This window comes from Amblyraja radiata, chromosome 6, assembly GCF_010909765.2.
Source record: "Amblyraja radiata isolate CabotCenter1 chromosome 6, sAmbRad1.1.pri, whole genome shotgun sequence".
Taxonomy (NCBI): Eukaryota; Metazoa; Chordata; class Chondrichthyes; order Rajiformes; family Rajidae; genus Amblyraja; species Amblyraja radiata.
The window spans coordinates 34,644,621-35,791,986 of NC_045961.1; the positions used below are offsets into that span (position 1 = coordinate 34,644,621).

General features: G+C 42.7%; 7 protein-coding genes, 2 long non-coding RNA genes and 1 pseudogene across 24 annotated transcripts in view; 6 read left to right on the forward strand and 4 right to left on the reverse strand.

Annotated features, from left to right (window-relative positions):
- The window catches only part of sytl2 (synaptotagmin like 2), a 137,314-nt gene extending 41,298 nt beyond the window's left edge, over positions 1-96,016 (forward strand). The window contains exons 4-21 of one of the 8 annotated variants that reach the window (XM_033022512.1): positions 11,469-11,614; positions 12,983-13,115; positions 19,603-19,681; positions 32,194-32,293; positions 38,147-38,992; positions 44,136-44,207; positions 46,503-46,919; positions 53,743-53,835; positions 54,962-55,015; positions 57,717-57,805; positions 71,748-71,861; positions 74,056-74,222; positions 78,542-78,644; positions 80,485-80,646; positions 87,527-87,602; positions 87,679-87,769; positions 89,626-89,831; positions 95,227-96,016. In XM_033022512.1, the coding sequence (XP_032878403.1) occupies positions 11,469-11,614; positions 12,983-13,115; positions 19,603-19,681; positions 32,194-32,293; positions 38,147-38,992; positions 44,136-44,207; positions 46,503-46,919; positions 53,743-53,835; positions 54,962-55,015; positions 57,717-57,805; positions 71,748-71,861; positions 74,056-74,222; positions 78,542-78,644; positions 80,485-80,646; positions 87,527-87,602; positions 87,679-87,769; positions 89,626-89,831; positions 95,227-95,375 (3,097 nt within the window). In that variant the 3' untranslated portion in view covers positions 95,376-96,016. Of the gene's footprint in view, positions 1-11,468; positions 11,615-12,982; positions 13,116-19,602; positions 19,682-32,193; positions 32,294-38,146; positions 38,993-44,135; positions 46,920-53,742; positions 53,836-54,961; positions 55,016-57,716; positions 57,811-71,747; positions 71,862-74,055; positions 74,223-78,541; positions 78,645-80,484; positions 80,647-87,526; positions 87,603-87,678; positions 87,770-89,625; positions 89,832-95,226 lie in introns of all 8 variants that reach the window. The other 7 variants (XM_033022509.1, XM_033022513.1, XM_033022515.1 and 4 more) reach the window with 7 other exon arrangements.
- Positions 96,017-102,266: 6,250 nt separating this feature from the next.
- Positions 102,267-115,667, reverse strand: tmem126a (transmembrane protein 126A). 2 transcript variants are annotated; one of them, XM_033022518.1, is made up of 5 exons: positions 115,535-115,667; positions 114,928-115,046; positions 105,666-105,859; positions 105,135-105,249; positions 102,267-103,321 (listed from the first exon to the last, which is right to left on the reverse strand). In XM_033022518.1, the coding sequence occupies exons 2-5, from the start codon at positions 115,035-115,037 to the stop codon at positions 103,117-103,119; spliced, it is 624 nt and encodes a 207-aa protein (XP_032878409.1). In that variant the 5' UTR covers positions 115,038-115,046; positions 115,535-115,667; the 3' UTR covers positions 102,267-103,116. The 2 variants fall into 2 exon arrangements, with proteins under 2 accessions (XP_032878409.1, XP_032878410.1); XM_033022519.1 differs by having other exon boundaries at positions 115,449-115,610.
- A 112-nt stretch (positions 115,668-115,779) lies between these two features.
- Positions 115,780-768,435, forward strand: dlg2 (discs large MAGUK scaffold protein 2). Of its 6 annotated transcripts, none has more exons than XM_033022520.1 (27): positions 115,780-115,921; positions 116,373-117,073; positions 138,157-138,288; positions 190,733-190,872; positions 255,929-256,033; positions 268,402-268,566; positions 291,199-291,315; positions 356,931-356,984; positions 370,644-370,694; positions 374,028-374,152; positions 380,565-380,734; positions 383,709-383,845; positions 384,608-384,749; positions 388,698-388,869; positions 413,703-413,859; positions 424,078-424,180; positions 524,269-524,383; positions 679,897-680,073; positions 684,324-684,399; positions 731,571-731,670; positions 732,951-732,992; positions 734,470-734,520; positions 737,205-737,306; positions 743,272-743,444; positions 751,816-751,925; positions 763,734-763,825; positions 765,817-768,435. In XM_033022520.1, exons 2-27 carry the CDS (start codon positions 116,950-116,952, stop codon positions 765,921-765,923), a joined length of 3,039 nt encoding a protein of 1,012 aa, XP_032878411.1. In that variant the 5' UTR covers positions 115,780-115,921; positions 116,373-116,949; the 3' UTR covers positions 765,924-768,435. The 6 variants fall into 6 exon arrangements, 5 of the variants coding, with proteins under 5 accessions (XP_032878411.1, XP_032878412.1, XP_032878413.1 ...); XM_033022521.1 differs by lacking the exon at positions 731,571-731,670 and adding an exon at positions 732,338-732,383; XM_033022522.1 differs by lacking the exons at positions 115,780-115,921; positions 116,373-117,073; positions 138,157-138,288 and adding an exon at positions 188,474-188,601.
- LOC116974242 lies at positions 534,846-549,758 on the forward strand. The gene is made up of 3 exons (XR_004412316.1): positions 534,846-534,859; positions 538,208-538,209; positions 549,614-549,758. It is a non-coding gene; the product is annotated as an uncharacterized LOC116974242 (long non-coding RNA).
- Positions 602,501-602,640, reverse strand: LOC116974778 (annotated as a pseudogene).
- LOC116974241 lies at positions 642,978-654,300 on the forward strand. Its single transcript, XR_004412315.1, has 3 exons — positions 642,978-643,023; positions 646,051-646,054; positions 654,290-654,300. It is a non-coding gene; the product is annotated as an uncharacterized LOC116974241 (long non-coding RNA).
- A 172,534-nt stretch (positions 768,436-940,969) lies between the features above and the next one.
- ccdc90b (coiled-coil domain containing 90B) lies at positions 940,970-968,453 on the forward strand. Of its 2 annotated transcripts, XM_033022526.1 has the most exons (9): positions 940,970-941,253; positions 945,025-945,141; positions 948,138-948,241; positions 950,183-950,284; positions 953,863-953,904; positions 954,000-954,071; positions 956,005-956,058; positions 959,248-959,362; positions 967,339-968,453. In XM_033022526.1, exons 1-9 carry the CDS (start codon positions 941,148-941,150, stop codon positions 967,395-967,397), a joined length of 771 nt encoding a protein of 256 aa, XP_032878417.1. In that variant the 5' UTR covers positions 940,970-941,147; the 3' UTR covers positions 967,398-968,453. The 2 variants fall into 2 exon arrangements, with proteins under 2 accessions (XP_032878417.1, XP_032878418.1); XM_033022527.1 differs by lacking the exon at positions 959,248-959,362.
- Positions 968,454-972,849: 4,396 nt separating this feature from the next.
- Positions 972,850-1,009,308, reverse strand: ankrd42 (ankyrin repeat domain 42). Its single transcript, XM_033022528.1, has 12 exons — positions 1,009,201-1,009,308; positions 1,004,661-1,004,821; positions 1,002,859-1,002,966; positions 1,002,118-1,002,237; positions 1,001,365-1,001,500; positions 988,490-988,690; positions 988,111-988,236; positions 983,786-983,891; positions 977,157-977,326; positions 976,273-976,399; positions 974,562-974,703; positions 972,850-973,222 (listed from the first exon to the last, which is right to left on the reverse strand). The coding sequence occupies exons 1-12, from the start codon at positions 1,009,226-1,009,228 to the stop codon at positions 973,097-973,099; spliced, it is 1,551 nt and encodes a 516-aa protein (XP_032878419.1). The 5' UTR covers positions 1,009,229-1,009,308; the 3' UTR covers positions 972,850-973,096.
- A 5,078-nt stretch (positions 1,009,309-1,014,386) lies between these two features.
- Positions 1,014,387-1,050,671, reverse strand: pcf11 (PCF11 cleavage and polyadenylation factor subunit). 2 transcript variants are annotated; one of them, XM_033022529.1, is made up of 16 exons: positions 1,050,281-1,050,671; positions 1,044,581-1,044,706; positions 1,042,719-1,042,907; positions 1,042,296-1,042,493; positions 1,037,200-1,038,338; positions 1,031,865-1,032,045; positions 1,028,116-1,028,935; positions 1,025,270-1,026,942; positions 1,024,467-1,024,569; positions 1,023,829-1,023,945; positions 1,023,616-1,023,718; positions 1,019,561-1,019,744; positions 1,019,099-1,019,254; positions 1,017,535-1,017,627; positions 1,016,303-1,016,338; positions 1,014,387-1,015,323 (listed from the first exon to the last, which is right to left on the reverse strand). In XM_033022529.1, the coding sequence occupies exons 1-16, from the start codon at positions 1,050,446-1,050,448 to the stop codon at positions 1,015,114-1,015,116; spliced, it is 5,496 nt and encodes a 1,831-aa protein (XP_032878420.1). In that variant the 5' UTR covers positions 1,050,449-1,050,671; the 3' UTR covers positions 1,014,387-1,015,113. The 2 variants fall into 2 exon arrangements, with proteins under 2 accessions (XP_032878420.1, XP_032878421.1); XM_033022530.1 differs by having other exon boundaries at positions 1,028,752-1,028,935; positions 1,050,281-1,050,659.
- Positions 1,050,672-1,082,390: 31,719 nt separating this feature from the next.
- Positions 1,082,391-1,136,573, forward strand: rab30 (RAB30, member RAS oncogene family). The gene is made up of 5 exons (XM_033022532.1): positions 1,082,391-1,082,574; positions 1,112,199-1,112,299; positions 1,119,587-1,119,670; positions 1,130,746-1,130,929; positions 1,134,817-1,136,573. The coding sequence occupies exons 2-5, from the start codon at positions 1,112,207-1,112,209 to the stop codon at positions 1,135,065-1,135,067; spliced, it is 612 nt and encodes a 203-aa protein (XP_032878423.1). The 5' UTR covers positions 1,082,391-1,082,574; positions 1,112,199-1,112,206; the 3' UTR covers positions 1,135,068-1,136,573.
- Positions 1,136,574-1,147,366: the final 10,793 nt, after the last annotated feature.

The window sequence follows — 1,147,366 nt, forward strand, 5'->3', positions numbered from 1 at the left end:
AGAGGGGGGAGAGGAGAGGGGGGGGAGGAGAGGAGAGGGGGGGGAAGGAGAGGAGAGGGGGGGGGGAGGAGAGGAGATGAAAAGGGAGAGAGGAAAGGGGGAGAACCTAAAAAAGCATTTTAGAACCGAAAAATACACATTCTGCAAGCATTGTAGAACCAAAAGAGACACTTTTTGCAAACATTTTAGAACCAATAAACACTTTTTGCAAACATTTTAGAACCAATAGACACATTCTGCAAGCGTTTTAGAACCACTAAGGCCACTTACATTTGAGTACACATGTGTTCAGTGTTATTCACAGCTCAGAGAAACGTGACCCTCTGCCTTCCTCTATCTTGAAGAGACTGTGAGGCACACCACTTCCTGGTTTTATAGTCCCTCCCCCCTGCCGCCAACAGGGGCAGCAGAGAGAATGGGCAATTTTGTAAAAACATTAATATCTCTGTCATTTTTCATCGACGGGAAAAATCCTCAGCACACATACGGTGGAGGGGGGCTCTGAGCAAGGTGGCCAAAAATGACGGCCATAGGTGGCGGTGTTCTCTCGGAAATCGCAGCACAGATGGCCAAAACCGGTCAAGAACAGACTTTTAGTAATATAGATGTGCAGGGCGGGTTTTTTTGCACAGATGGATGCCAAGAATGTGTTGCCAGGAGTGGTGGTGGAGGAATATATGATAGTGACGTTTAAGAGGTTTTTGGATAGGCATGTAGCGAATGGAAGGATATGGGTCATGGCCATGCAGAGGAGATGCCATGGCATCATTGTTGGTGGGTATCATTGTGGGCTGAGGAACTGTGTCTGTGCTGTACTGCTCCAATTACTATGTGAGCATTAGTGTCACATGTTTTGCGTAGTCAGCAAAATATTTTTATAATGGGGCTAGCCAGTGGCAATCTTCACTGAGTTCCCGGTGGAGGTTTGTCCACATAAATGTTCATATCTCCATAACAATTTGCTTTACAACATTCAGACTCAAGATCTTGTCGCTCAGAAATGTAAAAATAGCAATACAGGACATGCTCGCGTGATCTGCAGCTACCAATTCATCCAGCGTATCATATGAGATTGCCATGCAGGCATCTATGCTGGGGAAATTAAAGTGTTCAAATGGCAGTGGAGCTCAGGACAAGCCTCTGTCTATGGTCCGCGAGTCCCGAAGAGTGCCTTCGACCTTCAAGCTCGAGGGTACTCTCCTGGAAAGCTTCGAGCTGGATTGACCGGCCGTGTTGAAACTGGAATTGACTGGCCGTGTTGAAGCTGGAATTACCGAACCGTGAGCTGCATCTACCGACCACACATGCACGCACGGCATTCGGTCCTTCGAGCCAGCACCGCCATTCAATGTGATCATGGCTGATCATCCCCAATCAGTACCCCGTTCCTGCCTTCTCCCCAAATCCCCTGACTCTGCTATTTTTAAGAGCCCTATCTAGCTCTCTCTTGAAAGCATCCAGAGAACCCGCCTCCACCGCCTTCTTGAGGCAGAGAATTCCACAGACTCACCACTCTCCGTGAGAAAAAGTGTTTCCTCGTATCCGTTCTAAATGGCTTACTCCTTATTCTTAAACTGTGGCCCCTGGTTCTGGACTCCCCAACATCGGGAACATGTTTCCTGCCTCTAGTGTGTCCAAACCCTTAACAATCTTATATGTTTCAATGAGATTCCTCTCATCCTTCTAAACTCCAGAGTGTACATAGAAACATAGAAAATAGGTGCAGGAGTAGGCCATTCGGCCCCGAGCCATTCAATATGATCATGGCTGATCATCCAACTCAGTATCCCATCCCTGCCTTCTCTCCAAACCCCTTGATCCCTTTTACCACAAGGGCCACATCTAACTCCCTCTTAAATATAGCCAATGAACTGGCCTCAACTACCTTCGGTGGCAGAGAATTCCACAGATTCACCACTCTCTGTGTAAAAAATGATTTTCTCATCTCTGTCCTAAAAGACTTCCCTCTTATCCTTAAATTGTGACCCCTAGTTCTGGACTTCCCCAACATCGTGAATAATCTTCCTGCATCTAGCCTGTCCAACCCCTTAAGAATTTTGTAAGTTTCTATAAGATCCCCCCTCAATCTTCTAAATTCTAACATGTACAAGCCAAGCCGGTCCATTCTCTCAGCATATGACAGTCCCGCCATCCCGGGAATTAACCTTGTAAACCTACGCTACACTCCCTCAATAGCAAGAATGTCCTTCCTCAAATTAGGGGACCAAAACTGCACACAATACTCCAGGTGTGGTCTCACTAAGGCTCTGTACAACTGCAGAAGGACCTCTTTGCTCCTATATTGGATTCTTCTTGTTATAAAGGCCAACATGCCATTCGCTTTCTTCACTGCCTGCTGTACCTGCATGCTTACTTTCATAGACTGATGTGCAAGGACCCCCAGATCCCGTTGTACTTCCCCTTTTCCCAACTTGACGCCATTTAGATAGTAATCTGCCTTCCTGTTTTTGCTACCAAAGTGGATAACCTCACATTTATCCGCATTAAACTTCATCTGCCATGCATCTACCCTCTCCCCCAACCTGTCCATGCCCTGCATTCTCAAAGCATCCTCCTCACAGTTTACACTGCCACCCAGCTTTGTGTGCAAATTTGCTAATGTTACACACACACGCCTCGAAGGTGGGGGCCAGGGAAAGCGGAGGAGCGCTGTCTGCGCGATGAGGAGGAACGTAAACGGCTGCCACAGAGTACTGCAAGTCCTTTAGAGAGAGCGTTTAGAGAGGGGGGGGGAGAGAGAGAAGGAGAGCGAAGGGAGACAGAAGGGGAGGAGAAGAGGAAAGAATGGGGGGGGGGGCGGGGGGGGGAGGAGTGGAGACACCTTTAAGAAGATTAATAAAGTTTAGCGGGCATTTTACCTACCGGTAGGTCTTCCTACATCGTGAACCTCCAATGAGCCAATCAAAATGCCCGGTCAGCGAAGGAGATGGCCAATGGCTACCCTCGAGTGCCTGTAATTAAATAGCGACCCCACTCCACTGCACTACGAGTGAAAAAGACCCAAATTTTACTTTTTCTATATCCTGAAAAATGTTCTGCGACCTAGCTGAGGCCACGAGTAGGCGAGAACCTCCCTCGAGCATGAAGGAGAGTTCCAGCCACCTCGTACGACCTCCTTGGACCCTCGTGTCGACCATGCTGCAAGTTTGAGTCCAGGGCAGACTCTTCTAAACTCACTGCTTAGGTCGCCCAAGTTGTACAGGCCCTTAACTGACATGGTTCAGAACGAGGTGGCCTAATTTCAGCTGGGATAAAAGGAGACGTGGAGATGCTGTTAATTGGACAGCACCTGAACTGAAGTTTTGTTGCCAACATTAACAGTGTTGCACTCTCCATAGACATTGCCTGATAGTCTAAATATTTCCAGCATAGTCTGTTTTATTTCAGATTTATCCGGACTGCAGCTTCTCCCACCTGCCTCCTGCAAAGCCACTATTCCCTTCTCTCAATTTCTCCGTCTCCACCGCATTTGCTCCCTAGATGAGGATTTCCACTCTGAGACATCTTCTTCAGTAGATGTGGTTTATCCCCTTCTGTCGTAGCTCCTTCACCCATGTTTCCTCTTTGTGTCCTGTGTTCTGCTCTCATTATCCTTGCCCCCAAACAGAGCAAGGTTAGAATGTGCCTGTTCCTTACCTTTTCACCCCTGCCAGCCCCTGGATCCACCAGGTTCATGTGCACCTCCTAAACCACATCTACTGCATCCAGTACTTCCAGTGGCCTCCTTTACCTCAACAAAACCTTGTGTAGACTATGTGACTGGTTCGCCCAACACTTGCACTGAGCCCACCAAAGCCTTCTGGATCTCCCAGTCGCTAACCATTTTAATTCCCATTCCCATATGAACCCTTCTGTCCTGGGATAGAGTAAGGCCGCATGCAAACTGGAGCAATAGGACCTCATATGCCACGTGTGGTTTACAACCCAACAGTTGAATTCTCCAATTTTAGTTAACAAACCCCCCCCCTCTTCTCTGTGCCCCACCTGTATGCACACCCATTATCCCACATCCCTCCCCCCCCCCCCCCCCTTGTCCTCATCCACCTGCATTCCTTCCTCTGGGCTTCACATTTAGAGCCTCTTCTTATCTCACGACCTGTGTCTTTTTATCTCTAACCTTCATTCACCCTTCGTCCCAATCAAATCCCCTCACCTGTACAGACCGATCAGTTTCCTGGCTTTGTCTTACCCCCACCTCTCTTCCCCTTCCTGCTATCTGTCTGAAGAAGGATCCCAACCTGAAACATTGCCTATCTATGTCCTCCAGAGATGCTGCCTGACCCATTGAGTCACTCCAGTACTTTGTGTCTTTTTTTTGCCATGTGATCTATATCTTGGTTATCATGTTTATTACAGAAAAAAAGGTAGTCTCAGAATTTATATTCTGCACTGTTCTATTTTCAATGTGCTAAAATGGAATTTTACTCTTTTATTGTTAAACAGAATGAATGTTGATTTTATATTAGAGCACATTCAGATTGCTTACTACCTTGTATCCCCAGGTTAAGTATGGTCCCATTGTAAACACACCAACCATAATAAAACTTTGGCTGGGGCACATTTGGAGTATTGTTACAAGTTTTGGTTGTCGCACTACATGAAGGATGTGAGGCTTTGGAGCGGGTGCAGGAGGTTCACCAGGATGTTGCTTGGATTAAGGTATATTAGCCCCAAGGAGAAGTTGGACAAACTTCGAAAGTTTTCTCTGGAACATTGGAGGCTCAGTGAAATCTGATAGTTTGAGAAGCTTAGAGTAGATAGAATCTTTTGCCAGGGTGATCTTTCCCAATGGTAGAGGGCATAGCTCTAAGGTGTGAGCAGGACTTTTAAAAGAGTAATGTGGGGCAAGTCTTCTTTTTAAATAGAGTGGTATTTGAGAGGCATTTACCCAGGCAACCAGTGACCATTCAGGGAATTGAAAGATGTGGATCATATGCAGGCAGAGTGATTAGTTGAACCTGGCATCATGGGCCAAATGGCCTGTTCCTGTGCTATACTGTTCTCTGTTCTTGACATGTGATAAGATGTGATAGACAGGGCAAGACTGTAGTCTTGAAAGCAGTCATGTGATTATTAGAAATTGCGCATGAACTTGCTGTTTATATATATATTAAAAAAATTACTCTGATTCACTTTGATTTTAAAAATGATCAAACGATAGTAAACAAGAGGAATGATTGTTATATAAAGTTTTAATTCACTCCTATTTGATGTGTTGCTTGTTGCTGAGACATGAATTCAGACATGAATTCTTAATTAACACATAATGACCTTCTCATGATGCAGTCAAATTTAATCAAGGATGCAAAAAAAGTTGGGGAATTCATAATTGAATCATCTAAACTGTATAACATTCTCTCTTTAATCGCGGTGCTGTAACATGAACTAGATAGTGTATGATGGAATGTGCACAGTAAGATGGAAGTTGTTACGTGCATTATATGTGCAGTTTTGTGCTGTGTGCCATTGCCCTGACAAAATTGACATAATCGATGTTGAATTTCAGAAACTGTTATTCACTATTTCATGCATGCAAGTAAAGATAAAACTCTGTCCCTCGGATTTCTTGTCTTCCTTTTCTTCAGTCCTTAATTCTATGTCATGTCCTAGTTCACGGTGCGCTTGCTGAAGTTCTGCAGGTGCCAGGATTAAGACATGTGAAATTTGTGAGACAAATTAATTTCACTGTACCTTGGTACATGTGACAATAAAGTACCATTGAACCATTGATAATTACTTGAGCACCATTAAAAGTAAATTCACTTTTGCCATATTGCCTTGGTAGTTTTTCACTACTTGGTCAGTTGCCTTGGTCCAAACTTCATTCAGCATTTGGTTGTAATCAAGGCAAACTTCCTGGGTGTTCCTGAAGGAATGCTGTACTATTATAGGCTCAATCATTAGGAGGAGGATGTGAGGGATCCCTTGTGTCTATTTGGAATTCTCCTGGAGTTCAAGCCATTTATCTGTTTACTAATATTGGAAATAGGTTATAAGGTAAATTCTTCTTATTGTTCATTGTAACAATGTGCTATGTGCAAATTCCTGCACTTCCCTACAATTACATTTTCAAAAGAATCATTTGCTGGTTGTTAAAGCCTTTGTAATCCTGAGGCTTTGAAAAGCTGCATAGAAATTAATACCTTTATTGTGTCCAGGGCAGACTCTTCTAAATGTCTTTATTTACAACTTCTACCTAATCAATCTAAGTTACCATTATTGATTAACAAGCAGAAAGTTAGGAATACATAGATTTTTTTTTTGGAGGGGATGTGTGCAATATGTGTTTCAATAATGAGAGATGGGGGTCTTTGTTATTAACAATGAATATCATTGATCTGGATAAAAGGACTGAGTTAATATCAAAAGATGCAGACACAGATATAAATTGTAAGCTGAGAGGAAGATGGAGCATTGGTAGCTTCTGAGACACAGCATTCTAAATATTTAGAAACACAAAACAGAGCAATGTCTCCTCATTTCAATCCTGAGTGGCTTATCCTTTCCGAATGGCTCACTCCATTGCTACATTTTTTGTCCTAGATGATCGAGCTTCGAGAAAGAGCCTCTCTTGACAATCCCTCTCAAAATCTTGCAAGTTTAATTAAAGTCGCCCTTCATTTTTCTAAATCTTGTGATTACATACAGTAATTCCATTGAGAATATTGGTGTCAACAGGAGGAAGGATATTCTTGCAATGGAAGGCTACAAAATGAATTTGGCGTATTCATTCGGCTCTACAAAGAGAAATTAAACAGATGGGGCCGAAACCCTCCATCAAAGATCAAGAAATAAGTTCATTGAAACATGTACCATTCTTATGGGACTTGAATCGATGGATGCAGGCATGATGTTTCCCTTAGTTTAGAAATTAAAGGGTCAGCCATTCAGGACGGAGATGAGAACATTTACTTTATTCCAAGTTTATCCTTCCATGGGTCAGGAGACCAGATCAGGACACAATATTGCAGATGCAATCGCATCTGGGACTTTATAGTTAAATCAAATCATTGTGAATTGTGAACAGCTGAGTCCCTGGCACCAATCCCTGTGTCAATCCATTAGTCATAGTTGCCCTGATCCAAAAAGATCTGCTTCTCTTTCTCCTCTGTTTTCTCAGCATTAACCATGTTCGTACAATACTTCCCCAATACCATATACTTGTCTTTAAAGTGGTCTCTTTTGTGACACCTGCTTGCTTCACCCTATCTCTTCTACTGTTTATAACATCAGAAAATTCCAAAAGATTTGTCAAACATGATTTTTAGTTTATACTAGACTAAGTGGGACCCATTGGGTCCCATTCTTACACGTGAGGTTTGGCCCCCCAACGCAATATTCCAGCACTCACCCATGGCCCCAACTGCGCAGGCGCGGCTGACGGGGTCCCAATTGTGATGCTCCTGAGCCCCCCCTCCTCCCCTCATGCCACCCCCACTCCGCCCCTTGCCATTACCCCACCACGCACTCCACCCCCCACCCCCCACCCCACATCCACTCTTAGCGGCTCTCCGGCGGCGCAGTCATTCCCGCCCATTGGATTGCGACGAAATTACTGCGACGGCACAGCTGACAGGCACGGCAAGTGGAAAAGGTATTTATTAAAGCTTAAAATGTGAATAACTTATAATATAAGATCAATTTAAATGTTAAAGATGAGATTTATTCAGTTCAGTTCTTTCTTGTTGTGTCTCTTGTTGCATTCTGCAGCCGGGGGAGGGGGACAGCTTCAGGCGAGGGCAGCGTCCTGCAGCCTGGGAAGGGGCACGGCTTCAGGCGGGGGCTGTCGGGTTAATTCCCGGGATGGCGGGACTATCACATGCTGAGAGAATGGAGCAGCTGGGATTGTACACTCTGGAGTTTAGAAGGATGAGGGGGATCTCATTGAAACATATAAGATTGTTAAGGGCTTGGACACGCTAGAGGCAGGAAACATGTTCCCGATGTTGGGGGAGACCAGAGCCAGGGGCCACAGTTTAAGAATAAGGAGTAAGCCATTTAGAACGGAGATGAGGAAACACTTTTTCTCACAGAGAGTGGTGAGTCTGTGGAATTCTCTGCCTCAGAGGGCGGTGGAGGCATGTTCTCTGGATGCTTTCAAGAGAGAGCTAGATATAGCTCTTAAAAATAGCAAAGTTAGGGGATATGGGGAGAAGGCAGGGGTACTGATTGGGGATGATCAGCCATGATCACATTGAATGGCGGTGCTGTCTCGAAGGGCCAAATGGCCTACTCCTGCACCTATTGTCAATATTGGGACCGATGGGGGAGCGTCCTGCAGCCAGGGGAGGGGGGCTAGTAGGACATTGTGGGCCGAATGGGCATTTCTTGGTCGTTGGGTGGCTGAATGGACTGCAGCTAGGGGGGGGGGGGGGGGGGACTGCTTCAGACGGGGGCCGGCGGGGAGCGTTCTATAGCCAGGGGAGGGGGACGGCTTTAGGCGGGGGCTGGCGGGAGCATCTTGTAGCTGGGGACGGGGACAGCGTCAGGCGGGGACCGTTCTGTATCCGGGGGAGAGGGATGGCTTCATGCGGAGGCAGGCGGTAGCGTTCTGTAGCTGGTGGAGGGGGACGGCTTTAGGCGGGGGCCGGCGGGGAGCATCCTGCTGCCGGGCAAGGGGGGCAGCTTCAGGTGGGGGTGGGAGTGTCCTGCAGCTGGGGATGGCACGGCTTCATGCGGGGGCTGGTGGGAGCGTTCTGTAGCTGGAGATGGGGATGGCTTTAGGCGGGGGCTGGTGGGTAGGTCCTGCAATCTGGGGAGGGGGCTGGCTTCAGGTGGGGGCCGGTGGGAGTGTGCTGCAACCGGGGGAGGGGGACGGCTTCAGGTGGGGGCTGTCGGGGGGCAGTGACGGTGGGGGGGGGGGGGGGGAGCGTCCTGCAGCCGGCAGAGGGGAACGGCTTCAGGCGGGGGACTGTCGAGGGCTGGTGGGGGGGGGCGCTGCCGTGGCCTGCCACTGCTTACCCCTGCCACTGTCTACCCCTGCAGCTGCCTAGCACTGGCGTGGTCTACCGCACCGCGGCTCCCGGCCGAAGTCACTCACTCACCGGCTGCCTGCCGCACTCACTCACTGGCTCCCGGCTGCACTCGTTAAGTGGCTCCTGGCCGCTCTCGCTCACTCACCGGCCGGCCGCACTTGCTCAGTGGCTGCTTCCCGGCCCCACTCGCTCACTCACCGGCTGCCTGCCGGCCGGCCGCACTTGCTCGGTGGCTGCTTCCCAGCCCCACTCACTCGCTCACAGGCTGCCTGCCGGCCGGCCAGCCACTCTCATTCGGCGGCTCTCGGCTCGTCGTGATGGCAGATGCAGCCCCCACTCGCTCTCCCCACTCTGCTCACTCCGCTCCTTCAGCTTTATTCTCCTCGCTGCTGGTGATTGACAGTGGATGCCGGAAGGGGTGTTTTTTACGATATTTAAACCTTCATAACTTTTGTAATATTCCACCGATCTGAACAAAACCTGGTGCACATGCAGCACAGGAGAATGACGAGTAGGGTGGTGAAAATCGTAGCGCTATTGCGTACCGTTTTTGCGCAAATTTTAAAACAGCGCAAACCGGAAGAGGACAAGATGAGAGTTTTAGTTATGGATAGATAGAGAGATAGATGATAGATACTTCTGATGTTAAGCTAACTTGTCTATAGTTTACAGTTTTATCTTTCCCTCCTTTCTTAAATGATTGAGTTATACTTCAGACCTATCAGTTTTTTTCCTACCATAACTGATGTAACTAATATGGCTCCCTTCATTTGGAAGAGGGTCACTGATCTTTATTTAAAAAGTTAAGTAAAACTATGCAGGTGGATGGGGTAGGTGTCTGTTTGTAATTTATTTCATATAATAAATGTCTTTTTTTTTTTGCAAAAGGTAATTCTGTCTCCAGGATTGGTAGGGGCGTTGTTAAGATGCAGGATACTTGATTATGATTTTGGCCATGATGATTTCTTGAGCTTTGTTTGCACACCCATTTAATAGATTTCGACAATTGCCTGATATCCAATGTCAGGCTATCCAGTCTGTATTACTTTTCTTTCTCAGAATACAAGGTTTTGTGAAGATAATTTCTAATTAAACCATGATTTCCACAGCCACCACTGCAAGAGCCTAGCAGAAATGGAAGAACTTAATGGGCCAGGCAGCATCTCTGAAGGGCAATAGACACATTTTGCCCAGTCTGAAGAAAAATTGGGATGGAAATGTAATTGTCCATTTTACTCCACATATGCTACCTGGCCCAGTGAGTTCTACCAGCAGGTTCTTTTTTTAAATCAATATTGCAGTATCTGCAGCCTCTCACGTCTCCACTACAAAAGTCTAGATTTTAGGCCATCTAGCCCAGCTCCTCATACAGCACGGAAACAGGCCCTTTGCCCTAACATTCCCCCATGTCAACAAAGATGCCCCATCTACACTAGTCCCAACTGTGTGCATTTGCCTTAATCCCGCCAAACCTTACATATCCATGTACTTGTCCAATGTTGTTGTAGTGTCTGCACTGTACCATCAGATCAGCTGTCTAACAATGATTCCACTGAGACAGCACCAAATGTGTCTTCTACATGACAACTGGTCTCTGCCCATGAAATGACATTCCCTTTGTGTCTCCATTCCTTCCTCAACATTGCCCCACCATGATCATATTAAATAGTTTAGATTAGTTTCTTATTATATTCACGTGTATCAAGATACAGTGAAAAGGTTTGGTTTGCTTGCTTTCCAGTTTTTAAAAAAAGTCGAAAAAAAACGTGAATACAATCAAACCGTCTGCAGTGCACAGATAAAAGATAAAGATTGCAACATTTAGGGCGAAGATATACCGTATCATTGAAGTCCAATGCAGTCCGATTAAAGAAAGCTCAAAACTCTCCTATGAGGTAGATGGGAAGTCAGGATTGCACTGGTCAGATGCGATAGGGTTGAGGAAGGACCCTGGTGATCAATTCATGATATTTTCTTGTGCTCTTGTGTTCTATTTGCAATTTGAAGCTTACTAGCATTTTTACTGTCCCACTCCTCATAAAGGATCATCAACCTGAAACGTTAATTGGGTTTTGTTCTCTATCGATGCTGCTACTGAATACGCTCAACATTTTCAGTTTTATGGAAAATAACCTGTAGATCCTGCAAACATGAAGGCTCAAAGACCTTAAATGATTCACTTTCCACAGGTGTTCTGATCTGTTTGCAGTATATAGATTTCATTTGATTGTTATTATACATTGGTTGGACATGTTTAATTTTAGAATCAACCACAAATCTTACGCCTCTCAGCTTCCTATTTGGCTATTGAAAGACTATTTGTAAAGTATGTATAGCATCTATACGTTTTGGGTACCATATTTTTCTGAATTATCTCTCATCTGTCTATAATTTGGGAGAAAGAAGTGATTTGAAATTCTATGGTTGGTTATATACAAAATAATACATTATTTTGTTTTTTATGTTGCCTAGGCAATTGCAAATTAAAAATGAAATTCAACGTAAGAATATGACTGGTGAGTGGTTCTATAAAGCCAAGGCAAAGAGGCACAGAGATACACTACATGGAGCTGAGCTAATCCAAGCATCAATGCGGAAGAAGAAACCCATGACTATATGTAGGTTTTCTTGATTATCTATACCAACTTCACATTCATTGACCCATGACAAACCTGATGTAAAATAAATTTTCACAAAGAAAGATAATTTCAATGTTACAATGTTAGTACTCGCAGGTGAATGAAGAATTTTACATTCCAATGTTTTTATTGCCAGTTTCAGGTTATGGTAATTACCTCAATACCTAGTAATATGAATTATGAAACATTCTGCTTAACAAATATTTTGAGTAAATCTAATTACTTGTTCATGGTAACATTTTCCCCTGAATTAGAACATTGTTTCTGCACTTTTTTGTGATTTGTATCAATGCAACAATAAATGAATAATTAATATGAGCTAGACATTTCTTGGAATGTGCAGTCCAGTGTAAGATCATTTATTAAATCAATTTTATATGGTTATATGTCAAATGTTTTGTGCTAACTTTAGATAATTAATCCTAGTCCATTACTGTCAATGATAAAGAAGCCAAAGTTGAACGTGTTCCGTCTAATAAATAATAACATTATTAGACGGAACAAGTTCAACTTTGACTTCATATAAAGTGACTTTCTAGGTTTAGAGGTTGTGTGCTATATACTATTCAATCCTCTGCTTCGTCATGCCTTGTATAACAGCAATTGTGGATTAAAAAAATTGTTTATATCTCCCAGATGGCCTACAAAAAGAGAATGGGGTTATTTGGAGCAAAAGTAAATCTAGTTTAATGAATGAGAAAATTTAGTGGCCATCTCAGTTTCTTTCATCAGTGGAGAGAGAAAAAAACAAGTTAACGTTTCAAGTTACTACCAACCCTCACGGTCCCTCAGATCCACATCAGCCGGTCTCCTCTCCATCCACAAGTCCAACCTCCGCAGTTTTGGGGACAGAGCCTTCTCCAGGGCAGCTCCCAGGCTCTGGAACTCCCTCCCCCAACTGATCCGCAATTCTGTGTCCCTCACCATCTTCCAGTCCCGCCTCAAGACCCATCTCTTCACCTCTGCCTATCCTTAGCCCCACGTCCCCCTCCCTTTTCATCTGTGCATTAATTGCCTCATATTGTGTTTTGTATTGAATTCTGTCTTTACTTTGTGTACTAGTCATGTCTCTACTATTTATTTCATTCCCCTTACATGTTTTTCCTCTACCTGCTAAATTTTTGTAAGGTGTCCTTGAGACTCTTGAAAGGCGCCCATAAATAAAATGTATTATTATTATTAAGTTACCGAAAAGTCACCAACCTGAATTATTTAATTATTGTTTCTGTCTCTGCTGACACTTCCTGCTAAGTATTAGCAGCATTTTCTGTTTTTATTCTACATTTTCAGCATCTGCCATTAAAATTTTTTTTGTTATATTTCATTGTGCATTATCTTCTTTCACAGATGATCGTCTCCAGTCTATGGAGTTGAAGGAGAAATCCAACAGCTTATTGAAAAATGCGGGGAACGGTATTTTTATACCACCGGAGCTTACTTTCTTCCTACAAGCACCAAAGGTGGAAGAACCTCGAGCTAGGTATTGTCTAAGATTCAATCTGCTTTGTGTAGAGCTGGTAAAACTGCACAGATGGAAAGATGCAAATGTTATTCTTATGTTTTTAAATATTACTAGACTAAGTGGGACCCGTTGGGTCCCAGCATCACACAGGAGGGCTGGTCATCCAACACAATATTCCACCTCTCCACCAATTCTAATATTGGTGGCCAGTTGGGGGGGGGGGGGGGGGGCTTTCTGGAGTGCTAGTATGGGTGTTGTGGGCTGAAGGGACTGGTTTCCAGAGGGCTAGTATGCAAATTGTGCGCCAAATGGATTCTTGGGCTGGCGTCTCAGTCAATCAAGCCTGTTGTGCTGGCAACACACTCACTCACGGCTGGTGGGCTGGTAGTTGACTCACGGCTAATCCTTGAAATTCTATTTCAAGCAGGGTATAAGGCCACCAAATTCAAGTGCAGTTTCTTACCACTTCCAGCAGGGTGCAAGGCCACCAAATTCAAGTGCATTTTCATACCATTTGAAGTAGGGTGCAAAGCCACTAAAGACAGTGAGTCGTGACCTCTCCCTCCTCCATCTTGCAGAGACTGAGCCACACCCACATTTCCGGGTTTTATAACCCCTCCCCCCCCCCCCCCCACCAACCACCGGAAAAGGTGTGGCTATCATGGAGTGATTGACAGGAGAGAGATTCTCAACATTTTTTTTTAAACTTATAACACTTTTATTTTTCATTGATGGGAAGAATTCTCTGCATCTGCTCAGCGGAGGGGGACTGAGTAAGATGGCCAAAAATCACAGCCGTAAGTGGTAGCGTTTTATCTAAAATCAATATACAGTGCAAACAGGAAGTAAGTGCATTTACAGTAGTGCCTTTTAACTTCAAGCCAAAGCACCCAAGCACCATTTGCAATAAGTAGTGCCTTTCAACTTCATGCCACCATTTGCAGTAAGTAGTGCCTTTCAACTTAATGCCACCATTTGCAGTAAGTGGTGTCTTTCAACTTCAAGCCACACCCAAGCCACTATTTGCAGTAAGTAGTGCCTTTCAACTTCAAGCCAAAGCAACCAATCCACCATTTGCAGTAAGTAGTGCCTTTCAACTTCATGCCACCATTTGCAGTAAGTGGTGTCTTTCAACTTCAAGCCACACCCAAGTCACCATTTGCAGTAAGTAGTGCCTTTCAACTTCAAGCCAAAGCAACCAAGCCACCATTTGCAGTAATAGTGCCTTTCAACTTCATGCCACCATTTGCAATAAGTAGTGCCTTTTAACTTCAAGCCACACCCAAGCCATCATTTGCAGTAAGTGGTGTCGTTCAACTTCAAGCCACACCCAAGCCACACCCAAGCCACCATTTGCAGTAAGTAGTGCCTTTCAACTTCAAGCCAAAGCAACCAAGCCACCATTTGCAGTAATAGTGCCTTTCAACTTCAAACCAAAGCTCCCAAGCCACCATTTGCAGTAAGTAGTGCTTTCAACTACAAGCCAAAACACCCAAGCCACCATTTGCAGTAAGTAGTGTCTTTCAACTTTATGCCACCGTTTGCAGTAAGTAGTGCCTTTTAACTTCAAGCCACACCAAGCCATCATTTGCAGTAAGTGGTGTCGTTCAACTTCAAGCCACACCCAAGCCACACCCAAGCCACCATTTGCAGTAAGTAGTGCCTTTCAACTTCAAGCCAAAGCAACCAAGCCACCATTTGCAGTAATAGTGCCTTTCAACTTCAAACCAAAGCTCCCAAGCCACCATTTGCAGTAAGTAGTGCTTTCAACTACAAGCCAAAACACCCAAGCCACCATTTGCAGTAAGTAGTGTCTTTCAACTTCATGCCACCATTTGCAGTAAGTAGTGCCTTTCAACTTCAAGCCACAATTTGCAGTAAGTAGTGCCTTTCAACTTCAGGCCAATGCACCCACACCCCCATTTGCAGTAAGTAGTGCCTTTCAACTTCAAGCCACACCCAAGCCACCATTTGCAGTAAGTAGTGCCTTTCAACTTCATGCCACCATTTGCAGTAAGTGGTGTCTTTCAACTTCAAGCCACACCCAAGCCATCATTTGCAGTAAGTGGTGTCTTTCAACTTCAAGCCACACCCAAGCCACCATTTGCAGTAAGTAGTGCCTTTCAACTTCAAGCCAAAGCAACCAAGCCACCATTTGCAGTAAGTAGTGCCTTTCAACTTCAAGCCAAAGCAACCAAGCCACCATTTGCAGTAAGTAGTGCCTTTCAACTTCAAGCCAAAGCAACCAAGCCACCATTTGCAATAAATAGTGCCTTTCAATTTCAAGACACAGCCAAGCCAACCGCGGGAGGGGGGGGGGGGGGCGCGAGTATGAATAATTTTAGAACCAATAGACATTTTTTTGCAAGCTTTAGAACCAATAGACGTTTTTTTGCAAGCTTTAGAACCAATAGAGACACTTTTTGCAAGCTTTAGAACCAATAGACATTTTTTTGCAAGCTTTAGAACCAATAGACATTTTTTTGCAAGCTTTAGAACCAATAGACATATCAGCTTTACCAGCTTTAGAATCAATAGAGATATTTTTGCCAGCTTTAGAACCAATAGAGACATTTTTTGAAAGCTTTAGAACCAATAGACATTTTTTTGCAAGCTTTAGAACCAATAGACACTTTTTGCAAACTTTAGAACCAATAGACACTTTTTGCTAGCTTTAGAACCAATAGACATTTTTTGCAAGCTTTAGAACCAATAGACATTTTTTTTGCAAGCTTTAGAACCAATAGACATTTTTTGCAAGCTTTAGAACCAATAGAGCCACTTTTTGCAAGCTTTAGAACCAATAGACATTTTTTTTGCAAACTTTAGAACCAATAGACACATTCTGCAAGCATTTTAGAACCACTAAGGGCACTCACATTTGAGTAGACATGTGTTTAGTGTTATTCACAGCTCAGAGAAACGTGACCCTCTGCCTTCCTCCATCTTGAAGAGTGAGTGAGGCACACCACTTCCTGGATTTATAGTCCCTCCCCCCTGCCGCCAGCAGGGGCAGCAGAGAGAATGGGGAATTTTGTAAAAACATTAATATCTCTGTCATTTTTAATTGACGGGAAAAATCCTCAGCACACATGCGGCGGAGGGGGGCTCTGAGCAAGGTGGCCAAAAATGACGGCCGTAGGTGGCGGCGTTCTCTCAGAAATTGCAGCACAGATGGCCAAAAGCAGTCAAGAACAGACTTTTAGTAATATAGATATTAAAAGAGGACATGTTGGGCATGTACAACCGACCCCCAAAATAGTCAACGGGAATTTAAAGAGCAGAATTGGTTTCTGAGGTAATGGACACTTCAGAAAACTGTGAGAGATGGAGGGATATGTTTGCCAGGAGCAACATGCTGGAGATGTTCCAAATGACAGGTTGAATGTGGAGTATTATTGTGACGGTATGAGAAGGATGGGATCAGATTTGAGTGCAATATAATGGACATTGTCCAGACTCTGTTCTGACAAAGGGAAATCCTGTTGAGGATAAGACATACTTTAAACAGTGGTGCAGAGAGTGGCATTCTCGGAGCAGGTATGATGGAGAAGAATAGTATGACATCCTTGCGGAAAGACCCATCTTTTTGTTTCTTTAATAATGCCTTTATCTCGCAGTTTTACCTTGCAGCACCATCTCTTCATGCAAATTAATCTACTAATTACTCTTGTCTTTCATCCTGGTTATTCCAACTCATCCACACTCGCATCTAGGAGAAGGTACAGAAGCTTCAAAGTGCACACCGCCAGACTCGGGAACAGCTTCTTCCCCTCCGATATCATGCTTGCATAAGCTAGGGTACTTGTTCAATTCACCTCTACCCCACTGAAGACATTGGACTTGTCTAAGGAACTGATGCATTACAATGCTGAGAATTAGCATTTATATCAAGAGGACTGGAATACAAAAACAGAGATGTGATGCTGAGGCTTTATAAGGTGCTGGTCAGGCCGCAATTGGAGAACTGTGAGCAAACGTGGGCCCCATATCTGAGCAAGGATGTGCTGGCTCAGAAGAGGGTCCAGAGGAGATTTACAAGAATGATTCCAGGAATGAGTGGTATGAATATTGATTTCTCTAACCTCAAGTAACCCTGGCATTCCCTCTCTCTCTATCCCTCCCGACCCAAGATGCGCCAGCTTCTTGTTTTCACCCAACAAACAGCTAACAATGGCCTGTTTCCTGTATCATCATCACTTTTTTGCATCTTTCATTCATTGTTCTTTATCGCGCTACATCATTGTCTATATCTTTCGTTTCCCGCGACTTTCAGTCAGAAGAAGGGTCTCGACCTGAAACGACACCCATTCCTTCTCTTCAGAGATGCTGCCTGTCCCGCTGAGACATACCAGTTTTTTGTGTTTATCTTCGGTTTAAACCAGCATCTGCAGTTCCTTCCTACACATGAGTGGGGTTGCATATGATGAGCGTTTGACAGCACTGAGCCTGTATTCGTTGGAGTTTATAAGGTTGAGGGGGGACCTCATTGAAATTTACAGAATAATGAAAGGCATAGATAGAGTGGATGTGGAAGGGATGTTTCCACTGGAGAGTCCAGGGCCTGAGGTCATAGCCTCAGAATAAAAGGGCACTCTCTTAGAAAGGAGGTGAGGATGAACTTCTTTGGTCAGAGGGTAGTTAATCTGTGGAACTCATTGCCACAGAATGCTGTGGAGACCAAGTCAGTGGATATTTTTAAGGCAGAGATAGACAAATTCTTGATTCGAACGGGTGTAAAGGGTTATGGGGAGAAGGCAGGAAAATGGGATTTGGAGGCAGAGATCAGCCATGATTGAATGGCGGAGTAGACTCGATGGGCTGAATGGCCTGATTCTACTTGTATAATTTGTGAACTTGTGAACTATATTTTGAACACTATCTTCCCTCTATTATACTTGAGTTTGAACGGATTGTATTTACGTGTGATATATCTGATCTGGCCAGACCTCTCTCCTGCATGCTTTTGCCCTCTTGATTTCCTTCTTAAATATGGTCCCGTCTCCGAAACTACTCCAGGGATGCAGTCCTCCTGGGATACATTTGATCCTAACTGCCTCGATCTGGCCCATGCTGACCTTGTTCCTGACCTGAATTTCTCTTGTCATCCAGGTTTCCTTACTTCCACCTGCCTTGCTCTTCACTCTAACAGGACCATGCATGCCATTACACTTTTTAAAGCATCCCACTTGCCTTTGCCCACAGACAATCAACTCCAATCAACTTGAGCCAGTTCCTGTCTAACACCATCAAAGTTGGTCTTGCCTCAATTCAGAATTCCGTAACTATTTTAAAGTTAAGAGAACTGTGGTCGCTAGATCCAAAAGGCTCGCCCACTGACACTTCAGTCACTTGTCCGTCCTAATTACCTAAAATTAGATCAAGCTTTGCCCTTTTCCTTGTAGTGAATGGGGTAGAATTTGTTTATTGAACACATTTCATGTGGTTCTTTGCATTAAAATTCAGTACTTAGCAGAAAAATAGAAATCCCCCCCCAAAAGTTGGAGTAAAATTCTGCAAATCCAAACAGAGGTAATGGATATTGTACTGCAGTTACACAAGCATGTGCTTCAAACTAATTATTTTCCACTTTAGCAGTTTAAAGGAATGAACAAGGGAAAATTAAACATTGTGATGTATGCATGGTATCAAATATTATTTGGTGTCCATGGCCCTTGTTAGTTGCTACAAAACTGTAAAATGTCATACCTGGTATGTCATGTAATGTTTGTTAGTTGTGGTATATAATTGGTAAGAAGTTACTTATTGACTATAAACCAATTAGATTTTAACTAAGTTTATCATCTTCTACGGCTGTTTGTTAAGCTATTCATGGTTTTGTGGCTAAGTCACAATGCACCATTGTACCAAAATGGTAAGTAACTGGTTAGTGTATAAAATAAATCAAACTTATTCTCCAGTATAGAGTAGTTGCATTTCTCTTTTTTTACGGAAATTCCAGATAAAGGGCCTGTCCCACTTTCACGACCTAATTCACGACCTTTTTTACTTGTGGACATTTTTCATCATGTTGAAAAAACGCCCCGACCTACTTGATGCCACGAGTACCTACGACTATTATCACGACCTACCTATGACCTACCTACGACCTACCTACAACCTCCTACGACCTTGTGACGACCATGCTGCGAGTGTGAGTCAAGGGCAAACTCGGCAGAGGTCGTGAATTAGGTCGTGAAAGTGGGACAGGCCCTTAAGGCTGTATATGTTGTTATTATTCACTAAACTATAAACTACCACATGATCTATACACATTCCTGAAGCACGGTTACATGGACATGGTATTGGAGAGCAGGAAGTGTCAACGAAACTGTATGTGAGCATAAGTAAACAGCTCTGGGAGGAAATAAATGGAAAATTAAATGGTTTACTGAGCTGAACAAGATGACTAATTTGAAAGGAATGTTATCAATTCAATTGTATTACTTTTAATGTAGAGTTCAGTTTTATGGGGAGCTTTTAGAACATGTTTTTCCTTTTTCAGTACAACGCTACGAAAAGAAAACAGAGCTCATCCACAACAGCAGCAGATGCCAAGGAAGACCAATTCATCGTCAGCAAAGGTATTTTTCAGAATGACTCGGACTATTATTTCAAATGTAGTGCACATGAATGGCAGATAATGTATTTAAAAGAATTTGACATGTAATTTGATCATTGAGCTCCTGACAACAGTGGCATGGTGTGATACATAATGGCCATGTGAATATAGTCATAGTTAGACAACCTGGAACCAGCCCCTTTGGCCCAATCATCCATGCTAACCAAGGTGCTAAGCTAGTCTAAGCTAACCAACCATGCTAGTCCCATTTGCCCCCGTTTGGCCTATCCGAACTGTGAATATTGTGCAAATAATATTTGAAAAGCAGAATTATTAGATTTTTTGACATAATCACTAGGCTGTCATGAATATTGTAAAGATAGCATAAAACCATGGTAGTGGTAATCATTAAAATGAATGTAATACAGAATTAATTATGGGTGCGTATTAACTTTAGGACAAAAAAGGATAAAATTGTTTTGTTTTTTAATCATTCAAATTTTCGGGAGTTTACAAAAAATAATGCTTGTATTCTAATTGGTGGGATACAACAGATCTCTGATACACAGAGAATGGCCTGATGCAATTTTGAAAGACAAGTATTCAGTGTAGAAAATTACCGTTGTTTGGTAGGGAATTTGAATACAAAAGTAAAATTTTGCTTCATATAGAAAAGGGTGTTGGTGAGACCAATCTGAAGTACAGTACACAGTATTAGTCTCCTTAGGGAAGAACATGAATGTTTTGAAAAAAAGTTCAGAGATGTTTTATTAGACTGACACATGAAATAGGTAGGTTGGCTTTTGTGGAAAGATTGGACCAACTTGACTTGCTTTTGCATGGGCTCAGAAGAGTAAAACGTGATTTAATTGAAACACATAAGATACTGTGGGGGTCTTGACATTGTGGATGTGGATAAGATGTTTCCTTTTGTTGGAGAATGAAAACCTAATGCTCATTTTTAAATCGATAAAAGTCCACTTAATGTAAAGATGACATGAATTTGGCTCTGTTAGAATTATCTTCCTCATTGGACAGTGGAATAGATTATTTGAATATTTAAAACTGAGGCAAATTTGTTCTAACCAAGCAGACGAAAGGTTACCATGGGAGACAGGAATGTAGAGTCGATACTAGAATCAGGGCAGTCATGATTTTATTAGTTGGACAAGCATTTGTATAGATTTACTGAAATGTAATGTTCAGTCCTGGTGGACCTGCAGAGGAGTAGGAGAGGAATTTTTAATATGTCATCGAGGCTTCCCTATATGGTTATGAATTCTCTGTTCTGCACTGGTCCATATAACTGCAGTATTGACTTGTGGGAAGCCAGCAATGCAAGAAAGTGTCAGTGTTTGAGATTCCATCATTTTCTCACTGAAATTAAAGATAACCTCCTTGCAAAACAGTCTGGTCTGGTCTGATTTAGCAAATTGGGAGGCTTGGCAGAGATTTGCTGTTGCTACTTAAGAAGATAGTGAGAATGTTGAAAGCCAACAGGACTTTGACTTCCATTGGGAGAGCAGGCTAGACTTGGCTAAAGGTCATCCTGATGAATCTTACATATCTTAGTGATGACAGCCTTGGAAAATGAAGCTGAGAAAACATAATTGGTTTGACAGGGCTGGTTAGGACATGTCGTGGAACATGGAAGGTGGAAACATGGAAACATAGCAACATGGAAACAGGCCATTCAGCTTAACTTGCCCACGCTGACCAATTATCTGTGATAATCCAATCTTGCAGAATTTAATCTATAGCCTTGTATGCCCAGGCAATTAAAGTGCTTATATCGGCTTTTTAAATATCGACGGCAACTTTGCTTCCATCACTCTCTCAGGCAGTGTACTCTATGTATTTGTCGTATTCTGGGTGGATAAGGTTCCCTCAGATCCTCTCTAAATCTCTTAACCATCACCCTAAATCTATGTCCTTTAGTTTTATCTACCTCAGATATGGGAAATGTTTCCTGCATTCTATACCCCTTATAATTTCTTGTACATCAATTATGTCCCCTCGTAACCTCAAGCGCAAGAAAGAAATTGACCTAAATTGTCCTGTGTCCCCACATTACTGAAACGCTCCGTTCCATGCGTGATTACGATGAATCTTCTCTGCACCCTCTTCAGTGCTGAAAACTCTCTGGGAGTAGGCTGTTTGTGGATGAGCATGTGATTGCCTCTTTCCTGGAAGTAACCAGCTTGTCACAAGTGACTACCTGTCGACAATGAAGCCTCTGGTTTGTAGTGCTGCCAGATGTGAATCTCTTGAAGAATGTGGAATGGTGGAGAAAACGCTCCATGGGCTGTGAAAGCTGTCTGAATAGCTGATGTTCCATTTTGAAGCTGGCCGTTAATGTTTCCCAATATTAGCAAAATGACCCTATGTGACAAAGTGACAAAGGCAACAAGCTAACTAGTATTTCAGATCCTATTGAGATGCAGTTATTGTGGTACAGGCAAAAATATGTGCGACTTGAAAATGTCCTGATATCAGAGAAATGTGGAGCGCACACAGACGTGCGATTGGATGGTTTAGCTTTGACATGTTTGTAAGTGAGATCCATTAAGATAAAACACCATTTAAAAAAAATAATTGACACCTAAAATACTGCCATCGTGTCGTCTATTTTTCAGAAATTGGTTTGTTTTCCTGAAGTGCAGAGAAAACTGCTAGAATTCTGAAATAATGAATGTTGCTTATCCATGATGGGCTGATTGGAACCTAAAAGAGTATGTTCTGAAGATGGGTCTCAACCCGAAACGACACAATTTCCTTCTCTCCAGAGATGCTGCCTGTCCCGCTGAGTATTTTGTGCCTATCTTTGGTTTAAACCAGCATCTGCAGTTCGTTTCACCTTTGTTTCACCTTTGTTTCATATGCAACTCTGAATTGTATTAAGCTCTTCTCCCACTTAGGCGATTTTTTTTGGCGACTGCAGGCGACTAGGCTGTCGCCACATGGTCGCGGCATTACACCTGTATGGTTGTGAGTAGTCTCCTCAAGTTGCCTAAAGAGTCGTAACGTTTTTCTGGTCACTGCTGGATTTTGAAATGTTCAAAACTTTTCGGCGACTGTGGGCTTGTCTTCTCCTGTTGTAGGTGCTGTCGTGGGTTGTCACCAGGTGATATATTTACGTAAATATATGCACGTAAATATATTTATTTATTGCTCATATTCTATGTCGCTCTTCTAGGGAGATGCTAACTGCAGTTCGTTGTCTCTGTACTGTACACTGCACAATGACAATAAAGTTTGAATCTGAATCTGAATCTGATGTTAGTTGTCGCCAGGTGCTGACCGGTGAATTCCATTATCGACTACCTACGTCAACCGGCGACATGTACCGGAGACTGAATTGTCTTCAGTTGTCTTCAGATGTCACCGACAGGGTCGTTGCTTGTCGTAGCTTGTCACGGGTGGACGTAGGTTGACTTTGGTTGTCGTAGGTGTGGTCTTAGGTGGACATCCAAATGGGTCGCCAATTGTCGGTAGCTTACCGTGGCTTGACGTCGACAAGGTGGTAAGTCGTTGTAGCTTGTCGTAGACATTGTCTTGGGGGGGGGGGGTCCAGTCGCCGCTTTTTCGGCGACCTGCTACGATTGTGACAGTTGCCGGCAGTCGCCGAAAAAATCGCCTAAGTGGGACAGGCCCTTTATATCTATTATTTGGATTTGAACAGATGCAGTGAGTGATCCATTTTAGAATGTGAACACTTTGAAAAATCTGATCCAAACTTTGTAGTGAGGTGGATTGTCTAAATAGGAATAAATAATCATTTTCTTAAGAAGAATGGTTTTAAGTTGGAAAGGGTACAAAAGCGATTCACCAGGATGTTACCTGGGCTTGGGGGCTTGAGTTATAGGGAGATGTTAGATAGGCGAGGGATTTTATCTTTGGAGCATAGGAGGCTGAGGGATGACCTCTGGTGGTGTACAAGATGATGAGGGGCATGGATAAAGTGAATGCTCACAGTCTTTTTCCCAGGATAGAGAATTTTAAAACTAAAGGGCATAGGCTTAAGGCGAGAGGGAAGATATTTAAGAAGGATGTCGGGGTACTTTCTCTCGATAGTAGTCCGTATCTGGAAAGAGCTGGCAGAGGAAGCTATTGATGTGGATACAATTATGACTTTAAAATGCCATATGAACAGATATGTGAATCAAAGGGGCTCAGAGGGTTATGGGCCAGATGCGGACAAAGAGACAAACCCAGTATGCCAACTTGGCCACCAAGGACAAGTTGGACTGAAGGGATTGTTTCAGTGCTGTATAGCTATATGCTAAGGTTGATATAGTGGGCTATATTAAGCTTTGCTTGGTTCACACCTCATGGGGTCTCTTGCACTAGCTCTGTAGTTCCATTGACTTTCAGTGGCACTGCTGATGGCCTTGGACAAATGGTCTGTTTCCATATGTCCACGAAGATGAGAAACACTTAAAAAAACTAACATGAACACATTTGTGCTGATCCAGGCCCATGGAACATGGGTGCCTACACATTGACCCCATAGCTGAACTAAATTACACAGGTCTCATTGCACTGCTGGTGTTGCCACAATGGCTCCTCCTTGAGGAACATGAGGTTATAAGTGTCAACAATAAAAACATTATCTAAACTTCTCTTAAATGAATGATGGTGACACGATGGTCACATGAAACCAAGGGGTTGGATGTGAAGTATATTAGCCCTTGGCTCAGTAAGTTATGGAATGCCTCTGGACTCATTGGCAAATACAGGGGTAGAGTGACGTAACTTATTCCAGATTATCTGTATCTCCACATGTTGTGTAAGTCTGATGATCTGATAAATGCTTTGCAGCTAGTTCCATCCCATCTGTCATCATTGTAGTAAGGGTGTGGGAGGAAAATACTTTTTGGTTAAATCAGGTTAGAGCACATATTTTGAAAAGCACAAGCTCTTCAACTTCCTGCTTTTCAATACACTGAAAATTTAAGTGTAGTATTTCCTCAACAAATAAGAATATTTAACTTTATGCTCCTAACCACAATATTCCTTTGGGGAATTAAAAAATATTGTGGTACAATTTTGTTGTGTGAGCTCAATTTGTTAACTTGACCTCAAGTGTAAGAATTGTTTCATGCTCCAGAATGTCTTTACTTGAAGTTAACTTTGCTGTCTTATTGGTTGATTATGGGTTCAAGCTCTGGACTTTTGCAATGCAATTAGACTTGATGCTTCATTGAAATATTGTTCTACCATTGGATACTTAAGATCTTAAACTGGCGACCTCTCTATCTTACAAAGTTGTTCTAGGTTTATCCTTGCAATATCTATCTCGCAACATCATCCATCTAAATCTGTTCACTTATCTCCTTGCTGTTTGTGAAAGTTGCTGTGCATAATTTAGGTGCCTCATTTTCTAAATAATTAACAGTGACTGCAAGTCAAAAGTTAATCAGTAGCTTTAATGTGCTTGGGATATGAAAAGCACTGTAGTAAATGTATGACTTAATGCCGCACTAAAATATTCAATTGGTGTGAAGAAGATAAAAATCCTAGGAAATGCTTTCTGTGGAACTTAATCAGATGCTGTGGTTAGTGCAAAAGTACTCTGAGGGATTCCCAAAAATCTCAAAATGGGGAAAATTTACATCCTCTTATTTGAAAAGCAATCCTTTAAACAATGTTCACCTTGATTGCCAAGTTAAAATGTAGCTGGCACTGTTCCTGACATCTGTTGCATCTTTGCTGCTAAGAATCATGGGAAACAGAATTCATCTGCTCAAACCATGTGCTCATCCCAGAGATCTGCAACAAGGACAATAAAAGTTTCCAATCATGTGCAAAATGTGCAGAACATTTAAAAGCTCCAATGCAGATGCAGACAGCTACACATTGGAGTCATTTGAATTCATGTATCCATGATGATTGAATGGTTAACTTGGAGAAATACATAGAAGGAGTATGGTATTTGACCTCAAGTGACTGCCCTGTCATTCAAAAAGTTAATGGATGAACTCACAGCTTTTCCCAGCACTACCCCAACACATCTTGATTCCCTTACTATCCAAATATTTCTCCATCAATACCTTGGATATACTTAGCAACTGAATGCTTGGATGGAGAATTCCAAGGATTCATCTATACTCGATGCAATTTTTTTTCTCATCTCAGTCCTGATGTTCTTATCTCATCTCAGTCCTAATAGTAGACACAACTACTACTAAACACCTTCCCTGAGGAAACATTTTGCATCTAATGTGCTAATTGCTGTATGAATTTTGTGTGTTTTAATTCGATCACCCATTACACTTCTAGATTCTAGAGAGCATGGGTCCATATATGACACTCCGGTTTTATCAAAGTTTAAAAATAAGGTCACTGTTTGCATATTGTTGCTATGATTTTTGTTGGAGGTAAATGTCAAGCATGTTGATAACATGCATGAATAATACTGATAAAATGTTAAGGAAATTGCTGCCACAAATTTTGTGTCCAATTCCATACTGGACAAGATTTCCTCAGGAAATGCTCCTGCATTTAAAAATAATTTAATGGAATTTTATGTGCGATTGATGCATTAAATACAGGAGTAAATGTGATCATTTTCCAGGCAAACATATCTAAAGATTAATACTGAGAGAATATTACAAATTTGTGCCTTGGATTCCATGCACTTTAACCTTCCTGACCAGCCTACCATACAGGACTTTGTCAAAGGCCTTACTAAAGTTCATTTTGTCGACATCCACTATCTGCCTTCATCAATCTTCTCGGTGATCTCTATCCTCTCGGTGATCTTATTAAAAAACGATTGGATTTGTGGGACAAGATTTCCCATGCACAAAGCCATGCTGACTATCCCTAATCAGTCCATGCCTGTCCAAATATTCTGTCCCCAATAATACTCCCAAGCAACAGTTCCATTACTAATGTCAGGTCTGCAATTCTTGCTGCTCTTCTTAAGGATTTTACTTTGCCTTGTTTATCGGCTTCATTCCTCTTTATGCCCTCCTGATTATCTTCTTGAGTGTCTTCTTACATTCCTTACACTCATGGGGGGATTCATTGGATCCTGACTGCCAAATTCTGACAATTGCCTCCTAGTTTTTCTGACTGAAGCCTCAACCATTCTTGCAAACCGGGATCCCTAAAACTGCTAGCCTGGCTCTTTACCCTAACAAGAACTTGATCACTATTTAAAAACACTCCCATTCACACAACCTACAATACTTGAATTCTTATTAATTTTCATCAGGGGGTAGAAGCAGAGCTTGGAGGTTTTGCAGCCACTTCGATAATGGAAGAAGGGAATGGTGCATGGTGTGCATTTGCATTCTGTAGTTTCTCATTTAGTTTTTCTTTAACTTCTATATTCTGGTTTGCCTTCCTGGTTGCCCGGACTATTCCAAGCACTGTTGCATTGTTAGTTAAGGAGGATGTCATGGCAGTGGTCAGAGGTGACATTACGAACGGTTCGTCTCGTGAGGCTATATGGGTGGAGCTGAGGAACAAGAAAGGGATGATCACCTTGCAGAGGGTGTACTACAGACCAGCAAATAGTCAATGGGAATTAGAAGAACCAGGAGATTGCAGACAATTGCAGGTCAAATAAGGTTGTTGTAGTAGGGGGATTTTAACTTTGCTTATATTGACGGAGAAAATCATAGTATGAAGGGTTTAAATGGGGTGCAATTCCTCAAAAATGTTCAGGAGAGTTTTCTCAAGCAGTATGTAGAGACCCCCACATGTGAGAGCTGAACATCTGTAGTTGGAAAGCTACCAGAGAGTATTCTGAGGGATAGTTTATACAGGCATTTGGATGGGCAAGGGCTGATTAGGGATAGTCAGCATGGTTTTGTACATGGGAGGTCGTGTCTCACAAATCTGAGTTTTTTGAAGACGTGACCAAAAAGATCGATGAGGGCAGAGTTGTAGATGTTGTATACATGGATTTCAGTAAGGCATTTGACAAGATTCTGCATGGTAGGCTGCTCTGGAAGGTTAGATCTCATGGGACCCAAGGAGAGATAGCTGAATGGATAGCAAATTGGCTTCATGGAAGGAAGCAGAGGGTGGAAGGTTGCTTCTCGGACTGGAGGCCTGTGACTAGTGGTGTGCCTCGGGGCTCGGTGCTGGGCCCGTTACTGTTTGTCATCTACATCAATGATTTGGATGAGAACATACAGGGCAAGATTAGCAAGTTGCTGATGATACAGAAGTGGGTGGTTTTGCAGATAGTGAAGACGGTTGTGAAAGATTGCAGCAGGATCTTGTTTGATTGGCCAGGTGGGCTGAGGATTGGTTGAATTTAATACAGAGAAATGTGAGGTGTTGCATTTTGGGACGCCTAACACGGGGAGGACCTACATAGTGAATGGTAGGCCTCTGGGAGTGTTGTAGAACAGAGGGATCTCAGAGTGCAGGTGCATGGTTCCTTGAAGGTAGAGTCGCAGGTGGTCATAAAGGCTTTTAGCACATTGGCCTTCATCAGTCAGAGTATTGAGTATAAACGTTGGGAGTTCATGTTGGAGTTGTAAAATACGTCGGTGAGACTGCATATTAGAGTATTGTGTTCAGTTCTGGGCACCATGTTATAGGAAAGATATTGTCAAGCTTGAAAGGGTTCAGAGAAGATTTACGAGGATGTTGCCAGGACTAGAGGGTCTGAGCTGTAGGTAGAGGTTGAGTAGGTTGGGTCTCTATTCCTTGGAGCGCAGGAGGATAAGTGGTGTATAAAATCTTGAGAGGAATAGATTGGGTAGATGCACAGACTCTCTTGCCCAGAGTAGGGGAATCGAGGACCAGAGGACATAGGTTCAAGGTGAAGGGGAAAAGATTTAATAGGAATCTGGGGGGTAACTTTTTTCACACAAAGGGTGGTGGGTGTATGGAACAAGCTGCCAGAGGAGGTAGCTGAGGCTGGGACTATCCCAACATTTAAGAAACAGGCAGGTACATGGATAGGGCAGGTTTGGAGGGGTATGGACCAAACACAGGTAGCTGGGACTCGTGTAGCTGGGACATGTTGGCTGGTGTGGGCAAATTGGGCCGAATGGCCTGTTTCCACACTGTATCACTCTATGACTCTATGACTCTGGTTCGACACAACTCTACCACGGAATTGTATTTGAAAGAGGTCAGAACAATACAACAAGGAATTTATCTTCCTTTAACAGGTGACAGGATTAGGACTGAATAATAACAAAATACTGTTTGACTATATTTTTCACAAAGAGAGTGGTGAATATCTGGAATTCTCTGCCACAGAAGGTAGTTGAGGCCAGTTCGTTGGCTATATTTAAGAGGGAGTTAGATGTGGCCCTTGTGGCTAAAGGGATCAGGGGGTATGGAGAGAAGGCAGGTACAGGATACGGAGTTGGATGATCAGCCATGATCATATTGAATGGCGGTGCAGGCTCGAAGGGCCGAATGGCCTACTCCTGCACCTATTTTCTATGTTTCTATGACTTCAATTTTCTTTTGAGAAACATTAGGAATGAGAGACTGTCCTAAAATATTTGCAGCATTTACTAAAAAAAAATTCCCCTTTGTTTAAGTCTGTACTCACTCCTCTATCTCCAACAATGGACTCATTTAATGTCCCTTACTTCTAATTCAGTTAACCAATATCCTTTCCAGGATTATTGCAAAAATGCTGTTGAGTAACTGTCGCTTATGTATTGTGTGTTTTAATAATTTAGATTCAAAACAAGTTGCCTATTCTAAACAATTTGAACAGATTGTTTAATTTTCTATTGAATGGTTTTGCTGCTCCTTTGAATTTGTGCGGTCTTTTTAAATACATTTAAGTTTAAAATTAAGTTAGCTGAAGCATTTTGTTTGAATGATGGTGATCCTTTGCACACTATGATGAAAATTCAAACATCTAGTATCAGACCAACTGTTTGATTCTTTTGATGATTGAAAAATATCAACATTCATTGACATCGTAAATCCTACTTTATTAAATAAAAGTTAAATACTGGAAATGGCCTTTTCATATTTCTATAATCTATTTCTAGCAAGCATAGATTGCTTTAAAAAAAAAGTTTAATGTGTTTCAGCATTATGTGATTAAAAATCCATTATTTCTTGAAAAATAAGAAATTGTGGGGTTTTTTAAAGTCCTTTTGATATTCAAACAGTATGTTCTTAGCATCAGTCATGCAGGGAGGATGATGCCAGGATGCACAAGGCCACTTCTGGAGCATTAGTGGGGATATCATGTTGTCTTTGGAGTGCCTATCATTGCTTCCTCTTACACAACATGGTCTTTCCTACATGTTGACCGTACTTCTTTTAAGGTCAGTAAATTGCTGCATCTGGTTTACATCAGAGCCCAGGAACCAAAATGGTGATTATTATCTCATAGCTGCATCAATTAATGCATCATATTGGGAGCACTAAAATTTATGGGCAATTATATGCCTGTAATATAAATATATAGGTGAGACTGCACTTGGAGTATTGTGTAATTTTTGGTTGCCCTCTTATAGGAAGAACTAGACCAAGTGCAGACCCGTTGGGTCTGTTCCCCCAACGTGCGGTTGTGGGGGCGGGGGAGGCGGCATGCAGCGTCACACACACTAACTATCCCCCCCCCACCCCCGCACTCACGCTAATTACCCCCCTTGATATTATATTAATATATTAATTTGCTCCTTTTACCCCATAACCACCCTATCTACTGATGCATAGCCCCCAACTTGCAGTCACATCTAGAGAGGGGGGGAGAGGGGGGGAGGTAGAGGGGGGTAAGGAGGGAGGGAGGGAGGGAGAGGGGGGGGGAGAGGAGGGAGAGGGGGGGGAGAGGAGAGGGGGGGGAGAGGAGAGGGGGAGAGGAGAGGGGGGAGAGGAGGGAGAGAGGGAGGGAGAAGAGGGGGGGGAGAGGAGAGGAGAGGGGCGGAGAGGGGGGGGGAGAGGAGAGGCGATGGGAGGAGAGGGGGGGAGGGGAGAGGAGAGGGGGAGAGGGGGGAGAGGAGAGGGGGGGAGGGGAGGGGCGCAGAGGGGGGAGAGGAGAGGGGGGGAGAGGGGAGGGGGGGGGGGGGGGGGGGGGAGGGGAGGGGGGGGGGGGAGGGGGGGGAGAGGAGGGGAGAGAGAGAGAGAGTGCCTTTTTATTTCAACCCAAACCCCCCCAAACAACCATTTGCAGGCAGTGCTTTTTTACTTTAACCATATTTTCATTTTCAAACCACATTAAGGGTACTTACTCACAGTAGTGTGGACATGTGTTCAGTGTTATTCACAGCTCAGAGAAACGCGACCCTCTGCCTTCCTCCATCTTGAAGAGACTGAATGAGGCACACCACTTCCTGGTTTTATAGTCCCTCCCCCCTGCCGCCAGCGGGGGCAGCAGAGAGAATGGGGAATTTTGTAAAATCATTAATATCTCTGTCATTTTTCATTGACTGGAAAAATCCTCGGCACACATGCGGCGGAGGGGGGCTCTGAGCGAGGTGGCTAAAAATGACGGCCGTAGGTGGCGGCGTTCTCTCGGAAATCGCAGCATAGATCGCCAAAACCGGTCAAGAACAGACTTTTAGTAATATAGATATCGTTAAGCTGGAAAGGGTATAGAAATGATTCAGAAGAATGTTACTGAGACTAGAGGGCCTGAGTTATATGGACAAAATGGATATGGTGGAGTCTTTTTTTCTCTGCAGAGTAGGACAAAAGGTGACCTTGTAGAGGTATATAACATCTTTAGAGGCATAGTTAAGAGGAATGGTCACTGTCTTTTTCCCAGAGTAGGGGATATGAAACAAGCTGCCAGAGTAGGTATTAGAGGCAGGTGCAATTGGTATGTTGAAAGGACATTTAGACATATACATGGATAATAATGGTTTACAGGGATATGGATAAAATGCAGACAACTGGGACTCGCTGAGGTAGGCAATTTGGTCCGCATGGATGAGTTGGGCTGAACGGCCAATTTCAGTTCCATATAACTCAAGTTAATAGCATTTTCTTTCCTGCTACTTGTAAATTTTGAATTAACTTGAAAAACAACTTAATTTAGAATGATTTTATGGAACAGCAGCCCATCAGATCTGCGCAAGCCCATGAAGATCCATGTGGTGTGACATTATCCTCCCCTTGCCTTCACTGCAATTTCTGTTTCAAATATTTAACCACTTAACATTTGAAGATTAACCTTCTTACCACTCTGCTCTACTAATAGCAGTTTTAATTGTTTTCCTACTGTCCATTAGCCATAGTGGAAATAGATTATTTTCTGGTCATTTTTAAAAATAGGATTTTTTTTTTTGATGGTTCATTATTTGAAGATTTATTAAAGACAAAGATTTATTCTTATCCACTTTTTGCCACTGTTTTTCCAGTCTCTTCTCGCAGTGAAAGCCTTTCATCTCCATAGAGGATTCAAACAAGTCTATTTTTCTGAAGAATTGAAGTGATATTTGTATTTGGAATCCTAAAAATAAGCAAATAATTCCTGTAACAACACTGACTTTGTGTTGCCCCAACTACATTTTTGCATGTTTCTTGTGTGCTTTGTTATGGTGTTTAATGAAAAATAGTCGTACATTTGGAACAATTGTTTTTCAGCAAAGAGAAAACCCATTCAACAAATCATCGTTGTCTGCTGATTATCCAAATGAAGAGAGACTACCATTGCCTGATGGAAACCAGTCACCGACTATTCAAGGTAATTACCAACAAATCATTTATATAGATACATAATTCTTTGATAGAAATCATCACTTTCATCTTATTTTTAAAGTAGATTAAATATTCATGCTGTTGGAATTGGCTTCCTTTAAGCTTTTTTTTTGTTTGTGGTTTTATTGGTGACATTTTTGCTGACTATTCAAAGTCAATGTCTACTGATGAGTGGAATCCTGTCTTGCCAGTTAAGCAGCAATTGCACATCTCATGAATGCTTACTCCATTTATGGTGCCACCAATAAATGTACCTTGAAATTTGATTAATTTAAGCGATGCAGACATCTGTAACTTTTCTGGTGTCTTTCCTGAACTTACAAGATTGTTGTGCATTTTCTCTTATTATCAAGATTTCAAATAGATCGGTGTTGAAAGTTGTCCTCCATTGCATGTATTAATCGTTCAACAGGGTTCAATCAAATTTAGGATGGTGAGAACAATGGGGATTGTTCTAAACCATTTGAAGATTATTTTGCACTGTACAAATTTCTACGTACCTCTTAAAGTGGTCAATCATAGCCTTAAATATAATCTTTTGGTGTTCCGCAGTCAATGATGGTGTGTGTTCTGCACAAATCCAGCTTAGAATATTGCAGATTACCCCAGAAATATTTTGAACTTCAGATACGGTATTCCAAAACCAGTCACAAATTGGTCAAAAAGCTGTACTTTATTAATGAGACTGGGTATACTAATGTTGATGGGTTATTATTTGCTGTCAAAATATAAAAATGCTTCTTTCCAATTAACTACCTGACATTTTCCATGTTAGGCTTGTTTGATTCCAGAACTTCAAATGACATGATCTGTTCCTTCTATTTTACAACTACGTTTATATGCATGAATCAGCAGCCCAGAGTTTGCTGAAGCAATAACAATATAATTTGTGTTTGTGTAATTGCACCATGAAGCGGGCACTGATTCAGAGTCTTTGTGCATATATGGTCAATATGGAAGTCTCAAGTTTTGGTCCTCTCCAGACCAAACAGCTGCACCCTTCCCTTGTGAAATGTGATCTGAATTGATAAGAATATAAACCACAAAGTAATCTGACTTTAAACTACCTTGAAGGTCTAGTTGAACTGTTAAAGTTATTGTAAATAATAATTGTTCTGAGGGATTATTTGCTGCAATTGGTTGCTCAGCCATCTTAATAATATCATTGGTTAGGACCCCTGAACTCTTTGCTTGGACACCTGGTGGAATAACAGAAATTCTCACCAGACAGATCATTAAATCTTTGTCAGGAATTGTATTTGAAATGGCAGAGAACACTGGAGCTTTACCACTAATCACAAACTTGGGGCATTATGAAAGTTTTATCTTTTAAAAGTAATTAGCAGAGGAGAGGATTTTTAGGTTGTTAACTATCAATTATCTTACTAATAAAGATGTTCTAAATAAATTTTGGTGAGAACTACGATTAATATGAAAAACCTATTGTCAAATGGAATACTTTCTTTATAAAGTATTCTACATAGTAAATAATCCCACACCAGCTAATACACAGTATAGCATTAGCGTCCATTTTTAATAATCTTATCCCATGGTCTAAGACGGATACACAATAGTTGTCATGAATTAAGATTTTGCTTTTCTTGGACGGACTGCCAAACCTAGATTATCATGAATATGCAGAACACACACCATCATTGACTTGCTAATACAAGATCTGAATGTATTAAGATCTAAGTATTCTTGGATGTAATTCGAGCAGTCACACCTTGTCTACTGTGGAGTTTACCATGGGGAAGTGCATGTATCACATGGAAAAGCATTTAGGTGATTTATAGTTTGTGGGTGGTGATGGGTCGGTGTATTCTGAGCACTTGCTTTCCAGTGCTACTGTAAACTTTAGACTATTTATTAGTTGGAAAGGCAGTTGTATCACTTTTTATTCCATTCTTGTTTCAAATTAATCATTGATTAATGCAAACAAACCTCTCACAAGCTTTATATAGAACAAGCTTGAAGAGCCAAAACAGGCTTGTACTGCTTTTATCTCAACCTGCAGGGCTAATGCAAAATTGGGTTTAATTACAGATATTTTCATAATTGTGCATTCATTTGTTAAATTAATCATTTTAAACACATTTTACTCACAATTAGTCAAAAGCAATACAAAATACTTTAAAAATTGATAATTAATTTTCCAATTAAATATGAGACATCTAATGCTGATGCCCTTCTCACTCACAAAACTAATGTTGCTGGATTGTGGTTAGATGGGTCAGACTTCAGACCAATTGGTGGTCTTTGTTCAAATACCATTTCTCAAAGCTCTTAAATATAACAGGCTCTTTTCCCATATCTGAATCTTGCAATCTCTGATGAGGTTTTTGCCAGTTTTTATCTCCCTCCCTCTGTCTCAATCCCTCAGTCTCCCCTCTCTCTCAGCTTCTGATATTCTCCAGTAAATATTCTTTGTTATTTTTATTTCTTATCTACTGTACAATATTATTGCTTTCTTCCAACTGGCCTAGCTTGAACAATATATTTTGTGTAGCATTAATATTGTGCATTAAATATTAAATACTTGCAGTACTTGGAGGTTTCCACTATGTTGTGCTAGTAAGGAAAAAGATCAGATACATTTTATTCTGTTGCTATATATACACATAACTGATCTCTAGAAATCTGAAATATTCTTTACTGCCCTTGCTAATATCAATAGATTAGAAATGAATTAAGTAAAAATGGCTGTTAGTGTGCATAAATGTATTTTGTGATTACTTTTTAATCAAGTAACAACTTAGGAATATTTTCTATTGTGATTTAATTTATCCATACTAATAATTAATTTGAAAAGGGTGTCATCCCTTTTTAACAAAGTATATTTATGGACTTCGTTGTTGCAAAATAAATGGTTACTATTCCAACAGAAATATCTGTGAACAGTGGACTGATGGGCTAAACTGATTATGCTTCTATCATTAGGACCTTGACTTGATCAAGCTCCCATCCATGAAATAGTTTATGTTGTAATTAATGATGATTTATCTTGTTTCAAGTCTGACTTCCCAGGTGGGCTATTTATGAACATTGTCAGCAATGAAAGCCAACTAAGAATTAATTATTCTGGAGCATAGTTTGGCTGAATTAAGTTTGTAAAAACATACTTATCTTCCTTGAAATTAATTAATTTGGCCATCTTGATTTCAGTGTTCTGTTTGCAGCTTTGATGTGTTGTAGTTCCAACATTTCTTGCCTGCCTCTTGCTGTTTGCAACATTAATTCACATAGATCCAAGCTCCAAAGTACTTGTACTTGTAGTTATACCATTTCTTGTGTGATGCTGATATGCAGCCTCCCCTGCCAAATATGGTGGCATAAGAAACACACTGGAAATTGGTAAAACAGTAGGACGCGTCTTCTGGCAGAGTTTTTGGACATCATTTCCAATTAGTTGGGGTGCTAGCAGTATTCTTAAGTGAAAGCCTCCTGCTTTACTTTTGACATATTCCTACTTCCTCCATAATTTTGTAACAATGAGGCCACAGCCGTTTACCTCCGCACAGAAGATGGAGGAAATGATAGAAAATTGAATTGTGCAGCAATAACAAAGGGATCCCTCTAAATTTGTTGTCAATGCGTGCCTTGCCTCACTGTGGTTCAGATGTGGTTCATTGAATTTGAATGGATTAAGAATACCTTCAACAATAAATGCCTTGGCAACATTGGGGCACCTTCAGCGCATTATCATTGAACCATATCAATCTCAACTTCCAATATAACACTGATATTAGATGGCTCATGCCACAAATATTATAAGAGGCAGAGACCCCAGCTATCAAAATGTTCCACGTATTGCATGGACGGCCACTGTGATAGAAAGAAAGTTGCCCAGGTTCAGAATAAATGCATGTGCAAGAACTGGATTTCCCTAGATTTTTTACACAGGCTTGTAAAGAGGTGTGTTGATGTTCAAATACCTAATTTGGTTGGCCTTCATTTTTGGGGTGCACCATGGATTTCTTCACCTGTGTCCATTGAAGTGGAACTTGAGAATATTACCACTCCAACTACTTTTTGCTGTGGTTTTGCAATGCCAAGTAACTCACAATGTACAGATCCTATCCAGAGGTCACCCTCCAGTGCCTATATCTGAGGTGGTGGCCATGACTGTTGGATTGAGTGACCAGATATTGTTGTCCCTTACATCAAGGCTGGGAAATTTGGTGCTTGGGGATCTTTAGGCCATTAAAAAATAAAACACATGAGGGAGTCCGGCTGCATCTGTGGAGGGAAATGTACAGACATTTTGGGTTGAGTGCCTTCTTCAGGCTGAAGAAGGGTTCTAACCCAAGAAGTGTTCCAACCAAAAATGTCATCTTTCCGTTTCCCTCCACAGATGCTGCCTGACTTACTGAGTTACTCCAGCACTGAACCATAATACTTTTTCCATAAGCTGTAATTTGCTTTTCTTCTTCTAGACTAGCAAATCTTTGGCTTGAAATTCCCTTCTGTCAGTTAGCATTCTTGGTCACAGGTTTTTAAGATACAAATTATGTTGCCTGTTGACAATACTAAGGTGATAATTTCTTCTTGCTATTATCTTTTTCGCTATTGTTTTTGAACGATGGGTTTAAAAAATGTCACTAACTGCTTTATTTCATATTATCAGTTACTTTAAAGTGCAAATATAAGTTAAAAAAAAAAGATATGCACATTGGATGTATTTTAGTTATTTCTGTATTTTTTAATAAAATGTATGTAAGAAACTGAAGGCCATTTGTATTGTTAATTGTGGTGACTTGTTAGTCTTTGGCATTTGTAGAGAAATATGCATGCTAAAATTGTAGCAGTTACATATTCCAAATACTAGACGGTGCTGAATTTGCTCCAGTACTAATGCTACCTTCCTGACATCAATATTTCTATATATTCATCAGCTTACCATGACCACGATTCATCTATATTATAGAATCAAATGGTGTTTCAACTGTTACAAATGCTTGAGTTAATAAATACCATAATGCTGTTTCTCTTACTCACACTTCATTTTCTTGTAACTCAATTTATCTATGTGACAACTAAAATTATTGTTAAAATGTCTGTTTGACATAGACTTGTACCCATATAGCATGGACGCAGGGCTCTTCAGCTCATCAAGTCTGCGCTTATCTTCATTTACAGTAGTGCTAACTTATGCCATTTTATTTTCCCACATTTCCATCAACTCATCCCCAAATTTGACCACTTTCCTAACTTTGGAGTAATTAACCTACAAACCAGCACATCGTTTGGACATGCAAGGAATCCGTAGTCCTTATTGGCAACATAAAACCCTTAATTATATTTATTTACAATCTCTTTTATATGTTCACAGATGTCATTGCTTAATACAAAATATCTTTGGACTATCTCTTAGATATATGATATTGTATCAATTACGGCATCTCAATGTTCATAACCGTTTAAATAAATGGATTTTTGAAAAGGTGAATTAGACCAATTATTTTCAACTTGAGTTTAACAACCTTCTTATTAATAGGATTGAAATGTATTATTGTGCTCTGCACAAATGCCTAAATTTGAATATTACATATTTTAAAATTCAGAGATGCTCTGATATTTGTAATAAACAAAAAACTATAAATGCTCTCATTTATTGTATCATTTAGTTTCTTTACATCATTCCAACGGCTGTCTGAATTTTGGAATGTAATAATGTTTATTTCCCTGTTTTTGTATAGATGTTTATATTTGTAATATTTATGAACAAATAATTATAGATCTTTATAAAGCTACTCTTTCCTGGTTAGTTTCTATATTGTAGTCTCCTTATTGAAGTTGCCTTTATCCTTGCCCTTGTATACCCTTGTTTTTCTTCCAGAGAGTTTATCTCACCCAAAGGATAATATTTCCAGATTACATTTTCCCTCAAATGAACAAAGCCCTGCAGAGAATATTTCAGAAATACATCCAGTGCCAAAGCCAAGAACTCTTACTTCCAGGCTGCAAGGCTCCAGTGATTATGTCAGCATTATGTCAGGATCCAAGAATGGGAATGGTTTAAATGGCAATGCTTCTACTCCCAAAAGCATTTTAAAACGTAGTCCAAGTTCAAGCTCCAATGATTCTGAAATCTTACGCATTGGGGTCCAAGAATCAAAAAACAAGGTTCCTGCTTCCCAAACCATCCCAGAAGGAGCTACAGTGCCAACTGAAGCTACAATGAATGAAGAATCTCTTGCAAACAATAGTCTTGAAAAATTAAAACAAGTCAGATTCTCAACAAAAGTGGATGAAAAGAGAATATCTCAGATTCAAGAGAATTCTGATGCCAACAAAATTTCCAAAATAGGTGAAGATAATATACTAGACACTGATTATATGGGGGAAATTAATGAAGGGAAGACAGATGATATGGACAGTGTGGAAGAAAATGGAAGTCTACAAGAGGATAGTGGAGTTTCTGATTTGCATCATCTACCACCTTTACAAACAGACTTTGTGTATCTGAACCGAGAAGAAGTTAATGCTGTGCCAGACACAGACTTTCAATCCCTCCAAACAACAAATTCAAATCCAAAAAAATATTCAGATAGTCACTCACCAAGTTATAGTTCTAATGAATTAACAAACCATGTCCATGAACTGGACACAGGTGAGATACTAACGGAAAAGGAACCTGATCGAAGATTGAATTCTACATCAAATCCCTCGTATCATATCATTGGTAAGATGGCTATTAAATAAACTTGCCAATCATTCTTGTATGTACTGGTATGATTGATTTAATTATTGATTTAATTATTCGCAAAGTTTCTAAAAAAAGAATTCACCTCATTCATGGCTCATTCTGTGAAATCATTGTAATTTTTTTGTTGAAAATGGCAACACAAGTTGAAGGGGCAGTTGTACTGTATGCCTTTGAGGATTGTTAAAACATAATGTTTTCCAAACCATCTCTTCTACAATGATAATCTGCATGCACACTTTATTTTTTTAATCATTATTTCACTTCATTTCATTTGTTACTGTGAACAATCGCATTTGTAAGCTAATCACCAGCATTGTATTTTAACTAGGCTGTATCTGAGGCATTAAACAAGTTAAGATAACAGTTGGACATTAAAAAGAAAATGCTGCCTAGAAAATATATCCCCAGTACATGACATTTGTCTTGGAAATTTATTCTATTGATTTTTTTTTGTTGTTGATTGATTGGTGTTGTTGATTGGGGATACATTTCTGGGCATTCAAATTTTTATCTTGAAGCATAACACTGGAATTTGGGAAGAAGAGCCTTCAAACTAAATCAGAATCTATGTCTTACTAGGGTCCAGCTGAATGACAGATTTTGCGTACATAATACGTCATGTCTGCATTTTAACATTCAGAGATTCAAGATTCTCGCAAAATCTTTAGAACTACATGATTGATGACATGAAACAAATTATCTAAATTATCTGGGGGAAATTTAATTCCCTGATTTAAATGAAAGTTTGGAGTTTTATGATTTTCATGCAGTATTCTGGGTGTGCCTTGTTTCATTCACTCTTCCATTATTTAATTTAAAATAAATTTTACATTAATTCATTGACCATTAACAGCAATTTTTTAGCAAAGACCGTGAACTAATTTATTGGCGTATTCCAGTTGACAAATGCTGCCTGAATATCTACTACTATGTACAAATGCAGACTATAGGATGCCACCATTAGGTTATGTCAGTGAGTTGATGCCTTGTGAGACAAAGACTTCTTTGATTACATCTGGGAATCGTTTTCTTTCCTTCTGCTTCTTGACATGTATTGTTTAAGTTTAAATGAAAATCCTTTAAATCAGTTACGTTTCATGGCTTGGAAAGTTATTATATTTGGCAATGTCACTTTAAGGTGCTATATTACACTACGGTATTGCTAATTAATTATTGTCTACTTCCAGATTAATGATTTAAAATGTAAAACGCTGCTTGTGATGATGTGACAGAGAGGAAATAATCCCTTCTGCTTTTTGCCTCTTCAAACAAAACGAAGCTGTAAAGATGAATTCAAATAAAGAAATCCCTTTGCTTTAGCCAGAGCTAAATTCAGGGATGTCTTTACTTTATTCATACAACTCGAGGATAATTTTGATAACAGTTTATATCTTACAAGTTTGAGTATGTGTTATGCAAATAAGCAGCAACCTGCACGTTAGTCATAAGAAACCAACTATTATTGATTTCCATAATGCAGAGGGGACCTGGACAAGAAGGACAGGTTGCAACTGAACTGAAAGGACACCTATATTCTGTTGGGAGATTTTCCAGAATTACTCAGGAGGGTTTAAAACTAGACCCAAAGCCGTAATAAGGCAGATGAGAAGGTTGAGGCAGTACATATGTTAAAACGAGCAGGTTCAAAAGACGACAGGCAGGAGCATGTTCGGGAGTGGGGAAAAATTGATGGATTCAACTGTATTTATTTCAATGCAAAGGCCTGACAGATAAGGCAGGTGAACTCGTTATTGATAGTATGCGGGACTGGGAATATTATCGTTTTTACAGAATAATGTTTGAGGGAGGGACAGAACTGGCAGCTCAATGTTCCAGGGAACAAATACTACAGCAGCAGAGCAGCATGGTGGTGCAGCGGTAGAGTTGCTGCCTTGCAGCACCGGAGACCCGGGTTTGCTCCCGACTACGGGTGCTGTCTGTATGGTGTTTGTATGTTCTCCCCATGACCACATGGGTTTTCTTCGGGATCTTCGGTTTCTTCCCACACTCCAAAGATTTACAAGTATATAGGTAAATTGACCTGGTAAATGTACAAATTGTCCTTAGTGTGTGTAGGATAGTGTTAATATGTGGGGATCGCTGGTCGGTGGACCTGGTGGGCCGAAGGGCCTGTTTCTGAGCTGTATCTCTAAACTAAAACTAAACTAAACAACCATCCAGTTGTCTGGAGTGGGAAACTGCAGAAGCTGTAAACCTTAAACAAAAACAAAGAGCTTAAACCATTCAAATAGTCAGGCAACATCTGTGGAGAAAGAAAAAGTTAAGATTTCAGTGCATGACCCTTTATCAGAACTAAAAGAGTGAGAACACATATGCATTAATTTGCAGAATGAGGAAGGAGTGGATAAAATATAAAACATGGAACATTTGTGTACAAGAACAGGCCCTTCGACTCATGATATCTGTGCCGACCATGATGGCGATTAAATTAATCTTATCAGTCTGCACAAGATCGATATCCCTCCATTATCTGCATGTTCATATATCTGTCTATATACAGTGGCTTGCAAAAGTATTCATACCCCTTGAACTTTTCCACATTTTGTCACGTTACAACCACAAACGTAAATGTATTTTATTGGGATTTTATGTGATAGACCAACACAAAGTGGCGCATAATTGTGAAGTGGAAGGAAAATGATACATGGTTTTCAAATTTTTTTACAAATAAAAAACTAAAAAGTGTGGCGTGCAAAAGTATTCAGCCCCCTTTACTCTGATACCCCTAAATAAAATCCAGTGCAACCAATTGCCTTCAGAAGTCACCTGATTAGTAAATAGAGTCCACTTGTGTGTAATCTAATCTCAGTATAAATACAGCTGTTCTGTGAAGGCCTCAGAGGTTTGTTAGAGAACATTAGTGAACAAACAGCATCATGAAGCCCAAGGAACACACAGACAGGTCAGGGATAAAGTTGTGGAGAAGTTTAAAGCAGGGTTAGGTTATAAAAAAATATCCCAAGCTTTGAACATTTCACGGAGCACTGTTCAATCCATCATCCAAAAATGGAAAGAACAACTGCAAACCTACCAAGACATGGCCGTCCACCTAAACTGACAGGCCGGGCAAGGAGAGCATTGATCAGAGAAGCAGCCAAGAGGCCCATGGTAACTCTGGAGGAGCTGCAGAGATCCACAGCTCAGGTGGGAGAATCTGTCCACAGGACAACTATTAGTCGTGCACTCCACAAATCGGGCCTTTATGGAAGAGTGGCAAGAAGAAAGCCATTGTTGAAAAAAAGCCATAAGAAGTCCCGTTTGCAGTTTGCCACAAGCCATGTGGGGGACACAGCAAACACGTGGAGGAAGGTGCTCTGGTCAGATGAGACCAAAATTGAAGTTTCTGGCCTAAATGCAAAACGCTATGTGTGGCGGAAAACTAACACTGCACATCACCCTGAACACACCATCCCCACTGTGAAACATGGTGGTGGCAGCATCATGCTGTGGGGATGCTTTTCTTCAGCAGGGACAGGGAAGCCTGTCAGAGTTGATGGGAAGATGGATGGAGCCAAATTCAGGGCAATCTTGGAAGAAAACCTGTTAGAGTCTGCAAAAGACTTGAGACTGGGGCGGAGGTTCACCTTCCAGCAATACAACGACTCTAAACATACAGCCAGAGCTACAATGGAATGGTTTAGATCAAAGCATATTCATGTGTTAGAATGGCCCAGTCAAAGTCCAGACCTAAATCGAATTGAGAATCTCTGGCAAGACTTGAAAATTGCTGTTCACAGACGCTCTCCATCCAATCTGACTGAGCTTGAGCTATTTTGCAAGGAAGAATGAACAAAAATGTCAGTCTCTAGATGTGCAAAGCTGGTAGAGACATACCCCAAAAGACTTGCAGCTGTAATTGCAGCGAAAGGAGGTTCTACAAAGTATTGACTCAGGGGGGCTGAATATTTTTGCACGCCACACTTCAGTTTTTTATTTGTAAAAAAATTTGAAAACCATGTATCATTTTCCTTCCACTTCACAATTATGCACCACTTTGTGTTGGTCTATCACATACAATCCCAATAAAATACATTTACGTTTGTGGTTGTAACGTGACAAAATGTGGAAAAGTTCAAGGGGTATGAAAACTTTTGCAAGCCACTGTAACTCTTAAAGCACATCATTGAATCTGCTTCCACCATGTCCCACGACAGCATGTCCCAGCACATGCCAATCTGTAAAAACAAACCCCCAAAAATACTTGCCTCCACCTCCCCTTTATACTTCATCACTCATCTATAGTATTTGACTTTTACAATCCTTGGTATCTTATCTATGAACTTCCATCATTTTATAAATTGCTATCAGGTCTTCCCTCAGCCAGCAATGTTCCAAACAAAACAATCCAGGTTTGTCCAACTTCTCCTTATGGCCAATACAGTCTAACCCAAACCACATCCTGCTAAATATTTTCTGTTCCTTCTCTATTGCCCCCACCTCCGTTATGCAATGTAACAACTATATCTACGCACAACAAAGGGAATGGCTGTGATACGCAGACCAAAGTTGTGAAGTTCACCACGTCCAATGGCTATGACAAGCCCAGAGGCCAAAGATAGAGAGGTCAGAGTAATTTATGCTCGAGGAACAACACTTTAGGTGTAGGAAAGAACTGCAGATGCTGGTTTAAATCAAAGGTAGACACAAAATGCTGGAGTAACTTAGCGGGACAGGCGTCATCTCTGGAGAGAAGGAATGGGCGACGTTTCGGGTCGAGACCCTTCTTCAGACTGATATCAGGGGAGTGGGCGGGACGGAGGACAACACTTCATCGTCTATCTGGGCACATTGTAGCCCAAAGAGTAAATACTAAATTCAACTGTTTCGTGTAAACAGCTTTAAAAAACAAAATCACCAGTATTTCAGTTTTATTTTGGACTCTAACCTGCAGTGCTTGAAGTAATTGTTACCTTGATATTTTGATATGCACTCTGTCACCTATGTTCCCTTCATCCCTACACCTTTTATGTAACTTAAGATGCACTTTATTTTTCCTTTTCCAATTCTCATAAAGTGTAATTGACTTGAAATAATATACCAGCAGTTGAAATCCACTCTTACAAACACAATATTTATTCTTCTATTTGTCTCATTGCAGATAAGCGGATACTTCACACTGACTTTGAGTCCCCTCAGGTGTCTGATCAGCAGTTTCCAGAAATATTCCAAGGTAAGCAGGTTAATTTTGCAGTGCCTCTCTCCAAGACCGCACCAGCAGAACAAAGACTTAAAGCTCGTTCATCAAAGTCTCAAGTGCATAATAAATATGCAACTGAACATATCAAGGCAACTGATGAATCGATATCAAAGGTGTTGGATTGGTTCATCAGGAGTGATGAAACACCAACTGTAAGGGTAGAAGAAATGAAAAGTCCAACTGAAGCAACAGCGGAAAACATATCTGAACCTTTAAAATCTGTACTTCCAAAGCCAGATGAAGAGTTTACACATACTGAATCAGCTTCATTTACAGAAGAATCTAAATCATTGCCATACTTAAATGACAAAATTCAGGAGAAAGAAGAGCAAGAAATCCAATTACTGGACGCTCAAAATCCAATAAAAAATAATATTTCTGATAAATATACAATCCCAGAAGCAGCACTTTTGGAGGAGGAAAGTAAAACTAGAACAAAAGATGTTTCTGAGCTTACCTATCCAGACTACTCAATTTTTGACCATTTTTCGAATGATAAACAGCAGGACTTAAATCAGGAGCAAAATGAAGAGTCAGCACAAAGGACATTGATTTTAAAACCATTCACAGAGAAATGGACAGTTGGCATAAAAGAAAATATAGGTGGGGAGTCTGAAAGTACAGAATCAACTTCTAAGGATATTGACATTGTACCCATTGATAACATTGAAAATTATTCACAAGAGTCTAAATCAAGACCAGAACAAACAGAATTTACCATAGAAGAACTTAAAACTGTGCCATTGATTGATAACAAAGATGAAAAAAAGGACATACTTTACACTGATCAAATATCTTCACCCAAGGACAAAACATCAGCCCAGAAAAATGCTTTTGCAAATGCAGTGTTTGGAAAGTCTTCCAAGGGGGAAAAGATTGATATGTATTCAGTGATTGACAGATCAGCATTGTTGGAAAGCAAAGGAAATAATAATTCTGAAACCATGATCAATAATGGAGTAGTGCAGCAGTTAGACCATAACAAGAATACAGAAGAACAATCTAATCTTGAATTAGAGCAACATCAGATACATGGAAGCGAGAAAGAACAAATGGCAATTAAATGTGAGGAGCCTTTCTTAGAAAATGCGATGCAAAAACAAAATCAAGCTGAAAATAGTCCTGCATACAGGGCAGTATCAACAGAAAGCACAGCTCCTTACAAAATAGAACCAACTTCTTTCAGCAAGCAGAACGTGGAAAAAAACAATACTTCAGAGTGGAATAGTAATGTCCCAGAGGTGAAACAGACATTGCGCAAAGAAGATAAAAGTGAAGCTAATCTCTATTTGAAGGGGAATGACACAAACATAATTTCTGAAGAAGGTAAACCTTTCACTATAATTTCAATCAACAAAAGGATATATGAAACATCAGATAATCCTCCTTTTAATAACACTCAATTCGTAAACTTAATGAATTTTTGGGACAAGGGAACTAAAAGTGATACTGATAACAACGATGATCAGTCAAAATTTACCCAAATATCTGATGACAAACATCTGAGCACCCAAGTGGCAATGAAAACTGAACCAGAGATTCCACTAGACCCTGAATTTTTGATGACACAGAGGTCTAATCCAGTCCAGAGAATTACTCAACCTTCTGACTTTGACACTCCTGAACAACCTACAGAAATTAAACATGCAAAACCCCAGTTATATAGTGGGCCAAGTGTTCAAGAAATAATGCACCAACTTCGTCATCAAAGTGAAACTGAAAGTCCAAAGAAAAAGTTGGACACCAAATATTTCCCCAAGGTTCTTCCAACGGAACCAAATCTGATTCAGGTAAAACTTAAGAAAGCACCTGATTTTTCAAATGAAGATGGGTTTTCCCCTACTTCTAGTATTTTCCAGAAACATTCTCTTGATATAGAGGAAGAACCTGAAGAGAGTACAGTTTGTCAACCAAAATTAAGAAAGCTAAACACATCATATATTGGATTGCAAAAACTACATCAAGATAAAGATGAAGGTGTGGCATTAACTGATGAAGACCTGAATAAAGATGAAGAGGCTTTGCCATCATCATTCATGCTCAGAGACAATGAATCGATTGATGGACAAAACATTTTTAACCTAATCAGGAATAATAACGAGGAATATATTCCAGAAAAGAGAATGGGCAATGTTGAATCATTAGACAACAGAGTCCAGATTACTCCAAAATCAATTGGTATACCTTACCAGGATGAAAAAATACCCATTAGACAAACTTCTTCCGATGCTGTGAACAATAATGAAGAAAATCTTACTTTGTTTGCAGGAGGTTCCAGGCTCATAGAAGAAAATGACATCTCTCAGGAGAAACTTGATAGATTTGAGTTGTCAGATAGCCCGATCCAAACATTTTTGAACCCAACTGATACATCTTTGCAAGAAGAGGAAATATCGCTGATTAAGAGTGATAAAGAAGCTATCTATGACGAAGTCCCGGGAGTCGATTTAAATGAAAATAAAAGAGATTTTGAATTGCACGATGAATTTGAACCTAAATTGAATCTTCAGTCCGGAATTACGAGGACAAGCACCTTCAAGGAAAGTGAGGATGGTTCCACTGAAATGCCCACTGAGATCCACAAATCAGAAATGCCTTATGATTCTGAACAGGAAGCTAAACACATCTCTTCAAATCATTGGGGAGGAAATGATCAAATGCATGTGGAATCCAGAGGTTCACTCAGTGAGCATTATTTTTTATTGGCATGGTGGGCTACTTTGTTTTCTCTTCTCATTTGATTTGTTATTATTTTTATTTACTTTTGATCTTTGATGTAGCTGATTATACATTTCCACCAATCACCTCTTGATTTTTATGGATTTTGTATCTAACTACGGGTGTTCTCTATGGAATAATAGACTTCAAAAATCACTTCATTTCTATCCTGCCTTTATTCCAGAATGGGAATAACCATGGTTTCTTGTTTAATTACCATATTTACTGAGAAAAATCACCTATTTTTCTTTGTTGTGGTAGTATAATAAGATTTTAAAAAAATCAAAATAATTTTAGTGATTCTGAAAATATTAACTTTCCACAATTGCTGCAGTTTGGATGTTAGTACATGGGATTTAAATATCAATATAATTCTTTAATGGCAAAACAATTATAGGTTCAAATCCTTTACAAGGCTTGACCTAATCTCGGATGGTAGCTCACTACTGTTGACTTGATGTGGTCAATTTGGTATGAGGTTAATTTGGGTTCTGTCCAAATGCTTTCATAATGCCTTTAATTAAGGTTGTCAAAGAATACAGCATAATATAGATCAGGTACACATATGAGTTCCTCCAGCAATTTTGTGTACCCACACATATGTATTGTTTAGTTTAGAAATGCAGCATGGAAATATGCCCACTGAGTCCACACCGACCGTCAATGACCCTTTCACGCTTGTTCAGTTATCCCACTGATGTGGCGAGAGAAATGAAAGATAGTTTAATCCAGGCAAGTGTGAGGTTAAGCACTTTGAAAAGTCAAATGTAAGCGGAAAGTATACAGTTCATGGCAAGATCCTTATGCCCCTGTCCCACTTAGGAAACCTGAACGGAAACCTCTGGAGACTTTGCGCCCCACCGAAGGTTTCCGTGTGGTTCCCGGAGGTTCCCGGAGGTTTTTGTCAGTCTCCCTACCTGCTTCCACCACCTGCAACCTCCGGCAACCACCTGCAACCTCTGGGAACTGCACGGAAACCTTCGGTGGGGCGCAAAGTCTCCAGTGGTTTCCGTTCAGGGGCATTAACAGCTTTGATGTATGGAGGGTCTTGCAGTCCAAGTCCATAGTTCCCTGAAAGTAGCATCACAAGAAGATCAATTGCCTTCATTGGTTGGGGTATTGAGTATACGTGCCAGGAAGACATATTGCAGCTTTATAGAACTTTACCTACATCGCATTTTGAATATTGTGTGCAGTTCTAGTTGCCCATTAAGAAAGGATGTGCAGGCTGTAGAAGAGGCTGCAGGAGAGGTTTATCAGGAATCAGCAGCCTAGATATGAGGGTATTAACTACAAGAGGAGGTTGGACACATTTGGGATTGTTTTCTCCAGTGTATTGGAGGCTGAGGGAAAACCTAATAGAAGTTAATAAAATTGTGGTAAAATTAAATACCAGAAGTTATAGCTATAAGGAGGAAAGTGTAAAGGAGAAATGTGTGGGATGTTTTTTTTACACATAGTGGTGGGTGCCTTAAATGTGCCATTAGGAGTGGTGGTGGAGACAGATATGATAATGGCATTCAAAAGGCTTTTAGATAGGCACTTGGATATGCAGAGAATGGAGGGATATGGATGACATGCAGGCAGAAGAGATCAGTTTAACGTAGCATCATATTTGGCATAGACATAGTGGACTGAAGGGCCTATTCCTGTGATGCTCTCAGGATGACAGGAGTAGAAAACCTTGGATGACAAGTGATATTGACACCTGGTAAGAAAAAAGGAAAGGGATGGATCAGGTCTAGGTAGATAGGATCAAGTGTATCCCTGAATGTATCATATAGCATGGTGACAGGTACTTTCGCCCAGCTTGCCGTTGCCTCCACCCCTTTGGACCCCATAAACCATCACCCCTTTAGATCTTTCCCCTCTCAACTTAAACTTATGTCCTCTGGTTAATTCTTCTACTCTGGGTAAAAGACTCTGGGCATATACCCTGTCTATTCACCTGATGATCTTATACACCTCTATAAGATCACCTCTCACCCTCCCACACCCCAAGGAATACAGCTCTAGCTTGCCCAACCTCTCCTTGTAGCTTAAACTCTCAAGTCATGGAAACATCCTTGTAAATCTTCTTTGCACTCTTTCCAGTTTATTTATAAGAGGTGACCAAAACTGAATACAATACAATAACTGTGGCCTCACCAGCACCTTGCACAGCTATAACATAACATCCTAACTTCTGTACTCAATATCCTGACTGATGAGTGCCAATTTGCCAAAAGCCTTTTTGACCACTTTGATGCCATTTTCAAGGAACTGTGTACCTGTATTCTAAGATTCCTCTGCTCTATAGCACTCCCCAGAGCTCTGCCATTTACTGTGAAGATCATGCCCTAAATGTAACACCTCGCACTTATAGGGAGATTTTGGACAGGCTAGGTCTTTATTTCTTGGAATGTAGGAGTCTGAGTGCTGACCTAATAGAGGTATGTAAAATGTCGAGGGACATAGATAAGGTGAATGTGCTTCAACTATCCCATATTTCTTATCCTTTTCGCAGGATTGAGGAATCAGGAACTAGAAGACATAGGTTTAAGGTGAAAGGAGAAAGATATAATAGGAGGTACATAAAAATGCTGGAGAAACTCAGCGGGTGCAGCAGCATCTATGGAGCGAAGGAAATAGGCAACATTTGGGGCCGAAATCCTTCTTCAGACTGAAAAAAGGTTTTGGCCCGAAACTTTGCCTATTTCCTTCGCTCCATAGATGCTGCTGCACCCGCTGAGTTTCTCCAGCATTTTTGTGTACCCTTCTTAAACAAGATATAATAGGAACCCGAGGGGCAATTTTCTCACAAAGAAAGTTCTATATATATGGAATGAACTGTCAGGGGAAGCGGTTGACAGTAACAACATTTGAAAGACAAAGTGCTGGAGTAACTCAATGGGTCAGTCAGCATCTCCGGAGAACATGATGAATATCAGATTGAAGAAGGGTCCTGACCCGGTGCCACCTATCCATGTCCTCCAGAGATGCTGCCTGATCTGCTGAGTTACTCCAGGACTTTGTGTCTTTTTTGTAAACCTGTACAGGTATCTGCAGTTACTTGCTTCAACATTTGTAAGGCAGGTGCATGGATAGGAAAGGTTTAGAGGAATATTGCTCAAATGCAGGCAAATGGGAATAGCATTGATGGGCATCTAGGTTGGCACAGACATCATGGGATGAAGGGCCTGTTTCCATGTTGTATGACTTTTATCTATGACTCTATGACCAACCAGATCAGTATGGCAGATGAAGGCTGTGTTATCCTGAAAGTGCATAACATTGGGAAATCAAGACATGCTGTTCCGTTCCCTACAATGCCTCCCCAAAACAGTATTGCATGCAGATTAAAATGTCAGTTTACATGTTCTTGATGTAGAAATTGGTTCAGCGTCACATGTGACTTTTGATAGGAAGCACACAGACAAACTGTATGAGTGGTACAAACAATATAAATGGTAATAGAGTAGTTTGCCACATTTTGAAAGAAGCACAACATTTAATTGCATAATACTAATAAAGGCAAGGCTCTGTGCAATGGCACTTCCAGATCTACTCAGTGTGAGCTTTTTCATATGTCTACCATTAATGCACAGGACATGTGCAGTTTGTAGCTCTGCTACACTTAGAGCAGTGGCTTTGGACATCAGGGATAGGAACTCTTGCATTTTGGTGTAGATGTGGAAGTAATGGCAGCTTTTTCCCATGCTGATACTTCCTCGCCCAAATTTACTTGCAATGCAACTATGGAAAGTTACAATGTATGCATGTAGAAACAGAACATTAATTATGCCCTGGTATGTCTTTTTGTACTCTCAAGAAAATATCATGGTATCTCATGGGGATCTATCATCAAGGATCTAATTTGTTCAAAATAAATCTAAGAAATCAACTGGAATCCAGAACCACAAGCATAATATCTGCTTTTGCTAATAACAGATAACTGTTGAAGATGATAGATTCCTATTAAGAACTGCATTGGTTACATGATAATCTGAATACTGTATATTTAGGAATAAGGCAGATGGGTGGCAGATAAAATTCTAACAGGAGATAAGCAAACTGCTTCATACTGGGACAAAACAAAAATCCAAGTAGAGAACATTAATTAAATTGAAATAGAACTCTGTCTGAGGAAATTTAGGTAGACTGGGGTCCAGATTAACCATAAATTGATTATGTTCAATTTTCTTGGTGCTAATGAGTAATGTAGTGAGATAATGAAAGATAAGGATAGCGCTGAGTTGCCTTGAACCAATGAATCATAGGTTAAGAGGTGAAGTAATCGCTGCTTATATGATTCTAAAGAAACTGAATAACATCGTCCATGGATTATTTCACTTTCAATGGAAATGTCAAAAGGATGCACCATCTGTCGCTATACCTCCTCCCTCGACTCTGTCCAGGGACCCTGACAGTCCTTTCAGGTTAGGCAGATGTTCACGTGCACCTCCTCCAACCTCATCTACGGTATCCGTTGTTCAAGATGTGGACTCTTATACATCGGTGAGACCAAACGCAGACTGGGCGATCGTTTCACGGAACACCTTCGCTCAGCCTGCCTGAACTTACTTGATCTACCGGTTGCTGGACACTTTACCTCTCCTTCCCATTCCTAAACAGACCTTCCTGCCCTCGGTCTCCTCCATTGTCAGAGTGAGGCTAAACGTAATTTGGAGGAACAGCATCTCATATTTTGCTTATAGCCCAGTGGTATGATTATTGATTTCTCTCACTTTGGGTAGCCCTGGCATTCCCTCTCTATCCCTCCCCCACCCGTCGCACTAGCTTCTCATTTTTACCCTACAAACAGCTTACAATGGCCCGTTTCCTTTATCATTGTTACTTTTTTGCATATATTTCATTCATTGTTCTTTATGTCCCCACATCACCGTCTATATCTCTCGTTTCCCTTCTCCCTTACCAGTCTGAAGAAGAGTCTTGACCCGAAACGTCACCCATTCCTTCTCTCCAGAGATGCTGCTTGTCCCGCTGAGTTACTCCAGCTTTTTGTGTCTACGGTTTAAACCAGCATCTGCAGTTCCTTCTTACACATATGTAGCGCTTCTTTGCCCTCTACATGAGCTGCGCCCCAGGTTCGTAAACTTTAATTCCCTTATAGGTGTTTTACTGGTGTTTCTCACACAGATATTCAAAAAAAACAACACTCAATAAATCAATCTTTTATAGTACTTTTAAGTATTAATTACTATGTGGGCCCACACACTCACTCACACAAGCCGGCGACATTAAAAACAAAACAAGAATAACCCCACGTTGCAGGCCTGGTCGAAGCTGGAGAGCGTCGCGGCCAAATACAGTGGAAGCCGACAAGTGCACAGTGCAGAAGCTCACAAGATGGCGGGGAGTTGGCTGACCAGAGAGGACCCCATGTGGCAGAAATCTTCCTTCTCCCTCGTTGTCTCCAGGGCTCAGCTAACCGCTGCTCTCACTCTCCTCGTAATCACAAAGTTCAAACAGCGACAGTCTTTAATCCACACCTCCGAGCTGAAGGGGTAGCAGTTAGCCTAGGCTTCTTCTGTCTTCTTCTGGACTTCTTCTCTCTCTCCTGGACTTCGATTACCCACAATTCCCAGCTCCCGCCCCCAAACCAATCACCACACAGGAAAAATGATCTAACTCATTAACAACAAATCAAAATGCAGAACACATATTCACAGCAAAACTTATATAAATTTCTTAATAAGAAAAACTAATATGAAGTTACACAGGGCTACACATACAATCTACACAATCTGTTCTTGAAGTGTGTGGTGGCATGTTGGCACAGCAATTGGCTGTGTTGCCTCAGCTCTAGGGACTTAAGTTTGAACCTGACATCGGGTCCTCAACTGCTATCTTTGAGGAGCTTGCGCATTCTCCTCATGACCATGTACAGGATGTTTTGGAGCGACGCTCTTATTACCTCCGACAGCGTCGCAGGTGGCTGCTATTTGTATACATTGGGTTTGCAAGCAAAGAATTTCACTGTGCCGAGTCACATGTGATAATAAAGCATTCTATTCCATCCCAAGGACGTACGGGCAGGTTAATTGGCTGCAAAACATTACCCTTTATTATGTGTCAATAGGGGGGACTTGGTGGCTTTTCAGAGAAAGTAAAGGGCCTGTCCCACTTGGCCGTCATTTACGCAACATCATTTACGCGTCACGACGCACGCGTCGTGTCACGCACGTGATGCGAAAATGGTGCGCATTACGCACGCATGGTGCGTGATGACATAGGCAGTGATTTTATGATGTACAAAATATTTGCGCGCCATCTGCGTGATGCGCAAATGACGGCCAAGTGGGACAGGCCCTTAAGTTGCAGGGCTACAGAGACATAAAGAGGTGGGGAGAGGAAGTAATTGATCTGAAGTGATTGCTTTGTCATCACCAGCATGGGTCTGATGGACAAATCGGCAACACTTTCCATCTGTATTATGAGAACAACTGATCCAGCCAGCTACATGCTAAAATTAATGCAGAACAAAGATTCAGGAAGGAATTGAAAATATTCAGCCATTGTTTTGTCCCATTCGTTTTTGTGAACATCTAGTGGCCATTCAGTTGCCAAAGGTAGAGAAAGCCTAATAATTTGTATTGTCAGAGCTAACAATTTGTAATTGAATGCCCTGGGCTCCAGATTAAACAAATGTTTTATCGTCTTATACGAGTACAAAAATTCCTACTGGGTCGCAAGCAAAAAACAATTCTCTCAAACATTGACTATTAAGTAAATCTTCAAACAGGATACTTTAAATTGTCAATGTGTTAAATGTTTTCCTTTGTAACAGGTGAGGACGAAATGCCGACCATGTCTTGGAAAATGAACCCACATGCAAGTGATACTTACAAAAGCCTGCAGGATCTCAATGCCATTGACTCAAGTGAGAACACTGTATATATTAATTATTTAGATACTCTAACCATGCTTTCAATATTTCAGTTTATGGGACATTTGTTTTACTTTATGGCCAAAGAAGGAATTGACTGCCAACCTAGTTTTTTTTTGTTTAAACTGCCTCCGTGACAATTATTTGATATATTATGATTGTAATGACAGATTTTTATATTGTTTCAAGGATTCTTTCCTTTAGTCACTATGATTGAAGACAGGGATCAGAAGATAATCGATACGCATTCAATGCCGTAGAAAGATAAATCTTCCAAACACAGTCTCTTGATTAATAGTTTATTTGTTGTAGTCAGGGGCGGAAAACCCGGGGGGGAGCATGTTTTGAGAGGTGGGGGACATCCCCCCCAAGTTTTTGTAATCCAGATTTTAATACCCAGTTAAATCTCTGCTTTCCGCGAGACAGTGGGGGTGGGACTGATGATCGAGGGCGCCGATTGGACGAGAGAGACGTCGGTCAGCAGGCAATGGAGGCGGGACATGATTCAGCGAGATGATTGGAGGAGGGAGGAGTGGGGGGGGAGGGTGGGACTGAGGATAGAGCACGTGATTGGAGGAGCCAGGTGAGCTTACAACCCTTCCCGTACTTGCGGGAAATATGGCCAGCGCGGAGAAGCAGCGATGGTGTCCCGTCAGTCCAGACAGGGCTGTAGCTAACCCGGTGAGACAGGCTGAGTTGAGCTACATTTAGCGCTACATTGAGCCTCCGAAGCCTCACGCGTGGCCGCCAAAAAATTGTATCCCCCCCGTCCCCTCCATGTTTTGATAGCGATTTCCGCTCTTGGTTGTAGTAGTAAAAACCGTAAGATATTCACCCAAACTTCTTCTTGTATAAGTACATTTTAATCTTACTCGTGGTCATACTCGTGCATGGTCGAAAGCTGTGACCTCTCCCCCATGCTTCTTCAAACTAAACTAACTACTAGGGAGTCTGTGCGAGAATCCCAGCCGCTAATACGCCTCAGACTTCGTATAAATTCCACCCACATAATTACCGGCAGATAAACTTTAAAGGTAACTGGTTATAGTTATAACATACCGAGTTAAGCTAAATGGCTACTACAATGATGCAGAGACTGTTTTGTATTTATTCACAATAGTGCCAAGCACATTGGATTTGAAGAAAAAAGAAATGATCCTCAGTGCTCATGACGGTAAATATATTTTTAATGATACTTAAATATCGGGTTTGTACTACTGCCATGACTGACAATGAATAACATTTCAATTGGGGAATTAATTTTATTTTTCTATCAATGGTAGTCAAATTAATTTCTGTGGACTTCACACTATCTCACACTCTCCCTTATCATTGCCGAACACTTTTGAGCAAACTCAGACTTCCATGTATGATGAGTAATTATTGATCATTCTCGATTCTTGAGTCCAAGAGATTGACTGTCTCTTGATTCTTTGAAACTTTGCTCAGTTTACTTAATTTGCTAACTCTGGACAAGCAAAGCAGTAATTGCCTACTTTGTAGTTTAGTTTAGAGATACAGCATGGAAACAGGTCCACCGAGCTCACACCGACAGTCACCTGTACTGTACACTAGTTCTATGTTACCCCACAATTGCATCCGACACACTGGGGACAATTTATAGAAACTAATTAACCTACATGTCTTTGGAATATGGGAGAAAACCCACGTGATTACAGGAAGAATGTACAAACTATGCAAAGACAAAAAGGACGTCGGGATCGAACCAGGGTCCCTGGCACTGTGAGGCAGCAGCTGTACCACTGTGCCCGCCCCTATTGATGAAGGGATATGTGAATGAAAATTCCAGCACTCCCCCGTGGCAGTCAACAGCTTTGGTATTTCTTGTATTCAAGTGTTTGACATGTTCACAAGGATGCAAGAGGTATAAAGTTCCAATTAGTTGCTTGTCACTCAGGCATTGACCTCCTCATTTGTATCACTGAGGGTGCACAAATTGCAAAGATTCCCCGCTAATTTTGGTGGGAATTTGCACCCGTGCTGTATTGGAGCTTTAATACATTCATTTCGATTAATGGGAATGGCAGCAAGGAACTTTGGTGAGTTTTAGTTAATTTAAATTCAATGCAGTATTTTGAGTGTTTTTTGCATTACTTTTAAAGATTTTTAGACAGTCATTTTTAGACAGTCATTTTTAGACAGTGCTGATAGTCGAGAGACATGTCCATAAAGCTGTACAGCGTGAAAACAGGCTCTTCGGCCCAACTTGTCCATGCCCACCAAGTAGGCATATTGGGCTAGTCCCATGTGCCTACATTTGGTCCATAGCATCTAAAACCTTCCATCCATATGTCTGCCTAAATATCTTTTGAAAATCATAAATGTGTCTGCTTATTATATCATTATTTAATTCTCTGTTTTTAACTCACTGCTCTCTCTTCCTCTGCTCTTTCTTTTCTTGTTCCCCTTCCTTTCACCCTCCCTATGAACACTGCTACTCTTTTTTTGGGGGGGGGGGGAATGATTTAATGTGTAGTGATAAAATGTGTATCGACTCTTTTGTTAATAAACAAATAATGAATGTCATTATAAATTATTATGCAAAAGCTGGTTACCTGAACCAAGACATAATATGCTGCAAACAGTGAAGACAGAAAATGATTAATTGTTTCCGATTGATAACTTTCCCTCAACTTAAGATAATTTTTGTTAGGTTTTGCCAGAAATTCTGCAACTTTATGATATTCACAGGAATATAGAAAGCCCAATGTAGCATTTGGCTGTACAATGATTTGTTGATGCATTCCGAAACTGAGCTTTGGATTCCAGCAAGGAAGTGCAAAGTTGTAGCAATATTCCAGGACTTGCTCGGTCAGGCCAGCTTTTCCATTTATGTTAAGGGAAACAGAAAGACTGAAGTAAATGGGTGTTAGTTTAGAATATTGTCAGTTACTTGAGCTGATTTATTAAAATCCTTTAAATGTTTGAATTTTTTTTAAATAGATTTTGAATGTTTTGGTTCATATTTTGACTGACTGAGCCAATTGTCACTTTTTCCAGTTATTTGTGGGTGAAAATTGTTTTGCCTTCTCTTACTCACCATCCCACACCCTGTCTCCTATGATGGCATTGGTGGTTCTTGTACTGCTGAGGATTGTGCCTTGACGGATAAAACCAGCTGTTCTCTAGGAGTTTTCACTGGAGTAATTGTAACAGCTAAACTGCTTTCCCTGCTCACCCATTCCCCAGCCCCCGACTGCTTCAAGATCAGCAGCAAGTACAGTTGGTTCATTCACGGAGCACATTAAGAACAGATAACTCTGTTTCTTTCTCCACAAACGCTGCCTGTTTTGCTGAATTTTTAAGCTTTTTGCATTTTTATTGCCAATTGTAGTTTGCCATAAACTTGAATTTAAGCAGTTTTTTTACGCATGTGAAGTGTTTTTGTAAATTGAACACATTTAGAATTCAATTTCCTGCTTCAATTTCCTGATAACATTACCTCGATTAAAATAACCTTAAAACAGATGTTGTATGGGGCACTATTTAAGGTGTTCGTGTATAGTTTGGATGATTCATTGCAAGCTTTTATAAGTTGCACAAACTTACAAACTTGTATACGTGTTTGGAAAAGATTCATCAGACCATGGCTTCATCATTAATATGGTGTGAGAGGTGATTCAAAGGAAGTCGGATTTAAAGAAGCACAAATTATTGGCGTGCAAGAATGGGAAATCTTCAGGATTATAAAGTACCAGCACAGGGCCTTTGTTGTACTTTGAAATTGTATGTTCTGTAATTAAATTAGATACTTTATGCAGTAGAAGCTATACTTTATAAGATTAATTCTTAATGATTCATAGAAATGACTATAAAATATTTAACTGGAAGATGTGTTTGTACTTGCTGTTTAGTTTCCGCTATTCCAGTGTCTCCAGAGAACACACCTTTGCAGTCAAAAAAGATGAAGAGGTTGAGCCAGTCAGTACCTGCACTTGCTGAGGTGAGGTAAACATGAGTAGCTGCATTAGCATTCTTATTGAGTCACTTGGCAGTCATAACTGGTTATTGGTCATTATCCCACGCATTACACTAGATATATATGTGGTTATATAGGGCAAACTAAATTCAGCGGCTTGTCCATTAATTGTGACAACGAACATGATCTGCAGTCACCTTCTCACCTCACACACACCATGCTGTAATCTCTGGTCTCCAACCCTCCAAGGGTTACTGTTTTAGTTTCTTGATGAGGGTTTCAGCTTCTGGAAACAGAAAGAGAATTGGTAATTGTAAGATATTACGGCTTCAGCATGTAGATAGAAAGGAGCACAGGTTTTCAGTGCACCCTGTTGCCAGTGTGGATCGTCTTTATTTTACAAAAGTACACTGCGCATACTCACAAACATTCACAAGATTGATAAGATATAGAATATCACATGACACAAATCGTACCATTTTAGTACTCAGTACTTAAAGTTACAGTTACCATTATATACACTACACTGCTCTACCCTTATGGGCCTGTCCCACTTAGGCGACTTTTTGGGCAAGTGCAGGAGACTCTGCGCTCGCCACATGGTCGCCACATGTTCGCTGGTGGTCACTGGTGAGTCTCCTTCATGGTCGCGAGGAGTTCCCACATTCTGGGAACTAGTCATGGTCTCAGTATGGTCGCCATGGAGAAAATCGATCATCCTGTAGTCGTAGGCGCAGTTGTAGTGGGGTTGCCATGTAGTTATGGGTAGTCGAGGTAGTCGTAGATAGTTTTAGCTAATCGCCTTTGCTGACAGGTCATTTTCATTGGCTCATTGAGGGAAAAAAACATAAGCAGGAGTTTTCAGAACCAAGGATAACCGACAAGGATAAAAGGCTAAATGTCCGCCGAACTTGTTAATTGCTGTTCATTGCGGTATTTGTCTGTATCAACTTGGCTTTGTACCGTGTGAATTTCAGACAGCGCTCCCCCGCTTGCCCTGGCCTCCACTTTTGCGATGTGTTTGTGTGTGTTCCACTCTGACAGTCGCCGTTCCAGTTCCCGGTTTTTCAGGCGACTGCCAGCAACTTGACAGCCCCCGGCAGTCCGCTGATAAAACCATCTAAGTGGGACGCCCATTAGATTGATTGATTAGTAAGACTGGGTGTTACAATCCCTAAGATTTCATACTGACAGGTGTTGGTGCATGCTTTTGGTGTTGTTATTGTGATCATGTCATCCATGTACACCCTGATTGGAGGAAGACGCAGCCCACTCTTCAAGCGTTCCCCTCCGACCACCCATCGTGATGCTCGAATGATGAGCTCCATTGCCATGGTGAAAACCAGAGGAGAAATGGTACAGCCTGCCATTATGCCTACCTCAAGGTGCTGCCAGGCGGTGGTGTTGTCCTGTGTTGTGGCGCAGAACTGGAGGTCCTGGAAGTAAGCTTTTACCAGCTTTGTGATGACCACTGGGACCTGAAAGAAATTAAAAGCTGCCCAAAGAGTCTCATGGGGCACTGAACCAAAGGCATTGGCAAGATCTAAGAAAACCACATGCAGATCTCTCTTTTCCTTCCTGGCAGTTTGTATCTGGTGCCAGATGACGTTTGCATGTTCCAGGCATCCTGAGAAACCACGTACCCCTGCTCTCTGCACTGACGTGTCAATGAAGTTGTTGCTCTGCAAAAATGCTGAGAGCCTTTGGGCCACAACACCAAAGAAGATCTCTCCTTCCACGTTCAGAAGGCTGATCTGGCGGAATTGGCTAATGGTTGAGGAGTTCTTTTCTTTGGGAATTAAGATCCCTCCTGCCCTTCGCCATGCCTTAGGTATGATTCCTTTCCCCCATGCCACTTTCATTAATTTCCAAAGGTATTTCAGGGCACCAGGGGTGTTCTTATAGAGCCTTATGGAATGCCATTGGGCCTTGGGGCTGATGCTGTTCTTGCCCGTTTGACTGTGTTCTCCGCCTCCTTCCATGTAGGAGGCCTTATGTCCACCTGGTGCTCATGTGGGTGGATAGGTGGCATGTCATCTGGAATGATGACTGGCTCATGCCTCCGGTTGTCAGAGTACGTCTTCCTCAGGTGCTCCTCCAGTTCCCTTATAGGTACTCTCAGGATACCGCTCTACTGCTTGACAAAGAGGCTTTTGACAAACATATACGGATCTCTGTAGAAACTTGTCGTCGCCCGTTCTTTCTTCTTGTGTTGCTTTCTCAGGCATTCTGCTCTTCGCAGGATTGCCAGACGCTGCTTTATTTCTGCCTGCAGTGCCTCAAGTCCTTTCCTTTCTGCCTCTGTGGCCTTCCACTATTTATTCAGCTCCATCCTTTCTTTCACCAGTCTTTTGATCTCCTGCTGCCTCCTGGACTTGTAATGGAGTGCTGGTTCCTTCTGTGACCTCCGTTTCATGACCTTCACCCCAAATCTCTCCGCCCCATAGTTGTATATGGTGTCTCCCATCTTCCCCAGTTTTCTTTCCACACATCCCTTCAATCCTTCCAGAAGATGGACGAGGTCAGTGTTAATGGCCTTCCACTCTTTTCTCTGGCAGGATTTAGGCCACAAGATTTGAGGCTTTTTCCCTTCAATTTTCCTCTCTACCGCTGACTGTGGCTGGTTGGGCTCTGGACTCGTGTCCGTTGGTGGTCCTGTACCTGGTAACTTGTAAATTTAATAACTTGTAAATTAGACAAACCAGAATAATTTTATAAGTTTAATCTGACGACTGGTTTACGCACTCTTTCTGATTTCCTGAGAGGTTTAGGGGGAATGTCAGGTTGTGGTTGTGAAGGAGAGTCAAGTTCAGGGTCATTTACCTTTGTCTCTACTCTCTTTGGAGATTCTGATTTTACATCTGAACTTGGAATAATACCAAAGTGTGACAGATTTGCTTCTTCGTCTGTGCTTTGCTCTTGTTCATCCCTTGCTGAAATCATATGGTTTATGTGCACACTTTTAACACGTCCTCCAATTTCTACCAAGTACCTCCTGGTACCACTCACTTCAACCACTGTTCCCATCTCCCATTTGTTTGCTTTTTAAGAGGGGCTGAGAACATGAACCTGATCATGTGTATTGAACCTACGTTCCTTTTGACTTCCACCATCATGACGTTTCTGATCAGATTGTTTGTACAGGGGAAGTACAACTGGATATAGGGGTCCTTGTTCATCAGCCAATGAAAGTAAGGTTGCAGATACAACAGGCAATGAAGAAAGCAAATTGCATGTTGGCCTTTATAACAAGAGGAGTTGAGTATAGGAGCAAAGAGTTCATTCTACAGTTGTATAGGGCCCTAGTGAGACCACACCTGGAATATTGTGTGCAGTTTTGGTCCCCTAATTTGAGGAAGGACATTCTCGCTATTGAGGGAGTGCAGCGTAGGTTTACAAGGTTAATTCCCGGGATGGCGGGAATGTCATATGCTGAGAGGCTGGGCTTGTATACTCTGGTTTAGAAGTGGGATCTTATTGAAACATATAAGATTATTAAGGGTTTGGACATGCTAGAGGCAGGAAACATGCTCCCGATGTTGGGGGAGTCCATAACCAGGGGCCACAGTTTAAGAATAAGGGATAAGCCATTTAGAACGGAGATGAGGAAATACTATTTCTCACAGAGTTGTGAGTCTGTGGAATTTTCTGCCTCGGAGGGCGGTGAAGGCCTGTTCTCTGGATACTTTCAAGAGATAGCTAGAGAGGGCTCTTAAAGATAGCTGAGTCAGGGGATATGGGGAGAAGGCAGGAATGGGGTACTGATTGGGGATGATCAACCATGATCACATTGAATGGCGGTGCTGGCTTGAAGGGCCGAATGGCCTACTCCTGCACCTATTGTCTATTGAATTCTTTAAGTAATCTTTGTCTTATACAATTGGGTACTACTACTCTGTGACCCCATTTAATACACCCTTGCTCACATAATAAGGTTTTAGTTCATTAGTACGGTTTTATTTCTGACAATCCACACAAAGTTTGTTTGTATACTTGTTTTAGCACTGTGTCCTTTTGTGTTTCAGCAGCAATTTCAGCTGCTGTGACTGGAAAGTTGTTGTCCACTGCTTCTGTGACGTTGATAGCATCTTCAGTGCCCACTTCTGATTCTTCATAAGGCAAATGCAACAATGCATCAGCGACAGCATTTTCTTTTGAGCTACGGTACTCAATGCTGTAGTACAAAGGACCAAGAATAGCGAGAAGTGTTGTATGATCAGTAACCAGGGTAACTTTCCTACCCAACAGATACTGATGGAATCTCTCGATCCCAAAGGTGATATCAAGGGCTTCTTTCTCGATTTGTGCATAATTATGCTCATTCTTGGTAAGTGTGTGTGATGCAAATGCTAAAGGCTGTTCTTGTCCAGGTTCCATTACATGTGAAATCACAGCTCCTACCACACAACTAGATGCATCACAAGCTAACTTTAACTCGCGATATGCATTGTAGTAACCAAGTAATGCATCACTGGTCAAGCGCTTTTAACATGCATCATAAGCATATTGTTGCTCTTTGGACCATTCCCATTTTTTATCCTTTTTCAATGAACTTGTGAAGAGGAGCTAGCTTTGTTGCTAACCTGGGTAAGAAGCGTGAGTAATACTGTACCATACCCAGGAAGGTGTGTTTGCAAAAGCTTCAATCTTTTCCTTCACTGGTTGTAGTCCATGTTGATCCACTTTCAGCACAAAATACACTACCTCGTCCTGTAAGAATGCACATTTGCTTCTTTTCAACTTTATATTGTGATCATCAAGCCGTTTCAACACTTCACTGAGTATCTCCAGATTCTCCTCAGTATCAGACGCAATCAGCAAGTCATCTTGATTGCTCAAACAATGTGATGTTCCTTGCAGAATCTTGTCCATTTGTAGCTTGGAAGATTTTTGACTTCACACCATTGGGCAGTTTTGTGTTGGAATACAGCCCCATGTGTGTGTTTAGTGTGAGGTAGTGCTGGCTCTCACGATCAATATTTAGCTGAGCACTAGACTAAGTGGGACCCGTTGTTCACATGGGAGGGCTGGTCCCCCAAAGCAATATTCCACCTCTCCAACAATTCCAATATTGGTGGCCAGTGGGATGGGGGGGGGGGCTTTCTGGAGCGCTAGTATGGTGTTGCGGGTCAGACTGGTTTCCAGAGGGCTAGTATTGACATTGTGGGCCGAATGGATTCTTGGGCTGGCAGCTCAGTCACTCAGGCCTGGTGGGCTGGCAGCTCAGTTACTCAGACCTGGTGGGCTGGCAGCTCGGTCACTCAGGCCTGGTGGGCTGGCAGCTCAGTCACTCAGGCCTGGTGGGCTGGCAGCTCAGAAACTGCCAGAAATTCTGCCCAAAACAGGTGAGAGACTGTGTGTGTGTGTGTGTGTGTGTGTGTGTGTGTGTGTGTGTGTGTGTGTGTGTGTGTGTGTGTGTGTGTGTGTGTGTGTGTGTGTGTGTGTGTGTGTGTGTGTGTGTGAGAGATAGATCGAGAGAGAGAGAGAGAGAGAGAGAGAGAAGGGGGAGAGGGTGGAGAAAAATACTGGGGTGAGGTTTATACTTGCAGAGGGAATACTTACTGATGCGCCGAAGGGACTCCTCCCGGGCCAGTACAAGCCTGATGAGCCAATGGGGCTCTTTAAAAAAAAAAATATATATCTGTTTTTTTCTCACCTCAGTCTTAAATGACCTCCTCTTTATTCTAAGACTGTGGCCCCTGGTTCTGGACTCACCCAACATTGGGAACATTTTTCCTGCATCTAGCTTGTCCAGTCCTTTTATAATTTTATATGTTTCTATTCTCTTCCTTCTAAACTCCAGTGAATACAAGCCTAGTCTTTTCAATCTTTCCTCATATGACAGTCCCGCCACCCCAGGGATCAATCTCCTGAACCTACGCTACACTGCCTCAATCACAAGGATGTCCTTCCTCAAATTAGGAGACCAAAACTGTACACAATACTCCAGATGTGGTCTCACCAGAGCCCTATACAACTGCAGAAGAACTTCTTTACTCCTATACTGAAATCCTCTTGTTATGAAGGCCAACATTCCATTAGCTTTCTTCACTGCCTGCTATACCTATAAGCCAACTTTCAGTGACCGTGAAAAAGCTACTTTTCTTAACAACTAAACCAGGTTCGCTTCTTAATAAACAGACACCACACAAACTGTTTGGTAGACCAGTTCACAACTTTACTTATTATCGGCCGATGGAAGGGCGGGAGAACTCCAGTCAAGTGACCAATGTAGACACTCGACTGTCCTCAGTCCACTTCTCTGAACAACAGAATTACATTGCATTAAATAGCGTTTTTTGTCCCCTTAGCACATTCCACAGACATTAGTCATGGTCAGAGGTACAGGAAAAGGTTTCCACAGAATGCATCACATCAAAGGCATTTTGTTTACATAGTACAAGATAACATTGGCCATTTGGTTTACGACATTTTATCTTCACAGAGATCACTCTAGCTCTTTCGCTGCTTCCTCTCTGTCATTTGGCCCCTCATAAACATTGGCCATTTGGTTTACGGCATCTTACTTCAAAGATGTGACTAGCTGTTTCTCTCTTCCTTTATCGCCTCCTCCCCCATAAACATTGGCCATTTGGTTTACGGCATCTTACTTCAAAGAGATCTCTCTAGCTTCTCCTCTCTGCTTGTCACTTGGGAGACAATGTTATAGGATTTATTATCTCACACACCGCAACCTGAGGCAAGCCTAATTTGACAATAAATATAAGCTGTAAGCTAGCCCAGAAGCCAATTTAATATCTTCTTATATTTTTAACTAAAATTCGGCTTCATCATTCCATCCTTTTATCAACATTTTGATAACAACTACAGTCCTTGCTGAGTACATACGAAAGACCATAAGCATCTCATCAGACAAATTAATAGTACACTAGTAACACAATCATTTCATAGTGGACAATCGTTCCCTCCAAACATTTAATATCTTCTTATATTTTTAACTAAAATTCGGCTTCATCATTCCATCCTTTTATCAACATTTTGATAACAACTACAGTTCTTGCTGAGTACATACGAAAGACCATAAGCATCTCATCAGACAAATTAATAGTACACTAGTAACACAATCATTTCATAGTGGACAAGTCCCTCCAAACATTTTAAATGGCCACCAACCTCCCCCGAACGTGACACTAAGATACTACCATAGGACAGGAAAAGGATCATAAAAATTGCTCAGCCTTTATTCGGCTTCGCTTGGAACTCCCCTTGTGCTGGTGTAATGGTTCATGCTTCTTTTGTGTGGCACTGCATTTGCAACATAACAATGCCCTGTCACAAATATACTGTTTCCTAAAAATACACCAGTGCCTTGGTTGTGGCAAAAACAGGTAGATTTAACTGGCCTTTGCAGACCTCTTACTGTCTGTAGTCAGGGTATCTTTGCTGTGCTTGTCATGTTTGACTTCAATCTTGTTTAAAAGGAGGTGTGTACCATCCTTTAAATGTGGGTTAGTCCGCAAGTTTGCCATTCTGAAGAAAGTTCAGTCCATGTGGGCTGGGCCACCCCAGAATAAAGGGAGCATCAATAGCCCATCGTCCTTGTTTCCACAAACTGTTCACAGTCAATCAAATGTATCCAGCGACGATGATCTTCAATCTTTACAGCAGTTCATGTTGTTAGCAACACTTGGTTGTTCTTTTCAACACAATCTCAATTACTTCTTGTCCCAGCACCATCATCGTATAGCTTTTATGGCCTTGGTCACTGGTTTCCAGCAAAAACTCCTCCAATCTGGGAATGTAGATCTGGCAAGACATGGGTTAATTGCCGTCCATACATAATTAGTTAATTGCCCAGGGCCTGTAGGTGGCTTCCCACCACTCTCCAGGGGGTGGACACAACAGCTTTTCCTGTATCAATAAAAAGTTGTAAATCTTGTTCCCAGCTGAGTTTCTCCAGCACTTTTGTCCACCTTTGATCCGCCAGCATCTCCAGTTCCTTCCTAACACTACCCTTTGAATTTATTCTTTAATTCGATTATATCCGAAGAGGCTCTCTCCACCTGAATATTCAATTCTCCAAATATGTTCTCTTCCCCACTCTACTTTATCTTCTCACCTTTCATCCCTCATTGTGAGTTCCCTCAAACCCCCTTTTGTAAGTCATAATACAATTTTTCATCTACCTTCATTTCCCTCACACAGCACATGCTACAGCAACATCTTTTTGTTTGCTTGAAAACAATAATCTTGCTTCATTTGCATTTTAAAAGACAACCTCTGTTATCATATCAAAACAATCTTTCCTAAAAGAACTCACTCAGAATCAGTAATCAATAATACATTTTCTTTTTCTCTGTAATTTTGACATTTCCAATCTCATTTAACACTTTAATCGGGATGAGTCTTTTTTTTAAAACTTGGTTCAAAAGATTTATAATCAACCAACATTTTATCATTCGAGTATAGCTCCGCCCCCCATTCATGCCTGTTTCTTAACGGAGCACACCATAAACTGGCCATTTGCATTTTAAAGGACAACTTCTTAAAGCGACACACAACTTTGCTCATTGCTTCGAATTTCACACATTCCACATACAAAAAACATTGCTTTACAATCAGTACATATACAAAAACATTGTTTTACCAGCAGTATATAATTTCATCTTCAAAGACGTCTCTTTGTAATTTACTTTCCCTTTTTCTGACAAGACTTCTGTTTACCAAAATCCTGGTTACCTAACCCTAATTGGACATTGATCCAGATCATGATTAGTCAGACTCCCCTTGACTTTTCAGTCTCCCTACCTTATCCTCATTTCTCCATCAAATTTTCCTTCATCCTCAATTTTTTTTATAACATAGTTGCCTGTCAGAAAAAGGATTTACCTCCGGGGTAATTTTGTTTTGCAATCCCCATTGACTCTTTCCACCATCCCAGATGCCTGTGGGTGGTGTACACAGTGAAATTGCAGTCGAATATTAAAATGTGCACATATTTCCTTATTAATAGTGGTTAAAATGAGGACCATTGTCTGAGCTTATGACAGTAGGTAGGCCAAACCTGGGAATAACTTCTCTTAACAACAATGTTACCATAGTTTCAGCAGTATTATTAGTGGTTGGTAGAGCTTCACTCCACTTGCTAAATAAATCTAAAATCACTAAGCAATATTTATAACACTGGGCCCTTGGTATTTCAATAAAATCAATCTGTATACATTCAAACGATCGTGATGGCATTGGCGTCACCGCTGAGGGTATCTTAATTGGTTTGCCTGGATTACTTCATTGGCAACTTTTACATTAGAGGCCTGCTTCAGTGCCTCTTATCAAATTTTCGGGTGCCACCACGTTTCCTTTGTTATCCTATCATTCCCTCCTTACCAGCATGGGTAAGACGGGTAAAAATGTATTATACACCAACTTGTCCAAGCGGGGTGTGCTGAATCAATGGCACAGCCCTCTTGTTTCCATAGTTATTATTATATATGAGAGGCGTCCCTCTGTAATGTACATACCTCCTTCATGTTTGGCAGGACCGTTCTATTTGCTAGCGTCTGTTTACGTGCTGTCACTACGCATTTGGATGTACAGGCTGCATTGTTTGGATACACTATCAGCAACCTATTGTCTTTTGCTATAGGGTCCCCAGCACCAGTGTGTGCAGTACATTTAATAATGACCAGCTGTTCTGGTAGTATCAATGCCTTAAACAAATTACGCACAGAAAGGCATTCCCGTGCACTACCAAACAGGGTCGTCGTGCCAGACATGAAGTCTCCTCCAGAGGATTTACCAGTACTGGGTTTATTTTTACTAACCATCACCTGTTTCTCACCTCCTGTTTGTCTTTTAATTCTTTTCTCTTGTTCCTCTGCCCACTGGCATTCTAGTTGCAATACGTTCCATCCTTTCCGAGTGCTATCCTTGTTTCTTAACTCTATCCCCTTCTTACATACAGTATCCATCCAACTTCAAACTCTATACTCTCCTCATGCTTCTTCACTGCTTCTGCTTCCCATGTTTTAATTCCTTTCTTCCATTTCTTTCCTGCCTTCCTTTCCCATATAAATGTCTCTACATTCCATGTTCCCCCTACTGGCCAGGCTTCATCCCCTAACCGTTTGGTCAACTTGTAACTTAACATTCTAAATATCTTATTATACTTAGGATTCAAATAACACATATGTTGGACTGTTATCCAGAGCATTCCCCATAGATAGATAGAGAGAAAGAGAGAGAGAAAGCAGACTTCTTAATTCCGAATCGTTCCAAATATATCAACCAGGCCGACTCGCTACTCGAGACACCAGTTTCTCAATTTGGCTGACTTTTTAATCCCGAATTGTTCCAAATATATCAACCAGGCCGACTCGCTACTCGAGACCCCAGTTTCTCAATTTGGCTGACTTTTTAATCCCGAATTGTTCCAAATATATCAACCAGGCCGACTCGCTACTCGAGACCCCCGTTTCTCAACCTGGCAGACGTCTTATCCCTTAAAATAAGCCCCAGGTGTCTCAACGAAGCAGACCCGCTATCTGGGACCCCCGTTTCTCAACCTGGCAGACTCCTTAACTCTTAAAATAAGCCACAGGTGTCTCAACGAAGCAGACCCGCTATCCGGGACCCCCGTTTCTCAATCTGGCAGACTTCTTAACTCTTTAATATACAACGCCACTTATTTCTCAATCCGACAACTCTTCGGATGTCTCAATAAGCCAGACGCACACCTCAACCCCTGTATCTCAACCCGACAAATCACGGATGTCTCAACGAGGCCGATGAGCCCTTAGTAGAGAGAGAGAAAAAAAGAAAACAAAGAGAGATAGACAGAGAGAGAGAAAGAGAAACCGCACAAGTCCTTCTTAAAAAGATACACAATTCCTTCTTAAAAATACATACACAATCCCTTCTTTAAAAAAAACATATAAAGCCCAACTGGTCTTACCTGTGTCTGTTTCGAAGAACCTCGGCAGGGAACCAATTCAATGTCTGATGAAGGATCACAGATGTTCCCGGGAGTTTCTAGGGAGTCGGTCTGACAAGGGGGCCGATAGAGCTCAGTTATCTCCCTTCCAATCCTGGCAACCTCTGCAACCTCTTGCACAGTCAGCTGTTGGTGTGGTCCCAGCGAGGCCTGCATAACTACGCCAATGAAAAAGCTACTTTTCTTAACAACTAAACCAGGTTCGCTTCTTAATAAACAGACACCACACAAACTGTTTGGTAGACCAGTTCACAACTTTACTTATTATCGGCCGATGGAAGGGAGGGAGAACTCCAGTCAAGTGAGCAATGTAGACACTCGACTGTCCTCAGTCCACTTCTCTGAACAACAGAATTACATTGCATTAAATAGGGTTTTTTGTCCCCTTAGCACATTCCACAGACATTAGTCATGGTCAGAGGTACAGGAAAAGGTTTCCACAGAATGCATCACATCAAAGGCATTTTGTTTACATAATAATAATAATACATTTTATTTATGGGTTTACGACATTTTATCTTCACAGAGGTCACCCTAGCTCTTTCGCTGCTTCCTCTCTGTCATTTGGTCCCTCATAAACATTGGCCATTTGGTTTACGGCATCTTACTTCAAAGATGTGACTAGCTGTTTCTCTCTTCCTTTATCGCCCCCTCCCCCATAAACATTGGCCATTTGGTTTACGGCATCTTACTTCAAAGAGATCTCTCTAGCTTCTCCTCTCTGCTTGTCACTTGGGAGACAATGTTATAGGATTTATTATCTCACACACTGCAACCTGAGGCAAGCCTAATTTGACAATAAATATAAGCTGTAAGCTAGCCCAGAAGCCAATTTAATATCTTCTTATATTTTTAACTAAAATTTGGCTTCATCAACCGGTGTACAAGGACGCCCAAGTCTCGCTGCACCTCCCCCTTACCTAACCTAACCCCACTGAAATAATAATCTGTCCCCTTGTTTTTGCCGCCAAAGTGGATAACCTCACATTTATCTATATTATACTGCATCTGCCACGCATTTGCCCACTCACTCAACCTGTCCAGGTCACCCTGCAACCTCCTAACATCCTCTTCACAGTTCACACTGCCACCCAGCTTTGTGTCATCTGCATTGTGTCATACTGATGCAATATGGCCTTACTTTTGACAATTGTAGCACATAGAGTCCTTAAACTGGCACTATTTGCTTTGTGCTGACCATAGTATCAATCGCACATATCTGCGTTTTTCCCAGAACTTTGCTGTGATGGCCTTTTTTATTGTCTTTTCATGCTTGTGTTTTGGAACTGCCTTTTGACTGTTGACTGTGCCAGCATGTGTTGGTCAAAACTCATGTGCACTTTGACATGCCATCTCCATGGCCAAAACAGCTTGCCAAAAGGTAAGGGCTGGTGTGTTGTAATGTTGATTGGATTCGCTCATCCAGCATCCCACATACAAATCTATCATGCAAAGCTCGATCCAGAAAGCAGTGTAGAGACAACTTCTTCAATGAGATAATGTACTAGCCCATATTCTCACCCGTCTTCTGGTTTCTTGTGTGAAATGTGTAACTTTCTGCAATCTCTATTGGCTTAGGGTTGACGTGAGCATCAAGTTTTGAAAGAACAGTCTCTGGGGCTAAGATATTGGTGGGAGTTTCATAAACTTCAGGACCAATTTCAGTTAATAGAATGGCTTTCTTTTGTTCCTGGATGGCCTTGTTTTGTGCTCTTACCTGCACTTTATCATCATCCTCTGTTTCTTCAGCTTCAATAATGTAATTTGCAATAAAAACATTTCCATTCGTTCACAGTACGAGGTAAAGGTTTTATGGAACAAGATCTAACAAGAATTTATTTGCATTAGTAATGTATTTTTTTAGATCTATTTTTGTATGTAAATTGAAATTGCTCTAAATTGAGGTGAAAAAAATGGAACGTGGTGGATAATTTATTGTATTTTGTTGGTCAGGAGATTCTCATTTTGTTGGTCAGGAATAGTTTCTCAGCTCAGTAAATCACCTAATCATAGCCAATTTATATATTTAATATAGTTCTCAAATGCTTTAGAAAACATATGTCATCAAATTATTACGGCTGCAATGACAATTTAAGTAACTTAATATGCAGCTTGTTATGTTTTACTGCATTTGCTGCGGGAACCCATTTTCTTCAGCGATTTGTTAAACATGTGATTGTGTATCAGCCAAAGACTATAAATGATTACGTTGTTTTATTCCCCATTAGAATGTCAGGTTACAATTCAAAATTAGCGCCTGTTTAAACTAAAGCATGGAAACAAGACTCTTTGGCCCACTGAGTCCGCACCGACTAGCGATCTCCCGTATACTAGTTCTATCCTACACACTAGGGAAAATTAACAGAAGCCAATTAACCTACAAACTTCCACGTTTTTGGAATGTGGGAGGATTCCGATGCACCTGGAGAAAACCCGTGCGGTCACAGGGAGAACGTGCAAATTCTGTATCGACATCACCTGAAGTCTGAATCGAACCCGAGAACTATGGCGCTGTAAGGCAGCAAATCTACTGCTGTGCCACTGTGACTGTTGCAATCACATACATACTATAAAATTAGTAATACATCTTTCTTTTTTAAACTATCTGTTCTGCCGCGGGACTAAACTAGTACTTACGATGGATTTCTCATTGATCAGCAGCTTTGACCATTGGGGAGAAATCAATAATATCTGGATATGAAATGAAACCACATGTGCTTTATGCGAGCAGTTGTGACAAATGACTGAGTTGAGATTATTGCAAATTGTCTGCATGAGCAGCCAATGATTATTCTTATATTTGGATATAATTATGCATTATATGTTTAATTGCAATTTGATGGGTGAAACTGTTCAAAAAATGATAACTGGCATTTTGTCTTGGTTTTCAGTAACATGTCATCCTTTAGTTTACCAGATATCCAGTAATTTCCTCTTAGAGTGAACCACTTTATAAAGATATTGAAATTGAAATGCAATTGACAGCAGATAATTGATTATGGAATTCCATAGAATGATGATGCAGACTCAAGGTCGGAAAGGAGCTTCCAGATGAACAAGCATGGAACGATCGCAAGCTCATTAACAAACATTAGCAGCTCTTCTGGCATGACATCCAGATCCTCTGTATGTAAAACTTGCGTTATTTCATCATAATGCTTTTACTAACTATATTTTGTTATCCAGGAGAATAAGGAGAAATATTAAAACAGTCTCATCCATCCAACTAACAATTTGTCATGAACTAACTGTATTCCCGAAATATCTTAGTTAACAATTCCAATGGAGGCAGACAGTTATCTATTAGGATGATGGGTTATTACAGATCCTGCACAACTAATGTATATAATACAAACAACCATTTGGACAAACCCATCCTTAGAAGTTTAAGGTTATACAAATAGCCAAATTCCTTTTGGAACCACTGGCCAGAGGCAGGGAGAATCAACCCACTATTCTACTCCTGTGGTCTATTTATCCCTTCTACTGAAATCCAATACCTTTGAAATTAATTTACCATTTACATTCCAATCCTATATTTTGATGTGGTCTTCCTTTATGACTACTCCTCCTTCAGTCTGGTATCTTCTGCAGGTTTTAAAATTGTGTTTCCAATTCTCGTCTTAATCATTTAAGAAAATTGTGAGCTCCCAACGCCTATCCTTATGAGCAAGTTTTATTCCCCGTATAAATATCTTTAATCCATGATGGCTATGTAACTCCTTCCTGTTGCAGTGCCCCAGCCTTTGTCCCAAGAAACAAAATCTCTGCTTTTCTTCCCAATCATTCATTTTCTACTATTCCCCAACGTCTCACTCCTGCTCTATCACCGGTTCCAATAGGGCCATTCAAACCTCGAGCTTTCCACTTCCTTTCCAGACTCCTGTCCAATTACTTTAATTACACCAGTGCGACTTCATTTAAATTCATTTGGAATTGGCTGCGAGTACCATTGCAGTACAAATGACCTCTATGGGGCAAAATCCATTCACATTTAATAATAATAATGGATGGGATTTATATAGCGCCTTTCTAATACTCATTCAGCCTCTGCAGTTTTTGACTATTTCAGCCTAATAGTCACAGGATAATTCTTCTCACTAGTTGGTCAGCAGAAATGACATGGGTGAGTGAATGACACTTCCTGGAGACACTGGAGGAATTTTTCAATTGGTCACTGGCTTGTGATGTGGCTGTACTATTGACAAATACCTTTGTGTGCACTCTGCTTACCAGTTGCCAATAACTTTGATTCACTGCAATAATATACCATGAAGCAAATCACTTGCATTTTTTTTCTGTTTGTGCACTAATATGCAGCATCATCCAGAAGTATTTCTGTTTGTGTGTTTATTATTTTGCATGAATTGACACTGTTATTTGTAGCATTGTTCACTAACATGCAGACGTACAGCTGGCCTGTTTTAAGCAAAGATCTTCAAAAAATAAATTAATGAGGAGCTGGGTGCCAAATACAGGTTTGAGGAGCTAAAGTTAGGAAACAAATAAATGGCTGTAATAATACATAAAGTAATATAGATGCTTTCTCTGCCTTGTTTCAGATGTCAGGGTTTTGAGGATCTGCATTCTCTTAAGTTGTTTTAAGTTGATGCATTCAATCATCATTTAAGACAGACAAAAACAGAATATGCAATGCATCCTATACTATATCACTCTTAGTTCGAGCTGCTCTGCAAACTGGGCAAATGAAGTCAGACCACAGCAGGAAGCCTCAGACAGCACCTGGCCATCAACATGTACAATTTTAACTCTGGCAGGATAACAAGAAATTAGCTGAAATGTTTGATAGTAATAATCACCAACAAAAACAAATAGTTCCATAATCCCACTTTTTTTAATCCAATATCAGGAAAGTTAATGGCCTGGTAGCAGTTTTTAAAAAGTTGAAATGTCTACTTGCACTTTTTGTTTCTCCATTCCCTTACTGCAAAACATTTAAATGTATTTGTTGGATCTGAAAATTGGTAAGATATTTGCCATTATATAAAAGGTAAGATTGTTCAAAATGCATGAGAATAGAATATGTGAAGTGTTCTCTACAATACATTTGTAAAATGTGTTTTATCCTTGAATACAACCACTACATGCATAATTTGTTCAACATTGCTATTTGTTTCCTCATTATTGAATATTACTTAATTAGTTTTAAAGGAAAACAAATTTGTAAGAAATGCTTGACAGAATACAAAGGACAGTAGTAAAAGTTGTATTTTGCACTACTGAAGGATTCATGAAGCTGTATTTGCATAACCAATTTTCTTAGCTTATAATCATTGGCAGACTGTTTGAATGTTAACAGGTTGGGAGTATAATGAGCATCTACAGTGATGACTTTGGAAATATTGATGTCAGAGGGAAAATTCAATTTTCATTGGATTATGTCGACAAGCTGAAGGAATTCCATATATTTGTTGTACGTTGCTCGGACCTGGCAGCTGCCGATGAAAAGAAAAATCGATCTGATCCGTTAGTATTTTATTCTTAATTCTTCTTCTTCTTATTATTATTATTATTATTATTATTATTATTATTATTATTATTCCTTCCTCTCACAATATTTACGTGCTATATATGTATTGTATTTCAAATATATGTTGCATACCCTCGGTGATGGTCTATGAAATTTATCCTGTGTTTGGATCTGAAATATGATCCTAAGTATCCTTATACAGGTTGGAAGAAAATATTTCTAAGGGATTGGGATGTGTACTGAAAATTATTCTGAATTATTGCTGCTCATCTAAGGCATTGCTGGCTGAACTCGGGAATGAGTAGTATTAATATGAGTAGAATTAATATATGATGAGCGTTTGACGGCGCTGGGCCTGTACTCGCTGGAGTTTATAAGAATGAGGGGGGACCTCATTGAATAGTGTACCGAATAGTGAAGGGCTTGGATAGAGTGGATGTGGAGAGGATGTTTCCACTAGTGGGAAAGTCGAGGACTCGAGGTCATTGTCTCAGAATTAACGAATGTTCCTTTAGAAAGGAGATGAGGAGGAATTTCTTCGGGCTGAGGGTGGTGAATCTGTGGGATTCTTTGCCGCAAAGGCTGTGGAGGCTGTCGATGGATATTTTTAAGGCAGAGATAGATAGATTTTTGATTAGTAAGGTTGTCAGGGGTTACAGGGAGAAGGCAGGAAAATGGGATTAGGAGGGAGAGATAGATCAGCCATGATTGAATGACAGTAGACTTGATGGCCTAATTCTTCTCCTATCATTTATAACCTAACATCTTGTGATCATTTGTGGTCAATGGTAATCAAACTGCTGCTTAAAAATATTGATTAATGTTTAAACAGCATAAAAATTGATATTTTGGGAAATCTCTATATCACTAAATCTTATTATCTGATAGGCTTCTCAATACTGTAATGTTGATTTTTAATTACTTTTCGTCAGCATCTGAAAGTACACTCCTGTTTTTTCCAATTTCAAGCACTGACTTGGCCTGACTTGGAATGCATTGTCTAAAAGATGGTAAAAGTAGTATTAAAATGTAATCCTGCAAGCGAATTAAGTATTTAGAAACATAGAAACATAGAAAATAGGTGCAGGAGTAGGCCATTCGGCCCTTCGAGCCTGCACCGCCATTCAATATGATCATGCCTGATCATCCAACTCAATATCCTGTACGAGCCTTCTCTCCATACCCCCTGATCCCTTTAGCCACAAGGGCCACATCTAACTCCATCTTAAATATAGCCAATGAACTGGCCTCAACTACCTTCTGTGGCAGAGAGTTCCAGAGATTCACCACTCTTTAATCTTAATCTGGCCGGAAGTGGCGGCGCCGGGAACGGCTGCGGCTCGCCTGCAGTCCGTTTGTCTTTTACTTTTTGTGTTGTATTTTTTCGTCTTGTCTAGTTACGTTTTTGGTTTTTAGGTCGTGTTTATGTGGGGGGGGGGGGTGGGGGGGGAAACGGGGCTTCCTGTCTCTCCCTTCGGGGGAATACAACCTTTTTGTCGTATCCCCCTTCTCTGCCTCCGTCTACACTGAGGCCTAATGGTGGAGCTGGCGACCTCGGGACTCTGGAGGCAGCTGACAGGACTCGCCCTGAGCTCCCGTGAGGGTGGCCCAGCCCGGGGCTGGAACTGCGCTCTCGTGAGAGCGGCCTGGTGAGGGGCTGAGAGACTTTCCCGTGAGGGGCTGTGGCCCGTCGGAGTGGCCCAGCCCGAGGGAGGAGCGGCACTCCCATCGGAGTGGCCCAGCCCGAGGGTGGAACGGCACTCCCGTCGGAGTGGCCCAGCCCGAGGGTGGAACGGCACTCCCGTCGGAGTGGCCCAGCCCGAGGGAGAACGGCACTCCCGTCGGAGTGGCCCAGCCCGAGGGAGAACGGTACTCACGTGAGGGCGATCCGGCTCGGGGCTGGAACGGTGCTCCGGTGGCTGGGACGGCGTTCTGAGGCGGTGACCTGAGTCCGGGGTTCAGCCGCGGGCCAGCGGCTGCGTGTGCTGGACTGGAGGGCGGCAGCTTCGACCACCCCCGGGCCGCGGTGTTTGAACCGGCCCGTTTGCGGGGTTCGGTGAGCCGCGGGACTGTTGTGCCATCGCCCGGTGGGGAATCGCCTCAGCGCAGAGGGAGAAGAGGAGGGAAGAGACAGTAACCCTAAGATTTTTGCCTCCACCACAGTGAGGAGGTGCTTGGAGGATACACTGTGGTGGTGTTAATTTGTGTTTATTGTTGTTTATTATTGTATGATTGTATGTATGACTGCAGGCACGAAATTTCGTTCAGACCGTAAGGTCTGAATGACAATAAAGGTATTCAATTCAATTCAATTCAATTCAAATTTAATCTTAAAAGAAAATATTCCAATACTCTGGGAAAGAATAAAAGAAAAGAATGAAACTCACTGGAAAACTAATTAGCAAGTATATTCATGATGGGCGAAAAGGCCTCTGACAAAGATATATAATACTCCAATTCCACTGGGATACATTGTGTAAGGTTCATAAGGCATTGGCAGCCATTATGCCTGGGTTAGTGGGCACTAGGAAGATCTTAATTATCCTTTATATCTTATGAGGATAGAGTGATACAAAGTGGAAACAAGCTGGCCCTTCGGTCCATCTTGCCCACACCGGCCAACATGTCCCAGCTATACGTCCCACCTGCCTGCGCTTGGTTCATTGGCCTCCAAACCTGTCCTATCCATGAAACTGTACAACTGTTTCTTAAATGTTGGGATAGTCCCAGCCTCAACTACCTCCTCTGGCAGCTTGTTCCATACACCCACCACCCTTTGTGTGGAAAAAGTTACCCCTCGGATTCCTAATAAATCTTTTCCCCTCCACTTTGAACCTATGTCCTCTGGTCCTCGATTTCCCTACTCTTTTACTCTTTCCCAGAATATTGGGATATTTTCATTTCTTTAAGTAAATACTTAATTCTCTTGCAGGATTAAATTTTAATATTACTTTTACCATCTTTTGGACAATGCATTCCAAGTCATATGGATGTGACGATAATGTGCTGTACTAACCTTAAATGACCGACAACATTTCTATCAATGGGCTACTAATTTAAATCAAAACATTGTGGATTTGAGGTAAATCTAGAGAATGGATGCAACATTGATTCAATGGCGAAAAGAAATACTACTTGGAGGATTTTGGCCAGTCTGGATTTATAAACTTAAAGGAGAGTGCATTCAGTGTCAAATAGGAGAAAAGCTATAAACAATATAAAATTAATCAAATAAGTTAAGTGGATAGATTAATACAGATAAAGTAATCTTTAAGTAATCGGAATGTTCTTTTGAGGAAAAATTAAGTGGCAACAACTCAAGAATTTGTTGAAATATGCTCACTGCATGTTTGTTGTTGGAAACTCCATAAGCTTTGGAAGACAACTGGATAATCATTCTCTCCAACTGTCATTTCCAACCAATGTAGAGGAGTAATCAGCATTCAGTATATTACCATTGAATGCTGCAGCTCTTTTTTTGGTGGATTAAATCCATATAATGTTTTATTTTGCCTAATGATGTAATTTGACACAGAAAACTAGCAGTGATACAGGACAAAGATCTAGGAACCACTCCCAGGCCTAACACTGATCACTGAAATGATGTTTAAATAACAAGTGTGGCATAAAGCAGAGTAAAGATTCTCATCACGTATAAAGGACTAAAATATAAAGTAAGCATGGAATAATAGCTTTTTGCCCTGGATATAGCTTTATAAATATTATAGTAATAGTAAAGGTAAAACAAATATTAAATGGAGGGTAAGATGCTTAGGATAGAAATTAAGGGTGGTAAAAGATGCATTTTGGAATGGTATTGGGATATTAGTTTAGTTTGGATGCAGCATGGAAACAGGCCCTTTGGCCCACTGAGTCCATGCCGACCATTGCTCACCCGTTCACAGTAGTTCTGTTATCCCACTTTCTCATCCACTCCCTGCAGACTTGAGGCAATTGACAGAGGCTAATTAACCGGCAAACCCCCTCCATCTTTGGGGTGTGGGAGAAAACTGGAGCACCCAGAAGAAACCCATGCTGTCACAGGGAGAAGGTGCAAACTCCACACAGACAGCACCAGAGTCAGGATCAATCCAGTCTACCAAGGCAAAAATCCAGAGTCTTAAACAACTGGGTGCAAAATAGATTAAACTACTTGAATGGATGAAACATAATGTGCTAAATGGCGTTTTCCAACAATAATTACTTTAATATATAAATGAGAAAAAAATAGAATGCAAGCTCAAGCAATTTAAAACATAAATCACATCAATCCATATATCCATTGCATCTCATTATAAGTCTCTTGTTCTTTTAGATATGTGAAAAGCTACCTGCTTCCAGATAAGGTTAAAATGGGTAAGAAGAAAACAACAGTGATGAAGAAAACTTTGAATCCAATCTACAATGAAATACTAAGGGTAAGGGGGGGGGGGGGGGGCATTATTTTCTGTAATTCAACTTTAGTTATACATAATTCCTTCTCACTTTTTTTGACATTTCATTTAAAATATAAATCAATAATAAAAGGAAATTACTTTTTCACATTTAAATGCATTGGCAGAGACTGCTTGCCCAGGGATGACTCACCAGAAACTCTTGCAGATTATATATCCTATTGCAGGACAATTATTAACAAATTTCATAGTGTGACATTTGCGATGCAAGCCAAAAATAGTCTCTATACACGTTTGTCTAAATTGTGTTGCAAATTGCACCAGAATAATGCTGGATCTTGGAATTAAAATGTAACTCTACTTTTATAAACAATGTTTGTATTCCTTTTGAATTCTAAAGGTTTGAGAAGTGGTTAAAATTTGGTGTGATGTATTAGAGGAAATGCTAATAAATTGCACATGCAGGAAGATTAATTGGATGAGCAAGCAATTACTTTAGCCTTTACTCTGATGGGGCTAGAGTGAGGGTAAAAGAGACATTCCAATTATAGCGATTATTGATAAACTCGTATCCACAGTGCTGCATTTAATTTCCTTGTCAAAGGAAATATATACATGCCCTGAGATGGAGTGTGTGCAAAGTTCACTTTATTGATTCTCAAGATATGAGGGCCGTCATGTACTCAAAATTAGGGCCGAATAGACCCATGTGCATTGAAGAACAAGACATGCTCTCATAGAACTTTATACAATTACAAAGAATGCTTCACAGTGAAAGGCTATTTTCTCTGCACATCGTTTTCTACAGTTCAGAATTATTTGTCATAAACTTGGACCATAGTGAGAAATTGGAACTCTGGCATGCTATGATGGAGCAGAGGATCTCCTTTCCTTTCAATTTGCACTCTTTTAATAATGCCCCTGTCCCACTTAGGAAACCTGAACGTAAACCTCTGGAGACTTTGCGCCCCACCCAAGGTTTCCGTGCGGTTCCCGGAGGTTGCAGGTAGTGGAAGCAGGTAGGGAGACTGACAAAAACCTCCAGGAACCTCCGGGGACTGCTGAGAAACCTTGGGTGGGGCGCAAAGTCTCCAGAGGTTTCCGTTCAGGTTTCCTAAGTGGGACAGGGACATAACTGTACATTTCCCTTTCTTGTGATGCCAGATTTTCAAGATGTTAGGATCTATGCTGCCTGTTTAATACCAATGCAGTAAAACCAGGCAGGTGTGTAATGAGAAAGTGTCTGAGAAAGAACCACTTTACTGCTGCTTGTCCAGCCTAATTTGTAGCATGAAGTCTAAAATAGAAATATAAAAACTTTTAGAATGTATAGCATTTGCCTGTGTAATACTTGGGTCCATTATTTGCTGTCATTATGAAATATGTGGCAATTGTTTAATTGCCTAGAGAGTACAATATTTGTTAATGACACATTCTTTTCTGAATTTGCTATTGATATTTATTATTACCATAAGTACAGAGACACAGTGAAAAGGTTTGTTTTGTGTGCTACCAGACCACACGACAGGAAGTGCAAAAAGAGAAATTAAACCCGATCGCAGAATATTGTGTTACTGGTACAGGGAAAGTGCAGATAAAAAACTCCTGATTACCTTCCACAAAAGTTGTAGTCAATTATTTATTTCCTGTTTAGCAAATTTAAGAGACACAAGTGTAAGCTAATTAGTACTAAACGTGCAAGATTGAAGAATACTTGATGTATATTTTAATGAATAGTCTTTAAGTGGTTAACAAATGTTCATGGACTAGCTCGTCATGAAGGGAAAAAAGTGCTATTGTATTATCAATGTTTATCAACTTTTTGTTTCCATTCTAATTGTGTACTCGATATCTCATGTAACAGTATAAAGTTGAGAAAGATGTCCTGATGGCACAGACTCTGAACCTTTCTGTTTGGCACAATGACACATTTGGACGAAACAATTTTCTGGGTGAAATAGACGTAGAATTGGAAAAGTGGAATTGGACCAACAAGCAAATGGAATGGTACAACCTGAAACCAAGGGTAATTTATAATGAAATAATTTAATAATGCATAGGATGATTCAACATAGTGCACAGTGCAAATCTGAAATATTAATTTAGAAAACTTAGAATAAAATCACCTCTTCCTTAAAATGTATTTTCCAATGATATACCTCATCAGAAATTAATTATATAAGCATATTAATGATACCAAGAAAATAAATTGAAAATGATGATGGGCACACTCTGCAGGGGCATAGATATCTAATTGGTGGTTGAATGAAGCATTGCAATAACTCATTAGTTTCCTATGAAAATAGTGGAATAGTATTTTTCACACTTAAACCATGCTCCTTTGTTTCCTGCTGCACCAGCACATACAGGACATGCACGGATTATATCAATTGCCATCCAATTGGAGGCTCGGTTTGAAATTGTATCATGATTATCTACTTACCAATATCTGGTCCACACAAATTGTAACAGTAATTACACCAGTTGCTTGCAGTTTACTGAAGAGTCAGTTACAGATCTCAAATTTCAGTCAAAATACCAGGGTACATCTGTTTGAAATCATGAGTAAAGCTGAGAGGAAAATGGATATTAAGGATGCCTACTGCACCTCAAATGAATGAGTACTTTGGAAATTAGCTTACTGAGCATGCAGTAGAGACGAGAGCAAAAGAAGAGGACTAAAAGGTAAAACAGACTTGCCTGTAGATCTCAAAGGTGGAGTGAAATGGTTCTTGCCAGGACAACACATCTCAAAAGTATTCTGACTTTCAGTTCTCTCAGGAAAAATATAACCAGAGACTAATGTTTTTGAAGGTGACAGAGATCTGTTGACCTCTGCAGGCAGAGCTCCAAGTATGTATCTGCATTAGTGAAAGTTACTGTCAATCTGAATTTATCTTGTAGATTATTCCAAGCAGAGATGATTAAACATTGACACTTTTCACATCTTTCAACAGGTCAGTGCATTAGCAATGTTATATTTGGTCTCTAATCAAAGATTGGGGATTTCATCTCTTCAGTCTGAAAGACTGCAAAAACAATAGTTATAGAATTGTTGGCATTTAAGATGCTTTTAGATAGGTACATGGATATGTAATTGAGATTAGTTTATCTTGGCATCATGTTCGGTACAGAGTTTGTGGGCTGTAGGATCTGTCCTGTGCTGCACTTTTCCATGCCCTATTGTCTTGCGTCACCAAATTAACTCACCATCATTGAGCTAATGTTCAGGATTTGGGAGGAATATTGCCAAACCTCACATCTGCTGATGAAACTTATGTACCTATGCCCATAGTTGCATCCCCCAATAGAAGTCCTTGGCTCTGCAAGTGTTGTCCAAGCACAACTAAACAATATTCTAACTCGTTCGAGATGGAATGTGGTAATCTTGTCTCCGACTCTTGAAGCAATTTTGCTTTTCCTTGGAATCAATTAATTGCACTGAAAACCAGTGTGCATTAAATGGGAGGACCTGGGAAAGCGAAAAATGTTGTCAGCTGGATACCCACACATATATAAGATGGACTGCAGGTTATAGCGCATACTCATTGCAAAAGTAAATTCCCTTCATGATTGCAGCTGACAAGGCCAATATTTTTTTCCCCATCCTTAGTTGCTCTTCAAAAGGTGAATGGCTGGTTTCTTGAATGAGCCTTACTCACATGGGAAATGCGTTCCACAATGCTCTTCAAGAATTCCAGGACAAACATCAAATGCGCAAGCCAACAGCTTGGAAGGAATTGTAGGCTTGAAGGAGGCTTTGGAAAGCCATTTTGTTGTCAGTGTGGTTATACAGCGTGGTCACAGATTTGATGACAGTTTGAAACTTGGAAAATAAGAGCAGTGGTTGAGCATTTGGTCTTCCAAACCTAATCTGCCATTCTATACGATCATGACTGACCATCTAATTTTTAGTAACCCATTCCAGCTTTTCCCCATATATCTTGATCCCTCCTAATCAAACCATACAATCTAGCTTCTGTTGAATATATTTAATGATTTGGTTTCAACTCCCTTTTGTTGAAATTTGCTTCACCACTCTGGGAGAAGAAATGTCTCCTTCTCTCAGTCTTAGATGGTTTATCCCTTAGTGTTAGACAGTGACCCCAGATTCTGGATTCCCCGGTCGTCGGAAACTTCCTTCCAGTATCTAATCTGGCCAACCTGATTAGAATTTGTAGACTTTATGAGATCCTCAATTATTCTTCTAAACTCCAGTAAATTTAAGCCTCACTGACCAATCTTTATTCATGCACAAGCCGTGCCACTCTGGGAATCAGTTTGGTGAACATTTACTGAGCATCCTCTTGCAAGAACATTCTGCCTCAGGTTAAGATATGAAAACTGTACACAATATTTGGTCTCTGCAAACCCTGTATGAATACAACAAGACATATTTGCTCTGAAGTTCGGATTCTCTCATTATGAACATCAGCATACAATTTGTTACCTCCATTGTCTGCAGCACTTCAAGGTGTTATTCAACTTCCAAATCTATCACCATTCAGCCAACAAGCTATTTTCCAGTTATTACCATCAAACTGGATAACCTTGTGTTTATCTACATTATTCTGTATCTGCCCATTCCCTTAACCTTTCCATCTACCAGGAGCTTTCTGCATATTCCTCAAAGCTAACCTTCCCATGCAGCTTTCTTTCGTTTGCACATGTGAACATAATCACAGAGTAAAAAACTCTGGAAAGTAGATCTTTAGCTCATGCCAAGCAAGATGCCCCATCCAAGCGAGTACCAATTGACCACATTTGGCCCAAATCCGTCTAAACCTTTCTTATCCATGCACCAGTCCAGATGTCTTTTAAATGTTGTTATAGTACCTGTCTCATCTACTTCCTCTGGTAGCTCGTTCCATATATCCACTACCTTCTGTGTGAAAAGGTTGTCCCCCCAATTCCTATTAAATTTTTCGCTTCTCATCTTAAACCTATGCCCTCTAGTTTTGATCTACTCTGGAGTAATAGACCTTGTGCATTTACCCTATCTATTCCCCTCATAATTTTATACATCTCTATAAGATCACTCCTCCGCCTCCTGCATTCCAAGGAATAAAGTCCTAGCCTGCCCAACCTCCTATAATTCAGTCCAGGCATTACCCTTGTAAATCTTCTCTACATTATTTTCAGTGTAATGGTAACTTTCCCATAGAAAATTACTAAAACAGACCACAATACTCCAAGTGCATCCTCTCCAATGTGTTGTACAACTGTAACATAATGTCCCAACTTCCATACTCAATACCCTAACTGATGAAGGCCAATGTGCCAAATGTCACCTTCACCATTATATCTACCTGCTACTTTCATGAACCATGTACTCCTAGATCCCTCTGCTCTGTCAAAGAAGAACAAAGCACTCAAGGAAACCCGAGGTGACTCAGTAGTATTAGAAAAGACAGCAAGTCAAGAGAGAATCAAGAGTGTTTTATTGTCATGTCCCAGATAGAACAATGAAATTTGTACTTGCTGCAGCACAACAGAATATGTAATCATAATAAATAATATGATAAACAAGAGGAAAAAAAAGTTAAGTGTGTATAGAAACACATACTCGCACATGTTTATATATCTATATTACTAAAAGTCTGATCTTGACCACTTCCTGTTCTACATATTGATTTTAGAAAAAACGCTGCCACTTATGGCTGTGATTTTTGACCATCTTACTCAATCCCCCTCCGCTGCGTAGGGCAAGAGGATTTTTCCCATCGATGAAAAATAAAAGAGTTATTAGTATTTTAAAAATGTTGAGATTCTCTCTCCTGTCAATCACGCCATGAAGGCCACGTACCTTCTGGTGGGAGGGGGAGGGACTATAAAACCCAGAAGTGTGGGCGTGGCTCAGTCTCTGCAAGATGGAGGAGGGAGAGGTTACGACTCGCTGTCTTTAGTGGCCTTGCACCCTGCTTGAAATGGAATTTCAATGAATAGCCATGAGTCAACTGCCAGCCCACTAGCCGTGAGTGAGTGAGCTGCCAGCACAACAGGCTTGAGTGACTGAGCCGCCAGCGCAAGAATCCATTCGGCCCACAATGTCTATACTAGCCCTCTGTAAACCAGTCCCTTCAGCCCACAACACCCATACTAGCACTCCAGAGAGCCCCCCAACCCCACTGGCCACCAATATTGGAATTGGTGGAGAGGAGGAATTTTGCGTTGGGGGACCAGCCCTCCCATATGATGCTGGGACCCAACGGGTCCCACTTAGTCTAGTATATATACACATGCATATATACTCAAAAAACAAAACAATGACAGTATAATAATAATAATAGTCTATTGTAGTTCTGAGCTTATGTGCTTAATAGCCTGATGGCTGTAGGGAAGAATCTGTTCCTGAACCTGGACGTTACAGTTCTGAGGCTCCTGTACCTTCTTCCCGATGGCAGTGGTGAGATGAGTGTGTGGCCAGGATGGTGTGGGTCTCTGATGATGTTGGCTGCCTTTTTAGGGCAGCGACTCCGATAAATACCTTCGATTATGGGGAGGTCAGAGCCAGTGATGGACTGGGCAGTGTTCATAACTTTTTGCAGTCTTTTCTGCTCCTGGACGTTCAAGTTGCCGAACCAGGCCATGATGCAACCAGTCAATATGCTCTCTACTGTGCACCTGTAGAAATTCAAGAAAATCCTCTTTGACATATCGAATCTCCGTAATCTTCTCAGGAAGTAAAAGCGCTGATGTGCTTTCTTTACGATTGCATCAGTGTGTTGGGTCCAGGAAAGATTGTCGGAAATATGCACGCCCAGGAATTTGAAGTTTTTGACTCTCTCCACCATCGTCCCAATGATATAAACAGGATTGTGGGTCCTCAACCTTCCTCTTCCAAAGTCCACAATCAGTTATTTGTTTTCACTGATATTGAGAGCCAGATTGTTGTACTGGCACCATTTGGTCAGTCGGTCAATCTCACTTCTATACTCTGACTCATCACCATCTTTGGGAATGGTTGGCTAGATGACGGGAGCTGAGTGTTAACTTCTTAATAAGGAAGAGATAAAATACAGACAGAGAGCCAGAAGTTTTGAAACATAAGTGCCCTCCATAATGTTTGGAACAAAGACCCATCATTTATTTATTTGCCTCTGTACCTCACAATTTGTAATAGAAAAAAATCACATGTGGTTAAAGTGCACATTGTCAGATTTTAATAAAAGCTATTTTTATACATTTTGATTTCACCATGTAGAAATTACAGCTGTGTTTATACATAATCCCTTCATTTCAGGGCACCATAATGTTTGGGACACATGGCTTCACAGGTGTTTGTAATTGCTCAGGTGTGTTTAATTGCTTCCTTAATACAGGTATAAGAGAGCTCTCAGCACCTAGTCTTTCCTCCAGTCTTTCCATCACCTTTGGAAACGTTTATTGCTGTTTATCAACGTGAGGACCAAAGTTGCTCCAATGAAAGTCAAAGAAGCCATTATGAGACTGAGAAACAAGAATAAAACTGTTAGAGACATCAGCCAAACATTAGGCTTACCAAAATCAACTGTTTGGAACATCATTAAGAAGAAAGAGAGCACTGGTGAGCTTACTAATCACAAAGGGACTGGCAGGCCAAGGCAGATCTCCACAGCTGATGGTAGAAGAATTCTCTCTATAATAAAGAAAAATCCCCAAACACCTGTCCGACAGATAAGAAACGCTCTTATCTGTCGGAAACGAGTCAGGTGTGGATTTGTCAATGACCACTGTCCTCAGAAGACTTCATGAACAGAAATACAGTGGCTACACTGCAACATGCAAACCACTGGTTAGCCACAAAATAGGACGGCCAGGTTACACTTTGCCAAGTAGTAATTAAAATAGCAACCACAGTTCTGGAAAAAAGGTCTTCTGGACAGATGAGACGAAAATTAACTTATATCAAAGTGATGGCAAGAGCAAAGTATGGAGAGAAGGAACTGCCCAAGATCCAAAGCATACCACTTCATCTGTGGAACACAGTGGTGAGGCTGTTATGGCCTGGGCATGTATGGCTGCTGAAGGTACTGGCTCACTTATCTTCCTTGATGATACAACTGCTGATGGTAGTAGCATAATGAATTCTCAAGTGTATAGACACATCCTATCTGCTCAAGTTCAAACAAAGGCCTCAAAACTCAATGCCCGGTGGTTCATTCTGCAGCAAGACAATGATCCCAAACATATTGCTAAAGCACCAATGAAGTTTTTCAAAGCAAAAAAATTGTCATTTCTTGAGTGGCCAAGTCAATCACCTGATCTGAACCCAATTGAGCATGCCTTTTATATGCTGCAGAGAAAACCGAAGGGGACGCGCCCTCAAAACAAGCATAAGTTAAAGATGGCTGCAATACAGGCCTGGCAGAGCATCACCAGAGAAGACACCCAGCAACTGGTGATGTCCATGTATCGCGGACTTCAAGCAGACATTGCATGCAGAGAATATGCAACAAAATACTAAACATTACTACTTTCGGGTGCCCTGAAATGGGGGGACTATGTGTAAACACTGGTGTAATTTCTACATGGTGAAACCAAAATGTATAAAAATGGCCTTTATTAAAATATGACAAAGTGCACTTTAGCCACATGTGTTTTTTTCTATCACAAATCTCCAAATTGTGGAGTACAGAGGCAAATAAATAAATGATGGATCTTTGTCCCAAACATTATGGAGGGCACTGTAATTTGCATACTGGCTAAACCAAATTGTTGGAATTAGATAACTAGCTATTGTTAACATAACTTCTGTGTTTTTAAATCAATCATGAACCTTTGGTAGTTTTCCTCATTAATATAGGTATGATCAGTTTTAATGAAGTGCAAGCTTGAATATTTTAAAACAGCTTTTTCTAAGTCATGGCAAAAATTATATTTAAAGTGCAGTCCAAATTATCTTTCTTGCTCATTTTTCTTTACAGGCAATCTCCGCTTACACAATGGGTAACAGAGGTACCCTAAAAGTGGCTCTCCGTTACATTCCAAAGGGACAAAGAGGTATTTTTCCTTCATATCTAATCATTTATAATTATTGAAGTTGTATCAGTATGCTAACTGAGGTTTTTGCACACAGGGAAAAAAACAGGTGAAGTGCAGATTTGGGTGAAGGAAGCCAATAATTTACCACAAGTTAGGGTACATCGTTTGGATCCATTTGTTAAATGGTAAAATATTACTTTTCTATTATATATTTTTAGAAAATAATCTTGCATATGAGATTTATTTGCATATTCATCAAAATTCAAGGATGCAAAATGTGTTCTAATATCAAAGTAAATGATCATCATTCATGTGGAGAATAGTTTCTGTTGTGCAAAGTGTAAGGGGATTGCTGAACTTCCACAGCTGTGTTATAAAATTGGCCGGACTGTTTGGGAAATCATAAAATTCTCAGACGGCAAACTAAGAAGGAAACACCCATTTTTAAATTAACTTTTTAAATTACATTTTTCAAATAGCAATACATTTAAACATGCAATACAGATATGGGTAGATAGAAATTGTAAAACTATTTTGAAAAATGTATTTCAAAATATATTTTGAACTAATAAGGGAATTACAGTGCAGTTAGCAACACGGTGTTAGAGGGCATGATGAATGGTAGAATATAGTTTCTTTATTGTCATTGTAACATGAACCATGTACAACGAAATTAAAAAATGTCAGCCAGTCAGTGCACCATTCAAACATTTCTAAAAGCTAACGATACATACAAGGTAAAATATTAAAAAAAGATAAACAACTAAAATAAATATCATGAAAATAGCACGCATAAACACCCAACCCTACATCCTTCTGTCGATTTCACAGTGTACCACAATCCCTTAGTATGTATCGCCCCTGCGTTCCTTGGCGGCTACATTTAGTGCCTTTATAGCAGTGGGGTAAAAACTGTTTTTAAGTCTGTTTGTCCTTGTCCTTGTAGATCTGTACCGTCTGCCTGACGGCAACAGTTCAAACAGGGAGTGTCCGGGGTGGGAAATGTCCTTTATAATACTCTGGGATTTTTTGATGCAGCGGGAACTGTGTAAGTCCTCCAAGGTAAGGAGAGGGCAGCCGACAATCCTCTGGGCGTTGTCAATGGCCCTCTGGAGCGCTTTCCTCTGAGCCGCTGTGCAGCTGGTGTACCATACGCATACACAGTATGTTAGGATGCTCTCAATGGAGCACCGATAAAAGGACAGCAGCAGTCTCTGAGTGATGTTATTCTTCCTGAGCACCCTCAGGAAGTGCAGACTCTGCTGGACCTTTTTCAGCAGCGCAGAGGTGTTCACGCTCCACGTCAGGTCCTCCTCAATATGGATTCCCAGGAAGCGGAAATCCGCCACCCTCTCCACACAGTCCCCTCTGATAATTAATGGTACCATGTCCGTTTTATTCTTCCTGAAGTCTATTATTATTTCCTTTGTCTTTAAGGTTTTGAGGAGCAGGTTATTTTCTCCACACCACACTGTCAGCTGCTCCGCCTCATCCCGGTAGGCGTACTCATCCCCCCCCGGAGATGAGTCCCACCACCGTAGTGTCATCCGCAAATTTGACAATGGTGTTGCTGTGGTGGGCGGGGGTGCAGTCATGTGTGTAGATGGTGTAGAGCAGGGGGCTCAGCACGCAGCCCTGTGGAGAGCCGGTACTGAGACTGAGGGCCGTGGATGTGTGATGTCATTGTTATTCAGGGAGAACAAAATCGTGAATAGGGACTTCAAGCTTGGAACAGCGATGTCTGTACAGAAAACCGAACAGCTGACCTATATGTAGAGAAATGTTAACAGTTATGTGTGAAGGTGCCAACCAAATTCCACAGAATCTAGGCAACAATTGATTGCTATAGTTGAGAGCTGGTTCCAAAGGCTAACTAAATGTTGAACATTGTGACGGTCACGTCATTGCAATCATTAAGTTATTTTTTGTAATTTTTGTGCGTTTGTATGTGCCAAAATGAATTAATGTGTTTAGTGAAACAATATATTTGACTTCAACCAAACTTTTTGGTTTGCTCTAATTGATTTTGTTTTTCTACAAGCTTCATTCTTCCAGACACGAGCAGAAAAAGCCGTCAGAAGTCTCGGGTTGTGAAAAAAAACAGGAATCCTAATTTCAACCATACCATGGTTTATGATGGTTTTGGGCCTGAGGATCTCAAAGAGGCTTGTGTTGAACTTTCAGTCTGGGACCATGATAAATTGGTGAATCATTTTCTTGGAGGACTAAGGATTGGCCTTGGCACAGGTAATAGTTTCTAAGATGTTACTTCGTTTGAACTCTTTCCCATTTCACTTTAAACTTATGCCCTTGAGTTCTTGATTTCCACCCAGGAAATCTCTGCATTCACCTGATCTATTCCCCTCATAATTTTATACAACCCCTCTTCAAGATCATCCCTCAGCCTATTTGTCTTCAAGGAATAAAGTCCTAGTCTGCCCAATCCCTTGCTATAGGTCAATCACTCGTGTCCTGCCAACATAATTAAAACCCCAGGACGCTCAGCGTTTGCAGTTCCTTGTGTTAGGGTCCTGACTCAACGTCATCTATACATTCTCTCCACAGATGTTGCCTGACCCGCACTTTGTGTTTTGTTTTACACTCAATTACCTGACTGATGGCCGATGTACCAAAAGGCTGCTTCACCACCCTAAATACCTGTGCTCTACAACACTCCCGGGAGACGTACCATTCAACATAAAGCACCTGCATTGTTATGACTTCCAAAAATCCAACACCTCACGCTTAATTGAATTAAACTTCATCAGCTGTCCTTAGCCCACTTGCTCAGGTTTTCAGATCTTGCTGGGAATCTTGATAACCATCTTCACTGTCAACAATATCAGCTATTACAGCATCATTTGCGATGATGTTTCGAGTTGTGGAAGAGTCTAGGACCAGAGGGCGCAGCCTCAGAATAAAAGGACGTGCATTTTGAATGGAGATGAGGAGGAATTTCTTTAGTGAGAGGGTGGTAAATCTGTGAAAATTCATTTCCATACATGGTTGTGGAGGCCAAGTCATTGAGTATTTTTAAAGCAGAGATTGGTAAGTTCTTGATTAGTAAGGGTGTCAGAAGTTATGAGGAGAAGGCAGGAGAATGGAATTGAGTGGGGAAAAATAGATCAGCCATGATTGAATGGTGGAGCTGACTCCCATGTCTTATTGTCCTACTTAACATGCCTAGTATATTCTCTGCCAAATCGCTGATATAATGACAAACAGCAATGGACCCAGCACTGATTCCTGAGGCACATCCCTAATTCCTGAGGCACAGCCTCCTGTCTGAAAAACAACATTCACCTCCACCCTGTTTCCTAGTCAATTTTGCATTTGGTTCATGTTCTCCAAAGGTGTTTCCTGACCAACTAAGTTCCCTCAGCATTTTGTCTTTTTCTGTGTTGAGTTAGCTAGCAATCAGGGATTTTAATTTGTACTTTGTTTAAAATATTGAAAAAGTGTCAGATTGCATTCAAAAATAGATGAGTATGGTTAAATGCTTGCAATGTGAGTATTTCACCGCGAACAGCCTTGTAACAGGATAAAGTAAAGAACATATTCATCATTTGTTCTCATTGTATTAGAAACTACCTTTTTTGAAAGAAGATGTAACATGATTTTTGAGCAAGTATCGACTGATTGTGTATTTCAATACTTACTCAGTAGAGGGCGCATGGTTGATGAAATCCATAGAATGGCAAAATCCATTCTGTAAAGGTTTGGACATGAGTGTTTATTTGTATATTTTAGACCCTAATATGCATAAAATATTTGTGTCAGCAACCATACAAAGTGCACTAGTTGGGTTAAAGCCTATGAAACTTGGACAAAATACAGCTTTATCAAGTCAAGTCATCGTCATTTTTATTTCTATAGCACATTTAAAAAACAACTCTCGTTGACCAAAGTGCTTTACATTGGTGGAGGTACTGACGTTATAAAACAGTGGTTCATAGATTAAGTACATACATAAATACATACATATAGCCCTCCCTCAGAGGACGTCAAGAAAGGCTTGAGAGTAAAGATGAGTTTTAAGTCTCGACTTAAAAGAGTCGATGGAGGGGGCAGTTCTGATGGGAAGAGGGATGCTGTTCCACAGTCTAGGAGCTGCAACCGCAAAGGCGCGGACGCCCCTGAGCTTATGCCTGGATGTTCAGTAACCCCAAGTCGGCCGATTTGAGGGACCTGGAGGTGGTGTGGTGGGTAAGCAGACTTTTGATGTAGGTGGGGGCAAGCCAATTAAGGGCTTTGTAAACATAAAGAAAGATCTCAAAACCTTTTAGAGAGCCAGAATTAGGGTGATGTCCCTTTTTCGGGTGCCCGTCAGGAGTCTCGCTGCGGCGTTTTGGACGAGTTGCAGGCGGGACAGGGAAGATTGGCTGATGCCAGTGTAGAGGGAGTTGCAGTAATCGAGGCGGGAGGAGATAAATGTGTGGATGATCTTTTCAAGGTCGTCAAACTGGAGGAATTGTTTTATTTTAGCTATCGTCTGAAGCTGGAAGAAGCTAGCTTTTACCACGGCATTGACTTGTTTGTCAAATTTCAATGCTGAGTCAAATATCATGCCATGGTTTTTGACGTGAGGTTTGAGTAATGGGGTAAGGCTTCCAAGGCTGCCTGCTATCGTTTTGATTGAGCCCGAGTGGCAGTGAAGGAAGACCTCAGACTTACTCTCGTTTACTTGGAGGAAGTTCTGGGCCATCCAACACTTTATATCCTTGAGGCAGCGGATAAGGTTAATTAGATGTGATCGGTTGTTGGGCTTCAGGGGGAGATAGAGTTGTGTATCGTCTGTGTAGCAATGGAAGGAAATGCCGTGCTTTTGAATGACTTGGCCTAAGGGGAGCTATACAGGGAGAAGAGAATGGGGCCAAGGATGGAACCTTGTGGAACCCCGCAGCAGAGGCTAGCTGGGGAGGAGAAAGAGTTGCCTATGTTAGTAGAGAAACTCCTACCTTTGAGGTAGGAGATGAACCAGCTCAGGGCAGTGCCATCAATACCAACCCCGTACCTGAGACGGTCAATTAGGATGGTGTGGTCGACAGTATCAAATGCTGCGCTGAGGTCGAGAAGGAGCAGGATTGCACAGTCGCCGGAGTCAACGGTGAGCAGTAGGTCATTATGTACCTTCAACAAGGCAGACTCTGTGCTGTGATGGGCCCTGAAACCTGATTGGAAAGTTTCCAAGATAGTATTTTGGTGAAGGTAAGGCATAAGTTGACTTAAAATTACCTTTTCAAGGACTTTTGAAAGGAAAGGCAGTTTTGAAATGGGTCTGTTGTTGCTTGGCAAGGTGGGGGTGAGGTTAGGTTTTTTCAGGAGGGGCTGGACCACCGCGTGCTTGAAGCAGGTAGGAACAGTGCCAGTGGCCAGAGAACTGTTGAAGATGGCGAGGATGCTGGTACTTGCTATTGTAATGACATCCTTTAGAAGGGCAGAGGGGACAACGTCGAGGGGGCAGGTAGCAGGTTTCATGGTGGTGATCAGCTTTACAAGGGAGGGTATAGTAACGGGTTGGAAACAGTCTAATTTTGAAAAACAGACCAATGGACAGCCAGGTCATGGATGGGAGGGGAAATATTCAATCTGATGTTCTTAACTTTGCTGGTGAAAAATGTAGTAAATTCCTCGCACTTAGCAGGGGACCCAGTTAAGCTGTTGCTGGGGGCAGGACATATGATGGAGGTGATGGTACTAAAAAGGACCTTGGAGTTATGAGCGTTTTTGGAAATAAGGGCGGAAAAGTATTTTGTTCTTGCAGATTTTGCTGCTTCCTGGTATTTGTGAAGATTGTTTCTCAGAAGTTCAAAGGAAATTTGAAGCTTATCAGATTTGTACCGTTCTGATTTTCTTAGGGCTCTGGTGGTGTCATTGAGCCACGGCCAGCTTTTAGGCTTAGGCTTTTTCATTTTAAGAGGAGCAACAGAATCCAGGATTGAAGAGCAAGTAGTATCGAATAAAGAAACGAGGTTGTCAGTGCTGAGATGGAGGGTAGACACCTCAATAGTGCAGATGTCGGGGGTGGCTATGAGAGCCTCGGAGAACTTACTGGCAGTCGAAGAGTTTACGTAGCGGGAGTAGCGAGCAGGGAGATGGGATTTTGAGGGAGAGAAAGGCAGAGATGCATCGGATATAATTGCACTATGATCAGACAGACGGGCATCAATGATTTCTGTATTACAAGTTGGGAGACCAGACGAAAGCACTAGGTCTAGTGTATGGCCAAGCTTGTGCGTGGGTCCAGTGGTGAGTAGAGTCAGATTGAAGGACTCAACCAGGTGCATAAATTCACTCACTGTAGGCTTCGTGGAACAGCAGACATGAATGTTAAAGTCACCAAGAATCAGGACCCGGTCAAATTTGGGCAACAAGCTAGCGATAAGATCAGCAAATTGCGAGACAAAGTCCTAATGCATTTTTGGTGGGTGATACACAAGAACAATTAAAAGTGGACAGATTAGACCAACTATGATTAGTTGATGTTCAAAACTGGAGAAATGATCAGCGTTCAGAAGGCGGCAGTTGAAATGCTTTTTAAACACAGTGGCTAGGCCCCCACCGCGACCTGAGAGCCTGGGCGAGCTGAAAAAGTTACAGGCATCAGGACAGCGTTCCACGAGTGGATCAAACTCACCAGGATTAAGCCAGGTTTCTGTGATCAGTAGGAAGTCCAATCCACGTGCGGCGAAGAAGTCATTGAGGATGAAGGTTTTGTTCAACACGGATCTCGCGTTGATCAGGGCCACTATTGCACGGATTGCAGGTGAGTTGTGGTCCGGTAGCGGCTCCCACGCCAGCAGGCAGAGGTTCAGGGAGACCACGCCGCTGCGTTTCACACAGGGCCTGGCTGGGAGCCCGCGTGCCGACAGACCGGGGACAGGGAAAATCGACGGGAGAGAAGCATACTTGGGCTTGAGGGACCGCCGATGGATGGTGCGGTAGGGCCGACCAGATCTGTCCTCCATCCGGGGCTCAGTCTGGGGGTCAGTCCGGGGCCTTGGGTGAAGACCTCAACGACCGAGGCTTGGATATCCAAGAGTGTTTACCGTTCATAAGCCAGCTTTGACTGCAGGCCATACGAACAGTAGAGGTTACCTTGTTTGGGGCATTGTCCAGATGGGAGATGACGGGCAGCCAGACACAACGGTGCAGCCATCTTGCGAACATTATCGAGCTAATGTTCTAAATTGTTTTATTTGGACAGTCTATGAATTCATATTGTGCTTCTGCTGTTGGACATTTGTAGATGTTCTGGTGGTATTTTACTTACTCAACACCACTCGATCACCTTGAGAGAAATAACTTTCACTGACTGCTGAATAGATCATCTACATGGATGGCCTATTAAATCAATGTGGAGATGTTTAAGAGATTGCAATAGTTTTCATCTTTTCCATCCTTTCTTGCCTTGTTGATTTCACAATTCTTGGTCTCCCCTTCAACTCATTTGCTAATCTCTCTTTGTGATGTACAGCTTTGAAGATGTGAAACATTCTGTAGGAATCTAGCTGATCATTATGCCACAAGGAACGGCAATATACTAACTATACAATTTTGTGATCCCTAATGTATTATGTGTTTATAAACCGAGCTTGAAACCTGTATTTTTTTTTTATTGACCATTTCTTTTACTAAACAGGTAAAAGTTATGGAATGGCAGTAGACTGGATGGATTCTACAGAGGAAGAAAAGATAATATGGAATAAAATGATCACCAATCCAAATATATGGGTGGAGGATGTGCTTCCTTTAAGAATGTTGATGCTCAGCAAAACCGTCACAAACTGAAGCAGAAATCTTAAGTATAAATATTACAAATCTGGTCTGGTCAAATACAAGTCTTTTCACAACCTAATATAATGAAATATATTTGTGGCCCCAAACCAGATATGATAATATGGAAAAGGAAGTTGTGTTTTGACAATTATTTACATTGGACTAAATATTCTATGTGCCTTTATCAAATACAAGAAGTGCTCAAGCTATATGTTGCTATATTAAAATATTTTACAAAGCTGAGATATTACAATTCAGCCCCATTAAAATTTAAGTAATTATTTCATTCCAAAGTCACTTTATTATTGATGCTGCAATATTTTCGCTCATAAAGACCTATTGTTAATTTGTTTATATACTGTATGAAGATGAGCTTCAATAGAATGGAAATTATACGAGAACTCTTTCATTTTGTAGCACTTAAAACACTAACACTAAGTACTATATAAGACTGTCACTTTAATGTCTGGTTGTTATTGCTAACCAAAAATTAACTTCCACCTCAATATCTTTAATGATCAATGAGAATTTTTTCCAGAGTTACACACGTATCAATGACGAATGATGAAAGGATTAAAAAATGTTTTGCTCATAAATAGCTTGCAATGTAACACTGCAGATAAGCATATTCATAATAAAGACTCAAACCACCATTGAGTGTTTCTGTTAATAATTTACTTGGGGTTTGAGGTGAAGATGTCCATGGCTAGTTCAGCAGCTTCACTGTAAGAAGAATATGTGAGGATATTGCGATTTTAATTAATATGGAATAAATCCATAACTTTCAGTGTATATATGTACATGGTTAACTATTGAAATTTGAGCATTACTGCCCACCTTGTCCTGCTTCCCTATAAACTTGATTGTATAGGTTTCTGGTGATGAGACTCAGCATTGTAAAATAGATTGGAACTTGGCCACTCAATTATAGTGATTTTTTGGCAATTCAGTAACTTGAAAAGCATGTACCCATTCTGGCAATGAAAATTAGCTTTAGCAATTATGGAGAATGATACCTATACATTTTAATCATTGGACATTTTTTACTTTCTTTCCCTGATTTGCATTTTGGTAAATTATTTTCCATTGATTTTATACTGAGTTCAGTTGATACCAGGAGGCAGCTCGAATGCCGGTGTAACATCACTCCCTGACGAGCTCAATGCGTTTTACGCACGCTTTGACAGGGAAAATACTGATGTGCCTTCCCGATCCCCCATTCGCTGCGATGGCATTTCAGTGTCAGTCACAGAGGCCGATGTCAGGAAATCCTTCAGGGGGGTGAACCCCCGAAAAGCACCTGGTCCTGATGGTATACCCGGTCGTGTTCTAAAAACCTGTGCGGACCAACTGGCGGGAGTTTTTACGGACATTTTCAACCTCTCACTTCTGAGGTCTGAGGTCCCCACCTGCTTTAAAAGGGCATCAATTATACCGGTGCCCAAGAAGAGTAAGGTGATATGCCTCAATGACTATCGACCAGTGGCACTAACGCCAGTGGTGATGAAGTGCTTTGAGAGGTTGATCATGGAGCAAATCAACTCCTACATCGACAAAAACCTGGACCCACTGCAGTTCGCATACCGCCACAACAGATCAACGGTGGATGCGATCTCGCTGGCCCTCCACTCCGCACTGGACCACTTGGACAACAAAAACTCATATGTCAGGCTGTTATTCATTGATTACAGCTCGGCATTTAACACAATCATCCCCTCCAAACTGGTTACCAAACTCGCAGAACTGGGTCTCTGCGCATCCCTCTGCAACTGGATCCTTGACTTCCTCGTCCACAGACCACAGTCTGTTCGTATTGGTGGAAATGTGTCAGCCTCAATAACAATCAGCACGGGAGCACCTCAAGGCTGCGTGCTCAGCCCCCTGCTGTACTCACTCTATACCCATGACTGCGTAGCGAACCACAGTGCGAACTCCATCATCAAGTTCGCTGACGACACCACTATTGTGGGGCGTATCACTGATGGGGATGAGTCAGAGTACAGAAGAGAGATCGAGCAACTGTCCATATGGTGCCAGCGCAATAACCTGGCCCTCAACACCAGCAAAACCAAGGAACTGATTGTGGACTTTGGAAGGAGTAGGAGGGGGACCCACAGCCCCATTTATATCAACGGGTCGATGGTTGAAAGGGTCAAGAGCTTCAAATTCCTGGGCGTGCACATCTCTGAAGATCTTTCCTGGTCCGAGAACACTAATGCAATCATCAAAAAAGCACATCAGCGCCTCTACTTTCTGAGAAGATTACGGAGAGTTGGATTGTCAAGGAAGACTCTCTCTAACTTCTACAGGTGCACAGTCGAGAGCATGCTGACCGGTTGCATCGTGGCTTGGTTCGGCAATTTGAGCGCCCTGGAGAGGAAAAGACTACAAAAAGTAGTAAACACTGCCCAGTCCATCATCGGCTCTGACCTTCCTTCCATCGAGGGGATTTATCGCAGTCGCTGCCTCAAAAAGGCTGGCAGTATCATCAAAGACCCACACCATCCTGGCCACACACTCATCTCCCTGCTACCTTCAGGTAGAAGGTACAGGAGCCTGAAGACTGCAACAACCAGGTTCAGGAATAGTTACTTCCCCTCAGCCATCAGGCTATTAAACCTGGCTCGGACAAAACTCTGATTATTACCAACCACTTTCTGTTATTTGCACTATCAGTTTATTTATTCATGTGTGTATATATTTATATCATGGTATATGGACACATTTATCTGTTTTGTAGTAAATGCCTACTATTTTCTGTGTGCTTAAGCAAAGCAAGAATTTCATTGTCCTATACAGGGACACATGACAATAAACTCACTTGAACTTGAACACTTGATTTTATTGGAAACTGAGGAAATGCAGGGAAGTGGAGTTGGCGTAAAAGATAAAACTTTCCCGTTATTGAAAATGGCACAGCATGGACTGGTGGGTTAGGAAAGTTACCTTGCCTATTCCTGCTTCTGTTATTTTGCTGATTTCTCTAATTAAATATTTGAACTAGGTTTAAACTTTGTGGAAAAAAACAACTTGCCCCACAAATCTATTGACTTCTCCAATTTCAGGAGAAAAAAACGAAGACTGGTTACAATCCATATCACTTGAGCGCCTCCTGCTGTGGGCCAGTAGATAAGCTCTGTAGCCAGTTTATTTTATTTACAAAACTGCCCCTTTAATTTTAAAACTGAGCGCAGGAGGCTGCGGGAGACCCTAAAGAAGTATATAAAATCACGAGGGGCATTAGTCGTCAATAATGTGAATGGCTAGTTTTTTTCCAGGGTACGGGAGTCTTGAACTAATTGATTTAAGGTGAGAAGGGAAAGATGCTGTGAGACGGCGCCTATCATATAACCATATAACAATTACAGCACGGAAACAGGCCATCTCGACCCTTCTAGTCCGTGCCGAACACGTATTCTCCCCTCGTCCCATATACCCGCGCTCAGACCATAAGCCTCCATTCCTTTCCCGTCCATATAACTATCCAATTTATTTTTAAATGATAAAAACGAACCTGCCTCCGCCACCTTTACTGGAAGCTCATTCCACACAGCCACCATCTCTGAGTAAAGAAGTTCCCCCTCATGTTACCACTAAACTTCTGTCCCTTAATTCTCAAGTCATGTCCCCTTGTTTGAATCTTCCCTACTCTCAGTGGGAAAAGCGTATCCACGTCAACTCTGTCTATCCCTCTCATCATTTTAAAGACCTCTATCAAGTCCCCCCTTAACCTTCTGCGCTCCAAAGAATAAAGCCCTAACTTGTTCAACCTTTCTCTGTAACTTAGTTGCTGAAACCCAGGCAACATTCTAGTAAATCTCCTCTGTACTCTCTCTATTTTGTTGACATCCTTCCTATAATTAGGCGACCAAAATTGTACACCATACTCCAGAATTGGCCTCACCAATGCCTTGTACAATTTTAACATTACATCCCAACTTCTATACTCAATGCTCTGATTTATAAAGGCCAGCACACCATAAGCTTTCTTTACCACCCTATCTACATGAGATTCCACTTTCAGGGAACTGTGCAGTTATTCCCAGATCCCTCTGTTCACCTGCATTCTTCAATTCCCTACCATTTACCATGTACGTCCTATTTTGATTTGTCCTGCCAAGATGCAGCACCTCACACTTATCAGCATTAAACTCCATCTGCCATCTTTCAGCCCACTCTTCCAACTGGCATAAATCTCTCTGTAGACTTTGAAAATCTACTTCATTAACCACAACCCCACCTCCACCTATCTTAGTATCATCTGCATACTTACTAATCCAATTTACCACACCATCATCCAGATCATTGATGTACATGACAAACAACAGTGGATCCAACACAGATCACTTGTCACTGGCCTCCAACCTATCGGCAGCGGCCCGACTACAGTCCATCTGTCTTTTTAATTTATTTTTATTTTTGTCTTGTTAAATGTATGTCTTGAGTCTAGTTTTTAATTTTTTTAAGCTGTGTAGATGTGGGGGGTGGGGGGGCTGTGGGGGAAACCGTTAATCTCTTCCCTGTACGGGGACCCGACTTTTTCCCTGTCGGGTCTCCGATGTCGTTGGGCCTAACATTGAAGAGCCGGCGGCGGCCTCCGGAGCCTGCGAACCTGCCATTGCGGAGCTGGCAGTCTTCGGAGCGGGAAGAGCTGTGGTGGTGAAAGAGTTAGTTATTAATTGATTGTTGTCATATTTAAGCTTTCCTGTTCTAAAAAGCCAATTGTAATGCATGATGGGATTTGGACAACTCCCATCATGCCAAGGGTTTTTTTTAACTTGAGTTGAATAGTTCACTGCTCTCTTACAAGGTTTTTTTAATGTAAGTTGAAGAGGTTAATCAGATAAGAAGGGGCCAGAGGATGCCATTGGGATGACTGGTTTTTGCCAAAGAGTGAAAAACAACTCCATATTTGGAGGTGGCTGATGGTTTGTTGTACATTACATCATGCAATTGGTTTTATGTCTGTTGGTATATAAACCCGGGTTTTCTGATATTTCTTTGTGTGTGCTGCTGGAGATTCAGACGTAAAACTGTTGCCTTTGGGTCTCTAGGTCCACACCCGTCAGACGTTAAATTAAAGTTTTGTATGGTTTTAAGAATTTGTACTTTGTCTATCTTTTTAAGTTAACTTTTACAGTGGCGCGCAGCTGCGACCAGACTTCGGAGCTTTGAAGGCTCCGGCCGCAGGCCCGGTAGACAGGAACATCAGAAGCTCGCAGGTCCCTGGTGGGAGACCGCTTTTCGGAGCTCCCGCAACGGCAACTTCCCCCACTGGAACCGCAGGGTTTAAAGGACTCGGAGCGGGTCCTAACATCGCCCGGCGTGACTTAAATGGCCACAGGGCTTGCCATCGTCCGCCAGGGGCTTTAACATCGGAGCCCCAGTTCGCCTCGACGCTGCAGTTGGACTGCTGGACCGCGGGAGAAGAACAAAGGGAAGAGATAAGACTTTGCCTTCCATCACAGTGAGGAGATGTTGGAGATCCACTGTGATGGATGTTTAAATAAACTGTGTTAAGTGTGGGTCTTGGGTTTTGCATGTAATGTAAAACTGTAGAAAATGCAATTTCGTTTAAACCAAGTTGTTTGAATGACAATAAAAGGCATTCCGTTCCATTTAAGAAGGTCAACAGTGTGGAGGGTATATGGAAAGAGCTGCCAGAGGAAGTGATAAACGTGATGTTAAAATGGAAAGGTACAGAGAAGATTTACGAGGATTTTGCTTGGACTCGAGGGCCTAAGCTATAGGGAAAGGTTGAGCACGCTAGGACTTTACTCGTTGGAGCACAGGCGGATGAGGTATGATCTTATAAAGATTTATAAGGTGTATCAGGCATAGATAAGTTAAATGCACACTTTATCCAGAGTAGGAGAATCAAGAACCATAGGTTTAAGGTGAGAGTGTAAGATTTAATGAGAACCTTTGGGGCAACTTTCTTTATACAAAGGGTGGTAGGTATATGGGACAAGTCACTGGAAGAAGTAGTGGAGACACGTACTGTCACAAAGTTAAAACTCCCCATTTTGGACAGGTACGTGGATAGGACAGGTTTGGAGAGATATAGGCCAAACTCAGACAGGTGGGACCAGTGTAGATGGGGAATTCTGGTTGGCATGAGCAAGTTGGGCCAAAGGGCTTGTTTCCACGCTGAGTTACTGACTAAAGGTAGGCACAAGTACATTTAAAAGGCATTTGGACAGATTCATAGATAGGTAAAGATATGGATATGGGCCAAAGGCAGGCAAATATGACTAGCTTAGGAAGGTACCTTGGTTGGCATGGATGAATTTGGGCCAAAAGGCTGTAACTATGCTCTGTGACTCTTCCTTACAGATATTTCTCTCCACCGAAATTACAGGAATCACTGAACCCAGATTTAACCTGGGCAGGTTCTCAAGGTTAACATATCGATACAATCAAAGTAAGCGGGTGGACTGGTGGGAGAAAAGAAGAATAATGAAAACCAAAATGCCAGTAACTACATCGCACAACATCAGAAATCGGTACTATAAGGGATGAGCAGATTTGTTTAAAAATATGCATTTCCCACCAGGCACAGGCTAGTGCAATAGAGCTTGTGGAGTGTACAGCAGGGGAACAGGCCATATAATCCATCTTGTCCATGCCAACTAAATTAGTATTCTGGGCTAGTCCCAGTGTTTGAGCCTGTATTAGCCCATATCCTCCAAACCTTTCCTATCTATTTACCTGTCCCAATGTTTAAAAAAAGTTATAAATGTATAACTCAAACCCGCAAGTCCTGGCAACATCCTAGTGAAGATGTTCTTTCCAACATAATGACATCCTTTCTAAAGTTGCGCAACCAGACCTGTACCAGGTAGGCATTCCAAATCAAAACTTCCAAGAATTGTTAGTATCAATGATATGTGTTGAAAACTTGGATGTATACCTTTTATTCCAAGCTTCACGACATGAATCAGCACCATTTTGCTCCATAAGAAAAAAAAGTGTGCTTCTTTCACAGAAACAACTAATCATAAGGCTGCTTTTACAAAAGCAACCTTAAAATAATATGCTTTTTGTTATTTATAAATATGGAAAGTCTTTGGTTTGAATCTCATTTAAAAATTCACAAACATAACATGTATGCAATAATTATATAATCTACCATGGGTGGTTTCATTTTGAATCTGACTTTTGTTGACATAAATAACAATAGCAGGAGGCCAAAGACATTAGAAGGAAAAGGGAACGAATGACAGTAATTTTAGTGACACTGCAAGCTCCCCAGTCACCAATTTATCAATTGATTTGCAAAAGGTATAATTGAGATTTGAAGGAAGGAGCTGGATGGGAACAGGGTCGAAGAGCAGAATTGCAGGGCTGCTTCCCCCTTAGGTAGAGAGAAGCTCAGTAAAATAATACTACATTACAATGTGTTTGTTTTACTAAATTTATTACAAATTTGGAAAGTTAATTTCCCATTATATAAAGGAAATCTGCTTTGTTTCTTTGAATTGTTTGTTGATTGTAAACCAAAACCATAAATCTTAAACAATCAAGATTATTCAGTATGTTCATCTGTTGTAAAAGTAATTAATTTTATGACTGACATGGCAGCCAATTAGTTTTTTAGGTACAAGGGACTGCTTTGGGTTTTTTGTTATGAGCTTGATGGGTTGTAATGTCATTACTCAAGTCAGTAAGATTTCTTAAACACCACACTGAATACTGGTAATACATGATAACATACAGGCAAATATTCATGATATTAAATACTTTTTCTCCTTTAACTAATGTCTAGTTCAGAATCTGTGTGCGATGGAGGAAGTTCAAGCATCTTCTGGTAAATTGCATAATGCTTGGAACTGAGGTAGACTCCAAAGGCAGCTTGAAGGATTAGCACAAAACTTAATTTCTTCATAATTGGCTGACAAACAGCAACCCAGAATCTTATTATATTTCCTTTTTCTGGCATTGGGCTTGTATTGTACCTGGAAGAAAAATATAATGGAATTAGAAACTAGATATAGAATAGTTTAGTTTAGAGATATTGTGTGGAAACAGGCCCTTCGGCCCACCGAGTCCACACTGACCAGCGATGCCCGCACACTTGGTTTCTTGGTCCTCCAAAATATTCCAAATGGAATTTAAACTGGAGGTGGTGGAGGGAGGACTTAAGCCAGAAAGGGTTATTGGGAAGAAAGAGCTACTTTAAATTTAGTTGCATCTGGTTGGGTAACTATAGTAGGGTGGAGATTATTCCATGCTTTAATTGTGCGGGGGAAGAACGAATTGCTGTACACATCTGTCTTTGTAGCTGGGATCACAAATTGGATCGAATGCCCTCGTCTGCTCCTAATTGGTTTGGGTTTGGTGTAGGTCTTGTAATCTATGTCGAGCTGACCATTTAACATTTTGTAAAAACAGGTCAAACGGTGAGCTTCACTTCTGTCTTGGAGAGGGTTCCACCCTAACACTATCCTGCACACACTCGAGACAATTTACAATTATACCAAGCCAATTAACCTACAAACCTGTACGTCTTTAGAGTATGGGAGGAAACCTGAGATCCTAGAAAAATCTCATGTAGGTCACAGGGAGAAAGTGCAAACTCGGTACAGACAAGCACTCGTCTTATCGGGTCCTAGTCAGGATAGAACCCTGGTCTCTGGCACTGTAAGGCAGCAACTCCACCGGTGTGCCGCAGTGCTTGTATATTTGTACTTAGAGAAGCAAAATGTTCCTTAGTTCAATATAAACTCTCAAGAAAAAAAAGTAACATGCTATAGGCGGGAAAGCACAAGCTTGTTTAGATAGGGGCAGAGAAGCAACAGAATTAATGTCACACCATTTGGCAAATATTAGTCCCAGTGTGCGTGGGTGCATACCCCAAGCAAATTACATTCAAACCTTTCAGTTCACGATGGTAGTTCTTGGTCTTTTATGCTTTTTGGATGTCATCGAATTCTGGATTTTATTTGGCAAAAGTTTAAACTAATTTAAGCTCTCGCTTGTTTAGCCAGTATGCTTTTTATTAGTGAGATAATCTTAAATGAGAGGACACACTTCTGAATTAAAGGCCAGTCATTTAAGAAATTTCTGAAATTCTCTACCCAGACTTTTGAAAAGTCACACTTATTATCTTTAAAGTAGAGATGTTTTTATTTTCAATAGAGCAGGTGGATTAATGGTTTATGGGGATCTGGCACAGAGGGGGATTTGAGGCCAGGATACATCAGCCATGATTATACTGAATGGCAAGGCAGGCTTGAGGGGCCAGGTGGCCTGCTCCTGCTCCTATTTGGTGTTCTTGATATCATGATTGCTTATGATTTTTCGACAGAATAGAAACCAGTATTTAAATTAAAAAGTAACAATACATTTTATAGAACAACAAATACAGGTCCTCCCCAGGCCATCGTTCTTGTAAACTGATCGTAACCTGAGGACATAATCAGGCATTTGTCAGAGGTGATGTTGCTGGTTTTTTTTTTTAGAAAACCTTCCTGAATAGAAAATTCCGCTCTGAGATGATCTATGGAAGGAATCTCAAATTCTATACTCTGTATTTCGCAACCGGGAGGTCAAAGATGCTTTGATTCGAGACAACCATATAGACCTTCTACTAAAGGAGGTTATATGTTTTTCACAATTAATATTGAAAATATGTATTCACAATATTACAAATCAATTTAGACACTGGACTGAAATATTGTGACCATCACATTCCTCACCTGAAGACAGCAGAGGGAACTACAGAATCAAAACATTAAGATGGTTTTATAGTGGTGCAGTTGTCCTTACCTTGTTGCAAGCCCAGCATTTATAGGCAAGGCCAAAACAATGGGATATAGCCCCCCACCAAGAGAAGCTACCAATCCTCCTCTGACTAGAGCACATGTGGGACAGTTTAAATCACCTATAAAAATAAATTCATAACTTGTTTCAACGTAAAATTGTTACAGCATGCCTTTTAGCATTATTTTAAAACAGACATTCAATTGATACAGGCAAGATACATCATCCTTACAATCCATGCCCCCTCCCCCAACCCCAGGGCTGCTAGTTTACAACCTTGTTTCCCTTCTTTTTCCATCAGCTAACAGAGAGAATAAAATGGACATTTTATTCAGGAAAAGTATTAATATGTTACACAATGCATTAGGTATGGTCAGTTTCTTCCTTTTCCCCAAAGTATTAAAATTAATCAAAATTAATATAGGACAAAGGCTGCCAGAAAATACTTTGCTCTATAAATAGGAATATTGCTAGTTGAATCCAGGCAGGACAAGTATAAAAATATATATTTTTAAATAGACAAGAGCCTTTACTAACCTGAAAGCAAAGGTTTTGATACAACAGCATTATATCCTGCTACAGTCGACAAAAATGGAAGGACTGCCATAGGCAAATTGGACGTAAAACGAGCCTGTGCAATATTGAGGACTCTCCGAAAGAAACTGTTGGCAATTAAACCAGCAAATGCTGAATTTATCCCAAGGTAGAAAGGTCCATAGGCAAAGAATGTTCTGGAGAAAAAGAATACACCTAGTTTTCATTTACAAATCTCAACTATAAATAATAAGCTAACATAGAACATCAATGGTGTTTAGGACAGGTGATTCAGAGTTACAGAAACATAGAAACATAGAAATTAGGTGCAGGAGTAGGCCATTCGGCCCTTCGAGCCTGCACCGCCATTCAATATGATCATGGCTGATCATCCAACTCAGTATCCCGTACCTGCCTTCTCTCCATACCCTCTGATCCCCTTAGCCACAAGGGCCACATCTAACTCCCTCTTAAATATAGCCAATGAACTGGCCTCGACTACCCTCTGTGGCAGGGAGTTCCAGAGATTCACCACTCTCTGTGTGAAAAAAGTTCTTCTCATCTCGGTTTTAAAGGATTTCCCCCTTATCCTTAAGCTGTGACCCCTTGTCCTGGACTTCCCCAACATCGGGAGCAATCTTCCTGCATCTAGCCTGTCCAACCCCTTAAGAATTTTGTAAGTTTCTATAAGATCCCCTCTCAATCTCCTAAATTCTAGAGAGTATAAACCAAGTCTATCCAGTCTTTCTTCATAAGACAGTCCTGACATCCCAGGAATCAGTCTGGTGAACCTTCTCTGCACTCCCTCTATGGCAATAATGTCCTTCCTCAGATTTGGAGACCAAAACTGTACGCAATACTCCAGGTGTGGTCTCACCAAGACCCTGTACAACTGCAGTAGAACCTCCCTGCTCCTATACTCAAATCCTTTTGCTATGAAAGCTAACATACCATTCGCTTTCTTCACTGCCTGCTGCACCTGCATGCCCACTTTCAATGACTGGTGTACCATGACACCCAGGTCTCGCTGCATCTCCCCTTTTCCTAGTCGGCCACCATTTAGATAATAGTCTGCTTTCCTGTTTTTGCCACCAAAATGGAGAACCTCACATTTATCCACATTATACTGCATCTGCCAAACATTTGCCCACTCACCCAGCCTATCCAAGTCACCTTGCAGTCTCCTAGCATCCTCCTCACAGCTAACACTGCCCCCCAGCTTAGTGTCATCCGCAAACTTGGAGATATTGCCTTCAATTCCCTCATCCAGATCATTAATATTTATTGTAAATAGCTGGGGTCCCAGCACTGAGCCTTGCGGTACCCCACTAGTCACTGCCTGCCATTGTGAAAAGGACCCGTTTACTCCTACTCTTTGCTTCCTGTTTGCCAGCCAGTTCTCTATCCACATCAATACTGAACCCCCAATGCCGTGTGCTTTAAGTTTGTAAACTAATCTCTTATGTGGGACCTTGTCGAAAGCCTTCTGGAAGTCCAGATACACCACATCCACTGGTTCTCCCCTATCCACGCTACTAGTTACATCCTCGAAAAATTCTATAAGATTCGTCAGACATGATTTACCTTTTGTAAATCCATGCTGACTTTGTCCAATGATTTCACCACTTTCCAAATGTGCTGCTATCCCATCTTTAATAACTGACTCTAGCAGTTTCCCCACTACCGATGTTAGACTAACTGGTCTGTAATTCCCCGTTTTCTCTCTCCCCCCCTTCTTAAAAAGTGGGGTTACGTTTGCTACCCGCCAATCCTCAGGAACTACTCCAGAATCTAAAGAGTTTTGAAAGATTATTACTAATGCATCCACTATTTCTGGAGCTACTTCCTTAAGTACTCTGGGATGCAGCCTATCTGGCCCTGGGGATTTATCGGCCTTTAATCCATTTAATTTACCCAACACCACTTCCCGGCTAACCTGGATTTCACTCAATTCCTCCAACTCCTTTGACCCGCGATCCCCTGCTATTTCCGGCAGATTATTTATGTCTTCCTTAGTGAAGACGGAACCAAAGTAGTTATTCAATTGGTCCGCCATATCCTTGTTCCCCATGATCAACTCACCTGTTTCTGACTGCAAGGGACCTACATTTGTTTTAACTAATCTCTTTCTTTTCACATATCTATAAAAACCTTTGCAGTCAGTTTTTATGTTCCCTGCCAGTTTTCTTTCATAATCTATTTTTCCTTTCCTAATTAAGCCCTTTGTCCTCCTCTGCTGGTCTCTGAATTTCTCCCATGTATGCTGCTTTTTCTGGCTAATTTGTACGCATCATCCTTCGCTTTGATACTATCCCTGATTTCCCTTGTTATCCACGGATGCACTACCTTCCCTGATTTATTCTTTTGCCAAACTGGGATGAACAATTTTTGTAGTTCATCCATGCAGTCTTTAAATGTCTTCCATTGCATATCCACCGTCAACCCTTTTAGAATTAATTGCCAGTCAATCTTGGCCAATTCACGTCTCATACCCTCAAAGTTACCTTTCTTTAAGTTCAGAACCATTGTTTCTGAATTAACAATGTCACTCTCCATCCTAATGAAGAACTCAACCATATTATGGTCACTCTTGCCCAAGGGGGCACGTACAACAAGACTGCTAACTAACCCTTCCTCATTACTCAATACCCAGTCTAAAATAGCCTGCTCTCTCGTTGGTTCCTCTACATGTTGATTTAGATAACTATCCCGCATACATTCCAAAAAATCCTTCAAGAAGAAGTTCAAGTACAAACTAATGAATGCCATCCCGAGTGCAGAGACGATTCCACATTCAGTTGGAGTCATAGACAGACGCTTGACAACTGTGGCAAAGCTTGCATATGATCATTATCTACAAGGCGAAACTGGGTACAAGCAGCAATGACACATTTCTTTCAGATAATCTCAATGCTTTTTAAGCATGGTTTGAAAGGTAGAACAATGAGACACCTACGAGTCAGCATAGCCCCGTGATCTCAGTTTCTGAGGCGAAAGTCAAGATGGTGATTCCATCCAAAGCACCCCATCCCAAAGTGTGGGCAAACTGGCTGGAATAGTCAAGGATGCCTTCAACCTATCGCTTCTACCTTCTGAGATTCCCATCTGCTTCAAAAAGTACCCAAGAAGAGTATGCAGCCTAATGACTACTGGCAAGTAGTACTTGCATCTACCAAAATGAAGTGCTTCAAAGAGGTTGGTTGAAGAAGGATTTTGGCCCGAAACATCACCCATTCCTTCTCTCCAAAGATGCTGCCTGCCCCGCTGAGTTACACCAGCATTTTCTATCTATATCTATATTAGAACTTAGACATATGTTCTTTGTGGGGTGGAGATCACAATCAAAAATCAAAAGGCTGCAGTGCAGGAGAAACAATTTCCGATGTCAACTGTTTTATGAAATTTTCCAATGATTAGCTATTTGAGAATAACTGAAGGTGCCATGGCATTCCATATTTCCTGATTTTAAGAAGCCTCAATGTCCAATTTCATTAGCCATTCCTTAATATTCTAGAATTGTGAGCAACTGTCTGGATTTTCTTGCATCCCCTAGTTCCATTCCTTTGTAGACTATATTGACTATATTGTTTGTTTTAGCAAAAACTTGTAGTCCCAATGGTATCCTGCCAATATATATTTACTCTTTTTAAATTTCCAGAGATAATCCAGTCTCCACATGTATCAGTAATTTGTTTGCCGTTAGACAGTCTAAATGACCATTTAGAACATAGAAAACTCTGTGATAGAAAGGGAGACTTGCATTCTTAATTGTTTTGCAAATCTTACAGTTTTTAAGTGAACGCATCATGGCAACCAATTTGGGAACAGCCCCACAGGTAATATTGAAATAATAACCAGATTCAATTTTTTAGGATGGTAAATACAGATTAGGCATCTTGGAAAACTCCCCTGCTCCTTTAAATCTAGAGACAGTCTTTGTAAAGTACACTGGGATCTCACATTAGACAATGCACTCTCATAATAATACATTGAACATGCTAGAATTGCAAAAAAGTGCAGAAAAGTATAGAAAAACACAGGTGACCGATTGTATCCATGCTGGTTTTAATAAAAAGTGGTGATTGGATGGCAGCCTCGCCATCAGTCTGTCTCATCCTATTCTTCTTTTGTTGTTTTTAGTCTGTTGTTAAATGTATGTTTTAGTGGATCTTTGTATTATGTGGGGGGTGGGGGAAACCTTTTTAAATCTCTTTCCCCGACAGTGATGCAACTTCTTTCGTATCGCATCTCTGTCTGTACTGCGGCCTAACATCGTGGAAATGGCGGTCCCTTTGCTGGGGATCGACTTCTGGAGCTCCAACCGCGGAAGCTTGCAGACTTAACATCGTGGAGCTCGCGGTCCCTTAATTAGGGATCGATTTCGGGAGCTCCAACCACTGTGCCAAACATCTGGCACCGGTCTACACATACAATTTCAACCAGTCCCTCAAACCTGTACTGTTCCTGCCTGCTTCAAAGTCTCCACTATTGTCCCTGTACCCAAAAAGACAAGGATTACAGGCCTTAATGACTATAGGCCTGTCGCACTGACCTCTGTAGTCATGAAGACCCTTGAAAGACTTGATCTGGCCCAGCTGAAAAATATTGCGATCCCCCTGCTGGACCCTCTGCAGTTTGCATACCGGGCCAATAGATCAGTCAACCTAGGCCTACACTTCATCCTCCAGCACCTAGACCGCCAGGGGACCTATGCAAGGATTTTGTTTGTTGATTTTAGCTCTGCATTCAACACCATTGTGCTACGGCCACTGCACTCCAAACTCTTCAAATGAACACCTCTGTAAGTGCTTGAACACCTCTGTCAGTGGATCACCAACCTCCTGACAGACAGACAGGAAGCAGCATGTGAGGCTGGGAAATCACATCTCAGACCCGCATAGGAGCACCGCAAGGCTGCGTACTCTCTTCTTTCCTTTACTCTTTCTACACCAACGACTGCACCTTCACAGACTCCTCTGTCAAGCTTCTCAAGTTTGCGGACGACACAACCCTGATTGGACTGATCCAGGATGGGGAGGAATCTGCCATCAGACAGGAAGACAGCTGGCATCCTGGCGCATTTGTAACAGCCTGGAGCTCAATGCCCTTAAGAGAGTGGAATTGATAGTAGACTTTAGGAGAGCTCACCCTCCCCTCCCCTCACTAACCATCAACAACACCACAGTCACATCTGTGGAGTATTTTAAGTTCCTTGGAACCATCATCACCATCAACAATGGGGGGGCCACCATCGACTCCACAGTCAAAAAGGCAGAAAGAACTTCCTGCGGCAGCTGAGAAAACACAAGCTGACACAGGCAATGATGGTCCAATTCTATACTGCCATCGTAGAGTCTATCCTCACCTTCTCCATCATGGTCTGGTTTGGCTCTGCCACCAAGCACGACATCTGGAGGCTGCAGCTAATCGTCCGATCAGATGAGGTTATTGATTGCAACCTTCCCCCCACATTGACGAACTGTACACTGCAAGGATGCGAGCGGGTAAGATCATCTCAGACCCCTCTCACCCTGGCCATAAACACTTTGAAGCACTTTCCTCTGGAAGGAGCCTCCAAACTGTCAAAGCCGGCCAGACATAAAAACTGCTTTTTTCCACGAACAGTAGGTCTACTCAATAACCAAAGGTCTGTAGCCTCCTTTTGCTCTGGTATTTTATTTCATTCACAAGTTTAAACTGTAATGTTTTATTATTAATGTTTAATGTTTTATGTGTCATTCTTTATTGTTACTGTATGTCGTCTTGTTACTTGCGAGTGGAGTACTAAGGCAAATTTCTTGTATGTGTACATACTTACTTGGCCAATAAACGTATTCACCATTCATTCATTTAGGATGGCCAGGTTACAGTTTGCCAAGATATACTTAAAAGAGCAACCACAGTTCTGGAAAAAGGTCTTGTGGACAGATGAGATGAAGATTAACATATCAGTGATGGCAAGAGCAAAGTATGGAGGAGAGAAGGAACTGCCCAAGATCCAAAGCATACCACCGCATCTGTGAAACACTGTGTTGGGGGTGTTATGACCTGGGCAAGTATGGCTGCTGAAGGTACTGGCTCACTTATCTTCATTGATGATACAACTGCTGATGGTAGTAACAATTCTGAAGCGTATAGACACATCCTATCTGCTCAAGTTCAAACAAATGCCTCAAAACTCATTGCGGTTCATTCTACCGCAAGACAATGATCCCAAACATACTGCTAAAGCAACAAAGGAGTTTGTCAAAGCTAAAAAATTGTAAATTCTTGAGTGGCCAAGTCAATCACCCTATCTGAACCCAATTGAGCATGCCTTTTGTATGCTGAAGAGAAAACTGAAAGGGACTAGCCCCCAAAACAAGCATAAGCTAAAGATGGCTGCAATACAGGCCTGGCAGAGCATCACCTGAGAAGATACCCAGTAACTGGTGATGTCCATGAATCGTAGACTTCAAGCAGTCATTACATGCAGAGGATATGCAACAAAATACTAAACATGACTACTTTCATTGACATGACATTGCTCTGTCGCAACCATTATGGTGCCCTGAAATGGGGGGGGGGGGGGGGGGGGGGGGGGGGGGACTGTGTATAAACACTGCTGTAATTTCTACATGGTGAAACCAAAATGTATAAAAATGTCCTTTATTAAAATCTGACAATGTGCACTTTAAACACATGTGATTTTTTTTCTATTACAAATTTCAAATTGTGGAGTACAGAGGCAAATAAATAAATGATGGATCTTTGTCCCAAACATTATGGAGGGCACTGTAGGTCTAAAGTGCAGCAGCACCAGCAATCAGTGCATGTACAATTTAAAATCTCTTGTAAAAGAAGATATAAAAATACCGGAGGACATTAAAAAATGACGAAATAGTAAATAATCCTTGATCTTGAAGAAAGGCCAATAATGTAACAGATTAATTCAATATCCCAGCTCTTGGAAGATAGAAACACTTCAAGTTTACTTTTAACAACAAGATTGATTCTGCCATATCCGTATTACTGATGAACTGGGTCCTGGAGCGACGTTTCCCTGAGGGGACCTGGCCAGAACATCGGCTTTGGCGGCGGCGCAGCGCTGGAGCGCTATTGCGGAGCGGGCGATGCCTTTCCTGGGTCGCCGCGCTGGAACTCCAGTATGCTGGGACCGCAGATGAGAACATCGTGGAGCCGCGATTCTGTGGAGCGGCCAGCTGCGGCGCTGAACTTTACATCCCGGAGCCTGGGATCTCTTGCCGAGATCGCCAGTGTGTGGAGCTCCGTTCGGCGCGGTCTGTTGGCTTGGAAGCCGCGGTCTCCGGTGGGAAGGCGGCCGTTCCTGGCACCCCAAGCCGCTGGGGGTTCTCCCGACGCCGGAGCACCATCACCCGGCGAGAACATCGGGCGCCGTGGCGGCGACTGTGGAGGCCTCAATAGGCCCGACTTTGGGTGGACAAGAGGATGGGGACTGGACTTTGTGCCTTCCCCCACAGTGGGAATCACTGTGGGGGGATGTTTTTGTGTTGAACTTCTTTTTGAATGCTATGTTGTATTTTTATTAGTGTGCTGCAAGGACATCAGAATTTCCCCTGAATAAGGGGATTAATAAAGTTTAATCTAATCTAATCTAACAGAATTTTTTCTTCAATTACACTTAATCTTTTACCTATCTACTGAATCTGCCTCCTGGATATTGACCTCTGCTTAATGAAATATGCTTTTCTTATCAACTTTAAACAATCCCTTCTGATTTTACTCACCACAAATAAAAACAGCCTAAGCATATTAAAATCTTTCTTCTGAACAATAATTCTCCAGTCCTGTCACACCCTCAAAGCTCGAGTATATTTTCTTGTACCTTCAGATCCTTCCTGAAATGTGATAGCACTGTGAAAGATAATAGTTTTCTAAAGAGCTGTGCTGCTCTCTGCTTTTGTATTCTACATCTTGGTCAGTAAAGGGAAGAATATCAGGTGTATTTCCTGTTAGTGCATTAAATGAGGCATTGATTTGCATACAAAAGCCTCTCTGTTCCTTTACATTTTCCAAATTCTACCATTTAATGTCCAATTTCTATTATCTTCCTTTCATTGAGAGTTTTGTATTCATCTTCTCAGTTCACATTGGAAAACTACTTGCTTTTACTTTTTTGACTAGCCTGAAAGGCTTGTTGGAATCCATAAAACAAAGTACTGGGGGAATTCAACAGGTCAGGCAGCATCTGTGGAGGGAAATGGACAGAATGTTTTGGGACCCCTCTTCAGACTGACTGTGTATTCTTGGAATGAATAACACAAAGTAGGAACTATTATTTGATGATTTGGTAGTTTTCTTTTAAGGAAGGGTTCAAATAAAAATGGAATACCCTTGTCAATGTGGATGGCATCTCCACATTTCTTGTAAGAGTAACTGGGTCAAGAAAATAAGCTATCCATCTGTCATCTCTTGAAACATCTTATTTGCTACAAAGAGAAGTTATTTCTAGAAACTGCAGGAACTCCTCTTTTCAGTTTCTAAGAAATGGTTCACCATCACTGGCTACAATTTGTACCACACTCAAAAAACAATTATTCATTTCTGAACTCCAAGAATGAAAAGGAACATACTGATCTCATAGACCTCTCAGCTCAATAAAAAAAAAATCTATCCAGGAAGAGCCTTCAGTACGACACACACACACACAAATAGCCCAAAAAATTGTAGGCATTAAGTAAAACAAGAGTAGGTAGGCTTGCCAGGGTCTTCTTCGCTAGTCAAAGGTTGCCCTATTCATAAACCACATATGTACAATTACACAAATGGCTTCCATCGCCACCTTTACAGATCATGCTTGTTTCAGTTAACTTAAAAAAAATGTAACTTAAAATTAATTTGGTTTAAGCAAACATGAATATAGGTCCACTTATATTATTAAATTCTTGAACAGCCTATACTGAAATACATCACTACTTATAGTACGTGTAGATTGGTTACTCCACACTAACCAAGTGTAGTGTTTTATTAGTAGAAGCTCCGCTTACTACACGGTTTATATCAAAGATACTACTAGAGGGGCTCCTCTAGTATCTTTAGTTTATATTATCAGAACTCAGCTCATGCCAAATATCTTATAAGATCTTTGATGTTGCCAGTCTAATCATCGTCACATTGCTATAATAACATGCTGAAGTGTACTGTAAGTAAACTATGTTGTACCATGTTGTGATAATGACTGGGTCATTTACAGTACGTAACATCATACAAGTTATATTGGAGGGATCGATATAAAGTAACCCACCTGTCCAATTCAGGAAGACGTTCAAACCGTTCAATGAGCATTTCCATCACATTTGGGCTGGGATTATTATTTTGATGATCTTGTCCAAGTAATGTAACATTGTCTGCCATTATCGTTGCCTACAAATATTTATAATTTAAAATTAAATATTGCAAACTACCAATCCTCTACACTATCAATTAAAAAATGGCGTCAGATTAATAAACCCGAATGTGTACAATTTATATGAATAAACCGCGCAACAAAACACATTTATCAATACGAAGGTAGACAAAAGTGTTGGAGAAGCTCAGCGGGTGCAGCATCTATCATAGATACATCTATCATAGCAGCATCTATCATAGATGCTGCTGCACCCGCTGAGTTTCTCCAGCACTTTTGTCCACCTTCGATTTTCCAGCATCTGCAGTTCCTTCTTAAACAAATTTATCAATGCGTTCGTTTTAACAGTGGGAAAATGTGCCGTGATTTCAGCAATTAGTGCAAGCATCTTTTGCAAAATAGAACAAACACAAAAATACCTGAGCAAGATCTTCTGCACCCGACTGACAACAAGTGGAACAGTTGCCGAGATCAGTGAGGAAAAAGACGAAATTCACTAACTTACTAAAGTAAAACGTAAGTAAACTGTCAGATGTTCGCTTGCCCTCCAAATGAGCCCAGCTTGCCGGCCGCAGACATGTTCATCACCTGACCGACCGACCTGTCCCCTCGTCGTCCCTCCTCCCCTGCCGAGTCAGCGGAAGACCCGCCCCTTTGCGCAGCTCCGATAGGCTGTTCCTGGCCGTCACCGGCCGGCTCCTCGTTCCCGAATGGTGAATCCAAACGCCACTCAACGGCAACGCGAGCTGCTTCCGTTAGCGAGCGGGTGCCGCTTGGCTGCGACCGTTGGGCGAGAATCGGAGCCAGAGGGAGAGGCGGAGACGGGCAGAGCGGGAGCCGGCAGCTCCCCTGGTGCACGCACTTCTATACAAGTATTGCCTTTCACTGGGAGGTGCGTTTGAAATTATTCCGCGTGCTATATCTATTTAAGCAGAGGAGATAAATACAAGTATGAATAAACATTCTCGGCAGGTGTCGCGCTATGTTTTTGGCCCTTTAATCCGGATTTCATGCTCAACCCGTATCAGCAGCACCGGGGAATGAAGACACCAGCTCCTGTCTGGTCTTTTCCCCACGTCTTCGCCTTGTGTCACTTTTTAATATGTTACCTGTTATGATCTGAGATGGGTAGTGCCCTTGGTTATTTTTATTATACATTAAATCCTAAAAGAGGCTGCAAACCCTAATGCATCGCTGAAACTTAAACAAGATTACTCTTTTGAAATCATAATGTGCTGCGATCGCATTATCCTGATTGTTTGTGGAAATTATTCTTGATTTGTATCCTTCATCTGTGTTTGGGGAAATATATTTGATTGTTTTAATTTTCTTTTTTTTTAAAGACGCAAACAGTTGCACGGGATGGTGGGTATGGCCACCATGAACAGCTTCTACAAGGAATGAGAAATTGATATGAAAACAACACAATATATTTGCACTTTGAATGTCTGGACGCTTAGTGCGGGCATCTGCTGCAGTTTTCCCCCCAGTACATCTTCGCTCCTGGCTCGGTCAAACAGCGCATCGGCACCTGCCTGCAAATCCTAACAAGCTGCCAAAATAAATAATTGGGGGAAAAGAAAACAGATTGTCATCCCGGAAAGGAATAGCATGGAATAAACACGATATTTGAACATATCGATTTGGATATTAAAAGTTGTGAAGATTGCGTCTTTCCCATTAAAATAATCGAATCCTTGTGAGATTGGACTGGATTGAATTATCGCAATATAGCATCTGGAAATTTATTTTCTCCAGTTTTAAAATAGTTTCTTCATTAAGTTTTTATCCGAAGTTTTCTGGATGTGGGCATGTGTGTGTGCGTGATGGAGAGAGGGGATTGTTTCTATTAATTAGAACAGTCATTGGGCATTCGTTACGAAGGAGGTTTAACTATTGACGGTGCGTGATAGTAGTTTGATGGGAGTGAGAAGAGGAAAACACGAGCCGTGTCGGGTGCCAGCATCTCGAGAGCTGGAGAAAGTTGATGCTAATAAAAAACAAACCCCACATTCTGAGAGAAAAATGCCAGTGAAAAAACAAGGTGAGTTAAGTTTAAAGTCATCGTGATTCGCATGCATTAACGTTAGATATTTTAATAGTCACTATAAACATGCCTAATACTTTAACGTTAGTTTTCAGGCGTCGTAGTATTTTCAGGAGATAAACTCAATCCATTACTTAAACAAAGTTTGATAGGATTCTTAATCGATGAAATTAAAACATGTTTAAGATACTAATTTCGAACTTTTAAATAAACTATTAAATACTGACCTCTATTTAAGATTTTTCCTGTTATTTTGTTACTTAAGTTACGCTGGGAAATTTTATTTCCATTTGCTTATTGCTTATTTGCCATGCATTAAGTTTCCAAAGTTAAATAACTTAATTCGACTTCTGTACGATGGGAAACGGGTATGCGATGTTTTAATTTGCATTGATAGGTGGTATGCACGTAAACTGCTTCAGCGCTTCATAGTCTGTTCAAAATCAACAACAAAAGAGTTTGTGTTTCCTGTTTTGAGTTCATAGTTTTTAACGACATGGAAGTTCTGTACATAAACAAAGTAGAAAATGTTAAAATATTTTTTCATTTTTATTTATTGATACAAAATAATTAAAATAATTTATTCACTACCCAATCTGCTGGGTTATTAAACAACCCATTGAAATGAAGTAAGTTATTAACCGTTGCCCTGTTGAATGTGCAGCACCCATTGATGTACAAATAAAAATGCGAGTTCTACATTTATTGGGGTAGGAATTCTGTTCAGAAGTTCAGTTCTCTAACCTTTTTACCTTCCGTTCATTGCATTTTTGCAGTTACTGATTAGCTCAACCCAATGTTGATCTCCGCTTTAGTTCCCAATATAAAACAATAATTTCTCACTGTTCAGTTCAGTTTGGTTTATTGCCACGTGTACTGAGGTGCAGTGAAAAGCTTTTGTTATGTGCTAACCAGTCAGCAGAAAGACAATACATGATTACAATCGATCCATTTGGTGATGGGTGATGCTTCCAGTTGGGGCCTCCTTTGGCGATAGGTGATGCTTCTGATTGGGGCCTCCTTCAGACAAAGTAACAAACAGATACTTGAATCAAAATACATTATTTTATTTAGAAAGTAGGAAGGTTTTACGAGCAAGAAGGGTCCAGACCTGAAATGTTGTCTGACCTGCTGAGCTCTTCTTGTCTAGGGATCTTGGCTTCCAGTTTTCCACTTTGCATAGAAAATGTTTCCTATATTTAATTTTTTCCCCTGACTGTCTTAGAAGTAATATTTAAACTCTCATTGCTTTTTATTCCCTACCAAAAACAGATATTACTTGTCAATTCATTGAATTGTCTTAACTACTTGTACTGTCTCTCTTAATCTCCTGTACATGAAAATATAAACTACCTTAATGAAATGTATCCTCATAATTGAAATCTTGGTTGCTGTGTTTCATGTGGTTCTGCACTGCATCTTCACCGTGGTTAGTCGATTCATTTTAAAGCAACACTCAAAATAGATCTTTCACAATGAATGGTTTGTCAATGGCTGTATTTGAATTCCAGTGCACGTTTTTAATGAGGCAATATGACAATGGATATGACAGTGATTTTTAAGCATTGGATTACAGTACAGGTCCTAGAGCATTGATTCCAAGACATGTATGTGAATTCTTCCATGGAACTGGGGAATTTAAATTCAAGAGTAGCACGGTGACACAGCTGGTAGAACTGCTGCCTCACAGCGCCAGCTATCCAGATTTAATCCCTGTGTGGAGTTTGCACGTTCTCTCTGACTATATGTATTTCTTCCAGATGCTCCGGTTTCCTCCCAAACTTGTATGGGATTGTCGGTTTATTGGCCTCTATAGAATTCACCCTAATGTGTATCGAATGAATGCGAAAGTGACATCACATAGAGCTGGTGTAAACTAGTTTGATGGTTGGCATGGACTCGGTGAGCCGAAGGGCCTGTTTCCAAATTGTATCTTTAAACTAAACTATGTAATTAGATATTTCTCAAGTTTTTTTTTGTAGAAAAAGCCCAGGCCGGTAATACTATTTGGAAATTTGGTTAATAAAGAAAAAATACTGTATTTATCTGCAAGATGCCACCCACAATTCATTTATTCTGTGTTTAGCTTGGAAAATACAATATTAACATTGAGTATGATGGGAAACCCTTTTCCAGTAATAGGTATTTCAGATCTTTCACGATTAGTAAGATTAGCATTTCTGAGGAGAGTTCAGTGGTGATAGGCAAATATAAATTTTGAAATCTTCAGTGCACTCAAAACACTCTTGTCCAGTTTTAATCTTGGATATAATTCAATTTGTTTACTGATTAAGTATGTGCTGACCTACATTTGTTTGCACCTCAGTCACTTGAAAACCAATATTGTTTTTTTAAAACCCCTCTTCCCAACTGAAGTTTCTTGTTAGCTATTTTTTCAGCCATTTTATTTTGTACTTTCACCTGGAGACTTTACCCTGTCTTCACTCCCAATTTGTCAATATTCCTTTGAACCTCTCTTAGGCCAATTTCTAGTTCCATTGCTGCAGTTCAAATATAATCTTCATGGCAGTATTCTTCACATCGAATATGTAGATGATTTTTCTCCTCGTTTAATCAACAGAGTTGGAAATTTCAAATTTATAGCACACCATGGGACTATACTCAGATATTTTTATACAATGTCAGGCATTCATGGTGACTTTGGAAATGAAATGGTTAATATTTCAGTCGATTCTTTTTTTAAAATCAAATCTTTGACATACACAGGGAGGTGCACACATCTCAGAGTCATAGTGATACAGTGTGGAAACAGGCCTTTTGACCCAACTTGCCCATACCATCCCAGCTACACAAGTCCATATCCCTCCAAGCTTATCCTATCCATGTACCTGCCTAACTGTTTCTTAAACATTGGGATAGTCCTAGCCTCAACGACCTCCTCTGGCAGCTTGTTCCATACACCCACCACCTTTTGTGTGGAAAAGGTTACCCTTCAGATTCCTATTAAATATTTGCCCCTTCGCCTTGAACATATGTCCTCTGGTCCTCGATTCCCCTGCTCTGGGCAAAAAATTATGTGCATCTACCCAATTTATTCCTCTCATGATTTTATACACCCCTCATCCTCCTGCGCTCCAAGGAATAGAGACCCAGCCTACTCAATCTCTCCCTATAGCTCAGACCATCTAGTCCTGGCAGCATCCTCGTAAATATTCTCTGAACCCTTTCAAGCTTGACAATATCTTTCCTATAACATGGTCGGCAGAACTGAACACAATACTTTAAATGTGGTCTCAACAATGTCTCGTACAACTGCAACATGACCTCCCAACTTCTATACTCAATACTCTGACTAATGAAGGCCAATGTGCCAAAAGCCTTTTTGACCACCTTAGCTACATGTGACTTGACCTTCAATAGACCATGCACCTGCTCTCTTATATCCTTCTGCTCTACAGCACTCCCAGAGGCCTGCCATTCAATGTGTAGGTCCTGCCCTTGTTAGACGTCCCAAAATGTAGCACCTCACACTTCTCTGTATTAAATTCCATCAACCATTTCTCAGCTCACCTGACCAATCGATCCAGATACTGCTGCAATCTTTCACAACCATCTTCACCATCTGCAAACCTAATACACACTTTTGTATCATCAGCAAACTTGTTAATCTTGCCCTGTAGGTTCTCGTCCAAATCATAGAAACATAGAAACATAGAAAATAGATGCAGGAGTAGGCCATTCGGCCCTTCGAGCCTGCAACGCCATTCAATATGATCATGGCTGATCATCCAACTCAGTATCCCATCCCTGCCTTCTCTCCATAGCCCCTGATCCCTTTAGCCACAAGGGCCACATCTAACTCCCTCTTAAATATAGCCAATGAACTGGCATCAAATACCTTCTGTGGCAGAGAATTCCACAGATTCACCACTCTCTGTGTAAAAAATGATTTTCTCATCTCGGTCCTAAAAGACTTCCCTCTTATCCCTAAATGTAGATGACAAACAGTAACGGGCCCAGCACTGAACCCTGAGGCACATCACTAGTCACAGGCCTCCAGTCTCAGAAGCAACCTTTCACCATCACTCTCCGCTTCCTTCCATGAAGCCAATTGCTATATCCATTCACTTATCTATCCTTGGATCCCATGCGATCTAACCTTCCAGAGCAGCCTACCATGCGGAACCTTGTTGAATGGAATTCAGAATGCATTTACAGTTGACCTGCAAAATATTCAAGAACACTCAAAACTATTAAATTAAAATTAATGTAAGCATAAATACACTTTTACATCCATATCAATGCGAATCCTAAAGGAAATAAGCTTGTCCTTTATTTCTGCAGGCAATTCTTTCCATTGCAATTAATGGGCCTGGTTAATCAGGTTGCACCAGGTTAATCTAGTTAATTGGCCAGATTTCCTAGTTTAAGTGCTGGAAAATCTGGGGAGGATTGGTGTCTAGGTGTCCCACAATTAATAATCAGCATTGAATTTCAGGACTTGCACTTTGCTAAATAGATAAAAGCTGTCAGCTACAAGTATTAATGTTTTTTTAAGAAATGTGGGCAATTTAAAGTTACACATTCTCCATTTAAAATTGTGGGAATGTCGGGGTGGGATAATACACATGAAGTATTTGCTTAAAATAAAATCTAAACAATTATGTCAATGGTGATGCCTATTTGGATTAATGAATGGGACTTTCAATGAGGGAGAGAAGCACAAATAGCTTAGGAGGACAAACAAAAGTAGTTTTGAAGGAATTTACAGATCTATTATTAATTCAAGTTTTTTTGCCTAAAAAGATCACATCCTCTGAACCAAAAATGAAAGGTAATCATGTTGATTGGACAAAAATAAGATTCAAGACCATGCAGGTTGTCTCTTCTACAGCAGCTGCAAGCTGCTTTGCTTTAATGTTCTTCGTGTAGGTGAGTCGAACAGAGCTTTACATTTCATGGTACTGAGGTCATAAAAGTAGATGTGCTTATTTATAAGCTACAAATAAAAATGGAAAATGCTGAAAATGCAGAGCGGGCCATGTAACATCTGTGGAGAGATTAACATTGTTGATGCAGCAGTTATTATGGCATACCCTTGACCTGATGTGTTAACTGTTCCCTCTCCATAAAAGGTGTCTGACGTGTATTTCAGGATTTTTCTCTCTCTTTCACGTCCAATGGAAATCTAAAATATTTTGTTTTCCAAACTGCGTGTTGCTTTAATGTTATCAATATGAATAGGTATGCTATTTATCAAGGCATTTGATGTGAAAACTAATGTCTTAACAGACCACTAAAATATCTAGAGGCTCTAAATACTCAGTATATTTTACATTAATGTACCAATTTTTGTTCTTGTGTTCTTATTTCGTACCCTATCATTATGCTTGTAGCAAAGTAGATCAGAAAATCAAAACATGCAAGTTCATGTTTTCAGCTCATTTCAGATGTGTCTGATAATGTTGGATATTAATTCCTAGGCATTAGACACTATCGGGAAGGTAATTCTTCTAATCAAGTTTGCCCACTATTAAATCATGAAAATTTTTATTTTCCAAGTGTTTTCATATGTAGAAATCAATTGTCACATACTGAAAAAAGAGAATCTTAGCATTACATAGCAGAGTAGACATATTTATAGAGAATAATCTCAGCACCAGCTCATAAGGCAGGTCAATATCAAAAAAGGGAATTGCATTTATTTCATTCAGGTCACTGATCAACTGGTCGAGCAGACTCTCCCTCTGGCCACTGCCCGGGCCCTGAGTGGTGCAGCCTGCGGGGCTCCCACCACCTTCTCCTGGCTTGCCCACCCCTCTACGGCTGCCGCAGTGACCTGCGCTCTGGATGCAGTCACTCAGCGGGGTGGTCCGGCCCTCCAACAAACTCACCGCCAGGCGGAAATAATTGGGCGGCGGAGGGCTGCGGGCCGCCGGCGGATCGGGCTCCGACCCCAGGCTCTCCTCAGGGCCCAGGCTTATAGAGAATAAGATGGTTTGCCAGCTTTTTAAAACAAAATGGGCCTGGGATTACACCTATAAAATAGTTTGTGTTCATAGCATTTTCTAATTTTGTTTTATATTGGCATTTTTTTTGTCTGTGTATTTGTAGGCCTGCATGCTTTATTTTGAAATCAGAAGCACAGTTATGAAGAATGAGGGAGCCTACTGGAAGCACAAAGATAGCAATGTGAAGATTGACAAATCAAGATATCTGTTCTAGTAGCAATGTTACAAAATTTTGAGATTTAAAAAATAAAGTCTGCAATTTGTCCCATCAGATAAAGCATAAAAAGAAGTTTAATTTGACACCTAATTCACTTTCACATCTTCAGTATTAAAAAAGGTATGGCCATTTTCATACTTGGAAATTAGCATCTTGTTCCCTATTGCTTTTCCATTGACTTAACACAAAAGCTGTGATCAAGGTCAGTCAAAAGCCTATAACTTTCTTAAAAATTAAGAGAACTGAAATAAATTTTCAGTTATTATAGATTGAAGCATTCTGAAACAAATATGAAACAATCTTACTTGGATGACCTGAAATTAAAGCATATAATTAGTTAGTTACCCAATTGTAGCTAATTACAAAATTCAATTACTAGATCTAAACATCTATCCATTTCTTAAGAAAATATTAACATTTTTAAATAGCCTAAGTGTCCAAATAACATTCACACAAGAATTAACAATATAACATGATTTTTAAATCTCATTGTCATGGGTTTACAGGCCAAATGGAAGGAATTTAGTGTTTAATTCCCATAAATTAATGGCCATTTAAATCATCATGTGAGTGGGTTTTTGAGGAACGCGATCGTTTGGAACGTTGCGGTGAATTTAAACCCCATATCGGCAGGAAAAATCGATTCGTATGGGTCCTAAATCACCGTTTCGCAATGTAAAATGTGGATTAAAGGCATCCTAAGAAGCACGTTTATATGTAAAATAAACTTTCCTTTACCTGTCCTGTACGTGAAATTCCAGGGCTCGAAATTAACGGTTGCCCGGGTGCCACTGACCACTCAAAGTGCCGCCGGGCAACCTAAACGGCGAGTCATTTTGCCCGGCTTGGCAACTTGGTTTATACCGAAGATAGACACAAAAAACTGGAGTAACTCCGCGGGTCCGGCAGCATCTCTGGAGAAAAGGAACGTGACGTTTTGTGTCAGCGACGATTGTGGGAAAGATGCTAAGTGTGGCGTGACGGAGGGTCGGAGCGAATGACGGGCAGCAGCGGCAGCAGCGACGGCAGCTCCATCTCCTCCTCCTCCTCCTCCCGCACCCCGCCCGGCCTGTTAGCGGCAGCTGCTGCCACTCCGCCAGACTCTTGGAGGAGGGAGGTGTCGGTCAGTGGCGGAAGTAGAGTAGGGGGGGGTGATGATTGGAGGAGGGAGACGTGCCAAGACACTATCGGCAGCCCTGCAACGCAGCCAGGATCGATCCCGGTCTCCGGCGCTGCAATCGCTGCCGAACCGCCACTGGACCATCCCCGTCCCCACCCGAGAGCCCCCCCACGCCCTGGGGTGGCCAGAAATGTCGGGAGTCAGACGGGCGTGGTGCCCCCAGGCCCACAGCCAGCGCAGAGAAGCAACGCTAAACCCAGCTCACTCTGCCTGTCCCTGTCTGGATTGAGACGGCTGTAGGCGAGACAGGCAGTTCAGCTGCATTTAGCGCTGGATTGAGCTGCAATTACCGTTCGCGGAGGCCTCCGAAACCTCGCGCGAGTGTGAGTGTGCGCATGCGCGCGCAGCCGCCAAGATATTCTCTCTCTCTCTCTCTCTCTCTCTCTCTCTCTCTCTCTCTCTCTCTCTCTCTCTCTCTCTCTCTCTCTCTCTCTCTCTCTCTCCCCCCCTCCCTCTCCCCCTCTCTCCCTCTCCCTCCCCTCTCTCCCCTCTCTCTCCCTCTCCCCCCCTCTCTCCCCCTCTCTCTCTCTCCCCCCCTCTCTCCCCCCCTCTCTCCCCCTCTCCCCCCTCTCCCCCCCTCTCTCCCCCTCTCTCCCCCCCTCTCCCCCCGGACAAAGTGGTAACTACGCACTTTGTCCGAGCACGCGTCATGCAAGCCATCTTAAATAACCACCTAAAATGTCATTTGGCAACCTAAAAAGCTGTCAAGGTTGCCCGGCTGGCAGGGAAAAATGTTAAGCGAGAGCCCTGAATCTGTCCCCATTGTCGGCGTTGACGGCTTTAGAAGCTGATTTTTTAAATTACTCCAGTGCTGAAATTGTCGGGCGATTTAAAAAATAAACAACTAAATAAATAAAAAGTGAGAAATTCACAGAACGGCCGTCGGAACAATTCTTCAGCAAAAGCTTGCACTCTGAGAAAATATATCCAGGACAGGTAGGAGAAAAAACGCATTTTAACCCCGCCCCCCCCCCCTCAAAGGCGCCGAAGTCGAGCACACGGCCAGTGGCAGAACTGCAGCGCCGCTGAAGGTAAGTTTTGTAACATACCTAGTTCTAGGACCCTGTATCATAAAATAGTGTTTAGCTATGGCAAATAAGCTTGTGAAAGTATGGCATCATGGATAATTTTTAAATGCTTGTTTTAGTGACGGTAATCATACACCAACTCGATTGTCATAAGTTTACCAAATTCATCATGAGTATAATTCTGTGGCTTTTAAAGTATTTGGCTAATGTGTGACATCAGACTTGTATTTGATTTTTAATTGCCTTTGAAATAGCCGAGTATGCCATGTGTTTTCAACAAAATTGCTACATTTTAAACAAATTAATAGGACCTGATGGATCACCAGCATCTTGGGCACCAATTTCGGTCAGTGCCAAGCAAAGATTATAGAGGAGCCAAGTTATTCTCAGCACAAAGACTATCTGTTGAACATCTGGAGGTTTGTTTGAATTGGTCAAAAGATAATAACGAATAGGAGTAGAATTGGGCCATTCGGCCCATCAAAACTACAGCTCCATTCAATCATAGCTGATCTATCTCTCTCTCTCCCAACCCCATTCCCCTGCCTTCTCCCCATAACCTCTGACACATGTGCGAATAAAGAATCTATCTCTGCATTAAAATTATCCACTGACCTGAATTATAACATTTGAAGTGTTTAAAATTGGGAGATCTGTCTCATAGACTAGACAAGTAACATTTACTTATACTCTCAGAATCATATCTATTCGGGTCAAATTCTAAAGGGGGGGGGGGGGGGGGGGGGTGGTATTGCGATCTGCCGTCAGAGTGGCCTAAAATTCCTAAGAAATGTTGACCACAGCCTCAATGTATTTCATATTTCATAAATGAATAAGAAACCTGCTGATATCTGATTACCATCCTCTGTATGTATCTGAGATGAGCTCAGGGACGACCAAAATCTCCTGTATAGCAGAAGAGCAAAAGCTTGTTTGAACTTGATTTTCAGTATGAAGCCATCTGTATTTGAATCTAAGGTTGAGAAAAATGCTGGAGAAACTCAGCGGGTGAGGCAGCATCTATGGAGCGAAGGAAATAGGCAATGTCTTGGGTCGAGACTCTTCTCCAGACTGATGTGGGGGGTGGGGGGGAGGGGGTTGGGAAGATGAAATGAAGAGGTGGAGACAGTGGGCTGAGGGAGAACTGGGAAGAGGAGGAGAAAGCAGGGATTACCTAAAGTTGGGGAAGTCATGTTCATACCTCTGGGGTGTAAACTGCCCAAGCGAAACATGAGGTGCTGCTCCTCCAATTTACGGTGTGCCTCACTCTGGCCATGGAGGAGGCCCAGGACAGAAAGGTCGGATTCGGAATGGGAGGGGGAGTTGAACTGCTGAGCTGCTTTGTTATTGCGAACCGAGCGGAGGTGTTGGACGAAACGATCGCCAAGCCTACGCTTGGTCTCACCGATGTAAAGCAGCTGACACCTAGAGCAGCAGATGCAATAGATGAGGTTGGAGGAGGTGCAGGTGAACCTCTGCCGCACCTGGAAAGACTGCTTCGGTCCTTGAATGGAGTCAAGGGGGGAGGTAAAGCGACAAGTGTAGCATTTCCTGCGGTTGCAGGGAAAGTGCCAGGAGAGGGGGTGGTTTGGGTGGGAAGGGACGAATGGACCAAAGAGTTATGGAGAGAGTGGTATCTGCGGAAAGCAGACAGGGGAGGAGATGGGAAGATGTGGCCAGTGGTGGGATCCCATTGGAGTGGCGAAAATGTTGGAGGATTATTTGTTGTATGTGACGGCAGGTAGGGTGGAAGGTGAGGACAAGGGGGGCTCTGCCCTTGTTGCGATTGGGGGAATGGGGAGTGAGTAGAGTTATGGGGTATAGAAGAGACCCTGGTGAGAGCCTCATCTGTAGTAGAAGGGGGGAATCATCGTTCCCTGAAGAATGAGGACATCTCCGATGCCCTGGTGTGGAACACCTCATCCTGGGTGCAGATGCGGCGTAGACGGAGGAATTGGCAGTAGGGGATGGAGTCCTTACAGGAAGCAGGGTGGGAAGAAGTGTAGTCCAGATAGCCCTGGGAGTCAGTGGGTTTAAAGTAGATGTTGGTCAGTAGTCTATCACCTGCGATGGAGATAGTGAGGTCTAGAAATGGTAGGGAAATGTCGGAAATGGTCCAGGTGTATTTGGGTGCCGGATGGAAGTTAGTGGTGAAATGGATGAAGTCAGTGAGTTGTGTATGGGTGCAGGAGGTAGCACCAATGCAGTTGTCGATGTAGCGGAGGTAGAGTTCGGGGATAGGGCCATGGTACGCCTCGAACAAAGATTGTTCAACGTACCCTACACAGAGGCAGGCATAGCTTGGGCCCATGTGCATGCCCATAGCAACGCCTTGTATTTGGAGGAAATGGGAGAAGTCAAACAAAATTTGTTGAGGGTAGGCGGAGGAGAGTATCAGTAGATGGGGATTGGTTGGCTCTGCGGTCAAGGAAGAAACGGAGGGCTCTAAGACCCTCCTGGTGGGGGATGGAGGTGTAGAGTGACTGGATATCCATGGTGAAGATGAGGGAATGGGGGCCTGGAAAACGGAAGTCATGGAGTAGACGAAGAGCGTGTGAGGCGTCTTGAACATAGGTAGGTAGGGATTTAACCAGGGGGGATAGGATGGAGTCGAGGTATGTGGAAATAAGTTCGGTGGGACACGAACAGGCAGAAACAATGGGTCTGCCAGGACAGTCAGGTTTGTGGCTTTTGGGGAGAAGGTAAAATCGGGCCGTGCGAGGCTGGGGAGCGATGAGGTTGGAGGCTTGCGAGGGCAGGGAGCTGGCAGTGATAGTGTTAGAAACAATGGCCTGGTGCTCGTCTGTGGGGTCATGGTCCAAGGATAAGTAGGAGGAGGTGTCTGAGAGTTGGCGCGTGGCCTCAGCCTTGTAGAGATCAGCGCGCCAGACTACCACGGCACTTCCCTTGTCGGTAGGTTTGATCACCCAGTCTGGGTTGTTGCAGAGTGTGTGGAGGGCTGTACGTTCAGGGGGGGAGAGGTTAGAGTGAGAAAGGGAAGTGGAGAAGTTGAGACGGTTGATGTCCCGCCGGCAGTTTAAAATAAAAAGGTCTAAAGCTGGTAGATGGCCATGAGGAGGGTCATCAATGGGGGGTGAGGACTCATTCCCATGGAAATACGCTTTGATGCGGAGGCGACGGAAGAGCTCCACATCGTGGCGGACGCGGAACTTATTGAGGTGGGGACGGAGGAGAACAAAGGTGAGGCCTCTGCTGAGGACAGACCGTTCGGTATCCAACGGGGGGGGGGGGGGATGGTGAACACACGGCAAGGATGGGGGTTGGGTCCGGAGGAAGGTGGGTGAGTGGACTGAGATCGAGGCGATGTCTGGTGGCGGGGGGTGGGGGGGGGGGGGGGGGTCAGGGAGGAAGGGCATTGAAGACTATAGTGTGGGTGGGGAAGGGGAAGACCCAGTGGAACAACCACTGAGGTTCCCTGTGTTAGGGGGACGAGCACTGGGACCCAGCACAGTCAGACTCCGTGATGTCAGAGTCTGCAGCGTGGAGACTTCAGGCCCGGTGCTGAGCCTAGGACTCGGGTAAGGCGATGGCTGCGGCCTGATGGAGAGCGGTGGATTGGTGAGGGTCGGTAAAGTTGATGGTGGAGGCCCACGGGGAGTGGAGTCCGGGTCAGCGCATGAAGCGTCAGAGGTCCCGGTCAGCGGATGGCCGGCGAGGTTCGACAGTCCTGGTGAGGTTCGGCGGTCCCGGTGAGGTGAGTAGGTCCCGGTGAGGCAGCGAAGTGATTAGGCCCCGGTGAGGTGAATCTATATTTGAATCTATATTCCTCCATGTTGCAAAAGTATTGATGTTTCGAGGCCATCGAATGCAATCTGGTAAGTGGCATTAATGTTTACCACGAGGTGTGTCCTTGTTGCAGCAGGTGGTAACAGAACCTGAAGAAGGGTCTTGACCCGAAACGTCACCCATTCCTTCTATCCAGAGATGCTCCCTGTCTCGCTGAGTCTATCAAAACAAAATAAACCCTATTTCTCAATAGTCTATCTGTTACAGATACATTTGCAAGTTGCCCAGATTGGTAGGAGTACTGCCCAGTCCTCATTAGGGCAAATTCCAACCTTGGTCATGTTAATTTTAATATGCACAAATTCAGTGAGCACAACCAGGTACATAACCTATTCATAAATGAAGTATAAATTATCAAAGATGGCTAAAAGAAAAAGACTGCCAAATAAACAAGACATTAATGCAATAACAAAAATGGACAATAAGACCATGGTTGTGCAAGTAGCTGTTTCTGAACCCTGATGGGTTTCAGCCTTCTCTACCTCCTGGCCGGCAGTAACAGTGGGCAGATGGTATTGCCTGGAAGGTGAAGATTTTGATGATTGATGCTGCCTCAAGGCAGTGTCTCATGTAGGTGCTTTCAATGGCAAGGAGGGCAGTGCCTGTGATGGACTGAGCTGAGACTGTTGCTCTCTGTAGCCTCTGCATTTCTGTGCATTGAAATCACTGTACAATGCCATGATGCAACCAGTCAGAATACTTTCTACAATGCATCGGTAGAGGTTTGTTAGAGTATTTAATAGTAAGATTAAATGAGAACTTACCAGTTTGAAGTTTGATCTTTATTTTATGAGGAGTAACGTTGAGGGATTACGTGAAGACCCCGCCAGTATGCATGCGTGTCAATCTTCAAAGCAGCGGTGTAAAATCACAGACAACAGTAAATGAACGGAACATAGTAAGATAAGAGAAATAGGATACCAGTTGAACTTTATGATCGAGGGTGGGCGCGGAGGGCACTTAATCCCTCAACGTTACTCCTCATAAAATAAAGATCAAACTTCAAACTGGTAAATTCTCGTTTAATCTTACAATTTTACTTCGGAGTCACGTGAGTGACCACGTGAAGATTTTAAAGCTCTGTGATTTCATGCCGTGGATACGAGTCCAGGCGTCATACACTGCATCAGTAGGCCAATGATGAGTGAACATTAAGAATGCATTCAGACATGACATAGATATAGACATGTTGATGCTATTAATGAACAATAGTGGCAATAGTAACCTCCCTCAACCTGGAGGAAGTATGAACCATACCTAACATAGAGTTGGCAAATACCCCATATCTGACAATAGGTTTATTCTGAATATTTGGACAGATCAATAGTTTGACCATCCTGCAACCGCTAGGATGTTGTCCATCCCTGCTGCTGAGGTATAGCGGTCCTGGTGGAGTGAGACTCAATGTCAATGTACACTCCTGTATATGCCAGACCCATATAACCATCTGGAGAAGGTTCGTAGTGATTCCTTCTAACGAGGTTTTATATAACTAACAATATTGCTGTCAGGAACCTTGAGTAGTAGGAACCTTGACACACTAGTGTAGATGCGTGATCACACGCAACCCAAGGTCCATGGGATATGCAACATCTAGTTTGGTCTTGTGTCCCTGTCTAATCTGCTTGACTAATCATAAACAAAACATGTTATTATAGCCCGCAGATATGATCATCCTATCCATTGTAGCAATGACTGGACCCGTAGCGCTGTAGTCAGTGTCATGGCATAATCACTAGTACGTGAGTATGACCATGGACAGGGATGTTGCTGGTGCCCATCGGCGAAGTGACGTAGTACAATGTTAACAACCCATATCTCTGCGTCCCTATGCCTGGGAGGTTTTAAGTGGACGATACCTTCATATTCTAGATGTCAGGGTGAGACCGGACAGAGTGGTTTATGTTCTCCGCAGCCAAATGATGAGGATGGACTTCAGGCACAGTAATGGAATATTAGCAATGTTATCTATATAATAATAAAACTGTGTGCCTGCTGGCTGGCTGCCGACTGGCTGTGTGTGTGTGTGTGTTTCTGCCTGACTTGTGGCTGCCAGCCTTTGATTCGTTGCTACGCCAACGTCAGACCGAGAAACGCCGAGTTTTTTTCCATTTCGGTAGAGATTTCACTTTTCATTCCAAGTATCCACTCCTCATTAAATTTCATCGTGTTTATGTACACATTTTTAATAAAATCCTTCTTCCCTCCCCCCGCACTCACTCATTTTGTCGCCTCCTGCTGGCCAGCGACCATAACGGCTGCTGGCGCCCGCATCTCCCCTCAAAGACGCCATTTAAAAACAGCCGCACTGCTGATTCCTGAGCCGCTTGAGTTGGAGGACCACGTCTCCCGTGGGGGCTACGGGTAGGCAACGGCTGCGTTGGGGGAGCAGGCCCAACAGGTCTGCACTTGGTCTAGTAATCCAATAAAACTGAATTTCAATGTGTCAGCCATCCGTGCCGTGTTAAACGTAAGGAAGCATAAACAATGCTTCCCATCTCCTATGCAGATAGCTGCTATTTGGTGCTATCCCTGCAATCTGTAGTGAGCACTCCTAATGCTTATGGTTTGACAGGAACGATCTCTCAGAGTCTGTAAGTCTATGAATTGATTATATCATGCAGAGGTTGGTTTCGACATCACAACTGAACCAGCATCTTTTTTATCCGGAAATAACCATGTAAGGTTTATACTCATTCTTCGCCTCAGCGGGACCCATAGGTATATAACCCAGGCAGGCATTATGAAAACCCGGAAGCAGGAATCTTGCTGAATTTTGCAAGACCCGTCTATTGAGGCCAAATGGAGGAAGACATAAAAGAACATTCCTCCCTAGTGTAGCGAGAATGCACCCTTCGCCACTAATATGCCTCGTTCACTGTTGATTGAGCCTGGATGCAAGCATCTCAATAGTTAGTGTTCCATTGATCCACAATGTCATTAAATACTTTGTGATCACATATTCATTCTGTGTTGTCATTGATTTTGCATAATAATACACCAGTGCTAAATGCGGTTTGGTAAAACTATCACCGGATACTTTGATTTGATTGTACCTTTGTGATTAACATATACCACCACCAAAGTGTATCATTTTGGACTTGTGCATGCAGTTTATGCATATCCACACATCCTATAATGCACAGAATGTACCTGGTGTCCATTGGCTGTTGATACCATGACTGAACACTTGATAACTCATGCTAATCCCATCTGCCTCCATAACTAGAGATGGTATTAGTAAATTGCCCCATCTTTGGGCAATAGCATCAGTTTGGAAATGACTGAAAATTTACGAATGAGAGGTTTTAGTGGAGCAAAGCTGTCCATCATTGTGACTTTGATAGTTTCAGCTAAAAATAGCAGAGGTCTAATTTATTTTCTCAGAGCTGATCCCAGACAAATAAATGGATGATTGTATCCCAATAATCAATAGTTTCAGTTGGTATCAACTTAATTTAAATTTAACTGGACGGGTGTGAACCAATTTCTCAAATATAGCTATGTTGCTGATAAGGCTAATTTAGTAAAATACAGTATGTTCAATATCATCCAGATTGGCCATGCCACTTATTTGTTAGCTCTGTGCAGTCGAAGCATTGATAGTAGTGATTTGGTAAATAATCTGGAAACTGGAGTTAGCCCATTTTGCAACGCTTCAGAGTGTATCATTGCCTCGTCCAGTTAAATTTCAAATATCTTCAACCCTGTGAGTGGAAATGATCACATGGAAGTTATTCAGAAAAGTCTATACTGCACATGCGGGTTGAGGCTGTTGATAATGATCAGTCCACATCCCATTCTTGTGAGCCTGCCTTGAAAGGCAACTCCAACCATACCTGTGTGCAGTATAAACTAATCTTGTGTTATCCCAAACCAGTGACAATATTCAAACCAGTTTAATATTACCAACTTGTATCTGTGACAGGAGACAGCATTGATGTGGTTCCATACCTTTATCCGTATGGGAGGACTTATACAACCCGACCCAGGAGCTGCCTCAAACATATGTGCATGATTTTGCACCGGCTCCTGGGAGGTAGAGGAGCTCGAGTACGGGGTTGGCGTATCTTCCAGGAAGGCCGTTCTGGGCTGTGGCCTAAAAAAGACCTTTGTCCTGGTTGTACGGCCTTCAAGCTTTCACCAGCTTCAGTTCATCGTGGTTTGCTGGTGGGTGCGTAGGAGTGCTGCCGCCGGAGATGTGAGGTCTTGCGTGATGATGTGGCCTTCCTGAACCCGACGGCCATTCGTCGAGCTCCTGCTGCTGGTAGTGTTGTTCCTGCACCCCATGCACACTTGTGGTATCTTCAGCCAAACCCCTGTCTTCAGAGTCAGCCCAGAAGTGACTCCTAATGCTCCCCTCTGTCGAGGGTGATGCATTATGCAGCCCTCAATAAGGTGCTGCCATGGGCGTCCTAGGACCCCATGGTGTCTAGACTTCATATACCGGAGCATGTCACATTGGAGCTTCTGCTCCATCAACCGCTCCATGCGGGATATGCGATCACAGTTGCTCCCGCTGGCGGTGATTCTTCACAGCCCGACTCGTCCGAGTCCGGCCTGTCCGACTTCTGCTTGGCCTTCCAACCAGTCTGTGGTGTCGATTCCGATTGTGCAGGTGCCAGGTCGGAGACTGCTGATCAATAGCGATCCAGGTGCAGTCTACCGCTGCTGACTGCCCGCAATTCCACGGTCCTCCACAGTCAATCTGGATGCGGTCCATTCCTGTAACATATTCTCACAAAATAGCACAAAACGACCTTCGAGTAAGGAATTTACCTGCATGTCCTTTTTAAACCTTCTGCTGCGGGGCAACGCTCCTCCCGAGTCTGCTCTCGTGGTCGTAGTTTGTTACAGCTGGGGTTCCCTCTGTGGTCCTTGTAGAAAGGCTTCCATTGTGGGTTAATTCTCCCCCGAGCTTTTTCTCCGCGGTCCCTTATAGCAGGGCTTCTCCGCGATGTTCTCCAGTCGGGGCTCCCTCCCCCCCCCCCCCCCCCCCCCCCCCCCCGATCTGGGTATCCCCGCAGTAACTGCAGCCGGGATATCCCCGCGGTCCCTATTGTTGGTTTTACTGCAAGCGACTCAGTAGGCGACTTATCGCCGCCCGCTCCCCGCATCCCGCAGTCTACGGAGTGGGTTCTCCAGGTGCCACCAGCACCAATATGAAGCCATTGGCTCCACCGCCAGCGGCTCGAAGGCGAATCCACCGCCGCCCGCTCCTCGTGTTCCGCGGTCTCTGGAGCGGTTTTCCAGGTGCCCCCGGCACCAATATGAAGCCGCTGGCTCTACCGCCAGCGGCTCAAAGGTGAATTCACCGTCGCTCGCTACCCGCATTCCATGGTCTTCCGAGCGCCTAGGTCCGTGGGCGGAATTCCCCGTGACCGGGGTTCCCTGAAGTTCGTGACTGGGTTCTCCCCTCTAAGTAGAGGTTCCTGCAAGAAGATTTAAACCTGAAAAGTTTAAAAAAACAACTTACCTCAGTTCTGTTGATGGCAGGAGAATCACGTCCACCCTGCCAGTCGTAACGCCATGCGATAGACGATATGACACGCATGCGTACTGGCGGGGTCTTCACGCAGTCACTCACATGACTCCGAAGTAAAATGACACGCTGAATCTCTTTAAACTTCGAAGAAACTAGCGGTGCTAGACTGCGGCCTTCATTACATCCTGCTGCTGGGCCCAGGATAACTCATCAGAGATGATAATGCCCAAGAATTTGAAGTTGCTATCACTCTTCACCACTGATTTACCAAAGAAAACTGGTGGATGGTTTGACGACGTCCCTTTCTAAAGTCAATGAATAGTTCTTTGGTTTTATTGACATAGAACACCTATTGGTTGTGTGTCAATCTCATTCCTGTATGCTGGCTCATCACCACCAGTGATTCAGCCAACAAATTTGGTGTCGACACATTTATGGATGGTGTTGGAGCTGAACCTAGCCACGGAGTCATGGATGTAAAGAAATTAAAGCAAGGGGCTAAACACAGCCCTGAGATGCACCTGTGCTGATAGTCAGTGACGCGGAGATGTTACAAAGTTGGTGTTGATCATAGTTAGGAAGATATTGCGTCAAACTATCCTGGCAGAAGGCCCCAATAATGTTGAAAGAGGAGTAGGATTACACTGTATCATGTTTGTTGATTGTGGCACTCAATTCCTCGGGTGCTAGATTGAATGCATTTAATGTGACAGCCGAGAACACTCTCAGTGGGTAAAATGGTCGGTACTTAACCACCATATGTTCCAAGTTGGGAGCTGACCATGTCCGAGCAAGTTTATCATGAAGCAAATGCTGCAGGCTCTTTCTTGACGTTGCTGTACATATGATGGAGGGAAAGACCATCTGGCTCGAACAGCAGGTCTGGAGAGTTGGGAGTGAGCCACGTCTCTGTGTATCATTGTCCACAGCAGACCCTCTGATATAGCAGTCTTGCTCTACCTTGTGCCCCAATGATTGTACATTGACCAAAAAGATGCTAGGGAGGGGCATCATATTGCATGCCCCACTCTATATTCTTGTCTAGAGGTCTCTTTGGCAACCATGTTTTGTCACACATTGGAGGCCCCCCCCAATGCCTCATGGTTCTGGGAAAGGTGGGGTTGGGTCTGTCAGATAACATAAGATCACAAATGTGTTTAAATGCCTTAAAAACTCATTTCCAACTCCTATAGTGCTGGCTGCAGATTTTGGCTTTAAAATCCCCAAACGTGTGTGTACAAATGTTCTCCTCCATGCTACTTGCAAATTCCACCTCTCACCAGCACCAACTTGAATCTCCAGTATGAAGTACTGCAGGGTGCTATTGCCATAATAGAGTCCAAATAGCTCCAGCTAGACACTTGTGAAATGACGTGAACAATCAGACGCAGAATTGTATTCCACAGAATCTAACATTGTGACCTAGTCTAATCTCAATTTACCATGACTATTAAACCAGGGCACAACAACTGTGCTGCAAATCTCTGCTGCAAGTGTACCTAACAGTGGAGTGTCAACCTGATTTAGCAGGAAAAAAAAGGGAATATATGGTAATGTGACTCAATTAATGAAAGTCCTTGCAAATCAAATTGTGAATGGGTTAGATATTCGAGCACTAAAGGGAGGAGCTGTTTTTCAAAATGCAGCAGAATTAGGCATGTGGATGTAAACGTTTTAAACTTTAAAACAATGGTTCTGAATTGACAACCATATCAGTTTCCTCCAGAGATTTCTGTCATTAGAAAATCCAATTAACAGTCAAATTGATTTGCTGCACTTGTCATGAATCTAGCCAGTTTCCTCTGCAGAATTGTCCAGGTATGTCCTTTACAGAAAAAGCAAGGCAAAGCTAATTTGACTAATGATCTTCCTGTTGGTTACTTAATTTTTAGCAAAATAGGTGGTTTCATTCATTTTGTTGTTGTGGCACTTGCCAATAACCTGATGATCAACTTTAAGTTTGGATTTGGCCAGGAAGACTTCATTTCATTTGTTATTGCCACTTTGATCCAAATATTATCCAGAGGCATATTTAGAGTCAAAATCTCTGATGCAAAATAGTAACACTTGTACCAAGGTGCCATCGAGCGTGTGAGCTGATAGCCACTCTAATAATGTTCAATGGACATTCCATCAATGTTTGTGAACATTTGGACCCTATTTTATAAGTGCATGATGGCTGCAGTAAATTTTGTAAATGGTAAATGTTGCAGTTACTTAATTTAGTCAGAAGATTGTGAATTCAGGTCACCTCTTGAAAAACAAGTTTAAGTAATCTTGAGAGATAAAACTGCAGATGCTGGAATCTTCAACAAAAAAAGAAAATGGAGCAGAAGGGTCCCAACCTGAAATGTTGTTCATTTCCCTCCACAGATGCTGCCTGGCCTGCAGATTTCTACCAGCACTTTTTTTTTTTTGCTTGAGAAATCTTGACTTATGTTGCAGTACCGAACAGTCTTTTAGATGACATGTAAAACTGGGGGCCTGCATGTTCACCGCAGATGTAATTGATCACATTACAGATTATGTTGATAAGTGAGAATTACTTTTGTGAAGTCTATTTTAGTATTTGAGGTGCAAGGAGCGTGTGTGTGGCCTAGACATTGAACTGATGGCTGTGGGTCTCCGCTTATGCTGTGTGCCCTAGGGATTCTCATACACCGCTGTGGTGGCTGCTTATGTTTAATCTTTATGTAGTTTTGTATCTTGTTGCTTTTTTGGTATGACTGTATAGTAAATCAAATTTCACTGTACCTTGGTACACGTGACAATAAAGGACCATTGAAGTTCAGGTAAAGCGTGTGTAGAACTAGAAAATATCAGTGGTAGAACTTTAAATATTTGAGTGGAGGTGCAGAAGTAGTTCTCATTTGATAGAAAGTTAATATTCAGATCCGCAAGCTTTCATCAGTGCAGGTTTATGAAGGCAATGATCTGAAATATTAAAATAAGGTGTCTAACCTGAGTAGTTTCAGCATATTGTTTATTTGTTTCAGATTTCCAGCATCTACTTTATGTTTTTGTTTCAATTCATTATGATTGATTTGAGCACTGAATGTTATTCTGACAGGGAAGAATACTTAGCTGGTATTTGAGATTTGCTTATGAAAATTCAATCAAAAAAGCTGCAATGCCTATTGACTGCAGCATAAGAAAACTGTAGTACTTCATCTCAAGCAAAGTAATGCAGAATATTTTCATAATTGGTTTCCTACTCTCTATGTTTGCAGAAATGACTACAGTGGTGTATCTGCATTGTGCTGAGTCAGTAGATCTGAAGTAGTAATACATAAAGAGACAATGGGTTGAAATGCGCAGTAACATTATCTTGTGTATATTTTAGTGCAAATTTTCAATCTCTGTATTAATATATTTTTCTTCTGGATTTTAGATACCGAACGGGCTCTACTGCTTCTTCAGGACTACTGCTCAAAACTGAAGAAACCAGAGGAAAGACAACTGAAGATAGCAGTTGAAAGAGTTATAAATATCTTCCGAAGTGGCTTGTTTCAAGCACTACTAGGTATGTTTCAAGATATGAGGAACTTCTATATTTATTTAGATGATACACATGTAATCTGGTCTTCACAGAAGTGTTATTTTGGGAAATTCCCAGGTTTTACTGTTTGTTTAAGAAGTTGATTGAGATTATTTTAAGCATTGAAAGAAAACAGTTGTGAATTTAATGATACTATACTGGAAGCAATCCATTAAATCCAAAGGATCATTCAGATTCAGATGGACTGTGTTCAGAGAGTCTAAATCTTTATTACTATTAATAGACATTAATAATACTTATGGTAATATTGATTAGGAAACTAAGGTGCAGTGAGTTAAAATTGTGAGGGATTGTTATTTTTCAGCAAATGTCCTTAACTCTAAGGTCATTCTGGGAAGTTATCACCATAACTGTATGAAAGATTGAATGTATTGATCACATACACGAACACACACACACACACACACACACACACACACACACACACACACACACACACACACACACGGCACATGCCGTGAGTAATTACTCAGGGTAGGCAGTCAGTCGGCTTTTTAAAAAAAAACTTAAACCGCACATGCGCAGATTGTTCTCTCCGTAAAAATAAAAGGTAAAAATAACAATTCAATTTGCCCAAGTTTTCCAAATTTCCATCATTTTTTAATTACTGAATGGGTGGGGGATGGAGGATGAACGCAGGTGGAGAGATGGTGGGAAAAACGGGAGCACACCGGGACAAGTTGAATCAGTTGTCATCTTATTGAATCACAATACTTGTTCAAGGGACCAATTGGAGGGAGAGTTCCTTTCATAGAAACATAGAAACATAGAAATTAGGTGCAGGAGTAGGCCATTCGGCCCTTCGAGCCTGCACCGCCATTCAATATGATCATGGCTGATCATCCAACTCAGTATCCCGTACCTGCCTTCTCTCCATACCCTCTGATCCCCTTAGCCACAAGGGCCACATCTAACTCCCTCTTAAATATAGCCAATGAACTGGCCTCGACTACCCTCTGTGGCAGGGAGTTCCAGAGATTCACCACTCTCTGTGTGAAAAAAGTTCTTCTCATCTCGGTTTTAAAGGATTTCCCCCTTATCCTTAAGCTGTGACCCCTTGTCCTGGACTTCCCCAACATCGGGAGCAATCTTCCTGCATCTAGCCTGTCCAACCCCTTAAGAATTTTGTAAGTTTCTATAAGATCCCCTCTCAATCTCCTAAATTCTAGAGAGTATAAACCAAGTCTATCCAGTCTTTCTTCATAAGACAGTCCTGACATCCCAGGAATCAGTCTGGTGAACCTTCTCTGCACTCCCTCTATGGCAATAATGTCTTTCCTCAGATTTGGAGACCAAAACTGTACGCAATACTCCAGGTGTGGTCTCACCAAGACCCTGTACAACTGCAGTAGAACCTCCCTGCTCCTATACTCAAATCCTTTTGCTATGAAAGCTAACATACCATTCGCTTTCTTCACTGCCTGCTGCACCTGCATGCCCACTTTCAATGACTGGTGTACCATGACACCCAGGTCTCGCTGCATCTCCCCTTTTCCTAGTCGGCCACCATTTAGATAATAGTCTGCTTTCCTGTTTTTGCCACCAAAATGGATAACCTCACATTTATCCACATTATACTGCATCTGCCAAACATTTGCCCACTCACCCAGCCTATCCAAGTCACCTTGCAGTCTCCTAGCATCCTCCTCACAGCTAACACTGCCCCCCAGCTTCGTGTCATCCGCAAACTTGGAGATATTGCCTTCAATTCCCTCATCCAGATCATTAATATATATTGTAAATAGCTGGGGTCCCAGCACTGAGCCTTGCGGTACCCCACTAGTCACTGCCTGCCATTGTGAAAAGGACCCGTTTACTCCTACTCTTTGCTTCCTGTTTGCCAGCCAGTTCTCTATCCACATCAATACTGAACCCCCAATGCCGTGTGCTTTAAGTTTGTAAACTAATCTCTTATGTGGGACCTTGTCGAAAGCCTTCTGGAAGTCCAGATACACCACATCCACTGGTTCTCCCCTATCCACGCTACTAGTTACATCCTCGAAAAATTCTATAAGATTCGTCAGACATGATTTACCTTTTGTAAATCCATGCTGACTTTGTCCAATGATTTCACCACTTTCCAAATGTGCTGCTATCCCATCTTTAATAACTGACTCTAGCAGTTTCCCCACTACCGATGTTAGACTAACTGGTCTGTAATTCCCCGTTTTCTCTCTCCCTCCCTTCTTAAAAAGTGGGGTTACGTTTGCTACCCGCCAATCCTCAGGAACTACTCCAGAATCTAAAGAGTTTTGAAAGATTATTACGAATGCATCCACTATTTCTGGAGCTACTTCCTTAAGTACTCTGGGATGCAGCCTATCTGGCCCTGGGGATTTATCGGCCTTTAATCCATTTAATTTACCCAACACCACTTCCCGGCTAACCTGGATTTCACTCAATTCCTCCAACTCCTTTGACCCGCGGTCCCCTGCTATTTCCGGCAGATTATTTATGTCTTCCTTAGTGAAGACGGAACCAAAGTAGTTATTCAATTGGTCCGCCATATCCTTGTTTTCACAGCGTGTGGAGAGGCTGTGCCGGGGGTTAAAGTTGCAGGGAGGGCAGGAGTGTTGAGAAGGAGGGAGTCGGAGATCGTGTCAGTAACTCACTCACCACTGTCGTGGCGCTCCGGGCATGGACAGCAGAACTGGCCGCCACTTCCGGTGAAGGAAGCAGCTCAGGTGGCTGCGAGCGGCCGTCGGGTCCGGACAGCAGAACTGGCCGCCACTTCAGCGCCTTCTGCCGGCCCGCTCACCTCTGTCAGTGCTCTCCGACTGAACATCTCTCACTTGCCGCTCGCCGGCTTTGCTCATGTCAGCAGCTTCCCGCAAATCCTTAAATTCCCACAGCCGAGTAACCTCAATCGCGCAGTCGGAATTTAAGGATTTGTGGGAGGTGGCTGACATGAGTGAGACCGGCGAGCGGCAGGAGAGAGGTTTTCAGGCGGAGAACACTGCCAGAGGTGAGCGGGGACCGGCAGAAGGTGCTGTCCAGTCCTGGCGGCTGCTCGCAGCCACCCAATCTAATTCACTCCCCGGCCACAATGCAGTGGCTCCGTGCCCGGAGCGTCGCAAGTGGGTTACAGGCCTGATCCCCGACCCCCTCCTTCACAACGCCGCTGCCCTCCCCGCAACTTTACCCCGGGCCAGACTCCCCAAATGTTTTGAAAGGTGCTCTCCCCTCCACCCCCTCACCCCGGGAAATACGGTATTTAAAAACATAAAGCACCAAGAAATATACTTACCACATTATTGGTACACAAACTCCATTCTTCTCTCTTTGTTTCCTAACATACTCTTAAAATAATGTCAATCCATATTTGAAAGACCCGCCAAGAAACTTGCGCTGCAGTAGGCTGTTGCGCATGCGCAATACTGCAAAGGCAGAATTTCAGCTGCCTTCAGCCCCGCTTGTCATAGACAGCTTGAAGCAGCGCTGACGGTACGTGGGCTGCACAGACCTTCGCGTGTTACAAGTGCTGCGGATTAAAGGCACGGAGAATTATGCCTACCTAAGAGATTGATCTCTGAGATAGGCCTACCCTGACGGCACGTGCCACACACACACACACACACACACACACACACACACACACACACACACACACCTCCACACATACACACACCTCCACACACACATTAACCCCCCCCCCCTAATATTATTTTAATATTATTAATTCGCTCCTTTTACCCTATCCACTCACGCATAGTCCCCAACTACGCTGGAGCAGCTAGAGGAGAGGGGATGGGGGTCGGAGAGGGTGAGGGGGGTGGAGTGGGAAGGGGGTAGAGAGGGAGGGGATAGAGAGGGAGGGGAGTAGTGTTTGAGGGGTGGTGGGGGGAGCGGGCGGCATCACAGGGGAGGGCTGGTTCCCGGACGCAATACTCCACCACTCACCCATAGTTCCCAATACTCACAACTCCCTTGGGAGGGGGGAGGGGGGCAGAGAGGGAGGGGGAGGGGGCAGAGATGGAGGGGAGGGGGCAGTGAGGGAGGGGATGGGGTAGAGTGGGGGAGGGGGTAGAGGCAGCAGCTACCCAGGTCGTAGAGCTGCAGCCTCCCAACCAGGTGCCGGGTGGCAGACCCGAGCATGGTTGCGGGCAGGCGTGGACCCGAGCGAAGCTGCGGGCAGGCATCGACCTGAGGACCCCTAGTGAGGCGGCGGGCAGACGTCGACGTGAGGACTGCGAGAGAGGCGGCGGGCAAACGTTGACCCACGGGAAGCTGCGGGTGGACGTGGACTCGAGGCCCACGGCAGCAGCCTCCCCACCAGCCGCCGGGCGGCAGACCCGAGTGAGGCTGCGGGCCGGCGTGGACCCGAGCGAGCGGCGAGCTGGGCTCGGCTCGCTGCAGCAGCCTCCACATGAGGTGCTAGGCAGCGGAACCGGGCGAGGCTATGGGTGGGGGGCAGTGAGGGATGGAGTAGAGAGGGAGGGGGAGGGGGTAGAGAGGGAGGGGCAGGTGGTGGGGAGAGGAGGGGGTAAAGGCAGCACCTAGCCAAGTCATAGACCAGCGCCAGGGCCTCGAACTCAGTCTGGTGCTCGTACTCAACCCGGCCCTGGCTGTCGACTGCAGCCGTCAGTTCGGCCGCAGCAGTCTCTAGCCCAGGCCCCGATTTCATCTCCGGGCTCGTCCTTTGTTCCACAGGTGGCTTCTTTTTCGGCTCCGGGCCCAGTCGCCGGGCTCGGCCCGCGGCAGCAGTCTCCCCACCAGGCAGAACCGAGCGAGGCTGCAGGCGAGCGTAGACCCGAGCGAGGCTGCGGGCGGGTGTGGACCCGAGCGAGTCCGCAGGCGGAAGGGCGTCGACACAAGGACCCCGAGCGAGGTGGCGGGCGATCATCGACCCGAGGGAGGCTACGGGCGGGCGCCGACCCGAGGACTTCGAGCGAGGCGGCAGGCGGGCTCGGACCGCGGAGGCAGTCTCTCCACCAGCCGCTGGGCAGCGGACCCGAGCGAGGCTACAGGCGGGCGTGGGGCGGCTTTTACGGCGCCTGTCACAGCCACATCCCAAGCCCTGGGTTCGGCCCTCACTCCAGCTCCGTGCACTGCTCCATCCCAGCGGCAGTCACCAGGCGCCAGGCGCCAGACCCGAGCGAGGCTGCGGGCGGGCCTGGACCCGAGCGAGGCCGCGGGCGGACGTCGACCCTGGGACCCCGAGCGAGGCAGCGGGCGATCGTCGACCTGAGGGAGGCTACGGGCGGGCGTCGAACTGAGGACTCCGAGCGAGGCGGCGGGCGGGCGTTGACCCGAGGACCACGAGTTCGGCCGCTGCAGTCGGCACCGAGCAAACGGCACCGAGCAGACCAACTGTGACGTCCTCAGCGAAAGCTCGTCATTTTAAATTCAAAGTCTTTGGATATTTTTTTAACATTTTCAGTAATGTCGAGAAATAAACCATGAAATGTTCAGATAAGGGGAAAAATATCAACTGGAATATGTAAAAATGTTATTGTTACCTCGTAGTTTTTATCGCGAAGATTTAAAGACACATACACAGACACGATCAGAGTTTTAGTATATAGATAGAAGAAGAAGATAGATTGTTATCTTTGGCAACCCTATATAAAACGAATTTTATAAATCTTGCAAAACAAAGGCACCTGGAACTGCTTTCAATTACTTTTACTGTTTGCCGTTGTATTAGTATAATACAAAAAACATGATGTTAAATTAGTGTTGATGTTTAATGCAAGGAAAGTGTTTGATGAGCAAGAACTCTATCCTGGCAAAAAATGTAAGCTGTCTTGGTGATCTCTGCCCTCTTAAGAGAGAGCTTAAAACATAAACATATTCACCATGCAAATCAAATCGATCAGAAGGATAAGCAGATCTTTGTGAACCTATTCTCTCGTGTCAATAGTGAAGATTGAATAAACAGTTGGCTTTGATGGGCATGTCATTTGCATGACTGACACCAGACTCCTGAATCAGCTTATTTCAAGCTCTATGGATGGAAACTATGCCAAGATGGTCTCAAAAAATATGTTATATTGCCACTGATTCGCAGCCCAGGACCACTCAAAAATGGAATGAGCATTTTCAATGGCATTAAGAATTTTTAGTGCATTTACGAGGAGTAAGCAGATGCTTTGCATAATTAGCATATGCTGCATTGTTAAGCATCTGCGGCTTCACCTATGGCACAGTGTGCAGGTTCCACATTAATTGTATCGTGCACTTCAAAATCGACAAAACTGCAATGGAGGAAGTCATCCTTCATTTGGAGGGGCTACCTAACATGTCTTCTAGAATGTAACTGCTCACTTGTCATTAATTTGTGTTGAAATCTTTGTTCTGCAAAGCAAAACATCTACATTTTAAACTAAATAGTTTATTAAAAGATCATTTGATGTTTCACGGACTGAATAAAATGATCTTGAGTGTATGGAAACTCTGATATCTGACAAGGCCAAAATGCTGGAATCTCTGCAGGCCAGTCAGCATCTGTGGAAATATAGTGCCCTCCATTATGTTTGGGACAAAGACCCAACATTTATTTATTTGCCTCTGTGCTCCACAATTTGAGATTTGTAATACAAAAAATCACATGTGGTTAAAATGCACTATCAGTTGTGCACATTATCAGATAAAGGGTATTTTTATACATTTTGTTTTCACCATGTAGAAATTACAGCAGTGTTTATACATAGTCTAAAGCAACAAAGGAGTTTTTCAAAGCAGAAAAAATGGTCAATTCATGACCAAGTCAATCACCTGATCTGAGCCCAATTGAGCTGAAGAGAAAACTGAAGGGGACTAGTGCCCAAAACAAGCATAAGCTAAATATGGCTGCAATACAGGCCTGGAAGAGCATCACCAGAGAAGACACCCAGCAACTGGTGATGTCCATGAATCGCAAACTTCAAGCATGCAAAGGATATTCAACAAAATACTAAACATGACTACTTTCAGGTGCCTTGAAGTATATAACTAATATACTAAACATGATTACTTTCATTTACATGACATTGCTGTGTCCTAAACATTATGGTGCCCTGAAATGGAGGGGACTATGTATAAACACTGATGTAATTTCTACATGGTGAAACCAAAATGTATAAAAATGGCCTTTATTAAAATCTGGCAATATGCACTTTAACCACATGTGATTTTTTTTTCTATCATAAATCTCAAATTGTGGAGTACATAAATAAATGATGGGTCTTTGTCCCAAACATTAAAACAATATTTAAAGTGAAAAATCACTCTTCCTCTAATGGCATTTGGCTTCATCATGTTGACAGCTACCCCAAGACATTTGGCAGGTTTCTGAATGGCAGCCTAGTTTCCAGAGATTGCTTAAATCCTGAATCTTCTACAAGGAATCTGTTACACCAGTGTGCAAGAAACAATTGCATGGCTCTTAAACCAAGCAGATTCTTTACTGAGGCAAATGGACCCACAACCAGAAGAATATATTAATTAATTGTAAAATAATTAATGCAAAGAAAAATGTAAGGAAGAAAAATAATGGAAATATTCTTTGTTATAAAAGAATCTCCTGTTCTGAAGGATTAAGTCTCCACATATGTAAACTTAAATTTGCGCCCCAAAGAGGTTGTTTGGTATTGTATAAAAGGTTAAAAGGTTTTGTATGTACAATAGTTATTTTTTTGCAGGATTTTCAAAATGTCTTTTCAAACAGTAATGCGTTTTCAATAGCAATAAGTTTGTTTTTTATTGCAAGCTGAAAATACGAATGGCTGAATGTTTGGATCGTTTAATGGAGTATTGTTCACAGGTGTCAATAGAAGCAATTGCATGTCAAATGTTATGACCACTTGTGGGTTAAAGTAGTGGCTATTTCCTTAAGTGGCAATGATGTTTGATTACAAATCACAAATCATTACATACTCTGTATAATACACTCATATTGTCATATCTGAGTTACTGTGTGGAGATATGGGGTAACACCTACAAAACCAACCTACAGCCGTTATGCACATTACAAAAAAGAGCAAAAAGAATTATCAATAACGTTGGATATCTTGAACATACCAATTTATTATTCTTAAAGTCACATACACTGAAGTTCACCGATCTGGTTAAATTTAAGACTGCGCAAATCATGTACAAAGCAAGAAATAATTTACTTCCAAGAAATATACAAAAACTGTTTATGGAAAGACAAGGTGGATATAATTTGAGAGGGGAACATAATTTAAAAAAAAACTCAATGTCAGAACAACTCTTAAAAGTATGTGCATAGCAATCTGTGGGGTGAATTTGTGGAATGGTCTGAAACAGGAGATAAAACTTAGCACAAACATAATTCAGTTTAAAAATATGTACTTTTTTAAAAAAGGATATTGGGATGAGGATAGGTGATTGTGAGTGGGATATTTGTTATACTGATTGTATTGGGAAGGTTGATTATAGGGTGATGTGTTGTATATATGACTAAGATACTGTATAGTATATGAGGGTTTTTTCATTTCTTGTTTCTTTTTTTCTTTCTTTTTTGTATGGCTTTGTAAATATTTGATTAGTGTATAAATGTAAATAATTTGGTGTACATATAGCTGCTGGTGTACATATGGTGTACATATAGCTGCTAAATTTGTATAAGATAATTATAAGCAGTTGAATAAGGTGTGGGAATTAATAAGCTTTGGCTTCTTCCTGCTCCTTTTCGGACACATACGATTTCATTTATTTATAGATATTTTTTATGACACTTTATAAATATTCTTGTTTTGTTTTTTGTATGCTGTTCCACACTTTCCATGCTTTTTATTCTTTCTGTTCGAAATAAAGAATTAAATAAATAAATTACTGCTGGGAGGTTACATACAAACATGTCCACCCCCCTCCATATTATTTAAATCCAAAGTGTTTTTTTTCCTGTTTGTCAATTTCCAAAGTATCTTCTTAGTGATTCTCTAGTCCTGAATGTAATTGCGTTTAAACCAATTTGGCCTGCATAGTACAAATAGCATCCCCTAATTCATCGCTTGTGTTATAATTGGCGTTATATTTGCAGTAATTTATAAATGTTCACAGTAAAGTGCTGATACGCAAAGTGAAAGAGGAAAGTAACAGACAGCTATTTCATTACTACATTGGAATTTTATTTTTAATAAATGTGTATGTGAGAAACCTGAATGTTAAATTATTCTGCATGAACTCAAAGTATTCCTGCTCTTTTAAGTACTGTACTTAATAACTATCAAATTGGGTTCGCTTTTAATTTATTCCTCGAGGAGATGAGTGTACTACCAATTAAACCCACAAATTCATTAGGAATCAAGCATGTCAATTGATAAACACCAGACGTGGCCAATATAGAGCACATGCACTTTCTTACTTCGGGAGTAAAAATTGAAAGTGGTTTGTACAAATAAACAAAGGTTGCTGTTCAATTAAGTTTAAAATGACAGTCATTTTGAATTGGGTTAGGTTCCTGGGGGTGGGGGGCGGGGTGATGAAAAGTTGGCCTAGAGAGTACTGGAATAGAACCAAGATTCAGTGAAACAGCATTTGGGTTGCTGTGAATCGTGACCTGAGAAGTTAGTTTGTGAACTGATAAGTTCAGCTTGAGATAATAATGAATATCAAGAGGTTTCAAAATTGTCAGCAAGTCATTTAAGTTGTTGATGGAGTCCAATTCCTTTTTGCTCAATTTCTGACCCTCAGAATATCTTTACTACATGCAAGTAGAACTCAAATGTGATTAAATACTTTTCACTTACCTTGATGGATGTAACTGTAACTCATTCAAAAACCAGTCTGTTGGCAGGTTTACACATATGCTTTCTCTGACAGTGACTACATTGTATTGCATTTATAGTTTGTGCTGCATAAATATGGGAGGAATTATTGAAAAGGCCTTGCCAAACTAGAAACCTTTACTACATGGAATCCAAACAACACAGTGGGGGAATATTATTTCCAAATCTCGTGCAATCCTAACTTCAGATTCAGGGACAGTTTCTTCCCAGCTGTTATCAGGCAACTGAATAATCCTAGGGCAACCAGAAAGCAGTCCTGAACTACTATCTACCTCACCGGGGACCTTTGGACTATCTTTGATCGGAATTTACTGGGTTTACGTTGAATTTAATGTTATTACCTTATCATTTATCTGTACACTGGTTTAATTTTTATTGTACAACGGTACACGTGGCAATAAACTAAACTGAACTGAATAGGGTGGTAAAGAAAGCTTTTGGTGTGCTGGCCTTTATAAATCAGAGCATTGAGTATAGAAGTTGGGATGTAATGTTAAAATTGTACAAGGCATTGGTGAGGCCAATTCTGGAGTATGGTGTACAATTTTGATCGCCTAATTATAGGAAGGATGTCAACAAAATAGAGAGAGTACAGAGGAGATTTACTAGAATGTTGCCTGGGTTTCAGCAACTAAGTTCCAGAGAAAGGTTGAACAAGTTAGGTCTTTATTCTTTGGAGCGCAGAAGGTTAAGGGGGGACATGATAGAGGTCTTTAAAATGATGAGAGGGATTGACAGAGTTGACGTGGATAAGCTTTTCCCATTGAGAGTAGGGAAGATTCAAACAAGAGGACATGACTTGAGAATTAAGGGACAGAAGTTTAGGGGTAACATGAGGGGGAACTTCTTTACTCAGAGAATGGTAGCTGTGTGGAATGAGCTTCCAGTGGAAGTGGTGGAGGCAGGTTCGATTTTATCATTTAAAAATAAATTGGATAGGTACAGTGCATTCAGAAAGTATTCGGACCCCTTCACTTTTTCCACATTTTGTTACGTCACAGCCTTATTCTAAACTGGATTAAATTCATTTTTGTTTATCATCCATGTACACACAATACCCCATAATGAAAAAGCAAAAACAGGTGTTTAGAAATTTTTGTAAAGTAGTTAAAAATAAATAACTGAAATGTTACATTTACATAAGTATTCAGACCCTTCACTCAGTACTTTGTTGAGGCACCTTTGGCAGCGATTACAGCCTCAAGTCTTCTTGGGTATGACGCTACAAGCTTGGCACACCATTATTTGGGTAATTTTTCCCATTCTTCTCTGCAGACCTTCTCAAGCTCTGTCAGGTTGGATGGGGAGCGTCGATGCACAGCTATTTTCAGGTCCCACCAGAGATGTTCTATCGGGTTCAAGTCCGGGCTCTGGCTGGGCCACTCAAGGACATTCACAGACTTGTCATGAAGCCACTCCTGTGTTGTATTGGCTGTGTGCTTAGGGGCATTGTTCTGTTGGAAGGAGAACCTCTGCCCCAGTCTGAGGTCCTGAATGCTCAGGAGCAGGTTTTTATCAAGGATCTCTCTGTACATTCATCTTTCCCTCGATCGTGACTAGTCTCCCAGTTTCTGCCGCTGAAAAACATCCCCACAGCATGATGCTGCCACCACCATACTTCACTGTAGGTACGGTTTTGGCCAGGTGATGAGCGGTGCCTGGTTTTCTCCAGACGTGACACTTGGCATTCAGGCCAAAGTGTTCAATCTTGGTTTTATCTGACCAGAGAATCTTGTTAAGGAGCCTTTTGGCAAACTCCCAGAGATCTGTCATGTGCCTTTTACTGAGGAGTGGCTTCCATCTGGCCACTCTATCATAAATGCCTGATTGGTGGAGTGTTGCAGATATAGTTGCCCTTCTGGAATTTTCTCCCATCTCCACAGAGGAACTGGAGCTCTGTCAGAGTGACCATCGGGTTCTTGGTCACCTTCCTGACCACGGCCCTTTTCTCTCGATTGATCAGTATGGCCGGGTGGCCAGCTCTAAGAAGAGACGTGGTATTTTCAAAGTTCTTCCATTTAAGAATGACGGAGGCCACTGTGCTCTTCGGGACCTGCAATGCTGCCGATATTGTTTTATACCCTTCCCCAGATCTGTGTCTCGACACAATCCTGTCTCAGACGTCTCTGGCCAATTCCTTCGTCTTCACCGCTTGGTTTTTGTTCTGACATGCACTGTCAACCGCGGGATCTTATATAGACAGGTGTGTGCCTTTCCAAATCATGTACAATCAATTTAATTTACCACTTGTGGACTCCAATCCACTTGTAGAAACATCTCAAGGATAAACAATGGAAACAGGATGCACTGAAGCTCAATTCTGAGTCACAGCAAAGGGTCTGAATACTTATGTAAATGTGATATTTCAGTTATTTATTTTTAATTACTTTGCAAATATTTCTAAACACCTGTTTTTGCTTTTATATTATGAGGTATTGTGTGTAGATTGATGATAAAACAAATGAATTTAATCCACTTTAGAATAAGGCTGTGACGTAACAAAATGTGGAAAAAGTGAAGGGGTCTGAATACTTTCTGAATGCACTGTATATGGACGGGAAAGGAATGAAGTGAGTGCAGGTAGATGGGACTAGGGGAGAATAAGTGTTCGGCACGGACTAGAAGGGCCGAGTTGGCCTGTTTCCGTGCTGTAATTGTTATATGGTTATATGAACTGGATGTTTCTTGCTAGTTTCTTATCAATCGATCAACATCTTAGCATGCCTCACATAATAGTATTGTGTAAGTGGCTTATTTTGAGAAATTGAACAGCTTATGGCAATATCAATATATTTCCAGGAAGATTTGCTAATGTTAATCAGGAGGGTTTAAATTAGCATGACAGTGGGATGGGAACCAGAGCAGGAGGTCAGCAAATGGAGGAATAGATGGTTCAAAGGTATTTTATTGTCACGTGTCCCACTTAAAGTAAACTGAAACTCAATTTACCATACAGTCATACTAAATAAAAAGCAACAAGACATACATCTACATAAAAGTTAACATAAACATCCACCACAGCAGATTCCCCACATTCCTCACTGTGATGGAAGGCAAGAAAGTCTAATCTTCTTTCCTCTTTATTCTCCCGCGGTCGGGGCAGTCGAACCATCTGCAGCCGTGACGATCGAAGCACCCGCAGCCGGCGATTGAAGCCCCCAGGTCGGGGCGGTCGAAGCTCCTGCGATTGGGGCGGTTGATGCTCCTGTGGCTTGGAGCTCCCAAAGTCGGTCCCTAACCAAGTGACCGCGAGCTCTATGATGTTAAAGTCTGCAGGCTCCCGCTGTTGGAGCTCCGAGGTCGATCCCTGATAGGGACCGCCAGCTCCATGATGTTAAGTCCTGCAGGCTCCCAAGGAGCTCCCAAAGTCGATCCCCAGCAAGAGGCCACCAGCTCCTCGATGTTAGGCCACCGTGCGGACGGAGAGGTAAGAGATTAAAAAAAGTTTCCCCCAACCGCCACCCCCCCACATGAAACAAAACTAAAGAACACTAAAACATACAATCAACACATTGTAAAAACAACAAAATAAAGATAAGGACAAGACAGACTGTTGGCGAGGCAGCTGTTGCAGCCTATAGAAATTGGCTAGAGTCTTTTAGACAAGCCAAAGTTCTTTGCCTTCTACGGAAGTTTAACCTTTGATTTACTTTATTGACCATATATTTGTGTGGTTTGATCAGCATAAACAATTAGTGATATTTACGCCAGATCTTGAAGCTCTTGACCATCTCTACTTCAGCACTATTGATGCTGACTGGGGCATGTACACCATCTCATTTCCACTTTGTGTAGTGCAAATGTGTTATAGCAGAGCTAGCTGTATTAAATGAATACTTCACCAGTTTTTGCCAAGGAGAAGATATGGAGAATTGTAAGATTGGAGAGGATAATATTAATATTCTGGGCAGAAGGAGGTGTTTGGTGAGGAGGTGAAAAGCCCCAAGAGCTAATGAAATCTAATCCAGGTTATTGAGGGAAGCAAGAGAAGGGAGTCTTGACAGTGATCTTTGTATTCTCCTTAGCCACAGGCAAGGTTCCAAAGGACTGATGAATACCCAATGTTGTTCCTTTGTTTAAGGAGGACAGAATCAGTGATTCATCAAGGCAAGTGGAGAGTATTCCCTCACTCGAGTTCTGCTTGTATATATTAAATAAATTCTGGGGGTCACAACCTTGCATCAGCGGAAGGATAGTTATTGGAGAAGGTTCTTAAGGATGGAATTTACTCACATTTGGAAAAGCATGAACTTATTAAGAAGAGTTAGCATGGTATTGTGCAAGAGTAGTCATGTCTTACAGACCTGATTTGAGATTCTGAGAGGGCGGCAAAGATGATTGAGGTATGCAGTGGTTGTTGTCTACATAAAGCATTTGACAAGGTCCATCACAGCAGGTTGATCAAGAAGATTAAGGCACATGGGATCCGTGGTGACTTGTTATGGAATCAAAATTCACTTGGCCATAGAAAATGGAGGACACTGGTTGGGAGGTGGAATTCTGAATGAAAGTCTGTGACCAGTGGATTCAGTGCTGGGACCTCATAAAATATATAAATAATGTATAGAGGATAAAAGTGTATGTGAGCTGATTAGTAAATTTACAGAAGGCACAAAAAATTAATGGAGTTGTGGATAGTGAGAAAAGTTGTCAAACAATAAAACAGGATAGTCAGTTGCAATTGTGGGTGAAGAAATGGCAGATGGAGATTAATCTGGACAATGTATGAAAAGCATGAGGAAAGTATATCCTTGGGTGCATTGATGTGCCGATGACCATGTTGTGCAAGTCTATAATTCCCTGAAAATAGCAATCATAGTGGATCAAAGGATAAAGAAGGCGTGTGCCATGCCTACATCGGAAGGGGTGTTGAGTATAAGAGTCAGGAAGTCGTGTGCAGCTTTATTAAACTTTGGTTCGGTGACATTTGGAATATTGTGTGCCGTTCTGGTTGCCAGATTACAGAAGGATGTGGAGGCTTTGGAGATGGTACAGTATAGGTTCAAGAGATTTTGCCTGGAGAGAGTACTGGCTATAACGAGAGTACTGGCTATTTACTGAGGAGAAAGACAGTAGGATAGAGGAGCTTGGGGCAGTCAATGGAAATGTCGAGAGCAGTCAGTGTTACCATCGATGACGTACGTACTGAAGGTACTATCGTGCATGAAGGTAGACAAATCTCTCGGGCCTGATCAGATATATCCGAGGACATTGTGGGAAACCAGAGAGGAAATTGCGGGAGCCCTGGTTGAAATTTACGAGTCATCCATAAATGCAGGAGAGGTGCCGGAAGACGAGGGTAGAAAATGTTGTGCCTCTTTTCAAGAAGGGCTGCTGGGAAAATGCTGGGAACTATAGGCTAGTGAGCTTAACATCTGTAGTTGGAAAGTTTCTAGAGAGTATTCTAAGGGATAGGTTGTACAGATATTTGGACGGGCAAGGGCTGATTAAGGATAGTCAGCATGGTTTTGTACATGGAAGGTTGTGTCTCACAAATCTGATTGATGTTTTTGAAGACCTGAGTGAAAAGGTTGATGAGGACAGAGCTGTAGATGTTGTATACATGGATTCCAGTAAAGCATTCGACAAGGTTCTGCATGGTAGGCTGCTCTGGAAGGTTAGATCGCATGGGATCCAAGGAGAGATAGCTGAATGGATAGCAAATTGGCTTCATGGAAGGAAGCAGAGGGTGATGGTAAAAGGTTGCTTCACAGACTGGAGGCTTGTGACTAGTGGTGTGCCTCAGGGTTCGGTGCTGGGCCCGTTACTGTTTGGCATCTACATCAATGATTTGGATGAGAACATACAGGGCAAGATTAGCAAGTTTGCTGATGATACAAAAGTGTGTGGTTTTGCAGATTGTGAAGATGGTTGTGAAAGATTGCAGCAGGATCTGGATCGATTGGCCAGGTGGCCTGAGGATTGGTTGATGGAAATTAATACAGAGAGTGTGAGTTGTTGCATTTTGAGATGGCTAACAAGGGCAGAACCGACACATTGAATGGTAGGCCTTGGGAAAATGTTGTGTGGGCAGAGGGATCTAGGAGTGCAGGTGCATGGTTCCTTGCAGGTCGAGTCGCAGGTAGATAAGGTGGTCAAAAAGGCTTTTGGCACATTGGCCTTCATCACTCAGAGTATTGTAGAGAGTTCATAATTCATGACAATAATAGTAATGATCATACTATATTAGCCAAGTATGTTTTGCAAAATACGAGGAATTTGATTGCCATAGTGATACCAACAAAATTAAATACATTTTAACATGAACATCCACCACAGTGACTCCTCCGCATTCCACACTGATGGAAGGCGAAAAAAGTTCAATCTCTCCCTTCTTTGTCCTCCAACGGTCGGGGGCCTCTAACCTTCCAATGACAGGACAAACTTACTCCCGTAGCTGGTGGCGGGCATCCTCGTTGGGGCGATCAAGCTCCTGCATCGGGAGGGAATCTCAGCTTCCCCGCGCCGGGCAATCTACTTCGGGTTGGGGCTAGTCGAATGTCATGCGGCTTTTGGAGCTTCCCGCCATCGGTCTCAACCCGATACTGCGAGCTCCTTAATGTTAAAGTCCACAGGTCAAGTCAAGTTTATTTGTCACATACACTTACAAGATGTGCAGTGAAATGAAAGTGGCAATGCCTGCGGATTGTGCAAAAAACTACAGAACAGAATAGAACAGAATCAGTATTTATATTATTAGAAAAAAAACAGCAATTGTAAAAAGACACAACACAGCAGTAAATTGGTTCAGTAAATTAGTCCCTAGTGAGATAAGAGTTTACAATCCTAATGGCCTGTGGGAAGAAACTCCTTCTCATCCTCTCTGTTTTCACAGCATGACAGCGGAGGCGTTTGCCTGACCGTAGCAGTTGGAACAGTCCATTGCTGGGGTGGTAGTGGTCCTCCATTAATGTTGCTGGCTCTGGATCTGCACCTTCTGATGTATAGTTCCTGCAGGGGGGCGAGTGTAGTTCCCATTGTGTGTTCGGCCAAACGCACTACTCTCTCCGGAGCCTTCTTGTCCTGGGCAGAGCAGTTCCCAAACCAGATTGTGATGTTGCTGGACAAGATGCTTTCTACAACCCCAGAGTAGAAGCACTGAAGGATCCTCAGAGAGACTCTGAATTTCCTCAGCTGCCTGAGATGGTAAAGGCGCTGCCTTGCCTTACTCACCAGTGCGGCTGCGTGTGATGTCCATGTCAGATCCTCTGTGATGTGGACTCTTAGGTATTTAAAGCAGCTTACCCTGTCCACAGTTGCCCCATTTATCTCCAGTGGTGTTTAGGTCCTCGGATGTTGTGCCCTTCTAAAGTCCACAATCAGCTCCTTAGTTTTTGTGACATTCAAGAGGATGCTGTTGTCCTGACACCAGAGTGCCAGATCAGCCACCTCCTCCCGGTAGGCCTTCTCCAGTTGGAGCGTCGATCCCAGGCAAGGAATCGGCTCTGATGGTAAGTCCACACCCCACGGTGGAGCTCAAAGTCAGTCCCGAGCAAGGCCTCCAGCTCCATGATGTTAGGCCGCAAAGCGACCGGAGATACGATCCGGAAAACAATCGCATCTCCGGCAAGGTAAGAGATTGGAAAAAAAGTATCACCTGACCCCCCCTGCGCATCCCCCACATAAAACAAACCATAGCTCCTGACAACATCGTTCTCAGGATCTGAGGACCACACAAGCTTCTCCACCGTTACAAGGTGACAATCCAAGGAGAAGACTCTATGACTCTATAATTGTAGGGCTTAGGTTTAATATGAGAGGGGAGTAATTTAAAAGAAATGAGAGGCAAGTTTTTCTCACAGAAAGTGATGGTTAGATGGAATAACTCCCTGGGGAGGTAGTAGATGCAGAATCAAACATAATGTTTAAAAAAAGTTTAGACAGGTACCTGGATAAGAAAGGAGTAGAGGGATGCAGACCTAATGCCGGGCAAATGGAATTAGTATAGTCATTCTTCCGGGTTGCATTAATGAGTTGGACTGAAGGACTCAAGTTCTTTGTTATACTTGCATAGTTAAGGTGATACAAATCCAAATGTTGCCTTATCTGTTACCTTTCATTCTGAACATAAATCTGCCATCACAACATACAGGTGATCTTTGACATATTGACTTATTATTTTTGGTATTAATATAGAAACATGTTTATTATTTGTTAGTTATGATAATTACTTGCAACTAAGTTGTCGTCTGTTTCATTCATGATTTGAAAAAAAAAAGAAGTGGAGGGAGCTTATACACCAGCCTTAAAACAGTTCAGTTCTTTGTAGTTTGGGGAAATAAAGAATTGCATTATATATGAAAATTCTGTTTTTGCAACTGACACGAACTGTGCAAGGCACAGCACATGACTCATTAACTCCTCTGAAGCCGATGGACAGTATCAGTCTGTGAATGAATAATATATTCAACTTCCCACCTGCGTTATTATCTGCTGAACAATAGCTTTTAATGCTTGAGGCAGAAAAGCTGCAGATGCTGGAAATCCAAAGAGAATGCAGAGATTGCTGAGCAGTTCAAGCAGCAACATTGAGGAGGGAAACAGAATCATTGTTTTGAATTAAAGTGCCTTGATCAGAACAGTAAAAGTGAGAAGATAAGCATTTTAATTTGTAGAGATTTTCATGATGGTGAGAATTAACATTTAATATTAATATCTGATAGGGTGGAGACCAGACTTGTCCAGTGCACCTGTAAATTTACAGTCCATTTGACAAAAAGGTGAGATGCTGTTTTGCAAAAGGAGGAAGATCTTGGTGATGATCCCTGTGTCAGACATCAGGGAGACCATGAGACAATTACTGCAATTTAATTTGTCTGCCTTCAGAGTGTTAGGCAAGATCATTTAAACCATTTGATTATATTTATTCGAGCAAGAGAAAGCTATGTTGCCAGCTTCATTTGCTCCTTGGTAGGTATCAATGATTATTAGACTGGTATGTACCTAATTAGCTTTTTTTTATTGCTGTCAACTTAACCCAAGACAATATGTCAGATCCAGAAGGTAGGGCATCATCACCCTCATTTATAGAGTCTCCAGTTTGGCACCATTTTCAATTCCCAGTTGTTGTAAGTGCAGGGATCTTGATCTGATCATGAAGGTTTGTTGTCCTGGTGGCGTTGCAGGGTCGGCCTGGCCAAGCGTAACGATTGGTGTCCTCCACCTTTGCACCGCCGCTGTTGGCAGCATCCAATCCATGTGCTCGACGTCGGAGTGGCACCCGGTCCATCCGAGCCCCAGGCCCACTCCCCCACTGAGGCCGTGCACTCCCTCCCACAGCCGGTCTGCTTACAGTCCCTCCAGTTGTGTTCCCATGGGTCCTCGATCCATGGTGAGGGAGCTGAGCCCTCCGGGCAGGTTCCAGTCCACGGAGCGGGTCCTCCGTCCATGGCATGCAGCGGGTGGGTCCTCGGTCTACAGTCCGCGGCTCCCGGGGATTCCCCCGCCGGCGCACAGCTCCCGCAGAGCAGTGAGCAATGGGTGCTCGAAAAGGAACATTAGTGCTTTCCCTTTTGAATCGTATGTAGAATGCATTGAGCTCATCCAGGAGTGATGCTTCGCAGTCACTTGAGCTGCGACTTGGTTTCATCTCGTAGGAAGTGTTGGAAAAGCTTGGAAAAGCAAAAAAGTCTGAAGTGCTGCGTGACTGATGGAGCTGGCTGGATTTTGGGAGGTGCATCTTAACATTTTACAAATTGTGCAAATACCAAGCCACACGGATTGTACAAGATGTGGTTGGGACTTGTCATATCTTCAATCCTGGGAGCTACTGTAAATTAAAACAACAGCGTCTACTCATTGGAGACAATAAGTAGTCTTCAGGGTGATGCTTGGCTTCAGGTACCGAAACTGGTTGACAGATTATTTCCTCAAGAAAAGACGTGGTGGTTGGGAGGGGTGTGGCAAGATACCAAATATTGGAAATACCTATGAGTATATGCAGAGACTTCTATTTGGTTACAAACTTTAGCAATAAAGATGTGTATTCAAATTTTTTAATGTAAACATTATGCAAATATGTGACATGACTGGAAACAAACTGGGAAAATTATATTGTTCTTTGATAGATTAGATATTCAGGGCTGAAAGTTGGATATATTTATTTAGTTGCTTTTAGTTAGTATTTTCCTGTGTTTCGTTTGGACAAGCAATTTATATGTACTCGTATTATAGTGAATGTCCTGCAGCAATATTTTCAATGAGTTGGATCGTACAGAAATGTTGTCAATAACCAAAGCATTTCACTGTACACCTGTAACCAAAAGCTTTTCACTGCACACCTGACAATAAACTAAACTGACTGAAGAAAAAATGTTGTGTGATGTGTGGTATTGTTGCAAAATCAATCAAAGGTCACATTCCATTCCTTGGAGTCAGAGTAGTAGGAATTCACAAAATTTGCAAGGGGTTAAGAGTACTTTGAAACTTTGGTGGTGACAGGTAAAAAGATCTATGTGATATGCCTTCGCCATAAATCCTCCCCCTGTCATGTGTGAGGCTGAAGGTGCTCTCCTGCTAGGCTGAAAGGTCTTGGACATGTAAATGTAGAAGTACCTAGGTATGACCAATGTTGTGAGAAGACCATTGGGGTTGGTAAAATACGATGACTTTGAATGTACCGTGAATTTATTTGGACATATTTAGACTTTATCAAATGTGATGCTATAAATGTGATGTTCACATGATGGAAATTACACAGATGTGGCAATTTACTAATGTGGATAATGCATGTTGATCCTTTCCAGTTTACAAATGAGATTGATTAAATTGCTGGACATCAGGCATATATGATTATTCTGTCCGTGAAAGTCATTACTGATATTAAAGTCACTCAATGATTCAATGCTTTGTATAGATTAGTGGTTTAATCTTCACATTGCATTATTAGAAAATAATGTTTCACTATGTTTATTAAATTACACAAACATTTTTTTAACTTCTAAAACTAAAAAAAACTAAACATGCTTCTCTAAGTTTCAGCACGAAAGTTAATTTGAAGCCTCATAGCTGGTTTAACTGGAAACTTTATTGGCCGAAGCATTTACCTTAATCTCAAATAATTTTGAAATAATTATTTTAAATTATTTTATTGGTCTTCAGACATTATAAAGAGGAACAAAAACAGGCATCATTACATTTGTATAAAACTTGCATCAGCTGTTGTTGATTAAGAATAATTGCCTGAACATTTATCCTCGTTTTTCGCAGAGACCGCTCCCACCGTAACTCCTTGGTCAATTTGTCTCTTCCCACCCAAATCACCCCCTCCCCTGGTACTTTCCCTTGCAACCTCAGGAAATGCTACACTTTACCTCCCCCCTCGACTCCATCCAAGGACCTAAGCAGTCTTTCCAGGTGCGGCAGAGGTTCACCTGCACCTCCTCCAACCTCATCTATTGCGTCTGCTGCTCTAAGAGTCAGCTGCTCTGCATCGGTGAGACCAAGCGTAGGCTTGGCGATTGCTTTGCCCAACACCTATCTCAGTTCGCAATAACCAACCTGATCTCCCGGTGGCTCAGCACTTCAACTCCCCCTCCCATTCCGAATCCGACATTTCTGTCCTGGGCCTCCTCCATGGCCAGAGTTAGTCCCACCGTAAATTGGAGGAGCAACACCTCATATTTCGCTTGGGTAGTTTACACCCCAGCAGTATGAACATTGACCTTCAATTTCAGGTAGTCCTTGCTTTCTCACTCTTTCCCCTCCCATCCCAGCTCTCCCACAGCCCACTGTCTCCACCTCTTCCTTTCTTCTTCCAGCCCCCACATCAGTCTGAAGAAGGGTCTCGACCCGAAACGTCATCTATTCCTTCGCTCCATAGATGCTGCCTCACCTGCTGAGTTTCTTCAGCATTTTTATCTACCTATGATTTTTCCAGCATCTGCAGTTCGTTCTTAAACATTTATCCTTGTTTAGTAGCTTTAAAGGTGGTATAATGTAGTGACTGCTCATTGTATTCCATCTAAAATTTAATTGGATTGAAGAGGTTACTATATAGTGAGTGGGCTTAATGCTCCTGCCAAGCAATTAATGTCTCGGTAAATGTGTTTGTAAAATCTAGATATACCTCTGAAACGTTATGATATTTTGTGTGGGCTTTAGTTGGCAATTTATAGCTTTGAAAGCAAATTAGGCTGTGATGTCCCACCATCAAAACAGAATAAACAAAGTAATTTATTAGTGGAAACATATCATTGCTGCCACTTTTTTAATTTTTGAAATGCATCCAGATAGGGATTTCAAAGCTGTATGGTACGACTTTTAGGATAGGCAAAATAATTATGTTGTGAAATTTGTTGCCTGAAATGTGCTTTAAATCCGATTGAATGTTCCAGTTTGGAATTAATGCCTATGCAAGTAGTAATAATCATCTTATCTGTTTTCATTTGCTAAAATGTAATCCGTGCAACATTTTGGGTATTCAAACAGAAATGGCTACCTTTACACAATTAACCCAATATTAGTTTAAATTCAAATTATGGAATATTGTAACAGACAAAATTGGATACAATTAAACTTCCAAACAAAAATTCCTCAAAAATGTTTTAAATGTGCTTAGGGTATGCTCAGTCAGACATAGCAAAGCAAAACCAACATGTAATCTAGTGATGATACTACAAAAGATGATGAGGCAATCAATAATGCAATTAATATTCTAATTGTTTTAAATCTTGTGTGGATCAAATATGAAAAACATATTGACTTAAATTGTATTTAACCTAACTGGTACACTGATATCCTGGGGCTACAATGGTTGGTCCTTATCAAATGCTGCCATGATTAAAGGCAGTTTATGGAATAGCCTATATTCCCTAGATCTAGGGCCATTTACCTTTACTAGAGTCATTAACCTATACAGCATGTAACATGCCCTTCAGCCCACCTCACTCATGTTGACCAAATTAACATATTGGACTCGTCCAATATTTGGCCCAAATATTGTCTGCATTTGGCCCAAAGCTCTCTAAACCCATCCTATCCATATATCTGGCCATATATCAAATATCTGTTGATATCTTTATCAAAAATAAACTGCCGGTGGAACCCAGCTCGTCAGGCAGTATCTGTGGATGGAAACAAAGTTCAGTCTGAAACATTGTCTGTCCGTTTCCCTCCACGGATGTTGACTGATCCACTGAGTTCTTTCAATATGTAGAAACAAAGTACTGTAGATGCTGGCTTACATAAAATGGGACATAAAGTGCTGGAATAACTCAGTGGGTCAAGCAGCATCTTTGGAGAACATGGATAAGTGATGTTTCGGGGCAGGGCCTTTCTTCAAACTGACTGTGGGGGTGGGAGGGAAATAAACTGGGAGAGAGGATAGGCAAGACAAAGCATGGCAGTTGATAGGTATTCACAGACGTGGGAAAATTTTGAAAGGCAGATGGTTGAAATAAAGGCCAGAGATTAAAATTGAAGGTGTGAGACAAAATAACTGAATAGTTGCGAATTGTGAAACCAGAGGAAGGAATGAGGGTGGAAGGGGAAGAGAGTTGTGTGGGTCACAGGGTGGGGGAGGGTTGAAGAAAGGGGGTTATGGGGGAGAAAGGGGAGGAGAGTTGTTTGTAGGGGTTATCTGAAATCAGAATTCAGAGGATTTTTTGAAAGGTTGGGAGAAGACAGCGCTGGACGAATTCTTGTTAAGCAAGGAGATATTATCTTGGGATTGGGATTGCAGATTTAAGGTTGAAATCAGATTAACCAGAGCAAACGTGAGCTGAGTAGCCTACTCCTGCTCCTCATTTGTTAGTATGTTTTGTGTCTGCTTGTACTTTTAGAGCAGGCCTCTTTCATAAATCCTCTTTGCAATTGACAAAAATGCACTAAATACTGTACTGAAAGATATTCAAAGACACAAAATGTATTCTATACTCCACTCCATCATTTTATTCTATTTCGTGAGTTCAAGCAGAGTAGCTTAGATTTTCCCCCATCAAGACGTGTTTTATGTATTAGTGGATGAACATTTCTATATCAAAGTTCATTAAATTGGAGATGACAAACAAGAGGGAGATGGTCCTGTCAAGCGAAAGGCTGTGTTGATCAATTGGTCATAATATGTGATTTTCTTGTTATACAATGAGGAAAGTTCAAAGAAAACTTTGGAAGCAGGAATTTGAAATCATCTTAATCATCTAAAGAATAAAAAAAAGTGGCAACAAATGCAAGGCCTGCTTCATTGAAATTTAAAGGGAAACCACATAAGAGATATTATAACTCGTGGAATCCTCCTGAGTAACTGGCTGAAGATAGCTTTCTCTCTCCTTCCCCTCCCCTTCCCAGCCTCCCACAGCCTACTGTCTCCGCCTCTTCCTTTCTTCTTCCCATGTGAAATGTGAAATCTCGTCCTTTATCCCACTCTTACCTTGAATCCCTTCAACCACATGTTATTTCATAAAAAATCTTAGCCACCTGCAATAGTCAATTGCTCTCCCATTATCACCAATTGCCCTCTCTCACTCAAATACAACTCATCCCTCTCTCCCTTTAATTGCCTCTCCCCAAAACCTTGGACCATAACTTTGGACCTTGTATGTGGTAGAATTTTAGTGGGTTGGGGGCTTTAGTTTATATATAAAACAAGTGCATAGCTTGTTTACTGCAATTTTTTTCAAGCTTTCCCAGGCAATGAATTGTTTCAAGACCATGAAATTCACAACAAGGAAATGGGCATATTGACCTGATATTTATTCTCCACATCAGTACTGTATCCCTTGTCCGCAAACCCTGGATTAAAACTTTAATTATGCTCAACCATCTCTGGTGATTTTCAAATATTGGCATGTCCATCCATAGACTCCCGATAAAGGCATTCTATTACAAACTCTGTTAAGGTGAGCAATTACCTGAAGAACAGATTTTAAAAAGTATTCAAGGATATTTTCAAAGTCTGTGACAAAATAGTCTCACCAACTGTGGAATTTCCTTACCAACCATTGAATTTCCTTACCAATCCCAATGGAGAGGAATACCCAGGCGGCTACTGAGAAATCTCTGTTGGAAGTATATGGGCAAGTTATAACAACCTATTTTAGAATAATTCTTTAATTCCAGACTGGTTGCTGTTACAGTTTAGCTGTTTCACTAGCTTTGTTCTGGCTCACAGCAATGCGTCTCTACCTGTCTTAAAGTAGATTGTGGATCCGACCTTTCTGTCCTGGGCCTCCTCCATGGCCAGAGTGAGCACCACCGGAAATTGGAGGAGCAGCACCTCATATGGGCAGTTTGCACCCAAGCGGCATGAACATTGACTTCTCCAATTTCCGGTAGCCCTTGCTGTCTCCTCCCCTTCTCAGCTCTCCCTCAGCCCTCTGGCTCCTCCTCTTCCTTTCTCGTTTCTTCTCCCCGCCCCGCCCCTACCCTATATCAGTCTGAAGAAGGGGTTTGGCCCGAAACGTTGCCTATTTCCTTCGCTCCATAGATGCTGCTGCACCCGCTGAGTTTCTCCAGCACTTTTGTCTACCTTCGATTTTCCAGCATCTGCATTTCCTTCTTAAACTCCCCAGTTTCTTGTTCGTCTTCAATAGACATCTCTAGAGTTAGCGTTGGATCCTACTTTGTCCTTTCCATTTTTAGCTGCTGCTCTGTGAAAAAAAATGTCCATTGCTCCCTGAATCAAATATTAATTGGCCTGGAATATAGGTTAGAGCAGATGTTAGAAGTATACTGCCAAGTACCTACATGAGCAAAGACATATCTATTAATCATGGCCTACTTTATTCATGTCAAATATCTACAGAATGTTATTGACCAAGAGTTGTTTAAGAAAGAACTGCAGATGCTGGAAAAATCGAAGGTAGACAAAAATGCTGGAGAAACTCAGCGGGTGAGGCAGCATCTGTGAAGCGAAGGAATAGGTGATGTTTCGGGTCGAGACCCTTCTTCAGCCTGATGTGGGGGTGGGGGATGGGAAGAAGAAAGGAAGAGGCGGTGACAGTAGGCTGTGGGAGGCTGGGAAGGGGTGGAGAAGGAGGGAGAAAGCAAGGAATACCTGAAATTGGAGGTCAATGTTCAGACCGCTGGGGTATAAACTACCCAAGCAAAATATGAGGTGCTGCTCCTCCAATTTGCGGTGGGACTCACTCTGGCCATGGAGTAGGCCCAGGACAGAAAGGTCGGATTTGGAATGGGAGGGGGAGTTGAAGTACTGAGCCACCGTGAGATCAGGTTGGTTAATGCGAACTTAGCGGAGGTATTGGGAGAAGCGATCGCTAAGCCTGCACTTGGTCTCACCAATGTAGAGCAGTTGACATCTAGAACAGTGGATGCAATAGATGAGATTGGAGGAGGTGCAGATGAACCTCTGCCTCACCTGGAAAGATTGCTTGGGTCCTTGGATGGAGTACTAGGGGAGGGGGTGATTTGGGTGGGAATGGACAAATTGACCAGGGAGTTACAGAGGGAGCGGTCTCTGCGGAAAGCCGAAAGGGGCGGAGATGGGAAGATGTGGCCAGTGGTGGGATCCCGTTGGAGGTAGCGAAAATGTCGGAGGATTATCTGTGGTTGACCAAGAGATGGATTCGAGCCTATAAACAGGTATTCATGGTTTAATCTACATTGTTCATTCAGAATTTTTATTCAAAACAGCAGACACTAATTCAACAGTTTTCTGACTAGTATAGCATCTAAATGCTTCCAGTATATTAGGAAAGTATTGTTTTTATTGTTTCTATTAATGTTCGCTTTCTGTTGTTTTGCGTTGAACATGTGCATCTGAACACTCCCGAATGTGCATACGTTTGGGCTCAACTGTGCAATGCTCCCATTGTTCAGTAGGCAGCAGGCACATTGAGTTACAAGAGTAAATACCAGAAAATTAGCAAAGGAGGGTGTAGAACAATTATTCAATTTGTATTCATTGTGACACGTTTACTATGAATGGTTCCTCAAAAAATAACAGGAAATTGCTGCTGTGCGACATTGGTATGAACACCAGTTGTCAGAAGCAGAAACTTCAAGGTTTATGTTTCTCTGCATGTATTGGCAAATAATATACTCCAAGATGTGCTCAGCAGCAGATGACATCTGATCTGACATTGCTCTGTTCCTGAACTCCACTTTCTTCAAAAATTCCTACACAAGATATGAATTAATGGCATTCAGAATAATTTATTAGCATGAATAGCGATTGACTAACTGAAAGCAGAGTTGGCAAGGTGTGACTGGGCTATTGCAGTGATCACTGCTTGGCCACAAATGTTTGTAATCGATATTAATGACATGAAGCAAGTGGGAGTTGTAGCAAACTTTGCTGATCACAGAAGAAGACGAGGGTGGATAGTCTGTAAAGAGAGAGCTGCGGTGACAGATAGTTCATAATATAACGGAAATAGAGAAGCTAATTGAGTAGGCAAGAACATTGCAGAACTAATCACAATATGGAAAAATGTGAGGTTATCCACTTTAGTGCCTAAAACAGAAAAGCAGAGTTGTTATTAAATAATGACAAATTGCGATGTATGGATGTTCAATTGGACCTAAATGTCCTTGTATGCAAGCCACCCAAAGCTACCATGCAATTGAAACAGTCAATTAGGAGGGAAAACTGAATGTTTGTTTGTTATTGCAAGAGAATTTTAATAAAACAGTTTGACTTCAATTTTGCAGTGAACATGTATTCGGTAAAGTTTTGGTTGCCTTGCGCACAAAAATATACTTGCAATAAAGATGCATTAGTAGTTTCTTAGACTTGGTATTTTTTGCAAATGAGTAGAGATTCAGTAGACTATGCACATGCACTCAAGAACATAGAAGTATGATAGGCAATCCAAATAAAACTCTCAAAATGGTTGCAGAGGTACAGCTGCCTGAATCCAGGGAGGATGTTTCCATAGGTGAGGAATCTAAATCCAGATATCATTGTTCCAAAATAAACAGTAGATCACTTGGGACTGAGAAATATCTTCACTCAGAGGGTAGGGAACCGTTGGAATTATTTATTCCAGAAAGCTGTGGAGGATTACTCATTGACTTTATCCAGAATAAAAATCAGAACATTTCTGAATGTCAAGGGAATTGAGGGATATGGGGAAAATGCAGGAAAATGGAGCTGAAGCGGAAGATCTGCCCTGACTTTGATGAATGGTTTAGTAATCTTGAAGGATCTAGCTACAAATTATAAGTTATGTAAAACTGGGCAAGTTTTTCTTCATTTCCACAGAGCTTTGAGGTCAACCTTGGAAGACAGTTTAAAGATGTGATTTTTTTAAAATGACGGATAAACTTGCTTTAGAGGCAGTTCGGAAAAGGCTCCAAAGAGGAAGTCATTATCCCATGATGCGAGTAGGTTTGGCCTAAATTTTATTGAAGTTTACAAATGGAGCATCGTCTAAGAGATCTTGTCATGACAATTGAGAGAACTATTTCTCCTCTGTTTGAATCCAGAATTAGGGAGTAAAAGCAGGAAATGCTGGAAAAGCTCAGCACATCAGGAAGTAGCTGTAGAAGGAGAAATAGAGTTAATGCTTTAGATCCAAGACCCATAACTAATTTTGATGCTACCTGCTGGAGGCTTTCAGCATTTCGTGTTTTTTATTGCAGATTTACATTTTTTCTAATTTTGAGAACCAGGCAGTATCGTTTCAGAATAAGGGGTTGCTCTTCATGCAACAAAATGTCTTCTCACAGAGATATGAATATTTGGAAATTTTCCCCCACAGGGTTGTGGAGACTGAATTTATCTTTTGAAAGACGGAACGGATTTTAAATGCTACGTGGTCTTCTGCTCCTGCTTCTTTGTTGTTGCATTATATTTATTTACATAAGATGACCTCCAGTGGTGAGATTGTGTAAATTCATATAAATTAAACTCCTGCATATTTTTATTTCTTCTCATGATTGGGGTGGATGAGATCTTAAACCCAGTGATGGAAATCGCTGTCAAAACATGGAGGGGACCGGGAGACAGGGACACACACTATTTCTTGGCGGCCATGCGCGCGCACACACACACACACACGCACACACACACACACACACTCACACACGGCATCGGAAGCTTCAGCCGTGCGCCCTGTGAACGGTAATTAACTCGGGATTCTTCCAGTTTCCAGCCCTGCGACGTGGATGCTTCTACTACGGGGCCGTTACCGTTAGAATGAGTCAATTAGTGCAGATCTGTACCACAGATATAAAAAACACTGGACAACATAATATAGGACAGGACACTTTCAAGCTGCTTGAAAGTGTCCTGTCCTACATTATGTTGTCCAGCATGATGTCCAGTGTTTTTTTAAATCTGTGGTAGCTGTAGTATGGAAACCGAGCTATTAACACCAAGTAATATGTAAATGATCTGCATTATATGCAACCTAAAACTGTGTATTTTGGATGTATTAAACATTTTTTTTACCCAATTGCCAGCTGTAAAAATAGAGGGTGACAATTAGTTAATAAAATTGCTTTATAATCTGCAGAAAGCATTTGGTCTCTGTAATTGTGTATTTTGTTGCCTTTGTTACTGTCATGCACAAAACTTTGTTCAAACTTGTTTGAATAACAATAAAGGAAATTCAATTCAATCTACAGGTGGAGATTCCCTCTATTTGGAAATGATTCATGATGGGAATCATACTTTAATAACTTCAAGACAATCTGAATTCACATTGTATTCAATTTTTGTCAATTACTTCATGTAAAGCCAATATCTGATTACAACATTCATTAAGATAAATGAGACCCAAGTAAACAAGTCCCCGCCAGGGACAAAGCTGCTGGAAACTCAACGGGAACAACACTGCTGGACACTCAGCAGGAACAAAACTGCTGGACACTCAGCGGGGACTAAAGTATTTCATCAAGTTGAGATAAACATTAGAGACTGAAAATTGATACTGGAAAATCATGCTATAACAATATGATGTCGGATCTTGTGATTAGCTAGCTAGATCTAGAATGAGGTGAAATTGATGAAAATGAGACTGAATCTAACCTAAATAAGTGCAAGTCCCGGGTAAAGTATATGATTAAGTAACATTCTTTCACGATATCACTGAATAAGAACGGGCTGCTCGCACATGATATGGTAGATTTTCTGCAGTTTCTTCCATGCAATAACATTCATACAAAATATTAAAAAGTGAAATGAGAAGAGATAGGAAGTTGATCAGCACTTAAAATATACCTTTTGGAAAGTGGTACCCGCACGAAAAATGAATGTAGTGTTCTTTGCCTCTCCTTTTGAGATGAAGTATTGTCTGGATGCCTTCTCTTCAAACATCTCCTCATTGGATCGTCAGACATTTCGATGTTCACGAAGGGTCTGAAGAACGGTCTCGACCCGAAACGTCGCCTATTCCTTCTCTACGTAAATCTATCTCCAAAGTTCAAATGATAATTGTGCCCGCATCTGACAGTTTTAAATGCATCTCCCGTTAATTTTATTCAAAGGAACGCGTCATACTTGAAGCAAGGTCAGTTCACACAATTATATTATAAGGATTAATGAATGAATATTGATGTAGCAGTTAACAATGACAGTTAACACATCGTTTTCGTGAACTGACCTTGCTTCAAGTATTTCGCGTTCCTTTGAATAAAATTAACGGGCGATGTCATTAAAACTCAGATGCGTCGAGGCATTTAACACTCCATTTCTCTGACTCATGAAAACGATGTGACACAGTTATAATTACTATGGATGAAGGAATGGATATCGATGTAGCAGTTAACAATGACATAGACAGTTAGCACATCGTTTTTGTGTGTCAGAGGAATTAAGTGATGAACGAACGACTTGAATCGAACGACTCGAAACGAACGACTACTTATTAAACCCGACATACCTTTCAAAGCTTGTGGGGGGGGGGGGGTGGAGGACCGTCCTCCACCTATGAAAACATGGAGGGGACACGTCCCCCCTGCCCCCCCCCCCAGGATTTCCGCCAATGCTTAAACCTATAAGATATACTTGCTCAATTTGAAAGCACTAAGAAGCCTCAATCTGTAATTTTCAAGTAGGTGGTGAGGATATTAGCAAAGAAGTAGTTTGGAGCCAACTGCAGTTATAGTCTGGTAGCATGGGCAGTAGTAATCAATTAATTCTCAACTAGATTGACCACATAGGAAATATTTTCAGGCTAGAAGAGAAAAAAGGAAACTAAAAATGTAAAATCTTTACATTTTTACCTATCTTAACAAAGAGCATAGAGGTCCTCCTGCAGTTGTACAGGGCCCTAGTGAGACCACACCTGGAAAATTGGGTGCAGTTTTGGTCTCCACATTTGAGGAAGGCCATTCTTGCTATTGAGGGAGTGCAGTGTAGGTTACATAGAAACATAGAAAATAGGTGCAGGTGGAGGCCATTCGGCCCTTCGAGCCAGCACCGCCATTCATTGTGATCATGGCTGATCGTCCCCTATCAATAACCCGTGCCTGCCTTCTCCCCATATCCCTTGACTGCACTAGCCCCTCGAGCTCTATCTAACTCTCTCTTAAATCCATCCAGTGACCTGGCCTCCACAGCCCTCTGTGGCAGGGAATTCCATAAATTCACAGCTCTCTGGGTGAAAAAGTTTTTTCTCACCTCAGTCTTAAATGACCTCCCCTTTATTCTAAGAGGTTCACAAGGTTAATTCCCAGGATTGCGGGACTGTCATATGCTGATAGAATGGAGCGGCTGGTCTTGTTTACTCTGGAATAGTGGTGCTGGCTCGAAGGGCCAAATGCCTACTCCTGCACCTATTGTCTATTGTCTAACTCAAAAGGAGAAGTAGAAAAGTTGACGCCTTCAGGAGTGGGGATGCAGACCTCTACAGGCAGGCCAAGTACAAGCTGAGAAGAGGAATCAGAGCTGCCAAGGTAAGGTACTCGGAGAAGTTGAGGAGCAAGTTCTCAGCTAATGACTCTTCAGTGTAGAGGGCTTGCAAAAAATCACCACCTACAAGAGGAAACTCCCCCGCTCCTTGGACAATCATCAGCTGACCAACTACCTGAACGAGTTCTACTAACAACCTGAACGAGTTTGATAGACAGAAACATAACCCCGGTATCCCCTTCCTCCCTCCCCCACCCACTCCTCCCCAATCACCACTTCACACCTACCTACAGCCTGACTCCAGTCTGCAAAGACTGGACCCTAACCTACCCACTCCTCCCCAATCACCACTTCATACCCACTTACAGCCTGACTCCAAAGACTGGGCCCTCGTCCACTACCCACCCCCTCCTTGCTGCCCAACATTAGTTTGGCCACAAGTTAGGAGGTGGAAAAACTATTCAGGAGACAGAAAAGCCGGAAATCTCTGACAATGTTTCCCCCTCTACCCTCAAGCTCTGTGCCGAACAACTGGCAACAGTTACACAGACATTTTCAATCGGTCCCTGCAAACTTGCACTGAACCTGCCTGTTCTCCACTGTTGTTCCCCTACCCAAAAAGCCAAGGATTACAAGTCTTAATGACTACAGGCCAGTCGTACTGACCTATGTAATTATGAAGACCCTTGAAAGACTTGCTGGCCCACCTGAAAAATATCATTCAGATTCAGATTCAGATTCAACTTTAATTGTCATTGTCAATGTACAGTACAGAGACAACGAAATGCAGTTGTTATAAACCCCCTGCTGGACCTCCTGCAGTTTGCATACCAGGTAAATAGATCAGTGGATGACGCAGTCAATCTAGGTCTGCACTTCATCCTCCAGCACCTAGACCATTAGGGGACCTATGCAAGGATTTTGTTTGGGGATTTTAGCTCTGCATTCAACACCATTGTGCCAGAGCTACTACACTCCAAACTCTCCCAGTTGACTGTGCCTGAACCCCTCTGTCAGTGGATCATCATCCTGACAGACAGGAAGCAGCATGTTAAGTAAGTAAGTAAGTAGGTTTATTGGCCAAGTATTCACATACAAGGAATTTGCCTTGGTGCTCCGCCCACAAGTAACAACATGACATACAGTGACAGTTACGAATGACTCAGAAAACACTAAACATTAATAATAATAAAACATTAATGATAAAACACCATTGATCAAGCATGTGAACCAACAAAATACCAGGCTGAGAAATCACATCTCGGACCTGCAGATCCTCAGCATAGGATCACCGCAAGGCTGCGTACTCTCCCCTCTCCTTTACTCTCTCTTCGCCTATGGCTGCACCTCCACAGACACCTCTGTCAAGCTTCTCAAGTTTGCGGACGTCACAACCCTGATTGTATTGATCCAGGATGGGGAGGAATCTGCTTACAGACAGGTGTAACAGCTGGCGCCCTGGTGCCATCGCAACAACTTGGAGCTCAATGGTCTTAAGACAGTGGAATTAATTGTAGACTTTAGGAGAGCTCCCCCTCTACTCCCCCCCACTCACCATCAACAACACCACCGTCACATCTGTGGAGTTATTTAAGTTCCATGGAACCATCATCTCCTGTTCCATTGAACCATTAAATAGGAGACCACCATCGACTACACAGTCAAAAAGGCCCAACAAAGGATGTACTTCCAGTGGTAGCTGAAAAAACACAATCTGCCTCAGGCAATGATGGTCCAGTTTTATACTTCCATCGTAGAGTCTGTCCTCACTTTCTCCATCATGGTCTGGTTTGGCTCAGCCACCAATCATGGCATCTGGAGGCTGCAGTGCATCATTCGATCAGCCGAGAAGGTTATTGGCTGCAACCTTCCCTTCATCGATGAACTGTACACTGTGAGGGCCAGGAAGCGAGAGGGTAAGCATCTCTGACCCCTCTCACTCTGGCCACAAACTCGTTGAAGCACTTCCTTCTGGAAGGCGACTCCGGACTGTCAAAGACGCCACAGCCAGACAAAAAAACAGCTTTTTTTTCATGAGCAGTAGCTCTACTCAACAGCCGTAAGTTTGTAGCCTCCTTTTGCTCTGGTATTTTATTTCATTCTTCACATGTTTAAATTATAATGTTATATTTTTAATTGTCTACTGCATATCATGTTGTTACTTGCAAGCAAAGCACCAAAGCAAATTCCTTGTATGTATACGTATTTGGCTAATAACATTTATTCAATTCAATTCAATAACAGGAGGATGTGAGAAAATCTATATGACCAATTCACTGTTTATCCTGTGCATCTTAATAGTCTGGATAAACCTAGCATGGGGACTTTACCAAATGCCTTGCTCAAACCCACGTAGACGGCATCAACCACCCTATCCTCATTGATCACCTTCGACGGTACCTCAAGAAATCTCAATCAAGTTCGTAAGACTGATCTTCTCAGCGAGGTACACATCTCAACAAATGAATTGAAATATAATTAATCTTAAGGGAACTGAAATATGAAAACAACCCCGTATAGAATGCACTAGAACTTTATGGTATTTGGAATACTTTGTCTAATTTCTGGCACAATTTGAAAATTGCAGTTATACTAGAGTCTTGCTTGGTCAAACCGCAAGATATTTTGCATTTACTGAGTTATGAACCAATTAATATATGAATGAAATAGAGATGAATCACACTGTAGGTTTTCTTTTGCTAGTAATTAAACTTACTGTTATTTGTGGAGTAATTTTTTATTCTCGAGGAAATGACCAGATAAAATCTAACTGCCCTTCTTTTGGTATGTGTTTTTATGAAATTGTAATCTAATATTTGGATTTTCAAATGAGTAATTTTGATCAATTATGTGACCACCTTTGCCAGTACTAGTTCATATAATGTCCAAAAATTGGAAAAATATTGCACCTTGCAAGCAGTAATTTATTTATTTTATTAATTAAATTTATTTCATTATATAGTAGTCAAAGTGTGCAAAAACTAATGGTTCTATTGCTATTATGGCTGTGACTGCATGCATTTTAAAATAAATTATGTTGGATTCCCTGCCCGTGCATAGACGTATGGGTACTGAAGAGTGTTTGGTATTGGTTGTATGATTTTCTGTGGCAGGTGGGTGACAAGAGGACAGCTGTAAGAGGATGAGTATTCAGCATTTTCTGCTGTGAACAAATGTGGAGCAAAAATAGGTCCTGAAAAAAAAGATTAGCTCATGAACTATGCATTGCAAATAACAGTTGAGTTTGTTTAGATGCACTCAACTGCAAATTAAATTTATTTTCAAACATTGAATTTTATTTTTATTTACCATTTTACACACTACTACCATTGGATAGAAGGTACAGGAGCCTGAAAGTTGTGACCACCAGGTTCAAGAACAACTTATTTCAGCAACCATCAGGCTCTTAAAAAACTACACACCAACCTCAGCAACTGTGATCTTCTATAGACAGTGTGTTTGGTTGCACTATGAACTTCAAATCTGCACTATTATGATACCCAACTTTATGGTTATTAATTTATTATATGTTGATGATTTATTTACCTGTGTGTATTATGTTTATGGGCCTGTTGAGCTGCAGCATGTAAGAATTGCATTATTCCCTTGTTGGTATATATGACAATTAAGCACTTGTGACTTGAATAGATGCTTGAGGCAGAAGATTATTTTGCCATTTTAACACCATAGTTCGAAAGTATTGGTACATATGGTGGAACTAATATATTGTGCAAATTTATTTTTTGACTGTTCATTTCTCTTGTTATCTTAATTAATAAATAGAGATATTGGGGAAGGTAGAAAAACAATTTGAAAAGATATTGTCAAAAAACAAGGTTAAATAGTAAAACTCCAATAAACCAGCACATTTTGGACTCATAGACCAGTTTACTGGACTGTTCATTATTTATTATTAATAATAATTCAGTATTATTAGCAATTCACTTTTATTTTTTAACATATTATAATATTAAAATGGATCTCCTGAAGAAATAGCTTAGTTTAAAGGGAACATGGGAAATACTCCCTTTAATTTATCTAGTTTCTTGCTTGGTTCAAAGGTTCAAAAAGGTTTGAAGGTATTTTATTGTCACGTGTACCAATTAAGGTACAGTGAAACTCGATTTACCGTACAGTCATACTAAAAAAAACAACAAGACACACAACTACATGAAAATTAACATAAACATCCACCACAGTGGATTCCCCACTGTGATGGAAGGCAATAAAGTCTAATCTTCTTAACTCTTTATTCTCCCGTGGTCGGGGCAGTCGAACCCCCCCGCAGTCGGGGCTATCGAGGCTCCCGCAGCTGGAGAGCGAAGCCCCCGCGATTGCAGCGGTCGAAGCTTCTGCAGCCTGGAGCTAAAGTCGGACCCTAACCAAGGGAATGCGAGCTCCATGATGTTAAAGTCCGCAGGCTCCCACGGTTGGAGCTCCAAGGTCTATCCCCGACAGGGACCGCCAGCTCCACAATGTTAAGTCCTGCAGGCTCCCGCGGTTGGAGCTCCCAAAGTCGATCCCAGCAAGAGACCGCCAGCTCCTCGATGTTAGACCGCAATGTGAAAAAAATTGCATCTCTGTCGAGGTAAGAGATTTTAAAAAAGTTTATCCCAGTGCCCCCCCCCCCCCCCACATAAAACAAAGCTAAAGAACACTAAAACATACATTTAGCATACTAAAAACAACAAAGAGAGAAAAGGACGAGGCAAACTGTTGGCGAGGCAGCCGTTGCGGCGCCACCCCGTGGTCAACCTGGTTTAGGGAGAGTATGGAAATTGCTGACATAGTAAGTTACAAGGGAGCATGGAAATCACCGATGTATTAAGTCATAAGAGAGCATAGGAATCACTACGTTGTAAGTCAAGGGAGCACGGGAATAGCTGCTCACAGTAAATAGAAGTAAGCATGGATACCAGGGCCCTTGTGATTGGCAAAGATTCTAGCAAGCATCACTAGATGATCCAAAGACTGAATATCATAATGCCATCCAAACTCATCTCCAAACTCCTGGACTTAGGAATCAGTTTACCCCTCTGCCATTGTAACATTGACTCAAACCCACAGACCTCAATCAGTGAGGATAGGTGACAACACCACCTCCAAAATAACTCTGTTGCCTCACAAGACTAAGTGTTCTTAGTCTCCACTTTCCTCCCGATAAACCCACAGCTATACGGCCAAATTCAACTCTAATTCCATCTACAAATTTGCATATGACATCAATGTGATGAGCTGAATCACGAACAATGACGAGATGTAGTTCAGGAATGAGATAGGAAACCTAGTCACATTGTGTCAGGACAATAACCTGTCACTCAATCTCAGCAAGATGAAGGAGCTAGTTAATGACTTTAGAAGGTTGACACAAAATGCTGGAGTAACTCAGCGGGTGAGGCAGCATCTATGAAGAGAAGGAATGGGCGCCGTTCGGGTCAAGACCCTTCACATCAGCCTGAAGAAGGATCTCGACCCGAAACTTCGCCCATTCCTTCTCTCCATAGATACTGCCTCACCCAGGAGTTACTCCAGCATTTTGTGTCAACCTTCGATTTTACCGGTATCTGCAGTTCTTTCTTACACATAATGACTTTAGAAAGCATGGAGGAATATGTGCCCCAACCTGCTCCAATCATCCCACCATTGATTCCATATACACTTCACGCTGCCTCAGAAAAGCAGCCAGTATAATCAAAGGCTTGTCCTACACTAGTCTTTTCTTCTTAACCCTGCTGTCCAACAGAAGATCCAAAAGCTTGCACCATACGACTCGGTAACAGCTTCTTCCCCTCTGTGATAAGGATTCTGAATGGTTCTTCCATAAGTAAAATATTTAATACGAGTGGGCTAGAAATGTTTTGCTTTGTGGAAGAGATCAAACGTGGGAGCCATGATGATAAAGCAAATAGGAATTCAAAATGAAACTTATTTACCAGAAAGTGTGGAACTCTTAATAACAAGAAATCCCTATTATCTGCTCACAGCTCAGTTTGAAATAATAGCGGCACAGTTTACAAATTACATTGGTGGACGTAAGATAGCTGATTTGTGATTAGTTGGTGAGCATTGCCTGAAAAACCTCAACTTTATAAGGTTGGTTAAAATGAGGCATGACTGAACAGCTGATTGAACATGTTGTTCAAGAAGGAACTGCAGATGCTGGAAAATCGAAGGTACACAAAAATGCTGGAGAGACTCAGCGGGTGCAGCAGCATCTATGGAGCGAAGGAGATAGGTAACGTTTCGGGCCGAAACCCTTCTTCAGACTGATTGAACATCCTGTGCAATGTGAAAACTTTGTGGATAGGATGTTTAGATCGGTGGTCACACCACAGTTTAAGAGGATGTAAACAGAGAAGGAATCTGATTGCCAGGCAGGTTAGGAAGAGTAGGCAGATAGTCTAGAAGGCTCCTGAGTTTATGTCATTTACTAACAGATTTCTCTTTCGGATTAGTAGATAAACTGATGGTTCCTAAGGAGAATGTAGCTGAGTCAGAAGAATGAAAACACAAGTGGCTCAGCTGCAGGGAGGGTAGGAAGAAGTGTAGTGTGGTAAAGGATTGAATATTTAAGGTAATATACAGGTGCTTCAGTGGTTGTAAATGTGATTCCATAATGGTATGCTTCCTTATAGGTGCCTGAATGTCTGCAGAGAATCCTGAGCAGAGACAGTGATTAACAGCAATAATAATAGGCTCTGCGGGCAGTTTTGGGGGAGCTAAGAACAAGGTTACAATTCAGAACCTTAATAAATAGAGAAATAGAAGGATTTTGTGCGTGGACAAAGAGATTGCAAAGAAATACCATTTGGATATGTTGAGGGCCTGGTGAGACTTGTGCACTAAATAGGATCAAGATCAATATCTCAGGAACATCTGTAAGTGTGTTTGGGAATGATTTAAGCTCGCTTGGCAGGGAAAGGGGTATGCTTGGCTTTATTGGAAGTGAATTAGAAACATAGAAACATTTAAAATAGGTGCAGGAGTAGGCCATTTGGCCTTTTGAGCCAGCGCCGCCATTCAATATGATCATGGCTGATCATCCAAAATCAGTACCCCATTTCTGCTTTTTCCCCTTATCCCTTGATTCATTTTGCCCTGAGAGCAAAATCTAACTCTCTCCTGAAAACATCCAGTGAATTGGCCTCCACTGCCTCTGTGGCAGAGAATTCCATAGATTTACAACTGTCTGACTGAAAATGTTTTTCCTCATCTCAGTTCTTAATGGCCTACCCCTTATTCTTAAACTGTGACCTTTGTTTCTGGACTCCCCCAACATGGGAACATTTTTCCTGCATCTAGCCTGTCCAATCCCTTAAAAATGGTGCATGTTTCTATAAGATACCCTCTCATCCTTCTAAATTCCAGTGAATACAAGCCCAGTCAACCCATTCTTTCATCATATGTCAGTCCAAGAGAATTAAGTCCAAGAGAAAATGTGTCTTGCTAAAATTACAAACCGCAATTGTAAATACTCCAACCGCACTTTGAGTAATTTGTTTAGTTTTGATCTCCTCACTAACTTACCCAAAAGAAAAACTTGCATAAGAGAAACTGAACAAAGGTTTACCATAATTTTTAAGTACATTAAGAGAAAGAAGGTAACTAAAGAGAGAATAGGGCCCCTCAGAAACCAAAGCGGTTATCAGGAGCCACAGGAAATGGACAAAGTCCTTAATGAGTGTTTCACCTCTGTTTTTACCGTGGAGAAAGAAAGAAATACAAGGAAACTTGTGACAGTTAATGGAGATGTCTTGAAAATAGTCTGCATTATGGCCGAGGAGGTGCTGAACATTCTAAGGTGTATGAAGGTGGACACATCTTCCAGGCCTGCTCAGATATAACTGAGGACACTGTGGGAAGCTAGAGAAAAGACTACATGCAATGTATGAATCATCATCACAGGTGAAGTGCCGAATGACTGGACGATGGCTAATGTTGTGCTTCTATTTAAGAAGGGCTGCAAGGAAAAGCCCAGACAATTATAGACCAGTGAGCCTAACATCAGTGGTAGGTAAGTTACTGGAGAGGATTCTAAGGGTAAGATATGCATGCATTTGGATACACAGGGCCTAATTAGAAATTGTCAACAGGTTATGCATTTTGGAGATCATGATTTATGAATTTGATTGTTCATATGGACTGAGCAAGGCCATTGATACGATTCCCCATGGTAGGCTACCGTGGAAGATTGGATCACATGGGATCCGGGGAGAGCTAGCTAACTGGATACAGAATTTGCTTCATGTAAGGAAGCAGAGGGTGGTGGTGCAAGGTTGTTTTTTAGACTGGAGGCCTGTGACAAGTTGCTACTTATGGTTTATATCAATATACAAGGCATGATTAATCCTCCTCTGTGGATTGTCACCTTGTCGTGGAGGAGAAGCTTGTGTGGACCTAAGATCCTGAGAGCGATGCCGTCTGGAGCTATACTCCTGGTAGGGCCACCCATGACGGTAAGGTCGAGGGGGGGGGGGGGTCTCTGTCAAAGAGCAATCCAACCAAGACCTCAACGGTGGAACAGGCGGATGAAGGCTGCAGCAGAAAAGGGTCTCCGGTCGTCTTGGACTCCATGTCACTGGATCCTGACCCAGATCTGTCAAGGACCGTGGAGTGGCTGTCTGCACTAGTCTCCCCACGGTAAACAAAGTCACGCACAGGCGTCCTCAATAATAGGGAATAACACCATGGAGACACCCATTGTCAGCCACGACTGAAGGGGGCCTGAGCTAACAAGGCATGATTAATAAGTTTGCAGATGACACTAAAGTATATGTATTGTAGATGGTGAAGATGGTCATCAACAAATATAGGATCTTGATCAGCTGGGCAAGTGGGCTGAGGAATGAGGTAAAAAATCTACCATCACCTATTGAATGATTGACCAGATGCCAGTAGCCAAATGTTTTACTCTTGTTTCTATTTCATTTGTCCTTATGTTTTCTCCTTCCATCCCGTGTTTAATCTCTCTTCTTTAATGGCATTTTAATGCTCTTAGCCCAGTTTACTTATTCTCCATATCCCTAATTCAGGATAGCACTTAATCCATCCTGTAAAATGAAAACTGCTCGTGCTTGCTTTGTGCAGGCAATTTTTTGGTGTAATTTAGATGTCACCAAAAAATCTATTTCTGTATTTCTTTCTTTGTCATCCATTTTCCATATTCAGTGCCTTCCCTTTCCTGTTCCTTTCTTCTCTAATGAAATTTGATAAACCACCTTCCAATATCTCGTGAATATATAGCAACGCTCACCCATCTGATCTCTTTCTTTCATCTCACACTATCCACTGTCTTTCCCACCTGTCTAGCATACCCTTCTGGTCAAGTCAAGTTTATTTGTCACTCTATCCTTATTGTTATTCTATCCTTTCTTCCAGACTTTATATAGCTCTCCCCATCTCTATGGATCAGGCGAAAGCAAGTGAAGATCTTAATAGGGATAGACAGAGTTGACGTGGATAAGCTTTTCCCACTGCGAGTAGGGAAGATTCAAACAAGAGGACATGAATTGAGAATTAAGGGACAGAAGTTTAGGGGTAACATGAGGGGGAACTTCTTTACTCAGAGAGTGGTGGCTGTGTGGAATGAGCTTCAAGTGAAGGTGGCGGAGGCAGGTTCGATTTTATCATTTAAAAATAAATTGGATAGTTATATGGACGGGAAAGGAATGGAGGGTTATGGTCTGAGTGCAGGTAGATGGGACTAGGGGAGAATACGTGTTCGGCACGGACTAGAAGGGCCGAGATGGCCTGTTTCCGTGCTGTAATTGTTATATGGTTATATGGTTAATATTCAAAAGGTGGTGGTGGGGGGGGGGGGAGGTTGGGGGGTGAGAAATGGGATCCTTTTGTATTATGAGGTTCTCACTACTCTGAAGAAGCTCTCCCTGGATGCAATCTAATGCAATCTAACCTTCCAGAGCAGACTACCGAACAGAGCCTTCTGAAAGCCATGTAGACAATGTCTATGGATCTGCCCTCATCAATATTTTTGGTTACTTCTTCAAAAAAATCAGTCAAATTCATGAGACATGATCTCTCACAAACATAACCATACTGACTATCCCAAATCAAGCCCTGCCTATCCAAATGCGTATACATTTTATCCGAATACCCTCCAATAACTTGCCCACCACAGCTGTTAGGCTCATAGGTCTATAGTTCCCAGGCTTTTCCTCGTAGCCCTTCTTAAACATATGAACAACAGCAGCCACCCTCTAGACTTCTGGCACCTCACCCATAACTAATTATGATTCATATATAGAAACATAGAAAATAGGTGCAGGTGGAGGCCATTTGACCTTTCAAGCCTCATTGTGATCATGGCTAACCAGTCCTTTTATAGTTTTGTACGATTCTATAAGTTCCCTTCTCATCCTTCTAAATTCCAGTGAATACAAGCCCAGTCTTTCCAATCTTTCCTCATATGACAGTCCCGTCATCTCGGGAATTAACCTCATGAACCTACGCTGCACTGCCTCAATAGCAAGGATGTCCTTCCTCAAATTAGGAGACCAAAACTGCACACAATACTCCAAATGTGGTCTCACCAGGGCCCTGTACAACTGCAGAAGGACCTCTTTACTCCTATAGTCAAATCCTCTCGTAATGAAGGCCAACATGCCATTAGCTTTTTTCACTGCCTGCTGTATCTGCATGTTTACTTTCAGTGACTGGTGTACAAGGTCTCGTTGCACTTCCATTTTTCCTAATCTGACACCATTGAGATAATAATCTGCCTCCTTGTTCTTGCCGCCAAAGTGGATAACCTCACATTTATCTACATTATACTGCATCTGCCATACATCTGCTCACTCATTCAACCTGTCCAAGACACCCTGCAACCTCCTAGCATCCTTTTCGCAGTTCACACTGCCACCCAACTTTGTGTTATCTGCAAATTTGCTGATGTTACTTTTAATCCCATCATCTAAGTCATTAATATATTTTGTAAATAGTTGTGGCCCAGCACTGAGCCTTGTGGCACTCCACTCGCCACTGCCTGCCATTCTGACAGGGACCCGTTTATTCCTACTCTTTGTTTCCTGTCTGCCAACCAATTTTCTATCCATGTCAACACCCTACCACCAAAATCATGGGCTCTAATTTTGCCCATTAATCTCCTATGTGGGACCTTATCATAGGCTTTCTGAAAGTCCAGATACACTACATCCACTGGCTCTCCTTCATCCATTTTACTTGTCACATCCTTAAAAAATTCCAGAAGATTAGACAAGCAGAATTTCCCCTTCATAAATCCATGTTGACTTGGACCAATCTTTTTACTGCTATCCAAATGCGCCGTTATTACTTCTTTAATAATTGACTCCAGCATCTTCCCCACCACCGATGTCAGGCTAACTGGTCTATAATTCCCCGTTTTCTCTCTCGCTCCTTTCTTGAAAAGTGGGATAACATTAGCTACCCTCCAATCCACAGGAACTGATCCTGAATTAATAGAACATTGGAACATGATCACCAATGCGTCCATGATTTCTATAGCCAACTCCTTGAGTACCCTGGGATGCAGACCATCAGGCTCTGGGGATTTATCAGCCTTCAGTCCCATCAGTTTACCCAATACTATTTCTCGCCTAATGCAAATTTATTTCAGTACCTCTGTCTCCCTAGATCCTCTGTCCTCTAGTACATCTGCGAGATTGTTTGTGTCTTCATTAGTGGAGACAGAACCAAAGTATCTGTTCAACTCGTCTGCCATTTCCTTGTTCCCCATAATAATTTCACCTGTTTCTGCCTTCAAGAGACCCACATTTGTCTTTACTAATCTTTTTCTCTTAACATACCTAAAGAAGCTTTTACTATCCTTCTTTATATTCTTGGCCAGCTTCCCCTCGTAATTCATCTTTTCACCCCGTGTTGCCCTTTTTGTTACCTTCTGTTGTCCTATGAAAGTTTCCCAATCCTCTGGCTTCCCGCTACTCTTTGCTATGTTATATACCGTTTATTTTTGTTTTATACCATCCCTAACTTCCCTTGTCAGCCACGGTTGCCTCTTACTCCCCTTTGAATCTTTCTTCCTCTTTGGAACTAAATGATCCTGCATCTTCTGGATTATGCCCAGAAATTCCTGCCATTGCTGTTCCACTGTCATTATTGCTAGGATCATTTTCCAGTCGACCTTGGCCAGCTCCTCTCTCATGCCTTCATAGTCCCCTTTGTTCAACTGCAACACTGACACTTCTGATTTAACCTTCTCCCCCTCAAATTGCAACTTATCATATTATGGTCACTACCCCCTAGCAGTTCCTTTACCTTGAGTTTGCTTATTCGCTCTGGTTCATTGGACAGCACTAAATCCAGAATTGCCTTCTCTCTGGTAGGCTCCAGTACAAGCTGCTCTAAGAATCCATCTCAGAGGTGCTCTTTAAACTCCCTTTCTTGGGGTCCTGAACCAACCTGATTTTCCCAGTCTACCTGCATATTGAAATCTCCCATAACCACAGTGGCATTACCTTTGTTGCATGCCAATTTTAACTCCTGCTGCAACTTGCACCCTATATCCAGACTACTGTTTGGGGGCCTGTAGATAACTCGCATTTGTGTCTTCTTACCTTTACAATTCCTCCCTTCTATCCACAGCAATTCTATCTACGTCGTTAGTCCCTATTTTAGTGACAGATTTTCATATTGTTTCAAGGATTCCTCCTTTAGTCACTATGATTGAAGATGGTTCAGGAGATTAATCGAAACGCACTCATGAGCTCTCCACGAGACATTCATTGCCGTCCAAAGATAAATCTTCCATACACAGTCTTTTAATTAATAGTTTCTTTATTGTAATAGTAAAAACAGTAAGATATTCATCGAAACTTCTTGTTTAAGTACATTTTGATCTTACTCGTGATCAAACTCATGCATGGTCGAAAGCTTCTCCCCCATGCTTCTTCAAACTAAACTAAAACTACAGGGCGTCTGCGCGAGAATCCCAGCCTCAGACTACGTATACATTCCACCCACATAATTGCAGGCAGATAACATTTAAAGGTAACTGGTTATAGTTATAACATACTGAGCTAAGCTAAATGGCTACTATACCTATGTCACCCCTCGCAAGGGACTAAATTTCATCCCTCACCAACAGAGCTACCCCACCTCTTCTGCCCATCTGCCTGTCCTTTCTAAAGGACGTATAACCCTGAATATTCAGTTCCCAGTCCCGATCCTCCTGCAGCCATGTCTCTGTAATCCCCACAACATCTCAGCCAAGGCGCATGAATTTTAATCTCCAGCTTCCCATTGTCTCCTCAGATATATCTGATTAGCTCCAGGAGATTTGTCTATTTTCATACACCTTCGCATAGATTCAAGAGTTCAAGAGAGTTTATTGTCATGTGTCCCTGATAGGACAATGAAATTCTTGCTTTGCTTCAGCACAACAGAACATAGTAGGCATGAATACAGAATAGATCAGTGTGTCCATATACCATTATATAAATATATACACACATGAATAAATAAACTGAGCTATTAATGTTCAGAGTTTTGTTTGAGTTGAGTTTAATAGCCTGATGACTGTGGGGAAGTAGCTATTCCTGAACCTGTTCGTTGCAGTCTTCAGGTTCCTGTACCTTCTACCTGAAGGTAGTGGGGAGATGAGTGTGTGGCCCGGATGGTGTGGGTCCTTGATGATGATGCCTTTTAAGAAGGGAGGGAGAGAGAAAACGGGGAATTACAGACCAGTTAGTCTAACATCGGTAGTGGGGAAACTGCTAGAGTCAGTTATTAAAGATGGGATAGCAGCACATTTGGAAAGTGGTGAAATCATTGGACAAAGTCAGCATGGATTTACAAAAGGTAAATCATGTCTGACGAATCTTATAGAATTTTTCGAGGATGTAACTAGTAGCGTGGATAGGGGAGAACCAGTGGATGTGGTGTATCTGGACTTCCAGAAGGCTTTCGACAAGGTCCCACATAAGAGATTAGTTTACAAACTTAAAGCACACGGCATTGAGGGTTCAGTATTGATGTGGATAGAGAACTGGCTGGCAAACAGGAAGCAAAGAGTAGGAGTAAACGGGTCCTTTTCACAATGGCAGGCAGTGACTAGTGGGGTACCGCAAGGCTCAGTGCTGGGACCCCAGCTATTTACAATATATATTAATGATCTGGATGAGGGAATTGAAGGCAATATCTCCAAGTTTGCGGATGACACTAAGCTGGGGGGCAGTGTTAGCTGTGAGGAGGATGCTAGGAGACTGCAAGGTGACGGATAGGCTGGGTGAGTGGGCAAATGTTTGGCAGATGCAGTATAATGTGGATAAATGTGAGGTTATCCATTTTGGTGGCAAAAACAGGAAAGCAGACTATTATCTAAATGGTGGCCGACTAGGAAAAGGGGAGATGCAGCGAGACCTGGGTGTCATGGTACACCAGTCATTGAAAGTGGGCATGCAGGTGCAGCAGGCAGTGAAGAAAGCGAATGGTATGTTGGCTTTCATAGCAAGGGGATTTGAGTATAGGAGCAGGGAGGTTCTACTGCAGTTGTACAGGGTCTTGGTGAGACCACACCTGGAGTATTGCGTACAGTTTTGGTCTCCAAATCTGAGGAAGGACATTATTGCCATAGAGGGAGTGCAGAGAAGGTTCACCAGACTGATTCCTGGGATGTCAGGACTGTCTTATGAAGAAAGACTGGATAGACTTGGTTTATACTCTCTAGAATTTAGGAGATTGAGAGGGGATCTTATAGAAACTTACAAAATTCTTAAGGGGTTGGACAGGCTAGATGCAGGAAGATTGCTCCCGATGTTGGGGAAGTCCAGGACAAGGGGTCACAGCTTAAGGATAAGGGGGAAATCCTTTAAAACCGAGATGAGAAGAACTTTTTTCACACAGAGAGTGGTGAATCTCTGGAACTCCCTGCCACAGAGGGTAGTCGAGGCCAGTTCATTGGCTATATTTAAGAGGGAGTTAGATGTGGCCCTGGTGGCTAAGGGGATCAGAGGGTATGGAGAGAAGGCAGGTACGGGATACTGAGTTGGATGATCAGCCATGATCATATTGAATGGCGGTGCAGGCTCGAAGGGCCGAATGGCCTACTCCTGCACCTAATTTCTATGTTTCTATGTTTCTATGTTGAGGCAGCGACTGTGATAGATGGACGGGAGGTCAGAGCCAATGATGGACTGGGCAGTGTTTACTACTTTTTGTAGTCTTTTCCTCTCCTGGGCACTCAAGTTTCCGAACCAAGCCACGATGCAACCAGTCAGCATGCTCTCTACTGTGCACCTTTAGAAGTTAGAAAGAGTCCTCCTTGACAAACCGACTCTCCATAATCTTCTCAGGAAGTAGAGGCACTGATGTGCTTTCTTTATGATTGCATCAGTGTTCTCGGACCAGGAAAGATCTTCAGAGATATGTACGCCCAGCACCTCCTCGATGGTAATACTGACTGTCCTCAAGATTCTTCCTTAAATTGTCTCAAATTCCCCAGTCTTCATGACTTTCTCTACAGTAAAAACAGAGGAGAAAAATACATTGAGGACTTTGTCCATGTCCCACGGCTTCTCACGGAGATGACCGCTTTGATTTTCTGAGGGGGCCTTATTCTATCTCTGGTCACAATCTTAATCTCTATACCTATACAAAAGTCTGATCTTGTGTGTGTGCCTGTCTATCTCTCTGCATTCATTGTATCTTCCTCAAAACGTTACACGCTAACATTTTTACATTTTCTTACACATTTTCCTCCTTCACGACCTCATCAGGTTCACTTCAGATTTCATGCTCTATTTCAAAGGTTATTCGCGATTAAAGTTTAAAAAAAAAAAAAACTGCTTCTCACAGCCGTTTTCCAGCCGCTTCAAATGATGATGTCACAATGCCACTCAATGCACCAATCACAATTGGCTGTCAAGCTGCCGAGTGCCACAATGACATCACAATGGGACGTTGCCAACGGTAACCGCAGCAGAAGGTTGCCAAAGGCAGGCCCTGTCGTGGGTGGGGGGGGGCAACGAATGCCATTTGGCATGAGCCTCATGCCTGTCTGCTTCAAAGGGATCGTGATTTGGGGGCCTCTAAAATTGAGGGGCCTCTGCTTGATATAGGTTTGGGGGCCTCTAAAATTGTAATTGGCTTTGGCCTCAGTTCATCTATGAGAGTGGCTGGCCAAAGCTGCCATAGAGGGAGAGAGAGTGAGGGAGAGGGTTAGAGGGGTGGAGAGTGTTGCACAGGGGCCGGATCATGGGCTCGCCAGCCTCCTGTATTTTCTGCGGCGAGTTAGAGACCGTGTTCCATGTGTATATGGAGTGGGTGAGTTTGCTGCCCTTGTACGAATATCTGAAGGGGCTGCTCCTCAAGTTCTGGTTGCATTTTAGTCCCACGATCCTGGTGTTTGGACACAAGGAGGGCCAATTTCGGAGGGGGTGGGGAATCTCCCTGTCGGTTTGCTCCTGGGCTTGGCCAAGATGCCCATTCGCGGGTCCCACTTGGTCTAGTGTACTTATAAAATCTCTTTGGTTTCATAAATCAGTATTGATTGATTGATCGTTCTAAATCCATTCAATAGTTACATTTACTCATTAATAACTAATCAAAGCCTTAGACATTGAAGGCGAGTCTTATCAAAACTGGGGAAATATAAGACCATCTTTAAATTGTATTGCAAATTATAATCTTAAAAAATGTGAATTCATCATGGGCAGAAGGATCTGTACCTATTAACTGTACTATTTTATGATTACATTCATTCAGAAATAATCCAATCGCAGGTGATCAAAGCTAGTTAATGTTACAGTAATAATGGAAACTATACTGCTGCAGATGCCGAGACCGGAAAAGAGTGGCAGTGATGCCAAGAAAGTAGTATACTGGGGAATTGGAACTGGTGTTTTTTTAAATAATTGTTTGGAAGTTACAGTGCAGGGAAAGAACAAAACAACATATCCGAAGTATGATTTGTGAAACATTTACAGCTTCACTCCCATTCATACGTTCATAAGTCAAAGGAGCAGAACTAGACTATCACACTAGTGGAACCATCCTCTGCACATCCACTCTATTCAGGCCTTTCCCTATTCAGTAAGTTTCAATGAAGTCCTCCCTCCAGCAAGTACAGGTCGAGTGTACATATGATAAGCTTTTATCAAAAGCTTATCATATGTTAACCCAGTCATCCCTGGGATTATTCTCGTAAACCACCTCTGTACCTCTCCAACGCCACCACATCCCCCTTCAGATATGGGGCTCAAAAACTGCTCACAATACTTCAACTGCTCACAATACTTCAACTGCTCACAATACTCCAACTGCTCACAATACTCCATTCCTGCCAGTGTTACCCAAATTTTTTTTTTTTAAAGTTGGATCATACGACTGCCCTTTTTTTGCAAGGCTTACCATTGCTGCACAAGCTTCTGCATCGCAGTATGAAGTTAAACCAAGGAATTGATAGCTTACCTGGAAGCCAATCAGCAGCAGTTTTTGAGGTCAGCAGGGAGAGGAATGGCTTTTGTGCTTTTGTGCTCTTGCGCCACCTGTCATCACTGCTCATTGGCTGTACCCTGCTGTCTCTGAGATGAATAGTGGCAGAGGTGAAGTTTGTTCTGGCAGTTTGGCAAGAACAATATTAGTCTACACCTGTGTTGCTCCAGTAAGTAGTAGTAGCAGCAGCTGCTGTGATAGCTCCTCAGTGATATTGTCATTTAGAACAGCAGGCTATTTTAGATTTCTTCATTTTGAGATTTGTTACAACTCCAATAATCCTCTTTCCAATTATTTATGTCCCAAAGTGTGTTGTTTCCTGCATTCCATTTCACTCACAGAGGCCCCAGTTTCTTTCTGTTTAAGAGGGCCCAACTCCCACTGGAAAATATATTATTCTATGTCTGAAAAAAAGTGAATTAAAAGTGTGTGGAAGTATTGGTAGACTGACAACTGATAGAATGGAAAATCTGCTCATTCAACATCGCAATAGTCCAAAACGTGTTGGATTAATGGAATTTTACTGTGTTCGGGAGTGCTTTTAGAAAATGGCTTAATAAGGAGAAAGCTGTCAGATTGTGAATGAGGAGAACTTGAAGTGTACAAGATGCTTTCAGGACATTGTAGAAGGCTGGCACTAGTAAAAAGCCATCAGAAATTAATTATTTTTTTAATATTCCTTTTTTTCCAGTAATCCAAATGTATATGATTTGGGAGGGTACTTTGTCAGTAATTCTTGTGAGATTAGTTCTTGTGGTTTGTCATTATTATGTACAGTGTTGTGTCATTGCAGATCTAGTTCTTGGAACAGACTCATCACTTGAACGGACTTCTGCCTGCAATTATAACCATGTTATTTTAAGATTAGAGGCCATTCAATATGATCATAACTGATCTACCACAGGCTCAACTCTATCACTGTGCCAGATCCCTGCAGGCTTAAAAAAAGTTAATTTGATTTGTATTTGAGAAACTTTTTGTTCGTACAACTTTAAATGACATTCATGTGTCATTGTTTTGTATTGTGGTGTCAGTTGTGTCACACTGCTCCTACACTAAAGCAATTTAGATGGAGATGTATAAAGCTAGAATGATTGTTCTCTGCCAGACCACCATTTTTTTCTTTTTAAGTGTAGCTCTGGGTATTAGTTAGCAGAATTAGAAAGCAGCTGTCAGTGGGAGTGTTTTAGCTGAAGGCCACCATGTGATCGGAGCCTTCACAAATACTCTTTATACTTTCTGTGGTGCCACTAATCGGAACAGTAGAAGTCTATCTGATTTTTTTAATGCTTTTTTATACCCAAGGTTCTATGGAGACAAAGGAAGTTTTGGTTCACTGTAAGTTCACTTTTCTTTTAGGTCACACTCCGAACTTTAGGCATTATGTAATTTTGTTTTAAGCAGTGTATGTTTTTTACTGTTTGATTTTAAATGTCCGCAGAAAGTATGTGGTTGATTTAAAAGCACTGAGTAACAAATTAGTAAGTATTTTCTAACATCTTTTAGTGCATACCACATCGGTAGTAAAGTTTATACTCTCAAGCATAATTTTTTATGTGCTGTAACTGCACATATTGAGACATTGAAAAATGTTTTGGAGTTTTGAAATAGCAGTTTTGTTACAATTTGGCAAGACTGCATTTGGAGGGCACAGTTTTCATCCAATTAGTTGCATTGGAGATAATTAAAATATTCACTAGTCCAATTCTTGGGAAGAGAGTATTATCTTATCAAGATAGGCTATTCTGGTTGTGCTTATATTCTTTGGTCCTTTGAAGAGTGAGGGGTGATGTTATTGAAATACATAAGATTCCGAGGGGGCATGATAGGATAGATGTTGAATACTTTCATTAGTAGGAAAATCCTGAACTAGGGAATAAGGAGATTTCCTCTCGCAGAGGGTAGAGATTTTCTGAAATTCTCTTACCAGTGAGTTGTGGAGGCTAGTTAACTAGGAATATTTAAAGTGAAGGTACATAACTTTTTGAAACATTGTGGCATTAAATCTACAGAGATCTGGCACAGAGACAAGAGTAAAGGCCTGCAGTAGATCAGTTGTGATCATATTGAATGGCCTGGACAGGCTTGAAGAGCTAGCTGACAAACTACTGCTCTTATGTTCGTGTGCCCTCAGTACCCACACCAGCAGACAAACCTGAATTCCTATGTGCAAGTGAGCACCCTGCCACCCCCTTCTCTCTCCCGCTCCCCCATCTGATGCACAGTTATGGGATAACTTAAAAATGAAAGTTATTGATTCTTTCCTAATCATAGCTAAACGGAGAGAGTTAGATTTAGCTCTTAGCGCTGACGGAATTAAGGGATATGGGGAATAAGCAGGAATGGGGTACTGATTTTAGATGATCAGCCATGATCATATTGAATGGCGGTGCTGGCTTGAAGGGCCGAATGGCCTACTCCTGCACCTATTTTTCTATGTTTCTATGACCTGTAACTTACAATCCTGAGATTATAAATCACAGAAGAACCTATGATTGAACAATAAGCAATGATTTAGCCAACATTCCCAACCCTTATCTAATCTTAACAAATCATCCCTTTTGATTCAATCGATTTATGTCCCTCCAAAAGTAATCTATACTCAAAAGGCTTATTATTTTAGTAGCCACATTTCCCATGAATACCTGTATTCCGGTATTCACAGACCTTGTAGGAATGCAGAATCCTCTCTGCATTCCTACATGGGTTAATTGCTTTGGAAACAAACGCTGCTCCTTTTACCTTTTGCATTTAGTGGCTCTCCATTCCTGTTCATTTGTAGCCAACAGGACAATAAAGTCTTTTGAATATACCCCCATGTGCCCCACAGTCTCTAATTGCCATGGAGGTTACGCAAACATTGCTGTAATCCTGTGGTCTTGTTATCTTTGGGGGAACATTAGGTGGGCTGAATGTTTGATATTATTGCCAAATTGGATAGCTTAATTATGCACACCAGGTCAAAATTGTTTAATAAAAAGGGATAGTTATTCTGCTACAATATACTTTATACCAGCTGTGTCAATGTCCCAAGTGTCTTATAAATATTCTGTAATGCTAAGAATTTCTTCTATGGCATTAATAAGCCTGATGGTTTACATGGATAATGTTGTCTCATAATCACAGGTACTGATATTAGTTTTAATATTGATTTAATTTTGTGGAACCCATGGTGGGATTCCAGATCGTATATGGATTGATAATGTTGGCCCCTCGATCTTAATCCAGTTATACAATCATTAAGCAATGTAACATTGAATATAGTGTGGAATTGATAAATGGAGGTGAATTTTAAAAATATCATCTATTTCTGGTACTTGTCAAATCAATAATTTAAAAAAAAATCCTTTTAGATCTTTAGTCTCTGAAGCAATTATTATTAAAATGTGTCTTTGAATTTTAATACCAAGTAAAAGTAAGTTTTTTAAATAAAGAGTTAATTGAGGAATGCTTTGTACTTTGCTTCCAGATATACAAGAATTCTATGAGGTAACATTACTCAACGCACACACAAGTTTTGAGCAGAAGACTGCTGAAGTTAATCAAGTGGTAGAACAATGGGAAGAAACAAATTCTCCGATGATGATCACCCAAAAGATGGATTCAAAGGCAAGGCAATTTAACGTGCTTATTGAACATTTATCTTACAATAAATGCTCAGAATTTCCTTCAAATCAATATTTAAAACTCTCCAGCCTTCAGTAGTTGGATGAGATTATGGCATGTGCAATTTGTGTTTTCTAGTGAAATATTAAATATGTTTGCTCTATCAGTATTTATATAATTGTCCTGATAGGTTTTTCTTTATAAAGCAAATAGGCTTTAATTTGTATTAATACATTTTTATATATTTCACATTATTGTAAGACAAAACAATTTGATTGTATTATCACTAAGTTAATATGGCCAAGTTCTACATCTTGGCCTACTGGCATATTAGTCCATGTCTAATGCACGTGTAGCAATTGTTTTTCTCGTTTGTTTTACCTTGCTTCTCCCCAGTGTCCAATCTTATTTATTCTTTTAATAGCTTTGCTGCCTGGCATTCATTTACCGTCCAAAGTTATATTGTTACTTATTTCTGGTATTTTACCCATCCTTTATCCATCCAGTGATCTGATTCAGATCAAAATTTCATGTAAGGAAATGGTGGTGGTCAAAATACCATTGCTAAGGAATTTTTGCTTTTAATATTTACTTGTTAGAAGTCTTCACATGCTGAGCTTGCAAGGGCGCCGACCCTTTTGACATAATAGTGAAATTAATATTTGAGAAAGTTTCTGTTTTTGTTTTTGTTGTCATCACAAGTCTTTTTCAGTGCAGCCACCAGATGGTGCCATAAGCTGTAGTTATATGCTAATCAGGAATTGTTATACTTTTAAATCCCTCTATAGATTCATACAGCACTTTTCTTTACATAAACAGCCTCTTCAGCTTAGAATTCATGCTGATCATCAACCACCCATTTACATTAAAACTGTACTTAATCAAGCGTAGATTCAGAAACCAATTTGTTGAACACTAACGCTCGGTCCGTCAAGGCCTACTGGATCTCCCGGTTGCTAACCATTCTAACTCCTCATCACGCTGACCTTTCTGTCCTGGGGCCTCCTCCATTGCCAGAGTGAGGCCACATGCACACTGGAGAAACAGTACCTCATATTCTGCTTGAATAGCTGACAACCCAACGGTATGAACGTGGAATTCTCCAATTTTAGGTAACCTCTAACTAACAAACTCCCCTCCCAAAAACACCCCTCTTCCCTTTTTTTATCTTCCCCACAGTGTATGATGTACTGATGACAACAAGTCGTTTAACTTCATATAAAGTTCTCTAATATCCATTTAAGTCACAGCCTCCATACAGTTTTACATTCCTCATCAAACTAACCAGCCAAACCCAGAACACTGTGCATGTGCCCAGCAAATCTGCATTCCATAAGAAAACCCGGCATGGATCAGATCAGCAATATAGTCATTAATCTACATGCAAGATGACAGGGCCGGGTCCAGTCGATGTTGTGGTAGCTCCGCGGAGATTATGCATTTTTCTAACTATTATGTTTATTTTAAATATATTTCTTACTACTAACACATCAGCACTAACACTGTACGACCGTAAAACACTCATAAACTTAAACTTTAGCGTAACCCAAGGCTTTTTAGACACTTTACTCACCGATCCAGCGTGGCCGGCAGAGATCACAAGAGCGAGCTGTGGCAACAACAATGGGAGCACGGCTCCGGGAATAAGTCGGAAAAAACATCGAGGTAAGCGGGGGGGGGGGGGGGTTATTCGGAATAGGCTAAGAGCTCAAACCTTCAGTCCACCTCTGCCCAGCATTCTTCTGGCTAACGTTCAATCCCTGGAAAACAAGATGGATGACCTCAGGGCGAGGATTAGATTCCAGCGGGACACAAGAGACTGCAACATCTTCTGTCTGACCGAGACATGGTGAGGAGGTGGCTGACCTGGTGCTGGATCAAGTAATATGCCCAACCGAGTCCTTCACTGTTTTCCGCGCAGACAGAACGGAAGAATCCGGGAAATCAAAGGATGGAGGAGTTTGCTTCATGACCAACAATAACTGGTGCAACCCTCGGAATATTTAGACGCTTTCTCGTACCTGCTCGCCGGACCTGGAGCATCTGACGATCTCATGCCATCCATTCTACATTCCCCGGGAGTTCAACTCAGTCATCATCACAACCGTTTACATACCACCGCAGGCGGACACCGACGCTACACTATCGGTCCTACACGATGTGTTATGTCGGCATTAGAACTAGAACCCTGATACGGCTATGGTGGTGGCTGGGGATTTTAATAAAGCAAATCTCAAAAAGGTTGATGATGACCTTCACCTCGGTAGTCATGAAATGCTTCGAGAGGCTAATCAAGAGGCACATCTGCGCCTTCCTCCCTCGCACCATGGACCTGCTGCAGTTCGAATACCATCCAAACAGATCCACGAATGATGTGGTCTCCCAGGTTCTGCACACTGCTCTCACTCACCTTGACAGCCAGAAGGGGGCTATGTGAAGATGCTGTTCATTGATTTCAGTTCAGCTTTCAACACCATAGTCCCCACCAAACTTGCTTAGAAGCTGCTGGAACTGGGACTGAACACTCCCCTGTGTGCCTGGGTCCTGGACTTTCTCACTGCCAGGCCCCAGGTGGTCCAGATGGGGAGAGACCTCCAACTCCCCCTCACAGGATCCCCCCAGGGTTGTGCCCTCAGCCCCCTACTGTACTCCCTGTACACACATGACTGTGTGGCCAGGTTCAGCTCTAACTCCATCATCAAGTTTGCTGATGACACTGGTGGTGGTGGGCCTGATCGCCGATAAAGATGAGAAGGCCTACCTGAGGAGGTGGCTGACCTGGCACTCTGGTGTCAGAACAACAGCCTCCTCTTGAATGTCACTAAAACTAAGGAGCTGATTGTTGACTTTAGAAGGGCACAACAACCGAGGATGCACTGGAGATAAATGGGACTACTGTGGATAGGGTGAGCAACTTTAAATACCTGGGAGTCCACACCACAGAGGATCTGATATGGACAACACACACTGCCACACTGGTGAGAGAGGCAAGGCAGTGCCTTTACCACCTCAGGCAGCTGAGGAAATTCAGAGTCTCTCTGAGGATCCTTCAATCCTTCTACTCTGGTGCTGTAGAAAGCATCCTGTCCGGTAACGTCTTGATTTGGTTTGGGAACAGCTCTGCCAAGGACAGGAAGGCTCTGCAGAGAGTAACGCGTTCGGCCGAACGCACTATGGGAACTACACTCACCCCCCTGCAGGACCTATACACCAGGAGGTGCAGATCCAGATCTGGGATTCAGCTTGCAGACCCATCCTGCACATGTCCTGTAAGGCCCCTCTGTGGTACTCTTCATCGGTGATGCCATCAACTGCACAAATGTCACAGGCGACTTCTGCCTAGGCGATCTCTCTACAGGCACAGGCTTCACGGGTGATTTCTCAAAGGGTGGCTTTACGGGTGATTTCTCCACTAGCACCAACCCCGCTGGTGGTTCTTCCACTGGTGTCAATACGGGCTCCGGATCCCAAAACTGAACATGGTTTGCTGTCACATGTCTATCATTTAGAAGAGCATTTCCGTCTTCTGTCCACATTATGTCGTCCGGATCATCCGTAGGATCATATGGGATTTGCTGCGATAGCACCGTCTCATTTACCAGTAAAATGTGTCTCTGGTTCCTTCTGTAGAAACTTCCTTCTGACCGAACCAGATAGGATCTTGGCTCCTGGCATGTCCCCTTGACTGTGCCCATGCAATAGTAGCCTTTCTGGGTTTGTAGCCTGACGGTCTGTCCTTCCATCAGTTTGAGTGGTCGACTTGAATGATCATAGCACACCTGTGTCAGCCTTTTATGGAGTAGTTGAGCCTGAACCACCTGTGGCTTGTATATGCGTGGCTGTAGCAGTTGCTTTGAGATGGGAAGAATGGTACGTGTCTGTCTAAACATCAGGCGTTGTGCTGGAGAACCAAGTGTCGTATCATGTGGAACATTTCAGAGATTCAGGAGATCTAAGAACACGTCCGACCCGGCTCGGTGGGATTTTTCCATGCCCTGTTTTGCACTGCGGACAGCCCATCCTGCAAGTCCATTCGATAGGGGATATTCTGGACTACTGCTGATATGCTTAAAGTCCCACTGTGCAGCAAAATCTTTAAAGCGCTGGCTTGTGAATTACCCAGCATTGTCGGACATGAGATTATGTGGTGCCCCATGGACCGAGAAATGTCTTCGTAGCTTCAGAATTACCGCTGCAGCTGTGGTAGTGCGAAGCAAATCAATCTCATACCAGCTGGAGTATGAATCCACAAGGACCTGGTATTGTTGACTGTGAGAATCAAAGATGTTGGTTGCCATTAGGGACCGAGGCAGGTCGGGGATTGGGTGCAGCAGAAGTGGTTCTCTCTGCTGGTGTGGCTTTATGCTGTTCCACACAGCGCAATAATGCACTCTCTGGTGTATGTTATCCATCATTGCAGGCCAGAAAAACATGCCCTTAGCTCTTTGCACAGTAGCTTCTGATTCGGAATGTCCCCTGTGTACGGCGTCAAAATACTCCCATTGGAGCGAGACCGGGATCACTGCCTTGTGACCCTTCTTGATGACCCCATCGCCAATGGTAAGTTTGTCTCTAATGGGAAAGAAGGGCCAAATAGCGGGTGGAAGCATGTGCTGCTTGCTGGGCCATCCATGTTTAATTATAGAGGTGAGCATCTGTAAGGTGGCGTCGTCTGCCGTGCGTGTCACCAGTTTTTCCAGACAAGATGAATGAATACAGTTGACCACCATGACATCGAAAGTGTCCTTCTTAGCTGTGTGTAGGGCTTCCTGGGAGCCTGAGACAGAGTGTCAGCCAGGTACATGTGTTCCGCGTTTGTAAACAATGGTAATGTCGTACTTCTGGAGCCTTAGCATCATCCTTCGCAGTTCGCCGGAGCCGCGTGTATGGGCTTGTTTAGGATGGTTACGAGTGGTTGGTGATCAGTTTCTATGGTTTTAAGCCCCTGTCCCACTTAGGAAACCTGAACGGATCTGGTGACCTTGTGCCCCACCCAAGGTTTCGATGAGGTTCCTGGAGGTTTTGGTCACACTTCCTAATGATCGAAAGTAGTTTCCGCTAAAGATCCTATAGCAGAGCAAGATGGCCTACTCTCACGCAAACGCGTAGTACAGTCATGGGTAGATTCATGGGTGATTATAGGACCCATTTTAGCAACCAGCCTCCGCCATCTTGTTCCGCCATCTTGTTCCGCCATCTTGCTTCCGGCCAAAGATCGGATCTTTGCTTCTGCCTCCGCTCCCGTATCTTCGCTTTGGTCTTTGACTTGGGCGGGGAGAGGAGGGTGCGCGGTCCGGGGTAGCGGGGAGGCCTGAGGCCTTGGCGGGGTGAGGGGGGTGCACGGCCCGGGGCAGCGGGGAGAAGGGGTCCAGGGCAGCGGGGAGAAGGGGTACGCGGCCCGGGTGAGGGGGGTGCGCTGCCCGGGGCAGCGGGGAGAGGGGGTGTGCGGCCCGGGGCAGCGGGGAGAGGGAGGTGCGCAGCCCGACGAGAGGGGTTGCGCGGCCCGGGGCAGCGGGGAGAGGGACATAGGAGGGGGGGAGACATTGTAGTGTGGGGGGAGGCGAGGGAGTGCCGGGGGGGGGGGGGGGGGGAGGGGGGGAAGAGTTGAGGGGTGGGATAGGGCCTAGCGTGTGTGAAGTTGCGGGGAGGTTTACAATGTTTATTATTTAATGTCCCTTGTCTAGTCTGAAATAAAGTTGTGAATCTTGCTCAAAACAAAGTTAATTTTGTGAAATTCTTCAATTAGATAACCCCACAGGCAGATCTCATTCCACTCTGGCTATTGGGAAGACCAGACCGCTTTTTATTTGTGGAGAAACTACTCCATAGAAAATAGAAAATAAGCACAAAAACATTAAGTAACATTCCAGGGCTAGAGCAACTGGTATCTTCATATTGCTATTATTTTCCCAAATACTGCAGATGTGAACAGTGATCACATTAATGTGATTAGATGAATGAATTAAAGAGTGCAAGTGTAATACAAAATCAACTCAAACACAGCATATGAGCCATTTAAAAAGAAATTATTTTAAAAACATTAAAAAGAAAATTACCAGAGGCAAAATTTATAAACATTTTATTCTTTAACAAGAATTAATAGAATTATGAATCTAACCCTATATCACACACAAAAGCTGTTCCCCCGCAACGTTGATTACCCTGCGAGTCGGGTTGGGTCGGGTAGGGTCGGGTAGGTTCCGGTTAATACAAAATCGACTCAAACACAGCCTATGAACCATTTAAAAATAAATTATTTAAAAAACATTAAAAAAGACAATTACCAGAGTCAAATTTTATTCTTGACAAGAATTAACAGAAGTGTGAACTAACGGAATTACACCAAAGATCCTATAGCTCTGCTATAAGATCTTTGGATTACACTGCGAGTCGGGTCGGGTCGGGTAGGTTCCGGTTACTAAAATGGGCGGGGAAAAATGCCCAGGATCCCCTCCAAGGTCAGCCCATTGCATTTCGCAGAAGTAGCCCATCTTGCTCCGCTATAGGATCTTTGGTTTCCGCGTAGTTGAGGCTTCTTCTATGTTCCTACGATTATTTCAACAAATTCAAAACTGGCCTCGACTAAAAATAGGTTGCCGTTTGGCCGAAGCCAATGGAGTGGGGTTGTTATTTACTTACAGGCAGTCGAAGGCAATCTCCTTCGCTGACCGGCCATTTTGATTGGCTCATTGGAGTTTTCAGCAAAGATCCTGTAGGATCTTTGGTTTTCAGGACCTAGAAGATCCGCCGGAAGGTAAAATGCCCGCTAACTTTATTAAACTACTTAAAACTGTCTCCACACCTTCTCTCCCCCCTTCTCTCCCCCCTTTCTCTCCCCCCTTTCTCTCCCCCCTTTCTCTCCCCCCTTTCTCTCCCCTCTTTCTCTCCCCACTTTTCTCCCCTCTTTCGCTCCCCCTTTTTCTCTCCCTTTCTCGCTCCCCTCTTTCTCTCCTCCCTTTCCCCCCTTTGTTTCCTCCCTTTCTCTCCCCTCTTTCTCTCCCCTCTTTTCTCTCCCCATCTTTCTCTCCTTTCTCTCCCCCTTTCTCTCCCCTTTCTCCCCCCCTTCTCTCTCCCCCTTTTCTCTCCCCCCTTTCTCTCCCCCTTTTCTCTCCCCCTTTTCTCTCCCCCTTTTCTCTCCCCCTTTTCTCTCCCCCTTTTCTCTCCCCCTTTTCTCCCCCCCTCCCGAGCTCTCTAAAGGACTTACTGTACTCTGTGGCAGCCGTTTACCTTCCTCTTCATCGTGCAGACAGCGCTCCTCCGCTGTCCCTGGCTCCCACCTTCGGGGTGCGTGTGTGTGTGTTTGTGTGTGTGTGTGGGTGTGTGTGTGTGTGTGTGTGTGTGTGTGTGTGTGTGTGTGTGTGTGTGTGTGTGTGTGTGTGTGTGGGTGTGGGTGTGTGGGTGTGTGGGTGTGGGTGTGTGGGTGTGTGGGTGTGTGGGTGTGTGGGTGTGTGGGTGTGTGGGTGTGTGGGTGTGTGGGTGTGTGGGTGGGTGTGTGTGTGCTGCTTTGGCAAGTAAGGTGAAAGTAAACCCAAAGGGTTTATACAGCTATATTAATAGTGGTCCATTAGAGAGTCAGAGTGGACAGCTATCTGCAGAGCCAAAAGAGATGGGGGAGATATTGAACAATTTCTTTTCTTCGGTATTCACCAAGGAGAAGGATATTGAATTATGTGAGGTAAGGGAAACAAGTAGAGTAGCTATGGAAACTATGAGATTCAAAGAAGAGGAAGTACTGACACTTTTGAGAAATATAAAAGTGGATAAGTCTCCAGGTCCGGACAGGATATTCCCTAGGACATTGAGGGAAGTTAGTGTAGAAATAGCAGGGGCTATGACAGAAATATTTCAAATGTCATTAGAAACGGGAATAGTGCCGGAGGATTGGCGTACTGCGCATGTTGTTCCATTGTTTAAAAAGGGGTCTAGGAGTAAACCTAGCAATTATAGACCTGTTAGTTTGACGTCAGTGGTGGGCAATTTAATGGAAAGGATACTTAGAGATAATATATATAAGCATCTGGATAAATAGGGTCTGATTAGGAACAGTGAACATGGATTTGTGCCTGGAAGGTCATGTTTGACTAATCTTCTTGAATTTTTTGAAGAGGTTACTCGGGAAATTGATGAGGGTAAAGCAGTGGATGTTGTATATATGGACTTCAGTAATGCCTTTGACAAGGTTCCTCATGGAAGGTTGGTTAAGAAGGTTCAATGGTTGGGTATTAATGGTGGAGTAGCAAGATGGATTCAACAGTGGCTGAATGGGAGATGCCAGAGAGTAATGGTGGATGGTTGTTTGTCAGGTTGGAGGCCAGTGACTAGTGGGGTGCCACAGGGATCTGTGTTGGGTCCACTGTTGTTTGTCATGTACATCAATGATCTGGATGATGGTGTGGTAAATTGGATTAGTAAGTATGCAGATGATACTAAGATAGGTGGGGTTGTGGATAATGAAGTAGATTTTCAAAGTCTACAGAGAGATTTATGCCAGTTGGAAGAGTGGACTGAAAGATGGCAGATGGAGTTTAATGCTGATAAGTGTGAGGTGCTACATCTTGGCAGGACAAATCAAAATAGGACGTACATGGTAAATGGTAGGAAATTGAAGAATGCAGGTGAACAGAGGGATCTGGGAATAACTGTGCACAGTTCCCTGAAAGTGGAATCTCATGTAGATAGGGTGGTAAAGAAAGCTTTTGGTGTGCTGGCCTTTATAAATCAGAGCATTGAGTATAGAAGTTGGGATGTATAGTTAAAATTGTACAAGGCATTGGTGAGGCCAATTCTGGAGTATGGGGTACAATTTTGGTCGCCTAATTATAGGAAGGATGTCAACAAAATAGAGAGAGTACAGAGGAGATTTACTAGAATGTTGCCTGGGTTTCAGCAACTAAGTTACAGAGAAAGGTTGAACAAGTTAGGGGTTTATTCTTTGGAGCGCAGAAGGTTAAGGGGGGACTTGATAGAGGTCTTTAAAATGATGAGAGGGATAGACAGAGTTGACGTGGATAAGCTTTTCCCACTGAGAGTAGGGAAGATTCAAACAAGGGGACATGACTTGAGAATTAAGGGACAGAAGTTTAGGGGTAACATGAGGGGGAACTTCTTTACTCAGAGAGTGGTGGCTGTGTGGAATGAGCTTCCAGTGAAGGTGGTGGAGGCAGGTTCGTTTTTATCATTTAAAAATAAATTGGATAGTTATATGGACGGGAAAGGAATGGAGGATTATGGTCTGAGCGCAGGTATATGGGACTAGGGGAGAATACGTGTTCGGTACGGACTAGAAGGGTCGAGATGGCCTGTTTCCGTGCTGTAATTGTTATATGGTTATATATATATATGGTGACCAAAACGTCTGGCGACTCATGGAAACCTTGGGTGGGGCGCAAGGTCACCAGAGGTTTCCATTCAGGTTTCCTAAGTGGAACAGGGGCATAAGCATTTACAGTGCCGTCCATAATGTTTGGGACAAAGGCCCATCATTTATTTATTTGCCTCTGAACTCCAACATAAAGTGCACAGTGTCCTGAGTATTCTTGCTGATGAATCACAAAAGGTTAGCAGGCAAGCAGAGCAACTAGTTAACAGGGCGAATGGCATATTGAACCTTATTGCAAAGGAGCTGGAGTTTAAAAATAGGGACGTTCTTTTTCAATTATACAGGGTGTTGGGATAGTCATACCTGGACTTGTCACAATGTTGGTCTCCTTATATTAAAAAAAAGGATATAGCGGCAATCTAAAAGAGATTAACCAGGCTTTACCTGGGAAGATAAGGCAATGCCTTAAGAGAGGTTAAACAGGCTAGGTGTGTATTCCTTAACATTTAGAAGAATAAGGGGTCATCTCATTGAAAATATATAAGATCTTAAGGGGGGCTGGTGTGACGGGATAGTTGTCAAAATGCTTTCACTATTGGGAGAATCTTGAATAGGGGAGAGTTTCAAGAACGGGTCAGTCATTTAAAATCTAGAAATAAGGACATTTCTTATCACAGAATATATTGAAATTCTCTTCCCCAGAGAATTGTGGAGGCTAGCTTATTACAAGTATTGAAAGTGCAGGTAGATTTTTTTTATTTAACATCATTTTATTGAGGTCCATTGGGATCTTGCACAAAGGAGTAGTCCAGTAGGCCAGTATAAATCAGTCTTGATCATATTGAATGGCAGGACAGGTTTAAGGGCTTAAACCTAAGATGGCTTCTATTTTCTTCTGTGATCTTGAGTTCTCATTTTTAGGGATGGAATTTGAAAGGTTAATGCTTTGAATGGCTGAAGGCATACACGCCAAAATAAATGGAGTTGAATACTAGCCAATAGTAATGATGTTGTATTGCTTCTAAAAATCAGAAAAATTCAACATTAAATTTGACAGAATTTCTGAATATTTGAACCTTGACTGTTTATTTTATTTTCCAAAAATGTTAAATCAAATAACTAGATTAAATTGATTGGAAATGAAAAAGAAAAAAAAATATTCTGGCACGCAATGAAAAGGGTTTCCTTGTAAATATTCCAGTATTTGCAAATCATCTTTTCATGGAGGCAGCATGGAAGAAGGGCCTTAAGTCCACTGAGTTTGTGTCCTAAATCTTACCCTAATCCAACACCCCAGATTGCCATCAATTCCCCCTGCATTCTATTATTCACCTCCAACAACTTTTGCCAACTTCTACAGATGAACTGTGGAAAGCATACTATCGGGATACTCTTGGGATGTATCATAGCCTGGCTTGACAACAACTCTGCCCAAGACTACAAGCAATTGCAGAAAGTTGTCGATGCAACCCAGTCCATCACACGGTCCAGCCACCCTATAATCAATTCCATCTCCACTTCATGCTGCTTTGGGAAAGCAGCCAATTTAATCGAGGACCTTTTTCACCTTAGTAATTTTCGCTTTTCTGCTCTTCCGTTAGGCAGAAGATACAAAAGCTTGAAAGCATGTACCACCAGATTTCATGCTCTTATCAGACTACTAACTAGTCCTTCCATAAGCTAGGGTATAAACCTAACCTTCCACCCTACCTCATTATGGACATTGGACTAACGCTATGATGCTGTAACGCTATATTTAACACTCTGGTATTTTTCTCTTGGCACAACCTGTATGATTTGATTGTCCTCATGTATAGTATAAATTTGAATGGATAGTTTACAAACAATGCTTTTTAATGTACCGCGGCACACGTGACAATAATAAACCAATAACCTAGGGCAATTTATGATGTCAATTAACCCACCAATCGACGTCTTTGCAATGTGTGATGGAACCAGAATATCCAGTTAAAACCTGTGTAGTTGCAGAGAGAATGTGCAAATTTTGCATGGGCAGCTTTGGAAGTCCAGATTGAGCCTGGATTGCTGGAACTGTGAGGCACCAGCCCAATGAGCTGCACCATTTCCCTCATAGGTAAATTCATTTAATGAATTGTCTGTTAAGTTTTTAGGCTGAAGGAAGATCAAGAAATGTACGTTATCAAAATCCATCTAATTATCTATGATTGTTCCATAATTTACATCTCTATCCCTATGACAGATGTAACCTTCCTCAGCTGCTTGTACATTCAGCTGTTGGCATCTGATCGAGGCAATTGCTTCTTGCTGCTTTTATCGTCACGGATTTATTTTGTGTGGCTGGAAGATGAAGGTTCAGAATCCTTCAGTTAACTTTCTTGAGCAGAACTGACAGCATATCGGATGCTTGTACCCAATTTGACTGAAACTGAGAGGATATTACATTGTGCTTGCTATCCAAAGACTCTTGCACAGTGTGGAACTTGCAAAAAATGCATTTACAGGTGCACTGTTGCACATGGCCATTTACTCCATTACTTCCAACTACGACAAAGTGAAGCATGGTAACTAACATTTCCAGAACATTTTATATTTGATTGGCCATATACAATGGCAACAAGACAAAGAAAAAAAGTGTATATAAATCATAATTTGCTAATACATTGCAATGGAAGGTCCGGCACTGAAAAAGGAAACTTCAAAATTATCATTAAAATGAAGTAATTATTGGTCACAAATTGAGGAATAAAACAGTAAAATAGCAATAGAAGAGTTTGTTGCAGAAAGGAACACTCTTAGAAGGTGGAAAGTAAGGTCACCCAAAGACAAAGCTCCTTGAATGACTAAAGATATAGAAATGAAACAGGAAAAGGAAGCTTATAATTAATGTCAAACTAGTGATACATTAGGGAATCAAGCCGAATAAAGAAACTGTAAAGGCAAGCTGAAAAAAAGAAATGGGGATCTGAGGTTATTTGAGAATACATTTGCAGTTAGAATTAAAGGGATCTGAAACGTCTTTGAAAAGTAAATAGTGAATGGTAGCAGTTTAAAGATGATAAAATAAATCTGTTAGTCTTCTATGTCTCAATTAGATTATCCCTCATGCTTATAAACGCCAGTCACTGCGGATCAATCCTCATGAATCTCTGCTCCCAAGACAGTCCTCTTAAAGGCCTGTCCCACTTGGCCGTCATTTACGTGACAGGCTGGTAGTGATTGACGCGCGAGTCTTCATGCGTCAGCACAGCCGTCTGGAGTGCTTGGCGTCATTTGAATATCCAGTGGAAAGTTGTTTAGTGCATAAAACTGTGTGTTCTTTCGAATTATGGTGTAATTCAGAAAATTGGCCACTTTGTGTTATGTTTTCATCCTCCCTTCCCCCCCCCCCCCCCCCCCCCCCCCCCCCCCACGGAACATACATGTTTTCTCCGTGCTCAGTACAAATGGTATTGGTTCCAATCGTTGTAATGCGGATGGTACCCCGTACTGAGGAAATGACTAAATACCTATTAATTAAGTGACTTTAGCGCGTTCCCTTGGGGGTGTGGAATGGGGGTTCGAAATGACAAGAACTTGACATGTTGTGAGTGAAGCTGGAACAAAAAATAAATAAACAGGTAAAATAATCAGAGCCGACTCAGCGTATAAGCAAAACACCGAATACTGTTCTTTGACTCCCTGACTTTGCATCAACATTGAACCTTGCGCCGCTGCCCGTTGAACAAAATGTTTTAAACTCTTTAAAAGAGTGTCAAGTGTCTGAATATTCGCAATTTTTAATGAATCATCATCAGCATCAAATGTCGCAGATCTGCCTACCGCAATATGTCACCTACATGTATACAGGCAAATGACTCAATAGAGATGACTTATTCTCTGGGGACTTTCTGATTTCAAACTCCATCGCAAAATGCACCTACATTCCATCATCAAAAGCATGTACAATCAAGATATTTGTGATAGTTGATTCGTATACTACAGTGCTGCACGTACGAGGTCAGGACATCAGCGTGCGACCGCAATATACGTCCGCGTGCGTACCAGATACATCACACCGGAGGCGCGCGAAGATTTTGTTCACTACAAAATCCTGGAGTGCCGCGTGATACCGTGCGTCTCAAGGCGATGACGAAGTCGCGTAAATGGTACGCAAATGACGGCCAAGTGGGACAGGCCCTTTATACTTGTAATCTTTCTAATGATCCATGTTTCAAGATTAAACTAATGAAGATTTTTGTTGGAGCAACCATTTCCAGTGGCAGAACAATTTTAGTTTTGATTTAGTTCAGTTTATTGTCACATGTGTCAAGGTTGAATGAAAAGCTTTTGTTGCTTGCTAACCAATCATTGGAAAAACAATACATGATTACAATCAAACCTCCCACCGTGTTCAGATATATGATAAAGTGAATAACGTCAATAGCATTTAGTGCAAGATAAAGTCCAGTAAAGTCCGATCAAAGATAGTCCGAGGGTCTCCAATGAGGTAGATCGTAGCTCAGGACTGCTCTCTAGTTGTTGGTAGGATGATTCAGTTGCAAACTGTTAAGTTTCAACTTAGTGAGTTGTTATGATCTGGAAAGCACTGCCTGAAATTACAGTGCCTGAAAAATCAAGGCGCTAGAGAATCTCAGCAAGTCAGGCAGTATCTATAAAGGGAATGGATAGACAACATTTTTGGTAAGGACCCTTCAGACTGATGGATAGTGAGGAGAAAGCTGCAAAAAAAAGAGGGGCGAGGTAAAGTCTGGCAAATGATTGGTGGTTACAGGTGATCGGAGAGTGATTTGTAGATGGGTGGAGATAATGGTGAAGGCTAGAAAAGGAGACAAAAGGGTGTCAGATAAAGAAAAAAGAGGCGTGATATGTAAAATCGTAGAGTGGGATATGTGTGGATACTGACATTAATAACTGTCCGGCACAATATACAGGGATAAAACAATAGGAGAAAAGAGAAGGTACACAAAATTGCTGGGGAAACTCAGCGGGTGCAGCAGCATCTATGGAGTGAAGGAAATAGGCGACGTTTCGTCCCAAAACCCTTCTTCAGACTGATGGGGGGTGGGGGGGGGGAGAAGGAAGGAAAAGGGGAGGTGGAGGAGGAGCCTGAGGGCGGGCGGATGGGATGGTGGGAGGAGACAGCTAGAGGGTTAAGGAAGGGGAGGAGACAGCAAGGGCTAGCAAAATTGGGAGAATTCAATGTTAATGCCATCCGGACGCAAGGTCCCCAGACGGAATATGAGGTGCTGTTCCTCCAATTTCCGCTGTTGCTCACTCTGGCAATGGAGGAGACCCAGGACAGAGAGGTCGGATTGGGAATGGGAGGGGGAGTTGAAGTGCTGAGCCACCGGGAGTTCAGGTAGGTTATTGCGGACTGAGCGGAGGTGTTCGGCGAAACGATCGCCCAACCTACGCTTAGTCTCCCCGATGTAAATCAGCTGACATCTAGAGCAGCGGAGAAAAGAGAATGTTTGCATGGATATGGAGAAAAGGCATGGTAAAAGGACTACTTTGATAATTATTTAAGATTAAGATTCTATGATCTGTGGACACAGAATACTTTTGAAAATTTATTCTGGCCAAATAGAAACACAAAGGTTTGATGCATTGATCTCTCAGAGTCTGATGGAGAAAATAAATGATTACTTAAAACCTGTCTTCACTGATGAAGATTGTTCCCAAAACATGGCGAATCAGGGGAAGTGTGGTGAGAAAGTGGAATGTTTCTCTTCATTAGGAAACAAAATTCATTGAATACAAAAGTTAGGACTCATATCATGATTCAGCTATAGAGGTTGTTGGTGAGACCTCACTTGCTGTGTGTAGTTCTGGTAACCCAGCTACAGGAAGGATATAATTAAGTTGGAAAGGGTGTACAAAAGATGCTCCCTCAACTTGTGAGCTTAAGTTATCAGGAGAGATTGATTAGGTTGGGACTATTTTCGTTGGAGGCCGAGGTGTATAAGATCACGAGGAATATGGATAAAGTGAAAGCTCAGTCTTTATTCCAGGGTAGAGGATTTGAAAACTTGAAGATATCGGTTAAGGTGAAAGGGGAGAGACTGAAGAGAGACCGCAGGGGCAACTTTTTCACTCAGAGGGTAGTCTATATCTGGAATATGCTGCCTGAGGAAGCTATAGAAACAAATACAATTATGACTGATGGGCCTGTTTCTATGCTGTGCAGCTCAATTATGCCCAACTGAAAAAAAAATGTTATTAATAATAAAACAGTTAGAATATAGTTTCGAACAGATTTAGGAATTGAATATTGAAATTGAATATTGAAATATTCAATCCAAGATTCTCAAAGAAGTGGGGCAGATGCTGTAGATGACTATTACTTATGTTTTAATTGAAAATACAGTTGGGTAAGGTTCTCTTAGGAGAAATATATTTTTGATCTTTTTTTTTAAATGGAGATGAGGTAGTTCCATAACTATAGCTTTAATAAGAGATAGTTGAAGCAGTTGGGAAAGCATGAGTAATTTAAGAAAGGGAGAAACAAAGTAGGGGTACCCAATGTCCCTCCAAGAAAGAAGATTGCAAGATTGATTTGTTCTGGAAGAAAACGAAGGAAGCAAGTCTTACAGTTTTCAGCCTTGTGTGTGATGAAAATTTCATAGTTGAAAATAGACCAAGAAAGAAAATATGAATTTCACAGCTATATATGCTGAAAATATGCCATTTATTAGCTTTTTTAAAATAACACTATTGTTACATTAAAAACCCAAATAAATGAGAAAAAAATCAACAGGTCATTGCTGAAAGATTGCAGAATAATGATTCAAAAATAAGATGATTCTAACGTCTAGAGAAAAATCAGTCACATAAAATGAATTACAAATAAGTTTTCATAAAACTGCAAAATACATAACATATTTTACTTGCATCTTTTGAAACAATGGATTTGCTCATGGAATAACTGATGCCAATGAACTGGAGAAGATAGTTACAGCTTGTCTGACATGGTAACCATCAATTTGTAGCCTTTGTAAACACCTTACTTTTGGAGTGACTCATTCATAAAGTCTCAGTCCCTTGCTTCTTGCAGAGGAGTTTTGACATTTACTTGGCACCACTTTCTGACAGCTCAGCTGTGATCATTAGTAGTGCCATGTTACAAACGTACTAGTGCAACACACAATGTTTTTTAAAATCATTTAATCATTTTTACTTCCTACCTTAACTACAGGCACTCCCCGACTTTCATAATAGGCGACTTACGGAAACCCACACTTACGTAAACAATTCTTTGAGCTCACTGTTGAATTTTCAAATTGTGCAAAAATTTACGTTACGGCAGCAATGCTTTACTGTCGTCGTATGCCGTTGTTTTTTACCATGTGACAAAATCACTTGTGATTACGTGTGACAAAATCACATTTTGCCACAAGTAATCCTATTGCATAATGGAATGCGTTAGGTGAACCCGTTTCCTGAAAGACCTGTGTTATTGCAGCCACTTTTATAGAATAACGTCAGAGCAATCTAAAAGGAGAAACCATTGATTCTTCCTGAAATCTTTTCCTTGCAGCTCTACTTTGAAGGGAAATTTAAAATTTCAACTGGATGGAGAATCGGGCGAGTTCAGCTTGCAAAGCCGAGGGATTTGAATGCTTTGCAGCTGTTGGGTCGGGATCCAGGAGGTTTAGAAAGCGGATTTTCCCATGATCCGAGGAGTTAATAAAAGCGAGAAATCCAAACTTAGCAATGAGAGGATGGTGTGGGCTTCCTGTTCATTTCATAGATATAAATGTGTCATTCGGGCTGCTGCTCTTCTGGTTTCAGCCATTAGTGGTGAGACATTGGGAAGGCAAGCGAGAAGGAGGTGGTGAAGAACAACTGGCAGAGTCGCCGACAACTTCCACAAGGTGCACAAGCAAGCTCTTTTTCACCAGCCTCCGCCCCGTCAATTGACGCGGCTGTTCTTACGGCTCGCGTTGTATCCACTGGCGAACAGTACATTTTTCAAGCAATCACCGCCAACAGGATGCTCTCAGTCATGGTGGGCAATCGCTTCTTTTGATCGGCTGTCGCTTTGTCTACTCTGCCACCACCCCCTCCTCCACTGCCTCCTCCTCAGTCTCCCCCGGAGTCGCTGACATCTGAAGGAGGGCTGCTGGCTGGTGCAGACCAGTGCCATCGGTGCTATGTTTTAAGGTGAAATGACACAAAGTGCTGGAGTAACTCAACAGGTCAGACAGCATCTCTGGAGAACATGGATAGGTGATGACCTGAAACGTGATGGTTAATTGATGCCACAATTAATGCTAACCACTGCAATGGAAAATTGTATCTGAGCGGACATTACATTTTTTTGCTTCATACATTTTTGGGGATCTGGGCCCTGTTGGCAAGATCAGCATTTATTGTCCGTCCCTAACTGCACTTGAATTGAATGGCTTGCTACGTTATTTCAGAGAGCATTGGAGAATCAACCTCCAATGGGTTGGTGGGCCTGTAGTGGATATAGAGCAAACACGCAAGGATGGCAAAAAAATGTTTTTTATGACAATCCTGAAGTTATGTATTCATCATTACTTCTCACAAGATTATTATTTTAAATTCCCATTTTGGTATGTTAGAATTCAGACCTGGGTTTCAGGATTGCTAGTCCACGATTTGGGAATTATAGTAAATCAATTTACAGCCTTTAATTCTGAGCACAAGGGATTAATTTTCATGATAAGGAAATTCAGATTTTGTTTGGAAATTAAGTGACGTTTTGAGATTTAATTTAAATGGCAGGGGGGAACATGCACTAGCATTACAATGTATGATTTACCTTATTATCCCATGCAGATCACATAGATAGAAACATAGAAAATAGGTGCAGGAGGAGGCCATTCGGCCCTTCGAGCCAGCACTGCCATTCATTGTGATCATGGCTGATTGTCCCCTATCAATAACCCGTGCCTGCCTTCTCCCCATATCCCTTGACTCCACTAACCCCTAGAGCTCTATCTAACTCTCTCTTAAATCCATCCAGTGGCTTGGCCTCCACAGCCCTCTGTGGCAGGGAATTCCATAAATTCACAACTCTCTGGGTGAAATAGTATTTACTCACCTCAGTCTTAAATTACCTCCCCTTTATTCTAAGACTGTGGCCCCTGGTTCTGGACTCATCCAACATTGGGAACATTTTTCCTGCATCTAGCTTGTCCAGTCCTTTTATAATTTTATATGTTTCTATCAGATATCCCCTCATCCTTCTAAACTCCAGTGAATACAAGCCTAGTCTTTTTAATCTATCCTCATATGACAGTCCCGCCATCCCAGGGATCAATCTCGTGAACCTACGCTGCATTGGTTCAATCACAAGGATGTCCTTCCTCAAATTAGGAGACCAAAACTGTACACAATACTCGAGATGTGGTCTCACCAGAGCCCTATACAACTGCAGAAGAACCTCTTTACTCCTACACTGAAATCCTCTTGTTATGAAGGCCAACATTCCATTAGCTTTCTTCACTGCCTGCTGTACCTGTAAGCCAACTTTCAGTGACCGGTGTACAAGGACGCCTAGGTCTCGCTGCACCTCCCCCTTACCTAACCTAACCCCATTGAGATAATAATCTGCCCCCTTGTTTTTGCTGCCAAAGTGGATAACCTCACATTTATCTATATTATACTGCATCTGCCACGCATCTGCCCAATCACTCAACCTGTCCAGGTCACCCTGCAACCTCCTAACAACCTCTTCACAGCTCACACTGCCACCCAGCTTTGTGTCATCCGCAAACTTGCTAGTGTTGCTCCTAATTCCCTCTTCCAAATCATTAATATATATGGTAAACAGTTGCGGCCCCAACACCGAGCCTTGCGGCACTCCACTCACCACTGCCTGCCATTCTGAAAAGGACCCGTTCAATCCTACTCTTTGCTTCCGGTCTGCGAACCAATTTTCTAGCCATGTCAACACCATACCCCCAATACCATGTGCTCTAATTTTAGTCACCAGTCTCCCGTGCGGGACCTTATCAAAGGCTTTCTGAAAGTCTAGATACACTACATCCACTGGCACCTCTTCATCCATTTTACTTGTCACATCCTCAAAAAATTCCAGAAGATTAGTCAAGCATGATTTCCCTTTCATAAATCCATGTTGACTTGGACTAATCCTTTTACTGCTATCCAAATGCCCCATTATTACCTCTTTAATAATTGACTCCAGCATCTTTCCCACCACCGAAGTCAGGCTAACTGGTCTGTAATTCCCCGTTTTCTCTCTCGCTCCTTTCTTGAAAAGTGGGATAACATTAGCTATCCTCCAATCCACAGGAACTGATCCTGAATCTATTGAACATTGGAAAATGATCACCAATGCTTCCACTATTTCTAGAGCCACCTCCCTGAGGACCCTGGGATGCAGACCATCAGGTCCAGGGGATTTATCAAGCTTTAGTCCCATTAGCCTACTCAATACAATTTCTCGCCTAATGAAAATTTATTTCAGTTCCTCTACCCCCTTAGATCCTCTGTCCTCCAGTACATCTGGGAGATTGTTGGTGTCTTCCTTAGTGAAGACATATCCGAAGTACCTATTCAACTCTTCTGCCATTTCCTTGTTGCCCATAATAATTTCACCCGTGTCTTACTTCAAGGGACCCACATTTGACTTTGCTACTCTTTTTCCCTTAACATATCTAAAGAAGCTTTTACTGTCCTTCTTTATATTCCTGGCCAGCTTCCCTTCGTACTTCATCTTTTCAGCCCGTATTGCCCGTTTTGTTTCCTTCTGTTGTCCTATGAAAGTTTCCCAATCCTCTGGCTTCCGGCTACTCTTTGCTGTGTTATACATCTTTTCTTTTAGTTTTATTCCTTTCCCGTTAATTCTGGGGTCATTAACCATCCCTTTACTCTCTTTCCCTTTAACTCCGTCCTCGACTATCCCGTTTGACACCGTTATTCAGTTTAAATCCACCCGTGTAGCAGTGGCAAACCTGCCTGCCAGAATGCTGGTCCCCCACCTGTTAAGATGCAATCCGTCCCTTTTTGTACAGTTCCCCCTTACTATAAAACAGATCCCAGTGATCTAAAAATCTAAATCCCTGCCCCCTGCACAAGTTCCTCAGCCACACATTCAGGTCCCGTATCTCCCTGTTCCTGCTCTCGTCAGCATGAGGAACTAGAAGCAAACCGGAGATAACAACCCTGGAGGTCCTGCTTTTTAGCATTTTTCCGAGCTCTCTAAAGTCATGCTGCAGAATATTCATCCCCTTCTTTCCGACATCGTTTGTGCCGACATGCACTACCGCTTCAGGCTGTTCACCTTCGCCCTTGAGGATTTTCTGCACTCTGTCCGTGACATCCTGGATCCTGGCACCAGGAAGGCAGCACACCATCCTCGAATCCCGTCTGTTCCCGCAGAAACCCCTGTCCGTACCTCTCACAATGGAGTCTCCAACTACAATGGCGTTGCCTGACGTTGGCCTCTTTGGTTTTGGCTCAACAGCCTTTTTTGCATCGCAAGCCAGTCCGCCGCTCAGTGTGATAATGTCTTCTGTCCCGACAGCTTCTAAGTGGGTGACCCTGTTCACAAGAGGTACAACACCCGGGGACGTTTGCATTCCATGTTTCCTTCCCTTTCTCACCGTCACCCACCTTCTCTCTTCCAGTACCTTAGGTGTAACAATCTTATTGTCGGACTTGTCGAGGAACGACTCAGTTTCTCGGACGAACCTGAGGTCATCCACTTGCTTCTCCATTTCCCCAACACGGTCCTTCAGGAGCTGTACCTGGATGCACTTCTCACATTTGTAGCAGCCAGAGGCACCAGCAGTGTCCTTGACCTCCCACATACTGCAAGCATCACACTGAATCAGCTTGCTTGACATCTCCTTCTTTCGTCTCTCCCTCTCCAGCGTTTTGCGAAGCCTCCTCTCCTCAGCCTCCTCGCCGAAGACTCTCGAGCCAAAGACTCGCACTTTTCTCACAGGGCCGCTCCCTAAGAGCCGTCTTGCTTATATTGACTGCTAAATTGCCTAATTTACCAATTTACAAACCAAATTCCTCAGTTTTAAACTGTGTTCCCCCTCTGACTCACTTCTAACTCTCCTCCCACTCGGGCTAGAGCCTGCTTTCTCCTGCTTTACTTTGTTGCTGTTGCTTCAAAATCCACGGGAGCACGGGAGATCTTGTACTTACAATAATTATCGTAAATGTATCTAATCCAGAATGTTTATTGTCGCATGATACCTCCAGATTATGTAGTGACCTCTAAAATTTCTGTGCTCAATTGAATGGCAACGGTGGTCATCTGAAAATTACATGCTATATTTGAGACCCTGCTTTGTTATCTCTTTGAGTTGTGCCTGCAAGAATACAACCTCGTTTCTGCCTATTGTAATGACCATTTGGCTTATTTTGTGTGTCATTAACAGGGCTCTCACTTAACTTTTTTTCCCTGTTGCCTGCCGGGCAACCTCGGCAGCTTTTTAGGTTGCCAGATGACAGTTTAGGTGGTCATTTAAGACGGCTTGCATGACGTGTACGATAATGTGTTCGGACGAAGTGCGTAGTTACCAGTCAGAATTATGGTCAGTGAAGCATTCACTTATTATTTCTGCTTCAAATAAAGTCGCAAACTAAACATATTCACCAATCAAGACATGAAATATACCACAATGACACGCAGCAAAATTATAATACAGTCTCTCAACTTTTTTTACACGTTGTAATTAATGCAATTTCTATTGTCTCTTTCCACTTACAAACAAAAATCTGGTTGGATTATTCAGCGTATGATCAACCTCGGTGAGATCAAGTGCAGGCTTGGCGATTGCTTCGCACAACACCTCCACTCAGTTTGCAATAACCAACCTGATCTCCCGGTGGCTCAACACTTCAACTCCCCCTTTCATTCCGAATCCGACCTTTCTGTCCTGGGCCTCCTCCATGGTCAGAGTGAGGCCCCCGCAAATTGGAGGAACAGCACCTCATATTTTGCTTGGATAGTTTACGCCCCAGCGGTATGAACATTGGCTTCTCCAATTTCAGGTAGTCCTTGCTTTCCCCCTCCTTCCCCTCCCATTCCCAGCTCTCCCACAGCCTACCATCCCCGCCTCTTCCTTTCTTTTACCCGCCCCCCACCCCTCCTGACATCAGACTGAAGAAGGGTCTCGACCCGAAACGTCGCCTATTCCTTCGCTCCATAGATGCTGCCTCACCCGCTGATTTTCTCCAGCTTTGTCTACCAACGGGATCCCACCACTGGCCACATCTTCCCATCTCCTCCCCTGTCGGCTTTCTGCAGAGACCGCTCCCTCTGTAACTCCCTGGTCAATTTGTCCCTTCCCACCCACACCACCCCTCTCCTGGCACTTTCCCTTGCAACTGCAGGAAATGCTACACTTGTCGCTTTACCTCCCCGCTTGACTCCATTCAAGGACCTAAGCAGTCTTTCCAGGTGCGGCAGAGGTTCACCTGCACCTCCTCCAACCTCATCTATTGCATCCGCTGCTCTAGGTGTCAGCTGCCCATCATCGGTGAGACCAAGAGTAGGCTTGGCGATCCCTTCGTCCAACACTTCCGCTCGGTTCGCAATAACCAACCTGATATCCCGGTGGCTCGGCACTTCGACTCCCCCTCCCATTCCGAATCCAACCTTTCTGTCCTGGGCCTCCTCCATGGCCAGAGTGAGGCCCACCGTAAATTGGAGGTGCAGCACCTCTTATTTCGCTTGGGTAGATTACACCCCAGCTGTATGAACATTGACATCCAATTTCAGGCAGTCTCTGTTTTCTCCTCCGCTTCCCAGGTCTCCCTCAGCCCACTGTCTCTGCCTCTTCCTTTTTTTCTTCCCACACTCTCACATCAGTTTGAAGTAGGGTCTTGACCCGAAACGTCGCCTATTTCCTTCGCTCCATAGATGCTGCCTCACCTGCTGAGTTTCTCCAGCAATTTTGTCTACCCATTCACACAAGTTCTGTTTTTCCACTTTCCTCACCCACTCCCTGCACATTAGGGGCAATTTTACAGAGACAGGTTAACCTACAAAGCCAATGCATCTTTGGGATGTGGGAGGAAACCCACATGCTTGCAGGGAGAATGTGCAAATTCAACACAGTGCCCGAGAACAAAATCGAACTCAGATCTCTGGCGTGTGAGGCAGCAAGTCCATCAGCTGTGCCACTATATTTTATTTTCCAACACACAAAAAATTATATGTTGATAACTTTGGTTACTAAAAAAAAGAAACTATCCATTTTCAGTCTTAAATCTCTAAGTGACGCCATGTCCCCCTTTACAGCTACTGTATGTTTTAATTCAGTCCAAGACTATGGGGCAGTACATTGGCCATAAAGTTGCGGCCTAAAATTGCCAGAGATCCGGAATTGTTCCTGAATATGGGTGCTGTCTGTATGGAGTTTTGTTTTCTCATTTATAACATTGTTTACAGAGTACTATGTTTACATATTCTGTTGTGCTGCTGCAAGTAAGGATTTCATTGTTCTAACTGGGATGTGAGAGAATAACACACTCTTGACTCTTGACTTACGTCGCTAATGTGTGGGATTGAACTAGTGTACGGGTGATCAGTGGTCGGCGTGGACTCGGTGGGCCGAAGGGCCTGTTTCTACGCTGTATCTTTAAATTAAACTAAAAACACTAAAACCAGAGGAAATCTAAAAAAGGGTCTCTACCCGAAACGTCACCCAATTTCTTCTGTCCAGAGATGCTGGCTGTTCCATGGAGTTCCCCCGCACAATTAAAACATGGAATAGTCTTCACCGTACCAGAGGTACCCAACCAGACACAACTAAATTTAAGGTGGCTCTTTTTTCCCAAGAACCATTTTTTGCTTAAGTCCAAGTCAAGAGTCAAGAGAGTTTTATTGTCACGTGTCCCAGATAGGGCACTGAAATTCTTGCTTGCTGCAGCACAACAGAATATGTAAACATACTACAGAACAGGAGATAAATGTTCAGTGTGTCTATATATCATAGACCATATATATACACAATAAATAAACAGATAAAATGCAATAGGCTGTTATTTTTCTGAGTTTGGAGTTTGGTGGTGGTGGGTTCACCAGTTTAAATTCCATTTGGAATATTTTTGGGCCAGGAAACCAAGAAGCAAGAGTTACTCCAGCTCCAGGCAGTGATTCTGCGTTGGTTTTCAGTGTCGCGGTGAGGCGGCAACCGGACAGCAATGGCGGCCAGATCTCCCACAATGCAAAGGGAGGGAGAAAGTGGCTCACGCCAACCAGTTGCCGTGGCAGTGCACATGTGCAGGGCAGCATATGCGCACAACCACGGCCGATGATGTGCTGGCCGTGGTTGTGCGCATGTGCAGAGGGAGGATGTGCAGGCCGTGGCAGTGCGCATGTGTAAGGCGGCCTGCCGAGCCGAGAGCCGAGAGCTGAGAACCGAGATCCGGACACGGATGGCGGGTGGAGACGGAGAGTGACAGAGAGAGAGAGATAGAAAGGGGGCTCGCTCAGAATTAAATGATTGGTGTCCCGGGTGCTTGCCAACCCTTACAAAATGGCATGGTTTTTAAGTTGCCTGGCGGGACTGGAGATTGCCATTGGCACCCGGGCAACCGCTAATTTCGAGCCCTGCATTAATTATGGCATGTGTCTTTAAATTTTAGACTGCCCGTTATTATATGGGTGGGATTTATGACGTATTTGGAGCTAAGTTTCTTGCGCGGAAACTTAGTTTTTAGTTTTAGTTTTGAACTTGCATGAGGAAGGCATACCCCTTGACCATGCGAAGTGTAACGGAGACACGAGGAGTTTTCTAACCTTTAAAGCCATATGCAGGAGTTCGATGAAGATTAAAGTGTATGAGTCGGAGTGCAAGGTTGGATGTAACTTATTGGGTTGGGTAATGTTTAAAGAGCAACAGAAGATAACCAAAAAGCCAATGCGGGGCGAAAAAATGAGGTACGAAGGTAAGCTAGCCAAAAATATAAAGCAGAATAGTAAAAGCTTCTTTAGGTATGTGAAGAGGAAAAAATTAGTTAAGACCAAAGTTAGAACCTTGAAGACCGAAAAAGGTGAATTCATTATGGGAAACAAGGAAATGGCAGATGAGTTGAACAGGTACTTTGGATCTATCTTCACTAAGGAGGACACAAACAATCTTCCTGATATAGTAGTGGCCAGAGGATCTGGGATGACAGAGGAACTGAAGGAAATCTACATTAGGCAGGAAATGGTGTTGGATAGACTGATGGGACTGAAGGCTGATAAATCCCCAGGGCCTGAAGGTCTGCATCCCAGGGTACTTAAGGAAGTGGCTCTAGAAATCGAGGATGCATTGGTGATAATTTTCCAATGTTCTATAGACTCAGGATCTGTTCCTGTGGATTGGTGGGTAGTTAATGTTATTCCACTTTTTAAGAATGGCAGGAGAGAGAAAACGGGGAATTATAGACCAGTTAGCCTGACATCGGTGGTGGGGAAGATGCTGGAGTCAATTATAAAAGATGAAATAACCACACATTTGGATAGCAGTAACAGGATCGATCCGAGTCAGCATGGATTTACGAAGGGGAAATCATGCTTGACTAATCTTCTGGAATGTTTTGAAGATGTAACTAGGAAAATGGACAAGGGAGAGCCAGTGGATGTAGTGTACCTGGACTTTCAGAAAGCATTTGATAAGGTCCCACATAGGAGATTAGTGGGCAAAATTAGGGCACGTGGTATTGGGGGTAGAGTGCTGACATGGATAGAAAATTGGTTGGTAGACAGGAAACAAAGAGTAGGGATTAACGGGTCCCTTTCAGAATGGCAGGCAGTGACTAGTGGGGTACCTCAAGGCTCGGTGCTGGGACCGCAGCTATTTACAATATACATCAATGATTTGGATGAAGGGATTCAAAGTAACATTAGCAAATTTGCAGATGACACAAAGCTGGGTGGCAGTGTGAACTGTGAGGAGGATGCTATGAGAAGGCAGGGTGACTTGGACAGGTTGGGGGAGTGGGCAGATGCATGGCAGATGAAGTTTAATGCAGATAAATGTGATGTTATCCACTTTGGTAGCAAAAACAGGAAGGCAGATTACTATCTAAATGGCGTCAAGTTGGGAAAAGGGGAAGTACAACAGGATCTGGGGGTCCTTATACATCAGTCTATGAAAGTAAGCATGCAGGTACAGCAGGCAGTGAAGAAAGCGAATGGCATGTTGGCCTTTATAACAAGAGGAATCAGATATCGGAGCAAATAGGTCCTTCTGCAGTTGTACAGAGCATTAGTGAGACCACACCTGGAGTATTGTATGCAGTTTTGGTCCCCTAATTTGAGGAAGGACATTCTTGCTATTGAGGGAGTGCAGCGTAGGTTTACAAGGTTAAATCCCGGGATGGCGGGACTGTCATATGCTGAGAGAATGGAGCAGCTGGGCTTGTACACTCTGGAGTTTAGAAGGATGAGAGGGATTCTCATTGAAACATATAAGATTGTTAAGGGCTTGGACATGCTAGAGGCAGGAAACATGTTCCCGATGTTGTGGGAGTCCAGAACCAGGGGCTACAGTTTAAGAATAAGGAGTAAGCCATTTAGAACGGAGAGGAGGAAACACTTTTTCTCACAGAGAGTGGTGAGTCTGTGGAATTCTCTGCCTCAGAAGGCAGTGGAGGCAGGTTCTCTGGATGCTTTCAAGAGAGAGCTAGATAGGGCTCTTAAAAAGTCATGGGATATGGGGAGAAGGCAGGAACGGGGTACTGATTGGGGATGATCAGCCATGATCACATTGAATGACGATGCTGGCTCGAAGGGCCAAATGGCCTACTCCTGCACCTATTGTCTATTGTTTTTCATCAACAATAAAGAATCTATTAATCAAAAGACTTTGTTATGAAGATTTGTCTGTGACGAAGCTCTGAAGGTCTCACGGAGAGCTCACATGCGTATTACGACATTCTCCTTAATCATGTAGTCCACAGAAATACGTGGCTGCTTCACTAATTATTAAATCCTCTCTCTCGCTAGCTCTTCTTTCTATGCTTACCCTGCTTATTGTCTTAACCATGTGGATCTGTGCACCCTTGAAGAATACATACATTCTCTCTGAGTTCGAGGTGATTTAGAATTGGAGAGGCAAATGCATAGCAAATGCAAATGCAAATGCTCCTACCTTCCTGTTTTGGCTAGTAGCCATTCATTTTGTCTTTGCTTGCAAAATCTTTAGTTACAGTGCATTCAGAAAGTATTCAGACCCCCTCACTTTTTCCACGTTTTGTTACGTTACAGTCTTATTTTAAAATGGATTAAATTCATTTTTTAAAAATCATCATTCTACATACAATACCCTAGAATGAAGAAGCGAAAACAGGTGTTTAGAAATTTTTGCAAAGTAATTAAAAAGAAATAACTGAAATATCACATTTACATAAGTATTCAGACCCTTTGCTATGACACTCAAAATTAAGCTTAGGTTCATCCTATTTCCATTGATTATCCTTGAGATGTTTCTTCAACTTGATTGCAGTCCACCCGTGGTAAATGAAATTGATTGTACATGATTTGGAAACATCTGTCTATATAAGGTCCCACAGTTGACAGTGCATGTCAGAGCAAAAACCAAGCCATGAAGACGAAGAAGTTGTCCATAGACTCCGAGACAGGATTGTGTCAAGACACAGATCTGGGGAAGGGTACAAAACAATTTCTGCAGCATTGCAGGTCCCGAAGAGCACAGTGGCCTCCGTCATTCTTAAAATGAAGAACTTTGGAACCACCAGGACTCTTCCTAGAGCTGGCCGCCCAGCCAAACTGAACAATTGGGGGAGAAGGGCCTTGGTCAGGGAGGTGACCAAGAACCCGATGGTCACTGACAGAGCTCCTCTGTGGAGATGGCAGAAACTTCCAGAAGGACAACTATATCTGCAGCACTCCACCAATCAGGCTTTTATGGTAGAGTGGCCAGACGGGAGCCACTCCTCAGTGAAAGGCTCATAACAGCCTGCTTAGAGTTTGCCAAAAGCCACGAGAAACAAGATTCTCTGGTCTGATGAAACCAAGATTGAACTCTTTGGCCTGAATGCCAAGCGTCACGTCTGGAGGAAACCAGGCACCGCTCATCCCCTGGCCAATACCATACCTACGGTGAAGCATGGTGGTGACAGCATCATACTGTGGGGATGTTTTTCAGTGGCAGGAACTGGGAGACTAGTCAGGATTGAGGGAAAGATGAACGGAGCAAAGTACAGAGAGATCCTTGATGAAAACCTGCTCCAGAGCATTCAGGACCTCAGACTGGCACGGAGGTTTATCTTCCACCTGGACAACGACCCTACGCACACAGCCAGGACAACGCAGGAGTGGCTTCGTGACAAGTCTGTGAATGCCCTTGAGTGGCCCAGCCAAAGCCCGTCCTTGAACCCGATCGAACATCTCTGGAGGGACCTGAAAATAGCTGTGCATCAACGCTCCCCATCCAACCTGTCAGAGGTTGAGAGGATCTGCAGAGAAGAATGGGAGAAATTACCTAAATACAGGTGTGTCAAGCTTGTAGCGTCAGTTATTTCTTTTTAATTCTTTTTTTTATTATGGGGTAATGTGTGTATATTAATGATAAAACAATTTTTTTAATCCATTGTAGAATAAGGCTGTAACGTAACAAAATGTAGAAAAAGTGAAGGGGTCTGAATACTTTCTGAATGCACCGTATGGGGTGACTATGCGCAATGTGCAATGTTAGTAGCAATTGGCCACTGATACAATGTGATGATGCTTAAGGTCTGAAATCTGCATCGTGAACTTTCCAGATTGATATTTTCTGTAAGTGTGGTTGACTAGGAGAGAAGTATCTTGGATTTCCAACATGACTCAGATGTAAATTCACTCTATTTCTTTCTCTGCAAATGTTACATAGTCTGCTGAGTATTTCCAGCAATTAATTTTATATTTCAGATTTCCAACATCTGCAGTTCTTGCACAAACCTAGTCAGGCCTTTTATAATCTATCTCATATTTCTTATGACACAAAAGGAGGCCATTTAGTCCATCTAACCCTTGCTGGCTTCCAGAGCAATCCCATCAATCGCATTCACCCTCTTAGACTATTGTCTCACATACGCTATTAACACTTTTTCCTCCTTCCATCCATTTCTTCTACTACCTAGCTGCACAACGGTAATCTATCAATCAGCATATCTTTCAGATATGAATCCAGAGCACCTGGAGAAAACCCACACAGTCATAGGGAGTACATGCAAACCTCACACAGAAAGCAGCAGAGGTCAGAATGGGGTTACAATCTGCAACATCACTGTGCTTTCCCCTATTTCACTAAATTACCAAATGTACAACATTTCCACTCCATTAAAAATGTTCTGATTAAGATGCATGCTTTTGACAGATGCAGCCGAGCATTGTTGACCTTGTTATTTCTGTGGGATATCAAATGGAGTGAAAGAAAACTAAACCAAAGTTTAGTACAACTTAATCTTTATTAACACTTAAACATGCATGTATTCCAACGACAGTGAAACTGTCAGTGAATTGGTGAGATAACAAAATGCATATCTCTTTTGTAAGTGAGAGCCGCGCGGACCCAATCCACCCACCGAACAATCCCATACAACCGCACCGCCGACCGGAATGCGTCCTGGTAGGCCCGACTTGCCCCACAGGTCTCCCAGGGGACTGTGGTGAAGCTGGACATCGAGGTCTGCCTGGGCCACAGGAGCCTCGGCGGCGGCGATGGGGGCCTCGGCGGCAGCGATGGGATAACCCGGCGGCTGCGTGAGCCTCGGCAGTAATGGGGCCTCGGCAGTAATGGGGCCTCGGCAGTAATGGGGCCTCAGCGGCAATGGGTGCCTCGGCGGCAGTGGGAGCCTCAGTGGCGGTGGGGCCTCGCGATCGACCCGCGATCAGCGGTCGATGAGCGTGAGGGTGGAGGGAAAGACAATGGGGACCCAGCGTGGTGTTGGGGATGGGAGGCACTCTTGTTTTAGCGTCCTCTGCCCAGGGGATAAGCCTGCATTTGTTTGTTTGTGTGTTCATTCCAGCCAACAGATGCTTGTCTTTTTTTAATCTCTTTTAATTTCAAGTTTTCGTGTAGTTTGTGTGTTGTGACTATTGACAGTTCAATTTCCTTCCCGGGATGAATAAAGTTTTATCGTATCGTACCTGATTCCACAACTACTGTTAAAACTTTGAAATCCATGTCAATAAAGATGCTGCACATATTACAGGCAACTGGTTACCTCTAAATTGAAACAGTGTACTCTGTCATCATGTAAAATAGAAATCCATCTGTTCTTGATTAATTGCAACTACTTCCAGGTGACAGAAAGCAGTGCTCTGAGGGACATTGACTTTAATTTGGCAGTGCATTTGCCAAAATGGAAACAAACGCTCTCCATCATCTCTATAAGTAGAAATATACACAGAAGTAGAAATGTACACACCGGTACTAGGGTGGAAATGCTGTTCTGTGGACTCCTCCTGTACAAAGTGAAAGATGAATCACTGTGCTCCTTGAAAAAAGTTTTCATTTTGTGGGCAAGTGCTTTCTGGCAGTACTACTGGTGTCTCTCCCACGCGGAAGTTGGCACATTAGTTTCCCTTTATCTCTGACGTGAATACACAAGTGCCAGGTACTTTTATATATGAAGTACACTGATAATCAAGTACATTCACCAGTCATGGTCCCACTAATTATGACACAGAGGCACGCTGAAGGGCCTGTCCCACTTACGCGATTTTTCAGCAGACTGCCGGTGACTGTCAAGTTCCCGGCAGTCACCTGAAAAACCGGGAACTGGAACGGTGGGGGCCATCGCAAAGGCGGGGGCCAGGGAAAGCGGGGGGAGCTCTGTCTGAAAGTCACACGGAGCAAAGCCAAGGTGTACAGACACACACCGCGATAAACAGGAAGGTTAAGAGTCCTTTAAAAGAGGGGGGAGGGAGGGGGAAAGAAGGGGGGAGAAGAAGTGGAGACAATTTTAATAAGCCAGACAACTTTTAATAAGCCAGAGATACACAGCTGTAAAGTTTGGGAGGCATTTAACATTACCGGTCGGTTATCCTTGGTTCTGAAAACTCGTGCTTACGTTTTTTTTCTCCCATTGGAGCCAATGAAAATGACCGGTCAGCAAAGGCGACTAACTAAAACTACCTATGACTACCTCGACTACCTATAACTATATGGCGACCCCACTACAACTGCACCTACGACTACAGGATTATCGATTTTCTCCATGTTGAAAAATTTGCGGCGACCATACCGAGGCCGCGACTAGTTCCCAGAATGCGAGAACCCCTTGCGACCATGAAGGAGACTCACCAGAGACAACCAACGAACATGTGGCGAGCGAAGAGTCTCCAGTACTCGCCTAAAAAGTCACCTAAGTGGGACAAGCCCTTGAACCTACTGGGTCTATATCAGTTCCAACTCAATATTCCCAGTAGGTGCAATTCCTCACTTTTTTTCCCCCCGATATTAGTGCACTTTTTTTTTCAAATACTTCAATTCCCTTTTCATCCTTTTGCCATTTATTGGGTTGTGGTTGGTGTTGTACGCTGTTCAAGCTGGGTCGAAGCTGTTCTTGAACCTGGAGGTCACAGTCCCAGGCTCCTGCATCTTCTTCCCAATGGTAATAGTGCATGGCCAGGGGGATATGTGTCTTTCATTTTAATTTAGAGATACAGCATGAAAAAAGGCCCTTCGGACCATCGGGTCCGCGCCAACCACTGTTCCCCGCACACAAACACTATCCTACACACACTAGGGACAATTTACAATTTTACCAAGCTAATTCGCCTACAAACCATGTACATCCTTGGAGTGTGGGAAAAAACTGGAGCTCCTGGAAAAAATCGATGCAGGTTACGGGGTGAGTGTACAAACCCCGTGCAGACAGCAGCCATAGTCAGGATCAAACATGGGCCTCAGGCACTGTAAGGCAGCAACTCTACCACTGCGCCACTGTGTCGCCCATGTCTTTGATGACATGAGCATCCTTTATTAAGACAACATGTCCTGAATATCTCTTTGATGATGGGGAAGTCTTTATGATGTAGGCAGTGTCCACGATTATCTGCAGATGGCATTTGACCCACCAGCCCACATTTTTGGTGTCTGGGAGGAAATCAGAGACAGAAATCCGGAGGTTATTCTGCAATAATCAAGTCAGAAGCATGTGATGGTGTTGTTATACAATGTATTCAACATAGAGGCAGGCACGTCTAAAGAGAAGGTAGACACAAAATGCTGGAGCAACTCAGCGGGTCAGGCAGCATCTCTGTAGAGAAGGAATGGGTGACGTTTTGGGTCGCGACCCTTCTTGAGCAACATCTCCTGGAGAGAACACAAAGAGGCTTTACCCTTTTTATGTTCATGCCACAACCTTTATTTATTTTCCCCTCACTAAGATTGCAATTGCTCAAAAGATTATCACTTTGCCAAAAAGTGTTTCAACAGCAAGAGAATGTTGATTTCTACAAAGGAAAGTTGAATTGACATGGAGCAAAAGATACTTAAATACCTTTTGAACCAGAGAGCCAAGTCGAATTCTTCAAGAGGAAGAAACTCTTTTATTAAACAGTTCAGCTGCCTTCACCTATATTCCCTGGCCCACCTGTTGGTACAATCAGTAAAACAGGGGTAAATGTTTACAGTGCCTATCCACCACTGAATTGAAGGCAGTGCAGAAAAAAAGCAGTGCAGTGGTGTTGTACAGTGCCCCTTTAACAATTAAAATACCAAAGTGAAAGATGTTAGCTGTTTGTGTAAATTGAGTACATTTGGGATCTGAATGGAATGCACTTTAAGGAAGCATAATTCAAGCATGATCACAATCCAAACCTGCATCAGAACGGCAATGACATGAACAGGCAGGGGTTAACAATGTCGCATGAGATTAGTGCTCCTACAAAGGAGCGATTCAAGTTCCCGCAACGGAATGATGCTGAAAAAAATGGAGTACTGCAGTTTTTTTGATAACCATAAGGGCAATTCACAAAGATGTACAAATGTTCATATTGAATTGAAACACTTTTTGGCAAAGGAATAATCTTTTGAGCAATTGCAATCATAGTGAGGGGAAAAGAAGTAAAGGTTGTGGCATGATCATAAAAAGGGTAAAGCCTTTGTGTTCTCTCTGGGAGACAGTATTTGTAACAATGAGAATATATAGTGCATTATCATTGGAGTATGTGGTGACAAACGTTAACCAGATATATTTAAAATATATTAAAATAGTGAATTTATGAATGAAAAAAGTGAGAATTTTTCAAAAACATCTTGAAAAATACGAAAAGAACACACAAAAATAAAATTATGTGAAAAGGTAAAGGTTGAACATGCATGTCAGTTATTTTCTCTGCTGCCTTCCTTATCCATTATTATAGTCATTGACATACAACATGTAAGCTGATGATTAAGCACTCATTTGCACTAATCCTACTTTAAGTCCTGCAATTTACCAAATTCCTCTCAATTTCTTACGTTTATGCTTCTACTTTTTCAATTATTTTCTGTTCTATGTTTTTTTTTCCACCTTGTTCTATATGTTTAACTGCTTTTTGATTTGGTCTTTTTCCATTAATGTTTCTCGTCAATGAGAATTGAAATTTGCAGCAATCAATAACCCAGTCTGAAGAAGGGACTCCTCCCAAAACGTGTCTGTCCATTTCCCTCCACAGATGCTGCTTGGCCTGCTGAGTTCCTTCCTTTGCTTGTAATTAAATAAACTAGGACCCTGACAAACAGTCTTTAACCGGAAACATTAATTCTGTTTCTCTTCCACCAGTTGTTGTTTAGCCCAGGGCCTTTGCTTCAGTTTTTGAATTTATTTGCAATTAAATAATAGCCTGCTTACAGCTATTTTGCAAAGATGGCATGGTCAGCACTAAGTGGATGCGTTTCAACAATTCTAGGCCATTTAAGACTGCATCCAAAAACTTCCTCTTAACTGCAGTGTGTTTCTCATCTTCAAATATTATCAACAGTATATCAATAGTGATCAACTCCTTTGCTGTCAAGCAAAGACCTAATATAATTTCCCTAAAAGGAGTGAAATACGTTAAGGGTAAGAGGAAAAGTTTAACTGGTCAAGCTGCAGCTGTGGAAAGAGCTGTAGAGTTAACATTTCCAGAACTGAGTAATAAGAAATTGGTTAATTTTGAGAATACCCGGTACTGCTAACAGTTATGCCAGTGTTGCTCATATGATCCTGATGTTTATAGCGCTATCTGCGTCCCCGAAGGAATACACAGCACTCTTGATTAGAAATATGATTCTGCATGCTTCTTTAGTGGATAAAATTATACGACTTCATTTATTTTGTAATATTTTGCGTTAAAACTTCTTAAGACTTTAACTAGTTGAGCTTTGCTTTGTTATCATGGTCTTTTTTGGTTCCTGAAGCCTAACATTATGTAGCGTTGCCATGGGGATGGGTTGAACCATGACAGCCAACACTGTTGATGGTACTTGTGTGTAGATAGCGAAGAAGTAGTTATTAGAAGTGAGTTGCTATGGTTACAGCTGATATTTAACATCTGCCAAGTTTTATAAATGGTTTGTTTTAAGTTGCAGGAAGAAGGAAGGGGGACAGGGAATAATGGGCATGATATATGAATCATCATTAGACATGGGTGAGGTGCCGGATGACTGGAGGGTGGTTAATGTTGTGGCTTTACTTAAGAAGGGCTGCAAGGAAAAGCCTGGGAACTAAAGGTAGGTATGTTGCAAAGCCTACCTGAAGCGTCGGTGAAAATCTGCCGTTGCGGGTGTGCGCGATTTTGGCGCCGTTTAGAGGGGGCGGGTTTAAAACGCGATTTTCTCTAAGCTGTTCCAATCGAAAATGTTCAGCCTAGTTAATTATTAACGAAAAATCGCTGAAAGACCCCATCGCAAAAGCTATTATTAGGTTTAAAGGCCTCGTATAATAGTTATAGTAGTTTAAAAATCAATCTCTAAACCCGCGACCGCCAGCAACCGCAGGGTCTCATAAAGCAAACCACAGAAGGTTGGCTGTATATTTTTACATTAAAAAGGGCTTCTAAAGATCCCTTTATACAAAGTTTAATATTGCGAGGAGCTCATTTTGGGCCCATTATATCCCGCAGTATTTTTCTCGGCATTTGGGGCACAAATCTACCGCAATGTGAACGTTCTAAACCAGCGCGTTCCACAGGGACCCACTGGAAAGCTGATTTAAATGGGCATTTATTTACAGCAATTGAACACTAAATTCCTTCCATTTGGCCTATAAATTAATGTAAATGAGATTTTAAAATCATGTTTTATTGTGAATTATTTGTGAATATTATTTGGACATTTAGGCTATTTAAAAATGTTAATCATTTATTAAGAAATGGATAGATGTTTAGATCTAGTAATTGAAGTCTGAAATTAGCTACAATTAGGTAACTAACTAATTATATGCTTTAATTTCAGGTCATCCAAGTAAGATTATTTTATATTTGTTTCAGAATGCTTCATTCTATGATAACTGAAAATTTCATTCAGTTCTCTTAATTTTTAAGAAAGTTATGGGCTTTTGACTGTTCACGATCACAGCTTTTTTGTTATGTCCATAGAAAATCAATAGGGAACAAGATGCTCATTTCCCAGTATGAAAATGGCCATAACTTTTTAAATACTTGAGATATGAAAGTGAATTAGGTGTCAAATTAAACTTATTTTTATGCTTTATCTGATGGGATAAATTGCAGACTTGATTTTTAAAATCTCAAAATTTTGTAACATTGCTACATAGCCGTTGATAGTTTATATCAACAATTAGATGAGAATGTATAAGGTGTGATTATGATTAATATACATGTAGATGGTATTGTAGACAGTGAATATGATTATTAAATATTTGAGCAGGATCTTGTTCTGGTCACCGCTGGATTTTCAACATGTTGAAAATTTTCTGTGACCTGTAACGACCTATGACGGGTGCCGGCAGTCGCCGAAAAAGTCGTGTAAGTGGGACAGGCCCTTTAGTCTTTGGCCCAAGAGTCTTCGGCGAGGAGGCTGAGGCAAGGATGTTACTCTTGAATCGGTTCTGCTTGTGCCTGATATTTATACTTGTGACATATTGCAATGCAGAAGGAGGCTGACACAGCAGAGAAGAGAATAGGTTTCACTCAACTCTTGAGTGTGTCTCATTTGTAATTCGTGATTTTGTCTACTGAAGTAATGGCAAGCAAGTTGTTACAGTGTCTATCTTGCAGGATGTGGGAAGTCAGGGACACTGCTGGTGTCTCTGACAACTACACCTGCGGAATTTGTGTGCAGGTGCAGCTCCTGAAGGATGGTGTTAGGGAACTGGAGCAGCAGCTGGATGACCTCAGGACGGGTTGCACCTTAACTAGAGGAGGACCAATATCCTAGCAGGCAGGTTTTCTAATGCTACACGGAAGGGTTTAAACTAGATTGGCAGGGGGTGGGATCTTGTTCAGGACAGAGGCACGTGAGAGGCTAGAAGTTGGTATAGAGGGTGGTGTGGGAAAGGTTAATGGACAGAATAGGCAGGTGAAAGGTGGAGAGCGTGGAAGGAGGGTTGGATTAAACTGCAGGTATTTTAATGAAGTGGCCTGACGGGTAAGGCAGATGAGCTTAGGGCATGGATAGGTACGAGCGACTGGGACGTTGTAGCCATGACTGACACCTGGTTAAGGGAGGGGCAGGACTGGCAGCTCAGTTCTGGGGTACAGGAGCTTCAGAAGAGACTGGGATGAGGGAAAAAGAGGAGGGGGGGGGGGGTTGCATTGTTGGTTAAGGAGGATGTCACAGCAGTGATCAGAGGTGACATTACGGACGGTTCATCTACTGAGGCTATATGGGTGGAGCTGAGGAACAAGAAAGGAATGGTCACCTTGTTGGGGGTATACTACAGATCCCCGAATTGTCAACGGGATTTAGAAAAACAAATATGCCAGGAGATTGCAGATGGCTGCAAGTCAAATAAGGTTGCTATAGTCGGGGATTTTAACTTTCCCAATATAGACTGGGAAAATCAGTGTGAAGGATTTAAATGGGGTGCAATTCCTCTAAAGTGTTCAGGAGAATCTTCTTAAGGAGTATGTAGAGCCCCCACACGTGAGAGGGCAACACTGGATCTAGTATTAGGAAATTGGGAAGGGCAAGTTAATGAAGTGTTTGTGGATGAGCCTTTTGGGACCAGTGACCATAGTTCGATTAGGTTTAAGATAGTTATGGATAGGGACGGAGAGGGTCTTCTTGGTTCTTGGTTTCTTGGTCCTCCAAAATATTCCAAATGGAATTTAAACTGGAGGTGGTGGAGGGAGGACTTAAGCCAGAAAGGGTTTTTGGGAAGATAGAGCTACTGTACCTTAAATTTAGTTGCATCTGGTTGGGTAACTATGGTAGGGTGAAGACTATTCCATGCTTTAATTGTGGGGGGGAAGAATGAATTGCTGTACTGTCTTTGTGGCTGGTATCTCAAATTGGATCGAATGCCCTCGTCTGCTCCTAATTGGTTAGGGTTTGATGTAGGTTTTGTAATCTATGTCGAGCTGACCATTTAACATTTTGTAAAAACAGGTCAAACGGTGAGATTCACGTCTGTCTTGGAGAGGGTTCCACCCCAGTAAATTCAGAAGTTTGGTAACACTCGCTTCTCTCTCATAGGTATTAGTAACAAATCGAGCTGCTTGTCTTTGGACACGTTCGATGAAAGAAATGTTTTTATTTGTGTATTGGTCCCATGCTGCAACTGCGTAGTCCAAATGAGGTCTAACGAGGGTGAAGTATAGCTTCTCCTTGACAGACGTTGAACAATTATGAAAGGTACACACAATTGCTGGGGAAACTCAGCGGGTGCAGCAGCATCTATGGAGCGAAGGAAATAGGCGACGTTTCGGGCCGAAACCCTTCTTCAGACTGATGGGGGGTGGGGAAAGACGACTGCTTTGGTGCCACCTCCTGCACCCACACACAACTGACTGACTTCATCCACTTCACCACCAACTTCCATCCGGCACTCCAATACACCTGGACGATTTCCGACACTTCCCTACCATTCCTTGACCTCACCATCTCCATCGCAGGGGACAGACTCCTGACCGACATACATTACAAACCCACTGACTCACATGGCTATCTGGACTACACGTCTTCCCACCCTGCCCCCTGCAAAGACTCCATCCCCTACTCCCAATTCCTCCGCCTACGCCGCATCTGTTCCCAGGACGAGACATTTCATACCAGGGCATCGGAAATGTCCTCGTTCTTCAGGGAACGGGGATTCCCCTCCGCCACCATAGATGAGGCTCACACCAGGGTCTCATCCATACCCCGCAACACTGCTCTCTCTCCCTATCCCCGCACACGCAACAAGGGCAGAGTCCCTCTGGTCCTCACCTTTCACCCCACCAGCCGGCAAATACAACACATAATCCTCCGCCATTTCCGCCACCTCCAACGTGACCCCACCACTCGCCATATCTTCCCATCTCCCCCAATGTCTGCCTTCCGCAAAGACCGCTCCCTCCGCAACTCCCTCGTCAATTCTTCCCTTCCCTCCCGCACCACCCCCTCCCCGGGCACTTTCCGTTGCAACCGCAAGAAATGCAACACCTGTCCCTTCACCTCCCCCCTCGACTCCATTCAAGGTCCCAAGCAGTCGTTCCAGGTGCGACAAAGGTTCACCTGTATCTCCTCCAACCTCATCTACTGCATCCGCTGCTCTAGATGTCAGCTCATTTACATCGGTGAGACCAAGCGTAGGTTGGGCGATCGTTTCGCCGAACACCTCCGCTCAGTCCGCAATAACCTACCTGACCTCCCGGTGGCTCAGCACTTCAACTCCCCCTCCCATTCCCAATCCGACCTCTCTGTCCTGGGTCTCCTCCATTGCCAGAGTGAGCAACAGCGGAAATTGGAGGAACAGCACCTCATATTCCGTCTGGGGTCCTTGCGTCCTTATGGCATTAACATTGAATTCTCCCAATTTGGCTAGCCCGTGCTGTCTCCTCCCCTTCCTTAACCCTCTAGCTGTCTCCTCCCACCCTCCCATCCGCCCGTCCTCGGGCTCCTCCCCCTCCTCCCCTTTTCCTTCTTTCTTTCCCCACCCCCCATCAGTCTGAAGAAGGGTTTCGGCCCGAAACGTCGCCTATTTCCTTCGCTCCATAGATGCTGCTGCACCCGCTGAGTTTCCCCAGCAATTGTGTGTACCTTCGATATTCCAGCATCTGCAGTTCCCTTTTGAACAATTATGAAAGTTGCGTCTCAGAAAGTTTAGGATACCTGTTGCTTTCACCGTTGCATGATGAGTCTCACCATTCCAACGCAGCTCGTTCTGCAATTTGATGCCAAGATACTTGGTTTGTTTGGATTCTTCAAGGGTGGCACCAAGTATATTGTAAGATGTTTCGCCTGGATTCCTCTTTCTGGTGACACGCATGGTTTCACATTTGGAAGGGTTGAACTGCATGCCCCATTGTTGTGACCACTCAACCATTGTATCGAGATCCTTTTGGAGAGCATCTTCATCATCAGCTGACTTAATTGGATGGACCACGTGTTAAAATGCTCAACTGGGGTAAGGCCAACTTTGAGGCTATGAGAGAAGGTCCTGCTCAAGTTGACTGGAGCAGATTATTTGAGGGGACAGGAACATCGGTCAAGTGGGATGTTTTTAAAAGTGTGCTGGCAAAAGCTCAGGATATATATGGCCCCATTAGAGTGAAGGGCAAAGCAGGCAAACGTAAGGAAGCTTGGCTGACGAGGGAAATTGAGGCTTTAGTCAAAAACATGAAGGGTGCATGGGACTGGTATAGGCAGCTGGGATCAAGTGCATCCCTGGAGGAGTTTCGGGAACTAATGAGTATACTGAAAAGGGCGATCAGAAGGGCAAAAAGGGGCCAGGAGATAGCATAACAGACAATCCCAAAAGATTGAACTGGAGGGTTGCAAATGTTGTGCCTTCTTTCAAGAAGGGCTGCAGGGAAAATGCTGGGAACTATAGGCCGGTGAGCTTAACATCTGTAGTTGGAAAGTTACTGGAGAGTATACTGAGGGATAATTTATACAGGCATTTGAATGGCAAGGGCTGATTAGGGATAGTCAGCATGGTTTTGTTCATGGGAGGTCGTGTCTCACAAATCTGATTGATGTTTTTGAAGACCTGACCAAAAAAGGCGATGAGGGCAGAGCTGTTGTGTACATGGATTCCAGAAAGGCATTCAACAAGGTTCTGCATGGTAGGCTGCTCTGGAAGGTTAGATCGCCTTGGATCCAAGGAGAGATAGCTGAATGGATATCAAATTGGCTCCATGGAAGGAAGCAGAGGGTGATGGTGGAAGGTTGCTTCTCGGACTGAAGGCCTGTGACTAGTGGTGTGCCTCAGGATTTGGTGCTGTGCCCGTTACTGTTTGTCATCTACATCAATGATTTGGATGAGAACATACAGGGCAAGATTAGCAAGTTTGCTGATAATACAAAAGTGAGTGGTTTTGCAGATAGTGAAGATGGTTGTGATAGTTTGCAGCAGGATCTGGATCGATTGGCCCGGTGGGCTGAGGGTTGATGGAATTCAATACCGAGAAGTGTGAGATGTTGCATTTTGGGATGTCTAACAAGGGCAGGACCCACACAGTAAATGGTAGGCCTCTGGGGAGTATTCCAGAGCAGAGGGATCTAGGAGTGCAGGTGCATGGTTCCTTGAAGGTCGAGTCACAGGTAGATAAGGTGGTCAATGAGGCTTTTGGCACTTTGGCCTTCATCAGTCAGATTATTAGGTACAGAAGTTTGGAGGTCATGTTGCAGTTGTATAAGACATGGTGAGACCGCATTTTGAATATTGTGGGCACCATGTTCCAGGAAAGATATTGTCAAGCTTGAAAGGGTTCAGAAAAGGTTTACGAGGATGTTGCCAGGACTAGAGGGTGTGAGCTATAGGGAGAGGTTGAGTAGGCTGGGTATCTATTTCATGGAGCGCACGAGGATGAGGGGGGATCGTATAGAGGTGTACAAAATCATGAGAGGAATAGATCGGGAAGATGCACAGTCTCTTGCCCAGAGTAGGGGAATCGAGGACCAGAGGACATTGGTTCAAGGTGAAGGGGGAAAGATGTAATAGGTATCCGAGGGGTAACTTTTTCCACACAGAAGGTGGTGGGTGTATGGAACAAGCTGCCAGAGGTGGTAGTTGAGTCTGGACTATCCCATCATTTTAGAAATAGTTCGACAACTACATGGATAGGACAGGTTTGGAGGGATATGGACCAAGCGCAGGCAACTGTGGGACTAGTATAGCTGGGAAATTGTTGGCCGGTGTTGCTGAGTTGGGCCGAATGGCCTGTTTCCACACTGTATCACTATGACTCTATGACTATAGGAATGCAGTAGAGAGCAGAAATGGAACACACGGCTCTCCAGTTTTGGGGATTGGAGGAAGTATAAAAGACAGGAGGTTCAAGACCATAGATTGTTTGAATAAAGTTGATACATTGAACTAACAGCCAATGTTAGTCAGCGATCTTAAGTTTAACAGGTGAGCACAATTGGGTGCCAGACAGAATCTAATTAGTATAGTTTTGAAGTCCAGATGGTGTTAATCCAATTGTGCAGGTACTACTTATACTTCTTCAAAGTGGATCTTCCGGCGGATGAAATACAGCTGGGGTCCGTTGCAGGTATGGGTTAGTGAGGCCTGAAGTCCAGGGAGTGTCGATGTGAGGTCCTGTTGGTGCCGGCGCATCGCGACCAGGGTGGATCTCAGTGCCCGGTTGGAGAATTGCTGGGTATGCCGGTGGATGGCCAGTCGGTACCGATGGTCCGGTTGGGGTCCGAACTGGGAGGTAGGGAACTGGAGCTGGAAGCCGTGGGGTATGAGATGATGGCGCGTCTGAAGAAGGGTTTCGGCCCGAAACGTCGCCTATTTCCTTCGCTCCATAGATGCTGCTGCACCCGCTGAGTTCCTCCAGCAATTTTGTGTACCTACTTATACTTCCACTGGTTTTAATCCTACCCCCAAACACTGACATCCATTCCTTCCTCTTTGACTTGACCGTGCTATGTGATTAATATACATTTCTGCTATTCTGCAGATTTTCTGCAGTCATTGAATTGGATTATTTTTGAATGAATTAAAATGAAAATTGATATTTATTTCTGTGATAATTACTTCAGATATAATAACTGCAGCCTGTATATGTTTAATTGCTTTTGTAGCTTTAAATTCACTTCATTTAATGGCTGATTTGGAGACGATTTCCTTTTTTTAAATCTCCGCCTTGTAGTCTTTAAATTATTATGTTATCAGTAGGAGTATGCAAAGCTTTCTCTTCGTTGTATTGCGATAGATCAACAGTGTTCATTGCCACAGTAACTGCGAATCAGGGATATTTAAATCCTCTGCAACAAGATTAGAATTATCAATTACACTTGATTTCATTTATGGCTTTCAGTTGGTGTGCCGGTTATTTACTATTAGTTTTTTCTTCTTTTTGTTACTAAAACCACGAGCAATACAGTTTCAAACAGACACAGAAGACAGAGGCATCTCTACCTTGCTGAAGCTCCTGTGTTTGGTCTGTACGATATGTAGCCAGGAAGCTGGTCAATGTTCCATATGATCTTTGTCTACTGCAATGTTTTTTGCATGTTACTGCGCAGTGAGAACCAAGGTTAAGGTAAGAACTAGATCAAAGCCATTGTGCAGTTGGAGACATGTAAACAAGCTGAAAACCATCAGTGTCTGCCTTTCACAGTTTATTAGAAGCAGGAGTATGCTGCTAGACAAACAGGTGATGCAACTCAGATGGTGCTGACCGTTCTATGCTACTGTATTTGTCGGTCAGGTTTTTGCAATTGGACTAGCCTAATTTTAACCAGTTCTTTTAACTATTTGGTACCCTCTTGTGCGTTTTTATGTGCTGTACGAGTGCCGATGAATAAAAGATCAGACTGAAATGAGTCTGGGAAGGCCAAAGCTTTGTGATGGCAGAGTGTATAAAATTGCTTTGCGTTTTATGTTAGACTTTAAAATCATTCCTATTCATGGTCATATTGTATGTATTTTGTATATTATTTACTGGATTGAGATAATCAATTAATTAGGAATATATTGTGTTGAATTGTGCAGGAATTGAAATGTAAAGCTAAAATGAACGACTGTCAAGATTACTAGTTTATTAATTGATTAGCAAGAAGATTAGCCTTGATATCATTTATGTGGTATGTGATGTGCCATAGTGAAGATTGCTAATTTAGCATTAATGGAATTAAATTATAAATTAATAATTTCTGGAACTTCAGCATAAGTTGTAGCCTGGCTGGAATAGCTGAACATGTTTGCATTTGCTGTAAATATTGTTGACATTTCCATAGGTTTGAAACTAGTAGCAGACCAGGCATCAGGTCGGGTTTTATAGTTCAGATGTAAGAGGAACATGTTATCCTTTAAGATCCATTGCTGCCATGGGATTTAAATTGTCATTTATTAAACACAGATCTTTATAATAAATACCTAGGGTTACAAGATTTCCATTCTCTCTTGCCACAGAATTGTTTCCACGAGCAACAGTTTTGGTATTGTCTCTGTAAGAATGTTGTATGATGACATTCTAAATTATGTTTAAATAAAATAATGTTACCTAAGGTTTGCTGTAATGGCATTGAAAATTATTCTTGGTATAATTTGTTAAGTAAATATGACTTTTTATTGGCAGTTACCTGCAGTCACTATAAATAACTGAAAATCATATTTTCCAATTTGCCAATGCCTCGTTTTCATTGTCATGGAAACATTCTATCTTATTTGCTTGCTGCTCACAACTGTGTGTTTAAAACTGTCGCTGGGTATGGGAAATGTTTCAGGATTTATCTATTTTGTATACAAATAATTACAAATATATAAAATTGGCAATCAATTAGGAAGAAAATTGAGATATTTGTTTAAACGTGTATAAAACAATTATAATTAGAGATTTCTTTAGGGTATTACTTAAAAATCATAGATTTAGTGTTGGCCAGCTGAAATGACTTTTTTTAAATACCTTTCATTCTTGAAAAAAATAAAAATGATAATTGTCTGCACTGTGCAGGGTTTCATGTTATAGCATAGAAATACAAAATTGATTGGCCCATCATACAAATATCATTTTTTTTCTGTCATGGTCTGTGCATCCTTGTATACAAAAACCATTGGATGCAAAGTCGTATTGTCCTGTTGCATGTCTTGAATCCATGATGCCATTGTTGTCACATCACAGAGTTCTTATGTGATGATAAAACCATTGCCAAGGCATACAGAGACATAGGCCTAGCCTTAAATATCAAGAAGATCCCAGTCCTACATCAACCTCCACCCAAACAGCCGTCTACCCTGCCCTCTGTAAAAGTGGACGACACCACTCTTGAAAACGTTGACCACTTCCCCTACCTTGGCAGCATTCTGTCCTCAAAGCTGACATCGACTCTGAGGTCAACCATCGCCTGAGTTGTGCCAGCGGAGCCTACGCAAGACTCAGGAAAAGAGTCTTTGAAGACCGAGACCTAAAGGCTCAATCAAAACTGCTGGTCTACAGAGCCGTTGTCCTCTCCACCTGTTGTATGAATAGAATAGAATAGAATAACGTTTATTGTCATTTGAACCTAAGTTCAAAGGAAATTACGTTTCTGCAGTCATACAAACATGAAAAAAACCAAGACACACAATTAACATAATTTACATAAACATCCATCATAGTGAATCTCCAAACACCTCCTCACTGTGATGGAAGGCAAAGTCTTGTCTCTCCCCAGTTCTTTATTCTTCTCCCCATGTTAAGGCCCCCGGCGGGCAATGGTAAGTCCCGCGGCCATTAAAGCCACGCCGTGCGATGCAAGGCTCTGCTCCAGGTCGTTTTCAACCCCACAATTCGGGCAGGAGAAGTTGCCGTTGTGGGAGCTCTGGAAAGCGGTTTCCCACCAGGGACCCGCGAGCTCCCGATGTCACCGTCCACCGGGCCTGCAGCTGGAGCCTCCGAAACTCCGAAGTCGGGTCGCAGCTGGCCGCCCCCACAGCTCTCCAGACTCTGAAGCCGGCCAGCTCCACGATGGTGAGTCCACAGGCTCCGCAACTGGGGCCCCCAAGGTCGTTCCGGTTGAAGGCCACTCCACGGTGCTAGGCCCCAACGACGACGGAGACCCGACAGGAAAATTGTTGAGTCCCCCATACAGGGAAGAGATTTAAAAGTCCCCCCACCCCCCCACATATACACAGCTAAAAATGATATATAAACTGCAACCAAAACATGCAACAGTACAAAAAGAAAAAAAAAGTCAGACGGACTGCAGAGGCCGCTGCCGCGAGGCGCTGCCACTTCCGGAGTCGAGTCAAGGACCACCTACAGCAGGCACCTGAGAGCCCTGGAACAATACCATCAAAGATCCTTACGAAAGATTTTGAGGATCAGCTGGGAGGGCAAACTCACCAACATCAGCGTTTTGGAGGAAGCCAACATGACCAGCATCACCACCACAATAATGCAGCACCAACTTCGATGGACTGGCCATGTCATCCGCCTGTCCAACACACGTCTCCCGAAACAAATCCTGTACTCTCAATTGAAGGAAGGTCAGCTAGCCCCCAGCGGGCCAAAGAAACGCTTCAAGGACAACATAAAGAACAGTCTGAAGAAATTCCACATCACATCGAGCAACTGGGAGCACATTGCACTGGACAGGCGCTCCTGGAGGAAATCCGTGCAGGAAGGAGCTGTACGTCCCAAAATGGAACTACGCCGTGTCGCAGAGATAAAGCAACAGGTTAGAGAGAAGGGGGCTCGACGACTACCAACCACCACCAGTCTCCACAGCCCACGTTGCACCAAGGTGTGTGAATCGCAGATCGGCCTCTACAGACATCTGCAGACCCACAAGTAGACGACATTACTGAGAGAAGAGGACAGTCATACTCGTTTCGAGTGACCGCCGATGATGATGATAAAACCATGCGGGGTTTAACATGCTGCAGCAGGTCTAATCAGGAAGGTGACCTTCAGAATGTTAAAGGGTCTGCCCTTGCGTGATCTACTGGCGTGGATGTTGCCAGTGAGACTGAAATGGAGGCTTCACCAATAATCCAAATGTCTTGCATGCTACAGGTGAGGTGGCCTCGCTTTGTGAGTTGAGGGAAGGTCAAACCTTGGCTTGGATGCCAGCCTATATAGCACAATCTCATCAGAAGCCAGATATGCATAGTGCCCTCTCCTATCTCTGAAGAAAAAACTGCCCCACTATTTGAAGAGGTGGTTTGCATTGAAACTATCATTTTAAGAGCTTCCACAATTGTGGAAGTTTTTGCTTTAAAATTCATAATACTTTGTAAGTAAAGGAGATATTGCTCATAATTATGCCAAAGGGACGGAATCTGCTATTGTTAAGAACATAATGCGTAGGATATTGTGTGAGAAAGAAAATCATTCCCTTGTGGCTATGAATGAATTTAACCAGGCAAGTCTCACATCTGTTCTGCCTAAATTCTACCAGCATGTGAATATTGCAACCAGAACACACTAAACCTGGTGTACACAAACATCAAAGATTCATATAGAGTAGCCCCCCTCCCCCATATCGGCAACTATGACCACCTGGCGGTTATGCTTACACCTGCATACAGACCTAGGGTGAAACAGGACAGGCCAATGGTCAGAGGTCAGAATATGGCCACAGGGAGCTACCGCAGCACTGCAAGTGTTTTGAAACCACACATTGGGCCATTTTCAGAGAGGCAGCAACATGTGACAGCGGCACTGACCTTCAGGAATATACAGAGTCTGTCATTGGCTACATTAATAAATGCATTGATGATGTGACTGTGGTCAAAACCGTCAAGAGGCATGCCAATCAGAAACCTTGGCTAACTGGGGAAGTTTGTTCTTTGCTGAGAATCCGAAATGCTGCATTCAAATCTGGGGACAACGCAGCATACAAATTGGCACGGAGTAATCTGTCCCGGGGGATCAGGGAGGCGAAGAGGCGGTATGTACAAAAACTAAACAGCCACTTCACAAACGACAAAGACACACGTCGCTTGTGGCAGGGATTCCATACCATCACTGACTACAAGCCCCTCCCCGCTGCGGATATGCCAAAATGACCCCTCTCTACCAGACGAACTAAACGAGTTTTATGCATGTTTTGAGGCTAAAAATACCACTCAAACACAAGCACTCCTGCCATCACCCAGCGACCAGTCACTCAGGCTGTCCACAGCCGGAGTTAAAAAGGCCTTCGCCAGCGTCAATCCACGCAAAGCTGTAGGGCCGGACACCATCCCTGGATGCGTTTTAAAGGACTGCGCAGAGCAACTGACAGATGTTTTTGCAGACATTTTTAACATCTCACTCAGCCAGGCAGTAGTGCCCAACTGCCTCAAAAGTGCCATCATCGTTCCCGTCCCGAAGAAGCCCAACCCAGCCTGTCTCAATGACTTTCGTCCAGTGGCTCTCACACCCATATTAATGAAGTGTTTTGAGCGGCTGGTCTTGCAGCACATCAAAAACTGTCTCCCTGCCAACCTGGACCCACTACAGTTCGCTTACAGAACCAACAGAGGACGCAGTCTCTACAACACTCAACCTCGCACTATCACATTTCGACCGGAAGAACACCTATGCCAGGATCCTCTTCATAGACTTCAGCTCAGCTTTTAATACAATCATCCCATAGCAGCCGGTGGAAAAGCTGAAGCTGTTGAAGGTGGACACTGCCACCTGCAATTGGGTCCTTAACTTTTTGACGCAGCGGCAGCAGACAATCAGGGTGGGCAGCCATACATCAAGAACCATCGCAGTGAGCACTGGCTCACCCCAAGGGTGTGTCCTAAGCCCCCTGCTGTTCAGTCTGCTACAGGGGCACCATCGAGAGCATACTGACCTACGGCATCACTTCCTAGTTTGGGAGCTGCAAGACAGGATAGTGAAGACAGCCATGAGGATCATTGGTGCTCCACTCCCTTTCCTGTTGGAGATCTATCAGAAGCGCAGCATCCATAGAGCCATCTCCATTATTAAGGACCCTTATCACCCATCACACCACATCTTCTCTATTCTGCCATCTGGGAAGAGGTACAGGAGTATCAGCTGCAGACCAGCAGGATGCTACACAGCTTCTTCCCACAAGCAATAAAAGTGGTTAACGGACTATGTCCCCTCCCCATACATCATACAACCACACATCTAACCTTGTCCAAACTTTGACAGCTAGAAACCTGTCAAGGTAAAGTCACTGTTCGGTCTGAATGTCTATTTTTAGTTTAATTTTAGGTTTATTTTAGATATGTTAATTTTAAAGTTGTACGTATTTATTCTGTTTTTATTAATTGCACTGACATGAACTGATGAGAAACAATTTTTCGTTTCTTCTGTGTATGTAAGTACTCAGTGAAATTACAATTAAGTGAATACTGAATACTGATATACAATGTGGGTATTTTTCACTGCCATTTTTATGCACATTTTAAAGTGTGAGAATTTATAGCCCAAAGAGTTTATGAAAAGTACTGCAATAGAGGATTTGAAATATATATGTACACATAAACAACTACCCAAAATTTATGGTCAGCAATGAGCTATCAACACTTGCTGCTGACTCATAAGGAAAGACTGCAAATGTGCAGTTCCAGTTAGAACTTGTTGAAGGATGCTGGGTAGATCCTCAATGGCATTACAAGGCACCTGCACTTCCTGTTATGCTAATGGACGGAGGGGGTTAGACAGAACAAGCCATGCTCAGAAATCAGCTAAAGTTATACCTTTATCATTAGCTTGCTTTCCAGAGCTATCAAAAATGTAGAATTTTCCTGTTGTTCAGAATTATTCAATTACATTGAAATAATTCAAACTGTTACCAAAATTAAAATTCTTGAATTATTAAGAATATTGACCTTAAAATCTTAAAAACATTAAAACAAATTGAAAACTATAAATAATCTCAACAATCCGAAATACTCAAGACGTACAGGTATGTAGGTAAATTGGCTTGATATGTGTAAATTGTCCCTAGTGTGTGTAGGATCATGTTAATGTGCAGAGATTGCTGGTCGGTGTGGACTCGGAGCCGATAGGCCTGTTTCCGCGCTGTATCTCTAAACTAAACTAAACTAAACTAAGAATAGCCAAGAATAGTGACACCCCACTCACACGTGCCACAGAGCTACAGGTTGTTGTTGTCTAGCTGTGAATTGGTTCAACTTTACACCCCTTTGTGTTTTCTGTATGAAGTCCTACAAAACCTGATCCTAAAGAATACAAATACAATGATTTATTGAAAATCTTTTACTCGATTTTGAAATGTATACATTATTATTTCAAAATAGCACAAAAAAGTAAAAATTCTGTCTGGCCAATTCTTTCTGACCAAAGAAGCTGGCCAATTAACTGAAAATCACTTGCAGAATCAAGGATAAACATTGCTTAATGATTGCCTTGGTGAGATGTCTGGATTCTGTGCTAAAATAGATAATCAGGAGGAAAAAAAGTAGCAAAAGTGCAAAGACTGAATAAAAGCAGCAAAAGTTGATGAAAAAAAATGCACCAATGTGCATACCGATTGTATGGACCACTAAATGTAAAAGTAACCCTTATGAGAAATCGTAAAAGGTTATTAGTATTGTAAAATTTATATTAACAAAGAATTATCATATCAAATAACATTAGGCACGGGTTTGATCTTGATCTTGGATGCTGTCTGCGTGGAGTTTGCACATTCTCCCAGTGATACACCTGGGTTTCCTCCAAGTACTCCGGTTTCCCTGGGAGACCATCTCAGCAAAATCTCTCAAACTCAGCACATCCATTTGTATATTCAAAAGACAGCAGCAGGGCGATTCAATACAATCGCAATAGCTACAACAACATTGTTTACTTTGATATTTTGTGCCTGACAAATGGTTCCTTTGAATTATATGTTTATAATAATGGGAGCACTCTGCCAATAATGGGAGGTAACTGACAAGATACCTCGAGATGTTAAAATAGTTTTGCTGGGACAATGTAATTCACATGGATGAATTCTGAGGGGAAAAATCCCTCGGCACACACAGTTAGTGTTACAAGGACTGACTCTCAGAGTACACACCAATCCCAGTTATTAATAGCCAGATCAAATTTGCCTTTAACCATATTTGATGTGGTATATGACAAAGTTCAATGGTGCTTTTATTGTCACATGTGCGAAGTGCAAACGCACAGTGAAATCATTTTCTTTTGAAACAGTCCTGTGGAGCATTGTCATACCTAAGCACATATCCAATTAGCAAATTTTTCAGAAATAGTCTTCTGATCCAGCATGCAAGAGGTGACATGTTTTGGCACCATTTTTAATGACCATTCCATGCTGTGGGTATTATGAACAGTGCCCGTACCATGCAAGCCCAAAGCTGCTGCGGGCATCCAGCTGTTGCCGTCTTTTGGACGTGCCGGTCGACCTGCGAACCAACATCCCTCTCCTTGCCCGTTCACCTTTGTGCCCCAGAGGAGCCTCCTGCAGCTGACTTTGAGTGCACAATAGGCCAGACCATCATTCCCTCTCCTCTCCTATCAGCCTTATGCCTCGCCCGTTACGTCTGTCATCATCACTGGCTCCGTCCTGTCGGGTCTCTGGTCTTAGGAGGATGAGCACGAGTTGGCTCGGTGGGCTGCTCCTTCCAGGCCGCAGTCCGCCGGGTTCTCCGAGCAGGCGGAGAACCCACAGGCCCACAGCCAGCGCCAACTCCAGCCCAACCCTGCTCCAACTCCAGAGGAACCCGCTCCCCGATGGGCCGCTACAGCGACAAGTGCCAGTTCGCCCACGGTCTGGCCGAGCTGCGCTCCCTCAGCCGCCACCCCAAGTACAAGTCGGAGCTGTGCCGCACCTTGTACACCACTGGCTTCTGCCCCTATGGTACCCGCTGCCACTTCATCCACAACCCCGAGGAGGAGCGAGGGCCTCGTCTGCGTCAGAGAGCCAGCCTTGGCTCGGCCTCCTCCGGCCCGGCGCTCGACTGTGCCGCGCTGTTGGCAGCCTTCAGCCCCGACCTGGAGTTGGAGCTGGCCCGGACTCTGGGCTTGGGCCTGGGCAAAGGAGGGGAAGGAGGTTGTTGCTGCCGCCAGCACCACCATCACCAATAGCACCAGCAGCTCCAGCGGGCACCCGGCCTGCCCATGGCCGGCAGGAGCCCGTCCGCAGACTCTCTCTCCGACCAGGACGACTCCAACAGCAGCGGCTCCGAGGCGCCTATCTCTGAGCAGGGCTGGCGGCTGCCCATCTTCAGTAGGATCTCGGTGTCGGACTGAGGGGAGGGGGGTGGAGGTGGAGGGCTGCCAGCCAACCCGGCAGGACAGGCAGAGCTGAGCTGGAGCCAGCGGCTGCAGCGCTGGCTGCAAGTCCGGGGCTGCCCTGCCAGCCCAGAGCCAATCCGGACACCCGAGAGGGGACGGGGACGGCCCAGCAGCAACGTAACAGCGCCAGAGAGCCAGGCCCGATCCCGACCACGGACGAAACACAAGCCTGCACACAACGCAGCACCACCTTTGCCGAGACTGTTTATAACAAGTGACCTATGATCAGGGCATACGCAATCGGAATACCGAACTCACTTATTAAAGATGACATTTGAATTTCCCAGTATTTATTCAGTCAAAGGGACTCTAAATAATTGTCAATTGTGGAATTTCAGAGATAAAGTTGTAGAATTCTGGTCAGAATTCTGGATATCTCTTAATTTCCTAATTGGAAGCAACTTAGTTGGTACCTAGAGCAAGGCACCTGAGAAAGCAGGCAAGTGGATGATAAATTGGATGAGAGTGTACAAGGCATGATCAGCAAGTTTGCGGATGTCACGAAAGTGGGTTGTATTGTAGATAGCGAATATGGTTATCATCACAAATTACAGCAGGATTCTGGTCAGCTGGGCAAGTGGGCCGAAGAATGGTTAGTAGTGTTTAATGCAGATAAGTGCGAGGTGTTAGATTTTGAGAAGTCAAACCAAGCAGGACCTACACCGTGAATGGCAAGGCCTTGGGGAGCATTGTAAAGCAGAAGGATTCTGGAGCATAGGTACATAGTTCCCTGAAATTGGCATCTCAGGTAGATAGGGTGGTCAAGAAAAATTTTAGTACATTGGCCTTCATCAGTCAGGGTATTAAGTATAGCAGTTGTACAAGATGTTGCCAAGGTTACATTTGGAGTATTGTGTTCAGGTTTGGTCACCCAGCTGTAGAAGGGTGCCATTAGGCTGGAAAGAATGTAGAGAAGATTCACCAGGGCTTGAGAGCCTGAGATGTAGAGAGAGGGTTGGGTAAGCTAGGACTATATCTTAGAGCGAAGGAGGCTGACAGGTGATCTTCTGGAAGTGTATAAAATGATAAGGGGAATAAATAAGGGGTGATCTTATAGAGATGTATAAAATCATGAGTGGAATAGATAATGTGAATGCACAGTACTTTATCCAGTGTAAGAGAGTCAAGAACCAGAGGACATAGATTTAACGTGAGTGGGAAAAGATTTAATAAATTCTGATGGGCAACGTTTTCAAACAGTGAGGGTGGTGTTTATATGGAACGAGCTGCCAGAGGAAGTAGTTGAGGCATATCGACATTAGAAAACCATTAGGACTGGTACATGGATAGGAAAGGTTTAAGAAGCACAAGAAGGTGGGACAAGTGTAGATGGTGCATCTTGATTGGCATGGGTAAGTTGGGCTGAAAGGCCTGTTTCCATGCTGTTTGACTATCAGACAAGTGAGTTGACACTTAAACAATATTGGTGACTTCCTGTCATTCATTTAAAAATGATAAAGAAAGAGAGACCCGTTATAACAAAATTGAATGCCATCAGTAAATGAACTTCAAAAAAATGCAGATGTTGTCAATCTGAAATGAAAATAGTAAATTCTGGAGGCATCAACAATAAAATAGTTAACATTTCAGGTTCAAGATCTTTGTGAAAATTGGAGAAGAGAGAAAAAACAAAGACAAAGTGCTGGAATAACTCAGTGGGTCAGGTAGCATCCCTGGAGAACATGGTTAGGTAATCTTAACTTCTCCAATGGCAATTGAATATCATCACTGAGTTACTCCAGCACTGTGTTTTTTGTCAACCTGCATCTGCAGTTCCATGAAGAGAGAAACGTTAGTTTTAAGTGTGCAGTGAAGGGAAGGGGGAGACGAGACAGATAGTACTGTGGGAATGTGCATGATTGAGCGAGGTTAGGTTGCCATGGAAATAAGTTGTAGAGGTCATCCTATCAACGTGTTAATGGGGGTTGTTGGAGAGTAATAATACACAAAAACATAAAAAGTTGTAAAGTGCAAGCTGTACAAAGTGTGAAGAAAAACTAAAACAATATTATAGACGGATGACTCACAGAAGCAATGGCCTGTTCTCTTATAGTCAGTGAATGTGAGTAGAATTTGATATTGAGTCTTTCAGATTCAACATAATGGAGAGAGAACAATGCAATGGCAGAAGTGAAGGATTGTGCGTGTACTCAAGGGCAAAAAGGGGCCAGGGAATCGCTCTGGCAGATAGGATTAAGAACATTCCCAAGAGATTTATAAATACACTAGACCAAGTGCAGACCTATTGGGTCTGCTCCCCCAACGCAAGATTCCACCACTCACGCATAGCCCCCAACTGCGCAGTCGCAGCTCATTTTGCCTCATCCCCCAGCACTCGCTCCTCCTCCTCTTCACCCTCCCTCTTCAATGCTTAGAGAGGGAGGGGGGCGGTAGAGAGGGAGGGGGGCGGTAGAGAGGGAGGGGGACGGTAGAGAGGGAGGGGAACGGTAGAGAGGGAGGGGGGGGTAGAGAGGGAGGGGGGGTTAGAGAGGGAAGGGGGTAGAGAGGGAGGGGGCAGAGACGAGGGGGGTAGAGAGGGAGGGGGTAGAGAGGGAGGGGGAGGGTGTCTCTCCTGCACCCCTCCCCATCTCCCTCCACACCCCCCCATCTCCCTCTACCACCCCACTACCCACCACATCTCCCTCCTCCTCATTTCCCTCATCTTCCTCTCCTCACTCCCATTCCCTGCCCCAGGACATACCCAGGTCATAGAGCAGCGCCAGGGCCTGGTACTCGGCCAGGTTCTCGTACTCGGCCCGGCCCTGGCTGTAGTCTGCAGTCGTCAGCTCGACCGCCGCTTGGGCTCCAGTGCAGGCCCGACTTCATCTCCAGGCTCGTCCCAGATCCCGGATCCAGGCTTGTCCTTGATTCCAGCAGCGGCTTCTTTTTCGGCCCTGGTCACGGACCCATCCCAAGCCCCGGGCTCGGCCCTCACTTCAGCTGGAGTGCCCCTCCCTCCTGCAGTGACCCGTCCTGCCTTGCGAGTGCATTGTGATGTCACTTGGGGTCTTTTTCCGAAACGGGTGAGTTTTTAGAAACTTTAAATGATTAAAAAGTTTGGAAATATTGGTGGGAATGCGACGGGAAGATGTTTTTCGCCTCAACTGGAAAAATGTGAGTAGATTGTGTGAAAATGTGAAGGCTGTGGCCTAGCATTCGGAAGAAAATAGGAAAATTAACCAGATTGACACAAACACGCACGCACGCATGCACATACACAAACACGCACCACACACACACACACACAGCCCCACACACAAGCACATGCACACTCACACACAACCTCACACACACACACACACACACACACACACACACACACACACACACACACACACACACACACACACACACACACACACACACAGCCACAAGCAAGAAAAATAGTTTTATTGTTATTTAGATAAGGAGGAAAAGGGTAACTGGAGAGAGAGTGGGACCCCTCAAGAATCAAAGTGGTCATCCCTGTGTGGAGCTACAGGAGATGGGGAAGGTCCTCTGAGTATTTCTCCTCTGTATTTACCAAGGAGAAAGACAGGAGGACAGAGGAACTTGGAGCAGTGAATGGAGAGCAGTCAGTGTTATGGTAGAGGAGGTGCTGAAGGTACTATTGTGTATGAAGGTAGACAAATCTCCAGGGCCTGATCAGATATATCTGAGGACATTATGGGAAACTAGAGAGGAAATTGCCAGAGCCCTGGTTGAAATTTACATCATCTTTAAATACAGGAGAGGTGCCGGTTGAGGGTAGCAAATGCTGTGCCTCTATTCAAGAAAGGCTGCAGGGAAAATGCTGGGAACTATAGGCCAGTGAGCTTAACATCTGTAGTTGGAACGTTACCAGAGGGTATTCTGAGGCACAGGATATCAAGTCAAGTCAAGAGAGTTTATTGTCACGTGTCCCAGATAGGACAATGAAATTCTTGCTTTGCTTCAGCACAACAGAATATAGTAGGCATGAATACAGAACATATCAGTGTGTCCATATACCATTATATAAATAGATACACACAGCAGATAAAGTACAGATAATGGTCGATTAATGTTCAGAGATTTATTTCAGTTGAGTTTAATAGCCTGATGGCTGTGGGGAAGTAGCTATATCTGGACCTGGACGTTGAAGTCTTCAGGCTCCTGTAGCTTCCACCTGAAGGTAGTGGGGAGATGAGTGTGTAGCCAGGATGGTGTGGGTCCTTGATGATGCTGCCAGCCTTTTTGAGGCAAAGCTACGATAGATCCCCTCGATGGTAGGGTGGTCAGAGCTGATGATGGATTTGGCAGTGTTTACTACTTTTTGTAGTCTTTTCCGCTCCTGGGTGCTCAAGTTGCCGAACCAAGCCACGATGCAACTGGTCAGCATGCTCTCTACTGTACACCTGTAGAAGTAAGAGAGAGTCCTCCTTGACAAACCGACTCTCTGTAATCTTCTCAGGAAGTAGAGTCGCTGATGTGCTTTCTTAATAATTGCATCAGTGTTCTCGGACCAGGAGAGATCTTCAGAAATATGCACGCCAAGGAATTTGAAGCTCTTGACCCTCTCCACCATCGATCCTTTGATATAAACGGGACTGTGGGTCCCCATCCTACCCCTTCCAAAGTCCACAATCAGTTCCTTGGTTTTGCTGGTGTTGAGGGCCGGGTTATTGTGCTGGCACCATTTTGTCAGCCGGTCGATCTCACTTCTATACTCTGACTCGTCCCCATAAGTGATACGTCCCACAACAGTGGCGTCGTCAGCGAACTTGATGATGTAGTTCACACCATGAGTATAGAGTACAGCAGGAGGCTGAGCACGCAGCCTTTAGGTGCTCCCGTGCTGATTGTTATCGAGTCTGACTCATTTCCACCAATACGAACAGTCTGTGGTCTTTGAATGAGGAAGTCGAGGATCCAATTGCAGAGGGATGCGCAGAGACCGAGATCTGACAGCTTGGTAACCAGCTTGGCGGGGATGATTGTATTAAATGCCGAGCTGTAATCAATGAATAACAGCCTGACATATGAGTTTTTGTTGTCCAAGTGGTCCAGAGCGGAATGGAGAGCCAGAGAGATCGCATCCACCGTTGATCTGTTGTGGTGGTAGGCAAACTGCAGTGGGTCCAGGTTTTTGTTGAGGTAGGAGCACTTCAACACCACCGACGTTAGTGCCACTGGTCGATAGTCCTTGAGGCACGTCACCTTGCTCTTCTTGGGCACTGGTATAATTGATGCCCTTTAAAACAGCTGGGAACCTCAGACCTCAGAAGTGAGAGGTTGAAAATGTCCGCAAAATCTCCAGCCAGTCCGCACGGGTTTTTAGAACACGACCTGGTATACCATCAGGTCCAGGTGCTTTTCGAGGATTCACCCCTCTGAAAGATTTTCTGACGTCGTCCTCTGTGACTGAGACTAAAATACCATCACAGCAAATGGGGACTCAAGAAGGCACATCAGTGTTTTCCCTATCTAAGCGTGCGTAAAACGCATTGAGCTCGTCTGGGTGTGATATTTCGCCGACATTCGAGCTACCTCCCAATTTCGCCTTGTCGGAGGTGCTTGCATTCAGGCCCCGCCACAGCTGCCGAACATCTGTCTCATCCTCCAGCTCGGAGCAGAAGTCACTTTTGGCCTTTTTGATGGCCTTACCAAGGTTGTATCTGGACTTCTTGTAGACCACTGTATCATCAGACATGAATGCCCAGTGTCTGGTCTTCAGAAGAGTGCGGATCTCAGAGTTCAGGTCCGTTGCCCCTGAACATTGCCCAGTCTACAGACTCCAAACAGTCCTGTAGTTGTTCCTCTGCCCCCCCCCCCCCCCCCCCCCCCCCACCACTACCTGCAGATTGTGATTGAAAGCCGAAGCTTGATTTGGTTCGCTACCTATGCTCCAGCTTTTGGTTTGGAGCAATAACAAGGTTGGAGAAATTGCACTGACATTGAGACTGGTGCAAAACAAATATCAATTTGGGTCTATTGTTCTGTCTACATCCATATCTGGTGCAAGCTATCCAAGCGAAACTAGCGCGCTAAAAAAAACTTTCTTTCGTTTCATTCACCTCGTCTCTTTCAAGTAGAAAACAATCAGGTTCTATAATCAAGTTTTCTTGCTGTGTTAAGGCGACACGGTGGCGCAGCGGTAAAGTTGCTACCTTACAACGTCAGAGACCCAGGTTCGATCCTGATTATGGGTGCTGTCTGTACGGAGTTTGTACGTTCTCCCCGTGACCTGTGTGGATTTCCCCTGATGATCTGGTTTCCTCCCACACACCAAAGACGTAATGGTTTGTAGGTTAATTGGCTTGGTAAAAATTGGAAATTGTAAAAATCTCTAAAAATTGTAGGATAGTATTAGTGTACGGCTGGTCGGCGCGGACTTGGTGAGCGAAGGGACTGTTTCCGCACTGTATCTTTAAATTAAACTAAACTAAAGTGCTCATACTTAACCAGAAACAATAATAAAGGGTAAAATGAGAAATTCTTCGATAGTTTTAAATTGTGTTTTGCTAATCTGATTGAATTTGGTGATAAGATAGAAAAAAAATGTATTGAAGAAAATTCAGTAAAATATTATAGTGGATTTTCACAAAACATTTGTGAAGTCTCATTTAAACGGCCGATTTGCAAATTTGAGGTCCTTGGAAATATCAGTAAGAGAGTGATAGGGATTTACTTAAAGGCAGAAAGCAGAAAATAATGATAAAACAATTTGAGGATGATATAAAGAGGTACAATGATATGAGACAAAGTATTTTTTATGCAGAATGTAGTTATGATCTAGTACACTGCATCTACTAACTTGACCGGCAATCGGTCAGGATCTTCAAGAAGGATTTGGATAGGGATGATTAAAAATAATTTGGACAGCTGTGGAGATTGATAGGGTTGTTTTCAATCCAGCATAACATTATGGTTGTTTGTCCTCCAGTCCTGTGGCAATGCTATGATTTTATGTCAAGTACTTTTTTGTGTGCATTATTTTAAAAGTTCTTCAACTTGAGTTATATTTCCATATACGGTAAAACGATAATCCATTCACGAGTATCCCAGCTCTCACATTCCCTTCAAATTCACCAGGACACTAATTCCCATACTCACTTTAGGAATATCAGGACCATACTCACTTTAGGAATATCAGGACCATCTTTCCTGTGCATACAGTAGTACAGAAAGTCTGCAAGTTTGGCATCGTTAAAGTTCTGGATTGATGGAGTTTTACTGTACAAACAAATAATTGTTATTTCTGCTCCTAATTAATATGAAAGAAGCAACTCAGGAAGCAAATCACTCTGAAGTGCTGCTCAACACAAATGAGTGTGGTAACCTCTGACCCTTATACTTAATTGCTCCAATATTTTCTTTCATTCACTCATTCACCTCTTCACTCTTCACGCGGCACTAAATTGCTTCATCCTCACTTCTGTCGCTCTCTCTTTTGTTTTTATCTGATTTCTCATTCATCTACCTTGTTCAAACTGGCAGTTATTCCAATTTTTGAAAAACAAAACCCATCTTGGGTGTGAGCAAAGCTGTCAGGTTTATTTTTGTAGTCTATTCCAAGCTTTTTCTTGTGAGATTGTTATCATTCTTTTCCTTGGACTTGTGCAATTCTAGTGATTATGCTTTGTAAGTGCCATCTGATTGAATGTTGTTGTTTTTGTGATTAAGTCATGAAAACATAACCATTCTTTGAGGATCACATAGTTTGGGCAAATCAGACCTGGTACGTCTGGTCATGTAGCACGCTAGAGAACACCAGACATTTGGTGTGTAGGACGTGTGCACCATGAGACATTATTCAATATGCAACAGCCATTTAATGTTGTCAAGTGCAAATGAGTCACTTTTCTCTGATTTTAAAACATTTGCTACTCACAGAGAACCATGTTGGGTCTCGACCCGAATCGTCACCCATTCTTTCTCTCCAGAGATGCTGCCTGTCCCGCTGAGTTACTCTAGCAATTTGTGGCTACCTTTGATTTAAAATCGCATCTGCAGTTCTTTCCTACACATGTTTTAACAGTGCCTGTACTATTTTCTCTGCAGTAATGCTATTTAAAGGGATAGCCAGCTCCTTGGCTTTACATCTGTAGTTGTCTGCAGGCAATGCTGCAGGTTGGCGAGGGAATCGAGGGTGGCCTTAACTTTGCATAACTTTAAGTGAGATTCATTAAATTACACACTTATTCTACTTTTTTCAAGGTCCTGCTGCAGGCTAGGTTGATGTGGCCAGGGATCCTGAAGGAGTTTGGGAAAACAGGTTCATGTACACAGAGTTCACACAGCTGTATTTTGCTGTGAGGAACACTTTGTAAGGAGCATTCTATACATAGATTAAGGTTTCCTATGTCAATGGTCACAAGGATCTGTGATCTTCTAGGGACACAGCTCTGTCCAGGCCCATAAGCCTAGAAAGTCCTGAAGAAATAAAAGTAATTGTTACCCTAAATTTCCTAAATTGCATTATTCTAGGCAGTGGTAACTAACTAGTGTTATTTATTCCATGTATCCCTTGCTGGACCTATGGCACTTCATGATGTCTTTGACAATCAGGAAATTTGCATGAATTGCCTGAAAATGACTCCCTGAAAATCGTAACCATGAGAAAAATCTCGTAACCATGAGAAAAATCTCTTACATTTATTCAGGGAATGTTATTTTTGTTTTATTTGTTCTTCCTGACATACTTCAGGTGTGAATCTTGAGACATAAAGACTATCCGCTGCTTCCTTGGCTTCAGATTTCACCCATGTTTCAGAGGTGCAGCTGAATACTTTTTCGATTATTTCCTTGGGATCACGTAACAGGGAACGATATCAAGATCTTTGAAGTGTTGCCATGGTTGCCATCACAGTACTCTCCAAAGGAAATTAAATGTTTAGTTATCTTCTGGCTCAGAGTGTCACAGAGAAATATTGAACAGAAATACCCTTTGACACTCCAAGGCTATGCTGCCCATTATCCATCCACTTGCATTAACCCTACGTTAGTCCCAGTACTCTTCCCAGATTCTCACCAACTCTGTGATGGGGTGGTGGGGAGGAGGAGAAAGGTTGTAAGAATTAGTATTCCAACCTGCATGGCTGTGGGGTATAGGACGAATGTGGAGCACCTATAGATAACCCATGCAGTCACCGAGAGAATGTGCAAACTGTATGCAGACAGCACCCAGGGGTCGGGATTGTAGCCAGTGCATTGGTACTTTGAGTGGCAGCTCTATTAGCTGCACCAATCTGCTGCCTACTCCAAAGCCTATCTATCCATCAGGACGGCTCAACTTTTTCTGAGTTTCATTATCAGGCTGAGGAGATGGGAATGGAGATGGAGGTGGAAGATATTGAGTAGAAGGCAGCAGGTGGCAGAGGATGAAAAAGTTGCCAGATGTTAATGTTCCTCGTCGCTGGATGGTGCAGCAGACAAAACCAGGGAGGATTGGTTGGAGGAGGGGGGGGGGGGGGGGGGGGGGGAACTAAGTGGAATATATAGTAATGTGTGAACAGTGGAAAAGGTTCAAGGATGTACTCAAAGCCTTGTGGAAGAAATGTAACATTTCTACTGACTCTTGGGAATCTCCAAACCAGACCATTTAAAGTGGAGAAAAAAATGTTAGACAGTATTGAGAAACTTAAGTCTATGCAGCAGAAGTTCTGAGAGACTCTAAAGATAGTTTCATATTTGCTAAATGCCTAACACCATTGGCTTTGGCAGGGGTTCTGGCCAATGCGACTCTGCTGTCAATGAGGAAGAGCTTACCTTCCTCATGCCTGACGAGCCACCGTCTGTTTGTCGGGCAGCTGCCTGTTTAGAAGCCATGTTATCCAATAAGACAAAGTTAAAATCAAGTGCTCAAATGATATGCTTGCTGAGTTGAATTGTTGTGACAGTGTGTAGGAAGTGTGTTGTGATGTTGCTGCGAAGGATAAAGCTAGTATGAAATGTAAATGAGCATATGAAGACCTGACTGCCAATGTGAGATAGATGTATGTGTATTGTGTTTAATCTGAGTTGCTCTGATCTATGGTTGTGATTAGTGTAAGTGAAGTAAACTAAGGCAGTAAAAAGTATATGAACATTCAATTGAGCTTGTGTAAGAAGGAATTGCAGATGCTGGTTTAAACCGAAGATAGACACAAAAAGCTGGAGTAACTCAGCGGGACAGGCAGCATCTCTGGAGAGAAGGAATGGGTGATGTTTCGGTCGAGACCTTTCTCTTAAAATCAAATTAACAGTAAATGTTATTAAATCAGATAAGCCAATATTGCAGCAAAATTGTGGGACAACAAGTTACAATGTACCTAATCACTAATGCCCCAACATTTAGTGGAATTCAGTGATTCACACCCATTAAATGGTTCAATTTCCTTTATAGTTTTGATGATATGTTTCTTTAATCTTTTCACTTCTGGTTGTTCATTTTTTTCACTCATTATCCCTTTGAATTCCTGACTCTTAATAATTTATATGTATATGCTATGTATTACGAGCTGGTAAAAGCGTGCTAATACATTATTTATTCTCCCCTTTAGTTGTCAAACTATGTGCAGGTATACAGAAGACAGGTGCTATCTCACTTACATCTTATCATGGAGAACTCATCCTTTCCTTATTCGAAAAGGAATAACATTCTGTTAGTTTCCCAGACAGACAACATAGCAAGCTGATAACGGGGTCCTCTCTAAGAGGTGCAAATGGAGTCACACAAAGGATAGTTTATAGGCTGCCTCGGCAATTAATGATCCATGTAAGAAAGCTTTACTCTATTTTTATAGTCTAAAGCAATAGGGTGATATTATTATTGGCATCTGTTCTGGAATAATTTTTCACTAATCCAGTTTATAATTTAAAAAAAATTTTTGGCCAGAACAGACTGAGGGCTATGTCTTTATGTTTCTTATATTCCCTTTTATTTCAACTAACTATTTATTGCCAGTTTCTGCCGTGTTTATAACAAGCAAGCAAATGTGTCCTAGAAATGTATCCTTCTTAGGTAGTCCAGTGGGATTAAGGATGATACAAACCTTCACACTAGTTTAAGGGATTCTGAGACAATGATTAAGGTTTATAAGGAAACTCAGGTTCTTAGCCAAATGGGGCAGATGGTAGGCTGTGTGGGTAAGGCAGTCGGTCAGCTTCCCCCACATGTAAGACCTCTCAGTACTTCTGCTGCACAGACATACATTTCTCAATCCTCTCTAAAATGTTTCTTCTCCACTTTAAATGGTCGGGTTTAAAGATTCCCAGGAGTCAGTAAAAATGTCACATTTCTTCCACAAGGCTTTGAATACATCCTTGAATCTTTTCCACCATTCCACCTCAGAATCCTTTCCCATGATAGAATCAGAATAGAGTGTCTGTTTTGTGAGTCTTGTCTTGGGCATGCAAATGATATGGCTTGCCCATTGTAGCCTTCAGTCTTGGAATTTTGGTCTGAGAGATAACACTGACATTTTATAATTCAAGATTCAAGAGACATTTATTGTCACATGCACCAATTGGTACAGTGAAATTTGGGGTCACCATACAGCCATACGAATAAAAAAAAGAACAAAACACGATAGTATTTTAACATAAACATCCCCTGCACAGCGGAATCAAAGTTTCCCACTATGAGGGAAGGCCCAAAGTTCTGTCATCCTCCTCTTTGATGTTCTATGATCTACACCCGTGGTCGAGGCTTCCTGAGCCCTCCACAGCCCTCCGCAGTCGCCGCTAGGGGTGGCCCGATGCTCAGGCCATCTCGCCGGGATGATGGCACTCCGACGTCGGACGGGAGAACAACCTTAGCGGCTTGGACCTCCGAATCGGCCGCTTGTCTATTGTCTATTGCCTGCCTACCGGAGTCCGCGACTCCCGAAGTCCACAGGCCACGCCGAGCGGAGACCCACGCTGGTGGCCCTCGGCAAAGGGCCCCACGAGTCTGCGATGTTGGTCAGCGCCGCCCGTGCTGGAAGCTCTTCAAACCACAGCCCCGCGATGTTGAAGCAGCAGGCCCAACACTCCGGAGCTTCAAACGGCGATCCCAGGTGAGGCATCGCCCGCTCCGCGATGTCTCCAGCGCTGCGCCGCCGCTGCTGGAGCTCTGGTCCGGTCCCCGGCAGAAAAGGCCGCACCAATCCAGTTGGTAGGCCGCGAGGAGGGGGGCGAGGACGCGACTCGGAGAATAGTCGCATCCTCGCCAGGATGTGACTGGGAGACGGTTTCCCCCTTACTCTACCCCTTCCCCCACATAGAAATACTAAAGATACCTCCTCAACATACTTTTAAACAAACCAAAAAATAAAAAAAGATGGAAAACACGGACAGACTGAAGGCAGATGCAGCCTTCATGAGACGCCCCTAGTGGCCATTCCCCTAATACTGTCAGTGTGTGTGTGCATATGTGTGTATGGTAGTCAAAATATTTGAATTATCCGAGTACGCTTTCAATATGTAAGAAATAGAATAAATGATTACAATTTGCCCAAGTTATTTCTTGCTCTCCATATATATGCATTATTTGACTTTTTACCACCATATGAGCCAAGCAACAGCCAAGAATTAAGGAAATGGAAAAATGTGCTTCATTTAACAACATGCTAAATGATAAACTGATCATTAATTTGTTAACTTGTATAAGATAAAACTGTTCTGCAAACCTTTTTCACAGTAACAGTTTTATGTCATTATAAATCAACAAATCTATAAAGACATCGTGTCATCTTCAAGAAATTGTAGAGTGCCAGGTTAAAAAAGACAGATGAAACATATCCTTAATTCAGAGAAATTATGGATAATTCTGTTCGTTTTCTTGTTTGTCCGAATCAATGTTTGTATAGATTTGGCTGAACACGTTAAAAAGTTAATGTGTGTGTGTTGTCTTACACCTATGTAGGCCACTGTCACGATCAGGTTTCACTATCAAGACTGTTGGCAGATCAATTTCCCTCCTGGGATAAATCAAGTTCTATTGTATTGTATCGTATCGTAGGTTTCACCTGTCTGTGCCAGTCACATTGTGTTTGCTTGTTATGCCCAGGGCCAGGGAGTCATTTTATTTTCCAACTCCATCTGCCTGTGTAACAATTATATTGCTGTGCCACCCACACACCAAATGAGAGATCATGATAAAATAGTTGAATTATTTACAAATGATGTGAAAATAATTGGAGGAACCTAATTTAAACTAAGGTTGTTCTACTTATACAAAATGATACAGGTGTGACAACAAAGATCGATCAAAACTCTTTTTCACAAATACCATGTGACCTGCTGAGTTTGTCTAGCATTTTCTGTATTCCAGCACCTTCACTATTTTGCATTTGTGTATTTTTATGGACTGTGGGGTATATAGCCCAGGTGACTTTGTCAAAGGAGATTTTGAAGAACCATATGGATTTTGTTTGTAATGAGTAGATGGTTTTGCATATTATTAAGTTTTATTTTCCATCTATTCTGTGACCACTGATTTGTATACAGTAACATTTCTATACACAAGATAAGTATGATTATTTATAACTAAAGAAGGTTTCTAACTTTTTATTTAGCCTATTGGGTCAGAACAAGACTCATTGACAAGAGGGGAGGACGAAATTGATGAACCCAAAGAAGAACTGTCATCAAAATTACATGAACCATGGGAACATTTCGAGGTACAATTTATGCTCCTTTACAATAATTTCCAATGATTGCTCCTTTGATGAGTTTCACTAAACCAAAACAGCAACAGTCAAGTGTTGACCCCAGACTATACTTGGTAAACACACAATATAAAAAAATTTGCAGGTAAAATGATGTTCCACCTCTCTGAATTTGTGGCAGCTCGTTGGTTAAGGTAGAAAATAACTAGATTCAATCATTTGGTCAATGCTGGTATGTAGCTAATCCCATCAATATTTTGAAACATGCAGATTAATTTAGTAGTTGTCGGTTTGGGAAGTGAAGATCATGTCTGACTTGATTGAGCTTTTATTTTGAGGAAGAAACAAGCCGAGTTGACAAATGGTAACATTATTGATGATGACACAATATCATTTTGATTTAAACCTGTCGCAGGTCAGTATTTGTTGGTGGGTGTTGATGAGCATCCTAGTGACTTGAATGCTATAGCTTTGAAGTTCTGCAGGGCAAAGTGCTCAGTTCTGTTTTTCATGATGTGTATCAATAATTTATGATTTTAATGTGAGGGGCAAGATTAAGTAGTTTTCAGATTGTATATAAATTGATTATGTAGCTGATAAAGAAGAAGAAAGCTGTAGTACTAAGAGAGAGCAAAAGAAGTGGGCAGGAGGATCAAAGTGGGATTAATTGTGGTATGTGATAACGCTATTATGGTGAGAATTCAATGCAACAAAATACACAATGACTAATAGGATACTGAGAAATGCAGAATATATCAAGGTTTGGAGTTCATGATTGCAAGGCCACAAAGTAATGAGACAAGTAGAAATAGTGGTCAGGAAAGCAAATGAGAATTTTTTAATTGGCTGAGGGATGGAATATAAGAATAAGGTAGCCATCCCATCTACGTATTGAACATGGAGATAGACAAAAAAGCTGGAATAACTCATCAGGTCTGGCAACATCTCTGGAGAAAAGGTATCGGTAAAGTTTTGGGTCGTGAACCTTGTCTCCAGAAATGCTGCCTGACCCACTGAGTTACTCCAGCTTTTTGTATATGTATTCGGTTTAAACCAACATCTACAGTTCCTTCCTTCCCACAATGTATTGAACATGTTTAGCCATTACGTGAGTACCCCAGACTGCTGTTGATTAAAACTGGTCACAAGCCTCCATTCAGAAAAACAATCCTCCATATCTACACTTTGATTCCTTCCTCCAAACTAATTTTGAATCATGCGCTTAAATTTGTCTACCATGCTGGACATTTATTATACAGAGAAATTACCAAATCACCTCGCTGCAGAAAATATTTGATTGCCATGGATAGGTTTGAGGATATTTATGGGACTGATAATTTTAGTTAAAAAGATGCAATTAGTTTTTTTTTGGCTATTGAAGTTGGGACGAAATCTAATCGCAGATCAGACAATTAATGGAAGGTCTGCATTGGGAAATTAGGAAGGATCTCTCTATTTACAAGAAATAGTGAAGTAGGGGGCGGTCATTTTCAAACTAAGACTATCGACCAGTGGCACTAATGCCTGTGGTGATGAAGTGCTTTGAGAGGTTGATCATGGCGCAAATCAACTCCTACCTCGACAAAAACCTGGACCCACTGCAGTTCGCTTACCGCCACAACAGATCAACGGTAGATGCGATCTCGCTGGCCCTCCACTCCGCTCTGGACCACTTGGACAACAAAAACTCATATGTCAGGCTGTTATTCATTGATTACAGCTCGGCATTTAATACAATCATCCCCTCCAAGCTGGTTACCAAACTCGCAGAACTGGGTCTCTGCGCATCCCTCTGCAATCCAAAGTCTGTTCGTATTAGTGGAAATGTGTCAGACTCGATAACAATCAGCACGGGAGCACCTCAAGGCTGTGTGCTCAGCCCCCTGCTGTACACACTCTACACTCACGACAGCGTAGCCGGACATAGTGTGAACTCCATCATCAAGTTCGCTGACGACACCACTGTTGTGGGACGCATCACTGATGGAGACGAGTCAGAGTATAGAAGTGAGATCGACCGATTGACAAAATGCTGCCAGCACAATAACCTGGCCCTCAACACCAGCAAAACCAAGGAATTGATTGTGGACTTTGGAACGGGTAGGATGGGGACCCACAATCCCGTTTATATCAAAGGGTCAACAGTGGAGAGGGTCAAGTGCTTCAAATTCCTGGGCGTGCACATCTCTGAAGATCTTTCCTGGTCCGAAAACACTGATGCAATTATAAAGAAAGCACATCAGCGCCTCAATTTCCTGAGAAGATTACGGAGAGTCGGTTTGTCAAGGAGGACTCTCTCTAACTTCTACAGGTGCACAGTAGAGAGCATGCTGACCGGTTGCATCGTGGCTTGGTTCTGCAACTTGAGCGCCCTGGAGAGGAAAAGATTACAAAAAGTAGTAAACACTGCCCAGTCCATCATCGGCTCTTACCTCCCTTCCATCGAGGGGATCTATCACAGTCGCTGCCTCAAAAAAGCTGGCGGCATCATCAAGGACCCACACCATCCTGGCCACACACTCATCTCCCCGCAACCTTCAGGTAGAAGGTACAGGAGCCTGAAGACTGCAACGACCAGGTTCAGGAATAGCTACTTCCCCACAGCCATCAGGTTATTAAACTCAACTCAAACAAAACTGTGAACATTAATAGCCCATTATCTGTTATTTGCACTTTATCAGTTTATTTATTCATGTGTGTATATATTTATATAATGGTATATGGACACACTGATCTGTTCTGTATTCATGCCTACTATGTTCTGTTGTGCTGAAGCAAAGCAAGAATGTCATTGTCCTATCAGGGACACATGACAATAAACTCTTTTGAATCTTGAATCTTGAACTAATCCATGGTTGGTGTAGACTTGGTGGGCCGATGGGCCTATATCTAAACTAAGCTAATCTTTTCACAATTTTACTTTTAATTTTAAATTTATTTCTTGCGTTTTACGATGTCTTATCATTTCCAAGAAATGATCAACTAGTTCAACGTACATTATTTTAAATTTAATTTTCATTCATGTTTGCGATATATCAAACATATGCTGTGTTTGTTGACTCTTGCCTAGATCAAGGCTTAGAAACCAAATTATGTAGCACCATGTTTTCAGGTGCTATATGATCCAATATACATGAAAAAGGAATGACAGATTTTGTGTAAGTTTTGCATTTCCTACCTGTGATGAGCTAGCACACGAAGGACATCAGACTTGCACAGTTACATCTAGTAACATGCAGTCTACACCTGGATGCCACTTCCCATAATTCTTAATTGAAAATGCATAGCATCTGCAAGCTATGGACCAAACTGGAAGGAGGTTTTATAGTCTATGGCAGGCTGATACTGGGAACTTGACCACAATATACCCTTTTGAAAGGAGGTACTTAACTAAATTTTCCTTGCACCTCTGTCCAACCTCTCCCAATGGAATGATCACATCTCTCCCCTAACTCATTGCTCTTGCTTTACCTACCCCAATCACCCACAGATCTTCCAACCCAGCATTCACCCTATTAATTTTCATCTCTCCACCCTAAACTGTGAATACAAAGCCTCATCGATTGATTGCAATGTTGAATTGTCACCGCGTTCCTCTACTGCTGCTCTGATACCACTCTGACCATTGCTCCCTCTTTACTATCAAGGTTACCACTGACTACTATTCTTCCCCAGAAACGATCAAGATGTTTTCACTTGATTATCAAGGCTATCCTTCTGACTGGTGTTACCATTCCCACCCTCCCTATCACCCATGCAGTTACCAAGACTGACTACTTGACCATCAATTCCATTCCACACTGATCCATGGACACCCCACTTCACCCCACTATCCAGTAACTAATCCTAATACATGAATTTCATGGCCACATTTCTAATCTCCCCATCCTTATTATTTTCTGGACCTAATCTTGGTCCCATGTTCACTTGATTTCCTTTGACCTTACATTGGCACTCTTTGCCAAGAGCGTTTAATTGTCATGTGAAGCAAAACAGATCAATGAAATTCTTATATTAACAGTACACAATCAGCAAGAAATGACTTCCTCCTCAATAGTCAGGGTCACCTCGCGGCTGTGTGCCTCGTCCCCTGCTCTACTCATTCTATACCCATGACTGTTACTTTGCACCAATTAATATGGTTTTAGAGGCACAAATCATTTTCTAGTCACATGTTTCCAATGCTGATCAATACAAATTAAAGGTAGACAAAAAAGCTGGAGAAACTCAGCGGGTGAGGCAGCATCTATGGAGCGAAGGAATAGGCGACGTTTCGGGTCGAGAAGCTAGTTTCAATGCCAGTTTATATTGTGCTAATTACTTTTAAATTCATTGAAAATTTTCTAATAGGAACATGGCATGTACGTTAAAGAAAGGTAAAAATACCACCAAGATCAAATCCTTCACCATGGAAACATAATATATATTGACAATATTAACACTCAACATGACAGAGCAGCAACATTGTGAATAAGACAAAATGCTTTGTTGATACACTACATCATAGAGTTCCTGAATAAATGTGCCTGGAAATTCAGTTGCTTAGCACCTTTCTCTGGCATCATGTAATTGGGAATCAACATTTCTTTCCAGAATTAAGTGCAATATTAACCCTCTCCAAGTTATGTTATGTCTCTCTGGAAATCTTACAGGTGATTCCAGGCTTAAGTTAACTTTGCATCACAACATAATTTTGCATTGTATGTACATGGGTCAGTGCTATTCCCCATGTCGTGCACCTACTGGAATGTTATAGAGGATTGCTCACCCATATCTTCATACCACTGCAATGGTTTGGAATATCTAAGAAGTATTCCCTATCTTACCAATCATCCTCTTTTCTGTTCTTCTCTCCTATTCCAGTCCCTGACCACTCAATATCCTGATATCCGTCTGGTTTTCCCAGTGACAGTAGGTCCCTTGATCCTTCTAATCATCTGATGGGGGCCTTGATCTGCTACAACCTCCTATTTCCGTCTGAACCCTAATTGTAGATATTTAGAGAAATTCTTAACATTGAACATAACATTGGTACTCTGCTTCAGCACTGCTGTGTCTGGAATAATGTATGCAGTTCTGGTATGCCTAACAAAAAATAGATATGCATGCAAGGATTCAACAAAATGAAAGGCCTGTTTAGAGTTGATGTGGAGAGGATGTTTCCATGAGTGGGATAGTTTAGGAACAAAGGACACAACCTCAGAATAAGGATGTACCTTTAGAAAGGAGATGAGGAGGAATATCTCAGGGCTGCCTCACGCTCTCACGCTGATCACAAATTTCTCACGCTCTGTCGTGAGAAATTCTGTGACCAACGAAAATTTCAAAACTCATATCAAGCGCATGGGTCGCGGGTGTTGGAGAGCCGGGGCTGAGGGAGAGATGGAAGCAGAAGCAGCGGCGGTGGCAGATGTGTACAGGGTGCCGGGGCAGGCGAATGTTTGCCGGGCTGGCGAGAGTTTGACGGGCTGGCGAGTCGCTCGCTGCAGCTGCGGCCATGGAGCAGCCCCAGTGCAAGAGTCCCGAGCCATTGGAGGTGTCAGAAGCGTTGTGCCGCTGAGGTTAGTCTCTGTGCCGAATTCGCCCAGGTGACCGGCATGGATCAGGCTGCGGCTCGGTGTATCCTGGAGGACCGAGCAGTGAATGAGTGTCACCCAGCGCAAGTAAGTAAGGCCATGTCCTGCTCTCGGCGGCAGTCGGAATTTAAGGATTTGCGGGAAGCGGCTGGCATGAGCGAGGCCGGCGAGCGACAGGAGAGAGACGTTCACATGGGTCGCGGAACCGGGGGAACTGTGGCTCCCCCACTTTTTTGGCTGGACATGTGCCAATATCTCCGGCTTTGGACGAGGCACTGCAATGCTCTGAGCAACCTGGTCGTGGGTGTTAGAGAGCCGGGACGGAGGGAGGGAGGGATGGAAGCAGAAGCAGCCGCGGGGGCAGATGCAAACGGGGAGCCGGGACTGGCAAGTGATAGCCGGGCTGACGAGTCGCTCGCTGCAGCTCCGGCCATGGAGCAGCCTCAGTGTATGAGTCCCGGGCCGTTGGAGGCGTCGGAAACGTTGCGCCGCTGTCGTTAGAGTCTCTGCGCCGAATTCGCTCTGGTGACCGGCATGGACAGGCTGCGGCTCGGTGCATCCTGGAGGACAACCAGTGGCTGCTGGAAGTAGGTACCAAGCACTGGGTAGAAGCGGTGGAAGATGGGGGTGGTTGGAGAAAGCATCCTGCTTGCCTGCTAGATTTTCACTTACTGTAACTGCTGGAAAACAATTCCCGATGTTGGGGGAGTCCAGAACCAGGGGACACGCACAGTTTAAGAATAAGGGGTCGGCCATTTAGGACTGAGATGAGGACAAACTTTCTTCACCCAGAGAGTTGTGAATCTGTGGAATTCTCTGCCACAGAAGGCAGTGGAGGCCAATTCGCCAGATATTTTCATGTTACATTTTGCTCTTGGGGCTCGCGAAATCAAGGGGTATGGGGAAAAAACAAAAAAGAGGTACTGATTTTAGATGAACAGCCATGATCATATTGAATGGCAGTGCTGGCTCGAAGGGCCGAATGGTCTATTCCTGCACCTATTTTCTATGTTTCTATGCTTGAGTATATGGCAATAAAATTTGACCACTTGATTTTGAAGCATTCATGCATGGTGGAGGTATAATGTAGTCATAGAGTGATACAGTGTGAAAACAGGCCCTTCGGCGCAACTTGCCCACAGCCGCCAATATGTCCCAGCTACACGACCTGCTTTTGGTCCATATCCCTCCAAACATGTCCTACCCAAGTATGTCTGATGCCATTTAAACTGTTTCTTAAATGTTGGGATAGTTCCTGCCTCAACTACCTCATCTGGCAGCTTGTTCCACACACCCATCACCTTTTGTGTGGAAAAAGTTACCTCTTAAAAAGCTACCTCTTAAACATACTTTAAACAAAAAACATTGAAATCTGACTTCTACAATGCACTAAAACATGATTTTAATACATCAAATTTCAAAAAGCACCCCCCTCCCACACCCTCGGTCGCTCCACTTCCTCGCCGGGTACGCTGAGCAGTGATCGCTCAGCTTCCCCACTTTCAAAAACGCTCCATGGCCCCTGGTTCAAACGGAGAGCACTACCAGATGTGAGCGGGGAACTGAGGCCAGTTCTCCCTGATGTCTGGATCCCAATGCTCAGCGCTTCGTGTTTTGAAGTTGGCCAATATTATTGATTTGTAATTAGCCTGATTTGTAATTAGTTGACAAAACCTTAATTTATTTATCTGGAATATCCAGGGGGATGGGATAAGTGTAATATTAAAATGACATGCAAGGTGTCAGGCTGTCTGTCACAACATACAGCCCCGATTACCGATTATTTCCTTCAGTTAAATATTGGGAAGGTAGCACTATTGTCATTTGCCACTCAACTATTATGTTTGTTTACATCACTGACTATTTCTAAACCCCCCCCCCCCCCACCTCCCAAATTGACAGGTTGAATAGAAACCTTGTTGTTTTATTAATCGAACATGTAGACGAACATCCTCAAGTAGTCTAATCAAATGGAAACTGATTCAGATGTGATGTTTTAAGGGCCTGCTCCACTTGCGTGTCCTTGGCACGCAAATTACACAACCTCGAGGTTGCGTAATTTGCGTGCCAAGGACACGTAAGTGGGACAGGCCCTTAAGAGCTTGTGCAAAGAGGGGCATATTTTAAAAGAGTGACAGAGATACTTGCAGGGGAATGTGTGAGGAGGTTATTATTTGTCTTTAGTTTTAGCTTGAACCAGGACATCTGAAGATTCAAAGTTTAATACAGTAATTGTGCTGATACTGACTCTAACCAACCACATAATGAATATTATCCATTCTGGAGGTTTTATTTGTCTGATGCCATTTAAACTTCACTTGGATTTCAATCACTTCAATGTAAAAGTAATTGGGAATGGGGAGCATTGGAACAAAAATTTGCCCTCGGTACATATTAACTGTAATATAATAATGTTGGTAGGTGCAATCAAAACTAAGATCTTTTTATCATTGTTGTATGAAAATGCACTGAAAATATTATGTACTCTCAAGATCACATTAAATGGAATATTATTGCTTAAATATATATTGTTATTGGACTTTGCATTTCGGAAAAGTCCCGGCTGAGAGGAAGACAGCAAAATACTGAAAATATTGGTGAAAATGACTTCAGGACAGTTTGTTAAGAAAATGAAGGAAATGATAACATAATACATATAGCTGAGCGAGTATAATTTAATGGATGAGAAATTGTGTTCAACCAAATTATGACTTATTTGACAAAATAACTAGCATGTTGCATAACAAGGAAGCCAATAGATGTAGCAAATTGTGTTACACATAACAGATTACCGCATTAGATAAGCATCTGTGGACTTGAACGTAATAGGTTAAGTCCAGGGGGTCAGATATGGGGCTTTATATGTGGGCCAGATATATTGTCAGTGCAGAGGGGCTAGGAGCAAGGCCAAGTGTGCATCCAGAGTCTGGAATAGTAATACATGTGCAGTCAAAGCTGAGACAATGGGAGTGTTCAGCACTGTGAACCTAAGCAGGTAAGCAGCTATGATCAGGGTAGAATAGGGGACTCAGAGTCAGGAATGAGAGAAGGTATGCAACTGGACTCAGGATCAGGAGTAGTACCAGGTGTGCAGTGAGACCCAGGTTGGTCAACATGGGCCAAGTGCTTGATTATAATCTGATTTCCATACATGAATACATTAAGATCATTCATGTGCTACACCTGTTGATCAGAGCCTGGCTCTACTGTGGAATGTAATTAGGAATGTAATTTAGCCTAACCTTATTCATAGCTAATCCAATTTAAAGCATAAATATTGCATTCAAGTGTAAGTTAAAAGACTCGCTACAGTATGCACCAGATTGCACAATTTCAAGCTGAAACATATAAACGTTCTGTACCAAAGGAAGGGGTGCACCCCCTCCCACTTTCCCCCCACTCCCCCATTCTCTCCCCCCCCCCCCCCCCCCCCATCGGTTGCTTTGCTCCCTCGGGCTTGGTCTCTCGCAATTTCTCACTCCCAACTCTCACCAATGTTGGCAGCCCTGAACATCTTTAGGCAGAAGGTGCTGAATATGTGGAATTCATTGCCACAGACAGGCTGTGGAAGCCAAGTCTTTGGGTATTTTTAAAGCAACCACACAGATTCTTGATTATAAGAGTTTCAAAGGTTACAGGGAGAATGCATGAGAATGGGATTGAGCGGAAAGTATAGATCAGCCATGACTGAAAAGCAGAATAGATTTGATGGGCTGAATGGCCTAATTTGGCTCCAATGACCTATGAATTTATGATTCCTGGAATGTAATAACGAGGAACTGCAGAGGCTCATTTATACCAAAGATAACCATTAACAGGCTGGATAACTCAGTAGGTCGGGTAGCATCTCTGGGGGAAATGGATAGGTGACATTTCAGGTCAGGACCCTTCTTCAGACTGAGAGCAAGTTTGTCATATAGGGAAAGGTTAAGCAGACAAAGTTCATGATCTCTTGAGTTTAGAAGATTGAGAGAGTATAACATTGTTGAAGAGCCTGAAGGCTGGATGTGGAGATGATGCTTCCACTGAATGGATTGTCTAAAGCCAGGATCAAAGTAATAAAAATAAATCTCAGGACAAGAAAGAAATAAAAGTATCCAACGGGGTTGGTGGGGAAAGGGAGTGAATCTTTGAATTCACTATCCAAGTGGATTCTGTGGGCTCAGTCAGACCGTAAGTTCACAGACTGAAAAAATAAGGGAATCAAAGCTTATAGGGTTAAGGGCCTGTCCCACTGTATGAGGTAATTCAAGAGTTCTCCCGAGTTTCCCCCGATTCGAACTCGGAGAATTGCGGTAATAGCCGTTCGTAGGTACTCGGGTCTCTCGTGGACATTTTTCGCAGTGCTGAAAAAACTTCACGAGTTACCGCGATTCCCGAGTACCTGCCGTTAGCATTACGAGCCACTACGAGACATCCACGAGCTCCAACGTAGCCGCTATGTACATTCTACTTACTTACCACGAGTTTGATTTTTTTAAAACTCGGGAGAGCTCTTGAATTACCTCGTACAGTGGGACAGGCCCTTAAGTGCAAGAAAGTAATAAGGGTGTAAAAGATTTTTTCAACCTTATTAATTAGCAGAGCAGACATGTGGGCCCTAATGACTGAGTCCTATTTATATTTTTCATTTAACATGCAATTTAAAATATGGTGGGTAGAAGAAGGTGAATGGTTTGAGTTTTTTGGGATCTTTCAATTTCCAGTGTAGTAAATGAATATGAAACATTATTTTACACGGACAGGTAAGGATCTGACAATGGGATGATAACCAAGCTGACCATATGACCAAAAGTCGATGTTTTTTGAGTTGTGTTGGAAGACCTTTAGCTATTGATGTGTATATATGAATGTCTAAGGAATGTAGTTTCAAATCCATCTTCTATTTATTGTCATTTGGTTACTTTCTACAACACATAATCCTCCGCCATTTCCGCCACCTCCAACGTGACCCCACCACTCGCCACATCTTCCCATCTCCCCCCATGTCTGCCTTCCGCAAAGACCGCTCCCTCCGCAACTCCCTCGTCAATTCTTCCCTTCCCTCCCGCACCACCCCCTCCCCGGGCACTTTCCATTGCAACCGCAAGAAATGCAACACCTGTCCCTTCACCTCCCCCCTCGACTCCATTCAAGGACCCAAGCAGTCGTTCCAGGTGCGACAAAGGTTCACCTGTATCTCCTCCAACCTCATCTACTGCATCCGCTGCTCTAGATGTCAGCTGATTTACATCGGGGAGACTAAGCGTAGGTTGGGCGATCGTTTCGCCGAACACCTCCGCTCAGTCCGCAATAACCTACCTGAACTCCTGGTGGCTCAGCACTTCAACTCCCCCTCCCATTCCCAATCCGACCTCTCTGTCCTGGGTCTCCTCCATTGCCAGAGTGAGCAACAGCGGAAATTGGAGCAACAGCACCTCATATTCCGTCTGGGGACCTTGCGTCCGGATGGCATTAACATTGAATTCTCCCAATTTTGCTAGCCCTTGCTGTCTCCTCCCCTTCCTTAACCTTCTAGCTGTCTCCTCCCACCCTCCCATCTGCCCGCCCTCGGGCTCCTCCTCCTCCTCCCCTTTTCCTTCCTTCTCCCCCCCCACCCCCCATCAGTCTGAAGAAGGGTTTCGGCCCGAAACGTCGCCTATTTCCTTCACTCCATAGATGCTGCTGCACCCGCTGAGTTTCCCCAGCAATTTTGTGTACCTACAGTAATTATAAGATGGATAAATATATAACCTGATTAGATAAAAAAGGAGGCAGCACTGATTTGGGTGCATCTTTTACATGGTGTTATTACAGCAAGCTTCCTGGCTGGCATTAGGTCCCCCATCTACAAATGGTGACAACTAGGCTAAAGATTATGCTGCAGAAAGGAATGTATATTTTGTTGTTAACTTGAATTTCAGGGATATTCCAAGGATTCCAGTGTAGACTGCATTGCCAGATTATTTTTAAATGGCCTTCTATCTTCTATTTGCCTTCTCGTGGATGGATAGGAATAAAATTGAGGTTAGGAACCCCATCTATATTATTTACATCCAATTTCTAGCCCTGCAACAGCTGTGGGGAGAAACTTACATTCCCCCATGAAGGGAATTGAAAATCCTTGGAAATCAAATGGGGACATCATTTAGCAGGTATAATTTCTTCTTTGCAGTAGCAAAATGACCATTTGGCAAGTGAATGGCCCACTTAAATAAAAGGTGATTTTTTTTTGTTTATAAAAAGGTGCAAGTATTAAAACGTTGGCATACTTGTTTATGCCTGGAGATGCACAAAATTGAACAATAAATATGCAGTCTAAAATAATATGTAATTTTGTCTGCAAATAAAATATATATATATCCATGCATTTTGCAGTTATCTATCAATCTCTTCACGTGATTGCATCCTTGTTCTTAATTCTAGCCTTATCCCCAAATGATAGATGTGATTTTCATGTGCTTGCTCTTTTATTTTTAGACGCTCTCCCTAAATGGTGTTCACATTTTCATGTTTACAGTTTTCCATTATCACTAGAAGCTATTAAGAATTAACTGCTTGTTACTGAAGTCTGTTATTTTACACTTAAATTCAGAAAGAAATATGCCTCTGCTGTATCTTCCCATGTTTTCCATCATAATGGAGGAAAAGGAGCAGGAGGCAAAGAATCAGTTGGGATCTATGGAGAGTGAAATTGAGTCAGGTGTCAAGAAGTTATATAGAGCAAAAACTATTGCATCGGAGTTATTGAAACTAAATGTGAATTTCCACTGCGATTCTAGTTCATCTTACTCATTTTGATTCTGTTTGACTCACTTTGTTTAGAAATATCACTATCAAGATGAGGATTCACCACCAAATGATTACAGCTTACCCCGTCTAACCAATGATGTCAAAGGCCCTGAGCTTGTTCATGTCTCTGAGAAGAATTTATCACAGATTGAAAACATCCTTGGATATGTATCACATGCTCATATATCTCCATTAAAGGTTAGTTAACTTATAAAAAATGTATATTTAAGAATCAGCAATGATAAACGATGCTACTAGTGCAGAAACACTAATATATATTTTTATTCAGACAAAAGAGTATTCAAAAATAATGTCAAAACAATCTGAACATTTATTTGTCTGTTCCAATTTGTTTACAATGTTGACGAGATTCTCTGCGAAGATAAAATATTAATTGTTCAGCACACGTTAACTTTCAATGAATTATTTTGCTCTATTGTGTATTTGCATCTTTTTTCATAGAGATAAACTATGAATTATTAATTGCACAGTTTAGTTTGGCCTCACTTTGCTTTCCAACGATGCTTCATTTTACAATTGGACTTTAATGTATAGGGGGATTAGGTGCAGTGACGAGAGATGCTGGCTAGTGCTTAATTTCTGCATAGAATTCTCAAATTGCATTCAGGAAAACTTCAGTATGGAGCAAGCTGAGCAAGAATATGGGGTGGGATTCTGTGTTAGATAATGAAGCTGGATTGATAGAAGGAATCAGCATAGGACTAATGGGCCTGTCCCACTTAGGCGACTTCAGGAGAATCTACGCTCACCACATGGTCGCCATATGTTTGCTGATGGTCTCTGGTGAGTCTCCTTCATGGTCGCGAGGAGTTCCCGCATTCTGGGAACTAGTCGCGGCCTCAGTATGGTCGCCAAAAATTGGTCGCCATGCAGAAAATTGATAATCCTGTAGTCGTAGGTGCAGTTGTAGTGGGGTCGCCATGTAGTTCTTCATGGCGGATGTGCGGGAGTGGGCGCCGTCTGTGTATGGCAGCCTGCCCGCAGTCCGTCTCTACACCTTTTTTTATTTTATTTTATTTTAAGTCCTGTTAAAAAAAAATGTTATTGGAGATCTTCTATGTGGGGGGTGGGGGTGGGGAAGGGGGAAACTTTATTTCTTAGTCCCCTACCTGGTCGGAGAGGCAGCATCCCTCCAAGCTGCTTCTTCGCCCCGTCCTCGCGGCCTACCATCGAAAATGGAGCGGCGTTTCCTGTCGGGACCGGCCGGGACTACAGCTTCGGCGGCGTTGGCGCAGTGCTGGGATGCCAACACGGAGCGGGCGATGCCTTACCGGGTCGCCGTGCGGTAAGCTCCGGAGCACTTTGGCCGCCGACTCCCAACATCGCTGAGCTGTGGCTGTGGGCGTCCGGCCGCGAGCGGCGCTGGATTTGGAGCGTCGCAGAGCCAGGGATCGAGTTCGCCGGGGTCGGAGCTCCAACCGGCGCGGCCTGAGGACTACGAGTGCCCCGGTCTCCGGTCTCCGGGGAGGAGGCAGCCGCTCCAGACTTTTCCAAGCCGCTGAGGAATGTTTCACCCGACGCCGATGTTCCATCTTCACGGCAAGAGGGCCCTGAAAATCATCGGACTGACTGCACGGCCACAAATGGGCCCCGACCTCGGGTGTTTCACAGAGGAAGAGGACTTAACTTTCTGGTGCCTTTCCCCACAGTGGAAATGTTTTGATTCTGCTGTGGGGGGACGTTTGTGTTGAACTCTATAATGTGTTGTGTCCATTTTATTGATTTTTTTTAATTTTAACCTTTTTCTATGGTTCGTAATGGAACTTATTATTTAATTTATGTAAAGCACTTTGGGGTCAATGCGAGTTGACTTAAAACGTGCTATATAAATAAAACTTACTTACTTACTTACTAGTTATGGGTAGTCGTAGGTAGTTTTAGTTAATCACCCCCTTCTCCCCCCCTCTCCCCCCTTCTCCCCTCTTTTAAAGGAATTGCCGTACACTGTGCTAGCTGTCTTAATTACAGCGCCAATCTTCCTGTTCATCGTGGTGCGTGTCTGTATCACCTTGGCTTTGTACCCTGTGAATTTCAGAGAGCACTCTCCCACTTGCCCTGGCCCCCACCTTTGCGATGTGTTTGTGTGTGTTCCACTCTGATAGCCGCCATTCCAGTTCCCGGTTTTTCAGGTGACTGCTGCCACTTGACAGTCGGCGGCAGTCCGCTGAAAAATCGTCCAAAAGGGACAGAGCTATAACAAATATAAAAGCCCTAGATCATAAGACTGAAAAGGAAACCTTATGTGAGAGACTGAGAACTCAGTTCAACAGATGCTGAAAGAGGTTAGAAAGTATAGCAGTGAAATTAAAAAGGAAATTAGGAAAACAAAGTGATAAGTAATGGAAAAAATATTGAGTGCCACCGAAAAGGTATGTTTCCCCATAGGGTCAAAGACCTGTGCATGCCTTTGAGCACAATCTTATTCTCCCATTGCTGCCGTCTCCATCTCCCACTCATAGTGTTTCTCCCAATCCCGGAAACAATTACTTCCCACAGTCGTATAGGGTTTCCTCTGGGCCTTCCCGTTTCCTCCCAAATCTCCAAAATATGCAATTTATTTTGTTAATTGACTCCAGTAAATTGCTTGTATGTAAGTATATGGTTACTTGCATTTCCTCCAAATACAAAGCGTGGCTATGGGGACGCGCATGGACCCTAGCTATGCCTGCCTCTTTGTAGGGTACGTCGAACAATCTTTGTTCGAGGCGTACCAGGGCCCTATCCCCAAACTCTACCTCCTCTACATCGACGACTGCATTGGTGCTACCTCCTGCACCCACACACAACTCACTAACTTCATCCATTTCACCACTAACTTCCATCTGGCACTCAAATACACCTGGACCATTTCCGACATTTCCCTACCATTTCTAGACCTCACTATCTCCATCGCAGGTGATAGACTACTGACTGACATCCACTATAAACCCACTGACTCCCATGGCTATCTGGACTCCATTTCTTCCCACCCTGCTTCCTGTAAGGACTCCATCCCCTACTCCCATTTCCTCCATCTACGCCGCATGTGCACCCAGGATGAGGTGTTCCGCACCAGGGCATTGGAGATCCCCTCATTCTTCAGGGACCGGGGGTTCCCCTCTTCTACTATAGATGAGGCTGTCACCAGGGTCTCTTCGATACCCCGTAACTCTGCTCTCACTCCCCATCCCCCCCACTCGTAACAAGGGCAGAGTCCCCCTTGTCCTCACCTTCCACCCTACTAGCCGTCACATACCACAAATAATCCTCCGACATTTTCGCCACCTCCAATGGGATCCCACCACTGGCCACATCTTCCCATCTCCTCCCCTGTCTGCTTTCCACAGAGACCGCTGACTCCGTAACTCCCTGGTCAATTTGTCCCTTCCCACCCAAACCACCCCCTCTCCTGGCACTTTCCCTTGCAACCGCAGGAAATGCTACACTTGTCACTTTACCTCCCCCTTGACTACATTCAAGGACCCAAGCAGTCTTTCCAGGTGCAGCAGAGGTTCACCTGCACCTCCTCCAACCTCACCTATTGCATCCGCTGCTCAAGATGTCAGCTGCTCTACATCAGTGAGACCAAGCGTAGGCTTGCCGATCGCTTTGCCCAACACCTCCGCTCGGTTCGCATTAACCTACCTGATCTCCCGGTGGCTCCCCCTCCCATTCCAAATCCGACCTTTCTGTCCTGGGCCTCCTCCATGGCCAGAATGACGCCTACCATAAATTGGAGGAGCAGCACCTCATATTTTGCTTGGGCAGTTTACACCCCAGCGGTATGAACATTGACTTCTCTAATTTCAGGTAGTCCTTGCTTTCTCCTCCCCTTCTCAGCTCTCCCTCAGCCCACTGTCTCCGCCTCTTCCTTTCTTCTTCCCGTGTTTTGGGGGAATAGTGTGAATGTAATTTTCAATTCTGTTGCAGCAAACAAAACTTTATTCAGTGGTAGCTCATAGGTGGTGAGAACAAATTGAAGAAAATTTAACACGTAAACTAATTTTAAGAATAAGACCTCAGGAATTGCTATGGGCAATATTACTGCACATGCAAAGAGTAGGAGTAAACGGGTCCTTTTCACAATGGCAGGCAGTGACTAGTGGGGTACCGCAAGGCTCAGTGCTGGGACCCCAGCTATTTACAATATATATTAATGATCTGGATGAGGGAATTGAAGGCAATATCTCCAAGTTTGCGGATGACACGAAGCTGGGGGGCAGTGTTAGCTGTGAGGAGGATGCTAGGAGACTGCAAGGTGACTTGGATAGGCTGGGTGAGTGGGCAAATGTTTGGCAGATGCAGTATAATGTGGATAAATGTGAGGTTATCCATTTTGGTGGCAAAAACAGGAAAGCAGACTATTATCTAAATGGTGGCCGACTAGGAAAAGGGGAGATGCAGCGAGACCTGGGTGTCATGGTACACCAGTCATTGAAAGTGGGCATGCAGGTGCAGCAGGCAGTAAAGAAAGCGAATGGTATGTTAGCTTTCATAGCAAAAGGATTTGAGTATAGGAGCAGGGAGGTTCTACTGCAGTTGTACAGGGTCTTGGTGAGACCACACCTGGAGTATTGCGTACAGTTTTGGTCTCCAAATCTGAGGAAGGACATTATTGCCATAGAGGGAGTGCAGAGAAGGTTCACCAGACTGATTCCTGGGATGTCAGGACTGTCTTATGAAGAAAGACTGGATAGACTTGGTTTATACTCTCTAGAATTTAGGAGATTGAGAGGGGATCTTATAGAAACTTACAAAATTCTTAAGGGGTTGGACAGGCTAGATGCAGGAAGATTGCTCCCGATGTTGGGGAAGTCCAGGACAAGGGGTCACAGCTTAAGGATAAGGGGGAAATCCTTTAAAACCGAGATGAGAAGAACTTTTTTCACACAGAGAGTGGTGAATCTCTGGAACTCCCTGCCACAGTGGGTAGTCGAGGCCAGTTCATTGGCTATATTTAAGAGGGAGTTAGATGTGGCCCTTGTGGCTAAGGGGATCAGAGGGTATGGAGAGAAGGCAGGTACGGGATACTGAGTTGGATGATCAGCCATGATCATATTGAATGGTGGAGCAGGCTCGAAGGGCCGAATGGCCTACTCCTGCACCTAATTTCTATGTTTCTATGTTTCTATGCACTTGATATGTTTGTATATAATGTATATGGCATTATTGTGTCTTAAATAACATTTGAACCCGTTTTTTGTTTTACTTTCAATATTTGGGATCCAGGAATCACGAGCAAGATTATTTATTGCTTATCCCAAATTGAAGGTGGCGATGAGCTCTTTTTCTGAATGAGGTTGCAGTTGTCCTGATAAAGGCATTCCCATAGTGCTCTAGGGGAGAGAGATTTAGGATTTAGAACTAATGACAATGAAGGACTGATTGTATTTCCAAGTGAAGATGGTGCATGACTTGGAGGGGAACTGGCAAGTGGGAGTATAACATAGCACTGGCTATCGTTATTTTATCTACGGAGAGAACTTGCAAGTTTGGGAGTATTGAGGGAGTAGTCTAGGCGAATAACTGCAGTGTATTTTGTAGATGGTAGAGATAATTAACATTAAAGATGGTCAATGGAGTGTCAATTATGTGGGCTGCTTTGTCGTAGTTGGTGTTGAATTTCTTGAGAGTTATTGATGTTATTCTCATCCAAGTAAATGGAGAATAGTCCATCTTACTTTGTAATTGGTGGAAAGGTTTTGGGATCTTAGAACATCTCTGCAAGAGTTCTTCGGGGGATTGTTGTAGGCTCAATCACCTTCAGCTGTCTCATTTTCCACCACATGATAACACATGTTGGGAAATATGGGTTGAATCTATGATCATGTAAGGAACTAATTCAATATAATGTGACATTTTACTCAAACAGGCATATTATTTTGAGGTATTAAATGATATGGGCAGTGTACAATTGATTCCAGTTTGCTGATACAGAAAACTAGATAGAAAAGTGAGTTGTGAAGAAACTAAAACGTTTAGGCAGGTTAACTGAGTGGAAAAATATGAAGTTCTACATATTGGGGAAAAAAGGTGAACAAAAAAAAATCGTACGGCTGGTGAGTGTTTGTAAACGGGATTTAGTAGTTTGCTGATTCATGGGACCCACAAAGCAGACATGTGTATGGCAAACCATTAGGAAGGCATAACTTACAGTACAATTTGTAACAATTTTCACCTTTATTACAATTGCATTACCAGGTAGAGTTAAGAGATTTGGTGAGACCTCTTATATTTTCCGAAGGTGGAATATTCTTAATGGAGGGTTGTTATTCAGATTGGTGGCCTCTGACATGGTGTGCCACGGGGATTGGTGCTGGATCCACTGTTGTTTGTCAAATATATGAAAGATTTGGGTGAAATTATTTTTAACATGGTTAGTAAGTTTGTAGATGATACCAATGTTGGTTGTGTAGTAGATAGAGAAAAGATTTTCTTAGATTAGGTCCTGATGAACTGGAGAAGTGGACCATGGAATGGGATATGGAATTTAACTTGGACAAGTTGCATTTTGAAGTTAAACCAGGGCAGGACTAACACAGAAAATGGTAGGGGCCTTGTAGACTATAGTAGAACAGAGACTTAGGGGTACAGGTGCATAGTTTGCTGCAAGTGGCGACACACATATACAGGGTGGTGAAGAAGGTATTTGACACACTTACTCTCATCAGTCAGGGCGTTAAATACTGGAGATAGGTTGAAACTGTACAAGTGGTTGGTGAGACCACACTTGGAGAATTATGCACTGATCTGGTCACACATCTAAAAGAAGGATTGTTATTAAGCTGGACAGGGTGCAGAAGATATTCATGAGGATGTTACCAGGACTGGTGTTTCCTTGGAGCATAGGAGGCTAAAGAGTGGCCTTAAATAGGTATATGAATTATTGAGGGGCATAGGTAAGGTGAATGGTCACAGCCTTGCTCCCCGCAGGATAGGGGAGTCCAAAATGAGAGTGCATAGATTTAAGATGAGAGGAGAAACATTTGAAAGGAACTTGAGGGGTGACTTTTTGTGAGGTAGATGGATTATTGGAACCAACTGCCAGAGGTAGCTGTGGAGGCAGGTACAGTTTCAATACAGTGTGGAAACTTGCCCCTCGGCCCAACTTGCCCACACCGACCAACATGTCCTATCTATACTAGTCCCACTTGCCTGCGTTTGGCCCATATCTCTCTAAACTTGCCTATCCATGTACTTGTCCCATTGCTTGTTAAACATTGCAATATTCCCTGCTGCAAACTATCACCTCCGGCAACTCGTTCCATACGCTCACCACCCTTTGTGTGAGAAAGTTACTTCTCAGATTCCTATAAAATCTTTCCCCCTTCACAATAAAGTTATAATCTGCCTTAAAGGTATAAAAGGTTCAGAAAGATATGGGCTAAATGCCATAGGTTTCCAGAATAAATATTTCCATTCATAGTAGCCAGAACAAATCAAAAACCTTCTTGACATGTAGAAACATTCAAAACTTTAAAAACTCATATTCATGCATTTTTTAATTCTGAACAAATATAAATATCTAAAATATTCAAATATAAATAAAAAACATTTGAAATATTTAAATCGTAACTGTTGAAAACACATCAATTACAGTTTCTTAATTCTACCATGATTTCTTGCAGCTGTTCCTCTCATTCAAATCAATTGAGACACTGTGCCTTTATTTTGCCACATATTTATTGGGCAAATTTCCCAGCATGAATGGTGGTGAACTGTTGCAAGTTCAGACTCCCCTACCCTACTCCCCATTTTAGATTACCCTACCTGGGGGGGAAATCTGGTGCAGTTATGTGCAGAACTGTTGGCATTCCCTTGCAAAATCTGGTTTTGTAATTTGGGGTAAAGGGATGGGCAGCCTGGACAGGTTTAGATGGGGCATCTTGGTTGGCATGGTCAGGTTAGGTCAAATGGCCCGTTTCTGTGCTGTACGACTCTATGGCTACGACTCTATAACATTCTATTTTTATTAAATGGAATTTTCATGGGATCATGTTTCTCAATTTTATATGTAATTTAAGAAACTCGTTTTACTTAATCATTCCTGTGGTGCATCTAGTTTCAAAGGTATCTTATCTAAGTTACGCAATGCAAGCAATTTACATTACTGATTCCTTAATCATTCACACGTCACAACTTTTGAGTTATGCTACAGCTGCTATGTTAGCAGATCATGATTATCATTCTCCCAGTTTTAATTGAAAAATAGAAACCTGCAACATTATTAGAATAGACATTATTTGAAGTAGATATTTTTATTCATCAGCACTGCCATAATTTTACTGTAATATTTTTAATATGATCTTATTCATTGTTTCTTGACTGACTCAGCTGTAACAGCCAATTCTGCCCACTGAAAGAGGAATCTGCAAGAGATGATTATTATAACATCACTTGTCATTTGTGTCTATTTTTAAATGCAACTGGTACTGGTTGCTATGCATCAATGTACTTAGAACAGGAAAATTGCTCTGAAAAATGGCATCTCAGGTCAGATGGTTGGCCACAGATATTTTACATTTTTTCCTGGTTATTTAAAGACAAGTGAATTTCATTATGCAGTAGGCATGTTCTTTACTGATACCTATTCAATATATTAAGCTTTAGGAATTAATTGGTATATTTATATTATTCTTTAGTTGAATTTGACAAAGTGCGTATGCCATTTTCCTTTCAGGTGCAGGTCTCTTGCATCAAAACCAAACAAAATTCACTGAGATTAGCTGCTAAGAACTTGAGTTTTGGAGAAAGAGGAACAGAATCAAGTCCCTTTATCTTACCAATTCCATTTCTCTTTCCATAGATGCCACCTAACCCGCTGAATATTTTTAGCATTCTCCGTTTTTGATATTGAATTCCATGTATGCAGTTTAAAAAAAAAATCATTGATAATTTAGGCTAACCAAAAGTAAATCCTATTGAACCTGGAAGGTGTACAGTAAGTTTCTAGCAACACAAGTACTACTTTTATGCTAAACTGCTTTAAAATTGTCACTTGATAGGTTGCCAGTTGAAGCTGCTTTTAATTTGGTCTTTGAGAGGATGCAGAAGTAAACAATGAGAGGTCAATTTCTAATTTATCAATGACGTTTTTTGCTGGGAAATGTATAAGACTTCATCTGGATCATGTATGAAAATGTTATCAAAATTTCATTATCTGTCAGAATAATTTCTTGAGGTACTTCTCAACATTTTAATACAACTAAAAGATTACATTTATTTAATAAAGTTAGTAAATTAGATATTGTGCCGATATTACTTGTCACCAAAGGCAAATAATTAAATGGTAATTGGGTTTTCGTGTTTTCTGTCTGAATGCAGTCTAGTGGGGTGCCGCAAGGCTGTGTTGGGACCCCAGTTATTTACGATATATATTAACGATTTAAACAAAGAAATTAAATGTAACATCTCCAAGTTCGCCAATGACATAAAGCTGGGTGGCAGGGTGAGCTGTGAGGAGGATGTTATGATGCTGCAGGGTGATTTGGATCGGTTAGGTGGGTGGGCAGATGCATGGCAGATGCAATATAATATGGATAAATGTGAGGTTATCCACTTTGGTGGCAAGAACAAGAAGGCAGATTATTATCTGAATGGTGTTAGATTAGGAAAAGGGGAAGTGCAACGAGAATTTGGTGTACATCAGTCACTGCTAATAAGCATGTAGGTACAGCAGGCAGTGAAGAAAGCAAATGGCATGTTGGCCTTCATAGCAAGAGGATTTGAGTGTAGGAGCAAGGAGGTCCTACTGCAGTTGTACAGGGCCCTGGTGAGACCACACCTGGAGTATTGTGTGCAGTTCTGGTCTCCTAAATTGACAAAGGACATTCTTGCTATTGAGGGGGTGCAGCATAGGATTACCATGACACATGATGAAAGAATGGATCGACTAAGCTTTTATTCGCTGGAATTTGGAAGGATGCATATAGAATTATTAAGGGATTGGACAGGCTAGTTGCAGGAAAAATCTTCCTGATGTTGGGGGAGTCCAGAACCAGGGGTCACAGTGGAAGAATTTAGGACTGAGATTAAAAACATTTTCACCCAGAGAGTTGTGAATCTGTGGAATTCTCTGCCACGGAAGGCAGTGGAGGCCAATTCATTGGATGTTTTCAAGATAGTGTTGATATAGCTTTAGGCGAACGGAATCAAGGGATATGGGCAGAAAGCAGGAACGGGGTACTGAGTTTGGATGATCAGCCATGATCATATTGAATGGTGGTGCCGGCTCGAAGGACCGAATGGCCGACTCCTGCACCTATTTTCTATGTTTCTAAATACCCAAGTTCTGGTACAAAAAGTGAAATGTGCTAGTTGTCACAAAATAGATCCATATTTTGTTATTAAATCTTGCAGCAATTTTCATTATTCTCTCATGTTAAAATTTGATTGACTTGAAATCAATTTTGAAATGACAGCACCAAACATACCACAGCAACGTGGTTGCTTAGCAACGAAAGCTCTGCTTTGGAAATGGTTCTTTTAAAGTTATGAATTTTGAGGCATCATATTTTACAATACTCCAAAAATTTGAGTGGGTACTTCAAGGTATACTGAAATTATGTTTGCCTCAGGTGCACAGAGTGAATGCCGTGCATTGTGTGCATCATTTGGAGTACTGTGGATGCTTTTGGACCTTAGATGGGTGGAAGCGAGGCTTGTTGAACACTCCCAGGACAACTAAATCTTTTCAAACTGGGACCCCTATTGGTTCTTAATTTTCATCCATCTTTTAAGTAATAAACACTGTCTAGACTTGCCCACTCCTTTCTCATCCCTCCCCAGCCTCTCCCCGTTCATTATCCTGCCACTCTAGGTCCCCACTCTCAATTCACTAGATCCTTGAGCCAGTGTTTGGACCTTAGATAATTGGCTTTATCTGACCTTTGTTGATCACTCCCAGGCCAACTAGGTCTTCTGTGACTGGGATGCCTTTTTAGTTACTAATTAATTTTCATTCATCTTTTGGGTAGCAAGCACTGTCTAGACTTCCCCACCCTTTTTCCATCCCTCCCCAACTTCTCCCTGTTCATTATTCTGCCACCCTTGGTCCCCACTCTCAATTCACCATATAGTGCATTCAGAATGTATTCAGACCCCTTCACTTTTCCACATTTTGTTAAGTTACAGCCTTATTCTAAAATGGATTAAATTCTTTTTTTTTTTACCATCAATCTACACACATTACCCCATACCCAATACCCCAAATAAAAAAAACAAAAACAGGTATTTAGAAATTTTTGCTAAGTAATTAAAAATAAATAAATGAAATATTAAGTTTACTTAAGTATTCATACCTTTTACTCAGTACTTTGTTGAGGCAGCTTTGGTAATGATTACAGCCTCAAGTCTTCTTGATTCTACAAGCTTGGCACACCTGTATTTGGGTAATTTCTCCCATTCTTCTCTGCAGATCCTCTCAAGCTCTGTCAGGTTGGATGGGGAGCATCGATGCACAGCAATTTTCAGGTCCCTCCAGACATGTTTGATCGGGTTCAAGTCCGGGCTCTGGCTGGGCCATTCAAGGACATTCACAGACTTGTCACAAAGCCACTCCTGTGTTGTCTTGGCTGTGTGTTTAGGGTCGTTTTCCTGTTGGAAGGTGAACCTCCGCCCCAGTCTGAGGTCCAGAACACTCTGGAGCAGGTTTTCATCAAGGATCTCTCTGTACTTTGCTCCGTTCATCTTTCCCCCAATCCTGATTAGTCTCCCAGTTCCTGCCGCTGAAAAACATCCCCACAGTATGATGCTGTCACCACCATGCTTCACCGTAGGTATGGTATTGGCCAGGGGATGAGCGGTGCCTGGTTTCCTCCAGACGTGACGCTTGGCATTCAGGCCAAAGAGTTCAATCTTGGTTTCATCAGACCAGAGCACCAGAGAAAACAACCCTTTTGGCAAACTCCAAGCCTCATGTGCCTTTCACTGAGGAGTGGCTTCCGCCCGGCCACTCTCCCATAAAGGCCTGATTGGTGGAGTGCCTCAGATATAGTTGTCCTTCCGGAAGGTTCTCCCATCTCCACAGAAGAACTCTGGAGCTCTGTCAGAGTGACCATCGGGTTGTTGGTCACCTCCCTGAACAAGGCCCTTCTCCCCCGATTGCTCAGTTTGGCCGGGCGGCCAACTTTATGAAGAGTCCTGGTTATTCCAAATTCTTCCATTTAAGAACGACGGAGGCCACCGTGCTCTTTGGGACCTGCAATGCTGCAGAAATTGTTTTATACCCTTCCCCAGATCTGTGTCTCGACACAATCCTGTCTCGGAGGTCTACGGACAATTCCTTCGTCTTTAAGGCTTGATTTTTGCTCTGACATGCACTGTCAGCTGTGGGACCTTATGTAGACAGGTGTGTGCCTTTCCAAATCATGTCCAATCAATTTAATTTACCACTGGTGGACTCCAATCAAGGTGTAGAAGCATCTCAAGGATAATCAATGGAATTACGATGAACTTTTTGAGTGTCATAGCAAAGGGTCTGAATACTTATGTAAATGTGATATTTCAGTTTTTTTTTAATTGCAAAAATTTCTAAACACCTGTTTTTGCTTCTTCATTCTGTGGTATTGTATGTAGATTGATGATAAAAAAATAATCCATTTAAAAATAAGGCTGTAATGTAACAAAATGTGGAAAAAGTGAAGAGGTCTGATTACTTTCTGAATGCTCTGTATCCTTGACCCAGTGTTACCATTGAGCCAAGACTCAATCTCACTGTCCATCCATCACTGTTTGTCATTGATATCCACTCCTCAGCTCTGCATCATTCTTTTGCTTTAATATTTCTACCTGACCATTGGGGTTTGTGGAGAGGTCTATGATCCCTTACCTTCCCGATGACTATCTCATTGTCAGGGGCTGATTTGCTCCACTTTAACCACCATATTTCTCCAGTCGCCAAGAAGTACAAAGTGCGAGAGGAACTCAGCAGGTCAGGCAGCATCTGTGGAGGGAATGGATTGATGATTTTTTGGGTCGAGATCCTTCTTCAGACTGATATATAAAGAAGGGTCCTGACACAAAACACATATGGTATTCTGTCCATTCCCTCCATAGATGCTGCCTTAGCATAACATTGAGTTCCTCCAGCACTGTGTTTTGCTCAAAACTTCAGCATCTGCAGTTCTCTATTCTTTGTTTTGCCAAACAGCTGTGCCCATATAATCCCCTCTTCCACTCTTCACAACCTCTCTGAATGGCGTACTCAATGACACATGTTTGATGAAGGGACTGCACAACTGAAGTTCACAGCAGGAGAGCCAATGACTCAGACCTTTACTTTTCTATAATGCATAGCTGTACTACAGATTGGGTCTCCTTGGATTTCCAGACCGTGGTTTCTGGATATCTTCTGATGGTGTACATTTGGAAATTATTTGTCTATTGAATGCAGTGTTTAAAGCATGTCAAACTGATTACACAAGATAACAGACCATAAAATACAGTTCATTCATTTATGGTCTTAGGCTAAGGAGAATGAAATACAAGGTTATTTTCTTCCTCAAAGTATGTTAATGATACACCTTTGCTGGATGACAATCAGTTGATTTTCTGATACAAACCACATTCCATTGTGGGAATATAGCTATATAAATTGTACAAAGTGCATTCACTTGGAGGAGAGTAACTGTATATGTTTTAATTCTTTAAATTCAGTCAAGGGATATTCATATTATGGTAAAGGCAGCAGTTACTAATAATACATTGAACATGGAACAGTACAGCACAAGAACTGGCCCTTCGACCTTCAATGTCTGTGCCGAATAAGATGCCAAAACGAAGTCTTGTCTGCCTGCATATAATCCACATTGCTCCATTCCCTGCACATTCATCCCATCAACCCTGGCAGCGCATTCCAGACACTCACCATCCTCTGTGCAAAAAAAAAACTTGCCTCGCGCTAATGTTTACTAAGGTTATCCAGTTTCTATATTTAAACTATGTTTCTTTTCATTTTAATTAAATCGTTATGGATTTCTAATGTGAATCTGAGTTTTGTAATAAAGTTTTTGATCAATAAAGTACACTTTCTTGTTTTATTTGTATGGGTTTAATGAGGAATAATAACAGAATAGATATAATACTACTTTATTCTAGTTTGTTGGTTTTCTCCTTTTTCATCCTTTTTGTCAGAATACATTGACTTAATAAGATGGTGTGTTAAATAGTTCTACGACTATGTTTGCTTCAGTAGTTTCACAATGTTACCCCCGTACTTGTCCAGATAAACACAAATTCCTTAAATTGAAACACACAATTTTAAACTGTGAGTCTATGGAAACACTTAGAAATTGGGCTAACGTAAAATAAAAACAGATATTGCTGGAAATGCTCAGCATGCCACGCAGTATCTGTAGGAAGAGAATCAATGTTAACATTTTAGGTCAAAGACCTATCATTGGAACTGGAAACTTAAAATTAAGTTAGATTTAACTTAAGGGGCTTTCCCACTGCGGCGACCTAATCTGCGAGTTTAGAAGAGTTTGCCCTTGACTCAAACTCGCAGCAGGGTTGACACGTGGTCCTAGGAGGTCCTGCGAGGTCACTGGAACTCTCCTTCATACTCGAGGGAAGTTCCTGCATACTCGCAGCCTCAGCTAGGCCACGGAATTTGTTTTGGCATGTTGAAAATTTTTCGGCGAGTAAAAATTGGTCGGCATGGTTCTTTTTAACTCGTAGTGCAGTGGAGTGGGGTCGCTATTTAATTACAGGCAGTCGAGGGCAACCGTAGGCAATCTCCTTCGCTGACCGGGCATTTTAATTGGCTCATTGGAGTTTTCAGGACCAAGGAAAACCGACCGGTAGGTTAAATGCCCACTAAACTTTATTAAAGGTACACAAAAATGCTGGAGAAACTCAGCGGGTGTAGCAGCATCTATGGAGCGAAAATATAAACTTTATTAAACGTTGTCTGACTTCTTAAAATTGTCTCCCCCTCCTTCTCCACCCCTTCTCCCCCCCCTTCTTCCCTCCCCTTCTTCCCTCCCCTTCTCCCCTCCCTTCTCTCGCCCCCTTCTCTAACCCCCTCCTCTCCCCCCCTTCTCTCCCCCCCTTCTCCCCCCCCTTCTCTCCCCCCCCTTCTCTCCGCCCCCTTCTCTCCCCCCCCTTCTCTCCCCCCTTCTCTCCCCCCCTTTCTCTCCCCCCCTTCTCTCCCCCCCTTCTCTCCCCCCCTTCTCTCACCCCCCTTCTCTACACCCCCTTCTCTCCCCCCCCGTCTCTCCCCCCCGTCTCTCCCCCCCGTCTCTCCCCCCCCTTCTCTCCCCCCCCTTCTCTCCCCCCCCTTCTCTCCCCCCCTTCTCTCCCCCCCTTCTCTCCCCCCTTCTCTCCCCCCCCTTCTCTCTCCCCCTTCTCTCGCCCCCTTCTCCCCCCTTTCTACCCCCCTCCCCCTTCTCCCCCCCCTTCTCCCCCCCCTTCTCCCCCGCGCTCTCTAAAGGACTTAACGTACACGGTGCAGCCGTCTTTTACCACCCTCTTCATCGCGGGTGTGAATTTCAGACAGCGCTCCCCCACTTTCCCTGGCCCCCGCCTTTGCGATGTGTTTCTGTGTGTGTACGGTCGGTCGATCCAGCTCGCGGTTTCATCGCTGATGGTCGATCCAGCTCGAGGTTTTCCAGGCGAGTGCCCTCGAGCTTCAAGGTCGAAGGCACTCTTCTGAACTCGCAGATTAGGTCGCCGCAGTGGGACAGCCCCTTAACACAGAGGGTGGCAAAAGATGGGTAGCACAAGGGAAATATCTCAGAGAGAGTTGCTCAGGGGATTCTGATACTTAAAATGCCATCTAGCCGCACCCTTTCAGAGATATCCTTTGGCCTATCGCCCCTCCTGCAGCTTCATTGTAACTGTTCAAGAAGGAACTGCAGATGCTAGAAAATCGAAGGTAGACAAAAATGCTGGAGAAACTTAGTGGGTGCAGCAGAATCTAAGGAGCGAAGGAAATAGGCAACGTTCTCTTATCACAGATACTGCTTGACCTGCCAAATGTTCCCAGCATTTCTTGTTTTAAATTCAGATTTTTGGAATCCTCAGTTTATTGATTTTCAATTTCATTAGAAATTTGACTAACTTGCTCAGAGTTTTTCTGTCTTATTATAAAACGTTAGCTTTCTACAAGGTTAAGTGGTCCGTAAAGTTTAATATGAATGGAACCATATGCAATTTGTAGTTATTATAAACGTATGCACAGGGATTTCCAACTTTGACCAGTTTATTAGACTGCAGACCAATTTATTTAAATTAATGTTCGTGGTCTATGAGAGGCAGATGTATATAGATTGGGAATTTCAAATCATGTTCAATGATTTATGAAAGAGATGCATTTCTGGAGAAGTTTTGTTAAGCATATGTTTGTACCTTGAAAATCTCTTTAGTTTTGACCAGTTACAGGATGTCGTGCAGTAGAATTACTTTGTCGATTTAGTGATCCACTGGGTAAATGTTTGTCGATCCCTCCATATAAAGGTAGAGTACAAGCTCCTGATATTATCTTTCCACAGGAGTTTCAGGTGGGTGTCAGTTGGGTCATACATCAATTGGATATCATATTAACTGGATCTGCTCATCAAATCTAATAATAGTTAATAGGAGAATTGGTTCCATAAATATAACCACCCTCAACAATGGCTGGCCCCAGAAGATGAGAATAAAGAAGAATAAAGAGTTTGCAACCACATTTAGTAAAAATATGCAAACTAGAGATTTATGTTTTGCTCCTCCTGATGTGTCTGTATACTCACGGTTCATTTCATTTTTGACCAATCTTCCACGACTGTCCAACCCAACTTTACTTATGTTGGAGAAGAAAATATATTTGTTGTAAATATAACTTGGTTTATTTTTCTAAGAAAATCCTTCTGATTAACCTTAATTGCTTTGGTTCATTTGAAAGTGGTAAATATGGTCTGTATATGCCCAATCTGAACATCACTGAGGAAGTTATTGTTGAGTAGTCCAAAACCCTGTCAGGCACATTCTCTATAATTTTACTAATTATTTAATGCAGATAGATTAGGTGGTATTTAGCGAGGTTGGATTTGAGGGAAGGCCAAAGCAAGGCAATTTTCGACATTGGTAGAAATATGACAGTGTTTAGCTGTACTGAAAGAGCTTAGTCAGGGTTAAGAATAGTCCAAGTTAAGTCCAATAGTTAAGAATAGATGCTCTCAAGGTTCTGTATACATTACAATCATCAGATGTTTTCTAAATGGAGTGAGTTAAACAGTTTGAAGAGTAATTTCTGTAATGATGGAGGAGCCAAACATAAATCTCCAGTTAGCACATTTTTGCTAAAAGTGGTTGCAAACTCTTTATTCTTCTTTATTCTCGTCTTCGTCAGCCATTGTTGAGGGTGGTTATATTTATGGAACTGATTCTCCTATGAACTATTATTTTATACCATTCACAACTGGACCTGGCAGGTCTGCAGAGTTTGACCTGATACATAGTTTGTATAATTGCTTGCTTGCTTCCATTATGTAACATTTGTTCGCTTTGCACTATTAGCTTCACCACGTTACAACTTTGTTCTGAAGTATGCCCAGTAAAGCACCAGACACATTTGTCCATGCATATTCTTGAGCCTGGTTGAATTCCTGCTAAATAGTAATTATAAAGTAAGTGATTTAATAGACCACGATTACAATTCTGCTATGATAATGGTTCATAGTACTCACGGATGTCAAGTTTAAGTTGCATGATTTATAATAAATCTATACAGTTTGTTACTTAGTGCAGGATGGAATTTACCCTCAGTTTGAAAACAAACTTCATCTCTTCAAAGGAATACACAGTGATTGTTCATAATGATACTGACATAGATATATATTTACTAGATTGGTGATCTACAACTCAAGTAGTTTCATCATCTGAATTTGAAGATGAAATGAGACCTCGTGGCTCATGGGATCCAGGTCAATGCTGAGTATTCTTGGTGCCATTCCCTTCCAACTGAGCCTCCACATCCTCGGGTGTGTCCTGCCACACCAGGAATGATGATTTTGCAGAAGATAGACACAAATTGCTGGAGTAACTCAGCGGGACAGGCAGCACCTCTGGAGAGAAGGAATGGGTGACGTCTTGGGTCGAGACCCTTGTTGAGACTGAGAGTCAATAGACAATAGACAATAGGTGCAGGAGTAGGCCATTCGGCCCTTCGAGCCAGCACTGCCATTTAATGTGATCATGGCTGATCATCCCCAATCAGTACCCCGTTCCTGCCTCCTCCCCATATCCTCCGGCTCCGCTATTTTTAAGAGCCCTATCTAGCTCAGTCTTGAAAGTATCCAGAGAACCGTCCTCCACCGCCCTCTGAGACAGAAAATTCCACAGGCTCACAATTATCTGTGAGAAAAAGTGTTTCCTCGTCTCCGTTCTAAATGGCTTACCCCTTATTCTTAAACTGTGGCCCCTGGTTCTGGACTCCCCCAACATCGGGAACATGTTTCCTGCCTCCAGCGTGTCCAAACCCTTAATAATCTTTTATGTTTCAATAAGATCCCCTCTCAACCTTCTAAACTCCAGAGTATACAAGCCCAGCTGCTCCATTCTCTCAGCATATGATAGTCCTGCCATCCCGAGAATTAACCTTGTAAACCTACGCTGCACTCCCTCAATAGCAAGAATGTCCTTCCTCAAATTAGGGGACCAAAACTGCACACAATATACTCCAGGTGTGGTCTCACAAGGGCTCTGTACAACTGCAGAAGGACTTCTTTGCTCCTATACTCAACTCCTCTTGGTATAAAGGCCAACATGCCATTCGCTTTCTTCACTGCCTGCTGTACCTGCATGCTTACTTTCATTGACTGATGAATAAGGACCCCCAGATCCCATTGTACTACCCCTTTTCCCAACTTGACACCATTTAGATAGTTATCTGCCTTCCTGTTTTTCCTACCAAAGTGGATAATCTCACATTTATCCACATTAAACGGCAACTGCCATGCATCTGCCCACTCACCCAACCTGTCCAAGTCACCCTACATTCTCATAGCATCCTCTTCACAGTTCACACTGCCACCCAGCTTTGCCATCTGCAAATTTGCTAATGTTATTTTAAATCCCGCACCCCACTAATCACTGCCTGCCATTCTGAAAGGGGCCCGTTAATCCCTACTCTTTGTTTCCTATTTGCCAAGCAATTTTCTATCCATGTCAGCACTCTACCCCCAATTCCATGTGTCCTAATTTTGCCCATCAATCTCCTGTGTGGGACCTTATCAAATGCTTTCTGAAAGTCCAGGTACATACATTACATAGACTATACTATTCAAAAACCAAAATAAATAAACTTTTCCCTAACATCTCACCCATTTGTGATAAATGTCAGTCTCAAGAAGCTACCATAGCGCACTCTTTTGTTTTTTGTATAAAAATCCAAAAATTCTGGAATGAAATATTCGAAATTTTCCCAATATTATTTAAAATAAAACTGATACCAAAAGCAGAATGGATTATTTTTGGAATAACGGAAGGTAGCCCTGAACTAAACGTGTTTCAAAAGAATTTATTTAATTACGGGCTAATAACGGGAAAAAAGCTTATACTCAAATTCTGGAAAAACGCTCCTATACCAACAACAAAAATGTGGATTTCAAACATGCTCGAAACATTACACCTGGAAGATATGAGACTCCTCCTCGCAGGCAAAGCAGACCACTTCCAAAAGATGTGGTCTGCATTTATGAGCTTACTAGAAGCATAAAGTGCAACAGTAATTTAAAAAATAAATGGTGCCAGGATCTGGTAACGGGGGATGAAAAATATGGTTGGTATATCCCTTTTTGCGGAGTTTTTTTATAATAGAGCGATTGTTTCTCTTTCTTTCTTTTCTAGGGTCTATTTCTTAACTTTCTTCTCTAACTCTCTCTCTAATGGGCTCTCTTTTTCCAACACTTTCCTGCACTTTCACGACTCTTTCTCACTTTCCTTACTTCTTTTATTTCTATCTTTCTTAAAGCTCAAAAAATGAAGGGGTACAACAAATGTAATAAGATATATGTGGTGTGTATTACTGTAAATTATTGTACTTCTAATAAAAAAAACAAAAAAAAAACTATCTTCACTGCAAAAAAAAAAGCAAAAAAATAAAAAATAAATAAAAAAAGAAAGTCCAGGTACACTACATCCACTGGCTCTCCCTTGTCCATTTTCCTAGTTACATCCTAAAAAAATTCCAGAAGTTTAGTCAAGCATGATTTCCCCTTCGTAAATCCATGCTGACTTGGACCGATCCTGTTACTGCTTTCCAAATGTGCCGCTATTTCAGGGGAGTCGGGGGAGGGGGAGGGGGAGATCCAGAGATAAGGAAGTAAGGTGTGAGAACGAGACATCAAAGGGGGTGGAGATTGAGGAAAATGTAGAACAGATCATTGTTAACCAGGAGAAGGTAACAACAAAGCAAACAAATAAAATGTAATCAGGGACAGTTAGACTGGTCGGAGAACTGGGAAGGAGGAGGGATGGAGAGAATATTGATTTTTCTAACCATGTAACCCTTGCTTTCCCTCTCTCTCCATCCCTCCCCCACCCCAGTACTCCGATCAGTCTGACTAGTTTAATTTAGTTTAGTTTAGAGATACAGCGCGGAAACGTCTTTGGAGTGTGGGAGGAAACCGAAGATTTCGGAGAAAACTCACGTGGTCACGGGGAGAACGTACAAACTCCATACAAGACAGCACCCATAGCTGTAAGGCAGCAACTCTACTGCTGCGCCACCGTGCCGCCCTGACTGACTGTACCTGATTACATTTTATTTCTGCTTTGTTGTTACTTTCTCTTAGCTAACAACTATCTATTCTACATTATCCTTGAATGTCAACCCTTTGATGTCTCATTGTCAGACCTTGCACTTCCTTATCTCTGTATCTCCCCCTCCCTCTCCCCCTGACTCTCAGTCTGAAGAAAGGTCTCGACCCCAAACGTTATCCATTCCTTCTCTCCAGAGATGCTGCCTATCGCGCTGAGTTATTCCAGTATTTTGTGTTTATCTTTGGTTTAAACCAGCATCTGCAGTTCCTTCCTACTCATGGTGCTCTTGCGGTATGTGATATCTGAAAAGTGATCTTCATTTTTAACAAAATTTTATTTCATCAAATGGCTTAATGGGAATCATATTTATATATCTGCCTCATTACTCACCATTGGTTACTATTCTAATAATGTAATTTCAGTGGCAGATTATTGAGCGATATCTCAGACTAGTAGTCCATTTGCCAGTGTGACCAATTAGAATGCATACTGTGATTCTTTTGTCACTTGTGTGAGGTCATTGAACTTTTGTAGTGGTATTTCTGGATCCTTGGGATACTCCAATTAGTTGTCAATTAGTGTAGACCTGCTTTGAACCTCCTTCAATCCTCTGCAGCCTCTGAAAATCATGGAACATGGTGTGTACAGTGTGCTACCACTTTCCATTGTTTAATAGCGCTAAAATAGTTGTAGAATCCCTGTTAGTACTCGTTACAACTGAATGGCTTCTCCGTTTAAAGGTGAATATCAGTTTTGTGCTGCAAACTAGATTCAATCAGTCCATACCACGTAAGATATTGGATGCTTGCTGAACTGTTGAAACATTGTGTTTGGCACTGGCTGGATGCTGCATTCATGGGAATGAGTGGGCAGCATTTCGCTGATGTGCTGCATTCATTCCATCCAATAGACATGCATTAATTGTGTATCCTGATCTCTGAAACTGTTTTGAGGGACATTATACATTTATTATTAATACTGTCTTTTCTTGTTACAAAAAATCATAATAAAATGTCCTCTGCCAACAATACATATTTTGCTTTTAAATCTGTGGATATTTTTAGTCTTTGCCATCGCATTGAATTAAGCAAATATACATAACTATAATCTGCTCCATGTTATTAAAAAGATTTCTACAATTTATAATTAGCCATGTCTCTCTAATATATATCATGTCACTGATAAATTTAACAGTTTTTGAAATTCAGATTTTTGCTGTCCTCGGTGCATAATTAAATTAGGAAAAACATTCGCCCCAGCATTTGGTGCCCAAATCAATAATAATATATGAATTAAAAGAAACTCTTGCATCCCTACGTTTTAATTTCTGCAAAAGTTAAATTTGAATAGTATAATGGCATCAAACACACATATGAATGATATTCATATTACAGCTGCAGCTTCAAAGATTTGTGGTACTTTCATAGCTGCACATATCAATTGGAGGAAATGCTTCACTTTTAGAAGGTGTGGGTGACACCATTACATTTATTATTGGCTGTGCATTTCTCGGCCAGATTCGGAAGCTGTTGTGTATGTGCCTATTAATATTTTTGGCACTGAGTCAGCATAGTTACTCTTATTAAATATGAATCATGAACTAATGCAATAATTTATAATTAAAGTGTTCAACTTTAAACTTTGTTTTGTGATTGCACTGTGGATAATGAAAGATACTGTTCATTCTTGCTGCACAGAACTATTTTCCAGCATTTATTGGAGTGACAGTTATTTCATTCTCAATCAGATTGCTGTTGTTTTGGAGTCAGTGTTCTCCTATTGACATAACCTCCATTATATAACCGATTAAAGTCTTTTTTTTAATCTGGTGGTACATCCATGCAAAGTTTATTTTAGTTTAGGCTATTTATTGCAGGCTATTTGTAAAGTTGAATTAGTTATTACTCTGTTCACTCATGGACACTATGATGGTGTGGACAGTCAGCTGTTAAGTTTTTGTAACTCATTACTAGATCTGCTGCAAATACAAGTCAAAAATAATACACATAATATGATAGGATAACTGTTGCTTAGTCTCAGACTATGTCTCTCTGTTATGACATCACTCTTGCCTCTGGTTATTAGGTTCATCCCTGTGATGTACAAGCCCAGCTCCTTGACTTGACTGACATGGAAGAACAGCCCTATGATCTGGAATTTGAAGATGCTGTGAACTTTAAAGAAGGCACAGAATCCCATCAGGTCAGTTCCAACAATTGCCAGTGTAAAAAGAAGAGATATTGTTCCTGAAACCATAAAAAAATCATCTGACTGCTTCTAGCTGTTGAGACCATTTTCAAATCTACATTGTATCAGTTCTGATCACCTAACAAATAGTAAATCCTATCAAAAATAGTAAATCTTATCAAAAATAGTAAATCCTATCAAAATAGTAAATTCCATCAAAAACAGTGATAACATGCACATTAATGATTTGATGGAAACTGTTATAATAAATTCATAGTATGCATTCACTTCTTTTGTGTTTATAATGTCAGACTGAGTTTTAACAATACCTACGTGTAAATCATCAATATTGTACTCATGATAGCTGAAGCTAATAGTTGGTACTTCCAGATAAAAAGGCCAAAAAAGGGAACCTATAATTTGGATGAATTCTGGACATCCAAGAGTAATTTATAGATGATTCCATTTTTTTTGGAAACAGTCACTCTTGGAAACATATTAGTCAATTATGCATATACATTTCCTCGAAAACACACTAAGCAAACAATCTGTTTTAGATTATGTTTTTGAGGAATAAATAGTGATGTCGACTCATGGTGAACTTTTCAGCTCTTTTTTCAATAATAGCTTGGGATCTTTATGTCCATGTGGGAGTGCATGATTAGTTTAATGCATGAAAGACTGTGTGAAGCTACAATTAGTTGCTGGGCAGAGAATAGATTTGGTGGCAAGAGAATGCAAAGTACCAAAGTATTTTCATAGGGGTTTAGTTGTGACCTGAGAAGTATGTAAAGGTATGAGAGGCATACATAGGGTAAAGTCAGACCTTTTTCCCAGGGTAGAAATATAAAAGTTCAGAGGGCATAGCTTCAAGATGAGAGGGACAAAGGTTTTGAGATGTGTGGGGTAAGCTATTTACATAGAGAGTAGTGGGTGCCTGGAACGCACTGCCAGATGTAGTGGTGGAGGCAGATACAGTAGTGGCATTTAGAGGATTTTAGATAGGCACATGGATATGCATGGAATGGAGAGATAAGGATCATATGCAAGCAGAGGAGATTAGTTCAAGAGTCAAGAGTGTTTTATTGTCTTATGCCCCAGATTTGTTAGTTATTGCGTATGTGTGCATGTGTATACACACACTGAACTTATGTCCCAGACAGGACAAGGAAATTCTTACTTGCTGCAGCACAACAGAAACATAGTACATAACGGGAGAAGAAAAAATGTTCAGTGTGTATATACACATGCACACATACGCAATAACTAACAAATATAGTGCAATAATAATAATAGTCTGTTGCAGCTCAGAGCTTATTTGTTGTCGTGTTTAATAGCCTGATGGCTGTAGGGAAGAAGCTGTTCCTGAACCTGGACATTAGAGTTTTCAGGCTCCTGTACCTTCTTTCCGATGGCAATGGTGAAATGAGTGTGTGGCCAGAACGGTGTGGGTCTTTGATGATGTTGGCTGCCTTTTTGAGGCAGCGACCGATAGATCCCTTTGATGGTGGGGAGGTCAAAGCCGGTGATGGACTGGGCAGTGGGTACAACATTTTGCAGTCTTTTCCGCTCCTGGACGTTTAAGTTGCCGAACCAAGCCACGATGCAACCAGTCAATATGCTCTCTACTGTAAAACTGTAGAAGTTCAGGTGAATCCTCATTGATATGCCGAAACTCCGTAATCTTCTCAGGAAGTAGTCGCTGATGTGCCTTCTTTATAATTGCATCAGTGTGCTGGGTCCAGGAAAGATCTTAAGAAATATGCACGTCCAGGAATTTGTAATATTTGACCCTCTCCACCATTGTCCCATTGATGTAAACAGGATTGTGTATCCTCATCCTTCCCCTACCAAAGTCCACAATCAGTTCCTTGGTTTTACTGATGTTGAGAGCTGGGTTGTTGTGCTGGCACCATTTGATCAATCTGTGGATCTCACTTCTATACTCTGACATCACCATCTGTGATTCATCCAACATTAGTGGTGCCGTCGGCGAACATGATGATGAAATTCACACTATGTCCAGCTACACAGTCATAAGTATAGAGTGAGTAAAGCAGGGGGCTGAACATACAGCCTTGAGGTGCTCCCATACTGATTGTTACTGAGGATGAAGTGTTTCTGCCAATTCGAACAGACTGTGGTCTGTGGATGAGGAAGTCGAAGATCCAATTGCAGAGGGATGCGCAGAGACCCAGTTCCGTGAGCTTGGTAACCAGCTTTTTTTTAAACAAAATTATTTATTTAAATATTAAAATTGTATTTACAACACAATAAAACAAAACAGAACCCACCACCATAGTCCAAGACAAAACAAATAAACTACTAAACAACTATATTACAATCCTTGTCCAGGATACATTCAACCCCCATCGGTGCCCAACGGTCCCGGAAATCCCCCAGGGTGACCGTGGACAGCGCGTATTCCCTTTCTCGTACCACCCGGGCGCGGACGTAAACCCCGGAAAAGGGGCAGGCAGCTGGCTCGGGCAGAGCCCTCTTCCGCCTGCCGCCGTGACTCACGGATGGCTAGCTTGACCAGGCCCAGGACATCTTCAGCCCTACCCTCTCCCCTATGTACAGGGCATGGTAACCAGCTTGGATGGGATGATGGTATTGAACACCGAGCTGTAGTCTATAAAAAACAGCCTGATGTACAGGTTTTTATGATCCAAGTAGTCCAATGCAGAGTGGAGAGCTTGTGAGATCACATTGGTAACTTGGTATAATGTTCAGCATGAACATTGTGGGCTAAAGGGCCTGTTCTTGTGCTCTATTGTTCTACGTTCAATCTTATTTCTTTGCTTCAGAAAATTTCAGCTGATCATAGATTGGAAAAATAAATGAAATTCTTTATTTTTAAAGTTACCTACTTGTACAGAGGCATTAGAAAAAAGAAGCTAATGTATCTTCAGATGATATTGCCAAGGAGCAGTTAAGAGTTGAAAAAGTGAAGGGTGCAAAGGAAATCTCCAGAAATAGAAAGTACATTTTTTGCCAACAATTTGATAAGAGTGGAACAAAGCAAGAACAAGTAATCCATGGAGATGATTTGGGATAATTGGAAATTGGAAGAGGATCCTCTCATTAAATGTGTCAAATCCTACAGAGGTCAAGAATAATGAATAAAACACAATGTACTACTCATAGTTAGGATTCCAGTTCTTTATTACTATATAACAATTGTTATCATAAAGAGAGAAACTGAATTATTCACATTTGCTGGAAATCAGGTAGTCAATAACACACTCAGCTATTCACACTTTTCCTCACGACATAGAATGAGACCATTTAGCCTATAGAATCTGTTGGCTCCCAGAGCAGTATCATCACCCCACTTATTTCCCATTTGCTCACACATGTTCCGTTAATGGCCTATTGATTCAACTACCCACTTATTACATCAGTGGCTATGTCCAGTTGCCAATCAATCTTCTAACTAGGTCATCTGTAGGATGCGGGAGAAAACTGAAGCGCCTGTGCAATCCTGACACAGTGAAAAAAGGCGGCACTATGTTGCAGTGGTAGAGCTGTTGCCTCACAGCGCCAGAGACCTGGGTACCATCCTGACTACGGGTGCTGTCTGTGCGGAGTTTGTATGTTCTCCCTGTGACCACATGGGTTTTCTCCGGCAGCTCCAGTTTCTTTCCAAATTCCAAAGATGTGCAGGTTTGCAGGTTGATTGCCCCTAGTGTATAGGATGCAAAAGTAGGATGGCATAGAACTAGTGTACGGATGATCGATGGTCGGCAAGAATTCAGTGCGCCAATTGGACTTACATTCTGCATCATTAAACTAAACTGAAATGCAACATCCCTACTGACTCCAGGGAATCACAGCCCCTTGACTACTAAATTGGAGTAGAATGTGAGATGATATTGAAAATGTCAAATCTATGCATTGTGGAAGCAGTGGAAGGAATAGACCACCTCACAAACCAACCACCCTCCCATTCCATCCGTCAACAGCAGCTCCATCTGCTGAGGATTCAGTGATTCCCACCTTGGTCTCTTAACAAACTGGTGAAAGTACAGCATCCTTCATCCAAGGGACTGCCTTAGAGGAGAAGAGATACTGCTGCCTGAAGGGAAGGTGGGTGAGGGGCTCATTATAAAATGTCCCAGGCACCTACTGCACACTGTGCCCATACAGTGCTGGCTTTCCACTCCTTTTCGGGTGCAATACATTTTCTTTGCTGGTTTCTGAGTGCTGTACTCGCCCACTGGTGCCAAACAACGGTGGAACACTGTCCAAATGCAGACTTAGGTTAGAAGATTCTAGATAGTGAGAAACAGAAAGCACCGGGGGTGCACAAACTATTGGCAACCATTTGCAAGTTGATCAGATTTGTTATTGGCTTTACTTGTTTTAATCATGTTTCTGATTGTTTTAAAAATGTGCATTATACGGCAATCACGATTAAATAAATTGGTCGTAAAGTACAAACCATTTTAAAATTTAACAATGTGGCCAAGACAGCTAATGATAGAAGATCAATTTCAGAGGAACATAAGGGTTCAGAATTTTAAATTGGACGTATTGAGGAACAAGGTGTTAATTTAAATCAGTAAAAAGATGGATGTGTGAAACATGATGGATTATAGAATATAGATAGCAGAGATTTAACTAAGCTCATATGGTGTACAGGATGGAAAGCTGACTAGAAATGCAGAATAAATTTAGCAAATGGAAGAAAGTTCTTCCTACAGTTGGGCAGAAGTAGAGTGAGCATTACAGAATCATAGAAATGTAAGGTACTGAAAAAGAGCATTGAACTAAAGGAAGTGAGCTATCCAGCCTAATCCTACTTCACAACTATTGTTGATGACCTAATGAACATCCATCCCAGTGTGGAGAACAGTCCAGAACTACAAAGGTACTCGATCAGTCTGAAGAAGGGTTTCAACCCAAAACGTTGCCTATTTCCTTTGCTCCATAGATGCTTCCTCACCCGCTGAGTTTCTCCAGCATTTTTGTCTACCCAAGGTACTGGTACAGTCTGGTTTCGACCTAAAACGTCACCTATTCCTTTACTCCAGAGATGCTGCCTGACCCGCTGAGTTACTCCAGCCTTTTGGGGCTATTGTCGGTGTAAACCAGCATCTGCAGTTCTTCCCTACATTACAAAGGTACAGTTGAGTTTCTACACTGGCTCCATGACTGCATTTCTCCAGGAATCCTGACATCTGATCACCTGAGAAACTCTGCCTTCTTTTTGCCTGGGTTGACGTATCTATCTATATTACTAAAAATCTGATCTTGACCACTTCCTGTTATCCTTTATATTGATTTTAGAAAAAATGCTGCCACTTACGGCTGTGATTTTTGGCCATCTTACTCGGGGTCCCCCTTCGCTGCGCAGGACAAGAGAATTTCTCCCATCGATGAAAAATAAAAGAGTTATTACTGTTTAAAAAAATGTTGAGATTCTCTCTCCTGAAGGCCACGCCCCTTCCAGAGGGACTAAAAAACTCGGAAGTGTTGAGTGCCTTAGTCAGTCTCTGCAAGATGGGGGAACAAGAGGGTCTCGTCTCTCAGTCTAAGCTGTGAATAACACTGAACACATGTCTACTAAACCGTGAGTGGTTTTACTGACCTGTCAGTGCCCTTAATGTGGTTTGAAAATATAGTTTGGAAATGCTAAAGCTGTGTTGCCTTTGGTTTGGAAATGCTAAAGCTGTGTTGCCTTTGGTTTGGAAATGCTAAAGCTGTGTTGCCTTTGGTTTGGAAATGCTAAAGCTGTGTTGCCTTTGGTTTGGAAATGCTAAAGCTGTGTTGCCTAATTAAAGTTGCCTTGCCTAATTAAAGTTGCCTTGCCTAATTGAAGTTGCCTTACCTTCTCTATAATTAAAAGTGTAATCTTGACCACTTCCTGTTTGCGCTTTATATTGATTTTAGAAAACACGCTACCACGTACGGCTGTGATTTTTGGCCATCTAACTCAGAGTCCCCCTCCGCTCATCAGGTGCCAAGCATTTTTCCCATCGATGAAAAATAAAAGAGTTATTAGTGTCTTTAAAATGTTGAGATTCTCTCTCCTGTCAATCATGCCATGAAGGCCATGCCCCTTCTGGTGGGAGGGGGGGAGGGACTATAAAACCCAGAAGTGTGGGCTTAGCTCAGTCTCAGCAAGATGGAGGAGTGAGAGGTCACGACTCGCTGTCTTTAGTGGCCTTGCACCCTGCTTGAAATGGCATGAAACTGCACTTGAATTTGGTGGCCTTGCACCCTGCTTGAAGTGGTAAGAAATTGCATTTGAATTTGGTGGCCTTGCACCCTGCTTGAAATGGAATTTGAAGGAATAGCCGTGAGTCAACTGCCAGCCCACCAGCCGTGAGTGAGTGAGCTGCCAGCACAACAGGCTTGAGTGACTGAGCCGCCAGCCCAAGAATCCATTTGGCCAACAATGTCCATACTACCCCACTGGAAACCAGTCCCTTCAGCCCACAACACCCATACTAGCGCTCCAGTAAGCCTAGTTTCATATAGAAAACTCTCACTCCGTTTTCAGAGCAGGTCAGTTGTCAAAGAGGGTTGAATTTGCAGTTATCAGTGAACTCAAATCTCCCAAAGCAGACTCGGTATTCTGATTTCATGTGGTGGGAATAAATTATCAGGTGGAAAGATTCCATGATGTGCTTGACAACCTTGGAAAAATTGCAATGTATCCACTGACTCCTACATATCCATTTTGCGTGATTATTCAAACTGCAAAAGGAGCATTTGCGATGGTATTGAGAATCTTTCATCCATACATTGGGGGGCTGAAGAACAACGGGAGGAATGCACCACCTCACAAATTATCCACCTCTGGCCCTGCCAGGTATATCCAACCTCATTTGGAGAGGAATCGATGATATCTCATTGGCCTCCTCAGATCTCAAAATCCACAGTCACCTTCATTCCTTACCTATTTTATCATTTGGCAGCAAGGAAACAAAAAACGGAAAGCTTATGATGATGACATTAGGTCCACATGTTTCAAAACCTGCCTCACGTGCCACACAGAAATAAACTTCTACTAATACTTTCCATGGAAGCTATCTCTTGCATGGAAAGACCAGAATGGAACGAAGACCAACAATATCAATTTGTGTTTATGTTAAATTTATTATTAAAACCCACATGTCTACATTCTTTGCATTTGTTAGTAAACAAAAGTTAAATATCTCATTAAATGTGGATCAAGGTTCAAATTTATTTGTCACATGCACCAATTAAGGTACAGTGCAACCATACAATTAAAAAGAACACAATACACAATAGAATTAACATAAACATCCACCACAGCATTCTGCACTGTGATGGAAGGCAATAAAGTTCAGTCAATCTTCCTCCTTTGTTCATCCATGGTCGGGGCTGGACCCTCAGTAGTCGCCGCTACGGACGGCCCAATGTGCAAGTCCTCTCGTCGGGATTGTCGAAGCTCCGACGTCGGGACTGATTGAACACACACTACAGCTTGGAGTTCCCGAATTAGCCACTTCCTTACCGGAGACCACGGCTTCAGGCTGTTACAGGTCGCAGGCCGGCGATCGGAGCTCTTCTCCGGCGATGGAAAGTCCATGCTGCGCCTGCTGCTGAACCTCTGGGCCCGACTCCGGGAAAGGCCGCTCCAATCCAAGTTGTTAGGCCGCGAGGGAGGGAAGAAGCAACATGGAAAAAATTTGCATCTCCGTCGAGGTAAGATGACTGAAAAACGGTTTCCCCCTATTCCCCCCCACCACCCTCCACATAAGACATACCAAGAGACATTAAAACAAACATTTGGACATACTAAAAAAACAAAAACAGTCGAAATAACGGACACGCTGCTGGCGAGGTAGCTGACTCGCATCGCCACCCAATGTAACTGATTATTTTACATTGGTGAGGTTCCATTTGAAGTATTGTGTTCAGTTTTGGTCACCTTGCCACAGAAGGATGTTGTTAATCTGGAAAGAGTACAGAGAGGATTTACGAGGATGTCTCCAGGATTTGAGGGGCTGAGTTATAGGGAGATGTTGGGCATGATAGGACTATATTCTGTGGAGCACAGGAGGATGTGGGGTGATCTTACAGAGGTGTATATGATCGTGAGGGGAATAGATGCTTGGAGTATTTTATCCAGAGTAGGGGAATTAAGAACCAGAGGTCACAGATTTCGAGTGAGAGGGGCATAATTTAACATAAACCTGAGGGGCAACTTTTTCATGCAGAGGGCGTCAAGTTTATGGAAGGAGCTTGTTGAGGCAGACACTATAGCAACATTTAAAAAAAAATTCAGCAGGTACATGGATAGGAGAAGTTTAGAGGGCTATGGGTCAAACAAAGGCAGGTGGGTCTAGTATAGTTGGGGCAGCTATCGGCATGTTGGGCTGATGGGCTTGTTTCCACGCTGTAGGACTATAACTATATAAGGATTTGAGTATAAGAGTAGGCAGGTTCTACTGCAGTTGTACAGGGTCTTGGTGAGACCACACCTGGAGTATTGCGTACAGTTTTGGTCTCCTAATCTGAGGAAAGACATTCTTGCCATAGAGGGAGTACAGAGAAGGTTCACCAGACTGATTCCTGGGATGGCAGGACTTTCATATGAAGAAAGACTGGATAGACTTGACTTGTACTCGCTAGAATTTAGAAGATTGAGGGGGGATCTTATAGAAACTTACAAAATTCTTAAGGGGTTTGACAGGCTAGACGCAGGAAGATTATTTCCGATGTTGGGGAAATCCAGAACAAGGGGTCACAGTTTAAGGATAAAGGGGAAGTCTTTAGGACCGAGATGAGAACAAAAATTTTCACACAAAGAGTGGTGAATCTCTGGAACTCTCTGCCACAGAAGGTAGTTGAGGCCAGTTCATTGGCTATATTTAAGACGGAGTTAGATGTGGCCCTTGTGGCTAAAGGGATCAGGGGGTATGGAGAGAAGGCAGGTACAGGATACTGAGTTGGATGATCAGCCATGATCATATTGAATGGCGGTGCAGGCTCGAAGGACCGAATGGCCTACTCCTGCACCTATTTTCTATGTTTCTAACTTGTTCAGATGCATTGCCCAACTTTAATAGGACATGATTTTTTGCGACTACCAATGCATCTATGGTTGCCTTTTATGAACCTTTTGGATTTGACTTGTTTCCTCTTCTGAAATTATTATACACTTGGTTGAGGTCCTCATTGGCTGTATTGCAGGAAGGTCTTTCAACTATGTGTCATAATTTCTAAAACATAGGACTGAACTACAAATAATCCACTTATTTTTTATCCCTATTTGCCTTGGTTCTCTTGTTGTGTAAAGTAAAGCATCCTCAACCTTATTTACTGATCATCAGGACACATTTGAGGTAGAGTATTAAACTTTTTTTTTTTTAATCTGTGTTTCAGTTTCTTCTCAACACTATACTAAGTGTCTGACCCTTTTTCTGGAGTCTAAATCTTTCATAATATACTCAATCCTTGGAACTAGCTTCTGCCTAAAAGATTGTGGACAATCTTTCCACCTCCCACCCAGCTGCTCCTCTCTCTACCTATCTGATCTGAGGTATTGAATTGCACTCCTTCTCAATTGTCTATTTGATTTCAGCAAGACTTTTGACAGAGGAAGATAAGTGACAAGATTTGAGTCGGTGAAGGGAAGACTTAAGGCCCTGTCCCACTTTCCCGAGTTACTTACGAACTCTCTCGAGTTTTCCCCTTGATTCGAACTCGGGGAATGTCAGGTAATGTCGGTAGCGAGCTCGTAGGAGCCCATAGGAGTCCGTAGATGTTTCGTAGCGGCTCGGAATGCCAGCCGTAGGAATTCGGGGCATCAGGTAAGTCGGGACATTTTTTCAACATGTTGAAAAATGTCCACAAGTAAAAATAATAGCCCCGAGTACCCACGAATGGCTATTACCGTAATTCTCTGAGCGAATCAAGGGGAAAACTCGGGAGAGTTTGTGATAACTTGGGAAAGTGGGACAGGGATTTATTGTACTGAATGAGATGAAGTCAGAACTTCTTTGCCTGCAATAGTTGCTGAGGTGGAAACCATAAACACATTGAAAACTACCTGCATGAATACTTGACATGTTATGAATCAGGTAGCTGTGGATCAGGACCTGAAAATTAGACTAGTCACAGTTATTCCATTTGAACCATCCTGTACAGCATAGCCTCTACCTATGCCATAATTTTCTATGATTCTATGAAACTGAGCACTCACTAAATTATGTTTAACACCCTAATTTTGTGGAAGAATGTTAACAACATCACTAGATTTGCTATTTGATAATTTATTTAAATACCAAAAAAGCTTTTCTAGATAGCAAGTACCGTTATTGTTTTGTACCCATGAATTCCGATGTCAATCACATTTAAGAGTAAATGATGAAATGGAATTGCAGAATTCTGTGGAAACATGATACGTTGTCCTTTGATTGAATGCATGTAGAGTTAATGACCTTCTATCCTCGAGACTGTTGAGTTGAAACATTTTGATGTTCACTTCTTCTTCTTCTTGCATATGGCCTGCTCAGCCTAAAGCTGTAGGACAACTTGTTCTATTTGATCTTATGGGATTGTGCACACCAGGTTGATGGCATTTATGGAAACAGGGCAGACCACGTGAAGGTTGCAATCTCCCACCCCCTTGATGTTCACAAAACATTGAAATAAATGGGTAATGCCCACAATTGTGACAATTTTATCCCTATATTTAGCACACTATATAGAGTTTAGATTGTCTTTAGTTTGCAATTTTCTTTAATAATGAAAGTACAATCAATTTTTCTTTTGATACATTCTTGCTTTTTGGCTCCAGAGCATGTTTGTATGTATGTGATCATCAGTAAAGTTAGATTTCAGATGGAGGTTAGTCTTGGATATGACATAAAATACCTTTTTTTTGGATAACTTCTATTCTCTTCTTTATCATTGATTCTCAGTGTATTTGTTGGTCCAGAAGTAGGTTATTTGGCAGCTGCTTTGCGCATTGGTTGAGAAGTTTTGAGAAAATGGTTTCCTTAATGCATTGCAATTAGTTTGTTTTTATCATCTTGTTCAAGTAAAAATGAATCACCATTCAATTTGAAGAGCATTCCTATTAGAGTTTTTATTATTGCAGACACCTTGATATTGGTGCTGAAACCTTTTGCTTATGATGGGCCATTCAGAAATATTTTTCATAATTTTGTACTCGTGTTGACATGCATATTTTGAAAGAAAATGTATGTCACTCATGTGAAAAATACTCACCAATCAGACACATTATGTATACAGTGTGTATACATTATGTATACAGTTCCTTATGACCTACGTCCGAGCAGTCCCTTCTGATCTACATCCAAGACACCTCACATGTTCTTCATGTCCAATCATCTGCCTATAAAAAAACCCTCCTCACCTATTACCTTTGACCTGACTCTCCTCCCATCCATCTTTCTTCCTCCCCATAAAATCAGATTGAAGAGGCGTCCCGACCCGAAATGTCATCTATCCATGTTCTCCTGAGATGCTGCCTGATCCACTGAACTGCAGCACTGTATCTTCTTTTGTGAACCAGCATCTGCAGTTCCTTGTTTCTACATTAAATATACTATCCATTTCCCTGCGGGACACCATGATGTCCGACGTAATATGTTACAAAAACATATGTTGCAAAAAACATGAGTTCTAAATGGATTGCAGAACTATTCACAATGTAATGTTATAAAAGGGTTACAACTCTGCAATATCTCCTCCATTTCTGTATGGAGTACAGTATATGATGTTTATTTAGAAATAATGTTCACCAAAATGATGGCTAGGATGCCTGTTAAACATGGACGGAAATCGCTTTTAAAACATGGGGGGGGACACAATTTCCTGGTGGCCCGATGACAAGTGTGCATGACAGCTAACAATTTTATCCCCCCCCACTAGCCCCCCCCCCCCCCCCGCACTGCGCACACACACACTACACATATTTTACTATAACGATCCTGGGGTCTGGGGAAGACTTGAGCGACAGTGAAGACTTGAGGGCTCCGGTCGCAGAGCCTGTGGACTTACCATCACGGAGCTGGCTGACTTCGGAGGCTGTGGTGGTGCTGCGGCTGTGATTCGACTTCAGAGGCTTCGGCCGCAGGCCCTGTGGACGGTAAGATCGGGAGCTCGCAGGTCCCTGGTTGGTGACCGACTTTCGGGAGCTCCTGCACCAACAGCAGCTTCTTCTGCCCAGAATCGTGGGGCTTGAATCAGCCCATTTGCGGGGCCTTTCATCGCCCGGCGCGGCCTAAAATCGGCCATCGCCCGGCAGGTGGTCCAACATCGAGAACCTCGACTCAGCAGTTTGACTGCCTGACCGTGGGAGAAGAAGCAGGAAAGAGATAACATAGGATGGATTGTCCTCCACCTCTCAAAACATGGGAGGGGAAATGCCTCCCCCACGCCCCCGGGATTTCCGCCCATGCTTAATCAGTTAATATTTCTGCATATTAAAACAATATAAATGAGAAAAGGGAAGGTAATACCTGAGCAACTTGACATCATAGTTGGAGCAGCAATCCGACGCTGCCTTTATAAAGTTTAAAATACTTTGTACAGTCATTATTTGCATTCAGCAGGTGAAGTGTCAGAACCAGAGTAATGTGCTCTGGATGTTTAGGTACAGAGCATGTGCTGTGGTTATCCGGCATTGGCAAGCAAACAATGTCATGGAAACCCAATTTTGCAATTAATAACGAGGGTCTTGCTGTTTACAGTAGAAGGTGTGGCCTCATGAATTATGATCAGCCCAAAAATGACAGTGTAGCACGTAACTGGTGTGTAGATTCTTTTCATTGTTTGTAGTTTCACTGCGGCCATCTCATACTGTTCGATGAAATGTTCTTTTAGAGTATTTTCATTTGCTGCATCAATGAAAAGTTAGAACAATTTACTTGATGGATGACTTTCTTATTGAAGCTCTGACATTCCTCAGGTTAGGAAACTGGCTGCTTTCCAATTGCACAACAAAAAATTCAACGGTCACTGGAGAAGGAAAATGGAACAAAATACGCTTCAGTTTAAGTATGATAATCTAGTCCTTCAAGTTTCAGCTTCAGTTTCCTACATTTTTCCTTCTCACACACGTATCTTGTGACCATTTAAAGAAGCTGTCGACATACAACAGAGTGGACATGAGCTTGTTGCAAAAGTTTCTGACCTGCTAATAGTATGTGAGTTTGGACTGACTAAAAGGTTTTCAGAATAGAAAACAATTGGAAAACGACCTCTTGAGTGCCACAATTACTTGCTTTGTTTATAAAGCAGTGGAGAAATTGTTGTGCGTTTTTGGATTGATGATGCTGGCCTCTGTCTGGTATGCCAAGAAATTAGGCAGAAGATTTGTGAATAATGCCAGAAAGGAAAAAATACCATGGGTAAGACTTACAATTTAACTGTAAACTATGTTCTAATACCCAATAATAGAGAATTTGATATTTAAAGGCCATTCTCACGTTACGAGCTGACACAAGAGGTAACCCGAGTTAAACCTCGTGGTAATAACGTACGATTAACGTACGGCATTCGTGGACGCAACGTGGTGCATCGTGGCGCTAACGGCAGGTTCTCGTGTAACTTGTCTACTCTTGCAAAAAATCAAACATGTTTGAAATTTTCCACGAGTCAATTTTACTCTTGTGGTTAATAATTGAAACATTTTAACTCGATTTAAGAACGTAGTGGCCCGTGCGTTTACCTTAGTGTATCGTGAGTCTACCGTGGGAACTCATTAACTCAGCAGGCAGGCAGCAGCAGATTGTCGCTCCCTTCAGTTTCCCAGCGACAGTCACCTGCCACGCGAGAGAGATTATGCACTGTTGTAGGTCTCCTTTGCACGTCGGTGTTTCTGTCTTTCTCCACTCATTGTTGGCCCCACCTGTCACCACCCCCACCTACACCCCTCTGCTTCCCGACCATGTGTGCGACCCCTTCCCTCCTCAGCTCCCCGCCCATTGCACCGGCGCGGGGGCTTTGCACTGTCTTCACGTCGGCGATGCCAGCAGGTCCGTGCCAGTCACCAGAGACGTCAGGACCAATGGGACATCGACCCCCAGGCCCACCAGGCCCATTGCAAGCACGGAGAACCCAGAGACCCACAGCCAACAGCAACTCCAGCCCAGCCCCGCTCCAACTCCAGAGGAACCCGGGTTGCGGATGAGGGGGCGCAGCTCGGGCTGTGGGCGAACTGCCACTTGTCGCCGTAGCGGCCCATCGGGGAGCGGGTTCCTGTTGGTCCTGACGTCTCCGGCCACCCCCCTGTACAGGAGCTGAGACTGGGAACTGTACCGCCCTTGCAGGTGAGCAGGAGAGTGTGGTTGTTTGCAGTTGCAGAGGGAGGGGGCAAGGGCGGTACAGTTCCCAGTCTCAGTTCCTGTCCAGGGGGGTGGCTGGAGACGTCAGGACCAACGGGACACCGACCCCCAGGCCCACTGCAAGCACGGAGATCCCAGAGACCCACAGCCAGCAGCAACTCCATCCCAGCCCCGCTCCAACTCCAGAGGAACACGCTCCCCGTAGGGGCAGAAGCTGAAGGTGTGCAAGGTACGTCTTGTTCTTGGGGTGGCGGATGAGGGGGCGCAGCTCGGGCTGTGGGCGAACTGCTACTTGTCGCCGTAGCGGCCCATCGGGGAGCGGATTCCTCTGGAGTTGGAGGGGGAGGGGGTATTGTGCTGTTTGATCGCCCCCTGCTATCCCAGGGACAGGGAGACACAGCGGCTTTTGAGACTGGTGGGCAATCACTTCCAAAGTTCTGTCCACACAGTCAGTACACCTCTCCTACACTTGTCTCCCGCACTAAGATCACCCCGCAGAGAATGATCCCAGCCTAACCCAAGAGCCATGTCACCCCAGACAGATTAATGAGGCCCCCCCACCCCCCAACCTCTCTCCATCTCAACTCACGCCTGGACACCAAAGCAACTCAGGAGGCGAACCTTGAGCTCCGTCTCACAACAATCTGATGTGCACATCCGTCCACATTCAAAGATTTAATCTCCCATCTCCCCGCAGTGTGCAGACATGGCAGTAAATTCAATTAAAACATATCAAACCTGTGTGTTTCAAACAAATCATAAGTATAACTGCTCTGGCACTGGATGGTGCGCATTTTCCCTTTGTAGGTCACATCAATAGATGCGGCTGCTCTGAATTATATCTTTAAAACAAAGCCACAGGATTGAGAGGTCTTCTTTAACACTGTTGCTTATTAAAACATAACACTGTTGCTTATTAAAACAAAACTTCAATCAGGGTTGGCTTAAGAGTAACTCGGGAGACGAACTGGGAACATCGCAGAAATGACAAGTAAACGGGAAACTGCCGTCTACCCGTGGAAACTCGGTTAACCTCTTGATCTTTCACTTGTTATATCGTGCTCAACCACGACCCCTTCACTCGGGTTACCTCTTGCGTCAGCTCGTAACGTGAGAATGGCCTATCACACTACATACTACCCACAGGAAGGATAATTTTTGATAGATGATATACAAGTTTAATTGTATTTAATTGTGCTGGAAGACTGCAATGTGTAAAACACCAAGTTTAGTTAAGATGAATTATTGCTCAACATTTCCTAAAGCAAGTATTATTTTTTTAAAGTACCTGAATATTTGGCTTACTGACAAGTTTATATTGTTCATAGAATCTGTTACTGTCTTATTGATCTTAGAAAGCATGTACTAATTATTTTTCGAATTAATTCAGTTCAGAAAGTTAAAAATTGCCAATCTTAATGTATTAATGTATAATATGCTGCAAAATATCAGTTTTTAATATTTTACTTATATATGAAAAAGATAAATTCTACGAGCAATAATGCAACTCTTTAGCCAATCTGCTACAGAACACTCCATATTTAATAATAATATAATAATATAATATATCTTTTATTGTCATTGCACGTCAGTGCAACGAGATTTAGTGTGCAGCTCCACTGATGTACAAGAAAGGTAAATAAATACAATACATAAATAAGCAGGCTGAATTGATTGACGTGACCAACTGAGGGAGACTGTCCAAAGGGAGTGGGTGGGGGGGCACTCATTAGGGCCGGTTCAGAGCCGCAATTGCTCTTGGGATAAAACTGTTCCTGAGTCTGGAGGTTCGGGCGTAGAAGGCGTTGTAACGTCTGCCGGAGGGAAGTAGTTGAAACAGACCGTGGCAGGGGTGTGATGAGTCCTTATGGATGCTGAGGGCCTTCCTGAGGCACCGCTTGTGGTAGATGCCCTCCAAGGCTGGTAGCTCTGTCCCGATGATCCGCTGCGCTCTGTTGACGACGCTTTGGTACTGTTTATATTTTCTGACCCTTTTCTTAGAATGTTTTAGGAAAACAAAGGCACATTTATAACCCTTCGCAACTCGTTATTTTTAAGTCCAAGCGATATTGGATTCAATGGTTGTCAGAAACAAAAGGAAAAGAGAAAATATATTACATTCCTGTGTCAACATCTGGTTTTAGTTGCCTTTGTACATAGACATATACTACATATGTATACTACATATGTATATGTTGTGTACATATGGAGGCTACATATAGAAATCTCTGCAGTTTCTTGTGCTCTCGGGCAGAGCTTTTACCAAAACAAGTTATGATGCATCTGCAATCTTCCTAGTCTTCTGAGGAAGAGGAGACATTGGTGTGCTTTCATGGCGGTAGCTTCAAATGTGACTGGCCCAAGACAAATTCTAGGTGATGTTTATGCATAAAAACTTGTTCACATTCATATCCACTTTGGCGCCATTGATTCTGACTGGGACTGTACTCCAGATTGTTTCCTGAAGTCAATAACTAACACCTGCGATTTGCTGATGTTGCGGGAGAAGTGGTTGGCTTGACATGATGTTATGAAGCTCTCTATCTCCTTCCTGATTTCCATCTTGTCATTGTTTGAGATCTGCCTACTATTATGGTATCATCTACAAACAAAATTGTAAATTGAGTTATTGTATTGATATATTTGCTGCTTGATCACATGTGGAAAAAACACTGATTTATTATGCTACGAGACAAAGTGGGACGATTTGGGTCCCAGTCACACAGGAGGCCTGCTTCCCCAACGCAACCCATTCCCCAATGCTATATTCCACTACTCACCCGTTCCCCCAACGCAATATTCCACCACTCACCCAGAGCCCCTAATTGCGCAGGCGCGGCTCATTTCCCCTCACCCCCAAGCAATCCCTCCCCCTCCACTTCATGTGTGGGAGTGGAGGAGGGGAGTGGGGGAGGGAAATGGGGGTGTGGCGGGGGGGTTGTGGGGTGGGAGGGGAGGAGGGGTGTGTGTGGATGGGGAGGTGCAGGAGGGGGGAGAGGGTGGTGTGGGGGAGGTGGAGTGTGGGGGAGGGATGCGTGGTGGGGGTGTGGGGGAGATGTGTATGTGTGCAGGAGGGGTGTGGGAGGTGGAGAGGAGGGATGTGGGAGGGAAGGTGTGTGTGTGGGAGGTGTGTGTGTGTGGGAGAGGGGTGTGTGTGGGCAGAGGGGGCCCAGGTGATGTTACATCACAGGGGAGGGGGGAAGGAGCCAGCAAGGGGGACCAGAGCGGTAGTTGCTGGAATTAGCGGTGCGATGGGGACTCACAGCGGGTCGTTCTCCTCTGCCAGAATCAGAGTCTCTGCTTTCCGTTTGGCGACATCTCCGACTGGGTTGGGTCTCCGGCTCTGGGCTGGGTCTCCAGCTCTGGGCTGGACTTCCGATGCTGGGCTGGGTCTCCGACGCTGGGCTGGGTCGGGTCTCCGACGCTGGGCTGCTGGTTGGGGCTGGACTGCTTCGGGTCCCTCTGAAAGTCCGGTTGGAAACCTCCGCCAGTCACCTTCAGCTCCAGTAAAGACCCGATGGCGCAGGAAAGGGCGGACCATCCCGGGGAATGACAAGGCAAGAGACTAATCCACGCGACGCCGACTTGCAGGAGAAGAGATCGATCTGCGCAAGCGCGGTTTTTAGGATTTTTAAACGACATTCAACCGATCAGAACGAAACCTGGCGCACCCGCAGCACAGGAGAACGGTGAGTGAACTGCTGAAAATTCGTAGAGCTAGCGCAAAGCGTTTTTGCGCAAATAGAAAGACCGCCAAACCAGAAGATAACAAGATCAGAGTTTTAGTTATGTATAGAACATAGAAGTTAGATAGATAGATAGATAGAGAGGGCTCAGTTTGGGAAGATTTTGTGAATAAAAAGGAATGTGAATAGATATTACTATGGTACTATGGACGGATGAGCTTCTAGCAAGCCAATGGCCATCCAGACTTCAGTAGAAGTTGCGATTACTGTCGTACATAGCATTGTAAGGAATGATGATAAAGCACACACAACAAAATCCTATACTTCCAGCGGCGGTAGTCCGCAGGAACTGGGGAACAGAGATGTGTGGTGCGTCCGTCACCGTTCCCGTCGGAAACCAACACCACTGTGTCGCTAATGTTTTAAACGATGATGAATGACCATAGATGCTCATTGCATTTTCCTGCTCAGACAGTATGTAAGTATGTTGCACAAATATATACTTGTGTAATTTTACATTAGTTACACACTATTTCAACAGACATTAAACTAACAAGGTTTGTATTTCACCTGTTTCGATTTGCGCCCTATGTCCAGGCTACTGTTTGGGGGCCTGTAGATTAGTTCCATTAGGGTATTTTTACCCTTAGAATTCCTTAGTTCTATCCCTACTGATTCCACATCTCCTTATTCAATGTCACCCCTTGCAAGGGACTGAATTTCATTCCTCACCAACAGGGCAACCCCACCCCCTCTGCCCACCTGTCTGTCTTTTCGATAGGAGGTATACCCTTCAATATTCAGTTCCCAGCCCTGGCCCTCTTGCAGCCATGTCTCAGTAATTCCTACTTGCCAGTTTCTAACTGAGCTTCAAGCTCGTCCACTTTATTCCTTATACTTCGCACATTCATATACAGTACTTTGACCTCCGTATTCATGTCCCCCCTCGCAATTGGCCCTGACCTTACTCTGTTGTCCATTCTCAAGCTTTCCTTCCCATTAATTCGAGAATCTTTTGTAATTTTTCCTGTAGCCACTTCCCCTTCAACTCCATCTTTATACTCCCAATTTGTCAATCCCTTCCTCCCACAATTTAGTTTAAACCCACACGTGTAGCTCTAGCAAACCTGCCTGCCAGAATGTCGGTCCCCCTCCAGTTAAGGTGTAACCTGTCCCTTTTGTACAGGTCACCCCTACCCCAGAAGAGATCCCAGTGGTCTATAAATCTAAATCCTTGCTCCCTGCTCCAGCCCCTCAGCCACACATTCAGATCCCCTATCTCCCTGTTCCTGTCCTCACTAGCACGAGGTACTGGAAGCAATCCAGTTATAACCACCCTAGAAGTCCGGCCTTTCAGTCTTCTGCCCAACTCTCTGAACTCATGTTGGAGAACCTCCTTCCTCTTCTTCCCGATGTCATTTGTGCCTACGTGCACAACTACTGCCGGCTGTTCACCTTCTCTCTCGAGGATGCTCAGAATTCGGCTCGTGACATCCCGAACCCTGACACCAGGGAGGCAACAGACCATCCTCGCATCTCGTCTGCCGCCACAGAATCCCCTGTCCGCTCCTCGGACAATGGAGTCACCCACCACTAGGGCTCTGCCCGACATCGGTCTCGCCGGTCGAGTCCCATCTCTAGGATTGGAGCCACCGACGTGTCCGCCGCTCGGACTGGAAACATTGTCTCCCCGGACAGTTCCCAAGAGGGCGTACCTGTTTTCATTAGGCATAGCCACCCGAGTCCTCTGCACTCAACGATTTCCACCCTTTCTCTCCGTCACACACCTTGGTTCTTCCCGTAACCTCGGCGTAACTCTCGTTTTCCCGGATGGCCCTGAGGTCATCCAGCTGCTTCTCCAGTGCCCCAACACGGTCTAATGGTAATCAACACTAAGTTTGATTACCATTAGATTCGAGTAACTATCAGATTGACTACTAGATTTGGGTGAGGACTTTGCTGTGGTCAGCTTAATCGAAAACTGATGGGTACTAAAACCCAAGTGTTTTCCTTCTGCTTCCACTGGGGTGCTCTGATAAGGCATATGGATTTTAGGCACCGAGGAACTGTGCAATGGTGATTAGCTGAGGTTTGTTTGATCGGATGTATATGCTTTGTTTAGAATGTTGATAGTGACTTGTCCCCATCTAACCAGCTAGAAATGGGCTATATATTATCTCCCCTTTTCCTCTTTCATCTTGCTCCTCCTTGCAAGGACTGAGACTGTATAGTTTCAAAGTTATATAACATACAATGGAAATTATTTGATATTACTCCCATTGTATGTTATTTTAAGATAATAAAACAACGTACTATTGAAATAAATTCAGATAATTGTGAATTTAAGATCTGCTGTTCTGAATATCAAGATGTTTCCAGAGAGACCAGGCATCAGAATCATTGATTGAGCATCCAGTGGTCTAATTTATCAGGTTGCAGGGGTTAGCATGGCATTCATTCTATTTATATCATTGTGTTTGTTTGAGTGGCACACCACACTATCTGCAGTCTGCTCCAAGGCAACCTGATTATTCTAAAACAAATTTTAACCACTGAAGCTACCACTGATATCCATTTAGAAAATACTTGCATTGGGTGGTATTGCTTCAGGTATTATGAGAATTGGAGCTGGAGGGGGCACTTCAGTGGCATCACAGCATGAACATGGAAAAAAAGAATAAATTGGAAAGGATGTATGATTTATCATAGAACATTTTTTTTTCTGCAACTTTTGAAGCCGCAAACTGTACAATGTTCAAAATGATTTTCTGATCTGTGAGCAAATTAATTTCTGTCAATACAACTTGGTATTTATGTAGTAAATTAAAAGATTTGTCCCCTCATATGAAGCAAATAATTTATTTTGTAAAAAGAAACAGTGCTGGCATTTCAGGCAATTACCATTCATCTGAACCTGTGTTTAAAGTTGCAGGAAGGGTTATGACTTAAGGGGCTGTCCCACTTGGGCGACCTAATTAACGAGTTTTTAAAAAATGACATGATGAAGACCTCCTTCGACTATGTAGAAGACCTCCTTCGACTATGTTGAAGACTAGCTTCGACTAGCTACGACTAGCTACGACTAACTTCGGGAAAATTGGACACCGAACAGTGAAGACGACCTCTCTTCGACTATGATGAAGACTATCTACGACTACCTTCGACTACCCTTGATTACCTAAGACTAACATGATGACCTACTACGACCTACTACGACTAAACCTACGAGTAAAAAAAGTATCGATTTTTTCCATGGAGACAGTTTTTTTACTCGCGAGTATTTTTTAACATATTGAAAATACTGCTGCGACCTAGCTGAGGCCTCGAGTACGCGGAGACCACTCTCGAGCATGAAGGAGAGTTACGAAGACCTCCTACGACCACGTGTCGACCATGCTGCGAATATGAGTCGAGGGCAATCTCGCCAGAACTCGCGGATTAGGTCGCCCAAGTGGGACAGGCCCTTTATGTGTAGAGTGTCTGTGAAATAGTGGAGTCCAAAGCTGTCTGGGTTACAGTTACTTCTGATGCCAGCTATTAGAAAAATCAACAGTAATGGAAGGACATGCTAAAACTGTAGGGTGCAGAGCACGCAGTTGCTGAAAGTAAGATAAAACAGAGAATGCTGGAAACCTTGTAGATCACGCAGCATCTGTGGAGAAACAAAAAAAATGATATTACAGCTGAATGACCTTGCATCAAAGCTGGCGAGCTGTTATGGAAACAGGAAAGTCCATCTGTCTGAAATTGCTAAATTCAACATTGAGTACCAATGGGTACATTGAGCCCAGGTGGCATTTACCTAGAAATGTGAAAACTGTCCACTTGCCTTTGCTCTTCCCACCATCCAGGAACCAAAATGTTACTTTCAGGTAACTTTCATTGTCAGATTTTATTAAACGGTATTTTTATACATTTTGGTTTCACTATGTAGAAATGTGTTTATACTCTCTATAATAATGAAAAATCTCCAATCACCTGTCCGACAGATCAGAAACACTCTTCAGGAATCAGGTGTGGATTTGTCAATGATCACTGTCCGCAGAAAACTTCATGAACAGAAATACAGAGGCTACACTGCAGGATGCAAACCATTGGTTAGCCCCAAAAATAGGATGGCTAGGTTACAGTTTGCCAAGAAATACTTAAAAGAGCAACCACAGTTCTGGAAAAAGGTCTCGTGGACAGATGAGACGAAGATTAACATATCATAGTGATGTCAAGAGCAAAGTATGGAGGAGAGAAGGAACTGCCCAAGATCCAAAGCGTATCACCTCATCTGTGAAACACGGTGGTGGGGGTGTTATGGCCTGGGCTTGTATGGCTGCTGAGGGTACTGGCTCACTTATCTTCATCGATGATACAACTGCTGATGGTAGTAGCATAATGAATTCTGAAGTGTATAGACACATCCTATTTGCTCAAGTTCAACAAATGCCTCAAAACTCATTTGTCGGTGGTCCATTCTACAGCAAGACAGTGATTCCAAACATACTGCTAAAGCAACAAAGGAGTTTTTCAAAGCTAAAAAATGGTCAATTCTTGAGTGGCCAAGTCAATCACCCGATCTGAACCCAATTGAGCATGCCTTTTATATGCTGAAGAGAAAACTGAAGGGGACTAGCCCCCAAAACAAACATAAGCTAAAGATGGCTGCAATACAGGTCTGGCAGAGCATCACCAGAGAAGACACCCAGCAACTGGTGGTCAATGAATCGCAGACTTCAAGCAGTCATTGAATGCAAAGGTTATGCAACAAAATACTAAACATGACTACTTTCATTTACATGACATTGCTGTGTCCCAAACATTATGGTGCCCTGAAATGGGGGGACTATGTATAATGCTGTAATTTCTACATGGTGAAACCAAAATGTATAAAAATGGCCTTTATTAAAATCTGACAATGTGCAATTTAACCACATGTGATTATTTTATATTACAATTTTCAAATTGTGGAGTACAGAGGCAAATAAATAAATGATGGGTCTTTGGCCCAAACATTATGGAGGGCACTGTACATTGCAGATGGTGTGATCACTTGGTAGAACACCTCTGATTAATCTGCAAGAATGACCCTAAACCTTTTGTGGTGTGTCACTTTAATTCTCTCTTCCACTTCCACTCTTCACTTCTCTGATTTTGGTCTGAAACAAAGTTCTATCAAGGTTGAACCCACACTTCTTAAGTTAGAGGAAGAGCTCATCATCTTTAATTTGCGCCTACTTTTCCCCTGTTGCTACAATTAAAACACACTTTTTTCTCTTGTTTCTTGAGGGTCTGTTGAGGGTCATGAAGCCATTCTGCAAAGATGCTGTTTTGACGGTCTCAAGAACGACAACTGAAGTATTAAACGGATCTTTATTCGAAAGTTTGGTTTTCAGTACACAGGTTCTCTAGACATGTCTGGCCACATCGGTGGTCAGCGCTGAACTGGCGCATGAAAGTAAAACCGCGCGAAAACAAGCAGCCCCTCCTAAGTCACGTGACCGTGGCTTCCGAGCGCCGGGTTCGATACCTGCGTGCGCCAGTAGGCGCCGCTACACTGTTTGACCTGCTGAATAGTTCCAGCATGTACTATTTTTTTTTGTTTCAGGGCTTTGGAGTCTGCAGTTGTTTGTTTCAAGTATGCTTCTGGGCTTATTGCCCATTATGATTATTTTGTGTTTTGAAAAAGACAAATGTTACATTTGTAAAGGATGTGGACCGGGAATGATGTGGAATTTTCTTGAATATTTTCAAATTGACTGCAGATGGCCATCCATTCTTGGATTGGCATATCAATGTTTGAACTTGTTACTTTGTCACAATCTTACTGTTGTTGCAACAGAATTTGCAATCAGGGTTTTACATTGATTAAAAAATCCTAGTAATTAAACCAGACATTCACTGTGATCAAAGGTTGAAAGCCCCCACTTGTCTGTACTTAGGTATGCTCTTACGATGCTATTTCAGTTCTGCTGTCTGTGGTGAGTAATGCTAAAACCTCATCTGCCATCCAAATATTTCACTCACCCAGTATCCCATCTGTATTGGTTTGCATGGACAGATGCCTCAATTCTGTCCTGGGGATTGGAATAACCTTACCCACACTAATGAAATATGTATCTTCCTGGACAGAAATGAAATTCTGGCTGCTGAAATGGAATTTACTTTCTGTTCCCTGGTTCAATTCAGCAGTGGTAATAAAGAATACCAGCCAAGGCAATTTTCTTGGAGAAATGCATACAGAATTTATATTGAGGGAGGTAAACATTTTTTGAGGGACATTTTTGGACTGCATGCTTTTATTTTGTTGCATTCTTAAATTCAAATTTCTGTCTCTCATCAGGTGAAGCACGAGTTCTAACTCATTTGAGATATTTGAATCATAGACATTGATATGTATTCTATTTCAGTAATCTCTTGTGAAATGCTTAACTAAACTTAATTAAATGCTGTAAATTGATACAATCACATGCTTACCTTGGCCACTATTAAACAATAGCATGCATTAAATAATTATGGGATTTAATTATATAATATGACATCAGCAGGTTCTTATTGCTATTCTGTTGTATAGGTAATACAACTGAATTTTTGGAGATTCAGGAACTGCAGATGCTGGAATCTTAAACAAAACTCAGTGCTGGAGGAACTGGGCAGGTCAGGCAGCATCTGTGGAGGAAAGTCAATGCATTGGGAACTTTCAGACTGGTGAGGAGGGAGAAAGCTGGAAAAGAGAAGTGGGGAGGGATAAAATCTGGCAAGTGGCATGGGGATACAAATGAGGGAGTGTTAATGGCAAATAAATGGAGTGTTTGACGAAGGGTAGAGATGAAAAGGAGACAAGGGTGTCAGATAGGAAAGAAAATAAGTGAAATGTAAAGACAGAGAGAGGATTATAGATGGAAGGGGACAGGGGAGAGGGGAAAGAGGGAAGATAAAAGGGAATTGAGGGACGGGGTGGGAGATGATTGTACAAAGAAGGGGAAAGGAGCAGGTTGACTGCGGTTGGGATAGGGGAAGAAATGGGTGTGCACCAGGATTGTGGTGGTGGTGGGGGGAGGGGGGGGGGTAGATGGCATAGGAAAAAGAGAGGGGGTAGGACAGTATTTATTGAAACTGGAGAATTCAATGTTCATACTGTTTCCCAAGCAGAATGTGAGGTGCTATTCCTGTGGGCTCACTCTGGCAATAGAGGAGGTCAAGGATAGGAAGGTCTGTATGGGAATGGGAGTTAAATGATTAGCCACTAGGAGATCCAGAAGGCTTTGGTGGACAAAGCAGAAGTGTTTAGCTAAATGATTGCCTTGTCTACTATTGGTCTCACCGATGTGAAGGTGGCCGCTTCAGGAGCACTGAATGCAGTAGACAAGGTTAGAGGAAATGTATGTGAAACACTGTTGCACCTGCAAGGGCTACTGGGGTCCCTAGATGGAGGTGAGGGAAGAGCTGTAGGGACAGGTGTTACATCTCCTATTGTTACAGGGGAAATTACCTGGGGAGGAGGCATTTGGCATGGGAAGGGATGAGTGAACCAATGAGTTGCGGAAGGAGTAGTCTCGGAAGCAGAACGTGGAAAGGGATGGGGGTGAAAGGATGTGACTGGTGGTAGGATCATGTCGAAGTTGATGAAAATGTTACAGAATAATATTTTGGATGCGGAAGCTGAAGGGCTGGCAGATGAGGACCAGGGGATCTCTTTCGTTCTATCTAAGGGGAGGGGAACTGAGAGCAGAACTGCAGGACAGAAGAGACATGGGTGAGGGGTATCCATAGCAGCAGGATGGAAATCACATTTACTGAAGAAATAGGACTTCTTGGATTTCCTAGTGGAAAGGCTTATCTTGGAGATGGAGAAATTGAGAGTGAGGGAAGGTGTTAAGAGGCAGGGTGGGGAGAGGTGTGGTCAATGAACACAATGGATATTTTTGTTGTATTCTGAGCCTAACTTGTTTTTGTAGATATTAAGAATTCTACTTTATTAGAATTTATATGTAGAAATGTTGTATAACCTTAACTTGATATCCCAATGTAGTGTGAATAGAAATTTAAAGAAAATATTACATTATTTTCACGATTTTACACAACAGGCAATAATTCTAGTTTTTATTTTGGATATTTTTTAACTCGTCAGGTAAAGGTATGCAGTTTTCTATATACCATTAAAAAAGAAGGCATATATTGGGGAAAATATACGTATCATGTTGATAAGTTCATCTCCGTAAGTTAGAGCACATGTTTGGCTAAATTATGTTTAGTTTAATGTAATGTGTGCTGAGGTGCAGTGAAAATGTTTTGGTGCATGCTATCCAATAGTCAATAGACAATAGTTGCAGGATAGGCCATTTGGCCCCGAGCCAGCACCGCCATTCAATGTGATCATGGCTGATCATCCACAATCAGTACCCCGTTCCTGCCTTCTCCCCATATCCCCTGACCCCGCTATTTTTAAGAGTCCTACAGAGCTCTGTCCTGAAAGCATCCAGAGAACCTGCCTCCACCGCCCTCTGAGGCAGAGAATTCCACAGACTCACCACTCTCTGTGAGAAAAAGTGTTTCCTCGTCTCCGTTCTAAATGGCTTACTCCTTATTCTTAAACTGTGGCCCCTGGTTCTGGACTCCCCCAACATCAGGAACATGTCTCCTGCCTCTAGCGTGTTCAAGCCCTTAACAATCTTATATGATTCAATGAGATCCCCTCATCCTTCTAAACTCCAGAGTGTACAAGCCCAGCTGCTCTCAGCATATGACAGTCCCGCAATCCCGGGAATTAACCTTGTAAATCTATGCTGCACTCCCTCAATAGCAAGAATGTCCTTTCGTCAAATTAGGGGACCAAAACTGCACACAATACTCCAGGTGTGGTCTCACTAGGGCTCTGTGCAACTGCAGAAGGACTTATTTGCTCCTATATTCGCTCCAGGACAAGGGGTCACAGCTTAAAGATAAGGGGGAAATCCTTTAAAACCGAGATGAGAAGAACTTTTTTCACACAGAGAGTGGTGAATCTCTGGAACTCTCTGCCACAGAGGGTAGTCGAGGCCAGTTCATTGGCTATATTTAAGAGGGAGTTAGATGTGGCCCTTGTGGCTAAGGGGATCAGAGGGTATGGAGAGAAGGCAGGTACGGGATACTGAGTTGGATGATCAGCCATGATCATATTGAATGGCGGTGCAGGCTCGAAGGGCCGAATGGCCTACTCCTGTACCTAATTTCTATGTTTCTATGTTCTATATTCGATTCCTCTTGTTAAAGGCCAACATGCCATTCGCTTTCTTCACTGTCTGCTGTACCTGCATGCTTACTTTCATAGACTGATGTACAAGGACCCCCAGATCCCATTGTACTTCCCCTTTTCCCAACTTGACGCCATATAGATAGTAACCTGCCTTCCTGTTTTTGCTACCAAAGTGGATAACCTCACATTTATCCGCATTAAAATTCATCTGCCATGCATCTGCCCACTCCCCCAACCTGTCCAAGTTACCCTGCATTCTCATAGTATCCTCCTCACAGTTCACACTGCCACCCAGTTGTGTGTCATCTGCAAATTTGCTAATGTTACTTTGAATCCCTTCATCCAAATAATTGATGTACATTGTAAATAGCTGCGGCCCCAGCACTGAGCCTTGCGGTACCCCACTAGTCACTGCCTGCCATTCTGAAAGGGACCCATTAATCCATACTCTTTGTTTCCTGTCTGCCAACCACATCTCTATCCATGTCAGCACTCTCCCTCCAATACCATGTGCCCTAATTTTGCCCATTAATCTCCTATGTGGGACCCTGGGATGCAGACCCTGGGGATTTATCAGCCACCAGTCATATCAGTCTATCCAACACCATTTCCTGCCTAAAGTGGATTTCCTTAATTTCCTCTGTCACCCCAGATTCTCTGGCCACTACTATATCAGGAAGATTGTTTGTGTCCTCCTTAGTGAAGACAGATCCAAAGTACCTGTTCAACTCATCTGCTATTTCCTCGTTCCCCATAATAAATACATCTTTTTCGGTCTTCAAGGGTCCAACTTTGGTCTTAACTATTTTTTTCCTCTTCACATACCTAAAGAAGCTTTTACTATCCTGCTTTATATTCTTGGATAGCTTACCTTCGTATCTCATCTTTTCTCCTCGCATTGTCTTTTTGGTTATCTTCTGTTGTTCTTTAAACATTACCCAATCCTCTTGCTTCTCGCTCATCTTTGCTACGTTGTATTTCTTTGCTTTAATTTTTATACTGTCCCTGACGTCCCTTGTCAGCCATGGTCGTCCCTTTCTCCCCTTGGAATCTTTCTTCCTCCTAGGAATGAACTGATCCTGCACCTTCTGTATTATTCCTAGAAACACCTGCCATTTTTGTTCCATTGTCAACCCTGCTAGTGTATCTTTCCTCATGGCCCCATAGTCCCCTTTATTCAACTTTAACCAGTTAGGGAAAAGACTATACATAATTACAATCAAGCTGTCCACAATGCATAGATAAAGAATAAAGGGTATAACATTCATAGCTTCATTTTTAACCTATGACACGAAGATGACGGAAGGCCCCACATTAATTTTACTGTATTTAGTGCATAACATTAGGGCATTCCTTGCTGCATCACAGTGGATCTATTCATTTTTAAATACCGTCATTGTTAGTATGTAGATAAATAACTTAGTCAACCTGCATATTAAAAGTCTGCATGTTGCATATGTACTGTATTTTTTATGAAATTCAGAACAATTTTGCGTCTCACCTAATAGTGAAGCAAGTTGAGAAAGAGTAGTGAATGTAATCCAGCCATTGAAATTCAGGATCTGCAGTTTAATTGTTTTTACTTGATACTTAGGTTTTGTTTTAAGGAGAGAAAGCAGCCGATGCACAATGCAAGGAAAATGTGGTATTCATTGGACATATTGCATTAGAAGTCAAAATATCAATTTCTGCAGCAATAATTATGCTTGCATGTAATATTTTATTTCCTATGTGCCAGAGTAAAAGCAAATAACTTATCAGCAAAGAAGCCAGCCATTTGGTCCATCATTTGTGTACTGACTTGTTGCTCCATGACATATCTGTAACCATCAATCTTTTCCCTGCCAAATATTTGCATACTTGGAATTGATCTTCTTATGGCAGCTTGATTCGGGAGAGAAGCTCTGCCTTGAGCAGAAAATCCTGTTACAAAAATGCTTTGATAGTATTAAGTCATGACCCCAGTTTTGCCAGCTGCTGTAATTTAAAAAGAATATCAATCTATCTTTTCTTATTCTTTGCGATTGAAAGTGTGCTCTGAAATATATATTTCCTTCATAAAAAGAGGCTTCCTCTGATAATCTTTTTAAATGGTATATAGACCTGCATAGGTTACATTCTAGGTTATCTAGTATTTAAAATGAATGTAAGCTCAAGTATTCAATTCACCCTTGGGTTACATTTGAGTGAGGCTGATACTGTTTCCTAACTGAAAACATTCAATTAGGAATACAGGAACAGGATCAAGTAATTGTTTCACTCAAACCTATTCCTCTATTCGATGACAGCATTCTGTAGCTTATTTTAATTTATTCTCCTCTCCTCCATACTCTTGGTGCTCTTGTACGACAAAAATCTATCAATCAAAAACAACAACAGCAAAGGTAACTCGCTATTATACAGAAGCATCGTCACCGAAAAATTGTACAAGGTGCTTGCAGACAAAATATGACAGTCAAGAAGAAGAGATGTTTATGCAGAATATTCCAGAGTTTAAGTCCTTCATTATTGTTGCCATGGCTGCCATGCAGAGAAAACACAGCATCATGTGTTCATGAAGGGTATGGGACTGTTACAGAAATAAGAAATGGTGAGGACATAGTGAGATGTTGATACAAATTTTAAATTAGGGGTGTTGGGGAGTCAGAAACCAAAGTATGAATTAACGGGACTCGGTGCCGGTTGCAATATGAGGAATATCTTCCATTCATCTTAGCTCATTCAAAATTCTGTTCCTCATATAGCGAGCTGCACCAGGTTCTACTCATTCATACTTGACTCTATTAGGGTGGGTGTTAATCTTATTTCCTTTTTGTGTATACTTGCAGAAAAGACATTCAGAATATCACTCATGTGCTTCTTCGTAGCTTTGGATCTGATTCCGCCTGTATATTTTTGCTAGCTTCTCTGTCTTCTTTCTTACTCTCACCTGATTTCATTTTTTTGGTAGTCCTTATGTCATTATATGATTATTTATGCGATCAATTAGCTAGCCCACATTCACTTAATTGTCAGATTTATAAATATTTTTCCTTTTCACATAGCAATTTGTTCATTTTATGTTTTGTTGTTTAATTCCACTTGACTGGTTTGGGGTTTGTATCTATCATTTTCAGTATGATTCTATTAACACAACTCCAATAAAAAGCTGTTGAATAACCTCCCATCAAGTAATATGCTTCAGTTTTCCCTCGGTTTCATTGATGTACCTAAAAGCTGTTGAATAACCTCCCATCAAGTAATATGCTTCAGTTTTCCCTTGGTTTCATTGATGTACCTAGGCCTGGATATGGTTGGAACATATTCCCAGACTATTGAAGCAATATTGCCACCATGTGGTTTTAAATAGTATGTTCTTGTTATGCCTGTGTTATACGGGTTACATTGCAGTTGTATTTTGCCATGACTTGCAGGAATTATTTTAATATAAGTAGTGCTATCTTTAATCTGCTTAATGTCTGGACATACAACGGTGAACTGTGGGGAATAGCATGCTGATTCCTGTATGCTGAGCCAGGGCGAAGGATCGGGATTGAATATACCAGCATAGGTAGGAGGGAGGTTTTTCCTAACTTGTCATAAACAGCATTTGATTTCAATAATATGTTACAGATCTGACAAATAATTAATAATCCCTCTAAACTTTTTCTCTTGATGTACTGTCCAAATGTATTTTAATTATTATAATTGGAATCTTTAATACATCTGATGATCAATGAAGGATCCAGCACTGATTCCTATGGTATGCCACTGGTTACAGGTCTCCAATCTGAAAACCAACCCTCCACTACCACCACCTGCCTCCTACCACCAAACTAATTTTGTATTTAATTTTATATCTCGTCCTTGACCCCGTGCATTTGAATCTTCCGGACCAGCCTACCTTGCAGGACTTTGTCAAAGGCCTTGCTAACGTCGAAGTAGACAACATCCATTGCCCTGCACTTGCCAATCCTCTTGGTCATCTAAAAAAACTTACTAAAATTGGTGAGACATGATCTCCCATAAACAAATATATGCTAACTATCCCTAAAATAATCTTGCCTTTCCAAATGCAAATAATTTCCTCCAAATAGCATTAGGCTCAACTGGTTATAGTTCCCTGGCTTATCCTTGCTACCTTTCTTAAATAAAGGCACAACAGTAGCCATCCTCCTGTCTTCCAGTTACCCGTGGCTAACAAAGAGGTAAAAAATCTGTGCCAGGGCCCCAGTAATCTTCTCACTTCCTTCCCATTACTTCCTAGAATACACTTGGTCATGCCCTGAGGATGTATCCACCTTTATGGACTTCAAAACTGCCAACACATTTTTATTTAGAAACATGGAAACATAGAAACATAGAAAATAGATGCAGGTGGAGGCCATTCAGCCCTTCGAGCCAGCACCGCCATTCATTGCGATCATGGCTGATCGTCCCCTATCAATAACCCGTGCCTGCCGTCTCCCCATATCCCTTGACTCCACTAGCTAGAGCTCTATCTAACTCTTTGGGTGAAAACGTTTTTTCTCACCTCATTCTTAAATGACCTCCCCTTTATTCTAAGACTGTGGCCCCTGGTTCTGGACTCCAGTGAATACAAGCTTTTTAATCTTTCCTCATATGACAGTCCCGTCATCCCAGGAATCAATCTCGTGAACCTATGCGGCACTGCCTCAATTACAAGGATGTCCTTCCTCAAATTAGGAGACCAAAACTGTACACAATACGCCAGATGTGGTCTCACCAGAGCCCAATACAACTGCAGAAGAACCTCTTTACTCCTATACTGAAATCCTCTTGTTATGAAGGCCAACATTCCATTACCTTTCTTCACTGCCTGCTGTACCTGTAAGCCAACTTTCAGTGACCGGTGTACAAGGACACCCAAGTCTCGCTGCACCTCCCCCTTACCTAACCTAACCCCATTGAGATAATAATCTGCCCCCTTATTTTTGCCGCCAGTGGATAATCTCACATTTATCTGTATTATACTGCATCTGCCACGCATCTGCCCACTCACTCAACCTGTCCAGATACCTAATTTACATCTTGAATCAAACTGCAGGAGAACTTCACTGTATGGAAAGTCATACAGTATATGACTTTCACTTTTTAAAGTGAATGGGTGGAAAATAATGGCTGCCAAATGCAAAATTATACATAGATGGCAACCTGTTTATTCTATTTAATTTTCATAATTTATCTATTAAAAAATTCTGTTCATTACTTTGATTGCAATATTTTGATATTAAGGTGAATGATTGAAAGTTTAAAAAATCATATAGATGGAGTTATTAAAGCAATTAGATTTGTTTATAAAAGAAGCACAAATGAGTGTTGTTAACGTGCCGATATTTAAGATGTTGAAATTATTTTTCAGAAAGAAATAATAATCATTTTATTAGTTCCTTCTGGAAATCAGTAAACCTAGTTTTGACTGGCAGGCTGTCTCTTGGGGATGTGAACGTGAAGATAAAAATAGAAATGGAGAGAAACATAGGCAGGCATTTTACTTTTAAATAGAAAGCTGCACAGACAAATTTTGGCCACGCTCAGAATGTACGACAGCAAATGCATTTGGTTAAAAATAAAAGTATAAAAGCTGTTAATATTTTATCTAGTGTTGGTTTCAAAAATTGCCAAAGGACTGCAACTTTCATTTGTGATGCTGGTATGACAAAAAAAGCGCACTTATTTTTCAAACGCTCCCTTATTTGAAGTGTGCTTGCCCAACAAAAAAAGCATTTATTTGAATTTTCTGTTGTTAGTGGCACCTAGCGGCACAATTGTGATCTAGTGCATCTTCAAACTTTAAAGGAATCAAGTTTATATAAATCATAATTATGTTTACATAATCCCATCAGTCCCATCCCCTTTTCTTTTCAAAAATGATCAGATAGCTGAGATTGGCAGTGCTCTGGAGGTATTAATAAGACATCATTTTTAAATTATACCTTGATGTGTACTAGGTTCTGCTCTAATTTACTTTCCATGATGTGTTACAGTTCAGAATTTCAATAGTCGCACTTAAAATGTTTGTACTCTTCTGGTTGTTCACAAGACCAACCTACTCACCTGCCATCTTCCCTCTGCTATTTGTCCTTTCCTTTATTTACCTGTCTCCCTTTTGAACGTGGCAACTAAGTTTTCTCCCACTTTTACCCCAGGTAGTGCATTTCAAACTAATTACTGACTGCTTAAATAGGTTTTACTTGATGTCCTCTTCGGTTCTTTTACTAATTGCCTTCATTCCATTTTACCTTAGTTCTTGACTCATCCATGACTATCCACAATTTCTCTTTTGCCTATTCTTTCTGTATGTACCTTTTGTGATTTGAAACATCACCACAGATCCCCTTGCAATCTCTTCTGTTTCAAGGAGAACTACTACTTAATTTGTCTATCCATTTTAGTAAATAATTTGCATCCTGTCAAATTATTTTTGCTCTTTCCAAAAGTGTGGCACAGAATACTCATAACGTGGCTGGAAAAGGATTTTATAAACGTGCATCATGACTTCTATCTCATGTATTCTGTGCCTTGATTATCATGGGCGTTTTTCTTCCAATTGTGTGTGCAGAAATGTCTTGTTTTTTTGCAGTCTTGTAGAAATTATATGTGTGACTTATGTAGAATTTATGTTTAATTTGTTTTTATCCGTTGCCTGAATCTACGTGGCTGTAATGCTGCTGCAAGCACGATTTTCATTGTATCTGTATCTCACAATATGACAATAAACTCGACTAGACTTCAGTTATAAAGTCGAGGAGCTTGTATGCTTTTTGTTGACCAATTACCAAACTTCCAAGTCGCAATCATTGAGCTTTCCTCATATGCCCTCAGATCCAAAGATCCAACTATCCTATATGAGTAAATATGTTCTGATTAAAGCTTCAAATTACAATGGTCCCATCCATTATGATGAGTGGGTTGTATTCTTAGAAAACCATCTAATCATTGTTTGTCCAGAATTAAAAGTCTCATCATATGACCATGCGTCAAGAAATAAAAGTTGCAAAAAAAAATTTATATCTAAATTCTGTTGGAGAAAATTTGCCTTTGCCTTTTTGCTTGAGATTTGGGAATTCCTTGAGGGTGAATTTCTGGTATATGAACCTCTCAAACATCGGATCACCTGTGGTGATAATTAGTTTATTACTTAAATACAGAACAAAATACAACTTTGAAAAATTGATTAGTTTATGGAATAATGTGATATGTGGTAGCCATTTTTGAAGTGGTGTGCAAAAGAGATAAAACGATTGAAACTTCACACAAATGTTTTAAGGAGACTTAAGGCATGTTCCTTAACACATCAAACGGACACTGATTTGAACTTTGTAAAGAAACAACATGGTTCCCTTATTTATTCCTATTCCCTCACGGTAATTTGCTAATTTGTTTATCCTAGTATAAGTTTGTAGTTTGTAGTTATTTTTTACATGGAATAAATGGGTGTTGTTGAGAAGCAATCAAAATTCTGTATCTCAGATCTTGACAGCTGAATAAAATTTAAATCTTGTGAATGTTCAAAATAATCCAATAGAAGGATAGATGAGAATGGCCATCAAGCATGATTTGTTCTGTATGATGTTGACATCTTGATAATTATTGGAATGGCATTCATCCAAAGACATGGAAATTATTATGTCACATTCCTGATTTGTGATATGTGGATGAATGAAAGGCTTTGGAGTATTAGCAAATGCATAAGTTGCCTCACATCTGCCCCCTCATATCTGCCCCTGAAACCACAGGAGTGGTCCAATTGAATTTTAAATCAATGGTGGCACCAGCATAAGAATGGTACAGTGATTGTTAATATTAGTGTAATTGAATGCCAAAGGTAGGTTATTAACTTTTTTCCTGTTGGAGATTGGTATTGCTTGCACTCCTGTGGCATGAATGTGCCATTTTGACTCATGGAAGGTGAAGGAACGGCATTATATATCCAAGTTAGGATGGTGCATGGCTTGGAGTAATGGCGTTCCCATGCTTTAGCTGTTCTTGACCTTCTAACTGGTAGAGGTTGTGGGTCTGGAAGGTGCTGCTGGGAACAGTGGAAGGCAGGAGAGGAATGCATTGGACAAAGGGAATATGGTTTGTTATATAGGGCCAGGATTGCTGCGGGGATAAGCAGTAAAAAAAGGTTATTCAAGTTAATGGGTTAATTGAATTGAATTGAATAAATGTTATTAGCCAAGTATGTATACATACAAGGAATTTGCCTTTGTGCAAATTTCACGGACCAAACACTGCCAACTAGAGTATAATGGGAGCAGTATAGCCAAGTCAGAGTTCTGCTCCAAATTTAGACAAATCCTAATCCTAAATGGAGAGGTCATTCAGGGCAATCTCAATAGAAGGTGAGAATGAAATAAACTCTCTGGCAAAGTATAACTGGCATGAAATGAGAAGAGTAGGTTAACTCCAATGGAATTCTTACTAAGATAATAAAATGTTTGGAGTATGACCTCAACTGAATGAACGGTGAGTTTCATCATGGAGAAGAGCACAAGATTTCGCGAACCAAACTCTGCCAGCTAGAGTATATAATGATTTGAGTGTGGGACTGCTAAGTTGTTCACATGTAAAGACATCCATGGGTGGCAAAGAAGGATGGCTAGTGGAGGCGCTGCCTTTCAGTGCCAGAGACCTGGGTTCAATCCTGATTTTGAATGCTATCTGTGTGGAGTTTGCTCAATCTCCCTGTTACTCCGTGGATGTCCTCCAGGTGATCCAGTTTCCTTGCATGTCCCAAAGTTTTGTGGGTCAGAAGATTAATTGGTCATAGCAAGTTATCCCTAGTGTGTAGGTGAATGGTAGAATCTGATCGGTGTTGATAGAATGTAGGAAGAATCATATTAGTGTAGGATTAGTGTTAATGGGAGGTTGATGGTCAATGGTTGATGGTTCTATGCTGTATTCTATGACTAGTTTGCCCTATCATCCATGCTGTGACAGGCAATGGTGACTGCTGGACTGACTATTGCAGTAAGCGTACTTTTATCTCCATCAATCTGGCCCCAAAACATTGGCATCCATGTCAATGCTCTGAGGGACCCACAAAGCTAGTCCCCCTTATACAGCACTCATACAATCTATTAACTTCTAGTCAACAGGAGCTGCAAAATGTTAATAGCATATGAGCTGCCTGAATTCTGCCACAACTAGGATTTGTGTAGAGATTTGAGGCTTCTGAAAGGAAAAAAAACAGAACTAGTTTGGCAAGAATGACTTGGAGATCAAGGAGCTAAATAATTGCAAACATTAGGTTTTGCAGGATAGGAAAACTCGCTTTCCCTCAAATAAAGAGAAACAGCTCAATTGGCAACTGAAGACAGATGGACAGATGAGTTAGTGCAGGAGGATTTACAACTTGCCGAGATCAAGAAGGGTCTCGACATGAAACATCACCTATTCCTCCGCTCCAGAGATGCTGCCTCTCCTGCATTTCTGTCTACCTGAGATCCATGTTTGGCGTGTTTTTACATCACCCTAGTCTGTGGCACAAATACCTCAAGCCCCATTTCCTTGAGAGCCAAGAATAGGAGATTCTTGATAACACAACTTGAGTTATCACAGGTATCTACACACATACAACAGGTATCGAGTGAAAGCCATTCAGCAGAAGGAACAGTATAGATCACTATTTTAAGATAATCGATACTTCAGAAGAAGTTTCTCCCTGTAAATGCAAATTTACTGCAATGATCCAGGATAAGAAAATAGTGAACCAGGAGAAGAATAGTAAGATTAAACGAGCTTACCAGTTTGAAGTTTGATCTGTATTTTATGAGGAGTTACGATGAGGGATTACGTGAAGAAGCCCGCCAGGACGCATGCGTGTCATTCTTCAAAGCAGCGGTGTGAAATTACAGATAACTGTAATGACTAAACATAGTAAGATTAGAGAAGAGATACCAGTTAAGTATATGATCAAGGGTGGGAGCGGAGGGCAGGTAATCCCTCATCGTAACTCCTCATAAAATACAGATCAAACTTCAAACTGGTAAGTTCTCGTTTAATCTTACTATTTTACTTCGGAGTCACGTGAGTGACTACGTGAAGATTTTAAAGCTCTGTGATTTCATGCCGTGGAAACGAGTCCATGCATCACGTCTGCCTTGATGACAGTAGGAGGAATTGTGTTAACATAATTTGGACATGAATTCGACATTGAAATCATAAAATTTGTTAACACAAAATTATAACCTCTTTTTATGGGTTTAAATTAATTTACAGAACTTAAAATTGTTTCTGCAAACGTTCCAGGTTTCATTACTGGTTTGTTGTAAAATAATTGGAATGTTTTTCCCCCAGACCATCCTGCTGCCTTGAGGATTTGGTCCATTGGTACATCCAACTGTATCGCTGCCGATGTAGCTGCAGCCCTGGTGGAATGAGATTTAAAAATATTAGTATCCACCCCAGCCTGTGTTAGCACCTGTTTCAGCCATCTTGAGATGGTCTGCACCGTCACTCTTTTGTGTGGTTGCTTGTGGCTGACCAAAAGTGCCTTCTCATTGCCTCTTAGGATTTTCGTTGTCTCCATGTATAACGACAGATGTCTTACTATACAGAGACGGTCATCTGTTGGGTATGACCTAAATTGTATATTGAGGCCTGCTGATCCCTGTCTGTTCTGCTTTACTAACTCATAGATATGAAACGTAATATTTTCTGTTGAGGAAGTCATGTTGTCCAGTCTTAGTTTATGCAGTGACTGTACCCTCTGTGCCGTGACCAATGCCATTAGCATGACTGTTTTTAATGTCAGTCTGTGTAGGGACAGAGCTGTTGCTGGAGACCAATTCCTGAGCATCTTCAGGACAATACTTACATCCCATATTTGGGAGTACCTGGTTCTTGGGGGATTAGTATTAAAAATTCCCCTCATAAGTTTTGTTACCAGTGGGTGAGTCCCAACAGAGTAACGCTCTGTCCCCTGCCATAGGTAAGTCGATAGGGCACTTCTGGCGCAGTTGATGGCACTGTAACTGAGCCCCTCATCATAGTGGAGGCCTGCCAGATATTCCAGAACAGACGGGATGTTCATGTCTCTGTAGGTGATGTTGTTTTTATGGCAGTACATCTCTCACTTCCTGATATAGACCAGATACTGTTTTTTGGTTGACTGTCTTTGGGCCGTCGAGATCATGTTCACTGTTCGGTCCATCAGTCCCAGTTGTAGTAGAGGTGTTTTTAAACTCTACAAATTAATAAGTTCAAATGTTTATGGCATGGGTGGCTATCCCTTGTTACGGGATGTAGCAATAAATTTGTTGAAGGGTTACTGACAATGATTGGATTGGAACAAAGCCAGATCTATCCACCATTTTAGTTCCATTTTAGCTTTGATTGGTAGTTTCATAGGTCTGTCAAAGTGACCTGCATTAATTTTGAGTGCTTGTATTTTTGCTCTCTGTAAGTTTTGGTAATGTAGAGGTCCAAATTGTGTGGCTGGAAAGGCAGCCACCATTTTGCCAATTACTTTTGCTACCAATCTGATGGATGGTTTGCTGATGTCAATGAGGTTATTGCAAGCCTCTATTAAATCTCTAGCCTTTCCCATAGGCAGAGTCACCGACATGTGAACTGAGTCAATGGTGAACCCCAAATAGTCCATAGTAGTGGAAGGCGTTAGTTTAGATTTAACTGGATGGATAATAAATCCCAGTTTTTCAAATAACTGTTTTGTGGCTGTTACAGTTTGTTTGGCCAATTCCAAAGTTTTGCCCACAATGAGTATGTCATCTAAATATGCCATGACCATGTGTTTACGTTTCCGTAGAAACGCTAGGGCTGGTTTCAAAATTTTTGTGAACAGCCTGGGGGCTGATGATAGCCCATTTGGCAGTGCTTTATACTGCCAAAGTTGTCCCATCCAGTTGAATTTTAAGTAACATCTGTGGTCACCTCGTATAGGCACTGAATAGTAAGCATCTTTTAAATCGATGCTGGCCATGAAGTAACCTTTGGAAATTAATTGTTTAGCAGTAACAAAGGTTTCCATTTTGAAGTGAATATATTGTACAAATGTATTAAATTTTGTCAGATCTATGATGATGCGACAACCACCATCTTTTTTGTTTTTGGTAAATATATTGGACACAAATTCTAATGGTTCGTGTTGAGTTTTCTCAATTACACCTTTTACGTAAAGCCGCTCCAGTTCAGCTTGCGCTTTTGATTTTTCTTTATCAGAAAGCACGAACATTCGGTTCGGTATATGTTGAACTGGAGGGCTGTACTTGTGTATAAACTCTTTTGTATATCCCTGGATACTGCTTAAGATGTAAGTATCGGTTGTTAACATGCTCCATGCATTCAGAAAAGAGTGTAATCTCCCCCCAACCTCCATGCTCCCTGTATTTTGTAGGGAACCAGACCCACCTACCTCCATAGTTACCAGTGGCAGGTTTACTTCTTTTTTGTAGGTTCTTCGCTGCTGTTGTTGCGCTGGTGTCTGGATTTTCGGTTTGGTTGGCGTTGAAGGTCCCCGCATCTTCCAAGAAGGCCGCCCTGGGCCATGGCCTAAAAAGACTTGAGTTTTGAGTACCGGGCCTTCGAGCTTTCACCAGTTCTGCTAGTGGGTGCGTAGGGGTGCTGTCTTTGGCTGTAGTGGGTTTTTGTTGGAGTCCCTTTTTTAGTCCCAGGGTTTTTGCTTCCTCATCGAGCTCCTTGACTTGCTTCGATAGGTTGCCTCCAAACAATAGTATTGGTGGTTTTGTGGTCCCAGGTTTACACAGTCCCTGCACCTCTTGCACACTTGTCTTTCCTACTGCGGACCCCTCTTCCAGGTCAGCCCAGAACTGACCTGCAGTGCTCCCCTCTGATGAGGTAGAAGCACTGTGCAGCCCTTCAAGAGGTACTGCTGTGGGTTTATCATAGGGCCCACAGTGACCCGACTCCATCTCCCGGAGTCTGTCACGTTGGAGCAAATGCTCCACACACCACTCCATCCGGCTCCAGCGCTCTTGGTCGCTGGCCGCCCGCGGTTGTTCAAAGTCGGACTCCTCTGAGTCCACGACCTTGTTTGTTTTGTGTCTAGCCTTACCGCCCGGCCGCGTGGATCTGGCCAGTGCGGAGGCGACATCGGGCACAGCTGATCCCACTATCGGTGATCCGAGTGCCGCTGGCTGCTGCTGGCTGCCCGCTGCTCCGCGGTCCTCCCTCACCAGCTTTGGCGCAGCCCTCCGGTGCGGAGGCGACATCGGGCACAGCTGATCCCATTATAGGTGATTCAAGTGCCGCTGGCCGCTGCTAGCCCACCAGCTTTGTCGCAGCCCGTTGGTTTCTCCACCTGTAATCAGCATGGGAAAACACAAAAAGACCGCAGCTCTTACCTGCAGGTCCTGGGTTTAAATTGTCGCTACGGGGGAACGTCGTTCCACCCCGCCTCCTGCCGTTTTCGACTTGTCAAAAGTCGACGGCCCCATTCTGAATAGTCTCCCGCCCGGTCGTGGTGTTCTGGCCGGCGCGGGACCAAAAGTCGGCACAGCTGATCCCTTACGGGGCTTGTGCCTTCAGCTGCTGCTAGCTCCCGCAACTTCGCGGTCCTCCCCAGCCAGCTTCACTCGCAGCACTTGTGGACACTATTTTGTCCAGCTTCCCCCCCTGTGTAAAAACAGCGCGGGGACAAAAACTACCGCAGAGTAAATCACTTACCTGCAGGTCGCGGTTTCAAACTTACCGCTGCGGGGGAACGTTCCACCCCGCCTGTCGTTTCGCAAGCGTGAAAGCGATATATGACACGCATGCGTCCTGGCGGGCTTCTTCACGTAGTCACTCACGTGACTCCGAAGTAAAATGCAATGAACCAGGAGAAAAAAAAAAGTTTTAAAAAGAAAACTATTTAAAGAAACCTTATATTGGGTGAACAGTTGAAGTTTGATTTTTTTAGACTGGTCAAGATTCACTGATCAGGAAGCAACTTTTTCTATTGATAGAGCTAAAAGATACCACATTCGAGGACTTTCAGTGATACTTAAGGCTAATTTTCCAGAAGTACAAAGACGAAACAGATTCACCAGTGGTATCAAAAATGTAACACTATATGCATTAAATAGTCCATTTTTATGTTTGTACTGTGCTTCTTAAAATAAGCTGTGCATAACTGAGGTAAAATAAATCTGCTGCAATTTTATGGCTGGTTATATTACTCCGGTTGTTACACCAGAAGAAATATTAGCTAAAACTGAAGCATTACATTTGCAGAATTTAGAGACAAAAAACAATAATCATTTTTTGTTGACTGCTATAACTGTCTATTGTTAGAACTATTCACAAGTTTGATGTTGAAGATAACGTACATTTGATTCATTTTTCAGATTAAAAATATATCCATCTACTGCAATTATTTAAATAAGCTCAGTTCAGTGCAACACTTCAGCAGATTCAATAACTGTACTTGATTACTGCTGCACGTTTTACAGTGTTAGTCATATTATATAGAACATAGAACAGTGCCGCACAAGAATATGTCCTTCTGCCCACAATATCCGTGCCTACACAATGCCAAATTAACCTGATTCTTTATGGCTGCACATGATTTATATCCCTCCATTCCCAGCATATTCATGTGCCTATTTAAAAGCCTCTTATACACCACTTTTGTACCTTTTCCACCACTCCCATGGTAGCACATTTCAGGAATCTTCCACCCTCAAATAAATCTGCCCTGCACATGCTCTCTAGTATTGGACATTTTTACTGTGGGGGGAAAATATTTTGATTGTCTACCACTCATGGTTTATTTTAGTTTAGTTTAGTACACCGTTTTTTTACACTATATTTGTGTTTCTGCTTTCAAGGACCTATGGACTTTGACCCCAAAATCCCTCTGTACATCAATGCTGCTGAGGGTCCTGCATTAACTGTGTACTTTCCCTGACATTCGACCTCCCAAAGTGCAATATATCACACTTGCTCTGATTAAACTACATTTGCCCTTTATTTGCCCATATCTAAAACTGATATATATCTTGTGGTATCCTTTGACAACCTTCTTCACTGTCTGCTGCCCATCAATTTTTGTGTAATCCGCAAACTTATTAACCGACCCATATTTATGTCCAAGTCATTTATATTTCTCACAAACATCAGTGGTCCAACACTGATCGTTGCAGAACATCGCTGGTAACATTCCTCCAGCCAGAATGACATTCTTTCACCTACACCCTCTGTCTTTTGTGCGTGTCAATTCTGAATCCAAACTACCAAGAGACCATGGATCCTATGTATATGAATCTTTTGAATGTGGGACCTTGTCAAATGTCTCGGTAAACTCCATGTAGACATCATCCACACACTACTGTCATCAGTTTCCTTTGTCAGCTCCTCAAAATACTTAATCAAGTAGGTAAGAGGAGATCTGACCTGCACAAAACTATGCTGACTGTTCCAAATTAGCTCAATATCTTCCAAATGCGAGTAAATCCAATCCCGAATAGCTTCCCAACCTTTGAAGTGCGGCTCATTAGCTGACAATTTTTTGTATTACTTAAAGAAAGGCGCACCATAGGCCACTCTCCAACCCTTCGTTATCTTGCTTCTGGCTAGAGAGGAGACAAAGATCTTCATCAAGGCCCGTGCAATCTCCTCTTTTGCCTCTCTCAATAACCTAAGAAATATCCCATCAGGTCCTGGGGACTCATCCACCTTAATGCTTTTCAAGTAAGCTACCTTTCACATATCTCCTCCTTGATCGCAGAATGTCTTTACATATTGGTATACCCCACACATCTCATTATCCTTGATATCCTCTTCATGAATATTGATGCAAAGTGCACATGTAATACTTCGCCTCCATCCTCTTACATTAAGTATAAATTCCCTCCTTTATCATTGAGTGGTACTACCCTCTCCCTGGTTATCACCTTTTTAAAGTATGAATAAAATACCTTAAGATTCTCTTTAATCCTAATTACCAATGGCATTTCATGGCCCCTTCTGGTCATACTAATTCCATTTGATTTCTTCCCGCCTTCTTTTTATTCCTCAAAAGCTCTGTCTGAGTTCCATACATCTAAACCTTATATGTTTCCTTTCACTTTTTAACCAGATTTACAAACTCTCTAGTCAACCAAGGTTCCCTCATCTTGCCATCGTGTCCCTCCTCCTTACTGGAACATGCCAGTCATGAACTCTGATCACCTGGTCTTTAAACAACTGCCATATGTTAGACGTAGACTCACCCAATAACAGCTGATCCTAATTTACTTTCCTTACCTCCTGCCTAATAATGTCGTAATTTGCCTTCCCCCAATTTAATACATTCCCCAGGGTCCAGATTTAACCTTATTCATAACTATTTTAAAACCTAAGTAGTTGTGATCACTGTTCCAAAATGTTCACCACTGAAATGCCAGACACCTGGCCAGCCTGATTTCCAAAAATACAAGGTCCAATATAGATTATCTTGATGCACCAACAAATTCTGCCCCATCTCAGCCTCTTGCACTAAGGTTGCCCCAGTCAATTTTAGATTTTAGATAAGTCATGACATCCCTGAAAAACAATGACATCCCAGGTGCTTTTACATCTATCCAATATCAGCATACGTATGTGCTTCGCTATATCCTCCAGGTTATTGGGAGGACCATAGTATAATTCCGTCGGAGAATTTGCAACCTTCCAATTTTTTAGCTCTACCCATATTGCTTTGGTGGATAATCCCAACACTGTCTTCTCTAAATACAGCTGTGACATTCTCCCTGAAGAGCAATGCAACACCTCCACCTGTTTTCCCTCCATCATTATCTTATCTGAAACATTGAAATCCTGGAAAGTTGAGCTGCAGTCCTGTCCTCCTCACAACTGAGCCTCTGTAATGGTCACAACATCACCTGCTAAATTTTTGTAAGGTGTCCTTGAGACTCTTGAAAGGCGCCCATAAATAAAATGTATTATTATTATTATTATTGTTCCATGCGCTGATTCAGGCTCTGTTCATCTGCTTTACCTATAATACTCCTTGCATTGAACTAAACACACTTCATCCCATTCGTCTCTTGCCATGTTTCTTAATCTCTTCCTGCTTGACTGTTCCATCACACTTACTTGACATAACCTCTACCTTCTCATCAGTCGCTCCACTTGCTGACATGCTGCTCTGGTTCCCACCCCTGGCCACTATAGTTCAAATCCTCTGAAGTAGTACTAATGAACCTCCCTATGAGGATATTGATTCCCCTTCAGTTCAGGTGCACGTGTTTCTCTTTTGCACATCCCACCTGCCCTGGAAGAGAGCCCAAGGAGGAATATATCCAAAGCCCTCTCTCTTGCACTTAGCCACATATTGAACTGTACAATTTTTCTCCTTCTTGCCTCATTAGCAAGTGGCACAGGTACTAATTTTAAGATTACAATTCAAGAGGTCGCTTTTTTTAACCTACCTAACTTCATAAATTCTCTTTGCATGACTTCTATGTCATTGGCATCAATATGGATCTCAACCTCTGGCTGTTCTCCTTGCCCTCTCAGAAATCCTCAACACTCTCACCAGGGAGGTAATGCCCCTGTCCCACTTAGGAAACCTGAACGGAAACCTCTGGAGACTTTGTACCCCACCCAAGGTTTCCGTGCGGTTCCCGGAGGTTTTTGTCAGTCTCCCTACCTGCTTCCACTACCTGCAACCTCCGGGAAGTCTCCAGAGGTTTCCGTTCAGGTTTCCTAAGTGGGACAGGGGCTTAACACATCATCCTGGAGTCTCTCTGGTGGCCACAGAAACGTTTGTCCATACCCCTGACTATAGAGTTCCCTATCATTGTTGCACACCCTGACTTATCCCTACCCTGGTGTTCAACATAAACAGATGTGCTGCAGTTCTGACCACTGCCGTTATTTGCCCTCAGAGCAACCCCCCCCAACCACACACACCCCTTCACAGTATACAAAAATAGCATATTTGTTTTCGAAGGAAATAGCCACAGAGACTCCTGCACAACCCACCCGCTCTCCTTGCAGTCACCCGAGCTTGATGTCCTTCCCTCCCTAATCTACTGTCTATAAACCTCTCTGCCGCCTGTGTGCCTCTCAGTTTACCCAATTGTCATTCTAGTTGATTTATGCAGTTTGAGAGGAGCTGCAACTGAATATACTTCTGGAGACATAGCAGACACATGACAGCTTCCTGATTTCCCACATCTGACAGGAGGATATCACTCAAATGACTGCCATAACTGCTCATTAATGCATACTTAAAAATTAAATCTGACAGACATAAGGAGAAATAAACTGGAAATATGTTAAATTGTCCTTACCTTGATTCTGCGTATCTCTTCACAGAAGCCTGATGTGCATCAAAGCCCGCACTTTGACCTCGCAGTAACATTGACCTCAAAGCAGCCCTTCTAAAAAATTGGCCACTCCAATATGGCCGCTTCCCTCGAGCCCGACCCCCTTTTACTTGCTGTTAAGCCTGTCGAGTCACATAGTCGGGCTTTATAGCGCAAATCTATTTTTAAATAGCCTATATTAATCAAGTGCAGAAAGTGTTATAAAAACCAGGTTGAATTAACTGTAGCTATTTCAAAAACCTCCTTTGAAATTAGCATTAAACTTTGTAATTTAATTTACTACTTTAAACAAAGGAACAGTTCAAGGTTAATGTAATCCAGTGGCATTTTAAATGTGTGTACTTTTGATTGGTGCAGAGATCATTTTCTGTTTAATGAATAATCTACATTCAGGTAAACATGATCCTCTACATAAAGATTGTTATGGTATTGTCCACTTCTGTAAGTGGCTGAACAATGCTTTGATTGCTTTTGCCTAGAGCAAGGATGCTGTCAAGGTGCTCTGTGTGTTGAATCATCAGTCGACACGAGATAATGCTCTGTAGCTCCACTGCCTTCCACGGTGCACTGCTTTAACAGAAGCAGGGGTGGTGAATGATAAGTAAACGGACTCTGCTTTTCCGATCCGAGATTTGTCTGCAATAGACTGACTGAAAGCTGATTGTGGCAACATGACAACTTATCTAAACATGCATCACAGCTGCTGCAGTGGTCTAGATGACTTGGAAGCTGCAAGATCCATGTCCGTGTCTGTGAGGGACCTTCAGTGCTCCTGTGGCTGGTGGCATGAGCCACAAGAATATTACTACCGTACTGAAGCTGTGCCAACTTCAGAAGTTATCACAGCCCGAAATCGGGCCAAGTTAAATAAACTGCGTGATGGTGCTCTGAAAAGCCCCAGCCATAGCATTTCTAAGATGAAGAGTATTAACTATGACTGGTGGTCTGAATGTACTTGTTCTTCTCCCAGCAGTTGGTATGAGCAGGTACAGGCAAATATTATTGTGATTTTATTTTTCTTTGTAGGCCATTTCAATATTTTAGCATATATTTCACAATGATTTATTTGAAATAAAGTACGACAGGAAGTATTGTGGCTTATGAGAATGAAAAGTATTATTTAATATCTGCTGTATGCAAAAAGTAGATTTGTAAAACAGTGGATGATGACAATGTTTTACAAATTCAGATTCTTTGTAACCAATACAATACAGAAGATTCTAGAGGTTGTGTTAAATTTGGATTTTAGATTGTATCTTTTTTGGAAACATCAATGATTAGGGCCAAGTTAACCAAACTGCATAAATCTGCATAATTTATAAACTAAACTGCATAATCTACCTTTTTCTATTTTTGATATTCTCTTCATACCATTTTTACAGAAGAGAGGAAAGTTAAACATTGACTAGCTTAAGTATATAATTTTCTTTTTCTACTAGTTTTTTTAATACCTGGTTGGATTGTGCTAATTTTCCCTAAAGCACCCTAAATATATAATTTTATCAAGTAAGAATTAAATGGATCATTGATGCAAGTCATTCTGGGAGCTGTTGTGTTAAAGTCTGCCTTTATTCTCCAAGAATGAGAGAAGGCCAATGTCTTATGTAATGTAATGCAAAATATCACATTCACATATTGACTAAAAATTTCTGAACTCTTGCTGGTTCAAAGAAGTTCTGAAGCTTCGGAGATAAAACGGAGCTTCGGGGCAAGCTTGAAGCAATGATAGCAAGCTGGCTGTCCTTTGTATTGTCTGCCTATTTTTAATTTCTGCTGACTGCAAAATAATTTCCTATCATAATGTTTGCAATTTCCCCCCTCATGGTTGATTACATGCAAAATTAATTTAAGCAGTTCTTAAAAAAAATGCATGAATGCATTTTTTTTCCTTTTTCTCCAAACAGCTTTCCTGTGAATATTGCCATTTTGGTACCTCATTATTTGTATATGTGTTTGGAGAGTCAGGTGCTTCATGTACATCTACCAAACCTTGTCTTGGTGTATCACCTTTAGCTTTTATGGCTTGGCAGATGTGCCACTCTCTGGAGACACTGTATCTGTTAAAGGTGATAGTATTTTTTATTATTTCTGACTTGCACTCATGCCAGTTATGAAGGAGCCATGTGTAGATATAACACTCACAATTTTGTTATTTTTTGGTAGTAAATTTCACCTTTCAATGGTGGTTTTTAAGTGGGTCAGTCAAATAGCAGCTTTTTTTTATACTGCATTTGTTTTTTGATATTTTCAATATACATATGTAATAAAAATTGTAATATGACATTCAAATATGGACTAATTATGACAGTCCCGACCAATTTTAATCATGTCTCATGACATACTGCAGACGATTGCTGTCAATTAATGATACTACAAATAGAGATGCTTTTTAGTTAAAAACATCTGTTAATAATTTTAGGTTTGAATATGATGTGGTTAGAAGTGTAACACCGATCGTGTTATGATTAAATCAGTCATGCCATTCAGTGACACTGATTTTTGTTATCATTATTTGGTTAGTTCTCTAAACTGCTCTTTATATATTTGATATACATATGAAAACAACCAAGTCTGAATACTGATACAATGACAATAATATAATTGCAGCCTCTATTAAAACACCATAAGAATAATATAACAGAATTCACAGTCAGCAATATGTAACAGCTCCCCACCTGCATTCCACCCCCATACATTCAATGCCTGCCTCTAACTTCTAAAAATAAATAGTGCTTAAGTCAGTTGATCCTCCTGACAGGAACTTGCAGAGAGTCAGCCCAATCCTTAACAGAGAGTCCCTGATGAATGACAGGCCCATTTGTGCTATAATATTATCATGTGGAGGGTTAAATCGCCATTGCCTGTAAAAATTGTAACAATTGCAACCAACCTCAGTCCTCTCTTTTCTAGATTTATCCTATCAGTCTGAAGAAGGATCTCAACCCGATACATTATCTGTTCATTCCCTACACAGATGTTACCTGGCCTTTTGTGTTCCTCCAGCACTTTGTGTTTTGCTCAAGATTCCATCAACTACAGTTTCTTCTGTCGACAATGTCAATGGCATGACCTTTGGGCTTAAATTGCCACATGGAGGCTGGAGTCAGAATTAGTATTGTCCTTGAAAATTATGAAAAATCTTTGTTGGTCCGTTTCCATAGCTTGGCTAGCTGTTAAAGAATATTGATACTGTTTGGATATTGCTGACAAAATTTTGAAACATTTTCTAATTTATCTTTTTAAGTGTAAAATTCAAAAACATTTCAACTTGCTTTCTATATTAAGGCAAATGAATATTATAAGTAAAGTTGTAGCTGTTTTGTAACTTGTTTTTTTCCTAATGCATCTAGCATAAAAACAAGCAACTTATAAATTACCTGAAACAATTCAAAAGCATTGTCAATCAGGAACAACTTAATGAAGAATAGCTGTTAGAAAGTTAGGGGTTTCCAATTTGTGAATGTATGTGTGGGAATCTCAAGCATGAATCTTAATGCACAGAGTGACCAGAATTTTACTGAAAAATCCTGGCTAGAATTTCTAGTTGAGAGTGCACATAATAGCCATTTGCCTTATTACAGAGGTTTTCTAGATTGAATATAAAGTAATTGCTAAATATTACTAAGTTGGGAGGTAAAAGATATCCCAAAATTTGGTGCTTTGTAAATTTCCATTTCCACAAAACAATTTGCTCAGATTTTCTTTCTGCAGTTCTTCTCTTCTGGGAAGTTCCTGTAAACAGCTGTGTCCCTTGCAACTTGAAACCTCCATTATTCACTCTCCATTGCCCAGAGCAGTGCTGGAATTATGATGTTGGGGCTATTACAGAAACATGATTGTGAGAGGGACATGACTGACAGTTTAACATGCTTGGGTTTCGATGTTTCAGACAAGACAAGACAAGGGGTAAAAGAGGTGGAGGAATTGCTTTACTAATCAGGGAGAACATCGTGGCGGTACTCAAGAGGACCTACTCAAGAGAGATCAATTTAACTTGGCATCATGCTCGGCATTGTGGGCTGAAGGGCAGTACTGTATTCTATGTTTTATGTACTATTGGACTTAGTGTTAGATTCACCATTTATAGAAAAGCATGGGACTTTTGAGATTGTTCTTCTGGGAGTCAGCAGGGACCCTGGGGCTGAATAGTTACCTTATATCTTGTTATAAATAGACAATAAGCCAGTAAATATTTCAATGAAATCTTCTCTTGTTTCTCTGTGACAATATTGTGTGCTCCTTCTAGAGTTCTAAGCCTAAGTAAAAAATTAAGCCTGATCTGTTATGTGTCTACAAGTACATTCACTACAGGGAGATTATACAATATTAATCTATAATTGAAAGACTAATATACTTACTGCCTTAGACTCGTTTCCTGAATGGGTTTAGATGTCAATATTCAATATTTTGAGTGAAGGGTGCCACCTCCCAACCAAAGAGGAGATATTTCCAGCTAAGTAAACAGTTTAAACAGAGTTATACCTTTAATACACCTTATACCTTAATGAAGCACATTTAATTCTGAGGAGTAATTTTTCCAGATGTTACAATTTACAAAGTAGTTTTAAATCACCAGCACAATATTTACAACAATAGTAAGACATACTAACGAGTTGCGGACAAACATGTCGTGTGGGGGCAGAGGCTAAGGAGTATGTTTTGTATCTTTTCACTGTAACTCCTGAAGATACTCTCTTGTTTTCTAATATTTATATGAGTTGACATCCTCTGTATGTGCTGTTTGGCAATTACATTGATAAGGCCAAGTGGATGGCCTGATAATCAAGTCAACATGTGCCTTATCTCCATCCTTTTTAAGATTACTGTGGACCCCACGGTTCCTGTTTCCAGGAGGGTCATGCTCTTAGGAATGCCATGGTTAATATTGCTTCTCTTGATAGTGCCAAGATGATGGGGAAAATGTAATGGTCAGAAACATATCTCAATTCACAATAAGCCCTTTGTACCTAGGTTAACTATTGCTGTTGCTGCTGTGATACATACTGAGGCAAGCAATGAGCCTTTTGAGCCTGGATAGTGAATATTCATCACACTATCTTTAGACAAATATGGGCTGTGACCCAATCTTTCCTCATAAAACAATTTTGTCATCTAAGGAATCAGTGGATAACTGCATCCCTCTTTGGTTTGAGGACCAAAACTGCACACAATATTCCAGGTGAGAGGACTACGATCAACCCAGTGCCAAAAGAAAACAAAGTAGCATGCCTTAATGACTTTCGTCCGTTGGTTCTGACATCACCATCGTGAAGTGTTTTGAGAGGCTGGTCATAATGCATATCAACTCCAGCCTAGCAGCCTAGATCTACTGCAATTAATTTAGCACCACCACAGGTCCACTGCAGATGCCATCTTCCTGGCCTTACCCTCACTCCTGGGACATTAGGATTACAAGGTTACCTATGTTAGACACTATTTGTAGACTATAGCTCTGCCTAAAACTCCATAATAAGTCAAAATCATCTCCAAATTCCTGGGCCTTGGACTCAGCAATGCCCTTCTACATTTGGATCCTTGACTTCCTGACCCACAGACAATAAGCAGTAAGGATAAATGACAAAACATCCTCTACGGCAATTCTCAACACCAGTGCCATATAAGGCTACATCCTTAGCCCTTTACTAATCTGTGTACACACAACTGTGATGCCAAATTTTATTCTATCACCATTTACAAATTTCAACATCAGCAAGACAAAGGAGATAGTGATCGACTTCAGGAGGCAAAGTAGTACATATACCCCAGTTTTCATTGATGGTGCTGAAGTAGAGATGGTCGGAAACTTCAAATTCCTCGGAGTCAATATCACCAACAACTTCTCCTGATTCACCCATATTGAAGCATCGACCAAGAAGGAACATGCCTCGACTTCCGTAGAAGGCTTAAGGGCCTGTCCCACCAGCATGCGATAGCATGCGTCTAGCGCGACCAAACGTGGTAGCTTGAGGCGTACGGCCACGCGGGGCCGGTCCCACTTCAATCGGCGGAGGCGTATGGAGTTGTGCCGGGCTGGTCCTGACATCGCGCAGGGCTCCAAAAATCTTGCACTGTCCGAAAATCCCGCGCGCCAACGGCCTGTCGGCCCGCAGGCGCATTGAAGGCGTACGCAGCGTCTCGACGGGTGTACGTAGCGTCTTGACGTCGTATGCAGCGTCTTGACGTCGTACGCAGCGTCTTGATGGCGTACGCCTAGCGCGTGGCGTTGCGTGATGACGTCACCACCCGGCTTGCCGTTGCATGATGACGTCACCGCCCGACGCCGTGTGACATCCAAATTCAGTCGGCCCGCCTCCTGCCCAGCTGATTGGTGAGTATGATGTCGGGACCAGTCCCGCACAACTCCATACTGTAACAATAGGATTGTTTATTTAAGTACTGTTGTACGAGGGACTGGTTTAGAGGTGACACCGGGGGCGCGGCCCAGTTCGGAGGATGACTGCACAAAGACAATAAAGTTCAAGTAAGCAAGACTGCTTTAATCGTCCATTATGTATAGTTCAGATAGAGACAGAACATAACGAAACATGGTGGCAGCGGTGGGATGGACGTCGAAAATTGTCAGAATTAACTAGAAAAGTGAAAGTTTAGCTAGCTAGCAGCAGGCTAACGTTAGCCTTACAGAAGCCGGCAAAGAAGAAAAATGCAGTTGAACAATTGAAGCCAGTAGCTTGTTTTCAGTGGGCCCGTAGCCAACAGCACACCAAAGACACAACAAAGCACAAAAGATAAGCAGTTAGCCTTCAGCATCGACAAAGAAAAAAAACAACAGCTAGCTGACAGCGATGGAAGGGCTAAAATCCCCTGGAACTTTGGTTTTGGACTCCAACAACTTGGCGAAGTCATGGAAAAGTTGGAAGGAGGAGTTCACACTGTACATAGACCTTACCATGCCAGACGCCGAAGAGAACACAAAAGTCAAGCTATTCAACTATCTCATCGGAAAAAAAGGCAGAGAACTTTGGGCAACTTTGTCGAGTGCTAGCCCTTCAGCGAGGACCACAGTGAGTTCAATGATCATACAGTTTGACGAGTACTGCAACCCAAAGGTAAACGAGACTGTGGAAAGGTACCGATTCTTCATGAGGAACCAAGGATTGGATGAAAACGTGGACAGCTATGTAACAGACTTAAAAATACTTGCTAGTAGTTGCAATTTTGGGGACATTAGAGATTCATTGATTAGAGATCGACTTGTGTGTGGTACAAATAGCTCAGCACTGAGGGAGAGATTACTCAGGGAAGAGAAGCTGACTCTTGAGACATGCCTGCATATTTGTAGAGCTACAGAGCTGTCAAGGGAGAATAGCAGAACACTGCAAGGACAGACAGTGGAGGAGGTACATGCACTGAAACAGGCAGAAGAGAGACAAAAAGACAATGAGATACTGTGCAAGTTTTGTGGTAGAACACACGAGAGGAATAAGAAAAAATGCCCAGCTTTTGGAAAAAAGTGTAAGAAGTGTGGAAAGGAAAATCATTTTGCAGCTCAGTGCAGATCGAGACAAGAGAGCAGTAGGAAAACTAAGAAAGTGCATGCAGTTACAGAGCAGACTAGTGACAGTGACTCTTACGAGGATGTCAACTGTATAACTGAAGCAAATAGAGAGGATGAAACTGTAAACCAGGTTAAAAACAGCCACAGTCAGGGCCAGCAGCTCTTTGCAGGAATGAAGATAGGGGAAAAGTTAGTTGACTTCCAGATAGACTGTGGGGCCACCTGTAATATCATCCCCATCGATCTACTAAACCCAGACACACAGTTAGAGCACACTGAGAAGGTGCTAGTGATGTATAACAAGACCAAGTTGACTCCTCTGGGTACATGTAAGGTTAAGGTCAGAAATCCCAGAAACAACAAGCTGTACTGACTGGAGTTTCAAGTGGTTGACCAGAGTAGCAGAATCCCTTTACTGGACAGAAAAGCCAGCGAGGCAATGAAGTTGATAAAAGTACAGTACGAGAATATTCTGGCTATAGACAGCATAGTGAAGAAAGAGCCGAGCCCAGTGACAAAGGGAGAAAGTGGCAAACACGTGACCATGGACAAAATAAATGAGGAGTTTGAGGATGTGTTCACCGGAGATGGCTGCATGGAGGGTGAATATAGAATAGAGATAGATGACAGGGTACCGCCAGTGAAACTGCCAAAGCGCAGAGTGCCTGTAGCTATGATGACACCTCTACAAGAGGAGCTCAAAGATCTAGAGAGAAGAGGGATAATCACACCAGTGGAACGCAGCACTGACTGGATCAGTAGCATGGTCGCAGTGAGAAAACCTAATGGGAAGCTGAGGATCTGTATAGACCCAAAACCTCTGAATCGGGCACTAAAAAGAAGTCACTATCCACTCCCAACTATAGATGACATCCTGCCGGAGATGTCAAAGGCAAAAGTATTCACAGTCTGCGACGTGAAGCAAGGCTTCTGGCACGTCAAACTAGAGGAAGAGTCGAGCTTCCTTACCACATTCGCCACCCCATTTGGTCGCTTCCGTTGGCTAAGGATGCCGATGGGAATAAGCCCAGCACCTGAAGTGTTCCAAAGAAAGCTCATGCAGGCCCTGGAGGGCCTCCCAGGAGTCTGCGTCATAGCAGATGATGTGTTAATCACGGGGGAAGGAGCAACACAAGAGGAGGCAGGAAAGGACCACGACGAGAAAGTCAGACGCTTTCTAACCAGGTGCAGAGAGCGCAACATCAAGCTGAACGCAGACAAATTCAAGCTCAGACAAAAAGAGGTACCCTACATAGGTCATCTGCTCACTGCCAAGGGACTGAGGGTTGACCCGGAGAAAGTACGGGCAATCAGAGAGATGCCAAGGCCAACGGACGTGAAAGGGGTACAGAGATTAGTTGGGATGGTCAACTATCTTTCTAAGTTCTATGACCACCTTTCAGATGACTCTGAGATTCTGAGACAACTCACGCGCAAGGAGAACATGTGGGAATGGACGGACATCCAAGAAGGGGCGTTTCAAAGACTGAAAGACAAAATCGCTAAAGCACCAGTTCTACAGTACTACAACAAGGAAAAGGAGTTGACACTTCAGTGTGATGCATCTGACACGGGACTGGGGGCCGCCCTGACACAGAAAGGTAAACCGGTAGCATTTGGTAGTAGGGCACTCACACCAACTGAAAGGGGCTATGCCCAAATAGAGAAAGAATGCTTAGCCATAGTGTTTGGGATGGAAAAGTTCCATCAGTATACTTATGGTAGAGAGGTCACAGTACAAAGCGACCACAAGCCTCTAGAAAATATACACAGAAAGCCATTACTTAGTGCACCTAAGAGACTGCAGAGAATGCTACTCAGGCTGCAGCAGTATGATATCAGTGTGACCTATGTTCCAGGCAGGGACATGCTACTTGCAGACACGCTGAGTAGAGCATACTTACCAGAGAGCACTAAGGGAGAGAGTGAGACAGATATAGAGACTGTGAACATGGTCAGCTACCTACCCATTTCAGCAGAGAGGCTGAGTGCCATCAGGGCTGCAACACAAGATGACACAAAGTTACAGAGTGTGGCAAACAGAATACTGGCAGGGTGGCCCAAGAGAAAAAAGGACTTACCAAGTGACATCAGGCACTACCACACTTTCCAAGATGAACTGAGTTTCCAGGACGGCATAGTGTTCCGAGGAGACAGAGCCGCGATACCTGACGCACTCAGGGTGGACATCACTTACAGGATCCACTCCTCTCACCTGGGAGTAGAAGGATGTCTGAGGCGAGCGAGGGAGTGTGTATACTGGCTTGGAATGAACGAGGAGATCAAGACCTTCATCGCCAAATGTGACATATGTAGGTCAGTGAACCCAAAGCAACAAAGAGAGACACTTCATCCACATGACATGGCCAGCAGACCCTGGGCCAAGGTAGGAACGGACCTTTTCTCCTTTCACAATAAAGACTATCTGATAACAGTAGATTATTATTCAAACTTTTGGGAGGTCGATTATCTACCTGACACTAAGAGCAACACAGTGATCAAAAAACTCAAGGCCCACTTTGCCCGACAGGGGATTCCTGACATTGTTATCTCGGATAACGGACCCCAGTATGCATCACAAGAGTTTCAGCACTTCAGCCAGAAGTGGGGCTTTGAACACAGGACATCATCGCCGGGATACCCGTAGAGTAATGGGAATGCGGAGTCAGCGGTAAAGACAGCCAAGCGCCTGATGCTGAAGGCTGCAGCAGCGAGACATGATCCGTACTTGGCAATGCTGGATCATCGCAACACACCGAGCCGGGGCCTTAACACAAGCCTGGCACAGAGACTCCTAAGCAGGAGGACCAGGACCCTGCTTCCCACAAAGGACACTCTGCTGAAGCCAGAGGTGACACACGACGAACAGGGACTTAAATACAACAGACAGAGACAGGAAAAGTACTACAACCGCACAGCAAAAGACATGGACACTCTGAAAAGAGAGGACAGTGTGAGAGTACAGCCCTGTGACACACACAAGGGCTGGAGACCAGCGAGAGTGGTCCAACAGGTGAGCCAGAGATCGTATGAGGTGGAGTTAGAGTCAGGAGGTGTTCTGAGACGAAATCGTCGCCACCTCAGACACAATCTCACCACACTCACACCAACACAAAACACACCCACACCAACAGTGACTGAGGCGGCCATACCGCCAGATGGCCCAGCAGAGAACCAAGACACGGTCACCAGGTCAGGTCGACAAGTTGTCACCACGGTCACCAGGTCAGGTCGACAAGTTGTCAGACCCCGCTACCTGACAGACTATACTCAGTGATTAGAGTATGGACTATGGAAAGAAAAAGAAATGAAAATGTGTTGTTTATGCACTTGTTGGAAAACGGATGTTTTGAACTGTTGATTTATTATTGCTTATGTTGTTAAATCTGTTGTAAATGAGCAGAGCATATGGTACAAGTGTTGCACATAATACCTAAGGGAAAGAGACTAACTTGAAAAAAGAAAAAGAAAGATGTAACAATAGGATTGTTTATTTAAGTACTGTTGTACGAGGGACTGGTTTAGAGGTGACACCGGGGGTGCGGCCCAGTTCGGAGGATGACTGCACAAAGACAATAAAGTTCAAGTAAGCAAGACTGCTTTAATCGTCCATTATGTATAGTCCAGATAGAGACAGAACATAACGAAACACATACGACTCCGCGTTCGGAATTGGGACCGGCCCCGCGCGGCCGTACGCCTCAAGCGAACACGTTTGTTCGCGCTAGGCGCATGGCTGGTGGGACAGGCCCTTTAGGAAGTTTGGAATGTCCCCTACAATTCACACCAACATCTGCAAATGCACTATAGAATGCATTTTATCAGGATGCATCACAGCTTGGTTTGGGAACAGCTCCATCCAGGTCTGCAAGAAATTGCTGCAAATTGTGGACGCAGCCCAGGCCATCACACAAAGCAACCTCCCTTCCATAGGTTACATTTATACCTGACACTGCCTCGGCAAGGCCAGCGGCATAATCAAGGACGAGTTGCACCCTGGCCATTCCCTCATCTCCCCTCTCCCATAAAGCAAAAGGTATAGGTGTGAGAAAACGCACACCACCAGATTCAGGGACAGTTTCTTCCCAGCTGTTATTAGGCAACTGCATCACGCTACTACAACCAGAGGGCAGTGCTGAATTACTATCTACCTCTTTGATGACTATCGGACTATCCTTGATCGGACTTTGCTGGCTTTATCTTACACTAAACATTATTCCCTTCTCATGTATCTATACACTGTAAATGCGGTACCCGGACGTGGCGTCGAAGGACGAGAAGCCAAAGCAAAGAAGTCGAAGCCAAATAGCCGAATGGAAATGAATCCGAAACACCAAATAACCGAAAGCATACAAAGCCAAAACGCCAACGAACCGAAAGCATACAAAGCTGAAACGCCAACGAAGCGAAAGGGCGGGACACCTAAAAGCCAACTAACTGAAAGGCTGCGCCGCCGAAGAGCAAACTCACCAAATGGCCGCTCTGCCGAAACGCCACCTAATCGATAGGCTGCGTTGCCTACAAGCCAACTAACGGAATGCCGCTCTGTCAAAAAGTCAAATAACGGACATGACGTCGCCAGGGGGCAGGACTTGTCAGCGTTTATTCCAGACCCCCGCGTCCATCACATCACTGGCCGGTGGAGACGGGGAGGATGGGGGTCATTTTCCCACACAAGCCTTTATTTGACTTTTTGGCAGAACGGCATTCGGTTAGTTGGCTTGTACACTCTACCCCTCTATCTGTTGCCTCCCCCAACCCTGTGGACTTAATCTATACTTCACGCTGCCTTGGGAAAGCTGCAAATGTAATCTAAGACCTCGCATACCCTGGTCATTCTCTCTTCTGTCTCCCATCAGACAGAAGATACAAAAGCTTGAAAACATGTACTAGCAGATTCAAGGATAGTTTATTCCCTGCTGTCAGCAGACTCTTGATTGGACCTATTGTATGGACCACCGGGTGATGGCTGCCTCGCCAAGAGTCTGTCCTTTACTTCTTTGTTGTTTTTTTTAGTATGTCTTAAATGTATGTTTTAGTGTTCTTTAGTGTGTTTTATGTGGGGGATGAGGGGGAGGATTGCGGGAAACTTTTTTAAATCTCTTACCTCGACGGAGATTGCAACTTTTTTCTGTATCGTATCTCCGTCCGCACTGCGGCCTGACGTCGAGGAGTTGGCGGCCTTTGCTGGAGACCGACTTTGGAAGCTCCAACCGCGGGAGCCTGCGGACTTACCATTGCGGAGCTTGTGGTCCCTGTCGGAAGCTCCAACCACAGGAGCCTGCAGACTATAACATCGTGGAGCTCGGAGTCCCTGGTTAGAGACCAACTTCGGGAGCTCCAAGCCGTAGGAGCTTCGACCGCCCCAACGCGAGGGCATCGTGGGAACTTCGATCGCCCTGAGGTGGGGGCTTTGATCGCTCCGACGCGAGGGCTTCGACCGCCGGCTGCGGGAGCTTTGATCGCCCTGACTGCGGATTGTTCGACTGCCCGGACCTCGGGAGAACAAGGAGGCAGAAGTTTGGACTTTATTGCCTCCATCACAATGAGGTATGTGGGGAATCCGCTGTGGTTTATGTTAACTTTTATGTAGTTGTGTGTCTTGTTGCTTTTTTTTTAAGTATGGCTGTATGGCAATTCGAGTTTCACTGTACTATAATTGGTACAAGTGACAATAAACTGACCTTTGAACCTCTGTATGCTAAGGATGTATTCCCAATCTCCTTATCTACTTTGTTGCAGCCGTTGCACTTTTTTAAGCAGCACTTTCTCTGTAATTGTAATACTATATTCTGCATTCTGTTTCCTCTCTCTTTCTGCATTACCTGCTATGTCTGATATAATTTGGTTATCATACAAAATAAAAAAAATTTCATGGTATTGCTGTACATGACAACAATAAACCACTCTTGATGATTTTGCATCTTTGGTACTGGTAATGGATTTTGTAGCAAGATATCCATGCGTCCGTATTCAAGACATCTTGCAATGCAAGTCAACATACATTTTGCCTTAGTTAGCATGTTACAATAGGTATCCAGAAGTTAAACATTAATTAAAGTTATCTGATACCAGCATCAGAAGACTACAGTGAACATTTATTTTGGGAATCAAATTAATCTTCTGTAAGATAATTTGTTTGTCATGATGGAATATAGTATTGCCTTTTCAAATGCTGAAGTTCATTTGTTCCTTTTTAGTGCGAGTTTCCTTAAGATTAAACCAACACTTTTTTTAAATTCACGGGATTTGGCACAGGCAGCCATCTTTTAAATTGCTACAGCAATAGACAATAGACAATAGGTGGTGGAGTAGGCCATTCGGCCCTTCGAGCCAGCACCACCAGTCAATGTGATCATGGCTGATCATACCCAATCAGTACCCTGTTCCTGCCTTCTCCCCATATCCCCTGACTCTGCTATCTTTAAGAGCCCTATCTAGCTCTCTCTTGAAAGTATCCAGAGAACCGGCCTCCACCGCCCTCTGAGGCTGAGAATTCCACAGACTCACAGAAACACAAAGTGTTTCCTCGTCTCCGTTCTAAATGGCTTACCCCTTATCCTTAAACTGTGGCCCCTGGTTCTGGACTCCCCCAACATCGGGACATGTTTCCTGCCTCTAGCATGTCCAAATCCTTAACAATCTTATATGTTTCAATAAGATTCCCTCTCATCTTTCTAAACTCCAGTGTACAAGTCCAGCCGCTCCATTCTCTCAGCATATGACTGTCCCGCCATCCCGGGAATAAACCTTGTAAACCTACGCTGCACTCCCTCAATAGCAAGAATGTCCTTCCTCAAATTAGGGGACCAAAACTGCACACAATACTCCAAGTGTGGTCTCACTAGAGACCTGTACAACTGCAGAAGGACCTCTTTCTCCTATACTCGACTCCTCTTGTTATAAAGGCCAACATGCCATTCGCTTTCTTCACTGCCTGCTGTACCTGCATGCTTACTTTCATAGACTGATGAACAAGGACCCCCAGATCCCGTTGTACTTCCCCTTTTCCCAACTTGACGCCATTTAGATAGTAATCTACCTTCCTGTTTTTGATACCAAAGTGGATAACCTCACATTTATCCACATTAAACTTCATCTGCCATGCATCTGCCCACTCCCCCAACCTGTCCAAGTCACCCTGCATTCTCATAGCATCCTCCTCACAGTTCACACTGCCACCCAGCTTTGTGTCATCTGCAAATTTACTAATGTTACTTTGAATCCCTTCATTCAAATCACTGATGTATATTGTAAATAGCTGCGGTCCCAGCACTGAGCCTTGCGGTACCACACTAGTCACTGCCTGCCATTATGAAAGGGACCCGTTAATCCCTACTCTTTGTTTCCTGTCTGCCAACTAATTTTCAATCCATGTCAGCACTCTACCCCCAATACCACGTGCCCTAATTTTGCCCACTAATCTCCACAAATGGAGAATATACCCCCACAAAAAAAACCAAAAGCTGGAAGAACTCAATGGGTCAAGCAACCTTTGTGGGGGGCAAGAGGTGTAAGTCACTGTTTTGGGTTAAGACTCAGCATCAGCACTGAGAGGGAAACGGAAAGATGCCAATATACTGTATATAGCAGTGCGAAGGTTGGTGGGATTGAGGTTAGTAGAGTATAGGGGAGCGATGATGACCAGGTGGTGGGAGGGAGGAAGGAAGGGGGAGAATAGGAGAGATGGTGAACAAAACCAGATGGAAATGTGAATGTGAGGGAGGAGTGCACTGCATGCATGGATTACCTGAAATTAGAAAATTCAATGTTTAGGTCAAATGCAGATAGTAAGAACTAAGTCTCACATTGCACTTTATAGCAAACTATCTATTTTTTTCCCACTCGTGCGTCAGATGACGTATCGCTCGCTGTTGGCTTCTGTCATCGTCAACATGTTGACAGAATTGGTTGCTCGACGTATCACAGAGTGCATCGTGTCGTCGTTTCCGGGGATCGCCACGAGGAGGCTTCTGATAGGATCCCCAACAATCTAATGAAATGAACATTGAATTTTCCAGTTTTAGAAATTTGACACAATGCTCTTCTCCATCACACAACTGGCTTTCCATCTAGTTCTATTTCTTCTCACTTTGTTCATCTCTCCCATCTGCTCCCCATCCAATTCCACTTGCCCACCATCTCCTCCCCAATTGGTTCCACCTATCCCTTTACTGCCTCAGTCACACTCACCTTCATATTGGCAATCTTTTCTCTTCCCTCTCAGTTCTGAAGCAAGGTGGCAAAATGTCGACACACCCATTGCCGCTACAACTGATGCTTGAGCCGCTGAGTTTGTCTAGCAATCTGTTTTTTCTGGTCTCTCTGGTCAAAATACTCCCAAGGTCTGTTTTTCCCCAAGGGCACTGTTGATTTTAACCCAGTAATGATAATTAAAGTGTAACATGTTTCTAGTCAGTATGATGTGTGACTTGGTGGGGAATTTGCAGATTTTGTGTCCATGCACACTTATGGGGCTTTTTCACGGGGCGAGTTGACGCAAGATGTCACCAGAGTGAAGTGGTCGTGGTCCAGCACGAGTCTCGCACGATATAACGGGGGGTAGATAAAGAGTTTCCACGGTACTCAGCATTTCTGTTATTTGTGCGAGTGACTTGTCCGTCTCCCGAGCTTTCGCGTTAAATCTTGAATGAACATCGTGAACTACACGTGACACATGATGTAACTTTTTTTTCACACACTATAAATATCCTCCCTTGGTTGAATTGGCTCATTTGGAGACATGTTTTACTGTGTATGTGGGAGACACAGATGGACTGAGCACAGTACCTCGGTCTTACTGTGTGTGGGAGAGGGGGAGAAAGAGACGTACACTCACAGAGGCAGAGTCTCTCAGCCTGTGTAAGAGGGAGGGAGAGAGAGAGAGAGGCACACACAAGGTGGATGTGAAATCTCACCTGCCTGTTTCAGTGACAGACACCCGCCGCCAGTAAATGAAGACACCCCCATCTGTCTCCCCCTCCTCTCCCTCGACTCCCCCACCTTTCCCTCCCAACTCCAGTCCCGTCCCGACCCCCTGGGAAACTGAATAGAGCAACAATATAGATATAGAAACTGAAACAATATAGAAACTGAATAGAGCAACATGGCAAAAACATCTCTGACACGCTTTACCCCCTTTCTTTGAGATTTTCTGGGAGCCATCTCTGCAAGTGTTCCTGTTAAAAAGATTATCCAACAATGACAATTAGGTGGGACGTCCTCGAAGGACACATGTTCCCTTGTCGATATTGAGACCACCTTTTTTACTCACCTTCTGTCCCCTCTGTCCAGCTTCCGGGTTTACCGTTCGCAGGAGTTCCCACGCGCTATATCTCTAAAATCTGAAGTTAGGTAATGTCTAAAGGAACTGCAGACGCTGGTTAATGCTGGTTAATACGCACAGAAGGACACAAAATGTTGGTGTAACTCAGCAGGTAAGTCAGATCTGGGAAGAAAAACATAAAAAGCTGGAGTAAGTCAGCGGGTCAGGCAGCATCTCTGGAGAAAAAGAATAGGTGGCGATTCGAATCGGAACCCTTCTTCAGACAGCCTAATCGGAATTGAGTCTGAAGATGTGTCTCGTCCCGAAACATCAGCTATTTTTCTCCAGAGATGCTGCTTGACTCGCTGAGTTACTCCAGCTTTTTGTGTCTGTCTTCGGTTTAAACCAGCATGTGCAGTTCACTCCTTACACGGGTCTCTGTACAACATTGATTGGTAGCGTTCCGGACCCTGCTTCGGAAAGGCATCGATCGCTAGTTGGCGAGGACTCCGACCTGTATCTCTCAAAGAAGTACATGTGAAAAATTTCTCACGGACCATAAAAATGCGTAACCTTTCAGTAAAGTCCCTTTTAAAGATTATAGTTATTTTCTTGAATCTCATTAACATAACTCATGAATAAGTTGATGTCCATATGCGGATGCAAATCTTTATTTTTATTTATTTTTTAAATTCAATCCCACAGAAGACAATTTTTACTCACGTTCTGTCCATTCTGTCCAGCTTCCGGGTTCACCGTTCGCAGGAGTTCCCACGGTACCCGCAAGAGTTATTACGGATATCGCACTGGCCACTACGTCCATATAATGTTGCAATGCTCAACCACAAGTGTACAAGTCACTCTTGGAGAAATTCAAACTTTCTTGAATTTTCTCCCGAGTGACCAAGATACACGATTACCTGCCGTTAGCGCTACGGTGGTCCACGGTGGTCCACGAATGCCGTACTGTTATCGCACGAGGTTCCCACGATGTTAAACTCTGGTTAACTCTTGCGTCAAGTCGCCCCATGAAAAGGCCGCTTTAAGGTCAAATCCTGCCAGAGGGATATGTATGGGAGATGCCATTGCAGAAGTCCAGACAGACTTCCACGGTGCATCTTGTAAATGGTGTCACAATGTACCTTGCCTATGATGGAGAGAATAAATGCTGAAGGCAGTGGATGGCTCAATGGTACTTTATTGTCACATATGTGATATAAAGGTACTGCCCTCAACCAGTATAGATTATTTCATCATACTTCTGACTTGAGTCTTGCAGATGATGGAAATGTTTTGGGAACAGTGACTCACAAGATACCAGTCTATGGTCTGTACTTTTTTTAAATGTTGGCATATTTTTGTCCATTTTTAATTGCCCTTGAAATAAGAGAGACAATATGTGAAAAGCACATTGATTGGTTTGGATGCAAAACGGGCTAGGAATGGTAGATTTCCATCTCTGCAGGACATAGCTGATTTGTTATGACAGTCTAGAAGATTAATGATTATCCAGAATAAAAATCAGATACATTCATTGCTCTGTTGGCAGAGGAGCTGTGTCTAGTTCTACAGTCATGGGTACAGAGAGAGTAGAGCAGGGGACTGATCATACAATGCTGAGGTACTGATAGTCAACAAGGAGAAGGTGCTATTGCCCATCCATGCTGATTAAAATCTATTGATACGGAAGTCCACTTGCATAGGGAGGAGCAAAGACCCAACTTCCTGAAATTGATGATGAATTTGGAAAGAACAATGGTGTTGAATGCCAAGCTGAAGTTTATGAACAACAACCAGGTGTTTGTGTTCCCATTGTCCAAGTGGTTCAGCACAGAATCCAGCCAGTAAGATGGTATCTACTGTGATCTGTTGTGACAGTTGGCAAATTGAGGCAGGAGCTGATTTGTGTTCTATGCAACCTTTGAAGCACTTCATCACAATGGATGTCCTTGGAATATGGAGTTTTGAGGCATGTCACCTTCTCTTCTTGGGCATGTCCTTTTAAAGCAGGTGAAAAGCTTGGATCATCGTAGTGTGAGGTTAAATATGCCCACAAGAACTCCAGCAAGTTGGTTTGCGCAGGGCTTTGAACATGCAACCAGGTCCACTGTCAGGGCTGGAACTTTTACCCAGGGTTCACCCTTGAAAAGGATCTTCTGCTGTCAGCCTTGGAAACTGAGATAACAAGGCTTTCAAGATTTGTGGGGGCTGGTGAAGGTATATCATTGTACTCCGTTTTGAAGTGGGCAAAGGATGTATTGCCTTGTTTGCCAGGCATGCATCACTGTTAAATTAAGAAAACAAGATATTTGGAGTATTGTGAGCAATCTTGGACACCATATCTGAGGAAGGATGTGCTGACCCTGGAGACGGTCCAGAGGAGGTTTACAAGAATGATCCCAGGAATGAGTGGGTTTACATATGATGAGCCTTGACCATGGGCCTGTACCTGCTGAAGTTTAGAAGAATGAGGGGGGATCTCATTGAAACGTACAGAATAGTTTGTTCGTTCGCTCATGTGTCAGATGATGTATAGCTCGCTGTTGACTTCTGTCGTCATCCAACATGTTGACAGAATTGGTCGCCCGACGCATCACAGAGTGCATCAGGTCATTGTTTCCAGGGAGGCTTCTGTCATGATCCCCTACAAAATAGTGAAATGCTTGGATAGAGTGGATGTGGAGAGCATGTTTCCACTTGTGGGAGAGTCTAAGACTAGAGGTCATAGCCTCAGAATTAAAGTACATTCCTTTCGGAATGAGATGAGAAGGAACTTCTTTAGTCAGAGGGTGGTGAACCTGTGGAATCCTTTGCCACAGAAGGCTGTGGAGGTCGTCAATGGATATTTTTAAAGCAGAGATAGATAGATTATTGATTAGTACAGTGTCAGGGGTTATGGTGAGAAGGCAGGAGAATGGGGTTAGGAGGGAGAGTTAGATCAGTCATGATTGATTGGCAGAGTAGACTTGATGGGCTGAATGGCCTAATTCCGCTCTTATGACCTTGTGCTGATATAAAAGAATCTGAGTTGTATTTTGGGCATAAGTGATGCAACAAGTAATTAAAAATCCGATTAAATTGCAGGGCTGTTATATAATTAAATTAGTGCATAGATTTCTGAAACAATGTAATATAAGCAGTCAAAAACTCAAAATCTTGAATAACCACTGGCTTATTTTTTAATTTGATTTTTCATTTTACCAGTTATTTTTAATATAGTTTTAATTGATAATATATACAAATATATAAATGTGTTTAAATTTAAACAGTGGCAACATTGAGAAAACACACAATGTGGTTATATTTTCCCAATTAACGCTGCAAATAGGTGTGACCTTATTTTTGTTTACACACAGGCAAGTCCTGCTCCCATTATTGTCAACACAGAAGCACTGGAGACGGTTCCCTATGTAAGTACTTGCAGTTCAGTTATCAAATGTTTTATATAAACTGTTTGTCTTAAAATATGGTGTCATACATACTTTTACATTACAGTTTACAGTGGCATATGATACAATAATTTTACGTTCATAAAAATGGTTTTGCTAGGATTGTTGAGAAAAAAAATCTCACCCATTTAAATAAAACTCCAATAATCCAGCATCCGCTTGGTCGGAAATCCTGATGGTCCATTTTACTTATCAGTCCAAATGGGAGTCAGGGTCCAGAATGCAAGCGTGGGTGTGCAGCCAGAACATTGACATTTTACGTGCAGCTAGAGGTCTTCTGAATGACAATGAAAGCCTTATAATAAACAGCATCTCATACTCACTCTGAGACTTGCTGGTTGTTATGGGCTTGTCCCACGGTGATTTTTTAGGCAAGTGCCGGCGACAGTCATAGTCATAGCAGGTCGCCGAAAAACTGGCGACAACCTGCGTCATCCTGGTGACATCCCACGACATCACCTACAACAGGAGAAGTCAAGCTACGCTCATTGGCATCAAACCCACCGTTGCCGACAATTTTTCAACATGTTGAAAAGTTAGCGTTGACCAGAAAGAGGCTACGACTTTTTGCGTGACTGAGGAGACTACTCCAGGCAACCACCGGCGAACATGGTGCGCCAAACTAGTCGCCTGTAGTTGCCTAAAACATCGCCTAAGTGGGACAGGCCTATTAGGTGATGGGTGGGGGGAGGAGGGGGGTTTGTTGGTGGACTGTGAATTATATTTGTGGGTGAGGCTGTAGAAATTGTCAGGCAGCAGTATTGGAGGATGGCAATAGTCTGAGGGAGAGCCTGTGGCCCATGTATATAGGTGACAAGTTTTCTCAGGTTACATCATCAATAATGCAAATGTAAAATTTATCTGCAGAGATATTTTGAACCTCACAAGTGTAACAAAATACAATAATTACCTACTTGCAAATAGATATTGTAAGCCTGCCTCTCTTTAAGCCATGCTATTTAGGGCAACATTCAAACTGTATTTATTGCCTTCACTGAATTCCTTGACTTACTGTGATCTTAGACACCATCATCTACCCTGACTGCTTTACATTGGAGGTTAGGGTCAAGATTCAAGGGAGTTTATTGTCATGTGTCTCAGATAGGACAATCACATTTTTGCTTTGCTTCAGCACAACAGAATATAGTAGGTATAAATAAATACAGAACAGATCAGTGTGACTATATACCATTGAATATATATATATATATGTACACACACACATAAATAAACAGGTAAAGTGCAATGGGCTATGAATGTTCAGAGTTTTGTTTGAGTTGAGTTTAATAGCCTGATGACTGTGGGAAAGTAGCTATTCCAGAACCTGGATGTTGCAGATTTCAGGCTCCTGTACCTTCCACCTGAAGGCAGCGGGGAGATGAGTGTGTGGCCAGGATGGTGTGGATCCTTGATGATGTTGGAAGCCTTTTTGAGGCAGCGACTGCGATAGATCCCCTCGATGGTAGGGAGGTCAGAGCCGATGATGGACTGGGCAGTGTTTACAACTTTTTGCAGTCTTTTCCGCTCCTGGGCGCTCAAGTTGCCGAACCCAGCATGCTCTCTACTGTGCGCCTGTAGAGGTTCGAGAGAGTCCTCCTTGACATACCGACTCTCCGTAATCTTCTCATGAAGTAGAGGCGCTGATGTGCTTTCTTTATAATTGCATCAGTGTTCTTGGGCCAGGAGAGATCTTCAGAGATATGCACGCCCAGGAATTTGAAGCTCTTGACCCTCTTCACCATCGACCCGTTGATATAAACGGGACTATGGGTCCCCATCCTACCCCTTCCAAAGTCCACAATCAGTTCCTTGGTTTTGCTGGTGTTGAGAGCCAGGTTATTGTGCTGGCACCATTTGTTCAAATGGTCGATCTCACTTCTATACTCTGACTCATCTCCATCAGTGATACATCCCACAACAGTGGTGTCGTCAGCGAACTTGACGATGGAGTTCGCACTGTGACCGGCTATGCAGTCATGAGTATAGAGTGAGTACAGCAGGGGGCTGAGCACGCAGCCTTGAGGTGCTCCCGTGCTGATTGTTATTGAGGCTGACACATTTCCGCCAATACAGACAGACTGTGGTCTGTGAATGAGGAAGTCGAGGATCCAATTGCAGAGGGATGCGCAGAGACCCAGTTCTGAGAGTTTGGTAACCAGCTTGGTGGGGATGATTGTATTAAATGCCGAGCTGTAGTCAATGAATAACAGCCTGACATATGAGTTTTTGTTGTCCAAGTGGTCCAGAGCGGAGTGGAGAGCCAGCGAGATCGCATCGATCTGTTGTGGCTGTAAGCAAACTGCAGTGGGTCCAGGTTTTTGTCGAGGTATGAGTTGATTTGCGCCATGATCAACCTCTCAAAGCATTTAATCACCACCGACATTAGTGCCACTGTTCGCTAGTCATTGAGGCACATCACCTTGCTCTTCTTGGGCACCGGTATAATTGATGACCTTTTAAAGTAGGTGGGAACCTCAGGCCTCAGAAGTGAGAGGTTGAAAATGTCCGTAAAAACTCCAGCCAGTTGGTCCGCACAGGTTTTTAGAACATGACCGGGCATGCCATCAGGTCCAGGCGCTTTCCGATGGTTCACCCCTCTGAAGGATTTTCTGATGTCGACCTCTGTGACCGTGACCGAAGTACCATCTCTGCGAAAGGGGGCTCGAGAAGGCATATCAGTGTTCTCCCTATTGTATTGTATTGTATTGTATTGTATTGTATTGTATTCAAATTTATTGTCATTGTCTCAGTTAGAGACAACGAAATGAATTTCCCTTACAGGCAGTATCATAAAAATAAATAAATAATAATAAATAATAAAACATATTAAAAATAAATGAAAAATAAAATAGAATTTAAAAAAAAGCACAAACACTGAAAGTCCACGACACAACATAACACAGTGGCACCAAGGTGAGGAAGGCACCATAGTCCAGCCAGCCTCCCCTCCGATCTTCCCAGTTGTTCACTCGTGGTCGAGGCCTTCCTAGCACCCGCAGTCGCCGCCCCGGGTGGCCCGATGTTCAGGCCCTCACGCCGGGCTGGTGGAACGCCGACGCCGATCCCCGATGGTGAACATCCTCCTCAGCGGCCTGGACCTCCAGATCAGCCGCCTCCCGCAGCCGGAGTCCGCAGCTTACGAGTCCGCAGGCCGAGCCGGGCAGAGTCGCAGGACCCACGTTGTTGATCAGCGCTATCAAAGCGTGCGTAGTTTTGCTAGTTTCAGATTTCTCTCAACTTCTTAAGGATATTTGTAGACTGCTACTGGTAACCTCCAAGATATCTCACAGGTTGCTAATCCTAGTGTCGCTGGAGAGGGTATCTCTAGCTGCATCTAATTTTCCTTCAGCTGATAGGAGCAGGCACAACAGATAAAAGCAAGTACATGCACCAGAGATGCAAGAGACTGCAGATGCTAGAATCTGGAACATCACTAGAGTAACCCAGCAGGTCAAGCAGCATCTTTTGATACAAACGTATAGTCGACATTTTGGATCAGGACCATGCATCAGAACTTATGCGGGTCCTGATGTAGTTTCTCAACCCAAAATGTCAACCAATTCTTTGCCTCCACAGATTCTGTCTAATAGGCACTGACGTTTGATCAAAGTCCAACCATTTATAACAATTCTCATGTCTTTACAAAAATGACTTCGGCAAGTTTCTTGCAGAAATGCCCAACTTTTAATCCTTGTACAAAGAATTTGCTTTATGCAAGCATTGTCCTTCATTGGTCTGTCCAGATCCCTCTCATCTCCTATGATGTTCTCCTACCTGTTCCACCCATCGTTCCTTCATAGTAACATTGATTTGTTCAGCAGCAACACTCTCCTGTCACTGGAAGGGTGTTGTTAAATTGTGCCCATGAGTTGTTTGCAAAGACTGCACGTGTTATACTTCATGATGTAAACTGCTAAAACTAGCAACATATCAAGAGAAAATGGTGCAATGTAATATACAATGTCAGTTGGCTGAGCCCACAAAATAGTTGAAACACTAAAGAATTCCAGGGCATCATCTCCCCGTGCAGAAAAATATGGATGTTGGTCTGTTGTTATTTGTTTCGTTCTGTGCCTTTTCCAAATCATTTAGGATATTATCATGTGAGATGTTTCTCTTTTCCTCATTTATCCTTATTTATGTAGAAATAAATAAGTATATGAGCTCTGCATTACATTGGCATTTTTAAGCTTAACATTTTTGAAATCTTAATTAAAATACACTTTTTGGACATTTTGTTCCAATCTTCTCTCTTTAACGGCATCTTTTCAAAATCACTCAGCGTACAAGATTTCCCAAGATTTCCCAAAACCATCCACAAGCCAATTAAGGGGAATAGGTTATGAATTGTCATATCCTGAATGTGAGTGATATCCGTTCATGGAAATGATATTTATCTTATGGTAATCCATTTGAGCAGAAATAATAAACACACACACTTTGCCTGCATTAATATACATGAGGTCCAAATTGCCTCTTTGTTACAAAAGCCAGAATCATGACTCCCTTTTGGGGTTTTTTAACCACCCATGTATTGTGCCAAAAAAAAATCAAAAACAAAATGCTGCAAATGCTGTTAATAAATTTGAATAGAAACTAACTGGGAAATGGTATTTTTCTGTTGTGATATTTTACTCAAATATATTGAAAACACGTTCTGAAATAAGGTCTTGGATGAAAAAATGGCTGCTGACATGAGGCTAATAAATACACACTATAAAGGATTTAAAAATTCTAAATTATTCATAAAATGAACTATGAATAAATCATGAATGTTGTACTTTATTTCCTTAGTCTTTTAACCTTTAACCAAGGGCAGATTTGACTCTTAACTATCGTAGGGGATGGTCTACCTAGCTGTTAATTTGCATAAACAAAACTGCTTTTTATAACTAAAGATGGATAGTAAATGCTGACCTGATTGCTGATGCTGACATCCTGAGGACGAGTAAAGTAAAATAGAAGATTTTATGGGCTAAACTTAAAGAGATGCAGAGTAAAAGGTTTCACAAAAGGTTACAAATTTAAACAATTACATTTTTTCCCTGAATGCCAATTAAAATGGGATAAAAACATATAGAATGATTGTATGTAAATTCATCCATTGCTAATTATTTATTTTTGCATAGATGATACAACCATTATGAATTGGATAATTTTGAATGCAGCATCTTGGATCCTCCAAATCACTGTTTTTTAAACATTTTTTTCAAGTTTCCCTCTAACCAACTAGCACACCCATGTAACCTTATAATAACAACCAGCTAACTATAAACTAAATAATATAAACTTTGGTTAAATCCTAAAAAAAGGCATAATAAAATGATATTCCACTTTTCCGTACCTGTCAAGGGTGGGTTCTGAGTGAATGCCTATGTGCTGATCTCTGGTCAGCCTATCCCTACCCCTAAGCTCCCCAGATCTATTTTCTACTTCTTATCTACAATCCTCAAGCCTCACACTATTGACCCTTGTTTGATCCATTTTGATGACTTATTTAGTTTTACCATCCTAAGACCCATCTGAGGGTCATGACTCCAATTAATCAGGCACTGTTTTGATGTTAACATAAAAGGGTTCACATTTTTATTTTAATCATCAGGAAATTCCGTTTTGAATTGTCTAAAGAGTGTGAGACTGCCACAATGGACCTAGTATGCACATATTTCATACTTTTTCTCACTCTCCCATTTATCTATCTATTATACTAAAACTCTCACTTTGTTTGTTTCTATGTGTGTGTGTGCATGTGTGCCTGTCTGTGATCTCTGATTCAGTGATGTCATCAAATTACGGCAAAATAGTACACGATCGCGTTATATTTTTTGAACCACCTTAGTCACAATTGTCATGTGATGGTTTGTGTCAAGTTTCGTTCAGATTGATATTATATTTCACAAGTTATACACATTTTTAAACTTACAAAACCCCAATTTGAGAGAAAAATGTTCTTCCCTCTGCAATGGCACAACTATGACATCACAATGGGATTGCAGCCCTGCTCACTAAAATGTTGCTATCCCAGGACACTGAGTCCTGCCAGCCCTAGCAAGTGCAATTGCAAGCTACAATGTTGCAATCCCTTTTTAAAATATTTCTGGCAGGAAGATTTTTTAAAAAGGTTTAATGAGGGAGGATGAATGAGGGGAAATGAGCCGCCCCTGCACAGTTGGGGGCTATGGGTGAGCATTGGAATATTGCATTGGGGAACAGCTAGCGTTGGGGGAACGGGTGGAATATTGCATTGGGGAATGGGTTGCGTTGGGGGACCAGGCCTCCCATGGGGGCTATGGGTGAGTGGTGGAATATTGCATTGTGGACCAGGTCTCCCGTGTGACAGGGACCCAACGGGTCCCCACTTGGTCTAGTATAATATTACTAAAACTCTCATCTAGTTTGTTTCTATGTGTGTGTGTGTGTGTCTGTCTGTCTGCCCATGTGATCCTTTAACTATGTCAAAACGATACATGATAGCGCTACAATTTTGCACCACCTTACTCACAATTGTCCTGTGGTGTTGTGTCTAAAGTTTCGTTCAGATTGATGTTATATTTTACAAGTTATTTGCATTTTTAACTTTACAAAACTCCAATTTGAGAAAGATTTCTTCCCTCTGCACTGGCACTTACAGCTATGACGTCACAATGGTATTATAGCCCTGCTCGCTACAATGTTGCTATCCCAGGACACTGAGTCCTGCCAGCCATAGCAAGCATTTTTTTAAAGTTTAAAATCAGGGAGGGGAAATGAACAGCCCCTGCTCAGTTGGGGGCTCTGGGTGAGTGGTGGAATATTGCGTTGGGGGAAATGGCCGAGTTGGGGGAACGGGTGAGTGGTGGAATATTGCCTTGGGGAACGCGTTGCATTGGGGGACCAGGCCTCCCATGGGGGCTATGGGTGAGTGGTGGAATATTGCGTTGGGGGAATGCGTTGCGTTGGGGGACCAGGCCTCCCGTATGTCAGGGACCCAACGGGTCCCACTTGGTCTAGTAATATATAAAAAACTCCTTTACTGCTAATCAGGGAAATCACGGCAAAGGACAGGTAATGCAGAGTCAAGATTAATTTTTCAGAATGCGTTGATAGCTACTAAATAGAAACATAATGCCTAATGGCTTCTAGATTTTGGGTATAAATCAAGCAGCAAACAAGAACTATTGCACTGAGCATGATGGATGTATGGCCTGCTTGCCTCGTGTTGGAAGCATATGAAGTTGGTTCTGCCCCATGCAGCAGTCTAATGGTGAAATCGGGATGCAGATAGTTCAATAGAACAATTATGAATCTGAGGTGTGATGAAGGACACCAGGAGCATAAATATATATAAACACAATCTCTAAACACATGGATTTGCATATCCCTCATTGTACCATTACTATCGCGCCAGAAGATAACTTAAGTTTAGTGAGGAGTATAGAATGACATTCTGAAAGTGACTACAGGTACACCAGAACAAAATTGAGATTAACATTGTTGGCTGAAGGACCTGTTCCTTTGCTGTGCTGTATTGTATTGCTCTATGTTCTTCAAAACATCTGACAAGACCACGCAGGCTCAGCCAGGAGAGTTTGCAGTCAGGTGTCATAGACTCATAGGGTAATTCGGCATGGAAACAGGTTCTTCAGCCCAAATTGCCCATGCTAACCAAGATTTCCCACCTGCCTGCATTGCCCATATCCCTCTAAACCCATTCAAATGTATTTTATTAGGAGGCTCTCCTCTTCAGAGAGAATGTTCAACACACAGAAGTATGGATTTGAGCTAAATCGCCTGGGATCAAAAAGCAAAGAGATGTGGGCATGGCAAACTAAGATTGACTGAATCTTGTCATTTTGAGAACACAAGCACATTGTTGCCAACTATTGCCAACAAAGGTGCCATCTCAGAGAAGATACCACACAGATTAACATGCTTTCTGAACAACAAAACAGGATGCAATTGTCAGAGCTAAGTAGGTTTACAATCAGTGGATCAGATTAAGGATATGCAATCCTATCACATCTAGTCTTGAATGGTGGTGATCATTAAGTAGCTAACGGGGAAATGAAGCTCCAAGAATATCCCCAATCTCAATAATATAAATTAAGTTATTACAATATTATAATTATACTTATTTTTGTTCTTACCAAGTTACTTAATATAATATGTAAATTTTCTGTGATGCGTCAACACTTTGTCACGACTACTTGTTTATATTCTCTCTAATAATCAGTTCATATTTTTTCCCAGATATAAACCTTAATAAAATTTTCAATTGGTGTTCTATCTCATACATTGAATTAATAATAATAGGCTCATGTTTCCTTTCCTATATATGTTGAAAACAAGTAACATTGCAGAAAAAATATCAAAGTAGGTCATACTTAATTAGAAAAGATGTGATGACGATATTAGTGCAGCAACACAGCCACTTGTTATCTGTTTGATCCATGTTCTTGTTCTTGTTATCTGTTTGATCCATTTCTCACCCATCCGTATTGTTCTTGAGAAGATGATGGTGTGCTTCCTTAAAGGTACTTCCACCATGCTGTTGAATAACAAATACTAGGATTTAGTATGGTGAAGTAACCACAATTTATTTTTGTATGACTGTGTATCTAAGAGGATTATATGCCAGTGGTGATTTTTCCCATTTACCTGCTGCCCTTACCTTTCTAGTTGGCAGTACCTGCAGGTTTGGGAGGTCCTGTCATAAGCAATTAAAGTGAGTGATTGTCACGCTTTTTCAGATAGCACACATTTAGCAAATTGTAAAGGCAGTGGAGGGAATGAATGCCAAGTATCATGGTGGATTTGATGCCAACCTGCAGGTTGCTGTGGATGGTGTCATGCTTCTTACATGTTGTCAAGTTTTATTTTTCCATGTATGTGTAGAGAATTCATGTGCGTTGAAGCCGGTGCTAAAATGGTTAGGTGATGAGTCACTCATGACCAGGGTACTCATACTTTGATCTGCTTTTGCAATATTTATATGTAGATAGATAGATAAATATAATTTATTGCCACACAACCAGGGTTGGTGGAAATTTGGGTTGTCAGCAGCAGTACAATAATAAAGAACACACAATAAAACTGTAACACAAACATCCACCACAGCATTCATCACTGTGGTGGAAGGCACAAACATTTGGCCAGTCCTCCTCCATTTCCCCCCCGTGTACAGGACCAGAGTCCAGTCAGTCCAGGATCGGCTCTTCCTCACCGGAGACCGCGGCTTTAGATTGTTGTAGGCCGCAGGCCGGTGGTCGAGATTTAAAGTCCCCGCCGCAGCCAGAAGCACCGTAGACTGCAGGGCCGGCGGTCGAAGCTCCCCTCCAGGGGTGATGGAAGTCCATGCCACACCCGCGGTAGAAGTTGGCCGCGGGCCGGCAGTGATGGCTTCTTCTTCCCCCGGGTCCCCCACGAGGGATCCCGGGCTGTAGACGCCGCACCAGCTGGAGCTCTGCAGACCGCGGCTTCAGGCTGCGACTTCAGGCTGCCGGCTGCCCCGGGCCAGCGAAACGGAGCTGCAGATGCTGATTTGCAAAAACAGACACAAAGTCCTGGATTAATTAATGTGGTCAGGCAGCATCCTTGGAGAACATGGATTGGTGACGTTTCTGGTTGCGACCCTTCTTCATGCTGGAAAAGGGTTCTGATCCAAATCGTCACCTATCCATGTTCTCCAGGGATGCTGCCTTATCCACTGAGTTAACCCAGGACTTTGTGTCCTCTTTTGCAGTGTTTAAATGATTGGTCCAGGTGAACCCATGGTGATACCTAGTATTTTGATGATGTTGGACCACAATAATAGTAATGTGTGGACGGTTGGACTCTTCAGTTGGAGAGGTCATGTTTGACAATTCTATGAGGTGCTAAAATGAAGTGATTGCAGATGCTAAAATACGGTACAAAAAATAAACTGCTGACGATGGGCATATGGCACCAGGTGGTAGAGAGGATAGGAAAGGTGAGCCATGGCTTCGTTTTTGTTAGTGGGATCATGTTCCTGGAGGAGGTATGTGGAGATTTTTTCGAGAGTGGATGAAGGGGGCATGTTTCTTGCCATCCATGATGGATTGATGGGAATGGGAAAAAGAACGCGTGGGAGTGGATTACCTAAAATTGGTGAATTCATTGTCCACATCATCGGACTGTAGGCTATGCTGGCAGAATATGATAGGTTGTAATTCCAATTTGGCCTCACTATGGCAATGGAGAAGGCCGAGGGTGGAGATGTAACTGTGGGAATAGGAAGGTAATTGAAATGCCAATTGAAAACAGATCGTAGGTGTTCTGTAAACCAGTCACCTAGCCCATGCTCAGTCTTGCCAATGTGGGACCACATTGTTAGCTTTGAATGCAGCAGATAAGGCTGGAGGAGTTGCATGTGAATCTTTACCTGTTTTTGGTCGCTGGAAAGTGGTGAGGGAAGAAATGTTGAGACAAGTGCTGGGGAAAGTGCCGGAGCGAGATGGGGAGAGGTGGAGGGAAGGGATGAAAAGACAAGGGAGTCATGGAGAAAGTGGCTCCTGTGAAAAGCCGAAAGAGGGACGAGAAGGGAAGATGTAGCTCATGGTAGAATTCTGTTGAAATAGCGCAAGTAGCAAAGGATTATATACCAGATGCAGTGAATAGTGGGGAGAATGGTGTGGATGAGGTGAACTACCTCTGTTGGGGGACGAGAGCAGCTATGCAAGAAATGGGAGGGATGATTATGAAGTCTCCATCATCTATGGTAAAGGGGAAGTCACATTTCATGGAGAAGTAGGACATTTCAGAAGTCCAAGAGTGGAAAGCCTCATCTTGAGAACAGATATAACGGAGACGGAAACACCAAGGGTGGGAAAAGGCATCATTGAGGTTACAGATTTCTTTTATATTCTTAGGCTAGAAAGATTGACATCCAGCAATTCCAACCATCTCCCATTTTGTGAGGTATGATTCCAGCTGTTTTCCACCAGTTCTCAATTGACTATAAGTTCCTTGATGCCACTTTTGATCAAACACTGCCTTGATGTCGAAGATAGACACAAAATACTGGAGTAACTCAACAGGCCAGGCAATATCTCTGGAGAGAAGGAATGGGAGAGAAAAGGAAGACGTGATGTTTTGGGTCGAGACCTTTCCTCAAACTGAGAGTCAGGGGAGAGGGAGATTAGAGGTACGAAAAGGTACAGAACAAAATAGAGCCAGCACCAATGACCCAGGAAAGGTGGAACCCAAAGTGGTCCATTGTTGGCTGTGGAACAGGTGATAATGAAGGGATTCAAAAATTGAAACTAGCAGGACGATTAGGGTGGGGGAGGGATGGAGAGAGATGGATTGCAAGGATTACTTGAAATGATAGAAATCAATATTTATATCCCTGGGTTGATGAGCTGCCCAAGCAAAATCTGAGGTGTTGTTCCTCCAATTTGTGTGTGGTGGTCTTACTCTGACAGTGGAGGTGTGCCAGGACAGAAAGGTCAGCTTGGGAATGGAATGGGAATTAAAATGTTTAGCAATTGGGAGATCGTGTAGGCCGAGGTGGTCTGAGCATTGGTGTTCAGCGAAACGATCGCCCAGTCTGCGCTTTGTCTCGCCGAAAGAGCAGTCCACACGGAGAATATGGATACAGTAGCTGAGGTTGGAGGATGTGCAAGTGGACCTCTGCCTAACCTGATAGGACTATCAGGGTCCCTGGATGGAGTCGAGGGAGGAGGTATAGGGCTAGGTGTTGCATCTCCTGTGGTTGCAGGGGAAAGTACCTGAGGAGGGGGTGGTTTGGGTGGGAAGGGATGAGTGAACTAGGGAGTTGTGTAGGGATCAGTCTCTGTGAACAGCGAAAAGGGATAGAGATGGTAAGATGTGAAGTGGTGGGATCCCGTTGTAGGTGGCGAAAATGATGTTGTTTTTATCTAATCTCCCCCCACTTACAATAAGAGTGAAGAAGGGTCCCGAACCAAAACGTCGCTTATTCGGATTCTCCAGAAATTTGCTGATTTACTCCAGCGCTTTGTCTATTTCTATATCCAATACCTTCAGACAATTGGCTGCAGATTGGTATCTGTGGAAAATGCAGAGAGGATCATACTGTTAGCCATATAGCTGAATGTTCTCACAAATGCTTCAGCCATGTCTTTAGCATTCATATGCTGGGCCTCATCATCCTACTCCTTGAGAATGAAGAGCTCTGGGAACCTAATCCTCCAGTTAGCTCTTTATTTGTCCACCATTATTCTTGATTTGACAGCAGGACTGCAGAGCTTTGATGTGATACATTGTTTGTGAGATCACTTAGATCTGGATAAACAATATAAAATAATTACGATCCCAATAGAGAAAATTATTTTGTTTTCTTTCTAATAGATTTTCTCTTCAGAGATGTGGTGAAAATGACATTCAGGCAGTATTTAACCAAGTATGGCATCAAGGAGCTCAATGGACAATAGAGGGAAAACATTCTACATGCTTGATGTTAATGATAGGTTTAGTCGGTTTCCTGGGACCCTCTTTGTCTATGAAATAGTATCTTTAGCCACCTTACTGCACTTTATAGACATCTCCAGAACCTCCATATATTTTTATAATTGCAGCTATTCCTAATATTGACTTGTTTTAATGCCCATACATTTAACCAAGTTTAGTGCCATATTACTACCCACTCTTTCAGCTCCACGTTGCCACGATGATAGTGCTTCTTAAATGCATATTGTTTGTGCTAAAGGGGCTGTCCCACTTGGGCGACCTAATCCGCGAGTTCTGGCGAGTTTGCCCTCGACATACTCGCAGCATGGTCGACACAAGGTCGTATGAGGTCTTTGTAACTCTCCTTCATGCTCGAGAGTAGTCCCCGTGTACTCTAGGCCTCAGCATGTTGAAAAATGCCCGCGAGTAAAGAAAGGTCGCCATGGAAAAAATCGATACTTTTTTTACCTGTAGGTTTAGTCGTAGTAGGTCGTCATGTTAGTCGTAGGTAATCGAGGGTAGTCAAAGGTAATCGAAGGTAGTCGTAGATAGTCTTCATCATAGTCGAAGGGAGGTCGAAGGAGATCGAAGGAGGTTGTCTACACTCTCCACTATTCGGTGTCCAATTTTCACGAAGTTAGTCGTAGAAGTTAGTCGAAGCTTCAACATAGTCAAAGGAGGTCGAAGGAGGTCTTCTACATAGGTCTTTTTCAAACTCTCCTAAACTTTCCTAAACTCGCCAATTAGGTCGCCCAAGTGGGCAGCCCCTTAACATTGTTGATGATGGAGCTGTCAATGGTTATTGGGGCATTCATGGGTCAGGTTCTCAGGATTCATGTCTTGTGGCCTTTTTGGGGTCATCATGGAGAGATCAACTTATCTATCTTTCTGCATCCAAAACGTAAGTACAAGAGTATGGGGATTGTAAGAAGTGGGAGGAGCAGACGATGTCCAAGAAAATCAGTTCCACAGAATTTTGCATAGCTATTCCCAATACTTGATAAAAAATCATTGTGCAGTTGATAGCATGTGAGAAAAAAGGTATATTTGACAATGTAAATGCAATTCAGATGTTATTTGACCCCAATTTCAAAAGCCTCTTGAAAGATGATTTAAATGCAGGCCAGTACTTGAGCAAAATGTCTATTTCATTTGAAATTAATTTCTGACTTACATTTTTGTGGCATTCAGGTCAATGGAACCGAAATAGAATATGAATTTGAAGAAATCACATTGGAACGAGTGAGTTAAAATGGTTTTAATTATATATACTTGTTGGTTTGTCATTCAAACATGGTTTGTCATTCAAATTTGGCATGCTAGCTGATTATCTATGCAATCCGCTGAAGTAATTGGATTATTATCCTTTTGTAGCTGAATAACTTTTCTTTCATAGAATGCATTTGGATTAATAATTATTAGTGCAAATATAGAGGAATATTTGGAGCTCTACAGCAGCTTGAATTTATATAATCCTTTTGATAGAGGAATGTAATTTAGTTTTTTGTTTGCATACCCAGGTAAGGGTAAAAGATAAAATGGCGATTCAATAATGACACTTCCCAGTTACTTGTGCTTTTATTAGATGTTACTGTGATGGATTGAAGTCAGGACATGACCTTCATAGTCAATGGTAAGGCCCTGGAGAGTTGTAGAGCAGAGGTATCTTGGAGAACAGGTAAGTAGGAAACTGAAGGTGATGTCACAGGAAAATAGAATAGTGAAGAAGGAGGCTTTTATCACTGGCTTTCATCAGTCAGGGCATTGCGTAGAGAGGTTGTGAAGTTATATACTTGTTGTGCAAGATGTTGGTGAGCTCACACTTGGAACATTGTGTTCATATTTGGTCAACCAGCTGTAGGAAATGTGACACTAATCCGAAAAGAGTACAGATAAAATTTACGAGTATGTTAACATGAGATAAAGTCCTGTGCTGTAGGGAGTGGTTGGGTAGCCTAGTATTTTATTCCTTGGAGTAAAATAGGCTGAGAGGTAATCTTATGGAAGTGTATAAAATTATGAGGAGAATAGATATGGTAAATGCACAGAATTTATTTCCCATGTTGGGGAATCAAGAGCGAGAGGATGTAGGTTTATGATGAGAGGAAAGATTTGAGAGGAATCTGAAGGGCAATATTTAATAAATGTTTTAGTATTTAACGAAACCAAGTGCAAACCCGTTGGGTCTGTTCCCCCAACGTGTGGTTGCGGGGGAGGGGAGAGCTGGGGGGGGAGGGGAGAGCTTGGGGGGGGCGGTTCGCTCCGGTCGGTTTGCTCGAATCGGGTTGCTCCGGTCGGGTTCTCGGGTGGGGTCCTTTCTCTCTCCCCCTTGGCCCCTCTCTCTCCCCCTCGGCCCCCCTCTCTCCCCCTCGGCTCCTCTCTCTCCCCCTCGCTCTGCACCTTTCTCTCCCCTTCTCTCTCATCCCTTCCCACTCTCTCCCCTTCGCCCTCTCTCCCCCTCTCTCTCTCTCTCCCTCTCTCTCTCTCTCTCTCTCTCTCTCTCTCTCTCTCTCTCTCTCTCTCTCTCTCTCTCTCTCTCTCTCTCTCTCTCTCTCTCTCTCTCTCTCTCTCTCTCCTCTCTCCTCTCTCCTCTCCTCTCTCTCTCTCCTCTCTCCTCTCTCCTCTCTTCTCCCTCTCCCCTCTCCCCTCTCCCCTCTCCCTCTCCCCTCTCCCCTCTCCCCTCTCCCCTCTCCCCTCTCCCCTCTCCCCTCTCCCCTCTCCCCTCTCCCCTCTCCCCTCTCCCCTCTCCCTCTCCCCTCTCCCCTCTCCCCTCTCCCCTCTCTCCCCTCTCTCCCCTCTCTCCCCTGCCCTCTCTCTCTCTCTGCCCCCTTTCTCTCTCTGCCCTCTCTCTCCCTACCCCCCTCCCTCTCCTTCTCTAGCCGCACCTGCGAGTTGGGGGCTATGCGTGAGTGAACAGGGAGGGAGATGGGGTAAATAATATTAATATAATATCAAGGGGGGTGGTTAGTGTGTGTGGGGGGGATGGTTAGTGTGTGTGTGAGAGGGGGGGGGGGGGTGTGGTTAGTGTGTGTGTGAGACGCAGCAGCCCCCCCCCCCCCCCGCAACTGTGCATTGGTGTATCCAACTAGTCCCACTTGGTCTAGTGACTTTTAAAAATCTAGTAAGCAGATTCTAGGAAAGATTTTCAATTATAATTCATTTGTTTATCGACCTCAAAAAATATGGTGATCTTTTCAAAATGATACCCAGTGTCAGTTTGGATAATATTGGGATTTGGTTGATGTGACCTTATTCTCCAAAAAAGCTGCTGCTGCAAGTTTGTGATTTCAGATTCGACCACACTAAAAGTTTGTTGTTCTCTAAAGTGACAAACATCTGTGTTTTCTTTAATATGTAAACAAAATGTAAATAATATTTTGTTTTTGATTGTTTCATTGTCTATTTTGTTCTGACTTTTTATGAACAAATAATCTTTCTCTATCCTCAATGATCCATTATCTGCCTTACTGCAATCTCTCGTAACTTTTAGATGCTTGTCAAACTGTTATAGCCTAATTGGAAAAAATAGGTGAATAACTGATGAATTGCTTTTAATATTCTGAAAAACCGGTATGCACACAATTAAAGCCTGAAAATAAATGTAGAACCATTTTGTAACTATTTATTTTCATGAGCTCATCTGAGATATTCTGAGTACAGTTTTGCCAACATAGTAACTGGATTAATTTAAGTTGAGATATTTCTAAAAATAAATTGCAAAATAAATATGTTGGGTGTGCAGATGTGATACAGACACTTGTAATCAGGTGCTCCATTGGTCTAACGTATATTAATGTTCCTAATAAAAATAGCAGTAAAAAGGCAAACATAGTAGATTTTGTAAGTAATCGAGCTATAATATCTCATTGAACAGTTTACCACAGGCATCACTATTTCTCTGATTTCAAATGAGTTTGTTGGTGAGTTTGTAGTTGAAATAAAATTCAGAGACAATAAAAGTATTAACAATAAAAGTACCCCATCAGAATCTCATCGTAGTGTAAGCAAGTAAATGTTACAACCAAAAGTTGGATCAAGAAATTACAATACAAATTGGTCTGAAATTATGTTAAACCTATTTAATGATTAAATAAAATAATGTAAACTAGAAAGTTTCAAACCGCTGCTCAATTGTTAACTATTTAAAGGAGCAGTCTGAAAATGTTGCTCTCATTAACATCATATCCTATTTTGTTCCCCCCTGAGGAACTCTTTCAACTGCCATGAGCTCTTCTTCACATTTGTTTAAAAATAAACTCTTTCAATTATTTTGGTTATATTAACCACTTTGCATTCTCAGTACATTGCATTCACACGTACATACTAATTGTAAGAAGCAGGGACTGTACTATTATTGAAACCTTTATTTTGTGTTGACAGCAGTTTCCTATTGAGATCTTTAGAGTCCAGGCATACGACAGTAAACTGTTGCAGATTATTCACCATATAGTCTCTTTCCACAATTCACAATATGTTCCGTTTGGTGCATGTATTGTTATCACAGATAGACCATCCCATGTGGAATGTTATCAGTAGTCCCATTAAATTAAATTCTGCCATTTCTTTTACCAACAGGGTAATTCTGGCCTGGGGTTCAGTATTGCAGGAGGCACAGATAATCCTCATATTGGAGATGACCCTGGGATATTTATTACTAAAATTATACCCAGTGGAGCAGCAGCTGAAGATGGACGGCTCAGGTAAACTACATGCATTATTGAATGTTCTTTCACAAAGCTGTCCCTCTTAGATAAAATAAATGCAGCAACACATCTATCTATCTATACATAACTAAAACTCTCATCTTGTAATCTTCCGGTTTGTGTTGTTTTTACATTTGCACAAAAACGGTACGAGATAGCGCTACATTTGTTTGCCACCTTACTCACCATTCTCATGTGCTGCAAATACACCAAGTTTTGTTCTAATCGGTGGTATATTTTAAAACTTATTAAGGTTCAAAAATCTTTAAAATCGCACATGCGCAGATTGGTCTGTCAGTCACCACCAGGACGGCGACGCTCCTTACTGCACCATCGCCGCACTGATTGACCGTGTCCGCTGTCAGTCACCGGCACCCGCCCGCCTCTGCCGGTGGGCGGCCGTAGCTGCTGGTGCTCTGGGGCCGCACCTGTTTACTTCATTATATGTATGGTCTGATTAAGTTTTAGTTCAATAAGAATCCATGGAAAGTTTATGTCAGTAATGTTTGTAATGTTGAAATGTCAAGGAGAGATGTTTACTCTCTTCCTTGGTGATAATGGTATTACCATTAATAGTATTATTTGACACATTATCTGAAGCTTGAATGAGCCAAATGAATGGAAAAGACTATGAAATTATAACCAAATATGCTCATTTATGAACTTGAAGGAAAGGGGAAGAGAATACCATTGAATCAGTTGGGCCTAGGACAGCCTTGAGGAGTTCCTACAGTGATATCCGAGGGATGAGATCATTGTTCTCCAAAATCCACATTCATCTTTTGCACTATGTACAACAGCAAATAGTGGAAGATTTCTTTAATCAACTTCAATTTTACAAGGACTCCTCGATGCCATGCAGTGTTTCATGTCAAGGGCAGTAAATGTTTCTTCACCTTTAGAATTCAACTTTTTGGTCCATATTTAAAAGCTGTTATGATGTCTGGTCCCGATCGAACCTGATGGAATTAAAGTACAGCAATGAAATATATGTATTACATGAATTGGGAAGTTATATTACAGTTATACAAAACATTGGTAAACCCATACTTGATATACTATGTGCAGTTCTGGTTGCCCTGCGAAAGGAGGTTTTTGTTATTAAACTGGTATTGGCGTTGATTTTTTAATATCCCAAGTTTCGAGAACATTGAAGAGCTTTTGTGTAAAGAATGGACGAGGGCTGAGCTATAGGTAGAGGCTAGGCAAGCTAGGACTTTATTCCGTGGTGCACGGGAGATTGAGGGGTAATCTTATAGTGTATAAAACCCTCTCTCCCCCCACCCCTCTTCCCCCTCCCTCCCTCCTCCCCTCCCTCCCCATCCCCCCCCCCTCCCCCACATCTCTCTCCCCATCCCCCTCTCTCACCCCCTACCCCGCTCTCCTTTCCCTCCCAAATCTGTCCCGTTTCCTCCTCCTCCTCTCCCCTCCCTCCCCTCTTCTCACCCCCCCTCCCCCCACCTGTGTGTTTGGGGGGTGGTTAATGTGAGTGTGATGCCGCAGCCCCCACCCCTCCCCCCCCCCCGCAAACACCGTTGGGGAAACAGACCCAACGGGTCTGCACTTGGTCTAGTAGTGTATAAAATCAAGATGGGGATAGATAGGGCGAATGCACAGAATTTTTTTTCCTGGGTAGGGGAATCAAGAACAAGAGGGCATATGTTCAAAGTGAGAGGGGAAAGATATAATAGGAACCTGAGGGTTAACGTTTTCACACAAAAGGTCGTAGATATGTGGAAAAAGCTGACAGAGGTAGTAGTTGAGGCATAAAACTATTTAAATTACATTTGGACAGATACATGGTTAGGAAAGGTAGCGAGGGGTGCAAGCCAAATACAGGCAAATTATATAATAACCTTGGTTGGCAAGGATGAGATGTGCTGACAGGCCTGTTTTTATGCTGTATGACTGGCTCTACCAGGGTACAATTGTAGTCTAACATCTGTAAAGAGGTAGGTTGGAAGTTTGAGACTAAATGCTAGCTAATAGTATCGGAAGATTGGCGTACTGCGCATGTTGTTCCATTGTTTAAAAAGGGGTCTAAGAGTAAACCTAGCAATTATGGACCTGTTAGTTTGACGTCAGTGGTGGGCAAATTAATGGAAAGGATACTTAGAGATAATATATATAAGCATCTGGATAAACAGGGTCTGATTAGGAACAGTCAACATGGATTTGTGCCTGGAAGGTCATGTTTGACTAATCTTCTTGAATTTTTTGAAGAGGTTACTCTGGAAATTGATGAGGGTAAAGCAGTGGATGTTGTATATTTGGACTTCAGTAAGGCCTTTGACAAGGTTCCTCACGGAAGGTTGGTTAAGAAGGTTCAATGGTTGGGTATTAATGGTGGAGTAGCAAGATAGATTCAACAGTGGCTGAATGGGAGATGCCAGAGAGTAATGGTGGATGGTTGTTTGTCAGGTTGGAGGCCAGTGACTAGTGGGGTGCCACAGGGATCTGTGTTGGGTCCACTGTTGTTTGTCATGTACATCAATGATCTGGATGACGGTGTGGTAAATTGTATTAGTAAGTATGCAGATGATACTAAGATAGGTGGGGTTGTGGATAATGAAGTAGATTTTCAAAGTCTACAGAGAGATTTATGCCAGTTGGAAGAGTGGGCTGAAAGATGGCAGATGGAGTTTAATGCTGATAAGTGTGAGGTGCTACATCTTGGCAGGACAAATCAAAATAGGAAGTACATGGTAAATGGTAGGGAATTGAAGAATGCAGGTGAACAGAGGGATCTGGGAATAACTGTGCACAGTTCCCTGAAAGTGGAATCTCATGTAGATAGGGTGGTAAAGAAAGCTTTTGTTGTGCTGGCCTTTATAAATCAGAGCATTGAGTATAGAAGTTGGGATGTAATGTTAAATTGTACAAGGCATTGGTGAGGCCAATTCTGGAGTATGGTGTACAATTTTGGTCGCCTAATTATAGGAAGGATGTCAACAAAATAGAGAGAGTACAGAGGAGATTTACTAGAATGTTGCCTGGGTTTCAGCAACTAAGTTACAGAGAAAGGTTGAACAAGTTAGGGCTTTATTCTTTGGAGCGCAGAAGGTTAAGGGTGGACTTGATAGAGGTCTTTAAAATGATGAGAGGGATAGACAGAGTTGACGTGGATAAGCTTTTCCCACTGAGAGTAGGGAAGATTCAAACAAGGGGACATGACTTGAGAATTAAGGGACAGAAGTTTAGGGGTAACATGAGGGGGAACTTCTTTACTCAGAGAGTGGTGGCTGTGTGGAATGAGCTTCCAGTGAAGGTGGTGGAGGCAGGTTCGTTTTTATCATTTAAAAATAAATTGGATAGTTATATGGACGGGAAAGGAATGGAGGGTTATGGTCTGAGCGCAGGTATATGGGACTAGGGGAGAATACGTGTTCGGCACGGACTAGAAGGGTCGAGATGGCCTGTTTCCGTGCTGTAATTGTTATATGGTTATAATGGGAGACTTTTCAGTAGTCTTATAACAGCAGGGAAAAGCTGTTCTTGAATCTGGTGGTATATGCTTGTCGGGCTGAAGCTTTTATATATTCAGCCCGACGAGAGGGCTGCAGAGAGAATGACCTGCGTGAAGTATAATGGAGTAGATGGTGGGGAAGCCAGTTTGTGTGTTGCGCTGAACTACAATACAACTCTCTGCAATGTTGAGCCTTTTCTGCCATTTATTAAGATCATGTCTGATTTTCTACCTCAGTTTCATTGTCTTGCACTATCCTTTTATCCCTTGATTTAATCCATATCCATAATTATTATTCATCTCTGTTTTGTATGAACTCATGACTGAGCTTCCGAGAGCTCTGAGATAAAACTACAAAAATTCACAACATTCTAAATGAAGAAATGTCTCCAATTCTCAGTCCTAAATAATCTTCCCTTTTTTCAGAGGCTGTGACCCCAGGTTCGAGATTTCTTAATCAGAACAAACATCTTCCCTGCATCCAGCCTGTCAAATTCTTAAATAATTTTCTAGACTTCAATCAGATCTCCTTTCATTTGTCTACACTCTAAAGGGGAGTGTAATTAGACCTTACATGGAAAATTTGCTATCCCTTTACCCAGTCTTTACTGCATCCTCTCCATTGCAAGTACATCCAAGGCAAGTAAGTGGCCATAAACTGTGCCCAATATTCCAGGTGCAGTCTCGCCAAAGCCTTATGCAATTACCGTAACAGTTACTTTTTCCTGCATTCAGATAAATAATAAAGGCTGAAAAACATTTGCTCTCCTAATCATTTTAGAAGCCTCTTTACATCCTCCTTCATACGGATTCCATTAGTTTAGTGTTGTCAGCAGACTTATAGTTATGACATTTAGTCACCTCAGCCAAGTCATCAATATGGATTGTGATTCGATGGAGCCTCGGTACTGATCGCTGCTGTGCCCCATTAGTTGCAGTTTGCCTAGTTCTAATAATAATAATAATAATAATAATAAATTTTATTTATGGGCGCCTTTCAAGACTCTCAAGGACACCTTACAAAATTTAGTAAACAGACTACAAAACATGTAAGCGGAATGAAACAAAACAAAAAATAACGACAAAAAAAAAATAAAAAAAATAGTAAAGACATCAACAATACACAATTCAAAAACACAATTCAAAGACACAATTCAAAGACACAATTCAAAGAGAGAGCAGCGGCAGCTAATCGCGCCAGCGTTCACTCTCCCTTCCGGCAGCCATCTTGGAAACGCAACTCTAAACTTTTTGAACAGCTCATTAATGGAACCTTATCAATAGCATTTGAAATATCTATTTTTTTCTTGTTTCCCTTTAGCTCTTCTCAAATCACATCTTCAAGGAACTCTAATAGATCAGTTAAACATTATTTTCCTCTAATAAATCCATGCTGATTCTGTTCGGAACAATCATTCTATTATTGCTTTCAAAGTGTTATGGCACACTTCAATACAGGCCCCCTACCACTGATACAGGCTAAATAACCTATTCTTTCCTTTTTCCTCTTTCTCTTTTTTCTTAAATAGCAGTGTCATAAATGCTCACCTCCTGTTTACAGAATAATTATTTTCAGTTAGTAAGGATGGATAGTAATTCGTGGTTGATGAACCAAATTGAATTTTTGAAGGTTAGATTTAACTCTTAGAGCAATCGAGGGATATGGGGAAAAGCAGGAATGGGGTACTGATTTTAGATCATCAGCTATGATCATATTGAATGGCGGTGCTGGGTCGAATGGTCTACTCCTGCACCTGTTTTTCTATGTTTCTAAGTGACTAATATTTACATGTTATCATATTATTATCATAGACTGGTGTAATTTTATAAAGAAAACAGATAATAGATAATAGATTTTGTTTAAATTGACTTGTGTTAGAGTGTTAGGTATTATTAATGGCTTGCAATTGAAGGTACGTTATTAGTCTGGAGTCAAAAGTCAAAAGAGTTTTATTGTCATATGTCCAAGATAGAACAATGAAATTCTTACTTGCTGCATAACAACAGAATATGCAGACACAGTATGATATGACAAACGAGAGAGAGAAAAGAAAAGCTCAGTGTGTGTATATATATACACATACTCGCAACATACCCATACATGTGTATATATGTGTGTATATATATATATATATATATATATATATATATATATACACACATACTCAAAAAACAAACAAAACAGTGCAACAATAATAATAATAATCTATTGTAGTTCAGAGCCTATATGAGATTGTAGTGTTTAATAGCCTGATGGCTGTCGGGAGTTGTTCAAAACTGATTAGACAACTGGAAACTAAACCTAGGAATAATGGCCAGGTAAACAAATTGGTAGGATTTCATCAGTGGTGTCTGACAATGATCTCCTTTGGAACCTCATAATTATTTTTTTTTAAACTATGTCAAGTCAAGAGAGTTTACTATCATGTGTCCCAGACAGGACAATGAAATTCTTGCTTTGCTTCAGCACAACAGAACATAGTAGGCACTGACTACAAAACAGATCAGTGCGTCCATATACCATTATATACGTAAATACACACATGAATAAATAAACTAATAAAGTGCAAATAACAGATAATGGGCTATTAATGTTCAGAGTTTTGTCCGAGCCAAGTTTAATAGCCTGATGGCTGTGGGGAAGTAGCTATTCCTGAACCTGGTCGTTGTAGTCTTCAGGTTCCTGTACCTTCTACCTGAATGTAGCAGGGAGATAAGTGTGTGGCCAGGATGGTGAGGGTCCTTGATGATATTGCCAGCCTTTTTGAGGCAGCGACTGCGATAGATCCCCTCGATGTAAGGGAGGTCAGAGCCTTCAAAGCGGTGTAAAGGTAGTAATGGAGATAGTTAAGTAGGGGAGAGGAACACAAAAAAGTGTATGAGATTAAACATGTACAAACAAATAATTTTATATGATAATGAATTTTCTTTATTTTTGTTTAGAGTTAATGACTGCATTCTACGGGTAAATGAAATTGATGTCTCTGAAGTATCTCACTGCAGAGCTGTAGAAGCGTTGAAAGATGCTGGTTCAATTGTACAACTGTATGTTCGCAGAAGAAGGCCTGTTTTGGAAACTATCGCAGAAATAAAACTTATAAAAGGACCTAAAGGTACCCTTGACAATCTGAAAACAAACACTGAAAACCTATAATGGACACTGAACCCTTGTAATTGAAATGTATCAAAATGTGATGAATCATTTAAATCTATTGTTAGTATCAATACAATTGAGTGCTTACGACTTTTGTTGTATTGCTAGGTACTACATTAACATACCCATATCCCAAATACTCCTTTTAGAATGTTGCAGATTTTTAAAAGAAACAATCAATTAGAGGTTCAAGTGGAAGTGGCTTATTCTTCTCAGATCATTAGCCAGAATGAAATGGATGATCTAGAATTACCAATTTATCTGACTGTGTGTACTGATATTCATTTACATGATATGTTAATCCATAAATATAAGTTAATCTACCACATTAATGCAAAAATATTCTTTAGATTTTGTAGAAATTGATCAATGATACATTTTTTTAATTTATTGGTGATAATAATAATTAAGAAAATTATTGCTTTTAATAAGGACCTACTTTCAATCTTAACATATTCATTAAGCATTTTAGTTGCATACTTTATGAAGCAGTTGGTTTTTATACCCGCTGATATGATACAAATCTTAGCCCTTTTTACTTTATATCAATATCTTTTGTAATGCAACCCTAAAGTCTTTGTTTGGTACCTGTACTCTAATTCCTTTAGGTTTTTGGGAAAATAGCTTTAAAAAAAAAAAATTGCAGTTTTAAGTTAGAGAACATTTGAGTAATAAGAACTTTCAATCAGAATCTGAACACAGAAGAAAATATCTTAAGGTATGCAGCAAAAAAAAACATAGTTCCATGAGCGAATCACAGCAGTTATATTGTAAAGTTCAAGTTGGGGACGATTGGGCCATAGCACAGTGATACATTCTTGAAGTTTGTGAACACCTTTTAAAAACTTTTGCAAGTAGCAAATAATTATGAATGGCACTGCTGGCTCTTAAGTAGAAGATCTACCCCTTAGAATAAGGTGCCACATAATAAATAAGGTTCAAGTGTGTCTGGTCAAAAAAGAAATAATCAAATGGACAGCCTACTCTCTGGAAGACAGAAAATAGCGAATAGGGATAAAGTTAAGCTATTCAGAACATAGAAAGTGGGAGGACCTGAAGATTCATCAAATCTCCTAGAAAGAGTTATGGTATTTTTAATAGTGCAGCAATTAGTTTTTGCAACTTAGCAGTTTTGGGCCATTATTATTAATGCAAAACATAGCCAATTTTCCAACATAGTAGAATTATCAATTTAACAATGACATTCATCAATTTATATGACCATTACATACATCATATTTTGATTCAGTCTCTTTGTCAAGTAGAGTTTAACAAAAAAAATGTGCATCAGAACTACTTACTGATAGCTTAACAAATCCATTAAGATCACGTTAGCTAACTGAAATCCAAATTTTATGTAAATAATCCATGTATAAATTGTGGTTTATACTTATCATAACTATTGAGAAAGTTAAATTGAGAAGATCAAAATTCCAATTTTTGGATTCCCCTAGCTTCTCAGTCCCTAACCTCGACCATTGGCTTAAGTTAGACTGGAATGTGTAAAGGTTTTGTGCCCAATTTGATCCTGTGTGATCTTCAAAACAATTCATACCAGCAAAATGTGTGGCTTTCACCTGCAGAGCATACCACATTCTGTTCCTAGATATATTGTAGCACCTGGTGTGTTTTTTCTAGCCTCTAATGTCTCATTTGGCATACTTGAATTTTCATAAACTTAAATTTCACTAAAACTCAACCAGTCAAATCCCACCCTACAGTAAATACCATTTACTCCTTATCCTTGTGATCATTGACTTACATGGGGTCCCCCTTTAGAAGTCCACTCATTCAAATCTTAGTCTTTGGATTTCAATATCAGATCACAATGATTTAGCCTTAAAGTGCATCTTTTTAACTTTTGTCTTTACTTTTGTTTTCCCCTTCCAATTGCAAGACTTTGTAACCATTCCAGAATGTACAATTTATTACAACTAGAAAACCACCTGAGCACCTGATGATCCTTCGTGACCTCCACTTCCCTATAATTTTGACTCAAATTCTCTCTCCATCTTTTAAAACAACCACAAAATATTTTGGGAGACTCTCAGTAATCTCTTAGCTTTTTCAACTAATGATTTTTTTACATCACTATATCCATTGTGTCTTTTTTATCCTGTCTTCAGAGCAGATTGCACTATGTTGCCACAGTTGCCAACTGTTTCAATTTGTAATCAGGTCACCAAACAGCAGGGTTGATTGGATCCTGTCCTCAGAATGTCACAGATATCAATGTTTCTTTCAAATGTGTTAAAAGTGGAGCACTTCTGTCAAAAGGTGAAAGAAAAACATTTTGGCGTGGACAAGTTAGAATCTACATTTTAAGAGGCATAATAAAGGGTTCAAGAAAATATCTCTATGAATCTATATTTATGTCACTGAATTAATACAGTGGAAATCCATCCACAGATACAACCTAACTTGTTGAGTATGCCTGGCACTTTCCATTTTCATTTTGAATTCTGTAATTGATCATGAAAAGATACAGCACAGAAGCAGGTTCCTGAGCCCACCGCGTACATGCCGACTGTCAACCAACCATTTCCACTCATCCTGCATCAAATTTTCATACTTCCTCCACTCCCATCAACCCACCCCAGATTCTACTAGTCACCAACACACGAGGGGCATGCCTTTGGGATGTGGTAGTAAACTGGAGAGCCAAGAGGAAACCCCATACAGTCACAGGAAGAACCTGGAAATGCCACATAACACCCAAATTTAGGATTGAACCTAGATCTTCTGTGTTGTTAGACAACAATTTTACAAGCTGAACAGTTTACAAGTTTCCAAACCTAAAATAATTTAATAATCTAATCATAGTAACCCTAAGGTATAGACAAAGAATTAAAACAATCTGAAAAATATCAGAACTATCATGGGGAAACTGCATAAATTGTATGATTTATCTCTTTATCTCTTTTATATAATAGGATTAGGATTTAGTATTGCTGGTGGCGTGGGTAATCAGCATATCCCTGGTGATAACAGTATATATGTCACAAAAATAATTGATGGAGGAGCTGCACAGAGAGATGGAACATTACAAGTTGGTGACCGACTTCTTATGGTAGGGATATTGCATTTCATAGCATCTTATTATGGTTTAAATTTTATGTAGAATTACATCATAAACATTTAATGCTCCAAATGTAGTAGCAGTAGAAGGTTTTTCCCTGTTTTACTTCCTCTCACTAAGCTTCAGATACATGTTAAAAAGACATAACTTTTATTTCTAAAACATATTTTGATGCTCAAGCCTTTAAATAATTTCATAGTCAAAGCCACTGCCTATTTGCGCAATCTACAATTGGAAAGGGACAAATGAGCAAAGGATATGTTTTGGTGCTGTTAGCTGTGGTAAAGATTCTGTGGAAGTTTTCAGTATTATTCCATGGTTGTTGCCACTCTTTTAGTAACTTGCACAAATAGTCAAGATGACAATGCTGGTTAGTTATACGTGTGAGATGTCATAACTGAGTATTACCTTTCCTGAAACAACATTCACAAATACACTTCCAAGCTGTCATTGGAAAATATTGCAGAATGGAAAGCCAAAACAAATTTTATCCATGCTAATACAGGTTTTGCATTGACTTTCTTTTCACTGATGACTGAAATTGGCAATGTCTTTATTTCCAATTGAAACATAACACTGGTTTTATAGTCTTTCAAATTTATTTTCTTCAAGAAATGTAGTTTTGATTGTCTATGTCTTTTTGTAAAAAACAATACAGTATGAATTTCAATGAAGCATTAAAATACAAAATATAATTAATATGATGATACACATTTTGATTGTATCTTTAGAAATGTTTTTTTTAAATCTAAGGTGAATCATTACAGTTTGGAAGAGATAGCACATGAGGAGGCTGTAACAATACTGAAAAATACAACAGATGTTGTCTACCTTAAAGTCGGAAAACCTACTGTTTACATAAATGACCCCTATGGACCTCCTGATATCACACACTGTAAGTAATATTTTTAACCATTTTAAATCAAAATCTATTGCTTTCTCTTTGTGTAGTTAATATTTAACACCTGCAAATAATCCTGTTCAAGCAGCAATAACCAGTTGTCTCGCCACAGAATTGTTGAAATTATATTTTCATACAATGTGTCAAGATGTAACATTTAAAGCTTCCTTTTAAAATACATATAATTCCAAGATTTTAAATGAACATTAATTGATTTAGTATTCTATATTTTTGTGGTTAAAAATTGGGTTGTAGTGAAATCAAGGATTATTTGTTAATAGATATGAAAACATACAAAATACAGACAGATTGACCATTTTGCCCTTTGGTCTACACTATCGTGCCATAAAAGCATTGCTGATTCTGCACATTGAACAGCATAGCACCAGAATATGCACATTTGCCCCAATGTCTGTGCCGAACAAGATGCCACGTTTAAACTAATATCAAATTGCACGTGATCCATATGCCTCTATTCCCTTTCCTATAGTTCCCATGTCTCTTAAATCAATGACCAAGTCTTTGCCTTGTATATGTAAGCACAAAATGATAGACAGTTGATATATCCTGAACAAATGGTAGTGCAGAAAGCATAATAATATGCAAAGACCCTGATGTTGCAGACAAAAATAATTGGCAGTGAAGATTTACCAATGAGAGTAATGAAAGTTTACCAAAGGATTCATTCACTCCATAGTTTATATACATTTGAAAATGAGAGCACTTTAAAATGGAATTCTGCAGAAGCTTTATTTTCCAATGTCAAGTCTTTTAGTGAGGAAATTGAACCCAAAACTGTCAATGTTTATTATCTGTTACCTGAAAACTGGTGTTGGATTTTCCAAATTTAACCGAAAGAAGGCACCACTGTCTGATATTCAGGTCAAAAAGAAGGGCATGTATTTCAGAAACTATTTGCTTAAAAGACAGCTAGGAATTTTCTATTTCCCTCATGGTTCAATTTCCAAAAATATATAAATTATTCAATATATTTCAATCAATTTAGTAAATACTGTTTACCATTTTTTGGTGTGTGATAAAATTATTGTATATAACCCACAAAAACCTGCTGAATCACAGAATTATTCTGAAAGGTTTTACCTGCTTGATGCCCGAGGATGGCTGCCTGCCGAGATCCCAGCTGCCATGTCATTGCACACCAAAGAGAGGGAAGGTTCTTAAAAAGTTGACGAACCTTACACTATGGCAATCATGGGACAGCTGAAGAAAAGGTTGCTGTGGCTTTTTCAGTATGTCTGACCACAACAAGCATCTTGCTCCCCTATATCTCCAGTCATGGTTTGCACAGAGCAGAACCAACAGGGTGATTGGCATGGATTTATCATACTGGCAGAAATTGCAACATTTGTCTGTACAGTGAATAATGTGGAAGGGCTGTTATATGTTCTGGGAACGCAAAAGTTGCTGACAGAAATGTATTGATGAATAAAATCTGAAGCTGATGAAGAAATTCATCAATGGAAGTTCCGTCTCTTTGGTGACCGGCTCCAGAATTTATAGCTTTTTTGTATGTTATGAATGTATTCTTGAACATTCAAATTCTGTTTGGTGAATGTGAAAAAGGTGCTGCATACTGGAAAATGCCATTTAAATACATGTTTGAAAAGTGGGCAACCATGAAATGTGCTTAAGTGAAGTGCCCCAATTACCTGACCCAATTTCTCATGACTGCTAATAAAATGATTACCAACACTAAAATGTGTTATATGTATAATTTGCACATAGGAGCATGTGAAAATGGGCCAAATCTAAACAAAGTTATAATCTTAATAAATTCATACTAATTATTACCTAAAAATCACAATGACTAAGAGCAAAATAGATCAATGTAATATGAGTGATTTAATTGATTTAGGTTTTAGCATTTGCAAAAAATGGTGGAGGTCTTCAAAAATAAAGATAAGATGAGTGATAGAATATGTTGAACTAATAGATCTTTTCTTTCGGAAGACACCATAACATTTAACTTTTCATGGATACCACCAAACCTGCCCTTCGTCTGAGGACACATAATTTATTTTGATGCCAACTCAATCCAAAACCAATACATGTAGTCAGATTCCATCGGGTAATTTCATACTACGTATCCTCAGAGCTGTCCGTTCTGCTCTGCTCTGAAATATTTACTAGACCTACAGAGTTGTCAGTCTTCTAGTCATTTCAATCGTTGAGACTTAGTTATTATCCTATCTGAGAATAATTTTGTTGTAGACCCATTCGTTAGATCATAACTAGCATGCCATTGTGGAACAAGTGTAGGATGAAGATTCTTTTTTTGCAAGCTGTCATATTTGAGCAGCATGTTCCACAGTCTCTTCTAATTAAATGAATTAAAGGTTTTCATGAATTAGAGAAAGGCCATGTAATGGAGGCTGTTTCCTGCATTTTTCTTGTAGTTTTTGTATAGTGAAATCATGTCCACTGTACGTTTTGTCAGAATCCATTGATCAAACCTATCAATATCAAGAATATTGGATTTTACTAAAAGTTTTTGTTTAAGATAGAAATGTTGACCACTTTTTAACAGTTAAATCATTTAATCAAAATCAATTAGTTAAACGGATAGTAAATTGCCTAAAACCTTTCTCCTCATGCACTTTCTCTGTTTTCAGATGCATGTGGTTGCTATTCCAGGGCGAGTTCAATGTCACACAGATTTTTCTGTAATTTAGTCTTCATTTCTAATCCCAACTAGACTAAGTGTTCACATGGGAGGGCTGACCTCCCAACACAATATTCCACCTCTCCCCAATTCCAATATTGCTGGCCAGTGGGGTGGGGGGGCTCTCTGGAGTACTAGCATGGTGTTGTGGGCCGAAGGAACTGTTTTCCAGAGGGCTAGTCAGGACATTGTGGACCGAATGGATTCTTGGGCTGGCAGCTCAGTCACTGAGACCACTCACTCACTCACACACACGCACACACACGCACACACGCACACACACGCACACACACGCACACACGCACACACACACACACACGCACACACACACACACACACACACACACACATACACTCACACACAAACACACACACATGCACGCACGCATGCACACACACACTCACAAGCATACGCACACACTCACTGACTCACACACCAAATATATGGCAATAAACGTTCTTGAATACTCACACGGCTGAGCGCGGCCTCTCAGCTTTGGGGCTTCCGCAGTCAGCGGCACTTCCGCAATCAGCGTGACCTCTGCACTTACCGGAAATTATGCAATCAGCATGACCTCTGCACTCACCGGAAATTATGCAATCAGCGCGACCTGTCCACTAAGCGGAAGTCACGAAATGAGCGGGACTTTTGAACTAAAGACAGTCGGACCTAATAAAGCATTTATTCCTTCCAAACACAGTCGGACCTAATAAAGCATTGCAGTTTCAAGCACAGGCAGTGCAGCAGGCCAAACAACTCATGGCATTGTCATTAAGGGCTAACAAATAATTTATTGCAAGTACATTGCAGACTCACAGTTCAGTTGATTCACAGCTTAGAATGAGAGTCTTGATCGCTCCCTTGCAATCTTGCAGAGTGACTGAGTCACGTCCAGGCATCCTGGGTTTTATAGTACTCCCCCTCCCCCCCTCCCCGGAAGGGGCGTTACCTTCATCCCGTTGATTGACAGGCGAGAGGATCTCAATGTTTTTTAAACACTCATAACTTTTTTATTTTTAATCGATGGGAAAAATCTTCGGGGCCTGCTCAGCGGAGGAGGACTGTGTGAGTAAGATGGCCAAAAATCATAGCAAAATATGGTGCCATTTTTTCTAAAATCAATATACAGCGCAGACAATAAGTGGTCAAGATGAGACTTAATTATATAGATATGCCACATACACAATGTTGAAATATATTGTAAATCCTTCAGTTGTGCTTCCTTAAATTAAAAAAATATATATTTATTTTTTGGCAGGTTATTCCCCTCCAATAGAGAACCATTTCTACTCTTCAAATGTGAATAATAATACATTGGATCACAAGTCTTCACTGCCACAAATTACTTCAGGAAGATATTCTCCAATTCCAAACTATATGCTTGAAGATGAAGAAGAAGAGGAGGAAGAAGAAGAGGAAGACATTAACAGGTAATTTTAGATTTGCCATTGATTTTTGCATATTTTTATTTTGCTCAAGTGTATGTATATGTTATAAAATAATAAACACATGAGAGAGAGAGCACAAAAACTGGTGGAATTTGCAAATGTTGTGGCTTTGCTACCTTCAATCCAATTCATTATTAAAAAATCATGTATTTAGATTATATTTGTTCTTGATGAACTAGCAAGACATCTGTGAGATGAATATTTTGGTTACCAATTCATGCTCATTTTCATGCAACTTCTATGTTTTAGGAATACATGTTGTTTATACCAAAATAAAAGTGTGCTTTTTTTGTTAATTGACCTTAGATTTTAACTGTTTTGCACACTGGGTACCTCTGGCTTTAATTTCTGATATCAGCATCTATAGATTGGTGCTATCAATTGCTATTTTTGCGGATTTTACTTATGTTTACATGATTTACAATTTTAGGTCATGTACATGGGACTGATTTTCAATCTTGATGTAACATCTGCACTTTCACCATCTTGTTTAACAATGTTATATTCAAATTCTTATCAAAATAATATATAGAATTGTTTGCTGAATAACTTGAAAGCTGTGGCTTTATTTTTTTTTTAAACATAAAAACAGTAATAATGCAGCTTTAAAAAAAACCATTTATGAGCTTATGGTCTTCACAAATTAAGCCAGTATTTTGCCCATCCCTAATTTCCCTTGGGAGGGCAGTGATGATCAACATTTGAAACATTGCAGTCATTGAGGGTTGGGTATTTGCAGGATTTTGACCCACTGACAGCAAAGGAGCGGAATATGTTTCCAAGTTAGGATGTTGTTGTGGTCTGAAAGGCACCTTCTAGGTTGTATTACTACCATGCTTTTGCTGCCCTTGTCCTTCTAGCTGTTAAAGATTGTATGTTTGCTAGCTGCTCCCTTAGTGGTGAGTTGTTGCAGCACATCCTGCAGATGGTAGAACCTACTACCACTGTGTTCTGGTTGTGGAGCAGATGAATGGTTGCGCATGAGATATACATCAAAGGAATTGTATATCCTGTATAGTGAGGAGCTTCCTGAATGTTGTCGAAACTGTACTCACACAGGCAAGAGGAGAGTATTTCACACCTTCCTGACTTGAACCCGTGTCTTCACAATATATTTTATATGGATTGTATGCAACTGGTGTAAAGAAGATAAGACAAAAGATAAAATGGAGGCAGGGTTGCATTATTCAATAAGCAAAGTGTTACAGTGCTAAATAGGGTGGATGTCCTTGAGAAATAAATAATCCATTAGCTTAGATATAAAAACAAAGAAGTTCACTTCCAAGCTTCTGATGATATTGTATGAGCCACCAAATTTGAGAGATAATACAATACAATACAATACAATATTTATTCATTGTCATTTGAACCTCAGTGAGGCTCAAACGAAACTCTGTTTCTACAGCCATACAAACAAAACAATTCCTACAAGACACACAAACAATTCAATTCACACAAACATCCATCACGGTGAATCTCCTCCTCACTGTGATGGAAGGCAAAGTCTTTTCTCTCCCCTGCACTCCATTTACCTCCCGATGTTGAAGCCCCCCGGCGTTGAGGCCGCGCCGGGCGATGTACGGCCCCACTCCAGGTCTTAATGTCTCAACGGGGAGCCCCCAGCGGGCGTTGGAATATCCCGCGACCATTTAAAGCCGCGTCGGGCGATGTACGGCCCCGCTCCGGGTCGTTCCAACCCCGCGACACGGGCGGGAGAAGTTGCATTGCGGAGCTCCAAAAAGCGGTCGCCACCAGGCACCCGCGAGCTCCCGATGTCCCGTCCACCGGGCCTGCGGCTGGAGCCTCCGAGCTCCGGAGTCGGGCCGCACCAGCGAGCCACCACCGCTCCACACGCTCCGAGGCCGGCCAGCCCCGCGATGGTAAGTAGTCCGCAGGCTCCGCGACTGGAGCCCCCAGGTCGTTCCGGTTGGAGGCCGCTCCACGGTGCTGGGCCCAAACGACAACGGAGACCCGACAGGCAAAAGGTCAGGTCTCCCGTGCAGGGAAGAGATTTTAAATGTTTCTCACCCCCCTGCCCCCCCCCCACATATACACAGTTAAAAACAGTATAAAAGAACACAACAACTACATTTAACTAGACAAAAAAAAAAGGCAGACAGGCTGTAGGGGCCGCTGCAACGTGAGTCGCGCCGCCAACCAATAAAAACGAAAGAAAGAGAATTAAATAACAGAGATGTTTAAGAAGGATAGGGTTGTGATATTGGAGAACTGCAATTACACTGGAATTGTTGGGAATAATGTTAAGAGGAAAGGACAAAGAAGGGGATTAATTGGTGAAAGGTGTTCAGGTGAACCTTCACCAGGATGCTTCACCCCCGCAAGGAAAGATGAATCGCTGGACCTGGTAATGAGGAAAGAAGAGGCCCAAGGAAGCAAAGAGTTCATAGAAAATTATTTTCAGGACATTGATCATTGTATTATTGGAGGTACATATGACAATTAAATATGTAGGGTTATTCGGCTTGGAGCTTAAAGAATTATGAAATGAATTTGAATATGTATACAAAATTGTGATGGATTTAGAGAGGGAATTGCATAATTAATCATAATATAATCAAAAACTGCAGGTCCTGGAAATCTGAAACCAAAGAAAATGCTGGAAGCAGTCAGGCAGCACATGTGCCCTCAAATGTAAACTGTATCTTTCTTTCAACATATGCTGCCTGACCTGCTGTGTGTTTTCAGCATTTTTGTTTCTGTTTTGGAATCTTTTTTGCTTCCCTTATGCAAAAAGTGCAATATTGCTTATTTAATGGGCAGAAAGTTAAAATCCCCATCCTGCAGGGAACCATTAACAACATGCATAACTTTTTTTTTCTGGAAGCCAGGTGCATAATAGCTCAATGATGCACTAACCTACAGCGCTACTAGCTAAATAATCCATGGTTTTGCTCTGATTTAATTCCCAGCCGGCCCATGAGCTTTTTTTCAGTATATTCTAAATTTCAAGAAGTACTCAAGAAACACACTGTACGTTCTTTTTTGATATTTGCTTCCTGAATATATCCTGTGGGATATAGCTGTCTGATAAGAATCTTTTGCTCCAACCACTTTCTCTTTCTGCTCCCATTCATGCAGTATTCCAAGACACATGTCTGCTAATGTAGGCAACTGGTTTGTGCAGTATTAAAGTCAGACAAACACCATCAATAAAGGGCCTGTCCCACCAGCATGCGTTTGCAAGCATCTAGCGCGACCAAACGTGGTGGCTTGAGGCGTACGGCCTCGTGGGGCTGGTCCCACTTCCAACCGCGGAAGTGTATGGAGTTGTGCGGAGCTGGTCACGACATCATACTCACCAATCAGCTGGGCAGGAGGCGGGCCAACTGAATTTGGACGTCGCACGGCGTCGGGCGGTGACGCCATGCGCTAGGCGTACGCCGTGAAGACGCTGCGTACGCCTTCAAGACGCTGCATACGGCGTCAAGACGCTGCATACACCCGTCGAGGCGCTGCGTTCGGCCTCAATGGCCGTTGTCGCGCGGAATTTTCGGACAGTGCAAGATTTTTGGAGCCCCGCGTGATGTCGGGACCAGCCCCGCGCAACTCCATACGCCTCCGCTGATCGAAGTGGGACCGGCCCCGCAAGGCCGTACGCCTCAAGCGACCACGTTTGGTCGCGCTAGACGCATGCTGGTGGGACAGGCCCTTAACATTAGAAAAATTAATTGATTGAAATATTTTGCAGGTTATGCATCATCTTTGTAGAGCAGTCATTCATCATTCAATAAACTGGTAAAAGTTGGAGATAAAGTTTTATGTTGCAAAGAAATATGAGAGATACTGCATGTAGATTAGCCTCTGTTAAACAGCAAAATAAATTAAATAAGAAGGAATGGTATATGGACTTCGGAAAAGTGCAAGTGATGTTATCACAGGATGACTGGGACCCAACCACTGGGATGGGCATATTTGGCACTCAGTCGGATGGAGAATTGACAGAGGGGGAAAGAAAGCGATAATAGGTCGGTAATGGATGCCAGACCCCTATCCAGATGCATTGTCTTCAGAAAGGTAACATTGGAAGACCAAACATATTGGTGGGTCAATGGTGGTGAGAGATAGCAGCCTCATGTCCCTGGGTGTTAACGTCTTGGATGCTCAGTCAGTAAAGAGGTGAACAGTAGTGCTCCATTATAGAGTTTATTGTACACGTAGGGTGAGTTAATAGTGCAATTCAAAATCTTGCTTGCCGCAAATCACTGGCACATAGACTCAGACATTCCCACAAGAACAAATTATACATAACATACACATCAAATTTCTAAAATAAAGAAGATTGTGAAAAAAAAAGATGTACGTGCATGGGCTTGTTTCTTTTCCTCATTATGTTTTTGCAATTAAATTTTGTTTTTGGCACAGTCTTTTAGAAATTTGATGCGTACTTTATGTATAATTTATTCTTGTGTATTTGTCTGAGTCTATGTCCGTGCTGCTACTGCAGTAAGATATTTCATTACACTTGTAGACAAAAATGCTGGAGAAATGCAGCAGGTGAGGCGGCATCTATGGAGCGAAGGAATAGGTGAAATTTCGGGTCGAGACCCTTCTTCAGACTGATGTGGAGGTGTGGGGGCGGGATTGGTTGGATCTGCGGTCGAGGAAGACACGGAGGGCTTTAAGACCCTCCTGGTGGGGGATGGAGGTGTCGAGTGACTGGACATCCATGGTGAAGATGAGGGAATGGGGGCCTGGAAAACGGAAGCCATGGAGGAGACGAAGAGCGTGTGAGGTGTCTTGGACATATGTAGGGAGGGATTTGACCAGGGGGGATAGGATGGAGTCGAGGTATGAACCAACCTATCCCCGTCTACTGATACTCTCCCCCGCCTAGCGGAGCTGGTCCTTAACCTCAACAACTTTTCATTTGACTCCTCCCATTTCCTCCAAATCCAAGGCGTAGCTATGGGCACGCGCATGGGCCCCAGCTATACCTGTCTTTTTGTAGGGTACGTCGAACAATCCTTGTTCGAGGCGTACCGTGGCCCTATCCCCGAACTCTACCTCCACTACATTGACGACTGCATTGGTGCTACCTCCTGCACCTATGCAGAACTCACTCTTCATCCATTTCACCACTAACTTCCATCCGGCACTCAAATTCACCTGGACCATTTCCAATATTTCCTTACTGTTTCTTGACCTCATTATCTCCATCGCAGGTAACCGACTACTGAACGATTTCTACTACAAACTCACTGACTCCCATGGCTATCTGGACTACACTTCTTCCCACCCTGCTTCCTGTAAGGACTCTATCCCCTACTCCCAATTCCTCCATCTACGCCGCATCTGAACCCAGGATGAGGTGTTCCAAACCAGGGCATTGGAGATGTCCTCATTCTTTAGGGAATGGGGGTTTCCCTCTTCGACTATAGATGAGGCTCTCACCAGGGTCTCTTCTATATCCCATAGCTCCGCTCTCACTGCCCATCCCCCCACTCGTAACAAGGACAGAATCCCCCTTGTCCTCACCTTCCACCCTACCAGCCGCCACATACAACAGATAATCCTCAGACATTTTTGCCACCTCTAACGGGATCCCACCACTGGCCCACATCTTCCCATCTCCTCCCCTTTCGGCTTTCCGCAGAGACCGCTCCCTCCGCAACTCCCTGGTGAATTGGTCCCTTCCCACCCAAACCGCCTCCTCACCTGGTACTTTCCCTTGCAATCGAGGGAAATTACCTCCCCCCTTGATTACATCCAGGGACCTAAGCTGTCTTTCCAGGTGAGGCAGAGGTTCACCTGCACCTCCTCCAACCTCATCTATTGCATCCACTGCTCTAGATGTCAACTGCTCTACGTTTCAAGTCTACATATACTCGCAGGCGTGGCGATCGCTTCACCGAACACCTCCGCACAGTTCGCATTAACGAACCCGATCTCCCGGTGGCTCAGCACTTCAACTCTCCCTCCCATTCCGTATCCGACTTTTCTGCCCTGGGCCTCCTCCATGGCCAGAGTGAGTCCCACCGCAAATTAGAGGAGCAGCACCTCATATTTTGCTTGGGTACTTTACACCCCAGCTGTATGAACATTAACTTAGCCAATTTCAGGTAGTCCTTGCTTTCTCCCTCCTTCCCCTCCCCTTCCCAGCTCTCCAACAGCCCACTGTCTCCTCCTCTTCCTTTCTTCTTCCCACCCCCCCCCCCACCCCCACATTAGTCCGAAGAAGGGTCTTGATCCGAAACGTCACCTATTCCTTCGCTCCATAGATGCTGCCTCACCCGCTGAGTTTCTCCAACATTTTTGCCTACCTTCGATTTTTCTAGCATCTGCAGTTCTTAATCATTACACCTGTACCTCACTGTATTTGTAATAAGTGTATAATATAATATGATAATAAACCTGACGACCTGGCTGACGACCTGGATGATGAGCCATGATCATATTGAATGGCGGTGCAGGCTTGAAGGACCGAATGGCCTACTCCTGCACCTATTTTCTATGTTTCTATGCTGCAGCCATGTGAGAGGGAGCTGGTATAATGAATTGAGAGCATTTGGAGTATGTTTGTGGACTCTGAGAGAGAAATTCACAGATTGTCTAAGAATATTGCTTTTAGGCGGAATATTTTTGGTGCCCAGAAGTAAAGGAGAAGCTACCAAATTAAAAAAGGTTGGCACTTAGAAGGGCCTCGATTCTCTTGAACACAAATTGCTCAATTAATATTCAAATACAGAAAACAAGGAGGAAGGCACTAATATATTGGGCTGTATTTCAAGAAGATTTAATTGCAACAGTAATGATGTCTGACCAAACCATATTCAGAATATTGTGCATTTGTCTTCCTAAATAAGGAAGGATATACTTATATATTGGAGGGACTGCAACAAAAATTTAACAGGTTGATTCCTGGGAGGGGAGATTGTTCTATGAGGAAAAATTAAGCACTCTATGCCTAAACTCACCAGAGTTCAGAGAAATTGATCTCATTGATACATACAAAATATTTAAAGAGATGAACGGAAAATTCAGTGACATTTTCTTTGGATCTAGATCCAGCAGCTAGTTTCAAAATAAGGGATTAACCATTGAGGACAAGGGTGAAAAATAAAATGTATTCTTTCAGGTGGTAGTAAATCTTTGGAATTCTCTAGCCAAGAAATGCCATGGGAGCTTGATTATTAAGCATATTCAAGACAAAGGTTGATGGATGAAATCTAGGGTGATAACTTTTCCATACCTTCTCCAAAGTGACCCATGTGATTGCCTGCAGTGCCGCTGGGCTCATTCCATATACATGTCATTCAGCGACAGGCACACCAGCTATAAGCATGTACGCTTTGGAAGTACATTTTGAGTCTAGGTGTCTAGTTGGAAATCTTGTATAGAAGGTTCACACCTAATACTGATTAAGAAGGGAGCCTGCATAATGCTGTGGAGCAGCATGGCACATAGAACAGTTTGGGTGGAAATTGAGCCTTTAAATTGCCTGATTCAAATGAAACAGTGTTTTTCAGTAAGTATAACTAAATATATGCGGGATTCAAGGATTTGGATCAATGAATGGAGAAAGCACATGCTGAGGAGCACAAATAACTATTTATTAAAGTAAAACACAGAAAAACTATCAACTATCAATAAAGTAACAATACAAAAATAACAGATCTCACGCCACTCTGAGTATTTGATTCTCCTGTCTGGCTTTTTGTCACCCAGCTCATTCTCTCTCACCCTCTCCTTAGTGAAGCGCTTTTCTCTTCCCGAAGATGAAGCTCTTTCTCTCCCTGAAGGTGAAGCTCATGCTCTCATGGTAGAAGCATGTATATATATATATATTATCATTTTTATCTCTAAGAACAACAGTGATTATTTTTCATATTAGCTATCCTTCTTGTTATCATAATGGCGTGAGTTATGTGTCCTATCAGACTCTGAGCTAGGATGTCACGGATGGCCCTGGGAAAGAAAAACATCTTAGTGACCTCATGTCCTCATGATCTACTTGCCTAAGCATTCTTTGAAAACATCTACTTCTTATCCTAAGCAGGGTTTGAAATGTGGTGCTGCTAAATTAGCTGACAACTCTATTTTAGCTGACATAGTCTGTTTAACCTTTACATTAAAGTAAGCAATAACTGCTGACTCCTGAAAGATGAGTAACAGAGTGTCCTGGATTGGTGCATTCAGCAAGGTCATATATTGAGTAGGTTATTATTGTTGGATATTTAGTTTCATAGAGTCATACAGCTTGCAAATAGACCCTTCAGTCCAACTTGCCCACACCGGCCAACATGTCCCATCTACACTAGTCCCACCTGCCTGCATTTGGCCCATATCCCTCTAAACCTGTTCTATCCATGTATGTCAAATGTTTCTTAAACGTTGCGATAGTACCTGCCTCAACTACCTCTTCCGGCATCTCGTTCCGTATACATACTATCCCTGGCGTGAAACAATTACCCCTCAGGTTCCTATTAAATCTTGTCCCCTTAAACCTATGTCCTCTAGTTCCTGATTCTTCTACTCTGGGCAAGAGACTCTGTGCATCTGCCCAACTCCTCCCGGCATGCTGCAAAGAAGTCATGGCCGGAGCCTCTCAGATTGGAGCCCGCGGCCGACGGAGTCCATGGAGCCCGCATCCGACGGGAAGCCCACGGGTTGAAGCCCTCGGCCGACAGAGTTGACGGAGTTTGCAGACAGTCCCTGGGTCGACGGAGCCCGCTGATTGGAGCCCACAGCTGACAATGAGCCTGTGAAGAAGCCGAGGCCGGAGCCTCGCGGGTTGGAGCCCGTGGTTGGCCCTTGGGTCAATGGAACCTGCAGCTGGGGCCTGGACCGGTGCCACAGAGGTGTCTGGAAAGGACCCGGCAGCGGTAGTGGAGATGTCGGTGCAGCAGTCGATGATGGCGCCGACCAAGAGTAGTGGATGGACCACACGGAAGTGAGGATACCGCTGCCAGGCGAAGGAACTATGGAGGACCCGGTGTGGGGGGACCACTGTGAGGGAGGGGAAAGAATAATGAACAATGGAGGACCCCGCATGGGGGGACCACCGTGATGGAGCGGGAGGAGGTGGGGAGAGAACAAAGGGGGATCTGGCGCGGGGTTACTTTGGAACTTTGTAAATGCCGTATGTGGCAATTATTTTCATACATTGGGTATGCAAGCAAAGAATTTCACTATGACTTGTCACATGTGACAAGAAAGTATTCATTCATTCAAGATTTTGTACACATCTATAACATCACCCATCATCCTTCTGCGCTCTACAGAGTAGAGTCTTAGCCTGCTCAACCTCTCCCTATAGTTCAGGCCTTCAAGTCCTAACAACATCCTCGTAAATCTTCCCTGCACCCTTTGCAGCTTGACTACATCTTTCCTATAACATGGTGCCCAACGCTGAACACAATATTCTAAATGCAGCCTCACCAATGAATTTACATAATTGCTGTGCCTTTCATTGTAGCTCAACTGCAATGCCTGATGATCACACAGCATTCATGTAAGGAGAAGTTACCTCATAACCCACTGTATTTATCCACTGGAGCAGTATATATTTATTTATTCCTTCATGGAATTAAAACATAACTGGCAAGGCTGACATTGGTGAGTATGAATAACATAAAAAAACAGATTAGGGATAGATATTGGATTTTCTTCCCTGAAAACTGGCACCCTATTTAGTGCTATTCCACTGGTTTGTCACTGAACTATTTGTTATAGTGGGTGGTATTGTAGATAGTGAAGCTATTTGTCAAAAATTGCAGCAGGATCTTGATCTTGGGCTGAGGAATGGTTGATGGAATTTAACAGAGAAATGTAAGGTGTTGTATTTTGGGAAGTCTAACATTGGCAGGACCTACACAGTGGGCTCTGAGGGGTGTTGTAGAGCAGAGATATCTTGGAATGCAGGTACATAGTTCCTTGAAAGTGGTGTCACATGTAGATAGGGTGATCAAAAAGTCTTTCAGAGTATTGAATATAGAAGTTGCGAAGTCATGTAGCTGTTTTATGGACGTTGGTGAGGCCACATTTAGAGTATTGTGTTCAGTTTTAATCACCATTTTATAGGAAAGATGTTGTCAAGCTGAAATGGGTACTGAGAATATTTATAAGGATGTTGCCAGGACTTGAGGGGCTGAGCTATCAGGAGAGGTTGAGCAGGCTAAGACTTTATTTCTTGGAATACAGGAGGATGAGGGGTGATCTTATAAAATACAAAATCATGAGAGGAATACATCAGCTAGAAGCACAGAATCTTTTGCCCAGAGTATGGGAATCGAGAACCAGAGGACATAGGTTTAAGGTGAGGGGGCAAAGATCTAATAGGAACCTGAGGGGCAACTTTTTTACAGCAAGGCTGGTGGGTGTGTGGAACGAGCCACCAGATGAGGTAGTTGAGGTAGTATTGTTTAAGAAATACTTAGACAGTTACATGGATAGGATGGGTTTAGAGGGATATGGGCCAAAAGCAAGCAGGTGGGACCGGTGTAGATGGGTCATGTTGGCTGGCATGTGCAGGTTCGGCCAAAGGGCCTGTTTCATGCTCTATAATTCGATGACTCTATGACACCTTGATTCTGGGTCCGAACACTCATAGGTCACCCTTCTACTTTTAAGGTGCGCAATGCTGTTGCACCTCACTAACGCTGCAGCAACGTTGAATAATGTTCTTATTACCATACAGATTGGTGGAGATGCAGTGGGAAGAGGATATCTATGAGAACTAACGTTGGAAAGGCTACACCGACCGGCGCAGAAGTTACTTATTGAGATATTGGCATAGGTGTACACCAGCTCAACTGTGGCTCATACCACTCAACATAGAGCATTCTCCAGGTTGAGAGCTAAATGTAGAAAGTAGATGACAACAGCTTTCATTACATGTGGTCATGCAGGAGACCACAGAATCCTGAAATTGAGCAGTGGCTGCCAGTCCCCAATATGACTCTCAGATATTATGCTGGCTGGATTCAACATGACTCCATATCTTAGCATGGTTTGCTGAGATATGGAGTCATGTTGCATCCAGCCAACAGAGTGATTAATAATGAATATTTTCTAGGATTGATGTGACTTTATTTCATATTGTAACGTTGAAAAATGGCATAACATTATTAATTACAGCATTGATTATCTGTTTCATATTGGAAATGCATCATCCACACAAGGGAAAATGCTAACAGGGAGTGCCAGAATAAATTTCCAGATTGGCTTAATGTGATTCTGAAATGTTATGATTGGATTTGACTCTGGGTTAAAGCCATTTTCAATGTATACTGCGAAAATAATAGAAAAATATAATCAAATTTTCAGGCCGTAAATAGAAGTGTATTTTTTGAATTAACCTGTGCCAGGTTTGATATAGACCGTAGCACTTCTTGAATGAGCCTATCTATAATGAATACTTTTAGTATCAATCTTAATTACCTTCGCAAACAACAATTCTATTTTATTTGTTTCATAATCAAATTTGAAAACCTCAAACATATATATGAATTGTCAATGCTCATATTCTTCTTGCGTATGGCGTGCACAGCCTAAAGTTGTAGATCAAGGGTAGGACAGGCCAGGACAGCATCAGTTACAGGGTGGATGGCTTTGATTCCACCAGGGAAAAGCCTCAGTGAGCAGTCATTCACGGTGCCTCGAATGGTCTGGTCTGGATGTCCGCAGTCGCAAGCAGGGCTGTCTGTCATCCCCCACTTATGCAGGTTGCTGTTCTTGCATGGAGGGTGCGGATTTTGTTCAGGGTTAGCCATTGCTTGCGATGGAGATCAAAACCTGGTGGTTTCACTGTGGGGTCTGTGATGACATCTCCGTTGTTGGTGTTGGCATCTTTCCAGGCTCTGCGCCACTCAGTCTTGGAATCAAAGTCTTCCAGGAATTTAACGGAAGACCAGAAAGGTTTGTGGGACGTCAGGCGCATGTTGGGCAGATTATTCAAGTCAGCATGAATGGGAAGATCAGGGTTTTCCTCGATAGTGCACCAATCTTTCAACATCCTCTCCCTTCTGCGTATGCTGGTAGGGGCGATATGAGAGAGGACAGAGAGCCACTGCAAAGGTGTTGACTTAAGCGTCCCTATAATGACCCGCATTGCAGAGTTAAGGACAGTGTCAACTCGTTTGGTGTAGCAGCTATTAGCCCAAGCTGTTGAGCAAAACTCGGCTGTTGAGTAGACTAGGGCTAAGCTTGAGGTACGGTGGGTGCGTGTATTGGATTGCCAGCTGTTGTCTGCAAGTTTCCTGATGATGTTGACCTTTGCTTTCAGTTTATCAGCCACCCTCTTCAGGTGTTCACAATAGGTGAGGGTGCGATCCAGGGTGACTCCGAGGTACTTGGGGAATTCTTCATTTTTCACCGGCTTACCACAAAAGGAGCTTTGCATTGGCGAGCCGATTGCTGAGGTGAAAAACAGTGACAGTTGCCTTAGATGGCTAAGGGTGAAGCCGCCAGAAGGTGAAGTACTCCTCCATCCCCTTCAAGTCTTGGGTTAGCACTCTGCTGATATCCTCAAGGGCATAGGTAGGCGGCGCGACTCTCGTCAGCAGCGGCCTCTGCAGTCCGTCTGCGTTTTTATTATTTTATGTCTATGTTTTTACGTAGTTTTAGTTATTTTTTGTTGGGGTATGTGTGTGGGGGGGGTGGGGGTGGTGTGGGGGGGAGGGGGTAACTTTTAAATCTCTCCCTGCACGGGAGACCCGACATTTTCTTTGTCGGGTCTCCGTTGTCGTTGGGGCTGCAACGAGGAGCGGCCTCCAACAGGAAGACCGGGGGCTGTGGTGCCGACTACTCACCGTCACCGTCGCGGAGCTGGCCGAGTCCAGAGCGGGTGGAGCTGTGGTGGACGCTGCTGCGGCCCGACCCCCGGAGATTCGGTGGCTGCAACTGCGGTGTTGGCGGACGGCACCGGGAGCCCGCGGGTCCCTGGAGGGAGACCGCTTTTCAGGGCTTCCGCAACGGCGACTTCTCCCGCCCGAGTTGCGGGGTTGAAGAGCTCCTGGAGCGGGGCCTTACAGCACCGCCCCGCGTGGCTTGGAATGGCTGCGGGACACTGCGAGCGCACGCCGGGGGCTCTAACACCAAGACCCGGTGTGCGACCTTGCATCACCCGGCGTGGCTTTAATGGCCATGGGACAATTCGCCATCGCCAGCCGGGACTTTGACTTTGACTCTGACATCGGGGGGGGGGGGGGAGAGTGCAGTGGAGAGATAAGTTTTTTTGGCCTTCCATCACAGCAATGTGATGGATGTTTATGTAAATTATGTTGTGTCTTGGGTCTATTTGTTTGTAATGTATGGCTGCAGAAACGTCATTTCGTTTGGACCTCAAGGGGTCCAAATGACAATAAATTGAATTGAATTGAATTGAATTGAGAATATCCTCATCTGCATATGCAAACTTCCTGGACGAGGCATGTCATTCACATAAATGTTGAAGCATAGGGGAGCTAAGACAGAGCCCTGGGGGAGACCATCATTCAGGATCCTGTATTATAGTACCTTGTATTCATCTGTATTATAGTACCTTGTATTCATCTGTAATGTTTAATGCTTTAATGCTTTTTAATGTTTAATCCTTTTGTAATCTAAAATGAAGGGATAATTTACCAAATAATACTGCATCACCTTATTGTGCCAAGAGCTGCTGAAAGGTCACGGGTACTTTCTAGAAATGTCGTTGTTATGGATTTGGATTTGTTAATAGTTTATGCAAAAAGTGGCAGGTTTATTCTAAGGCACTAAGAAAAAATGACTGTCTTAAGTGTGATTCTGATATTTCTCAAACCAGGGAAGGAAAGCAGCCATCCTTGCTTGGTCTGACCTATAAGGGACAGGTTCATCTTTGTGGGTCACTCATCATTCTAGGCAGTCCTTCTGGATAGAAGATGATTGAGTTCTACTCCACTTCCCAGATGTTGAAGATGCCTGTGCATGTGTTATTTTAACATGTGGATGGCACTAGGGTTGCCAACTTTCCTGTATTAGCCGGGACATCCCGTATATTGGGCTAAATTGGTTTGTCCCATCCGGGGCCGGGGGGGGAGGGGGGTTGGCTGCTGGCGGTCCCCAGCCCGTCAGGGAGCAGGGTTGGGCTGGAGTTGGTGCTTCTTCTCCGCGCTGGTTGTGGACCTGGGGCCGCTGGTGTCGTCGGTCCGGGGCTGTCGGCTGGCCCGGCTGAAGTTGAGCTGGGATTGCCGCTTCTGCTCCGCGCTGGCTGTGACAACACCAGCGACCAACTGCTTCACTGCTCCACTGCTTTCCAGGGCTGTTTATGCATAGTAACCTTTGACCTGGACATGCGCAGTCAGAATACCGAACTCGCTTATTGTATCTTATATACATCATGAGTGTGGGCCTGTAACAAACAAACATATTTTACCATTTACAAGAATACCTCAATTCTGGTACATTTTCAAGGTTTCAAATATATATGACCTTGTACCATTTCATTAACTGGCTGCAAATCATGTTCATTCCTTTGTAAGCCATGATAAAACATTTTACGTTGTGCAAAAACACTTGTTTCTCCTTAATTCACATTATGCATGCACTATTGCAAAAATTTGAAAAAAGTTATTCTTCAGTCTGCATAGCAACGGAATATTGAATGGGATGCACAAGTGATGATATATTCCTTGCAACATTTTGTCCTTAGCTTGGAAGAGTTTTTGGGTATAATTTTACACCATATGGGAATTTGGCACTGAAATAAAAATAGGGATAATAGTCAATTGTTGTCTATACTGTAGATTGGTCACTTTACTTACTAACCAATGGAGTGCTATAATATCAGAAGCTCCGCCTACTACACTGTTCATATTATTGTAACCCAACTCATGCAGGCAGTCTACGCTGCTACCCAGCTGAAGCAACATGCTGCAGTGTGTCATAAGTGCCTTTTAATAAATACTGTTGTACCATGTTCGTGAGTATGACTGGGTCATTGACATGGTGTCAAGTAGTGGTTGGTAACCCACTCCGTGTTTAGTATATCAGGTTTTATTTTATCCCCTGTATTTTGTTTTCACACATTCACTCGCACTGCCATGGCCAGCTCATTGCCGGCCAGACCCTCTGATCTTTGACTCAGACATCGCTGGACATTGGCACAATTTAGAGCGTGATTACAACCATTACATTCGTGCTGCTCATCGCAACGCTACACCAGAAGTGCGTGCCTCCATATTACTCAATGTCGCTGGCCCTGAAGCAATAAAGCATGCAGAACGTTTCGACTACGCGCCTGCAGGTCTGGATCACAACAACCAGATCGTGGTACCTGCTGAAACTATTGATGATCCTGCGGTCCTACTCACTAAGTTCCAACAGCTGTGTGACCATCGTGCCAACTCCATACTTGAAGTTTTTTGCTCGTTACCACAGCAAGGTGAGCCTGTAGAAAATTACATTAGTGACCTGAAACACATTGCTGCATGCTGCTGTTTTGGGAATCTGTGTGATGAACTCATCCGCAACAGACTGGTGGGAGGCCTGCTTAGCGATAAGGTGCGAGATGAATTACTCCGCGATATTGAACTGACCTTAGCCCGAGCTGAACATGCTTGTAGGATTGCTAAACAGTTTCTCACACAAAATCATTGGGCCCTAGGCCACATTCCTTGTACAGTGTCGATGCTACCAACACCTCCTATCGTAACCGGCATTCACAACCCCACACGCCACCTCGATAGCCTCAGAGATTTTTCAAATGGTGCTCTAACTGTGACGGCTCCCATCCTCCAGGTCGCGAACACTGAGTTGCTTTCGGAAAAATTTGCCGCTATTGCAAGAAGATTAATCACTTCATGAAATGCTGATGTTCACGCATGGCTCGTTCGCTCCCAAGGCAGCCTGTGCATCTATTAAAACATGAAGCTACTGATAACGAGTACCAGGAGCTGGAAGCACCTTCTCCCGTTCGGCTCCCAGAGCATGAACATAACAGTCATAACATCAACTCGCTGATTGTTTCCACTAACAAGCAACTTGACCCTGAAGTTTCTCTGCTCGTCAACAAGAGCCTCGCTATTGCAAAGATCGACACTGGTGCCAAGTGCAATGTCATGTCATTATCTGAATTTAAACAAATCCGTAATGCTTAACGTATTGAAAACACTTCAGCCACTTTGCTAGCCTATGGGGGAGTGGAGCTGCTTCCACTTGGAGAAACTGAACTGAATTGCCGTCTGAAGTCACAAGCTCACAAACTGAAGTTTTTCATTGTCCATGGGAAAGCTGCAACTCTGCTTGGCATTAATGCATGCCAGGATCTAGGACTGGTTACTTTTGGACCTGCTGTCCATCAAATCTCTCCCACTGAGGGCCCCACCCAACAGATACTTTCACAATACAAATAACTATTTGACGATAAGCATGGAAAACTGCCCATCAAATACAACATCGCCACTGATCGAAATGTCTTACCTGTGGTTCGAGCACCGCACCACATTCCACATGCTATGCATGACAGAATATACAATGAGCTCCAGCGGATGGTGTCCCTGGGTGTCATTGCTACAGTCACCGACCCGCCCGACTGGGTTTCCACCATGGTGGTTGCAACAAAGAAGAACAAGGAAGAAATCTGAATCTACATCAACCTCAGAGACCTTAACACAGCGATCAGACACCCACACTACCCGATGTGTACAATAGACGAAGTTGCTGCTCAGATAGGCAGTGCATCTGAGTTTTCTGTTCTGGATGCCAAAAGTTCATTCTGGCAGATCCCGCTGGATCCTGACTCGTCCAATCTCACCACGTTCGGCACCCCCTTTGGTTGCTATAAATTTCTGCAGATGCCCTTTGGCATCAACTCTGCTAGTGAGGTATTCCAACGCACAATGGAACAGTTATTTGCGGGGTATCCATGCGCCATCATTGTCGACGATATTCTCGTTGCCGGATGCAACACGACTGAACATGATGCCAACTTGAAAAAAGTACTAGACCGTGCTAAAGGCATCCAACTACAGCTCAACCCTCTAAAATGCAGATTTTTGTGTCAAGAAGGTCAACTATGTCGGACATGTATTCACCGGTGATGGCCTCAGACCGGACCCATCCTAGACCACTGACATCAACGAGATGCTACTGACGTTATGAATTTACAGAGATTCCTGGGAATGGTCAACTACTTGGGGAAATTCATTCCCAACCTCAGTGAAATATCTGCTCCTCTGCGACAACTGATTCACAAGGACACTGCTTGGTCCTGGTACCCACAACACCAGAGAGCTTTTGAAATCCTCAAATTGCAATTGTCCAGTGCTCCAACCCTCGTCTACTTTGCTTTGAAGTAACCGGTGACGCTCATGTGTGATGCACTTGGTACTTGGTGCTACTTGCCTACAGACTTCCACCGAAGGAGACTGCAGACCTATTGCTTTCGCCTCCCGCACACTGTCTGAGACTGAACAATGTTATGCCCAGATCGAAAAGGACTTACTTCCCATGGTTTTTGAAACAGACCACCAGCCGCTGGTCACCATTCTGAATAAACCCATTCATGCTGCTCCGGCTCGCCTGCAATGGATGATGATGCAGCTACAGTGTTTTGATTTCACCATAGTCCACAAAAAGTGCAAGGCCATGCACTTAGCTAACACGTTCACCTCCTGTCGTCCAGAAACAACTCCAACTGAAACACGATGCCCAGAAGCGATTTTTTAATAAGTCCAGCAAATCACTTAAACCTCTCTCCAGTGGGCAAGTTGTTTGCCTTCAGACCGACAAAGACTATAGCCGTTTGGGTCACATCCACAGCCCTGCCAAGGAGCCGCGCTCGTACCTGGTAAGTGCCAACGGAGGAATTTACAGACGCAACCATCAACATCTCCTTCCCGTGAAGGAACCATGTCCAACGGTCTCGTATCCAGAAGGCATGCGTCCGATCTACCCCTCTACTGTCGCACTGTCGCTTCCTTCACACTCTGCTGCTGCAGACCAACCATTGGCTATGCCCCCTACGCCCTCACCACAACGTTCGGTGCCCCGCTAGCCGGCTTTGCCCTGTTCACCCCCCGGGTTTCCAGTGCTCTCCCCGCATGGGTCCCCAGTTATTTCCCTGTGTGAAGGGAGGAGATGCGGATCTATACAGCATGCGCATGGGACAGGTTTGTAGGCCGCCCCTTGGATATGGGGATTTTGGATTAAACCATCTGTACATCCCTATATGCACCATTAGCATTTCGGTACTGTATTATTCAGTCGTCACATAGTAGTGTGTTTATTCTTATGGGTCACCGAGATTTAGATGTGTTTCCCTTTTATTTCTACAAGGAATGATGTAGATTGGTCACTTTACTGGAGTGTTTTATTATTAGAAGCTCCGCCTACTACACTGTTCATATTATTCCAACCCAACTCGTGCTGGCAGTCTACGCTGCTACCCAGCTGAAGCAACATGTGTTATAAGTGCCTTTTAATAAATACTGTTATACCATGTTCGTGAGTATGACTGGGTCATTTGACATATACTATTCAACATTTACTTGCATATACATTAAATTAACTTAACTAGTTTAACATGGAAGTCTTGTGTTGTTGTTACTGAATATCACTATTCATTGAACTGCTTGATTGAATTTAACCATGTCGTAAATGCAGAATGTGGCTACTGTCTGCTTTTGGAACGACTGCAATCAATTTGCCCCAATCACTATGATCTACCTACCTACCAAAGTCACCTTCTCCAATTTATCTCATTTCTTTTCAGCTTGAGTCTAAAGATTTGTCCCAAATCAAGATGGCATCTGCCCATTTCCCTCCACAAATACCGCATGGCCCACTGAGTTAATCATAGTCCATAGATACAGCATGGAAACAGGCCTTTCGGCCCAACTTTCCCACGCCGACCAATATGCCGCATGTTTTTTGTGTAAGGAACATATAGTTGCTTACACCAACCAAGTTTCATTTTTGGTTAAATGGGGATGTCCATTTTATAATTAATATTATCATAGGAAGAAGGTAGTATCATGTATTGTAGATGGCAGGAAAGACTATCCTTGAATCTAGTGGTACACACTTTCAAACGTTCTGGGGAGAATATGAATGCAACCCACTCTAAGGATGTGTTCCTGACCTTCCAATCTGTTTAGTTTCAACCATTTGCACTTTTCACAGCTGTAACTATAATTTGCACTCTGTTTCCTTGCAACTTTCACACCACCTCCCCACACAGTAGGGCCAAATTACAGAAGCCAATTAACCTACAAATCTGTACGTTTTGGGGATGTGGGAGGAAACCGGACCACCTGTAGGAAACCTACAGTAGATAAGATAGATGATCACTGTCATTTTCAAAAAGTAGAGGGCAGAGATTTAAATTGAGAGGGGCAAGATTTAAAGGGGACTTGAGGGGAAACCTTTTCCCACAGAGGGTGATGGGTACGTGGAACAAGCTGCCAGAGGAAGCTGTAGAGGTGGGTACAATTGTCTGTTTCCATGCTGTAAAACACTATAACCTGATGTGTAAGAAAAAAGAGGGATAATTTTTGCATACTTGTCAATGGCTGTTGGAACAATCCCACAATGCTAAAAATCATCTGTGTGTTTCCAACTCTTATTTTGATTAACAAATGAATAATTCTACATTTCAACAATGGTTTATGATTATTCCTTCCGGCTGAGAAGTATTGAAGGCCTTGCTGTGCATATAAACAGTTATTCGAAGTTTGCAAATATGGTGTTATTATTTTTGAACTAATTTCTTGGTCTTACTAAGAAGTTAGAAATGGACAGGAGTGATGTAATCACAATCTTAATAAAGGAACTAGCAGGAGCTACTTTTGAAACGTTTTTTTTTGCAAAATAACCCACTATCTCTTATGAACACCAAAATTAACAATCGCACATTAGGGAATTACATTCAAAATGCTCCTTTGGTTAAAACACCATGATTAGTTCAAAAGAAATACAGTGTTGAATGGCAAATATCAATTTTGTTCAGTAAATTCTGTCAAATAGGTGATATTCACTTTCTGATGGTAGAAACCCATCTATAGATAACAGCAATAGAAGCTCCCAGCACTTAACATGGCCTCTTGCCTGCAGAGCCAATTGGTATCAATGTCGATCTCAGAGATGGTGGTTATGCAATCTTATGGCTCTGCTTATTTTAGGTGTAATTGGCTCATATAGGTAGGAATCAACCTCCTGGACATTGTTAGCAATCTATATCAAATAAGAACATAATGTTAAGCTGTGTAATGGCTGAATACATGAATAGATCTTTCAGCATTAAAACAATGGATTGACGTATGTAGGCACCATTTGGATTTTTTTTCCTATATTACTGTATTTCCATATTTCTGTTTTTATATTTCAGTTAAAATGTTAAAATGTGCACAGAGGACTATTTATTTCAGAGTTTTGAGTAATATCCTAAATCTTTGGGAAATGTTCAGAATGACTGGCTGCAGTGACTGCCCACCTCTGCATGTCTAGTTCAATCTCACTGGCCTCCACAGCCTGGAGTTGGGTAGCATGCTCCAAGTGATGACTCAGATTGGAGACCCTACCCCAGCATGCACTGAAAGAAGCGAATATGCAGTGGAGCTTTGGCTTGTCAAAGTTAGGAAACAGTTTTTGACATTCACATACATTTTTTAAAAATGATATGAATAAAAAGATAATAATTCATGTATTTAAATAAAACCCAAATCATTAAAACATTAGCAAATAACTATATAAACATTAAAGTAAAATAACCAAAACTAGCTTCCACATTCTGCAGGCCAATGACTTTCTATTAAAATGAATCAGATTTTTAGATTGTCCATCAGAGCTACATTCTCAATGTAATGCTGGGGAGTCCCAGGAAGACCAGGCTTTGCTACTGGGTTGTACATGATGTCTGGCAGTGTAGGTTAATGACAGATGTGGCAGCAGATCAACACAAGTTGTGATTGACCTGCTGGAATCACCTCACACCAACTGTTTCTTTCAGAACTGCCAGCCATTGTTGGAATGATTCACCTTAATATATTTCTGTCATAACAGTAATTCTCATGATGAACACACAGCAGAAGGTCCATTAGTATTTATTGTGGTTGGTAGACAGAATGGCATTAACATTTTCTTCATACAATGCATGACCCCAACAAAATGCTGTAAATGCTAGGAACAGAATTCTAAACTTATATCCCAAATAAATCATGGTTTGGGTTAAAAAGGTCTCTGATATCTTCAAAAAGTGCAGTAATACTGACATAGTGATAAGTATTTACCATCATAACTCCATGAAACTGACAGACATCTAGACTGGGCTTGGTTTAATGCAGAATAGAGAATTTGCTGTCAGCAATTTGCTGCTTTTCCACAGACTTCTTTTTAAAATAACCTTTACCAGCCCAGTTTCCAAACTGGGTGAAATTAAGAGAACATCAGATGCTTATGAACCATCCACTGGAAAATATCCTGAAAATGTTACCCTCTGAGGATGCATGACGTGTAAATGAATTGTATGGTTTGTTTGGTCATAATTACAGCAATCATCTGGCCTTAAAGCAGAATTTTGCACACATAATGGTGTTTCTTCAGATCATTATTTCAAAATGATGTTGTTTTAGATTTTATTCATGATGTTTCATCTTCTATATTCTTGTGTGTTTTGTCTATCTTCTTCAAGCACTATAAAATGCTTAAAATGTTGGTTAAAAACTATATATTTTTAATTGTTGTTTGTCTGAAATATCTGTTGCGTGATTGACTGTAGTCAGCTTGAAGGCATTTTACTGTTTCTAGATTTGGCTTCTAACAGCAATCAACTACAAAATTGAAACTACTGAGATCTTTACATTTGGTTGACAATTTTCTTCGAAGTCAGCGGCCAGCACTGTTGCTTCCCTGCTGACTGAAGAAAATCCAGGTCATTTAGCTGTGTTGCAGTGCAGCAAATTGAGGATGGCTTAATACCTTGAGAACATTGTTCTTATTTTAGTTAGAATATCATAACAGAATTGAGGTGAACAGAACATATTCTCATAATAATATGCAAATTAATGGTTCGATATATATTATACAAACAAAAAAATATTTATTTTTTGTTTGTTACCATTTATGTTGAGAAGCTACTTACAAACTGTAACTGCAGAAATTCTAAAAATAACAGCACCCAGTACAATAAAAATAATAAGAACTTGCATCTAAGGCACCTTTATTATTGCAATGTATTCAAACCATTCTTATTATACAAAATGTAAGTCTAAGCTACATAAGGTGCTATTAAGGCTGATAACCAAAAGGTTTGACAATAATAATAATAATACATTTTATTTATGGGCGCCTTTCAAGAGTCTCAAGGACACCTTACAAAAATTGAGCATGTAGAGGAAAAACATGTAAGGGGAATGAAATAAATAGTAGAGACATGACTAGTACACAAAGTAAAGACAGAATTCAATACAAAACACAGTATGAGGCAATTAATGCACAGATGAAAAGGGACGGGGACGTGGGGCTAAGGATAGGCAGAGGTGAAGAGATGGGTCTTGAGGCGGGACTGGAAGATGGTGAGGGACACGGAATTGCGGATCAGTTGGGGGAGGGAGTTCCAGAGCCTGGGAGCTGCCCTGGAGAAGGCTCTGTCCCCAAAACTGCGGAGGTTGGACTTGTGGATGGAGAGGAGACCGGCTGATGTGGATCTGAGGGACCGTGAGGGTTGGTAGGGGGAGAGGAGGTCAGTGAGATATGGGGGGGCCAGATGGTGGAGGGCTTTGTAGGTGAGGACCAGGTGAATAGGTGTGCAATAAACTTCAGATCTGATTTTGTGTGAAGGTGGAGAGGAAATAGGAATGGGTGACAAGTGAGAGTTTCACATTGTGACCATGTGTGATTGGACATTGAAGCGATAATACTGGAAAAACTCAATGATTCAGGCAATATGTGTCCAGAGATGAAGTGTGTTAACATTTCAAGTCAATTACCTTTCGTCGGAATTGGGAAAAGTTAGTGATTTAAAACGAAGAAAAAAATGTAATTGCAGAGAAAGGGGCATGGTGGAGAGAACAAAAGAGTGATCTTTGATGAGGTGAAGTCGGAGAGAGATTGAAAGGCACAAATCCACCAACCTAAGCATTCATTTCCTTCATGATCAGCACACCAGAAATTGATTTTACATTCACTAACGGAATAGATTTATCACCCGACACCATTCAATATCTTCTGCTGTGTCTTGTTCATCATCTGGACAACATAGATACTTCTGATTTTATTTCCTTTGTATATCAAATATCTTGTTGGACTTTTTGGGTGCCTCATTTCTGTGCCTCAGGCTTGATCGCTAACCTTGCGACTTTTTAGCTTAATCATAATTGATTTACTTTGAGTCATTGCTTCAATTGCTATGTTTTACTTTCCCCAAATTGGACTGTAATTCTTCATTGAATTTGTTCATGCTGTTTCACCTCTCAGAGTATGTTTGGTTGACCTAATTCAGGAGTATACCTTGCTGAGTTGCAGTGTCTGATAGTCTTTTCACTGTGAGAATAATCATGCATCCATGCTTCCACGCTTTTTGATTGTAGAGAATTCATAGCATTCTGCTATATCAAATAACTGTGGTAATGTTCCAACCACCCCATTACCTCATTAAATGAGTTTATTTTATTTTGCAACTCCTATGTGAATAGGTGTGCAATAAACTTCAGATCTGATTTTGTGTGTAAAAATTGTTTTAATGTGATCACTTGCTGCAGCAAAAAGAGCAACATCCCGAACACCTCTTCAGCCTCTAGACAATTCTTGATCATGAAAAGCATTTCCATCTCCGTCATATGTGAATGACACCAAAGTCCTGCTGTATACCACCAAGATGCTTATGAAGCCTCCCAGTGATTGTGCTACCATTTTACTTCTGTCTGTGCAAACATTACTGCAACATTCAAACCGCCTGTGTTTTTAATATTCACACTCAATGTTTCTCACTCTGTTACAAACCTAATTCACTGTAAAATTGGTCACTGCTCTCTAAAAGGCACTATTGCTGTCTACACACCTATTTTTTAATTTTATTCTCCCTCTCCTATTCCCTCTCCCTCTCCAAAGCAATTCATCACCACGGAAGTTAATGCCGCTAGCCATTGAGGCACGTCACCTTACGCTTCTTGAGCATTGGTATTATTGATGCCCTTTTAAAGCAGGTGGGAACCTCAGACCTCAGTAAAGAGAGGTTGAAGATGTCTGCAAAACTGCAGCCAGTTAGTCTGCACAGGGTTTAAGAGGCTGACCTGTGAACAAAGCTGCAAGTTCTGGTTAACTCTTATCATAATATCTGTGGGACATTCTAAGCTTCAAAACAAGAGCAACACGTGGAATGCTTATGTCATATATACACATGACGACTCTTATGTTCATATGCCGTTTAGATATCACAAATATCAAATCTTATGACGTGCGATGAGGACTTGTGTGCGGGGTTCTAGAGGTTAATTCGTGAAATCCGTACAAAAAATCGTGTGGTCATTATTTGGGCACACACATTCATTTAATAAATCACACATAGAGAGCAGAATAATACTGCTGCCCAGCTGAAATGTATTATTTTCTTGTTTAATGTACTCTTGGATCGCAAAGGTCAATCAGTTAATTAAACCTCTGTGTTAGGTAATGATTGGTATTTGAAAGAAAAACCATAAATTATGTGCCAGCCAACATTTTTCAGAATTTGATAATAGGATGATTGGTTCTTTAGCCAGGCAGATCTGTGATATAATCATGCTGCAATTAATTTTTAAAAATGACAAGGATGCCCATCAAAATATTTAGTAAATTAAAAGGTGTTAAAAAATCGCATTGGAAACGATGATATGGATGTTACTTTTTAATATTTGCAGGGAGCCCAGAAATTTTGTGCTGCACAGAGGAGCCAGTGGATTGGGCTTTAACATCGTTGGGGGTGAAGATGGTGAAGGGATATTTATCTCGTTCATCCTGGCAGGTGGACCAGCAGATCTTAGTGGGGAGCTGCAAAGAGGTGACCAGATTCTCTCAGTAAGTCAAGTTTGTTGTAAACTGAACTTTAATAGTTTGGTCCTACTATATCTGATCAGTAATAAGTGCAACTTATTCATTGTGATGAAGATATTAATATTGTATGCAGAATGACACAAGAAAGAGTTTAGAGCTAAAAGTGATTAATGTCCAACATTATCCACAGTATTGTCAAACTATGAAATCGTGCCCAATGAAAAACTGGGTATTTTTTTAACCATTACGAACACATCAGGTTGTGGTTGGCTTGCTTCTATACATACTAATTTGGTAGATAAGTACTCTATTAATAAAGTTCATGGGGCAAGTACAGTACATTCAGAAAGTATTCAGACCCCTTCACCTTTTCCACATTATGTTGCGTTACAGCCTTATTCTAAAATAGATTAAATTCTTTTTTTTTTAATCATCAATCTACACACAATACCCCATAATAAAAAAGTGAAACAGGTGTTTAGAAATGTTTGCAAAGTAATTAAAAAAGAAATAACTGAAATATCACATTTACATAAGTATTCAGACCCTTTACTCAGTACTTTGTTGAGGCACCTTTGGCAGCGATTACAGCCTCAAGTCTTCTTGGGTATGACGCTACAAGCTTGGCACACCTGTATTTGGGTAATTTCTCCCATTCTTCTCTGCAGATCCTCTCAAACTCAGGTTGAATGTGGAGCGTCGATGCACAGCAATTTTCAGGTCCCTCCAGAGATGTTCGATCGGGTTCAAGTGCGAGCTCTGGCTGGGCCACTCAAGGACATTCACAGACTTGTCACATTCCTGTGTTGTCTTGGCTGTGTGCTTTGGGTCATTGTCCTGTTGGAAGGTGAACCTCCACCCCAGTCTGAGGTCCAGAACACTCTATGGCAGGTTTTCATCAAGGATCTCTCTGTACTTTGCTCCGTTCATCTTTCCCCCAATCCTGATTAGTCTCCCAGTTCCTGCCACTGAAAAACATCCCCACAGCATGATGCTGCCACCACCATGCTTCACCGTAGGTATGTTATTGGCCAGGTGATGAGCGATGCCTGGCCAGACGTGATGTTTGGCATTCAGGCAAAAGAGTTTAATCTTGGTTTCATCAGACCAGAGCACCAGAGAAAACAACCCTTTTGGCAAACTCCAAGCGGGCTGTCATGTGCCTTTTACTGAGGAGTGGCTTCCGTCCGGCCACTCTACCATAACGGCCTGACTGGTGGAGTGCCGCAGATATAGTTTTCCTTCCGGAAGGTTCTCCCATCTCCACAGAGGAATTCTGGAGCTCTGTCAGAGTGACTATCGGGTTCTTGGTCACCTCCCTGACCAAGGCCCATTCTCCACCGATTGCTCAGTTTGGACGGGCGGACAGCTCTATAAAGAGTCCTGGTGGTTCCAAAGTTCTTCCATTTAAGAATGACAGAGGCCACTGTGCTTTTCGGGACCTGCAATGCTGCAGAAATTATTTTATACCCTTCCCCAGATCTGTGTCTCGACACAATTCCTTCGTCTTCATGGCTTGGTTTTTGCTGTGACTTGCACTGTCAACTGTGGGACCTTATATGGACAGGTGTGTGCCTTTCCAAATCATGTCCAGTCAATTTAATTTACCACTGGTGGACTCCATTCAGGTTGTAAAAATATATCAAGGATAATCAATGGAAACAGGATGAACCTAAGCTCAATTTTAAGTGTCACAGCAAAGGGTCTGAATGCTTATGTAAATGTGATATTTCAGTTATTTATTTTTAAACACCTGTTTTCACTTCTTCATTATGAGGTATTGTGTGTGGATTGATGATTAAAAAAATAATAATTTAATCCATTTTAAAATAAGGTAACAAAATGTGGAAAAAGTGAAGGGGTCTGAATACTTTCTGAATGCACTGTATATGTCCTACTTAGCCTGCAAGGGTCATTTGGACCCTTTTGCTCCATGGAATTAATGAACTCTCATCTGAAGTACTATACAATACAGGAAAATACTATGCAGGAAAGAGGATGGGATGCAGACAAGAGTATAAGAAAAGAAGAGGATGAGATAAGGAAGGGAGGAGCATATGGCCATTTTACCAAGTCAGCCTATGTGGGGAGCCATTTCACCAGCATTTCACCAAGTGACTTGACCATTTAACCAAGTGACTCCAATTCTCCAAACTGAAGAATTCAATGTTCATACCGTTGGGTTCCTAAAATTGGAGAAAACTGCGAGAGGAACTCACCAGGCCAAGAAGCATCTGTAAGGGCAGAAGAAATTGCCAACATTTTGGGTTGAGATCTTGCATCAGGATTGAAAGTGCAATGTGAAGAAAACCAACATAAAGAGAAGAGGGAGAGGAGTGGGACAGGATCCATTAGATGATAGGTGTTGAACCAAGGAGAGTTGAAAGATGAGGGGCAGATGAAACCAGGTGATAAAGGGTAGATGTGGAGTTGGGTGACAAAAGCAGTTCAGATGGTGAGAGTTGGAAGCAGTTGCAGAAATGATGGAGCCAGATGGGGGATGCAGGATTCCCTCTCTCCATGTTCACACCATGCCCCCTAAATGGACTCCTTCTGCCTTTTACTCTTCAACTGTTTTCACCTCTTATCCACATACCTTTTTTTTCTCCCAACATCATTCACCACCCCTCCCCCCCCCCCCCCCCCCTTCGTCGCCGCAGCAACATCAGCCCATCAACGCTCACACCTCCTTGGTCCACCTATCACCTATCACCTATTGGCCCCTGTCTTACTCCTTATCCTCTCTATACTGCCCATCTTCCCTCTCCATTTTCAGTCCTGGAACCTCTCTCCTACTCCTATTGTGACCTATCCATCTTTATGGGCCTGTCCCACTTAGGCAACTTTTTAAACGACTGCCATGGACTAGTTTTAATGGAATTCACCTGCGACACCTGGTGACAACCTACGACAACCTACGACAGCAAAAATTGTCACACCTGTCGGCCAGGTTGTGAACATGTTGAAAATGTTGTGGCAGTTGCCTGTAGTCGCCCCAAAAATCGCCTAAGTGAGACAGGCCCATTAGCCTCTTTTATTGGTCCTACAATGTCCAATTTAAATTTGAGGAACAAAATCTCATCTTCCATTTGGCACATTCTAACATCTGAACTCAAGACTGAATTCATTAATTTTGGGTGACCTTGTTTCCCCTCTTTAAAATATCTGTTTCTGTTTGTTTCGGTTTATCCTTCTGTCTCTAACTGCTATTTATGAAATAATTATTACATTGGCATCTTTGTTCCGCAGCCTGTCCCAGATGTCCCCACTCCTTTTGCCCCTACATTTGTTTTCTCACATATTCCATCATGGAGTAGGGTCCTTGACTTGAAACATTAACTTTGTTTTTCTCCCCATTACAAAAGTGATTCCAGCAATTTTGTGTTTAGGTTTTAAATCTGGAATTGCCCTCCTTGTTTGACTTTCTACCTATTAACTAAAAAGTTAACTTTATTGCAGTTAAGGAATTACATTGACACTTGCTCCATTGCATTAACACTTACTGTGTCCTAATTAGTTATGGTAATTAATGACATCCCGCAATTTCCATCACCAATAACTTCCACTTCAAGCATCACGTCAAATATTTTGCCTGAAAATTTGCTCTTCGATTTTCCTCAGAATATTTGGAAGCCCATGGTACTATCTCACTAGTGTTTCTGTTTTTCTCTTTTGTTCAACAAATATGTCTTCATTTGATGACCCTTCTAACATAACTCTTTTCACAACCAATAGTTAAGGGCTTGTTCCACTTTCATGACCTAATTCACGCCCTCTGCCGAATTTGCCCTCAACTCATACTCGCAGCATGGTCGTCACAAGGTCGTAGGAGGTCGTAGGTAGGTCGTGATGCTAGTTGTAGGTATTCGTGGCATTAAGTAGGTCAGGCCGTTTTTCTAGCCTGATGAAAAATGTCCACGAGTAAAAAAGGTCTATTAGGTCGTGAAAGTGGGATAGGCCCTTTACTGTTTCATGAACCAGGATAGCCGTGTTTTCCTGTTTTTTCTCCCTATCTATGCCATCGGGAACCGTGTCACCAGAAACATTAAATTGCCATTCCTGCTCCCTCCTTGTTACTTTATCTAGAAATTGGGTCATTTTAGAGGGCCTTGCCTGAGATCCCACAAGTTTAGTCAAAAGGGTCAAAAGTTAGTCAAAAGCACATGGAACTGGGAAAAATGCTGGCAAGGATTGGGAGCTGAAGAAGCAAATTCTGCAGATAAACACTGGTCTTTCTCAAGTTGGGAGGCTACGGTTAGTGGGGTAATGTGGACATCTGTGCTTGGGCTCCAATGAGTCATAATTTAAATCAATGATTTGGCTGAAAGAAACAACTGTCATTATTTGCAGCTATTGATATACAGCTAGATGGGATTAAAGGTAATATGGAGGATGTAAAGAGATATAGTCAAGCTGTATAAATGGATGAGAACATGACAGATGGAATAAAATGCAGAAAAATGTGAGGTCATCCGCTTTGGTACACCAAAGAGAAAGGCATAATATTTTTTAGGATGGCAACTGATTTGAAAATTGTGATGTCATTAAACTTGTGTCATTGAAAGTCAACATGCAGATGATTAGGTTTTTATTACAAGAAGATTTGACTACAGGAGTAAAAGAGATCTTATGGCAATTATATAGGACCTTGGTTAGACCTCAACAAGAGATTGTGAATTGATTTGGTCTCCTTAATGAATAAAGTATGCACTTGTCATAGGGGGATGAAGCAAAGATCCAGCAGACTAGTTCCAGGGTTGGCAGTTTGCCATATGAAGAGAGATTGAGCAGACTGGGACTAAATAAGAATGAGAGGGCATCTCATCAAAAGATCACTAAGCTTTGCAAAATTCAAAGGCTTGACAGGCCAGGTGTAAGCAGGATATTTCTCCTCGCTGAGAAATGTAGAACCAAGGGCTACAGTTTAAGAGCATGGGGCAGAAATGTCGAGGTGTTTTTTCACTTGGAAAGTGGTGAATCTTTGAAATTCTACTTTAGACATGTGAAGGTTCATTCGTGGAGTTCGCCCAAATAGGGATGAACAAATTTCTGGATATTAAGAGAATTGGGATTGTGTGGTGGCGTTAATTTTTGAAAAATGTTATTGAGTTAGGACAGTCCTAATCTTGAATGTCTTACTCGGACTCCAAATTTTTATGTTCTTTTAATGTTGTACTTCCATCTGGTAAACCTTGGAAATAAAAAAACATTGCCGCACTGATTACGTTATACTAATTTGCTTGAATTTGCCTTGATATTATTTGGGTAGAAGATGCATTATGTTCTGATTGAAACCAAATAAATTATAAATTTAGTATGAACAGACTTCCAGAGTTGATACGGCAGCATTCCAAAAGAAAAAAACAGCTAACTAATGGGCCTGTCCCACTTAGGCAATTTTTCAGCGGACTGCCAATGACTGTCAAGTTGCCGGCAGTCCCCTGAAAAAATGGCAACTGAAAAGGCGACTATCAAAGTGGAGCACACACACGCACGCACGCACGCACGCACGCACGCACGCACGCACACACACACACACACACACACACACACACACACACACACACACACATATCGCTTCCTTAACCAGCCCGTTATGCAGGCGGGGAACAGGGCAAGCGGGGGGAGCGCTGTGTAAATAATTCACACGCCTACAACCTACGAGAACCTCCTGGCAACCCATTATGACCTCCTGGCGACCCAGCTACAGCTCGAGAATTCTCGCTACTCTCCAAATTCTCGCTAATTTTTCAACATGTTGAAAAATTCACGGCGACCATAATGAGGCCGCAACTAGTTCCCAAAATGCGGGAACTCCTCACGACCATGAAGGCGACACCCGGCAACCACCCGCGAACATGTGGCGACTGCATAGTCTGCAGTCGCCTAAAAAGTCACCAAAGTGACACAGGCCCATTAGGTCTAGATTTTACCCACTAGCCCATTCCAGCTATCTTCAAAATTGAAAGTGGTAGGAGTGCCAAATGGTCTCTTCCTGCACCTATTTTCTTTGTTTAATGTACTAATTTTTCTCTCAATATAATATAACTATAGGGAGTAAGGACAAATGTAATGTCATTACTTTCTATCTCTGAATGTTATCTTCAATTTAAAAGAGGATTTTTTAATAGGAATACTAATAGTTGCCAGATGGGGGCAGCACATAATCACACATGAATATAAGCAACTTGTATTCATGAGATAATTATTTATTTCTGTTGCAATTTTTACCATTATCCTTTCACAATAACTATTTGGATTTTATGTAACAATATTAATATAAGAAAGAATCCTGAAGTTCTTCGCAAATGATCTGTCAGTCATTAATTTTCCATGGCTTCAGCATCAAATCCATGTGGAATGATGAAAGATGTAGACAAAGATAGACTAGATCAATCTTCAGCCTCTTATTCATGAACATGGGGAAGAATGAAGGATAAGTGATTAGAGAGAAGCTTCCAGAGCTTCAGATATTAGTAAGTGAAGACACATACATGAAGAGTGATAAAGAAGTCAAATAAATTATGGGCCAGAGTTGTGCAGCGCAGGGTTCTGGTGGGATATTGTGCTGGAGAAGTTCATAGAAATAGACAGATGCAGGTATTGATGAGAATATTAAATTGTATGTGTTTGGGGATCAAGAAGTAATGCAATGTGAACACAAGGGTGTTGTTGGCCGATATTCAGAAACCTTGATTTTTTTTGGTCCCTTTCCTTTTTTTCAGCACTTATCAATATTTTTTAACGTTTCAATCTAGAGGCATAACTGAACTACTGCCCATCTTGCTTGTATTTCCTTTTCTCTCAATGCAGGCTGAACATTAGACATGGGAAACTAGTCTGTGTGTATTTCAAGGGTGCATAAGAATCAGGGCCTGGTTTAAAAGGGGGTGTGGGTAGAAGACCTGCTCTCTTTAAAAAAGTAGCATAGGAAACAGAACCTGATTATTTTTAAATGTGCACGAGGGACAAGACTTGGCGTGTTTAAAATGAACATGGGAACGATCCCGGGGATGACTGGATTAATGTGTGAGTGTTTGACGGCTCTGGGTCTATATTCATTGGAGTTGAGAAGGATGAGGAAGGATCTCATTGAAGCTTACCGAATAATGAAAGGCTGGATAGGGAGCTGATGTGGAGAGGATGTTTCCACTAGTACGAGAGTCTAGGACCAGAGGCCACAGCCTCAGAATAAAAGGATATATCATTAAAAAGATGAGGAGGAATTTCTTTAGCCAGAGGGTAGTGAATCAGAAATCTGTGTGTGCCAAGTCTTTAGGTATTTTTAAAGCGGTAATTGACAAGTTCGTGATTAGTAAGGGTGTTGAAGGGGAGAAGGCAGGAGAATGGGGTCGAGAAGGAAAGATAGATCAGCCATGATTGAATGTCGGAGTAGACTCAATGGGCCGAATGGTCCAATTCTGCTCCTATGATTTATGAACTGATGGAAAGGGCTTGGTGAATTTAAAGCAAGCATGAGAAATAGAACCCAGTTTTAAAGGGAGCACCAGAAATGATGTCCCAGTAAGTTTCATGGGATGACAGGGACCAGAGCCCAATAAGTGAGATGCCAAAGCATTGGGTTATTTGAGTTTTACCAGTGTATTTGAGTTTTTCTTTGTAACCAGCAGCGAGTATTACTTCAAATATCGAAAGGAAACTACTGCAGGAACTCAGCGGGTTATGCAGCATCTGTAAAGAGAAAGGAACGTTTGGAATTGCAGACCAAAGATGAATGTTTGTTCCTATATTTTGTTGAAACGCCATGTGATTAAATCCACCCGGAATACTTCCACTTGGAATGCAAGGGTGTATAATTAAGCAGAATATATATTGGTAGATCACAACCATCATTTTGAATTACTGACTGCCAACCAGAGCCAATTGGAATTTAAATATGGGAAAATATAAAATCAGTACAGCACAGAATAGTGCCATTAAATCCATTGAGCAAGTAATAGTGAGAACCTTTGCAGCCAAATGAGAACCAGAAATGTAACGATAAGATAGAAGACAAAATACTGTAGTTTTGCATCCATTCTAATTCTATGAAGATTACTTTTAAGGCCTAAATTTATTGTCCATACCCTATTTTCCTTTGAAAAGATGGAGGGAATAGCTTTTATTTTGAACTTTCATGAGGTCAGTGCAGTGGATTAAGCTGCTCGGTGGACAGTTTCAGAATTTTGACCTGTGACAATGAGAGGGAGGGTGGTGGCAAATCTCCATATGATGAGCTAATAAATAGGAGGGGAAGTTGAACATGTTGCTTATAAGTCGAGTGCAGCTCTTCCCCATCTGGATGGTGAAGATCACAACTTGCTGACTATGTTTTTGTTGGTTAGCCTGCTCTTTTCTAACCTGTATATCTTCTCCCACCTCATAACATGAATGTTTAATCTTGTGCAGTAGTCTAGTTTAGTTTATTGTCACGTGTACCGAGGTACAGTGAAAACCAGGTGGCACGGTCTCAAAAACTACCTGGAAATTCAAATATGCTGCATATGCTAGTTCCCCATTATCTACTCTGGATGTTACATAAGGACTCTAATAAATTTATCCAACTCAATTTCACCTTTGTAAAAGCATGCAGGATTATGGGGCGGTTTTCTCAGTTTCCTGCTACTATTTCCCTGACAATGAACTGTAAAATGTTCCAATTATAGATCTCAGGCTAACTGGTTAATAGTTTTTTGCTTTCTGTCACCTGAGTAGAAGGCAATCTACTAATCCATCCAACCTTTTTTTTAATCTCTAGTACTTAACAATGTATGTAAGCTTCTCAACCAAAACCAATGAATTTTTATGAGAGTTTATATTATATCCTGGACGTTTATCTTATTTTTATCTTATTTTAAAAATAAGATAAGCATCCAGGATAATTATGGAGGAAAAAATATTTGGCAAACTCCTCTTTAACGGGTTAAAGCAAAAGAAGATATTCCTAGCCCTAACTTGTCCCATAATTATTCTCTTGTCACTTAATCCACCCGTTTTTCATCCTTGGTTCCCTACCAATTCTTCTTGCCTCTGTACTCCCTTAAATACTTTTCACTTGTCAAATTGTCCTCTAATTCTGTAAAAGATCATAAATAAGACATGCCTGCTGAAATATTTAGTCACATGAGATGAGCCATGCACAATCAATGGAGAAACATCCTCTCAGCAGCTCACCAGTCAAAGCCATTTAATAATTTTGTGAGGTTTTGATGTGATCTTCTCCATTCTTGTAAACTTGAAAGAGAATAGTTCCAGTGATGGTGCATGGCTCATTTCAATGTTTCCATAGCACAATAAATGTTTCCAGAGCACAATAAATGACCCCTGACCCCTCCCTCTCTTACTCCAACAGCATTCTCTCCTACATGCTAACACCAAACACTATCTAACCTCATCTGCTCCTTTAACCATGCTCATCCCTCTAATCCTACCAACTGTGCTTCTCCCTGCCCCAACTCCCTCTCTCTGTCCTCTATCCCTTCTTACTTCTAACCCCTCTCAATGTCTCCAGCCATCTCGCTCTCGCTTTCTGGTCCCATCCTCTCCAATTCTCTAGCCTTGCTCTTGCTTCAGTAACTCCCCTCTTATTTCCCCTACTACGCTTTCTCTGGCCTTCCCACCACTTTCACTGCTCCACCCTTCGGTTCAATCTGTCCACCCACTTCACCACCCTCAATGCGTATCTCAATCGCCTAATCTCTTTCTCCTATCAGCCACTACACCCCTTGCATTCTATCTCCTCGCTTTTTTACATTCCCTCTAAAATGCAAAGCAATTTCTTTTTGCATTGTTCAAATGCCTTTTGTTTTTTATTTTGCAGTGTGATAGAAACTGTAATTTAATCATAATTTTTTATTATGTGCACACAATTCATCGTGTTTATAAATTAATGCTAAAGTCACTTTAAAGGCCAAAATTATAGCGTGATAACTTAGGATATATTATAATGTTATAATGTTAATGATGAATATAGCAAATGCCAAAACTTGCATTTTATATAATTCATAATTCTGTATTTCATTTCATCATAATTTTGTTAGAATTTGATATTTGGTTTTTGGATCATAGCTGAATTTCTTTAGGGTTGGAAGGATTTCTTAAGGGATTGAAAGGACTTGGAAACTAGTTACAATTCTAAACTGTTTATGGTACATGTACTGCCAGTGGGATTCATTTTAAACGTAGTTACAAATATAGGAATCAAGTTGTTGCAAATTAACTTATTTTGTTGCCTGTGCTCAGGTAAATGGGATGGATATTCGTGTGGCCACACATGAACAGGCTGCAACAGCTCTGAAGGGAGCTGGCCAGGTTGTGAATATGATTGTTCAATATAAGCCTGAAGGTAAGAACTCCAACTTGAACTGAAATGTCATTGATGTTGGTTTAATAAGCATAATAAAGTGAGATTTAAAATGAATACTTCAATTCCTGTGAAAATGTATAAGAATAACTACATAAAAGCAGCGTTATGAAAGGATTGATTAAATAAATTTGAAAATCCAAAGATATGTGGCTGACAAAGGAGAGCATTAATTTTCTTTTTTTTCTGAAGTGGTGTCCATTGGCATGACTTTAAGGAAATAAATGATTATGTATGTTTAGTTTTTCAATTAAAATATCATGGGAACAAGTTCAGTTAGAGAGTACCTGCTTTTGCAGGAATGCGGAGATGCCTGGACTCTCAGAGTGTCCTCATGCCCCTCCAAGAACTGAGAATGAATAACATTTAAAATCAGTGTAATTTTTATTAGCCATATTGCAGTGTGACTGATCAGTTTACTTTTTACATCCTCATCCCCTTCAGCTTTGTTGGACGCTATGCTTGATTTCAATAAATATTTATCAGCTGGATCTATCTGAGGCCTTTTAGGGTGGAATTCACAACGATGATGCAATGGACTGAAGGAACACAATTGATATAGACATAACAAATTCCCAGCACCACATCAGTAAACATGTGAGGCAAAATCTGTCAGATGCAGTTCCCACTTTAATTGCATAGCCCTTTCACCAGAGTTAAGCTCCAGTTGTAGTTACACCCTCTTGCTTCTCTAAATATGTTCTTAAATATTTAATGATGTCTTTAGTAAGAGTAACGATAGTACAGTTAGGAAAATGTGTGGTAACATGAAAAAATGATAGTAATTACTTGGGTTCAAAGTAATAGAATGAATTGGTACTAAGTTATGGTGTGAATTAGTAAATCCATTTATTTTTTTGCACCTGACACCAACTTCACAGCATAGCTACAAATAATTTGACACTAATTGGCTGCCACATTTGAAGATAATCAAAAACCTATTGTGGAAATTGAAAAGGCACATGCATGCAGCAGTAGCTGCTCTTTAGAATGTGAGTTGGCTTGTTAACATGGCAGCTATGAAAATTAGCATATCAATATAATCAATATATTAAGCCTGGGAGGGTTGTTGGAGTGAATTTCAATAATGTATTATTAAACAATATTAATGGAATGATCAATTATGTTCTGATGTGCAAAATAATCCTATTTTTCAAAAAGATTATAAATTATAGTAATTCAAGTTCTATACTTTGTGATGTTGCCAACCTTTACTATATTTATATATATTATTACTGCATGCTCAATTTAGGTTTTAAAGGTATGCAGGCAGTTTGATGAGATAGTAATCTGCAGCCTAGGTTAAATACAAAAATGTATTCAGTTGTATCTTGTCAGTTTCTAAATCCTCATGTATACCCTGGACTTGTAAGGTAAGCTGTGCCTCAGCATTTCCAGATCCACTAATATTAACTGAAACCATTCTGGCTCAAATGATGAAGCTCTTCAGAGCAGTTGAATTCTCTGGATTTAATGCCATCAATTGGTTGAGCCAGAATCAGTTGCACAGAAAACAACTAAAAGTCTTTGACTGACCCACCCCATGTGACTGATTTTTAAATGCCTTCAGTCCTTCCTACCATTACTGCTGCATTCAGATAAAGAGTATAACCCAATGGACCACAATTTATCAATAAAGTAATGGAAGATGTCATCAACAGTGCTATTAACTGCCACTTAGTTACCAAAAACCTGTTCACCATTGACTTGCACCATGACCTGTTGTCTCCACTCAGCTCCAGACCTCATCACTGTCTTGGTCCAAACATGGACCAAAGAGCTATATTCCACAGGTGAAATGAAACTGTGAAAGTAACTGTCCTTGACATCAAGGCAGCATTTGACCAAGTGACTGGAGTCATGCACAATGCACAGAGCAAGGTTGTTGGCAATCAATCAGACCAGTCCAGGACATCTTTGGAGGAGTTTCTCATGGAAGTGTTCTGGGCCTTGCCATCTTAGGTTTTTTTTTTCAATTATCTTACTTTCATCGTGTCAGAAGTGGGGATATTTATTGGTGATTGCACAATGTTTAGTTCCAATCCTCAACTTCCAAGCAAATGAAGCAGTCTATGCCAGAATGTGTGAAGATCTAGACAAGACTGATATAGACTGATAAGTCCCAGAAAAAAAGCTATTAAAAGTCTTGGAAAGAATTTATAATTTTTTATTTATCATTATTTATTACTAATTAGCCTGCGATCTAAACTGTTGTTTAACTTTAATATTTGTTAATGTTTTTTGACATTTGCAAACTTCCAAAATGTTCCAGTACCAAAAAAAAAAGAAAAAATAGTGCATTAGAAGTGAAATGATGTTAAAAACTATTACACACAAATAAAGACATTTAAATATAATTAAATTAAAGGAATAATTTAATTAAAGTTCAATAATAAGGAAATTAACCTGCCAGCCTAAATGCTGGAAAATTAAGGGATGTGTGCACCACTCTCTTGAACACCATGAAGAATACTTAACCACAAAGTCAGTCTCCTGGTCTCTCATTCAGTGCTGGGCTGGATTTGAGAACACTGGGACCAAAGAACTCAATGAATTCTAAGAAAATTAAATTGCCTGATTCTTTTTTTCTTTTTCTTGTACAGCCATTCCTCTCCATTGAAGTGAATTTACTTGCTATTCCTTAAACTAGTTCAGCAGGCAAATTCCTGAGTAACTTAAAAAAAAAATCTGGGGCAGTTTTAAACATGAATTTCAGATACTGAAGCACTCTAGTCCTCACTGATTATTGTATTTGTTTCCACATTTGAATTATCCCTTATTTTGATTCTCTGTAGAGCAGAAAATAATTATCATAGAATTGTGATATTTTATTTTGATTGTTGATTTTTTTATAAATAAATTTTGATTGATTGGTTTGTATATACAATATATGGTGATACTCCATGAAGAGCTTCTGATACATTTTATAATTATGGACATATTTTACAATTAAATCAATTTTTCCAGGTGGAATTTAAATTGTAAAAATGTTCACAATAGCACACTTCTTAAATGTTGTTAATGTTGTTAATTGGCACTCTGTCTACTGCCACTTGAAAGCTCGATTGGAAAGTTTCCACACACACAATTGCTGTGGCATTAACTGTTTATTCCTGGAATCAAAATTAATGTAAAGGAAGGATTTGGCTTGTATTTATTACCCTTGATTAGACTATCCCATTTGTAGCTGTTAAATCCTTTTTTCAGAATAATTACGTAATAGCACGTGATAGCAATAACACTGGAATGCAACCAAGAGCATAGAGTCATACCACCCAGAAACAGGCCCTTTGGCCATCTTGTCCATGCCGACCATGATGCCCATCTAAGCTAGTCCCATTTGCCTGCAGATCAGTACTGGGCCGAAGGATGGAGCAGATGTGTGGCCAGGATCACTGCAGTGCAGTGGACCAGTTAACTCCTTACTTAGTCTGATATCACTGCAATCAGCTGCCCTGCACAATGGTCCACCCACTGCACATGGAAAGCTGTGTTTAGGTGTATGGGGTAGGTTGCAAGTGCTGTGCCTGTCAACTGGAAAGTGCACAGAGGCCCGGCTAGTGGAGTAAGCAAAGGAAAAAAGCAGGACAAAAAAGGTAAATGTTTCAGAGGGAAGGTTATGAGTGTACACAAAGTGAGCAGATATAGGGTGGGACCTCTCAGGCTCTGTAGTTTTGAAGCCCATACTCAGAACGCTCGTGGGGTCCAGCACGCTTCCCACCATCAGCTGACATCAGCCTCACACACTGGCTCAGGAAAGCTGCTCAGAAAAGGAATGGAGGATAGAGAGCAGAGAATCAAAGGGGGGATGATGCCTGATCCAGGGAAGGGGATGGAAGGGGTCAAGAAGCAGCTTGCAAGAGAGGGAGAGAGGAGCAGGATTGCAGGGAGGAAGTCTGAAGGAAGAATATGGAATTTGGAGCCTGGAGCATCACAACCCTCAGGACAGCTCCAACTGTGAATGTTGCTTCCCGATTGCAGTCCAAATCCCTGATGATGCATGGGTATATATATTTGGAGTCTGATTTCCAATCATCATTGACTTGGTCATGAAGCATTCACAAGAATGGGCCTAATATTAACGTCTGCAAAACAACAGTCCAATAACAAACTGTCCCACTATGCAACACCACCCTCCACCAACAAAGATTCACAATTGGATTCCCAAAAACATGAGCTGCCAGAGGAGGTAGTTGGGGCACGTACTATCGCAATACTTAAGAAACATTCAGATTCAGATTCAGATTCAGATTCAATTTTAATTGTCATTGTCAGTGTACAGTACAGAGACAACGAAATGCATTTAGCATCTCCCTGGAAGAGCGACATAGCAAATGATTTAAATAAATAATAATAAGTGATAATAAGTGTCCGGGGGGTGGGGGGGTGATTGGCAGTCACCGAGGTACGTTGTTGAGTAGAGTGACAGCCGCCGGGAAGAAGCTGTTCCTGGACCTGCTGGTTCGGCAACGGAGAGACCTGTAGCGCCTCCCGGATGGTAGGAGGGTAAACAGTCCATGGTTGGGGTGAGAGCAGTCCTTGGCGATGCTGAGCGCCCTCCGCAGATAACGCTTGCTTTGGACAGACTCAATGGAGGGGAGCGAGGAACCGGTGATGCGTTGGGCAATTTTCACCACCCTCTGCAATGCCTTCCGGTCGGAGACAGAGCAGTTGCCATACCATACTGTGATGCAGTTGGTAAGGATGCTCTCGATGGTGCAGCGGTAGAAGTTCACCAGGATCTGAGGAGACAGATGGACCTTCTTCAGTCTCCTCAGGAAGAAGAGACGCTGGTGAGCCTTCTTGATCAGAGTTGAGGTATTGTGGGTCCAAGAGAGGTCATCGGAGATGTTGACTCCCAGGAACCTGAAGCTAGAAACACGTTCCACCTCCGTCCCGTTAATGTGGATGGGGGTGTGCGTGCCGCCCCTGGACTTCCTGAAGTCTACAATGAGCTCCTTGGTCTTCTTGGAGTTAAGGGCCAGGTTGTTGTCAGCGCACCATGCTGCTAAGTGCTGGACCTCCTCCCTGTAGGCCGACTCATCGTTGTTGCTGATGAGGCCAATCACCGTTGTATCATCTGCATACTTGATGATGGTGTTAGTACCATGTACAGGTGTGCAGTCATAGGTGAAGAGGGAGTAGAGGAGGGGGCTCAGCACACAGCCCTGTGGAACGCCGGTGTTCAGGGTGAGGGTTGAAGAGGTGTGCTTGTCTAACCTAACAGACTGGGGTCTGTTGGTTAGAAAGTCCAGTATCCAGTTGCAGAGGGAGGGGTCGATGCCCAGGTTACCGAGTTTGGTGATCAGTTTTGATGGTATAATGGTGTTGAATGCTGAGCTGTAATCGATGAACAGCATTCTTACGTAAGTGTCTCTTTTGTCGAGGTGGGAGAAGGCGGAGTGAAGTGCCGTTGAGATGGCATCCTCCGTACTCCTGTTCTTGCGGTAGGCAAACTGACTACATTTAGACAGGTACATGGATAGACCATGTTTAAAGGGGTGTGGGACAAACGCAGGCAGGTGGGACTAGTGTAGATGGTACATGTTGGCCAGTGTGTGTAAGTTGGGCTGAAGGGCCTGTTTCCACACTGTAAAACTCTGACTATGATTCTAAATGACAATGGCTTGATCAGTCATTAATAAATCAAAATGAATTGAAGCAAGTTAACCTCGATCCCAAAGGGCTGCCTGAGAAGAAGAATATAGAGAAAGTAGGGCAGTGTTAAAATAACCAGGTTGCTATAAGCAGCATGGTAACAAAAATACATTTGTAAAAATTGCTTCAGGCTATGTCCAGTAACAAAGATTTAAGAATATGATGCAATCATCATGTTTACAATTCTTGGCTTGACTATACATTCTAAATTAAAAGAAAATGTTCCTTATAAATAATATTCTAATTTTTCTAAATGAAAAAATCTAAAGCATTTTCTAATCACAGGGTGCACTGCTTTGCAATATTTCTCCTTGACCTTCTAGCAATTTAATCTGAATGCATAACATTGTGAGATGCATGTTGCAATTCATGTAGCAACATGCCTCAAATTTGAACTGAATATTCCCCTTTTATTATTACTTCTTTGGCATGGCTGTTATTTCTCTGGAAATGTGCAGTTATCACACAAATGGAATATAAACTCCAACCCAGTAAATTATCATGTAATCTACTTGATGTTAAATTTGAATCTCTCGTCCTGGCAACTGAACATATAAAACTTATACATTGACTAGCGTAATGAATCTTGGTGACTTAGATTCTTTTTCTAAAATGGCTCTCATCTTCTAGAATTTAATGTGTCTTCGTGTCAACAGCACTCTTAACTTTAACTGGCAACACTCCTGATTTTTAAATCATTTGTCAATTAAAAAAAATTCTGCTATGCAACTGTATCAGAAGTTTAATAGTGGTTCAACCATCACAGTGAATGATGGTTACCTATGCAGAATGGCCATTGTGATTCAACATTGTAGACTCGCTGATCCTTAGCAAAACATATACTTGGAAGCTCATTTCGAAAGACAACTATAATTCATTACAAATGGTTATAGAAGTGCTCGATTTAGTTACTGTTTATGACTGTTCTATTTTGTTCATATCATATTTTAATCTCAATACTCATTCACAATATGCTTCGGGTGCAATGATGGGACTAGTAAGGCTTAAGTATAGTAAGTCCTGAGAAAAATTGTATAGAGTGAAAGAAATATCACCTGAGACCTATAAAGACTTCTGTGGCTTTTAATGTAGCTTCTTGGTTCTGCCCACATGCATTCAGTAATTGGTTTACAAAAAAACGACATTAAGTGATAGGTCTTGTTACAGAAAAAATCAGTAGGGTAACAGAAAAAACAAAGCACGTTACATCAAAATTACTTTGCTTCAGTCCCATTCTCATATCTGATGGGCACTTCTGCAGTGACAGATTTCAAACTCTTCCTTGGATAGGTTCCAAATAGAAACTCAAAAGTGTTTACTCAAGCTTAAAGCTTAGAAGCTGTTTGCCTGAAGAACACAGCTCTTCTAACTCTTCTTGAAATGTTCAGGAACAGCTGCTTTTCTACAGCTGACCAACTAACGCAATCCTAATCCTACCTAGACAACAGAATATTGTAGCCCACCTTCACATTTTCGATCATTTAAAAAAATTATATTTTTGTAGTAACCTCTTGTTTTTTTGTACTCTTCTTTCATTTAGTATAATTTATGCATACATTTTTTTGTATGTTTGTTGGAATCTATGTGCCTGCGATGCTGTTGCAAACAAGATTTACATTGTGCCTGTACCTCACCATTCTTGTGCGTATGACCATAAACTTGAATTTGAAAGCATTATTTATTTAGATATCTTATCTTTTTCAAACTGTTTTTAAAAATTCAGTGTATACGATAAATGTAAGAAGCATACATTTATTGTATACACTGTTGAATTTTTAAAAACATTTTTCTTGTCTCTTATTTTAACTTTAGGTTACTGTAATTTCTATTTAATAATGTAACATCTTAATGTAACATTTTATTAAGATTTTTCTTTTAGCACATTTTGTTTTGGTGTTCTGTTACACATCCCTATTGGAAATTTTAGCTCCAGTAATATTTCCTGTGTATCAGCATATTTGAGCAAAATTGGCATATTGCTCAACTTCTTTAATGGACTATCTCGGAAAGATCAGCATCTCCCCATAGACAAATTATAAAGGTTTGGATTATTACATCTGTGCATTGGGACATATTTTACTGGGTGACAGCTGTTAGCTGGCAAGTTCAGGACTACACTCCAAAATTGGAATCTTCATGGACTAAATGGCAAAGAGCTAAATTCCAACAATTTGCTGCACTTGCTTTTGCACAAGAAATGTCTCCATGGAGAATAATGATTTTGAAGGTAAAAAAAAATTAAGTGCTATAATTTACATTCATGTGAATTATTTGAGTTAATTTAATTGTTATTAATGAATTAAACTTGTTATGAATGAATACGTTTATTGGCCAAGTATTCATATACAAGGAATTTGCCGTGATGCTCCGCCCGCAAGTGACATCATGACATACAGTGACAATTAAGAATGTCACATAAAACATTAAACATTAATTAAGTACATTAACTTTTGACTTTGATTTGTAATAGTCAAGTATTTTTGAAAATGTTTTTTTTTGCATGGTTTGCAAAGCTGCTGCAAACCAGAAGCATTCATGTTTTTTGACAAGCTTGTCAGTTGCCTAAACTAGAGAGAAAGGCTCAGCTATCTCTAACATACTATTTTGGGGACTTATGTACTGCTGTATGTGTTGCCTTAAGTTGTAGTTCTCTGTTGTTTATGATCATCTCACTTATGATCATCTCATCCAACAAGGGCAATCCATCACTATCAGATATGAATTGCACAAGTACGTCCTTAATGATAGAGCAGAAGTAAACAGTGGCTTGTCATTCGCTGGAGATACAGACCATAATATTAATTTGGTGTGCTTCTTTAAGTAGAGTTTCCATTTAAACAATGTGAATTTGGCAAAATAAAGTTGGTATTCAAAGCTAGGAGATTTAATTCTGTAATGATTTGTTATGACATTGCTTAAAGAAAGATGATTAATGTTTGCATACATTTATTTATTTACACAATATTCAATAACTCTGCTTACATGACTGATTAGTGTTAATGTTAAATATATATATAATTAACACTATACTTGGTGGCAAGAACATATTTTGATTTCTTAAAAGAATAAGAATTTTTAAATAAAAAAAGGAATTTAGAGGAAACTGTTCCATCTCTTGTTGTGCATCAGATGCACCGGGCCAGAAGTTAATGTATGTGTTAAATATTTACACAATTATGAATGGCAGCCCTGTGCGACTGCAGGAACTTGCACAACATGAGGCTGTAACATGGCAGACCACAATATGTCTTGGCCACAAAACAGCAGAATATTTGACAGCTGGTTAAACTGCACTCTCAGACTTAGCCAGCACGAAACCTGATATTTGGAAGCATTATAAAACAAGTAAAAATTAATAAGACAAATCTAAAAGTGAAAGTAATCAAACCAATTGGCCTAGAAAATCACAAGGTATTTAACTAGACAACTAGTTCATTAAATACTCCATATAAATGGTTTTATTGTTTCTGTGTTAGGAACCTCCTGGTGCAGGTTTAGCAGATGCTCCTTGATCCTAGCAGATAGCCCAGATAGAAGCAAATTGCCATTCTATTCTGTCAATGAACATCAGAGCATGTGCCAGCAAAGCCCCATTGAAGTTGCTGCTGTGGAAAAGAAACACTTAACATTTCAGGTCCAGGACCTTCCATCAGTTCTAACAGAGGGTCCTGGGCCTGCAATGCTGTTTCTTTCTCTACAGAAGTCAACTGTCTTTTTGAGCTTTTCCAGAATTTTCCATTTTATTTCAGATTTCCAGACCTGTTTGAATTTCAGACCCTATTGAAGAATGGCCAGCAAACTTGGGACTTCCATGTTCATGCAGGAATCCCAATGTTGGTGAGAGTTGTGTGGAACTGCCAGGACATTCCTGCAAGTTCTGGCCCAATTTAATACCAAATTTGGAAGATAAAAATGGCAAAGCAAAAAATCTTTTTTTTTTGTTGTCAACCCAGTTGCCTCCAGCACCGTGTGCTAATTGAAACTTGAGATGTGTCTAAATGCATTTACAATTAGCAAATTTAAAAAAAAAGATACTGTGGTTCAGCATATAATCCTAATATGTTAACTTGCTCAACATATGAATACCTATTTTCATTGTTATCTTTTGATAAAGGGTAGGACAAAGAGCTAATGCATGAAGTGAACACAAATCTTAACGTGCAAGGTTATAGTATGAAGCACACTTTGCAGTTCAAATTACATCTATACTTTTAGTATAAATACTTTCCTAAATATGTATTTCTTTTTCTGTAGAATGTTTTATGAAGAAAGTATAGTTTTAAATGTTCTGTTCTCTAACGGTGGCCTTTGGGGCCGAGAAATCTGATGATAAAGATGTAGTTAAATGCATTTACATGTTCAAGATGCAACATTTGACAGTTTATTGGAACAATTAAAAACATGATGAAGACATTCATGGTGCATCAAAACCTCCTATATTTTTGTCCTGAAATAAGTGCTCGTTGGAAGCTTTGTATCCACTTGATGTGAACATGCACATTTTCTAATAATCTTGTGCAAAGACACTAAGCGCCATGTCTTTCCCCTTGACAATTTTATTTGTCTCTATTTGACCTGATATAGACAACCTCTTCAGTTTACATGTATAAATGATGGAGTTCCATAAGTTTAACCCTGGGGGAAGCTACTTTAACTTAATTTCAGCTGACAGTTTCACGACAGGCTCTTTAATTTTGTGTTTTCTTATTTCTGTATGATAAGGAATTTCCAGATGCAATATATGTTTATTGCGAAGTGATGCTTCCAAAGATCTGATATACATTAGACCTCTTTTGCTCTCGCAGAATTTGTGAATTATTCCAGATTTGTTATTGGAAATGTTTTGTTATCACAAAATTTTTTCAGCTAGTATTTTGTGGAAACTGTATTGTAAAATATTTGCAATAGCACAACTGTTTTGAAATTGAATCCATTAATATTCTATGCAACACCTAACAGTTTATTGGAGCAATAAAAGTAGCTTTTATGAAACAAGTGATATGGACAACCTCTTTCTTTGCAGGAGGTTGTTCGAGTTTTTATGTCTGCTCTGTATCTATAACAACCAATTTCTCTCATGTTGTTATTTGGTAGAAATGTGTGCAATATTGTGACCCTTGTTGTTTAAACTGCTTGGCAGAGATTTATATCCAATAAATTTATCAAGCTAAATATAGGAAACCACCACATTATATTGCCTGCCGGCCGCCTTTCTACCTTTGATTCGTTGCTACGCCGACACCAGACGCAGAATCGCCGAGATTATTTCAATTTCGGTAGAGATTTCACTTTTCATTCTAAGTAGTCACTCGTGATTAAATTTTGTCGTGTTTATGTACACATTTTAAATCAAATCCTTCTCCCCCCCCCCCCCCCCCCAAATTTCAAAAAAAAACTGCTTCTCACCCATAGAAGCAGCCCCAGCCCCAGCCCCTGGTGAACGTTCCATCGTGTGATGTCACAATGCCCAATGCTCACAGATGTCCAATCGGAATGGATCCATTTACATATGCCTTTGCACCAGCCCCAGCCCCTGGTGAACGTTCCATTGTGTGATGTCACAATGCCCAATGCTCACATATGTCCAATCGGAATGGATCCATTTACATATGCCTTTGCAGCAGCCCCAGCCCCAGCCCCTCCCCCCCCACCCCCGCAGGCTGTGTCATCACGTGTGTGGGTATAGAGAAAGAGGATTGGGGGTGATAGGGAATGGGGAACAGATGGACTGTCCCTCCCCCTTCCACTATCCCTCCCTACTATTTCCCCTCTCCCCCCACCCCTCTCCCCCTCCCGCCACACTCTTACCCCTCCCTCCCCTACCCCATCCCTCCCCCCCCCACACCTCTCTCCCCCTCCCCCATCCCTCTCTCCCCCTCCCCATCATTCTCTCCCCCTCTTCATCTCCCTCTCCTCACCCCTCTCCATCTCCCTCTCCTCACCACTCTCCCTCTCCTCCCCCTCATCCTTCCACCCCCATCCCTCTCTTCCCCACCCCCCTTCCCTCTCCCCCCTTCCCTCTCTCCCCCACCCCCCGCCACCCACCCCCATTCCCTCCCCCACCCCTTTCCCTCTCTCCCCCACCCCTCTCCCCCTCCATCCACACTCTTACCCCTCCCTCCTCTACCCCATCTCCCTCCTCCCCTCCCTCCATCCCCATCCCTCCCTCCCCTCCACCACACCTCTCTCCCACTCCCCATCCTTCTCTCCCCCTCCCCATCCCTCTCTCCCCCATCCCTCTCTCCTCCCCCTCTCCATCTCCCTCTCCTCACCCCTCTCCCTCTCCTCCCCCCTCCTCCTCCCACCCCTCTCCCCATCCCTCTCTCCTCCCACCCCCATCCCTCTCTCCCCACCCCTTCCCTCTCCCCCCTTTCCTCCCCCACCCCCTTCCCTCTCTCCCCCATCCTGGGATGTCAGGACTTTCATATGAATAAAGACTGGATAGACTCGGCTTGTACTCGCTAGAATTTAGAAGATTGAGGGGGGATCTTATAGAAACTTACAAAATTCTTAAGGGGTTGGACAGGCTAGGTGCAGGAAGATTGTTCCTGATGTTGGGGAAGTCCAGAACAAGGGGTCACAGTTTAAGGATAAGGGGGAAATCTTCTAGAACCGAGATGAGAAAAACATTTTTCACACAGAGAGTGGTGAATCTGTGGAATTCTCTGCCACAGAAGGTGGTTGAGGCCAGTTCATTGGCTATATTTAAGAGGGAGTTAGATGTGGCCCTTGTGGCTAAAGGGATCAGGGGGTATGGAGAGAAGGCAGGTACAGGATACTGAGTTGGATGATCAGCCATGATCATATTGAATGGCGGTGCAGGCTCGAAGGGCCGAATGGCCTACTCCTGCACCTAATTTCTATGTTTCTATGTTTCCCTCTCCTCACCCCTCTCCCCCTCCCTCCCTCCTCCCCTCCCTCCCCACCCCCCCCCTCCCCCACAACTCTGTCCCCATCCCCCTCTCTCACCCCATATCCTGCTCTACTTTCCTTCACAAATCACTCCCGTTTCCTCCTCCTCCTCTCCCCTCCCCTCCCTCCCCTTTTCTCATACTCCCCTCTCCCCACCCCGTCTCCCTCTCCCCCCCTACCCCCACCTGTGTGTTTGGGGGGTGGTTAGTGTGAGTGTGATGCCGCTGCCCCCCCCCCCCGCAAACGCCGTTGGGAAAACAGACCCAACGGGTCTGCACTTGGTCTAGTTACTCTTAAAAAGCAGAGTAGAAAATAAAAGATGAAAAAATTAGAGTGCACTGGCTGCATAAAATTGTGAATGAATCTCCATTAAAAGTCAAGTCAAGTCGTCACATTTATTTATATAGCACATTTAAAAAACAACTCTCGTTGGCCAAAGTGCTTTACATTTGTTATAAGAATAGCACAACAAAACAAACTACATACATATATACATGTAGCCCTCACTCAGAGGACGTCAGGAAAGGCTTGGGAGTATAGATAAGTCTTTAGTCTTGACTTAAAAGAGTCGATGGAGGGGGCAGTTCTGATGGGAAAGGGGATGATGTTCCACAGTCTATGGGGCTGCAACCGCAAAGGCGCTGTCGCCCCTGAGCTTATGCCTAGACCGTGGGATATTCAGCAATCCCAAGTCAGCCGATCTGAGGGGCCTGGAGGTGGAGTGGTGGGTGAGAAGACTTTTTATGTAGGTGTGGGCAAGCCCATTGAGGGCTTTGTAGACATGGAGGAGGATCTTGAAGTTTATACGGAACCGCACAGGCAGCCAGTGGAGAGAGGCCAGGATCGGGGTGATGTGGTCCCTTTTTTGGGTGCCTGTCAGGAGTCTAGCTGCGGCGTTTTGGGCCAGTTGGAGGTGGGACAGGGAAAATTGGCTGATGCCAGTGTAAAGGGAGTTGCAGTAATCTAGGCGGGAGGAGATGAAGGGGTTATGGGCCTGTCCCGTTTGCGCGACTTTTTCGGCGACTGCCGGCACCCATCATAGGTCATTGCAGGTCGCCGAAAATTCTCAACATGTTGAAAATCCAGCAGCGACCAGAACAAGGTACGACTCTTTTGGTGACTACTCACGGCCATACAGGCTTCACCGCGTGGCATGTCGCCAGGGTGTCACCTGTATGGTCGTGAGTGGTCTCCTCAGTCGCCCAAAGAGTCGTAGCGTCTTTCTGGTCGCCGCTGAAGTTTCAACATGTTGAACATTTTCGGCGACCTGCAACGACCTATGACGGGTGCCGACAGTCGCCAAAAAAGTCGCGTAAGTGGGACAGACCCATTACTGGAGAATTATACATAGAGACATGCGTAACACAGAGTCAGCACTGCTGTGCCAGCAATGTGGTGTAAATCCTGCAGTGGGTGTTCCATGGGTCAGTGTAGAGAAGAGGTGATGGGTGAGCCAGATCAAGTGATACCATTGCTGAGCACTGCTAAACAGAGCTTAAAGCTGCACCCTGGCCAGAAGGTGAGTGAGAGGCAATGCTGGAGATTGGTAGACTAAAATGCTGGAGAAACACACCGGGTGAGGCAGCATCTATGGAGCGAAGGAAATAGGCGACGTTTCGAGTCGAAACCCTTCTTCAGACCGAAAGTCTGAAGAAGGGTATTGACCCGAAACTTTGCCTATTTCCTTCGCTCCATAGATGATGCCTCACCCGCTGAGTTTCTCCAGCATTTTTGTCTACCTTCGATTTTCCAGCATCTGCAGTTCCTACTTAAACTGGAGATTGGTAGAACCTGCTTCATGTATTGACAGACTGCATGAATCGTACAGTCTCCTTATCATTTCCAGTCAGACATAATCCTGTCTCCCCATCTTTATATTTATCTGCCCAACTCTCCCCAGCCGAAGGATTACTCTCAGACAGCAAGTTCAATGATGGAGAGACCATTATAACTGACTGGTGCAGCAACACGTGAAAAAAATGCTGCCATCAATAGCCAGTACTCACTATGGTGGTCACAGTTGCAGCCCTGAGCCTCACCCAACCCCCCACAGGCTGCTTCTTACAGTAATATCGAGCTGTGGATGATTCATTGCTGGCAAAATACCAGCAGAGGGCAATGATTCCTGCCAGGTTCTTAGCACCCTTGCTGTTTATGTAACTGCACAACAGAAAGGAAGGCATAGATTTACTATAGGCTTCCAGCACAGCACTACATAGCCTGAGAGGATATGTTTTGTCAAGTAAAGCTGGGGTATAAACCTGTGAGTATTCATACTGGACGACCAAGGATGCTGAAGTGAACCAGTCCTCTCTTGGGTAGTATCAGAGTTTGAATGTGTGCGGCTGCACACACAAATTAGATTGAAGAGGTTTAAACATCTTTATTGAATGCATTTATAATAAACGATTTAAGCTTTCATTAGAGTGTCACACTTGATGTCGCATGATTCACACAGCAGCTTTTATTAAAATCAAACAGAAAAGAAATGAGTTATTTAGTTGTCCACCTGGGGGATTTCCTCAAACATTAAAGGGCCTGTCCCACTTAGCAATTTTTTTCAGCGACTGCCGGCAACATTGACTGACATATCAGGTCACCGAAAACGTCGCGGCGTGATGACGTATTGACGCGCGGGGTTTCCTCAGGTGTCGCAACATTTGTTTTGTTGCCGCTGGATTTTGAAATGTTCAAAATCGCCGAAAAAATGGCAGTCGCCGAAAAAATCGGCAAGTGGGACAGGTCCTTTAGTATCTTACCTGAGTCTATTCTTTTTGAGGAAGATAGAACACCCGCCTTGAGTGCTTAAATGTTACAGTAAATGGAACTTCTACTGCATTGCAGTTTCACTCCAGCTGCTGCCTACTGCAGACCCTTGGAAAGACATTATAGCAGGAAGATATTTTTCTCACTGATGAGGAGGCACAGCAAGCCAATTAAACTTTGCATCTCTATAGACCATAATAAAGCCACTTTACAATTATAATTTAATTAGATCAATTGGTGGATATGATTTAGAAACCCACATTGTGCATTTGGAAGCTATCTTAATATGCTCTGTAGTTATCTTGGCTGAATTTTCTCCTTAATTGTGCGATGATTATTAGTGGCTGCTGACCAAATCTATGTAACAAAGGGTGTTTTGATATGTGTCTGCTTGCGATATAAGTAAAATTAGCACATATTAGACGGAGAAAGATGGCTCCAGACACATTCGTGTTGGGATCAAAAGCAGGAATCATTTATTTCCATGTCAAAGGTCACTGACTGATTTACATAATTATATGCACGAATCTGAGCATGTGCGAGAATGAGTACAGCTCATATGCATAAATTACATGGATATTGTCACATCCTTTCCTTTTTGACATTTTGGGATTACATTTCCAACGATCCAAAACATAGCAAACCTAAACACTTTTCATAATATTACACCGTAATAATATGGTTTAACTTAACTGAATAAAACAACTGTTCTGTCTTATTTCACAATTTCAACCATAGCCATACTTGTGACTTGTTTCAATAACTCAAAATAATGTTCACATGCTTTCTTCTCATAAGCATGTATGTACATCACAACTGTGTCCCGTGGTCGCTTACCACAGTGCTGGGAATTCCATATCTTGCGAAGTGGTTCTTGAGTTTCACAATGACTGTCCTGCTGGACAGGTCATACAGTCTGTCTATTTCCCAGAAATTAGTTAGATAGTCAACTGTGATTAAATAATGCTTTCCCTCAAGTTCGAACTGATTGGTTCCCACTTTCTCCCATGGGCGATGGGAGAACAAAATTCTGTTGTTCGTACGTCCTGCAGGCTTCACAGTTTGAAAGGAACGGCTTCACATCAAAGTTCATTCCGGGCCAGAAAATGCATTCTCTCGCATGTCTGGGGGTTCCTTTTACTCCTAGGTGAGAGGTGTGGAATGTCTCCTTCATATCTTTGCGTAGAGTGATAGGGATTACAACTCTCTCTCCTCTGAATACCAGGCCATCTTGCACACTCAACTCATCTCTGCCTCTGGGACTTCTGCCTTGTGATCTGGCCATCCATTTTGGATTACTTTCGTAACGGTCTGTAGTGTTGCGTATTCCCTGGTATGGGCTTGGATGCTTTTGACCTTGTCCTCTCCCATGCTCAAGGACTCAACTACGTTGACATCAGTGAATCTGGTAGATCCCGTGGTGTCCGGGAGGTATGCTCGGGAGAGCATATCTGCTGGATGCATATATTTTCCCTTTACCCATTTGATCTCGATGTCATAGTGTAGCATCCTCATCATCATGCCCTGAAGATGTGCAGAGGCTTTTGATGATGACTTCCAATGGCTTGTGGGCACTCTCAATGATCACTCTCTGTCCGTAGATGTACTGATGAAAGCACTCGAGGGCAAACACTATTGCTAGTGCCTCCTTCTCAATCTGAGCATATCTCTGCTCGGTTGGCGTCAATGCTCGACTCACATAGGACAGTGGTTGTCCTTTCTGCATAAGTGTTGCACCTAGACCTGCCTTGCTTGCATCACATTGAATGGTCAGCTGTTCATCTGGTGTGTAGTATGCCAGGATAGGTGCCGTTGTCAACAGCTCCTTGATCTTTGACATTGCCGAGTCATGTTCTGATGACCATTCCCACTCTGCATCCTTGTGGGTCAATCTCCTCAAAGGCTGGAATGTGTCCGACAACATTGGCAGGAATCTTGCCAAGTAGTTTACACTGCTTTGTAATCTTTGGATTTCTGTTGGATTGGTTGGGTTGGGCATCTCTAGGATAGCCTGGATCTTCTTCAGATCCGGTTTCAGGCCACGATCTGTAACTACATGTCCTAGAAATGTGATACAAGTAGTTTTCACCGCCGACTTATTCTGGTTAGCTTGATGCCTTTGTCTCTGCATTGCTGAAGAAGATCTTGCAGTCTTGCATCGTGATTCCTTTGGATAGGATGATGTCGTCTGCAACACATTCCATTCCCTTTAATCCTTCTAGGGCTTGTTGTAGCTTCTTCTGGAAGATCTCTGCGCTTACTTTCAGTCCAAATGGTAACCTCTTACAGCAATATCTCCCAAAGGGGGTGTTCATGGTCGTTAGGAAACTGCTCTCCTCATCGAGTTCGCGTAGAGGTATCCTGACTTCAGATCGAATTTGGAGAAAATCTTTGCCTTGGACAGCTCAGTCCTCTATGAATGATAGTCTGTAGATCTCCCTTTGCAGGACTTTGTTGAGGGGTCTAGGATCTATATAGAACCTCAACTCCGTAACGACCAGCCTGCTACAGCACTCAGTTCGTTCTTCGACTTGAGTCAAGATCTCCTGCTCGACCAGCTTCATGAGACCATTCTTGACCTTCTCTTTCATGGCTACAGGTACCGGTTTTACAGGACACTGTGATGGGGTCACATCCTCCGTCCTAGTTCCAACTTGACCTTGCCAGGCAGTCTCCCCGGCCTTTCGGCATCAAAGACATCTTTGTAGCTCTTGAATAATGAATCAGCCTCACTAACAGCATTCAGGCTCTTGAAGTTCTCGTAGTGAACCGTGATGAGTTTCATCTGTTGTGCAGCTTTGCCGCTCAGGAGTGGTGTGAGCCAGCGTTCCTCTACCAATATGAAGTGAACACAGTACTTCTTGTTGTTCATCTTGTTCCGGAGTATGACTTTCGTCCTACCTTCTGCCAGCAGGTTGGATCCGTTGTACATCTTCAAGACGATTTTATCTCGTTTAATGTCTTATTTGTTAGGTATACGATCCTTGGGAATCACATTAACACTGGTACCAGAGTCAATCTGAAACTTGATGGCTTCTGTGCCGACCTGCATCTCAGCGAATAGGCCTGAAGAGGAATTGTTTCCGGCTGCATTGATCCCAATGCAACTCACAGACTCTGCGTCGGAAATGGACGGTGTTTCAGATGTCTCTACGACCTTGTGTAGACCCAGTTTGTGCATGCCCGCTTTCCTCTGCTTGCAGCAGCAGGTGAAGTGGTTTTGTCGTCCGCATCTGTTGCAGTCCTTTCCATACGCTGGGCATTCCTCTTTCCTGCGCTTGTGCGTCCTTGCACAGAACTTGCACTTGACTAGTCCCTGATTCTTCCTCTGCGTAGGAAAATCAACCATCTTTTCTCTCGGAATCGGTCCACCTTGTGTATTGTCGGCTCTTCGCCTATGACCTGCATTCTTGTCGTTGTTACCTCCGAGGATCTACATATGCCCACAGTCTCCTGCAGTGTCAGATTCCTCTTCTGAAGGAGTGTCTTCCTAATTGACTGGTCTGCAATGATGATGCGATCTCGAATGAGGCTTTCTTTCAGGCAATCGCAGAAGTTGCATATCTTAGCAAGCTTCTTCAGCTCTGCAACATACGATTCAATGCTTTCCCCTGGTTTCTGGTCTCGTTTATTGAAAATGAATTGTTCATATGTTTCATTCGTCTCTCCTATGATGATGGTAGACATCTTGTCGATGATGACTTTCACATCCGCTCATCTGCTACCATTTTGAACGTCAGGATATTGAAGATTTGCAGTCCTTCTGGTCCAACAGTATGCAGGAATATGCTTTTTGATACTGTTTCTCCTTCTTATCCTGTTATCACTGCATAATTTTCAGACATTTGTTTAAACATTATTCACTCTTCCACCCGGTACTCTTTAGATTGGGTGGTGGAGCCACGTGGAGCCACGTGGAAAGATGGACTGGCTAGCACCATTTTGAAATATCAGTGTATCCCCTCCCTCTTAATAGCTTATGTATCGTTTAGCTATAAGCACAACGTGCGATTGCGTAAGTTGCGTAATATTCACTAATATCTTCATACTACTATCGAAAATATTTTCAAAACTTTTTTTTCTGTTTCCATACAGTGTGTGTAATATTTAAGCAGTCTCCCACAGCACGTCGTTTCAACCCTCGACCCACACAGCACTGATTTACATACTGCGTCTTAGCCTTGTGTGCGCACTGACCTGCATACCGTTCCTCTCATGCATGCAGCTAGTCCGGTCGCTGAGCGTTGAAACACTGATTCCCGAAAGCTTTTCAAAGCATTTTTGCTAATCATCATAGCGTCCATTTGAGCCACAAATTTTCACTTTCACCGCTGCCACCATGTTTTGATATTTGTCTGATTACGATATTGGTAAAACTAGCACATATTAGACGGCAAAAAGATGGCTCCACACACACTCGTGTGTGGATCAAAAGCAGGAATGATTTATTTCCAAGTCAAAGGTCACTGACTGATTTGCGCGAGTCTGAGCATGTGCGGGAATGATTACAACTCATATGCATAAATTACATCAATATTGTAACAAAGGAAAGTGGACAAACACTGGGCGCTCTTTGGCTTCAGCTTTTATTCTTCAAAATCTATATGGTCTATAATCTGTGGTGTAAATAATTTGATTTACTCTTCAAATACCAAGATGCTATAACCCTACTTATTATAAATGAAAAATAATTTCTCAGTTCAGACCATATAAATTGACATGTCGGTAATATTTTAATAATGCATTTTCATCCCAGAAAAGTGTGGCTGGATTGTATCCACTGTTGTAAATGCAAATTTAATGATGCAAAATTGTACAAGAATGCTTCATGCCAAAAAGTTACAATTTTATCATTCGATCACATGCCATCTAACACATGCCATCCAACTAGTTCTTGATTTCTGCAGCTCGAAATAATTCATTCTAGCATCAAGACAGCAGATTGAAATATTCTGAGAAGGATTGACAAGGAAGATGGTCTGGTCTTTCCTCTCTCTGGAGGATCTAAAACTAGAGATAAAAGGATGTTCAGTTAGGTCTAAGTAGAGGCAACATTTCTTTTCACAGATGGTTTTCAAACTTTGGAATTCATTTCAGAAGCAGCAGGTGCCCAGTCATTGACTGCATTCAAGGATGACATTGATAGATCTTTGAACATTAAGAGAATTAGAGGATATGGGAACCAAGCAGGAAAGTGAATTTGAGGCATAGATCTTACTGACTCGTAAAATAGACTTGGGAGCTAATATGGAGTCCTCCTGTTTCTATTTCTTATATTGACTTGAAAAAATATTTACATTTTATAATCACATTTAAGTAATGACTGAAAGATAAATTGATAGTAACATTTACACAATTCAGTCTGTTTGGTTACCATAAAAAGTTGGCTTGGGCTTTACATGAACAAAGTCAAAATTCTCTCTCTCTCTCTCATTTGGAAGAAACAAAAATGAATGATAAACTCAGTTGTTTACACCTGTGATATCTTCCCTACATTGTTCCAGAGTAAAACTACCTTTTCAGGTTGGTATGTGGTGAGCCTAATGGAGAAGAGGAGTTAAAATATACATTACTGTTCCATACAATTATAAATATCACACATTTTCACCCAATAACTTTGTGTTCAGTTAAGGATTTAGCTCTCCTCTGATTTATGTTAATTATCTACTCCAAAGGGAAATACTGTATTTCCGAATATTTCTAAATAGCTCTGGGTTCAAGTGATCACCTTAAAGAAGTATTGATTTGTATTGTTTAAAACATAATTCTTGAGGGGAGCATTTATTTTTGTTTAGATATTTATGTCTTCTGGTGGTTTGACAAGATTTCAGACAATGTGCATAGGAAATGCAGGATCATTATAACTGGAAGGAACAAATACAACTATCAATATTACATATTAAATAACCTATCCCGTTAACTTTTGGTCACATTTTACGAGATTTGTCAATCAGAGAAGTTTAAATTGGATAGTCTCGTAAATATTTCACTCATCTCGAGGTAATGTGAACAGCTTGAAGGCTACAAGTAGCATCAAATTGGACATGAGCAAGTGCATTCAGAAATATACCCTCTCCCTGAATAATTATTAACTTTTGTCCATTTGCAGTGCTCTAAAAAATTTATTCAAATATATGTTCTTGCACTGCCCCGGAGGCAAATTTAGATTGGTTTGAAGTCATCCGCTGGACTCACCTAAGATGGCCTAATTGATATAGGCTTGGGGCAAGTGACAATTTGCAGTTCAAAAATGATTGGGAAGTGCATTGTAATGGCCTGAACGTTTGCATTTTGACTGATTCAATGTAGGGGTTAGGGATAACACAGTCATTGTTTGATGCTTATACTGATCATTCAATGCTATTGAGCAATGAGGGCAAGGTTAATAGATTTTGAAGTGGTGAGTCATGATGAATGATTTGGAGAGAGCCAAATTGTTAGTGGAAGGAATAAAAACCGATGCACTTGCAACACAATGATCAGAGCCTCGCCAATATATTTGCTTTAATACTAGTTCAATGGAAATAAGGAAGATAAATTCGACTGAGAATTGTTAACTATGGAAGTGGAAAGGTGTGCAATATAATTAACAGAAGACATGTTCGTTCCAGGATGAAATATACAAGGGAATTAAAGGAATCGATGGATATAGGGTTTGTTCAGAAAATTGGTGACATTGGAGAGCAGAATGCCTCTATTTCCTACATTCTTATGTCCAATAATTTGGCCATGTGAACATTAACTTATAGATGATGATGGTTTATTCAACTGAATATGAAGTTGAATTTGACAGTACCCTGACACGTGAACCCTGTCACACCTGGAAGGGCTGCTGGTGCTCTGAGCATTTTATTTGGTGTTTAATTTTATAATTAAATTAATAATTAATGTACACCCATAATTTGCGGCATCACACACACTAACTACCCCCCCGCACACACGCTAACTACCCCCCTTGGTGCGTCTAGAGAGGATGGGGGGAGACAGAGAAAAGGGGGCAGAGACAGAAGGGCAAGAGACAGAGGGAGGGAGGGGAGGAGAGGGAGGGTGGGTCAGGGGGGAGGGTGGGGGAGGAGGTGTGAGAGAGATGGGAGGGGAGGAGAGAGAGAGGGGGAGAGAAGGGGGCTGAGAGGGGGCAAGGGAAGGGAGGGAGGGGGAGAGGTGGGGGGGGGAGGGAGGAGGAGGGAGGGAGGGTGGGGAGGGGATGGGATGGAAGGAAGGGGGTAGGGGAGAGGTGGAGGGGAGAGGGACAGGGGGTTTAGGGGAGGGAGGGTGGGGGAGAGGAAGGGGGGAGAGAGGGAGGGGAGAGAGAGAGAGGGCAGAGAGAGAGATGACCCGGCAGGCTGGGGGGCGGGGCCAGGAAGCAGGTGGGAGGGCAGGGTCGGGCAGGGCCAGGAGGCAGTTGGGCCAGGTGCAAAGGCATTGTGAGGTCAGCAGCTGGGCACACACACTAACCCACACACACGCACACACGCAGCGGGTCCGATTAAGCTGTCAATGAAGACAGCAAATTTATTTGTTAAAAACTGTCTTTGAAATTAAAAGTTAATGTTAAGAATTAGTGATGTTAAGTGAGAAATAATTAAATTAAATTAAATGAAAAACAATGGAATCAACAACCTAGCAGGCTGGGGGGCGGACCAGGAGGCAGGTGGGGGGGGGGGGGGGGGGGGGGGGGGGGGGGGGGGGGGGCATGGCAGGGCCGGGCGGGGCCAGGAGGCAGTTGGGCCAAGTGCAAAGTCATTGTGAGATCACCAGCAGGGCAACCTTAATATTATTTTAAAATGTCAGTTTGGTGATAAATTTTAGTAAATATCTCAGGAAATAATCGACCAAATTTATAGAGGATTGGATTTTTGAAATCATAAGGAATCTTGCTACCAGAAGATGAAAAAATGTCACTGTTATTGTAAAGTCAGCAGCTGAGCAGCGGTCAGATTTTTTTAAAAAAAAGGTCAGATTGATCAACAATTTTAATTAAAAAGTCAGGAAAATAATGTACCAAAGGTACAGAGGAGTGGATTTCTAAACTCGCAAGGAAAATCGCTACTGAAATATGTAAAAATGTTCCCATTTCGGCGCCTGGTTTTCGAGGAGATACGTTTCACATGCAAAATGACACACACACACACACACACACACACACACACACACACACACACACACACACACACACACACACACACACACACACACACACACGGCATATGTAAATGAGATCCATTCCGATTGGACATCTGTGATGGATGGCATTGTGACATCACACAATGGAATGTGCTGCAACATCAGGCGGAGGATGCGGGGCTGGGGCTGGAGCAAAGGCATATGTAAATGAATCCATTCCGATTAGACATCTGTGAGCATTGGGCATTGTGACATCACACGATGGAACGTTCACCAACATTCTGTGGGTGAGAGCTGTTTGATTTTTTTTTAACATTTTGACATTTTGGGGGGGGGGGGGAAGGATTTTAATTAAAATGTGTACATAAAAACGACGAAATTTAATAAGGAGTGGATTTGCGAATGTAAAAGTGAAATCTCTACCGAAATGGAAAAAAACAGTGTTTCTGCGTGTGGTTTTGGCGGACCAAGGAATCAAATGCCAAAAATCTAATCTGAAAAAATATCTGAAAATCGAATCTGACACACACACTCACACAGTTTTAATATATAGATAGATGTGATATTCAGTTCTTCATATCATGGTCTCTCTACCTAGGAGAAACTAAATGCAGATTGTCTGATCACTTGATGAAACACCTCATTACAATCTATGAGCATGATGCTGAGCTTCCAGTCATCTATCATTTTCATTCTCTAACCATAACACTGTCATAACCATTCTATAATATTCCAGCAGAACTTAAGTTACGCTTGCCATGAAACATATTATCTGTATAGGCACATTGCAGTTTTCCAGACTCAATGCTGAGTTCAGCAGTTTCAGTTAATTTCCTGCAGTTTTGCTTTCCCCTTTAACACCTCCACACTGACCTACTGACTTACTTGTACCGTTATCACTCTCTTTCACGTTGCATACAGGATACTCCAACAAGCATAGCATATGATTCAATTTTGAATTTTGTTTATGCACAAATAATGATGGACATGAAAAAGTGTAATCAGTCACCTTTTGTCAATTAACCACCAGATTATAGACCTTCCTTTTTGTTCTCTTTGCCTTAGAGTAGGGGACTTGAGAACCATAGGTTTCAGCTGAGGGAGCAAAGACTTAATAGGAACCTGAGGGGCACTTTTTTACATGAAGGGTGGTAGGCATATGAAACTAGCTGCCGGAGGAGGTAGTTGAGGTAAATACTATAACAACATTTAAAGAACATTTAGACAGATACAAGGATAGGAAAGGATTAGAGGGATAAGGGACAGGCAGATGGGACTAATGTAGATGGAGCATATTGGTCAGCGTGAGCAAGTTGGGACAAAGGACCTTTTTCCATGCTGTGTAATTCTATGGCTCGGAACGAATCCCATTTTCTTGTGTTTGGCCCATACCCCTCCAAACATTTTCATTCCATTTATTTCTCTAAATGCCTTTTAAGGAATAAAATTGATTGATTAATTAATTGATCATTGGATATTTTTAAAGCAGAGATTGGCAGGGTTTTGATTAGTAAGGGTGTCAAAGTTTTCAGGTAAAAGGCAGGAGAATGGGATTGAGAAGGAAAGATAGATTAGCCATGATTAAATGGTGGAGTAGACTTGAAGGGCCGAACAGCCTAATTCTGCGCTTATGATTTATGAACATGAATATTCTGACAAAAAGTCACTTAGATTACAAAAGCATATGATATTATGGATGTTGAACAGGCATGTTTCTTCATGAATAGATGCTTCCTGACTTGCTGACTATTTCTAGCACTCTCTGTTTTTTTCTTATTACAACTTCCTAAAATGTATTTCACTTTTCTCATTTAAAGGAGTAACTGCATCAGATGAAGGTGAAATGTTTTATATTAATGCATTGGGATGAACCTAAAATTGTGATGTAATGCAGGGGTTAGAGCTACAAATTATTTCATTCCAAAGTAATTTGATTCCTAGAATTTATGTTGCATTTTCAGAGATACATTTTTTTATATACCCAAATAATTGTATTCTATTATTCAAGCTTTCCTTTTTTAAAGGACAACCTGATTTACTTTGTTCATATTTAAATTGCATTACAAGCTCAGGTTTCTCATTAAGCATTACAAATGAACCAGAAAATGCTGCCCATGTTAAATTACTACTTTCCCAGCATGACCCGACTTGATTGCTGTTGAATTAAATAAAATAGAAAACCCATTAATGATCCTCCTAAATTGCTGACCATGTTCACGGGAAAATCATGAGACGTATGCAACTATATTTACCATGAGCACGCTAACTGGCAATATAGCCTCCTGAAGCTACTTCTTCTGTAGACATCCTTAGACGTTTGAGCCATTGATAGCATTCTGTGAAAGGCCAGCTAGCTGATGATCATGCTGTTTTAATGTCTACGGTTCAGTGTCATCTTGGGAGTGGTCCTGGGATAATGAAGTGCAGAGGTTGGAGGTGGTTATCATAAAATAAAGAAAATTATGGTGAGGAGATTTGTATTTTGCAGAGCAGTGGTGACGATCTTGTGGTTATTCAGCATTAAAGACCTCGGGATTTGGCAGATCTGTTAGTATTGTGATGCAAAGTTATTATTGGCCCAAGCATTTAAAAATGCATCCTCATAAATCTCAGAGTAATTTTGGCGTTTACTACCTAAGGACAGCTCTACTTTTTGCAGCTTTGCCGGTGAGAAGAGTATGGCTTGGTAAAATGGGTTAATGTTTCACCAAGTCAGACAACATCACAAGTAGTGGGGTGAAACCACAGGTTCCCTTCCAGCTAACACCAATTTAACATGGAAGTATATTATCATTTCTTCATCCTTGCTGGCTCTAAATCCTGGAACTCCTTTCCCATAGACATTGTGCAAGTTCATTCTCAAGGACTACAGCAGTTTAAGAGAGTGGTGCTCCACGAGCTTCCAAGAGCAATTAGAGTTGGTCAACAAATGCTGGCCTTGCCAGTCATAATCATCTCCTGAAAATTGAATAAAAACAGTGGCAGGATGTTCCGATTGTTTCATTATTGAATTAGATTATTGCTGATTTAGAGTTCAACTTGACTCTATTTGTTGAGTCCGCCATCAAATATTTAGCAATTTCAATCCTAAATACTTAAAGTGACCTAATATCAAGTGACCAATAAGTGAGTTCTAAATCTCCTTAATGTTTTATATGGAAAGGATTTGAACTAAATACTGTAAACCCTCGTTTTAATGTATATGTTTATAACGGATTTTGGTTATAACGGACCGAATCTGTGATAGACAGAGTTTGTTGCTCCACAGAATGACCACTCGGGGGAGGGAGTGAATTGTGTTTTTGAATCATTTTAGCTTTGTTTAGTTTAGAGATACAGTGTGGAAACACTGAGTCCGTGCTGACGGGCGATCACCCATACATTAGTTCTATCCTATACACACACACAGGATAGAACTGCCGCAGTGGTTTTATCTTTCCTCCCTCATAACTCCTGTAGTGGTTCTATCTTTCCTCCCACATTGCGAAGGCAAAGGCATTGTGACAGCGTGGGTTTACCCCGGGCGCCTCCCCTCCTTCCCACCGCAAAGTCGTGCAAGCCTGCAGCCCAACAGTCCTCTGCAGAATGCCAGCAGAGCCGCTGCCCCACAGCGCCAGAGACCTGAGCCCAACCAAGGACAGGCCGACACACCAGCTCCACCCCACATACTACAGTGTGAAGGGTAGAACCAGTGCACTGGAGCACCTGGAGGAAACCCACGCTGCCACAGGGAGCACCCGAGGTCAGGATTGAACTCTGGTCTCTGGTGCTGTAAGGTGGCAACTCCACCGCAGGGGCACTGTGCCATCCCAAGGTATTGTGTATTTTGTGTCCTTTACTGTTTATTGTTGACTGTGTGTTTATTGGCTGTTTTTCCCATAGTACTGTACATATTAACCCCCTTATTTGGTTATAGCAGCCAATCGGTATTTACAGACACCATCTCCCCTCGTGTGGTCCATTATAGCGAGGGTTTACTGTCCACTTCTAACTCCAGGATTATGCTATCGAGGAATGGGAACCTCTTGTCTATGTGTATGGCCCAAATGAAACTCCAGTCCCACACCACTGCTTTATGGGCCTGTCCCATAGTAACTGACTTCAAAGTTTAGAAATAGATAGTAAACATTAGGGACAGGCAATGTCAGAACTGTAACAGAATCATTAATATCCTAAGACAAATGAAAAACCATGAAGCACTTCAAAGGACTGAAGTAATTTTGAAACGTAGTGGCTGTCATATTGAAAAGGCTAACCAGCCTGTCCACAGCACAACCTCACAAGCATTGAGATAAATATCCAAAAAATCAGTCTCAGTGAAAATGTCTGAAAAGTAAATTTGGCTTGAACATCAAGAGCAATTTCCTACTTTAATTCAAATTGATATTTTTATATCCAGTTGAGAAGGCAGAAGGGGCTTGAATTTAAAATCTAATCCAAAGCATAGTTCTTTTGACAGCACTCACTCAGAACTGCACAGAAGTGTAATCAGGCATTCGAGTTTTTATCATCTTACACCTTTAATATCAGCAAGAAATAGCCTGAGCCAGCAGAAAAACTGATAAAGTTAAGAAGGTTCATGCTAAGAACTGTTCATACACAATTGTCTGTTTCAAAATATATATAATTTCAGCTAAATCCTTTGCTTGTTCAATATAGATCTCTCTCAAAAAGCAATATTGTTTGCATCAGTTAGAAAAGGTCATTCATTGATCTAATTCACAGTACTTAGCTTACTACTACTTAGGCAGTTCCTCAGGATTGAGCGTAATTTGTTTCACTTCAGTCTGTGGCACTCAGATTGATGAGTCTAATGTGCAGTCTATATTCTCTGCCACTGGTAGTTTAGTTAGTGCTTTGTGGACAGAGTGGGTTCCTTAGGAAGATCCGTGCTCCTTCCACCATTGGCGAATAGCTTCTGCAAAAAAAAACTTGTGTCTTCCCAAATGCTCCTTATACATATTGAGTGGTCACAGATCAGAGTTTGCTTTGAGCTGATGATCATATTACATTATTTTCAAGAAGAGTGTGGAACATTTTCACTGACTTCCTGAAAACCTCTTGTCATGAGTGGACTTGCAGGAGAGCGCCAGTTTCAGAAGACTAGTATCAGGCACACAAATGACGTAATCCACACATTGGATCTGGCCGAGTTAAATGACTCAATTCCAAGATAACATGGCCTTACACAGGGTGCTTTTTTATTGATGGTGTGCTTTTTTTCTGGAAAGTTGTTGGCTGAACTCGCCCAAGCAAGTGGAAAATATACCATTGCACTACCGGTTTGTGCTTTGTAAGTGATAGAAAGCTTGGGTATCAGCTACCAGCTCTTTGATACCTAACCTCTAACTTGCTGTTGTAGTCCTGGTATTTGTATGACTAGTCCAAATGAGTTTCTGGACAATGTGTCCTGCAGGATTTTGATGGTGGGGGGATTAAGGGCAATGACAAAGCCATTTGACATCAAGGATAGGTAGTTAGATTCTCTCTTGTTGAGATGGTCATTACCTTGCGCTTTTGAGGAGCAAATGTTACTTGCCACTGATTAACCATGCCTGAATGTTGTCTTGAGTTTGCTGTATGCAGGCATGGATTATTTTATTTGCCGAAGAGTTATAAATGGAATTGATAATTGTGCAATCTTCAGGGAACATCCCACATTGTGATGGAAGGAAGGTAATTCCACTAGTTGGGCAGAAGACATTGCCTTGAAGAACTCCAGCAATGATATACTGGAGCTAGGATGATAGTGCTCTGCCAATCCCGATAACCTTTGTGTGATGTGTGAATCCAGCATTGGAGTGTTCTTCATTGTCTTCACTTTTATCCGGGCATCTTAATGCCACATCTGATCAAGAGCAGTCAGTCTCACCTTCTTTCTAGAACTGTTTGGACCAAGGCTTTAATGAATTTCATAATTGAGTGGTTCTGGTTATTGGTGAGTAAATCCCATTTGTTTGCACCTTGAATAATAGCTTTCATCATTTTGCTAGTAATCAGGAATAGACTTACAAGGTGCTAATTAGCCAGGTTGGATTTTGCTTGCATTTCACGAATGGTACATATCTGGCAGACTTATCATATCGTTGGGTAAATATCAATGTTGTAACTGTACTTAAATAACTGTACAGAAGGTGCAGCAGTTTCTGGAGTGAGGCATTGTCTGGTCTCATAATATTCACTGTGTCCAGTGCTCTCTTCTACAGTGCATTCAGAAAGTATTCAGACCCCTTCACCTTTTCCACTTTTTGCCTTATTCTAAAATTGATTAAATTCTTTTTTTTCCTTTTTTCTTTATTAGAAGCAAATGTACAAGAATAAAACGATCGGCATATATAATTATACAGTTAATGTGCGGCTTCAATTTGAACTTTTTAGCTTTAAAATAGAGGAAAAGAAAAGAGAAAGAACAAGAGAGAGAAAAAGTGAGAGGTGCAAAGATCGGACCCCTAACTACCAACGTAGTGGAGCCAAAGATAGGACCCCTAACGACCAACGTAGTGGAGACCCCTAACTACCAACGTAGTGTAGACCCCTAACGACCAAAGTAGTGTAGCCAAAGAGTGGATAAAAGAAAGAAAGAAAAGAAAAAAAAAGAGAACAAAAAGAAAAAGAGAGAAAAAAGTGGAGATATACCTGCCTCTCGTGTCTCCCCCCCCCCCCCCCCCCTTCATCCAACCCATAGTTGGATTCAAATCCAAAGTTGTGTTGCGCCATACTACCCTTGTAAGAATTCGGTGAAGGGTGTCCATGTCTTAAAAAAATTATCTGTTTTTTCTGCCAAGACAAGTCTAATATTTTCAAGATGTAGTGTCTCGGACATGTTTGTAATCCACATCTTAAGAGTAGGGACTGATGTGTGTTTCCAAAATGTAAGTATTAGTTTTTTCGCCGTTATCAGGCCATAATTAATGAAACGTCTTTGAAATAATGTTAGCTCAGAGCAGGCTTCTGACAGACGTACCGAGAGTGATCAGTTCCGTGTCGGGGTCCAATTTTATTTTAAGTATTTTAGAAAAAATTTCAAAAATTCCTCTCCAGAAATTATGTAACTTTATACAAGAGGCTAAAGAATGGGTTGCTTCCTGAAGGAGACATTTATCACAAATAGGAGAAACATTTGGGAAGATCTTATTCAGTTTAGACTTTGAATAATAGAGCCTGTGCAGTATTTTAAATTGTGTTAGCGAATGCCTAACGTTAAGAGAACAGTTATGTATGTATAGAAGACTTTCCTCCCATCTTTATTTTAAAATTGTTAGGCCGAGTTCATCTTCCCAAGCTCGTCTAATTACTTCCGACGATGGGGTCTGTATATTTAAAAGGATATTATAAAGGTATGATATTAACTTGTTTGAATCCGAGTTTCTATTCATACATTCGTCTAGTGTGTTTGGAACCATATATTGATAGTCTTGGGCATATGATTTCAGATAGTCTCGTATTTGAAGATATCTAATGTATTGACTACATTTCAGATGATATTTTGACTGTAATTCTTGAAATGAGAGAAGAGCTCCCATCTCATAAAGATCTCCCAGTTTTTTAATTCCTAATCTTTCCCAGTATGTGAACGTCTTGTCCAAGATAGACGGCTTGAACGAGAGATTATTGGCAATTGGTGAGAGAAGAGATAAATTTCTCAGTTTAATGGTTGACTTCACTTGTTTCCAGAATATTTTTTTTTATCATCAATTTACACACAATACCCCATAATAAAAAAGCGAAAACAGGTGTTCAGAATTTTTTGTAAAGTAATTAAAAATAAATAACTGAAATATCATTTTACTTAAGTATTCAGACCCTTTGTTATGACACTCAAAATTGAGCTTAGGTGCATACTGATTTAATTGATTATCCTTGAGATGATTGTACAACTTGATTGGAGTCCTCCAGTGGTAAATTAAATTGATTATACATGATTTGGAAAGGGACACACCTATCTATATATGGTCCAACAGTTGTCTGTACATGTGAGAGCAAAAACCATGACATGAAGGAATTGTCTGTAGACCTCCGAGACAGGTTTGTGTCAAGACACAGATCTGGGGAAGGGTATAAAACAATTTCTGCAGCATTGCAGGTCCTGAAGAGCTCAGTGGCCTCTTTCATTATTAAATGGAAGAACTTTGGTACCACGATTCATAGAGCTGGCCGCCCGGCCAAACTGAGCAATCGGGGGAAAAGGGCCTTGGTCAGGGAGGTGACCAACAACCCGATGGCCACACTGACAGAGCTCCAGAGTTCCTCTCTTGCGATGGGAGAACCTTCCAGAAGGACAACTTTATCTGCAGCACTGGCCAGATGGAAGCCACTCCTCAGTAAAAGGCACATGACAGCCCATTTGGAGTTTGTCAAAAGGCACCTAAACAAGATTCTCTGGTATGATGAAACCAAGATTGAACTCTGGCCTGAAGCGTCACGTCTGGAGGAAACCAGGCACCGCTCATCACCTGGCCAATACCATACCTACGGTGAAGCATGGTGGTGGCAGCATCATGCTGTGGGGAAGCTTTTCAGCAGCAGGAACTGGGAGACTAGTCAGGTTAGAGGGAAAGATGAACGGAGCAAAGTACAGAGAGATCCTTGATGAAAACCTGTTCTAGAGCGTTCAGGATGTCAGACTGGGCCAGAGGTTCACCTTCCAACAGGACAATGACCCTGAGCACACTGCCAAGACAATGCAGGAGTGACTTTGTGACAAGTCTGTGAATGTCCTTGAGTGGCCCAGCCAGAGCCCGGACTTGAACTCGATCGAATATCTCTGCTGGGACCTGAAAATTGCTGTGCATCGATGCTCCACATCCAATCTTGAGAGGATCTGCAGAGATGAATGAGAGAAATGACCCAAATACAGGTGTGCCAAGCTTGTAGTGTCATAGAAGACTTGAGGCTGTAATCGCTGCCAAAGGTGCCTCAAGTAAAGGGTCTGAATACTTATGTAAATGTGGTATTTCAGTTATATCTTTTTAATTACTTTGCAAAAATTTCTAAACACCTGTTTTTGCTTTTTTATTATGGGGTATTGTGTGTAGATTGATGATTTAATAAAAAAGAATTTAATCCATTTTAGAATAAGGCTGTAACGTAACAAAATGTGGAAAAAGTGAAGGGGTCTGAATACATTCTGAATGCACTGTATTTCCGAGTAGCTTGTGGTAGGTATACAGTGGAGGCTGATTGCCCATTGTTTTTCATTCCAGTTGAGACCTTGTTGAAGGTGAACCACAGTGCCATAGTGAAGGAAATTGAAAAGACAGTAGGAACAATAATGCAGTGCTTGTGCACCATGTACACAATCTCCATCTGCATTGGGATGGGGTCCATGGTGAACTGGTCAATTTGCATCGGGGCTTGATGTCATCATGCAGTCTGATCATTATTTTAGAAATGCCATGCAGAAACAAGCCCTTCGGCCCACCAAGTCCGCACCGACCAGCGATCACCTATACACTGGCACGATCTTACAATTTACAATTTTTTGCCAAAGCCAATTAACCTGCAAACCTGTACATCTTAGGAGTGTGAGAGGAAACTAGAGTTGCAAGAGAAAACCCATATGGTCACGGAGAGAATGTACAAACTCCATACAGACAGCACCCGTAGTCAGATCGAACCCATGTCTCTACCACTGCGCCACTATGCAGTCCTGTCTCTCTATTATCCATCTTATTGTGTGTAGAGTTCTGATTATGGGGAAGAGGCATGACTGGCGATTGACAAAGGATCTCCTTTGTAAGGAGATTAAAACAATCATGGGAGCAGATTCTGTTTGGAGGAACGGGGCAGATGTGGAGAGAGGATATGTTTGTGATCAGGTGGTGTGAAGCAGACAGATTGGGATGAGGTTTTCTCTTAATCATGGTGGGCCTGGCAGGTAAACTTCTGCTTATCCTGGCTCGGAAGTGGTACAGTAAATGAACGTACTGTACATCATGCTTTCTACCCTTCTCACCTGCTTTCAGCTGTTAAGTTTCCTGAGGCCTGGATAACCCATCTGCCTGTGGCTATAAATAGAATGACTGTTAAAGAGATGCTAGGCAGTCTTGTTATAATATTTAAATGAATCCTCATCCTTTGATCAAATTGGCCATCTGCCTCTGTTAAAATTGGTTGTGGGTGGATTTGATTGTTGTTCCAGATATTTTGAACTGTAATTTCTGAAATAACCCAAATCCACTCATTTGGATTGCTAAGAGGAAGCCCGTTATTAACTCAGTTGTATAAAATATATCTGATAAAGCAGAAGGGCAAAGTAATAAAGCAGTGAAATGTATTTCAGTTTCAACAAGGGGATTTAATCATTCTAAATTGTTTAAATTTTTTTTCAAAGTTGAGCTTCTTTGAGACCTTTCTTGCTGATGTTGTTTCCAGACTGATTATTTTAAATGTTGCTTCTTCAAGCTGGTCATACCATGAAACAAATCTGCAACTCAAGTCAAGTTGAATTTATTGTCATATGCACAGATATGGTGAGGTACAGGTACAATGAAAATCTTGCTAGCAGTAGCGTCACTGGCACTTATTCTCAGACAATACACAAAAACAAATTACGCATAGATTACACATACATTCTGCAAGATAGTGTAAAAGAAGGACTGTGGGTGGAAAAACATTAGTGCAAAAATACACAATTTAAAAAAAAAATGAAGGTGGTCCATCATGTTCTGTTGCCAAGGTTGGATTAGTGGGTCTTGTGCAGGACATTTGAAGAAGTTGATGGTTCTTCACCAATCATTTACATTGCACAATTTACTACTAAGTTTACATTTGCAAACTCTTAAATAAAATAAAGGGGTTGTAAGTTAAATTGTCAATTACATCATGTACCAGTACCATGATTGATCCCGCACCATTTTTTGTCAGTACTACTGAGGTGTTTCTGGAAGTGGCGGCGCTGTGATACGGCTGCGGCTCGCCTGCAGTCTGTCTGTTTTTACTTTTTTTTGTGTTGTTTTTTTTGTCTAGTTTAGTAATTTTTTTGGTTATTAGGTGGTGTTATGTGTGTGTGGGGAGGGTGAAACAGGGCTTTCTGTCTCTTCCTTCGGGGGAATGCGACTTTTTTGTCGTATATCCCTTCTCTTCCCCCGTCTGCGCTGAGGCCTAATGGCGGAGCTGGCGGCCTCCAACCTGCGACCGACCTCGAGGGTCCGGAGGTAGAACCAGCCAGGACTCACCAACGCGAGGCTGGCCGTCTTCGAGCTGCGGCGGCGTTCGGGCAGCGGCACGACTCGGCGCTCCGGTGAGGGCGGACGGCGCAGGGCTGAGACACTCCCGTGCGGGCGGCACGGCTACCGGCTGGAAGGCGCTCCCGTGGGGGCAGCCCAGTGCGGGGCTGAGACGCTGCCGTGTGGGTGGCCTGGCTACCGGCTGGAAGGCGCTCCGGTGAGGGCGGACCGGCTCCCGGCTGGAAGGCGCTCCCGTGGGGGCAGCCCGGTGCGGGGCTGAGACGTTGCCGTGTGGGCGGCCCGGTGTGGGGCGGAGACGGTGCTCCGGTGGCTGAGGCGGCGTTCTGGCGGCGGCGACCTGGATCCGGGGCTCGGCCGCGGGCCAGTGGATGACAATGTCGGGAGCTCGCAGGTCACAGGTTGATGCCTGGTTTCCGGAGCACCCGTTGCAACAGCTGCGTCCGCTGGACTGGAGGGCGGCAGCTTCGACCACCCCCGGGCCGCGGAGCTTGAACTGCGGGACTGACTTACCATCGCCCGGTGGGGTATCGCCTCGGCGCAGAGGGAGAAGAGGAGGGAAGAGACAGTAACTCTAAGACTTTTGCCTCCATCACAGTGAGGAGGTGTTTGGTGAACTCACTGTGGTGGATATTAATTTGTGTTTATTGTGTGTTGTTATTATTACATGTATGACTGCAGCAACAGCATTTCGTTCAGACCGAAAGGTCTGAATGACAAATAAAGGATTCAATTCAATGCACACATTTCTTGCTTCGGAAGCACCAATTATGTTTGCCAAGAATGTCATCCCCAGTCCATAGCACGATATGCACTATCCAGTAACAATTATAGTGCCAAGGGGACTTCCGGTGGCGCCATGGAGTAGTAAGAGGTGCTCCATTTAGCTCCGCTCCGAAAAACGCGTTAAAACGCGTGAAAATACCTGCAAAATATAAGGCTGAAGGAAAAACACTTACCGGCAGATGCCCGATGTCGCGTAAGTGACGTAATCAGAAATCGACACGATACCTACTGGATACCAGTATTTTAAATGAAAAGAAAGGCTTGCAAAAGGAATCTGCCTACACCACTTCTGGTTAGACCCAGAACTCGAAGGCAGATTCTACAAGAGGAAGGTGAAGAAACTTTTCAAGATTCTGAGGAAGAAATAATTATTTCTACTATGGAAGAGCAAGAACATGATCAAGCTCTAAGACTGGCTATGGTAAAAGACTTTAGAGAAGTGCTGGCTGAAAAGCTGGGAAACTTAGAAACAAAACTTCTAGTTCAACTTAATGCTGGGAAAACAGAAATCTGAGGAAAAATTGACACTCTACAAGTTTGAATTGAGGAGGTGAAAGGAGAAATTAAAAGGATCAAAGAGGATATCAGCAGTAAGCTGGAACCCATCCTTCTCACCTCAAATAAACAAGGCGACGCTATCAGAGAACTGGAGGCTGCAACTGCGGACATCTCTCAGACAACTTTAAGATTGAAGAAAGAACTCAACCGCGTCTCTGGGCAATTGGACAGAATGACCGAAAAATGCCTAGACCTCGAAGGTCGTTCTAAACGCCAAAATTTAAGAATTGTTGGGGTGAAGGAAGGGGGAAGGAAGATGGAAAAGATTCTCAGGAGTTTACTGCCGACTTACTCCAATAAGTACTTAAGCTGCCTGAGAGACCTAAAATTTATCGGGCACATCGAGCTCATAGAGTCCGACCAGGAGCTGGAGCTCCACCAAGACAACTTATTCTGAAACTACACCACCCATCAGTTCTTGAAGACATCATGAAGAAAGTTGCAAGCGCAAGAAACCTGATGTTTGAAGGTGACAACATAAGAATCTTCAGAGATTATCCAGCAGATTCTAAGAAAAAGAGCAATTTTCACCAAGTCGCGTGTTATCCTCAGAGACATACCAGGCTTAAGATATGGACTAATGTATCCAGCCAAACTAAGGGTCACATACAGAGATTCGGAGCATTTCTTCACCGACCCAGAAAATGCATATAAATATGCGCAAGAGATAGCAAAGGACAAGAAGATAAGTATCATTTGACATAGCTCTGTATGAAATTGCATTGACTTTAACGGACTATTAGCAGGGTTATGCTTTACTTACCCAACTTGTTATATCATGTGTTTAAGCTACCCCTTTTATATGTGTTTATAAGGGGGTAGAGAGATATAATGTGTTTTTTTTTTAAATGTGTAAAAATCTTAGTATAAGATGGCCGACGTCTAGACTAATTTATCGGAGATAGAAAAAGAATGCGGGGGGAGGAGGAGGATCCGTGCAGGAGGATGCGATCAAGGTCTCCCGAAATAACTCGGCTGAGAACTCAATTTAAACCTATAATAAATATATAATATACTAACAAATGTACAAGGTTTGATCCTTGTATCTGCCTGGCCAAGCCCTTCAGCCTCGTTCAAGCAGAAACACTCCAAACGGTCATGCAGTCCCAAGCTCTCTTCCAGAAGATCGACAAAGGACCTTGTGGGGGCTGCCTTTTTTAGATCCCTGAACTTTGAGGGGCCGGACTACGTAGGGGTGGTCTCATTACCATCCAATCAAACATATTAATTACAACAATACATTATTGACAGTTACCTATACCAATAACAGAATCCCCCATACATTGTCTCGGGAGAAGTTTCTGGAAGAAGCTAACTTAACCTGAATAATGCAACATTTACCCTGGAATCCAAACAAACCTGCCAGGGGTTAACACTTTGGCCAATCAACATGCAGCAGGGTAACAGTCTAGCAACATTATTTACAGTATGTACAATTAGTTTGCAGTAATCCAATCACGTCAATGCATTAAAGTTTGTTTGCAGAGTTTTTATACATTTTATCAATTAAGGGGAAATGAGGAGAACACCTGGATCCCTCAGCCTTACATATCAATCTGATGCCAAGACTGGTCAGCGCCATCCACAGCCTGTAAATTTCCACTGACAAAGGTTAAGCCATTCTGACAAATGCAGGGATCCTCCAGTTTATGGTGTCTTTAATTTGGTCAATATTAACAAATGCATAATGCATATAACCATCCCCAAACAGAATTAACAGCACAAATGAAGACTATCAAGTATAATCTAACAGCAATTATGGATACAGAGTTTCATGATCAAAGCTGGGAAGTCAGTATTCAGGGAAATTTGTCAGGATTAAAAAGTGGTGTAACAGATTTGCTAATCAGAGATAAAATAAGTGCACTGGTGACAGGTGTTCTAAGCTTAGAAGGTGCAGTCCATTTTGGTGAAAATAAAGGAATATGAAGGGAAAGAAGCAGGGTAGGAATAGCGTATATAACCCCAAACATCAGTCACACTAGGGAAAATATAGGTTAAGAAATAACTGGGAGCTTCTAGAAAGAGTAGTGCATGAATGATGGCTGACTTTAATATTCATATACATTGAAGTAATCAAAGTGGACGTTAACTACAAGAATGAATTCATAGATTGCATTCTGGATAGTTTCCTGAAGCAGTATGTTAAGGAGTTTATGGAGGACCAGGCTATTTTGGATTTGAATAGAATAGTTTCTTTATTGTCATTGTAACATGAACCATGTACAACGAAATTGTAAAATGTCAGCCAGTCAGTGCACCATTCAAACATTTCTAAAAGCTAACGATACATACAAGGTAAAATATTTAAAAAAGATAAACAACTAAAATAAATATCATAAAAATAGCATGCATAAACACCCAGCCCTACATCCTTCTGTCGATTTCACAGTCTCTTAGTATGTATCGCCCCTGCGTTCCTTGGCGGCTACATTTAGTGCCTTTATAGCAGTGGGGTAAAAACTGTTTTTTAGTCTGTTTGTCCTTGTCCTTGTAGATCTGTACCGTCTGCCTGACGGTAACAGTTCAAACAGGGAGTGTCCGGGGTGGGAAATGTCCTTTATAATACTCTGGGATTTTTTGATGCAGCGGGAACTGTGTAAATCCTCCAAGGTAAGGAGAGGGCAGCCGACAATCCTCTGGGCATTGTCAATGGCCCTCTGGAGCGCTTTCCTCTGAGCCGCTGTGCAGCTGGTGTACCATACGCATACACAGTATATTAGGATGCTCTCAATGGAGCACCGATAAAAGGACAGCAGCAGTCTCTGAGTGATGTTATTCTTCCTGAGCACCCTCAGGAAGTGCAGTCTCTGCTGGACCTTTTTCAGCAGCGCAGAGGTGTTCACGCTCCGCGTCAGGTCCTCCTCAATATGGATTCCCAGGAAGCGGAAATCCGCCACCCTCTCCACACAGTCCCCTCTGATAATTAATGGTACCATGTCCGTCTTATTCTTTCTGAAGTCTATTATTATTTCCTTTGTCTTTAAGGTGTTGAGGAGCAGGTTATTTTCTCCACACCACACTGTCAGATGCTCCACCTCATCCCGGTAGGCGTACTCGTCCCCCCCGGAGATGAGTCCCACCACCGTAGTGTCATCCGCAAATTTGACAATGGTGTTGCTGTGGTGGGCGGGGGTGCAGTCATGTGTGTAGATGGTGTAGAGCAGGGGGCTCAGCACGCAGCCCTGTGGAGAGCCGGTACTGAGGCTGAGGGCCGTGGATGTGTGATGGCCCACTCTGACTCTCTGGCTGCGACCCGACAGGAAGCTATTTATCCACATGCAGGTGGAGTGTGGAAGTCCCAAGTCCCCCAGTTTGTCCACCAGTTTGTGGGGAAGGATGGTATTAAAGGCAGAGCTGTAGTCCACAAAGAGCATCTGCACGTAGCTCCCCCGCTGCTGCAGGTGGGACAGTGCAGCATGGAGAGCTGTGGCTACAGCGTCCTCTGTAGATCTATTCGCTCTGTACGCAAACTGGTGGGGGTCAAAGCTTCAGGGCAGGAGTGATGTGATGTGACCCCGGACCAGTTTTTCAAAACACTTCATCACCACTGGTGTGAGTGCGACTGGCCGGTAGTCGTTGAGGCTGGAAATGTGGGTTTTTTTGGGCAAGGGGACTATGGTTGCGGACTTCAGACAGGGTGGAACAGTGGACTGGGCCAGAGACTGGTTGAAAATCCTCGTACAGACTCCAGCCAGCTGGTCAGCGCAGTCCTTCAGCACGCGTCCAGAGACGCCGTCGGGTCCAGTAGCCTTCCTTGGATTGATGGCCCGCAGCGTGCGCCTCACCTCATGCTCCTCTATCTTGAGGGTTAGGCTGCTGTGGACCATGTGGTGTGATGTGGCTGTCTCGGGTGGCTCCACTTCAAAGCGAGCAAAGAAGAGGTTCAGCTCCTCTGCCAACGAGGCGTCACCTTCAGCAGCTCCAAGGTTGGTCTTGTAGTTGGTGAGATACTGGATCCCCTGCCACACCTGCCTGCTGTTGTTACTGTCCAGGTGGTCCTCTATCTTCCTCCTGTAGTCTGATTTGGCCTCTCTGATGCCTCTCTTCAGGTTAGCTCGGGCCGTGCTGTATAAAGCCCTATCGCCAGACCTAAAAGCGGTGTTCCTCTCTTTTAACAGCCGCTGGACCTCCCGGGTCATCCAGGGCTTCTGGTTGGGGTAGACCCGGATGCGTTTGTCCACTGTGACCGTGTCCATGCAGTTTTTAATGTAACACAGTACACTGTCTGTGAACACCTCCAGGTCCCGGTGTTCAAAAACATCCCAGTTGGTCCTGTCGAAGCAGTCCTGCAGCTGCTGAGATGCACCATCAGGCCAGGTTGTGATGGTCTTTGTAATGGTAGGAGCGGTTTTCCTGAGGGGGGCATATGCAGGAATTAAAAACAGGGACATATGGTCCGACTGACCCAGGTGTGGTAGTGGTCTAGCCCTGTAGCCCAGCTTGATGTTGGAGTAGACCTTGTCCAGTGTGTTAGCTCCTCTTGTAGCACATTTAACATGCTGGTAGAATTTGGGGAGCATTTTCTTCAAGTCCGCATGGTTAAAGTCCCCTGCTATGATGTGAACACCGTCAGGATATATGCTCTGTTGACTGCTAGTGCTACAATACAAATGTCCGATAGCCGAGTTAGCATTAGCATCCGGTGGTATGTACACAGCAGTTATCATGACAACAGTAAACTCTCTAGGGAGATAAATGGGCCTGCATTTAACAGTCACATACTCCATTTGGTAATGTGTTATAAAGCAAGATTACAATTATCTTAAAATAAAATATTAGCTAGGAAATGGTGATCACAGTAAAAATTCAGCGTCAGTTTGAGAATCCTGTGGACGATATTATGAACATCTAGGAACTACAAAAACATAATTGTAAGGAATAAAATGCCACAGGATCACTAAAGAATTAGTATTAAGCAAACTAAATGCACTAAATGTTAACAAGTTCCCTTACGGAATTATCTCCTGCAATCCTAAAAGTACTTGCTGCAATGATAATGAATAAATTAGTTGTAATCATCCAAAAAGCCTTAGCTATGCAATGTCTGCCTGTATGATAACCTTGATCAAAAAATGGCAAGAAGCAAAAAAAAAACAGGTAATTACAGGCTAATTAGTTAAATGCCTACTATTGATTGTAAAGTCATAATCTGATCAAACAGAATCAGCATGACTTCATAAAGGAGAAATCGTGTGTGACAAATTTATTAGAACTCTTTGAGGAAGCATCAACCAGATTGGATATATAGATGTAATATATGTGGATTTTCAAAATGTATTTGACAAGGTTCCATTCAGAAGGTCACAGCTAGTTGGTGTTGCAGGTAAAATATTAGCATGGATAGAGGATTGGCTAACTAGCAGAAACCAGCCAGTTGGGATAAGCAAGACATTTTTGTGGTGATAACCAATGTTGTGCTACAGAGATCATTGCTTGGACTGCAGCTTTATGTAGCAGATAACAATCTATACATAACTAAAGCTCTGTGCTGCGATTGCACCAAGTTTCGTTCAGATCGGTAGTCTAATGTAAAAGTTAGCAAGGTTTAAAAATCTTAAAAACTGCGTGTTAAAAACGGCAGATCGATCTCCTCTCCTACCAATCCATGGATTGGTCTTTTCTCCTGTCACTGCGCGAGACGGTCCGCCCCTTCCTGCGCCATCGCATCTTTACTGGAGCTGAGGATGGCCGGCAGAGATTTCCAATTTTTGGAAGGACCGGAAACAGCCCAGCCCCGCGCGGGGAATGTCGCCAAACGGAAAGCGGAGATCTGATCCCGGCGGAGGAGAACGACCAGCGACCAGCGATTAGCGACAGCTGTGAGTCCACAACACATCGTCAGCTCCAGCTCCCCCTCGCTGATTCCCTCCATCTCCCCGTGCTACCCCCCTCTCCTCCACAACTTCGTCTTTTCTCCGAGCTGTCTCCCCCTCACCCCCCACCCCCGCTCCCCCACACCCCCCACACCCACCCACCCCCCCACCCACCCACCCCCTCCCCACGCCCACACACTACCCTCACCCCGCATACACACCCCCCTCCCCCCTGCCCCCACACCCCCCAGCCCACAAACCCCACTCCCCCTCTCCCCATCCCTGGCCCCACACCCCTCCGCCCACACATCGCCCCCGCCCACACACCCCCCGACCACACAACCACCCCCGGCCATGCCCCCCTGTGAGTTAAGGAAGAATTTCTTCTCTCAAAAGATTGAATCTTTTGCATTCCTTGTCCCCAAAAGCGGCGGAGGCAGTATCCTCAAATATATTCACAGCTGACACAGGCAGGTTTTTATTCAGTAAGGGAAACATGGTGAAACTAAGGAAAGTTGAATCACCCGTAATCTTATTGAATATTTGGGCAAACTAGAGGCACTGAATGTCCTATCCATCACTATTTCATGGTCTTCTGGCTTTATGGTCTCCTGCACAAAAACATTTGTTAATTTCCCATGATATAATAGAAATTCTATTATTCTAATCCTCCTATCAGAGCAAATAATCACATTATTTTCCCGCATTATACTCCATCTGCCATCAGCCTGCCCACTCACTCCACCTGTCTATGTTCCTTTTTAGATTGTTTCCATCCTCCTTGCCATTATTTTCCTACCTGTGTTTCTTATTATTAATAATTTAGATACAATATACTTTGTCACCTAAACCATTAGTATACATTATGAATAGCTGACAGCCTATTACTGCTCTCTTTGATACTTGTCAAAGGAACAGCCAACCAGTCTGTAAAATATCCAATTATTCCTGCCCTGTAACTAATCTCATATTCATGCCAAATTCTTACTTGTATCATATGAGTCTAAAGATGAGGCCACTGCCTTTTAAATTCTACTTGAAAAACACATGGAAATTTGTATATGTCTCTCTTGTCTACTCCACCAAATAAAATAATGTTCAAGCTATTAAATCACTGTTAAATATTCTTATCTACAAGATGCTAGATTTGTCAAGCATGTTCTTCCCATAAAGCTGTGTTTACTCTGCTTAATTATATCATGATTTTTCCATCAATCAGTATTGCACAGAGCCCTTAATCAGACACCTTTGGGATTTAGGTAATGCCAGACATCAGATTTTCCAGGCAATTGAATGTTGCTCTTCTTAATATCCAAACACATATATTGTATCCAACACACATTGTAATATCCAAACACGCTATTTTTGTAGATAGAATTGTAAATTTTCCAGTGAACCCAGTAAACCTGAACGGAGTGGATAATATACAAGAATTCCAGACCCTGGCTCCTCCACAAACCTCCCCACGTTCCTGACCCCTGGTGTTTCAAACCACAGTCTTGGCTCCAGCCACTCACCCAGCCCATATTCCCAACACTGGCCCTGGCTACATTCTGTACCTTGGCTCATATTTCAGACTAATGAATGGACCAGATGCTGTATCATTGGATTTTTACTGTAATCAGTACACACAGCACCAACAGCAATGATGTTAGACGCAATTTGTTGGTGTTGCATGCCTTTTCCAATTTAGTGGCTAGGACAAAATGCTAGAAATCTGCACATCCATCATTTATTTGGAAATGAGTCAACATTAACGTTGTAAAATAAAAATTGGCATTGCCCAGTCAAAAGATGCAGTCCATGTTTTTGTCATATTCTTGTGAAGAATATATTGAGTATTTGTAATTCACATGATGTTCACTTGGTAGAACAATCACATGATGTTCACATTCACATGAAGCCCCAATTTTCCATACCATTACTGAAGTTGCACAAAGTGGGACTCATTTTTGAGATTTTTATGATTATCCTTGTAAAGGCAAAATGGTACTGGAGAAAAATCTCACTATTTGGAAAGTGCTTGTTAATATATAATTTTTATCATTTAGACATATCCTAAAGTTTGACCATACTGTCATACTGCACTTTTATTGAAGACAAGACCAAGTGGGACCCGTTGGGCCCCGTCCCCCTATGCGGGGGGAGGGGGGGGTTTGGGTTTGCGTCGCCGTTCACCCCGGGGGTGGGGGGGAGGGGGTGCGGGGGCATTGGGGGGGCGGGTGGGTAGAGGATGTGGGGGGCCAATGAAAGATCCCCCCCCCCCCCGATCGACCGTCCCCACTCCCTGCCTTGTGCCCAAACACCAGGACCGTGGGACCAAAATGCAACCAGAACTTGATGAGCAGCCCCTTCAGATATTTGTAGAGGGGCAGCAACCTTGTTACCATTGGCAACGTCCCATTGTGATGTCATTGTGGCAGTTGGCTGCCAGTTTGAGAGCCCATTGTGATTGGTGCACTGTGAGGGGCATTGTGACATCATCACTGTGAGAAGGCTGGAAGCTGTCTGTGAGAAGGCGGTTTTGGCTCTTTTTTAAATTTCCATGATTAATAACCGGAAATATAGGTGGAAATGCAACGGAAAGATGTTTATCGCCACCAGGGGGAAAATGTGAGTAGGATGTGTGAAAATGGGAAGGCTGTGGCCTAGCGTTTGGAAGAAGATAGGAATTAACCAGATGCACCCACACACACACACACACGCACGCACACACACACACACACACACACACACACACACACACACACACACACACACACACACACACACACACACACACACACACACACACACGCGCGCGCACACACACACACACACACACACACACACACACACACACACACACACACACACACGATTAAAATAGTTGTTTGTGACTTCCTTACTGGAAGAAATGTGCCAATTTCTGGGAAAGTTTTCTTCTAAAATAATTATTAGAAAAGAATTATTTAATCTTTTATAATTGTCAGCTGAAACGAAGGAGGACCAACAAGTACAGTTGCAGAAGATACAACAATTCCTTTCATACCAACATATGAAATATGACAATAACATCTTGGAACTCAGTTTATCTTCCTAGTTGGCAGAACTCTCAATTCTGAATCAAAACTTAGTGGGTTTAAGTCTTGCTATCTTATATCTATATAATATTAAAACTGTGTGTGTGTCTGGCTGTGTGGCTGTGTGTGTTTCTGACTTGTGGCTGCCAGTCTTTGATTCGTTGCCACGACAACACCCGACCCACAAACGCCCTGATTTTATCCATTTCGGTAGAGATTTCACTTTTCATTCCAAGTATCCACTTCTCATTAAATTTTGTCGTGTTTATGTACACATTTTTAATCAAATCCTTCTACGCCCCCCCCTCATTTTGTCGCCTCCTGCTGGCCAGCGACCATAACGACTGCTGCCGCCCGCATCTCGCCTCAAAGACGCCATTTAAAAACAGCCGCACGCTGATTCCTGAGCTGTTTGACTTGGAGGACCACGTCTCCCGAGGGGGTTACCCGTAGGGAACGGCTCCATTGGGGGAGCAGACCCAACGGGTCTGCACTTGGTCTAGTATATTACTAAAAGTCTGATCTTGACCGCTTTTGGCTCACTATGCTGCGATTTCCGAGAGAATGCCGTCACCTATGGCTGTCATTTTTGGCCACCTCGCTCAGAGCCCCGCTCAGCCTTCCGGGGCCAGAGGATTTTTCCCATCGATTAAAAATCAGAGAGATATTAATGTTTTTTTTAAATGTGCCATTCTCTCTGCTGCCCCTGCTGGAGGGAGGGGGAGGGACTATAAAACCAGGAAGTGGTGTGCCTAACTCAGTCTCTGCAATATGGAGGAAGCCGGAGGGTCACGTCTCTCTGAGCTCTGAATAACACTGAACACATGTCTACTAAACTGTGAGTGCCTTTAATGTGGTTTGAAAATGAAAATATGGTTGGTTTGAAGTAATAAGGCACTGCCTGCAAATGGTTGTTTGGGGGGTTTGGGTTGAAGTGAAAAGGCACTGCCTGCAAATGGTTGTTTGGGGAGTTTGGGTTGAAGTGAAAAGACACTGCCTGAAAATGGTTGTTTGGGGGGGTTTGGGTTGAAGTGAAAAGGCACTGCCTGCAAATGGTTGTTTGGGGGGGGGAGGTTGGGTTGAAGTGAAAAGGCATTGCCTGCAAATGGTTGTTTGGGGGGTTTGGGTTGAAGTGAAAAGGCACTGCTTGCAAATGGTTGTTTGTCCAAACTTGACAACTTCCTGTTTGCATTATATTGATTTTAATAATAATAATAATAATGGATGGGATTTATATAGCGCCTTTCTAGATACTCAAGGCGCTTTACATCGCTGCATTTCGTTGTACCCATACTCAGTATTTGTGCAATGACATTAAAGTTGAATTGAATTGAATTGAATTGAAAATTTCATTCACTCCTCAGTCACACTCGGTGGTGGTGAGCTACTTCTGTAGCCACAGCTGCCCTGGGGCAGACTGACGGAAGCGTGGCTGCTAATCTGCGCCTACGGCCCCTCCGACCACCACCAATCACTCACACACATTCACACACATTCACACACAGGCAAAGGCGGGTGAAGTGTCTTGCCCAAGGACACAACGACAGTATGCACTCCAAGCGGGATTCGAACCGGCTACCTTCCGGTTGCCAGCCGAACACTTAGCCCACTGCGCCATCTGTCGTCCCGATTTTAGGTAAAACGCTACCGCTTACGGCTGTAATTTTTGGCCATCTTTCTCAGTTCCCCTCCGCTCATCGGGTGCAGAGCTTTCTTCCCATCAATGAAAAACAAAAGTGTTATTAGTGTTTAAAAAATGTTGAGAATCTCTCTCCTGTCAATCATGCCAAGAAGGCCACATCTTTTCCGGTGGGAGGGGGAGGGATTATAAAACCCGGAAGTGTGGATGTGGCTCAGTCTCTGCATGATGGGGGAGGGAGAGGTCACGACTCTGTCTGAGCTGTGAATTAACTGAACACACTGAATGTCTACTGAACTGTGAGTGTGGTGTTTTGTGTGGTTTTATGGTGGTTTTTATGGTGGTTTCACCCTGCTTGAAATAGTATGAAACTGCATTTGAATGTGGTGGCCTTGCACCCTGCATGAAATGGTATGAAACTGCATTTGAATGTGGTGTTGTTGCACCCTGCATGAAATGGTATGAAACTGCATTTGAATTTGGTGGCCTTGCACCCTCCTTGAAATGGTATGAAACTGCACTTGAATTTGGTGGCCTTGCACCCTGCTTGAAGTGGTTGGAAACTGCACTTGAATTCGGTGGCCTTGCACCCTGCTTGAAGTGGTAAGAAACTGAACCTGAATTTGGTGGCCTTGCACCCTGCTTGAAGTGGTATGAAACTGCACTTGAATTTTGTGGCCTTGTACCCTGCTCAAAGAGGTAAGAAACTGCACTTGAATTTGGTAGCCTTGCACCCTGCTTGAAATGGTAGGAAAATGGATTTGAATTTGGTGGCCTTGCACTCTGCTTGAAATGGAATTTCAAGGAAGAGCCGTGAGTCAACTGGCAGCCCACCAGCCGTGAGTGAGCTGCCAGCACATCAGGCATGAGGGACTGAGCTGCCACCCCAAGAATCCATTTGGCCCACAATGTCCATACTAGCCCTCTGGAGACGAGTAGTCCCTGCAGCCAACAACACCCAAAGCAGCGCTCCAGAAAGCCCCCCCCCCCCACTGGCCACCAATATTGGAATTGGTGGAGAGGTGGAATATTGCGTCTGGGGACCAGCCCTCCCGTGTGAACATGGGACCCAGCAGGTCCCACTTAATCTAGTAAGGGCATAAAGTGCTGAAGTAACCCAATGGGTCAGGCAGCATCTCGAGAGAAAGTTTTGGGTCAGTCTGAAGAAGGGCCTTCTTCAGACTGACTTCATCAGATGGTTAATGTTTGCAAAGTATTACAAACAGCAAGTGCATGGGCACTCACATGGGCCCCAACTATGTCTTCCTTTTTGTTAGTCAGTCAAGAGACAAAAGTGTTTTATCATCATATATACGGAAAAGGTGAAATGAAATTCTTATTTGTTGCAGCACAAAAGGTTCGTAAGCGCAGTACTCAATAGATAATATAATAAACAAACAACAAAACAGTTCAATAATTGCACTAGGGGCTTTGATTTATTTTGCACTGTATTGATTTTTTAATTAATTGAACTTTTAGTTTTTAATTTAATTCAGAGATACAGCGTGGAAACAGGCCCTTCAGCCCATTGAGTCTGCTCTGACCAATGATCACCTGTACACTAGTTCTAACCTACACACGAGGAATAATTTACAGAAGCCAATTAACCAACAAACCTGTATGTCTGGGATGTGGGAGGAAACCGGAGCATCTGGAGAAAACCCACGCAGTCGAATACGGTGGGTTTCTATACGGCACCCGTAGTCGGTGTTGAATCCGGGTCTCTGGCGCTGTAGGGCATTGTTCATCAGCAACAGCATTCAGTCTTCCTGTCCCTAACTTTACCTTCACCCTCATCACACAAACTGTTGATGCCTGATCCCCCTACCCGCCACCATGCCAACTATTGGGCACCAATCTCCAAATGCCTTGTTCCAATAAACACTCGCATTTCCATCACCAACCAGCCTTAGCATGTCCAAGTGAGTCTGTGACTCCGTGCCATCCTATTAAACCAAGCCTCTGAAGAATATTGAGTAGCACATATTAGCACATAAAGGTATAATGGGGGCGCCGTCCTGTACGGGTATGGCTGCCCAGCCTGCAGCTGTCCGTTTTTTCATCTCTTTTTTTAAATTTTAGTTAGTTGAGTTTTTGTTTTTGGAGTTCGAGCCTTTTTTATGTGGGGGTGGGGGGGGGGAGGCGGAAACTGCTTTTCAGGGTCCGTACCTGGTCGGAGAGGCGGCTTTTCTCCGGGCTGCACCGTCGACCCGTCCTCGCGGCCTACCAGCGGGCCTGGAGCTGAGTTTCCTGAGGGGACCGCCCAGATCCTCGGCTTCAGCGGCGGCGCAGCGCTGGAGCGTTATCGCGGAGCGGGCGATGCCTTTCCTGGGTCGCCGCGCTGGAGCTCCAGAATGCTGAGACCGCAGGTGAACATCGGGGAACTGCGGGATTGTGGAGCGGCCAGCCGCTGGCGGCGGCGCTGAACTTTAACATCGGGGAGCCTGGGATCTCTCGCCGAGATCGCCAGTGTTGGAGCTCCATCCAGCGCGGCCTGTTGGCTTCGGAAGCCGCGGTCTCCGGTAAGGAAGCGGCCGTTCCAGGCATCCCAAGCCGCTGAGAGGGTTCTCCCAACACCGGAGCACCATCACCCGGCGAAGAATGGCCTGTAACATCGGCCCCCGTAGCGGCAACTGCGGAGGCCTCAATAGGCCCGACTATGGGTGAACATGGGAATGGGGGTTGGACTTTGTGCCTTCCCTCACAGTGGGAACCATTGTGGGGGGATGTTTTTATGTTTATTGTTAAATTCTTTAATGTTGTGTCTTATCTTCATCTGTGTGCTGCAAGGCAAGTCAAATTTCACTACTCCAATTGGTGTATGTGATAATATATGTCCTTTGTATCCTTTGTATCCGTAATTGGCGCTCCACTGCCATGCCTATCTATTTATTTGGGTGCACTAGAATTTCCTGTCATACATCCATCCATAAAGTATTTAGCCTCATACTTTACTGCTGAGGCTAAGGATGATGGACAGGTTAGTTATAGGATAATATTATCATAACTCTTTTCTGAAATTTTATTATTCAGAAGTTAAAACCTTGAATATTTTATGCCTTGTGGAGATCACTATATCATTATTGAAGGATGAAATAAATTACATGCGCAGTAGTTATCCAGCAGAAGGTACCAAAATAGTTGTTAATGCTATAATTTATGTGTTTGGATATGCCATTTATCACGAAAATTGAGGTATGTTAAATGTACATAATACATTAATCATTGTGAAATTTAATAAACTATTTGGAGTGCAATCAGAAAATAACCGCAACATTGAGACTTCCGTTGCAACCGCGTGCACGGTAATGTAGAAATAGGATGAGGAATAGTGGCAAATAGTATATTTTTGGTGAACTTTGGCTGCAAAATCTGTGCAGTTGTAACTGCAGTGTAGCTGACACAAATCCAGGTCAGCAACTAAAAATAGTGGGGACTAGTTTGTGAGTTGGTGTCCAGAGTAGCAACAGCACATTAGTGGGTGATTATGGTAACAGGGTGATGCAGGGTGGGAGAAAGACATCAGGACACTTTTTTTCCTAGCTGTGCAATATGAACACCTGCCCCAGCTACAGTTTTAAATTACATTGATGTTAGAATAAACAATATGTGTTCTACTTCATTATTTGTATGTCAATATGTATATTTACTTCACTTCCTCTGCCTCCGTCCCTTTTGTGTCAACCCAGTTTTGCTTTTAATTCATTTATAGAATTTCTGAAAAATCATTATTGCTCCTAACACTAAATCGCTTAGATTTTTGAAGACAATCTCATAGTTATGAATTCTAATTTTGAGTACAACCACATATTTGAGCACGTGACCATGAAGGCCAATTTAATGAACAGTTATCACAAGTTAAAGCTAGCTGTCAAGTGCAAACTATACCTGTGCTTATTAAAGGGAGGTGAGGTAGGGGTGCTCCCAAATGGTGGACATCTTTCCAGGATTTTACAGAGAAGCTGTTGCAGTTGAAGAAAGCAAGCAACCTAATGTTCAGACCTTGGTAATGTACTTCTTGGTGAATAATGCAAAGAGCAGGAGAATGTTACTTTAAGAACTGGGTATGAAAACGTCTTGCAGATTTATAAGGGAAAGCAAAGAAACTGCAGATACTGCCAATTCAAGAACAGAAAATACAGCAAATATTCAGAAAGTCAAGCAGTATTTATGTAGAGAGAAATAAAGTTAACATTTAAGTTGCTGACCTTTCATTGGAAAAATTAAGTTATAAATTTAGTATTTTAGTTATAAAAATATACGAGGGCTGGAGATAAATTCTAGAATGTGAAGTTCACATGCATGCTCAACCAGTGAATATATATTCAGATTCTGTCTCCCCACAATGAAACCGTTAAAAAATGCATCTTCCAGCACATCTGTTGCCATGAAGATATAGTCATGCAGCAGTTAGTGCTGCTGCCTCACATGTCCAGGAACTCAGATTAGGCGCTGTCTGTCTGCTTAGACTTAGACAGTTCTCCCTATGACTGCATGCGTTCACTCCAAATGACCGATTTTCTGACTACTTTGCCATTTAGCGTAGGCTAATGGCAAAAAGAATCAAGAGACCTTTACTCAGAGAGAATACGTTGCAGGGGTACAGCAAAATCAAGGTGGAAATAGGACTATTTGGATTCAGTCCCTAGCAGCTGGCATGGCCTCCTCCTTTAACATTAGAAGGAGTAAATAAGATAACCTCACACATCATCATCAGTCTCCCAACAACAATTTCCATCAATCAAGGTCTGGTACTCACTTTCCTCATGCTCACATAACTTGCCACTGCTCCAATCTAAAAGTTCTCATACATTTCGAACTATTCAAATATTTTAGATATATCATGCAGACATGTCAAAATAAACTCCTAATAACATTTTCAGGAGAAGATAGTGGATAGCCATTAGCTGAGGACCAGTTGGAAACACTAGTAAACACAATAATGAATGGGTCCCGCTACCCTCGAAATATACAGGTCTGGAGAATGACAGAATTTGAGTGTTGCTCCTCATAAAACAGCCTTCAGTCATCATTTTATTCTTTTTATTTTTCCTTATTATGTATCAGTTCCAGCACTGAGAAATTTGATTCAGCGTTGAAAGTCACTTGTCAATCATCGTTAAATTAAAGCAGCTCTTGCAACTACTGATCTTTATTCGACCCAATGCTAACGCTATAGGTCTGAGTATAAACAAAGCACGGAACCATGGCAGTCGCAGGGGGCGATTCCAGGTGTGGCTGACACTATGGGGATTTCGACCCACACGTCCTCATCCCCAGCATACCTGGGTATCATTCAGTCACTCATGAACAAACTTGGAAGAGCTTAGAGCAAAGCTGCTGTTTGAAAGGTAGATCAGGGACTGCTGTGTTCTTTGTTTCACTGAAAAATGGCTCGCCTATGACTTGTTTGACCCTTTATACCACCTGAGGGTTTCTCCATTGATCCTTTTATCCACCAAGGGAATTCTCCACGACTATCCTGTCAGTGGTGTATATGGAGCCATGGATGAATTATCATAAACTCTCTCGAAAGACAGCAAATCCTGTTGCCCTATTCATCATCACTAGTGACTTCAATCAAGCAAACTGCAGGATGTTAACATTCTCGACTAATGCTACGCCACCATAAAGTATGCCTTTTGCTCCATCCCCTGCCCTCACTTTGGCCCGCATGATCATCTGTTTCTGCTAGCTTACAGACAGAGTTTGAAGCACAAGGCACCAACAATGAGAATAGTCTGAGGTGACTGAAGGTCTACTTCAGGACTGCCTTGGGTGAGTGGACTGGAACATGTTCAAGACCACTTCAACCAGCCTGAATGAGGGTCCCAACCCAAAATGTCATCCATCTTTTTCTCCAGAGATGCTGCCTGACCTGCTGATTTACCCCACCACTTTGTGTCTGTCTTTGGTATAAACCAGCATCTGCAGTTCCAACTGACTGTTTCGTAGGAATGAGAATACCTCTGTTGTCAGAAATGCATTGACGATGGTGTTCTGACTATGTCAATTATGGTCTGTCCTAACCAGAAAATTTGGATGAACAAGGAGATTCACTCTTTGCTTAATCCAGATTCAAGTCTTTCAAGAAGGATGATCCCGTACTGTGCAAGAAGGCAAAGGATGGACTCTGCAAGGATTTTTGTGATATCAAGAGAGAATTCTAAAACAAGCTAGAGGCAGAATTCAGTCAAACAGATGTCAGGACCTGAAGTCAGGGCGATCTCTACCAGATAAGCTCAATGTCATTTACGCTCAATTTGAACAGGCAAACAAAGTACCACCAAGGTGCATCGACCCATCCCCCGTTGACTCTGAACCATACGTCTCGGTGGTAGAAATAAGATCTAGTAAGCTCTCAGAAAGCAGTCAAGCTGAATGGAGTCCCTGGATGGGTTTTGAAGTTGTGCGCCAATCAAATGGCCACAGTATTCGCCAACATCTTCAACCTATTTAGCAATGCGCTGTCCCTATCAGCTTAAAGGAAACCTCCATCACTCCAGTCTCTAAAGAAAGTAAAGTGACCTGTCTCAATGATTACCGTCCAGTATCAGTAATATCATCCATGATGAAGTGCTTTGAAAAATTAGTAATGGCCCACATCTGTGCCAGACTCCTGGATGGTTTAGACTCATTTCAATATGGGTATAGGAAAAATAGGTCATTGACTGCTCAGCCTTCTACACCATAATATTAAATAAGCTCATCTCTAAATTTGGACCTTAGCATTGGGTCCTCCATCTGCAAATGGCTTCTGGACTTCCTGATAGCCAGAGTTCAGTCAGTTAGAATTGGTCAAAACAATTCCTTTGGTGCTCCTCAGGGTTCTGTACGCCATTAATTGTATACCCAAGGACAATGCCAACTCATTGTTTCACTTTGCTACCACAGATATTAGGCTTATTGATCTGTAGTTCCCAGGTTTTTCTTTGCAGCCCTTCTTATATAGAGCCACAACATTACCAATCCTCCAGCCTTCAATTCATCTCTTTGGTGAATTGCATCTGGAAGGCATAGACAAGATGCCTGCCACATTGGCCATTCCCTTTCCTCAATTCAACCTTCTGGGTGAAAATACTGGACTTAAAAACACAGGTATCCTGATCTAAAAGCAGCTTCTTCCCCATGGTTATCAGACTTCTGAAACAATCTTTCACCCCAACTTCCTTGAGCTGCTGCCACCTGCTCTTACTATTAACCCTACCTCATTCAATTATCCTGTTATTGCACATGTATTTTTCTGCATTACTTTGGATTAGTAGAATACATTACAATCTTCATACCAAATATTTTACTTTTTTACATTTATTTATTTATTGTTTTTATTTATTCATCTGAAATAAATACAAAAATTTAGATTTAGCATTGATTCGGCCGATTAAAGATAAGGACATTGGTAACCATTTAGTAAACTGTTGTTTGATATGGTCAATTAGAGGCATAAAATTAGCTTCAAATAAATCCTTGTGTTTCTTGGTAATCTTAACGCCTAAATAAGTAAAACATTTATGCTGTGGTGATGGAAACTGGATTGCCTCCTTCACAGCAAAACTCAATTAAAATTTTCACATCGGTGTTTAGTCGGAGAGGCAGAGAAAAAGGTAATTTAATGCACCAACGTTTCAGTGCATCATCAAATTAGTGTTCAAGTGTAATTCGGTTTTGAAAGTAAAATTAAATAGTGCATTAGTAATTAGATTTTCTATTTGATCCTGCTTTTTGTGTTGTAATGATTCTGGAATATTTACTTTTTAAAACTCAATTCCCATTGCTGTAAAGGAAGAACAATTACGATACAAGAGCAAACTATTATGGATGTTGGAAATCTGAAATAAAAACAGCAATTGCTATTATGGATGCTAGAAATACTCCATGGGTCAGGCTGGCCGTCTAGACAGCGAAAAATTAGTAACAATTCAGGTCTATCACCTTTCAACAGCATGCCATTAATGTTTAGGTTCAGATGCAGGGTGGCTTTGTCATAGAAAGTTAATAGAAAACATACGAAAGTGCTTATATGTTAATCATATCATATATCTATTTAAACTGTGTGTGTGTGTGTGTGTGTGCGTGTGCGTGCGCGTGCGTGTGCGTGTGTGTGTGGATATGTGTGTGTGTCATTTTGCATGTGAAACTTATTTTCTCGAAAACCAGACGCAAAAACGAGGAGATTTTTACAATTTCGGTAGGGATTTAACTTACGATTTCATAAATGCACTCCTCTCCAGATTTGATCAAAATGTAAAATCAAACTGCTGCATGAGTCAGTGCCACCTCACAGATGTCCAATCACAATGGATCTCATTTACATATGATATGACATCACAATGGGACAGGGGTGGGAGATCGGAACCCTTACGTTGTCCCACTAAGATCTCTCCCCCTCCCTCCCTCCCTTTCACAATGCCTTTGTACCTGACCCAACTGGCCCCGCCCGGCCCTCCCCGGCCCTGCCCCCCCCCCCCCGCCCGCTGACCTCACAATGCCTTTGCACCTGGCCCAACTGGCCCTGCTCAGCCATGCCCCCCTAGCCTGCCTGGTGGCCCCGCCCCCAGCCTGCCTGGTGGCCCCGCCCCCAGCCTGTCTGCTGGCCCCGCCCCCCAGCCTGCCAGGTTGTACATTTCCATTGGTTTTCATTGAATTTAATTTAATTATTTGTCACTTAACATCACTAAGGAGAGGGGAGGAGGGGAGAGCGGAGGGGGGAGAGGAGGGGAAGGGAGGGGGGTGGGAGGGGGGGGGTGGTTAGAGGGAGGGGGGTGTTAGAGGGGGGGTGGTTAGTGTGTGTGTGTGACGCGACATGCTGCTCCCCTGTATTCCATAGAGCTGCCGACAGCTTTCGTGCATGAGACGCGCACGCTTCATTTCCAGAACATTCTGAATGCGTGACGCACAGTTGCATTTCGTTCTCTCTCCCTCTCCCCATCTCTCTCTCTCCCCATCTCTCTCTCTCCCCATCTCTCTCTCCCCTCTCTCTCTCTCTCTCTCTCTCTCTCTCTCTCTCCCCTCTCTCTCTCTCCCCCCTCTCTCTCTGTCCCCCTCTCTCTCCCCCTTCCTCTCCTCCACCCCATGCACTCCCTCCCCCAAAACCCCCTTCTCTCCTACCCCCTTCCCTCCACCCCATCCCCTCCCTCCCTCCCCCTCTCCCTCCCTTCACCCCACCTCTCCCCCTCCCTTCCCCTCCCTCTTCCCCCTTCCCTTCCCCCCCTTTTACCCCCCCCGTCTATCTCCTCCCCTGCGAGTTGGGGGCTATGCGTCAGTGGATAGGGTGGTTATGGGGTAAAAGGAGCAAATTAATAATATTAATATATCAAGGGGGTAGTTAGCGTATGCAGGGAGGTAGTTAGTGTATGTGACGCCGCATGCCGCCCCCCCCCCCCCTCCCAGCAACCACACATTGGGGGAACAGACCCAACGGGTCTGCACTTGGTCTAGTCTATATACTATTAAAACTCTGTGTGTGTGTGTGTGTGTGCGTGTGTGTGTGTGTGTGTGTGTTTGTGGGTGTATGTCAGATTCGGACATTGATTCCTTGGTCCGCCAAAACCACACGCTGAAACTCCATGATTTTTTCCATTTCGCTAGCGAATTCACTTTTACATTCACTCATGCATTCCTCAAAACATTTGGACATTTTTATGTACACATTTTTAAATAATATTTCCCCCCCCCCCTCACTCACTCATTTTGTCGCCGCCTGCTGGCCACCACCATAACTCAGTACTCGGGGCCTGAAGCATTTTGTTGCCTCCTGCTCACCAGCGACCATAACGGCTGCTGACGCCCGGCTCTGTTGGAAAAACGCCGACATTTTTCCCTACCGCTGGTGCCCGGCCCGGCTCTGTCACGCTGCCTCAAGCCAAACATCGGAGCTTCAACCGCTGCTTTTCACCCGAGGGGGAACAGCCAGCGTGACAGAGCCAGCGTGTCAGAAGCGCCGAGGATGCGAGGCCTCACAGTCTCTGATGGGGCTGCTTTCACAGACTTTACCATCAGTGGCAGGGACAACTTCGGGTCCAGCAGCAGAGTGGCTCCGTTAATGCATCAATTCCACAGTGAGTTAAGTTTGGTAACAACACCCCCTCTCCCCCCCCTCCTCCCTCCCACCCTCTCCCTCCCCTCCCCTTCCCCATCCCTCCCTCCCCCCCCCCAACATACTGAAGCACGTTCGGGGACCAGACCCTGTGTGTGTGTGTGTGTGTGTGTGTGTTATTTTGCATGTGAAACGTATATCCTCGAAAACCAGACACAAAAACGCGGAGATTTTTACAATATTGGTAGGGATTTCACTTACGATTTCATAAATGCACTCCTCTGTAAATTTGGTCATTTATCTCCCCACATTTTCAATAAAATTGTTCACAAAATGGACATTAAAAAAAAAATCAGTGCTGCGGCAGCTGCGGACGTCACAATGCCCTTGCTCGCGGCACCGCCCGCTCTCGATTAAAGCAGATGCTCTCAACGCGCAGGCGCACTTTCCACCACCCTTCTCCCCCCTCCCCCACTCAGGGAGTAATGGCCGCCAGGGCCACGTTCTCATTGCGTGCCCCGTGCGACGATAAGGGCCGCCGCCATGTTCTACGATTGGGCGGGGTAGGAGATGGTTCAGAAGCAAGCCGATGTCCTCCGGCTGTGAGCGAGCGGCTATGAACAAGCGACGCATCTAGCGAGGGAAGATTTCTCGCTGCCCGTGCAACTCGTGAAGCCCCGCCCCTCCCCCTGCCGGCTTCCAGAGAGTTAAGCGCAGCCCACTCACTCGCCCAGCACCCCCCTCCTCCTCCTCGCCTCCTCACCTCTTCTCACCTTCTCCCCTCCTCTCTCTACCCGTCACAGGGGACGACCTCCTCTCTGTCCGCTGCCCGATCCTCTGTAACGCTGGCGGAAGCTTTTGCCGTCCTCAGCAAAGATCCTATAGCTCGCAATAGGATCTTTGGTCCTCGGATCGCTCTGGGCTCACTCGGGCCCCTGCGACCTGCCGCCCCGCCCCACTCCTCTCTCTCTCTCCCTCACTCTCTCCCCACTCTCCGTCTCTCTCTACCTCCTCCCCCTCTCCCCCTCCCCCTCTCCCTCTCCTTCTTCCCCTCCCCCTCCCCCTCCCGCTCTCCCCCTTCCCCTCTCTTTCCCCCTCTCTCTCGCCCCCTCTCTCTCTCCCCACTCTCTCTATCTATCCCCTTCCCCTAAACCCCCTTCTCCCCTCTACCCCTCCCCTCCCCCCTTCCCACCCCCCCTCTCCCTCTCTCTCTCTCCCCTCTCTGTCCTCCCATCTCTCTCTCCCCACCCTCCCTCTCCTCCTCCCCTCCACTACCCCCTCCCTCTGTCTCTTGCCCTTCTGTCTGCCCCTCTCTCTCTGTTTCTCCCCATTCTCTCTCTGCCCTCACTCTCTACACCCCCCCCCCCCCCCACCCCCATGTCTAGATGCGCCTGCGAGTTGGGGGCTATGCATCAGTGGATAGGGCGGTTATGGTGTAAAAGGAGCAAATTAATAATATCAAGGGGGGTAGTTAGCGTGTGTGGGGGTGGTTAGTGTGTGTGACGCCGCATGCCGCCCCTCCCCTCTCCCCCCGCAACCTCGCGTTGGAGGAACAGACCCAAAGGGTCTGCACTTGGTTTAGTGTAATATAAAAGCAAATCTAATTGTGGCACTCCAGTGGTTTTAGAATCTGACTCTTTAGATAACTGATTCTGGTTTCCATGACAAAATGTTTCTCTTCCTGCAGAAAATACAGTTTATATATGGAAAGCTTTTTGAAGCCTAGACGACATTTTTGGTGTGTATCATAAGCCGTGTATTACCATGGTCATATTGATGCCATTGTCATTAATGCTGCCCGATTAAAGGAGTGTCAAGGATTTATTTTAATAGTCCGATCAGGATGAGTGTTGTGCCAACATAAGAGATTGATGGAATTTTGGGTCATCAACATCAATGCCACATTTTATTTTATTTTTTTTAATTTATGATGTTATTTATTATTTGGAAGGTATCAAAAACCCGACGCGGTAACGGTGACATTTTTACATATTACGGTCGAGATTTAACTCATGATTTCACAAATCCCCTCATCTGAAAATTTGATTCATTATATCCCGAGTTTTTTACTAAAATTGTTCACCAATCTGGCATCTTTTTAAAATCTAACTGCTGACCTCGAAAAACCAAAGTGGTAACGGTGAAATTTTTACATATTCCAGTAGAGATTCGCCTCATGATTTCAAAAATCCCCTCATCTGAAAATTTGATTCATTATTTCCCGAGATTTTTTACTAACATTTTTCACCAATCTGACAGCTTTTTAACATCTAACTGCTGAAGCGAGCTGATGACGTCACAATGCCTTTGCTCTTCGCGGTCAGCTGCACAGCCATGAGCTGGGAGTTACGTGGCCCAGCCCCCCGCCCCCCCCCCCCCCCGCCGGACTCTGGATCGAAGAGACCGCGCCCCACCTGCACATGCAGTGTGAGGGGCCACAGCCCCTGCTCGAACATCCGAAGGGGCCGCTCCCCAAGCCCCGGCCACATTCCAGCCCCACACTCCCGACACCTGTGCACCTGGTACGGAGGGGAGAGGGCTGGGAGGGATTTGGGGGGATCTCCCTATCGGTATGCTCCTGGACCCGGCCAAGACAGCCACCCCGTGGGTCCATGCAGCGGGCAACCGACGGCTGCACCAGGGTCGACCGCCCGCACCTCCTCCGGGCCCACGCCCGCGCGGTGTCAACGAGAACCCCAGAGGCCCTCCACGAATGCTGGTCGCCGCAGGAGGTCAAGTACTCCGTAGATAAAGTTGGCGATACATCAACTCGATGATTGCCTGCCTGCAAACTGTCAACATAGGCAGTCCCTGATTGTGTCAATCCTCGCACTTGGACGGCCGTCCGCAGTGCCCCGCCCCGCCCCGCCCCTCTCCCTCCACCTTCCTCCCCCTCCCTTCCCTCCTCCCTTCCCCCCCTCTCCCACACTCCCCCACTCCCCCCCTCTCCCCCTCCCTCCTCTTGCCCCCTCCTCTCTTTCTCTCCCCTCCCCCCTCTCTCCCCCCTCCCCCTCCACCCCTCTGCCCTCCCTCCACCTTACACCTCTCCCCTCCCCCTCCACATCCACCCCATCTCCCCCACTCCCCCTCTCAACCCCCCCCCCTGTCTCTCCCCCTCCCACCCCTCTGCCCTCCACCAGCCCCCCTCCTCCAGCCCCCCTCCCCCACTCTCCTCACCCACTGCCCTCCCCCTCCCTTTGCCCCTCTCCCCCCACCCCTCTCCTCTCCTCCCCTTCTCACCTGCTAAAGTAAATCTTTTGAAAGTAATCAAAAATGACCTTATTGCAACAGCAGAAGGTTGCTCTTGCACTCCAACAAATGTATTGACAAATAGTTTGATTAAATATGATTTGATGCACATTGTTGAACTCTTGGTACTCACATTTTCATAGGCAAAGGTTGCTGTTACTTTGTAAGAAATATATATATAAATAAAATATATGGAAAATATATACAAGAAAAATCATTTACAGTTCAAAGCTAAAGAATGACATCCTGCAAGTGAATACCAATTAGTTTGTTTGTAATGTTTTTGATTTTGTATGTGTTGGCAATTTTATTTTGCTGATTTGTTTTTATTCCTGATGTGCACAGACCATTGATGGCAATAGCATTAAAATTGTTAGGGAAAATACATTTCATCAGTTTATATGTCTTATAAAAGGAATGAGAGCCACTGCCGAATAAAGAATGGTGAGGATGATAATTGTTAAGACTAGTTATCCTTTGCCATTTGTTTTCATTATATACCTAAAATGTGCAGACATCATCTTAATGGTAACATTTTCTCTCAATCCAATATCTCTTAATAGCATTTCATTCTACTTCAGTATTATTTTTGCAATACTTCAAATTGCAGCTCAATCTTTGCATCATTGTGCTGTTTGACATTCGTCATTTATTTATTGTTATATTTATCATTGTCATTACTGTAAGTATTATTCTGCGAGTAAGGAATTTAATTGCACCCTGGCGTATATGACAATAAACTAATCTGAATCTGAAAATACTGAGTCCAGATTTATCTACATTTTGAAAATACAGAATTGAATTACGAAAAAAAGAGGCTTTATTTGGATGACTAAAGTTTTGTGCATTAGCAATGTAACATTTTATGGACCTCTGTCTCCTGGATGCCCCATTCTTCTAAAACATTTGACAACACTTGTTCTAGAAGTTGAAAAAGACTGACTTTATTTAAAAAGGGAAGTAGGGAGAATCTAGGAATTATAAGCCAGTGAGTCTCACATCAGTAGTGTGGAAGCTATTCGAGAGGGTTCTTAGGGATATAATTTACTCACATTTGGAAGAGAATGGGTTAAGTAGGGAGAATAAACATGGCTTTGTACATAGCTGGTCATACCTTACTAACTTGATCGAGTTTTTTGATTAAGTGATGAAAGTAATTGATGAAGGTAGGGCAGTGGATGTTGTCACCATGGATTTTAGTAAGGCATTTAATAAAGTCGCCCATAATAGGTTGATCCAGAAGTTAAGATGCAGAGCATTAACCGTGACTTAGTCATATGAATTCAGAATTGCTAACTGATAGAAGACGTAGAGTTGTAGTGGAAGGCCAATATTCAGGCTGGAGGTCTGTGACCAGTGGAGTTCCGCAGGGATTTGTGCTGGGACCTTTGCTGTTTATGATATATATAAATGGCTTGGAGGTAAACATGGATGGGTTGGTTTGAAAATTTGCAGATGACACCAGATTGCTGGGGAAGCAAACAGTAAGGAAGACTGTCAAATTATACAGCAGGATATAGATAAGGTACAAAAATATGTGGAGAAATGGCAGATGGAGTTTAATCTGAGGAAGTGTGAATTGTGGCACTTTGGGAGGTCAAATGTGGGGGGGAAATCTACAATGAATGGCATTACCTTAAACAAGAGAGGGATCTTGGGGTCCCAATCCAAAACTCCCAGGAAGTGCAACACAAGTAAATGTAATGGTAAAGAAAGCTTCCTTTCGTAGATTAGGGCATTGAGTTTAAGAGTCAGAAAGTCATGATGCAGGCATATAGGACATTGTTTAGGCTGCATTTGGAGTATTGCATGCAGGCTGGTTGCCCCTTTACAGGAAGGATGTGGAGACTTTGGAAAGCATGCAGAGTAGGTTCACCAGAATGAGGCCTGGATTAGGAGGTATTAGCTGCAGGGAGCGGTTGGATAGACCCTTGAAATGCTAGTGATTGTGAGGAAACTTGATAGAAATATATTAATTATGAAAGGCTTAGATAGAATAGTAAGATTAAACAAGAACTTACCAGTTTGAAGTTTGATCTTTATTTTATGAAGAGTTACGATGAGCGATTACGTGAAGAAGGCCGTCAAGGCGCATGTGCGTCAATCTTCAAAGCAGCGGCGTGAAATCACAGATAACAGTTGTTGAACTAAAATAGTAAGATTAGAGCTGACTAGAACTTTGAGAAAGATCTTTATGTTACGAGGGTTGGGAGCGGAGGGCACGTAATCGCTCATCGTAACTCCTCATGAAATAAAGATCAAACTTCAAACTGGTAAGTTCTCGTTTAATCTTACTATTTTACTTTGAGTGACTACGTGAAGACTTTGAAGCTCTGTGATTTCATGCCATGGAAAGACGCGTCCATGCGTCACACACTGCATTAGTTGACCAGGATGAGTGAAAAATAATTAATGCATTCAAACATGACATAGATAAAAATGCTGATGCTTTAATAAACAAAGAAAACAATAGTGACCCCTCTCACCCAGGGGGAAACTATAAAACAGAACCTAAAATAGAATTAGCAAAAGTCCCCGGTCTGGCAATGGGTTTGTTGTAAAACCTCTGGTACGTCAGTTCATTCAACCATCCCGCAATTGCTAGAATGTGGTCGAGAGGGACGTCCATATCCCTTGCTGCTGACGTAGATGCAGCCCTAGTGGAATGAGGTTTAAAAGTGTCAATGTCCACTCCTGCATATGCCAGCACCTGTTTTATCTATCTTGAGATGGTCTGCACTGTAACCTTCCTATGGGGTTTAGTAACTGATAAATAAGGATGGTTCTGAGACTCTTAGTGATATTTATGTATTGTAATATGTGAGATACCACACACAACCGTTGGTCTATGGGATAAGCCATAAAACTAAATTTTTGCCCCGACATCCCTGGTCTGCTCTGCTTTAATAGATCATGAACAAAAAATGTGATGTTGTCTTTTTTTTTTTTTTTTTTATATTTTATTTTATTAGAAGTAAGTACAGTCATATGGCACCAAAGTGCCTAATATATATTTTCATAATACACTTTATGTACAACTTCTTTTTTTTTTTTTTTTGTTACACTGAAAAAAGATTAGAATAAGAAAAAGAAGTTAGATAGTAAAGGATAGAAAGATGTGAAATATATAGTGTGTGAAAAAAGAAAACGAGTAAATGAAGAAAGTTGAGAGAGAGAATAGAGAAAAGAAAAGAAAAGAAAAAAAGAGAAGGAGATCATTATTTATAGTCTTGACCAACCCTCGTCCAGTCCTGAAACAGTTATTTTTTACAATTGTGTTGCACCATATGATTCCAAAAAAACGACGAATGGAGACCAACTCGTTATGAATTGGTCTGATTTATCCATTAGGAGGAATCGCATTTCCTCAAGATGAGCGGTGTCCAACATACTTGCAATCCACATTTTAAGCGTTGGTATTGATGTACCCTTCCAAAATTTAAGAATTAATTTTTTTGCTATTATTAAACCATAGTTAAGGAATAGATTTTGAGATGTGTTCAATTTATTCCCATCTTCCATTACGCCAAATATAATCATTTCAGTATTAGGTTCCATTCTTGTCTTGAATAATTTTGTAAATATTTCAAAAATATCATTCCAAAATCTATAAAGTTTTATGCAGGAGACTAAGGAGTGTGTTATAGTTGCCTTTTGGGCTAGACATTTATCACAAGTGGCGGATATATTTGGATAAAATTTGTTCAATCTTGTTTTTGAATAATATAATCTATGTACAATTTTAAATTGAATTAAATTATGTCTTACATTAATTGAACATTTGTGAATATATATCAGGTATTTTTCCCATTTAACCTTCGTAATTTTTATCATTAGTTCCCGTTCCCACTCTTCTCTAAGTATCTCTGTCGATGGTAGGTCTATATTTAGAATACTATTATATAAATATGATATTAATTTTTGTGAGTCAGCTTCAATATTCATTGCTTCTTCCAATAAGTCAGGAGTTACTTTTTGATATCCTTGTATATATTTTTTCACGAAATCGCAAATCTGAAGATATTTAAAATATTGGTTGTTTTTCAATTTAAATTTTAATTGTAATTGTTGCAATGATAGTAAGTTTCCCATTTCATACATATCCCCGATCCTTCTAATTCCGAGACTTTCCCATTGGTTATATGTCTTATCAATAAGAGATGGTTTAAATAAAGGGTTATTCGCTATTGGCATTAACAGTGATAGATTTCTTAATTTTAAAGATAATTTTATTTGTTTCCAAATTCTTATTGTACCATATATAATTGGGTTCTTCTTATTTATTGTGTTATTCAGTTTTTTTGGGGAGAAGAGGATCGTTCCTATATTACAAGGATGGCAATCCTCCTTCTCCATTTTTATCCATTCTGTCTGTTGGGTAGAACTATCCAACCAATAAATCATATTCTTAATATGCACTGCCCAGTAATAATACATAAAATTCGGAAGTGAAAGTCCCCCGACCTCTTTTGGTTTACATAAGTGTTTTTTTGTGATTCTATGTGATCTATAGTCCCAAATATAATTAGTAATATTAGAGTCTAATTTAAAAAAAAAATATTTTGGTATATATACCGGTATAGATTGAAATAGGTATAGTAATTGTGGTAGGAAGATCATTTTTATTGCATTTATTCTACCTAATAATGATAAGGGAAGTGTTTTCCAAAATTTAATCAACGTATTAAGTTTATTTAATAAAGGCATAAAAATAGCATTGAATAATGCTTTATATTTTCTAGTAATCTGAATACCCAAATATTTAAATTTTTCTGTTGCGATTTTAAAGGGGAACTTCAGTAAGTGTGTAGGTTCTTGAGGTTTTAATGTCATGATTTCACTTTTATTCCAGTTTATTCTATATCCAGAAAAAGACCCAAATTCCTCTATTAAGTTTAATAAATTTGGTATGCTCGTTTGTGACTTTGTAATATATAAAAGTATATCGTCTGCATATAATGAGATTTTATTCTTTGAGTCTCTGGTATTATAGCCCTGAATATTTGGATGAATTCTTATACTTTCAGCCAGGGGTTCTATCATAAGGGCAAATAGCAGGGGTGATAGTGCACATCCCTGCCTATTACCCCTTGATAGTTGAAATTTTTGAGATAACATGTTATTAGTTAAAATTCTTGCCATCGGTTTATCATATAATAATTTTACCCATGTTATAAAATTCTCTCCCATATTAAATTTTTGTAGTACTTTATATAAGTATTGCCACTCTACCTGATCAAATGCTTTCTCTGCATCCAAAGAAATAATTGATATATCTTCTTCCTCTACTTTATGCGAGTACATTATATTAAACAGACGTCTCAGATTATTAAATGAGTATCTTTTAGGTATAAACCCCGTTTGATCAGGGTTTATCAATTTACTAATATATTTGCTTAATCTTCTTGCTAAAATCTTTGCTAAAATTTTCTGATCTGTATTTAAAAGTGATATAGCTCTGTACGAGCCCGGATCTTCTAAATCTTTATCTTTTTTTGGAATAAGCGTAATAGTTGATTCTGTTAGTGTTTCAGGTAGTTTGTTTTCTTTAAAAGCATGGGAGTATAAATTAAATAAATAAGGGGTTGTTATCTCCTGAAATTTTTTATAAAATTCATTATTAAAACCATCTGGTCCCGGTGTCTTACCATTTTTCAGCGATTTTATTGTTTCACCTATTTCTTTGATTGTAATTTGAGCTCCTAATTCCTCTTGTTCCAAAAGGTCCAGTATTGGAAGATTACAATTATCTAGAAAATTTTTTATTTTACTATCTTCTCTTTTAATTTTAGATGTATATAAGTTTTGGTAAAATTGGGCAAATCTATTATTAATATCTTTAGGTAGTATTAGTAATTCACCTTTCTCTGATTTAATTTTGGTTATAGTATTTTCCTTTTCTTGTTTTTTCAATTGGCGAGCTAAAAGCTTATGTGGTTTGTCACCAAACTCAAAATGTTCCTGTTTTGTAATTTGGAATAGTCTTATTACTCTTGCCGATAAAATTCGATTAAGTTTAAATTTCAGTAATATTATCTTATTGTGTTTATCTGTCGTGGAATCTTTGGCATTATCCAACTCTAACTGTCTGATTTCTTGTTCTAACAACAATTGTTCTGTCTTATTCTTTTTATTTTGAAAACTTTGATATGAAATTATAATTCCTCTCATAAATGCCTTAAAAGTTTCCCATAATAAAGAAGGCAAAGTACCTGGTATATCATTTGTATCGAAAAAAAGTTCCATTTGTTGTTTTAAATAAAAATGTGATGTTGTCAACAGATGTAACCATGCTATCCAGTCTAAGTTTATTTAACATCTGGACCCGTAGCGCTGAGACCAGCACCATGAGCATGACTACCTTAAGTGTGAGCTGAGCGAGAGACAGAGATGAAGCTAGTGCCCACTGATGGAGCAGCGTGAGGATCACACTCACATCCCATATCTGTGAATATCTGGGCCTAGGAGGAGTAGAGTTAAAAATGCCCATCATAAATCTAGTTATTAAGGGGTGAGACCCGACAGTGTGGTTTCTGGACCCCAGCCATAAATAAGAGGACAAAGCGCTCCTAGCACTATTTATGGCATTGTAACTGAGATGCTGATCATAAAAAAATGTAGAAAGGAACTCCAAAACATCCGTAATGGAAGCCGAGTTATAAGAGATATTCGATAGAGCGCAGTACATCTCCCACTTCCTTATATGAGAGATGTACTGTTTCTGGGTGCTCTTCCTCCAGGCCGCAGCGATCAAATCTACCGTACGATCTGAAAGTCTGATCCCCAGGAACGGTCTCCTCAGAATCAATGAATTTATTCGGTCATGAAGAGGATGGCTTTCCCCTGTCACAGGATGTACCAGCAGCTTTCTGCTTTTGGGAACAACCATAAACGGCTGTGAAATGTCATGGGAACCAATGTTGAGTAGGCCAGTCTGGTACTACCAATATGCCAGAGGCGGAGTCTTGCTTGATCTTGACTGATGAGGCAAAATGGGGGAAACACATACAAGAACTTCCCACCCCAGTGTAGCGAGAAGGCATCTACTGCTACTGTCTGGTTCCCATGAAATGTAATTTGGTAACTGATGATTTAGTCTGGAAGCAAACAGATCACCATTCCGAACGACAATGTCATTAAACACTTCATGATTCAACATCCACTCTTTGATATCATTGAATTCTCGTGACCTGTTGTCCGCCACCATATTATATCTACCTGGTAAGTAGATAGCTGAAACCCAGATGTTCTTCGCAATACACCAGTGCCAAATGAGGTTTGACAATTTATCACATAATACAGACTTACTTCCACCCATGTGATTAATGTATGTCATTGCTGTAGTGTTGTCAACCTGAAGTTGAACATGCACATGATGCATATTGCTACAATAAGCCTTTAACCCATAGAGTACTCCCAACAACTCTAAGTAGTTAATACCATGGGACTGAAGCATCAATGATTCCTGCAGATTCCATCTGCCACCGCAGCTTGAGACGGTGTTGGTAGCACCCCAACCTAGAGCACTGGCATCAGTTTGCAGGATAACTGATGGTGTATCACCTAAAATATTACTAGAGCAATACCGAATATTGGTCACCCACCATTGTAACTCAGCAATGGCTTCAGCTGGCAACTGCATGGGTCTATCAAAGAGACCTCTATGAAATTTGAGTGCCGGTTCCTTTGCACGTTGTAAGTTTTGATAGTGCAAAGGCCCGAACTGAGCAGCTGGGAAAGCAGCCACTAACTTGCCAATTATACTAGCCACATGTCTGATAGATGGTTTGTTCTTAACAATGAGGGTACTGCAGGCTTCAATTAACTCTAATTGCTTGCCGGAAGGCAGAGTCACTGACATGTGAATTGAGTTAATGGTGAATCCCAAATAATAAATTACTCTAAATGGTACCAATTTTGACTTAACTGGATGGATTATGAACCGCAGTCTCTCAAACATGAGTTTGGTAGCTGACACAGATAATTCAGCTAATTCCATAGTCTTCTCAATAATTAAGATGTCATCCAAGTATGCCATGACTATGTGATTCTGTGCCCTGAGTATCCCCACGACTGGTTTTAGCAATTTAGTGAATAGTCTGGGGGCTGAGGTTAAACCATTAGGCAATGCTTTAAACTGCCACAATTGCCCCATCCAGCTAAACTTCAAATATCTTCTGTGGTCTACATGAATGGCCACCGAATAGCAAGCATCTTTGAGGTTGATGCATGCCATGTAACACCCCTTGGAAACCAGTTGTTTGGCAGTAACAAAGTTTTCCATTTTGAAGTGTTTATATTGCACAAATGAGTTAAGCTCAGTCAAATCCAGGATGATTCGGCATCCTCCATCCTTCTTTTGCCTAGTAAATATATTGGACACAAATTGGTGAGGCTCGTGATTCGACTTCTCAATTACCCCTTTCTTGAGTAAAGATTCTATTTCAGCTTGTGTATGCACACAATCCTGTTGTGAAGGAACAAAAGTGCGGCTAGGTGTATGCTGAGTGTGTGGAGGCGAATTGAAAAGGAACTCAATTTGGAAACCTTGTATACTGCGCAGTATAAACGGGTCAGATGTTATCCAATGCCATTCATGTAAGAAAAATTGTAATCTCCGCCCAACTGGTAACTGATCCATCAAAACTGTTTTACACAAACAACCAGACTCACTTACCTCCGTGGTTAACGGCGGTATGGGGTTTGCTTCTGCCCCCGAGGTCTGGGGGGTAGGGCTGTTGGCGGACGCCCTCCGCGCATCTTGAACATGGCCCGGCCTGTGCCCTGCCCTAAAAATGGCCTCTGTGCCTGTTGAACGCGATGCCCACCATATCCGGCAAACCGTCTGGTGTTGAGAGGAAGGTAGGGGTACTGCCGTTGGGTGAAGACTTGGAAGGAGTTGGGGCCTTGACAAGGCCGACAGTTTTAGCCTCATCGTCCAGCTCCCTGAGCTGCTTTGGCAGATCTTCCCCGAACAGTAGGTTAGGTGGTTGGACGTTCCCAGCCTTGCATAATGCTGCAAATTTTGGGTTCAGAGCCGGATGGATGGCATTTTTTCGGAGGACATTAATTTCAAAATGTGCATTGCACATTAATGCCATGGCGTCCTGCTGAACATCAGAGAGGGGCCCCCCCATCGACCGACCTGGCAAAGGCCGTGATGTCCGCGGTAAGTAATTTAAAATTTTTCTGTAATATTACCTCCTGGGCTCCAATGTGTCCCCAGATGGAATGGTTCATGGCTGGGACATTTAATGAGGCACAGTTTTCTGGGGTAAGGTATTTTGTAGACGTTTCCTCCATGGCCTGATCTTGGAGCTGGTGAGAGGCCATATCATTAATGCTACTAGCTAGCTCCTCTCCTAGTGGTTCTCCTGATGGAGAAGAGATGGCAAATTTGGATGCCATGGGGGGTACTCCCGAAGCTTGCCCCTCATGCCTTGTAGCATGCTCCCCAGCTGTGCCTCCGATTTCTGAGTCAGCATAAAACTGACCTCTTACGCTCCCCTCCTCAGAGAGGGGTTCATCAAGCAGCCCTGACACAGGTGCCGCTGCCGCGGGTTCTCCATAATACCCAGGCTCAGATAACTCCCTTCTTTGGAGCATATCTCTTTGGAGCAGCCTCTCCATTAGGCTCTCCAGATGGGTCAGTCTCACAAACACACTGCCCATAGAAGGAGGAGAATCCTCCTGGCCCGACTCATCTGAGTCCAGGGCCCTGACAGACTATTTTGTGGCCTTTCTCCCCTGCGGGGTAGCCAAGGTGCTTACTGCGGGCACCAAGTCTGTAGCCGCTAGCTCCTCTGCTAGCGGCCTTGAAGGCGAAATCGGCGGCCGCCCGCTACCCGCAGACCCGCGGTCTTCAGAAGCCGGCTTCGCTGCAGCCCGCCTCCTCATCTTCGACATATTCTCCGGAAATTCCGAACACTCTGTTGGAGAAACAGTAACCGAACCTGGAGAAAAGACCTCAGGTAAAGTATAAACACTTACCTGAGCGTTTTAAAACTTACCGCTGGAAGGAGCGACGCGCCCACCAGTCAGTCGTTGCGCACACGTCAGACGTAATGACGTGCATGCGCCTTGACGGCCTTCTTCACGTAGTCACTCACGTGACTCCGAAGTAAAATAGACAGTTAGAACCTTTCTCGCAGGGTGGAAAAATCACATTCTAGAGGGCATAGCTTTAAGGTGAGAGTGGCATGGCTTTAAGGTGAGGGGAGATGTGCAGGATGAGTATTTTTACTTAGAGGATGGTGAGTGCCTGGAATGCTATGTCAAGGGTGGTGGTTGAAGCAGATATCATAGTGGTATTTAGGAGATATTTGGGTAGGAAATGCAGGAAATGGAGGGATATGCATTATGCGCAGGCAGGTAAGTGAATTTGTGCTTGGCACAGACATTGTAGGCTGCAGGACCTGTTCTTGTGCTGTACTGCTCTATGTTCAATGACTATTGGTGTAAACATTTAGTTTTCATTCTAGTAATATTTATGCACCATTTTTTATGGAAATATAATATATGGATATGATACATAGTAGCTAATTTACATGTGTCCATAACAGATAAGAGTGGAGAGTCACTGCCATCCACATTAATGCTGTTAGTAATGATATTTACACCAACATTACGTGGAATAATAAACTATCATCCATGCCATTCCCCAAACCCACCCCTTGGCCAAACACATTCCACTTCTCCATCTCCTTTCCTCAACACCACTGGCCAGCATAACCCGAGGCATCCACATTTCAAATAGAATCATGTCTGTATTTAATGACAAGACAGCAGTTAATATATAAAATTAAGGTTTTTTTCTAACTATCAAAATAATATCACAAATGAAGTGATATGGTAAAGAGCATGGTAAGATCACAGGACTATTTTAAAGAGTAAACGAACATAAATTTGTTTCTTTTTAAATTGTTTATGGTGGTGTATGGCAAAATGACATCCACATATAAAAACTATAGTTTCCAAGGTGACATGAATCAGAGGCTATCTGGAGCCGTGTGTGGGAATAGCTTGCTAGTAGGATTAGTAGGAATAGCTAGTAGGATTAGTAAAGGCTTTGTCTGGAAGTCTTGTGAAGAATGAAGCCTCTGTTTAAGAAGTGCTTCAAAGACAACCCTGAGAATTATAGACAAGTGCCTAACATCTGTAGTGGGAAAGTTACTGGAGAGGATTCTGACAGATAATATATACATGCATTTGGATAGGTTGATTAGGGATAGTCAGATTTGTACATGGGAGATTGTGCCTCAAGAATTCAATTGAGTTTTGTGAGAAGATTCCAAGAATGTTGAAAAAGGCAGGACAGTAGATGCAGTCCATATGGATTTCAGTAAGCCTTTGATAAGGTTTGGCATGGTAGGCTGCTCTGGGAGGTTAGATCACGTGGGATCCAGAGAGAGCTGGCTAACTGGATACAGAATTGGCTTCATGGTTGGAACCAGAGCATGGTGGTGGAAGATTGCTTTTTGGGCTGGAGGCTGTGCCTCAGGGATAGTTGCTGGGCCCATTGCTGTGTGTCATCGGCATTAAAAAAATAGATAAGTATGTACATGGCATGATTACTAAGTTTGCAGATGACACTAAATTAGGTGATGTCATAGACAGAGAAGATAGTTATCATGAACTACAGTGGAAAGCTCATCAGATGGGCAAGTGGGTCGAGTAATGGCTAATGGTATAATTCAGATAAGTGTAAGGTGTTGCGTATTGAGGTTAAACAGGCCTGGTAGGGTTATGGGGAGTGTTGTAGAGCAAATGGCCTAGGAGTACAAGTACATATTTACCTGAAAGTGGCATCACTAATAAATGGAGTGTGAAGATGGCGTTTGGCATGCTGCCCTTCACGAGTGAGAGAACTGATTATAACATTTTGGATATTATATTGCAGTTGGACAAGGTGTTGGTAAGACTGCGCCTGGAGTGTTGTGTTCAGTTTTGGTCATTCTACTACAGAAAAGATACAATTACGCTGGAAAGAGTCCAGAAAAGATTTATGAGGGTGTTGCCAGAACTCGAGGCCCTGAACTTTAGGGAGTGATTAGACAGCATTGAGCTTTGTTCCTTGGAATGCAGAAGGCTGAGAGGTGGTCTTATGGAGGTATAAAATCCTGATGGGAATAGATAGGGGTGATTGCACAGAATCCTTGTTCCATTACTGGAAAATCAAGAACTAGAGGGCATAGATTTAAGGTGAGAGCGAAAAGAACCTCAGGAGCAACTATTTTACATAGAGGCTGGTGGGTATATGGAACTAATTGCAGAGCTCTCGCTTAACTTTTTTTCCCTGTTGCCAGCCGGGCTCCCTTGACAGCGTTTTAGGTTGCCAAATGACAGTTTAGGTGGTCATTTAAGACGGTTTGCGTGAAGCGTGTGATAATGTGTTTGGATGAAGTGCGTAGTTACCAGTTGGAATTATGCTCAATGAAGCATTCACATATTATGTTCAAGAAGGAACTGCAGATGCTGGAAAATCGAAGGTAGACAAAAGTGCTGGAGAAACTCAGCAGGTGCAGCAGCATCTATGGAGCAAAGGAAAATAGGTAACGTTTCAGGCCGAAACCCATCAGTCTGAAGAAGGGTTTCAGCCCGAAACGTTGCCCATTTCCTTCGCTCCATAGATGCTGCCGCATCCGCTGAGTTTCTCCAGCACTTTTGTCTACATTCACATATTATTTCTGCTTCAAATAAAGTCACAAACTAAACAGGTGCACAAACTAAACTCTCTTTACTCAGAGAGTGGTCTTTACTCAGAGAGTGGTAGCTGTGTGGAATGAGCTTCCAGTGAAGGTGGTGGAGGCAGGTTCGTTTTTATCATTTAAAAATAAATTGGATAGTTATATGGATGGGAAAGGAATGGAGGGTTATGGTCTGAGCGCAGGTATATGGGACTAGGGGAGATTATGTGTTCGGCACGGACTAGAGGGGTCGAGATGGCCTGTTTCCGTGCTGTAATTGTTATATGGTTATATATGGTTACATATTCACCAACCAAGACATTATATATACCGCAATGACATGCAGCAAAATTATAATACAATATCTCAACTCTTTTTACATATTGCAATTGATGCAAGCATGTTTTCTGTGAAGGACCGAAAATTACCATGACATGGCCATAGCATGGGTCGTTATTGCTATTGGCACAGAAACACTCTCACTTCCCACATAATTTATCCATAACAAAATATACAGGTTGCAAGGAAATTTCTAAAGGCATTTTATGATAATAGCTGTAAAAACCGACTACCCATCTGACAGGTTAAACATTACACTAACTGACAAGAGATGGCCAAAGGACATAACTGCAGCAAATGTTCTTTTGGTAATATGTTTAAAGGTGTCAAAACAAATAATAACATTGGAAATTAAAACACATTTGATTGCATTCCGTTATCAAACATAGTCAATGTTCGCTCTGAAGACCATGAAGCACAATAGGGTCAGGCGGTGTGTGAATCAGTGTGGGGTGGATAGATGGCGGGGGGGGAGGGGGGGTTGAGAAGGCAATCGGTGCGGAATGGATGGATTGAGGCAGGTGAATTAGTATGTGTTGGTTGGAGTATGTAAAATTGTGAGGGGAGATGTCAGTGGTGTTGAATGGGGGGATCAGTACGGGAAGGATGGGGGGGATCAGTACAGGATGAATGGGGGTAGACAAAAATGCTGGAGAAATTCAGCGGGTGAGGCAGCATCTATGGAGCTAAGGAAATATGCAACGTTTCGGGTCGAGACCCTTCTTCAAACTGTTCCTCCCATTCTTCTTGAATGGGGGTGATCAGTACTGGATGGATTGGGGGGGGTCAGCACAGGATGAATGAGTGGGATCAGTACAGGATGAATTGGGGGGGGGGGGGTCAGGACTGTGGATCGGAGGGTCTGTGGGGAGAGAGAGAGAGAGAGAGAGAGAGAGAGAGAGAGAGAGAGAGCGAGAGAGAGGAGAGATAGAGAGCGATAGAGAGAGAGAGAAGAGAGAGAGAGAGAGAGAGAAGATATCTCCTCGTCTCTCTCTCTCTCTCTCATCTCTTCTCTCTCTCTCTCTCCTCTCTCCTCTCTCTCCTCTCTCTATCTTCTCTCTCTTCTCTCTCTCTCTCTCTCTCTCTCTCTCTCTCTCTCTCTCGCTATCTCTCTCTCTCTCTCTCTCTCTCTCTCTCTCTCTCTCTCTCCTCTCTCTCTCGCTCTCTCTCTCTCGTCTCTCTCTCTCTCTCTCCTCTCTCTCTCGTCTCTCTCTCGCTCTCTCTCTCTCTCTCTCCTCTCTCGCTCTCTCTCTCTCTCTCTCTCTCTTCGCTCGCTCTCGCCTCTATCTCTCTCGCTCGATCGGAGGACTGAAGTCCCGCTCCTTGACCACATCGCCCGCTCTCCTTGTCCGACCCTGTCAACGCCAAAGTGCCGCCGCCTCCATGCCACCGCCTCCCTCCTCCGCCAGCCCGACAGGAGGGTACGGGGCCGAGCGGTGCAGCTAAAAGATCCTATAGGGGGTTGCACGAAAGGTCACTGAGTCAGAGGGCTCAACGCACGGAGCCGCTAAATCCATCTGGAGGACATCCGTCACTTCCGGTATATGTTATTAATGCTAAAAACGCGTACTTTCCTACCTGTTAAAAACCGCCAAAATGTTGGATTTTTGCGCTGAAAAAAATTGTGGGAGTCGGGGTAAGTGTGAGAGACATGTATCCAACTTTAGAATTCCAAAAGTGAAGCGAAATGAAGGTATAGAGAAGCGAGAACTGAAGGGACAACAGCAGCTAAAGTGCTTGGTAAACATTGGCCGTGCAGATATCGGAATTGAAAATATTGGGAATTATCGCGTTTGCTCACTGCATTTCATCAAGTAAGGCATTGTTTGTGTTTTTTCTTGATTCCTTTGGTATCTAAAAATTCTCAGAAGTGATAAATCTGGCTGTAAATTCTTCTTCAGATGCGTTTTCATTTTGTATGTAAAAACCCACTTGATAACCATGGGCGATTTAAAAAATTTACAGCCAGTTTATCACTTTTTAGATGCCAAAGGAATCAAGAAAAAACACCCTAGTTGATGAAATGCAGTGAGCAAACGGCCAATGTTCGCTAAGCACTCTGGCTGTTGTTGCCCCTTCAGCTCTCGTTTCTATCTGCCGTCATTTCTCCTCACTTTTGGAATTCGGAAGTAGGCTAAATGTCTCACACGCTTATCCCGATTTCCATAATTATTTACAGCGCAAAAATAGCTATAGGATCTGTCGTGCAGCTGCTTCAGACGGCGGAAGGAGGCCTCCGACTCCCCATCCCTCTCCTCCCAGCCTCGGCGTGCGGGAGGGGTTGTGAAAGCACAGTTGGTGGATTTGCGGCCGCTATCAAAGATCTCATATAGCTCCGATATAAGATCTTTGGCCGCTATCGCCCTGATAACCGCCACTGCTTGCAAATCCGCCAATGGAGCTTTCACAACCCCTCCCGCCAAGGCCGGGAGGAGGGAGAGAGGGAGGTTCCTTCCGCCGGGCGGGGTGCGGGAGAAGGAGGCGGTGTAGCCGTTATCGCGGCCGCTGTTGCCGCTGTTCGGAGCCCGTCATTCGCTTCGACCCTTCGCCACCACGCACCTAGTGTCTTTTCCCCACAATCAAAGATACTAGACGAATACAACCGCCGCCGCCGCCGACACGAAACATCACATTCCTTTTCTCCAGAGATGGTGCCTGACCCGTTTTTGTGTCTCAGTATAAACCAGTATTTGATTGCCAAGCCGGGCAAAATGAGTCGGCATTTAGGTTGCCCGGCTGCACTTTGAGTGGTCAATGGCACCCGGGCAACCTCTAATTTCGAGCCCTGAATTGCCGGAGAAAGTAGTTGAGGCAAACACAATAACAATATTTAAAGGAAATTTGAACAAGTACGTAGTTACAGCATGGAAACAGAACCTTTGGCCCACTGAGTCCCCTTTGACCATCACTGACCCATACACTAGCTCTAGATTATCCCAGTTTTGCAGTTGTGCCGTTGCAAGTAAGAATTTAATTGTTCCATTTTAACACATATCACAATAAAACACTCTTGACTCTTGGTATCCTTCTCACTAGGGGCAATTTACAGAAGCCAATGAACCCACACATCTGCATGTCTTTGGGATGTGGGAGGAAACCAGAGCAACCAGAAAACCCACATGGTCACAGGGAAAATGTCCAAACTCTGGACATAGAAGGCACGTCAAACCCAGGTCACTGGCACTGTTAAGGCAGCAGCTTTTCTGTTGTGTCAGTGTGTGGCCTCTTTTTAGCATATTTATAATATGTTTTATCTGTCTTCTACTTCGAAAAAATATATGTTCAAAGTTTCTGACATATCCTTATTTCCCATTATTAATTTTCCAGATTTCTCCTGCATGTGACTAACATTTAATTTTACCTTTGGCAACCTCTTTTATATATTGGTAGAAGCACTTTTTGTATCCCTTGCTGGTTTCACTTTCTACCATAAATTATAGTCAGGGGGCAGTTTGATGGATGAAGTTTCAATAAACTTCTGGAAGACATTCAGTAAGAATTAAAGCTCAAAGAGTTGAAGGTAAATGATTATGCCGGTGAAGAATTTGGTTATGAGGTAGAAGATAGATATTGTGGCACAGCATCGCAGCTGGGGGATATGCTGCCCCATGGCGGCAGAGACCTGGGTTCAATCCTGACCTTTGGTGCTGTCTGTGTGGAGTTTGCTCAACCTCCTTGTGACCACATGAGTTTCCTCCAAATGCTCTGGTTTACTCCCACATCCCAAAGACGTGCAAATTCGTAGATTAATTAGCCTCTGTAAATTGCTGTGAGTGTGTAGGGAATGCATTGTTACTTGCTGGGATAATATAGAATTAGTGACAATGGGTCGGCGTGGACTTGGTGGGCCAAAGGACCTCTTTCCCGGCTGTATCTCTATACTAACCTAAGATAGACAGGATGATGAGTATGCCGTGTACTGAAAGGAAGAGACAAACTGAGTGGTCACCTTGTGGTAGATCAATTTCATCAGAGATCAACCATGGAAACTTTGAGATTTCCTTGTTTTGTTTTTAAATACTGCCTCAACCTCTGGCACCGCGAAGGACAAAGAATACAGGTATTTGTGAACATGGCTACCTGCACACGCACTGATTTGGAATACATATATATTATATATATATATATATATATACATTTCCGAATGGATATTCAGATATTCCCCTGTGAGCATATTGTATGACTAGAATACCCTGTTAAGGTGCCCGAACAATAGCTGCCCTTAGTTTATGAGATGAAATCTATAGCGGCGGTTTTTACAACTTCTCAATATCCAATTTCGATAGGCGCTAATTTGTCGGGTATGATTAGAAAAGTAATCTTACGCACTCGACGACACATTTGAAACAGGAAAGATGAATCTACCAGAAGTGATTGATACAAATAGTCTCTTGATTAATAGCTTCTTTATTGTAATAATACAAAACAATGAAATAACTCATAACTTTCCGTTCTTAATCATCGTTCCATTCATGTCATATAAATCATAAAAACTTCTTCTTGTAGAAGTACATCGTCTGACAACATATATATGTCCCGATCATGCTCATAGTCATGATAGAAAACTGTTTCAACCATGCCCGACATCAAACAGAAACTAATCATCTGAGAGTCTGTACCGGAATCATCCAGCCAAAAACATGCCCCAGACAACGTATAAAATCCCACCCATATTAACACAAGCAGATAATAATTAAAGGTAACTAGAGATGACTATAATAAATTACTTAAGCTTAATGGCTCCAACAATATCAATCAAGGTTTTGGTATGTGATGGGGAAGAACATTTCACTAGTTGCTGCATCCAGCTATAAAGGAGCAAATGCAGAAGAGCAAATGCAATGTTGTTTGTGTCAGTGTTGGGCTGCATTAAAACCCCAGGATGTTTCAGCAGATTAGCAATGTAACAGAATATTTTGTGTTGAATGAGATAGACAATTCTTTAGTAGCTTTGCAATTACATAGATAGGAGCAATTGGAGAACAAGGCACAGGAGCCTGAGAACCATCTATCTATCTATATTACTAAATCTCTGTTCTTGACCGCTTTTGGCCCTCTGTGCTGCGATTTCCGAGAAAACGCCGCCACCTACGGCCGTTATTTTTGGCCACCTCGCTCAGAGCCCCCCTCCGCCGCATGTGCGCCGAGGATTCTTCCCGTCGATGAAAAATGACAGAGATATTAATGTTTTTACACAATTCCCCATTCTCTCTGCTGCCCCCGCTGGAGGGAGGGGGAGGGACTATAAAACCAGGAAAGTGGTGTGCCTCAATCAGTCTCTGCAAGTGGTGTGCCTCAATCACTCTGCGACATGGAGGGCACTCTGAGCTCTGAATGACACTGAACAAATTTCTTCACATCTGTGAGTAAGTAGCCTTAATGTGGTTTGCAAATGAAAATATGGTTAGTTTGAAATAAAAAAAGCACTGCCTGCAAATGGTTGTTTGAGGGGTTTGAGTTCCTCTCTCTCCCCACCTCTCTCTCTCCCTATCCCTCTCTTTCTCTCTCTCCCCCCCCTGTCCCTCTACCTTTCTCTCTCTCTCTCCCCTCCTCTCTCCCCATCCCTCCCTCTCCTCTCCTCTCCCCCCTCTCCTCTCCTCTCCCCCCCTCTCCTCTCCTCTCCCCCCTCTCCTCTCCTCTCCCCTCCCCTCCTTCTCTCCCTCTCCCCCTCCTCTCCTCTCCTCTCCCCCCTCTCCTCTCCCTCCCCCCCACTCTCTCCTCTCCCCCTCTCTCCTCTCCTCTCCCCCCCCTCCTCCCCTCTCCCCCCCTCCCCTTCTCCTCTCCCCCCTTCTCCTCTCCCCCCCTCCCCCTCTTTCTCCCCCCTCTTTTCTCCCCCTCCTCCCCTCCATCCCCTCCCCCAGCTCCCTCCCCCAAACCCCCCCCCCTCCCCTCCACACACCCCTACCCCCTTCCTCCACCCTCGCTGCTCCCCACCTCCCCCCCTCCCCTCCCCTCCCCCCCCCCCCCCCCCCTCCTCCCCCCCTCCTCCTCCCCCCCCCCTCCCTCCCCCCCCTCTCTCCCCCTCTCTCTCTCTCTCTCTCTCTCCTCCCCTCCATCCCCTCCCCCACCCTCCCTCCCCTAAACCCCCTCCCCTCCACACCCCCTACCCTCTTCACCCTCCCCTCCCCCCTGTCTGCTCCCCACCTCTCCCCCTCACTCCCCTCTCAGCACCCCCTCTCTCTCCCCCTCACTCTCACCTTCTCTCTCTCCTCCTCCACATTTCCCCCCTCACCCACCCTCCCTCTTCTCCTCCTCTCCACTCCCTATCCCTCTTGCCCTTCTCTCTGTGTCTCTGTCTCTGCCCCTTCTCTCTCTGCCCTCACTCTCTATCCCCCGCCCCCCCCCCCCTTGTTAGATGTGACGGCAAGTTGGGGGCTATGCATCAGTAGGTAGGGTGGTTATGGGGTAAAAGGAGCAAATTAATAATATTAATATAATATCAAGGGGGGTAATTAGCGTGAGTGCAGGGGGTGGGGGGGTGGGATAGTTAGTGTGTGTGACGCTGCATGCCGCCTCCCCCCCCCACAACCGCACGTTAGGGGAACAGACTCAACGGGTCTGCACTTGGTCTAGTATATTACTAAATCTCTGATCTTGACCGCTTTTGGCCCACTGTGCTGCGATTTCCGACAGAACGCCGCCACCTACGGCCGTCATTTTTGGCCACCTCGCTCAGAGCCCCCCTCAGCCTTACGGGTGCGGACGGTTTTTCCCAATGATGACAAATCAGAGAGATATTAATGTTTTTTTTTTAAATCACCATTCTCTCTGCTGCCCCTGCTGGAGGGAGGGGGAGGGACTATAAAACCAGGAAGTGGTGTGCCTCACTCACTCTCTGCAAGATGGATGAAGCCAAGGGTCATGTCTCTCTGAGCTCTGAATAACACTGAACAAATGTCTACACAACTGTGAGTACCCTTAATGTGGTTTGAAAATGAAAATATGGTTTGTTTGAAGTAAAAAGGCACTGCCTGCAAATGGTTGTTTGGGTGCTTTGGCTTGAAGTTGAAAGGCACTACTTACTGCAAATGGTGGCTTGGGAGCTTTGGTTTAAAGTTGAAAGGCACTACGTACTGCAAATGGTAGCATCGGAGCTTTGTCTTGAAGTTAAAAGGCACTAATGCAAATGCACTTTCTTCCTGTTTGCACTGTATATTGATTTTAGATAAAACGTTACCACTTACGGCTGTGATTTTTGGCCATCTTACTCAGTCCCCCCTCCGCTGAGCAGGTGCAGAGAATTCTACCCATCAATGAAAAATAAAAGTGTTATTAGTGTTTAAAAAATGTTGAGAATCTCTCTCCTGTCAATCACGCCCTGAAAGCCACACCTTTTCCGGTGGGAGGGGGAGGGGTTATAACACCCAGAAGTGTGGGTGTGGCTCAGTCTCTGCATGATGGGGGAGGGAGAGGTCATGACTCTGTCTGAGCTGTGAATCAACTGAACACACTGATTAGCTACTGAACTGTGGGTTTGGTGTTTTGTGTGGTTTTATGGTGGTTTCACCCTGCATGAAATGGTATGAAGCTGCATTTGAATTTGTTGGCCTTGCACCCTGCTTGAAGTGGAATGAAACTGCACTTGAATTTGGCGGCCTTGCATCCTGCTTGAAGTGGTATGAAACTGCACTGAATTTGGTGGCCTTGCACACTGCTTGAAGTGGTTGGAAACTGCACATGAATTCGGTGGCCTTGCACCCTGCTCATAGTGGTAAGAAACTGCACTTGAATTTGGTGGCCTTGCACCCTGCTTGAAATGGTAGGAACATGGATTTGAATTTGGTGGCCTTGCACCCTGCTTGAAATGGAATTTCGAGGAATAGTCATGAGCCAACTGCCAGCCCACCATCCGTGAGTGAGCTGCCAGCAGATCACGCATGAAGGACTGAGCTGCCAACCCAAGAACCCATACCAGCACTCCAGAAAGCCCCCCCACTGGCCACCAATATTGGAATTGGTGGAGAGGTGGAATATTGTGTCGGGGGACCAGCCCTCCCGTGTGAACGTGGGACCCAACGGGTCCCACTTAGTCTAGTTACCTCTAGTTTCAAGAACAATTTCTTCCCATTGACCATCAGGCTCTTGATCCACACTGTGTAACCCTAACCACAACCCTACTTCAGTTTACAAATACACAGGACAAGATGTTAAAAGTCCAAAGTGCCAAATATCAACTTACTCCCGATGGTGATGGGAGCCTTCTGCACTCACCTATGCTCCTCCGATGTTGAGAAAGGCTAGGCAGACATGTCATTGGGGTTATCAAGTGGGCACCTACTTTCATCGACGTTTCGCTGAATGAACCCACAATGTCTCCAGTAGGCTCAGCGGTGCATTCTGGCGTCCCAGAACCACCCCCCTCTGCATCTGTCTAGTCGGTTATTTGGGAGACCAAATGGGGTCTTTCCTCTTCAGCCAGAGCCACTGGCTAATCCGCTCTGCCACCCGTGATGTTTCTTTGATGGCCTGGGGTAGGGCTTGTCTGCTGATCCTCAGGTCCTTCATCAGTCTTAAGGTAGATGTTTCCACGAATCCTCGACATCCAACTTCTACTGGGCAGATCTTAGCTCTCCAGCCCCGCTGTTCTGCCTCCGCTGCAAGCTCTGTATATCGCAGTTTCTTTCTTTCGAAGGCTTCCTGCACAGCATCCTCCCAAGGGACTGTGAGCTCCAAAAAATGCACCATGCGCTGAGAGTTCGACCAGAGCACATATAAAATCATACAGCATCATACTAATATGGATTTTGTACAATGTTGCACTCTGTACTTTGACTTGCACTAAAATAGTCAGGTTACCCATAATAACTGCTAATATATGACATTATTGTTTATTATACATTTTATTTGTTGCGTTGCATTAATGTAAATGTAAAGTTGCAATAAATAAGAATTTTGTTCTTTTGTTCTTGGTCCATATGGCGATTAACTTGATTTGAGATTTCTTAGTTTCTTTGGGGCTGCACAGAGGGAAGTAGAAAGTATTCTTCATTGTTTTTGGAGCTTAGGCAAATATCTCTTGCAATTCAGACTATCATTTTCATTGTGACTGACAATGCTGTAGCCATACTAATTAGCAGCAAGTTCAGATAATTCATATTGTTGTAAGTTTCTGATCAGTTTCTGGATAATGGCAATTTCCAGAACATTATGAGGAATAGGCACTAGTGCTGCTCATGAATAGCAACAAACAAGATGAGGGTTACACATGACAATGAAGGTCATTGCAAGACACTCCAATATATGTACATATAGATTTCATTTAGAATGTTAGAACAGCAGAGTGGAGCTTTAGATCGAGTTACAGGATGATAATCTTTCACTTAAAATCCAAAATCAGCGAGGCGTCTTGTGGCATTTAATTATAAACTGACCTTCTATATTCTGAGCCAGTAATTTGGGGGTCCCAAAATATTTCCCAGGGATGTAAATCATGGCCATGCGTCAATAGTGTTCCTATATGAACTGGAACAATGAAATTCTTACTTGCTGCAGCTCTACAAGCACATTGGCTCTAACAACTACAGGAATAAATACACACAAATTAATAGATTTTCTAGGTAGACTAGACCATGATATTGCAAAATCAAAGTATGCAGAGCAATCTCAATAGTGCAAAGTCCATAGTAGTTTGATGCTGAGGTAGGGTTGTGATTAGGCTTGTGCAATGTGATTCAGGTACCTGATCTGGATTTAGTGTTATGTAATGAACTGGATTTGATAAAGGACCTCGAGGTTAATGAGCCATTAGGAGGCAGTGACCATAACATGGTCAGGTTTAATCTACAATTGGAGAGGGAGAAGAGTAGATCGGAGGTGTCAGTGTTGCAGTTGTATAAAGGGGACTACAGAGCCATGAGGGAGGAGCTGGCCAAAGTTGACTGGAAAGATACACTAGCAGGGATGACAGTGGAACAAAAATGGCAGGTGTTTCCAGGAATAATACAGAAGGTGCAGGATCAGTTCATTCCTAGGAGGAAGAAAAATTCCAAGGGGAGAAAGGGATGACCATGGCTGACAAGGGACGTCAGGGACAGTATAAAAATTAAAGCAAAGAAGTACAACCTAGCAAAGATGAGCAGGAAGCAAGAGGATTGGGTAATGTTTAAAGAACAACAGAAGATAACCAAAAAGACAATACGGGGAGAAAAAATGAGGTGCGAAGGTAAGCTAGCCAAGACTATAAAGCAGGATAGTAAAAGCTTCTTTAGGTATGTAAAGAGGAAAAAATTAGTTAAGACCAAAGTTGGACCCTTGAAGACCGAAAAAGGTGAATTTATTATGGGGAACAAGGAAATGGCAGATGAGTTGAACAGGTACTTTGGATCTGTCTTCACCAAGGAGGGCACAAACAATCTTCCTGATATAATAGTGGCCAGAGGATCTGGGGTGACGGAGGAACTGAAGGAAATCCACATTAGGCAGGAAATGGTGTTGGATAGACTGATGGGACTGAAGGCTGATAAATCCCCAGGGCCTGATGGTCTGCATCCCAGGGTACTTAAGGAAGTGGCTCTAGAAATCGTGGATGCATTGGTGATAATTTTCCAATGTTCTATAGACTCAGGATCAGTTCCTGTGGATTGGAGGGTAGCTAATGTTATCCCACTTTTTAAGAAAGGCGGGAGAGAGAAAACAGGGTATTATAGTCCAGTTAGCCTGACATCGGTGGTGGGGAAGATGCTGGAGACAATTATAAAAGATGAGATAGACGAACATTTGGATAGCAGTAACAGGATGGAGTTATGAAGGGGAAACATGCTTGACTAATCTGGAATGTTTTGAAGATTTAACTAGGAAAATGGACAAGGGAGAGCCAATGGATGTAGTGTACCTGGACTTTCAGAAAGCATTTGATAAGGTCCCACATAGGAGATTAATGGGCAAAATTAGGGCACATGGTATTGGGGGTAGAGTGCTGACATGGATAGAGAAGTGGTTGGCAGACAGGAAACAAAGAGTAGGGATTAACGGGTCACTTTCAGAATGGCAGGCAGTGACAAGTGGGGTACCGCAAGGCTCGGTGCTGGGACCGCAGCTATTTACAATATACACCAATGATTTGGATGAAGGGATTCAATGTAACATTAGCAAATTTGCAAATGACACAAAGCTGGGTGGCAGTGTGAACTGTGAGGAGGATGCTATGAGAATGCAGGGTGATTTGGACAGGTTGGGGGAGTGGGCAGATGCATGGCAGATGAAGTTTAATGCGGATAAATGTGAGGTTATCCACTTTGGCAGCAAAAACAGGAAGGCAGATTACAATCTAAATGGCGTCAAGTTGGGAAAAGGGGAAGTACAATGGGATCTGGGGTTCTTTGTACATCAGTCTATGAAAGTAAGCATGCAGGTACAGCAGGCAGTGAAGAAAGTGAATGGCATGTTGGCCTTTATAACAAGAGGAATCGAATATAGGAGCAAAGACGTCCTTCTGCAGTTGTATAGAGCCCTAGTGAGACCACACCTGGAGTATTGTGTGCAGGTTTGGTCCCCTAATTTGAGGAAGGACATTCTTGCTATTGAGGGAGTGCAGCGTAGGTTTACAAGATTAATTCCCGGGATGGCGTGACTGTCAAATGCTGTGAGAATGGAGTAGCTGAGCTTGCACACTCTGGTGTTTAGAAGGATGAGAGGATATCTCATTGAAACATATAAGATTGGACAGGCTAGAGGCAGGAAACATGTTCCCGATGTTGGGGGAGTCCAGAACCAGGGGCCACAGTTTAAGAATAAGGAAGACTAAGCCATTTAGAATCGAGACGAGGAAACACTTTTTCTCACAGAGAGTGGTGAGTCTGTGGAATTCTCTGCCTCAGAGTGCGGTGGAGGCGGGTTCTCTGAATGCTTTCAAGAGAGAGCTAGATAGGGCTCTTAAAAATAGCGGAGTCAGGGGATATGGGGAGAAGGCAGGAACGGGGCACTGATTGGGGATGGTCAGCCATGATCACATTGCTGGATCGAAGGGTCGAATGGCCTATTCCTGCACCTATTGTCTATTGTCTATTGATGGCTGATGGGAAGAAGCTGTTCTTGAACCTAAAGGTAATGGTTCTCATGCTCTTGTACGTTCTTCACGATGGTAGCAGCAAGATGAGAATATGGCAAGGGTTATGTAGGTCTTAGACATTATCTGCCTTCTTGAGGCATTGCTTACTGTAGATCCCTTCAATGGTCAGAAGGTCAGTACCCGTGTTAGACCACCTCCCTCCTTCTTGAAAGCTCAACTTTCTGAACCAGGCCATGATGCAACCAGTCAGCATGCTCTTTACTATACATTGATAGAAATTCAATGGTGTATTTGGTGAAATTACAAATTGCCTCATATGTCTGAGATAATCAAGGTGTTGGTGAGCTTTTCTGGGCCCGGAAAAGATCATCAGAGATGTGTACACCTGGAACTTGAAGCTGTTCACTCGCCCTACTGCCTTTCTGCCAATGCAAACAGTTCCATAGTCCTTGACTGTCCTTTCCTGAAGTCAACAGCTTCATGATCTTGTTAATGTTGAGAGCAAGTTTGTTATTCTGGTTTGTTATTCTACGTGACCAGATTATCGATTTTCCTCCTGCTATGACTCAACTATGACTCATCTTTTCCCGTTACTCGTCTAATGACAATGGTACTGTCTGTAATTTAAAGATGCTGTTGGAACTGCATCTGACTACACTGTCATGGAAATAGAGTAGAGCAAGGGAACGGAGCACACAGCTCTGAGGTGACCCCGTGCTGATGATCAGTGAGGAGGAGGAGGTGTTGTTGCCAATCTGTATTGATTGAAATCTGCCGTTGAGGAAGTCAAAGATACAGTTGCATATGCGGGAGCTGATTCCTAGTTCCCCATGTTGATGATGAATTTGGAAGTGATGATGGTATTGAACATTGAGCTTATAGTTGATGAACCTGATGTATATATTCCTGTTGTGTCCAAGTGATCCAGAGCCAGTGGCATCCGCTGTCGATCTGGTGTGATGGTAGGCAAATGGAAGTGGGTCCGGGTCATAACTGAGGTAGGAGTTTACTTGCAAAATAACCAAGCTCTTGAAACCCTTCATCACAATCATAATTACCCCATTCACTTCCAAATGGGAGTAAATTTTATCCCGAAGAATCTTCTCCAATAGCTTCTCTAACACTGACATGGGGCTCACCAGTCTATAATTTCTTGGATTCTTTCTACTTCCCTCCTGCAATAAAGGAACAACATTAGCTCCTCCCCAATCCTCCAGGACCTCACCTGTAGCTAGGGAAGGCACAAAGATCTTCACCAAGGCTTCTGTAATTTCCTTTTGTATTCCATTCTTTGAGCCTTGGGGATCGTGAGAGTTCCTAATCAGTTTTCATTTAGATAATCTGCTATTGTTTTTCTCGACAAAATTGAGCAATGTTACAAAATTTTGAGATTTTCAAAATCAAGTCCGCAATTTATCCCATCAGATAAAGCATAAAAAGAAGTTTAATTTGACACCTAATTCACTTTCATATCTTCAGTATTAAAAAAGTTATGGCCATTTTCATACTGAAATTAGCATCTTGTTCCCTATTGCTTTTGCATTGATGTCTCAAAAGCTGTGATCGAGGACAGTCAAAAGCCCATAGCTTTCTTAAAAATTAAGAGAACTGAATATAATTTTCAGTTATTATAGATTGAAGCATTCTGAAACAAATATGAAGCAATCTTACTTGGATGACCTGAAATTAAAGCATATAATTAGTTAGTTACCATGGGAGTGAATGCATTCCTGTTTGAATGAGTGTAGGAAGGAACTGCAGATGGTGGTTTACACTGAAGACAGGCACAAAAAGCTGGAGGAGCTCAGCGGGTCATGCAGCATCGCTGAAAAAAAGAGTCTCGACCCGAAGCGTCGGCTATTCCTTTTCTCCGGAGATGCCGTCTGACCCGCTTAGTTACTCCAGCTATTTGTGTCCATCTCTTGTTTGAATAAGATTATTTGAAAATGAAATGATCCACACCAACTCTTAAAAATAAATCGCCTTTATGTGAAAAATAAACCAATTGCAAAACTTTGCCAACACAAAGGGGAATATCCTTTGGGGTCGTTCGCTACCATCCGCAGTCATGGATAAAACAGTGCAGGATATGATAACGTGGCCAATGATACAGGTGTGAGGCGAGATCCCCGAAATACAGTCTGCCGAGTGATGAATAAACAGGGGTGAGAAATGTACTAACCGTCAGTCTATATATTGAAAAATCACAAAACTCGGGTTCAGTGAGTTTAAAAAAGTACATTAGGCAAGAAACCTTTACAAATAGCGAAGCTTCGCGTATGGCAGCGCACACACCTGGTGAAAATGACCCAAAGGGCGGAAACAGGCCCTTCGGCCCACTGATCCAGCCGTCAAACACTCATTTAACCTCAAACTCATTTCTGCCCGCATTCACATCAATTTCCCACCTGAGCCCCATTTGACCACTCACCGACACATCGGGGGGAAGGTGACAGTCCTTCAGGTGTTTTTGCCATTTATTTCTCATCGAGTCATGGGTTCATACAACACAGCAGGTGTTGCGAGGAGCATTCATACAACAAAGCAGCATGCGGGGAGCGAAAGGGAGCACTCCGGGGAAACTCCATGAGATAGTACCGGAGGTTAGAATCAAACCCGGGTCCCTGGAGCAGTGACACACGCTGCTCAAGTGAACGTATAATGAAATGAATGAGGACAGACAATATTCAAATTGAAATCATCAAAGGGCGTTGATTTAACGTGAGCAGCAGGCGGAATAGAGGGCATCTGATGATTTTTTTCTCAACCCAGCAAGTACTGTAGTCGTAATCTGAGAATGCAACGGAGGCAGGTTTACAAAGTATACGGGCCAGAACTCGAATAACGGTCAGGAAGGCTATGGTTGGAATGAACATGGTGGGCGGAGGAGCCTGTTTCTATGTTGTATGAACCCATGACTCGATGAGAAATGAGTGGCAAAAACACCTGAAGGATCGTGAGATAATGATCATGGATGACTTTTAATGGAAAGTCCACATATACAGATAGACAGCCAAGAAGAACTTCATATCTACACTCAGATGGACTGGCAGATGGAGGAGATAGAGAGGAAAAGCCCAAGAGAAATCCAGGGAAAGGGATATTGGAAAAGACAGATGCTGGAATCCTGAAACGCATGTCAAAAAATTTAAAAGCTATAAACACATAGCAAATAGGTGCAGGAGTAGGCCATTCGGCCCTTCGAGCCAGCATTGCCATTCAATATGATCATGGTTGATCATCCAAAATCAGTACCCAGTTTCTGCTTTCTCCCCATATCCCTTGATTCCGTAACCCTAAGAAATTTAAACATGGGAGGCTTTTTATAGTGAAAAAAAAACTGCATGGCATCATTTTTACCATGTGATGATTTTTCCACACGTCGGTAGTCGTTGTTGGCTCAAGAGTAACTCTGGAGAGGAACTTGGTAACTCGGGAGAGGAATTTGTTACATCGCAGAAATGAGAAGTGAACGACAAACTTAGACATACACGTGGGAACTCGTTTAAACTCGTGAACATAAACTTGGAATCTCGTAGAAAACCACGAGTTTGATTTTTTCTTGCACTCGGGATCACTTGTGGGTGGACTCGCACCGTGAGACAGGGGCTAAAAGTATGGGCCGGGGATTGTGATGGAAGGTATGTGATCTATGAGTAAGATTCTGTCGGGGTGTTGCTCAACTCATGTGTGGAATGATTCTCCCAACATATTCACCAGTCGTCAGTGGTTTGAGGAGGACTTTACAACATTGAATGAGCTGAGCATAACTTAGCCTTGTGCAAATTAAGTATATAGTTCTATGATGGGTAGTGCATTTAGCTTTATTCTTTCTTTATGTTTGCGTGGCAATTATGATATAAGTGAATAACCTCAATTCAAAAATTTTGGGGTTATCATTAAAATGTCCACCTTTTAAAAAAAGCAGATTATTAATTATTCAGATTATTAGGGCAGCGGTAGAGTTGCTGCCTTACAGCACTTGCAGCACCGGAGACCCGGGTTTGATCCCGACTGATAGTGCTGTCTGTACGGAGTTTGTACGTTCTTCCGGTGACCGGGTGGGTTTTCTCTGAGATCTTAGATCTTCGGTTTCCTCCCAGACCTCAAAGATGTACAGGTGTGTAGGTAAATTGGCTTTGGATAAGTGTAAATTGTCCCGAGCATTTGATTTAGAGTGATAAAAGTAGACGTAATCAGTATTGATAGGAAACACGTCAGTGCTCAGAGCCCATTCTTTGCGCAATCTAAGATGGGTTGTGGGTGTTGGAAGCCAATCATACTAGCTACAAGACTTGTAGTAAGTCTTCATACTCAACCACCTTCTGCTGCCTCACCTATGTAATATATATACATATAAATGTAAGTGTTCCTTTAACATTAGCTTACCATTGGGTGTGACATTTGATACATTGGTGTATGAGACACTCCCATTTACGGATGGTTACCGTCTTCAATAAAGGATGTTCTGCTGGTGCCTCTGCTATTTGCATTTGGAATAGAAAACATAAAGGAACCCACAGACAATATATTGGCATCAATTTGAGATGTGGCTGCTTTGCAGCAGGACAAAGAACATGCCTCAGCCAAACAGACTGCTTAGATCGGCTCATGAAGTGCCAAACTTCCAAAGTAGCACAAAAATTGCTGATTTAAACCGAAGATAGATACAAAAAGCTGGAGCAACTCAGCGGGACAGGTAGCATCTCTGGAGAGAAGGAATGGGTGAAGTTTCGGGTCGAGACCCTTCTTCACACTGGTTAGGAATGGGAAATGAGAGATATAGACATTGATGAAGAGAGATAAAGAACAATGATTCGATATGCAAAAAAGTAACGATGATAAAGGAAACAGGCCATTGTTAGCTGTTTGTAGGATGAAGACGAGAAGCTAGTGCGACTTGGGTAGGGGAGGGATAGAGAGAGAGAGAATGCCAGGGCTACCTGAAGTTTGAGAATATTCATATCACTGGGCTGTAAGCTACCCAAGTACAATATGAGATGCTGTTCCTCCAATTTGTGTTTAGCTTCACTCTGACAATGGAGGAGGCCTAGGACAGAAAGGTCTGTGTGGGAATGGGAAGGAGAATTAAAGTGTTTAGCAATCGGGAGATCAGGTAGGTTCAGACAGACTGAGCAAAGGTGTTCAGTAAAACGATCGCCCAGTCTACGTTTGGTCTCGCCGATGTATAAGAGTCCACATCTTGAACAACGGATACAATAGATGAGGTTGGAGAAGGTGCAAGTGAACCTCTGCCTAACCTGAAAGGAGTGTCGGGGTCGCTGGACAGATAAGGGAGGTGGTATAGGGACAGGTGTTGCATCATCTGCGGTTGCAGGGGAAGGTACCTGGTGAAGGAATGGTTTGGTTGGGGAGGGACAAGTTAACCGGAGAGTTTCAGAGGGAATGGTCTCTGCGGAAGGCAGAAATGGGTGGAAATGGGAAAATGTGGCTGGTGGTGGAATCCCGTTGGAGGTGGTGGTAATTTCGGAGGATTATGTGTTGTATGCGACGGCTGATGGGGTGGAAGGTACGGACTAGAGGGACTCTGTCTGTTGCAACTAGGGGGAGGTGGAGCAAGGGAGGAGCAGCGGGGTACCGAGGAGACACGAGTGAGGGCCTCATCTATGATGGGAGAGAGGAACCCCTGTTCCCTAAAGAATGAGGACATCTGGGACATCCTGGTATGGAACGCCTCATCTTGGGCGCAGATGTGGCATAGATGGAGGAATTGGGAGTAGGGGATAGAGTTTTTGCAGGAAGCAGGGTGGGAAGAAGTGTAGTTGAGAAAGTTGTGGGGGTCAGTGGGTTTGTAATAGTCTATTTGTAATAGACTATTGTCGATAGTCTATTTCCTGTGAAGGAGATTGTGAGATCAAAAAAAGGGACGGGGGTGTCGAAGATGGTCCAAGTAAGGATAAAAATTGGTGGTGAAGTTAATGAAGGCCATGAGTTCTGCATGGGTGCAGGAGGTAGCGCCAATGCAGTTATCAATGTAACAGAGATAGAGTTCGGGGATAGGGCCAGTGAACGCCTGGAACAGGGATTGTTCAACGTACCTTACAAAGAGCAGGCGTAGCTGGGGCCCATGCGGGTGCCCATAGCTACACCTTGGACTTGGAGGAAGTGGGAGGAGTCAAATGAGAAGTTGTTAAGGGTGAGGACCAGCTCCGCTGGGCGGAATAGAGTGTGAGTAGGGGAAAATTCAATGGTTCTGGGATCGAGGAAGAAACTGAGGGCTTTAGGGGGTGGAGGTGTAGTGACTAAACATCCATAATAAAGATGAGGGAGTTGGGGCTCGGAAAGCAGAAGTAATTGAAGAGAAGAAGGGCATGTGTGATATCTTGGACATAGGTCGGGAGAGATTGGACTAGGGGGGATAGGATGGAGTCGAGGTATGCGGAAATCATTTCAGTGGGACAGGAGCAGGCAGAAACAATGGGTCTGCCAGGATAGTTGTGCTTATGGATTTTGGGGAGGAGGTAAAACCTGGTTGTGCGGGGCTGGGAAAGGATAAGGTTGGAGACTGTGAAAGTCATACAGGCAGAAGTGAATCAGAAACGGTGTATGAGATTAAGGCCAGGTGCTCGTCCCTGGATGTGGCCGGTGATACACCGCTAACAGTGCAGACGGAAATTGCTAGCAGTCCACCTGACAAAGAATACAGCGCTTGTGCTCAAAGCAATTAAACATTGAGATTTGAAACAATGTTGAGATTTAAATATTCCAGGATACTTACCTTTTCAAAATGTAAATTGGCACCTCATATTTTCAATTTTAGAAATGGTAAAAAGGCAGTAGAGGGAAAGCATCTTAGCCCAGAACCCCAAAATCACCAAAGTATGTGTAAGTGGGGCCAGGGACAGGATGAGACAGGAAGCATTGATGGAGTGAAGGAATAGGTGACGTTTCAGGTCGAGACCTTTCTTCAGACAGATAACATCAGTCGGAAGAAGGGTCTCGACCCGAAACATCACTTATTCCTTTGCTCAATAGATTCTGCCTCACCCGCTGAGTTTCTCCAGCATTTCTGTCTACCTTCGATTTTTCCATCATCTGCAGTTCTTTCTTAAACACTAATGTATGGGTGATCATTGGTTGGCATGGACTCGGTGGGGCGAAGGGCCAGTTTCCATGCTGTTCTCTAAACTATACTAAAAAAAGACCCCAAAACCGCTGAGATTTAATGGAACACCACACAATTAGAGTTAATGAGGAACTCCAAGAAATTAACATGAATACAAGTAAATGTATTGGAGTATTTAATGGGACTGCAAGCTGATAATTCTCTCAGACCGAATGACCTTCCTCCTAGGGATTTGAAGGAGGTTGCCATGGTAGTAAATTCATATGCTGTCATCTTTATAATGTCATTGAGTTTAGAATGGTTTCCACAGAAAGGAAGATAGAAATTGGTACTCTAGACAAGTGGGCCTGACGTCAGTGGTTGGGAAAATGCTAGAATATGTTGATGGGGCACCAAGGTAATAATAATAGTGTTGACAGCAAACTTGGATTTTTTAAAGAAAATTATGTTTCACAAATCTGTTATGGATTTTTGAAATTGTAACTAACAAACAGATAAAGAAGAATTTGTTTATGTGGTATATTTGGACTTTCAGAATGCTTTCAATAAAGTGCCACACAACAGATTATCGAACAAAATTAGAGCCCATTGTATTATGAGTGTCTACTGATATAGATTTAGGTTTGCTGAATGGATGGGATAAAAACAGAATAAAGGGATCATGTTTGGGAAAGTAGATGGTGGCTCTGGGGGTGCTCGATGTTCACGCTGGAGCACCAGATTTTCACAATCTAAATCATGGATCTGGATGGGAGATGAAGTTGCAGATAATACAAACCTGATGGTGATATGAGCTGTGGGAGTGATGCTGAAAGGCTTGAGTTTATGTGTGAATGTATGCTATTTCTTCTGTGACTGTGGTCACCACCTAGTCCTCCTGGTACTATATTTCTATCCTGGGGTGCTTGCTAGGCCCTTCAGTGTGTACCACCTCCATGCAGGTCTTCTTGTCGATGTCAGTGAAGTAGGACACCCATTATTATAGTTGTACTGTCATTGCTGGATTCAGTGGTTGGGTGCAGTGGTCACCTCATCTTTAAAAGGTGCGGTATAATGCCAGTCGGCACTGGTTAGTTTCACAAATGCACTAAGCAAGAGCTAATGAAGAATGTGAACGGCATTTGAAAATTGTACAGGTAAAACATCAGTATGTAGTGACACTCGGTGCTTGCGTACTTCAGTTCCAACATAGTTTGGTGCGGCCACACACAAAGATAATCATCAAGGGCATGTTGGGTATGCTTTTCACTTCATCATCTGGGGACGTGCATTGTTGTCCGTCATACACACTCCTTAGATCCCCAGATGAAATGGAAGATAACTTGGGTGACTTTCAAGCATGGGCCATACTATCACCAGTACAGTAACACCAAGAGCACCTTGTACTTAATGATTTACTTCTTGCAAGTCGTCAAGTGGGAGCGTTGCTCCCATAGTTTTAATTTTTGTTTAGCCTTGGCTATCCATTCCTCTAGCAATTTTTGTTACATACTTCAGCCGCTCAGAAATCCAGATCCCCAGCATCTTCAGGTAGTCAGGCTTGACCGTCAACCAGTCAAGCCAGTTGTCAAAGAGTAGGGCCTTGCACTTCCTGCTGTTGACTTCGGTCCCTGAGGCAAGCTCAAACTGGGCGAAGGTGCTGAACAATCTACAGACTGACCTTGGATCCAAGCAGAAGATGGTGAGATTTTCCATGTGCAGGAAGGCTTTGATCTGGATGCCCCTAGTACCTGATATTGTCACTCCTTTTATGCCCACATCATTATGGTGGGTTTGACAAAGGGTCCTATGCAGCAAACAAATAGGGGAAAGTGGGGAACTCTGCCTAACTCCAGACTTGATGGCGAAAATCTCTGTTTCTCAATCTTTGATTTGAACTGTGCTATTGATGTCTGTGCAAATTAGTTGTCATATGTCCCAAAACGGATCCTTGAACTTCGTGATTGCAACAGCACAACAGACATGTACATAGTACTCTGTAAATATCATAATAAACATCAACACAAATCTTCAGTATATATAGAAGAAACAAACAATTGAATAGGAATTGTGAACAAGAAAACAACTTTGATAGTGCAAAGATGAGAACACAGCCCCCCAAGTCTTTGTAGTTAGGAGCTTATTTGAGATTGTAATGTTCAATAGCCTGATGGTAGTTGGGAAGAAGCTGCTTCTGAACCTGGACATTACAGTTTTCAGGCTCCTATACCTTCTTCCTGATAGCAGGAGTGAAATAAGAATGTGGTCAGTGTGGAGTGAGTCTCTGATGATGCTGGCTGCCCTTTTGAGGCAACGACTCCTATAGATCACTTCGATGGTGGGTAAGGTTTTGCCCCTCTCCACCACCATCCCATCAATGAAGGCAGGTTTGTGGATTTTGGGCCTTATTCTTCTAGTCATCAGATCATTTGTTTTACTGATGCTGAGAGCAAGGTTGTTGGTCTGCCATCATTTGGTCAGTCGTTGATCTCTCTCCTGTACTCTGACTGATCATCATCTATCATTTGTCCGGTGGTGTCGTCTACGAATTTGAAAATGGAGTTGGAAATGTGTCCAGCTACACAGTCATAGGTATAGAGTGAGTATAGCAGACGGTTGAGCACAGTCTTGAGGTGCTCCTGTGCTGATGGTTGTCGAGAAGCCAATTTGTACTGATTGTGTTCTGTTGGTGAGGAAGTTGTGGCTCCAGTGCAGAGGGATACACAGAGACGCAGTTCCGTGAGCTTGGTAACCAATATGGAGGGGATGATGGTGTTAAATATCGAGCTGCAGTCTGTGATCAACAGCCTGATGTATGTTTTTTTATTGTCCGAGTGGTCAAGTGCAGAGTGGAGAGGCAGTGAGATCGCATTCTTCGTTGACCTGTTGTGGCAGTAGGCAAATTGTAGTGGGTCTAGGTTCTTGTTAAGTTGGGAGTTGATATGAGCACGCCTCATCCTGCTTCATGGCGTGAACTCTGATTGGAAGATGATCTTGGAGTTAATGAGGCAAAGAGTGAGGCTTACTTCTCTTCACCTCTCAGAACTCCTCCATCATATCAATGCCCCTCAACTGCAGAAGGAGAAGATTCTGCAAGTTTGTCTGGATTTGACACAATTCCTTCCGTCTCTGTCTTTCTTTCTTAACCTTTTGATAACAACGAACCTTCTGATGTTCGCCTTGATTGCTTTCCACCCGTACATCAGGGAGTCAGAGGGACCACATTCTCTAACCTGTACAGTTCCTCCTGGTCTTATTGCCATGCAGTGTTCCATTCAGTACATCTGTGTGCACTACCTGTCCTTCGCAGAAAGTTTAATTCAAGAAAACACCTTCAACAACAGTTCCAACAGTGGTCAGCACAAAACGTCCTGCAGAGATGGAAACGAAGGATTATGTGGGATTGTTTTCCGAGCTGACTGTCAAAATCATTTGACTGAATGCCTCATCACCAGAAATCACCAACAAGTACCAAGACTTTGCTTGGCTGGCGGTGAGAGGAGCGCACCCCGTGAGTTTCTTCCTATATAGTTGGCATCTGATCCACAGCTGCGATGAGGGTGAGACATTCCCCAATCTCGTTGTGGACTATGAAATTGCAAAGAGAGCATGGAAAAGGATGCAAGGACCCTCGTCAAGGTTCATCCCAAGCATCTAAGTTACAGAAGACACTCTGATCTTTAGGCTGCTCTAAAGGTTGAATGCTGAGACAGACATCAAGTGCTGCCGGTAAATCATCAATTCAGTAAAAGAGGTTCTTTGGCCTGGCCCGAAACATATTAGTAGTGCGAAATGTCTGCAAGGGAATGCTGCCAACTGGTACATTCAAGATTGCAGGAATGCATGCTGATGAATGCTTTAAAGCTTGATACAGCCAATGTCTGTGGGGAAGGTCTGCAGTCCAAGGTCTTCCTACCATTACGTTGACGTGCTAATCACTGTGTAAAAACCTCTCAAGCACATTGTTGCAAGTTTGCATTGTCCAAGGAGGCAACGTGTGTGTTAATAGTGCTTTGTACACAAGATAGTACCAACAACACCATGAATGTATAGAGTGAACAACATTATGAATATAAACAAAGCCATCCACTGTCTTTTGTATATATTTTTATGAATGCCGTTTGAACATTGCACGTACTTAGAATTTAGACTAATTTCTGTGCTTAGACCTGGTAAGAAATCACCAAGTTATCACTTAATGTGGTAGATCCTGGCTGTCAATAGTGTTGTGAAGGATGGTCCGAGCAATGTCCCATTCAGTTGGACGTTGACGCACTACCTATCCTTTGTGGAAATGTTCCTTTGAAAGAAACAGCTTTTGACCCGAAGCAAGAACTCACTTGCCAGGTAGTGAATGGGGCCCATCAGATCCCTCTATACAGTTGGTGTCTCACCCTCTATATATGAGCCAATTGTTCACCTCTTTGTAGACTGCAGATTTGCAAGGAAGTTCTGGAAAAGGATTTGAGAATCCTTGATGAGGTTCATCCTGAATAGCTACACAACAGAGATTTTGTTGATCTACATGTTTTCCCAGGGAAGCATATTGAGGCAAACTTCAAGTACTGTTGAAAGATCATCAGCTTGATCTTCCTGATCTTGCACTTTGTTCAACCTGAAATTTATTGGTCCACAAGGAAATGCTGCTACTTGGCACATTACATGTTGCACGAGTCCCAACACAGTCTGTTGGGAAGGACTACGATGTAAGGTCTGGCACTAAAGGGATAGGTCCAATGGAAAAGCTTCTCGAACACTGAAGTGTATATTGTCTAAGGAGGCCATGGCAATGATGCCTTGTACATAGGATATAGTTACAGTACAAATGCAGAGATCTGATAACACACCAAATGTACAAACTGGACAATATTATGAATCACTTTTGGATCATATTTCTTGCTTGTATATTTTATGAATAAAGTCTATTTGCAAAATTTAAGAAATCCAAATTGCACAAATGCTTTTTCAGAGTGTAATGCTATTTTAGGGGATGTTATTATGGACTCATGTTTATTGCTTCTCACAATTATGGCAATTATTTATATATGATATTGCTACTCACTATTTTCCAATCTACTTTGAAACTAGAATTGAAACTATAAGCATAAGTTCTTACATATTTAGCACTAAACTATGATGGTAATGGTGAGATTGAACTTAAAATGATGGTTAACAGTAAGCAGTAATAAAATGTTAATTTGTATTGTGAAATACTTCAAAATATAATATTGAGCCCTGCACTATTAATCACTGACCCTCTGAAAGCCGGATTACAATGGACTTTGATTTCAATATGCTCAATGAAGAGTTAATCAGATATGACAAAAATACTACAATGTATATGTTAATTATAAATATTTGTGGAAAAAATACTGTTTGGCATTATAGTGACACTAGGTTCATTGAAAATATTTACTCAAATTTGATGTGCGACTTAATATCTCCTTAATTAATTAATTAATTAGTTTTCAGAAAGTGAATGTGTTCCCAGAAAATAATATTTGGAGAAATAAGTTTGTTAAATATTTTGAGAACACTATACCTGCTTTAATTTAGCTCATGGAACTTTAATTAAGTATTTGAGAGAGAGAGACTTGAACTGATGGCCGCTTTCTTGCAACTGCAAGAGTTGAGGAAATCAGCAGGGTATTTAATGTGGATATCTTTGCCGAATCTACTCCTGTTGACAATCACACTTTCCAGCAGGGGTCACTCGATAATGATGAACAGCAGGAGACTGACTGGTGGGTTTTTTTCCTCTGTCCGAACATTGAAATTAATTATAATGCTCTCATCACCTCTGGCTTCGAATAACAACTGATTGTACAATTTAAAGAGTGAAACAAATTACTTGGATCCTGGATTTTCTATTACCATTTCTATTAATTGTCTAATTTAACTCAAATTTCCCAGACTATTCTGTTATTTCACAGGGTAAGAAAAGCAAATTAGGTGACTACTTGAAATAACATTCATTTTCTTTTTTGTTGAAAGTAGTAATACAATTAGTGAAATGGCTAAATGGTGAGCTGCATCTCTTTGCTGTTGATTAGAGTTTCCTTTTTATTAAATAATTTTATCTGAATTTCAGAAGACTTCCTTAAAATTATTGTGGCATTCCTCACCTAATATGAACACGAAATTTGCTGAACAAAATAAAAGAATGGAAATGTTCTATAGTCGTTTATGCTGACAGGAACCACAAATAATAATGGCATTTTAAAAAACATTGCATGTAATTCTTCTCAGTCTTACTGCAATAAAATAGAAATAAACTTATGCATTCCCAAGCCACACATTCATTCCTAATATGCAAAGTATAAAATAATACCCACTGAAATAGTAAATAAAGAATTTTCTTTTATTTTGTATATATGAATGTATTTAAAATTTCCTTATTCATCCCTTCTTTTGATCTGAGAATCTTAGAAACCTGTAAACAAATGAATTAAAATGGAACATGCTAACTACCAGATAGAGTGGGGGAGTAGACAGGGAGGCAGTGGGAATTAGAGTTGCATTATTGGGAAATAATTAATAAGTTCTTCTAAATAAAGATATGTAAAAAGCGTTCTGGTGAACAGAATAGAGGGTATTTAGTCTGATAATGATTACCATCTGCAGTAAAAAAAAATGCTGTCAGCATTTAAAGACATTTGTTGCTTGATGATATGAGGTATTAAACCATTCCATCATGTGCCATCATAGGCTGCAGTGATAGGATGAGGAGTTGAAATAACAGAAAACACTGATGCTTCAACTTGGTCAAATGACTCTGGGTTTGACTGCACATTTTTAATGGGTCATTCCTTCTTGAGCTCCACTGCTGCTGCTGTGACAGCTTAGCCCTGATTCCTTGTTATTTCTAGGGAGATTCAAACATAATTGGAAAGGTACTCTTGTTTTAATTGGAAAGGTACTCTTGTTTTCAGGTGAGAAATTATTTTTTCTTAAAAAGAGATACCTATGAAATAATAATAGCATGCTGCTTCCAGGTGCCAGTTTAAAATGTTTCTACTTAAATTGACTGGAATGGAGGTTTATAGAAATCCATTTCGATGTGTTTGGTTTCCCTGGTGATTTCTCTCAGTTGGCTGTCGAGGTTATCCTGCTATGGTTTGCAATATAATTTGGTATTTGTGCTTTGAAGGAGTTATTGTTATTTGTTCCAGCTTTCCTAACTCTTTCCTTGATGAGTGATTATATTGTCATTATATTTAGAAAATACAGACTTTTGACAACTCGCTTAGTAAATTAATCGATTAATTGAAATAATAGGTGAATGTTTTCTGCTCTTTAAGTGCAAAGAGCTGTACGATTATTATATTTGCTTAGACATAATTTTCATTTGTAACGGTGAATCATTGTGAAGCAGACTGCAGGTATTGTGCAGGCTGATGCATAGAACTGTCAGCAGATGTACTAGGCTCTGATTGTATTAATCTTGTTTTTTCTTGTATCCTGATAATATGGAAAATTGTTTTGCTGTATAATAGCTACAACTCGGTATGTTTGAAAAATGCATATACCCTTGCAAATATTGAATTTGCACTGATAAAAAAATGCTACTTTTATTATTAGTATGAAGATTATTTTGCATGGTATTAAATCAATGTAAATGCCAAGGAGAATATGTATGTCAGCAGTGAATCTGTACAAGTTGTTTAATTTTTTGTTGCCATGTAAATAATGTCAGCTTCCTGCAAGGAATTTTTCTCTGTGTGTGAATGCATCTTCCACAGATCTGCAGTTTTCTTATGTAAAATGTCTAACGATGTTTTAGAAGAAGCCTAATGTATATTCCAGAATGCAATCAGCAATGTGCTGAGAATTGTGCATCTGGTTGATTGCAATATTAAAGTATTTTAACTTCGCAACTGCAACCTGCCCATTGTGGGTCTGCATGAAACTATGAAAAGCAGACTGTATAAAACAAGATTGGCCTTATAGGTGTCTCTGGAAGTGCATGAATTCCTATGAACAGTATTTAAACTACACTGTTTCCTGTTGTGGATGTGCATGGTAGGGGGAGGGGTGTGGGGAAAAGTAAAGGAAGTCACAATATTTGTTGTAATTTTACTGATAATTAGCCTAATATTGGATGTGTTGTAGTAAAATGAAATCTCAAATAGCTTTATTTTGTTTTGTTTTTCTTCCACCTCTCCACATTACCTACCAAGAGTACAGCCATTTTGAGGCAAGAATCCATGACTTGCGGGAACAGATGTTAAATCACAGTATGAGTTCTGGATCTGGCTCCTTAAGAACCAACCAGAAGCGCTCATTATATGTAAGGTAAGTACATTTATTGACCACTTACTCAATTAGTTGCTCAATTTTATTCTTTTATAATTGCATAAATTATAATCTATATATTTATATATACATCTAAACTGAAATTGGATCATAACTAAAGAGGGGCACATTGTCAATGTAGGACTAGCTCCACATACCTAATGTGGTCAAAATTAGAGCATGAAATTGACAGGCTACATTGGCTCTTGAGCTGTAAGATGGGCAGCAGTTACAGCCCCATTCCCCATTTGGAAGCTGGCCAAGATCCTCAGCTGAGTTTGACATGCCTGTGAGGACAATTTGGGGCAAGACAAGTGGTGAGCTGCAGCAGCAACCATTGAATCTACCAAGGAGCCCGGCATAACTCTGTTTGTAGGTGAATATCACAGATACCCTCCATCAGCATCTCTTAAATTTCTCTTTTGTCCACTGATAATCTGTAGCAATTGACTGCAGTATGTATGTTGGATGACCATTTGTTGGTATGGTAGATATGCATCATAGAGTCATCCAGCACTGAAATAGCCCTTTTAGCCAAACTCATCCATGTCGATCAAGATATCGCATCTGGGTTTGGCCCATATCTTCCAAACCTTTCCTTTCCTATTGAACACGTAAAAAATCATTTTACATATGGGAAAGAATGTAATCCAATTCTCATGCCACAATTTTATAAAATTAATTTAGGTCGTGCTTAGTCGGTGATTGGCAAACCTTGCATTAGAATGCTGTTTCCACTGAGGTAACAACAGTCCTTTTTCGTAATTTGTGGCTACGTAGTCACCTTCCCATCAGCATCTGCAGTTCTGCATGAGATGATGTGCAGAGATAATGAAGATCCTTGCCCTTATTATTAGATTTTGAAAACAACTAAATCTTAGCATCTTTACATTCAGTGAAATATTTGTATATATGCAGATTTTCTATAATTAGCTCTGCCACTGGGTGGTGATGTGAGAGGTGCTATAGTTCTTGTTGTTACTCAATTCTTTCTATTGGCTGTGAATTCTGTTAAGTATAATCAGCCTGTGCTTCTTGGCAGATTTGAATGTGCAATGTACTCTTGATATCAAAATCTGAGCCTTATGGAAAACAAACCTCTGTTTAATCTGTTGAAGGGAGAAGAAAATTACAGGAGTTTGGTTTGTCTCTTCCTTCATGGTGTTTCCTATATCTGATCTACTTTTCTGGGAAAATAGAGTTGTTGTTTTCTAATGTATGTTTCTGTGTGGTCCATAGAAAAATAATAGGCAGGTAATAAATTGTGTGACCATAAATGCACAGTGCAAAGAGTTATCAACTTCCATCTGTCCAGATGCTCAGGGATTTTATTTTAAAACAAGGAGTTAATTCTTCTTAATGCAAAAATTAAGTCTTCATGAAGATAATGAGTGAGTCATATGATGATGCACCTTGAGTTATTAGCCATGTAGTAAATGTTCGTACAATCTAGGAAACCTTTGAAACCTTTAAAAAAATGTTTATCTTCATTAATCATTTGTAAGTATCAAGTGGAAAATGGCAAGAGTGGAGAAAAATATATTTAATAACTTGGAAACTGCTGTGTATAAATAATAAATCTGGTCTTGGGTATGATAATTTCCATTTCTTCTTGAACCAGTTGTCATTCCTTTTATTTTCTCAGTATAGGGATTTTTTTTTTAGCTGCTTTCTTTGTCACAGTCATTCTTCGTTCTGTGTTTGTATGTGGTGCAGAAAGAGAAAGTCAGGTGGTATCAGACATTTAAATCTCTTTTCCTATTGTTTCTTGCATGGCAACTACGATTTTTTTGTGGTAGCATTTGGTGGCAAAATGAGTACACTAAATGTGCTCTAACCTATATCTGATTGCTAATGCAAGTGGATTTCTGCTGCACCTTGCTAATGCAGTATTCTCACGAGGACAGCACTTTCTCTGCTACAGTATACAGTGACCAGAATCACTTCCATGAGCAGCAGTATAATGAATAAAAGACATGAGAGTAAAAGATAGAAATGAATGAAAGAAAGGAAAATGGATGACAAAGAAAGGGAAACATGTAAAGAAGGGAAGGAAAAGTGAAGGTGAAAATGCATGTGATTGAAGGTATGAAGGTAGTGGACTGATTAATATTAACTGCAAGAAAAGGGAGCGTGGAGGGCACAATCTTAGATTAGAGCATGTGGTGATATGAACAAAGTTAGACATGCTTTAGAGCTACAGTGGAGTACAATAGCTACCATTTACTGACGGGGAATGCAGAGAAATTCTAGCACTTACTACAAAGAAGATACTAGAGTGCCATTCCTAAAATCAAGGATTGAATTAGTGCAAAATTAAGCGAAGTGTTTTGGAGGGCGGAAAAAGATGCCACTTAGATCTGAGGGAGGAAATATTTTTCTTGTTTAAATAAAATTGGAAAAAGAAGAAAACAGTGGAGGGATTTGAATGGGTTAAAAAGGACATCTGAAACATGGGAGCATTGTCTCTCTTTGAATTGCAGTAATGAGGCATTGCATGCCTGTATTAAGTTGCGAGTTAGATATGCAATAGTGATAGTGAAAATAATGTTTGAGGAAGTGATGGCTTCATTTGTTTGTTGAACATTCAAATGTTATTCTGTTATTCTTACTATTGAGGTAAATATCTATCTTGTGTAAAAATGCAAAGAATTAATCTATTTCTAATGCAAAATGAGCAGTTTTCTGAGGCATAACCTTTGAATCCTTTGAAATATTTTACAAAGACTCTGTTCTTAGATTTCTTCCATTAGCCTATCATGATATTTTTTATGATTCCAATGGGAATGGAAAAACATTTGATACAGCTAATCTTAAATTATAGAAGATAATGTGACTCTTAGCACGCTGACTTACAATCAAAGTCTATTCTCGTATTTTTCTATATGTATCATTATTGATTTATCTGTTGCTCAAGATTTCCTGAATTCAAAGAATGCTAATGTTGTTGATACATAGAAGCACAATTTCATGGCAAACATACCTTTTAATTCCCCATTCACCTGACTGAGCTGAAAATAGAATTAAATATTAGTTTGTGTGTGGTAAACAATATTTTTGGTCAGAAAGTTTAAGGTCAAACCTAATTTTAATCGCTCACTGATGTCACACAATAGAGAATCAAACCTATTTTGAATATACCTGAAACATTGCAACATATTTTAGAACTATTGATGCTTTATTTCAGAATGCTTTAATGAGATTTGGGTACAAGTACTAATGAATGCTAGATGATATCAAGTTTCATTTCATCAGTTCGATGTGGAGTTAACAAGTTAAATATGTGAACTACAATATCGATTAACTATCTTAAATTTATCACAACTTGAGCATTGTCAAAGGTACAGAGAACCAGCTTGATTATGGCATGACCTGAAATATACTTTAAGTCTAATATGAGTTCATTAGATTAGAAAATAGTGAAATTAACCATTCAAACGGGGGGAAATGGTACTCGGGCGTCTACATGACAATTAATTTAACATCAATCATAGGGAAAATGTTACGATATTTTTGAAGCAGTTATTGCAGAGCACGTAAAATAATTCAAGGTAATCAGCAAAGTCAACATGGTTTTGTAAAAAGGAAAATGTATTTGACCAAAATTCAATTGAAGTTCTTTGAAGAAGTAGTTTGTGCTTTGCAAAAAGATAAACCAGTGATTGTATTATAATTAGACTCCCAGAAGCCATTTCATCAAAATGCCACATCAAGTTTATTGCAGAAAATAAAAACTCATGGTGTAAGAGGTAACACATTGGCATAGAGAGAAGATTATTTAGCTGATAGGAAATGCGGGGAGACATAAATGCTTTTCTATCTAGTTGACAAGATGCAACGAATTTGTGCCATCGGGATCAGTGCTGGATTTCAATGTTTTGCAATTTGTGCAAATGACTTGGATGAAGGAACCAAAGACTGCTAGGTTTGCTGACGACACAAAGGCAGGAAAGTAATTTTCTGAACAGGCCATAAAGGAAAATAAATAGGTTAAATGAGTGAGCAACGATCTAGCAAATGGAATATAATGTGTGAAAATTGAAGGCAACAGGAGACAGATTCTTGAAAGCCTCTTGATCAGAGGTTCCTCAAGGTAGGCGGGAATACAAAGTTGAGTTTCCAATCAGATCAACAAATGTCTTATTGTATGGAGAAGCAACACTGGGAAGGGCAAGAGGCCCAATTCTCCTCTTAATTTAAATATTTATATGAATGCAATATTTCCAGGATCTGTTATTGTCAAAGAATTTTCTTTGAATTATTAGATCAAATAATCTGGTTTGGTTTCTTGCAGTTGACATAACATGTTGCTTGGTTTCTGGTTTGTTGAGGAAATGTTTTTGGTTTTTCCTTTTAACCTTAGGCTAAAGAATATTTTCATTTCCTTATCAAAAGCAACAAAACAGGAGAAATTATGAAGGTATTATCAAAAAATACAGAAGCAGCAAAGTCCTGTGCCAAACATGGACAACTCATAAGATGTCTTTTTCTAGCTTCTCAATTCCAGTGTCCAGCATTTCCCAGAGAAAATTTGGAAGTTACCAGCAGTACAATTAGCTAGGGAAACATGTCAAACAATTACCAATGCCCAGAAAATATATAATTTTAAAGAAGACATTGCAAAGAGTATGAAGGAGTAGTTGAAGCAAATGGCAATTACATCTTGAGCACATCATTTAATGAACCATATGAAGTGGCATACAACAGTTGGGTCAACTGGTCTGTTATTTTACTTTTGACTAATTGTATTCTAATATTAATTATCAATAAGAAGGAAATTAATAGGAAGAGAACGAAAATGTCCATGCCAGTATAAAAGGGTAAAGGTGGCATTAATAGGGAATCTGGTAGTTTAAAAAAAAGTTGAAAAGTACACAGTGCCAATCAGCGTCAAAGGTTTTGAATAATCAAGCTGTTCCATGACAGAAAATACCAAAGCTAAATAACAACGAGCATAGATGCGTTTAGATCCTGCTTATTTGGATAAAACAGCAGTTTTCATAACATTAAGATGTACTAATCTCAATATTGTAGTTTGAAGGACTTTAGTGGGAGCACGGTGAATAGTGGCCTTGATTCTGCGGTCAAAATTTAAGCAAAGTCTTGCACCGTTAGCTCTCAAGAAAATAAGTCAATAAAGTCTGAGATATCGCCATATCCTTTTGCAATGTGGGATATTTTCAGGTGTCAATTTTAGAATGGAGCTGGCCAATAAAAGTGGGTGTCATCAAGTTAATTGATCATCAGTCATGTTGAAAATACACACAGACAGCAAACAAGCAAGTAAAAGGCACAATTTAAATTATTTTTAAACAACTTGAAAGCTTGAAGTGACGATTGAAATATGTGGACGATTAAACTAGCTGATGAACTAGCATAAAAAAACATTTAATTAAATATTAAAGAAAATACAATATTTTTACAATGCGCATAATTCTGAAATGAATGATGGAGTGACAATCCATATATGATATAGTTAAGAGCTAGAAAGATGACTAACTAATAATTAAAGGTGTAACGTTAAACATTCAATCATACTTCATGCAATATTTTCAGGATATTTTATTGCAATAGCTATTCATAAAAACCTGGCAATTTTATAAATTTTGCTGATTCTTCAAAATTAACCATAAACAGCTTTTAAAGAATGGATCCTGGGAAAAACAGGGATTTATTGACAGCAAATTCTGGACTTCTGTGTTTAAATGCCCAAGTGTATTGCAGAAGCTGCAGCACATTTTGTTCTATAATAAAGGCACACACTGATAACTTGATTGCTGCTACTGCAAAATAAATTCTGGGTTATTAGAATGAGACCGTAAAATGGAAAGGCAAAATATTAAAAATGTAAGATGAATGATGAATAAAATAAAAAAGTAGTTTTTATGGGTTTAGATATCTATCAAAGTATTGTTAGGTTGTAATTCTTTATATTAGATACAAATGTACAAATCTGGCAGTTGCTGTTCGTGGTGAGCCTGCTGTGTCACTTAACATGGATCCCTCATCGCAACCTTGCTAGCAAAAACAGACTAATTCTCAACAGTAATGCCCTGTGTAGAAGGAGGGACTATCATAATGTTAATGGCATTAGATGAGGGAAGAGGGAAATGCCCACATAAATGCTCTTAAATCCTTCAAGTGATTTGCCTGTCAAAACAATTAAAAGACAATTGGAATTATGATATACATTAAAAATAACTTTATAATATTATGAAATCTCAAGTATGTAATTGTCCTATGTCAATTGTCAAACATACAATGAAGTTTTTACTTGCAGCTGTACAGGTACATTAAACCCCAAAACATATCAAATATACAATAAATTAATACAACCTTAGTTGTTCAAAGTTCATTGAGGTGCCGACGTTGGGTTCAAATCAGTTGAATTATATTATATACACAAGTTATATGAGCTATAGGTACAATGAAAATCTTGCTTGCAGTAGAATCAGTAGACCAATTTCCCTCCTGGGATAAATAAAGTTCTATTGTATCATAGCACTGGCATGTAGACTTGGACAACACATAAAGACCTAAGGTAGACAAAACTGTTGGAGAAACTCAGCGGGTGCAGCAGCATCTATGGAGCAAATGAAATAGGCAACGTTTATTTCCGAAATCCTTCTTCAGACTGATGGAGGGTTGGGGGGGGGGGGGAGGCGGGGGCGGGGAGAAGAAAGGGAAAAGGAGCCCGAGGGCTGAGGGAGAGCTGAGAAGGGGAGGAGACAGCAAGGGCTAACGGAATTGGGGGAATTCAATGTTTATGCCACTAGGGTGCAGACTGCCCAAGCGTAATATGAGGTGCTGTTCCTCCAATTTCCGGTGGTGCTCACACTGGCCATGGAGGAGGCCCAGGACAGAGAGGTCGGATTCGGAATGGGCGGGGGAGTTGATGTGCTGAGCCACCGGGAGGTCAGGTTGGTTAATGCAGACAGAGCGGAGATTTTCGGCGAAACGATCGCCAAGCTTACGCTTGGTCTCACCGATGTAGATCAGCTGACATCTAGAGCAGCGGATGCAATAGATGAGGTTGGAGGAGATGCAGGTGAACCTCTGTCGCACCTGGAATGACTGCTTGGGTCCTTGAATGGAGTCGAGGGGGGAGGTAATGTGACAAGTGTAGCATCTCTTGTGGTTGCAATGGGAAAGTGCCAGGAGAGGGGGTGGTACGGGAGGGAAGGGAAGAATTGACAAGAGAGTTACGGAGGGAGCGGTCTTTGCGGAAAGCAGACAGGGGGGGAGATGAGAAGATGTGGCGAGTGGTGGGGTCACGTTGGAGGTGGCAAAAATGACGGAGGACTATTTGTTGTATGTGACGGCTAGTGCGGTGAAAGGTGAGGACTAGGGGGACTCTGCCCTTGTTACGAGTGGGGGGGATGGGGAGAGAGAGCAGTGTTACGGGGTATGGAAGAGACCCTGGTGCGAGCCTCATCTATAGTAGGGGAGGGGAACCCCCGTTCCCTGAAGAATGAGGACATTTCCGATGCCCTGGTGTGGAACACCTCATCCTGGGAGCAGATGCGGTGTAGACGGAGGAATTGGGAGTAGGGGATGGAGTCTTTACATGAAGCAGGATGGGAAGAAGAGTAGTCTAGATAGCCATGGGAGTCGGTGGGTTTATAGTGGATGTCGGTCAGAAGTCTATCACCTGCGATGGAGATAGTGAGGTCAAGAAATGGTAGGGAAATGTTGGAAATGGTCCAGGTGGAAGTTAGTGGTGAAGCGGATGAAGTCAGTCAGTTGTGTGTGGGTGCAGGAGGTAGCACCAAAGCAATCGTCGATGTAGTGGAGATAGAGGTCAGGGATGGGGCCCTGGTACGTCTCGAACAAGGATTGTTCGACGTACCCTACAAAGAGGCAGGCATAGCTAGGGCCCATGCGCGTGCCCATAGCTACGCCTTGTATTTGGAGGAAATGGGAGGAGTCAAACAATGGGAGGAGTCTCCTCTCTTCCTTTTTCCCTTCTTCTCCCAACCCCCACCCCCCCCCTCATAATAAATTATATATGACTTAAACGTAAATTACTCATAAATTTTGCAAGTGAAAAGAAAAAAACAAGACTGCAAAAAAAAACAAGGTTTAAAAAAAATAAGCAAGAAGTGGTCTGTAAGAGTCTGTTGCCAAAGCATGATTAGGGTTGTATCAGTCAGTTCAAGAACATGATAGTTGTAGGAAAGTAGCTGAACCTGAAGTCCTGAATTTTTGGCTTCTGACCCTTCTGCTTGATGGTGGCAGCGAGAAGACGGCCATAACTGGTTGTGAGGATCCTTAATGATAAATGCTGCCACCTTGAAACGTGCAGATGCTTTCGAGAGTGTGAATATGACTGTGTCCCTGATGGTCCAGGGTTTGTCCACCACTCTGCAGTTTCTTGCATTCCTTTGTATTAGAATTGCTATTCCAGGACATTATGTACTCAGTCAGGTTACTGTTGACAGTGCAGTTATGGTAGTTTGAAGGTGTATTCAGTGATGTTCCAAATATCTTTAACCTTCTAAGTAAAGGCATTGGCACACTCTCTTTGTGATTACATCAATATACAGGGCCCACGACAGTTCATCTGAATTGTTAACACCAGGGAATTTGAAGCTGATACCTCTCGCCACTGCTAACTTACCAATGAAAACTGATGCATGGTTTCCCGACTGCCCCTTCCTAAAGTTAACGATTAGTTCCTTGATTTTTTTTTTTGGCATTGAACGAAATATTGTTGTTGCGGCACCACTCAATCAGATGTTCTATCTCTCTCCTTTACACTGTGGTTATGTTTAGGGTTGATCAGGGTGATTAAGCATTGGAATAAATCACTTTTATAAAGCTAAAACGTGAAAAAAAATGAAACTATTAAAATAAGCAAGAATCAAAATCCCACCAAACAATCTCTACTATTGAAATAAATGGAGTAAAAGATTCCCTGCTATAATTGGTGAAGTAATGCCATATCTTCCTTCTCTTTATGTGAAGTGTAATGTCAGACTATTGTTGATAAAATGATATGAACAACCTGACTGCAATTTTAGGATTCGCGCAGAATGCCTGCAGTTGCTGTTGTTTATGTACAGCATGTCAGTAACAGTGATTGCACTTTTTGTAGTCACTGAAGAAACCCAAATGTAAAGATATAAAACTATTGAAGCAGCCCTATCATTATGTAGCATTACAATTCTTGTCAAAGGTATAATATAAATGTATTTTTCCTGCAAGCATTTATAATGTCATCACGTGGTGATTAGCATGATTCCTAATCTATTGTTGCTAGGCTGCAGTTTATTACTGGTAAGTTCCAGTAGTGGCAGTGCTTCGCTCACCTCAGTGATAGAGAAGATCAGGAGACAAAATTGAATGAACCACTGAGAAAATGACAGACGTGCGAGATGGAATTTTAATAGTACATTAAATGTAACACACAAAGCTTTTTTTTTCCAGACTCATTTGCACTTTTACTGTAACAAAACCAAAATACTTAGAAAACCAAGCAGGTCAAGCAACACTGGAGGAACTAGAAATAAAGACAGTGTTTCAGGTCAATAACTGCATCTGAATGTGGAAAGTAAGAAAACAAGCATTTTTTTTAATTGTTGGGAGGGTGTGAGAATGAAAGGAAATCTATGATAAGACGGAGACCAAGATTGCCCAGATAACAATTGCTTTATAGATGAGGCTCTCATTAGGGTCTCTTCGATATCCCACAGCTCTGCTCTTGCTCCCTGTCAAGAGTTCCCCTTGCCCTCACCTTCCACCCCATCAGCCTTTGCATACAGCATATAATCCTCTGACATTTTTGCCACCTCCAACAGGATCACACTACTTCCCATCTCCACCCCTTTCTGCTTTCTGCAGAGACCCTTCCCTCCGCAACTCCCTGGTCAACTCGTCCCTTCCCACCCAAACCAGCCCCTCCCCAGATACTTTAACCCGCAACCACAGGAGATGCAACGCCTGTCCCTTTATCTCGCCCTTTGACTCCGTCCAAGGACCCCAACAGTGTTTTCAGGTGAGGCAGAGGTTCACTTGAACCTCTTCCAACATCATCTACTATATCCGCTGTTCCAGGTGTTAACTCCAGTATATCAGCGAGACCAAGCGCATGTCTGCCGATAGTTTTGCTGAACACCTCCGCTCAGTCCGCCTAAATCTACCTGATCTCCCGGTTGTTCAGCACTTTAACTCCCCCTCCCATTGCCAATCTGACCTTTCTGTCCTGGGCCTCCTCCATTGTCAGAGTGAGGCCCAGCGCAAATTGCAGGAACAGCACCTCATATTTCGCTTGGGTAACTTAGGTAATATTGACATCCAACTTCAAGTAGCCCTTGCTTTCCCTCTCTCTCATCCCCTCCCCTTTCCAAGTTCTACCACCACTCTTACTGTATCTGACTACATTTTATCTCTGTACTGCCCACTCCCCTGACACCAGTCTGAAGAAGGGTCTCGACCCGAAAAGTCACCCATTCCTTCTCTCCAGAGATGCTGCCTGTCCCGCTGAGTTACTCCAGCATTTTGTGTCTACCTTCTAATTGCTTTTTTATTATCCATTGTGTTATGCATCCGAGTTCTTTTGTTTATTTTTCTCTAAATGTCAGCACCAAAAGTGATTACCTGGACAATCTTACACATTCCCTCTGCACTCTCTACCTTTCTCCCTTAATGAGTTGTTTGATTCCCATTTTTCCAGTGCTAATGAAGAGTAATTGATTTAAATTTTGGCATTACATGGTCCTACATTACTGGAATTTTATATTTTTGGTAGCATTTTACTATCAGGAAAATCATCATGGAACACAATTAGGCTACTGGTGCCTTTTGACTTCTTCTGTCATTCAATTCAACCGGGGCTAATCCTTTACATAATCCCACTTTCTACGAAAACAATACCTCTTGAATTACTCAACAATCTATCAATTTCTGCTTTGAATGGTGTCTATAACTCGGCCTCCACATCATATAACATATAACAATTACAGCACGGAAACAGGCCATCTCGGCCCTACAAGTCCGTGCCGAACAATTATTTTCCCTTAGTCCCACCTGCCTGCACTCATACCATAACCCTCCATTCCCTTCTCATCCATATGCCTATCCAATTTATTTTTAAATGATACCAACGAATCTGCCTCCACCATTTCCACTGGAAGCTCATTCCACACCGCTACCACTCTCTGAGTAAAGAAGTTCCCCCTCATGTTACCTCTAAACTTCTGTCCCTTAATTCTGAAGTCATGTCCTCTTGTTTGAATCTTCCCTTTTCTCAAAGGGAAAAGCTTGTCCACATCAACTCTGTCTATCCCTCTCATCATTTTAAAGACCTCTATCAAGTCCCCCCTTAACCTTCTGCGCTCCAGAGAATAAAGACCTAACTTATTCAACCTTTCTCTGTAACTTAGTTGTTGAAACCCAGGCAACATTCTAGTAAATCTCCTCTGTACTCTCTCTATTTTGTTGACATCCTTCCTATAATTGGGCGACCAAAATTGTACACCATACTCCAGATTTGGTCTCACCAATGCCTTGTACAATTTTAACATTACATCCCAGCTTCTATACTCAATGCTCTGATTTATAAAGGCTAGCATACCAAAAGCTTTCTTTACCACCCTATCTATATGAGATTCCACCTTCAAGGAACTATGCACGGTTATTCCCAGATCCCTCTGTTCAACTGCATTCTTCAATTCCCTTCCACATCCTTCTTGGGTACAGACTTGCAAGACTTTATTCCTTTCTGAATAAAGAAATGTTGCAATGGAATCCTCTCTTTGATCTAAACTTCAGAAGAGGCACGTAATCTCTCACTAATCTCTTATCAGTTTCTCCATCCCAAAAAATCAATTTGGTGAACCTTCATCAGCCTCCCTCTATTAAGAGTATATCCTTTCTTAAGTAAGGATACCAAACCTGTAAATGATATTCTAGGCACATTATTGCAGTATATAATTGCAGTAATTCATTTTTACTCTGGTACTCAAATTATCATATAGCCTATCTGTCTGATATATTTGTTATGTCATTTACTGTTCACTCACTGCCAAAACCTCAAGCATACTTTGGGTATTAGTTTATTATCTAATGCATCGGGATATAGTGAAAAGCTTTGTTTGTGTGCTATCCAGCTGAATCGTATTATACATGAGTACAGTCAAGCAATGCAGCATCCCTCATCTGCTTTTTAATCTGCTCCCCTCTTTAAATTACTGTATTTTAACAATGAGCAGAGCATGCTTCTCGTTTAATATATTCTGCCTGGTTAGAATCCAGTCTTTGGATTTAAACATTCTTTGCTTATATTTATTAGCTCCTGTCAGTGGCCTCAGAAACTGACATTACTTGAAGCAATATTTAAAATGGAACCTACGCACATGCTCTTTATTAGTATGATCTCCGTACTTTTATAATTCAGGGGTGGCACAATGATGTGGCGGTAAAGTTACTGCTTTGCACTACCAGAGTCTCTATCCTTACTGTGGGTGTTGTCTGTGCAGAGTTTGTACGTTTTCCCTATCACTGCGTGGGGTTTTTTCTTCCCATTTTCTATAGACTTGGACTCTGTGAACTGAAGGACCTTTTTCCATGCTAGATCTTTAAACTATACTAAACTAAGTAACTTAGAATGTGCTTCATGTGGATTTCTTTGTTTTCCTCTTTCTGATCAAGCATTTTCAGTTTAATATGGAAGCCATTTTGACTTTTTACTCGGGATAGAACGACTCGAGGAGGAAGAACAGCAAGGGGAGTAATCAGCAGCAGGTGATGGGTTGCAGCTTGAGACAAGGATTGCTGCCATGACTTTCATAGAGAGCAATTTTCATCCATATTACTTTGTGGCTATAGTTTTGCACCTGTGTAAGAAAGAACTGCAGATGCTGGTTTAAACCGAAGATAGACACAAAAGCTGGAGTAACTCAGCGGGACAGGCAGCATCTCTGGAGAGAAGGAATGGGTGATGTTTCGGGTCTGAAGATGGATCTCAACCCGAAACGTCAACCATTCCTTCTCTCCAGTGATGCTGCCTGTCCTGTTCAATTACTCCAGCTTTTTGTGTCTATCTATAGTTTTGCATCTAGTTGATACTCCTGAAGCTGACAATTTTTGCAGTATTTCTATTTCTAATCTTTCTAACTTACAATTTCCAGGCACTTCTAGAGAATGGGAGTTTAGAGTCAGATACAGATACAACATGGAAACAATTCTTTCAGGCCAACTCGTCCATGTAGACCAATATCCTGTCTGAGCTAGTCCCATTTGGCTGCTTTTGTCCCATATCCCTCCAAACAGATGTTTTGATGGACGATGTATTTTACACCCACTTTGAACATATGGTTGGCGATGTAATGCCACCTGCCAGTCTCTGTGCATCTGTACCAATGATTACTGACGCAGACTGGCTTTCCTGAAAGTGAATCTGTGGAAAACAGCTGGTCAGGATGGAATTCCTGGCTGCATCCTCTGAACCTGTGCGGAAAAGCTGGCAAAGATATTCGCAAACATCTTTAACCTCGCTATACTATATTCTGAAGTCCCCCCACTTCAAAAAGCCCGCCATCATCTCAGTGCAAGAGAAAAGTAACATAGCATACATTAATGACTACCACCATCATGAAGTGTTTTGAGAGACCGGTAATGGCACACATTAACACTAGCCTCCCAGCCAGCCTTGATCCACTGCAGTTTGCATACCGTCGCAACAGGTCCACAGCAGACACAATTCCCTGGCCCCAAACTCATCTCTGGAACACCTAGACAACATGGATTCCTATGTTAGAGTCCTATTTATTGACTATAGCTCTGCCTTCAACTCCATACTCCCATCCAAACTCCGGGACCTAGGAGTCGGCACTCATTTCTGATACTGGATCCTTGACCTCCTGATCCACAGACCTCAATCATTGAGAATACATGACAATGCCTCCTCCATGATAACACTCAATGCTAGTGCCCCGCAAGGATGCGTTCTCAGTCCCCAACTGTATTCCTTTTACATTCACGACTGAATGCCAAATTCAGCTCCAATTCCATCTACAGACAACACCACTGTGGTGGATTGAATCACAAACAATGACGAGATGGAGTACAGGAAGGAGATAGAGAACTTATTGACATGGTATCAGGACAATAACCTCTCCCTCAATGTCAGCGAGAAGAAGCAACTGGTTATTTATTACAGGAAGCATGGTGCCCCAAATAGCATCAATGGTGTGGATGTGAAAATGGTTGAGAGTTTCATGTTCCTTGCCATTAAAATTACTAATGATCTGGCATGGACCAACTAGATTGACAGCCAAGAAGGTACACCAGTGTCTCTACTTCCTGAGGAGACTGAGGAAATTTGGCATGTCTCCAGTGACTCTTACAAACTTTTGCAAATACACCATTGAAAGCATACTGCAATGTTGTATCACAGCTTGTCTTGGAATTAGATCTGCCCAAGACAGTAAGAAATTGCAGTGAGTTGTAGACGTAGCCCAGTCTATCATGTAGACCAGACTTCCCGCCATTGACTCCATCAACTTTTACGCTGCCTCAGAAAAGGCAGCCGACATAATCCTTCTCCCAACACCCGACCAGCAGAAGGAACAGAAGGCTGAAAGCATGCATTACCAGACTCAGGAATAGCTGCTTCCCCTATGTCACCAGGCTTCTGAATGGGTTTTTCCATAATCTAGGGTGCTGATCGATTCACCGCTCCCCATTGAGGACATTTAACTTTATCTAAAGAACTGATGTGTACAATGTTGAGAACTATATTCCACACTCTGTATCTTCCCCATTGCTCTATTGGAGTTGAGTTTAAACTAATTGTATCTATGTATTTGATCTGTTGGATAGCATGCAAAACAAAGCTTTTAACTGTATCTTAGTATGTGTGACAACAACAATACACCTAAACCTTTCCTATCCATGTACAAAATCACTTTTAAATGTATTTATACCTGCCTCTACCACTCCCTCCGGCAGCACATTCCACATACCCACCACCATCCTCTGTCTGAATAAGTTACCCCTCTAGATATTTCCCCTCACCTTAAATGTATGCCCTCTAGTTTTTGATTCGCCTATCTTACCTATGCCCCTAATGATTTCATATATCTCTTTAAACTCAACACTCAGCCACCTGAGTTCTGGGGAAAAAAAGCCGCAGCATATCCAGTCTCCCTTTAAGTCAAGCCCTCTAGTCTCAGGAACTGGCAGTTGTGAACCTCTTGAACAACTTCACTTTTTCCAAGAGCATCTGCAGAGAATTTGCTGAGAAATTTGCACCTGCTTCCTACTCCTTTTAGATTTCTTGTTAATGTTTTCAAAATAAAACGAGCTAAATGGAATGTAATCTTGTTTTTAGAGATATTTTTCACTGAAATAGGCTTCTGACTAATTCACTTGAAATTATGACCTGAAAGCAGGACTGTTTTCTGTCAGATTAGCCAACTCAATGGGAAACTATATGTGTTCAAAAGGGAACTGCAGATGCTGGAATATCGAAGGTACACAAAATTGCTGTGGAAACTCAGCGGGTGCAGCAGCATCTATGGAGCGAAGGAAATAGGCGACGTTTCGGGCCGAAACCCTTCTTCAGACTGGGAACTGCAGATGCTGGAATATCGAAGGTACACAAAATTGCTGGGGAAACTCAGCGGGTGCAGCAGCATCTATGGAGCGAAGGAAATAGGTGACGTTTCGGGCCGAAACCCTTCTTCAGACAGAAGGGTTTCGGCCCGAAACGTCGCCTATTTCCTTCGCTCCATAGATGCTGCTGCACCTGCTGAGTTTCCCCAGCAATTTTGTGTACCTGGGAAACTATATGTGGTGAGATTATAATAAATCTCCAGAGAAAAGATGCTACAGACTGTTTCAGCTGCAGCATGTCAGATTTAAATTCCAACTAAAGTTCACTTAGTAAAAACTGCACAGGAATGAAAATTATATCCAAAGTATTGTGTGTAGTGGCCATTTGGCTTAATTTTGTGTGTCATAAATGATGGCATTTGCCATTAAATTTTGTCTGCCTGTAATTATTTGGGTTTGCTTTATTACGTAGTCGGAGGCGTGTTTACTGCTGGGATTCTTGCGCAGAAGCTGTTAGCTTATTAGCTTAGTTCGGAGGAAGCATGGCGAGAAGGAATATCTTGTATAACAATCTGCCACTATATTGTGTTCTGCCTTTAGCCTTTAGTCTTTACTCTGGGTCAAGATATTAGCTTCATCTCTCAGATAGGATCAGACAATCCTCGACTGCTCCAAGTTGTCTCTGATCATGAGTCATTGCTTGGCTTTGGAAACAGTGAGAGTTTGGGGTGGGTTGCCTTCTGTCAGCTTCTCACACGTTTGTCATCAGGAATTTTCTCCTGCAAGAAGAGGAGAAATGGTAAATGATGTACCTTAACAAGAAAGTGTTCCGTTTTTAAATGAAATCAGCTGGTGTGCATAATGGCAGATGCACACATTTACTTGGAAATTGATTGTGCTAAATATGCTATAAACTATACTATGCTATCAGTGTGTAGTCATTTACCTCTGACATCCATTCGACATGGCATGTTCAGTGCTACTGATTGAGCATACATTTATTTTTATGTTAAAAATTCTTTCACAATGACGTTAAGGATGCAAAAGTAATATTTTTAAGTACCATTAGATCATAAGTATCAGATACAATTACTATGTTTCAGAGGCATTTAGACAGACACTTAAATAGGCAAAGCATAGAATAACACAGTTAGAATGTGGACTGGTGGGATTATGTAGATGGGCAAAAAGATTGATATAGATAAGATAAACTGAAGGGCCCATGACTATCCATGTCCTCCAGAGATGGTGCTGTAGGACACTGTGACTCTAATTTTACTGTTAGGATAATCCAACCTGGCCAAATATAGATTCCCTTTTAGCAATCAACTGTCTATTACAAGGACACTATTAGAACAGTCAAGTAAAGTGAACTTGGTTTCATTAATGAAATCCTGTGTTTCAAATGTAATTACATTCTTTGAGGATTTTACTGGCACGGTGGGAAAAGTAACACTGCATATGGTATATTTGTATTTCTGAAGGGCATTCAGTAAATGGCCATATAAATTATAATATTATATTATAATTCAGTAAATTGCCATATAAATTAGTATATAAGCAAGAGATCATGGCATTGGATGGAGGATTGGCTAACAGAAGACCAAGTTGGGATGACTGAAAAGGACATAATGTGCTGGATTAACTCAGCAGGTCAGGCAACATCTCTGGAGAACATGGATAGGTGACGTTTTGAGTAGAGACACATCTTCAGACTGGATTGTTTTCAGATTGGCAAGCTTGTAACTAATGGTGTGTCATGGACCTCAACCATATGCATTTTATATTAATGCCAGAAGAAGGGACAGGACATATTGTCACCATATCTGCTGTAATACATAGATAGGGGTGGGAACATCACAACGAGGAGATAAAAAAGCATTCAAAAGCCTGCAGGTAGGTTAGATGTCTGGGAGAAGAATGTGAGCTCAATTGCAATGTGCAAAGGGCTGCAGGCTAGGTGAGCGGGAAAAGGATGGGCACTCGGTTGCAATGTGGGGAATTGTAAAGTTATCCGGTTAACCATTTCAGCAGGAAGAATAGAAAAAGTAATAGAATTTGAATGGAGAAAAGCTATGGAATGCTGCTGAAGAAAGGCATTTTGAGTATCTTTGCACATAAAACACAGAAAATCTACCTGCAGGTGCAGTCAGTAATTAGGAATGGAATATTAACCTTTATTGCAAAGGGAATGAAGTATAAAAGTAGGAAAGACTTACACATAGTTTTGGTCTGCTTATTTAAGGAGGATGTACTTGCACTGTGAGCAGTTCAGAGAAGGTTCACATAGATGATTCCTAGGATGAAGAGGTTGACTGATAAGAACTGTTGCTCATTGATGTTTAGAAGAATGGGAAGTGATCTTATTGAAAGAAGATAATAAAAGGCCTTAACAAAGCATACCAAAGATGGTCCTTGTGGTGGAACTTGGAACCAGAAGAAATAATTTCAGAATAAGGAGTAGCCAATTTAAGAATGACACAAGGATGAGTTGCATCTCCTAAAGGGTTATGAACTTTTGGATTTATCTTCCTCAGAGAACTGTAGAGGCTGAACCTCTGAATATATTCAGAGCTGTGAAGGCTAAATCACTGTATCTATTGAAGGCTGAGGTAGGCAGATTTCCGATCTTTCTGGGCGTAAAATATTATGGAGAACGAACCAAACAACTGAACCTGAGATCAAGAACTGATCAGCCTTGATCATTTTGAAAGATAGAACTTGTAATACCTTGTTACTCACACTATGCTGTGTTTCATAAATCACTGGACTCAAACGTCAGTGTGAATACAAGGTATTTTATTATACTACCAAATAATACACATAGACTCTCGTATCTGTGTACGCACTCGCAAAGCCTGAGTACACAACAGAGCATGCCGAGGGGATGTTCCTGTTGTTGATCACCTGGCACCATTTGTGACACGGTCCAAGGCTGGGGCTTTCTCCTCTTGCAACGGTGCCCAACACCATCCTTTATGGCATTTATTATCTGAGCAGACCGTGCCATATCCCCTCCTGGAGCCAATTATAAGCCCCTCTGTCTGCAGAATGTTTGCACTACTAGCAGTAGGAGCCGCAGGTGGTCCGCCCAACATGCTTTACTCAGCGAACTCAGACGCTCCCAGGCATTGTTTGAGCACAGGAGCGAAGACATTTCCCACCTGTCTTTGAAACATCTTGTTCGTGAAGGGTTTGGAATGTTGTGCTGCTAGTTTAGATGAGAATTCCATTTTAGCTGAAATGGTCTGATTTTTACAATACAGGATCCAAAGTCCTATTTCCGATCTTACAACTGTTCTCACTGCAGTAGTACAAATATAATGCCTTTCCTTTCTGAACAATAATAGCACAACTGGTCACAAATAGGCCTCCACAGTTCTCTACCTTATTGAAACTCTACTCTGAAGTAATCAAGATGTTCCGGAATGCCTGTCTCTCTCATCACCACCATGTCTCTTTTTGCCTGACAACTTTTAATCATTCATTTATCTCAACAGCAAGTTGTGACACCTTATTTCTATCAAACAATAATAAACATGCTATATTTTTAGCTTCGACAGGTTTTCACTGTACATAATTCCGGGGAACATCTGATTTTTTTTTTAAAGTGGTGTAATCTTTATTACCCATCAGTTCTGCCCCCTCACACCCCACCCCATCTGTTTACTTGCATAAGTATGCATTGATTAAATGTTTCTTCATATGCAGAGTTTGTGTTTGAGGATAAACACATATAAGACAGAATCCCCAATGTTTAGTAGAACATGGGTTAAATAGTCTTGGAAACAAAAACTGCTGGAAACACTCACCAGGTCAGGCAACATCTGTGCAAGGAGTAACAGAGTGAATGTCTATATATTACAGTGAAATTTTACATTTGTAACTCCCAGCATAATCCTGAAATATTAGTCCGTAAATGCTAATTAAAAATGAAGTAAATGCTTTTGTTCATCTGGTTTACAGTTTATTTACCCATACTTTGACTAATTTGGCTGGACCAGGTAAATTTTGTTAAGTCCTCCTCTCCTCGACTAAAACTGTTCATTGTCAAAATCTAGAGATGACATCCATTTTCTCAACTATCCCACTTACCATTACCTCGCCAACCATCTTAAACATTTTTCTGAATCCCAATTCCCTGCCTTTTTCACCACCATGCCAGTAAATGGGGGAAGTTCAATGACGACTTTGTCGCTAAATTGAGATAATCCATTCAGCTTCCTCTACAGTTGCTTTGTTGCTTCCCTTCCGTTTCTTAATCCATTTAGCCGATTTACCAGAAGGTTGTCACCATGACTGAACACGTCCAATTTCTCTCCGTCTCCCTTTCATACATGAACTGGGACCTGCCTCTTGATCCTGCAGATTTATTCCCACCAAGATGCTGATCATCAAACTTATATCCCTGACCCCCTCCCTCCTCTAAGTTATAAGTCCTGTTGCTAATATTATTGCCCTTGAAAACTATTTCCTACTGCAATCTTTTTATCAGTGAAACCCTTCTGTGACCTCCCAAAATCTTGTTCATCTTTCCTGTGGCTCCATGTTGGACCTCTTCAGAGATTTCTGCCCTTGCCACAGCAAATACATGATTTTTTTTCAAAGTGACCAATTACATTTCATGATTTCAGGGATAAAAGCAAACTACCTTTCCTTATTTTACCCTTTATGCAGCTTTTGTAGTAGTAGTAAAGTAAATTTATTTATATAGCACGTTTAAATCAACTCGCGTTGAAACCAAAGTGCTTTACATAGAAACAAATAATTAAGTTTCTGTACATCCATAGAAAATTAAAATTAAGAAAAATGACACAACACATTGTATAATTCATCACAAACGTCCCCCCACAACAGAATAAAAAATTTCCACTGTGGGGAAAGGCATCAGAAAGTTCAGTCCTCTCCCTCTGTGATCACCCGAGGTTGGGGCCTATTTGTGGCCTCCGCAGCCAGTCCGATGTTTTCAGGCCCTCTTGCCAGAAAGCTGGAATTTTGTGCTGAATGCCAAAATAATCCTTCTTCAATGCCTCTCCACATTTACTGTTGGGTGGGGGGTTGCTTTGCCCTGGTCCCATCCCCCAACTATACCTCAACAGAACCTCTCTAATCCACTCCATCGTTCTCTTATTTAGTCTGCTATTAGGCCAACGTCCATCCTTGGAAGTAAGACATGTTCTCTATCCAATCCATTGTCTCTTGGGCCCAGGAAAGACTTGTTTTCCTGGTCCTCACTAAACCTTTCCCCAGTCACTGATAGAATGAACCATTCATTATCTTTTTTGACAGTGAGATGAGATTCTAGTTATGTATTTGTTCTATCACCACTTCCATCTTTATAATACAACTACTTTAACACATTTGTATTTGAAGTCCCCATCCATACTTTTGTTATTTCTAGATTAGGTTATTCCAACGTACTTAGAAACATAGAAAATAGGTGCAAGATGTAGGCCATTCGGCCCTTCGAGCCAGCACCGCCATTCATCAACATCATCAGCGGTCACTCAAAATGAGTATGACGGTCCTCGCCTCGCCATAGGGTCGTCTATTTGTGGGTCTGCAGATACCTGTGGAGGCCAATCCGCGATCCACACACCTTGGTGCAACGTAGGCAGTGGAGACTGGCGGTGGTTGATAGTCGTCGAGACCCCTTCTCTCCCTCCTTACGGAGCTGTCGCTTTGTCTCTGTGACACGGTGTAGTTCCATTTTGTGATGTGCAGCTCCTTCCTGCATGGATTTCCTCCTGGAGCACCTGTCCAGTGCAATGTGCTCCCAGTTGCTCGATGTGATGTGGAATTTCTTCAGACTGTTCTTGATATTGTCCTTGAAGCGTTTCTTTGGCCCGCCGGGGGCTCACCGACCTTCCTTCAATTGAGTGTACAGGATTTATTTAGGGAGACGTGTGTTGGACATGCGGATGACATGGCCAGTCCATTGAAGTTGGTGCTGCATTATTATGGTGGTGATGCTGGTCATGTTGGCTTCCTCCAAAACGCTGATGTTGGTGCGTTTGTCCTCCCAGCTGATCCTCAGAATCTTTCGTAAGGATCTTTGATGGTATTGTACCAGGGCTCTCAGATGCCTGCTGTAGGTGGTCCATGACTCGGCTCCATACAACAGGGTGGAGAGGACAACGGCTCCGTAGACCAGCAGTTTTGTTTGAGCCTTTAGGTCTCGGTCTTTAAAGACTCTTTTCCTGAGTCTGAATTGAGCTGGCACAACTCAGGCGATGGTTGACCTCAGAGTCGATATCAGCTTTTGATGAAAGAATGCTGCCAAGGCAGGGGAAGTGGTCAATGTTTTCAAGAGTGGTGTCATCCACCTTTATAGTCGGCTGGGTAGACGGCTGATTGGGTGGAGGTAGGACCTGGGTCTTCGTGATATTTAAGGCTGGGCCCATGGCTCTGTATGCCTTGGCAAAAGCATTCCGGATGCTCTGGAGGTCTTCTGCAGAGTGTGCTGCAATGGCGCATTTGTCCGCGTACTGAAACTCCATGATGGCGGAGTTACTGACTTTGCTCTTGACCTTCAACCTATTAAGGTTGAAGAGCCCACCATAAGTTCTGTAGAGGATTGGGATCCCCTGTGGCAGCTCTTCACCAATGAGGTGAAGTATTACAGCAATGAAGATGACAAACAGGGTGAGTGCGATGATGCATCCCTGTTTGACCCCCGTTTCCACAGTGAAGGGCTCGGACTCAGAGCAGCAGTTGCTGAGCACTGTGACCGACATGCCATCATGTAGAAGCCTCTATATTGTGATGTACTGGTCGTGACAATATAATTACAATACAATACAATACAATTCAATTTATTTGTCATTTGGACCCCTTGAGGTCCAAACGAAATGTCGTTTCTGCAGCCATACATTACAAAACAAAAAAGATCCGAGACACAACACAGTTTACACAAACATCCATCACATCGCTGTGATGGAAGGCAAAAAAACTTATCTCTCCACTGCACTCTTCCCCCCCCCGATGTCAGAGTCAGAGTCAAAGTCAAAGCCCCCGGCTGGCGATGGCGATTGTCCCGCGTCCATTAAAGCCACGCCGGGTGATGCAAGTTCGCACACCGGGTCTAGTTGTTAGAGCCCCCGGCGCGTGCTCTGCAGCTGGAACCCCAGGTCGTTCCTGCTGGAGGCCGCTCCACGTTGCAGCCCCAACGACAACGGAGACCCGACAAAGAAAAGGTCGGGTCTCCCGTGCAGGGAAAGATTTTAAAGTTACCCCCCCCCCCACCCCCATCCCCACACACACATACCCCAACAAAAAAATTAATAAAAACTACATAAAAACAAGACAAAAATTAATAAAAAAACACAGACGGACTGCAGAGGCCGCTGCTGACGAGAGTCGCGCCGCCCACAACCGTACCTTGATAGTATGCTCCAAAGAGCCAGGTGGTCTACCAAGTCAAAATGTCAGGTCTATGAAGGCCATGTAGAAAGGCTGCCTTTGTTCATGCCATTTTTCCTGGAGTTGGCATGCTGTAAATATCATGTCTGCTGTACCTCTGGATGGGCGGAAGCCACACTGATTCTGGGAGTACCTCTGCAGACAGTGGTAGAAGTTGGTTTGCGAGGACATGAGCAAGTACTTTGCCTATGTTGACAGGAGCGAGATGCCCCTGTAGTTTCCACATTCAGCCTTGTCCCGTTCTTAAAAATGGTCACTATTAGAGCATCCATGAGTTCTGAGGGAAGTTCTTCTTTTTCCCAGACGTTGAGTAGTAGGACATGGATGTGGCACAGGAGCTGGTGGTACATAGCCATTCATTATGATCATGGCTGATCATCCAGAATCAGTGCCCTGGTCCTGGTTTCTCCCCATAATCCCTTGATTCCGTTAGCCCCAAGAGCTATATCTAACTCTCTCTTGAATATATCCAGTAAATTGGCCTCCACTGCCTTCTGTGGCAGAGAATTTCACAGATTCACAACTCTCTGGCTGAAAAAGTTTTTCCTCATCTGTCCTAAATGGCCTACCCCTTATTCTTAAACAGTGACCCCTGGTTCTGAACTTCCCCCAACATGGGGAATGTTTTTCCTGCATCTAGCCTGTCCAATTTCTCAATATTTTATATGTTTCTATAAGATCCTCTCTCATCCCTCTAAATTCCAGTGAATATAAGCTGTCGATCCATTCTTTCATCATATGTCAGTCCAGCCATCCTGGGAATTATGCCGTACTCCCTCAATAACAAGCAACAGCAATATTTCTGGCTGATTACTTATTTTCCACCCTACATAAATTTGAATTGGCTAAAATTCTACTTCTAGCATTCCAGTTCACAACAACTCCTGTTTTTTCTTAATCTCTGTTCTTGCTTGGCAACTTCTCAATGTTAAACATCCTGTCCGGGGAGACGATGTTTCCAGTCCGAGTGGCGGACACCTCGGTGGCTCCAATCCTAGAGATGGGACTCGACCGGTGACTCCATTGTCCGAGGGGCGGACAGGGGATTCTGTGGCAGTGGACAAGATGCGAGGATGGTCTGTTGCCTCCCTGGTGCCAGGGTTCAGGATGTCACGAGCCAAATTCAGAACATCCTCGAAAGAGAAGGTGAACAGCCGGCAGTAGTTGTGCACGTAGGCACAAATTACATCGGGAAGAAGAGGAAGGAGGTTCTCCAACATGAGTTCAGAGAGTTGGGAAGAAGATTGAAATGCCGGACTTCTAGGGTGGTTATCTCTGGATTGCTTCCAGTACCTCGTGCTAGTGAGGACAGGAACAGGGAGATAGGGGATCTGAATGTGTGGCTGAGGGGCTGGAGCAGGGAGCAAGGATTTAGATTTATAGACCACTGGGATCTCTTCTGGGGTAGGGGTGACCTGCACAAAAGGGACGGGTTACACCTTAACTGGAGGGGGACCGACATTCTGGCAGGCAGGTTTGCTAGGGCTACATGTGTGGGTTTAAACTAAATTGTGGGGGGGAGGGATTGACAAATTGGGAGTATAAAGATGGAGTTGAAGGGGAAGTGGCTACAGGAAAAATTACAAAAGATTCTCGAATTAATGGGAAGGAAAACTTGAGAAGGGACAACAGAATAAGGTCAGGGTCAGTTGTGAGCGGTGCGAGGGGGAAAGTGAATATGGAGGTCAAAATGCTGTATCTGAATGCGCGAAGTATAAGGAATAAAGTGGACGAGCTTGAGGCTCAGTTAGAAACTGGCAACTATAATGTTGTGAGAATTACTGAGACATGGCTGCAAGAGGGCCAGGGCTGTGAACTGAATATTCAAGGGTATACCTCATATCGAAAAGACAGACAGGTGGGCAGAGGGGGTGGGGTTGCCCTGTTGGTGAGGAATGAAATTCAGTCCCTTGCAAGGGGTGACATTGAAACAGGAGATGTGGAGTCAGTATGGAGAGAACTAAGGAATTGTAAGGGTAAAAAGACCCTAATGGGACTAATTTACAGGCCCCCAAACAGTAGCCTGGACATAGGGCGCAAGTTGAATCTGGAGTTAAAATTGGCATGTAGTAAAAGTAATGCTGTGATTGTTATGGGAGATTTCAACATGCAGGTAGATTGGGAAAATCAGGTTGGTACTGTACCCCAAGAAAGGGACTTTGTAGAGTGCCTTTGTGGGATTCTTAGAGCAGTTTGTATTGGAGCCTACCAGGGAGAAGGCAAATCTGGATTTAGTGTTATGTAGTGAAGCGGATTTGAAAAAGGACCTTGAGGTTAATGAACCATTAGGAAGTAGTGACCATAACATGGTCAGGTTTAATCTACAATTGGAGAGGGAGAAGAGTAGATCGGAGGTGTCAGCGTTACAGTTGAATAAAGGGGACTATGGGGCCATGAGGGAGGAGCTGGCCAAAGTTGACTGGAAAGATACACTAGCAGGGATGACAGTGGAACAACGATGGCAGGTATTTCTAGGAATAATACAGAAGGTGCAGGATCAGTTCATTCCTAGGAGGAAGAAAGATTCCAAGGGGAGTAAGGGCCGACCGTGGCTGACAAGGGATGTCAGGGACAGTAGAAAAATAAAAAAGAATACAACGTAGCAAAGATGAGCATGAAGCAAGAGGATTAGGTAATGTTTAAAGAGCAACAGAAGATAACTAAAAAGACAATACGGGGAGAAAAGATGAGGTGCGAAGGTAAGCTAGCCAAGGATATAAAGCAGGATAGTAAAAGCTTCTTTAGGTATGTGAAGAGAAAAAATTAATTAAGACCAAAGTTGGACCCTTGAAGACCGAAAAAGGTGAATTTATTATGGGGAACAAGGAAGTGGCAGATGAGTTGAACAGGTACTTTGGATCCGTCTTCACGAAGGAGGACACAAACAATCTTCCTGATATAGTAGTGGCCAGAGGATCTGGGGTGACAGGGAAAACAGGGAATTATATACCAGTTAGCCTGACATCGGTGGTGGGGAAGATGCTGGACTCAATTATAAAAGATGAAATAGCCGCACATTTGGATAGCAGTAACAGGAGTCAGCATAGATTTATGAAGGGGAAATCATGCTTGACTAATCTTCTGGAATTTTCTGAAGATGTAACTAGGAAAATGGACAAGGGAGAGGCAGTGGATGTAGTGTACCTGGACTTTCAGAAAGCATTTGATAAGGTCCCACATAGGAGATTGATGGACAAAATTAGGGCACATGGTATTGGGGGTAGAGTGCTGACATGGGTAGAAAATTGGTTGGCAGACAGGAAACAAAGGGTAGGGATTAACGGGTTCCTTTCAGAATGGCAGGCATTGACTATTGGGGTTCCGCAAGGCTCGGTGCTGGGACCGCAGCTATTTGCAATATACATCAATGATTTGGATGAAGGGATTCAAAGTAACATTAGCAAATTTGCAGATGACACAAAGCTGGGTGGCAGTGTGAACTGTGAGGAGGATGCTATGAGAATGTAGGGTGACTTGGACAGGTTGGGGGAGTGGGCAGATGCATGGCAGATGCAGTTTAATGCGGATAAATGTGAGGTTATCCACTTTGGTATCAAAAACAGGAAGGCAGATTACTATCTAAATGGCGTCAAGTTGGGAAAATGGGAAGTACAACGGGATCTGGGGGTCCTTGTACATCAGTCTATGAAAGTAAGCATGCAGGTACAGCAGGCAGTGAAGAAAGCGAATGGCATGTTGGCCTTTATAACAAGAGGAATCTAATATAGGAGCAAAGAGGTACTTCTGCAGTTGTACAGTGCCCTAGTGAGACCACACATGGAGTATTGTGTGCACTTTTGGTCCCCTAATTTAAGGAAGGACATTCTTGCTATTGAGGGAGTGGAGCGTAGGTTTACAAGGTTAATTCCCGGGATGGCAGGACTTCCATATGCTGAGAGAATGGAGCAGCTGGGCTTGTACTCTCTGGAGTTTAGAAGGATGAGAGGGAATCTCATTGAAACATATAAGAGTGTTAAGGGTTTGGACACGCTAGAGGCAGGAAACATGTTCCCAATGTTGGGGGAGTCCAGAACTAGGGGCCACAGTTTAAGAATAAGGAGCAAGCCATTTAGAATGGAGACGACAAAACACTTTTTCTCACAGAGAGTGGTGAGTCTGTGAAATTCTCTGCCTCAGAGGGCGGTGGAGGCGGATTCTCTGGATGCTTTCAAGAGAGAGCTAGATAGGGCTCTTAAAAATAGCGGAGTCATGGGATACGGGGAGAAGGCAGGAACGTGGTACTGATTGGAGATGATCAGCCATGATCACATTGAATGGCGGTGCTGGCTCAAAGGGCTGAATGGCCTACTCCTGCACCTATTGTCTATTGATGGCTGATGGGAAGAAGCTGTTCATGAACCTAAAGGTAATGGTTCTCATGCTCTTGTACGTTCTTCCTGATGGTAGCAGCAAGATGAGAATATGGCTAAGGTTATGTAGGTCTTAGACATTATCTGCCTTCTTGAGGCATTGCTAACTGTAGATCCCTTCAATGGTCAGAAGGTCAGTACCCGTGTTGGACCACCTCTTTCCTTCTTGAAAGCTCAATTTTCTGAACCAGGCCATGATGCAACCAGTCAGCATGCTCTTTACTATACATTGATAGAAATTCAATGGTGTATTTGGTGAAATGCCAAATTGCCTCGTACGTCTGAGGTAATCAAGGTGTTGGTGAGCTTTTCTGGGCCCAGAAAAGATCATCAGAGATGTGTACACCAGGAACTTGAAGCTCAGCGGGTGCAGCAGCACCTATGGAGCGAAGGAAATAGGTGACGTTTCGGGCCAAAACCCTTCTTTAGTCTGAAGAAGGGTTTTGGCCCGAAACGTCACCTATTTCCTTCGCTCCATAGATGCTGCTGCACCCGCTGAGTTTCTCCAGCATTTTTGTGTACCTTCGATCTTCCAGCATCTGCAGTTCCTTCTTGAACACAGGAACTTGAAGCTGTTCACTCGCCCTACTGCCTTTCTGCCAAAGCAAACCGTGCCATAGTCCTTGACTGTCCTTTCCTGAAGTCAACAGCTTCATGATCTTGTTAACATTGAGAGCAAGTTTGTTATTCTGGTTTGTTATTCTGCGTGACCAGATTATCGATTTTCCTCCTGCTATGACTGAACTAACTCATCTTTTCTCATTACTCGTCTAATGACAATGGTACTGTCGGTAATTTAAAGATGCTGTTGGAACTGCATCAGACTACACTGTCGTGGATATAGAGTAGAGCAAGGGAATGGAGCACACAGCTCTGAGGTGACCCTGTGCTGATGATCAGTGAGGAGGAGGAGGTGTTGTTGCCAATCTGTATTGATTGAAATCTGCCGTTGAGGAAGTCAAAGATACAGTTGCATATGGAGGAGCTGATTCCTAGTTCCCCATGTTGATGATGAATTTGGAAGGGATGATGGTATTGAACATTGAGCTTCTAGTTGATGAACCTGATGTATATATTCCTGTTGTGTCCAAGTGATCCAGAGCCAGTGGCATCCGCTGTCGATCTGGTGTGATGGTAGGCAAATGGAAGTGGGTCCGGGTCATAACTGAGGTAGGAGTTTACTTGCAAAATAACCAAGCTCTTGAAACCCTTCATCACAATCATAATTACCCCCATTCACTTCCAAATGGGAGTAAATCTTATCCCGAAGAATCTTCTCCAATAGCTTCTCTAACACTGACATGGGGCTCACCAGTCTATAATTTCTTGGATTCTTTCTACTTCCCTCCTGCAATAAAGGAACAACATTAGCTCCTCCCCAGTCCTCCAGGACCTCACCTGTGGCTAGAGAAGGCACAAAGATCTTCACCAAGGCTTCTGTAATTTCCTTTTGTATTCCATTCTTTGAGCCTTGGGGATCGTGAGAGTTCCTAATCAGTTTTCATTTAGATAATCTGCTATTGTTTTTCTCAACAAAATTGACAATTTCTCATTTTCCCATAGTTACTATATTTACCAGATATTCAGCAATTCATAGACTCATACAGCATGGAAACAGGCCCATTGGCCCAACTTGCCCACACTGACCAACATGTTCCATCTACACTAGTCCCATATCCCTCTTATCCTGTCCTTTCCATGTACCTGTCTAAATGTTTCTTAAAGGTTGCGATAGGTTAAAGGCTGCATCCTTTCCAGCTTGATTACATCTTTCCAATAACATGATGTCCAAAACTTACTTTAAAAAAAAAAAATCTAAGGTAGACAAAAATGCTGGAGAAACTCAGCGGGTGAGCATCTATGGAGTGAAGGAAATAGGCAACGTTTCAGGTCGAGACCCTTCTTAAAAAATATGTAAATGATTTTTAACTGATTTTTTAAAAATGTAAATTTTGAATAGATTCTCATGCTTGTAAATTTAAAAACAAAATAGTACAGGCCTACTCAATCTCTCCTCATTTGACAAATTCACCATCCCTTGATCCAGTCTCGGAAACCTACCCTACATTCCCTCCACGGCAAGTTTTTGTTTTCATCGGAAAGGAGAGTGAAATGCTCACAATACTCCTGCTGCATTCTTATCAAAGCTCCTCGCAACTGGGACAAGACTTCCTTACTCCTGTAATTAAACCTTCTCGTCATGAAGACTAATATACTATTTGCCCACTTAATCACTTGCTGCACCTGCATGTTGACCTTCTGTAACCTCTATACAAGAGCACATCTGAATGTATATTTGAATATTAACATTACCTTATCTTTCATCATTCAACAAATATACTGCTTTTCTGTTAAGTGCACCAAATTGGATGACCTCACATTTTCCACATTATATTCCATATGCCATGTTTCCACACAATCACTGCTGTTCATATTCCCTTAAAGAACTTTACATCCTTTTCTGTATTATTTACTGTTGTTAGAATACTTGGAAATATGACATTTTCTCTCAGCCGAATTGCTAATGTATTCTTAAACATGAATATACATATTGTTCCGAAAGAATAATCCTTCTTCTGTGATGGCAGATGCAAAGTAATGGTTTTGTTCCTCTGCCATTTCCTTATTCCCCATTACAAATTCAGCTGCCTATAAGAGTGCCCACCACACTTTGGATGAAAAGTTGTTTCCTCAATTTCCTTCTAGTATTTCTACATTCCATTAATGTGGTTAAATCGATGTTGAAGCTTGAGTTGGGCTCTGACATTTTTAAATGTATGATCTTTGCAAGTAATCACAGTGGGTGGTCTAGCTGCTTCTGAAAACTCAGCAATTGAAATATTAAGAGGTGGGAGCTTTGCAGCTTTTACACGGCCTTCTTTAAACCCCCTAGTTGCTCATTTACCACATTGCTGTTGAGGTATATGGGTGGACTTAACAAGAAACACTCGGGCACTGTTACTCTGTGTCTAAAGACTGAAATGGAATGACAGCTCAGTTGATCTGCTAGAAAGGACTCCAATGCCCTGAAGTAAAATCACTCCCAATCGAGGAATTCTTCAAACAAATAAAATTGTATGTATTAATGAATAAAAAGGTAAAATGTGCTTTCCAGATCATTAACAAAAGATGACCTAAGGTATCTTTTTCTGTAGGCAAATCTTTCATTCCTTGTATCCATTTTATGCAGTTGCTGTAGTAACATTTGTCTTTAAGGGGAGTATAGTCTGTTTGCAGAGGGATGTGCAATATGATTACAGGAATGTGAAAACACAATTTCAGAACCATTGTCCTTATCCCTGCTATCACTTATAATGAGCAATGAATAAACACAAAATGTAGGATGCAGTATGCAGGGCTGCCAACATTGGGTGAGAGTTGGGAGTGAGAAATTGCGAGAGACCAAGCCCGAGGGAGCGCAACGACCGGGGGTGGGGGGCAAGGGCGTGGGAGGAGGGTGTCCCGTCCCCCCGTCCCCCCCATTGGTACGGAGCTTTTGCATTTTTCAGCTTGAAATTGTGCAATATGATGCATACTGTAGCGAGTCTTTTAACTTACACTTGAATGCAATATATATGCTTTAAATTGGATTATCTATGAATAAGGTTAGACTAAATTACATTCCTAATTACATTCCACAGTAGAGCCAGGCTCTGATCAACACGTGCAGCATATGAATGATCTTAGTATATTCATGTATGGAAATCAGATTATAATCAAATACTTGGCCCATGTTGACCAACCTGGGTCTCACTGCACATTTGGTATTACTCCTGACCCTGACTCCAGTTGCATACCTTCTCTCATTCCTGACCCCGAGTCCAGCATTACACCTGATCCCAGCTTTGACTGCACACCTAGCACTATTCCAGACCTTGACTCTGGATGCACACTTGGCCTTGCTCCTAGCCCCTCTGCACTGACAATATATCTGGCCCACACATAAAGCCCCATATCTGACCCCCTGGACTTAAACTATTACGTTCAAGTTCACAGGCGCTTAAATAATGCGGTAATCTTTTATGGGGCACTTCACAGACCAAATTATGTATAACAAAACTTGCTACATCCATTGGCTTCCTTGTTATCTAACATGCTAGTTACTTTGTCAAAGTCGTCATCAATTGGTTGATCATAATTTCTCATCCATAAAATTATACTCACTCAGCTGAATAAGTATTCTGTTACCATTTCTTTCATTTTCCTAACAAACTGTCCTGAATTCATTTTCACCCCCAATATTTTCAGTATTTTGCTGTCTTCCTCTCAGCTGGGACTTTTCCGAAATGCAAAGTCCAATAACTATATATTTAAGCAATATTATTCTATTAAATGTGATCTTGAGAGTACATCATATTTTCTGTGGTATTCATAACACAACAGTGATAAAAAGATCTTTGTTTTGATTGCACCTACCAACATGCATATATTATTATATTACAGTTAATATGTACCGATGGCAAATTTTTGTTCCAATGCTCCCCATTCCCAATTACTTTTACATTGAAGTGATTGAAATCCAAGTGAAGTGTAAATGGCATTATAAAAGTAAAACCTCCGGAATGGATGGTATTCATTACGTGGTTGGTTGGGGTCAGTATCAGCACAATTACTATATTAAACTTTGAATTTTCAGATGTTCTGGTTCAAGCTAAAATTAAAGACAAATAATAATCTCCTGACACATTCCCCTGCAAGTATCTCTGTCACTCCTTTAAAATATGCCCCTTCTTTGAACAAGCTCTTAAATATCGCATCTGAATCGGTATCCATCTGATTACATGCCTTGAGGATGTTCATCTACGTGTTCAATTAATAAAACAACGAAATTAGGGACATTTCTATTCAACCTGTCTAAGGAATTGGGGGGCGTTTAGAAATACTCAGTGAGGTAGCCAAACATAATAGTTGAGTGGCAAATGACAGTAGTGCTACCTTCCCAATATTTAACTGAAATAATAGGGGCTATATGTTGTGACAGACAGCCTGACACCTTCCATGCCATTTTAATATTACACTTATCCCATCCCCCTGGATGTTCCGGATGAATGAATTAAGGTTTTGTCAACTAATTACAAATCAGGCTAATTACAAATCAATAACATTAGCCAACTTCGAAACATGAAGCGCTAAGCATTGGGATCCAGACATCATGGACAATTGGTCTCAGTTCCCCACTCACATCTGGCAGTGTTCTCCGTCTGAACCAGGGGCTGTGGAGTGTTTTTGAAAGTGGGGAAGCTGAGCCCGGTGAGGGAGTGGAGCAACCATGTGGGGAGAGGGTGTGGAAGTGGGGTGTCCCAGGGTAGGGACTTTTTGAAATTTGAAGTATTAAAATCATGTTTTAGTGCATTGTAGAAGTATGATTTCAATGTTTTTTGTACGAAGTATTTTTAAGAGGTAACTTTTTAAGGAGTAACCTTTTCCACACAAAGGGTGGTGGGTGTATGGAACAAGCTGCCAGAGGAGGTAGTTGAGGCAGGGACCATCCCAACATTTAAGAAACGGTTAGACTGATACATGGATAGGACAGGTTTGGAGGTATGGACCAAAAGCAGGTAGCGTAGCTGGGACATGTTGGCGGGTGTGGGCAAGTTGCACCGAAGGGCCTGTCTTCACACTGTATCACTCTATGACTACATTATACCTCCACCATGCATGAATGCTTCAAAATCAAGTGATCGAGTTTTATTGACATACTAGACTAAGTGACCAGCATCACACGGGAGGGCTGGTCACCAACGCAATATTCCACCTCTCCACAAATTCCAATACTGCTCGCCAGTGGGGGGGGGGGCTGTCTGTTGCGCTAGTATGGGTGTTGCCGGCCAAAGGTACTGGTTTCCAGAGGGCTAGTATAGACATTGTGGGCCAAATGGATTCTTGGGCTGCCATCTAACTGTTGCAACGATTTTAAGGCAAAGCCAAGGCAAACAATTGGGCTGCAGCCACCTGACAACCAAAATTCATTTTGTGAACACAATCTTGTTAAAAAGGCGAGGCAAACAATTGGGCTGCAGCCACCTGACAACCAAAATTCATTTTGTGAACACAAACTTTTAAAAAAGGCGAGGCAAACAATTGGGCTGCAGCCACCTGACAACCAAAATTCATTTTGTGAACACAAACAATTGGGCTGCAGCCACTTTACAGCCCCATCGAGGGAACTCACCATGGAGTAGACGTTCGTTCAGTGTTATTCGCATCTCAGGGAGCCTTGACCCTCTCGCTTCCTGGGTCTGGCAGAGACTGAGTGAGGGACTACACTTCCAGGTTTTATAGTCCCTCCCCCCCCTGCTGCCAGCGGGGGCAGCAGAGAGAATGGCAATTAAAAAAAAAAACATTAATATCTCTCTGATTTTTCATCGATGGGAAAAATCCTCCGGTCCCGGAAGGCGGAGGGGGGCTCTGGGTGAAGTGGCCAAAAATGACTGCCGTAGGTAGCGGCATTCTCTCGGAAATCGCAGCACAGTGGGCCAAAAGCGGTCAAGATCAGACTTTTAGTATCGCAGCTCAGGGAGCCTTGACCCTCTCGCTTCCTGGGTCTGGCAGAAACTGAGTGAGGGACTACACTTCCAGGTTTTATAGTCCCTCCCCCCTGCCGCCAGCGGGGGCAGCAGAGAGAATGGCAATATAAAAAAAAACATTAATATCTCTCTGATTTTTCATCGATGGGAAAAATCCTCCGGTCTCGGAAAGCGGAGGGGGGCTCTGAGTGAGGTGGCCAAAAATGACGGCCATAGGTGGCGGCATTCTCTCGGTAATCACAGCACAGTGGGCCAAAAGCGGTCAAGATCAGACTTTTAGTATCGCAGCTCAGGGAGCCTTGACCCTCTCGCTTCCTGGGTCTGGCAGACACTGAGTGAGGGACTACACTTCCAGGTTTTATAGTCCCTCCCCCCTGCCGCCAGCGGGGGCAGCAGAGAGAATGGCAATTAAAAAAAAAACATTAATATCTCTCTGATTTTTCATCGATGGGAAAAATACTCCGGTCCCGGAAGGCGGAGGGGGGCTCTGATTGAGGTGGCCAAAAATGACGGCCGTAGGTGGCGGCATTCTCTCGGAAATCGCAGCACAGTGGGCCAAAAGCGGTCAAGATCAGATTTTTTTGTAATATATATAGATAGATACTCAAGCATAGAAACATAGCAAACAGGTGCAGGAATAGGCCATCTGGCCCTTCGAGCCAGCACTGCCATTCAATATGATCATGGCTATTCATCTAAAATCAGTACCTCTTTCTTGGTTTTTTTTCCCATATCTCTTGATTTCGTTAGCCTCAAAAACTAGATTAGCCCCAAAAACTAAATGTAACTCTCTCTTGAAAACATCCAGTGAATTGGCCTGCACTGCCTTCTGTGGCAGAGAATTCCACATTCACAACTCTCTGCGTGAAGAAAGTGTGTCCTCATCTCAGTCCTAACTGGCCTACCCTTTATTCTTAAACTGTGACCTCTGGTTCTGTGCTGTTCCGAATAAATTTCAAGATCCTCCATTATGTCTACAAAGCCCTCAATGGGCTTGCCCCCACCTACATTAAAAGTCTGCTTACCCACCACACCACCTCCAGGTCCCTCAGATCGGCCAACTTGGGGTTGCTGAACATCCCACGGTCTAGGCATAAGCTCAGGGGCGACCGCGCCTTTGCGGTTGCAGCTCCTAGACTGTGGAACAGCATCCCTCTTCCAATCAGAACTGCCCACTCCATCGACTCCTTTAAGTCGAGACTAAAATCTCGTCTCTACTCCCAAGCCTTTCTTGACGTCCTCTGAGCGAGGGTTATATGTATGTAGTGATGTTTGTATTTAATCTATGAACCACTGTTGTTTGTTATACTATTCTTATACCAATGTAAAGCACTTTGGCCAACGAGAGTTGTTTTTTAAATGTGCTATATAAATAAGTGACTTGACTTGATTTGACTTGGCTGAACTCCCCCAACATCGGGAACATTTTTCCTGCAGTTACAGTAAGTGAAAATCTAGCAGGCAAGCAGGATGCTTTCTCCAACGACCCCCATTTGAAGTCCACTATCTTCCACCGTTTCTACCCTGTGCTTGGTACTTACTTCCAGCAACCACTGGTTGTCCTCCAGGATGCACTGAGCCACAACCTGATCCATGCCAGTCACCTGGGCGAAGTTGGTACAGACACTCTCACGGCAGCGGCGCAACGCTTCCGACGCCTTTGATGGCCCGGGACTCTTGCACTGAGGCTGCTCCATGGCCAGAGCTGCAGTGAGCGACTCTCCAGCCCGGCAAACACTTGCCAGCTCCGCTCCCCGTCCGCATCTGTCCCCGCCGCTGCTTCTGCTTCCAGAGCTTGAGAAATTTGTGATCAGCGTGAGAATTTTGCGAAGTGCGTGATTCTCACGCTCAATGCATGAGAGTTGGAACCCCTGCCTCTCTATCCCCCTCACTCTCCCCCCTCTCTCTCTCCCCTTCCCTCTCTCTCCTCTCTCCCCCTCTTCCTCTCCCTCTCCCCTCTCTCCCTCCTCCCCTCTCTCTCCCTCCTCTCCTCTCTCTCCCCCTCTCTCACCCCCTCCCTCTCTCCCCCTCTCTCTATCTCCACATCTCTCTCTCCCCTTCTCTCTCTCTCCCCTCTCTCTCTCCCCTTCTCCCTCTCTCCCTCTCCCATTCCCTCTCTCTCTCATTCTCTCTCTCTCTCCCCTTCTCCCTCTCCCCTCTCTCTCCCCCCTCCCCTCCCCCTCCCCCTCTCCTCCCTCTCTCACCCACCTCTCTCCCCCCTCTCTCTCTCTCTCTCTCTCCCCCCTCTCTCTCCCCTCTCTCCCTCTCTCTATGTCCCCTCTCTCCTCTCTCCCCTCTCTCTCTCCCTCTCCCCTCTCTCTCTCTCTCTCTCTCTCCCCTCTCTCTCCCCCCTCTCTCTCTCCTCTCTCTCTCCCCCCTCTCTCTCCTCTCTCTGTGTCCTCTCTCTCCCCTCTCTCTCTCTCTCCCCCCTCTCTCTCTCTCTATCCCCTCTCTCTCTCCCCCCTCTCTCTCTCTCCCCCTCTCTCTCTCTCCCCTCTCTCTCTCTCTCCCCTCTCTCTCTCTCCCCTCTCTCTCTCTCTCCCCTCTCTCTCCCCTATCTCTCTCTCCCCGTCTCTCTCTCTCCTCTCTCTCTCTCTCCCCTCTCTCCCCCCTCTCTCTCTCTCCCCTCTCTCTCTCTCTCCTCCTCTCTCTCTCCCCTCTCTCCCTCTCATCCTCCTCTCTCTCTCTCCCCCCTCTCTCTCTCCCCCTCTCTCTCTCCCCCTCTCTCTCTTCCCCCTCTCCCTCTTCCCCTCTCCTTCCCCACCTCACTCTTTCCCCCTCCCTCTCCCCCCTCTCTCGCCCCCTCTCTCCTCTCTCCTCTCCCTCTCTTTCCCCTAACTCTCTCTCCCCTCTCTTTCCCCTAACTCTCTCTCCCCCTCTCTCCCTCCCTTCCTCTCCACCTCCACCAACCCCCCCCCCCTCTCCCTCTAGATAGATAGATTAACTTTAATTGTCATTCAGGTATACACATAGTGCATATTGAACGAAATTTCGTTGCATTGACTCTTCAAAGTAGCAGCAGAATATAACATTTATATCAAGCAATCAGTAAAAGTGCTTAGTGTGTCCATAAAAAGTGCTTCGTGTGCGTAGTTCTGTAAAATAGATATGTAGGAAAGTTTTTTAAAGTGGCAATGTATAAGAAAGTTCTGGCATCGGTTTGATTGTGAGTTCAATAGTCTTATGGCCTGGGGGATGAAACTGTTGCAGAACCTGGTTGTCCCGCTCTTCATGCTGCGGTACCTCCTCCCAGAGTTCAGCAGTGTAAACAGTCCATATTGTGGGTGTGTGGGGGCTCTGGTAATGCCCTTAGCTCTTGTCAGACAGCGTTTGTAACCAATGTCCATGATGGAGGGAAGAGAAGTCCCAATGATTTTTTCCGCTGTCCTCACCACTCTCTGAAGGCACTTCCAGTCCGCAGCTGTACAGCCGCCGCACTACGTAGAGATGCAGTTGGTCATGACTGATTCAATGGTGCTTCTGTAGAATGTGGTGAGGATGGAAGGGTGGAGGTGTGATCTTCTCATCCTGCGGAGGAAGTACATTACCAGAGATGTGATGTTTGTAGACCAAGTTAAGGTATCCGTTATATGCACTCCCAGGAACTCTCTCTCTCCCTCTCTCTCTTTCTCCCTCCCTCTCTACCCCCCTCTCTCTCTCTCTCCCCTCTCGCTCACTCTCCACACTCTCTCTCCCCTCTCTCTCTCTCACCTCTCTTTCTCCCCTCGCTCTCTCTCCTCTCTCTCTCCTCCTCTCTCCCCCCCTCTCCCCCCCATTTCTTCCTCCCACCCCACTCTCCCCCTTGCTCTCTCTACCCTCTCTCTTTCTCCTTTGTCTCTATCTCTTCTTTCTCTTTGCCCCACCCTCTCTCTCTCTTTCCCCCGTTTCTCACTTCCCCCCCCTCTCTCCCTCTTCCCCCTCTCTTTTACCACCCTTCTCTTCCCCTCCCTCTCCCCTTCTCTCCTACCCTCTCTCCTCCCTCTCCACCCCCTCTCTCTCTCCCCCTCTTTCTCTCCCCTACCTCTCTCACCTCTCTTCTCTCCCTCCTCTCTCTCCCCATTCTCTCCCCCTCTGTCTCTCCCCCTCTGTCTTCCCCCCCCCCCCCCTGTCTCCTTCCCCTCTCTCTTTCCGCCTCCCTTTGAGAGTCTCTGTCCCTTCGGCACAGAGACTCTCTGTCCCTTCGGCACAGAGACTCTCACGGCAGCGGTGCAACGCTCCCGACGGCCCGGGACTCTTGAACTGAGGCTGCTCCATGGCCGGAGCTGCAGCGAGCGACTCGCCAGCCCCGCAAACACTCGCCAGCCCGCAAACACTTGCAAGCCCCGGCTCCCCCGCATCTGTTCCCGCCGCTCCATCCCTCCCTCAGCCCCAGCTCTCCAACACCCGCGGCCCATGCAGTTTATGAGTTTTGAAATTTTCGTTGATCACAGAATTTCTCACGACAGAGCGTGAGAAGTTTGTGATCAGCGTGAGAATTTGTCGAAATGCGTTATTCTCACGCTCAAAGCATGAGAGTTGGCAGCCCTGCAGTATGACACAGTAATTTGCTTATTAAATTGGGTGTAGCTATTTTAATACAATAATTAATCCTTTCACTTGTCTCCAAATGTTAAATCTAACATCGTTGAAAAATGTGTGAAGGATGAAGATTGTCAAGAATAAAGTAGAAAGTAAGAAAAATGTTGCCAAAATCCCTCAAACCTTATTATGTGCAACTACCATACATTTAGCAAGGACCAGAATTCTCTGGGCAGTATGTTTTTTTACATTTCTTGTATGACTATTTAGGTGCTTTGAATGTGTAAATGACTTGCTCCCAAATTCATGGATTCTCATCAGTCTGAAGAAGGGTCTCGACCCGAAAAGTCACCCATTCCTTCTCTCCAGAGATGCTGCATGTCCCGCTGAGTTACTCCAGCATTTTGTGTCTATCCCTGATGGATTCTCATGTTCCCCCACTCAAACACACTGCACATTGTTACTGGCTCGTGGCCTCACTGGGAGATAGATCCAAAACATCCTCTTCAACCTATGGTTGATCTCCTCATGGCCATTTCCTGCTTTGATGGGAAGGCTTCAATCCCCTACAACCTCTTCTGTTCTACCCCTTGTTCTCACCAGGTATCAGACTTTAATTTGGATGTTTGTGTATGCCCTTGATAGTCATACACATTTGCACATGTTCATACAGATTCATAAACAATCACAATATTACTTTAAAAAACTATATACTTAAAGCACTACTAAACAGAAAGATATTCAAAATCAAAGAGGTGTAAATTTCCTGAACTTTGCCACTTTGCCACTTTCCCCTAAACCCATCTTCATTGAAATAAACAGAATGGCTGCACCTGCAACAGGTCAAAACTGACAAAGAGTAAGTGGCCAGACTTCCCTCAATGCAGCATTGGCTGTGTCACTAAAATATTTCCAGGTTACGGCATTTCATGAAGAAGATGAGACTGGTAACAAATGGATTTATTAGAATTGCCAGCTTCCCCAAATTTGAAGTGGAAGTTGATGACTTTTCTTCCTCCTCCTTAAAAATGCTGAAGGTTCACCCTCACAGGATGCCTGAACAGAAGAAGACGATCGTGGTTGTTGGATGTTAATCATCCCAGCTCATTGGAGGAGTCACTCAGGGCAGTCAGGGCTCAACCACCTTCAGCTGTTTCAGAGATGTCTTCCTTCCATCGTAATACGCAGAGGTGGGGGTGATTGCACAATGTTCAAATCCATTCATGACTCCTCAACAAATTCACTGCTGCATGCAGCAAAACCTAAACAAAGGTGGATAAGTGGCAAATAACATTTGTACCACAAAAGTACCAGGCAGTGTCAACAGCGAGTCTTAATAGCTCATCCTGATGTAGACACAAGGAACTACAGATGTTGGAACCTGGCTGATCAGGCAGCATCTCTGCAGGACATGGATACCCAGCATTTTGTGTCAGGACTCTTCTTCAGACTCGGAAGAAGATTCTTGCCCCAAAACGTTCCTATCCGTGTCCTGCAAAGATGCTGCCGGACCTGCCTTGCCAGGAATTGAATAAATGCAATAACAAAAATGATGGATTGCTTATTCGTGTTTCTTTCTTAACTGGGGTCTTTGATATTCCTCCATGACATGTCTGATTGTGTCCCTTGAAATGTTTTAGAGGTATTTCTCTCAGTAAGTGGCCAGCCACACTGCTAATTGACAGAGTGAATGCCACTCCAATTTTTGAACATTTCTTTGTTAATCCAAGAGTCCTTTTATCACAACATGTGACACTGACACTATAGTATAAAGAGAAAAGAGCCAGACTGGGAAACTGATTATCCACACACTGTGGCAATATTGATATTGATGAGTAAGGAGTTAGTATGAACAAAGTCTGGAGAAGGAACAAAAGTATCAACAAATCTTCCTCCAATGTATGCTGGACTACTTCCCAAAAGAATTTCCATTAACCTTTTAGTGTGTCACTCAAGGATTAAATTATCCGGCTGCAGCATCTCTTGCCATATTTATCCACCAAATCTTCAACCCTTAATAAGCAGTGTTCACTTTGTTTCGCTGGTGAGTTCCAGAAAGCCCAAAAAACCCACGCACATTGAGCCAGAGTCTCAAACTGATAATTCGATTCTAAACTTTCCAACCTGCCTCTCCTTCAAGGTTTACCCAAGCGTGATTTAAATGTGTAGCTACTTTGGGTTTCTAATGCACAGTCATATTTACAGATTTAAATCCTCAAATTTAACTCCTGTGATCTCAAATTGTCTCACATTATCCATGAATGGAGATCGGTAATCAGACACAATACTTTGGCACATGAGGATGTTTTTTTAAAGCAGCATAACATCATGATCTGGAATGCATAGCTTGAAATGGAGGAATGAACAGAATCTGCAATGATGTTCGTCTTTGAAAGGATATTTTTTCTTTATGATTGGGAAAGAGGAGGTGTATGAGGCAATTTGGAATAGATCTTTAAGTATTGGCAAAGAGACAAATGGCATATTTCGTAGCTGCATCACTGTGATAAAAATTAGGATTGCATCCAGCACATATTCAGGCCAAGTTCTATTTGTGACATGACATTTTTTTTAACCTTTTCAATTAATATTGATTTAGTGAAAATTTGTTTGGCTATGTAAATAATTTGTTGGTGAAAGGGTGTGAATGCATTTAGTCAAAATAGTTCTGAGAAACTGTGGGATGTAATATTTATCGCTTCATTGGACAAATTAGCCTGATAAACTACATGACCTTAAAGTAGCAGAGAAAAGAATTTCAGATAAATATGTTGGGTATTTAATTCTAGCAACAAATGGATTATTTCTAATCCTTGTGTAATTGACTTAATTATCTTCTGTTTTTCGTAGATTGGAACAGATTGCCCAATATTTTGTTACAGGAGCATCTCTTTCCTACTTATTGGTTCCTATATTACCTGCTGTTTCTTTTCCCAGCAGGTGCATGTACTGGTTCCTTTGAAATAATGTACGTAATATTGATTATGGAACATAGGAATTAACTTTCTAAACCGTGCGAGTATCTTTATTTCACTTATACTCAGTTTTAAGGGAGCCTACAATTCTTAAACAGTGACTGTTACTTACCCACACATTGTATGAAACAATACAAGGATTGGATAAAAGCTATTCCTCACACAATGAGCTCGGTAAAGCCTTTAGTAGGCCTCTTATGCTTTGTTTCTAAATAAATTTAAAGTGGAACAATAGAAAAAAAAATTACAGCAAGTATAGTTTTGGTCCGAAGGGCCTGTTCCTCTGCTGTACTGTTCAATGTATTCTATATAAAAGCTTTTGATTTATATACAGGTAGTTACAATTTTTTTTGAAATGTTAATTACTTCTTGTTGGCTTAAACTGATGTTCAAGCATATTTAACATTACTCCAACCACAAACTACAATGGGAAATTTTAAACGTAGAACCAGCTTTGGTATAAAATACAACCTAATCCTCCAACATGAGAAGCAGTCCATTTTGAACTTGGGGCTCATTAGGTCAACTTGCCCAATATTTTCCCAACATGTAACTCACCAAGCTGGAGCAGGGTTGTGGAGGAATACAGCACATATATGATAGAAAGCTTGGCCGCCTCATGAGAGAGCAGATTCCGAAGATCCTACCAATTCACCTAATGGAATGAAAATTCACTTTTCCTGATTATTATCCAGGCATTAGAAATACTATTGCTCCCATGTCATCAACTTTATCATCTTTGATTTGTAATAACCATATAACCATATAACAATTACAGCACGGAAACAGGCCATCTCGACCCCTCTAGTCCGTGCCGAACACATAATCTCCCCTAGTCCCATATACCTGCGCTCAGACCATAACCCTCCATTCCTTTCCCATCCATATAACTATCCAATTTATTTTTATCTGGTACTTTGATATTTACGTTTTGATCTGATTGATAACAAGGACTGAATCAAATAAAAAAACATTCATACCTCAATGACAATTTGTTTTGTCGTAGAAGTGTTCCCCCAAAAAATTCAGAATAAGTAGTTAGTAAAAACTTACAATCACACAATATTAAATATGTAAATTATGTACTGTTCTAAAAGAGTAATGCATAAGTAAAATAGCAATGTTCTCAAAATAAATGGTTTTATTTTACTCTTTGAAATGCTTAAAGGGGGTTTGCATTGTGAAAGTTTGTTGGTTTTGTTCATAGAAATAGTAAAAATTAAATTGCTCTGTAACATTTCACAGGAGAATATTATAAATATAATTTAATCCTTTCCTATATGACCCACTTTCTTGAAAACAGTAATGCTATTGCCATGTTTACATACTTAGCACAGATTATAAATACCAACCAATAAATATATTTCTTTCTCAACTTGTAAAATTAACCAGAATCATTCATTACAGACTCTTGCTAATGAGTAATTTATTTGAACATAACATAAAAGTAACTGAGAACTCCAATGAAACAATGGAACTCTTGATTTATAACAAATGTTGTTCCTATTGAAAAACAATCAAATTATTGCTGAAACTAATATTTGCTTCTGGGGAAGGTCTCCCCTCGACCTTCGACATTCCAGACAAAACACTCCCAAGTTTGTCCAAATTGGGGAATGGAACTAGAGTTAGAAAAACAGAAAGCATTGTTGAGCTGAATTAAATAGTAGGCAGGCTGAACAGTATATCGTATTTCTAAAGTTCAAAAGAAATGGAGAAAGCAAAAAAAGTGGTTAGTATGCTGCATTGAAGTTGTTTGCTTCAGATATTAAACTATTAATGATAAGTTTGCTTGTAGGAAAGGGGAAAACATTTGTCACCTGCTGTGCCAGCAAGTCATTTGATCTTTGCCTGCTTCTCTATGAATAGGTAATAACATGTGAAGGCTGGGACATAAGCAACTATATGGAGTTTATGAAAAAAGAGGCTGTGCAAATTCTTTGTGGATAATCTTTGAAAATTGTGTGGAGAATACAAAGTGCTATTAATTGCAAAGTGCTCTGAACCGGCCCTGCTGAGTGCCCCCCCCCCCCCACCCCCCCCCCCCCCCCCCACCCCCCCCCGGACTGTCTCCCTCGGATGGTCACGATACACAGCTTATTTATTTATTTATTTTACTTTTCTTTTTCATCGGTTGGAGCTGCATACTAAATCTCGTTGCACTGACGTGCAATGACAATAAAAGATATTATTATTATTATTATTATTATAGAGTAGGTATTTTGCTGACTGTTCTATTTACTCAGTAAAATGCTATCTGTGTGCAATCGGTAGTTTTGATTGGTTGTATAGACCATCAGGGCACTTAACTTGCTAGGATCAGTTAACGTTAGCTGACAATCCTTAAACTAGTCTGTGGCTCCTGAGTATTCCTACCAGAATAGATACGGGCAAATATCGAAGACGCTGAGAAAGTGGAATTGAAACATAGAAAAATAGGTGCAGGATTCGTCCCTTCGAGCCAGCACCACCATTCAATGTGATCATGGCTGATCATCTAAAATCAGTACCCCATTCCTGTTTTTTTTTCCCCCCATGTCCCTTGATTCCTTAGTCATAAGAGCTAAATCTAGCTCTCACTTGAAAACATCCAGTGAATTGGCCTCCACTGCATTCTGTAGCAGAGAATTCCACAGATTCTCTGGGGAAAGAAGTGTTTCCACATCTCAGTCCTAAATGGCCTACCCCTTATTCTTAAACTGTGACCCCTGGTTCTGGACTACCCCCAACATCGCGAATACATCTTGAAATACCATGTCACATAACAGCACAGGAACAGGCCTTTTGGTCCACCTTGCCGAACATGATGCCAAGTGAAAGGAATCTCCTCTGTCTGCACCTGATGCAGTTTCCATGTGCTTATTTAAAAACCTCTTGATTGCCGCTTTCACATGTGCCTTCACCACTACCACTGCCAGCACGTTCCAGACACCCATCACTCTCTATGTGGGGAAAAAACTCACGCACTTCTCCTTTAAACTTTGCTCCACTCAACTTAAAGCTATGTCCTCCAGTCTTTGACATTTTCACGCCAGGAAAAAGGTTGTGACTGTCTACTTTATCTATGCCTCTCATAATTTTATATACTTCTATCAAATCTCCCCTCGACCTTCGACATTCCAGGCAAAACACTCCCAAGTTTGTCCAACCTCTCCTTACAGATAATACCCTCAAATCCAGGCTGCATTCTGGTAAATCTCTTCTGCACCCTCTCCTAAGCCTCTAATGCAATGAGGTGACCAGAACTGAACACAATATTCCAAATACAGCCTAACGGGGTTGCAAACTTTTTTCACGTGAGACAGTGATTCACCAGGACTTCTAATTTAGCATACTGCATTCTGTGAATCGTAGAGCAAACAGTACAGTACAGGAACAGGCTTTCTTGCCCACAATGTCTGTGCCAAACATAATGCCACGGTAAACTAATCTCATCTGTCTGCATATGAACAATATCCCTCATGATGTAGGTTCCTCTGCATTGGAAAAAACACATATAGTTTGCGTGACTACTTTGTAAAACATCTCTGATTAGCCCCTGACAGAGTTTATAAGCATTTAGTTGCCCTTCTCCGTAATTCTCATTCCTATTCCAACTCTAGTTTCACTGCCTTTAGGCTCTTACACTGTTCCAATAAACATTGAATTCAACAATTTCAGATAACTAACCGTTGCTGGTTATATCAAAGTTGCTGAGTTCTGATGAAAGATCGTCAGGTTGAAATATTAATTCTGATTCTCAGAGTGCAAGTGCTTCCTGACCTAATGAGAATTTCAAGCATGCTTATGATTTTAGATTGCTAGTAATTGCAATTTTGCTTTTCCATTTTGTTATACGTAGTTTCACCTGAGTCTTCCACAGAGTCTTTTGTCCAGAGTAGCGGAATTGAGAGCCAGAGGGCATAGGTTTTGGAACGAGCTGCCGAAGGAGGTAGTTGCGGCAGGTACTGTCAAAACATTTAAGAGACATTTGGACAGGTACATGGATAGGATAGGTTTAAAGGGTTATGAACCAAGCATGGGCAGGTGGAACTAGCATGTTGGTTGGCGTGAGCAAGTTGAGCCGAAGTACCTGTTTAAATGCAGTTTGACTCTATAACCACTTTTTATTTTTTCCCTTCACTCTTCTCTGTTTTTATTTTTTTTCCTTCATTTACATCTCTGCCAGCTAAATTATCTGCGATTAGCAAGTGTTGACTCTCACCTCTGTTGATATTTCATCTCCAAAGACATTTTCTTTGTTCTCTCCATCACTCGTCACCTTCTCTTCTCTGCAATTTAAATATGTTTGATGTAACTTTTCTCAGTTCTGACAAAAGGTAATTAACATAAAATCATACTTTGTTCTGCACAAATGCTGCTTGACTTGTTGAGTTTTCCCATCATTCTCGCTTTTTATCTCCTTCTCACGTCCTACTTTACTCCAATCCCCTAAACTTTAATTGTTTACAAATATAGATAGTGTAAGAAAACGGCTGACATTCAGTGGTTTCCTATGCTCGGCTGCGGATCATGTTTGATCACAAAAAAGCGTGGCCAGGCACCACAGTGTGGTGGTTATTAGTGTAGTGCTAAAGATAGGACTTTATCCCATAGAACTGCTATTCCATCTCTGTAGCTCAAACTTGGGATGCAGAAATCTTGTAAAACTACATAGATCTTGAGACTACCTATCTACTTGCCCCAATGAGTGCAGTCCTGAACAATAGGACCACCATATCTGTTTGTTTGTGGCCAATGATTTTGACAATGTTTGGGATGTTCTGCGATCAATTCCAGCAGTAGTATGATTTAGCGGTCAGCTGCTTTTTAAGTGACCAAAGCATGACATTGTTTGTGCTCCCATCAGTAGGTGCAATATATTCCCAAAATTACTCGGGCATTGTGTACTTTGCAAAGCCTTGCAAACTGGTGGAAATATGAATATCTCTCAGCAAGATAAGCATGTGGTTTCCAGGCAGTACCACTTGTGTGCCTGTTTTTATCAGATTATGAATTTCTGGTCCTTGAACAGTAAATGTTATTCATTCATTGATCGAGGGCATTATCTTCTTCTTCTGTCGTGTGTCTTTTAGACCTGCAGCTCCGTTGAGGTGAGCCAGGCCAACGTGTCATCGTCCAGGTCAATCAGACCTTGTTCACCATTCGGTGGCCGGTGTTTGGGGCAACTGGTGACTATGTGCTCCACTGTCTGTGTTGGGTCCCCACACTCGCAGGAGGCGCTGTCCACGAGGCCCCACCTCTTCATCGCTACTCCATAGCGTCCGATGCCTGTCCTCCAGCGGTTGTGGGTTGTCCACTGCTTTCGGGGCAGGTCCTGGCCAGGGACGTCCTTGGGGTCATCATTGTAATGGTGTAGCCTAGATGGTTCCGCTGACTTCCACTGTTCTCTCCATCTAAGGCCGCCTGGGTCAAGACGAGAAGCATCAGCCGGTGTTGTGCAGAGCAGCTCTTGGGCTTGTGTGGCAAAGGGTTGCCGTGACTTAAGGCGCACACGTCGTGGTGTCTCTGTGATGATCTGATGGAGGAGGTGGGATTCACTGGTCTGCGCCTTTCGAGAGAGCGCCAGCGTGGCTGCTTCTCGTCTGATGTTGGCTGGGGCGATGCCAGCGAGGACGGGCAGTTGGCTTACTGGGGTGGCTCGTAGGCATCCGGAGACAGTCCGCAGGGCGCTGTTGAGGGCAGCATCCAGCTTCTTGGCATGAGGGCTACGGCACCAGACCGGGGCGTAGTCCACGCAGCCAGACAGTATCATATGCAGCTGTGAGGTCCAAGCGCCAGCCTTCTCCCCTGCCTGGAAGCTGTCCTCTATGTCTTGGCACAGGAGGGTCACCTACTGCTTCGGAAGCCAGCCTGTTCTTTAGGCAGCTGGATGTCGATCACTGGATTGAGACGTGTGTGGAGGAGACGTTCCAGGAGCTTGTATGGAACACACAGCAGTGAGATGGGTCGGTATCCCTTAGGGTCATCGCTAGGCCTGTTTGGCTTCGGCAGAGCGATCATCCTTGGCACAGCGCCAGATCTTTGGCTGCTTCAGGCAGCGGAAACACATGGAGAAGAAGGAGCACAGTCAGTCAGTTGCCTTCTTGCCTTGGTGTGTTATGTATTCCGGGTGGATGCCATCGGTGCCTGGTGCCTTACCGGTTTTCAGCCGTCGGATGGCCTGCTCGATTTCTTGTGTTGTGAAATTGTGAGATAGGTTGGAGTCGCAGGTCGGGGCCCTGTGCAGCTTGTGGACTCTCGCCAATGTTGTTCTGGTCAAGTCCTTGTCTGCGTTGGGGAAGCGGCCATTGCTCAGCAGTAGCGATGCGATGGAATTTGCAGTGATGGGACACTGTGCTGGGGTTGTCCACCTGCCCATCAGCTTATTCATGGTCTGCCACGCCTGACGGCTGGAGTGTGTGAAATCAATTGATTCCACTGTCTCCGTCCATCTTTGCCTGCGTTTCTCATTTTGTTTCTCAAATGAGGGCATTATCGAGGTGCCTGCATACAGTGCCTATTGTTAATTGTCATTGAATGGTGGACGTGCTTCACCCTGTTTCATGATCTAAAATGACATCCCACAACCACCATTTCAGATGGCAGTTAAAGACAAGTCACATTGATCCAAGTGTTCAAATGCATAGTATCATGTGTTGTTGTGTATCTTCATGTTAAATACGGCCTCAGTGTACAAGGAAGTACAAAGTCCTCCCTCTATGAGCAAGTACTATTTTATCTCATATCTCATAGAAGGAAGCCATTCACTATTTTAAGCTATGCCAGCTCACACTGCAACCTATATGTTCCTCAAATGCCCATCAATTGCACAATTATTCTTCTACCACCATTGTATACTAGGGGTAAATGTACAGTAGCTAATTAACCTACCAACCAGCATGTCTTTTAAATGGCATAGTAATTCTTTGTGCCAGACAAAAAGTCTATCAGCTCACACTGTTGGATTCGCTCCCATAGAATATAGTGGCCCATTAATTTTAATGAAAGCTTGGAAGAGCGGTGAGCTTTGTTAATAAGTTGCAACATCATTAATTCAATTTCAGATCCTATTGCATTTTTGAAATTCTACTCCAGATATTTTTCTTGGCTCTATTGGCTCAGACTCATTCTTCAAGTCGTTTGAAATAAAGCCAGGAATCTACTGGAGAACCCATCAGTGGTGCTTCCGATTGTTTTGATTCCAAGTTGGCTTTCAATCAAAAATTTCCTGGTGATGTATTAAATGTATTGACTTAGGATAATCCCAGCAAGAATTTTCCTCACCATGACAAATAGTCAGGACCTGCAATGGTTTTCAAAGTCATATACTGGTTTGTAAAGTGGTTAGGGTGAATGCTCTTTCAAAGCTGGTCTAATGAAAGATTATAGAAATTAACAGCTGGATGAATCTTATCACCCTCAAGACTCCAAGAACATGGATTTAGTTCAGAGGTTAGAATACAAAATAAAATAGCTTTAAATCAGTCCTGGTTTTAATGGCGAAAGGATGATGGCAGGAAGTCATTTAAATTTGTCTACATTTTGTCAGTCCTTTAGTTTTAACCACATACAGCCAGACTCACCAGCTCTCTTAATAAACAGCTAAAACTACTGAGAAGCCTGTCCATGAAATAATTGCCGTTATAATATTTTTGGTAGGAGAGAGCTTTAAGGCCAAACAAGCTTTCCAATAAATCCTTACGTTGCAAAATCTGTCCCTTCTCCCTGACGACTTCTGAATTCCCTCTGACCACCATTAAATTTCCCGAATCTCAGAATGAAAACTCCACAACTACCATCTACTGTCAATGATTGAACTAAGACTACAGTTAAATCCACCCCGACCTACATCTATGACTCAGCAGACCTCCATCACCTTTGACCCATCGTCATCAGCTTCCACTTGCACTGTATTTTGAATGCCTGATCAACTTTGAGGTCGGCAATGATTGCTGTGATTGTGTATCCCTTACAATTTAATGAATCCTCAGATGCTCACAGATTCTTCTAATCTTCAAGCTTTCTAACTCAATTAACACACGGGCTATCGGAAAAGGCAACCCCAACTTCTTTGGCCCATTCTATGCAGAAATAAGTATGTTTTGTACTTTTGCTTCTCAGCTGACTGTCAATTATCTAAGGTAGTCTCCTTTGTTCCTTTCTCATACTATATAAGGAAGCAGCATCATTTTCAAAATGTACAGTGGAAATCCACTGCTGGGCATCCCCTCATCATTTATGCATACCTATCCAAGAGTTGCCATCAATCTAGTTACCAGCTAAGGCCAAGATGAGATTATCATTATGCACTAATAGTTTCTAGGAACCAAAGCTGAGTTTTAAGATATAATATACAATTGTCCAGAAATTCAAATATTAGGTAAAGTCATCTAAGAAAGTGGAAGAATAACCGTTTGATGAACCTGTGCCTGAATGTTGTCTTGTGCTTGCTGCAGGCAGACATGGATTGATTAATTGAGGAGTTGTGAATGGAACCTAAAGTGTTTCTGATATTACTGAGTGGCCAAGCAGTCCATGGTAGTATTTATGCTTCATTCAAGACTTCAACATTTATGCAGAACCCTTTACTCTCTTTTCTGTCATGTGCCAGCTTCCTTCCCAAGCGCTATTTACCCTGGCACAGAAAATTTATTTCCAGTCACAATTGTGTCCTGAAAGACATCATGTATGATGGTGGGGTGTAAATCTTCAATTTGCTTGTCATTTTCTTCCTGTGTCTGCCCACTTTGAAGCTTCTTACTGCATTTATTTTTCCCCTATTAGGCAGGGCCGTTTCCATTGATATTACATGCAGCCAAAATAACAGATAGTAAGAGTTATAATCCATGGCATCGATGCCTTCATATTCTTCTTCTTCTTGCGTATGGCGTGCACAGCCTAAAGTTGTAGGACAACTTGTTCTATTTGATCTTATTTGATTGTGCATGCCGGGTTGATTGCATTTATCAAAACAGGGTGGACCACGTGAACGTTGCAATCTTCCACCCTGCCTTCATATTGATATGGTAGTACAGATTTATGTAAAGTTGTGCCCTACTGAAAGACTGGGTAAAGATGTCATCAGAACAAAATACTGTACAAATACCCAACGGGTCTTGCATCCCAAGTGCTCTCCCACCTTTCTGCAGCTTAGCGACCACTTGATTCATCGTGGTTAACTATTGTTTAGCGAGGCACCATCCTCTGTTGTGTCTCCCACCCATGTACGTTGGCTTTCTCGTATTGCTGGGAACCTTTGCCTAAATGGAGAAGGTAAAGGTTGCTGAACATTCTGTGTTTCTACTTTAATGAATAACCTATCAACAGGAATTGAAGTGCTCAAATGCAAATGGTGATGTAACGGCGATAATGTTGAAGAAGAGAGAATGTTGTATCTATTGCTGTTTGCGAGTGAATGAGACTAAGAATATCAAAGAGATCCTTTTTATGGTTTTAAGCTTTTAATCTTGACATACCTGGTAAAACCCTGAAACATGGTGTGACGTTGCTTCATGGAACAGGATTGTCACAGCCAGACTCCATCCCAGCCATGTATTTGGGCATTTGTGTTTTTATGATATCACTGATTTGTGGGGAGTTCTCTTTTAAAGGCTGGTTCTATTTGGGATTGATTTAAAGCAAAATAAGTCCACTAAATTGAAATGTCTGCCTTGCTAAACAGGGCAGATCCCATTTAAGCCTTTCATTCTGAATATAAAGTATTTTTAAAGATGCTTTCAAGCAGTTTTGTGGGGTTTTTTAATGCAGGAAAACATATAGGCATTAGTACTGTACACTAACCCCTGTTTATTGCTTCAATAATTCTTGAACTCCATTATCTGGTTATTTGTCCCTTATGTAAACAAGCTATGCAGCATAAATATTTTTGAAGACATATTAGAGATGAAATTGCATTTAGTGGAGTGTATTTTTCTGGTGACTCCAAAATGGCAACCACAGCACTCTGCATATTTCTGCCACAATGTGTGGTGAGACATATAGGAATTGGTGTGTATGCACTAAGCATCCATGGCAGCATCATGCTTATTATGATTCTGCACACTAATTTGATGTCAGAGCTGTCACTTTGTAGCTCCATTTCAAGGTGACACTAAATTTCTGGCAAGATCATAGGCAATTGTTTCTGCAGGAAAGAACTGCAGTTGCTGGTTTAAATTGAAGATAGACACAAAATGCTGGAGTAACTCAGCAGGACAGGCAGCATCACTGGACAGAAGGAATGGGTGACGCTTCGGGATGAGACCCTTCTTCAGACTGATGTCAGGGAAGTGGGCAGTACAGAAATAAAATGCAGTTGGAGACAGTAAGACTGGTAGGAGAACTGGGAAGGGGGAAGGGATGGAGAGAGTGGGAAAGCAAGGGTTACTTGAGGTTAGAGAAGTCAATGTTCATACTGCTGGGGTGTAAGCTACACAAGCAAAATATGAAGTGCTATTCCTCCAATTTGCGCTGGGCCTCTCTCTGACAATGGACGAGGCCCAGGACAGAAAGGTCTGTGTGGGAATGGGAGGGGGAGTTAAAGTGTTGAGCAACTGGGAGATCAGGTAGGTTTCTGTAGATTGGTTATTTATGACTAACCAATTGTAGTGCTTGTTAGCAGAAGCTCCGCCTACTATGCGGTTTATGTTATCAGGAGTTTGCTTACGTAATTGGGTCTTGAGTAGCTGCTAGTTATTATAACACCTTGCAGACGAATGCTGCAAGACTACTTTAATGAATATGTTTTGTACCTTCACATTTGCACGACTCGAGTCATTACATGGTGTCAGAAGTGGGATCTACCAAAACGAGCTATTGGCATCCACAACTGAAAACACGGATGCGTTGCCTATTTGAGCAGCAACTTCCTATACCGTTTGCATAGGGTAGTGTGGGCATTTGATAGCCGTGTTGAGGTCCCTGGGGTTGATGCAGATACGGATTTCTTCCTTGTTTTTCTTTGTTGCAACCACCATGGTGGAAATCCAGTCAGATGGGTCAGTAACTGTAGCAGTGACGCCCAGGGAGACCATCCGCTGGAGCTCATTGTGGACTGTGTCGCGCATGGCATGCGGAACATGGTGTGGTGCTCGGACCACAGGAGTGACATTGGGTTTTCACCTGAGATTCCACAGTCCAACGGATTTGCTGAACGGGCTGTCCGAAGCGCAAACAACTAATGGAATGTTCTTATCTTGTAAAATCTGACATTTACCTGGACCTGCTCAATTTAAGGAACATTGCCCTCGATCCTATACTGGATTCTCCAGCCCAACGACTGATGTCTCGTCAAACCCGTGCTGCCCTGCCTGTACCCCAGCCGCTTTTGCAGCCACAGGTCCATTCACCTCCTGCGGTCTAGAAACAACTACAATTGAAGCGTGATGCACAAAAACGATTTTTTGACAAGTCCAGCAAGCCACTTGAACCTCTTTCCAGTGCACAGGTTGTTCTCCTCCAGACCAACAAGGGCTATGGCCATCTGGGTCACATCCACGGCCCTGCTAAAGAACTGCGCTCTTACCTGGTAAGCGCAGACGGACGTATCTCCTTCCTGTGAAGGAACTACGTCCTACGGCTCCGTATCCAGAGGTCTCACGTTTTGTATACCCTCCCACTACCGGGCCGACTGCTCAACAACCAGAGACTGTGTCCCCCGTGGCTTCTCAACGGCGTTCAGAGCCCAGCTCGCCTATTTCACCACCTCCACTCAGCGGGTACCTTTCTGTCAAGGACTTTCTGTCTAACCGCCCCCAGACCGTCAGACTGGGCCATCACCTCTCCAGCCCCATCACACTCAGCACTGGCTCCCCACAGGGCTGTGTGTTGAGCCCCCTCCTCTATGGCCTCTACACCCACGATTGTGCCCCCGCCCACTCCACCAACACCATCGTCAAGTTTGCGGACGACACGACTGTGGTTGGACGTACCTCAGGAGGAGATGAGACAGCCTACAGGGAGGAAGTCCAAAGACTGGCAGCGTGGTGTTCAGACAACAACCTCATCCTAAACACCACAAAAACAAAGGAAATTATCATAGACTTCCGTAAGAACAGTGCAGCCCCCAAACCCCTATTCATCAATGGGGACTGTGTGGAAAGGGTCTCAGACTTCAGATTCCTGGGCACACAAATTACAGAGGATCTCTCCTGGACTACAAACACCACCACAGCAGTCAAGAAGGCCCAGCAGCGACTCTACTTTCTGAGGATCCTCAGGAAAAACAACTGGAGGAGAAGCTGCTGGTGTCCTTCTACCGCTGCTCCATCGAGAGTGTGCTGGCGTACTGTATAACCACATGGTATGCCAGCTGCTCTGCAGCGGACAGGAGCGCCCTTCAAAGGGTCATCAACACCGCACAAAAAATCACTGGCTGCCCACTGCCTTCCCTGAAGGACATCTTCAGCTCTCGCTGCCTTGGCAGGGCAGCCAACATCCTGAAGGACCCTTCCCACCCTGGACACAACCTGTTCCACCTGCTGCCCTCTGGCAGACGGTACAGGTCTTTCAAAACTCGCACAAACAGATTCAGAGACAGCTTCTACCCCATAGCCATACGTGAACTTAACAATGCAAAATAAGAAATAACACTCACATTCAACTGAATGGTTCTACCTCAGCTGCTATTGTTATTTATCTGTAATTTAAAAAAAAAAAAAAAATTTATATGTATATATTTTTACCTTTTCTTATATATTTAAAATTGCTCTTGTGAATCGCACCGTGGGATTGACTTTTAAATTTTGTTGTACCATGTGCAATGACAATAACGAGATTCATTCATTCATATATTATCAGGAGGCAGCTTACGTAATTGGGTCTGAGTTCAAGTTCAAGTTCAAGTTAGTTTATTGTCATGTGTCCCTGTATAGGACAATGAAATTCTTGCTTTGCTTAAGCACACAGAAAATAGTAGGCATTTACTACAAAACAGATAAATGTGTCCATATACCATGATATAAATATATACACACATGAATAAATAAACTGATAGTGCAAATAACAGAAAGTGGTTGGTAATAATCAGAGTTTTGTCCGAGCCAGGTTTAATAGCCTGATGGCTGAGGGGAAGTAACTATTCCTGAACCTGGTTGTTGCAGTCTTCAGGCTCCTGTACCTTCTACCTGAAGGTAGCAGGGAGATGAGTGTGTGGCCAGGATGGTGTGGGTCTTTCATGATACTGCCAGCCTTTTTGAGGCAGCGACTGCGATAGATCCCCTCGATGGAAGGAAGGTCAGAGCCGATGATGGACTGGGCAGTGTTTACTACTTTTTGTAGTCTTTTCCTTTCCAGGGCGCTCAAATTGCCGAACCAAGCCACGATGCAACCGGTCAGCATGCTCTCGACTGTGCACCTGTAGAAGTTAGAGAGAGTCTTCCTTGACAATCCGACTCTCCGTAATCTTCTCAGGAAGTAGAGGCGCTGATGTGCTTTTTTGATGATTGCATTAGTGTTCTCGGACCAGGAAAGATCTTCAGAGATGTGCACGCCCAGGAATTTGAAGCTCTTGACCCTTTCAACCATCGACCCGTTGATATAAATGGGGCTGTGGGTCCCCCTCCTACTCCTTCCAAAGTCCACAATCAGTTCCTTGGTTTTGCTGGTGTTGAGGGCCAGGTTATTGCGCTGGCACCATATGGACAGTTGCTCGATCTCTCTTCTGTACTCTGACTCATCCCCATCAGTGATACGCCCGAGTAGCTGCTAGTTACTATAACACCTTACAGACGAATGCTGTAAGAGTACTTTAATAAATATGTGTTGTGCCTTGATGTTTGCATAACTCGACTCATTACAGTTTCGGCGCACTGAGCAGAGATGTTCAGCGATTGCCGAGCCTGCACTTGGTCTCGCTGATATACAAGAGTCCACACCTGTAACTGCGGTTATAGTAGATGAGGTTGGAGGAGGTGCAAGTGAACCTTTGTCTCACCTGAAAATACTGGGGGGGGGGGGGAGAGACCGCCGGGGGGGGAGAGGTGGAGACTGGACTGGCTCTCGACACCTGCACACAGAACCGCGCCTCATCCGCCGACAGGATCAAATCCATGTCCCCGGTGCCGCAAGCGCTGCCGAACCGCCACTGGACCGTTCCCGGTTCCCGCACACCACGAATCGAGTGGACAACCAGAGATGTCTGGACCGATGGGACACCGGCCCCCAGGCCCAGCGCGGAGAAGCCACAGGCCCACAGCCAGCACCAACTCCAGCCCAACCCTGCTCCAACTCCAGAGGAACCCGCTCCCCAATGGGCCGCTGCGGCGACTAGTGCCAGTTCACCCATGGCCTGGCCGAGCTGCGCTCCCTCAGCCGTCACCCCAAGTATAAGACGTACGTCACCAGCTTCTGCCCCTACGGTACCCTGCCATTCGTCCACAACCCCGAGGAGGAGCGAGGGCCCCGGCCTTGCCTGCGTCAGAATGCCATCCTGGGCTTGGTCTCCTCCGGCCCGGCGCTCGACTGGGCTGTGCTGCGGGCGGCCTTCAGCCCCGACCCGGGGTTGGAGCTGGCCCAGACTCTGGGCTTGGGGCTGGGCATGGGAGGGGGAGGGGGGCCGCCAGCACCACCATCACCAACAGCACCAGCAGCTCCAGCGGGCGCCCAACCTGCCCATGGCCGGCAGGAGCCCGTCTGCAGACTCTCTCTCCGACCAGGACGACTCCAGCAGCAGCGGCTCCGAGTCGCCCATCTCCGAGAAGAGCCGGCGGCTGCCCATCTTCAGTTGGATCTCGGTGTCGGACTGGGAGGGGGGTGGAGGGCTGCCGGCCAACCCGGCGGAACTGGAGCCTGTGGCCAGCCCATGGTCACCCCGGACACCTCCGCAAAAGGATGGGACACCGGGGAGGGGACAAGGACAGCGCAGCAGCAGTTCTACAGCACCCGCAGCGACGGAGAGCCGGGCCCGACCCCGACCATGGACAAAATGCAAGCCTGCACACAATGCAGCACCACCGTTGTCGAGTCTGTTTATAGCTAGTGACCTATGACCTGGGCATGCGCAGTCGGAATACCGATCTTGCTTATATAGAGGACCAGTAGGGAAGAGGTAGACTTGCAATAGGAGCAGGGGAAGAACCCTCAGCATGATACCCATCTCTGTAGATGCTCTTTAGGGACAGATCTATTGGAGAACTGATGACCAAATGCTATATTACACTGAAACCAGGTTTGCACACTTATAGCCAGAGCAGCAGAGTGAGATAACATGAGAAAATATAACAGCAGTGCGAGCTTCCGCTGCAGCACCCAGATTTTGGGTGAATGATGTTAGTGCTGCAATGAAAACGAAGACATCAGCAGACATAGTATGCCATGTTTGACAGTCATGTGAGGCTGTAGGTATGGCTTAAATAGTGCACAGTTGGAGGAGGTCATCTGTTCCATTGTTGAAAGGACTGGCTCCAGATTTTAAAGATTTTTAATTCAAAATAACACACACAATCCCAAAAGGGTAAAATAGTGGCTAATAACACAAGGTAAATAAAATATTGAATTAAGGGAAGAGGCTTATTAAGTTGCCAAAAGGAGTAGACTGAGCCCTGATTCAATGTCACACTCTTGGTCCTCTAACTTGAAAGCTCACAAATAAATTGTCATAAGGAACATTTCTAGGTGAAATCTTACCAATCATGATATTGGACAGAATACTTCAGGTCATAATTTACATTGATTGAATATAATGTTTATCTGGAAGCTGCTGTGCTATTTAGGCCAGATCATCCAATGGACCGCTGCCCACAGCTTAATCACAATTAGAACATGTGTCTCTTGCTGTTTATCGACCGGACTGTTGGATTCTTGACTTCACCTCTGGCAAATTCTGCAATGCTGAGAGAGTCTGTGTGACCAGCTACCATGTAGGCTACTGAAGTACATTGTTTGGTCCTTTCAGATGGTTTCAGTTTGGTCTTTTCAGATTTCAACCAGCGAAACTCTTCCTTGGTTGTCCTTTCTCGCCATGATGGCAGAGCATCATCTCCTCCACCACCCATCCCAAATGAGAATGCAGCTGAGAAATATCAACTGTGTTAATCATGTGAGAAATGTATGTCTTTGAAAAAATACCAATTTAAAATATTTCAACATACATCCCCTCAATAACCCATGAACATATTTGTTTTCTGAATCCCCTTTGGGATGTGGGAGGAGCCTAGATCACCAATTGGAATCCCAAAAATGACCCTTCCAAATGATTTCAATGCATTCTATGCTCACATTGAGTAGAAGGTCAGTGGAATTATGTCATCCGTCCCGACAATCTTGGGTGCAACTGTACCCAAGGTCACGGTTGCAGTTGTCAGATCAGCTTTCCTGAGAGTGAATCCGTAAAAAGCAAATGGATCGAATAGAAACTCTGTCCGCATCCTCGGAATGTACACAGGTCAGCTGGCAGAAGTATTCACAGACATCTTTAACTACTCCATCATGAAGTGCTTCGAGAGGCTGGTCATGACATGCTTAACATGGTTTGGGAACAGCTCTGTCTGAACCGCAAGAGATTGCAGAGAGTTGGGGATGTAGCCGTCCATCACACAGACCAGCCTCCCCACCAGATTTAGGAACAGCTTTATCAGACTACTCAATGGTCCTCCGATAAGCTAGGGTGTGGTCTGGAATATCCAACTTCCTCATTGTGGATGTTGGACGTTTTCTCGGTAACTGTAACATTGCTATGCTGGTATTTTCTCTTTGCATTACATGTTGTACTCAAGGATGACTTGATTGTGTTCATGTACAGTGTGATTTGATTTGACTGGATAGCCCACAAACAAAAGCTTTTCACAGTATCTCGGTACACTTGACAATATTAATAAACCAAATCAAACATTCACAGAGAAAACATGCAACCTCCACACAGACAACATCAGAGGTCAGGATTGAATGCTTATCAATGGAGGTTTGAGCCAACAGCTCCGTTGGGATGTCCTGAAGTCTACACAAAATGTGGAATAGGGAGGCCTTCTGCCAAAGCACAAGCAGGGAAATTCTCTCAGCAGTGTGGGGAGGGCTGCTATGTGTCTACAAATTGCTGGTCAAAAGGTGGTTTTGTCCCCGAGCTCTGTTGGCTGAGAGTATCCTGGCCATCTTGTGCCTGGAAAAACTTACTTGCAGAAAAACTTACATTCAGAACTCCTGGTCAGTAGCTCAAGCCAAATGACATCACTATTCATTGCAAAGCCCAATTCCACCCATACTGATATAAAGTGGAGCTTAAAGTTCTTTACAATGACGAAGAACTTGAATTAGTTTATTGCTTTTTTTTACACTTAAACAGGCACTAGGCCGACATCTGGAGACTTGACTAGGCAGCTTCAGAAATGATTGTAGGCTCCTCAGACATCATGGAAATTCTATAGTGTGTTTAGCTAATAATGGGGTTTTTTTATCCAGCACTTGGCTGCTGAGATACTTACTTCATGAGTCCCTCAGTGTAGCACCAATGGTGGAATTCAATTGTTTGGGTCATTATCGTGGGGAAGGTGAGTGCTCAAGCTGGGTCGTGGATCTTGAGGCAGGAGGCAAAGGCACAAATATCCTACTTTCAGAGAATCCGGAGCGGTAGAATTGCTGCCTTACAGTGCCAGAGTCTCAGGTTCAATCCTGACCACCGATGCTGTCAATATGGAGTTTGTATGTTCTCTATGTGATAGTGTGGGTTTTCTCCGGGTGCTCTTGTGGCTGAGGAACTGGTGCACGGGGCAGGGATTTAGATTCTTAGATCGCTGGGATCTGTTTTGGAGTAAGGGGGAACTGTACAAAAGGGACGGATTGCATCGTAACAGGTGGGGGACTAGCATTCTGGCAGGCAGGTTTGCCACTGCTACACGGGTGGTTTTAAACTGAATAAGGGGGGTGGGGTGTCAAATGGGATAGTCGAGGATGGAGTTAAAGGGAAAGGGTTTCTTAAATGTGTGAGCGGAGAGACAGGGGTGTAAAATGAGGGTAGAAGCAATAGGTAGCAAGGTGAAAAGTAAAAGTGGCAGGCAGACAAATCCAGGGCAAAAATCAAAAAGGGCCACTTTTCAACGTAATTGTATAAGGGGTAAGAGTGTTGTAAAAACAAGCCTGAAGGCTTTGTGTCTCAATGCAAGGAGCATTCGTAATAAGGTGGATGAGTTGAATGTGCAGATAGCTATTAATGACTATGATATAGTTGGGATCACGGAGACACGACTCCAGGGTGACCAAGGCTGGGAGCTGAACATCCAGGGATATTCAATATTCAGGAGGGATAGACAGAAAGGAAAAGGAGGTGGGGTAGCGTTGCTGGTTAGAGAGGAGATTAACGCAATAGAAAGGAAGGACATTAGCTTGGAGGATGTGGAATCGATATGGATAGAGCTGCGAAACACTAAGGGGCAGAAAACGCTAGTGGGAGTTGTGTACAGGCCACCTAACTGTAGTAGTGGAGTTGGGGATGGCATCAAACAGGAAATTAGAAATGCGTGCAACAAAAGTAAAACAGTTATACAGGGTGACTTCAATCTACATATAGATTGGGTGAATCAAATTGGCAGGGGTGCTGAGGAAGAGGATTTCTTGGAATGTATGCGGGATAGTTTTCTAAACCAACATGTAGAGGCACCAACAAGAGAGCTGGCTATTCTAGACTGGGTATTGAGTAATGAGGACGGGTTAGTTAGCAATCTTGTTGTGCGTGGCCCCCTTGGGCAAGAGTGACCATAATATGGTTGAGTTCTTCATTAGCATAGAGAGTGACATTATTAATTCAGAAACAAGGGTCCTGAACTTAAAGAAACGTAACTTTGAGGGTATGAGACGTGAATTGGCCAAGATAGACTGGCAATTGATTCTTAAAGGGTTGACGGTGGATTTGCAATAGAAGGCATTTAAAGACTGCATGGATGAACTACACAATTGTTCATCCCAGTTTGGCAAAATAATAAATCAGGGAAGGTAGTGCATCCGTGGATAACAAGGGAAATCAGGGATAGTATCAGAACAAAAGATGAAGCATACATATTAGCCAGAAAAAGCAGCCTACCAGAGGACTGGGAGAAATTCAGAGACCAGCAGAGGAGGACAAAGGGCTTCATTAGGAAAGGGAAAATAGATTATGAAAGAAAACTGGCAGGGAACATAAAAACTGACTGCAAAAGTTTTTATAGATATGTGAAGAGAAAAAGATTAGTTAAAACAAATGTAGGTCCCTTGCAGTCAGAAACAGGTGAATTGATCATGGGGAACAAGGACATGGCAGACCAATTGAATAACTACTTTGGTTCTGCCTTCACTAAGGAAGACATAAATAATCTGCCGGAAATAGCAGGGGACCGGGGGTCAAATGAGATGGAGGAACTGATTGAAATCCAGGTTAGCCGGGAAGTGGTGTTAGGTAAATTGAATGGATTATAGGCCGATAAATCCCCAGGGCCAGATAGGCTGCATCCCAGAGTACCTAAGAAAGTAGCCCCAGAAATAGTGGATGCATTAGTGATAATTTTTCAAAACTCTTTAGATTCTTGAGTAGTTCCTGAGGATTGGAGGGTAGATAATGTAACCCCACTTTTTAAAAAGGGAGGGAGAGAGAAAACGGGGAATTACAGACCAGTTAGTCTAACATCGGTAGTGGGGAAACTGCTAGAATCAGTTATTAAAGATGGGATAGCAGCACATTTGGAAAGTGGTGAAATCATTGGACAAAGTCAGCATGGATTTATGAGAGGTAAATCATGTCTGACGAATCTTATAGAATTTTTCGAGGATGTAACTAGTAGAGTGGATAAGGGAGAACCAGTGGATGTGTTATATCTGGACTTTCAAAAGGCTTTCAACAAGGTCCCACAAGAGAGATTAGTATACAAACTTAAAGCACACGGTATTGGGGGTTCAGTATTGATGTGGATAGAGAACTGGCTGGCAGACAGGAAGCAAAGAGTAGGAGTAAACGGGTCCTTTTCACAATGGCAGGCAGTGACCAGTGGGGTACCGCAAGGCTCAGTGCTGGGACCCCAGCTATTTACAATATATATTAATGATTTGGACGAGGGAATTGAATGCAACATCTCCAAGTTTGCCGATGACATGAAGCTGGGGGGCAGTGTTAGCTGTGAGGAAGATGCTAGGAGGCTGCAAGATGACTTGGATAGGCTGAGTGAGTGGGCAAATGCATGGCAGATGCAGTACAATGTGGATAAATGTGAGGTTATCCACTTTGGTGGAAAAACAGGAAAGTAGACTATTATCTGAATGGTGGCCGATTAGGAAAAGGAGAGATGCAACGAGACCTGGGTGTCATGATACACCAGTCATTAAAAGTAGGCATGCAGGTGTAGCAGGCAGTGAAGAAAGCGAATGGTATGTTAGCATTCATAGCAAAAGGATTTGAGTATAGGAGCAGGGAGGTTCTACTGCAGGTGTACAGGGTCTTGGTGAGACCACACCTGGAGTATTGCGTACAGTTTTGGTCTCCTAATCTGAGGAAAGACATTCTTGCCATAGAGGGAGTACAGAGAAGGTTCACCAGACTGATTCCTGGGATGTCAGGACTTTCATATGAAGAAAGACTGGATAGACTCGACTAGTACTCGCTAGAATTTAGAAGATTGAGGGGGGATCTTATAGAAACTTACAAAATTCTTAAGGGGTTGGGCAGGCTAGATGCAGGAAGATTATTCCCGGTGTTGGGGAAGTCCAGAACAAGGGGTCACAGTTTAAGGATAAGGGGGAAATCTTTTAGGACCGAGATGAGGAAAACATTTTTCACACAGAGAGTGGTGAATCTCTGGAATTCTCTGCCACAGAAGGTAGTTGAGGCCAGTTCATTGGCTATATTTAAGAGGGAGTTAGATGTGGCCCTTGTGGCTAAAGGGATCAGGGGGTATGGAGAGAAGGCAGGTACAGGATACTGAGTTGGATGATCAGCCATGATCATATTGAATGGCGGTGCAGGCTCGAAGGGCCGAATGGCCTACTCCTGCACCTATTTTCTATGTTTCTATGTTTCCTCCTACACTCCAAAGACGTACAAGTTTATAGGTTGTGTGAGAAAGAACTGCGGATGCTGGATAAAATCGAAGGTAGACACAAAATTCTGGAGAAACTCAGAGGGTGAGGCAGCATCTATGGAGAGAAGGAATAGGTGACGTTTCGGATCGAGACCCTTCTTCAGACTGATGGTGGGGGTGGGGGGTAAAGATAGAATGTGGGCAGAGACAGTAGGACTTGTAGGAGAAATGGGAATGAGGGAGAAAGCAAGGGCTATCTGAAATTAGAGAAGTCAATGTTCATACTGCTGGGGTGTAAACTACCCAAGTGAAATATGAGATGCTGTTCCTCCAATTTGCGTTGGGCCTCACTCCGACAATGGAGGAGGCCCAGGACAGATTGGGAATGGGACGGGGAGTTGAAGTACTGAGCAACTGAGAGATCAGGTTGGTTATGACGGACTGAGCGGAGGTGTTCAGCGAAACGATCGCTTGCACTTGGTCTCGCCGATGTAGAGAAGTTGACACCTGAAACAGCGGATACAGTAGATTAGGTTGGAGGAGGTGCAAGTGAACCTCTGCCTCACCTGGAAAGACTGATTGGGTCCTTGGATGGAGTCGAGGGGGGAGGTAAAGGGACAAGTACCAGGGGAGGAGGTGGTTTGGGTAGGGACGAATTGACCAGGGAGTTACGGAGGGAATGGTCTCTGCGGAAAGCAGAAAGGGGTGGAGATGGGAAGATGTGGCCAGTAGTGGGATCCGGTTGGAGGTGGCGAAAATGTTGGAGGATTATATGTTGTATGCGACGGCTGATGGGGTAGAAGGTGATGGCAAGGGGGATTGAAGATGGGTTTTGACCCGAAACGTTGCCTATTTCCTTCGCTCCATAGATGCTGCTTCACTCGCTGAGTTTCTCCAGCATTATTGTCTACCTTCGATTTTCCAGCATCTGCAGTTCCTTCTTAAACACTCTGTCCTTGTTGCAAAGTTTATAGGTTAATTGGCTTCGGTAAAATTTTTAAGTGCCCCTGTTGTGTGGGATAGTACTAGTGTATGGGGTGATCGCTGGTCGGCGCGCATTCTGTGGGCCAAAGAGCCTGTTTCCACACTGTATCTCTAATGTCTAAACAGTTACATTGGCTATAATCAGAATGCGTTTGATAAATAAGCAGTATCCAGTACAGCGTCTCTGTCTCTGTCTCCGTCTCCCCCTCCGTCTCCCCCTCCGTCTCCCCCTCCGTCTCTCCCTCCGTCTCTCCCTCCGTCTCCCCCACCGTCTCCCCTCTCCGTCTCTCCCTCCGTCTCTCCCTCCGTCTCTCCCTCCGTCTCTCCCTCCGTCTCTCCCTCCGTCTCTCCCTCCGTCTCTCCCTCCGTCTCTGCCACCGTCTCTGCTCCGTCTCTTCTCCGCCTCTGCCTCCGTCTCTCTGTGTCTCTCTCTGTCTCTCTCTGTCTGTCTCTCTGTCTCTCTCTCTCAATTCAATTTCAATTATCAATTTAAAAACTTTATTGGCATGATAAAATACATCGTTATATTGCCAAAGTATAAAACATGACATACATATTTAAAATGCATAAGTATAAATACAAGTATACAGTGCATGGATAGATATGTCTCTGTACATAAACTCGCCATAGACCTATAGCCCTTTATTGATTCCTACACGTTCTTGCAGCTGTAAGCAGTATAACTCTCTCTCTCTGTCTCTGTCTCTCTCTCTCCCTGTCCCTCTCTCTGTCTCTCTCTGTCTCTCTCTCTCTCTCTCTCTGTGTCTCTCTCTCTCTGTGTCTCTGTCTCTCTCTCTGTGTCTCTGTCTCTCTCTGTCTCTCTGTCTCCCCGTCTCTCTCTGTCTCCCTGTCTCTGTCTCTCTCTCTCTCTCTCTCTGTCTCTCTCTCTCTGTCTCTCTCTCTGTCTCTCTCTCTCTGTCTCTGTCTCTCTCTCTGTCTCTCTCTCTGTCTCTCTGTCTCTCTCTCTCTGTCACTCTGTCACCCTGTCACTGTCTCTCTGTCTCTCTATCTATATATCTATCTCTCTCACTCCGTCTCTCAATTCAATTCAATGTTATCAATTTAAAAAATCTGGGTGGAAGTGCACCTCTGTTTCAACCTCATCTGTCAAACAGTGGCCACATATTCTATTTTCTCTTGGTTGCCAAAATATCTTCTGTCTTCCTTTTTCAACTGCCAAATATTGGTCACTTAACCTGTATTTGCCGAGGGTCTGTCTCTGCTTTATGTCTCTAACAGTTGAGAGATAGTCTGCCAATTTATAATCTCTCTTTAGGGCACGGTAACATTCTAATCTGCTTTGTCTTTTGGTTTCTTTATTCCAATGTTCCAAATAGGTTTCTTTACATTGTTTGATAATTTGGTTCACTCCACTGGTGATTGGGGCTCAGTATTGATTTGAGGCTGGTCAGGGTTTAACTGGGTAGGGTTTAACTGAATAGGGGTAGTTAGTTTCAGTACCAACTGACATAGGGAACTCTTTTCTGGGTTCCCCTCTTGGGTTTGAAGGGCTTTAAACTAAAGGGTATGTGGGGGGCTGGATTTAAGGTGATTCCAAAAATTTCGTGCTCGTTTCTGGATATTTATCATCATTGGGTATCAGCCTAATTCCGCCCTACATGCGTTTGTTGGTGTATTTCTTTGGATACGGAGAATGTTCTGACAAAACTCCACATGCAAGGGCCTCTGTTGTATTTTTTACCATTTAATATAGCTATGGTGACTGAGCGGACCCCATACTTCACTACCATAAAGCACAATAGGCTGGATTACAGTCAAATATTTTAAGACAGATTTTAATTGGAATTTGGATGTTATAGAATCTTCTTTTTATTGCATACAGAGCTCTTCGAGCTTTCTCTTTCAGTGCCTTGAGTATTCTAGAAAGGCGCTATATAAATCCCATCCATTATTATTATTCACTGCCATACTGAAGCTCCCTGATGCTGCAACAGTTAGACCAAGGTAAGTATAGCTCATAGTGTGCTCGATAATGATACCATTGTGAGTAAATTGGTGTTTATCTTCCTGACATCTGGGTCTTTTCTGAAAAATCATGATGTTGATTTTCTTTAGATTTACTGCCAGGGCCCAATTTTGGCAGTACTCATCAAGTAGATCCAACTGTTGCTGCAGTCCCTGTTCTGTGGGGGACAGCAGAACCAAGTCATCTGGATAAAACAGGGATTTTACCTCTCCGTCCAGAAGACAGAGGCCCGGCGCTGGGCTCTGTTCCAACTTTACTGCCAAATCTCTCTGTCTGTCTGTCTGTCTGTCTGATTGTCTGTCTGTCTGTCTGTGTCTCTCTCTCTGTCTGTCTGTGTCTCTCTCTCTGTCTCTCTCTCTCTGTCTCTCTGTCTCTCTGTCTCTCTCTCTTTTTTTCTCTTACATCGTATGTGTATGTTTCATTCATTACTACCATCAGGTTATTTTTCAGATGAAACATTCCTGATCATCCTTCCTTACTCTCACAAATCAAGCTACATGAATGACACCTTCTTGCTAAATGTCTCAATATCTTTGATAAATATTGCTTGCTTCAGCTGCAAGACATTTTGAATGTTTGAACCCCCTCATTTTTTCCGTATTTCTCTTAAGCATTGTTCTGGCCCTTCTTGTTTCATATACCATACTTCTTTAGTGGTATCCCAGAAGATTTAATGTACTTGTTTTGTCTCGGCCTAACTATCTCTCACTCAACATAATCATCCGGTCCAGAGTAGCAACATAAATAATTGCCCTGGATTCCATATTCAGTAAGCTTTGATTTAAAAATAATTTTACTTCTTTGCAGTTAACATTAGGATGTAAAACATCACAGCACAGGAACAGGTCATTTTGCCCACAATGTCTGTGCCGAACATGATGCCAAATTAAACTAATCTCCTCTGTCTGCAGGTGTTCCATATCCCTCCATTCCCTGCATATCCATGTGTCTATTTAAAGCCTCTTAAATGCCACTGTCATATCTACTTCCACTACCACCCCCTGTCAGTGCATTCCAGGTACCCACCACTCTCTGTGTAAAAGAAAACCTTGCCCCACACATCTCCTTTAAAGATCCCCCTCTGATCTTAAATCTCTGCCGTTTGGTCTTCGACATATCCATCCTGGACAATCCTGGTTTTAATTGGCTATGTCTCATTTTTTTAAATACTTCTATCCTCTATTTTGATGGTCCAGTGAAAACAATGCAAATTTGTCCAACCTCTCTCTATACATGTAGAAAGGAACTGCAGATACTGGTTTAAACCAAAGATAGACACAAAAAGCTGGAGTAACTCAGCGGGTCAGGCAGCATCTCTGGAGAAAAGGAAAAGGTGACGTTTCGGGTTGAGGCCCTTCTTCAGACTGAGAGTCAGGAGAAAGGGTAACGTGAGATATAGTGGTGATTAGAGAGATATGGAACAAACTAGACCAAGTGGGACCTGTTTGCTCCCTGTCACACAGGAGCCCTGGTCCCCTAACGCAACCCGTTCCCCCAATGCAATATTCCACCACTCACCCATAGCCCTCATGGAAGGCCTTGTCCCCAACGCAACCGTTCCCCAAGGCAATATTCCAGCACTCACCCGTTCCCCCAACGCAACCTGTTCCCCCAACACAATATTCCACCACTCACCCATAGCTCCCAACAGCACAGGGGCTGCTCATTTCTCCTTATTCACATTCCCTCATTTTAAACTTTAAAAAAAATGCAATTGCTCTTGCTAGGGCTGGCAGGACTCAGTGTTCTGGGATTGCAACGTTGTATTGGGCAGGGCTACAATCCCATTGTGATGTCATAACTGTAGCTCTGCCAGTGCAGAGGGAAGAAATGTTTGTCAAATTGTGATTTTGTAAAGTTAAAAATGTGAATAACTTGTAAAATATAACATAAATCTGAACAAAACTTGATACACCGGACAATGGTTAGTAAGGTGGTCCAAAAATTGTATTTTTGGTGTTGTTCAGAAACGCCACAAACAAACATGCAAACTCACAGACAAGATGAGAGTGAGGGCAGAGAGAGAAGGGGCAGAGACACAGAGAGAGGGGCAAGAGGGAGAGGGGGTGGCGAGGAGGAGAAGAGGGAGGGTGGGTGAGAGGGGAAAGGTGGAGGGGAGGAGAGAGAGGGTGAGAGTGAGGGGGAGAGAGGGGGGAGAGGAGAGGGGGGAGAGGGGAGGGGGGGGAGAGGGGAGGGGGAGAGGTGAGGTGAGGGGGAGAGGTGAGGGGAGGGGGAGAGGTGGGGAGCATGGAGGGTGGAGGGAAGGGAGTAGGGGTGTGTGGAGGGGAGGGATGGAGGGGCAGAGTGGGAGAAAAAGAGGGGAGAAAGAGGGGGGTGAGGAGAGGGGGGTTGAGGAGAGGGGGGAGAGGAGAGGGGGGAGAGGAGAGGGGGGGGGAGAGAGGAGAGGGGGGAGTTGAGGGTGTGTGCTGAGAGGCGGGTGAGGTGAGGGGAGGGGGAGAGGTGGGGAGCAGGGAGGGGGAGGGGGGTGGAGGGAAGGGGGTAGGGGGTGTGTGGAGGGGAGGGACGGTGGGGAGGGGATGGAGGGGAGGAGGGGGAGAAAAAGAGGGGAGAGAGAGAGGGGGGAGTGGAGAGGATGGGGGGAGAGGATAGGAGGGGGGGAGAGGAGAGGAAGGGGGGGGAGAGGAGAGGGCGGGGAGAGGAGAGGGGGGGAGAGAGGAGGGGGGGAGAGAGGAGAGGGGGGGGAGAGAGGAGAGGGGGGAGAGGAGAGGGGGGGGGAGAGGAGAGGTGGGGGGGGGAGTGAGGAGAGGGGGGGGGGGGGAGAGAGAGTGCCTTTTTATTTCAACTCAAACCCCCCAAACAACCATTTGCAGGCAGTGCTTTTTTACTTTAACCATATTTTCATTTTCAAACCACATTAAGGGTACTTACTCACAGTTGTGTGGACATGTGTTCCGTGTTATTCACAGCTCAGAGAAACGTGACCCTCTGCCTTCCTCCAGCTTGCAGACTAATTGAGGCACACCACTTCCTGGTTTTATAGTCCATCCCCCCTGCCGCCAGCGGGGGCAGCAGAGAGAATGGGGAATTTTGTAAAATCATTAATATCTCTGTCATTTTACATCGACTGGAAAAATCCTCGGCACACATGCGGCGGAGGGGGGCTCTGAGCGAGGTGGCCAAAAATGACGGCCGTAGGTGGCGGCGTTCTCTCGGAAATCGCAGCACAGATCACCAAAACCGGTCAAGAACAGACTTTTAGTAATATAGATATAGATGAATGAAAGATATGCAAAAAAGTAACGATGATCAAGGAAATGGTCCATTGTTGGCTTTGGGCTAGGTGATAACGAATTATGCAGACAAACTCACCAAGACGACAGTGAAACGAGTACAACAACTAGGGTGAGGGAGGGACGGAGAGAGAGAGGGGATGCAAGGATTACTTGAAGTTAGAGAAATCAATAATCATATCGCGAGGTTGTAAGCTGCCCAAGTGAAATATGAGGTGCTGCTCCTCCAATTTATGTGTGGCTTCACTCTGACAATGGAGGAGGCCCAGGACAGATAGGAGTGGGACGGGGGGGGTTAAAATGTTTGGTAACCGGGAGATTGCATTGCCAAGGTGGACTTGAGCGATGGAGCTCAGCGAAACGATTGCCCAATCTACGCTTGGTCTCAACGATGTATAAGAGTCCATACCTGGAACAACTGGTACAGTGGATGAGGTTGGAGGAGGTGCAAGTGAATCTCTGGCTAACCTAACCCGGGGTTTCCTTGATCCATTGACTGGACACTAAAGTGACTCTCTCCAGATGCCAATTATTAGTAGCAACATAAAACGTCTACAATCAGGCATGGAAGACAAATAGTTACATAATATTCTGTTAGATCCAACTTTGCAAGTCACCTGCACTGATTAAAATGTGTTAGTATATGATTCCCTGATCTAATTAGTGCAATGTCTTGCTAACAACTGCTGAGTGGAACTTGCATGCTTCCCCTGTCACTATGTGGGGTTACTCTAGTTCTTCTGATTTCCCCCGTATCTCAAAACGTGCTGCCTATTAGGTTAATTGGCTCCTGTAAATAGCCCCCCTGTGTAGGTAATGGTAGGAGAAAAAGGAATCAGGGAATTATTAATAGGCATGTATGACAGAATGAGTTCAGGAAAGTAAGTGGGGGACCAGGATGGATGGTATTGCTCTGAGCGGCAGAGACTTATTGGACCAGATAGCTTCCTTCCATGTCTTTATGAAAAATGAGACATTTCTTAGTGAGTGGCACTTTGCTTGAAACTCTGAACTTTGCAGAAAATATAGTTTCCTTGTATGAGCTCTACTCTACAGTTCTAATTTCTGTTTGAAATCTTGAACCCTTTGCCTGCTGTTCAATATCGCAGGTGGCTCATCATCATCTTTGCACATAACAATATATTGATCTTCTAGCATTCAGTGAGCAGGGAGATGCATTGGGAGACTAACGTTTCAAGACATTGAGATGAGTAGTCATTCAGCTATAAGAAATCCCTCATGAGACTCGGTGAAGTTCATTTTTATCTATTGCATCAATAGAGCATTTCAAGATATTTAACAAGGCAGAAGGACAAAGTATCAATGATGAAAGCAACATTAAACCTTAACAATGTGCTGCACAGATTCTTGCACGTTTTTACTAATTTTGGAGGTGACACTCATTCACTGGCAGAATAAACTGGCATCTGTGGCACGAGTGTAATCATTTCACAACCATGTGATCTGTTGCAATTATTAATGGTTAAGATGACTCATTGTATAATAGTAATTAGGTTTTGTTCCAGCCCATTGGTCAGAAATGCATGAAATTAACAATGTTTTCAGGTGAGGAAAGGCAGTGTATTGGTAATGCAATGGTTTAACACGTTTATGTAATATCTGATTTCCAAGCTTATGTCTTGGTGTCACTGAGCAGACATAAAGGGCTGGAATTTTGTGCTCAGAAGGAAGTAGAGTCAGTTGACTATTGACTCGCATGTTAAATGAAACTTACCTTGGAGTGAGAAGGTCCAGAAACCACCAGAATCTATTCCACTGACGCAAATTAAGTTATATATGTTCTTTCATATGCTCTTCCATAGCAAGAAGACTTGTCATGGTATGTTCTGGTGTATAGATTTTGTCTTGTGGTGCAGTTAATGGGCTATTAAAATGTGGTCATCAAACTTTTTTCTCAGCATTGCATCAGGTATTTGGAGCTGGTTTCCTGCTCCAGGCACGATGCAATCCCCTTTGAGAGGTTTCAAAAGTTTCAACGATATTTTATTGTCACGTGTACCAATTAAGGTAAAGTGATATGCAAATTACCATACAGCCATACTAAAAAAGCAACAAGACACACAACTACATAAAGGTTAACAAACATCCACCACAGCGGCTTCCCAACATTCCTCACTGTGATGGAAGGCAATAAAGTCTAATCTCCCCTCATTTTTCTCCTGCGGTCGGGGCATCGGGGCGATCGAAGCCCCTGCACCGGGGTGGTCGAAGCCCCTACGTCGGGGCGATCGAAACCCCTGCGCCGGGGTGGTCGAAGCTCATGTGGCTTGGAGTTCCTGAAGTCAGTCTCTGACCCAAGACCGCGAGCTCCGCGATGTTATAGTCCGCAGGCACCTGCGGTAAAGCTCAGAGGTCGATACCTGGCAAAGGGATCGCGCGCTCCGCGATGTTAAAGTCCCACAGGCTCCTGCGGTGGAGCTCTCGAAGTCAGTCTCTGGCAAAGGCCGGCAAATCCTCGATGTTAGGCCGCAGTGCAGACAGAGATACGAAACAAAAAAAAATTGCATCTCCATCGAGGTAAAAGATTAGAAAAAGTTTCCCCCACCTCCCACATAAAAACAAGCTAAAGAACACTAAAAACATACATTTAACACATACTAAAAAAACAACGAAGAAAGGGACAGACAGAGGTGCATGCTAGCTCCAAGTTGTGAATGTTACTAATGACATGGCTGATGAGTGCAGTCAATAAACAGCAGAAAGAACAGTGTGGCATGCATAAATCATTTTCATGAACAGGCAGCTCAAAGTTGATGTGCTTTTTTCATTTTTTTCATTTTGTGATGGGCACAGGCTCATGGTGCATCATGGCATCTGTGCCCATTTTCATGTAAAAACTACTTTAACCGCCAGTCCCTTTGGGCCAAATTTAGCGAGGTTCATTACTACTTAATGGGTTCCTCACAGAGAGAGATAATATTGTCAATGGTTTAAAACTGGAATGGTAGGTCTTTTCATGGGGTCATTGCAATTTAGTACATCTTATAGATTAACTATATGCTATGTTCCTGGGTTAAAATTGACATGATGAGAAAATAAGAACGTCTTGGCTAGTGAATAACAGACCATTAAGTAGCAATAATTAATTACCTTGTCATCCTACCAACATAACATACTGAATTAAACAATACTGTCAGTGTTCGGTTTCAATAATTTCAACGCACACTGTTAAGAATTCGTTCTACCTTTCTGCCACATATCCCATTGTTGGAATATTTCAACAGTGAGTCCATTATATATTTATGAGAATGCTTTTAACAGCTCCTTTATTCTTGTAAGCATAATGATCTTCAACAATCTGCCTGACAACAGTGCTTAGATTATGTATGTATATATGTATAAATAAATAAGTGTTTTCTTTCTGTTCCTTTTGCATTAATATCCCAGTACTATATTGAGGTACAGCATTGACTTGAAAGGTTAGCTGAGCTTAAGTGAAATGTACTGCAAAACTCTATCCAATGTTTTCCAACTGAGTTTATGTGAATAGTTCATTGAAGTTCTCAAATACACCAATTCGTTAAAATGTTAGGCATTTTAAGTAGATGAAGGATTGCCTTTGTAAATAAGGTGAAATAAAGCTTGAATGCACCATTATAAAATGGCATCATTTTGATGTGACATTAGTTTTAGTTTTTATCTATGTTAACTTTTTATCTTTGAAATAGTGATTGCGAAACTTATTTTAGAAGCATTTTTTTTTAAATTACTGAAGTCAGTACCTGCAACGAGCATATTAATATTATAACCACTCAAAGTTTTCAAATTTGTTTATATGGAATTGAAAATTTTCTCATGGTTATTGTGACAAATGTTGGCAGGCTATGGCTCGTTAAAATTTCCAACCAGAGCAAACTCGACCTTTTTAAGTAACAGTACAAAAGTTGGAAAACATTATCATCCCTGCCGGTTTCAAAATAGATTTTAATACGTTTTGCTGCCACTTGACTCTGTTCACAAAATAAACTGTTTACAAATTAAGCTACTGAAACATTAAGAATTTATGTTTGATAAGCCAGAACTGCTAAGTATGTATGTCTCAGGACACAAGTACAATATTTGGCAGTGGGGAAGAGGGGTGGAGTGGAAGTGAAGGCTGATGTGCAAATCATAATATACAAAATTGAGTTCTGGAAGCTCAGACATTTCCATAACTTGATAAGAAAAGCAATGTTTTTGTGGTCATTAAGTCGAGCGGCCAATGAACATTGACATTACGAGGAGCAAATGAAGAACTCTTCTTTCCTGTCCCAATTTAGAAACATAGAAAATAGGTGCAGGAGTAGGCGATTCGGCCCTTTGAGCCAGCACTGCCATTCAATATGATCATGGCTAATAATCCAAAATCAGTACCCTGTTCCTGCTCTCTCCCCATATCCCTTGATCCCTTCCCCTGCATACCCAGTATTCAGGGTTTTAAAAAGGGAATTGGTCAGGTACTAGAGGGAAAATAATTAGCAGTGACTGAATGGATTGCTCTATGGGAGCCTGCATATACATAATAGATAAGATAGCCTCACAACAATTCTATGATTCCAAATCATAACAATTGATTTGCTTGAAAGCGGCTTCTATGGACAAATATTGCAATGACACGATATGTAATGGTTGTTTGATTTTTATAGCCATTGTTGAGTATGATCTTACTGTTACTGATTTATCTTGGAACTGAACTGAATGTTAAGAAACAAAAGGGAATAATGTCAGTGAGTATGTGGGATTGGGTATGGGTAACAGGCTAAGTTCTAGAAGACTGAGCATACACAGGAAACTGATCCCAATCTATCAAAACGACCGCATAAACAACAGGAACAACCTGCTGCATCCACAGGCCAGAAGGAATCAGTTGGGAGGAGTTAGGATGAAGTAAATGTGTGTAAGTGGAGTTATTGTCAGTAACTATCAATTCCCCAGCGGTTTTGATGGTAGAAACAGCACAGGTGTTGGATTTTAAAATTATAGAGCAGGTTTGCCAAAACTCAGTGGTATTAGAAAGATAACAGTGCATTCAAAAAATATTCAGACCCCTTTACCTTTTCCACATTTTGTATGTTAGAGCCTTATTTTAAAATTGATTACATTATTTTTTTTTTAATCAATCTATGCACAATACCCCAGAATGAAGAAGTGAAAACAGGTGTTTGGAAATTTTTGCAAAGTAATTAAAAAACCCAAACCGGAAATATCACATCTATATAAGTATTCAGACCCTTTGCTATGACACTCAAAATTGAGCTTAGATTCATCCTTTTTCCATTGATTATCCCTGAGATGTTTCTACAACTCGATTGGAGTCCACCGGTAAATTAAATAGATTGGACATGATTTGGAAATGCACACACCTGTCTCTATAAGTCCCACAGTTGACAGTGCATGTCAGAGCAAAAACCAAGCCATGAAGACGAAGGAATTGTCCGTAGACCTCCGAGACAGGATTGTGTCAAGACACAGATCTGAGGAAGGGTATAAAACAATTTCTGCAGCATTGCATGTCCCAAAGATCACAGTGGCCTCCGTCATTCTTAAATGGAAGAACTTTGGAACCACCTGGACGATTCATAGAGCTGGCCGCGCGGCCAAACTGAGCAATCGGGGGAGAAGGGCCTTGGTCAGGGAGGTGACCAAAAACCCGATGGTCACTCTGACAGAGCTCCAGTGTTCCTCTGTGGAGATGGGAGAACCTTCCAGAAGGACAACTATATCCATCAATCAGGCCTTTATGGTAGAGTGCTAGACGGAAGCACTCCTCAGTAAAAGGCACATGACAGCCCCCTTGGAGTTTGCCAAAAAAACATGAGAAACAAGATTCTCTGGTCTGATGAAACCAAGATTGAACTCTTTGGCCTAAATTACAAGCTTCACGTCTGGAGGAAACCAGGCACCGCTCATCACCTGGCCAATACCATAGGTACGGTGAAGCATGGTGGTGGCAGCATCATGCTGTGGGGATGCTTTTCAATGGCAGGAACTGGGAGACTAGTCAGGATCGAGGGACAGATGAACAGAGCAAAGTACAGAGAGATCCTTGATGAAAACCCGCTCCAGAGCGTTCTAGACCTCAGACTGGGGCGGAGGTTCACCTTCCAACAGGACAACGACCCAAAGCACACAGCCAAGACAACGCAGGAGTGGCTTCGTGACAAGTCTGTGAATGTCCTTGAGTGGCCCAGCCAGAGCCCGGACTTGAACCCGATCGAACATCTCTCGAAGGACCTGAAAATAGCTGTGCATCAACGCTTCCCATCCAACCTGACAGAGCTTGAGAGGATCTGCATAGGAGAAATTACCCAAATACAGGTGTGCCAAGCTTGTAGCGTCATACCCAAGAAGACTTGAGGCTGTAATTGTTGCCAAAGGTGCCTCAACAAAGTACTGCGTAAAGGGTCTGAATACTTATGTAAATGTGATATTTCAGTTATTTCGTTTTAATTACTTTGCAAAAATTTCTAAACACTTATTTTCACTTTTTTATTATGGGGTATTGTTTGTAGATTGGTGATTAAAAAAAATAATTGAATCCATTTTAGAATAAGGCTGTAACGCAACAAAATGTGGAAAAAGTGAAGGGGTCTGAATACTTTCTGAATGCACTGTATCTCATTCATATAAGAATTATCAAGTAAGAATTTCACTGTTCCATTTTGGGACATATGGCAATAAACACTCTTGACTCTCTTGAAACTAAAATATTAAGATTAAATGAGAACTTACCAGTTTGAAGTTTGATCTTTATTTTATGAGGAGTTACGGTGAGCGATTACGTGAAGAAGCCCCGCCAGTCCGCATGCGTGGCAATCTTCAAAGCAGCGGTGTGAAATCACAGATAACAGCAGTCGAAGTAACATAGTAAGACTTAGAGAAGACTAGAACTACCGAGTGAACTTTATAAGAGAGGGCAGAGAGCGGTGGGCACGTAATCGCTCACCTTAACTCCTCCTAAAATAAAGATCAAACTTCAAACTGGTAAGCTCGTTTAATCTTACTATTTTACTTCGGAATCACGTGAGTTATTCCGTGAAGATTTCAAAGCTCTGTGATTTAATGCCGTGAGAAACGAGACTACACAACCACAGCTGCTTCATTGACAGATGAGGGAAACATTCATAATGAATAAATAATAATTCGAGAGTAAATTAACCACAGAACCTAAAATAGAATTGGCAAATACCCCTGGTCTGGCATTAGGTTATTATGAAATGTTCAGAAGTTCGTTCGCCCATCCTGCAGTCGCCAGGATGTTGTCCAGTGGAACGTACATAACCTTTGCTACTGATGTTGTAGCAGCCCTGGTGGATTGAGACTCGAAAAATATATCACTATCTACTCCTGTATGAGCCAAACCCTGTTTCAACCACCTGGGGATGGTCCAAACCAATACCTTTTTATAAAGTTTTTTGTAATTAACAAACATTGCTAGTTCAGAGCCTCTAAGCTCTTTGTGACCTTGACGTATTGTTGTATATGTGTGACGATAACCGAAGGTTCATGAGGTATGCCATGAAACTAGTTTGAGACTTCATGTCTGCTCTGCTTAACTAAACATTAAAATATAATATTATTTGCAGATGTAACCATCCTATCCAGTCACAATATGTAGTGACTGAACCCGTTGCGCTGACCAGCGCCATGAGGATAACTACCTTATGAGAGCCGAGCCAAGCTAAGGATGTAGCTGGAGCCCCCTGGTGAAGTAATGTTAATACCACATCAATATCCCATACTGCCCTGTGCTTGTCCTGGGAGACTTGTGTGAAAGATATCCTTTATAACTTGATATCAGAGGGTTAAATCCGACAGAGTGGATCCCTTTTTCTGCAGCAAATATGATGGGAAAGCACGTTGGGCACAGTTAATGGTCCTATAACTTACTTTATTGTCAAAGACCCATTTGAAAACGAAGTCCAAGCCGTCAGTTATCTGTACCGTATTAGATGTAACTTAAGTATTTAAACAAACACTTCACATCTCCTGGAGAGGAAATGTAATGCACCTTTCTTGGTGCTATCCCTGCATTTTGCAGCGAGCACATACATGGATCGGTCTGACAATCCGAGCCGCAGGAGCGGTCTACTCAGAATCTATGTCAATAATTGATTTATCATGCAGAGGCTGGTTTCGCGAGACACAGGCTGAACCAGCAAGTTTTATGTTTAGAATAACCATAAAAGGTTGTATTATTATTCACGACAAAGCGGGAAGCATGGCTGCATAGCCCAGTCAGACAGAACGACAACCTAGAGTGGGATCTTGCTGACTTTATTGCAAGACCCGACTAATAAGGCAAAATGAAGGGAGACAAACATAACTTCTTTCTCCTTGTAGCGAGAGTGTATTTTTTGCCACTGTTATGCCACATATTTTTGCAACCGGTAAATGAGCCTGGAAACGAACATATCAATTCGGTATTCCATTGAGCCATAATTTCATTAAATGCTTTGTGATCCAACACCCATTGTGTGTTGTCATTGATTATACGTGATGATATTCCAACGTAAATTGAGATTAGGTAAATTATTACAGGCTATTCTGTCTTGATCGCGCCCATGTGACTAACATACGCCACCACCATAGTGATCAACTTAATGTTTGAGCATGCAGATTATGCATATTCACTCAATAACCCTTTAACCTATAGAATGCACCTAGTGTCTATAGGTAGTTCATACCAAGAACTGAATAATTGTTAATTGATGCAAATCTCCTCCGCCTCTGAACTAGATGGCATTCATAATTTTCCACCTTAGAGCCCCATCAGTTTATAATATAACTGAAATTTTACTGACCAGATTACTGGAGCAACGCTGAATACTGTTCGTCTACCATAATGACCTTGGTAGCTTCAGCTGGTAATAGCATAAGGTCTGTCACAAGATCTACATGGCATTTGAGAGATTACTACTTTGCACAGCAGAATTACAGCCCCTATATTGCCAATTATACTTTATGAATAGAAGGCTGTTTTATCACAACAAGATTGTTCGAGGCGCCTATTAATTCCAAACTCTTACCCCAGGGCGGAGTCACAGGCTAATTAATAGTTAAAAGTAAATCCCAATGATGAATAAATCTAATTGGTATCACCTTCATTTTCTTAAACATAGTTTGAGGCTGAAACAGTTGATTTTAACAACATACAGCATTAGAATATCCTCCAGACAAGACATAACAAATGTTTTTGAGCTCTGAGCAGTCCAAGCATCGGTTTTAGTAAACTGGTAAATAACCTGGGAACTGAAGTTAACCCATTTTGCAATGTTTTATCATTGCCTTATCCAGATAATTTTCAAAATGTCTCCGGTGATATCTGTAAATGGGAGCATCCTAAGGAAATTAGATGCGATGTTTCCTATTTTGAGAAAAATCTTACTGCACATGCGAGTTAAACGACATTCTGCATTTTTCCACAATAAACAGGCCACGCCTGCGAATTCCGTACCTGCTCGAGCTACAACTCTGGCCCGTTTTTCGAGCCAGTCCCGAAAGCCATTCCTGGCCATAATATTGAGCCTGCCTCAAAAGACAACTCTGGACATAATACTGAGCTTGCCTGTAAAGACAAATCTGGCCCAATTCTGTGCTTGGAACCTTAGTATTGTGCAGCTTTACATGGTTAGATGCCAACCATTTGTGTGTTGTAAGGCCACTAGGACCCCTTCCATCCTTATCAAGGGAAATGCTATTTTCATACAACACATAAACTAAACACATGTTATCATTATCATTAGTACAAAACAAGTGTAAATATTACCAACTTGTAGATGGTCCCATATTTTTCTGAGGCCGACTTGGGTCTCGGATTTAAGACCTCTGTCCAACTTTCATGCTGCCACCACTTCAGTGAAGTGCCAACGAAGGCGTGGGGTGTGTTGTTGCCGCAACAATGAAGCTTTGCTCGTTGTTGGTACCTCGATTGGTCCGACAGCTTTTGCTTCCTCATCCAGGTTTTACCTGTTGAATAGGTCTTACCTCAAGAGAAGGTTCAGCGGCTTGTCTTTAATGTCACCCCTGAAGCGTTGTTCATTCCCGGCATTTATAGCATGAGGGGAACTCTAGCCCCTTCCGGGTATTCTGCCCCCTTCGTTTGCGAGGACTCCCTTTAATCCATACGCATTTATTCCAGTACGTTCCACAGACGTACTTTAGAATTTTGAAGTCGGTTATGCCCCGTCCCACTTAGGAAACCTGAACGGAAACCTCTGGAGACTTTGCGCCCCACCCAAGGTTTTCGTGCGGTTCCTGGAGGTTGCAGGTGGTTGCTGGAAGTTGCAGGTAGTGGAAGCAGACAGGGAGACTGACAAAAACCTCCGGGAACTGCACGGAAACATTGGGTGGGGCGCAAAGTCTCCAGAGGTTTCCGTTTAGGTTTCCTAAGTGCGACAGGGACATTACACTGACCACTCGCACTCCCCTCCACAGAGAGGGGGATTCGTAGACAGCCATGAACAGGTGCTGCCGCAGGCCCCTGCCTCGTAGTATGCTTACCAGCTATACCTCCGATCTCGGAGTCAGAACAAACTGACTCCGTGCGTTCACTTCCGCCAAGAGGGAGACATCATGCAGTCCTTCTATAGGTGCTGCTACCAGAGTCTCCCGAGGAGACCTTAGAATATAAAGTTCCTCTTGCTGGAGCATATCGTGATGGAGCATCCTCTCCATCAGGAGCTCTTTCCAGACTGCCCTTCAACAGGTGCTGCTGCCATGGGCCCCCGAAGAGACCCACGGATATAAAGCTCCTTTTGCTTGAGCATATCATGCTGGAGCTCTTTTTATTGGCTTAACAGCCCTTCTTGGCTTTCATGCCGGTATTGGGGGTTCAGTATTGATGTGGATAGAGAACTGGCTGTCAGACAGGAAGCAAAGAGTAGGAGTTAACGGGTCCTTTTCAGAATGGCAGGCAGTGACTAGTGGGGTACCGCAAGGCTCAGTGCTGGGACCCCAGCTAATTACAATATATATTAATGATTTGGACGAGGGAATTGAATGCAACATCTCCAAGTTTGCCGATGACATGAAGCTGGGGGGCAGTGTTAGCTGTGAGGAAGATGCTAGGAGGCTGCAAGATGACTTGGATAGGCTGGGTGAGTGGGCAAATGCATGGCAGATGCAGTATAATGTGGATAAATGTGAGGTTATCCACCTTGGTGGAAAAACAGGAAAGTAGACTATTATCTGAATGGTGGCCGATTAGGAAAAGGGGAGATGCAACGAGACCTGGGTGTCATGATACACCAGTCATTAAAAGTAGGCATGCAGGTGTAGCAGGCAGTGAAGAAAGTGAATGGTATGTTAGCATTCATAGCAAAATGATTTGAATATTGGAGCAGGGAAGTTCTACTGCAGTTGTACAGGGTCTTGGTGAGACCACACCTGGAGTATTGCGTACAGTTTTGGTCTCTTAATCGGAGGAAATACATTCTTGCCATAGAGGGAGTACAGAGAAGGTTCACCAGACTGATTCCTGGGATGTCAGGACTTTCATATGAAGAAAGACTGGATAGACTTGGCTTGTACTCGCTAGAATTTAGAAGATTGAGGGGGGATCTTATAGAAACTTACAAAATTCTTAAGGGGTTGAACAGGCTAGATGCAGGAAGATTGTTCCCGATGTTGGGGAAGTCCAGAACAAGGGATCACAGTTTAAGGATAAAGGGGAAATCTTTTAGGACTGAGATGAGAAAAACATTTTTTACACAGAGAGTGGTGAATCTCTGGAATTCTCTGCCACAGAATGTAGTTGAGGCCAGTTCATTGGCTATATTTACGAGGGAGTTAGATGTGGCCCTTGTGGCTAAAGGGATCAGGGGGTATGGAGAGAAAACAGGTACAGGATACTGAGTTGGATGATCAGCCATGATCATATTGAATGGCGGGGCAGGCTCAAAGGGCCGATTGGCCTACTCCTGCACCTATTTTCTATGTTTCTATGTTTCTATGCCTTGGGGTATGCTCTGCAATACCTCCAACCTCAGGGTCGGAACAAAACTGCCCTGGTAAGCTCACCTCCATGAAAGAGACATTATGCTGCCCTTCTTCAGGTGCTGCTGCCATGGGCCCCCAAGAAGACCCATGGATATAAGGCTCCTCTTCATGGAGCTGATCTTCCCTATACAGACCTTACCAGTAGCTGCTGCCACGGGCCCATGGGGTGACCTTACGGATATAAAGCTCCTCCTGGAGCATGTCGTGATGGAACATCCTTTCCATCAGGTGCTCCATCTTTACCAGACGTCCAGAGACATTGTTTCTAGTGGGAGGAGAATCCTCCTGGCCCGACTCCACGGGCTTACTTTTAAATGTTTTTTCCTGCCCACAGAATTAGCCACGCTGCTCACAGTCGGCACACTGATACCGCTTTTCTCATGGACTTACCCCTCCACGGGAACCCCAGCGGTCTGGAAGCTGCTGACTGCCTTGTCAGCGGCTGGAGTAGCGTACCCAACGTCTGCCAGCTACCCACGTTCCGCGGTCTGGACCGGAGTCTCCCCACATCCCAAAGCCGGTTTTCCCGCGGCTCGTCCGGACTGCGCTACAACATCCAGCAGGAAACCTCTGTAAGAAGAGGTTCCTGCAAGAAAACACAACCTGGTAAGTATTAAAAACTTACCTGTAGGTTTAAACTTACCGCTGGCCGGAGTGACTTGCCTGCCAGTCCGGTGCTTCGCCATGTGAACGACGATATGACACGCATGCGGACTGGTGGGGCTTCTTCACGGAATCACTCACGTGACTCCGAAGTAAAATCAATTTGGAATACAGGGTTATTTGTATGTTCAAAAAAAAGACTGAAATTTGAACCACAAGAGATTTAGGGAGTGAGTGAGGAAATGTTGAGTCCAAGATTAATTCTGCCACGATCTGTGGTGCAGGCTCAACAGACTACTTCGTCCACTCCTGCTTCCATTTCCTATGTTGTTAAGGACAAAATGGATCATTAACAAAATGAGATTGTTTGTGGGTGAAGTACGTGAATGGTTGGGATCAAAGACCGAAACTGTCTGAAAAGTGGATTTTTTCGAAGTCAGGAAGTAACGTGGCAGAAACATAGGAACTGAAGAGAGAATTGAAGAAGATAGGCACAAAATGCTCGAGTAACTCAGCAGGACAGGCAGCATCTGTGGAGAGAAGGAATGGATGACATTTTGGTGAATTGAAGAAGGCAGGAGCACTAGAAATTACAAACAAACAAATAATTTAAACACTAAAATATTGATTTATGGAAGTAATCTACCTTTCCCATTGCATCTATTATGAAAGCTTATAAATCCCATTGAAATCTTTGAGGTCTCAGATTCATCTAATGGGGGCTTTCCCCACTAACGTTAGCTCCGTCATTAGATCCAAACAGGGTCCCGCAACGGAGTGAACTGACTAATTCAGCCTTACCAGTGGTTCTAATCAAAAATCCTGGTCCCGACAGCCAATCTGTCATGTAAGTGGGCAAGTAAAATGCGTGCCACTTCACCAGCTTCAAATCACTCAGGGACATGTATCACTGGGACTTATGACTGGTAACCATGTTATCATATTGTGAAGTTTGGCCCACAGATATGAAAAATAATCAAAACGACTGATTAAGTTTTTTCTCCCCAAGGTTTGAAATTCATACAAGATGCAACACACATTTGCCAAGGCCATTTGCCCAATCCTGCCCATTCTGCCATTTGTGCTCCACCCATACTATCATAGAACCTCATTAATTCAATCAGTTTAACCATGTACTCCTAAAGGGCCTGTCCCACTGTACGATGTAATTCAAGAGCTCTACCGAGTTAAAAAAAAAAAATCAAACTCGTGGTAAGCGCGTAGAATGTACGTAGCGGGTACGTCAGAGCTCGGGGTGTCTCTTAGCGGCTTGTAACGCTAACGGCAGGTACTCGGGAAACGCGGTAAGCTCGTGAAGACTCGTGAAAAATATCCACGAGAGCACCTAGTACCTACGATCGGCTATTACCGTAATTCTCCAAGTTCGAATCAGGTGAAACTCGGGAGAACTCTTGAATTAGCTCGTACAGTGGGACAGGCCCTTAAATCTGTCATATTATATAGTTTCTATCTAAATTAATTAATATTATTTGCAACCAACACTTTCCTATGGTACTAGGTTAGATACTCGCACTGTACTATTGAAGATATTTCCGCTGAATTGTCCTAGATTTTCTGATGACTTTCTTATACTGCTGGCCTTTAGTTTTCCTCTTATTCACCACAAGAAGTATTTCCATCCCCACCCCCCTCCCGCCTAACCCTATCAAACCATTATTTTATTAGATCAATCCCCTGGCTGTTCCTTTCAATAAAACAGATCCAGCTTGTTCATCCATTCTTAATAGCTAAGATCTCACACTTCTGATCTCAGCTTTGCTAATCTGGAACACAATTTTCAACCTTCGGCACTGCTCCTTTCGAAAAATGCAATGACCTGAGTGAAGACCGGGGGAATATCAGAATTATACCAGGGCTTAGTGTGTTAAATTGTGAGGTTTAATATACATGGATTATGCTGTCTTCAGTCAAGAGGACTGAGTGATGATTAAACAGAGGTATTTTAAATAATAAAAGGAATTGAAAAGGTAGATATATTAAAATTATTCCTGTGATGGGAATATAGAATGGAAGGCAGCTTATTTTTGGATAAGGGACATTAAAAAAATTGTGGACAAGCCTTAATCCCCTGTCCCACTTAGGAAACCTGAACAGAAACCTCTGGAGACCTTGTGCCCCACCCAAAGTTTCCATCAGGTTCCCGGAGGTTTTTGTCACCCTCCCTAATGGTCAAAAGTGGTTTCCACGTAGTCGAGCTTCTTCTATGTTCCGGCCATTATTTCAAAAAATTCAAAACCGGCCTCAACTAAAAATAGGTTGCCGTTTTAAAAATCAGTAATTTTTTAGTCGAAGCCGGTTGTGATGTTAGTTGAAGGTGGTTACCGGAGGTTGCAGGTGGTGGTAAGGCCACTGTGGTAAGGTAAGACCTCCCTGGTGGAATAAAACTGGGTGGAAAAAAAGGTTAATATTAACATAAGCATGTGACCTCTGTCACTCCTGGGCATGCTCAATCATAGTTGCAGACAGGGCTGGCTTTAGGCCTATTGGACTGATTTTTCCAAATTGAGCCCCGCGTTAATTTTCCGTATTTCATATGGAAATACAAATTTGCTTTGTTAAATAAAGATTTTAAAAAAACATTTGCCATACGGATTTTTTTTACAGAACGAACATGGATAACAATCGCTGCACGGCCATCAGACACAAACGATGTGTTAACAGCCAGTAGTTAACAAGTGTTTATACAATTTGGCATCGATGCTCTGATCCTCAGTAAATATAATTGTGTTTTGACTCGCTGCTGCCGGAGCGACCGAGACTCTGGTCTGGACCGGGGGGGTAGGGACAGAGGAGAGGAGGGGGGGGGGGGGTAGCACCAGCCTCTGGGGGGGTGTGGGAGTCTCACAGCCCCCGCCAGACTACCATGTCCAGGTGCAAACAGGGCAGCAAGCCCCAGCACCACAGCAAACTCAGCCGTGAGTATTCAACGATAAATGCCGGGAGCAGGCAGGCGGGCGGTGTGTGAGTGAGGGGGGGGGGGGTAGAAAGGGTCAGATTTGTATGAAATCGACAGCGTACCGGCCCACTCTTGGTCGGGGGGTAGAGTTAAAAGGCCTGAAGCAGAAACGAAAGACAACAGGCCGGATAAGTGCGAGAGGGAGACAATCTGTGGATAAACAGATCTGGGGGTTGTGTTAACTCGTTCGGTGCCGGTACAACAGCAGACCAGGTTGGAGGTTTGAGTCTGTGTTAACATTGGTGTCGGGGTTAATGTCCAGGCCGGGGTACGGGTGGGATTTAATCCTGTGTGTGTGTGTGTCTGTCTGTCAGTCTGTGTGTGTGTCTGTGTGTCTGTCTGTGTGTGTGTGTGTGTCTGTCTGTGTATCTGTGTGTCTGTCTATGTGTGTGTGTGACTCTGTACGTGTGTGTGTGTTTCTGTGTCTCTGTGGCTGTGTGTGTGTGTCTCTATCTGCGTGTGTGTCTGGGTGTGTCTCTGACTGTGTGTGTGTGGGGGGGACAGTGGAGAGACAGAGAGAGGGGGGATTTTCCGTTTGCAAACCGCACGTTTTCAGTTAAGAGTTGGACACGATTACTGTCAATACGAGCAGGTCACGGAGCAGAGTCAGAATGAGAAACACTGCTCGGCTCTCACACACACACTCGTGGAGTGAACTGTAGATATAAACGTGGCTGGGGGTAGAGGAGTGGGGGGGGGAGAGGGAGAGAGAGAGAATTGGAGAGAGAAGAGAGAGGAAGGGGGAGAGAGACAGAGAAGAGAGAGAGATGGGGGGAGAGAGAGGAAATTGGAGAGTGAGAGAGGAAGGGGGGAGAGGGAGGGAGAGAGAGGGAGAGGGGGGGAGAGAATTGGAGAGAGAGGGGGGAGAGAGGGGGAGAGAGAGAGAGAAAAAGGGAAGGGGGAGAGAGAGAGAGATAGGGGGCGAGATAGAGAGAGGGGGGGAGAGAGAGAGAGAAAATTGGAGAGAGAGAGAGAGAGAGTTCTCCCTTCTGCCTCACCACCACTGTTGGCTGCCCTTTGTGAGGTGATTGGAGACCAAAACCAGTTACCCTTTAGATATCCCTCTGCCCCCCATCTCCCTCTACCTACCTCTCACTGCCTCCCCTCTTCCTCTCCCTCCCTCTCCCTCCTTCTTTAGAGAGGGGGGGAGGATGAGGGAAGGAAGAGGGGAGAGGGCGGAGGGGAGAGAGGCGTGTGCCTTGCTTGGTGGAGAAGAGAGATGTGGGAACGCTGTACGCAGGCAATGACTCACTATCCCACTGGGATCCCCCCCCCCCTGTCATTGCGCAGTCTATCTGACTCCCTGCAACTTTCGACTTAAATTTTGCAGCAGGATCGCGATTAGTCGATTCCCACGCATTTTCAATCATCGTTCGATTCAGTGTAATTTTCACACCTGGTTGATATAGTTTGTTTTAAAGATACAGTACATTACAATAAATAGTTACAAGCATTCCCGGTACTAAACGCACAAACATTAAGGTGGTTACTGATGTTACAAACGGTTATAAATGAATATAATTTCAAAGTGAAATAGGAGATTTCCGTGGAAAGAATATTTAACCAGGTGAGGTCGCTGCAAAATGCTCACTTAAAACAATACGGCGTCAACTGAGGATTGTTTCTTAGCCCCCTGACAGGTGTTTCAATCTCACCTTGTAGCTCGCTGTTAATCGATTCATAGCTATTAATTTTCATTCCTGGACCATATTGAACTTCTCCAAATGCAAACGCTTCAAGTTACGCTTCTTGTGTGGTGGTAAGGGGGGGGGGGGGGGATGCTAGGATAAAAAAACATATATTTGCATTGATATAGCGATCCTGCTGTGAAATTTTTAAGTCGAAAGTTGTATTTTATTTCAAAGTGGGAATTGGAAGATAGGGACAGAGATGCTACACAGAGATTTTGATAGGAAGGAAACGTTACAGCAGCTGAGTAAAAGATTGGTCAAATGATAGGTTCAATGAAGATCGGGCGTGGGGGATTGGGGGTGGGGGAAAAGTATCTATAGCTTGGGACTTGCCTAAATGAGTACTGAGCTGGATTATCATTCCACACCAAATTTCTTAGACAATAACACCTTTTATGCAATTATCACAACATTTTGCTGGATATGGATCAACGGACTCTGTATGGTACATGCTCGTAAATTAGTAAAACAAATGTTCTTTAAGTACTGTTGTTTCTGGGATGGGTTGACTATATTTTGTCATAATGTGGCTGAAACAATGGCATATTTTGTGATATTTATTGAGATAGAAAGATATAACTGAGTTTGGGCAAGATATTACCTTGCGGCTCCAAAGTGGGAAGCGGCTGTAAAAGGACAGCGCTGCTGGGGGGGGCGAGTTCCTTTCAGAGTGTGTGGGTAGTCTGTCCAGGGGTAAAGTTGTGGGGAGGGCAGGAGCGTTGAGGAGGAGGGGGTCGGCCGGGGATCATCCAGCTCGAGAGTGGGTCAGCGTGCAATGGATAACAGGACAGCGGGTGGTGGAGCTTACTCCATATGTCAGGGCAAGTAACCTCAATTGATCCCTTGTTTGCACTGAAACAGGAGTAAGCTCCACCGCCCGCTGTGATGTTATCCATCACCCGCTGACCCACTCCGCTCTATGATCTTTGCTCTTGAGCGGGTCCCCTCACTGTTCAGACAGAGAGCACTGTCAGTGGTGAGCGGGCCGGTAGAAGGCGCTGAGATGGCAGTCGGTTCCGCTGTCCGGTGACGGAGGCCGCTCGTAGCCAGGCGAGATGCATCCCTCCCCGGCCACAATGCGGTAGCTCAGCGCCTGGAGCGCCGCGGCAGCGGTGAGTGAGTGAGTGAGTTACTGGCATGAACCCGACCCCCTCCTTCTCAATGCTCCTGCCCTCCCTGCAACTTTACCCCTGGCTGGACTCCCCACACACTGTGAAAGGAATTCTCCCCCGAATTGGTCCCTTGATAAGTTGAACTAGTATTGTCATTCAATAAGATGACAACTGGTTCAACTTGTCCCTGTGTGCTCCCGTTTTTCCCACCATCTTTCCACCTGCCGTCACCCTCCACCCCCCACCCATTCAGTAATTCAGAAAGAAGGAGATTTGGAAGCCGTGGGAAAATTGAATTTTTACTTTTTTTATTTTTATTTTAATTTTTACGGAGAGAACAATCTGCGCATGCGCAGTTTAAGATTTTTTTTTAAAAGCCGACTGACTGTCATATTACTCACGACACGAGACTCATTTATAATTATTTATTTATATTTCTATGAAAAGTTTTCCCAATTGGGCCTCGCACCCCCCAAGGCCAGTCCTGGTTGCAGTTCTTTTAGCAGAGAAAAGTTTTTTTTTTCTTGCAATAAAAGCCTCCCAGGTTTTAAAAAAAAATCATTCTAAACCATGAGAGCAAGGAAGGAACAAGTTAGGTGGATGTTACTAAAAGTATATCTACTGCTGTCAGCAGCAGCCCTTTTGCTTCATCAGCCTTTCAAGAAAGGCAGAAGGGAAAGCACAAGGGTGAAGAGGAAGCAGAAGAAGAGGTGTCAGTGGGTGAAGCCCTTCTTGCAAAGAAGATTGATGCTTGGACAGTATGATAACCTGATGAATGTGCTGCAAGAGGAGGATTTGTCTGCATTTAAAAACTTTCTACGAATCACTCCTGAGCTGTTTAATGAGCTGAAGGAAACTGTGGGCCCCCTGCTGGAAAAAAAGGAGACCTATATGAGGTCTATATTGTATTATATATATAATCTATATCAATGGAAAATGGACACTTGGTTCGGAAAAAGAGAGAGATCTACAATAATTATAGGCACCATGGAGTAAATGAGGAGCTTGAGGAGTATAAAGAATGTAAATAGAATCTTAAGAAATAAATTAGAAAAACTAAAAAAAGATATGAGGTTGCTTTGGCAAGTAAGGTGAAATTAATCCAAAGGATTTCTACAGCTATATTAATAGCAAAAGGATAATGAGGGATACAATTGGTCTATTAGAGAGTCAAAGTGTACGGCTATCTGCAGAGCCAAATGAGATGGGGGAGATATTGAACAATTTCTTTTCTTCGGTATTCTGCAAGGAGAAGGATATTGAATTTTGTGAGGCAAGGGAAACAAGGAGAGCAGCTATGGAAACTATGAGATTCAAAGAAGAGGAAGTACTGACACTTTTGAAAAATATAAAAGGGGATAAGTCTCCAGGTCCTGACTGAATATTCCCTAGGACATTGAGGGAAGTTTGTGTAGAAATAGCAGGGGCTATGACAAAAATATTTCAAATGTCATTAGAAACGGGAATGGTGCCGGAGGATTGGCGTACTGCGCATGTTGTTCCATTGTTTAAAAAGGGTTCTAAGAGTAAACCTAGCAATTATAGACCTGTTAGTTTGACGTCAGTGGTGGGCAAATTAATGGAAAGGATACTTAGAGATAATATATATAAGTATCTGGATAAACAGGGTCTGATTAGGAACAGTCAACATGGATTTGTGCCTGGAAGGTCATGTTTGACTAATCTTCTTGAATTTTTTGAAGAGGTTACTCGGGAAATTGATGAGAGTAAAGCAGTGGATGGTGTCTATATGGACTTCAGTAAGGCCTTTGACAAGGTTCCACATGGAAGGTTGGTTAAGAAGGTTCAATTGTAGGGTATAAATGGTGGAGTAGCAAGATGGATTCAACAGTGGCTGAATGGGAGATGCCAGAGAGTAATAGTGGATGGCTGTTTGTCAGGTTGGAGGCCGGTGACTAGTGGGGTGCCTCAGGGATCTGTGTTGGGTCCATTGTTGTTTGTCATATACATCAATGATCTGGATGATGGTGTGGTAAATTGGATTAGTAAGTAGGCAGATGATACTAAGAAAGGTGGTGTTGTGGATAATGAAGTAGATTTTCAAAGTCTACAGAGAGATTTAGGCCATTTGGAAGGTGGACTGAACGATGGCAGATGGAGTTTAATGCTGATAAGTGTGAGGTGCTACATCTTGGCAGGACAAATCAAAATAGGACGTACATGGTAAATGGTAGCGAATTGAGGAATGCAGTTGAACAGAGGGATCTAGGAATAACTGTGCATAGTTCCCTGAAGGTGAAATCTCATGTAGATAGGGTGGTAAAGAAAGCTTTTGGTGTGCTGGCCTTTATAAATCAGAGCATTGAGTAGAGAAGTTGGGATGTAATGGTAAAATTGTACAAGGCATTGGTGAGGCCATTTCTGGAGTATGGTGTACAATTTTGGTCGCCAAATTATAGGAAAGATGTCAACAAAATAGAGAGAGTACAGAGAAGATTTACTAGAATGTTGCCTGGGTTTCAGCAACTAAGTTACAGAGAAAGGTTGAACAAGTTAGGTCTTTATTCTTTGGAGCGCAGAAAGTTAAGGGGGGGACTTGAAAATGATGAGAGGGATAGACAGAGTTGACGTGGATAAGCTTTTTCCATTGAGAGTAGGGAAGATTCAAACAAGTGGACATGATTTGAGAATTAAGGGACAGAAGTTTAGGGGTAACATGAAGGGGAACTTCTTTACTCAGAGAGTGGTAGCTGTGTGGAATGAGCTTCCAGTGGAAGTGGTGGAGGCAGGTTCGATTTTATAATTTAAAAATAAATTGGATAGGTATATGAACGGGAAAGGAATGGAGGGTTTATGGTCTGAGTGCAGGTAGATGGGACTCGGGGAGAATAAGTGTTTGGCAGGGACTAGAAGGGCCGAGATGGTCTGTTTCCGTGCTGTAATTGTTATATGGTTATATTATAAGAAAAACAAACTTTTCTCTGCTAAAAGAACTCTGCAACTATGATTGAGCACGCCCAGGAGTGACAGAGGTCACATGCTTATGTTAATATTAACCTTTTTTTCACACAGTTTTATTCCACCAGGGAGGTATTACCTTCCACTACCTGTAACCTCCGGTAACCACCTTCAACTAGCATCGCAACCGACTTTGACAAAAAAATTACCGATTTTTAAAACGGCAACCTATTTTTAGTCGAGGCCGGTTTTGAATTTTTTGGAATAATGGCCGGAACATAGAAGAAGCTCGACTACGCGGAAACCACTTTCGACCATTAGGGAGAGTGACAAAAACCTCCGGAAACCTCATGGAAACCTTGGGTGGGGCGCAAGGTCTCCAGAGGTTTCCGTTCAGGTTTCCTAAGTGGGACAGGGGCTTAAGCTTTTCACAAGGTAAAATTTTGGTTTTCTGTGCTGGCCATTCACTGTCCATCGCCAAAGCTCTCTCAGAACCCCATTCCCCATCTTGCCTAATTATCAGCAGTCATCTGCAGCCAACATCCTGATTAGAACATATGGAATGTGGCTACAACAACATGTTAACAAGTTAAGGCAGCCCATGTCTGATATTTGCCGCACTATATACACTTTAACGCTAGCCCACCTAAAAAAGGATGGGTAAACTCAGGTCCTTTTATGTTAATATCAAACATACTAGATTACAGCCACTGGCCAAATAAATCCCTTTCAACTTTGCTCAATTTATTTGACAAACACAAAAGCCTTATCACCTAAAAGGACATGAAAGCAGTACTTCCATGTTTCTCTTCAATTCACCACCCCCCCCACCTCCTTTTCGTTGGATGTTTGTCACCATTCCATTATCATCATTGCTTGAAGATTCTGAAATTCTCCATCATGATGGTGGTAGAACGAACATTCACCTTAGAGACCTTAGAGATGCAAGATGGAAGCCTCGCTCCCATATTCTTAGGAATGGGCAATGAGAGCGAGCCCCACCATAGAGTTTCACACCCCATGAATAAATTAAATCTTCAAAATAGTCCAAGCACCTTTTCCATTTTCCACAATAGCTCTCAGTGCGTTTGTAATCAAGTTTATCATCTGGGCCAGAACTTCTCGGAAGAACAAATTACAACTATTTACTGCAATTGTTCCATCAATGAGTTAAGATGATATTTCCTGGAAAACTCATAAGCATGTCAAAATGTAAAACACAGCATAACTAAAATTAGATTAGTTTATCTGACATAAGCAAAATGGTGGTATTTATGAACAAATATTAAATTGCAGCTATCACTTTAGGCTCCTGTGGGAGTGTCACTTTGGATCATTCTGGTGCCAATAAAGTTGCATTCGGAAGTGCAGAAAATACATTTTTATGCCTCAGTAAGGAGAAATTGTGAATTAAAAAAAAAAATTTTTTGGCTGCACTTAAAATGACATGTGTAAATGGCGAGTTCAAAGAGATTCATGAGTGAGCAGTTTTGAAAGGTTGGTTTCACAGAATTGTCATAAAAGATAAAATAAATGTGAGTGTAGTGTGAGTGTTTTGTACGTCAAAAGGTAATAAATATGCCATGATTACATGATTATTTGTTTCAGATTTTTTAGGAAATTTTATTTTTGTGTCAAATTGCAGAGCATTTGTATAGTGAGGTACCACAGCCACAATGAAAAGGGTTCTGTAGAGACTTATTTAATCTAGAATTAATAATTTATACAGATGTTTATGTATTTTAAGCAAACATTGCAATTTTTATAGATTCCAGTATTTTTGTGCAATTGATATTCAGGCATAAATCCATGTCATGGGACCCAAATTAGGCCATTCAGCCCATCAAGTCTACGCCCCATTCAATCATGGATGATCTATCTTTCCCTCTCAACCACATTCTCCTGCCTTCTCCCTGCAACCTTTCACAGCCTTACCAATCAAGCATCTGTCAATCTCCACTTTAAAAATACCCAAAGGCATAGCTTCCACAGCTGTCTGTGACTCATATAATGCAAGGCATTAAGAAGGTGTGATAGGCTCGAAGTGGAAGGAGCTTTCAGAATATAGCAGTAAAGATTGAGGATTAAAAGTGTTTGATGTCTGACTCAGCAATCTCACCGCGAAGAACTAAATATCCTCAAACATTTCTACATTCCTTTCCCTTAATTATTACCATCCCCACATCCATTGACGCAGTCTTTCAACTGGACTTACATTGAAGATCTCCAAATCTCCTGCTGCGTCATTTTATTTTCTGCCATTCTGACAAAATCACTAATTCCACCTGATTTTTCTCTGTCCTCGTCTGCATTTTTTTTCCAACTCCTCTACAAATACGTTGCCCTCTCTACATTTCCTTAATTATTGACTCTCTTCACCCACCTCCTTCGCTTTCTGAATTTCTTCTTTCCTCCTTCCTCTCGCCTCCTTTCTTTGCTGTTCTACCTCTATCCAACTTACCTGATCATTACTTTCATTTGAACACCCTTGTTTTGGTCTAATCATTCTCCTCTGGTCCAACTCTGCTCAACCTATGTGAATAGTAAAGATAAAATACTCGTTAACATTTATTGTTTTACTTACATTTTACTTCCCATGTTGTATCACAAGAATCAACACACAATATTTCCATAACTGTGTTGTATCAATGCAATCTTGAAAGATATTCTATTATTCTTTCTGCAAAAACTATAATGGCTCATCGCTAGATGCCATGGATTTAAAGACTAGTATTCACTTGAAAATAGATTTTAAAGCATTTAGAAAATAAATTAAAATGAAGATTTTGAAGCATTTGTTGTTATTGAGCTGCCGGTCAGTGGGATTGTACTCAATCTTGTAGAATAAACAAGCTGTCACAAACATGTAGCTCAAAATGTCCATTTCAATATTAGGTCATGTTTACATCAATCATCAGCAAATGAAAGAATAGTTCACAATTCATTGCAAATTATAACGTTTTTTAATATATCGTGAATTCTCTATGCATTAGATTTCAAATATATTCTTCCTTATTCATGCATTAATAATCTATTGGGCATCCAACTGTAATAGCATTTAATTTGTGGTCAATTAAATTTTAGATAGACACAAAAAGCTGAAGTAACTCAGCGGGTCAGGCAGCATCTCTGGAGAAAAGAAATAGGTAATGTTTCGGGTCGAGAACCTTCTACAGACTAAGAGTCAAGGGAAAGGGAAATAAGATATAGACAGGGATGTAGAGAGATATAGATCAAATGAATGAAAGATAAGCAAAAAAGTAACGATGAAGTATGGGGCCCACAATGGTCCATTGTTGGCTGTTGGCTAGGTGATAACGAGTTATTCAGACAATGAAAATCAACAGGACGACAGTGAAACTAGTATGATGGCGAGAGTGGGGGAGGGACAGAGAAAGTGCTGCTTGAAGTTAGATAAATCAATATTCATACGGCTGGGTTGTAAGCTGCCCAAGCTAAATATGAGGTGCTGATCCTCCAATTTGTGTTTGGCATCACTCTGGCAATGGAGGAGGCCCAGGACAGAAATGTTAATGTTGGAATGGGAAAGGGAGTTGAAGTCTTCAGTCTGAAGAAGGGGCTCGACCCATAACGTCACCTATTCCTTTTCCCCAGAGATGCTACCTGACCCGCTGAATTACGCCAGATTTTTGTATCTTTCTTTGATTTAAACCAGCATCTGCAGTTCCTTGCTACTTAATTAAACTTTATCCTAATGAGTGTTTTATCATTATATTTACCTATATAGTTTATATGTATTAGACATTTTTCCATAGTGCGGCCCCAATAGAATGTTCTTCACTGTTTCATAGCTTTGGATATATCATGGAAATTATTTCATTCCACATGGTGGAAATTAAGTCAATTGAGTTTCTATAATAATGCTGGTAGTTTGTAATGTTAAAGTTTCTGTCTCATATCTGCTTGTATCTCTGAAAAAATGTATTGTTCCCCAGTAACCTTCAGCTGCACAAGAATAATGCACTCAGCTAATCAATTCATTTATACAAAACTGAAAGAAACTGACTAAATCTGTCCAAATGTATTTCCTTTCTCTACTGTAAGGTCAGCTTGAATTGTCAAATAAATCAATCAGATGATAGATTTAATCAAGAAAATAAAGAAAGCTATTTGAATAAATTCACACTTGAGATTGGATACACTGAAATTAGCATTATCAAAACACCAGTCTCTTTTAATATGCCGGTCTGGGGGCATAATTTACATTAAAATGATTTATTTACATAATCCACGAGTATTTCATGCAATTAATTCACCTAATTCACAAACACACTGAGGTGTCGAGAGCCTGGCAAATCAAACATGGCAAGTAGAACATTCATAGTTTGCACATATTTCTTGTTGAGGGGCTTGAGGGGAGAGGCTCAGTCATGAGGCAAGTAACAGTGTGTGGTTCTCTCAATAGGCATGTATGTGGAATATGACCTGTTCACCCATGTAAAATTTAAATTTCTGTAAATATTCCTGTTTAAGGGGCTGTCCCACTTGGGCGACCTAATTGGCGAGTTTAGGAGAGTTTGAAAGAATGTCTAGTTGAAGACCTCCTTCGACTATGTAGAAGACCTCTTTCGACTATGTTGAAGATTAGCTTCGACTAGCTACGACTAGCTTACGACTAACTTCGGGAAAATTGGACACCGAATAGTGGAGAGTGAAGACGACCTCCTTCAACCTCCCTTCGATCTCCCTTCGACTATGATGAAGACCATCTACGACTACCTTTGATTACCTTCGACCACCCTTGATTACCTACGACTAACATGACGACCTACTACGACCTACTAGGACCTACTACAACTAAACCTACGAGTAAAAAAAGTATCGATTTTTTTCCATGGCGACCTTTTTTTACTCACAGGCATTTTTCAACATGTTGAAAAATACGCCGCGACCTAGCTGAGGTCTCGAGTACACGGAGACTACACTCGAGCATGAAGGAGAGTTACAAAGACCTCCTACGACCTCGTGTCGACCATGCTGCGAGTATGAATCGTGGGCAAACTCGCCAGAACTCGCGGATTAGGTCGCCCAAGTGGGACAGCCCCTTTACTGAAATACAATTATTTGCCTCTGAGCTCTAGAATGTAGCAGTGCACAGAAACCTGTGATGCAAATTCAAAATTATTTCAAATTCTGTTGTGTGCTTATTATAAGCAAATGATTTTGCAAAATTGTTGTATTTGGATACTAGCAATAATGGTCACAGGGTTGGAGTTGTTTACGCTAAATTTAGAAAAGCAATTCACAGTTCATCTTTTAAATATTTTCTCTTGAAGTAAAATAAATGCTGTTTTAAAATCTAGACATTAAGTCTAAATCTATGTTATAGGACTTTATTTTTTTCATTCAACATTTTCAGCATTTTCTGGCCTTTGTTCATACTCACAGAACATTATCTTTCAACATCCCTGATTCCTCCATCATGATCTGTGGGTAGGTCCTATCCAATCAGAACTGATCTTACAGAGCATGTTAGTATGGAATTAGCTTGCTTCAATAACAAAGAACAGATGGTATGAAGATTTTAAACCCCTTATTTTCCCCAGCAAAAATATATATATATATCCTTTTACAAATGTGTAATTTCATGACACTTTTCACCTGAAATGTTATTGAAGTAAACTAAAGCATGGTGTTTAATCAGGAGAAGTGCAATTCAAATTACTGGCATAAGAAAGAAGAGACCTGAAGTACTGTTTGCAGAGGTCAGCTGGATAGTGGGGTGAGGGGATACTTAGTCTCATATCAAAGAGGAATACTTATTTTTAATTTTACCTCAATAGTTAGAACTCTCAGCCACAATGAGACAGCATTCAGAGATAGGAGTCTGTCACTAGAAGTCATGCCCCACCACATCTTTGGGAGATGGACAAACAGAATAGTTGTGAGCATGCTCAGAGTTCAAAGTACAGGTTACATATGGCAAGGAACCAAAAAGGGAAGTTATCCTTATGCTGGCTGTTATATTGAGATTGCTGCAATTGCTCGATTTCAGATAAAGATATTTCATCCCAGAATAAGGAATTCTGTTGATATTGTAATTTACTAAAAAATTCCTAAAGATATACAGCTGGCAACAATTCCACACTAGCCAGCCTATAGGTGGTAGTGGGAGTCACCAGTCCTACAGTGGTTCTGTCATTGACTGAGCTGGCCAGGTTCTGGACAGATGGGACATGCTGGGCCATTCTCCTGCCTTCTCCCCATTACCTCTGACACCCATATCAATCAAGAATCTATCAATCTCCTCCTGAAAAATGTCCATTGACTTGACATCCACAGCTGTCTGTGGCAATGAATTCCACAGTTCACCACCCTCTGACTTAAGAAATTCCTGCTCATCTCCTTCCTAAAGGAATGTCTTTTAATTCTGAGGCTGTGGCCACTGGTCTTAGACTCTCCCACTAGTGGAAACATCCTCTCCAAATCCACTCCATCCAGGTTTTTACCAGGCTGGGATAGATGGCAACAGCTTCACACCATGTCCCAAAGCTTGTGTCCTGTCCTGCATCACCCAAGGCAGCAGAGACGTTATAGGAGAGGGCAAGCACCGTAACAAAGTAGCTCACGATGGTTTGGGTAACATTCAGGAATGTCTATGCATGGCACATCATGAATATTACTGAAGAACGGTCTTGACCCGAACTATAATCTATAATCTATACCTTTTCTCCACAGATGCTGCCTGACTCGCTGAGTTACTCCAGCATTCTGTGAAACGTCGCCTATTCATATTCTCCGCAGATGCTGCCTGACCCGCTGAGTTACTCCAGCACTTTGTGACTATTTTCCCTTCACCCATCTGCCCAAGCCCACTCTCCCCCCTCCTTTCCTATGTTCCTTTCCACCCATAAACCTCTCTCTGCTCTACTATCTACATGCATTTTTTTTCTTCACTTTTTAGTTATAGAATGATACAGTGTGGAAAAAGGCCCTTCAGCCCAACTTGCCCACACCGACCGACTTGTCCTATCTACACTAGTCCCACTCACACGCATTTGGCCCATATACATCTAAATCAGTCCTATCCGTGTACGTGTCCAAATGTCTCTTAAACATTAGGATAGTCCCAGTCTTAACTACCTCCTCTGGCAGCTCGTTACATACACCCAGCACCCTTTGTGTGAAAAAGCTACCTCAGATTCCTGTTAATTTCTGAAATATTGGTCATAAATTTGGTGCAAAAATGCTCCAAAACAAGGCTCAGAATGGATCAGAAAGCATCTAAAAACCCTGGCATCGAGGGACTTCACGCTTCGCGCTCGTGATGTGTGCAACGCACACATTATTTCACATTAAGTTTTTTGTAATCCTGTCATGCCACCCCCCTTTTTGAAAAGCTTCATACGGGCCTGATTCTACACTATATTTGTAAACACATTAACATGCTCCTGATTTGTGCCTTGCAGTTGGAACAAAGTATTTTGGGTTAAGAGATGAATTACTTGCCACAGGATTACCAGCCACTGACCCTGGTTTAAATAATAATTGTACTTATGTGGCTGCTCCAGTTAACCTCTGTCAGTGATCGTGGAGATCTCAGCAGTGCTAATATCATTGAATGTCAGGTGTTGCTTGCTACTTGGCACTAAATATCTGAACATTGTTTCAGTCCTGCAGATTGCAAAACACAAAGTGCTTGAGTAACTCAGAGGGCCAGGCATCTTCTCTGGTCGGGATCCTTCTTCAGACTGATGAAGGGTCCCGACCCGAAACATCACCTATCCATGTTCTCTCGAAATGTTGCCTGACCCATTGAGCTATTCCAGCACTTTGTGTCTTTTTTTTTGTTAACCAGCATCTGCAGTCTTTGTGTCTCCATTTTGCTGAGGATCTGCCAACAGAATTGAGCATTGAGCATTTCTAACCTTATGATAGAAGGAAGGTAATTAATCAAACAGCTGAAAATAATTAGGCAAGTGGATATCTGAGGAGAAAGTTGAAATTAATCATCTATTTGGTATATTGCTGAACATGCTTGTGTATACTTCAGCCTCTTCTTTAGCACTCACGTGTTGGGTTCTGATGAGGATAAGAATGTACTAAGAGCCGTAACCTTCCATCATCTGTTTGATTGTCCATCAACATTGATAATTAAACATGGTAGGACTGCAGAGATTTGTTTTCATTCATTGTGAGCTTGCTTGGCTCTATTTACTGCATGCTGATTATCAAATATGCAGAGCTGTACTGCTGCTTCACTGGACTGGCACCTCATTTTTCAGTAAGACTGGTGCTGCTCCTGACACACACTCCTGCATTGACCAGAGAAATTGATAGGCAATTATTTGGGCAATTATTATTTATATTAGCACCACATTCAAAAAAAGTTTACCTATTCAAGGTGTTTTATAGAATGGCTTGCTTATAAATATTTGATTTTCTCAACATCATGTATAAGGAACCTACTACATCACACCATATGGAGGAGCATTGTACTATTCTCAGAGGTGGAGCAGACCCATGGAAGAAGCCACAGGGCGAACAGAAATTTCAGCAAGTAGCCATTATTGTACTCAAGCAATACTTTAATTGCCTGAACATGTCTTCTTGTGATGTCGAGACAGACTGCTGCCTCAGACAACTTTACTGTGAAGAGGAAAATAATGCAATGGATGCCTCTATTGATTATTTGCCTTAAGACATGCCACGCTTAGAATAGAGGTGAGAAACAATTTAAACAGTCATGAATCTGTGGAACGGTATACATCTAAAGCGTGTAACTGTTCAGTTGTTGATTATATTCAAAGTAAAGCTTGATAGATTTTGTAAACCAAGACAATCAGGATTGTTTTGGACAGAACAGTGATCTCAAAATACAGGATCAGCCATGTTGAAAAGTGGAACAGGTGCAAGGGACTGTGTGGTTTACTCTTCCTACTGACGGTGTTTTGCCTGACATTGATAAATAGTGCAGATGTCACATGTAAGATGGGCGTAGTGGAGAGCTGATGGTTACAATCGTGGTGAACAGTGAAGGAGATGAGGTAAAGTGTACGCAGAGGTTGTTGGAGAGTGGAGAGGTGGCGTGAGCACTTCAGCAGCTAGCATAGCAATGAGGAAAGGTGAATGAGCTGCAAAATAAAATTCCTTTTTACCTTGACAGTTCTGCAGACGCTAGTAAAAATCTTTTATTAAAGTGATGTCCCTGAGGCTAAATTATTGACATCATTTGTTTTTATTGTGCCACCTTATCACTGGTGATGGTTTAGTTGCCTAGAGGACATTTTTTCCCCTGAGGCACTTTCTCTCTCCCTGCTCCCATCCTGGCCCACAACCACTGTTGACAATCTGAAATCTGAGAATCTGGGTGGTTCCAGGAACTTATTCAGACATTATTTCCACTTGTCCTACTGCCCATAGCTTCAAGGAACCTTTCCTGTATAAAGGGCTATTTTTTTGTTTTAAAATGGCCTTATTAAAACCTGATTCCCCACTATCTCCCACAGCCAAAAGAATTATAGGCCAGACAAAAGTAACAAAACATTTTCACCAAATCATAATACTGACCTAAATCATTAAAATAAAACAGAAAATGCTGGGAGTACGTACCAGGTCAGATAATAGGGAAACAGTCAGGTCAACAACTTTTCATCATTATAATAGGTTTGCAAGAGTAGTTTCACATTGTTCCTTTGCACCATCTTGCAACAAAATCTTAAAGCCCTTGCTTTCAGTAGCAATAACACTTTTATGCCTAAATCATATTTTGCTAAACAAATACCACAGAAAAATTCTGAAAGCTATTGAAAATGTGCTGTCAATTCTTAGGGCAGGCATTCTATACAAAAGCAAGAAGTAAAATAGTAAGATTAAACGAGAACTTACCAGTTTGAAGTTTGATCTGTATTTTATGAGGAGTTACGATGAGGGTATTACGTGAAGAACCCGCTCAGTGCGCAGGCGCGGCATACTTCCAAGCAGCGGTGTGGAATCACAGATAGACACAGTTATTTTGAAGTAAACATAGTAAAGATAAGGAGACATCAATTTATTAGTTTGATCCATATAATGAGGGTGGGAGCGGAGGGCACGTAATACCCTCATCGTAACTCCTCATAAAATACAGATCAAACTTCAAACTGGTAAGTTCTCGTTTAATCTTACTATTTTACTTCGGAGTCACGTGAGTGACTACGTGAAGATTTCAAAGCTCTGTGATTTCAAACCGTGTAACAGTTTCATTTCACTCACTGCCGAAGTTCTTGAGGGAGGAAGTGTTATCGTAATGAACCAATGAGTCTATTTGTAGAAAAACACAATGGTATTTTTTAAACAATAACAACAAAGAATTAAGTTGCTCCCCTGGGCTTAAATTAAATATTTGCAGTTCGTAAATCTTTACTGCAAATAAACCAGGTTTTGCCAACGGCTTATTATAAAATTTCTGAACGGTCTTTTCCCTTCCCATCATCCTGCTGTAGCCAGGATGTGGTCTATAGGCATGTCCATTCTTTAGCCGTCGACATTGATGCTGCTCTGGTGGAATAAAATTTGTACATGTTAGTGTTTATCCCAGCAGTTTCTAGCACCTGCTTGAGCCATCTCGCAATGGTTTGGCTCGTACCCCACCATAAGGTTTTTGTGACTGACCCACAAGGCTTTTTATCTCCCTCGAATATTCTGGTTGTGTCTATGTAGGATAGTAGATGGGTCATGGTACATAACCGTGGTTCTGGTGGGTAAGCCACGACTGGATTAGGTGTTCCTGGTCTGCTCTGTTTGACCAGTCGCTGGATAACGACAGATCTGGTCTGGAGCTGTGATCATGTTGTCCAGTCGCAATAGGTGTAGTGACTGGACCCTCTGAGCGGATACAAGTGCCATCAACATGAGCGTCTTTAGTGTAGCTTGCTCGAGGCCGGGGGATCTGGCTGGTGGCCATTCCCTGAGATATGTCAGGACCACACTGATATCCCAAATATGGGTATACCTGGGCTTAGGGCTTGATATTGTAAATGCCCTTCATCAGTTTTACCACCAGTGGATGGGATCCCATCGCCTGTTGTCCTGGCGCTGGTTTGAGATAAGCAGAAAGAGCACTCTGCGCTGTGTTGATGGCACTGTAGCTGATCCCTACATCGTGGTGTACATAGGCCAGGAACTCCAGTATGTTGGTGGCTGTAGCTGTTGCGTATGTTGTCCCTGTTTCCTGGCAGTACTTCTCCCTTTTTTGATGCTGGTTAAGTACTGCCTCTTGGTGGATGTTCGAAGGGATGCCGACATGGTGGTGATGGTTTGTTTGGACAATCCCAGTTCCAGGTAAGGTCTGTTCAAACTTGCAACCCAGGCGTTTAATTTTCTTATGGCATGGGTGTTTAGCTTACCTGGTAGGTAAGTAGCTGATAGCCAAATATGTCTTTCGACACACCATTGCCAAATCATGTTGACCAATTTGTCGCATGATAATGATTTTATGCCACCCATATGGTTAATATAAGCCATCACCGTAGTATTTATCAATTTGTAACCGAACATGCAAGTGCTGCATATTAAATACCTATGCTTTTAAACCATAAAAGGCGCCCAACATCTCTAGATAGTTAATGCCCAGTGTAAGTAGTAATGATGACTCTAGGTTAGTCCATCTACCACTTGTGCTGGATATGGAGTTAGTCGCTCCCCAGCCTTGAGCACTGGCATCTGTTTGAATAACTAAAGTAGGGTTAGTGATAAAGATAGGGCTGAAACTATGCCAAACGTTTTCTGCCCACCACTGTAGCTCTGATATTGCTTCAGTGGGTAAGTTCATGACACGATCATAGTGACCTGTATGTCGTTTTATTGCCCGTACCTTTGCTCTCTGTAAATTTTTTGATAGTGCAAAGGTCCGAATTGTGTAGCCGGAAATGCTGCTACCATTTCCCCAATTACTCTTGCTACTTGTCGAATAGTTGGTCGCTCGTTGACCATTAATTTGTTGCATGATTGTGCTAATTCAACCATTTTTGCCTTTGGCAAGGTAACAGTCATATGGACTGAGTTAATTGTGAAGCCCAGGTAGTCCATGATAGTGGATGGCTTCAACTTAGATTTATCTGGATGTAGGACGAACCCCAGAGTTTCGAGGAGCTGTTTTGTAGCTGATACTGCTGCCACAGCCAATTCCATCGTTTTCCCTACTATCAGAATATCCTCCAGATATTCCATGACAATATGTTTTTGTTTTCTTAGTATTGCCATGGCTGGGTTCAATATTTTGGTGAATAATCTTGGGCTGAAGTTAGCCCATAGGGCAATGCTTTGTACCATCCAGATAAATTTTAGGTATCTGCGATGACCCTTGTATATGGGTATTAGATAGTAAGCATCTTTAAGATAAATGCTTGCCATGAAGTGTCCTTTGGAATTCAGTTGTTTGGCAGTAACATATGTCTCCATTTTGAAATGTATATACTTAACAAATTTGTTTAGTGATGTTAAGTCAATGATGATGCGACAGCCACCATCATTTTTGGTTTTAGTGAATATATTCGATACAAATTTCAAAGGTTCATGTTTGGTCTTTTCGATGACCCCCTTTGTGATAAGTCTCACCAGTTCAGCTTGTCCCTCACGTTTCTCTTTGACGGAGGGAGAAATACCCTTTGGGGCCATTGTTGAACTGGCGGCGTTTTTTCTGACATGAATTGTATTTTATATCCACTAATGCTGTTGAGTATATACTTGTCACTCGTGACCATACCCCATGCTTCTTTAAACAAGTGTAATCTCCCCCCTGTTAATAAAGCACCCTTATTCTCTATATGCTGGTAGGGACCAGACCCACCTACCTCCATGGTTATTGGCGATTCTGTTTCTTCATTTTCCTGAAGATTTTATTCTGACGTGCTGGCGATGTTGGGGGGGGAGGCGCATTTTCCAGAGGGTCCGCTGCGGGCCCTGATCTAAAAGATCTTTGGGGATAATGTGCGGACCCCAAGCGTTCACCAGTCCCATATTGCGGACGTTGACTGGTGGATGCCGTGGGGTGCTGCCGCTTGGGTATCGGAGGTCTTGGTTTGCTCGTCCCGGGGCCTGCCCTCATTAGGCCGAAGGTTTTTGATGCTTCCTTCATCTCCTTCAGTTTTTTATTGAAATCTTTCCCAAATAGCAGCGCGTCCGTCTCCGCAGCTGGGGCTTTACACAAGCCAGCAAATTTGGGATTGAGGGCAGGTCTTATGTTTCCCTCCGGAGATTGTTGATCTCAAATTGTGTGGTACACATTAATGCCAGCACATCCTGCTGGCAGGTTTCCATCTTCGTGGTCTCCACGGAACGAGCAAATGCTATGATGGCCGACGTCAGGAGCCTTAGGATCCGCTGTAGCTTGAGTTCTTGGGTCCGGATGTGTGACCCACATGCCCCCAGATTTGGCTGTGGACACTTTTTACTTTGAGGGCCTCACAGTTTTCTGGTGCTGTGTGTTGTTTCAGCACCTCAGCGAGCACCTTTTCCGGTAATGGTTGATGCTGGCCGCCATTCTTGGTTCCAGCGGTGCTCCAGCCCATGGGGTTGCTACAAGCGGTCCATCACACCCAACAGCTCTTCATGTTCCTGCACCCCTGGCATACTCCCGAATTCGTCCGCCTGCCCCTGTTCCAGACCAGCCCAGCCCTGGTCACCAATGCTAGCCTCCAGTAATGAGGGAGCAGAGGGCAGTGTACAGAACACTGTGGAGGGGGTGCCTGACCTCCCTCCGCGAGAGCGTTCTTTCTGCGCATCTCGCTGGAGCTGCTCCAATTGCTGTTGGATGCAGCTCAGGCGGCTGTCTCTCCTCCATTTAGGTGGAGACATGTCCCCGTCCGACGAATCGGACGCCATCGGCCGGATGCCTGTTCGGATGGCTAGACATCCAGCCCGCAGTTCAGGCACTAGCGGGACTGGGCTCGGCGCGGTGATGGGGATAGCGGTGCGCCCGGTAATTGTTCCTACCGCCTTCTTCTGGAGCTTTTGTGCCTTGTAGTAGCGAGAGCGCCCCTCAAGCAGCGCGTCTCGCAGGCACCTGCTCCGTGAGCCGCTCCAGCGGCTCAGGCGGCTCTCTCTCCCCCCGTGCGGGTGGAGAGACGTCCCGTCCGACATCGGGAACACCTGCCGGATGCCTCTCGAGTGGCTATGCATCCAGCCCGCCGCTCATGTACTAGCGGGCTGGCCTCGGCACGGTGTCGGGGAATTACGGAACACCGGGTAACGCTCCTACCGCCTGTTGCTGCCCCCCTCCCCGACGGGAATACGTTCCTCCTTGAACGGGGGACAGTTTTGTTCCTGAGCCTTTTTCTCTGCCTGTAAAAAACACAAGCAGAAAAAGGCTCACCTGTAAAAGAAACCCGACCTCAGGGTACTCACCTGACGGTCCGGTTCATTCTGTAGCGGGAGAGCCTAACTCCCGTGGCAGCCGCTGTTGCACTGCTGGCGTAAATGTCGCGCCTGCGCACTGAGCGGGTTCTTCACGTAGTCACTCACGTGTCTCCGAAGTAAAATCAACCTACGTTTCAACATTGATGCATTCTACTTTAAATTCAAATGCTATCAGAGACCTAAGTTTTGCATTGATTTTTCATTGTGTTATATACAGAGTGAATGTCCAGTGAACCACGTTTACTAAATTGTTGACAATAGCTCTACAATAGTAAACCACATTTACTAAATTGTGGACAATAGATTTATGTCATGCATAAATATGTGCAGATAAATGTTTAAGGAATCATTTTTTTAATGAAAAGATAGATTTAATTTTGTAGGAAATACCAGCAGTTCCACATGCATGAAAATTGTTTGACAGCATTTTGTTGACAGTCATTCCAGAACTGGATTCGTCATGGAGTGTAGTGGACTACAAATTGCCAGCTTTTTTTTCACCACTTGCAGCAACCTACAGTGTGTTGGACTTTGGTGCAAAGAATTACTTTACCAAGCATAGATGATAAATAGGAGCTACTATTCAAAAACAACACTGAGAAGATGTTTATCCTGCGAGTTAACAGAAAATCTTTTACCTTTACCATGGCCGCAACAGAAAGATGCTAGCAACAAAGTATTTTCATAAAGTTATCACAGAGGAATGGTACCATATATATCATATTGTGGATGTACAAATGTAATGACAATCCAGTAGTGTTATATTTGTGGCAACAATCCTTTCGTAGATACCATATGGCTTCAGATTCTTTATTTCATGTTAAGATGCATGTAATTCAAAGTTAACTATTCTTAATGTGGAACTTTTCATTCAATGTACTAAATGTGAGTTTCACAGGGGCACAAATGGTAGAGCTGTTGCCAGCGCCAGAGATCCGAGATCTATTCTGGCCTTGGATGCTGTCTGTACGGAATTTGTTAATTCTCCCTGTGACTGCGTGGGTTTCCTTCTGGTGCTCCGGTTTCCTCCCACACTCCAAAGATATACAGGTTTGTAGGCTAATTGGCTTTGTAAAATGTCCCTAGAGTGTAGGATAGAGCTAGTATTCGGTTGTTTGCTGGCTGGCACGGAATGACTGGTTTCCATGCTGTAACTCTAAAATGAACTAAATATATGTTTTAAGGAACAGTTTTTGCAAAAGATTCCAAAAGAACAAGTAAACAAACACAAAGGACCAAATAAAAGTTGGAAGAAATCAATGAAAGAAAGTATCCATGCAAATATATTGTTGTGTATTTGGATGCTTGGAACAGACTTTAATAAGGCTCGGAGACGGGAGTAAACTAACAAGCTTCTTTATTCCAGGACGCCACCTTCAGTCTCCCCTCAAGCCTCCCCCAGCGCATGCGTACTTGCACAAGACATTACAATTGCTAATTATATCACATACCTAACATTCCTCCCCCTTTAACTTGGAGGCAGGTAACACCATTTCTATTACATACCTAACACTGCTCCCCCTTTAACTTGGAGGCAGGTAACACCGACCAGGCTTTCTCCATTCTCGACCGTCTCCCGTGACCGGGCTTTCTCCGCTTTCTCCCCCGACCGGACTGAAGTGCTTGAGTGCTGTGTCCTGCTTCTCTCACGCGGACCCACTCCCCGCTCTCAGCCGTCTCTTGCAACCGGGATTTCTCGGCTTAGTTTTATCCGTGGGCTTCTCCGGACCTGTCCGTGGCCTACACGGTACTAGGCCCTCACCCGACGTCTGTGGCTACTAATGGGGCTGGCCATGGGCTACACGGTCCTCTTTCGTCGGTGGCTTCTCCGGACCTGACCGTGGCCTACACGGTACTAGGCCCTCACCCGACGTCTGTGGCTGCTACTGGGGCTGGCCGTGGGCTACACGGTCCTCTTTCGTCGGTGGCTTCTCCGGACCTGGCCATGGCCTACACGGTACTAGGCCCTCACCCGATGTCTGTGGCTGCTGCTTGGGGCTGGCTGTGGGATGCACAGCCCTGGAACACGTTCCAGGTAAGTTGACACCGTCGCTCCTAGCTTCCAGCTGCACTCGGTGACCCTTACTGCCCCGCTAGTCGTCCTCGCGCTCTTGCTTCCCTGCGCTCTTGCTTCCCGTTCCGACCTTTTTTTTTCTTTGACGCTAATTCAAAACCATTTGGCGCCAAATCTTTTTGCTTGGTACTGTTCCACTTACAACCTCTATTTTTAACTTGTTTTCGTTTTTCTTGGCTGTCCTTGTTCTTTTCTTCTTTGTTCTTTTATCCTCATCGCCAATTGTTGTGTATTTGGATGCTTAGAACAGACTTTAATAAGGCTCGGACACGGGAGTAAACTTACAAACTTCTTTATTCCAGGACGCCACCTTCAGTCTCCCCTCAAGTCTCCCCTACGCATGCGTACTTGCACAAGACATCACAATTGCTAATTATATCACATACCTAACATATATGATAAGCAAAGAACAGTTTTAACCTGAAATAAAACTGAAAAAAATTGAGGATGTTTAGCACATCAGAGTCCCCTCATCAGTTTGTGTTTTTATTTCATGCACAAAGAGTTATCCATGAATTTCCTTGCAATGACTTAAATACCGCTGTTATCATTTGATCCACCAAGAGGCTGTCCATCCATCACATCTGTAGCCAAGTTAAAAAGTTTGTGCAAGTGCCACTCAACTATATTCAAGCCATTTGTGTACTGCATGCCTTTCTAGAAACTTACTGCAATATATGCAGGAGGGGACGGGGGGGGGAGGGAGGGGGAGTAGGCTCAGTTACTCCCGGTCCCAGCTCCAACTGCATTCACCGGCTCCAGACTCACTCAGCGGCGCCCTGCCCCGGCTCATCGTGGCGGTCGCCGCCCCCACCAGCGAACACAGCCCCCACCCGCACTCTGCTCGCTCTGTTCCTTCAGCTTTATTCTCGCCGCCGGTGATTGATAGCAGGTGCTGGGAGGGGCATCGCCTTCCCGGAAAATGACAGACGAATAGCTTTTGTGATATTTCACCGATCTGAATAAAACTTGATGCACTTGCAGCACAGGAGAATGGCGAGTAAGATGGTGAAATATCATAGCGCTATCGGGTACCGTTTTTGCGCAAATTTAAAAACAACGCATACAAGGACAAGATGAGAGTTTTATAAGTATATTAATTATATATTTATCTATTATTATATAAAACTGTGTGTGTGTGTGTGTGTGTCTGCCTCACTTGTGGCTGCCAGCCTTTAATTGATTGCTACGCCAACACCAGACGCAGAATCGCCGAGATTTTTTGCATTTCGGTAGAGATTTCACTTTTCATTCCAAGTATCCACTCCCGATTAAATTTTGACGTGTTTATGTACACATTTTTAATAAAAGCCTTCACACCCCCCCCCCCCCCCCCCTCAAAATTATTTTTAAAAAACGGCTTCTCACCCATAGAATGTTGGTGAACGTTCCATCGTGTGATGTCACAATGCCCAATGCTCACAGATGTCCAATCAGAATGGATCTATTTACATATGCCTTTGCAGCAGCCCCAGCCCCAGCCCCTCCTCCCCACCCCCGCAGACTGTGTCAAAATGCGTCATCACGTGTGTGGGAATAGAGAAAGAGGATTGGGGGTGATAGGGAACAGGGAACAGATGGACTGTCCTTACCCCTCCCCCTTCCCCTCTCCCTCCCCATTATTTCCCCTCTCTCACCCCACCCCTCTCCCCCTCCCTCCACACTCTTCCACCTCCCTCCCCTACCCCATCTCCCTCATCACCCCCTCCCCCACACTTCTCTCCCCCTCCCCCACACATCTCTCCCCCTCCCCCACACCTCTCTCCCCCTCCCCATCCCTCTCTTCCCCTCCCCATCCCTCTCCTCCCCCTCTCCATCTCCCTCTCCTCACCCCTCTCCCCCTGCTCCTCCCACCCCATCCCTCTCTCCCCCACCCCCTTCCGTCCCCCACCTCCTTCCCTCTCTCCCCCACCCCCTTCCCCCTCCCCACTCTTCCCCCTCCATCCACACTCTTCCCCCTCTACCCCCTACCCCATCTCCCTCCTCGCCTCCCACCCCTCTCCCCCACACATCTCTCCCCCTCCCCTCTCTCCTCCCCTCCCCCACCCTCTCTCCTCCCCCTTTCCATCTCCCTCTCCCTCTCCTCCCCTCCTCCTTCCACCCCCATCCCTCCATCCCTCACCCCCCTTCCCTCTTTCCCCCCGCCCCGTTCCCCCTACCCTTCTGTCCCTCTTCCACCACTTCCCCTACCCCTCCCTCCCCACTCTTCCACTTCTCTTCCCCTTACCGCACCCCTCTCCCTCCCCACCCCTCCCTCTCCCCCTCCCTTCCCCCTCCCTCCCCTCTCCCCCACCCCTTCCCCCTACCCCTCTGACCCTCTTCCACCACTCTTCCTACCCCTCTCCCCCTCCCTCCCCACTTCCACTCCTCTCCCCCCTCCCACTCTCCCTCCCCACTCTTTCCCCTACCCCTCTCCCCCTCCCTCCACACTCTTCCCCCTCCCTCCCCTACCCCATCTCCCTCCCCCACACCTCTGTCATCCACCCCCATCCCTCTCTCCTCACGTCCCCCACCCCTCTCTCCTCCCCCTCTCCATCTCCCTCTCCTCACCCCTCTCCTCCCCTCCTCCCCTCACCCCCATCCCTCTCTCCCCCACCCCTTCCCTCTCTCCCCCACCCCCTTCCCCCTCTCCCCATCCCCTTCCCTCTCTACCCCACCCCCCTTCCCTCTCTACCCCACCCCCTTCCCTCTCTCCCCCACCCCCTTCCCTCTCCCCCTTCCCTCTCTCCCCCACCCTTTCCCTCTCTCCCCCACCCCTTCCCCCTCCCCCTTCCCTCTCTACCCCACCCCCTTCCCTCTCCCCCTTCCCTCTCTCCCCCACCCCCTTCCCCCTCCCCCTTCCCTCTCTACCCCACCCCCTTCCCTCTCTCCCCCACCCCCTTCCCTCTCCCCCTTCCCTCTCTCCCCCCCCCTTCCCTCTCTCCCCCCCCTGCCCTCGCGCCCCCCCTTCCCGCCCCCCCCCCTGCCCTCTCCCTCCCCCCCCTTCCCTCTCTCCCTTCCCTCCTCTCCCCCCTTCCCTCTCTCCCCCCCCCCCTTCCCTCTCCCCCTTCCCTCTCTCCCCCCCCCCCCCTTCCCTCTCTCCCCCCCCCCCCCTTCCCTCTCCCCCTTCCCTCTCTCCCCCCCCCCCCCTTCCCTCTCTCTCCCCCCCCCTCCCCCTCCCCCCTCTTCCCCCTCCATCCACCCTCTACCCCCTACCCCATCTCCCTCCTCGCCTCCCTCACCTCTCCCCCCTCTCTCCTCCTCTCCACCACATCTCTCTCCTCCCCCTCTCCATCTCCCTATCCTCACCCCTCTCCCTCTCCTCCCCCTTTTCCTCCCACCCCCATCCCTCTCTCCCCCACCCCCTTCCCTTTCTACCCCACCCCTTTCCTCTCTCCCCCGCCCCTTCCCCCTACCCCTCTGTCCCTCTTCCACCACTCCCCCTACCCCCTCCCTCCCCACTTCCACTTCTCTCCCCCTTACCCCACCCCTCTCCCGCTCCGTCCCCCACCCCTCTCTCCTCCCCCCCTCCATCTCCCTTGCCAAAGACATTCTTGCCATAGAGGGAGTATAGAGAAGGTTAACCAGACTGATTCCTGGGATGTCAGGACTTTCATATGAAGAAAGACTGGATAGACTCGGCTTGTACTCGCTAGAATTTAGAAGATTGAGGGGGGATCTTATAGAAACTTACAAAATTCTTAAGGGGTTGGACAGGCTAGATGCAGGAAGATTGTTCCCGATGTTGGGGAAGTCCAGAACAAGGGGTCACAGTTTAAGGATAAGGGGGAAATCTTTTAGGACCGAGATGAGAAAAACATTTTCACACAGAGAGTGGTGAATCTCTGGAATTCTCTGCCACAGAAGGTAGTTGAGGCCAGTTCATTGGCTATATTTAAGAGGGAGTGAGATGTGGCCCTTGTGGCTAAAGGGATCAGGGGGCATGGAGAGAAGGCAGGTACAGGATACTGAGTTGGATGATCAGCCATGATCATATTGAATGGCGGTGCAGGCTCGGAGGGCCGAATGGCCTACTCCTGCACCTAATTTCTATGTTTCTATGTTTCCCTCTCCTCACCCCTCTCCCTCCCCTCCCCCTCCTCCGCACACCCACATCCCTCTCTCCCCCACCCCCTTCCCTCTCTTCCCCCGCCCCGTTCCCCCACCCCTCTGTCCCTCTTCCACCACTCCCCCTACCCCTACCCCTCCCTCCCCACTCTTCCACTTCTCTCCCCCTTACCCCACCCCTCTCCCTCCCCACCCCTCTCTCTCCCCCTCCCTCCCCTCTCTCCCCCTCCCTCCCCTCTCTCCCCCCCCCCCTTCCCCTACCCCTCTGCTCCTCTTCCACCACTCCCCCTACCCCTCTCCCCCTCCCGCCCCACTTCCCCTCCTCTCCGCCCTCCCCCTCCCACTCTCCCTCCCCCCTCTTTCCCCTCTCTCCCCCTACCCCTCTCCCCCTCCCTCCCACCTCTCCCCCTCCCTCCCCTACCCCCTCTCCCTCCCCCCCACCTTTCTCCCCCTCTCCCTCCCCCCTCCTTCTCCTCCTCCCTCCCCCCCCCCTCTCTCTCCTCCCCTCTCCATCTCCCTCTCCTCACCCCTCTCCCTGTCTTCCCCCTCCTCCTCCCACCCCCCCCCCTCTCTCTCTCCCCCCTCCCTTCCCTCTCCCCCTCCCCCTCTTCCCCTCTCCTCCGCTCTCCCCCTCCCTCCACACTATTTCCCCTCTCTCCCCCCTACCTCTCTCCTCCTCCCTCCACACTCTTCCCCCTCTCCCTCCTCCCTCACCTCCATCCTCCCCTTCCTCTCTCCCCCTCCCCCACCCTCTTTCCCCCCTCCCCCCACCCTCTCTCACCCTCTCCCGCACCCCTCTCTCCTCCTCCCTTTCCCCCCTCTCTCCCCTCTCCCTCTCTCCTCTCCCCTCTCCCTCCTCCCCTCCCACACCAACCCCTACCCATCTCTGCCTCTTCCACCCCCCCCTACGCCTCTGCCCCTCTTCTGCACTCTTATCCTCCCCTTCCCTCACCACTATTCCCCCTCTCTCCCCCCTGCCCCTCTCCCCCTCCCATCCCACTCTTCCCCCATCCCCCCTACCACTCTCCCCCTCCCTCCACACTCTTCTCCCTCTCCCTCCTCCCTCCTCCCCCCTCTCTCCCCTTCCCCCACCTCTCTCTCCCCCTCCCTCACCCCTCGCTCATCCCCTCTCTCATCCCCTCCCCCACCCCACTCTCCTCCTCCCCTTCACCCCTCTCCCTCCTCCCCTCCCACCCCCTCCCCACCCCTCTTCACCCCCATCTCCCTCCACCCCTTCCCCTCTCTCTAGCACCACTCCCTCCTACCCCTCTCCTCCCCTTCCTGCCCTCCCCGCTCTCCTCCCACTCCCCACTCTCCTCCCACTTCCCACCCCCCTCTCTCTCCGCCTACCCCGCACTCCTCTCCCTCCCAAATCTCTCCCGTTTCCTCCTCCCCCTCTCCCCTCCCCTCTCCCCACCCCGTCTCCCCCTCCCCCCACCTGTGTGTTTGGGGGGTGGTAAGTGTGAGTGTGATGCCCCCCTTCTCCATCGTTAATGATGGGGAAGGGGGGCTTTCAAGGAGACTTAACATTTCCCCGGCATTGAGAATTCTTTCTATAACTTCCTACCACAGATTTTCTGCATTTCTTACCACCAGACAATTTAGCACTCGGCCCAGCCAATAACGGAGAAAAAAATGATAATGTGGTTTTGCCGTTAGATTCAAGGGATTTTTCTATGTCCTTGCTATTGTCTTATTCCTCTTTTGTCATTTTTGCCTCATCCCACCCCCACCACCCAAACTGTCCCTATTCTACCCACATATCTCATGTTTAGAATATTTAGAATAAGTTTTAGAATACTTAAGCTAATTCAGACACATTACTAATTCAGACCCTTTACAAATCGAACCCTATAAGGGATCGCGTGAAAGATAATATTGTTTATGTGTCAGGAAAACTTGGTATTAACACCTCCAAAGCAAATTAGGTAGAATAATTATATACATAACAACATTTTTGTGCTCAAACACCCTCCTCTCCCCCCCCCCCCCCCCCCCCCCCCCCCCTCCCCTCCCTCCCACCTGGTGCAATTCTTCCACTATCCTACCCCTTCCCTGCCCACTTTCCAACAACATTCCTCACACTGGCTCTACATCTCACTCCCTTTCTCTCCTTATCTGCCACCCAGTTGTCTCCTTTTCATCTCAAACCTCTGTCACTTACTCCACCCATCAACCCCCCCCCCTCAACTGTAACCACCTATCACTTGCCAGGCTTTTTCAGCTTTCTCCGCTGTGCATCAATCAGTCTGAGGAAGGGTCCCGACCAAAACATCGCCAATCCCTTCTCCCCACAGATCCTGCATGGCCCACTGAGTTACTCCAGTACTTTGTGTTTTACTCATGATTGCAGCATCTGTAGTTCCTTATGTCTCCAAATTTACATACTTGTTGTATTTATTTTACTTACGAACCATCAGGCAATTGTTAATAGATTTTCAGTTACATTTAAATTAATGAAGGTTTAATTGCCTGAAGTGGGAGAACCATAAAAAAACGGTAGTAATATTTTCATCTACAGACAATCCAGTTATTAAGAATACTTAAAGAATACCCAAAACCAGGGCTAGAACACAATGTACCTGGAATTACTGGAGAATATAATAATTCATTTATAGCCACGTGGTTGAAGCCATTAATGCTTAATTAGTGAAAAATGTGATTCATCCCATAATGAAATTAATTCATAAGAATAAATGAAAAAAAAATCTCTTTTGTTACGTTTGACATGTTCAAAAGTTGCTTGGAGTTCATTTTGAGGAGGTAAGCTTTCTTTGAATTATAATTTTCAGTTGAACACAAAATTAGGTTGTTCCTGTTCATCTAGAATAATCATGTTAGACAATATAATTCACAGCTCTACTGCAGCCAGTAACTCCAATTCTATGTGTTACACAAACATAAAATCATCCAGAATTGTTTGGAGTCAGTAGACTGGGCTACGTTCAAGAACTTGCCAATGGACCTGAAGTTGTTACAACTTCATAAGGAAATGTGTGGAGGAGTGTATACCCATGAAAACCAGCCGTTATTTCCTCAGTCAGAAGCCTTGGGTGAACTAGCATGTCTGCAATCTTCTGAGAACCATATCTCGAGCATTCAAGTTCTGCAATGCAGCTTCATATAAGAAGTCCAGATATGACCACAATAAGGCCATCAAAAATGCTAAAACTGACTTTCACGTTAAAATGAAGGACAACGTGGATGCTCAGCAGCTGTGGCAGGGCTTGGACCCTTCCTAAAAGGCAAAATGTAATGGCAGCTCAAACAGCAGTAAGGCGTCACTCCCGAATGAGCTCAATGCGTTCTTTGCACACTTCGATGAGGAGAACACTGATCTGCCTACTCAGCCTCCCCGTAGCCCCCATGATTCTACATTCTCTGTCACTGAGGCCGGTGTCAGAAGATCCTTCAGGAGGGTGAACCCTCAGAAAATGTCTGAACCTGATGGTGTACCTGGTCGTGTTTTCAAAACCTACTTGGACCAACTGGCTGGAGTTTTTCCAGATATCTTCAACCTCTCAATACTGAGGTCTGAATTTCCCATCTGCTTTAAAATCGCATCAATAATACCAATGCATAAGAAGAACAGGGTTACATACCTCAATGACACCGACCGGTGATGCTTATGTTTGTGATGATGAAGTGCTTTGAGAGGTTGGTCCTGCATGTCAACTTCTACCTCAAAGAACCTGAACCCACTACAATTTGTCTACTGCCACAATAGATCAATGGATGAGATCTCGCTGGCTCTCCATTCTGCACTACCGTTGTTGACTGAAATACGGATAATGATCATTCAAAGTATAGGAGGGAGATCGATCGTCTGATTGAAAAGTGCCAAAACATCAATCTTGCTCTCAACATTAGTAAAACCAAGGAACTGATCGTTGACTACAGAAGTGGAAAGCCGAAGGTTCAGAGAAGATATAAGGACCTGTCCCACTTACACGACCTTTACAGGCGACTGCTGGCACCCGTCATAGGTCGCCGAAATGTTTAACATGTTGAAAATTCAGCGGCGACCAGAAAGACGTTACGACTCTTTGGAGACCACTCACAACCATAGGAGATCTCTCACGACCTTACAGGCGACCCCTGGCAACATGTCGCGGGTGACCTCTCACGACCATAGGAGGCCTCTCACGACCATACAGGCTGTATGGTCATGAGAGATCTCCTATGGTCGCGAGAGGTCTCCAAAGAGTCGTAGCGTCTTTCTGGTCGCCGCTGAATTTTCAACATGTTGAAAATTTCAGCGACCTATGACGTGTGCCGGCAGTCGCCTGTAATGGTCGCGTAAGTGGGCCAGGTCCTTTATGAAGATTTATTTTCCAGGACTTGAGAGGGAGAAGTTGAGCAGGAGGACGAGGGGTGATCTTGTAGAAGTGTATAAATCTTGAGAGGAATAGAGTGGGTAGACACACAGAGTCTCTTGCTCAGAGTAGGGAAATTGAGCACCAGAGGACATAGGAAGGGGGAAAGATTTATTAGGAATCTGAGGTGTAGCTTTTTCACCCAAATGGTGGTGGGAGTATGGAACAAGCTGTCAAAAGAGGTAGGTGCGTCAGGGACTATTGCAACATTTAAGAAACAACTAAACTAAGTGCTCCCCCAATGCAATATTCCACCACTCACACGTTCCCCACACGCAACCTGTTCCCCCATCGCAATATTCCCCAACCCATGCATAGCCCCCAACTGCGCAGGCACGGCTCATTTCCCCTCATCCCCCAGCACTCCCCCTCCTCTTCACCCTCCCTCTTCTTTCCCCTCTCCCAATCCCTCCCTCTCCCTCTCTCTCCTTTCCCCTACCCTCAGTCACACCCTCCCTCCCTCCATAACTCCTCTTCCCTCCCATCCCTCTATACCCACTCCTCACCTCCCCTATCCCACCCTCTATCCCTCCTGACCTCCCCCACCGCACTCCTCCCTACCCCCTCCTATCCCTCTATCCCCACTCCCTACCTCGCCCACTAACCACCTACTCTCCCTCTATTCCCCCTCCTCCCCCACTTTCCCTCCTCACGTCCCCAAGATCTTTCCCCTCTCCTTCTCCCCTCCCCCAATCCCTCCCTCACCTCTCCCTCCCTCTCCTTTCCCCTACCCTCAGTCACTCGCTCCCTCCCTCCCACCCTCCATAAAAAGCAGCATCTGCAGTTCCTTCCTCCACAGGTCATTCATTGTTAGCTGGGGTTTAGATCCCATAGACTTGACGATTGGACCAGTTTGCATCGTGTATATGTGTGTGAGTTACTCAAACTCCGCGCAAACTGCTCGGCCACCCCTGCAACCCGACACTCCCTTCCTCTCTCCACCCGCTCCGGCTGAGCTGCCGCTCGGCCCGTCCCCGCCCTGCCCGCCCGCCCGCTGCTACCGCTCGGCCCTGCCTGTTCTCTGCCACTGCCGGGCCTGGCCAAGGTGGGAGAGGGGGGGGATGGAGTTGGTCTTTGTCACAGTGGGCACCACGAATCTCCTCCGAGAGGGCCATGAGGGTGAGTAACCCAATGGAGGCGGCGGTGGAGGAGACGGACGGTCGCAGCCATTCACCCGGGGGTACGGTAGACGGGACGGCCATTGCCGCAGAGGGTGGGCGGGGAAGAGGGGTGAGTAAGGGAGAGAGAGACGGGACCAGAGCCTACACTGACCCCATCCCACCCCACCCTCTGCAGCCGCTGCCGGTGGTGGGGGAGACGGTAGACAAGTTACTGCGAGGAGCGGAGAGAGGAGTTTGTGAGTGAGACGAGAGAGACCACGGTGCAGGAAGGGGTGTCGCTGTCCCAGCCGTGTCATTGACTGACAGGAGAGGAGATCAATCTGTGTGGCGCTGACTGACGCGGATGCGCATGCGCGGTTTTTAACTTTTAAAATATACCAAAACTTGTTGCACTTGCAGCACAGGAGAATGGTGAGTAAGGTGGCGAAAAATCATAGCACTATCGTGTACCGTTTTTGAGCAAATAGAAAACCACCCAAACCGGAAGAGCACAAGTTATGTACTAGTTCAAGTAGGACCCGTTGGGTCTCTGTCACACGAGAGGCCTGGTCCCCCAATGCAACCCATTCCCCAACACAACCCGTAGCCCCCACGGGAGGTGTGGTCCCCCAACTGAAGCCGTTCCCCAACGTAAGATTCCATAACTCCCCTGCCTCCCTCAGCATTGGACTTAAAAAATAATTCCAATTGCACTCCCCCTGCCGGCCGCAACAGTTCCAATTGCCATATCAATTTGCCCTCCCCCTCCTGTTGAAGCACATACTGTGATATCCCATTGAGGTGAAAAGTTCAGAGTGTTCCTGTCTTGCAACTTTGTATCGAAGTGTGCAGGAAACTGGAAGGTAGGATTTTAAGAGTAAAAATCTTGTTAAAGTTGGCATATTTAAACCTTTATTCATCGATAACTCGTGAAATATAGCCGAGCCGAGCGCAGCTGAGCTGAGCCAAGCCGAGTAAGGCTGAGGCCAGCGAGTTTGCCTGAGGCCGAGAAAGTGAATGAAATCAAAGCGGGCCGAGCCGACCGAGCAGGGCCTGAATAAAAGCAAGGCGTGTGAGCCGACCGAGCGGGAGGGCTGAGCCCACCGAGCGGGGGGCCCGAGCCGAGCAAGCGGGGCCGAGCAGAACGAGCGGGACCTAGCTGGGTGAGCGGGGCCGAGAAATTGAATAAAAGCAAGGTTAATCTTTTTATACAAAGCGCGAGGTGTTTTAAAATAAATCTTATCTTTAAAGACGGCGAAAATGAGGCAGTCTACCTAAAGCACTGCAGAAGTGACTATTGGGGAGCTGATGAAGCTGTTTTTGAAATGAGGCCCTCCTCCTGATGTCACTGGAATGTGGTGCAATATTCAGTTTCACTACCATTGGGGGTTGGGGGGCATTGTGACATCATTGGAAGCTGGTGTTTTAAAAGGTGGTTTTGGCTTTTTTTGAAACTTTAATCATGAATAACCTGGGGGGGATCGGGCGGGGAGGTGGCATGGCAGCTTGAGAGCCCACTGTGATTGGTGCACTGTAAGTGGCGTTGTGACATCATCACTGGAAGCTGCTGGAAAAAAACCCTGTGAGAAGCTGCGGTTACTGTTGGCAACGTCCCATTGTGATGTAATTGTGGCACTCGGCAGCTTGAGAGCCCATTGTGATAGGTGCACTGTGAGTGGCATTGTGAAATCATCACTGGAAGCTGCTGGAAAAAGGCTTTCTGTAAGAAGTGGTTTTTGGCTTTTTTGAAAACTTTATTCATCAATAACTTGTGAATATAGGATGAAATCTTAAATGAACCTGAGTATAGCGTGGACAAGAAAAGGGGTGTTAGAATATGTAAAAATCTGAGCGCTCGCGCGTAGCATTTAGAGCAAGATACAAAACATACATATAACACACACACATACAACACACATAAAAGATGAGACTTTTGATAGATAGATAGATAGATAGATAGATAGATAGATAGATAGATAGATAGATAGATAGATAGATAGATAGATAGATAGATAGATAGATAGATAGATAGATAGATAGATCGTACATGGATAGGAGAAGTTTGGAGGGATATAGGTCAAATTCAGGCAGGTGGGACTAGTGTAGATGGGACATGTTGGTCAGTGTGGGCAAGTTGAGCCAAAGGGCCTGTGCCCACGCTTTATAACTCTATAACTCTGTTAATTCTAGATAGTTAATGAATCTAATAAATCTAAAATTGGCAGTGTCTGCAATTCCTCGAGTTTTTAGGAATGAATGATTCATCTCCTGGGTACTAGATTTAGGTTTTCGAGTTTTAGAGATACAACACGGAAACCAACTCCTTGGCCCACTGAGTCCATACTGACCGTCGATCACCCATTCACGCTAGTTCTATGTTATCCCACTTTTTCATTCACTCACTACATATTGGGATCAACATTTTTTAGAGGCCAATTAGCCTACAAACATGTATGTCTTTGGGATGTGGGGAAAAAACAGAGCACTGGAGGAAACCCACATAATCCTCCCTCATCCCACACAGACAGCACCTGAGTTCAGGATTGAACCCGGGTCTCTGGCACTGTGAGGCAGCAGCTCTACCAGTTGTGCCACTGTGCCACCCATGGCAAACAGTGAGAAACATTAAGGATACACAAGGAACTACTGATGCTGGTTAACAAAAAGAAACACAATGTGCTGGAGTAACTCAGCAGGTCGGACAGCATCTCTGGAGCACATTGATAGATGACAATTCAGGTCCTTGAGATGTTTGCGGACCTGAATACTGTTGAGTATACAAAGGCAGGAGTGCAAATATATCATTGGGGCAAAAGACTAATCGAACCATCTAGTAGCTGGTTCCCTCCGAGGAACTAGGAACTAGGGGTAGAGGGAAGGACCAGTGATTGCAGTCCTGATCAAAACATAGAGAGCAGGCACTTTGACCACTAGGGGCGCCAGGGAGATGGCAGCCCTGCCGGCAGTCTGTTCGTTTTTACTTTCTTTTTGTTATTTTTTAGTGTGTTAAAAGTTTTCTTAATGTTCTTTGGTATGTTTTCTGTGGGAGAAGGGGGGAGGGGATCGGGGGAAACTTTTTTTCAAGCTCCTACCTTCCCGGAGATGTAATCAATTTTCGGATCACATTCTCCGGGCTCTGCGGCCTACCATCGCTGGAGCTGGAGGCCTCCTCGGACTGTCGTGAGCTCCACCGCGAGGCGCGGACTTAACATCGGAGCAGATCCCTTGCCTGGGATTGCTCCCACCGTGACCACCGTGGACTTACCATCTAGGGCTCGCAGTCTTGGTAGAGGCTAGTCGGGAGCTCCAACGAGCATATCAGGAAGGTAGACAAAATGTATATCAGGAAGATTGTTTGTGGCCTCCTTAGTGAAGAAGAATCCAAAGTACCTGTTCAACTCATCTGCCATTTCCTTGTTCCCCATAATAAATTCACCTTATTCAGTCTTCAAAGGTCCAAATTTGGTCTTAACTATTTTTTTCCTCTTCACATACCTTAAAGGGCCTGTCCCACTTGCGCGTCCTTGGCTCGCAAATTACGCGACCTCGTGGTCGCTTGATGCGTACAGGCACCGTATGGCCGCGTGGGGCCGGTTCCACTTAGAAGCGCGGAGGAGTATGGAGTTGTACGGGGCCGGTCACGACATCGCGCGGGGCTCAGAAATTCTTGCAGTGAACAAAATCTTTGCGCGCCAAGGGCCTGTCGCGGAACTGACGGCCAACAGCAGCAGCAGAAGCAGGCAAACGATCGCCGAACTCGGCCTGGGGCTCACGACCGTTGTGGTCCGGATCTGCCCCCACTTCCACTCCCAGAGCGGGGCCAAGAAAATTGAAGATAGATACAAAATGCTGGAGTAACTCAGCGGGACCGGCAGCATCTCTGGAGAGAAGCAATGGGTGCCATTTCGGGTCAAGACCCTTCTTTTCAGACTGAAGAAGAGTCTCGACACGAAATGCCACCCATTGCTTCTCTCCAGAGATGCTGCCGGTCCCGCTGAGTTACTCCAGCTTTGTGTCCATCTTCAAATTATGTCACGCGCTCCAGATGGCTGTTCGTATGCATGTAATCGCGCCCGACCTTCGCTCGACCGTCTCGCCTTCGTACCTCATCTTTTCTCCCCGTATTGTCTTTTTAGTTATCTTCTGTTGCTCTTTAAACATTCCCCAATCCTCTTGCTTCCAGTTCATCTTTGCTATGTTATACTTCTCTTTTATTTTTATACTGTCCCTGATGTCCCTTGTCAGCCACAGTCACCCCTTAATCCCCTTGGAATCTTTCTTCCTCTTTGGAATGAATTGATCCTGCACCTTCTGCAGTATTCATAGAAATACCTGCCATTGCTGTTCCACAGTCATCCCTGCTAGGGTATCTTTCCAGTCAACTATGGCCAGCTCCTCCCTTTATTCAACTGTAACACTGACACCTCCGATTTACCCTTCTCTCTCTCCAATTGTAGATTAAACCTGACCATAGTATGGTCACTACCTCCTAATGGCTCCTTAACCTCAAGTTTCTTTATCAAATCTGATTCATTACATAACACTAAATCTAGAATTGCCTTCTCCCTGGTAGGCTCCAATACAAGCTGCTCTAAGAATCCATCCCGAAGGCACTCCACAAACTCCCTTTCTTGGGGTCCAGTACCAACCTGATTTTCCCAGTCTACCTGCATGTTGAAATCTCCCATACAATCGTAGCATTACCTTTACGACATGCCAATTTTAACTCCTGATTCAACTCGCACCCTATATCCAGACCACTGTTTGGGGGCCTGTAGATTAGTCCCATTAGGGTCTTTTTACCCTTACAATGCCTTAGTTCTATCCATACTGGCTCCACATCTCCTGTTTCAATGTCACCCCAGGGACTGAATTTCATTCCTCACCAACAGAGCTACCCCACCCCCTCTGCCCACCTGTCTGTCTTTTCGATAGGAGGTATACCCTTGAATATCCAGTTCACAGCCCTGGCCCTCTTGCAGCCATGTCTCTAATTCCCACAACATCAAACAATTGAAGGTAAAAAGGGATATATAGTTAATGGGGTCCTGGCCCATCATAGCACCTTTAATAATGGTTGTCCCAGTACTTACTCCTGGTAATATTCTAAAATAATATTTGCATGGAAGATGACATCACTTGATGCATGTCTGATGTGAAAAGATGTGTAAGTGTGACTACAATAAGCCTTGCCTAGTCGAGCTATCAGAGTGATGTGAAATGCCCTAGTTCTTTATAAAATGTAGCTGACTGCTGTTTTGCATGATATTATTGAATTAGCAATGTGATAACAATGTGTATAATTCTATCTTCATTATAATTTCTTTGAAAAATAAACTTTGAAATTAAACTACTGAATGTAACATGCCGGGTGTGATATTATTGCACTATCTGAGAATGATCATAATTCAATCGTACTGTTAGGCTTAATTATCTCATCAACTTCATTAAGTTAATTACCCCTGTTGCTTATCTTCTGTGGAATTAATTAAGAAGTAAAGTAAGTTTCTAGGTTGTTAGTTTAATTTATTGTCATGTGTACGGAGGTACAGTGAAAACCTTTTGTTGTAATATATCCTGTCAGCAGAAAGACAATACAATTGGGCCATTTATGGTGTATAGAGACATGATAATAAAGGAATAACATTTAGTGCAAGGTAAACCCAGCAAAGTCTGATCAAGGAAAGTCCGAGGGTCACCAAAGAGGTAGATAGTAGTTCAGCACTGCTCCCTGGTTGTGGTAGGATGATTCAGTTGCCTGATAACAGCTGGGAAGAAACTGTCCCTGAATCTGGAGGTGTGCGTTTTCACCCTTCTATATGTTTTGCCTAATGGGAGAGGGGAGAAGAGCGAGTGGCTAGGGTAAGACTCGTCCTTGATTATGTTCCTGGTCTGGCCGAGGCAGTGGCAGGTATAAATGGAGCCAATAGAAGAGAGGTTGGTTTGTGTGATGGTCTGGGCTGCGTCCACACTTTGCTGCGGTCTTGGATGGAACCGTTACCAAATCAAGCTGTGATGTATCCTGATAAAATGCTTTCTATCGTGCATCTGTGGAAGTTGATGAGTTGTAGGGGACATGCCAATTAAATTGCATTTTTAATAATTATTGTATAATTTTATTAATAGATTCTGAATTAACCATGATGAACAAACTATTAAATTAGACCTAGTGGTCTTAATACTTTGGAGTGACACGTAATGAAGCAAACAGAGTTGCTGCCTCAAAGCTCCAGCACCTGGGTTTGACACTGACCTTTGCTGCTGTCTATGTGGAGTTTGCATATTTTCCCTGTAACAGCATGGGATTCTCCCAGGTGTTCTGGTTTCCTCCCAGATCCCAAAGACATGCAGGTTGGTAAATTAACTGGCCACTGGAATGGCCTCTCGTATGTAGGTGAACCCGTGGGGGTGAGAAGGTGAGGAGAATCAAGTGAGTGTTCTATGGTTGGCGCAGACTCAATTGGCCTGTTCCAGTGCTTTATCACACTGAGTGTTTGATTCGATAACTTAATTCATATACTCTGTCTCAATGCTATTTATTTTTCAATTCACTGTTAGTCTCGGGGGCAAAATGTCTGTCTGCTTTACATTTGCCAATCAAAATTTCCAGAAAAAATCATCCTGATATTCTTCAACTCCATCTCAAGCATTGTGGTTTCATATGCCTCAATATAAATGTTGCTGTTTCTCCCCTGGTTTTGTTATGTCATTCTGATTTGAGATTGGCGGTCCAGTTTCTTCTTCAGATGGCTTTTACCTTGCAAATGTAGTTTTGCTTCAAAATACTTTATGATGGAACGTGATTCTTGAAACATAACTTTCGTTATTCTGCAGTCACTGTCTTTCCTTGGAGAGCTTATGTTTTTTTTGTGTTTTAATTTTGCAGAGGCATTATTCAATTTTCTTAGCAAATATTAGTGTCAACATGTACAGAAAAATTAAAGCATGTCCATACTAAGATGTGGAAAGAAAGCAGATCTGATATAGATAATATGCTTTAGCTACTTATTAATGAAACTGATTGGGCAATTAGCCTGTAGCAGGCATGAATGAATTATGATTATTCTCAAGGTAGGAATAATTGTATATTTTGCTTGGCATAATGCATTAAGATGAAATGCTGAAGAACTATATATGGGGCCAAGGTCATTCTTTTTTTTCCCCCAAATACAAACACATGACAACTGTCTGGGTAGATATATCATGAACAGCTTTTACCTTTCATGTATATTCTTGGGAAGATATATTTTATAGTGGAATAAATATTAACATGATGCTTGAAACATAGCTATCATAATTTTACATTTCTGCCATTGTATACAGTTCTAAAATCAATGTTAATTCCGCCGTCATGCCAATTGCAAACCAGGTACATCGACCTGTTTAGGTGGGAGCACATTGGGTGGCAAGAACAGGGAACATGCCAGAAAACAATGCAGTGTTATATGCTCGGTGTGGCCAGGAAGTTAAAGCCACAATTGGTGAAATATCCTCGCTGTCAGACTGCATCCAATGCTCAACCCATAGACACATGGTTGTGCAGGCAATTGTAAGGAGGACATCTCTATCTCCACAGGAGCAAAGAGAAAGTTCAAAGGATGGGTAGATTACTATTGCATGGATCCAATCTCAATTTATAGAACATTGCACAAGATAGTACATTTAATTTGCAGAAATTGTAAAACATTCTCATTAACTTGCAAAAATGTTCTACATTTTGGAAGGGTGAATAGGGGCCAACAACCAGCTGCTCACCCAACAAGTAGCTTTCTAAATCCTCACTTGCCAGGTAAGTTAATTCCTTCACTGCTTGGACCAAGGAATATTCCAACGTTTGGGCATCATAAAATTTCCATTTGCAGCTATGCGGGCATCACCAAGATTTTAAACGAGAATCTGACCCATTTGTTAGTATAAAACTTGCTGAATGAGAATGGGCAGGAAGGGCTCACAGGCTTCATTGGGGACAAAGATGGTGTGGGGTACAAGTAATGTACAAAGAATTTCAATATTTCAATGTTGACATTTTATCAAAATATCAATAACCTGAAGTGTTCTCTTCCCACATGTTGCAAGTTTTTGAATTTTAATTTTAAATCTAAAATGTTAATATTTTTGTTCTTTTAAAACAAGCACAAATTCTCAATAGCTATGCCATCCACTTTATTGTTGGATTGCTTTTACATTACATCTCCTGGCAAGCAGGCCCAACTCTTCCATTGTGGACTGACAATGGAGGACTCGCCTGCCACAGACCGACGCCAGAGGACCCACCTGCTGTGGACAGAGGAACGAGGATCACCCACCGCGAACTGATGATGGAGGACCCATTCCGTAGGCCTAGCTCACCCGCCGCAGACTCCGAATTGGCCCCGAGCCACAGACGTCGATGAGAAGCACACTGCAGAGAGCGAGGTGGACCGAGAACGAGGTGGACCAGCGAGAGCAATGGAGGAACCCGGCAAAGGGCCCCCAAGAACAAAGGGGGGGCCGCTGAGAGTGACGGGGTGCCCAGCAGGGGGGATGCAGAGAACAAAGAGGGGCCTGCTGCCACATGGGGCGGTAGGCAGTAGATAGGACTGTTCGGTATCTTTGTAACTTTATTGGCTCCCACATGTGGTGACACTTGTGTACTGCCTAGGTTGTCTGCAAAACAAAGCATTTCACTATACCTAGGTACATGTGACACTAAAGTATTATTAATTAATTCATTCATTAGTATGATTAGCCCCTATAAAAATGATGCCACATCATCTGAAACACATAAATGATAGTTAGGGCTGGAAAGACCTTCAGAAGTTGACTGCTTATAAAATCCTCTATCACTGTTGAAATTCTAATTCAGCAGTGCTCCTTTTCCACAATCATGCCAATCTACAGTGCCCTCCATAATGTTTGGGACAAGGACACATCATTTATTTACTTGCCTCTGTGCTCCACAATTTGAAATTTGTAATTTAAAAAATCGCATGTGGTTAAAGTGCACATTGTCAGATTTTATTAAACGGTATTTTTATACATTTTGGTTTCACGATGTAGAAATTACAGCTGTGTTTATACATAGTCCCCCCATTTCAGGGCACCGCAATGTTTGGGACACATGGCTTCATAGGTGTTTAATTGCTCAGGTACGTTTAAATGCCTCCTTAATGCAGGTATAAAAGAGCTCTCAACACCTAGTCTTTCTGCCAGTCTTTCCATCACCTTTGGAAACTTTTATTGCTGTTTATCAACATGACCAAAGTTGTGCCAATATAGTCAAAGAAGCCATTATGAGACTCAGAAACAAGAATAAAATTGTTAGAGACATCAGCCAAATGTTAGGCTTACCAAAATGAACTGTTTGGAACATCATTAAGAAGAAAGAGCACTGGTGAGCTTACTAATCGCAAAGGGATTGGCAGGCCAAGGAAGACCTCCACAGCTGAATTCAGAAGAATTCTCTCTATAATAAAGAAAAATCCGCAAACACCAGTCCGACAGATCAGAAACACTCTTCAGGTGTGGATTTGTCAATGACCACTGTCCGCAGAAGACTTCATGAACAGAAATACAGAGGCTACCCTGCAGATGCAAACCACTGGTTAGCCACAAACATAGGATGTCCGGGTTACAGTTTAGAATAGAATAGAATAGTTTCTTTATTGTCATTGTAACATGAACCATGTACAACGAAATTGTAAAATGTCAGCCAGTCAGTGCACCATTCAAACATTTCTAAAAGCTAACGATACATACAAGGTAAAATATTTAAAAAAAGATAAACAACTAAAATAAATATCATGAAAATAGCACGCATAAACACCCAGCCCTACATCCTTCTGTCGATTTCACAGTCTCTTAGTATGTATCGCCCCTGCGTTCCTTGGCGGCTACATTTAGTGCCTTTATAGCAGTGGGGTAAAAACTGTTTTTAAGTCTGTTTGTCCTTGTCCTTGTAGATCTGTACCGTCTGCCTGACGGTAACAGTTCAAACAGGGAGTGTCCGGGGTGGGAAATGTCCTTTATAATACTCTGGGATTTTTTGATGCAGCGGGAACTGTGTAAGTCCTCCAAGGTAAGGAGAGGGCAGCCGACAATCCTCTGGGCGTTGTCAATGGCCCTCTGGAGCGCTTTCCTCTGAGCCGCTGTGCAGCTGGTGTACCATACGCATACACAGTATGTTAGGATGCTCTCAATGGAGCACCGATAAAAGGACAGCAGCAGTCTCTGAGTGATGTTATTCTTCCTGAGCACCCTCAGGAAGTGCAGTCTCTGCTGGACCTTTTTCAGCAGCGCAGAGGTGTTCACGCTCCACGTCAGGTCCTCCTCAATATGGATTCCCAGGAAGCGGAAATCCGCCACCCTTTGCCAAGAAGAACTTAAAAGAGCAACCAGAGTTCTGGAAAAAGACGTGGACAGATGAGATGAGCATTAACTTATATCAGAGTGATGGCAAGAACAAAGTATGGAGGAGAGAAGGAACTGCCCAAGATCTAAAGACAATAGACAATAGACAATAGGTGCAGGAGCAGGCCATTTGGCCCTTCGAGCCAGCACCGCCATTCAATGTGATCATGGCTGATCATCCCCAATCAGTACCCTGTTCCTGCCTTCTCCCCATATCCCCTGACTCTGCTATTTTTAAGAGCCCTATCTAGCTTACTCCTTATTCTTAAACTGTGGCCCCTGGTTCTGGTCTCTCCCAACATCGGGAACATGTTTCCTGCCTCTAGCGTGTCCAAATGCTTAACAATCTTATATGTTTCAATGAGATTGCCTCTCATCCTTCTAAACTCCAGAGTGTACAAGCCCAGTGGCTCCATTCTCTCAGCATATGACAGTCCCGTTATCCCGGGAATTAACCATGTAAACCTACGCTGCACTCCCTCAATAGCAAGAATGTCCTTTCTCAAATTAGGGAACCAAAACTGCACACAATACTCCAGGTGTGATCTCACTAGGGCTCGGTACAACTGCAGAAGGACCTCTTTGCTCCTATATTCGATTCCTCTTATAAAGGCCAACATGCCATTCGCTTTCTTCACTGCCTGCTGTACCTGCATGCTTACTTTCATAGACTGATGTACAAGGACTCCCAGATTCCATTGTACTTCCCCTTTTCCCAACTTGACGCCATTTAGATAGTAAAGGGAACTAACCCCCAAAGCAAGCATAAGCTAAAGATGGCTGCAATACAGGCCTGGCAGAGCATCACCAGAGAAGACACCCAGCAACTGTTGATGTCCATGAATCGCAGACTTCAAGCAGTCATTGTATGCAAAGGATATGCAACAAAGTACTAAACATGACTACTTTCATTCACATTGCTGTGTCCCAAACATTATGGTGACCTGAAATGAGGGGGGGGGGGGGGGGGGGGGGGGACTACGTATAAACACTGCTGTATTTTTCTACATGGTGAAACCAAAATGTATAAAAATGGCCTTAATTAAAATCTGACAATGTGCACTTTAACCACATTTTTTTTTTCTATTACAAATCTCAAATTGTGGAATACAGAGGCAAATAAATAAATGATGGGTCTTTGTCCCAAACATTATGGAGGGCACTGTACAAATGTCTTTTCAAGTTAAAGCTCTTAAGACATTTTTTCACAGTCATGCATAACTATCTAGCTTGGCTTGCAGTGATGTCAAAAATTGTTATGTAAATTTCCTCAAATTCTTCATCTGCTGCCGCAATGCCAGTGTAATCCTTAGATACATACATAAGTGGGATTTTCACTTCTATTTCTACTGTCAAATTGAAGAAATATCAAGCACATTGATGTTATTTTTAATTTTTTCCACAATTATTTTCTATTAATCTATTTTTGGAAAGTTTTGGCCTGTGCTCTAATGAAGAGTTCATCGTGTTTTCTATAATTTCACCACTTCCAAAGACCCATTATTCATGACAGCTGCAGTCAACTGAACATTTGACAGTCAATTAAGTAAATTAGTAGATGTAAACCTCTTTCATTCCTTGCTAAATTGGCAGTTCTATTATTGAAGTGCTCCTTTTGAGCATTTGCAATATTTAATGCATCATTTTCTGTGAGGATTTTTCATATTTCATGGTATCTATTAAAAATCCACGTGTCCTCTATTATTCTGATGCTGCTGCTTATAATTATGTATAACATTAATTATACATTTAATTTGGGACATGGATCAAGCATTCACTATAACTCCAATACGTACACGTACCTGTAGTGATGTTATGGTAGGTATTTCAAGAGCCAAATGTTTATTGCCATGTGTCTCTAAAGGGAACAATGGAATTCTTCCTTGCAGCAACATAACAGATATACAAACATTGTACTCGGTAGACAATATAGTACAAAGACAAAAAATGTGAAGGCTGTGTCTAGTGGACCGTCAAATGTTCAATGTGAAAACTGTAATGCTTTTCTGCTACGGCTTGCATCAAGTACGATGTTTATAAATTTACACTTTGCCTGAAGTATCAAACCAGATTTGATGCTCAGTTCTCTGGAGTTGCCTTAAATCTACAAATTTCTTATTCATTGGGAAGATTGCCGCCCATAAGTTATGTTTGACATCTTTCATCTTCTAAGTGATTTGTTATAGACAACCAATTTTCCCATTCTATTCCTATCAGTTAAATAGTTTTAATAATTTTTTTGTAAATATTGGACCAGACCTGGCTAAACAAATCCCTGATTCAGGGACATCTGGAGAAACTCCTGAGAATTTAGTGGAGAGAAATCCCTGCTCTATGTTTCTTACGGCAGTAGAAGAAAAAGAACTGTTGGATATTGTCAAAACATGTAAAAATAAAAAGTCTACCGATTTCAACGACATTGACATGTCGCTAGTTAAGATGGTCATCGAGGGGATCTCCAAACCTTTAACATTCATCTGTAATTTATCCTTCCAAACCGGTACTTTCCCAATTCAAATGAAAATAGCAAAAATAATACCAATATACAAAACTGGGAACAAGCATCATTTTACAAACTATAGACCTGTTTCCTTACTCCCACAATTTTCCAAAATATTAGAAAAAATGTTTAATAATAGATTAGACAAATTTGTAGAAAAGAATAAATTAATCACAGAAAGTCAATATGGATTCAGAACAAATAGATCAACATCACTTGCAATACTAGAATTAATTGAAGACATCACAAACGCCATTGATAAGAAATTATATGCAGCTGGGATATTTATTGACATAAAAAAAGCATTTGATACAATTAATCATGATATTTTATTTAAAAAATTGGAGAGGTATGGAATTAGAGGAATAGTACTGGACTGGATTAAAAGCTACTTAAGGAATAGGCAACAGTTTGTAAATCTGGGTAGTCATAATTCTACATGCTTGGACATTGTGTGTGGTGTACCACAGGGGTCAGTGCTGGGCCCAAAATTATTTATCATGTACATAAATGATATTTGTAATGTGTCCAATGTCTTGAGGCTGGTTTTGTTTGCAGATGATACAAATATTTTTTGTTCTGGGGAAAATTTAAAACAGCTATTGGATAAAATAATAAAAGAAATGGGTAAATTGAAAATATGGTTTGATAGGAATAAAATTTCATTAAATCTGAGTAAAACTAAAATAATGTTATTTGGTAATTGTAGAATAAATACACTAGTAAGTATAAAGATAAATGGGGTGGAAGTTGAAAGAGTGCATGAAAATAAATTTCTTGGGGTTATAATTGACGATAAAATAAGCTGGAAATCACATATTAAACATGTAAAATTAAAATTGTCAAAAAGTATCTCTGTATTATACAAAGCCAAGCAAGCTCTGGATTACAAATCACTCCGTATTCTTTATTGTTCATTGATTTTACCCTACTTAAATTATTGTGCAGAAGTCTGGGGTAATAACTATAAAAATTCGATACACTCATTAATCATGATGCAAAAAAGAGCAATTCGTATTATCCATAATGCTAAGTATCTGGGTCATACGAATCCATTATTTTTAGAGTCAAAATTATTTAAATTAGAAGATTTGGTTACATTCAAAACAGCTCAGATAATGTTTAGGGCCAAAAATAAAAATTTACCTGGAAACATTCAAAAATTATTTAACGAGCGTGTGGGGGGTTACAATTTAAGAGGAATATTTAACTTTAAGAAACAAAAAGTCCGTACGACTAGAAAAACCTTTTGTATTTCGGTTTGTGGAGTAGGAGTGTGGAATAAATTGAACGGGGAATTGAAGCAATGCACAAACATGAATCATTTTAAAATGATATATAAAAAAATAATTCTCAAGGGGTACAGGGATGGAGGGGATGGTTGACAAGTGGGGGTTAGTGTTTATCTATTGCTTTACTATTGTTTACTTATGTTTGGGTACTTCAGTTATGAAGTTTGTATGTACATAATAGTTGTATGTATATATATGTTTGTAGGTATTACGGGAAATTGCCTAGGGTAGTATTATTAATAGAAATGAATTGATTTTTAGATATGGTAGAAGTGTTGGGGAAAAGGGGTGAGATTTAATAAGTTATTCTTCTTCTCACTCCTTTTCGAGCTTGTACAGACACAGAGTTGGACATTGGAACTTTGATTTTGTTCTTCTCATTGCTTTGTAAATATTGATTGTAATGTCCAATTGTTTGATAATTTCGATTTTGTTAATATTAATGTCGTTAATGTCTTTACTTGTTCGGAATAAATAAATAAATAATAATAATAATAATAATAATCACTGAGTAACAAACAATTTTACATTTGAAATACATTGAAAAGTCCTACATTATATTAGGTTTATTATAATTGTCAGTCTTTCACTGCAATAATGCTCTGCCTGCTAATAGCATTTTACCAGACAAGATAAGGAAAAGGTTGTTGGGGAAGGTACTTGCTGGTAGGTAGTGTTGTACAATTTAGTATCACTTGACATTAGTTTCTGACAGAAACCCTATTGCCTCAGACAGCTATTGTTTTCCAAAATGTGGAACAAAATATTACACTTGCAGGTAAACAAAATTGGAAAATGTTGGAAATCAAATAAGGCAAGAAGTTTAATAGAAAGGAAGATTTTGGCCAACTTTACAGAAATAATAATGGTTAGGCATAACAGTGCTGGCATTTATTGTTAGGTAAGCCTAATAGCATCTTACATTCACACGTGCCAAAATAAATCTGCAACCTAGGAGCTGTAGCTTAGAGTTGGCTGCCTGTTGCCTTGACACTGAAATAATGCCAAGAACTTCTGGTCATTACTCATGGATGCCTCTTTCAAAATATCTGAATACGTTTAGTCTTTTGTATAGAGGAGCCAGTGATAAATAACACTGAGCAATCTCTCAATGCAAAAAAAGGTAATTTTACAAGTGAAGAAATGAAGAAATATTGTTACAGATTTTCAGGGAACAAAATAGTTTGGCTTTATTTCTCTTTTCTGTCTGTTCTTTAAGCCTGCATTAATACCCCATCTTTAGTTTAGTTTAGAGATACGGCATGGAAACAGGCCCTTCGGCACACTGAGTCTGCGCCGACCAAAGATCTCCACACACTAGCACTATCCACACACTAGGGTCAATTTTTTTACAATTTTACCAAGCCAATTAACCTACAAACCTGTACGTCTTTAAAGTGTGGGAGGAAACTGGAGCTCCCGGAGAAAACCACGCAATCACAGGGAGAACGTATGAACTCCGTACAGATGGCATCTGTAGTCAGGATCGAAGCCGGGTGCGTTAAGGCAGTAACTCAACCGCTGCACCACCATGCTGCCCTTTGTTTCAAATATATATTTCCCATATTTTACCACTCAGTTTAGAGTCTATGGATTGCAGTGAGTCCAATTGTTCAAAATTGGGAGTCCAATTGTTCAAAAAGCTTCCTTTTCTTTCTGTTATTCCATCCTCTCTTTCCCCTATATGTTTTGCTTTAGGTTTATTATTGTTACGCATGAATACAATTAAGTCAAGCTCAAGTACAATAATGAAATCATCAAGTAGTGGAGAAAGAGTTAAGGAAAGGTACCAGGGCACGTATGGACCAAGGATTGTTCAATGAATCCAACAAAAAGACGGACATAGCTGCAGACCATGTGCGTGCCCATCACTTTCTACCCAACCCACCCGCTCCCCAGGCCTTTTCCCTCACCTCCTCTCCCACTTCTATCCAGGGACCCCAGCACCCCTTCCAGGTGAGACATAGGTTCACATCCACATCTTGCAACTACGACTATTGCATTCATTGCTCCTGATATGGCCTTCTTTACAATTAAAGCCGAAGTGTAGACTAGGCAACCGTTTCACCGAACACGCAATCTGCCTGTTAATCATTTCATCTCCCCTTCCCATTCCCATACTGACTTTTCTGTCTTGGGCGTCTTCCATTGCCAGAGACTGTAAACTGGACAAAAAGCAGCTCAAAAACCACTTGGGTAGCCTACAGCTAAATGGTATGAACATTGGATTCTCTGATTGATTAGTAAGACTGAATGTTACAATCCCTAAGATTTCACTACAATTGACATTATTAGTATGACCACTAGGTGAATTTGCTAACAATCAGACACATCTTCAGTTGTGTAACCGAACGTCACTGGGTGTTTCGGCCTTTTATCACAAGACACCCTCAGTCGAGGCAGGCCCACCACAGGTTGATCAGACCTGGGTGTGTGTTTTATTGTTAGCCTCTAGATGATCACGTGGCAGCCCAGACAGCATCTTTCCTCTTCAGCCACAGCCAGTGACTGCTCCGTTCGGCGGCATTGGCAAGTTCTTTTATTGCCCTTCTTTGTGCCTGCCCTTTGACTCCTACTTCCCTCAGGAGCCTTGCGGTGGAACTGGCTACAAAGCCCCTGCACCCCACCTCCACTGGACACACCCTAAAAGGCCTGTCCCACGAGCATACGACTGCATTCGGCAAGCGCGACCTAACGTGGTCGCTTGAGCCATATGGCCTCGCGAGGCCGGTCCCACTTCGATCGCCGGAGCCATATGGAGTTGTGCGGAGCTGGTCCCGACATCGCGCGGGGCTCCGAAAAACTGACACTGTCCAAAAATTCCGCGCGGCAACGGCCTGTCGGCCCGCAGCCGCATTGAGGCCGTGCGCACCGCCTCGACGGGCGTACGAACCGTCTCGATGCCGTACGCAGCGTCTTGACGGCGTACGCCTAGCACGAACTTCCCGTGGACTTTGCTCGAACTTCACTCGAACTTTTTCCTGCCCTGGTGGATCTTGAGACCCTTCTCTGATGTTATCTTTTCCCAGCCACAGATACAACTTCGTAGCTTATGTCCTGCCGGTGCTGCTGCTCTGTCAATTGCGGTGCTAGTTGTAATACTCATAGTCGATTCCGTTCCTAGGTCTGTTGCCGTGTGGTCTGTCGATGAGTCATCTTGCGCATCCGCTCTCGCAGACTCAAGGGGTATTCTTCGTCTTGTCTTTTTCGTAGCAATATATGGGTGGATCCAAAATGCTGATTAGCGATGGATCCTGCTGGCATGAGGAGCTAGCCCATGCCAGCCCCGGTGGGGTCTATTCCCTCCGGTCAGCAGTCTCTCCAGGCCATCACTAGGTCTTTCCCTGGTTGTCAGCTGCCCTTTCGCAGCGGCCACTGGTTTGATCAAGATGTTCAGATTGATTAGTAGGTCAGGATGTTACAATCCCTAAGATTTCACTACAATTGACATTCTTGGGTATGACCACTAGGTGAATTTGCTAACAATCAGACACATCTTCAGTTGTGTAATAATATCTTACCACTCCCTCCCTCCATTTTACATGCCCCCACCCAATGTGCATGCATTTCTCCCACCACCCTAGTCACTCAGCTCCTTTATCTTCTTCCATAAACTCATCTCCCTGTCACATATTTTCCTTTTATCTCACCTCTTTCCCCTCCTTCCTGTCCCCTTCCACCCATATTCCTCTCTTTGGCTTTACAGTATACTCCTTTTTTCCTTATCTGACACCCTTTTGTCTCCTTTTCATTTCTAGCCTTTATTGTATACTCTACTCATCTGCCAATCACACCCCTCCACCCTCACCTGTATCCCATCACTTTCCAGCCTTTGCTGTACCCCTCCCCTTCCCAGCTTTCTTCCCACTTCTCCATCAATCTTGTAAAGGGTCCTGACTCGAAACGTCATCTGTACATTTACTCCACAGATGGCCCGTTGAGTTCCTCCTTGTTTTTTGCGTATGTTTTGGAGTAATTGGATTGTGTATTGCATTTGGTTATATGCTTCATATATTAAGTTTGAGTCACTGTTAACAAGACAGTGAATTTCATAACTTGAAGAGCATTTCAAAGGAAATTGGAGAAATGCTCAAGTTGGAAATAATAATTACGACTTTGTCAAAGTTTGTGATGATTATATCGCATTTAAATCTTGTTGTTAACTCAATCTTTGACATCTAGAATAAAATAAGGATGAAGGATGCCAGGTGAACAGTGGAAGTTGATTGCCAATCTATTTAATATTATATTCAATAGAATCATAGACAGGTGTACAGTACAAAAGGAGGACATTTGGTCCAAGTCCATGCCAATATTTTGTAGAGCAATTGAATTCAAAGCCATTCCCATTTTTTCCCCTAATAGCCCTGTAAATTAATTTCTCTAAAATGGACATCCACTTTCCATTTGAAAGTTCTGAATGATACTACAATTATTGGAGAAAGTGAATTCTAAATAATAACCGCTATCTCAAAAAAGGTTTTCTCTTCACATTCCCCCTGTGTACATTGCTTATCACTTTGAATCTAACTCTTTGATCTATCCACTAATGGGAACAACGTCTCTCCATTTATCTTATGTAAAGTTAGTCTTTTACGCAATTGTCAACTCATATCCCGAGAAACAAAACAATTGCAGCTTTTCCAGTTCAACCCTGTTACTAAAATCATTCAGTCTGAAAGCATTCTATTAAGTGTTTTCTGTATTTGCCCTGGTTCCTCCACACTTTTCCTAAAATGTGAAAAGCTAAGGTGAAGATGGCCAGATAATATAAAACATCTGCAAAGACTTAGTCATTGCTGGATTTACTGCCCACAATATGCCTACCTGTGGTTACCTTATCTAGATGTGGAGTCATGGAGTCATACAAAATGGAATCAGGCCCTTTGGCCAAAGGTAGACAAAAGTGCTGGAGAAACTCAGCGGGTGAGGCAGCATCGATGGAGCGAAGGAAATAGGCAACGTTTCGGGCCGAAATCCTTCTTCAGACTAGTGTAGGGTGGGGGGATGCGGGAAGAAGAAAGGAGAAGAAGAAAGGAAGAGGAGGAGCCTCTGAAGAAGGGTTTCGGCCCGAAACGTCGCCTATTTCCTTCGCTCCATAGATGCTGCTGCACCCGCTGAGTTCCTCCAGCAATTTTGTGTACCTTCGATATTCCAGCATCTGCAGTTCCCTTTTGAACAAGAGGAGGAGCCAGATGGCTGAGGGAGAGCTGAGAAGGGGAGGAGACAGCAAGGGCTACCGGAAATTGGAAAATTCAATGTTCAAGCCGCTGGGGTGCAGACTGCCCAAGCGGAATATGAGGTGCTGCTTCTCCAATTTCCGGTGGTGCTCAATTTGGCCACAGAGGAGGCCCTGGACAGAAAGGTCGGATTCGGAATGGGAGGGGGAGTTGAAGTGCTGAACCACAAGGAGATCAGGTTGGTTAATGCGGACCGAGCGGAGGTGTTCGGCGAAGCGATCGCCAAGCCTACGCTTGGTCTCACCGATGTAGATCAGCTGACATCTAGAACAGCGGATGCAATAGATGAGGTTGGAGGAGGTGCAGGTGAACCTCTGTCACACCTGGAATGACTGCTTGGGTCCTTGAATGGAGTCAAGGGGGGAGGTAAAGCGACAAGTGTAGCATCTCCTGCGGTTGTAAGGGAAAGTGCCCGGAGAGGGGGTGGTGCGGTTGGGAAGGGAAGAATTGACCAGGGAGTTACGGAGGGAGCGGTCTTTGCGGAAAGCAGATGGGTGGGGAGATGGGAAGTTGTGGGGTCACGTTGGAGGTGGCGAAAATGACGGAGGACTATTTGTTGGGCCAAAGCCCATGCCAACCAAGATCCCTTATGTAAGCTTGTCCCATTTGTGTACACTTGGTCCATATCGCTGAATCTTTCCTTTCATGTCCAAGTGTCTTTTAAATGCTGTCATTGTACCTACCTCAACTACCTCCTTTGGCAGCTCATTCCATCTACCCACCACCCTCTGAGTGAAAAAGTTGCCCCTTTTGCTAAAAATGCTAAAAATAAAATCATTAAAATGAAGTAAAATAATTCAAATCTTTAACTGTGTTTGCCTTTTTCCACAATGTCAGTGGATTTCATTCACCATCTGTGTGCCACTTTAGATTGGTGTGAGGCTGAGAGCACAATGCACAGCTAATCCAATCTTCATTCTCAGCACCGCCGTTGATTTCAGTAGAGCCGGAGGTTAGTTACACTTGCAATTGACTACCAGGTCAGTTCAGACTTCAGTGCTTGGCTGAGTATAATCAAAATTCATAAATGACCAGTAGCAGTCATTTAGTTTGCTTCAGTGCGTACTGTAATTAATGTTTAATTTGGCTTCCCATTACAATCATTTCATTTCTGAACCACAGTTATCAGAGAAAAGAGATGTGGTTCAGAGACAGATGTAAAATGTGGACACTAATTTGACCTATAAATTTTGAATCTTGTGTTTTGCCATTCATGACTCATTAATGGGACATGCTTTGTTCTGTTTCCTGTTGGAAATTTAGTGTCTAGTAATGGCAAAAATGTAATATTAGAAAATAGACGAGGTAATATAATTGCACTAGGCAAATTGAATTTTTCCATGATGTTACTTAAAATGTGGATGAGAAAAAATCAATTTCCATCGATGTGTAGTGCATTGTAAATGATTTGGGGTTTTTTTTGCAATGTGTACACAATTCATGGTGAAATACCAATCCTCTTCAAAGAGAAAGGAAAGTGACAGAAAAAGTTTTAAAACTGTGTCAGGGCACGTTGCCCATACGCCAATGTCAATTCTCTGATGATTTTGCCATGTAAAGGCATCATCTCTTAACAGCAGAACTTAAATTAAAAGGGTGGGATTATATACTGAGTACACTGTTCAACGAGGAGAATATAACACTAAAAGTAGGGAAATATGTATGATTGAAGGAGACATGATAGAACATGCAGAAGAGTTGAACAGGTACTTTGAGCAAGTAGATGAGTTGAACGTACTTTGGTTCCGTCTTCACTAAGGAGATCACAAACAATCTTCCTGATGTACTAGTGGCCAGAGGATCTGGGGTGATGGAGGAACTGAAGGAAATCCACATTAGGCAGTTAATGGTGTTGGGTAGACTGATGAGACTGATGAGACTGAAGGCTGATAAATCTCCGGGGCCTGATGGTCTGCATCGTGGACACATTGGTGATAATTTTCCAATGTTCTATAGATTCAGGATCAGTTCTTGTGGATTAGAGGGTAGGTAATGTTATCCCACTTTTTACGAAAGGCGGGAGAAAGAAAACTGAATTATAGACCAGTTAGCCTGACATCGGTGGTGGGGAAGATGCTGGAGTCAATCATAAAAGATGAAATAGCGGCACATTTGGATAGCAGTAACAGGATCGGTCCGAGTCAGCATGGATTTACGAAGGGGAAATCATGCTTGACTAATCTTCTGGAATTTTTTGAGGATGTAACTAGGAAAATGGACAAGGGAGAGTCAGTGGATGTAATGTACCTGGACTTTCAGAAAGCATTTGATAAGGTCCCACATAGGAGATTAGTGGGCAAAATTAAGGCACATGGTATTGGGGGTAGAGTGCTAACATGGATAGAAAATAGGTTGGCAGACAGGTAACAAAGAGTAGGGAATAACTGGTCCCTTTCAGAATGGCAGGCAGTGACTAGTGGGGTACCGCAAGGCTCGGTGCTGGGACCCACAGCTATTTACAATATATATCAATGATTTAGATGAAGGGATTCAAAGTAACATTAGCAAATTTGCAGATGACACAAAGCTGGGTGGCAGTGTGAATTGTGAGGAGGATGCTATGAGAATGCCGGGTGACTTGGACAGGTTGGGTGAGTGGGCAGATGCATGGCAGATGCAATTAAATGTGGATAAATGTGAGGTTATCCACTTTGGTAGCAAAAACAGGAAGGCAGATTATTATCTAAATGGTGTCAAGTTGGGAAAAGGGGAAGTACAGCGGGATCTGGGGGTCCTTGTTCATCAGTCAATGAAAGTAAGCATGTACAGCAGGCAGTGAGGAAAGTGATTGGTATGTTGGCCTTCATAACAAGAGGAGTTAGGTAAAGAGCAAAGAGGTCCTTCTGCAATTGTATAGGGCCCTAGTGAGACCACACCTGGAGTATTGTGTGCAGTTTTGGTCCCCTAATTTGAGGAAGGACTTCTTGCTATTGAGGGAGTGCAGCGTAGGTTTACAAGTTTAATTCCCGGGATAGCGGGACTGTTATCTGCTGAGTGAATGGAGCGACTGGGCTTCTATACTCGGGAGTTTAGAAGGATGAGAGGAAATCTTATTGAAACATATAAGATTATTAAGGGTTTGGACAGACTGGAGGCAGGAAACATGTTCTCGATGTTGGGGGAGTCCAGAACCAGGAGCCACTGTTTAAGAATAAGGGGTAAGCCATTTAGAACGGAGATGAGGAAACAGTTTTTCACACGGAGAGTTGTGAGTCTGTGGAATTTGCTGCCTCAGAGGGTGGTGGTGGCCGGTTCTCTGGATACTTTCAAGGGAGAACTAGATAGGATTCTTAAAGGTAGCGGAGTCAGGGGATATGGGGAGAAGGCAGGAATGGGGTACTGATTGGGGATGTTCAACCATGAACACATTGAATGGTGGTGCTGGCTCAAAGAGCCGAATTGCCTACTGCACCTATTGTCTATTGTCCATTGTCTATTATCTTTACATTTAATAGAACACTTTCCAACTGAGTTTTATTTAAAAAAAAATTTTAACCTGCACCATGGATAAGATTAGACGTGGTGCCACCTTTTTTCAAGAATTTGTTGAATAGCTGGGCTTGATAGTAGTAAAAATACCAAATGTTGGAACACTCAGCATCTGTGCAAAGAAAAACAGAGTTAATATTTGAGGATGAAGATGTTCATCAGAACTTTATACACAAAATGCTGGAGTAACTCAGCGGGACAGGCAGCATCTCTAGAGGATTGGTTACCGTTTCGGGTTGAGATCCTTCGTCAGACTGATCTTTGTCATCAGAACTTTATCATCTGAAGGATGATAAATCCCCTGGACCTGATGGTCTGCATCCCAGGGTCCTCATGGAGGTGGCTCTAGAAATAGAGAACGCATTGGTGATCAATTTCCAATGTTCAATAGATTCAGGATCAGTTCCTGTGGATCGGAGGATAGCTGATGTTATCCCACTTTTCAAGAAAGGAGCGAGAGAGAAAACCAGTTTGCCTGACTTCGGTGGTGGGAAAGATGCTGGAGTCAATTATTAGAGAGATAATAATGGGGCATTTGGATAGCAGTAAAAGGATTAGTCCAAGTCAACGTGGATTTATGAAAGGGAAATCATGCTTGACTAATCTTCTGGAATTTTGTGAGGATGTGACAAGTAAAATGGATAAAGTGGTGCCAGTATCTAGACTTTCAGAAAGCCTTTGATAAGTTCCCGCACGGGAGACTGGTGACTAAAATTAGAGCACATGGTATTGGGGGTAGGGTGTTGATATGGATAGAAAATTGGTTGGCAGACCAGAAGCAAAGAGTAGGAGTGAACGGGTCCTTTTCAGAATGGCAGGCAGTTACGAGTGGAGTGCCGCAAGGTTCGGTGTTGGGGCCGCAACTGTTTACCATATATATTAATGATTTGGAAGAGGGAATTAGGAGCAACACTAGCAAGTTTGCGGATAACACAAAGCTGGGTGGCAGTGTGAACTGTGAAGAGGATGTTAGGAGTTTGCAGGGTGACCTGGACAGGTTGAGTGAGTGGGCAGATGCGTGGCAGATGCAGTATAATATAGATAAATGTGAGGTTATCCACTTTGGTGGCAAAAACAAGGGGGCAGATTATTATCTCAATGGGGTTAGGTTAGGTAAGGGGGAGGTCCAGCGAGACCTGGGTGTCCTTGTACACCGGTCACTGAAAGTTGGAGTGCACGTACAGCAGGCAGTGAAGAAAGCTAATGGAATGTTGGCCTTCATAACAAGAGGATTTCAGTATCGGAGTAAAGATGTTCTTCTGCAGTTGTATAGGGCTCTGGTGAGACCACATCTGGAGTATTGTGTACAGTTTTGGTCTCCTAATTTGAGGAAGGACATCCTTGTGATTGAGGCGAGCAATATTGGAATTGGTGGAGAGGTGGAATATTGCATTGGTGACCAGCCCTCCCGTGTGATGCTGGGACCCAATGGGTCCCACTTAGTCTAGTAAGATATAGATTAGATTAGATTAGATTAGATTCGTTTATTGTCATTTTGTTTCCCTGCAGTCATACATATAATTTAAAAAATGACAAAAACACACAATCAACACAAATTTAACATCCACCACAGTGAGTTCACCAAACACCTCCTCACTGTGGTGGAAGGCAAAAACTTAAAGTCTCCGTCTCTTCCCTCTTTGTTCTCCCTCTGCGCCGAGGCGACGGTTCAAACTCCGCGGGTGGTCGCTGCCTCCGCCACAGCTCCGAGGCCGAGTCGGGTCTCCGCTGCCGCTACCTCCGCCACAGCTTCGGGGCCGAGTCGGGTCTCCGCTGCCGCTGCCTTCCGCCACAGCTTCGGGGCCGAGTCAGGTCTCCGCCGCCTCCGCCACAGCTTCGGGGCCGAGTCGGGTCTCCGCTACCGCTGCTGCCGCTGCTGCAGCCGCTGCCGCCGCCACAGCTCCAGGGCCGAGTCGGGTCTCCGCTGCCGCTGCCTCCGCCACAGCTCCAGGGCCGAGTCGGGTCTCTGCTGCCGCTGCCACCGCCACAGCTTCGGGGCCGAGTCGGGTCTCCGCTGCCGCTGCCTCCGCCACAGCTTCGGGGCCGAGTCAGGTCTCCGCCGCCTCCGCCACAGCTTCGGGGCCGAGTCGGGTCTCCGCTACCGCTGCTGCTGCCGCTGCCGCCGCCACAGCTCCAGGACCGAGTCGGGTCTCCGCTGCTGCTGCCGCCGCCACAGCTCCAGGGCCGAGTCGGGTCTCCGCTGCTGCTGCCGCCGCCACTGCCACAGCTCCAGGGCCGAGTCGGGTCTCCGCTGCTGCTGCCGCCGCCACAGCTCCAGGGCCGAGTCGGGTCTCCGCTGCTGCTGCCGCCGCCACTGCCACAGCTCCAGGGCCGAGTCGGGTCTCCGCTGCTGCCGCCACCGCCACAGCTTCGGGGCCGAGTCGGGTCTCCGCTGCCGCTGCTGCTGCCGCCGCCGCCACAGCTTCGGTGCCGAGTCGGGTCTCCGCCGCTGCTGCCGCTGCTACTGCTCCGATGCCGCCAGCTCCGCCATTAGCCCTCGGCACAGACGGAGACGGGGACGGGGAATACGACCGAAGAAAATGTTGCATCCCCCGAAGGAAGAGACCAAAGCATGTTTCTCCCACCCCACCTACACACATACACAACTTAATAAAACAAAATTAACTAAAACATGACAAGGAACAAAACGAAAGAAAAAAAACAGACGGACTGAAGGTGGGCCGCGGCTGTTAAGCCAGCGCCGCCATCTTGAGCCATCTCTATAGATGGCTGCAATACAGGCCTGGCAGAACATCACCAGAGAAGACACCCAGCAACTGGTGATGTCCATGAATCGCAAACTTCAAGCAGTCATTACATGCAAAGGATATGCAACAAAATACTAAACATGACTACTTTCATTTACAAGACATCGCTGTGTCCCAAACATAATGGTGCCCTGAAATGGGGGGGACCAGGTATAAACACTGCAGTAATTTCCACATGGTCAAACCAAAATGTATAAAAATGGCCTTTATTAAAACCTGACAATGTGCACTTTAACCACATATGATTTTTTTTTCTATTACAAATCTCAAATTGTGGAGTACCGAGGCAAATAAATAAATGATGGGTCTTTGTCCCAAACGTTATGGAGGCCACTGTAATTGGAGGCAGTTGGGCCAGAAATCAAGGGCAGAATCTGGATGAACCTTAAACTGGGTAGTGTTCAGATTCACCGGAAATAGGACAAAGTGAGAAAAAACTTTCCACAGGAGCCTGAAGGAGGAGGGGAGAGAGGCTCTGACTCGACCCATGCTGAGGAACCATGCATTCAAAAGCTGAAGCTTTCTAAATCATTGTTGCCAAAGATCTGTCACTTGCTGTGGGCAGAATTTCAGGGCTTGAACTGCTCTGCTTGAAAAATGAATCTTTGTCTCTCTTAATAGTTTAGGTTCCAGATCAATTTTGTGAAAACAGCTGATGTATGTCACAACTCATTGTCTGCAACTAACTGCTGCATCAAGACTCTCCCTGCTCAAATAGAGGGGTGTTATTTCCTTTCCCTTGATTGAAGGTCAGCAAGTATCATGGGCATGCGGATCTGTCAGATTAACAAGCTTTCTGAGGATTTGGGGAGTGACGTTGTTTTCTGGGTTCCATTCGGGGCGGTATAATTGGAACTGCAAATAGTCCAGTTGACTCACTGCTCCTGCTTTAGAGACCCAGGTTCAACTTGACCCATTCAAAGGCTGCATGATCTCACTGTGGCTGCGCTGGTGATCCTCCTGTGCTCCAGTTTCTCCCACATACAATACAATATACAATACAATATTTATTAATTGTCATTTGAACCTCAGTGAGGCTCAAACGAAACTCTATTTCTACAGCCATACAAACAAAACAATTCCCACATGACACACAAACAATTCAATTCACACAAACACCCATCACTGTGAATCTCCTCCTCACTGTGATGGAAGGCAAAGTCTCTTCTCTCCCCTGTGTACCATTTTTCTCCCGATGTTGAAGCCCCAGGCGGGCGATGGTAAGTCCCACGGCCGTTAAGGCCGCGCCGGGCAATGTACAGCCCCGCTCCAGGTCTTAATGTCTCAAAGTTGGAGCCCCCGGTGGGCATTGGCATGTCCCGCGACCATGTACGGCCCCGCTCTGGGTCGTTCCAACCCCGCGACACGGGCGGGAGAAGTTGCGTTGCGGAGGTCCGAAAAGCGGTCTCCCACCAGGCACCCGCGAGCTACCGATGTCCTGTCCACCGGGCCTGCGGTTGGAGCCTCCGAGCTCCGTAGTCGGGCCGCAGCAGCGAACCACCCACGTTTCGAGGCCGGCCAGATGGTAAGTAGTCCCCAGGCTCCGCGACTGGAGCCCCCAGGTCGTTCCGGTTGGAGGCCGCTCCACGGTACTAGGCCCCAACGACAACAGAGACCCGACAGGGAAAAGGTCGGGTCTCCCGTGCAGGGAAGAGATTTTAAAAGTCCCCCGCCCCCCACATATACACAATTAAAAACAGTATTAAAAAACACGACAACTACATTTAATTGGCCAAAAAAAAAAAAAAAGACAGTTAGGCTGCTGGGGCCGCTGCAACATGAGTCGCGCCGCCAACCGGAAATCTGAAAGAAAACGGGTTCAATGACATCAAGTATCTTGGAAAGAGCAGGATGTGGCAGAAATAGTTTTTGTAAAAATGTACGAGACGACATCTGCCTGCAAATAGTGTGAATGGAGGCAGTGAGTACCTGAGAGAGATCAGCGTGTGCCAAGCATTTAGAATCACCTCAAGAATGCCTCTGGAACTTGGAGTGATGTTACGAGTTAGAATGTGATGTGCAGCAGCTGATTGATGAGTTTCAGTCTTTTCTTCCTCTCCAACTCTTTCAGGGACTTTAGATTGAGAAATTTCGGCAGTGTAATTGATGGTATTTGAAACAGAGAACGGCCACTAACATAGCATTCCAAATTATAAGAGATAATGAAGTGCTGATCCTAGGATCTGGAAGAAGTGCACCTCTGGCAAAATGTGGGAGATGAGGGAAACTTCCAGTTTCAAGACAGTCCCAGACAGCATACAAAAGCTGTGTGCAAGTTTGAAGCTAGACTCCATTTGCCTTCTCAACATTTTGTACAGGCTTTCAGACAGGTTGGCAATGTATAAGGATCTCTTCATGTGTATTTGATCAAACTATATCTTTCAGACTAAGAACTGATGTACATTTCCCTTGCTGAGAGTGAACACGGGGGAAAGCCTATTCAACTTGGCTGTGCTGCAGTCTTATGTACCGGTGACTCATTTCCATTACCAAACAACCCTTTAGAATCTGCAGAATTATCAGTGTCTGACTGATGGATGTTCCCTTCTTTCCCTTCCGCCTTCTTTTTTTTTCCTCGGAGTATGCTTTTGTTTTCTGCATCTAAACTGATAAAACCACAGGGAATGGTCACATGAGGAGTGAGAACAAACAAGTAAGCCCATTTAAACCATGCAAGTTCCAATGATCCTGAAATACTAATGTTGTTCTCTCTCTCCTAATGCAATCCAACATTCTGAGTATTTCCAGTATATTATGTTTTTATTTTGGATTTTTGGGATCTAAAGTATTTTGCTTTTGTCTCTCAAGTGGAACCTCAACCCACCAACTAGTTAGTTGTATTAGTAAATGAGGCCTTGCAGATATCTAAGATACTGTATGTTGAAACATAATATAAACCTTTGATGGAGACTACTATCCATCTAATATTGACATTTAGTACTCCTATTATGAGCCCCATCATATCTGTCAATTTTCACTGTGACTCAGAGGGGCGTGAGCTATCTGTTTGGAACTTGCATACTGTTAGCTGATAACATTGTCCTTCATCAGTCAGAGTATTGAGTATAGAAGTTGGGAGGTCATGTTGCAGTTACAGTATATAAGACGTTGGTGAGGCTGCTGTTAGAGGATTTTGTTTAGTTCTGGCCACCTAGTTATAGGAAATATGTTGTAAAACTGGAAAGGGTACGGAGAAGATTTATGAGGTTGTTGCCAGGACTCGACGGTCTCAAGAGTCAAGAGTGTTTTATTGTCACATGTCCCGGACGGGACAATGAAATTCTTCATTGCTGCAGCACAACAGAATATGTGAATATGTAAACATTGTACATAATGGGGGAAAAAAAGAAAAAGATCAATAAATAAAATATAGTGCAAATAACAAATAGTAATATAGTCTTTTACAGATCATAGCTCATAGCTTATTCGTTGTGTTTAATAGCCTGATGGCTGTGGGGAAGAAGCTGTTCCTGAACATGAACATTACAGTTTTCAGGCTCCTGTCCCTTCTTCCTGATGGCAATGGTGAGATGAGTGGGTGGTCAGGATGGTGTAGGTCCTCGATGATTTTGGCTGCCTTTTTGAGGCAGCGACTGCGATAGATCCCTTCGACGGTTGGAAGGTCCAAGTCGGTGATGGACTGGGCAGTGGTCACAACTTTTTGTAGTCTTTTTTGGTCCTGGACTTTCAAGTTGCTGAACCAGGCTACGATGCAACCAGTCAGAATGCTCTCTACCGTGCACCTGTAGAAGTTTAGGGGAATCCTCTTCGACATGCCGAATCTCTGTAAACTTCTCAGGAAGTAGAGTCGCTGATGTGCCTTCTTTACAGTTACATCGGTGTGCTGGGTCCAGGAAAGATCTTCTGATATATGCACGCCCAGGAGTTTGAAGTTATTGACCCTCTCCATCATATAATATTGATATAAACAGGATTGTGGGTCCTCAGCCTTCCCCTACCAAAGTCCACAATCTGTTCCTTGGTTTTGCTCGTGTTGAGAGCCAGGTTGTTGTGCTGGCACCATTTGGTCAGTCGGTCGATCTCACTTCTATACTCTGACTTGTCCCCATCTGTGATTCATCCAACCACAGTGGTGTCGCCGGCGAACTTGATGATGGAGTTTGCACTATGACCGGCTACGCAGTCATGGGTATAGAGTGAGTAAAGCAGGAGGCTGAGCACGCAGCCTTGAGGTGCTCCCGTACTAATGGTTACTGAGGATGAAGTGGTTCCGCCAATTCGAATAGACTGTGGTCTGTGGATGAGGAAGTCGAGGATCCAATTGCAGAGGGATGCGCAGAGGCCCAGTTCCGTGATAATCAGCTTGGAAGGGATGATGGTATTAAAAGCTGAGCTGTAGTCTATAAACAACAGCCTGACGTGGGTGTTTTTATTGTTCAAGTGGTCCAGTGTGGAGTGGAGAGCAAGCGAAATTGCATCCTCCGTTGACCTGTTGTGGCGGTAAGCGAACTGTAGTTGGTCGAGGTTCTTGTCGAGGTAGGAGTTAATGTGCACCATAAGCAACCTCTCAAAGCACTTCATCTCCACAGATGTTAGTGCCACTGGTCGATAGTCATTGAGACACGTCATCTTACTCTTCTTGGGCACCAGTATTATTGATGCCCTCTTAAAGCAGGTGGGAACCTCAGACCTCAGAAGTAAGTGAGAGGTTGAAAATGTCTGCAAAAACTCCTGCCAGTTGGTCTGCACAGGTCTTGAGAACTCGACTGGGTGTACCATCAGTTCCAGGCGCTTTCTGAGGGTTCACCCCCTGCAGGATCTGCTGACGTTGGCCTTTGTGACTGTGACTGTAACACCATCAGGGCGAATACGGGCTCGGGAAGGCACATCAGTGTTCTCCCTATTGAACCGTACGTAGAACGCATTGAGCTCATCAGGGAGTGATGCTTCGCTGTTGTTTGAGCCGTCTCCTGATTTCGCCTTGTAGTCCATGATGGCATTCAAGCCCTGCCCAATTTGCCGAGCATTCGTCTCATCCTCCAGCTTAGAGCAGATGCCCCTTTCGGCCTTTTTGATGGTATTACCAAGGTCGTGTCTGGACTTCTTATAGACATCTGCATCGCCAGACCTGAATGCTCAGGATCTTCAGGAGAATGCGGATCTCATGGTACATCTAAGGCTTCTGGTTAGGAAACACTTGGAAGGTTTTTGTTGGAACACAGTCCTCCACAATTTTCTTTATGAAGTCTGTGACGACTGTGGTGTATTCACTCAGGTCCGTTGCCATGTCCCTCAACATTGCCCAGACCACAGACTCCAAGCAGTCCTGGAGTTGTTCCTCTGCCTTCCCTGACCAGCTCTGTACAGTCCTCACCTCTGGGGGTGCTTTCTTCAGTTGCTGCCTGTATGCAGGACAAAGCAGCACCGCTGGATTTTCTGAAGTGAGGGCGAGGGATGGAGCGATATGCATCTTTAATGGTTGTGTAGCAGTGGTCAAGGGTGTTTGATCCTCTGGTGCTGCAGGAGACATGTTGGTGGAAGTTAGGAAGCGATTTCTTCAGGTTAGCTTTGTTGAAGTCCCCGGTGGTAAATGCCTCAGGGTTGGCTGTCTGGTGCTTGTTAACCACGGCGTGCAGCTCCTCCAGTGCCAGACGGACGTCTGTCTAGGGTGAGATGTAGACCGCGGTCAGGATGATGGAGGTGAATTCCCTCGGTAGGTAGAAGGGGCGGTAGGTTCCAGGTGCGGAGAGCAGGAGTTTGATAGGACTGCCACGTCTGAGCACCACGAAGAGTTGACCATGAAGCAGACGCCCTCCTCCTCTCCCTTTCCTAGATGCCTGCGTATGGTTCATACGGTGGATGGAGAACCCTTCAGGCTAGACCGCTGAGTCTGGGGAGCTGGGTGTGAGCCATGTCTCTGTGAAGCAGAACACAGAGCATTCCCTCAGCTATCTTTGGTGAAGCAGCCTTGCCCTTAAGTCATCCACTTTGTTTTCTAGTAACTGTATGTTGGCTAGTAGGATGGTAGGGAGAGGGGGCCGAAGTCCCCTGCGCTTCAGTCTTACTTGTAGTCCTGCCCGATGAACACGTTTCCATACTCCATGAAGATGTCCTTGGTGTTTACAGGTACAGTACTTACGAGTCTCTGCGAGGTCGGGGATTCCCCAGTGGTCGGAAATTCCCTTACAGTCAGCACCTCCAGCTCATTTGCTGCTGGGAGATCCTGCCCGACGGCCTCGATTCCGGACTTCATGAAGGCCTCCCGGGTGTTTATAGATCCTGCGCGCCTCCGCGAGGTCGAGGATTCCCCTCTGAGCTATAGGGAGAGGTTGAGTAATCTGGGACTATTCCCTGGAGCACAGGAGGATGAGGGATGATCTTATAGAGGTGTATAAAATCATGAGAGGACTAGATCAGGTGGATGCACAGTCTCTTGCCCAGAGTAGGGGACATAGGTTTAAGGTGAATGGGAAAAGATTTAATAGGAATCTGAGGGATAATTTTTGCACTCAAAGGGTGGTGGGTGTATGGAACGAGCTGACAGAGGAGGTAGTTGTAACAAGGACTATCGCAACATTTAAGAAACTGAATATTCAAGGGTATACGTCCTATCGAAAAAAAAAAAGGTGGGCAGATGAGGTGGGGTTGCTCTGTTGGTGAGGAATGAAATTCAGTCCCTTGCGAGGAGTGACATAGAATCAGGAGATGTAGAGTCAATATGAATAGAACTGAGAAATTGTACGGGTAAAAAGACCCTAATGGGAGTTATCTACAGGCCCTTAAACAGTAGCCAAGTAGAGTTAAAATTGGCATGTCGTAAAGGTGACGCTACAGTTGTTATGGGAGATTTCAACAAGCAGGTAGACTGGGAAAATCAGGTTGGCACTGGACCCCAAGAAAGGGAGTTAGTGGATTGCCTCTGTGATGGATTCTTAGAGCAGCTTGTACTGGAGCGTACCAGGGAGAAGGCAATTTTGGATTTAGTGTTGTGTAATGAACTGGATTTGATAAAGGGAACTCGAGGTAAAGGAGCCATAGCAGGTAGTGACCATAATATGATGTTTTAATCTAAAATTTGAGAGGGAGAAGGGCAAATCAGAGGTGTCAGTATTACAGATGAACAAAGGGGACAATGGAGCCATGAGGGAGGAGCGGGCCAAAGTTGACTGGAAAGATAACTTGCATGGATGACAGTGGAACAAAAATGGCAGGTATTTCTGGGAATAATACAGAAGGTGCAGGATCAGTTCATTCCAAAGAGGAAGAAAGATTCCAAGGGGAGTAAGGGGCGACCATTGCTGACAAGGGAAGTCGGGGACAGTATAAAAATAAAAGAGAAGAAGTATAACATAGCAAAGATGAGCGGGAAGCCAGAATATTGGGTAACTTTGCAACAGAAGAAAACAGAATATTGGGTAACTGAGCAACAGAAGAAAACCAAAAAGGCAATACGGGGAGAAAAGATGAGATACGAAGGTAAGCTAGCTAAGAATATAAAGGAGGATAGTAAAAGCTTCCTTAGGTATGTCACGAGGAAATAAATAGTTAAGATCAAAGTTGGACCCTTGAAGACAGAAACAGGTGAATTTATTATGGGGAACAAGGAAATGGCAGACGAGTTGAACAGGTACTTTGGATCCGTCTTCACTGAGGAGGATACCAATAATCTCCCTGATATACTAGCGGCCAGAGGATCTAGAGTGACGGAGATACTGAAGAATATTCACATTAAGCAGGAAATGGTGTTGGGTAGACTGATGGGACTGAAGGCTGATGAATCCCCAGGGCCTGATGGTCTGCATCCCGGGGTACTTAAGGAAGTGGCTCTAGAAATCGTAGATGCATTAGTGATCATTTTCCAATGTTCTATAGATGTTCTATAGATTCAGGATCAGTTCCTGTGGATTGGAGGGTAGCTAATTTTATCCCACTTTTTAAGAAATGCGGGAGAGAGAAAACATGGAATTATAGACCAGTTAGCCTGACATCGGTGGTGGGGAAGATGCTGGTCAATTATAAAAGATTATATAGCGGCACATTTAGATCGATCCGAGTCAGCGTGTATTTACGAAGAGGAAATCATGCTTGACTAATCTTCTAGAATTTTTTGAGGATGTAACTGGGAAAATGGACAAGGGAGACCCAGTGGATGTAGTGTACCAGGACTTTCAGAAAGTATTTGATAAGGTCCCACATTAGGAGATTAGTGAGCAAAATTAGAGCATATGGTATTGGAGGTAGGGTGCTGACATGGATAGAAAATTGGTTGGCAGGCTGCAAATAAAGAGTAGGGATTAACAGGTCCCTTTCAGAATGGCAGGCAGTGACTAGTGGGATACCGCAAGGCTCAGTGCTGGGACCTGCATCTATTTACAATATATATTAATGATTTAGATGAAGGGATTAAAAGTAACATTAGCAAATTTGCAGATGACACAAAGCTGGGTGGCAGTGTGAACCGTGAGGAGGATGCCATGTAGATGCAGGGTGACCTGGACAGGTTGGGTCAGTGGGCAGATGCATGGCAGATGCAGTTTAAAGTGGATAAATGTGAGGTTATCCACTTTGGTGGCAAAAACAGGAAGGCAGATTATTATCTAAATGGTGTCAAGTTGGGAAAAGGGGAAGTATAACGGGATCTGGAGGGTCCTTGTTCATCAGTCACTGAATGGAAGCATGTAGGTACAGCAGGCAATGAAGAAACCAAATGGTATGTTAGGGACTTGTTAGCGCACGCCGGGGACTCCAACACCAAGACCCGGAGCAGGGCCTTGCATCGCCCGGCGCGGCTTTATAATTGCCGCGGGACTTATTTACCATCGCCCGCCGGGGGCTTTGACTGACATCGGGAGGAGAACGAGGAGTGCAGGGGAGAGATAAGACTTTGCCTTCCATCACAGTGAGGAGGAGATTCACTGTGATGGATGTTTGTGTAAATTGTGTTGTGTCTTGATTCTTCTTCTTGTTTGTATGACTGCAGAAACCAAATTTAGTTTGAACCTCTGGGTTCAAATGACAACAAATAAATTGTATTGTATTGTATTGTATGTTGGCCTTCATAACAAGAGGAGTTGAGTATAGGAGCAAAGAGGTCCTTCTGCAGTTGTACAGGGCCATAGTGAGACCACACCTGGAGTATTGTGTGCAGTTTTGGTCTCCAAATGTGAGGAAAGACATTCTTGCTATTGAGGGAGTGCAGCGTTAATTCCCGGTATGGAGGGACTGTCATAAGTTAATAGATTGGAGTGGCTGGGCTTGTATACTCTGGAATTTAGGATGAGAAGGGATCTTATTGAGTCATATAAGATTATTAATGGTTTGGACTCGCTAGAGGCAGGAAACATGTTCTCGATGTTGGGGGAGTCCAGAACCAGGGGCCACAGTTTAAGAATAAGGGGTAAGCCATTTAGAACGGAGATGAGGAAATACCTTTCCACCCAGAGAGTTGTGAGTCTGTGTAATTCTCTGCCTCAGAGGGCGGTGGAGGCCGGTTCTCTGGATGCTTTCAAGAGAGAGTTAGATAGAGCGGTTAAAGATAGCGGAGTCAAGGGATATGGGGAGAAGGCAGGAACGGGGTGCTGATTGCGGATGATCAGCCATGATCACATTGAATGGCGGTGCTTGCTCGAAGGGCTGAATGGCCTACTCCTACACCTATTGTCTATTGTCTATTGAAACAGTTCAATGGGTACATGGATGGGATAGGTTTGGAGGAATATGGGCCATATGCAGTCAGGTGGGATTAGTGTAGCTGGGACTTTGGCCGGTGTGGGCAGGTTGCACTGAAGGGCCTTTTCCACACTGTATGACTAACTCTCTTTGCTGAGAGTGACTATGTCAGAACAACTTTATTTTGTTATTTGTTGGCAGAATGCTCCAGAGGGACAAGAAATAAGACTAACTGATGTCAATTTTTATTCAAAAGTATAAAAAGAATGGAGGGCCCATAAAAGTATCGATGAAGAAAACAGCTGGAAGCTTCAAATGTCAAATTATTGAAGATTTATGAAAGCAATCAATCGTGAAAGAACCCTCGGGAGAAAACAGAACTGTAAAACAAGGGAGAAATTGAACCATTCAATCAATCTGAAAGTAGTTTGTAAAGGAATGTAGAACTAGCTGAAAATCTTAGGTTATAGTACTCTCTCAGAAAGAAGAATTAGAGCTTTCAAAATTTGGATTGTTAATATTTTTTAGATTGATGGGATACTACCTGGTCTGGATGAAAATGTGGAATCAGTCAGGAATTGAACAGGCCCAACAGTGTAATGCCTAATCCTGTTATCCTGTTCCCAATGTTCTGATCAGCCATTCATATCATTAGTCTATCAAATAACTTAGAGTGGTTTTGCTTCTCTAGATTGACCAAGCTGTAAATATGCAAACTAACGGAAGGGTTTTTAAAGATGAGGCTCGATATAGATGAATAAGTAATCTTTGTTTGGAGTTGAATTAATAAATGAAAATGCATGACCAGGACCTCTTAAATTTAAGATTATACTACTAATCAGAGTATTGGAAATAACAATGGCAATTTGTTTACACTGTCAATTTATCTATAAATATTAATGATAAAAATAATCCAGCAAGAAAGTTTATTGGGTAAATTCTCTAATCCCACGTTAATTTAGAATATGGAATTATCAGAAATATTGAGAAAATTTTCATAAATGTTATCTCTTATTAGGAAAAAACTTATGCATGCAAGTTTGTGATTATCTGGTTCACCTTGAATATGACCTTTAAAAGAATCAAACATGGTATCTTCTATTCCATTTATAAAACCTAAATTATAGAAAATGACACACTAAGTTGCTCTCACATTTAATCACTGATCTTTCATTGTGTTATGGAGTGATGGCCTGATGATTTAGTGTCATCCATGGATCAATTGGTAACGACCATACAACATCAAAAGATAGTATCTTGATGTCTACTTACACAGATAGCTTTGCCAATGTCCTAGTTTGGTAACAGTACCCAATCTGATGTTCGTATCACAAGTCCTTGTGTACTCTTTTAGATACATGTACAAGATTTCATGGTGGTTTTTGGAAGAATTGCACATGTGTTATCCCTGAAAATATTTATCCAATAATCAACATTATTAACACATGGCCAAAGATCATGAAAATTTATTTACCAGTTTATGTGTGCCCTAGAAATTGAATTGCATAAGAATTTTGTGACAAAATCATGAAAATGCATTCAAATTACTCTGAGAAATTTGTGCTGGGGTTTTGGATCTTGTTTAGGAAGGAACTGCAGATGCTGGTTTAAACCGAAGATAGACACAAAAAGCTGGAGTAACTCAGCAGGAGGGGCAGTATCTCTGGAGAGAAGGAATGGGTGATGTGTCGGGTCAAGACCCTTCTTCACTCTGAAGGAATGGGTGACGTTTCTCGACCCAAAACACCACCCATTCCTTCTTTACAGAGATGCTGTCTGTCCCGCTGAGTTACTCCAGCTCTTTGTGTCTATCTTGGATCTTGTTTATTCAGTTATCATAAGACATTATGAACTTTATTAGCGGTTCGTATCACAAATTACACCACATGGCTGGCAGCAATGTTACTCTCCATCTTTCAGTCTTCTGATTCCCCTGATTTTTCTAGCAGTTCTCTGTAATTATCCTTCACTCCTTAGAAGATTATTGGTCTCTTTGAAGTGTTAAATAAGAATTTTTGAAAATAGGCCCAACAATTGGGCAGCAGGCATTCCAGTGTAAATTGATGTAATATTTTTGGCACTTTTATGTGCCCTTTATAAAACAGTTTTTCAATAAGCTCGCTTTGACATTTGTAAACGTGCATTTCATCTGCTCTTGTAAAAGTTCACAAAATTCTTCTTGCAAACATAATTTCTTGAAGACTTGCAACTTTTCCCTTCTGCTGTCTCTGACTACCTCAACATTATGAACATCTTCCAAATTTTGAATTCTTATCCATTTTCATCTGTTTGTTTACTGGTGGTTTTATTTACTTTCCTCACAATGCATGACTGGTTTTAATGAAATTTTGAAGAAATTTACATCTATTTGACTTACTGTTCTCATGAATAATAGAACTGCTTATTTCTTGGTGATTAAAATGTCTCATTCAATAGAAGCTTGCTTTAAACTATCTTGACCAATAACATATGGTCAATGCTGCACACAGTTTGCACTATCCATGTATGTCGAACAAATCCCAATAAAAAGTAGACCATGTTACAGGCAAATCTGCTACAATGATAAAGCTGTATAGAAGATGCCACTTCCTTGCCTAAAAGTGTTTATAGACAATAGACAATAGGTGCAGGAGTGGGCCATTGGACCCTTCGAGCCAGCACCGCCATTCAATGTGATCATGGCTGATCATCCCCAATCAGTACCCCGTTCCTGCCTTCTCCCCACATCCCCTGACTGCGCTATTTTTAAGAGCCCTATCTTGCTCTCTCTTGAAAGCATCCAGAGAACCTGCCTCCACCGCCCTCTAAGGCAGAGAATTCCACAGACTCATCATTCTCTGTGAGAAAAAGTCTTTCCTCATCTCCGTTCTAAATGGCTTACTCCTTATTCTTAAAATGTGGCCCCTGGTTCTGGACTCCCCCAACATCGGGAACATGTTTCCTGCCTCTAGTGTGTCCAACTGCCCAAGATCTAAAGCATACCCACTTCATCTGTGAAATACTGTGGCGGGGGTGTTATGACCTGGGCATGTATGGCTGCTGAAGGTACTGGTTCACTTAACTTAATTGATGATACAACTGCTGAAGGTTGTACCATAATGAATTCTGAAGTATATAGACACATCCTAGCTGCTCAAGTTCAAACAAAAACCCATTGGCCGGCGGTTCATTCTACAGCAAGACAATGATCCCAAACATACTGCTAAAGCAACAAAGGAATTTTTCAAAGCTAAAAAATGGTCAATTCTTGAGTGACCAAGTCAATCACCGATCTGAACCCAATTGAGCATGCCTTTTATATGCTGAAGAGAAAACTGAAGGGGACTAGCCCCCAAAACAAGCATAAGCTAAAGATGGCTGCAATACAGGCCTGGTGGGCATCACCAGCGATGACACCCAGCAACTGGTGATGTCCATGAATCGCAGCCCAAGTAGTCATTACATGCAAAGCATACGCAACAAAAGGATCCACTAGGCCTTGGCGGACTCAGCACGTGTTCGCTGAAACAGTTGTTTAGTCTGTACTTGGTCTCGTTGATGTAAAGGAGCAGATCGAATGTAGTAGATGACGTTCGTGGAAATACACCTCTTTCTCACCTGGAAGGGCTGCTAGGGTACGTGCATGGAGGTGGGGGACGATGTGTAGGGACAGTGAAACGGGTTCCCTCCCTTTCATCCTGAGTCTTAGTGATCAGCGCAGAGCAGCACAAACACTTCCACCTGTGCGGTTATTTGTTAGATGGATGTCCTTTAAGGGTTGGAACCTTAACATATTAATACCAGAGCAGCTGTGTGGTATGAGTGAATTTCTAGGACACTCTCCCTTTGTATTCCTTCCTTCCTTTAGATCCATGAGTTCATTGCTTTTCTTTCAATCTGTTTCTTGATTTTAGATGCTTAATATTCTCTTCTGGAATTTCTGGAATTGTTCCTTTAGACTTCCATGTGAGATGAGATAGGTGGAATTAATTTGATTACCTGCCAAGTATTATGGTGAGCGTTAGCAATAATGAGTGCTGTGGTAAAGTGCCTGATGTAGTAAATTTGGTTCTCATCCTCCTGCACTTGTTGTTGCACATATCTAAGTCCAAATGACTGCACCAAAGCAATGTCTTCTTATGATTAAAGTCTGCATATTTAATATCAATTAGCACCATTTAAATGTGCATTTAGTACAGACTGAGCAAAGAGCTTTGCTTGAAATTCAAGGATCTTTTGCACTCCATACTGTTACGATTCAAAAGATGAATTATGAAATGAGTATGTTATCAAGTTACTGGAAGCATATGATTTCTACGTTTTTAAGCATAAAATATGAAAGTAAAAATATGAAATAGTGATGTGTGCTGAAAATGAATAATAACTATATAGTAATAAATTCAACACTTTGAAATGTATTTTTTAGAGCTCTATTTGACTATGACAAAACCAAGGACAGTGGTCTTCCGAGTCAAGGTCTTAGCTTCATATACGGTGACATTTTACATGTTATCAACGCGTCTGATGATGAATGGTGGCAGGCACGAAGAGTTACACCAGAAGGAGACAGTGAAGAGATGGGTGTCATACCGAGCAAAAAAAGGTCAATAAATCAAGCATTTTATTATCTCTTTACTGTGCAATTTAATTCAGGTTTACCGTAATAAATATTCTAATCCCTGTGCTCCCATATCCTAACCATTGATGGTTATGTTTATGGTTGGAGAGATAAAGGTTTGCGGCAGGTTCAGCTCAAAAAAGGACTCAATGCTTTTATTGAACTGCAATTGAATGAGAGTGGTCTGGAAAAGTGTCTTTCTAATCCCATGATTCATAACGAATACTTAAAAAATGTATTGGCCCAGCAGCGACAGTTAAATGTGCCCATAATTAACATTATGTTTTAAATGCATTTTATGTTAAAGTTTATAAAACAATTGAACAATAATGACTTCTCAATGTTTGACTGCGGATCAAAGTTATTGCATCAAAATGCATTCAACCTACATGTGCTTAAAAAATTAATACTATGATTTGTTTTTACTATGTTATGCAACTGCATATCCGCTTCTTATTTACCCAGCAAGAAATATATTAACGACCATTGATAGTTTTTCTTGTGTCAAATTGCAACTTAAAACAAGCACTTAAGGGCATCAAATGCTATTGTATTCCTAATGTGTTATTCCCATGAAACACTCCATTTGGACCAATGCAGGGAAACTTGGACCATACTGTCAGGATGTCCATGTACCAAATAGTCATGTGGAGGTACCTTCATCAGAAAGACCACAGTGGTCCAAGAACACACTTTCAAAGACAGTTCGGGAGAGACGACAAATACTGACCTCCAATGGCATCCACTAATCCATATCCTGTTCATTGTTCGATTAAAATCACCTTTTATTTATGCTATCCCTGTAATGTCTTTCCAGGGACTACATTGCAATATTTTAGTCATATTCCTAAAACATGTATTACTATGGAACATTATTCGTCTAAGACAATTGTATGCGATTTTAAATGTTCGAGCTGAGATAATGTATTATTAATCTATTCAATGTAATTAATTAAACCACTGCGTTATCAGTGCCAGACAGTCAGTGTTTTTCCAGACAAAAATAATCTCTAGGTTTTTTCGCATTCAGGAACAATGATGCATGTATGGGTTACAAAATAAATATGCTGAGGCTTTATAAAACTGCGAATGTTTCCATTTCTCACAATGGTTTACCTGAGTAGAGAGTGGCACATTGTTTAGAAAAATGCCCATTAAGTCAGTGCATTACTGAACAGACGACAATATAACCGCCAGTGAACAAGGAGGGACATAGTTCCTGATTCCCTCTGTCAAGCCATACTGCTTGTACTTTGATGTTTAATTCACTGAGTAACACCCCTGTTCGTTTGGAAATAACAGCATCTGAAATTTTCAGTTCCTTGCTGATTCTACTCATCTTGCTCTTTTTTTTAAATAATAGCCAATTGCTCCCAGGCCTCTGCTCATTCCCTGGAATCAGCAAATGTTTCTTTCTTATGTATATATCTAATTATTTTTCAGTTTATTTATGAACCTATTTTGAGCACCATTTTAGGCAGTACTTTGTATAACATGTTTAAAAAAATAAATTCCCCTAATTCACAATTTCTTGTACCTTCCGATAGAAGAGAGAGAGGGAAAGAATCATGTTTGAAATTTGAAATTTAAAATAATGTTCTCTGCTGTTTTCTGTAATCAAGGATATAACTAGAAACATTTTAACACCAACTTGAGACAAGCAAAATATAAATTCTCATTCTTACCTTTATTAAAAAATAAAATAGAAATGAACTGCACGATCTGGTTTTATAACAAAGATAAACAAAAAATGCTGGAGTAATGCCCCTGTCAGGAAACCTGAATGGAAACATCTGGAGACTTTGCGCCCCACCCAAGGTTTCCGTGTGGTTCCCGGAGGTTTTTGTCGGTCTCCCTACCTGCCACCTCCGGCAACCACCTGCAACCTCCGGGAACCGCACGGAAACCTTGGGTGGGGCGCAAAGTCTTCAGAGGTTTCCGTTCAGGTTTCCTAAGTGGGACAGGGGCATAACTCAGTAGGTCAGGCAGCATCTCGGGAGAAAATGGATAGGTGACGCTTTGGATCGGTACTCTTCTTCAGACTGTTCGTGGTGGGGGTGGGTTTGAGCCTCGGTTGTAAGCTACCAAAGCAGAGTATGGGGTGCTGTTCCTCCAGTTTATGTGTGGCCTCACTTTGGCAGTGGCAGAGTCCCAAGGTCAAAAGTCCCCCATCCCCCCCTCCCCCCTACAATCCAATCAGTCCCGACCCAAAACACTATCGGATTTCTCCAGAAAGGGTCTCGACCCAAAAACGTCACTATCGGGTTTCTCCAAAGATGCTGCCTGACCCACTGAGTTACTCCAGCAATTTTGTGTCTACCTTTATGAAATAATGTGGTATTGTCCAAGTCTTTTGTCATTTCTATTAATAGTATTAGTATGATGATGGTTTATTTCCATTTTGTTCTTCCAACTGAGGCAATCAGTTTTGGGAGTCTCTCGAATTAAGAAAGATTTAAAAATCCCTTTTTTTTCAGTGCGCTATTTATAATTTCTTGCCTTTGAAATTTCCATAATGGATCATTATCTTTCAGAAAGTCAAGTGCTCAAAGCTAGACATAGCATTTTAAATAGAGCTTGACTAATGATTAAAACAATTTCTTGAATTCTCAATCAGATTTCTTTGAAATGCGTGGCAATACTTGATTAGCCTTTCATATAATTTTAAACTGGCTGGACATAATCTGGAATCCACCATTAATTGTCACCAATATATCCAGCCTGATACAAATCCAATGTTGAACAGTTTCAACATATGGGAAGAAAGGCATGAAGGCAATCTTAGGTTTTGAGTTATAGCATGGAAACAGTATTATAACATGGAAACAAGTTAATCGGCCCTCCATGTCCATGCCCACAAAGGGCACCCAACCATATTAATCACATCTTGCTACATTCGTCTGTCTCCTTCAATGCCTTGGTATCAAGTACTCATTTAGACACTTCTTAATTGCTCTTAGCCACTCCAATTCTCTACGGCAATGCATTCTTAGAACACCCCACGCTCTGTATGGTATCAGATCCCTTCAGATCTTCTCTAAATATCCCCCCTTACCCTAACTTTAAGCTCTCTAGTATTCATCTCAGTTGGAAGCAAAGATTCCTGCAGTCTACTCGGTCTACATCCTCATAATTACATATACCACAATCATATTTCCTTTACCTAGCCTCTCTAGTCTCTCCTCACAACTGAACTTTTCCCTACCAGGCAACACCTAATTTAGTTTAGTTTAGTTTAGATATACAGCGTGGAAACAGGCCCTTCGGCCTACTGGGTCCGCGCCGACCAGTGATCCCCACACATTAACACTACCCTACACCCACTAGGGACAATTTTTACAATTACCAAGCCAATTAACCTAGAAACATGTACTTCTTTGGAGTGTGGGAGGAAACCGAAGATCTCAGAGAAAACCCGCGCAGATCACGGGGAGAACGTACAAACTCTGTAGAGACAGCACCCATGGTCAGGATCGAATTCGGCGCTGCATTCGCTGTAAGGCAGCGACTCTACCGCTGCGCCACCATGACCGTCCAATGATTGTCCTTTGGACCCTCTCCCGTGTTATCATGTTTTTACTAAAGTATAGAGACGATAAAATATTGCTCATTCCCAAGGTCCTGTCTATTTAGAAAATGGGATCAGTAGTTGAGATAATTGATATTGGATAAGAGTAGACTGGCAGTGGTTCTCTCATTGTTTCTTGCAGTCAAGGGAATCATTCCTCCCACTTAAAACTTCATTTAAATACCATGTTCCTGTAAGTTTTAAGGTCTTTCTTGAACAGCATTTAGTGATCTCATTAAGGACATTAGAAGCGCCAACCAGTTTTAAAGGTGCTCTGAGAGGTACGTTTTATTACACATAGAGTGGTTAATATCTAGAATGTGTTGCCAGATGTTATGTTGGAAACAAATCCAATTATTACATTTAAGAGGCATTTAGACAGACATGTAAATAGGCATGCCATATGGTCCCAATGCAGGTGTTGACGTTGCTTTAAATTGGGTTTTGGGAGTTAAAATAATGGGTTTTGGGAGTTAAAATCATTTAGTTGATGAATCAAATGGTGTGATTTTACACGAATGTGATCTTAAATTATAAATATGTGTAAAAAATGTAATAGTTCAAGCTACACATTGCTCTTGCCTTAAAAAATAATGTTTTTTTAGTTTTCTCCTGAAGCATCAAGTTGAGAAATATTATATTCTGATTCATCCTTGTTTATCTACAGAGTTGAAAGGAAAGAACGATCTAGACTTAAAACTGTGAAATTCAATGCCAACCCTGGAGTGATTGATTCCAAAGGGGTGAGTGAAAATAATAATGGTGTGTTGAGTATCCTTTTATTGTATGCAAAATGAAAAAGTTCCTTAAGTTCATATTATACATAACATGCAAGATGCTATGCGAAGAGTTATTTTATTTCAAAGTAATTGAAAGATCTAAGGATTTACTGTGGTATTCATTGTATCTTTATAGTTATCACGATTTATGTGGTGAAATTAAGCTCATACAGAGTATCCAAAAATATGTAAATATAGCTTTATCTATTTGAAATGCTGTGCACATGCAAATGTTTCCTGCCCCTTCTGCAAGAAAAAACATTTTTTCTCCTCAAGAAAAAAATGTTTTCTCCTCAACTAGTGTAGCTGGGACATGACCGGTGTGAGCCAGCTGGGCCGAAGGGCCTGTTTCCACACTGTATCACTCTCTGACTCTGACTCTAAGAAAGCAAACAAGATTAAAGCTCATAAGCTTATTAAATTTGGTGTCTATTATGTAGGCGGAGACAGTGGAACTAGTGGGAGAACTGGGAAGGGGGGTGGGGGGAATGAAGAGAGAGAGCAAGGGCTACCTGAAGTCAATGTTCATACCGCTAGGGTGTAAACTACCCAAGCAAAATATGAGGTGCTGCTCCTCCAATTTGCTCTGGGCCTCACTCTGACAATGGAGGAGGCCCAGGACAGAAAGGTCAGATTGCGAATGGGAGGGAGATTTGAAGTGCTGGGCCACTAGGAGATCAGCTTGATTAAGATGGGCTGAGCGGAGGTGTTCAGCGAAACGCTCGCCGAGCCTGCGTTTGGTCTCACCGATGTAGAGAAGTTGACACCTGGAACAGCAGATGCAGTAGATGAGGTTGGAGTAGGTGCAGGTGAACCTCAGCCTCACCTGGAAAGACTGTTTGGGTCGATGGGGGACGTAAAGAAACAGGTGTTGCATCTCCTGCGGCTGCAGGGGAAAGTACCTGGGGAGGGGGTTGTTTGGGTGGGAAGGGACGAGTTAACCAGGGAGTTACGGAGGGAACGGTCTCTGCGGTAAGCAGAAAGGGATGGAGATGAGAAGATATGGCCAGTGGTGGGATCCCTTTTAGAGGATGGAGGATGTTGGAGGATTATATGTTGTATACGACAACTGATGGGATGGAAGGTGAGGACAAGGAGGGCTCTGTCCTTGTTACGAGAGGGGAGGGGGAGTGAGAGCGGATCTGCAGGATATCGAGGAGACCCTAGTGAGGGCCTCATCTATAATGAAAGAGGGGAACCCCCGTTTCCTAATGAATGAGGACATCTCCATTGCCCTGGCATGAAAAACCTCGTCCTGGGCACAGATGCGGCGTAGAGGGAGGTATTGCAAGTAGGGGATAGAGTCTTTACAAGAAGAAGGGTGGGAAGAAGTGTAGTCAAGATAGCTATGGGAGTCATTGTAATTTTCACTTATCCAACTTGCAAAGCGTTGTGCTAAAAAGGGATACTATTCCCAACCACTGAACAGTTAGTATAGTAACACAGATTAAACATGTGCAATTTCAAGAGTCATGCACAGAATGAAAAGTAATTTGGGCAATGTCCTGCCATGGCTGAGCTCTGAAAGTTGTAATTTTAACTGGAATCACGGCGGAAAATTGTAGGGAGACTTTCAGTGACCTTAGTAATTATGCCACAATGGGCATGGGTATTGGTACACCACTTGTCCAAAACAGGATTTGTCATTGTGTGGGTTGGGATGGACATTGGAGAAAGGGTTACAATAGTTGTGAGACATCACCAGGAAGAATAGGACTCATCTATGAAATTCTGGGAATCCTTATCTATTTTACATTTGAGCTGATCCCACTGTTCTTTGTGTGGCAGAACCTTGCTCCCAGCAATGGTGCAGATAAGATTATCTCTGGAACTCTTTAGCATGTCTCCCTCTCTTGAGGCTTGTTCTCCTGGTATAGCTTTAGTTATATACTTAGACTCAGTCGCGTTGAATGTTGATTGATATCGAATGCTGTGTATTCTGCTAGAGAAGCATGCAATTTCAAGTCCCATTGCTGTTTGTAATCAACTTTACCCAATTCAGTGAAATGCTGCTGCTAGGTTTGCCATTGGGTTACTTTGGTCCACTGTACTTTTTAGTTTCTTGCTCAAAGCCCATTCTTTTACATACAAGCCTTGACAAGTTTGTCACCTGTTCAACTTAACTTTAAAATGTTTCACTGCAGAATTTAATGTTATCGATATGACAACTTTGAGCTCTATTTGAGGGCAATTAACTTGCATTGATTTATTATAGGTGCAGATATGACAGATAATATGTTCAAAGCTTTTATTCTTCAGATGTTGCAGTGTTTTGCAAAATTTTGATTTTATGATGAAGCATGGTAGCAGTCAGATGAAAATTTGGCATTCATTAATTAATTATAGTTAATTAATGGAAATTAGCAAATGTATAAAATTGGGTTCATTTTCTTATGATTAATTTGAAAAGCTTTTTAAAAACAAATTAACTGGCTCTTAACAGGCTAAATCTTGCTCGCTGAGGCCACCAGTTTCACAAGAAATTGCCAGTATTCAGTCCTTTTAATAGAAATAATTCTCAGAAATATGCACTCAGATTTACTGAATGTCACAGATACCACTACATCTGAATAGAGCCCATTGGAAGTCCAGTGGTGAGTCCCAAAATTGCTTGGATCCCCTAGTATTGGACTGGGAATTTGCCATCAGATCCTCGTTGAGTTAGGATCTAAGCCCCTTTGAATTTGGTGGGAATAGTGAGCCTGAGATTAGGAGGCAAAGAGAAAGTTGTTCATTTTTTTAAAGTGTTTTTCCTTTAATTCAATATTTGTAATAATTTCTGATCATTTCAATTGCTTAATTAATTTAGATTTTCTTGGGAAGATAGGAAATGTTACTTTTAATTCATGTACTTGATGTTAAATATCTTTGGATCTTAAAGATGTTTAAAAACCTTTAAGGAAACCTCTGCCTGTTTGGCAGAAGACATGGCTCCACGTTCAGTTTTACCTTCTGTCAAAGCCTGTGCAAGGTTCTCATCAAGCAAGCCCTTCAACTGTGCCACCAGAGACATAGACAGAAAGCTGTGGAGTCCAAGTCAATGGATATTTTTAAGGCAGAGATAGGTATATTCTTGATTAGTAAGGGTGATATGGGTTTTGTGTAGAAGGCAGGCGAATGGGGCTTAAGAAGGAAATGGTTGAATGGCGGTCGACTAGATGGGCCAAATGGTGTAATTCTGCTCCTATCAGAATATTAGCTCCAGTGGATTTTGAAGAAACGGCAGCAAAGAGAAGCAGGAAAAAGCAGTGATTGGCTCTAGCCCGAGTGGGAGGAGAGTTAGAAGTGAGTCATGGGGAAAACAGTTTAAAAAGAGAGGCATAGCACAGGCAGACTTAACTCAGAGCTCCCGTGGATTTTGAAGAAACAGCAGCAAAGAGAAGCAGGAAAAAGCACTGATTGGCTCTAACCCGAGTGGGAGGAGGGTTAGAAGTGAGTCAGAGGGGGAAAACAGTTTAAAACGGAGGAATTTGGTTTGTAAATTGGTAAATTAGGCAATTTATCAGTCAATATAAGAAGGACGGCTCTTAGGGAGCGGCAGTGAGGGAAGTGCCCTGTGAGAAAAGTGTGAGTCTTTGGCTCGAGAGTCTTTGGGGAGGAGCCTACGCATAAAGCTTGAGAGGACGTAGCGTGGTGAACACATAATAGGGCAGATGAGATGGTGTGAAGCTTGCAGAATGTGGGAGCCCAGGGACACGGATGGAGCCTCTGGCTGCTACAACTGTGGCAAGTGGGTCCAGCTTCAGCTCCTAAAGGACCGTGTTGAGGCACTGGAGAAGCAGCTGGAAGACCTCAGGGCCATCCGGGAAAATGAGAGTTTCCTGAACAGGACCTACAGTGAGGTAGTCACGCTGAGGAAACGGGAAGAACCAAGGTGTGTGATGGAGAGAAAGGGTGGAAATCGTGGAATGCAGAAGACTCGGGTGGCTGTGCCTAATGAAAACAGGTACGCCCTCTAGGGAACTGTCCGGGGAGATGATGTTTCCAGTCCGAGCGGCGGACACGTCTGTGGCTCCAATCCTAGAGATGGGACTCGACCGGCGAGACCGATGTCGGGCAGAGCCCTAGTGGTGGGTGACTCCATTGTCTGAGGAGCGGACAGGCGATTCTGTGGCGGCAGACGAGATGCGAGGATGGTCTGTTGCCTCCCTGGTGCCAGGGTTCAGGATGTCACGAGCCAAATTCAGAACATCCTCGAAAGAGAAGGTGAACAGCCGGCAGTAGTTGTGCATGTAGGCACAAATGACATCGGGAAGAAGAGGAAGGAGGTTCTCCAACATGAGTTCAGAGAGTTGGGAAGAAGATTGAAATGCTGGACTTCTAGGGTGGTTATCTCTGGATTGCTTCCAGTACCTCGTGCTAGTGAGGACAGGAACAGGGAGATAGGGGATCTGAATGTGTGGCTGAGGGGCTGGAGCAGGGAGCAAGGATTTAGATTTATAGACCACTGGGATCTCTTCTGGGGTAGGGGTGACCTGTACAAAAGGGACAGGTTACACCTTAACTGGAGGGGGACCGACATTCTGGCAGGCAGGTTTGCTAGGGCTACATGTGTGCGTTTAAACTAAATTGTGGGGGGGAGGGATTGACAAATTGGGAGTATAAAGATGGAGTTGAAGGGGAAGTGGCTACAGGAAAATTACAAAAGATTCTCAAATTAATGGGAAGGAAAACTTGAGAAGGGACAACAGAATAAGGTCAGGGTCAGTTGTGAGCGGTGCGAGGGGGAAAGTGAATATGGAGGTCAAAATGCTGTATCTGAATGCGTGAAGTATAAGGAATAAAGTGGACGAGCTTGAGGCTCAGTTAGAAACTGGCAACTATGATGTTGTGAGAATTACTGAGACATGGCTGCAAGAGGGCCAGGGCTGTGAACTGAATATTCAAGGGTATACCTCATATCGAAAAGACAGACAGGTGGGCAGAGGGGGTGGGGTTGCCCTGTTGGTGAGGAATGAAATTCAGTCCATTGCAAGGGGTGACATTGAAAAAGGAGATGTGGAGTCAGTATGGATAGAACTAAGGAATTGTAAGGGTAAAAAGACCCTAATGGGACTAATCTACAGGCCCCCAAACAGCAGCCTGGACATAGGGCGCAATTTGAATCAGGTAAAATTGGCATGTAGTAAAATTAATGCTGTGGTTGTTATGGGAGATTTCAACATGCAGGTAGTCTGGGAAAATCAGGTTGGACCCCAAGAAAGGGACTTTGTAGAGTGCCTTTGTGATGGATTCTTAGAACAGCTTGTATTGGAGCTTACCAGGGATAAGGCAATTCTGGATTTAGTGTTATGTAATGAACCGGATTTGATAAAGGACCTTGAGGTTAATGAGCCATTAGGAGGCAGTGACCATAACATGGTCAGGTTTAATCTACAATTGGAGAGGGAGAAGAGTAGATCGGAGGTGTCAGTGTTGCAGTTGAATAAAGGGGACTATGGGGCCATGAGGGAGGAGCTGGCCAAAGTTGACTGGAAAGATACACTTGCAGGGATGACAGTGGAACAAAAATGGCGGGTGTTTCTAGGAATAATACAGAAGGTGCAGGATCAGTTCATTCCGAGGAGGAAGAAAGATTCCAAGGGGAGAAAGGGACGACCATGGCTGACAAGGGAAGCAAGAGGATTGGGTAATGTTTAAAGAACAACAGAAGATAACTAAAAAGACAATACGGGGAGAAAAGATGAGGTACGAAGGTAAGCTAGCCAAGAATATAAAGCAGGATAGTAAAAGCTTCTTTAGGTATGTAAAGAAGAAAAAATTAGTTAAGACCAAAGTTGGACCCTTGAAGACCGAAAAAGGAGAATTTATTATGGGGAACAAGGAAATGGCAGATAAATTGAACAGGTACTTTGGATCTGCCTTCACTCAGGGGGACACAAACAATCTTCCTGATATAGTAGTGGCCAGAGGATCTGGGGTGACAGAGGAACTGAAGGAAATCCACATTAGGCAGGAAATGGTGTTGGATAGACTGATGGGACTGAAGGCTGATAAATCCTCACGGCCTGATGGTCTGCATCCCATGGTACTTAAGGAAGTGGCTCTAGAAATCGTGGATGTATTGGTGATAATTTTCCAAAGTTCTATAGACTCAGGATCTGTTCCTGTGGATTGGTGGTTAGCTAATGTTATCCCACTTTTTAAGAAAGGCGGGAGAGAGAAAACAGGGAATTATAGACCAGTTAGCCTGACATCGGTGGTGGGGAAGCTGCTGGAGTCAATTATAAAAGATGAGATAGCCAAACAATTGGATAGCAATAACAGGATCAGTCCGAGTCAGCATGGATTTACGAAGGGGAAATCATGCTTGACTAATCTTCTGGAATTTTTTGAAGGTGTAACTAGGAAAATGGAGAAGGGAGAGCTAGTGGATGTAGTGTACCTGGACTTTCAGAAAGCATTTGATAAGGGCCCAAATAGGAGATTAGTGGTCAAAATTAGGGCACATGGTATTGGGGGTAGAGTGCTGACATGGATAGAGAAGCGGTTGGCAGACAGGAAACAAAGAGTAGGGATTAGCGGGTCCCTTTCAGAATGGCAGGTAGTGACTAGTGGGGTACCGCAAGGCTTCGTGCTGGGACTGCAGCTATTTACATGATTTGGATGAAGGGATTCAAAGTAACATTAGCAAATTTGCAGATGACACAATGCTGGGTGGCAGTGTGAACTGTGAGGAGGATGCTATGAGAATGCAGGGTGACTTGGACAGGTTGGGGGAGTGGGCAGATGCATGGCAGATGAAGTTTAATGCGGATAAATGTGAGGTTATCCACTTTGGTAGCAAAAACAGGAAGGCTGATTACTATTTAAATGGCATCAAGTTGGGAAAAGGGAAAGTACAACGGGATCTTGGGGTCCTTGTACATCAGTCTATGAAAGTAAGCATGCAGGTACAGCAGGCAGCGAAGAAAGCGAATGGCATGTTGGCCTTTATAACAAGAGGAATCGAATATAGGAGCAAAGAGGTCCTTCTGCAGTTGTACAGAGCCCTAGTGAGACCACACCTGGAGTATTGTGTGCAGTTTTGGTCCCTTAATTTGAGGAAGGACATTCTTGCTATTGAGGGAGTGTAGCGTGGGTTTACAAGGTTAATTCCCGGGATGGCGGGACTGTCATATGCTGAAAGAGTGGAGCAGCTGGGCTTGTACACTCTGGAGTTTAGAAGGATGAGAGGGTATCTCATTGAAACATATAAGATTGTTAAGAGCTTGGACACGCTAGAGGCAGGAAACATGTTCCCGATGTTGGGGGAGACCAGAATCAGGGGCCACAGGTTAAGAATAAGGAGTAAGCCATTTAGAATGGAGACGAGGAAACACTTTTTCTCACAGAGAGTGGTGAGTCTGTGGAATTCTCTGCCTCAGAGAGTGGTGGAGGCAGGTTCTCTGGATGCTTTCTAGAGAGAGCTAGATAGGGCTCATAAAAATAGCGCAGTCAGGGGATATGGGGAGAAGGCAGGAACGGGGTACTGATTGGGGATAATCAGCCATGATAATATTGAATGGCGGTGCTGGCTCGAAGGGCCGAATGGCCTACTCCTGCACCTATTGTCTATTGTCTATCACATATGAATTAGGCATTATCCAATGCCTAACCTAATCTGAGCAGGGAGAGGGCCAGTATGATTGGCCTTCTGCATTTAACTCATGAGAGTACACATTTGTATGGACAAATGAGTAGATGAGTTAGGGTACTGAGCAAAACCAGCAAGAACTCGCCCAATATTTTGGAAGTTAATTTCAATATAATTTTCCTGGCTTTTCAATTATTCCATTGGAGGTAAATCCCATGATTCCATGAACTGATAATACGTCCAAGATTATATGAGTGACAGACCCCCCTATCCCAACTGTCAGAACACTCCACTGATGGAACATGTGGCATCCTTTGGTAGAGCCCAGAAGTGCTGCCATTCTTCACCGATATTTTGTTTTGTAAACCACTTTTGCTTTTGTAATTACATATATTTTTATAGAATTTAAATATAATTGAATTTTAGGTGCAATTCAAAGTCTAAATGCTGCATAGCAGCTGATAAAACCTTGCTACTCAAATCAAGGGTACGACGCCTTCCACATCCAGACACGACTGAGTGTAGGGGGCAGGAATTGCAGGCAGTGCAACCATTCCAGGAGTATCCAGCCCATTATGCTTTTACTCCTGCAAGTATTTGTTATTCCAACTTAAATGTCTTGAAGAAATAGTTATGTTGAATTTTTTTTAAACTGTTATTTCATGTTATGCAATTTAACAGAACTCATTGTTTTATCGAGGTATTTACTTTGGAATAATAACGCTAATAATTTCTCTTCTTTTCAGATTTAAAACATGTATTACATTATACCCTCAAAGTGGAAACAGAATGTACTTGAAATTCTTTCCATTAACATTTATTCATTATTCATGTATTTTTATTAAACTTTTACCCTTTGGCTTTCTGTAGCTGATGCATGCTACTAGGAATATGCATTCATCTGTAAAATGCTACAATTTAGTCAAACTTTGTGAGTCATTTGTTGATGATATCTAAAACATAAGTGTAGACAATCACTTTTTCTGTACTCTTGTCATGGATGAAACCCTCAGACATGTCTTCTCCATTCCCCACATTACTGCTCTTGCCCTCCCACCTCTTCCCAGACAGAACAGGGATAGAGTTCTCTGGTCCATATCTTTCACTCCACCAGTCCCTGCGTCCAATACCTTATTGTCTTTGACATTTCCAACTGCGTCAATGTGATCGCACTACTGGTGACATCTTCCCCACCCCACTCCTTTCTGTTCTCTACAGAGATCACTCTCTACATGACTCACTACTTTGCTCATCTCTCATCACCTACCCCTTCCCCTCCCCGGGCACTTTCCTCTGCATTGGCTCATCATGCACCGTTCCCATCCATCCATCAACCCTCTATTTGGTTCGACATTTCACTCTCTTTTCTTATCAGATTCCACTCTCTGCATTCATTTGCCTTCTGCACTTACCACCTCCAGACTTTGTGAATGTCTCCGTCTTTCTATCACCCATCTGACTCATATGCCAGCCAATCTGTATCCACCTCTCACTTGTCAGCTCTTCACCACCCATTCTCCTCGCCTCTTTCTATCAGCTACCTCCTCTCTACTCCAGTCTTGAAGAACCCTGACCCAAAACATCAGCTGTTCATTTTCCTCCACAGATGCTGTCGGACCGGTTGAATTCCTCAGTTTGTTTTTTGCTCAGGATTCCAGTATCTGCAGTTTCTTGTGTCAACAATTTTACTTAAAAGATTAAATTATCGTGAAATTGACTGGAGGAAAAATATGGGAAGTGAACTAAATCAATTTTTTTATATTGATGTAATTCCAATCAATCATTGTGATAATGTGCCACTAAATCAAGTGGAGGAGGATTGTTTACTCTTTGGTTCTGCTTGGCTCATGTACAATTGAATAAGTTACAATCAAATGAAATATTCTAAATTTTAAAATACATATTTTTCCTCGATAACTTTGCCAATTTTCCGCTTTCTACACCACTCATTCTGCAGGTAGACACAAAATGCTGTGGACACTCAGCGGGTAAGACAGCAGCTATGGAGAGAATGAATTGCCGATATTTCGGGTCGAGACCCTTCTTCAGACTGATGTCGGGGAGGGGGAGGACAAAGAAAGAATGTAGGCGGAAACAGTGGGACTAGTGGGAGAACTGGGAGGGGGGAGGATGAAGAGAGAGAGCAAGGGCTACCTGAAGTTAGAGAAGTCAATGTTCATACCGCTAGGGTGTAAACTACCCAAGCAAAATATGAGGTGCTGTTCCTCCAATTTGCACTGGGCCTCACTCTGACAATTGAGGAGGCCCAGGACAGAGAGGTCAGATTGGGAATGGGAGTGAGATTTGAAGTGCTGGGCCAATGGGAGATCAGCTTGGTTAAAACTGACTGAGCAGTGGTGTTCAGCGAAACAATCGCCGAGCCTGCGCTTGGTCTCACCGATGTAGAGAAGTTGACACCTGGAACAGCGGATACAGTAGATGAGGTTGGAGGAGGTGCAAGTGAACCTCTGCCTCGCCTGGAAAGACTGCTTGGGTCTTTGGATGGAGTCGAGAGGGGAGGTAAAGGAACAGGTGTTGCATCTCCTGCGGTTGCAGTGGAAATTACCTGGGGAGGGGATGGTTTGGGTGGGAAGGGACGAGTTAACCAGGGAGTTACGGAGGGAATGGTCTCTGTGGAAAGCAGAAAGGAGTGGAGATGGGAAGATATGGCCAGTGGTGGGATCCCTTTGGCGGTGACGAAAATGTTGGAGAATTATATGATGTATACGATGGCTGATGGGGTGGAAGGTGAGGACAAGGGGGACTCTGTCCTTGTTACGAGGGGGAGGGAGAGTGAGAGCGGAGCTGCGGGATATCGTGGAGACCCTAGTGAGAGCCTCATCTGTAATGGAAGAGCGGAACCCCTGTTCCCTAAAGAATGAGAACATCTCCATTGCCCTGGTATGGAAAAACCTCGTCCTGGGCGCAGATGCGACGTAGATGGAGGTATTGGGTGTAGGGGATAGAGTCTTTACAAGAAGAAGGGTGGGAAGAAGTGTAGTCAAGATAGCTATGGGAGTCACTTATCCAACTTGAAAGGCGTTGTGCAAAATAGGGATACGATTCCCAACCACCGAACAATTAGTATAGTAACACAGATTAAACATGTGTCATTTCAAGAATCATGCAGAGAATGAAAAGTCATTTAGGCAATATCCCGCCATGGCTGAGCTCTGAAAGTTGTCATTTTCAACTGGAATCACGGCTGAAAATTGTAGGGAGACTTTCAGTAACCTCAGTAATGATGCCACAATGGGCATGGGTATTGGTACACTACTTGTCCAAAACAGGATTCGTCATTGTGTGGGTTGGGATGGATATCGGAGAAAGGTTTAAAACAGTTGTAAGTCATCACCAGGAAGAATAGAACTCATCTATGAAATTCTGGGAATCCTTATCTATTTTACATTGGAGCTGATCCCACTGTTCTTTTTGTGGCAGAACCTTGCTCCCATCAATGGTGCAGATAAGATCATCTCTTTAGCATGTCTCTCTCTGTGGAGGCTTGTTCTCCTGGTATAGCTTTAGTTATATGCTTAGACTCAGTTGCGTTGAATGTTGATTGACATCACTGCTGCATATTCTGCTAGAGAAGCATGCAATTTCAAGTCCATTGCTGTTTGTAATCAACTTTACCCAATTCAGTAACATGCTGCTGCGCTAAGTTTGCCATTGGGTTACGTAGGTGCCTTGTACATTTTAGTTTCTTGCTCAATGCCCATTATTTTACATACAAGCCTTGACAGGTTTGTCACCTGTTCAACTTAACTTTGAAATGTTTCACTGTGGAATTTACTCCTACTCTTCTGTAACAAGTGCACATGAACAATTCCAGTTTGGGAACACTGGATATTATTTAGGAATGAGAAAAATCATTTTTTTCCATCCAAACCAGGAGTTGTTGAGACCATTTGTGTCTCCACTGTGAATCTCTGATGATGTAAAATCATCAATTTCCCTGTGATTCAACTATTCTTTGTCTTTTAAGCTTTTTAAAACATTTCTGTTGTTCAAGGAGATCAATCAACACATATGCAGAAATAATAATAATAATAATAATACATTTTATTTGTTGGGAGCCTTTCAGACATCTCAAGGACACCTTACATAGATTAACAGGAATATAAACATATAATCAGAGTAAAATAAATAATAAAGACATCACAGAGACACAAACTAAAAACAGAATTCAGTCCAAAAACAGAAAATCAAAAACACAATGTGAAGAGAGAGCAGCGGCAGCCAAAGCGCGCCAGCGTCCACTCTCCGTTCACGGCAGTCATCTTGGACAAAGACTAACAGGATTACGTAGAGACAGAAAATCATCCCCCCACAATGGTTACCACTGTGGGGGAAGGCACAATGTCAAGTCCCCAACCCCAAGTTCACCCAAAGTCAGGCCTGCCACCGCAGTTGCCTCTACGGAGGCCCGATGTTCCTGGCCGTTTTCATCGGGTGGTCTTGCCCCGGCGTCGGGAGAGTCCTCACAGCGGCTGGGCCACCTGGAACGGCCGCTTCCAAGCTGTAGACCACGGCTTCCGGAGCCGACAAGGCCGCGCCGGTTTGGAGCTCCCAGGCTCCCGATGTTGAAATCGGCGCCGCCCGCTCCGCTCCGCAGACCCGCAGCCCGGAGGTGTTGCTCTCGGCGGTCCAGCTCACCGGAGCTCCAGCGCGTCGATCCAGCGCGGCGATCCAGGCAAGGCATCGCCCGCTCCGCTCCACGATAGCGCTCCAGCGCTGTGCCGCCACCGAGGCCGAGGTGCTGGGCGGTCCCCGCCAGGAAATGGCGCTCCAAGCCTGCTGGTAGGCTGCGAGGACGGGTCGACGGGCAGCCCGGAGAAAAAGCCGCCTCACCGACCACGTAGGGACCTAGAAATAAAATTGCCCCTACCCCCCACATTAAAAAGTCAATTTCTCCAAACGGACGAGACAGGACTAACTAAAAAAAAAAAACTTTAAAAAAAGCGAGTTTAACGGACGGCTGCTGGTTAGCAGCTGTTCCTCCAAGATGGCTCCTCCTCCTTGAAATGGATGCAGTCCAAGGCAGTTATGGGTTTACATTGAGGTATCATTTCACAGAGGCACTACAAATAACTGCTTGTTTCTTAATTGTGCCAAAAAAACCTTTCCCATCATCTTTACAGGAATAGCCTTACACTATTAAACCTCACTTGGTCCAGTAACTCCACTGCACTGGTTAAGAAAGCACAGCAATGGCTGTTTTTCCCAAAGATGCTGAAAAAGCTGGTTGGCCCCAACAGATGCTGGTGCCTTTCTACCGCTGCACCACAGAGAGCATCCTAACATACTGCATCTCTGTGTGATATCTTAGTTGCACAGCAGCGGATAGGAGAGCTCTTCAGCGGGTGGTCTCCAGAGCACAGAAGATTATTGGGATACAGCTCCCAGCCCTGGATGACATCTACAACGCACGCTGCCTCAGAAAAGCCATCAGCATCTGTAAGGACTCCACACACCCATGCCACCGTCTGTTTGAACTTCTTCCATCTGGCAGACGTTATAGGGCCTTTTACGCCCGCACCAGACAGAAATAGCTTTTTCCCTAGAGCTACAACTGCACTGAATCAGTCTGCTAAGTGTCCCCCATAATCTGTCTTTGCCCCCATAATCAATTGGCACAACTGACTTATCTCAACACAGTGACAGCTGCTGTAATTTTATAACCTCAGTGTACATGGACCTATTTGTACTTTTACCTTATTTATTTATTTTATAGCATCGATACGGAGGTCACAATCTTATTCTTGTTGTTCTTGTACAATGACAAGATAATAATAATAATAACTTTTATTGTCATTGCACATATGTGCAACGAGATTTGGTTTGCAGCTTCCATCCGATGTCATAACTTAAACAACAAATAAAATTTAGATTTAGATACCCCGAGAACATGGTTTATAAAGAGAACAGTAAAACAGTCAAAACAGTCTAAAGTGCAAATGTGTCTGTGCGACGTGGCCATCCGAGGGAGACAGTTCATGGGGGTGGGGGGCACTCAGCAGGGCCGGTTCAGAGCAGCTATAGTTCTGGGGATGAAGCTGGTCCTGAGTCTGGAGGTGCGGGTGTAGAAGGCCTTGTAACGTCTGCTGGAAGGTAGGAGTTCGAACAGTCCATTACAAGGGTGTGAGGAGTCTTTGTGGATGCCGACGGCCTTCCTGAGGCACCGTGTGTGGTAGATGCCCTCCAAGGCTGGTAGCTGTGTCCCAATAATCTTGTTATATATTATTGATATGATATATTATTATTATTATTATTACATTGTGCACACTATTTTTGGTTTGTTTAGTTTAGTCTTGTCATGTTTCCCTTTCTCTGGATGTAACAAAATAAAGATCCTATCACCATACCACAAATATGCCATTTGTGGATGGAGTGCACATTTAAGCAGATAGATAGGGTTTCAATTAAGAGGTTTATTTTTATTCTTTGGTGGTAGAATACTGCACGAGCCTTAGCGGAGCTCCTTTGATCCAGGCAAAAGGAGAGTATCCTATCACATTCCTAACATAATTATAAATAGCTGAAAGGTTTTGAAGAATCAGGAAGTAAGTCACATGCCATGGTCTTTGCCATGATTTGGAGTTTTGTTCTGGTCAATGACACCTGCAAGAGGCTAATAGTTGGAGGTTTGGTAGTAGAATACAGATGAATGGTATTGGGAAGTAAATGCTGCTCTTGATTAACTGTGAGTGATTCCTGTCTTTTGTGATCTGTATATAAGTAACATTTAGCCATTAATAATTATCTAAATCATGTAGACCGGAGACAGCAGTTGGACACATGGTTTGGCTTGGGAATGTTCTCCAAGAATAACAAGTATTTCTGTCTGAAGGCCAAGCTTACGAATATCACATCAATTAACCTAATAATCTAGAAATAAATTTACTGATTGTCTATATATCACAAGTTATATTCAGAACTTTTTTAGGCCTGCCAGCTTCTGCAAAACTGGCAAATGTTAGTTTTCTGATTCTATGTGCTTGCAATGTGTTAACATTGTTTGGCCCTAGTAACATTAAGAGCTATGCATCCTTCATTATATTATTGCCTTCAAACAAAATAACATAACATTTTAAAACATGCAAATTTCTTAAGGTTACATTTTAACCCAAATCCCCTGAGTATTTCATTGTAAATATTCTCTTACTAGTTAGGATCAGTGAGTTATCTTCAGCATTTTCTTGATATAATTGATATATTGAAAGCACAATATGACTTTAGTCTCCATTAAAGAGCCTGTCCTTGGCACGCAAATTACGTGACCGCGTGGGGTCGGTCCCACTTAGAAGTGCGGAGGGGCATGTAGTAGTACGCGACATCGCGCGGGGCTCCGAAATTTTTGTAGTGAACAAAATCTTCGCGCGCCAACGGCCTGTCGCGGAACTGACGGCCAAAGTGGGACAGGGCCAAGACCCTGGCACGATGCAACGTCTCACCTTGAACAGCAGCAGAAGCAGGCAAACGATCGCCGAACTCAGCCTGGGGCTCACGGCCGTTGCGGTCCGGATCCGCCCCACTTCTACTCCCAGAGCGGGGCCAAGAAAATTGAAGATAGACACAAAATGCAGGAGTAACTCAGCGGGACCGGCAGCATCTCTGGAGAGCAGCAATGGGTGACGTTTCGGGTCAAGACCCTTCTTTTCAGACTGAAGAAGAGTCTCGACACGAAACGTCACCCATTCCTTCTCTCCAGAGTTGCTCCCGGCCCTGCTGAGTTACTCCAGCTTTGTGTCCATCTTCAAATGACGTCATGCGATCCAGATGGCTGTGCGTACGCATGTCATCGCGCCCAACTTTAGCAGGACCATCGCGGCTCAACGCGACCACAAGGTCGCTTAAATTGCGTGCCAAGGACACGTAAGTGGGACAGGCCCTTTACAATGCTCTTTTTGAGCGTACTGATAAATGTGTAGCCCTCATCCCCAGATATTTAGCATGTTTGGTGACGTAAATGTACGCACATGACCCTAGTGACATTCTATATCCAGTGCTGGCAAAATTCAATGTTTGGTCCAATATGAGAGCTAATGTACTCACAACCTCCATTCACCTGCAATTCATGGTTTAGGTCAGTTTGCCCTGTAATGTGTCTGGCTATTTACAGTCCCTGATAAGTTGTAATGAAAGTACAGCAATGGAAATCTTGAATAGCCTAAAGGATGGTCAACAAACTACCTAAATACATGAAAAAAAAGCTGCGATTTTGAACGGTGCATTGAAGTTGCAGTTAGTCAAGACCAGGTTGTTCCCATGGTAATTTTCTCATGGCTTTTGTTTGTTTCTGTCTGTTACATGGCCAGTCCTACTTTGTATTTTCCATGTCTAACATGCTCCTGACAAGATAATGATTTAAAGTAGAGCTGCATTTTGCAAAAAGCTAGACATTTCACGATGGGTGAAAATAAATAATTAAATATCCATTTCTAAATCTCATTGAAGTCTTGATCTAAGCATGGGCAAGAGAACTAAGCAGCAGAGATGATGTGTGAGTAATTCCTGTGACATCAAGATATCAGCTAACTAAATTCAGTATTAAAATGGCCCAGTAAAATCAGTCAAAGCTCCAAGAGGAAAAACCCTTTGAATAGGGCTGTTGGAAGTATGTTATTTCAGCAAGTAAGCATTGCCGCAGGAGTCCTTCAAGGCATACACATCTGCTTCATTGTAGAAACAAGAAACTGCAGATGCTGGTTCATGAAAAAGGCATGAAGTGCTGAAGTAATTCAGTAGATCAGGCAGCATCTCCGCAGAACATGGACAGGTGACATTTCAGGTTGAGACCCTTCTTCAGACTGAATGTGGTGTGGTGGGGGAGAAAGCTAGAAAAGATGAGGATCAGGGCAAAGCCTCCTCTCTTCCCACCCCACCACAACACAATCAGTTTGAAGAAGGGTGCTGGCCTGAAACATCACCTATCCATGTTCTCCAGAGATGCTACCAGACCTGCTGACCCGCTTCTTTTATGTTCCGGCGATTATTTCAAAAAATTCAAAACCGGCCGCGACTGTTTTGAAAATCCGTAATTTTTTAGTTGAGCCGGTTGCGATGCTAGTTGAAGGTGGTTGCCGGAAGTTGCAGGTAGTGGAAGGTCTTACCGATTTTTAAAACGGCAACCTATTTTTAGTCGCTGCCGGTGTTGAGTTTTTTGAAACAATCGCCGGAACATAGAAGAAGCGGAAACCACTTTCGACCATTAGGGAGACTTACAAAACCTCCGAGAACCGCACAGAAACCTTGGGTGGGACGCAAAGTCTCCAGAGGTTTCCGTTCAGGTTTCCTAAGTGGGACAGGGGCATAACTCCCCAAAGCTTTCCACCATCCATAAAACATGAATCAGTAGTGTGATCATAATTCTCTATATGCATTGCTCCAACTACACTCAAGATGCTGCACACTATCTTGGACATAGTCCCATTGACCAGCACACAAATTACCAACCCTAGTCTGGTCCATCCACACTGGCCCCTTGTGGTTACATCATTTACCACTCAGAAAATCCACAGGATGTATTTTCCAAGGCAATGTTAACAGCACCTTCCATCACCTCCATCAAGAACAGGTTTTCCCTCCAAGTCACACTTTGATTCGGAAAAATATCTGTTTCTTCATCGTTGCTAGCTCATCAATAACTTTTCAAGAGAAATAGGGATAGTCAGCTCATGTTGGCCTCATCAGCAATGTCCTCATCTATTAAAAAAAGTTTAAATATTTCATAATAACTTTATCTACGCATATTGAGAATTCTCTCACACTACTGACATGCTTTGTGGATGGTGGAAAGAATTTGGGTTGAGAGTCACTTGCCACCAAATTTCCAGCCTATGGCGTGTTCTGGCAGGCAAAATATGTATTTGAAATAGATTATTGATTATTGGAGCTGACGCATTGATTAAATTATCAGTAATCATGAGGCAATCCTTCTTAGTATGAAAAATGTAAGATGTCGGTGGACAATTGAAACTTAAACATTCTGTAAGGAAGGTAAGAGCTTAATGGATGTTTGGTTTATGGGTTGCAGGTTATGGTGTTGTGTTCTCTGGCGCACAGTTCAGAAAGCCTGGAAGGCAATGTGCAGCAGGGAAATCAATTGGTGCATATTAATGCCCAAAGTCCTTCAAAAGAGTTCAGCGAACAATTGAGTTCCAAGCCTTTGAGCAATCTGTCAATACTATCGTTAATTAATTAGATTAGATTAGTTTGTTGTCATGCACACCAAGGTAAAATAAAATTACTTGTACACGTAGTTATGGAGTAAACATATATACAGTAATAATAAATACAATAATAAATATGATGAGAGAAAAAAACAGAATGGTGCACATTGGGCAGTGCAAAATCCCAATAATGAAAAAGAATATTTAAAACCCATGTTTTCTTTTAATATATAAAAGTGGTTGAAAGTTGCTTTCAGGTCCAGCATTCACATAGCTTCAAATCATAATTATGGAATTAACGAATGCGCCAGACTATAGAGTATGAACACATGGCAGCAACCTTTGGGAAAGGGGCGAGGTGTTTGGTTCAGCGTTGGACACCAGTGTGGAAAAAACTGTAATCAGTTAGGAGTTAGAACATGAAGGAATAAGAAGACTAGTGGGGCTAATTAGGAACAAAAGGAAGATAAAGTGCAGGCTCAGAAATCTCTCCTGGAAAAGGATCATGATAATAAAGTAAGATAGACACAAAAAGCTGGAGTAACTCAGCGGGACAGGCAGCATCTCTAGAGAGAAGGAAAGGGTGACATTTCCGGTCGAGGCCCTTCTTCAGGCCTGTTGGGGATAAGGGGAACGAGAGATATAGATGGTGATGTGGAGAGATACTGAACAATGAATTAAAGAGATGCAAAAAAGTAATGATGATAAAGCAAACAGTTTCTTGTTAGCTGTTTGTAGGGTGAAAATGAGAAGCTAATGAGGTAGCCTGGAGTGCATTGGTGAAGCACAGAACATGTGTGAGCAGGATTGGGTGGTGGCAGTGGCAGTGGAGCATTTTCTTGCTCATTACGATGCATGCTCATGTCACCCTTCTCCAAGGAACTCTGCAACTGCAAGTTTTCTGAGAATCAAGCATTGGTGCATTTAACAAAACTATTTCTGCTGTTGGGAATCTAGGATCAAGGAACACAATCTAATAGAGTGAAACTAGAAATTAGTGATTAGGAACTACATCTACATGCAGAAGGCTGTAGAAATTTGAAACGCTCTTGCTATTGTCAATTGATGTGATGGTATGTGATAATTTGAAATCTGAAATTAAAGACTTTTAATGCAGAAGTATTGAGATAAGGGAAAATGCCATGCAGATTAATAACGTCAGGACATACTTCAGCCATTATCTCATTGAACAGCTCAAGAGGTTAAATAACCTAATTTATTTTGGACCTTATCTCATACCTAATGCAATTTTATATTCTGAATTAGAGAGTCATAAAGTGATACAGTGTGGAAACAGACCCTTCGGCCCAACTCACCCACACCGGCCAACAATGTCTCATCTACACTAGTCCTACTTGCCTGTGCTTGGTCCATATCCCTCCAAACCTGTCCTATCCATGTACCTTTCTAATTGTTTCTTAAACGATGGGATAGTCCCAGCCTCAACTACCTCCTCTGGCAGCTTTTTCCATGTGCCCACCACCCTTTGTGTGAAAAAAATTACCCCTCGGATTCCTATTAAATCTTTTCCCCTTCACCTATGTCCTCTGGTCCTCGGTTCCCCTACTCTGGGCAAAAGACTCTGTGCATCAACCCGATCTATTCCTCTCATGATTTTGTATACCTCTGTACGATCTCCCATCATCCTCCTACTCAACCTCTCCCTATAGCTCACACCCTCTAGTCCTGGCAACATCCTCATCAATCTTTTCTGAACCCTTTCAAGCGTGACTATATCTTTCCTATAACATGGTGCCCAGAACTGAACACAATATTCTAAATGCGGTCTCACCAATGTCCTATACAACTACAACATGACCTCCCAATTTCTACACTCAATACTCTGACTGATGAAGGCCAAAGTGCCAAAATCCTTTTTGACCATGATTATGGCTGGTATTGTCAGTGAAGTGGTCAGGACATATGAAAGCTACAATCTAATGTCAACCTTAATATCATTGGCACTGGTTTCAGGAACTGGTTCCCTCTGAATTGTACATCTCCCAATGATTGTTGCATCTCTGTTCTGAGCAATGATATGGATATTTGTTATTGTCTATTGATGTAAAGATGAGAACACTGACCATGGGATTCAGATCAGCTGAGGTAGAGTACATTTATGCAAACTGGCCAGCTTTGCTTTTCTTTTTGGGTTTTCCTACTCTTCCTCTAATGAACTGATTTTTAAAATATTGAGTTACCAAAAAAAACTAAAATGCACTGCTTCATTACGGTAAGAAAGTATATTGAAGCACAAGTTATACTAGAAATAAAATCATATTATCATGTTGATTAAAGTTTTTCACTGAACCGTAAAAATTAGTATTTTACTCATTCATCATTAATATAAAATAATTAATTCCTTGACATGTCCCAGTTATAGTCTGTGAATTTGAATTTTACTAATGCAGAATACAAATTAAACATAGTTCAACGCACTGACATATTTAGTTTTGTATTTACCATACAAGAAAATATTGTACTACAATCAACTTCCTTTTTGATCAATGGCCAAAGGGTAATCTGGTTACAAAAACATTAGAAGCCCTTAAATGTATTTTTCAAAAATATATTTACATCAGTTAATAAACACCTCCACGTGAGATCTGTTAGATCATTTATTTAGATGTTATATTATTTATCACCGTGTTTTGTATATGGAACTCGATTAAATTGTTTACTATACCAGAAACTTTTACTTAAATATATATTTTTATAGCCTTATACTTCATAGTTATGGGCCTCTCCCACTTAACCGATTTTCAGCGGACTGCCGGCGACTGTCATGTTGCCGGCAGTCATCTAAAAAACTGACAACTGGAACGGCGACTATCAGAGTGGAACGTACACACACACACACACACACACACACACACACACACACACACACACACACACACACACACACACACACAAACACATCGCTTCCTTCACCAGCCCATGTGAATTTTTTAGACAGCGCTCCCCCCGCTTGCCCTGTCTAAAAAATTCACACGATGCAAAGCTAAGGTGATAGAGACACACACCGCGATGAACAGGAAGGTTGGCGCTGTAATTAGTTGGCACAGATGGCTAAGCACAGTGTACGCTAAGTCCTTTAAAAGAGGAGGGGAAGGAGTGGAGCCAACTTTTAAGAAGCCAGAGAAACACGGCTGTGAAGCTCAGCGGACATTTAACGTACCCTTGGTTCTGAAAACTACTGCTTACCTTTTTTTTCTCCCAATGAGCCAATGAAATTCACCGGTCAGCACCGGCTACAACCTACGAGAACCTCCGAGAACCTTCGACCTCCTGGAAACCCAATAGGACCTCCTGGCGACCCACCTACAGCTCGAGAATTCTCGCTACTCTCTATGGCGGCTTCATTCTAGTCACCGCTAATTTTTCAACACGTTGAAAAATTTACGGCGATCATAATGAGGCCACGACTAGTTCACATAATGCGGGAACTCCTCACGATCATGAAGGTAACTCCCCGGCAACCGCCCGTGAACATGTGGCGACTGTATAGTCTCCTGCTGTCGCCTAAAAAGTCGCCTAAGTGGGACAGGCCCATTAACATATAATTTACCATGTATCTTAATTTTGACATCAGTTATCAGTTTGACCCATATTATTGAGGGTGGGAGCAAAGGGCACGTAATCCCTCATCGTAACTCCTCATAAAATACAGATCAAACTTCAAACTGGTAAGTTCTCGTTTAATCTTACTATTTTACTTCGGAGTCACGTGAGTGACTACGTGAAGATTTTAAAGCTCTGTGATTTCAAACCGTGTAACAGTTATTACTTCACTCACTGCCGAAGTCCTTGAGGGAGGAAGTGTGTTATCGTAATCAACCAATGAATCTGTTTGTAGAAAAACACAATGGTATTTTTTAACAATAACAACAAAGAAGTTAAATTGCTCCCCTGGGCTTAAATTAAATATTTGCAGTCTGTAAAAAAAATTTCTGCAAATAAAGCAGGTTTTGCCAACGGCTTATTATAAAATTTCTGAACGGTCTTTCCCCCGACCATCCTGCTGTAGCCAGGATGTGGTCTATAGGCACGTCCATTCTTTTGGCATCGACGTGGATGCTGCCCTGGTGGAGTGAGATTTGTACATGTTAGTGTTTATCCCAGCAGCTTTTAGCACCTGCTTGAGCCATCTCGAAATGGTTTGGCTCGTCACCCGACCATAAGGTTTTTTATGACTGACCCACAAGGCTTTTCCTCTCCCTTGAATATTTTTTCGTGTCTATGTAGGACAGTAGGTGGGTCATGGCACATAACCGTGGTTCTGGCGGGTAAGCCCGGAATTCCACGAGGGGATTAGGTGTTCATGGTCTGCTCTGTTTGATTAGTCCCTGGATAATGACAGAGATCTGGTCTGGAGCTGTGAGCATGCTGTCCAGTCGCAATAGGTGTAGTGACTGGACCCTCTGTGCAGATACAAGTGCCATCAACATGAGTGTTTTGAGCATAGAATGTTCCAGGTTGAGGGATCTGGCTGGTGGCCATCCCCTGAGGTATGTCAGGACTACACTGACATCCCATATATGGGTGTACCTTGGTCTAGGGGGTTAGAGTTGTAAATACCCTTCATTAGTTTGACCACCAGCGGGTGGGATCCCATGGCCTGTTGTCCTGGAGCTTGTTTTAAATAGACAGGCAGGGCACTTCTAGCTGTGTTGATGGCTCTGTAGCTGAGTCCTTCATCGTGGTGAAGGTTCGCCAGGAATTCCAGTACGTTGGTAACTGTAGCGGTTGAGTAGGTGGTCCCTGTATCCAAGCAGTACTTCTCCCATTTTTTTATGCTGGACAAGTGCTGTTTTTTAGTGGACGTTCGGAGGGATGCTGACATGGTGTCGACGGTTTGTTCTGATAATCCCAGTCCCAGAAGTGGTTTGTGCAGAATCTGCAACCCAGGAGTTTGATTTTCTCATGGCACGGGTGGCTTGTGCCCGACACTGGGTGTTAATAACTCTGGGTCACTGGGAAATACCATCGGAGTTTCAACAACCATGTCATGGAGTATTGGGAACCATGGCTGCGTAGGCCAGTCGGGTACTATCAAAATACCTGAAGCAGAGTCCACTTGTATTGTGCGTAGTCCCCGACTGATGAGGCAGAAGGGAGGAAATGCATAGAAGAAGAATTTCCCCAATCCAGCGCGAACGCATCTACCGCTGCTGCCTCAGGGTCTGGTTCCCAAGTGACATACATAGGTACCTGGTGATTTAGCCTTGATGCAAATAAATCGATATCTGACGTGCCATATTGCTTGATAACTTTTGCAAATTTTTTGGGGATTAACATCCATTCGATGTTGTTATTAAATTTACGTGACCTGGTGTCTGCCACTGTATTTAGCTTACCTGGCAGGTAAGTTGCTGATAGCCAAATATGTCTTTCGACACACCATTGCCAAATTGTGTTGACCAACTTGTCGCATGATAACGATTTTATGCCGCCCATATGGTTAATGTAGGCCACCACCGTAGTATTATCTATTTGTGATGCATATTTGATGCATATGCTTTTAAACCATAAAAGTCACCCAACATCTCTAGATAATTAATGCCCAGTGTAAGTGGTAATGATGACTCTGGGTTAGTCCATCTACCACCTGTGCTGGATATGGAGTTGGTTGCTCACCAGCCTTGAGCACTGGCATCTGTTTGGATAACTAACGTAGGGTTAGTGATGATAATAGGGCTGAAACTATGCCAAACGTTTTTTTCCCACCACTGTAGTTCTGATATTGCTTCAGTGGGTAACTATATGACGCAATCATAATGACCTGCATGTCGTTTTGGTCTTTGCTCTTTGTAAGTTTTGATAGTGCAAAGGTCCGAATTGTGTAGCCGGAAATGCTGCTACCATTTTCCCAATTACTCTGCTACTTGTCGAATAGTTGGTCGTTCGTTGACCATTAAATTGTTGCATGATTGTGCCAATTCAACTGTTTTGTCTCTTGGCAATGTTACAGTCAGGTAGACTGAATTAATTGTGAAGCCCAAGTAGTCCATGATTGTGGATGGCTTCAACTTAGATTTATCTGGATGTAAGACAATCCCAGGGTTTCGAACAACTGTTTGGTAGCTGATACAGCTGACATAGTCAATTCCATGGTCTTGCCTACTATTAAGATATCATCAAGATATGCCATGACAATATGTTTTTGTTTTCTTAATATTGCCAGAGCTGGTTTTAGTATCTTGGTGAATAATCTTGGGCTGATGTTAATCCATTGGGTAATGCTATAAACTGCCATAGCTGCCCCATCCAGGTAAATTTCAGGTATCTGCGATGATCCTTGTGAATGGTACTGAATAGTAAACATCTTTAAGATCAATGCTTGCCATGAAGTATCCTTTGGAAATTAGTTGTTTGGCAGTAACAAACGTTTCCATTTTGAAATGTATATACTTAACAAACATATTTAGTGAAGTTAAGTCAATGATGATGCGACATCCACCATCTTTTTTGGGTTTAGTGAATATATTTGATACGAATTCCAAGGGTTCATGTTTTGTTTTTCCAATGATACCCTTTGTAATTAGTCTCACCAGTTCAGCTTGTCCCTCTCGTTTTTCTTTAACTGAGAGGGAAAATACCCTCTGGGGTGAATGTTGAACTGGTGGCAATTTTTCTAGTATGAATTGTATTTTGTATCCACTAATGCCATTGAGTATATACTGATCACTCGTGATAGACTCCCGTGCTTCTTTAAACAGGTGTAATCTCCCCCCACCCTATTTTCTATACGCTGGTAGGAACCAGACCCACCTACCTCCATGGTTATAGGTATTTCTTCTGTTTCCTGCCGGTCCAACGAGTCTTGCACGTTGTCTGACGTGGCGGTGATATTGGGGGGTGGCGCATTTTCCATGGGGTCCGCTCTGGGCCCTGGTCTAAAGAAGACTTCCGGTGATAGAATGCGGACCCCGAGCTTTCACCAGTCCCATATGGTAGACGTCGACTGATGGACGCGATGGGGTGCTGCTGCTTGGGAATTATTGTTTTTGGTTTGCTCGTCCCGGGGCCTGCCCTCATGAGACCGAACGTTTTTTAAGGCCTCTTCCATATCCTTCATATGCTTTGTGAGGTTTTTGCCAAAGAACAGTGGGTCTGGCTCAGTGGCTGGGGTATGCACAACCCCGCAAATTTAGGATTTTATGGCAGATCTTATGATTTGTTTACGAAGGTTGTGGTCATCTCCATATTTGTCCACGGAACGAGCAAACGATGTGATGGCTGACGTCAGGAGCCTGAGGATCCGCTGCAGTTTTAGCTCCTGGTTCCGAATATTTGCCCCAACATGCCCCCAGTTTTGGCTGTTTGCAGCCGGCACTTTAAGGGACTCACAGTTCTCTGGAGCTGTATACGTTTCTAAGGCCTCATTGACCACCTGCTCCTGTAGGGGCCTGTTGGAGAGGTGGTTAATGCTGGCCGCTAGTTTGGCCTTTAACGGCCTCCTGCACGTGGGGCTGCCACGTAGCGGTCCACCACACCCAGCAGCTCTTCCTGTTCCTGCACCCCTTGCATACTCCCGACATCTTCAGCCAGCGTCCCCTCTTCTTGACCAGCCCAGTCCTGGTCACCAAAGCTACCCTCGGGTAAGGAGGAAGCGATGGCCAGTGCACAAGGCACTGTGGAGGGAGTGCCTGAACTCCCCCTGCGAGAGCGCCCCTCACGAAGCGCGTCTCGCTGGAGCTCCTGCTCCAGGAGCCGCTCCATGCGGCTCAGGCGGCTGTCTCTCCCCCGTGCGGGTGGAGAGACGTCCATGTCCGACAAGTCGGAAGCCACCGGCCGGACGCTTCTTCGGTAGCTTTACTTCCAGCCCGCTGCTCAGGCGCTAGCGGGCTGGGCTCGGCACGGTGTCGGGAATGGCGGAGCGCCCGGTAAGCGGTCCTACCGCCTTGTTGCTGCCCCCCCCTAGATGGAACGCTCCTCCGTGGAGTCGAGCGGGGGACAGGTTTGTCCAAGAGCCTTTGTTCTCTGCCTGAAATAAAGCAGAAGGCTCCCTGTGAAAGAAAACCCGACCTCAGGGTACTTACCTGACGGTCCGTTCTTTCATCCTGTAGCAGGAGCGCCTGACTCCCGATGCGGCCGCTGTTGCACTGCTGAACGCAATGCCGCGCATGCGTGCTGAGCAGGCTCTTCACGTAGTCACTCACGTGACTCCGAAGTAAAATTAATTCATTTGGGATTCAGCCATCACTTAATCAGCAGTATGAAGAAAAAAATGCAGAATTAAGATGTGGGAAGTTATTTCAGGAGGCAACCTTGGCTGACAAGAGAAGTTAGGGATAGAATAAAACTAAAAGAAAAGATGTATAACACAGCAAAGAGTAGCCGGAAGCCAGAGGATTGGGAAACTTTCATAAGACAACAGAAGGAAACAAAACGGGCAACACGGGCTGAAAAGATGATGTATGAAGGGAAGCTGGCCAGGAATATAAAGAAGGACAGTAAAAGCTTCTTTAGATATGTTAAGGGAAAAAGAGTAGCAAAGTCAAATGTGGGTCCCTTGAAGGCAGACACAAGTGAAATTATTATGGGAAACAAAGAAATGGCAGAAGAGTTGAACAGGTACTTCAGATCTGTCTTCACTAAGGAAGACACAAACAATCTCCCAGAAGTACTGGAGGACAGAGGATCTAAGGGGGTCGAGGAACTGAAATAAATTTTCATTAGGCGAGAAATAGTATTGGGCAGGCTAATGGGACTGAAGGATGATAAATCCCCTGGGCCTGATGGACTGCATCCCAGGGTCCTCAGGGAGGTAGCTCTAGAAATAGTGGACGCATTGGTAATCATTTTCCAATGTTCAATAGATTCAGGATCAGTTCCTATGGATTGGAGGATAGCTAATGTTATCCCACTTTTTAAGAAAGGAGCGAGAGAGAAAAGGGGGAATTACAGACCAGTTAGCCTGACTTCGGTGGTGGGAAAGATGCTGGAGTCAATGATTAAAGAGGTAATAATGGGGCATTTGGATAGCAGTAAAAGGATTAGTCCAAGCCAACATGGATTTATGAAAGGAAAATCATGCTTGACTAATTTTCTGGAATCTTTTGAGGATGTGACAAGTAAAATGGGAGCTAGTGGATGTAGTGTATCTAGACTTTCAGAAAACCTTTGATAACGTCCCGCATGGGAGACTGGTGACTAAAATTAGAGCACATGGTATTGGGGGTGGGGTGTTGACGTGGATAGAAAATTGGTTGGCAGACAGGAAGCAAAGAGTAGGAGTGAACGGGTCCTTTTCAGAATGGCAGGCAGTGGCGAGTGGAGTGGCTCAGTGTTGGGGTCGCAACTGTTTACCATATATATTAATGATTTGGAAGAGGGAATTAGGAGCAACACTAGCAAGTTTGCAGATGACACAAAGCTGGATGGCAGTGTGAACTGTTAAGAGGATGTTAGGAGTTTGCAGGGTTACCTGGACAGGTTGAGTGAGTGGGCAGATGCTTGGCAGATGCAGTATAATATAGATAAATGTGAGGTTATCCACTTTGGTGGCAAAAACAAGGGGGCAGATTATTATCTCAATGGGGTTAGGTTAGGTAAGGGGGAGGTACAGCGAGACCTGGATGTCCTTGTACACCGGTCACTTAAAGTTGGCGTGCAGGTACAGCAGGCAGTGAAGATAGCTAATGGAATGTTGGCCTTCATAACAAGAGGATTTCAGTATAGGAGTGGAGAGGTTCTTCTGCAGTTGTATGGTGCTCTGGTAAGACCACATCTGGAGTATTGCGTACAATTTTGGTCTCCGAATTTGAGGAAGGACATCCTTGTGATTGAGGCAGTGCAGCGTAGGTTCACGAGATTGATCCCTGGGATGGCAGGACTGTTACATGAGGAAAGATTGAAAAGACTAGGCTTGTATTCACTGGAGTTTAGAAGGATGAGGGGGATCTTATAGAAACATATAAAATTATAAAAGGACTGGACAAGCTAGATGCAGGAAAAATGTTCCTAATGATCGGCGAGTCCAGAACCAGGGGCGAGGTGAGGTGAGAAAAAGACTGAGGTGAGAAAAAACTTTTTCACCCAGAGAGTTGTAAATTTGTGGAATTCTCTGCCACATAGGGCAGTAGAGGCCAAATCACTGGATGGATTTAAGAGAGAGTTAGATACAGCTCTAGGGGCTAGTGGAATAAAGGGATATGGGGAGAAGGCAGGCACGGGTTATTGATTGGGGACGATCGGCCATGATCGCAAAGAATGGCGGTGCTGGCTCGAAGGGCCGAATGGCCTCCTCCTGCACCTATTTTCGATGTTTCTGTGTCGAATTATTGAATTTTGTGTTAATTGCATCAGTGAAGACTACAACAGTTTACTCTGTAAATACGATGGGTATCATTATTAGCAGGTTTTGGATTTCCACTTTCAACAGTAGAAATTGTAGTTTTGGAGACCATTGACAGTGATAGTTTGGCTGTGAATACAGCTGTAAATTTCGCATAAGGGTGAGGAATTTGTATGAAAGTCAAGCCTGAAAGTGCTGTGAATTTCTCTGATAATGAGAGTATTAGAATATAAGAACTAGTGAACAGACAAGAAAAAAAACAATGTTACACTGCTATTAAATATACTCGATATTCTGCTCCACAGCTCAGAGTAGAAAATTCCAAAGATTCATCACCTACAGAGGGAAGAAGTCTCATCTCCTCTTAATAGTTCGAGATTCCCCCAAGTTAGACCACATTGCAATCCCTGACACCTATAATAGTTCACAAATGATCAGTTGAGAGAACCCAGATAATGTATAATTATCTCTCTCAGTCTCTTTTGCAAATGAATGTTGACCTGATCCAATAATTTAAATGGATTTGTGCAAAACCTGTGTTTCCTGGTGGATCCGTGCGACTTCAGCAAAAATATATATTTTCCTGTATCAGCTGCATTCTGCAGCCATAAGCCTTGTTTGACATCTGAATCCCATTGGACTGCAGCTTAACAGAGGATAGCTGGAATTTAATTGCAGCCACAGCAGCAGAGAGTAATCAACACAAAAGGCATAACGATTAGACAACAACGTTTGCGCAAATGCTGAAAGTTTGAAAGAAAAAAGAGAAGATGGTGGAAATAGATCTGTCGGCATCTGCGGAGAGAAAAACAGAATGAATGCTTTAGGTTGCTGCTATTCCATCTGAACTAGTAAAGGTTAGAAATAATTGTAGCATCAAACCACGGATGGTGGGAATTTGAAACAAACACAAAGTGCTGGAAGTAAGCAGGTCAGGCAGCATCACTGGAGGAAGAAACAGGGCTGATCCACTACAGAAAAGCGAGACAACAAGAATGATTTAAGATGCGGAGTTAAGAAAGGTTGGAGAGTATAAAGTAAATATCTGTGATAAGCTACAGGCCAAGGTTGTCAAAGTAACTGAAGAGAAAAATGAAGGAGATGAAACATCTGTAAAGAGCAAGCAAAAAAAGGGAGCTACCTGAATTGTTAAATTCAATATTATGTCCAAATGGTTGTAATATATAAAGACATAGGTAATTTGCTATTCCTTGAGTTAGTTTGGGCATATTTGGAACCATATAGGGTACACCAAAGTCAGAGAGGTTAGAATGGGAAAGGGGCTGAGAAGTAAAGTGACAGATTGAAGTCTGGAATGGCTAATGGACTGAAACTGTTAAATTTCATGTCAAAAGCACAAAGCTGTAACGTGGTTAGTCAAAAGTTAAGGTGCTGTTCTTTCAGCTTGCACTGAACGTTATTGGAACAGTGTAGAAGTCTGAGAATGAATTCAAGAGTTGAAATGGAATGAGGAAATAGAGTGGCAGTCATATAAAGCACTGTGTTACCATTGCAGGCACAATGGAGTTGCACTGCAGAGTATTACACAATTTCCATTGGGATGTCACAGGGCAGAGGAGATCATATACTAAGCACCAAATGCAGTTTACTCAGCTGGAAGAAGGTCAGGTTAATGTTGCTTCACCTGGAAAGCATATCAGTCTATCAACAATGGAAAAGAAGGAGTTGAAAATATAGCGTAGCATTTCCTCTAGCTGCAGGTAAAAAAGGGACAGATGCAATTGAGTCAACTATGGTGGAGTCAACTACTGTAGAATTGAAGTCACAGTTGAGGACAAAATAAGACATATCGTGAGCACTGTGGAATTTTGCACATCATAGCAAATGCACCAGAGACAGAGAATGGAATGGAGTCCTTCAACTAAGCAGACTTGTAGAAAGTGTAAGGCAGCTGTAGGACTCTGTAAACTTGTTATGAATGCAGTCTCGTCCATGTGCGGACGTGGCGCCGACGGACGAGAAGCCGAAGCAAAGAAGTCGAAGCCAAAGAACGGAATGGACAATAAACCGAAAGAGTCCGAAGACGATATGCCTACTAACCGAAAGGGCGGGACGCCTAAAACCCAAGGAACCGAAAAGCTGCGTCGCTTAAAAGGAAACTTACCGAATGGCCGCTCTGTCGAGACGCCACCTACTCGAAAAGCAGTGTCGCCTACAGGCCAAAGGACCGACTGCTCAACAGAAAAGTCCAATAACCGACTTGACGTGGCTGGGGTCGGGACTTGTCAGCGATTGGTCCAGACCCCCGCATCCATCACATTACTGTGAAGGCAATGAACATTGTCCCAAACCTCCGCTCCACCCGACCCCCAGCCCGCGGAGGGTGTCCATGGGAGAGTGGGGGCTGTCCCGAGCGATGCGCACGCTCCCGTTTCCCCCTTCTCTCTCCCATCTTATCTCTCTCCCTTCCCACTCTCCCTTCTCTCTCTCCCCTCTTCTCTCCCCTCTTCTCTCTCTCCCTTCTCTCTCCCCTCTTCTCTCCCTCTTCCTCTTTCTCTCCCTTCTCTCTCCCCTCTTCTCTCTCTTCTCCTCTCTCTTCTTCTCCTCTCTCTTCTTATCCTCTTTCTTCCCCTCCTCTCTCACCACTCTTTCTCCCTTCTCTCTCTACCCTTCTCTCTCCCCCCTCTCCCCTCTTCTCTCTCCCCCTCTATCCCCCCTTCTTCTCTCTCTCCCCTCTCTCTCCCTTCTATCTCTCCCCCTCTCTCTCTCCTCTGTCTCCACCCGCGGGAGTGTCCCAGTCACTGACCGCGGTCGGATGGGGGGGAGGGAGTGATCACCCTGGTGTGGAGGTTGGGGTCTGATGGCGGTGCATCGCGGCCAGTGGCTGTGGGACGCTCTCGTAGGTGGAGATGGAGGAGAGAGAGAAGGGGAGAGAGAGGAAGAGAGAGGGGGGTGGTGGGGAGAGAAGGGAGGGAGAGAGAAGGGAGAGGGGGGGGAGAGGAGGGGAAGAGAGAGGAGATAGAGAAGAATGGAGAGAGGATGAGAGAGAGAGGAGGAGAGAGAAGGGAGTGAGAGAAGGGGAGAGAGAGAAGGGAGGGAGAGAGAAGGGAGGGAGAGAGAAGGGAGGGAGAGAGGAGAGCAAGATAGTAGGAGATAGAGTGGAGAGAGAGGAGGAGAGAAGGGGAGAGAGAGAAGGGAGAGAGGAGGGGAAGAGAGAGGAGAGAGAAGAGTGGAGAGAGAGGGGGAGAGAGAGGAGGAGAGAGAAGGGAGAGAGAGAGGGAGAGAGAGAGAAGAGGGGAGAGAGAAGGGGGAGACGGGAGCGTGTGGTTCATTTTCCCACACAAGCCATTAGTGACTGGGCAATCTGAACCCAAGCACCGTTGAAAGCGGCACGAAGGTGCGCATCGCTCGGGACAGCCCCCACTCTCCCACGGACACCCTCCGCGGGCTGCGGGTCGGTTGGAGCAGAGGTTTGGGACAATGTTCATGCCTTCACAATGATGTGATGGACGCGGGGGTCTGGACCAATCGCTGATGTCCCGCCCCCCAGCAACATCAAGTCCGTTATTGGACTTTTCTGTTGAGCGGCAGTCGGTCCTTTGGCCTGTAGGCGACGCCACCTTTCAGGTAGGTGGCGTTTCGACAGAGCGGCCATTCGATAAGTTTGCTTTTAGGCGACGCAGCTTGTCGTTTCCTTGGAATTTAGGCGTCCCGCCCTTTCAGTTAGTTTGCATTTAGGCGTCCCATCCTTTCGGTTAGTAGGAGTTTCATCTTCGGACTCTTTCGGTTTATTGGCGTTTCGGCCTCGTTTCCATTCCGTTCTTTGGCTTTGACTTCTTTGCTTCGGCTTCTTGTCTGTCGGCGCCATGTCCGGGTACCGTGTGACCACAGTCTGATTGCTGGAAGGCTGCTCCCTTTGCACTTGAGTCAGCATAGATGCCCTTGATGACTTTCAAGAGGATTTGGAAATCTCAATCTGCACTGTAAGGCAGCAGCTCTACCGCTGTGCCACATTACCACCACACAGAAGCTGTGGAGGGACCTGAATTGATACTGTTGTGAAGCAGGACTTCAATGTGTTCAATCAACTTCGTAGACAGCCTTTCAGAAGGCTGGATAGACAATCAAACAAAAACAACTGCTGGCTGTCAGTCTGCTCTACCATTATTTCACCATCCATTATCAGAGCTGAGGCAGCCAACAGCATGCTGAATCACAGATGTAGAATATTTAAACTCTTGTGTCTCGTCCCCTCTGTTATCTTCACCCTACTCCTTGGAAACTGTACAATCCGTACAGGATGCTGCTCACAATTACACAATGTACGATGGGTGTGCAAATTGCCTTCCTTCAAAAGGGAGATTAATTATAGCATGCTGAATAAGAGCATCGAAACTGGCAGCCTTTGTGGCAGGTGATCCTAGCAATGTTTCAGTTAGGGTCAGGTCCTTTACATATTGCAAAACCTGTTTTTCTCATATCTTGTATTTCTGGTGGAAAATTACGAGAGTGAGATCATTTTCTGTTCCATTCTAATTGATTCCTCAGATGCACCCACAGGTTTTAACGCAAGCATTGTCTTGAACTGCAATAGAATTTTTGAAAAAACGGGCAAGCACAAAGCACTAATCGCTCTTTTAGATGGTTCATTTGTATAGTGCAAAAAGATTTTTAGACAAAAAACTCTACCCCCTGGTGTCTGCGTTGTAAATCATGAGTGTAATTAACTGACTCGCACACAGGTAAAGGTGTAAGCATCTTTAATAGGCATTCCAGCATCAGATATGCAGTACATTGTACATTCAGTCTGCTGCATCTACTGAATATAATAAACGAGTTCTCAACACTATAAAGCATGCACTAGGCTGGGTTATTACTACTAAGCATTCTGATTGGCTAACATGCAATAGCCAATCTACATCTCTTCTCGTAGAAATGAAAAGCAACTACGGCACTTTAACTGTATGCTGAGAGAATTTAGTAAGGTTAAACAAAATCGCCGTATCTAGTGGGTGGCCTGCTAACCCGCCCGGACCTCGTGTGTTAGGGAACTGCCTCAACTCCCTTTCCTTCTGAAAAGATGGGCACTGGGGTTGGTACTGCCGCTGGTGACCCGATGGGCTTATGGGGAGAGACCACCATAGGGGAACCGGGGGTGGACCGACGAGGGGAGCCCGGGGCACCAGTTACAACAGGAGAAGCAGGGGCAGACCGACGCGGGGAGTGTGTGGTCTTAGTCGCAACAGGTGACGGGAAGGCTACAACAGGCGTTGGTGTAAACACGAACGGGGGGGCATCAGGACCCGAAGGCACCGGACGGGGTTCCTTCACTGGAAGGAGATGTTGACGGTTGCATCTGTAGAGGACACCATCCACTTCGACCAGGTAGGAGTGTGGTTCCTTTGAGGGGCCATGAATATGCCCGAGTCTGGTATATCCTTTGTCAGTTTGTAGGCGTACCACTTGTTCTTGTAGTAGTGGTTTAAGCAGCTTGCTTGTCTTATCGTAAAACCACTTTTGCGTGTCACGTTTAAACTGCAATCGCTTTTGTATCGCGGTGGTAGGGCAGACCAGCGGGTGCAGCTGTTGCTGGGAGACAGGCAGTGGTGGACGCGTCTGGCGAGATATTATCCGCTGGGCGGGGAAGCCGAGAACATTGTCCCCTGAAATGTTCCGCAGGTTGAGTAGGTCCAGGTAGACGTCGGATTTTGCTAAGTAGGAGCGCTCCATGAATTATTTAGCGCTCCGAACAGCACGCTCGGCAAGTCGATTGGACTGTGGGTATTCTGGGCTGCTGGTGACGTGTCGAAAGTTCCACCGTTTAGTAAAGTTCTTGAATTTCTGATTGGTGAATTGCCTTCCATTGTCAGTTTGAAGGCGGACAGGTGCCCCATGCACGGACAGGTGGATTGATAGTTTCTGGATCACTGTCTCGGAGGTGATCGTTGGAAGCAGGTTAATTTCAAACCAGCTCGAGTAGGAGTCCACCAAAACAAGGTAGTGTTTCCCGTGCCATTCAAAGATGTCGGCGGCCAGTGAAGACCATGGAAGGGAGGGAGCTGGCTGAGGCAGGAGAATCAGAATCAGAATTTATTCGCCAAGTATATTTTGCAACATACGAGGAATTTCACTGGTCAGGTCGGTCACACAATTAAAAGCAACAGACTCAAAAACACATTTTAACATGAACATCCACCACAGTGACTCCTACACATTCCTCACTGTGATGGAAGGCGAAATAAAGTTCAAGTCCTTCCCTTTTGTTCTTCCTCGGTCGTGAGCCTCGAGCCCTCCATTGACGGGATGATCTTGACTCCTGTAGCCAGTGGCGTTCGTGCCCTCCGCGCCGAGGTGATCTGCTCCCGCGTCAGGGGGTTGTCAGCTCCCCCGCGCTGGACAATCGAACTTCGCGTCGGGGGGCTGGTCGAAACATCTGCGGCGTTGGAGCTCCCGACTTGCCTCTCCCGATGGTAAGTCCGCAAGCCGCGGTGGGAGCGATCCCAGGCAAGGGATCCGCTCCGATGGTAAGGCCGCGCCCCACGGTGGGGCTCACGACAGTCCGAGGCGGCTTCCAGCTCCACCGATGGTAGGCTGCAGAGCCTGGAGAATGTGATCCGAAAAATTGATCACATCTCCGGGAAGATAAGAACTTGAAAAAAAGTTTCTCCCGATCCCCCTCCCCCCACATAAAACAAACCGAAGAACATTAAAACAAACTATTAACAGACGCTAAGAAATAACAAAAAGGTGAAAAACGAACAGACTGCCAGCAGGAGCAGCTGCTTCAGCTGATGTGGTGTCAGGCTGTTGCAGATAGAGCACGATTCGGTCTTTTCACGTATGAGCCTAGTCATCCCGGGCCAGTAGAACATGTTTTGGGCCCGTTTTGGAGTGGCCTCTGTGCCGGGGTGGCCTCTGTGGATATCGTCCTAGTACTCACCCCGTAGAGTGGGAGGGATAACTGCCTTGTGGCCTTTGTCGATTATCCCGTCCTGTAGCTCTAGTTCGTCACGAACCAAGAAGTAGGGTCGTATTTCTAGCGGGGTGTTTGACTGTTTGTGGGGCCATACATTCTTTATGACGGTAGTTAGCAGTTGCGAAATTTTGTCTGCAGCTGTGTGTTCGGCAAGGTGACGTAGATGATCAGTGGCACGAACGAGACCTTCAGGACTGAGAATTTGACTCGTTCGATGGGATGGCGTTCGCTGGTAGTGCGCGGGGCTCTGGAAAGCGTGTCTGCTATGTGCATGTCTTTACCTTTCTTGTATACGATGCAAAAGTCACAACGCTGCAGCTGCATCATCATGCGTTGTAGACGAGCTGGGGCAGCGTGGATGGGCTTGTTCAGAATCATGACCAGTGACTGATGGTCAGTCTCAACAGTGATGGTTTTTCCAAAAATAAAGTCCTTGAATTTCGAACTGGCAAAAACTACGGCGAGCAGCTCCTTTTCAATTTGAGTATAGGGTTGTTCGGTGTCCGTTAGGCTTCGTGATGCATAGGAGACAGGCATCACATCGCCGTCGGTGGTTGTCTGTAGGCACTCTACGCCTAGCCCGTACTGGGATGCATCACAGGTGATGGTGATCGGCAGCTTGAGGTGAAATATACCAGCTGGCTATAGGTATGTTGCAAAACTTACCTTCAGGGGCGCTGTAGTTCTGCCGCTGCCCGTGTGCGCGACTTTGGCGCCTTTGAGAGGGGGGCGGGTTTAAAACACGATTTTCTCTATGCTGTTGAAATCAATGTTGTTCAGCCTACTTAGTTGCTGACGAAAAATCGCTGCGAAATTCGTTCGCTGCAGCTATTTTTAAACTGAATAGGGTTATTTAATTGTTATAGTAGATTAAAAATCATTCTCTAAAGCCGCGAACCCCGACAACAGGACGGATCTCATGTAGGGGACAAGGCAAGGTAGGTTGTTTATTTTTACATTAAAAAGGGCTTCTTAAGATCCCTTTATACAAAATTTTATGTTGCGAGTAGCTGACGGGGGCCTATTCAATCCCGCAGTATCTTTCATGCCATATGGGCTTCAAATCCACCGCAATGGCAGCGTTCCAAACCAGCGCGTTCCACAAAATCCCACTCACAAGCTGATTTAAATGGCCATTAATTTACAGCAATTGAACACTAAATCCCTTCCATTTGGCCTATAAATTAATGTCAATGAGATTTAAAAATCATGTTTTATTGTGAATTCTTGTGTAAATGTTCTTTGGACACTTAGGCTATTTAAAAATGTTAATCTTTCCTTAAGAAATGGATAAATGTTTAGATCTAGTAATTGAATTTTGGAATTAGCTACAATTTAGTAACTAACTAATCATCTGCTTTAATTTCAGGTCATCCAAGTAAGATTGTTTAATATTTGTTTCAGAATGCTTCAATCTATAATAACTGAAAATTTCTTTCAGTTCTCTTAATTTTTAATAAAGTTATGGGCTTTAGACTGTTCTTGATCACAGCTTTTGTGTTAATGGAAAATCAATAGGGAACAAGATGCTAATTTCCGAGTATGAAAATGGCCATAACTTTTTTAATACTGAAGATATGAACGTGAATTACGTGTCAAATTAAACTTATTTTTATGCTTTATCTGATGGGATAAATTGCAGACTTGATTTTTTAATCTCAAAATTTTGTAACATTGCTACTGGCTAGCTGGAGCTTGACTGTCTCGAAGACTCGTTGGTGTTGCGGGTACCAGGACCATGTGTCCTTGTGAGTCAGTTGTCGCAGGGGGGCAGATAGATCACTGAGGTTGGGAATACATTTACCCAAATAGTTCACCATACCGAGGAATCGTTGCAAACTGGTAACGTCGGTGGGAGTCGGCAGTTCGTTGATGGCTGCAGTCTTCAGCGGATCGGATTTTAAACCATTGCTGGTGAACACATGGCCAACGTAGGTGACTTCCGGAACCCGGAATCTGCACTTGAGTGGGTTAAGTTTGAGGTTAATGTCTCTGGCATGGTTTAGTACTTTCATCAGGTTGGCGTCATGTTCTGCTAAGTCACGACCGTAGACTAGGATGTCATCAACAATCACAAGGATATTCTGCAAATAACTGTTCCATTGCGCGCTGGAAAGCTTCGCTGGCTGAGTTGATGCCAAATGGCATTCTTATAAATCTGTAACGGCCAAATGGTGTAGCAAAAGTCATCAGCGTAGATGATGCACAGTCCAGTGGTATTTGCCAGAAAGAGTTTTTGGCATCAAGAACCGAGAATACCGCTGCGTTTCCAATCTGTGCAGCCACGTCCTCTGTTGGTCTCATCGGGTAGTGCGGGCGCTTGATTGCTGTGTTTAGGTCTTTGGGGTTAATGCAGACTCATAACTCCTCTTTGTTTTTCTTGGTGGTTACGACCAAAGTGGAGACCCAATCAGTGGGATAGCTGACCTCGGCAATAACTCCGATAGAGACCATACGTTTTAGTTCAGTGTGTATTCTTTCCCGCATGGCATGGGGAACTCGGTGCGGTGCGCGGACCACTGGTATAACTGTAGGATCTACGGTGATCCTGTATGTCGTGGGCAACTTGCCAAGTTTGTCGTCAAACAGTTCTTTGTACTGGGACAGCAGCTGCTGTGTTGCCTCCTTTGTCAAACAGCACGTCCAAAATGGACCAGCCCCAGGTCATGGCATGCATTGATGCCAAGCAGGGTTTCAGAGTTAGGTTGAATTATGTAAAACATCAGGTTTCTTGTTTGTTCATTGATAGTGCACTTAAAGTCAGCTCTCCATAGTGGGTGCAAAACTTCCCCTCCGTAAGCATGTAGTGTGGAGGAATCCTTTTTTATTCGCTCCGTGCTCCTGATCTTATTGAATTCTCTTAACGACATAATGTTCACCTTTGCACCCGTGTCGACCTTGGAGGTCAGGGCCTTGTTGTTTATCACCATGGTCACTGCTGGGTCCAACAGTTTGCCTGAGGAACGTAGGAGAGAAAGTACCGCAGAGTCGTTGTCAGTGTTATCGGAATCATTCCCTTGGGAAGCATTGGCGTGTTCTTGGGAGTCAGAGTCAGACAGTTCTTGTTGTAGCAGGTGCAGGTTTGTCCTTGAGGTAGCGTTCCCACGAGACTGACAACACATCGCAACATGATTAAGCTTCTTGCAATTGTGACAAATTTTCCCATGGGCTACGCAGAACTGGCGCCCTCTAGAGTGGAAATAGTTGCAGTTGGGGCATCTTGTGGCAGGCACATTAGAACTTTTCGGAGGCATATTTGAAACGCTGCGGGGAGAGTAGTTAGCAAGATTAACGTTGTGTTGCTGCTGCGGGCTGGGAGGATCAAAGTCTGCGAGCGGGGCGACGACCTCTGCCATGCGACATGAATGAATGAATGATCTAAAGTCAGATCGGCGTTTCGAAGTAGCTCATGTCTTAGCTTGCGATCGCTCATTCCCCCCCACAATCTTATCTCGTACTAACTCTTTAGTCAACTCACCGAAGCGGCACTGTGTAGCCATATGTCGTAAGTCACTGATGAAGCGTTCGACAGGTTTGTCGACCTGCTGCTGACGGGCGAAAAACCTTGTTCTTTCAAGGATGCGGTTCGAGGGCAGGTCACATAGCTCTCTAAATTTTCTGAGTAAGACAGTTGGATTATCGATAGTTTCTGCAGGCACTAAGACCTGGCCATCAGCGTCGTTGATAGCTGGGGCAAACTCGAAGTTGGCTGCACGAATCATTGCCTCTGGACCCGCTAGATTGAGCAGTAGCGATGCCTTCAGATCATTGGGATCATTCCGGTGAACAATGCGAATATAGTGAGCATAGTCATGTTCAAACATGTGCCATCGCTCGGCTATGTCAGAGTCAAACACAAGGGGACTCGGCCTTCGACAGGAGTTGGCCATAACATTGAAAAATTGAAGGTAAAACTGATAAAGAAAATAAATCGCGGTAAACAAGCGGAGTGAGTTAGAGCCACTTTTCTGACACCATGTAATTAGCTGACTCGCACATAGGTAAAGGTGTAAGCATCTTTAATAGGCATTCCAGTGTCAGATATGCAGTACATTGTACATTCAATCTGCTGCATCTACTGAATATAATAAACAAGTTCTTACACTATAAAGCATGCACTAGGCGGGGTTATTACTACTAAGCATTCTGATTGGCTAACATGCAATAGCCAATCTACAATGAGTATGAATAATGTTTGGTATTGTCATGTTATTCAAACACTTCAAAGTATTTCAACCTAAATCATGGCTTTTATTTTGCTTTTCAATTTTGTTGTGAACTAGACCAAGGGGGACCAGTTGGGTCCCGTCCCATCAACACACGGTTGCAAGGGGGGGGGGGGGGGGGTGGGGGGAGCCTGTGGCATCACACACACACTAACCACCCCCACCCCCACACTAACCACCCCTCCTGATATTATATTAATATTATTAATTGGCTCCTTTTACCCCATCCCCGCCCTAACTCGAGGGGAAGAGAGAGTGGGGCAGAGAAAGAGAGAGAGGGAGGGGGAGGGAGAGAGGGTTGTGGAGGGAGTGCAGAGGGGGGAGGAGAGAGGGGGAGTAGGGGGGGGCGGGGGGAGGAGAAGGAACGAAGAGGGGGGGAGGGGGAGGAAGGTGGAGGGAGGTGGGGAGGGGGGAGAGGGGAGGTTGTGGAGGGGGATGGAGGGGGAGGTGGAGGTTGCCCCTCCTCTTCCCCCCCTCTCTCTCTTTCTCTGCCCCACTCTCTCATATGAAAGGATTCCTATTTGCTTTATATTCACTGTAAAATGCTGAAAAATAATTTGATTGAGGATGGTGCTCAGAGTCCTACCACAAACTATATACTGTAGTGCGTAGTATATATATGATGTGCACACTCTTTAGAATGTCTCAAACATCCATTCGGGAGCTCTGAAGTAAGGCACTAATGACCATTTTAGATGTTGGCTCTTTGTATACAACTTCAGTTGCTGAAAATGTTCTACCCATCAAGCAATTGGGCCTATACCTGGATTGGAGGATGTGTACGGTGGAAGGACATAAGAATTTAGGAATTATATAGGGAGAATTGGAGCCAGAAAGGAGTGGATGATATTGAGGGGATGATTAGGGTAATGGAAAGGACAGGTCGGCGGTTGGCGAGCACCGAGGTGGCAGGCGTTTGGGGATCGATGCAGCGAGAGGTTGGAGGGAGGAATAGTCATAATTGGCAACAAATAGGAGCGGGGATTATATCGATCAGTGTTGTGCAATATGGGGAAGATCCAAAGATGTCGGTAACTACTTGGAGACTCTTTCAGTGGTTCATTGTAAATATCATGAGCAAGAATGCTCAAGGATAATACTCCTAGGAAAGTGTGACTCACATTGCTTAATCACTTTCATCCCTCCTGCAGAAATAAGGGTGTTTCCAGAGTATAAGCGTGACTGGCAACAGGAGTCACTCAAACTATCCGAGTGATGCAAATGATAAAAACAATTATTTAGTGGAATTTCTAAGCAATTGATTATTTTAAACCTTGCATTGTTTTTTTCTGTTTAAAAATACTTTTTCCCCTCCTTCTTTGATCCCAAACCATTTTGTGATTTTAGAGCTTTGGGCAGACAATTGAAGCGTTGAGACATAGAGAATGGTGAAACTGCTGAAGGCCAAAAGTGATACAGAGTTAAAGTCTGAAGCATTAAAGCACAATGCACATTATGTGGATGGTTTCAATCCATGCGCAAACACCCAGTTGGTACATCCCCTGTGAAATTGTTTAATGAATGCAATAGATACATGTTGAATCTATTGTCCGAACTGATCTATGCCATTCTACATCATTCACCACTGCTCTTTTAATTATTTTGTTTTACAATATCCCTGAGCTTAATAATGTTCTCCATTTAACACAGTTAGTCTCGGGGAGTCCAGGAGCGGGAGACCTGTTAAGTCTTGGGTAGGGGTGGAGGGTTGGTGTGGAAACACCGACCCGGTGTATCTTGCAGGAGCATGAGAATCAGAGTGCAATAAATCTTGGAAGAACATAGAGACTGCATTCTAGTCCACTGTAGGCCATGGTTAGACTTGGGGGAGCATGGTGACCAGTGAGACTTGAGAGTGCTTGGGAAACATTACCTGGTGAGCCAGATACTGAACCATTGGGATTTCTGAAGAGTCATTTAACAGATTATCTGAATTTCATTATCTAATTACCACCATGTGGATCAGCATAGAAAAGTTGTTCTGATGACAAAGACATTTGCAATTTGAAAAGTATCATCAATTTGCTTGCAAGTGTTGACGTTTGAGGTAGAACTAAGCATTTTGCAATTAGCAAGGCTGAACATTCTAATTAAGTCTTGCAGTGAGTGTTGGTGAGCACTGAACTTGTACATGCTTTTCATTGTTGAATATTATGGGAGCATTAGTAGTAGAGCTGCCAGTCCTTGAGGATGATGAGGAGCAAGAGCAATGCATGACCCGCATCACAAGAGCCAGAAATAGGAGATCTCTGTAGCCACCACATTTTTCCAGCTGTCCGAATCAATGCATCCAGGTGCTGTTTTCTAAGATAGTTGTGCCTCTCCTGGCTTTTGGCTATCCTACTTATTCTAACCAGATCTTCTCCTGCCATACTTAATTATTCTCTAAGAGGAGAGGTGGATGGAGATACCTGTGAAAGGTAACCATGAGCTATTGTAGACCTAGATGACCTGGCTTCAGACTGTACTCTTTGGTGCGAATGGCAAGCAGCCAGGGCTCACTAACGGACAGACAAGCATGAAGGCTTTATGGGAGCACTAGTGAGTAGGCTATAATGCTATTTTTCTGAGAGGGGTCCTTGAATTTTATTGATTGACTTACCCACTCATCACCTGGCCTAGCTCCATGCGAGGGGACAAATTACCAAATGGTCTTGAAAGCCACAATAACTGTAGCGATATTAGAATCCAGAACAATGACACAAGATATTAATGGGCCTGTCCCACTTAGGCAACTTTTTATGCGACTGCAGGAGACTCTGCGGTCGCTACATGGTCGCCACATGTTCGCGGGTGGTTGCTGAGGAGTCGCCTTGATGGTTGTGAGTAGTTCCCGTTATCTGGGAACTAGTCGCGGCCTCATTATGGTCGCCGCAAATTTTTCAACATATTGAAAAAACATGTTGAAAAATTAGCGCCGACCAGAATGAAGCCGCCATGGAGAGTAGCGAGAATTCTCGTGCCATAGGTGGGTCGCCAGGAGGTCCTTGTGGGTTGCCAGGAGGTCGAAGGTTGTCGTAGGTTCTCGTAGGTTGTAGCCGGTGCTGACCGGTGAATTTCATTGGCATTGGGGGAAAAAACTTAAGTAGTAGTTTTCAGAACCAAGGATAACCGACCGGTAATGTTAATGTCCGCCGAGCTTCACAGCCGTGTATCTCTGGCTTCTTAAAAGTTGTTCCCACTCCTTCTCCCTCCTTCTCCCCCCTTCTACCCCCTCTCCCCCCGCCCCCTTTTAAAGGACTTATTGTACACTGTGCTTTAGCCATCTTAATTACAGCACCAACCTTCCTGTTCATCGTGGTGTGTGTCTGTATCACCTTGGCTTTGCACCATGTGAATTTCACACAGACACACACATTGCTTCCTTCACCAGCCCTGTTCCCCGCCTGCATAACAGGCTGGTGAAGGAAGCAATGTGTGTGTGTGCGTGTGTGTTCCACTCTGACAGTCGCCGTTCCAGTTGCCGGTTTTTCAGGCAACTGCCGGCGATTTGACAGTCCCGGCAGTCGCCTGAAAAATCGCCTCAGTGGGACAGACCCATTAAGCTCCCACGCATTACCCATCAGCTGGGTGGCTTTGGTCAGTGCTGCTTTAGAGATTGTGATTTCTGCCATCAGATGATCAGCAAATAGATAATGATTGTATTGCAAATGCTGATGTGAAGTTGGCCAACATTTCCATGTTGAAAATGATGGTCTGCAGGCTCTTCACAAAGAGCTGTGCAATATTGGAGCTGCACTGCCTCAAGGTCAGACAATGGCACAAGTATCCCCATAATGCGGGTTCATCAATCTGTGCCTGCAAGCGAGTTAAGAGAGGTATGATTGAGCCATCTGGAAGCTAGAGCACATTTGACCTTATATGAAATAGATGAGTGGGATGTGAGAAGGAGGATCAATATGACCACAGTATTTTTATAGTTGTGTTTAGTTTAGAGATACAGCGTGGAAACTTCGGCCCACCGAGCCCGCACCGACCAGCGATTCCAGCACATTAACACTATCCTACACACACTAGGGCCAAATTACACTTATACCGTCTATTAGCCTACAAACCTGTACGTCTTTGGAGTGTGGGAGGAAACTGAAGATATCGTAGAAAACCCACGCGGTCACGGAGAAAACGTACAAACTCCGTACAGACAGCGCCCGTTGTCGGGATCGAACCTAGATCTCTGGTGCATTAAGGCTGCAACTCTACTGCTGCGCCACCGTGCCTCCCATTGACCCATCTCAATTGGTACCACTGAGAAAAAAAGATACGCGCACAATCAAATACAGAAAAATCAACTCCTAGCTGAATCAAGAAAAATGTTTCCCAATCTTAGCCCATTTTCTGCTGTGCAGACATATTTTGCAGAACACTCTGTTAATGCATATTTTATACCTCCAGTGGCAGAGGTGAGATCTGTGGCAGGTTAACATTTTTTTCAGATTACAATAACTTTCCAAATTCCAGATATTACAAAGATCTCTCATCTACTTTCAAACAACCTGTTTATTTACTTTTGTAGATTGACCTGACAACATGTGCATATTTCCTATTTATTTAATCTGACCTCTGATGATATGTTGGTGTTTAATACAGTTTTGCTTTGTGACTGATTACAATTGTTACCTCCATAATAGTTTGCAGGGTCTTAGCTTGAACTTGAATATTAAGGAAATTTAAGAAGTTAAAGATGTCATGTGGATATTAAATGCCTATCTTGGTTTCATATTTTTCACTGTTTAAGTTCATGAATCATCTCTTAAAATTCAAACATGGCAGTTACTCTCTTTGGAATCAAAATATATTTGAAAATTATTGTGATTAATATCAAGGTAACTGCATGGACTATTTGACCACCATTCATTTTAAGCAAAATTGACTCCTTGCAGTTTTTGGTCATGGATCTCAAGTTAATTTAAAAAACAATCAATGACAGATACATTGTATAAACAAAAAATTAAATAGGTACATCTTAAAATGGTCATGTTTCTGAGCATTCTCGGTAGGTTGTTTTCTTCCAGTAAGGGAGCAGAAGGGTTCGAATTTTGATCTTGGTACTCAATGAATTAGATGATCAGCCAGCTCTCTCACATCAGAAGTGATCAAATAGAATGAAGTATTTGTGTCCACAAATTTACTTTCCATCACAGAGCCAGTGTCTCTGGAAAGAAGAGGACGAGAATATTTTTTGCAAAAAGCAGGAAGAAGCAACACTAACATAATTATAAAGAACTGTTAATTACATTTATTTACCAGAATTGTGATTTTCATTGAGATTTAGCATTATTTAACAGATAATCTAAAATAATCTGATGCATTCTTATAGTTAGAATGGGCATCGTGGCCTGAGATTCATCTTCACTAAATGCACAAGGTAGTTATGCTGCTCATTGTGCTTTGTTTATTAATTTAGTTTCAATAGAATCAGAATTTCAGAAGCAAAATAAAATCTGAAGCTACAACTTAGTCATTCAGTGTTACCAGTTAAGCATGAATTTCTGGCTGTTATTCTGTGATATGTTTGAAAATTGGGTTCACTAAATCTGAGCTTCTGATTAGAATTTGATTTTTTTTAACTGGATGGTGACCATCATTACTCAGGCCCAATTACGCAGATCTTGGAGAAAACACATGTTACATTCCATGTTTCTTATGTCATTTTAATATTAAAATTACATTTCTCATGTTTGCTTGCATGAATCCAAAAACTGTTAACAGGACAATGTTTATTATTTTAGCCGCTTTAACCTCTTTGTCTTGACTCCTTCCCTACAAAGCATGGTTTGTGTATTGTTTCATAGCATTGTTTTAAGTAGCAACATGTCTTCATAATGGGCGCGATTTAATTATTTGATTGTATTATTGCTGAAGAATAACCACAGAGCCAATATGTGCCTCAAAAAACATCTACAATTTTAATTAATTTCCTTTCCAAACCAAATAATTTATAGGCTGAATAGGATATAATATTTACTTAACTATTTTGAGTTCATAGTCCTTTCTTTGTAGTAGATTTATTAATATTTTTTTTGTAAGAGATTTGATGTAATCCTGAATCCAGTGCCCAAAATCTGCCTCGAAGAAATTTGTATTTCCCTTTCTCCCCAACCGTTTCCAACTTATGAGCACTTGCAAATATGTGCTATCTTAAAAGTAAAATAATAAGACGAATGAAAAAAAACATTGATGTAAAATAATATGTTCAGAGTTCATCAACAGTATCCCATGCTGTGCATTGCCAGCAAAATGCTAAATATGCCATTTGTGCATCGTATTGGCCAAAAACAATATTATACCGAATGTTTAGCAATGTAAAAACAATTGCTAGTTCCATTACAAGTGCAATCTCATCATAGCTAATCCTGACACAACATTGATGAATGGGAAATTATTAAATCAAGCCCAATGTGTTCTGTTCATATGTTCCTTTTCTTTAAATTATTTTTTTTCTGAACAAATGTTGAATTATGTTCAGATGTAAAAGTGGAGTAAAATAGCAGTGGCAATAATACTTATTAAGTTACTATTTATAAATAACAGGATTTACTTAATCTCTTTTCTATTTATGAGCCATAAATTTTTGTAAAGGATTATTAACTGCCTAATGTTTGCACATATCTGTGCAGAATATTGCCTGTACTCAAGATCTCAGTCATTATTGAATGGACAATCATATTATATATCTGTATTTTCTTTTTAAAAAAAACTTATCAATTCAATTAACATGATAACTTTAGCAAATGTTAACTTTAGAAACCTCATGGTTTCTGGTATTTTGTAGGAATCAGGTTATTGTGTTTAAGTTTAATCAGATAATTTCACTGGATGGCAAGCAAACGTGCCAAAGCATGTTGCTTATCACTAAAGCAGTTATCTTCTAAATGAAGGTACACAAAATTGCTGGGGAAACTCAGCGGGTGCAGCAGCATCTATGGAGCGAAGGAAATAGGCGACGTTTTGGCCCGAAACGTCGCCTATTTCCTTCGCTCCATAGATGCTGCTGCACCCGCTGAGTTTCCCCAGCAATTTTGTGTACTTTCGATATTCCAGCATCTGCAGTTCCCTTTTGAACACACTATCTTCTAAATGAACCCTGTGATTTTGCTTCTTGCATCATGTTGGAACAATAGAGTTCAATATCACTTGGTATGAAACTGACAAGTGAAAAGCCATCTGATTTTCACTGTCATTGCACTCATTGGAAATGAACAATACTAAATGCAAGTCTTAACCCAGAATGGCAAATTGGAAATCTGCTCCAGTTATTTAATGTCAAATCTCCCAAATCTCAGTGGCTTTACCAGCAGTAGAAAATAGAAGGCAATGGAAATCCTAAGCATGTCAGGCTCAACTTTGTGTCCACTGAAATAAAGATACCTATGATCACTGGCTACAGGCCCATATTCCCAATGTATTCAGTCTTTCACAGGGTTCACTTTTAGTTGAGTGCATTAATAAATGTATCATCCTAATGCCCAGTGATTCACATTGTTTTGCATTGCTTACTCTCAAGAAAAGTTTGCAGTTAATGTGTAATGTATTTAATATTCCAGGATAACTTCCATTCTTTTTGATCAAAAAGTTCAAAAGACTTTATGCATCTTTTTGAACTGCAGATGCAATAACTAGTCATTACCATTATCCTTTTCTATATGCTAGGGCCTATAAAGTCTCCTGTAGTGGAAATATTTTACATAGCCTAAAACGATTCCTCAATTAAACACTTAAAAGGGGCTGACATCTTCCAGAACATATATTCTCCAAGGAAACCAACAGTAAACTTGATCTGAATTTGGTACAAGATGGCTCGTAAATGTTCCGTCACTGCTGTTACTTCCACTTTTACAACTTGTGTGTTTCTCAGCATGAGTATGACAGCATTTACTGTAGTTGTCCCTGTTTGCCCCATGCCTTTTCTCCTTCACAGTCATTCAATGACAAGCGTAAAAAGAACGTCATCTTTTCACGAAAATTCCCATTCTACAAGAACAAGGACAACAGTGAGCAGGAAGCCAGTGATCCAGAACGTAAGTAGGCTTAAGAGGCAGCATAGCTGAGAGTGCTCAAAAGACAACCATATATAAATACACTCACACAGAGGTAGGTGAGGCTATACTACTGTGACCAATGTTTGACAGCAATCTGGATCCCATCATTTGTTTGTGTTCCACTAAAGCCAAACTTGTTATAAACAGGTATGAGACTGTGTCCCTTTTCTTTCAACCTATGTATATTGTATTTCATAACAAATGGACACCTGACCAGAAATGGTCAGAATTTCAGATTGTTTGCAATTTTCATGCCACTGGTACATTATTTTGAATGTTTTCTGTTATATCCTGTACCCCACTGTCCATCCCTTTACCTAACCACAGTCACAGAACGTATAACCAGATTACACACCTCAGCAAACACTCTTTATCTTTTTGTTGTTAAGTCAGAATGAAATCCAATTACGTTAGGGAAGCAAAGGGATACTGTCTTTGAAAAGCACCATTTCGGTATGTCTCAAAAACCTTCTGGAAAAAAATTACTTTTCTGGCACATTGCCTTGTGCAGGTGTAAGTGGGCTCCTGATTGACTTATCTGCATGGTCTGTCATGGTAGTATTCAGTTCAAATCCACTGACTTCTTCCTTCCTCTTCTGCGGTTATTCTTCCTGTCTTTGCTTGCTGTCTGGGGACTACCGTGCAGGAGATCCCCGGGTTAGCCGACGATGGTTATGGAACAAAGACTCTGAGTAAGTTCTGAAGAATGACCAGAATAACACGTCACTATGTAATTACCTTTCTTTAATTATTATTTGCATATATCCCCAAGGAGAATCCCAGCATGTAAAGATGGAGCTTCGACAGAAACCTATATAAATCCTCCAATGTTTTCAGTTTCTTTATACTTTTGCATGAGTAATTGAAATTAGTGCTCAAATTCTGTCCAGAATACCTCTTAGAATGTGTTTCCTGTCTTGATGACATTCATTGTTTATAATATATTAATTATTGTGTACTTGTGCTGCCAGGGTGTACAGCAGCATGTAGATTCAACAGTCTAGGATCCTGCATTGCTCCCCATTCCCTTCTGCACCGTGCAATGTCCCTATCCATCTTCCCCTCCTCCTGCCAAATGAAAAAAAAATACTGCTGCTCTTTTAAATGCTATTTCTCTATAAACGCTCCTTTATGTTTTAATTATGTACATTTCTGTTATGCAGCATGCATACGATTCTCTGTCTTAAAATAAAAATTTCTAACATTGCTTTGGGACATTTTTTAAATATTCTTCCTAATTTGATTTATTATTATTGCAGAACATGTTACTTCAAATGCCAGTGAAAGTGAAAGCAGCTTCAGTAAGTTTATTTCATTTTGAGTATATTTATTTCCTTCTTGGAATCAAATGTCATTAACGTATTTTTTATCATGGTAAATGGTGCAGATAAAGAATGCAAGTGAATATTGGATATCAAGCCAGAGGCACATTGTTACTGAATGATGACCTGCTTATTTGTTCTTTAGGCAACTATGATATTGTGTAAGGTAGACAAAAAAGCTGGAGAAACTCAGCGGGTGAGGCAGCATCTATGGAGCGAAGGAATAGGCGACGTTTTGGGTCAATATTTAGATGAGGTTGGAGGAGGTGCACCTCTCTGCTAACCGCAGAGACCATTCTCTCCATAGCTCCCTGGTCAATTCGTCCTTTCCCACCCAAACCACTCCCTCCCCGCTACTTTCCCCTGCAACCGCAGGAAATGCTACACTTGTCGCTTTACCTCCCCCCTCGACTCCATCCAAGGACCCAAGCAATTTTTCCAGGTGAGGCAGAGGTTCACCTGCACCTCCGCTAGAGCAGGTATCAACTGCTCTACATCGGTGAGACTTGGCGATTGCAGGCTTGGCGATCGCTTCGCCCAACACCTTTGCTCAGTTCGCAATAACCAACCTGATCTCCCGGTGGCTCAGCACTTCAACTCCCCCTCACATTCCGAATCCAACCTTTCTGTTCTGGGCCTCCTCCATGGCCAGAGTGAGGCCCACTGCAAATTGGAGGAGCAGCATCTCATATTTCGCTTGGGTAGTTTACACCCCAGCGGTATGAACATTGTCTTCTCCAATTTCAGGTAGTCCATGCTTTCTTCCCCCCCCCCCCCCCCCCCCCCCTTCCCAGCTCTCCCACAGCCTACTGTCTCTGCCTCTTCCTTTCTTCTCTCCCCCCCCCCCCCCCAACATTAGTTTGAAGGAGGGTCTCAACCTGAAATGTCGCCTATTCCTTCGCTCCATAGATGCTGCATCACCCGCTGAGTTTCTCCAGCTTTTTTGTCTACATTTGATTTTTCCAGCAACTGCAATTCTTTCTTAAACACGATATTGGGTAAAACATTTTTTAAATAAACTTTTTGTGTACATTCTGATTTTGAAAGATTATCTTCCAGTTACTTTCTATTGCATAATTTCTCAGCATTCAATTCACTTATTATGTAGATGTTCAAAAATAGCTGCTTGTTTTAAAATAGAAATGCAGTGTGGTTATACATCACCTGTAACTTATTGGAATTTTCTTTATTTTTATTGGGCTTTATTATATTCATTATATAAAAATCAACTTCCATCAATTCCATAGTAAGTAATGTTGATGTCAATAACATTTAGAGAAAATTAATACTTTACAAAGCATATTCATCTCAAAATGTCCTCATAAGATCTTAAGTTTAAACTCCTGGCGCCCCTTTTATACAAACAGTTGCTGTGTCTTTTAGTTTAAGAGTGAATGACTATTATTTTTAAGAATGTGAACAAAGAACATTAATGTTTTGTTTTTCCTTTGCTCAGGAGTCCCAGAAGACTGCATTCTTTCATATGAACCAGTCACACAGCAAGAGAGTAAGTCAAACAGAATTATAGATTAAAAAGAAAAGCTTTCATTGCTCCATTCTAAGGTGTTAGTGAGTCGGTTGAATACTGTATTGACTAAATGATGGAGAGTTTTTCTTTTAGTTTAGATTTGGAATTTTTAAAGATAATATTTAAAATCTCATTAGTGGCATATGTATAATGAATCGAATAATATTTTTAGAGAAATTAAAAGCTCATAATGGTTTTATTTTAATTTTTTGAAGAATCATTGCCGTAACTCCTTGCTTTTGTACTTATTGTCCTGCATGTACAATCCAAATATTATATTTCGCATTAATCTCCAAACCAAAGAAACTGCCGGCAGTCGCCTGAAAAACCGGCAACTGGAACAGCGACTTTCAGAGTGACACACACACACACACACACACACACACACACACACACACACACACACACACACACACACACACACACACACACACACACACACACACCCCCCCCTTCCTTCACCAGGCCATTATGCAGGCGAGGGACAGGGTAAGCAGGAGGAGCGCTGTCTGAGTGAAATTCACACGGTACAAAGCCAAGATGATACCGCCATGAACAGGAAGGTTGGCGCTGTAATTAAGATGGCTAAAGTACAGTCCTTTAAAAGAGGGGGGGAGAGGGAGGGAGAAGGGGGGGAGAGGGGGGAGAAGGAGTGGAGACAACTTTTAAGAAGTCAGAGATACACGGCTGTGAAGTCCAGCGGACATTTAACATTACCGGTCGGTTATCCTTGGTTCTGAAAACTATCCCTTATGTTTTTTTCCCCCAATGAGCCAATGAAATTCACCGGTCAGCACCGGCTACAACCTATGAGAACCTTCGACCTCCTGGCGACCCACCTACGGCACGAGAATTCTCGCTACTTTCCATGGCGGCTTCATTCTAGTCGCCGCTAATTTTTCAACATGTTGAAAAGTTCACGCTGGCCATAATGAGGCCGCGACTAGTTCCCAGAATGCGGGAACTCCTCACGATCCCCGGCAACCACCCGCAAACATGTGGCGACCATGTGGCGACTGCACAGTCTCCTGCAGTCACCTAAAAAGTCACGTGTGGGACAGTATGGTTAATGAAAATGGCAACATTTGTTGCTACATCAGTATAAGAACAAACCATCTCCTTAAATGTTTCGTAAACACATTGACGTAATATCTCTGATTAAATTTCTTTATCTAATCTCACGTAAGACACTACTTTCGATCACATTTGATAACCTTTGTCAGTATACTTGTATGACGGGGACACGCCACTGTTCATGGGAAAAAAACACATAAGAAGCATTTTCTTCATAATTTGTCTAGTTTCCAAGTAAATTACATACTAATTTTCCTTTGTTGTTATTTATGTTAATATGTTTCTTATTCCAAACTTGTCATCCAAGATTTTTTTAATCAATGCCTAGTGTTACTCATTTTGCTCACGTGCAAAGTTAATCTCTGACCTTTTAATCCATCAACCCCTTTAAAAACTATGGACACATTTGTTATTCTCCTTAGTTATCTGTCGGGGGAGGGGGGGGGACCCAGTGGGGGGGACGAAGAAGGGATGAGTACTCTTTGTAACTTTGTCAGCGCCTTTGTGGCATCTCTTTTGTGTACTTTGTATACAAAAACAAAGAATTTCACGATACCTAGCTATGGTACAAAGATAATAGATTATCATCATCATCTTTATCATCACTTGTAAATACTTTTACACATTTTAAAGTCAGTCATCATAACAATATCCTGTCACCTGCCTCATCTTAAATTGCACCAGTTTGATGGGCCTAAAGATCTTCCAGTACTGTATTGGCTAAATGATGTAGAGTTTTTCTTCTAGTTTGGATTTGGAATTTAAAAAATAATAATTAAAATTGCATAATGGCATATAAATAATGAGTCAAATAGTAATTTTTAGACAAACAAAAAGCAAATTTGGCTCATTATGCTCTTTTTAAAATTGTGTTTATGTTTTGAAGCATCATCATGTTTCTTTTTTGCCATCATTCTTGCTTTTGTACTTACTGGTCTACATGTCCAATCCAAATATTCTAATTCCTGTTTCTATTTTTTTAAATCTCCAAACCAGATTTTACTTAATATAATGTAAAAAGAATGTTCGAAATTAGTAACTTTGGCTTTAGAATATGGGAATAGTCTTGAAAGTATTTTCAATTTTCTCCATTGGTAAGCTGTAATACTTATCTATTTAATATGTATTAGAGTAATATTTAAGAATTCATCACTCACCAAGAACTGTTTAATTGAAATTTTGCAAAATAATGGATTAGTTTCGTTTTTTTTAAATCCTACTGCAAATTAGTGTATGTTACAAATATAAAAGAAACAAAGAGGTCGTATTCATGTTTAGCACAGAAGGGATTATAACACCGGGTCCAAAAATTAATGGAACTTTGTTGCACCTATTCACTGATTCAAACACACATCCCATTTACTCCCCACTTCCCTGCAGAGGAAGTTAAGCATAGGTTGTGTCTCAAGCAGACAATTAAATTACAAAATCAACAGACATGACGTTTAGTGCAAACAGCAATAAATGCTGTAGCCAAGATAATTAACAACATTGCCTAATTTAGAAATTAATTGATAACTTCTCATAGCAAAGTGTATCATTAAAGTGACATTACATGATTTATGAAGTAATATTTATCTCTTTGTCAGTTAATTACAGTAGACCTGTCATTATCTTGGGTCCAATGAAAGATCGGGTTAATGATGATCTAATATCAGAATTCCCAGACAAATTCGGCTCATGTGTTCCACGTAAGTAATGCATGTGTTCCAATTATTTCTGACTATAAACTTAGTGATATTTAGAATATTTGCTCTATGTTTCATATTTCAAATACTTTGCAGTTGAGAAAGATGATTATCAATATTATCAATATTAAGGTAATGATCACACTTCAAAATATAACCTGTGCAGTGCAGAGCATTGTTTCAGAAGTTCTATTGTACACCTATTCCTTTCCACGATGTCATCCATTTATCTAGTTGCGAAATTAATGGTTTTGTTTGAGGTTTTTATTTATTTATTTATTAATTATTTATTTCGGACAGAATAAAAGAATAAAAAGCAAATGTGAAACAGCATACAAAAAACAAAACACAAATATTTATAAAGTGTCATTGTGGCGGCTCCCAAGGGTCGTGCCACCTTAGTGTCGAACCCCTCGGCACAGGAGTGGTTCAGTCCGGAGGCGGCCCTTAGCCGGAGGCTTTAAAGGCTGGGGTTTGGGTGCCATCTTTCTCTCGTTTGGTCTTCCCTACAACCGGGAGGATCAGAATAAAAAGTGTCTCTCTAAACACGACTTCGTGCTTTATTCCAAGACACGCGCTACATCATAAACAATATCTATAAATAAATGAAATCATATGTGTCGAAAAGGAGCAGGAAGAAGCCAAAGCTTATTAATTCCCACATACAAAGTGAGTGTGAGTAAGAAACATTTTGGAATGTTTGAGAATGGCAAAGACATTGCATGTAAACGATAACACGGACCGCTGGTGAGACTGAGGCTGGACATCACAGGCTGCTAAATTAACTGGCGATAGACACAAAATGCTGGAGTAACTCAGCGGGGACAGACAGCATCTCTGGAGAGAAGGAATGAGTGAGGCTTCGGATCGAGACCCCTCTTCAGACTGAGAGTCAGTGGAGAGGGAGACACAGAGATAAGGAAGTGTAAGGTCTGAAAACGAGATGCCTGGAACCAGAAACTACTGTACTGAATAGCTGGGAATCAGCTCCCAGCAAAGGCAGGATCTACAACTTCAATGGATGAAACCACAAGGTCAGAGACAGACAGCATTGATCTTCGTGTCAGCGGCAGGTCTACGATGGTGAGAAACTCACGAGAGATGATGAGAGATTATTAATCGGTCAAGAATCCAATAACAATGAGATTGAAAGATGGAAAACAAAGGTCTGTAGTCTGTTGAGTAGATAATTAGAGAAGTGCAGATGCTGGTTTACAATGAAAGAGACAAAATATTACGGGGCTCAGGCAGCATCTCTGGAGAACATCTGTGGTGCACAATTGAACTGAACAAATTATTATCTCTCTTCCCACTTACAGTCACCAGAGAGAGTCAGCCTACCTGAAATATGATAGATGACTCATACAGTAACTTGCCTTAAGTAGTGCCCTCTTTAAAGTGTGAGGCCATCTGTTCAGGGGTCTTGTACACTCAGAACAATTCTGCATCAGTGATCTCAAAACAAGCTTTATGCTTTTGGGCGTGAACCTTGAATCACCAATGTACTAAGGAATTGATGGCATTTAGCCGTGGACTTTCCATAACGTTCTAATATTCAAGACGAAAAATGTTCCACTACATGTTACAATTTCAAGAATATACTGCTTTCTTCCTAGACCATATGACACCATCAATATCTCTTTGCTTTCCCATTCCCTCCATTGCCTATCCTCCCTCCAGATTATTCTAAAGAGACTGCATCATTCCTAATTGATTGAATTTCAGAGCAAGTTACAAAGTAGATAATGGAAGCCTGTTCAATAATGTGCATCTTAACTTTTAAAAAGCAATGATAAAATGGTTTGATATTATGAATCTTGTTGGAATTGGTAGTAGTCACTGGTTTAAACAAAGGACTTAAGTGCAGTTATCTCTGCTATCATTAATGGAAGCTACTATGTTTCGACCATGATACTAGAAAGTTTCAAGTGAATCAGGGCATTGCTTTGCACTACTTTCATTACTAAAATGATTTCTGTACGCATACTTAGAAGACACCAGAGACATAACAATGTATAAACTTAAGAAAAATGAGCAGGTTGCAGCCAATGCAGACACAATTGGGGAATAGGCTTATATCTGTCAGTTTTCATTCAAATATTTATACATTAAGCTGATAAGTGGGAGAATAATGGGGTTTACAGCAAAGAGGTTTATAGTATGTGTGTTGTTGAAGGACAATGACCTGTGTTGAGATACTGCACAAAGGCAAATGGGGAAATGCAATCTATTGCAAGGATGATAAAATAATGTATTTTTAGGAGAAAAAATACAGATTCTGGAAAACCAAGACAAAAGCAGAAAATGCAGAAGCAACTTTGCAGATCAGGCAGTGACTATGCAGAGAGAAACGGTCAGCATTTGAGATTATTGACTCTTCGCTAGAATTGGAAAAAATGAGGAAGCAAGTGTGATTTAAACTGGAAATGTGGGTGGGCAGAGAGTACTGTTTTTTTTGAGCTGCTGGCCAAATTCTCATTTTGATGAGTAGGTATTAGTATTGCAGCAACATGGACTTGCCAGGACTTGAGGGCCTGAGCTATAGGGAGGGGTTGGGCAGGCTACAACTTTATTCCTTTGAGCGCATGAGGATGAGGGAGTGATCTTATAGAGGTTTACAAGATCATGAGGAGCATGTGTAAGGTAGATGCACCATGTTTTACATCTGCTTGCCTATAGCGTGCACAGCCTAAAGTTGTAGGACAACGTTCTATTTGATCGGGGAGACTAAGCGGAGGTTGGGCGATCGTTTCGCCGAACACCTCCGCTCAGTCCGCAATAACCTACCTGAACTCCCGGTGGCTCAGCACTTCAACTCCCCCTCCCATTCCCAATCCGACCTCTCTGTCCTGGGTCTCCTCCATTGCCAGAGTGAGCAACACCAGAAATTGGAGGAACAGCACCTCATCTTCCGCCTGGGTTGCTTGCGTCCGGATGGCATGAACGTTGAATTCTCCCAGTTTTCCTAGCCCTTGCTGTCTCCTCCCCTTCCTTAACCCTCGAGCTGTCTCCTCCCATTCCCCCGTCCTCGGGCTCCTCCTCCTCCCTTTTCCCTTCCTTCTCCCCCCCACCCCCCATCAGTCTGAAGAAGGGTTTCGGCCCGAAACATCGCCTATTTCCTTCACTCCATAGATGCTGCTGCACCCGCTGAGTTTCTCCAGCATTTTTGTGTACCTTCTATTTGATCTTATTTGATTATGCATGCCAGGTTGATTGCATTCATCGAAACAGGGCGGACCACGTGAAGGTTGCAATCTTCCACCCCCCCATGTTTTACTCATTGTTGGGGAGTCAAGAACCAGAGGACATAGGTTTAAGGTGAGGGGGAAAGATTTAATATTGATCTGAGGGGCAACATTTTCACACAATGGATGGTGGGTATATGGAATGAGCTGCCAGAGGAGTTAATTGAAGCGGATACTATGACAACATTTAAAAGACATTTGGACAGGTACATGGAGGGAAAGGTTTGGAGCAATATGGACAAAATGCAGGTGGGTGGGACTGTGTAGATGGGGCACCTTGGTTGGCCTTTGCAAATTGGGCTAAAAGGCCTGTTCCCACACTGTTTGAAGATGCAGAATAGGTTTACTCGAATGCTGTTTAGATTAGAGATGCTTAGCCATAAGGAGAGATTGAACAAACTTGGATTGTTTTCTCTGGCACGTCAGAGGTTCAGGGGAGACCTGATAGAAGTATATAAAAGTATACATGGAGTGGCATAGATAAGGTAAACAGTCAGAGCCTTTTTCCCAGAGTGAAAATGGCAAAGACTGAGGTCAGAAGGAAAAAGTTTAAAGGAGACGCTCGGGGCAAGTTTTTTTACACAGGATGTGGTGGGTGCCTGGAACATGCTGCAAGGGGTGGTGGTGAATGCAAATGCAATAGTCAATAGTGTTTTATTGAATTTAGTTTATTGTCACGTGTACCGAGATACAGTGAAAAGTTTTTGTTGCCTGCTAACCAGTCAGCGAAAAGACAATACATGATTACAATCAAGCCATCCACAGTGTACAAATACATGTTTAGTGAATAACATTTAGATCAAGTTGGATGAACATGCTTGAGGAGTTATTTCATGTTGCTGATGAATCATCCACCCAACTAGCTAATATACTTATGGTGAGGGATTTCTAACATCTTTGCGAATGAATAATTACAAAGAAAGGAAAAATGTTTCTCCAGTTCAGAATATTCTGTGACTTACAATATGCCCTCTAGATGTTAGAGTATTCAAATGATAGGTCAAGGTTCATCTTATGATGTTGACTAAAATTTAACAAGTGGCTGTTGTCCATGGGCTGTTCAATGCATGTCCGGGTAATGTTAGACTGCCGTGAGTGCTCAGGGAGCTGGGTATCTGTTGATTACCATTTCTGGACACCAGGAACCTCTTAGAACTGCCTGATCAACCAATATCAAGAAAGGCTCAACCTATCCCAACTAGATCTTTGTGAGTATGTGGATTGAGCTGCCAGAGAAAGAGGTTGAAGCAGGTACTAAAGCAAAACTGAAAAGACCTTTAGACAGGTACATGGATAGGAAAGGCTTAGAGGGATATGGGCCAAATGCAGCCAGGTGGAACTAGTATTGATGGGGAATCGTCATCATGGGCAAGTTGGGTCAAAGGGCCCACTTCCATGATGTATAGCTCAATGACTATTCTTCAGATGCAAACACTTTTGCATTATTACTAGTCATAAAATCCAGGTCAACCTGTGATAATAACATCCATATACCTTGGAAAAATATTTTCAAGAAATATCTTCTATATTGAGAAATATTTATTCCACATTAGATTATTCCACATCAATTCATCGTGCTATTTTGCACCTCTTCAAAGTGAACTTGCACACTGTTGATGCTACTGCTTCATCGATAAAATAAAAATCCATAATGCTTTCATTCTCAGGCAAGTAAATGTTTCTTACTGCCTTTTCTTTGTTGTCGCAAAATTAGTATCCTTGGCGTTCATTATGCAAGATGTATTCTCATAAAATAAATGAAGGAATTTCAGAACTCTGAGCTGAGGTTGTTGGTTTATCAAAATGATTGAATTGCCAGCCTGCCAAATAGCAGTTACTAAATTAGCAGACATATTCAGTGGGCTGTCACTGCTTGTTAGGAGTCCACAGTCTGTGATAAATTTAGTGTGACACTTTTATGGGACTTAATTTTAACTCCATGCAGTTCACTGTGCAACAAGATCATGATGCCACAACATTGCTGAAGCAAGGTACAGTTTAGAAAGTTAGGACAGTAGATAATCAGGCAGATTTGCCCCAGCTATGTTGCATCTCTTGGTTGGTAAGAGGTTCATAGAAAATAATGGCAGGGCACCAATAAAGAACTGAAAGTGAAATGGTAAAATGAAAATGTTAATGGTTATAAAATGCTTTGGCGGTGAGATAATGTCAAGCTTGTCTGCTTTTGAGACTAATTTTTGATAAATTGTAACCAGGGTACATAGTTTAATGGTTTGTTTAATAAAAATATTCTGGTAATGGAATCATGTTGCTCTCTCAGAAGGTGTTCTCATTAACATACTGGTATCATACATAAATACTATTTCATTAAATAGATAAAAACATTCTAAGGTATAATTTACTACATATGCTTGCCAGAAAATAGCAACTTCTGTGTGCATTAAGAAGCAGACTGTGTTTTGAAAGACTCCCTTTGTGGTATTCAGTTATATCACCAATAAAGTTATTTCATAGATGATTTTATAAAGCTAATTTGAAGAAAAACCTTTCCTGTATTTTTGAATATGTACTCTGTATACTTCTTTCAAATTTGTGCATTTTAAACATAATACATCAGAAACTAAAATATGCAGCATGCTGTAGACCTTTTTTAGAACTTTTTTTTAGAACTAGACAAAGTTAGTTGATACAGCATTGATATATATTCAGGGAATCTGCTTTTAAAATCCCCAAATTACTTTGTTTCTTATTCTCTTATACAGATACCACAAGACCAAAGCGTGATTATGAAATGGACGGAAGAGACTATCACTTTGTTACTTGTAGAGATCAGATGGAAAAGGACATCCAAGAACACAAATTCATTGAAGCAGGACAATACAATGATAATCTATATGGAACTAGCGTCCAATCTGTAAAATATGTGGCTGAAAGGGTAAGTTGTTTCTTTTAATTTTTAAGAGAACAATATTCTGTGGTACATAATGTCAATTTTGGTTGAAGATAAAAGAAAAGGTACAGGTATTTGGAAAAAAAAATGTTCAGGTCGAGTTGGGTGGAGACCCTTCTTCAGTCTGAACTAATCCTTCAGTCTCCAACCAATTCCTTTGCTCCAAAGATGCTGCCTAACCCGCTGAGATACTCCTATATTATTAGTCTGTGTTTTTTGGGCACAGATCCATTTGTTTAGCTAATTATAGAAAACCCATTTTTTTCTGACATGACTCTACATTCAGTCTGAAACAGTTTGGACTTTTGACTTTTGATTCTAGCATTCTATTTAGGCAATGCTAAGAGATCAGTTTAAAAAAATAATCTGTCATTCTTAAATAATTTTTGTTCAAATTGTTTGCAAACATTTCAGAGATCAATCAAGGTTTTAAAATGTTCAAATTTTAGTACAATTGATTATCATATTTGACATACTAAAATAGATAATTGTTTCATATTAATTGCATTTCCTTCAGTTGTCACACATTTTAGTCTTAAAATAAAAACATATCAATCAAATATCCATGTTAAAATAATCAAATTAATATCTTCATTAATTTTTACACCAATTAAAATAAAACATTAATAAAGCAATAAAACACTAATAAAAAGACCAAATAAAATAAAACATCAGTAGACCTACAGAGTTGTTTTGTAATTTAAAATATGAAGGATTCAGCTATTTGTGCGATTGTCCAAAACCAAGGAGAACTCTCCCACCTTTGAATTTATGTTCTCTACTCTTCACTAGCAAGTCATGTTTTCCTAAATGAATGAATTTATTGTAATTTTTCTATCTTATGGAAGGAGAACAATGATAAATAACAGCTTCTCACTGCTTCAGATATAGATGACCAGCCATTTTTTAGAAGAGTAAGTATGTGTCAAAAATCACAGTTGTCGAAGACATGATGGAAACTTTATTTATACCCTGTACACAAAGCTGTGTGTCAACAACAATATCACTAGGTCATATTTTACAATGGCTCAGTGACATTAATTTCACTTACAGTGCCCACAATCACTCAATGGAAGTCTGTTCAACTGGAACTAGCTGTAGGTGCAGAATATAATATCTGGAATCTAGGTGCATGGGGAAAGTAATTTTATATCTACTCAACCAAACCAACTGAAGAGTTATTTATGAATCTAAATCATAGAGCATAATAATAAATAATACAAGAGAAGCCACACAGTGCTGGAGTAGCCCAGTGGGTAAGGTAGCATCTCTGAAAAACCTGAATAGGCGTTGTTTCGGGTTGGGACCCTTCTTCAGAAAGTAAAATATGTACAGTAAAAGAGGCAGGATGAAAAAGTTTTAACTATTTTTAAATCTCCACCATCAATTAAAATCTGGCCAAGTGCTCCAAAAATTTGGAGTAGCCTTTTTGGGAGTGGCTGTGTAGGATTTCCATGTGGTCTGCTCCTCCTGCAAAATGTCAGAGATCAGGGAATCTCCAATATTCCCTGATGTTACTACTGACTACACCTGTGGGATGTGTGTCCAGCTGCAGCTCCTGACTGATAGTATGAGCTGGAGCTGGATGCACTATGGATCATCTGGGAAGCTGAGAGCATCATTGATAGTAGTTTTAGTGAGGTGGTTACACTAAGGTACAAGCAAAATGTAGCTGGGTTCACATTGGGAAGGATTAAGGGTGTAGACAGGCTATACAGGAATCCCCTGTGGCCATTTCCATCAATGTGTAAGAAATAACTGCAGATGCTGGTTTAAATCGAAGGTAGACACAAAATGCTGGAGTAACATAGCGGGTGAGGCGGCATCTCTGGAGACCCAAAACGTTGCCAATTCCTTCTATCCAGAGATGCCACTTCCATCAATACGTATACCATTTTGGGTACTGTTTGGGGGAGGGATGACTGTTCAGGAGAAAGCAGCAATGGCAACCAGGTTATGGCACCAAGATGGAGCAGAGAAGGGTAAAATCAGACAGGACTTTAGTAATAGGTAACTCGATAAGTTTAGGGGAGAGACAGGAGATTCTGTGGCTGCAAATGGGACTCCAGGATTGTGCGTTCCTTTCCTGGTGTTAAGGACAAGGATGTCTCTGATTGGCTGCGAAACATAATCAGGGCAAAAATGACGGGTAGAAATGGGATGATGACCTGCAGAGTGAATGCAGTGAGTTAGGCAAAAGGTTAAGAAGCAGGACCTTGAGGGTAGTAATCTCCAGATTTCTCCCAGTGCGACGTGCTAGTGAGGGGAAGAATAGGAAAAAAAGAACAGGTGAATGCATGGCTGATGAATTGGTGCAGGGTCAGGGATTCAGGATGCAAGTGTCACAGGCAAGACAGAGGTGCAGGTAAAACAGTCCCTTGAAAACAAAGTGGAGGACTTAAGGGCAAGACTGCTTTATCAAAGGGAGCTGAGGGAATGCTCTGTGTTCTGTTTCACAGAGACATGGCTCACCCCCAGCTCCCCAGACTCAGCGGTCCAGCCTGAAGGGTTCCCCATCCACCGCATGGACCGTACCCTGGCATCTGGGAAAGGGAGAGGAGGGGGCGTCTGCCTCATGGTCAACTCTGCGTAGTGTTCCGACGTGGCAGTCCTGTCCAACTCCTGCTCTCCACACCTTGAACATCTGGCGGTGAAGTGCCGTCCCTTCTACCTCCCGAGAGAATTCACCTCCGTTATCCTGACCGCGGTCTACATCCCACCCCAGGCAGACGTCCGTCTGGCACTGGAGGAGCTGCAGGCCGTGGTCAACAAACACCAGACGTCTTACCCCGAGGCATTTACCACCATTGCTGGGGACTTCAATAAGGCGAACCTCAAGAAATCACTCCCCAACTTCCACCAACATGTCTCCTGCTGCACCAGAGGACCTAACACACTCGACCACTGCTACACCACCATCAAGAATGCCTATCGTTCTATCCCTCGCCCTCACTTCAGTAAGTCCGACCATACCGCTGTGCTGCTTCTTCCTGCCTACAAGCAGCAATTAAAGAGCGCACCCCCAGAAGTGAGGACAGCACAGAGCTGGTCGGGGGGGGCAGAAGAACAACTCCAGGACTGTCTGGAGTCTGTAGACTGGGCAATGTTCAAGGACTCGGCTACGGACTTGAACGAATATGCCACAGTCGTTACAGACTTCATAAAGAAATTTGTGGAGGACTGCATCCCTACAAAAACCTTACGAGTGTTTCCCAATCAGAAACCTTGGATGAACTTTGAGATCCGCACTCTCCTGAAGTCCAGACACAGGGCATTCACCTCCGATGATACAGTGGCCTACATGAAGAGCAGATACGACCTTGGTAAGGCCATCAAAAAGGCCAAAAGGGACTTCTGCTCCAAACTGGAGGACGAGACAGATGTTCGGCAGCTGTGGCAGGGTCTGAATGCAATCACCTCCTACAAGGCAAAACCAGGAGGCAGCTCGAATGCCGGTGTAACATCACTCCCTGGCGAGCTCAATGCGTTTTACGCACGCTTTGACAGGGAGAATACTGATGTGTCTTCCCGATCCCCCATCCGCTGCGATGGCATTTCAGTCTCAGTCACAGAGGCCGATGTCAGGAAATCCTTCAGAGGGGTGAACCCCCGAAAAGCACCTGGTCCTGATGGTATACCCGGTCGTGTTCTAAAAACCTGTGCGGACCAACTGGCGGGAGTTTTTACGGACATTTTCAACCTCTCACTTCTGAGGTCTGAGGTCCCCACCTGCTTTAAAAGGGCATCAATTATACCAGTGCCCAAGAAGAGTAAGGTGACATGCCTCAATGACTATCGACCAGTGGCACTAACGCCGGTGGTGATGAAGTGCTTTGAGAGGTTGATCATGGAGCAAATCAACTCCTACATCGACAAAAACCTGGACCCACTGCAGTTCGCGTACCGCCACAACAGATCAACGGTGGATGCGATCTCGCTGGCCCTCCACTCCGCACTGGACCACTTGGACTGCAAAAACTCATATGTCAGGCTGTTATTCATTGATTACAGCTCGGCATTTAACACAATCATCCCCTCCAAACTGGTTACCAAACTCGCAGAACTGGGTCTCTGCGCATCCCTCTGCAACTGGACTTCCTCGTCCACAGACCACAGTCTGTTCGTATTGGTGGAAATGTGTCAGCCTCAATAACAATCAGCATGGGAGCACCTCAAGGCTGCGTGCTCAGCCCCCTGCTGTACTCACTCTATACCCATGACTGCGTAGCGAACCACAGTGCGAACTCCATCATCAAGTTCGCTGACGACACCACTATTGTGGGGCGTATCACTGATGGGGATGAGTCAGAGTACAGAAGAGAGATCGAGCAACTGTCCATATGGTGCCAGCGCAATAACCTGGCCCTCAACACCAGCAAAACCAAGGAACTGATTGTGGACTTTGGAAGGAGTAGGAGGGGGACCCACAGCCCCATTTATATCAACGGGTCGATGGTTGAAAGGGTCAAGAGCTTCAAATTCCTGGGCGTGCACATCTCTGAAGATCTTTCCTGGTCCGAGAACACTAATGCAATCATCAAAAAAGCACACAGCGCCTCTACTTCCTGAGAAGATTACGGAGAGTTGGATTGTCAAGGAAGACTCTCTCTAACTTCTACAGGTGCACAGTCGAGAGCATGCTGACCGGTTGCATCGTGGCGTGGTTCGGCAATTTGAGCGCCCTGGAGAGGAAAAGACTACAAAAAGTAGTAAACACTGCCCAGTCCATCATCGGCTCTGACCTTCCTTCCATCGAGGGGATTTATCGCAGTCGCTGCCTCAAAAAGGCTGGCAGTATCATCAAAGACCCACACCATCCTGGCCACACACTCATCTCCCTGCTACCTTCAGGTAGAAGGTACAGGAGCCTGAAGACTGCAACAACCAGGTTCAGGAATAGCTACTTCCCCTCAGCCATCAGGCTATTAAACCTGGCTCGGACAAAACTCTGATTATTAGCAACCACTTTCTGTTATTTGCACTATCAGTTTATTTATTCATGTGTGTATATATTTATATCATGGTATATGGACACATTTATCTGTTTTGTAGTAAACGCCTACTATTTTCTGTGTGCTTAAGCAAAGCAAGAATTTCATTGTCCTATACAGGGACACATGACAATAAACTCACTTGAACTTGAACTTGAAGAGGAGGGCAGTTGTTTTATGATTAAGGAGAACATCACAACAGTAGTCCGAAATGACATTATTAGTAGTTCATCCAATGAAAGTGTATGGGTGAAACTGAGAAATTAAAAAGGGCATTAACTTATTGGGAGTGTACGGTAAGTCCCTAAATAGTTAATGGAAAATAGAAGACAAGTAGGCCAGGAGGTTGTAGACAGCTACTAGACTAATAGGATTGTCATAGCAAGGGAGGGGAATTTAACTTTCCCAATATAGACTGGGACTGTCTTTGTGTAAAGGGCTTAAACAAGGTGGAAATGTCAAAAATGTGCAGGAAAGTTTCCTTCGGCAATATATAGAGGGCCGATCAAGGCGAAGCATGACCTGTAGTCAGGAAATTGTAAAGGAAGTGACTGACGTTTTCGTGCGTGAACGTGATGGCATCACCAACCACAGTTCTATTAGCTTTAAAATAATTATGGATAAGGACAGGGCGGGCTGTCCTTCTAAAGTTCTGAATTGGGCCTAGGCCGACTTTGATGATGTTAGACATAAACTTAATCGTTAATTGCCGTAGTTGTTTGTGGGCAAACGGACATCTGAAAAGTGGAATGCTTTAAAATGGGAGGGTGAATGTTCAAAGCGTATATGTGCCTGTTAATGTGAAGAGCAAAGCTGCTGGGAGAAGGAAGACTGGATGACGAAAGAAATTGAGGATCTGGTCTGGAAAAAGAAGGAGGCATGGACCGGGTATTTGCAGCTGGGATCAAGTATATCACAAATTTGATTGAGTATTTTGAATAAGTAGCAAAGAAGTTTGATGAGGGCATGACAGTTGACGTTATCTATTTGGACTTCAGAAAAGTTTTTGATAAAGTCGATGGAACGTTATGTTACAGTTGTACAATACATTGGTGAGGTTGCATTTGGTGTATTCTGTTCTGTTTGGTCACCCTGCTATAAGAAGAATGTTATTAAGCTGGAAAGAGGGCAGACACGATTTACGAGAAAGTTGCCAAGACTCGAGGGCCTGAGCCATAGGGAGAGATTGGGAAGGCTAGGACTTTATTCCTTGGAATGCAGAAGACAGACGGGTGATCTTATTGAGGTGTATAAAATGATGATGGGAATTGATAGGGTGAATGCACGGAGTCTCTAACCCGAGGTAAGAGAACCAGAGGACATATGTTTATGGTGAGAGGAGAAAGATTTAATAGGAACCTGAAGGGCAACTTTTTCACTTGGTGGGTATATTGAATGAGCTGCCAGAGGAGGTAATTGAGGCAGGTACTATAACAGCATTTAAAAGACATTTTATGACATAATGACTAACATTTGGACAAATACATTAATAGGGTGAGGTTTAGAAGGATATGGGTCAACCATTGGCAAATAGGACTAGCTTAGATAGACGCTTAATTGGTACAGATGTGTTGAGCCAGTGGGCTTGTTATCATGCCTCTGAAAATGTGACTCCGCACTTGTAAAATTAATTTCATTAAATCAGTGAGATTGGACGTTGTTAAGGACCATCATGCATTAAATATACATTTATTCTGGAATGGCCAAGCTCTACTTTTTTCAGGTGAGTTTATCAAGAATATGGCTGAACGTTATTGAAATAATAGTGGTGTTCTTGATGCCAACTAAAATGATTGTTTTGCCACTCTAGTGATTCACCCGTCATTCCATCCTGATTAAGACATTTAACTGTAAATGTGCAATTGGTGAAAGTTCACCTAATTTATACTTACAGGATGTCCTGCTGAATGTATTATTATTTCTACTGTAAAAGACAAATATTTTTATTTCAGCAGTACCAGTAAACAATCATTATTTTAATAAAACTATACTGTATATAGATTGATTCACTTAGTGGCCATTGGAGTAGAACTTAAACTACCCAAATATCTACTGTAACTTAATCAAAGGTATTGGTGTCTCTGAGTCAAGAGGTTCATGTCTCATACCAGGGAATTAACTGCAATATAGGTTCACACTCCAGAGTGCTACACAGTGTAATAGAGAAATGTTTGAAAGATCGAGGAATTGAGGGTCATGGGGAACTGGTGGAAATGGCACAGAAGAGGAGTTGAGGCCAGCATGGATCTGCCATGATCATACTGAACTGCAGGGCAGGCTTGTAGCTAGTAACCTTCTTGGTGGCTTACCCCTGATACTGACCTTCCAAACTGATACAAAAATATCTTCTATTTCACTGTCGAAATAATAGTAGGTTTAACAGCACTTGGTGTAATTGAAGGTTATAATTTACTTGACAATGTTAATCTGGAACCCCATTGCTATGTTAAGTAGATGTAAACTATCAAATAAATATTTTGTAGAAGAGCAGGAGTTCTTCCTGGTGTCCTGGTACTTATCACTCAATCAATATCACTAAAGGGGCTGTCCCACTTGGGCAACCTAATTGGCGAGTTTAGAAGAGTTTGAAAAAATGACATGTTGAAGACCTCCTTCGACTATGTTGAAGACCAGCTTCGACTAGCTACGACTAACTTCGGGAAAATTGGACATCGAATAGTGGAGAGTGAAGACGACCTCCTTCGACTTCCCTTCGACTATGATGAAAACTATCTACAACTACCTTTGACTACCTTCAACTATCTTCGACTACCCTCGATTACCTACGACTAACAGGCCGACCTACTACGACTAAACCTACGAGTAAAAAAAAGTTTCGATTTTTTTCCATGGCGACCTTTTTTTACTCGTGGGCATTTTTTAACATATTGAAAAAAACGCCACGACCTTGCTGAGGCCTCGAGTACGCGGAGACCACTCTCGAGCATGAAGGAGAGTTACGAAGACCTCCTACGACCTCGTGTCGACCATGCTGCGAGTATGAGTTGAGGGAAAACTCGCCAGAACTCGCGGATTAGGTCGCCCAAATGGGACAGGCCCTTAAAACAGCTTATAGGTTCATTATGCTGTTTGTGGAAGCACAAGAATCTGAGCATTTCCTACCTAAGTACAGCGTCTATACTTCAAAATGTATTACTTGGATACATCCCAAGGTTGTTAATGTTGCCAGTTTAATTCATCAATGAATTTAAATGAACTACAAATTATTGTGCAAGTTAATCGTTTGTGTTTCTTACATTGAGGAATACCTATTATATAGTAGTTTAAGATTCTTCTTCAGTTCTTTGAACAATTTGTAAGATTTCTGTTTTCAGTATAATGTATTGTCTCCTTGTTTCTCTTAGGGCAAGCATTGCATACTTGATGTTTCAGGCAATGCCATAAGACGTTTACAACTTGCACAACTTTATCCCATTGCTATTTTTATCAAGCCCATGTCTGTGGATTCACTATTGTAAGTATTTTTTCTCATTGAGATTTGAGTTGCTGAAGTTAAGATATTAAGTCAACCTAGATATGTTTACTATTCCATGATATTTTATTCGTCTCTCAGAAGGGACCCTACATCACTGTGATTACTTAATTGGGTAACTGGGTAGTATCCTGTATTCAACTGACTATTGGCTAATTATTTAGTACTATTCGAGAACTCAGTGTGATCCGTTGAATTATTGTAGTTACCAGAAATTGATACCAATCAAACTCATATTTCATTTTCTATTAAGGTGATACCAACTTCACCCATATATACCACTCCTGCTGTCTTTCATTAGGTAATTGTAATGAGTACAAAGGACCTTGATAGTAATAACCCATCCAGCTATGGCAGGAGGAAGTCGGAAGATTGGTGGAGTTAAATCAAATGCATCTACCCATTGCAATGAGTTATGGTGGCAGGTTTTGTGGTATTTGAATTGATAGGAAACTTAAAGCCCTGTCCCACTCTCCCGAGTTACTCACGAATTCTCCTGAGTTTTCCCCTTGATTCAAACTCGTGGAATGTCCGTAGCGAGTCCGTAGGAGGCAGTCGGAGTCCGTAGATATTTCGTAGCGGCTCGTAATGCCAGCCGTACGTACTCGGGGCATCAGGTAAGGCGGGACATTTTTTCAGCATGTTGAAAAATGTCCACAAGTAAAAAAAATAGCCCCGAGTACCTACGGCTGGCATCTCCGAGTTTGAATCAAGGGGAAAACTCGGGAGAATTCGTGAGTAACTCGGGAAAGTGGGACAGGGGCTTTACTTAATATATATAAATTATTTTCCCATAATGCAGTTACAAGCCTGCTTTAAAGTGCTGGGCTAATTTTCCAAGGACTGAGAAACACTCAAAAAATACACCATTCAACACCAACCCTGATCTCTGATCTCCACCACATTCCCCTTCGTGTCCTCGGGTCACCTTCCCTGTGGCTCCCTCTCTGCCAAAGTGCATTTTCCTGGCAGAGCTTCCTCATGGTGACTTGGGTAGATCTATTTGCCGAAAGTCCACATGTAGTTCCATTTCATATTGTAGTTGTTTGATGATTAAAGGATTGAGGTTATTACAGACCGGGGAAGATGAAAATATACTTCAGCAAGGCCTTCAATAAAGTTCGGCATGGTGGACTACTCTGGAAGGTTAGATCATATGGCGTGCAATGTGAGCTAACTGACTGGATACACAATTGGCTTCATGGAAGGAAGCAGAGGGTGGCGGTGCAAGGTTGTTTTTTGGACTTGAGGCCTGTAACTAGTGGAGTGTGCCTCAGGAAAAGGGCCCATTGTTGTTTGTGTTCATAACAATGATTTGGATTAGAATGTAGAAGGCATGATTAGCAGACGACACTAAAGTAGGTGATACTAACTGTAGACATTGAAAATGGATATCAAAAATTATAGCAGGATATTGAACATCGTGGCAAATGGGCTGACAATTAGCTAATAGAATATAACGCTGATAGTGTGAGGTGTTGCATTTTGTAAAGAAACTAGGGCAGAACTTTCACAGTAAATGATGGTGTTCTGGGGAGTGTTGTAGAGCAGAAGGATCCATGAGTACAGGTATATAGTTTCCTGAAAGTGGTGTCACAGGTAGATAGGGTTTTGGAAAAAAGGCTTTTGGTACATAGGCCTTCGTCTGCCAGGATATTGAGTAGAGAAGTTGGGAATTTTGTTACAGTTGTACAAGACATTGGTGTGGCCGCATTTCGAGTATTGTGTTCTGTTGTGGCCACCCTTCACCATTAATGACCTAAGGAGGTCATTAAGCTGAAAAGAGTACAGAGAAGATTTATGACGATGTAACCAGAACTCTATGGTCTGAGCTATAGGGAGAGGTAGGGCAGGCTTGGACTTCATTCTTTCTAGTGATGGAGGCTGAGGGGTGATCTTATAGAGGTGTACAAAATCATGCGGCGAATTGATAGGGTGAATTTAGTCTTTTTCCCAGGGTAGGCGAATCAAGAACCAATGGACATAGGTTTAAGATGAGAGCAGAAAGATTTGATGGGAACCTGAGGGGCAACATTAACTCAGAGGGTTACTGGTATTTGGAATGACCTGCCAGAGAGGGTAATGGAGGCAGGTACTATAACATCATTTAAAAGACACTTCGACAGATACATGGATAGGATAGGTGTGGAGGGATATGGACCAAAAACAGGCAAACGGGACTACAGATGGGGCATCTTGGTCAACATGGGCAAGTTGGGCCAAAGGCCCTGTTGCCATCTTGTATGACTTTATATCATTGGCTGACCTCTGAGTTAGGTCACATATACATGTTCTCCAATGATTTATTGAAAGAAAAACAGTACACCATAGTCTTTGGCAATATGTATCAGTCATTTCCTAGCCCACCGTGATGAAAACCCTATTTTGATTTGAGTTTCATAATTTTGAAATCGTAGCTCCATGAACCAGATCCTGAATAAACACATATCCACCCTAACCATCTGACTACGTAAAACATGTCTGCTGCTGCTTGTCCCCTGCAGCAGAATAAGCACTGGGCCTATTTAGCAATCTGAAAAACAACAAGGTTTTTCCATACCACTGCTCTGCCCTGAAGCGAGAGCCCCTCTCACTTGATGAAAATTAATGTCACTAAATCTTGAATTGGTGCAGTATACTTTTGAATAACATATTAATATAATGTTTCATCTGCTCAAAATTAGATAGAGAAAATTAGTTTCACATGTTATTTCTCCAGAATAAGATTATAATTAAAACATAATTTCAAATCACGCTATATGATTGAAAAATTCTCTTGTCTAATGTTGTCCAATTATTTTAATAAAGCCTTTTCAGTCCAGACGACATAAACCCTGTAAACAGATTGCACAACCTTGTGTCAGTGTAACTGGCTGTAGGCTGCTAATGATGCATGCAAACAAGAATCAATCTATCAGTATGCAGAAATACATTCTGGTTGAAGTCTTTATTTTGCTTAAAGTTTCATGGTGGTAGTGGTGATGCCCAGGGATACCATGGATCATTTATTTCATAATTAAAGCTTTACAGATTTGTACCCATCCCAACATATTTAGTTTGCTTGCAGTTCTTCTGATGCGTGCACATTTATGGTACATCTGCATAGTTTTCTTAATTTAATATTTAAGGTATAATTTTTACTCAAAGATCATGGTGAATAGATATCTGCTTCATCAAGCACAAAAATCCTTGTGCCACATTGAAAGCGGGCAATTTAAAACTTTCCCATTGCTGCATTTAGAAAATTAATTGCATTATGACTCTAAACCCCAAATGGGACAATAAATGAGCACTGATTTTCTTACTCATGCTTTGTTGGGGGAAGGAAGGGATGGGATTTAAATGACTGGTAATCCAATGACATAGCTCCTGTTTTTAAATTATTTACAAGTGACTGATAGTATAAGATCAAGCACGAAACACGATTGTCCTACATTTCCTAAACCTTCCTGTAGTGGAGAAAATGCTCGTATCTATTCTTCGTTGTCTTTTCAATTGGTCTCTTAGTTTTGAGGATGATCAGTTTTATGGATTCTGACATGACAGATGAGGTCAATGTTGGTACCACAGGCTCTGCCACAGTTTGGGACGGAGGAGCATGATAGGTTTTTTTTAAAGGATACATCTAGCAAATAGATAAAGGGAACTCAGAAATGTGGTTTATTTAAACTTTCAGAAGTCCTTTGAAAAAGTGTCACATGTGAGGGGTTGAGTTGAGGATTGGTTAACATATGGAAAACAAACAGAAGAAATGAATTATTATTTTCAGGTTGAAAGGTAATATTTTGTAGGGTGTTGCAGGGATCGGTGCCGGGACTTGAATTTTTCACAATCTATCTACGTGATTTGGCTGAGAGGCCAAACTTATTCAAGTTCATCAAGTTATCAAACTTATTAATGGTACAAAGCTGGGTGGCAGAGTGAATTGTGAAGAGTGTGCAAAGAGACTTAAAGGGGATAAACATAGTGAGGCAAAGATGTGGCAGATGGAAAATAATGTGCTAAAATATCAAATTATCTATTTTGGCAGAAAAACCTCACAAAGTAAGTAATTTTAAATAGTTAGAGATTGAGAGGTGTGTGTTCAAAGAACATGCGTAGGTGTTTAAAATAGATAACTAGAAGTTAAGATGCAGGTGTGGCAAGTAATTTGAAAGGCAATTGATATATTGTCCTTTATTGCAAGATGATTTGAGTACATGATTTAAGACATCCAAATGCAATTATATGGAGCTCCTGTAAGAACACACCTGGAACACAGTGTACAGACCTTGCCTACTTGTGAAATGATTATTGATGATAGGTGGGGGTGCAACAAAAGTTCACAAAATTGAACCCTGCTAATGAGAGGGTCGTCACAGGAGGAGTAATTAAGTAGACTGAGCCTGTGTATTATTAAGTTTGGAGAGCTTACCTCATAGAAATATCAAAATTTCTGCAAGACGTTAGGATAAATGCAGGGGTGACGTTTCCCCTGCCTGGGGTGTCCAGAATCAGGGATCAGTTTTACTACAGAGCTGAGAAGAAATTTCATCATCCACAATGGAGTCAAATTGTAGCGTTTCCTATACAATACAGTTGGCAAGGCCCAATCACTGAGTATATTTAAGACAAATATTGATAGAATTTGGATATTAAGGAAGTAAAAGGACATGGGGTTATTGGGGGAAAGTATTATAGCGCAGACCTGCTTGAGCTCATATACCAACCAAGGCTTTCTACTGTTTGTGGCAGTGAATCATGCCATACACATTGGATTGCATTAACTATCAGTTTCATATCAGTTGTTGAATTGCAAATACATACATGAGCGGGTCACAGAAAATGAAAGTACGGGATTACTAGATATTTATATGGAATATGGAAAATCCTACTTTCTAAATTCATTTGCAGTGTTTATGTTGGCTTTGCTTTTATTGTAGTATCATAGACAAGTCAGTACTATCCTGATCAGACATAGTGGGAAGGTGAAGTGTAGAACTGTCTGGTTTCTCAGTCTAGTAAGTTGTTCATGTGCAGATCAAGCTCACATGATAGCCTCCACTGTTCCTCTTCCTGCATCTCTTCCTCTTTTTTCTCCTGCTTTTCAGCTGGTCATCATACAGCTGCCAGCAAGGATCGTTCCTTCATCAGGGCAGGGATGTATAATGCAGCGCAACATGGATCTTGAAGTTGCTTTTGTGAGCACTTCAGGACTTCTCTGCAGTTACTCAAGGATGGAAGCATTGACCTACCTCGCCAGTTACCTTTTCTGTCACATTTCAAGTTGCAGCATAGCTTATTTTGGATGCATACATCTCGGATGTGTCGACCTTGCTCGCTAGTTTTCTCATTGGTCATGTCATGCACGCAGAACTTGCTTTACCTTATAGCTTCCATTTGGTTTGTAGTGGATTAAATGCACAATGAGCCTCCACAGAATGAAGGCTTCATTAGATTAGATTAGATTAGATTAGATTTCCTTTATTGTCATTCAGACCTTTCGGTCTGAACGAAATGCTGTTGCCTGCAGCCATACATGTAATAATAACAACACACAATAAACACAAATTAACATCCACCACAGTGAGTTCACCAAACACCTCCTCACTGTGATGGAGGCAAAAGTCTTAGAGTTACTGTCTCTTCCCTCCTCTTCTCCCTCTGCGCCGAGGCGATACCCCACCGGGCGATGGTATCAGTCCCGCGGTTCAAGCTCCGCGGCCCGGGGGTGGTCGAAGCTGCCGCCCTCCAGTCCAGCGGACGCAGCTGTTGCAACTGGGAGCTCCGGAAAACAGGCACCAGCCTGTGACCTGCGAGCTCCCGACATTGTCATCCACTGGCCCGCGGCCGAGCCCCGGATCCAGGTCGCCGCCACCAGAACGCCGCCTCAGCCGCCGGAGCATCGTCTCCGCCCCGCACCGGGCCGCCCACACGGCAACGTCTCAGCCCCGCACCGGGCTGCCCCCACGGGAGCGCCTTCCAGCCGGGAGCCGGTCTGCCCTCACCGGAGCGCCTTCCAGCCGGTAGCCAGGCCACCCACACAGCAGCGTCTCAGCCCCGCACCGGGCTGCCCCCACGGGAGCACCTTCCAGCCGGGACCCAGGCCGCTCACACGGGAGCGCCTTCCAGTCGGTAGCCGTGCCGCCCGCACAGGAGTGTCTCAGCCCCGCGCCGTCCGCCCTCACCGGAGCGCCGAGTCGTGCCGCTGCTCGGACGTCGCCACAGCTCGAAGACGGCCAGCCTCGCGTTGGTGAGTCCTGGCTGGCTCTACTTCCAGACCCTCGAGGTCGGTCGCAGGTTGGAGGCCGCCAGCTCCACCATTAGGCCTCAGCGCAGACGGGGGAAGAGAAGGGGGATATGACAAAAAAGTCGCATTCCCCCGAAGGGAGAGACAGAAAGCCCTGTTTCACCCCTCCCCCCCCACACACATAACACCACCTAATAACCAAAAAAATTACTAAACTAGACAAAAAAAACAACACAAAAAAGTAAAAACAGACAGACTGCAGGCGACCCGCAGCCGTATCACAGCGCCGCCACTTCCGGAATCAGTGCTTGGTTACTGTGCAATGACTTACATAATGGAGGTTTCTCATTGGGCTGCGATAGTTCAAATTCAATACTCCCTGATCATTATGCATGTGTCAATGTACACTGCATCATGTGGAAACTTGTAGTACTTTCAAAGCAGTGTGATCAATTTGTATTCTTCTAAATGGCAAAAGTAAATGAAATCTTGTCAGCTCTCTTTGCATACAGAACAGCATAGGACATCATTTATGCAGAAGCTAGACACAAAATACTGGAGTAACTCAGCGGGACAGGAGTGAAGGAATGGGTGACGTTTCAGGTCGAGACGCTAAGGGTCTGAAGAAGGGTCTCACCCCGAAACAACACCCATTCCTTTTCTCCAGTGATGCTGCCTGTCCCGCTGAGTTACTCCAGCATTTGGTGTCTATCTTCATTTTAAAGCATCATCTGCAGTTCCTTCCTACACATCCTTTATGCAACTGCAGATGGCAAACTGTAAAATGTTGCAAATGTCTCCTACGTCATCTAGCCAAAATCACATCGAGCAATGATAACCTTGCTCTGCTTCAAACTTACGGTTGAAACAGGAGCAGGATGTTAATTTCATGAAGATGTCTTTTCTGGAGTGTAGACTTCTCACACGCTGATCCTCACTTAGGTTCAGATAGGAGCATTGCTTCTTGAACACCTGAGGTGGATATGATCTCTTGTTGAGTGCCCCTTTGCTTCTCCTCCCTCTATTCATCTTTACTCTCTGCAGGCTTTCGATTCACTCTCCCATATCTGAAATAATTTGAAAATTATTTTAAATAGTGTTATAAAGTGGTAGAAAGTGGATTGTAATGAGTTGGTGGTTTTCCAACCTTTTTGTTTGAGATGCCCAGACAAATTTACATTTTCAACGAAACATGAAAACCATAGTTGTACAAATTTGTACATATGTGCAGGAAATGTCCAGTTGGTCCACCACGCCTGCCTCAGAAAACAATGACGTCCTTTCTAACATATCCTTTTAACTCTACTGTCTTTGTCCCCACCCCTTTACCCCACTCCTTCCTCATTGATCATGTGCACTATTCTCCTGACATTACTTGATTTAAAGCTGACTTTTCCTTGAGTGAAACATGATGGAAACCATTTCTGGGACACTTCACATCATTCTGGAAATTCATCTAGGCACTTCCCAGAGTAGTTCACCCTTTTTTTTTAAATAAATCAGAAAATGTCAACTGGGAATAAAAACTAGGAAATAACAAAAGATGAAATGCTATGAGAGAAGGAGAGGAAGTTCAAGATTCAACTCAAGAGAGTTTATTGTCATGTGTCCCAGATAGGACAATGACATTCTTGCTTTGCTTCAGCACAACAGAATATAGTAGGCATAAATAAATATATAACAGATCAGTGTGACCATATACTATTGAATATATATATACACACATAAATAATCAGATAAAGTGCAATGGGCTATTAATGTTAAGAGTTTTGTTTGAGTTGAGTTTAGTAGCCTGATGGCTGTAGGGAAGAAGCAATTCCTGAACCTGGATGTTGCAGATTTCAGGCTCCTGTACCTTCTACCTGAAGGCAGCGGGGAGATGAGTGAGTGGCCAGGATGGAGTGGATCCTTGATGATGCTGGCAGCCTTTATGAGGCAGCGACTGCGATAGATCCCCTCGATGGTAGGGAGGTCAGAGCCGATGATGGACTGGGCAGTGTTTACAATTTTTTGCAGTCCTTTCCGCTCCTGGGCGCTCAAGTTGCCAAACCCAGCATGCTCTCTACTGTGCGCCTGTAGAGGTTCGAGAGAGTCCTCCTTGACATACCGACTCTCCGTAATCTTCTCATGAAGTAGAGGCGCTGATGTGCTTTCTTTATAATTGCATCAGTGTTCTTGGACCAGGAGAGATCTTCAGAGATATGCACACCCAGGAATTTGAAGCTCTTGACCCTCTTCACCATCGACCCGTTGATATAAACGGGACTATGGGTCCCCATCCTACCCCTTCCAAAGTCCACAATCAGTTCCTTGGTTTTGCTGGTGTTGAGAGCCAGGTTATTATGCTGGCACCATTTGGTCAAATGGTCGATCTCACTTCTATACTCTGACTCATCTCCATCAGTGATACGTCCCACAACAGTGGTGTCGTCAGCGAACTTAATGATGGAGTTCCAACTATGACAGGCCACACAGTCATGAGTATAGAGTGAGTACAGCAGGGGGCTGAGCACGCAGCCTTGAGGTGGTCCCGTGCTGATTGTTATCAAGGCTGACACATTTCCACCAATACGGACAGACTGGTCTGTGAATGAGAAAGTCGAGGATCCAATTGCAGAGGGATGCGCAGAGACCCAGTTCTGAGAGTTTGGTAACCAGCTTGGAGGAGATGATTGTATTAAATGCCGAGCTGTGGTCAATGAATAACAGCCTGACATATGAGTTTTTGTTGTCCAAGTGGTCCAGAGCGGAGTGGAGAACCAGCGAGATCGCATCCACCGTTGATCTGTTGAGGCGGTAAGCGAACTGCAGTGGGTCCAGGTTTTTGTCGAGGTAGGAGTTGATTTGCACCATGATCAACCTCTCAAAGCACTTCATCACCACCGACGTTCATGCCACTGGTCGATAGTCATTGAGGCACGTCACCTTGGGCACCGGTATAATTGATGACCTTTTAAAGCAGGTGGGAACCTCAGACCTCAGAAGTGAGAGGTTGAAAATGTCCGTAAAAACTCCAGCCAGTTGGTCCGCACAAGTTTTTAGAACACGACCAGGTATACCATCAGGTCCAGGCGCTTTTCGAGGATTCACCCCTCTGAAGGATTTTCTGACATCGACTTCTGTGACTGTGACCGAAATACCATCAGAATGGGGGCAGAATGGGGGCTTGGGAAGGCACATCAGTATTCACCCTATCAAAGCGTGCATAAAACGCATTGAGCTCGTCAGGGAGTGATGTTTCGCAGACATGTGTGCTGCCTCCTGATTTTGCATTGTAGGAGGTGATTGCATTCAGGTCCCGCCACAGCTGCCGAACATCCATCTCATCTTCGAGCTTGGAGCAGAAATCCCTTTTGACCTTTTTGATGGCCTTACCAAGGTCATATCTGGACTTCTTGTAGTCCTTGGAATCTTCAGACATGAATGTCCATTGTCTGGACTTCAGAAGAGTGTGGATCTCATAGTTCATCCAAGGCTTCTGATTGGGAAACACTTGTAAGATTTTTGTTGGGATGCAGTCCTCCACACATTTCTTTATGAAGTCTGTAACGACTGTGGCGTATTCATTCAGGTCTGTTGCCGAGTTGCTGAACATTACCCAGTCTACAGACCCCAAACAGTCCTAGAGTTGTTCCTCTGGCCCCCCGACCAGCTCTGTACAGTCCTCACCTCTGGGGGTGCGCTCTTTAATTGCTGCCTGTAGGCAGGAAGAAGCAGCACTGCGGTATGGTCAGATTTACTGAAGTGAAGGCGAGGGATAGAACGATAGGCATCCATTATGGTGGTGTAGCAGTGGTCGAGGGTGTTTGATCCTCTGGTGCAGCAGGAGACATGTTGGTGGAAGTTAGGGAGTGATTTCTTGAGGTTTGCTTTGTTGAAGTCTCCAGCTATGGTGGTAAATGCCTCGGGGTAAGACGTCTGGTGTTTGTTGACCACGGTGTGCAGCTCCTCCAGTGCCAGACGGATGTCTGCTTGGGGTGAGATGTAGACCACGGTCAGGATGATGGAGGTGAATTCCCTCGGTAGGTAGAAGGGGCGGCACTTCACCGCCAGATGTTCGAGGTGTGGAGAGCAGGAGTTGGATAGGACTGCCACGTCTGAGCACCACGCTGAGTTGTCGCAGGAAGTAATTGAACAAAAAGATTTTCAGGTGTAGAAACTAGTCCTCTGTTCCCTGTACTAAATTTGCAAGATTATAATGACTGCCCTTTATATTCTGCTTCTGAAATATGTCACCATTGACTTCCAACAAACCAAATGTCATGTTCACAGTGCGCTATAGGAATTTGCATTGGACACTTGCCCAAACAGTTTGTTACCCATTGTCTTTGCCCAGGTGAAATTAGTGGTGGAAACAAAGACTACGAAATAGGCTGCATTATGCAGATGTATTTTCTTTTATATAGAACATCAACAGTTGAGGAAAATCAGTTCAGATTCTGAAATGAAGTGTCCATCATAGCAAAGGTGATATCTTGTAATTGAGATAGTGATTTAAAATCCCAATTCAAATTGATGATGAATTGCTTTGAAATCTTACTCCACAGCTTCCAAACAGATAATTTGAATACTCTTGAATATATATACCCTAGATTATTGTGTTCAAGAAGGAACTGCAGATGCTGGAAGATCGAAGGTACACAAAAATGCTGGAGAAATTCAGCGGGTGCAGCAGCATCTATGGAGCGAAGGAAATAGGCGACGTTTCGGGCCGAAACGTCGCCTATTTCCTTCGCTCCATAGATGCTGCTGCACCCGCTGAGTTTCTCCAGCATTTTTGTGTACCCTAGATTATTGCATTACTTAATTAAATGGAAGATAAATTAATCCCACCCACTCCCCTGAAATCGGTCTGAAGGAGGGTCTCGATCCGAAACGTCACCCATTCCTTCTCTCCATAGATGCTGCCTGTCCCGCTTTAGTTTCTCCAGCATTTTGTGTCTAACTTCAATTTAAACCAGCATCTGCAGTTCTTTCCTATAAATTAATCAGTTCATTTTCAAGAGCTGAATCAGAGACCATTACTGTTACATGGTAAAAACAAAACAGCACATTTTGCTTGAATTTATCCTTTCGTTTTTCCTAACAATGATAAAACAAAATGTCCCCAAGGTTTTGTGGAGCTGTAGTCTTACTCCTGACTATAATTAAGATAGTATCAAAAGAAACATTAATTGTCTGTTTCCAAGATACCAACAAACTTTCATGTATTAATCCCAATATAAATAGCTGGCACAGATGTAATCAGATACATGGGTTCCTTCTGTATCATATTTTCGATGATAATATCTTTTTGCAAAATTTAGAACATCTGTCATATGCTGTTTTGCGTGACATTAAGAAATGCTTTGATTACCACTATGAAATCATGATATGACCCTGCCACATATGGTTGGTATTTTCACACAGTTGACAGTTTATTAAAATTTCCTTCATTTTTACTTTATGACTTTTTTTCTACGATATCCATATTCTATATTATCGATATTCTACGATATCCGTCAAAGATTACCCAGTAAATATTGTATAAAATGTGATGTATACATTTTTTTTTAATGCAGGGAAATGAATAAACGCCTGACAGAAGAGCAAGGCAAAAAGACATTTGAAAGAGCTTTAAAACTAGAACAGGAATTTGGAGAACATTTTACAGGTATGTAATTAAATATTAAAATTACCAAGTTGGTGCAGAACCTGTTCAGAAATGTCATGAATCGATTTTTACTGTCAATAATATCCAGGTGATTATCAGAAGTAAAAACAAAAAATACTGGAAATACTGAGCATCTTGTGCAGTATCGATGGAGAGAGAAACATTACTGGTTGGTAACCATTCATCAGAACTAGAAAACTAGGAGAGAAAGTGAGATTTAAGTTGAAGAGGAGGGTAAAGATGGCGAAAACGCAGGGAATGGCAAGATTTCAGCATCCACAGTCTCTTGTGTTGGAACAAGCTTTATTCATCACCCTTTCATAAACTTTTGACATCCAGATAATCTTGGTCTCCATCATAATCACTAATATTTCTATGACTTTACCCATCTACTTTCATGTATTAATCCCAATATAAATAGCTGGCACAGATGTAATCAGATACATGGGTTCCTTCTGTATCATATTTTCGATGATAATATCTTTTTGCAATATCTTCTGTCATATGCTGTTTTGCGTGACATTAAGAAATGCTTTGGTTACCACTATGAAATCATGATATGACCCTGCTTCAGCTTAGAGCACTTTTGTTGTATTAGTTTCCCAGTACTGATGAAAGGTCATAGACCTAAAATATTAACTCCATGCCTTTCTCCAAAGACGCTAGCTGGCCTACTCAGAATATTCAGCATTTTCTTCTTTTATTTCATATTTCCAGCACCGACAGCTTTTGGCTTTTTTTTAAAAGAGTTGGCTTTGTTGTGTTTTATGGAAGGGATGACAACTATCACTAGATTTTTATGGTAATAATTTCTGAGATGTTTGGACCAACTGAATGTAAATGTGGATTTTAAATATGCTTTTTTTTGCATAATAAAATTAATTAAAATATATTTGAACAAACAATTTACAGGTTATCATGCAAGTATTTTGTTTTATACTATATTAAATCCAATTAAGTGCAGTGCTTTCTTTTTGATAAGTTTTAGTTTTAACCTGGAAACTATGTCAATATTGTCATTGTTATAATGTAATATAATACTTAAAAAACTTTCAAAAAGTAAGTTAACTCCTTTACAGCATCTCACATGTGACTAATTGCTACCATTCGTAGAATTTGAAAAAGTTTATTATAATTAACAATAATATTGAACAACTCAGACTTTTAAGCAAGTTTCTAAACAGCCCAGTATGAAAGCACATGAATAGACTACAAACCAGAATATTGTAAATAAAAGTAGTACGTTTAATATCAATAAACTGACTAACGTTTAAGTAGAATGAGTGGTGCAATATTTCATATGGAAGTGTTAATCTTACCTCTCAGTTGAATATAGCAGGTTTTATAGCATTCGTAAAATATGAATTGTCTCAATCTTATACTCTGTTGCCTTCAAATGACATACAGCATTTCTGGTCAGTTATTTTTGTTGTTGTATGTTTGTGCATTACCACACCGAATTAAGTTTCTTATATTTGCAGCATTTTGGGTTTTCCTAGACTCCTGGAAGGTATTGTATAAATGGGAATTATTGGTTGAACAATAATAATATTTAACTAATAGATTGATACTTAATACTTTAAGATAAATGTTTCCAAGAGAGTTTTGATCTGCCTTGTTTGATTACAACTTCGAAACCTGGGTCTGTTTGACGTTCAATTCTACAATTCTATGTTCCCTAAAGGCAGCAGAGACAGGATCAATTAAATTGTCAAAATTAAGAATGGCAGATATCTATTGGGCATTGACATCAAGTGGTAAGGATCTGTGCTGAGCAAATAGAGTTCAGATATTGATCAATCATAGTTGAACTGAATGAGGGTGCACTCCCAACGACTATCTTCCACTCTTCATGTTATTTCTGTTATTAACTAATCAACGGAATAATGAACAATGGCCCATTCTTGAAGTATATTTACAAAGTTGAAAATTAAGACAAGCTATCACAATGACTGGATAAACATTAATTCTTGTTGTATTTAAACCCTCAGCAATAGTACAAGGAGAAAACTTGGAATCAATTTACGACCAGTGCAAACTAGCTATTGAGGAACAGGCGGGCCCGTTCATCTGGGTTCCCTCAAAGGAGAAATTGTGAATCAGCCACGGATGTGAAGCTGGCCAGAACACCTGTTCAGATTTTGACTTTTTTGGGTTTTAATTACATTTTCATCTCTATCCATGTGCACAATCATGAATGTACTTTTGAGTTAGAAGCTCAATAGGACGTTTCTACACAGTTCGGAACTGTGTTCACAGGTGGAAGGGTTTGAATGGGGCAAGGACATGCAAAAGGCAGGCAAGTCAATGTTTGGCAAAAAAACAAGGGATTCTGGAATATCATGGATGATCATACAGCATTAGCATATCTAAGCCATAAGTGTATTACATTCTTGCATAGGTTTCACCCTTATTATAACTAAATAGGCAAAGCAGGGGCTCTTGTACTTAGTCTTATTCTCTGACAGAGAAGTGCCCAGCTTTTCAACATCCACAAGCCTTTGTGCACTTATGATTGCTAAGCTTCAGATTTTATAACTATGCAGATAGAATTCATCACATAATTTTATATAAACACTTTTTTGCCGAGACCAAACATTATATAAAGATGAACTCGCATCTATGAAATCCAAATTACAAGTATGTTCAAGTATCTAACACATTTTCGAATGTGTCTAAATTGACAACTGGTTAAAATCAAAATAAACTTCAAAACTTATATTATACATTTTAATATTTTTATTCAGTAGTTGTTGAAATAATAATTTATAGTAAAGAATATATAATACTGTAAATTGCAAGGTCTATTGTTTATGTTTCGTGACTGGAGATATAATTATGAGGAGATATAGGATTGAGGGCAATTTGTGATTAAATTTATGGAGTAAAGTCTAAATGAACAGAAAATCAACTGATTTGTGTAAATTCACTGCCATCTCCAACTGTTGCCAGTGAAAATTCACTTAATTTATTTTCCTTATGTAGTAAGCATGCAGCGTGGAATTTTATCCTATTAGTCAATGTTAATTTATGTGCTCTGCATTATCGTTTAAATATTAAGAACTGTGGCTAAGTACAATCAAAAAGTCATATCCTATGTAGCCATAGCTATGTTTTATTACTTTAATTTAATCTAATTTATTATTTGGTATTTGGTTCTGTGCTTTATGGCTGTTTATACTTGAAAGCGGCTATTGCAAATCTTCAAAACTTACCCTATATCTTTTTTTTAAGCTAGAATTTAATTTTCTGTAATATTGAGTGATTTGTACTGTACAGACCGATGTATTTAAAGTGCACCGTATGGTTATGCTTGTCCTGTACTGGTTTGATCATGGTTAAATACAGCTTTAGCCTATAGTACAAATTTAAAATACTCCATAGCTATTACAGGTGCAATAAGCAGTGGATTTTAAACTCTTGAATGCTCTTATCTATTTTACCATCTCCCTTTATTTGACCTTTAGGGTGCCCTCTCTGCTCTTACCAACATGCATTCTCAGGATAGTTACTGGGAGAATATTTCTGGGGGTTAGGGAGGGTAAATGGGTATGGAATAAACAAACTGACCCATCAGTGAAGCTTTCAATTCAATTTGACCAGCTACTTGCAGAACATTTATTAATTAATTGTCCATAATGTTAGAATTCTCAGGAGTTAATCTTACAGCATTTGGGTCCTGCAGATCTTGACTTTAAGCTCCTATGGAGTTCCATCTTTTCCACCAGTATACATGTGAGCTAATTATCCAAAAATCTCCAAAGCAAAGCTTCATATTTATTGTGTTTGTAGTGTTAATTTATTTATAGGATTAACTAATATACTTTTTCATTAGTTGTTAAAAATTTGCAATATAGTTTGTATTTTTGACCTTCATCACCTGGACTTTATATGGAATGACCAAGATGCCATTGTCCCCTTTATATGATCTTAAATTAATCTATTCAAGGAAGGGAGAAGATTCATGGAGTACAAGTTTGATTGTGATGGGAATCTCAGAGATCCTATATATATATTTTTACAAGGAGTAAAATTGTATGCCTCTACTTTTTTTAAAAGCCTGAATGAAAGTACTCCAAATATTCCTTTGTGTCAAATTCTGGGAACTTGAAAGGGTTTGGATCTATTGGTTTTATCATAATTAAATAACCAGAGGAATTTAATGCTTTTGCACATATTGTAATTTTATGCTGAAAAGTAATATAACCAGAGGGACAGTCTTTGTTTCAAAACATGCAGATTTCTCCCTGAAACTACACTACCTATTGTAGTTGGATGAAACTGAAGAAGAAGCTCCACTGCTGGATCACACTTACAGTTGCCTGTATAAAGGATTTTACAATACAGATTAGTTACCTATTGATTGTACATAATCAATTCTATCCATTCCGTTTGTGTAAAAGAATAAAGAATTTAGTTGTACATTTAACAATATAAATAAGTACTCATGTTTGTTTATGTTTTAAAAATTAAAGTATTGTTTATGGCACATAAACTCGCTCTTGTATAAACTGCAATTGATCATGCTCCATGTTTTTAAATCGCATTTTGGCTGCACTATTTCACAATGAACCTGCAAAATCTTAGTTCAATAAAGCCACTTCTCTGTATCCTGCTATGTGCATATTTAGTTCTGATGTGCTGCACTGTTAATTATCTGCCTGCCTTTCCTACTTTAAATATTGTGACACAAGGAGGTTCACTAACTATGACCTGGATGAATCTCAGCAAGTAGGATGTTTACATTTTATTTGTAAACTTTTCCAAAATTCACACATAGTGCTTTCTTTGGACCTCATCCCAATGATTATTGGGATAATAATAATTTTATACATTATATGATTAATTTTCTGCTGCAAGTATATTATAAAGAATAAAATCCAAATTATTCAAAGAACTCAGTTTGATTCAAAAAAAGCCTGAAGATAAGTCTTACTATTTCTAATGGTTTGGAAATATTGATATTCCAAAAATAAACTAAATTCTTGCAGCCAATCAGAAGTAAAGCAGAAGCTCATTTAAGATAAATTTAAATTTATTTAATATAAATATGAATTTAAATTTAAATATAGATTTTAAACTATTTATTAATAACTATCATGGTAGTCCAACAAATATAAGATTCATGATCATTAAATCATTTAGGTTTTATTTCAAACTCTAATTAGTTTTCTTATTTCAACATATTTCATGGTGAGTCATTCACTATGGCTAAATAAAAAATGTCTCTATATAATCCTCAGTTATAAGGTGCAGCTTATGTTCAAAGCAACATTATCTCTTATGGTTTAACCACAGCCAATTTTGAAATTATAATAAATGAAAGCTGTAGTTCTGCTCCCTCAAAGTTGTGCAAGGACTTGTGCAATTTGTGTAAAAGCCTTAAATGTGAACAACACAACACACTGTATATGGTACTACAAAATAAATTCAGTACTTAAATTTGAATGCCACTATCTTCATTTTTGGATTAAATTTAATTTATGCTGTCAAAACCCAAGCATCTTTAGAAATTGATATTATAGATTTATTTACCAATTTAGCCATAGAAAGGAAGCTTCTTTCCACAGGTTGATTGGGTTGATTTTAAATCGCTCGGTTGGCTAAATTTCTCTGCCAAGTAAAATAGATTCTTCCTCTCCTAATTATATACACGACAATTAAACTTCCCTCCAGTCATGACAGCAAAATCTGTGGACTCCAATAGTAGCGTCCCACTTTTTCAGTTGTGATAAAAGTTTGTTGACCCAAAATATTGACTCTTTGTTTCTCTTCACACTGACACGGCCAGACCTATGGAGAGCTTATAGCATTCCCTGTTGGGTTTGTTTGCCCTACAGTTGTCTTTGTTGCAAGACAATAAACCAGCTCAGTCATGATTACTTATAACAATAAATTTTCACTGCTGATAACATCCTATCAAAGCTTCCGTCCAGTATTTTTACATCCTTCTCGCAGCATTGTGACCAGAACTATACTGAGCTGTCCAACTGTGGATCAACTAATGTTTCATTGATTTAGCGTGACCTCACTCCTTTTATTCAATGCCTCATCCAGTCAAGGTAACAATCACAAAACAATTGATCCCTAACAATCTTATAAGAATTAGGAGGAGGACTATATCTTTAAATATGATCATGGCTGATCTTCCACTTCAGTCATTTTCATATTCCGTACCCACGTCCCTTGATTCCTTTCATATCCAAAAATGTATCCACCTGTTTTGAATGTAGTCAATGATGCAGCATAGAAAATTCTGCATATTTACCACTGTTTGAGTAAAGAAATTGCTCCTCATTTCAGTTCAAAATGGTCAACCCCTTACTTTCAGACCACGATAGCTAGTCCTAAACCAGGGTAACATCTTGTATCTACCCACCCAAGCCCACTATGTACATGTGCTGCTAATTTCAGGGATTTACGGAATCCCTTCTCATCCATCCCATCATTTTCCATGTTTTGTCATAAATTAGAAACAAGGAACTGCAGATGTTAGCTTACAAAAAAAAGCACAAAGTCTTGTGGAGTAACTCAGTGGGGGTCAGGCAGCATCTCTGGAGAAAATCGATAGGTGACATTTCTATCGGGACCATTCTTCAGACTGGTCAGGGGAGGGGAGAACAAAACATGGGAAGTGATAGGTGGATACAGGTGAGAGGGTGAGATTGATTAACAGTTGGAAGCTAGAGATGAGAAGGAGACAAAAGGATGACAAGTAAGGAGAGAAGGGGAGTGAAATGTAATGATGTAGGATGAGTGGAAGTGGACGGTTGATGGTCAACATGGAAACCATGGACCAATGAGACTGTTTCCATGCTGGTTCTCTCCATGACTAGAAAGATTGAAAGCTATAAGAATGTTGATGAAAAGTAAAGGCACTGAAGAAATCGAATGGAAACAGGCCCTTTGGTCCAGAGAGTTCAAGTTGACCACCAACCATCTATTTCCATTCATTCTACATTATTACATTTCACTTCACTTATTTGTCACTCTTTTCATTCCTTTTTCTCCACTTTTATCATGCTTTTATCTCCTTTCATCTTCATTCCAGCCTTTGTCCACCCATCTGCCAATCAATCCCAACCCCTCGACTGTATCCAACTATCACTTGCCAGGTTTTGTTCCACCCCCACCTCACTTTGCATGGAAGGTGCAAGAGATATTGTAGTCCAGTCACGAGGGAAATTGTCTCATAATTCGTCTGAATAACAACATGATTTAATAACACTGATTCATGAGTAATGTTGCATGCAGAATTATGTCACTTGATTCATATCTGATGAGGAAATTACATCAGATGCAAACATGCTTCACTATGGAAAGTACCAGGTCAGTCTTCTGGAATGATGTTCAATACAGTTCATCTGGCAAGAGGTGTCACTATCATATCTGCCTCCACCACCACCCCTGGTAGCCCGTTCCAGGCACCCACCACCCTTTCGGTAAAAAAAATTGCCCCACACAACTCAACAGATAATATGCGCTGAAGGGCCTGTTCCTGTGCTGTACTGTACTACGCTCTTTTGCTCGAAAAAACTTCGTGAAGATAGTGAAGTTGGTTATCAAAAATTACAGCTGGCTCTCGATCAGGTGGGCAAGTGGACTGAGGAATAGAGGTGGCACAGTGGTAGAATTGTCAATCCTGGCTATGGGTGCCGTGTGCACAGAGTTTGTACGTTCTCCCTTTGACCGCATGGGTTTTCTCCGGGCGCTTTGGTTTCCGCCCACATTCCAAAGACATGCAGGTTTGTAGGTTAATTGGCTTCTGTAAATAGTGCCTAGTATGCAGGGTATAGCTAGTGTATCGGTGATCATTGGTTGGCGTGGGCCCAGTGGGCAGAAGGGCTTGTTTCCATGCTGTATCTCTAAACTAAATTAAAGGTGCAATAGTGTGAAAACATGTACCTCCAGATTCAGGGACAGTTTCTTCCCATGCAACTGAACTGCCCTTTCATCAGCTAGAGAGCATTTCTGACCTATAATCTACGACATTGGACACCTTAGACTATCTTTAATCAGACTATACTGGACTTTATCTTGCACAAAACATTATTCCCTTTATCCTGGACTTGTATCTAGTGGACAGCTTCATTGTAATCATTTGTAGTCTTTCAGCTGACACAATAGCACGAAACAAAAAAGCTTTTCACTGTATCTCGGTAGTGGTGGCGGTGAAACCTCACGACGATGGGGCCTTGGCGCTTGTGAAGCCTCACGACGATTGGGCCTTGGCGGTGGTGAAGCCTCGTGGCGGCGGCGATGCCTCGCTGGTCGACCCGCGGTCGACGGTTGATGAGACCTAGGGGACCACCGTGAGGGGGAGGGGAATAACAATGGAGGACCCAGCATGGGGGGACTGCCATGAGGTGGGGGGAGAACAATGGACAATTGGGGAGGAGGGGAGAACAAAGGACAATGGGGACCCGGCGTGGGGGAACCGCTGGGGGGGGGGGGGGTGGAGAACAAAAGGAGCCGGCGTGCTTTGTAACTTTGTCAGCGATGTAGGTGGCTGCTATTTGTACACATTGGGTATGCAGCAAAGAATTTCACTGTGCCGAGTTACATGTGACAAGGAAGTATTCCATTCCATTACACGAGACAATAAACTAAATTAATATGACCCAGGAATAGTTGTTACTCTTCCTCTCTTGAGAAAAAGTGAATTTGCAATCACATACCGTTCACATAAATGTACTATGCAATAGAATTGCTGGACCCACATGTCTGGGTCTCACCCTTCTGGACAATTCCAGGTTTATTTTTACTGCAGCCAATGTAATTATACCAAGCAGATCACCAATATGTATACCACATCCAACCAATATTTTAACTTACCCAGGAATGACAAACTCTCAGAGTTCCAGGATTTACAGCCAAGGCTAGCTTCCCCAATGTCCTGGAAGTGATTTTTTAATTAAACTGCAGGTGCTGGAAATCTAAAATAAACTGCAGGTGCTGGAAATCTAAAATAAAAACAGAAATGCCGGAAACATTCAGCAGGTTATGTGTGTCCCTGATGTTCATACAGAGCTCATGCCAGTGTCTGCTCCTCTGTCAAGGTGCTTTCATCCTTTGGCATAAGTCCAGCCCTTGAGGACCGTCACAGTATGATAGTCTACTGTATAAAATAAATGCAGAGAGACTTTAGTTTAGTTCAGTTACAGCGTGGAAACAGGCACTTCAACCCACCAAGTCTGCTCTGACCATACATAAGTTCTATCCCACACACTAGGGACAATTTACAGATTGTGACAATGATTAATTGTTACAATTAACCTACAAACCTTCGTGTCTTTAGAATGTGGTACAGTCACAGGGAAAACGTACAAGCTGCAAAAACAGCACCGATCGAAAGAATCGAGCCCGGGTCTCTGGCGCTGTAAAGGGGCTGTCCCACTTGGGCGACCTAATTGGCGAGTTTGAAAGAATGTCATGTTGAAAACCTCCTTCGACTATGTAGAAGACTTCCTTCAACTTCCTTCGACCATGTTGAAGACTAGCTTCGACTAGCTACGACTAACTTCGGGAAAATAGGACAACAAATAGTGGAGAGTGAAGACGACCTCCTTCGATCTCCTTCGACCTCCCATCAACCTCCCTTCGACTATGATGAAGACTATCTACGACTACCCTCGACTACCTTCGACTACCCTCGATTACCTACGACTAACATGCGACCTACTACGACCTACTACGACTAAACCTACGAGTAAAAAAACTAGATTTTTTTCCATGACGACCTTTTTTTACTCGCGCGCATTTTTCAACATGTTGAAAAATACGCCGCGACCTAGCTGAGGCCTCGAGTACACGGGGACCACTCTCGAGCATGAAGGAGAGTTACAAAGACCTTCTACGACCTCGTGTCGACCGTGCTGCGGGTATGAGTCGAGGGCAAACTCGCCAGAACCCGCGGATTAGGTCGCCCAAGTGGGACAGCCCCTTAAGGCAGCAACTCTACCACTGCACCATTGTGCTGCCCTATAACAGGTATGCACTCACTTGAAATGTTTTGTTTTAGATGTACAGAATGGAAATAGGGCCACACCAACCAACGCTGTACACTAATTTTATGTTATCCCACTTTGGCATCCTGCACACTAGGAGCAATTGACAGAAACTAAATAACCTATAGCCCTGCAAGTATTTGGAATGTGGGAGGAAGCCAGAGCACCAGGAGAAAACCCATGTGGTCACAGCGAGAATGTACAAAATCCTTCAGACAGCACCTGTGTCAGGATCAAATCCGGGTCTCTAGCACTGTGAGGCAGAAGCTCTACTACTGTGCCACAGTGCTGCCATGTAATTAGGGAAGGCAGATCCATTGGAAGAGTGAAAGCGAGGGTAAAAGAGAAGGTAGAACATATTGCAATCAGAGCAGCCAGGTAATACACTTTCGTGACAGCATTTCCAGTACCTCGTTCATTCCCCAGTGCACGATAATGACAAACACCCTTCCTAATCCTGCCCTCTTTACTACTCATTCAACCCTGCAGTTTACAAAATGCAGTTAAGTTTAACTTTGGCAATATTAATTGGATGATTACGGACTACGAAGTGCATGTGATTTTTTTAATGAAATAGCAGAGATGGCTGATGAAAGGAATACAGTGACTGTTGTCTGAATGTTAAGAAATTGAAAAGCATGACGTAAAAGGCTGATTAACAAAATTAAAACATATACATTAGGATAGTCAGCCAAATAAAAAACACTAACTTAATGACAAAAACTAATGGTAAATGGATGTTTTGCAAAAGAAGGATGGTAGACAGTGGTATTTCCTAAGGACCAGTGTGATTATTGCTTCTATATAAATGACTTAGATTTTGGAATGGAAGGTAACATTTGAAAATGTGTTGATTATATCAAACTTGGCAAACAATGAGAATGATTCTAATCCATAGAGATAGAGTTAGCCGAATGGATAGACCAGTGACAGATAGAATTTAATGCTGACAAGTTTGAGGTGATGCATTTTGGCAGAGGGACGGAAAAGAGGTAACATAGATTTAATGGCACAATGTGGAAGAATGTGCAGAAATAGAGAGGCCTGACATTTCGATTTGGGTATTGGGTTTTGTAAAGTATTGAGGTTAAAGGCAGGGAAGATATGCTGAGCATTTGCATGTTTACAAATACACAGGACAAGATGTTAAAAGTCCAAAGTGCCAAATATTAACTATGGTGATGGGAGCCTTCTGCACTCACCTATGCTCCTCCGATGTTGAGAAAGGCTAGGCAGCCACATCATTGGGGTTATCAAGTGGGCACTAGACCAAAGCTAGGATATTTTGTCCAGTTCTAACCAGCACATCCAGAGAAGGATATAAAGGTAAGGGTGATGAGCGGACTTATGGGAATAGTTATCAGGATAAGAGAGTTGAACTGCAACGTTAGATTAGAGAATATGCAATGTTCTCCTTTGATTTTGGAAGCTTTACAAAATTTGACAGATTTAAATAAGATGAAAAAAGTCATTCCCATTAACTGATGGGACAAGGATTTAGGTTTTGAGAAAGAGATAATAAAACTCATGGAGGATCTTTTTATGCATTAAGTGGTTATGATGTGGAAATTGCAGCCTACAATTGTTGAGGAAGAAGTAATGATCATTGATTTCAAAAGAAAATTTTATAGGCAAGAGAAAAATAGATTTGCAGGTTTGTAGGAATAAAACAAGGAGCTAGGATTGACTGTGTTCCTCTTCAGAGTCAACAAGGACTCAATGGGCTTTCTATGCCATAAATACTTCATAATTCTGTGCCAGGACTTCTGTAGGAATGCTGACAAATAAAATAATCTAAATGAAAACAATGTGGAATGTTGTTTATTGTAAAACTGTAGATCAATAGGTATATAAAACTCCAAACTCAAACATCTCCTCCAAGTTAAATCCTATCCCTCAGTAGAGAATTTATTATAGACAGGAAAAAATATTATTTATGTTTCAGTTTAATTTTCCTGCTTTATACTCGTTCGTGGCAGATTGGCATTGTTGTTGAGGTCAGCATTTATTATCTATTCTTAATTTCCGTTAAAGTGGGTGATTTGCTATATCAGTTACCAGTTAACCACAATGCTGTAGGTTTAGGGGTCACCTATAACAGACATCAGGTAAGAACAACAGATATCTCCCCTCGCGGCAATAGTGAACCAGATGGGCCTTTTACAATAATCAGTGGATTCATGGTTGAAATTACTGACAGCAGCCTTTTATTTATGGTTAATTTTTTGAATATAAATACCACAGAAGCAGTGATGGGATTCAAACAATTGTCACTAGGTCAATAATCTAGCTGCTGACTACTGATTCATTGACAAATACCATATCACTGGATTTGCTTTTGATATACTGAGAGATTCCAAGATGCACGACACACTTTTATAGATATGTGAAGAGAAAAAGATTAGTTAAAACAAATGTGGGTCCCTTGCAGTCAGAAACAAGTGAATTGATCATGGGGAACAAGGACATGGCAGACCAATTGAATAACTACTTTGGTTCTGTCTTCACAAAGGGAGACATAAATAATTTGCCGGAAATAGCAGGGGACCTTGGGTCAAATGAGATGGAAGAGCTGAGTGAAATCCAGGTTAGTCGGGAAGTGGTGTTAGGTAAATTGAATGGATTAAAGGCCAATAAATCCCCTGGGTCAGATTGGCTGCATCCCAGAGTGCTTAAGGAAGTAGCCCCAGAAATAGTGGATGCATTAGTGATAATTTTTCGAAACTCTTTAGATTCTGGAGTAGTTCCTGAAGATTGGAGGGTAACTAATGTAACCCCACTTTTTAAAAAGGGAGGGAGAGAGAAAACGGGGAATTATAGACCAGTTGGTCTAACATCGGTAGTGGGGAAAATGCTAGAGTCAGTTATTAAAGATGGGATAGCAGCACATTTGGAAAGTGGTGAAATCATTGGACAAAGTCAACATGGATTTATGAAAGGTAAATCATGTCTGACGAATCTTATAGAATTTTTCGAGGAAGAAACTACTAGAGTGTATAAGGGAGAACCAGCGGATGTGTTATATCTGGACTTTCAGAAGGCTTTCGACAAGGTCCCACATAAGAGATTAGTATGCAAACTTAAAGCACACGGCATTGGGGATTCAGTATTGATGTGGATAGAGAACTGGCTGGCAGACAGGAAGCAAAGAGTAGGAGTAAACGGGTCCTTTTCAGAATGGCAGGCAGTGACTAGTGGGGTACCGCAAGGCTCAGTGCTGGGACCCCAGCTATTTACAATATATATTAATGATTTGGACGAGGGAATTGAATGCAACATTCAAGTTGAATGCAAGTTTGCGGATGACACAAAGCTGGGGGGCAGTGTTAGCTGTAAGTAGGATGCTAGGAGGCTACAAGATGACTTGGATAGGTTGGGTGAGTGGGAAAATACATGGCAGATGCAGTATAATGTGGATAAATGTGAGGTTATCCAATTTGGTGGCAAGAACAGGAAAGTAGACTATTATCTGAATGATGGCCGATTAGGAAAGGGGAGATGACTTCCGGTGTGGCCATGTTGTGGTGAGGGCACAGCATTGAGCTCAGCTCCCCGTGAATCGCATAAAAAGCCTTTTTAAAGTAGGGAACGATTTTAAAAAATTCTCACCGAAGGTTGCTTGGCGTCGTGGGAGTGACGTCATCATAAATCAACAAAAAAAATCGGAGTTTAACGGGACCTTTAGATGAGAAAAGGAAAACTCACATGAGGACCCAGGAAAGCTACTATCAGACTTCAGGTTCAAGAAGATTTGGAAGCTCTTCAATCAACAAAGTCTGTTTCATATCAAACAACGGAAAGCTCAGAAGAAGAGTCCATTCCTCAACAAGCAGTATTTGAAATGGCTACAAGAGGAGTGGCCAAAGAAAAGGAGAAGGAGCTGAAACAGCTGGAACAAACGGTAAGAGCTAATCTTACTAAAGATCTTACTAAAGACTTGAATTGAATACCTTTATTGTCATTCAGACCTTACGGTCTGAACGAAATTTCGTGCCTGCAGTCATACATACAATAATAAACAACAATAAACACAAATTAACATCCACCACAGTGTATCCTCCAAGCACCTCCTCACTGTGGTGGAGGCAAAAATCTTAGGGCTACTGTCTCTTCCCTCCTCTTCTCCCTCTGCGCTGAGGCGATTCTCCACCGGGCGATGGTACAAACAGTCCCGCGGCTCACCGAACCGCGCAAATGGGCCGGTTCAAACACCGCGGCCCGGTGGTGGTCGAAACTGCCGCCCTCCAGTCCAGCACACGCAGCCGCTGGCCCGCGGCTGAACCCCAGACTCAGGTCACCGCCGCTAGAACGCCGTCCCAGCCACCGGAGCACCGTTCCAGCCCCGAGCCGGATCGCCCTCACGTGAGTACCGTTCTCCCTCGGGCTGGGCCACTCCGACGGGAGTACCGTTCTCCCTCGGGCTGGGCCACTCCGACGGGAGTGCCGTTCCTCCCTCGGGCTGGGCCACTCCGACGGGAGCGCCGTTCCTCCCTCGGGCTGGGCCACTCCGACGGGAGCGCCGTTCCTCCCTCGGGCTGGGCCACTCCGACGGGCTACAGCCCCTCACGGGAGAGTCTCTCAGCCCCTCGCCAGGCCGCTCTCACGAGAGCGCAGGTCCAGCCCCGGGCTGGGCCACCCTCACGGGAGCGAGCCCAGGGCGAGTCCTGTCAGCTGCCTCCAGAGTCCCGAGGTCGTCGGCTCCGCCATTAGGCCTCAGCGTAGACGGAGGCAGAGAAGGGGGATACGGCAAAAAGGTCGTATTCCCCCGAAGGGAGAGACAGCAAGCCCCGGTTCACCCCCCCCCCCCCACATAAACACAACCTAAAAACCAAAAACGTAACTAGACAAAACGAAAAAAAACAACACAAAAAAGTAAAAGACAAACGGACTGCAGGCGAGCCGCAGCCGTTCCCAGCGCCGCCACTTCTCCGAAATGTTTGCCCGTATTAATACTACACTGGAGAACAATCTCTGTAAACTGGAAGTTAATTTATCCAAGAAAATTGATGCTGCTCGAGAAGAATCAAGGGAAATGTAAACTTCTCTGAAGCAGAAACTCAGTGACTGTGATCAGAGAACAGCACTGGAATTTGAAAGACTAGAAAGTGATCATAAAAAGAAATTTGATATGTTGATTGAAGAGATGAAACAGTCTGACATCGTGACAGAAGAGATTACAACTGAAATGAAGGAGATGGCTCGTGAAATATCGATTCTGAAAAAGGAACAAAGTGATCATCGGGAGCAATTGATTAAATTGACGGACAAATGTCAAGATTTGGAGGCGATGTCAAGAAGACTGAACTTAAGGATTGTAGGAGTAAAGGAGGGACGAGAGCAAGGAATTGATATGCCGGAGCTTGTCTCCAAAATAATCAAAGAGGTCTTTAAGCTGAAGGAAAATGTGAGGATTGATGTGGCTCACAGAGTCGGTCCTCCCCGAAGAGAAACAAATGCTCCCCCAAGACAAATTATTGCGAAGTTCTTAGATATTTCAACCCCGGAAAAACTCCTGAAGATGATACCACACGGTGAGAGGCTTATATTCGAGGGAGAGTCCGTGAGATTCTATAGGGACTACCCTCGCGAAGTAATGGAGAAAAGGAATCAATTCAAAAAAGCAAGCAACACTTTGCAAGGACAACGAGGGATAAGATACGGCGTGGTCTATCCAGCCAAGATGTTTATTTCTTACAAAACAACTCAACGTTCATTCAGGGATCCGGAGAAGGCACTTAAGTACGCACAAGAGATTGTACAGAAAATTGAGAAGGATGATGATTAAAACTTCACACAGAGAGTGGTGAATTCATCACACAGAGAGTGGTGAATCTGTCGAATTGTTTGCCACAGAGGGTGGTTGAGGCCCAAGCAGAATATGTGCGGCTCCTCCAATTTCCGGTGGTGCTCACTCTAGCCATGGAGGAGGCCCAGGATGGAAAGGCCAGATTCGGAATGGGAGGGGGAGTTGAAATGCTGAGCCATCGGGAGATCAGGTTGGTTAATGCACCGGGCCTGAAGTTTCCACACTGCAGATTCCCACTCCCCTGGGTTTGACTGCGCTGAGTCCTAGTGCTAGCCCCCCCCCCCCCCTCCAACCCTGGTGACCTCAGTGGCTGTTCCACCTCCCCCTCAAACAATGTGACCCCAGCTCTTCCCCACCCACACGACAGTCTTCATGCCCCTCTCCTCCCTGACCACCAACCACCCCCCCACCAGACATCGCCTCGGTCTCAGTCCACTCACCTGCCTTCCTCCGGCCCCAACCCCATCCCTGCCGTGTGTTCACCATCCCCCCTGACCTACCCCTCTCCGACACCGAACTGTCGGTCCTCAGCAGAGGCGTTAACTTTGTCCCCCTCCGTCCCCACCTCAATGAGTTCCGCGCCCACCGCGACTTGGAGCTCTTCTACCATCGCCTCCGCCTCACAGCGTTACCCCAGGATATTAATAAAAGGTTTGCCCAATTTTATCAAAACTTGTATACGTCTAAAACTAAAATAGAAGACAATATAATTGTAGATTTTTTAGATAATTGTAATCTGCCAAAATTGGATATTTTGGAACAAGAGGAATTAGGAGCACAGATCACAAGGGAAGAAATGTGAAACAATAAAAGAGCTGAAAAATGGGAAAACGCCAGGACCAGATAGTTTTAATAATGAATTATATAAAGGTTTCCAGGAGTTAATGGTACCACGGTTATTTAAGTTATATAAATATGCCTTTACCGAAAATAAATTACCAGAAACATTAGCCGCCGCCGATGCCGATGCTGCCGATGCCGAGGCTCCGGGCGTTCCCCTCGCTCCTCGGACCCGCAGCTCCGCAGCCACCGCCGCCGATGTTCCGGGCGGTCCCCTCAGGAAATACCGCTCCAGGCCCGCTGGTAGGACGCGAGGACGGGTCGAAAGTGCAGCCCGGAGAAAAGCTGCATCTCCGACCAGGTAGGGACCCTGAAAATTAGTTTCCCCCTTCCCCCCCCCCTCCCCACACATAAAAAAGGCTAGAACTCCTTAAAAACAAAACACTAAACTAACTAAAAATAAGAAAAAAGAAATGAAAAACAGACAGCTGCAGGCTAGGCAGCCATACCCCCTACAGGTCGGCGCGTGATGTAATACTACAGGGATATAATACTAAGGATACTATTAATAAAATATCACTATATGCAGATGATATACTTTTATATATTACAAACTCCCAAACGAGCATCCCGAATCTATTAAATCTAATAGAGGAATTTGGCTCTTTCTCCGGTTATAGAATAAATTGGAATAAAAGTGAAATTATGTCATTAAAACCCCAGAAAGCGAATCACCTATTAAAATTTCCATTTAAAAAAACAACGGAAAAATTTAAGTATTTGGGTATTCAAGTTACTAGAAGATATAAATCATTATTTAATGCTAATTTTATACCATTATTAAATACATTTGATTCACTGATTAAATTTTGGAGAACGCTCCTACTGTCACTAATCGGCAGAATAAACGCTATAAAAATGATAGCGCTACCACAAATAATATATTTATTCCAATCTATACCGATATATATACCAAAACACTTTTTTTTTAAATTAGACTCGAATATTTTTAATTTTATTTGGGATTATAAAGCACATAGAATTAAAAGAAATCACTTGTGCAAACCCAAAGAGGTGGGGGGGTTTGCATTACCTAATTTTCTATACTATTATTGGGCAGTACATATTAAGAATATAATTTATTGGTTGGACAGTTCTGCTCAACAGTTGGAATGGATAAGAATGAAGAAAGAGGATTGCGCCCCCTACGATCTAGGAGCGATCATTTTTTCCCCAATAAAGCTGAATAATATGTTATATAAGAAGAATCCAATTATACAAAATACAATACGAATCTGGAAACAAATAAAATTAACTTTAAAATTAAGAAATTTATCAGTGTTAACACCAATAGTGAATAATCCAGTATTTAAACCATCTGGTATGGATAAAACATATAAACAATGGGAAAAAGTGGGAATTAAAAAGGTAGGTGATTTGTATGAATTGGGAAATTTATTATCATTTCAACAACTAAAATCAAAATTTAAATTAAATAACAATCAATATTTTAAATACCTACAGGTATGTGACTTTATGAAGAAATATATACCAAGATTCCAAAGTATAATTTTAGACCCACTGGAAGAAGTAATGAATATCAATGTGGAGTCAACAAAATTAATATCATACTTGTATAACAGTATTTTAAATATAGAATTACCATCAACAGAGGCAATTAGAGAAGACTGGGAAAAAAAATTAATGATAAAAATCTCAAAAGAAACATGGGAAAAATATTTGATACATATACATAAATGTTCGATCAATGCTAGACATAACTTAATTCAATTTAAAATATTACATAGATTATATTATTCCAAAACTAGGTTGAATAAATTTTATCCAAATATTTCTCCCATTTGTGATAAATGTCTTTCTCAAAATGCCAATATTACGCACTCATTTGTCTCTTGTTCAAAACTTTATAAATTTTGGTGTGATATATTTGATATATTCTCAAAGCTATTTAAGACAAAAATGGAACCTAACACTGAAATGATTATATTTGGAGTAAATGGAGATGGGAACAAATTAAATACACACCAAAACTCATTTTTCAATTATGGGTTAATAACAGCAAAAAAACTTATACTTAAATTTTGGAAAAATGCTAATATACCAACATTCAAAATGTGGATCAGTAATATGCTGGACACAGCACATTTGGAAGAAATGAGACTCCTCCTAATAGACAAACAAGACCTATTCTTAAGGAGTTGGTAGCCATTTATTGATTTCTTGGATTCATGTGGTGATATAGTATCATGAAAACCAACAGTTTCAGGTATGGGTGAAAGATGATTTAGAATATTTAAAAAAAAACATCTCACTGTGGCAATGGAATAATCTCCCTCCTGCTTTCCTTCTTCACTTATTCCTTCTTTCACTTTTTCTTTATTGGTTTTTCACCCACGCTCACTAATCTATTCTTCACTTTTCACAACCTCTTTTTCTTCTCTCCTTTCTCACTTCTCTCTTTAAAAAAAAGGGAAGTTGTACAGAGAATGTAATATGTTAACATCGTTTTTGTACCAATGCATTGTACTCACTTCTAATAAATAAAAAAAATAAAAATAAAAAAAGGAAAGGGGAGATGCAATGAGACCTGGGTGTCATGGTACACCAGTCATTGAAAGTAGGCATGCAGGTGCAGCAGGCAGTGAAGAAAGCGAGTGGTATGTTAGCATTCATAGCAAAAGGATTTGAGTATAGGAGCAGGGAGGTTCTACTGCAGTTGTACAGGGCCTTGGTGAGACCACACCTGAAGTATTGCGTACAGTTTTGGTCTTCTAATCTGAGGAAAGACATTGTTGCCATAGAGGGAGTACAGAGAAGGTTCACCAGACTGATTCCTGAGATGTCAGGGCTTTCATATGAAGAAAGACTGGATAGACTCGGCTTGTACTCGCTAGAATTTAGAAGATTGAGGGGGGATCTTATAGAAACGTACAAAATTTTTAAGGGGATCGACACGCTAGATGCAGGAACATTGTTCCTGATGTTGGGGAAGTCCAGAACAAGGGGTCACAGTTTGAGGATAAGGGGGAAGTCTTTTAGGACCGAGATGAGAAAAAAAAATTTCACACAGGGAGTGGTGAATCTGTGGAATTGTTTGCCACAGAGGGTGGTTGAGGCCCAAGCAGAATATGTGCAGCTCCTCCAATTTCCGGTGGTGCTCACTCTAGCCATGGAGGAGGCCCAGGACAGAAAGGCCGGATTCGGAATGGGAGGGGGAGTTGAAATGCTGAGCCATCGGGAGATCAGGTTGGTTAATGCACCGGGCCTGAAGTTTCCACGCTGCAGATTCCCACTCTCCTGGGTTTGACTGCGCTGAGTCCTAGTGCTAGTCCCCGTCCCCCCCCCCCCCCCACCCTGGTGACCTCAATGGCTGTTCCACCTCCCCCTCAAACAATGTGACCCCAGCTCTTCCCCACCCACACGACAGTCTTCATGCCCCTCTCCTCCCTGACCACCAACCACCCCCCCACCAGACATCGCCTCGGTCTCAGTCCACTCACCTGCCTTCCTCCGGCCCCAACCCCATCCCTGCCGTGTGTTCACCATCCCCCCTGACTTCCCCCTCTCCGACACCGAACGGTCGGTCCTCAGCAGAGGCGTTAACTTTGTCCCCCTCCGTCCCCACCTCAATGAGTTCCGCGCCCACCGCGACTTGGAGCTCTTCTACCATCGCCTCCGCCTCACAGCGTTCTTCCATGGGAAGGAGTCCTCGCCCCCCATTGATGACCCCTTTTCCCGTCTCCAACGGACCCCCTCCTCGTGGACCCCCCTCAAGGCTTTCTGGCTTTAGACCTTTTTATTCAAAACTGCCGGCGGGACATCAACCACCTCAACTTCTCCACTCCCCTGTCTCACTCCAATCTCTCCTCCCCCGAACGTACAGCCATCGACTCACTCCGCAACAACCCAGACTGGGTTATCAAACCCGTCGACAAGGGAAGTGCCGTGGTAGTCTGGCGCGTCGATCTCTACAAAGCTGAGGCCACACGCCAACTCTCGGCACCTCCTCCTACTTACCCCTGGACCATGACCCCACAGACGAGCACCAGGCCACTATCTCTGGCACCATCACTGACTTCATCCACTCCGGTTCCCTGCCCCCTTGAGCCTCCAACCTCATCGTTCCCCAGCCCCGCACGGCCCGATTTTACCTTCTCCCCAAAATCCACAAACCTGACTGTCCTAGTAGACCCATTGTCTCTGCCTGTTCGTGCCCTACCAAGCTTATTTTCACATACCTTGACTCCATCCTATCCCCCCTGGTTAAATCCCTCCCTACCTATGTTCAAGACACCTCAGACACGCTCCGTCGTCTCCGGGCATTCCATTCTCTAGGCCCCCATCCCCTCATCTTCACCATGGGCGTCCAGTCACTCTACACCTCCATCCCCCACCAGGATGGTCTCAAAGCCCTCCGATTCTTCCTCGACCGGAGAACCAACCAATACCCATCCACTGATACTCTCCTCCGCCTAGCGGAGTTGGTCCTTACCCTCAATAACTTCTCGTTTGACTCCTCCCATTTACTCCAAATACAAGGCGTAGCTATGGGCACGCCCATGGGCCCCAGCTATGCCTGCCTCTTTGTAGGGTACGTTGAACAATCCTTGTTCGAGACGTACCAGGGCCCCATCCCCGACCTCTACCTCCACTACATCGACGATTGCATTGATGCTACCTCCTGCACCCACACACAACTGACTGACTTCACCCGCTTCACCACTAACTTCCATCCGGCACTCAAATACACCTGGACCATTTCCGACACTTCCCTACCATTTCTTGTCCTCACTATCTCCATCGCAGGGGATAGACTTCTGACCGACATCCACTATAAACCCACTGACTCCCATGGCTATCTAGACTACACTTCTTCCCACCCTGCTTCTTGTAAGGACTCCATCCCCTATTCCCAATTCCTCCGACTATGCCGCATCTGCTCCCATGATGAGGTGTTCCACACCAGGGCATCGGAAATTTCCTCATTCTTCAGGGAACGGGATTTCCCCTCCCCTACTATAGACAAGGCTCTCACCAAGGTCTCTTCAATACCCCATAACACTGCTCTCTCTCCTCATCCCCCCACTCATAACAAGGGCAGAGTCCCCCTAGTCCTCACCTTTCACCACACTAGCCGTCACATACAACAAATAGTCCTCCGTCATTTTTGCCACCTCCAACGTGACCCCACCACTCGCCACATCTTCCCATCTCCCCCCCTGTCTGCTTTCCGCAAAGACCGCTCCCTCCATAACTCCCTGGTCAATTCTTCCCTTCCCTCCCGCACCACCACCCCCCCCCCCCCCCCACACTTTCGCTTGCAACCGCAAGAAATGCTACACTTGTCGTTTTATCTCCTGCCTCTACACCATTCAAGGACCCAAGCAGTCGTTCCAGGTGCGACAGAGGTTCACCTGCATCTCATCCAACCTCATCTATTGCATCCACTACTCTAGATGTCAGCTGATCTACATCGATGAGACCAAGGTAGGCTTGGCGATCGTTTCGCTGAACACCTCCGCTCAGTCCGCAATAACCAACTTGACCTCCCGGTGGCTCAGCACTTCAACTCCCCCTCCCATTCCGAATCCGACCTTTCTGTCCTGGGCCTCCTCCATGGCCAGAGTGAGCACCACCGGAAATTGGAGGAGCAGCACCTCATATTCCGCTTGGGCACTTTGCACCCTAGCGGCATAAACATTGGCTTCTCCAAATTCCGGTAGCCCTTGCTGTCTCCTCCCCTTTTCAGTTCTCCCTCAGCCCTTGGGCTCCTCCTCTTCCTTTCTCCTTTCTTCTCCCCGCCTCCCCCCTCCCCCCCCCTCACCCAACATCCGTCTGAAGAAGGGTTTCAGCCCGAAACATTGCCTATTTCCTTTGCTTCATAGATGCTGCTGCACCCGCTGAGTTTCTCCAGCACTTTTATGTACCTTCGATTTTCCAGCACCTGCAGTTCCTTCTTTAACACTTCTAATCTTGTGTGTGGACTTGATAAGAAAAAGACCCATTGATCCAGCAATATGTGGCTTTTTGTATTAACCAGCATCTACAGTTCCTTGTTTCTACTCTGTAACATGGATGTTTTATCTAACCAATAGTGCATTTTAGTTGCCCATTGACAAAGTTGCACAAAATACAAAATCTACACATAACTATGTAATTCAAGCAGTGAGATTTTAATGGCTGCAAATTCTGTCTGTATGGAGTTTGTACGTTCTCCCCGTGCCCTGCATGGGTTTTCTCCGAGATCATCGGTTTCCTCCCACACTCCAAAGACGTACAGGTATGTAGGTTAATTGGTTTGGTAAATGTAAAAATGGTCCCTAGTGTGTGTAGGATAGTGTTCATATGCTTTGATCATTGGTCGGCATGGACCCGGTGGGCTGAAGAGCCTGTTTCCATGCTGTATCTCTAAACTAAACTAAAATTCTAGCAGATATTTAGTGCAGAATTTGGATAGCAATACCATGCAAATTCTGTGAGCATGAACATCAGGCAGATCATAATACCAATCATCATGCCACACGCGAATTGTACCATTGTACAATGCCTGACCCAACCCAGATACAAAATTGTTTATAATTTAGGGTGTTACATAATGAAAGCTCATTAGGCCTGAAGAAAATGGCACACTGTGTATTTGTATCACTCTATTACTCAAACTATCACTCCCTAATTTACTGGGGTTTGCTCAAAGTCAAGCTAACAGAACATTGTATTAAACAAACTAACATACAGCACAAGAGTGAGAGTGAGGAAGATTTATTAAAGCTATCGCCAATTGTCCTTCCACATTTATTTGCATATTTTGTTCACCTAGCACCATTCCTTGTGTATGACATGAAATTCTGCACAGGACAGGCCTCCGCATCGGCCTATACGTTGACGTATCGTGGAGGATGCTAACAACATTCTCTGCCTTTCCAGTGCTCATTGGAAAGGTGGCTTGATGCCATTGGTGATGGTACTGCCAGTTCTTTGAGAATCTCACAAAGTTGTGCATAAGGATTGTAGCCCCTGAATCTATAATTACGAGTGTCTCTGCAGGTTAGATTGCCTTCAGCACCCAGTTTCCCTCGTGTTTGAAATATGGTCTGAGAACATGCTGTGCACGCACACTCTCTGAATTACTCACTTCAGGCACTACAACATATCGTCTTGTCGAGTCGCCTTCTCAATTACCCGTGTCAATGGCTGAGAGGCTGGAATATGTCTCACAACATTCATCATCTCAAACTCAGTATCCTCTGCATTCTTTGAGCCCAGGAGATCACCTCTGCTAAATGTATAAGCTGCCTGCATGTCTTTGCCTAGAAAGTACCAAATCTTTACATTGTACATCTACATTCTTGCAATCATTCTCAGCAGCCTATTTATTTATATAGTCATCAAAGGAGTGTGGACCTCAGTGGCTGAACCAACATTTAAATGACCATCCCTAATTTCCCCTGGGAAAGTGGGGGCGGTGAGCTGCCTTCTTGAAATGCTGCAGTCCATGATGTGTGGGTGTACACACAGTATGTTAAGAGAGTTTCAGGATTTTGAAGCAACTCTTGCCACTATGCCACCTAATGCGGTGTGAGGATAGTAACAAATTAGTATCTTACAATCTCAGAATTCTCTACCATCTTAGAACCCATCTGACACTTTTCCACAATTTCCAAGTGGCAAGGGTAGAGAGTTTCAAATGGGAACTTTTTAGATGGAGATCAGGGGATGTATGAAGATTGATTGGACAAGCAGTGATCATAGCTGCTAGGCTCCTTCAATTCATTTCTGCCTTTCTACACTGAGAGACCTCGGGCATCAGTGAGAAAACACTACGAGGTGGAAATGATAAAAAATAACACTTGAGGACAAAATAAATTGACTTCCAACTGAAGGAGATTTAAAATTATCCAACCATCATCAGGAAACCTTCTTCCTCCTTGGGGCTTAGAGCAGATATGAGAGGGAACATCGAGCCCGACACCAGTATCTTCACTGCATCAACCATCAAGCATCAATTTTCCAATTTTACACCAATCCACTTTTATTTTCCTCACACTCTCATCTCTCATTAATTTCTCTGCTCCTCACATAGGTTCCGCAACACACTTGTATACTAGGAGCAACTAAATGGAGCAACTAAAAAGAACTGCAGATGCTGGTTTACATAAAAGGGCAGGGATAGGTGACATTTTGGAAGGGACCCTTCTTCCACACCTTGTCATTCCTCCTCTCTCCCAGCTTTCTTTTCCTTCCTCTCCCCGCATCCCCCCACCCCCATCCCCCCCCCCTCCCCACAATCAGTCAGAAGAAGGGTCCCAACCCAAAACGTCACCTATCATTGTTCTCCAGTGATGCTGCCTGACCCGCTGACTTACTCCAGCAGTTTGTGTCCAATGGATAGGAACTTCACTGAGTTAGCAGTGATACTGAGCTATGATGAATCGCCATCAATCTTAGAACAAGATATTTTCCATGGAAAATAAGATCTAAGATGTAAACTGACTGACTTCCAAATGGGAAAAGGCAGCCTATTTATAAAATTTGGGTTGTATGCTGGGCTCAATATGCAGGATCCTCGAATTACTGTGGCCACATATCCATTAGCAATCAATGTCATTTTATGTTGGCTAGAAATGAAAAACAAAAGGAAATTCAAAATGAAAGAGAAAATGAATTAGGTTTACAATACCTGGAAAAATATGTTTGATTGTGATGAGGAAATGCAGGTCAGTCTGCATGAAATATGAAAAATCACAAAAGCAATCACATCATGCTTGCAGTGAGATTGCACCCTGCAAACTGTCAGACGTACAGTGCAGAACCATAAGAAATTATTAATAGTTGTATCGAGAAATTGAACCAATTTGTGCAAGGTTTTCTGCACAGATCATGCACAAAGTCGCCTTCTTGCACCTTGGACCACACTGCCATTTACTTCTAGTTAATTAGCCCCCCTTGGGAAATTGGCCCGAGCACATCTGAGCATGATTCACCTTGATGCAGCTGATGTTCTTTCAGTGTCAGTAACACAATCACTGACAACCTAGGTCATGCACTGTGCACTTTCTCCATTACAGCAGAAATTGAAGCTTTTGAGGAAAGCTAGGACTTTCATTGTCAAATCGCAAAATAGCTCGTAGTACATTGTCCTGCACAGTGCTTCTGCCAAACCCACTTTTCAAAGGCAAACATGATGTTAACTGAAAAAAAAATGTTTTTAATTTTTAGCTTGCAGCAATCATTGCATTATCCCAAGTCTTATAATTGCCTGGGGCAAATCATAGAAACATAGAAACATAGAAAATAGGTGCAGGAGTAGGCCATTCGGCCCTCCGAGCCTGCACCGCCATTCAATATGATCATGGCTGATCATCCAATTCAGTATCCTGTACCTGCCTTCTCTCCATACCCCCAGATCCCTTTAGCCACAAGGGCCACATCTAACTCCCTCTTAAATATAGCCAATGAACTGGCCTCAACTAATTTCTGTAGCAGAGAATTCCACAGATTCACCACTCTGTGTGAATAAAAAAAATTCTCATCTCGGTCCTAAAAGACATCCCCCTTATCCTTAAACTGTGACCCTTTATTCTGGACTTTCCCAACATCGGGAAAAATCTTCTTGCATCTAGCCTGTTCAACCCCTTAAGAATGTTGTAAGTTTCTATAAGATCCCCCCTCAATCTTCTAAATTCCAGCGAGTACAAGCCGAGTCTATCCAGTCTTTCTTCGTATGAAAGTCCTGCCATCCCAGGAATCAGTCTGGTGAAGCTTCTCTGTACTCCCTCTATGGCAAGAATGGCTTTTCTCAGATTAGGAGACCAAAACTGCACGCAATACTCCAGGTGTGGTCTCACCAAGACCCTGTACAACTGCAGTAGAACCTCCCTGCTCCTATACTTAAATCCTTTGATACCATTCGCTAACATACCATTCGCTTTCTTCACTGCCTGCTGCACCTGCATTCCTACTTTCAATGACTGGTGTACCATGACACCCAGGTCTCGTTGTATCTCCCCTTTTCCTAATCGGCCGCCATTCAGATAATAGTCTACTTTCCTGTTCTTGCCACCAAAGTGGATAACCTCACATTTATCCACATTATACTGCATTTGCCATGCATTTGCCCACTCACCCAACCTATCCAAGTCACCTTGCAGCCTCCTAGCATCCTCCTCACAGCTAATACTGCCCCCCAGCTTCGTGTCATCCGCAAACTTGGAGATGTTGCATTCAATTCCCTATTTATCTGTTTATTTATTTATTTATTTATTTGTTTGTTTGTTTGTTTTTTACTCACTAGACAGGTTGCGCCTGCTAGTGACTCCGAGTCCGGCCTTGCTCCCTTCTGGAGCCTCAACAGAGTTTCTTAGGGGAGGAATATAACGCAACCCTGAACCAGGTGTTGCTTCCTCAGGCACTCTGGCTGACTCCCTTTCGGAGCTCCAAAGGAGGTGTCTGAACAGGCCTCGCCCGCAGATGCTCCGAACAGCCGCCTGCTCCCGTGGAGCCCCATTCCTCCACGGCAGTCACTCTCCTGACCGAGCCGGCAGCTGCTATTTTTAGCCGCCAGCTTCTTTACGGAGCCTCCACAGCCACAGCTGCACAAGCTGTGCTAGCTTCTCCGGGCTTGCTGCCCCTATTTTTGGAGCACCGGCCCTTTCCTGCAACAAAAAAACCCCTTACCTGCCGGAGCAGTTTCTCGAGCAGATCCTCGTGCCATGCGTCGACATATTGACGCGCATGTGGGCGGGCGGGCTCTTCACATAGTCACTCACATGACTTCAATATAAAATAGACTATCATAGGCTTTAAAATCTCTATGCTATTTAATTTCCAGCAGCATTCCACTACCTACCACTAACCAAACCTTTCCACCTTGTATTTTCTTACTATAGAAAATTAGAAGAGAACTCTAGAAGCTTAAGCACAGAAATTAGCACATTAAGTCTACATTAAATTAAAGCACATCTTTAAATGGAAATGTAGATCATCTGACAAAACATGCTTAATAAGCCTCAGGCATAATACATAAGATGGGAATTCCTAATGAAAACTGAGGATAATAAGTCTGATTAGATCACAGCCATTTGAATAAAGCCAAACTGCGGTGGAGCAGGTGTTATGTCGGATGTAGCATTTGGCAAGCTGGAAATAGGTGAACACTTGGGGGTTGCAATGATAATTCAGTCATTAAAATTGAGGGAGAAATAAATACTGGAGCCAAAGGTAAGACAGTGGAAAGCAAAGTATCAGAGCAATAATTGGAATCATGCTCCTATTTTAAGGGAGGATTAAGAAGGATCATATGCCGGAGAATTTTGGATTACTGACTAAATAGATAAAAGCTCTGACTGCCAAAAAAAACGGAATTAAAGGCTGGAATGGGTAAAAATTCAAGTTAGGGTAACTGATATGTTAAGGAGCAAGATATGTTTATATTTAAATGTGGCCTTCCATGAAAGGGGCATTAAATTAGAAGAACGGGCTAAGTTGTCCCCCGAGAATCCTTTTTGAAATAACAAAGGGCACAAATCATGACATGACTAAGAAAGTAAAGCTTTTCCTTTTCTCCTTCACTTTTAAACCTCGAAGAAAGATCTTGGAGCAGATACATGTGTGGAATTAAGTCTATTGGAAACCTAAATACCAAAGGGTATTACATGGGATCCCCAGAAATGCTAATTTCAAAAACTAAGGGACAACCAAGTGCAGCCATGATTCCAGAAACAAGAATAACTAACCTATTCAAATTATTTGATGAGGTAAAAGTATTCATCATTGAATTCTTTTTTTTTTTAAATATTTTTATTAGAAGTACAATAAAGTACAGTAATACACATCACATATATCTTATTACATTTGTTGTACCACTTCATTTTTTGAGCTTTAAGAAATAAAAGAAGTAAGGAAAGTGAAAAAGAGTCGTGAAGGTGCAAGAAAGTGTTGGGAAACGAAAGCCCCTTAGAAAAGAAGTTAGAGAAGGAAGTAAAGAAAGGAAATAGACCCTAGAAAAGAAAGAAAAAGAGAAAAAAGAGAAACAATCGCTCTATTATAACACAAAACTCCGCAAAAAAGGATATACCATCCGTATTTTTTACTTCCCGTTACCAGATCCTGGCACCATTTATTTTTTAAATTACTATTGCACCTTATGCTTGTAATAGTTCCATAAATGCAGACCACGTCTTTTGGAAGTGGTCTGCTTTGCCTGCTAGGAGGAGTCTCATCTCTTCCAGGTGTAATGTTTCGAACATGTTTGAAATCCACATTTTTATTGTTGGTATAGGAGCATTTTTCCAGAATTTGAGTATAAGCTTTTTTCCCATTATTAGCCCGTAATTAAGTAGATTCTTTTGAAACACGTTTAGTTTGGGGCTACCTTCCGTTATTCCAAAAATGATCCATTCTGCTTTTGGTACAAGTTTTATTTTAAATAATTTTGTGAAGATTTTAAATATTTCGTTCCAGAATTTTTGGATTTTTATACAAAAAACAAAAGAGTGCGCTATGGTAGCTTCTTGTGACTGACATTTATCACAAATGGGTGAGACATTGGGGAAAAGTTTATTTATTTTGGTTTTTGAATAGTATAGTCTATGTAATGTTTTGAATTGAATTAGAGTATGTCGTACGTTGATCGAGCATTTATGCACATATAGTAAGTGATTATCCCAGCTCTCTTTTGAAATTTTTATAGCTAGTTCTTGTTCACAGTCTCTTCTAATACCATCAGTTGTAGATATTTCTATATTTAAAATAGTGTTGTATAAGTATGATATTAGGTTTGCTGATTCAGCCTTTGTCTTCATTGCTTCATCCAGTAAGTCTGGAGGCATGTTATGATAGTCTTTTGCGTATTTTTTCAGATAGTCATGGATTTGAAGATATTTAAAATATTGATTATTTCTCAAATTATATTTCAGTTGTAATTGTTGAAATGATAATAATTTTCCAAATTCATACAAGTCTCCGAGCGTTTTGATTCCCATTCTTTCCCATTGTGTAAATGATTTATCTATAATTGAAGGTTTAAATGACGGATTATTGACTATTGGCATTAAAAGAGATAGATTTTTTAATTTTAGATTCTGTTTTATTTGTTTCCAAGTTCTAATTGTGCTATGTATATTTGGATTTTTATTGTAATTTTTGTTATTCAGATTCATTGGTGAGAGGAGAGTCGCTCCTGTATTACACGGAGAGCAGTCCTCTCTCTCCATTACAATCCAGTCCACCTGCTGGGCAGAGTTGTCCATCAGGTGAATCATATTTTTAATATTTACTGCCCAATTATAGTACATAAAGTTAGGGAGCGCTAGACCACCCAACTATTTTGGTTTACTAAGGTGTGTTCTTTGTATTCTGTGGGATTTATAATCCCATACAAAATTTGTAATGTCTGAGTCCAATTTTTTGAAAAACTGTTTTGGAAGATATATAGGTATTGATTGAAATAAATATAGGATTTGTGGTAAAAAGATAATTTTTATAGCATTTATTCGACCTATTAAAGACATCGGGAGCGTTTTCCAGAATTTGATTAGATTATTTAGTTTCTTAAGTAAGGGACTATAATTGGCATTAAACATAGCGTGATAGTTTCTAGTAATTTCAATTCCCAAATATTTGAATTTTTCTGTGGCTATTTTAAAGGGGAATTTTAAGAGATGTGTTGAGTCTTTCGGATTTATCGACATAATTTCACTTTTGTTCCAGTTTATTCTGTATCCTGAGAAAGATCCAAAGTCCAAAATTAGATTTAATATGTTTGGTATACTGATTTGCGGTTTTGTGATGTTCAGTAGTACATCGTCTGCATATAAAGATATTATGTTATTTGAATATTTTGTATTATAACCGTAAATATCCGGGTGTGTTCTGATTTTTTCAGCTAAAGGTTCAATTACCAGAGCAAATAACAGCGGTGATAATGAACATCCTTGTCTATTGCCCCTTGATAATTGGAATTTCGTAGATAGTATATTATTAGTTAATATTCAAGCCGTAGGTTTGTTATATAATAATTTAATCCATGCGATGAAGTTCTCTCCCATTTGAAATTTTTGCAATACTTTAATCATATAATCCCATACTACTTGATCAAACGCTTTTTCTGCGTCCAATGAAATGATAGATAACTCTTGTTCTTGAGGTTTGTGTGAATGCATTATGTTAAGCAGACGTCTCAGGTTGTTAAATGAGTGTCTCTTAGGTATAAATCCCGTTTGATCCTCGTTTATTAATTTACTAACATATTTACTTAGTCTTCTAGCTAGTGTTTTCGCTAATATTTTTTGATCCGTATTTAACAAAGCAATAGCTCTATATGAGCCTGGTTCTTCTATATCTTTATCTTTTTTAAGTATTAATGTGATCGTTGATTCTGCTAGTGTTTCAGGTAAGATTTGTTCTTTAAAAGCATATGTATACATTTTCTGTAAACGTGGTGTAACTATGTCGTAAAAACATTTATAAAATTCATTACTGAATCCGTCTGGTCCTGGTGTTTTTCCATTCTTTAGTGTGTTTATTGTGTCTTCTATTTCCTTAGATGTAATTTGTGCTCCCAGTTCCTCTTGTTCCTTCAATTCTAGTTTTGGAAGGTTACAATTGTCCAGGAATTCTGAAACTTTATTATTGTCTATTAGCATTTTGGATGTGTATAGAAACATAGAAACATAGAAATTAGGTGCAGGAGTAGGCCATTCGGCCCTTCGAGCCTGCACCGCCATTCAATATGATCATGGCTGATCATCCAACTCAGTATCCCGTACCTGCCTTCTCTCCATACCCTCTGATCCCCTTAGCCACAAGGGCCACATCTAACTCCCTCTTAAATATAGCCAATGAACTGGCCTCGACTACCCTCTGTGGCAGGGAGTTCCAGAGATTCACCACTCTCTGTGTGAAAAAAGTTCTTCTCATCTCGGTTTTAAAGGATTTCCCCCTTATCCTTAAGCTGTGACCCCTTGTCCTGGACTTCCCCAACATCGGGAGCAATCTTCCTGCATCTAGCCTGTCCAACCCCTTAAGAATTTTGTAAGTTTCTATAAGATCCCCTCTCAATCTCCTAAATTCTAGAGAGTATAAACCAAGTCTATCCAGTCTTTCTTCATAAGACAGTCCTGACATCCCAGGAATCAGTCTGGTGAACCTTCTCTGCACTCCCTCTAAATAAATTCTGGTAAAATTGAGCAAATCTTTTATTGATATCATTAGGTAGTGTTAATAATTCCCCTCTATCTGATTTAATCTTTAGAATTGCATGATCTTTTTCCCGTTTTTTCAGTTGGCGTGCCAAAAGTTTATGGGGTTTATCCCCAAATTCAAAATGTTCTTGTTTTGTAATTTGGAATAGTCTTATAACTTTCTCTGACAATAATTTATTTAGTTTAAATTTCAGTATTAAAATTTTATTATGTTTATCCATAGTTGGATCTTTAGCATTATCTATATCTAGTTGTCTGATTTGTTCTTCTAATTGCCTTTGTTCGTTCTTATTCTTTTTGTTTTGAAAAGCTTGATACGAGATAATGACTCCTCTAATAAATGCTTTGAAGGATTCCCAAAGTAAGGTGGGCGATATATCTGGTGTATCGTTTGTCTCAAAAAATAGGTCCATCTGTTTTTTTAGATATATATACTCCCTTGTGGGTCTTTTAGAATTTGCGAGTTAAACCTCCAGAATGATTTGTTCGTAGACATTCCTTCTAATTTTAAAACGAAAGTTAGCGGGGAGTGATCTGAAATCGTATTGGTGTGATATTTAGGGTTCATAGTATAAGGGATTAGTTTTGTATCCACTAGAAAATAATCTATACGTGAATATGTTTTGTGTACCATTGAATAAAACGAGTATTCCCTTCCAGTCGGATTCGCGATCCTCCAAACATCTGCTATGTTTGTATTTTTTATATATGTATTTAAGAGTTCACTAGTTTTAGACTTCATATTACCTCTTTGTTTTTGCATCGATTTATCTAAGTACGGGTCTAAAACACAGTTGAAGTCTCCTCCAATTATAACATTTTGGTAGTTAAATTCTGCGATTGTATTCAGGATTTTATTGAAAAATTGAGGATTATCAAAATTGGGCGCATATTTATTTACCAACGTGATTGGCGTAGCATGGATCTCTCCTGTAACTAACTATAAGATATCTCCCTTCCTTATCTGATATAATGTTCTTTGATATAAATGGTATTCCTTTGCGAATAATAATTGCGGTGCCTCTGGATTTCGAAGTATGTGAAGAGTGATATGTTTGGCCTATCCAATTCGCCCTCAGTAATGTCCGTGTTGTATGATTTCAACTGAGCTAGTATCTTGCCCCTTTTAATTGGTTCATTAATACCCCTTATATTCCAGCTACAAAGTGTGATTCCTCCCATTTTCTTTTGTTTATTGTCTTGCATTTTCGCTGATTTTAATACTCTTATTTATTATGGTGCATCCATACCTCAGGACTCTGGATATTTGGGGGGCGTTTATATTACTGACTTCCTTTGGTAGATCCCTTTTGCGATTGTCCTTGAAAAAAACCCCACATAGTTGTGACATATTGTGATTAAAAAAAAATTGAACAAGTAATATTACTGTGTCTGGAGTATTCGACACTGTAGTGAGTGTCCCACACGTCTGTGGGGTTCGACATCTATTCGACTTCCGATGTTGATGTTATACAATTAGCTCCGCTCCCTTTATTACTCTTAACCTAGGAGGGCGGTACCATTTCAAAATCAGTTATATTTCACCCAATTACACTATATATATATTTCATTAAGACTTATCAAATCATATGTTCAGCTACTGTGAAATTTATATATCTAACACTTTTATCTACTAATTATTTATAGTTAGTTATACCTTTGATAATAGTAAGCTGTCGGCTGAAAGGGTTAACCAGAATCAGGCTCTTGGAACTATGCCGGGTGCCTGAGTCTCCTCCCTTCCCCACACGAAATACATAGCACTTAAACTTTCAATATTATCTACGTTAGTTCTAAAATTTGTTATTTATTATTTCTTTATCCCTACTTAACTGTCTCGCTCTATATACGGGATAGTCAGTCTTTTTAACACATTATTACATTTTGCCCATTATATAGTTCAAGTTAGTTTCCATTTCTATTTCTATATTAGTATTGTTAATTATTGTTAATTCTCTATATTTTGTAAAACTATTTTAAGATCTTAAACCGCCATTTGTCCTTGTGATGTGTTCCACATTCGGCTCTCCTGTTCGTCTCTCCGTTGTTTATCAGTCTTTCCTTCATTTTGAACAAAGAATGTCCTTGAGTTAAATTCCAAAGCGTCCGAAGGAGATAAGGTGTCTAGACCGGCGCACGTGGAGATGCTCTTCCATTTAAAACTTTTAGAAAATGGTGTTTCTTCCCTTATCTTCGGGTGTGCTCTGTGAACTAATAAAAGGAAAGAATTTGTCCATACCGTCCCGCTGCCTTCATTAATCCTCTATTTCTGCCACAATCTCTTGGGCATATTTATAAAATGCGTCCGGATTAGTGAAAGATTTCTCTTTTCCCTTGAAAGTAATGCGCATCCTGGCCGGATAAAAAACGCCACATCTGACATCTTGAACTCCTTGGAGAATCTGTCTTGTCTGTGAGAACTTTCTTCTCTTTTGCACGATCTCATAGGGATAATCCCGGAGGAGTTTGATAGAGTCGTTTCCAAAGGTCATCTTCACTCCATATTTGATTTTTTTCATCAGCTCTTCAAGTGCTGAAATGTCCCGAAGTTTGACTATGATCTGTCGTGGGTGGGCTGGATCTGCTTGTGATCTTGGCTTAAATCTGGGTACTCGATGTGCCACTTCAATTTCCGGTTCCACAGGTAAATTGAGTACATGTTTGATTAAGTTGGCAGTAAACTCACGGGGGTTGTTTCCCTCTGCTCCCTCTGTTACTCCTAGTATTCGTAAATGTTGGCGTCTTGAGCGAGCTTCGAGATCAAGACATTTATCCGAGACTTTCGCCAGTTGACTTTTGAGGCTGTCTAGTTCTAGCTTCATTCCCTGCATATCTTCAGCCATTTGTTCAACAACTGTTTCCATGTCTTTCATTGCAGTTTCATATGAAGAAACAGTTTCATGCACAGCCTCAAACTTCTTCGTAGAATCTTCTTCCACTTTATTAATTCTCCCCGTTAGCTCTTCTTGCACCTCATCAATTCGTTTTTGTATAATGCCAATGCACTCAATAACTTTTTGATTACCAGCATTGATGTTCGACGTATTTTCCATCATTTTTACATTAATATTTTCCATCATTTTTGAATTTCCAGCCTCAATATCCTTTCTCAGTTCTCTTACCGAGTTCTTTATCTCCTCCATTTCATTTTTCTCCTTAGTAGCCATCTCAGTCTTGTGTCTTGTAGCCATTCCAGAATCCACTTCAGAGGTCAGTTCTTCAGGTTTCTGGCTTTTCAGCAGATGTTTTGAGATTGTTCTCTGAGGGCTCTGAGCTGGAGACGTTTTTTTCATCTAAAAGCCTTTATCCTCCGTTTAAATCACAGCGCTTACTGATGACGCCATCAGCGCGACATCCCGGGGCTCCGGTAAGTTTTTTGAATCGGTCCCGACCTCCAGACCCAATTTTAACACGAAAAATCACGAATTTTCAGCAGCGGAGCTAAATGTTGCGACTGCTAGTCCAGCATGGCGCCACCGGAAGTGTTGAATTCTAGCCAGTGAAAATAGCTTCCTTAGATTTTCAGATAGAGTCATACCATACGGTAAAGGGCCATTCATGCCAACTCTTCCGAGATGCTCCTTCTAAGCTAGTCCATTTTCAGCCCATGTTGACCAGGAGGCCCCATCTAAGCTAGACCCAATGACCCTAGTTTGGTCCATACCTCTCTATGTCTTTCCTACCCACGCACCTGTCCAAGATGTATGGCAAAGCTTTTCACGAGAGGCCATTAAAGAAGATTTTGATTCTGGCAGTTAATGACAAATTAGCTGAGTGATGGAACATTAAATTTGACAATGGGACATAAATGGTGATTAATGGAAATAATTCCAATATATAAGACAGGGTTTAATAGAGTTTCATCGGAAACCTGTCTGAGTCTGCTGACATTGATGTTAAAGTGATCAAAATAGCAACAAGCTGTCAGGTTAAGGTGACCTTAATGTGCTCACCTTTCTGTGCTGCTGAAGCTTCTAGAATTCTCTTCTAACTTTCTAAAGTCAGCTAATACAAGATGAAAAATACAAGTCTAGTTTGTGTTAGGTAAGGAGAAGCTGGTGGAAATAAAACAGCGCATAGATTTTAAAGTAAATTGTAATGCTGCACAGCAGCAAACACAAATGGTGCACTTTTCATACCCATGTATTTGCTGCTAATTGCTCACCGGATTATATTGATCAAAGAGTAAGATTGATAATCCGCTGTCCGACTGTTTAGAAACCCAAGTGGTTTGGCATCTGGCTCATCGGGTGCAGATTCCGACACTCCCTTCCACTCAAGAGGCTCCACTTCCTAGGACCACTTCCCCTCGTAGGATGTTGTTCCCGCACTCCCTCTAAACTCAGCTGGTTCTGTTTGCCCTGCTACCTTTAAACTTGCCGGGTCCAGAGGAGAGCGCATCATTCTAATCTGTAAAATAAAAGTGAAATAAAAGCGCAGTGGTGGAGTATTAAAAAATAATAATGGTTCATCCAGCAGTGGGAGTCAAGAACTAGCCGTACTTCTACCTACCTGTCACAGTGCAGTTACAGCGTGGCATCCGGCTGCTTTTATGGCAAGTTAAAGATAAGGACCTGCGGTTGCTGGTTTGCAGAAAATGCTGGAGCAACTCATTGAATCAGGCAGCATTTCTGGATAGGTGACGTTTTGGGGTGGAACCTTTCTTCAGAGTGAAGAAACCTGGATGAGAAGAGGGGGCGGGTTAAACCCTGGCAGGTAATAGGTTGGTACAAGTGAGGGGGTTATCGATAGGCAGGTGGTTGGACAAAGGCCAGCCTTGGTCACCAAAGACAGAGATGAAAGTACAGAAGGTGTGAGAGAAAAGAGTTGAAGAGTTGCAAATTTTGAAGCTAGAGGAAGGTATTTAGGTGGAAGAGTGGTGGAGGGAAGAAATACGTGTGTGTCCAGGTGGTTCACAGGGGAGGGGAGGGGGTGGGTAAGCAAGTGTGGGGGTGGGGGGTTTGTGGAGGAAGTGGGGTTGGTTGCAGTTATCTAAAATTGGAGAATTCATTGTTCATACCGTTGGGTTGTCAGCTTCCCAATCGGAATATAAGGTGCTGTTCATCCAGTGGCCTCATCTGACAATGGAGGAGGCCCAAGACAGAAAGGTCAATGTGGGAATAGGAAGAGGAACTGGAGGAATTTAGCGGGTCACGCAGCATGGGTGGGGGAAGGGAAGTGACCTGAAGCATCACCTTTCCCTTCACAGATGCTGCCTGACCCGCTCAGTTACTCAAGCCTTTTGTCATGATGTTCAGGGCAGTCGTTCCCAATTTTCAATATAGGAAAGTTGTCTCGTTCAGTTTCTCCAGTACTTTGTGTTTTGTTCAAGGATGCAGCATCTACAGTTCCTTGTGTCATCCTTAAAGGCAACACTGAACTTTGAGTGATACTAAAATTCCTTGGTGAGACTGAAGTTAATGAGCATCGATCAAAACACCCCTTTGGCTGTTTCTGGTCAATCTACCCAGTCCCATGGCATTAATACAGGAGTTTCCCAGTGCAATCTCTTAGCTCAACCAGCACAAACTGCCTCACCCACAGTGTTCCTTCCATTATGAGGTTGGTGGTGAGGATGTTCATTCATGATGGCACAATGTTAAATGCAACTTCACAGCTCATGCCTGTTGTAACAAAGTTATAGGGTAATTGTAACAAGGCAGCATCTCTGGAGAGAAGGAATGGGTGACGTTTCGGGTCGAGACGCTTCTTCAGACTCATAGAAAAATATAAAATAGGTGCAGGAGTAGGCCATTCGGCCCTTCGAGCCTGCACCGCCATTCAATATGATCATGGCTGATCATCCAACTCAGTTTCCTGTACCTGCCTTCTCTCCATACCCCCTGATCCCTTTAGCCACAAGGGCCACATCTAACCCCCTCTTAAATATAGCCAATGAACTATATAGCCAATTAACTACCTTCTGTGGCAGAGAATTCCAGAGATTTACCACTCTCTGTGTGAAAAATGTTTTTCTCATCTCAGTCCTAAAAGATTTCCTCCTTATCCTTAAACTGTGACCCCTTGTTCTGGACTTCCCCAACATCAGGAACAATCTTCCTGCATCTAGCCTGTCCAATCCCTTAAGAATTTTGTAAGTTTCTATAAGATCCCCCTCAATCTTCTAAATTCTAGAGAGTACAAGCCGAGTCTATCCAGTCTTTCTTCATATGAAAGTCCTGACATCCCATGATTCAGTCTGGTGAACCTTCTCTGTACTCCCTCTATGGCTAAAATGTCTTTCCTCAGATTTGGAGACCAAAACTGTACACAATACTCCAGGTGTGGTCTCACCAATACCATGTACAACTGCAGTAGAACCTCCCTGCTCCTAGACTCAAATCGTTTTGCTATGAATGCTAACATACCATTCACTTTCTTCACTGCCTGCTGCACCTGCATGCCTACTTTCAATGACTGGTGTACCATGACACCCAGGTCTCGTTGCATCTCCTCTTTTCCTAATTGGCCACCATTCAGATAATAGTCTACTTTCCTGTTTTTGCCACCAAAGTGGATATAATTGGCCTCACATTTATCCACATTATACTGCATCTGCCATGCATTTGCCCACTCACCCAGCCTATCCAAGTCACTTTACAGCCTCCTAGCATCCTCCTCACAGCTAACACTGCCCCCCAGCTTCGTGTCATCCGCAAACTTGGAGATGTTGCATTCAATTCCCTCGTCCAAATCATTAATATAAATTGTTAATAGCTGGGGTCCCAGCACTGAGCCTTGCGGTACCCCACTAGTCACTGCCTGCCATATCAATAGTGAACCCCCAATACCGTGTGCTTTAAGTTTGTATACTAATCTCTTATGTGGGACCTTGTCAAAAGCCTTCTGAAAGTCCAGATATAACACATCCACTGGTTCTCCCTTATCCACTCTAGTTGTTACATCCTTGAAAAATTCTATAAGATTCGTCAGACATGATTTGCCTTTCATAAATCCATGCCGACTTTGTCCAATGATTTCACCACTTTCCAAATGTGCTGCTATCCCATCTTTAATAACTGACTTTAGCAGTTTCCCCACTACTGATGTTAGACTAACTGGTCTGTAATTCCCCGTTTTCTCCCTCCCTCCCTTTTTAAAAAGTGGGGTTACATTAGCTACCCTCCAATCCTCAGGAACTACTCCAGAATCTAAATTGTTTTGAAAAACATCCACTATTTCTGGGACTACTTCCTTAAGTACTCTGGGATGCAGCCTATCTGGCCCTGGGGATTTATCGGCCTTTAATCCATTCAATTTACCTAACACCACTTCCCAGCTAACCTGAATTTCACTCAGTTCCTCCATCTCATTTGACCCCCGGTCCCCAGCTATTTTCGGCAAATTATTTATGTCTTCCTTAGTGAAGGCAGAACCAAAGTAGTTATTCAATTGGTCTGCCATGTCCTTGCTCCCCATGATCAATTCACCTGTTTCTGACTGCAAGGGACCTACATTTGTTTTAACTAATCTTTTTCTCTTCACATATCTATAAAAACTTTTGCAGTCAGTTTTTATGTTCCCTGCCAGTTTTCTTTCATAATCTATTTTCCCTTTCCTAATTAAGCCCTTTGTCCTCCTCTGCTGGACTCTGAATTTCTCCCAGTCCTCTGGTAGGCTGCTTTGTAAACTTCATCTTTTGTTTTGATACTATCCCTGATTTCCCTTGTTATCCACGGATGCACTACCTTCCCTGATTTATTCTTTTGCCGATCTGGGATGAACAATTGTTGTAGTTCATCCATGCAGTCTTTAAATGCCTTCCATTGCATATCCACCGTCAACCCTTTAAGAATCAATTGTCATTCTATCTTGGCAAATTCACGTCTCATACCGTCAAAGTTACCTTTCTTTAAGTTCAGAACCCTTGTTTCTGAATTAACTATGTCACTCTCCATCCTAATGAAGAACTCAAGAAGGGTCACGCCCTGATACGTCACCCATTCCTTCTCTCCAGTGATGCTGCCTGTCCCGCTGTGTTAAGGGCCTGTCCCACGAGCATGCGACTGCATGCGGCGAGCATGACCAAACCAGAAACGGGGGCCGCGCGGAGGTCGAGTGAGTGAGGTGAAGTTCGAGCGAAGTCCGCGGGAAGTTCGCGCTTGACGTACGGCGTCAAGACGCTGTGTACGGCATCAAGACGCTGCGTTTGCCAGTCGACGCGGTGCGTACGGCCTCAAGGCGGCTGCGGGCTGGCAGGCCGTTGCCATGCGGAATTTTTGAACTCTGTCAGTTTTCCGGAGCCCCGCGCGATGTCGGGACCAGCTCCGCACAACTCCATACGGCTCTGGCGATCGTAGTGGGACCGGCCCCGCGAGGCCGTACGGCTCAAGCGACCATGTTAGGTCGCGCTTGCCACATGCAGTCGCATGCTCATGGGACAAGCCCTTTACTCCAGCTTTTTGTGTCTATCTTCGGTTTAAACCAGCATCTGCAGTTCCTTCCTATGTAGTTGTAACAAGGCATTGGTTTATATGAGAGTTGTAACAAGGCATGACCTTGTAGGGCAGATTCAAGGTGCACAAGTGTGTGGAAATTAACATCCCCAACAACAGAGAAATGAACCACCCGGCACGCTCAATTGCATCCATATGTTTTGGTCACCAATAACAAGAACTTGACATGAGTTGTCCCATAAATACTGTGACAAAAACAATTCCGGGGCTGGGTATTCTGTGACAAATGACTCGCCTTGTTGGAGTGTGGTGTGGATTCTTCGGAACTGGTCTCTGCAGCTGAGCATCACACAGTTACTCAGTTAGGTGGGGAGTTTCAATTAAATGCAGCCTTTCTTTTTTGCAATCAGCCTTCAACTGAACTACAAGCACCGAGGAACAACAGTACAAAATATAATCACCTGACACAATCTCTTAAAATAATAGTAATCCACAAATCTTAAGGTAGTAATTTTCTATGTAACCGATAGACATACACCATTCTAATTATCCCTTTAACAAGAAGTGACCAATACAGTAGAAAGCAATAAACAAATACACATTGGAAGTTTATGTTCATGGATGTCAACATTGCTTGATTGGTATCTTCGGTGTTTGGTTTCATTAAAAAAATTATTTGTAGATTTGGTTACATTTTCTAGCATTTTGATACTCATTGTACACCCAAGAACATTCCAAAACTTAAGACATTCCATGTTCTCTAGGGTTCTCACTTTGCCCTGCATCTCAACTTTATCCTGCTGCTTCCAGTAGATTGTGTCCCTATTCCACCTTGGTCCAGTCTTGGACATCCCACTGCCACAATATCCTGTTCTCATCCTGCAGCTTCCCCCTGTACATTGGTCATATTGTCCTGCCAGTGTTTGATGTTCCCCAGTTGGATTACTTTAGCAGTTTTCCAACTTTCTGGCTTTCCAGTCCAGGGTTCCTCTGACTGATACCTTTGTTATTTTAACTATTAGTCCTAACATCCTCCTGACAGTGGCCTGTGTTGCTCACAATGAGAGTGCTATGGTTCCCAAGTTACCAGAAGCACAGTTTCAGTTGCCTGTGTTTCTGATGGTTAGATCTGTGGTTCCTTTGCTTTCCAATCACACTTTCAATTCCTCCTTCCGATCTTAAACTCTGTACACCTTGAAAGGGTTTCAACTCTCACAGCAGACTCATATTTTGATTCTTCCTAACAAGATCTTTTGCTGAGCTCTCTGGTATGCAATGCGCCCATACCTTGAGTTACATAACCATCCAAGTGTTTCCCCAACAAGAAACCTTGGATGAACCTTCCAAAGTGTCTTCCAAAGCAGTCTTCCAAGGACAAGATCTTGGGCATTCATATCTGGCAATGCAGATACTGTATATACAAGAAGTATTTTTACCTCAATAAGGCCATCAAAAAAGGAGGAACATCTGCTTTAAATTGGAGGATGAGACAAGTGTTCGGTAGAACTTCCTACAAGGGAAAACTAAGTGGCAGCTCAAGCAATATCGAGTCATCATTCCTGGACGAGCTCAATGCACTTCTATAAGCTGAACATTGATGTGCCCTTCGAGCCCCTATACCCCTGGTGGCTATTGTAACTTTAGTCACTGAGGCTGACATCAGAAGATCCTTCATGAGTGTGAACCCTTGGAAAGTGTCTGAACCTGATGGTGTAGCTGGCCACATTCTCAAAACCTGCGCAGGCCAACTGGTGGAGTTTTAGTGAAAACCTCCATCCTCTCATTACTGGTCTGAGGATCCCACCGGCTTTAAAACAGCATCAATAATACCAGTGCCCAAGAAGAGTAATGTGGCATGACTCAACGACTGGTGGCTCTCACGTCCATGGTGATGAAGTGCATTGAGAGGTTGGTTATGGTGTATATCAATCCTATCTTAGCAAGAACCTGGACCCACTGCAATTCCCCTACCACCACAATAGATCAATGGGGTAATATTGATCTTGTTGGCTCTCTAATCTGCACTGGACCACAAGGACAATAAAAATGCTTACATCACCTTATTGTTCACCAACTACTGCTCAGCATTCAACACCATCAAACTTTCAAATTTGTTACCAAGCTCAGTGAACTGGATCAGTGCGCAACCCTTTGCAACTGCATCGTTAACTTCCTCAACAGATTACAATTGGTACGAATTGGCAACAACAATTCCTCCTCCCACCAACACCTCGAGGCTGTTTGCTCAGCCCCCCAGCTCTGCTCACTCTATACCCACGCGTTCAAGCTCCATCTTTCAATTCATCGACCACATCATCATTGTTTGATGAATTATTAATAATGATGAGCCATTCAACAGAAGGGCGATCGATCGTCTGATTTAAATGGTGCCAGGACAACAACCTTGCTCTCAATGTCAGTAAGACGGAGGAGCTGGTTGTAGACTTTAAAAGAGGAAGGCCAAGGATCCATAAACCTGTCATCGTTGATGAGTCAGTGGTAGAGCAAGTCAACAACTTCAAGTTCCTGGGTGTGCATATCTCTGAGGATCTGTCCTGGACTCACCGCATGGATGCAATCATAAAGAAAGCCCACCGATGCATCTACTTCCTTAAAAGATTGAGGAGATTCAGTATGTTCTCTTGAGCTTCTACAGGTGTATGGTTGAGAACATCATGGCCCAATACGACAACTGATTGAAGGAAATTACAAAACCATCCCTTCCCCACCATCTAAAGGGTTCTATAGGAGGCATTGACTCAAAAAAGGCAGCCGGCATCATCAAGGACCCACACAACCCAGGCCATGCTCTAATTTCTCTTCTTCACATCGGAAAGAAGGTTTAGGAGTTTGTAAACCTTGACCTCCAGGTTCAGGAACAGCTTCTCCCAACAACTATTAGACTATTGCACACTGCAAATATCAACTAAACTCTGAACTACAAACTGACTTGGTTACACGAGGGACTTTGGGCTTTTCGTTTGTTTTTGCACTAATATTGGGTTTTTTAATGTATTGAACTTCATTTTTCTGTTTAGTTTTTTTTATTATGTTGTCTAATGAGTTGCATGTTTACAGACCTGTGCTGCTGCAAGTAAGAAGTTTGTGGTTCCGTTTTGGTACATTTTAAACACTCGTGACTTTTGACTCTTCAACATTGGAACGGCTAATATCCAGTTTGTATGCACCAAATTCTTCTAATTGGCATAATGGAACTTTGTTTCCAGGCCAAATGTTAACCAGCTGCTCCATATTCCTCACATCTCCCCACTGAACTCTGTGCCTGCTGTTGCTGCAGTACTTTCAATGCCTTCGTTCTCTAGCAAATTCTCCATGGTGTGTCCTATATTTATGTGGCCTGGTACCACAGGCTGCCACATGGGCAAGTGCCTTTCCATTCTATATATCTATAATTCTTTGTTAGGAAGGCTGTATCTACTTCAATTTGCTTTTCTGTAGCCATTGGAACATAGTCCTGTATACTGCATCCAGGAGACGCATACAATATCTGCAGGCTCAACGCTGCCTGACACCTTGCTCTTCCACCTGACTGCATCACCAAGTAACAATTTCCTATCTGTCTCTCTCCATTTTGCAGAGGATTCAACAAGAAAATATACTCTCTAATCCCTGGTTTCCGAATCCAACCTAATTCTAATACAGTTATTAGCAGGTCAGCCTCTTTGTTGCCTTGGGCTGGACTGCATCTTATTACTCTTCAGAGTATGGGAGTAACAATACTCTTCTTACCAATTAAAGGTCCAGAGCTCCAACCAAATGCTAAGAGCCTCTTGGAGACACAAAAATCTGTAGATGCTGGAATCTTCCCAGCTGGATTATTCCTAACTGTTATCAGGCATCTGAACCATCCCACCAACAAGTAGTCAGCAGTCCTGAGCTACTATCTATCTCATTTGAGATCCTCGGGCTATCTTTGATCGACTTTACTGGACTTGCACTAAATGTTTTTCACATCATTTACTTTATCATGTATCTGTACACTGTGGATGGTTTGATTGTAATCATGCATTGTTTTGTCCCTTTCCAATGACTGGTTAGCACGCATCAAAAGCTTTCCACAGGAACCTCAGTACAATAAACTAAACTCAACTAAACAACTTTTGAGCAGAACACAAAAGTCTGGAGGAACTCAGCAGCTCAGGCAGCATCTGTGGAGGAAATGGACAGACAACGTTTTGTGTTGAAACCCTTCTGCAGACTTTGAAGAAGGGTTTTAGTTTTGGTTTTAGAGATACAGCGTTGAAACAGTCCCTTTGCCCACCGAGTCCATACTATCGATTACCCCTGCACTAGTCCTACGTTATCCCACTTTCACATCCACTTCCAACACAACAGGAACAATTTACAGAAGCCACGTAACCTTTAAACCTGTGCGTCTGATATGTGGGAGGAAACAGGAAAATCCGGAGGAAATCCACCCTGTCACAAGGAGAATGCACAAACTGCCCACAGGCAACACCCGAGGTCAAGATCAAAGCCGGGTCTCTGGTGCTGTGAAGCAGTGTCTCTACCGCTGCACCACCCAAATGTCATCTGTCCATTCCCTCAGTAATAGCCTCTTGTGCTTTACAGTTCACCAAATCTTTACTATTATGTAGTGTGATATATAGCATCATATAATATATAGCATTTACAGCACAGGAACAGTCCATTATGTCCAAAAGATTCATGTCATGGTTTACGTTTCACACATCTTTTCCTGGTGTTAACCCCATCAATATTATGTTCAATAACAGTTTTCCTAATAATATTATCTAGTGTCACCTTAAGTACGTCCCAACAGTCACCTTGAACACTCACTGTGCTAATAATTTCTACATGTTTATCTTTTACAAAGAAATTTCTCCAAAATTCCATTTGGATTTATTAGTGACTTTCTTATCTTTATGAATCTGAGTGGAAGCATTTTTCTATAACCACCATTTCAAATCTGTTATAATTAAAAAAACCTCAAGGGTCCTTCCAACCTTTTCAATCTTCCCTACCTAATCCTACTTCGCATCCGACCATGGCAACCAAATACTACAGGACTTTTGCACTACCATTAAGTTGTTTTTTTTTCCTAATTGTGTTTGGCATGAATGTCTCATTTTTTGCACAGCCTTTTATTCTTTGAAACATCTTGCAGATTTTATGAGTAATTTAAATATAGGTTATGTATAATTTACGTTTTCCTGTGTTTTCTGTAACCATGTGCCTGTGATGCTGCTGGAAATTAAATTTCCATACTTGTACATAAAAACTCAATTTTTCCCAGCATATTTTCTTATTTCTGTCTTTATCTGGTTTAAGTTTGCAGAAGCAGGGCATGTAAAGGGGCTGTCCCACTGCGGCAACCTAATCCGCGAGTTCAGAAGAGTTTACCCTCGACTCATACACGCAGCATGGTCGACATGAGGTCCTAGGAGGTCTTTGTAACTCTCCTTCATACTCGGGGTAGTTCCCACCTACTCGAGGCCTCAGCTAGGTGGCGGCGTATTTTTCAACATGCTGAAAAATGCCAGCGAGTAAAAAAAGTTTGCCATGGAAAAAATCGATAATTTTTTTACTCGTAGGTTTAGTCGAAGTAGGTCGTATTAAGTCGGAATGTTATTCATAGGTAATTGAGGGTAGTCAAAGGCAGTCAAAGGTAGTCGTAGATAGTCTTCAACATAGTCGAAGGGAGGTCGAAGGAGGTCGAAGGAGGTCGTCTTCACTCTCCATTATTTGGTGTCCTATTTTCCCGGCTAGTCGAAGCTAGTCTTCAACATAGTCGAAGGAGGTTGCAGGAGGTCTTCTACATAGTCGAAGGAGGTGTTCAACATGACACTGTTTCAAACTCTCCTAAACTCTTCTAAACTCGCCAATTAGGTCGCCGCAGTGGGACAGCCCCTTAACCACGCACTGGAAGTTTTTTCCAGAAGATAATTGCCATAATAATTGACATCCATCAAAGTACAAGAATTATTCTCTAATCTCTACATGAAAATTAAAGTTGGCTTGAATTGACATACCTTGACTTTTCTAATGGAAAAAAGTTTCCTGCTTTGCTTTCATTCTAATACCTATTTTTCATATTATGGAGATCAAACCTGTTCACGATAATTTAAATGTAGTTGAAACCAAGGTCGTACCAATTCAAAATAATCTAGAAAGACACTAACAGTTACCGTTGAAATCTGGAATATGAAGTATTTAAAATCAGTTTTATCTTTGTCCAGAGAAAATGCATTCACTTTTCTGTTAATGTAATGTCTTTGTCCAGCATATTTCCTTGTTTCTATGTGTATTGTTTCTATGTTTCTTGTATAAAATTGGAAAAGCTTGGCAGTGACCTTGCTCTGGAAGTTTTTTAAAGAAGATATTTGCCTTAATAATTGACAGTTATTGAAATATAACAATTATTCTCAATTCTCTACATGAAATTAATGATTTTCTTAACAAAGGGCATAAGTTGTTAGAAGATACATCAAAGCTGATTTGGAATGATATATACATGACCTGTAAATTTAGGCTATAATAAAAGCAAAAATGGGGAAAAAAGAAGGGAAATTATTTATCTGAATTGACAACTTGAATTTCTATAAAATGGATTGTGGTAAAGAGCCATGGCATTAAAAAACAAAGATGTGAAAAAGCACGCGGCCAGAGGGGAGGAAGTGCCTTTGTTAAAAATTACACTGTGGATTGAAAATGACATTGAAGAAAATGTGCAGGTAGGTCACAAGATATTGTTAAAGCTCAAGGATTCTGTTGAATTTCATATTTTGACATATTGAAGCATTTAAAGGAGAAAGAGCAAGTAATCTTGGTGTATTTATTAATGTTAATAGATTTAATAACAGTTGCAAGATCATTTTTGATTCTTCACTGAGAGGAGTCCTAAATCAGCAAATTAGTAGAAAGCAGGTTACAGAAACATAGACATAAAAATAGGTGCAGGAGGAGGCCATTTGGCCCTTCGAGCCTGCACCGCCATTCATTGGGATCATGGCTGATCATCTATAATCAGTAATCCGTGCCTGCCTTCTCCCCATATCCCTTGATTCCACTAGCCCCTGGAGCTCTATCTAACTCAGCCCCTAGAGCTCTATCTTATGAATGGACAATCTGAATTACACAGAAATTAGATAATTTATCACAGAAAATGCAAAAATACATCAGAACAAATCTCATTGCCTATTTAACAATAACCAGGGATGACATAATATTTAGAATCTGAAGAATTTAAATATAATATAATCACATTCAACTTTATTGCATATCAACATTAACAACAAGATTATTTGCAGGTAAATGAACAACATCACTATTTCATTATACTGTACAAAAACATGAGAACATTAAAGGAATTGGACTCTCAGCCCTGCATATCTCCCCATCATTCATTTTGATTGAGTTATCCATCATAGATTTCTTTGCTACTATGCTAAATCCCCAGTGTTCTTAATCCCCAGATTTTTTTAAACATATCAATTCCTTTTTAAACACCCTTAAAAATGTTGTTTTCCAAAACTCAACAGTCCTTAAATTCTTGGGTCTATATTTTCAAACAGGTGAACAACATATATTTGGAGTACCACAGAATCGATCTGAAGCAAAAAATTGATTTGTGTTCAGAACCTACATGTGCACACTGCACAACGTATAAATGGATCAGAAGACCTTTTTGCACATGGCATTCCAATGCTTAGAGGCTGCTGGCATCTTGACTGGAAAACAACATAAGAACACAAAGAAACAGGAAAAGAATACAGCCATCAGACAATTTGGGCTAGTGGAATCATTCATTAAAATCATGGCTGCTCTTCTATTTTATTTCCTGCATTGTCGCTATGTCCCTTGATTCCAATAATATCTAAATAGCCATTGGTTTCTTTCTTGGTAAAATAAAATTGAGACAATTCACCCCTCTGGTAACAAGAATTTCAAATATTTAGCATGCTCTTCATGAAGAAATCATTTCTTGTCTCAGTCTTAAATGGCCTTCTGCTTATTCTGCGCTCTGAACCCTGATTCTTATGTTCCTCTGCTAGGGGAAATAGGTTCTCCACATTCAGCCCATCAACTATGTCACAATTTTGTAACTTTCATTAATATTCTCTTTCATTCCCAGTCTGCTTGCTCTCCCCTCACTGAGCAAGTCCACTGCCTCAGTTCAATGAATCTTTGTACCTCTTATTTGGCATGTACACCTTTTTTTATTAAAAAGATTAAAACTATGTACCAAGATAATCTCACCAAGGCCCTACATAATTATATTATAGCAAAATTACTTTTTTATAGTCAGATATCTTGCACAAAAATGCATAATTCATAAGTTCATGTTATCAGAACAGAATTAGTTCATTTGGTCCATCAAGTTTACTCCGCCATTCAATCATGGCTGATCTATATTTCCCTCCTACTCCTGCTCCTCCTGGGCTTATGAACATTGAGGTTCCCCTGTGGAGTCCACCCCGCAGTGCCAAGATGTCTCATTATCCTTTCATACTCGTCCTTCAATTATGTTCAACCCACCATTTCTGTTTTAAGGTTTACTACCCAAACTTCCCCTTGAGAAGAAACGACAAGTTGAGAGCAGAAAATGATGCCTGCAAACTCACTTTTTTAATACGGTCCTGACATTGTGTGCGGTTATGCTGTTGGACTTCCTAGAATTGAAGCACAACTCTGGGCGGCACCCTGGCACAGCAATAGATTTGCTGACTTACAGCACCAGAGACCCAGGTTCGCCCCTGACTACAGGTGCTGTCTGTGTGGAGTTTATACGTTCTCCCTGTGACCGTGTGGGTTTTCGCCCGATGTTCCAGTTTCCTCTGACATTCCAAAAATGTGCAGCTTCTTGGGTTAATTGAGGGAGTGCAGCGTAGGTTTACAAGGTTAATTCCCGGGATGGTGGGACTGTCATATGCTGAGAGAATGGAGCAGCTGGGCTTGTACACTCTGGAGTTTAGAAGGATGAGAGAGAATCTCATTGAAACGTATAAGATTGTTAAGGGTTTGGACACGCTAGAGGCAGGAAACATGTTCCCGATGTTGGGAGAGTCCAGACCAGGGGCCACAGTTTAAGAATAAGGAGTAAGCCATTTAGAACGGAGACGAGGAAACACCTTTTCTCACAGAGAGTGGTGAGCGGGCAGCGGCAGTGGCGACCCGACCTCGGAGCGGGCAGCGGCAGCGGCAGCGGCAGCGACGACCCGACCTCGGAGCGGGCAGAGGCAGCGGCGACCCGACCTCGGAGGATCGGCCGCGGGCCCGGTGGACTCGACCGCGGGCCCAGTGGACGACATCGTCGGGAACTCGCAGGTTGGTGACCTGTTCTCCGGAGCTCCCGCGACAACAGCTGCGTCCTCTGGACTGGAGGGTGGCTTCGACCACCCCGGGCCGTGGAGGTGAACCGGCCCGTTCGCGGAGCTTGGATTCAGCCGCGGGACTGACATTACTTACCATCGCCCGGCGGGGTCACAACATCCGAAGCCTGGATCGCCTCGGCGCAGAGGGAGAATAAGAAGGGAAGAGACAAAGACTTAAGACTTTTGCCTTCCATCACAGTGAGGAGTATTCAACTCACTGTGGTGGATGTTAATTTGTGTTTATTGTGTGTTTTTGTCATTTTTTACTATATGTGTTTTTAACAGTGTATATGTGGGGGGCGGGGGGGGGGAAGGGGGAAACTTTTTTTAAATCTCTTCCCTGTACGTGAGACCCGACCTTTTTCCTGTCGGGTCTCCGTTGTCGTTGGAGCCTAGCACCGTGGAGCGGCCTCCAGCCTGAACGACCTGGAGGCTCCAGTCACGGAGCCTGCGGAGCTGCGGACTTACCATCGCGGGGCTGGCCGGCATCGGACCGTGGGGAGCGGTGGTGACTCGCTGCTGCGGCCCGACCACGTAGCTCGGAGGCTCCAGCTGCAGCCGCAGGTCCGGTGGACTGTCGGGACATCGGGAGCTCGCGGGTCCGGGTGGAGAGACCGCTTTCCGGAGCTCCCACAAGGCGACTTCTCTAGCCCGTGTTGCGGGGTTGGAACGACCCGGAGCGGGGCCGTACATCGCCGGCGCGGTTTCATGGCCGTGGGACATTCCAGTGCCGGCCGGGGGGCTCCAACTTTGTGACTTTTAGACCGGGAGCGTACATCGCCCCGCGCGGCCTAAAATGGCCGTGGGACTTATCATCGCCCGCCTGGGGCTTCGACATCGGGAGAGAAATGGACAGCACGGGAGAGAAAAGACTTTGCCTTCCATCACAGTGGGTTCACTGTGATGGATGTTTCTGTAAATTGAATTGTGTGTATGTCTGTAGGAAATTGTCTTTGTTTGTATGGCTGTGGAAACAGAGTTTCATTTGAGCCTCACTGAGGTTCAAATGACATGTAATAAATATTGTATTGTATTGTATTATGTAGGACTGCAAGGCAACGAAATCTCGTTCAGACCGCAAGGCCTGAATGACAATAAAGGCTACTTTGACTTTGACTTTGACTTTTGAGTCTGTGGAATTCTCTGCTTCAGAGCACGGTGGAGGCAGGTTCTCTGGATGCTTTCAAGAGAGAGCTAGATAGGGCTCTTTAAAATAGCGGTCAGGGGATTTGGGGAGAAGGCAGGAACGGGGTACTGATTGGGGATGAATGGCGGTGCTGGCTCGAAGGGCCAAATGGACTACTCCTGCACCTATTGTCTTTGGCCATTGTCTATTGTTAATAGGCTTCTGTATATTGCCCTAGTATGTATGATGCGAATCTGGAATAATGTAGAACTAATGTACGGGTAACTCAGCGGGACAGGCAGCATCACTGGATAGATGGAATGGGTGACATTTCGGGTCGAGTCTGAAGAAGGGTCTCAACCTGAAATGTCACCTAGTCCTTCTCTCTGGAGATGCTGCCTGATCCATTGAGTTACTCCAGCATTTTGTGTCTAGCTTTGGTTTAAACCAGCATCTGCAGTTCCTTCCGACACACTAATGTGCGGGCGATCAATGGTCAGCATGGACTCAGTGGGCTGAAGGACCTGTTTCCACGATGTATTTTTTAAACTAAATAATAACTAAACTCCTTGCAAGTCCTGTAGATAAGAAAACCCCTCTCTTGCAGCCTCAGAAGCAAAATCTCAGCAATATTGTAAAGACCATATTCTTATACTATATCATTTCGAGGTCACAGTATCTTACAATGTTTCATCCACCATTTGGGCTTTTGCTGTGGTTTTATTAAACCTTTGTTACAGGTAAAGATGTAGGTATCTGGTATCATTTGCATTCCAAGGACACTGCAGAATGGTGTGCAGCCTTGTAACTTGTTCTAAAGGAAGTCTATGTTATTATACAGACAAAAATCACGATCATTTTTGTTCACTGCAAGATTTCTTAAAACCCCGTTAGGTAATTTAACAGTCTGCTTGTTTTGATTGTATCAATGGATTGAAAACGTTTGCTCGGACAATAGCATTCACTCTTCTTCAAATGTTGCTGAATGATTCTCTGTATTAGCATTAGTAAATATTTAATTTAACATTTCAGTCAAAGGTTAACATTATCCACAATGTGGACCTCTCATGGCACTGCACTAAAAATTAAATTAGATTTTTCTGCTGAACTTTTAGAAGTAGGATGCTTCCACAATCTCTGAGTCAAGATTACTGCTTCTGTACCAAACTTGACATTAAGTCATAAAATTAATTCCCACAGCCAGCTGAAATGTCCATGACAGTGCATGTTGACGTACTTTCCGATTACTCCTCCCATCTTTTAAATGGCTGTCTGACATTCACTATATTCTGTGGCCACTCTTCAACTTGTCTCGAATCAATGGGTGACCTTGTCAAAATCCAAACTCCATGTCCTATCAGCTGATGTCAATGTGTTAAGCAGCATTATAATGCCAGCAAATGCCAGGTAAGATTGTCCATTGCTAAATATTTCTGTTGATATTAAGAATCATTATTGCTCAAAACTAATCAATAACAACACAACCAGTTACACCTCCTCTAGCCCAGCCTTCCTCTGCTTGTTAAGTGATTCACTTCAATTTCTTTTAAAAAGAGCTTTGTCTGGTTTCCATTTTATTGTTTCACAAATTTATATAAATAAAGGTGCACGTTTGTTCCGGATTTAAACCATGTTGCACTGCATTAAAAACTCCTAAGCTGGAGTTCTAGAGACATACGGCGAGGAAACTGGCCCTTCGGCCCAACTTTCCCACGCCAACCAAAATTCCCCATTTACACTAGTCCCACCTGTCTGTATTTAGCCCATATCCTTCTAAACCTGGCCTGTCCTTGTACATGTCTAAATGTTTCTCAAACTTTGTGATAGTACCTGCCTCAACTACCTCCTCTGGCAGCTCATTCCATATACCTACCACCCTTTGTGTAAAAAGGTTGCCCCTCAGGTTCCTTTTAAATCTTTCCCCCTTCACCATAAACCTATGTCCTCTGGTTCTTAAATATACATAAGCTTTTTCAGATGACTTATCTGAGTCAAGAAAGGGGCAGCACAGTGACGCAGCAGTAGAGTTGCTGCCTTACAGCGCTTGCAACGCCGGACACCCGAGTTCGATCCCAACTACAGGTGCTGTCTGTACGGAATTTGTACATTCTCCCCGTGACCGCGTGGGTTTTCTCCAAGATCTTCGGTATCCTCCCACTCCTAAGACGCACAGGTATGTAGGTTAATTGGCTTGCCGTATGTGTAAATTGGCCCTAGTGTGTGTAGGATAGTGTTAATGTGCTGGGATCGCTGGTCAGTGCAGACTCGGTGGACCAAAGGGCCTGTTTTCCCGCTGTAAACTAAACTAAACTAAATTAAAAGCTTCATATCTTAACTTCAATCAGACTACATCACTGGAGAAGCTACTGGTGCCTTTTGAACAACATTATCACTGTACTATTCATCAAATAGCAAGAAAAATAAAGATGTAGGAGGAAAGTGAAATGAGAGAGGGTGGGTTGAAAAAATGGCCTCTGCCTCTGCCTCTGCCTCAGTCCAATGAATCTTTGTACCTCTTATTTGGCATGTACACCTTTTTTATTAAAAAGATTAAAACTATGTACCAAGATAATCTCACCAAGGCCCTACATAATTATATTATAGCAAAATTACTTTTTTATAGTCAGATATCTTGCACAAAAATGCATAATTCATAAGTTCATGTTATCAGAACAGAATTAGTTCATTTGGTCCATCAAGTTTACTCCGCCATTCAATCATGGCTGATCTATATTTCCCTCCTACTCCTGCTCCTCCTGGGCTTATGAACATTGAGGTTCTCCTGTGGAGTCCACCCCGCAGTGCCAAGATGTCTCATTATCCTTTCATACTCGTCCTTCAATTATGTTCAACCCACTATTTCTGTTTTAAGGTTTACTACCCAAACATCCCCTTGAGAAGAAACGACAAGTTGAGAGCAGAAAATGATGCCTGTAAACTCATTTTTTTTAATACGGTCCTGACATTGTGTGCGGTTATGCTGTTGGACTTCCTGGAATTGAAGCACAACTCTGGGCGGCACCCTGGTGCAGCAATAGATTTTCTGACTTACAGCACCAGAGACCCAGGTTCGCCCCTGACTACAGGTGCTGTCTGTGTGGAGTTTATACGTTCTCCCTGTGACCGTGTGGGTTTTCTCCCGATGTTCCAGTTTCCTCTGACATTCCAAAAATGTGCAGCTTCTTGGGTTAATTGAGGGAGTGCAGTGTAGGTTTACAAGGTTAATTCCCGGGATGGTGGGACTGTCATATGCTGAGAGAATGGAGCAGCTGGGCTTGTACACTCTGGAGTTTAGAAGGATGAGAGAGAATCTCATTGAAACGTATAAGATTGTTAAGGGTTTGGACACGCTAGAGGCAGGAAACATGTTCCCGATGTTGGGAGAGTCCAGACCAGGGGCCACAGTTTAAGAATAAGGAGTAAGCCATTTAGAACGGAGACGAGGAAACACCTTTTCTCACAGAGAGTGGTGAGCGGGCAGCGGCAGTGGCGACCCGACCTCGGAGCGGGCAGCGGCTGCGGCAGTGGCGACCCGAACTCGGAGCGGGCAGAGGCAGCGGCGACCCGACCTCGGAGGATCGGCCGTGGGCCCGGTGGACTCGGCCGCGGGCCCAGTGGACGACATCGTCGGGAACTCGCAGGTTGGTGACCTGTTCTCCGGAGCTCCCGCGACAACAGCTGCGTCCTCTGGACTGGAGGGTGGCTTCGACAACCCCGGGCCGCGGAGGTGAACCGGCCCGTTCGCGGAGCTTGGATTCAGCCGCGGAACTGACATTACTTACCATCAGCCCGCGGGGTCACAACATCGGAAGCCTGGATCGCCTCGGCGCAGAGGGAGAATAAGAAGGGAAGAGACAAAGACTTAAGACTTTTGCCTTCCATCACAGTGAGGAGTATTCAACTCACTGTGGTGGATGTTAATTTGTGTTTATTGTGTGTTTTTGTCATTTTTTACTATATGTGTTTTTAACAGTGTATATGTGGGGGGCGGGGGGGGGGAGGGGGAAACTTTTTAAAATCTCTTCCCTGTACGTGAGACCCGACCTTTTTCCTGTCGGGTCTCCGTTGTCGTTGGAGCCTAGCACCGTGGAGCGGCCTCCAGCCTGAATGACCTGGAGGCTCCAGTCACGGAGCCTGCGGAGCTGCGGACTTACCATCGTGGGGCTGGCCGGCATCGTACCGTGGGGAGCGGTGGTGACTCGCTGCTGCGGCCCGACCACGTAGCTCGGAGGCTCCAGCTGCAGCCGCAGGTCCGGTGGACTGTCGGGACATCGGGAGCTCGCGGGTCCGGGTGGAGAGACCGCTTTCCGGAGCTCCCACAACGCGACTTCTCTAGCCCGTGTTGCGGGGTTGGAACAACCGGAGCGGGGCCGTACATCGCCGGCGCGGTTTCATGGCCGTGGGACATTCCAGCGCCCGCCGGGGGGCTCCAACTTTGTGACTTTTAGACCGGGAGCGTACATCGCCCCGCGCGGCCTAAAATGGCCGTGGGACTTATCATCGCCCGCCTGGGGCTTCGACATCGGGAGAGAAATGGACAGCACGGGAGAGAAAAGACTTTGCCTTCCATCACAGTGGGTTCACTGTGATGGATGTTTCTGTAAATTGAATTGTGTGTATGTCTGTAGGAAATTGTCTTTGTTTGTATGGCTGTGGAAACAGAGTTTCGTTTGAGCCTCACTGAGGTTCAAATGACATGTAATAAATATTGTATTGTATTGTATTATGTAGGACTGCAAGGCAACGAAATTTCGTTCAGACCGCAAGGTCTGAATGACAATAAAGGCTACTTTGACTTTGACTTTGACTTTTGAGTCTGTGGAATTCTCTGCTTCAGAGCGCGGTGGAGGCAGGTTCTCTGGATGCTATCAAGAGAGAGCTAGATAGGGCTCTTTAAAATAGCGGTCAGGGGATATGGGGAGAAGGCAGGAACGGGGTACTGATTGGGGATGAATGGCGGTGCTGGCTCGAAGGGCCAAATGGACTACTCCTGCACCTATTGTCTTTGGCCATTGTCTATTGTTAATAGGCTTCTGTATATTGCCCTAGTATGTACGATGAGAATCTGGAATAATGTAGAACTAATGTACGGGTAACTCAGCGGGACAGGCAGCATCACTGGATAGATGGAATGGGTGACATTTCGGGTCGAGTCTGAAGAAGGGTCTCAACCTGAAACATCACCTAGTCCTTCTATCTGGAGATGCTGCCTGATCCATTGAGTTACTCCAGCATTTTGTGTCTATCTTCGGTTTAAACCAGCATCTGCAGTTCCTTCCGACACACTAATGTACGGGCGATCAATGGTCAGCATGGGCTCAGTGGGCTGAAGGACCTGTTTCCACGATGTATTTTTTAAACTAAATAATAACTAAACTCCTTGCAAGTCCTGTAGATAAGAAAACCCCTCTCTTGCAGCCTCAGAAGCAAAATCTCAGCAATATTGTAAAGACCATATTCTACTATATCATTTCGAGGTCACAGTATCTTACAATGTTTCATCCACCATTTGGGCTTTTGCTGTGGTTTTATTAAACCTTTGTTACAGGTAAAGATGTAGGTATCTGGTATCATTTGCATTCCAAGGACACTGCAGAATGGTGTGCAGCCTTGTAACTTGTTCTAAAGGAAGTCTATGTTATTATACAGACAAAAATCACGATCATTTTTGTTCACTGCAAGATTTCTTAAAACCCCGTTAGGTAATTTAACAGTCTGCTTGTTTTGATTGTATCAATGGATTGAAAACGTTTGCTCGGACAATAGCATTCACTCTTCTTCAAATGTTGCTGAATAATTCTCTGTATTAGCATTAGTAAATATTTAATTTAACATTTCAGTCAAAGGTTAACATTATCCACAATGTGGACCTCTCATGGCACTGCACTAAAAATTAAATTAGATTTTTCTGCTGAACTTTTAGAAGTAGGATGCTTCCACAATCTCTGAGTCAAGATTACTGCTTCTGTACCAAACTTGACATTAAGTCATAAAATTAATTCCCACAGCCAGCTGAAATGTCCATGACAGTGCATGTTGACGTACTTTCCGATTACTCCTCCCATCTTTTAAATGGCTGTCTGACATTCACTATATTCTGTGGCCACTCTTCAACTTGTCTCGAATCAATGGGTGACCTTGTCGAAATCCAAACTCCATGTCCTATCAGCTGATGTCAATGTGTTAAGCAGCATTATAATGCCAGCAAATGCCAGGTAAGATTGTCCATTGCTAAATATTTCTGTGGATATTAAGAATCATTATTGCTCAAAACTAATCAATAACAACACAACCAGTTACACCTCCTCTAGCCCAGCCTTCCTCTGCTTGTTAAGTGAATCACTTCAATTTCTTTTAAAAAGAGCTTTGTCTGGTTTCCATTTTATTGTTTCAAAAATTTATATAAATAAAGATGCACGTTTGTTCCGAATTTAAACCATGTTGCACTGCATTAAAAACTCCTAAGCTGGAGTTCTAGAGACATACGGCGAGGAAACTGGCCCTTCGGCCCAACTTTCCCATGCCAACCAAAATTCCCCATTTACACTAGTCCCACCTGTCTGTATTTAGCCCATATCCTTCTAAACCTGGCCTGTCCTTGTACATGTCTAAATGTTTCTCAAACTTTGTGATAGTACCTGCCTCAACTACCTCCTCTGGCAGCTCATTCCATATACCTACCACCCTTTGTGTAAAAAGGTTGCCCCTCAGGTTCCTTTTAAATCTTTCCCCCTTCACCATAAACCTATGTCCTCTGGTTCTTAAATATACATAAGCTTTTTCAGATGACTTATCTGAGTCAAGAAAGGGGCAGCACAGTGACGCAGCAGTAGAGTTGCTGCCTTGCAGCGCTTGCAACGCCGGACACCCGAGTTCGATCCCAACTACAGGTGCTGTCTGTACGGAATTTGTACATTCTCCACGTGCCCGCGTGGGTTTTCTCCGAGATCTTCGGTATCCTCCCACTCCTAAGACGCACAGGTATGTAGGTTAATTGGCTTGCCGTATGTGTAAATTGGCCCTAGTGTGTGTAGGATAGTGTTAATGTGCTGGGATCGCTGGTCAGTGCGGACTCGGTGGACCAAAGGGCCTGTTTTCCCGCTGTAAACTAAACTAAACTAAATTAAAAGCTTCATATCTTAACTTCAATCAGACTACATCACTGGAGAAGCTACTGGTGCCTTTTGAACAACATTATCACTGTACTATTCATCAAAAAGCAAGAAAAATAAAGATGTAGGAGGAAAGTGAAATGAGAGAGGGTGGGTTGAATAAATGGCCTTGATGGCAAGAACATTGACAAAACTAATCTCACATTGTGTGCTGGGTGTGTGGATTGGTGAAAGAAGTGAGTGGGGTATGTAAGTAAGTAAGTAAGTACGTTTATTGGCCAAGTATCCACATACAAGGAATTTGTCTTGGTGCTCCGCCCACAAGTAACAACATGACATACAGTGACAGTTACAAATGACTTCGAAAACACTAAACATTAATAATAATAAAACATTAATGATAAAACACCATTGATCAAGCATGTGAACCAACAAAATACCAGATCAAAGGGACGCTACAGATTTTTGGCTGTTGAGTAGAGCAACTACTCGTGGATAAAAACTGTTTTTATGTCTGGCTGTGGCAGCTTTGACAGTCCGGAGTCGCCTTCCAGAGGGAAGCGATTCAAAGAGTTTGTGGCCAGGGTGAGAGGATTCAGAGATGATCTTGCCCGCTCGTTTCCTGGCCCTTGCAGTGTACAGTTCATCAATGGAGGGCAGGTTGCAACCAATAACCTTCTCTGCTGATCGGACGATTCGCTGCAGCCTCCAGGTGTCGTGCTTGGTGGCTGAGCCAAACCAGACCATGATGGAGAAGGTGAGAACAGACTCTACGATGGCCGTGCAGAATTGGACCATCATTGCCTGTGGCAGATTGTGCTTCCTCAGCTGCCGTAGGAAGTACATCCTCTGTTGTGCCTTTTCGACTGTGGAGTCGATGGTAGCCCCCCACTTAAGATCCTTGGAGATGATGGTTCCCAGGAACTTAAAAGACTCCACAGATGTGACTGTGGTGTTGTTGATGGTGAGTGGGGTGAGGGGAGGGGGAGTTCTCCTAAAGTCTACAATCAATGTCTTAAGAGCGTTGAGCTCTAGGTTGTTGTGATGGCACCAGGATGCCAGCTGTGACATATGTTGCAGTTACTTGCAAGGAGGTAGCAAGAGATGCATTAATGGCCCCTCAAAGGATCACTGTAAATAGCCATGGGTCACTCATGGAATTTCAGGTCTGTAGTATTGGCAAAAGTGTTGAGTAGCAAAGGAGTAATGATAGAAGATTGTGGATGGAGTGGTTATGGTAAATACCCAAGGGACAATATTTTTTTTTATATATTGAAAGACTAGGTGATAGAGAGGATAGGTCACAGGGACATGACGTTAGTGGGGAAAGGAACAAAAATGGTATTGGGCTGAAGGCCAGACATGAAGAACATTTGACAACACTGCTCTCCCAATTAAAACAATATATTGGCAACCTTGATCTGCGTTATTATCCAAGCTGATGACTACATGGATATTTAAGTGATTTTGATTAGGCAAGGAATTTAAATGAGGACAAAATTGATATATGTGGGCACTTTCTCATTTGTCAAACACATTTTTACGTTTTCTATCTTCATCACAATGACAAGGGCACATCTGCAAAAGAACTTAATAGAGTCCCAGTTTTCTGACCTCACCCTCCAGCAAGGAGAAATACAACATCATCGCATTAATCACAGTTCTTTTAGTTCATTTAGTTTGCTCTGATATGATTTCTCCATCACTAATACCGACAGCATTCAAAATTTATGTTTGAGTTTGAGTTTAGTTTATTTTCTCGTGTACCGAGGTACAGTGATACGTTTTTGTTGCGTGCTAACCAGCCAGTGGAAAGACAACACATGATTACAATTGAGCCATCCACAGTGTACAGATTAAAAGAGTGGATTGATTGTAATGTGTGATTACAGATCCATCTCTGTGACAAGCACACAAAAAGTCACCTGGGTTAGGCGCCATCTAGAGAGAAAGAGTTATGGCCAACTGCTTGGTCTTACTCAGCATCAATTCACAGTGTAATGCTTGTTCCCTTCCTGAAACATATTGGGCTGGGTTATACTGATGGCCCGCCAACAGTTTCATGGAGAAACCCAGCTGGGTGGAATGCCTGCAATGCAGTACGTTTGGGATCTCTGTACCTTTCCTTGCATGTCTTTCATTCAATTGTTCCACAACTCACTACATCAGCGTCTATGTCTCACATTCCCCTTTCCCCTGACCCTCAGTCTGAAGAAGTGTCATGACCTGAAACGCCACCTATTATTTTTCTCCAGAGATACTGCCTGACCTGCTGATTTACTCCAGCTTTTTGTGTATATAAACCGTAAACATAGAAACATAGAAACATAGAAATTAGGTGCAGGAGTAGGCCATTCGGCCCTTCGAGCCTGCACCGCCATTCAATATGATCATGGCTGATCATCCAACTCAGTATCCCGTACCTGCCTTCTCTCCATACCCTCTGATCCCCTTAGCCACAAGGGCCACATCTAACTCCCTCTTAAATATAGCCAATGAACTGGCCTCGACTACCCTCTGTGGCAGGGAGTTCCAGAGATTCACCACTCTCTGTGTGAAAAAAGTTCTTCTCATCTCGGTTTTAAAGGATTTCCCCCTTATCCTTAAGCTGTGACCCCCTTGTCCTGGACTTCCCCAACATCGGGAGCAATCTTCCTGCATCTAGCCTGTCCAACCCCTTAAGAATTTTGTAAGTTTCTATAAGATCCCCTCTCAATCTCCTAAATTCTAGAGAGTATAAACCAAGTCTATCCAGTCTTTCTTCATAAGACAGTCCTGACATCCCAGGAATCAGTCTGGTGAACCTTCTCTGCACTCCCTCTATGGCAATAATGTCCTTCCTCAGATTTGGAGACCAAAACTGTACGCAATACTCCAGGTGTGGTCTCACCAAGACCCTGTACAACTGCAGTAGAACCTCCCTGCTCCTATACTCAAATCCTTTTGCTATGAAAGCTAACATACCATTCGCTTTCTTCACTGCCTGCTGCACCTGCATGCCCACTTTCAATGACTGGTGTACCATGACACCCAGGTCTCGCTGCATCTCCCCTTTTCCTAGTCGGCCACCGAAGTAAAGTAGTTCTTCATATTTTTACTTGATTTTTTCAATCCTCAGATCTTCTGAAGTGCGGAAGTACAAGGTTTGCTGGAAGTCAGATAGGGATGCATCTGATCTCTTACTCCACCCCTACACTCACCATTGAGCCCAGAGACATTCCACAATGTCATCAGATTGACGGTTTGCCTTCATTCCCTGGGTCGCACTTGGGCTCTGTTTTGTTTTAATAATAATAATAATAATAATAAATACTTTATTGATCCCCTCAGGGAAATTCAGATGTCCAGAAGCTCCCAATCAACAAACCCACAGATTCAAAACGAACGCAGACAGAAAATACATAAAATACAATGTGGACACTACCTGAGAGCAATAAATACTTAAAAAGACCAATAATTAACAGTTAAAAATTAATAATTGCAAAATGCATCCCCCTACAGCCTAGCGGTCCGAATTATAAAATCTAATGGCTGCAGGGGTGAAGGATCTCCTGAACCGCTCCGTTCTACAGGGCAGGGAGAGGAGCCGGTTGTTGTTCCGAGTGCTCTTTTGACTCTCCAGAATTATATGGAGAGTTTTGACACTATATTGGGGTTTTTTTAATTTATTGAACTGTTTCAGTTTGTTTATTTTATTTTTAGCTATTGAGTACTGCATTTACAAACCTGCTGTGCTGCTGCTGCAGGTAAGAATTTCATTGTTCTGTTCTGGTACATATGACAATAAAACCCTCTTGACTCTTCCCCTGATAGCTTGCCTTTATCTTAACACCAGCCATTATAGGCACATTTGGCACAGATTCATTCACTTGTATGGGGTCGTCAACTGTAATTAAAAAGTTAATTAGAACTAGAAACGTAGAAAATAGGTGCAGGATTAGCCATTTGGCCCTTCAAGCCAGCACCGCCATTCAATATGATCATGGCTGATCATCTAAAATAGTAAGATTAAACGAGAACTTACCAGTTTGAAGTTTGATCTGTATTTTATGAGGAGTTACGATGAGGGATTACGTGAAGAACCCGCTCAGTGCGCAGGCGCGGCATACTTCCAAGCAGCGGTGTGGAATCACAGATAGACAGTTATTTTGAAGTAAACATAGTAAAGATAAGGAGACATCAATTTATTAGTTTGATCCATATAATGAGGGTGGGAGCGGAGGGCACGTAATCCCTCATCGTAACTCCTCATAAAATACAGATCAAACTTCAAACTGGTAAGTTCTCGTTTAATCTTACTATTTTACTTCGGAGTCACGTGAGTGACTACGTGAAGATTTCAAAGCTCTGTGATTTCAAACCGTGTAACAGTTTCATTTCACTCACTGCTGAAGTTCTTGAGGGAGGAAGTGTTATCGTAATGAACCAATGAGTCTATTTGTAGAAAAACACAATGGTATTTTTTAAACAATAACAACAAAGAATTAAGTTGCTCCCCTGGGCTTAAATTAAATATTTGCAGTTCGTAAATCTTTACTGCAAATAAACCAGGTTTTGCCAACGGCTTATTATAAAATTTCTAAACGGTCTTTTCCCTTCCCACCATCCTGCTGTAGCCAGGATGTGGTCTATAGGCATGTCCATTCTTTAGCCATCGACATGGATGCTGCCCTGGTGGAATAAAATTTGTACATGTTAGTGTTTATCCCAGCAGTTTCTAGCACCTGCTTGAGCCATCTCGCAATGGTTTGGCTCGTACCCCACCATAAGGTTTTTGTGACTGACCCACAAGGCTTTTCATCTCCCTCGAATATTCTGGTTGTGTCTATGTAGGATAGTAGGTGGGTCATGGCACATAACCGTGGTTCTGGTGGGTAAGCCACGACTGGATTAGGTGTTCCTGGTCTGCTCTGTTTGACCAGTCGCTGGATAACGACAGATCTGGTCTGGAGCTGTGATCATGTTGTCCAGTCGCAATAGGTGTAGTGACTGGACCCTCTGAGCGGATACAAGTGCCATCAACATGAGCGTCTTTAGTGTAGCATGCTCGAGGCCGGGGGATCTGGCTGGTGGCCATTCCCTGAGATATGTCAGGACCACACTGATATCCCAAATATGGGTATACCTGGGCTTAGGGCTTGATATTGTAAATGCCCTTAATCAGTTTTACCACCAGTGGATGGGATCCCATCGCCTGTTGTCCTGCCGCTGGTTTGAGATAAGCAGAAAGAGCACTCTGCGCTGTGTTGATGGCACTGTAGCTGATCCCTACATCGTGGTGTAGATGGCCAGGAACTCCAGTATGTTGGTGGCTGTAGCTGTTGCGTATGTTGTCCATGTTTCCTGGCAGTACTTCTCCCTTTTTTGATGCTGGTTAAGTACTGCCTCTTGGTGGATGTTCGAAGGGATGCCGACATGGTGGTGATGGTGTGTTTGGACAATCCCAGTTCCAGGTAAGGTCTGTTCAAACTTGCAACCCAGGCGTTTAATTTTCTCATGGCATGGGTGTTTAGCTTACCTGGTAGGTAAGTATCTGATAGCCAAATATGTCTTTCGACATACCATTGCCAAATCATGTTGACCAATTTGTCGCATGATAATGATATTATGCCACCCATATGGTTAATATAAGCCATCACCGTAGTATTTATCAATTTGTAACCGAACATGCAAGTGCTGCATATTAGATAAATATGCTTTTAAACCATAAAAGGCGCCCAACATCTCTAGATAGTTAATCCCTGTGTAAGTAGTAATGATGACTCTAGTTTAGTCCATCTACCACTTGTGCTGGATATGGAGTTAGTCGCTCCCCAGCCTTGAGCACTGGCATCTGTTTGAATAACTAAAGTAGGGTTAGTGATAAAGATAGGGCTGAAACTATGCCAAACGTTTTCTGCCCACCACTGTAGCTCTGATATTGCTTCAGTGGGTAAGTTCATGACACGATCATAGTGACCTGTATGTCGTTTTATTGCCCGTACCTTTGCTCTCTGTAAATTTTTTGATAGTGCAAAGGTCCGAATTGTGTAGCCGGAAATGCTGCTACCATTTCCCCAATTACTCTTGCTACTTGTCGAATAGTTGGTCGCTCGTTGACCATTAATTTGTTGCATGATTGTGCTAATTCAACCATTTTTGCCTTTGGCAAGGTAACAGTCATATGGACTGAGTTAATTGTGAAGCCCAGGTAGTCCATGATAGTGGATGGCTTCAACTTAGATTTATCTGGATGTAGGACGAACCCCAGAGTTTCGAGGAGCTGTTTTGTAGCTGATACTGCTGCCACAGCCAATTCCATTGTTTTCCCTACTATGAGAATATCCTCCAGATATGCCATGACAATATGTTTTTGTTTTCTTAGTACTGCCATGGCTGGGTTCAATATTTTGGTGAATAATCTTGGGCTGAAGTTCGCCCATAGGGCAATGCTTTGTACCATCCAGATAAATTTTAGGTATCTGCGATGATCCTTGTATATGGGTACTAGATAGTAAGCATCTTTAAGATAAATGCTTGCCATGAAGTGTCCTTTGGAATTCAGTTGTTTGGCAGTAACATATGTCTCCATTTTGAAATGTATATACTTAACAAATTTGTTTAGTGATGTTAAGTCAATGATGATGCGACAGACACCATCTTTTTTGGTTTTAGTGAATATATTCGATACAAATTCCAAAGGTTCATGTTTGGACTTTTCGATGACCCCCTTTGTGATAAGTCTCACCAGTTCAGCTTGTCCCTCACGTTTCTCTTTGACGGAGGGAGAAATACCCTTTGGGGCCATTGTTGAACTGGCGGCGTTTTTTCTGACATGAATTGTATTTTATATCCTGTAATGTTGTTGAGTATATACTTGTCACTCGTGACCATACCCCATGCTTCTTTAAACAAGTGTAATCTCCCCCCTGTTAATAAAGCACCCTTATTCTCTATATGCTGGTAGGGACCAGACCCACCTACCTCCATGGTTATTGGCGATTCTGTTTCTTCATTTTCCTGAAGATTTTGTTCTGACGTGCTGGCGATGTTGGGGGGAGGCGCATTTTCCAGAGGGTCCGCTGTGGGCCCTGATCTGAAAGATCTTTGGGGATAATGTGCGGACCCCAAGCGTTCACCAGTCCCATATTGCGGACGTCGACTGGTGGATGCCGTGGGGTGCTGCCGCTTGGGTATCGGAGGTCTTGGTTTGCTCGTCCCGGGGCCTGCCCTCATTAGGCCAAAGGTTTTTGATGCTTCCTGCATCTCCTTCAGTTTTTTATTGAAATCTTTCCCAAATAGCAGCGCGTCCGTCTCCGCAGCTGGGGCTTTACACAAGCCAGCAAATTTGGGATTGAGGGCAGGTCTTATGTTTCCCTCCGGAGATTGTTGATCTCAAATTGTGTGGTACACATTAATGCCAGCACATCCTGCTGGCAGGTATCCATCTCCGTGGTCTCCACGGAACGAGCAAAGGCTGTGATGGCTGACGTCAGGAGCCTTAGGATCCGCTGTAGCTTGAGTTCTTGGTTCTGGATGTGTGACCCACATGCCCCCAGATTTGGCTGTTGACACTTTTTACTTTGAGGGCCTCACCGTTTTCTGGTGCTGTGTTGTTTCAGCACCTCAGCGAGCACCTTTTCCAGTAATGGTTGATGCTGGCCGCCATTCTTGGTTCCAGTGGTGCTCCAGCCCGTGGGGTTGCTACAAGCGGTCCATCACACCCAACAGCTCTTCATGTTCCTGCACCCCTGGCATACTCCCGAATTCGTCCGCCTGCCCCTGTTCCAGACCAGCCCAGCCCTGGTCACCAATGCTAGCCTCCAGTAATGAGGGAGCAGAGGGCAGTGCATGAAGCACTGTGGAGGGGGTGCCTGACCTCCCTCCGCGAGAGCACTCTTTCTGCGTATCTCGCTGGAGCTGTTCCAATTGCTGTTGGATGCAGCTCAGGCGGCTGTCTCTCCTCCATTTAGGTGGAGACATGTCCCCGTCCGACGAATCGGACGCCACCGGCCGGATGCCTGTTCGGATGGCTAGACATCCAGCCCGCAGTTCAGGCACTAGCGGGACTGGGCTCGGCGCGGTGATGGGGATAGCGGAGTGACCGGTAATTGTTCCTACCGCCTGTTGCTGCCCCCCCTGCAATGGAACGCTCCTCCACTGGAGTCGAGCGGGGGACAGGTTCTTCTGGAGCTTTTGTGCCTTGTAGTAGCGAGAGCGCCCCTCAAGCAGCGCGTCTCACAGGCACCTGCTCCGTGAGCCGCTCCAGCGGCTCAGGCGGCTCTCTCTCCCCCCGTGCGGGTGGAGAGACGTCCCGTCCGACATCGGGAACACCTGCCGGATGCCTCTCGAGTGGCTATGCGTCCAGCCCGCTGCTTCAGGTACTAGCGGGCTGGCCTCGGCACGGTGTCGGGGAATTACGGAACACCGGGTAACGCTCCTACCGCCTGTTGCTGCCCCCCTCCCCAACGGGAAAACGGGGGACAGTTTTGTTCCAGAGCCTTTTTCTCTGCCTGTAAAAAACACAAGCAGAAAAAGGCTCACCTGTAAAAGAAAACCCGACCTCAGGATACTCACCTGACGGTCCGGTTCATGCTGTAACGGGACAGCCTAACTCCCGTGGCAGCCGCTGTTGCACTGCTGGCGTAATGCCGCGCCTGCGCACTGAGCGGGTTCTTCACGTAGTCACTCACGTGACTCCGAAGTAAAATCAGTATCCCATTCCTGCTTTTTACCCATATCCCTTGATTCCTTTAGCCCTATCCTAAGAGCTAAATCTAACTCTCTCTTGAAAACATCCAGTGACTTAGTTTATTCTTCCTTATTTCTCTCTATGTTTCTATATTCAATTAATGAACACTTGTTTTTAAATAATGCATGATCTTATGATTTTTGTAATAATTTTTACATTTTTTAATTATTAAAATCAATTTTAATGTTCTGAATCTCCCTGATCATGAGAAACATTTATGCCCCTGTCCCACTTAAGAAACCTGAACGGAAACCTCTGGAGACTTGGGCCCCACCCAAGGTTTCCGTGCGGTTCCCGGAGGTTCCCGGAGGTTTTTGTCAGTCTCCCTAATGGTCGAAAGTGGTTTCCGCTTCTTCTATGTTCCGGCGATTATTTCAAAAAATTCAAAACCGGCCGCGACTAAAAATAGGTTGCCGTTTTAAAAATCGGTAATTTTTTAGTCGAAGCCGGTTGCGATGCAAGTTGAAGGTGGTTGCCGGAGGTTGCATGTAGTGGAAGGTCTTACCTGCAACCTCCGGCAACCACCTGCAACCTCCGGCAACCACCTGCAACTAGCATGTTTGTCATTCTCTCTCATCCACATCTCCCTCCATCACCGTCTATATCTCTCGTTCCCCTATCCCCGACTCTCAGTCTGAAGAAGGGTCTCAACCTGAAACATCACCTATTCCACTCCAGCTTTTTGTGTCTATAAACGGTAATGTAGTTCTTCAGATTTTTATTTGCCTGTTTCAATCCTTGGACCTTCTCTTTGCCAACCGAGAGTTTCAGCTGCAGCAATTTGGATAATGCAAAGGTGATTGATGTTTGTGGGCCTAACCTTTAACCCAGGGTGCAGTTGTTTATATCTAAACGATGACCTTATCCCTTGACCATCAGAAATGATTGATTCTGCACTGCAGTGTTTCAGATGAGAGAACTGGAAGAAAATTGCTACTGCTTGCTCTAATAGAAAACATCATGTTACCAAAAAGAAGGTGGCGAATGTAAGTAACAGATGGTGAGAGAGGAAAACTCACATTCACTTATTTAAGATTACATTTGCTTTGTGTGCAATAGTTTGCCACAAAATGTTCTACAGCTGAAGGACCTTACAAACTTAGCATGATTTCTTGGATGTTTTTTGTTCAACAGCAACAACTCGGGGAAAGTGTGCTGTCTGCTCTTGGTATTCCTTCTTTGTGCTTAAATTGCTTTGCCAGTGCTGCTGTTATTTCACTGATAAGCAATCCTATTGTGAATGACAGCTCGACATGCGTTGTCAGATTACAGACACAAGCACTGGTCAGCTCTTTCCATCCCATCAAGAGAAAAGGGAAGAGAATGAAAGGATTTATAACCCATTCATGTGCTTAAGGCTGTAAAATTAAAGTTAAAGTAAATGCCAGCGCAGGGTGAAAATATGACGCTGTATGTTAACTAAAGAGTTATCTTCCAAGCACAATTTTTTTTAATTCCATCATGTCGAAATATTTATTTCCAGCAGGCAGTTATTCTCATCTCAGATAACGTGACTGACAGTAGGAAGCATTATCCAAGTCATCTGAATTGTAATTCAGCTACAAAGAGGCCTCAATTATAGATACAGTATGAAAGGCTGTCGTTATACTACCGCTTGCCATAAAGTGCTTTAATTTCCTCACTGAGATGAAGATAACAGCATAACACAGATGTCAGATCATCCATCAGGGCACTGTCCCACCATGATTTAAGTTCACATCAGCTGCAATAACATTGAAAAACCATATTAGAAAATAGCACATTGAACAGTCTGGAAACGTTTAAAATCTCATTTGCCATCTTATTAACATCAACAAATGAGGAATTCTGGCTATATTTGATGCCATTAAGACTGAACAAGCTGGAAAACTGCACTTTTCCCGTGCTGCCAAGTGTGTTTCCAGCTCCTTTGTTGCTCACCCTGCAGTAACCTGGAAAACTGTAATGCTAATAATGCAACTTCAGTCTGCGCTGAGAGAACATGGAACATGGAACAGCACAGCAGAGAATGGCAACCTCGGCCCACAGTGTTTGTGCCGAATACGATGCCAAGTTAAACTGATCTCATCTGCCTGTACATGATCCACATCCTCCTATTCCCTGTACGTCAATGTGCCCATATAAAAGCCTCTACCGTATCTACCTCCACCAGGATAATGGTGTTTAAGAGGCTTCAAGTTAGGTGCAGGGAAGAGAAGGATATGAGGGGATATTATCTTTCAAAGAAACTAGTCTAAATTCAATAACTGCATATAACTCCAAACTTTGACTTGCCAAAAACTAAGAACAAGGAAACCATCGATACACTTGATAAATCTCACCCTGGCACAATGGCACCATTCTGACTGCTGAGTCTGAAATTCATGGACTCAAGATTGCACATTGTATAACACAGTGCAGAACCAAGTATCACAATGCCATCACAGTAACTCTTCAAACAATACTTCAAACGAAGGATCCATTACCCTCCAAGATGGATATAAAAGATCATGCATTATTGTGTAAAAAAGCTGTAGAGTTATGGCAAAACTCCTCTATCCGATTATTTAGAAATCCCTGGTAGTTTAACATCTAGCTCACCAGATAAGGTTTTCCATGCACCTTCAAAGCGTCAGTTCTAACACTCCTTCCCACTTACAGGGGTCCAGTTCCTGTACTCCCTTCCCACTCACTTGGGACCCAGCTCCAATCCTCCCAATCAATTCACTGGGGCCTTTGTTCCCCCATTCCCATTAATTTCACTGACATCATAAGGTCATAAGGTCATAAATGATAGGTGTAGAATTAGGCCATTCGGCCCATCAAGTCCACTCTGCCATTCAATCATGGCTGATCTATCTCTCCCACCAAACCCCGTTCTCCTGCCCTCTTCTCCCCATAACCTCTGACACCTGTACTAATCAAGAATTTATCTATCTCTGCCTTAAAAATATCCACTGACTTAGCCTTCACAGCCTTCTGTGCAAAGAATCCAGTTCCTGCACGATCTTTAAATTGACCAGGATTCAATTTCCCACTCTCCCTATAAACATGTTGTCAATTAAATACTATCAACAGTGGACAATGAGGTTAAATAGCAGAAGCTATCAGTAGTTGAGGGTGCAGGGCATACTTGAGGTGATGTAATAAAATTGACTAGAGAAAGTACGGAGCTACCTATAGGAGACTTTGTTTGCAGAAACTACCAATTGTCAGAGATCCATGAGTTGATAGAAGCTTCAGTGATTTGAAAGTAGAATTAGGTAAGTAATTTTGAAATACGTAATTTCATTGATTAGTGATAGACAGTTTAATGCACAATTTCATTACAGTACATTGCTAATGTTGTTGGCCAAATGCTGAAGGGACCTGTTATAACAATGATGGTGCCTGTAAGCAGTTTTCCATTACAGGCAATGGTCTCCATTGCTCAATACTTTCAGAGTTGTTTAAGTGTGTCAGACTTGTTTAGTTTAGTTATTTTTGTCAGAGAAATAGGAAGGAAATAAAGATGAGGGGGGGACCTCATTGAGACTTACTGAATAGTGAAAGGCCTGGGATAGAGTGGATGTGGAGAGGATGTTTTCTCCAGTGGGAGCATCTAGGACCAGAGGCCATAGCCTCAGAATGAAAACGTACGTTTAGAAAGGAGATGAGGAGGAATTTCTTTAGTAAGAGCATGGTGAATCTATGGAATTAATTGCCGCAGAAGGCTGTGGAGGCCAAATCAACGGATATTTTTAAGGCAGAGATTGATAGATTCTTGATTAGTATAGGTGGGTGTCAGTGCTTATGGGGAGAAGCCAGGAGAATGGGATTAAGAGGGAAAGATAGATCAGCCATGATTGAATGGTGGCGTAGATGATGGGCTGAATGGCCTAATTCTGCTCCTAAAACTTATGAACTTACAGTCCCTTCAGCCAATCGACTCCTCATAGACAATCGATGACCCATTCACACTAGTTCTATACAATCCCACGTCCTCATCCACACCCTATGCAATAGGGGCAATTTTACAGAGGACAATTAACCTACAAACCTGCACATCTTTGGGACGTGGGAGGAAACCGGAGCACCCAGTGAAAACCCATGAGGTCACAGGGAGAACATGCAAACTCCACACAGACAGCACCCAAGTTCAGGATGGAACCCAGGTCTTTGGCGGTGTGAGGTGGCAACTCTACCAGCTGCGCCACTATTAGTTTTTTCATTTAGGAGATATAGCGTGGAAACATACTTTCGGTCTACCCACTCCGACCAGTGATCCCCGCACACTAACACTATCCTACACACACACTTTCATAATTTTACAATTTACACCTTATACCAGCCAATTAACCTACAAACCTGTACATCTTTGGAGTGTGGGAGGAAACCGAAGATCTCGGAGAAAACCCACCCGGTCACGGGGAGAAAGTACAAACTCCGTATAGACTGCACCCTAAGTTGGAATTGAACCCGGATCTCTGGCGCTGCAAGCGCTGTAAGGCAGCAACTCAAAAGCTGCGCCACCATGTCGCACTGTTGCTAGCTGATTCCATCTGTCTCTTAGTACAAGAGTTTAGAAGTTACTAAAATCCTTTAAAATTAACAAAGTCTACATGTTGGGTACTGTCAGCTGCTAAAGGATGTTTCCCTGATGTGAAACACAAACCTATTACTCCCAGACAAGGCTTCATAGCACTTTTTTGCAGTGTACAGCATGAGTGGGAGAATGTGCAGAGGCAGGGGTACACAGAGTAAGACAAGCTGATAGAAAGAAAAAAACGAGAGAAGAAGATTGTCACCTTAGGTACTCAGGGTGAAACTCTCCAATCTGAACTTCAGTTAAAAGGAGAATAAGATACTCATTGATATCATCCCCACTGAAATCTATCACCTGCTCTAACCACAAAACATTTCTCCTTTAAGTTTTCAAGAAGGAACTGCAGATGCTGGAAGATCGAAGGTACACAAAATTGCTGGAGAAACTCAGCGGGTGCAGCAGCATCTATGGTGCGAAGGAAATAGGCAACGTTTCGGGCCGAAACCCTTCTTCAGACTGATGGGGGGTGGGGGGGAGTAGGAAGGAAAAGGGAAGGAGGAGGAGCCCGAGGGCGGGCGGATGGGAGGGTGGGAGGAGACAGCTAGAGGGTTGAGGAAGGGGAGGAGACAGCAAGGACTAGCAAAATTGGGAGAATTCAATGTTAATGCCATCCGGACGCAAGGTCCCCAGACGGAATATGAGGTGCTGTTCCTCCAATTTCCGCTGTTGCTCACTCTGGCAATGGAGGAGACCCAGGACAGAGAGGTCGGATTGGGAATGGGAGGGGGAGTTGAAGTGCTGAGCCACCGGGAGGTCAGGTTGGTTATTGCGGACTGAGCGGAGGTGTTCGGCGAAACGATCGCCCAACCTCCGCTTAGTCTCCCCGATGTAAATCAGCTGACATCTAGAGCAGCGGATGCAGTAGATGAGGTTGGAGGAGATACAGGTGAACCTTTGTCGCACCTGGAACGACTGCTTGGGTCCTTGAAGGGAGTCGAGGGGGGTGGTGAAGGGACAGGTGTTGCATTTCTTGCGGTTGCAACGGAAAGTGCCCGGGGAGGGGGTGGTGCGGGAGGGAAGGGAAGAATTGACGAGGGAGTTGCGGAGGGAGCGGTCTTTGCGGAAGGCAGACATGGGGGGAGATGGGAAGATGTGGCGAGTGGTGGGGTCACGTTGGAGGTGGCGGAAATGGCGGTGGATTATGTGTTGTATTTGCCGGCTGGTGGGGTGAAAGGTGAGGACCAGAGGGACTCTGCCCTTGTTGCGAGTGCGGGGATGGGGAGAGAGAGCAGTGTTACGGGGTATGGATGAGACCCTGGTGTGAGCTTCATCTATGGTGGCCTTTAAGTTAGTGTGCAGGAAGGAATTGCAGATGCTGGTTTACACCTAAGATAGACACAAAATGCTGGAGCAGCTCAGCGGGTCAGGTAGCATCTCTAGAGAAAAGGAATAGGTGACGTTTCTGGTCAAGTCCCTTCTTCAGAATTTGAAGAGTCCGAATAAGGGTCTTGACCCGAAATGTCACCTATTCCTTTTGTCCAGAGATGCTGCCTGGCTCGCTAGTTACTACAGCATTTTGTGTCTATCTCATTTAAGAGATACACTCACTTTACTAGTACCAACTGCTCATGGCATCGTGGAGCTTCCTTGCTTCTCCCATCAGCTGTTCATTTAGTTTGTGACTATTCACAACGGGATTTAACTCACTGCAGAAACCTCATTTGATCTAATCTGTGGGATTGTGTAGCCCTGACTAAAGCATGCTGCTTCTATTGTTTAAGCATGCAGGCAATCACATGCCCCGGGTTTCACCAGCAGCCATTGGAACTCCTCGGGACAGGCAGCATCTCTGGCGAGAAGGAATGGGTGACATTTTGGATCAAGACCCTTCTTTAGACTGATGTCAGGGGAGAGGGAGATACATAGATAAGATGAGTAAGGTGTGAAAATAGGACAAAGGGAATGCAGATCAAGGAAAATGTAGAATGGATAATTTTGTTCTTATCTTCCAGCAAACAATTATCCATTCTAAATTTTCCTTGAACTCCATTCCCTTTGTCCTATTTTCACACCTTAAACATCTTATCTATGTATCTCCCTCTCCCCCACCATCAGTCTGCAGAAGGGTCTCGATTCCAAACGTCACCCATTCCTTCTCTCCAGAGATGCTACCTGTCCCGCTAAGTTACACCAGCGTTTTGTGTCTATCTTCAGTTTAAACCAGTATCTGCAGTTCCTTCCTACACCATTGGAGCTCCCGTTGCCTTTCTGGCATGAAATTCTGCCCTGATCCAGGATGGAACCCTGCTTTACGGCGCCAGGGCAGGGAATGTGCATTTGGAAAGAGCAATAATCATGAAGCAAAAAAGGACACAAAGTGCTGGAGGGACTCAATGGGCCACTCAGGATCTGCGGAAAGAAATGGAGGGATGACACGCTGCCTGACCCATTGAGTTACTCCAGCACTGTGTCCTTTTTTGTTAAGAAAGCTTGCTTTCCCTGGTTTGATCTGATGCATTGAGGCTTCATGCGATTTGGACTTAAAGTTGACGACTCCTGGAACTACGCCCTACCCCATTATACAGTCACTTCTGCTGCATCCACACTGTTGGTAGGAAAGCATGTACCCGTTCTGATGGAATACTTTGGCATGTTGTCGGTGGGGTTTGTTTCCGCAAAGTTAACTGCATAAGGTGATGCTTGCCCTGTCTGTGGAGCTGCTCTCCTAATTTAGACTAACACTAAAGGGCCTGTCCCACTTTCATGACCTAATTCACGACCTTTTTTACTCGTGGACATTTTTCATCAGGCTAGAAAAATGCCCGACCTACTTGATGCCACGAGTACCTACGACTAGCATCACGGCTACCTACGACCTACCTACGGCCTCATACGACCTCCTACGACCTCGTGACGACCATGCTGCGAGTGTGAGTCACGGGCAAACTCGGTAGAGGTCGTGAATTAGGTCGTGAATGTGGGACAGGCTCTTAACAGTCTAAATTTAATTTGGTATCGACCAATATATTGATATTGAAACAAGTTTATTATTCTCATGTGTTCCGAGATGAAGTGAAAATCGAGGCAAATCATATCGTACATGAGAACAATCAAACCAAACATAAGAACAAAATGTAGTAGAAAAAAACAGAAAGGGAGCAGAATGCAGGATATATTGTTACAGCAACAGAGCAAGTGCTGATTTAATAAAATAAGTGCAAAGGCAGCAACAAGGTAGATTGGGAGATTGGGACCATTTTCTGTTATTTGCACTACCAGTTTATTTATTCATGTGTGTATATATTTATATCATGGTATATGGACACATTTATCTGTTTTGTAGTAAATGCCTACTATTTTCTGTGTGCTTAAGCAAAGCAAGAATTTCATTGTCCTATACAGGGACACATGACAATAAACTCACTTGGACTTGGACTTGGACTACATTGTTAGCTTATGAGAGGCCCATTCAATAGTCTGATAACAGCAGAGACGAAGTTGTTCCTGAATCTGGTGGTATGTGTAGTGGTCTGTCCAGTTTAATGCTTTTTTCACTGTAACAGTTATAATAAAATTGAGTGCATTCCGGATAATTTCACATGATAATTAAGAGTCAACCACATTGCTACAGGACTGGATGAAATGTGAAAGAGATTGCAGTAGGACAACTGATTTCTGCCCCCTGATGGGCATTAGTGAACCATTAATAATGGCCAAAGCTGGCCCATTAGTTTCTCATCATATTATAGATTCTTCAATGCTGTTTTTTTCAAATGAGAGTTAGGGTGGCACGGTGGTGCAGCAGTAGAGTTGCTGCCTTACAATAGACAATAGGTGCAGGAGTAGGCCATTCGAGCCATTCAATGTGATCATGGCTAATCATCCCCAATCAGTACCGTTCCTGCCTTCTCCCCATATCCCCTGACTCCGCTATCTTTAAGAGCCCTATCTAATTCTCTCTTGAAAGTATCCAGAGAACCAGCCTCCACCACCCTCTGAGGCTGAGAATTCCTCACTCACAACTCCTGTGTGAAAAAGTGTTTCCTCATCTCCGTTCTTAAACTGTGGCCCCTGGTTCTGGTCTCCCACAACATCGGGAACATGTTTCCTGCCTCTGGCATGTCCAAACTCTTAATAATCTTATATGTTTCAATGAGATACCCTCGCATCCTTCTAAATTCCAGAGTGTACAAGCCCAGCCACTCCATTCTCTCAGCATATGACGGTTCCGCCATCCCGGGAATTAACCTTGTAAACCTATGCTGCACTCCCTCAATAGCAAGAATATCCTTCCTCAAATTAGGGGACCAAAACTGCACACAATACTCCAGGTGTGGTCTCACTAGGGCCTTGTACAACTGCAGAAGGACCTCTTTGCTCCTATACTCAACTCCTCTGTTATAAAGGCCAACATGCCATTCGCTTTCTTCACTGCCTGCTGAACCTGCATTCTTACGTTCATTGACTGATGAACAAGGATCCCCAGATCCCATTGTACTTCCCCTTTTCCCAACTTGACGCCATTTAGATAATAATCTGCCTTCCTGTTTTTGCTACCAAAGTGGATAACCTCACATCTATCCACATTAAACAGCATCTGCCATGCATCTGCCCACTCATCCAACCTGTCCAAGTCACCCTGCTTTCTCATAGCATCCTCCTCACAGTTCACACTGCCACCCAGCTTTGTGTCATCTGCAAGCCTTGCAATGCCGAAAACCTGGGTTCGATCCCGACTACAGGTGCCATCTGTATAGAGTTTGTACATTCTCCCCGTGACTGCTTGGGTTTTCTCACAGATCTCCATTTTCATCCCACACTCCAAAGACATACAGGTTTGTAGGTTAATTGACTTGGGTTTGTATACAGAGTATAGTGTAAATTGTCCCTAGTATGTGTAGGACAGTGTTAATGTGCGGGGATCGCGGGTCGGCGCGGACTCGGTGAGCTGAAGGGCCTGTTTCAACGCGGTATCTCTAAATTAAAGTGATGACAATTTGTAATCTTATTTTCTGTGATAAACTCACCAGAGATTATTGTCCAACCACTTTGTTCAAAAAACGACGACGCTAGCACAGCATCTATCCTTATTGCACCTGTCTAATTCAGGCTGAATAGATTGATTTTTAGTGAGTCATTGCCTTAAACATCAGATCAACATTTCTTTTACTTTTTTTGTTGTTATTAAACAATAGACCAGACATTGTATATAATAATAATAATAATAATAATAATAATAATAATAATAATAATAATAATAATAATAATAATAATAATAATAATAATAATAATAATAATGATAATGATAATGATAATGATAATGATAATAATGATAATGATAATAATATATTTTATTGCCATTGCACATAAGCGCAATGAGATTTGGTATGCAGCTTCCATCCGATGTCATAACTTAAATAACTAATAAAATTTAGATTTAGATACCCCGAGAACATGGTTTGTAAAAAGAACAGTAAAACAGTTCAAACAGACTAAAGTGCAGATGTGTCTGTGCGACGTGGCCATCCGAGAGAGACAGTCCAGGGGGGTGGGGGCACTCAGCAGGGCCGGTTCAGCTCTGGGAATGAAGCTGTTCCTGAGTCTGGAGGTGCAGGCGTAGAAGGCCTTGTAACGTCTGCCGGAGGGAAGTAGTTCGAAAAGTCCATTACAAGGGTGTGAGGAGTCTTTATGGATGCTGACGGCCTTCCTGAGGCACCCAGTGATAACGTAGATAACACAATCTACCTGAGACCTTGTATTATTAATGCTTTCCTCTTAATATCTTTATGGCCTATTTTAAAAGATGTCGTTGTTAAGAATTATTGATTTGTTATGAAACTCTGAAATAATGTGAATAATATTCTGAACAATAACATGGTGCAGATAGTTTTATTTATCAGGGAAGCATACATGCCAAGAAATTAGACCCATTCACACTTACATTTTATGAGTACCTCTTGTTTTAATTACTTAACAAAAATAATTGTGGGTGATACAGTGACGCAGCAGTAGAGTTGCTGCCTTACGGCGCCAGAGACCTGGGTTCGATCCTGACTACCGCTGCTGTCTGTACAGAGTTTGCACATTCTCCCTGTGACTAGGTGGGTTTTCTCCAGGTGCTCCAGTTTCTTCCCACATTCCAAAGATGTGCAGCTTTGTAGGTTAATTGGCTTCTGTAAATTGCCCCTAGTGTGTCGGATGTGAAACTGGGATAACATAGAACCAGTGTACAGGGTGATCGCTGGTCGGCACAAACCTGGTGGGCCAAAGGGCCTGTTTCCACGCTGTATCTCTAAATGAAACTAAACTAATTGGATTTAAAAAATGATAGTTTACTGCCTATGGGCGGAAATCGCTTTTAAAACATGGGGGAGATACAATGAGGCCTGACACCTAGGACAGGGGTCGGCAACCTATGGCCCATGGGCCGGATTCAGCCCTTAACCCGAAATCATCTGGCCCGCAGGTGTATTTGTTTACAATTAGTTTTCGCGACCTGGGTGCTACAGCCATTCCCGGGCGGTTTTGCTGCAACATGTCCACCTCTCAAAACATCAGGAGGACAGGTCCCCCCCCCTCCCCCCTCACCATCCAGGATTTCCACCCATGTAAACTAATTCACAGGGTGCATTGCATTGAAGGCTGTGAACTATTCATGAATTAAGTCAACTCCTGCAGCGCATGATTATTATATAAACAACATACCCTGGATATGTTACTTAAAAAAATTATAAATATCAAGGGAACTAAGAACTACTTCCCCACAATATCTGTGCTGATGGGTCTGTTACTGTTTTGTACTGTTCTATGTACTGATCTCCATGCGAGTGCCAAAAAATATCATACCTCAGGGTGGCTCAGGTCCATCTGCCAGAAGAGAGTAGTGTAACTCAGCGGGACAGGCAGCATGTCTGGAGAGAAGGAATGGGTGACATTTCTGCCTAGGCCTACGCAATCTCACGGTTGCTAAACAGTTTAACTCCCCCTCCCATTCCCATACTAACCTTTCTGTCCTGGACCCTGTACTGATTGTATGCCTCTTTGCCACCTTCCCCTCAGCTAACAATGAACTATTCTACATTTCCTTATCATTGTCTGTGTTGATCTGTTGTTTTCACACCTTACCCCTCCATATCTCTAGCGCCCTCTCCCCGACTCTCAGTCTGAAGAAGGGTCTCAACCCAAAATGTCACCCATTCCTTCTCTCTAGACATGCTGCCTGACCCACTGAATTCCTCTAGCATTTTGAGTCTAATTTGGTGTAAACCAGCATCTGCAGTTCCTTCCTGCACAGAAGAGAGTAGAGGTTTGTCTTTGTGAGAGACTGATTCTGCTTTAACTCTTCCCAGCCTAATGATTTGCCCTCATTCTCTCTTATCTCCATGGCAGCCTCAAGTCTTCTTTGGATCAGTGTAACATGGCAGCTGCAATTCCAGAAAACAGTTAGCATCCGTGACACTTGCAAGTCTCATTTTAACACTCTTAAAGAGGAGCCAACCATGATAAAGATCTCTTAAAGCAAGCATGTTCCATTTACACAATTTTATTTGCACTATGTACAACATCCAATCACTATGTCCTAGATGCCCCAAATCCAACCTCTTCATTGCCTTGCCTTTTATATCTGTGCTTACATATTTGTGTTGTGCCTATTATTTGGATTCTTATTAAAAGATATAGCTATTACCAGCTTAATAATTATTCAATTTTCTAACACTCTGCAAGTTCAATCAAAATGTCTTGCATAATTTCCATTATTTTACTGACAATATTTTTATGAGAAATGAGAGATGGTCTGTAACTTCTATATCTTAAAAATACTTAGATCAGAATTATCTCTGATATGATTTTGTTCTGGGGCTGGGGCCAGAAGAGAGAACAAGTCCTATGATTTCATGGTCACCAATTCCCATTTTAGAAGGCACAATATAGGCACTTGTGATTGCTTGTGATTTCCCCCATGCAAGCAGAGATGCCAGCTGGCTGGACCACTCCCCTATTTTATCACCTCCATTCTCCAAGCAGAATTACTTTTGTTATACAATCTTAAAGATAAGATTTAACATACAGCTGGACAAAATACTTTTTGCCTGCAACAAGGAGATACATCCTTCACTTCTCAAGTCATCTGTCACCATCCATGCGAGTGAGAACAAAACATGTCAAGGTTGAAAGTAAATGTTTCTTTTTTTAAATGGTTAGTTCATACAAATCAATAACTGATGGTAGATTCTGGAGCTGCTTGAAATACTCCATGGCTGTTGCTCACCACCTGTTTTCAGGGACAATTGCTATCAATGTCAAAGGTTCATCTTTTTCCTCAGCCTGTCCAGCTCTCACTTTGCTGCAGACTCAGGTGGGGGGTGGAGGGGGTGAGGGGGTGGAGGGGGTGAGGGGGGGAGGGGCATCTTTAGCCTTGGGCGTTGCCCAAATCGAGCAGTGGCAACACAGGTGGTTGGGATGATGAAAAATGCATTTGGCACTATTGTCTTCATTGGTCACAGCATCGAGTACAGCAGTTGGGATGTCATGTTGCAACTATCCAAGTCATTGGTGAGACTACATTTGGCGTATTGTGTACAATTCTGGTCACACAGCTATTGGAAGGACTACATTAAGCTGAAAAGGGCGTAGAAATGATTCATGGGAATTGTACTAAGACCATTTAGTTTGAGCTATAAGGAGAGGCTTGTAGGCTGGGGCTTTATTTCTTTGGAAAAACCAACCGAGAGTGTCTTTATTTGGTTCTATAAAATCATGAGGAGCATTAATAAGGTGGATGGCGGGTAAATGGGACTACTTTGGATGGACATCTAGATCAGCATTGTCAAGTTGGGTCAAAGGGCCTGCTTCCTCCTATCAATCTTTAAGTTCTCGAACCCGACTGAACAACCCTAACCACATCCCAACTGCAGTACAGAATCACTATGTACTTTGTATAAAATGTTGCTATGTACTTTGGCTTGCATTATTAACTGATGCTGAGGATTTCAATACTGAGTCCTGAAGGCCGCAATGTACCCAGATGAAAGATGAGATGTTGATCTTTGAGTTGACAATGGGGTGTTACAACAGGACCTGCTGAGTTAATCCAGCATTTTCTGTTTTCATTATAGTAAATACCATCTGCTTAAAACATAATTATAAATACAGTAACTGTGATAGCTCTACTAGTTTAGGATCCTTATGTTAGAGATAAAATATGTAAAATAAATCCTGCTCCTGATAATGTTTACATTCTTAATTTAATTGTGGAATGTGGGCAATGTTGGGGAGGTGGTGTAAATTATCCATGCAATTATTAGCCCAGAAAAGTTATTTTCTCTCCTCACAAATCAACTGAAGGTGCTTGTTCACATGAGCACAACAAACCTTTCAGTGGCATTGACATTTTTAAGCAGGTGAGATATTAATTCCACGGAATATAAGATGGAACAAATGTAAATGGGAGAACCCAGGATGACAGAATTGGAGGAACACAGAATTTGAAGAATGCAGAATTCCTGGATGAATTGTACTGTTGGAGGTGGTTGAGGGGGTGCCGTCCAGTTGAGTATGGCTGCCCTTCCTGCAGCTGTCTGTCCTTTCACTCCTTTTTTTTATTTTTAGTATGTTAAAAAGTGTGTTGTTTGGAGGTCTATTCTTTTTATGTGTGGGGGATGGGGGGGGGGGGGGAAGGGGGAAACTGTATTTCTCAGTGCCTACCTGGTCGGGGGGCGTCTTTCCTCTGAGCAGCAACTTCAACCCGTCCTCGCGGCGTACCTTCTGGTCTGGAGCGGCGTTTCCTGAGGGGGCCGGCCAGAACCACGGCTTCGGCGGCGACACAGCGCTGGAGCTCTATCGCGGGGTGGAGCGGGCGATGCCTTGCCAGGGTCGCTGCGCTGGTGCTCCGGAATGCTGAGTCCGCCGATGAACACCGCGGAGCTGCGGGACTGTGGTGCGGCCAGCCGTGGTGCGGCCAGCCGTGGGCGGCGGCGCTGACTTTAACATCGGGAGCCTGGGATCTCTCGCCGAGATCACCAGTGGTGGAGCTCTGTCCAGCGCGGTCTCCGGTAAGGTTCCAGGCATCCCCCAAGCCGCTGAGAGGGTCCTCCCAACGCCGGAGCACCATCACCCGGCGAGAAGGGCCTGAAACATCGGGCCCCGTAGTGGCGACTGCAGAGGCCTCAATAGGCCTGACTATGGGTGGACAAGGGGATGGGAGACTTGACTTTGTGCCTTCCCTCACAGTGGGTACCATTGTGGGGGGATGTTTTTTATGTTTTATGTTAAATTTCTTTATAATGTTATGTAGTATTCTTATTAATGTGCTGCAATGGCAACTTGAATTTCCCTACACCAATTGGTGTGTGTGACAATAAATGAACCTTTGAACCTTTGAACCTTTGGGATTGTTGTTGTCCCTCACCTGCTCTCGAGTAAGACCATGACATCACATCTATAATGTTGCCACATGACCCATATGAGCTGCAAAGTTCCTTTCAAACGGGTGAGAGAAGTATAGGGATGATGTAGTATCAGTAGTTTTGATTTTTAAGATTCTCTTTGCTCCCTCCCATTCGCTTCCTCATATAAATAAGCATCACTGTTTATGTGGGTCTGCCAAACAAGACAATCACACCACAGTATAAAACATGCATTGGAGGGGGATACAGAACTAATAGAACTAATCAGGGTGGCACGGTGGCACAGTGGTAGAGTTGCTGCCTTACAGCGCCAGAAACCTGGGTTCGATCCTGGCCACGAGTGCTGGCTGTACGGAGTTTACACATTCACCCCTTGACTTCCATGGGTTTTCTCCGGGTGCTCCAGTTTCCTCCCACACTCCATAGACGTACAGGTTTGTAGGTTAATTGGTTTTGGTAAAATTGTAACTTGTCAGTATGCAGGATAGTGTTTGTGTGCAGTGATCGCTGGTTGGAGCCGAGGGACCTGTTTCCACGCTGTATTTCTAAACTAAACCAAACTAAACTATTCTATTATACAAGCAATCTCTATAGAAATAAAATGATGGCAGAAATGATTGAAGTTGCACATGCAACATCAACAACGACTGAGCAAAGGCAGTTTGTATAGATTGACCATCTACACTTCACACTGCCTTGGAAAAGCAGCCAACATCATCAGACTTGTCCCACCCAGGCCATTGATTCTGCTCCCCATTCCCATCAGGCAGAAGATTTCAGATGCTTGAATGGGTGCACCACCAGACTCAGAAACAGCTTCTTCCCCTCTATTAACAGGTTTTTGAAAGCCCCTTCCATAAGCTAGGCGACCGTATGATTCACCTCTATATATTATGGACATTGGACTTTATCTCTGGAACTGTTGCACTACAATACCGAGAACTACATTCTGCACTTGGTATCTTTCCCTTTACTGTACCTATTGCACTTGAGTTCAGCTTGATTGCATTTATGGATAGGATGCAAAGCAAAGCTATTCCCTGTACCTCGTGAATATAAAGCCAAACCTAAACTTTCCAAGATTAAATGTTAGAATGACTAGTATCAGCACTGGTATTGAAGGTAGTGCCCAACATATTATTTAGTTACATAAGGATGGTGTCAAAGTCAAAGTCAAATTTATTCGTCACTCTGCCTCTGAGGATTATTCCAATTGAGACAGAGTGCAATGTCCATTGATTGACTAGAATGGATTTAGGGATGGTTGGTTTGCCATATGGGGAGAGATTGAGCAGTTTGGGACTGTTTCCTCAAGAATTTAAACGATGAGTGCAGATCATCGAGAGTTTTCAGATCATCACGAATTGTTTTCAAGAGAGAGTTAGATTTAGCTCTTAGGGCTAAGGGAATCAAGGGATATGAGGAAAAAGCCAGAACGGGGTACTGATTTTGGCTGATCATATTGAATGGCGGTGCTGGTTCGAAGGGTTGAATGGCCTATTCCTGCACCTATTGTCTATGTTCTTTGTTTCTATGTTTCTATCTCATTAAATCTTTTCAAAATTCTTCTAGGTTTGACAAGCTCCATGCAGAGAGAATATTTCATCTCACTGAGGAGTTTGGGACCTATGGAAACAGTTGAGAATATGGAACAGGTCATTTAGAACTGAGATGAGGAAAACGTACTTCACTCAGAGGGTATTGAACATTTATAATTTTCTTCCCTGGTGTTTGTGGAGGACTTTGTTCTTTCAAAACAGATCAATAGATTTCTGAACCCCTTGGAATATATGGGGATAATGTTGGAAAATGGTACTGAAGTAATGACGGCTTTGCCTTGAAGAAATCTAGAGCGGGTTCAAAGGCTTAAGTGAACTACACTTACTCCTATTTTTTATGTTCTTATTTTTTTGATAGTAAAGTAAATGTAGCACTGCCAAGCAGAGAGAATGTCTCTCTGCCTATCTCCCAGTCCCTTTAACTTCAAAATGTAGATCACGTTAACTAACTTTATATTTGGGTGATTTTTTGCAAAGTAATTAATACAACATAATACTAAACCTTACAAATAAATATACCAGTATGCTTGAATTGTAAGTAGAGGTTGGATCGACTGGGACCTTTTTCCTTGGGGCAGAGGAGGTTGAGGGGTGACCTTATAGAGGTATTTTAAATCACGAAGGGCAGAGGTAGTCACAGTCTTTTTCAGAGTAGGGGGAATCTAAAACTAAAGGACATACTGTAGGTTCAAGGTGAGACAGAAAAGATTTAAAAGGGATTGGAGGGGCAACAGTTTCACACAGAAGGTAGCGGGTCTTTGGAACGAGCTGGCAGAGGAAGCTCTAGTAGCTGCTATAGGTATAGTGTAATTATAAAGACATTTGGACAGGTACATGGCTGGAATAGGTTCAGAGGGATGGCTCAAATGTAGACAAATGGAACTAACTTCGATAGACATCATGGTTTGCATGAGCGAGTTGGGCCGAAGGGCCTGTTTCTGTGCCTTGTAAGTTGAGGGTTAGGCACATCCTCCTCCTTGCTTTCTTGAATCCTGAGATCAAGCCCCAGGCTGATGAGATGACAACTCCAACGGTTCCATGGCAGTAGAAACCATCTGCAGGTTGAGGTGCTACCTCTAGAAAGCAGCATCTATAACAAAGGATCCTACCATCTGGGTCTTGCCCTCTTCTCACTGCTCCTCTTGGGCAGGAGGTACTGAAGCCTGAAGTCCTGCATCACCAGGTTCAGGAATGCCTATATTCCTACAACGACCAGGTTGTTGAACCGATCTGCATAGACTTGACGTGGAATGTGACCAAGATGTTTTACTCATGGCCATTGGCCACTTGCATTATAGTCTTCTACTTGTCTCATTCCCAAATCTTGGCAAATGCTGCTCGAAACAGTGGAGTAACAAACCACGATGTTGTTAATTCCTTGGATATCCAGCTGCATTTATTAACTTCACCATGGTGGGAAAATAGATTATTTCAAAAAGCCACAGCCCTGCTGTCACAAGCTGCAATTTAAATTTCCTCCGAAGCCTTACATCCTCTCAGTGGTGGGATATCATGGTTGCATTTGGCAGACAGTACAGAGAAGCCATCTGCTGCAGAACTTAATTAAAATGGTGCCAACTGTGGTTGTCAAGCAGAATGGTACAGAAAAGCATAGTTGCTTCAAAAGGATATGAGCAATTAGAATAGATTTTATGGTGCTTGGGCAAAGATGGTGCTAATTTTCACTCTGGGATTGGCTTGCATTAGAAGCAGTTGATCTACATCAATATGTCCAGAGTTTAGCATATCACACAGATCAGTTTGTAGTTCTGATATAGTGATTGAGATCAACAGGATTAGATATAGAAAATACCAGGGTAGTTTCAGTTAGAGAAGCCAATTTTTTATTGTGATCAGCAAAAAGTGAATTGCATGCTTTAATTATATTTTTTACATTAAGATCTTTTGAAAATACCTATTTTACAGTTGTAATGTACTGTAAATATCAAGCAAGCTCCATAATAATTTCAATAAACTCAGGTTGATTATAAGGAAACTGGTGCCAGACTTAAGAATGTTACTTTTGTTGCTACATATGGTATGAATGTGCCTGTCAATTTACAACCTTGTTAAATGACTTTCCCGATTACAGCAGTAGATCAGCCGAACACCTGTTTCTTCCTTCTTCCTCAATGTCTCACACGTTCAATTCCAGGTCACTGCACAGTGCCCTCTGCTAAAAGGCAGATTTTATTCACAGCTTCTTATCTGTCAGTTCTGTTTTAATGTCTCACGCAGAAGCTCCTACCAGCATTAACTTGTTGTGTGCTGATAATGTCAAGAGTACAGCATAGGACGGAATAGATTTGGATTGATTTGGCACTGATCTCATTACGACTTTAATGGCATTTAACACATTACAACGTTATTTTTAGTCAATACAGTTCTGTCACAGATGATCGAAGTTCAGCATTCGCAGTCCTTTCCTACACATTCAGCCCTGTTAATCTCAATTCTACTTTGAAATCGCAAAAGAGCCGTGTGTGTCCACATGAGAGAGATGACAGGAATGACTTAATGATTCATCTGAGAGATTACATCCCCAATATTGCAGCACTGAAATATCAGAATAGATTTATTTAGGAAGGCAACTGGAATAGTACTTGAACCCAGGTCTTTCTGGCTCAAAGACAAAAAAGTCCTGTTTCTATTTCTTAAATTTGTGCATTCAAAATGGAAAAAATTCAATCATAAAAATGTACCAATAGACACAATACAAAATGATAAATACAACATTGATCAGTTTAAACTGTTTCTGTGATTTATTCTGTGGTCTATTTCATACAAAGGAAGCATTGATGTAATCCGTTGCTGCTCTCTGAATATTTGGATGCCTAATAATTTCAGTCCTGAGTTTCAAAACATACTCAAATTACAAACACCTCCTTGGGAAGTAGTTGTATGAATCTATGTTTCAAGATTTGGGCAGACTGTGGTGCAGTGGTAGAGTTGCTGTTTTACAGCACCAGAGACCCGGGTTCAATCCTGACCACGGGTGCTGTCTGTACAAAATTGGTACGCTCCCCCCGTGACCGCGTGAACGAAGGGCCTGTTTCCACACTGTATCTCTAAACTAAAATATTAATCTGTATGTTGCAGATTAGTGCAAGTGAAGCAAAGTTTAAAAGCATTAAAATAAATAAATATGATAAAGATTTATTTTACTGAGTAGTATTCATGCTGTCTATTGAATGGAACACGTCCCTGTACATTAACTTCATCGACTTTGAGAAAGCGTTTGGCAGTTTAGACAGGACAACACTATGGCTCCTAATGGACCACTATGGAATTCCCACCAAGATCATAAACTTAATCAAGAACTCATATGATGGAACCTTATGCAAAGTTATGCAGGCAGGCCAGCTCTCTCAGAGCTTTAGTGTCAGGACGGGCATCAAGCAGGGATGTCTATTGTCACCATTCCTGTTCCTCCTGGCAATTGACTGGATCATGATGGAAACAACTGAAGGGAAAATAAATGGAATTCAGTGGACAATGTGGGAGCAGCTAGATGATCTTGACTTTGCAGATGACATAGCTCTCCTTTCACACACACAGGTACAAATGCAGGAGAAGACGGCAACAAAACTTGGTCTTACACCCAATACAGCAAAGATACAGGTGATTGGGCTGATCACCAACGGTGATGAAACAAAATACAGAGCGGAGGTGCAGAACCTGGCGGACTGGTGCACACGTAACAACTTGTCACTAAACACCTCCAAGACCAAGGAGCTGATTATTGACTTCAGGAGGTCACATAATGGAGAATACGCCCCAACCTCCATCTACAGGAAAAGTGTGGAGAGAGTGTCCAGCTTTAAGTTTCTGGGCACTCACATTTCAGAGGACCTCACATGGTCCACCAACACCGCTGCGCTGGTCAAGAAGGCACAGCAACGACTGTCCTTCCTGAGGACATTAAAAAAGACTGGTCTGCCCCAACAGCTGCTGACAACTTTCTACCGCTGCACCACAGAGAGCATATTAACGTATGGCATCTCTGTGTGGTATCTCAGCTGCACGGAGGCGGAGAGGAGAGCTCTTCAATATTTTAATATTCATTCATTTTATCATGTTCAACATTTAGATTGTATTGTAGTAATCTAAGTGATCACATTTTAATTAGAGCCAAAGACACATAGAAAGTTAAAACAAGCTTTCGGCCCACCAAGTCAGCCATTAGCCACCCATTTAAAATAATGCTATATTAATCCCAAATTTTTGTTTATTCTCCTTCCATTCTCGCCAATTCTGCCCTGATTCTACCTTTCAATTTACAGTGCCAATTAACCTACACACCTGCACATCTTCGGGATGTGGGAGGAGATTAGAGCAAACTCATGCGATCACAGGGAAAACATGCAAAATCCACTCAGCCAGCACCCAAGGTCAGGATTGAACCCAGGTCCCTGGTGGTTTGAGGCAAGAGTGCCACAAGCTGCACACTGTACCACCTTTTACTGACTCAATCCAAGTAACATAATATGTCACTGGGACAATTGGTCTCTGCTGGTTACTGCAGCTCATTCCTACAGATAAAGGCACACACATTGGTTTGTGCTGAACACTAATAATACTTTTACAAGTGTTCAGAAGGCCAGGAAAATCACAAGCATGTGACTGGACAAAAGAACAGATAAACCAAAACTTTGTAAAATCTTTAGTTTTCAGTTACACATCTTAGGCTAAATTCATGTTAGATCACAAGCATGTGAGTGCAAAGATTCATATTAAATCACGAGCAGGTGATTGCAATAATTTATGCTAAATCACAAGCATGTGATCGCAAAAATCACAAACGTAAATTATGGTCCGTTGCCAATGAGTTACAAGCAAGAACCTTGCATTTCACAATGTCCGAGTTTTTTATACAATAATGTAATCATCAAGGTTAAGCTATAACATATCAATTCTGTATCATCACTAATAGATTCCTAATATAGTCTGTATCCAATGAAATGAAAGCAGAATTAATAACACTTAGAAGCAGGACGGAAGTTGTATAAATCAAACCCAGTGAGATGCTATTACAAAGGGCTAAAATGTCTCCATTCTGCCACACATGTTGCATTAGCCATACATTATTTTATGCTGAGCAGCTAACATGTAATTTCCTGCAATCTGACAAGGTAATTTAATGCCAATAATAATTCAAACCACTCAATAGAATAAAGCAATTGGGAATTTAACAATTTAATGTCAGGGAGTTAAACTTTTAACTTCGTTAATGATACAGCATGTGGTGAACTTATGTCAAATAGAGGAAATAAAAATGATCTGTGGCGATGCAAAGCCATGTTTCAAAGAGCAGCCCTCTTCCTAATGAAATTGCTTTGAAGAAATATATATAAGTAATTAGATATGAAGGGAGCCCATGCTCCCATATATCATCATCATTACAGCTATGGTATTTATAATTTTAAATCGATATGATCTGGAAGAGAATGTAGCTGGCAGGATTAATAAGTTTACAGATGGTGGGATATGGACAGTAAATGAGGCTGTCTAAGGTTACAACGGGATATTGATCAACTAGGAATTTGAGCAAGGGAATGGCTGGCGGAATTTAACACAGAATGGTAAGTGGTGATGCATTTTGAAAAATTAAACCAGGCCAGGACACAAACAGTGAATGATAGATCCCTGGGGCATGTCAATGAACAACAAGACCTTGGGCCAAAATACATGATTCCTTGAAGGTGGCGCCACAGGTAGACAGAGATGTGCAATGTATGGTATGCTTGACTTAAGCGGCCAAGGCATTCAGTATAGGGCAGGACAGGCAGCATCTCTGGAGAGAAGGAATGGGTAACGTTTCGGGTCGAGACCCTTCTCGGACTGAAACGTCATCCATTCCTTCTCTCCAGAGATGCTGCCTGGTCCACTGAATTACTCCAGCTCTTTATGTCTATTTTCGGTTTAAACCAGCATCTGCAGTTTCTTCCTACACATTGAGTATAGGAGTTGGAAAGCATGTTACAAATTGTTGGTCAGGCCATACCTGGAGAAATGTGCGCAGTTCTGTCCACTATGCTACAGAAAGGAGGTGATTAAATTAGAGTGGGTGCAGAAAAGATTCACAGGAATGTTGTCTGGATTGGAAGGCTTCAGTTATAAGGAGAAATAGGATGGGTTTGTTTCCCTGGAGCGAAGGAAGCTGACGGATGTTCTTACAGAGATACTTAAAATTACAAGGGGGATAGATAGGAAAGCCAGTCATTGTCTTTTGTTTTTACCTTGGAGAGGAATCTAAAACAAAATGCATTGGTGAAGAGAAAGATTTCAAGGAAATCTGAGAGGCAGATTTTTCACATAGACAGGGGGTTGGGATATGCAATAAGCTGCCAGAGGAGGTGATAGAGGCAGGTACAATAATTACAGTTAAAAGACATTTGGACAGGTACATTGTTGTTGGGGTTTGTGTGTGTTTGACCTGTTCCCTGAATCTGCTTTCTTATGGGGCCCAGTCATCTTTTTGATTACGGCTTGGATTGGGACAGCACACAAAGAAAATCTCGTACAACAGTGGGGAGTTTATTGAACAATCTGGTTTATTCCAGGCTTGACAGTGTATACTGGAAAGCACACTGAGAGGACTCATAGAGCTTTACTGCCTCAAGACGCTCACAGCATCTTATACTATTCATTTTACAATGGGTTCATGTGCATTTGACTTTTTTGCAACAGTTCACCAGTAACCCACATTTATTTGTAGTCTTTGATCCTTGTTCTATCTCTGCTGGAGTTGTCAGCAGACCTGAATGAAACCACAAGAGTCGCCATAGACTGCATAAAGACCAACTGGGTATCTAGAAATCATTCAGAGTCGTCCCCAGTCAGAAGCAATGGATGAGCCAAGAGGCTCGTACTTTGTTGAGGGCTAGTTCTGTGGTGTTTATTCCTGGTGATACCTGGTGATCCAGTCCAGGTATGACTACCTGAAGGCCAAAGTTCCGGCTTTCGGCTGCGGCGACATCACCACGGAGGTCCGCTGGATTGGAGAGCGGCATCTTCGGCCTGGATTGATCGCCTCAGCGCAGAGGGAGAACAAGGAGGTAAGAGACGGAGACTAAGACTTTGCCTCCATCACAGTGAGGATGTGCTTGGTGAACTCACTGTGGTGGATGTTTAATTTGTGTTTATTGTATGTTTTGTTATTATTGATTCTGTGTATGACTGCAGGCAACATAATTTCGTTCAGACCGAAAGGTCTGAATGACAATAAAGGATGGATCTATCTATCTATCTATCTATCTATCTATCTATCTATCTATCTATCTATCTATCTATCTATCTATCTATCTATCTATCTATCTATCTATCTATCTATCTATCTATCTATCTATCTATCTATCTATCTATCTATCTATCTATCTATCTATCTATCTATCTCACTAAGGGACAATTTTGAACTTTGCTGGAGTCATGATCGGATGCTTGACAGCTCTGGCAGGGTTTGTACACCATCATCTCCAACAAGACAAAACTGGGTAGCATGTGGCAATGGCATATTACTCAGTTTAGTTTAGTTTAGAGACATATAATTCAATTTCAATTCAATAAAGGAAATTCAATATAATTCAATTTCAATTCAATAAAGGAAATTCAATTCAATTCAATTCAATTCAATTCAATTCAATTCAATTCAATTCAATTCAATAGCATAGAAACAGGCCCTTCAGCCCATTGAATCCGCGCCAACCAGCAATCGGCCCCATACACTAGCACTACCCTACACATTAGGAACAATTTACAGTTACTGAAGCCAATTAATCTGCAAACCTGTACATCTTTGGAGTGTGGGAGGAAACTGGGGCACCTGGAGAGAACCCATGTGATCACAGGGAGAACGTAGAAACTCCAAACAGACAACGGCCATAATCAGGGTCGAACCACCTACGCCACCTAGCTGCCCCCAAAATGATCAAAATATGTTCAACTGAACGTGCTCATTGGACCTGTGCCAGGTCAATATTGCCTTGGGTTCAGAGAGTATATTTCTCAGTGCAAAGGCTGGGTAACCTGTGCAGGTCTGCACTTCCCTATTAGATTTCATGAACATTTCAGTGGTGGAGTGCAGTGAAAAAGCCACCACCAATGTGCTGTGCAAATGTTTGAGACTTTTGCCTTAGAAACTGGGACTTTTACAGTCTTGCAAAGATCAATGCCAGCAATTGCAGAGATCAAGGCACAACAGAGGATATACTTCCTGCGGCAGCTGAGGAAGCACAATCTGCCACAGGTAATGATGGTCCAACTCTACACGGCCATCGTAGAGTCTGTTCTCACCTTCTCCATCATGGTCTGGTTTGGCTCAGCCACCAAGCACGACATCCGGAGGCTGAAGCGAATCGTCCGATCAGCTGAGAAGGTTATTGGCTGCAACCTTCCCTCCATTGACGATCTGTACACTGCAAGGGCCAGGAAGTGAGCAGGTAAGATCATCTCTGACCCCTCTCACCCTGGCCACAAACTCTTTGAATCACTTCCCTCTGGAAGGCGACTCCGGATTGTCAAAGCTGCCACAGCCAGAAATAAAAACAGCTTTTTTCCACGAGTAGTAGCTCTGCTCAATAACCAAAAATTTGTAGCCTCCTTTTGCTCTGGTATTTTATTTAATTCACATGTTTAATCAATAAAGTTTTATTATTAATGCGTAATGTTTTATGTATCATTCTTAACTGTCGCTGTTGTCACTTGTGGGCAGAGCACCAAGGCAAATTCCTTGTATGTGAATACTTGGCCAATAAATTTATTCAGTCAATTCAGCACAACATCACGGATTATCTAAATGCTTGTTGACCTAGGCCAGAGGCTTTTGTTCCCAGTTGAAATCGCAGTTACCAACCTGCGACCAGACCTCGTTCTCTGGTCCAACTGCTGACGGCGTGTTTTCATCATTGAGCTGACGGTCCCATGGGAGAAGGCTGTGGACGAGGCTTATGAAAGGAAAAAGCTTTGATATTCAAACCTTGCAGCAGAGGCAGAGGAGAGAGGTTGGAGGGTAAGGGTGTGTCCAGTGGAGGTGGGGTGCAGGGGCTTTGTAGCCAGTTCCACCGCAAGGCTCCTGGGGGAAGTAGGAGTCAAAGGGCAGGCACAAAGGAGGGCAATAAAAGAACTTGCCAATGCTGCCGAACGGAGCAGTCACTGGCTGTGGCTGAAGAGGAAAGATGCTGTCTGGGCTGCCACGTGACCATCTAGAGGCTAACAATAAGACACACACCCAGGTCTGATCAACCTGTGGTGGGCCTGCCTCGACTGAGGGTGTCTTGTGATAAAAGGCCGAAACACCCAGTGACGTTGGGGTACACAACTGAAGATGTGTCTGATTGTTAGCAAATTCACTTAAAGATTCAAAGGTTATTTTATTGGTCACATACACCTAGGTGTAGTGAAATGCTTCTTGCCATGCAGCACATAAAGAAAGAATACAGACATAACAATAATAAAGAAATTTAAACATAAAAACATCCCCCCACAATGGTTCTCATTATGAGGGAAGGCACAGTGTCCAGTCCCCATCCCATGTCCACCCATAGTCGGGCCTATTGAGGCCTCCACAGTTGCCTTTAAGGAGGCCCGATGTTCCAGGCCGTTCTCGCCGGATGATTGTACTCCGGCGTCGGGAGAATCCTCTCGGCGGCATGGGAACCCTGGAACGGCCGCTTCCCTCACCGGAGACCGTGGCTTCCGAAGCCAACAAGGCCGCGCCGGTTGGAGCTCCAGCACTGGCGATCTCATCGAGAGATCCCAGGCTCCCGATGTTTAAGTTCAGCGCCGCTACCCGCAGCTGGCCGCTCCAAAGACCCGCAGCTCCGCGATGTTTATCTCGGCGGTCTTCAGCTCACCGGAGCTCCAGCGCGGCGACCCGGGCAAGGCATCGCCCGCTCCGCACCACGATAGCGCTCCAGCGCTGTGCCGCCACCGAAGCCGAGGTTCTGGGCGGTCCCCGACAGGAAACACCGCTCCAGGCCCGCTGGTAGGCCACGAGGACGGGTCGAAACTGCAGCCCAGAGAAAAGCTGCCTCTCCGACCAGGTAGAGACCCTGAAAGGTAGTTTCCCCCTCCCCCCCCCCCCCCCCCCCCCCCCCCCCCCACATAAAAAAGTCTAGACCTCCAGAACAAAAACACTTTAACTAACTTTAAATTAAAAAAAAGAGATGAAAAGACGGACAGCTGCTGGCTGGGCAGCCATGCACAGGACAGCGGCCCCTGTCATACCCAAGAATGTCAATTGTAGTGAAATCTTAGGGATTGTAACACCCAGTCCTACTAATCAATCTGACACTAGTGTGAGTTTTTATGTTAACATCCATAGAAATGCTGCTATCATTCAGGATTACATCAAGGCTGCTCCAATTCATACAAAATGATGCCAGAATGCTGGGTGGATAAGACCAGACTAATCTGGCACATTGACCTTCATCAGTCAGAGAACTGAGTATAGAAGTTGGGAGGTCATGTTGCAGTTATATAAGATGTTGGTGAGGCCGCATTTAGATTATTGTGTTCAAGTCTGAGCACCATGTTACAGGAAAGGGGGGGGGGGGGGGGGGGGGGGGGGGCGCTGAGCTACAGGGAGAGGTTGAGCAAGCTGGGACACTATTCCTTGGAGTGCAGGAAAACAAGGGATGTGGGCCGGTGATACCAATGTAGATAGAACACGTTGGTCGGTGTGGCCAAATTGTTTCCATGGTGTAAGACTCTAACCCAACAACAGCTGTAGTAACATAGAACAATGCAGCACAGGAACAGGCACATCAGGCCACAATGTCTGTGTTGAAAATGGTACAAAATTAAACAAATATCTTCAGCCTGCACATGGGCTATGTATTCCCTGCTGTTTGTGTTCCAGCATCTAAAAGCTTCTTAAACATAACTATTGTGGCGGACCGAGCCACTTTGGTCTCGAACCGTCGTTTGTCGAGCTCGAGCACTCGCGTGGACCTGGCGTGATCTGGGCCGACCAATCAACGCCGACCTGGGTGGTCAGCTGGCATGGTTCAGCGGACAACGGAGCTAGACTTTACTTCACAGTCAACACGTTAACACAACTTGCCCTTTTGTACTAATTGTTGAGCTGTATCGTTTAAATAGTAAACTGAGTGTTTATACAACACGTGAACCTCTTCAGTGGTGACCCCGACACACTTGGACATTGACCAACCAGTGCAGGTGGCACAGCCCCGCCACAGAGGGCATTCACCATCACGACCAAGCCCTCCCTCAACTCAACTAGCTGCACCCCGAACACAGGAGACACGTACACAAGATCAGGCCGCCTCACTCGACAGCCTAACCGCCTCCAATACTCCGGTTCTGGGGGGGGGTCATGTGGCGGGCCGAACCACTTTGGTCTCGAACCGTTGTTTGTCGAGCTCTAGCACTCACGTGGGCCTGGCGTGATCTGGGCCGACCAATCAACGGCGACCTGGGTGGTCAGCAGACGACGGAGCTAGTCTTCACTTGACAGTCAACACGTTAACACATCTTGCTATTTTGTACTAATTGTCGAGCTGTATCGTTTAGATATTAACCTGAGTGTTTATATAACACGTGAACCTCTTCACTATCATAATATTTCCACAACATCCCTGGCAACGTTCCAGGCTTCCACCATTCTCTGTGTAAAAAACCCTTTCCCCTCTGATCTTAAAGCTGTGCCCTCTATTATTGGACATTTCCACCCTGGAAAAAAGTTCTGAAATTCTGTCCACTCTATCTATTTCTCTCATGATTTTGTAACTTTTATCAGGTCTTCCTTCAAACTCCAACGCTCCAGAGAAAACAAGAGTGTGCCCAAACTTTCCTGATAGCTGCTGCCCTCTACTACAGGCAAGGCCTGGTAAACTTATTCTGCATCCTCTCCAAGGCCTCCACATCCTTCCGGTAATAGGGCCACCAGAACTGCACATAATACTCCAAATGCAGTTCAAGCAAAGTTTTATAAAACTGCAACATGACTCCTTGACTCTTATTCTCAATGCCCCGACCAATGAAGGCAATTATACCATATGTCTTCCTTGCCATTCTAACTACCTCAACTGTGTCCTTGCACACTGAAGCTACAGGCTTAGTAGAAGCAGTAGACTAGCAAATAAATCCCTTTGGAACAACACAACAGCCTATCCCCTGGTTAATCGCCTTATTTTATGGTATGTTGGCAACCCAGTAATATATGGAATTATTAATTTATTTGCAGTATGTTTCCCTGGGAGTTGCATTGTCAGTTGTCAGAGCTATCAATGTTGCTCTGTCTTTATCAGAGAGTGGAAGAACCTGGAGAAAAATTCCGCAGGTCTGTTACTGTGTTAGGTGGGCGGAAGTGAATGTTGTGGTAGCACACGGACTAGTTCAGCAGTAAGGGTATTCAATTACCTGGTATAGAGCAGTTCTTACAGTGCTGTCGTACAACAATGCTGACAGAGCACAGCCGGGGTAGGCTCTACATGGCCTTTGGCAGTGAAACTCATTTCCACCTCCAATTTTTTTTTCACCTCAGGCTATCTCCAAGCTGCATCAGGCAACCTAAGTAATATTAATCAGCCTGCATTTTATAAGTGTATCAATCAGCTCACACTGCTTCTTAATAAACCGGAAGCAGTGAGCTCTGGACCTGTGGGTCACAGAGACTTGGCAGGAGATCTCATCCTTTGTCGATTCCCAATACCAACTCTACAAGGCAGTACCATGGCCAACTGCTACTCCCTCTTACTGAACTCTTATTGTGCAGTAAACAGTGCCGCATAAAAGATATGGAAGGAAATTAATGTGGGTAATGTATATGTCACACATAGCTTTCAAAAGAGTTCAATAAAGATTAGGGTATTGTGGACTATCAAGAACTGGCACAGGAGAGGAGGTGGGACATGGGGAACTTCAGCAATGAATGGCATGGCAGGCTTGAAGGGTCAAATGGCTTGTTCTGGATACTATTTTCTTTTGTTCTTATGCTCTAATCCCAGTTTTCACAGGTAACTGCCTGCATTGTAAATGGCCAGCAATGGCCTGTATATCCTGCAGGGATCCATGGCTGAATGTTCACACAAACATGGATGAGCTCATGATTTATATCTTAAGACCCTGATGAAAACTTTTGGAAAGTGGTTTTGCTTGCCTGTGATAAAAGTCTAACTCATTCACCTAAGAAACTGGAACTTAAGCAAAGTGGCAACAGGAGCAAGGCCAGAGGTGTGTCCACTCAGGTTCATTGTCTGAGGAGGGCAAGAAAGCTTCTTGGCTACATCTTTCTGTGGCACATGGTTTCAAATGTCAATGTTTGGTGGAAGGCTTTAATTGGAACTCTGGAATACTCTTGCGCATCAAATATTCAGATGCAAGTTTGTTTAATTCTTATTTAAAGACAGGTACAAAAACATTATAGGAACATAAGAAAGAGGATGTAGAGAGCTCCAATCCAGTTCTGCCAGTAATGAAGATGGCTGACCTGTCACATGTGTGCCAGTTTCCAGCACTATCTCCATATCCCTAAATTCCCTTGATTATATGTGAGACTTTCCTTGTTGGGCATCCTGCAAGGGCACCCATTCAGAATCAATTTGCACATTCTAGGGAAATTATCGGGGACATGGAGATATGCATCAGGCAAGAAGTGCGGCTTTGGGCTTCTCTGGACTACCAACATTGGGACCTTTTGTCCATTGGCGATAACAATAGCGGTTAAGGGCTCAATCATGCCCTACGAGTATTAGATAACAAAATCTAAATAAAAACGTGATTCTAACTTTCTTCACCCTAATCTAGTTTAGGTCATAACACCAGCTTTTGTCAAGCATGCCTCTGCTGCTAACTGGACAATAGCCAAGGGAATCCCCTTGCCATATTAGCATGCTTTCACTTTACTGAAACATAATAGAAGCCACTTCCAGGCGCTGAAGAATTCAAAAGGAATCCCAGAAAACGAAATGCGGAGTTAACATGGAGACACAAGGAACTGCAGATGCTGGAATATTGAGCAAAACACAAAGTGCAAAAGTAACACAGTGGGTTAGGAAAGGGAATGGATAGGTGATGTTTTGGGTCGAGACCCTTCTTAAGACTGAAGTCTTTTATGTTTTGCTGGAGAGTTAATGTGATGGGTTTCCACAATAGACAATAGGTACAGGAGTAGGCCATTCGGCACTTCGAGCCAGCACCGCCATTCGCTGTAATCATGGCTGATCATCCACAATCAGTACCGCGTTCCTGCCTTGTCTCCATATCTCCTGACTCCGCTATCTTGCTCTACTAACTTTCTCTTTAAAGCATCCAGAAAATTGGCTTCCACTGCCTTCTGAGGCAGAGAATTCCACAGATTCACAACTCTCTGTACAACCGCAGAAGGACCTCTTTGCTCCGATACTCAACTCCTCTTGTTATGAAGGTCAACATGCCATTGGCTTTTTTTCACTGCCTGCTGTACCTGCATGCTTACTTTCAGTGACTGATGAACAAGGACACCCAGATTTTGTTGTACTTCCCCTTTTCCTAACTTGACACCATTCAGATAATAATCTGCCTTCCTGTTCTTGCCACCAAAGTGGATAACCTCACATTTATCCACATTAAACTGCATCTGCCATGCATCTGCCCATTCACCCAACTTGTCCAAGTCACCCTGCATCCTCCTCACAGTTCACACGACCACCCAGCTTTGTGTCATCTGCAAATTTTCTAATGTTATTTTTAATCCCTTCATCTAAATAATTAATGTATATTGTAAATAGCTACAGTCCCAACACCGAGCGTTGCGGTACCCCACTAGTCACCACCTCCATTCTGATTGGGACCTGTTAATCCCTACACATTGTTTCCTGTCTGCCAGCCAATTTTCTATCCATGTCAGTACCCTACCCCGAATACCATGTGCTCTAATTTTGCCCACTAATCTCCTGTGTGGGACCTTATCAAAGGCTTTCTGAAAGTCCAGGTACACTACATCCACTGGCTCTCCCTTGTCCATTTTCCTAGTTACAGCCTCAAAAAATTCCTGAAGATTAGTCAAGCATGATTTCCCCTTCGTAAATCCGGTAACTTTTCCTCTGCTCTGCACTGAACTTTATTCTCCAAGCACAAACCAGAGTAAAGGCTGTCCTTTCATCTTACAGCAGACTGTTAAATATGTAGCCTTTTTGATCTGAACATTCTAATCCTGGTTGCTGAGAATTCTTTCCACAGAAAATGTGCTTACATTATGCAAGCCTTTTAAAGCAATATAACGTTGAGTCAGAGGCACCTCACATGCCCTTCAACTCTTCAATAATTTTCAATTCCTAGGTCCCCATTGCCTCATCTTTATCATGGGCTTCCTCTACCTTCACACCTCCGTTATACACTAGGAAGGTCTTAAGGCCTTCTGTACTCCTCCTTGAACACAGACCCAATCAATTCCCCTCTACTAACCCTCTTCTCTGCCTAGCAGAACTTGTCCTCACCCTCAACAACTTATCTTTTGACTCCTCTCACTTTTTTACAAGTTAAAGATGTAGCCATGGGCACCAGCTATGTCTGTCTTTTGGTTGGTTATGCCGAACAGTCCTTGTTCCAAACATACACTGGCACCATCCCCCAACTCTTTCTGTGCTACATCAACAATTACATCTGGGCTGCTTCTCACACCTTTGCAGAACTCATTGATTTCATCAACTTTCCATTAACTTTCACTCTGCCCTCAAATTCATTTGGACCATCTCTGAAACGTCTCTCCCCTTTCTTGATCTATCTGGCTCTAACACAGGGTCCAGACTATCGACTGATGTCTGTTATAAAGCCACTGATTCCCAGTTATCTGAACTATACCTCCTCCCACCGTGCCTCTTGCAAAGACACCATCCCCACCCTCAAATTTGCTGTCTCCACCACATCTGCTCTTCATGTTGTAATTTCCCCCCTGCTGTTGTAGATGGATCCCTCGTCCACCGCCTCTCTGTCCCAGAGTTCTATTCTCACTCAACCTCGCCCCAGATGGAACAAGGTTAGAGTTCCCCTAGTTCTTGCTAGTCACTCCACCAGCTTCCATATCCAACACATCATTCTCCAACATGTCTGCCACCTTCAACGTCATCCCACCACCAGTAACATTTTCCCGCCTCCACCCTTTTCTGCTTTATATGGAGATTAAACCCTCAGTGATTCCTTGGTTCCCTCATCCCTTCCCACCCAAACTACGCCCTCCCATGTATTTCTCCCTGCAACCACAGGAGATGTAATACCTGCCCCCTATACCTCCACCCTCACATCCACCCAGGGACCACAAAAGTCTTTCCAAGAGAGACAGAGATTCACATGCACCACCTCTAATCTCATCCACTCCATTCAGCGCTCCCAATGATGCCTCCTTGACATCGACAAGACCAAGCATAAATTAGGCAACCATTTTGCCAAGGTCCGCCAAGATCACCTGGTTGCTCACCATTTTAACTCTTCTTCCCATTCCCATACTAACCTTTCTGTCCTTAGCCTCCTCCATTGCCAGTGTGAGGCCTATGCAAACTGAAGGAACAGTACCTCATTTGGAAAGGGTGCACAGGAGGTTTACCAGCATGATCCCTGGATTAGGAGGCATTAGCAACAGGGAGGGGTTGGACAGACTAGGATTGTTTATTGTGGAATTCTGGAGGTTGTGGGAAGTTTACAGGGGGGCCTGATAGAATGAAGTAAAATATGATAAGGATGGATAGGGTAGAACATTTTACCCAGAATAGAAAAATCAAATACTAGAGAGAATAAAATTTAAAGGAGATGTGCAGGGCAAGTTTTTTTACACAAAGGCTTGTGAGTGCCCTGAACGCCGTGTCGGGGCTGCTGGATGAAGCAGATATGACAGTGGCAGTTCAGAGACTTTGGATAGACAAATAGATATGCAGAAAATGGAGGGATATGGATTCTTATTATTATTTTGTTTTGTGGTGCGTGGGTCTCAAAAGGAAGCACGAAGTCCAGTGTTTTGAGAGGCACCTTTAATTATGTTCCTCCCGGTTGTAGGGAAGACCAAACGAGAGAAAGATGGCACCCAAACCCCTGTCTTTAAACCCTCTGGTTAAGGGCCGCCTCCGGACTGAACCACTCCCGGGCCGAGGGGTTCGACAATATGATGGCGCGACCCTTGGGAGCCACCACAGGACCCCCCCCCCCCCCAGAACCCGAGGCATGAAACGCACCGGCGGGCGCACGACCCGGCCGGCCCGCGTACGGAAGTCAGCAGATTGAGGGGCAGGCGGAGGCATAAGTGGAGGGACAGGTCGAGGGAATGGTCGAGGGACCGGCGGGAGGACAGGTGGAGTGACAGGCGGAGGGAGCCGTGAAGGGGGGCGCCCTCGTGGCTGAGGTTGGGCAACCAGCACCGGCTGGTCAATGTCCAGGTGTGCCGGCTTCAACCGGTCAATGGACACTGCCTCTGGCCGGCCCCTCATGTCCAGCACAAAAGTCGTCTGCCCGTGTTCTAGCACCCGGAACGGGCCCTCGTACAGCCTCTGGAGTGGCGTCCGGTGGGCATCACGGTGCAGGAAAACGTATGGGCAGTCCCTGAGGGCTGATGGCACGTGTGGGCGAAATGTCCCATAGCGGGACGTCGGGACGGGTGCGAACCTGCCAACTCGCTCACGAAGGCGCTTTAGTGTGGATGAGGGCGTTCCCTGCTGCCCCCGCGCCGACGGCACGAACTCCCCAGGCACCGTGAGTGGGGACCCGTACACGAGCTCCGCCGATGATGAGGCCAAGTCCTCTTTGGGAGCAGTCCGGATGCCCAGCATGACCCACGGCAACTCGTCCATCCAGTCCGGGCCGGAGAGTCGCCCCTTCAGCACTGCCTTTAGCTGCCGGTGGAACCTCTCCACCAGACCATTAGCTTGCGGGTGGTAAGCCGTGGTGTGGTGTAGCCGCACCCCCAGCAAGCGAGCCATGGCTGACCACAGCTCGGAGGTGAACTGTGGCCCCCGATCTGAGGAGATGTGCGCCGGCACCCCGAAGCGAGCAATCCAGTGCGCGGACAACGCACGAGCGCACGTAGCCGTTGAAGTGCTGGCCAGCGGAATGGCTTCCGGCCACCGCGTGAAGCGGTCCACCATTGTGAGAAGGTGGGTGATGCCCCATGATGGCGGGAGAGGCCCTACAATGTCTATGTGGAGATGGTCGAATCGCCAGTGAGGTAGACCAAACTCCTGGAGAGGCGCACGGACATGGCGCTGGATTTTCGCCGTCTGGCACGGAATGCAGGTGCGAGCCCAATTGCCAACCTGCTTGCGCAGACCGTGCCACATGAAACGAGCGGCCACTAGTGCCGTTGTCGCCCAAATTGATGGGTGAGACAGTCCGTGGATGACATCAAAAACCCTCCGGCGTCAGGCGGCAGGGACGATGGGGCGCGGCTGACCGGACGATACATCGCACAGGATGGTCGCTCCTCAGGACCGAGAGGGACATCCTCAAGGCGGAGGCCGGAGGCGGGCATCTCCTCGTCCGTGAGCTGTGCCTCTGCCAGAGTTTTATATTTTTATTAGAAGTCAATGTACAGTCATATAAACCGTGGCATATAACATAATACATTTCGTGTACAACTTCTTGTTTCAATTTTAACAATAGAAAAATAACAGACGCAAGAAAGGAAGTAAAAAGAAAAGATTAAGGAAAGTAGTGATGTGTAAGCCCCAGAAGTTAACAATTAGTAGTTTATTGATAGATAGAGAGAAAGAGCCCATAAAGATGTAGAAAAAAAGAGAAAACCAGAAAGGAAAAGCAAATAAAGAAATAGAAAAAAAAAAGGGGAAGAGAAAAAAAAAACAGAACAGAAAAGAAAAGAAAAGGAATATACCTACTTCATATCTTTCCACACCCCTCACCCAGTTCTGAAACGGTTAATGTCCAGAGTTATGTTGCAGGGATATGGATTATGTGCAGGCTGATATGAGTTAATCTTGGCAACATGTTCAACATAAACATTGTGGGCCGAAGAGTCTGCTCTTGTGCTGTACTGCTCTATGTCCTATTTCTATGTTCAACTCTGCTTTATGTTTAATTTCTGGCCTCTGTTCAACCATCTGCGAACCAAAACCCTTCCTCACTTGATTCCACCTCACACTTGCCTGGCTTTGTCCCACCTCCATCTTTCTCTCCCACTACTAGCATCTGTCTGCAAAAGGGTTCTGACATGAAAGGTTGCATATTCACATTCACCAGACATGCTTCCTGACCCGCTGTTTTACTCCAGCACTATAATGTCTTTTTTGGTAAACCAGCATCTGCAATTCCTTGTATCTTTGTCTAACTGTTGAGTCACCTTTTGGCAAAACTGCAGGAACCACTGAGTCTGTCTGCATATATTGTGTGTCCATGCCACATTTTCTGAATGAGAGTTTGAATCATAATTGTCGAATTAAAATTCATATTTATAAGTAAGAACAAAAAAGGAAGACACTTCTCTTCAAAAAAAATGAGAAAGCAGTTAAGAAAAATACCTGTGTGGATGAGTGAGAAATAATAACTAGGTAGGCACATCTATGTCTATACTGACTATAAACTGGGTGAAAAACAGGAAATAGGAATCCTGAATTAGCAAGTACGTAATCCACAGGAAAGGAAGTTAGAACAACTGTTCTTGAAATATTTGTTCTTCACGAATAGCTCCTCCCAGAAATCTATCAAAGCACTTTGTTTTAAAGTTGTAATTGACTTACAACTGGAGAATAGTTGGGGACATTAGTTTAGTTTAGAGATACAGCGCGGAAAAAGGCCCTTCAGCCCACTGAGTCCACGGCAACCAGCAATCCCCGTACACTAGCACTATCCTAAGGACAATTTACAATTTTTACCAAAGCCAATTAACTTACAAACCTGTACATCTTTGGAGTGTGGGAGGAAACCAGAGATCCCGCAGAAAACCAAAGCAGTCACGGGGAGAACGTACAAACTCCATGCAGACAGCGCCCATAGTCAGGATCGAAACCGAGTCACTGGTGCTATAAGGCAGCAACTCTACTGCTGTGCCACCGGGCCAGCCGAACATCTGGCAATGATAATGCAAAACAGTTGAAGCATTCATAACTAATCAAAGTTATTAAAAACGAAATAAGTTGAAAATTAAAACAATTGAAATGTGCAAATACAAAACATTTGACTAAATGCAATTAATATAAAAAAGGAAATTATTTAATACTTACCTGAGCCTTTTGCAGCCATTCCTCTCCTTTGTTGTCCTGGTTCCAGGTCTAATGAGGTGCACTTCTCAGGAGATAGCTTCACCAGAGTTGGAGACAGTCAGGAGTTTGATGGCAATTAAGTGGAGAAATATCAGTAGCTATGAATGGAATTGCTGACATTTTCCAGTAAGTTTCAGCTCATTGACACAGCCATCTGTTACACATCATTCATGATCCAGAGAGGGGCATAAAAAGTGCTCACCCAAAGTTAAGATTACGGCCTCTTTGTTATACATTTCTCATTAAGATAAACTGAAATATTTTCAGATAAAAATATGGTTTCTCTAGTTATCTCAGTGATTGTCTAATTGTTAAATATGTCTCCTTTGCAAAACCAAGTTTGCAGCAATTACATGGGATTTCAGTGGTCCAGTGCATGACCAGTCATTGAATGAATAGAATTTGCCATACTCGACTCAACTGATGCTCACTGACACTGCATTAATATTCTTACCTATAAATTCCTCTAACGCAGCTGCTAATTTAGCTGCATTTGCATTTTATATTGTCCTTTTTAAACTATGCAGCCTCATTTTATATATATATATTTATATATATATAATACACATTTTAATCTCAGACACCAAATTTCATGACATTTTGTTAACAAACTTATTTTTATTTTGTACCACTCTAGAAGATGGAACTATAGAATATTGGAGAAAAACATGCATGCTAATACTTCAATATAAATTGTTGGTTGCTTAGTAACTATTGCTATGCAAACAGGCTGCTAACTCAATATTTAAGCATCCCGTTATCTAACAGACCAATTAATTTCCTGAAATCCAAAACCATAAATGACTGTGGCATAAAAGCAAAAACAAGCCGACCACAATAATAATGATTGGTATAATTCATTTTGGATATACATATTTTGAATTGTTCCTTTAATAGCAATTAATTAAGTATCAAACTAGGAAATGTGCTGATGCTTCACTGTGCATCGTGGAATATGTGATTTATTTTTTCACAAGCAATTCACCACACATCACATTAATAGTCCCAGGGATAAGCAAACAGTGGGCAAGAAAGTGATGGAAAATCAGAAAGACAATCACCTCAGGCATCACTTCAGCTTATTTCCTGTGCACTTGAAATGCAGAGAACAGCATCAACCAACATACATTGCTTTTTTTGACCTCACAAAAGCCTCCACTGTGGAACACCCTTCCCAAACTTGACCACCTCAGAAACTCTTCTCCATCTCAAAACTGTCCCATATCCTCTTCCAAAACAATGAAAGTTCACAGTGGAAACCTAAATTACCTTCATTCTAAAGCCAAGGTCGCCCATGCCCCAGTTATTTAGTAGTAGTATTCAGATGATGCCTTGTGACAGTACTCGTTCAGAGGCCATGTTCCTAGGTTCCACCAACTTGTTTGGTAAAGGACAAGAGAAAAAAGGCCTTACACTTAAAATGCACATGTCAAAGATTTTGACCCAACCTACTGCCCTGTGCACCATCATCTCCAACAATAAAGGTTCACAAGATCCTGGAAAAGACTGACAATTTCCCACATCTCAACAGCCTTCTCCTCATGAAGACTGGCATCAATAATGAATTGCACCATGTCTTTCAGCGTACCAATCCAGCTGTTTCTGAGGAAAGTTGTGAAGAAGGCCAAGACCCATCATAAAGTACATTGTCTACTAGTCAGCAGTGACTCCGGCCCTCGATACCCATCTGAGACTGGACAAAATCACACTTAAACATAACACTGGCAAGAAACCAGCAATGCTGTCTCTGCGAAATCTTCCATATTTACTGGCTGGACAAGCAAACCAAACTGAAGACATCAACGATCCTTAGGTTAAAAAAAAAAAGACACAAAGTGCTCAGTGAGACAGGCAGAATCTCCAGAGAACATGGATAATTGACGTTTCGGGTTGGGACCCTTCTTTGGGTCTAATGGGCCTGTCCCACTTAGGTGATTTTTCAGGCGACTGCCAGCGACTGTCAAGTTGCCGGCAGTCGCCTGAAAAACCGGCAACTGGAACGGCGACTGTCAGAGTGGAACACACACACACACACACACACACATCGCTTCCTTCACCAGCCTATTATGCAGGTGGGGGACAGGGCAAGTGGGGGGAGCGATGTCTGAGTGAAATTCACACGGTGCAAAGCCAAGGTGATACCACGATGAACAGGAAGGTTGGCGCTGTAATTATGATGGCTAAAGCAGGGGGGGGGGGGGGAATGGGGGGAGAAGGAGGGAGAAGGAGTGGAGACAAATTTTAAGAAGCCAGAGATACACGCTGTGAAGCTCGGCGGACATCAACATTACCAGTCAGTTATCCTTGGTTCTGAAAACTACTGCTTACTTTTTTTTCCCAATGAGACAATGAAATTCACCGGTCAGCACCGGCTACAACCTACGAGAACCTACGAGAACCTTCAACCTCCTGGCAACCCACTAGGACCTCCTGGAGACTCACCTACAGCATGAGAATTCTCGCTACTCTCCATGACGGCTTCATTCTAGTCACCGCTAATTTGGTGGGCCTGTCAAAAAAGTGGGCCTGTCCCACTTAGACGCCTTTTTAGGCGACTGCAGGAAACTAAGCAGTCGCCACATGGTCGCGGATGGTTGCCGGGGAGTCGCCTTCATGGTCATGAGGAGTTCCCACATTCTGGGAACTAGTCACGGCCTCATTATGGGTGCAGAAAATATTTCAACATGTTGAAAAATTAACGGTGACTAGAATGAAGTCGCCATGGAGAGTAATGAGAATTCTCAAGCTGTAGGTGGGTCGCAAGGAGGTCTTAGTGGGTTGTCAGGAGGTTCTCATAGGTTGTAGCCGGTGCTGACCAGTGAATTGGCTCATTAGGGGAAAAAAACATAAGCAGTAGTTTTCAGAACCAAGGATAACCGACCGGTAATGTTAATGTCTGCCGAACTTCACAACTGTGCAAGAATTTCATTGTCCTAGGGACACATGTCAATTAACTCACTTGAACTTGAACTTGAACTCTGGCTTATTAAAAGTTGTCTGGCTTCTTAAAAGTTGTCTCCACTCCTTCTCCCCTCTTCTCCCCCCTCTTTTAAAGGACTTACCATACACTGTGCTAGCCATCTTAATTACAGCGCCAACCTTCCTGTTATCGCAGTGTTGCGTCTGTATCACCTTGGCTTTGCACCGTGTGAAGTTCAGACAGCGCTCCCCCCGCTTGCCCTGGCTCCCGCCTTTGCGATGTGTTTGTGTGTGTGTTCCACTCTGAGAGTCGCCGTTCCAGTTCCAGTTCCTGGTTTTTCAGGCGACTGCCGACTGTCTACAAAGCCCTCAATGGGCTTGCCCCCACCTACATTAAAAGTCTGCTTACCCACCACACTACCTCCAGGTCCCTCAGATCAGCCGACTTGGGATTGCTGAACATCCCGCGGTCTAGGCATAAGCTCAGGGGCGACTGCGCCTTTGCGGTTGCAGCTCCTAGACTGTGGAACAGCATCCCCCTTCCCATCAGAACTGCCCCCTCCATCGACTCCTTTAAGTCAAGACTAAAAACTCATCTCTACTCCCAAGCCTTTCTTGTCCTCTGAGCGAGGGTTATATGTATGTAGTGATGTGTGTATTTAATCTATGAACCACTGTTGTTTGTTATACTATTCTTATACCAATGTAAAGCCCTTTGGCCAACGAGAGTTGTTTTTTAAATGTGCTATATAAATAAAAGTGACTTGACTTGACAGTCCGCTGAAAAATCGCCTAAGTGGGACAAGCCCATAAGGAACTGCCTAAGAGAAAAAAAAATGGCAGAGCTCCCAAAGCAATCATAATTTTAAATTAATCTGACTGGGATGAGTTCAGGTTGGACATCCCTTTTATATCCATCAGATTTTACTCTCCATAGTGCTGAGGAAGACAAGGCAGTATGCAACATTAAAGGCCTGTCCTCTCTAGTCAGTATAACATGGCACTATGGGGTCAAACTCCATATTGAGAGCAGGTCGGATGTTCTGTAAATAACACCTGAAAATAATAAAGCAAATGTGCAGAACATCAAAGTTTCATCTAAGATCATTTAAGTATTTAGTGTTTCCAAATAATTATGAACGCAAGCCTACATCACAGAATTAATATCTCACCAATGGTTGTGTTCTGCTGAAAGTAACTGTCAGCTTAGTTTAGTTTCGAGATACACCACGCAATCAGGCCCTTTGGTCCACCGAGTCCACACCAACCAGCGATCCCCCTGACCTGCACTATCCTACACACACTAGGGATGATTTTTTATTTTTTTTTAAACCAAAGCCAAATTAATCAACAAACCTGCACATCTTTAGAGTGTGGAAGGAAACTAGAACACGCGGGGAAAACCCACGTGGTTACGGAGAGAATGTACTTACTCTGAAGGAACAGCACCCGTAGTCAGGATAGTACCCGGGTCTCTGACGCTGTAAGGCAGCAACTCTACCGCTGTGCCACCATGCCGTCCTTCTCTGCTTTCAGCTTTGTGCATTTTAAATTCATTGAGTAGTTGTAAAATGAGCTTGATGTTTCTATCGTGCTAGTGGGGATGTTTCTATCTGCCAATTAGGGGAAAATAGCAGTTGCCATTGTTTTTTTTTGTATATAAAATTAATAAACCATTGAATGTTTGACCTTGGAAGAGTGTAGGTGACTATGATCTGATGTCACAGGAGAAAGATCCCCATGGAATAGTCAACCTTGTGGAAAAGAAGTGGGAAAAGAGAGCCAAAATACTTCAGGATTTATTTAGGATCACTTTTTGCTCATTATATTCTGCTGGGATAAATTATGAATGAAAAAGTAAATATATCTTTGACTGAAATTGAATGTTTCCATGCAACCAAAACACAGCAAATGCTGGAAAATTAACTGGAGACAGAAAATGCTGGTGAAATTAATACATAATAATACCCTGAAGAGAAGCGATGTTCATGTTTCAGGTAGATGGAATTTCAATACCAGTGAGAAAAGGTAGATTCATTATAAGTCATTAGATGAAAGGGGAATAGGGAGAGGAGGAATAAATAGAAGGGAATGCATGGGAAAGAGTGAAAAGCAGATGATCTCAAATGATTTGAAAGGAATTGTCTTAACGGGCAAAAGGAGATGGTGATGGAACAAGAAATGAATCAAAAAATAAGTTACTGGTGATTGCTTGGAATATCAGAATCATTATCTGAAACTGTTAGAGTCATAGTCACAGAGTAATACAGTGTGGAAACAGGCCCTTCGGCCCAACTCGTCCACACCGGCCAACAATGTCCCATCTACCCTAGTCCCACTTGCCTGCACTTGGTCCATTACCCTACAAACCTGTCCAATCCATGTACCTGTCCAACTGTTTCTTAAACGATGGGATAGTCCCAGCCGCAACTACCTCCTCTGGCAGCTTGTTCCATACACACACCACCCTTTGTGTGAAAAAATTACCCCTCGGATTCCTATTAAATCTTTTCCCCTTCACCTTGAACCTATGTCCTCTGGTCTGCGATTCCCCTACTCTGGGTAAAATACTTTGTGCATCTACTTGATCTATTCCACTTGTGATTTTGTACACCTCTATAAGATCTCTCCTCATCCTCCTACGCTCCATGGAATAGAGACCCAGCCTACTCAACCTCTCCCTATAGCTCACACCCTTTAGTCCTAGCAACATCCTCGTAAATCTTTTCTAAACCCTTTCAAGCTTGACAATATCTTTCCTATAACATGGTGCCCAGAACTTAACACTATATGCCAAATTTAAAATACTGCATAGACTCTTATATTCAAAAACCAAATTGAACAAGATCTTCCCAAATGTCTCTCCTATTTGTGATAAATGTTACCTCCAAGAAGCAACTATAACCCATTCCTTCGCTTCCTGTATAAAGTTACAAAACTTCTGGAGGGGAATATTTGATATCTTCTCCAAAATACTTAAAATTAAATTGGAACTAAATATAAAACTGATCACATTAGGTATGTCAGAGGCCTGCTCTAAGCTAACGATATTTCAATGACGTTTCCTCAATTACGGCCTAATAACGGCGAAAAAACGAATACTCAAATTTTGGAAAAAGACAACAGTTCCCACAGTGAAGATGTGGATTACGGATATGTCCGAGACACTACATTTAGAAAACATTAGGCTTGTCTTGGCTGAAAAAGCAGATCCATTTCTCATGACATGGTTCCCTTTCACTGAATTTCTGCAACAACAGAATGGTTAAACAAAAATTTAAACCCGATGCCAGGGATGGGTGAGGAGGAGGAAAGGTATATCTCCATCTTCTCTTTTCTTATTTCTTTTCTTTCCTCTTGCACTTCTTTGGTAGCTTAGGGCTCTTTTTATTGCTTTCTCTTATTTTACTTCTCTTTCTTCATTCTCTTCTTTCTTTGCTCTTTTTTTCCTTTTTTTCTTTTTTTTTAATTTAGGTTTCAATGTTAAAAATGAAGCTGTACAATAATTGTATAACTGTTGTGTCGATTGCCTTATCCCTGTACAATTGCTTCTAATAAAATAAATTAAAAAAATAAAATAAAAAAGAAATAACCTAAATGTGGTCTCACCAACGTTTTATTCAACAGTAACATGACCTCCCAACTTCTATACTCAATACTCAGACAGATGGAGATCAAAGGCAGCCTTTGACTACCTTATCTACCTGTGACTCAAACTTCAAGGAACCATGCACTTGTACTCCTAGATCCCACTGCTCTACAACACTACCCAGAGGCCTACCATTTACTGTGTAGGTCCTGTCTTTGTTCGACGTCCCAAAATGCAACACCTTACAATTATCTGTATTAAATTCCGTCAACCATTCCTCCGCCCACCTGGCCAATCGATCCAGATCCTGCTGCACTCGTTCACAACCATCTTCACTATCTGCAAAACCACTATTTTTTGTATCATCAGCAAAATTGCCCTGTATGTTCTCAATCAAATCATTGATGGAGATTACAAACAGTAATGGGTCCAGCACCAAATCCTGTGGCACACCACTAGTCACAGGTCTCCATTCTGAGAAGCAACCTTTCACCATCACCCTCTGTTTCCTTCCATGGAGTCAATTTGCTATCCATTCAGCTATCTCTCCTTGGATCCCATGAGATCTAACCTCCCAGAGCAGCCTACCATGCGGCACCTTGTCGAACGCCTTACGAAAATCCATGTACATAACATCTACAGCTCTGCTTTCATTAACTTTTTGCTCACGTCTTCAAAAAAATTAATCAGATTTGTGAGACACGACCTCCCATGTACAAAACCATGCTGACTGCCCTAATCAGCCCCTGCCCATCCAAATGCCTGTATATCCTATCCCTTAGAATACACTTCAGTAACTTACCAACTACAGATGTTCATCTCACCAGCCTATAGTTCCCAGCATTTTCCCTACAGCTCTTCTTGAAAAGAGGCACAACATTCACCATCCTCCAATCTTCTGGCACCTCTCCTGTATTAATGGATGACTCATAAATTTCAACCTAGCTATTTCCTCTCTAGTTTCCCGCAATGTCCTTGGCTATATCTGATCAGGCCCTGGAGATTTGTCTACGCGACAGTACCTTCAAACACGACAGTACGTTCAGTACTTCCTCGACGGTAACCATGACCGCTCTCATGACACTTCCAGTGACTGCTCCAATTTCCTCCGTCCTACTGCCTTTCTCCTCGGTAAATACAGAAGTGACTGCTTTTATTCCTGAGAGGTCCTACTCTCTCTCTAGTTACCCTTTTCCCCTTAATATATTTATAAAATCTTTTGGGATTGTCTCTTATGCTACCCGCCAGAGCTATCTCCTGGCCCCTTTTTGCCCTTCTGATCTCCTTTTTTAGTTTGTTCCTTAGTTCCCAAAGCTCCTCCAGGGATGCACTTGATCACAGCTGCTTATACCTGTCCCATGCATCCTTCTTGTTTTTGACTAATGTCTCAATTTCCCTCGTCAGCCAAGCTTCCTTACGTTTGCCTGCTTTGCCTTTCACTCTAACGGGGAGGCACACATCCTGAGCTATCTTCAGTACACTTTTAAAAACATAACACTTGACCAATGTTTCTTTCCCCTCAAATAACATGCTCCAGTCAACTTGAGCGAGACCTTCTCTCCTACCCTCAAAGATGGCCTTATCCCAGTTGAGCATTTTAACACATGGACCCTCTCCGTCCTTATCCATAACTATCTTAAACCTAATCGAACTGTGGTCACTTGTCCCAAATCTACCTCAGCTCCACCCATATAACCTCACTAGACGAACCATCCGTAACGTCCGTAAAACTCAATGTTAAATGTAAGAAGGAACTGCAGATGCTGGTTTAAACCAAAGATAGACACAAAAAGCTGGAGTAACTCAGTGGGACAGGCAGCATCCCTGGAGAGAAGGAATGGGTGACATTTCAGGTCGAGACCCTGCTGCCTCTTACTCCAGCTTTTTGTGTCTATCTTCGAACTCAATGTTAAGTTCAATAGGTTGAAGTGGAAAGATTTATTCTTTGCTTGGGATTCCTCTCAGCTTCACCAGTGCAGTTGGCTGTGTAGTGTTAGCACACACCAAAAGAATATTTCAGAATTAATTGAATGTCACACCATCACGTCAACGGTTCAATGCTGCCATTTATCTACCAGTAGTTCCTGAGGTTAACACACAATGTGTCAGCTGATAATGGGATTTGTATTATACAGTTCCTGGTCATATTCAAGATACATTTCAAAGCTCTTTACATTCAATGAATCAGTTGTTAAAGTTTTGTTACATACACTGCATATAGTTTTAGTCTCCTTAAAAGGAAAAGCTGGAAATTGATTCCATTAGCATCCAGTTTTTAATCACACATAAACATAGTTTGACTAGTTGTAGTCACACAGCATGGAAACAGGCCCTTCAGCCCAACTCGTCCTTGCCAACCAAGACGCCCCTTCTAAGCTAGTCCCATATGCTTGTGTTTGACCCATATCTCTGTAAACCTTTCCTATTTGTGTACCTGTCCAAATGTTTTTAAATGCTGTTATAGTATCTGCCTCAACTGCCTCCTCGTGTAGCTTGTTCCATATATTCACCACTCTCTGAGTAAAAAAGTTGCCCCTCAGGTTCGTATTAAATCTGGTCCCTCTCACATATGTCCTCTCGCTTTTGTTCTCTTACCTAGGGGAAAAGACTCTCTGCATTCACCTTGTCAATTCCCCTCATGATTTGTGTACGAGACAAAAGAAAGATTGCTTTAGAGATCATGCATAGGAAGGAACTGCATATGTAGGTTTAAACCGAAGATGGACACAAAAAGCTGGAGTAACAGCCGGTCAGGCAAATTCTGGAGACAAGGAATAGATGACGTTTCGGGTCTGAAGAAGGGTCTCGACCTGAAATGTCACCTGTTCCTTTTCTCCAGTGATGCTGTCTGACCCGCTGAGTTACTCCTGCATTTTTTGTCTATCTTTGCTCTAGAGATCACTTCCAGGTAAAATTGCGACTGATGTAACTGAAGAATTTTGCTGCAAAATCACAAAAATCTACCAACATATCATGCAGAGATTACGAATGGGACATCAACTAAAGAATGTCCACCCTGGCAACAAGAGCAGTGAAATAATGCAGCTCGTAGAACTGCAAACTCACAGCTCCAGCTTCGATCCTGGCCTCACATTGTCTGAGTGAAGTTTGCAGTCTCTGTGAGTTTCTCTGGGTTGACACGGTTCCCCTCAAATGGCAACCATGGTGCCCTTAGAATACAGGTGAGGGGTAGAGTGTGGGAGATGAGTAGATGACTAGATGTGAATATAAGGAGAATAACATGGATAGGAAAGGTTTGGAATGAAATGGACTAAATGTGAGCAAATGGGATGAGTTTAGATGGGCCGTCTTGGTTGACAAGGATGAGTTGGTTGAAGGGCCTGTTTCCGTGCTGTATGACTATGACTCTATTACATAGGTTAGCAAAGGAATAGTAAGTGGGTGCTCAATGGGCGGTAGAAACTGGATGGGCCCGAGACTGTGTTTCTGTGCCGCATGACTGTGGCTATGACGAAAAAAAGCCCAGTCAACCCCTTGAATCCATGCTGGTTCTCAAAGCATTCACTTCAGTCCCATTCTCCAACTTATTTTCTGTATCATATTTCTCACCCTCTGCTTCTTCTGCTATCTGTTTACACTGAGGGCAATCTGCATTGGCCTATTAAACCATAAAACAGTATGCTTCAGGGATGTGGGGGGAAACCAGACCACAATGGAAAAACAACACAGTCACAGGAAGTACGTGCAAACCCCACGGAGGCAGCTCCCAAGGTCAGAATCCAACCCAGGTTACAAACTGCTCACCACTGTGCTGTCTTAAAATGTACTTACAACAAATGTTTGTACAACTAAAAGAGACCACTCAGCCCATTGGCTCCCTGCAGGCTGTTAGCAAAGCACCCACCAGTCCTCTTTCCCTTCCCCTTATCTGCCTGTTGCCTGACAACTTATTCCAGCCTATCAGCTCCCCTCTTTGCATCTTTTCCCATTCGTTTATAGTGGTCAATGAACCTAGCAATACACCTTTGGGATATGGGAAAAAATCATAGCACCCAACTGTAACCCACACAGTCAGAGGGGGAACATGGAAACTCCACATGGATTGCACCCAAGGTCGGCTTTGCACCTGATCACCGGAGCTGTGAGGCAGCAGCACTAACTGTTGCACCAAACAGCCATGCCTACAAGGTAGCATTCTGTGAGGAGAGTGAATATGTTCTCTCAGAGGGTTTTGAATTGATGGGATGCCAAGTCACTAGTTATTATCCCACTTGAGGCAGACAGATTTTTGGATACAAAGTAAACAAAAACAATTAGTATCAGATATTAAAGTAGAGTTCAACCTAATGATCATGCATGATCTTACTGAGAGGCATAGGCTTAAGGCCTTTATGACCTTCTCCTGTGTCTATTAAGAGTCATAAATTTGTACAGCATGGAAGCAGGCCATTTGAGCCAACTTGCACACCCTGATTAAAATGTTTACTTTGTTTGCGTTTAACCTATCTATATCTATCATCATCTATATTACTAAACGTAAGATCTTGACCACTTCCCGTTTTTCTGTTTCATGATTTTAGAAAAAATGCTGCTACTATCGGCTGTGATTTTTGGCCAGCTTACTCAGAGTTCCCCTCCGGTGCTTAGGACAAGAGGATTTTTCCCATCGATTAAACATAAAAGAATTATTAATGTTTTTAAAATGTTGACATTCTCTCAGCTGCCCCTGCTGGTGGGAGGGGGAACGGACTATAAAACTCGGAAGTATTGTGCCTCAATCAGTCTCTGCAAGATGGGGAAGTGTGAGGGTCACGTCTCTCAGTATGAGCTGTGAATAACACTGAACACATGTCTACGAAACTGTGAGTGTGGTTTTACTGACATTGAGTGCCCTTAATGTGGTTTGAAAATGAATATTTGGTTGGGATGAAGCAAAAAGCAGTGCAAATGGTTGCCTTGGGGTTTTGGTTTGAAGCAAAAAGCAGTGCAAATGGTTGGCTTGGGGGGTTTGGGTTGAAGCAAAAAGCAGTGCAAATAGTTGGCTTGGGGAGTTGGATTGAAGCAAAAAACAATGCAAATGGTTGGCTAGTGGGGTTGGGTTGAAGTAAAAAGCACTACAAATGGTTGACTTTCTAAACTTGACAACTTCCTGTTTGCACTGTATATTGATTTTGGATAAAACACTACCACTTACCGCTGTGATTTTTGGCCATCTTACTCAGTCCCCCTCCGCTCATCAGGTGCAGAGGATTCTTCCCATCAATTAAAAATAATAGTGTTATTAATGTTTCAAAAATGTTGAGAATCACTTTCCTGTCAATCACGCCATGAAGGCCACACCTTTTCCGGTGGGAGGGGGAGGGATTATATAACCCTGATGTGTTGGTGTGGCTCAGTCTCTGCATGATGGGGAAGGGAGAGGTCACGACTCTGCCTGAGCTGTGAATCAACTGAACACACTGAATGTCTACTGAACTGTGAGTGTGGTGTTTTGTGTGGTTTTATGGTGGTTTCACCCTGCTTGAAATGGTATGAAACTGCATTTGAATGTGGTGGCCTTGCACCCTGCATGAAATGGTATGAAACTGCATTTGAATGTGGTGGCCTTGCACCCTGCATGAAATGGTATGAAACTGTGTTTGAATTTGGTGGCCTTGCACCCTGCTTGAAATGGAAGGAAACTGCACTTGAATTTGGCGGCCATGCACCCTGCTTGAGGTGGTAGGAAACTGCACTTGAATTCGGTGGCCTTGAAACCTGCTTGAAGTGGTAGGAAACTGCACCTGAATTTGGTGGCCTTGCATCCTGCTTGAAATGGAATTTCAAGGAATAGCCTTGAGTCAATTGCCAGCCCACCAGCCATGAGTGAGCTGCTAGCGCATCAGGCTTGAGGGACTGAGCTGCCACCACAAGAATCCATTTGGCCCACAATGTCCATATTAGCCCCCTGGAGACCAGTCCCTTCAGCCCACAACACCCATACGAGCGCTCCAGAAAGCCCCCCCCCCCCACTGGCAACCAATATTGGAATTGGTGGAGAGGTGGAATATTGCGTTGGGGGACCAGACATCCCATGTGAACATGGGACCCAACGGGTCCCACTTAGTCTGGTGCACGTATTAAAAATCTGATCTTCTACATGTGTATTTGTGTATAGGTGTGCATATGTGGTTGTCTTTACAGCTTCGCAAAAACACTACGCGGTAACGATCACATTTTTACATATTCCGATTTACACATTTCCCCTCGAGACCGGGATCACCGTATCTGGACATTTTATACTTTATTTCTTGACTTATTCTCAACTCATTACTGATTAAAAGTCTAAAAAAGTCAAAAGACTTTGAAATTAAAATCACCAGCTTCAACTGATGACGTCACAATGGCTCTACTAGCAGTGATCAGCCTCAGTGAAGATTTCATCCTATATTTGACACGTTTTCGGGTTGAGTTGGACCACTCCTCCCATAGCGGCTACGGATTAGTGGTGCAATATTGCATTGGGGAATGGGTTGCATTGTGGGACCAGGCCTCCAGTGTAAAAGGGACCCAACGGGTCGCAGCTGGTCTAGTATATCTATATTATACCAAAACTATTCCCTTTGTTCTCAACATTTTAAATTTCCCTGTGTATGCAGGGTTGTGGTGGCTTTCTTTTCATCTCCTTAATTTTTATCTTCTTAACGCTTGTCCACAGCCTTCCCATTTTCACACGTGCTACTCACATTTTTCCCCTCGATGGGATAAATATCTTCCCGTCGCATTCTAACCTATATTTCCAAAGTTTTTAAAGTTTTAAATGTTTATTTCAAAAAAATAACTGCTTTTCAGTGGGAGACTCTTGCAGCACTTTCCATTGATGATGTCACAGTGCCATCTCATGGACATCCAATCACAATGGATCTCATTTACATATGACATCACAATGGGACAGGGGTGGGAGATTGCAACCATCATGTGTTTCCACGAATGCAATCAACCTGGTGTGCACAATCAAATGAGATCAAATAGAACAAGTTGGCCTCTCCCTCCCTCTCTACCACCTCCCTCTCTAACCCCCTCCCTCTCTACCCCATACCTCTCTACTCCCTCCCCCTCCCTCCCTACCCCTCCCCCTCTACCTCTCCCCCTCCCTCTCTACCCCCTCCCCCTCTACCCCCTCCCCCTCCACCTCCTCCCTCTCTACCCCCCTCCCTCCCTGTCCCCTCCCTCTCTGCCCCCCCTCCCTCTCTGCCCCCCCTCCCTCTCTGCCCCCCCCCCTTCCTCTCTGCCCCACTCCCTCTCTAGGGAGAGGTGAGTATTGGGACCTATGGGTGAGTGGTGGAGTATTGCGTTCAGGGACCAGCCCTCCCCTGTGATGCTGCGCGCCTCCCCTACCCCTCAATCTCTACCCCCTCCCCCCTCCTCCTCCCTCTACCCTCCCTCTCTACCCACTCTCACTCTCCCTCTCTACCCCCTCTACTGTGCCTGTGCAGTTGGGGGCTATGCATGAGTGGATAGGGTGGGGATGGGGGGAAAAGGGCAAATGAATAATATTAATATAATATCAAGGGGTGGGGGGTTAGTGTGTGTGGGGAGGGGGTGGTTAGTGTGTGTGTGACGCCGCAGGCTGCTCCCCTCGCAACCGCGCATTGAGGGGACGGGACCCAGTGGGTCCCAGTTGGTCTAGTATATTACTAAAAGTCTCATCTTGCTTGTTTCTATGTGTGGATGTGTGTGTGATCCTGAAATTACGCCAAAATGATACACGGTAACGTTAAAATCTTTGCACCACCTTACTCACAATTGTCTTGTGGTGTGTTTTTATCAAGTTTCGTTCAGATTGATGTTATATTTTACCGGTTATTAACAGTATTTAATGTATAAAACCCCAATTTGAGAAAAAATTATTCCCCGTGCTTACAGCTATGACGACACATTGGGATTGTAGCCCTGCTCGAAACAATGTTGCTATCCCAGTACACTGAGTTCTGCTAGCTAGCAAGTGCAAATGCATTTTTTTAAAGTTTAAAATGAGGGTGGGTGAATAAGGTGAAATGAGCAGTCCCTGCGCAGGTAGGGGCTATGGCTGAGTGGTGGAATATTGCATTGGGGGAACGGGTTGCATTAGGGAAACGGATGAGTGGTGGAATATTGCCTTGGGGAATGGGTTTCGTTGGGGGACCAGGCCTCCCATGGGGGCTATGGGTGAGTGGTGAAATATTGCATTGGGGGAATGGGTTGCATTTGGGGACCAGACCTCCTGTCTGACAGGGACCCAACGGGTCCCACTTGGTCTAGTATCCCTCTAAATCTTTCCTATCAATGTATATTGTAATTATATCTGCCTCAACAGCTTCCTCTGGCAGCTTATTCCATTTACTTATAATTATACTTCCATATAATTTCTTATGATTTTATGTTGAACATTACATGAGTGATCCAGGAAATACCAAATATCCATCTGGAATTATCAACAAACAGATTATTATTGACTTGGCATACACACTAATGGGATATAAAACCATCATAATCATTAAGTATATACACTAAAATACATGATAATGTTCTTGTAGATTAACTTGTCTATGATAACATTGGCAGATGTCATCACCATAAAGTTTTCTTGATGAAAAGACCAATCTTCACAGGTTGTGGTAATGTTCAGTTCTGCTGCTGCTGATGGCTCACACTGCCTCATGTACACCGTGTGAACTGCCTGATCTATTTCCAATCCATCCCTTTAATATGATTATAGTGCTGCACAGCAAGCAAGGTGGCCATAGAGTGAGCCATCAGCAGCAGCAGCAGAACTGAACTTTACCGCAACCTGTAAGCTTATCTCTACCATTACAATGACGCCAAGGAGTTCAATTCTAGCTCAGAGAAGAATGAGGAAGGGTACGCTGAAAGCAGCACCAAGGTTGACTAAGGTGCGGTGACACCGCAACATCCATAGTTAAGCACAACAGACAGAGCAACCCAACTGGCAGGGTGTAAAAACAAGGAACTGCAGAGGCTGGGTTACACAAGAGGCCACAAGTGCTGGAGTAACCCAGCATGTCAAGCAGCATCTCTGGTGAACATGGATAGGTGTGTCAGTCTGAAGAAGGGTCCCAACCAGAAATGTCACCTATCCATGTTCTCCAGAGATGCTGCTTGACTTGCTTAGTTACTCCAGCACTCTGTGTTCAATTGACATAGTTCATGGATAAGATAATATAAGAAGCAACCAGCAGTAAATTAGGAGTTTATTAAGTACGTTTCATACTTGACAGTCAGAGATGTTTGATAACTAGGACACTGTTCTTGGACACTGGAGTCACTCAGACACAGGCAGCACTGTCTTCAGTTCATGCTCTCCTTTCTTCCAATTAGTCTTGATATTCACGTGAATCTTACTCCCACATGCTTAGATTTTATTTCTCAATCCTAACACAAAGGCCACTCAGTAAATGTCCACATAGGATCAGTCCACGATTTAATTTAATCAGCCCTTAAAGTAATTCAGCCATTGTTTGCATTGCCCCGTTCTCACACACACAGATCACCTTGTAGCTTGTTCTGTAAATCCAATTTGGCTCCAATCAATTTAAACAGCTCTTACAGTAATGTCTGGGAAAACTTATTTTTTCTCTCAAATACATATCTCACATCACTATGGGTCAAAAAAGATTGAAAAGCTTGTTCCTTCATTTTTTTGCAATATTTCTTAACAATAAACAGATCACTTGCTGACTAAATTAAAAGTTCCCACATAGAAATTATGCCATCATAGTTTTCTAATGTCTCCTCCCAATGACAAAACAATGAAGATTGTTATCGGGTCTAACAGAAGTAACAACTTGTATATTCTCCCAAATTAGTTAGATACTTCTATAACTCAGTTTTACAGTTATTCGCAAATTATATCAAGAAGATATTTCCCAACACTCGAGAGTAGAAGATGCAGTGATTCACTGCTGCAGAGTTGTTGAATATACCACCTTAAAGGACAAGGGTTTTAGGCATGTGTAGAAAGGAACTGCAGATGCGGGTTTATAGCGAAGATAGACACAAAGTGCTGGAGTAACTCAGCGGGTCAGGCGGCATCTTTGGAGAAAAAATATGGGTGACCCTTCTTCAGGGTTGCAGGGTTTTAGCCACAAGGAAACACCTGCCTGACCCCTCGAGTCCCATGACATCTTGATTTGGAAATATATCATGGTTCCTTCATCGTGACCGAGTCTAAATCCTGGAACTAAATGATTGGCATCCTATCCACCAACGTAAGCCTTAACTTCTTACACCACTGACACATCTTATCTACAGTTTATTCCATCAACAATATGATTTGCAGACACTCACCAAGCCTACTCTGAGGGCATTTTCCAAACCATTGACCTCCAGTGGCAAGAACAGAGGCAGCAGCCTATTCATGCACCATCTGATTTTAGTTTTAGTTTAGTTTAGATATACAATGCAGAAACAGGCCCTTTGGCCCACCGAGTCCATACCGATCAGCGATCTCCGTACACTGGTATTAACCTACACACACAAGGGACATTTTATACCAAGCCAATTACATTTATACTATTATACATTTCTCTTTGGAATAGTATCTCTTTGTAATGTGGGAGGAAAACAAAGCACCCGGAGAAAACCCACGCAGGTTACGGGAAGAACGTACAGATTCCATACAGAAAGCATCCATAGTCAGGATTGAACCTGGGTATCTGGTGCTGTAAACCAGCAACACTACCGTTGCGCCACCGTGCCGTCCATGATGTGGAACAATATTTTCCATCCATTATCATCACAGGGTTATAATTCTGCAATTCCTCAACTATCTGCTTTATGGACACAATGCACCAGAGAGATGGCGGGTGTAAAGGAGTGATAGCTGACACACTGTAACCTTTACTAGGAGTTTATTATAGCACATGGCACACACGTCCCAGCACTGACTGCATCCAGCCTTCAGGCGTACTGGGACCTAGTGGGCGGAACAAAGGGAGGATACCACAGTTATACTAATATGATGGGGCGTGGTTAGTGGTGATGAGGTAGCTACATTATAGGTTGCATGCATAAACCATCTACATCCTTCCCCTTACAAATTAAACAAGTTACAGCAATGGCAGGTTGGTTATACAGTACCTGCAAAGCTAAGCAAACTCTCCGTATCGAGCCGGAGGTTTTACAATCCGACCCGAGCGAGTGCGCACAACACCCTCACCTTCCCCACCCGAAAGAATAGGAGGAGGGACAGGAACAGAAACAGGAGGGAGAGAGCAGGTGGGTGGAGACCCAAGCTTGGAAGGGGAACGGAGAGGCACAGGTGAGCCAGGTGAAACAGAAGGGGTAGAATGAGCAGAAGTCGGAGAGAGAGATGACCTGACAGGGGACAACAGGGCCGGAGGAGCGAACCCTGGAAGAGCAGGGGGAGGAGCCCGAGGCAAACGGACCGACCGGGGCATGTAGGGAGCAGAGGGTAAGTTAGTTGAGGAGGGCTCGACACGCGATGGAGGGGTATACGGAATCGCAGAAGGTGGTTTGGGCTCGTTGACCGCCAACAGGTGCTGGCGGCTGCGTCGGTATACAGTCCCCTCAAAATCCACCAGGTAGGATTGTGGCGCGCTGTCGAACCCGACCACGGTGGCAAGTCGGGAAAAACCGGTAGACATCTGCAAACGGACGACCTGTCCAGGCAGCAGTGGGGATAGGGGGCGGCAGGATTTGTCGTGCGAGCGGCGCTGGATTTCGTGCTTCTGGGCAATTCGTTGCTGGACATCAGCAGGCTGCAGGACTTTGGGCATCAGGGACTGCTGGGCGATCGCCATCGGAGGGCGCAGGAGGTCCGGGGGGCCCGGGACAGCGCATCAGCCACATGCATCTCGGTGCCCCTCTTATATACGATTTTAAAGTCAAAGCGCTGTAGCTGCAGCATCATCCGCTGTAGCCTGGCTGGAGCGCAGTGTATAGGCTTGTTAAGTATCGTCACCAGGGGTTGGTGATCCGTCTCAACGGTGAACCTGGTGCCAAAGAGGAAGTCCTTAAACTTTGAACACGCGAACACCACCACCAGCAGCTCCTTCTCTATCTGCGCATAGCGCTGCTCTGTGTCCGTCATGGTCCTGGAGGCATAAGAGATAGGCTGCAGCGAATCACCATCATGAGGCTGCAGGCAAGCAGCACCCAGTCCAAAACGAGAAGCGTTGCAAGTAACCACGACCGGACGCAGTAGATCAAAGAACTTCAGAGTAGGTGTGCTGATCAGCTTCGTCTTTAGCAGGTCGAACGCCTGCTGGTGGTGTGGAAACCATGACCAAGCAATATCCTTTTTAGTAAGTTGTCTCAGGGGTGCGCTCAACTCGCTGAGGTCAGGGATAAACTTGCCCAGGTAGTTGACCATACCCAGGAAGCGCTGTAGACTGATAACATCTGTCGGGGCAGGCAGCTCTGAGATGGCGCTGGTCTTTTGCGGGTCGGGCTTTAACCCGTGGGCCGTGAAAATGTGGCCAACTTATGTGACCTCAGGCACCCGGAACCTGCATTTTGACTGGTTCAGCTTTAGATTGATCTGCCGTGCGCGGTCCAGAATCTGTCGGAGGTGGCGGTCATGTTCGGCCACATCCCTTCCATAGACCAGAATGTCGTCCACAATAATCGCGCAGGGCAGACCTGCAAACAATTGTTCCATAGAACGCTGGAATACCTCGCTGGCGGAGTTGATGCCGAACGGCATCCGCAAAAACTTAAACCTGCCGAAGGGCGTACCGAATGTGGTTAAGTCCGAGGAACGTTTGTCCAGGGGTATTTGCCAAAACGAACTTCTGGCATCGAGGACGGAGAACACTGTGGCTTGTCCAACCTGGGCGGCAACATCTTCGACAGTCCTCATAGGGTAGTGGGGCCGTTTAATCGCCAGATTCAAGTCCTTAGGGTTGATGCATACCCGTATTTCATTTTTTCCTTTCTTCATTGTGGCGACCATGGTGGAGACCCATTCGGTGCGATCGCTGACAGCCTCCAGCACTCCCATGTTGACCATGTCCTTCAGCATGGCCTCCACCTTGCCCTTCATGGCGAACGACATTCTATGGGGTGGGCGGATCACAGGCACCACGGATGGGTCTGTTGCGATTTTATACACCAGCGGCAGCTTCCCCAACTTGTCGTCAAACAGGTCCGGGTACTCGGATAGTGGATCCATCACTGCTTGCACGTGGACCGTATGGTCAAAGGACACCAGACCAAGATCCTGGCAGGCCTGGTTGCTCAGTAAATTTACACAGTCGCAATCCAGAATAAAGAACGACAGGTCACGGGAAGATTTCTGTAGCACGCAATGGAAGGTCGCCCTCCCCACAGGTGTTAGCTCCTCTCCCCCATAGGCACACAAAACAGAGAGATCTGCAGTCAACAGCTCATTATTCCTTATCTTGTGAAACAGTGATGTTGACATTACGTTCACTTTTGCCCCCGTATCCAGCTTCGCAGAGAAGGACTTATTGTTCACAGTAATGAGCACAGATGGATCGGGGAGGCGAGATCGGCTGTGGAGGAGAGTGTAAACACTTGCATCTCCCATGGAATAGCTGAGCTCAGAGCTGGGGGCAGTGTCGACAGAGGACTGAGAATCCATCTCACTATCAACTTGCTGAAGGTTGATTAGGAATTGTCTAGGAGCTGAGGGCACTTTCCCACGGGACCGGCAGGCAGCTGCAAAATGGTTCATTTTCCTGCAGAAATTGCAAGACTTTCCGAGGGCTGGGCACTGTGACTCCGTAGGATGCACATAATTACAGTTTGGACACTTCTGAGAGCGCGGGACCCGAGATGTACGATCGGGCTGCGGTGGAGGGCGAAAGTTGTCCTGCATGCGTCGTTGTCCAGCAACACCAGTCAGATTTATGGCTCGGCTGTCAGATCCCCTCTGCCCATGCGGAGGGGTAACCACTTCGGCGATGCGGCACGCATGCATTGCTTGAGTCAGGGTTAGGTCAGGCCGTTGCAGCAAGTCGGCACGTAGTTTCTGGTCAAGCATGCCAGTGACGAGAATGTCCCTGGTGAGCTGGTCGCGCATGGTCTCAAAACGGCACCGCTGAGCAAGGTAGCGCAGGTCAGCGATAAAACACTCGACAGGTTCGTCCGGCTGTTGCTTCCGTGAGAAAAACCTGGCCCGCTCCAGTATGCGGTTGGAGGGCAGGTCGCAAATCTCCGCAAACTTGCGCAAAAGACATACCGGGTCATCGGCAGATTCAGCTGGCTCGACCGGCTGGCCGTTGTCATCCAGGACTGCTGGTTCGTAGACGAAAGCCTGAGCTCTCTTCATTGCGTCGGGACCAGCCAGGTTGAGCAGGAGTGAGGCTTTGACCACGGCTGGGTCATTCCGGTGCGCAATATTGACAAAGTGAGTGTAGTCCATCACAAAAGTCGACCATCGCTCCGCAATGTCAGCGTCAAAGACAAGGGGAGATGGCTTTCGGCATGAGGATGCCATATCAAAGGAAGCCCAACACTGGGCACTCGGGGGACAAATAAAAGAAAACCGGTAAACGGGAGGCACGAGTTTAACTTTCTGACACCATGTAAAGGCTTGATAGCTGACACACTGTAACCTTTACTAGGAGTTTATTATAGCACATGGCACACACGTCCCAGCACTGACTGCATCCAGCCTTCAGGCGTACTGGGACCTAGTGGGCGGAACAAAGGGAGGATACCACAGTTATACTAATATGATGGGGCGTGGTTAGTGGTGATGAGGTAGCTACATTATAGGTTGCATGCATAAACCATCTACAGCGGGCATGGAAGAAAAAGAGTCACTATCTCATTGTCAATGGTAACTAAGTATGTGCAATAAATGCCTTCCTTTAAAAGAAGTAAAAAATAATCTCTTTCATTAACACCAATGTTCTTCTTTTAACTGCTTTTCCCCAGTTTCACCAAGTGAATGTTAATTCTATTTAATCCCGTATAATAGTAAGATTAAACGATAATTTACCAGTTTGAAGTTTGATCTTTATTTTATGAGGAGTTACGATGAGGGATTACGTGAAGACCCCGCCAGCACGCATGCGCGACATTCTTCAAAGCAGCGGTGTGGAATCACAGGAATAGTAAGATAAGAAGAACTAGGATACCAGTTTACCTTTATAACAGAGGGTGGGAGCGGAGGGCACGTAATCCCTCATCGTAACTCCTCATAAAATAAAGATCAAATTTCAAACTGGTAAGTTCTCGTTTAATCTTACTATTTTACTTCGGAGTCACGTAAGTGACTACGTGAAGATTTTAAAGGTCTGTGATTTCACGCCGTGGAACAATCCATGCTTCACTCACTGCTGAAGTCATCCAAGAGAGGAAGTATGTTATCGTAATTAAACATGAATCCATTTTTTAAAAACAATAACGATATTTATTTTTTAAACAAAGAAAATAATGCTCCCTCGGGCTAAATTATATATTTGCAGAACTTAAAATTCTTTCTGCAAACAATGCAGGTCTGGCAATCGGCTTGTTATAAAATATTTGGAAAGTTATTTCCATAGAACATCCTGCTGTTGCCAGAATATGGTCCATTGGTACCTCCATATTTCTGGCCGGCGATGTTGATGCTGCCCTGGTGGAGTGAGATTTAAAAATGTCAGTAACCACCCCAGCAGCCCCCAGAACCTGTCTGAGCCATCTTGAGATGGTCTGTACTGACATCCGACCATGAGGCTGTTTGAAGCTAACCCATAATGTCATTTCGCTTCCTCTTAAGGCTTTTGTTGTCCTAAGATAAAGCAGTAGATGTGACATGACACACAAACGGGGGTCAGGTGAGTATGCCCGAAATTCCAATGTCAGTCCTGAAGTTCCCGGTCTGCTCTGTTTGACCAGCTCCAAGATTCTGAATGTTATCTTGTCAGTTGATGTTACCATGTTGTCCAGTCTTAATTTGTATAGGGACTGGACCCTTTGGGCTGAGACCAAGGCCACCAGCATGACGGTTTTTAGTGTGAGCTGTTCCAGGGACAGGGACTTGGCTGGTGACCAACCCCTTAGTAATGTCAGGACGACACTGACGTCCCAGATCTGGGTATACCTGGGTCTGGGGGGATTGGTGTTATAGATACCCCTCATTAGTTTGGCAACCAGAGGGTGAGATCCTATGGACTGCTGTCCTGGTGCCTGCCATAAATACGCTGACAGAGCACTCCTAGCACTGTTAATTGTGTTGTAACTCAGTCCTTCATTGAAGTGAAGGCTGGATAGGAACTCCAGGACGTTGGTAATTGTAGCTGATCTGTATGCTACCCCAGTCCTCGAGCAGTACGCTTCCCACTTCCGAATGCTGGAGAGGTACTGCTTCTTAGTCGATTCTCGGTAGGCCGCCATGATCATGTTCATGGTCCTGTCCGATAATCCCAGATCCAATAGAGGCCATTTCAGATTCTGCAAGCCAACAGATTTATCCTGTCATGGCACGGATGACTTTCGCCCGTAACAGGATGGACCAATAGATCTGGCCTTTTGGAAATGGTCATGAGTGGTTCAGAGACCATGTCGAGGACCACAGGGAACCATGGCTGTGTACTACCAAAATACCTGAAGCTGAGCATTTGCATTTTGCGTATGACCCGACTGATGAGGCAGAAGGGGAGAAAGGCATAGAAAAACAATTTTCCCCAATTCAGCGAAAAGGCGTCCATCGCTGCTGCCTCAGGGTCTGGTTCCCAAGCGACATATGTTGGTAACTGGTGATTCAGTCTGGATGCAAAGAGATCGATATCAGGTGTACCATACCGCTTTGTAATATCAGTAAACACTTTATGGTTCAACATCCATTCGGTGTTGTCATTAAATTTTCGTGACCTGGTGTCTGCCACTGTATTGAGCTTACCTGGTAGGTAAGTTGCTGATAGCCAAATATGTCTGTCGACACACCATTTCCAGATTGTGTTGACCAGATCGTCACACGATATCGATTTTATTCCACCCATATGGTTAATAAAAGCCACCACTGTGGTGTTGTCAATTTTGTAGGCGGACATGCAAATGGTGCATAGCTGAACAGTAAGCTTTTAGCCCATAAAACGCACCCAACACTTCTAAATAATTTATACCCAGTGTCTGTAGTAGTGATGATTCTTGTATGTTCCATCTGCCACCAGTACTAGATATAATGTTAGTTGCTCCCCAGCCCTGAGCACTGGCATCCGTTTGTAATGTGAATGCTGGGTTTCTGATAACTATGGGGCTGGAACTATGCCAAATGTTTTCTTTCCACCATTGTAATTCTGAAATTGCTTTAGCTGGTAATTGCATAGGTTGATCAAAATAACCTGCATGTTGTTTTAGCGCTTGCACCTTTGCCCTTTGTAAGTTTTGGTAATGCAAAGGTCCAAGTTGAGTAGCTGGAAATGCTGCTACTAATTTCCCAATCACTTTTGCCACCTGTCGAATAGATGGTTGATTAGTAACAATCAATTTGTTGCAGGCTTTTACCAATTCTGCTGCTTTGTCTTTTGGCAATGTTACAGACATGTAGATAGAGTTAATTGTGAATCCCAGATAGTCCATAGTTGTGGATGGTGTCAACTTAGATTTATCTGGATGTATGACAAACCCCAGTGATTCAAACAGCTGTTTGGTAGCTAATACCGCTGATTTAGCTAATTCCAGGGTTTTACCCACTATCAAAATATCATCAAGATATGCCATGACAATATGTTTTTGTTTTTCTCAGTATTGCCAGGGCTGGTTTTAATATCTTGGTAAACAGTCTTGGGGCTGATGTTAACCCATTAGGCAACGCTTTATACTGCCATTGTTGTCCCATCCAGTTAAACTTTAGATATCCACAACGATCCTTATGAATGGGTACTGAATAATATTTTAAATCGATGCATGCCATGAAGTATCCTTTGGAAACCAATTGTTTGGCAGTAACAAATGTTTCCATTTTGAAATGTATATACCTAACAAAAGTATTCAGTGTAGTTAAGTCAATGATGATGCGACATCCACCATCTTTCTTGGTTTTTGTAAAAATATTCGATACAAATTCCAGAGAGTCATGTTCCGTTTTCTCTATGACTCCTTTTGCATGTAACCTCACCAGTTCTGCATGTCCCTCACATTTTTCCCCTTGTGAGAGTACAAACTCCCTGTGAGGTACATGCTGAACTGGTGGCATACTTTTTTGGATGAAATCAATTTTGTATCCCTTTGTAGTATATATTTATCAAGTGTAATGGTCCTCCATGCTTCCAAAACCAAGTGTAACCTTCCCCCTGTTAGTACAAGCCCTACACCTTTTATGTTCTGGAAGGAACCAGACCCACCTACCTCCATGGTTACCGGTAGTGTGTTCATTTCTTCGGCCTCTGTTTCTTGACTGGTCGAGGTGCCGGAGTGTGGAGCTGGCGCATCTTCCATGAGGGCCGCTCTGGGCCCTGGCCTAAAAAAGACCTCCGGGGATGATGTGCGGCCCCATGCTTTCACCAGCACCCTGGTGTTGACACCTGATGGTGGATGCATAGGGGTGCTGCCGCCTGGGTTGTGTGGCTTTACTCGTTCCTGGACCTGCCCTCATAAACCCAAGGGCTTTCGACTCTTCGTCCAGATCTTTGACATGTTTCGACAAGTCCTTCCCAAAGAGCAGTATTTGTGGTTGCGCAGTTGCAGTTTTGCACAACCCTGCAATTGAGGGCAGGCCTGATGGCGTCCTTCCGTAGGCAGTTGATCTTATACTGTGTGTTACACAGTAGGGCCAGTGTGTCCTGCTGGTTATCGGTCATTTCGACCCCATCAACCGAATGAGCATAGGACGTTATAGCTCATTCGGTTGATGGGGTCGAAATGAATTGCTGCTCCAGTAGCTTCTAAGTATCATGAACATGAACAGACTCAACCCGTTCCTAACATGACAACATTTTCCCAGTTCCTTAATCTCACCTCTTGAATCAAGTGTTGCTAAATAAGGAAATGGAGAGTTCCTCTGCTGTCAAATTGGTGATTTTTTCCCAAGGCCAGACTGTAGCTTGTGAGGTGACAGGATAAAGGAAGCTTGGCTGGATTTGCACTGCTTGACCTGGGGATCTGAAAATGCCACCAAGATGACTGACATGTAAGAGTTTCATTTCCAAGCAATGTCATGTCTCAAATTAATAACTACAGATTTTTTTAGCAAAAAGGTCAAAATGCTTTAACCCAACTCAGTCTCAATTTGTGTAACTGATACCTTTGCACAGATGATCCATTAAAAACTATTTGTGTATCGGTAGATCAGGGTGTCAAAGGTCTGAGCAATGTCAGAATCAGACCATCAATCAGTTTACTGCAACTTATAAACATAGAAACATAGAAAACAGGTGTAGGAGGAGGCCATTTGGCCCTTCGAGCCAGCACCGCCATTCATTGCGATCATGGCTGATCGTCCCCAATCAATAACCCGTGCCTGCCTTCTCCCCGTATCCCTTGATTCCACTAGCCCCTAGAGCTCTATCTAACTTTCTCTTAAATCCATCCAGTGATTTGGCCTCCACTGCCCTCTGTGGCAGGGAATTCCACAAATTCACAACTCTCTGGGTGAAAAAGTTTTTTCTCACCTCAGTCTTAAATGGCCTCCCCTTTATTCTAATAACTTGGAAGCATCTCATCAATCTTTGTATCTTTATTTAATTTGTTGGCATGACATACTTGGCCATAACATAACAATAGGTCCTTATGCCTTTATTATAGAACACGGAAATGGTCAGTAATATCATTCATAGAGTAATATCATTGATCAGTGATAGCGGCACGAAATGGGCCATCCTCCAGTCTTCCGGCACCTCACCCTGAATGTTCAGTTCTTGTCCTATGCCTAATTGAAACGGGGCTTGCTGTCTCTCCCTGCGGGGGAATGCGACTTTTTTGTCGTATTCCCCTTCTCTGCCTCCGTCTGCGCTGAGGCCTAATTGCGGAGCTGGCGACCTCGAGGCTCAGGAGGCAGAGCCCGCCAGGACTCGCCCTGAGCTCGCTCCCGTGAGGGCGGCCCGGCTCGGGGCTGGAACAGTGCTTCCGTGAGGGGCTGTGACGCTCCCGGGAGGGCGGCCTGGCCCGAGGAAGGAACGGTGCTTCCGTCGGAGTGGCCGAGCTCGGGGAGGTACGGCGTTCCCAGCCCGAGGGAGGAGCGGCGCCCATGTCGGGGCAGCACAGCCCGAGTGAGGTACGGCGCCCATGTCGGGGCGGCCCAGCCCGAGGGAGGAGCGGCGCCCATGTCTGGGCAGCACAGCCCGAGTGAGGTACGGCGCCCATGTCGGGGTGGCCCAGCCCGAGGGAGGAGCGGCGCCCATGTCGGGGCGGCCCAGCCCGAGGGAGGAGCGGCGCCCATGTCGGGGCGGCCCAGCCCGAGGGAGGAGCGGCGCCCATGTCGGGGCGGCCCAGCCCGAGGGAGGTACGGCGCCCATGTCGGGGCGGCCTGGCGCGGGGCTGAGACGGTAACGGTACTCACGTGGGGGCGATCCAGCTCGGGGCTGGAACGGTGCTCTGGTGGCTGGGACGGTGTTCTGGCGGTGGTGGCCTGAGTCCGGGGTTCGGCCACGGGCCAGCGGCTGCGTCAGCAGGAATGGTGGGCGGCAGCTTCGACCACCCCGGGGCGCGGTGATTGAGCCGCGGGACAGTTTTTAACATCGCCCGGTGGGGTATCGCCTCAGCGCAGAGGGAGAAGAGGAGGGAAGAGACTGCAGCCCTAAGACTTTTGCCTCCATCACAGTGAGGAGATGCAGGGTGGACTCACTGTGGTGGATGTTAATATATGTTTATTGTTGTTTTTTATTGTATTGTATTGTTGGTTTGACTGCTGCAATTTCGTTCAGACTTCGGTCTGAATGACAATAAAGGCTATCTAATCTAATCTAATCTAATCTCACCCAACCCGTAATTAGATTTGACTCCAAAGTTGTGTTGTACCATATTATCCTTGTAATAAATCAATGAATGGTGTCCATGTCTTCGAAAAGTGATCTGGTTTTTCTGCTAAGACAAGTCTAATATTTTCAAGATTTAGCGTCTCAGACATGTTTGTGATCCACATCTTAAGAGTAAGGACAGATGTATGTTTCCAAAATTTGAGTATTAGTTTTTTTGCCGTTATCAGGCCATAATTAAGGGAGCGTCTTTGAAATCATGATTGCTCGGGAATCCAGGTTGGTTATTGCGAACCGAGCAGAGGTGTTTGGCAAAGCGATCGCCAAGCCTACGCTTGTACACTTGTGGTAAATGTTACACTTGTCGCTTTACCTCCTCCCCTTGCCTCCATTCAAGGACCCAAGCAGTCTTTCCAGGTGCGGCAGAGGTTCACCTGCACCTCCTCCAACCTCATCTATTGCATCCGCTGCTCTAGATGTCAGCTGTTCTACATCGGTGAGACCAAGCGTAGGCTTGGCGATCGCTTCGCCGAATACCTCCACTCGGTTCGCAATAACCAACCTGATCTCCTGGTGACTCAGCACTGCAACTCCCCCTCCAATTCTGAATCCGACCTTTCTGTCCTGGGCCTCCTCCATGGCCAGAGTGAGGACAACCGTAAATTGGAGGAGCAGCACGTCATATTTCGCTTGGACAGTTTGCACCCCAGAGGTATGAACATTGACTTCTCCAATTTCCGGTAGTGCCTACTTTCTCCTCCCCTTCTCAGCTCTCCCTCAGCCCACTGGCTCCACCTCTTCCTTTCATCTTCCCCCCCCCCCCCCCACCCTCACCCTCACATCAGTCTGAAGAAGGGTTTCGACCTGAAACTTTGCCTATTTCCTTCGCTCCATAGATGCTGCCTCACCCGCTGAGTTTCTCCAGAATTTTTGTCTACCTTCTGCGCATATAAGCTTTGTTTACAGCCCTGCCATCAATTTTCTTGGTTGCTTTTTCAAAAAACTCAGTCAAACTCGTGAGACAATTTCCCATGAACAAAATCATGCTGACTATCCTGGATCATTCCCTGTCCTTCCAAATGTATGTATATCCTCTCCTGTAATGATGATTCATTTATCTCAGTCAGGACTCCTGCAATTTCTTCTCCAGCTTCCCATAGAGTTCTTGGATATATCTGATCAGGCCCAGGAGATTTATATACTTTCACGTGTCTTTGGACATGCAGTACATCATCGACTCTATTACATACTGTCCTCAAGTCATCTCCATGAACTTTCCCAAGTTCCCTAATCTCATGTTAGTTTTTTGAGGGACCCTTTTCTCTCTCTAGTTACCCTTGTTCCCTTAATAAAGGTAAAATCGTCTTTGAATACACTTTAATCTGATCTGCCAGAGCTATCTGATTCCTTTTCTTTTCCCTCCTGATCAGTTTTTGAATTATGCTCCACAATCCCTTATATCCCTCTAGGGCAGGCACGTGCCGTGAGTAATTACTCAGGGGAGGCACTAGGCAGTCAATCGACTTTTAAAAATCATAAAAATCCACGCAGGCACAGAAAAACGTGAAAACCGCGCATGAGCAGATCGGTCCTGTGGTCAGTCAGTCGACTTTTTAAAAACCTTTAAAAACCGCGCATGCGCAGATTGGTCTCCTCTCCTGTAGGCATGTGCAGCACATGGCGCTCAGTCCACGGTGCAAAGGCAGAATTTCAGCTGCCTTTATTGCCTGTTGTAAGTGAAGGCTTGAAGCAGCGTCCACAGCACGTGAGTTGAACATAGTTATGCGTATTACGCGTACTGCGGACGAAAGGCACGGGAGAATTATGCCTACCTAAGATCAATTTTTAAAATAATAACCATTTAATAATAAATACTGAATTTAGTAAATGAATTGGAAATCTTTACTATTTATATTTATTAATTACCTTTTTATAATTTTAGTCAGGGTAGACACTGCCTACCTTGCCTAACCTGATGGCACGTGCCGGCTCTAGGGATAAACTTAATCTCAGTTGCATATACCTGACCCATGCTCCTTCTTTTTCTGGACCAAACCCTCATTTACTCCGGCCATCCAAGAATATTTATTTTGTTAAATTTCAAATTAAGCTTTCATCTTTTCACATTAACATTTGATGTATATTATTACATTCATCGTTATACTGAACAATTGTCAATTTGGTTTCATAAATTAGGTTGCCTTCCGCCCGACATGTCCGCACCAACCATGATGTCAATCTAACTAATCCCACCATGGTCCATATCCCTCCAGTCCTATTTATTAATATATCTGTCTAAATGTCTCCTGAATGTTTATAGACTATTTCGTGGTATGTATTTATCCTTTTGCATTTCTAATGTTATGCTGTGATAATGACACAATGCATCTCTTCCCAATAAAACCACTGTGGTTTAGACTCATGCATCGGAGTGTATAGAGTATAGACCCATATTCCTGCGTCAATTCACTGCACTAAAGCATAATTTCCTTAAAAACATTGGCAAATCATCCTCTACATTTCAGCAGAATATTCATTTCTGAATGCAATTTAAGATCAAGAAAAGCTTTTAATTTTGTATTTGAATACAATTGATTTTGCTTTGAAATCACCACTGAATTCAATGTCAGATCTAGATTATTGTTCTGCACATTTTCAACTTTCAATGGTGCTCTATTGTCACGTGTGCACTGCACAGTGAATTTCTTTTTGCATAGATCACACATGTACAAGGTGCCATATTTTAGCACCAATTCCAAAAAGTCTAAAGTCCGTTCCATGTGTTCGATGTACTGGAGAGGCTCCTGATCCAGGTATGCCCCAGGCTGCAGCAGAGCCTTCCTCCGTCATCATCAACCGGCTCGACCCACGAACCAACATCCTTATCCTCGCCCAACCACCGTTGTGCCGTGGAGGCGCCTCTTTCAGCCGACCTTGAAGACGCTGGAAGCAATTGCCCGGTCCTAACGCCCCACTCCTTGCATCCTTTGTTGCTAGCAGCACCCTCCTCCGCAGCTCTCCGATCTTCAGGACCAAGCTTGGCGGCTTCTGAGCTTCCCTTCTGCAGGCCCGCTTCCACCAGGTCTTTTCCGGCAGCAGCGACCCACGGGCTGCCGGGTCTTTCGTCAATCTCCGTGGGGCATCCCGGGAGCCTTCTGCCGCCATGCGGCAAATACGGAGAGCCATTGTATAGCCTTTTGTGATTTCCAACATGCACATTGACATGCACAACTTTGAGTCCCTACAGTGCAATGCATGAGTGGGAAAGGCATAAAAGTGCTGATGAGTGTGATTTCCTGTTCCACTGTTGCATTCACCACTGAGTCCAGCAGAGATTCTGTGCGGTGCTGGAAGCACTTCACACCTGTCCCCCAACTCTACAGAAGCCTTCAAAGGCCAGTAGAGTGGTCCATAGGCACAGTCATCTGAGATCTGGTCGCCACTAATACAAATACAAAATATATATTGACAATAACACTGTCAAGGCACTTGTTAACAATATTAACTGTAACCTACCAAGCAACCAACCAGCTTTGAACAGATTAAGATTTATTTCTCTCAGCCATACTAACTATTCTGCCACATCATCCAAAGTTTGCTGTTTACTCCCTACCGTAAAAATGTCATAGATTCCCCCTATGAATCTCGACATAGGTCAAGCTTCTAAAGATTGACATTCAAATACAAACCGCTTTGGTTAATATAATAGAACACAAGTATTTTGATCTCAGTGATATTTCTGTGAAGGACAGCTTGCCCTTTGCCAGACTGGGTTATTTTGATAAGTCTGCAATCAATGTAAAGGTGGCTTCAGGCAGAACTCATGTGACAGCAAATATTCCAGCAGTGACATTGTTTACCCAGGAGGATATGGCTACTATCAGGAAAAAAAATGTTTAATGCAAAGTGCCCTGGATCACAATATAGACACAGATGCACAAACCTGTCACACTGGATGGCTCACTGCTGCAGCCATTCCCACAATTTACCACAAGGCCTCGGGTGACAATTTACAATTTTTACAGAAGCCAATTAAAACCCCACTACAAACCTGCAGGTCTTTGGAGTGTGGGAGAAAACCAGAGTACCCAGAGACAGGCAGACTGTACAAACCCATACAGATAGCACCCGGTCAGGATCAAGCCAGTGTCTATGGCGCTGTAAGGCAGCAACTCTACCGCTGCGCTATTGTGCCACCCAAAGTCCTGCATCGGTGAGTTCTGAGTTCCTTCAGTGGAAAGGAGTATCAAGATCCCTTCTCTGACCAGACAATTGCAGGAAAGCTTGGCAGAATTTTCTTTCAATGTAAACAATCCCAAATCCCAATTCATCACCATTTCCTATCTTGACTAACTCCCTGCAGCTGTACAACACAAAACAAAATCCTGCTCCACCAGTGAGCACCAATCATGAAAAAAGGAATAGATTCATTCGCCAGCTCATCACCCGAGAACCTGCCTAATCTCATAAAGGATGCTCCCTTTGTGACAGCAGCCTGTCTTGGACAAGGTCAATGGCCTTCGGTGGTGGAACTGCAGATGAGCCCAGAGGCTGACCTTCAGTAGCACCTTCCGCCTGAGTGCCAGATGACTGGTTCAGCTGGTTAACAGGCAAGGAATAGGGCTCTGGCAGAAGCCTACTGATTAAATTAGAAAATCTGATTCCCTGAGAAAAATAGATTTCTGTTCATAGAGCTGCAAGGCTCAGCAAGCATGCTAATATGTTGAAATCAGATTGGCGGAATGTCATGCTAACCTTTAAACCTTTTTTAACATCGGTATCTAGATTTATACTTGACAACAGCTGAAGCTTCCAGTTAGCACCCTGTCTCTGAGTGCCTGCTCCTTGCAATGCAATGGCAGCTCAGACCATGACTATTAAGTGCTGCAGTGAGGTCTGCCTTGAATTAAGCTGATTGCACTTACTCACTGAATAGATGTGCATCCCTGTATACCTTCATTATAACCATTTCCCAGCCAACAATGGGTCATTGTGGGCTCAACCCTTCCTTGGTCATCTGTTGCCAGCCCTGATTTGTTCTGGCCTCCTCCCCTCCAGATCTGCAAATGCTGGTTGACACCGAAGATAGAGACAAAATGCTGGAGTAACTCAATGGTCAGGCAGCATCTCTGGCGAAAAGGAATAGGTGACGTTTCAGGTTAATACCCTTCTTCAGATTTGTCTGAAGCGTTGACCCAAAACGTCACCTATGGCTTTTCTCCAAAGATGCAGCCTGACCCACTGAGTTACTCCAACATTTTGTGTCTATGTTTGGATACTTGAGTGTCTGAAAGAAAAAGGGCCCAAGGGTATGGTTATGCAGAGGAGAGGAAAGGTCACTGAGATGTACTCAAAACTCAAAAGGGATAGTGGGAGGAAAGAAAATAGTAAGATTAAACGAGAACTTACCAGTTTGAAGTTTGATCTTTATTTTATGAGGAGTAACGTTGAGGGATTACGTGAAGACCCCGTCCAGTACGCATGCGTGTCAATCTTCAAAGCAGTGGTGTGAAATCACAGAAAACAGTTGTTGAACTGAACATAGTAAGATAAGAGAACCATAATACCAGTTGAACTTTATGATAGAGGGCTGGGAGCGGAGGGCACGTAATCCCTCAACGTTACTCCTCATAATATAAAGATCAAACTTCAAACTGGTAAGTTCTCGTTTAATCTTACTATTTTACTTCGGAGTCACGTGAGTGACTACGTGAAGATTTTAAAGCTCTGTGATTTCATGCCGTGGAACCGAGTCCAGGCGTCATACACTGCATCAGTAGGCCAATGTGCAGTGTTAAAGTTTCACCTCAAAAACCCTTCATTAGAATTCTTTCCACAGATGATTCTAGTTCTGTTTAGTTTTTCTACCAATTGCTGTTTTAATTTCCAGCATCTGTAGTTTTTAATTTATTTTCCCCATCTCAGTCCTAGACAGAATGTGAATGTGACACTGTTAAAATGTATTAGCAATGCAGTTATTTAATCCATTAAAATCGTAATGTTGAACATTTACTTGAAAAATGTGCAAAATAAAATAAATGTATTTAAAGTAAAATGGAAACAAAAAGTGTTCTTTAATGACTATCCATGCTCATTCAGCAAACTGTGCTGTAATTGGTGAAAGAAATCAAACAGAGACAGCTTCAACCACGATTAAAGCAGAATTGAGAGGAAACAAGTCATCCCCAACTCCAAGAAACTATCTAAGTAGAATTCAATATCTGATAAAGGTCACCCATAAAGGAGAGATTTCATTCAATCACTGATGCAGCTGGTTGTTAGAGCCGACACATCTGCTGAAAGATCCCTTAATAGGCCAGTAATGAAACATGACTGCAGATATAGACTGGCCATTAACTTCCGTAAATCAAGTACACTCATACCTGCGACTTCTCCTGCTGCAGTGAAAAGATAAGTATCAAGGACATGTGTCATAATGGATAGGAATAGAATTAGGCCATTCAGCCCATTAAGTCTACTCCGCCATTCAATCATGGCTGGTCTATCTCTCCCTCCTAACCGCATTCTCCTGCCTTCTCCCCATAACCCCTGACCGGTTCCAAATATTTCTCTATGCGTGATGTTGTCTGCAGTATTTCTGTCCGTCAAGAAGACCAGCATTAGTTTGCCGTGATTTCTGACACTCAGATATTTATGAGGACTTTCTTGCTTCAGTGCTTCCTGCAGATTCAGCTTTTTTTATGAAGAAATATTTGCATCCATGACTGATTTGATTGTTTGCTGGTAATAAATGCTTCAGTCAAATTGGAAATATTGACCCCCAAGGAGTCTGATTCAAATCATTGCATATAATGTACAAATTAATTCCAAATTTATATCAAAAAACAGAATGCTGGAGGAACTTAACAGATCAAGCAGCGTCTGTGGATGAAGTGGACAGACAACGTTTGGGGTTGGGACCCTTCTTCAGACAGATGGAGTAGGGATTAAAAGCTGGAAAAGAGAGGTGGGGGTGGGGATTGCGACAGATCTGGCAAGTGATAGGTAGATACAGGTGGGGTACAGGGCAGATGAATGAAGATAGTGACAAAGCTTGAGGTGAAAGGGAGACAAAAGAAAGGAAGAATGAAACATAAAGCCATGAAGAGGAATATGTTTGGTTGGTGAACTTGCCCACACCATACACCATGTCCCTTCTTCACTTGTCCCATCTGCCTGCATTTGGCCCATATCGCTCCAAAACTGTCCTATCCATGTACTGCCTATTTGTTTCTTAAACATTGCAATAATCCCAGCCTCAAGTACCTCTTTTGGCAGCTTGTTCCATACACCTACCACCCCTCAGATTTCTATTAAATCTTTCCTCCTTCATCTTAAACCTATGTCCTCTGGTGCTTGATTCCCTTATTCTGGGCAAGAGACTCTGTGCGCCTACCCGATCTATTACTCTCACAATTTTATTCTACTTATCATGCATTCCAAGGAATAGAGTCCCAGCCTGTTTGACCTCTCCCGAAAGCTCAGACACTTGTGTTCTGGCACTATCCTCATAAATATTCTCTGTACCCTTTGCTACTTGATAACATCTTTTCTGTAACATGGTGACCAGACTGAACACAATATTGTAAATGCGGCCTCACCAATGCATTATACAAGTGCAACATGACCTCCCAACTTCTGTACTCAATAGTCACAAAAAGCTGGAGTAACTCAGCATCTCTGAAGAAAAGGAATAGGTAACGTTTTGGGTCGAGACCTTCCTTCGGTCTACACTCAATCTCTGACTGATGAAGGCCAATATGCCAAAAGCTTTCTTGACAAACTTATCTACCTGTGATGCCATCTTCAAGGAAACATGTGTCTGCACCGTTAGATTCCCCTGTTCTACAACACTCCCCTGGCAACTACCATTCACTGTGTAAGGTCCTGCCCATGTTAGACTCTTCAAAATGAAACACCTCACATTTCTCTGTATTAAATTCCATCAATTCATCCTTAGCTCACCTGGTCAATCGATCACGATCCTGCTGCAATTTATCACATTTATCTTCACTATCTGCAAAACCACCCTATTTTGTATCATCCCCAAACTTGCTAATCATGCCATTTGCAACCAAATCATTGATATAGATGATAAACAGCAATGGGCCCTGCACTGACCCTGAGGCACACCACTAGTCGCAGGCCTCCAGTCCAAGAAGCAACCTTGCACCATCACACTCTGCTTCCTTACATGAAGCCAATTTTCTATCCATTCAGCTATCTCTCCTTGGATCCCATGCGATCTAACCTTCTAGAGCAGCCTACCATGCGGAACCTTGTCAAGTACTTTGTTGAAGTCCATATATGCAACATCTCCAGCTCTACACTCATCAACATTTTTGGTCACATCTACAAAAAACAAAAAATCAGATTTGTGAGACACTACCTCCCATGTACAAAAAGACGCTAACTCTCCCTAATCAGTCATTGTCTATGCATGTATGTCCCACCCTCAGAATACTCTGGTGTGGGATCACGTTGAAGGTGGTGGAGATGTCAGAGAAAATGGTTGGATGCAGAGGCTGGTGGGGTAAAGGTGAGAATCGGGGAACTCTATCCTTGTTCTGTCTGCGGGGAGGAGAAGTGAGAGCAAAACTGCGGGAGACCAGTGAGGCCACAATACACAACTGTAGGGGGAAGCCATGTTCTCTAAAGAAATAGTACATCTCGGATGTCCTGGAGTGGAAAGCCTCATCTTAGGAGCAAGAAATTGAGAGTAAGGGAAGGCATCCTTGAAAGAGGCAGGGTGGAAGGAGATGTAGTCAAAGCAGCTGTGGGAGTCAGTAGGCTTGTTGCAAACATCTTACTATAGTCCGAACGTAATGGAGTAAAAAAGAGTGAGAAAGGGGAGAGAGGTGTTCGAGATAGTCTGAGTGAATTTGAGGGCAGGGTGGAAGTTAATGAAAATAACAGGGGCAGCCATATAGCAGAAATGAAGACACAACAAACTCCAGGTGATGAAATCTTGAGCAAAACGCAGAGTAACTCAATGAGTCAGGCTGCATCTGCAGTAACTCAGCTGGAGTAACTCAATGAGTCAGGCTGCATCTGCAGTAACTCAGCTGGAGTAACTCAATGAGTCAGGCTGCATCTGCAGTAACTCAGCTGGAGTAACTCAATGAGTCAGGCTGCATCTGCAGTAACTCAGCTGGAGTAACTCAATGAGTCAGGCTGCATCGGTGGAGGGAATAGACAGTCAATGTTTCAGGTTGGGAATCTTCTTCAGGTAGGGGTGAAAAGGCACAGGCAAGTTTTCTCCCCCTTCCCTCCATTCATGTATAACCCTCAGTCACAGGTGAAGAGAAGGGATACATTGCACCATTTAAAGAAAAGTAGATTATTGGCAAGTCAACTTTCCCCGGAATTCATTTTATCTCTTTGTCTTTGCCACAGTTAATAGCATTGAAATGGGAAAGACTACAATCATTGCCCGAAGCAGGCAGACTTTATTTCCATCAAATGAACCCATCAACAAGTACTTCAGACAAGCATTTCTTAATTCGAGATCTTGTTATTCGGCTTGGATTTTTTTTTTAAATGAGCCTAGCCAACTGCCATTTGCACAGCCTGTGGCAGTGAAATGCTCTGCCTGTAATTAGATTGCGAGAATTACATCGCACTCTCCCAGCACAATGTCATTTCTTCATACGTAAAACATATTAGCCTATCACACTAGTGAAAGAATTCACATGAAATACTGCCACCTATCTTCTCTTCATTAACGATTTGAATCAGGCAGTAATGAAAAATATCTATTCTGATCTCACTGAAAAATCAAAAGTTGCAGTGAAAGGGATTGGAGAGTATGGTGAAGTGAACTAGCTGCATGGTAAAAGGTAGTGCTTATTTTATACTCAGGCTATGTACACAGCAGTTGTATTCAAAATAATGTTGACAGATACTCACTCAGCACCAAACAAAAGGAATTAGAGGTTGCTGCTGAATCAGGAATAAAAAACAAAAATGATTGAAACTGCTTGTTTATTATCTACTTTCAGTTCAGACTTTTCTATCTGGTTTCCAAATCCCCCCCCCCCCCTTTTCTACCCCACAATCCCCTTCCTCCCTCCCCTTTACCCCCCCTCCACTCCCACCTATCCCCCCCCCCCCCCCCCACCTCTTACTCCCCCTGGCTTCACAATTCGCAACTATTCATTCCTGTCTCTCACCTTCTGCTTTTATCTCTGGTATTTGTTCTAACCATCTGCCTATCAAACACCCCTCCCCCCTCGTCTTAATCCACCTATTAGCTGCCATGCTTTGTCTTGCCTCTCCCCTCTTCCAGCATCCTTGTTGGTGGAGAAACAGCGTGGAAACTGGCCCTTCAGCCACACCAGGTCCAAGCCGACCAACGATCGCCCCACACACTAGCACAATCCTACATACTAGGGACGATTTACCAATTATAGAAGCCAATTAATCTACAACCCTGTACATCTTTGGAGTGTGGGAGGAAACGGATCCACCGGAGAAAACTCACGTAGTCACAGAGAAAACAACAAACTCTGTTCAGACAGCACCCATAGTTAGGATCAAACCGCATCTCTGGTGCTGTAAGGCAGCAACTCTACCACAGCGCCACATGCCGCCATGATTCACAATCAGATATTTCCTGTGTAGAGTTACACTCATAGGTGCTTTTTTTTAACAATACAATACAATACAATTTTATTTGTCATTTGAACCTCGTTGAGGTCCAAATGAAATGTTGTTTCTGCAGTCATACATACAAAAAGAAAAAGACCCAAGACACAACACAATTTACACAGACATCCATCACAGCGCATCTCCTCCTCGCTGTGATGGAAGGCAAAAAACGTATCTCTCCCCATGAAGAAATAATTTAAACACCAGCCCTCATCTTCTGACATCTAGGTTTGTGTCAATAGTTTTCTCAACAGTGCTCCCTGTGAATGCAAGACAAGAGTGGAACTACTAATTACAGACGAGCTCTATCAAGGGCTGCCTTTGGCTCTTTAATCACAGCTTTTTGTATTTGTAGGTTACAATAAATCATTGCCACATGGATATTTAACAGTTATTTGAAAATATACTTATTAACAAGAGACCAAATCAATTGACACAAACCCCATCATCAAGTGAGTTGGATGACGCAACATGTGGCATTATTTTAATCTGATGTAGTACATATTACTCTGCAAATCAAATTTCTCGCTATTTGAAGTTTGGCTCCATAAGAAACTTGATTCTAACATTTCAAGGCTGTAATACATCTCAATTTAGAATACTGACAGGTACTTGAGTACCATACTCTTGTCTTCTAATGTGATTGATTCATCACAGTTTAGCTGACGAAATATTACATGTGAAGGTAAAGGGAAATATTGTTGCATTAAATTATTATTGATTTGATTTACTTCTTGCCACATTTTGTTGAAGGAAAGTATTTTGGAAAATACACTGCTGCATGTACTATGAATGTCATAAAGCACTTCAGATGCAGTTAAAATGAAGTTGCTAACGTCGATTGCAAAATAAAACAAAGTTTGACTCTTCGTCTTGGAATATCATGACTAAAGCAATGGGCAATGGTTGTGTCCTCTACAGGAATAGATTACCCAGACAAATAATCATACGCAGAACAAATATTCATCATTCTAATTTGTAAAGACAACCCTAAATTTAAAAAAAAATCAGAATAAGAAGAGTAAATCACAGAAATCTTTCAGAAAACTATTTCAAACATTTAATTAAATATTGCAATGAAGAGCTGCATTTACACTTTTAATTAGTAAAGCCTCCCAAGATGCTTCATAAAAAAATAAAAGATCACATCGAATTTCTAAGAGATTTAGATGGTTTCATTTATCATTGATATCATCCCTTCCATGATTAGCATAATTTCTGTTTTCAAAAACTATGGTCATATAAAATGAACTCAAGTTTAAAGAAATGATTTTGGATCTGGGGATGGTCCTTCAAGACCATCTGCAGCTCCCTCTCCTGCCAGCCAGCAACCATCTACCAGCCTGACTCCGGTGGAACATAGAACAGTAGAGCACGGGAACAGGCCCTTCGGCTCACAACATCCGTGCCGAACATGATTCCAAGTTAAACTGATCTCTTCTGCCTGCACTTGATGTATTAGCCTCCATTCCCTGCATATCCACATGCCTATCAAAAAGCCTCTGAAATAGCACTATCGTATCTGCCTCCACCACCATCCTTGGCACCTAATGCCCTCTGTATATAAAACCAAACATCTCCTTTAAACTGCCCTTCTCACGTTAAAGCTGTGCCCTCTGATCTTTGCCATTTCTACTCTGGGACAAAGGTTCCTATTGTTTACCCTACCTGTGGCTTGCATCATTTTATATAGGTGTGAAGTAGAACTGTGTATGAGATCTGTGGAAGATAAAATGAAACAGGTGTAAATGAAATGCACAAAGCTGAGTAGTTGATAGTACTTTATTTTTGTAATGATTGGATATAGAAACACCTGATTAGTACAGGTGTCAGAGGTTATGGGGAGAAGGCAGGAAAATGGGGTTAGGAGGGAGAGATAGATCTGCCATGATTGAATGGCGAAGTAGACTTGATGGGTCGAATGGCCTAATTCTATTCATATTCCTTATGACATGAGCTTGGTGCTGGGTTTTTTTTGGTTGTGGTAGTCAAGCAAGATAGTGCAATGAAGAGCTACATAGGGGAAATAAAATTAGAATTATAGTAAAATGCAAAATAAGGATTGTGTCAATAAAGACCCAGTTCCGGTGACTGCTGGTTGACTGCCTGACCAGAGATAGGCTCGTTACATTTCATCAGTTCTTCATGCTTCTTTTCCTTGCTCCACAGCTATTCGCTAGGACTGAACTCATGGGATTGCTAGGTCACGCACTATACAGCAGATAACATTAAATATGGAGGCCCAGTATTGCAAGGCTCTTCCAGATCCAGAGAGAAGCAGAGTTGTTTGAGGAAGCCAGTGTTCTTGTGTGCATGATTCACACTGGAATTAAGAACCAGGCAGATAGCCATTGTTTCTTTCTGGATTACTGAAGAACTGAGGAGCCAGCAGTCAGACATAAAATAGAAGGATTGAGCATCCTACCTGAATACTTGGCGGTGACTGATGGTCTCAACCCGAAACGTCACCTATTCCTTCTGTCCAGAGATGCTGCCTGCCCCGCTGAGTAACTGCAGCATTTTGTGACTATCATGATGAGTTTGTTCCAGCCAGGGGCCAACTATGCATTCAAGGAAAGGAACCCCTTTCTTTGCAAACCATTTGTACTTTTAAAAATGGACCCTTAAGAGAGATGTAATCGTGGACTGGTGTGAAGGCTTCATGCTTAGAGAACGATATGCTCCCTGTCAAGGGAGGAGGAAATTGTTTGTGCCTTGCTGGAATACATGGCATCTGAGATCTCTCAACAGCAGCTGTGAAGTATCCTTTGCTCCATAGAAACTAGAGGCCAGCAGCACCTTATCAGCCGCGTAAAATGCAATTCTGCTTTGCTCAATGGTTGCAGTAGCATGAAATCCTCTTATGTCCAAACTTAATTCAAGAAGCAGAATGTTTGAATACATTGCTCTTCACTGAGATGTTGAAAGGGGAAGTGCCCTCAAAAGACTATTAATGGATACAGATTCCTACTGAAGCCCCTTTTCTCCTCCTCCTCCCCCATCATCCAGCAGATTACCCTACTCTACATTCCGTCTCCATTTTCTCCCATTTACACTGTACTCCTTGGAAAATGGTGCGGCCAAACACAGGCTTGGCGATCGCTTCGCCCAACACCTCCGCTCAGTTCGCAATAACCAACCTGATCTCCCGGTGGCTCAGCTCTTCAACTCCCCCTCCCATTCCGAATCCAACCTTTCTGTTCTGGGCCTCCGCCATTGCCAGAGGCACAGCGCAAATTGGAGGAACAGTCCCTCATATTTCACTTGGGTAGTTTACACCCCAGCGGTATGAACATTGACCTCCAATTTCAGGTAGTCCTTGCTTTTTCCCTCCTTCCCCTCCCCCTTCCCAGCTCTCCCACAAGCCCATTGTCTCCGCCTCTTCCTTTCATTTTCCCGCCACCCCCCCCCCCCCCCCCTCCCGACATCAGTCTGAAAAAGGGTCTCGAACTGAAACATCGCCTATTCTTTCTCTCCATAGATGCTGCCTCACCCGCTGAGTTTCTCCAGCATTTTTGTCCACCTACCAAAATAACCTTGTCTGGGATTAAAGACCTGCTAAAGATTGAACTTGGCAAACAAACCCTGCTTATTTGAATATACTCTTTACAGAGCATAACATAAGCTATAAAGTCCTGTACCTCACTCCAACAACGGTCTATAAATAAATCGACTTTAAACTTGAAAGTATCTTATGTCCTCTTAAAGCATGGTATGTAGTAGGACCTGACCTCTGCTAAATGGAGCATCATCCATTTGTACAAAGTGCATGATTTTCGCTGTATTATGGAGGCACATAGAACATAGTACATAGAATGAAGAAAAGTACAGCACAGGAACAAGCCCAACAGCACTCAATGTCTGTGCCATACATAATGCCAAGATAAACTCATCTCATTTGTCTGCACGTGATTCATATCCCTCAATTCCCTGTATATTCATGTAACTATCCAAAAGCCTCTTAAACATCACGACTATATCTGCCTCCACCATCACCCCTGGCAGTGCATTCCAGGCACCCATTGCCCTCTGAGCTGCATGTCTCCTTTAAACTTTGCCCCTTTCACCTTAAAGCTATTCCCTCTTGTCTTTGACAATACTCTCTAATCCAAGCAATTTATTTCATGCTGTTGCCTTGCACCCTGTCATAGTCTGCTGACTGCATACATTCAGAGTAAGTGAGTATCATGTGCAGTTCCACTCTTATGAAATTCAGACTGCAAATGTATTTGCAGTCAATGGCTCCCTGCATTGTTATGGGGAGAAGGTAGGAGAATGGGTCTAGGAAGGAGAGATAGATCAGCCATGATTGAATGGACTTGATGGGCTGAATGGCCTAATTCTGCTCCTATCACTTGTGACCTTATGAAAGCTGCATTCCTGGTGAACCCCAAGTACCCTGCAAAAGGAGAAATAGACTGACTGACATAATGGAACAAAATCTTGTGCCTGTAACATCCAAATAATGCATACATATTCAGAAATGTTGCAGTCATCCATTTTCCTAAACACCAAGGTATCATTTGGTTCAGAAATATATTCTCTGAATTAAAAATATTTCCCTGTGAATTATATTGAAAACAAAATATGAAAATCTTTCAAAAATGTTCGCTGGGAAAGCAATAGTTTAATAAATCCATTAATCTATCTATTAGTTTTTGCCCGGCTACAATGACCTTCAAGGCCACCTGACCCTGAGCCTTGGTTCCACTGATGGCTGGATATTTAATCAATTTAAGACAGACAAGCTGATTTCAACCTTTACCTGTTGGGAGGAGGCACAAATAAATGTAACTTTCATCAACTATCTCACAATGCGAATAATATTGTCAGAAAGATCTGTTAGCCTAGAGTATGTCCCGTTCTACAGGACCTAAAGAGTTAATGCAGTGAAAGGAGAGACAATGCAATAAAGTAAAATAAAATAAGGAAAGTCTAATTGTAGTATAATTTTAATTTTGCTACGAAGGTCCAATATTGTCACTATTTGCTGTTTACAGCAGAACATTGAACAAACCCTGATGAAGATACAATTTTCCTATGAATAAGTGGATGTTTGTCTCTATAAGATCCAACTGGAATCCTTAAAGAGTTAGATTCATTGAATTATTGTCAGATCTTAAACAAAGATGTCATTTTAATTTAAAATGGTTCTCACTGGAAGTGCAGCAGCATGAAATTTCTGCTCCTGCTGTTCCCTCACTCTGAGCATAAGGAGGTTTTCAAAGTGAGGTTGGTTGACACATTTAGTGTGGATTTTTGGAACTAATTGTGTGTCCTATTGAGAGCACCCTCTGCACGGGAAGGAGTCATGCCAGGAAATCCAGTTTTGCTGCACCATTTAATTGACTGCAGAAGTTTAACAGACCTGAAATTGTCAGCAGTAGTTTGCACTTTCTGTATTTCTAAAGGCATTCCAACAGGAAGTAGAGCATCCAGGTTTTTTAATACCCCTGTGGAGGCCTTGATGTAATTAACAAAGGGACAGCTACTTGTAGCCTTTAGGCTTTAGAGATACAGCACGGAAACAAGTCCTTCAGCCCACCAAGTCCGTGCTGACCAGCGCTCACCCCGTATATTACACACTCGGGACAATTTACATTTTTTACTGAAGCCAATCAACCTACAAGCCTGTAGGTCTTTGGAGTGTGGGAGGAAGCGTCTGGAGAAAACCCGCGTGGTCACAGGGAGAGCATACTAACTCCATACAGACAGCACCCATCATCAGGATCGAACCCAGGTCTCTGGCTCTGCAAAGCTGTAGTTCTATCACTGAATATGCAGATGTTCACAGGGTGTGAATTCAAATCCCCCCCAAAAATTAAGTTCAGTCATTTAAAACCAATTCATTCTATTATTTGTGTAAGAAGGAACTGCAGATGCTGGTTTAAACTGAAGACACAAAAAGCTGGAGTAACTCAGCGGGACAGGCAGCATCACTGGAGAGAAGGAATGGGTGACGTTACGGGTCTGAAGAAGGATCTCGATCCAAACCGTTACCCATTCCTTCTCCCCAGAGAAGCTGCCTGTCCTGCTGAGTTACTCCAGCTTTGTGTGTCTATCTTCATTCTATTATTTATTCTGAATGGGCTAAAATCTTCCAATATTCCTAGTGTTAATGCGTTACCTTTAAATTGTAAACATTGTGATAATGTTGGGAATGTGGGTGGGAATTAGTGCAAGATCTCAGAAGAAAGCAGCGAAATAACATGAACATTAATATGTACTTTACCAATATAAGTTACAGTATTAATGTTGATTTGTAGTGCAAATCAACTTGATGATGAAAAACTTTTTACACAACTTATTAATTTATCGTGAGAGTTGCACAATATGCACACAGAGAGTGGTGAATCTCTGGAACTCTCTGCCACAGAAGGTAGTTGAGGCCAGTTCATTGGCTATATTTAAGAGGGAGTTAGATGTGGCCCTTGTGGCTAAAGGGATCAGGGGGTATGGAGAGAAGGCAGGGATGGGATACTGAGTTGGATGATCAGCCATGATCATATTGAATGGTGGTGCAGGCTCGAAGGACCGAATGGCCTACTCCTGCGCCTATTTTCTTTGTTTCTATGTTTCTATGTTAATCCCCAAGTCCCCCATTTCCCTTTTATCTCCACTTTTTCCCCTTCTCCCTATCCCCTTCCATCCACATTCCTCCCTCTGCCTTTCATTCTTCCTCTCCTTATCTAACACCCTTTTGTCTCTTTATCACTCTAGTCTTTGTCACTTACTCCACATCTGCCAAATAAATCCTTCTCCCCTCAGTCGTATCTACCTATCACTTGCAGGCTGTGTTCCACCCTCAGATCTCTTCTCCAGCTTTCTTTCTCCTATTCCAATCAGTCTGAAGATGGATCCCAACCCAAAATGTCACCTGTCCATTGCCTCCACAGATGCAACCTGACCAGCTGAGGTCTGGCACTTTGTGATTAGGACTCAAAAACAGACTTGGAATTCACAAATGGCCGCATCCACGAGGTGTTGTGGGCTGTTAACAGCAGCAGAAATGTATTCCTCCTCAATCTGTAACCTCAATGCCCAATAGACTCTTCATTCTACCATTGTTACTAAGATATAGGATCATCCCTGCATCAATATTGAGTGCGGAAAGGCTTGAGGGGAACAGCACCAATATAGCAAAAAATAAAGAGGTGCCAGCATGGTGCAACATAGAACTACAACCATAATAAGCATAAAAATCCTGCAAAATAGACGGGGCAAAGTGACCAACAACTAAAGGATTAGATAACACTCTGTTTTCAATCACATCTAGTCATATATATTGCCCAGCACCATTCTTGTCTATGAATAGTGGTGGATAATTAAACAGCTGACAAGTGGAGGAGGTTCCAAAAGTATCTCCATCCTCCACTAGGCTGGGACATTATTCCTTGGAGCGCAGGAGGTTGAGGGGTGGTCTGATTGTGGTGCATAAAATCATGAGAGGACTAGATCAGATAAATGCACAGAGTCTTTTGCGCAGAGTAGGTGAATCAAGGACCAGAGGACATATGTTTAAGGTGAAGGGGAAACGATTTAATAGGATTCTGAGAGGTAACCTTTTCACACAAAGGGTTGTGGGTGTATGGAACAAACCTGTAGAGGAGGTAGTTGAGGCAAGGACCATCCCAACATTTAAGAAACATTTAGACAGGTGCATGGATAGGACAGATTTGGAGGGATATGGACCAAAGGCGGGCAGGTGGGACAAGTGTAGCTGTGACATGTTGGCCAGTGTGGGCAAGTTAGGCCAAAGGGCCTGTTTCCACACTGTATCACTCTATGACTCTATGACGATGGCAGGGCCTAGCATGCAAGCTCCAAAGACAAGACTGCAGCATTATCAATAGTTCTGAAGAAGGGTTCTGACCCGAAACATCACCCATCCTTTTTTTCCAGAGATGCTGCCTGACTCGCTGAGTTACTCCAGCACTTTGTGTATGTCTGTGGAATTATCTGCCACAGAAGGTAGTTGAGGCCAGTTCATTGGCTATATTTAAGAGGGAGTTAGATGTGGCCCTTGTGGCTAAAGGGATCAGGGGGTATGGAGAGAAGGCAGGGATGGGATACTGAGTTGGATGATCAGCCATGATCATATCGAATGGCGGTGCAGGCTCGAAGGGCCGAATGGCCTACTCCTGCACCTATTTTCTATGTTTCTATGTTTCTATGTCTGCAGTATAAACTACCATCTGCAGTCCCATCCTACACACTAAGAAATAGTTGATCCATCTCAGCTTTCTCCCGCCTTTACAGAAGCCAGTTTCCAGCCAATTCAATACACTCCACATAGAATCAAGGAATGGATGAGAACACTAGATACAACAAAGGGTAAGGAACCATGCAACATTGCAACACTCAGGAGCTCACTACACCTTTATCCAAGGAGTTCTTGTGCAGTTTCGACAATGGCATTTATCCAACAATGTGGAAGATTGCCCATTTAAATCCTGTTCACAAAAAGGAGACAAATCCAATCCAGCTATTTACTGCCTATCAGTTTACTCCTATTCATCAGTAAAGTGATGGACGGGAGCATCAATAGTGCTTATTAAGCAGCACTTACTCATCAATAATCCACTCATCAATTCCTAGGTCGACTTGGCTTCAGATCTCATCACTGTTGTGGTCTGAGCTGGAGCCAAATGGCTGAATGCCACAAGTGAAGTGAAAATGATTGCCCTTGATACATTGGCAGCTTGTGGCCAGGCGTGGAGTCAAGGAACCTGAACAATGGGGGTCAAAGGGAAATAGTCCGATAGCTGCAGAAAAAAGGAACTGCGGATGCTGGCTTGCACAAAAGGACACAAAGTGCTGGAGTAATTGATGCAGCGGGTCAAGCAGCATCAGGCATTGCCTATTCCTGCTCTCCAGAGATGCTGCTTGACCTGCTGAGTTACTCCCTCACTTTGTGTCCTATTCCGATAGTTGTTACCTTGGTGGTTGTTGGCGGACAATCCTTCCAGTCCCAGATATCACTGCAAGAGTTCCTCAGAGCCAACCATCTTTAGCTGCATCATTAATGACCTTAATGATAAGTAGAGATGTTTATTGACGGTTGCATAATGTTCAATTCCATTCACAACTTCTCAACAAATGACCAATCCATGTATGCATATATCACCATAGAATAACATCAGGGTATGGACTAACTGCCAAGTTTTATGCCACAGATGTGTTGTGCAATGACTACCTACACCTAGAGATAATCTAACCACCTGCCTATAGCCACCTGGTCCCGAGGACTCCAACCCCAGCCCAACCTCCAGGGACTCCAACCGCCGGAACATTGACTTCCCAACGCGTCAGCTTCTCCTTAGGCCGCAGTGCCTTTCTTTCACTAGAAAGTCTACAATGGTTCAAGAAAGCAGCCCTCCACACATAGACTGGGAAACACATTCTCTAAAAGGACTGGATGGTTTGGAGTTTGTAAAATGTGTGCAGGATAGTTTTTTGCAGCAATACATAGAGGTATCTACTAGAGAAATGGCAGTGCTGGACCTCCTGTTAGGAAATGAGACAGGTCAGGTGACAGAGGTATGTGTTGGGGAGCACTTCGGGTCCAGTGATCACAATACCATTAGTTTCAATATAATTATGGAGAAGGTAAGAACTGGACCAAGGGTTGAGATTTTTGATTGGAGAAAGGCTAACTTTGAGGAGATGCAAAAGGATTTAAAAGGAGTGAATTGGGACATTTTGTTTTATGGGAAGGATGTAGAAGATGCCAGTGTTGGCAATGGAGGACATTAAATGAGGACATTAAGTGAAATTTTAAGAGTACAGAATCTTTATGTCCCTGTTCGGTTGAAAGGAAAGAGTAATAATTGGAAAGAGCCATGGTTTTCAAGGGAAATTGGACACTTGGTTCGGAAAAAGAGAGAGATCAACAATAATTATCGGCAGCATGAAGTAAATGCAGCGCTTGAGGAGTATAAAGAATGTAAAAAGAATCTTAAGAAATAAATTAGAAAAGCTAAAAGAAGATATGAGGTTGCTTTGGCAAGTAAGGTGAAAGTAAATCCAAAGGGTTTCTACAGCTATATTAATAGCAAAAGGATAACGAAGGATAAAATTGGTCCATTAGAGAGTCAGAGTGGACAGCTATCTGCAGAGCCAAAAGAGATGGGGGAGATATTGAACAATTTCTTTTCTTCGGTATTCACCAAGGAGAAGGAAATTGAATTATGTGAGGTAAGGGAAACAAGTAGAGCAGCTATGGAAACTATGAGATTCAACTAAGAGGAAGTACTGACACTTTTGAAAAATATAAAAGTGGATAAGTCTCCAGATCCTGACAAGATATTCCCTAGGACATTGAGGGAATTAGTGTAGAAATAGCAGGGGCTATGACAGAAATATTTCAAATGTCATTAGAAACGGGAATGGTGCCGGAGGATTGGCGTACTGCGCATGTTGTTCCATTGTTTAAAAAGGGTTCTAAGAGTAAACCTAGCAATTATAGACCTGTTTGTTTGACGTCAGTGGTGGGCAAATTAATGGAAAGGATACTTAGAGATTATATATATAAGCATCTGGATAAACAGGGTCTGATTAGGAACAGTCAACATGGATTTGTGCCTGGAAGGTCATGTTTGACTAATCTTCTTGAATTTTATGAAGAGGTTACTAGGGAAATTGATGAGGGGAAAGCGGTGGATGTTGTCTACATGGACTTCAGTAAGGCCTTTGACAAGGTTCCACATGGGAGGTTGGTTAAGAAGGTTCAATTGTTGGGTATTAATGGCGGAGTAACAAGATGGATTCAACAGTGGCTGAATGGGAGATGCCAGAGAGTAATGGTGGATGGATGTTTGTCAGGTTGGAGGCCGGTGACTAGTGGGGTGCCTCAGGGATCTGTGTTGGGTCCATTGTTGTTTGTCATATACATCAATGATCTGGATGATGGTGTGGTAAATTGGATTAGTAAGTATGCAGATGATACTAAGATAGGTGGTGTTGTGGATAATGAAGTAGATTTTCAAAGTCTACAGAGAGATTTAGGCCATTTGGAAGAGTGGGCTGAAAGATGGCAGATGGAGTTTAATGCTGATAAGTGTGAGGTGCTACATCTTCGCAGGACAAATCAAAATAGGACGTACATGGTAAATGGTAGCAAATTGAGGAATGCAGTTGAACAGAGGGATCTAGGAATAACTGTGCATAGTTCCCTGAAGGTGGAATCTCATGTAGATAGGGTGGTAAAGAAAGCTTTTGGTGTGCTGGCCTTTATAAATCAGAGCATTGAGTATAGAAGTTGGGATGTAATGTTAAAATTGTACAAGGCATTGGTGAGGCCAATTCTGGAGTATGGTGTACAATTTTGGTCGGCAAATTATAGGAAAGATGTCAACAAAATAGAGAGAGTACAGAGGAGATTTACTAGAATGTTGCCTAGGTTTCAGCACCTAAGTTACAGAGAAAGGTTGAACAAGTTAGGTCTTTATTCTTTGGAGCACAGACGGTTAAGGGGGGACTTGATAGAGGTCTTTAAAATGATGAGAGGGATAGACAGAGTTGAGGTGGATAAGCTTTTTCCATTGAGAGTAGGGAAGATTCAAACAAGAGGACATGATTTGAGAATTAAGGAACAGAAGTTTGGGGGTAACATGAGGGGGAACTTCTTTACTCAGAGAGTGGTAGCTGTGTGGAATAAGCTTCCAGTGGAAGTGGTGGAGGCAGGTTCGATTTTATCATTTAAAAATAAATTGGATAGGTATATTGACGGGAAAGGAATGGAGGGTTATGGTCTGAGTGCAGGTAGATGGGACAAGGTGAGAGTAAGTGGTCGGCACGGACTAAAAGGGCCGAGATAGCCTGTTTCCGTGCTGTAATTGTTATATGTTATATATGTTATCCTCTTTAGATAGTTTATGAGGGGCAATAAATATTGGCCTTGCCAGCAACATCTACAGTAGATGCCAAAAATTGAATAAAATGTAAAAAAATTAATTAGACCTCATGAAGCTTTGAAATTCATGCTCATTGAGTAACACATTATCAATTCTTGCAGTTAGCGCTTGCTGTCTTTACGATGAAACCTTGAAATTCTTCTTGTAAACAGTGGCTTCAGGATATCTAAACAAATACTTCTGATGTTTCTTGCTATCACCATTTTATAATTTAAATTTATTTTTCAGCAATATATTTGATATCTGGCCCGACTATCCGTCTCATCAATTGTTTCCCATTGGTTCGTTGGTCGATTTCTGCCATGCATGCATTAATTATTAAATGACAGTGGGAAAAATTTAAGGTAGACAAAAATACTGGAGAAGCTCAGCGGGTGAGGCAGCATCTGTGGAGCGAAGGAATAGGTGACGTTTCGGGTCAAGACCTTTCTTCAGACTGAAAAATGTATGTCTTTTATATCCCACTTTCTCTTGCTTTTAATGAAGATGCATCTTTCCAAGAGCCAAGGTATCAAGTAAAGATCTCTTAAATTATAAATAGTTTAAAAGAGCGGAGCTGCCGGTCAGGTCGGAGGGAGTTCCCACAGCCACGGATACCATGTAATCCCGTGCTACCTGCTCCATGGTCGGGTAGTCAGCAATTAAACCGTCTCACCCACCTGGTTTGCCAAGAGTGGTGGGGGCAGAGGACACCCAGCAGGACCAAAAACCTGTCAAAGGGCGGATGAGCTCTTAGCCAACAGCCATCCACACTTTTGTAGAAGTTGTGATGTATGTACGACAGTACATAGCATTGTTAGGCACCGTGCCCGTTGATGTTTTCAACAATGATGATGATGATGATCGTGTTTCTGTGTTTTAAAACCAAACTTGACTTCTTTGGCATTTTATTTCAACCGTACTTCGTGGTTTAAATTCATACTCTTGCAACTGAATAAAGTCATAGTCATAGAGTCGTACAGCACCGAAACAGGCTTTTCAGCCTAGCTTGCCCATGCAGACCAAGGTGCCTCATCTATACTAATCCCACCTGCATATGTTTGGCCCATATCCCTAAACCTTTCCTATCAATGTTCCTGTTCAATATGGTTGGAGAGGTATATCAAGAATGTGAGGTACAGAGAAATGTGAGGTGTTATATTTTTGGAAGTCTAACATGGGCAGGACCTACACAGTGAATGGAATTAAATTGAATTCAATTTAGTAGGGTTCTGGGGAGTGTTATAGAGCAGAGGATCTAGGAGTGCAGGTACATAATTCTTTGAAAGTGGCATCATAGGGAGATAGGGTGATCAAAAAGGCTTTTGGCACATTGGCCTTCATCAGTCAGAGTATTGAGTATATAAGTTAGGAAGTCATGTTGTAGTTATATAAGACGTTCGTGAGGCCACATTTAGAGAATTGTGTTCAGTTCTGGGCACCATGTCATGGAAAGAATGTCAATCTGGAAAAGGTGCAGAGAGGATTTATGAGGATGTTGCCTGAGCTATAGGGAGAGGTTGAGCAGCCTAGGACGTTATTTCTTGGAGTGCAGGAGAATGGGGGTGATCTTATAGAGGAATCATGAGGAATAGATCAGTTAAGCACCTGATGATGGATTTCTTTCCCATAGTAGGGGAATTGAGAACCAGAGGACATAGGTTGAAGGTGAAGGAGGAAAGATTTAAAGCCCTGTCCCACTGTACGAGCGCTCTCATTCAAGTGCTCTCATTCAAGAGCTCTCCGGAGTTAAAAAAAAAATCAAACTCGTGGTAAGCACGTCGAATGAACGTAGCGGGTACGTCGGAGCTCGGGGACGTCTCTTAGCGGCTCGTAACGCTAACGGCAGGTATTCGGGAAAGGCGGTAAACTCGGGAAGACTCGTGAAGATTTTTCAACATGTTGAAAAATGTCCACGAGAACCCCGAGTACCGACAAGCGGCCATTACCGTAAATCTCAGGGCAAACTCGGGAGAACTCTTTGAATGAACTCGCATAGTGGGACAGGGCTTTTACCATATACCATATAACCATATAACAATTACAGCACGGAAACAGGCCATCTCGACCCCTCTAGTCCGTGCCGAACACATAATCTCCCCTAGTCCCATATACCTGCGCTCAGACCATAACCCTCCATTCCTTTCCCATCCATATAACTATCCAATTTATTTTTAAATGATAAAAACGAACCTGCCTCCACCACCTTAACTGGAAGCTCATTCCACACAGCTACCACTCTCTGAGTAAAGAAGTTCCCCCTCATGTTACCCCTAAACTTCAGTCCCTTCATTCTCAAGTCATGTCCCCTTGTTTGAATCTTCCCTACTCTCAGTGGGAAAAGCTTTTCCACGTCAACTCTGTCTATCCCTCTCATCATTTTAAAAACCTCTATCAAGTCCCCCCTTAACCTTCTGCGCTCCAAAGAATAAAGCCCTAACTTGTTCAACCTTTCTCTGTAACTTAGTTGCTGAAACCCAGGCAACATTCTAGTAAATCTCCTCTGTACTCTCTCTTTTAGTAGGAACCTGAGGAGTAACCTTTTCACACAAAGGGTGGTGGGTATATGGAACAAGCTGCTGGAGGAGGTAGTTGAGGCAGGTGATATCGGAACGTTTAAAAAACATTTAGACAGGAACATGGATTGGACAGGTTTAAAGGAATATGGGCCGAATGCAGGCAGTTGTGGCTAGTGTAGATGGGGTTGGTTAGTGTGGGCAAGTTGGGCCGAAGGGTCCGTTTCTATCTGTATGACGCTAAGACTCTATGACTCATTGTGTTTACTACCGTTTGCACCGCTTGTTTTACCATCTTCATCCTTTATCTATTCTAGCCAAGTAAATTTCAACTTGAAATTTATTCTGAATTACCCACATCATATCTAATACCCTACTGTCAAAACAGAACCCCTCAAAGGCATTTTCTATGGTTCACCTGAAAGATCAAATACTATTTAATAGCACATTGCATCTGCTGGAAAATATGGCTATTTAGTCAGTGTAGCACTTACAGTCATAATGTCATACAGCGTGGAAACAGGCCCATCGGTCCAATTTGCCCATGCCGACCAACATGTCCCATCTACACACACATCCTCAATACTGCTCCAACTGCCCGCTTAGATTTTATACTTAGATCTCCACAGTGGAACGCAACCATTTGACTCAAAAAGGTGAGGATGTGATCATCTAATAAACATTTATGCTGCTTGCACAGATACTTGTGCCCTGTGGAAAATTATTGTTGAATTACTCCTAATTATGCATCCATGTAATTGCAATTGACTAATCTTGAAAATGTCCTCAGAGGCAGCCTGCAAAAGGAAAGGACAAAGATATGAATTTTTATTGCTCTGTTCATTACCTCGGGCTGCCCAAATCTCTTTATAGCCAATGAAGTACTTTTGGAGGATTGTCATATTTGCATTGAAATTTGGCTCAATGCGGTGAGGACCATCTGGCAGCATAATCATTCCTTGATACTTTTCTGCAATGTTTAATATTGTCTTCTACGAAGCAGTCATGGTTTTTTGTAGCATAATTCATGACCTACACGTCACACCTGCAAAACTCGGTCTTGAAAATCAGGGCAAAGCCAAAATCGTACCATTGCTATCATTTTCAAATTCAGTAATAATATTTCTATGCTGACAATGCAATTGTCACTTCTACACTAACAAACCCCAGGAAAATTGGCTGTGTTCCAAGTTGTAAAACTATTAACTAATATTTTGTGATTGCTGCGGTACTTTCAAGGAAGACGTACCACGTCTTCCTTAAAATAATGATTTGCCTCAAAAGAGGAGAGCATTTGTGAGGCATTCTGTAATAGTTGAGTTTAGTTTATTGTCACATGTACCGAGGTACAGTTAAAAACTTTTGTTGCATGCTAACCAGTCAGCGGAAAGATAATACATGATTACAATCAAGCCATCCACAGTGTACAGATACATGATAAAGGGAATAACGTGAATAACATTAAGTACAAGATAATGTCCAGTAGAGTCTGATCTAAGATAGTCCAAGGGTCTCCAGTGAGGAGGATTGTAGCTCAGACTGTGCTACAAGTAGTAGGATGGTTCAGCACAACATTGAGCAATATCCCACCACACCATTGGAGAACAATTATTGGCACCCAAAAATTTCTGCTTCTGCTAATTCTCTAAGATTTGTTCATATTCATTAGTTATAGGATCAGAATTAGGCCATTCAGCTCATCATGTCTACTCCACTGTTCAATCATGGCTGATCTATCTTTCCCTCTCGTGTATAGGGCTTTCCCTCTGTATAGGGCTCTGGTGAGACCATATCTGGAGTATTGTGTACAGTTTTGGTCTCCTAATTTGAGGAAGGACATCCTTGTGATTGGGGCAGTGCAGCGTAGGTTCACAAGATTGATCCCTGGGATGGCAGGACTGTCATATGAGGAAAGATTGAAAAAACTAGGCTTGTATTCACTGGAGTTTAGAAGGAGGAGGGGGGGGGGGTCTTATAGAAACATATTAAATTATAAAAGGACTGGACAAGCTAGATGCAGGAAAAATGTTCCCAATGTTGGGCGAGTCCAGAACCAGGGGCCACAGTCTTAGAATAAAGGGGAGGTCATTTAAGATTGAGGTGAAAAAAAGGTGAGAGGGCAGTGGAGGCCAAATCACTGGAGGGATTTAAGAGAGAGTTAGATAGAGCTCTAGGGGCTAGTGGAGTCAAGGGATATGGGAGAAGGCAGGCACGGGTTATTGATAGGGGACGATCAACCATGATCACAATGAATGGCGGTGCTGGCTCGAAGGGCCGAATGGTCTCCTCCTGCACCTATTTTCTATGTTTCTAACCCCATTCTCCTGCCTTTTACCCTATAACCCCTGACACCCAAATTGTCATTCTTTCTCCTTCTAGTGTAGAAGATCCGAAGGGCAGTACATTGGCACAGTCACGCGAGCTGCTGCCTGACATCTCCAGCAACCCACGTTCAATCCTCCAATGCTGTCTGCATGGAGTTTGCATGTTCTCCCTGTGACCACATGGGTTTCATCAAGTGTTCTGGTTTCCTCCTGAAAGGTGTGTGGTTTAGTTGGTTACCTGGTCACAGTAAATTGACCCAGATACGTAGCTGAGAGATATAATCTGCGAGAGGTTGACACAAATGTGGGAGCCATAGCTTACAGGGGAAAAAAAACAGTGGAGTACGGATGACTCCATGTGTCTGCATTGACCCAATAGGTTGAAAGGCCCTTCTTACATGTCATAAGCATATATGTAAATCTCATAGATTTATCCCCAGGCATTTAACTTGCCTTTCCTGCATAGAGTTGTTCCCCTCCACAATCCTGCTATACCATCAGTGCACTGACAAGAGACAAGAGACAAAAGAGATACAAGCAATAAGTGTTTAATTGGCCTATGCACTCTCAATGGTAGAATTATTCCAATGCAGTAGCAATAACGGCCTGCAAATGCAGCAGACACAGATAATATACATAATACAATATTAAGTTTAGTTTAGAGATGAGTGATTCAGCATGGAAACAGTCTGAAGAAGGGTCTCGATCAGAAATGTCACCCATTCTTTCTATCCAGAGATGCTGCCTGTCCCGCTGAGTTACTCCAGCATTTTGTGTCTCTCCATGGAAACAGGCTCTTTAGGCCACCGAGTCTACACCAACCAACAATAACCCGTACACTAGTTCTATGTTATCTCAGTTCCGTATCCTCCAAACTAGGGGCAATTTGCAGAAGACAATTAACCGACAAACTTGCACGTCTTTGGAATGTGGGAGAAAACTGGAGCACACATGCGGTCACAGGGAGAGCATACTAACTCCATACCTACAGCACCCATCGTCAGGACGAACCCGGGTCTCTGCTGCAGTAAGGAAGCAATGCAAATACTGTGCTGCCTTTATAATGTATAATATAATATTAGATAATATATAATAATGTAAAGAATAGACAAGGATCACTGTCACTTTCTATTCCCTTCTATAAAGGAACCCCAGTGACTATTCGTTTCCACCTTGTGCCACCAAGTACTTCCTAGTTTCTTTTCTGGGCTACCACAGGGAATTTGGTGGAAGACTCAGAAAATTGCAGCACTGTAATGATCTTAACATCTTTCTGTGGATAAATTCAGCTTTCCAGTGATCCAAACTCTTGTGTGGTGGTTGTCAGTCAATGTTGAGTTATGGTCATACAACATGGAAACAGGCCTGTCAGCCCACCAAATCTGAACCAAGCATCAAGCACTCATTTACACTAAAAACATGAAAACCTCAGTGGGTCAGGCAGCATCTCTGGGGGACATGGATAGGTAACATTTCAGATCGGGAACCTTCTTCAGACCTGAAACATCACCCATCAATGTCCTCCAGAGATGCTGCCAGAGATTGTGCCAGCACTTTGTGCCTTTTGTTCAAGATTCCAGCATCTACACTTCCTTGTGACTACACTCATTTAGACCAACCCCATTTTATTCTCCCCATATTCCTATCAACTCTCCTGAGATTTTTCCTCTCATCGTTCACACTAGGGGCAGTGAACCCGTCTTATTAAGCAGCCATTGTACTATTCTTCTTGAAGCTACACCGCTATTAACTGGCTGGTTTTCTCTGCCATGTCCTTGCTCCCACTCCCAGGCAATAGCAAACTTAATCTTTGTGGCAAAAGTTTCTCAGTGAGCTGATGCTGCATAATGAATGATCTTCACTCAGTCTACCGTAGTTGCAATATTAAATGGAGGGCTATGGTTCCAACATCACCAGAGCACTGCAGACAGGCTAGAGAGTCCCTGTCGATCTGTGCAGGTGTTCATCCATTTTAATCATTTTGTGATACGAGGCTGCATCGAGCAGACTTGGTGCCATTTTAGTAGCTATCAGAGCACTTTGTAGCATTAGAATCTGAAGGCCGTCACCATGGCAACCTGCCTTACAGTATATTCAGATTTCAGAGCCTCAAAGAAACAAAAGCACTGAAGACATGCAAACATTGTTATCCATGCTGGTCTGAAATGTTTGAAAACACTGTAGTTGTTTGGGCTGTTGGTCAAATTTAGCCCACGTGTATGAGGAGTTAAACATTTGTATTATGGATATGGAATCTTGACAATTGCATTAAAGTGTATTCAAATTTCTTCCACTTAATTGATGAGCAGTCTTATTTTTCTCCTTTGAATGAATACATGTTTCCGCCACTGAAAACTCGGCTTCACTCTATGTGTTGCAAGAAGTGGCTGAGTACAAAGGTTACAGCAAAGACTGTAATCCCCCCCCCCCCCCCCCTCTCCCAACCCCCCACAAAACACTTTGGAGTCATACGCATGGAGTCGCACAATGCAGAAACAACCCATTGCGGTCCACTAAAATTCATACAGACCAACAAGTGTCCATTTATCCTAACCATTTCTTGTCCTATTGTCGTTAACCCTCCCCAGATTCAACCACTCAACTAAACACTGGGCATGTTACAGAGGCCAATGAACCTAGCATTCTGCAAATCATTGGGATGTGGAGGAAACCCATACAGTCAAAAGGAAATATGCAGTCTCCCCACAGAGAGTCTTCGAGGATCAGGATCAAATGCAAGGCTGCAGTTTTATTCGCCAGACCTGCAGTGTTGATGCTCGTGGTTTGCAATTACCTGCATCTCCATGCCAAGTGTCTGAGGAAGGGTCTCGGCCCGGAACATCACCTTTCCATGTTCTCTGGAGATGTTTCTTGACCTGCTGATTTACTCCAGCACTTTATGTCCAAGCTGTTCCAGTGCAGCTATATCAATTGTAGAGAACTGTCTCGTTCATGAAAACAGGAAAAATCCAGCATGGCCATTTATTACCTCATCCATTTGTCCCAATTATCAATGGGGCAATGAAAGGGATCATTGTTCAGCATGGATTCAGTGGGTCAAAGAGCCTGTTTCCATGCTATGGACTCAGTGATTAACAGTGCTATCAAATCTATCCTAGTCACCAGCGACCTGCTCAACAAAGCTAGCTTCAGTTTTAGCTCCAGACACCAAGGGCCAAACAACAAGATGAGTTTAACTGCATCCTTTCATCATTAAATTACCCCATTCTCACAGTCCCGGGGTTCACGATTAACCAGAAGCTGGAATGGCTACCAGAAAAGTAGGAGGGTGTTTTGAAGTCAACAATTCACCTCAAGCTTACATTGTTTAATGTGTAAATATTGGGCACCAATGGGTAGGTTGCCACTTTGCTGCTTAGATATTGTCACCCCCAGTGCAAATCAATGGTATTAAAAATGCACAATGTGGAACTAAACTTTGAACAGTTTTTTATTATGGCAGTGTATGTACACTGCTAAATATAACCTCAAGAAGAAAGATGAGAGTTCCCCACTTTGACTCTACTGTGAAGAAGTGGAATCTATTTCTCAAAATGATTAGTTCACTGCACCTGAGAAAGTATCAGCAACAAAACCCGAATTTGTAACACACAAAAGAAGTATGTTGAAAATTTCCATTAATTGCTAATAACGTACCATTTTGACCACATCCACCTGAAAACAGTTGAAAACGTTCAAGAGTGCTCATGCTGGTGGTTTGAATGAGTTCATGAACCATGACAGCTTGATGTGTAAATGCTCTATAATCAAGTAGTTCACCAAGATTTTGGCAGAAGCCTCACAAGGTGAAACATGTTACAGTAAACCCATCTTGCCCTTATACTTCCATTGATAACAGAAGGCAACTGAAGCAAAAATCACTTTTCATTCTTGTTCTTGAGTAAACTGGTATTTTTTATGACCTTTTAAAATTTCAGCAAATTATTCAACACAAAGTGTCAATTGAACTTGCTACCTGAAACTAAAATAAAGAGAAAGGATGATGGCAGGGAGAACACAGACAGTAAAGGGTTGAGAGAAATATCTGAAAGCAATGCTTTGACAGAATGACCTTCAATGCAAGTGGAAACGCAGACACACTGGGTGTAGACAGCAAAGACAGCATACAATTGCTTCATCTTAAAGTTAAACCTAAGCTTAGAATCAATGTGGCTAAAAAGCAGGAAATAAAATATGTACTGATAGTGTGTTTTTGCAGAAATTCATTTAACTTTATTTTCATTAACACCTGTTCAACTTCAGTCTGACATGAATAGATTAAGTAGACATTTTAATTTTCAAATTCAGTTTTCATAGATTTGTGGAATCAAAAAACAGAGAAAGGCCCATCAGCCCACTGAGTCCACACCAAACATCAACCATGTTTGCAAAGTTCTCATTTCGCTACTTACAAATCATTTTTCACTGCTGAACAGTTTTATTTGTTTTTATTTGTTTTGTGGGTTATTTCTGAAAAATCATCCATCATTAAAGGTCCTGTGCCACTTACGCGACTTTTCAGCGGACTGTCTGCGACCTTCAAGCTCGGGGGTACACGCCTGGAAAATCGTGAGCTGGAACGATCATCAGCGCGGAACACACACACACACACACACAAACATATCGCAAAGGCAGGGGCCAGGGAAAGCGGGGGAGCGCTGTCTGAAATTCACACAATGCAAAGCCACGGTGATACCCGCGAAGAACAGTAAGGTTAAAGACGGTTAGCACAGTATACGGTAAGTCCTTAAAAAGAGCGGGGGGGGGAGGGAGAAGGGGGGAGAAAGGGGGAGAAGGGGGGAGAAGGGGGGGAGAAGGAGCGGATATACCTTTAAGAAGGCAGACAACTTTTAATAAGCCAGAGATACACAGCTGTGAAGTTTAGGGGGCATTTAACATTACCAGTCGGTTTTCCTTGGTTGTGAAAACTCGTGCTTACGTTTTTTTTCCCCCAATGAGCCAATTAAAATGCCCGGTCAGCCAAGGTGATTTCCTACGGCTACCTCGACTACCTACAACGACATGGCGACCCCACTACCACTGCACTACGACTTCCAAAGTATCGATTCTCTCCTTGGCGACCAATATGTTGAAAAATTTTGCGCGACCATACTGATGCCGCGAATAGTTACCACCATGCGGGAACTCCTCTTGACCATGAAGGAGACTCACCAGAGACCACCTACGAACATGTGGCGACCATGTGGCGAGCTTGTGCCAAGCGCAGAGTCTCCTGAACTCGCAAATAAGGTAGCCTAACTGGGACAGGCCCTTTACTCGTATTGAATTGAACAATAAAAAGCACGTTAAATCATGCCAAGGACCTATCCCAGCAGAAAGCCTGGGATTTCCCATGGGATCCAAACCACCTACAGATTAGCATGATTTCTTTAATGAAAGGTACATTGATGTCCTATTTCCAGAAATGCAAATTGTTGAAAAATCAGGTCAGTTTCTGCTGCTGGTGCTGATTTTATTGAAATGTGGGATATGCACATTTGACGGAACTTTTGTGGGTGTTCAATTTTGTTCACTATTAGAGAGAACAATCAGCAGCAGTTAACTACAGTTTAAAAACAAATTGCCACCAGCATATAACATGGAAATGAGAGCACAAATTATTCCTTTTCAGAACTGAATGTCTTTTTGAAGTTGAATGTTCCTTACCTGTTTATATATATATATATATATATTAACACCATCGTGTAGATGAACAGCTATTTGAGATTCTACTGCTTTGTTCTTGCACTGGATCGAGTCCGCACCTACCAACGATCACCCATACATTAGTTCCATCCTAAACACGAGACAATTTACAGAAGCTAATTAGCCCACTAACCTGCACATCTTTGTAATGTGGGAGGAAACCGGTGCACCCGGAGAAAACCCACACGGTAACATGGAGAACTCACAGGATGCATCAGGATGCATCACAGCTTGGTTTGGAAACAGCTCCCTCCAAGACCACAAGAAATTGCAGCAAATTGTGGACGCAGCCCAGACCATCATACAAACCAACCTCACTTCTATTGATTCCATTTATACCTCACGCTGCCTCAGCATAATCAAGGATGAGTCGCACCCTGGCCACTCCCTCTTCTCCCCTCTCCCATCAGGTGAAACGTATAGAAGTGTGAAAATGCACACCATCTGATTCAAGGACAGTTTCTTCCCAGCAGTTATCAGGCAACTGAATCAACCTACCACAACCAGAGACCAGTGGTGAACCACTATCTACCTCTTTGGTGACCCTCAGACTTTTCTTGATCGGACTTTGCTGGCTTTACCTTACACTAAAAGTTATTCCCTTATCATGTATCTATACGCTGTAAATGCCTCAATTGTAATCATGTATTGTCTTTCTGCTGACTGGATAGCACGCAACAAAAGCTTGGTACACGTGACAATAAACTAAACTGAAACTGAAACATACAAACTCTGTCCAGAGAGCAACTGTAGTCGGGATCGAACCTGGTTCATTGGAACTCCGCCACTGTGCTGCCCCATAGCAAGTACAGTAACATAAGCTGGGTTAGAATGGAATCATGCAAATTTTAACCATCACTTTTAGTCGGTGCATATCAAAATATCATTAAAACTTGTCAAGTGTGTTACGAGTTTTATACCTTATAAATGTAGAAAAATGCACCAATAATTGTTTATGTGAATATATTGATTTACAATCTAATTACAAACTGAATATTTATAGGACTGCAATAGAAATATTGAGAGTTTATTAGGATTTTTTTTCATCATTAAGTCCAGGTTTATCACTGGTTCAGACTTCTTGTTTTCGTGAATAACATCGGCTCTATTCCTGTGCAATTGTTTTGACAATTGGCAGTTTCATCAAACTGCTTTTTCTTAAATGCATGGTCTAACATAAAAAGTAATCTTCCAAGTATGCAAAGCAACCATGTATTTCTCATTTACTGAAGGCTAATCTTTTCATCCGTGATGTATCCAAATTCAAGACGCAGCCAGCTTCTCAAAGTTGGCATACAAGTTACCTGAACAATACTGTTCATTCACTTCAATCACTTGTAAAGCTAAACTGCTTGCCAAGGACAGTAATAGTCACTCAGTGTTCAGTAAGGGAAAAGATGCAATAACATATCTACTGTACATGTCTGTAACCATGAATTAGCAGACTGCAATTTTAGTCAGCAGGTTATATGGCCTTTTCAATATCCAGTAAGTGATCTTCAAATATCCTTATCTGAATTTAAGAACATATTTTTCTACATCTAAAGATTCCTGTAACTGAATAAGATGACTGAATTGAATAAGCATGCGTGCTAATTATATTGTAGTGCCAGTAAAATTTACAAAAAGACAGCGAGATTCAGCCAAAGCTCACTGATTTTTTGAATGTGGAGAATAGACAAGAATTGTTGTTAAACTCCAGACTCCGCATGAGGTCAGCCAGCACCCCACTTAGGTGATAACGTGGTATTGCAGACGTTTACTGGATTGATAGAACCAGGCGTATGTATATGCCAAAACACTATTTGAGAATGAACCTATAGATAATTAAAATTAATGGTGTTACACAGCACGCAGGAATCTATGCGGTCCATCCTGACTAAACTAGTCCTTAATGCTACCAATTATCTGAGTTCTCTTTATCTCTCCATAAAACCCTTATACTTTTCAGATATGTATTTAAAGTTATTATTTAATTTTCTTGAACAATCCTTTCAGTAATGCATTTCACATTGCACCAAATTGTGGCATGGCATTTTCTCCTTATTTGACTGGAAAAAGAGGAAGACTTCCCATTTTCGTCACTATTATCTGAAAAGGCAAAGGGAGCCTTGGATTATTGTAGAGACAGCATGGTGCAGCTGTAGAGTTGCTGCCTTACAGCGCCAGAGACCCAGGTTCGATCCTGACTCTGGGTGCTGTCTGTATGGTTTGTTCGTTGTGGAAGGAATGGATAGATGTCGCTTCCAGTTGGGACCCTTCTTCATAGTCTGAAACTTTGTCTGTCGATTCCCTCCACAGATGCTGCCTGACCTATTGCGTTCTTTCAGCAATTTGTTTTGCTCATGATTCCAGAATCTGTCCCCTTATGATTACATTCTTCTGTTAATTATTTGAAACCATGTCCTTTAATTACCAATCCAATTGTTATTGGAAATACTTGCTCTTACTTCCTCGTTTAAAACCTCTCATGATTTTGAACACCCCCATTAACTATCCCTTCAACCTTCTATGCTCCAAGGAGAATGATTCTAATTTCCATAATCTCCCCACATTACCAATGTCCCACATTGCTAATGCAGAGAGCACACATTCTGCAAATACCACACATGTTTTCTATATAAATATCCTAACTCACCCTAGTGAGTTGCTCAAAGTAACTATCTAACACTGAAAAACTTTATGGTTTAAAAATTAAACTGATGAAGAATTTGGTTCTAAATTGATGCCGTGTGTGTGTGTGTGTGTATGTGCCCGTGTGTGTACATGTGTGTGCCCGTGTGTGTACATGTGCGTATGTGTGTGCCCGTGTGTGTACATGTGTGTGTGTGTGTGTGTGTGTTGAGTGCATCATGCCAACTAACACATAGCAGAGGACATTACCACGTGGAGCCCATGTCTGCAAAAAGACTGCAACGTCAGCAAGTCATGACATTGCCATACATACAAAGGTAAAGTGGTACACCTCTCCCTGCAAGCCCCTATATAGTTGAAAGAATGCAAAAAACAATCACTAGGAAAAAAGGACACACAGTTCTGGAGTAGCTCAGCTGGTCAGGCAACATCGATGGTGAACATGGATAGGTGACGTTTTGGGTTGGGTTGGATAGACTCAGTCTGAAGAAGGAACCCGACCTGAAATGCCACCTATCATCACCTATCCATGTTCTCCAGAGATGCTGCGTAACCCGCTGAGTTACTCCAGTACTTTGTGTCTTTTTTTATAAACCAGCATCTGCATTCCTTGTTTCAAAAGATTCACTAAGATGTTGCTTGGGTTAACCTTACTTACGGGATGAGATTGAATGGGCTGGGCTTGTTTTCCTTGGAACAAAGAAGGCTAAGGTGTGATCTGATAGATTAGGAGAGGCCTAATTGGGTAAATAATGGGATCTGAACAAGTGTCCCGACCCGAAACGTTACCCATTCTTTTCCTCCTGAGATGCTGCCTGACCCGCTGAGTTACTCCAACACTTTGTGCCTATCTTTAGATAATCAGACTATTTTTCCCATCGTAGAAGCATCAAAACCTAGACGGCATTGGTTTTAAGGTGAAAGGAAAGAGGTTTAAAGGATATCTGAGGAGTATATATTTTTACACAGAGAGTGGTTGATATCTGGATCACAGTGGCAGAGGAATTAAACACATCTACTAGTTAAGAGGCATTTGGACAGACTTACATAGGCAAGCATTGAGGTTACTGTCCAAATGCAGGCAAATGGGATTAGTATCAATGGGAAAATTGATCAGCATGGCCATGATGGGCCAAAAGGTTCATTCTGTTTTGTACGATTCTATGAATCTTTGACTCTATGAAAAGTTCTGCATCCAAAATAAGTCTCAGCACCAACTGAAAGCTGTCCATGGTAAATCTGAAAAAAGCTTGCAGTGACAATGATCACCTATGCTATGCTGGTCTGTGTTTAAACATATTTTGTCCAGGGGCATCCTGATTAATGGAAGGATCTGGAGTCTTACTAACAATGCAGCAATGTGCCCAGGGGGTGGAAGGTTGCAACCTTCACGTGGTCCGCCCTGTTTCGACAAATGCAATCAACCGGCCGTGCACAATCAAATAAGATCAAATAGAACAAGTTGTCCGACAACTTTAGGCTGTGCACGCCATACGCAAGAAGAAGAAGAATGTGCCCAGCATAAAATGCCCAAAAAGAAACATCCTCATCCAAATGGCTGAAAGATTATGGTTTTTCTTTGTACTAATTCCTCTTGCGGCAGATGTGAACATGGACCAGATGATCTAAATCTTGATCAGTCAAATACTACCAGTACCAAAGAACTGACATCACTGTCCAGCAGAGTCATTTGGAGACTTGACTCACCGTGCTTTACAATGAGCAAGATAATCAAAGTTCCCAGTAACTTGAAGAGAATAAGACAGCATTTAAGCAAAGGCAAGCTCACCATTTCAAGAGAGCCATAATTCCTTTTTAAAAGGTTCATCAATCATTTTATTGGTTGCTATATTTTGGTTACTGACATCTACAGGGACTATTGTGATTGATGCCAAAGACCTTTGTCTCTGCTTCAAGGTTTGTGCAGTGTTCCGTTGATCCAAGGCTTTGGTTCATTATCACTGGAGCACAATAACCTGGTCCAACAGTTCTCTAACCTAGTCCTTGGATAGGAGAGTTTAAGATTTTTCTGTTTAAATAAGAAGGTCATAAGGTCATAAGGTCATAGGTGATAGGAGTAGAATTAGGCCATTCGGCCCATCAAGTCTACTCCCACATTCAATCATGGCTGATCTATCTCTCCCTCCTAAGTTTTACAATTAAGTCTGCCATCTGCTTCAGCCACGACTGCAATATCAAATCAGAGTGAGGACCCCTTTGTCAGAGGCTATCAAGGCCACCACAACCACAGAAACATCGATCTGTGGATGCTCAATCACACAAAAGAACACAAAGTGCTGGAGTAACTCAGCGTGTCAAGCAGCATCTCTGGAGAATATGGATAGGTCACATTTCGGGTCGGGACTCGTCCTAAGAAAGTGGGAGGACTCAAAAGAGGAGTTGTTGAGGGTGAGGACATGTTCCGCCAGGCGGAGGAGAGTGTCAGTTGATTGATTGGAAATTGATTGAGTCTCTGTTTGAGGAAGAGCCAGAGGACCTTGAGACCTTCCTGGTGGGGGGTGGAGGTGCAAAGGGACTGGGTGTCCATGATAAAGATGAGACAACGGGGACTTCAAAATTGAAAGTTGTTAAAGAGTTGAAGAGCATGTGGCATGTCTCAGACGTAGGTGGGAAGTGACCCAAAACATCATCTATCCAGAGATGCTGCCTGTCCCGAGGAGTTACTCCAACACTTTGTGTCCTTCACCAGAAAAATAAATGTTTATAGCTCAGAATCCTTTCAGGGAGGTCATTTAGAAACAGGGAGCAGTTCATGTTGGCACCAGTTGCAATGTGATAGTCGTCACAGCCCCGGCCTCTGTGCTGATGGACTGCAGTGCACAAGTACACAATGTGCTGGAGAACAGATGCTCCAAGTCGGAGCCACCCACAGCTAATATCTTCATTAAAGAACTCAGGTGCATAAATTGTTTACTTATTTTTATGTATTTTACTATGGGTTTACATTCCCAATAACAGTGAATTAGCTGTAAATAAAGTCACTGTTAATTTGTGTGTTTAATCACATAAATTATTGAAATCCATCTCAATTGTTTTTAAACTACATTGATTATGAGACACTTAAATCTAGTGAAGCAGATCTTTGATAACACACAATGTCAATGCTGACGTTGTTTCTAGGGACAGGTCTAAAGGCCTGGTTGCCACTTGTATCCCACTGCTCTCACCGGTTACTCAAGGAGCAAAGGCTTCAAGGTCCTGAGGTGCCTCTTTGCTTCAAAGGATAGGTGAAACCACAGGGCTGGCATGAGGGTGATCGCCAACAGGTCAAATCAATAACAGTTAGGGCGGCACGGTGGCCCAGAAGGTGTAGTTGCTGCCTTACAGCCCCTGAAACCATGGTTCGATCCTGACTACGACTGCTGTCGATATGGAGTTGGTACCTTCTCCCCGTTACCTGTGTGTGTTTTCCCCGGGTGCTCCGGTTTCCTCCCACATCCCAAAGACGTACAGGTTTGTAGATTAATTGGCTTTTGTAAAAATTGTAAAATTTGTGTAGGATAGTGTTAGTGTGTGGGTATCGCTGGTCGATGCGGTCTCGGTATCTTTAAACTAAACTAAAGTCAGGTACCTTGAGAAACTTTACGAGCTTTGTTTCTCGTCAAAGTGAAGGTTAAGGCTTTCCACGGTGCCCCAGGTCTCCAGAGGAGTTTTGCAGGTGGGACCACCACGTCATTACAATTATTGGGGTCCTGATGCCCCTCAGAGCTTTGCTGCCTGGCATCAGGTCTATCTCAGCCAGCCAGATAGGCTGAGCCTTAGGAACATGGTTAGCGAAAGCAGGAAGCTGACTCCCCTCAGCAGAAAGAAGGGTCTTGGCACAAGGCATCGCCCATTCCTTCTCTCCAGAGGTGCTGCCTGTCCTGCTGAGTTGCTCCAGCATTTTGTTTCTATCTCCGCAGCAGAATCCAGGCCGCTGACTACTCCCCATTTAAAATACAACAGGCTGCCTGTTAGTTAATCTTTAATTGCTGCAAGACATTAATGAAATTCTGTGAATAATGAAATCCTATGAATACCTCGGTATATGCTGAGTGCATACATCAATTATATGAATTCATTCACATATCCTGCTCTATTATGTGAATCTTCACATACAGAGCAGGCAGTGCAATGTTACAATATTCTAATATCTCACTTCTCTTTGACAGGAGTCATCCTGTGTGTAATCACTGGCAGATTACCCCACGTTATAATACTAATTGCTGTTATATCCCCCAGAATACCCTCTCAGAGATATTTTGCTAATTTTGGGTTATGATTAGAATAGATGTAATTAAATGCTCTCAGCCAACTGGCTGACAGCTGGATGACAGCCATTTCAAGCTCTTCTGTATGTAATTTGTTGATAATATCATTATTGTTTTAATTAAGATTCTCTTGCATGCTTGGTACCTGGAAATATTCATAAAGGTCATTAATTCTCTGGACGATTTCCAAATAAACAGTTCTGTGTCATCCTCAAAGTCAAATTTATTTCCAATTTTCCATGAGAGAATGTTCACTACAAACGCCATCCCCTATTCAAATGCAGTCTATGTATCTGCAACTATTTTTCTAACCTCTCTCATTATTATTTTAATAATTCTCAAATAATTAATATTCATCAATGCTTCTCAAACCAGTGAAATTATCTATCACCCTTTATAGTTTTAAATTCCTGCAATAAATTATATCCCATTGAAACTAGATCCAATAACACATTTTTCATTACTAGTTTCTCAGCACTGACACTGTTGGTGAATCAAATTCTTTGCTCTCCATGATTTTAATATTATTTTTATGTCACTCAAAACTGCACACAAGATAAATTAGAAACATAGATATATACAGCAATCCGTATGCATCCTACATATTTATCTTTATTGCTGCTTAGCTCAGGATACTTCAAATCATCTAACATGTCTTGTCGTTATTTGTTTCTTTGACTTGTCTGCAGATGTCTTCACCGTATAGTGACAAGAAATAAACACCAAATCACTACTGTTTTATTTTCTCTTTGACACTATTTCTATTTTAAAGCTCCCCCAGGATGGCCTTACATTATGACATAGTGACAGGATATTTTGCTGATGGTGCTCTTTGCCTCTTCCTTTCTTTACTGAAACTGTTCACAAATGTTCATTTCACAATCTTATGCAAACCTAAATAAGTGAGATCACTCCTCCATTATAAGTACTGCCACATGATATTTCACCATAGCTATACTAAACTTTAGACTTTAGAGAAGCAGCATGGAAACAGGCCCTTCAGCCCACCGAGTCCTCCCCAATCAGCGATCACCCCGTACAGTTGCACTATCCTACAAACACTAGGGACAATTTACAATTTACAGAAGCCCAATAACCTACAACCCTTTACATCATTGCAGTGTGGGAGGAAATCGTAGCACCTGGAGAAAACACACGCGGTCACAGGGAACATGTACAAACTCCGTACAGACAGCACCCGTAGTCAGGATCTAACCCTGGTCTCTGGCGCCGTAAAATATATGGTTCAAACTCTCTAATTTTATATTTAATAGTTCCTGCATTTACACACGCATTGTTTAATGTACAGTTTCAGACAATAGACAATAGACAATAGATGCAGGAGTAGGCCATTCAGCCCTTCGAGCCAGCACCGCCATTCAATATGATCATGGCTGAAATAAAATCCTTATTCTTGCTTCTGGTTTATTCGTTTACTTTGTTCTCGTACATTTAACCATTTCTACAATGTTAGTTTCATCTTACACTACCAATTTGCTTCTTTCTTTTAGCATTCATTCTTTTCCTCACAAGTTTTTCCAGCTGAACCATCTGCTATAATTTGAGGAGCATTCAGATCAGCTGCTCGCCCGGTGTCAAACCAGAATCTTTCCATATTTTGAAATCTATATTTTCCCTCAGTATTTTGGGATATGTTGGCCAGTAGCCATTTCTTCAATGTAAATGTTCCTTACTGCAGATGTCAATGGGGCAAGGATATGATCCCCATCCTGGTCACACCCTGAACACTGAGGAGGAATTTATTTAGCCAGAGGATGATGAATCTGTGGGATTCATTGCCACAGAAGGCTGTGGAGGCCAAGTCAATGGATGTTTTTAAGGCAGAGATAGATAGATTCTTGATCAGTATGGTTGTCAAGGGCTGTAGTAAGAAGGCAGAAGAATTGGGTTAGGAGGGAGAGATAAATCAGCCATGATTGAATGGCAGTGTAGACTTGATGGGCTAAATGGCCTGATTCTGCTCCTATTACTTATGACCTTATGACTATGCCATCTGGTGATATGATAGTAGATTCTCCTCTGGGATTAGCAAGCTAAGAGTCACCATCCTCCGGCACTATATTGGGTAATTGTCCACATGACCTTTTGGGCTGAAGGGTCTGGTGCTATGCTGTACTTTTCCATGTTCTATGTTCTCTTATTTTACAAATCTTCTCTCAGCACCAGGAGATCAAATCCACCCTCCGTCATCATTCTTTATTTACAAAGGTGAAGAGAGACTGAAAAGGAGATGCACGGGATATCAGCCTAAATTCACTATGATAATTTGTTCATCTGGGCATTTTGAACAGTCGATCCCAGTCATCATTAAACAAGTGTTCTCCGTCAGAGCATTCAACAAGAATGGGATAACAAGGAATAAATATAACAGAAAGGAGCCATGAACTGCTTGTGATAGTGTTTAAAAGTTGAGTCAAGAGTGTTTATTTTCATACGTCCTGAAACAGAACAATGAGATATTCTTACTTGCAACAGCAGCACAAGAGATATGTCAACATATGTACCCTGTAAACGCCAAAATAAACAGCAAAACGGTTCAGTGTATATATTATTGTATAGTTTATGTATTGTAACAACTATTATTGTATACATATATATATATATATATATACACTGAATAAATATATATACTGAACAAATATATACCGTAGATATGTATATATATATATATATATACTGAATAAATATCAAGGATCAGGAGTGTTTTATTGTCATATGTCCAAGATAGAACAATGAAATTCTTATTTGCTGCAGCACAGCAGAATATGTAAACATAGTACACTGTAAACAATATGATAAATGTTCAATGTGTATATATACACGTACTCACGAGCACACACACACACATACACACATATATATATATTATGTTGTTCAACAAGGAATTGCAGATGCTGGAAAATCGAAGGTACACAAAAATGCTGGAGAAACTCAGCGGGTGCAGCAGCATCTATGGAGCGAAGGAAATAGGTGACGTTTCGGGCTGAGCTCAGACTGAAGAAGGGTTTCGGCCCGAAACGTCACCTATTTCCTTCGCTCCATAGATGCTGCTGCACCCGCTGAGTTTCTCCAGCATTTTTGTATACCTTATATATATATTATGTTGTGTTGCAGTAAGTAAGAATTTCATTGTTCTATCTTGGACATATGACAATAAAACACTCTTGATCCTTGATATTTATTCAGTGTATATATATATATATATATATATATATACACACACACAATAATAGTTGTTACAATACATATACTATACAATAATGTATATATATATATACATATACACACACGCACATATAGTACACACAAAAAACAATAATAGTGCAATAATAATAATAATAATAATAATGTCTATTGTAGTTCAGAGCTTATTTGAGGTTGTAGTGTTTAATAGCCTGATGAGCGTAGGGAAGAAGCTGTTCCTGAACCTGGATGTTTCAGTTTTCAGATGGCAGGGATGAAATGAGTGTGTGGCCAGGATGGTGTGGGTCTCTGATGATGCTGGCTGTTTTTTTGAGGCAGTGACTCCAATAAATCGCTTCGATGGTGGGGAGGTCAGAGCCGGTGATGGACTTGGCAGTGTTCACAACTCTTTGCAGTCTTCTTTGCTCCTGGCCGTTCAAGTTGCCGGACCAGGTCGTGATTCAACCAGTCAATATGCTTTCTACTGTACACCAGTAGAAGTTCAAGAGAATCCTCTCTGACATACCGAATTTCCATGATCTTTTAGGAAGTAGAGGCTTAGATGTGCTTTATTTATAATTGCATCAGTGTGTTGGGTCCAGGAAAGATCATTGGAAATATGCACGCCCAGGAATTTGAAGTTTTTGACTCTCTCCACCATCGTTCCGTTAATATAAACAGGATTGTGGATCCTCATCCTTCCTCTTCCAAAGTCTACAATCAATTCCATGGGTTGCAGAACCGGGCGGGGCTGGGGGTCTGCAGCCCCTCCACTTTTCTGGCGAGACATGCTTCATAACCCGAAATTATCCGTCCTCCAGGCATATTTTTCTCTTCTTCTCAGGGCCTCCGACATCCAGAATCTCAGAACAAGCACACAGTGAGCGCAACAAAACCATGACCAGCAGTGGTGGCAACCGACTGCCCCCCCCAAAACCCTCCCTCCCCTCCGCTCAATGCCAATCACAGCGCGGTTCACAGTCGAGATACGGGGAAGTGAACGAAGCATTGTGATTAGCCACCGAGCGGAAGGGTGGGAGGGAGGGAGGGTGGGCCCCAAGAGTGAGAGCGAGTTGCCCCCGAGAGAGAGAGAGAGAGAGAGTCGGCCCCGAGAAAGGGAGTCGGCCCCAAGAGAGAGAGAGAGAGAGAGAGAGAGAGAGAGAGAGAGAGAGAGAGAGAGTCGGCCCCAAGAGAGAGAGTTGGCAGAGTTGGCCCTGAGATAGAGACAGTCAGCATGGAGAGAGAGAGAGAGAGAGTCAGCCCCGAGAGGGAGAGTTGGGGGATGGCCTGTATTATCCCCCCGTTTTTGGAGGTCGAGAAACAACAAAAAGGAATAATTTTGCCACCCTCCCCCCGCTCAGTTGCTCCGCTCCCTCACCAGGTAACCCCGAGGCCGGTGATCAGTGATCGCTCAGCCCCCCCCACGTTCAAAAACGTTCCACGGCCCCTGAATTCATTGGTTTTACAGATATTGAGAGCCATGTTGTTGGGGTCAATCGGTCAATCTCACTTCTATACTCTGACTCATCACCATCTGTAATTCGTCCAAAAACAGTGGTATCATCGGCGAACTTGAAGATGGAGTTTGGAGGTTGTAGTGTTTAATAGTCCGATGGTTGTACAGTAAAAGCAGTTCCGGAAACTGGACGTTACAGTTTTCATACTCTTATACTTTCTTCCCAATGGGAGGGGTGAAATGAGAGCGTGGGTCTCTGACGATGCTGGCTACCTTTTTGAGGCAGCGAATCTTGTAGATCCCTTCGATAGTGGGGAGGTCAGTATCTATGATGGACCGGGCAGTATTCACCACTTTTTGCAAACTTCTTCATTGCTGGGTGTTTGAGTTGGCGAACCAGGCTGTGATGCAACCAGTCAATATGATCTCTTCTGAGCAGCTGTAGTTCAGGAAGGTATTCATTAACATACTGAATCTCCACAATCTTCTAAGGATGTTGAGGTGTTGATGGGTTTTCTTTCTGATTGCATCAATAAAGAAAATTACCTAAAGCAATGCCTGTGATGAACATTACACTAAAATAAAGTAATCTCATCTGCCTGCTCATGACCCATATGGCGGCAGCGGTGACCCGACCTCGGAGGATCGGCCACAGGCCCGGTGGACGACATCGTCGGGAGCTCGCAGGTTGTCTCGGAGCAGAGGGAGAACAAGGAGGGAAGAGACAAGGACTTTAAGATTTTTGCCTTCCATCACAGTGAGGAGGTGCCTGGTGAACTCACTGTAGTGGATGTTAAATTTGTGTTTATTGTGTGTTTTTGTCATTTTTATTATATGTATGACTGCAAGGCAATGAAATTTTGTTCAGACCGAAAGGTCTGAATGACAATAAAGGCTACTTTGACTTTGACTTTTGACTTTTAAATAACATCCCTGTATAACTAAAAAAGAGTTGAGGTGAGGAATATGGTTGCCAACTGTCCCATATTAGCCGGGGGACATCCCGTATATTGGGCTAAATTGGCTTGTCCCATATTTGACTGCTACTACTCGGGTCGAGGGGATTGTAGGGTCGGAACGCTGCGTCCGTCCCCGCCTCACCCATCCCGACATAGTTCAGCCCATGGAGTGCAGCAGCAGTGCCTCGTCCTTGGCCCCGTCGGCAGGCAACCCGGCCAGCTGTCCGACCTTTGGACCTTCGCTTACCACCGACACCACCACCCCTCCTTCTCATGGCCGATCATCGGTTCATGAGTTGGATGGGGTGTCGGAATTTGTGCGCGACGTCGTGGGCCAAAACTCCTCAGTCGACCCGCCAGCTGGGCTTTGTGTGCAGCCCAGCACCCGGGCCAACTCATCGTTCACCCAGCCACCGCCGTCAACCAGCGAATTGCCGTTGGGAATTTGTCCCTTATTTTGACCTTTTGTCCCTTCTTTGGGAGTGAGAAAGTTGGCAACCCTAGTGAGGAACCAAAAGGATTTAAGACACGGAGGAAGACCTGCATAGAGTGGATGTGGAAAGGATGTTTCAAGTAGTGGGAGGGTCCAGGACTAGAGGTCCCACCCTCAGAATTAAAGGACGTTCCTTTAGGAAGGAGATGTGGAGGAATTTCCTCATCTTGGAGGCCGTCAATGGATATTATTAAGGCAGAGATAGATGCGGGTGTCAGGGGTTACGACGAGAAAGCAGGAGAATGGGGTTAGGTATACAATTTCGTTCAGACTGAAATATCTGAATGACAATAAAGGATACTTTACTTTACTTTAGGAGGGAGAGATAGCTCAGCCATGATTGAATAGCAGAGAAGGCTTGATGGACTGAATGGCCTAGTTCAGCTCCTACCTCTTATGAACATAAGAAATGCACTATTCTTGTGCACTTATTCTACTCAGGCTGGGCTGCAGTTAAAACTCCAGTCCACCGGGTGATGCTAGTCTGAGTCCTGGGATTTCCTCAATGAGCTCGCAAGGTGGAAATGACATCAGGGTGTTGGTGGAAGTTTTGCTGAATCAAGATTTCATCGTTTACTCTGATTGCAAAGTACCAGTACCAGCCTCAGTGGACTGGCACTTGTCGTCGTTGCTCACCGAAAACAAACAGTAAAGATTGAGCGCGGAGAGAGAGAGAGAACATGAAACGGATACAACGTTGCAAAACTTTGTTACACGCTTACAACTTCCGAGCTCTGAATGTGCTTCATGCATTGCCTGAGAATCCAAGATCGCAGTTAAAACGCGGTGAGTGATTCTCGATCAGGACAACCTAATGGATGTTTGTTTCCCGACCACTTTCAGTGTGTTGGAAATTTACAATCTACAATTCAAAGCTGGCCTCGGGAAATGGAATCGCCTGAATGAATATGTGGCATTTGCTCAACGAATGATAACTACGCCCAACAGCAGAGGAAAAAAAACAAGGAGGAGACAAGTGCTTAAATATTTTTTTTGTCCACGACCCTCTTGTTCAGCATCTGCAGCAAGATGCTGATGGGTAGAGACCAGCTCCTGCGTTTCCATACACCACAAGTCAGTAGGACTCTGGAAACCCAGTGCCAGGGTTTCTGCTGAACTATCTCTCGACTCCCAGAGCTCCTGGTAAACATTCCTGAACAACGTCTTTCCCACAGACCAAGAAAACAAAGGGATGGAAGAACTCAGCTGGTTAGGCAGCAGCTGTGGAGGGGAGTGGATAGACCAGGGTATCCTTCAGGAACTTCTTCAGACTGCTCCTAAATGAACTGCTGGTGCTGGTTTATACCGAAGATAGTCACAAAGTGCTGGAGTAACTCAGCTGGTCATGCAGCATCTCTGTAGAAAAAAGGATGGTTGCCTTTTCGGGTCGGGACCCTTCTTCAAACTCTGAAGACTCGGTGTCTGAAGAGGGGTCCAAACCCTGAAACGTCACCCATCCTTTTTCTCCGGAGATGCTGCCTGACCAACTGAGTTACTACGGCACTTTGTGTTTATAATCTCTATATGGTATTGGTACTGACTGAGCAGAGAGCAATGCGTTCGTAGGGGGATGACATTGGAGCGGGTAAGCAGAGTGGAGGTCGAGGTGGTCAATGTCGAGGCAGCAATCGGAGATGAAAAGGTCATGAGAGGTTAGAAGGTCGGCTGGGGGTGTTCAGGAGAGGTGTTGGAGAATGGGGTCGTTACTAGGAGGAGTGAGGATTCTTTGTCAGAGATATAGGCCTCATGGAGATGGAGGCAACAGAAGAAGAGCTCATCATCATGGCGAACTCGTTGAGGTGGAGTACCCATTAACTCGCAGGAGTACAATGGTAATGTCCCTGTCCCACTTAGGAAACCTGAACGGAAACCTCTGGAGACTTTGCGCCCCACCCAAGGTTTCCGTACGGTTCCCGGAGGTTGCAGGTGGTTGCCGGAGGTTGCAGGTAGGGAGACTGACAAAAACCTCCGGGAACCGCACGGAAACCTTGGGTGGGGCACAAAGTCTCCAGAGGTTTCTGTTCAGGTTTCCTAAGTGGGACAGGGGCATTAGGCTCACTGCCAAGGACAGGCCATTCGGCTTTGGAGAGGGTGAGGTGGGTGGGGGGGGGGGGGGGGGGGGTGAAAGTATGACGTATTGGGGCTGGGGTAAGATACAGTGTCTGAAGAGGGCAGATGGAGAGAGGTACCGTGGATACATCGACAATAGGTGCAGGAGTAGGCCAGTCGGCCCTTCGAGCCAGCGATCATGGCTGATCATCCACAATCAATACCATGTTCCTGCCTTCTCCTCATACCCCTTGATTCCACTAGCCCTAAGAGACCTATCTAACTTTCTTTTGAATGCATCCAGTGAATCTGCTTCCACTGCCTTCTGAGGCAGAGAATTCCACAAATTCACAACTCTCTGTGTGAAAAAGTTTTTCCTCATCTCAGTTCTAAATAGCCTACCCCTTATTCTTAAACTGTGGCCCCTGGTTCTGGACTCCCCCAACATTGGGGAACATGTTTCCTGTATCTAGTGTGTCCAATACCTTATAAGGGAGAGGGCTGTTGGGGTAGTGTCGGTGTGGTGGGTAGGGGAATTAGCATAGTTGGCATTCGAGGAAGAGCAGTGGGGCCTAGCGGTATTGGTGTTAATAATCCCAGCCTGGATTTGGCCAGGGGAGCAGTAGGACCCAGCAGAGTCAACGATTCAGACTTGTGTGTGGGTGGGTGGGGGAGCCTTAAGGGCCTGTCCCACTTTCACAACCTAATTCACGATCTCTGCCGAGCTGCCCTTGACTCGTACTCATAGCATGGTCGTAGGAGGTCGTAACAGGCCGTGATGTTAGTCATAGGTACTCGTGGCATCAAGTAGGTCGGGCCGTTTTTGTAGCATGATGAAAAATGTCCACGAGTAAAAAAGGTTGTGAATTAGGTCGTGAAAGAGGGACAGGCCCTTTAGGATTCGGTGAAGTCACGACCCTGACCTGTGGACGACTGGGGAAATGGTAAGGACCAGTCTGAAAAAGGGTCCCAACCCAAAACATCATCTGTCCATTCCCTCCACGCATGCTGCCTGACCCGCTAAGCTCCTCCAGCACTTTGTGTTTTGCTCAAGATTGCAGCGTCTGCAGTTGTTTACGTCTCCTCTTTCCTCAGGTGCTGCCCACCATATTGAGCGCTTCTAGCATTTCCAACTTTTATTTCGGATTTCCAGCATCTGCAGTGTTTTGATGTTTACTCCAGCATCCAGTACATCAGTGACCAAAACCACTGCTACTCTTCCACTCCTCCAGATCTAACCAGTATTATCTCCAAATGCAATCACAAACAAATGGAAAGATCTCTCCCTCCTCAATACACACCACCTATTGCACACAGTGTGCTACATTCCCTCTTGTCATTGGTTTCTTCAAAAGGTCTAATTCAGATTCAGATTCAATTTTAATTGTCATTGTCAGTGTACAATACAGAGACAACGAAATGCATTAGTAATCATGCATTAGTAATTATGTTCGAATGTAATAAATGTGCAATGATTACAAAAATCAATTCCTGATAAATGTACGTTAACCCGCAATGGTCAGAAAAAGGGTACTCAATCAACACATCTGGGTCTCCAAATAAGTTAATCCCTGGAAAACCACAAAGTAAAAGTAGTTTCTCTTTTTCTCCCCCAATTTGAATAAATAAATATTTTACAAGAAAAGGTGAATAACATGCTTTATGTGCCAGGATGGCTTAATTGAAGGCTTTGATCTAAGACCGGATCTTTTGTTAACGCACTGGGGAAAAGTATACAACAGGTGAAAATGTAGAATATTGACATGAAGCACTGAACAGGCCTTTGACCCACTATTTCTATGCCAACCATCAAGTAACCATTTATACTGATTATTTTTACCAACACGGTCTATAGACTGATAAATATACTGTCAATAGCAAATGCTCCAAAGTCATTCAGCTCTTTAGGTCCATCATTTTGAAACCATGTAACAGTAAAGGAGTAGGTTCCCATTTTTAACTTGAAGTCAATGTGAGATGAGAAGAGTCATGTGATTCCATCTATTTATATAACTGCTTTAATGTTTCTTTACTTTAGACTTAGAGATGCAGCGTGGAAACAGGCCCTTCGGCCCACTGAGTCCAGTGATTTCCCCTCTTACACTTGCACTATCCTACACACTAGGGACAACTTACGACTTAAGGAAGCCAATTAACCTATAAACCTGTACATCTTTGGAATGTGGGAGGAAACCAGAGCACCCAGAGAAAACCCACGTGGTCACGGGGAGAATGTATAAACTCCGTACAGACAGCACCCGTAGTCAAGATCAAAACCAGGTCTCTGGCACGGTAAGGCAGCAACTCTACCGCTACGCCATTGTGCTGCCCCTTAGCCTAGTGAATTGTTATATGATAATGGGAAACACAATGAATATCCTGTGTAGACTTTTTACTTGAGCAACAAAAAGGAACATTCTGGTTTATGGAATGGATATATCCTATGTCTTGTCTGGGACATTTGACAGATGCAGTCAGCAAAAGCTGATTGATTTTGTCTGTTTGCAGATTTTTTTGCTGCTACCTCATCATATGCTTATGACACAAGGGTTGAATTATTGTCCCAAGAACAGAGGAGGATGTGTTTTGATACCCACGCTTTAGTCCTGGAGCTGCAGAATAACGGTAAGAAGAAACCCTTGAAATCTTCAATTTTCTGAATTTCACTTTAAGTTGCAGTGATTTTTTCGTTAAATATTCAACCATTTAACTTTATTCAGTGGGATTGACGATTGTATTTTAAAATGCTTGGATTTTTTTAACAGTTGGTCTTCCTTCCAATTTAAATGTTGGTGATTTATTTTACTTCCTATGTAAACATCTTGAAGGAAAAACAGCACCAATACTCTCACATATATATATTCCCCTCAATCATTTCTAATGTTCTAATCCCTCTGAAACAATTCAATTTAACTTTATTCCCATAAAAAGTGAAGCTACTCAATTGAAAATCCTGACTAAAATTATTTTCTATATGTAACTGGAAAATTCCAGAATGTGTACCGTTCTGGTCATCGCACTGTGGGATGTGGTAGCAATAGAGAAGGAACAGATGAGATTCACCAGGATGTTGCTTGGAATGGAGGGCTGTAGTGAGGAGATGAGATTGGATTAGCTTGATTTACTCTCAGTGGAATGTAAAAGATTGAGTAAAACAATTATGAGAGGCATAAATGGGAAAAATGCTCAGAATCATCTTCCCGGGACAAAAAGAAAGGGCACAGGTTTAAAGTCAGGGAGGGGGAACATTTAAATGAGATAGAGCAAAACAGTGTGGAAACAGGTCCTTCAACCCAACTTGCCCACACTGACCAACATGTCCCATCTACACTAGTCCCACCTGCCTACGTTTGGCCCATAGATCTGAGGGTAAGTTTTCCACACAGAGGATGGAGAATATCTGGAATGAGGTGCCAGAGGGAAATAGTGGAAGCAGGTACAATCACAATGTTTAAAAGGCATTTGGCTATGTACTTGGATAGGAAGGTATAGAGGGATAGTCTTTGCACAAATATACAGGTTCAATTCAGTTTCTTCTTCTACCAATAAATGGTGTATTTAGAGGTCTCTGTAATGACCTGACATAATCTGGAGGCTTCTACTTCCATGGTGCCCAATTCTACAGCAAGCTGCAAAACCACAGATACTGGTGTTCGAGTTTTAACTCATGCACTGCTGACATATTTGTTCAAGAAAAACTTTGCAAAGTTTAATTTTCTTCACATTTATTATCCCTGACCATGAGGAACGACAGGAGCACAAACATCTAGCTTTTAGATCTTGCAAGTTTGGTGAGCTGTGATCGACCCAATCATTCTGCTGAACTAGCTCTACCTTGTGAAGTGATTTTCTCCCTCCTTTTCACCTGTCACCTACAGATACATCATTAGATGAGACTTTGTCAGCTCTGCTGGATGATTCTATTTAAAAAAATACTTTGAAAAAAAGGCTTCATTTGAAAGAGGTCTTGGTTTATTTGTCACGTGTACTGAGGCACAGTGAAAAGCTTTTGATTGCATGCTATCCAGTTAAATCATACTATACATGAGTACACTATACAGAATATAGTATCATAGCATTAGAATGTGACAGTTACAAAGTAAAAAGTGCAAAGTCAGCAACGGGGTAGGATGGAAGATTGGAACTACACCCTAGTTTATGTGAGAACTGTTCCAGTAATCTGATAACAGAGGGGAAGAAGCTGTTCCTGAATCTAGTGGATGTGCTTTCAAGCTTTTGTGTCTTTTGCCCAACGGCAGAGGGAAGAAGAGGGAATAACTGAGGTGGAATTGGTCTTTGATTGTGTTAGCTGCTTTCCAATGTAGCATGAAGTGTAGATGGAGTTGATTGGGGGTGGGGGGGAGGGGGGTGGTCTGGTCTGCATGATGGCCTGGGATACACCCAGAACTCTGCACATTTTTGTGTTCCTGTTGTCAGATGAGTGGCCAAACCAAGTGGTGATGCATCCTGATAGGATTCCTTCGACGGTGCATCTGTACAAGTTTGTAGGTGTCGTTGGAGTTAAGCAAAAGAAAGTAGAGGCATTCGTGTCATTTCTTTGTGGTAGATTCAATGCGGTTGGTACAGGATAAATTGTTGGTGATATTTACTACTAGGGAGATGAAGCTCCCCAGTTAGGCACCATTAATGCTGATTGGGGCGTTTCAGGTGGTGAATCTGTGGAATTCATTGCTACAGACGGCTATGGAGGCCGTCATTGGGTATTTTTAAAGCAGAGATTGATAGGTTCTTGATTAATAAGGGTGTCAAAGGTTACAAGGAGAAGGCAGGAGATTGGAGTTGAGAGGGGAAAATAGATCAGCCCTAATCAATGGCAGAGCAGACTCGATGGGCTGAATGGTCAAATTCTGCTCCTATGTCTTATGGTATATATTACCTCACTCCCTGAAGTTAATGAGCTCATAAGTTATAGGATCAGAATTAGACCATTCGGCCCATCAAGTCTTCTCTCCCATTCAATTATGGCCGATCTATCTTTCCCTCTCAACACCATTCTCTTGCCTTCTCCCCATAACCCTGGCACCCATCAGTAATCTGACAATCTCCACCTTAGAAATATCCATGAACTGGCTCTATCATTGGACCTGGTCTATCATCCTATACATAAATGCAGACTACGAGTCATTATTGCATTGCAGTTATGTTAGTTCGGCTGCGGCATTTCACGTGTTACCCCACAATGGGTTCTACAATGGCTGTAACATGCCTTGGAATATTATTTCTGTCTGAAAGATGCTGTGTAAATGCCAATCACTAGTTTTATAGAACTGCTCATTTTACAGCATTCTTTTGGATGAGAATTTGTGTTTGAGGGGCAGAGAGAGAGGAACTAGCCTGATTATTTCTCTAACACTCAACAGGTCAGGCAGCATCATTGAAAGTGACACTGCGTTAATGTTTCAGGTTAGAGACCCTTCGCCAGGCTAGGACGAAGAGAAAATGTGTTAACTCAGTTTTTCTTTCCGGAGATACTCCCTGACTTGCTGAGAGCTTTCTGCATTTTCTGTGTCTATTTCAGAATTCCAGCATCTGCAATTTTTTTTGATTGTGGGTTGGAATTAATCTAATTGGATTTTTAATTTTCTCTTTTTAATGATCAGGTTTTCCAAAAGAGCAAGCAGAGGCTATTGTAACATTAATGGCAAATTTGACTAATGCAAATATGGAATCCACACACAAGGAATTGGTAACAAAAGCACAGCAGGTAAGTACAGCTCTTATGAGATGATAGAAACATAGAAAGTAGGTGCGAGAGTAGACCACCAGGTCCGTCGAGCCCGCACCGCCATTCGCTCATGGCTGAACACTAAACAGACACACTTACCCACAAACAGTAGACACAAGACACAGAACACAAGACACTACCCTCCCCTTTATACCGCTATCACCCCTCTCCACCCCAAGAACCTCGTGATCTCCTGGGGGAGGCAAAAAAACGGATAAAAACCCAGGTCCAATTCGGGAAAAAAATCCGGGAAATTCCTCTCCGACCCCAATCCAGGCGATCGACACTTGTCCAGGAGATCACTCAGGTCTTACTATACTAACCATACCTAGGTCCATATCCCTGCCCTCTCCCCGTAGCCCCTTATCCCCTTGGCAGCTAAAAAACCATCTATTTTAGTCTTAAATATATTTAAAGTTTCTGCTTCCACTGCTCCCTGGGGCAGTGAATTCCATAAATTAACCACCCTCTGGGTGAAGAAGTTCTTCCTCATCTCAGTTTTAAAAGAGCCCCCCCTTATTCTGCAACTATGTCCCCTAGTTCTAGTTTCCCCGAGATGATGTTCTCAAAACGGACTTATAAAGATATACTGTTGTAATGTTCAAATGGATTCTAAACAATTTAAAAATTACTCAATGCAATAGGTGGAAACATTCTGGACAAAGTGTTCTCTTAGTATCCATGTTAACTGAATTTGCAGAAAAAGGAATACAAAACAAATCAAATAAATGTCCTTTTCCCTGGATACCATTGACAGTAAAGAGACCAATTCCGTGACAAGCGCCGAAGAGCTCAGGGAATTTGATACTATATCACTGTCTGAAATTATCTTTACAAAATGTGTTTTACAATCTGGTCCTTTTTCAGCTCTTTTTCTTGCCTTATTCTTCATCTCCTGCTCTTCTTTCTGCGGTAATGCTCCAGGTAAAGACAGCATTTTCCTCTTGCGAGGTAGTGTAGAAAGCAGTATACAGCAATTGTATTCAATTTGTATTCAAATTTATTGTCATTGTCCAATCTGCCCTTCATTCACCATCTATCGAGTCTTATTTAGATTTATTTTTTAAGTGTCTTTGTTTTTAATGCTGATGTTCTGGGTTCCCTTTCGCTTGATTTTGAATATTTTTGTTTGATTCTGCTGTTTTACCTTTCTGTGCTTTTCACCTGGTTAATAATCCTGGGTGTAGTAGATTTACTGCTTGATTCAGCACTTCCATCCCTGCCTCATTTCAAGTACCCAGCTATTTCTAATACATAACAGTAGTTCAATGTTGAGGAAATTCTTTATCATTCTCTGTAAAAGCAGAAAAAAATGTAAGCATAATTATTTTAACATCTGAGTTTTTGCTATGTCATCTAAAAATTTGGACCACTTTTTACACCGAAACCAGTCTGTACATGGAGAATAGTTTTTTTTTAAATATAGTTACAATTGTAAATATAAAATGCAAAGTTGTATCATGATGTGGATCTTTTATATTCTAAGGACCTAGCTCTGTTAAAGCTCAGCACAATCAAGTTAATTGGTCCCTTGGGTGAGTGTTAGAATCTGCAAAGGGTTGTTGAAATTAATGTAAAATTAGTGTAAATGGATGGTTGGGAGGGATGAGAGTGTGAGAGTCCTATGCTCCCTTTAAGCACATTGGTTTCGCTGAAATCGTTCCTGTGAATTAGATGTCCGGAATTGGGGGGCAAGATTCCGGGGCATCGGCGAGTGGAAATTGCCGACATCATTTGGTGAGTCAAATGCCGGGCCATCGGGATCTCCCGATTATTGGATACATCAAATGTTGATGGAGAAGTGAGATTCTTTAACATTGCTGGGGTTGACAGGTTTTGAAAGCAGAATGTAAAACTTACCAGCACTTCTGTTTCTGTCTGCAGAAATGAACATATGTTTGGAATATTTCTTTCTTTCAGGAAATAACGCTGCAGCAAATCATGGCTCATTTAGACTCGATAAGAAAGGATATGGTTATTTTGGAGAAAAGTGAATTTTCAAGCCTGAGGATGGAAAATGAGGTACAACCAAACAACGCAGTAACACTCAAGTTTAGTTTAGTTTATTGTCACGTGTACAGTGAAAAGCTTTTCTTGCGTGCTATCCAGTCAGCAGAAAGAAAATACATGATTACAATTGAGCCATTTACACCGTATAGATACATGATTAGGGAATAACGTTTAGTGCAAGGTAAAGTCAGCAAAGTCCAATCAAGGATAGTCTGAGGGTCACCAAAGGTAGATAGTAGTTCAGCACTGCTCTCTGGTTGGGGTAGGATGATTCAGTTGTCTGATAACAGCTGGGAAGAAATTGTCCCTGAATTTGGAGGTGTGCGTTTTCACACTTCTATACATTTTGCCTGATGGGAGAGGAGAGAAAAGGGAGTGGCCAGGGTGCGACTCGTCCTTGGTTATGCTGCTGGCCTTGCTGAGGCAGCGTGAGGTATAAATGGCGACAATAGAAGGGAGATTGGTTTGCACCCCAACGGTATGAACGTTGACTTCCCTAACTTCAGGTAGCCTTTGCTTTCTCTCTCTATCCCCTCCCCCTTCCCAGTCCTCCCACTGGTCTTACTGTCTCCGCCTACATTATTTCCTTGTCCACCCCCTCCCCTGACATCAGTCTGAAGAAGGGTTGCGACCCGAAACGTCACCAATTCCTTCTCTCCATAGATGCTGCCTCACTCGCTGAGTTACTCCAGCATTTTGTGTCTACCTTCGATTTACCAGCATCTGCAGTTCTTTCTTAAACAGGTTGGTTTGTGGGATGGTCTGGGCTGGTCCACAATTTGCTGCAATTTCTTGCAGTCTTGGATGGAACTGTTCCCAAACCAAGCTGTGATGCATCCAGTATTGAATTAATTAAATCCGGAATTTGGAAAGGCTTTGCATCACACTCCACCAGCCACTGTCACCATTAACTCTTTCTAGATAATCACCACCCCCATATTCAATTGGTGGTCAGGTTTAAAAAAGAACCACCGCGACTGGACGAAAGATTGTAAGAAAATTGAAAAACTAGATCATGCTGGTCTTCACTCTGCCTGGCCATAAAAACCTCTGTTAAGTGCTCAAAGGACCTGCACTTGTCTATGGAGTTGGCCTCTTTCAGTGTTTCAAGGCACGCTTGGCATCGTTTGGATGTGATTCTCCTTTGTGCTTGCACAATTTTTAAGCGGACAAAGTTAGTTAATTGTCCCGTAGATTCTCTGCACTTGGTTTGGCTCTTATCTGGAAGAGGACAGTTCTGTGTTTGTATGAAGGAGTAATTCGGAACCAATGGGGTAGTAATTCACCTTGGGACATTATTCTCTGCCGCATACCTGGTAAAGGTTATTGCTCAGTGGTGATGGCTGCCATAACCCCTCCTCATTTTGCCACTTATTTTACGGAAAGCCGATGAGTTGAAACTTCACTCCAGTCACTTTGCAGAATTGAGAAAGCACTGCATTGTTGGAGCTAGAATTAGATAGGATGCTTTTATTTCAATGTAAAAGATCTAATAACAGTTACGAGAAAGAGTGTGTGGATTCTTCCCAATTACCAGAACAATATTTATCCTCAACTACCACCTCTACAGCTGATTATCTGGTTGTTTTCATATTGCTGTCTGTCGATCATTGAGGTGACAAATTGTGTTTCCTATTTCGCAACAATGACCATATTTCAGATATAATTAATTGGCTGTGAAGCACTTTGAAGATCCTGCAGTCACAAAAAGCTGTCCACCAATGCAATTTTGTTATTAATTGAATCCAGACCTGCACCACAGCAAGTGCCAATGACTGCGCAAAAAATGCTAAAGGAGAATCTTCATATACTTGCGTAAACCTTCCAAACATTTCTAATATGGTTTGCTGAAGTTTTATAAATACTGCTTGTTTCTTCCATTGATTAAAAACTTGTCACTAGGGGCTTTTAAACCAACGGCAGCAGAGAACATTCGAACAATATAGTTCACAGAGCAGTGTTAACCAGACCTCAGTGCCGACACACTGGGACTAGAGCCATTTCTAAATTGCTGGTGCATCTAGTACAGCTCCATTTCGTTGGCCTTCACTTCAAAAGCAAATATAATTGATTGCCTTTTTTCCTTACTTTTCTTAATTTCAATTGTTTTTAATTAACAATGGGTTTTGTTTGCTCCTATTTCCCCCCCCCAACTGCTTCCAAAGGTCTGTGATCGTCGCACAAGCATGAGCTGTCAGAGAGGAATTGGGATGGCCAGTTCGTGGGGCGTTTAGATTCCACCGTCTGCAACCTCATGGCTGTTTTTGCCCAGTTTGGCTGTTATCAGGAAGGATACATGGGAGGATAATAGTGGTGACACTTGGCAGTGCCTTGAGAGCTGTTTGGCAGCAACTATTCAGCTTGACTATGGCATTAACACAAGCGGTGACTGCCGTGCGAGCGTTGGGATCTGCACAGTCTGACGCAGTCTTTGCAATTTACCAGATTATGACTTGGAGACACAAGCATCTATGAATGCTGTAACTTGGAGCAAAACACAAAGTGCTGGAAGAACAAGCGGGTCAGGCAGCATCTGTTGGGGAGGGTGGTTGGGAGCGGGGGATGGACAGGTGATATTTTGGGTTGGGCCCCTTCATGGTTTGTGTGCATTATGTCAGCAAGATTATGGCTTGATTGTATTCATGTACAGTATTTGATTTAATTGGATAGCTCACAAACAAAAGCTTTAATTGGGCCTCGGTACACGTTACAATTATAAACCAATACCAATGCAAACTTCTTTCAGTAACTCCAATTAGTTCCCCATGTTGCTATTAGGCCAAGCTCAAGACAATGATGAGGATTTCCATTGCAATATTGAGCAAGTAAATGAATCATATACTCAAGAATCAAGAATATTTAATTGTCATATGTATCGGCAAAAAATGGGTCAAATTCATGCCACTGAGATATAGATTTGATAAGGCTCAACATCTTACTGGATTTAGCCAGCATTTTAATGGCTAAACATTGCTGATTGAGTATGTCACTTTGCTCTGCCATTGAATTCTGGACTCAAGTACAAACCTTTGGCAATTCGTCATCAATAACGTTGGGAATTCTGCTCACGGATTCTCCATTATGAGTTCCAGTACAGATTCTCGAGTCCATCCATTTGAATCGAGCTTTTCTAATGGAGTGGAAGAGGTGTTTCTTCTAATTGAAGGTCTTTGTTATAATGTTTTACATCCTGCTTTGCGGGTGTTTTTTCAGATTCTTTTGTTACTCCAGAAATGTTTAATATTTTGAATGTAGGACAATCCGAAGGATTGGAAGAACATAGCAACATAGTAGCTGCCGATTCAAATCTTCAAAGAGGGCATGGCTTTCCCAGTAGTTTCACATGGGAGGGCTTGTCCAGCCCACTCATGTGACCTGATTACATTGTATGAAACTCGGGCACCATGCAGGACTCCAGACTGCATTCATCCAACCCTACCTTTGTGCCAGAACTGCCCAAGTGTTTGATGATTGAAAATCCCACTCAACAAAATAGATGCCATTATTTAAATAAAATATGTATTTTGATTACTCTTGCAAAGTGTTACAGTGCTGAAATATTGGAACTCTTTCTTTTTCTCCCCCTTTAGAAAATAAAAATTGAATTGGAGCATGTGAAACAACAGCTTACGGTAAGTTACTATCTGATCTAATTGAATTATTGCACATGTAAACCATGTCTTCCTGATTTCCTTTGCTAGTGTTCATTTCAATGTTGGTTTTGTAGGATGAAGTTAAGAAAATCAGAAATGATACAAAACTGGACATGAACTTGGAGAAAAGCAGAATCATGGACTCGGTAATATATCGTTAATAGTAGCTGTTTTATGTTTATTCACTCTCATTACCAGACATGATATTCTTCCGATTTAAATCGGAATCGCATTTTTTTGTTTTCCTAGCAATGAATCCAATTTTTCAATTCTTCTTATTATTATTATTCTCCGACATGAGGCGAGTGAAAGCTTCTCACCGAGAGACGGCGGCTGGGAGCCGGGCAGCGCGGTGCGCGGTGGGAGTGGTTGTGCGGTGGGGCGGGGCATCGGGGGCACGGGTTGGGACGACAGCTCCCAGCAGCGCTTGCGGTGGCGCCCGGCCAATGGTCGCGGCCAGCGCCATATACAATAGAACCCCTCGCTCTCTCCCGGTGCTGATGTGAGCGGCCATTGCATCCCGTTCTCCTTCTGCAACTACCCCCTCACACCCTCTCCCTCACCCTCAAAAACAACAATACAAAACCACGACGTAATGGGAAAGTTGGAGGAGATCGTGCACATCGCCAAGAAGATGGATAAGATGGTGTCGAAGAAGAACATGGTGGGTGATGGCGCCGGGCTAAGGATGGCTCCTGGCCGCAGTGAAGTCTGCAGCCAGATAGAAGCACTAACTGGACTACACGCTCTGGGGAAGGCTGACAGAACGGTGCATTGATATTGACTTTGTTAGGGATGAGAGGATGGTGCCACGCTTACTGTGTTTGCAGGGTAAATAAACCTTGGGTTGGAATGCCTATGGGCTGAATTTTAATGCTTATGGATTTAATGGAATGCAATCCAAGGAACCCTGCCAAGAACTGGAATGCTCTGGACTGAATTTTAAGTCTCAAGAGTGCTTATTTTAAGACTCAAGAATGAGTCATCTGAACTGGAACAATTAATTTTTTTAACTTGCTGTAGGAGAAGCAACAGCGATACATATGCAGTAAATTATTGGTTATTCTAAGTAAGCTAGATCATGGTACAAAAACCAAAATACTTATGATCAATGACAGTGATGCAATGGAGAGACAAAGAACTGCCAATTTTGGAATCTTGATCAAAATACAAAGTGCTGGAGGAATTCTGCATGTCAATTCAGTTTGCTTTATTGTCAGTTCTGAACTGAACTGACCTGCTGAGTTCCTCCAACACTTTGTGTTTTTTCTCAAAATTCCAGCAACTGTAGTTTTTTGTGTCTCCATTGTCTTTCAGGCAGCATCCGTGGAGGGAATGGACAATTAGTCTGCTGAAGGATCATAACCTGAAATGCCATCTGTCCATTTCTTCCAGAGATGATTCCTGGCTCGCTGAGTTCCTGCAGCACCTTGTGTTTTGCTTCATACAAAAATAAAGTGTAAGGCAAAGAGGAAGTCAAACTAGAGTTTAGGTAAAGTTACTTATGTCATGGGTTTATCAATCACTTTTTCTGTGCTGTTTGCACACAGTGCTGGAGTAACTCAGCGGGTCAGGCAGCTTCGCTGAAGAACATGAGTAGGTGACGTTTTGGATTTGAAGCATTCTTCAGCCCCCTTATGTTTTTGAATAAAGTCGCCCCTCGTTCTTCTGAACTCCATGGAATACAGACTCAACTGTCTAGTCACTCTTAATAGGACAACCCTCTCACCCCAGGGATTAGAGACACAAGGAACTGCAGATGTTGAAATCGTGAGCAAAACACAAAGTGCTGGAGGAACTCAGCAGGTCAGGCAGCATCTGGGGAGCGAATGGACAGGTGACATTTCGTGTCGGGACCATTCTTCCATGTGAAGAGATTGCTAATTCACAAAGTCATCTTGAAAATATATTTTTAAAAGTATGCAGTAACCTGCCAGTGGAAATATATAATAAAGTTATAAACAAATATTTAAATATGTGATTATTTAAAAGAATGATTTTAATAAATATGATGAACCTTTTCATATTATGTGAGAAATTGAAAATATTTCATATATATAATAATTATTTTTTAATTAGTTTAGAGAACAAGAGAAGCAGTTAATGACATCTAAAAATGAATTTACTGAACTGGTAAGTGCTTTTAAGATTATTAATACGCATGGAATGTGTTACTTTAGTGATGATGAAATGAGAACATCTCTCATAACTTTATCTTTTGGTGTAAATATGCCCACATCTTCTGTAACATCATACACTGCACATTGTAGTTTGTTAATTAACAGAAGAGGTTGCAGTAAAGTAAAGCAGTTAGAAAACATAACAACATGATAAACCCAATTAAGTATGTCGGAAGGAACTGCAGATGCTGCTGGAGTAACTCAGCGAGACAAGCAGCATCTCTAGAGAGATGGATTGGGTGATGTTTCGGGTCGAGATGTCACACATTCTCTCCAGATAAACCCAATTGTTTATTTAGTTTAGTTTAGAGATTCTCCGTGGATTGTCACCTTGTCGTGGAGGAGAAGCTTGTGTGGACCTGAGATCCTGAGAGTGATGCCGTCTGGAGCTATGCTCCTGGTAGGGCTACCCATGGTGGTAAGGTCGAGGGGGAAGTCTCTGACAAAGAGCAATCCAACCAAGACCTCAATGGTGGAGGCCGATGGCTGACCATAGTGGAACGTCAGAACGGCTGTGAAGGCGGAAGAAGGCTGCAGCAGAAAAGGGTCTCCGGTCGTCTTGCCACTGGATCCTGACCCAGATCTGTCAAGGACCGTGGGGTGGCTGTCTGTGCACCAGTCTCCCCATGTTAAACAAAGTCACGCACAAGCGTCCTCCATATAGGGAATAACACCCTGGAGACACCCATGGTCAGATATGGCCGAAGGAGACCATGTCTCTAGAGATACAGTACGGAAACAAGCCCTTCGGCCTAACGAATGAACCCCGCACATTAACATGACCCTATACACACTAGGGTCAATTTTTTTACATTTACGCCAATTAATCTACAAACCTATACGTCTTTGGTGTGTGGGAGGAAACAAAAGATCTCGGAGAAAACCCACGCAGTTCACGGTAAGAACTTGCAAACTCCATACATTGAGTAAAATCTTACTATACATGAGCGCATTCATAGCCAAGTACAAGGGAGTAAGAATAGTAGATTGTACTGAGGCTGTTCACAAGAGTCACCACGTTTATTTTGATCTATTCATCTCATGGCATAAATCGCAGCTAGTCTTCCGCAGAAACTCAATGCACAAATATTCAGTTTCTATTTGTGGTTCAGGAAAGCCATAAAGATGTTTAGTACTTCAAAAACAGGTCTGAGAAAAATCTTACCTATTTTCAATGGGGGAAAGTAATATCCATGCCCCTTGGGGCTTTGGAGAGCCTTCTACGCAGGTGTAAGTAGAACAACTAAGAGTGGAGTGCACATCCATCTGCTAAACCTAGCACATGCAACATTTTTGATTTCTAGGTGGTTTTGCCGCTGAGCTATACACAGGACACACTGACATTTCATTTTATTGTGCAACTTTGGATTTTCAGCAACTGCACTTTTGTTTTTATTTCACTTGCACTTTTAGTACAGGTTGAATACTGATTTTCCAGCAACTGATGGTCCATCCACTCCTACAATTCGGACAAAATTACAAGAGCTCGGTTGAAATGCCCTCAGCGACCACAGATACCATTGCGAGTGGCGAGCACTCTTTCTGCTGCTGTCCCTCCGTCGTGAAAGAATCAACTCTGCTCTCAAACTTCTGTCCTAACTGTTTCACAAAGACGTTACAGTAAACCCTCGTTTCCACGACCCCCTTATAACAGGTGTGTAGAAAGGAACTGCAGATGCTGTTTTAAACCGAAGGTAGACACAAAATGCTGGAGTAACTCAGCGGGACAGGCAGCATCTCTGGAGAGAAGGAATGGGTGATGTTTCAGGTCCTTCATCAGACTTATAACAGATGTTGGATATAGCGGACAGACCTGCCGACCCATCCCCGGCTAGTACCGCCTCTCTGGCCGTTTCGAGCCCCGGGTTCCAACATCACTCCCGACTCGCAAGGTGCACCAGCGACGCTTCGTCACCCACCAAAGGGACACAAAAGTGCTTGAGTAATTCAGGGGGCCAGGATTTCTGGAGAATGCGGATAGCTGACATTGGGATCCGTCCTCAGACTTATTTAGTCAGCTACGTTACTCCAGCACTTTGTGCCGTTTCACTTTAAAACTAGGTGCCGATGCCGCCGTTCTTCACTGGTTCACTTGGCATTTGTTGTGGCTCACGTTGTAGCCCCTGGCGACAGCGTTTTCTTCAGCGTGCCCCCACCGATAGAGACGCGCTCCGGCACCATGGGGCTCCCTCCCCTCTTACCTGCTGTAACTTCCAAGAGAGAGTATGTCGGTGACTCTGGGGGAAAAGGAGGAGGTGGTGGTTTGGGGGGGGAGGGGCAGGCGGGAGTGGTCGGGGATTTCAGTGGAGGGGGACATAGACATAGAAAATAGGTGCAGGAGTAGGCCATTCGGCCCTTCGAGCCTGCACCGCCATTCAATATGATCATGGCTGATCATCCAACTCAGTATCCTGTACCTGCCTTCTCTCCATACGCCCTGATCCCTGTAGCCACATGGGCCACATATAACTCCCTCTTAAATATAGCCAATGAACTGGCCTCAACTACATTCTGCGGCAGAGAATTCCAGAGATCCACCACTCTCTGTGTAAAAAATGTTTTTCTCAGGAGGAGGCACAGGGTGAGGAAGGAACGGCGACCCAGACAAAGTGCAGTGCAGTGGGTGAAGAAGGACTCGCTGGTGCTGTTGCGAGTCGGGAGTGGGGTCAGAAGCTGGGGCTCGTAACGGCCATGGAGATGGTGGGAGCTGGGGAGAGGTCGGCAGGTCATTCCATTCACATTGAATTTATGTTTTATATTTGTTTTATTTATGTTTCTGCACTCCATGGTGCTTTAGAGACATGGGAAGGGTATCGTTGGCGGTCCAGGGGTGTATTGCCATTTCATTATCACGTGACCTCTGTTGGTCCGGAGAAACAAATAATCCAGGAAGGCTCTGGAACCGAGGGTGCTGGAAAATCAGTGTTCAACCTGTATAGTCATTGTCGTAATATATGAAATGATGTGATCCATTCGGTCACATAGCTTCTGCTAATGAAAATGTAGATAATGACCAGATATTGTTTTATACTGATAGTTGCGTACTGTCACCCACTGTGTCTCGAGGAGGATGCAGAAGTTTATCTCCTTTGAATCCTATAGTATTGCTGATTGCAGGTTGATCTGTGGCACTTTTTTGCAGAATTCAGACACGGACCGTGCCATAACTGAAACAAACAAAAAGATTGACACAGATGTGGCGTCACTTAAAACCATGTTGGAATCTCTTAAACTGGAAACAATGAGGTATCTTGCAGGTAGGATCATGAAAATGGTTGAATGTGTGAAATTAATACACTCCAAATCCTTATGGTTCATACCTGAGGATAAGAAAGGCATAAGTGAATGTACAATCTACACGGTTGCATATGACACAGTGCTGTGCGTGATGTAATTCTATCATTCTGGCAAATTGGGTATGGCCATTGTGGCATTTTTGAGAATTGTCCTTTGGCGGAGTTATAACCCGTGTGACCTTCATTTTTAGCCAAGGTAACAAGGTAACAGTCCACTGCAAATTATTATTTTTACATATTTATTGCTGGCAGCACATTCAGACTTAGTTCGATAAGCAACACCAGAGTGAGAAAGCCTAAATACTGGACTGCACGGTTTAGAAAGCACAAACTACCTCCCACCGTTCTTTAATTTCTCATTAAACAGGGCTCTCGCTTAACTTTCTTTCCCTGTTGCCAGCCGGGCAACCAAGGCAGCTTTTTAGGTTGCCAAATAACAGTTTAGGTGGTCATTTAAGACGGCTTGCAAGACACGTGCGATAATGTGCTCGGACGAAGTGCGTAGTTACCAGTCAGAATTATGGTCAATGAAGCATTCACATAATATTTCTGCTTCAAATAAAGTCCCTGAAGTAACTCGTGCTTCTTGGTTTCCTGGTCCTCCAAAAATATTCGAAATGGAATTTAAATAGAATTTAAACACCGCCGCCAAACTCTGAAAAACAAAAGCCTATTGCATTTTATCTGTTTATTTATTGTGTATATATATATATTTAGTCTATTGTATATAGACACAGTGAACTTTTATCTCCATTTCTGTATTATGTTTACATATTCTGTTGTGCTGCAGCAAGCAAGAATTTCAGTGCCCTATCTGGGACACATGACAATAAAACTCTCTTGACTTGGACTTAAGCAAAAAAGGGTTCTTGGGGAAAAAAAGAGCTAATTTAAATTTAATTGCTTCTGGTTGGGTACCTCTGGTAGGGTGAAGACTATTCCATACTTTAATTGTGCGGCGGAACTCCATGGAACAGCCAGCATCTCTGGATAGAAGAAATTGGGTGACGTTTCGGGTAGAAACCCTTCTTTAGATTTCCTCTGGTTTTAGTGTTTTAGTTTAATTTAAAGATACAGCGTGGAAACAGGCCCTTCGGCCCACCGAGTCCACGCCGACCACCAATCACCCGTACACTAGTTCTATCCCACACATTAGCAACATAAGTCAAGAGTCAAGAGTGTTTTATTCTCTCATGTCTCGTTGAAATCCTTACTTGCAGCAGCACAACAGAATATGTAAACATAGTACCCTGTAAACAATGTTATAAATGAGAAAACAAAACTGTATATTTATATATGAATATATAACTATATACACACACACACACACACAATTTCCCTCCTGGGATTAATAAAGTTCTATCGTATAGTATCTTGTGTGTAGGAAGGAACTGCAGATGCTGGTTTAAACTGAAGATAGACACAAAAAGCTGGAGTAACTCAACAGGTCAGACAGAATCTCTGGACAAAGGGAAAATATTCCGTTTTGGTTTGGTCTGAAAAAGGTTCCTGCACACCTTTGGAATGTGGAAGGAAACAAGAGCACCCGGAGAAAACCATGCGATCAAAGGGAAAAGGAGCAAACTCCATACAGACAGCACCCATATTCAGGATCAATTCCGGGTCTCTGGCACTTTTAGGCCGCAACTTTATGGCCAATGTACAGCCCCATAGTCTTGAATTGAATTGAAACATACAGCAGCTTTAAAGGGGGACATCGCATCACTTAGAGATTTAAGACTGAAAATGGATAGTTTCTTTTTTTTTTAGTAACCAAAGTTATCAACGTATAATATTTTTTGTGTTGGAAAATAAAATATAGAGGCATAGCTGGTGGACTTGCTGCCTCACACGCCAGAGATCTGTGTTCGATCCTGTCCTCGGGCACTGTCTGTGTTGAATTTGCACATTCTCCCTGCAAATGTGTAGGTTTCCTCCCACATCCCAAAGATGCATTGGCTTTGTAGGTTAACATGTCTCTGTAAAACTGCCCCTAATGTGTAAGGAGTGGGTGAGGAAAGTGGGATAACCGAACTTGTGTGAATGGGGAGACACAAATGCTGGAGAAACTCAGCACCTCATATTTTGCTTGGGCAGTTTACACCCCAGTGGTATGAAAATTGACCACCAATTTCAGGTAGTCCCTGCTTTATCCTCCGCTTCCCAGCTCTCCCTCAACATAGGCATGCGCTCACTCAAACACATGCGCGAGGCTTCGGAGGCCCTGTGAACGGTAATTTCAGCTCAATCCAGCGCTAAATGCAGCTCAACTCTGCCTGTCTCGCCTGGTCAACTCTGCCTGTCTCGCCTGATCATGCCTGGACTGATGACATATTTCCCGTAAATCCAGGCAGGGCTGTAGGTTAACCTGGCGGGACAGGCAGAGTTGAGCTGGGTTTTAGCTCTGCTTCTCTGCGCTGGCCGTGGGCCTGGGGGCACCATGCCCGTCTGACTCCCGACGTCTCTGGTCACCCTCGGGTGTGGAGGGGGCCCTCGAGTGGGGATGGGGATGGTCCAGTGGCGGTTTGGCAGCGATTGCAGTGCCGGAGAGCCGGAGAGCCGGAGATCCGTGACCGATCCTGGCTGCGGTGCAGGTCTGCCAAGAGTGTTTGGCACGTCTCCCTCCTCCAATCACCGCGTTCTATCCTCAGTCCCACCCCCACCCCCTACTTCCACTTCTGACCGCCACCTCCTTCCTACAAGGGTTTGTTTTGAAAGCGCCGTTGGCGGTGTGGCAGGCAGCGGCCGTTATCAGGGCGGGCGGGGGGCAGAAGGAGGAGGAGATGGAGCCTCTGCTGCTGCTGCTGTGCGGGGTCCGTCATTCGCTCCGACCCTCCGTCACGCCACACTTAGCAACTTTCCCATGCATTACAGCTGTCGCCGACACAAAACGTCACGTTCCCTTTCTCCAGAGATGCTGCCTGACCCGCTGAGTTACTCCAGCTTTTTGTGTCTATCTTCGGTATAAACCAGTATCTGCAGTGCCAAGCAGGGCAAAATGACTCGGCATTTAGGTTGCCCGGCGGCACTTTGGGTGGTCAGTGGCACCCGGGCAATCGCTAATTTCGAGACCTGCTAGGGATAGTCAGCATGGTTTTGTGGGCAATTGTATCTCACAAATTTGTTTGAGTTTTTTTTGAAGAAGAAGTTACCAAGAAGTGTGATAAGGGCAAGGCAGTCGACATGGTCGATGTTAAATTTAGCTAGCCTCTGATTAGGTTCTGCACGTTAGGCTACTCTGGAAGGTTGGATCACATGGAATGCAGGGAGAGTTAGTGAATGGTATCGAAGATGATTATCAAGCATTACCGCAGGGTCCTGATCAGTTTGGCAGGTAGGCCAAAGAATGGCTAATAGAGTGTGTTTTGGATTACGGGAAGTCAAGCTAGGCCAGAACCTTCACAATATGTTTGGGCCCTGCGGAGTGTTGTAGAACAGTAGGATGTAGCAATACTAATACATAATTGCCTAAACCTGGCATTGCAGGTAGATAGGGTAGTAAAGAAAGCTTTTGGCAAGCTGGCCTTCACCAGTCGGAATTGAGTACAGAGGTTCTTATAGAAATGTATAAAATCATCAGGGGAATAGATAGGTAGAGGAATCAAGAACCAGAGGGCATAGGTTTAAGATGAGAGTGGAAAACTTCATAGGAACCAAAGGGGCAACTCTTTCAAACAGTGGATGGATATATGGAAAGAGCTGCCATAGAAAATAATTGAGGCACGTATAATAACATTTAAAATACATTTAGACATGTACATTGATAGGAAATATTTAGTGGGATATGGTCCAAACACAATCAAATGTGACAAATTTATATGTGGCATCTTGGTCGAAATGTATTAGTTGATACTTTCAAGACAGAGCTAGATCGGGCTCTTAAAGATAGTGGAGTCAGGGGATATGGGGAGAAGGCAGGAACGGGGTACTGATTGGGGATGATCAGCCATGATCACATTGAATGGCGGTGCTGGCTCGAAGGGCCGAATGGCCTACTCCTGCACCTATTGTCTATTGACTGAAGGGCCTATTTCTGTGCTGTAGGAGTATTACACAATATTGATGCTCAACTACTGACATTGGGGACAGCCTGTGCTGTCCCCTCCCCTTCCTTCACCCTCTAGCTGTCTCCTCCCATCCGCCCGCCCTCGGGCTCCTCCTCCTCCCTTTTTCCTTCTTTCTTTCCCCACCCCCCATCAGTCTGAAGAAGGGTTTCGGCCCGAAACGTCGCCTATTTCCTTCGCTCCATAGATGCTGCTGCACCCGCTGAGTTCCTCCAGCAATTTTGTGTACCTTTGGGTAACCTTAGTTTTACGATGAAGGCACCACACGTTGAATTAGTTCTTAAGATTAGCCCCACTCCAAATTAGATTTGTTGGAAGTGAAGTGCAAGGTTGCATTAAGAATGGTTAATGAGGTGTTAGGTGATGGTGTATTGTTGTTCAACACTAGTCTTTACTGAGAACGTTTCTGGTTATTATCATAGTGTGTATGCTGTGGTGGAGCTATTGTATCTCACAAATTTCTATCCCACAAGTTTCTGTGGGCAGCTATATTTGAGGGTGTTCCACAGTCTCTGCTCATTGATGCAGTCAATGACAGTGAAGTCACATAAATCCAAGTATCACTGCTGATGCTGCTCCCTGCATTTTCCTTGGAGTTGCCACAAGGTGGCGATCATGCACACAGGATGGATGGAAACCACACTGATTTGGGGAGTATAATTTCCACTCCAAGTAGTTGAGGAGGACTCTCGTGACCACCTCACCTCCTCTGTGGCAGAAACAGGGAAATTCCACTGTAGTTGTCACAGTCAAATTGTTTCCTTTCTGGAAGATGGTCACAATTAGGCCATTTATAAGAACTTTTAGTTTAGTTTAGAGATACAGTACGGAAACAGCCCCTTCAGCCCACCGCGCTGACTAGCGATCCCCGCACACAAACACCATCATTACACACACTAGGGACAATATACAAATTTAGCGAAGCAAATTAACCTACAAACATGTACAGTTAGGAGGGGAACCTTCAGGAGGGTTCTGTGTTGAGGTGATGAGACTGTGAATTTGTGACTTACAGTGCCCTCCATAATGTTTGGGACAAAGACCATCATTTATTTATTTGCCTCTGTACTCCACAATTTGAGATTTGTAATAGAAAAAATCACATGTGGTTAAAGTGCTAATTGTCAGATTTTATCAAAGGGTATTTTTATACATTTTGGTTTCACCATGTAGAAATTACAGCTGTGTTTGTACATAGTCCCCCCCATTTCAGGTCACCATAATGTTTGGGGCACATGGCTTCACAGGCATTTGTAATTGCTCAGGTGTGTTTAATTGCCTCTTTAATGCAGGTATAAGAAAGAACTCAGAACCTAGTCTTTCCTCCAGTCTTTCCGTCACCCTTGGAAACTTTTATTGTTGTTTATCAACACAAGGACCAAAAGTTGTGCCAATGAAAGTCAAATAAGCCATTATGAGATTGAGAAACAAGAATAAAACTGTTAGAGACATCAGCCAAACGTTAGGCTTACCAAAATCAACTGTTTGGAACATCATTAAGAAGAAAGAGAGCGCTGGTGAGCTTACTAATCGCAAAGGGACTGGCAAGCCCAGGAAGACATCCACGGCTGATGACAGAAGAATTCTCTCTATAATAAAAGAAAAAACCCCAAATACCTGTCAGACAGATCAGAAACACTCTTCAGGAGTCAGGTGTGAATTTGTCAATGACCACTGTCCGCAGAAGACTTCATGAACAGAAATACAAAGGCTACATTGCTAAATGCAAACCACTGGTTAGCCACAAAAATAGGATGGCCAGGTTAGAGTTTGCCAAGAAGTACTTAAAAGAGCAACCACAGTTCTGGAAAAAGGTCTTGTGGACAGATGAGACGAAGATCAACTTATATCAGAGTGATGGCAAGAGCAAAGTATGGAGGAAAGAAGGAACTGCCCAAGATCCAAAGCGTACCACCTCATCTGTGAAACACGATGGTGAGGGTGTTATGGCCTGGGCATGTATGGCTGCTGAAGGAACTGGCTCACTTATCTTCATTGATGATACAACTGCTGATGGTGGTGGCATCATTAATTCTGAAGGGTATAGACACATCCTATCTGCTGAAGTTCAAACAAATGCCTCAAAACTCATTGGCCGGTGGTTCATTCTACAGCAAGGCTATGATCCCAAACATACTGCTGAAGCAACAAAGGAGTTTTTCAAAGCTAAAAAATGATAAATTCTTGAGTGGCCAAGTCAATCACCCGATCTGAACCCAATTGAGCATGCCTTTTATATGCTGAAGAGAAAACTGAAGGGGACTGAAGCCCCCAAAACAAGCATAAGCTAATTATGGCTGCAGTAAGGCCTGACAGAGCATCACCAGAGAAGACACCCAGCAACTGGTGATGTCCATGAACCGCAGACTTCAAGCAGTCATTACATGCAAAGGATATGCAACAAAATACTAAACATGACTACTTTCATTTACATGACATTGCTGTGCCCCAAACAGTATGGTGCCCTGAAATGGGGGGGACTATGTATAAACACTGCTGTAATTTCTACATGGTGAAACCAAAATGTATAAAAATGGCCTTTATTAAAATCTGACAATGTGCACTTTAACCACGTGTGTTTTTTTACAAATCTCAAATTGTGGAGTACAGAGGCAAATAAATAAATGCTGGGTCTTTGTCCCAAACATTATGGAGGGCAATGTGAATTCCCTTTCGTACACAATTCAGTATTCAGGAATTCAGTATGGATACCATGTATTTCTGACACCATGTTATTTTTGAGTTGGGGTGTGGTCTTATGAACATTGTTAAGTAAATCGATCTAAATAGACTGTTGTGCGATGAAGCCCTAGGAGCTCACTGTTATGACTGAGTTGCAGTTGAGGAGATCTGTGAAGGGTTCCTTCTAGTGGGCAGGCATTTGGAGCTGGATAGATGGAAATAAAACGGTATATTAGGTGGTGGATAACCCAGCGATCATTGTCGCCAGTCACACATTGTGTGGTCCAACATATGGATAATGAGATAATTGAGCAGTGCCAGAGCTAAGGGTGCTTGTCCCTCTGACAAAGTATGTTTGTGTTATAATCAGGCTTTGTTATAATATCTGCTCCAAGCGTTGTGTAGGGCAAAACTCCATTATAGTTCCTGCTATGTTGGAGGAAAGAACTACAGATGCTCGTTTAAACCGAAGATAGACACAAAATGCTGGATTAACTCAGCTGGACAAGCGGCATCTCTGGATAGATGGAATGGGTGACGTCTCGGGTCGAGACTTTCTTCAGACATAAGAAGGGTCTTGACCCAAAATGCCACCCATTCCTTCTATCCAGAGATGCTTCCTGTCCCGTTAACTTACTCCAGCATTTTGTGTCTAGTCCTTGTCACACATGGTTATATCGCTTCCCATCCTGCTACTGAAGTTGCCCAGGATGATACATTTTTAGGGAAGAAGACTGGTTTATTTGTTAGAATGGAAATCTTCCTTTGTTTTCTCTACACTTTCAAGGCTTGGCATGTGTGCTGAGTGTTGCAGCGTGCTGGAGTGAGCCAAAGGGTTATAAGGCATTCACTGTTCCTACAGGGTGAGTCGCTGAGGTGCCAGACCAGTTTGTTACTGATGACCTTGTTCCTCTTCCACATTGCCCCTCCAGAGGTTGCAGCCATTGCCGCTGCCTTCAAACTGCACTGGATCAATCCCAGCTTCTTATTTTGAGCACTGGTATCTGTGGGAGCGACGACATACAAGCTGGATGTGTTTTAATTTAGGTGAATTTGTTCATCAATGCTTTAGTCCCATCCAGTTGTGTCCCTTTCGTACACAATTGATTAATCCATCCATCGGAAAGAATAGGACTTGTAATTTAAAGAAAAAGACAGATTTATTGAATTGTTCTCACCTTATTTTTTCAGCATCTGTCTTCACCTGCCTAGCAATCGCCTTGGGATTTTATCGCTTGTGGCAAAAATAGAAAATTGAAAGCTGACCTTCACCAATGACCAAGAAAAGATTCTTGAAATGGAACCCTGCAAAATCATCCTGAAGAATTCCAAATAATACGTTGGGATTTTTCCTGCAGATGTCCGATATAATTGTCCTGCTGCAGTGGTTTGAGGAAAGATTCATGGTGTATTGTTATTATGGTCACAGAAAATTGCAGAACCGTGGTGATGGAATACAGATCTCTCTCACAGTTGGTTGTAAAGGGCCTGGGTGAAATGACTGCATATTCTTAACACGTTGCCTGGGCCAAGTGCATTCACAGTACAGAAGTACATTATGTAGCAGCTGCTGCATGTACTATAAATGCATTGAGCATACAGGGTGCTGCATTAAGGGTGGTTACCACAGTCTTTGTCTGCCGTGTAAGATAAAATAGAGATTAAGTGTTTTTTTAATTTTGTTTTCCGTATTACAAAATAGAATGAACCCTGAGGCCAGTATGCAGCAGCGGTTGCCAGGTAACCGTGGCAATGACTACAATATGGGCAGAAACAAACAGCCTGTTATCATGCTGGTTTATTAAATGGATTCCTATTACTCTTGAGAAATGGCAGCAATTAAAGTGTATTCTTCAGAGACTCAGCAAAAATGAGCAGTTTGCTATAAAATCACTTTCTGAACAAGTAATTTGTTGTGAAGAAACTGTCACGGTAAATAAAATCTTCTGGAATAATTATTACAGTCATATCTCTGTTTGACAGCAAAGATGAATGCTGCTCTTGAGCATTTTGTTTCAAGTATTTAATAAGTCGGGAAACCAGCAATTGAGGATATAATTAACTGGAGACTTGAAGGCAGCAACTTCAGGCTTGTACCTGCCTTGATTGATATGGATACTGTGCATTGAATGTAACATCTTGTTCTTTTATCATGACCTTTAAGTAATATTCCCCAACAATGTTAAGCTACTTGGAGCATGTTGACATCCTTCATTAAAAATTGACCAAATTATATTGTTATTTTTGAAAAGCCGAGCATGTGAAGATTATGTTCTCTCTTCTATTACATTACAATTTGGAGAAAATGTATTTCTTTCATTTCAACTAGCCTTTTTGTAATTTATTTGTGAAAATTTAAGCGTCATAATGTGCCTGGACTTGATTCTGGTAAATTATTTTATTTCACCAAGGATTAATGCAGAAATCAGCAACTTCAGTCAAATTGGCCTTGGGCGGCACAGTGGCAGAGTTGCTGCCTTAGAGCCAGATTCGATCCTGACTACGGGTACTGTCTGTATGGAGTTTGTACGTTCTCCCCATGACCGAGTAGGTTTTCCCCAGGTGCTCCGGTTTCCTCCAACATTCCAAAGAATGTACAGGTTTGTAGGTTAATTGGCTTCTGTAAATTGACCAAATTATATTAATTAGATTATTTTTGAAAAGCCGAGCATGTGGAAGATTGTGCTTTCTCTTCCATTACATTACAATTTGGAAAAAATGTAAATGTTTATCATTTCTTTCATTTCAACTTGCCATTATGTGGGTAGGATACAACTAGTGTACAGGTGATTGCTGATCAGCACTGATTCAGTGGGCTGAAGATAGTGTTTCCACGCTGTATCTAAACTAATAATTGACCTCTGCAAATTGCCCCTCGTGTGCAGGGAGTGGATGTGAAAGTGGGCAGCATAGAATTCGTGTGAACGGGTGATCGATGGTTGGTGTGGACTTGGTGGCCATAAGGCCTGTTTCCATGCTGTATCTCTGAACTAAACACGAGGATAAATGTTTTAAACTCTAATAATCATTGGGTTAATCGAGTTCTGCTCCAGACAATCTCGCTGTGTATCTTCTTTGCTGCAGAAGGCCCCATAGCAGAAGCGTCCATGTCGCAGGGCTGGAAACTGGAAGTATCCTGGGCTAATTCTGCTACCACCAATATCTACTGTGACAAGTGATGGCTTCCACTGACTGTCGCCGGAAGCTTGCGTCCTTTTCAGGACGGACGATGACAGCGAGGCCAACATTTGTCACAAGATGGACACGAAAAGAAGATTGCTGCAGAACATTTAACACCAATCATTAATTGAATGTTCACTAATTATTCTCAGTACGTTCTGTTCTTGTTTTTTTTGTTTTGCAAACGGCTGTTGAAGCCAATCCTGTTCCTAAAATGCTTCTGAAAACTTCCAGTAAATGACTCCAATATTTGCATTCAAGAACAGAAAATGAATTTACTCTCAAATATGCTGGTGCGCAGATTTTTACTGAAGCTACTTTTTTCCCCCATTTATACATATGTTATGGGTAAACAGGTAACTTTTTCAGTGAGAAGTAGATTCAACCTCTCAGCATGTAAACACTCAATGGCTATCAGTTCATTTAAAAAAAAAAAAAAATTTCAAAAAAATTTATTCAATTATTAAAAATAATATTTACATTACAATAAAACAAGCCAGAACCCACCACCATAATACAATACAAACATGTAATAACCTACTATACAACTATGATACAATCCTTATTGAGGATACATTCAACACCCTGCGGAGCCCAGCGGTCCCGGAACTCCCTCAGGGTGCCCGTAGACAGGGCGTATTCCCTTTCTAATCCCACCCGGGCACGGACGTAACCCCGGAAAAGGGGCAGCTATCAGTTCATTGGCATTATCTCACTGGAAATTGGTTTTAAACCAGGGACTCATGGCCCTCTCTCCCTTTCTATAAGGTGTCATAAGACAGGATGATTTTGCAGGGATCCATTTTAAGAATCTCTTTCTGGTCATTGGTGAAGGTCAGCTTTCATTTTCTATTTTAGCCACAAGCGATAAGATGTCATAGGTCACAAGATATCCCAAGCACATAATTAGGGTTTCAATTTTGCAACTTGAGTAACGTTGGTTTCCTGGCACAAAACATTGGCAATATTATCCATTCCTCGGTTATAGTGCATTAGTGCTGCAGCCACATTTTAAATCATAATCATTTGGTGTGGGGCAGTGGTAGAGTTGCTGCCTTTCAGCGCCAGTGACCCGGGTTCGATCCCGACTACACGTGCTGTCTGTATGATGTTTGTATGTTCTCCATGTGATGGCGTGAGTTTTATCCCACATTGCAAAGTCGCACAGGTCTGTCGGCAAATTGGCTTTTGTAAATTGATCCTAGTGTGTGTAGGATGGGGTAAAGGTGATCGTTGCTCAGCACGGACTCAGTGGGCCGAAGGGCCTGTTTCCCACACTGTATATTGCTAAATGTAGGTTTGTATTTAATTCTGAAAGGCTCAACCTGCTCCTTATCTACACCCTTTCCCCATGCAGACTCCCCGCCCTCCCCGGAACAAATGCCTTTGAAAGACCATATTTTTAAACTCATGCAACATTTTTCCATTCAATTAACTGGTAACATTATACTTGCAGTGCAGAGATGGGATTTTCAGCAAACGGTGACTCTCCCATTACAGTTGTGTTGCAGTTCCACTATCTGGCCACACAGTGGCTCTATGTCTGAAGGTTTGTCAGCTGGGGTTTGTTTTTGCACAGAGTAGCAATGTCATAATTTGTGTGTTTCAGTTTATTTTGTGGCTAACTTAGTTTATTTGCCTTAGTTAATTGTATGTACTCAGGGTCCAACACTTTTCGGACTAGTTGTAGTCCAGGGTTGCGCTACATCAACCCATGGGTTACAACTGACCTGCCCCAGAACCTCCGTGGTGGTGAACAAGGCTGCATCGAGGAGGTTTACCTGGCACCTGTGCAACAACGTGAATTGTTTGAGCGAGTTAACTATCACCAGACCCGTCCACATTTGGTGGCCTCCTCACTATAATCCAATAAAGTTAACTTGCTGGATGATGGTGAAATCTCGCCCCAGAACGGCAGCATTGTGCTGGCAGTCGGGAGAACAGCCTGGGCAAGTTCCTGGGGCTACTGTGAGACTGCACGTGGAAGTAACATTGATCATCACTATGGACCAGCCTGACGTTCTCAACCCTCAGTGCTGCCAGCTAAGAGTCATAGAGTGATACAGTGTGGAAACAGGCCCTTCGGCCCAACTTGCCCACACCAGCCAACATGCCCCAGCTACACTAGTCCCACCTGCATGCGTTTGGTCCATATCCCTCCAAACCTGTCCTATCCATGTACCTGTCTAACCATTTCTTAAATGTTGGGATAATCCCTGCCTCAACGACCTCCTCTGGCAGCTTGTTCTATACCACCACCACCCTTTGTGTGAAAGTAGATTATTTTCAACAATTCTTAATACCATCTTTACCTTGTTTGTCTAACCTGGTCTGTTGTATCATTTTGCTCCCACCCCTAAGCCTGAGGCGCAGCTGTTGCGGTGACAGTCAAAGTAATCCCTCCTGGGTAATCCCTCCTGCTCCGAGCTGTCTGCAGGAAGCACCTGTGTGTCTGGTTTCAAAGTCCTTCATGTGTCTGGTCTCAAACAAAGATCCTATAGCAAGCAAAATAGATCACTCGACGAAAAAGACGTAGTACGCTCATGGGCAAATTTGTGGGTAATTTTAGGCCCCATTTCCGTAACCGGCTTCCGTCTCCACACCAAAGATCCCAAAGTGGAGCAAAGATAACTAGTGCAGTGACAGAAGCCGGTTACGGAAACATCCTCATAAAAATAAAAGTTACTTGGTATGTAATGCAACGTAAAAATTTCCGAATTTTAATTTATTAACACAAACTGTTTCCCGCAACGTTGATTACACTGCGAGTCCGGTCGGGTTACGGAAATGGATGAAAAAAGGCCCACGTTCCGCTCCGTTGCGTACTACATGTCAGCCCATTGCATTTAGCAGGAGTAGTCTATCTTGCTCCGCTATAGGATCTTTGGTCTCAAAGACCTTCTTGTTGCATCTGTGAAATCAACACCTTCCTCTATCAGCTGTCCTCTCCTAGATTTGTTCTTTCAGTCCTGCCTCACTTCTCCATCTCTTCTTCCCTCATTTTTACCCTTCTGTTCTTCCCCTATCCCATTTCCCTTCATCCACTTACTCCCTCCTCTTGGCAATAGAATCTCCACATGAAAACCACCCAGAAACAACGAACCTAAGCAGAATGTTTTTTAAAGATGCATTTAATATAGCAGTGAAATTTTGAATCAAAAATGTCACCATTATATATGACTGCTTAATTTGTAAAAATATGAATGTAATTACTTTGCTTAATTATATTTCTGCATATACAATTCGTAAAAAATCTGTAATGTACCATCTAAATTGAACCGCAATTAGTGTTTACGATCACAATGCGTAATGAATAACTGTGCTGATCGTACTACATCCACACTATGATTACACTGCATTATATATTTAATTACATTTCAAACTCAAACGTAAGCAGTCCAAGAAGTCACTGTAAAATGTGTAGGAAGGAACTGCAGATGCTGGTTTACACCGAAGATAGACACAAAATGCATGAGTAACTCAGCGGTACAGGCAGCATCTCTGGAGAGAAGGAATGGTTGGCGTTTTGGGTCGAGACCCAACTTCAAATGTCATTCATTCCTTCTATCCAGGGATGCTGCCTGTCCTGCTGGGTTATGACAGAATTTAGTGTCGATCGCCACTGTAAAATCCTGATTTTGCGCTTTTAAAAAAAAACTGAAAATAGTGGAGCAATTTAAACGAAGCCCAACCTATTATGGAATTGATCATGATCTTGAACTTGAATTATCCAGTGGAAAAGGATTTGGGGGGGAATAGTGAGTGGCTGTTAACGAGGTCTGTGACTGAAACCGCTCCTGTCAGGAGCACGTCGTACAAAGACACCACCACTGCTGAACCTCTGTTTATTCCTTACTGTTTTTCTCCCCTTCAACATATCTTCAACATTTTCTTCCTGCAGAAGTAAAGGGAAATAAATTCATCTAGACATTGCGCAAAACATTTCTGATAATCGTACAAGACTAAAGACAGATTGACAGATAGAAGAACCTGTCACAGTTATCAAGTGGAGCCTCTCAATAAATAAGGGACACTTAATCATAGAGTGGCTAGAGCAGAGGAGGCCATTCACACCACTGTGTCCATACTGGCTCTCCACCAGACAACTTATTGGTCATTTAGTAAAGAATCACTGCAAAATTCAGATTTCAACTCAAAACAACTCAGAAAAGTATTTCCCATCAACTTTAGAAACTGTTTCTGTTAAAGGAGAGCTGTCCCTCAGATTATGCAACCATAACATTGACAGCTATACTTGCAATATAATATTTATCGAACAACAACTAGGCCACATCTTGTCAGCAAAGTAGATTGCAATGATTCAGTGCAAATATATTCAGAGACATGGTGTGTAACTTGCAACTGGAGGCACTCATGAATGTCAAGCAGCACAGACAGAGCAATGTAGCAAAAGATGAAGAAAGACCCATTACCAAGCACCAGGAGTTCAATACAGGCAAAGGCCTGGAGAAAAATGGACAGTGTAGGAGCGAAATTAAAAAAGGTCAGCAAAACAATGAGAAGGCATGAAGAAATAAAATCATGGAATTCCTAAAGATAGCAATAAAAAGAGCAGGAGGACATCAAAGAAACAAAAAGATAAAGGACGTAAAATAGAGGGGCAGTTTACCCAATAGAACCTTTGTTCTGATTGCCACTTTTGTGTGTGGCTTGGTCAAGTCGATCGCAGAGCCATTCCTGTTATTTCTGCCTCCCTCACAGACCTGGGTTCAATCCTGACCCTCCGTGCTATCCATGGGGAATTTGTACATTATGTCTAGGGCTGCATTGGTTTCCTTTGGGTGCTTCAGTTTCCTCCTAAAGACATGCCAGTTGGCCACAGTTAATTACCCTGAGAGTAGGTGAGTGGCAGAATCTGGGTGAAAAAAATAAAATAGGATGATTTAGCAGTGATCCAAGCTCTTGACCTTTGACCACTCCTCTAAGGATACCATGTCCTTCTTAATCACTCTATCCAGGCCCTTATCATTTGGCATGGCTTACTTAAATCTCTCCTTGGCCTCCACTGTTCCAGAGAATGCCTCCTCTGTTTAAGCATTCTTTCCTTGTAGCGGAAATATTTCAGAATAGCAACTTGCTCAGATCACTATGCTTTCTCCAGTGCTTTTGAGAAGGTAGTACAAAAATGTTGACAAAGTACTGCACCGTACAGTACTTTGTCAAAATTCAAAATCCAAGTATCTTCAACCAAAACAAGTTAACAACTCACTTACCACAGAACTGCTACACGTCCTCAACTTCTCCAAACATTGATTCAAGTGACCTATTTCTGCTCGGCAGTCATCTAGTTGACACTCCAACTTCTCTCGCCGTAGACGCTCGTAATCTAGTTGAGCCTGTAGCTCCTGCAGAATTCTGTACAAAGGCAAATCCCATTTTTCATCATGGACTTTCAAAGTGCTTTCTCACATTCAATGTTTGGAGAACCCAGAGATTGAGTTCCAGCACATTCACTGGTGCTTTATTGTGATGTGTGCACTGCACAGTGAAATTCTTTTTGCATAGATCACACATGCATGTCGCATTTACAAAACGTCCACGAGCTCGATGTACTGGATGTTCTTACACTTGTGGGGAGAAGTAACAGCCAAATACAGAAGAGTCCTCATCCAGCAACTGCATTGTGGACTCCAAGCAAGGGATGTTGTGCAATCACGGGCAGAAGGCCTGTCTGATTTTCCATAGCCAAGAGATGTTGCCTATACAGACAATATCATCGAACACCACACAGAGTGTCTGCCCCATAGAGGAAAATAAAAACCCAATGGGAAGCATAAATGAATGAAATCCAAAACCCCAATTACAATTGGTCATGGATCAATTTAACTGCCCATCCTGAAAAATCATAATGAACCTGGCTATAAAAAAAAGTTTAGATTGTAAACTTCCTTTGTAATTCCAGGAGCAGCATTCTTCAAATGTGAATTTAAAGTCAAAATATACTGCTTTTGAAACTAAAGGAATCTCTACTCTGGTGACAGTGCGGATCTCTCAAGATACAAGATACATTTATTTGTCACATGTGCCAGTTGGCACAGTGAAATGTAATCACCATACAGACATACAATAAAAAATAAAGAACATAACATAGAGTTGATAGAGTTCAACATAAAACATCCCCACACAGCAGAGTCAAAGTTTCCCACTGTGAGGGAAGGCACCAAAGTCAGTCCTCTTCCTCATGTTCCCCAATGTTCACCCGTGGTCCGGGCCTCTCTGAATGCAGATCTCTCTGATGGTAACGTGGTTCCTGGCCTCTTCACACACCTGTGCTTTGCAGCACTGCCAATTGACACAATGTGGGCCCAGGTTACACTGCACTTTAATGACTGAATGATCTGTACCTTAACCAAAAAAATGCTGATCTGATCCAAAAAAAAGAAGCTCTTCCCCAAACTCCGTAAGAAAGATTACACCCTCCCTCAGCAGATCCCTGCAGTCTCGCTTTAAGCACTTATCCCACCCAAATTTATTTTAAGTTTAACTTAATTTAAAGAAGAAAGGGACTTTTGATCCATTACTGTATTTTGATTTAAAGGCAGTCTGGTAAATTACAAGCGTCCACTTGTCACCATAAGCAGTATCTGAAATATTGTTCCTAAACTGATAGTAAAAAACAATTTTCTCCAGAGATTAAGTCCGTGACCCACTCAGTTACTCCAGCATCTTGTGTCAACACCAAATACATTAAAAAAAAAAGTGAGCATTCTTATCAGGAAACAATACATATTTTTTGCTCAGGATTTATTTCTGGTTTGATAGTGATGAAAAGAAACTTCACCTTCAATTTCCAAAATATTTATTTCAATAGTCAGCTCAGGAACAGCACAGACACAATTTTCTGACACTGATGCCAGGTGAGATTTACTGCTGACAGTGGCACTTCTAACATTACATTAATACCAACAAGGAGCTGACAAATACCTTTCTGCTTCTTTCTTGTCCTTCTGTTGGAGCTGATCTTCCTCCAGCATACCTCCAAGCTGTCTGTAGTTGTTTTTGGCAATTTCTAATAACTGCTCAAATTTTTCAATTTTCTTATAGGCCCTCACTGCGTTGATTAACACGAGATGTTGATTATTAGACAAAATAATTATTTTCCAGACTATTGCCATATGAATATAAAATGGGATAATGCTAAGAATGGATCTTAAAATGCCAGTGTTTTAAGAAAAATATTGAAATCTAGGAAAATAAACCTATCCTTATGTTCAGTTTAGAGATACAGCATGGAAACAGATCGTTTGGCCCACCGAGTCCACGCCGAACATCGATCAACCTTTCACACACTAGTTCTGTTATCCCACTTTCACATCCACTCCCTACACACTAGGGACAATTTACAGAGGCCAATTATTCTACAAACCTACACGTTTTTGGGATGTGGGAGGAAACCGGAGCACCTGGTGGAAACCCACGCGGTCACAGGGAGAACGTACAAACTCCACACGGACAGCATCTGAGTTTAGGATCGGACCCGGGACTGTGGGGCTGTGAGGCATCCGGTCTACCAGCTACGACAGCACGTGTGTGCGTGTGTGTTGGAGCTTCATATGTAATATATCAAAGGTTGCAGTCAGCTTCCAATAGTTGACTCCAATAGTTAACAGAACCATATTTTGTAGGCAGAGTTCAAAGCACATACATTAATGTAGCACAGTGCATTCTCCCAAGGATGAGTCTACTCATAAACTTGATATTCACTATTTGGATTTATCACTGCAGAAATGAAATGACACAGTAAGAGATCAGTTAGTGCCATTGCATATTTAGTGATGCTGGTTACTCCTTTACAGTGATCAACTTACTTCTAGCTTCCCTTTTTTGACCAGGACTTTGGTTAATGCTGTCCTGATTATCTGTACTCCTTTCAATACCATGTTGGTCGAAGAAACTGGGACTGTCCTTATTCATCTCTTCGTCTAAGACATCATCTAGGCCTCCTCCAAGGAGTTTCACGGCAGCCAACTGGGAAAATCTACAATGTATAAATGAAGCAGTTAGATTAATTATTGGATTTAAAGCAATGGATTAATTCTGAAATGAGAGGACAGTCTGCAGTCATTTGCAGTAATTATGATTACAACATAAAGATGTTATTTTGCATGCACATTTAGGGCAAGGATCAAGAACAAATTTAAGGTTGATAGATATTGCAACTATTGCGGAATGTCTTTTCATTTAGATTTGGGATATTCACATTATAACTACGTAGCAATGTCATGAGCATTTTAAACAACACATTTACCGTAACTGTAGGTATGTTACAATACTTACCTTCAGCGGCGCTGCAGTTCTGCCACTGGCCGTGTGCACGACTTTGGCGCCTTTGAGGGGGGGGATTAAAATGCCGTTTTTTCCTGCCTGTCCGAGATATATTTTCTCGGGCTGCTAGCTGATGCTGAAAAATCGTTCCGACTTGCGTTCTCGGAAGGTTTTTTTTTTAAATTGCGGGACAATTTAATCGCTGGAGTAAAATAAAAATGCGACTTCTAACGCCGACAACGGGACGGATCTCACGTAGGGGACAAAACATAAGGCAAATCATTTATTTTACATATAATCTTGCTTCTCAGGATGACTTTAATCAAATTTCCTTCGTGAAAATATGATTATGGCCCCATACGAACCGGGAGTGTTTTTCCTGCCGATATGGGGTGCAAATTCACTGCAACTGCAACACTGCAATCGATCGCGTTCCACAAAAATCCACTCGCAAGATGATTTAAATGGCCATTAATTTACGGGAATTAAACATTAAATTCCTTCCATTTGGCCTATAAATTAATGACAATAAGATTTAAAAATCATGTTATATTGTGAATTCTTGTGTGAATGTTATTTGGACACTTAGGCTATTTACAAATGTTAATCTTTTCTTAAGAAATGGATAGATGTTTAGATCTAGTAATTGAATTTTGTAATTAGCTACAATTAGGTAAGTAACTAATTATATGGTTTAATTTCAGGTCATCCAAGTAAGATTGTGTCATATTTGTTTCAGAATGCTTCAATCTATAATAACTGAAAATTTATTTCAGTTCTCTTAATTTTTAAGAAAGTTATGGGCTTTTGACTCGATCACAACTTTTGTGTTAAGTCAATGGAAAAGCAATAGGGAACAAGATGCTAATTTCCGAGTATGAAAATGCCCATAACTTTTTTAATACTGAAGATATGAAAGTGAATTAGGTGTCAAATTAAACTTCTTTTTAATGCTTTATCTGATGGGGTAAATTGCAGACTTGATTTTTAAAATCTCAAAATTTTGTAACATTGCTAGTAACTGTTACCATTACCATAACTGTTACATAGATGTTTGTTACCATTTCCGACATCTCCCTCCCGTTTCTGGACCTGAACTATCTCCCTCGTAGGAGCAGACTATTGACCGACATCTACTATAAACCCACTGACTCCCATGGCTATCTGGACTACGCTTCTTCCCACCCTGCTTCCTGTAAGGACTCTATCCCCTACTCCCAATTCCTCCATCTACGCTGCATCTGCATCCAGGATGAGGTGTTCCACACCAGGGCATCGGAGATGTCCTCATTCTTTAGGGAACAAGGGTTCCCCTCCTTGACTATAGATGAGGCTCTCACCAAGGTCTCTTCTATATCCCATAACTCTGCTCTCACTCCCCATCCCCCCACTCACAACAAGGGCAGAGTCCCCCTTGTCCTCACCTTCCACCCTACCAGCCACCACATACAACAGATAATCCTCCGACATTTTCGCCACCTCCAGCAGGATCCCACCACTGGCCACATCTTCCCATCTCCTCCCCTTTCAGCTTCCCGCAGAGACCGCTCCCTCCGTAACTCCCTGGTCAATTCGTCCCTTCCCACCCAAACCATCCCCTCCCCTGGTACTTTGCCTTGCAACCGCAGGATATGCTACACTTGTCGCTTTACCTCCCCCCCTGACTACATCTAAGGACCTAAGCAGTCTTTCCAGGTGCGGCAGAGGTTCACCTGCACCTCCTCCAACCTCACGTATTGCATCCGCTGCTGTAGATGTCAGCTGCTCTACATCGGTGAGATCAAGCGTAGGCTTGGTGATCGCTTCGCCCAACACCGTCGCTCAGTTCGCAATAAACAACATGATCACCCGATGGCTCAGCACTTCAACTCCCACTCCCATTCCGAATCCGACTTTTCTGTTCCGGGCCTCCGCCATTCCCAGAGTGAGGCACAGCGCAAATTGGAGGAACAGTCCCTCATATTTCACTTGGGTAGTTTACACCCCAGCGGTATGAACATTGACCTCCAATTTCAGGTAGTCCTTGCTTTCTCCCTCTTTCCCCAGCTCTCCCACAGCCCACTGTCTCCGCCTCTTCCTTTCTTCTTCCCGACCCACCACCTCATCAGATTGAAGAAGGGTCTTGTCACCTATTCTTTCGCTCCATAGATGCTGTCTCACCCGCTGAGTTTCTCCAGCATTTTTATCTACCTTTGATTTTTCCCGCATCTGCAGTTCCTTCTTAAACTTTACCGTAACTAAAGTGGATTACTGTAAGTGCATTTAAATGAATTTTATATCAGAGAGAAATCCAAACATAACTCTGTTTTCATCAGAAGACATGTTTATATATTTTTAAAAAAACACATTTAATGAACAGTCAACTCACTGTGTGTGATCACAGCTGTTTCATCCATTGGCTGCATCCAGGGTAGAAATCCTTTTGGTAACACACCCCAGGACGAGCATCAAGAGACAAGCAACCACCTGGAGCCCAGCCCAAATTCCCAGTGCAAAATAATAAGTTTAATTATCTTGACTGTTCTGAGCACCTGCCATTGCCTTAGGTTGGAAAAATCCAGCCGAAAATGGCTTTCTTCAGGGGGAAGAGAGGAGCCATTCCCCTGGAAACCATGCACAGTGCCCTATTCCACTCGGCCAAACATCTATATAAATATCTTATCATATCAAATCATCATATATCTATTAAAACTCTGTGTGTGTGTGTGTGTGTGTGTGTGTGTGTGTGTGTGTGTGTGTGTGTGTGTGTGTGTGTGTGTATATGTGTTTGTGTATGTGTGCGTCTGTGTGTGTGTGTGTATGTGTGCGTCTGTGTGTGTGTGTGTGTGTGTGTGTGTGTGTGTGTGTGTGTGTGTGTGTGTGTGTGTGATTTTGCATGTGAAACGTGTTTTCTTGAAAACCAGACGCAAAAACGCAGCGATTTTTACAATTTCGGTAGTATTTAACTTATGATTTCATAAATGCACTTCTCTCTAGATTTGGTCAATTATTTCCCCAGATTTTGAATAAAGTTGTTCACAAAACATCAACAAATTTTAAAATCAAACTGCTGCATGAGTCAGTGCCACCTCACAGATGTCCAATCACAATGGATCTCATTTACATATGATATGACATCACAATGGGACAGGGGTGGGAGATCGGAACCTTTCAAAGGTGTATCAAACTGCATGACCTCAGACCTTCTACAGATTGTAAACACGTCCCTTCTCTCAGGTGTCTTCCCACAGGCCCTGAAAACTGCTGTTATCAAGCCTCTCTTAAAAAAGAAAAACTTAGACACTTCACTACTGAACAATTATAGACCAATATCAAACCTCCCATTTCTCAGTAAAATCATTGAAAAAGCTGTTTTTAAGCAGCTGAACAATTTCATGTTAATGAACAGCTGTTTTGATTTCTTCCAGTCAGGATTTAGACCACACCACAGCACCGAGACGGCTCTTGTTAAGGTCTTCAATGACATTCACTTAAACACAGACAATGGCAAAATTTAAGTCTTAGTATTACTAGATCTCAGTGCTGCATTCGACACAGTCGATCAGAACATATTACTAGACCGTCTGGAAAACTGGGTGGGACTTTCGGGCACAGCATTAAAATGGTTTGAATCCTACTTGAAGGACAGGGACTACTTTGTGTCTATAGGTAATTACACATCTGAGCGTGCAAAAATTACATGTGGAGTTCCCCAGGGCTCCATTCTGGGGCCTCTTCTGTTTAACATCTACATGCTTCCACTGGCTCAGATCATGAAAAACATCAAAATATGTTACCATAGTTACGCAGACGACACACAAATCTACATAACAATATCACCAGGAGACTATAGTCCAATACAAGCACTGAGTAGATGCATTGAGCAAATCAACGATTGGATGAACCAGAATTTTCTCCAATTAAACAAAGAAAAAACTGAAATAATTGTTTTTGGAGCCAAGGAAGAACGATTAAAAGTTAGCACCCAGCTTCAAATGGTACTGCTAAAAACAACAAACCAAGCCAGAAACTTAGGAGTAGTCATGGACTCAGACCTGAACTTCAACAGCCACATAAAAACAGTCATAAAGTCAGCCTACTATCACCTAAAGAATATATCAAGGATTAAAGGACTTGTCTCAGCAGGATTTGGAAAAACTTGTCCATGCATTTATCTTCAGCAGGCTCGACTACTGTAACAGTGTCTTTACAGGTCTCCCTAAAAAGTCGATCAGACAGCTGCAGTTAATTCAGAACGCTGCTGCTCGAGTCCTCACTAAGACCAAAAAAGTAGATCACATTACTCCAGTTCTGAGGTCTTTACACTGGCTTCCTGTCTGTCAAAGAATTGATTTCAAAATACTACTGTTGGTTTACAAAGCACTGAATGGTTCAGGGCCAAAATATATTTCTGATCTTCTGCTTAGCTACGAACCACCCAGACCTCTCAGATCGTCTGGGACAGGTCTGCTCTGTGTCCCCCAGAGTCAGAACTAAACATGGAGAGGCAGCATTTAGTTTTTATGCACCACATATCTGGAACAAACTCCCAGAAAACTGCATGTCTGCTGCAACTCTCAGCTCTTTTAAATCTAGACTGAAGACTTTTCTGTTTGCCGCTGCCTTTCAGTAAACAATACCAATTTATTAATTACCTATATCGCACTGTAACTTCTATTCCTGGTTTTATTCAATTTGAAATATTTTATTTGATTGCTTTTAATTTAGTAATTATTTTATCTGAATAATCTAATAATCGTTTTACATCTAAATGTCATTTCATATGTGTTTCTTTCCAATGCTTATAATGTTTTATGTAAAGCACTTTGAATTACCTTGTTGTTGAAAGGTGCTATACAAATAAACTTGCCTTGCCTTGCCTTGCCTTGCCTTGCCTTGCCTTGCCTTGCCTTGCCTTGCCTTGCCTTTACGTGGTCCCACTAAAATCAGACCATTGCGCTCCGGATTTCATAACTTCAAATCTCTACTACACTCTACCTCCATGTCCTCCACTGTCTACAATGTTCTAGTGAGGGAATAATACCTCATCCTTAGATTAGGCACATTGCAGGATCTATACTTCACACCAAGCTCAATAATTTCAATGAGGATTCTGCTATGGCCATTTACACCTGCTCTAACCCAATTTGTATTTCCCTACTTTTATTGCCATCCATCTTCACTTGCACCCTCATCCCAGCTTTCATTTAATCTCTTCGGCATTCTACTTATGCGGCGGCGCGACTCTCGTCAGCAGCGGCCTCTGCAGTCCGTCTGTGTTTTATTATTTTTTGTCTCGTTTTTATGTAGTTTTTGTTATTTTTTTTGTTGGGGTATGTGTGTGGGGGGGTGGGGGTAACGTTAAAATCTTTCCCCTGCACGGGAGACCCGACCTTTTCTTTGTCGGGTCTCCGTTGTCGTTGGGGCTGCAACGTGGAGCGGCCTCCAACAGGAACGACCTGGGGTTCCAGCTGCGGAGCTGCCGACTACTCACCGTCACGGGGCTGGCCGAGTCTGGAGCGGGTGCAGCGGTGGTGGAGCGCTGCTGCCACCCGACCTCCGGAGTTTCGGAGGCTGCAACTGCGGGTTTGGCGGACGGCGGCACCGGGAGACCTGCTGGGAGACCGCTTTTCGGGGCTTCCACAACGGCGACTTCTCCCGCCCGAGTTGCGGGGTTGAAGAGCACCTGAGCGGGGCCTTACACCATCGCCCCGCGCGGCTTGGAATGGCCGCGGGACTTTGCGAGCGCACGCCGGGAGCTCTAACAACTAGACCCGGTGTGCGACCTTGCATCACCCGGCGTGGCTTTAATGGCCGCGGGACAATCGCCATCGCCAGCCGGGGGCTTTGACTTTGACTCTGACTCTGACATCGGGGGGGAGAGTGCAGTGGAGAGATAAGTTTTTTTTTGCCTTCCATCACAACGATGTGATGGATGTTTGTGCTCGGGTCTTTTTGTTTTGTAATGTATGGCACCAGAAACGACATTTCGTTTGGACCTCAAGGGGTCCAAATGACAATAAATTGAATTGTATTGTATTGTATTGTATTATTTGTTCTTTCTTCCCTTCTCCACATCTTAAAACACGTCTCTGAGGTTAGATTAAAATATATTAATCCAAAGTATTAACACTGTTTCCTCCAAGAAGGCAGATTGACTGGCTAGGTGCCTCAGGGTTTTTGACCTCACTACCTCTTAGCCACGTCCATCGGTGTCTCTCCAGCTTCATTTTTGATGTGGTGGTCTCCTCCCATTTCTATAAGCCATTGCAGGCAGCCGAGGTGTCCTTGCCCAGCAGCTAAGAATTGCAAATGCAAGCGTCAGTCACAAACAATTCAATCTTGCCAGAAAGGTAAAATACAACAAACATTTCAACTTGTACAGGATTATTTGTTGTGTTGATTTCGTTCCAGCAGGTAATGTAATAAATGCATTATTTATTACATTACGAGAATTCAAATAAACAATAAAAGGACTCAAAGTTCACAATCTGCTTATGAGAACTTAAGGCCAAGTATTTGAAGGAAACCAGAGAGAGGATGATTTACTTTAAAAGGCAGGGTCGTATTCGGTGCCCTTATTTTACCACAGTTGTTCCCTTAGGTAGCCGAGAAGCCTCTCAATATCCTAGCTCAAATACTATGATAATAACATGTACCTTCAGTAACTAGGAATGACCCTACTTCCTTAACAGCCCCCAATGTTCCTAACATTCATGCAGCAGAGCCCTTGCCAACAGTCACCCATGTACAGCCTCGCAGAACAGGCATATTTTTGCTTTACGATCGCAGGGCTGACAACTCTCACGCATTGAGCGTGAGAGTCACGCATTTGACAAAATTCTCACGCTCTCACCCTGATCACAAATTTCTCACGCTCAAAAATCTGCAGGAGCTGGAAGTTCAAAATAAAGCAGAAATTGTTTTAGAGGTGAGTAAAAACCATGAGGGGAATATATAAGGTGAATGCATAGTCTTTTTCCCGGGATATGTGATTCAAGAACAAGAGGGCATTGCCTTAAAGCAGGGCTGTCAAACTACCGGCCCGCGGGATGATTATGGGGGAAAAAAAGTAGTTCAGTTTCTCCCGTGCAGATGGTGTGATAGGTGAGACATGGCGGTGGTCCCAGCACCGACTGCCCCCCCCCCCCACCCCAAGACACCGCTCACACCTCCAACCCTCACCTCCGGCGGCTCTGTGTCCGTCGGCCACTCTGTCCACATCGCAGGGAGTTTTAACCCCGGCCAGGAGCGGACCGGGTGAGTGGGGGCGTCGGTGCCGCCTCCGGTGCTGCGGGGATGAATCTCGGACTGAAGCTCCGTTCCGATGCCCGACCTCCGGGTCACTGACCCTCACCTTCCCAGGACAGCAGCTGGACACAGAGCACCTGGGCCGGCCTGCATTCCCAGGAGAGGGGGGGGGGGGGTGGAAAGAGACGGCGGGGGGGGGGGGGGGGCGGGGAGAGGGAAACGCTCCCAGGGCATCGCCAAGTCTCCGCTCACTCCAGGTGTTGTCGCCGCTTCACTGACACGCACTCTCACACACATCCTAACACACACTGACACACACCCTTACACACACATTGGCACACACAAGGTTTAAAGGGATATGGGCCAAATGCAAAAAAAATGGGACTAGTTTAGATGGGACATCTTGACCTGCATGAACAAGTTGGGATGAAGGCCCTGTTTCCATGCTGTAAGACTATGACTGCAGAAAGGGTATAATTGCTCTGGAGTGGATCCAAGGGCGATTTATGAAGATGTTGGCAGGGCTGGAATTTTTTTTTCACTTTGAAGAAAGATTTGATAACTGGGATTGTATTCTCTGCAGCAACGGAGGTGAAGAAAAGACTTAGTTGAGGTGAATAATATTATGAGAATAGGACCTGTAGATTGGACCTGTAGGCTTGTTTTGCTTAACAAAGAGTGTAGGAAGGAACTGCAGATGCTGGTTTAAACTGAAGATGGACACTAAAAACTAGAAAAACTCAGCAGGACAGGCAGCATCTCTGGAGAGAAAGAATGGGTGATGTTTCGGGTCGAGACCCTCAGACTGAAGAGGTTGAAAACCAGCCATAAAACACAATGACTGGAGATGTGTGTTATCCAACTAAGGGCAGAAATCAGAATCATGTGTTCATCTTTATGGACATGACACCATAATAAATATATTACAGAAAAAATAATTTAATGGGGTGGCACGGTGGCCAGTGGTAGAGTTGCTGCCTCACTACCACATGGGTTTTCTCTGGATATTCCAGTTTTTCCCACATCCGAAAGAAGTGCAGGTTTGTAGGTTAATTGGCTTCTGTAAATTGTCCCTGGCGTGTAGGATGGAGCTGGTGTATGGTAGATTTCTGGTCGGTGTGGACTTGGTGGGCTGGAGGGCCTGTTTCCATATATATATATGTTTTACATGTATATCTTAATTTCATTGAACCATATACGGTTGAATATGTGGCATTAGTTTCGTCTTGTTTCTATAGTCAAAGGGTAAGGTTGATTGATTTATTTGTGCAGAACAGTGATGGAAGTCCGACTCTTGCCTTGTTTCTGTTTTTTCTCTCTATATATATGCATAACAGCATGAATTATAATCTGATTTCCATACATGAATATAGTCATTCATGTGCTGCACCTGTTGATCAGAGCCTTGCTCTACTGTGGAATGTAATTAGGAATGTAATTTAGTCGAACCCTATTCATACCTAATCTAATTTAAAGCATAAATGTTGCATTCGAGTGTAAGTTAAAATACTTGCTACAGTATGCACCAGATTGCACAATTTCAAGCTGAAAAATGCAAAATCTCCCTACCGTGGGAGGGGGGGGGGGGGGGGGGGGACACCCCCCTCCCACAACCTCCCCCCAAGTAGATTGTCTGGGATTTAATTCCTCATGCGAGACACAGGAGACTCCAGATGCTGGAATCTGTAGAAAAGAGCCGAAGGTCTCAGGAGAAGTGTGTGCAGAGATACATTTAGCTGTAATCAACCAAAATTCCGCAGAGGATCGAAAAATCACAAACGTTGTGCCACTATTCAACAAAACCACGAAACGATAGATCAGTTAGCCTCTCAGATTTCAGCATTTTCTCCAAATAAAGAAATAAGAATGAGACATTTACAAAATCACAAGATAATCAGACCAGAGTCATCATGGTCTGATGAATGGGAAATCCTGTTTGGAATTTTTTTTAAAGAGCTCTTTAAAGATGTAACAGGGCAATTCAGTAGATGTAATGTATAATTAGAGGAGATCACATTGTGAGTAGTAATATTGATAAAGTAAGTAAGTAAGTTTATTGGCTTACTACATTACTAAAATACTACATTAAAGGTTTGTAACCAGCAATTAAAATGCACCAGTAAAATGGTATGAAGCACTTAATAGCAGCATTATCAAACACAATTTAACATTAGAAAAGATGGTCAACATCAGAAAATACACTGCAGATGGAGGAGTTTTAGGATGCATCTTAAAATATATAGAAAAACTCAAGAGTGGGAACATCAGAGCTTAGGGGCTTAGGCTGCAGAAGACACGTAACCATTAGTTGATCATTTAAAATTTAGCAACATACATTAAGAGCATGTGTATCTTTGGAGGTCTGTCGGGTTAGAGGATGTACAGAGAGAGATGGGCTAGCCCTCAGAGGGATTTAAAAACAAGTGTTAGTGTTTTAAAAACCAATTCCTAACACAAGAAAGAGAAGTAGGCCACTTATCCCCTTGTGCCTACCCACTTAATAAGATCGCGGCTGCTCTTTTACCTCAGCTCCACTAGTTGCATATAACCTGATACAATATTATAAATAAAATGCATAAGTTTACAGAGCAATATTTTGCTGATGATCTTCCTCTTTCTCCCAACATAATTTCTGCCTCAACAACGTCCCCAAAGACAAACCACAGAGGTCGGACAAGCACACAGATCAGACATGGCCTGCAGCAGAATGGAGCAGTGGTGGAGGACACCAATATCATCGCAAGGCCAGGCCGACCTCTGCAACTCCGACCCAGTGCCACCACCAGGACAATGTATAGACAAAACTTGTTGTTTTAAGAACTTAGAAACTTGAAGGATACCGGAGAGTGTCGGGAATGTTGCAACTATTGTATACTGCCTCAGTGCAATCTACTAGGTTACACTCTTGTACGTGGATAGGACTGTGCTTATGTACAGTAAGATTTTGAATTGCTCGGGGAAATTGTCTAGGTACATGTGACAAAAAGTGCCATTGAACCTCAAAAAGCACACATTCTGTCTGAATGAGAGAGAGAAAGCTTCCAGCTCAGCCTCCTTCAGATTATTTCAGTGACAATTTTGTTCAACTGTCAGCAGTTTTGCAACGAACTAAACAATCAATTTAATTTTTTAGGTTGGCTGAAACCTTTACCCATCAGCACTTAAAAGGTACAGAATCAAAAGGCCTGTATAATGGTCTAAGTTGACCACCAATCGATCACATGATTTGCTGCGGCCAAGTTATGCTGTGAAGAGGATGGAGCTGACCTTTATGCATGGGCGTGGAGCCTTTATCATCTCGTTCATTGAGGTTAATCACTCCAGATTCCACTAGTTGTTGCAGAGTCTTGAGATCTCCTTTGAAAGCACCTACATGAGCTGGAAATGCAAGGTCTACAAAGAGAGAAAAAGATCATTACCTGCAAGCAAGCTTTTAAACATTTCAGAAAATTAGAGGGTCCCCACTTAATAAATGTGTGGAATGATTTCCTCTAAACAAAAGTGGATCTCCACATACGATCTCGCTACTCCTGCCGTGTGATCCACCTGTCCCCGCACGCACACGCTCTGTCCCTGTGCCCACACCACCCATCCTCTGTGTTTAACATATGCCAAATGTTCTTGCTGATCATTTCGTTTTACGTACTTTCTTGATCATCTGGGTGATCCCGTTCATGCTCCACGGCTGCTATATACTGCACGATGTTGTCCTTGTAGAACCTCTTTGCAAGATCATTTGGGGTTTCACCTTGGTCATTCCTCGCTGTCAATACGTGTGTCACACTAACCCCTTGACTGACAAGAAACTTAAAGCAGTGCAGGTGGCCTTCCATTGCTGCAAGATGAGCTACAGTTAAAAAAGGCAAGGAAAGACCATTGTAACTATGTTACCTTAGTGGCTTTACAATAACTTAACTAAGTTATTGTATGAATATTTTTACAGAATATTAAAGCTGCAATGTTCCATAAAGATGCAGTGCTCTGTACGGGATCTTGACATCACAGGTATTTTAGGATAGGTGAAAACCTTAACTTGAGCTGGTGTTTGCTGTCAATCTTCCTTGAAAATAGATGTAGGTCACTTGGAAATTTTGTGTGTCCTATATGATGAAATGTAGATTCTAAATTATTTTCTCTTTGTGCTCCAAATGCTCTTGATCTGTCTCCAATAATAAATGGCATCTATACATTCAGATAGGCCCATGCGATGAGGCATTTTCTCAAACAAGATGACTGACCACCAGGAATATGAAGAGCAGGCTGATCCAGATATCACTTAGAAAGCAATGGTGATCTGATGTAGTTTTAAACTCTCAGAATCAACATACTCTGCAAGTAGTTAACGATCCCGCCAAAGGTTGCTGATGCTTCCTGCTGTTGAACAGGTATTTAGCCATGTGAGCTTAAAAGATAGTGTTGAAGTTTAAAATGACAGAGCTCTGTCAAGAATCATTAAAGCAGTTGTTTGTTCACCCGGATATATTTAAATCAACCCAATACACCAAAGCAGAGCCACTCGGGTGACAAGAGCTCCTGCTATCAATGTTACAATGATGAAAGCCAAGCTGCCACATGAACTATGGTTAAGCACCCCACTGGCATGCTACAACATTGACTAGCTTAACTGCCAGACTACTAATGAAAAATACCCTACAGCATGTACAGATTAATGGAGGGTGATTGGCACCTCCTCACTTTCCTATTGATGAATGGATCTCAGTATGAGCTATTCCACTCTCTCCAATACATCACGTTCAAAAGGTCCGCCAAAAACTCTCCAACCTCACCATTACAAGCAAGCATACCATACGCCTTCCTTACTACTCTATCTCTACTCTATCATACCATACGCCATCCTTCCATCGAGGGGATTTATCGCAGTCGCTGCCTCAAAAAGGCTGGCAGTATCACCAAAGACCCTCACCATCCTGGCCACACACTCATCTCCCTGCTACCTTCAGGTAGAAGGTACAGGAGCCTGAAGACTGCAACAACCAGGTTCAGGAATAGCTACTTCCCCTCAGCCATCAGGCTATTAAACCTGGCTCAGACAAAACTCTGATTATTAATAACCCATTACCTGTTATTTGCACTTATCAGTTTATTTATTCATGTGTGTATATATTTATATTATGGTATATGGACACACTGATCTGTTTTGTAGTCAATGCCTACTATGTTCTGTGTGCTGAAGCAAAGCAAGAATGTCATTGTCCTATCAGGGACACATGAAAATAAACTCACTTGAACTATCTACTTATGTTGTCACTTTCAGAGAGCTTTCTGCCTCTCACTGCCCAGCCACATGAACCAACAGGGAAACGAGGGATAAGGATTGCCTGCAAGCTGATGGAATTAGTTTAGATTGGTATCATAGTTGGTGCAGACATGGTGGGCCACAAGGCCTGTTCATGTACTGTCTGTTCTATGTTCTAAGGAGGAAACCTATGTCTGCAGAGGTGAAGTAAGAAATGCAACAACACAATGAGTGGAAGCCTCTTCAGAACAGCAAACAACAGCAAACCTCTTCATTTTTTACCCTGATCTGAATCCTGGTCTGAATTTAAATGTGAGCAAGTATTAGTCCCAGTAGTCACAAGCCCTCAATGCTCTTATGGTGAATCCTCAACTTCTGACCAAAGAGGTAATATTTCCCATAATCAACCCAAAGGGAAAGCTGTAGGAAGGAACTGCAGATGCTGGTTTAAACCGAAGATAGACACAAAATGCTGCAGTAACTCAGTGAGACAGGCATCATCTCTGGAGAGAAGGAATGGGTGGCGTTTCGGGTCTGAAGAAGGGTCTTCACACGAAACGTCACCCATTCCTTTTCTCCAGAGATGCTGCCTGTCTCGCAGAGTTACTCCAGCATTTTGTATCTATCAAAGGGTAAGCTAACGCACTTCAAATGACTCTCAAGTTCATTGCCCTCATAAAGCCAAGCATGCTATGTCTTAAATGTACTGCAAAAATATCATCAAAATAACCTAACGTACTTTAGCTCGTAAGTGCATCATGAAGGGTGATTGGCACCTCCTCATTTTCCTATTGATGAATGGATCTCAGTATGAGCTATTCCACTCTCTCCAATACATCACGTTCAAAAAATGTGGATGTACAGTAACCCCTAAGCCATATTTCCCTTGTCAATGGCATGCCCAGCAACATAGCTCCAACTTCTGTATTGAATTTGACTCTCAGAGAGAGGACATTGCAAAAATCTTACAAACAAACTTTGGTCAGGATTTCGCATACCAGAAATGTGGAGGTACAAATGGAAACATGGATGCAAATACATGTAGTTATCACTAGCATTGGGGCCAGCTCCAGATATCGAGCTAATGCCAGATCCAGCAATGTTCCAGAGATTACACCTATATTTTGTGGATGAGTCCTGCAAGAACGTAAGCCAACAAGACATTTTACCAGTAGGAAGGAACTTTTTAAGGAACTGAGTAACTCAGAGGGACAGGCAGCATCTCTGGAGAGAAGGAATGTGTGACATTTCAGGTCGAGACCCTTCTTCAGACATTTTACCAGTCCTGATGCAGGGTTTTCTACCCAAAACATCGACCATTCATTTCCTCTACTGCTGCTGCTGCTCGACCTTCCCTTCCCACAATGAAAACTCTGTACAGCGCATGCCAACAAAACATCTGAACTTCACCTGGCAGCTGGAAGGTAGCCGGCAGAGGAGTTCCCATTGAACCAGAGTAACCTTCAGGATGAGAATTTGATCATAAACTAATGAACCATTAAAGACAGTTATCAACACATGTAGGTTGGGGAAACACATCATATCCCCAGATGCAGGCTGCGATTCAGTTGATAGCTGTTGTATTCTGGAAGTCAGAGCAGCAAATGCTATTCTGGAGCAATTCTAATCACAAAAGAAAGGATATTTTTTTAAACGGAGATTGACAGATTCTTGATTAGTACGGGTGTGAAAGGTTATAGGGAGAAGTTGGGAATGGTTGCGCTGCCTTGCAGCTGCGGCTCGCCTGCAGTCCGTTTGTCTTTTCTGTTTTTTGTTTTCTTTTGTCCTGTTTTTGCGGTTTGTTTAGGTTTATTTAACTGTGTGTGTGTGGGGGGGTGGGTGTGGTGTGTTTTTTGGCTCTTCCTTCGGGGGGATGCGACTTTTCCTGCCGTATCCCCCGTCTCCGTGTCCGTCTGCGCTGAGGCCTATCGCGGAGCTGGCGGCCTCCAACTGCGACCGACCTCGAGGCTGTGGAGGCTGTGGAGCAGAGCCAGGACTTACCAACGCGAGCCTGGCCGACTTCGGGGCTGTGGTTGCGGTGCGGCACGGCTTCCGACCCGACTTTGGAGCCTCGGAGGCTCGGCCAGTGGGCCAGTGGACGACATCATCGGGAGCTCGAGTTCTGTTTTCCGGAGCTCCCGCAACTACAGCTGCGTCCGCTGGACTGGAGGACGGCAGCTTCGGCAGCTTCGACCGCCCCGGGCCGCGGAGTTTGAACGGCCCGTTTGCGGAGTTCGGATTCGGCCTGCGGGACTTACTTACCATCACCCGGCGGGGTCATAACATCGGAGGCTTGGATTGCCTCAGCGCAGAGGGAAAGCAAGGAGGGAAGAGACAATGACTTTGGGACTTTAAACTATGTTGAGTATTTGTTATTTATTCTATGTTATGACTGCAGGCTAAACCATATTGTTTGTTTTGTTTTTGTTTTTGTCTTCTGTTTTTTTACCTTGTTTGGGATGTGTTTATTTTTGTGTGGGACTAAAGATGGAAATTAGCCACTGGCTACAATCTTGCATATTACATGCAAATGTTTTATTAATATGCACTGTCCCTAATAAAATAAAAAATAAAAAATAAAAAAAAGAAAGGCAGGAGAATAGGGTTGAGAGGGAAAGATAGATCAGCCATGATTGAATGGAGTAGACTCAATGGGCCAAATGGCCTAAACTCTGCCCCTATGACTTGTGCACATAATATTTTAGTGCAGCACTTAGAGCGTGGTGTGTTGTTTGGGGCCGTCATCCTTTGGATGAAATATTAAACTTGTTACTTGAGGTAAAAAGATCACACAGGACTTCCGGTGGCTGCTATGAAGCAGTGAAGGCAGCTGCACTGAGCTCTCCTCCAGACAAATCGTGTTTAAAGTCGACTCCCATGCCAGGATCGAGTTAAAAAATCTTATCAGGTTTGCTGAACGTCGAGGGTACTGACTCCATCAAACAGTACCGATGGATTTGGGATTTTAAACGATCTTATCGTAAAAACTGGATGAGAAAGAGAAGAGGTCAGAGAGGACCCAAGAAGACTACAATCAGTTTCAAGCTCCAAAAAGCTCTGGATGAGCTTGAAACCACCCCGGAACTCACTTTTGAAAGTTTGGAAGAAGAGCTGGAACCTCAACAACCTGCAAGCGATATGGCTGCGAGAAGTGATACAAAGGAGAAAGAAATGAAAAGCTGGGAAGAAACGGTAAGAGCTAATATTCTTAAAGACATTACTAAAGATCTTCAGAAGCAATTTGCCAAAATGAATTCTACAATTCAGAACAACTTCTCCACTATGGAGGGCAATCTTTCTAAGAAAATTGATAATAGCTGCGGCGAAGTAAAAGAGCTTTATGTAGCCCTGAACCAGCAGTTTAAAGATTTGGAGTCCAGGTCTGCGAAGGAATTGGAAAGTATGCAGAGAGATTATAACAATAAACATGACACCCTGCTGAAGCAATTAACAGACTCGGAAAAATTGATGGAAGAGATGGATGGTGAAATGGAACAGATGAGCCAAGAAATACAAGGTCTGAAAAAACAACACGATACGAATTGGGAGCTAACGAATAAACTGAATGAGAAATGTCAAGATTTAGAGGCCAGGTCAAGGAGGCAAAATCTGAGAATAGTAGGAGTTAAAGAGGGTGCTGAACACGGCCTTCAAATGTGTGATTTTATTACTAATCTACTTAAAGATGTTTTCAAACTTCCAGAAAAACCAAAGATAGATCTGGCTCACCGAGTGGGTCGCTTCCAAAAACATGATAATGCTAAACCAAGGCAAATTATTGTAAAGTTCCTGGATATTTCAACTTTGGAAACTCTATTAAAGAAGAAAACCTATGGAGAAAATCTTACATTTGCTGATAATATCGTAAGATTCTACAGGGATTATCCTCGGGAAATTTTGGCAAAAAGACGCGAGTTTAAAAGGGCAAGCAGTATTTTATATGGACATTCTGAAGTTCGTTATGGCGTGATCTATCCAGCGAAAATGCTAATTACGTTTAATGGCAAGCAACGCTCATTCACAGACCCGGACTCTGCTAGCAAATACGCCCAGGAGATTTTAAACAAAATTCAAGGAGGAACAGAACAATAGACATTTTATCTGTGGAACTTTGTTTTTTCTGTTTCAATTAAGACACTAGAGCGCTTCGGACGGTTACCAGACAGGCTTATCTGGCAAGAATGTGTTGTTCAATAACAGAGGCCGAATTAAACTTCTGAACTGAAAGCACAGATGGAAGCTCAAGGTCGCAAGCTCGTCACCAAACCCCTCAGCACGGAGAACTATGAGACCATCTCCTTTTGAAATGGCCATGATATGAGGCATCTGTTCCACACTATATGACCTATTATTTATACATATAACTAACTAACTAATTAACCACTTACGCGCAATAAACTCAACTAACGTTAAAGGCATAATGTACTATACTAACACGACTAACTATATAGCAGGAAGGATGGGGGAGGTTAGACATATATTTTAAATACTAAATACTAATTATGAATTAATTAACATACAGGTAAATGAAAAGTGTAATTATTGACGAGGTACTTTAACCCATAATTTCTTTTATTTTAATCCAAATCTTCTACCTTCCCTTTTATTTTATTCTATTTTAAACTGTTCAGCGATTAATTGACCTGATATGATAATTTTGGTAACAATTAGAGGGAACCGACTAACGTTGGGTCAAATTCTAATAGGGGGATAAGGCCCAGTGCATAATCTCATCGACGGAGGTCAATTTAAAAACAAACCTAGCTACCTTAGGTGGCTTTTTTGTAATTTATCGCTTTTTTGATAAATTACATTCACTTTTTTTGTTTATTCACAATTATGTGTTGTATGACTTAATAATTTTTATGTACACTTTATTTTATGTTTTTCTCTTTCCCTTAATTATGTTTAATAGTGTCAGGAGATGTAAAACTACTGTAGAAATTATGAAGGACAACTCTGGATTCGGGATTCCGAGGTACTTGGCTGCATCACATGAATCATACAGTCTGGTAATAATAGCCAATGCAAGATAATAGTCGAATAAATATCGGAGGTCTCACCTTCTGTAGTTGGAACATCAGAGGTGCGAATGAGCCAATTAAGAGGGGTAAAATTCTGGCACAATTAAAATCATTAAATATGGATATTGCTTTCCTACAAGAGACACATTTGAAACAACAAACTCAGATCAGATTAAGGGCAAATTGGATAGGTCAAACCTATTACTCCTCATTCACCTCTAAAGCAAGAGGCACGGCCATTATAATTCGGAAGGGTATACCTTTTAAATTAAAGAAATCTATATCTGATAAAGAGGGAAGATATGTTATAGTCACGGGAGAAATTTACAATACACCATTAACTATGATAAATATTTACGCGCCTAATTTTGATAACCCACAATTTTTTAGGAAAATAATAGATTTAATCGCAGAGCATAATTATCAAAATATAATAATGGGGGGAGATTTTAACTGTGTTATAGATCCATACTTAGATAAATCAATAAAGCTAGGGAAGCGTCTTGTTAAAACTAAGACCTGTGAATTTTTAAATACTTATATAAAAAATAATAACATAGCTGATGTTTGGAGAATAGCAAATCCAAGTGGTAGGGAATACTCATTTTATTCATCAGTTCACAAAACTTATTCGCGAATTGACTATTTTTTATTGGACACAAAATTAATCCCGTATACGAATAAACCATCATATCATAATAGTATTATTTCTGATCATTCACCATTGACTTTTATACTTAAAATTGAGGGAATGCCGAGTATAAAACCTTTTTGGACATTCAATGTACACATATTAAATAACCCACAGGGTTATGAGTATATAAAAGAACAAATAAAACTTTTTTTCGAAATAAATGACACGCCGGGTATTTCTGCACCGCTATTATGGGAAACCTTCAAGGCATATATTCGCGGTGTCATAATTTCTTACCAAAGTTTTCAAAATAAGGAAAATAAAAGAGAACTTCAGCGGATAGAACAGAAAATAAAATTACTCGAACTGGACAATGCAACTGACCCAACCATAAATAAACATAATAAGATAACTTTATTGAAATATAAAGTCAATAGAATACTATCGGCTAGAGTAATAAGATTATTCCAAATTACAAAACAAGCACACTTCGAATTTGGGGATAAGCCACATAAACTACTTGCGAGGCAACTGAAGCAACGAGAAAAGGAAAAAACTATTACTAAAATTAAATCGGATAAGGGTGAGTTTTTAACACTGCCTAAGGATATTAATAAGAGGTTTGCCCAATTTTATCATAATTTATATACATCTAAAATAAATACAGATGTAAGTAAAATCACAAATTTTTTAGATAATTGCAAGCTCCCAAAATTGGATAGTTTAGAACAAGAGCAATTAGGAGCACGGATTACTAATGAAGAAATAAAACAAATAATAAACTCACTGAAAAATGGGAAGACCCCAGGACCAGACGGTTTTAGTAATGAATTTTATAAAAGATTTCAGGAGTCAATTGTACCAAGATTATTCAATTTATACACGCAGGCTTATACTGAAAATAAACTACCAGAAACCCTAGCAGAAGCAACAATAACACTTATACCAAAAAAAGATAAAGCTTTAGATGAACCGGGTTCTTATAGAAACATAGAAACATAGAAATTAGGTGCAGGAGTAGGCCATTCGGCCCTTCGAGCCTGCACCGCCATTCAATATGATCATGGCTGATCATCCAACTCAGTATCCCGTACCTGCCTTCTCTCCATACCCTCTGATCCCCTTAGCCACAAGGGCCACATCTAACTCCCTCTTAAATATAGCCAATGAACTGGCCTCGACTACCCTCTGTGGCAGAGAGTTTCAGAGATTCACCACTCTCTGTGTGAAAAAAGTTCTTCTCACCTCGGTTTTAAAGGATTTCCCCCTTATCCTTAAGCTGTGACCCCTTGTCCTGGACTTCCCCAACATCGGGAGCAATCTTCCTGCATCTAGCCTGTCCAACCCCTTAAGAATTTTGTAAGTTTCTATAAGATCCCCTCTCAATCTCCTAAATTCTAGAGAGTATAAACCAAGTCTATCCAGTCTTTCTTCATAAGACAGTCCTGACATCCCAGGAATCAGTCTGGTGAATCCTTCTCTGCACTCCCTCTATGGCAATAATGTCCTTCCTCAGATTTGGAGACCAAAACTGTACGCAATACTCCAGGTGTGGTCTCACCAAGACCCTGTACAACTGCAGTAGAACCTCCCTGCTCCTATACTCAAATCCTTTTGCTATGAAAGCTAACATACCATTCGCTTTCTTCACTGCCTGCTGCACCTGCATGCCTACTTTCAATGACTGGTGTACCATGACACCCAGGTCTCGCTGCATCTCCCCTTTTCCTAGTCGGCCACCATTTAGATAATAGTCTGCTTTCCTGTTTTTGCCACCAAAATGGATAACCTCACATTTATCCACATTATACTGCATCTGCCAGACATTTGCCCACTCACCCAGCCTATCCAAGTCACCTTGCAGTCTCCTAGCATCCTCCTCACAGCTAACACTGCCCCCCAGCTTAGTGTCATCCGCAAACTTGGAGATATTGCCTTCAATTCCCTCATCCAGATCATTAATATATATTGTAAATAGCTGGGGTCCCAGCACTGAGCCTTGCGGTACCCCACTAGTCACTGCCTGCCATTGTGAAAAGGACCCGTTTACTCCTACTCTTTGCTTCCTGTTTGCCAGCCAGTTCTCTATCCACATCAATACTGAACCCCCAATGCCGTGTGCTTTTAGTTTGTATACTAATCTCTTATGTGGGACCTTGTCGAAAGCCTTCTGGAGAGCTATTTCACTTCTAAATACGGATCAGAAAATTTTAGCAAAGATTCTAGCTAGAAGGCTAAATAATTATATTAACAATTTAATAAATACGGATCAAACGGGATTTATACTCTAAAGACAATCACTTAATAATTTGAGAAGGCTTTTCAATATAACGTACTCTCATAATGAGGACAATGAAGATATTTCAGTTGTCACGCTGGATGCAGAGAAGGCATTTGATCAAGTAGAATGGCAGTATTTATACAAGGTACTCCAAAAATTCAATATGGGAGAGAATTTTATTAGATGGGTTAAACTACTTTACGATAGACCTACGGCAAGAATACTAACTAACAATACGCTATCTCCAAAATTTTACTTATCAAGGGTGTGCCTTATCACCATTGCTATTTGCCCTTATGATAGAACCGTTGGCCGAAAAGATTAGAAATCACCCGAATATTAACGGATATAACACTAAGGACTCAAAGAATAAAATTTCACTATATGCTGATGATATCCTTTTATATATTACTAATACACAAACGAGTATACCCACCTTATTAACACTAATTGAGGAATTCGGCTCTTTTTCAGGATATAGAATAAATTGGAATAAAAGCGAAATTATGTCTTTAAAACCACAGGATTCGAGACACTTACTAAAATTCCCCTTCAAAATTGCAACAGAAAAATTAAAGTATCTGGGTATTCAAATTACGAGAAGACACAAATCATTATTTAGTGCCAATTTTATACCACTATTAAATAAACTGAATGATATGATTAAATTTTGGAAAACGCTTCCGCTCTCATTGATAGGTAGAATTAACGCTATAAAAATGACTTTCTTACCACAATTAATATATTTGTTTCAAGCGATCCCAATATATATTCCAAATATTTTTTTCAAAAAACTAGATTCCACTATCACTAATTTTATATGGGATTACAGAACACATAGAATTCAACGAAAGCATTTGTGCAAATCTAAAGAAGTTGGGGGTTTATCATTACCTAACTTTATGTATTACTACTGGGCAGTGCATATTAAGAACATAATGTACTGGCTGGATAGTTCCACTCAGCAGTTGGAGTGGATAAGAATGGAGAAAGAGGAGTGCTATCCGCACGATATAGGAACGATCCTGCTCTCACCGATAAAATTGAATAGTATAATATATAAGAAGAACCCAATTATTCACAATATAATAAGAATTTGGAAACAAATAAAAGTATCCTTGAAATTAAATAATTTATCAGTACTAACCCCACTATTGAACAACCCCGCATTCAAACCTTCTCTCATCGACAACACATATCAACAATGGGATAGACTGGGGATTAGGAAAGTAGGGGATATGTATGAATTGGGCAAACTGTTATCATTTCAACAATTAAAATTAAAATTTAAATTGAAGGATAATCAATATTTTAAATATATACAGGTATGTGACTTTATGAAGAAATATACACATAGATTTCAAACTATATTTTTAGACCCTTTAGAAGAAGCAATGAATATTAAGGCTGATTCACAAAAATTAATATCATACTTTTATAATAATATATTAAATAGAGAATCACCCTCAACAGAAGCACTAACGGAAGATTGGGAAAATGAGCTAATGATAAAGATCTCGAAGGATAGATGGGAAAAGTATTTGATGAATACACATAACTGTTCTATTAATGCAAGACATAATTTAATTCAATTCAAATTATTACATAGACTATATTATTCAAAAACGAGGTTGAATAAATTTTATCCAAACGTCTCTCCCAGATGCGATAAATGTTTGTTTCAAAACGCTAATATAACACATCCATTTGTAGGATGTACAAAGTTGAATAAATTTTGGAGTGATATATTTGATATATTTACAAAGCTCTTCAAGTCAAGAATAGAACCCAAAATGGAATGGATTATATTTGGAATAATAGGAGAAGATACCTGTTTAAATAAAGACCAAAATGTTTTTTTTAATTATGGGTTAATAATTGGAAAGAAATTGATACTTAAATTTTGGAAAAATACAACCATACCAACTGTTAAAATGTGGATTAGGAATATGATGGACATAGCACACCTTGAAGAAATGAGACTCCGACTAATAGATAAATATGACCAATTCTTAAGGAGTTGGTCTCCTTTCATCGACTTTTTGGAATCATGTGATGCAGCGGCACCATAAGGATTGCTGATTTCAGTTCATGACGTGGATAGATCTACATCTCCGAATACAGATTTGAAAAATTCTCTTTTAAGGGGCCTTCTCTTCTATTTCTACTTTCCACTTTTTATTTTTATACACACTTCACGTTTTTCTACTCTCTACCATCTATTTTTCCACTTTTTCCCCTTTCTATTGTTTTCTTTTTCTTGTCTTGCTTACTTCCTTCTCATAACATAAAACTAGAGGTTGTACATAGAATGGATTACGGTATGACATAGTTGGCACCTAAAATTAGGTTCCACTGTACTGTTTTGTACTGTATTAACTTCTAATAAAATAAACAAATTTTTAAAAATAAATAAATAAATTAAATAAAAAGATCACACAGAACGGTTGAGAAGAAGGGTTGGCAAGCTTTAGCAACATCGCAATAACTGATTATTTTGTTATCATCACATTATGGGAATCTGCTGGAAGTCATACAGCACAGAAACAGGCCCTTTGGCCCAGGTTGCCCATGCCGACCAAGATGTGCAGTTGAAACTAGTCCCACTTGCCCATGTTTGGCCCATAGCCCCGAAACCTTTCCTATCCTTGACATTGTACCTGTCCAAATGCCTTTAAAATGTATTAGTACTAACTACTCAGGCAGCTCATTCCATCTACCCTCAGTGTGAAAAAGTTTCCCCCTCAGATTCCTATTAAATCTCTCACGTTAAACCTATGTCCACTGATTCTCCTAATCTTGGTAAAAGACTCCGTGCATTTACCCCTCATAATCTTATACACCTCTATAAAATCACCTCTCATCCTCCTACGCTCCAAGGAATACAGTCCTCGCCTGCCCAACCTCTTCCTATAGCTCAGGATAATTGGCTGCTTTGTTTTCTGCATTACACTTCCAAATACAAAAAATAGTAATTAATTGGCAGTGAAATGTTTTGAGAAATGTTGAAAGGAACGTAAATGGCACAACATAAAAGTAAGTCTTTCTTTTACCCTAATAAATTCCAACCAATGTCAGATACACGCATGTGTGTGTGTCCTAATATGTCAGAATAATCTGATTGAACAAGTATATCCAAGCAAGAACACGTGTATTAAAAAATGGAATTTGTGGTATAGTGTGTTAGAACATTTTACAAAAGACTGGTACATGTGCCTGCAGGCTCAAGCCTTTCAATACATTGTTATTTAATTGGTACTTCTGGTAATTGAGTATTTCTTACCAGTGAAAACCTTCTACCTCAGAGATTACAGCAATTGTATACCTGGTAAATTCCCATCTTGATCCACTTCATTCGCGTCTGCACCCCACCTGACCAGAAGCTGCAAGCAACCCAGCCTTCCATGAAAGGCAGCATAGTGAACTGCCCTCCAGTTGTTTTTATCAGCTGGATTTGTACCCTAAGGATAAACAATAGAAAATAAAAGGTGATTTACAGCTGCCAAATCAGTAAGCGCTGAACTGGAGTTGTGTATGCATGCATTTCCCAAGTCCTTGATAAAGTAAAATAAGATAGGCATTTTCACTTTGCTTAGTATTCAAATTGTCCAATCGTGTTAACGTCCCATCTAAGACAATTTACTTGAGCATAATAAGAGCAAATATGTTTCAACTACTTTTTATTGTAATCTAGACATTTCATCGTTGAATTTATTTTATACATGACCCCACATTTGTTGTGCTAATGTCAATATACTTGAGCATAATAAACGCAAATATTTTTAGACTACTTTTTATTGTAATCTTTATATTTCCACGTTAAATTTATTTTATACATGGCTCCACATTTGTTGTGCATCCTTAACTGCAATTGGGTGGCTTGCTGGTCTATTCCGTGGCAATTAAGATTCAACCACATTTAACTATCATCAGGTGACGGTCTGAAAAAGAACACTGAACAAGATGGATATTTTATGATAATCTATTCCAGTTTCCTGGTCACAGCCCCAGATTAACCATCCTCTTCTGAATAAATTAAATTAACAGTTGATATAAATCGATCCAAACAGGTAACTACCACACCACTGTGAAGAATCCTCTGAAGAGTGTATGAATGTCCATGTGAAGCAGCCAGGTGCAATGGAGTACAACCTCTATCATCCTTCGCTGTTAGGTTTGCACCATTCATTACCAAGGCCTGAGGAGAAAAACACATATTGTGCCTAGGCTGCTTTCATGTTAACACCTGAAATCACTTCAAGACTACACAACATGAACATCATGCTGAGAAGCATGACTTCTGGGAATGAGGCTAACTGAAGTAGATAATGAAAATAGTAACAAGTACAAATCTTGAAAAACACTGCATCTAGAATAACAAATCATAATCCAAACTTCAAAGGAAGTATTCATGACCCAATGGTATGGATTTTTGCACTGGTTGCAATTAATGGTGATTTGATGGAGTGATAAATGAGTATATGAGCTGCACTTGCCTTGCCTCACATCCTGGGATAAAGGACTGAGGGATACAAGAGAAATATTAAATCGTTTAGCTGTGACTATTTGATCTTCCACGATGCTGCTTACAGATAATATTAAGATTATTATGGCCAACAGAAACTTGACCTTCATCCCCTCAATCTGTTGAATTTTGATATAAAACATTTGAGGAATAATGCAGCATTCAGTCACCTATCTCTCCTCTCCTATTTTAGAGCTCATTAAAAAAATGCGTGCCCCAAACACCAACATGAAATAGTTTCATTATTTAAAAACATTTTAGTTCAGAAGAATATAAACAATTGAGACACTTTACCTGCATACAGGCATCGTGACCCCTAATGGCTGCAATGTGCGCGGCTGTCCAACCTCTGGGAGTTACATCAGTTGTGTCAGCACCATGCCATAGCAACCAGTGTAGGCACTGTAACAATATCAAGTGAATCATAAATATTCTCAGTATGATTAGGTTTGTATTTTTACAAATGTTAAGACAAAAAGGCTGATTTACAGATATCTGAATGATTATTATAATTAAATATATTTAATCATGAATAGATAGGATTTAATCATGAGCCGGAACCAACCCGAGGGCTCCAGTCGCGGAGCCTGCGGACCTGACATCGCGGAGCTGGCCATCTTCGGAGCAGGAGGAGCTGTGATGGCGCGCGGCTGCGACCCGACTTCGGAGGCTCCGGCCGCAGGCCCGGTGGACAGGAACATCGGGAGCTCGCAGGTCTCTGGTGGGAGACCGCTTTTCGGAGATCCCGCAACGGTAACTTCTCCCGCTGGAATCGCGGGGTTTAAAGGACTCGGAGCGGGGCCTAACATCGCCCGCCGTGGCTTAAACGGCCACAGGACCTACCATCGCCCGCCGGGGGCTTTAAGTCCGAGCCCCAGTTCGCCTCGACGCTGCAGTTGGACTGCTGGACCGCGGGAGAAGAACAAAGGGAAGAGATAAGACTTTGCCTTCCGTCTTAGTGAGGAGATGTTGGAGATTCACTGTGATGGATGTTTATGTAAACTGTGTTAAGTGTGGGTTTTGGGTTATTTTGTAATGTAAGACTGTAGAAAATGCAATTTCGTTCAAACCAAGCTGTTTGAATGACAATAAAAGGCATTCTATTCTACTATTACCTCCACTTCAACAATAATTTGACAGAAATTTGAACAGAAAATAGAAGACACCTGGTAAATGGGAATGAGTTAGTATGAGTTTATCTGCTGTTAAATATAATAAGAAATATTTTCTGTTGATGTAATACAACTAGAAAGGCTGGAAGCACTCAGAAGATTTGGCAGCATCTGTGAAGAAGGAAACAGTTTAACGCTACCCTGATCTGAAATAAGTTTTAAGATGCATAAAAATGAGAAGGAAAAAAAGGACAAAAGGCAGCTAAGATCAAAATATACTGCAAAAGACTACATTATTATTGTACTATATTTGTTATTTATTGAACTTTTTTTCTCTTCCCCCGTTATGTACTATGTTTACATATTCACATATTCTGTTGTGCTGCAGCAAGTAAGAATGTCATTGTCCCATCCGGGACATATGATAATAAAACACTCTTGACTAGTGGCAGGTACAAGAGGGTGGAATGGAACTATATACCGTGTCTGGGGTTATCTTTATTTTGCTTTTTCGCACTAAAGATTGCAGTCACAATCTCTATATCTTTCTTTAGTCTTTCTTTATGATTCTCACATATTTTCTCTAAAAGTTTTGCTTTTGTGTTTACTTCTGACCACAAGACCCACAGGTTTTTAGAGAGACCCTTTTACAAAGGGGCAAGCTCAGGAAACTGGCCCTGCTAAATTCATGGGTCCAGGGATGCTGCAGTTGGGAATAAAAATTGGAAAACTTGCTGTTCCCTAATTATTTGTCGAGCCTGGGAAGCACACCTGCGAAACAAGGCTAACAGTCATTGATGGCAAAGCGATCATTCCCTGCATCCAGCAGCTCCCATCTCAATTTAGCTGCCAGGTTACACAAACCCAGAGCATCGAGCCCATAACCATTATGTACAAAATGTTGATATGCTCTGTGGGGTGGTATCTCAATTAATACACTATACATTTTGTTAATACAAGTAAACAATGACAAATAGCTTTCACCTCTAAGCTATCGGAGTGTGCTGCCCATTGCAATGGTGTAAATTTGTGAATGGGATCCACTTCATTAATGCTGGCTCCACTTTTCACCATTAACTCGAGTTCCGTCACATCGCCAGCTTTCACCGCATCATGAATACTGACTAAACACTTCTTCCTGGCAGCTGTTAAACAAGAACATTTGTAAAAAAGATGAATGCACTGGCAATTGAGAATAACAGCATAATTTCAATGACCGTAGGTTTCATAAAACAGATAGACCAGGGGCGGCACGGTGGCGCAGCGATAGAGCTACTGCCTTACAGTGCCAGAGACCCCGGTTCAATCCTGACCATGGGCGCTGTCTGTACGGAGTTTGTATGTTCTCTCCGTGAGCTGCGTGGGTTTTCTCCAAGATCTTCAGTTTCCTCCCACACTCCAAAGACGTACAGGTTTGTAGGTTAATTGGCTTGGTGTAAATATAAAAATTGCCCCCAGTGTGCGTAGGGTAGTGTTAATGTGCGGAGATCGCTGGTCGGTGTGGACTCGGTGGGCCGAAGGGCCTGTTTCCGCACTGTATCTCTAAACTAAATTAAACAGTACAGCACAAGAACAGGCCCTTTGGCCCACAATGTTTGTGTAGAACATGATGCAAAGACCATCTCTTATCTACCTGCACATAATCCATATCCCTCCATTCTCTGTATATCCATATGCCTGTCCAAAAGTCTCTTAAATGCCAAAGTGTATCAGCTTCAACCACCAACCCCAGCAGCATATTCCAGGCACTCAGCACCCTCTGTAAAAAAGTTGCCCAACACATCTATATAACTAAAAGTCTCATCTTGACCACTTCCTGTCTGCACTGTATATTGATTTTAGAAAAAATGCTACCATATATCGCTATGACTTTTGGCCATCTTACTCATAGTCCTCCTCCGCTGAGGCAGCCCTGAGGATTTTTCTGATCGATGAAAAATAAAAAAGTTATAAGTGTTTAAAAAATCTTGAGATCAGCCTGTCAATCACCTCGGTCCTCTCACCTGTCAATCACCACGATGAAGGTAATGCCCCTTCTGCGGGGGGGGGGGGGGGGGGGGGGGGGGGGGAAACAAGACTATAAAACCCCGGATGCCTGGATGTGAGTCGGTCACTCTGGAAGATCGCGAGGGAAAGTCCACAACTGTGATTCTAAGCTGTGAATCAACTGAACTGTGAGTCTGCAATGTACTTGCAATAAATGATTTGTTAGCCCTTAATGACAATGCAATGAGTTGTTTGGCAATTTGGTGACCTGCACTCTGCTTGAAATGCTATGAAATTGAATGTGGTGGCTTGCACTCTGCTTGAAATGCTATGAAATTGAATGTGGTGTGCCTGCACTCTGCTTGAAATAGTATGAAATTGAATGTTGCGGCCTGCACTCTGCTTGAAATGTTATGACATTGAATGTTGTGGCCTGCACTCTGCTGTGAACATGGGACCCAACAGGTCCCACTTAATCCAGTCTTCTTTAAACTTTGCCCATCTCGCCTTAAAGCTATGCCTTCGAATATCTAATTTTTCCATCCTGGGAAAGAGATTCTGACTGTCTACCCTTTCTATGCCTCTGATATTTTTATATACTTCTATAAGTTCTCCCTGCAAACTCCAGCATTCCAGAAAAAACAATCAAGTCTGCCCAATGTCTTCCTGCAGCTAATATCTCCTCGTCCAGACATCATTCTTGTAAACCTCCTCTGCACCTTTTCCAAAGCTTCCACGTCTTTTTTGTAATAGGGCGACAAGAATTACACGCAATACTCCAAATGCGGCCTACCCAAAGTCATATAAAGCTGCATCATCTTGGCGAGCCATCTTGGGGAACGGCTGCTAACCAGCAGCCGTCCGTTTAATTCACTTTTTTTTTGTAGTTCTAGTGAGTCCTGTGTTTTGTTTGTGGGAGAAATAGACTTTTTAATGTGGGGGGAAGGGGGTAACTATATTTCTAGGTCCCTACCTGGTCGGTGAGGCAGCTTGGTCACAGACATCCAGCCTGAATATCGGCCTTCCCTCACAACCCTCTTTCATCTATCAGTAATCCAGTTCTGAATCCATACCACCAAGACACTGTTAATCCCATGCATTTTAATCTTCTGGATCAGACCACCATGGAGGAATTTATCAAACACCTTACTAAAATCCAGTCAAACATCATCCACCTTTGGCAACTCCTCAAATACTCGATCAAGTCAGTAAGACATGACCTGCCATGTCCAATGCTCTGCTGACTGTCTCTAATTAACCCACTCTCTTCCAAATGCAAGTAAAACCTATCCAAAGAATCGACAGCTTCCCTAACACGAGTCCCACTCGCCTATAATTCCCTGGATTCTATTTACTTCACTTCTTAAATAAAGGAACAACATTAGCTGCTCTCCAGTCCTCCAGGACCTAACCTATGCCGAGAGAACTTTACTTTAGAGATACAACGTACAAACAGGATGTTCTGCCCACCGAATCCGCGTCGACCAGCAATCACCAGTACTATCCTACACACTAGAGACAATTTACCTACAAACTTGGACATCTTTGGAGTGTTGGAGGAAACCTGAGCAACTGGAGAAAACCCGCCTTAATGCTCCAAGACCCCATCAGCTCCTCTTTCTTAATCTCAAACTGCCTTTGCATATTACTGTCTTCCATGTCCTTCTCTTTGGTGAAAATAGATGCAAAGAAATAGGTTTCCTAGCACTTCCAATACATTGGTAATAATGACTGCCTCTCACTTAATTAAAACATTTCACTAAGGATGGACAAGCACCAGAAACACTTAGTGGTGCAATCCCTGGCCCTTGACTGCCTAAAATGCATCACAGAAAACACTGAAAATCTTCTCCAATTCCTGGGAACAGCATCAAAATCTATTATTAATGACAAAGGGAGTGCACAGTGAGAGCTTGTAAAGCCACTGCCACAAAGTGCCAGAGACCTGGGTTCAATCCTGACCTTGGGTGCTGCCTATATGGAGTTTGCATGTTCTCGTTAACACTTTGTGGGTTTCCTCTAGCTACTCCACATCCCAAAAATGTGTAGGTTGGTAGGCTAATTAGGTTAGCTGTAAATTTCCCTTGTGTGCAGATGACTGGTAGAATATATGGGGGGAAATGTTAACAAGGTGGAGAGAATAAAGTTGGATTAGATTAGTATAGGATTAGAGTAAATGGACACTCAATGGTCAGCGTGGACGTAAGATTTTTTCAAACAAAAAAATATTTCCTTATTTATCCCATGGAAATCATTCAGCATTTTAAACACCACACCTATTTCTCCCACTATCCTGCCCTTCCTTCCCTCCTTCCCCACTGTCCTCGTTCTCCAATGGTTTCACATCTCACCCCTTGTCTCCTTATCCGACACCTATTTGTCTCATTTTCATCTCCAGCCTTTGTCATTTACTCAATCCATTTCACAATCAAACCACTTCTTCATGTTTCCATCTATCACATATCAGGCTTTGTCCCTTCCCCACTTCTTTTCCAGCTTTCTCCGTCCTTATTATACAATCAATACAAATAATGGACTTGACCCGAAACATTGCCTGTCCAGTCTCTCTGCAGATGATGTGTTCAAAAAGGAACTGCAGATGCTGGAATATCGAAGGTACACAAAATTGCTGGGAAAACTCAGCGGGTGCAGCAGCATCTATGGAGCGAAGGAAATAGGCGACGTTTCGGGCCGAAACCCTTCTTCAGACTGATGGGGGGTGGGAGAAGGAAGGAAAAGGGGAGGAGGAGGAGGAGCCTGAGGGCGGGCGGATGGGAGGGTGGGAGGAGACAGCTAGAGGGTTAAGGAAGGGGAGGAGACAGCAAGGGCTAGCAAAATTGGGAGAATTCAATGTTAATGCCATCCGGACGCAAGGTCCCCAGACGGAATATGAGGTGCTGTTCCTCCAATTTCCGCTGTTGCTCACTCTGGCAATGGAGGAGACCTGGAGGAGATGATGTCTGACCCAAGAAGTTACTCTCGCACTTTGCGTTTTGATCAATATCTCCTTCTGCACTCTTATCCCGTCGTGGTTACAATCTCCATGTAAGTTAAGTTCAATATCCCTGGTACCTTCCTGGGAAATCTTTCCAGGACCCTCTCACTAGTCAATGTGTTTCTTTATTTTTCTATGTGTCTGCCTTTTGAATTCCCTCTTCATAAAATAATAAGTTTGTGTCATTAAACACAGCTGCCGCAAGACACCCAAGTGCGCGACGAGCATGCATCATTAAACTAAATTTGACATCATGTCTTAAAAGGAGGAATTTTAAAAAGTAACATAAGCTTGAACAAGGACGCGTGTTTTACGGAGCAACAAATAATGAGATTTAAGTGGTTTCAGAACCAATTCAAAGGGTTTTCTTTGTTTGATATAAGGAAGTAGCTTTTGTAGAAAAGTGTTTGTTCGCCAATACTCAGCGTTACGTAAAGCACGTTCCTTTCAGTCTGCAACACGAAATAACTTGCATCGTCTGTCTGAACGTCTCGCCGTGTTCCGCAGGTTGTCCCTGTCCCTGTCCCCCAATGGTCCCGTTACCTGGAGCGCTAGCAGAATCCGCCGGCATTGCTGCATCGGTCGACGATTGCAGAACACTCCAATAGCAACGAGGATAAACATCCGGGGTGTGTTAGAAATGGACAAGAGCTTTAATTTCCGGAGGAAACTCCCTTCGATGCAGAGAGGGACAGAAAGGGGCGCGAACATAAAAAGAGAAACAGTAAGTGCAGGGAAAGAAAACAAGGGTTCGAAGTCTGTAACCGAGCTGGACAGATAGGGAACAGGAGGTTTCCTAGGAGAAAGACAGTAAAGGGCTGTCCGACTTACGTGCGCTTGGCTCGCAAATTACGCGACCTCGTGGTCGCTTGAGGCGTACGGGCACCGTATGGCCGCGCGGGGCCGGTCCCACTTAGAAGCGTGGAGGGGTACGGAGTTGTGCGGGGCCGGTCCCACTTAGAAGCGTGGAGGGGTATGGAGTTGTGCGGGGCCGGTCCCACTTAGAAGCGTGGAGGGGTATGGAGTTGTGCGGGGCCGGTCCCACTTAGAAGCGTGGAGGGGTATGGAGTTGTGCGGGGCCGGTCCCACTTAGAAGCGTGGAGGGGTATGGAGTTGTGCGGGGCCGGTCCCGACATCACGCGGGCTCCGAAATTCTTGCAGTGAACGAAATCTTCGGGCGCCAATGGCCTGTCGCGGAACTGACGGCCAAAGTGGGACAGGGACAAGACTCTGGCGCGATGCAACGTCTCACCTTCAACAGCAGCAGAAGCAGGCAAACGATCGCCGAACTCGGCCTGGGGCTCACGGCCGTTGTGGTCCGGATCCGCCCCCACTTCTACTCCCAGAGCGGGGCCAAGAAAATTGAAGATATTCACAAAATGCAGGAGTAACTCAGCGGGACCGGCAGCATCTCTAGAGAGAAGCAATGGGTGACGTTTCATAGATATATAGATACATAGAAAATAGGTGCAGGAGTAGGCCATTTGGCCCTTCGAGCCTGCACCGCCATTCAATATGATCATGGCTGATCATCCAACTCTATCCCGTACCTGCCTTCTCTCCATACCCCCTGATCCCTTTAGCCACAAGGGCCACATCTAATTACCTCTTAAATATAGCCAATGAACTGGCCTCAACTACCCTCTGTGGCAGAGAGTTCCAGAGATTCACCACTCTCTGTGTGAAAAATGTTTTTCTCAATGTTTCGGGTCAAGACCCTTCTTTTCAGACTGAAGAAGAGTCTCGACATCAAACATCACCCATTGCTTCTCTCCAGAGTTGCTGCCGGTCCCGCTGAGTTATTCCTGCTTTGTGTCCATCTTCAAATGACTTCACATGCTCCAGACGGCTGTGCGTACACATGAAATCGTGCGCGACCTTCGCGGGACCGTCTCGGCTCAACGCGACCATGAGGTCGCGTAATTTGAGTGCCAAGGACACGCAAGTGGGACAGGCCCTTAAGGCGACAGTAAATGGAAACAGAAGGAGAGAATATTGCTTTAGGGACAACAGTTCAGATGGAAAATGGGAGGGGGAAAGAGAGAGAGAATGGAACTTGCGGGCAGAGATAGAACGAGGCATCAGAAAGAGAAAGAAAGTGAGGCCAGGAAGTCAGAGGGAAAGGAAATGAAGAGCATTTGTGTGTCTGAAACATTGAGACTGGCAGAGAGGAAAATATATAAGGGTCAGAGAGCATGGAGCATGAAATATATATGGGTCAGAGAGCATGAGTGAAGGAATAAAAATCAACTATCGTTGATTAGTAAGAGTGTCAGAGGTTATGGGGAGAAGGCAGGAGAGATAGATCAGCCATGATTGAATGGCGGAGTAGACAGTGGGCTGAATGGCCTAATTTCACTCCTATTAGTTATGACCTTAAAAATAAAAAGTGAGGGAGACCAGAAAGAATTGATCACGATCATAAGGAAAAGGACCTTTGGCCCACCGAATCTTTGCTGGCCGTCAAATAGCCATCTTCACTAATCCCTTTTCCAGTCCTTGGTCATGGCATGGTGATTCAAATTCTGGTTCAGATACCTATTAAATATTGTGGGAGTACCACTAACTCATTGGGAAATGTGCTTCAGATTCCCGCAACACCAAGGAACAAATCGTTGACTTCAGGAAGGGGACGTCAGGAGACCACGGGCCAGTTTAGTCGGTGGTGGAAAGTTAGTAGCTTCAAATTCCTGGGGCATTAACATTTAGTATGGCCTGTCCTGGGCCCAACACACAAATGTAAACATGAAGAAGGCACACCAGTACTTTTTTTAGATTCAGTCTATCTCTGAATAGCCTGCAGTCCCATAATATCAGGAACATCTACTTGATGGTATAGCTGATGGAGCATATTCATTCTTTGAGAAAGTGGGATATCATAGAACTAGTGTAAATGGGTAACCGATGCTCAGCATGGGCTCGGTGAGCCACAGGGCCCGTTTCCTTGCTGTGTCTTTAAACAAAACTTTCATTGAAACACAGGTAAAGATCAACCTTTGCAGTTCAGTGGACTGTCAGGGCTCTCTAATCAAGAGTCTACTTGTTGCTGCATCAGAGCAGATTATTGCTCTTCAGTATCAGTTGAAAAGTAAACACCACATATATCTGAAAGTGTACAGGGACGTGCAATCTTCAAGAACCATTCTTTTGGTGATGAACACCATAGAGAACTGTTTTATGTTATTAAGTGTAATGCAGAAACACTGAGCAGTCACGTTGAAGAAAGAGCACATCATCTCATACTCTGGAGACAGCAGTGCTTCACCCCAGAGGAAAACAAATGGTAAGGTAACATAATTGCTGGGTCTGCTATGACTTGAATCTTCTTGCCTAGATCGTCATTGATATGGGCAAGTGTAGATGTTTCAGTGCAGGTATTGATTAGATTAGATTAGGGTCTTTAGTTGTCATTCAGACCTTACGGTCTGAACGAAATGTCGTTACCTGCAACCATACATACAATAATAAACAACAGAACAGACAGTAAACACAAATTAACATCCACCACAGTGAGTCCACCAAGCACCTCCTCACTGTGATGGTGGCAAAAATCTTAGGGCTGCTGTCTCTTCCCTCCTCTTCTCCCTCTGCGTGAGGCGATACCCCACCGGGCGATGGTAAGTCAGTCCCGCGGCTCACCGAGCTCCGCAAAGGGGCCGGTTCAAACTCCGCGGCGGTCGAAGCTGCCACCCTCCAGTCCAGCGGACGCAGCTGTTGACGATGTCGTCCACTGGCCCGTGGCCGAACCCCGGACTCAGGCCACCGGAGCACCATTCCAGCCCCGAGCCGGGTCGCCCTCACGTGAGTGCCGTTCCACCCTCGAGCCAGGCCGCCCTCACGGGAGCGTCTCAGCCCCGGGCCAGGCCGCCCTCACGGGAGCGCCGTTACCCTCGAGCTGGGCCGCACTCACGGGAGCGCCGTTACCCTCGTGCCGGGCCGCCCTCACAGGAGCGCCGTTACCCTCGAGCCGGGCCGCCCTCACGGGAGCGCCATTACCCTCGAGCTGGGCCGCCCTCACGGGAGCGTCTCAGCCCCTCACGGGAGCGCCATTCCAGCCCCGAGCCGGGCCGCCCTCATGGGAGCGAGCCCAGGGCGAGTCCTGACAGGCTCTGCCTCCGGAGCCTCGAGGTCGCCAGCTCCGCCATTAGGCCTCAGCGCAGACGGAGGCAGAGAAGGGAGATATGACAAGAAAGTCGCATTCCCCCGAAGGGAGACAGAAAGCCCTGTTTCAACCCCCCACCCATAACACAAACCTAAAAACCAAAAACTTAACTAAACAAGACAAAAAAAAAACACAGAAAAGTAAAAACAAACGGACTGCAGGCGAGCCGCAGCCGTTCACCAGCGCCGCCACTTTAATCATAGAACTGCTTTCCAAAGATCTTCAATTATTCCTTTATGATGGTTTATTGAGAAATCCCAAAGAACACATTTGCTGATGATAATGTGATCTGTGTTGCTCATCACCTCATAACAGTGGGAAATGATTGGTTGCCTAAGGCAATGTACTTTCACAAATCCCCACTGGCCCCCAAGATCTTAGCCTCCAATACCGATGTCAGATCCTTCTTGAGGGTGAACTCGAAAAGCATCTGGGCCTGATGGCACATCTGGCCAATTTCTTGCAAACCAACTGGCTGGGGTTTTCATGGTTATTTTTAATCTCTCATTGCAACTGTCCAAGGTCTCCACTACTTTTAAAGAACATCCATGCCAGTGCCCATGAGCAAGGTGACATTGGTCTAAGACTACTGACCATTGTGATGAGGTGCTTCAGGAGGATGGTTATGACACAGCAACTCCAGCCTTTGAAAGGGTCGAGAACCATTCCAATTCACATATCACAATAAATTGACAGATGTGATCCCCCTCTCCTCTCCACAGGATCACAGACAGGAACACAGGTCAGGCTGTTGTCATCTAGAGCTCGGCCTTCAATACCATCAACGCCTCTAAGCTTACCATTAAACTCGGGGAACTGGGGTGTCTGCTCATTCCTACAATTGAATCTACAACTTCCTCGTTGGCAGATCTCAATGTACGAATTGGCAACACTTTATCCTCGTTGACCATTAGCACAGGGGCACATCAAGGCTGTATGCTTAGTCAGTTACTCTACTCTCTATACTTCAGACTACATGTATTGGAAACTACATCTAAACCTATACTTGCACAAGTACAGTAAATACCAGAATGTTACCAAGGGAGAGAAAAAATGTTAACTCGTCTTGTAGTTCCCCGAATATACAAGATTAAAAGCTGAGATTTTTTTTGATGTCGGTCATCTGAGTAAACAAAATTTAAGCAGAAGAATCTAGGGCAAGGGAGTTTATGTTTTACTCAAAGGCTGATAGATGTATGGGATACCCATAAGCATTGAATTCACTTTGATTTAAATTATAGATTTTAAATTACTATTAAAATACTTCAGAAATAAAGATTAGAGTCAGGAACAGATCAGGCACTGAATACCAGTACATGTTTGAGAGCCATTAAAGCTTCCTCCTGCTTCCATGCCACATGAATTTGATTTTCCAAAAGGAACCTATTTAAAACATTTGCATTTAGTCAGTACCACAATTAAATTGTAGTGCAGGCAAATGTTATACATGTTACCAATTAGAGAAGTAGTATATATGGTTTCCAAATTGATCAATAGATCAATAAACATACTATTTTCCAATTGGGTATTTTGTTCATATTGATTTACAGAAATAAAAACAGAAATATTTTGTGCAGGTGGTTTATTTAGTTTAGTACATACAAGATTAACTCTAATGGTTTAACACTGCATTGTTCATTTTCAGGTGCATAGAATTTTAAGATTTATCAATTTATCAAAAACAATTGGTAATGCAGCCCACAAGAAAAAAAACAAAATAACTTACATCAGGTAAATATCAATAGTTTTAATTCTATTTTCTCAATAGTTCAGATCCTGCAAATTTAACGGATTTCCTAAATGAACCAATTTATTCATTTTCATTGCACCATAAATATTTAAAACTTAACTTAAACACTGCCTCAACTGTACACAAAACATTTCAAAAATATTTTATTTTTTTAGAATTTACATTCTTACAAAAAAGCAACATTATCATTCCACAAGTGCATTCACACATCTGCAGCACTCACACAGTAATGCACACCTGAACTGCACATGCAGTTGAACATACAAATACCAAAATGTATTCAATATTTAACTTCAACTGAGATCCCCGTCTCAAATAAAATATAAAACAAATAGGGAGGGGTTCAAATTTGATGTTCCTTGAAGGTAGAATGTACTATTGCTGCTTTGCATGTTTCCCAATGATTTCAAACATAACAAGAGGTAGTGTCACTTCAGTGTAGTAAAATAGTCACCCTCATACGAAAGGATACATCAAATCCAACCAATTTTTCTTCCTTTGCTAAAGTCTGTTAAGTGAAAAGAAAAGTCACTTCATAAAAGACTTAGACTGTATCCATTTTCACAGCTGCAGTATCTTTTTCAGTTTTAATGTCCGTTAACACACTGCTGGCATCAGTCTCAGTACTTTTACAGCTGTTGGCAAGATCAGATGCTTTGCCACTAACATCCAACTGTTCCTGTTTAATAACTGAATGTAATGGATTTTCCAAAGGAGCGTCACTTGGAGATGGAGTTGAATCTGTAAATGAAGCCTGGGAAAAAGGGAAAAAATGCATTGAATTGAATACATTTTATGAGCCAATTATACATACATGGAATTTGCCTCGGTGCTTTGCACGCAAGTAACAACACAATATACGCAAGTAACAACACAATATACAGTAAACAATTAAGAATAAAACATTATAATTTAAACATGTGAAGAATGAAATAAATACCAGAGCAAAAGGAGACTACAGACTTTTGGCTGTTGAGTAGAGCTACTGCTCGTGGGAAGAAAGAAAAGCTGTTTTTATGTCTTGTTGTGGCGGCTTTGACAGTCCAGAGGAAATTGTTTCAAAGAGTTTATGGCCAGGGTGAGAGGGGTCAGAGATGATCTTACCCGCTCGCTTCTTGGCCCTTGCAGTGTAGTTTGTTGATGGGGGTGGAAATGTTGCAGCCAACAACCTTCTCGGCTGATTGAACGATGTGCTGCAGTGTCCTGATGTCATGCTTGGTGGCCGAGCCAAACCAGACCATGATGGAGAAGGTGAGGACAGACTCTATGATGGCCGTATAAAACTGGACCATCCTGTGGCAGATTGTGTGTTCTCAGCTGTCGCAGGAAGTACATCCTCTGTTGGGCTTTTTTGACTATGGAGTCGATGGTGGCCTCCCATTTAAGATCCCTGAAGATGATGGTTCCAAGGAACTTAAATGACTCCACAGATGTGACTGTGGTGTTGTTGTTGATGGTGAGTGGGGGGAGGAGAGTGGGAGTTCTCCAAGTCTACAATCAATTCCAGTCTTAAGAGCATTGAGCTCCAGGATGTTGTGATGGCACCAGGACAGTAAAACAATACTAAAATTTACTGCAGCTGAATTTAGTATAAAAAATTATAATATAATTTTAAATTAACATACAACAGCCCAAGAAACTACCGAGGAATTCTAAAATAGCACATCTTATTAGTAAGGCACTAAGGCTACCATAGACTTGAATATTTCAGCATGAAAGAAAGCTTTACTCACATTTTTATAATCTTCATAACATGCTGGATGATATGTCTAAAAAGAAAGATAAATATTAGATCATATTTCAAATAATGTTAGACATGAGACTGCAAACACTGGAATTTTGATTTTTTTTTAAACTGCGAGTAACTTAATACTGTGACATTGGATATAAAATTCAATATAATCTGTAAAAATAAATCTGGCTTCAGCAGGCATCATGGACATTATTAATATTCAAAATTATATTTTATAAATGGGGTGGAATGATTCTGCCACTGATAGTGTCAAGTAAAGTTTCCACCAAATACTCATTAACAAATCAATTCTAGTGTTCATTTACATTGTATGTTTTTGTTTTATCCTATAATTTTAAAAGATTATCTTGCAGGAAAAAAACACATATCACATCCAGTTTATTTTATATTGTGAGTTACACGCACAAAAGTCATTCATTAACTTTTAAAACAGTTGCTGAAATAACATTATCTGTCCATTTATCTTGTGCATCTATTTCAAAATGTAATTACCATATTTCTAGGAGTCCAAGATGCTATTTATTACTCTAAAATAAGGTTTTGGCCCAGTTAATTAAAATTAAACTAATCGATTCCTTTAGATTTTAAACTTTCTTTTGTCTCAATCTAATCTCTCTTCCTTGCCCCACTACCTTTCTGTAAATAATTTCAGTGTAACATAATCTAATCCCAAGCGGAATACGAGGTGCTGTTCACGATGGCATGTTCAATGGCATGAACATTGAATTCTCACAATTCTGTTAGCCCTTGCTGTCTCCTCCCCTTCCTGCCTCTCCCTCAGCCCTTGGGCTCCTCATCCTCCTTTTTCCTTTCTTCTCCCCGCCTCCCCCCATCAGTCTGAAGAAGGGTTTCGGCCCGAAACGTTGCCTATTTCCTTCGCTCCGTAGATGCTGCTGCACCTGCTGAGTTTCTCCAGCATTTTTGTACCTAACATAATCTAATTCAAGTCACTTTTACCTCTCAAATGAAACGTCACAAGGAATTGCATTGTTTGTGATACATGGTGTCCATCTCTCTTCTCATTTCGGGGCGACGACAAACTACTTTTCAAATGCACTTTGATACATCCCACAATTGAAAGTATTAATTTATTAAATTACCAATATCAATTGCGTTATTTTGACAAAAGTTATTATTAACATGGTTTGAATGAATGGTTTTAACTGCCCCATTACTCATTCTATCGAGTTAAAGAGTTGATATTGAGCTTACTGTATTATCCACACGAAGTGCATTTTTCAGATGCCACTCTTCTTCATCTTCATCCCAATACTGCTCGAAAGCCTCTTGACAGATTTCACAGATCTACCAAATAAAAAAAAACAATAACACCAAAAGATGCGAGTTAAGAAAGTGTAAGCACCAATGCCCAATACAGTATATTCTCAACTTCTGAAGTTGTTCTGTTGCAAGTTTTCTCACTTGAAAAGGTCTATATTAGAACTACAATTGGGCACCCTCCCATTGAAAGGATGGATAATTGTCAAAAACATTGTCCAGCTTAACTGACCTACAGTTGTAAACTTGGATACAGTTGTAAACTTGGATATCCTTCCTCACTGCCCACTATACCAAATATTTTGTTGCCATCGGCAAATTTGGCTTGCATTATTATGGTCTGCTTTACCCTAGTATTACAGATAATTTAATGTGTATTTATTTGTTGTGTAGTTGGATATTATGTGCATGTAAAGCTGCAGCTTTAATTTAAATAATTTAATTATTCTGGTGCATATAAAAATTAACACTTTTCTTGGTCTTTCTTTACAGGCTATATCAAAGGAGACCTTCCAAAACACCATATAACCATATAACAATTACAGCACGGAAACAGGCCATCTCGACCCTTCTAGTCCGTGCCGAACACGTATTCTCCCCTAGTCCCATATACCTGCGCTCAGACCATAACCCTCCATCCCTTTCCCGTCCATATAACTATCCAATTTATTTTTAAATGATAAAAACGAACCTGCCTCCACCACCTTCACTGGAAGCTCATTCCACACAGCCACCACTCTGAGTAAAGAAGTCCCCCCTCATGTTACCCCTAAACTTCTGTCCCTTAATTCTCAAGTCATGTCCCCAAAGTGGATGCTTTCAACAAGGCAGTAAAACAATACAGACAAAGAAAGGAAATAAAATCCAGTATTCCAATGTGTATCTATTCCTTGGTTTCATTGTAAAATATTTGGCGGTCTTATATTATACTTGACCTCAAGCACGTCTCTCCAGATACATAGCGATACAGCAGTCTTTTGTGCCCATAAATGGGTCAGCTTTAATTTGAAGTAATACGAGTAGTTTCTGATAAAAATCATCAGAACTGCATATACATTTCCAGAATAATGACTCACTACAGAAGGATGCAAAATTGCTGATAGTCAATTGGTAGAATCCTTTTGAAAAAGCAGAGGTAAAATAATTTTACCTGGCTTGCTTCAGCCAAGTCTAATATTTCAGCAAGTTTCTGAACAACCAAAATGTCAACTTAACTGACAGCATTTTAGGGCAGCACATTTGACTTATAATTATAATTTTATGCAGTTCTTCAAGTCAAGCAACTGGTGCAAAAATGGCAGAAATCAATGGGCATTGTAGTCATCATTGTTAAACTCATTTTTTTTTTTGCATTTGAGTTCAGTTACTGTTTTCAGGGATGGCTAAGACCACAACTGAAAACATTTGCAAATATAGCATGTCATTCATACAAATTCAAGTGATCAAAAATCTGATAATTCTTGGGTGTTAATCTTATGTATTCCAGTACCAACCCTACCTCATGCACTCCTGCAGGTCCAGCAGGTACACTTTGAAATTCCTTTTCTTTTGCAGCTTCTTGCGTTCTTTGCACAACCTCTTCATGGACCTTCTCAAAGAATTGACTTTTAGCACGTTCTTCCAGGTCAGCAATTTCTTCATATTCTATCCAGTCCTGCAGGTGTGCCAAAAAAGTTTCAAATAATGACAATCAATCTCAAAGCCCCCATTTCTCTTTACAAGGCAGGCAATGAACCTGCCCCTATTAGCTCCTGGAATTTCCAAGCAATTCTCATCCTCTCCATAATGTTTATATTTTGTGCAGCTTATCCACACGAAGTGCATCAAATTTATTTCTATTTTTATAACTTCTCTGCTCTGTGTCTGGGTCCAGGTATCCCCGTTACCACAAGACACAGGCAAAACTACAAATACAAAAATCTTGAATGCTGGAAAAGTTCTGTTCATTTAAGAAACGTACCGTTAAACTGTAGTACCACTTTCTGTAAGTAATTTTCTTAGTTATGTCCTTTTCCATTCTGTTCATTCGGTAATGCCAGTCCAAATGGTCTGCATAAACATCGGTTTGCGATGCTGTGAATCGCATTCCACAAGAATAGCACTGAATGCCTGTGTACAGGCGGCTGATAACACCATCATATCTCCTATTTTAGGAAGAAAATTAAGAGTGATATAATAAACATCTAAATGGAGTTAAAATAAAATCTTTTACCAATATTGATACACAAAACCCTAAATTATTTTATATGCTGTATACCATGTTAAACTCTTCACTATACAGGTGCACAACCTTTTATCCGAAGATCCAAATAACGAAAACCTCCGAATAGCGGAAATTTTTTCGGTCCTTGAAGAAAGGTCCTTGAAAACGTTCACCGAGGGCGACCCGCAGAGGTGACAGCGGAACCTCCGGTCGGTCCTCGAAGAAAGGGGAACTAAATCCCCATTCATAAAAGAGACGGTGAGGGTATATTGCGCGGGAGGGTTAATAATTGACAATATGCTGCCTGCCTGCCCGCTGAGTTAAAAAGTTCCCACGATAGACTCACGATACACAGTGTATCGTGAGTCTTGCGTGGGAACTTTTTAACTCAGCGGGCAGGCAGCAGCAGATTGTCGCTCTCTTCAGTTTCACCCCACCTACACCCCTCTGCTTCCCGGCCATGTGTGTGACCCCTTCCCTCCCCTCTCCAGCTCATTGCACCGGCGCGGGGGCTTTGCACTGTCTTCACGTCGGCGATGACAGCAGGTCTGTGCCAGTCACCGGAGACGTCAGGACCAACGGGACACCGACCCCCAGGCCCACTGCAAGCACGGAGATCCCAGAGACCCACAGCCAGCAGCAGCCCAGCCCCGTTCCAACTCCAGAGGAAAACTGCAAACTGGCCGGAGACGTCAGGACCACCAGAAGCCGTTCCCCGAGCTGCGCCCCCTCATCGGGACACCGACCCCCAGGCCCACTGCAAGCACGGAGATCCCAGAGACACACAGCCAACAGCAACTCCAGCCCAGACCCACTCCAACTACAGAGGAACCTGGGTTGCGGATGACGGGGCGCAGCTCGGGGCGTCGTAGGGGCCCATCGGGGAGCGGGCTCCTGTTGGTCCTGACGTCTCCGGCCACCTGCCATCCTCCGGGAACTGTACCGCCCTTGCAGGAGAGTGGGGTTGTTTGCAGTTGCAGAGGGAGGGGGCAAGGGCAGTACAGTTCCCAGTCTCAGCTCCAGTCCAGGGGGGGTGGCCGGAGACGTCAGGACCAACGGGACACCGACCCCCAGGCCCACTGCAAGCACGGAGATACCAGAGACCCACAGCCAGCAGCAACTCCAGCCCAGCCCCGCTCCATCTCCAGAGGAACACTTAGGGGCAGAAGCTGATGGTGTGTAAGGTACGTCTTGTTCTTGGGGTGGCGGATGAGGGGGCGCTGCTCGGGCTGTGGGCAAACTGCCACTTGTCGCCGTAGCGGCCCATCGGGGAGCTGGAGTTGGAGGGGGGTGTTGTGCTGTTTGATCGCCCCCTGCTATCCCAGGGACAGGGAGGCACAGCGGCTTTTTAGACTGGTGGGCAATCACTTCCAAAGTTCTGCCCACACAGTCAGTACACCTCTCCTACACTGCATTTCATACAAACATTTATTCTGCAAGAAAAAACCATATTGAAGACTCAAACTCGCGACCGAGTAACTGCCGGGATCAAGGCGCAAACTCGCGACCTTGCGGATATGAGCCGAGCACTCTACCACTGAGCCAGCCATTAAAATCTACGCTAAAAAATTTCCATTCCGAAGGCCGACAAATTCTGAATTACGAAAAGTGTCTGGTCCCAAGGCTTTCGGATAAAAGGTTGTGCACCTGTATCTACAAACCTTTTGCAATTCCAATATTGTTTAAACTTGGGTCACAGATTTAACGCGGTATTTATTTTAAACGTGGATCGTTCATAAAAATTCATTAATTGCTGGTCTCAAATGGGCAAATTAGCCAGCTACTTTCTATCCCAATAATACTTTTAACTCTCACACCTAGAATTCAGGATGCTCCTACTAAAGTAGATCCCAAATTAATCCACAGGATTCTGGTTTACGACTTGCATCAGTTAAATTATATTCAGCTAATTTAATTTAACCTACAACAAGATTATAGATATGTGCATGTGCTACACATGTAAAACGACCAGAATGTTTTTCAACATTGTGTTTGTTAATGCAGGGGAGCAAAATCCTACATATTGAAGTTTCCAAAGCCTGCCAAAACAAAAGCTAGGAAGTTTACCCTGACTGCTCAGTAACTACAAAAGCACTCAATTTATCTTCATAACCCTTTAATTAGAAGAGGTACATTAGACTTGTTGAAGTAAAGGAAACAATAACTACCTTGCAAACCGTTAAAAATACTTTGCATGTTGGTTAATGGTATCTTTGTTTATTCAAATTAGTGATTAATCAGGAATTTAGATACGGATTATTACTTTAGTTCAAAACGTCAACAAAATGTATTGCGGGGGGGGGGGGGGGGGGAAGGGTTAGCGGGGGAGAGAAAATCATTGCAGTTATACCCAAATCCTTCCATCAGAACCCTCATAATAGGAACCCAGTTCCAACCATCTACAGCTGCTTCGTCAAATACCTTCTGTCAGAAGGCCAATGGAATGTTTGTTGATTACAAATGACAATTAATTTTATGAAAGTCTAATTGCAACCTTGATTTTGACAATACCATGGCCAAATTCATATGAATTTTCTTCCTCATCGTCTTCAACTGTAGGAAGTCCGAGGATTACCCCCGGGCAACATATGAGTAAATTCAGTCAATAACGTAGAATATTTTCATTTCTTTGCCACTTACTGATTTGGGAAAATATTCTTAAAGGATTCCTTAAGGTAAAACTTGATTTACAACAGCACAGCTTGAATCAGTAGTATGAAAAAACTGTTTGTCATCCTTTCCAGTTTAGTTTAGTTTATTGTCATGTGTACAGAGGTACAGTGAAAAGTTTTTTGTTGCGTGCTAACCAGTCAGCAGAAAGACAATACATGATTGCAATCAATTCAAAGTCTGGTCAAGAATAATCCGAGCGATATCAGATGTAGATAGTAGTTCAGCACTGTTCTCTGGTTGTGGTAGGATGATTCAGTTGTCTGGTTACAGCTGGGAAGAAACTTTCCCTGAATCTGGTGATGTTCTGCTGCTATTTAATATCATGGTTGACCTAGCAGCTCTATAAGACCACGTTGCCTCCATGTACATTTAATTAATTTGGTTAATTAAACTTGAATTTAATATCAACAGCTGAAATGGAATCGTACTGCTTGAGGAAGAGTCCAAACTTTGATCACTTAATTTCACACCTGAAAAAAGGTCAGCCTCCAGTCATAGACGTTTTGTTCAATTGGTTCGCCATGTGTTGGCTTTCTCAATTTACAACCAAATCACCCATGGGCCTTCCCAAATTCAGGGAATAACAATCTTGTTTGGCCAGATTTCTCCAAATGATTCAACCCGGGAGTCCAGAAATCATTTCAGTGAATCCCATGCTGTCATACATTAATATATCCTCCCATAACTTTACATGATTGCAGCCAAGCTCAAGATTTCCCTTTATTACATTGGCTTTTTTATTTCCTATAAAGTGTCATTGTATCTTTGGATGTCCACTGCTTCTAGTTTTACTTCTTGGGTGGCAGTGATGTACCTGGTTGAGCTGGTATCTCACTGTGCTAGAGATCTGGATTTAGTCCTTACCTCAGGTACAAGTCTGCACGGAGTATTCATTCAAACATATTTTGGTTATCTTAGAATTCCTTATTTCCTTTTCAAATGCCCAGTGACCAAATGAGTGAGAACAAAAAAATGTTAATTTACAGGAATCAATAACTATGATGGTGAAACATGTTTTCATATTAGCTTCTGGGACTGGTCTGCATTTTGAGCAGGTTTCTTCTGATCAACAGAAACTGGATTGAGCAAAAATGAAGAAAGTTGAAATCATAGTCAGTAATTAATGAGAAATTGCTTACTGCTTTAGTTCCTCAATCTTAAAGTTGGTAAGATCTGGAATGTTTTCCTCATTTTCTTCTTCCTCATCATCTTCAACTGTAGTGGAAGCCTGGGATTCATCTTCTGGAAACACATCAGACTCCAAATTCATCCAATAGCCCACAACATTGTAATTCCTTTACAACTCATTCATTTAAGATTTGAAGGTAAAAATAGTTTTATATTTAACTCACGTGTTGGGGTGGAATCCACAGGAGTTGACTTCAGAATTCCTGTGGAAATCAGCTTTGAAAACAGCTCATTCACATCCAGCTGCCCCAAATGATTATCCAAAGGCGCAAAGGATGATCCTACGATTTAATAATACTTGATTATATATTGAAAAAAAAAGTACTACTCTAACAGCATAGCCTCAAATATACGTATTGTTATGTTGATCTAATAGTGATAAAGTCCAAATAGTTGCTATTATCCTGCAAGAATATTAATACCAAAGGTTGCTGGCCATTTCAAATAAGTTAATTGCAGTTTCACAGACAACAGACCAGTTTAACACAAATTAAAATGCTTCCCCCCCCCCCCCCCCCCCCCACCCCAATTTAACTCTCAGAAGACTTAGATCTCAAGACATTCTTTTGTAGAACATTAGCTCTACTATTGTAAGATTCAGACACCTACACCTATATCCCTTAACCAGAATGGTTACTTCTTTGAATGGAGGTCAAACAGGTTCCTTCCTCTATGCCTCAACATAGCGATAGGACGGGGCATATGAAAGTGCGTCCCCCAGTCTGAAGGTCTTTGATCCAAAACAACACCTGTCCCTTCTCAACTGAAAATGCAGTTAAATGTATCGGCAGAAATGTTTTACCTTGCTGAATCTGTGTAACAGGAACAGAAGATTGAGATGGCAGATACTGTTGCCCTTGACGAAAAGAAACGCGATTGCAGGGAAAACCAGCCAGGGCATTAACCTACAAAATAAAGGAATGCAAGAGGTGAAAACAAGAACAGATTATACAAATGTACACAGCATCATAAAATGCCTAACATGGTTAAAAACAAACTGCTAGAGTACATAGCTGGTCATGCAGATCACTGCAGGGAAATGGACACACATTGCAGCTCTCTTCGGGGTCATGACCTTTCTTCAGGCAGTCTAAAGAATGGTCACTACTCGAAATGTGCCAATTTGAGTCCACAGCTACTGCCTAACACGCTGTGTTTCGCCAGTTTGTGTTTTGCATAAGGTTCCAGCATCTGCAGTCTCTAGTCTCTCGTAACAAAGTTTATCTTCTGGTTCAATATTTGAGCCTCATCTTCTAACCTGATGGGGCTCAAATGCCAGCATAAATATTTTGAATTTCATTTAGCATTATGCTTCAACAGTGCAGAACATTTACTTAAATCTGATCTGTTTGGATAATAAGACAAAAAGCTTTTCACTGTACCTCGGTATGTGGCAATAATAAATCTAAACCATTTAAGTCAAGCTCCACCATTATCACCTGATGTCCATGATAAGTGCAGTTGCCTCAAACCTACACCAGCTCAAACCTAATCTTATTATATAGTCCCATGATTTTTGTGGGGACCTTCTGAGACCTGTATTACACTTACAAATCCATACCCAAACTACTGGAGATAAAAAAATAGAAATGTATAGGTACTTACAGGCTGTAGTTGACGAGACAGGTTTTCAGGTGATGAAAGGTTACTGTTATAAAATGTTCCACACAGCGGATCATATTGGTCATTATTATGTGGTCCTGCCAATCGAGACATTGGTGTCTGGCCATCGAAGCAAGGACCAGTTGTTGGCACATAGGTTGGATTGGTCAAAGTTGAGGCTCCAGGTACAGCTGATTCATTAAATTGAGATCCTTGAGGCATATTAAATCTTGGTCCAGATTGTCCATCAAATCCTCTTGACTGATATTGTGAGCTTTGAGGATGATTGTTAAATAAATGACCAGTGACAATGCATCTAGGATCTGGATGCCCAGGAGCCCCATCAAATTGTGGCCCACGAGAATTGTCAAAATATGCACCTGGCTGGGCACCAATGTCAAACCGAGTTCCTGCAGGACCATCAAAACGAAAAGCAGACTGGCCTGGGTGACTGCTTGCTCCATCGAAGTGTGCACCAGGCTGTCCCATTTGTGGGCCATCAAAGCGCACACCACACTGTGCTGCACGACCACCAGGACCATCAAAATGTGCACCAAGTTCTCGTGGACCATCAAAGCGGGTAATAGGCTGCCCGAGACGTGATCCTGGACAATCAATGCGCATATTGGGTTGCCCAGACTGTGGACCATCAAAACGCAAATGGGGATGTCCTACAAGACCATCAGGTTTATCAAAGCGCGTGCAGGACTGTCGTGGATGTGGGACATCAAAAGGCATGCCAGGTTGCCCAGGATGTGGATCAAAGCGAGGGTGCCCTTGATGAGCTCCAGGAATGTCCAATTGAGCACCGGGCTGTCCTGTGGGCTGCCCAAAACGTGAGCTTGGCTGGCCTGGGTGACCACCTTGATTGTCAAAGGGACCAGGATGCGAACCATCAATGCGGGTAGCAGGCTGTGGACCCTCGAAGTGCACACCAGGCTGTGGACCACCAGCATTGTCAAACCGTGCCCCGGGCTGCCCGAGATGGGGACCATTAAAACGCACTCCAGGCTGACCGAGGTGTGGGCCATCAAAGCGTGGGCCAAGTTGCCCAGGGTGAGGACCATCAAAACGTGGTCCAGACTGTACCAGATGAGGGCCATCGAAATGTGGCACAAGTTGCCTTGGGCGCGAAATCTCAAAGTGCAGCCCAGAACGTGGGCCACCTGGACCTTCAAATCGCACACAGGGCTGTCCTACACGCAGGTTACCTGGACAATCAAAGCCTGCAGCAGGGTGCCCTCTGTGTGGACCATCAAAACATGCTCCAGACTGCCCAAGACTTTCAAAATGTTTACTTGGTTGACCTGGAATACCTTCACTCCAAAGACCAGACTGCTCAGGGCCATCATTAATAGGCTGGACAAGTGGTGCAGGGAGATCCGGTAATCTTATCCTAGATCCAGTAATGCGCAAGTCACAGCTTGGAGATCCATCCCGACCAAGAACCCATGTCCTATCTGGTTCAATGGATTCATCAGTTCTTATTTTATCCACATTCTTTACAGGTCCAGATTTTCCTGGCAGTGATCTGTCACTTAATCTCTGTGAAACTTCAAGTACACCAGATCTCAGACGCAAACTTTCAACTAGGCCAGCACCCCTCTGTGGTGCATCATAAGCCGGTCTTTCTTCTGAACGACGGTCACGCTGCCTTGGCTCTTCTCTTTTTGAGTCTGGCAAAAACAAATATTGAATTATTTTGGATCAAATTAAAAAACTGTAAATCACAAGCTTGGTGGGAACAATAAAATTTATAGTAAAATTTTCAATATTAGGTTCCCAATACTTCTAAACAAGGCAATTTTTTTAAATGGAATTTAACATACAATCTGTATTTCAATGAGGAAAGATGAACTTCTTTACACCTCTCTCCCATTACAGAAATATCTATATCAAATATACAAATTACTGTTCAACAGCAATCCCAATACCAGTCAGTGCAATGCTATATAAATTTGATGCAGAGGGCCTTCTATAATGAGCAAAAAAAATTATGAAATCTATGCTTCACATGGTATTTGACATGAAATGCCAAAACTCCAATAAACTGTTCAATGGCCTAATGAATAAAAACATGGGTAGAGAACGGCTAATAGTTGGCTCAGGAAGGGTGTAATGGTCTTATGGATACATTGGATATATCTAGTGACTCAAGTTGCAAAATGTACATGTATATAGAACAGCTTCAGTCATAATGTTCTCAACAATAAACTAACCCCATGGCATCTCATATCAGGAGAATGGCTATTACTACATAATCGAAGAGTCACTGAAATACACGGCAAAAATGTTTTCTTTCACACGATAAAATCTGATGCAAATCAGTCAAATAACTCCAGCAGAAGCAGATACCATCAAATATGGGAGGAAAACATGGCCAGGAAACCATGGTGTCAGGTGTGATTTTTACAATCAAGTGGAATGATGTCCATGGTTTAGTCAGAAAAACATTTCTGGGGAAATGCCAAAAACTCTTCACATGAATTGACAATTCCTGCGGTGGGTTTATCTGACCTTAGCTAGAATTATAAAAACAAATAAAGCCTTTATCCACGAGGTTAGTAAAACTTAGTTTTCCCTCGCAAGATAATTTTTAAACAGCAAGCACAGGTAAGTCGAACAAAACGAATGCTGAGCAAATCCCATTAACAATAACCTGCTTTGTTAATATTACCTAGTGGAAATAAAGGAGTCGCACTATTATGTGGCTACTATTTAAACAAACTGTACTTTTGAAGGTTAAACCCATTAGTAAGGGCAACCTGCTCATAATTAGACATGGATGTAAATTGTGACAAGGAAACAAAGAAATAACCATGAATTATCAATTACTCTTCTGAATTTACCTGCTCTCTCTCTTGGACCAAATTCTTTCAGATCTCTTTCAGATTGACGTGCCCCTTGCCGCTGATCTTTATGTTCATTTCTTGTCAGCTCTAGTTGTCTCATTCCATGATTAGAATCTGTTTTGTATCGATCTTCAGAAATTGGTGAACTTCTTTTAGTTGGCAATGCTTCGTCTATGTGTTTTTTGCTATCACGTGTGTTACTTTGGTTTCGCTCATCTACTATAGGGTTCGTATGCTGATGTGCTGGGGACACACGATCACAATGTTTGTCATGCAACTGTCTATTATCACCAACAGGAGAATGTCTCACAGTTTTATCGCAAGGTTTTCTTCTTTCTGAATGCCTTCCTTCACTGTGATGCCCACTCTCACCTGCCTCTCTTTTTTCTCCAAGTTTCCTTTCCTGAAAAGAACCTCTCACGTCATGCCTGCTGCCGCTCAGATTTGGGGATTTGTTTCCTTGATCACCTTCTCTTACACCAAGATCGCCAGATACATCCTTCTTATGATTCTCTCTTGTTTTCCAGCGAAGTTCTGTATCAAGCGATTGTTCTGATTGAACCCTGGTTCTTTTTAATTTAGACATATGCTCAAGGTAGCTCAGTTCTGCTTCAGATAAAGATGCGCCTTTACCTTGGGTTCTAGTTGGAGAATCTCCCTTCAGTTCAGTTTTGAAACTCCTAGGAGAAACGTGGGATGCTTGCCAATCGTCAGACCTATTCTTTTCCTCTTGGTATTGGAACAATTGATTGATTTGATGAGCAACCACCAAAAACTCATCGTAACTTATTTCTGCAGCCGCTAGTCGTTGATTTGCCTAAAACCAATAACAAACTCGATTAGATGAAAAAAAATCATCAGTATTTAACATTTAAAACATTTCATCATAGGAAGGAAAATAGCGGTTGAACCTGTACCAAGCCAGGTACTAGAGAGATATCACAATGTAAATGAATACATGGATATCAGATTAATTAAAAATCAAGGAATTAATCAGATTAATTAAAAATCAAAGAAACAAATTCAAAAACCCAATCTCAAATTTGAAAGTTTGTGAAGCTACGACTCTACATTGTTCGCTCAAGCCACAAGGGGAAAAACAAAAACAAGAAATTCTGTTGTGTTAGCATTGCAATAAAATGTAAATTGGAAATCCAGAAAATAGATGTGCCAGCATATCCAATAACAGAGTCTGAAAACAACTAGCCTTTAACCCAGGGGTCGGCAACCTACAGCCCACGGGCCGAATGCGGCCCGAAGCTCATCCGGCCCACAAGCGTATTTTTCCCCCCGCAAGCATCCGGCCCGGAGTCGTATTTTTTAATTTTTTAAACAGACATAGAAGAGTGAGTCCGTAATGGCCGTCTCGCAAGCAGCCTGTCGTGGCCTTTCTCTGTTTTTGTTGTTTTGAGTGTGTGTTAAGGGTATGTTTTGGTGTTTCTTCGTATGTTTTATGTGGGGAAGGGGGCTGGGAATAGGGGGAAAGCTTTCTTGTTGTGTTGCAATCCGTCCCAACGCCGGAGTTTCGATCATCCCGACGAGAGGGTCTGAACATCAGACAGTCGTCACAGTGAGGAATGTTGATTCCACTGTAGTGGATGTTAATGTTAAATTGTGTTGGTGTTAAATCGTTGTTTTTGCAATTTTGATTCCACTGTAGTTGATGCTTATGTTAAATGGTTGTTTTAAATTAAATCGTCGTTTTTGCACAATAAACGCGAAGTTGATCTTAAGATTCTTGAGAGTTGTTTCAATACCTGTATCTCAATCTAACTCCTATGTTCAGTAGACATAATATTTCTTAAAATATATATGTCAATGTTTATTAACTGTGGAGATAGATGTGGCCCTCCAACCGCTCACAGACCCGGGACCCGGCCCCAAGGCAGAACCGGGTTGCCGACCCCTGCTTTAACCCATTGAAATTGTCCAACCATTCAGGAAGAGAAAGGTTGAGGTGACCACTATAGTTGCATACTCTTAGTAAAAGGCACAAGTACAAAAAGGATTGGAGATTCAGTGTTGTTATTGGGAATTAAAACTTTTGAGCCAGTCCTATTCAATTAGATCAAGGTTGATCTGATTTTAACCCTTCCTTAATAAAAATCTAGTTTGAAATTGTGAACTGTGTCCCAGCTGCTTTGTGGGGAAACAGCTTCTGAATTTGCACTAGCTTTAATTTCAAGCTTCCCGATAACATTCTGAACAGCCAAAGTTTTGAATGTGCTTCTCGTTCAGCCATCCAAATCATTTAGATCCCCAGGTCCCAATCCATGGGGAAAAGACCAGGGTGGCTGTAATATTTGCATACTATATTAACAGGCATTAGCCAAAAGGAATGCAAATGATCAACATTGGAAATTGCCTTGCTCCCTTGTGTAGCAGCATTTCAACTCAAAGAACCTGCTGTTGAAAGTGAAATTATTCAACTGAGAAAAAGAGAATGGATCAAGTAGTGGGAGAAGGAATGCAACATGCACTTAGATATTGTTTCTGAAAAGGGTAGCCACTTCAATGATTCAAATAATATGGAATTTGTTCACCATAGAGACAGCTTAATCAATGCAAAATATTCGTTTTTTTCTGGTCGGACCTGCATTTTTGGCACATATTGAGCTCATGGTATACTCCTGGACAGCCACCTTGCCCCACCAGTCACAGGTACATCTGTACCCAAAGTTAGTGTGGCAGAAATGGAGAGTGAATCTACAGAAAGCAATGGAGCCCCTGGCCACGTACTCAGAAGTGTGTGGATCATCTGGAAGAGGTATTCAGACATCTTTAACCTGTCACTGCTTGATTCTGAGTTAGATCCCAACCCCTTTCAAAAAGATCACTTTATTACCAGTACCGAAGAAAAGTAAGATAGTGTGCGCTAATGACTACTGTAGAGTGGCTCTGACATCCATCATCATGAAGTGCTTTGAGAGATTGGTAATGGCACAAAATCTGCCGTGACAAGCACATTGATGCCCAAGTGAAAATGGTTGAGCACTTCACATTCCCTGGCGTTAATATTACTAACAATCTATCATGGTAAACACAATGATGCACAAAAACGCACACCAAAGGCACAACTTCCTGAGATAATTCTATACGTCCCCAATGACTCCTACGAAGTTTTACAGATGCACTATAAAAAACACACCGTCGGGTTGCATCTCAGCTTCGTTTGAGAACAACTCTGCCCAAGCTCAAAAAATTGAGTTATAGTTGTAGATGCAGTCCAGTCCATCGCACATACAAGACATCCCTCCATCGGGTAAACAGTCAGAACCTATTGCCCAGAATGGAACTGGCAAACACTAGAGAGCATAGCTTTAACGTGAGAAGAGCAATGTTTAAAGGAGATGCGAGGTGCAATTTTTCCTGATCGGGAGATATTGTGGGCAAAGGAGTTGTATTATGCAATGTTCTATAATTCCTTTGTCTTTGACTCAAATAACCTGAAGATAGCTATACCAGGGAAAGGAAGTGCTGGGATAGGATGACACTGCAGGATAAACTTTGATATCCATTTTGATCCCAACCAATCTTCATAACCAATCCTTCAACCTTTTTCTGCAGATCCTCTTTTTACTTCAGGGTCAGAGCAGAAAAAAGCCAAATTGTCTCCCATCCACACCCCTCTAATTGATGTATAAACCATGGAAAAAAGTATCCTTGCTGGATGAAGGAAAACGCAACGCAAACCCATTTAACTCAATACGTGACAAACCAATTTAACCCAATATATTTCCACCTACTTTTTTCAACAAATCTCTCTTGCTAGCATTCGTCAATTCTTTGGGGATTTGCAAGTTTGCATCAACACTCATTCTTTGCTGTCGTGGTGTTCGAGGAGACAGAATTCCTTTATTTCCAGGATGGGCTTCCTTCTGGTATGTATATTTCGTATGTGCTGGAGTATCCTGTTTTTGCTTCAAGCTAAAATGCAAGCATTTTAATATTACTATTAGTCTTCATTATCTAATGAGAACCCAATCTCTGCCCCTTAAAGTTTTTGAACCCCTCTTCCCATGTGCACATTCCATAAAAGGGACATAGGTTAAGTTTTGGATGCCCAGCTGTGTACACATTTCCTTGTCTGTTTGCATCAGATCATATCTAGTACGTTGTACAACCTGGATATATATGTAGATTTTTGGCTTATTGTGTAAAATAAAAGGAAATCCCAAATCCTGTATCACCACTAAGTAATAGAAACATAGAAAATAGGTGCAGGAGGTCCATTTGGCCGATCAAGCCAACCCGTCATGGCTGATCATACAAAATCAGTACCCCGTTCCTGCTTTTCCCCCCATGTCCCTGATTCCGTTAGCCCTAACAGCTAAATCTAACTCTCTTGAAAACATCTCATGAATTGGCCTCCACTGCCTTCTGTTGCAGAGAATTCCAGATTCACAACTCTCTGGGTGAAAACGTTTTACCTCATCTCAGTCCGAAATGGCCTACAGCTTATTCTTAAACTGTAACCCCTGGTTCTGGACTCCCCCAACATTGTGAAAATTTTTCCTGCATCTAGCCTGTCCAATCACTTAAGAATGTTATATGTTTCTATAAGATCCCCTCTCGTCCTAAATTCCAGTGAATACAAGCCCAGTCGACCCATTCTTTCATATGTCAGTCCCGCCATCACGGGAATTAACCTGGTGAATCTACGCTGCACTCCCTCAATAGTAAGAATGTCCTTCCTCAAATTAGGAAACCAAAACTGCACAAAATACTCCAGGTGCAGTCTCACCAGGGTCCTGTACAACTGCAGAAGGACATCCTTGCTCCTGAACTCAAATCCTCTCGCAATGAAGGCCAACATGCCATAAGCTTTCTTCACTGTCTATTGAACCTGCATGCTTACTTTCAGTGTTCAAAAGGGAACTGCAGATGCTGGAATATCGAAGGTACACAAAATTGCTGGGGAAACTCAGCGGGTGCAGCAGCATCTATGGAGCGAAGGAAATAGGCGACATTTCGGGCCGAAGGGTTTCGGCCCGAAACGTCGCCTATTTCCTTCGCTCCATAGATGCTGCTGCACCCGCTGAGTTTCCCCAGCAATTTTGTGTACCTTTTACTTACTTTCAGTGACTGATGTATAAGACACCCAGGTCTCGTTGCACCTCACCTTTTCCTAATCTGACACCATTCAGGTAATAATCTGCCGCCTTGTTCTTGTCACCAAAGAGGATAACCTCACATTTATCCACATTATACTGCAACTGCCATGCATCTGCCCACTCACCTAACCTATCCAAGTCACCCTGCAGCCTCTCATAGCATCCTCCTCGCAGCTCACACTGCCACCTAGCTTTGTGTCATCCGCAAACTTGGAGATGTTACATTTAATTCCCTTGTCTAAATCATTAATATATATTGTAAATAACCGGGATCCCAGCACTGAGCCTTGCGGCACCGCAGTAGTCACGGCCTGCCATTCTGAAAAGGACCCGTTAATTCCTACTCTTTGCTTCCTGTCTGCCAACCAGTTCTCTATCCATGTCAATACCATACCCCCAATACCATGTGTTCTACTTTTGTACACTAATCTCTTGTGTGGGACCTTGTCAAAGGCATTTTGAAAGACCAGATACACCACATCCACTGGTTCTCCCTTATCCATTCTACTTGTTACATCCTCATAAAATTCCAGATTAGTCAAGCATGATTTCCCCTTCATAAACCCATTGCTGACTTTGACCGATCCTGTCACTGCTTTCCAAATGCGCTGCTATTACATCTTTAATAATCGACTCAAGCATCTTCCCCACTACAGATGTACATCTAACTGGTCTATGATCAATAGAATGAAGGTGATAGTGCCTTTGCTTTCCAACTGCCATCATATCAACAATTCTGAAAAGTACAAAATCAATAATGGATGTGCACGTAAACATACTAGTGGAATAACTGAAATAACGGCGTTAAATACTTGCCGTGCATGACACGTCAAACATCAATAGAAAGAGAGAGCTGATTTTTCAGGTTGAAGACAGTCAGAAAGCAACAAATCAGTTTTCAATTAGAATCAAGGGGGTAGGGATGGCTAAAATAGGGATTGTCCAGAGGTCATCATATTTTGCATTAGATTTCTCCAATGAAGAGGACACCACGTTGTAAGCACTGAATACAATTAATTACGCTGCAGTGAGCCACTGCTTAAAGAAAGAACTGAATGTACCTGGATAATAGGACGTTATAAGGTAAAAGGTGGGCTGCATCATCTGCAGTTGCATGGAAAAATGCTGCAAAGAGTGGTTGGAGGAGGAAAGAAAGACTCACTGTCTGACGAAAAGGGAACGTGTCAAGATGCGGTTGACAAAAAACACAAAGGATGATCAATTCGATGTGAAAGCTACTTGAGGTGGTGGTGCACAAGGCAATCATTGTCCTTGCACTGTACTCCGATGGGGTGAGTAAAGAGATCTGATTAACAGGTCGACAGTCAAGGTTCTATAAACTAGTGGAGAAAACATGAAAACAAATCTCAGATAGCTATGTGGAAAAAATATTTCCTCATCTCCAAAATGGCTTATCCCTTATTCTTAAACCCTAGGTCTGGACTCCCCCAACATCAGGAACACGTTTCCTTCCTCTAGCATGTCCAAACCCTTAATAATTTTATGTTTCAATTATCCCGTCATCCTTCTAATTTCCAGAGTATACAAGCCCAGGCACTGCATTCGATCAACATATGACATACAAAATTCTTAAGGGGTTGGACAGGCTAGATGCAGGAAGATTGCTCCCGATGTTGGGGAAGTCCAGGACAAGGGGTCACAGCTTAAGGATAAGGGGGAAATCCTTTAAAACCGAGATGAGAAGAACTTTTTTCACACAGAGAGTGGTGAATCTCTGGAACTCCCTGCCACAGAGGGTAGTTGAGGCCAGTTCATTGGCTATATTTAAGAGGGAGTTAGATGTGGCCCTTGTGGCTAAGGGGATCAGAGGGTATGGAGAGAAGGCAGGTACGGGATACTGAGTTGGATGATCAGCCATGATCATATTGAATGGCGGTGCAGGCTCGAAGGGCCGAATGGCCTACTCCTGCACATAATTTCTATGTTTCTATGACAGTCTGGGAATTAACCGTGTGAACCTATGCCACACTCCCTCAATAGCAAGAATGTCCGTCCTCAAATTTGCACACAAACTGCACACAATACTCCAGGTGTGGTCTCACAAGGGCCATGTACAACTGCAGAGGGACCTCGTTGTTCCTATACTCAACTCCTCTTGTTATGAAGGTCAACATCCAATTCGCTTTCTTCACTGCCTGCTGTACCTGCATGCTTACTTTCAGTGACTGATGAACAGATCCCATTGTACTTCCCCTTTTCCCAACTTGACATAATTTAGATAATAATCTGTCTTCCTGTTTTTTGCCACCAAAGTGGATAACCTCACATTTATCCACATTAAACTGCATCTGCCATACATCTGCCCACTCACCCAACATGTCCAAGTCACCCTGCATCCTCCTCACAGTTCTGCCACCCAGCTTTGTGTCATCTGAAAATTTGCTAATGTTACTTTTAATCCCTTCATCTAAATCATTAATATATATTGTAAATAGCTGCGGTCCCAGCACCAAGCCTTGTGGTACCCCACTAGTCACTGCCTGCCATTCTGAAAGGGACCCATTTATTGCTACTCTTTGTTTCCTGTCTGCCAACCAATTTTCTATCCATGTCAGCACTCTACCCCCAATACCATGTGCCCTCATTTTGCCCACTAATCTCCGATGTGGGACCTTATCAAATGCTTTCTGAAAGTCCAGGTACACTACATCCACTGGCTCTCCCTTGTCCATTTTCCCAGTTACATCCTCAAAGAATTCCAGAAGATTAGTCAAGCATGACTTCCCCTTCCTAAATCCATGCTGACTCGGACCAATCCTGGTACTACTATCCAAATGTGCTGCTATTTCATCTTTTATAATTGACTCCAGCAAAACATGGTTGCGAGATGACCTTAAATGGTCTAACACAACTGCATAGAGTTTCGCAATAAAATGTATGGCTAATCTGGCATAAACTATCAAGCACTCTATCCATATCAACTCAAAATGAAAGCTTGAGATAAGTGGTGACGTGGTAAAATAGGCTGGGGGAAAACAAGACTGGTTAACAACAACAAAAATCAAAACCATTCAGTCAAAGCAATTAGTCCATGTCATCTATGAACACTTGGAGGCCGTGACCTGTTGGTCCAGCCAAACGGATAATCCTGTAAATTTGTCTGGATTAAAGCTGGTGCCGAACCACCAGTTGTTTGAAAATCAGTTGTGGACCTGTGTGTGTGCGTGCGTGCGTGCGTTATTTATTGCCCTGCTCCACACAGACACTACAAAAATGAAAATTGATGGGAATTACATACCTCTCTTCCACCATTGTAAATAGATTATCAAATCATGTGGCGATTCACCAGTTTCTAAGCTAACAATGCCCAACTTCACAAGGACAGGTGGAACAAAATACAAACGGGATTTATGATTTGAATAGCTAAGTGGCAGTCAAATATTAAGATAGTGCATGCCCCAAAATATAGCTTTAGAAAATCTCTACATGTGCAAAACTTCCGTTTGGCAGGAGGGGTAAAAGGAATCCAGTGCAAATGATATTTAAGTACACCATGGATATTGTGGAGCAGGGCAATAAATAACACACACACACACAGGTCCACAACTGATTTTCCAACAAATGGTGGTTCGGCACCAGCTTTAATCCAGACAAATTCACAGGAGCGCACACGAGCCAGAGCAGGCAGATCCGTCCTCATAGCCAACTGTGGGTCAAATTTACTCCCTGCGACCGAGGCTAAGGAACTCTGGCTCAGCCGATCTGTTCCCATATCCGACTTCTGAAGCCAACTTTTTGGGCCAATAACTCAGCTGACCAGACGGACCATGCCATTACCGTTGGACTCCACTTGGGAGGCCGTGACCTGTTGGTCCTGCGAAGCGGATAATCCAGAAAGGCCCTGGAACCCCAGGTGCCGATCGATGGATGTGCGTGTATATATATTAGTGTGTACTTTGGAACAAGGTACAGACTAAAATTAACCTTGTGAGCATTCCCAGCTTACCTTTTAGCTTCCTCCCAGCCAGACTTCCACCTTTTGGCAGATGGAGGGTCATGCCAGTTTTCAACATTCTCTTTTGGCTCAGGGGAGCTTCTGGGAGAATTTCTGTTTTCAGGACGTGCCACTTGTGATTCCTGACTTCTGTCATCTCGCACCCTCTTGGGTTTCCTTGAATCTCTTGCTTCTGGTTTGAAGTTTGCTTTCTTTCTAAGATCTCGATGTTCCCAGTTAATATTTTGTTTATACTCATCAGATAAGGGTCTTATTGCTGCCTTTTCTTTGTCCTGCACTTTGGAAAGCGGTGAAACACTTATACGTCTCCTTTTGGGTGACAGTCTGCTTCGTTGTCTTGAACGTGTTATAGGTGACCGTGATTTTGGTGATCGTGATCTTGGGGACTGTGATCTTGATGATCTAGGATGTGATCTGAAATTAAATCCTCCAGATTTAACATCTCTTTCAATTTCATTTCCCAGCATACCACTGCTTGTTCTGTTTCTTGTAACTGAAGGCTTACGTTCAGTTCCTTTACTCTGATCTTCATCAACCTTTTTTTCTGTATTTGCCCTCCTTTCTTTTGATTCGACTTTGCTATCAGTCTTATCTTGAGAAGACTTTCGCAACCTTGGATCTCTCTTTGCAACTTCTACTTTTACCTTCTCAGTGTCCACTTTTTTAGCATTTTTAACAGATGACTTATTTTTCACTGGTGAAACCACTTTAGATTTTCCCTCTGACACTTTAGACTCCTTTCGGAACGATCTGTCAAAGGCCTTATCTTTGTCTGGTTTTGATACTGCTGCCTTCTCAGAGGATCCCCTAGCTGGGCTAATTTGCTTGCTTACAGTTTTGTCCAGTTTCATTGTTTGCAATGTTCCATCCTTCTTAGCAAAATCTTTTGTCTGTTGACTGAACCTATTTATGCGAGGATCTCTATTTGATGCTTTGGTATCACTGGCATGCGCTGCCTGAAATTTATCTGGCTGAGCTGATTGTTGCAAGGGTCTGACTGCAGCTGGCGTTGGCTTTCCAGCCCCTGATGAGAGCATGGGAGAAACTTTTGTAATTGGCACATGTTGTTTGGCATGTCCAAGAGTTACCATTGAATCAGGAATGGGATGTTGGGAAGCAAGTGAAGCAATCTGAAATAAAAAATATGTACAATTACAAAAGCAATAGGATTAAGAGACCTTCAACTCAATTCTGGAATGGCGTTATCTTTTTTAGTTTCTCAAACATGCTTAAGTATCCAACATCCAATTAGAAAAGTTACTTCCAACTTCTGAAATAAGAAGTAATTCAGAAAATTATAATTGGAAAAACAAGTCGGTACCTCTAAAAGAAAATATGGGATATTTTGGGCCTAATTTTTTCAGAATGTAGTTTAATTTAAAATGTTAGCTAGTCTTCCCTGACTACTGCAGCATAGGTTTGAGCATTGATTTCAACAATCTGTTCTTTCTCTCAATGTTTCAGTGTAAGCAAGGCATCATGCTTCGGATAACACAAAGCTGGGGGGCAGTGTTAGCTATGAGGATGCTAGGAGGCTGCAAGGTGACTTGGATAGGCTGGGTGAGTGGGCAAATGCATGGCAGATGCAGTATAATGTGGATAAATGTGAGGTTATCCACTTTGCTGGCAAAAACAGCAAAGCAGACTATTACCTGAATGGTTGCCGATTAGGAAAAGGGGAGATGCAACGAGACCTGGGTGTCATGGTACACCAGTCATTGAAAGTAGGCATGCAGGTGCAGCTGGCAGTGAAGAAAGCGAATGGTATGTTAGCATTCATAGCAAAAGGATTTGAGTAGAGGAGCAGTTAGGTTCTACTGCAGTTGTACAGGGTCTTGGTGAGACCACACCTGGAGTATTGCGTACAGTTTTGGTCTCCTAATCTGAGGAAGGACATTCTTGCCATAGAGGGAGTACAGAGAAGGTTCACCAGACTGATTCCTGGGATGTCAGGACTGTCATATGAAGAAAGACTGGACAGACTCGGCTTGTACTCGCTAGAATTTAGAAGATTGAGGGGGGATCTTATAGAAACTTACAAAATTCTTAAGGAGTTGGACAGGCTAGATGCAGGAAGATTGTTCCCGATGTTGGGTAAGTCCACAACAAGGGGTCACAGTTTAAGGATAAAGGGGAAATCTTTTAGGACTGAGATGAGAAAAACATTTTTTACACAGAGAGTGGTGAATCTCTGGAATTTTCTGCCACATAATGTAGTCGAGGCCAATTCATTGACTATATTTAAGAGGGAGTTAGATGTGACCCTTGTGGCTAAAGGGGTCATGGGGTATGGAGAGAAGGCAGGTACAGGATACCGAGTTGGAGGATCAGCCATGATCATATTGAATGGCGGTGCAGGCTCGAAGGGCAGAATGGCCTATTCCTGCACCTATTTTCTATGTTTCTATCACACCGATTCATAAAAATGTACACTGGGATAATTAGGACTGCCTTACTATATAGGGATTTCGGCCCAGAAAATGTCTTTCTGCATTTGCATACTGCTTTCTGCAATGGGAAGCTGTTGCATATTGCCCAAATCTATCAGTTATATAATGGAGCATATAGCAGAATAAGAAAATAATGGCATATGACAAACCAGTTTTGCCACTGCTACATCTGGCATATATTGAAAGGTCATCATTTCAAAATATAACTTTCTCTCCCCACAGATGATCCTGAATTACTTATTTAAGTTTGTTGGTTGAATTAGGGCCCGAGGATATATCATGGAAATCGGCCCATTGAATCCACGCCATCCATCGTACCAATTTTAATGCAAATCCTTCCCCCAATCCAATTTATTCTCCCCACATTCACACCAACTATAACCAAAAATGTACAACATCTACACACGGGGAGTAATTAATCTACCAACACCCATGTTTTGGGGATCTGAGGAAGTCTCACCGAGGGAAAACCACCAAGCCACAGAGAGAACAAGCAAACCTCAGACAGCATTGGAGGTCAGGATCAAACAGAGGTGGCGCTGACTGCATTCTGCTGGGCACTTTCACTTTTAAATTGCTCCAACAACGTTTCAAGTAATTTATCCTTCAATTCTATTGAAGGATAAATTTTGAATGTAAAGAACTGTGAATAGTGGTGTGCCTCGGGGTTCAGTGCTGGGCCCAATACCGTTTGTCATCTATATCAATGATTTGGATGAGAACGTACATGGCATGGTTAGCAAGTTTGCAGGTGACACAAGTGTTGTTGATAGATGGTTGTCAAAAATTGGTGCAGGATCTTAATCAGTTGGGCTGGTGACTGAGAAATGGTTGATGGAATTTAATGGAGAAATGTGAGGCGCTACATTCTGGAATGTCTAACGTGGGCAGGGCCTGCACAGTGAGCTGTATGGCTCTGCGGAATGTTGTAGACCAGAGGGATCTAGTACAGATACAGTTGATTGAAAGTGGCATCACAGGTAGATCGCGTGGAGAAGATTTACGTGGATGTTGCCAGAACTCAAAGGCCTGAGCTATCGGGAGAGGTTGAGCAGGCTAGGACTCTAATCCTTGGAGCGCAGGAAGATGAGGGGTGATCCTATAGGTGTTCAAAATCATGAGAAATAGATTGGTTAGAGGCAGAATGTCACTTCCCCAAACCGGAGGAATCAAGAACCAGAGGACATCGACTTAAGGGGGAAAACATTTAATAGGAGCGTATGGGGTAACTTTTTCATACAAAGGGTGGTGGGTGTATGGAACGAGCTACTGGAGGCAGTAGTTGAGGTAGGTACTATAGCAACATTTAGACAGGTACATGGATTGGACAGGTTTAGAGGGATATGGGCCAAACGCAGGCAGGTGGGACTAGTGTAGATGGGACATATTGGCCTGTGTCGGCAAGTTGGGCCAAATGGCCTGTTTCCACGCTGTAAGACTATAACTATCAAAGCTTTGGGAATAAGGTACTTTAACCTGATGTTTTTGTTATCACCTTTACAGAAGGTCCCAATGAAAGAAAAACACAAGCTTTGCAGATCTGGGCAGATTCTCAATAATTTATCAAGTTATTCGAGGATTCCCTCGTTTCATAAGAAATGTTACCAATTATTTCCAGTGTCCGATGTAAATTTTTTATAATTTAAGGCTGAAAAATATTCTTTGTTGCATTGAAGATACTTGTAAAAAACAATGTAACACCCAGAATTTTATTGGCACTTTCAACTGAGGGAAAATCACTCTCCTTGCTCGTTAACCAGGTTTTTCCCAATGCACCAGAGATGCAAACCAATTCATGATATGAATGTATGTTATGTTTAATTTTAAGTTTAAGTTAAAATTAAGTTTTACCTAACAATTATAATTAATTTTAAGTTTAAGTTAAAATTAAGTTTTACCTAACAAATCAGAAAATGGATCTTAGTTGATGTGCAGTCAGTAAACAAAAAGATGCACCAGTACGAGGCATTACTCACATTGAGCAAGTGCTCTTCTATCAAAACAATTTACTAAAATTGCACTGAGTTACTTCACTTATTTATATGACCTTGTTTAGATCTGACTTCTAAGTGCTGCTGATGCATGTTAGTGCCCGTTAGAATATTCCTTAAAACAATGGCCTGATTCCTTTATCATCTTTTTTTGCATATCTTTCTTTCGTTGTTCTTTATCTCTCTTCCCTTTCCCCTGAGTAGTCTGAAGGGTCTCGACTCAAAACATCACCAATTCCTTCTCTCCAGAGATGCTGCCTGGCCCACTGAGTTACTCCAGCTTTTTGTGTTTATTCCCCATGACAGTTGGCCAAAGTAATGCAAGATAGAGAAATTTTGATTTTTCAGACATAATCAATCATTACATTTGGAAAATTGTAATGCTGAATTAAGAATGTTTATAAGTCGTTGGTGAAGACTGTCAGCCGACCCACAGGTTTATGGCTCTGTGACAAATGTAAGTGCTAACAAACAAACAAAATGCATTTCTGCTAAAGAAAATCAAGCTTTAAGATTCTGGTTGCCAGAATACTTTTATTATCGAAAGTAAAATTCCAGTTTGGGAAAATTAATCTCCACCTTACTTCAACTCTTTCAGCTATTCAAAACTGAAATGTAATATTTAGTGATTAGTATGTAAACTTACCAGCTGTGCTTTTGTCTGTTCTAATTCCAGCTCCAACTTCTTCTGCTGTAACTCAAGTAACTGCTTTTGTTTTGCTAACAGTTGTTGTCTTATAAACTGCTCTTGCTCCTGTGTTACGTTTTTCTGTGACTCAGTAATGTTTTGTTTGGCTGAGTTAACAGGAGCAACTGCAGAGCTTGAGGTGCTGGGTTCTTCAAGCTACGAGCAAGGAAAAAGTTGTTACGGCCAGAACATTCTACAATTCTCCATGGAAACTGGTATAAGAAGAAATGCTGACAAAAATAAGAGAAACTCCACAACATTTTGCAAATTTTCTTTATTTACTCTCATGGTTTAATATTGCCAAGCTTGTTAATCCAACTCAGATGAGAAACATATGCTGTTATTCTTTCCTTATAGAGGTGAGATTCCTTTAACACTTACCGATCTATTTAAAAACTTGGGATTTACATGAATACTTGAACTGTTCACATTTGGTGGTAACGGCTTAATAGGCCATGCAGGATCTAGTTTGTTGACTTTGACGTCTAAGGCATAAAGTTTCGTCAGTTGAAACATATCATCCCATGTAGAGCGCAATTTAAACAAACTTTTTCTAGTGCTCTCATCCACCTATGAACAAAACAATTATCCAACTTTATAAGTGTTATGCCTTTATACATTCTTATAAACATACCGAACAGAATAAATCACAAGGTTAACTGTTGCAGTACTAAAAGGAGGCGAATTCTGTGACATTTATGCACTCCTTCACTTAGCTAATATGTTGACAGTTGACAGTTGAAAGATCCAATTAAACTATTTTGAAAGCATGCTATTTTGGGTAAGACTGTTTCATTAACACTATTCTCCTCCCCCCCCCCCCCCCCCCCCCCCCAAGTATAGCTAAGTAACTAATTGCAGGGATAGTCAACCTTATTGATTTTGACTTGTAACCATGCAAAAACATACAAAATACAAGCTTTCCTTTAGTCATGCAAAGATTGCCTTGGGAAAAACATTGCACAGTACGAAACAATTTAAAACTTATTTTATTTGCAAAGCCATCCATGTCTATAGTCAAACATTCAAAAACAGAATTTCAAAATGTGATTTTGCTGTCGACACTATCACTGAATCTGATGTTAATGAAATGGAAGCTAATTTCAATTGGATTTATCAGCTCCTAACTGGAAAAGCAGCCTGGTGAACGGAGAGCATCTGCCAATATAACACCAATCCATTGGCCTACGTCTGGAACCAAGAATAAATTTAGGTGAGACACAAAATAAAAACCTTCAGTTCCTGGTCATATGGACATGAAAATATTCATCATGAAAAAAGGAAAGCTCATTCAAATCATAACTTGCTTGTGGGAAATGGTAAATTCACTGTTTCTGCACCAGCAGGTTGGGTTTCAAAGTAGACTGCCGCCAACCAGGGAGCATGAATATGGGTAGTGGCCCTAAAATACGAAGTGGCTGGTTGCATTGCCTGCGAATAAAATTCTTGTTCCTCAAAGAATGAAAAATAACTGCAAATCAGACTGCATTCATAAATCACGATACAGTACAAAAAAGCCACATTATTTTGTAATGAATTAAAAAAACACAAATGCTTGGCAGATTGCTGCAGTATGGAAAAGCAAGCGAGAGCTAACAAATAAATACAAAAAACTGGAGAAGTCAACGGGTCTGACAGCATCTCTGGAGAAAAGTAATAGGTGACATTTTGGGTTGAGACCCATCTTCAGAGCTAACAAATATCCTCTCTTTAGAAAAACAAACTTTCAAAGCATCTAGTGGTGTTAAACCAGTCTTCATTCATGCTGTGTTAATGGACAATTTTAAAAAAATGGGGAACGATAGCTCCAAAAATCAAACTAATTTTAAGGGTAATTAGATTTAGTACGTTGCTATGAAAATAACTTTGGAATTTACCAAGTCAGAGGAGTCAATGGTTTAAAATGAATAAGGAAGAAGCGTTTCATATCAGCTTGGTAATGTTTGTTCATTTGTGGTTTTGTGTGCAGAAAAAAATCTGATGGCTTGCCTACCTCTATAAAGATTTCATATAATCTGTTTTTAAATAATTGAAAATCCCTTTTCTCTGCCTTCCAACACTGTCATTTTAACCGCAGATCAATTCTGAAGAGTACCAATGTAAATCTGGATATGGGATTAACATGTTAATGCATTCCAACTTCATAAGCATACATACCTTTCATCAGCAAATCCAGTGACATTTAGTTACCAAAACAGAAGCAAATATATACATATATATTCTAAAGACAAAATTATAGGTACCTTTTCAAAAACACTAGAAAATGTAACACCTAAGTTTTGAGCAAAGAGTGTGATATAGCTTCCTCCAACATTCTTCACAATGGAATCCATGAGGTACATTACTGGAAGCTTCTCTGAAACTGGGGCCTGCAGCAATAGGAAAACTCAGAATATTAGGAAAAACAGAAAAATTAATAGAATAAAGCAATTTTTTTTTTAAAGAAGTTCAATGACATACAAACTCGGGAGGGTTTGCACTTAAGTGAAAACTGTTCCAGAATGCTGTACTTCAGGATTTGGTTGTTGCCAAATACTCAAAGGAATCTTTCAATCTCGGAACAGTTTCATGATGCCCATATTCATGAGTACATAAGCCTTTAACTGCTTGTTTCCACGTACTTTGCTTCAAAGCAGATCTTCAAAGGTTTTCCAATCATCAGCAACTTACTGGTTGGGACAAGGAATAAGTTGCCAGCCATTCTTCAGTTGAGTTACTGCAGTAAATGCAGTTCCAACGTTAACTGTCAGTTATCATTCCAGAAAGGCCAAAAGCAAAAAAATAAAAATCCACCTCTGAACTTATGAAAATAGAAACTCATGCATTTAACATAATCTGGCAGTTTGTAATTAATTGCTTGCAAAGTCAGCCATTTACATTACTAAACATGTAAAATTGTTCCCAGATTTAATTTGTTTTAATGAAATAATAGGTGAGAAGAAGAATAAAGCAACCAGTGCAAAGGGATTCCTTTAATGGTACATATTATTAACCGTGTCGCAATGAAAACAATTATTTTAATGCACCCGTTACTGATTCAAATCTTCTCTCAATCTTTCAAATGTTTTGTAATTCTGTTTTGGATAAAAAAGTGCTTGACATCCATCTTATACTTTTAGTATTTAATATCTGTTCTTAAGGCACTGACAACTTTCATGGTCAGAACGCGCATCCCCAAGTGCTGCGTACTTGGAATGTCAATGCCATTCCAAATTTTGCTACCATCACCAATTTTCCTAAAGTAACAAGTAAATTTCCCCATCTTTTGTGTGCCAATCGTAGCCCACCTAACTTCAAGCCTAGTGTAATGGGAAAGAACAAATTTGGATCTTCCATCTTCAGTTTTTTTGTCATGTCAATGTTGAGACCAAATGTACATGCAGCCCTTTCAGTTCACTCAGAAGCCGAGTGAGCCAAGCCAACGCTTGCATTGTATACCTGCATTGCGCAGAACGGATATATACTGAGCGATACTCTAGAGATGAAAAGCCCAATGCCTACACATCAGAACCAAATGTGCAATTCTAACCAATTGCCCTACTCTTCCCACCAAAAAAAAAATCAAATCACACACGCTACACTTTTTTCTAGGAAAAAAAATACATCTGAGCATGCTAGAATACTCTGATGGCACTGTAGATTGAATATTAATAATTATGTATGACTTACTAATGGAACTTTTATTTGGCGATTATCAGGTGAAATGTGGGTGTGATCTCACATTGATTACTAACGTGATATTGGCATGGGGTGACAGATTTATGGAGATTGAAAGTCCATTTTCTTGCAATTTTTGCAATGTAGCTTTAAAAAAAAGTGAAGCCCACAAAGATCCAGACTAGCCAATATGAATTCCAAGACAATTAAATAATTTTCAAATGCAGTTAAATTCGTCATCCACATCTTAAAAGTCCTTGTATTAAGATGCACTACTACGTAAAAGGATCTGAATTCACAATTTGAAATTTCTTTACTATATATGTGGCTGCGCATTGCACAAGGTTTGAACGTGTGCTCCTTAATGCTCTGATAATACTGGATGTAAAATACAAGCAAAGGAGCAATTTTACATTTTTAGTCAATGATTTGCTAACTGCTATAAATAATGAAACTGGCTACAACTAAGCCTCTGTGTAATTTTCTCTATATTGTATATTGATTTACTTATACTACCTACATACAGGTCCACTATCATTGCACCAACATGACTTCAGGAATCAGAATCTAAGTTCAATATTAGTTCTGAAAAACGTTAGAGGATATGCTGTGTTTAAATTGTAGCAACAATTGGTGAGTAACAATAGTGGCCAGGTAAAAGAGACCTTTAAAACAATGCTAATAATTTTAACGTTACTGCCAATGTTTCCCACCTAAATTTAATTTTCTATATCACTCAAGTTTAATCAAACAGAAAATTGTATCCAAATTAAACCAGTCTGGGGCTCTAAATAGAAAGCCTCCAGTGTCAATTCCTTACATAATTACAAAATAAAAATTAACCATTACTACCTTTGAACATGACCTGCTTCAGTTCACCTAATGTCTCAACTTTTAATGAAAATCATTTCCCTCTACACAAAGAAATGACTCAAATGATTGAAATAGAACAAGCACCAATTTATTAGCACACCATTTGATTTAGTGTTGATTTTATCAAATTTTTTGAAGCCACAGGTATGTATGTTGTAAATCGTGATACCCGCCAATTGCAACCCGACTGAAACTGTGAAGTGTTATTTTTCAGCATTTATATTTTGTTCTTCCAACTATCCGGTTTTACTGCCGAAATGATTCATGTATATGGAAAACCACACTATTTTGCTTCCTCAATTAATAGTGGAGGGGAAAAGAAACTGAATATCTGGAACAAGCACAGGGAACAGGAACATGTGAAGGAAAAATGCATTGGGGACAAACAACGCTTCTGATAAATGACGAGCATATATATTTTTTAATAGGCTTAATGTTGTGTTGAATGTCAAGAGGTCAACTAGCTACATAACCAATGTAGTTAAGTTTAGGATACGGGTGAATAAGAAAAATGTACTGTCCCGAAGACAGAAATTATCTATAATCTGCTTCAATATTCCAAGCTACTTCAACAATATACTGAAGGGATGATGGTCTAAACAGGCTGAATCTTGGGGCATGCAAGGCCCTAAGCCAATACTAGTTTAATATATCCCTGAACAATCAGGTCATACTAGATAATTTCCAAAACTAAATCAGTGATGGGAGTTAGGCCATATGTGACACGGGCATTGTGTTAAAAATGAAAAACTGTGATGTAAACTCTGGATCGGCACCACCCAATATGCTGAGTATATCCACAACAGCATGAGCAGCAGACAGTACTGAATTTTGCCCAGCAACATGCTTGAAAACCGAGATCATAAAACTGAATGCTTGAGTCACAGCATCATAAGCAGCATTGTGCATTTGCTTCTATAAATGTGCGCATATTTAATTAAGCACAATCAGAAGGAATGCCCCACGACTTTTCTAATGGGGGCCTTAACTCGTGCTTTAATTGATTGCCAAAGCTGATTAAGGCAATTGAAGTGAAAATGTCACCCTTCAAATCATCATTATGATACAATACAGCAAATTCCAAATGTATAGTTTTTAGTTATGCATTCCATCAGGCCATAATTATGTGGTAGGAAATATCAGCAGTATGTAAAAAAAGTCTACACTTACTTTTAAGTAAAACCCAATTACTGCGAAACTAAGTGAGATTGAAATGGACAACAGTAATTAGACATGTTGCTATGCTAAATTAACACGGGAAGTATATATGGTAGAATTTGATGATCAAAGCAATGGACCCAGATTAGCCAAATCCTACGGACTGTGGTTTAAAAAAAACTTATGACAAACATCAAATTACTTACTGAACATATCTCATGTTTAAAAGTTGAAAATCTGCATTGGTCCCTCAATTTAATTGTCATATTTACATTGTATTGATTTTAGAAGGCTACCAATCCCTATTTACAGCGTTAACATAAGCATTCAGTTTTGTGATTAGTGTGCTCCTGAACAGAATACCAATAACTGTAATAAAAACCTTGTAAGTCTGAAATAAATAAGACAAAAGAACGTATTTCATTTTCTTTATTAGCAACTTTTCAAAACCATTAAAACAGGTCACCGCCATTAAAAACATTAAATAATAAATATCCTTTATTTTGTTTTTAAAGGGAAGCAAATTACGTCTGGCCCAGTTACAGAGAAGTCCCCCCTCCCGACACTTGTTTTTGTTCAATCTCACTACGTCATAAAACATTAACGCGTAATGTAAAGGCAAGAAACGCTTAACTAAATCTAATGACGATTAAGACAGTAATTTAAAGAGGCGGCAAAATGCAACCTCTGCGGGGATACTAAAATGTAAACTACACAACGGCCTAACACTGGAAACATTTAACTTAAACACGCCGGACCTTAACAGATCTACGAAATAATTGTACACTCAACGGCCCTGGGTACAGAGGCCGCTCCCTGTCCCAACCCTCCCCCGCCCTGAGCCGCTGCGACAAGCCAATCACCCGAACTGAGGTCGGGCAGCCTCCGGCTCCAGGAAACACACCGGGCTGTGTACTCAAACACTGCCTGGGTAGGGATTGGAGGCAGGAGGGGAGGGGAAAGAAGACTGGATGGGGGGGGGGGGGGGGGAGAGAGAGATTGGAGGGGAGGTGGGGGAAGGCTGGAGGGGGGTTGGGTGGGAAGATTGGATGGGGGGGGGGGGTGGGGGAAGATTGGATGGGGGGGGGGAGATTGGATGGGGGGGAGGTGGGGGAAGATTGGATGGGGGGGTGGGGGGAAGATTGGATGGGGGGGGGGTGGGGGAAGATTGGATGGGGGGGGGGGGGATTGGATGGGGGGGTGGGGGAAGATTGGATGGGGGTGGGAGGAAGATTGGATGGGGGTGGGGGAAGATTGGATGGGGGGGGTGGGGGAAGATTGGATGGGGGGTGGGGGAAGATTGGATGGGGGTGGGGGAAGATTGGATGGGGGGGATGGGGGAAGATTGGATGGGGGGTGTGGGAAGATTGGATGGGGGGTGGGGGAAGATTAGGAGGGGGGTGGGGGAAGATTGGATGGGGGTGGGGAAGATTGGATGGGGGGGTGGGGGAAGATTGGACTGGGTGGGGGTGGGGGAAGATTCGGCTGGGGGGGGTGGGCGAAGATTGGATGGGGGGGGGGTAAGGGAAGATTGGATGGGGGGTGGGGGAAGATTGGATGGGGTGGTGGGGGAAGATTGGATGGGGGCGCGGTGGTGGAAGATTGGATGGGGGTTTGTTGGGAAGATTGGATGGGGGTGGGGGAAGATTGGATTGGGGGGTGTGGGGAAAGACTGGGGGGTGGGGGAAGACTGGGGGAGTGGGGGGGAGGCTGGAGGCTGGAGGGCTGGAGGTGGAGGCTGGAGGGGTGGGGGGGAGGTGGAGGGGGTGGGGGGGGTAGGCTGGAGGGGGGGGGGGGGGGGGGAGGCTGGAGGGGGTGGGGAGGCTGGAGGGGGTGGGGGAGGCTGGAGGGGGGAAGAAAGACGGGGAGGGGATGACACATGGAGGTCCCGTTTGCTGTAGTTGGCTTAACTTGCCGGAGGAAATCTTATCTTTAAAATAAAATGGATGGAAAGCCGCCCGACGCCAGTGGTGGGAGGGTGCGTCGGCGGCTCCTTGTCGGGCGGGGAAGACTGCGGGCAGACGAGGAGGGAGAGCGGGCTGGCGGGCGGGCGGCCTTGGTGCGCCAGTCGGCCCATCCCCTCCGCCCGACCGTCGCCGCCGCCGCCGCCATCTTGACCAGCATTACCTCAGCCAGCGGGCGTTTCAACCGGTCCTCCTGGACACAGACTCCTCTCTCAAATTAAAAAAAACATTCCCAATTATTTTTTCTTCGAAAAAATAAAATAAAAACAAAAAAAAACTGATTTTAAAAACCTTGGATATTTGCGCTTCGATTAACTTGACGATTTCCGGCGAGTACTTCAGGTTCTCTTCGGCCAGGATGGTCAGATTGTTGATGTGAGGCTTGCTGTTGAAAGTTAGGTCTTCCAACGACGACAGGTACTCTTTACACGCGTCCGCCTTCGCCGTGTCTTCCGCCATCGCTGCGTTTTAAATTAAAATTATTTCCGTTCACTGAGAGCTCTTAAATATCGGAAAAAAAGTTTTCCCCTTAATAAAAAGGACGCAGTCACTATCTAAATCTACGCATGGTTCGGAAATGCTTCCTAAAACCAGGCCGAAACGACACTAAACTAAACTGCCCTCGGCCGCTCGGCACCGCCGCTCCCTCACCGCTCCTCGTGCAAAATGGCGGCGGCGCCCCGTTAACCTATTCATCGGCGTCACAATGGGCGGCGATGACGACCAGAACCCATTGGTTGCCATCGTGACGAGCGTGAGGTCGCGGCTTTTCATTCGCTGACTCGAGCAGGCATTGTGACGGCCCGCAAAGTACGACAGCTGATTGGTCGCCTCCACGGCGCGGTGCTCCCACGGTGATTGGCTGGCGGTCTGCGCTGGGTGCAGGATGACGTCAGTATCACGTGGGGGTGCGGGAGTGGGGTTAAAACACACGGTTGGTGGGAATAGAATTAAACCACACACGGGTGCGGGAGTGGAGTTGAAACAAGCTGCTTTCATTGTCAATTTCCTCCCCCACCAAACACGACATTGGTTTATTTAATTTTGCGACTTCACATACGTAATATATATGTTATATTCATCCCCTATATCACTTCTGCCTTTACTTAAAATGACCCAGAGGAAGTCATGATGTCATACAGCCCAGCCATGGTGACTGGTGAAATATTCCCAAGGACGCAATGCCCTTACTTGGCTACAGTACACAGCCACTTTCAAACCCCCTTTTCAATCATGTATTTATTAGCCAGCAATTTTCATTTCACAAAAATAGTTAAAAACAAAAATTGTCAATCTGCCTCTTACTTTCCCTTACCTATCTTTCCAGATTACTTTCCATCCAATAATATATATAACCCATTCTTGAGCTATAAGGAGACAGTTATTGATTTCACATCGTGATTATACATGGTTAGTTGCATCAGCCTTGTCTTGTGTTTATGTGCGTGCATCACAAACTTTATTGTAGATAGACACAAAATTCTGGAGTAACAGACAGCATCTCTGGATACAAGGAATGGGTGACGTTCCAAGTCAAGAGATTCAAGATTCAAGAGAGTTTATTGTCATGTGTCCCTGATAGGACAATGAAATTCTTGCTTTGCTTTAGCACAACAGAACATAGCAGGCATGACTACAGAACAGATCAGTGTGTCCATATACCATTATATAAATATATACACACATTAATAAATTAACTGATAAAGTGCAAATAACAGATAATAGGCTATTAATGTTCAGAGTTTTGTCCGAGCCAAGTTTAATAACCTGATGGCTGTGGGGAGGTAGCTATTCCTGAACCTGGTCGTTGCAGTCTTCAGGCTCCTGTACCTCCTACCTGAAGGTAGCGGGGAGATGAGTGTGTGGCCAGGATGGTGTGGGTCCTTGATGATGATGCCAGCCTTTTTGAGGCAGCGACTGCGATAGATCCCCTCGATGGAAGGGAGGTCGGAGCCGATGATGGACTGGGCAGTGTTTACTACTTTTTGTAGTCTTTTCCTCTCCAGGGCGCTCAAGTTGCCGAACCAAGCCACGATGCAATCGGTCAGCATGCTCTCTACTGTGCACCTGCAGAAGTTAGAGAGAGTCCTCCTTGACAAACTGACTCTCCGTAATCTTCTCAGGAAGTAGAGGCGCTGATGTGCTTTCCTAATAATAGCATCAGTGTTCTCGGATCAGGAAAGATCTTCAGAGATGTGCACGCCCAGGAATTTGAAGCTCTTGACCCTTTCAACTATCGACCTGATGATATAAACAGGACTATGGGTCCCCATCCTACTCCTTCCAAAGTCCACAATCAGTTCCTTGGTTTTGCTGGTGTTGAGGGCCAGGTTATTGTGCTGGCACCATATGGACAGTCGCTCGATCTCTCTTCTATACTCTGACTAATCCCCATCAGTGATACGTCCCACAACAGTGGTGTCGTCAGCGAACTTGATGGAGTTCACACTATGACCGGCACTAGTGGAGTTCACACTATGTCCAGACCCAAAAACCAGCATCCTTCCTACACATATAAACCAGTTCCTTCCTACACATATAAACTTTCTTCTACTCTGTCTTGGTCTAATTAATTCCACTTATTTTTCTGCTATCTCTGACTATCATCTTCATACCTTCTCTTCTTTTCCATTCTACCTTCCTATGTCCAGCTCCTGACATTAGCTTAAACTCTATCCTACTACTTAACATTCCTACAATAATGTTAGTTCCAGCTTGGTTGAGATATAATCTGTTTTTATCCTGTATAGAACTCATTTCTTAAAACTGGTGCTGGTACCAAATCAGCCAGTCACTTCTCTTTTTATAATCCAATATTTACATGACAATTGGTGATTTGTTTGATTTTACACTAAATAGAATCTGTAATTGAATAATTATATTATATTTAATTAATTTAATTAATAAAGATTCCGCTGCCGAGTATGCCTGATCAGTATGGGAGCACTCAGCTCATGCAAGGAAGATTGATTCTGTGCCAAACACAAGCTGTCACTGCATCAGTGGATGCATGAAACCAATCAAGACTGACAACATCTACCTACTGTCTGGCATTGCACCCCCTGGAATCAGTAGAGCTCTAGCAAGTCAAAAGGAACGCCTCAGACAGTCAGAGGATAAAAGACACCCCCTACATGACCAGCGACCACCCTTTGCTACCTCAATGTTTCAGATTCAGATTCAGATTCAACTTTAATTGTCAGTGTACAGTACAGAGACAACTGAAATCACGCAGAGGTTTCCTCTCTTCTGTCCATCCCCTGGACTGCAGTGCATCGTCCAGAAGGCTCAAACTCTGGGAAGAGAGACTAGAGAAATCTCTGGAAGACATTTACATGGCAATCGATCCCTCCGAGAAACTCCCACCAAGTTCCGACCAACATGGCAGACAGGCATGGGAAGGAGCAAATCGAACATGCTGAAGTGGGGATATACTGAAGATGCGGCAGACTGCGAGTGCGGACGGGGCCTCCAGACTATGGAACATCTCCTGAGCTGTGACATGCTGCATGACACAAGGACCTTGCAGAGGCCAACGACGTGGCACTAAAATTTGCTCGCTATTGCCAAACAGTTGTGTGATGACACAAAATAATAAATTAATAAAGATGGGAGTTGGTAGTATTCATGGGTATTTTAAAAGCCCCAAGACCATTGTTGTTTAAAATACAAATGAACTAATGGTATCCCTCAGTAGCAGCTTTGAGTTAAATTATATATTTAGTATTCTTCCATGTAAAAAGTCCAAGGTAAGTGCAAATTATTTTATTGGTCAAGGGCAATAAGTTTACTGGTGATTTTGCACTTTTGAAACTATTGGATATCGTATATTTAGAAAATGTAATTTGGGATGATTGTTTTTTACTGGATATTATCCTTCTATAAACAAGCAAGTGAGAAATGTATGCAATGCTCCTGGCATGATCTCGCAACAGCCTTTTACTGTGTAGCAAGATTTTGATATTTTTATGCTCCTTTTCTCCTGCAATAATGTATAACATTCATTTGTTTTCCTCAATACTTGCTGAATTTGCAATAATAATCTAATTTTTGTCAACCCTTTCGCCACAGGAATCAACCTGGTAACCTTCGGTGCATTACCACCAACGGCAATATATGCTTTCTTAAACTGTGTACAGTATTCAAATGCAATCTCACCAGCACTCTGTAAGGTTGCATCAAAACTTTCTGACTTTTAGACTCCAATCCGTTACAACAAAGGCCAGCATTCCATTAAACTTCCTAGTAACTTTCTTTATCTATCTATATTTGGTACTTCATGCACTGGGACACCCTGATCCCATTGTACTGAAACATTTTGTCGTTGAACATTATTTACATTTGCATTATCGATTATCTTGTCCTCGTTTTTAAGGGACCAACGTATACCTTTGCTATAACATAATGTAATAACAAGGAACTGCAGATCCTAGTTTATACCAAGATAGACACAAAATGCTGGAGTGACTCAGCGTGTCAGCTAGCATCCCTGGAGAACATGGATAAGCGACGTTTCGAGTTGGAATCCTTCTTCAGGGTTTCCGACCCTAAATGTTGTCTATCCACGTTCTCCTGTGAAGCAGCCTGACCTGCTGGGTTATTCCTGCATCTATCTTTGATATATTTTTGTGAATCCAAATCCCTATGTATCAGATTAATTCTTTATCTCTTAAATTCGTTCAAGGACCTTTGATTTTAAATCTTTGTTTCTTAGTCATTCATCTCTGTGCAAAGGGAAATACTTCTTCCTATTCATCTGCACAAACCCATTACAATTTTACACTTCACTTAAATTCTCCATCAGCCTCTTCCATTCTAAAGAGAAAACAATCCCAATATACGCAACTCTTTGCATCATAGCTAAAACTTCCTATGAGAGTAACATCTATGCAAATCTTATTTGATGACTTTCCAATCCCGTAAGTAGTACTCAGGAAAACAGCCAATATAATCAAGGATTATTTTTTGTCATCATTCCCTCTTCTGCCCACTCCTATTTGACAGAAGATATAAAAGCTTGAAAGCACATCTCACTGGATTTAGGAACTGCTTCTTCTCCACTGTTATTAGTCTTCTAAATAGTCCTCCCATAAGCTAAGTGTGTAGAACCAATCTCCCAACCCACCTCAATGCGGACCTTGCATTTTTTTAATCTGCACTTTCTATATAGTCGTAATGCTATGAAGCTGTAACATTATATTTTGCACTCTGGTATTTTTTTCTTTGCACTACTTGTTATACTTGAGTGTAACTTGATTGTATTCATGTATAGAACAATTTGACTGGATAGTATACAAACTAAGTTTTCACTGTATCTCAGTACACATGACAATACTAAACCAATACAAATACCAAAGTAATGACTGCAACGATGAGCAATATTCTGGTTGTGGCTAATTAGTATTTTATAAAATTCTGGAATAATATCTCTTTTCTTCTTCATATTGGTTTGGCAATGAAAGAGGATATTCCTATGCCCTTTTAACGTCCATCTCACCGGCTTCCTTCATGGATTAGTAAATATGTACCACCAAGGCATTTGTTCTTTTGCATTTTCTGGTTAACCACCATTTACGATCGATACCTTTACCATCTATATCCTTCGCAAATAAAATTCCCAAAACTTCTTTGAACTGAATTCCATTTGCTTCTTTACTGCCCACCTCAACATTCAAAGTTTCCACTATATGCCCAGAATTATTTTGCCTTGTGCCAAGATACTGATTGATCTCACTCATAAATGAACAGTTATAGCGGACCACAGTGGGGAATGGTGTCCATTATTGCCGATTGTCTGCTATAACCGAGTAAGGTATTATCATTGTATAAGTAGTAGAAACAAACAACAGCAGTTGCTGGTTAATGCACAAAAGGATACAAACTACTGGAGTAACTCAGCAGGTCAGGCAGCATCTCTGGAAAACATGGTTAGGTGATGTTTCAGGTTGAGATCCGACTTCATATTCGCGGTCTAGAACAGGGCCTGGAATCCAGGTGAGTTGACGGCCTTGGCCTGCTGGTGGCTGGGGGAGAGGCGAGGATCAACGGAGTCAATGGTCGCAGCCCGCAGTGGCCAGAGTGTAAGTAAAGGTCAGCAATGGCGTTGGCATAGAAACACAGCAAATAGGTGCAGGAGTCAGCCATTCAGCCCTTCGTGCCAGCACCACCATTCAATATGAGCATGGCTGATCATCTAAAATCACTACCCCGTTCCTGCTTTTTCCCCATATCCCCTGAATCCTTTAGCCCTAAGAATTAAATCCAACTCTCTTGAAAACATCCAGTGAATTGGCCACCACTGCTTTCTGTGGCAGAGAATTCAACAGATTCGCAACTCTCTGGGTCAAAAAGTATTTCCTCATCTCAGTCCTAAATGGCCTACCCTTTATTCTTAAACTGTGACTCCTGGTTCTGGACTCCCCCAAAATCGGGAACATGTTTCCTGCATCTGGCCTGTCCAATCCTTTAAGAATTTTATATGTTTCTATAAGATCCAGTGAATATAAGCCCAGTCGACTAATTCTTTCATCGAATGTCAGTACCGCCATCCCGGGAATTAACCTGGTGAACCAACGCTGCACTCCCTCAATAGAAATAATGTCCTTCCTCAGCTTCAAGCATGGTCTGGAAGCAGCTGGAGAGAGGGTGGGTGCCGGGGCCGACGTGGGCAGCACTAAACCATTGTACTAAACTCACCATCTTCTTTCTTATACTAGAGGATAAATCCCTGACCTTTGTACAGAGTGCATGTATATGTGACAGGATCCACTTTGCTTTATTAATTGGTTTGTTAACTCATTTTGTCATCTCAACAATTTATGCCAAAACCTACTCTGAACCTAAGGAAAATTTTGCTTTCAGCAGGATTTTCAACCCACAGTTAAATATGGAATGTTTTATACACAATTAATCAATTACTGATGCACACACTTTACAGGATATTTGAAGCAATTAGGAATAATTTTAATATTATTGAAACAAAAATTGCGATAGATGGACACTGGGATGTTGATCATATTATCCCCCACCTACACAAGCACATTTTAAAATAAATGTATGCATCTGAGCTGATTATTTTTGACATTTTGAACTTATTTTGGGATAACTGGGAATGAAAGAAAATACATACAATCCAATGACATTTAAACAAGATTAAGTTTTGTAAGATTAATAAAAATTAGATTATATGTTGGCCTGTCTAACATTATAAGGTAGATACTCATTATGAAGTTCATTCATTCTTTAGTCCAATGTACTCTGTCACAACAACTATTGTTAAATGTTACAACCAGTTTTTATTCACATAAGACCATATTATAAATGTCATTAACACTTCTGAGAAGAACAATTTCTTGCCATTTATTTTGTTGCATTTTACTACTCATAAGATCATAAGAATAGAGTGTTATAAGATGTCACAGCCTTTGGGATTGAATCTCCATCCAGCCAATCTTCCCAGCTTCGTGAGGACTATCCCAAATGTATTCCAGTACATGAATGTGCGATGGTAATTTTTCAGCGTTCTCTGATTCCTGACAAGTACTTACTTCTGCCCTGGGCATTCCACTTCCACCACCTGTGGCCTGCCAGTGGGGTCAGTGGGAGGAAGGAGGTGGCAATGATGAGTATGTTGTCTTCAGTTGTCATTGGGATGGGTTTATGATAGGGGTGTCAGACGGTGCAGCAGAAAAAGGAAAGGCTGGAGCCAGCTGGAGCATGGAGCCAAAGGATAGACACAAAATGCTGGAGTAACTCAGCCGGACAGGCAGCATCTCTGGATAGGGATAGATTGAGTCCGAAGAAGGACCTCAACCTGAAACATCACCCATTAATTCTATCCAGAGATGCTGCCTGTCCCGCTGAGTTACTCCAGCAATTTGTGTCTATCTTTGGTGTAAACTGGCATCGGCAGTTCCTTCCTACACATGGAGCCAGAGGAGGTTGCTGTAGTAAATGCAGTGATGCTAGAGGGCCTACGATGGAGCTGGAGAGGTTATCGCCAATAAATAGCCTGAAATTTGTTGTATTAAATGGTGTGGGGTACTAAAGGTTACTGAGATTTTGTCGAAAGCCTGATTAGACTGAACTGGATATTGATGGAAAAGAGGACAAATGTGAAGTGAAATTAGACTGGGTGGGATACTGAATGGTACTGATAATCAGAATCAGATTAAACTAGGTGGGATTTTCAACAGAATCAACACATTATACATTGAAAACTTTAGAAAGAGACGGAGCTGAAGCATAGGAGGATAGTGATGTCCTATGCTTGCTTGGCCTGGCCTTCAAATATTCAGTCCCAGTCACAGGAAGAACAGATGCAGAACAATATCTCAGCAGAGGGGGTTGAAGAAGTAGTGTGGTGATCAGTGCCACTGGTAGAGAGAATGGAGACTACAGGAACTGTTATCTGCCACACCTCAATGTGAACTTCGAGTCAGCTTTGATTATGTGATGCAAATTCATTCATTCATTCATCATCGTTGAAAACATTAATGACGCAGTGGTGCTGGTTTCCAACGGGAACGGTGACGGACGCGCCACACATCTCTGTCCTCCAGTTCCTGCTGACATCCGCTGCAGGAAGTATAGGGTTTTGGTGTGTGTGCTTTATCATCATTCCTTACGATGCTATGGACGACAGTGATCGCAACTTCTACTGAAGTGTGGATGGCTGTTGGCTTGCTAGAAGCTCATCCGCCCTTTGACACGTCTTGTTTTTGGTCCTGCTGGGGGTCCACAGCCCTCTCCTCACCTGGTAAACCAGGTGGGGGAGACGGTTTAGTCGCTGACTATCCGACCATGGAGCTGTTGCACGGGATTACATGGTACCCGTGGCGGGGGGAACTCAATGCCCAATCTACAGAGGAAACTGGCAGCATCACACACCATGCTAGGGTCCAAGTAAGTGACCACCATTGACAAAAACACATATTTGCAAAAATAAATTAACATTTACTGGAACTTGGGATTGGTAGCTAGTTCAATCCATCGCAGGAAGGACCAGCCTATTGAGAGGGTTTCTTGCCCTGTGTAAATCATTACTGCTAAATCAGTGTGACCAAGCAACCCCATCCATACCTACCTAGACCAACATTGTGCATCAATGTTTTGTGTGATTTAACTGCGTCTGCTTTAATGATATGGAACAAATTGTACTGGTGGTAGATAATGTGGAAAAATGTTAACGGTGAATTGCACAACACTTGTCAGAGCAGTTAACGAAGAATCATTATGGATGGATTGTAAGTCTGGAAACTGACCTTTTTTCAGTGACTACTAGCATGTAAATCAATTTTATGTGGAGTATATTGTGTTGGCAATCATTTCTGGATGAAATTGTGCCAATCACGATAGTGAGTCAGATATTTCCATAAGTGATCCATGCTGGAATGTCTGATCTTTTCCCAAGAGCATTATTATTCACATGACACTCATTCTGACATAAACTGACGCTGACGGTACTATGTCGTGGACGTTGAGGATGAGTCTCACTGGAACTCGGAGCATATCTTGCTAGAAACAAGGAAGTGCAGATGCTGGCTTACTAAGGAAAGACACAAAATGGTGGAGTAACAGCAGGTCAGGCAGCATCCACGGAGAACATGGATAGGTAACGTTTCGGCACAAGGTCCTTCTTTAGACTCGGGATGATATGAAACAATTTGTACAGGTGGTAGATAACGTGAAAAATATTATGGTATAATGTGAAATATATCAAGGTGAATTGCGTAAACACTTCAGAGCTGATTAAGAAGCAGCATAATAGATGGATTGCAAGAGGAAGAGTTAAATAAATCATAACAATATGTAGCAGTGAAGACAAGGCAGAATGATTGGGCAACACCAATTATACAACTGTGGAAGAATTAGAATCAGATCACGCCACCATCCCCTGTGGAGGGGATGGTGGCGTGGGCCGCCTGAAAGGTGAGATAGAATAATGTGAAGATGCCCTTGTATTATGTTTGACTTGTATTAACCATCTGCTGTTGAATAAGATTAACATAAGTGAAAGGTATGTTACGACTAATGAAATAATTGGTACCGATGTAGTAGATTGTATATTTTTATATAGCTGTATCTAACAAAAACAAAAATTGTTTACTGCACAGTATAACTGTCAGCTAATTCTGCTGTGAAGTCAGGGAACTGGTGAGCAGTTTTACTGCAGCCATCTCTCCATGATATCATGCAATAAAATCTCGAAGTAAATCTGCAAAATTTCTGCTTTTCATTTTCCATTAATTTCCCTCTAAATTAATTTCTTCCACATAATTTGGCGTAGTCGGCAAGATCCCAATTGTAATGGGATTCAAACGAATACAAGGGAATGTAAAAGGGAATGATAAAATACTCCCCACAGAAAGAGGGACAGGGGGGTTTCCCCGGAAGAACAGAGAACCCCCAGGCAACCTGGCTTAACTGGCTGATGACTCACGCTTAGCCAAGAGGCCTGTGGGGTGAGGCGAATAGTGGAGAAGATAATTTACTCATGCTGGTCGTAGGATAAATTGAAGCAGGTGCCAGAGCGCACTATAAAAATTGATAGGTGACTTTGAGATTTCCGGACAGTAAAACCGATTCGCGAAACTGTGAATAGAATATTATGCCCGTCCCACTTAGGAAACTTGAACGGAAACCTCTGGAGACTTTGTGCCCCACCCAAGGTTTCCGAGCGGTTCCTGGCGGTTCCCGGAGGTTTTTGTCAGTCTCCCTACCTGCTTCCACTACCTGCAACCTCCGACAACAACCTGCAACCTCCTGGAACCGCATGGAAACTTTAGGTGGGGCGCAAAGTCTCCAGAGGTTTCCGTTCAGGTTTCCTAAGTGGGACAGGGGCATAATAAGACATTGTCTGCGGAAACCTAACTTTTGTTTTAGACTTGTGAAAAGAATATGGGAGGCAACAGTAGTCAATCGGAGAAATCAGATCCTACTGAAATAGGGAGGCCTGAGGAAAAGAAACAGGTGGTCCAGGAGGGAAAGATTCAGATAAGAAAGGGTATTGCCAAGTTGATAAAAAAGACCAAATGTCACCGGGAAAAGGTAGGAGATCCCATTGTTCCACTGGGATCGCCAGCAGATGTTGTAATAAAAAGTACAGAGATGACAAATGTCCGGTAAATGTTTATGGTAGTCTAGCTGATCAATTAAATGGAGATTAGCAGGATGGGGGAAGTTATAAACTATCTCTGTCCTACTCATCTCTAAAAAAATAAATGGGTTGGCGAGATGGGAGCACAATTAATATTTGCCCTGGAAGTGTTATTAGTGATAGTTGGAGTGGTAAGTGTAACTTTAAAATTGATGTACATAATAAGGAGATGGGATGGGGTGGGGATGGAGAAAAGACACCAACCCCAAGAGGAGGAGAAAGGTGTTAAGCAGAAAGAGGGAAATGAGGGACCTGTGTCTATAATACCAAAGCAACTGGCAGCAATATATCCCAGACTCCCTGTGGAGAAGGCACCCCCGGTAGAGGATGATTTAGATGATCTGTTGATGATGGCGGCCGCATTATGCCAGCGACAACCAGCGTATAGAGAAGGGGAACAGGCTGCTGCCCCATCAGGTACAGAGCCTCTGTATCCACCTCTGGCGGCACGGATGGATCAGTTTACCGGTAAAGGAGCTACAGCTCCTCCGATAAGTTTGGTACAAGCAGATAGTACCACTGAGAAGGGACCTGATACACAATTTAAAAGGCATTTAAAAGATATCAAGAAGAAGGATGAGCAAACAAAGCTCCAGATGATGAATGTTGAGGAAGAGTCTAAGTCCGAGGTACTGATACAGTCCCCCCGTATTATGATAGGAGAAGACCATTTGCTGAGAGAATGGAGCAGCTGGGCTTGTACACTCTGGAGTTTAGAAGGATGAGAGGGTATCTCATTGAAACATATAAGATTGTTAAGGGTTTGGACACGCTAGAGGCAGGAAACATGTTCCCAATGTTGGGGGAGTCCAGAACCAGGGGCCACAGTTTAAAAATAAGGAGTAAGCCATTTAGAACGGAGATGAGGAAACACTTTTTCTCACAGAGAGTGGCGAGTCTGTGGAATTCTCTTCCTCAGAGGGCAGTGGAGGCAGGTTCTCTGGATGCTTTCAAGAGAGAGCTAGAAATTAATTCAGAGAAAGGTGAATTACTAATAGTACCTAAAGATATTAATAACAGATTTGCTCAATTTTATCAAAATTTATACACATCTGAAACTAAAATAGAAGATAGTAAAATTAAAACATTTTTAGATAACTGTAATCTTCCAAAACTTGACCTTTTGGAACAAGAGGAACTTGGAGCTCAAATTACAATCGAAGAAATAGGTGAAACAATAAAATCGTTGAAAAATGACACCGGGACTAGATGGTTTTAGTAATGAATTTTATAAAAAATTCCATGAGATAACGACTCCTTACTTATTTAATTTATATTCTCACGCATTTTAAAGAAAATAAACTACCTGAAACATTAGCAGAATCAACTATTACGCTTATTCCAAAAAAAGATAAAGATTTAGAAGAGCCGGGCTCATATAGAGCTATATCACTTTTAAATACAGACCAGAAAATTTTAGCAAAGACTTTAGCAAGAAGATTAAGCAAATATATTAGTAAATTGATAAATCTTGATCAAACGGGGTTTATACCCAAAAGATACTCATTTAATAATTTGAGACGCCTGTTTAATATAATGTACTCACATAAAGTAGAGGAAGAAGATATATCAATTATTTCTTTGGACGCAGAGAAAGCATTTGATCAGGTAGAGTGGTAGTACTTATATAAAGTACTGCAAAAATTTAATATGGGAGAGAATTTTATTACAAGGGTAAAATTATTGTATGATAAACCGATGGCAAGAATATTAACTAACAATATGTTATCTCAAAAATTTCAATTATCAAGGGGTAATAGGCAGGGATGTGCGTTATCACCCCTGCTATTTGGCCTTATGATAGAACCTTTGGCTGAAAGTATAAGAATTTGTCCGAATATTCAGGGCTATAATACTTGGGACTCAAAGAATAAAATTTCATTATATGCAGACGATATACTTTTATATATTACAAAGTCACAAACGAGTATACCAAATTTATTAAATTTAATAGAGGAATTCGGGTCTTTTTCTGGATATAGAATAAACTGGAATAAAAGTGAAATCATGACGTTAAAACCTCAAGAACCTACACACTTACTGAAGTTCCCCTTTAAAATCGCAACCGAAAAATTTAAATACTTGGGTATTCAGATTACTAGAAAATATAAAGCATTATTCAACGCTAATTTTATATCTTTATTAAATAAACTTAATATGCTGATTAAATTTTGGAAAACACTTCCTTTATCATTATTAGGTAGAATAAATGCTATAAAAATGATCTTCCTACCACAATTATTATACCTATTTCAGTCTATACAGGTACCTGTATATATACCAAAATAATTTAAAAAAAAATTAGACTCTAATATTACTAACTTTATTTGGGACTATAGATCACATAGAATTTAAAAAAAAAACACTTATGTAAACCAAAAGATGTCGGGGGACTCTCACTCCTGAATTTTATGTATTATTACTGGGCAGTTAAGAATATAATTTATTGGCTGGATAGTTCTACCCAACAGACAGAATGGATAAAAATGGAGAAAGAGGATTGTTTTCCTTGTAATATAGGAACGAACCTCTTCTCCCCGAAAAAACTGAACAACACAATATATAAGAACCCAATTATACACGATACAATAAGAATTTGGAAACAAATATAATTATCTTTAAAATTAAGAAATTTATCATTGTTAATGCCAATAGCGAATAACCCTTTATTTAAACCATCTCTTATTGATAAAACATATAACCAATGGGAAAGTCTCGGAATTAGAAGGATCGGGGATATGTATGAAATTGAAAAACAACCAATATTTTAAATATCTTCAGATTTGCGATTTCATGAAAAAATGCATACAAGGATATCTAAAAATAAATCCTGAATTATTGGAAGAAGCAATGAATATTAAAGCTGACTCACAAAAATTAATATCATATTTATATAATAGTATTTTAAATATAGACCTACCATCGACAGAGGTACTTAGAGAAGAGTGGGAACGGGAATTAATGATAAAAATTACGAAGGTTACATGGGAAAAGTACGATATATATTCACAAATGTTCGATTAATGTAGGACATAATCTAATTCAATTTAAAATTTTACATAGATTATATTATTCAAAAACAAGATTGAACAAATTTTATCCAAATATATCCCCCATTTGTGATAAATGTTTATCCCAAAACGCAACTAAAACACACTCTTTTGTTTCCTGCATAAAACTTTATAGATTTTGGAGTGATATTTTTGAAATATTCACAACATTATTTAAGATAAGAATGGAACCTAATACTGAAATGATTATATTTGGAGTAATGGAAGATGGGAATAAATTGAACTCATCTCAAAATTTATTTTTTAATTATGGTTTAATAATAGCAAAAAAATTAATACTTAAATTTTGGAAAAATACATCAATACCAACGCTTAAAATGTGGATTGCAAGCATTTTGGACACCACACATCTTGAGGAAATGCGATTCCTCCTAATGCATAAATCAGACCAATTCATAACGAGTTGGTCTCCATTTGTCGTCTTTTTGGAATCAGGCAACACAATTGTAAAAGCTAACTGTTTCAGGACTGGACGAGGGATGGTCAAGATTATAAACAATGATCTCCTTACTTCTTTTCTTTATGTCTTATTCTCTTTTTCATATTTTCTTTTCTTTAACTTTCTTCATTCATTCTTCTTTTTTCTTCTTCTTCACACACTATATATCTCACATCTTTCTATCCTTTACTATCTAATTTATTTTTCTTATTCTTATTTTTCTTTATTATAACAAAAAAAAAAAAAAGCTGTACATAAAATGTATTATGAAAATATATATTAGGCACTTTGGTGCCATACGATTGTACTTACTTCTAATAAAATAAAATATTTTTTTTTTTAAATAAATAAAAAATAAAGAGGCTCTTAAAAATAGCGGAGTCAGGGGATATGGGGAGAAGGCAGGAACGGGGTACTGATTGGAGATGATCAACCATGATCACATTGAATGGCGGTGCTGGCTCAAAGGGCCGAATGACCTACTACTGCACCTATTGTCTATTGTAAGTCCCCGTGTTGAAACCCTGGACCCCAGCTGAAGCTAGAGCCATGGTTGCAGAAGCCCCTGATCCCTTAAAAAAAAACAGTGCATTTCTTAATTGGTTTAATCAGATGTGCAGCATTTACAGCCCCCTCCTGGGGGATGTGCAAATGCTGCTGAAAAGTGCATATGGAAACTCATGGGCTACCCTGAAAGATGGGTTTGCAGTTCCTCCCAGAGAAAATGGTGATTGGAGAGCAAATGATGATCACCAGGCTCAGTGAAATGATTCCCTCACTCACTGGTTAGCCCATAGAGGAAAGGAGGCTATAATGAAGGGGGAAAGAAAGCATAGTGATACAGGGGAGATGGTGAGATGTTTGCAAAATAAAGACGAGACGATCCCGGATTTTATAGCTCGATTTAAGAGTAAGTGGGAGGAACATGCCGGAGTGCCCCTAGCTGAAAATGGGCCTCTCGCTGTTCAAACTTTGGTAAATTGTTTGCTGCCCTGCCAAGCTCAAGCTTATAAATAGATTAACCTAGATTGGCAAACGAAGCTGTGGGAAAATGTGATCACTTCGCTCTTGAACATGGAGAGGGAAGGATTGTTTGCCCAAGCTAGAGAGATGAAACCCAAAACATCGGGCCAGTATTACATGGGGGGGGGGGGGGGGGGGGGGGGGGGGGCTGGAGTAGAGGACGAAGTTGTAGAGGTAGGGGCCGAGGAAGGGGACAATGGCAAATAAAAGATACAACACAAGGTAAATGCTAGAGATGTGCTAAGAAAGTGCATTGAGCTCGAGATCGCAGATGTTCTCTTTTAGCCCCACAGCAACAGGGAAGGGATCCAGCCCCTGCCCCCTTCTCATTCAGTAACCCCTCCCTATCCGGTGGACATCCCCGTCAGTCAGTCAGTCAAATATTAATACTATTGATGTTGCCGGTGTCCCCATGATAGAACCTTTATCAGAACCCACTCGTATTAAGGTAAATGGCAAGCCACTTCCTGATACTTTTATAATCTCGAGAACAGCCCCACTCCTGTTACTGGGAAGACGGGCTCTGTGCAAACTGGGAGTAGTCTTACACTGTACTGCAGACGGTATGTTTATGGAACTCTCTCAAATGCAGACACATCAATTGCTAAATGTAATTAAGGAGGAAGAACAAGGGCAAAAGATGCCCATCCTATATTGTTAGGCAATTGAGTAGCAATCCGTACAGTCAATTAATTAATCAAATCCATTGTGCTCAGCAAAGAGTGCAGGATTCAAAAGGCCACTATTCACAGTATCTTGTTGAAACCAGCCAAGAACATAAACGAATGCATTGCACTGCATTATATACGCGACTCCCTAATCCCAGATACCAGGAAAGAGTCTCCCCCTGGTTGAATAAACTCGAACAATTAACAGTGACCCCTTATTTGTTTTTTGGGGTCCTGGGATTAGGAATAATGGTCAACCTCTCTCAAAACCAAAGGGGTCGATTTGAGATGGGAGACACCTCTGAGTCACACTTAACCGTAGCTACTGGACTTCCAGCAACAGTAGAAGAGGAGAAATGATTAAAAGGCTGAAGGACAAACAGTCAATTCATGTTTTAAAGTTACCAATGGCAGAAGGAGAAATCCAGATTAACTTCTTTAATGAAAAAGGAGGAAAGATCACATGGGTCAGAAAGGAATGGGTCACTATTTTTGAAAAGTAAGCAGTCTACTGAGGATCCGTCAAGGTTACCAATGGTTTGGGTCCAAATACCCTCTGAACGATGGACAAAGCATAAGAATCATGTGGGGCGATTGCGTTCACCTCATGAACATAAAGTGACTTTAAAAAAGGGTGCTGCCTTACCATGTTTAAAACAATATCGACTGACCCCGGAGGCTGAAGAAAGGATAAATATGGTCATAGCATCTTTACTGGACTAAGTGGGACCCGTTGAATCCCTGTCACATGGGATGCCTGGTCCCCAAACGCAATATTCCACCACTCACCCATAGCCCCCAACTGTGCAGGCTCATTTCCCCTCATCCCCAGCCCTCTCTCCTCCTCTTCTTCACCTTCCCTCTTCTTTACTCTCTCCTCCTCCCCTCCCCAGTCCCTCCCTCACCTCTCCCTCCCTCTCCTTTCCCCTACCCTCAGTCACTCCCTCCCTCCCTACCCCCTCCTATCCCTCTATCCCCCATTCACCTCCCTCTATCGCCCCCACTATCCCTCACCTCCCCCACTGCCCTCCTCTCCCTTGATTTCCCACTCCTCCACCACTTTCCATCCTCACCTCCTCCTTCTTTCCCTTCTCCTCCTCCCCCAATCTCTCCCACACCTCTCCTATCCCCTACCCTCAGTCACTCCCTCCCTCCCTCCATAACTCTCCCCTCCCTACCCCCTCCTATCCCTTTATTCCCCCTCCTCCCGCATTCTCCTCACCTCCCCCACTTTCCCCTCCCTCTCCCTCCCTACTCCTCCTCTCCCTCAATCCCCCCAGTCCACCTCCTCACCTTCCCCACTGCCCTCCTCTCCCTCTTTTCCCCACTCCGTACCTCCTTTCCCCTACCCTCATTCACCCTTCCTCCCTCCATAACTCTTCTCCCCTCCACTCCCTCTATCCCCCTCATCCCCCATATTCCTTCCTCAACACCTCCACTTTCCCCTCCCTCTCCCTCCCTACCCCCTCATTTCCCTGAATCCCCCATCTCCCTCCTCACCTCCCCCACTTTCCCCTCTCCCTCCCCACCCCCTCCTCTCCCTCAATCCCCCCAGTCTCTCTCCTCACCTCCCCCACTTTCTCTCCCTCCCTACCCCGTCCTCTCCCTCAATTACCCCACTCACTCCACTCCTCCCCAAGTTCTCTAGGTTGCCGCTCCTCTGACCGGAGCTTGCGTTGACTGGTGGCTGCCTTGACCGGAGGCCGCGCCGACCTGAAGCCGCGCTGATCGGAAGCCGCAACGGTTAACGCCGGGCAGAGGCGGGCGCAGATGGTGGCAGACGGTGACTGACAGCGGACGCGGCCAATCATTGCGGCGATGGTGCTGGAAGCGGCGGTGCCGTCCCGGCGGTGACTGGCAGAAGAGTAGACCAGTCTGCGCATGCGCAGTTTATGAGATTTGTAAACCTTAATAACTCTTAAAATATACTACCGAGCGGAACAAAACCTGTTGCTCTTGCAGCACAGGAGAATGGTGAGTAAGGTGGCAAAAAATCGTAGCACTATCGTGTACCGTTTTTGCGCAAATGTAAAAACAACGCAAACCGGAAGATAACAAGATGAGAGTTTTAATTATGTGCTAGCTTGCTATAGAAGATAGATTACAACAAGGAGTATTAGTGAAAACGCAAAGTCAATGTAATACTCCTATTCTGCCAATCCCAAAAGTGGGGAAGTGTAATGAATGGCGTTTCGGCCAAGACCTGAGAGCAATTAACAAAATAGTGATCCCTATTGCTCCTTTAGTACCTGACACCAATATTATTCTGTCATCTATTATTCTGTCATCTAAAGGAGGCCGACACCTTTACAGTAATTGACCCATGTTCAGCCTTTTCCTCCATACCCCTGCATAAAGACAGCCAGTTCCTGTTTGCTTTTACCTACAAAGATCAACAATACACCTGCTCTAGGCGACCCCAGGGGTATACTGAAAGCCCGCTCGTATATGCAGCAGCAGTGAAAAATTATCTAGTGGAATGTCAATTATCAGAGAGGCCTACTTGATTCAGTATGTGGATGACCTTTTGGTAGCCTCTGTGACAGGTCCTGATTGCTGCAACATTTGGCAGAAAGAGGACATAAAGTATCCCTGGGGAAATTACAGTTCTGCCAGCCTAGTGTACAGTATCTGGGATTCCAGATGCAGGAAGGCAGAAGGAGACTTGGAAGAGACAGAATAAAATAAATAGAAAACATCCTGGTCCTGAAGACAAAGAATGACATTCTCTCCTTTAGGCATGGTGGTGGGTTACTGCAGACAATGGATTCATGACTACAGAGAACTAGATGCAGCATTGCGTTCAGCAAACTTGCAGACTGAGCCCTCCACAGTAGTATGGACTGCGGAAAGAGACCAGGCGTTTAGAAATCTAAAGAACGCTATGGTTCCTGCTCCGGCGCTGGGATTGCCAAATTATAAAAAGCCCTTTCAACTCTGTAAATTAATCAAAGGGGTTTGCGACTGGGGTCCTGGCTCAAGAACATGGAGGGGGGAAAAAGACCGGTAGCCTATTATTCCGTGGCTTTACCAGCTGTAGTAAATGGCATGCCAGCCTGCTTGTGAGCTGCAGCAGCGACGGCTACAATGACAGAAAAATCAATCCCCATCTTTCTTGTGTAGTGACTGTTCCACATGCCGTGATGTTATTATTGAACTCAGCAACGACACAGCATTTCACAGATGCTAGAAGAACAGGATATGAAGTTATCCTTTTATCACATCCGAATTATACTTATCAGCGATCACCTGCTATAAACCCAGCTACCTTTGTACCACTGCCAGAAGAAGATTGTGACCATGATTGTCTATTGCTTATAGAAGCCATTGCTACTCCCCGGCTAGACTTACAGGATCATCCGATTGATAATCCTGATCTGGTCCTATTTACTGTTGGTACTGGGCTAAGTGTTCGGCTGGAAACCGGAAGGTAGCCGGTTCGAATCCCGCTTGGAGTGCATACTGTCGTTGTGTCCTTGGGCAAGACACTTCACCCACCTTTGCCTGTGTGTGAATGTGTGTGAGTGGTTGGTGGTGGTCGGAGGGTCCGTAGGCGCAGATTGGCAGCCACGCTTCCGTCAGTCTGCCCCAGGGCAGCTGTGGCTACAGAAGTAGCTTACCACCACCGAGTGTGACTGAGGAGTGAATGAATAATGCGATGTAAAGCGCCTTGAGTATTAGAAAGGCGCTATATAAATCCCATCCATTATTATTATTATTACTTCACTCCGACCTAGCGATGACAGATTAATAGCAGGATATGCAGTGGTCACAGCACACCAAGTGCTGGTGGCATACGCTTTACCATCCGGAACGTCTGCTCAGGCAGCTGAGCTGTATGCCCTGACACGTGCCTGCATATTGACAAAAGATAAAAGTGCTAATATCTACACCGATTCTCGCTATGCGTTTGTGTTGTACATGACTTTGGGCAGTTATGGAAAAATGGAGGATTCATCACATCAACAGGAAAGACTATTGAGCATGATAAACTGGTCATACATTTATTGGATGCTATTCAATTGCCACAGCAAATTGCAGTTATTAAATGTGAGGCTCATACATCATCGGATGATGATGTATCAAAGGGAAACAGGTCAGCTGAATATGTACCCCGAGGCAAACCCCGCTATTACAAGCGGTTAAAATTAAGTCTGCAGCACAAAGAAAGCTCCCGAGAAGCATTAATGTAACCCAGTTAGAGGATGCCCAGAGCCTAGCATCACTCCAGGAAAATAATTTCTGGAGCAAAGCAGGATGTTCTTCTTCTTATTGAGTCCACACACAAGATTAGAAGTTGTTCAGCCAGAGCTGAACACACTTCTCGGCATCTGCATACAATGGTGTCTGTCTTGTCGCTTCTTGTGTGTGGTGGTGGAAAGATTGGTGGAAACAGTGCCGCAATGTGAACGCTCTTTCCTTGACCCCAAGCAGGATGTTATCGAGACCCCATTGATTGGGTCCACCCTGATGGTCGGGTAGTTTGCCGCAAGAACATGTCTGGTGTGTCAACAAAATGATAGAGGGAAGACGCCTGCAAATTTGATCATCTACCACAATCTGAAATGCCTTTTGAGAATTTGCAAATTGATTTTGTACATATGCCAGCAGCAAATGGTTTCAAGTACATTCTGGTCATAGTTGATATGTTCTCCAGATGAGTGGAAGCACACCCCGCAAGGAGGGATAATGCAAGGACGGTAGTCAATATTTTAATGAAAGAAATAATTGGATTTCCCTAGATTTGGGATACCCATAGGAATAAACAGTAACAGAGGAACTCATTTCACAAGTAAATTAGTTCAGAACTTGTCGAAGGCTCTTGGGTTCCAATGGAAATTACACATGCCATATCAACCACTGTCCTCAGGGATGGTAGAAAGAGTAAATGGCGAGATAAAAGCTACTTTGACTAAAGTATGCCAGCAAAATAGGTTGTTGTGGCCAGACGCCATGCCCATAGTGATGTTTGCCTTGAAAAATCAGAAAAATAGAAATACAGGCCTAACACCTCATGAGATTTTGATTGGACGACCTATGACAACAGGAACCCGACCCCCGGTGACTCCTGAGAAGGTAGCTCTAATTTGGAATGAAGAAAAATCCTTAAGATATGCTCAAGCCATGTGTGAAACATTTGGTAAAATCTATGAGAAAGTTACGCAGGCACAGGTCCCTCCAGTAGAAGGAAAAATGCACCCGTTTAAACCAGGAGATCGGGTTTATGTGCGAACAATGAATAAAGATTATTTCTCTCCTAGATGGAAAGGACCATATTCGGTGCTGCTAACAACACGAACAGCAGTAAAAGTAAAAGAAAAACCCGATTGGATACATGCCACCAGATGTAAACTGCATCCCTCAGACAGAACCCTTGAAAGTTGACTGGAAAGATACCCGAGCAGGGATGACAGTGGAACAACAATGGCAGGTATTTCTGGGAATAATTCAGAAGGTGCAGGATCTGTTCATTCCAAAGAGGAAGAAAGATTCCAAGGGGAGTAAGAGGCGACCGTGGCTGACAAGGGAAGTCAGGGACAAAATAAAAATAAAAGGGAAGTATAACATAGCAAAGATGAGCAGGAAGCCAGAGGATTGGGAAACTTTTAAAGAGCAACAGAATATAACTAAAAAGGCAATACAGGGAGAAAAGATGAGGTACAGAGGTAAGCTAGCCAAGAATATAAAGGGGGATAGTAAAAGCTTCTTTGGGTATGTGAAGAGGAAAAAAATAGTTGACCAAAATTTTACCCTTGAAGACTGAAACAGGTCTTTATTGTATTAATAATTTATTATGGGGAACAAGGAAATGGCAGACGAGTTGAACAGGTTCTTTGGATCCATCTTCACTAAGGAAGACACAAACAATCTCCCTGATGTACCTGTGGCCAGAGGATCTAGGGTGACGGAGGAACTGAAGAAAATTCACATTAGGCAGGAAATGGTGTTGGGTAGACTGATAGGATCCCCAGGGCTTGATGGTCTGCATCCCAGGGTACTTAAGGAAGTGTCTCTAGAAATCATAGGCGCATGGGTGATCATTTTCAAATGTTTAGGGATGTCACAAAATATTGAGATGTTATAAAACAAGCCTGTAATTTTACCCCATCAGATAAAGCATAAAAAAAACTTTAATTTGATACCTAATTCACTTTCATATCTTCAATATTAAAAAAGTATGGTCATTTTCATACTTGGAAATTAGCATCTTGTTCCCTATTGTTTTTCCATTAACTTAACACAAAAGCTGTGATCGAGGGCAAGGGCCGTTTACACAGACATGTGTTCAACATCCTCAAACATCCACTCTCAAGATAATCAAAATCATTATTTTTTGCACAATCAGGTCATAAGAACATCTAAATTATCTGTATTTTGTGTAATTGTCTATCCATGATTAATATTTTCATACTAATATCTGACTAAAAACGTCCACAGTACATACAGATATCGGGGCCAAAATAATTATTTCGCATCATCAGATTAAAATGAAATTACACCAAAAACTAGATAAGATGTTAATTCCCGGCGTCATTTGGTCTTTTTTTATCAACTTGGCAATACCCTTTCTTATCTGCATCTTTCCCACCTGGACCACCTGTTTCTTTTCCTCAGGCCTCCCTATTTCAGTAGGATCAGATTTCTCCGATTGACTACTGTTGCCCCCCATATTCTTTTCACAAGTCTAAAACAAAAGTTAGGTTTCCACAATGTCTTATAATATTCTATTCACAGTTTCGCAAATCGGTTTTACTGTCCGCAAATCTCAAAGTCACCTATCAATTTTTATAGGTGACTCTGGCACCTGCTTCAATTTATCCTACGTCCAGCATGAGTAAATTATCTTCTCCACTATTCGCCTCAATTATGTAAATTGGAGGATAGCTAATGTTATACCACTTTTTAAGAAAGGTGGGAGAGAGGGAACAGGGAACTATAGACCAGTTAGCCTGACATCGGTGGTGGGGAAGGTGCTGGAGTCAATCCTAAAAGATGAAATAGCGGCACATTTGGATAGCAGTAACAGGATCGGTCCGAGTCAGCATGGATTTACGGGGGGGAAATCATGCTTGACTAATCTTCTGGATTTTTTTGTGGATGTATCTAGGAAAATGCACAAGGGAGAGCCAGTGGATGCAGTGTACCTGGACTTTCAGAAAGCATTTGATAAGGTCCCACATAGGAGATTAGTGGGCAAAATTTGGAGCACATGGTATTGGGGATAGGGTGCTGACATGGATAGAAAATTGGTTGGCAGACAGGAAACAAATAGTGGGGATTAACGGGTCCCTTTCAGAATGGCAGGCAGTGACTAGTGGGATACCGCAAGACTCGGTGCTGGGACCGCAACTATTTACAATATACATCAATGATTTGGATGAAGGGATTCAAAGGAACATTAGCAAATTTGCAGATGACACAAAGCTGGGTGGCAGTGTGAACTATGAGGAGGATGCAATGAGAATGCAGGGTGACTTGGACAGGTTGGGTGAGTGGGCAGATGCATGGCAGATACAGTTTAGTGTGGTAAATGTGAGGTTATTCACTTTTTGGGCAAAACCAGGAAGATTATTATCTGAAAGGTGTCAGGTTGGGAAAAGGGGAAGTACAACGAGATCTGGGGGTCCTTGTTCATCAGTCACTGAAAGTAAGCATGCAGGTACAGCAGGCAGTGAAGAAAGCGAATGACATGTTGGCCTTCATAACAAGAGGAGTTGAATATAGGAGCAAAGGGGTCCTTCTGCAGTTGTACAGACAATAGACAATAGGTGCAGGAGTAGGCCATTTGGCCCTTCGAGCCAGCACCACTATTCAATGTGATCATGGCTGATCATCCCCAATCAGTACCCCGTTCCTGCCTTCTCTCCATATCCCTGACTCCGCTATCTTTAAGAGCCTATCTAGCTCTCTCTTGAAAGTATCCAGAGAACCGCCCTCCACCGCCCTCCGAGACCACACCTAGAGTATTGTGTGCAGTTTTGGTCTCCAAATTTGAGGAAGGACATTCTTGTTATTGAGGGAGTGCAGCGTCGGTTCACAAGGTTAATTCCCGGGATGGCGGGACTGTCATATGTTGATAGAATGGAGCGGCTAAGCTTGTGTACTCTGGAATTTAGAAGGATGAGAGTGGATCTTATTGAAACATAATATTATTAAGAGTTTGGACATGCTAGAGGCAGGAAACATGTTCCCGTTATTGGGGGAGTCCAGAATCAGGGGCCACAGGGGAAAGCCATTTAGAACGATGATGAGGAAAAAAAAATTCACACAGAGGGTTGTGAATCTGCGGAATTCTCTGCCTCCGAAGGCAGTGGTGGCCAATTCTCTGGATCCTTTCAAGAGAGAGTTTGATAGAGCTCTTAAAGATAGTAGAGTCAGGGGATATGGGGAGAAGGCCGGAACGGGGTACAGATTGTGGATGATCAGCCATGATCACATTGAATGATGGTGCTGGCTCGAAGGGCCGAATTGGCCTACGCCTGCACCTATTGTTTATTGTCTATTGTCTAACTTCAAAACACATTTAAAGTTGCAGAGTACGAAGAGGTAGGGGAAGGACGGAAAGAACAAAGAGGAAGATTTGTGATGGGGAAGTGATTGGCCATACGAAACTGTGATTTTCAACGCAAGAGTGCTTATAATAATAATAATGGATGGGATTTATATAGCGCCTTTCTAGAATACTCAAGGCGCTTTACATCGCATTATTCATACACTCCTCAGTCACACTCGGTGGTGGTGAGCTACTTCTGTAGCCACAGCTGCCCTGGGGCAGACTGACGGAAGCGTGGCTGCTAATCTGCGCCTACGGCCCCTCCGACCACCACCAATCACTCACACACATTCACACACAGGCAAAGGTGGGTGAAGTGTCTTGCCCAAGGACACAACGACAGTATGCACTCCAAGCGGGATTCGAACCGGCTACCTTCCGGTCGCCAGCCGAACACTTAGCCCATTGTGCCATCTGTCGTCCATTAAACACTGTCCCATGACAAACAATGCCATTTTAGTGGTCTGAGAAACGACGACTGGAGTTTTCAACAAAGCTTTATTCACAAGTTCGGTTGTCAGTATGCAGGTTCTACAGGCACGTCTGCCCACAACGGTGGTCAGCGCTGAACTAACGCACGCAAGTGAAAAACCGCGCAAAACAAGCAGCCCCTCCCGAGTCACGTGACTGCGGCTTCCGAACGCCAGGTTCGATCTCTGCGTGCGCTAGCAGGCGCCGCTACATGGCCCCCTCCAGAATCCGAGGTACGGAAACGCAGGGGTAAACGGACGGTTCGACCGGAACGCATAGTCCGAGGCCGCGGGGCGAGCATAACATTAGGGACCGGTAAAACAGGACCGGAGGGGAGCGAAAAACGTGAACGAGGGACGGGCGTAACAAAGGGGACCGGAGAAACGCGACCGGGGGTAACAGATGCAGAGGGTGGCAAAACGGCTGGTGGACGTCCTCTACGCCATGGAGTAGCCACTGTCACTGGGCTATCCTCGTGTGCTGGCTTAAGGCGGCTCACGGAGACAAACTCCTCCCTGCCACCCATGTCCAACGTGAACGTTGAGACACCAGTACTGAGCACCTTGTATGGACCCTCGTACACCCGCTGCAACGGCGAGCGATGAGCGTCAATACGGAGAAAAACATGAGCACAATACCGTAACATAGTAGGCACGTGCACCGAAGACGAACCATGCCGGGAACCAGGACCAAAGCGCGCGCCCGCTCGCGAAGGTCTGCTAACAACGCTGCGGATGGAATCTCTTGGTCCTGGGGGACAGGCAAGAAATCCCCGGGAACTCTCAAAACCGAGCCATAAACCAACTTGGCCGAGGAGGCTTTCAGGTCCCCCTTTGGCGTTGTTCTGATGCCTAGGAGGACCCTGGTCGACCCAATCAGGGCCAGTGAGTCAAGCTTTTAACGCCAGTGGAAACGCTCAAGCAACCCGTTGGACTCCGGGTGATAAGCGGTAGTCTGATGCAGCTTCGCGCCATACAGCTGCGCCATACCACACCACAGGGAGGACGTGAACTGGGCCCCACTAACGGTAGTTATATTTGAGGGGACCCCGAAACGAGCGATCCAATTGGAGACAATGGCCCTCGCGCATCCTTCAGCGGAGGTATCTGTTCATGGAATTGCCTCTGCCCACCTGGTAAACCTGTCCACGATGGTCAGTAGGTACACAAAATTGCTGGGGAAACTCAGCGGGTGCAGCAGCATCTGCAGTTCCTTTTTGAACACGATGGTCAGTAAGTGGGTAGCCCCGCGTGAACACGGCAAGGGACCTACCAGGTCAACATGGATGTGCAGGAACCTGCCGTCTGGGACGGCGAAATCCTGGACCGGCGTGTGCACATGTTTCTGCACTTTGGAGGTCTGGCATGGGATGCAGGTACAAGCCCATGCAGCGACTTACTTCCTTAACCCGTGCCAGACGAACTTCGCCACGACCAAGGCAGGGGTGGCGCGAATGGACGGGTGCGCTAGGCTGTGGATGGTGAAAATCCGACACCGCCAAGCGACCGGGACAATAGGATGGGCTTTGCCCGTGGAGACATCGCAAAGGACTTGCACGCCGGCGGCGCCACAGGGCACTTTAACCAGCTTTAGTCCTGAGTCAGCATTGCGGTAAACCTCCATAACGGCATCTGCCTGTTGGGCAGCGGCCAGCTCCTCATAATCAACGCCTAGGCTAATCGCTGAGACTTCGGGCAGTGCTGGACGGGACAACGCATCAGCCACAACGTTCAGCTTCCCTGCCACATGCCGAATATCAGACGTGAATTCGGAAACGTAGGCGAGGTGCCATTGCTGTCTGGCAGACCAAGGGTCAGACACCTTGGTCAAAGCGAACGTTAGCGGCTTGTGGTCAGTGAATGCGGTGAAAGCGCGCCCTTCCAGGAAATAATGAAAATGGCGGATCGCTAGGTAAAGTGCGAGGAGCTCCCTGTCGAAAGCGCTGTATTTAACTTCGGGGGCTCGCAGTTGCCTGCTGAAAAATGCCAGCGGCACCCAGCGACTACCTACACGCTGCTCGAGGACGGCGCCTACCGCGACGTCGGAAGCATCCATGGTGAGGGCCGTTTGGGCTGACGCCGTAGGGTGTTCCAGCATAGTGGCATTGGCCAATGCGATCTTAGCCCCCTCGAATGCCTTCTGTGCCTCTTTGGACCAGACGAGGTCCTTGGGCTTACCGGCCAGGCATTGGAACAACGGCCGCATGATGGTGGCTGCAGACGGGACGAATCGGTGGTAGAAGTTAACCATCCCGATAAACTCCTGCCGACCCTTGACCGATAGAGGCCTCAGGAAGCGATGGATAGCGTCGACTTTCTCGGGCAGTGGCTGCGCACCGTGGGAGGTGATGCTATCACCTAAGAAAGAAATGGAGCGCATTCCGAAATGGCACTTCGCAGGGTTGATCACCAACCCGTGTTTGCGTAGCCGTTCGAAAAGTAGGTGGAGGTGCTTGACATGCTCCGCCTGTGAGCTGCTGGCTACCAGGATGTCGTCCAGGTAGATGAAAATGGACGGCAAACCCCGGCCGATCTGATCCATTAGCCTTTGGAACGCCTGAGCACCGTTCTTCAAGCCAAAAGACATTCTGAACCATTCGAAAAGGCCGAAAGGGGTGATGGTGGCCATTTTAGGGACGTCGTCAGGGTGGACCGGGATTTGATTATACCCGCTGATAAGGTCGACCTTCGAGAAGATAGTTGCACCCTCCAGATGGGCCGAGAAATCCTGGATGTTCAGGACTGGGAACCAATCAGCTGTGGTTACTGCGTACAAACGCCTATAATCACCGCAAAGTCTCCAACCACCGACCGCTTTGGGCACCATGTGTAACGGGGAAGCCCAGGGGCAATCCGACCGCTGGACGATACCTAGGTCCTCCATAAGTTGGAACTCGTCTCGTGCGATGCGCAGTTTATCGGGCGGGAGACGGCGCGCGCGGGCGAGTACCGGTGGTCCCTCGGTGGGAATTTGGTGGGCCACGCCATGACGGGGCATGGCCCCGTCGAATCGGGGCGTGAGCAACCCTGGGAAGTTGGTGAGCAGGGCTGCGAAAGGTTGCTGGATATCAGCTACCTCGTCGAGTTGCTGTAGGGGCGTTGACGGGTTGCGCGGCTTGGCAGGGAATAGGCCCAACATGGGGACCATGCGTCCACCTCGCACATCGACTAACAGGGAGAACGCGCATAAGAAATCAGCCCCCAGGATCGGTTGGGCGACGTCAGCAACGATAAACTTCCACCTGTACTGGCGGGAGTCGAAATCTAGATTCGCGGTCCGCGTACCGTAGGCGTGAATATCGCTCCCGTTAACGGCCGAGAGGACGGGTCCTACCTTACCAGCACAAATGTCACGAGCACTTGGGGGCAGGATACTGGCATGGGCACCGGAGTCCACCAGGAAACGGTGGCCGGAATGGCGATCGCGGACGTAGAGGCGTTCATTGGGGCCGATCGTGTTCGCCTCTATGGACGATCGGCCAGGACGTTTCCCAGAAACGAACAGGGGCTCCGACACCTTCGAGCTTCGAGTCCATATAGTTGGTGGTAGTAGCACCATCTGCGTTGACTGTAGACCACTGGCCGTGGCGATTCCTCTTCTTGGCTGTAGACCACTGGCCGCGGCGCTGGGCTTCCTGTTCTTCTCCTCAAAGTCGGCTCGGCTGCACCCGTTGTGTGACCAGGGGGCGGGCGAAAGTGAAAACGTCCCACCGCCTGTGCGCCTACAGTTCGTCAGCTATCTCCGTGAGCCGTTGCGGGTCGCTGAAATCAGCTCCGGCGAACATTAGCTGGACTTCGTTGGGCATCTGCTCTAAGAACGCCTGTTCGAAAAGCAAGCAAGGGCGGTGCCTGTCCATCTGGGCCAACATCTTTGCCATGATGGTTGATGGCCGCCGGTTGTCGATACAGTCCATGTGCAGCAGCCATGCTGCCCTGTCTCTGCGGGTAAGGCCGTAAGCGTGGAATAACAGGGCCTTCAACCTTTCATACTTGCCGCTGGATGGAGAATCTCTGATGTAGGGCAACAGCCTCGAGGCACAGTTCTGTGGCAATGCGCCCACCACATGGAAATACATGGTGTCGTCCGTGTCGATGCGATGTAGGTGGAACTGTGCCTAAACATGGGCGAACCACACCTGCGGTTGATCAGGCCAAAAGGCTGGCAGTTTGAAGGCCAGTGCGCCCTGCCTCGTGCTGGCCGATTCTGCAGGAACACTCTCTTCCTGCATAATTCTTCTTGTCTAACGACGGCTAGACAGGTCGGGGTCACCAATTTAGTGGTCTGAGAAACGACTACTGGAGTTTTCAACAAAGCTTTATTCACAAGTTCGGTTGCCAGTATGCAGGTTCTGCGGTGGTCAGCGCTGAACTAACGCTCGCAAGTGAAAAACCGCGTGAAACAAGCAGCCCCTCCCAAGTCACGTGACTGCGGCTTCCGAATGCCGGGTTCGATCTCTGCGTGTGCTAGCAGGTGCCGCTACACCATCACCATTAATGAATTTAAACTCACCTGGTTTGCTGATCATTTTATTATACTACTTAATAACGTCAATAAAAAGTAAATTAAAAATGAGTTGGTTTATAATTAGGAGTAACATTCGATGGGGTGGAAAATCTGCCAGTCCAGCATTACCAAAATCCCGAGGGTGCTGGATTACTGGCATTTTACTGCAACTACTTCATCCTTTCCATGCATAACCATTCTAATTCAGTTCTGAAAAAGCCTTATCAATTTGAAAAAAATAAATAAATCTGTGTCTCTCCCTCTCTCCATAGATATTGCCTGATTTGTCATCTTTTTCCAATATTTATGTTTAAAATCCTTTGTGGCCATCCTATCTGTCTAAAACCCTCCAGCCCCTCAGCCCACACATGCTTTCTCCATCTTTTCCTCTCATAACTGCCAGCTACCTGAGCTGAGAGATTTAAGGACAAATTATTTTCCAAGCCTGTAAAAGTCATTTCACAGTGGTAAAAAGAAATTAAAATATTTTTTCAATTCATTTTGCTTTGATTGCATTACTTATTAACTAACATTCAATATTTCATGTGTATGAAGGAACGGCAGTTTCTGGTTTAAACTGAATGTAGACACAAAATGCAGGAGTAACTCAGCGGGACAGGCAGCATCTCTGGAGAGAAGGATTGGGTGACGTTTCAGGTCGAGACCCTTCTTCAGACTGCTGCAGAACTCTCGTCGGAGAGAGGAGGAGAACTTCTTCAAAGTAGACATAATTTGAGGAGACCGGTGGACCAGACAAAATGACTGAAGAAGGGTCTCGACTCGAAAGGTCACCCATTCCTTCTCTCCAGAGTTGCTGCCTGTCCTGCTAAGTTACTCCAGCATTTTGTGTCTATCTTCAATATTTCATTGTGGTTCCTACTGTTAACCATTTTATATTAATTGGAAGCCAAAAAACTCAATGGCCACATAAATGAAACAGGTGCTGGAGTTTGCTTATTAAACTTTAATGTAGACATATTTGACCATCTTGCTAAACAAAATATTCCTTGTCATCTACACATGGATGAATGAAAGATCCTACCTGATCTTCAGCAGAGTCCTGCAGGTTCCCAAAGCAATGAATTTGATCATAATCATCACCGTGACAGGTATGGCTAAATAATTGCCAAAAACTCAACCACAACTGGACTTATTTGTTCATTTTCAACTGAACATTACAGTATCCTACAAATATCGACCACCATCAATACAATATCAAAAACGTTTAATAATTAGCAATGCAGGCAGCATATTTGGAAACGGAAAATTATATTCATTTTTTGCAGAAATTTCTCCACAAAGTTTGCACAATGTTCAAAAACAAGATCCATAAACAATCCTTTCATGGGATTAGGCAAAAAGCCGCAACAAAGCTACAGTATTTGTCCAAAGGAGTCCAAGTACAGATTCGGCCCGATAAGTCGCTATTCCTGTCTAGATGCTGCTCGCTGTCCTAGCATTTTTTACCTACAGTGTATGCTTTCTGCCTAGCCTTTATGGTTAGGTTCTGAGAACCTCAGGTAATCTGTGCGCCAGTTAACGTTCTAATGTCTACTCAACATTGCTCTGAATTAATTATTATAATATTCAAAGAACCAAACCACTGGAATTGTTTTCCTGCATGTAGGCTTGATGTGCTTGGATTACACGTGGAGGTTTGCAGTGTCATGCTTCGTAGAGGCCTCACTGCAACCCATCAGATCATTGGTTTCTGAGCAGAGGGGTGATGATTGTATGCACTTAAAGTTTTGAAGCCTTTACGAAACATGACCCTGCAAAATATCACATTTAAACTATTCTTAGTCACTCACCATCTATTTTGGAAACATTCTATTTCCAGCATTTCAATTTTTACCTCGGATTTGTAGCATCTGCAGAATTTTACATTTTATGGTGATATTTCTATAATTAGCAATACAAGCTGAGTATTTCTGGTATTTTAAGAAAAGTGCTATCAGGACTCCCTTACCTGACTAAACTGTCTTATTCCCAAGCAGGCATAAGGTAGAGTTAATTTGTTAGCTTTGATATCCATTGCAGGTGACACTCCTATTCACACCTACTGTCTGGGCTTCATAATTTAGATAATATGAAGGGCCATTCTGTGTATGTAAGTTTAAATAAGGGTTCTGAACCAGCATTGTTCCCCAGAAATGCTGCCTGGCCTGCTGAGTTACTCCATCACGTTGTGCATTTTTGTCGTTTGTTGTGCATTTGCAGTTCCTTGTTTCTGCATTCTGTGATTGCAGATGGGGACGTGCATCCCCTGCAAAATTTAATTATTTCAGGAAATAAAACCTGAAGAAAAAGTCAGTGATTCCACGCACGACTTTTGCTAGTCAGAACAAGTAAGTCGAGTAATGCCTCCCCCACTTCCAAAAGCCCTCAGAACTCTTGGAAGACAAAGGGCTTGTTAGAACAGGTAGACAGTGCGCGTGCGGGATAATGACTGCAAATCCCGACGGGCGCCACGGCTGAATTCCAAGCACCCGTTTCCGGTCTGAAAGAAATTACGTCATGGTTAAAGCTGGGATAAAGTGGGTGCATTGTGCAATGTAGCGTCCTGCGGTAATAGCACTGGAGACTGATTCAAGAGCAGGGCAGAGCAGAGCATGACATGACTGCTGTACTCTCAAACACACACTAACTCCACCTTCCACACGCCAACGACAAGAGGAAAAAAAAAAACCCGAAGCAAGTAAGTTTTCATCCCAAAGTGTTTTTGTGTGCAATGATCGACTCCTTTCCTTCATTGGTATGCTTGTGTTTTCTCCTACTTCCAACAGAATTCATGGAAATCGTTCTGAAGTGGTCGCGGTTTCCGGAGTGATTTTATATTGGTCATCTGTGTATTTAATATTGGCATCATTGCTATTGTGTTGTTCGATTTACAGCTACATGGCTCATTGTATCCAAAGGACTAAAGGCTATTTTTAGTTTCCCCATAAGTGAAAAATATGATTCGTCGTTAAATATTTTATTTTTGCTATTTGTAGCACAAGTTCAATTTTAGCAAAGTTGTGATTTATACTGTACAATAGTTCGCTTGTTTAAAACATTTTTTTACATTTACAACTTTTTTTCCAAAGGGCAAATAAATATTTGTTGCACTCAATTTGGGGAAGGAAGAAACAAACAAGTGATCGAGGATTTTCACATACTTTTTTTTCACGCTTTGGAAAGAGCATCACTCATATTCTGAGGACATATTCGGTGTACACGTATTCTGAAGACATAACGTATTATGTGTGTAAATTCCTTCGCGGATGGTGTGCGAAAAAACGGATATCTGTTATTTAAATTCTGCTTGAAGCGATTTGCTTCAGTTTGTGCTTGAATGTAATTCATAGCTGACAAAGCTTTTCTTTTACATTTCCAAGCAGCATAATTTCTGCTTTAAAAACAAAAAAGGCTCAATACCCCTATCCTCAACTTAAAACCTTGTAAAGTAGTATAAAAGAATACATATGAGCAGAATGAGACTTGTACATGCGTTAGCTATTTAAATTCGGGTTTTAAAGAATTGATGCTTTTTAATATGACTGGGTCCACTCGATTGGATTTGAAGTTGTGCTTACCACAGTTTCTCAGCCTGCCTTATTTATTTTTTGTCTGATATGAAACTGTGCAAAACAGTAAAATATTGGTTTAAGAACTAACTAAAATGGAGCAGATAAATGTAATGCCTTATTTTTTAACTTTATTCGTTACTGTAGTACAACATTGTGGAATGTTCTTTTGGAATATTGAACAACATCTGGATCATATGATATACCAGACTGATTTGAAATCCTGGCACAGAGGGTGTGTTATCCAAATTTTAACACATTGATGGTGGCACGAGTTCTGCTTGAAATGGAACTGTTGACTTTCTTTTCACAGACTTTGATCTGAAGATGTATTGCATTTTGCATAATTAAAACTTCAATGTCAATATTGCTCAAGGGTAAAGTTAGGATAATTTAACAATGGTCAATTTGAGTCTGAAGCTTAGGTTTGCCAAAATATGTGGAGTACTTGAATGAAAATGGAACTATTTGTTTTGAAGCAGCAAATTTAATTGCAGTGGTAAATATGGTACTTTTTATCACCAACCTTATGCAAAATATCTTTTTTATTGTAGCAAGGAAATAGAATGTTGTGTTTGGTGTGATACAGTTAAAATCTGTATGGTGCAGTTGCCACAGACAATTAAAACTAAAGCTGCAAATAAGTCACTGCAGATGATATCTGATGGTGGTTGCCTCTGTTGTAATAATAGTCAGAGTAGTAATGGACTTTGTCATCAGGTCCCTCATTCTCAAACAAAAGCATAACCTTTGTCCTTTCTCCTCTAATCTACAAATTCTCTCTCATCTAACGTGTGTGTGTGTGTGTGTGTGCGCAACTATTTGAGTCATATTTGGGAAATGTTTATCTCAACTATCCTCGTCATAAATAAATCTTTCCTTCAAAAATCACGTAAGGACCCACCTCTTGTTAACTTGCCATCTGTATGCAGAGATGCGGAACACGAAATACATTGTACAAAGTCTTTTGTTGTTCATCGGTCACTTCTGTATTTGATTTAGTGGGTGTTTCTTACAAAATAATTATGCCGCTGACATTTATCAACTCTAAATAGTTCCCTGAAAGTGGTGTCAGATGGTGAAGAAGGCTTTTGGCATGCTGACCTTCATCACACAGGGAATTGAGTATAGAAGTTGCGATGTTTTGTTGCAGTTGTATGAGATGTTAGTAAATCCATACTTGGAGTATTGTTTGATTTTGGTCACCCTGCTATAGGAAAGATGCAGTGAAGTTAGAAAGGGTGCAAAAAAGATTTGCCAGCATTTAAGGGGATTGTGTAAGAAGGAACTGCAGATGCTGTTTTAAACCAAAGATACACAAAATGCTGGAGTATCTCAGTGGGACAGGCAGCATCTCTGGAGAAATGGAATGGGTGACGATTTTGGATCGAGACCCTTCTTCAGACTGAGGATTGAGTTGTAGGAAGAGGCTGGGCAGGCTGCAGCTTTACTCCTTGGAGGGGAGGAGACTAACAGGTGATTTTAATAGAGATGTGTAGCATCTTAAGGGGAGTAGATGGGATGAATGGATCTTTTTCCTAGAGTGGGGAAATCAACAACTTGAGGGTGTGGGTTTAAGGTGTGAGGGGAAAGACTGAATAGGAAACTGAGGGGGAACTTTCACAGAGGGTGATGGGTATATGGAACGGGTCGCCAGAGGAAATAGTTGTTGCAGTCACAATAACCACAAGATTTTAGAAGATGGATACAAAACGCCGGAGTAACTCAGTGGGTCAGGCTGCATCTCTGGGGAAAGTGGATAGGTAACGCTTCTGGTTGGGACCCTTCAGACTTAGACCCTTGTGAGGGGGAGGGGGAGGAGAAACTGAAAACTAATAGGGGGGGGGGGGGGGGAGGAGGAGAAACTAAAAGACTAATGGGGAGGGGGCAGAAGAACCATGACAAATTGGGACGACAACAGATGACTTCAGGCAAGGAGGTTAGCTGATGGGCTAATTGTCAACTAGCGACTACCCCATCAGCTGGGTGTGATCCCAAGAGGGACACATTGTTGCAAACTGTGGAACTGGTTAACTGACTTAGTTGGACTAGAATTGGCCTATTGGGGAACCTCCTTGTCTGTGGTCATCTGTGCTGGCCCTGATTTTTCTCTCGCGCCCAGGTTTTCTTCCTTCCACTCTCCACCCCCTCCCCCAGCTCCAACACTACAATCTGGCTCAAGAAGAGTCCCAACCCAAAACATCACCTAATCATTTTTTCCAGCAAAGTTGCCTGACCTGCTAATTTACTCCAATTTGTGTCTGTCTTTGGTATAAGCTAGCATCTGCAGTTCCTGTTTATAAAATTTAAAATACATGGATAGGAATGACTTGAAGGGATATAGGCGAATTTAGATGGGACATCTTTGTTTGCATGGTCAAGTTGGACTGAAGGGATTATTTCCATGCTGTAAAGCTCTATGACCTTGCATGATATAAAATTCAATCAAAAGTCTGAGGGAAAAGAATAGTCAAATATTTCTATAATATCAATACCTGTCCTATCATAGGTGAATGTTATGTTAAAATTATAGGCTTGAAAAAGCAGTCGACTGCATGATTTTTCCCATTTTATGTTAAATTAAATACTACGAAATGTTAACTTTAAGTCTTGTCAACCATCTATTTCTATTAACAGAAAATATCACTACTTATCCTTTTTCCATTCTGCTTTTACTGCTGCCAGGTGAAGTACTTAATAGATTTGCCATATTAAAAGCAATGAACAGAAAACCTGGAGTAAGTGGGGAAAAATACACGTGGGAGTGTATGAACTAATTATTTTCCTTTACTGATATGATCTTGGATGGGTGATATGAAGAGACATCCAATCACTGCCAATGTGCCAATGTTGATAGAAAAGATAAAGTTGACAATGAGGGCAGTTTATACCACACAGATGTAAAGAGGATGTGGGATATCTTGGTGAATTACAAAACTAATCAACTAAGAAGTCTGACAAAAATGCTGGAGAAACTCAGCGGGTGAGGCAGCATCTATGGAGTGAAGGAAATGGGCAACGTTTCAGACTGAAGAAGGGTCTCGACCCGAAACGTTGCCTATTTCCTTCGCTCCATGGATGCTGCCTCACCCACCGAGTTTCTCCAGTATTTTTGTCTACTTTTGATTTTCCCGCATCTGCAGTTCCTTTTTGGACTAAGAAGTCTGAAGATAACCTTTACAATATATTTTGAATGCATGATATTTAACCTCTAATGATATAACATTATTGCTAAACAGCAAAAAAATAATAATGTACTTTTATAAATTAAAGCAACAGTCCTTGTCGGGATGAAGTGCCCTTTTGGCAGTTATCAGTTTGGATTGCTCTAACCTGCAAGGTGTGGTTGAGGTAGAGGTCAATGTACAGGTTGTCCCGGGGTAACAAATGGGTTCTATTTTGTAGATGCCCCCGTCAATTTTGTCCATAAGCATGAAAATAGTCTTGGGATCAGTTTTGAATGTGTGACCAGAGGACCGACAGACATGTGATAGATTAAATGATAGCCTGTGTGGTAAACATAAGTGGATTTTTATTTTGGGTTGTTGAATGGAAGGCAACATTAAGTGTCTAATTAGTGCATCAGTAAGCTTGTGATTAATTAAGCATGTGACTGTCTTGGTTTGTCTATCTGCAGACTGTTGTAGAACATTTTGGGTTAAGACCCTTCAGATCCTTTTGGCTCCTGTTGTGAAATATTAATTGGTAATTAGCTGTTGGGTAGTGTGTAGTGTTATGATTCCTTGAGACTTAAGTTTTTAATTCCTGCAATATGACTACCACTTAAAGAGCGAGCTCCTTAAACAAGTAGTTATGTTTTCTGCCTCATGAATCAGTGCATTTTTGGGAGCAATGAACAATGGTTAAAAGCAGTCTGCCTTTTAAAAATATATATATAAAGTAAAATGATGCCTATCATTTAAGTAACCTGAGGTTGCACAGACAGTATTCTCCTAATTTTTGTTCCTGACTCTTTGCCTATGCCATTTTACATGGTAAATAGATGAAATGCAACTCTGATTTGTTTTTTTTAATGACTCCTCCCAACTTAATGTTTGAAGACTGGCTTCTGCTTAGGCTTGAACATGGTATTGATGATTGGGAAGATGTTAGTGGCAACTTGGGTACTGTATGTGTGATACTACTCCAATGTGATTTATATTTCTAATTCTCCTTTAACTAACTCCAATGAATTAGCTTGGTCTGACATCTAGTTTATGAAATGCCTGTCAGCTGGTCAGTGTTAAACTGAGTTATTTTGTCAATCTAAAGTCAACTTGACTCAAACACTTGTAGCTGTTGAAATTGATTCTTTATTCAGCTGAGACTAGTCTCTGAACCTTCCAACACAGAGCTAATGCTCTGGGGCGGGTCCAGAGAGGAGTAACTTTGATAGAACTCATGTCATTTATATAGGTATTAGACATTTCAGATACAGAGGGTATGACAAGCTAGTAACCAATCATCTGAGTCCTTCTGGTGATTTACAACATCAGTCACATGATCCCCCTTCCCTGGCCTCACAACCTTTGTTTGCCTGTGGTATAACTTTGCTTATTTTATTTTAACACAGCAAAACCCCAGTAGGCTCAATTATCAAAGACCACTCCTCAAAATATAAGATACATATGTAATACAATGATCACACAAGTCGTACACACTTTCTATACCAAGAAGAAAGATATTTCTATAAATCTAAACGTCTAATGTTTAAATTCCTACTAAGACAATGCAATTCATAAATTGTCTCACTACAATTTTGCAGTTTAAAATATCATTACCTATGTATTTAAAACATTAATTATATAAGTTTGCTGAATTAGTTTCTAAGTTCAAAACCCCCAATCTCCCAACCAAGCATACATGGGTCGTAAATCTGTCAACTTAATTAATAAGTGTTTGGTGCAAGGATATAACTCAATTCTAATTTGTAGACCCTTTCCTGCTATCTGGAAGCTGGATTTCCAATCCCATGTACAAGGCAGAACACAAGGTTCTTTCAAGGTACAACTCAGACCATTACATCAGAATTACATCTGCTTCTTCGACTTTCTATAAACTCCATCAATCTAATTATTTCCTCTCCAAGCAACTACTCCCCTTCACACACATCCTATTCCTTATCACAATCTAATTATAATTTAACATAGCCAAGGCTAACTACAGGGTCTATTATCTCTCAGCCTTGAATTCTGTCTCAAACTCAGCATAAACCTCACAGCTCGAGAATCTGCCATAGAGAAAGAGCAGGTGTCCTCTGGCCTAAGAAGAGGCCCCCATTCAGCTATCCATTCTTCAACACAAAGTTATATCAGATACAATTTCGTCCAGCGTTATAATTGCCTCAAAGCAATAAACTAAGCTAAGCAGGTTCAGGTTTCTATGCTTTGATTCATCTTTCCCTGTGTGTATGTTTCATTGTACTTTATTCCATTAGGAGACATATTTCTGAAAACCATAAGCTTTTCTTTTGCAAATTAGCTAGCTTATATAAAAGTCAATATCCGAGCGGTTCTATTATATAATATTTCCTCATTCCCCACTCTGATCATTCCATGACCACTAATAGGATAATAACACGGGCAGAGATTCATCAGCATTGGCTTATTAGTCATCCAAGTTTATTCCTATCCTCGAGATGCTTTATAGCCCCCAAAACCTGGACCACGTAGGTCAGCAGGCTGGCTTGTTGACACCAATGCTGTTCCCTACTTCGCTGCTGTGCTTCATACCCTAGCCCTCATACCCTAGCTATTCTGGGTTCCATTCTACTGGTCTATCTCCATTTTATTCATTCTAATACATTCGTCTTCTAACAATTCTTTCTCAACCTGCGCATTTACCATCCTTTCAACTACCTCATCGTTCAACATTGGAATATCTTCTTCTAGATGTTGCGATAATATCTTCTCACCAGTTTCCACATTACCCAAGGCTGTCATTAGTCTAGCAATAATACATTTAACACTAGCAATTCCCATGAACAAACACAAAACTACTATTGCTACATATATGGCCATACTAATGATCCAATTATAAAATCCCCCAAATCCCCAGTCTCCCCATTCAATACCCTCCTTCATCCCATCGAGCAGGGTAATAATGTAATTTTGATGTTTGGTGATGTTACTAGTCTGTCCTAAATTCCCATCATACACCTGTCTTTCACAATACCACACGTCCCTCCCTCACGGGCCAACAGATAGTATAAGGCATATCTATCCTGCAAAGAGAACAGAGGCATTTCTGGTAGTACACCGAATAAGTCTTGTCTTCACAACCCGGGTAAGAATGCCCATTATCACGAGGTAGTGGCAAATAGTTGGTGACAGTTTCGACCAGAACTGACTTCTCACCTTGACACCTTACTAACCGTTCAGTCATCCCGCACTCTGTAGACACTGCAAATAGGCTACTAACTGATTTCATAGCAAGGTAACACACAATTTGTCCTTTACCAAATAGTTCATTATGGGCTTGTATAAACATGTTAGAGTCTGTTTCTTCCTATGCCCATTTTTCTCATGTTTTTTCTCCTGTTCTTTCTCCTGTAAACAAGGGTAGACCTCTAATGCTTCTTGATAGCACAGTCCATCATACAAATGTGCCTTTGCCGAGTTGTCTTCCAAAGAATACCGTCTGCAGAAAAAGTCAAATTTGCACTCCTGAAACCAACAGGGTAATTCCCATAGGTGTCGGTTATCTAAGTCTACCTGCCAATCGGGCTGACGCAGTATCCCATTGCAATAGTCAATCTTGGTGACGTTCCAGGATCCAAAGGCATCCTGGCCATTGCACTGTACCACATCTCTTTCGCAGAGGTGAAAGATTCTGCTTGTTTGTCCCGGGACACATCGTCAAAATTTTCCTTCATTTCCCTCCATCTGTAGTAGCATCAGGGTGCATAGCAGGATGAATCACCTCATTTCAATTTATCTGGAATAAGCAAAGGCTCACAAAAAGCTAATTTCTTACTTAATTAGCTTAAACAACTATTCACTCAGTTTAAACGTCCTTCAGTCAATCAGTCCAGTAATCAGTCGCATGTTTTTAACCATATAGCAAAATAAGGATTCAAAACTAATCTTATTAAGATTCTGTTAAGATGCTGTTAATATTTGCTGAAGTAGTACCCATAAATCTCTGGAATCGATGTGATATACAGATATCGTTCTTAAAAATTCAATGAAAGCTTGATTCTGATTCTTATTAGGCACTCCCAACATAACCTTAAGCTTTTCTTTTGCAAATTACCTAGCTTGTATAAAAGTCACTATCCGAGCGGTTCTATTATATAATATTTCCTCGGAGGGAGCAGGTAACAGGCAAATATAACATCTCTGTGGGCATTGTTTCTTTATCTTGACTGCTTTGATCATTCTTAATTTAAACTAAGCCAAATCTGATAGCCGCAAATTAGTCTTGATTTTTTTAAATACAGTATAGCAATGATCATAATAAAGTCCGATATTCAGGGAAACCTGCATCTCTGGTGAATGGTGGGGTGACACAAGGAACTGGAAATGCTGGTTTACAAAACACGCTACAAAGTGCTGGAGAACATTTTGGGTCAAGACCCTTCAGATCTTTTTGGAGCTATACATCATGGAAATGGGTTTTTTGGCCCAACTCATCCATGCTGGCCCAACTCTACCTGTGCTATATGTTTGCCTATATTGCACATATCTGAACCCTTTTTTACCCCTGTTTATAAGTCTTTGGCAGCTGGTTCCACACACCACCATCTGTCAAAGTTGCCACTCGGGGTTCCCCTTTAAATCTTTCCCTTCACGCCTTAAACTTAGTTTTAGACTCTTCGTACTGTGACTGTGACCTTATCTATGCCTTTATCCATGCCCCACACAAATGTGTTGACCTCCATAAGTTGCTCTTTGGCCTCTTAATCTCCACGGAAAAATGTCATTGATAAAACTCAGTTAAGCAATACTGGAGTGAACCCATTGCACAATTTTTTGGCATAGGGTTAAGTGCATAGAATTAAACAAATCTAATGGAGTTAAATTGTGAAAACATATTTTATAGAGCAGGATACTACTCTGTACTGCAGTTTGGGGTGAAGTGCATAATACGGGAGAGGAATTGCTGAAACAGGAGGCACAACAGACCCGCAATCGAGGGAAATCTGTGACTGCAGTGTCTCCAAGATTGGTCCCCACATAATAAAAATGGACAATCTGATTGGATCCTGGATAATAGAGGTTAGATTCCTGGATTCTATGTTCCTCAGAACATGGGGAATGTTATTTAGTTTCAGTACCTGTGACTAGTGGTGTGCCTCGGGGTTTGGTGCTTGGCCCGTTACTGTTTGTCATCTACATCAATGATGTGGATGAGAACATACAGGGCAAGGTTGGCAAGTTTGCTAATACAAAAGTGAGTGGTTTTGCAGATAGTGAAGATAGTTGTGAAAAATTGCAGCAGGATCTGGATCGATTGGCCAGATGGGCGAAGGAGTGGTTGATTGAATGTGTGAGGGATTGCGAGATGGTTGAGAGAAGTGTGAGGGGTTGCATTTTGGGACGTTGAACAAGGGCAGGACCTACATAGTAAATGGTGGGTCTCTGGGTAGTGTTGTAGAGCAGAGGGATCTAGGAGTATAGGTGTATGGTTCCTTGAAAGTCGAGTCGTAGGTGCATAAGGTGGTGAAAAAGGCTTTTGGCACTTTGGCCTTCATCAGTCAGAGTATTGAGTATAGAAGTTAGGAGGTCATGTTGCAGTTGTATAAGATGTTGGTGAGACTGCATCTAGAATATTGTGTTCAGTTCTGGGCACCATGTTATAGGAAAGATATTGTCAAGCTTGAAAGGGTTCAGAGAAGATTTAGGAGGATGTTGCCAGGACTAGTAGGTCTGAGCTATAGGGAAAGGTTGAGTAGGCTGGGTCTCTATTCCTTGGAGCGCAGGAGGATAAGGGGTGTATAAAATCATGAGAGGAATAAATTGGGTAGATGCACAGACTCTCTTGCCCAGAGTAGGGGAATAGAGGACCAGAGGACATTGGTTCCAGGTGAAGGGGAAAAGATTTAATAGGAATCTGAGGGGTAACTTTTTCACGCAAAGGGTGGTGGGTATATGGAACAAGTTGCCACAGGTGGTAGTTGAGGTTGGGACTATCCCATCGTTTAAGAAACAGTTAGACAGGTACACGGATAGGTTAGGTTTGGAGGGATATGGACCAAGCGTGGGACTAGTGTAGCTGGGACATTGTTGGCCGGTGTGACCAAGTTGGGCTGAAGGGCCTGTTTCCACTCTATCACTCTATGACTCCATGACTCTACACATTGGTGCGAATAGGATTTTTGTTCCATGATCAAAAGTATAGAGTGATGGATTCCTGATCAACTGGAAGGAAGAGTTCATTTCTGAATTCATGCTATTGAAGAACGTGTAGAAGGATTCCTGATTATGCATCATTGGTTGCGTGACCTGTCTGCTGTTGGGGACTTTGTCACTCTGACTTCATGATGTGTTCCACGTGCATATGTACTTTGGAATTGCAATTACCGTACTATAGTAACAAGATAAAAAATCTTTTTCATTACTCTTAACATTCTCGAATAGTTCCAAGCCAGTGGGCGTGGCACTTGATTGACAAATCCAAAGGAAGAAACACAAATTTGTTTTATTAGAAGAGGAATTGTCATTTCATTTTAAGTCTGAATGTAATAAATTTGACATGGAAAAAGAAAAATGAAGAGAAAACTAATGTAGAATGAAAGTTAATTTGTATAAACACTAAGTATCCAGGCAGTACGAATCCTATACATTCACTGACAGGTTCTTGAGGAAATGTATGTGTTCGTAAAGGCTTGAAATTTTTGGATCAGTTCATAAATAACTGAAATGGAATCAAGATAAACTATGGTGCATCCATTTTTCTGGATCCATAATAAATGACACAAATCAGCAATTGTAGTGTCTATATATTCCTTTGTTTGCTCCATGTATAAGCAAGTTGTAGGAGCCATTTATGTTTATTGGTGGCATATATTTTGCTTAGATATTTTTGCAGTATTATTTTGGACACTTGAGGCGGTCATTAGATGCCCAGGGTGGTCTATGTGAGGGCATAGGGGGACAGAAAGGGGCAGGTACATAGGGAGCACATACAGTTCTCACCAGACCAGGAACAAAGCCTGCTACGTTCATCTCTTTGTTTGTACAACTACCTCAATAAACAACCAACTAAACTGGATATAACTGGAAGATCGGTTTTATTGGGTCTGCGTAAGATCACTCCGACTGTCCGATTCTGGCCTCTCCGTGTGCGATTCCGAATAAATTTCAAGATCCTTTATGTTTACAAAGCCCTTAACGGGCTTGCCCCCTCCTACATCAAGTCTGCTTACCCACCACACCACCTCCAAGTCCATCAGATCGGCCGACTTGGGGTTACTGACCATCCTGCGGTCTAGGCATAAGTTCAGGGGCGACCGCGCCTTTGCGGTTGCAGCTCCTAGACTGTGGAACAGCATCCCTCTTCCCATCAGAACTGACCCCTCCATCGACACTTAAGTTGAGACTTTAAATTCATCTTTACTCTCAAGCCTTTCTTGACATCCTCTGAGTGAAGGCTATATGTATGTATTTATGTATGTACTTAATCTATGAACCACTGTTGTATAACGTTAGTACCTCCACCAATGTATAGCACTTTGGCCAACCAGAGTTGTTTTTTAAATGTGCTATAGAAATAAAAGTGACTTGACTTGAAGTACCTGTGTATTAATGGCAACTGGAAAAGAGGACACTGGGAAAAGTAGAAAATTTGCCATTACACAAGTAATATGACAGAATTAAAAACAGAATATCCATTTATTGAAGGCAGTAACTTTCAACTGGGTGAAATTTATCGAATCGTATGAAGTGATGTATATTTGTTCTTGTGTCACACTATATTGTTCCACCTTTATTGAAATGAAGAACCTATACAAACAATTCAGCATGGTTTTTCAAAACTATAGTTGGGTTGTTGTCAGATTGCATGGACTCTGCTCCAACCAATGCTCTCAACTGCTGCTTGATATGACATTCAATGAATCAAAGTGGGCGAGGACTGGCCACTGTAATGGGAGGCCTTTGGAGGAGACCAAGGTGCCATGGAGTCATACAGCACAGAAACGTGTCCTTTGCTCTAGTAAGTCTATATTGGCCATTTTGGCACCATTGGAAGAGGAATTTGCATTATTACACTATTTTATATTTCTACCAATTTGCAGTATTCCCTTTTCTATCCTCCCCTGGGATTTTTCCACTCATTTACATGCTAGGACAATTTGCAGTTCCCGATTAACCTGCCCACCAGCATGTCTTTGGAAACTGAGGGAACTGGAGCTCCAGTAGGGTCCCATGCGATCATGGAGTATGTGCGGGCTTTGCACAGACGATGGGGGAATTCTGGATTGAGCCCAGGTCGTTGGAGCAGTGAGGCAGCGGATTTAACAGCTGCAGCACTGTGCTGCCAAGAAGTGGATCATTTACTTGATGCTTCAGCCTGAATATAGTTGCAAGGTTTTTGTGTGTTCATGCACGAGGGTCTACCGTCGTGAAGAATGGGATTTCCGTGTGTGTAAATGAATGTTTGACCTTTGTGATAACCTGCATTGGGGGTAGAGAGATGGGGGTAGATCCTGTTTCCATACTGTATTTCGAAACTATCTGTAAACAAAACATTTCTGATAGTGCTAATCGGATCTCTGTAGCTTTGAGAGCAGTTACAATATTGACTGTAAATATTAGGAAGTCCAATGATGTGAACACCCAAAAAGATGAACAGCATTAAAGAGAGAAAGAAAAAATAAATGAACAAATTTACTGATAGTAGAAATGAATGAGTAAGATGTAACGTGATTTTGAAGTTATTGTGAGCATCATGGCTACTTGGTACAGTCATTATACTCTTGCTTTAATGGTAAATGGTTACAATGGTGAACCAAAAGGTCCATTAATTACTGCTAACACTCTCTGCCTTTATAACAAATAATATGCTGCTCATAGTGCTGCATCCTGCAAAGCTTCATGGGTATTGGCAGCAGTTCTCTCTCAGTGGATGTCCTTGGATTTTTATAATGTAATTTAAAACAGAAAGACTTTATTTGTCGTCCTGCACCTCCTCCAACCTCATCTATTGCATCTGCTGCCCTAGATGTCTGCTGCTCTACATCGGTGAGACCAAGCCTAGTCTTGTCGATCGCTTTGCCCAACACCTCTGCTTGGTTCGCAATAACCAACCTGATCTCCCGGTGGCTCAGCACTTCAACTCTCCCTCCCATTCCGAATCTGACCTTTCTGTCCTGGGCCTCCTCCATGGCCAGAGTGAGGACCACCATAAATTGGAGGAGCAGCACCTCATATTTCGCTTGGGCAGTTTGCACCCCAGCGGTATGAACATTGACTTCTCTAATTTCAGGTAGTCCCTACTTTCTCCTCCCCTTCTCAGCTCTCCCTCGGTCTACTATCTACACCTCTTCCTTTCTTCTTTCCGCCCCCCCCCCCCCCCCCCCCCCACCCTCGCATCAGTCTGAAGAAGGATATCCACCCGAAACGTTGCCTAGTTCCTTCGCTCCATAGATGATGCCTTGCCCAACCTAGTTTCTCCAGCATTTTTGTCTCCCTTCGGTTTTCCAGCATCTGCAGTTCCTTTTTAAACATTATTTGTTGCCCAATTATCTTTTGTGTTGTGACTTTCCAGATGTTTCCTATTGCAGGTGATTCTGTGCTCTGTGCCTTTCCTCAAAAATTCTGTCTTATGAAGCAGCCCTTTCTCTGATATGCAAAATTATATGAATACAATAAACCATCAAAAAGTAACTATTGAATTACCACCTTAATTAGGTTCAATTCTGATGCAAATACGTAGGTCCACTTTCAATCCTACATTTATCCTCTGTTTAGATTGTATTTATTACATCATAATGTTATGTTGTTGGTATTTAATGTAATGAATTGGTGAGGGGTAACTGAAGTATTGCTCATATAAAATTATTTTAATGAAATTATCTTACTGATTTATGTATAATGTCATAGCTGCCCTAATTGCAGTTGTTTTTGCAATGAAGACATGCAGATTTGCAAATCAATCGATGAGACAATAAAATGAAAACTAAATAGTGGACTTAGAAATAAAAATAAAAAGTCATTCTTTGTAATGGCACAAACCAAGTTTATTTGCATTGACCAAGTCATTTATGGTACCAGCAGGACCAGCATCATTGTTGGTTGAAGAAATACATTAACTCTTAGTTGAACAATATTTCTCACTAATTTACCACTACAAACAGTGCACTAGGTTACAGTGTATCCAAGCTATAATAGTATCTTACATGAGATCTGGTGTCACCAAGGCTGGCCCTAAAGCATCTCTGAAATCTAAAATTCTTACAACCATCGTGGATAAGGGCAGCAAGTATATATCAACGCAACCAAGTTCCATTCTACTTTGTCTTGTATGTGTATCCCATCAATAATCATGCGAGCCATAACCAATTGAGAAATTAGTTTGTTTTAGGTTATTGTGACTCTATTTTTTTACATTTATTGTTCAATATTTGTCCCGTGTGCAGCATTTCACGTTTGCCGATGAGAGTTTGCACGACTAATCCCTTTAAATCTATACTAGACTAAGTGGGACCCGTTGGGTCCCAGCATCACACGGGAGGGCTGGTCACCAATGCAATATTCCACCTACTATGGTTGAGTGGTCACAACAATGGGGCATGCAGTTCAACCCTTCCAAATGTGAAACTATGCGTGTCACCAGAAAGAGGAATCCAGGCGAAACATCTTACAATATACTTGGTACCACCCTTGAAGAATCCAAACAAACCAAGTATCTTGGCATCAAATTGCAGAATGATCTGCGTTGGAATGGTCAGACTCATCATGCAACGGTGAAAGCAACAGGTGTCCTAAACTTTCTGAGGCGCAACTTTCATCATTGTTTGGCTTCTGTCAAGGAGAATTCCATCGAACGTGTCCAAAGACAGGCAGCTCGATTTGTTACTAACACCTATGAGAGAAGCGAGTGTCACCAAACTTCTGAATTCTCTGGGGTGGAACCCTCTCCAAGACAGACGTGAAGCTCACCGTTTGACCTGTTTTTACAAAATGTTAAATGGTCTGCTCGACATAGACTACAAGACCTACACCAAACCCAAACCAATTAGGAGCAGACGAGGGCATTCGATCCAATTTGTGATCCCAGCTACAAAGACAGATGTATACAGCAATTTGTTCTTCCCCTGCACAATTAATGCATGTAATAATCTCCACCCAACCAGATGCAACTAAATTTAAAGTAGCTTTCTTCCCAATAACCCTTTCTGGCTTAAGCCCTCCCTTCACCACCTCCAGTTTAAATTCCATTTGGAATATTTTGGAGGACCAAGAACCAAGAACCTATCCACCAATTCCAATATTGCTCGCTAGTGGGTGGGTGGGTGGGGGGGGGGGGGGGCGGCGGCTGTCTGCTGCTCTAGTATGGGTGTTGTGGGCCGAAGGTATGGGTTTCCAGGGGGCTAGTATGGACATTGTGGGCTGAATGGATTCTTGGGCTGGCATCCAAATGTGGCAACGATTTTAAAAGCAAAGCCAAGGCAAACAACTGGGCTGCAGCCACCTGACAACCAAAATTTATTTTAACCATATAACCATATAACAATTACAGCACGGAAACAGGCCATCTCGGCCCTACAAGTCCATGCCGAACAACTTTTTTCCCTTAGTCCCACCTGCCTGCACTCATACCATAACCCTCCATTCCCTTCTCATCCATATGCCTATCCAATTTATTTTTAAATGATACCAACGAACCTGCCGCCACCACTTCCACTGGAAGCTCATTCCACACCACTACCACTCTCTGAGTAAAGAAGTTCCCCCTCATGTTACCCCTAAACTTCTGTCCCTTAATTCTGAAGTCATTTTGTGAACACAAACTTGTTAAAAAGGCGAGGCAAACAATTGGGCAGCAGCCACTTTACAGCTGCATCGAGGGGACTCTCCGTGGAGTAGACGTGCGTTCTGTGTTATTCGCAGCTCAGAGAGCCGTGACCCTCTCGTTTCCTGGGTCTGGCAGAAACTGAGTGAGGGACTACACTTTGAGGTTTTATAGTCCCTCCCCCCTGCCACCAGCGGGGGCAGCAGAGAGAATGGCAATTAAAATTTTTTTTTTTAATATATCTCTGATTTTTCATCGATGGGAAGAATCCTTTGGTCCCGGAAGGCGGAGGGGGGGCTCTGAGCGAGGTGGCCAAAAATGACGGCCGTAGGTGGCGGCGTTCTCACGGAAATCGCAGCACAGTGGGCCAAAAGCGGTCAAGATCAGACTTTTAGTAATATAGATTCTCATTCGCTTATTAACCGGGGCATTGGAACCTGCTTCAACATTTCAATTATCGTTTTGCTTTTCTCTAGTGGGCATACCTTTAATACACAGCCCCACCTTCATCCTACTACTTTACTCAAAGCAATGTCTAATTTGGACATTCCCAGGGCTCGAAATTAGCGGTTGCCCGGGTGCCATTGACCACCCAAAGTGCCGTAGGGCAACCTAAACGCTGAGTCATTTTGCCCGGCTTCGCACTGCAGATACTGGTTTATACCGAAGATAGACACAAAAATCTGGAGTAACTCAGTGGGTCAGGCAGCATCTCTGGAGAAAAGGAACGTGACGTTTCGTGTCGGCGACGGCTGTTGTGCGGGGCAAAGATACTAGATGTGGGGTGACGAAGGGTCGGAGCGAATGACGGGCATAGCAGCGGCAGCAGCGGCCGCTATAGCGGCTCCACTGCCTCCTCCTCCCTCACCCCGCCCGCCCTGATAGCTTGCAAATCCGTTAATGGAGCTTTCAAAACAAACCCTCCCGCACGCCGATGCCGGGAGGAGGGAGGGAGGGGGAGGCCTCGTTCTGCCGTCAGAAGCAGCTGCACCAAATATCCTATAGCTATAAGATCTATGAGCTGCACCGCTCGGTCCCGCACCTTGCTGTTGGCTCGCGGAGGAGGGGAGGCGATGGCGAGGAGATCCCAACCGCCTCCCCCTTTGGCAGCGGCACTTGGTGTTGGACGGCCAAGGCAGCGGGGCGATATTGTCCGAGGAGCGCTGACCCTCCTTCCCATCCATCCTGCACTTCTCCATTCATCCTGTACTGAACCCCCATTCATCTTTTACTGAACCCCCATTCATCTTTTACTGAACCCCCCCATTCATCTTTTACTGAACCCCCCATTCATCTTTTACTGAACCATCATTGTTCAACTTCTGTCAAGGAGAAGCTATACTTCACCCTCGTTAGACCTCATTTGGACTACGCAGTTGCAGCATGGGACCCATACACAAATAAAAAAATTTCTTCCATCGAACGTGTCCAAAGACAGGCAGCTCGAGTTGTTACTAACACCTATGAGAGAGAAGCGAGTGTCACCAAACTTCTGAATTCTCTGGGGTGGAACCCTCTCCAAGACGGACGTGAAGCTCACCGTTTGACCTGTTTTTACAAAATGTTAAATGGTCAGCTCGACATAGATTACAAGACCGACACCAAGCCTAAACCAATTAGGAGCAGACGAGGGCATTCGATCCAATTTGTGATCCCAGCTACAAAGACAGATGTGTACAGCAATTCGTTCTTCCCCCGCACAATTAAAGCATGGAATAATCTCCACCCTACTATAGTTACCCAACCAGATGCAACTAAATTTAAAGTAGCTCTTTCTTCCCAATAACACTTTCTGGCGTAAGCCCTCCCTTCACCACCTCCAGTTTAAATTCCATTTGGAATATTTTGGAGGACCAAGAAACCAAGAACCAAGAACCCCCCCCATTCATCTTTTAATGAACCCCCCCCCCCCCCCCATTCATCCTGTACAGAACCCCTCCCATTCATCCTGTACTGATCGCCTCATTCATCCTATAGTGATTTCCCATTCATCCTGCACAGACCCTCTGATCCACACTGTACTGACCCCCCCCCCCCCCATTCATTCTGTACTGATCCCCCCCCCCCCCCGCTTCATCCTGTGCTGATTCCCCCCCCCCCCCCGCCATCCATTCTGTATTGATGGAACAGTCTAAAGAAGGGTCTCAACCTGAAACATTGCCTATTTCCTTTGCTCCATAGATGCTGCCTCACCCGCTGAAATTCTCCAGCATTTTTGTCTACCCCCATTCATCCTGTACTGATCCCCCATTCATCCTGTACCGATTTCTCCCCCCCCCCCCATTCATCCCTACTGATCTCCCCCCCCCCCCATTTAACACCACTGACACCCCCCCCCCCCCCCCGTGCTCTCCACTCACAATTTTACATTCTCCAACTAACAAGTTCTAATTCACATGCCTCAATCCATCCATTCCGCACCGATTGCCTTCTTAAACCCCCCCCCCCCAACATTTTTGTTTGGAAGTGGAAAGAACTAATAGAAATTGCATTAATTGCAATGTGTAAAAAGAGTTGAGATACTGTATTATAATTTTGCTGCATGTCATTATGGTATATATCATGTCTTGATTGGTGAATATGTTTAGTTTGTGACTTTATTTGAAGCAGAAATAATATGTGAATGCTTCATTGAGCATAATTCCGACTGGTAACTACGCACTTCGTCCGAGCACATTATCGCACATGTCATGCAAACAGTCTTAAATGACCACCTAAACTGTCATTTGGCAACCTAAAAAGCTGCCAAGGTTGCCCTGCTGGCAACAGGGAAAAAAAGTTAAGCGAGAGCCCTGCACTACCTTCATTGAAGGTCAGATTTTCACTGGCTCACCAACCCCAACCCTAGAAGCTTCAACTGCCCACTACATGAAATGTTGAGAATCTGATCCTAAAGAAGGGTCTGACTCGAAGTCACACATCCATTCCGTCCCCAGATGCTGTCTGATCTGCTGAGTTCCACCAACATTTTGTGTTTTGTTAAAGATTCTGTCTTTTGTGCCTCCATGTTAGCAGGAAACCCTGTTTATTACCAGTCATTGAGCATTGACAAAACAGATCAGCCCTTGTGCCACAAATCAATATTAAGAAGGGCTGTTGAGATCATGGCACTTGGGTGGAGGTTGTGGTTTATATCCCACACCCATGGCAATATTTTGGGTTGTGATACACTACACACAATCATGTGTTTCATAATCTCATGACTAGTCAAATTCTAATTCCATACCATTGTGTAGTAACACACGGGTAGGAAGTTTCTTATCCATATTCTCTAATGCCCATGATTAATAAAAGCCTATTGATCTCAACCTTGCATTTCAATTGATTTCACATTTTGCTGAGAAGAGACCCAGGCTTTCACTTTCTTTTTGTGTGTGAGATTGCTTTTTCTTTGTCTTCATCCTAAAATAGAAGCAGTCTAATTTAATGATTTTCCTTGAAGGATTCCCGAAACCAGAGGAAGGTATTCCCTTGTATCTAGTTCATTATTTGAAGCACCTTTATCTGATTCTTTCTCAAGGAAGTAAAATCAACCTGTCTTGTGCACCTTCACTTTATAATTGAATCCTTCAAGCACGGGTGTCATTCTTGTAAGTTTTTTACTGTAATCCATCCTCCAAATATGTCTTTACTAATTTTGGTGCCCTAAATGAAATCCATTGCTCCAGCTGAAAGTCTGTACTTGAATTCCACCTCCCTGAAATAAATGCCAACATTCCATTTTGGTGATGCCATGTTTAGAGTATTGTTCAGATCTGGGTACCATGTTGTAGGAAAGATGTCAAGCTGGAAAGAGTGCAGAGAAGATTTACAAGGAAGTTGCCAGAACTCGATGGTCTGAGCTACAGGGAGAGGTTGAGCAGGCTGGAATTCTATACCCTGGAGCACAGGAGGACAAGAGGTGATCTTATAGAGGTGTATAAAATCATGAAAGGAATAGACTGGTTGGAGACAGTCTCTTACCCAGAGTGGAGGATTCAAGAACCCGAGGACATCGTTTTAATGTGAAAGAGGAAAGACTTTATAGGAATCTGCAGGGTAACTTTTTCACGCAAAGGATGGTGGGTGTATGGAATGAGCTGCCGGAGGAGATAGTTTGGCTAGCAGCTATTGCAATGTTTAAGAAGCAATTAGATGGATACATGGATAGGGCAGGTTAAGAGGGATGTTGGCCTAGTGTAGATGGTACATATTGGTCAGCATAGGCAAGTTAGGCAGAAGGGCCTGTCTCCACACAGTATGACTCTCTGATCTTTCAATTTATTTTTGTATCCATTTTATAATCCTGGCGGTAGTTTTCAGTAGAAAACTTTATCTGTTTCACTTGGTCTAAATTGTCATTTTCTGAACCTGTCAATGATTGTACCTCAAATTGACTGCAATTTACCAGTGTTTATCCCAATCTTCAGTGAATATTTCTTTACAGTTTACTGACTGCTTCTTAATATCTGATTAAAAGACGAGGCTCGTGTACGGAACGGCATGACTGTCATTGAATACTGCCAATCGCAGAATGGATTATACGTCTCTATTCAGCACCTGGCTTCCAAAACCGATTACAGACCCATACTGAGTGGAATGTGTGGCACCTTACTGAATTATAGAACCTTATCCAAAAACTTGTGCGAATCTAGATTGATATAATCACCCCATTCATCTTGCAGGTCATCTTGCAGGTCATCCAAAGTTGGGTCCGCGATAATTGTCATTTCCTCTCCGCTATTGTTCGTCCAGGCACTGAATAACTTTCCCTGATGGATTCTAACAAATTTACACAACTGATATTCACTGACATGTCTACAGCTAACATGTTTGTTTCTCCCTCTTTATCTATATACTTTTAAAACTCTGTGTGTGTGTTTGTGGGTGTCACATTTGGCCTTTGATTCCTTGGTCCGCCAAAACCACACGCAAAAACTCAGATTTTTTTCCATTTCGCTAGCCATTTCACTTTTACATTCGCTAATGCACTCATTACATTTAAACATTTTTATGTACACATTTTAATATAAAATCCTCCCCCCCCCCCCCCCCCCCCCCCACTCTTTTTTTGCCTCTTGCTGGCCAGCCACCATAACGGCTGCTGCCGCCTGGCTCTCCTCCAAAAACGTCGACATTTCAAATTTCCCTAGCGATTTTCGCTGCTGTCGCCCGGCACTCCTCCCCCGGCCCGGCTCTGTCACGCTGGTGGAAGACACAGATCGGCTGGTCCCCCGCTGCTTTTCGCCGTCCCCGCGGGCTTGCCCTCTGCCAAAATCCCGCTCGTCAACGGACTTTCAGCCCGCAGGCGCATTGAGGGCGTACGCAGCGTCTCGACATGCGTACGCAGCGTCTCGACGTCGTACGCTGCGTCTTGACGGCGTACACCTAGCGCGTGGCGTTGCGCGATGACGTCAGGCCGCCCCCTTGCAACCGCGCGTTGCGGGAACAGACCCAACGGGTCTGCACTTGGTCTAGTTGAATAATAGAACTGTGTAGAATGCTCAAATGGAAAGGCACAAATTTCGAAATCTAAAAAAATTAGGAAAATTATGGTTAACTTCACCATATTTTGTCAAGTCAAGGATAGAATGGTTAATGTATTGTTCAGGATGCATCATAGCTTGGTTTGGGAACGGCTCCACCCAAGACTGTAAGAAATTGCAGTGAATCGTGTACGCAGCCCAGCCCAGTTGCACCCAGGCCACTCTTCTTCCCTCTCTCATCGGGCAAAAGGTATAGAAGTGTGAAAACGCACACTTCCAGATCCAGGAACAGTTTCGTCCCAGCTGTTATCGGGCAACTGAATCATCCTACCACAACCAGAACAGTCCTGCACTACTATATACCTCATTGATGTCCCTTGAACTATCTTTGATCAGACTACTGGCTTTACCTGGCACTAAACATTATTCCTTTATGTATTTATACACTGTAAATGGCTAGATTGTAATCATGTATTGTCTGTTATGTTCATACCCTTTTTGATGTACTTGGCCTCCCGAAGACGGGTGAAATTCAATCCTGTTTCTCCACTGAATTTAAAAAAAAATCTCCATAATCTATTATATTAGTCCCATTTTCTGTAATATATTTTTTTATTAAAGGTAATCAATTACAATGCTTCAAACAACTTTATATCAAATTAATTCAATTTGCATTAAGTAAAACACTAGTAATACTTATCTACTGTTTTTTTAGAAATAATGATAGAGAAAGAATAGAGAAAGAATAAATCATTAAGAGAGTGATTAAATAATAATTTGATTATATATAGGAAAGAAAAGAGAAACGAAAAAAAAAAAAAAAAAAAAAAAAACATTTTTAGTAACCACAATATGTATTATTAATAACACTACTACAAGTGATAGTATCAATAAAGACATATATGTAATTCCAATATAAAAATGAATTATTCTCACCAAATCCCGCAGGGTGCACGTCGAGCTGTGTTGCCAAGAACAGCTACTTCTCTAAATACTGTATATATGGAGACCATATCTGTTCAAAAGAATTATACTTGTCCAATAGGACAAATCTAATTCTTTCCAGATGTAACGTCTCCATCATCTCTGTTGCCCACATTTTGGTTGTGGGGGATAATGTTCCCTTCCAAAATTTCAATATGATTTTTTTTCCAATTATTAAACAGTAATCAAAGAAATTTCTTTGATTTACTGTAAGTGATAGATGTAAATCCGGAATTCCAAATATTATTAGCTTTGGGTTAGGGTCCAATTTAACTTTGATGACTTCAGAAATAACTTTAAAGATTTCTGTCCAGTAATAATTCAATTTAGGACATGTAACGAAACTATGTATTAAATTTGCCTCTGCTTTCTTGCACTTATCACAAATAGCGGAGAGATTCGGAAAAATACTATTTAATTTAGTTTTCGAATAATGTAACCTATATAATACTTTAAATTGTATCAGTATATGTCTGGCGTTTAATGAACACCGGTGTATTCGTTGTAGACTTTCTTCCCAGTTTTCTTTTGTTATAGCCAATCCCATTTCATTTTCCCATGCTTGACGATATACTTCCGTTATTGGATTCTCCTTAGCCAAAATGATGTTATATATATAGGCTATTAATTTTTCTGTATTTGGATATAAATTAAACAGTTCATCTAACAATCCTGCTTCTTTATTTTTATAATCTTGTGTATTGGATTTAATATAATCTCTAATTTGTAAATACCTAAACAAATGTTGTGGAGACAATCCATAAATATCTTGTAACTCCTGGAATAAAAGAAATTTTCCTTTTCTATACAGATGTTCTATCCTTGTAATTCCTAAATCATCCCATTGTTTAAACCCCCCATCTAATATAGCAGGTTTAAACGATGGATTATTCATAATTGGTAGTCTAAATGAGAGATTATCCAAGTGTAGAGTCTTAACTATTTGTTTCCAAATACGTCTATTATTATATATTATTAGGTTGTCTTTAGTCCCATTTTCTAATGGGGCAATTTTGCCCATTATCATTTGCTTCCTCTTTCATTAACCTTTGTATTCTTTGAAGGCTTAATTTTCCTTTTCCTTTTTTGATAATGCAATGTTGCACAGTATTCATCGCCAGTTATTTTTTACTTTTATTACAGTTTTGAGATGCCCAAATTTCTTAACTTCACGGGTGTCGTGAAGATAATTTTTGATTGCACCCAGGAGTATCAAAATAGCAGCTTTTCCACTGCTCGTCTATGCACTAAATAATTGGGAACCATAGTACGGTAACTTGTGTTTTAATGTCTGATTCTGACTAGCAGTCTCCAGACACTTCCTTTTCTGAATTTAATTAAAATCCTGACTTTGTCACTTTCACTTTGAATTTACTCCGATATTTCTTTCTGCAATTGCAATTTTCTTTTTCATTTTGATAACAGCATACAAGTTACCCTTATGTGTGCTGTTTATACATTGTGCTCATTAAGCTCTTGTTTTCTTTTAGTTGGCCAGTTATTGACGTGTCAATTGCATTTCTATCTCTGTACTGAGAAACATTGTCCATTCCATGGGTCCGCATTAAAAGTACAAACCAAAAAAGCTACATTAAAACTCAATTCTATGCAGTAATTTTTTGATGCATTTAAAATGCCTCCTTTTGTATATTGCTGTTCTGCGTCGTTGTGGGATACATTTGAAGTTGCAGCTTGGGTACATTAAGTGTAATTTGGAGTATTTGTGTAAAATTAGATCAATTGATTGTGTACTTTAAAAAAAAAAAAAAATGTAAAAGATGGTAATTTCACATACGAAAGAGCTCAGTCCATGATGTAGTTCAGTACCTCAGTTTTATAGGGGACTAGACCAAGTGGGACGCGTTGGGTCCCGTCCCCTCAACGCGTGTTTGCGGGAGGGGGCGGCCTGTGGCGCCATGCCCCCACACTAACCACCCACATACACTAACCCCTCCTTGATATTATTAATTTGCTCCTTTTCCCCATCCCCTGCCCTATCCACTCACGCATAGCCCCCAACTGCGCAGGCGTGGCTAAAGAGAGGGAGGGGAGTAGAGAGGGAGGGGGAGGGCGTGTAGAGGGAGGAGGATGGGGTAGAGAGGGAGAGGGTGGTACAGATTGAGGGGTGGGTGGCGTGCAGCGACACGGAGGGCTGGTCCACGAACGCAATACTTCATCACTCACCCATGGGCTTGGAGGGAGAGAGGGGGCATAGAGTGGGGGAGTAGAGTAGAGAGGGTGGGTAGAGGGAGAGGTGCAGAGACCACACCCCATCTACCTCTTCATTTCCCTCGTACTCTTCTCCCCACTCCCATTCCCTTCCGTAGCACCTACCCAGGTCGTAGAGCTGCGCCAGGGCCTGGAACTTGGCCTGATTCTCGTACTTGGCCCGGCCCTGGCTGTAGACTGCAGCCGTCAGCTCGGCCGCTACATGGTCTCCAGTCCAGGCCCCAACTTCATCTCCGAGCTCGTCCCTGACCCCGGCACGTCCTTGGTTCCCCCGGCATTTTTAAATTTTTTCCTGGTGCTGGTCATGGCCCCATCCCAAGCCCCGAGCTCGGCCCTCGCTCCAGCTCCAGGCTCTGGTCTGAGCAAGGCCGCGGGCGGGCGTGGACCCGACTTGCAAGTGGATTGATTTTTTAAATGTTTTGATTGCTTGAGTGCCCCTCCCGCGTGGAGTCCCATCGTGCCTTGGGAGTTGATTGTGACGTTAGTCGGAATTTTTTTTTGAATGAGAACGTAGAAAACTTTAATATTTTGAAGCTGTTTTTAAAAGATTAGTAATTTGTTAAATATAGGTTGAAATGCGAAGGGAAGATATGTATCCGGTCGGCAGAGAAAATGTGAGTAGCATGTGTGAAAATGGGAAGGCTGTGGCCAAGCATTTGGAAGAAGATACAAATTAAGGAGATTAAAAGAAAGCCAACACAACCCTGGCTCACACAGACATTTAGAATGTTAAGAACAAAGGGAAGAGTTTTAGTGTAATAAAGATAGAAGAGATACTGTCACATTGTCATCACTAAGAGCAAAATTGTAACCAGAGGAAAATTCTCAGTGCATCACTGTCCAGTGTGCAAAACAGTCCAGCATAATTTTGTTTCCCCGTAACTATCCTCTTTCTGTTTGATGCCAAGGCTAGCTGCTGTCTCTATGTTAGGCATAGAGTTGTGCAGCATAGAAACAGGCCCTTCGCCCCAGGCCGACTAAAGTGTCTGTCGGAACAAATGTCATAAGATCATGTGATAGTAGAATTAGGCCATTCGACCCATCAAGTCTATTCCGCCATACAATCATGACTGATCTATTTCTTCCTCCTAACCCCATTCTCGTGCCTTCTCCCCATAATCTCTGACACCCGTACTAATCACGAATCTATCTCTGCCTTAAATATATCCACTGACTTTGCTTCCACAGCCTTCGGTGGCAAAGAATTCCACAGATTCACCACCCTCTGACTAAAGAAATTCTTCTTTCTCCTTCCTAAAATAATGTCCTTTAATTCTGAGGCTATGACCTCCAGTCCTAGACTCTCCCACTAGTGGAAACATCCTCTCCACATCCGGGGCCGGATTTAGATGAAGAGAGGCCCGAGGCTATTCCACTTGTGAGGCCCCTCCCAAACCCCCACCCCCACGACGAGAGGAAGAGTCTACCTGATTGACACCGATGTGCAGCCGAGCGTGGCCAATGAGATAAGGGCTGGAAAGCTGCACTTTTTATTTATTGCCAGTGCTAGTGTCGAGTTATCGGCTTAAAACACTATTATTCTGAAATAGAGGGCAAGGAAAATTACTGAAGCGTTGTTTAGAGACTACAGTGCGTTGTGACAGCATATGCAAGAAAGGCCTATGACTGTCAAAAACATACACCAGGCCTGTACGAAGCTTTTCAAAAAGGGGGGTGGCATGGCAGGATTACCAAAATTTTATGTGAAATAAGTGCACGCAACACTTCACAAGCGCAAAGCTCAAAGACCCTTACAGCCAGGGTCCAGGGTCCGCTTAAGGGCCCTGGAAGCTCTAGGGTTTTAGATGCTCTCTGGCGCATTCTGAGGCTTATTTTGGAGCAATTTTGCACCAGATTTATGGCAAATATTTCAGAAATAATTTTGGTTGAGTCGAGAGTAATGTGGTTGGATTGGGATCATTGTTGTGTACATTTTTTAATCAAGAATTGAAGCTGTCCTTGTTTTAATAATCAAGTTGCACTGTAAAATGTTATGTAAAATGTTATAAAGAAGCATGCATACACTGCCAATAAAATACTGTAAGTTTTTGCAGTAAATAAAACCTTTTTTAGAAAATGTTTTGTGTTGATTTGATTGCCAGTAACTGTTTGACTGTGTTAGTGTGTGCACATTAAAAATATGATGCAAAATGAAAGTCGCAAACTATGGAATACATATTTTTCATTATTATCAAGGGAAAGAAAGCAGTTCCAATTGTTTGATATTATTCATATGGAGGAGAAAATATAATTGCTCTAAAACCTACCTTAATTTTGCAATCTCACTAAAGATAATCCCCCTTTCCCTCTCCCCTCCTCCTTCCACCTCCCTCCCTCCAGCTCTCTCCCTCTCTCTCCATCCTGTCTCAACCCCCCCCCCCCCTTTCCCCCCGCTCTTACATCTTCCCCCCCCCCCTCCTCTCTCCCTCCCACGCAGCAAGGTTCCAACACCGCAGCCCCCCCGGCCCGGAGACAAGGGCACTACCGCAAAGCAATATTCCACTACTTACCTGGAGTAGACACCGAGGATCTTTGGTAACACGAGGCATCGAGGTGATTGTGTGGAGTGCAAATGGAGATCTGAACCCGCCTAGGCCCACTGCGCACGCTCGGAGAGACAGCATCATTTTGCGTCCAACTGCGTCACCAGCTTCCACCAACTGCGCAGGTGCGGATGCTTGCAATTTTTTCCCCCAAAACTTCCAGCGGGCTGGAACCAGAACTTCGGGTAATTTCCGTCAAAGTGGAAACGCTGATAGCGCCCCAATTTTTATTTTTTTTTTCTTGGGATTTTTTTACTCTGGGGGGGGGGGAAAAAACACCTTGGCCGGAGGCCCCCTAGACTTTGAGGCCCTAGGCTTCAGCCTATGAAGCCTATAGGTAAATCCGGCCCTGCCTCCCCCCCTCCCCCCCTCCCCTCCCCCTTGATCTCGAGGCCCTAAGCTTAAGCTTGTGAAGCTGAGACGTAAATCTGGCCCTGTCCACATCCACTCTATCCCAGTCTCATTTGGGTTATCCCATGAACCCATTCATAGTCATGCACCTGTCTAATTGTCTTTTAAATGCTGTATTTTTAATTGCCTGCACCTTTTATTTGCTTTGGTAGCTTGTTTTGTACACTCGATCTCTGTGTTGAAAATGTTGCCTCTGATCCCTTGTTAAAAAAATAATTCCTTTAAACGTGTGTTAGTTGTTGACATCCCTGCCCTTGTCAAAGACTGTGACCATTCACCTTGTGATTTTATAAACCTCTATGGTCACTCCTTGGCCTTCTGTGCTCCAGAAGAAAGAGAGTTCTAGCCTATGCTGATAATGCAAGCCCTTCAATATTTTCTGTCCCCTTTCCAGCTTAATTACATCTTTTCTATAGCTGGTGACCAGAACTGTACACAAAACTCCCCAGCGTGGTCTTGCCAATGAATTGTACAGCCTAGCAGATCTCGTGCTGAGAATTGTTTTGAACAGTGTTTGTGTGTGTGTGTGTGTGTGTTAAGGATGTTTTTGCTCTGACTGTCCATTAATGTGCTCCATTTTACATCTATTTTTATCTTTCCATTACATCATGGATGTAGTTTAACTGCTGACACAATGTTCCAACGGAATTGTATTGGAGTGTTAGTATATTTACAGAATTCTTCATCTAAAAATTGTGTAGTTTAGTCAACTGATTCAAAGTAATTTTTGAAAACAAATTTAGTTGTCTTTTCCTCCACTGCTTTTGTACACTAGAAATTGACTCTTCTATTTCTATAACTGCTCTATTTTAATTTTTATTTGTTTGCTTAAACCTGTGCTCAATCTCTACATAAAGTGTCTGTTATCCAGCAACATGGGTCTTGGACTTTGCCTTTGTAGACCTGGTTCCAGTTTGGAAATGGGACAAAGTAGTTTCTAAAGTACAAGTTTTACAACAATTCAATACTTGGGTGAGATGTTCCTACAACTAGGTAATGTATACTGGGTAATTATTGCACTGCAGAGCTCCTCTGGCTCAGCAGGGATGTTCACTGAGTAATAGATCCAATCTCAGTATTGCACTTTTTCTACGACAATCATTCTGTTTGACTTTGTAAAAAGAAATGCCATTTAGGAATGCGGTTTGGAATTTAATATCTATTATTCAACATTCCAGACTGTTGGCTTGACTTTGCCGAAACGTGGATCTTGGATCCATGATAATGAAATGTTTTTGCTTTATCTGCGGAGCTGGAATAATGTGCAATTTGTCTCAAATTTGGGCCACAGATAATAAGAGATGAGTAAATGTTGCGTTCAAGTCTAGTAACATTAAAAATAAGTCTAAATAATTTGTTTTAATTTTGAGTTACTTGTTGACTCTGTCTCCCTGCTGGGGTATTCCTGAATTCTGTTTCTAAATATGGGAGAACTAGATTAATAGATAGACATACTTGTCATTTTTTAAATTATGTGCCATGCTGAAACTCTCTTTATCGTTATTGCCCAGTTAACTAAAACAGTAATCAGCTTAAGTGACTTGGTCTTTTTCTAGTAACCAAGATGGGAAATTCCTCTTGCCAAAAGGAATGCTTTCCTGGAAAATGTTTTGAGTAATATTTCATAAATTGAAAAGGCTGTGTAAATTGAGATATTTTGGTACAGCATATTCCCATGGGCAGAGTGACAAGTTTAAAAATAGATTAATATAGGTGTGCCACGCAATACTACAATGAAAAGTTGTAAATAGAATATTTTTAAGATTCTGACAATTTCTTACTATTTAGCACTTGCATTTTTTCAAAAATGAGTACTTGTAACTGAAATTACAATTGAACCTTCTGTGTTTCTGTCAGACGGCAATATGACATTTTGCCTTGATATACAGCAAAAATAGTGATGCTGGTAATCAAATGCCTTTTAAATGTTGTAAAGTTCATTAGCATGCCTATGGTTATCAAATTCATTCCCCTCATTATTTCATGTCCATCTGTGTTCATTCCGCTCTTCACAATTACTCAAGCTTTAATCTATGGAAACATCATCTGTCATAATATCACCATTATTCCTGCTTAATTATTTTCCTTTCTTATGACAGGGATTTAAACTCGCTTCAAACATTGGTTAACTTTGTAATGACTGTTTATGTCCTCTTCCTCTAGGTGTGTCAATGAGTATGGAAGATTATGACTACCTATTTAAAATTGTCTTGATTGGAAATGCTGGTGTAGGAAAGACCTGTTTAGTACGAAGATTTACTCAGGTAAGAAAGTCCTGAATGTTAAACGATTTTAAGTTGGGATCATTATTGTAAAATGTGATGTACATTTCCCTGTGTGCTGAAGCAAAGCAAGAATTTCATTGTCCTACACAGGGACACATGACAATAAACTCACTTGAACTTGAACTGATATTTGGAATCTGTCATGCTTGGCTATATGGCAAGAAACCAAATTGCCAAACCAAAGACCAAATTGCACAAAATGTGTTCTAGCATAAGCCACAAATTTGAAGTTATAGGTTTTTCAATGGAGCCATCTAAAGAGAAAAGGGCAGATTAAGTGACATGGGTAAGTTTCCAATATTTTTTTAATATTGGTCTTAAACTGGGCAAAGCAAATTATTGCAGTTTCAGAGGGGCACCGAGAACTCTTGTTTGTACATTCAAAAGGGTTCACCAATTTCCATTGCTACCCAAAACTACCATCATCTCTCCAGCTGTCTGTTGGATTGATGGGGTCAGTAACCAAATGTAGGGAAATGGGACATTTGCCTGAACTCGTCTCCTTGTCATCATTTATATTAAAGGAGAGGGGGGTCAGGCTGAGATAATGTAGATAGACTTGGCAGCCACGTTTCTTGTGTAGGATTGTTTTGCAAAATATAAATGATGGAGCATTATTTTATCAATTAACAAAATCTTGCTCGTTACTGTTTACATTTTTCTTTCTCTAAACCATTTAGCAGATGCTAGTGGTAAATCTGTATCTTCTATTCTGACCAGTGTTTGTATTCCTTTGTACAATTCAACATGTGTTGAAAGCTCTGCACCATCTGTGTTAATATCATCATTACATTAGTAAAATTTCAGTACAGAAACCGACCATCCAGCTTGGCTTGTTGATATTATATATGATCTCTGACTTCACAATCTTTTTCATGGACTCTTCTTCCATATCCTTAAAAGCACATGGTATTTGCCTCAACATAACAAGAAACTTGTATCCACATGTAATAACCATTTTCTTGGTTAAGAAATGTAATTAGTTGGTGAATTTATTGTTACAAATGAATGGCCTGTAGTTATTGACTGTCCATGTGGAGGTATATTTGTGTATCTTATCAACACCTTGATATATGTGAAGACTTTTGTGAAGTTTCCCTCGGCCCCACTGTCTCTGAGAACCTTGTTGAATCTTTCCCTGTATATCACAACCATAGCTTTGGGTTTCATTCTCGTAAATATTTATTGCACCATTGTGAGTAACTCCATATTAAACAATATAGATAGTTACCAGATCTTTGTGCAGTAATCTTGTGTGAGTCAACAAAGATATGTACAAAGTGAAACTTTTTTTAGCTTGTTTTCCTCCAGAAATTGACCAGTGCTCATTTTTATCGTTGACTGGCATTCTACCTTTTTAAACATTCTTAAATGTATATTCTTGGATTGTTCTATGGAGTTTCTCTCGTTCACTCACACTTCTCACTTTGTCTTGATCTGTACACTGCCTTAAGCTATGACACTGTCGGCGACAAATGAAGACGACTGAATACTTCTCTTGATGCCGGAACTGTCGCCGGTTGACGTAGATTGTCGATAATGGAATTCACCGAGGTCATGACCCGGCGACAACCTACATCACCTAGTGTCATCTTGGCGACAACCTATGACAGCACCTACGACAGGAGAAGACGGGCAACATCAAGCCCACTGTCGCCGAAAGATTTTGAACATTTCAAAATCCAGTGGCGACAAGAAATGAGTAACGACACTTGAGGAGACTGCTCAGGACAATACAGGCGTTGTCCCGTGTCACGCCGCAACCATGTGGCGACAACCTATTTTTCAGCTGTCGCCGAAAAAATTGTCAAGTGCCTGTCCTGCAAGCTTGTCGTAGCTTGACGTCGACTAGGTGGTAGTTTGTCGTGGACATTGTCGTGGGGTGGATCCATTTCCGGCATCACGCCGTGATAGGCAACTGTGGCGACGGTCTCTAAAAAATCGCCTAAGTGGGCCGGGCCCTTAAGTGGGACTGGCCCTTTAGGAGACTTTAACATTCCTAAACACAATACTGAGTGAGTATAGGTTGGGAGGTCTTGTTACAATTCTATAAGACATTGGTGAGGCTACATTTAGATCATTGTGTTTGGTTTTGGTCACTATGTTACAGGAAAGATGTTAAGCTGTGAAGGGTGCAGAGTAGATTTATAAAGATATTTGCAGGACTTGAGGGCCTGAGCTATAGGAAGAGGTTGAGCAGGCAAGATACGACTTTATTCCTTGGAATACAGGAGGATGAGAGGAATAGATTGGGTAAATAAAGCATGATTTGCCCAGATTAGTGGAAGTTAGAACCAGAGGACATGGGTTTAAGGTGAGTGGAGAAAGATTTGATAGGAACCTGAGGGATAACTTTTTTTTTTACACAAAGGATGGTGGCTGTATGGCGTGAGCTGCTGAAGGAGGTAGTTGAGGCAGATACTATTGCAATGTTTAAGAAACTTTTAGATAGGTACATGGAGAAGATGGGTTGAGAGGGATAAGGGCCAAATGCAATTAGGTGACACTAGTGTAGATGAAGCATGTTAGTCAGCGTGGGCAAGTTGGGCCAAAGGGTCTGTCTCCATGCTGTATGACTCTGACTCTATTTGGAAATTACACATCACAAGCCATCTGTGTTGGTGATCTGAAGATATTTCTACTTTATAAACCCCGAGTTCCTCTTTAAGAGATCTGCTGCAGAATCAAGAGTTTGGAAATGTATTATGAGGGGATTTCTGTGGTGAAAAATTTGAACATTGCACTGGAGCATTGAATTGAGGGCTGATGTTATGTTAGTTATGATGTTCCTTTTTGATTTTCTTGTTATTGTTAATGTTTTTCTTTTTTCCAACTACTTGAGCCTCAGAATTGATATCCTCCATAAATCTTTTAAGTGTTGCATATAGATAAGTGTTTTAGGAAAATGCATATCACAATGGTTAAAATCACTAAAATGAGCTTTTGGTCTGGCAGACTCTAAATGTAATGGGTAAAAACCTGAAGTATATATGCTAAACATGGAGGGCCTAATTCTGCTGTGCACAGCCCTCGTCCATAGTATCCAGCTGCTCACACATGAATCTATCGACAGAGGGCTGATTCAATGGCGTTCTGCACTCTGAAGTCAGCTGATCTCTGCCCAAGAATGATTCTGAAAAGAGGAGCTTTTGTCTGCAGTCAAAGCCAATAATTGTAACTTTTGAATCTCTTTGATATTTGCTCTTTTCCCCAACCCATTTCTGCTCTCATCTTTCGCTCCCCCTCTCCCATTAATCTTCATCTGCCACCACAAGTTTAGCCTCATCACCAGACTAACACTTGTAATATTCTGCTTCCATCTGCACAACACATTCTACCACCTGATTTAGCATTGTTAAGAGTTATGGAATAGAGGTAACGGGTAATGCAAAAAAAATCGAGCCTTGCAACAATACGGTTTACATGCAAGTCCCTGCGGTATTCCAATGCTTTTGTCTATAAGATGGGAGCTATTTCGCAGTTGAGGGCTGCTTAAGAGGTTTTCTTTGGAAACTGGTAATGCAATTGCTTTTATTGACATTTGTAAAATAGGTTATGAAACAATGTTAATGCCACTTTTTTCACCATAGATTAATATCTATGCCTCACATAATTTCATACTAGTCTATCAGGTTTCCCAGCATTCAAGAGAATACACTCCAAGTCCAACTTCTAATACTACCTAATCCAGGCATCATACTGGTAAACCACCTCTGCACCCTTTCCAAAACTGCCATGTCCACTGGTCACAGACCTCCAGCATGTATATTGTCCTTCCAACACAACGCTCTGTCTTCCATTGATAAGTCAGCTCTGAATCCACATGATTAACTTTCCAATGCATCTTAATCTTCTGAATCTGCCTACGCTGGAGGACTTTATCAAATGCCTTGCTAATATCCACCTAGACGGCATCCATCTCGTCTCCTTATCAATCACCTTCTTCACCTTCACAAATTTGATAATTGGTAAGGAACAACTTACTGTGTCTTTGTCAAGGCTCTTGCCATCTCCTCTTGCCCCCACCCTGGGGATTTATCCAACAATGCTCTTTAAGAGCCCCAACACATCCTCTTCCTTAATACCAACTGCACTTGTATATTAGTATTCTCTGCACTGATCTCACTGTCGTCGCTTTGGTCATCAAGTTCCATTAATTTGCCATACTTGCCCCTCCCCCTTACTGAAAGATGCCGGTTCTGAACTTCAATCAACTGGCCTTTAAAGGACTCTCACATGTCAAATGCGGACTTGCCCAATAACAACTGTTCCCAGCGTACCCTCCCAAGCTCTGGCCAAATAATGTTGTAGTTGGCTGTACTCCAATTTAGTACCTTCTCACAACGCTCAGCCTTCTCCCTATTCAAAATAATCTTAATTTATGGAGCTACAATCGCTATCCCCAAAATGCTCTTCCACTGTAACACCAATTACCTGGCCAGGTTCATTTTGCTTCAAAACTTGCCCTTAGATGGAGGACAATGTCATTTTATTCTATTGTAACTACACAGGAAGACAAATGTTCATTTTAATCAACCCTCCTTTAAATTTTGTTTCTGACTTGTGGAGAAACCAGTTTACATATAGTTCTCAGGAACACAACCCTTGAGACAGGGACTGCCTGTAATTTCCTTTCACAAACTTTAGACTTCAAAGGCACCAAAAAGTGGATTGCACAATATTTCATTGTGAATTCTAACCTTGGATATTCATTATTTCAGAAAATGATCAGGATTAAATAAATGTGAATACATTTATAACTGTAGCTTTGTATGAATACTTCTGAAGGATATATATTTTCAGTTTTTAATTGCTACCCTTGTACACTATTTACTTTTTCCACTAACTTCCCGGCAATAAATCAAAGTACATGGCCTAAATCTAGCTGTGTAACACTGTTTTGTTTCAGTGATACATAGCAATATTCCTGTTTGAGCATAAGATGTAATTTCTATGTCAGTCAGACATCAGGTCTTGTTATTCCCTGTGCCATGTTGGAGTGTTGCCAGAAAAATGGTTCCAATTTATCCCTGGAGTGTCTGTTGCTCTTGGTCTGGAAAGACCAGAATTTTGTAATGCTTCTTCAGGCTAGGACCCAACTCTATTAATCCCACTATTTGCTTCTGCCTCGTGTCTCGGACTGTATTGAAATTAATAATGGTGGACCTGGGTACTGGCATTGGGATGCTATGTCACAACCCTAAGATGCCCCTTAAGATTTATGTGAACTTCAAATATCATACATTACATTTTGATTTTAACAAAACAATATGTCTTTGGCCATCTCCCAAAGCACTGTCCTTCACAAATCCAGCTTTGTGCCTTAAAATTGAAATGGGTACAATGTTCCAAATGGCCACTAGCATTTTACTCCCCAGGCCCACATGGATTTTTGGGCAAGAGGTATTTTGAGCTTGGAGAGAAACCAGGAGTGCTCCAGATGATATTTGCCTCTAGCTTTGCAAGGGCTACTCCTTATGGTAGGAACTTCTGCAGTAAGAGGAAAGACTTGACAATAACGCCGTTTATGTGTAAATGGCCCAATTTTGTTGAAAACAGGAAGAGGCAGGTACATTTCCTTATCTACATCATATGCACTTCTCTGAAAAAGGATCACTATGATCTTAAAATGGAAATCGTCTATTGGGACTGAGTGTTCACAACAAAGACGTCCAAATATTCTAATTTCTATTCTTTAATTTGCTAAAAGTGTGCATCTGAATTTTTAAGGGTCAAACGTATACACAACCTGCTTGGCATTTGTTGCCAAATATTGAAATGTATAGCATTTCTGCATTCTTTATTTATGAATCCAACACTACCATAGGGCCTGCAGTCGGATCAGACTGTTCTTTGATCAGGTCGGTCTTCAGAAAGGGTCGGTGGATAGCAGGGAGATTAACATCAAAGAATGGGACCAGAAAATAATTGCGAGCGAGGACAATCTTCAGTGATTGGGTCCTGGGGGGGGGGGGGTATTTTGGGGGAAGGGAACTTCTCCGGAGACATGGGCCTGTGAAAGGGGATGGGACTTGAATTTTTGACCATAACTCAGAGCCAAGAGCAGACTATGAGCTCTTCTCATTGTTGGGGATCTGGAGTTCGGTGTGGTGAACAGATAAGTGGCTTGGGGTTGGAGAGGATGTAGTAGAGATTAGTCTATGAGGATCATTGGCTGATGATACAGAACAATTGGCAGAATGGAGTTGGGGAATTGGATCTGAGGATTCTTGGAAATTCAGGGGATTGGAAGAGGAATGGTGAGCTAGGGTTTGATATTTGGAGAATGTTCTTGGTGGTATGTTCTGAAGAACCTTTGCTAAGTAGAGATTAGCCATACAAGTATCTCAATCCACTGTGGCATTTATTTAAACACAGTTCTGCGAGTGCCTAATGATAGTTGCTGCTGCAGCAAGTTAGCCTTACCTTCCCTACAGTACATCAGAAGTGTGGACTGGACTGAAATCATCCAATGTGCAACAGAAATGGAAATTGGATACTTGGTTAGCTTGTGCCAAGAAACGCCTGGAAAGACCTGGAAATAGTTCTTGCCAGATATCTCTCTGCTGAAGAATTGATTTTGTTTTTATTGCAGATTTCTGAAATAAATTGGAATTTCAAGTTGTAAGACTGATTGCTACTTGAACTCGCGTAGCTAATGGTGTTGCCAATGGAATTTCCATTCATTTGGCAACATTAACTTGAAAGTAAAAGTCCTGATGTTCAGTGCAAACTGCTGATGAAATTATTCCCTTACAGTGGGGTTCAGTGGTGATTTCCATGCTTTCCTTTCAGCTTGTGCCCATGTGAAAAATATTTTACTTTATGTTGGTACTCCAGCTGACTTTCCAATCTTCAGAAGATGCCCATGAGATGGAGTAGAAATTTATGTTGCTGAATACTATCATATCATTATAACATGATATCAATTTACTTTTAATATTGTTTTGATATTGGGCAAAGTAATGCCCCAATATCTTGGGGAATTGCATATCATATTGCTAACATAAATGTTTAGTTCTGTGTTATTGGAGGATATGAGTTTTATTTTTATTTTTGCTTTTTAAAATGTTTAATAGCTTTGATAATTGCAAATTTAATTTAAATTTTATATCATGCTCTATTTGGTGTCCTTTCCCCATTTGGTCAAGAAAGGCAATTTGATTTGAATCTGATATTTTTTTGTGAGTGATTCTCAAATTGTTTTATCAAGGTGAATACAAAATTAATGAATACATATGGACTGAAAGACTTATGTTTTTGCAGGGCTTGTTTCCACCAGGCCAAGGAGCCACAATTGGAGTTGATTTTATGATTAAAACTGTTGATATAAAAGGAGAAAAAGTGAAGGTACAGTATTATAAAATATTCAAACCCCTTCGACTGTTAAATTTGCCTTCATTCAAACTTAAAGCTGCATAGTATATCACATTTTGTTTGGTAATATTGACTCCGTTTTGTGACTACTTGCAATCTTTCATCCTGTCGACACAAGGAATTGTAGATGCATGTTTATATAAAAAAAAACAAAAGCTAACTCAATGGGTCGGGCAGTATCTTTGGAGGATATGGATAGGCAATGTTTTGGGTCTGGGCGCACTTCAGACTGATTTGTGGGAGGGGAGGGGGGCAAGCAGGGGGAAAGGAGGAGAAACAAAAGAAACAAAGCCTAGCATTTGATAAGTGGTGAGGAGGGGGAGGGAGTGATAGGCAGATGGGTGGACAAAGGCTAGAGATGAAAAGGAGGAAAAATTGTATAAGATACAGAGAAAAAGAGTAGTGAAATGTGAAAACGGGTAAGGCTTTTAGGTGGGAGTGAAAAGGGGAGGGGATTGTGAGAAATGTGTGTGCATTACCCAGGTGGGGTACAGGAGAGGAGGGTTTTGCAGAACAAAATAAGATGTTGTGGATTATAAGAAAATAAGTAGTAATGGAGATATCGGTGCATCTTGCATGATAAATATTGATTCAATCATAATCATAAATTATGATTCCTAATGTGCAGGAAATCATGAGGAATGGGAGAAATACATGTTTTCAAATGTTCTTTACAACAATTATTCCCAATGTCAACACATCAAAATTCCTGATACCATGTGGAGAAGCCAAATCAATGAATGAGTTCTGGATATCGGATAAACATCTAAGCGACTGTTGAGATAAATGTGAATGTTGGGTGACCAAGGTGGGAAAATGTGGACATATTTCCTAGCTGTGTGTGAGCAGCAGGAGCAAGTGGACCGCAGGGGTTTTGGAGGATGATGAATTTGAGTGAGGATAGAAAATGAAGCCTTTATAACCAAGAATACAAACAGAAGTGGTCAATATTAACTCAAAAATTGGAAAGATTTTGAATGGAAGATATGGCAGAAATGGTTCAGAATGCTAATTTGGGAATGTATGGCAGCCAAGTTTAGAAATCCAAATTTATGGACATTGAACATCATAGAATGGTGAAGGATAACGAGGCACTGTGGCACAAACCTGGTGACGTGAAATCGACTGGATGAAAGAGGAAAGGATGCATCTGGCGACTAATGTTATGGCCCATGAGAATTGAGGTTATTCTGCCATCGATTGATTTTAGGCAATGTTATTACTAAAGAAATGTGTTTGTAGTTTGTATATGGTACTTGAATAGACTGATTTGGGGGAGGGTGTGTGTGGAAATGTTGCTGTACATTGACCCTTCGCTGTAAGTTACCTCCCTTCCCTTCACTCTCTGGTCCAATCAATAAAGGCCCTGACGAAGTTTGTCCACATATACGATATGGACACATAGGAAGGAGTTTAATTTTGTGGAGATGGTAGAGAATTTAACTTTACTTCTATACAGTAGATTGTATATGGGGTGATAGGAAGCCTTTTTCATTGCTAAACTGCTTTAAAATGTTGGTACATTGCATAATTAAAATATAGTGACAGATTGTTTTCAGTTAATTGTTGCACTGAGTGTTCCTGCAAATGCTGTGTGGTATCTTTAGACAATAACCTGCTGACCATGCCACACACACAAAATATTTGGTGCTTCAGCTATTTTTACCTTCATGGTACCTTTTGTCAATAGTGCCAGATGTTGCAATCAGTGTGTTTTGTGTAATCATTTGCTTTATATTGAACAGCAAACTGGGTTTTGTTTTTAAGAATAAACTATTTGTATTTTAACACTATTACACCTTAATTCTAAAAAAAATGTGGTCACCTGGTAATTCAAAGCAAAATTGCAGAAGAACAAAACTTCCCAACATTTTATATAATTGTCAATATAGACAATTCTATATTGTCTAATAGAATCACATAATTTGACCGCCTGTTGTTCAGAGATACAGCGTGGAAACAGGCCCTTCAGCCCACTAAGTCCAAAACGACCAGCAATCTCCCTTACACTAGTTTTATCCAACACACGAAGGACAATTCTACAGAAGCCGATTAACCTACAAACCTGTCTTTGGAAATATCTGCTTCAAATATTGTGTGAGAAAAATTTGTTTGGAATTAGCAAGAGTTGATAATTGTGTAATATTACAGGACCATGGTTTTCACAAGCTTTTCCAGTTAGCTGACACTGAAATCCAACATCAGAACATCATGGCACCTTGGCAACTGTGTGCATAGAAGAGAAACAAGTTTCATGTCACATACTAGAACCAACATTCAGCCAGTTCACTTTTCACCTTTATCTTTTCACTGAGTTGCTTTCAAACAGCCGTTGTTTAGTAGTGGACAAGAGTAAGATTAGCATGGAGAGTTGGTGATCGGGCACAATGTTGTATCCAAAGTTTCTTTCAATAATTTGGAGGTATCGAAAAAGAGTTTTAATATATTTTGATTACTTTTTCAAATAAGCCATTCTGAAATCTTAAATGAAAGTCAGTTTAAAGTAAGTGGTGTTTTATTGGTTAACTCATTAACCAGAAATTGAAAATTGAATCGATAATTGATATTTCGCAGTTCAAAGTAAACAGCAAGTTGGGATATTGTGGAAGGAAATAAATCATGGGCTAGAAAAAGTTTAATGGTAGCATTAGGCTAAAGCATCTAATCCAACTGATGATTTCAGGTTTATACCCTGCCTGTTGAATATATCTTGCCTTGCAGAAAACTAAGAAGTGACGAACATTTGTGGCAGGTTTATAAGAAAACAATATTTAAAAAATGAGAGCAGGTGTACACAATGTGGTCTCTCAACTGCTGTGCCATTCAGTGAAATCATAGTTTATTTAATGTTTAGGAAGAAGTCTGAAGAAGGGTCTCGACCCATGACGTCACCCATTCCTTCGTTCCAGAGATGCTGCCTGCCCTGCTGAGTTACTCCAGCATTTTGTGTCTGTCTAGAGTTTATTTATCTTTAAATTCACTATTCTGCCTGGATCCCACTACTGTTCATTGCCCTAAATTCTATATCTTGCCACCTTTTTCTTAAATATGTTTACTGATTCAGCCTCCCTAATCTCTGTGGTAGAGAATTCCAATAATTCTTTATCGTTTGAGTGAAGGAGTTTCTTCCTTCTGTGTTAATTAGGTAATCCCATTTATCGTGACACTATGCCTACTTATTTTATATGATCCGACCAAAGGAAATATCTCCTCAGTGTCTCTTCTGGATTATTGCATCTTTCAATAAGAGCCCCTTTCATTCTTAACTCCAAAGGTCAAACGCCTAATTTACTTAATTATTACTCCAGAAAAGATTTGATGTATAGTAGAAATGAGAAATAACGAAAGCAAGAAGTCACTATCAGTAAGTAACCTTGTGCTAGGACTATAAACTGAGCTCGTCAGAAAGATAAGGTGATAATGGGGATTTTCATCGACATGTAAAGGTGGTCTAGATGCAGTGACAGGATCTTTTGGAATACACAGAATGGACACATTCCAACGTGGCATCTGGTTGTCTAAAAAAAAGTCGAGGTAAATTCAAACTTAATAAGAATCTTATAGACATGCGAAGGTAGTTGGCAGGTCAGAAAATTGGACAGAATAAGTAATACTGAAGGAAAGATTAGAATAAATTTACTCAAATTCTAAAACAACAATAAATGTTGTGGATATTTTAAAGAAGTTAAAGTGAGGAAGTTCCAGATAAAGCCAGTCCAGTGAACTGATGATGGTATCTTAAAATATTGGTCTTGTCTATAGTGGCAATGAGTAGCATTCCAGAAATCCAAGAAATAGCTGCATTACAAGAAGTTGAAGGTAGGATGGGAGAGGGGGTGGGGGTTGCTCTTGTATAGTCTCCGTCTCTCATGTAGAGAGGGAGACTATAGTCATCAGGGATGATCATGTGGACAAAGATGAACAGGTGAATGTTATACTTACATTTTCATAAAACATTTATCTGCTCAACTATAGAAAAGCAAGTAACTTGATTGGCAACACAAGGTCCTGAGGAGTCTTCACAGGGTTGATGTGGAAAGTGTGTTTTTTGTGAGATAATTTAGAACCAAGGGTCATTGTTTAAAATAACAAAGTTGCTGATTTAAAACATGGATAACATTTTTGACATTGAGAGACTTTGGAACCCGTTTCCACAAAGGAAGGTTGAAGCAGATTCTTTGAATATTTTTAAGGCAGCTTTAGATAAGCTTTTGATAAGTAAAAACATGAACAATTACTAATTAATGCCATTATAGATTGGGACTGCCATAGTGCCAAGGGCTTAAATGGGGAGGAATTTGTTAAGAATGTTTGGGAGGGTTTCCTCAGGCAATAAGGGCCTTACAAGGGAGAAGGTAAAGCTTGACTTCCTTGGGACTTGGTCAGGGCAAGTGACTGCAGTATCCATGGGCCTGTCTTTTGCGATCAGCGACCACTGTTATATTAATTTCAAATTTGTTATGGATAAGGACAGGGCTAGCCTACAAGTTATAAGTTCTGCCAAGGTCAACTTTGGTGTTAAACAGGACATTGCAAAAATTGATTGGAATAGGTTGTTTGCAGGCAAAGGACAATCTGGAAAATTAAATGTTTTTTATTTAAAATCATATTGTGTGTTCAGGGCATGCTTGGTCCTGTTATCGTGAAGGGCAAGACAGGAAGGAGTATGGAATCGTGGATGAGAGAAATGTTATTCCAGTCAGGTAAAAGGGGCATCTGTCACGTATAGACAGCTGAGATCACGTGCATCCCTGGAAGACTGTAGAGGATTGAGAAAAATGCTGAAGAAGAAAATTGGGAGTATATAAAAACGACATAAGATTGGTCTGGCAGATAAATTTAAGGAAAATCCAGAGATCTTATTAAGGGAATTAAGGTAACTAGAAGGAGAATCGAACCCCTCAGAAAACCAAAGCAGTCATCTATGTGTAGGAGAGAACTGCAGATGCTGCTTTAAACCGAAGATAGACACAAAGCTGGATTAACTGTCAGCATCTCTGGAGAAGGGTCTTGACCCATAACGTCACCTATTCCTTTTCTCCAGAGATGCTGTCTCTGACCTGCAATCACCTATGTGTGGAGCCGCAGGAGATGGGCAATGTCCTCAATTCATATTTCTCCTCTGTTTTTAATGTGGAGAAAGATGCGAAACTTGGAAAAGTTAATGACAATGTCGTGAAGACCATCCATATTACAGGATAATATGTGTTGGATGTCCCAAGATGTATAAAGGTAGATAATTCTATTGGGCCTGAGCAGATATATCAGATATATCCACGAACCCTGTAAAGGAAGAGAATAGATTACAGGTGTACTGGCTTGGATATATGAATATCGTTAGATACTGGTGAGCTGCTGGAAGACGGCGGGGGGGGGGGGGGGGGGGGGGCTAATAAGGGCTGGAGAAAACCTGGGAACTATAAGTCAAACCTGTTGGAGAGAGAATATTCAAACAAGAGATTAAATATCCATGCATTTGGAAAGATGGGGATTGATTAGGGATAGCCAGCGTGGTTTTGTGTGGCAGATAGTGTCTATGGCCAGGCTATTAAAGAAAATGGGGGTGAGGGGTCGCTCCCTCCAACAGGCAATCAAATCATTATCAAATTCTGCAGAAAAAAAGCAGCAATTGGATTTGGATCAAAAGGAGAGACAACAATTGGGCTGCAAGTTGAAGACAGGAGGGTTTGGAATTGAGGGGGGTGTAACTGGGATGTCAGGTATCACCATTGAGCCCTCAAGAGATGTTGTGGGCTTATCAATGAAAAGTCAAAGAAGGAGGGTGCCCACCTGATGACCCCGATGACGTACCTACCCTACCTTTCACCACTCCAATCCCACTAAGTAGCAAGTGTTCTGACTTATTACAGGGTTTGAAACATCAAGTCATATTAGCTCTACTACTTACCAATGTCATTGACATTTTTTTTGTGAAGTTACCAAAAAGGTTGAAGGACTTCAGCAAGGCTTTTTTTATACAGTCAAGGAGGTGCATGGTAGGCTGCTCTCTAAGGTTAGATTACATGGGATCCAGAGAGACCCAACTGACTGCAATTGGCTACATGGTTGAAAGCAGAGGGTGATGGAGGAAGGTCTTTGGACTAGAGGCCTATGACTGGTGTCCCTTGGGGATCTGTGCAGGGTCAATAGTTGTCTGTCATCTATTTCAATGATTTGGACAAGAATGTGCAAGGCATGATTAGTAAGTTTGCAGATGACCCTAAATTAGATGTTCTTGCAGACAGTGAAGATTCTTCTCAAGAATTACAGCGAGGCAAATGAGTGACAAATAACAAATTCAATGTAATTCAGATAAGTGTGAGAGATTCCATTTTGGGAAGTTAAAGCAGATACGGGAGCGTGGTAGGGAATGGTGTCGAACAAAGGGAGCTAGGAGTTCAAGTAAATAGTTCCCTGAAAGTAGTGCCAGGGGTGGGGTGCTGGAAGGCTTTTGGCATGTTGGTTTCAATTAGTAAAGTTATTAAGTGCTGAAGTTGGGACGTTATGTTACAGCCGTACATTCCATTTACTTTCTTAATTGCTTACCGTTGCCTACATGCTTCTATTTCTTTTGGAATGACGTACTGATATCTCTGAACATTCAAATTCAGTCAGCTCAGGCCATTCAAATATGCTTTTCTACTCTTTCAACAAAATGTTTGGGCAAGATTCTAGACACCAAATGTCAAGATGTAGAATGTCCACTTTGGAGAGCAGATAATCCCTGATCAGTCAGCAATTGCAGTTAATGTGGATGAGTCAATGTCAGGCTAGTGAAAACGATGTTGTTGTCTGCTTGAATACTATTGGTCACTGCAATCTCTTGACTTGTATCTGACCCCATCCACCCCATCCACCACCTTGGATGCTTTGATTTGTTTTTCTTCTGTGCTCTGGAGCATAATCCAATTGTTAGTCATCTGTGTACAAATTGTCACACACCTCTGATGTACCATTATCATCACCCTCAGATTAATTTCTGTCCTATCTGGCACATTGTTTGACATAACTGCCAAATGAAGCCAATATTACTTTCAACTCAATTTGTAAATGCAAGAAATGTACCTCTGTACTTATCGGCAATAATCGGTGAGGCCCATCAGTTTGAACGCCACTCGGATTGAACCAGGTGATACTCAGGACACTGGTTTCATTCCTCCGTGTTACATCCTCTTTTGGTAATCAACATGACATTTTATCTGCAATTACCCCATGTTGCCAAAAGCATAGCCCACAAATTCAATGTTGTAAATTATTTTTTTGTTTTTTTCCCTTTAATATAGGTCCGTCCTTTCCCAATGTCAAATATTCCTCTGTTTAAGAAGGAACTGCAGATGCTGCAAAAATGCTGGAGAAACTCAGCGGGTGCAGTAGCATCTATGGAGCGAAGGAAATAGGCAACATTTCAGGCCGAAACCCTTCTTCAGACTAAAAACCTGAAGAAGGGTTTTGGCTCGAAATGTTGACCATTTCCTTCGCTCCATAGATGCTACTGCACCCGCTGAGTTTCTCCAGCATTTTTGTGTACCTTCAAATATTCCTCTACTGTTTTTCCTCAAAGCATATTTAATGAGAAATAGAAACCCATTGTTTGGTCTTTCAATAATGGTCAGGATAAGTTCTGTATAGTTCAGGGGATTAGGGGAAGATGGTGTGTACACCTCTAACAAAGGTTGAAAGTTGGTGAGAGAAGAGATTGCTACACAGCTCCAGTCACATTGAATGTTGTTTGTGACTTTGCCTGTGGTGGGTTTTAGTAAACATGCTGGTGTCATGTCCTTGATAGCTACAGGCTGATCATAAGACTGTGGTATCACGGCTTCAAAAAGAACAGTATGCTCTGTTTTGTAGATTACATTCTTTTGATTATCTGAAAGCAGAAGCAAATAAACTGAGCCAAAAGGGCTTTACTACTTAACTTGGTGTGTTTTTTAAAGACACAAAGTCTAACTTTTTTTTAAATTTCCATCTATTCCAAGTGATTACTATCTATTTGATATTTAGGGTGACCAATGACTACTGAGTTATAGTAATCATGACCCCTACACGTATATCTCCTTTTCAAGATAGAAAATCAAATGGTATTGGGTGAAGTTTTGCCTGTCTGCTGCTAACAAGGATCTTGTGTGGAATGCATTTGTGCAATCGATCTACACTTTAAAGGGCAAAACCTACATTAGGCAATGTTTATAATTGCAACGTTAAGTCTCAGAAAGCGATTTGAAAAATTGCATGAGAAATACCCTTCTGATATTTGTTCTCATGTTGATGATAAAGCTACTGGGCTATAATTCCTGTTGTACAGCACAATATTTGCATGTCAAGTGATAATTTTGTAGCTGAGAACTAATTAAAAATGTTCTGTGCAAGCCTGTGCCACTTTGCTAAATTGTCATATGGTCTTCTGTGCTGATAAGCTTGTGCATGGAGGCCACATGGTATGTAGCAATGCTGTCATTTGGTGTGTAATGCATGATTGATGTTGCTTCTGCAATATTTTAGCAGTGGCTTAGGTAATTTTAAATCTAGAAATGGGTTTGATTGGAGACTTGTTCCGATATAAAATCAAACCAAATCAAATATAAGTTAAAGCATATATGTTCCTTTCTGAGCTGCTCTCATGGAGTGGTGCACTGAAGAAAAGCATAATCTTCATAATGGTTCCTTTGTCTTAAAGGCATCTCTTCTGTATACTCTTGTCCTGGGTGCCCATCTCTAATGGAACAATGCCCTATTGGCATCCACCTGCCATTGGCTAGTAAATATGGTGCTTTGAAGTGAATTGGGCGGGTGATTTCTTGGGAGGGGTGGAGGGGGGGGGGGGGGGGGGGGGGACCTTAAAACACTCGGCCCAGTCAAAATTGAAATGTTCATCGCTCCAGATTAAGTTTGATTAGCTGGCCTAAAATATGGTTCTTATCAGATTAATATTAATTTGGTGGATATAGATATGAAAATAAAGTTTGGGTTCTGAATATCATTTTCATGTGGAAATAATGTGTCTAGCTGTGGTTCTTGCATTTGGCATCAAATTGCCTTCTATTTGTTGCCACATGCTGATCATTTCTTTGCAGTCATACATTCTTGTTTTTTTGCTGAAAGCATATTCGTATGGCTGAAAAGCTTAAACGTGTCATTGTAGAATTTCTTGTAGTAGTACAACTAAAAGTCCTATTGGATTTTATTTTATTAACGCATTGTTTTAAATTGTAGACAGCTTCCGGCTTTATCGTCTGTTCCAGTTTTTAATGTGCATCACGGGTGTTGGGGCCATGCTAGGGGGATGAGTATTTTCTTGTTCAGCTGCTCTTGTTTCTTTCTGCACAGCAGCATTACATTTTTGACTCTGGCATTTATCATCCTCTTCCTTGACCACCACCCTTTTCCACATGTATCCCTAAACTGAGCACAATGCTTGGCCTCCACACAAAAAATAACTGAGCACAGTAAAACAAACTATGAGAAATCTGTGCAGGGAATTTTAAAGTACCAGATAGCTCTGAGAATGATTCATTCAAAGCAGAATAAATGAATAACAAATTTAGACAATGCTTTCTGGTGCAAAGGGCCAATTATCCTGCATTCTTGTTGTTAAGGAAACTATTTCGATAGTAACAGACAAAATGAGGAAAGAAAAGAGAATTCAGCCGGCACGATATTCTGATGCAATTGTATGAAGGAAGCTTGTGTTGATTTTCTTCCTGATTGGTAGAAGCTAATGCATACCAGCCCTGATTTAGTTTTGGTTAAGGTGTTACAAAGAAATGAAGATATTCTAGGCCGACCATGATATTTTGGTGGTAGAGATTACTTGTAAATCTTGATCCAGATTTTGTAGATCTTTTTTTTACAACTTAACACTATTATCCAAAACTCTGTTCATTTTGTTTTCTGCGTAAAAGTCCTATTCACGCCACGTTTTGATCTGAAATGACAGCCAGTCTCCGAAACCTCTCTTAATTTATTATACTGGTAATTTAGTCTTGCCATAACCTCGCCCTTCCCTTTTCTAGCATTGTTTACCATCTCCCTTTCCAACTCCAATGGCTTTTGTTTCCTTATTTTGAAACTACGTCCTTTGACTTGTATCTTTCATCCTTCCTCGGCTTTTGACCACCCTAATATGTTCCAATCCATTTGTGTCTGATTATGTCTCTGAAGTGGCTTGAACTTTCTCTTATCCTGTGGATTGTTTGTCGTGCCACTTGTCGGTGAGACCACGTTTTGAGAAACCTTTCAGGACTCGTTGAGAGTGTGTTTGTTTTGTGCTTGGCCAATGTCTCAAACTGAGCAACTGTTTACTTGAGAACATGAAGTGCTAGACTAATTCAGTGGATCAAGCAACATCTCTGAAGGATGTGGATAGGTGATGTGGATCGGTAACCTTCAGCCTGAAGAAGAGTTCTAATCCAAATTGTCACCTATCCATGTCATCCAGAGATGCTGCTTGACCTGTTAACTTACTCCAGCACTGTTCTATACAAGACTCCAGCATCTGCAGTTTCTTGTGTCTCCAACTATTTATATTACTTGAATATCTGCCAATGCATTAAAAAAAAAAAAAAAATCGAGCTGGTGTAGAAGGAGCATGAGGTATGTGAAAGTGCTAAATGTGGATTCAGTATTGCTACCCTACAAAGGTATACACTGACGCAATGCTGGTTGTAGGCCTTGTAACTCCCAATGATGGAGAATTGATTTGGGAATCTTTGATCCTATCATGTATTTCTGAGGTTTGTTATAAGGGTAGGTAGAAGAAAAATATATTTAAGTAAAATTGACTTCTTGTATGGTTTGAAATTGGAGAGGAAATTGTTGAGTAAGAGTGGTTGTTGTAATATTTGCTACTCAAGAGAAATCTAGATTGGATTAGCTTCCTCTTGAACAACAAAACCAGTAAGAGAACTAAATCTAGCAGGAAATAACAATCTGAGATCTGGTTTGTGCAGACCCTTTTAGTTCCTTATTGCATGTGTTAGAATATAATGATGCCCAAATTGTTTGTTATTGTGCAGTAAATCTCATTGAATTTGTTTTCTGTACCTCAGCTCCAGATTTGGGACACTGCTGGACAAGAAAGGTTTCGATCCATCACACAGAGCTATTACCGCAGTGCAAATGCCTTAATATTAACCTATGATATCACCTGTGAAGAATCTTTCCGTTGCCTTCCTGAATGGTTAAGGGAGATTGAACAGTATGCAAGCAACAAAGTTACCACTGTTTTGGTTGGTAAGTGCTTGAAATATTATTCTTCAATTAGGTAAAATTTATAAAGCTTAACTTGTTTCTGTTCTTTCAGTGTAGGCAAAGCTGTATTCATTACCTTTTTAGGAGTTGTAGCAGTTTTCCACAACACCATGATGTATATCTGATGCACAGATGAATGTCTTGGATTCTCACAAAATCACTTTTGTTGTTGCTGCAAATCCTAGGCATTGGGGAAATAATTGCTGAAGTGCAACTTGAATATTATGCATTGTTTACCCATGTCCTGGTGTGGTAGAAAATGAACGTTAAGCCAAGGTGCTTCGGTTAAGGTTAAGTAGGATGGGTCTAGACTTGGTGGAGTCCATGAAAGTTAATCTTGTTGAGTTTTACAAGATTCTGAGCTGTCACAGCAGGGTGTACATCAAGAGGCAGTTTCCTCCAAAGAGAGAATCCACAACATGGCCGCAGTGTCTGGAAAAGTAGTCGGCAATTAAGATTGAAACATAAATTTCATAATGCTGTATCACAAATATTCAGAATTCCCTTTCCAGAGGGTTCTGATGGTGTCACTAAATATGCTGAAGGGTGGGATTAGCAAATATTTGGACTGTAAGGGAACAAAGGGATAATCTAAGGCAAATTTATCTTAGAGATACAGCGTGTAAGCAGGTCCTTCGGCCCACTTCTTGCGTATGGCGTGCACAGCCTAAACTTGTAGGACAACTTGTTCTATTTGATCTTATTTGGTTGAGCATGCCAGGTTGATTGCATTCGTCGAAACAGGGTGGACCATGTGAAGGTTGCAATCTCCCACCCCCTTCGGCCCACTTAGACCACGCGGACCAGCGATCACCCCTGCACTAACTCTATCCAACACACGAAGAACAATTTCCAGACCCCAATTAACCTACAAACCTGCACATCTTTAGAAATGTGGGAGGAAACTGAGGCACCTGGAGAAAACCGATGTGGTCACGGGGAGCGCATACAAACTCTGTACAGACAGCACCCAAGGTCAGGATTGAACCTGGGTCTCTGGAGCTGTAAGGTAGCAACTCTACCGCTGCGCCAATGTGCTGCCTCAAATTATTGTATATTGAATGTTGGATATGATCGTATTAGAAGCAGAGAATCAAATTACCTATTTAATATGTGAATGCGCACATTAATGTGATAATTTTAATAGCTTGCAGCTATGTCGTGCTTTTGTAGTCCCAGTGTTGTCAGAGATGCTGCAGTTTATTTCCTGGCCATTGGTGATCCCCAGCATATTGAAATGGTTTTGTTAAAATCCAAAGATATTGTTTTACTTTTTTCAATGGCCTGCAGTAAATTTCCAATAGTCCAGTGCCCTTGGGACTTTAGCCTTGCCAGATGGAGGTTTTCCAGAATGTTGTTATTAATGCCCAAACATAGGTTTTTTGGGGGGATTATTATAGCCTATTACACAATTCGTTTCCAGTGAACTGGCATGTTTAAAGGGAGGACTCTAGACTAGCTCTAGCTGCAAACCCACACACACTCCTGGCCCTTGATATCTTGGATCCCAAACCTGACTCCGATAGAAATGCTGGTAAAGTTTAGATTCACATGACCAGCAATAATGCAATATGTTAATAATTTGTATGTCAATAGCATTAATAGGCAAGGTAACTAATCTTTCAGTGTAGGCAATACAAATTCAATAACCATGCTGATGTTTAACTGTAAAACCATTGTAATCCAAGCCCACCCAGCACAAATTATACAGGCAGACATCCAAGTCGGCCATCTTTATTGGGCCTAACTGCCATCCCTGTTAATTTGTACACTGATTTAGAATTTTGTTTAGTTTCTAGGTGGTGGTTCTGAATTGGGTACTGAAAATAAAAGCTGATCTTTAAAATAGAAGCTGATCTATATTTCTAGTTGACCCGACCCAACCAAGAGATCCCACAAAAGGCATTGTTCCATACTCTGCACAAACATTTCTGAACCATTTTGTGCATTTAGATATAATAAAGTTACAATATCATAGAACTTTATCCCAGGAGAGAAATTGATCTGCCAACAATCATAAAACACAAGATGCATGGAATTAAAGTGACGAGTCAAAAGAATTGGGGATGTGGTAAGGTGGGAGAGGGTGGAAAGGGGAGAAAGAGGGGAGTTGGTCTACCCCAATGCAGTACAGTTTGATAACCACAAGGAAAAAGGATCTCCTGTGGCAGTTCTGTACTGCATCTTGGTCGAACCAGTCTGTTGCTGAAGGTCTGCAGGCAGGGCAAACAATCATAGATTTATTGGCCATTGCAGTGTCATGGAAACATTTAGTCCATGCTGTTGGAAATCTGCTGCAAAAATGCTGTCCGTCCTCCTGAGTCACTCCAGCATTTTGTGTCTACCTTTCATACCCCACCTCCAAAAGGAGGTCGATAGTCTATCGATAGTTATGGATAATGTGGGATATTGGAAGAGGAAGTAAATACTTATGGTGGTGGGTGGGCTGTGAATTGGGTAGATAGATGTATTTGTCTCGGACTGAGTGTTGGAACGGCAGTTGTCTAATCATGTGGAGAATGTTCCAAACTTTCATCTTGAGGACTAAGAAATCGAGTGAATGTCTAGCTTTTTATAAAGCAAAAAACTGCAGATGCTGGAAATATGAAATGGAAATACAGAAACAATGGAAGTTCTGACAATGTCTGCAGTGAGAGAAGCAGAGATTAGTTTACCGGTTGATGACCTCTCGTTAGAACCGTTCATTGACCATGAACCTCCTTTTTCTCTTTCAATATATACTACCTGACTTTATTTCCTGTAAATGTAGGTTTTTTTAATTAACTGGTGTCTTTGACCTGCTCCTGTGACCAGTCTATAATTGGTTAATTTATGTTGCTTACAAGCACTGCAGAAAACATCTGCCATTACTTTGCTAAAGACAGAGTAACCTGATGAGGTGGTAATTGGCCAGATTAGATTATGTCCCTATTTGATAAAACACATGGGATAATTTTCCACATTCCTGGGTAGTTAGCAGTTATATATGGGTTAGTTAGAGGCATGGCCATTTTGGAAGGCAGCATTTATGTTATTGACCCCATTATATCAAGCTCATACCCTTTAATAATAATAATATCTTTTATTGCCATTGCACATCAGTGCAACGAGATTTGGTATACAGCTTCCAACCGATGTCAAAAAAATAAGTAAACTGTGTGACGTGACCATCTGAGGGAGAAAGTCCAGGTGGGATGGGGGGGCACTCAGCAGGGCCGGTTCAGAGCCGCTATAGCTCTGGGAATGAAGCTGTTTCTGAGTCTGGAGGTTCGGGCGTAGAAGGCCTTGTAACGTCTGCCGGAGGGAAGTAGTTCGAACAGTCCATGACAAGGGTGTGAGGAGTCTTTATGGATGCTGATGGCCTTCCTGAGGCACCGTGTGTGGTAGATGTCACTGTGTTTTCTTCATAACCCACTGGATTGCACGGTGGTGCAGTTGTAGAGTTGCTGCCTTACAGTTCCAGAGACCTGGGTTCGATCCTGACAACAGGTGCTGTCTGTACGGAGTTTGTACATTCTCCCCATGGCCTGTGTGGGTTTGCTCCGGGTGCTCCAGTTTCCTCCCATACTCCAAAGATGTACAGGTTTAAGTTAACTTGCTTTGGCTTACACAGTGGTGGCCAAGCTGGTAGTTGAATTCGCTGATCTTCTTTCAGTGGTGCCAAAGGATGTATTTTACCATCTGAGCAGATGGGTCGGTCCTATTTATCTTGCTTCTGAAAGACTGCATGAGCTAGATGGTGTTCAAGTCTCTTGAACCTTTGACCTACTGACTGACAGGATTACGACTGCTCCATCGTGAGCTGACAATCTAACTGATATTTCAACTTGTGGCTAGGTTCTCAATTATGCCTCTTTCCCATTTTGCAGGAAACAAGATTGATTTAGCAGAGAAACGAGAAGTATCCAGAGAAAGGGGTGAAGAATTTTCAGAATCTCAGAATATGCATTACCTGGAGACATCGGCAAAAGAGTCGGACAATGTTGAAAAACTGTTTCTTGACCTTGCGTGTCAGTTGATTGGTGAAGCAAAGCAGAGCACACTGGTCAATAATGTAGCATCTCCTTTGCCTGGGGAAGGCAGAACCATCAGCTACTTGAACTGCTGCAACTTTAATTAGATATGAACACCAGCCCATTAAATTGAACTGATGCTTTGCAGGAGTATTTTGTTGGTGAAGGAAATTCCTACATTTCTTGCCTATTGACCAAAGCTCAAGCTGATTTCTGGGCTTCAGTATGGCAGACAGATATTGGGAGAAAAAAACCCAGCCTAATTAGAAAGCTTTTATGCTCCAGATTGCCCAGGTAAAAATAACAATAAAAAATCTAAACTTGTTTTTAAAAAAATGCCCTTCATAATTATGTTGTGCTTTGAAGTAGCTCTGCCAAATGCTGACTCTGCACAATTTGCCATTTTGCTGCTACGTAAACAATGAAGGCTTGTATTAATAGTTAGGAGTAATTTGCAGCATAGAAAGTACAGAATTTGGATCTGCTATTAACAACATCCTGGTTCCATGCTTCACACAATATATCGGTGCTAGACTGGTTTTTATTAAGTTATCTATCATTGAAAATTTAGTTGGTTAATATAAATGGAAATTGCCAGTTTGAGATAGTTCCTGCATGTTGTCATTAAGCTCTTTTACATAGCTCTAAGAAATATTGCCATTCCCTTAAGGATGCGTTTCATTTGTGCAACAAGGTTTTATCTTCTCAATCTGCAAATAATACCATTTGAACCCATTATGGTTTCATGGAATAGTAGCTGTTGCATTTCTAATTTGGTTTAAACCACCAGGTTTGGATTTGCCCTAAAATGTTACATTTTGTTTGAAGGTGATCAGGGAAGATTTTATCTCTGGATTGTGTAGCGAAATTTATTGACCATATTAATTTGTGAGTTTTGCTACATATATTTTACAAAATCTTCCTGATATAAATTATTTCTTCTAACTGATTCCGACGTTTCTGAAGATGACAGATCATGCTGGGATAGACCCTTTACTGCAGCTAAATGCTCTTCTGCCCAAGAGAACCATTAAACATGCATCTGTAGGCGTCGACATATTAGGCTCTCGTGGTATGGTGTCGTCACAACCTCCAGGCATAACATCCGTCTAACGACAGCAATTATTGATTGATTTGGAGAAGGAACTTTGATCCTATTTTGTATTCACATTTTAAACTAGATTAGATTAGTTGCACATGAGGTGCAATGAAATGTTTTTACATGAAGCTCACAGAGTAAACAGTATAAATAATGATAAATATGACAAATACAATGACAAGTGCAAAACAGCAGAATGGTGCAAGATCATATTGTTCTTGACTGATGATTCAGCATAGACTAAGCATTCTGTCTAAAGCCTATGAATTTCTAAATTTGATGTTCTCTCTGTTATGCTACTTTTGTTGGCTGATGCTGAAACATTAATGCATTTGCAACATAAGGCAATGTGGAAAAACCATTAACTGCCATATTTCAACTGCAAAGAATTCTTGTGTTATCTTGTCAATTAACTCTCGTGTTTTTGAATATTGCTGTCTTAAGTTGAATTGGAAAAGCATCCGAGCTGCACATTTGTATTTGCATAACAGGAGTTCAAATAAAACTGCAGGTAATAAAAAAAAATCACACAAATATCTGCATGTTAAAACATAATGAAAATAAAATTACAGCGAGCCATCTTATGGTTGTTACACAAAAAGAGACACTGCTGGAGTAACTCAGCAGGTCAGGCAACATCCCTAGAGAACATGGATAGGTGACAATTTGGGTCGACACTTCCTTGGTGTGAAGAAGGGTCTTAACCTGAAACGTCACCTCTTGAGTCACAAGGAGGATGTTGGTCTGAAAAGTCACCTATCCATGTTTTCCAGGGATACTGCCTGACTAGCTGAGTTACTCTTGCACTTTTCTGTTGTGTATTAACTGGCATCTGCAGTTCTTTGTTTCTACATCTTATGGTTCCAATTTTGGACAAATTTTCAAATGATTTGAAATACTTATCTGTCTTTTGATGATCCTTTTTAATCCTATCGCAACCACATTGTGACATATCAGCTTGTTGCACAAGTCTCTGTATAGTCAATAAATACTTCCCTATGTCTTTGATTACTTTATATCTCACAATCCATCAGGTGTTTACGTTCCTGAAATTTAATTGTTATCCTGTTGTACTTTAGAAAAATAGAAAATAGGTGGAGGAGTACACCATTCGGCCCTTAAAGCCAGTACCGCCATTCAATATGATCACGGCTGATCATCCAAAATCAGTACTCCGTTCCTGCTTTCTCCCCATATCCCTTGATTCCATTAGCCCTAAGAGCTATATCTAACTCTCTCTTGAAAACATACAATGAATTGGCCTTCTACAGCAGAGAATTCCAGAGATTCACAACTCTCTGGGTGAAATTGAGAATATTCCATCTTGCTCACTTTTATTCATTACAGTTATGGAATAGCATACTACCAACTTGGGCAATTTCAGAAAGTTAAGTAAATTATTATTTTCTTTAATCTTTTCCTATGACCCCCATAAACATGCTGTTTACAAACTCATACTTTTCTAAAATATTAGCCCATTTAGTAGTAGGCTTCTGATCTTTTTACTCTGATTTAGCAGAATAAATGGAAATAATGAGAACACTACAAAATTAACTGTGCATCATTCACTGCCAATGTTATGAAAATACTGGCAGCATCAACAATAGTTTGGTATGTCTTTGCACTTTACATCAAATATAACAGCCTGTGGTTGTTGGCTTATACCCAAACACTGATCTTTTCTATATTGGAAACTATTTGCTGCGGAGCTGTTAAAAAATTCTGAAGGACTGACTGATAAATGGTTGTACTTTCCACAGAACCTTTGACTGAAATATCATTAACGATAGAATATAACCATCATGAAATATCTTCATAAAGCTTTCTACTATATTTTGTATCTAGAATGTATTGTATGACGAATAAAGGATGGTGTTTTTTTTAAAAACAAACACTTCTCTTGCAATAGAGCACAACTCTCAAGAGAGCTTGACAGGACAGTAAAATGGGTATCATTGAATCCAAACACATTAATTTCGTCAAAAATATTGATAGCTGAAAGTATTAATTAACAATGTTATTTTATGGATGTCATTATTCATTTGATGAAACTGAGCCTTGCAGTAAGCTGTAATTTGCACCTGAAATAAGACTTGTTGTACACAGTGCATTGTCTGAGGTGACATCGCTGCATTGATAATTGCACAATACACACAAAACTAGTGAATTTATGACTGATTTTAATTTATTTGGTTTTGACTGAGCTGAAGCTAGATTGGAAAATGACAGACCAATTTTCCATAGCCTGAAAGTGAAAAGATCTGTACATCAAAGTCAATTTCCAAATGCAAGGCATTTGTCCAGTAAGGAGTTTTTAGGAAACATTTTTAATACACTTTTTCGATAAATCTTATCTGTAAATGACTTGGCCTGAATATTAATAAACTGTTTTAATTGTTAGAATTGATGTTACCAAGTTGCTATTAACGTTCTCAATTAAACATTATAGAATGTATGACAAAGTCCCAAATTACAACAATCTTTTAGTTTGGGGTGAGATTTTTTTTAATCATCTGATTCCATTAAGTAAAGGATAACAACGAGAAATTTTCCATTCAAGAATAAAGGGAAGAATTTGGATTTAAGAAAACAAACTTTTCCTGCCTTCAGATATTGGCAAAATTACCGGTACTTCCACAAATACTGTTTCAGGCTTAATTCAGAATTGAATTGAATGCGTGGGTGATTTAATAAAAGTGAAAGAAATGTATGTAATCCAAACTTCAGATAAAAGGAAATATACAAATTGTTTGATATAAACAGCCCATTATCCTTTTATAGTGACTGTATGTGCAGTGATATAGTTAAGGAGAATATGGTCCTATTACAGAATAAATGCCTTCAAAGGTGATGTTTTTTATGTTAATGATTTAAATTGTTAGTTGAATTTGTATTTCCATATTAATATTACCAAAGATTTTAGAGTTGGGAAAGCAGAGTTTTGACCTTCAGCACCATTATATTGTTTCTCTGACTGACTGGAAGTGTCATTGAATATTAGCAGCAGTTCCAGAATATTTGTGAAGGTTTGACTGCATCATCTAATACTTTAAATGGGAAGGAAGTATCAGCACTGCATTTTATTTTCTTCATGTTACGTCGTACTTTGTGCTAAGCAGGGAAGTTCTGTGTTGGAGAATCTTTGCAATTACTCCTAGATAACTACAAATAACATGACAATTTTCCATTCCGGAGGGGGGGGGGTTTGCCTCGATTGCCACCAGACAATGCAGTTGACATGTGGATTTTCCTTTGAGAGAAATTGGAAAAACAAAATGTCCCTTGCACACAAAGCTATTTAGAAGTTCAGTCTCATGCTGGATGTTTCCTCGCCACTTGGCGGAAATACCTCAATGGACAGTGGGCTAGATACTTTTAAGCAGCTTGTGTACTAATACAACTAATTTGTAAATGCCATATAAATCTTTTGCTTTCATAATCCGTTAAAAGAAAACTCGCATGAAGAGACAGACTTGATTTATCCAACAACACAAGCCAAGGTGCTGGATGAACTCTACAGGTGAGGCAGCATCTTTGAAGAGTCTCAACCCAAAACGTCACTTGTCTATTCCTTTCACATATGCTGCCTGACCCACTGAGTTTCTCCAGCATTTTGTTTTCTGCCTGAGGTTCCAGCATCTGCATACTCTTGTCTCCGTTTTCATTTATTCAAGATCATTCCAATCTGTCTCGTAAAGAGTACATAAGACTTTTGTAACCAAGGGGCATTGTAAGATAAATTATTCATTTGTTAGTCTACAAGTACATGTCAGTCTCAACTCAGTCCATCTTTATTCAGTAAAAAAAAAAGACAGTGCTAGAGTGACGGTCAGGCAGCATCTCTGGAGAACATGGATAGGTGACGTTTTCAGGTGAGACCCTTCTTCAGACTTATCAGTCTGACCTGAAACTTCACCTTGATTTGCTGAGTTACACCAGCACTGTCTTTTTGTAAACCCACATCTGCAGTTCTTTGTTTCTCCATATTTATCCACTGTTGCGTTTTGTAGCTGGTGACATTATTTCTCAATTTACCTGGGGAATTTGGAGGGGGGGGGGGGGTCACAAGATAAAGCTATTTATTAAGAACAAAGTTTTGTTCATCTGATGCAGTCTTTACAATGAAAGTATAAATGTTTATTGGAAATGCAGCAACTGCATTGTTTAGATTTAATATCGATATGAAAGGAACTGGAAAACCTGTTTACTGAACAAATGAAAAGTGGTCCATCAGGAATGTGACAACCTTCTGTGTATCGTGCTGTTATTGGAGCTGAACTGATTTGTACAAATTTATTCTTTATTTTTCCCATTTCCTTTTAAATTGTACACGTTTCTATTGTTATTTGGGGAAATGTTAATTATTCATTGTATTTCCCTGACTGTCCCTGTCACCCAAATTTGGTATAAATGTCAAAAGCAATTTTAAAATGCTGCTGTCCATAAGTATTTACACAAGAAACAATGGATATTTCTGTCAGATTATTTTCAAATTCAGTAACGACTTGCATAAACTTTGTTCATCTCATTAGAGCCCTTCGATAAATTGTGTTTTTTTTTTTAATACTTTAGTTTGGCTCACTTTTATTCATTGCTAATCCAATCTGGAAAATGAATAACATTCTTCAGTGCTTTAAAACTGAGAAGTTATACAGCATGGAAACAGGCCCTTCAGCCCAAATTGCCCACACCAACCAAGATGTCCCATCTGCACTAGTCTCATTTGCGTGCATTTGGCCCATATATGTCTAAACCTTTCCTGTCCAAGTATGAAAAGTATGTCTGTTTTCTGAACCTTTCTTACATAATTGAATCCTGCATTAAATCAACAATAGCACAATGGGTACTGGTGATGCCATGCAATTATCAGTTTACTACTGAAACCTCACGCATGGCAAAGAGAGAACATGCAATGCCACTTTGGATTTAGAGATGGTGAGGTAGTATGTAGTCAAAGTATGTGGAAGATGAGATTTGCCAGTAAAATGGATACATTTTCCATTGATATCAGGGAAACTCTTCAGAAAACACATTTTATACAGGCTGTTACTTTTTTTTTAAATCTGGACATTTAGTTGGCTGAGTAATGACGCCAGCCATTTTCTATTCATGACTTTGGCACAATAACATTCATGATATGGCACTAAAGCTAAAAATACAGAACTAAAAAGTTTTAACTCTAATGCTGACAGGTGTACATACAGGCTTGTAGATCAGTATATATGAAATTGCATTGTAAGAATCTCCAAACTGTGAATAGCTGTAATCTAAGATACATAAATGTTTTTCACGTGAACTTAATGGTGCTGTTATTTGGAATGAAGAATGTTAGTAATTAAAAATAGTTTGTTATAACTAATTTGAACAGAATGTATACCTTGTGTTAAACAGAAAAATAATGAATGTGTTTTTTGCCACACTTGTTGTCTCATTCTTTACAAATTGTCTTTAATAAGCGAGTTCGGTATTCCAAAAAACGCAAGGAATCATGGGTTTTGTCAAAGGTCATTCGCGATAAAGAAAAACCAAATGAAGCGTTGGCTATATAAACTGTATAAATACTTATCTTTATTCATTTATGTGTAAAAATGTATTTAATCTGAGGAACGAGCGTGCCAGGTAGTGGGAGAGTGGGGTGTAACAGCGAGAGAAGGGGCAGATGCGAGTGGGAGACGGGGAGAGACATTCTCGGATGTTGCGTGCACACAGACCCTCATCAGCAGCCAGGATCGAACCCGGCACCGCAAGCGCTGCCGAATCAACACTGGACTGATTTCTCCCCCCCCCCCATCCCCGCCTGGGGGGCGGCCGGAGGGAGATGTCCAGGGCGACACCGACCGTGAGCGGCTCCAGGCCCACAGCCAGCAAAGAAGCGCCAACCCCAGCTTAACTCCGCTGGGCCAACTGACAGCCCCGGACGGACAGGACACCAGCCCACAGCCAGCGAGGAGAAGAAGCGCCAACTCCAGCCCGAACCCACTCCTCGACGGGCTGGGGACCACCAGCCACACCCCCAACCCCTCACCCAGTGCCAGCGAAAGCCGAGCACCAGCCATCAACGGCGACACACACAAAACACTGCAGTAACTCAGCGGGACAGGCAGCATCCCCAGAGAAAAGGAATTGGTGACGTTTGGAGTCAAGATCCTTCTCCAGAAATGTTGCCAGACCCTCCGCGCGGGTTGCGTGTCCGGGGCCGCCACCACTTCGGGCTGGCGGGACAGGCAGAGCCAAGCTGGAACCAGCGCTCCCCCCCCCCCTCCCCCTTGGGGCTGCCCCACCAACCCAGGGACCCCCCCCCCACACCGTACAGTGTGGGGACGGCCCAGCAGCAACTCATCAGCTGGAAACCCGGGCCCTACCTTGGACGAAACGCAGGCCTGCACACACGCAGCAGCACAGCTGCCGAGAATGTTTATCGCAAGTGACCTATGACCTGGGCATATGCAGTCGGTATACCGAACTCGCTTATTGTCATGCATAGCTGGAGTAAAGAATCAAATTTATTTCTAGGGTTAATATTAATAATTTTTGACAATCTTTTACATTTTAAACATACATACTCAAATTCACTTTTTGTCATGTTTTAATGGACAATTGTTTCAAGTACAGTGGACCAATTTGGGGTAAGTACTTAAGAGATGCTGAGTCTTGTAGCGGCGCATACTGGCGCACGCAGGTATCAAACCCGGCGTTCGGAAGCCGCGGTCACGTGACTTGGGAGGGGCTGCTTGTTTTCGCGCGGTTTTGCTTTCACGCGACTGTTCAGCACTGACCACCGATGTGGCCAGATGTGTTGAGAGAACCTGTTTACTGAAAAGTGAATTTTCAAATAAAGATTCATTTAAAAGTTCGGTTGTCGTTCTTGAGACCACCAAATTGGTGACCCCGACCTGTCTTGCCGTCGTTAGACAAGAGAATTATGCAGGAAAACAACGTTCCCGCAGAATCGGCCGGCACGCGGCAAGGCTCACCGTCTTTCAAATTGCCATCGTTTTGGCCTGGCCAACCTCCATTGACTCATACTTGCAGCATGGTCGTCACGAGGTCGTGGGTAGGTTGTAGCAGGCCGTGATGCTAGTCGTAGGTACTCGTGGCATCAAGTAGGTCGGGGCTTTTTTCTAGCCTGATGAAAAATGTCCATGAGAAAAAAAGGTTGTGAATTAGGTCATGAAAGTGGGACAGGCTCTTTAACTGTCTGGCACTTGAGTGGCTTGAATGTTATTTGTCATCTAGGAATCCATTTACAATTGTTGTCCAGGTCTTGCTGTGTGCAGGCAATTTAATGTCCTTGAAAACTTGTGCATAGAAATGTTCATAAGACATAGGAACAGAATTGGGCCATTCAGCTCAAGTCTATGCCATTCAATCATGGCTGACCTATCTTGCCCATTCAAACCCATGTTCCTGCATTTTCCCTGACCTTTGACAAATTTACTCAATTATATCTATCATATATATGTTGCGGTTGCGTGTCCGGGGCCGCCACCACTTCGGGCTGGCGGGACAGGCAGAGCCAAGCTGGAACCAGCGCTCCCCCCCCCCCCCCCTTTTCCCTTTCAAAGGTCAGGGAAAATGCAGGAACATCGGTTTGAATGGGCAAGATATATATATTACTAAAACTCTCATCTTGACCACTTCCTGTCTGCTTTGTAATTAAATTTGCACAAAAACGATCCCCCATAGTGCTATGATTTTTCGCCACCTTGCTAACCATTCTCTGCTGCAAGTCAAATAAGTTTTGTCCGATCGGTGAAATAGTACACAAGTTTTGAAGGTTCACACCTCCACATCTTCCCCCCCCCCCCCCCCCCCCCCTCTACCTCTACCTCTCTTGTGCGGAGGTGACGTAGAAGGACGAGAAGCCGAAGCAAAGAAGTGGAAGCCAAATAACCGAATGGAAACAAAGCCAAATAACCGAAAGCATACGAAGCCGAAATGCCAACTAACTGAAAAGGTGGGATGCCTAAATGCAAACTAGCCGAAAGATGTGTTGCCTAAAAGCAAACTCACCGAAAGGCTGCTCTGGCGAAACGCCAACTAATCGAAAGGCTGCGTCGCTTACAAGCCAACTAACCGAATGGCCGCTCGGCCGAAAAGTCATGTAACGGACATGACGTCGCCGGGGGTGGGGGGGTGTTGGGACTTGTCAGCGATTGTCAGGAGGGGTGAATCACCCTGGTGTGGGGGTTGGGGTCCGATAGCCGTGCATCGCTGTCAGTGACTCTGGGTGGGTGGAGGGTGGGCTCCTTCGGCCGCTTACAACTTGGTGCTCGGGTTCAGAGTGCCCAGTCACCTATGGCTTGTGTGGGAAAATGAGGCCATTTGGTTAGTTGGCTTGTTGGCGACGCAGCCTTTCGGTTCGTTTGCGTATCGGCAGAGCGGCCTTTCGAATAGTTTGCTTTTAGGCACCCCACCCTTTCGGTTAGTTGGCGTTTTGGCTTTGTACGCTTTCGGTTATTTGGCGTTTCGGCTTTGTTTCCGTTCAATTATTTGGCTACCATTTCTTTGCTTCGGCTTCTCGTTCTTTGATGCCACGTCCAGGTTCCTCTACCTTGCAGTCTCCCAGGTTCTGCACACTGCTCTCTCTCACCTTGACAGCCAGAAGAGAGGGGGGGGGGGTGGCTATGTTGGGATGCTGTTCATTGATTTCAGTTCAGCTTTCAACACCATAGTCCCCACCAGACTTGCTGAGAAGCTACTGGAACTGGGACTGAACACTCCTGTGTGCCTGGGTCCTGGACTTTCTCACTGCCAGCCCTCAGGTGGTCAAGATGGGGAGGCAGACCTCCAACCCCCTCACCCTAAACACAGGATCCCCCCAGGGTTGCGTCCTCATCCCCCTACTGTACTCCCTGTATACACACGACTGTGTGGCCAGGTTCAGATCCAACTCCATCATTAAGTTTGCTGATGACAGTGGTGGTGGGCCTGATCTCCGACAATGATGAGAAGGCCTACCTGGAGGAGGTGGCTGACCTACCACTCTGGCGTCAGAACAACAGCCTCCTCTTGAATGTCACTAAAACTAAGGAGCTGATTGTGGACTTTTGAAGGCACAACAACCGAGGGTTACATGCCACTGGGTATAAATAGGACTACTGTTGATAGGGTGAGCAGCTTTAAATACCTGGGAGTCCACAACACAGAGGATCTGACATGGACAACACACATTACCGACTGGTGAGAAAGGCAAGGCAGTGCCTCTACCACCTCGGCAGCTGAGGAAATTCAGATCTCTCTGAGGATCCTTCAATCCTTCTACTCTGGTGCTGTAGAAAACATCCTGACTGGTCTCTATCTGGTTTGGAAACAGCTCTGCCCTGGACAGGAAGGCTCTGCAGAGTAGTGCGTCCGACCGAACGCACCATGGGAACACTCAACCCCCTGCAGGACCTATACACCAGGAGGTGCAGATCCAGAGCCAGCAAGATAATGAAGGACCCTTACCACCCCAGCAATGGGCTGTTCCAGCTGCTACGGTCAGGCAAGCACGTCCGCTGTCACATTGCGAAAACGGGCAGGATGAGACTGAGTTTCTTCCCACAGGCCATCAGGACTGTAAACTCTGATCTCACCAGGGACTAATTTACTGTTGTGTTTTGTTTAAAAAAAAAGTCAACACTGGTTCTGTTGTTTTGCACAATCCTGCAGGCATTGCCACTTTCATTTCACTGTACATCTTGTATGTGTATGTGACAAAGTTGACTTGACTTGACTAGAACATTGATTCAAATCATTGCAAAACTATGACAATTGTCTACAAAATTGCGATTGTGTCTTACAATAATAATACTACCTTAACATTTTATGTCTTACAGTGCCAGAGACTCAGGTTCGATCCTGACTACGGGTGCTGTCTGTACAACTCCCTGTGATCACGTAGGTTTTCCCTAGGTGCCCTGGTTTCCTCCCCGAACTCCTAAGACGTACAGGTTTGTAGGTGAATTGTTTTGGTAAATATTGTTAATTGTCCCTAGTGTGTAAAAATAATGCCAGTGCATGGGATCGCTGGTCGGTGCGACTTGGTGGGTCGAAAGGCCTGTTTCCTCGTTGTATCTCTAAACTAAACTCATTTAACTACTGTTCTTGGGATTCAATTTATGATGGCCACTGCTGTTAACTTTCATTGGATGCCCAGGTTGAGCAGGTGGTCCAAGCCTTATGTGAGGTGGGGGGGTTCATATATTGAGGAGATCTCTGTGGTTCATTTGGGAGTTGTAGTTCACATTAAGCTGGATGAGCAGGCGGAAGGGGATAAATGAACTCCTGCCAAGTATTGGCTTTGATGGTTAGTGATCTTGCTGCTATGAGCTTTGAATAACAACATTTTATCCATTTTCAAATCAATTTCTATAACTAGGGAATTGAACGGCAAGAACGCAATTCACAGGAAGGAGAATGTGCTTGGGTAATGGACACAGAACTAACAGAAAACACCAAGGTTATATTTAAACCTATTCCAATGGTAGAATCTAGTTTATGAGCTTTTACTTGTAATCAGCCTACAGTAAACAATGTTCAATGCAAAGTGGAGTCTGGCAGATTTAATTAAACTACAGAAACATTCATTACTGTGTAGCTTACTGCTTTTACAGGTAGCTTTTAGTAATGAATTGGAAGACCTTGTAAATGTTTCTGCTGCCACCTTGTGGGAAGAGATGTACTTAGCTTTTATTTAACTTTAAAGTTGGACCACATAAAGTTGCAGAATCCTTTATCAACAGGAAATAATTAGTGAAGAGATTGTTACAATTCTGAATCATCACAATTAATTGCCATGGTGCTCATTGAATTTGTTTTCAGAAAATTAATCCAGTCCTCTGTCTTGTTTCAACATACAAAACTATGCTGCTGTCTTTAGAAACAGGAGACCACTTATGCTGACATTTTATGTAAAAAACAAACTTCTGGAGGTATTCGGCAGTCAGGCAGCATCTGTGGAGGGAAATGGATCACCACCATTTCAGGTTGGGAGCTACCTTCAGTGAAACATTATCTGAGTATTTCTCTCCATAGCTGCTGCCTAGCCTGCTGAGTTCCCCCAGCAGTTTGTTCATTGCTCCTGCTGCTTTCAAAAGACAGATTTGTTCTGGACAGTGATTTTTGGCCTGAACTCAGCCAGGCAAGTGGAGAGTTTCTGTCTTTGGTCTCTTGCACGTGGTGAAGATGTACAACCTGCTGCAGAATAATAAAGAATGTCTAAATATGAACGTCAATAATGAAAGTTAATAAGTGTGGATAAACCCCTTGCCTAAAAAAGGAGGTTGTTGGATTTTTCTCATTTATTCTGATCTAACTATGTAT

What these genes read in the sequence shown, in the direction of transcription:
- pcf11 (XM_033022529.1), bottom strand. Translation starts at nt 1,050,448, where the DNA reads ATGGCGGAAGACACGGCGAAGGCGGACGCGTGTAAAGAGTACCTGTCG. An exon ending in TGTGGATTCCACCCCAACAC is followed by an intron (nt 1,023,719 to 1,023,828) that starts GTGAGTTAAATA and finishes ATGTGTTTCCAG; the next exon opens with AAGATGAATCCCAGGCTTCC. An exon ending in CACTTCGTGTGGATAATACA is followed by an intron (nt 1,016,339 to 1,017,534) that starts GTAAGCTCAATA and finishes CTTTCTTTTTAG; the next exon opens with ACATATCATCCAGCATGTTA.
- ankrd42 (XM_033022528.1), bottom strand. Translation starts at nt 1,009,228, where the DNA reads ATGCCGGCGGATTCTGCTAGCGCTCCAG. An exon ending in TCAAGATGGGAATTTACCAG is followed by an intron (nt 988,691 to 1,001,364) that starts GTATACAATTGC and finishes TTTTAACTGTAG; the next exon opens with CTCATCTTGCAGCAATGGAA. An exon ending in GACAAGAAAGAAGCAGAAAG is followed by an intron (nt 974,704 to 976,272) that starts GTATTTGTCAGC and finishes GCCTTTGTACAG; the next exon opens with AATTCTGCAGGAGCTACAGG.
- dlg2 (XM_033022520.1), top strand. Translation starts at nt 116,950, where the DNA reads ATGGGAGTGAGAAGAGGAAAACACGAGCCGTGTCGGGTGCCAGCATCT. An exon ending in AAGAAATCACATTGGAACGA is followed by an intron (nt 370,695 to 374,027) that starts GTGAGTTAAAAT and finishes TTTTACCAACAG; the next exon opens with GGTAATTCTGGCCTGGGGTT. An exon ending in ATGTCTGTGGATTCACTATT is followed by an intron (nt 751,926 to 763,733) that starts GTAAGTATTTTT and finishes TTTTTAATGCAG; the next exon opens with GGAAATGAATAAACGCCTGA.
- rab30 (XM_033022532.1), top strand. Translation starts at nt 1,112,207, where the DNA reads ATGAGTATGGAAGATTATGACTACCTATTTAAAATTGTCTTGATTGGA. An exon ending in TAGTACGAAGATTTACTCAG is followed by an intron (nt 1,112,300 to 1,119,586) that starts GTAAGAAAGTCC and finishes ATGTTTTTGCAG; the next exon opens with GGCTTGTTTCCACCAGGCCA. An exon ending in TAAAAGGAGAAAAAGTGAAG is followed by an intron (nt 1,119,671 to 1,130,745) that starts GTACAGTATTAT and finishes TCTGTACCTCAG; the next exon opens with CTCCAGATTTGGGACACTGC.
- tmem126a (XM_033022518.1), bottom strand. Translation starts at nt 115,037, where the DNA reads ATGGCAGACAATGTTACATTACTTGGACAAGATCATCAAAATAATAAT. An exon ending in ATCAAAACCTTTGCTTTCAG is followed by an intron (nt 105,250 to 105,665) that starts GTTAGTAAAGGC and finishes TTATTTTTATAG; the next exon opens with GTGATTTAAACTGTCCCACA. An exon ending in AATGCTGGGCTTGCAACAAG is followed by an intron (nt 103,322 to 105,134) that starts GTAAGGACAACT and finishes TTTTTCTTCCAG; the next exon opens with GTACAATACAAGCCCAATGC.
- ccdc90b (XM_033022526.1), top strand. Translation starts at nt 941,148, where the DNA reads ATGAAACGGATACAACGTTGCAAAACTTTGTTACACGCTTACAACTTC. An exon ending in AAAATGAATTTACTGAACTG is followed by an intron (nt 956,059 to 959,247) that starts GTAAGTGCTTTT and finishes ACTTTTTTGCAG; the next exon opens with AATTCAGACACGGACCGTGC. An exon ending in AACAATGAGGTATCTTGCAG is followed by an intron (nt 959,363 to 967,338) that starts GTAGGATCATGA and finishes TTATTTTTTCAG; the next exon opens with CATCTGTCTTCACCTGCCTA.